The 1,136,296-nt window shown below is 43.4% G+C and overlaps 17 protein-coding genes, 10 long non-coding RNA genes and 1 pseudogene across 91 annotated transcripts; 16 read left to right on the top strand and 12 right to left on the bottom strand.

The window, feature by feature from the left end:
* Positions 1–501: 501 nt before the first annotated feature.
* CAMK1D (calcium/calmodulin dependent protein kinase ID) lies at positions 502–209,819 on the top strand. 2 transcript variants are annotated; one of them, XM_086886523.1, is made up of 11 exons: positions 502–841; positions 91,323–91,454; positions 128,856–128,930; positions 168,430–168,568; positions 172,065–172,191; positions 179,221–179,296; positions 187,353–187,465; positions 189,186–189,264; positions 198,113–198,200; positions 198,701–198,839; positions 205,915–209,819. In XM_086886523.1, exons 1-11 carry the CDS (start codon positions 750–752, stop codon positions 205,959–205,961), a joined length of 1,107 nt encoding a protein of 368 aa, XP_086742649.1. In that variant the 5' UTR covers positions 502–749; the 3' UTR covers positions 205,962–209,819. The 2 variants fall into 2 exon arrangements, with proteins under 2 accessions (XP_086742649.1, XP_086742647.1); XM_086886521.1 differs by lacking the exon at positions 205,915–209,819 and adding an exon at positions 202,209–202,712.
* On the bottom strand, positions 71,672–74,626 carry LOC111923116 (uncharacterized). The gene is made up of 3 exons (XR_002860933.2): positions 74,423–74,626; positions 74,229–74,345; positions 71,672–73,358 (listed from the first exon to the last, which is right to left on the bottom strand). It is a non-coding gene; the product is annotated as an uncharacterized LOC111923116 (long non-coding RNA).
* A 12,313-nt stretch (positions 209,820–222,132) lies between the features above and the next one.
* Positions 222,133–273,664, bottom strand: CCDC3 (coiled-coil domain containing 3). Of its 4 annotated transcripts, XM_086886542.1 has the most exons (6): positions 273,618–273,662; positions 263,430–264,096; positions 262,966–263,098; positions 256,726–256,922; positions 255,566–255,740; positions 222,133–224,268 (listed from the first exon to the last, which is right to left on the bottom strand). In XM_086886542.1, the coding sequence occupies exons 4-6, from the start codon at positions 256,830–256,832 to the stop codon at positions 223,993–223,995; spliced, it is 558 nt and encodes a 185-aa protein (XP_086742668.1). In that variant the 5' UTR covers positions 256,833–256,922; positions 262,966–263,098; positions 263,430–264,096; positions 273,618–273,662; the 3' UTR covers positions 222,133–223,992. The 4 variants fall into 4 exon arrangements, with proteins under 4 accessions (XP_086742668.1, XP_086742669.1, XP_086742667.1 ...); XM_086886543.1 differs by lacking the exon at positions 263,430–264,096 and having other exon boundaries at positions 262,966–263,101; XM_086886541.1 differs by lacking the exons at positions 262,966–263,098; positions 263,430–264,096 and having other exon boundaries at positions 273,618–273,664.
* On the top strand, positions 256,283–269,871 carry LOC147653406 (uncharacterized). Its single transcript, XR_015286078.1, has 3 exons — positions 256,283–256,353; positions 265,429–265,586; positions 266,679–269,871. It is a non-coding gene; the product is annotated as an uncharacterized LOC147653406 (long non-coding RNA).
* An 89-nt stretch (positions 273,665–273,753) lies between the features above and the next one.
* Positions 273,754–276,737, top strand: LOC147653407 (uncharacterized). The gene is made up of 4 exons (XR_015286079.1): positions 273,754–273,800; positions 274,570–274,662; positions 275,569–275,631; positions 275,802–276,737. It is a non-coding gene; the product is annotated as an uncharacterized LOC147653407 (long non-coding RNA).
* On the bottom strand, positions 276,155–284,506 carry LOC147653408 (uncharacterized). Its single transcript, XR_015286077.1, has 2 exons — positions 283,491–284,506; positions 276,155–279,710 (listed from the first exon to the last, which is right to left on the bottom strand). It is a non-coding gene; the product is annotated as an uncharacterized LOC147653408 (long non-coding RNA).
* Positions 283,511–300,531, top strand: OPTN (optineurin). 10 transcript variants are annotated; one of them, XM_086886528.1, is made up of 14 exons: positions 283,511–284,318; positions 284,980–285,156; positions 286,794–286,996; positions 289,128–289,283; positions 290,335–290,411; positions 292,450–292,581; positions 293,644–293,725; positions 294,987–295,102; positions 295,743–295,892; positions 296,833–296,926; positions 297,591–297,749; positions 298,424–298,554; positions 299,292–299,371; positions 299,549–300,531. In XM_086886528.1, exons 1-14 carry the CDS (start codon positions 284,177–284,179, stop codon positions 299,668–299,670), a joined length of 1,821 nt encoding a protein of 606 aa, XP_086742654.1. In that variant the 5' UTR covers positions 283,511–284,176; the 3' UTR covers positions 299,671–300,531. The 10 variants fall into 10 exon arrangements, with proteins under 10 accessions (XP_086742654.1, XP_023774497.2, XP_023774498.2 ...); XM_023918729.2 differs by having other exon boundaries at positions 283,511–284,146; positions 292,447–292,581; XM_023918730.2 differs by having other exon boundaries at positions 283,531–284,146.
* A 1,314-nt stretch (positions 300,532–301,845) lies between these two features.
* MCM10 (minichromosome maintenance 10 replication initiation factor) lies at positions 301,846–319,065 on the top strand. 7 transcript variants are annotated; one of them, XM_023918723.2, is made up of 20 exons: positions 301,846–302,396; positions 303,292–303,342; positions 304,114–304,434; positions 305,238–305,351; positions 305,719–305,853; positions 306,058–306,232; positions 306,938–307,103; positions 307,618–307,785; positions 309,125–309,241; positions 310,253–310,452; positions 311,376–311,476; positions 312,476–312,577; positions 312,676–312,793; positions 313,154–313,382; positions 314,215–314,374; positions 315,040–315,158; positions 316,050–316,163; positions 316,913–317,058; positions 317,268–317,310; positions 317,693–319,065. In XM_023918723.2, exons 2-20 carry the CDS (start codon positions 303,336–303,338, stop codon positions 317,774–317,776), a joined length of 2,619 nt encoding a protein of 872 aa, XP_023774491.2. In that variant the 5' UTR covers positions 301,846–302,396; positions 303,292–303,335; the 3' UTR covers positions 317,777–319,065. The 7 variants fall into 7 exon arrangements, with proteins under 7 accessions (XP_023774491.2, XP_023774495.2, XP_023774493.2 ...); XM_023918727.2 differs by having other exon boundaries at positions 301,889–302,396; positions 305,238–305,342; XM_023918725.2 differs by having other exon boundaries at positions 301,889–302,387.
* A 4,039-nt stretch (positions 319,066–323,104) lies between these two features.
* Positions 323,105–335,424, bottom strand: PHYH (phytanoyl-CoA 2-hydroxylase). Of its 3 annotated transcripts, XM_086886538.1 has the most exons (11): positions 335,340–335,424; positions 333,417–333,494; positions 331,938–332,753; positions 329,648–329,703; positions 329,417–329,527; positions 329,167–329,332; positions 328,500–328,581; positions 327,379–327,554; positions 326,453–326,602; positions 325,316–325,447; positions 323,105–324,091 (listed from the first exon to the last, which is right to left on the bottom strand). In XM_086886538.1, the coding sequence occupies exons 3-11, from the start codon at positions 332,034–332,036 to the stop codon at positions 324,038–324,040; spliced, it is 1,026 nt and encodes a 341-aa protein (XP_086742664.1). In that variant the 5' UTR covers positions 332,037–332,753; positions 333,417–333,494; positions 335,340–335,424; the 3' UTR covers positions 323,105–324,037. The 3 variants fall into 3 exon arrangements, with proteins under 3 accessions (XP_086742664.1, XP_086742663.1, XP_086742665.1); XM_086886537.1 differs by lacking the exons at positions 333,417–333,494; positions 335,340–335,424 and having other exon boundaries at positions 331,938–333,029; XM_086886539.1 differs by lacking the exons at positions 323,105–324,091; positions 333,417–333,494; positions 335,340–335,424 and adding an exon at positions 324,244–324,270 and having other exon boundaries at positions 331,938–332,986.
* A 2,190-nt stretch (positions 335,425–337,614) lies between these two features.
* On the bottom strand, positions 337,615–361,772 carry SEPHS1 (selenophosphate synthetase 1). Of its 3 annotated transcripts, none has more exons than XM_086886535.1 (9): positions 361,300–361,772; positions 357,929–358,190; positions 354,755–354,858; positions 350,152–350,259; positions 349,191–349,345; positions 348,302–348,392; positions 345,357–345,456; positions 343,591–343,803; positions 337,615–338,957 (listed from the first exon to the last, which is right to left on the bottom strand). In XM_086886535.1, exons 2-9 carry the CDS (start codon positions 358,119–358,121, stop codon positions 338,743–338,745), a joined length of 1,179 nt encoding a protein of 392 aa, XP_086742661.1. In that variant the 5' UTR covers positions 358,122–358,190; positions 361,300–361,772; the 3' UTR covers positions 337,615–338,742. The 3 variants fall into 3 exon arrangements, with proteins under 3 accessions (XP_086742661.1, XP_086742662.1, XP_023774490.1); XM_086886536.1 differs by having other exon boundaries at positions 357,224–358,190; positions 361,300–361,341; XM_023918722.2 differs by lacking the exon at positions 361,300–361,772 and adding an exon at positions 360,494–361,105.
* On the top strand, positions 360,528–365,077 carry LOC111923110 (uncharacterized). The gene is made up of 3 exons (XR_015286076.1): positions 360,528–360,825; positions 361,915–362,503; positions 363,180–365,077. It is a non-coding gene; the product is annotated as an uncharacterized LOC111923110 (long non-coding RNA).
* Positions 365,078–367,907: 2,830 nt separating this feature from the next.
* LOC147653409 (uncharacterized) lies at positions 367,908–369,989 on the top strand. Its single transcript, XR_015286080.1, has 3 exons — positions 367,908–367,992; positions 368,221–368,363; positions 368,733–369,989. It is a non-coding gene; the product is annotated as an uncharacterized LOC147653409 (long non-coding RNA).
* A 5,637-nt stretch (positions 369,990–375,626) lies between these two features.
* BEND7 (BEN domain containing 7) lies at positions 375,627–422,205 on the bottom strand. Of its 3 annotated transcripts, XM_086886553.1 has the most exons (9): positions 421,684–422,205; positions 417,768–417,851; positions 408,473–408,772; positions 402,692–402,814; positions 399,976–400,241; positions 395,171–395,396; positions 390,261–390,380; positions 382,239–382,289; positions 375,627–377,563 (listed from the first exon to the last, which is right to left on the bottom strand). In XM_086886553.1, the coding sequence occupies exons 1-9, from the start codon at positions 422,159–422,161 to the stop codon at positions 377,502–377,504; spliced, it is 1,710 nt and encodes a 569-aa protein (XP_086742679.1). In that variant the 5' UTR covers positions 422,162–422,205; the 3' UTR covers positions 375,627–377,501. The 3 variants fall into 3 exon arrangements, with proteins under 3 accessions (XP_086742679.1, XP_086742680.1, XP_086742682.1); XM_086886554.1 differs by lacking the exon at positions 382,239–382,289 and having other exon boundaries at positions 421,684–422,017; XM_086886556.1 differs by lacking the exon at positions 408,473–408,772 and having other exon boundaries at positions 421,684–422,002.
* Positions 422,185–448,760, top strand: PRPF18 (pre-mRNA processing factor 18). Of its 4 annotated transcripts, none has more exons than XM_086886558.1 (12): positions 422,185–423,218; positions 424,982–425,085; positions 431,708–433,890; positions 435,195–435,272; positions 438,097–438,201; positions 439,434–439,547; positions 441,302–441,448; positions 443,156–443,224; positions 443,960–444,100; positions 444,557–444,628; positions 446,785–446,940; positions 448,144–448,760. In XM_086886558.1, exons 3-12 carry the CDS (start codon positions 433,825–433,827, stop codon positions 448,222–448,224), a joined length of 1,029 nt encoding a protein of 342 aa, XP_086742684.1. In that variant the 5' UTR covers positions 422,185–423,218; positions 424,982–425,085; positions 431,708–433,824; the 3' UTR covers positions 448,225–448,760. The 4 variants fall into 4 exon arrangements, with proteins under 4 accessions (XP_086742684.1, XP_086742683.1, XP_086742685.1 ...); XM_086886560.1 differs by lacking the exons at positions 422,185–423,218; positions 424,982–425,085 and adding exons at positions 435,045–435,122; positions 435,397–435,423 and having other exon boundaries at positions 433,862–433,890; XM_086886557.1 differs by lacking the exons at positions 422,185–423,218; positions 424,982–425,085 and adding an exon at positions 435,397–435,423 and having other exon boundaries at positions 433,777–433,890.
* Positions 448,761–452,003: 3,243 nt separating this feature from the next.
* On the bottom strand, positions 452,004–835,206 carry FRMD4A (FERM domain containing 4A). 8 transcript variants are annotated; one of them, XM_086886548.1, is made up of 24 exons: positions 833,213–835,206; positions 816,464–816,598; positions 578,390–578,455; positions 549,670–549,764; positions 542,605–542,697; positions 529,798–529,882; positions 525,361–525,417; positions 522,857–522,879; positions 515,111–515,194; positions 508,396–508,461; positions 508,125–508,182; positions 506,254–506,340; positions 491,481–491,557; positions 487,100–487,238; positions 481,177–481,318; positions 473,636–473,769; positions 470,169–470,291; positions 466,826–467,054; positions 465,618–465,674; positions 464,918–465,155; positions 464,327–464,491; positions 461,691–462,550; positions 459,267–459,363; positions 452,004–455,761 (listed from the first exon to the last, which is right to left on the bottom strand). In XM_086886548.1, the coding sequence occupies exons 2-24, from the start codon at positions 816,506–816,508 to the stop codon at positions 455,659–455,661; spliced, it is 3,123 nt and encodes a 1,040-aa protein (XP_086742674.1). In that variant the 5' UTR covers positions 816,509–816,598; positions 833,213–835,206; the 3' UTR covers positions 452,004–455,658. The 8 variants fall into 8 exon arrangements, with proteins under 8 accessions (XP_086742674.1, XP_086742675.1, XP_086742672.1 ...); XM_086886549.1 differs by lacking the exon at positions 833,213–835,206 and adding an exon at positions 817,071–817,254; XM_086886546.1 differs by lacking the exons at positions 816,464–816,598; positions 833,213–835,206 and adding exons at positions 457,454–457,525; positions 627,805–628,646.
* On the top strand, positions 471,357–473,980 carry LOC147653410 (uncharacterized). Its single transcript, XR_015286082.1, has 2 exons — positions 471,357–472,618; positions 472,719–473,980. It is a non-coding gene; the product is annotated as an uncharacterized LOC147653410 (long non-coding RNA).
* On the top strand, positions 528,759–549,305 carry LOC147653411 (uncharacterized). Its single transcript, XR_015286081.1, has 3 exons — positions 528,759–530,088; positions 535,017–535,098; positions 544,622–549,305. It is a non-coding gene; the product is annotated as an uncharacterized LOC147653411 (long non-coding RNA).
* LOC147653412 (uncharacterized) lies at positions 594,411–595,464 on the top strand (annotated as a pseudogene).
* LOC111923107 (uncharacterized) lies at positions 726,049–730,826 on the top strand. Its single transcript, XR_002860930.2, has 3 exons — positions 726,049–726,395; positions 730,158–730,332; positions 730,567–730,826. It is a non-coding gene; the product is annotated as an uncharacterized LOC111923107 (long non-coding RNA).
* Positions 737,571–738,790, bottom strand: LOC147653413 (uncharacterized). The gene is made up of 2 exons (XR_015285896.1): positions 738,502–738,790; positions 737,571–737,923 (listed from the first exon to the last, which is right to left on the bottom strand). It is a non-coding gene; the product is annotated as an uncharacterized LOC147653413 (long non-coding RNA).
* A 48,145-nt stretch (positions 835,207–883,351) lies between the features above and the next one.
* FAM107B (family with sequence similarity 107 member B) lies at positions 883,352–942,580 on the bottom strand. Of its 10 annotated transcripts, none has more exons than XM_086886564.1 (5): positions 942,396–942,575; positions 940,495–940,611; positions 892,590–892,773; positions 888,467–888,620; positions 883,352–886,473 (listed from the first exon to the last, which is right to left on the bottom strand). In XM_086886564.1, exons 3-5 carry the CDS (start codon positions 892,715–892,717, stop codon positions 886,357–886,359), a joined length of 399 nt encoding a protein of 132 aa, XP_086742690.1. In that variant the 5' UTR covers positions 892,718–892,773; positions 940,495–940,611; positions 942,396–942,575; the 3' UTR covers positions 883,352–886,356. The 10 variants fall into 10 exon arrangements, with proteins under 10 accessions (XP_086742690.1, XP_086742691.1, XP_086742688.1 ...); XM_086886565.1 differs by having other exon boundaries at positions 940,495–940,579; positions 942,396–942,564; XM_086886562.1 differs by lacking the exons at positions 940,495–940,611; positions 942,396–942,575 and adding exons at positions 918,739–923,816; positions 924,743–924,976.
* Positions 942,581–971,266: 28,686 nt separating this feature from the next.
* Positions 971,267–1,002,792, bottom strand: LOC147653414 (uncharacterized). The gene is made up of 2 exons (XM_086886571.1): positions 999,287–1,002,792; positions 971,267–973,312 (listed from the first exon to the last, which is right to left on the bottom strand). The coding sequence occupies exons 1-2, from the start codon at positions 999,665–999,667 to the stop codon at positions 973,193–973,195; spliced, it is 501 nt and encodes a 166-aa protein (XP_086742697.1). The 5' UTR covers positions 999,668–1,002,792; the 3' UTR covers positions 971,267–973,192.
* A 20,377-nt stretch (positions 1,002,793–1,023,169) lies between these two features.
* HSPA14 (heat shock protein family A (Hsp70) member 14) lies at positions 1,023,170–1,034,753 on the top strand. Of its 2 annotated transcripts, none has more exons than XM_023918713.2 (14): positions 1,023,170–1,023,403; positions 1,023,498–1,023,578; positions 1,023,681–1,023,763; positions 1,024,799–1,024,847; positions 1,025,574–1,025,667; positions 1,025,792–1,025,882; positions 1,026,956–1,027,060; positions 1,027,613–1,027,774; positions 1,028,160–1,028,315; positions 1,029,511–1,029,613; positions 1,031,124–1,031,336; positions 1,031,723–1,031,896; positions 1,032,773–1,032,843; positions 1,034,081–1,034,753. In XM_023918713.2, the coding sequence occupies exons 1-14, from the start codon at positions 1,023,347–1,023,349 to the stop codon at positions 1,034,157–1,034,159; spliced, it is 1,518 nt and encodes a 505-aa protein (XP_023774481.2). In that variant the 5' UTR covers positions 1,023,170–1,023,346; the 3' UTR covers positions 1,034,160–1,034,753. The 2 variants fall into 2 exon arrangements, 1 of the variants encoding a protein (XP_023774481.2); XR_002860924.2 differs by having other exon boundaries at positions 1,023,287–1,023,403; positions 1,031,772–1,031,896.
* Positions 1,034,754–1,035,702: 949 nt separating this feature from the next.
* Positions 1,035,703–1,048,171, top strand: SUV39H2 (SUV39H2 histone lysine methyltransferase). Of its 2 annotated transcripts, none has more exons than XM_086886582.1 (6): positions 1,035,703–1,035,779; positions 1,036,808–1,036,953; positions 1,037,911–1,038,582; positions 1,040,505–1,040,651; positions 1,042,209–1,042,338; positions 1,043,682–1,048,171. In XM_086886582.1, exons 1-6 carry the CDS (start codon positions 1,035,761–1,035,763, stop codon positions 1,043,789–1,043,791), a joined length of 1,224 nt encoding a protein of 407 aa, XP_086742708.1. In that variant the 5' UTR covers positions 1,035,703–1,035,760; the 3' UTR covers positions 1,043,792–1,048,171. The 2 variants fall into 2 exon arrangements, with proteins under 2 accessions (XP_086742708.1, XP_086742709.1); XM_086886583.1 differs by lacking the exon at positions 1,043,682–1,048,171 and adding an exon at positions 1,042,543–1,042,769.
* Positions 1,048,172–1,048,468: 297 nt separating this feature from the next.
* On the bottom strand, positions 1,048,469–1,060,251 carry DCLRE1C (DNA cross-link repair 1C). 8 transcript variants are annotated; one of them, XM_086886573.1, is made up of 15 exons: positions 1,059,962–1,060,172; positions 1,059,827–1,059,878; positions 1,058,123–1,058,207; positions 1,057,261–1,057,443; positions 1,056,989–1,057,048; positions 1,056,258–1,056,313; positions 1,056,078–1,056,179; positions 1,055,769–1,055,841; positions 1,055,465–1,055,605; positions 1,054,837–1,054,938; positions 1,054,048–1,054,184; positions 1,053,832–1,053,886; positions 1,052,220–1,052,308; positions 1,051,269–1,051,369; positions 1,048,469–1,050,790 (listed from the first exon to the last, which is right to left on the bottom strand). In XM_086886573.1, the coding sequence occupies exons 1-15, from the start codon at positions 1,060,068–1,060,070 to the stop codon at positions 1,049,841–1,049,843; spliced, it is 2,295 nt and encodes a 764-aa protein (XP_086742699.1). In that variant the 5' UTR covers positions 1,060,071–1,060,172; the 3' UTR covers positions 1,048,469–1,049,840. The 8 variants fall into 8 exon arrangements, with proteins under 8 accessions (XP_086742699.1, XP_086742706.1, XP_086742705.1 ...); XM_086886580.1 differs by having other exon boundaries at positions 1,057,261–1,057,559; positions 1,059,962–1,060,137; XM_086886579.1 differs by having other exon boundaries at positions 1,057,261–1,057,488; positions 1,059,962–1,060,136.
* MEIG1 (meiosis/spermiogenesis associated 1) lies at positions 1,060,179–1,074,552 on the top strand. Of its 8 annotated transcripts, none has more exons than XM_086886585.1 (5): positions 1,060,179–1,060,322; positions 1,062,353–1,062,485; positions 1,064,350–1,064,512; positions 1,070,667–1,070,779; positions 1,071,234–1,074,552. In XM_086886585.1, exons 2-5 carry the CDS (start codon positions 1,062,382–1,062,384, stop codon positions 1,071,487–1,071,489), a joined length of 636 nt encoding a protein of 211 aa, XP_086742711.1. In that variant the 5' UTR covers positions 1,060,179–1,060,322; positions 1,062,353–1,062,381; the 3' UTR covers positions 1,071,490–1,074,552. The 8 variants fall into 8 exon arrangements, with proteins under 8 accessions (XP_086742711.1, XP_086742714.1, XP_023801934.1 ...); XM_086886588.1 differs by having other exon boundaries at positions 1,060,179–1,060,298; XM_086886587.1 differs by lacking the exon at positions 1,060,179–1,060,322 and adding an exon at positions 1,060,376–1,060,467.
* Positions 1,074,553–1,079,111: 4,559 nt separating this feature from the next.
* On the top strand, positions 1,079,112–1,087,597 carry TMEM243 (transmembrane protein 243). Of its 2 annotated transcripts, none has more exons than XM_086886596.1 (4): positions 1,079,112–1,079,248; positions 1,085,026–1,085,076; positions 1,085,900–1,086,004; positions 1,087,090–1,087,597. In XM_086886596.1, the coding sequence occupies exons 1-4, from the start codon at positions 1,079,171–1,079,173 to the stop codon at positions 1,087,210–1,087,212; spliced, it is 357 nt and encodes a 118-aa protein (XP_086742722.1). In that variant the 5' UTR covers positions 1,079,112–1,079,170; the 3' UTR covers positions 1,087,213–1,087,597. The 2 variants fall into 2 exon arrangements, with proteins under 2 accessions (XP_086742722.1, XP_086742721.1); XM_086886595.1 differs by lacking the exon at positions 1,079,112–1,079,248 and adding an exon at positions 1,081,006–1,081,184.
* Position 1,087,598: 1 nt separating this feature from the next.
* On the bottom strand, positions 1,087,599–1,116,092 carry DMTF1 (cyclin D binding myb like transcription factor 1). Of its 4 annotated transcripts, none has more exons than XM_086886591.1 (18): positions 1,115,932–1,116,015; positions 1,110,871–1,111,047; positions 1,109,317–1,109,433; positions 1,108,706–1,108,825; positions 1,107,686–1,107,780; positions 1,106,846–1,106,960; positions 1,104,665–1,104,741; positions 1,103,052–1,103,209; positions 1,102,198–1,102,230; positions 1,101,007–1,101,116; positions 1,100,240–1,100,468; positions 1,098,493–1,098,644; positions 1,097,008–1,097,223; positions 1,094,438–1,094,523; positions 1,093,661–1,093,819; positions 1,092,562–1,092,948; positions 1,089,469–1,089,616; positions 1,087,599–1,088,958 (listed from the first exon to the last, which is right to left on the bottom strand). In XM_086886591.1, exons 2-18 carry the CDS (start codon positions 1,110,941–1,110,943, stop codon positions 1,088,849–1,088,851), a joined length of 2,385 nt encoding a protein of 794 aa, XP_086742717.1. In that variant the 5' UTR covers positions 1,110,944–1,111,047; positions 1,115,932–1,116,015; the 3' UTR covers positions 1,087,599–1,088,848. The 4 variants fall into 4 exon arrangements, with proteins under 4 accessions (XP_086742717.1, XP_086742718.1, XP_086742719.1 ...); XM_086886592.1 differs by having other exon boundaries at positions 1,092,649–1,092,948; positions 1,115,932–1,116,000; XM_086886593.1 differs by lacking the exon at positions 1,110,871–1,111,047 and having other exon boundaries at positions 1,092,649–1,092,948; positions 1,115,932–1,116,092.
* Positions 1,116,093–1,136,296: the final 20,204 nt, after the last annotated feature.

A 1,136,296-nucleotide genomic window follows, 5' to 3' on the forward strand; every position in this document is an offset into this window, starting at 1 on the left:
GTCAGGAGGGGCAGCGCCAGGCAGCAGAGCAGCGGCGGGGCTGCCTCCTCCTTCTTCCTCCTCCTCCTCCGCTTTCTCCTCTTCCTCCTCCTCCTCCTCCCATTGCCATAACAACCACGCACAGCCGCTGCGCCCGCGGGGCCGCTCCGCTCCGCACCGCACCGCGCCCGGCAGGCTGAGCATCCCATGGGGCCCCGCACGGGGGTGGGGGAAGACAAACAGTGACCTCCCTCCAAAAAAAAAAAAAAAAAAAAAAGAAAGAAAGAAAGAGAGAAAAGAAAAGAAAAACAAACAAACAACAAAAAAAAAAAAGAGGGACTTTTCGGCGGGGTGGGTCAGCCAGGGAGCAAAGTGACCCCAGGAACGCGGGTGCGCGCAGCTGCTGCGCGGGGCGCAGGAGGACGGAGAGACGGGGCAGCCCCGCCAGCGGCTCCGCGGGGGGGGCGCAGAGGAGGGGAGAGGAGGGGAGAGGAGGGGAGGGAAGGGGGGGAAGAGAAAGTTGGGAGGAAATAGCCCAGGAAAAGTGACACTCGCGGAGCCCGCCGGAGCGCGGAGGAAATAAAAGCGGCGGCGGGCAGGAAGTGTGAGGAGGAGGAGGAGGAAGGGGAGAAGAAGGAGGCGGGAGGAGGAGGAAAAAGAAGAAGAAGAAGAAGAAACAGCAGCAGCCGCTGCCGCCGCGGCAGAAAAGAAAGCAAAAGCCGCCCGAGGGCTCGGAGCCGGCGGCGCGGCATCCGCGGGGCTGCGCGGCCATGGCCCGGGAGAACGGGGACGGCGGCGGCTCCTGGAAGAAGCAGGCGGAGGACATCAAGAAGATCTTCGAGTTCAAGGAGACGCTGGGGACGTAGGTGGCGGGATTTGGCTGCGGGGCCGGGGGCGGGTGCTGTCCCTTCCCCCGGGGATGCGCGCTCTCCCCGCGGGTGGGTGCGGGTCCCTGCGCCGGGATTTGCGCACCCGCGGCTGCTGCTCCGCGCCCCGCGCATCCATCCGAGCAAGAAGTCGGAGTGAGCTGGGAACACGGAGAAAAACAGAATTGTGGGGCAGGAGCGGGGCTAGCATCACCCCTTACCCTCCCCCCATACCCCCCAAAAAAACCATAAAAAGGAAAAACCCCAAGTGTTTTAAAATATTCATAGAACGAGGAGACAGGGGAAGGTTTTTTTCTCGATAGTGCAACTGTAAATAAATGCGGTCTGACTTGCACGCTTCCCCTAAAGCCGATGGCTGCAGCTATTCGTGGACAGACGAGCAGAAATAATCGGAGTGGATTGGATGTGTTTTAGCTACGATGCTTAACTGTTGTTGGGCTTTATTTGTTTTATTTATAGTGGCGGGGCATAAAGATTAGTAAAACGTTAGAGTTTTTTTTGTTTTTTTTTTTTTTAAGGCTGAGGAAAAACACGCACAGATGGTGCAAGGGAGCGGGGTACAGGCTGGTGTCTTTTTGGCTGAGTAAAGAGTTTTATTTTTGTTAAAACTAATTTTCGCACTCAGGATATTATAAAGGTAGGGAGCCGGGAGTGCTGAAGGAGCCAGAGCACGGGCTGCTGTGTGTGTGTGTGTGTGTGTGTGTGTACACATTGTAATTAGAGTTGCCTTGTGTTGCGAGTGCTCCTCGTAGCTGTGTCCCCACCGCTTTTCATTCAACTTCAAGCGTGTCTCAAAACGAAGCGTTGTTAATCCCGAGTAGTGTTTTTCCTACGCTCCGTGCCACTTCCAAAACACAGTTGAACAAGTTTTGACTGTAATATTTGAGTTTCTTTCTGCTTCCAAGGGAGGGCTCCCTACAAACAGAGTATTTCTGGTTCGTGGGCTCGCTGGTTTCTATAAACTGGCTGTGAGTAGGAACCAGGCTGGTGGTTTAACATGGAGGTGGGTCAGCCTTGATGGGCTTGATAGCACAGCCCTCAGGAAAGCAGACTTAGTAAATCAAATGAATGTCTGTCCAGGTGTCTGATGAGGCAAAATGCAGCGAAGAGCCAAGTGCTGTGATGTATTCTTGTCACCTTCATTGAGTTTTTGCTGTGGGAATTTCATGCTGGGAGAGACGTGCTCTGCTTTGTCACTGTAGGTGTGCAGCTCCCTTCCTGAGCAAAGGGGTGTTGGGGAGGAAAGTTTCAATGCTCTGAGGTTTGCTGGAGCAGCAGAACAATTCATTGGGCTTCCCATTGTACAGCTCTCTGTCATCTCTGTGGTTGTGGTGTTGAAGCACCTGCGAGGGTTAATTTGGGCTGCTGAAGAGGTTCAGGAAGAATTAATGCTGTGGCCTTGATCCGGATCCCACTGTAGTTAATGGGAGCTGGTGTAGGTCCCAAGGAAGGTAAAGCTGGTCAGAGTTAATAGTTATTCATATTAGCATGGCTGTTACAAATTAAATTCATTAAATATGGCCAATTAGTGTCTCAAACTATTAACCATTGTCTGAGCCTCACAGTTCGGTAAGTCCTTTCTAATGGGAGTGGAAGCTGTGAAGTTTTTAAACTTGACTTAACAGTCAATTTAGAAAGTATTAGAAAATTAAAATAATTGGATTACGAACCTGGGCCCATAAAAAGAAAATAGAACTATTTTCTTTTTCAGACTTAGCTGTATTTAATTATGAATATATGTGTGTTTAACAGCCTACACGTGGGCTGCCTTCTGGTTGTGCATTCCTTAGCTTCCAAGGGCAGGCTGATAATTAGAAGATTTGAATCTGAGTTTTGGTTCTGTCCTTGGCCACCCACCAGCACAGCACCTGCAGTTCCTACCAGGTCTGGTGTGACTTACCAGGATGTGAAACTTCTAAAGAATTTAGGACATTGCTGTGCAAATCATTAAAGTGCCTGTGCCATTTCCACTGAAGGCAGGGAAGGGTGGTTCACTGACTTGAGCAGCAGATACACAAGGTCCAGGAGCCTAAATGATGGGAAACATTCTCAATTATTGATAAAGTATTTAGATAAGAATGAAGCTATATGAGTAAAAATAGCTTTAAAGTATTTGTACCAAAATGTTCTCCTCTGGCTTTATTTAGGAACAGGGTTAAAATCTGCTTTGATCCCTCCTGCACTGTAATGCTGAACCATGTTGGACAGCCAACACTTGATCTCACTGGCTAATAGATTTTTCTCTAGTATGGAGTGAAAAACTTGGCATGTCACATGAAATGTACTGGATTGTAGTAGCTGTATTTTACATTTCTCTGCAATTCCATTTCAGGATGCCAAAGTGCTAAAAGCACTTTTAACAGAAAAACAGCCCTTTTTCATGCAGCTGTCTTAACTGCCTGTGGTAAAATTGGCTAGAGAAAGGAAAACACTAAACCCCCAGATCAGGGAAGAAAGTGAAAAAGAAACTTTAAAAGCATATTTTATTTCAAGTGCATTGATTTGTGAATGTTAAATCTATGTGTACACCTTATTAATGATTTGTTCTCAGAAAAGAGCCTTTCATCTGAATAAAAGCTCTTCCATGGATCTTTAACATGGGAGAGTTGAAATTTGCTGGAATTATTAAAAAGATCCTAAGTCAGTTAATCATTACATCATTTGGGCTTCAAGGAATCGCTAATGAGTACCCAGCTCTCCCTTCCAGAGCTGGAATAAATTATTTACACATCCCTGTAAATCATGTCCAGCCACATTGATGCTGAAATTGAATTGGATGTCATGCCTAGATGTAAGAAAGCAGCCCTTTTCCACCCAAAGAATTGTTTCCTTTGGTGGCTGAGGTCTGTGTTGTTTGATCTGCTCTGTGCTGTTGGACAACAATGTTTTTCTAAAGAAGTACCAGCAATGCAGTGATTGGTTCAGATGTACCCAAACCTGTATTTACCCTGTTCTGTATTTATGCATATGTTAAAGCATGTGCAATCTTCTTTTGCAACCACTGTGGTATCATAATGTCAACAAAAGATTTTGATAATAGTAATCAATATTAATATATTTTTTAATTCATGATTCTTGGCAAGGTTTATATGTTATTATATTACAATAATACAGTGAACCACTCTCCATATGCATAGGTTCATTGAGTGCACCTTCTTGGAAACTGGACCTGTTTGCTGCTAAACCGCTGACAGTGAAATTACAAATCCTGAAAAAGCAGCTAGGCAAAAATAAGCAAAATAAATCAAAGATAAAATAAAATCATAGCAATGGGCCAGATCCTCAGCTAATATAATTTAGAGACCCTTCCAAGTCAGGTGTGCTTGAGGAAAGAAGAGGATCTGAGTCTTCTGTCTTTAAATTTCCATAAATTCACCTATTGTAGCTCTACTCAGTTCCCCCTGGAAGACAAATTGAGAGGGAAAGTGAGGGCCTGCCTGGAGAGGGGGATTTCTGTCCCAGCTCTTGAGAGATGGGAAGGTTCACAATAGCAGGAATCTGATGAGTGATCACAGAAATATCACTTTTTCCCTCCACATTTAAAGTATATTATATCTAAGGCCTTTTAAACCTTAGATTTTGACATCCGAGAAATAGTAAGAAACATCATGTCATCCAGTAGTGAAAGAGGAAGGTTCCACCACTTGATCTGCCTAATTAGATCAACCCAACGTTTCTAATATATCTGTAATTAAGCCTAATTGGCATCAGAGTTATGATGAAGTCCTAGTATTTAGAAAGGCTCAAACTTAGTAACTATGAAAATACCAGTGCTGTCCTTAAAAATGATGTGGTAGATTCCTTAAAGCTTAGTAAGGATAACAGAGGGAGTTGCATGGATATAACCATAACATAGTGAGAGCTGGGTGGGAAGACAAATACGCTTCAAGTAAGTTTCCAGTACTTTCCTAAAATACAGTATAGAGAAAACATATGGGCGGTTCTGTTTTTCTCAGGGGCTCTGCGGTAATTTTTGGTTTGTCTGTGTCACTTCCATACTCTTACGCCATTTGATGGGCTCCTGGCACTCTCCATGGCTCTTCCACACAGCAGTACGTGCTCGTTCATGCTGTGAAATGAAGTCACTGCTCGTCCTCCTCTCACATCTCTTTTCTTTCTCACACACCCACGTGCACACAAACACGCGCATCGTCACAAACCCTTACGCGCCGTCTGCTGCGTCTCTGTCCTCTCACGTCCTTCACGGTGCCTTTCCCTCTGTGCAGCCTCACGCTGGCTCTCCATGAGCTGATCCACCTCCTGCTCTCTCTCTGTTTGGGTGGTCAGACCCTCGTGGGGGCTGTGCCTTGGGCCAGCCTTGGCTGCCACCAGTGAGAAGGTGCTGGTGGTCAGGACAGGTCCTGGCAGGGGCCCCTCTCTAGAGGGGAGGTGCTGGGAGGTCACAGAGGGCTCAAGATGTGGTTGTCTCTGGTCAAAGATCCTGCCCTTTCATCAGCTGGGTGCCAAAAGCACTCGTGTTGGATTCACACAACAGATCATCCCTGTTTAGCCATTTAACTTGAGGCATCGTGCAAGTTACTCGGTTTTTCACTTCTGATTTTCAAAGTTCTCGAGACATAAAGAAAGACGTTGATATTTGTGTTCTCCTTGGCTCAGTGCCCCTGTGATGATTGAGGGGTTTGTCTGATTTTTGAGTTTCTGGTGACATTACCAGCAATTGCTGCCTGTCTTTGATGACATCTCAGGGAGGCTTGGTCTGACTGTTTCGTATTTTCTCCAGTTCAGTATTTTCCTTTTTTTTTTTTTCTTTTTTTTTTCTTTTTTTTTTCTTTTTTAAATTAAAATTAATTAAATTAAAAAGAAAGTGCAGTATCCCAAAGGGCTGAAGTTGAGGTGCAGGTTTTCAGGAGCAAGGTTGATGAGCCACTGGAGCAAACCATAAAGGCATAAAGTCTTCTTCTCTGGGATAGTTTTCTGGGAGCTCTGAAAGCTGTCAGGCTTCAAGCAGCAGGAAAGTGCCTCTTGTCCATGTTTACAAAGGAAGATAGTTCATGGTCATTTCTGACCTTAAAATCCATAACTCTGGGAAATCTCGCTGTCAAATCCATGTGGAGTCAGGGATAATTTGTGCTAAAAGGTGCTTGTAGCACCTCTCTTGCATCTGTGGGAGGACTGAAAACTGAGGTCCAAATATTAATGTTTAACTTAGTGGTGTGAAACAACTCAGATGTTTTAGTTTGTGTATTTTATTTAGAAAAAGCAGAAAAATACTGTTAGGACTCCCTTTAAGGTGGTGTATTTTGTTTTAAATCAAGTAATCCTGTTTGCTATCACCTGGCATAGGTTTCTATCCAGTTTGTTCTTGAAGGCTTAAAAATAATGATTTAGTAACTTTTGATGTAAATTGTTGTTCTTCCTTGAACAGTTACAGAAAATAACTGGTTTGAGGGTTCAGCTGGGATTGAAGTGGGAAAGAAAGAAAAGTAAGATGGCCAATGGATTTAAAGTGATAGTGAGGACTTGGAAAAAAATTGGCAGCCATTGGTGAGAAGGGATTTTTGACAGCTCTGCAGCTGTGATTCACAGGTGCATTTTGGAAAGTGCTTGTTTGGGGCAACAGTGTAGCCTAAAGGCCAATTTTCTTTCATCATCTGAAATTAAGATTTCAAGATACTCAATAATCAAAAGCTTTCAGGTGAAACCATAACTCTGGAGACACACAGTTGCTGTACTGTCAGCTCACATAGGGGCTCATGCTTCCTTTGTTAGCCAGTTTGTCTACTAGTTTTGATGCCTTGCCTCATTTTTTCCCTGCCTTGTCTCTTTTTCTGTGGATATTCTCTTTCAAGTACATCTTGGTCCTGTCTGAGCTCCCTGCTGCCAGAGGATACCTGCTCACCTGCATGCCTGTGCAGCCAAGGAGGGTGCTTGACCAGCAAGGTGACAGGAAGATTTTTGGGTTGGAATTGACAGTTTGCATTTTCTCCCGCTATTTTTTGCTTAGGAAAATGTGATCCTTGCCTTGGCCAACACTTAATCTCAGTCCTCAGGACTTCAATATAACAAATCTCTATTCCACAAGTTCTCTTTGTGTAGGGCAAAGCATGCATAAAAACGTTGGTGTTTTTTGGCAGCCACAGGGGTAGCTGACACCCCAAAAGCTCCCAACAAGCAAAACCCAGAGGGTGGAGAGGTGGTGGATGGAGCTGAACCCAACTCTTTGGAGCCCTACAGTAATCCTTTAACCAAAAGTCTCTTGTTCCCATCACAGCCACAACACAGTGGGTGTGAGAGCCTTCTCTGCCGCCGCTCCCGCCATCTGGAGCAGCCTGTCTGCTTCCTTCACCCTCCATCTGCTTTCACATAGGAGCTGAAATATCTCTCTATGTATGTTTTCCTTCCTTCTTGCCTCTTTTTCTCTCCACCTTGGTTACTGACCTCAATTATTTTTGTTGTCCTTCATACACAGCTCTCTTGACTACGTGCAGAGTATTAGTTGGGGTTACTTAATCCTTTCAAGCATCCAAGGATGCAATTAATATTGAATAAAGTAGTATTGTTTTGGTTTGCTTGACAATAACAGTCATTTATAATAGGATTCTGAATTTATTGTCAGTAATGGTATTCACTTAACTGGTGACTCACAGTTTATATTCATGATTACTTAATAGGACCTAATTTTCTAGTCATTTTAGATAGCAGGAAAACAAGTTGGAGATAAGTGGGTACTGTTAGTAAACAGGTAATGAGTGAAAGGAGGGATAAAAAATTCCTTGGGGCAGGGATCTGTCATTTTCATTGGAATTCAAACCACCTTGCATTTCAGTGCTTCTCTGTAAATAATAATTAACAACAATAACAATAATTTGCAAACATATGTGTGTGATTGGGCTGTTGTTGAATGACAAATAGCTGGCTGAGCAATCAGAATATGTCTCATTTCTAGCAATCATAGTGTTCCTTAAAACCTTTCCATCAAATCTTAACACCAATATGTTTTTTTATTATCTGACTTGGCGGTTCCTATAATTTTCCTCTGAATGTTGTGCCAATCACTTTTGAAAAAGAAAGCTATAAATAACAGATTGTTAATAAACTTTTGAAGGCCCTTTCACTGATGTTTCCATGTTGAAAGCTGCATATTGAGTTTTATGCCAGAATTACTCACCAAACAGATTGTATAAGGTTAAATCAAAATAATACTCTTAAGCAGAATTTTTTGGCTGAGTTAAAAAAGCCTTATTTTTTAATATTTTTTTTTAAACACTGGATGTGCTAAGAAAAAACTACTAGGAAGCATTGTTTTGGGTCTGATCTATGTGCAGAACAGCTGATTACAGTGCTCTCAAACAATATCTCACTGATTTTGCTTGATCTTTTCCTGAGCATTATCATGGGTCACTGTTAAAATATCAACAGTGTTGGACAACCAGACTGCATAAAATCGGTTCTTAAAATGCCTTTTTCATGAGTGAAATGAGAAGAAGCACATGAGAGAAAACATGCTGGCTTAGTTGTATTGAGGGTACATATATTATATTATTTTTATTTTTGTTTTGATTTTCTTATATCCCCAACTGGAGATAAACCGAACAGTTTCAATCTTCTTACAGTTTCCAGGAGGAACAAAAAGGAAATACATGTAATGATGCAAATGAACATGAGCAGCAACAGGGTGAAGAATTGTGGCATCTTCCCCCTAGATCCTTTCCTTTGCACTTTTTTTTCTGCAGGATCCTTCTCATTTTCCTGCTCTTAATGCTCCCACTAATTTAGGTTGAGAATTTGAAGATGTGTTCTTTCAAGTCTGAACACCTAAAAGTTGGGATTTACATCTCATGCTCAGTTGCCAGACTATAGTAGACCCAGAGGCTTCATCCATGGCTGGTGGGAGTGAAGTGAGGTGAGGATGTGTGGAATTTCTGAGCTCTTGAACCTCCCTGTTTGTTTGGTGAGGGCTGGGGTGGTGGTTCAGAGAGTAAGAGTAATATATCCCTGCTCATCAGTGGTGGGATATGAAGGTTTGCAGGTCTTCCTGGGAGCTCCAAAGGGAAGGTTCTGGGATATCACAGGTATCTCCCTGAAGACAGAACCCCCCAATGCTGTGGAGTTGTTCTGTGACACTGATGTTTTTATGTGAGCTGGGTGTTTAAAACCTGCCTGACACCCCATGGCACTTGGGAAATGTGGCTGCCCCTCTCCACCAGCTGCATCACTGCTCACAGAAATGGATGTGCCTCTGTTGCAGTACAGAATAAGCCAGCACAGCCACTCCTGCTGTAAATGTAGATGTAAATGTAGAGATTTGCAAAGGTTGAGAGGCAATTGTGTATGTGAGGGTTGGAGATTGTCAAGGGAAGTGTGGATGGTCTAAAATACTTGGGTTTTTTTACTGTGCCTTTTACTGGCCTCAGAAGAGATCAGACACTGTTGTGTGATGACTACTGCAAACACCAGAGTAAAAGACTGTTCGTACCCAGGAGAATTTATAATCTAAATAAATACGACAAAAATGCCAACACTGTTTTGTTAAAGACAAGCACGTGTATCACTTGTAAACCCAGAGCTGAGCCTGCATCTTAACCCCAGCCTTATGCAGGGGACTGTCCTGCTTCTAGTAGCAGGCACTGTGTCAGCACCAATGTCCTCAAAATACATTTATTTGTATGTGATTCACCCAGGGTCATCATGTATAAATCGTTTTTACTAGTTAAGGTTTGAAGATGCGAAGCACTGTCTCTGTGCTGTTGGTAACAGCGTGGGCGCTTTATTGCCGTGTTGTTTCAGCTGCTCAGAGGAATCCAGGTCTGCTCAGAGCTATAAAGAGCTGGAACAGTCCAGGCAGTTCTTGGGGCGATGTGGGATTGCTCCCAGCAGGATCCCTTCCTCCTAAGCTCTGCTTAAATAATTCAAAGGACCAAGCTTCAACCAGGCATGTTTTCCATACAAACTCACCAACTGTGACCCTACTGCCCCACTGTGATGGGCAAGGGCAGAAATGATGGAAACTATTGGATGAAAAACTGTGAAAAAACCTAAAATTACATAGAAAATCCAAAAAACACAAAAGAGAGCTGAAAGGAGAGGAGAGCACTTAGAGGATTTGCAACCACATGGAAAACTCCTCTGGGGAAGGCACAGGTTGCTAATCAAATTCAACCATAGTTGAGAGAGATTGCTGGAGCATCTCTGGATAATCCTTCACTGTTATTTTGAGTTGGCTTGGAGATTTCCTCCCACTGCTCACTCTTGTCTTCTCCTGCCTCTCAGTGTAAGCAACTCTGCACGATGTGCCCAGCCATGGAGCCTGTGGTGTTTTGGAAATTTAGGCATAGCAAAGTGCTTGGTGTGTGCTGTCAGTGGCACAAGACACTGAGCTCATTAAACTTGATTTGTGCTCTCCATAATGTTTTCTTGAATAACACCTGTACAAATTCAAAGGCTTTGTCTTTTACTTTGGGACATTTTGTAGCTGCAGCCTGAGATATCTTAAGGACTATCTGAAGCTCTGGGGTCAGTATCAGCCTCACACTCTGCTTTAATGGGATTTCTTGCCTCAGGGGTGTAATTAATTTGTTCAACTTTTTTTGATGGGAAAATCTGACACTGTTAAGCTTTTCCATGGGCTGATGATGAGCATCACAAAAACACCACCTCCTTTTCTGGGTGCAAGCCATGGTGTTTTGAGACACCTTCTCTAGCATAATTACATAGCAACCTGAATATTGCAAAGCAAACAAGCTCTCCCTCCCAAAATAAAACGCTCTCAAATGTAAAAAAAGCACCATGAAACAGCACAACACTCTTACCTCTTCTAGAGAGAGAAGAGTGGGACAAACAACACACAGCTTGTTAGCCAAGTTGCTTGAAACACCATGAGAAGGTGCTTAGATAGAAACATCAATGGAGCAGAAAAACAGTGTGACTCCTTTTGGCCTAATGACCCAGGCACTGGAGCACAAGAGGAATAATTTAGAAGGAAGGGAAATGTCTCCTGTCACAGGTTTGACTTATGCTCTTAGGAAGGAGGAGGCTATATATTTAGATGTCAGGGGAGAATGTACCAAGAAATGAGCTGAAAAGAATTGGTTCTCCAAAGCACATAGACACAGGGCATAGAGGTACTGCAGGCTGCAGGGAAACTTATCCTCTTGGGCATGTTAAGGTGTATCAGGAGTAATTTTGCTGGCTAATTTTCCTTTCCATAGCCATGTAATTTATATCATAAACATAAAGTTTATGTTCTTAAGAAAGAGACTGAAAAAAATAAAATCTTGCAGAGCTTTGTAGTCAAGTCCATTGAACGAGTGTCTCTGATGAATCTTGTATTTTCAGTGGAAAAGTATGAAAGTGATTGAAGGATTCCTGTGTAACAGCTGAGATGATTTGTGCCCAGAAAGCAAATGTGTGCTCTTTTGCTACTGTTGGAACATAACAGGCACTAAAGCTGAGAACAGGCAGGTTCTGCAGGTGAGGGGAGTGGCACTGGGGGAAAGATGAAAGGAGAGGTCTGGGCAAAGCAGAACAATGGGATTCAGCTGCAGCTTAATTGACTCTAGAGACTTTTAAGTCCCCCTCCTTGTTCATGAGCTGGAGAAATTCATGGACATGGATCTTTTGGACAGGACAGCTTGTACTGCACCAGTACAGTTTCATCATTTTCAGTGACCACTAAAGGGACTGGCAGCTTCAGTGCCAGTGTTTGCCCTGGAGATCGTGTGGTGTGGTGATATCTTTGTCTTGCATTGCCTTGTGGTTGTGAGGAAGGTGGAGAAGGCCTCTAAATGCATATAAGTAGATACAGTGTCTATGTGTGTGTGTGTATGTATATAAAATACATATAAAATGTATATAAATGTATGTATTCTCATGTATTAAAAATACTGTTTATATAGTGAAGAGATATACAGCAATAAATAGCACTGTTTTTTTGCCAAACAGCATATTGTTTGGCCTCATTAAAGAACCCATAGGTACTGACTTGTGCCATCTGGCAAAATCTGTATGAGAGCATTGTGAATGATGTTGTTAATTTATTCTGTAGTTTGAATTTCTCTTCATATTTGGGTTACATTTAGGGGTAGACAGAAGCTGTATGGTGCCCCTGTGCTCAATTAGCTAATAGGGATGAACCTAGACAAATAAGTTAAAATCACAACGGTTCTTCCCTCTTATCCTGTCCTCCATCTCTCTGTTACCTCTGCTACAGCAAATCCCTGCTTTCTATCTCTGTCTAAACCCTGCAGTTTTGGCTTTGGAGGGTGCCTGTAAAATGTGTACTTAGAGGTCTCCTTGTGTTTTGGCTTTGTGGTCACGGTAGATCTTCCTCAAGTCAGAGGGTAGCACACAAAAGCACATCTGGTTCTCTCTTATTTTCTCTTAAATAATTTGCAGCATCTCAACGTTGCTGTAAAATTCTGCCTTTGATTTCCACAGCTTGGAGGTTTTCCTGTGTGAGTCAAGAGAAGCCCCTACTACTCAGCAGCAGGCTGAAATGGCAGCATTTTATGCTCCTTACGCTCAGGTTTCAGACATCACTATAAAGTTATAAGGCTGTGAAGGAACAGCTTATAACTCCACAATAGAAGAGGAAGGGGCTGAACACATCCCACAGGACAGTTCCCATCTTCTGCCAGCTCAGTTGTTTGCAGGGATGTGCTGTGAATTTATTTAATGAAATGATACGGGTTAAAAATAGTTCTCTAAAAAGGAGGTGGGGGCAGGGGAGAAGTACAGAATACAAGAAGTTTTATTTCTTTTCATTCCATAGATGCTATAAATCAGTGGAGAAGTCAGTTGCATTTTTTTTTCCCCTTCTGTGTTGCATTGTTAAAAAATCATCAGCCACTACACTGAAATGGTTTGCAAGAGCAACTTTGCCAGGAACAATTTCTGCTTGAGAACAATAAAAAATTAGTAGATGCCAGGTTGAATTTGTGTGCCAGTGGTTACTGAATTCAACTTAAGAGCTGTAAATGGAACCAATCATCATTTCTTAATGTGATATATGGGAACAAAGAATAACAATACTTGAATAATCTGTCACGTCTCTATCAATGCTGCTTAAGCAATTGTTCAGTTTGTTCAGTGGTTTGACAAGTAACATGACTAAAATCAATTTATGAAGCATATTAAATGTAAATATGCCAGGTTTTTTTTGGTTTTTTTTTTTTTTTTTTGTTATTTTTTTTGTTCCTCCCAGGAATGCCATTCTAAAGCCTTATATTTTTTATGCTTACAATCCTTACCCAGTCATCTGTTTTCAGTGGTACTGCTGGGATGAAGTGCTACATGGCCCATAGTGACATTATTCACCAGATCATTTGTCTTTAATCCATCTCTGGTCTAATGAGACTGTCGTCTGGGCCTCAATAAAAATGAATGATGCATTGCTCTGATGTACAGTGTAAGTATGTTTTTCACTGCTGAGGCTGTATTTTTCCAGGGTCCTTAAAGAAACCCATCCCTCAGCCCTTGTTAGCACTCAATGTAAATATTTCTGAATATCTTATTCACTTGGCAGCTAACGTAGGTGAAACTTGTTACGAGTTCCCTAGGAGCTAAATAACAGCCATTGTACATGGAGTTGATACCATCACCTCTTTTAATACCAGAGCTGTCATTGCTCTGCAGCAGACTGTGGATGGGGCAGCCCCATCCCTGTTTGTACTGGTGGAAATCTGCAGCAAACACTGATAACAACTGTCACAGTGGACACTAAGTGCCATCTTCAGCAGCAGGTGTTCACTGCTTTTACCCTTTTCTTCTGTAAATGAATCTGCAGTACTTTGAATGAAGCTGTGGCACAGAAGTGATAATTTTTATTCCCTCTATGAAATGTTTTCACTTCTTGTCTTCTTCACGGGGACCTCAGAGATTTTTGTTCCCTCCACAAATAATGCCCAAAGTCCCGAAGTCCATTTTTGTTTTATATAATCTACCAGATTATATAAATCTTGTGTATCTCATCACTGTGTATGGCTGTGTATCTCATCGTGCCTCTTGTATTGTCTCCACATTCTCAACAGAGGTGTCACAACAAATTTTAGGGAATTCTGAGTGCTTTTCTTTTTATTTCAATCAAGGTGACAGGGTTCCAAGAAGCCTTTTAAATACAACAGAGGACTGTGTTATGGAAGAGAATAATATTTCTTAACTTATTGTTACCATGTGACTCCTGTTACTATAAATTTTGAGCAAATCACGTCCTTACAAAATCTGTGGTACTGAAAACTCATATGCTTATATTTTAGCTATGTTAATGCATGACATATGGACTTCCAGTATCTGGTTATTCAGTTTCTGCTCAACTTTTTGTATTTTGTGGTGACTGTTGAAGAATCTGAATATGTCTGGTATTTCCTTATCTATTATCGGTGTTGCTGTAGTGTTTAGATTGTGGTTTGTTGGCTAACTGTCAAATACTCATGGCTTCATTAAGAAACAGATGTACAGGTCTACACTTTGTTTTTGTAGCTGCACTTTTGACATATTGTAAATGTCCTTAATTGATTTTGTTCAGGATAATACCATCTGCTGGTATCTGTTTCTGCTGTGGCTCTTGCTGAATACTTGTGTGCATCATGGTCTATAAGGACAAATTACAGAGTGTCAGCAAGGTATTATGCCCATTTTTTTTTCTGAAATAAATGAGAGCAGAGTTTGAACATTTGACAACCTAATACCTATGTAATTTAATATCTAGATTAATGTAGTTTATTAGAAAAAACATATTTCAGGCAAAAATTGGGCCCCCTGCCCGTGTTGGGCACCCTTAATGTATTGTTGGTGTGTTTGCAAATTTATCATAAGTTTCAGATTGGAAGAAAAAGAGTCTTTGGCTTTATATTTGTCTCCCCATTGATCATGGACAGATGTGGAATACAATTCTAGATCTTCCTGAAGCCTTTACACAAAATTGCCTAACAAATAGTCAAGATCAGTGATGCTGACACATCATTTACTGTATCTGTAAGGCTGGTGGTCTTCTTGTAAGCCTTTAACATAACTAGATATGTTCTGATGTGAAGATTTTGGTGGCAGAAGCAATACTGGATATGCACTAGATAAGAATTATGCTGAGGGTGCAACTAGGAAAATGTGTGCTGTCTCCTGAGAGTCCAGAAAAATAATCCTATTTTTGGGTAGCCTGCTGTCCTGTTGGATTTGGCTCTCCATATTCTGGAATACTTTGTCCCTCCTAGTAGGTATAATCAGTATTTATGGTGGATTTTATTGCAGTTGCCGTGTCTGAGTCTGAACTGTGAAATGCAATAGAAATTCCATTTCCTGGCACCCCCTGTCTCTGCTCATCACAAGTGCAGGCAGCATCAAGAATTATATAGGTCAGGATTTATCTGTAGTGGCCTAGCTCTGTTCCCAATAAAAGTAGTGAGAGTTGGCCTTTGATGTCAATGAGACAGCATTCATCCAATTTTGAGATGCTTATGACCCCTTTACCTTTCCACACCTCACACATACAGTGGTGACAGGGAGGAGCAGGGTCATGCAGAGTCCTCCAAATACCACTGAAGACAGGCAGAGGGGTGTGTCAGTGTTTCAGTAGAAGTGGGTCACCAGTGTGAAATATTTGTATCCCAGCAGGGCTGGATTGTCCTTGAGCTGGAGTTGAAGTATTTGCTTCACATGGGCAGGATTTGGGTGAAAACTTAATTATAGAGAGCCTTCATGGCATGTGTATTAGAGCTCACATGAAAGTAATGGCAAAAGTACAGATTCTCCTTTGGCTTCACCAATTTCTTTGCCCAGTGTCCCTGCTGTTATTCCACTGCTGATATCTGCAGGACTGGAGCTCCCATGCTGGTACCCACTCAGGAGTCAGACCTTGTAAAGCCATGACCTTTAGGGATGATGTGGATTAATGGTGGAGATGTGTATTGGGTTGAAGAGCACTAGGTAACAATTTGGGAGACTTGGGTTTTGTTTCTGGCTGTGGCACTGGCCTTTTTTTGTGACCTTGGAGAAGTTGCAGCACCTCACTGTCCCGGTTTCCCCATCTGTCAAACAGTTCCTGACCTACTTTGTAACTCACTTTGAGATCTAACTCATTAAAGTTTGCTCTGTGAGATGTTCAGAATGTACTGTGCAAGGTGTTGTTTTTGTTGTGGTAATGTGGTAAGAATCTCCCCTCTTTTGTCCAAATATGATGGGAACTCAGCTGCAATGCTCTTGTTTGGCAGATGATGGATTGTGGGGAACACAAAGCCAGAATCTGATCCCCTTCCTAAAAATACCACTCCAAAAAGATGTGGACAGTCCCACCTCAAAAACACGAGAAATGGGATGATAGGGTAAACCCGACTGAAATACATTTTGTTTTCTGAAACTGTTCACGTTTTTCAGTGTGCTGGGAACCCCAGCAAGGCAGAAAGACCTTCCAGAAATATCTCTGAGCACTCAGCACCAGCCAGTGATGGATTTTGTAGTATAGGTTCGTTGGTGGAAGAAACTGTAAAGCAGTGAGGCAGTTTCCCTGTCCTGTGCAGTCCATGTCATCATAAGTGGGAGTCAGAAAATAGCAGCTCTTTTAGCATCACACTGCCAACAGAGTGGGATTTGCAGAGCAGGATAAAGATTTGTGCTGGCCTGAAGAGCCCTCCAATGGTAAGACAATGTGGTCTTGCCTTGAAGACACATCTGTAGCATTAGCCATGTGTTATCTGCTAATTATATTTTTTAATGCCTCTCAGTGTTTGTGCCTCTTGAAAATCAGTTCAGTAACTAAAGACAGCACTGAGTGAGTGGCTACTGATGTTGTAATGCTTTTTGAAACACCTTTGAAAAAAACAATGAAAGCAGTTGTAGGAATATAAGAATGTCTTCATATCCGTGTCTTGGGGGAAAAAATTGTACCTAGAGATGCAGGAGGAATGGAGTTGTGTTTCCAGTCACTGCAGCAGTACTGTTTTAAAAAGCCTTTTTGTAGGCACAGTGCATTCAGGTTTTTTCTCTGATTCTGGAAAAAAGTAAAGTTCATGCATAAATTGGCAAGCAGGCTTTCATTTAAGTTATGTGATTTAGATCTGCTGGTGAAGGCTGCTGCTGTACAGCATTTGGCATTCATCAGAAAAATCTCCAAGTCTAAACAGTTTTATTATGCAAAGTTATATAGTTGGAAGGTAAAACACTCTGTCTTTTTCCACTTTGATGAACCAGGCTGGATGATGGATGTCCCATCAAATGTCTCATAAACTTGGAGGGAAGGTGAATAGCTGTAGGTCTTACTGTTCAACCTGTGGCTGCTCTAAGCCCTAAGGGAAAAGGATGCTTAGCTGGGCTGTGGGTAAAAGAGCAGCTGTACTCAAGAAACTCAATGTAGGTTCTCAAAAAACATGTTAGAAAACCATTGGCATCTTCATGAGCTAGGATCCCAATACCTGGATATTTCCATTCAAATTTTATTAGCACAGCTTTATAAAAATTCTAAAAATAAAAATATATTAAAAATATATACTTTTTGCAAGACACTTCTACTTACAAAGCTTGCAGTGACTGCACTTCACATGTGTAGAGATCTTCCTGAAGTGAGTTTCCCTTAGTCACCTAGGGAAATTCATAGTCCTCCTTAACATTTATTAAAGCTTCACCCTGTTTAGTATGTGATTACTTTGCTCATTCATGGTACCATGTGTTCACTCTAAAGTTTTATTGGAGGTGTGAAGTCAAAGGGATTTCTGCAGAAGCCAAAATATTAAGCTCTTAATGTCTTTTTTACTAGGTATGGACTGCTGAGAAGTGATCAAGAAGGGTTCTCCTGGGTGACTGTCCTCTGTATTTCTGTACATTTCTACATAATGCAAAGGACCAGGTTTGCTAATCCCACCCAGAGCTCATCGCCAAATGATCATAAACAGCCATAACAAGCCCTTGTTTTTGGGAGGGAGACCTCTCTATCCCCTGCAGCTGAGTGGGGTGGGAGCTGTGGGTGAGACCTCAGCCCTGCTGGGACACCGATGCCAACAGGAGTCACCACCTGGATAGGGCAGCCCAGTCTGGGCAGAAGCAGCTGAGGTCCTGGCCTTGGTGTCCTGCACCCACCCAGCACCACCACAAGCAGCACCAGTTAGAGCCCTGCTAAGCCACTTTGTAAAACATCCTCTCAGGAGAATCTTGGCAGGGTGAGAGGGAAAAAGCTATTTAGCTCAGCACAGTGTTGGTACACCATAAATATTTTTCTCCATTCCATAAAAACTACAATAAGGGAACACCAGCCTTCATGAAATGCCCTTTAAAATGCAATAAGAAAATTCAATATATTAATAGGATCCTATTTATTCAAGCAAACCTTTAAAATAGGCTCTGAGTGCTCAGAAGAGTAACTTTCTCCATCACCACAAAGGAATTGTGTTGCTTTTTATTTTAGATAGCTTTAGTTTTTCTGTGAAGAGGACTGTAGCAGGAAGAATAACCCAAGACAGTAATTTGGGCCTTGAACCAAACCAATTTCTTGCATGTAATTTGGGTTTGTTCTCCTCTGAGGCTGTGCTTTATGTGGACAGCATAAAACTTGGCCGTCTTTCAAAATCTTGAGGGAATAAAAGGAAGGACTCATTATCCCTTCACCCTGTGCATTGCAGGGTCTGCAGAGATTGTGAGAAGTACTGCTGTCTCCCAGGAATTACTGCTTCCTTTAGAGGCAATGAAGAGGCTGGGTGGGATTCACTACCCCTACAGGAGTTGGGTGCATTTGCCTAAATTTAGAAATTCACTGTTATTTGTTGTGGCAGTCTAACTCAAGCAGAATAGGGTCCCAGGGATGGCTTGGGTAGAGCAGCTTCTTCTTTCTTGGTGGGGTCTAGTCCCTTTACTGCATGTAAGATCTTCCTTCAAATAATGTTGTCAAAATTCAAAAATTATTTTGCTTGGGTTTAATTTTATTCTCTCTACTTTTGGCTTCATTTGCCAGATTTTAAATTATCTTTGGAAACTCAAGATAACCTTTGTCAGCCTTCTGAGGTGGCTGTGGCACTGTTTTCTCTCCCTGGTTTTGGCACAAATAAGACATTCTTTTAATATTGGTAGATTAAAAAGGAGCTCTTGCATAAAGACAGTAAAACACATCCCCACTTGTACCACGGGCTCTGTTGTGAGAATTTCGTATTGGGTTTGTAACCAGGACCGTGTGTGATCCACTGGTTCTGCAAAAGCAGCATCCAGAGTAACCAAACATGAACTACCTTTGCTTGAAAAGAGCTGTCATCATCACTCTTTGCACTTGAGAATTTATTTTTTTTTGTATGGATACTGATGATAAGCTTTTAAAGCACTTGCCCACTCTTTATCTCAGCTGGTATTTACACTGAAAGGTGGTTTGAATCCTGCAATTTCACATCAGTGCAGCCACTCTGCTTGGAATTACTTCTGGGTTGTTACACAAGAACCGGGAATTTTTAATGCTTCTGTGTAAGTGGGTGATGGAAGAGTCTGTTTTCTGCCTTCAGATGGTAAAATCAGCAAGATCAGAGGCTCAGCTGGCCCTGCACGACTTTGGATGGGTGGTTCTTTAGGGAAATTGGGTTGTTGGCGGCAGTGTGGGTGGGTGGGAAATGGAAACTCCAGCTCTATAGCTGGGCATGCCTCAGCCCCTTTTTGCCTGAACCCTCCTCCAGATGGCAAAATCTTCCTGCCTGTGCAGTGAGAGAAGCAATGATCAAGCACAGGAGCAGTGGCTAGTTTTGGTCTGGTGCCTTGTTGGCTTTGAGGTTGTGTTATTGTTGTCCTTTTCTGCATAAAGCCTCACTGCACCAGTGTTATGGTGTGTGGGGTTGGGGGCTGGAGGGTGAGAACACACAATAATTGGAAAACCAAGCCTCAAATCCCCCAACACTAGACAAATAAAATTGGAGTGGGGTAGGAGAGTGGGGCAAATATGAGTCATAGCTGGATGGGCTGAGTTTTAAATGCTTGGTAGGTGGTTTTAAAGGAAAATCACTGCATAAAATGGTTTTGTAACCTGAAAAAAAAGGTGAAGACAAAATAATTTAAAAATAGTTAAAAGGAAGGAGAAACAGGAAAAAAGGGGGAAAAGAATGAAGAAGAGAAAAAAGAAAATTATTTTAAAAAAAAAAGAATAGGAAGAAGCTTGATCATTCTTGGATTACAGAAAAGTGAGAAGCACTGATCAGCATCCTCATTTCCAGGGCTGTGCAAGCTCTGAGTGTGTTGCTAGATGGTTTCCAGTTCAGGGCTGGATGGTGTCCAGCTGGCGTGGGGCACAGCTGGGAGATCTCCCTTCTGTCTGTGAAACACCGTGAAGATCCACTGTGCCCCAGCTGAGTGAAAACTTGTCACTTTACTGCTCAGCCTGCTCTTTGAACAAGAAAAAATAATAACTCTGAAAGAGCAGAGGGGAAGTGTTGCCATTACACAGCATTTGAACCCTGTAGCAGAGGTTGTGGATCCAAGGCTCCTTCTCTCCATAGCCCAAAGCTGCCACCTCTAGGGGTGAGGTTTAATTCCTGGAATGGGGCTGGGGACTAGGGACAGCCCAGATGTGTCTGTCTTTAGGCAGCTGAAATAAAGAAATGAAGTTGTTTTCCAGATTCAGCAGTAACTGGTGAGCACTTTCCATACCTTCAGCTCCCCTGTCTGAGTAGGAAAATTTGTTTTGACTCTGGGGAACTTGCACCATGCAAGTGTGAGTATCCTGGGGATTTGCAATGGCAGAGTTCAAAGAAGATGCTGTTGGTGGAGTGAATCTGTGAACCTTCTGTAACGTTCAATGAGACAGACTTGAAGACACAAACTGTTCTTGCAGAGATGGGATTGGAGGCTGCAGAATCCAGCCTGCTCCTGAGTCTCCTGGAGTTGGTGAGTGACATGGGAGGAGGATGGGGTCAAGCGGTACCTCCTACGTGTCAGTCTTTATGAAAACACTAACTGAGAGATTTTCACTATCCCTCAGGGTTTGCCTCTTGCCATACTTTGTATTTCTTCCCCCACTCAGCCCATGGCTGAGCTGCCATGGGTCAGGGGCCAGCACTCAGCCCTGCTTTGCTGTCGATCCCCTTGAGCACGAAGCAGCTCCTGGAAGGACCACGGCCTCTCTTGGCTGCAGGCAGCCACAAATGTGCTGGCTTTCCAAGGTTTTGTTTTCCAACCTGGCTGGCAGCAGTGGGGATTGAATTATCTGTATTACCTGAATTATCTGAATTATCTTCTCGGAGTGAAGGCTTTGTGCACTGGCCATGGCATTGGGAGCATCTGTGACATCTGACCCCAGGACAACTTTGCTCCAGTGCCAGTGCTGAGAAGTCAGATCTGGTTCATCTGGATCTGGCTCTAGGCTCAGTTTAATTAATCTTTTCTTTAAAGCAGATTAAATTGATTGCTTTTGGAAAAAAAATAAAAAAGGTAAATTGTCTTTGCAATTTTTTTTTGTTTGTTTCAGTAGCTGGCTGGGAAAGAAGAGAAATTAGCTGGATTCACATGGTTTTCACTATAAAATCATGATTCAAAAAAATCCAGTCTATTGGGTATGAATTAGGAAGCTATGATATAGACTGTTCCCATATTTTTAATGATCCTAGAATGACATGTTCTGCAAAAGGGGAAGCAATTATAGAAAAAAAAATTCACTTTACAACCTAGTAAATAAAGAGAGATGACTACAGCTCAGAACCCCTCTGTCCTCTCCCTGGAACACACCAAATATAACAAGTTAAAGCAATGCTATTTCAATTTGGGACGTGTATGCACATGCTGTCTGCTGTGTCAAGAATATCCACTGCACCTGGGATATGATGGATTTACTACACTTGTCTGAAGCTGGGGTTTCATGTGCTGGATGAAACTGTACAATGTTGTGTTGTTTGGCTTTTTTTTTATGGATGTATGTGAGCTGCATGCATGTATCTCATTCTGACCAGGACTTCTGAGGTTTTGTATGTCCCAAAATTCTTGCACAAACTGCCAGCTGTCTCTTCTTGCACTGAGACAAAATTTCCAGACAGAAAAGAAGATCTCTGTGTGGAATCTTGGGTGAGAAATAACCTAAAACTGAAGCCGTGGTATTTGGTCAGGTTTCCTCTTGCCCATGTAATTACAGAGCTTGGCCTTTGCTCATGTCTTTAGATAATGCAGTGCCCTGCTCTTTCAGCCTGGGTGTTCAAAGATCTGCTTTTTCATATCATACCCTCTTCCTTGTGTTTTTTAGATGGGTTTGAGTCTGAAAGACATGTTCATCCAAGTGCTGGCTGAGAGGTGTCCTCACCTCTGTCCTCTGGCTCCATGGGGTGACTGCAGAAGTTGCCTGCAGCAATGGGAATACACATGTGGTACAGGGATATCTCCTGTCCTGAGGATTTGGCAAAGACCAGCTCTTCCTGAATGTCTGCTCCACCTCCTGTTGCATGTGTGAGCACAGCGTGGTGGATCTCTGCCCTCTGGTTTGTGCCACCCCCACCTAACACAGAATCACAGAATGGTTTGGGTTGGAAAGGACCTTAAAGATCATCAGCCTAACACCCTGCTATGTGCAGGGACAGTTTCCACTAGACCAGGTTGCTCCAAGCCCAATCCAACCTACAAAGAAGCATGAAGGACTTTGGTGTACTGTGAGAGCTTGAGAGCTTTTACTCCCTGTTCAGTGACGTTTCCTTCAGTCAGCACACCCAGGCTTTGCACAACCATCTCCCAAACTTGCACAGTGTGAGGGTTAATCCTTCCCTGCCAGAGATCAGCAGCACTTGGGACGTCCTAGGGCTACCCCAAAACCTCCCTGGGGAAGAGACCATGCCCAAGGGTCAACCTGAGGCTTGTGAGAGCTAAAGATAAAAGCGCAAAAGTTCACAGTGGAAAAGGACTTCTCACATGACTCAGGGCTGTCTGCTGCCCATAGTTTCCTACCACGATAACTGGAGGGTGGGCTAATTCAGGGCAGAGGTGGAGGAGGAGATGAGAGGGAATGTAAGAACCAGAGCTGGGACCATGACATCATTGTATTTTCTTTCCTGGTGTTGCTTAGAGCATGTGGCTATGTTTATCTGAAAACCTCATCCTTGCCTATGTAATTTGAGCTCAGTTTTAGGGATTTAGCATGTTTTGGATACCACATATTAAGAATACAATTTGTCTATGTAATCTTTTCCTATTTTTGTGGCACACAGACAAAAATGCCAGCACAGGGCTTCCATGTTGAGGGAATAATTAAAATTAATAAAACTATCTGTAAATCCTGGTGGAAAGTCCTTTTTGTCAGCAGTGCAGAAATACCACTTGAGAGGGTTTGTCCTTACACTTTTAAAGTTCCAGGCTTGCATGGGTTCCCAAGGAATTTTAATCTCCCATTTGATTTAGAAGGGAATTTATGAGCATGAAAGTCTCTGCTCAGTTTTTGGGGCACACAGTTTTTTGGGGTCTCAGCTGTTCCCTGTGCTGAAGTGTGGCTGCTTTTCTGATTGGGTTGAAATGACCAAGGAGATAATAATGGGGTTGTTGAATTTAGAGTTGGTGGGGAAACACTGAGGAGCACTGGGAGCTGTGCACCACCAAACTCGCTGCTGCATGAGGGACAGTTCTGCTCTGGGCTGCACAGGCACAACTGGCTCATTTCTGAAACACAGGCATCTGATCTCACTGTGGCTTATTGACTGTAATGGAGTTTATTCTTTTAATTTTTACAATGGTGTAAGGGAGAACAGAGTTTGGCTGGAAGCCACGATAGTGCTGTGCTGGCAGATGGAGTGAGTGAAATGTGCAGAATCAAACCCATTGCAGGGAAGGTTCAAGTTTTGTGATACCTAAATTCTTGTTTGTGAGTCCAGGTTTCTTGTTTTTCAGGGTGACTAGAAGAGAGCCATCCCTTCCCAGCATGCAGGGCCACAGGGAGAAATGAAGAGTCTGGGGGCTTATTCCCAGTTCCTGTTCTTGTTTTCCTACCAGCCCTTTCTCTGTGCTGAGCTCTGTGTGTTGATAAGACAGCCTGTGTTGTCAAGCGCTTCTTGATGAGACCCATGCTTTTCCTATCCAGGGTGATAAAGACCAAGCAGAAGAATGGGCAAAGCTGCCATTCCCGTGCAGAAACCCAGCATGTGGCCCCTGGCTTGTGGTGACACGTTCTGACTGCAGCAGTGGACGCAGCAGTCTGGGCTTCCAGAGGAACAGTAGCTGTGGGCTGTGGCAAGAAGAATTTTCTCCCTGGTGCCATCCTCCTGAATTTCCCCCTTTAAACATAGATCAAAGAGGTTTAAAGAGGTGATAATGTATGAAGTTTTGCTTGTAGCTGGAGTAGGAAGAAAGTTATATGTGGATGCATAAACAAATGAGATGAGGGGAAGGTGAGGATCTGACCATGCATGTAATTTCCTAATGATTTTTGTTGCTATTGGTACATTAATTCCATTTCCAGTGCATTGTCTCTCCTCTTCCCTTGTTGCTGGCAGTGTCCTTCACCAGAAGCAGTTGTGAAGGGTCTGATCCCTCCCCATCACACCTTATTGCTGGTCTTTTCTGATTTCTTATGCTTCAAAGCCTTCCATGAGCCCTGAATTTGATCTTTAAAATGCATTCAAAAGATGTTTAATCATTATCTGTAACTCTGCTTAGTCTTGTTACCTGTATAAATGCCCAGTAATATCATAGAATACTATCATTTTGTACATATATTTAATTATCTCCTGCTTTATATTTGGTCTGATGTACTTAATCCAGCAGATGCTGTTAGCTGATCACTGTGTTGGGCTTGGACTCGATCTCCCTGTCTTACTGCAAATACAATGTGTTTATACTCATTGAGCACATTGTAATCCAGGCATACATGTACAGCACAGATGTATTTTTTGGGTGCATGGCATGTGGAAAACGAGGGGAGGCACCTGTAAGAGTGGGCCTTAGCTGCTCTCTGGGCTATGTTGAACTGGTAGCCTTGCACTTGGAAGAGATTTCCTTTATTTGGCAGTCTTTGCTCATTTGTACCATTCCAATTTGTTTTCAACACAGCCTGAATGTAATTGAATGGCTTCTTTTATTTCGATGTAAAAAAATGCTTGGTTTACATGCCTCCTGAGGATTAGGCAGTGAATTAAAAGCAAGTGGTTTTAGAGAATCACAAATAATGCTTTAACCTCCCTCCCCACTGAAACCAATGAATGATTCTCTAAATAAACAGATTTTCCTTTGTATATTCTGGGCTGGATGAGACAAGAGTCTTTCCCCCAGCTGGCCCCCTCCAGCCCATGGCTGAACCCCAGTGGCATGTGAAAGTTACAGTATGTTTACCAGAGTTCATCCTCTCTAGTAATAGGGAGCTGCTGAATTGCTTCACACATGGCTCGCCCAGTCAGTGGTGGCGGTTTTATTTTAAGTTTCATAAAGAGTTTAGAGCAGGAGTGTGCCTCCCTGGCTCTTTGACTATTTTTAGTTAATCTCTGTGACTTCCCTACAGCTCTGCTCCCCGTAATGCAGCTTATACTAATAGGCAGAGACAGTCACTGGGGACGTTAATGACTTGTCTGTTGAGGTCTGTCACTTGCTGGAGACTTACATAGTCAGGTTGTTGTTTTTCTCCCTGGAGCACTCCAGGATTCTTTATCTGAGCCTCTTTCCTTGTCTCGTTGGGATTGCAATGGACATTTTAGTTGCAGGTGCACTTCAGGAAGCACTGAGATTTCTTCATAGTTTGGTAGGGCATTTTCTTACCTTCTCACACGTGCTTTGTAGAGCTACTTGTTGGAGCCGAATTAGAAGAACTTGCTCTTCTGCTATCTAAGGACTCTGTTAGGAGAGAACCAAGAAAGTCTTGTATCATGAGGGTTTAAGTCCAAATGGATTATATGGTGGGTGACAAAAATATTGTGAGGAGGAGAGGTGCTGACAGTTTGGATGATATGAGTCTTGTAGCTCCTGTGTTACTGCAGTTCTCTTAAAGGGTCTGTCAACAATGCTCAGACTTTTGGATGATTTCCCTTCAGTCAGGTTTTCCTTTTACATTAACCATCACCACGTGCCTTTTGGGAGAGCATCTTGGGAAAAATTGGGATGCTCTAACTCATTCATCCTTAAGCCTACTGGATTTTCTGAATGGCTAATGCTGATTTTGGTTTTGTTTGGGTTTTTTCTCTGTTTGTTTATTTTTTCTAAAGAAGAAGTCAGGGGTGCCTGTCAGAGAGGTTTCATTCCTGTAAGGAAGAACTCGGGCACCAGGAAGATGCTGCAGCAAATTGTCATGGGTGAGCAAACTACTACCTACAGTCTCTGGTTTTGGTCTCTGTTGCCACAGTAACTTCCAGTCCTGCTGCCCACTTAACACTGCCTAATTTGATTGCAAAGACCAGACCTTCAAGGAGAGACTTTAAGCTGTGCTTATGGGTTGAAATTGGGAGACTTTTGATAAGTTTCCCCTACCATCCCACTCAGCAAGCAGGCATGCTGTACTATGCTGTGTTTTACAACTCTATAAAATTACAGCAAAGCCAGGGCTCTGCTCTCTGGCTCTGAAACCCAGATGAAGTAGATTCAGTTACAGTTCAGCTGTTCTGTGTATTTTATGTAGTCTCTTCAAGTTGTAGCTGGATGTATCTTACTACAAGTTGTGTAGCTAATTTTTATCATATCAGGCCCATTTTTACATTTCCTCCTTGAAAGACAGTAGAATTGCAGAATTGATAAAAATTAAATATAGAGCTTACAGATGCCTTATGCTGCATTTGATAGCTGTAAAAGTCCAGAAAATGTAGAATAATACACCCGCTCTAAATAATCTTTTTTCGTGGATAAATGGATTTGGTAGCAGTAATGGTTTCAAATTTGCCTGACCTTTAGGGAAGTTTAAATATTAATCCAGCCTGGCTTTGAATAAGGCAGTGGAGCTCTTTTGTTGTGTCTGAATGTGAATCCAGATCTAAGCCTTGGGACTTCGGTTTGTATCTAACCACAGTGGTTGCTAAAGAGATAAAGTCTGCAGGGGCAGTTGGGTGATGTGCACACTCTCAGGTGCTGGAGTGAAGACAAAAAACACACATGTTCTCTCACCCAGTGATGGAAGCCTGAAAAAAACAGGTGAAGCAAAGGGCTTGGTGACAACTGACAGCCATGGTGTGGCAGTGTCATGGGTTAACTCCAGCCAGCAGCCAGGGACCACACAGGCCCAGGTTCACTCCCACGCCAGTGGGATCAGGGAGAGAACTGGAAGGGTAAAATCTGGAAAAGTCATGGGTTGAGATAAAGACAGCTTAATAGAGAAAGCAAAAATTGCCCACACAAGCAAACCAAAACAAGGAATTAATTCACTGCTTCCCATGGGTAGACAGAAGTTCAGCCATCTCCAGGAGAGCAGGGCCCCATCACACGTGATGGTTACTTGGGAAGACAAGCACCATCACTCCAAATGTCCCCTCTTTTTCCTGCTTCTTCCCCCCAGCTTTGTGTACTGAACATGATTCCTTATGGTCTGGAATATCCCTGTCCTGGCTGTGACTCCCCCCAGCTTCCCATGCACCCACAACTTTCTTGCCACTGCAGCAGTGTAAAAAAACAGAAAAGTCCTTGGCTCTGTGTAAGCCCTGATCAGCAATAAAAAAAAAATCTTCATTCTCTGCTCAGCACAAATCCAAAACACAGCCCCATACCAGCCAGTGAAGAAAATTAACTCTACCCCAGCCAAACCCAGCACAAGTACCCTAGGGACCTGGGGGAGAGCAGGTAATTAGAGGGATGTGGTGTTGCCAAGATACCAGATTTATAGAAGCACTGGGGTAGGATGTATAGGAGGAGGAGTGACAGTGAAAGTGAAGGATAATACAAAATGCAGCAGCGTAGAAGTGTCATGGGAAACGAGAAGTTCTGTGATATCCTTGTGGGTGGAAATTCCAGCTCTAATAATAAAAGTAGTAGTAGTAGGATTGTACTACGGGAACACCCCCTCCTTCCCCCCAGGAAATATTAAGTGAGATTAAAGAAGCTGAAAATTTAGGACAGGTATTAATAGAAGGAGATTTCAGCTGTCCATACATAGAATGGGTCGGTGCCTCATCAGGATGAGATGTAGCGAGAAAGTTTTTTGATGGGGTAAGTACATAGTTACTTCCTAGAACAATTAATCCTAAATCCCTCAAGAAAAGATGCTATTTTGGATTTTGCCTGAAGTGGTGCCAAGACTAGGTGGAATTAGTGGCAGAGCTCACTGGTAGCAAGTACAATACAATTAGTTTTAACATGATAGCAGGAAAACATAAGGCACATATCTGTATGTAGATACTTAGTTTCAAGAGAGGGATAAGGTAAATATGAGGATGCAGTTCAAAAATTGAAGAAACCTGCAAGGAGTCTGAAGGCTGTTAGTAACAGTGTCTTAGAAGCTAAAAAAAACCCCTAGCTTCCCTTAAAACCCCTTAATTTCCCCCTAAATCGCCATCAGAATCAGTAGGAAAATTAAGCAGCATATCACAGGAGATGACTGGCATCTGATAAATGGAAATCTTGTTCAAATTAAGAGAATGGGGAAGGCTGTAAAATCTGTCAGGTTAAGTGTAAAGAGAAAATTGGGTTTTCTGATAAAGCCAAGCTCCTTTGGGTAGTCAGATGCCACAGTGATGGTGAGGATCTCCAGAGAGACCTCATAAAAATGACTGAGTGTCAAGAACAGGACATACAAGCTCCAGTGTAGATAAATGTATGGTAATCCATCAAGGGAAAATTAAACCATGCCTTCATAATGCTAAACTCCAGAACTGGGAGTTGTATCTTGGAGGAGAGATCTTGGAATTATGGTTGGCAGCTATTTGGGATGATGAGTTCAGTGAGCAGTGGCATTCAAAGCAGACTCCCTGTGTTTGGTTGGGGAGGGTGCTGAGAGTGAGGTGTGTGACAGTGTATTGCTGCTGCAGGTGTACCTGTGCCAGGGCAATGCATGTGCAGTTCAGGACAGAGGTAGAGAATATCCAGAGAAAAGCAACTAAAATGACTTAAAGGATGGAGCAGGTCCTTATGTGAAGAGACCTCATGAGCTGGGTCTTCAGCCACAAAGCAAAAAGAGAAGACAGATGAGAGGAATGCTGAAACTGGTAAGTGGCTGGATTTTACTCCAACTGACGCTGGAAGTAAGAAAGAAAGGAAGGTAATAAAGCCAAAATAAAGTATCTTTTGTACTTGGCAGATAGTCCATGTCCTTTCTGTGCTGGCGACCTCGGTGCTGAACATGAGTACTCAGGTGGGGTCTCATGAGAGCAGAGTAGGGACACAGAATCACCTCCCTTGACCTGCTGCCCACACTGCTTTTGGTGCAGCTCAGGACATGTTTAGCTTTCTGTGAGAGCACAGGGATGGGTCGTGCTGAGCTGTTCATTCACCAACACCCCCAAGTCCTTCTCCACAGAGCTGCTCTTGATCCATTCTCCATCTCCTGAGCTTGTGCTTGGGTTTGCCCTGACCCAGCTGCAGGACCTTGCACCTGGCCTTGTTGAGCTTCCTGAGGCTCACATAGACCCAACTCTCAAGTCTGTCCCTCTGGAAGGTCCTTTCCCTCTGGTGTGTTGAACACACCACGGAGCTTGGTGACATCAGCAAACCTGCTGAGGTTGTGCAGGACAATGTCAAATGCTTTGTGCAAATCCAGGTAGGTGATGTCTGTTGCTCTTCCCTTTTCCAACAATGCTGTAACCCCATTGTAAAAGGCCACCAAATTTGTCAGGAATCTGACAGCTACAAGATGATGGCAGCTGTTGATGCCTTGCAGCATAATTTGCCTTCTCATCAGTTTTACTTTACACACCGATCTCATGCAAATTAAAATGTAGCTGCTTGTATTTCCCTAAGGGACAGAAAGGAAATGAGGGTGGGGCTGGTTGGAGTAGGGCTGTGCAAAGAGCCCTATTTATCAATATAAGAGGGGCAGGGTGTCTAGAACAGTGTGGAGGCAAATGCTCCACGTTATGTTGAAATAGTGTTGGAAAGGCTAGAGTGAGAAAGGAGTTCATGGGGAGGGAATCTCAGAGTCCTGGTGTGGAGCTGACTGGAGGAAAGCAGGAGGGAGATGTTATGGAGATAGTTCTACTACGTTTGAAGAAGCCAGTATGGTGGGAATTCAGGAATTGTGGAATTCGCTTCCACACTAGACTGTGGTGCGTGTGTGTCATGTATGTGGTTGTGTGGTAAAGGGGCATTAGCTGATTCCTTAATAAATCAGGATTTTGGTACTTGGCTGGTACTGGGTGATCTAGAGGCTCCTAAAACAAACTATTTTGATGCTTAATCAAATCTGGAAAGCAAACATATGAATCCTGCCTAATGGTAAAGCCATGAGAAGTCTGTCCACCCCCAAAACTACTCATTTTAATACAGATAGGAAAGCAATTTCCTGATGAGAAAACTCTTAATAGAGTGTCTTGATAGCAAACAGCCAGGAGAGGGTAGTGGGCTCTGGGGCAGCTGAGCAACTATGTTGGGAAGGAAAAGAAGGCTGTGTTATGAAGGGTTGTGCAATGGCTGGGCAGGGGTGGGATTTAAGGATGACCAAGACCAAATGATGGAAGGGACCCCTTTGGTTGGTGGCTGTTCAGCTGGTGGATGGCCTCAGGGGCTGCTTTTCACATAAAGCAGGAGGGCAGCACTCCTGGCCATTGCTGGTGTGGTATTTGGGTCAGCTTGGAGTTCCTTGGCCTCTCTGCAAGAGAGAAAGGAGTGTGGCTGCACTGTGATCAGTGTTACAGTGCTCTGAAATGTGTTTTCAGGCAAGAGGAGTTTTGTTTCCCACTTGTCTGTCCCTGTGTTTGATCAGAGGACTTGGAGTCCACCAGGCCAAGCAGGCAGGGATGGAAAGCCTCCAGGAAACTCAGCGTTTTCCCTTGGCTTCCCCTGTTTTTACTTTATTTCTCTCAGTTTGCAGTAATTTTTATTGGCAACCCTCATTCTTTATGAGGGCTGAAATGCTGAGGTTGGGGATAACCTTAGAATCTGTAGGAGTCCAAACTGGATGTTCACATCTCCACTGAGCCTCCTAACTCCCTGTAACCTGCATGGTGTGGCTGACCTCAGACTTCAGGTCTCTGGTATCTGGCTGCCTGTAGACCTTTGTCAGCTGTCAGGTTTTTAGTGGAAGCCCTCCTGTAAGAGTCAGCTTGCTCATAATAAACTAATGAGTCATGCAAGCATGGAATTTCTTTCTGCCTCACCTTAGGATCAGATTGTTACATAAACAAACTCTGCAACTTTCCCAGATGAGGTTTGCTCTGGCATCTCTTCTCTCATGGGAACCTTCAGGTTTTTTTGGCTTGAGTTTTTCTGAGCAGTCAAAAATACAGCTCCTATATGGGTGCAGAGAGTATTCCTTGTCTGCTGCTGCTGGCTCCTGCATGGACCTCTAAATACCCCAGAACAGCGATGCTCCATTGTGACTTGCCCCTTGCAGCCTCTGTCAGTCAGTCTGTGAGCTGTGCATGATGAACCCTGTGGTGGGTGCCTCTCATCCCACGATGGAAATCACACCAGGGTCCTGCTCCCCAGGATGCGTCATGGTGTCTCTATTTTGGGAAACAGTTGTACGAATGAGTTTGAAGATTGCAGCATGCACCGAATCTAGGACGTGTGTTTGGCTCTGGCAGGGAGATGGAGGCTGGTTTGCTTTTCAGCATGGGGATGATGTCCTCTGCTCATCCCTGGAGCTGTTCCCATGCAAAGCCCCCACCCTATTTGCAGAAGCCATCCCACCCTGGCTTTGTGGAGAGCTGTAGACTGCCTCAAACACAGGCATGCAGCAGTGTAACCCCTCATCTCCTAACCCTGTCCTAACCTTGGGGAAGAATTGTCACCCTCCAGAAAGCTATGTATCACAGTATCTATTTATATAGTCTTCCATTGTGGATGCTCTTACTCATCTAACTTCACTTTTGGAGGCAGTTCTGCCATTACATGTCAGGCCCAGTTTTTGGTTGACTTCGTAAGCTGGTAATGGCCCCACCATGAATTAATTTGGACACAGTGAGAAAAGATCTCATGGAACTGAAGATTTCACCTGAGCTGGAAGCAACACCATAAATCCATAGGATTTATACTCTGAAATCCTGTGGGGGATACAGCAAATCTGCATTTCTTTATGCCTTGGTGCCCAGCCAGTAAAATGAAATGGTCCAGGTGCAGTGAGTAGGGAACTATTTAAGTAATTGGTATCCTCTTAAGACTACACAGGAACTGCAGGCAGAGAGATTGAATTGGAAATGTGATTGTAGTATCTAGAGTTGTATCTGATGACTACACTGGTCCTGGACTATGTACAAGACTTGCTTTGTCTGTCACAGGTATTATCCTGCTTATCTCTAGGTTGTGGCAAGAGATGTAAAACTTTCTTTTTTTCTGGGAGAGCAAGGATAGTTTAGTTAGCCAAATTTTAATGACCCAAACTTGGTTTCCCCAAGACAGAAGAGATTGGTGCCAGCCAGGGTAGCACTCCCATTCCCTGTGGAGCTGAGCAGATTTGCACTAAACCAGAAGCTTGAAATGTGCTTTCAGTAGAGAAAGTGTTAGTAATCTTGGAAGAAAATTATTTTCTGCTGTTTTTAGAAACAGAAATTCAGCTATGCTGTTCTGTGCAACCCTAGTTTTGTCTTGCCAAGCCCGAGCTTTCAGCTCAGTTCCCCAGCCCTGAAGTTCATGGCCACACAGAAAAGTCCTGGAGTCTCCATCACTCTGTATTTGATGCTGCTGACTCTTGCCCTTGCCGAATCACAATGACACATCTGGTAGACCTTCACCTGAATGGTGGTTCATAAGCTTAGGTCTCTGGGGTTGAATGTATTTAATTAGTGAAAAGGCAGCAGTATTTCCAAAGGGGGGAGAATCTCCAGAGACCTCTCTGGCAGTTCATCTGAGGTAGGTTTTAACTCCAGCTCCAACTTGGCCTTGGCCCCCTGAGATGAGATTTCTTTGCTAAAACTATTAAAAGCCAGATTAAGATCTCTAGCAGAGGTCATTTAGAAAACAGTGAGAGAATTCTAAGGAATACTTGTTTTCCTCTCAATCCTCAAAACAATCTGGGGAATGCATTTGGAGTCAGTTTCTGAACTTAACTCTCTCATCCCCAGGGAAAATAATTCCGTGTGCTGCCCTCGTGCCTGGGGTGAGCTGGACCCCAGCACTGATTTCCCAAGCCACGTTTATTTTCTGGAGCACACAGGAGTGTGGGGATTATGCCATGAGGAGAGGGTGACTAAACCTGATGGGTTTGCAGTTATATAAATTGGCATCAGCCTGTACTGTTGTGTGCACAGCAAGGGATGACTCAGAGGCAGGAGCCTCGGGGATTGACAGCCCGGGGCAAAGCTGATGGATCCTGTTGGCTCTCCTTGGGTGCCCCCTCATTTGCCATGGGTGCTGGGGGTGCCAGCTTCTCCCACTACAGGGAACAGGGAGCTTTAGTACTGAGCCTCTGGGGTTGCAAACAAGTCAAACAGTGAGTCAGCATTAGGTGGAAATCCAATGTTGTGTATGTGGGCTGTTGAAATCCATAAGAGCTGATAGGAAAATGAGCCTGTCTCTCCACAGTGGTGAGTCCACTGCTGTCTGTGGGAGGTGGGATCATGTTTAGATGCAATGATAAAGGATGGACTAGAGCAGGAACTCAGCTGCAAGCCCTGTTAAGCCTAGAAACCAGCACAAAAGCCTTGGGTTCTGCAAGGAGATGCCCATTGATTTTGTTCTAAAACCAGCTCTATCAATTGCATCCTATCCATAGAAATGTATGTAAAATAACAATTTATTTTTTTTGCGAAGTCAGTTCTTAGTACATTTTACTCCTTAGTTTGTTCATCCTCTAAATTAGTATGCACTGGTGTTCTAAAGTGGGAAACCAACTCCATCATAATCTCATAAGGGAAAAGATTTCTTTGTACCACTATGAAAGATTTTGCTGGTAAGACTCCTTTCTATCAAGAAAAGAAAAAAAAATAAAACCAGAAGAGAATGTTTTACCTGGGACTCATTGTTTTTTTTTTATGGCAACCATCAGTGTTCAGAACAGGCCTCCAAAACTACAGAATCTAAAAAAAGTAAAAAAAAAATAGAAATTTTTATTATTTAAATTAACTATCTAGGTTAGTAAACTTAGATTTCCATGTTTGAATTTTCTTTTTTTCAAAGGGGATCAGGAGCTTGAAAAAAGAAAGGCACATGCCATCCCACTTTCCCCCACCCTGCTTAGAAAGCTTTGCTGGAAGGCTCGCTCCGGGAGCCAGGGCGTTTGGAAAAGGACCAGGAATCACAGGAGTGGGCAGTGCTGGCACTGCCTTAAATCCCCTGCTAATAAACACACCAACTGAAGCCAGATGGTAAAAGTGCATTTTTATCATGTTTTATGTGGATTAATGATTCCAATAAACATTTTTGTCCTCTGTATACGTTCAGGGCGGCATTTGCGCAACATCTAAGAAAATTTAGTGAGCTTTCCCTGGCTGTCTCAGTGCTGCACTCAAAGACTGACTTTGTCTGATCTGCCTCAACCTCCTCTCATATTTGCCATTTGTATGAGCCACTAGACTGCAGTAAGACAGTGGTTGCTGCTCCTTCAGGGGTCTGGTTTTCCCCTTGATGTGTCTGTGACTCCTTTCTAAACATAGTAAGAGTTATTTGTGCATTTGGAGGGGATTAGTTAATGACCTGTGATGCTCGATCTGCAGACCCACAGGTTGTCTCTCGTGACAGCTGTGCTTTCTGGAGTGCTTTTTTCTTCATTAGGTTTTGGTGAAAACAAGTATTACTGCCCTCTTTTCAAGATGAGAAACCTGAACTGTTGCCTGTTTGGTGGGTAAACAAAGTGAGCTGCTGCAAAGTAAGTGATTTATTGTATAGTCAGGGTGCTGTGGTTCTACAAGACCCCTCTCCTCAGCTGTGCTCTTGGAGGGACTGTGGGTGTCCTCTTAACCTGGGCAGTTGCTGGGAAATGGGCTTAACCTGAGAGGAGAGGTAATTAAGCTGACAGAGGTGAGGTTATGTGGGCACACATTTCCCACAACTTAGTGAGAGATTTAGTAGAACGTGTTTGTAACATTTCTAAGCTTCCAATGTTGGATGTGGGAACTGGCCTGGTGATCTCCTCAGGTCCATGAGGTTGGGGCTCAGCCACCACTACGTGCCCAAGCCTTCCCAAAGCTCTCAGAAAAAGTAGGAGCAATTGTGGAGGGACAACAGGGCAGTCTGAAGGCTTTGCTAAGCCTGTTTTGTCAAGGAGTTTCCGTGGTTGTTGTGCAGAATCTGTGCTGGTATTTATACCTGGGGTCATTGGGTTGTGTGCTCTGGTTTTCCATCAGCTCAGGAGAAACTCTCATCCCAGGGCTCACTTTGGGGGTGGTATACAGTGTCTGGGGATGACTCATGCAGCTGCTGTGTGGCACATCTACTCCTCTCCAGATGTAAAATTGAACACATGCTTTTAATGTTATCTTGACCTAGACTAATGTTGCTATTTTGAGGTTTTATGTCAGAGGCACAAAAAACCTGGAAATCACTGATGGAAAAGACCTATGAGATCATCCCTTCCACCCACAGGGTTGTTCCCTGCAAAATATTCTCCATCATTTTGTCCAAAGCAGTCAAAATTCACTCAAGTGAGAGGGATTCTAGTGCTTCTCCAGGGGAACTCTTACATCTTCCAGGATGGCAGGGAAGACTCATTCATCCCCAGCCTACAGTCCAAAGTTAATTTTACCTCATTTAAACCTCTCTCCCAAGTTCAAGTCCCCAGGATTGGTCCTGCTCTTCCAGCTGTTCATACCCAGCACAGTACAAGGAGGTGAACACAGGCTGCTCAGCCACCTGTAATGGGGTGAGTTTTCAATCAACCCTCAAATAATTGCCCAGGGCCTCTCCAGCTGTACCCCTGACACAAGGGTGGTGTAGCATGGAAATGGGATTTATGTCCCAGGGCTGAATTTCCTCCATCCCTCTGAGGCACAAACTTACCACAGGGCATTTTTTTATTTTGTTGAAATATCTTATTTGCTGCTTCATGGGATGTACACACCCAGACTGATAGCCCAGCTGTGCTTCTTTCCAAAGAAAAAGGAAAAATTCCAACTGAATGGGAGAGGACTGCTGCAAAGTGGGTGGTGGCTACCTGATGGACAAGATCTGGATTGGACCATGTGTCAATATGTCCATGTGTTTGGGCTGCTGGGGACATCCCCCTTCCATCAAACCTTATTTGTGAGATGTTGCAGGCTGCTATCAACCTCTGCTAACAAGTACTGTAACATCACCGAGACATCTATTTTTAATTAAAAATGCAGTTGCAAAAAAAGTGGTCCCCCCATAACAGATTTTATAGATAAATTGGAAAAGAAAATAATCTCTGTCTGCAGGGCAGGGACTGTGTGTGCCAGCTCCCTGCTTTGGCCCAACTCTGTGTCCCATCTCACCCTCACATCCCCTGGGAGTGGAAATGGAAACCTCTGCTCTGAGCTCTGGCAGTACAAGTGGATACCAGGGGAAAGTTTTTGCCAGTACTTAGCAGGAGCCAGCTCTTGCTCACTGCAGCAGTTAAACTCATGAGTGCTCTGAGTCTGCACAGCCCTCCTGGCACTGGCTGAATAGATATTTCTGGGTCGGTTTTGGGGTTTTTTTTTGCACCGGGATAATTTTCTTCTGGTGCTTTTGAGCACTCATCTGTGAAACATGAAATTGTCTGACCCTGAAGCTCATCCCTGGACTGGTGAGATCCATAAGTTTGAAGAGAACAATATTTTCCTTCCTTTATACTCAGAGGAGTCTTCAGACTGCAATCACTCAGCAGACAGCAATTTTCAGCTGTTTTTCCTTTATGTCTTCGGTAGGATATGAACATCTCTGGAAAGTGTAAATTTACAGGCAAGGATCACAGAATGATGCCTCACTCTATGATCTTTCCTGGGCAAGCTTTATGTAGAGAACACAGTTGCCACCTCTGAGGAGCTGCAGTATAAATGGTTGATAAATGGTGATAAATGGTTGCCCTGGAGGACCCATCCAAGATGCCTGGGATGGCTCCAGGCTGCACACAAGGGATGTGACAGGACAGACACCACCTGGGGATATCTTCCCTCATAGAGATCACAGGTAAACTGAGATCCCAGAGCTTTGCCAGGGCTGGTGCAGCCCCTCTCAAACATTACATTGATGTATGAGTGGAAAGAGAGAGGAAAAAGTCCTCATGTCTAAGGAGAATTCTGATTCATTTTGAGCATGTGCCAGGGGACAGAGCTGAAGAGTTAAAAGTGTCAGTCAGAAAACAACTTTTTTCTTCTAAAAATTCTAGTATTTTTACTGAAATCTGCTTGACCTGGCTCCAATCCCCAGGATGTAGCTCTACCTTCCTCCCACACAGCTGCCTCCTACTAGCCATATTCCCCCATCTCACTTCCATTAGTCTTTCCATATTCATCTAGCATTCTGATATCTCATTTATTTTGCTCTGTTTGCATTTATTTGCTCTGCAAATCCCTCAGGCCAGGAGCTGTCTCTATAAAGTGTATAGTGATTTTCCAGTAGAATTTCAGTATGCAGTTTTTTGAGACCACAAAAAGTGGCAGCTCCAGTCATACAGGCTGCTTTTACAGGTTGCTCTCCATGTGACTTGAGTCAACTTTTAAAAACAAAGTTAACTTCTGTAACAAAATGATATAAGCATCAGGTCTCACCAGAATTTGCCTCTATTATAAACCAGAAAATATGGGAAAATATGCAAAAATTATGTTTTTTATATCAAGTACAAACACTCTAAGCGTACTGGGTTATTTGTCATCATTGCCAGGCTCTTCGGTGCATCCATTTCTTACCACCCACGAGAGCTGCTTTCAGAGTAACCAGACTGAGTCATTAGTGTCCTTAGCTGCAAATTTTGCTCTTTGAGCTTCAAGCTGCTTCTTTGCGTAGTGCATTTGTGCCGATTCACTGGGGCGTGGATCATTTGTTTTATCGACGCATCCACAGGACAAAGGGCGGAGTGGAAGCGAGCCTGGGGTTGGGATATCGAACCTTTTGTCTCTGGAATCATTGTGGTGTGCCCTGGGCTGGGGACAGCAGCCATCCCAAGCTGGTGGCCCCTGAGCAGTGATTTGGAGGTCATGACTCTGCTTGGAGCAGCCAGGTGTGCATGCTGCGGGAAACTCACCAGAGGGACGTATGGAAGATGCTCTACTGCTGTTGGCCATGCAGCAGGGCAGCACGGGACCTTGCCTCTGGGGGATAACGGGGCTGGTTCTCTCTCCTGTGCCCTGCTGACAGGCCCACTGCCTGCAGAACAGTGCAGACAGACTTTTGCTGTGGCACCATAAATTCTGGACCAATTACTATTGTTCTACTCATGGAAAACGCAGAGAAATCAACAGTCAGAGCAAAGCCCTTCCTCATTTCCTACATTGCGTCAATTTCCAGCTAACAGTGGAAATCTCTTGAGTTTTATTATAAAATTACTAAACATCCAAGAGGCTGAACCTTTGCTTTAAGTGGAAGCCTCAGTGCAGGCTCATCTCCCAAGCTGCTCTCCACTTCTGCAATTACCCATTTACAGTAAACAGGAGAATGTGATGCAGTGGCCTCACGGGCACATGGCTGTTATTGGCAGCACAATAGACTCAGCTCATAATTTGCTCTGCTTTTGGAAGTTCTCTACAACAGGGCAGAGGAGATGGTCAGCCATGGAGAAAAGGGAGCACTTCCAGAATGTTCTTGCACATCAGTGGCCTGTACAGATGATTAATAACAATAACACAGCAGTTCTGGTTGGCAGAAGAAGCTCTTCAGGTTTTACACGTAAGTGCCACGGACTGAGTGACTGGGAGTTCTGCATATTGTGTGGGTACAAAATCAAGGTGTAGTTTTGTGGCTCCAGGGTGTGAAAGAGGCAAGAGGGTTATCAGAACAAATCCCATCTTCTTTCTTTGAAGCCTAAATCTTTCTTTAAACAAGCCATCCAAAACCTCATTGTTTAGAGCAGATGTGTTTTATTAAGGTTGAAGGCACAGACAGGGTGCTAGAAAATTTTTGCTTTACTGCTGTTTCTTGCAGTGATTCCTCACATTCCTGTGTCCAAAAAATATGACTGTTCAAGATCTCTATCTCCATACCAGTAAAACGGGGACCACAGCATTGCTTAGTCACAGCAGGATTATAAGCTTGAATGAATTAGTATCTCTGAAGTGCTCTGATGGTAAGTGGAAAGTTTTTCTGTAAGAACTCACAATTCTAGCTAGAGAACAGTTATGTGCGGTAAATGCCGAGGTTAGAAAGGTGTCAAACCAGTTTAACTTCCAAATTCTGCATCAAGAATGATGCATCATCAGAAAATCTGTGAATTCAAGCCATTGCTGCTGAGTGGTCAATCAGGATCAGACTTTCCATGCTCTTGCTGAAACCAATCAGACTATGTGCATAATAATGCAGTGCTGCTCAGAAATCATGGTAGACACAGGTTCTGGGAATTATTTTTTGTCCTACACATCTTGAAAGACAAAAATAATTCTCCATCCTTTATCAACAGGAACTCTTTTTCTGGGAGAACCTTTTACTGCTGATTGAAAGCTTTTTACCCTACCAAAAAATAGCAATCTCATCAGGAGTTGTGGAGTTCAGCACAGTGTTAGCACTGCAGCAAAAGCTCTTCTGCTGTTTGAAAGTTGGAGTTCTTCACTGGGCCCACGTGTTTGTGATGACTAATTTCCCACTCTTATCTAAGAGTTACTTAATCTAAGAGTTCCCAGTGGGATAAATGGAACAGGAGTGAGGGCGACAGTGTGCAGTTGTCAAGGTGAAAAGAGAGAAAATACCCACATATTGCACTAGGCAGGCTCTTAAAAAATGTTCTGGTTTTGCCAGGAAAGATAAGGGTCCCTCTTTAGCTGTAAAGTTTCGTGAAAGAAACTGTAAGTGTTGCAAAAGTTGTGACAATGGTCATACACTCAGAGTTTTGTGAATGATCTCCAGCCTGTGGCATTGCTGCTTCATGCCCCTGGTACTGCTCAGTCTTAGTGACACAGACACTGCCAGCCTTGATTCCCTCTAAGGAACAGCAGTAAAACACACCCCTGTATCCTTTGGGATGCTTTGGTGCTGGGCTGGTGGACACACACCACTGACTGTGGATATTCAGGGATCTAAGGGAACAAGTGTGTTTCTAGATACTGGTCTTTTCCCCCAATCCCCCAAATCCATTGCATCCCACTTGGGAAGAGTAGGGAACTACAGCAAAAATGAGACTTACTCATACAAATAACTCTTGATTCCAGCTCTGAGGGGTGTGAAGCTGTGAAAGAGAATGCTACAGCTGAGGATTCATTATTTTGAGGGCATAGGAGTCATCCTTAAAACCGCTGTTTCTCTTGATGGATATAAATTAATTACCCCTGGTTCTGTTGCCAGCTCATGATTTGCTGAAAGCTCTCACTCCAGCAGAATCCTCAGGGATTCCTGAATCAACTTTTAAATTAAGCAGGAAAATAGGGGCTGATAATTGTTCCTCTCATTGATCAGGTTAGCCACTGCTTTTGTTTTACTCCTGACTCTTTAAAGTGGATTGGGATTGTCAAACTTGTGTTCCTGGAGCAAGTCACATCATTAGCAGAGTTGTGTGGGAATGTAGGGCTAAATACAGGTTTTTCTGTACAAAGTTGAATATTTTAGCTCAAGATCCACAGACAAAATTTGGCAGCCTCATTTAAATCTGCAAAGACCCAATATTAGCTACAAGACTGCTTGGTGTTACACCACATCTCTGAATAGATGTACTTTTATAGAATACCTCACGCTGAAAATCTAATTAATCGGAGAACAGTTATCACATTACCAGCCAGACTGATTTTTTTTTTTTTGGTGAAAAAATGTGTGTTTAAAAGTCTAAATGCTCCTATTACAATGATTAATTATCTGCAGAAAATTGAAAGCACACAAGAAATTATCAAGAAAGAACATTTAGACATCATCTGTCTTTCTAAAAACACTTGTCTGAGTGTATAAAGAAGAATATTATTGCAGTATAGATGCTGGCTACTTGGGATGTATTTTTTCTGCCTTCTCTTTAAGTGCATTCTTGCTACAATCTTTTTTAAAACATATATATATAGTGCCTAAATGGATAAAAGATATATTGAATTTTTTAACTAGAGTGATTCTCTGAGAAGATTAATTTCTCTGCTGCCTCAGATGCAGTTTAATTTTTGTTTTGCTTACAAAATTATGGGAAATAGACTTTAATGGGGAGAAGCAATGGCTCAGAGCAGTGGTGATGTTGCAGAGCATGGGTCAACAAGGAGCCTCACCTCAGGTATATATGAGCTGTGACGGTGTCACAGGGATTGCAGTTTGGAGAAGGAAACATTGCCAAAGCCAGAACCAGTGGAGCAGACACCCAGCCACCCATAAATCTGTGTACTCTCACTCCCTATTAACTGAGGGTCAGGGCTTATTAATTATTTATGACTTGATGATGACATACCTCGTAAAAAAGAAAGCAGCATAGAGTGAAACTTGATAGCTTTACATTAGGCAAGGTGGAGATGGGTCTTTTACAACCCAGCGTGGGGTTAGGAGAGTAAAATTTACTCCTGCTTAGAGGGTTGTACAAACTGAGAACATCCATGTTTTTTAAATAGAAAATCAGCAATGGATTAGGCCTGTACCAGTCATTTCCAACAGATTGAAAATTACAGGAGGGAAATAAAGAGCAACTGGTTCTTTTTTCTTAGGAAACCAAGAGATCCCAAACAAGAAAAGGGCCAAAGGATTCCCAAGCAAAGAAAAAAAAAAAAAAAAGATCTACAGTTATATAGATTACACAGGGTGCTCAGACAAAACCTCAAAAAGCCAAGCTTTCCTGACTGACATAAGGCAGAGCTCACACTGAAGCATTACCTCCTGACAAAGAGCAGAGAGCAACAGCAGTGTACACCATCACTGGACCAGCTTGAGAACAGCTCCATTTGTTTAAGCCAGCCTTGCTCTGGCAGACAGTGTGCCAGTCTCAGAAATTTGTAAAACTTCTATCTACTAAAATCTTTGGCTCATTACACAGAGCTCAATATCAGGGTCTGAATTAAATCCATTTATAGTAGCTTTGGAGGAGATCAGGGCTTGGAGGAATGCCTTTAGCAAAGAAACTGAATGTTAATAACCATCCCAGTGAGGCCTCTGCAACCAGTTAGCCAAAGAAAATAACAGTGAAATGAAAAATAAAGCACCTATTTCTCCTGCTTTGTACGTGTAAGAAGTCTTAGGTTCAGCCCTGAATTGATCCTTATATATGCTCTCAGAATCAAGGACCTGAGTCATGTATCTGAGCATGGCAAGATCAAGTGAAATTCATTCTTAGATTGAATGTTATCTTTCTTTTTCAAAACATTTTCAAGAATAAGATTAAGACTTCTGTTGCCTTGGTGTAACTTTCAAACCAGGTGCTCCCCTAGTGTTCTCAAGGCCTCCATCCAGTGTGTTCAGAGATGCTTATACATAAAATAATGCAAAGAAGAAAGAGAAGTCAGTGTTCAGACACATTAATGGTCAAACATAAAAGAGTAAGTGAATTTTGTGAAATATTCTCACTTTTTTTTATCCTAATCTTTAAGAAAGATTGTGCTGATGCCAGTAATAAATAAAAACCAGCTGAGCACATTTTGGAGTTGCTGTGGAGCTTTTCATCACCAGAATAAGCCAAGCCCTGCTGCTGTAATTACATGATGCATAGAGCAGTTGTCTCACCCTTCTTTCTCCTTATATGAACAAACCAGCACTCCGCCACACCTCCTGTGTTTAAACAACTGATATCTCCAAATAATCCCTTGGTGCTAATAATGCCCTTAAAAAATATTTATTGCAAATAATGATGTCCCTGCATCACTTGTGCTGCAAATGAAGATGCATTAGCTTCTGGAGAGCACCACCATCGACTTTCATTGTATCTGCCTTATACAGCAAGTCCTGACATCCTCAATGTGCCATGTGAACTTCCACTGAAGGCCTGAACCAGTTTTAAAGAGATGCTGCAGCTGCTCTGAAGTTTAGTGACTGAAGTTAAGTCTCTGTAGCCACAGGTTACTCCCTCCAAAGCCTTTTCCTTTCTGAGCAGAGGAAATTTTTTATGTAATTGTATTTTTACAGTTACCTGGCATATAGTCCCCTTCTCTTGGTGTGAAATTCAACATTCACCACCCAAACATAGACCCCAGAGTAGAGACAGAAAAATAATTCACTACAATAGCTAAAAGCTCAAAGCTTGCAGACGAGAAAAGACAAAAAGGCTTTTGGGGGAAGATTTGCCCATATTGGTTGTTGTTGCAGAGATCTAGGTGCTGTGTTTGGTTTAGGACAAAAAAATGTTAGAGTTACTGGCTTATGACCACAAGTGGCTGTGTTACCATGGTTTAGTGACTCTCCATTGTTTGCTGTTTGTTGGCTTCAGGATTTATTTGTCTGGTTTCACTTCCCACTGTGAGGGGAGAAGTGAGCACACAGCTGGTTACTGCAGCTCAGCTGTGCCTCCTGGGCAGTAAGTCCTTCATCCTGGGTGTACATCTCTGCCTTAGAACTGCCAGAGGGAAAACACCATTTTTGGGCTCCATGGATGTGAATATGCCCCTAAAACATTGACTCACTCAGACACTGCTCAGGTGCTGTGGGGCTGAAGCACAGAGTGCACCAGCAGGAGCTTTGTTCAGCATGGAGAGGAGATGACTCAAGGAGGACTTTTTTGCTTTCTACAGGCACCTAATGGGAGGATGTAAAGAACAAGGAGCCCAACTCTCCTCAGAGGTTTGAGGTGACAGGACTTAGGTTCAACAGGCACAAGTTGCAAGACTGGAAATTCCAGTTAGATGTAGGAAAAGCTTTGTTACCATGGAAGTCATCAGATGGTGGAGGCTGTCCAGAGCATCTGGGGCATCTCCACCTTGGCAATGTTCAGAATTTGTCTGGACATGACCCTGAGCACAGGATCTAGTTTGATGTGTTTTACATGGTGGGGTGGACTAGAGATGTCCAGGGTTACCAAAATTACTCTGTGACTAGTAACAAATCCCACTGAAGATTCAAAACCCAGGAGGGGAATAGCATATTTCCCCTGGTTGGTTCCCCCACTTCGATGGTCTTGGCTCATGTTTGACCATCACTGTCTGAATTAGGGTAGATGTGTGTGTCTCAGAGGCAGACAGAAATCACAGATGGGCTGAGGAATGAGCAACTCAGAACATGGCACCATGCCTGCTATGGGTCAGGACCTTGGGATTGGAGGCTGGATGGGCTGGGAAGAGGTAGAGGAGTCCTGCTGTGACCTGAAGCAGACACTGACTCCAGTGAGGGCACAGGTGATGGGATTTTACCAGATATTTATTTATTTTACCCTGTTCTGATGTTTTTTGCTTCCTTGATAACTTCAGGTAGCTGAAGGATCTTCTGGTTTATTTTGAGCACTGCTCCTTGAGCCCTAGCCTTAGAGCTGACCTCCAGCTGCCATCCTGCACACCAGCCAGCTGCTCAGTGTCTCAGTTTTATTGACACCCCATCAGCAGAGCCATGTGGGTGTTCCAGACCCATCTCTGAGCCTGCCAGTACCTTTCAGCTGCTTCCCTAACTCTCCTTCCTGTTTCAGCTGCTCCCAGGCTCTTGTCTCTTTTGGATGTACTCAGTGAAAAGAGACCTCAGAGCCTGGTGTGGAGGGGAGACATGAGCTAAATCCATCCATTTTTTCAGTAAGTTCACGGCTTTCTATACCAAAAGTGGAAGTTTTCTCCTTGCTGATAGGAGAATGCCACTTCTGTGTCCTGCTGTGTGGTTGTTAAAATGTGGCCAGGAAAGCAATATTGCAGGCAAAACAGGAAAGGCTTTCAATGAAGGCTGGAGCATCTCTTTGGAGTCAGTGTGTTGCTGATTTGCTCTCAGAGTGAAGAAATAACCCATGGTCAAAATGACACTGAAGTAAGCAGATGTTTTCTGGACAGGCTCTTAAAGACCTTCAAAGGCAGTGAAGCCCTAGGAAATGAAGTGAACCAGGCTTGCCTGGAAATCAATATCCACAAGCTGAATTTTCACATTTTGAAAATGCAGTCAGTTCATTTGGGTGCTTAACCATCCAATTCTCCTCAGCCAAGTGCTCCAAAATATTTGGCATGTATTTTCTTCTCTACCACCCTTATGCCTGCTTTTATTATCTCCCTTTGCTGCTCCATAGCTGCTGTGAGGAGCTTTGCAACTCGTGCTTTCAAGAAGCAAAAGTATTTCTCATGATGTTTTCTTTCTGGAGTTTTGAAACTTGCTTTGTATAAAAATTTCAAAGTACTGTGGACACCCATCAGTTCAACCTAAAAATAATTTATTTGGGATCAGAAAGAGACGTACCACTATACTGAGCTTGCACCATTACTTATGATCAACATCAGCTGGGATGATTGTGAGGAAAAGGTTTTTGACATTTTTCTTCATTTTTCCACTGCACCCATTTTCCACTGCATTTTTTGCTTTTCTCTTTTGGATCCCAAACTCAGTCTTGTCCTTCTCCCTCAAAGTCTGTGTCCAGTCCTCCCATGTGGGATGTCCTGCACTTGTGGCAGCTGCCTGGCATCAGCATAATGAGTGACTTCATTATGCAGCAAAGAGCACTGCTCTGCCTTTGGACTGATATCTTCCTATCCCAGATGTTTTTTTCCACATTTCCCACCTAATTCACTGTAGCCCTGAAGAGCATCATCCTTTGTTCCTATTGAAACAAAAAAAATTAACATAATAATAATAATAATAAAAATTAATCAATATTCAACTTACTAGTAGAACTGAAACTCAGCAAAACAGATCTGAAGTCATCAATTGAGAGACTCTGGGTTTTCACATAACCTTCATTTTTTTAAGATGCTTTCCTCAGTTTGTACGGACCCACTTTTTCCTCAAACAGCTCAGCTGAAATTGTCCTGGGTTTCCCCAAAATGAGAGTACCTTTTTTGTGTGATCATGGGAATTTCAATATTCTTCCCAAAACTAATAGGCAGGAGGTTATTTGAGCTTTGAAGCACTGAGGGGAGCAGAGGCTGTAGATGTCAAGTGGAACTTGCAGAAGTAATTTGGGTGAGACGTGGCACTGGCTAGCAAAGCTCTGTTAGGAAACCACTCAGGCTTTCTGCTAGGCATTACACATTCCCAATTTTATAAACTTTGCTGGAATCATGCTAGCAAAGTGAAATGTATTTCCAGGCATAACCCAGCAGATTTCATTTTAGTGGCTGCAGCAGATCTCTGCTTGTGGAGCTGAACATTGGAGCCTGGGGCTGGAGCTGGGGACAGCGAGTGTCCATCCTGGGGAGGCTTTCTGCTCTCTTAAAGGCTGTCTGGAAAAAAAAGATAAATGCTGGTTGTACTCTGCTATTTCTATAATAGGGGGATAAAGAAGGAAAATGGAATTGAACAAGCCAAAAACAGAAGGGAGTAGGATCAGGAATAGGGAGGTGTTAATTGTTCCCTGTCTCTTTGGGATGGATGGAGTGAGTCTGTTGCCCATAAATTTCACAGTGCCACAGCACCCTAGTAATAAACTCCATCTCAGGCAGTAAGACAAATGGATCTGAGGAATACTGTAATATATCCTTGGCTTCAGACCAATATTTTGGATGGATCTGTATTTTCTGTATTTTCTGTATGAGTCAGTGTTTCACTGGCGGGGCTGGAGGGGACAGCTCCTGGGTGGGGTAAGGCCAAATCCCCATCTGCCCAGAGTTAATGAGTGATGTGGGATGGGAAGGGTTGGCAGAGAGAGGTGAATTGGAGCCAGCCCCTCCTTTTGTTGGCTTTGAAGTGATGGGAGCTTGGCAGGAGCTGGATTCAGGCAACATGGTCTGTGTTGTGGCTCTCCTTGACCAAGAGCATCCTGTGACTGTTACCTGGAGAGGTTGGTGGCCAGTGCAACACTGGCACTGCAGGTGGTGCTTGGCTCTGGGCAAGCATTTGTCAAGGTCTTCCCCTGGGATTCACCCTGTGACTTCAGTCAACCTCAGAATTGGCAAACAGGAAGACTGAAAAGGTGGGAGGCACAAGGGGCATGGCTGAAGACTCCATCAGTCACCCATGAACTTCTCTGTGTGGCATTGTGATGGTTGATCACACCTGCACACCCCAACAGTGCCATATCCCTACTCATTTGGGGTGAAGTGGGATCATTCCTGTCACTTGGCCTTGGCTGCTGTTCAGATGATTGTGCTGTTCATGGCCTTGTTGTTTATGATAATCTTGGTGCTGTGGAAGGCACAGGGAGCTGAGGGGTCTGCCAGTAGTATTTACACTGCTGTGCTTGGAATAAGGAGTAAAACTACCAGACACATAATTCATTCCTAATATTACACTACGAAGCTTTTTGCTGCTTGTCTCCCTGTGGATGTAATTAGTCGTGGGAGCTCTTTTTTAAAAGTAATTACACCATTAAGCATACTTCGGCTTCAACAACAAAAATGCATGGTTGGGCTCCATAATTACACCTCTTAATGATGTTACATAATTGTATGTCTATGAAGCAAACAATGCTTGGGCTCCCTCTGACTTGCTGCTGCTTTGATCTCCAGAACAGTTGCTGGGAGTGGAAACTCTGCATCCCTTGTCTGGGTGAGTTGTGCTTGGAGAAGCTGTTTCCTTCTTAGATCCACTTCCACTCAGTGTGAAAAGCCACTCGTGTTCATAACTAAGAAATCAAAGCCAAACATGAGTCTGGGAGCTGCTCAAGTGGCTCACTTCCTCTGGGTTTCTAAAAATGTACGTGTCCATGAGACATGTTTTTGTTCCTGTTTCTTCTGTACACAACATTGTGGAAGCTTTAAGTAAAATCTGTCCTTAAATAGGCATCCCCGGGATGTGCAGCTGCCAAAACAAAAATCAAGCAACCAAACTAGGCTCCTGCCCTGAAAATAATCCATCCTGTTATATTTTTATTTTCTTTATAATCCCTTCTATTAAGTTTCCTTGACACTTTTTTTTAAAGGAATACTGTGCCTGGCTAGTTTCCTATTTGCTCTTTGGGAGGATGAAGCTGTTGCTAATGCAGGTCAAGATTTCTGGCAGTGCCCATGTGAGCACTGTGCTGAGTAAATTGTCCAGTTGTAGGGATGGCTGAAGGATTGGACCTCCTTTGGACTATCAGCCAAGGTTTAAGTTAGTTGTGTGTTCCTTGGTGGTTTATCCTGGTTCTCTCACAATTTCTCTGGTACCTTTTTGGGAAACAGTGCAATGAGGGGTGTATCTGGGCTCTTACAATTAAATTACATGCAGTTCTATGAAAAAGCAAAGCTGTAAGTAAAACTTTGCAATAGCAGCATCAGGTTATTGCATTTCCAGTATCTGTCTGTGAGAGCACTAAGTGGGCTGTTGAGGAACTTCCAAATTAATCAGTTCTATCTCCTTGTAAAACCATCTGATTCCTTTTTCTAAAATACATTACTCTGCAGTTAGGCATTGTGTAATCATCTGTTCTTCTCACACATGAGCAAAATATATGTCTGCTTACACAGGATCATCCTTGTTATTTGGAAAAAAAGATACAATCCACTGCTACTGTTTCAAGGTCTACGCAACTTGTCTTCAACAGAATACAGAATACAATTGTCTTAAAAGCATAAGAATACTCTTTTTCAGTTTCCAAGAAAGTATTCCATGTAGAAATGCTTAGTTTTGAAGCAGTTTTTTTCTGAAAACTATTTTGTTATTCTCATCATGGAAAGGGTTATACTGCATACCTCACATCTCAGAAAAATGCACACAGTAATAGCCTTTTTATAGGGTGAGGAGACACCAGTTCTGATATTCTAATATTATTCATTATAATGTTTTCTCCATCTGAATTCTTATTTTTTGTTTGGTAGCCTCTTTGCTCTCTATCTGATTCTCTGAAATTGCCTGTGGAATAGTAGTTTGTTAAAGACTGCTGCATGTCTGGCACCAGTCAATGGGTCTGCAGACAGAAGTTGATCTCTGACATCAAATAAAACATAGACAAGACATTTTTTCTGTTCAGAGAAGAATATGAAGGGCACAGAAGAGGCTGTGCTAGCCCAGCTGGTGCCCTCTGAAGTGCTGGTGTGGAAACTGGGGCTTTAGGTGCAGCTCTGCTCTGGTTGCTCAAAAAAAATGGTCTGGTGGTTCTTTCCTGTTCCCTGGCAGTAGAGCCAGGATGAACCATGTTCATCCATGGTTGTGTTATAAATGAAATTCAGCCAAATTCATCAATAACAATTTTATTGAAAAATTTGCAAAATTGAATTTTGGGAACAACCGCAATCACGGTCAGTGTCCAGCCCGGGATCAGCGCTGGGTGAACTCTGAATCAGCCTCTGTCACACTGATTCCCCCAAGTTCACCGCCTGTCCTTTGGAGAGCTGAGTTTTTATACAGTTTCTACTGCCTGGGGCTGTGCAGTCTCAGTTTTTCCTTTCTTCCAATATTTGTTGTATATTCATATTTTTCTGTTGGTTTGTTAACTAAGTTTCCCAGAAAGGGGGAGAGTCTGAGTGGCTTTTATGGGAACTGGGTATTGAGATTCATGGTCCAGAGAATCAGATCAGGTCAGTATCAGGTGTTAATCACCAGGTTGTTAGAGCACCTATCTTGCTTGGGTGGACCTTGCCCTCCTTGGTGCCATTCCTGTTCTTTTGCAAATTACTCTTTCTCCCTCAGCTTCTGGCTGCTGTGTTGTAATTCCTCCTTGTGTGTGTGTGTTGATACTGGAACGATTTTTATTTCCCTTTTTTTTATATACATATACAATAAAACACAAATTATACAAATATATATTACAGTTGTGTACTTGGTTGTGCCTGTGGTGAACTAAGTCATGCTCTCAGTAGTGTCAGAAGTGGTAAAACTTGATATTCTGCTGTGAATTACGTGTGCAGTTTGGAGCATCAGTCAAAATTCACAATGAAAAGTAATTTAGCAGATTCTGGACACTTCTTACCATGTTTTTCACTGAAAAGGGATGTAATGTGTGCACTAGCAATATTGACCAACAGGTTTCCTACTTAGCAATGTGAGCCTATGAATATTTTGCCTCTGCTCCTGCCCTCTGCACTGACTCCACATCGAACACATCATCCAGTTCATGCCCTGGGCCTACTGCAAAGAATCTTTACTGGGGATAGACCATTGCACATAAGATTTTACCCAGGATATGAATAAAAATCATGAGAATCATTGCTTCAGTTTATCAGCTCTCATCCCTTTCCACACTACATTAAAACTTTGTGCTTTGGCTGGGCTCTTTTCGATGTCATTTTGCTGCCACCGAGGTCTGAACAAAGCTGGGCAGAGAAGCAGGGCTGGGAGCTGTAAACCTCCTGCATGCCCTGCAGTTTGGAGGGGCAGAAAGTGACTGCAACTTTCCAGGGGGATCATCTGCCCTTTCTTTGAAAGTACCAAAAGTGCACAGATGTGCACTGCATATGACAATATATGGTAGCTCCAGCCATAACCATTTTGCTCTGTTGGAGAAATATGGCCACAAACCCAGGAGAACAGCACTTTATTTTGGCACAAATGAAGTTATGAATGTGTGGCACGACTGTGGGGTGTCTAAACTCTCAGTTTAGTGAAAAACCTTGCAGCACTGAGAGTAGTGATAGTAGGTGTTGCTACAAAATCTCAAATTTCTCCTGTAATACCATATATGCAGGCTGCTCTCTAAAACAACAAAGCCTCTCAGTGGAGCTGCCAGTTATACAAAATAAAGCAAAAGGAAATTTGAAGCAGGTCTTGGAGCAAGAAACAGTAGTGATATTTAGAACTTTTCTCTCACAGCAAGTTGCATCCACATAGGCTCTTCTTGAGAATTGTGTTCCTCTCTCTGGAGTCCTAAATTCCTGCTGTAAAATAAGTGTGCAGACATGAGCCAAAGGCATATAAGCCCATAGATTAGGCATGGGGAGTGATGTGTCTCAGTTATTAAACTGGATACTGATCTAAGCATCTTCCAATAGATAGAAAAATCTCAAGTGTGATCTCTTCCTTGTCTTTTTCACTTGTCTTTTACAGTATCTCTTTCCAGCCACCCTCCCCCCCTTATAAATGTGCAATTTCCTGAAAAAACTATTTCCCCATCACTTTTATTTTTAGATTTGTGTTTGTTTACCAGAATCTGTCTGAAGCTTGGCTGGGTAGCAATTCAATATCCACTCATTGATTTCCTAGCTCTCATTAGCTTAAATACTTACTCGAAGCAGGGGGTAAGGAGATCTTCATTGTTTATTTTAAGAGCATTTAGTTTTAAGATGGCCTTTTGCTTTATATTGTATCTGAATCAATTTTAAAAGGGACCATTTATAGTCTCATTCTCTTTAATGTTTAATTTTTGGCATGAGTGTCTGGTTGTTTCTGTTTTATAGTACTTTGAAACGGAAACTAAGTTAGATATAGAAATTAATGAGCTCACTGATCGTTTGCCAAAAAAAACATGACATAGAAGATGCATATAACAAATTAACCCCAAGATTTCCCTGAAAAATGCCCTTTCCTTTACCAGAAATAACAAACATGGAACAAAGTAATGATGAAGCTTATTAATTTGGTTTTGAGGGGTCACTTTGCTTTTTGGAAGGCAGTGTGACCTAAGGAAGCATCAGTAAACCCTGAATTCTCTTCCCAGAATTGATCTTAAGTATCCTCAGTTGAGTGATTCAAATTTTCTGAGAATCTAAAACTCATCTTTTTGTTACGAAATTCTTTCAGATCTATAGGAAAGTGTTTTAGGAGTGCCCAGATAAGAACATTTTTGTCAGTAGTGGGATTTGAGCCATGTTTAACCCTTTTGTCTCTTCTTGGGCTGGAAACACATTCACTACAGTCCATAGAGCTGAGCAATGTATTTTATCCTGTTTGGTTTTCATAGCTTAGATCTGGATTTTCTTAGTGCCAAGGCAAGCTTTAAGAGACAAAGAGAGTCAATTGGAAATGCATTTTTCTAGAGGCAGGCACAGCTCCCATGTAGAAAGGTCCAAGAAGAAGAACTGGACACTGAAAGAGGAAAAAATGAGTAGTTCTAGAAATGTATCCTTTGAAAAATTGGTTATTATTTAAATTTGAGATAGAAATGAGGGAAACTTGTATGTAAGGAAATTAGAGACAATATGGAGAAGGGAAATGCAAGTATCTTTACTGCTGTAGCTCCCAGCTCTCTGTCCTTCCCTCCTCTCCCCTTCTCTTCCCATTTCTAAGATTGGTTTGTATTTCCCAGTTTGGGTGGTGCATGGAGTGGTACATAGAGCCTCAGTGACTGGTAGGCTATAAAAAGCATCTTTAATATTCTGTGATTTACACTTTTTCATGAGCTTCAGCCTTTAATAGGGAACTAGTGGTAGACCAGGAGACATTTTTAGATCAAAGCTTCCACTGTAGATATCTTGGTGCTCAGTCAAAAAAAAAAGTGTTTTCTGTAAAGAAGCAGAAAAGATTTCCCTGGGATCCAAGGCTCAGGTGTCATCATTCAAGATGCCAGCTGATTGTATTGAGGAGCTTGTACAGCAGCTGTCCTCACTGACATCTGTTTGCTGAAAAATACAGAGGAAAGAGAAGATGAGCAGATTGTGAATGTATATTTGCAGAACTATACTTTTTTTGTTGTTGTTGTATTATGAAAATTACAAAGGTCAGGCTGCAAGTGAGAATAATTAATTACAAAACTTCTGCAGTAAACGACTAGCCAGAATACATAAAATTTTACTAGAGGAAGATTTTTTAAGCAGCATTTTTTATTGGGAGAATATAATTGCAAATAAATGCAGTATTCTATAAAATATTAGAAGGGCAGAACAGCATGCTTCCAGCTTTTGGTGCTGAAGTCTGATGAACAAATATTTGAACAGAGAAGGAGGAGGGAAAGAAGAATAAAAGATCCATAGCATATGCATGGGAAGATTATTTTCATCTTGCAGTTGTTATGTTTCTGTGGGGAATCAGTAGTGTCAGTTGTTTAGAAAATACTGTTGACACAGAAATGTGGGAATTTAAAGAGTAAAAACGAAGTTCTTAACTTGCCAACTCATCTTGTGATGCTGTCAGTCATCAGCAGCTGAGCAGAGCCTTGCTGGGTGTAATCTGCTTTGTTTTTTTTTTTTCCTGGAATCCTACTTTCTTTACCTTTATTTCTTTCTTCAGCTTCATAGTAAGAGAAAGTCCCCACCCTGCAGAGTTTGTGATCTAAATAGACAGGACATGGAAAACAAATACTAAATCACAAAGTAATTGAGTAGGAAAACCAAATGAAAATGTGGGTGTTCCAGCCTCCTTCCCACCACCCCACGTCCCAGGAGCTGCCACATTTTGTAATTATCCATTTCTTTCTGTGGTGCTTGTGGTACTTCATGAAGCATCCGAGTAGAGACAGGCTCCCAGCCCTGCTTGGCTGACTGTCAGCTGAATCCACCTTCAAGGGAGCTGCTGATGTGAGTGGCATTGATTTAACCAATAGCTACTCATGATGTGAGTGGTTATTGATGTGAGGAAAGACAAATCCACCCATAAACAATGAGCCAAGTATAGTGCAGCAAGACCAAACATCGTTATGCATTTTGCATGAGAGACTCAGAGGGTTCAAAAATCAAACGAAAAAAGGTGATCTGCAGATCAGGGACTGTGACCAGCATCAATTCCTTCTCCTAAATTGCCAGGTGGGCTCTATCACCAAATGGAGTTTTGGGAAGAGGGCTGAAGAGTTCTGCTACCTGTAGCACTGCCTTTGTGGGGGCACTGGGCAGCTCCTTCCCTCTGAACCTGTGCTTAATCTATTTCTAATTGTCTGCATCCCCTCATAAGACTTATCCAAGGCTCCCTCCTGTATGAATCTCACACGTGTGTGTGCACAGGTCAGGGGGCTTGGCTTTGGTGTTGGCTCCTCTAGGCATGCTAGTGGCTGAACAAAGGTGTTGAAGTTTTTTTCCATAAAATGTAGATTAAGATGACACTGCAGGTGGTAAAAGAGGTTAGACCAAGTTTCTGGGATCTCTGCCACTTAGTCATCACTGTTCTGTTGGTGTTGCACTTTAACCAGTAGGTGCTATAGTTCAGGGAGTGTTTTGGGGTGAACAGCGATTTTTAAATGCAGAATTTCAGAGTGGGTTTGTACATGCCATCCCTTTGGAGAGCTGTGGCATGGACTGTTTTGAGAGTTTGCATTTTTTCATGTTGATGCCAGAAAAATTCAGGTAAAGTGTCCCAGGAAAGAGCCTTTCTGTGTTCTTTTAAAAAGAGATTTGAATGCTGGGTAAGAATCACTTCTAAATGTCTCTCCTCATGTATATTCTGTGCGTGCAGCTTCACTGCAAACTGTCAATGAGTGCAAATTTTGGAGCTCTCCCTCCTTTAAGGATTCTCTGCATAGGAAGTGAAAAATAGAAAAGAAATAATGCATTTTAGTTTCACAGAAAACTCATCATAAAATTTAAAATCAAGAGTTTGGGGAAATAAATATTGTTTGGATTTTCTCTGTTCACTGGTTGACTTTTGAGCTTTTAAGGCTTAGGATTTCAAGCTTCTTCCACATTCAGTTGAGTAATTGAGAATTTCTGCATGCTTTCTTTCTGTCCTGAACCAACAGCCCAGCAGGATGGTGTAGAAAAAATACATCTCTCTTGAGCCTTAAGGAGAGCCTAAGCCCCAGTCCTGCTATTTCACAGTGAGGAGGTACCCTCATACCTTCCTTTGCAGCTGCTGCAGAGCAGAGCCTGCTAACTCCTAAGTTACTCCTGAGTATTAGCAGTTTTAAACTGCCCACTTGCATCTATCTATCTGTTCCTTCTGTCTCTCCCAGCAAGACTTTATAATTCACCAGTGCTGTGGGAGCCTGTGGGTGTTACCTTTGAGACTGACTTGCTCCTGTAGTGGCATTCAGATCAGTCACCAGAGAGAGCTCTGTGGCTGCAGGGGTTTATTGCTGTGCCAGATCTTCTCTGGGTGTAGAGTGCCAGCAGTGCCAGCTTTCCCTTCTTCAGGGTCAGAGAGAGTAAAGGAGAGGTGCTCCTTGGCATTGTTCAAGGATCAACTTTCAATCCACACATGTTCTGTGAGAAGTGAGCTTTGGAACAAACTGTAGGAAACGAGTCTGGAGTAGCCAAAGAGCCCCACACAGCAAAACACCCAAGGTACCAGGGCAGAGAGGACAGTGATTGCTGGAGGATTTTGTGCTACACAGAGGACCACATTCACCTCTGATGAAGATCTCTTGCCATCTTGGGCCCAGATGGGCCCATCCACAAGGGCTGAAGTAATGAGCTTTATATATTTGGGCAGTTCTGTATTCTTTTGAAATGACTTTATTTTTCTTTCATATGTGTATTTTATAAAAGTGCTTTGCTGATAATGAGTATTGTGAAATACTGCATGTATTATATAAGTCTATAAATCCATATATATATATATATATACAATCTGTGTTTATATAAGCTGATACTGGAAAACATAAGACAATGCTAGCTGTTGCAATGTACTGTCACAGCAGTTTATTTCCTTTTCTTGCCAGGTATGTTTTATGTTTACAGTGGAGGGTTCCTGGGCTCTGGGAGTGAGGCTGTTCCTGGCTGAGGCAGCTGAGACCTGACCAGGACCTAGGAGAGCTCTATGCTCTGATTCCTGATTTGGGCTGCTCTTTCAAACTCCCATTTTTCCAGATGCATTTTGAAGTGTTGGATCAGCCCCCAGCAGTTAGGATCTGAAAAAATGTTTAACTTCAGACATAAATTTCCCTATTAAGAGTATGTTTGGCTAATGAAGTGCAGTGGAGTTTCCTCTGGTTCAACTACTGACACTTTTGAGCCTGATTGCTTCCAGTATCTTTGGGGACAGGTTTGTGCTTTCTGGAAGGAGCAGTCAGGAGTGGGGATGGATTTACAGTACCTGACTACCAGATACCATCAGAGCCACTGCAAGTTTCCAGGCTACCCTGGAGCCACAGTGGGGGGATCAGGGCTGGTTCAGATGCTTCTGAAATTTCTTTATAGTGGATAGCTTGGCTCCATTGTGCTGCAGGCGAGACACAGGAGTGGTCACTGAGCCTGCCTGCAGCTCCTCACACAGTCTGTATCTATCCAGCTGCAGGGCTGCAGATGTGTCTCTGTGTATCAATCACCTCAAGGCAAGACTCAGGTCTCCCTTGGCTTACCTGGACATCTACATACAGTCTGAATAGCTGTCTTGTGTGGAGAACCTCCCTTTTGACCACCACATCCCTTGCTGGATGCAGCTCTGGAGTTGGCCCTGTGTGTTTTCACTGTGAGGCTTGGTGGCATGTGAGGGTTTTTTCTGGAGCAGTGCTTTTGGCTCTGTCTGAACTTCCTTCCACAGGAGGAGGATTGAAGCTACCAGCTCAGGCATTGGCCATTGTATGAGGATTAATGAAATTTTGTCTTCAGGTCTGAGATGTTGTAGTGGTGGAAAGCAATGCCTTTAAAGAGGAAGTCTGATGGGAATAAAAACAGCACTAAAACCACAGCCAGCACTTTGCCATGGCAGGCAGATGTGAGAGCCCTGAATGGGGGCAGTCCATGAGCCCTGAGATGTGGCTTCCAAGAAGGAAACAGAACCCTGGTCTGATGTAGCAAAAAGAAAAATGGCTGGTAGTGGTCTCAAAGACTTCAACAGCAAATCTTGTCATGGATGTAGGAAGCCTGAGGATATCTGGAATTGCTGCAGCTTGGCAGTGTGATAATAAGGAGCAGCTCTGTCCTTGTGAGCCCAGAGCTCTGGCATTTCTCTGCTTGGAGCTTTTGTTCCCCTGTGAAGTGACACTTCTGCAGGCGTGGGTGTCACCAAAGTGGCATTTTCTGCAAAGAGCAGGAGGCTGATGTGTAAGAACCACACCAAACCTGCATGGACATGCACCATAAAGTGGGCACTCATTTTGTGCCCCATGGAGCACTGATGGGGCTGGATGAGCTGCTCTTACAGCAGCCACCCCACCACTGGGGGGTCAAGGAGAGGAGCCCATGCCCACGTCCCAGCAGGGTTCCCAGTGAGAAATCTACTTGCTTGAGATTGTACAAGGGAGAGAATTTAGCAGTGATGTGTTTCTGCAAAGTTTGGTTTCTCATCAGCCTGGGTGTAGCATCCTGAGTGGAAAATGATGTGGGGAGGCTGCTGGGAATGTGCTGGACTGCACAAGGGACAGGAGTGTCAGTCAGAGAAATGGGCATCTGACACTGTGTTGAGCAAAAACAGGGCAGCCCCAGGGCAAAAGCTGTTCAACAACATTTAGGGAAATCAGCCTTCTTTGGCAAGCAGAAACTTTCTAGGAAGCTGAAGGCAAGTTTATCTGTAAATCTATTGATGCTATTGGGCTTATATGAGGAATAATTTTGTCACCATGGCATAAGCCTGTTAGGATGGAAAACTCCTCCCTGCTTAGTAGTAAGAGCAGCGAATATTTTATAGGACTCATTATTTTAGGTGGGTTTTAATTGGAAATGAAAATGAAAATTTATTTTTCTCAGTAATGTTTATCAAAAATCTAGCTTTTTTTTTCTTCTTTGTGTATTGTGAAAATGTAGAGAAGATGGAATTTTATCAAGAACTATCAATTTTTTTCATATAAAGGTTTGAGGAAAAAACTCTTAAGACTGCTTCAGTGCTGTTCTGTAATAACCCATCCATTTACTTCAGAAGCTTCACTGATTAATTTCATAGTTACACTCATTTCCCTTCTTGGAGAGCCCTATATTTAATTATTTTTAATAACAGGAATATGAATCATATTATTCAATATCTTACTATTACTCTTCATCTTTCCAAGGATGTCGGAAATAGAGAAATTTGTGCTTGGCATTTTGATGTACAGGATGGAAACATAGGAGATTGAAATTTTCTTCAAGAATGTTAGGGCTCACATAGATCTGTGTGTACTGCCTGCAAATTTAACTCAAATGAAAGTTGTGCATGGAGAGCCAAATGAAATTAAAGCCTGTTGCTGCAAATAAATGTGAAAGGAGAATCTGTGTCCCAAAGAACTCTGAGTAACCCAAAGGGATTTGGAGCAGTCTTCTAACCACAAGAGCACCTTTCCCTTCCAAATGTGGTGATTTAAAACTTCAGGCCAGTTTTTCCTTAGTGTTGAGCATGCACCAGTTCCCAGTAAGAAGAGATGGTCATGCAGTCTCATTCATTTTTTTGAAAGGGTGGGGAAATAGTACACACTGAGTATAACTTTCCTGGTAATACTCTGATAATTTCCAGCAGATTTTCTCAGCTACAAGTCAGTAGGTTTTTTTTGTTAATGAAGTACAGCTCTGTTGTACTTCTATCCCCTTAGAATCTGGCTTTTTTTTAATAGGTGATATACTGCAGACAGTCTCAGTGTCCTCCTCCAGGTCACACCACAAAATGATTTGTGAATGAAAGATAATTCAGATCAAGCAAAACAGGAAAGTTCAATGCAAAAAAGGATTAACACAGCTCTTATCCAGTTCTTTTCTTACTATGGGTATATCCAAGGGATCCATGAAAGTACCTTTATTTATTTATAGTCTTCAGATGGGGAGACATCCAGAAGGTCCAGAATCACCCAGCAAAACAAGAGTGAACAGGGTTGTGATCTTAAATATCCTGGCTAATCTCTTACCATGACTTATTCTGAAATTATTATCTAACAGAAGTTTACACGGTTATTATTGGTGGAATTTTTTTTCCTAAGTGATCAGTGTTGATGTTGATAATTTAGTTTTCCCAGTGTGTTTACCAAATACATGTGTTGAAAGACGGGACTTTTTTTAAACCAGGGCAACTGGACAAATATCTGTCATTGAGGGGATGTCACTGGTGGAGTGTCAGAGGTGAGGAGAATGTTTTACACATTGGGACAGAGTGAATTATCAGTGTCCCATGGCACACTTCAGCCAGAACACATGTCCCAAGTGTATCAAGCAGTTCTGCCAAACTGATAAGGCCTGAAACTTGTCCAGGAAAGCTACTTCATACTGCAGATTTCCTAAGAACACATTGGTTTCTCATTTATTTACAGGATGTAAATATGAATTCTCTTCTCTGGCCATTCTTCAAAGGGAATGGGAGAAAGAGGGTGTAAAGTATCCTGGTTTTCCCTCTGTTCTCATTAATCTGCAGAAAATAAGGCATTGCCCCTTATGTCCCTTGTATCTGATTTGCCTGGTATTTCTGGGGGCTTGGCTGCATGCAGTCCTGAGTGCTCTGCTAATTCTGACACAGCACAGCCTGTTTAAGATAACGAGTTGAGGAAGCTGAGCTTTCATTCTTGCACTTCTGTGTTCTGTAGGATTGTAGAAAATAAAAAAGGTCATCAGCTGCCAGGCTGACACTGGATTTTCTTGCTTTTCCATGGCCAAGAGAAGCTCACACACAGACTGTGTATCTGCAGATGCTGCTCTTGAAACTGACCTTCACTTTTTTTCAGTATCTGGATTGGCGCTTTTCTGCCTGTAAACCTGTTTGGTCCCAGACAAGCTACTGCTTGTTAGGAAAGGAAAGAAAAGGAGACACCTTTGTCTCAGCTTCTGCAGGCATTCTTAATGTTTTCATTACGACATTTTCATTAAAAATGTTATGTTTTTGTCATTGTTAACAGAGAAATGTTGGTGTTTCATTCAGACTTGAATATTCTTTCATTGATTCTCCTGATCTGCGCTTCTGTTTGTCCATGAGTGTGAAAGGAAGACCTGGATTTGACAGATCACCTGAATTTTCTGAGGAAATTGGTAGCATGGTCCAGTTTGGGGCTCCCAGACCTTTAATGGGGCCTTGCTTTGGAGGATGGGCCGTGGTGGCACAGAGCTTTGTGCATATCTCATGTAGCATGTGAGGGTTCTGAGTTGCGCTCTTATCTCCCTTCCTGTTTTTATCTTCCCTCCACTGACTTTCAGTGTTGTATGCTTTGTAATAGTTGTTCTTACATAATCTAAAGAAAGAGAAAAAAATACAAAAAAAGTGTGATCTTTATTGCCCTTTAGACATTTTGGAGCTCCTGGAAAAGATGATTGCTGCCAGGGGTCACACCATGCCTCATGGAGACAGGCAGGAAATGTAGTTTTGCATACATAAATAATAGGTAAATGCTCATTTTCATGCTCAGCGGGTGATTCATGGGAGTCATGGCCCTGGAAAGTCTGACATACCCACTCAGATCAACAGAAAGCTATTGGAAATTGGCAGAAATAGGGTTAGTAACATGGTGAACACAGTCTAGGACTTGTAGTGGAGCCTTGGATTTTTCTTCCAAATTTTTTGCATCATATAAGGTAACTCAAACTAATTTCAAAAGCAGACTGATGCAGAAACCTGTGTGGAAATTGGTGTTGCGGCAGGGTTGAAAGATCCTCTGTGGGTGTGGTTTGCTTTGCTATTAGTTTGTTTACAAATTTTGAGTAAAATGATTGCATGTTGATTTGGCAGCGTCTACCGAGAAAGAAAAATTGTTGAACAGTTAAAACAACTCGAGTCAGGCAGACCAGGGCATCTTTCCTGTGTAATCAAGCCACGTGTCATGAGGAATTTGACCTGGGATAGTTTATTTTACCATTTTCTTTGGTAGGCTCCCGGGGTCGCATTCTCTGAGCTGGGAGTTGTGAGGAAGTGTCACAAGGGAAGGATAGCTTGCTTCAAAATTAATTACAGTGAGATAAGGGTTGTGAAATAGAGCTGTTCCTTTTGGAGCTGTCAGCATCTCCCTCGTGCTTCTTCAGTGTCGTGTTGCCTTGTGTGGATGCCGGCGGCATTCCCAGTTATTAATCCCTCTTTGCCATTCACGCCATCTACACAGGGTGTGGAGGAGTCTGTGTAATCAGTGACGCTGAGATTTGGAATTTCTGTGCCATAATGTGACTGATTTCTCCTTTTGGCCTTTTGCTGAAAATGTTTGAGACCTGATGTGTTCTGAATATTACCTTTCTCTGAAATATTATTTCTCTGAACACTGATAAATCCAGCCAGGATCTCACAAATCAGAAAATGGTCACCCAACAGGCCTTGCTGACTTTAATACTTCTGAAGGAGTGTATTGGAAGAGTTGTTTGGCTGAAGTGACTCCTCGATTACTCCCACATAGGCAGCTGGTTTGTAAGTAGTTACTAAAAGTAATGGTGTTGTGGGAAGAACAATACTTTAATCTGACAGGTTTGGAAGTTACGTAATTTCAACGGTTTGACAAGTCTGGCACCTATTAACAGTTATTGAATGGCTTAAAGAAATAATGTGCTGAGAAAGTTAGAGGCTAAAAAGATGAAGTTGGTGTCTATTAGTATTTTTATTGAGCAGCCCCATCACCTCAGGCAGGAACCTGTCTTCTCTCCTAATGGGACTCACTGTCCCTATGATATTTGGGATTTAATAATTTAAATTTAATTAATGGGATGTTTGGTCTGTCTCTGCCTCTGGTTTTTCCATCAGTTAAATGTAATAATATTTGCCTTCTTTTAAAAAATACTTTGAGATTTAAGGGAAAAAAAAGGAAACAAAAGTGCTATTAATCATGGTTGTTTTATTTAATGTTTTATTGATTTAGTGCCATCTTAATGTTAGTGTCAAAGATCCTCAGGGAGGTTTTGTAGAAATTCAGTATCTCCAGAAAAAATAAAAAAAAAAGAAGAGAAAAAAAAATTCAGTATCTCCAAAAAAAGAAAGAAAAAAGAAAGAAAATTCATGGAGAATGAAGAAGTCAGAATGAAATAAAAGGCCTTAGAGACTGGATCTCATTAAAGGAGATGATAGAAAAGAGTCTTAGACATCTTTCAAAATGTAAATCTTACTTAGAGGACACATCTGAAGCTAATGCAATTAGGCATAATGTGAGATTAATATACTTGTTTCAAATTATCCTGTAATCAACCCTTTAACAAAAGCACTCAGTCCAAAACCAGGTAAATGATGAAGATGAATGATGAGAAGGAGAAAGTACTTGAAGTGAGTGAAGAGTACTAATAGTGGTGTTGTGGTTTAATCCTGCTGGCAACTGATCCCCACACAGCCATTCTCTCATGCCCTGCAACAGGATGGGGGAGGCAATTTGAAAGATTAAAAATGGGAAAATTTGTGAATTGAGCTAAAGACAGTTCCATAGGTAAAATAAAGCTGAGCATGTGAGCAAAGCCGAAGAAGGAATTCATTCACCACTTTCCAGGGGAGGAACAGCAGATTCTCCATCGCTTATTCCATACCATTTACATCAGCTCGGGTACCACCCTATCCAGTTCAATAACCACCACACCCTTTCTATCTTTTTACATAAAACACAAGTGTCATTTCTCAAGTCTATGTACCAGCCCTCTAGAATGTCTATAGAATTCCCTTAAAATGTGCACAAATATCAATCAAATGTCTGTTGAGTTAATTTGGTTCATGACTTTCGCTCCATCTGTTATGGTGTTCACTTGGGACGAGAGAGAGGATGTGTTGTGAGGAACTTTTGGGCACCAGAGCCAGCTCAGGTCAGATTGCTTCTTGTGAGGCTTCTCCAAGGCTACAGAAATCCCTTTAACAACTCAAAATCATGGCTTACAGTAATTTAAAGGTATTTCCAATACAACCTCCAGCCCTGGTGCCTTTGGGCCAGGGTTTGACTCTGTAATGAACTCTTGCCTTTGCTCCTGCTCTGGCTTGCCCTTATCCACACACTGATATCCCTGAGGGTGTATCTATTCCATGTGGAGCCTTATCTATGAGCCATGGCCTCTCCCAGGGCTGTACCTGCTGTGCTGCAGACTTACCCACAGCCACAGTCACCTTGAGGTGCACCTGCTCCCATGGGCCACGGCCGTGGCATGGACATAACCGGGAAGGAGCTGTTCTGGTGAGGACACGCTCATGGCTGGGAGCACTTGGCTGTTTCCTGCTCCCATGTGTGCTCACCCTCAGGTCACGCTGCCTGGAGGTCACGCTGGGGTGCCAGCCCATCAGTACAGCAGCACAGAAGCAGCAGTGATGCCCTGGCCATCTGCCAGCCCGGTGCATCGCTGCTGCTGTTGTCAGAATGTTCCCAGGCACAGCAGAGTAAGATGATCAGCCACACGGCGGGACCGCACGTAGTGAAAGCAAAAAGCAGCCACTAACGAGGACTAGACTCAAATTTCCAGGGAGGGCAGCAAGCCCCATGGCAAGCACAGGAGTCTGCCAATTAATAGTTAATCAGCAGTAACAGCTATAAATTCGATCTAGCAGGTTTCAATCAAATTTGTTGTTATCGTGAACTCTTAGAGCCCAGTGTTGGGCATGGGAAAGGACTGTCATGGTTTAACTCACTGACAGCCCAGCTTTTCACAGCTCATCTTCCCCCAGTGGAATGGGGGGAAAATTAGAAGGGAAATGGTGAGAAAACTCTCAAGTTGAGGTAAAGACAATTCAGTGGGTAAAGCAAAAGCTGCACACACAAGCAAATTAAAACAAGGAATTCATTCACTGCTTCCCATGGGCAGGTGTTCAGCCATCCCCAAGAGAACAGGACTCCATCACATGGAACAGTGACTTGGGAAGACAATCACCATCATTTCAAATATCCCTCCTTTCTTCCTTCTTCCCCCAGATTTATGAACTCAACATTACCCTGTATGGTCTGGGATATCCATTGGGTCAGCTGGGGTCAGCTGTCCTGGCTGAGACCCCTCCCAACTTCCCATGCACCCCCAGACTCCTCCTTGGTGGGGTGGTGTGAGGAGCAGAAAAGGCCTTGACCTTGTGCTAGCCCAGCAATAATGAAATCCCTGTGTCATCAATGCTGTTTCTAACACAAATCCAAAACACAGCCCCATGTACAGTACTCTGAAGAAAATTTGTGTTTTCCCATCCAAAACCAGTACAAATCTCCATTTCTACTTGACTCCAGACAAGACAATCTTTGTTGGGTGTCCCATGTTTCCTGTGGAAGAACTGAGGCAGGGGTAAGAAAAGTTGGTTTTCCTCTGCATCAGTGCTGGTTTCTGCATAGGGTGAGCATCACTTGGGCTCTTCTCTAGGGTTTGAAGAGAGGAGGTGCCAAGATATGAATCCTGCTACCATCCCTCACTACCTGTTGGCATTGAGCATATTATCAAATGGGCAAAGACTGCTTCTATTTGATGGTGCTTATATTTTACATTTATTCATTTGTGATTTGGAGTGATTGAGTTTCAGTTATTAAGGCATACAGAATTTTTACAAATCTGGACAGTTACAACTTCTCTGTGAAGTAAGATGCAATAAATTTTTGTAAATAAATAAATGTAAATGTAAATAAATGTAGATGTAAATATGACTGCATTTGGCAAGCACTAGCCCTGCTTCTATAGATTCATATATATCATATCTCTCTCACACACACACACACATTATAAATAATGAATTTGAAAAATGCCTTTCTGCCCTTGTGGCCAAGGAACAGCTTCAATTTTGGGCATTTTAAGTTACATTAAGTGAAGAGTGGCTTGTGAAATTAGACTTCCACGAAATGTGACACAAGAAGTTTTTTTCACTGGGAGTATTGTACTTACTCTCCTTAAGGGGCAAAAAAAAGGTAGTTTTGAGGGTAAATGTCCTGCGCAAATATTTCTCTGTTCTGCTGATTTGATGAGCTGTTATTTGAGTGATCTTCTGAAATTATCTTATTATACTGATGGCTTTAGTTTTTTTTCTGGACTTACAGCTGATTGTTTGATTGCACTGATTCTGTACACTGGATTTAAGAGCAACAGAATCAATTCTATTCCAAATGTGGTGGCTCCTGGCTCCTAGCAACTTCTTTATTTATTTATTTTCTTTTTTTTTTCCAAATTTTAACATTGTGTGATACTGGAGGTGGAGACAGAGTGCATAAACTGGATTTCAGCTTGACTGAATACTTAATTGTTTTCCCTTTGCCTTTGGTATATGGCTTTGAATTCTTCTAAATTACTGGTCTCCTTGGTAATCTTGTTCTAGGATATCAATTTACATTTAGAATTGTGTGACTAGAGAAGTCATGGCTGTATCACAGTTTTTCACTGAATCTATTTCAGGATGGGAATGTCCACAGGGCAAGGCTACCATCTCCAGGAGGATACATTGCCATCTCTGTAGGAGGCCTCTACAAAGGGACAAAGGATTAAGACAGCAGAGAAAACTGATTTTTACATCTGCCAAAAGAGGTCTGAGAGGTCTCAGAGCAGAAAGGTGTTGCTGCCTCTCATCAGTGCTGTGGGGGGCTTCTAAACCTTGTCTGAGCACTTGGTCTGGTCCTGAGACCTTGCAGAAATTAAGGCAGGAAAAACTAAGAGTAGGAGCAGGAGGATATTACCTCTACCTTCTGCTCTCTTTGGAGGATCTGGTATACAAGACATACCTGAGTCTACTGAGAATGATTCCAAAAAGAATTCAAAAATTTGCTTTAGAAGTTAATTGAGCTCTTTATTTGTCTAAACAAATATTAGACCTGGAGGGCTTGCTGAGCATTTTTCAGAGGTGTGCAAGGAATAACAGAGGATTCTTTGATTTCTCAGATATGCCTCCCAGAAAATTTCCCCAAGATACACTATGTGCACTCTCACATGGGAATTTGGATTTTGGATATCATGGGCGTCTTAAAATGAGAGCAGACATAGCCTGCAGTGAACACCTGTAGTTCCTTACTCTGCTCATATTAGATGTTATTTCTAATTCTGGTTAATTATTTAATCTGTCTATTTGAATCAAAGCAAATGGGTTTAGGAAGCTGTGCTACCTGCTTTAATTTTTCAGAGATGTAAAAGGAAACAGTAGTTTACACCTGCCAACTGAACAAACCAATGTGATTTTTCTAATCTTTTCGCATTTACTGAAAAGTAACTAATTATATCACTCACTACAAATTAATATTACATCATCATGTTTATCCCTCTGCATTTGAGAGCCATGTATCTTCACAGAAAAAAGGGAATAATGTAATTAAGGATAAGTACACTGATGTGAATTTGCCCTTGGTTGAATGCTTTTTGCATGAGGTTTAATGAAACTTATTTACTCTAAAAATGGCTTATAAAATTAACTCAGGCCGAATTCATCCCTCAGCTGTTGTATGGCTGTATAGCTCATTGACCCAGCACGTGGGTTGTACCTGCCAGTGAGCTTTAGATCACAGAATGACAGAATCAATTGGGTTGGAAAAGACCTCTGAGACCATCAAATCTGATCACCTCCTTGTCAACAGACCACAGCACTGAGTGCCACATCCAGACTTTCCTTAAGCACCCCCAGGGATGGTCACTGCACCACCTCCCCGGGCAGCCTGTTCCAATTCCAATTCCAGTCTGGAATTTCTGTGAACAAATTATTCCTCATATCCTGTCTAACCCTTCCCTGGAACAGCTTGAGGCGATGTCCTCTCGCCCTGTGGCTGGCTGCCTGGGAGCAGAGCTGGATCCCCCAGCTGGCTCCACCCTCCTGTCAGGGACTTGTAGGGAGCAGTAAGGTCATCCCTGAGCCTCCTTTTCTCCAGAATAAGCAATCCAGCCTCCTCAGCTGTTCCTCACAGGACTCGTGCTCTAGACTCTTGCCCAGCTCGGTTTCCCTTTTCCAGACAACATTTAAATGGAGTCCTGCTGTGCAGCTCTCCCCAAAGGAGGGTCACAGTGGCTGTGCTCTGGGAAAGGGGCGTTGTCACAGCAGGACTCACATTTCTGAGAATACAAGCCAGCATAACTCCTTCTTCCTTGTGGACTTGCTTTCTTTGCTTATGGGTTTGCTTTCTTTGCTCCAGAGGGAAGGCTGTGTGGCAGGGAAGGATGGGACAGCAGCTGAACAAGCATCAATCTCCTTGACCACCAGCCTTGGGCCAGGGAATGCCCCATAGCTGGTCTGAGATTTTAACCACTGTGCACATTCACAGCAGGGGCTGTTCCTAGGAAGGGTGGGGAATGAGACTGTGTTTCTGTGTTTCAAGGAGATTCTCCAAGGGCTGAAGTGCAAATGTCTGCAAAGAAAGAAATAAATTTCACTCATAAATACAGCAGCGAGAATCAGCCTCATCTAAATGCTGCTCAGCATCCTCTGCACTGCCAGTGGTTCAGGAGGTGCCTATTTCATATGTATTTCTTTATTGTTATTTTCTGTCATTATGTGCTGTGTTATTTCTGCTGCCACAGCACCCAGAAAACACAGCTCCTCATCCAGAGTAAATGCATTAAAGCAGAAGTGATTTATGCCCCAGGTGCAGTGAGGCAGGACTGCATGCTCACACCAGCTGCTGTCACCTGGGTGAGCAGCAATCCTGCCATCTCTTTGCAGCCTGAGAATACACCAAAGGTCTCTGCTCAGATGGAATCACAGCTTAAGATGGACCAGAAAGCATGTAAAAAGTCAGGTATATTACCTTACTTTCTAGTGTATCTGTCCTCTTCCTTATGGACTTGGAGACTTTTTCTGGTTGTGAACATCAATTATCTCCCCAGCTTCAGTGAGCAGCTTTGATTTAGACCTGTGAGTCTTTTCTTATAAATAATCAAAGCTTTTAATATCATTAACTATAGTGACACCCTTGTAACTTTGCTAAAAATTGCCTAACACCTGTCAAGAAATTTGTTTTATTAACTTAATCAGTGACAGGATTTATCCAGTTGGTAGCCAGTCATTCTCTAAAGAATCATTTTATTTTGGATGCCTACACATTTTAAAAATGTTTAATGTTTGCATGTTTTTCTCTGTCATTTGTGAGTGACTACACGTTCTGCTCTACAGAAAAAACAATTTGGAAGGTCCTAATTTGTACAGTGGGTGCAATTAAAATGAGAGGACCAGACATAATGAGAACTGGCAACAGGCTGTGGAGGGTTATGAAGGGAGACAGCACAAGAAGAGATGTACATTCATTCTTGAGAGGGCATTTTTTGACACATGGTACAACTTGTGTTATGCTGAAGTCTGGATTGGGAACATCTAATTGCAATCAATGATAGCATCAAGTGGACCAAGTGCATATTAACATAGATATTAACAAGATAAAACAACTGGGTGAAAAATTAAATTCAATTGATGTTTTTACTGTGCAGCGTTTAGGATTCTTGAGGGGAATATGATTCTGTCCATGCCAGTCTAGTCTGTGAACCCAAGAGAATAGATGCATTTTCTGGGGCCTTTCTGGCAGGCTGCTACCTCCTGATTCAGAGAAGCAGACATCTCTCACACCCAGAAATCACAGCACATTCATTCCAGGGATTAATTGCCTTAATTCAGTAGCAGCCACATCTGGAGTTTGTTCTGTGGACCACCTCCTGGGAGAAGCAGCCTCACTGTGTATCTTCACCCTTTTTGTCATACTGTTGAGATTTTAAACATCTCATGCAGAAACTGTGTGTGTTTGTAGGAGGCCTGGGGTGCTTGAGCTCTGGTTTTGGGTGAGCTCCCCAAGTATGACCAATGGCCTCTGAAGGTGTGTGGCCATGGCAGGACCTGTGTTTTGTTTTATGGGACAGCCATGGTGGAGCTGTGTCTCTGCTGGTGGAGGTGAACATAGAAAAGCTGGCCTCATGTTCCCAGTGATCCATTCAGTCAGTTCTCACTTGATGTTTAATCAAAATTTGTAATTAAAATCTTCAAAAGAATAGTTTTATCCCTTTGAAACCCCTACCATTAGTAGGTAAAACAAGATCTTGCAATGCTTTTACTGTATCTGAATAATTCTCAAAAGATATGACATGTAGCCTGGCCCAGGGAAACACAGCCCTCAACCCACACCTGTTGAAAACAGTGCAGTTTATTTATTTTCTGTCTGCAATCATCTTCATACATATCACATACCCACAACTCAAATAAGTGATTTAAAGAGCATGGCCCAAAGTTTTTCAAATCAGGGTAAACTAAATGATTTTTGAAGTGTTCTCTCCTGCATCAAGTTTGCAGTGAAAATGAAGAAATTAATCCTGTCCTGCATGTCTGAAGTTTTATCCCTGGTTACACAGCTGGGGTCAGGTTTGGCACAAGCAGTAATTGGATGTCTTCGTGGGCATTGCTCAGGATGCACTGTGGAGCTCTTCTGGAATCAACTGCACTGCAATGTATATTTTAATACCTTTACCTTTCAGTTAGGTATTGAAAACAATATATCAAGTTGAAAGGCAATAAAAACCTTTGTGTAAATATGCCCTAGAGGTAGGTTGATTGAACTGTATTTTTTTTTTTTTTTTTTCATTCCTGGAGTCTGGTGAGAAAAGTCTTTGTTGGAGAGATGATGCACTGCTGGATTTTATAACAAGGTTCTAAAAGAACTTCTAACAAAGAAAGAAGTGTGGACTTGGGGAGGGGGGCAGGAGAGCGTTGAGGTTTTTTTTTAGTTTCAATTCATCTCAGTATTTTAACTGTATTTTAACTGTACAATTTCTTGTAAGAGTTTTGTATAAAGATTCTTGACCAGTTCATGTTAGCTTTTATGAATGTATTTTTGCTAATGCCAAGCATCTTTCCAACTGTTGTCACCAGTGTGTTCAATGTTTGTGACAAACTCACACCTTTATTCTATAAACCCAGAATTTCAGCACACTGTTGAAATATTGATAAAGGATTGAGCACCAGCACTGTGGTTTTGCTCATTTTATACCTGTCTAATTACTGAAAAATTATGGCCCTACACATAATGTGGATTTTACCTATTTTTCCTCTGATATTATAGTGTTTCTATATGGTGCTTGGCTCTGGTAATGGGCACACTTAGACTAAGATTGTGGTCAGTAGGGAGAGAAGAGTAGAGGGATTTCATCAGCATCATCTGCAGTGCTCTGGTTTCCCATCAGCCAGGGAGATGTTGGGCCCCCAAGTGAAAAGGGAAGGAAAAAGAAACAGGTCTTGAGCTCTGGACATTTTGTACTTACATGTTGGTTATAAGAACCTGCAGCGTCAAAGAAACTCAGATGCTAAATCTGAAACTGCAGAGAAGCCAAGTCTCAGAGTTAAAAACCCAGGAAATCATCCAGTCTTCCTGGAATCATAAAAATCTCTCTAAAAATAATGAGATTATATAAAAATTTCAGTTGAGTTCTTGGTTTTTAGCCTTTAGGGTGTACTTGAGCCATGTAGCCAGACTGTTCCCTGTAAGCCTGAAACCTAACAGATACCAAAATAAAACAAAATAAAAATGAGAGCTGGGCCACAACATTACTCATGTCTTCACAAGCTCAGACTTTACAAAAAAAGCCCACAAGTACCCAAAGGCTGAGGACAAACTTAGGACGCTTGGCAATATCATTACTGCAAGTATAGGAGAAGGAGAGAGTGAAGTTGTCTAGAAATTGATGCTGAGCTTAGCCTGTCTGGACTGAATGTGCAAGAAGAAAACCAAACACATTATTAATGTTAAGAAAATGAGTCCCCTGCAAATTCTTACCTTTTTTTTTTTTTTTTTGTCCTTAAATATATAGTTTAAGGTGCCATTTGGAACTAAGGAAAGAAAATTTGTTTTATTTTTGAAGATATATTCTTTTCAACTTGACAGTACCCTTTTCAATAATTCAATGAGATCAGTGAGAAATAAAAAAGGAGCTGTAGTGAGTCAACTTTGCAGCTCAGCAGTGAGTGAGTGGTACTGCAGCCTCAACACAGGTAATAAAAGGGAGAAAGAAAGATCAGGGCAGAGAGCCTGAAAATTAATAAACCAGCTGAAAATTTCTTTAGTGACAGACTTATGGAGCAAGGAGAGACATATTATCTCTTTTTCTCATTTTGCATGATGAAATTATGCCTTGAAAGTAGCTGGAAAAAAATTTCATCATGTAGAGCATTGTACTTGCCTCTTGGATTTACTTTCATTTTTCTTTGGCAAATTTTCCTGTGGGAAAAATAGGCACCAAACTTCATTTGACCCGTGTTCTACTTGGGTTTCTTTTCTGTTCTAAATGCGTCCTTTCTACTTTCTTCTTCATGAAATAAGGGAAGGGCAAACAGCACATGACCTCAGTTGTTGGTATGAAATATGACAGGATAAGCACTGGTAATAAAACAAGAAACTCCCCTTTTTCCCTTCCAGGCACCAGAAAAAGCTCACATCTTCAGGCAAACCTCATATTTTAGGATTATCTCTAATTGGGATGTACCAGACTTAGAGGTTTTAACTGCAGATTCTCAGAATTCACTAAACTGATCAAAGGGGAGCTTTTTACCAGCAAATCTGTGTCTCCTGGGCCCATCTCTTATCACACACAGAAAGAGGGTGGAAAAAATAAGAACCCTTTTCTCTCCTCTTGCCAAGCATGGATCAGTGTGGGAACTTGAACCTACCAGCTGACAAAAGTAGGAATTTTGCTCTGAATCTTTGATTCAGGGAAAACCCTTTGGTTTTGTGTTGTGTTGCACTCTGGAGAAGGTTTATAGGGCTGTCAGATACTGGCTGATCCCAAAAGTCCTGCCAACATGGAAGTATTTTTGGTTGATGATGGAGCTTCCCACCCTAAATACTTAATAGCTCTCCTGCTGACGTTTTGCATCAGAGCTGGGGACTGGAACCGGCTTCCCTGGTCATAAGGAAATGAGAAAATTGCTTTTCTGTGACAGACTGTTCCTGTGGCTCACTCTGCAGTGGGGGACTCGCTCTCCACTGAGCACATTAACACAGCTGGGACACAAACAGAACCTGGAAGGTCTTGAGATGGGCTCAGCCAAGGTGATGGCTCACCATGGGGGTGATGGTGCTGCTGAAATCCTCCTGCCAGCTAGGAATCAGCTAGAAACTCAGCACCTCAGTTTGGGGAGGACCCTCGCATGGTTTGCACCCACTGATGACTCCAGGACTTGGAAATGCAGGCAGAGGGCAACCAGGGGATGAAGGCATCTTGAGCAATGAACTGATGGAAGGAGAAATTTGGAGTCATGTTTCCAAATGAATTCAGCTCTTCATCTTTCACAGAGGTCACTGATTTGTTAGAAAACGTGGCTAGAATAGAGCTTGCTGACATTATCAGTGATTTAAAATGAACTTGGCTTTTTTTGGGAATAATCACAGGTGCTTTCTTTAAAGCAGGATGGAGAAGCAGTGTCCCTAGTGGGACTGACAGTGTGCTCAGGGGATGAAGGGTTATAGCATGTCCCACGCTTTTTCCCTGACATAATGGCTTCCAGTCACTGGCAGGGATGAGAACCCCAAAGGATTTCAAAGGATAGAAAGCCCCATCTTGAAGGAATAAGCCAATATTTAAGTAATGAGGGTTAGCACAAAGCTTTCCCAGGGCTGGTGGTCTCTTAAAGCCCTATGGCAGTGCTCTTACACATTCCTGTAACAGACATAAACCAGTGTCACAGCACTTGCTGGACTAGATCCACCTTTTTGATGGATGTTTCATATATTGAGCACCAGAAAATCTGTTGAGAAAGCAGAAAGGGAAAAGAGGGAGATCATCAGCTGGTATAAAGCAGAACAAGTCCATTAGCATCAATGGCACGCAGCTGGCACCAGCTGAGGCACTTCTTTGGCTTTTCCCTGCAGAGCTGCAGTGTGTTGCTTGTCTGAGAGCTGGCAGGACATGAAAACCCCTGCCAAGTTGTGTGTATGAGAAAATGTCTCATCTGTGTGCAAGGGGCCATTGCTTGGGTGGGCACACAATGGTCTCAGTGCACCCTTACACCCAGGAAACCTCTGAATTGCTGATCCTGAGAGATCAAGGGAGTGAATCAGGAATATCTCCATATTTTCTCTTTTTTTTATGCTTTCCATACAGGCATTTGTTACAAGCTGGGAGGCATTTTGCTGGAACTGCCCTTTGGTCTGAGCCAGTGTGGTGGCTCCTGCCACACAGACAGGTGGTTGAGGGGGTCTGTAATTTCCACAGCAGGCAGACAGAAGAGAAAGCACTGAACCCACTTTATCTCTCTTGCTCAGTTGAACTTTTGTGGCTGTGTGTGTGTGTAAGCACCACAGGGCACCCTTTGCAGGGCAAGCACACCTTGAGGTGATCTCCAACCAGGCAAGAGGACAAACCCTTTGCAGCAGAGTTGCACGTAGCATTTAGAGATAAACATGAAAAAAAAGGGCTGGAAACCTGCAGAGTCAGAGCCTCTTTATGGTTGTGCTTGTGCAGTTAAGGCTGAGATTGTTGTGGCTGACAAGCAGCAGCATCTCAAGGGCTGTTTCCAAGCCTGGCCGTGGCGTCGGGAGCCTCGAGCTGGGCACGCAGAGCTGGGCTGGCAGCCACCAGCATGTTTGATGTGATGCCACTGAGAAGCAGACAGTAGGAAAGCTTAAAAGTGGGGTTGTTTGTTAATGCTCCCTTGGAGGCCCTGCTGGAACATGGTTGGTGCCTGCACGCAGCGTGGGGTGCACCCCCCAACCCAGGGGGAGCGGAAGGTTGTCCATGCTACAGTAATATCCATAATCTTGGAGTCAGAGAAAACATTGGGATCTAAAGGAATCTGCCTCATGCCTGGTGCTTTTCCCTAGTGCTCTTCCCATTCTTCCCCATGTTGCCTCAGGGTTGATGCAGAGGAGCAGTGTCATCCCAGGAAGAGGCAGCTCCTTGACCCAGCTCTGGCTGCAGTCTGAGCTGTGACTTTGCCTGTGGCAGACTGGGATGGCTGATGGGCAAATCTTGTTTATTTGAGTCCATGGCCTGAATCAAGGATGATCCATGCAGCTCCTCCTTTCCCATTTCCCCAGCTGTTGCTCCTGGCATCTGCCCTCTTCTCATGTTTTATGTCACTTGGGATCAACTGTATAAAAGGACAAGAGAGTCTGAAAGCATCATCATTGGTGATTCAGAGTTGGGTATGAGGTGCTTTTTCCTTCTGCACAACAGATTTTTTTTCCTAATTCAAAACTAGCTCAGATATCTCTGCAGGTGCTTTGCTGATGATACACAAGAGGGACCAAATGCACTCTTGTTTAGTTGGACTGACTATTCAAAGAGAATGCTGGTAAAAATCAACACATCCCAATTTTTTTATTTTCTTTTATTTTTCTCATCGTGAAGATGCTATTCAGGATGCAAAGAATGAGGAGGTCTGTGGAAAAAGAAGATGCTTTTACAGATACTTTTTGCAGAGCTGCGCTTGAAGTGTTTTGTTTGGATTTTTAAATGTCAAGGCAGTCCTACTGTTTAATTGAGATTTAAATACGAAATAGGTTCCCAAACAAGCACAGACTGTGCAATGTCATGTCCAATATTAAACCTGGCACTTGGCTACCTCTGCCCTTCCATTTAAACAGTTTTACAAAGTTGAGCACGTGTAAAATTTGGAAGGGCTGCACTAAAGGGATGCCTGCATTCCCTCATCTTCTCTATTTGTTAAGTACTTAATTATTTTTGTTGCCTTCTTACCTATTCATAAGTGGGAGCTGCTCTGCGTCTGATGTGGGCAATTTCTCATTGTACTGTGCTTCCAAATTGACATTTATAAATTAAACAGCGGTGTAACATCCCAGAGAGCACCACTGTGGCACAATTAGGAATGTAATTGCATGGAGTCACCTGGGAGGCAGCTGGGATGGGGAAGGCATTGCAGGTTTTAGAGATGGGGTGACAGAGGCAGCACCAGTGTGCAGAAAACTCACCCAGACTTCTCCATTAAAATTATACTCACCACTTTACCCTGGGGAGAGAGGGTGGAAAAGGCATTCGAGAGCCGAGTGCAGGGTCTGCTTTCACTGAACTCAGATGGATTTTCTCTTTAACATCACCTGGAGCAACATATTGATTCCTTGTGCAGAAATTGTAATGCCTTGTGCTAGGCATGGAAAAAACACTGGAAAGAGCAATTAATTTCTCTCCTCCTACATGCTGAGATCTGTTACGGTGCGTGGGTCCTTGAAGGCCCATGGGACCACCTTGCCTCCTCCCAGGTGGGATGCTCTCCCAAATAATGTTGCACAGGACTGAGCTTTCAGGTAGAACCAAGCCAGATACAAGCTTGGAGAACTTGGGAGAGGAAACCATATGCTCCCTAAGCTCTCTAGAGTTGCATTTACTTCTGCTTTGATCACATGGGTTGGCTTGTAGCCTCCTTTCAGATGTGATTATCATCCTAATTGGCCCTAATGAGAACTACACATGCAGAGGAAAGGGGATAACGAGTATTCCACCCCCAACCTTGTTGTATCTCCAAATTACAAGTTATAGGAAAAAAGATGTGTCTATTTTTATGTGTGTGTATGTATGTATGTATATATATATATGTATATATGTGTGTGTGCGTATGTATGTATATATATATGAGGCATATATATTTATATATATATATAAATAAATAAAATCTGCAGTGATGTTGCTTTCATCATAACTTTCAGCCCCTGAATGTGTTTAACACAGGATTTTTTAGCTTCTTTAGGCAAAAATGTGCCTAAATTTTAGGAAAAAAAAAATTGTGGAGGATACTGGGTGAATTTTTTTTTCCTTTCCCGAACTGGAGTAAAGACTAAACAGGTGATTCTGGATACATCCTGCTTGTGCTGCTCCAGTGTCACCCTTGTGCTACCAGCAGTCATCAGTCCTGCCCTGGGAAGGGCAATCCCTCTGTGTGAAGCTGCGCCTGTGTCTGCCTGGCAGAGCTGCTGTTCGTGAGGGACCAATCTCACTTCCTGCTCGTGAGTTTCAACATGTGACTGGGTTGAATCTATGAAATTTGCTTCTTGTTGGGTAAACAAATTGTGGTAACGTGCCAGGGACTGCTGACACTGTCTGTGTTTGAGCAAGTGACCTCCTGGAGAAGGGCCCCTCAGCAGCTTTATGATTAACATTTTAATGGCATGGTATCAGGGAACATTTTTCCCAGGAACAAATACCCGGAAAAAAACACGTCTTAACTGCTTCTGTGGTTGGAACTGGCACTGCATGGTTGCTAGGTGTGCTGGAGGCTGTCCAGGGTCAGGTGAGGAAGAAGAGGTTTCCTTGGAGCTCTTTAAGGTCCTCTTCTATCACTGGGAAGGAAAAAAACTGCTTGCATGATTATACCTCCTCTGTTTCTGCTTAACTGGATAAATGGCACTCTGGGCCATTTATTAGTCCAGGCTGTTGTGATTTATTGGATGATGTTTGGAGTGGTGCCTCTGGTTTATTGGAGTTGCATCCTCTCTTGGAGTTGGGATTAACCAGGGCAGTGCACAGCTTGGGCTGTGCTGGAGCTGTCAGAATAGACCCTGAGCTGCCCTACCATGCCTGGGGGAAATTAGGTGCCATCCTTCATATTTAATGGCCATTTGGGGAGCAGAGGTGTTCTCTAGGTGTGGGTGACATATGGAAAAGCTGCAGAGACCATCCCTGGCCCCACCTTTCACCCTGTGTGTGTGCCAAGATGGGTAAGTGTGAAAATGGACATGGTAGAGCTCGACCTTGGGGAGAGGGGTGGACCTCCTTAAACATTCCTGGTAAAAGCAGGAGTAGCTTTCTAAGGGTTCCTTCCCATCCTTAGGGCAGAAAAATTCAGTCTGGTTTATATTGCCAAGAAGCTTTGAAAAGCTTTGAATTGACTCTGTCCTTTGCTGATGTGACTCAGCATAACATAAATCAGTATAGCTTCATCAGCACAGTAACTCAGATAAGTACAAGTAAAGGACCTGGCCCACAGATAACATGGAAATAATATAGAAAGCTAGGGATGAATAATTTCAGAATATAGATGTAGTCATGGTAGTAGTAATAATAATAATAATATTTTCCCTAGTGGGAGAAAAATAGACCTTTCATGGTTGTTGTGCCTGGAGCTATTAAATATGGATGAGACAGATGAAATGCTGCTTCTCCTATTACACAGAAATGAATAAACAGTAATTCTCAATCACTATATGCATTTCAGGCTTAAAAAACCCACAAAGACAAGTTAAATATGAACACCTGCTAACATTTGTGTGTGCCACTCTGAGGCTTTTGTCAACAAAGAGAAAAGGTTTGCTTCTTTACAAAGACTCTGATGGCGACTCAGCCAAAGGCTATTTACCCTACTAAAGTTCAGAAGATAAGTTCAATGCCAAACATGGGGGTCCATTAAACAAGTTTACTATCTGACTCACTGGGTTGATGGTTCTGCTTCTTTATTGCAGCTTTATCAGAGTGATGTAGAAAGCAAAAAACACTTCTGCAATTTTAAATTTTCATGGCAAGATGGGGGGTGGGGGAAATGATGCCAGTCTTTTAGTGAATCTCTTTTCTGGGGAAGAACTGAGCTTTAGTCCTATCATAGATTATAAAAGTGTGGGGACAGCAGCCTGTGGTAAGGAGGAGGGCTAAAGCAAAAGGTGTAGGGAGTAGAGGCTGTGTGTGATCTGGCAGCATGTGAAGACAGTCTCCCAGTTCTGTAATGGGTGATGGCCTGGGGAGACCTGGGGTTAATCTGCTTTATGACCTTCCTTGCCCTAATTCCCACGTATTTCATATGTGTGACAGCACTGCCTCATCCCATGAGGGTGTTGTAAGGATAAATGTATGAGAAGTTGTGAGAGTTTGGGCTATTCTAGCTGCAGGGGTGCAAAGACAGATTGATGTATGGCATTTAAAGCTTGGGATGTGAACTTTAGTTTGACTAGCTGTTCTGATCCCCCAAGGAAGACATGACTGTTATATGCAGTGGTAATAAAAGGCCCATCACTTAGAGCAAAGGTAAAGGAAGACAGGGGCTCTGTTTATTCCACAGAGATCAGTCCAATAAGATCACAGGGGCTGTTTCCTCCATGTATTTTTGATGCAGCTTTCAAAACTGTTTTCCCTGGACTTCTAGTCCAGGTAATTCTGTGCTAATCCTCTGAAGTCAGAGCTTGTCTTTATTACTACACATCTGATGTACTACTAGGCAGCTGGGTTGCTTAGGTGAAAATGCAGTTGTTAGAATTAGGTAGTATTTTACATGCAGTTTTCCTTATTTTTTTGCCATGACTTAACCCTGAGGAAGTTGCTGTCTGTTTCTGATTGCTTCACTGTCCATGCATTTTGCATTTATCCCTATGAGCTGCTGTTTGCTGCTGCTCTGCTGCATTGATTGACCACTGGGTCAGACCAAAAATGCAGCTCATGCAGTGTCTGCTCCCTGCAGACCATGTCTGGGGAGGAATGCACAGGTCAGCATTTAGCAATAATGTAATTATAATACTGTGGATACTCCCCTAGCATTCTATGAGATGTGTGCAGGCATTTTCTCACACTCAAATGGTGCCTTTAGTGGTCTGGATGAATTTTATAACCAGTATTTATCTGGTTGTTTCCTGTACCCTTGTTAATGGCCACTGTGTCCTATGGAAAGAAGCTGGATGATGTCTTTTGAAGTGGATCCTTGCAACCTACCCTCACATGCAGTCACCTCATCCTTGCCTTAGAGGGACAGTGACCACCTTCCCTGCTCCACTCAGAGCTTTATTCTGCCCCCCTCAGTTTTCCTTTCCAGGCTGCAAAGTTGTAGTTCCTGTAATTCCTCATAATGTTGCTGTTTCATAATTTTGATCATCACTGTCACCCTCCCTGGTGCCATATCCTGAGGCGAGGAGAGGGATCTCAACAACACAAAGCCTTCAGGCTGTGGCAAACTGCTTTCTTAGTGACCTCTAACATTGGATATTAAATGGATTTATCATTTATTCTGTGCTGTTTTCTGTCTTCTAACCACTTTGTTTTTGCAATAATTTTCTCCTATCCCTTGAAAGCTCATCTGCTCAGAGATCCTGCATTGAGGCACCCCACTGAAATCTGAATAAACCACATCAACAGCATTTTCCCATCTGTGTAGTTGTTGACCCTTCCAGAGTATTCCAGAGCATTTATGAAGCCTGGATTTCCTTCCCTAAAGACTCAATCTGTCAGATTGTTCAAAGTGTTCAGTAATTGCATCTTTGGTGAGAGGGATATGCTTCTGTATAGTTTTTGCTGACCTGCTGATGTCAGTTTTGCTGATCTGGAGAACTCTGTAACTCCTGAATTAGTCCTTTGCATCCCTTTTCTAGAGTTACATTATATTAGCTGCCTTCTAAATTTTGGGTACCTGTAAAGCTTTAAGAGGGAGACTCCAGCCCATGTTCAGTTTCATGCCCACGTTCCCCTGGAATGGTTGGGTCAGTCCAGTGTATTAGCCCCTTTTACCAACCTTGAAAAGAAGGTTTCCAGTGTGAGAACTTCCCCAAACCTCCCTGCAAAGATCACACATGACAAAAACCCTAATTTTTTTTGTGATAATCATCTGGGTTTATTCATGCTGCATCTGTAGTTGGTTTCTTCCTGATCCATCAGTTATCTGGCACACATCTGGCTTCTCATAAGTGCAGGATAAGTTTTTATTGAGTTCCCTGCCTGGTGCAACTGTTCTTTAGGTGCTTTTTCCCACCTTTTGAAGTTCTTATATTTTAGCCACCATAAATTGAAATCCATTTTTGCTTCCTCATTTGGACACACAATTTCTGAGTTTGAGGATGTTGTCTTACTTCTCACACTTTCCCTTGCCCAGCTGCTTAGCCTGCCAGATTTCTCTGTTTCAAGAATTTCTTTACCTGGGGTTTATATTTCGTCTGTGTTTCCAGCATCAATATTTCCAAACAGTGCTTATACTGCCTGCAAATTTTAGCTCTCCTGGTTCTGTCTCCCAGGACCTTCTCACTTCTTGTTTTAACAACTTAACTCATTTTTACAGGTATTCCTTTAAAATTACACACAACACTGAGAATTTAACACAGTGTAAAAAGTAATACTTTCCTTCCTAAGAACTGGGGGTTTGTCTCATGTCTCCTACTATAGGCTGAGAGTTTCTTGATGTGGAGGGTGAGGGGGAATCCAGTTCTTGCACACTCCTTTTGCTGATTGTTTATAGCACCAATCTCTAGTCATAGTTTAAAGACCATTCAGTGTATTTGTGATTTAAACCAGTTATGTGACATGGAAAAGCAGTTGGTTACTTATGTATTTAAAATGTCTTTCACTGGAGAGTTACGGAAAGAAATTATTAAGCATTTAATTTAGAATGAACAAAGAAGTATGCTTCCTCATATAATTTGTACTTTATTTTGTTTAATTCTGCAGGAGACTGAAAGTGTAAATGGGTTGGAGAAAAAGAATTACAGAGATTAGTACAGGACAGGTAGCTGAGACATGATGGGTCAGTGCCACTGTCACCTGAACAGAGACCCCTTTTCTGGAGCTCTGACTGCTGGAGGTTGGGGGATAAACGGGGTGGGAGGAAGTCTTGTGGTACATGAGCTCCATTTCTTATGCTCTTTGTTAAAATTAAATTCCTACCCCTGGAAGAAAACAAAAATTTCCCCAAAGAGGTACCATGTTTTTACTGCTATTCCAACAATTTCATGTACATCCTTTTGACTGATCATGTTTTAATGTATTCAAAGGTTATTTCTTCATGGTGAACCTCCCCATATGAGCATGGTGGGCAGAGATGCTGTGTTGTTTTGAATTATTCCTAAATTCCAGGCATCAACTTGTGCCCTTGCTGTCAGCATCGAGTGTCCAACCCATCTTCCCCCTCAAGCCCTTTCAATGACAATGAACAGAAACTCCCTGGGAAGCCAAATTTCTGAAATATTTTCTGATTTTTTTCTTTAATCATCTCTTAGCCTGTTTTGAATACTCTTCAGTCCATCTCTTCAGTGGGCTAGTGTATCAACAAGAGCACATTTGTACCCTGCACAACCTGTGGCAGCTGTTGCCAGCTGGACCATGCACAGCTTGGCTCCTCAGCCTGCTGCCCGTGGCCTGTTGTTTGCAGTGTTTTTGGGAACTGGCTCTCAGAGAACCTTTACATTAGGAGAGATATTCCTGAAATCCTGCTTGTTCCTTGTTCTCCTGCAATCCTTTTGGGTTCTTTAAACTTCTGGAGTGCAGGTCACCTGGGAGGTAAATATGCTGCTTCCTTTCTGTCCATGAAATTATGCAGCAACTTCCAATAAACACAGAAATTATTGCTGTCAGGTTTGAAGAGTTGTGTTCTCCTCTTCCTACCCCCATCAGCTCTTGGGCCATTTTACAGTGCCCCTTGTCCCTGCTGTCCAAGGTCTGGGCTGGGTTATCTGGACCCACATGAAGGATAGGAAGCACAGTGGTGGCATTGTCAGTGTGTGTGTGTAGTCTGTCAACCTGAGATGGAAATTAGATCTGAGAAACTTCATTTTAAAAACAGTCAGGGCACGTGGCAGTCATCTCCTAGGAAACTCCTCATTGTATTACGAGACTATAATGTGCTGTGATTACATTTCAGATAAAGGGAATCAGCATTGCTGTCAGATTGTCTCTGCTGAAGTTTTCTAACACAGAAGGACATCCCTATGCAGCAGCTGGCTTTGGTTGGTGTTTGTGAGCTGGTTGAGGCACTGAGATGGTTCCCCCTGTGCTGTTATTCCCTGGAGGATGGCAGGAGAAGGCTGAGGGATGAGTACCTGGCTCTGCATGTGTTTTACTGTGTGCTGGAGCTGTGGACAGTCCCAGTCTTTCATGGCTCTGGTGAGTCAGGTGAAGCTCTCAGGAGCAGCAGCTTTCCCTGGGAAATCTGTAGGACTTCAGTCTCCTTCTCCTTAACAGCAAATTTGGCAAATACATTAGGATTGCTCTCTATGAGGTCTATACCAGTTGCCATTAAAGCAGGAATATGAAGACTTTATGAGCACTGTGGCAGAGATATCAATGTCTGTCTCATTGCTGATGTCTTCATGGACCATCTCAACAACATGTTGCTTCCATGGACCAGACTGACCTCTTTGGGCAGGGAGGTCTGTCCTCCTTTCAGATGAAATGCAGGGAACACCTTTTCTCTGTTGTGATTCTCTGACATGCTCAGCTGCTCTCCTGCAGCTCTGCCATGCTGAAAGGGCTCATTCCCTCATTCCCTGTCTTCTGACATCACATGGGCAAGGCAGCAGAAGGCAGGGATGGCCCCCATCCTCAGGGGATGGGATTGCTACAGGGGCCACTGCCCTTCTCTGCTGTTAAAAGCATGGGATGAGATCAGAGGATCACTGTTGCCAGGCCTTGTTGGCTCCCTGCTTCACCTGGATCCATGCTTAGGCTGGGCAGGATTTGGATGGAAGCTGGTACAGCTTCTGGCTCCTCACATCTCCCTGGGGAGTTTCATTTTTGCCAGTCCCTGTATAACTCCATGACATCAAAAGATGTGCCTGCAGAGCGGTGTGGAGGATCGTGACAGTGACTTTATGGGAGGAAAGGTGTGCTGGTGCTGAGTCTATTTGGCAAGTAACCTCAGTTAGTCTCAATACAGCACGATAAAAATGGAGCCATGGAGAAATTCTTCATCAGCAGAAGCGGGAAGAAACCCCCTTTTTGCAGAGTTTTCATGACAATGACCGAGGGTGGCACATGTGGAAAGTGTGTGGCAATTCTTTTTGCAGAAGTAACAGTGAGTTGCAAAGGCCCTGGTAACTTTGTGTACAGTTAGACTGAAATAATCTTTGCCACAGTGTTTATTTTCAAGCTTGCCAGTTGCTAGGCAAACCAGTTCGCTGAGTTTCTTTATGTACCTCAGCTCAGACATGAAGCCGCATGTGGATACATGAGTGAAGAGGCTGGGGAGTAAAAAAGCAAACGCTCTTCCCAGTGCTTTGGGAGGTGGCCATTGGGAGTAAAGCTGCAGATGGATCTCTGAACATCCTGCAGTGCCTTTTCCTACCAGAGCTAAGTTCTGAGCTGTAAAACAATTCATTTGTATTCCACCATACTGAATTGTCTCTCTTTCCCTCTCTCTTATTTTTAATTTATTTTTTTTTATTTATTTATAATCTGCAACTTGGAGTGGGCAAGGATACAAAATGCACATCATTTCTAGTCCAGATATTTAAAATGGATATGCAGGACTGGCTGAGACATCAGGATGAGAACAAGCCAATTAGAGTTTCACAGAGGCACAGAAGGGCTTTTAGACAATGGGAGATGTTCAGCTGTGCTTGTGACAGCTCTGAACCCTGTGGCCTCCTCTTTTGCTGGCTGCTCATCACATTCATGGAGATGCTGCTCCTATGACTGACTGGGGCTCTACACTGGATCTGAAGGATTAAAGTGGAAAAGGCAGATGCTAGGAGATGTGCACAGGTTTCATGGTGTGGTTAACTAATCTAAATTTGCCCTTAGAATAGGCAGGAGCCATGCTGTCATCATCTGCACTAATGTCTGGGCATCTCAAGTGATCTCTGTGACCAAAGGCATGCAGCAAATGGAGCAGGGGGTTTTTGGCTGACAGGGTTTAGGATCTTACAGACATACAGTGTGCTGTCATTAACTTTGGGTAGGACATAAGCATCTGCTAGAGATGCTTTTCAAAGTACAACAGGAATATGCACTTTTAGATGATGGAAAGCTCCCAGCTTTTAAGTAACAAAAATTAAGTAAGACTCACAGAGTTGTTAAAGTTGGAAAAGACCTCTAAGACCACTGAGTCCAGCTGTTAATTCTGCTGTCTTCACCAGCAAATTATGTCCCCAGGTGCCACACCAGCCTATGGAGTTCCTGTTCCTCAAGTCCCTCAAATGTGGAAAGTCAGGGTTGGTGCTTGAAAATCACAGCTCAAGTTATCCAGTCCTTTGCCTCTGATCACTGGGGAAGGCTTCTAGAACTGACTCTGTGGCTTTATTTTGTAGAGACAGAAATGTCACTTGAATGAATGAGGTGCTGGACAGACTTTTGCATCTTGGATTTGTGAAGTTCCAGACACCTTTAGGTGAAACTCTTGGCTAAATGGGAGTTTCCCATGGATTAGTCACAGTTTCAAAATTATTTGATCTTCAGGGGGTGAATAGTACCACCTTCACTACAGACCTCTGTAGAAGTAATGTGGGAATTGTTGGAAGCAAAACTGCAGTGTCTGCCTGGCTTTGCTTTGGTACAATATCATCTACTTGTTCCATAATTGATTCAGCCTCTTGGAGAACTGCACAGTGGGCCAGATCTTTTCTTGGGTTTCCATGTGGAGAAAGAAGAAGAACCAGGCTTTTTAAATTGGTGTAATCTATTTTATATGGCCAGATAAGATCTCCAGGAATAATAGACCCTGCATATGTCAGTGTTAGAATAGGGAAATGCTTTGAAGAAAAAAATTATGGAGATCACTTATGCCTCTAGAAAGGTTTGAGGTCATTACTAGAAGAAAAAAAGGTTATTTTCTTGTGAGAATGCTTCCATCAGATAAATCCTGGGAGATGATGAGCTCCTTTTGACTCATAAGATGAAAGTGGAAAAAACGGTACTTAAAATATTCACTTTGGAAAGAAAGTGATCCTCAGTGGGGAAAAAAACCTGCTTAACAGCTCATTTGTGAAGTGTATAATGGAAGGAAGGTCTCAGCACAGAGAAGTGTATGTTTTTCTTGATAGCTTTACTGTGACTGCCACAGAGGATGTAATGTAAATGTAATAGGCCTTTAAAGACAATACTTCCCTTTCTAATAGGGGTCAGGATTAATCAGAAAGGAGCAAACAGTTCAGGAAAGAAGATGACTGTAATAACAAACATGACTGGGGATCTGAGCTGGGCCAGTTTCCCTTTTTAGCATCCATGCATCACTGTCTCAGAACAGACTGCATAGCATCCTATTAAATTAGCATACACCAGGCAGCTCAAACAAATTAGTTTGTCTCAGAAAGGGAAGAGGTTCTTCAGAAACTTTCCTTTTTGGCTTAATTTCTGTGCTTTGTGTAGCTCATTCATCTTTGAACCCAAGTTTTATTTCACTGAAGCCTGCATGCTTCGTTCTGCTCTGCACCTGATGGCTTTTCTTGCCTGGAAGTTTCTCTGATAGTGTGTTTTGGTGTCTTCACCTTGCTGGCGTGTGAGCAGGAGTGACAAGAGGTGCTGGTGGTGTGTGCTATGCCCTGCTGTCACCTTGGAATTCATCCCAGAGTAAAGAATTAATTCCAGCTACAGAATGGTTCACATCATTTCCAGGGATGTTTTCCTTGAGTGAAAATGACTGTTACCCTCTAAAGGGGTTGTTGCCTTCTAGTGAAGGGGGCCTGGGGTTGTGAAGGAAACCACCTTGATTATACTGTCATAAATTCATGCTTTATGATGTGCAACTTGAAATCGGTGTTTTCTGGCTTCATAGAAGTCTCTTTCCTCTAAGTAGCTTTCCTATAAGTAGCTGACATGGATTTCCAATCTTAATCCTAGTTCTTTTAGTGGGTGGGCTCTTTTTAGTTTTCCCCTGAGATTATTAAATATTGAGGAGCTAAACTAGAAGAAATTATAAGCCTCAAATGGGCATTAAAATTCTTTCAGCTGACTTTGGTGACAAAAACTGTCAAAACACTAAGCTGTTGTAACCGTAGATAATATTACCCCCCAAAAATAGAAGTTAAATCAACACAAATAGGAAAATTCTTGGTGGCTACAAAGATCAAAGCTTTGTGCTGCTCATCCTGCTGCAGACTGAAATGGTAGGTGAAACCAAACTGGTTTATAAGGAGGTGAATGAAGAAGCTCTACCTGAGGTGTGCTACTGTTGGGTGGCTCTGTTTAGGTCATGGCTACAAGCCCCAGCTGAGATCTGGGTACTGGTGGGGTTACTTCCTCCCAAATATTTTGTTAAAGGGGAAGCAGCAGAATGACTGGAAAGAAAAGTCTGCAGCTGGGATGTGCTGCCCATCCCTGAGCATGGTGACTTCCAGGGTCCTTCCACACTGTGGCTGCTCACTGCAGGCCCACAGTGGTTCTAAGATACTTCCTGACTTGGACAAAATGCAGAGGGAATGGGCATGGGGCAATGGCTTAGGGCACAGAGCGAGGTGTCAGCACTCCAGAAAGGAGCTTCTTGCTGCAGGAACGCCCAGCAAAGAGGTGGGCCCCCCTTGCCATTGTTGAAGTGTCCATCAGGGCACAGCAGCAGCATTTTGGCACAGTGGGAGGTGCTGTTTATCATCTGTAATGGGTTAATAGCAGCCCCAGCCTGCGGCATCAGGCACCTCCATGGGATCATCACTGCGGGCAGGGATCAGGATCAGCCCTGGAGAGGGGAACCGGGGTCAGACACAGCCCAGGGCAGGGCCATGTCTGGTGTTAGAGCAGGCACTCGTGGGGCCCCAAGGTAGGAAACCGTATTTTCAGTTGTGGCTGGGAGGCTTAGTGGAAATTAAATGAGTAGGGAGGCTAAAAATACCAGTGCTAATACAGTGATCCCTCCCAGTTGTTGTGCTCTTGCCCAGGCAGAGGAAGCATTGCCATAGAAGGGGCTGCAGGGTTGGAACTGTGTGTTTGATGAATGAAAATAGCTAGAAAAAGTATTTGTGCTCTAAAACATAGATGGCTGCAACCAGATTAGTCAGCTTTTGCCATGAATTTATATTCAGTTCTTGAGAATTTGGTTCCTGTACAATGTGTAGCACAGTGCCAGAGTCCTTCTTTCCTCTTGACTGGCTAAAAACTCTCCACACTTCGGTGTTAACTTTTCATTCAGACATAACCAATCTATTGAAAGTTAAATTGTAAATATATTTTCATGCAGCTGTCAGATCACTGACGGATGTGACTTTGGAATGAAAATTTTTATTTCCAGCTTTAGTTGGGTTTGTGTGGGGATGCACCTGGATGATGTGTGAGGAGAGCAAAAAAGTGTTTACAAAAACATCTGAGTAGAAAATTTTAAAAAAAAACTGAAAGAGAGAACATGAGTCTTGCAGAAAAATGGTTTTGTGGAAAAGCAGGACCAGAATCTTCCTGTTGTGTTAAACAGAGCCTGAGCTCATCCCACAGTTAACTCCTTGAGGCCCACGGAAGAAGCTGTGAAAATGCTAATGAAGACATTTTTCCTCTGTTTGTGGTGCAGTTCAAGGTCATATTTGGAGAGTCAAGGAGCAGAATTTGAGTGTGGTTGTCAAAGCCACATTACAAAAATGAGCTTTAGTTTGGTTGGTCTCCCTTTGATTTAGACTCCTGTCTCAGGGTGGATGGACATGGTATATTTTTCAGATGTTGAATGTTCACTTTTTTTTCCCCGCCTGGTTTGGCCAGGGCAAAGTACACATGGGAAGCCAATTGTATCGTAATTAAGAACATTAGCTATATGCAGCCTGAAGACATGATATCTGTTTCCTGGCTATGTCTGTTGACTTAGTGTGACAGAGCACCTGCTAATGCAGTGGAAAACTGCTCAACATGGAGATTGAATGGAAAAAATGAAGTTTTATCCCTCCATCAGCTTTGTCTTCATTTTGTCAGTATTTTTGTCACAGCAATTTTTTTGTTGAATGAGAACAGATTTGCTGTCGCAGTATATGCTGTTCATTGTATTTCAGAAATTAAGTGTTCATATTAAATTATAGTTCCAACAGAAGAAGGAAAAACTTGCTTGTTCTTTATTTTGCTTTGATCTGCAGGATAGCCTAGCCTTGCAGCCACTACTTTCTCGTAGAAAATCCAGTCTATTTGGGTATGAATAATGTTCATATTCCAGTGTTAATCTTGAAAGTCTAATCTTTGAATCTATATGAAAGAAAAATAGTGCATGAGAAATAATTTAAATCAATCAAAACTCTAAAAGATTGGCATCTCATTGGATACTGCATAGTCCATGTGTTTGCAAAGGGGTGAGGAGCCAGAACATCTCAAACACTCTCTAGAATCTGCCATTATCTCAATGTCACTCATCAAGTCCTTTAACCTCTTTTTTTTTTCTTTTCTTATGTTGTTCCTAATTCATATGGAAATTATCTAAATCATAAAATTATTCTATGCCTTAATTAGAAGTTTGAAAGGAGCTGTTCCTCCAGGGTAAATGATAACATGGTCAAAACTTTCAAAAATAGGCTGTTGCCGCACATGGATTTTGGCAGCTAAAAGTGGTTTCATTTTGCAGATGTTTCTTGCTTACCCATTTCCACCACTGTCCTACTTCCTCAAAGCCATGACACTTTTCCACTTGTTTGCTATTGTCTGCAGGCAGGACAGGGAAAATTCCTGAACGATTTTGAAGTTCCTCTTCAGAGAGGTGAAGACTTTGTCCCTGGGCATGTTGGAAAGGTTGCAATTAATGCTTTCCCAGCTGAAGGGAATGCTGCATCCCAGCCATTGCAGATACATTTATAATCATAATTTTTAAGTATTTAACCTCTTTTCCAGATTTAAAAAAAAAATCTGTATCACAGTGTGATATTTGTTTTTTTTTTCCTTTTTATCATGCAACACTGCTTGGTAATGTTTATTGGAAGCCATGGTCTTTTCATAAAAGTCCTGTCATGCTGATGGTGTAAAATGCAGTATTTTCCTACCCCAAACTTCTTTCTAAATCTTTGTGCACAATTACATTTTAAACCTCAATGAAGAATTGTAATTAATTCTTAGAGATAAATTGCTTCGTTCATTAATACAATGATTTTAAAGGCAGCATTAATTCCTTTTGGGGAGAAAAAAGTCTCTAGCAAGCCTGCTGAGCTGGTAGTTCTGGGGAACTTTTTTAAGGAGGTGGGGACTTGCTGCAGGATATATTGCTGTTAGCAAGAGAATGAGCAGCCTAGTCTTTCTAACTTTCTCTCTGACATTTACCTATTCATGCCTGAGTCAAGAGGGGTTTAGTGGAGGCTGGACTGTGTCGTTAAGGGTGGACGAATTCAGCTGCATGTTTGAAATTATGATAATTGCTTTCCCATCTATTCAATATTATTTTTGACTCTTCCCTGACTCCAGCAGACTCCAGGAGTATCTTTGCTGCCTCTCCCTTGCTGGTGCTCCCTCACACCCTTTCTTTCTTCTTGCCTTGTATTGCTGAGTCTCTGTTTAACACTCTGATCCCTCTCTGCATCTGTTCCTTTCCTTCTCTTTCCTTCCAGCACTTCCCTTCTCTTTCTTTTGTGCCTTGACTTGTTGCTTTGCCCCCCTGCTTTGCTCTGTGACCACAGGAGCGTATATAGTGCACAGGACAGTGCCTCACTTCTGCCTCCTCACATCTCCCTCCTGCCTTCCCAGAAGATCCATCCCAGCCCTCCCCCTCCCATTGCTCGGGAACTCTTCCCAGCATTAGCAATTTCATGCCATGGCCTCATAAATATCAATGTAAAAAAGCACCCTGTCTGTGCCTGGGGTTGACATGGGACCAAACACTTTAGCTGAGCTTTAGGTTATTTCATGCTGTAATGAGAAAGGTTGTTAAGGAGATAGGGAATTGGGTTCCATGAGTATTGCAGAGCTCCACAAAAAAAATTTCGTTAAATTCACAGAGGCTCTTTCTGACTAGGGAAACCATATCTGTCCTGATAAGTGGAGGAAGAAATCCAGCAAAATGATGGATGCTGGAAAAGCCTGCTGAAAAAGAGGTTCTTCATAAAGTTAATTATATTGTATAGAGGGGAAATAAAAGTATTTCCACTATTTGGTTGTCTGAGATCAGCAATGAAATGCAGATTGGGATGGGAGCTCCTTGTATTTTTATAATATCGTAAAGACTGGGAGAGCTGTGTGATCAGTAAACGACTGGTGTGAATATTGCAGCTTCTAACACCATTAAACTGAAGGCAAGGAGCCTGTTCAAGGCACAGCTGGAGCAAAGTGCTGTGCTGAAAGCTTAAGCAGATGGGACTTAAGGGCTTCATGAAATACAGCTGGGAACAGCCCTGTGAGTTTCTGAGTGCTCTGGTCTGCAACCAAAGCTGGTAAGCACCAAGAGGTCTTAGAGCTTTCCAGCAAAAGGGTTTTACTGCAGCTCTGGTCTGGCTGTCCCAAGGGTGAGGGTGAGGATGAAAACCTTATTTGGTAAATTGAATGGCTAGGGCTGTCTACAACAGGAAAACAGAGAACACAATTAAAAACACTCTGGGTGGCTTATTTGTGCAAACCATTTGGATCAGTTGTGTGGACCCTAAATTGGAGTCTGTGATGCTCTGACATGCTGTGGTGGATTATACACAAAGCAGAAAAGAGGGAATCGTTCTGCTACTCCAGGTGGCATAAATGTAGCCATAGTCTGTCTTTTTTAGTAAAAATGAGGCAAAACATTTCTTGGTTCAAAGGATCACTGCCCCATGTGGACAAGCTGTCAAACATCTGCTGCATAGCAGTATGCAGAAATATTTTTTCATGAGCTTCCTATCACTGTTTCCTTATCTGCTGGCTACAAAAGCATCTCTGCTAAACAGCTACTTTGTTTCCAGAGCAGCAGCCTCTTCCTTTTGCTTATCCACTTGATTCATGTGGCTGTTTTGCAACTCAGGAGCTGTTGGTGAGGTCACAGCAGCCTGGTTGTGTCATCCAAGTGCATGACTTAAAAAGGAGGAGCCTATCCAGGAAAGGAAATTCTTTTGTTTATCCACAAAACATCTAGATAAGCAGCAGTTGTGGGGAATGAAAGCCAGAGAAAGTTGGTGGTAGCCAGATGAGGCTGTGACCAGACATTAATGTTTTAAGGGCAGGCTGGAGGGTGGTTGGTTGCTCAGCACCCTCCTGAGCATTTATCAGAGCTATGTAGGAGAGCAGAATAATCTGCTGATGAGGGGAAATAATAAAGGAAAGACTATTTTTGTTTCTTATAAATAAAACACAAACCTTCAGCTGGTGGATCATAGAATTCAAGAATAGTTTGGGTTGGTAGGAACTTTAAGGATCATCCGGTTCCAACCCCCTGCCATGGGCATGGGATACCTTCTACTAGACCAGGTTGCTCAGCATGATCCTTCAGTTGTCACTGGGTTAGACAAATCTTTGGATCTGATCTCTCTTGGACAAAGTGGGTGCTTCAGGAGGAGGTTTTGGTGAATAGGAACAATGATTTGCTATTCCTCATCATGTCAATGCTCTCTCTTGTCCAGTACCTTGCTGCTAAACCAGTAACAAGTTCCAGAATATAAGGATGTTCCTAATGTACCACTGCAAAATCTGTCCAGAATGGCAGGGTTGGAATGATGCTCAAATGCTAAAAAAATCTGGGAACCAAAAAAAATGTGTGTATAGCACTGGCTGTAACAGCCTCTTCTCAGTCAGGTCCAGGGGTTTGGAAGGAAGCACTGACAGTGCAAGAAATAATGCACTGTTATGAAATAACCTAATGGGCGAGAGGCACTGCCCATTCTTGTCAATTAGTGGCTGTCTGCTGTGATGATGTTTCTTTATTTGTGTAACGCTCTCTGGGGTAACTGTAGGGAGGCTGCTACTTAGGCCAATGTTCAGGCTTGTGATTTCATCTAATTCTTTGGCTTTAGTGGTTACACACATCAGTTTGTGTTGAGGAATAACTCTGTATACATAGAGAAATTCTGATGCAGTCAGAATCAGGGTTGATTCAGTGGTCAGAAGCTCTGGAAAGCCCAGGGAGGACCAGAGTGGGGGGCCCTGACCTCTTGTGGTGACTGAGGAACCAGGAGCACTCCTGGCACTGGTGTGTCACTTAGTCCTAGGGACTTTGCGCTTCTTTGTGAATTAAACCTCCAAAAATCTCAGAAAGGGGAAAAGTACATCATCCACCAAGTCAGCAGCCGGACTGTGGTCCATGCAGAAATGGTACTTTCTCATTTTCAAGCTTTGCTCATATCACTGCTGGACTATGGTTCTTTATTAAAACTGTTGTGTTTGGTAAGCCTTTAATGTTTTACATGAGTGTGAACGTCTCCATACGTTTTTAAAGGCAAAGAAAGATGTTTGTAATGTCATTTCTGTGTTTAACAAGAGCATCATCCAAAGGACACCAGAAGAACTATATTCAGTGGTTGTGTTTCAGTTAACAGGTTTCAAAGAAAAAGCACCACTTTAAACCAGGGGTTTTTTTCCCTTCTTTCAGGGGTGCATTCTCTGAAGTTGTTTTGGCTGAAGAGAGAGCAAGTGGAAAACTCTTCGCAGTCAAATGCATTCCCAAGAAGGCACTGAAGGGAAAGGAAAGCAGCATAGAGAATGAAATTGCAGTGCTGAGAAAGTGAGTACCAGACCTTCATTTCTGCATCTTTGCTTCAGTTAAACTCTTGCATTTGAGGAACAGTGATTGACAAATGTGACTGAAAAGTTGTTCAGCCCATCACAGACAGACAAGATCATGCAAATTTAAATGGTGTTGAAAATGTTTTGAGAAATGCTCCTCTTCTCTTTCATATTAATTCCACCAGATAGCTGCAAAACAGGAGAAAAGAGGATTTAGGCTAATGTAAGTCTACGATGCCATAAAATATCCACTGAGAATGTCAGCAGTTGTGTCACAGGCTTTGAGGAGAGGAGGAGCAGGGTTATAATTTTTAAGTGTTTAAAACAGTCTGTTTATTAATTGCTCTAAAATGATGACATGCTATGGATTGTCATAAGAGACAGTGTTACCTGTGCCATGCAGATGAGTGGTACCTCTGTACTTCTGTAAGGGGGATTTGTTTTTTCCTTTCTTTGGCTGGAATACATGGATAAGAAAAAGGAATTTCACAATTTCTATGAATTCATTGTAGTTATTAGAGGCTTGATCCTTACCTCTTCCTCATCTTATGACCTGAAGGTGGGATTCATCTCACCTGACTTGAGACATTTGGATCTGAATTTATCACCCTTGACTGTCATCCTGGGAAATAGAAAGACTTGTTCATGATTTAGGATTGGTTCATGAAGTGTATTTTAAACTTCTGAAAGTACCTTCTCACTGAGTTAAAGGTAGCACAGCTATACAGAACTACTCTGCATTGGACTCTTGGGACACTCTTATTCCTGCTGCACTTCTGTCCAAACTGGAACTTGCCCCAGTGCTTGGTCATGCCAGAGCTGATGGCTGATCACCATCAGGGCACCACATGACCAAACTGATCCCAAAAACTAACTGGATGGAGAGCTCAGGCAGCCTAAATCAAAGGAGCAGGTTCAAAGGCAAATCCAGACATCTCAGTAGGCAGAGAGGATCTTTTTCAGTGGAGAGACATAAATGGAGCTCCAAACAGCTACAACTATTAGTAGCAGTGCCTTCCTATTGCTGAGCCTGGCTTGGGTCGGTACAATGTAAACCCAGTGACAAACGTAGCATGTTGTCTTTCTGTGTAGAGTTATTGAGAACCTGTCATAAAACTCAACCATTGCCATCTCTGTAACCAGGCAATGACAGCCAATAACCACAGCTTGAAAGTCTTTGTGTTGATGGGTTCGTCCCCTGGTACTTGTGTGGGTTGTAAGAGTGGCAATATCCACGTGCAGTAAGAACTGACTTGCATCAGCCTTGATCCTGAGCTGGTAGAGCAGAGAAATAATTTAAGTTATTTCTTGTTTCTGCATTGTGAAACATTTCTGTTCCCTGCAAACAGTTTCTTGAGAAAGGAGGAGGCAGCACCTGGGCTGTGCTATTCCAGCTGCATGGGCAGGAGAGTGAGTGGGCAGAAAATTCCTTAATTCATGCAATTAGATCTACCCAATCTTTTGTCCTATGCACATTAGGACCTTAAATGAGAATTCCCCTTTTTTATCTTCTGGTGTCTTCTACTTAGCCGTTGCTAATACAAACTTTGCCTGTCATTGTCTTTATTCTGAAAATAGACATCCTTGCTTGCAGATGCACTATTGAATTTCTATGTGCCACCAAGGAAACAATTAGAGAATAACAAACTGAATTCTGCCTACAGTTGAGGAGAAGGGATATCAACCTGTTTCTCTGTTCAATGAATTCTCTGCTTCAAAAGCTGTCAGTAAAAATAGATTTGAGAGTGGTTGAATGGATCCTGAGCAGCTGTTGCTAAGCTCCATCTAAGTGCCCTTGTTTTTGTTTCTTGTAGCTTAACACTCAGTAGGAATGGCTAGTTCTTGTGTTGTCTAATGAATGGGTGGGACCCCTGAGCCTTGGGCTTCCTTACAGAGCTGTGAGGTGCCCCATGTGCTTAAATGCACCATGCACTGAACTGCCTCATCTGGAGGATGTGCACAGAGGATGCCTGGAAGGAGCAGTTGGTCCCTGTTCCCCAAGGGGAAGGTGTGGAGACACAGAAAATGGATGCAAAGCAAATAGAAACATGCACGTGTGTTGATCCTAGTCTCCCTGTCTGGTTTTGCATTATGTCTTTTGAGGGTGCTTAAACTCTGATGGGATAAAAGTCCCAAAGACACCCTGCCTGGCTAAAATACAGGCAAACTCCTTGATCCTTCAGAGAAGGATCTCTTGTCTTACACTGGTCTTTCTTCTCCTATCTTCAATCATTAGAGTTTTGTTTTCCTCCTGACAAGCTCTGTGCTTTCTGGCAGACCTCTGCCAAGTGTTATGAAATGCAACAACTCTTCTTGAGTTCCCCCAGTTGTATATCAAATTGAGGTCTGGTAGGATCCTGAAAATAATCCCTGCAGTGTCTGCCAGCTCTCAGGTGAGCTGCTCATGCCCCTGTGTGTGGTGAGCACGTTTTAGGAACAGTCAGAGATTGTGCTGGCATGTCCAGGATCAATGTCCACAGTTCCCATATACTTTGTACCCTCAGGCATTTCTGGTGAAGGTTCATCCCCCTGCCAGCCCTGCCAAATCATTCAGATCTGGCAGAATCAATATGGGAGAGAGTTTGAATGATGCTGTGTGTTGAATTAATGTTTTAAGGATCACTTTTTGCTGTCAGGATTAAGAGCTGGAGCATGGAGTACTGGTGATGAAAACATTAATCCAGTGACCAAAAGCTTTGGGTCCCCTCTCACCTCTGCTGCTTTCCTTCTGTCACAGGAGTTATTGTCTGTCTCATTTTTGGCTGTGAAACAACCTTTATTGAAAAGACTTTCAAATAAACAGTTTTACCTGCAGTTGCTTTCCTGTCCTCTCTTGTGGTGGCAGAGCCAGGAGAGTGGGTGTGAGAGGGGAGGGTTCTGGGCCGGGCTTAGTGTGAAACCAAAACTTCTGTCAGTCCTTCTGTGTGTCTGGACTAAAAAGCTGTTGGGAGTATTAATCCAATATTCTGAGCAGCATAAGGTCAGTGACTCCCATGTGAAGTACATGGAAGGTAGGAGATTTTATCTCTCTGTCTGTGGGCTTGGACGCTCCTGCTGCCAAAACAAAATGACACATTTTAGGAGCGATGTTCTGCGAACAGAGGAGCCGAGCTGCCAGCCAACTGATCTGCATGTTTGTGTGAGTGCCAGAGTGAATCATGCACACTCCATAATTCTATTTTTCCAGCCATGGCCAACAAATCTGTTCTTAAAAAAGAAAAAAGGCGGAAGAGCCGTTAAGTCAATATTTACGCCTAGCAACCTTAACAGGGTTCTTCCAATATGGACTCCTGTGTCCCGTGGAAATCCATGGCAACATTCCCCGAAGACTCGGATGGGTGGGGACGGAGTGGGAAGGCGCTCGCTGTCGAGTGATGTGCTGGGAGAGACTGAGTCTGCAGTTAATCCAGGAGCCTGGGCCTGACAAAGCATTTAAGCAAGTGCCTAGTTTCAGACAGTAATTAGTTCGGTGAAATTGGTGGGGAGGCTGAGCTCCCCTTGCTTGGACGTTTCAGAGAAGGGTGAGGGTCTCACTGGGCGCCTGTGTTTGGTACCACATCACGAGGGGAGTTTTCTTAATATCTTCAATTAAGACATTAAGACATGTGGAAGACATCCTTAGAATGGCTTAGAATCTGTTTGAGGAAGAAAATGTGATCTCTGGAACTGGACTGTCAAAGCTCCAATAACTGTCTGTGGGGAACAACAGCACACAGTCACCTTTGTATGACACAGCCTTTTTCTGAACTGATGTGTGGGGACTTTCATAACCTGCTCTGAAAGCAGCTGTGTTCTGGGTTTGAGCAGAAAGAGAAATGCAGTCCTTTACATTGTTTGCTGTAGAACAGAGGAAATTTCTTCCACTTATGGTAATTGTGCAGGTGTGAACACGCTGAAAGAGGAATCGTCTGCTAGACGGGTCCTTGAAGGCAGTGCACAGTGTGGAGAGTTGGGCTGCAGAGAAGCAGCAGTCTGAAGTTCTAGCTAAAGAGGGGGAAAAAAAACCCCAAACTTTTAAGTCAAATAAAGAGAAACATGCCTGATTTGCTTATGGGGATGGTGTTGTTTCTTTTTCATTTGGTTATACCACTCCTTATCACAAGAAGTTCTCTGCTGCCTGTGTAATACCTGCCCAAATGTACAGACTCAGTGCTGAGTCAGGGCAAAGCAAGGGGAGGAACCAGAAACTCTGTGTAGCCCTGCACCCAGGTTTATTGATTGCTTAATGGCAGTAATGTACACATGTTTCTTGTTAAGCAATACTGTCCAGCTAGCAAATGATACCCCGCTTTAGCTATTTTCTGCTGAACAGGGATTTTAAAAAATAATTTCTATCCTATTTAGTTATCTCTTACCTTCTCCCTCACCTCTTTACTATCCTAGATCCCCTGGAAGAGGTGTCCTTAAATTCCTTACTACAAATCAAATCCATGCCTTACTGAGGTCTGAGGCTATTTTTTCCTGTTAAACAGAGTGAACTCTTCCCAGCAGGTCAGCTAAACTTCTGCCAGTGCTTTCCATCCCAGTTTTCTCAGGAGACAGGATGTTCAGGCAGTGATTCATGCCCAGGCTCTGCCTCACTCCTTATATGCCTGCACCTACAACCAGGAGCTGCTGCTGGGATAAAGAGCAGGGAGAGAGGAGGGGAGGTGTCCTCCTGCAAAGCTTGGGAGGTCAGAGCTATACCCAAAGTAAAACTAGACAAAAAACACCAATGAAAAGTTTTCCTAATGTGGGTGGAAGTGTGGGAGCTTCTGCTCTCCTATAAATCAGAGGATGGTCAAAGGAGCCCCTTGCTCCATGCCAGGAGGCAGTGCTGTTCATCATGTTAGAGATAACAAATGTGGAAGAATCACCCCTTCTCAAGATTTACATGAAGGTTGCAGGGGTAATTAAAAAACTGTACCTCTTTGCTCCTTTTCAGCAGCCCTTTGACCAGCTCCCTGTAAAACCTCTCTGTCCCAGATTCTTATCTTTGTAATGCCCATCCCTCCAGAGCTGACCTGATAGCCTCCAGGAAGACGAATCCAAATTTAGTTTCGAAACCCATTAGTTGCCTCTTATTAAACTCTTCTGTGCAATTTAATTCAAGATCAAAGGCTACATTAATTCTGAATAAAATTTGCCATGCAGAAGTTTAATGTACCTTAACATAAATCCAGGTATTTAATTAATTCAGATGAATGTTCCTGAATGACTTTGTGGGACAGACCCATCTATTCAAGCCACGATTGTTTTTGGGTCAAAAAATACAGCCCTTGCAGGCCTGGGTGGTCCCATACTCCAGTTTCCCAGTCTGTAGGCTCTGCTGGTGACCACTGATGGTCTCCTATGGTAATTATTTTTCTGTCCAAGGTTACACAGCAGAGTACAGGGCCAGCTGAACTAAAGAGGAGACATTCAGATCTTGTGTTGATAAGTGCTAACATAAAAGTGATGGTAATTAGATTGTGTAGCTGATGTACAAAAAGCTGTGGGATTGACCTTTTTGGGGTTAATGACTAATTACCTCTTTGCACCCCAGCAGCAAGAGCTCTTTTTTTGCTGTCAAGAAATGGATAGATGGGTAGGAAATGAAAAAACAACAACAACAAAAAAGCACTTGACATCTCTGTCTGTCAGGTATCATAATTTCTCTGGTGCTTACTCTATAGTCAAAACAGGCTTGCTGTTTTTTTTATTTTTTTCCCTGTTTTTTCTCCTCTGTGAATAATGGTGAGAAGATCAGCTGCCTCAGCAAGAATTGAAGAGACAGCTGGTTGTTATATTAAGTAATCACTCTCTGAGAAAGCTTTTATGTAGATTTACTTGTTAAAACCTGGCTTGCTCATGCCCCTGCAGTTGTGCTGGGGTGACAGAAGGCTGACTCTGCTCTCCCTGTGTTGCCATGCTACAAACCCTGCCAACTGCACATCCAGAACATCCAAAAACCTGCTCCTCAGTGGGGCCCTGCATCACCAAAGCTGGCTCAGGGTGCTCAGACTCACAGCCACCAGCTAGGGTGCGATACCCAGTGGTAGCACTAATGATGTTGATGTCAGTGGTGTCAGGGTAGGGCCCTTCCAAGAATATATTTGTTGGCATGATGCATGGATTTGTTTCATCATTGCCCCCTTACATCTTTTGGGCTGATCTGGATGCCTGGAGGGACCCTGGTGCCTGCTTGTGGAGCCTCCCTTACAGCTGTGCACTTCTGCAGGAATCCCTGCTAGGGAGGCAGGCAGGCGTGGAAAGGAGCCAGGAGCTACAAAACTCAGGGTAGGGGGACAGTTGGGCATGCCTGGAGGCTGACATCAGCCTGAGCCATGAGATCATCTCCTGGATCAAGGCAATGCAGACTGGATGAATTGCCCTTCTCGGGTTTCAGGCGAAAGGGAATCTGTCCCTCTATATGTGGATCTGGCACAGGGCGGCTCTGCCCTGGCACTTGCAGTTGGCTCAGTGTTAAGCAAATAGTTCTGTTGCAAAGAATTCATCCCAGTGAAAAAATGTGAAACCTGAAACAAAGCTGACACCATTCTTCATCACTAAGATGCTGGAAACTTTGCAGGGGAAGACTTGCAGCCAGGACTGCCTGGATTGCATTTCATGCTAGTTTAGATGTAAACAAATGTAGGGAAACAGATGAAGACCATCTTAAAAAATCCTTAAAATACATTAAATGGCAGAGAAAAATCCCCTGTGAAGTGGTAATCACAGAATCCTTTTTATCTTCTCTCATCTTAGAGAGTTCCACTCACGTGCAGTGTGCTGGGTCAGGCTTCAGGGATGGTGTGTGGCATTTCTGTGTCTCAGCCTGACTTCACACCCTGCACACCAAGACAGCTGTGTTCCTCCAGGGAGGTTATAGCGTGAGAAGTCATTTCACTGTAATTGCTGGATGGTGACACAGCTGTCCTCTCATCTGGGTGGTGGTGGTGGTGGTTTACAAGATCTCCCTGGCATAAGTCTTGTCATCCAAGGTCACCCCATACCTTGACTCATCTCAAAAAATGGCATATCCATGTTAGAAGGAGGACATGGAAGCACGTTGTCACTCTGCTCCAGCTTTTAAAATAATTCAAGGAAGTGACATCTGATTTCTCAAAGAGTTCTAAGAAGGGTCCAAATTAGCAGAATGAGTTTTAGTTTGGAATGTCACCCTTAGGTGGTGTCTGGTCCTGTGTGGCACAGAAGCACAGAATACGCTGATTTGGAAGGGAACCACAAGGATCATTGAGTCCAACTCCTGGTTCTGTGCAAGGCACCCTGAGAGTCACACCCTGTGCTTGAGAGCACTGTCTCAATGCTTCCTGAACTTTGGCAGGATTGGTGCTGTGACCACTTCTCTGGGAAGCCTGTCTTTTGCACAGGTGGAATAACAGGGTCTTTTCAGAGCTCCTAGCTGAAGAATGAGAGTATGTGGCCTATTTTCCAGTATGTAATTCTCAGGAAGATGGTTATGATTGTGTTTCAGTGGTACAAATATCTGATTACATTGTCTGTTACCTAAAAGGAAAGACTTGCTAAGATGCATAAAGCCTTTTTAATAAGATCTTAAAGTTTGATAAATGACTCAGTTTTAAATCTGGATTCATAAGGTCTGTTACAGCCACATGTTTAAACCTAAGAGTTACCTAATTTGCAGGCACGTGGCTTTGGTAGTATGGACAGCATTTTCTCCAGTGCTTGCAGTTCAAAACTTCAAGGATGTCTTGGTGCATAAAAGCAGTAAGGATGTACTCAGTGTACTCCTAGGTGGCTTCATTAGGCCAAGTTCCTCTTCTGTTTTTTTTCCCTAGATTCTTTATAGGTAATCTGGAATGTTTTGTCCAAAAATAGTGGTTTTGGAGTTTTTTCCCCCCATGGAAGTATCTTCATTTGGAAGAAATACAAAAGCTGTTTAAACTTCTCATGACATTAGGGAAGTGAAGATGTCCTTTTTTAAATATTATCAACCTTCTGCATTTTGCCTTTATTCTCTACTTTTGTCTTGAAACATCAACTGGAAGAATTCAGTATTTTGTAATAAGCTGTTGTGATGTGCTGTTGGGAACCAGTTAGTTTCTAACCTCAGGGTGACCATACTTTGGTGATGGGTAAGTTTTTAGATGCATAGTCCAAGCAACGCAATGGATAATCCTTTATCTTGCTTTCACACTATTAAAATCCACCTCAGTAACTCATAAAACACTGGACTATTGGAGTGGTAAAGGAGAGTTATAATTTGTAAAGCACTGCATAAAGAGAACAAGTAAATGCAAGGTAAGAATCATCTGGCCAGCTGGAAGCATCCTCCAGGTACACAGCTGCATCTAAGCTCAAACCTCACTTGCTATGGAAATCATCAAATATGCATTTCTAAGTGGATCAGAATGTACAGGGAGGAAAAACAAGTATTCCAAAAGTGTCAGTTCAAGAAGGTAGAAACAGAAATCTCATCAGAAATGACAGTTTTCTTGAGTACTCCTTGTCCAAAGCAGTTTTTTGCTCTTAGTTGCATATTAAAATGCTTTGTAAACACGCCTTGCTGTATTTTTTGCCTTCATTATATGAAATTACACAGTAATGTTATCAGTGGGCAGGTTTCTCTGAGACTCCAGTGTGAATTTAAAACAACTCCATTGGCAACTTACACCTCCTGTTTTCATTTATAGAAGATGAATCACAATTAAATTTTGTGTCTCATAAATGCAGCAGTTCTAGGTGTCTTATACCAGAATTTGGCAGAAGGGGGCTGGTTCTGACCATAATAAAATGGGGAAATATTTGTACTCTATCCCACGTTCTGCTGCATCAGGTTAAACCTGACAGCAACCTCTGTGTTTGGAATATATCCAAAATATCCTGAACTGACAGCTGCATAAATTAATTGCTATTTGACCAACTAAGTCTGCAACTGTCAACTGTGGTACATATTGATTTTTTTCTTATAATGCTTACTCATACAACACTTTATTTGTGTTCAGTAAGAGTTTTTAAGGGAAAAAAAAAGTTTAAAAAAATCTGTTTGTACAGAATTTATCTTTTAACAAAGGCAGACATAAAAAACTCTCTTTTAGTCTGGGGTCTGCCCTGGTGATCAGTTTGATCAAAGAAATGCTGAAGATAATTTTGTTCCAAATTAAACATTGATCATCTTTTTAAAATTAGAATTCTATTTTTTTTTTTAAACTGTGGCTTACATTCATAAGGCATTGGCTTAATCAGAATAGATAATTTTATCCTGAATTAAGAATGCCCCTGGTAAGGGGGTTGTCCTTCTGCAACTATAGGACTTTAAGCCTATTAGTCAAACCAGTTTTCAAAATAAAGCCTAATGTTTTCCTTGCTTGCATCCATGTTTCTACATCTCTGTCCATCAGAGGCATCAGGCTATATTGCCCAGGTCTTAGGTCTCTCAAAGTGCAGAAACCTTTGGGTTAGTTTTAATACTGACAATTTGTATCAGTAAGTGGACTATGAAATCATTTCCCCAAGGATGGTGACAGCCAGCTTTTACTCTGCCAGCTATCTTATCAAATGAAAATTATGGAGTATTACATTAAACAGGAATGCTCTTGCCTCCTTGAGTTACCCCTTAATTTTTTTGTCCAGGAAAGTAGACATAGGTGCAAGCCTTCTTAGGGTTAATAGGTTTTTCTTTGAAGGCACTTAAGAATATAGATAGCAGAATTTATTTGTTTTTCTTGAAAGTTTGTTCAATAACTTTGAGAAGGGATAGTGGTAGGAAGCTTTTGCAAATAATCTAATATGTATTACAGGTCTATACTGTACCAAAACAAACAACTGATAAATAAGTAGCACTGAACTGTGCCAGATACATTTCTGCACACCAGCAGTGTCTCCTTCTGAGATTAGTCCAAATTTCTATATATAATCTGTTTGGTTCCCACCAAATAAAATAACAACCTGCTTCAAATATCTTCATACCTTTGTGATATCTCCTGTCTTGGCTGACGCAACAGGGATTAAACTGCAACCTTTTTGGACTTGCACATACATATCATTACAGCCTCAGTGAAGCAGCCATTCCCTGCAGGCCACTAGAATGGATTCGGGCCTTGGTGGACTGGGCTGTGAGTGCAATAATTAACTTGTGCTGAAATACTGGTTTGAAAAGTCCACATTGGTGTGGGGTTGTTTCTCAGCTGTTTAATTGTTTTTCCCCTCCACCAAAAGCAGAAGAATTCCCATGCAGCAGCAGCAGTCAGCATAATACATTTTGTCAAGAAACATCTCTCCAGACCAAAGCAACCTGGTCACTCCCATGTCTGCTGTAGACTTGATAATTAGAAGAGAAAACAGCTGCTGTTCACAGCTTTGCTTTTAAAGAGGATAATAGGTGATTTCTAACTGAAAACAATGAGGAAAAGACTTTTTCATTGTTTTATATGCGCTGTCTTATGAAGCCACAACAAATATGTGGATATGACATGAGCCAAAAAGATGCAGCTTTTATTGGCATTCATATAGAAATGCCAGTTCTCCTCTATGTTACAGTAATAGTAATGGCTGACTGATTTATATGTATTACAAGACAGTGGGTAGGGGGGAAGCTAAAAATTTTCATGAAGTTTGAAACTTCTCGTTCTGTGAATTTTTGTGTGTTCCTGAGAAAGTTGCTGTTGAGTGAAACTCCTGTGTGTCCCACAGTGCTCATGTCTTGAAGGCATCATTCTTGCCATTTATGGTGTCCAACACACACATCCAAGCTGTGTAGCACCAGCATGGCTAAACAAGCCCTCATCATTAACAAATAGACATGGGTAATATGATCTAATGCTATTCTGGTCAATAGGAAAATTCAAAGTAGTTGAACTTGGTTACATGACTCCTCGAGGCTCCCTTGAGAATCTTGGCCCAAAGCAAAAGGGGAAAGAAAGCCCGAGCTGAGGTCACCCATGTGGATTGCAGGGCTTTGTCTTGTGTGGTTGTGCAGTGTGGACTAAGGGCTTTATACACAGCAGACGTGTTTCCTTTCCTCTTCCTCAGTGCCTCCTGCACGGACACATCTAAGAAAAGGCTCGTAGCCCATATGGGGATTTACTGTTCCAAAGGTGTTGCTCCTTTTCATGTCCTCCTTTCTCAGGCTTGGCTGAACCCACACAGGATCCTGCCTCTCCCAGCAAGAGCTCTGTGCCATCTCTGGATTATGACTGGGAGCAGTGGGTGTTCTGTGGTGTTGCTGCTGATTTCAGCTACTGTGGCTGAGGCCAAACTTCAGGCTGCAGAGAGAGAGAATCTGCCAGGGATTGGCATGTCCCCTCTCCTCTCTCCATGTAGCCACAGAACTGGAATAAGGGAATCCAAATGGTGGCTCCTGCGAGAGGTTGGGGAACATGGTCTGTGTCTTACTTAGTGGGGCTTGCTCCTGCTGGTGTCATTAAATTGTTTTTCCTTCTAGAAACTGAAAACCAAACAAGAGTTCATCACCAAAGTTCACCCTGAAAGCATTGGATTGGCACATAGAGATTTTCTCCCTTCTTTTCTCTGATTTTACTATTAGGATGCTGAATTGCTGACTTTGTTTAAAATTCCTCCTACCATTAGAAGCATGTGTTTCTGATTTTCTTCCTTATGATGACGTAGTTTGCACTCTTACCCAAGAGCTGTTTTCTTAATAGGACCCACTATATTTGGAATCACTCTGAATTGCTCTTGAAATGGAAGATTGATGTCAGTATTTCTGGCAGTCTTTCACTGTATTTCTTTTCCCCATTCTGAGTATTAAATGACTACTCAAGCTGGAACACCTATGTCATTTTATTTTAACATAATTAGAGTTGTTTTATTTCAGTGCTGTATATACTCCTAGAGTAGCTGATACAGGTCAACTTACTAGTGGGATGGTTTGGGGAGGATTTAGTAAATAACAGAAGGAGGATGCCAGCAAGTGTAGAGGGCTGTTCTTTGAGTCAGTTTACACAAAGGGAAATCTTATAAGCTTTAGAGATGTGATCCTGTGTTGACAATATCTCATGCACACCTGAGTGGCATCTTTAAAAGTATCTGCACAGGACAGTGATCTGAATCCCACTGCAATCCCCTGTCTAGAGGGCATTAGAAGACCTCACAGATTTTATTAGTCAGCTATATAATTTCCTGTGTCATGATTATGCCTACAGCATCCATGTGGGAGAAGACTGTTCTCTGGTCCTAGGTAATCCATCACAGTCCTGAACAACAAACCAAGAAATGTCAGTCCTGAGAGGGAGCCCTCAGCTCAGTGCTGGTCTGGGCCCTGAACCATCTTGGAAATCTCTTTTACACTCTTGTGTGAAAAAGCAACAGACTTTTTCAAGAAGAAGACAGTACCCAAATGGCCCAAAAGTTCAGGCTCATTTTGGACTAAAGTTTGTGTCTCAGCACTCTTAAACTGTATTTGATTCTGGAAGAGGAAAGTCACTCACCTGATCTGACCCACTGCAGCAAGTGGGCTGTCTTATTTCATCTCTTCATGCTATGTAGATCTTGATAACTGGATTTGACTCTTAGTTAGCCAGGCTTTGTGGGAGTCTCCTGCTTCTCCACTAGAACTGCAAAAACATCCCCTATACTTTTTCCAAAAAATACTCAATTATTTTAATTTGTCTGGGAACTTGTCAGGGTTTAACTTGAGTTTACTTGTGGATGTATTTCTCAATATATTAAAAGAACTCATGTTTCTTTGATATTCTAACTGTATAGGTCTTGTGGAATCTCTGTTTTTACTATGTAGACTTGAGTGCAGGGTTTTTCTTTACAGACACCCTTGGAGAATATTTTGGACATTCCTCATGAATACCCTGTAACTGGAAGTGTTCCTAAAGCATGCAGTGATTTATGGGGAGCATGGCAGGAGAAAAAAAACCAACATTTTTAGAGTGGGATAATACCAAAAAGAGGACTTGATTTGGCAATAATTCCAGGTGATAATCCAGATTTTGTCTTAATTTATTAAATCCATTTATTCCCCTTGTAAGTTTTGGTTAAGTGAGGGGTAAATTATAGGGATGAGACACAGCAGAGATACATAGCCAAGGACATGAAATATATGGAAATGGGGCAAAAGGAGGGGTTCTGGTAGGGCAATCAGTGCTCTGACTGCTGTGGGTGATTTGTGTCTTGTTTTTAGGAAAATGAAAGAGCAAAAGCTCAAGAGCTTATTCTGGAAATGGCTTTATAATAATGGCTTTCAGCCATTTGAATAGGCAGGTGCTTAATTTTTTTTTTTCCAGTAGCAGAGCCAGCTCCTCCACAGCAATTTAATTTGAAGCTCCTGAATGATGGATTTACTTTTTAAGTTATCCTTTACAAACCTTGTGAAGCCCACAGATTCCCAAGGATCTGCACTCCCCTGGGTGGAAACCACCGTGCTGAAGTGAAAAAACCCTCCAAATAAAAAAACAGGAGAAAGAAGTTAACTGTGGCAGGTTAAAGCATCACCAGCAGCAATACAGTTGTGAAGGAGTTAGTATTGGATGCATTTTCCAGGAAATCCCTATATATTAACATTTCTTTCTGAGTACTTGAGCTCACATCACTTTTCATTGGTTTCACAGGACTCTTATCCAGTCCTTGTTCATTCCTGTGCTGTGGCCACTCTACAAAGGAGGAGATGGTGTTGAGTGATTTGGTGTCATTGAGAGTGTTGGTGTCTGTGGTTTTGTGCTTGGTCCTGGCCATGGTTTCCCTTCTCTAAGGTGGAGGAAGAAGCTCAGAAAATATTTATTTTTTTTTTCCCTGAGCCTATTCCAGACTAAACTTTTCATTTGAGAGTTCTAAAAGACCATCTCCTCTCCAAGACTCCCCCTGAAGCCATATGTGTGTCAGGGTTGGTTGAGTGATGGTATAGCCACTCTGAAATAACATTTTTGAAGCAAAATCATAACCATTACTGAGTTATATAAATATCAGCACTTGGCACTGTTGTACAAAGCCAAAAGTATTGCTGGGAGAAAGCAGTGAATTAAAAACTGCTTTGCAGTGCTGTGCTTCTCCTTGTGTTAGAGTGGAATATCGTGAGCAATTGGGTCTTGCTGTTTTGTAAACAATTTTCCTCACATTTTCTTCTCTTTGCTTTTGAAAATGGTGAAGAATTGTACTGCTGATCAAAGAAGCTGCACAGAGTCTGCTGTGGTGGGAGCAGAAGCTTTTCCATAGCTCTGCTAATAGGAGTTACTGTCCCATAACAGACCGAAAATGCTGCTTGCTTGAGATCGATCATTACAGTTGTAGTCATCCCCCCTTCCCTTGGAGGCACAACACACACACATAACTCTAAACAGAAAATATATTTAAGCATGACACATGGCAACATGGATGCTTCTTTTGAGATTGAGTAAACCAGGAGAAAGTGGGAATGGAGAAGGAATGGAGCAAGATGAGAAGATTCAAGAAAATTTCTCCAGCTTGGATGCTGATGAGGTTCCCAAACAGTTAATTCCTGCTGCATATTTTTGCACTTTTCACTTAAAATAGAAAAAAAAATCTGAAAGTGATTAAAAATGCCAAGAATTTGAACAGGAACTGTGACTCCTCTTGCAAACTAACAGCTTGTTCAAATTTGTCTTTAGTATTTCATAGACAGAGGAGTTTTGCAGGTAAGCTTTGAAAGCTATAAACAGCCAAGTGAAAGGTATGTGCCAGATCATCCTTGCACTCAAGGAAGCCATTTCCAAATGTTGTCAGAGGTGCATCCATGCGTTTGAGACTCATGGCTGGAAGTAAGGCTGTGGTCGTGGCTGAAGAAAGATTTGCACAAGAGCTTGAACCTCCCCAGTGTTTATTGCCTGAGTGAAAACAAAGCCAAACAGGGATCAAGGAGCCCTCAGGCTGCAGAGCAATTGGGGCTCAGGTGTTTGTACCACCAACTCACCCAGGTCTGTTTTGCCACACGTGCATGAGGCAGGGATGGCACATCTGCTTGACTGAGCTCCTCCTGTCCTCCCTGCTCTGCGGGGAGATGCCCATGAGGATTTGTGTCAACCCAAGGCAGCGAGTTTTGTGTGTGAGGCACAGTGTGCTCCATGTATTACAAAATAGATTTGTCTGTAAATGATGCTGACCTTTACCGTGGTTCGGTCTGCTTGAAAAGAAAGCCCTGAGGAGACATCCTCCACCGAGTAGACAACACTGTGATTTCTGTAATCTGCGTGTGGTATTTCTGACTTAGAAAAGGCTAAGCCATTTTATAGCTGTCTCTGCCCACCAGATACCTTAACACCTTCTTTTCCAGTCTCTGGCTGGCAATTCTGCTCTAACCCAATTATTTCAGTAGGATTGGGTGTGTTGTCCCATGAACAACTCCAGTATTTTTGCATGCCTTTTTGGGAGTTAATGGTGTTCCTCACACAACTGAATTGTCTGCTATTAACAGAAAAGCCACATGGAAGCTGTCATTGATCACCATCCCTGGAAGTGTTCAAAAACCATAAAAATATGGCACTCAAGGACATGATTTAGTGGTGAAGGTGGCTGACAGTTGATTTGGTGATCCTGGAGGTCTTTCCCATAGTGATTCTATGATTCTGTGACATGATGGGCATTGTAGTATGGAACATATTATAAATGCATTTTTGTGTGCATTTTTTAGACTCAAAGAATTATCTTTAAGCATCATAGCTATCTCTCACCATGGTACTTGGCACTGTGTTCACAACACTGCAAACAATGAAGTGCAAAAAAACCCTTCTCTGCCTGTGAAGAGGTGAAAATGTTTTATTGATGTCTATGAGAGAAGCATTGATGAGCAAACAGGTCTTTCAGCAAATCTGATGGTGGCAAGAACACAGGAATTGCTAGAAATCCTTTGGATTGTGGTGGTGATTGAGGCCCCACCCTGGACTAATATTCTTTAATAGGGACTCCTGTAGAAAAAACCCATTACTTTGCCCAATTACTGTGTGTCCTCCTGCTCACCTCCAGGAAACTCTTCAGGAGTGTTGGCTCAGCCATTGAGATACCCTTTGTCCCTTCTCCTTGGACTTGTCAAACCTTTCATATCTGACTGCCATTGCTGAAATATCTGAGTCTGGTAGCAAGGCAGATGCTCCTTGGGATAAGATAAGCTTAACTTAGTGTATGAATTTCTCATATTAGTACTTAGACCTGTTCTTGGATGCTCTGGAGAGCAGGGGACCAGCACAGGCTGAAATGCTCTGGTGAGATGCAGCACACGGATCTTTGATCGACCCACGGTGAGAATGAAACCAGGCACTGAGCCCAGCTTCTTGTGAACTCTTTGCTCAGATGGGCAAGGCAAATATACTCACCTGGAGCCAAGGTGGGGACACCAAGTCTTTTTGTTTCCTTTCTGGGAACTAGAAATGGTCCTAACTTGCTCAAGACATCACTGCAGTAGGATGCCTGCTCTCAAATGGTTAAGTGCTGATGCTTGTCTGAGTTATTTCCTGCTTCTTGGGAATGTGTTAAGCACCAAATGATGCATGAGCACCTTAGAGGGAGGTGTTACATTCTGTATGAATCTGTACACAGAATATTTATTTTTCACTGATGATTTTATTCTGGTTCCAGGATAACTTGACATGCTAAGCAGGCCCTGAAGCAAAGCAGTAATTTGTGTTCCTCTAAACAAACACGTCCTCTAATTACTGTTTTAAAGGTGGTATCACATAGGAAGAAGCAATAGAAAATAATTTTATAGGGTGGGACACATGTCAAACTGGCAGTGGCATGAAAAAAATGTCCTGAAGTTGTAACAACTTGTCTTTATACTTGGCATGCTGCTTTGCTTGCCCTGAATTTAGTAAGATCTTGGGTGTGATATTTCCTAGGAAACATCCTTATCTCAGGGATCAGTGTCTGCCCAAATTGCAAAAATGGTGTTTTGCTCATCAGTTGGCCTCTGCTTTATGGCTTTTGCTTTTATTATTTCCTTTTTCCCATGCATATTTTAGCAAGTGAGTGCTTGTAATGTCAGCTGGGGACTGAACAGGACTCTCCTGTCGAGGCAGAGGCAGGAGACACTACAGCCTAAATTGGAAGCCTCATCTCTACATGAGGGATTGTAACAGGCTCCTGACAACCACACATGAGGTACAGAGGGAGAGCCAGATCAGGCTGTCATTAGAGTTTTGTCTTGGGGAATGTGCAATCAAGACAAGCCAAAATCTCTTAGTAATTTAGATTGCAGTCAGCATTAATTGTGAAGCCAAACTTCTGATCCTCTTCTCCTCCAGGTCACAGCTTACAAAATTTAATTGGCCTCAAAGATTACATATTTATTTTCAAATAGGCTGTTTTGATTTCTGCAGTGTGAGACGGAAATGAAGCCAATCTGGTTTCAGTGGCAGACCACTAGACAAGTTGGCATTTGCTAAACACTTGTGTGTGTTCTTCTGAAGCTGCCAGCCCCTACCTTTACCATGCCACCAGCAGTGATGTTGAGTGAGTTATGGACCCTGGGCAACAGCATTCTCTGCTCTCCTCTGTGGGGTATAATAACAACAGCAGCTGCAATTTGAGCTCATTTTTTTATTCCATGTGTTGACTAATAGAGTTAGAATATCTCACATACAGCATGTTTGAGATTATGACTGTATAATTACTCTGTATTATTTGTTATGTCTTTTAAGAATTTCCCAAGTGCTCTTTTTGCTTTCATTTTTTAAAAAAAAATCTGAAACTATTTAGTTAAAAGTTGGCTATATAATTAAATGAAATTTCCTTCTAGTTATCTAGGTTGAGGTTCTTTTCCTTCTCTTTGTGTCCTTTTCTGTCATTTCTATTATGCATTTTGTGTACATAAACCCCTCTTCCTCTGAGAGGAAAATAACCTGCCTGGAGAAAGCACCCATTAGGCAACATCCCAACATGCAAGATCTCCACAGTCCATATTAGTAAAAGAGAGAGAATAAAGATTTAAAGTCCATGTCATCTGTTTTGTTCTTCCATGTTTTAGCACAACATATGGAATGTTACCACTGCCTGCAGCCACATCATCCTGGCAACACATCCAGGAATGGGCCAAATGTAACCACACTTGAGGTACCAACCTAGACAGACACTCAGCAAAGAGCACAGGAATATAAAGAGCAGAGAAGGTGGGGAAAAAGCCATTTTTATCTGTACTGCCCTGTACATACAGCTCTATGGATCAGTACAGATTACCAGCAGAAACCTGTTAAGGTTTCAGAAAACAAGCACTTGTTTAAACAATTTCCTTCCATTAGAATTCAGTCAGAGGCTTCTTTGTTCAGGGCTTTCCAAGCTGATTATTTATTCTTCATCTGAAAATATTTTTGTTTCCTCAGAGGAAACTGTAGCATGCTTTGGCTAGCAGTAGCTTGAGTTTGCACTGTACAAGATTGCTGCAATAATGGCAATAAATGGTGACTTTCACAAATGCTCATTCCCTTTTCTAAGTGGGATTGCTTGTGATAGGGCAGGAATTGTGTGCAGGCGGAGCTGTTGTTTGTATGAATGTCATGCCCAGCTGAGTTTACATATTTGATATGATCCTGCCTGACTCCAAGGAGATAAATTAAATTAAGTTCTCAGAAGGGAAGTAATTAGACCATGAAACAATGGCAAAGATAAGGCACTATGGGAGAAAATGTCCTCGAATAAACAGGGAGTAGAGGGGGCTCTTAGTGGGGAAATACACGTTTCCTCAGCTCTCAGTAGATTGGCAAAGGTAAGATTTCTCAAAATTAAAAGGAGAACCAAAGGGGCTGCTGCATATCTGATAACCATGGCTTTGGGGAGAGAACAGAAGAGTTGGGGAATGATATTGTCAAGGAATCTCCAACAGGAGTAGGTGCTGGGAGGAAGGTTTTCAAGGTGGGTGGGCTCCAGGTTTCAGCCTGTTCTCTTGCTTGCCACAGAGCTGTTGAGAAATAGGTAATGTTTCCCACATTCAGTATCTACAGGGAAAAAAACAAAGCTGGGAGGTCCCAGAAGTGGAAGACCTTTTATGTGAAGGTGTCAGGAAAACAAGGAATCTGCATGCTGGAGCTGTGGGGCAGGAGGGTTTAGCCAACAGCCTTCAGAGAGAAATGAAGAGGGAGAAGTGTTTGGCAAAACATGCTGGTTGTTGACATGAATTTGTTTCTTCTAAAGTGGAGCAGATTCCCAGGACTGAAATCTGCCTTTGTAGTCACTGAGACAACAGATTTTTTATTATTTTTGCTGACTTTTAGTTAAACAAATAATAAATGACACCACAAGGAAGTACTGTATCACCTTCCTTTTAAATTATCTGATAGAATATTTTTTTGGAGAATCAGGCTCTAAGTCTCTTCCTAGTTGCCATAGTTTTACATTTGTTTAGCTGTTTTTTTCACTTGAACAAGGTTGTTTCTGAAATAAAATCTAACTGGATATAGTCAGCCATTAGATTGAGCAGCTTGCAAACAGTGCCAGTGGGATTCTTAAGGGTTTTTATGTGGATCAGCCAGAAGACCTGGAAGCTTATGATTGTGAGAAGTAAAGGCATATTTTCTATTAAAATGTCTTAAAATAGCTGTTGTACCATCTTATCAGGTTTATGTGAGCCGTGGATCCCTACAGAGAAGGATATTGCTTGGTTTTTCATTGGATGAAAGATGCTATCACCATTGGCACTACACATGGGAGGGATCCTCTTTGTCTAGCAGTGTACTTAATCATACTGAACCCTTAGAAATTATTTGAAATATGCTTTAGTCTTAAAAAATGCATTTATATTGTAAAATGTGTAACAATCCGGGTTTCAAGGGCATTCACCAGGACATCATAGGTTTCTGTGTTAGAAATCCATGAGAATTTGACCAAAAAAGTCAGGCTGTAAGTGAGATTTCTTGAGATGGGAGCAGATGGTCATGCTGAGGGAGAGGGAAATAGACACTTCATCAATTCTGGACCATGATTTGAAGCTCAGTGAGTAAAGTGGCCTCTTGATTTTAGCTGCTGGCCTCACTCCCTGCTGTGGATGGACATTTCATCCTCAACACCACTCAGCCTGTTTATAAAATGATGAAAAGTAAATCCTGTTTGGAATGGAGGATTAATGTAGTCAAGGAATTGCTGTGAGCAGAGAGGGTGTGCACATATCTGTCTTGTTTCATACTGCAAACCATCACCACAGTGTCTGAGTAATGCACCAACTGGATGAAGAATTGCGAGTTTCTGGCAAATCCAACAGGGGTGTTAATCACTTTGCTTTTGGGGTTATAAAACACAGGTCACACACATACCTGCTCAAAGTTTGGTAGTTAATTTTAGATTTCTCTGTTTGAAACTTGTTTTTAGTATTTTTTTGTCGGCAACCTGTGCAAGCAATGATGTTTTAGTCTTGTAAGGGGTTAGCAGTATTTGATGGAGAGTTATGTTCTAGCTGTTTTCTGGCCATCTTTAGAAATGTTTTTCATAGCTGACATCCCCAGCAGACATGTACCCAGGTGAAGTCTAGAACTAGGAAGGATCTTGCACAGCAGGTGGATTCATTCTGGGAGGCAGCTGATAGTTATCTTCAGAAGAAAGATTCCTTCCTCAGGGTTTCTTCAAGGATGGAGAGGTTTTCAAAAGGACCTGTGCTCTTGGTCTGCTGGGTCAGCACATCCTCAGGCTGCTCTGCTTAGGCCCTGATTCTAGCTGGCAAATCCCTCTCAGTGGGTGCTGAGAGAGGTCTCCATTCCTTTCCAGGCTGAAGTCCCCTCCCTAGGTGAAATTTTTTTTCATTTTCAAGGGCCACTTCTACTTTAATCAAATGAAAGTTGAGTTCCTTTGGGCATCTGTGTTCTTCCTCCCAAGAGGACAGTTATTTTGGCAAAAAAAAAAGAGATGGAAGATGTTTATCTGCAGAGCTCTTTGGCCAAGTCCCACCTTCAAATTGTAGAATTGTTATTTGGAAGGAAAAGGAAACCCTGAGAGCCAGGTTAGGATGCAAATTGCCTTCATGTGTTCCAAGGCCTGAGGAAATGATCTGCAGAGGGAGCTGGGAGCCTGAGAGCAGCCCTCCAGAAAATCAAAATGTTGGATGGAGATATGCAGAGAAATAGGCAAAGGCAGTGCTGGAGCTCCTGTCCCTCACTGGAGCTTAGAGATCTACCTCTGGGCAGTACATCAGCAGTCTCTGCTCACCCAGGAGCCCTGTTGTCCTTGCTGGAGGTGGGTATCCAGCTGAGAGGAGCTTCCTGCTTGTGGTTGTGCACTCCCTTCCTTTTGAGACTCCTGGCAGCTCACAGCTCCCATTAACTTGGTGGCTTTGCTGCCTGTCCCCAGGCCACAGAGCCTTCAGGTCTTAGAGGTTTTCACCCCTTCCTAGAGACAGTGGCACCAGGAGTGCAGGATTCTAGAGTCAGGAGGAACAATAGAGAAGATGGGAATAGGCTAAGAAGGTCCTTAAAAACACAAATGAAAGTATCATGTCCAGAGAGCAGGTAAACAATAGTGCATAGCTGTGACCAGTCAAAAACATGGACTGGGAAATGTGCTTTACAGCAGTGTCAGGGAATGAAAAAGGCCAGAGAGGAAGAGATTGTAGCAAGTGAAACTGCATGTTTGTGCCTCTTCCCTTCTCTTTATTTTATTCCTGATTGCTCCCCTGAGCAGGGTCTCACAGACAGCACAAATGGAAACACAGGTCTTTGTAAACTGTGACCTGCTGTCACCACTTGGCATGGCTGGGGCAAGCAGCAGCCACAGGGATGACTTGTGTGTGTGAGACAGCTGCCACAGGGAGGAAAAGAGCTTTCCACCTTCAGGTGGGCTTCTGACAAAGAGTAAATGAATGGGGAGGGGGAAGCAGCTCAAAGCAGAGGATAATATAAGGCGTAGAAACAAAACCAGAAATGCAGACAAAGAGACACTGAGTAACAATTAGGCTAATGTGAGATTAAGTGTTCACACTGCGTGATTAAGTACTGTGAGATTTGATGACTCCAGTTTTCTACTCAGAAGTCTAATTATGCCTGTCAAAAGCAAAATGACAATCTAGAAACAGAGGGTCACCTGCCCCACCTGTATCTGGTATGGAGTTAGCAAAGCATAGTTCAACAGTCTATTAATCAAAATGATAACAGAGCTGTGTCTGAACTGAGCACACACATGACTGATGCAATGTTAACTGCTCAGATTTTGTACATTGGATTTCAAGAGTGTGACTTCACTGGTGTTACAGGCCTGGTTTTGAGGCCAAAACCTGTCTGCCCCCTGGGGATTCTGCTTGACTCGTTCCTTATGGTGTCACCAGATCCAGCTCAGAGGTCTGACACCAGCAGCGTGTGGACCAGCTCAGGTGTGAATAAAGACAAGAGGTTTGGTTATTTTGTCTTCTAAATATCTGCAAGTGTGTGTTCTTGGAGTAAGAACTGACGCTTTCCTGCCCATTCCAAATGACTGCTTCCACTTGGTTATACATTTCAGAAAGATAAATATGGTGTCAGAGAGACATTCCATGGTGTCTGGTGTCTCTGGAGGTTTCTGGCTGGTTTCTTGGCAGTGTTTGTGCCTCTCAGTGTGCCCATTAGTTGGTGTGAAGCCACACATGGAAGCCCAAATGTATTTTGGGCATATGGATTCATGTTTGTTTTCCCCATAACATTTCCAAAGTATTTTTCACAGCGTATGCTGGTAGCTGGTGCCAGCCTGAGCATGTTTCCAAGCTAACTCCAGCCCCCTTGGAAATTCTCAAAACTTCTTAAACAAATTCCATTGGCTCTGCAAACTTTGGCTTCCAGTCCTAGGTCAAAGGTGGATTTTCTTTAAGTGTGAAAATAGCATTTCCAGTCATACTTCAGAGCTATGTGAGTGAGGAGAAATGTACATTTTTTTGTGTGCTTGAAGTTCATGATTTCATAATGAAAAATGGCTGAAGTTAGAAGGTTAATAGAAACTTGGAGCCACAGCATTAACTCAGCAGGTAGCTTCCTCCCTCTTACCATCCTATTGAGAGCACACAAATGCCCTCCTGGCTGGAGGAAATAATTATTTGCATCAAATTGGTTGTTATTTTAAAATCCCACCAGAACACAGAGTAACCTGATAATGCAGTAATTCACAAGTTGAAGTATAACTAGATGGATAAAGCAATAAAACAGGGCAAAAAGACTAGGACAGGATGCTGTCAGGTTGGTACTCTGATGCAGTTTGGATTTGAACTTCAAGGACTACTGTGCAGGAGAGTGTGACACATTAGAAGAGACATAATTGATAAGGACCTGTGCAATTCTAGGTTTTAAGCTAAAGCACAAATTAGGAATTGTATAGGAACATCTGTGCCTGCATTTGTGTTGCATTCAGAATTGAGACATTCTGTAAATTTTATTCCAAATCCAGCTCTTGAGGGATCACCAGATCGCAGATGATAAGACCCGTGAGAATGTGTACATTCATCTAGAAATGAACTTCTAACCTCATCAGTTTGTGATTCTAATCACATCACCAACTACTTTCCCAGCATTTCCTACTTGTTGTGCTCAGCATCTATGAAGCACTGATACACTTGCAATTTGTGACAAGGCATTGGATTTATTGATGCCACATAAAGCTGAGGTAATGATAAAAAAGAAAGAGCTGATGTCTGTTTCATGATGCATCATAAATGAATGCATCACTCCAGTTAAGCAGACAATAGGCAGGAGTGAATGCTGTAAAATCACACCCCTTGCTTTGTAAATCCTTGTTTTTGAGGGAGAAGCCAGACACTGAGTCACCTCAAAGGCTGAGCTGGAGAATATGTTCTCCCCACACACATGCTCCACCCAGATCAAAACTGAAACAAAATTTGGTGACCTAGGGATCCTCCAGCATCATCCTGACAAGCTCTATTGGCTGATGCTCTTTAGGCGTGTTACAGCTTTCATTTATTGATTCAACTTTATTCATGGGGAGCAACACAGCTTTCAGCACAGCAGAGAAGGGGATGTTACCAGAATGCCCTGTGTCCATCATCACTAAGGCTGCATTTAGCACCATTTATTTTAGTCTTCATCTAATAGCTACCTTTCATTCTAAATACCTTGAATTAATTAGATGTATTGCTTAGGAAAAAATGAGTCACTACATGTGACTTGTATGTGTGACTTGGCTACATAAAACATTAGAAATCTATAGAACTGTAGCTTATAAGCCACTTGGTTAGAAAACATTTTCTACAATGCCGTGAAACAACCCATTTTTTCATACTGATTTCTTCTTAATGGCATGAATGAAAACCAGGAATTGACAAAGAGAAATTTTGCTATCAATGTCCTTTGAAGTACATTTATTAACTCCTGCTTTCAAAGTATTTTTATTCCCATTTCTGCTTCATCGTGACTTGCAAGAAGTCAGTGGGCAGTGGTAAAACCTAGCTAGAATAATGGAAAAATAACCACATGTCATTGCAATATTGCTCTTTAGCCCTACTGTTCCCACAGCTAGACATGCATTTATTTTACATGAAGGATTTGCTGTCTTTTAATGCTAATTGCTGCTTCTGACATTAATATTGTGCTTGTTGCTGTCTGAAATACTGCTGTTGTTAACCTCCAAGCTCTGTTGCAGGACAGTGCCACAGTGACATATTTAAAAAACATAAATTCTTTCTGCAGTGGTTATTAGGGATTTTAAACCATGGAAAGATTCCAGTCTTCCAGCCCTCCAGTGCCTATAACACCCTTAAAAATCTTTTAGACATATATTTTTAATATATTTAGCTATCTGAAGATACCCAGGAGGAAGTTTGAAAGCACTTTGATGCTTATTTACTGTAGGAAGTTACTTGCATCATATGGTACCTAATAATATTTAGAAGTCTGATCCTTGGCAACTAAGAGGTTTTTTTAAAAATATACTTCCATACCATGAGAAAAGAGGGAATTGCAGCTTATAGACTTTTTTTCTGGGCAAGCAGTTGCAAGTATAGAGCTGGCTTCTGGTTAAAACTCCTCTATTACCTCTCCAAAGGCACTCTGGGGACATTTGTGAATCCAGGTTTCTCTCTCCTAAAAATAGAAACCTATACATAGGGTCCCTATGCTCCACACTGATACATGTAGCAGGAATAAATGAACTACACTATTTAATTTTTAATTAGACCCCCTTTATGATATCCTTTGTAAAACTGGGGAGATTAAGCTTCTCAAACTTATTCTCACCTGGTCAAAAACCAATTAGCTGTTACACACAAGAAAAATGCATCCTTATTAACAAGGATTTCTGCTAATTATATTGTTCTGGTTGAATGAATTTTCTACCACTCGATGTATTGAGTTCAAGTCAACTTTGGACTCTATAGTGAAGCTGCCAAGACGTGAATCCAGCCAAGTGAGACCCCCAGCAGTCTTGCCTGATTAAAGATTCCAAGATTTGGCCCAGCTGAATTGTTCCATTATTAATTTGCCCATTGCTGGAAGGTTTTTTTTCCTATTCTCTTCCTCTGCTTCTTTCCTGAAGACCACATGCAAAGAAAACCCAATAGCAGTGAAAGTTGAAGACTTTTTTCTGTCCCTGGGATCTGGGAAGATTGAAAATAAACCAGGCTTAAACATCAGTAGCCTTCACTTCAGCTTTGAAGTGGCAGGTTCAGTTATGGATGGCTGGGGCTGTGCTCTCCTCTGTCATTTGCCAGCTGTGCAGTGGAGCAGTGCTAGGACTTCCAGGAGTCCCACTGCTTTCACACAAGTGTCAGGAGAAGTGGATCTGCCTTTGAGTTTGGTTTTCTACGCTCTGTGATTGAGGACAGTAACTCATAATGAACATGGAGTGGTGAAGTCTGTCCTCTGAGATGGATCCCCTGCTTTGCAGGGCTTTCCCACTTACTCTTTTATGGTACAGGATGTCTCTGACTCACCCAAGGACTATTGGCACTTCCCAAAGACAGCTGGGGGAGCAGTCTTCTGTGTAGGAGTGTCCTAATACAGTGAGGATGAAATGTGGAAACCTGCCTAGACTCTTACTTATCCTTCTGTCTCAATAGATAAAATTAATTGGCTTCCCAGTAGCTTGGTGGGAAATAGTGGGTTTTCTGACAGGTTGCTGCTGATGAGTTTGTCATGTGTCTTGTCCCTGCAGACTGAGTACTTGGGTCAGAGTCACTGCCTGGGTGCCAGCTGAGGATTGCCCAGGAGCCCCAGGAAAGCTGTGCTCCAGCATCCCAGGCTGCCAGGCTTCCCTGCCCCCTGGACACGTGGCCCTGGCCCAACCAGGTGGGCAAGGTGCAGGCAAACACTGCCAATGAACAGTGGCCCAAGTGACACAAACACATCGAGACCTGATCAAAACTCAAACCCACACCTGCTGGGAGAAGCAAAGTGGCTGTTACTGTACTCCCTGCACACATAGGGTCTCTGACCCATTTTGGAGGGCATTTGCTGTTCCTCACTGCAGGAGACACCTGCAGCTGGGCAAGTGACACTGTTGGCCACTAGCATGGCACTGAGGAACTGTAATCTGCTTTAATTGTCACATGCACATCCACTCTGATGAGACTCAATCAAAGCTTGTGATTTTCTAGGCTGCCCGGCAACAATCAGCAGAGATGAGCATGCAGAGGAAGACTCAGCTTCGTTGGGGGACAAGAAATTTATGTTCAGGATGTCATTTGTGCTTGGTTGCCCATGTTCTTTTCTGCTTCTCTGGTGAAGAAAGTGTGGTTTTGAAGCATAAACCTCTTTGGATTTGACTATAGAGCATAACCCTGCTTCCTGCTGTGAGCCAAAGTGTCTTTTTGGTTACATCAGTATTTTCTGAGTACATAAACCATCTCTGCCTTTGTGCTGTTACTTGTCCTTATCATCAGCAGTTCAGCTCCACCTCACCCATATGCATTAGCTTTTAGAGTAACCCAATAGATACAGATGCTGTAAAAGTCACAGCTGAGAGTCCCAGCTCTGTCACATCTGGGTGACAACTACATTTGTTCCCCAGATGGTGGAATGAAATACCTGTCTTTGTTATATCTTTCAACTCTGTGCTTGTCTGAATAGGCATTTTTCCATGCTCCAGTACCTATGCAGGTGTGTGGGTGCTATAGCATTCTCCCTTCATTAGTATGTATTCAAACCAGTGAAGGAGATAGCAGTAGACAGCAGCACCCCTGTGTCTGTGTCAAATGGGTATTTCAAGGATGGCAGGGCTTTCTTTTCAGAGGTGGAGTGTCTGCTGCCAGGTTTCAGATAGAATTGAGTGAATGTGTACACACTGCACTCGTCTGAGAGCCAGGAGGACACACAAAGTGTTACACCTGTTATTCATCTCTTCATTCACTGGAAACTAATAAGATCTTCTTATTTTGTGAGGCAACATGCAAGGATAGTTGCTCTGACTGCAGCCAGATCACCCTTGCAAGAATGTCAGTCTTCCCGTTTTTAATGGGTTTTGCAAGCAGAGCCTGCTTTTATGTTCATGAAACACCTCCAGAGCAACCCACCTCAGCCCAGGAGCTGCTCACTACCTTTAGCTGCACATGGCTCCTCAGCCTCCCAGGCAAGGGAGTGGGAATCATCCCTAATTACTGGCTGCACATGTAAATCCACAGTCATCCACACTGCAAAAACAAGACTGCTGCCAAGAACTAAAGGATGGTACACTGTTTTTGTCTGAGATAAATCCTTGCAGATACTGCTTTTATCTTTTTCACTTTTAATGATTAATTAATCATTAATATTTGTTTTGATGTGTTTCATATTAAACAGCCTGGAGGCTTTTACTCAAGCTTTGTAAGCCTTTTTACCACTACCACTTGGGATCCACTGATTGGAAACCGTCATTCTCATGGTTTGGCCTGCTTCTTGTGGAAGTCAGGGGTATTTCTGAAATGGCACTGACAAGGGGATATTCCTGCTCTTGAATGGGCTGCCAGATCTGCAGGAATACAAGCATTCCAGAAGGTTTTTTGGACCTAGTCTTTACACTAGAGTAGAAAGTTTCAGTAATAGAAGACCCAGAGACTGAATTTCACAGAATTCACAGAATTCAGAATTCACAGAATCACTAGATTGGAAGAGACCTTCAAGATCATTGAGTCCAACCCAGCCCTAACACCTCAACTAGATCATGGCACCGAGTGCCACATCCAGGCTTTTTTTAAACACATCCAGGGATGGTGACTCCACCACCTCCCTGGGCAGACCATTCCAAACTATTTTCATTTCCATGAAAATCTTTGTCCTAATATCCAACCTATATTTCCTTTGGTGCAGCTTAGACTGTGTCCTCTCATTCTGTCAGCTGCTGCCTGGAGAAAGAGACCTACCCCCAGCTGACCACAACCACCTTTCAGAGAGTTGTAGAGAGTGATAAGGTCACCCCTGAGTCTCCTTTTCTCCAGGCTAAACAACCCCAGCTCCCTCATTCATTCCTCACAGGGTTTGTGTTCCCAGCCCCTCACCAGCCTCGTTGCCTCCTCTGGACTCACTCAAGCGTCTCAAGGTCCTTCCCAAACTGAGGGACCAGAACTGGACACAGAACTGGAGTTCTGTGGCTTCACCAGTGCCAAGTACAGGGGAAGAATGGCCTCCCTGCTCCTGCTGGCCACGCTATTCCTGATCCAGGCCAGGGGCTGTTGGCCTTCTTGGCCCCCAGGGGGGCCACTGCTGGCTCATGTTCAGCTGCTGTCACCAGCACCCCCAGGTCCCTTTCTGCCTGGGCACTGTCCAGCCACACAGTCCCCAGCCTACAACATTGCAGGGGGTTACTGTGGCCAAAATGCAAGACCCAGCACTGGGATGTATTAAACTTCATCCCATTGGACTCTGCCCACCCATCAAATGGCCCATCCATCCATCCATCCATCCATCCATCCATCCATCCATCCATCCATCCATCCAACCTTTCCAGGTCTCCCTGCAGAGCCCTCCTCCCTTCCAACACACCTACACCTGCTCCCAGCTTAGTGTTGCCTGCAGATTTACTAATGTAAGACTCAATACCCTCATCCCTGTCTATAAAAGTATTGAACAGACCTGGCCCCAGCACAGACCCCTGAGGGACACCACAGGTCACTGTGGATGCAGCCCCACTCACCACCACTCTCTGGGCCTGGCCATCCAGCCAGCTCCTAACCCAGCACAGAGTGCTCCTGTCCAAGCCCAGGGCTGACAGCTTTTCCAGGGAATGCTGTGGGATACAGTGTCAAAGGCCTTGCTGAAGTCCAAATAGACAACACCCACAGCCTTTCCTGCATGCATCAAGTGGGTCACCTGCTCATAAAAGGAGACCATAAACATTACCTACCCCTCCTAAACCCATGCTGGCTGGGTTCTTTCCCTTGAACAACTGCTGAGCAGCATTCACCTGAAAATTCTTGAGTTGATGAGCAAATGGCACCTAAATCTAGGTGTGTGATCCAGGAATCACTCACACACCTAAATTAATTTGTTATGTTTATGGGAGCTTATAAAGTTCCACCAGTACTTGGTGAAAAACCTGTGAATCTGTGCTGAAAATTTTCAGCTTTTGTCTGAGCTCTGTTGTGAACTCACTAGGAAGTGTAACATGAGGGATCAGAAATTTCAAGGTGTATGTGGGTAGGTTTTGTCACAGCCAGTTAGTGCTACAGCTGATTAACTACACAGCTCAGGTTTCCACCTGTGGAATGTCTCTACTTGATTTTATCACAGCAAAATCTCATGAGAACATTTTATGGTACATAAGGCCGAGATTTGATATAGAGGACATGCAGTGATAGGGAAGAAAGGCCATTGAAATGGATGGAAATATTTCTGGGTCTTCACTGCTAAGTAACAGGTTATAGAGGTGATGGGTAGGATCTGGAAAATGAAATGGAGAGAGATCAAGTTGTATAATCATGAGACAAGGTGTCCTGACACCTCCCTGTCCTTTCTCCTCCATGTAGGCCCCAGTGGAGGCAGCTGCACTGACAGCAGAACCACTCAGCATCCTGCTAGGACACTGGATCTGGACAAATCCCATCTTGGCCCATTGCTTTGCATACAGAATATTACATGCCTGATTGAAATGTTAAAGTGTGAAAAAAATAAATTGGAAACCATGTGAATTTTAAAATCATCACTCTTGTAAGGCTAATAGAAGTAGGTCATTTGGTGGGCATCCCTCTCCTGAATTTTGACTGTTCCTACTTCCTTCAGACCTGCTCTGAGCCACTTGCTGCTTGCTACCAACACTGGAGCTTTTTGTCACAGTCTCCTCTTCAGCCACAGCTGAGGGAAGGTTATGAAGTGACTCATCCCCCCATGTTTACCTTTGTGTACCATCTTCTAAGGCATCCAGGGTCTTTCTCCTCTTGCTGGTTTCCCAGAGCAGACCAAATCAACCTGACAGAAGCACGGAGATCTTAAAGATATTAGTGAAAGCCTTAATTTCCTTCCTGTATTGTGAGCAGTCTGTGTTTCGAAGCCCCCACATGACCCCAAAGTTCAGCTCCTTGTCTTCCAGCCACAGAGATGTAACTAATTTGGCCAGGCAGTCAGCATATGGGCACTGAACCATCTGGCTTTGAGCTGGAATTAGCTGTCCCTTGCCCAGTTGCTAGATCAAGCAAGGCAAGATGTGTAATGTGGGTGGGAACAAAAAGGATCACAGTGGTAGGAGATCAGAGGAGGTCAAAAAACACTGTCTGGCATGGGGACATAGTACCATTTATATGTTACAGCTCATAAAAATGAGCTCTCATTTTTAGTGCAAGGGTATATTCAGTACTGAATCCAGCAAACCTCCTCCAGCTCTTTCCAACAGGCAAATTAAGGATATAACTTCAAAACACGCCAGCAATAGAAGTGTAGTGTAATATGCGTAAGTGTATATAGTGTAGTATATAAGTGTAGTAGGAGAGAAAAAACAGATGTTTTGGATTTGCAGACTCTGTAGAGCCCCCTTTGCTGAGAAACTGACATCTGCCTGGTTTTGTTCACATCTGTGCTCTGTGTCTGAGCTGGGGCTTCTCTAAGTTTTGCATTATTTGCATGTGTGTTTGTGAGTGAGAGAGGGGGAGACTTGCTGGCCTGAGGTGATGGGGACCATCAGCCACAGAAGCTGTCACCCCTCCTGGACCATGTTCTTGTTGGCTGTGGTGGGAGGACATTGTGGAGGATGTGAAGTAGTAGAAATTGATCTCCGGGTCATTAAACCTTCCACCTTTCTTCTAAAGCTGTCTCCAGGGGTGCCCACTTCAGGGGAAGGTGGTTGACTTGGTGACATCAATCTGGTAGCCTCTTGCAGTTTGGACCCTTGAAAATCAACCAGACATGTACAATGTGAGGCACCACACTCTGCTCCCTCCCTTTCACATCCCAAACATCAGCAACAGTGTGGCCAGCAGGAGCAGGGCGGTGGCTGTCCCTCTGAACTCCGCACTGGTGGGGCTGCACCCCCAATCCAGGTGTCAGTTTTGGGGCCCTCATACTAGAATGGCACTGAGGTAAGGCAGTGCAAGTCCCATGCACAGCATCAGTATTGGAATGGTTTTTGGGAGCAGGAATGGTGGGCAGAGCTCTGCTGCAGCCAGCCACCCCTTTCCAGGACAGCCACCAGTTTCCTTCCCCATACCAGCCCCTGCCATCTCACTCTGCCCCGTTCCCCTCTTAGCAGAATTGCCACAGTTTCTCCTTGAGATCAAGCTGGCTTGTTCCCATGCATCCTTGCGTCTTCTGAGCCATCATGAAGCTTTTTTAGATTTTCTTTCAAGTGGAAAGCAATCTGATCTGATCACTCCCTGTGAGCAAGTGTGAGACTATCCTACTATCTGTTGAAATTATTGACTCATTTCAAACAAATAAGACAGCTAAGTAGAGGTAAGTTTGCAGTGTCCTCCACAGCAGACACTGTGATTTAAACACTTCCTTTGGCCAACTGGTGAATTCATCACCCCTCATGCTGCTGGCAAAACTCTCTCCAGGGTATGTGTGGGAATAATGGAACATTGATTCTCAAAGACATTTGGTTACTCAAAGCCACGAATCCTTACAGACTCACGCTTTGTTAGTTCTTGCTTTTGCAAAATTATTCGTGCTTTCTGGTGGCATTTTACCCGTGACACGAGCTGCTCGTGGAGGTGCAGCATTAAATGTCACGTCTTGCAAATGTAACACTGACTTGGAAAGAGTTGTTGTGGGGGGGACCTGCCCTACTTAAGCAGCTCTTGTGTTTGCCCAAGGTTTTTGTACGGTATTCTTCTAACTGATCCTGGTTTCTGGTGTTAAATATGATAGGTATTAATGTAAGTGATTCAATCATGGTTTGTAGCTGGGGTGTTTCATGTGCTCTCATGGCAGATCAGCAGCCAAAGCAACAGCAAAATCTGGGTTCTCTGCTTTTATCTGTGCAGAGTGCAGCCCCTCTAATTAATGATCCATGGCAGTATGCAGCAGGTTTAATGACAGCTCTTTGGCCTCTGGGATGGTCAGGAGCCAGCAGAGGTGTACAGAAAGCTCAGTCATTAAAGGATTTAGTTTCCCTTATTGTACATCAACTTCCAAATTTTAATCCCTTCTTAATTGCTTCTTAAAAGCGATCTTCAGCCAAAGCCTATGGAATACATTCATTTTTAGAAATTTTTTTGGCCAACATTGAATACTGTCTGAATACTGTCCATTAGAGCTAGATCTGGACCTATGGGGGCTTGTGCACTTCTGGTGGCAGTGAGTAGGACATGGTGTCTCTGCCAGTCAGTGGCAAGGGAGGATTTTAGCTTCACTGGGGTGCCATAACATGTGCTCATCACCACTCCAGTGCAGCAGCACAGCCCATTTGGCATGATGGGAACTGGCAAGCAGGGCCAGATGTCACTCTTGGTCACGTCAGGTGGTTTTTTGGGGATGTGTTTCAGCCCCTTTGGAGGTGGATGTTTCTGTGTTTGAGCAGTAACAGCCAGGGAAAAATGACAATTCCCCTATCAACACTCTCATGCAATGATTCCTCAGGAAGCAATGGGAGCCAGACTGTGTTTGGGGCTCTGCTGCACATCCAGCACTCTTTTGTCAGCCCTTGTTTGCACAGCTGCCATGCCCAGAAAAAGTCCTTGGTTGCCCAGTTCAGTTTGATCCTTTGGCTGGCCATGTATTAAAATATTGCTCAAATGCAACATTGCCTTCATTCATTTGTATCATTGACACCTTTGTAAGAGCACATGGCAGAATCATGGACTGAAAGTCTGGAGGGGAAGCTTGATAATTTTGCATGGTTGCATCAAGCCCCAAGGTTTGTGTTTGCCTGAGGCACAGCATCCAACCCAGAGCTGCTCTGAACAGGGGGAATCCATCCTTTCTTTTCATAGTTTCATAGTTTCTTTCTCACACTAAACTTTTCTTAGTTTATTACCAGGTTTAATCCCTCTTTATGTTTTTTTTTTATACTCTTAAATTTGATTCTCACTCCTAGATTTATTTTCCTCTTCTTTTTCCCAAGGATTGCAGCAATACATGAAACTTGTAGGGTGAAAAGTCCTGAGTCTAAAAAGGAATTAGCTTCTCTTTATTAGTATTTTTATTTCTAGACATCTTCTAATGTCTAATGGCCTCAGAATATTCCTGAAATTGAACAAAGCAGTGGTAGCTGGAAGTAGCACCTGCCCTTTGTGCCACAGATGGAGGAATTTTAGGGACACATCAGGATATGGGAGATGCAAGCAGCACGTGGGGTTTTCCAGGATAGAGGGGGAACATCAGGAAAAATAGCAAATGTGATGAAAGGGAGGTTGAAAGGGTGGCAAGGGCAATTTGCCTCAATTTGTGTAATCAGATCTAATTTGCTTTAAGCAAGTCCATGCTTTGATGTTCATTTTCAGGGCTTTTTTTCTTTCTTTGGAAACAGGTAATGGGAACTGCTGTCACCCCAGCCCATGTCCATGTCCCCCCTGGTACAGCCCTAATATTGCACTATCACATACCCCAAAAGCATCAATGAACTGCTTTGTGCAGAGCTAATCAGGCAGATTTATCTATTGCAGGGTGGGAGCCACATGTTGGGAAGGGAGGAGTCTGGAGAGGGAGGACAGAAGGAAGAAAAGGTCTGCAGAGAAGTGGGGTTAAGATTCTCTCACTGAGATAGGAAAGAGAAGGAACTGAAATAATATGGCCCATTGATTAAGATATTACTCTGGGATTGAGGAATCCTGGCCTTCTCATCTCCATTCTCTCTTGTGATTACAGAAAAACTTGTAGTTTTTCTGCATAATGCTTCCCCTCCTGTAAAGTGAGAGCAGCACCTTATAAAATAATAAATCCTGTCAGGTCTTGAGTAGATCAGACAGTCCAGTGAGTATTTCTGCAGGGCTGTGTGCAGGCATTTGGAGGCTTAGCAGAATGAATCCTCTGAACCTTTGAGACTCGCTTGGTGCTCCTAGAAGTGGATAAAAGTGGAGTTAATTAACCCATCCCCAAATCCCTCCTGATCTACGACCAGCAAGTAGCTGCCACTTCACAGTGCTTTCCTTGGCTCTTGATGTAGCCAAGCATCCCTGCAAACCAGAAGTGAGTGTCTGCCTGTCACTCATGTCTGGCACTGCTGATCTGCTTGCAGAGGAGTGGGACAAATTTGCTCCATCCCCACTGGACTTTGTGGTACCAACAAAACATTGTGATGATGCCACACCTGCTTGCCCAAACCTCAGAGTGTTATTGAATTGAGCATTGTTCATCCTTGAAGGATTAATTATTGTGTATCAGGGCTGTAAGTGATTGCATGTTTATGCTTTAAAGGGAAGAAAGAAGTGCATGGATTTCTGTGTGCATTTCTGGAGTGAGTGGCAGAGGAGCTGCTGCTGGCAGCAGTGATCTCTGCTGGGAACCCCATGGTTGCTCTGGTCCAGCTCCAGCAACACAACCCCCAAATTTGTCTAAACCGTGGGCTTCATGCCAAGTAATCTCCACGTTGTTGATTTTTTAACTTTGAATTCTATTTTCTTTTTAATAGCTTGTCATTTGAGAGTTCCTCTGAGTAGAGAAATAATGTGCAGGACAAGCTGCTTCACTTGCAGGTGTGCAATGTGCATTTTGCCAGGGATATTAAACACTGCATAACACCATGACTGAGGCCTTGCTGGTCTCGGGGAGGCTGAGACAAAGGGGAAGAAAATGCATCCTCCTCTCTCACCATGCTGCTGGGGTTCAGCAGCCACCAGCAGCTGGGGTGGCTGATATGTACAGACACCACCTTCCAAAGGCACATCGTGCTCCAAACACCATCATCCCCATGAGGTATTGCTCCTTGTGTCCTTTGAGGGTGATTCAGCTCCTTCAGCTGTCTCCTCCCACATTGCACCTCATATTTGCTGTCTTCCCACATGCTCACGTCCTGCATCTGATTTCAGAGGGGGGCAGATGGGCTCAATACAGAGGACCCCACTGGGGTGGGATTAAACCTTTTCTCCCTGTTCTCTGAGCACAGAGCAGGTTTATCTGCCCTCCCTTCAAGGGCACAGGGCTGATGCCCATTTGGTTTGCAAATCAGGGAGGGGAGAGGGCCTTGCAGCAGCCCTGGTGCTCGGTGTTGCATCTCTGATGAGTTCTTTCCTGGCCTCTGCCTTCCTGGCTGTTGGCTGTGGGTGACCATGTGTGTGTGGTGAGGCTGCTTTGGGGGACCTCTGAGCTTCTCCAAAAATAGGAATGCAAAGCATTAGTGTATGCACGGTGAAAACCATACCACAGACCAAACTGGAGGCTTTAAACATAATAGCAGATTGATTGTATTAAACTGCCATCATCATGATGGTAGGAGGAGCACAAAGGATCATGTCAATGTGTGTTGTGCATAAAAGAAAATGGATAGATAAATAAATATAATAATTTTCATTAAAAATCACTAATTGCTTGAAATGTCATTTCTAGCATACCTGCAACTAAATTAAACAAGGCAAACCTGCCGTTGTCCTAACTAACCCTTAAGGGACCAGGCACTAGAGCTGCACAACAAAATTAATGCTTCCAAACATTTGCTGCGTAAAGCCAAGTGGGTAGCATATTGGTTTCCTGTTGCAAATATTAAGAATTTAATTTACGTTGCAATCTACCTGGAAATTTTGCTAAAGTATCACGGGATTTTCCAGCCATTTAGGTAGAATGAAGAGCCAAGTCATGTGTTTGTTGCTCTAACATCCTGCAGTGTATTACATTTGAGTTTGCTTATTGTTGATGTTAAATTTCCTGTGTGTGAAAGCCCTTGCATGAACACAGCTTTTGATGACTGATTATGGGCATAAATTCAGGTCAGTCATAATATTTCCAATGAATTCAGAGGAAATTGAATTAGTCTGCATGCTTGCAGGAAAGATCCTGCTGGGTACAAGGGACCTTCTGCTCTCCACGTCATCACACAGGTGTTAGGACACTTGTGACCATAGAGGATAAGATCCTGACACATGATTAAGCATCTTAATTAAGCTACTTGAACCTTGAAGCATGTAGAGAGTTTTGCATTTGCTGACAATGCGTGTTTACTTTCCTTCTGAACATACCCATCTGTTGCTTAATGAGTGGCCTCTTCTTAGAATTTTCCATCTTTCTCTTGCTCTTAAAATATTGCCTGGAATTGGTGTAATTAATGTTCTACCCTGGGATTGCACTGGGGTAGTCTCTTCAGGGTTTGCACAAGTTAAATATATCCTTTGCAAATTATTTGTAAACATTTAAGGGACAAACCCATAGAGGCATTGCTGAAGTAGCTAATTAGATGTGTGCTTGTAGAGATGATTTTTCTCTTTGAAGCTAGTGTTTTGGCAAGAGGCTTGGTGGGAATGGTGAGGATGTAGAGCAGCCATGGAGACTCTTGGAGCTGTTGCACACAGTTCTTAATGATGCTGCAGGGAAGTTTGGGCATGGAGACCAGGCTTAATATCAGAGCAGCACGAATTTGGAGGGAAGGAGCTGTCATGGCTGCTGATTCCCTGTGGCAGCTTCTTCACAGGGTCAGATCCCTGCTGACCCCCTGCCAGCCTGCACCCTGCCTGCCACTCCCTTGCACCCTGCAGCAAAGCTGTCCTCCAACCAACCACCTTCATTCATCTGACACAGGAACTGTATACCTCTAATGCCTCAGATACTTAACTGTTAAACGTTTTGGCTTCAGAGATGATTGAAAGATATTGTTCAGTCTTTTAATATATTATGAATAACTCTATTCAGGGCTGTGAAGTATTTTGGACCGCTTACTTTTGTTGAAAGGGCCCTAAAGATCATCTGATTCTCCCTGCCTTGGGCAGGGACACCTTCCACTAGACCAGGTTACTCAAAGCCCTGTCCAACCCAGCTTTGAACCCTTCAGGGAAGAGGCATCTGCAACTTCCTTGAGCAACTTTTGCCAGTGCCTCACCACCCTCACAGTAAAGATTTTTTTTCCTAGTATCTAATCCAAATCTACCCTCTTCCAGTTAAAAGCTATTATCCCTTGTTCTATCACTACATGTCCCTGCAAAAATTTATGATGTTGAATAAAACACTGACAAGTATTATGTAACTAAAAATAGCTCTATGTTTTGCAGTCATGTGAAAAAAAAAATTAGAAGCACTATTTCATTCTATCTAATCTTGTATTTTTTCAGGATCAAGCATGAAAATATAGTTGCTCTGGAAGACATCTATGAGAGCCCGAACCATTTATATTTGGTCATGCAGTTGTAAGTAATGAACCTAATGGAGTTTTTATATCAAAGTTGCCAACTCTTCTTGTTCTGGTTTTGTTCTTTAACCCAAAAAATGGGATATGTAAGAGATACTTGTCTTGTGTGCTACAGACTGCAAAATCCCTGGAGGGTGATCAGAACCAGATTTCTAGTTGTGATGTGCTGTGTTGTTGTAAAATTGGGAATTAAATTGTTTTGTGACTGGTCTCACCCAAATCAAACCAGAGGCTTTTTTGAGATTGCATCAAAAAAAGAGCAGAACAGACAGAGCAGGGGAGTAAATTACAGCTGAGAAGAGCCAGATGTGCCATAGGGAAGCCTAGAGCATCTGACAGAGGCAGCTCTGGGATTAAATATCTCAGAGGAAGTTCTTGGAGAAAATTCTGGTCCCTTGTCTGTTGGTAAGGTCCAGGCATGGTGATGTTCTCAGAAGTTGTTGTGCTGGCGTTATGGGGAGAATAGCATCCTGTAAATTTTTAGTGTGTTTTTGTAGCCCTACATTTCAGTTCAGAGTGCTGCAAAAGGACTTGCACAGGAACATTAGTGTTGTACAAATTCCAACAAGCCAGCTGGATTGTGGGAAGTACCAATTTTATGATAAATTGATTTACAATCCTTACTTTTGTTTAATCTCTTTAAAAAATAAATAGATATTATTCTGACTTATTATTAGCTTTTTTTAATGTACTGTAACCATAACTTTAATAAAATCACTGTTTCCAGATATTTGGGTTATCTGAAATGTAGTTCTGTAATGAGAGGTGACACAGATATAAATTTATAAATATCAGTATAAATTTATACTTTCTCACTATTCAACACTTATTAGGGAATTATCCTTCCTGTTATAGCTGTAATTGTAAACCCAGCCAATTAATTTTCCAAAGGCCAAGCATTTAGCTGTCCAAGGGGGACGCAGGTTCACTGATGCCCAGTGGGGTGAAGCCAGCAGCTGGAGCCCATCACAGCATTTGGGGTGGCAGCTCCAAGCAGTCCCCAGCCCCAGTGAAGAGCTGTGCCTTGTGTTACAAGGTAAACCAAGAGCAATAAACTGAATGTAGGGAATAACCTTTCTGCACTTTTGTTGGAAAGTGCTGTGCTATCTCAAGGTGGAGAGGACAAGAAGGCCAGGTACTCACCCTCATCTCTTTGGATGTTACATGAAGGAGGGTGCAACCTCTGCATTGTTTCTGAGTTTTCATCAATAGTTAGGCTTGGGGTAAATTGGTATCAAGAACTGGGTGGCAACACTGCAAAGCCCAGGAGGCTCAAAATCCATTTTGCATGCCTCCTTTCATGGATTCCTCTTTGGGAGATGGCATGCATGGATAATCTCTTGTTTCCAAGGTAACACCAACTTGTTGATACAATGGCTGTGAACCATCACACAGCATGAAGCATCTTATCTATTTGTTTACACTTCTGCCCTGATTATTATTAGATTCCCTGTGGGTTTTTCAGCTTCTCATTTTTGTGTATTTCTTCTAAACAATTTCTTCTAATTTTGGCTACATTTGAAACTTGGGTTCTGATATGAAGCAGAAGGGGTTCTGATCAAGCAGCTTTGAGAAAGCCACTTAGATTGCAAAGAAAGAAGGGGTAAAATCAGGGCCACTCAAAGATCAGTATCATGAACATAACAAATCCCAAATCCATATTCCCTTCTCCCTGGGTCATTGCTTGCTAAGTGGACTCTAGCTAATACTTCCCAAGGATTATTTTGTGGTGTGGATAGCATTTTCATTACCAGCCTTTCAAGCACTCCTTGGTATGATGTGGAAAATTCACATTATAGCTCCTGAGCACCTTGCAGCAGCTCCATGAGAGAAGGCTTTTGAAGGCAGACCAAGACTCCCTGTTTATGTTTGTCCTTGAGTGCATCTACTCTTACATGAAAGCCATGCTTGTTAGCAGGCCAGCTTGAAGGATAAATATCACACCTCATTTATTCTGTCAAAGATACGGGCACATAAATGTCTCAGTGTCTGTGTTGGACTTGGAAAGAAGGGAGGTTAAGAGGCAGCTGTCCATGTCTACTTGACACTTAATTTTTCCCCGCTGGCAGCACTGGAACACTTTCCAGGGTTATGTAGCAGTTAGTGAATCTGTGTTTCCCAGTATATTCATGGGGAAATAAGATCCCTGGCTTTAGTTTCACCACCTTGTTCTCACATATATTTTATACAAGCCATCACAGAACTGTTCAAACTGACACAATCCTCTTAGTGCAAGGTAGACCAGAAGTGCAGGTTAGAGATTCCTGAATTTGACAGCACAGAATTTCACGTACTTTCTCAAGAAGTTATACTGTTCCTTAGAAAGGGCTGGGCTGGGCTATTTTCTCTTTATTTATTTTCCCAAAATGCAAGATATTCCAGCCCAGTGCCTCTAAGTTCAACGAGGCTGTGGACGACTCCTTGCTGTCTTTCACTCCCAGCAGGATAGCTCAGCTTTGGTGTGAGGTGGTTTCTGGTGCAGCTGCAAAGCCAAATACAAATGAAGATAATCACTGCCTCTACTGTGATGACTCTGCCAAAATTTTGCAGGCACTATAGAAAAATACTGTAGAACATTTGTCATATTTCCATGAGGATGATGTGCTTTCCAACCATGAAAAAATCTGCTCCTTCCCAAGCTTAGATTTCCTATAGCACTGTTAAGACCTATGCTGGCAACAAAGTCAAAAACTAAAATGAAACTGAAAGTTCTGTTCCTTCTGGGTGCTGGGTGAGATTTCCCCAGAGGATACTGTAGAAGATGGGAGGAAATAAATTGATTTCAGAAGTAGATTTATTGAACTATTTCGGTGTAATAGTGAGCTCTGTTAATGAGCAGTTAAAGGATTTTTGGTTGCTGTTGGTGCTATTTTGTAAGAATTATACTACTGTACCTTCTAAATGATCTACCTTATTTCACCTGTCAGTATAGGGAAAGATCTTGATAATCCATTCTGGCTGGTAATGTCAGATACTAATATTTCATCTGCATAATCAGCCTCGATGGGTATTGATGATTCATTTTCTGCATGCTGGAAAATCATGCATAAAAATGGATTTACATAAACACATGTAATCTTAGAACCATTTAGGTTGGAAAAGGCCTCAAAGATGATTGAGTCCAACCCATTAGCTGTCACTGCCAATGCCACCATGTCCCCAAGTGCCACATCTACACATCTTCTAAGTACCTCCAGAGATGGTGACTCCACCACTTCCCTGTGCAGTCTGTTCCTGTGCTTGACAACCCTTTCAGTAAAGAATTTTTTCCTAATAATTCAGTCTAAATGTCTTTTCTGCCTGAGTTTTGTGGTTCCATTTACAAACGCTGTTCCTGACAGAGCTGCCTGCGCAGATCAGAGCAGATTTCCAAGGCTTAACTCTGACTTCATCTCTATTGTTCATCTGCAATGAAGTGTGAAGCAGCAGAGTTTGGTTTCCCTGAGATTCCTGAGATTTCTCTGTAACCTGTACTAGTCAAAGCCATAGGATCTGGTGCTGTTGCTTCTCCAGAAGAATATGAGACCATGTTAAAAATCTATTAAGACAGTAATTTCCTATTTCTCCTTTATTCATCCATATTTCCTTAAAATATGTAGGAACTTAATATTTTTGCTACCTCTACTCTTCTGTCAAAGTTGGTTGAACTTCACCCAATGGGTCAGAAATTACTAAGGATTGGCAAGTTGGGATAGATAGTAATTTTCTTACTGTCTTTGGAAAACAGGCTAAAAATGGGTCTAGGTGGCACCTCCAAAACTTATGGAGCAGCCCAGGGTAGTGTGTAACTAGGTAAGTAATGACAGTAGCTGAAGTAGCTGGAGAAACACCTCTGAGTTTCATTGCAATTTTTTGCAGTCAAGGATATTGAAAAATCCAGAGGAATTCCTATCAATACTAGGATCTAGTTAAAGAAAGTAAAAACCCTAGTGCCTGCCTGCTATAGTGTTCCACCTCTTTGGGGCACCTGTGATCTGATCCCCTTGGCAGGACTGCTTTACCTTGATCCTGTCAGCTGCTTTTTCTGGTTCTCCAAAGAAACCAGAGTATTTTCCCTATGAGATGTCTTCTGAGGCTATGGCATCTCTGCTGAGAACAAGGTTTTAGGGTGAACATCCTGTTTGACTGAACCCTGAAGTACTCCTTAGCTCTGCAAAAAAACTCAGCCCAAGCTGAGCCGAAACCCCCAACCCTGAAGCTTTTCCAGCTTGGTCTCTTAACTCTGATGAATTATTCAGATGATTTCTGTCACAGAAAAGCTGAGATGACAGTGGCTCCTTCCTGCCGGGTACAAGTCACGCACTGAGGAAAGCTCTGCCCACAAGTTTGCAGGCTCAGAGTCCCAGTGTCCCATTCCTGCTGTTTATCAGCTCTACCCTGCCAGACACAAGCACCTTCTTACCCTGCAGTGCCTTGGGAGGCAGCTCAAGCGGGCAGGTACTGACCAGTGGTAAAATCTGCACAAGTTTTTGTTATTACGGAACCACTCTGCTTGTGATTTTGCCTTTCAACTGTATGTTTTGCTAACAAGTGAGCAGAGTGCTAAGCTGTGATTAAATGCTGAATTCACTTTGTTTTTTGAAAGCCCAGTGCCTGAGTGCTCTCTGAGAGAAGCCGAGCATGAGCTGTGTATGTAAATGACATTTCAATGAAAATATTCAGCCTCCAAGAAAAACAACAGACAATGGAAGGAAGTGTTGTGTTTGCCAGGTTCCTTACAGAGTCTATCAAGGGCTCGGTGTGGTACAAAACAGCGATCTGCACGCCAAGCCGGTATTGCATCAGGATGTTAATTAAAGCAAAACACAGATCTGCCATGCCACATTCCTTAGGTGAGGTTTATTCCCCTACTTGGGGGGTTTTGTGTAAGCTTTATGCAGAAGACAGAAGAGAATCTCTCTGCATTCACTATGGAATTTATATCATAGAACCAAAGAGTGATTTTGGTTGGAAGGGACTTTAAAGATCATCCAATTCCAACCCCCTGCCCTGAGCAGGAACTGCTTACATTAGACCAGGCTGCTCAAAGCCCCATCCAACCTGGACTTAAACACTTCCAGGGATGAGACATCCACAACTTCTCTGGTCAGCCTGTTCCAGGGCCTTACCAATGAATAATAAAAGCGTACTGGGTCTTCAGGAGCAGAAAGGTAGCAGTTAATAATCCAGCATTAATTTAACATCTTTTCCTTTGCAGAAAAAAAGATGATTCCATCAGTGGGGTTACACTGGTCAGTGCTAAACACAAAGTAGGATCTCCTCTTTTCCAGTGGAAGAGAGGTTATAAGCAGACTAGAAAAGATTCATGTCAGGGTAGAGATCAGGACAAATCTATTGGTAATAGATTAATAGACCACAGATCGACCTCCAGAATGGCTTTTAGGCACCTGGGACTGTGTGGATTCTGTGTGATCCTGAAGGTGAGTGTACTCATTGGCTAGACCTAGCTGCCTTCAGCACTTTTTGTTTTTCCTCTTGTTTTTTTCTGGCTATGGCAGAACTTTTGGTAACTCCTAGTCCCCATGTCTTCTCCAAACACAGCACCTTTTCCTGAGCAGCAGTCCTGTTGCTTTCTTGTGCTTTAGCTCTGGCTGAGACCAGGCATTTTGGAGTCCCTGGGCAGCAGTCCAGCCTTCCTACAGCAACAGAGGAATGGTGAGAGTCTTCCTCACCTTGGAGATTACAAACAACTTTCTCATGATGACTTCCAAACCACTGTCTGTCACCAAAACCATATTCTGTCACCTTCAACAGTTGTAGACAATTGTCAACATCCTTGTTCCAAAGCTTGAACTCGTTATTGTTACCTTAGTCAAAACATCCCAGTAAGGACTTATTAGCAAGGCAACACTGATGGTTTGGGGTTACTTTTTTTCAATCAAAGTGACATGCTACTCCTGATGGAGACTGATTATCTTTTTTCCCTGTAGCCTTGAGAATAAAGAGGTGATGGAGAAAAATTTTCTCATTTTCCTTGAACAGACAGCATTATAACATTGTTTGCTTTTACAGAAATGTGAACAGTTCAGATGATAATGGATTTTTTTCTTTTAAGGTATCTATTGTTGCAAAGCTACTGTTGTCAATAAAGAAAACAAAAGGTTTGGCCAAAATTCAGAATAAAACTCTGTCATGGTTTTAAAGCACTAGCTAAAAAAATATCACTAGAAAACTTACTTACTTCTTGCTGTGAGATACAGATTTTTTTTTTATTTTTTTACTTCTTTTCTTAAATGCCAAACCATCATATTGTCATTTGAATATATTAATCTTTGAAGTTACAGAAAGATTTGAAGACCTCATAAATCTGCTTGTTTTCCTATGCTAGCGATTACAATAAAAAAAGACCTTCTGAGACTTGCTTAGTGTAATGTCCACTTCCCAGCAAGGGCTGGTAACAAATCCTTAGGGTGACAGTATGATTGTTTGGGGTTTTTTAATAGCAATAGATTTTGGCAGCACCAACTTGAGTTCCTTCCTTCAGCCCTGCAGCAGTTGCCTCTCCATGTCCCCATTTAGGGCTCTCTCAGGGCTGGGTGTGGGGGCGTGTGTGCCTGTGCTGTATAGCTCGGTCTGGAACAGGCAATTGGTGGGGCAGCAACACATATCTGCCAGTAATCACTGCTTCCCTGAGAGCAGGAGTGAGGCTTTTCTCTCCAAGCAGCAGGAAGGTGGCTATTTAGAGCCCTACCAATTTTCTTTCCATTTTGTTGGCTTTGGATAAGCATCTCCTTCCTTTCATGCTTTGCCCAGAAGTTTCGTTGCTAGTGACTTGATGTTCACGTAGCCACTGAATGAGTCTTTTAGATTTAGTTCTGCTTCTCTCAGGTCCTGGTAATTTACACTGCGGTGCACCGAAGTCAATTAAATAGCTGGTGTTTAATTCAGGTGGAAGGGGCTTTGCAGCAAGGCATATAATAAATGTTAAATCCATATATGCCACTGTGTGAGAATTCATTATGATACAGTGGGATCTCTCTCAGGCATGACGTGGAGTCATTCTGATTAAATGGTTTCACTTATTTAAACAGAAAAGGCCCTTCATAACAAACTGCAAAGCTTTGAAGTGAAATAACACGGTGTTGAATCAAGATGCAAAATGAACGTGGGCGTTCCTGAGTCCGCTCTTTTACATGGAAAACATTATTAAAAGTTTTCTTCTGGAGGAAGGCTGTACAGGCTGTGGTGAAGGGGACAGTAGGAGGCTGATGAGTGTTACGTGTCAGTGTGTTCCAGAAGACATTTCATGATTTTGTGGCAGAAAAATAAGCTTGATTTCCCAAGCACGCTCATGTCCCAGCTCCAGACTGTATTCTGTGTTGTGCAGTCAGGTAGCTGACTCTGGTCAAGAGTCTGTAAGTGTTTCCAGAGCCAGTGCTGGGCTAAATTGCAGCTGCACTTACACTCTATTATAGCAGGTGATGATGGAGCATTAGCATCCATTCACATTCACACTGAAAGAAAAGATCTCTCACTACACATTTATCTGTATTGCCCCAAAAACTCTACATAGGGTGTATTTTTAAAGCCAGGTTGACTCATATAGATTTCTGTGGCTGGCTGGGGATTAAGGCCTTAAATAGGAGAGTTTAAAACCTGGAATTTTTAGTGGAAATACAGGTTGCTGTTTGAAACCCTGTTTTGACTTCATTTTGCAGTACTGTGTTTACCTCAGATAGTTACAGAACCTCTCAATATCACATCTCAGTAGTTACAGAAACTATTTTCATAGGACTGAAGAAGTACTTGCCATAGGTTAATGCTTTAAACATTCTCCCTGGAAAATTATTCAGTGGAAAATGAATGTGGAGGATTTTGTGGTTTTCTTTTTCATTTTTTTTTTTTTTTTTCCTGAAACAGTGGTTAGGTCTGCTATAGCCAAACTTTACTTTTTAAAGCATTTTATAGAAAAAGAAAATACTGTTGCTGGTGAAGCCTTTCTTTGATGCATTTATAGAACATGTGCTCATTTAATTCTGATTCATGCCACATGGTTATATCTTAGCCTGTAAAGGCCATTTTTTTTCTCTTAAATTGGAGGAAAAGTGTGTTCAGAGACCCAAATATTTATGTCATCTTTTCCCTTCTCCAAGACAAAATTCCCATTTGGGGCTGTGTGATCCTGACTTAGCTGTAAAAGTCTCTCTTTACTAGTTCTGAGGATGGTTTGGAGGAGTTTGGTGTTTATTCTGTCTGATTATTCTGTTGGCAAGGAGCATTTAACCACTCTGTAATTGTATTTTCTTCATCCCTCATTGATGATACTCTAAGGAGCACTGATATCCTTGAGTGAGACGTAGTGGAGCCTTTAAATGTCCAGATGTCCCTGAGGAAAGAAGATACAATTCTCCAAAATGCACTGTAAAGAAAGAGTCAGAAATACAGTTTGAAATCCACTGAAAGAGAGCTGAGACTTTAAGAGCTACATTAGCATAAACAGAGGCAGCATTACTAAAAACTGGGCTTGGCATTCGTAATATGAAAAATCAGGTAGGAAATTAAAATTCATGCAACTATTCTTCTCTGCCTTAGGGTTTTTGCCGTGAAAAATTTGCTATGAGTCTCTTGCAGCTACAGAAAAGGGGTTTAGGAGTAAACAGAGCTAAGCATCCATTCTGCCATGACTGTGATGCTCTCTGTCATGTTGGTGATGTCAGATAAACTCAGTCCTAAAGTGCATGGCCACTCTTCTGCAAAACACTACCCAGTGCCATGGGACAGGAGAGGTGTAACCATAATTAAGCAATGCTGAGCAGAGAAGAGAGAAATTACCTTGCTCTGATTGCCCACCAGGCTTACCTGCAGGAACATTTATCTCACTGCAGCTCAGGGTCTTTCCCATCTTGTTTTCCTGTAAGTGTGGGGCAGGACCACTTGCAGAAAGTGCTTCTGACATTTTGCTTCTTGGAGCTGAAAACTCCCTGCCAGAAACTTTTAAATCTGCTCTTTTCAGATGCTTTTGAAGATGGATTTGCTGCAGAGAGGCTTTGCTTCCCATTGGTGCTGTCCTGCCTTGTCTGAAGGGTGGCGAGGGAAATGTAGGTTAGCTCTCTGTCACCAAAGATTGTGTCACTGGATGGAATGTATTTTAAAAGGCAAATTTCCTAGAGAAAAGCATTTTATTGCATTCCCTTCCTCCATAGCTTAACATGGCTGCAGCTGGAATCCCTCTCCTTGCTATTGACATGTGACTACTGTCAGGAGAGCCATGGTAGCTCCCAGAAACAGCAAGAGGGAACATTTTGGGGAAAGAGCATTCCTCTGATGTGTATAGGCATTTATTTTCTAATGGAATGGGAGTGAGGAGTGCTTGTGACATGTGCAGGAGGGCTCATGCCGACAGACTCCTGCAGGCAGGGCTGCTGCTGGAAGCGATTCACACCAGGATGGAGGGAGATGCTTTTGAACAGTCTCTCCTTTGATCCTGGCCCCATCTGAGCTGAATTAACCAAAGAAATTTGCTACTACATTCATGGCTGTGTATGAAATGTATTGAAAGTTTAGAGCAAAAAGGCAACAGTTTGCATAACATCACAGGTAAAAAAAGTAGGAAAGAAAGGAAACATAACAAAATAACTGATGAGCTGGTGTCTGTTCTTGGCTGGAGGTCTAGAGCTTCTCCCTGGCCTGAATATCTTTGCCACATGCTGTGAAATGTAGCCAGGTGATAGTCATATAATGGATTTTTACCTGAGGCTGAGGTTTCCTGAGCACATGCCTGCTCTCAGCGGGCTCCACTTGCCATGTGTCTTCATCCAGGGGTTTTTCCTACACAAGGTGTTTTGCTGCAGGTTTCCCTGGTCACACAGGTGGCTGTACTGCTCCCCAGAGCTGCAGCAGCATGGTGTGCCAGAGACAGTGGGAGCTTTTCTTGTTACTTGTCCCATGTCTGCTCTAGGTCACCTAAAGCTAGCCTGTACATACAAGCCCTTGGGTGCTGGTGGGAGGCAGGCACGGGTGTATTTTATTGCTTGGTCACTTTTCCTGGCATGTGACAGCCTCTGGCAAAGCAAATGGCATAAAGGTGTGCCTCTGCCATCGTGAAGGACCACTGCAAACCTCTGTGGGCCCTTAATGGATCTGGAAGGGCTGTTTGGCTCTAAATTCTGGTGTGTAGCTCCTGGCACAGCCCCTGGAACAGGAGCTCCCAATGCAACCCCAGGGACAGTGGCAGAGGAGGCAGCTCATGGCTCAGAGGAGGAGGAGGGAAAAGCAGAAGCTGAACCATATGGAAGTGAAAGCAGAAGCAGACACAGCATCTCAGTGGTAGGTGCTCATTAGGCTGTCTCTGATGCACTGGGAAGACTGAGTTTATCCTGCTAAAGGTATTCTAATATTCTTCTCTAAGCTAACATGTAGCAGAGTGGGTAAAAGACAGGTCTTTTTATCTATGGGAAAATATTCTAGCCTGTTTACCAACAATGTGTAACAGGAAGCAGTGGCTGCTGCTCTTGAAGCCTTGTGAGGATATTTTTGTGGTTAGAGCACACAGATCTGAAAATCTGGAGTTCTTGTCTTACTCTGTCATTGATTTACATTGTGGTCTCAGATCACTTTGTCTTTTAATTTCCCTGCTTGCAGAAAGAGAATACCTTCCTAATTAATTCTGGGTAGGATTAATTGTGTTTTTCTTTGTTGGGGTTTTTTTAGCTTGAGTCAGTGCTGCTCTTCATGGAGTAAATTGTTAAAAGAAATGAGTACTGAAGTCTGGCCTCTGTTGTTGTTCACTGAGGAGCGCTGTGGTCCATCTTTGTAAAAGTGAATGGACTTGTTTGCTAGGACCTTTTGAAGGTCTCAAAAAACATATTCAGGCATGCCTTAATCCCACACTCTGCAGTAGCTGTGCAGTGGCTTTATCCCTCCATCCCATCCATGTCTGTGCAGAAACCTACAGCTAACAGAAGCCAGGCTGTCTGGTGACTCAGTGTAACAGCATGACTGGTGATGGCCATCATCATTGCTTAGATTTATTTATCCTTATGATGTAGATATGTGGAAGTCTCAAGCAGCAGACATATGACATCCAGAGTTAAAAATCCACTTATATAAAGCCAGGATTTCACCTACTGTGCATAGATGTGGGGGCAGCCAAATGCATCATACCACTGATGGAGGGAAACAAAAAGAGTCATCAGTTTAAACTTGGTAAGAAAGAGCTATAAAGCAGCAGCTTAAACCCAGGCTGGGCAGAAAATGAACAGCAGTATCCTGAATTTTAATATCCATTTCTTTGTGCTGCAGGGAGGTAGAAGTGGCTACTGCAGATATGGGGATGTAGGAGCAATGTGTCAAAGCATGTGGTGCAGCAGGGCTCCAGCGCCTCTGCTCATGCTCCCCCTGTGCAGTGTGACTGGATCTCTGTAGAGGCAAGGTGTGCTGGGTGATTTGGGAATCCCCAGTGTGCCTGGGTACCCTTCAGCTGAGAAGGAAAGTCATACTTTTGTCTCATCCTCATCTCTCTCTTTGTACATGCAAAGGAGTAAGCTCAAAGTGATGGATGTCCCAGGATGCACTGCAGTAACAAATAAGAAAACCAGTTAGCAGCTCTATGTTTGAAATACTTATTGTCCTAAATAATAAACACTGGGACAGGCCTTTGGAGGAGGGTGCTTGGGGGCATAAGATTACACTTAATATGTAAGTGTAATCAGACCCACCAATCCTGCTGTGAAAATTGCCTGGGTGTGCTTGGGCATCGTATTCCCACTCTGGGGGTGGATGTGAACGATCTTTTTGACTCCTATCTCTACCAGTAAATACAGAAGGTGTGTATTGTGCTCTCCACTGAGCTGTGTGCAGGCATTGGCCAGGAGGATGTCTGGCTCAGGGTGAACCAGCTCAGGAGAGAGTGCCATCAGCCTGTCAGTGTGGGCAATTGTGGGGCAGCGTCCTGTTTCTGTTCAGGAGCAGACCAGGCACAGCCTCCAGACCTCTGCTTCTCCTTTGGGAAGTGAACAGAATAGCCTTTTCTGCCATATGTGGATGCTGTGAGTATAAATGTGTTAAGCTCTACAAAGTTTTGAGATGATAATAATATCAGTTTAGGCATGTAAGTGCCTCGGACAAATATATTGTGCAAACACCAAGTGGATTAAAGTACAACTTCTGGCACAGTGATATTGCTTAAAGGCTGATTTAGTTCCATTTCAAAGGATTTCTCAAAATAAATTGCCTGTATCCTGCTCCTTCTCTGCAAAAAATATGGACACTGTCACCAAAAAGCCATTAAAAAAATAAAGAAAAGCATCTAAAAGCTTTCTCCTGGTTTGGATTTTTAGATTTCAGAGCGGGAACAACTCCATTTATCCATTAAATGTTGGTCTGGCACCACTCTCCATCACCCTGTGGCACACATCACTGCACCAAGAGCTCCTTCTGGCGTGCTCTTTTCAGAGCTTTCTGACAATTCAAACTTCAGCCTGTCCACAGTCTCACCACTGGCATGAAAACGAGGGTCTCAGAAGTGGTTTGCAGAGTCACATTCTGACATCCCACCTGTGGATGCCAGCCCTTATTTAGCCACAGGTACCTCTGCTTGGTGATTCAGTCTTTCCCAAGGGCAGGAAGGAGGAGAAGAAAGGGGAGAGGTAACCCCAGGTAGCAGCAAGAGGATTGGCTCTATGGCAGAAAAATTGCCTCTAGGGTTGAGACACTGTCTGGTGTACCCTCAGTCATGCGTACCCCACGCCATGTGGTTGTGAATGCAAAATTTGCTTCCTTGCTGTTTACTTAATCTACAGCTTCTTGGTAATAAATTATATTCATTGCCTCCAGTTCCTGCTCCCGTTGAAGAGTTATTTGCAAGGCAAAGGAAATATGTACTGGTTTTATTCTGTTTGGACTTTGAATGCATGAAATAGTCCTTTTTCCTTAGTCCTCAGACACAAGTGCCCTTTAGAATGTGAATATTAGCATTGTGTTCAGAAAAAACATTTTCTTTCCAAGGTCTTACTTTTCATGTAATTACTCATTTTAAAGAATTGGACATTTTTTATGGTTTTCAGAGAAATTCCTAAACCAAAAGGTATCCTGCTTCCCTTCATCTTGAATTCTTACTCAGCAGATAGCGTCAGATTCCAATTCAGTTGTTCTTGCACAATTAAGCTGTGAAGCCTTTGCCCTGTAGAACTGATTGGTACAGAGGTGAAAAGAAAATACAGTTTCTTATAGGGTTTTACTTCTGGCAATGTGTTCAGGATTTCTTTAGAAGATTCTAAAATCTATTTTCTGCTAAGTTGTAGGGTCACAGAAGGGTTTGAATCAGAAGGGACTTTTAAAAATTTAGTCCAATGACCTCTGCTATTGAGCAGGGACATGTTTCTTTAGATGAAGTTGCTCAAACCTCCATCCAACCTGACCGTGAACACTTTCAGTCTCTTAATTACATGTCTGAATGTGTGGTGAGGACTTTGCCTTGGCTCCCACAGAGAGACAATGTGATGGTGTCAGGCCATGCAGGGTGTTCCAGCCAGGCTTCTGCAGATGAATCATCTGAAGGGTTGTTTTTGAAGGATTGGGCTCTTGCATTTGATTCACTCTCCTTGGCAAGCTGAAAATAGTGTGCATTGTTCTCATAATCCTTAGCAACTTGAAAACTGCCATGAATTGAATACATTTTAATCTTTACCTACAGCAAGGAAATAGGCTAATTTAGTTATTCCTGCAGTTCCTTAGCTAATGTTAATTAACTGATGCCTTTGTATTTTTCCAGCAGTTTTCTAAACATTTCCTTTATCATTTCAATGGGCCCTTTAAAAATTCAAGGCATAGTGAATAGATTTATTTCTACAGTGTGTGTTAGTAAGTCCAAGCAACATGTTAATAAATAACTGTCCAGGAAACAAAAACCCATTCCCACAATCTCATAAATCATAGATTACCAGGGTTAGTAATCCCCTGGATATGATTTTAACAGGGAAGTTGTTAACAGTTGTGTTATAGAGCAAAACCAAATTAAGGTGAAGTTGAGAAGTGGTACCTCATATTGGTGGAGTTGTAGGGTACATACAGGACAGAGACCCCAGACCCACCAGATACAACAATTCTGCACCAAATTGATCTGAATAACAGAGTTTCATTTTCTGGCTATTCCAAGTACTGTCTTGAGCTGCACTTTCTTTATTTCCTCTGAAATACGCTCCTCAGTTGATTTACAGGTAATTTGGTGGATGACTTATGTGTGGTCAGATAAATTGTTGAAAGCCCTGGGTAGGTAACTTCACTCTCCTATGCTTGAAGATGTGTCATAGTACACTTGGGAAGATCACCTCTCAAATGACCAGGACAAGTGACCACAGATGTTGTGTGGTGCAGAGGAAGCACCATACATCTGCATTAGGGTAAATTTTGCCTTTAGAAACAAAGTAATGGCTGTTCTCTGGCTACAGTGATCCAGTGCTTGCTACCAGTTTTGTGGAGGAGTTGCAGTTGTGTCTTCAAACGATCTTGACCTGGTGATGTCTGCCATGATCTGGCCCTTGGGCTCAGCTGTGTTGAACAGAGTCTTCTCTCTCCTGTCAAAACTGCATTAAGCAACAGGCTGATGAAAATTAACAACCATCAAAACATCTGGGATCATTGAATAAACTCGTTTCACATTCAGCAAGAAATACCCTTTTCTTTTTACCTTTACTTGGTACAAACCAAACACCTCAAGACCTCTGAGGACTGTGTGGACAGATTGGAAGCAAGACAGAGAACAAGCAGGATTGGTGGGATGAGAATGGTGGTGAGCAGCACTGATTTGCTTTACCTACCCAGCCAAGGAGTTGGTATTGGCCCTGACACTGCCTGGGACTTTCTCAAGCCTGCAGAATGCAGAGACTGTGTGTCCATGCTCACATCTAGGGGTACAACCTTCTGTGGCTGGGTTCAGCTAGGAATTTACTGCTAACTTTGATGGAATTGGTCCTGTAGGTGAAAGATTAAGTTTTGCTCATGGAAAGAGCTGTAATAATTGGGAAAAAAAAAATCAAACAAACCAGCAGTGCATGGGATGGTAGAGTGGTTGTGATAAGCTAGGGATGTAAATACTTTGGTAAACAAAGCTTGCAGGTAAAAGGGTAGGAGTGAACCTAACCTGCTGCTTACAATGAGGAATTCTTCCCAGGCCTATCTGCTTCAGGTTTGCTAAACAAAGAGGGCAAAGGGTTCATTCAAGACTCTAGGGCAAGCCTAGGGCAAACTTCACCTATCCTGTGTGTGGCCAGGCTGCTCTGCACCTCATATACATCCACAGCACAGAGCAGTGGCCCCTGTCTCCTTGAGTCCTCCAATGGTGCCATGATGTCCCTCAAATATGATCAATATGATCAATAGGATCAGTGCTGCTGGGCATTTTCCAGGTCAGAGGTCTCACTGCAGGAGAAGGACCATGTTGCAATCCATTTTCACAGCATGGCACACAGGGTGTGACTGGTGTGGAAATCTGGAATGTTTTGGAGAGAGATCTCATTGTACTGATCAAACCAGAGCCAGGGTGGGACCTAGGAGGGAATCCTTGAACCTCATGCATTCTGTGCCAAAGTGAGTGCTTAGGCTCATTTCCTGACCATTCTTTAGTTGGCATTTAGGTGTGTCCTACATCTCCCTCCAAGGAGAGGGAGACCCCAAAGCCCTGACAGCGGATCAGCATGGTCAGATGCTCAAGCAAATCCACAGCCTTCTTGAGAAGACCTTCATGTCTCCCATCCCAATCAATTTGAGATCTGGGGAGGAGGGGGTCTTAGGGCTGGACTTGGTGTATCTGGTCCTGGAGGCTGGGCTGGTTGCTCCTGTTCCAGGGCAGAGAGGACACTGCCGATCCCAAGTTGAGCACAGCAGCTGGTGGGTAGGAGTCAGTGCTGAGGCAGCATCCTGTGCTTCCCCGGTGGTGTGAAGAGCTGCTCGGCCGTGAGGGAGGGGAGGAGGGAGTAAGTTGGGAGGAAGCTGTCACGGATCTGCCTCTCATTGCTGCTCACAGTCCTACGCTGGCTGAGTCAGAGCTGGCGGGAAAGGCGAGACATACGGGTGGTCTCTGGGAAAAGTCCACACTCCAAGACAGTGAGGGAGAACCAACAGGACCCCCAGCCAGAAGGCTTCAAGCCTGAGGGGCTGTGCCTGGTGTTGCAGAGTGGACAAGGATGAGGAAGACTGTGCTGGAAGGCTGTGGTGTGCAGGAGTTTTGGGCTGTCTCACACATCATGATTTGACATCATGGTTGGCTGTTAGGAGGCTCAGCCTTCAGCATGGACCAAGCCACCACATTCCAGCTGCTGAGAGAAGCCCAGCAAGATGTGCAATCTCCAGCACAGCATCCAATGATTTTTCCTTTCTTGCTGCCCTTCAGCCCTCATGTTGTGGGTTCACTGGCACTCACACAGCCAATGCAGCACTCAAACACTGTTCTGATCAATAACACTTTCAAAGAGTTCTTCAGGAGCTACTTAATGTGTTTAATGTTCTTCTCAGTTCAGATGTGCAAAGGCAAACAGGGTGAGCTTTGAAATCAAGTTTATGTTCAGGAGTAACTCAGAGAAGAATTAACAAAGGCTTCAAAGTTAAATCATCCAAAATAGGATGTCAAGCCATTGAATTTCAGTTCAGCAGCATGCCAAAATATTCCAGTATGTCTCTTATGATGTATTTCATTGTTTCTTATAATTTGAGTAGTAGGGAAGTGATTAAAAAATAAGACTTCATCCCTCTGTTTCTCTTTGATTCACTGAAATTTCAAGATATTTAAAAGGTATTTGTACTCATACATTTAGGATTTTCAATCATTCATTTTACTGTTCAGTTTTAAAGTGATTCAGTTCAGCAGTTAAGGTCTAAACCAAATTGTCAGACACAAAAGGATATTTGCATGTGTTACTTAGAGCATCCATTTCAAGCTGATTTTCCACAGAGAAACATGGGCTTTTCTGTTCCTTTCCCATATAGCTTTTTGAATGAGTGGCTAATCAGAGCTGTATCAGAGTGATGGAGGAGTAGAGTTATATCTTGGATATAAGTGGATGCCTGTGCATTTTGTGTTGATATCTCCCTGCTAAAGAGAGATCCTACAACAGTGCCTTCAACAGAAGGAAATACATATTCTTGTGGAGTTTGAAAGTAGCATGTGCCCCATAAACAGCTCAGTGCTTCCTGGTGACTGAAACAGAGGGGTGTTTCCTTTTCCAAGTATAGAGTGGTTATTTTGAGGGCTTGACAGGGGAATGTAGAGTTTCATGCATCACCCACGACGTTTGAAAAAGCATTAGGATATTGAGACTATCTGAGACAAGAAGTACAGAAATGTTTTAAGAGGCTGGCAGAAATGCCTGAGAAGAGTTTAAAAGGGCTCAAAAGGTTACTTTGACCAAGCAATAGTGAATACAGGGTATGTTATGCACAGTATGTGGTGGATGCAGGCTGCTAGGGGAGAGAAACCTGGCTGCTGTTGGAAAATGGTGACAGACTTTTCTGATTCCAAACTCTGACTGCAGGTGTTAAAAAAGCCAGGACACAATTCTTGTGGCACTGTTAACCTGCAGCAGCAAGTATGGCTCTGCAGATCTCTCTGTTTCTTGAGAAGAAACATCAGCAAACTCCTAGTCTAAGACAGTCTTAAGCTGCGCCAAGGGAAATACAGTTTGGATATTAGGAAAAGGTTTTTTATGGAAAGAGTGATAAAGTACTGGCATAGTCTGCCCAGGGAGGTGGTGGAGTCACCATCTCTGGATGTGTTTTAAAAAAGCCTGGATGTGGCACTTGGTGCCATGGTTTAGTTGAGGTGTTAGGGCTGGGTTGGACTCCATGATCTTGGAGGTCTCTTCCAACCCAGTGATTCTGTGATTTTGTGAAAACATGCTCTGGGAGGGCATTTGGATTAAAAGTTTGCTTGTGCATGTGGGACATTGCTCAAAACCATTGAAGTCACAGTGAGTTTTTCCATATGCTCAGTGAGCTGTGAATCAGACTCTTACTGAGGTGAGGAGAAGGAAGTATCAATTTTTTCAGGGAAAATACCGGCTGCAGAAAATTCTGTTCGGCAAGAAATTCCAAAGAAAACTTTGGAGCTCATCTCTCCTGTGACATTAAGTTATGGTAATTTTAACATATTTTTTTTGAATTTTAGACGACAGTAATATGTGCTCCATAAACAGCTCAGAGTTTCCCAGTGGCAGAGAAGTGTCTGTGGTTTGGGTGTTAGTGATGGGGTTTCCAGATGCCTCCAGAGGGAGAAGGAGATCTTGACAGGGTTTGTGATACAGCAGCAGTGGTGATTCCAATGGTAGCTCACACAGGAAGAGCAGGAGAATTTGGGAAGCATCTCATTGCATGCAAGACCTTAGGGAACAGCCACACTCCGAAAGGACATCAAAGCTGAGGTTTCCGTGGTGGTACTGGGTTTGAGACATCCTCCTGAGAGAGGGTAGGAATGATGTGAAAGGAAGAAAAGCATGAAAGAAAGGAAAAATTTTTTTATGAGTATGAGGATAACCTTTCCTAGTAGTTGAAGCTCTCTGAATGAAATGGGAGCAGATCTAACACTCAGTACAGAGGAGAGCAATTCTACAACTCAGAGACAACAATTAAAAGTTTGATGGACAGAATGATGTAGGAGGTTTTTTCCCTGCTTCTGTCTAGTGCAGTTTGAAATTGCATCTAATGCCAAGAAAATTAGAGCAGAAACTGGCTGACATTGCTGATGCATTGGATCTGGTTCCCCGAGATCTGTAATAGGCCATATAGTGAATTTCCCCCTTAAATTTTGCATAGTACATTTTGTGTTTTAGTGATGGAAAACTTAGCTCAGGCTGATTCTCCGCTGGAGTAAAAAATTTTCTGAGTAACATTTGTCTTCAGATTTTACCACATTTTATAAATGGCTTTGTTCTGCTTTCCTTTCTCCAAATAGGAAAATTCACTCTGTGAAAGAAAGTTCTTTCAAGATCTAGCCTGCATATAGAAACTACTTTTGTGCAAATATGAATATAAACTTAAGAGACCAACTAAACCTCTCGAGGATATTACATCAAAGTTAATAAGGTGGAAGAGAATGCATTTTAGATTTTATATTAACTTCCTTCAGACTAAGAACCATTTTTCCTTGCACTTCAGTTACCATCTCATTAATTTATTAATAATTAAACATTTGAAAAATAAAAGATCTGTTATATCTCATATAATGTCAATCAATAGATTTCTAATTAATCAGCCTTAGAGCACAGAGAAGCAGTTGCTCCAGCAACTGTTTCTACTACCAGCAAATTTTGGTTGGAGAAATAGGGTTTAGTTGTTTTTCTGTTCCAGAACAGAAACCAGAGGCCAGCTGAGATTTTTCTTAGCACAGAGGCTGAATCTAAGGGGGCACCCTGGGAGCATCTCCAGCATCCTGGGCCCATGTATGTGCTCTGGGTGGCTCCTGGTTTGTGGGGTGATGCATCCCATCCTCTCTTGTTTGGCAAACCTGAGAGGACAGGCAGGGAAGGATCCATCCATGCTGCCAGCCTGTCTGTGGGGATGGTGTGATGCTCTGTGCTGAGAGGTTAGTAAGGCATGGATACATTGCTCTAACCTTGCAGATCTCACAAGTCCCAGAGCTCACAGATCAGAAGAAACAGCAGAAGATGATGGGAAACATTCAGAAGGGAAAAATGTGCTGTAGGGCACAGAAGGAGCCTGTGGTGGTGTCAAAACAGAAAGACACAGTTTTCAAAACCTAGATTTGCCTGTTTCCAGGCTGAAGCTGTATAACTCTCCAACAGTTCAGAAGTCTCCTGTGATTTGCTGGAAGAGAAGGTGTTAAAGGTATATTTCATCTTTTGATCCTGAAAGTGCTTTCTGATGTAACTTTGCCCCCATAAATAACCCCTACACATGGAATTGAGAATCACATTCTCAAATTATAGCTCCTGATGTGCCAAGTGCCTCTGACTAAAGGGATCTCAGTCCATGGAAAATATCCCTAGAAAAATCTTTCCAGACTGATCAGTGTGCTCTTTCACAGTCATTTAAAATAAATTTTTCCTGGCTAATAACTGGAAGGACAGCCGTGTGTATGGGGTGAAACTGCAGGAGCTCTTTGGCAGTCTCAAATTCTGCCTGCTAACGTGGTACTGAGGCTCCTCCTGTGGGGATCAGGGAGAAATACAAAGGATGAAAATACTAGAAATAAGGAGAAAAAGTGGCTGAGGAAGGAAGTGAAACACCAACTAAACACTGAAGGATGGATGAATCACTCAGTGTCCCTGCCAAATGTCTAAAACAAACCCAATAGCTGTCCTTCTCTTGCTACAAACCCTCAGAAGTTCCTCTTTTGTTTCTAAGTAACTTTTCTCCTTTGTGCTTTTTGTTGGAAGCAGTATCACTGATTCAGGCTGAAATCAGGATTGTATTGGTTTGGGTCTTTTTACAGGCAAACGCAGTCAGGTTAATGATGTGTGAGCTCCAGGAAAGCCGTGGCATCCCAGAGCTCAGGCTTTGCTGCCTTCCAGAAGGCAGCACAGAGTTGCTTTGCTGTGGCTCAGGTGTGACTCCTGCCACCCTTTCTGGGAATGATGTCGGCTGTGTCCTTCTGGAGAGGCCACACTGCCTGGTCACCATCTTTCCCCACTCTTACTTAACACTTCTCCATAGTGCAGGGGAGGTTTTCACAGTTACTCATCAGACCTAGGCAATGAAGCTTTGCAAATTTGTGTTTTCTCAGTATCCACCAAAGCACGTGGATTAGTTTGTCATAACCCCAGTAGTGACAGTGGTGACCCTGATGCAGATTGGGATGTATCACGAGGGTTGATTTATCATGGGAGTGGTATTGCACATACAGGCTCTGCCTAAACTTCCATTTAAGAGGTTCATATCTTGCAGAGGTTGGTCTGTACAATGATGGAGAGGTAAGGACTAGGCTGTGCAGGAATAGAGAGATAAGAGCCAAATGCCAGGAGGAACTTGGGCATCCCAAATTACATTTAGCTGGAGTATAGGGGTTGACAGTCAACCTTCCATAATGAAGACACTCAGCTGCTGCCATCCCTGAGGGTGGGAAGAGCTTCCTGATTTGCCCGTTGTTATTTACTCCAGTCTCTGACCACTAATGAGCTCGGCACTAACTTAATTAGCTAAATTATCAAGTCCTTCCTCTGATGAGCCCTGGGCGAGGTGGGTTTGGCAGCCAGACTCCTGCACACCTAGCACAGACCTGGTCAGGTCCAGCAGGAACAGGAGCTGCAGCTTCTGCTGCTTCCAGACCTCTGTGCCCAGGGACTGTGCCAGGCTGGGACCCCCACCCTTCCCACAGCAGCTTCCAGAGTTGGTGCCCATCTGGAAGGCACTGATGGGGGCTTCAGTTCCCTCCTGGAAAAAATGCCAGGGGTTGCCTGAACCAGCTTAATGCTTAATTTTAGTATTTGAGGTTTTTCTCTTTCTTTTTTTCCTTTTTCTTTACTGTATTCCCAAAGCCACAGATACAGTTCTCTTTCAAGACTTATGGAGTCATAGGGGAAAACAGTGAAGCTTTCAAAGAAACAAAGCATCCATTCCATAGAAATGCAGCATAAGCTTACTTAATACTTTTCTTTTTACATTATAGGATGATTTTTGTGAAACTTTATTCCACTTCTAATCTTGTAACAAAGATAAATCAGAGAGAAAACACATCACCAGTGCTTTGTGGACTGCTCACTTTTACAAATCAATGGCAAAGATATTTTCTGAAATTCTGTATAAATTTAACTTTCAAACATCTTACTGTTCTTACTTTTTCTGCTGTTGTGCTCTGGGGCAGACAACATAGCTCTGCATAAGAGGAAGTCAAGAGCCCAAGAGACGAATTTTAATTAGAAGGCAATCAAACCACCAGATGGCTCTCTGATGTCTTAAATCTACACTTGGGTGAAATAAATTGACTTTCCTTAAAAACAGTGCTAGAGTAAATTTTAAACAATGCCCCAAAGCTGAAACATAAAGGAGTTCTGCATAGTTGTGAGAATAATTGGTAGACTGTGAGGCATTTGTCAGTGTTATATTTGTTTAATGAAAACATTAATGTTTGAATTACTGGTTGCTTTCACACTGTGCCCTGCGATCTATTCCCAGTATGACTGTTTTAAAATTCTTTTAATGTTTGGGTTTAGTTGTACCAAATTATGGAAAATAAACAAAAAATAAGTTAATTCTTCCAATTTTCAGTTTCAATGTTGTGTTCATTATGACAACATTTTGAGAACAGAGAACTTGGTCTGAACCCTGCAGCACTGCAGGATGTGGGATGGGTATTTCCCAAGAGGGGTGATGAGGGCAGGGGGCAAGGTGAACTCCCCAAATCAGTGAGCTGTGAGGAGAGGTGGAGCACGGTACAGAAGCAGGGATAAGCTCTGCCCATTATCAGTACCCTAAAGCAGGAGAGGAAACCTCCATCAGAGTGACAGGGCAGAGCAGCACAGCAGAGAGGAGACTTGGGAAGTCTGTAATACCACACTCACTGTATTGGGACCTGCTGAAATCACTCATATCTATTTTATCTAGGTGGTTGCATTTGTCTTTCCCGGCAGCTGGGGCCCTTCACAGAGTATTTGTGGGAACACATCTTTATTCTGTGCCCCATATGTTGTATGAGGACCTTAAGGCCAAAATCAAAGTTTCTTTTTAGTCAGGGGATAAAATGCCAGTTGACTGCAGGGGTTCAAAGCTCAGCATCACTGTTTTTTTCAGTATGAATATTGAAATTTACTGTCTTGCATTGGCTGGTGGCTCGTGTGCCAGCCTGGACCAGATGCCAGCAGAACCACACTGTCCCTACCCAGAGCTGCTGCCCTGCAGTGTTTGCATCTGCTGCAGCAGGAGGGAATATCCTGAACCATGGCTGACTGTTCTGCAGTGGGTTCAGCTGCTCTCTCTAGTTTGGCAGCTCACTCTGAGTTGCTAAATGATCTATATTTTTGTGCCTATAAATAACGATGGCAGCAGAAATTGTGACTATTGTTGTGCTGTCTGTCTCTGGAGCAAGCCCAGTCTTGTGATCTCACTGCTCCACCAAGGAGCTTCTGCTTTTCTTCATAGTCTCTGCATGGCATTCCAGCCTGATCTTTTGTGGGGGTCTTGATCTCAGGATGGCCAAGAGGTCCAGTGCAGAAACTTATGAGTCCCAAGGTGGGTCTAACACTTCAGGGACAACCTCATTGCAGCAGCAGTGCCATTTTCTCTGCTGGGCCAGGTTTCTGGTGGTGTCTGTGTGGGACGTGCACACCATGGTTGTGTGATGAACACATCAGACTGAGGCCCAGAACCTGGAGTCTCTTGCACTTGACCCAAGGGATGTCTGTTCTTGCAAGCTGAAATGTTTTGGGATGTGGTTGTTATTCTACAACAGTATTGTTAGTCCATTATATTGCCCGTGTCTGCTTGAATCTGAAAACACTCATTAATTAACATGTTCTCTCCTGGGTGACCATGTCCTGAAGGATGCTGAACCACAGAAAAAATTGTAATAATGCAGCTTGGTTCTTCATCTTCAGACAGGGCTTTGGGCAGCTCTGAAACTCAAGTTCAGAGCTGGTTTTGTGTCAGAACTTTCAGCCTTGGGAGAACTGGGCTCTCAGGCATTGCCTTTTGGGAGGGTTGGGCAACTCTGCATTCAGGTGGCCCTTAAGGCAGGACCTTGCAGCACAGCAATAATAAGAACAATTATAAAAAAAACCCCAAATCATAAAAATATCAGCTCCATTTTTGCAATAAATAGTTTATTTTAATGGAGTATTATACAGAGGTGCTTTTAATGTACTGGAATAGCACTGTAACAAAAAGCACTTTAACAAGGGGTTTCTCCAGCCTGGTGCTTAACAGCTGCAACAGGGGAAACATTTGGCATTTCTGTTTTCCTAACCTCCTGAGAACACACCAACGAGATTCCTCTTAATTGAACCCTTAAACTTTTAATGCAGTCCCTGGACTGATATGCGTTTGCCCTATGTTTTACTTCGCTATTAAATGCTTGACTAAGGCCTTTACTTGGCCTATTAAACTGAATTGATGACATTTTAATATTGCACAGGGAATACCACAGGCCAAATAGAAAACAGACATCTGTGGCACCGAGAAGGGTCAATTCTGGTACTAGGTTGAGGACCTGGACCAGGGAGCTGAGCTCTTGCAACCACAGCAGCAGAAATAACACAGCAAGAGCAGGAGAGCATTTTCATCAGTGGCTTTGGATGTTCATACCTGGCTATAACTCTTATTATTTAAGGGCTGCCTAAAGCACTTTATAAATCAGTGTGAAATCTGTTTTCCATACTGGTCTGTAACACATGATGAGAGTGAATGGCTTCTTCCATTGCATAAATACACCTGGTTTTCCTGCTGGAGACATGGACACACTCTGGCTGCAAGGCCAATCTCAGCATGGTGACTTTTCCTTTAGTTATGAAAGACATGGGCTAAGATTACCATCTCATAAAAACATGACAGAACGAACATATTTCTTAAAGGGACTAATCTTTCTCCCTGCAAAGGTTAAAGGAACAACTGACATTCACTGTAATGGGCCCTGTAACTTTCCATGACATTGGCATCAATACGGCAGTCATGATGCTGAGGAAGTGTTACTGTGCTGAGGGAGTCTTGAGTTATTTTCTGAGAAGTGGAATATTTCAGAAGTATGGAAAACATCCTGTGGTTTAGGGCACTTTACAAAAGTTGGATCTATTGACTTGATTCCCCTCTCCTCTCTTACATCTGGAACAGGGGTCAGAGCTTGTGCCCCAAGTCCTGGGAGCCTTGTTGCTCACAGTTGTCACACCTTGATCTGCTGCCAGCAGCAGCACCTGGGTTGTCCAAGCCCTATTTCCCTCTCCAAGGACCTAAATCCCTTTTTAGAGTCATCCCTCACTGGCTTGCCCAAGATTGCAGAAGAAACGTGTGGCAGAGCAAAGGTTAAAGGCAGATCCCCAAGGTGAAGCTCTTGCCTTGGCCATGCCTTCGTGTTTGTTGCACAGTAATTTTATTCTAATACTTGTGCATCAGTGTGCAGGCTCCAAGGTGGTGGGAAGCAACAGCTTGACAAAAGTAAGGACCATAAAAAAGCTCTCATGGGTTATATGCACATACAGGGCATAGATTCTGGAAAAAAAAAAAAAAAAAAAAAAAAAAAGAAAAAGGTTAAAATAGTGTTATTTTTCAGCTAAGTGTGTTGGGCATAATTTTTCAGATGCTATTGCCAAAATCTGGACACTCAGGATTTCTGTGCAGGGCTTATGAGCCCTGTAACCAAAGTCTGCATTTTATTTTTGTCCATGAGTTTTTGCAATGTGCTTTGACTACCATATTAGGGGAAAAAAACCCCTTGTGTCCATCCATTTTATTAACTCCCTAATGTTCTTAGTATAAATCACAAATCCCAGGGTTTTATTTGGTAGATTATTTTTTTAGGTTTGACCAGTTTGGAATGGAGGAGGAGGTTTGATTTTAATTTTCACATTTCTGTATATTTAACATATACAACAGATGCTTAGGAGCCAGGATTTAAGATATTGGGATACTCCAGGGCCTAGGAGTATCCCTACAAAATGAAACAGGAAGATTGCAAACTTATTTTTTTATGTCATTACCAAATCCATGAAATTATGAGATCATGTCTTTTTGTCACCAGGAATGCCCAGGATCTTAATATATCCCATACTTACCAAGCAGAGAGTAATTAAATTGTAATGCCAAAATGTATTAAGGGATGTACAATGTAAGGGATGTACTGAGCTATTGGGGTGGCAGTTCAGACCAGCTCAGCACAACCCTTTGGATGCTCCAGAAGTGGGATCAGGCCCCAGACCACTTATGCTGGCACATTGCTCATCTGTGGCCAGCATGCCTGGCAGAAAGCTCCCTCCTGGAGTCATGTCCTGCCCTGGGTCTCCCCAGGAGCAGCAAGGCTGGGCTGGGAGAAATGGTTCCATGGGTGTAGCCTGAAGCTGAAGCAATGTTACAGCTTGTATTTCTGCTGTTGGTTGGGGCTTGCCCATGAATGGGATTTTACAGGGCAGTTTAAGTATGAAATGTGAAACTCGGGGAAATTATACCCTTTATGATCCCCAGGGTGTAGGGCTCAAGGAAGAACTTTGCACAGAGCATGGCTAACAGGAGGCATCAGCAAGGTTTCTTTGAGGCTTTGGGATAATCCTGTTGGATGCTTAGGAGGCTGGGGAACTTGAGGGGAATGAGGTTCATATCTTCACTTTTTACCCACTCTCCCTTGGGATTGGGCTTGCCAGGAGCTGCCTGTGGGGTGCCTCTCTGGGAGAGGGATGTTTAGGATTCTGTCATGTGGGATGGGCAGGAGTGCCACTGTGCCCTGCCCCAGCAGATGACCCAGGTGTTTGCTGTGAGACAGAGAAGAGTCTTTGAACATCACTGCATTGGACTTCTAGTGCTGGATGTAACTCCCACAGATTTCTGCATGTGAGACAGTCTGGTTAAGCTTCTCTCCATTTTCCCAGCTAACTGTGATTATTTGTTGTATCAATCATGGGTTTACTTTTTACAAACATAAGCTTTTACAGCTTGTCACTAATCCATCCATTAAAAATTATTACAGACATAGACAAGGCAATTGTAACACAAACTCCTAAAATACTGAGCATGACCTGTGAGGGTTGGCTTCTTGGCATCGATTCACTCTTCTGTCTTGAAAATAAAATTACACTACTTGTGCTGATTAACGAAGAAATAGCTGGAACCTTGCATTTTCTGTGTCAAGGAAAATGTAACGTGTTAGAATAGATGGCAGCCTTGGAGCAATAATGTATAAATGGATATTTAAAATCTCTCCCCAGGCCAAGGGACAGTCCCAGTAAAAACCAGAATGCCTGGCAATTGTCCAACCTGGTTTGTTAAAACACAGGAGCAAATAGCTGTCATTATAAATAACAGAACCATAAAATCTACCCATTTTTTCTGTAGTCCTCATTATTAGCATGAGCATGTGTCTGTTTTCATCTCTGTGATTATATTCTTGGAAATTGTCTCTGTGATGAATTGATGATTTCCATTAGAAACATCTCCATGGCCTGGACTAAAACAGACACCAGCAAGGCAATAATTTAAGAATTATTAAAATAAACCCTGAGGCACATTTATGTTATGTAGGACATTCTGGAAACTTTCTCTTCTGTGAGCTCTGCTCCTACTAGATCTTTCAACAAATACTTGCCTTCCTGGAAGGCTGAGATTTATTTCCTTCTACAGGCAGTACATTCAGCTATTGCATAGAACCAAAGCAGTAAATATGTGGCTGTGACACCTAGTTTTAGTGCCAGGCAGCCAACGCAGACTGAGCAAGCACAGGGTGTAGGCAGGATCTCCCTTTCTGCCCTCTCCATGCCCAGATGGTTTCCCTCATGACTTCCCAGCATTTTTGGAGGCTGTCCTTTCTGCAGGCCAGGTTTGCCTTTGTTTCATTTCTTGCTGATGGTGCCTCATTCCTCCCGTCTCTCCTGGGGATGCCATGGACAGCATTTCCTTGAGGAGCTCATCCCATGGTAGTTAAAGAGCAGAAATTCCATGAGCCATCCTGTTTCACATGCCTGAGTTCTGAGGGGTTTTTTGAGAGTATCAAGAATTAGGACCAGATGCCTTTGGTTTTTTTTCTTTTTTTTAAAAAAGAAACTGCCTCTTTTATACATCATAAATCTTCCCTCAAGGCCGTGAGAGAATATCTGTGCTGCCCACCCTCCAGCCAAACCACAATAAATCAGTGGGTCCTGCTGGTCCCTGCTGTGCCTTATCTGTGCAAAGGGCTCAGCTTGGAAATTAGCTGTTGCTAATGGGAGAGGGCAGCTGGCCATCTGCAAATAAACACGAAGCTTTAGTAGCCTGTGCTGTTCCTGGCCCATCAGCCACGCACAAGCAGCATCATAAACCCACCCACAGGCTTTGTGCATGGAGGGAGCTGGGAAGGAGTGGGTGATACGAAAAGTTTGGGTTCATATGTAGGTGAAGGCCTCAAGTGGGACACACCAAGGAGAGCTCAGCAATCGTGGGTCGCAGTGGGGCTGGAACAGTGAGATTTAGACCAGTGTGTTTGCCATAAACTGCTTTTGACAGGTTTGATCTGGCTCTGTGTTTAGCTCATCCTCATTCACCATGGCCTGTGCCCACTGTCCCCCTTTAGAGGTGACTGGACAGGAGATCGATCAATTTATGTACAATCCTTAGGTTTCCAAATTCAATACCTCCTTCTCCTGTTCTTTCAGTGACATTATAAAGTGCCCTCTTGAAACTGAATTTACTGGCTAAATACGTAGTACTTAAATTCTCTTAACAGTCATGTAAGTTTTATTTAGCTGAGATTTCATCCAAGCTGTAAGAACTTAGATTGATGTATCTCTACACCACTCTAAATTGCAGAAATTCACTCTTTGCTGTAGAAAACAAGAATATCTTGATTGAGCAGCAGTGAGATAAACTCACAAGAAGAAGTGATTAAATGGTGTTGAGAAATGAGTGATTTGAAACTGTATATTCTGTTTAGGTTATTGTGCTGGGAAACTCAAATTGGCAAATCTAAACCACTGCAGTTATATTTGATTCAATTCTGAAATACAGGTAGCTAATATTGGTCAATATCCTTTTCAGGAGCAGCTAGTTCATTATTGATGTATATGTAAGTGAAGATATTAATGTGGTAATTTAACATTCCAAATGGAGAACTGGAAATGATCATCACTCAGTTTCTAGTTAGCTCTTCTCAATGGATGCCTTCTCAGGTGGCTGTTGAATATAACCTTTTCAGAGGGAAACTTCAGCTAGAAGCAAAAAGAATGAGGTTACCAATACCTAAATAAAGGTCTCTAATACAGCTAAGAATCTGCAGGCAGTGTTGAAAGGGTTCCAGTGACAAAGCATCCGAAATTATCATTGGAAAAAAAACTCAGCGTAATTAGTCAGTGTAATTAAGTACTGGACAAAGCAGATAAGGGATTAGTGGTGTCTTCTAAGTCAAGCCTGTCTACACTGCTAAATGATAGTCTTTTGTCCATCCAGGAGCAATGGATCAGAGGCAAAATCATACTGTCTTTGTTTTGTCTGGGGTCAGATCAGATTATCATAATGGCTTTAAAATCTGTGAATCTGTCATATTTGATTTTAAGTGAATGAATCAAAAGACTCCCTTAATGTAGGTATGCACATTCAGACCTGAGCTGAGTGAATAATTCAATAATTAATTTGATGAGCACAAACATAAGAACATGAGCACAGTTTTACTGGGTCATACCAGAGATTCATCTGTTCCAGGATGGTTCTTCAGATGACAGAGGCTTTTGTCTTAAATCCACCACCTGCTAATTCCATTAGGTCCCCCATTTCTCATCTGTGGTATGAAATAATTCTTTATATTTCCCTTGCCCATGCTGCATCCTTCTCATGAATGGTTTAGTGGTGGACTTGGCAGTGCTGAATTAATGGTTGGACTTGGTGATCTTAGAGGTCTTTTCCAGCCTAAATAATCCCATGTTTCTGTGGATCTATGAATCTGTAGAGTGTTCTCCTCTGCCATCTCTTTTCTTTGTAAAACACGTGCTCTGTGTTCACAGAGAAGCTCTCTGGTCCTGCCTGCTTTCCTGCTCTGTACTTCCCCAGGTTTGATTGTGCCTTTGGCCAAAGCTTCTTGAGGACTCTTTCCATAAAGACCATCAAGGTGGGATTTGTCCAAACGAACACAGAAATGGACATTTCTGCTCCTCACACAGGTGCTTATTGTCTAGACTTGCAAGATTTGGTGAGATGAACTTTCTCAAAAGTATTGAAAATGGGAGAGTTCCATGAACATTTTGGAGGACAAATTTTTTTTCTGTTTTGCACTCATTTTTCTCCTAAACCTTTTGCTGTGGCCAGTGTATTTCAGGGAATCGCCCTTGATAACTCCAATATATATTTCAACTCCAATGTGTATTTCCCAATGTTTATAGAAATTGTGTATTCTAAAATAGTGCATATAGAATAAAATGGGTTTTTCCTTGTACTTGAGTTGCACATTTCTTCAGAAATACTTCATTATAAGCAATTGGAATTCTGAAGCTTTCTTTGTCAATTCTCTGCAGCTTTCTTGACACTCAAAATTTGTTGAGCATAATAATGACATATTAAATATATTTATATTTATACATACATAAGTATAAATATATAGTTGTTGCAACAATTTGATAAAAAAATATATCTATATAACTTAGAGTTAAGTTGATCTGTTTGGTTTTAATATTTAGCGCTCAATTTATTGTTTCTACAAACTGCTTGGCAAGTTGATATTTGCAACAATGTATCTTGATAAGTTGACCGCATTTCTCCTTTTTTTTTTGGTTCAAAATAAATTTTCCAGGTTTGTATCTCTCTAGGACAAAGGGATGGCTCAATGTTGTGAATCCTACAGATAAGCTGAAAAAAGTAGAATTTATGTGAGATACAGGGGACATAAGAATCTTCAAAGCTCACTCTGCACTGAGACAAGTGTTAGTCAATACTATCTTTACATTTGCTGTTTCTATGATGACATCTGCCTGCAAACTTACTTGAGAGAAAGCAAGTGGAAAACAATTCAGTCTCAGAAAGAGGAATATACACACCACCCCAGCTTTCTGTTAAGTGTATTTCACTGAACAGCTGAGCTGTTTAAGCTCCAGCTGAGAGTGGCTTTATTGCACTTCCCTGTGCTCCTTTTTGTTATTTAGGACAATTCTCAGTGCTGCATTCACCTTATATTTCAAAATTGTTTACTATACATTGCATAATTTATAGTATTTGTTTTTGGTTGCATCAGTTTTCAGTATTTTTAGGTCTGTTCTTCCTAGTTAGTGCTGGCAGGACATTGAGGTTGGTTTCCATTGGAAAACAAGTCAAAAGGAAAATAAACCAAACCTATTAGTGCTGAAACATGACCTAGTTTTAAATTGTTGTCAGGTGAGGAATCTCCTCCAGATTTTAACTATCCGCTTATTTTATGGAGAGATGGAGAAATAAGACAGCAGTTAGGAAATACATTGTTCCAGCCCTCAGATACTGGAAAAATTTGTATTTTTGTATTTTGAGCAGTGGTTTGTCTACAGAGCTGTACTTTTCTGTTTCCTAGAAGCAAAGTGAAAAAGACTGAGGCAACAAGATTTTATATATACATATATATGTATTTTTTTTATATATATACATATATATATATATATATATATATATATATATATATATATATATATATATATATACACACATACAACGAGCAAGAGTGGTCTGATTTACTGACATCCCACAGAAGGAAGTGAATAAACCAGTGAGCAATTTCTTCTCTTAAAACTATGCTTTTGAGATATTTAATACATACTGTATATTTTTAATGACATTTTTTAAAATGCTGGTATTTCCATTGTTGAATACACTGTTTTCAGGGATGTGGTGATACCAAACTGTTGACTGACACAGGTAAAAGTCACCACTTTTGAGCTTCAGCTTTGCCTTTCCATTTAATGCAGAACCATGAAGATAAACAGGCTGAAGTGACAACCTCTGTCATAGAATCATGGAAGAGTTTGGGTTGGAAGGGGCTTCAAAGGTCACCCAGTCCTACCCTCCTGCAGTGAGCAGGGACAGCTTCAACTACATCAGGTTGCTCAGAGCCCTGTCCAATGTGACCTTTAATGTTTCCAGGGTTAGGACATCCACCACTGAAACCAGTGTTTCACCACCCTCCACAGGTCCTTTTTCAAATGCCAAGGAGCCCCTTTGAGTGTGATCCACCTGCTAATCCTGGGATGATTCACTGATTCCTGTGGAGGTGCCAATCAAACTGTAGGAGCTCAGAACAGCAGAAAAAAGGATGTGTCCATCTTCTGCCCATCATGTTGTTTGCAGACCTCAGCAGAGTGCTGGAAATGTGACATTTTGCTATGATATTTCTTAGGATCTGACTGTGTGGTGGTGTTTTCAGTGGAAGCACAGGTTCTTTTCCTGTGCCTCTTAATGATGGCAGCACTGAGGGAGTGGGCTGCTGGCATTTGAAGGGCTGCCATAAGCTGTCACTTAGAACAGTGTAATCACAAAAGACTTAAAATCCTGATGTCCTTTGTCATTTGGTTGCCCTTGGCTCAGTCACACTTTTTACAGCTAATAGGACCAGGGGAAATTTTGAATATATGTAGAATCTTTGAAAATGGAATAAAATTTTGAAAAAAACAAGACACATTGACCTGGTAGAATCATGGACCTCAAAAGATCTCTGCAGTAGGGATTCTGTGAAGGAAAATGCTGTCTCCAAAGATTTTAACTGCCAAACTGTATTACATCCCTGAGCAGAGCTTTCCAGAAACTTAACAGTCTTGCCCCAGTGGAAACAGAGGTTTGTTCTCCAAAGCACAACTTCACTACAGCTGCTCAGCAAATGCCACATGAAACTTTTAATGCAGGGGAAAACTAGGTAGTTTGCTCAGTTTGGTTCAGAAAAATGGCCACGGCATTTTTGCCCAATTGTTTCCCAAACAACCTCTCAGGGTGGGCAGCATCCCTCTGGGGCAGCCATCATCACAGTAGTGAAAGGGCTGAAAGACCAAAACAAATACCCTGGCAATGTTGCATTGTATTTTCTCTACACAACCTGGAAGGAGGTTGTAACGAGGTGGGGAATCTCTTCTCCCAGGAAACTGTTGATAGGACAAGACAAAATGGCCTCATTCTGCACCAGCAAAGGTTTGGGTTGGAGATGAGGAAAATTTTCTCTGCTCAAAGAGTGGTCAAGCACTGGAACAGGCTGCCCAGTGAGGTGGTGGAGTTGCCATCCCAGAAACTGTTCAAAAAGGGAGTAGATGTAGCACTTTGGGATATTTTTCAGTGGGCATTGTGATGTTTGGCCAAAGGTTGTACTTGATGTTCTTGAAGGTCTTTTCCAGCCTGGATGATTCTATGATTGAACAGAACTTTCAAAGGAGAGGGTGCTAACATCTACCCATCCCTCCCTGCCACATGCACACACCTGCATTCTAGAAAAATAACCCAAAACTAATCCTGTGTGCTTTCTTTGGTGGCCTTGGAGCATATATTTATGTTACCAGCAGATTTTAAGCTAGGTGATTTAAAGATACAATAACAAGGAAAGTCCTCGCCGTTTTCAAGCTGTAGATTTTATGATGTGCTGCAAATGAGAAAGCCAGGGCAGTTTTCTGACATATTTACTGAATAAAGTAAATCTCTGTAGGTCATACAGTAATTCTATAGCAATATCTGTCCCTGCCTGATGAACATCCTAGATTATTGGTACAATGAGAATTTTTATCACGTACTTCTGTTTGCAAGAGGTCAGACAAAATAATCATAATGTTCCTTTCTGGGTCTAAAATCTATTAATCTGTTTACTCATTTTCCTTTTATGTGTTGCTTCGTTTGAACAATGAGATGAGGGTGGCCAATTTCTCTTTCCTTTCAAACACCACATTGGCCAGGTTTGCCTTCTGGTTCTCATGCATTTTTCACAATGCAGAGGAAGTTTAAAGCCAAACAGAAAAGCCCTCCATTAAAAACAAAATACATTATAAAAATGGAAGTGTTTGTGTTAAAGAATTCCTTCATTAGAGAAATGTAATACTCAAAGGCAGAACTACTCAGGAATAGTCCCTTCAGTCTTTATCTCCCATCATACTTCAGCTTCATGCTGAGTTCTGTGCTGTTTCTGATTTACATTGTAGGAAACTGTGAATGTATAACTTCTGATCAATAAGCTGCTCACAATTTTAGGGTAGAGCTCATGCTTAACTTTTTATACTGTCTTGGGAGGCCTCCTGCTCCAGTTTCTGAAATCAGTCCTCTTTTTGTTCAGCATCCCTAATGCGCAAGTTTAAGCAGCATTAGTGAATCCCTAGGGATGTGTCTGCCTTCGCAGGGTGGTTCTTCTAACCCAGAGTGATGTATGGTGCTTTGGTGACCTGTCCAATGAAGAATGGATCATGACTTGAACTGCATGGAAGCATCAGGTGAACTTAACACCCTTCTGGAGGGAAAAGCCAACAAGCTCTGAATAGCTTTGCTAGAATCCTTCATGTAAATCCACCACTGATGAGTTCATCAATAAGACTCCTGATAAAAAGCAATTAAACTGTCAAGTGGTAAATGATCCAGAGCAATTCCAGCCTGTAGTACAAAAGAGGCAGAAAAGCATCAATGCTTTGCCAAATGGCAAAGAAGTCAAAGTGATATTTCAAAGGGTGTTACTTTTCAAGCTCCTAAAACAAGCAGAAAGGTTCCTTAGTGGAACCCAGTGGGGGATGCAGGGGTGAAGAAATGAGAGGATTTATCTGTATGCTCAGACAGTCCCACCAAGAGAAAGAAAGGGTAATATGAATACATTAATATGACTAACTTATTTTTAATTACATTGTTTATTTGTTCTTTTATTCATGTATTTATTCACCTGAAGGCTAACATATGTAGGCACATGCCCCACCAGGCAGCCCCACTGTGGTGGCAGTCTGGCAGGTATCTGGTACCGTGACCTGCAATGTGTGGTGCAGGTTTCACTCTGCTGGCAAAAACACCAGAAATTCAGAGAGATGGGCTCTTGTTTTCTGTTTATGAGTTTAGGGGCCTTAAATTACAAGGGAGTTACAGCTTGGTTCTCATTTTTCATCAAAGTACTTCTTTGAAGCTTTGCAAGTTCTGCTTTCCTGGTGGTGCTGCAGAGGAATCGGATGCTTTGGAAAGAGCTTGATAATGCCTTTACTCTTTACCTGCAGCATGGGCTGTTCTCTTTTTGTTTGCCAGTTTGGTTCTTTCCTGAAGAACTGGTGGTGAAATGGGTTAATGTAAAGGGAAGGAGTAATAGTAATCCTGATATGTGTCCTCATGTCTCTCAAGTTATATCTGTAAATTAGAAATTGCACAAATATGGAAACTGTAGCATCAAGGACTGACACCAATCCTTGAACAGAGCCTGAGTAATTACAAGGACACTGTTAGAGTGACCTCTCCTTTGCCTCTAATGAGCATTGCAAGGTCTTTCAGGGTCCTTTTTCAATGTCTGTGCAGGGTGTTCAGCCAACAGTACACACATTGAGATCCCAGCTAACAAGGTAGCTTGTCCGTGTACAAAACCACTAGTATTTTCAAAGTTGTTTGAAACCTGTCCTAAACTGAGCCACTCAGTATGGCAGCTTGTGCTAGAGGTTTAGATCTGCATTTAAACATCAAACTGGGAAGAAACAAGAAGCAAAACCCCCAGATCCTGTCAGGAAAATAAAAGATTATAAATATAAATATAGGAATTTATTGCAAACTCCATTACCAGGGTAGGTCTTCTGAAAGATTTGTATCATCTGCATGATTGATACATGAAGTCTCCTTAATGAAACACTAGATCTGGAAGCTTTTATCTCAGGAAACCCTGAGTGCAATCTGTGTTTCCCCAGTGGAATTGCAGATAACATCTCTTTTATCATATGGTCCTATTATCATATGATTGGGTTTTACTATCCCTGTTCAAACTGGGTGTTAATGGAATTACATCCTGGCCTGTACAAGCAACAGTGTGACCAGCAGGACCAGGGCAGTGAGCTCCCCCTGTACTGGGCACTGGTGAGGCCTCCCCTCAAATCCTATTTCCTTTCACCTCAAAGTTTGTTCTGGCCTTTTTCATGTGGCTAGTCAGTAATATGTACTAAAAGCATGTAGCCTTGGGTAAAAGATGTAGTAGGAGCTGAACTATTCATATTTATGGCTGGGTTTGGTTGCGGTTTTTTCATTCTAAACTAAATTATTCTTTTGGTCATTGTTTTGAAATTGTTTCCTGTTGCTGGAGGCAGGCAAGGCACATGCTGGGGTGTCCATGTGCCATGGGGACACTTGGCTCAGCTCCTTCTCCAAGTGCTGGGCTTTTCCCGTGCTGCTTGGAGAACCAGGGAAAAGCCACTTCTCGGTGGCTGGGCAAGGACCAAGGGTTGGAGCCACACACGTTCCCTCCAGGCAGTCCCAGCAGACACATCCCTACAGAAGAAGCAGTTGTGGCTGCTTTGCTGAGCTTTGCCCAGCTCTGAGTCCCTGGGCAGAGCTGTTGCTACTCTGGATCACAGTGTGACTCTTGAGCTGCTCCAGAGTTAAATGCTTTTCAAGTACCTGAACTTGGCTAGCTGTCCTTAGATTTTTTTCTTTGCTGGGAACCAAGATTGAAATCATCAGGGGAAAAGGGTTCCTTTTGCTGTTGTTTGTGTGTCCAGCTCTGTGAGCCAGTGCCAGCTGCAGGACAGGAGCAGTCCTCTAATTTTTACTAATGAGAAATCCCTCCTACTCTCTCTTTCTGGACAGAAAAGTCTGTCTTAAATTCCTTTAAAACAAAGACCTAATTCTGCTTTTACTGCCTGCAGTTTTAATTCTGCCTCAAAATTACCATAGAGAGGGCAAAGCTGGATGGTGCCATTAAAAAGAAAATAATTATTCCAGAGTATTAAAGACTGGAACAAATTGCAGTAACACTTTGTGAATGCCCAGGTCTGCTCAGAACAGATGCCAAGTCCCATCTCATCAGGGCAGAGGGGGTTGGGATCAGGACCAGCAAACAGACCACATCTCCACCATGAGTTTGGAGCTCAGATGGTCTCCCCCAGCTGCCTTTGCTGGTTTGCTCCTGTAACAGCCGTGACTTCTGTCAGCCCTTGGGCGCCGTGCAGGGAGCAGCATTCCCAATGACATTAGGCTCGAGCTAACCCCATCTCAGAGCAGAAAAGCCAGAAGGACATGGGCTCCATATGCAAAGTAGCCATGGCCTTGGGTGCTGAGTTGAAGAGTTTCCTAGGGAGGTGGACCTCAGCCAGGAGCCTTGCTCACAGCAGGGAGACTGGAGGTGAGCACAGATGTGTAATGCACCATAACACAGAGTCACCACCCTCATAAATAGGAGCACGAGACCCTGGCTCTCTGCATGTACCTGTCAACACTCTCAATAAGCAAGTGCCTGCAAATGTAAGGGCTGCTCCTCCTGAGTGCTTGGATTAAGCTCTGGTTTGCAGTGCATCATTTAAGAGGTTGCAAATATTTTCCATGTGTTGAAATGAAATTATAAACAGATTGAGCCCGGGTACAGTAGATCCACTGGACTAAATCTGACTAAGAAAAGCTTTCAGTTAAAGAATGGGGCTTAAGGGGGATGGGGAATGAGCTGGCATGGAGGGAAATCCTGTCAATTTAACAAAAAATATTTTGTGGAAATATACTCTCTGCAAAGATTGAAGGAGAGCTTCCCTGTGCAGGAAAGCAAATTGTAAATTGGTATCTACTAAAGCAGTCTGTTGCTTGAATGTAACAAAAGTAACTTTATGAAACTACAAAACAGCACACACTGCATTTTCATGGGAAATGTGCTGTATTCGGTGATATTAATTACTGTGTGGATCAATTTTCAGTGCAATTAATCCACAGGAAACAAAGGTACTGCAAGGGAAATATAAAAAGACAGTCAGCTAATAGGAGCCATATTCAATAAAATTGTATCTGTCTTCAGTGTTCTCCCGTGGCAGGGCACAGGATGGGCTGGGCAGTGGGTGTAGGGCCAAGAGGGGTTTGGAGCAACACTGTGTATTCACACATATGTATATAAAAATATGTATATGTGGGAAATACAACCCCTGTTTTGAGAAACTAGGAAAGAAGGGGGTTTAATTCAGGCTGCTGGTGGACTTCAGACCCAGGGTGAACTTCACCTTTCCTGCAGTTTCAATTTAGTGCCAGAATGTTAGTAAGCTGTTTGTTCTGTTTGCCTAGCACTTAATAGAAGGATTATCTGGTTTCTTTCTTTTTCTTCCAAGGTTGCTTTTTATTTTCTAAGCTGAATGTGTTCGTTTTTAGTGGTAGCATTCTCTCCCATTCAGGCTCCAAACTTCCCTAGGAAGTGACTTCATGTTATTATTCAAGTAGATTATTGCCTGGAGTGGCTGAATTACCTAGTGTTCGTGTAATGGCCAGCTCTCAGTCCATATGCATTTAATGACTGTAATCATTTGTTATTTTCCCTTTATTAGGTTTGTTTTTAAAGAAAGTTTTATTGTGCTATTTATGATATGCTAAGTGGTGCAACTTGCTGAAGAAACATATTGCATACATTTTATTTTTTAATAGGTTTTGCTTGCTAAAATGGAAATCTTTTATTTACCCTAGTAGGGCAGTTTTTTTGCTGACAGTTTTATTATTTCAATAGCTCAGACGTTTCTTTCCTCTTTTGTTTCCTCAGATACTCCTCCAGGGAGTTTTAATGTGCCATTCTTTATTTAAGATTGGGTTCAGAATGTGTTATTTCTAGCAAGGCAGGGAAAAAGTGCAAGACAGCAGACATTAAATAGTGGGATGTCAAGGTTTTATTTTCTTGCCTCTTTGAGTTGTGGAATCCTTTCCTCATTTGTGTCACCTGGTGATTAATTGCACTGATAATCTGTGTTCCTCATCAATAACTGTCTCCTACCAGTGCCAGGCAGAGGCTGTGCACTGCCTAAAGAGCTTGTGACTGCAAATAAATGAACATACATATGTGAGTAAAGGATGGACCTCTGAGAGCATTTTAAATTGTCAGAGGTGCAGGCTCCTTTAATAAACTAATGCTCTATAAGTAGTGGCTGCAACTCCTGAATGCAGTTCCCTCGCTAGTGGGGAAAGAATGGGACCATTTCTCTGGGGCAAACCCTAAGCCTTGGTCAGTGGAGTGAAAAGTGAACCTTAAGGGATCATAAAAGGTGGGAGCTTTACAGCCTGAGTGGGCCAGCATCAGCAGATGGAACTGCCTATGCAAAGCTCTTTAGGGTGGGACAGCATGGAAGGCAGGGTCTGCTCCCCTGGCTCTTGCTGGGGTATAATTATGATTCCCTCTGCAAGTGCTAGGGAGTCTTTGACCTCTCCCTGATGTGTGATGGATTTTATTTTTCCATTCTAGCCTGACCAGTCCTTGGAGAAAATCAAACTCAATTAATAGAACTATAAAATATACTGAATTAGAAGGGACCCATCAGGATCATTGAGTCCAGCTGGCCCTGCACAGGACACCCCAATCACACCCTGTGCCTGAGAGCATCGTCCAAATGATTTTGAACTCAGACTTAGTGCTGTGACCAGTTCCCTGGGGAGTTCCAATGCTGAGTGCTGTTCCAGTGCCCAACCACTCTCTGGAATAAGAAGTTTTTTCTGATACCTCCCCTGACTCAGCTTCAGTCCATTCCTTTGGGTCCTGTCAGTGGTCACCAGAGAAGAGACCAGTGCCTGCCCCTCCACTGCCCCTCATGAGGATGTTGAAGAGCACAATGAGGTCTCCCCTCAGCCTCCTCCAGGCTGACCAGACCAAGTGACCTCAGCCCCTATACAAACAGCTTCCCCCTCCAGACCCTTCACCATCCTCATGGCCCTCCCTGGGACAGTGCAGGAGCCCCAGGGCTGCAGGCAGATCTGCTCTGGCTGCCCGTGTCTAGTGCATGGCCTTGACCATCCTTTAATGACGCAGAAAGAGCATTACCAAGCACATCCTCACGCTTCTGCTTCCCTTTTTCCAGAGTGTCTGGCGGAGAGCTCTTTGACCGCATTGTCGAGAAGGGGTTCTACACGGAGAAGGACGCCAGCACCCTGATCCGGCAGGTCCTGGACGCTGTGTACTACCTGCACCGCATGGGCATTGTGCACAGGGACCTCAAGGTATGGCCACAGTGCTGCTCAGCCCCTGGGCAGGGCTGGTGAAGGCTGGGTAATGGTGTGAGGCTAACAAACACGCTGTTTCAGTAAGGTTTTACCCTAGCAGAGATGCTCCAGAGCCTTCCTGTGTTACTGGTTTTAATGAGGACTCTGCAATCGGGGCAGTTACAGCTGGAGTTTTGCACGTATGATGTGAGGAAAAGCCATTAAGATCCAAAATGTTATGCTAAGGCAGAAACCCCATCTCAGCTGTGGTGTGTTCACTGCTGTAAAGTATTTCACAGGTTTGCTGTCCTGTATTTACTTTTACTTAATAATAACTGGTAACAATAGTGGGGTAAAGTTGAGTGATTTCCTGTCAATTGGAACAGTGTTTTTGGAGACACTGTTAACAGCAAGGGTTCATCTAAGGACCATTGTGTGCCAGTGTGATATTTGGATGATTTTCCTTTCAGCTGCACCATATTGTCACATCTAAACCTCTCAGCTTTTCAGGTAAAAAAAACAAACCCTAAACATCATTGTTTCATTGTTTTCTTCCACTGTCTTAAACTGTCATTAAGACATACAGAAAGGCTTGGATTTGATAGGAATTTAGTGTTTCAAGTAATAAATTAGAAGAAGACACTAGAAAAAGATACAAATTTCAAAAGAAAACTCTGGGTTCAGTTCCTGAATTAGTTAATTCTGCCAAAATTTACTGCCAGAAATGAAGACTTCAGTGATGGAAATAGCACCTCTGGTTGTGTTCTGGAGGGATGCTCCAAATGGCAGTTTCCTTGGATGTTCAGGCAGAGTTTGTATTTTCCCCCTGTAAAGAGAGTGGAATTTGGCTACATGTTATGAGCCTTATATAAGCTTTATAAAAAGGCTTGATGAACATTAATGGAGTCAAGAGGCACTGCAGTCCAGTCCAGACAGTCCCAAATAATGGGTTTCCTGTAAGGAGGCACTGGTTAGGCTTCCATCTCCTACAGTCTCCACATCTTGCCCTTGGTTCCTGTTAATTTCCTGACTTTATGCTGAAGTACATAGAAATATTCTCATATTTATAAAAGCTCCACAGAATTCCAATATGGAAGTTCTGTATTTTAACACGAGCATCTTAGTCCCAAATTCAACTTTTAGGAAATAACTTCAGACTTCTTTCTGCCACCAGCATTTTTGGAGGGTGGTCCAAGACCTCCTAATTCAGATATTCCATTGTACAAGGTCTTGGTATTCTTTTCTTTATAATGTAAAGCAAGTTATACCTCTCATTTTAAAAAATAATCTTATTTTAAAGTTCCTGTAATAAAACATGGGATATGGTGACTTGGGAATTAAATTCATGTACAAATTACTTTCAGAGGTTATGTAAGGCCAAGCTGAATTTAGATCAAACCAACCTTCTCCAGTGGTATTTTGTAGCAGAGTAGCTCTTTTTCTCTCTTTTGTTTGCAGGTTTTTGTCAGTACCATACCAATTGTCAAAATGACTCATAAAATACAGTATATGAGGAACACCTGCTGTGAATTTCTGTTAGCAAAAACATACTATGATGAGAAAAACAGGGATATAATAAGGCTTTTTATGATCTCAAAATATCAAAATAAGTGTAAGGCTCAAAATGAAACTATAGGAAAGAATCCACTCTACAAAAATACAACCCATGAAACATCCATAACAATTATTTATTGTAATTATGAGTTTATTCAGATACCAAAATAATACTTGCTGTAGTTGGTAAAAGCAGGTCTGGGCTCCAAGTCTATGATCTAAGTAATGCAACAGCAGATTAGAAGTGATGGCAGCAGGTGATGTCCAGGGGAAGTTCAGGATGCACAAAAGGACTGAAAGGCTCAAGTAGCTCCACTCGGTACAGAGCCACCTTGTTAATGTTTTTTGAATTAACCAGCTTGAGGAAACAGTATTCTTTTAAGCAAGCTTGACCCTTAAATTTGTGGGTTTCTTGGCTTTACTAAATGTGAATATGTGGGAACATGAGGTGAGTTAGCAGAATTGGTTAGGAAATAACTGCTTTTCCCTTAATTCCAAGTCTACCAACCCCTCAGCAGATCATAAGGGCAGCAGTAAAAATTAGGAGTGACTCCAGCCTAGGACAGAACATGGCATGAAACTGCAGTCCCTAAAACACTATAAGGACTCATTAAAGCACTGGACTTGCAAGGTATCATGAGAAAGAAACATAAATGGTAAAACTTAAATTATTTTTAGGAAGCAAATTGTTTCTCTTTTTACCTCAGCCCTGCTGGCCCACAGCTGTGGCTGTGGCTTGCAGATCCTCTCGTGGCCATTGTGTCCCATGTTTCCACATGTCCCATGGGTAAAGCCATCGCTTGGTGCTGGGCATGGGGAGCCAGGAAATGCTTTAACCTCCCGAATGGGAACATCACCCTCCAGCACTCTCATCCCCCCTTTCCCCAGAGCAGATGGAGAAGCGAAGATGGATGTTGCTGCTGCTGAACTGCAGTTTCTCCTCCTCACAAATCCAAGCTTGGATGTGTCCCAGGGAGTCTGAGGATGTTGTGTGGCCGCAGCTGCTCCTCACCATTTCCTGGAGCACACAGCAGGCTGTGTCAGCATTTGTACCAGCTTTGGGCAAAAGACTCCACCAAGGCTATTTGGAAACTTTGGGCACCCATCACTTTTATAGGTGAAGACCCAAAGGTCCAGGACCCATTGCCACCAGGCTGAGTGCTGCAGGTGTGGACCCTTTCATGAGCCCAGATGTTGAGTAGGGGAAGAGCTGGGCTGTCCCAGCACCCAGCAAGAGCTTTGCTGTGCAGCAGCAGCACATTCAAAACACATGGCTGGAGCAGGACTGGCTGGAGCAGATGGAGGCTGGCTGGGCTCTCCAAACCGCCTGACTCTGGTATAAAAAGTCACAGGGCTTTGTGGAATGATCCTTGTTTTCTCTTGCCATAAACAAGTTGCTGTGCTTAGTGCTATAGCACATTTTCCCTTCAGCATTTTTTCCTAATCAGCTCTAGCTGAAATATCCTTGCTTCAAGTCTGTTAACTGTAAAGGCATTTCCTCTCTCAAAATAGTTTGTTTGCAGTGAAGTTACAAAAAATTCTCTAATATCTTCCGTTTCCCTTCTTTTTTTCAAATACTAAATACATTTTTTTAGTATACTATCTATATTTGCCATATTTCCCTGCTTTCAAATGAATCCTTCTGTTTCACCACTTGGAAGGGAAAACATGTCAGACGTATCTCACAAGTAAGGGATGAGCTTCAGGTCTTATTTGAAGTGTTAGAGGAGAAGTTTGTTATCCCAGAAAAGTTCCTTAAAGCTCAGGGTGTCAGAGTGTTCCATTTGTTACGATACAGGAGTTTGAAGAGGATCTCCATGAAGGTTTTAAGAGTAAAGTTTTACTCTTTAGGCTTAGGGCAACTGAATTATATTTCTTTATGAAGTGCAATGCATGGGTCAACAGGTGTTGTTACTGAATCCACATATTCAAAACTCACTGTGCTTATTCTCCCTTCTAGCCTGAGAACCTGCTTTACTACAGCCAGGATGAAGAGTCAAAAATCATGATCAGTGACTTTGGATTGTCGAAGATGGAGGGTAAAGGAGATGTGATGTCCACAGCCTGTGGAACTCCTGGCTATGTTGGTAAGAGGTTTGCTTATATTTTAGTGAAAATGAAATAATACTAATTTTCTGGTGCTGGTACGTGGTGCATATGAGATTTTGCAGATATTTGTTAGATTTTAATGTTTGTCTGTGCTTTGTCTTGTGTGCTCTTCCCCTTTGGGGTACAATCCTGCAATCCAGCTCTGGGTTTGTGGGATTCACTTTCAGGTTTTCAGCCCTTTGTGGAATGAGTGTTCTCAAACTGACACTGCTTTAGCTACACCAGGAGCATGTGAGGAATAGCCTCAAATGTATTTCTTCTGCAAGCACCTAGAAAACCAAGAAGCTTTACCTAATGAAATATATAATTTTAATCATAAGGAATAGCATTTGCCAGGTTCCTCTAATAGAAGACAGTAAAATGAAAGGGCAGCATTAATTCAAACATGTTCAGTAATCCACCTTTACAATCACATTAAGTTACTGACTCAGATGTCAAAATGCAAAAGCTTGTTTAGATTCTTAGGCCTTCCTGAACAGTGTCACATTTTTTTCTATCATTTATTCTGTGCTCTTCTGTCCATTGGGTAGTGATTGTACAAGGCTACCTATTACCAGTATGTTTACCAGCAGCCTTTAAAAACAGCTGAAGTAGCTGAAAGTGAGCATTAGATGGCAGGTGGTGATGAGGTCTGTTTGAGCAAACATTATTTGAAAGGCTCCCTGTGTGTATGAGACATCCAGCAAACCTGTGCCTCCTGCCACTCCAGGATCATCAGCTGAGCTGGGAAAACTAAACTCTGGGGTATCCATGAAATCCATGAAACTGACAGTGGATAGATTTGTCTCAGATCTTTCCAGCAGAAAAGACTGGATGTTTTCCACCTGTCAGAACCTCTTTTTTCTTTGCAGCTGCCACCTCACCTGTTTTAGTAGTTCTGATGATATCATGGTAAACAACTCAGATTAGGTGATTATGACACAGTGATACGGATTTGTCACAGGTACATTTTTCTGGGCATTATCTTCACACTGTGCAGACACACTCCATCCCAATAAAATTGAGAAAAGGAACAGATTTCTGTGCTTTCCTGTTGTGGAGCCATCATCCCATCACTGTTTTATTTTAAGACATGGGCCAGGATGCACTGTGAGTAGCAGTCTTGTTTAATCACACCAGACTGGAAATCTTCTTCCAGAGCAGTAGCAGGAATTGAGCTGAGACAGCTATTTTCATAACTTTTGCTGTCAGCTCTTCTGTCCTTATCAAGCATGTTTTATTTTGCTCTGAAATGGGCACTGACTAGAATGAGTCTCGAGACACAGGAGAGCTTAGATGATGTTTGCTGAAGTGCTGGTGAAAATGAGGGAGTGACTGCTTTGTCTCAAAGTGATCTCCTGCAGCCTCTCATCATTGTTATTTACATTGGGAAATTTGCTGTTTTGTAGAGGAAGCTCTTGGAGCCTGTGGCAGGAGCTGTAGTGCTTTGAGAGATGTTTGAGAGCTCTCATTACCCATGGTCTGGCCTCTGATGGCTGCACAAGTTCCTCTAGGCTTGCTGTTACCTTGCTGAACACAGGATTTACTCATCCTGGTTCAAGAGGTCATGACCACTTATTTCTGAAGTGCTGACAGGACTTTCCCCCCTCCTTCACAAAGAAAACAGCTTTAAATAATTATTTTTTTTTTCCTGCACAGGACTCACCTCCCTTTTCTACTGTACTCTTTTTAAAAAAGATAATAGGTTGCTCAGATAATGTTTTCCAAGCAGAGAATATTTTTGTTGCTGGTCCTGTGGTGATGCCCACAAATGGTCCTCCTTGAGTGTTACTCCTGATGTTGTGGTTGTCTGCAATTTGCTCACACCCAAAAGTTTTCATGTCTTCCTGTGTCACTCCTTGCAGCACCTGCCAACTGCCCTCAAATCAGTGGAGGAGTCATTCCTCCTAATGGCACAGCAGGAATAAAAGTCCTCAGCCTGGCATGGGTAGGCAAATGCCACAGTCCCAACCTATGAAGTGCCCTGTCTGCTACCTCTTTTTGTGTTTTGCTTTTTCTTTCCCACAAATTTTACCTCAGGTTAAGTAATACTCAGAGATCCATCACTTAAAACTCATTTCCTGGTGCTTTTCTACAGAGATAGATAGAACACCCTATTTTCTAAGATCTTACTAGAATTGATTATTTTTATCAGTTTCCCCACTTTGCTTTTAAATTGCTGGAAGAGATTTAGGCACATATCACATGTCAAAGGCACTCAGGGCTCTGTTAAGAAGTCATTGGATCTGTTACTATTTATACTTTATCTCCAGAAATGGGTCCAGTCAGATCCCACTTTGCAAAGTGCTGGACAAGCTTCTGACTCAGAAGCAGACCTGATCTTAACTCATGTCTGCTGCCCAAGTATTTGCAAGGATGCAACCCCCCTGTCATTTCTGTCTAATTTCCCTGATCAGGATATAATTTCACCTCCTAGTGCTTCATTTTTTGTCTCAATTTTTCTTATTTTCATCTGCAAAGAACAATAGTATCCATGACACTGTTTACGTGGTCTGGAAATTTATTGAATAAGGAAGGGTATAATTATAATTAAACTCCTTAACAAATATCAGTTTTCTTTCTGAAAATCAAAATATTACTTCTCAAGTTAGACTGTATCTAAACTGTGCATGACCAGTAGTGCATTAGCACTTCAGCTGTTAAAGCTCTGCCTTACAGATTAAATTACTGTCAAGAGTTCTGAGTTAATATTTTTTCAGGAATTTTCTCAGAGATTTTGGACTTGTGATGAAAAGCTGATGGTTAAAATAATTTAATCCAATTATCTGAGACACTTTTCTTAAGAGGCCAGTCAAAATATTTGCTTACTGAAAAGGGGATCTGACAATACAACCTCTTTAAGAAGGTCTTGGCATTTTCTTATCTGCTTAGCGTTCTTATCCCCATTTCTTATGGAAAGAGTCTGGGTGGTGAGCTGGGACTAGACACACAACTTTTAGATGTCACCTGAATTGTGATAGGTGAAAGGTGAGGCAGCTTGTGTGGCTCATTTCCCTGCAAATTAGTGTGAGGACTGACCTGCATGGGTCTGAACCCACTGTCTAATGTGGAGAAGAAAACCCTGAATGATGTGTGTGATTACAGGCAGGATCCCAATAAGCCATTACTGATTTATAATTTTAAACATCATGAATTTGGTCTGACCCAAAACAGCTCTTGACCTTATATAATAACTCAGTTTTGATGTAGGAGCTGTTCAAACCTGCCTGAAAATGAGCCATCCCTGAGGTGTGTGAAGCTGGGCACATTCCAGGAGGTGACTCCAGACATTCAGCAAATTATTCTAAAGAGATTTTGGATGTTTGGGAACTGGGTCTCACTGAGTGACTTTCGGTGAGAGGTGATCCCTCAAAAGCTTTTGTTATTTCTGCAGATGGAACTCAGATTTTTGAGACGCTTTAAAATTCAGGAAAAAAATGTTAGAAAGCCTTTTTGCTTTCTGCAGTGGTAATCTTCTCTCCTTTTGCAGAAACACTGAATTATGAGCTGTGTTTGTGGCTGACTAATATCTTAATCCTACTGAGATTTAAAATTCTTGCTCTGAGTCCCAATCCCTCTTCAAGTAAAACTTTCTTGTACTTCCCTGTCATACAGATTGGGCTGGATCCTGGATATGTGGCTGGTCCCTGTACACCCCACCTCACTCACTGTTTTAATTTTCTGTAGTGCTTTTATGAAAGTTTTCACAACTTTCATCTCTGCTCTGCCAAAAATGTAGTAGTTCCAGATCTCACCAAAGCCATGTGTTACTCTTAGCCCTGTGCAAGACCACAGCATTTAAGTAAGCAATAGATTTCCATGCTGAATTTTGACCTATTTGATATCCTTTGATTCAAAGGTTGGAAAATATTCAATAAGCTTTCAGAATATGTTTATTAGCAGTAAGCTACCTCAGGAGATTTTAGGCAGTATCATGAGTAATCAAGTAAAAATAAAGCAGGGGAATCACTCTGAACAGGGTTTGCTCAGGCAGAAGCATGTGACAGGCAATTTCTCAGCTCTGTTGCTGAATCCTGACAGAGTTGTGTTACCCTCTGCTAAACATAAACTGCATTATTACCCATGGCATATAATTAAATCTGACTCAGCAACATTAAATAAGAACAGGAGCACAGAAAGTCAGCAATACAGCACTGAAAACCGTGCTCTTCTTCAGCATCAGCCTCAAACTTCAAATTCTTGGCCAACCAGAACAAGACGAACACTGGAGGAATGTTTAAAAAAATGGGAAAGAAGTTGTTTTCACCCCAGGAGTCAGTGGAAGAAGGACTCTGGTCTTGTGGTGAGGCTGCTTCATGTGCAGCTCAGCCTGTTTGCTCTGTGAGGAGGGTACTTCGTAGATTTTGACTTTAGGAAAGAGGCTGGGTTGGCCCTTCGTGTGCAGTACATACTGTTATGAGGAACAGGCACCCTCATGATTTGTACAGTGTGATCAACAGGCTTAAATTGCCAGAGCAATCCCCATCACCTGAGCTCTTTGCAGGAACATGGCACGCTGTTTTTGGCACCCAGCAGCTGCATTTTTAGGGAGCTTATTGTCATAGCTGTGCTTTCTGAGGGTAATGGCATAATGTTCTGAAAGAGTTCCAAACGGTCTGGTCTGTACTTTTTCTTAAAACCTCCATTTGAAACAAGCCTTTGGATTTTTTCTCTTATTAAAAGCAAAACATAACCAAAAAAAACCTATCTGTAAGACAGCAGGGTCATCTGGCCTAGGAACATATATCTTCATGCACCTGAAGGTGGAATGAGCCTCCAACTTGTACCCAGCACTGTGGTAATGCTGATTTGGTCTGAAACACCTACCTGGATGTGAAGGAAGGGTCTGGGTTTATTCCACTGATTTCCCTGTCTGGATGACCACTGTATATGATTTGAGCCCAGGGTGACTCCCTGGGGATGTGTGAACATGGAAGCCTTTGCTCAGCTGGCATCTCCCCACTGTCAGAAATGGGAGATTTGGCTTTCCCCTTCTCCTTTCTTGCTGTTTTGTCTCCCCAGCTGTCTGTGTTGATCCTTTAATGCTGTCAGCTCCTGGATTTTTTTCGTTGTGTCTCCTGCTTTTGCCTCTTGGCACCGATCTGCCATCATTCCTGAGAGCTTCTCTGACTTGTTTTTCAGCTCATTAAATATTTCCGTCTTTTCCGTATATCAGAGCCAGATGATGCTGAGCTATGTCCTCCTGTTCCTGCTGCATGTCTGCTTATTGCAACCAAAAAAAAAACCCAAAAGCAGCCATTTGGACTTAAAAGAAGTATTTAAACCTCCTACCTTTCTTCACTAATGCTTACCCTGTATTGTTCTTACCTGTTTCAGAGCTATCAGTGCTGCTCACTCCTTTAAAACAGAGATGCCCAAGCACAGCTTTGATGTTTTAAGAGGGAAAATCTTTATATAGTTCACATCCCCTCATCTCAGAATTGTTTTCTGTTATGTTAATGTGGCATATCTGTATAATGTCAGAAGCTCACTGGTGCACAGCAGCTATTTGCATAATATTTTCTTTAGGAGCTATGAGATGTGTAATGTTTACCAGTCTCGAAAGTTATGTAAACAGATGCAGACAGCCAAAGGTAGAAGAGAATATGAATAAAATCCTGGAAATTTAGAAGAACTGGAGAGTTGGAAGGCATCTAAGCACATAAAGACAGGCAAACATTAACTCCCTTCTTCCTCATATTTTGTCACAAATTTCAATTACAAAGGATGTAACAAAACAAAAAGTCTCATTTCTTACACCGTGGTCCCAATTTCTAATTCACATACATTCTTCTTGTTCCATACCTTGCTGGCAGTATTGACCTTGGTTTTGTTGGCTTGTCTGGATTAAGAAGGTAAGTCTTTGAAGAGTCCTACCTGTACAACAGAGAATAGGTAGCAACTAAATGTGGGGCTCAAGTTTGAGTACATCTCTGTGCTTCACAATTTTTTTGCCCTTCTTCAAGTAGCTAAGTGTTTTGGTGTTGCTGAGACTCCTAGCAGAGGAAGGTGTGACTCCCAAGAAATATTTTTGTTGGGACTTGTCACTTCATTACTTTTTTTCCCAGCATTTGAATTCGAAATTACTCAAAGGAAATACTATACTTTTTAAAACCCAGCATGGCAAGTTTGCTTTAGGAATGCCACAGTCAGTGATTTCTTGCATTATTGTGAATGTTTTGCTTTGAAAAGGCAAAAGCTTCTTTACATGAAAAAGATTAGGGTCACAGGGTTTTAAAATTTCAGTTTAAGCATTTGCACTGCAAGGTCCCAACAGGGAAAACATAATACTTCAGGATGCCAAACAAAAAATACATCTTTTTAAGTCTCAGTAGTATAAGATAGTAAAACAGATCCACAAAGAGTTTTGATAAATTCCCAGGCTCTTGCTTCTAGCAAAATTCAGGCTATGGTGGCTGTATAGAGGCAGGAGGCTTGGTTCCTTTGTGCACATATCCAGTTCCTGCTGCTTTTCATTTCTCCCTCTGAGGTGTCTGTGTTCCCAGAGGCAGAAGGACAAATGACTCCCTCTGACTCTGACATCCAGCAGGCCTTGGAAGGCAGCTGCTGAAAGAAGTGGTGACTGCTCTCCTTCCTCTCCTGCAGATGTAGCTTATCTCCTCCCTGGCTCGCTGCCCTTCCTGAGCTGCCTCTGGAACTCCCTGTCCAGCAGCACGAAGTGGTGGAGCTGCGATGCTGTCAGGGAGAATGTGCATCTCTGCACCCATGCAAAGCTTGGCCTCATTTTCCTCCTAAACAGGGAGGTGATGGCCCTCTGCCTCTCATGCATTTTTCTGTGCTTTGTTTTGTTTTCTGTGCCTGGAGACAAAAAAAATGTGAATTTACTCTACTTTAGGAGTCATCCATTCTCATGAGAATATGACCTTCAAAAAACTCAGGACACATTTGCAAACACAAGGGCTCTATGTGGAGAGCAAAACAAGGTCTTGGGGGTCTTCAAGTTACCTTTTGACCATATTCAAATGTCTTTTCTTAAAACATGCGCTTGTTTTGGTTTTTATTTTCAGCTCCTGAAGTGCTGGCCCAGAAGCCCTACAGCAAAGCCGTGGATTGCTGGTCCATCGGGGTCATCGCCTACATCCTGTGAGTACCTCTCCAGTTTCCAATGCTGGCAGCTTTGGGACCTGCAGCTTGCTCTCCCATCATGGAGTTACCATCTTAGCCTGGGGCAGAATAACTAATTCCTGGCACTTGGACACCTCCAGGGTACATTTAGGTACCCTAAAGGCTGAAATCTGAGCAAAAGTGGTAGGAAATGGACCAATACCCTTCAGCTGTCAAAATCTTTGCTCCCACCAGAACTATCCTGTGTTCAGCAGTGTGGGTTTGTCCAGGTTGTGACATTATTGAAGTTCTTGTTGTTCCCTGCTCAGACTGGCTTTGAGAAGAAAGAAATCTGGCTGTGTCCACTGAGCTGCCACAGAGACAAATGTCTTTACTTGACAACATTACCACTGCTTAATTTTTTTTTTTACTTTTCCTTTTTACACAACTGTCACAGTTATACAAGACTGAAGGAAAAAGCAGCTCCAATGAGGCACAGCATTAAAGCATTCCTACTTTGTTCTCCTTTTCCTTATGCAGACATTTCATGGCTTGTCAACATGAATAACTTTTTGATGGTGCTGTAGAACTATTTTTGCCAGGACAAACCTCATTGCTGTGCTATCCACTTTGTGCAATGTTCATTCTTTACATTTGCATTAGATTTGCATAACTTATACACTACCCAAAACAGGAAGGTTTTGTATTAAATAGTATAGGAAGGCAGCTTTGTTTAGTGTGTGTTTATTTATTTAAACCAAAATCCTGCCTGAAAACATTAGTTTTATAGCTGACTTTTTTGAAAACTTGTTGAGTACAGAACTTACATGGGAATAGATTTCTTTTGGAGCAGCCATCAATAGCAGGATGCAAAAAGCTTTTGCTACACAAAGCAAAAATCAACAGTCCTAATTCTGACTTTGTTTCAAAGCCCAGCAAGACCTGCTACAGCAGTGAGGAAGAGACAGACATGCCAAAACACCTTGGAGGCTGCTTCACAAACCATTCCTTAGTGCTATTTTAGATGAGGATGGTGCTGACTCAAAGTTACCTTTTTTCCCAAACAAATCTGATATGGAAGTCCTAGGGGTTGGGATTTCTGACATTGTCAGTCCTTGCCAGCCATGGCAGGACACAGTTGGAATCTTTTCTGATGCTCTTTCAGCACTTTGCTGAGTACCAGCTTCAGAGAGTGGGAAAAGGAGGATGCAGGCAGGAGATAGCACCAGTCTGCCTCACATCCAGGCTCAGCCACTGCCTGGCTTCACTTTATTGCCAAATATCCACTACGAAAAAATGTGTCCATCTGGCAGCCCATGGGTGGGCTGTGAACTGTTGCATCTGGCTGCCTGGAGATAGCTGCTTTCCTCCAGGTTGTCAGTCCCATGTGTCAATGGCTCATGCACCAAAGGTCTTTTGTGCTGGCAGACCTGTGGTCTTATTTCACTGAGGGATAGGAGTGGGGCAGTGCTAAGCAATGTGTCCTCCACACCCAGTTTATGAACACTTCATCAACAGGTGGAAGACTTTAATCACCTCCATAATCTTTTCCCCTTCCTAAGCAAGGCTGCTCTTTCTGCAAGGTTCAGCTCTTGTTTCCTGCTCTGTTTTCCAAATCAATATATCCTCATCTTGTCGAGCCCGGCATGCACACTCCTCAAATTTAAATTCCCTATTCGCTATACAGGGAATTCCCAACCCAGAAGGCTTAAATCATCTCGCTAAGAATTAGCCTCTATGAATTCCTGTTTGCAGGACAAGGAAACCTTTTCAGAGTTTCTGTGCTTCAGGTAATAAGGTCTTGATTTGTATTTTGTACAGCCCAAATAAGCAGCAATAAAGCATTGCTGTAGAAGGAGCCTGTTAATGTCTTTGCCAGACTGTTACAGCTTGGGTGGGATTGGGTCTGAGACCAAACCAGTTATTTCAATGTGCAAGCCACATCCTTCAGCTCCTGTAGCAGTCAGCAGGACTCCAGGGCTCCCTTTTGTTAGCATCAGGGGCTCTGTGCACTCCAGCTTCTCCAGAGGCACTGGGCACCTCAGCCCAGCCTGAGTGGATGCAAGCAGACATTTCACCAGGGTGGGCTGTTCAGTTACCTAAACTTGCACATCTAGTGCCATGCTGGGGGGTCCAGGGCAGCCACGTGGATTTGGAAAATATAATACATTGAAGAGACTTCCTTCTGGAGAGGCAGATGGATCCAAGCTGGAGACCATGGACCATGTCAAACAGCACCAGATGCTCATGCTGAGGTGCCTGGATCACACCCTGCTCCCTGCTCAGAGCACTGCTTTCACAGTGTGAATTCATCTGCTCTGTGGTACATTTATGTCACTCTCCAGCCTCCCTTGACTCCATCTCTGCTAAGTGCAATGTGATCTCAGAATCCCATGTGTCCTTGTCTTGGTCTGGATCTCATCCTTGCTTCCAGGAATAGCCAGAAGTTGCAGATGTGGTCCCTTAAGAAAGAGAGAGGAGGAGGGTCCTTTCCTAATCTGGAGGGAATTAGCCCTGGTGGGGTGTCTGATACCACCAGTGATGGGTTTGGCACGTGGGTTTGTGGTCTCAGCAGTGCCACACCACCAGAGGTAGCAGTGCCAGCGGGGGCTCCCAGTGGGACGTGGCACTGAGATGCCACAAGACCAGCAGCACAAGGACCTGGTGAAATGCTGGGAGTTAAAGCTGCCCTAAGCAGGAGTTACTAGCTCCAATATGTAGCTGTACCCATTTGGATATGCCATTTCCAGCTCCACAATCAGCACAGCTGGAGCTACCTGCACATGCCTAAACCAGTTGGAGATGCATTTTTGCATAAGGCAATCCAAGCACAATGTCTTGCCTGACCTCCTCAGCTCTCCTGCAGATCCTCACTGCCACTCTGGGCAGACTGTCATCATTTAAGATGGAAACTCAAAGGAAACCCACACAGAAGCCAGGCATAAATTAAAGATGCTTTGAGCTAATATTACTGCGAGTGGTTTGAGTGCCTCCAGACCCAAGCTCAGTCTCACTTGAGAGCCCTCAGTTTATGACACTGGAAGAACAAACTGTTTCTGTGGCACTGATGCTGTAGAGAAATATTTGTTTCCATGATATTCAAGGATGTCTTGGGAAAGAATACCTTTGTTTTAGTGCCAGTCTCTAATGCTTCTCATTAATGACAGCCAGATTGCAGAGGCCGCACCAGAGGAGTTTTTATCAAAACCTGTTTTGCATGAGAAGTCATTATTCACAAAAACTAATTTTAGAGCCTGAAATTTCCTGTTATTCCAGTTGCAGTATTTCTCAATTTGAAACAGCCTCACTGTTGAGCTTGGCCTCCTACTTATCACAAGGTAGTTTTGATAATGTGTCCAGCTTAAAAATATAAAGCATAAGAAGAGCAAGAGATTTCACTGGATTCCCAGCAGTTGGTTTTGGGACCTTTCTGGGTCAGATAAGGGATTATAAAAGATTGGGGAACTAAAATACTGATCACATGCATACCTTATATAGAGAAGATTAGGTTAATTTATGCAAAAAATAGAAAATCATGTTTTGAAGCTGGAAAATAACCTGGGGACAGAGAATGCTCTGCATCAGGCTCTGGTTATTCATAGTCTTCTGCAATAGGTCAAACACATTTTGCCTTGAATTTTCTTCTGTTTCTATTCACTGTTTGGACAGAGAGTTACTGGTTTGTTGTTGTCTGTAAACAATTACCTATCTGGAGATAAATCTTGGATCATACTTTCACACTTTGCTGCTGAGCTGCTTTTGATTTTCAAGTAGATGTGCATGAATCATCAGTGATGTTTGTAGAGAAGGATTAACCAGGGACAGTGCAAAGTATATTATGCCAAAAGGAGTTTCCACCATCACCCTAGGAGCCATCCATTGGGAAAAAGTGGTCAGTCATCTTGCCTGCTTGGCATCACACACAAGCCTAAGCAAAAAAGTGAGGAATAACTTACTTGTTTGGCACGGGAAGGAGAAACAGTGGTGGCAGAGGACACAGGCGAGCGTTTTGGATTGCTCAGGAAAACTCAGCTAATATTGGGAAAACAAACCCAAATAATCATTCCTCATTGCTTCTCAATTTGTCTGTGATTCCCTATGCCCATATTCCTTGTCCACAGCTTTGGGGGGGCACCAGTGTCAGCCAATATGAAGGACTGTTCCCAAAATATACGGAAGTACGTGTGTTTATCCCTATAAATAGCACTTGGATGACTTCCCACCTCATACATCTCAGGTCTTTGAGCACTTATTGAATTCTTTGTTCTAATCTAACTGTAAAATTGTTTTTAAAACTAACCCTGGGGGCTCTTGTGTCACAAACTGGACACTGACCACGTGAATGAGTTATTTAGCCTTCAGTATCATCCCCAATATGTAATGGGAGCTTGCAGGGGTTTGCTTTTTCTGCCTGGTGAGGACAAGATGTTCCTGCTATTCCTCTTGCGCTCTCAGGATCACTTTTAGAAATGACTTCTGGCAATATCTTTCTCTTGTGCATCCACCTGTGTTTTTCTTATCTGCATCCCATTATTTTTAAGGCAAGACTGGGAATAGGAGTTTAGGGGGAAATCTGTTGCTTATGTGATAAGGTTGCTAAATAATTCTGAAAACCTTTTATTTGGTGAAACTGCAATAAAATGATGACAACTAATAGCTGCCTGAAACTCCCCCAGGACAGTGCAGGATTTTTTCACATCGAAGACAGAGGGGTTATTTTTGCATTTCTGCATATCTAAAGAAAAGCAGCAGAACATCTGATAGTGAGGTCATTTTTTTCACACAGAAATGTCCCAGCAGATGGAAATGAAGTTGGTGGGATTTTGATTCTGTAAGAATTAACAAAAATCTCATTATGGACTTTGGAAAGTGGCCCAGTTGCTGGAAGTCCAGCAAGATTTCCTCCAGCCATTAATTGCAAGATAGGCTGATGTGCTGGGGCTTTCCCATCCTTTCTGCAAAGCCAATAATGTTAAACCTTAAGGAACATTAAAACTTCCATGTCTTCCTAAGCTCTGTTTTTAAGGGAAAGGACATCAAGGCTGTACATAAAATACAGGGACCTTTGTTTTGGCTCTCAACCCATCCGTGTGCCAGGGTGCACCAATGTTGCCTCCCCACATGCCACCTCTTCTGACCTACAGGGCTTGCTCCCTTCTCATGTGCTTTCTGGTGTAGGTCCTCATTAATTTGCCTCCCAGAGGAATGTCCTTGAATCCCTCTGTGCAGGAGGTTCTTCCTATCCCTGGCCAAGCCAGGATCAGCCCTTGTCCTGTGCTCATTCAGCTCTCAGGCAAGGGGATGATTTGGGGGCATCTCCCAGTTCATGACCTGTAGTAGCAACTAACGCTTCTCAACCTCTTCCTAACAAGGGAAAAGCTGTGCCAAAAGAGGCTGTTTTCTGCCCTGTGCCCAGCTCCTGGCAGTTCTGATGCCCTCCTGCACGACCCTGTCTTTCCTTGTGCATCAGCAGTGGCTGCAGTGACCTCCTGGACACTGAGGCTGATTCCCCAGATGTGCAGATACTCAAGCCATGCAGAGGAGATGGATTGAAAGGCTCTGGAGGGGCTCTTGTTGGGACTCATGTCTCTGTGCTCCCCCCTTGCAGGGTTGTTGCCCTCCAGCTCTGTTCTGCTCAGCAGTTTGCTCCTACCTTTTGCTGCCACAAGTGTGTATAAATCACAGCAGTCCTAACTTGTGCTCTTGTACCTTTGCCAAGGTAATTAGTACAGTGCACATTTGAAGAGAGTTATTTCTCTCTCCAGAGCAGCCTGCCAGTGCCTCAGCATGCACAGTGCTGTCTGCTCGCCTTAAAATGCTTTATTGGAGCACTTTGGGCTTGTCTAAGGAAAGTGCTGAGGAAGGCAAAAAATTAATGAAGGGCTGTCAGGCTTCTTACATGCAGCCCCCTGAGTCTCACAGGGAAGAGGGGACAGAGGAATGCCTTCAAGTGTTTTTTGTTTGTTTGTTTGTTTGTTTGTTGGGGGTTTTTTTCCTTTTTTTTTTTTACTCCAGCCTGTGCATCTCTACACCAGTGCTCATCCTACCAGTTGCAGTGCTGGTGCTGTCAGCTCCATCATTTCCCCTCAGTGAAGCACCCAAAATTTTGAGGGTTGTGCCAAAAGAGGAGGAAGGTGAAAATCAGTTTGTGCCCATCCCAACCCAAGAGTGAGGGATGTGAGCACTGATAATTAAAGCAAAACAAGTAATTTATAAGCTCTTCACAAATACCTGTGGAGCTGGACTCTGATTGCAGATCCAGTTTCTTCATTAAGCTATCAGATGTTTTTCCTCTGTTGTCTGTGTGGCTTTTTGGCATTTTTAAGCATTTTTAAGGACCCTTCTCATACACCACCTGCACCCCAGGGTTTCAAACATGAGCACCCAGCCCCACACACAAGGACATGCCCATTCAGGAGGTGCACAGTCCTGCTCTGGACATACACACTTGTCTGGCATGAGGTTATCTTACTGGTCTTGATAATGGCAGTCACCCAGTGGGACACAAATGAGGACTGGCTCATCTGCTCTCTGAAATAAAGAGAGAGATTTCTGGTTCAGTTGAACCCCAGAGGGTCCATTATCATGCTGCAAATTTCAGTAGAGTTCTCCCAGGTCAGTGTGGATGTGACGCAGATCAACATCTCACTCAGTATTTAAATTATTTATCAAGCACACTGGCTCTTCAGAGCTAACAAAACATTGCTCCTTTCACCCTCAAGTGTTGAGTTGGTTCAAATAACCTCCAGGGCAGCCGGCTGGCTTTGGTTATAAATAACTCAAGTATTTAATTTCTTGCAGTTTCCCCCCTTGCTCTGTTTTTGCTTCTAAGCTAGATCTACAGTCTGTTTGTAATAGCTGGCTCTGCAATTAAATGCTTTATTGAGGTTGATTGACTCAGAGTTATAAAAAACTGTAGGAAAAATATAATTTCAAAGTATGTGAAAGAATGATTTACACCATAGACCAACAATAAGAGGGAAAAAATGTATCATCTCTACAGAGAGGCAGGAAGGTCTGTTTAACTGTGAACAGGATGGGTTTGCTAAAACCTAGGGCCAGCCTCAGAGGTAAATCTGGCACTTTGCAACATTGGTGTTATAGGGTTGTTTCTGCTGGCATGTCTGTGCAGAGTGGGACAGAATACTGCCTGCAGCACCAGCTGGGTGTGAGGGATCTCTGACACACGAGTTTTATCACTGCACTTGCTTAATGCAGTGCTAGATGTGCTTTTCCCACATCCAGCCCTGCCTCAGCATCATGGTTGTCCTGCTCTGCAGCACTGGGAGGGTGCACCCTGAATGTGTTAGCTCAAACCAGGCAAATAATGCCTTCCATGTCCTGCTTGTCCTGGGGCTAGGTTTTCTGAGAAGTCTGACTATAAACACTGAAAACCAGGACAGGACTGTTGTTAGCCTCAGGCAAGGCAGGCAATTGGATGTGGTCAGCAAAATCACTTGCAGGAGAGAGAAAGGGAGAGGCTCTCCCTGTGTCTGCAGCAGGTCCATGTGCAGCCCTTGCAAGCTCTGCTACAGAGGTGGATGGGCTCCTGGGCATCCTCCTCACTGTGCCTGGGGACACAGAGCCCAGAACATCCTACAGATGAATTATACCCTCTGCCTGAAAGCTCTGCAGGGCTTCTTGTCCTGCTTTGCACCAGGTCTTCTGGATGTGCTGAGGGATTAGAGGGATGGATGCTCTGTGGTGTCGGGTTTAGCTCATGAGATCTCCTCTTAGCACTTGTACAGGAGATCATGGCAGGGGTCATGCAGGGTCAGGCAGGGGTCATGTCTGTGTAATAAAACTATTCCTCTGGTTAAGCACTCAAAAGCATGCAGAGAAAGGCCAGGATATCTGCATGAGTCAGCATGGGATCAACAGCACCAGATTTTCAGGTAGAATTCCACTTTGTTCAGGACAGTGTCAATCTTCAGAAACAGGTTTACATGTCCCTGAAGAAAGTTCTCTCATGGTAGCACTTGCCTGCTTGAAAACTTACTGGGGCAAGCCTTAAGTGAGAGTTTCTTCTTCTCCCTCCCTCCTCCTTACCTTATGGACAGAGAAGTCACCTCTCTCTTTTCCTGCTCTCCCTTAGGCTCTGTGGTTATCCCCCTTTCTATGATGAAAATGACTCCAAACTCTTTGAGCAGATCCTTAAGGCAGAATATGAGTTTGACTCTCCATACTGGGATGACATCTCCGAGTCTGGTAAGTAGCTACTGCTCTTTAAATTGCAACAACCACACATGCACGTGTGCCTATTGCATGCATCCCCCCTGGGGCATGAAAATACAGCCTCCATCATGTGCAGAGATCCTTTTAACTGAACACCAGTGGGACTGTGCATTTCTTTTGGCTCAAATAGTCATGGGAGTTTGTTTCTGCAGGAGACAAATTAGGTACTATTCTGTCCAGCCACACACAAAGCACTAAAACATAGCTCAAACAGCAGATTAAAGACAGCAGAAGACTGTTCCAAGAAGAAAAAAGCAGCTTAATTTCTTCATTGTATCCAAATGAAAAGCAGATTGTTAATGTGTCATTAATAATCAGCAGCAAACAAGTTTGGCACTCTTGCTGACACTTCACTGCAGCTCCAAAGCAAGTCCTCAGTCTGTGCAGCAAAAAAACCCAAGAAATTAATGGCTTTCAAATGAGGCAGGTGAGGAAACTGGAAGGACTGTCCATGTGTGTGGATGTTCCCCACCCAGTGCAGGAGACTTTTAACCCATAGTACCCACCTGGCCCAGTCAGCCTGGCAGAGGGGCAGGTACACCAAATGTGCTACAGGCAGATGTTCCTAAGGGCTTCTGGCTCCAGTGTGGGTCTGTGTCTAGGGGTGACAGCAGGGGACATTCAGCCTTGCACCTTCATGTGTCCCTGACATACTGTGCAGTTTCCACCCAAGCTCAGTGTCCCTGCTCTGTCCAACCCAGGAAAACATCTGCTATTTCATGCAGAAGGAGAAATTAATTCTATGAATATTCCATCATGTAAAAATATCCCTAGAAATGCAGTTTACTGATTTATTAGTGCTACTGATTGAGGCAAGGGAGATAAAAATTGAGTGTTTTTATTACAATGATGATTATATATTCTCTTATCTCCATGAAGAGCAACATTTTATGCTGCTTACATCTGCAGTCCAGATATCATTGTGATGGATTGCTCAAAAATATATGTGATGAGAAGTTTTTTTAAACTAATAAGGATTTTCAGAGAAAATATGAAGGTCTGTTGGCAGACCCTTCTGCCTTGTGGTGGAAAGTCCATCACCTAAATCAGCACAAAGATTTTCCTGCCATATTTGGCTTTGCTGTGGCTCCTTCAGCTCCACTGTCCTGAAACTGCTGGATGCATGCCACGCTGCAATCTCCATTCCTTCCATTATAGTGTCGATTAAAAACACACTGCCTCCTGCTCCAGGGAGTCCATTTTCCTTGCTGAATTCCTCTTAAATAGGCAACACGTTCTTACAGCTGTCTGTGTGTGTGACTGCTTGGAATGAGCAATGTGAAGCTCCTCTTACCGTGGCATCTGACCTCCCCTCTCTCCACTCAGCTGACCAGACCAGCACATCCCGTGGATGTGGCCACATTCAGACCACTAAGATGATGTAGCACATGCTGACCAGGGACCCAGGAGCTGGCAGGGTTGTACTCTGCTGACTCTGAATTATCCATCCCACTCCTAAATAGACCTGCAGGAGTATGTGCCTTCAGCTTTTATCTGTTACACTAAATAGCTTGGATTTGGTCCTAAATCACTTTGGTTCTATCTATCCTAATAAGTGGCAAATGGCCCAGGGCCATTTTCTTGTGCTGTGGCCAGATGGCACTTGGTAGCCTGATCAGTGCTGTTGGCTCATCATGTGGCAGCAGAAGTATTGCTTTCAATAATTCTCTCTTTTTTTTTTTTTTTTTTGCAGCTAAAGACTTTATTCGGAATTTGATGGAGAAGGACCCTAATAAAAGATACACCTGTGAGCAGGCAGCACGGCACCCTTGGTAAGCAGCACTCACTGCTCTGAGAAACCCTCAGGACACAGAGCACCTTTTTACATTACTGCGTGAAAGTGGTTTTTCTGTCATATATTGTCATATATACTGATCTCTACTACATAACTCTGTGCTTTTATTCTTACAACCCTTGCCTTTGTCCTCCAGATTTTCCTGGAAAACTGTAATGGACTTCAGTCTCGTGCACCAACCTGTGTAAGGATTAGTAAAATGCTGAATTATGTATGCTGACTGTAGTGCAGAAGTGGGATGTGCCAAAATGATTAAAGTGCTTTAAGTTAAATGATGCCTTTGCATATGAGTGACTTCACCAACATTATCCAAGGTTTGTGTAGCTGGAACAAGGGTGACTCATGCACTTTTGCCCAGCCCTGAGTGACTGAGAGCATCATTCCACACTACCAGCTGCACCCACATGTGGGCTCGAACATGAATCTAACTCTTTTAGGGCAGAGGATATTATATAATCAAGGTGAGGTATTATTATTTTGTTATAATTTCTGCAACAGAAAAGAGTTAATGGCATGACATTTTCACCCCAGGTGTGCATTAGACTCTGTTTTTATACTATCACAATTGCCCCAAATGCCACTTCCTTTTTCATTGTCTGTGCTACAAAAAGGAAATTTAAGAAATTAAATCCCTCTTTGTGAGATGAAAAAGAATCCCAAACTGGTTCTTAATGATACTGACCTGAGCCTCAGGAAATTAAACAAGTCAGTATTAAGAATACAGAATAAACAATGTGAGTGCAACTCCCAGCAGGGAGTGAGGTGACCATTTGTACAACTCAGAGACAGATTCTCCAAAGCCTTACATCCAAGATAAACAAAATGTAAGCATCCAGCTCCTGGCCCTGCTATGTCTTTGTTGGTGGCTGGAGTGTAACAAAGAAACGTGGCACTTATAACACACAGAGCTTCTGGACCCTCTGAAAGGAACAAAATGATAAAAAGTGTTTTCATTCCCTTCTTTGTGTGGTTTTTGTTTTGTTTTGTTTTCTTTTGCATGTCATGGCCAAGGGCCAGTGGAAACTCACAGACTGCTACATAATTCGTACTATTTTCCACAGAATCCAATCTTCCATTTGAAAACAACCCCCCAAAAAGGTTTTTCCCCATTTCTGTGGCAGGGGGTCTTCTGCCAGGCTGACTTTGCCATCCAGTGGTTCATTTTCAAGACTTTTAGTTCTGACCCAGCTCCCAGCACAGCTCAGGGTCAGCATTTGAAATGTCAGACATGCAAATGGCACTGCAGAAGGGAGGCTGAAAATATTCACCATGTTTCCACTCCACATCCTGAATCCACCTCCCTTTGACACAGGGACAACATGTGCCAGGGGATTACAGGACAGTTGTGCTGAAAGCCAGGCATGGAGGTTTCCAAAGCTATGGCTTCAGATCTGCCTCTGCCCTCTCCAGTGTGCTCCTGAGCAACACTCCATTCCCCCTTGCTCTGAAAAGCTTCCTGTAACATGGATGTTGCAGTTATGGACCTCTCTGGAGAGCTGTGCAGTGATTTTTTTTTTGGAAGGTTTGGATCCTGTAGTGATAAATGCCTTTTTGGATAATCATGGCTGCTCACCCAGATGTTATTTTGGAGTTAGTGATAGGACCTCCTTTTGCCAAAGTGTTGCTCAAGGAGCATTTTCCACCCAGATTCCTTATGTCAGGAAATAGTGAGGGTTTTACTGTTTCTTTTCTCATTCTAGCCATTACATCTATGGAAGTGACATCCTTTCCCTCTCCTGGAAGGGAGGGAAGGCTTTTTCAGTGGAGGAGGAAGAGGGTTCTGTGCTTTGTCTCAGTGGTCAGCTGTGTCCTCTCAGCCTTGGGCATATTTAAGTTTCCAACAGCTCCAGGCCTGGGTTCCTCTCTCTCATGGTTGCATTCAGTGTTGCAGCAGCTGGAGACAGGGGTGCCCATGTGCAGCCAGCAGAGAGAGGCTACCACAGCTTTTGTATCCTCCCACACCCCCTTTTCAGATGAGCATGGATTTTTGATCACGAATCCCCCTCAGCTGCATCACCTTCCATAGTGCCAAGGGAGCATTTCTCTGTGTGTTTTCAGAAGGACAGAGGTGCATGAGACTGTTGGCTTAGTGGGAAGAGATGATCAGAGCAGGCTGAAGTGGTCCCATAAATTCTATGCTTTTGCAGAGTGCTTGCACTGCAAGCAGCCCTTGATGGCATCTCATAAAAGGTGTTTTTTTCTTGTCTTCACAAGCAACATGACTGGAGAAACATTTTTGAACCCTAGAGTTCTCATGAAGAGAAATCCTGATTCCACTGAGGCTAATGGGAGTTTTGCAGATTTCAGTGAGAGCTGGGGTTTGTCTCCTTGTTTCACCAGCAGAACCAAGGCCTCTCTGGGTCACTGTTGCTGTGCAAATGGTAAATAATTAATATATATATGGTGAGGTGGTGCCATGTAGTAACATTTTCCAGCCTTCCCTTTTTATTCCTCCTGTGAAATCTTCCACTGCAGTATCAGATCATTGGGATCTTCACAAATTAGGAAGAAATCAATCGAATCATGAATAATTAACACATATTTTATAATCTGATTGTGCTGGAAGTAGTTAACTCTGCATGACATGGCTACCAGGCCATGAGATTTTGTTGTTTCAATATGTAGTATTTGTGAACAACAAACTGATTCTAAAACACATACCTTTTATTTTAATCACCATGTTTTCATTAAAACCTTCCAAACAGAGCTTGTAGGAACTGGATCTTGCAAGATATTACATTTGTGCCTTTAAGGTTAATAATATCTCTGAATTTTGGGAAACTGCTCCAGAATAGACAGCTATTCGCATGACTAAATGTTTGCACAGGATCAGACCCTAAAAAAAGTAAATACTTCTTCCCAATGGCCCACTTTTCTGCAGTGTATCTGCTCGCCACATGCCTGCATTTACGTGATGTCTTGCTATTTATAATCAAATGGCCTTGGTAGGGGGATGGTATGTTAAACTCGGAGCTGGCAGAAAAGGAGGCTAATAATTGCAGTGAAGTGTGTTAGTAGAAACAGTACAATATGTGAGACTTGTTGGTATAATGACTCCACCCCTGTGTGTCCATTTATACAGAATTCTCCTGTTTAATAGACAGGTGACTTATGCTTTCCACTGGCAAAGTTTTTTTTTTTTTTAATGTATTTTGCAGTGAGGTTTGCACTGTTTATGGTGTGTTGCAAAAGTGCCATGTTCTGCTTAGTTTTTCCCACTGTGACTTTTCAAAAAGGACATGGAAAATGAAGGTAACAAAAGAATGGGGTGATTTTGCTGCAGCTTGGTACATTTTAATGTTTCCCTGGCTCATATTACAGACAGCAATTAGTTTATTAAATATATTGCCATGTCAGAGCTCACATCCTGTTTAGAGCAGTGATTAGGGGGGGGCAGCAGAAACTTGAGGACCTGTTTTTTCCAGCTACAGACTCGTAGAAACATAGAATATCCTAAATTGGAAGGGACCCACAAGGATTATCAAAGTGTGCTCCCCATCGGGTCAAACTAGGTCCTGCAGAGCCAAATTCAGCCTCCAGGCTCAGATCAGAGGGAAAGAAAACAGTGCTCAGAGGGTGAGGACAAAGTCCAACAGTCAGGAAGCCAATACAGAAGTTAGAAGGGCTGCCATGAATTTATTCACTCCGTCATGCATTAACCAAGTGAACTTCAATGGGATTTAAGGCTGAGTGTGCTGAAGGCACTTATAGCATCAAAGGCAATTTGGGACATCTAAATTAAAGGATGATGGATTAATTGCCTCCATATAGAGATTGTAAATACAGAGACTGTAGAAGGGAAAAGGAGCTTGTGGCAGCAGTTAGACCCCGGTGTCTGCAGGTAGGAGTGTGGTCCTGGCCTTTCCCCATTGCTTGTGCAAAGGGAGAGAGGATCTTTGGGATGTGCCAACGTCCAGCCACACCTACACTGAGGAGCCACAAAGCTCTGGCAAGGACTGAGCCTCTGCAAATTGTGACCATGACTCCAAGTGTTTATTATGTGCCAGAGAGCACAAGCCAGATAATAATTTCCACACAGGGAAAGGACATGATTTAGAAAGAGCTCAGTTCTCAGACAATATTGTTTGAAGTGTGAAATGGCCTTCCTGAAGGGAACTGCTGATGTTTACAACATTAAATCAAACTCTTATTGAGTTCATCCCCACACTCTATTTATTTTGGAACATCAGTGATATCGTGTGTGTGTATATGTATACACATGCATGGATATGTGTGTGTGTGTGTGTACATATAGAAGAGTTATGATCCCTCAGCATTATCCATTACAGCTAACTCCATGTTTCCTGTCATCATACTCAGGAGTATTTCCAAGCACTTTTTGGCCAGCACAGCATTTGAGTTGGCTGCCTTCAGAAGGAAGGTTCAGAAAATAATGGTAGATGAAAGGCTCTGCCTGCAGTTGTGGGCAGGGAGGATGAGAGAGACATTTGCTTGCAGCATGCTAATGAAGAACTGTCCAAAAGGAAATTTGCTGGTTTTGTCTTTGTTGGAGGTTCCTCTCAAAGCTTAGAAGTGGTATAGCCAGATAAATTGGTGTGATAAGTCTGAAGTCAGCTAGAGAGCTAAAATAAATTAGATACTATGAAATAATATTTGATCATTAGATTAGATTCCTCTCATGTGCAGGATTAGATTTGTTATGGTTATTCATGAGAAATACCCTTAGCTTCAGTGGATGTGTTTGGGATGGGGAGCCATCATTCTTGGTCTCTTGGTGTCCAATACTGTGCATTGAGATGTTACATATTTAGAACTGGATGTAAAAACAGCTTCAACATGAAGTTCCCCAAAGCATTGCTAGGGTGCAGCTGCTTTCAGGTGCTGCAAGATGGGAATCCTGAGAGAAAATCCAGGTTCCACTTGGACTAATCAGTCCTTGCTTGGTTCTGGGTGATGCTCAGCAGGATAACAGATGATGCATTATTCTGATTTGTTTAATTATTATTTTTTTTTATATGTATGTGGTAGGTAGAAGCAATGTTTTTTACTGGGCCAAGTAGGACAGTTGGTAAAAAAAAAATTCAGTGCTGACGTAGTTAACTTCAAAGTTAACTGCAAAGGCAGAAACTATTGTTCAGGACTAGATAAGCATCAGTCTGGTTAGCTCAAGTTGATTGCAGTTTCTCAGTGAAAATGGAGCTGATTTCTAGTGGCAAAGTATATGTTGTGCTTGAGAGGGAGGGGGAAAGAAAGAAAAAAAGAAAGATACTAAGGTATTTTTGTCCTAAAAGGAAAAATGAGATGGTTTATAGTCTGTGGATTTGGAGAGTTAGGGAAATGTGGGTGGGAAATTATAAATGCACTAAAACCAGTCTCTGGTAATTTCATTTTTTCTCTTCTCAGCAAGGGAACTAAAGTTTATGATTAAATACATTTGGTATAAATGTGAGGATGCTCATGATACCCCCCACAGAGTAGATCTGTGTGCCCAAAGCATATCTCATTTTTCATATCTAGTTGAGAGTACAAAGGATGTGAGTTCTCCCTGCTCACCTCCACCTTTTCCACGTCCTGAACCCCCCCACCTCCAGCACAGCACCAGCAACAAAGGAATGATAACATTGCTCGTTTTCCTAGAAGTAAAACTATACTATAAACACTATAACACCAGGAGTATTTCATAAAAGTTGCAAAATCTTCCAAGTGCAGAATGCAGTCTGAAAGCACAGTGCTCGTGTTACAGCATCACAGCATTAACAGGGTGGTTCTTCGAAGGCGGCCTGGAGAACAATCCCGCTCCCGACTTTGGCAGCTGGGGCTGCGTTCTGAGCCACACCATGCAGCATACCAGCACGTGTTGGAACAGCTCCTGCTACACTAAATGAGCCCCAGCAGTGCTGTTATTTTGCCCTGATTAGAAACTATCATCTGCAAGGTGCTAATGTTGCTGAAGAGCTCTGAGATGTAGGATGGTTCCACTGCTGTAGCATCCGAGGGCTTCACAGGATGTCTGTCCTTCCCCTTGTGAAGTTAACAAATACTGTTCTGCCTATCTGGAAAACACCCAAATACCAAGACTTTTATCCTGGAATTGCAAGAATTGCACAGCAAGCATAGAGTTAGAGGTGGTAGCAGGCAGTTTGTGAACTATTGGAACCAGCAGTTTCTTATTGAAACCACCAGCATTTCAGAAAATGATCTCTAAACTAAAAATAATAATATTAAAAAATATAGCCTCTATTGAAGCTACACACCAAATCAAAAGCTTCATATGACAAAAATGTATTTTCAAATCCTTGTGGAAACTGGCAAGAACAATCTTCTGGAACAGCTGGCAAGGACATCATGCCCCAAGAACTTTTTCTATCTATGTTCCCAAATAAGATTTGACAGGTGGGGAGCAGGATCTCTTCTTACAGAGTTTGTTAACCAACTTGTTTATAAAGCAAAATGCGTCATTAGCTTTGGTGGAAAAATGTCCTATGCAAGTGTAAGTGAATTTTCTGTCTTTGTCTCTTTGATCAGTTACTGAAGGGATGGTTTGGCTTGTAATTTCTTCTGAGATCTGCAGTGTGACAGCCAGTGCTCCCAGCTGGTGTGTGTTGAGGGCACCTGCCTTCACCAAGGAGGTGTTCTTGGACAGAGCAGGGTGCTCGTGACATTTTGGAGTGACTCTGACAAGCAGTTTGCTTTCCCACCAGGAAACTCTGCTAGGGCTTGTCCAGGAGTGTGGAATGCTTGGGGTCCATCAGGGCCTGTGCTGAGCCTGGCAAAATTCACTGTGCAGGACAGGGGCTGGAACAGTGAACGTGATGCTTAACCCAGTTAGTGCCTCACAAAGATTTTGTTCACCTGGTCCCAGTGGGAAATCCAGGAAATCCAACATGCCTTACTGTCAGTGGGAAAGGTGATTAGAAGCAATCATCAAAGAAATATCTGAAGTTCATCCAGTTCTCAGCCAAACACCTCCCCTTCTCTGTCAGATACACAGGGACCCAGGAGAGGGAGTCAGGTGCCATCTGGGAGCTGAGCTTTGCCCAGTTCTGTCTGCCTGAGGCAGAGGCTACATGGCAGTGAGACAGGGCCCTTCCCAGCTGGGTGAGAGTTACCCTGAGCAGAACCCTGCTCCTTCCTGGCCACGATCCTACTGGCTCCAGCACTCTTGAATAACCCAACAGAGATGAGCTCAGTTGCAACAGGATGAGATTGATGGGTCTCCACTCTTGGGACATGAGGGTTTAGTCCTTCCTCCCAAGGGTAAGTCATTCCTCTCATCCCTCTGATGAAGATCCTGGGAGATTATTGTCAGCTGGAAGGCAGGCAGCAATTTGGAGAAGGCTGGTCTCAGCACTTCTTACATGTGCCAAGGACATGAAGGCAGAAAAAGCAGCATGTCCTTAGAAGAACAGGGTTACAGTCTGGAATGATCTGGGCAAAGTGAAAGGGCTGTCTCCAATGCATGGGACACATAAATGGAAGCAGCAGGCTGGGGTATGTAAGCAGAGTTTTGTCTTTTAAAAGCACAAAGCAATGCTGCCATTCTGCTGCCTTAGTTGGAAAACAGAGAAAGTTTGGGTGCTGCCCTTGAAGGAAGATGTGAACTAGCTGGAGAAAATCCAGAGGAGCTCACTAGATCAGAGGATTAGAAAACATGAGTTATGAAGAAACAGTGAAAGAATCAGTTTGTTTAGTCTAGAGAAGAGAAGACTGAGAGAAGTCATGATAACAGTTTTCAAATATGTGAAAGGATGCTTCAAAGACAAAGGGAATATTTTCCATGTCTTCTAGGAGATAGTGAGGCACTGGAATCAGTTGCCTGAGGAGTCTCCATCTTTCAGAGATCTTTAGGGACTCGTTTGTCAAATATTTGTCAAAATTGTTTTGACAGAGCTGGGGTGGGCAGAAGGATTAGATGATTGCTGAGTCCCCCAGACCTTCTGATTATCCTGTTGGAGCTCCCCAGACTGGAGACTCTGGTCCTGGTAGATTATTACGTTTCCTATAATTTTTTATTGTTAATGCAAACTGTTTTTCTTAACTGTGGCTAAAAAAATTGATTTCTGAAAGTATCACATCCAACATACAAGGTAATCTTTGTCTCCTTACATCACCTACATTAGACAGCACTCATTTCTCCAGCACATGGCCCAATGTCAGTTCACTGCAGTGCCTGCTCTTCCAACAGATCTCATGCCTTGAGGAGTTAAATGAATCAATAAAATCCCCTTGATATAATGGAGTTTAGTGAAGACTTGAATGCATCTTTATCTGTTAAAGAAACTATGCAAGATCAATCAATTATTTTAGGTTAAGTGTTGCTCAGCTTAAGCTCTTTGTGCAGTCTGTGCTGCTTCAATGAGTGTCCATGTCTCTGCTTTACTGTAAATCTACATTAATCATGATAAATGGCTATGTACATTGCAGGGTAGCAGGAGAATCTCCAGTGCAGCCAGAAATCAGACAGGTTGGAGTGGCTCTGGAAGCTTCTGCATAGCTGAGGCTAAAAGTAGTCTCAGCCTGTTGATGTTAAGTCTTTGGATATAGAGAAAAAAAAAAGGTAGAATGTTTTCATCTGGGGCTGTAATGGTGATAGAAAGCAGCCATGCACCAACAAGATCAGCCCATACCTCTGTGTAGCTGCCAGACCTACAAGCCTTATCTACACTGGCTTTTATTGCCCCAGATTTTCCACCACAGCTGCCAGCAGAGACAGCCGTGGGAAGTTTGAGCCCGTCTGTGAATGAAATCATTGTCACTGCAGGTGCAGTCACACCTGGGAGCAGCCTCTCTGCTGAGAGGAAAAAGTAAGAGTATTTAAGAGGGGGAAAAGATTTCTTAAAATGTGCCTGCTCTGTCCATTTTAGGATCGCTGGAGATACAGCACTCAACAAAAACATCCACGAGTCGGTCAGCGCTCAGATCCGGAAGAACTTTGCGAAAAGCAAATGGAGAGTAAGTGACCTGTCCTGAAGGGTGACACTGACACACAGCCACCCCTGCCTCAGGGTGGTGCTTTTGTGGCCTAAAATCGTGGTCAAAATGGTCAGTCCAGGCTTAGGTTACATGACCTTGCAGGGCCTGTTATCCAGGGTGTTTGCCAAGTACCAAATGTAATGAGTGTGAGAAACGAGGCCGGGGCTGCTCATAGCTAAAGCACCCGTGGTTTTTGGTGGAGTGGGGTCAGCACCACACAGGAACATGAAGGAATGTTGGGAGAGGAATGGATTTGTCAAATATGACTTTCTTGTAGGCTGCCGCATCCCAGCGGAGCATTAGGAGAGCAAAGGTTTGATAATGCACTTTCTAGTTTAGAATTTGGGAAAAATTTGAAAGATAAGAGGCTTATTCCCTTCTGACACTCTGAGCAGCCAGGAGAGGAGCACAAGTAACCCTTCCATCTCCAATTTTTTTTTTTTTTCATGCTCGATTTCTTTCTGCCTGTTTTTCTCCAGCAAGCGTTCAACGCCACGGCAGTCGTGCGGCACATGAGGCGGCTACACCTCGGCAGCAGCCTGGACAGTGCCAGTGCCAGCGTGTCCAGCACCCTCAGCCTCGCCACGCCACTCCCCGACGCAGCCACACGGAAAGATTGTGAGTAGCCAACGTCCCAGGAAAGCTCCCACCACGGCAGCCGAGCAAATCCACGGGATCCCCGTCTTCCCTTGGGCCCCAGGCTGCAGTCCTCGCTGCATAGGTTTGGCTTTGTGCAAGCAGGCATTTAAGATTAGGATTTGAAACTGGAAGTCATTTTTGGCTGGCAGGGAAAATAGTGTTTCCATTGGAAAAGCCTATGTGCTAAAAAAAAAAAAAAAGAGATGTTTTAGCTTGGTGATTTTTGAGAGAAAACCACAGTTTCTTGTGGAGAAAAAGGGCTTTTGCTTGGGAAAAAGACCCAGACCTCCACAGTAACAAAGTGTTGCATTTGGTTGAAATTTGGAAAAGTTCACTCAAACTATTTATGTTTGAGTTTACAGTATTATGATAGGGAATTTTTTTGTAAAAATTGCCTTTCCATTTCCATGGAGAAGACTGATCCTGCCAGTCAGACCCAGCTTCTCCCTTCCTGGACCAAGTTAAGCTCCTGCACAAAGAGGTTGATTTCTCTGAGCAGGATTCAGAGTCTCTACACCATCACGGGACTTGGCCCTCTGCCATGTTTGTTTTGTGCTATAATTGATATTTGCAAGCTGCACACTGGACTCAGATGTTTGGGATATATTTTTTCTCAATGCCAGGGAAGGAAACATGGCAGCAAAGGGATTATTTGGAAGACAGACATGCATCCTTTGCAATGAAGCCTATTTATGCTCTGGCTTCTGAGCATTTCTTTTATTCTCTCCGGTCCATCTGAAGATATTTTATATCATGCAGTGGAGGGATGTGGACTTTACAGTTGAAGGGGTTACTTTTAAAGTGCAGCACTATAAAGGAATGCTTTGCTGTGGACATGAAGTAGTGATTTCTAGACTGTACCTCGCATTTTTCTGGAGCTGAAAGCACCTTTTAGGATGGATTTTGGATAATGCTGCTCTCTGCTTCTGCCACCCCTGCTTGCCTCCCCCTGCTCCTTGACAAGGACATGCCACCAGCCACAGTCCCCATGGCTCTGTGTGGAAGCTGTTTCCTCTTGCTGCCATGGGCACGGTTTCCCCCACAAACTGTGGGGTGGGTTCTGCCTTCTGGGTACACTGTGAGATATTTTTTCAGCCTGTGCTGTGGCTGAGCCAGGGGAGAGCCCCTTCCCTCTGCATACTGGGCCTGGTGGGGATTCATACCTGGTGTCCAGTTTGTGATGCCCAGTGCCAAATCCTACAGCTGCTGCCAAAAAAACATCACAGTGCTCCTGGCACACACCTGGCACCTGCGAAGCAGTGCTGCTGACCAACCTCAGAACACTTCCAACCATGCACTGGCCATGCAGCAATGTAGAAAACCCCTTGCATGGGAGAAACATCTCTTGATTTTGGTGCCTGTTGTACTATGGCAGTGCTGGACCCCAGTCAGGTCTAGAGCATCTGATGAATGCTGCTAAACTAGTGGTGATTCATGCAGTTAAACTGGTGGGTGATTAATCTCCATCCATCCATTTGATTAATCTCAAATGGTGTTAATTAAAGGCAATTAGTAGTCTGAAAAGTGTTAAGACATGTGTGAACAGGAAGGGTGAGAAGAGAAAGAAATCTGTTCAACCACTACAGAACCAGCAGGTTCCTGTGCAGAATCCAACCATATTTTACTGTGGTGCAGTCAACCAGGATATGAAGGATTAAACTAGATGTGTTAAAATAGGATGAGTTTTTACATGCCAGAAATATGAGGCAGAAAAATACTGGAAGGTTTCCAAGTGTCCCAGGTTAAGTCTAGCTTGGCAGACAATGCAGAAGAGCTTTCCTTCCTCAAAGAAATAATTTAAAGAGTTAGGAGATGCTGGAGCCCCAGAAAACCAATGAGGAGAGCCAGCAGCAAATACAAGGAGTTAAGAGGGAGCTGACATATCATATCCATTTCACCCAATATCTCCAGATAGGAAAAAGGAAATCTCTGAGATCTCTGTCCTACCTCTTTATTTCTCAGCAGTTTTCTCTGGGAACAGATTCCTTGCATGAGGAAGATCCAATGCAGCAAGTTACATGATCCAGCTGTGCCACCATTACACAACAGAATGCTGCCTGATGCTATTAATAGTCACTTTATGAACTCTCCAAATTGTTTCAAATGCAGCAATTTCACACCACTGAAGACAATTAAGTACGGCCTGAGAGTAGGTTATGTCAGGCTGCATCTGAAACCTCTGTAGCAGGGCAGAACAGAGATCAGGCATTAGCCTGGGTTATGCTACCTGTCAGGAAACAGGAAGGGATTCCTAAGGGAATCAGTCAGGATTTCTCAAGTGTATTGGCCTGATTCTCAGTCCATGGCTAGTTTATTCAATTCAGTCATGATTGGACTGCCTAAATTGTTTAGGTCCTAGAGCTCTGTATTTTCAAGATACTAGATAAATTGCAGTGTGATGCCAAGTTGTCAAATAATGGGAAATGGAATGTGGCTAAGTATACGTACAGCATAGTCATCCTTGGGATTGAAATACCTCCTTGAAACATGGAAAAGTAGTCAAAAGTCTTAACAAGTATCAAAAAGATTCTGGAGAGACAAAAGGCCATGTCAAACTTCAGTTTGAGAATATATTAATATAGGCTTCATCCATCCTTTATTCACCAGCCTGGAAAAATGAACAGTATTGCTAATCACTCTGAGCCTGCATCTTATCAGAGCAAGGTGACCATGCTGGGTCCCCACCTAACAGCTTCTGATGCACCAGAATACTGGTACTCAAGAGATACTCAACCTCACATCAACCTCCTCACTGGAAGTCCTGGAGACATCCCAGCAGAGCCTGCAGCAATGTGAGCTGTCACTAGAGTGATGTCCAAGTCACACAAATTTACATTCCCTCCAGATTTACTGGAAATCAGCAATGAATTTGGGCCACTGTACCTCTTTATCAGCAGCTTCCCAAGATGCCTGAGGAACTGTGTTTAGCCCAGGTGCAGTCTGGTGGTTTAGCTAGATGGCCATGGTGAGACATTTAATCATCTTTAACATGCCCAAGAGGAAAGTATTCTGAGCAAGTACAATGCTGGAGGGATTTTTGAATCTTACAACTCTTTGTCTTCAGCCCTGGAACTGTGGCATTGGTGTGGCCGAACCCATCCTGAAACTGGGCCTTGAGTCCCTGTGAGATGTGTGTGCACTGCTGCTGGTGGCAGTAGGTGAATGACCATGGGCAGAAGATGCCCTGTGGAGGTACCCAGCCAACCCACCACTACAGGAAGAGCAGCAGCCCCTTCTCCAGCTGCAATCCTCTCCGCTCCGTAGCGTGCTACGAAACAAACTCAGCTTTGCCCAAGTTCCCGCCTCCAAAAATAACATTTCTAACTGTGTTTCTGGCTTTCCTTTTAGGTATGTCTCCATCCACTCTCTGTAGTTTTGTTTCATCTGCTTCTTCAGGCGTTTCTGCGGTAGGAGGGGACCGGAGACCCAGACCCACCACAGTGACCACAGTGCACACAGGGAGCAAGTGAGCGCCGGGGCGGCGAGGAGCGGGCAGGCGGCCTCGAGCCGTCCCACCCTGCTCGGCCAAGGACTAGAAGAAAGAAGATTTTTTTATGGCCATATTTTATACTGCAATTCTGAAATGTTTCATTTATCACAAACTGCAATGACTCCAGGAGGAACGGAATCTAACAGTCTCTGGTGCTGTACATATATATACATATATATATATCTATATATATAAATATATATATGTATGTGAGTCTAGCAATGTTCTAACTAATGAACACTCATTCTTTCCCCCAGTGATTTACTCTCTTCTCAGTGTAGGTAACAGTATATGTTGTATTTTTTTCCATTAACTACAAACATCTCAACTGGATTATTTAAATAGAAATACTTTTCTGAGCATTTTTTTTTTTCTTTTAAAAATTACTTCAAGTAATGTCCCTCTTCCAGTTTGCTGGGGGATAGGCTATTTCTGTAGGTAGGAATTGGCATTAACTTTGCAACATGGGAGGATTTCAATGGCATGCCGTTTCTTGCTCCTCAAATTGGACTGCAAGTCTGTCTGGCTTTAGCAGAGCTGTAACTGCTCAGATTAAGAAACTGCTGCTTTCCCCTCCATCCTCCTCCTTGAAAGCCATGGGGAGAATTAAATTGCCACCAGCTGGGAGTTAGTTCATCCTTGGCCTCATTCCTGATGTGCTGGGGATCAGCACCCTTGTTTCAGAGGAGAGGCAGGGACATGGAGTCAGGCAGGAGCTGACCAGAGCTGTGCAAGGGAAATGATAACACAGTCTCATCCTGCAGCTCCCATCTCCTTTGACTTGCTGTGTGTTGTGAGCAGAGGGAAAGAAAAGGAAGATATGGGGGTGGGAATCATCATCTTCTGCCACTGATTTGCTGTGCTGCCCTCAAGCAAGACATTTAATTCACCAGCCTCCCTGTAGTGTGGCCTCTGGCATGGAGTGCATCCAGCCCAAGGGCTCCATGAGATTCTGAGCACCCACAGCTCCTTCGGGCTTTGCCTGGCATTGCTGATGCTCAGCACCTCCCAGAGTAGCCAGAAGTGGGGAGAGGAGTGGTGCTTGAAGCTCTCTGTAAAGCACTGGCAGGTTCTTGGGTGCAAATTGCAGGATCTGGTGTAGTGTAGCTCCATCATGATCAGGCTGAGGGCTGACAAGGAAACTGAACTGGGAAAGCAGGACCCTGCTGGAAGGCACAGGCACAGCTGGTGGCAGGGGTGGCTCCGGCTCTCCTTCCTCCCCAGAGACTCATATACCAAAGGAAGCCAAATTTTTACCCATTTTTTAATTACTGAATGCATGCACTTTCCAGGCTCTTTGTGCTGGTGCATCGTTCAGGAATAGCCACCACAACTGTTGTGCTGCTGTGCATTAAAGCAGCTTGAAACAAAGAAGAGAGCAAATTTTCCTAATTTGCTAAAAGGCTCCCTCCAGGTTACCTCAATGAAATTCCCATCTGATTTTGCTTCGAGGGAGGCAGGTGGCAGAGGAAGGTGCCCTTCACTGGGCACTCTGAGCCCCTCCCAACCCAGACAGGTCCATCCCTGCCAGAGGCACAATTCCCTGCAGGGTGCTCTGTTGCCACACTTGCCTCACTTGTCCTGCACAAGAAATTGTGAAATCCAGTCACAGACAGAGCTGAATGTATCAGGCAATAGTGCCTGTGCTGGGAAAAGCCATAAGATAGGTATTTTTCATCGAGGTTTCTATATCCTGCTCCAGCTTTAGCTGGTTGGCTTCACACAGCAGAGCCGGGATTTCATCCATCTTTCTAAAAAAAAAGGAAAAAAGAAACCTGGAAAAGCAGGTGGCAGTGAGCCCTGCCTCTGTTTGAAATAGCCACTCCAGTGGCACTTAGAGCTGTTGCACCAGATCTCTAGTTTCCTCTGTGCTAAGTTGCTCCCTGTTTTCAGAGGGCTGTGGCACGTCTGAGGGAGCCCCGGGTGCTGCAGCTGCCATGGATGCTCACACAGAAAAGACATCAACTTCTCGTTTTAGGAAAGATAGCAGATACTGAACTGTTGGGGGCTTATATCAAAACTCCATATAATTTCCACAGTGAAGACTTCTGACCAAGATTTGGGCAGACTGAAGGGCAGGGGATCTCCTTGCTGCAAATCACACTCCTGTCCCTGTAGCCCGGCCATTGCCATCATACACTTTTTATCAGCATTTGCATCTGAGCTTTTTATGTCTTGCTGCAAAAACATTAAAACATGAATAGAATGCATTTTAAACTCAGTCTAAGGCCACTTTATTTGACCAGCCTGAGTAAGGAGGTTTTAGTTTTGAGAGACTCAAACCCCAAAGAAATTCAAGGTATTTCGAACCCCTGTGATTTCATAAGCACAGTTGGCTCTATTCTGCTGCAGCTGCAGGTTGTAAATAGACAGTCTCCCAGTCTGGCATCAGTGGAGTTCCCCATATTTACACACATGCAACCAAAAGCAGGATTTAGTTAGGGAATAATTGTCTCTGGAATAATTTAGGGGAAAAAAAATAAAATAGGGAATAATTTCGTCTCTGTAGAGCAATTTTAAAGTTTAGGGCTCAAGTGTTCCCTCTGTGCCTCCTCTTCTGAAACCTGAGGTCTGGTTTGAACGTGACCTCAGCAGTTGCTGTGGCCACTGATCAAAATACAACATCCAAATGAATCTTGTAGAAAAAAGAAAAGAAAATGGATTTCCATCTCCAAAACAAAGAGCAGTGACAGGAGCAAAGGCAGACGTGCTGTCCTGCAGATGGGGGGGGTTCCCATGCGCTGGCTGCCCCTCCTTGCTGGGTGCTTTCTGTGGTTTTTTGTTGGGAGGGTATTTTTCCTTCCATTTTTGGAATTAGTGTGATTTGGTTTTGTTTCTGCAAGTAACATTCTGCCTTGGTTGTGTAATTTGTCATTCTCTTTGGCTTGCTATCAACTGCTGGGATCGTAAGATAAGAAACAGAAGCACTTAAGAGCAAAATTGTTTCTTTCTGCTGCAGTTTTGGTGGTGGGGAGCTCTTCTTTGGTATCAGTGAAACACAGCTGGAGACCTGACCTAGGTTCACCAAATGCTTAAAGATCTCTCCTGAAGCATCACTTGGTTAAAACGTCCCAGTTTAAATCTGGGTAAATCTGTTAACAGGGGTTACCTGGCAGCAGCCAGGCCAGATCTGTGGGAGGGGGCTGGAGACATTTGCCCCTTGGCAGCACAGCCTGTTAGGGCAAACACTCCGGCCTTCTGGCCAGGGATGCTCCAGTGCTTTTGCATGTCCTTCCTCTGCCCCAGCCTGCTTCTGCTCAGCCACTATCACAGGAGAACGGTAAATAATGTGGACATGAGGGGAATGGCCTCATAGCCCCACAGTAGAAGCTTCAAAACAAATCCCCAGCTGGCCTTGCCATGAAGGACTAGGTAGAAAAATCACTCTGGGCTCTTTTCCAATGAACTGTCCCACTAAACAATCTGTGATTTGCTGCTTGCATGAGGACTTCAGCCTGGACTCTGTTTGTTACCCTTTCCTGCTTTACCTTACTGGTACCGATGTGTTTTTCCTTTGTAAATTGTTTTCCTCAGCTCCTTCCCCTTCTTTTTCTTTGCTTGCAGCTTTGATTGTTGATTTTTACCTCCAGAGTCACAGAGGCCATCTCTGATGCCAACAGCAGTGCTCTTGCTGGGAAAACAAAACAAAACAAAACAAAAATCCAGAAAAGCTCCAGCTGGCCCCTTAGCCTGCAGAAGAAGTTGTGAGGACAGGCTGCCCATGAACTCTGCAAGCTGAAAGTCAGTATTGCAGTGGCAAGGGCTTCTGCTGATGATTTTGCATGTGACTTCATTCTCAGTGCATCCTAACTTTCTGCTGGATCACCCCTTCTGCAGCATGAAATGGATATTGGCCCTGCAACATGGCTAGTGGGGAAGTAGGAGTGTGGGGAAAACCTGGCAGTGTTGCTTTCCTGAGACTGTGTCACTCTGCTGCTGCTGTCTCTTCTGTCCTGGTTGCTGCTGGTGCCATTAGAGTAGTGGGTACAAAAAAAAAAAAGAAAAAAAAAAAGAAGATTTTACCTATGCTTTGTGTGTCTGTTATGGTTGTGGTGCTGAAATAAAACCAAGAAATTTGGTTCATAGTTCTACAGTAGGCACTGGATATGGGTTTCTGCTGTGAGTGTGTCCTGCATACCTCCATGACCATTGACGGTATTTTTATTTATTACCAATTATTTTTGGTCCCTGCCTGGTTCTGATGAAATTCAGGTCTTATCCTAAGGTTTTTTCTGTCCCAGGGCCAGCATAACCCCTGATCTCAGGCTTTGCTTCCCAAACTCTCTGCATACCAGAACATGGGCCTCCAGGGTGCCATGAAATGCAGTTGCAGCTGGCCCCAAGGTTGTCCCCTTCCTATTTTTAGGGAAGCAATCCACCAGAGAAAGCCAGATAGCTTCCAGCCATTGGCAAGCAGAGAGGATATTGCCCTTTGATGTGAACTTGGCATTAACAAGATCAGCTCTAGGGAAACCTGCACTATTACTTCCTCCTGTGATAACAGCTCCAGTCCTGAGCAGCACTGAATGAGCACCAGATAAAAACACCAGATTGACTTTGCCAGTAAGGTCGTGCAGGCTGTAGCCTGTTCCTTTTGCTCTTTCCAAAGAATCAAGGGATTAATCTACTGGTAAAATAAGTTTCTAGGCTGAGCCCCAAGGTACAGAAGTAGCTTCTATTCGGCATATGGAAATTCTCATTTGATGCAGTTATTCCTGTTCTAGCTTCCGTGCATATTTACCTCTCTGAATTTGGGCCTGAATGCATCCCAGAAATTATTAATGGAAGGGAGTTTTGCCTTCCATATTGTGCTTATTTGCACCAGAAACTTGAACACTCATTCAAGCAAAAAGCAGAAACACACACGGAGACTACAGTATCCAAGGAAAACAGCATCAAGACCAAGAGGGGAGGATTAGTTGGCAAATCACAGTCAGCAACGGCTGGGTGAGGGAACAGCAACCCACTCACAAACACTGCATGAACTCTTGTTTCCCCTGGTTAACCAGTCATCCCATATTTCATGCCCAGCAGCAAGTTTCACTCAATCCCCTTTGTTTTCCCTCACATCCCTGAAGCCAGGTCCTGCCTTCCCACCCTGTCTGCGAGGTGCTCTGGTCTCTGTGACACACGTGTGTGTTTGTGTGTGCACGTGGGTGTTGTGGTCCCAGGGATCACAGATCCCTCTGGTGGGTGATCAGGAGTTGGTCCTGGATTTTTGGTGTAACTTTGCACAGTTGGGTCAAAGCTATGTAAATAGTGTTTGTAGTGCAGGAGGCTCTTTAGCCTGGACTCTGGTTTTCAAGATCCCCTTCCCCACCACAAATAGTGCCACTTATCTGTCCAGGTAGCTTTTTTTTTCCCTTCCTCTTCATAAATGCTAAGGTCAGTCAAATGGCTCTTACAGTCTTTCCATGCTCCAGAGTGGAATCAGGGCATGTGCGCTCACAATTGTTGTGAAAAAACACTGCTGAGCTAATGATGGCATCAACTGTCCAATAAATGCATGATACTGCATTGCATGTATTAAACTGCTGTTCACTGTTTCTGTATTTCCCAAGCATTTCTTTATGCACATTCAACCCAACCTTCTCTCTGAGGGAATTACTTCTATGTATTGCTTTTAAATGACTCAATGTATCTGTAACTCGAAATCCATTGTTAAGTTTAAGTAAATGCAAAAGCTGATGTTTTGTAAACAAGATACTGCAAAGCCTGGTAATGTATTTTGTCCTTCTGTTGAGTGCCCTGCAGCATGTATAGGAAGAGCCACCATCCAGAGCAGCTAAAAATTAGGCAGCAGTCGCACAGGTGTAGAAGCAGGGAGCTGGGGAGGTGAGAATCCCCTTTTTAATACAATGCTTACAAATCTGATCTGCATCAAAACTTCCTTCCCTGGGTCACTAATGCACAGAGCTACCAAGAAACACATTGGTTTTGTTGTCCAAATTGTGTCTGTTTTCTTCTTTTTTCCTTTTGGTTTGTTTTTCCTAGTGAAAAATCAGATTGGTTGACTCAAAATCTTAGTATTTTTCTCTTCCTACAAGATAATTCTTTCTCACCTGTTGCAGAATGAACTGCATTTTGGGGACCAAGATGCTGTGATTCTTTGCCTGCACAAAATAGGGCAGAGGGCTGAGCTAATCTTTCCCATCCTTTCCAAAGCATCACCAGCTAACTACTACCATTTAATCCCTGAACCTCCAAGTAATAGCATTTATCCACAGAAGAGTTTGGTGTGGTACTTCTCCATCTTCCACATGGAAATCATGCCCTTGCCTTCTCTTCCCTTAGTCATTGACCCATTTTCATCTGTGCTGGTCTTTCCAAGGCAGGGTACAGGATGGCTCCATGGTACTTGTATTAGCTCCAGCCCAAACCTCTTGTGGGTATCAGCAAGGCTTTGGTCCCAGCTCCTGAGTGGCTGCTGTGTGGAAGATGCTCGAGTTCACAACACTCAAAGCAGAGTCGTGTGAAAGGACTGGGAAATTGCTCTGTGCTCCTGGCAAGGCCAGGCCTGGGGTGCAAGCACCATCCTGGTGGCATAGTCCTTGGAAATTATTCTCCATGGTGGCCAAAAACGCCATGAAGTCATGAGCCTCCCTTTAAGGCTGGTGCTCAGCCAGGGCTGTGCCATTGGTGAATCACTGTATGGCAGCACAACAAATCATCAGTTACAGATGTAAACCAGCCTGAGTTCAGATTGCTGAGGCAGCACACGGTGCAAGGCTCCACGAGGAGCTGGGTGTGTGCTGTGGTTCCTGGTGGGTGGGAGATCCTAGGGGGTTTCTCAGAGCAGCTCTGAGCTTTCCCATCTCTCATCTTGCATCCCCTGAGCCCAGCATGGCATCACAAATGCTGAGTCTTACTAGATCAAGCATGACCCCCAAAGTGAAGAGTGTGGAAGGTTGCAGCTCAGTTGGTGTGACTCATGTTTTGGTCAACACAACATCAGTGACCTGCTGTACATTGACCTCTAGCTGAGAAACAATACTTTGGTCCATTTGGGCCTTTTTTTAGATAGATATTTTATTTGAGTCAGAAAACAGTGGGGAAAAAAACCCCAAAATGCTAGTCTGCCCAGAGCAGTGACTCCCCAAATATCCCCAACTGTAAAACATCCCTCAGTTGACTTCTAATGAAAATGCAAGCATGTTTTCTACAAAGGCTTAAATCTTAATCAAGGAATGTCAGTGTGCCTAATATTGCAGGTCTTGTGAGTGATAACAAGTTCATAACAGCATCCATGTCCAAAAAGAAGGAAGAATGTGTATTTACTCCATGCATGTATTAAGGCATCGCAAAAGTTTTATCTGCGTAATGAGTTTGCAGTTCTGCAAATTGTTAATGGGGCTACATCGCAAGTGGTTCTTTGCCTTGACAATCATGTATACATATCGAGATTTCTATCATATTGACAATTTAAAGGGATGACTAATTGTTTTCCTCCAATAAATCCAATTAAATCAGCCTGATGTGAAGTCTGGTGATTTTGAGTGCATGAGTCTCCACCCACATGCAAGAGACGGAGTGAATAATTTCTGCGGCTGTTCCACTGCCCTGTTGTGGTTTATGCAATGATGTTCCTTTATGTCTCAAAGGAGAATAATAATATTTTCTTTTCCCCCAGTTTATTCCATAGGGAAATTAATAAAAAGGATGATTTGTCCTTCAGATTTTTCCCAAAGCTGTCAATGTGAATGATGTTGAATGTCAACATATGGAGACATGACTGTCTCCTGGCACTGAGAATATCTGTGTAGGGCTCAGGAAAGGACATGTACTTGTTGGAGACTGCTTACCTTTGGTCCTGGTGACTTACACACTCTGTGGTGGGAATCATCAGCAGAGAGAGGATTTTTATCAGTGAGAATTTCTGAGTCTCTTTGCAGTCAGCTATGCTCTCCAAAGGCTGTTGAGTGTGCTCCATCATTGGCTTCATTTTCTTCCAGATGATGTTCCTGGTGTGTGTTATGACTTGCTTTTAAATTTTTCCCCCTATTTTTCTCCACTGTTGTTTCTTATTTTCTGGTTTTCACTCACTGGCACCCAAGAAATACTCCCCCATTAAAATAGGTGGCAAAACCAACATGCTCAGCAGGGAGGTGGGCCTGTGCTTGAGGCCAAAGCTAGGTGGTTTTGGACACCTGGTTCAGTAACAGAGCTGAAACAAACAGCAGTGATGATGGCCAACTCACAGCAATATAAAGAGAAAGGCAAATTACTTATAAAGCTTTTATTTTGTGAATGAAGAAACAACCCCCAGAGCCAACATGGTAAGTATTTGAAAGCTGTGGTGAGCAACTGTGTTCTCAGAATTAGGTTCTGATGGTGGGTTGTACCAGGACAGGTGAGATAACCTCTGATTTGTGCACTGGAAAAAGGACATCCGTGGCAAGATACATCTTTGGAAAGGTACATCCATGTACAAAAATGCTGTCTGGAAGTTTTTTGGAGGTGGTGTGTGACACTGAGGCACAAACACATGATTTGCAACGTGAGGAGGAGCAGCACATCCTGTAAAAAGACTGTTCAGTCTTCCCAGGTGACATAAGCCTGAACTCTGATGTTCTTTGCATACTAAGGACCTCACTCCCACCTGTGTGTAAGTTATCTGGATTTAGCTCAAATTTGGCACCTACAGTAGATTAAGGTCTATCCCATATTTTACTATGGAATTAAAATCTCAGCCAGGAAAATTTTCTCATGTTTTGATTTTAAAGTCATGGGTTCCTGTGTAGGTTCAGTGGTCACTCAGAGTGCACCAGGCTCTTCCAAGTTCCCAGTGAGACTGGGCAGAAGATCACCCCAGGACCACTGAAATCCTCATGCATGTCATCCTGATGATGTCACGTCAATATTCACTTAATCTTTGTACATTTTCTTTGCTGCTATGTGCTCAGCCACATATTCTTGGCTGTTTGCAACAAGGGACATAAAACATCAGTACAGAGAAGCCAGAGGGACAAGACCAAGATGCATCTGTAGAAAATATTTTATTTGCAACCTTGCCAAAATCCACAACTATGTTTGCACTGGAGAGAAGGGGATTGTCCTTTGAAGGCTTTCAGAGTGTTGGTATGCACTGAGGTCTGGCTTATGCCATACATCAGCCTTTCTTTTTGCTAGACCAACACCATTTCATGCTCTCTAGAATGACCCCTTCTCAGAACCAAGGCTCCAGTGGGCTGTGACAGCTCTTCTTTTGCACCCAAGAGGAGTTTTGAATGAGTGACGCCTGTTGAAGCAGAGAAAGTGCAGGTGCACAACTTTGAGGACCATCCAACCTGAGTAGGGATAGACCCCTGTGGTTCAGGAGCAGGTGATGCTTAGAAGGATACGTTCTGCACAAAGCTTTAAAATCAGTGCTTGTGCAGTGTAAACAGTCCTACCTTCTTTGATCATGCCCACATGGAATCTCTTCCTTCAGGCCAAACATTCCCAGTTCTGTGAATCCACAAAATCATATTGGTCTTGTGAGGATCCCTTTGGGCAGCTTTCCATGGGGAGACAACATGGGCCTGTCTTGCCCAGAAGCAATCCCAGGACACTCTAAGCTGTGATATGGATAAGAACACATGCTCTTCCCACCATGTTATGCTTCCTTCCAGCTCTGGACATCCCTCAGGGAGAAAATCCACCTATATCACTGTTGGTGTGTGCCCTGCCTAGCACATCTGAGTCTCTGTTTGGTGGGCCTTCTCAGCCATGCTGAATTACTGTGGTGATAAACATTTTTTATATCTGTGGGGATGGGGAAGAGGGACCATCTGGATTATCACTACAAGTATTCAATTGAGTATTTCCAGATTGTTCAGCGTTTGGGCTTTCTGGATTATATTGGGATAAATTCCTGACTTCCAAACTTTGTTTGCTTATCCTGAATTCAAGAGTTTCTTTTCTTTTTTAATCTTTAGGATTTTTCTTTTTATAATTTCAATATGCTGATAAAGTTACGGTCAATTAATGATTCATTTACCTTATTCATGAAAGTGTTTTGTTTAGGGAAATTAATAATAATAGAGCTGAGAGGCAATTTGTTGTTCCCATCAAACTCATGAACTTTGTGCTTTCCTTGGCGCCGTATAGACTCTTGTATGTTTTTCATTTTCTTTCTTTAGGGCAGAAGCAAGAGCTGTGTTCACATCTGTGCCTCAGCTTGCAGTCCAACAGTGACCAGAAATGCATAATAAATCTCAAACTAAAGCTTCTTTTTGTTGCAGGCCAGCTGGGCAGGTACCAGCCATATTAAGAATCACATATCACGTCTTCAAGTTTGCATTTTGTTCAAAGTAGCATCTGAAATGTAACCTTCCCTCCCAGTCTTTGACCCAATGCAGCTCTGTGTAGCACTTAATTAGATCAGATCCCTGTTCCACTACAAAGAAAAAACAAAATTATAGTCATGGTGAGCCCATACTGACCTTCAGTGGGAGCTGACAGATGAACTCCTGTTCTCAACAAATTGAACACAGGCACGTGATGGACATACACTTGGAGTTATATTATATGGTAATACAATGCAATAGAACGCAATATTATATTATCTGTATTATATTATACAGTATTATATTATTACAGTGTCTCTATCAGACCATAGCAGAGGAAAACATGGCATTAATGGGAGGTTTGGTACTATTCTGCTGTGCCTTGTCACCACTAAAGTTACAGGATTTTACCATGTATTTCAATTACCTTTTGGTCACAATATCTAAAGAGGAAATTCATCTGTGATCAGACTAGGGCTGAATTCTGAAGACAATGTGCATCTTTGCTGCCACCAAACATCAAGTTCACTTATGAGTCCACTGACAATTACCTTGGAGGCTTGAATTGAGGAACTTCTTCCCTCTCTAAGTATTTGCAGCATGCAGAGGGCACCGTGTGCTTGAATTTACTGATGGTTCCCATTAAATGTATGGAAAGAACTGACAGTCCAATAATTCCCCTGGAATAAAGTCAGAGACTTTCAGGAAGGAGCTGGGTTTGTTACCAGGACACCTTGGGAGGTTTCACTTATCTGTGAAGAGAAGGTGGTGACAGACTGATGAGGTGATCTAGCACCAAATGTGGCTGAACAGATGGACAGGGTCCTGACACCTGCTCCTGGAAGTCACCAAGTCCAAGGATGCCTACAGCTATGGATGGCCTGGCAGGACTGTTGTGCTGTGCACCCAGGCCATGGTCCCCAGCAGCTGATGGACCTGTACCAGGTTGTGCCCGTTGCCACTAAGTTGGTTGTAGTAAGATGAGCTGAGCACCTCAACTACAAAGTATTTAATTCCTTAAATTCTCCCATGGCGATGTAATACAGTAATTCTGTTCAGCTTCAGCCTCATAACTTGTTTTGATTATCTGTGGCCTTATGGTGGTGATTTAAACCTACTGATTTATTGATTCAGTCTTAATTGGGTCCTGAGCTGGGTCATTGCATCATTCTATCTTTAATTGCTTTAATTAAAGTCTAGCAAATTAGGCTGGTAATATGATTGCTTAGAGGAATTCTTGCCTGTTCATGCTTCTTAATGAAATCCATAAAAGTGAAAAAACGAATGAGCTTACCCTACTAAACTGCCACTTGTATTATGGAGTCTGAGCAAAACTCAGAAAATCAATCTGCAGTGTCCTTGGCTCTTCCACCAAATATATGTTTTCAGAAGGAGAAAACTTAGCACCTCAGCAAACATCCCCACGGAAGAACAAGCGGAAGAAAACGGACAAATGTGCAGCTAAAATCTGGTTCCAGTTCCCATTTCTCAGATTTCCTCTAACTTTGCCAGCAAGTCATTTAGGAGAAGATCTAGAGACCTGCTTATATCCCAAAACTAAACTTCAGCCCAGTGGCTAGAGTACATGCTGGGATCTCTCCCACTCTCAGAGACCAAATTTCTCTGGAATTTGAGGTCTTTCCTCATGTCCACAAAAGTTTGACTCATGCCCCATTCTCTTTGCTATCAGTTTGGTGCCCAGATGAACATTTTAGGCAGAGGACTCAGCACTACCTGTGAGAAGGAAGATTTTCTCACTATTTTGTGCTGTGACATTTATGAGAAGCATGGGCGTGGCTGCCCTCCATCACCATTGGCAGCTGTCTGTTGCCCGCACTGTTCCTTTCCACCTCTTCCCCTCTCATTTTCCAGCAAGGCTTCTGCATCTGCAATGCATTTTCTACCCACTGGGCTAACGAGCTCTGTGTTGCCAAAGCTGCCTGGAACTTCTTAATTTCCCCCTGGTTTATGAATGGAAATATGCTGCTTCCTCCCGCTCCTTGCTCATCAGTGAACACTCTACTTTGCATCTCACTTGACCCTGGCTCCTGCTGCAGAGAAAATATCATTACTTACCAGCAGTGCAAAGCCCCCCACCAGCCCTGCTCATATACCCTGAAGCCTGTTCCATAAATACAAAGAATCTGTTTCAAAACTGAATTTGCAAATCCAAAGAAAATCTGCAGTCAATTAAAAGCAATGAGAATTAAGAATACAGCAGATGAGGAATATGAAGTTCAGATCAGCTTGATCCCCAGCGTGACAATGCATTTTACTTTATCCCTCTAGGAGAACAGGGATTTTTGTCTCTGCATGGGCTGTAATGATGTGGCTGGAAAGCTTCCATTATCTTTTAATTAAACACTGTGATTACATTTTGCTTTCTCCAGCCTGTTTAGCCCCCGAGTGAGTGCACAGAATGAAGTACATGTCACGGGCACTCCGAGTGCAGCACTAACCACTCTCCATTGATCAGGGCTGGATCTGGAATCCCAATACCTGTCCCCCGGCTGCCCACAGCTTGGACTGCACTTCCAGTTCCCCTGCTCTGAGCAGGGACACCTTCCACTAGACCAGGTTGCTCAAAGTCCCATCCAACCTGGCCCTTAACACTTCCAAGGATGGAGCATCCACAGCTTCTCTGGGCAATCTGTGCCCATGTGTCACTAAGTAAATAATTTCTTCCTTATTTTTTGATATGTTCTCATGCACCCTGTCTTGGAGCAATTTCAGATTGATGGTGGGTTTTGTCTCTATAGGGTGAGGTATCAAATATGTGGCTGCAGAATGAACTTCCCAGGTGACATCAGGATTTGACCACAGATGGTGATTTCTGGTGGAGGCTGTTAGCAATTGGCAGCCCTGGGACCATCACATTGCACTGTACTACCCAGCCATGGTACAATGCTGGGGATCCACCAGTGACCAGTGGTTAAAAGGAGATTTGGCTGACTGTCTGCAGCTGAAGAATTTTCAGCCATTCATTGTAACCTCTCTGAATTGCTATGGATTTTCCACAGAAGTAATAGACTAGGTATCAGCAAAGATATTTAGAGAAAAATGTTTTTCAGTTGCAAATAGTTTACAGCTTGGAAAATACTTTTTCCATGCACTGCAGCAGAGACCAGCAACAGCACAGAAACTTTCAACCTGAACAGTGTCAATACCACTACTGAAAATGTTGTAAAGTCACAACTGCCCTGCTCTCCTGGAGAGCAGTGTTGCTTCCAGACACAATTTTAAGTTACATTTCCTAAGGCAGGAGTTAGCTCTTCATCCTGGGTTCATGTTTTGTATTGCAAAATGTTTTGTATGTGTAAAAAAGAATACACCGTAATCCTGAAATGAGCCTGAATCACCTATGTACGGACAAGAAAAGAGTTATCAGGTTATATTTTCTTTTCACTAAAAAAATGGTTTTCACTGCTGCCAGCTTCCAACTAACACACTGTAATTATAGGTGCATATTGCAATTTCTAACATCTCTGAAACAAATAATTGGAAGACAGCATAACCCATGATCTGCTTTCCTACAGAAAGAACTGCTTTTTCTGGCACCAAGAAATGGGAAAAATAATTCATTGACAACAGTTTGTGACATTTTCTCTTCCTTATCTCTTTAGGCCAAATCTCTAGCAAGCAGAGTATTTCAGAAATAACCGTAAGAGAAATATTAAAGAGAGGAAAACAAAACAGTGGCCCTGTTCCCATGGAAATGCATGGGAAGAGTTCAAGCAAGCACCCCTTCTGATGTGGCCATGTGCTTGTCCTTGGTGAGCAGAGATCAGGCAGCTCATCCTCTCTGTGATCTGCCTGGGGTCTATTGTCATGGCAGATAAATAAATGCCTTTGACCTTGGAGGCTCTCTGCTTTTCTCTGGGCAGGGCAAGTGGAACAGAAATGTCATCTGGAACAACCTGCTGGTCTGCACTTTCCTCCTCCTTCTTGGTTGGTCCAGCCCTTCCCTGGTGGATCCTGGCACAGGTCAACACAAGGATCCCTCTGACCACTTCCCAAGTGACCCCATGGGTGCATCTGCCCATCAGTCTCACTCTCACCTTCTGGGTGTGAAAGGGATGAAGAAATTTGGCTATGGAAGTTAAAAGAAGTGGTTTTGCCCCTCTGGTCAGCTGTTCTGAACCTCCATTGGAGTGCTGGTTTACCTGCCCAAGTGCTCCTCATCCTCCATGCATGGCTGTATGGTTCCTGTCAGGAAGGATTTCCCAGTTTGCCTTCTAGGCAGTCTGGGTGTGTAAGAAGTGCCAGATCATGGCAGTCCTGGGGAAGGACTCACGTACTGTATAGGGACTGTGTAAAAACTTTGAATAGTCAAAGGCCATCAAAAGAGCTCTTGACACTGGAAAACAGAAGAGATCTCTCTGGGCTTTGCTCCAGCCATGAGGACATTTGTCCCCTCCCTTTTGCTTTCCTGTCTAAATAAACAATCCAAGTTTTGGCACCTAATGCAGATTGCTCTGATTCACACTCTGCAAGGCTCTACATCTCTGATGTGCGGGAACCTCCCCTCCTGGCCCCACTCAAGAAGGTGACAGTTCTAGAAAGTGGAGCAGATGCCAAAAGTCAAGGACCCCTGAATTCTCTTATACAGACCTGCCACTGAATTGCTCTATGGTTTGAGTGATTTACATGCATCTTGATGCTTTTGCTTGACTTTGAGTGAAGAGGGATCATGCAAAGTCTTGCTTAGAGCATTTTAAAGATGCAGTGTACTCCGCAGAAGGATGAAGTATTTTGTTGCATTTGTTCCCAGACTGTGATATATAGGCTGCACATTGGCAGCTGGTGACCCTCCAAAACCACATGGTTTTCGGTTTACCTTTGACTGCCCTTCTAGCAGAAAAGATCTCATGAGTCTGTAAGAGCAAGTAGAAATGAAGAAAAGGAGACAGGCCACTTTGTGTGCTCTGGATGTTGACAGCAATGGCTTGAGTTTACTTCTATTCTTCACCATGCTGCCAGGTTGGCACCCAAAAGTGATGTCTCTAGGTCAGCAACTTGCCTGGACTGCTCCTACCACAGAAATAATCACTTATCCACTGCTCTCCAGCCTGGTCCTTTATCTGGAGCTAAAGCTGAGCTGTGCAGCTCCTGGCCATCTGCTGATACAAAACACGAGTGACAGAGGCTGTCTCTTCTTCCAGTGGGGATCCTTGGGCTCCTTTACACAGACTCTTGATGGACAGTGCATAGCAAATGGCTGTCCCTTTTCCAGGACCTTTTCCATGTCTCCAATCCAGGTACTGGTGGCCACTTCTCTAAGAGCATTTCTGGCCCTTTGAGTGTTCCCAGCTCCAGTGTCTCTCCTGTAACTACTCCTCATGTTCTTTCTGAGCTTATTGGAGCATCCTCATCCCTACAGCACCACCCCTAGCACATACACAAACCCTTGGGCACTGCAGAGGCATCCAGGAGATTAAGATGCAATAAAAATCTGCTTTTATCAGTCCTGGCAAGGCTGTCTGTGCTGCCACCTATGGCAGCTGGACTGTCCAGGGAAGGACAGGTTCATGAAGGTTCATTTAGTGCATTTGCTGTGGCTTTAGCTGTGCAGCACTACCAAGTTTTTGCTGAGCATGTGTGCATTGCTAACCCAAAACATTTCAAAGACTTCCTGCTGATTTTTTCTTGGGGCAAGGGATACATAGAAGGGAATTCTGTCAAATTTTGTTATGACTCCAAAGTGGGAGTTTGCCAATGAAAATGTCACTTCACTGCTTATATTGCAAAACAATTATTTACCACCTAAAACTTGTTCTCAGAAATAGCTGTGTGTTTGTGGAAAATTTCAGTAAAAAGAAAAATGACTATCCATAGGCAGATAACCAGAGAGACAGATGCCATTGCATGCAATCAGCATTAACCAAAGCAGCCAGCGATTGCTGGAACACTCTCACCAGGAGAAACCATCAGGCACCTCAGGAGTGGTGTGATGCCACCAAACCCAGATAATGGAAAACCAAGTAATAGAAACATTGAATCATTTAGGTTGGAAAAGACCCTTAAGAATGTTTAGTTCAACAGATAAACCAGCACTGCCTTGTTCACCACTAAACTGTCCCCAAGTACCACATCTACACATCTTAGAAATACCCTCAGTGCCAGTGACTCTACCACTCTGTGTGACACAGTGACTCTGCTCTCCCTGGGCAGCCTTTTTATCATTGTGGTGAAGAAATTTGTCCTTATATCCAAGCCAAACCTCCCCTGGCACAATTTGAGGCTGTTTCCTCCTGTAGTCTCATTTTTTACCTGCAAGAAGAGTTTTGTATAACCTCCTCTGTGGATGTTGTAAAGAACCATAAGCTGTCCCCTGAACTACCTTTCCTCCAGGCTGAGCCCTTCAGCTCCCTCAGCTTCTCCTCATTAAACTTGTGCTCCAGACCCTTCCCAAGCTCCATTCCTTTCTCTGGACACACTCCAGTACCTCAAGGTCTTTCTGCAATTGAGAGGCCCAAAACTGAACCCAGGACTCAGGGTGTGGCCTCACCAGTGGCCAGCACAGGGGCAAAATCACTGCCCTTATCCTGCTGGCCACGCTATTGCTGGTACAAGTCAGGTGCCCTTGGCCTTTTTGCCCACCTGGACACTCTCTGACTCGTATTCTGTCACTGTTTACCATCACCTCCAAGTCCTTTTCCACTGGAAAGCTTTCCAGCCACTCTTCCCCCAGCCTGTGGTGTTGCATGGGGTTGCTGTGATTGAAGTGCAGGATTTCACCTTATTTAATCTCATGCAATTGGCCTCAGCCCCCTCAAGCAAATCAACACTCTCAACTCTCACCCAGCTTGATATTATCTGCACCAAATTTGGATCTCCCAAAAAAATGACTCCTCACAAAGACAGCATTGCTCCTGCCCCACCAAATCCCTGTGGTGCCTGCCTTCTCAGACATCCCTGATGGGATGGCTTGGCCTGGTTTCCTGCACAGCCAGTGAGCCCTCCCAGCAGTGCCACATGTACTGGATGTGCTGTCCTGCTTGATGTGTTTGTTTCAGGGGATTAGAAACATGCCTGAACCCAAGCACATGCTGGAAATGATGTTTCACACGCAAAGCAGGCTGGTTTGGAGGGAAATAGGTACATTTCTGTGATTAAATGAAAATAATTGGGGTTAAATAGGGAGGAAAATGAAATTTCCTTGCAATTACTTGGATTTGTTATAAGAAAGAATGACATATGTTTTCAGTTTTATCTTCTTTCTACAGTTTTGCCTCTATGTTTTTTCTCCTACTTTCAGAAATTAATTTGGGCTCCTTTGCCTCATTAATGGGAGATTACCTATCTTGGCAAGAGGTTTTGTGTATTAGAAATGGGCTTTACTAATACAACTCTCAAACACTGATGTGCTCTTTAGTTCCAAAACCTCCTTCTGCCAAATCCCAAGCAGAATAGCATGTCTATTTCCCTAAATTATTATTCAAACATAAGGAAGTAATTTTTTTTTTCTCAATGGTTTCGGTGTTAAGGAGCAAAGAAAGCTGCTAACAGTGTCTGCTCCCCATAAATCCTCCCTCACTTTGTGGTTTTTCCCCAATTACCCAGGTAGGGTTTTTTAATCAGATGATTACTGGGATTTGTGAGAATAGTTTATTTGATGCACTTTGTTCTATAAACACCCACTTTCAAAAAACCCAGAAAATTCAGTTGTAAAGTCTAAAATTTCAAGGTGTTTTTGGGTGCAGATCACCACCTGAATTATCCACTTATACTCTGGTGAGGCACACAAGTCCTACAAAAGTTGTGACAGAAGTAGTACAAGAGAGATGTGTTGATGGTTAAAAGAGGACAATCTCTAAGAGAGCAATTTCCCTTCTTCTCTTCTCTTCTCTTCTCTTCTCTTCTCTTCTCTTCTCTTCTCTTCTCTTCTCTTCTCTTCTCTTCTCTTCTCTTCTCTTCTCTTCTCTTCTCTTCTCTTCTCTTCTCTTCTCTTCTCTTCTCTCTTCTCTTCTCTTCTCTTCTCTTCTCTTCTCTTCTCTTCTCTTCTCTTCTCTTCTCTTCTCTTCTCTTCTCTTCTCTTCTCTTCTCTTCTCTTCTCTCTTCTCTTCTCTTCTCTTCTCTTCTCTTCTCTTCTCTTCTCTTCTCTTCTCTCCTCTCCTCTCCTCTCCTCTCCTCTCCTCTCCTCTCCTCTCCTCTCCTCTCCTCTCCTCTCCTCTCCTCTCCTCTCCTCTCCTCTCCTCTCCTCTCCTCTCCTCTCCTCTCCTCTCCTCTCCTCTCCTCTCCTCTCCTCTCCTCTCCTCTCCTCTCCTCTCCTCTCCTCTCCTCTCCTCTCCTCTCCTCTCCTCTCCTCTCCTCTCCTCTCCTCTCCTCTCCTCTCCTCTCCTCTCCTCTCCTCTCCTCTCCTCTCCTCTCCTCTCCTCTCCTCTCCTCTCCTCTCCTCTCCTCTCCTCTCCTCTCCTCTCCTCTCCTCTCCTCTCCTCTCCTCTCCTCTCCTCTCCTCTCCTCTCCTCTCCTCTCCTCTCCTCTCCTCTCCTCTCCTCTCCTCTCCTCTCCTCTCCTCTCCTCTCCTCTCCTCTCCTCTCCTCTCCTCTCCTCTCCTCTTCTCTCTCATTCTTACAATTATTCTATCCTGTTACTATTAGTTTTGCTCTTTCACTTCTTCTTGTCATCCTCTGCATCCATTAGGAAAAATTTATTTGTCCACAAAAACATCCCCAGAGTGAACACAGATGCCAAAATTCCCATCCTTGTCTCCAGTTGTGTCCAGCTGCTCTGGAAACCCCTAACACTGGTCCTGCAGAAGTTCTGGCAGCCTTCAAGCTCCTGATATGTTTTGCAAAAGCAGATGTTACTAATTTGTAAAGCATCTTTGAACTTCTCAAGGGGGGCTGACACATTTAGTGTTGTTTCTAACCAAATGGGGATTGGTTTTTTTTGTCTTTCTGTTTTTCACCAGGATGTTTTTTGGGTTTCTATATCATCTCTTGACAACCCATGCAGCTGTGCCAACCACCTCTTCATTTCTGCATCTCAGTCTCTCCCTCATAGCTTTTCAAGAGGAACATACTCAATCATGTCTTTCCCATTGCTCTTGGAAATGACATGAAATGTTATCCTTTTTGCAGGTCTTCAGATGAGCTGATCCCTGAAATTGTTATGGAGTGGGTCTAAAAATTATAGCATGTGTCAGGTGGGCCCTGTGTGACATGTACCAGCCTGGGTAGACATAACCCAAATTCCTCATTCCACTTGTGTTTCCTGCATGTGCAGCCTTCCTGGTCACCCTCTGGATACTGTCACCAGCAGAGACAAGCAATCAATGCTGACACTTTAATGGCATTTTTATTTAGGTTTGACATACCCCTGTTACTTGTCAAGAGGGTTAACTTGTGACCTGACCTGACTGCTAGTCCTTATCTCTGGAAATGATCCACACCCAAGCAGGAATGAAAGGAAACAATCTTTTTAGGTTTTGTACCCAGTGAGACCATTTGGGGTTGCATTTGGGGAGGTTCTTTTTGTTTTCTTTGCAGAATAAACAAAATTCTCACAAAACTTACAAGGAGAACAAAATGTTTTACTTCTTTTTTTTTTTTTTTTTTTTTTTTTGAGGAAGACAAAGGGGGAATCAGGAAGAAAATTCCAATCTTTTCATCAAGCAACAAAAAAAACAGCCAAAAGAAAAAGATATTCAACACTGTGTTTTGAAAACCTTTAAGAGTAGCAAAGATGTAACTATATTAGTTATACTTTCTCAGCTTTATACAAACAATTATAAAACATGAATGAATACCAGAGGGAATATTTTTCTTAACAAAAAATTAAAACACAAGCTTTTAATACCTATCCCAGGAAAACCAGTCCATTTATTTATAGAAACCAGAAAATAAAACAATAAAAAGTAGTTACTTTCCTATGGATTTAAATTTTGGAGTTAAAAATCTCTTGATGGCTTCTAGGGAAGCCTAAGTTCTGTAATAATTCTTAGGAAACAGCATTGCTGACTCCAGCAGAAAACAATTCAAATTGTGGTGATGTGGGAGGCAGAGCCTTTGAAACTGGTGGAGCTTGTGGAGGAGTCAGAATCTTAAGAAATGCCAATATTATTTCTAAAGGGAGAAAAAAATGTATTTCCAAAAGGACCAAGACTGGAAGGTAGTGAGAGTCAGCTTCTGTGTTCTGCTTGGACTGAAGCTCACATTTGAAAGCTGATATGGGCTTTTCCAAGTGCAGGGATAGTTTCAAGCATTAACATTATCAGCTATGGATACTGATGCCTAAAACCCCACTGCTTCCGCAGAAGTCAGTTTGTAAATGTCTAATAAAGGATATGATGGACTTTTCTTTTTTTATGAGATAATCAAGAAACAGATTTTACTTCATATTTTAAGAAATTAACTATATCAAATGTGTAATAAAAATATTTTCTATAGGATTTTAAAATATATACATATATAAACTACCTAAATTTTTAATGCCCTGTTGATATTGATGTGGTCTCTACAGGTTTTAAGTGTAACTAAGTGAGGCTGCCCAGCAACCTCCATTATACCTCAAACAGTGAATACAAAACTTGAAGCTTTGTCCACACTGTAACTTAAACCTGCTTGAGAATGGGATCTGAAATTTCCTGCTGGACCTGATCCAGCACCCACTCATAGGCTAAGTCCACTCCTGACTGCAGGATTAGGTCTTAGACAGTCCTGAAATTATGTAGTTTCCAACCTACTTGGCTGACCAATGATAAAGGCACCTGAGTGAGTTACTGAGAGCCTTGAGGCACTTCCTGGAAAAATGAAAGTTGCTATATATTTGATTTAGAATAGTTAAGGATATACAGGAACAGTCTTAAGACAGTTTGGGCACATCTATACTTCGTGCTGAAGAGAGGCACAAACTGCCTGAGTCTCAGTTGTAGCCTATGCCCAGGCACTGGATGTAGACTTGAGTCAAGCTCAAGCAAGGCTGAGAGCCTGGGGGTGAGCAAAGGGCATCCATGCATTCCTCCTTCCCACAGCATCCATCCCTAGATCCCAAGTCTTGCTTGCCCAGCCCATGAGAAGGAGGTAAACTGGCAGGAAGAACTCCTGCGTCAAGTGCCTGCAATGGCCCAGAGGGCTGGGCTGGCACTTCCATCAAAGACAACCTGGAGGTGGTGGAGGTGAAGGTGGGTGAGGGAGGAGAAGCACAGACGACTGTCTGGTCCTGTGTCCACTGAGAACAGCGAGGACATGGCTTTGGGCAGTTCCAAATCCAGCTGGCATTCCTGTTTAAACTGGCACCGTGTCTAAAGCGAGTTCAGATTCATTTTCCATGCAAGATTTGAAGCACAGCATAGACAAAGTGTGAGGGCCAGACCCTGATCTAATGCAGACAAAATTCACCATTACCACTGGCCTGAGCACTTACCCTTGCATTATACTTTAAGGTAGGTACCATGGGAGTTTTCCTGCTTCAAAGAGTTAATATAGGGGATTTGACCACCTGCAGAGGAAAGTTTCTCACTGAGCTTTCGGTTCACCAGCTCCATGTGCCTGGAGTTTTTCCTGGCTTGCCGGAGAGACCTCTTGACTTTCTTCACTCGATCTCGCAGCTGCTTGTTGCGCTTCTCCAGCGACGCCACTTTCTGCTGCAGCTTCTTCACTCTGTCCTCCTCCTCAAACAGGGCCTTCTGCACCGAGGAGCACATGAGCTGTGGGGACAGCAGAGGTGAGCTTTACACAAAAAAGTTATCATAACAAGGGTTAATTCAGACACTGCAGAAAACACCTCACAATTTCTCAAAAGAAAAATGCTTTTTTGGAGTAACTTTTACTTTACTTTTATATCTTTTTAAGTAAAATCCTCTCTTTCACTAATGGATTTAGTTAAAACCCAAAATTGTAAATATTAATGATAACAGTGATTCAAAATTACTTTTATGAACTGTTTTTTCAGACCTGTCCAGTGCACTGAGGCTACAATGAGTTTATGAAGAAAGGCTGCCCTGGTATTAAACTCAGGTAAAGAGATGTCACTTTTGGAAAACTAGTTTTGATTCAGCTCAGTAGCCCTTCAGAAACCCCAGACTCTGATGAGAGCCTGCCCGTTGCTCTTTGTGTCAACATGTGAAATGAGAACAGCACCTGCCAAACACAGAACTTGTTATTTTGCCTTTCTAAGAACAGAGGTATCTTCAACAACCCATTATATTGTCTTGTTTAAGAAAAATCCCTAGAGGGTAAGATCTCAACAGTGTCTAGGAGCATCCATGATCCCAGAACTCTAACAGAAGTTATTATTTAGAGGGTCATTGCCTGAAAACTTCCCCTTCCACTCTACCATATACAACTTACTGCAATCTTGCCCCCAGAAGGGACATCAAGTTCTTGATGTTCACTCATGCCAGTGGCTCTTAGATACAAAATAAAAAAGAGAGGTGGTTTCAAAGGTACTGCCCCCAAGGCATCACTAGAAGAATACCTCACAGGGCATTTTCAAATCCACTGGGTTGGGTGATGGTACAATTACAAAAGATCTGTTGGACAAGTGTTCATCTTCTACTACCTCATCCTAGGATGACCCAAAAGATCTCACTTATCTCATGGCATGTTTATGGTCTCACTTGTTCCCTGCTTGTAGATGCAGCAATAGGAGTGGGATGACAAACACCAGCCACAGGGCTGCTGAATAGTTTCAATGCAAGTAAGTTCAGTTTCCAACACACAGCCTCACTTGGGATGGGATTCAGCTGCCTTCTCTTAAGCAGCTAAAAGTGAGACCCAGGTCTGGGCTCCTCTCTTTGCATTTTTCCCCTGTAATGTCTGCAGGGAGAGACACCCTTCCAGGGGCTGACTTGCACCTTCTAGAGCAGAGGGAGGAATCACCCTCTGAACACAACCCTCTCCTTTTACTGACCACAAAGACACCAAGTTCCATTTTTTTTCTACCTGGAACACATTTTCCAGATAGAAAAAGATGAGCTCAAGGACAGCTCCACCAAAAAGTTTCTGATTTAGAAGATCCACATCAAAATTAATTTCTCCTCAGATGCCTCCTGCTTTTTTTTTCCCTACAAAAAACATCCTGAGATATTTTATTGTGCATGTGGGACTTTCATCTTGCTGCTGCACTGTGAGGACAGGCAGAGCATTCTGCTGGATTTATCTTCGAAATATGTCTAGAAATTTTTCTATGTGTGTCAAGCACTCCTGGAGTTTGGATGGGCTTTCTCTGGCAGAACATTTGGAACAGACAGGGAATCTAAATAAACAAGTAAATCCTGACTGTGATGATGAAGGATTACATGTTTCTTTCCATCTTACTTTGTAGTATTTTCAACAACTGAAAGTTGGGGAGGGAGCCTGCCTTGATGAATAACATTTCATTTGCTTTGGAAACCCCCAGCAGTGGGAAACCATGGCCAGTCAACACAAACACAGCAACTGCTTCCACTCCCTTGGAAGCTCTTGTTCCTTGCGCAAAAGCACTGCAGAGTTTTGCTATATGGCAAATTCTTATCCCAACTGTTCTCTCACTAGGGTTCTTTTACAAATGAATGCTAGCGAGATGGGGAGCTCACAGATAGAGGGCCAGGAATTGTGTTGAAAAGGAGAGTTTGGTTTTGATCACAGTTCATTCCAAGAGCTCTTTGAAAACAGCCAGCACATCTTGGCTTTTGTGTTTGCCAAACCCTTGCAAAACCTCAAGCAGAACACTTCTTGAATTTAAATCCCCATAAAGGAGGACACTGAGTTAGGGAAATATGTTTGTTGGGAAGACATGAGGTGGAAACTCTGCTTCTCAAGTGATTTCCTGCATTTTCCATGGATGCTGTGATAGGTATGGCCTATGCCAGAGTCCAGTGCAGAGGAACAAACACTTCATGCAGCTGAAGTGGGAGGCTGTGTGAACCCAACTGCATTTCTGTCTGGGCTGGCTGATGAGGGAATAGCAAACATCTGGGATGGTATTATCCTCATCTCAGAGACACCCCCAAACATTTTAAGGTTGGTCCTCTGTCAGCAGAGGTAGACCTGCTCTACAGAGCCACTCAGAAACTTCTCAAACATCATCAAAAAGCTAACCAACTCATTTGCTTATACTATTTTTCTACAGTCCTCACTCTCCAGTCTGAAACACACAGTCTAGTGCTTAAATTATCTGGAGATATCCAGAGACATCACGGGAACAGCACAGTTCTAAAAAACAGAGGTACTCTCTGACATGCACAGCTTTGTTTGCCAACAGGGTAGGTGATAAGAATAGCCCAGCTTGATAACTGGATGCCTGCCTGCAACTGTAAGACTACCAGCTGGAAAATAAACACTTTGTTCCTTCTGCATGGGGAAAAATAACAAGTGGAGTTCTCTCATTCTCACTGGCAGGTTACACATAACATTTTTCACAGGACTCTGCAGTGGGGATGATGATGATGATGATGTTTAAGTGTGAGCGCTGTCCTGCCTTTGCTGTTACTGCCTGGGGCTGTGATTCACCTGACTGCAGCCAAGTTATCCTTAAACTTATGCTGAGAACTGTGTTACTGTGACAGCTGAGAGCTCAGCACAGCCTGGATAACCAACCCAGCTGCTGAACAAGCTGGTGAAAAGTTAAGCAGTCCAAGTAGCTACTTGGATGCTTGGGAAATGAAGAGAAGGACAAGGAAATGGCTCCTTAGGCAAACCTTATAGTTAATTTTCCAAATTCCCTTCAAAATTTGAATCCCTTAATGGCCCATAATTCAGAAGAGTTGTTTGGTCTGAAGATCTGTCTGCATGTCTCCTTGTTCCACAGTTTTGTTAGGAAGGCATCCTCAGCAGTGGTACACTCAGGTTCAGAGCAGTACCAGGAGATGTCATGAGAAAGGTGGCACAAGAACCATACAGATCCTGAGGATTTATCCCAGACAATCTACAGCTGTGAAACAGTTATAAATATATTTGAGTATTCATCTGAGAGACCACATCACAAATCAACCGAGTTTAAAGTTTCACCATACCTAGGAGATTTACAAAATCTGCCAAAGAAATCAGCATGTAATAAATAGAATAGAATCACAGAATCATTGAGGTTGGAAAATACCTCCAAGATCATCCAGTCCAATCACTAATCTAACAAACTGATTTTGGAGCATCACATTAGAGGCATGCACACTCCTTGCCAAACACCCTGAACTGATATATATATATATATATATATGTATGTATGTATATATATATATATACACTTATTGACAGATACACACTTGCCTTCTACAAGCTTGAGTGGCCCAGTGGATAAAGGTGCCATGGATAAGGGTGTGATGGTAGTGTTCAACCACCACAAAATGTCCAAAAGTGGTTGAAGTTAGTGTTACAGAACTCAAGTCACTCAAAACCCTGCAGTGGCACCCAAGTCTTGCTCTTCACTTACCCAAGGGACTGATATTGAGTCCCAGCTATCTCCTCATGCATGCTCCTTATGGCAATAGTGCTGAAAAACACTGCAGTCCCACTACCTAGAAGTCTTTCCTGTGGGAGCGAATGTGTTGCATGGAAAGAAAGACAAGGAATCAAAGAATAATGGGAGAGGTCTGGCAGAGGGGAGTATTGGGTTTGGGATGGAGTGACTTAACCTCCAGTTACTGGGATTTTTCAGCCAAGACTAACACTTGTGCTGAAGTGTGGAAAAGTCCCTGTCAGCACTGTTAAAGCCTCGTGTTGGGTGAAGTGCTGGGGCCATGGCAGTGGTGAGTTAAACCACCTTTGCTTGCTGCAAGAAATGCATTTTCAGAGGTACAGAATTGGGGTCCCAAGGACATATCCAGCACCACTGACATTAATGGACATGAGCTGGGATTTCATCCTAGGAGCTCATATGAATCAGCAAAATGCATATCCCATCTCCTGGATGGAGAAAGAAATTGTTGTGGCTGTTGTTACCTTGCTGAGTGCTGGGTCAGCATTTGCCACAAGAAGTGTAATGTTTGTAGCACAACTCTCCAGTTCATTCAAAATATTAGAGATAGGAATTTCTTTGGGGTATGAAACTCTGCCTACAGGAAGACTCTGCCAGGCTACACCCACCCAGAAGTATCTCAGCACTGTTTTTCTTCCTCATTTCACTCCTCACTAAAAGTAGATTTTCTCTTTAAGCTCCTTAGATGCAGCTAGTCAAGGGAAGTTATCTTTCCCAACAGTCATCAGAGAGGAATGGGCACATCCTCAAGGAGGTATCTTGCACACCTTAGACACTTCCCTTCAGTGGGCAACCTTTGGAGACTCCTGCCTAGATAACTATCTCAGACTGGGATGCATCTCACTGAGAGTCCCATCAAGTGCCATCTGAATGACACTGACTTCCCAGGGCAGGCTGCAAGGGCAGGATACAGATAATTCTCTTGGAGTTTAGATAAATTTGCCCTGGAAACAGACACAAATCCATGTCCATAGGCACTTGGAGGTCTTTAAAACGAGCTTTTTTCTGATCTGCATCAAACCACTGCTTGGTGTGAAGGTATCTGAACTGCTGGTGGCTCTCACCTGCCGTGGGTTTTGCTGGCATCCATTGCAAAACCCCACACTTCCCCTTCAAGCTCACAGGCCTTACACCCCTGTTCTGGCTGGCAGTGGTTTTACAGGATGCAGAGTCATTACAGGGCACTTGAGAACTGGTGAAAAGAGCTTCTGACATGGAGGTACCTGAAGAGAGGTATCCAGCCCCAAAACCACACCTAGAACTTGTCCTGAGGCATTGTTTTCCCCTGACACTTGGAGCTCTGAAGCCTGAGATGCTGCTGAGAGGATGGAAACAAAGACACCAAGTGACAGTCGCACCAAGACACCTCTGCCAGGACTGGAAATGGGGATGGGAATACATCGTCACAGTCACTGCCAGTGCCCAGGAAGGGATCAACACCTTATTCCCTGTACTTGTGTAGGAAAAAAGTCAATGGTTTAGCAAGTTTAGAAACCACACTAATCACAAAGACAAGAAAGGGGGGAAAGAAAAGGTGTAGAGTATGAGCCAGACTGCCTACCACAGGCACCTCACTCGTGCCAAGTGAGCAGATAAGTCAGTCCTGACAGTAAATCCCTAAATTCCCTGCCCAGGCAGTGGGAGACAGAAGGTCTCCAGAAAGAGAAAAATAAATCAGGAGGGTACGACCTCGCTCTGGGGCATCTCCAAGTTCCTTTCCTGGGCTCGCTGAGCACGCAGTCAGCACGGGAGGCACACAGGAGCCAGCCCGCTGCTTTCCCCGGCACTGAGGCGGAGGAACGCCGCTCTGGCCTTGTTTCCTTTGAACACGTTCCTCCGAGCGATTCGCCCTGGATGCCGCAGGAATGCGGCGGAGAACTGGGAGGGGAGCTGCAGGGAAGTCTCGGACTAAGCTGTTTAACAGGAGCAGCCGAACTCCTGCTCCACGCCTGAGCTCGGTGCTCAGCCCCACCTGCCCCATCCCTTGTGCCTTCTGCATTCCCAGGAGCTTCCCAGCCTCAGCGCCGCTCCCAGCAATGTGTGCCTGCCGAGATGGGCCACGGCTGGGGAGGCAGAGGGTCTTGGAGCCCTCACAGGGCTTTACCCCCGCGCAACTCTGCCAGCCTCTTTGCCTAGGCTCGCATCACCCTCCTGGGACTCCCTCCACCAGAACTGCTCAGCGAGGCCAGTGGAATAAGGAGCCGTGGGGCGGCACACGGCTCCTGGAGTACAAAATCAGAGACGGCAGCCGGGACACCACCCCTGGCTCTCCCCCCTGTTCCAGGGCATGTACAGAGCTCATTGCAAGCTCAGCGAGCTCCCAGCTCTGCAGCACAGCTGTTTGCCAGGCAGAAACACAACCCAAGCAAATGCAGCCTCTGCCTTCGCTCCTTATAAGCAGCACTGGTGGCTGGTGGGGATTCCCGGTACCCCTCTGTCCTCTGTCCTGCTCTGGTCAGGAGCACACAGGGCAGGTCTGGATTAAGCTGCTCGGTTATAGGTAAATGATCCTGAATGTTAAAACGCACTACTCGGCTGAGCTTATATGAAAATGTTTTGAGGAAGGACAAACAAAATATTTTCTCCACAGTTTTAACGGGAAAATGTGTGTTTGTCTACCTTACAAGACAGGCTGCTTCAGAGATTTCTGCATTTTGCTCTGTCTGAACACTGAAAATGTCCAAATTACAAAATCACTTTTTTTTTTTCTTTTTCTTTTTTGTCTCAGAGCCGATTGCAGTTTCAGCAGAGCTTCAGAAGTCTCTGTGTGAGGCTTTTTTTTCCCAACAATATGTACAGAACCTTTCCATTACCACAGCTACTAAAATTATGAAAACTTGCTATCCACTTTAATTTTCAACTCAGCTTTTCCCCACCTAGTATTACTATTGTCACAATAAAATCAATTAGGTCTGATATGCCTAAAACTACTTTGCTAATATACCTTAGCCCAAGTGTATTGTTCTCTGACTGAAAGTTGCTCCATCTAAACTTGTTTTACTTGGCTTGTATTTCAATAGGATTAGATCACCATTCCCCACACGCATACACACAGAGAGCTAATTAAATACCAAGGAAGGGATAAAACCAGCAAGACCCAAAATCAAAGTGTATTGTGTCCTTCCTTTTCACTGGTGGGAACTCAGGGAAAGGAGAAACTTCTGACCACAGCAACATAGCATCTTATGATTTGCTCCTATTTATTGAATTTTTTTTAATGAACTGACCTTTATCTTGTGTTACAACAGCTTCTAGAAACCTCCTTTATTTTAGTAGTCCTGTCAAGTAGAGGGCATACACCTTATAGCACTGTAGCAGTGAGGGAAGTATAGGATATCCAAATATACCATCCCCAGATGCAGCTGAAGCTGAGCACCAGCATCAGATGGTGAAGAAAAATATATCTTTATTAGTACTAATTTACATGAGAATAACATTGGTTTAATGTAGCATTATACCTGGTTTGGGATCTTTACATCAAGTATGATTTACTTCAGCCTGTTGTGTTACAGCTTGTAGAGTTCCCTGGCAGTCCTGACAGAGGTGACGGATGTTTTGGTGTGGCAGGTGCTGCAGGGATGCCTGTAAGCTGAGGTATACTTAAACATGGATGTAAGGGGTACAAAAGAAGAGGTGGGAGACATGGACTGTGGGAAAACAAGGGACACATGGAAACAAGGTTGATTAAGCTCTTAAGGAATTCAGAACCAGCTGGGGGTAAGGCCATGCCAGTCCTCCCTGTACCCCTCAGCAGGTTCAGAGTGCAAATGCTCAGAGCCCACATCCTCTGTCATTGAGAAGGGAAGAATTTGGATCAGTAAATATATAATAAAATAAATGTTATGTATAATATGAAGAGAACCTTTGTTTCTCTGTCACCTATAAGTCAAAATGGGGAAAGAGAGAAGCCAAGCAAATCCCAGCAGGCTGTGGGTGAGTACTGGCAAATGGCCACAGCGTGACTGCAAAGCACTGAATGCTGCCTCTCAAGAAAGCAAAAAAATAGACATTTACTGTAGTTGGAGACCATGTCTCCTCCCCAGAAAATATATCATACCCAGGGGCATTTGTATGCACAGGGGGAGAACCCATGCTGAGAAAGGCAAATGTTTAAAGTTAATGCAACATCTATAAAAGTCAAGTTCCCCTATAAATCCCTCCGCTCTGGATGTGTTGGCTTCACACTGCACACAAGCTGCTGCAGCTCAGCTGCCTTTACAAACAGATAGGATTTCCTTGGCTGAAGGCTCAGCTGGAAGCCCTGAGCATGCCCTGCTGCTGTGCACGGCTTCTGGATTTCAAAGAGAAATTGAAGGTGCCCCATGGCAACCTGCTGCCCCACAGTGCCACTGGGGAGGGGGAATGTTCACATCTCTCCTGAGCATCCATAGGAACTTCTGGTAACATTTCACTTTAATTCCTGAGTCTATTTGGGTCCAGAAAAGCACAGGGATTGAAAAGACAACACTCAGACTTGTATTTATCTCTGTTTGGTGGGGGTCCCTTGTGGCAGTCTTTGCATCACCCTGCTAAAATATGTAACCTCGGTCCTGAGTAGGAAACATTGGCTTTCTAATTTTTTCTACAGTCTTTACAGAGACAGAAATTCCTTGGGAGGATGAGTCAGAGGAATTAATTTAGAGCAGGGAATCAGGCTCTAAAGCTGAGTTGAATAGTACGGAAACAACTCCAACACGGTGCTTACGCACATGGTGGAGATGCCCCTGTGATGGCAGGAGCAGGACAAGAGGCCCTAATGAAGCCTTTCCTTGCAAGCAGTAAGGGATTTGTGAAACCTGAATGGAAGTGATGACAGCAGCATTGAAGTCAGGCTGGGTGAAACACACAGGCGTGACAAAGGGCGTCTGCATCTGCTCTGCAAGCTCAGAGCAAAGAGGAGACCTCAGCAAGGAGCTGTTTGCTGTGCCCTGTGCCAGCAGCCTTGGGAGAGGTGACCGAGCCAGCAGGGCTGAGGACCAGGTCCAGCCCTTATTCAAACATGGAAGTACTACAGGTTGCCACAGCATGAAGTGGAAAAGCCTCAGTGAGGTTGAAGAAGCAAAGACAAAGGGAGGGAAAAACAAACATCTGTGATCTGTGGGCGCTCTCTGACTAATGTCAGTGCTGAGAAAGGGACCAAGTGCCTAAGAGACTAATCAGTGTCTCTGAACAACAAGCTCCAAGTACTAACATCTGGCTGACGGGAGCTCACTGCTGCTCACAGATATTCCTGTCCCACCAGGCAGCCCAGAGCAGCCTGTCCACAGCTCCCGCTGCTGCGTGGGAGCTATAAATCCTGAAAGGGCCCCAGACCACCCTGGGTGAGATAAATGGGCAACAGGCTATTTTGAAGATGGCAGAATTTGGCAAATAGGCAATTTTCAAGGTGGAAAGATACGGTATTTAGAGGACCACCCTCCTGCTTGCATGTACTGAGATGGCCCTAAGCACTGGGGGCACTAATGGCTATTTCTATAGGACACAAAAGCTGGTTTCGCTCCAGTATAATTCTTCAGATCAGGTTCTATTCCTGGGCCAGTATTTCAATTCTCAACAGAAACACAGGGTCAGGGAAATACAAGGTCATATTTTAAATCCAATGTTGTATTTAGTGGCCAAAATCTCTCCCTGCTGCTTTGCTGCATTTCATACAGACACAGAAGCACCAGAAACTCCCACCATGTGCTGCACATCTTACTGCTTTATACAAGGAAAAGCTTTTCACACAGGGCTGGCTACAATGCCCATGGAAAGTAAGGTCGTAAGGGGAGCATGAGTCAGGCCTCCCCATACACACAAGCCTGGAGCACTCTTTCCAGCCTGATTTCAGGAGATGGAGGTCTGCAGCCACAGCTACACAGGACAAAATGCCCACAGGGCTGGTGGATGCACTGTGGTGAACTCTTCCCTGCAAGCATCTAAATTATAGAGCACGCATCCCACTGCTAGTTAATGTTGCAGCAGTGGCTCTCAACTGTTTAATCCTATGTTAATAATTGTGCTGGAGAGAGATAATTATATACCAAGTGCCACACCACTTCACAGTGAGCACATGGTGATACCTTTGAGCTACAGTACAATCATGCACTACCTTGGGGTTTGGATCTTTTGTGAATAACTGCACTGAGGTCTGAAAAATTTCATCATATCCTGCTGTTATGTCTTTTTACCTGTAAAATCTGCTATTGTTCCTAGCCAAATGCTTAAGGACAGACAGCAAATGCCTGTAAGTCTGTGTTACTGTTTGTGTATGCATGGACTTTAAATGTGGTTATGAAATTAATTTTCTCTATCAGTCCAAAATTCTTCTGTGGAATTTGTCATGCTTTTCCCATATTTCTCTGACACAGAAGTTATCTGTACTTTCACCAGCTTTGTATTGCATAACTTCAGCAATAGTAATGGCCAGGGAATGCACAGCTTTGAAGAGCAGATGATCTGTATTGCCTCACACCCCTCCTGCAGCAGCAATCACAGTACCCACACCAGTCACCATCCACACAACTCCACAAAAATTGCCTAACATGACAGAATTTAAAGCAAAACAAAACAAACCCAGAAAGAGATGGCAAACCCACTCTGAGGAATTCGGACCTGGGCTCCAGTCTAGTCCCATAATTAGGACATCTTTTGGCAATTATAATGTTGGAAGAACAAAATCTCTATCATTCTGTGTTATCTGAACAGCTTGCTCTCATTAAGCAACACGTGCACTTCACACCTCATCAAAGAGGGCAGATAAAACACTCTTCCTGATCAGAGGAATGGGACTGGAGGTCTCCACTACAGTGAGGGCAATAACCAGTTAGGGGAGATTAGGTCCAGTAAATAGCTTCCCTGTGCTTCGATTCCCTGTCTCCAAAAATGGGGATTACAGAACATTTGTGATTTATACTTTCTGAGTCATTATAATCTAATCCACAAAGGTCTATATTCAAAGCCTGAACAGTGTGTATGGGACAGGAGCAATAGCAGAGCCAGGACTCATGGGCAGATACTTCACTTGGATACAGAATGGCCACCGTGCTTCTCTGTGCAAATTCAGACTACGAGCCCAGAAACCAGGTTTTTCCTTAGGTGCTGCTAGCCATTGCCCATAACATCAGCCTTGTCTCCTGCAATCTGGAAACATACTGTTCAGTAAGGATCCTGGAAAAATTGCCCATCACTGGACCATGTGAGAGATTCAACTTTCAGTGTTGAGGGATTTAGTCACTACAAGTTTGCAATATAAAAGTTGTATCTTTTTGTGCCACTGATCAAGGCATTTAAGTTCACATTATCCAAGAAGGGGAAAATGTCTTTGTGAACATGGCTTAGATATGGCTCAGATACAGGAGCAATGTCCATGGTCCCAAGACTAAGATTTAAAGTATGATTAAAGGGACAACTTCTAGCAACTGCATTTATTGGGCCATGGAAAACAAAACAAACTATTCCTTAGGCACCGTTCACCAACAAAATGGGTGTGAGTGGTAGGCAACAACAAAGTAATGATCATTCCTCTTATCATTCTGGACCTAAGGGTCAGTAAACGAGCAGAAAAGCCAGCAGAAGAATACACTAGGGGTTTTTACAGGAATGAAAGAAAACTTTTATTCTCCCTCTTTACCAGTCAGAAATTAATGGGCATGTGAGGTAATCTGGAGCAGCACAGCAAGAACATGGCACTAAGCTTCTGGAGGGAATGGTAAAGACCCTTTCCTGCAGATATTTGAGGCCTCTCTTCATCAGCCAGATGTGGTTTAGGGTTAGGACATGTGAAGTGCAACACAAACTCAGCTGATAAGACTGGATGACCTATTTGTTTAATCTGAGCCGCATTCAGGTGATTTCTCAGTTCTGCCTTGCTCTGTTTAATCCTGTAAATAGATACATCCCTGTACTGGCATACAGCACCTGCACTTCTCACAGCAGTCAGTGTTACTGAAAGCCAATTAAACTGATGATCTATCCTGCTCCATCCAGATATTTGTGAGGCATGTCAAGTCAAGAAAAACAAACAAACAGACAAAAATCCTAGGAAATTGCATAATTTCAAAAGTTTTTCCTTTCACATTCTCCCCACCCTAGAGACTCTGCCACTTAGTAACATTTCTTTATTTAATGCCTTCCTAAAATACTCTTTCACCATTGAGAACTTTGCAACTGTTTTGGAGTGGGCCGAGTTGTTTGCTGTTTTGATGGAGAGAAACCAAATTGTTTCCTGGCTGAGATTTATGCGTCAAGATTTAGCTTGCAGCCAGATTTTTTTTAGCCAAGTTATAAAATCTGAAGATAATTCCAGCTCTCATCGTCAGTGACTTTTATGAAGCAATTCAGGATATGTGCAGGAATAAAAAGAAACTCCTCACCATGGAGGTTTTAATGGAAATGAAGAGACACATTCCTGCACAGAAGGAAAGGGCAGGAACATATGTCAGCCTAAGCAGAGCTGTCAGAAAGCAGAATCCCAGTTTACTAAAAACTCATGACCATTACTGACGAACCCAGGTTTCTTTAGTGCTTTGGATGCAAACTGAGAGTGAAGCAGAGGTTGTACTTGGCTGTGGACAGAACAAAGCTGAGTTTTGCCTAAGATATCAGGCTTTTGGAAACTTAAGAGCAAACACCTTGATGTGATACTCTAAAGATTCCTGAGATTATTGAAATAAGTGCTGGTCAGCTGGAAGGTATTATGGCCATGTTTTCTACCAAAAGGACACAGAAATGCCTCACTAAGCCAAGGATAATGTTCTACTTCTCCACATCTTCTGTCACATTTGCCATGTCAGACCCTGATGGGCTGACCTATGTCTGAGCAGTAACGTGGCCAGAACATGTGTCAGTGGACAGGCTTAAAGGAAAGAATAGAGAGGAAGAAGAGACAAGTAACTGAAAGTTCCAGAAACCCACAGTGAGACTTGTCGGCCTAAAAATGAAGGTCTCAGGTGAGACACCCCAAAAAGACTGGGACTGTTGGCTGCTTCCACATGACCAAGTCAATTTGAGCAAGAGGAATGTATCTGTAGACTGAAACTCTAGATGTGTTTGGGGTGAGCAAACAGACAGGGAAAGGCATCAGAAGGTGTGTGAAGGACCAGCTGTGGATCCCTCGTGTTCCCATTAGGAGCTGGTGCACACCATACAGGCATCAGGAGCAGTCTGGCTGTGTTTCCCCCAGGAGGAATCTACTCATTGGGCAGCAAAACATCTCTGTGAATTGAACCAACAGTTGTCAAGCGAAGTTATGTGTCTCCTACTCACCAGACCCATCCCTCTCATGATGGAGATTGCACTGATTTGGCACATCTGGCAAACTAAGACAGCTCTTGTTCACTCAGGTGTTTTGCCTGAGCTCCGTGGCTTGGGAAACTTCAAACAGGAGACCTCACAACCATTGCAAAACCTGCAATGCAACTGGTTTCACATTTGCCCCTCATCCTTCCTGATGGGCCAGCTCCAGGCTCTGGAGGTGTTTCTGGAGGTGTGAGGTGGAGGTCCCTCACAACACATTTGAGGACAGGAGGTGGGGATAGATGTGCAGTGAAGCTCTGGGATTGTGAAATCAAATTATAACTCAGAAACTGCAGCTAGTGGTTCCCCAGAGTCATCTCCTACCACAGCACATTTCTCTCCCTGAAGTCCCTCTAGAAGGCTCACGCAAAGAGGAGGCTGGCTGAGCTCTAAATCAACTCACCTATTTCCTGACACTTGATGCACCACAAATCTTTACTGGTGCTGACATCCATGCTCTCTCAAAGTCCTACATTTTTTAAGAACAGTTGAAGCAACAAGTGCTGGGAGAACACTGAGCCTGTGAAGCCACCTTGGCTGTGTTTCAATTCTTCTGGAAAGATCCTAATGCAACACAGACATTTATGATATGTTTGTACTTGCAACTAAGTGCTGGCTACACTTGAGATTATCTGTAATGAACTCTCTCCACAATACCACACATGAAATACAAGCAAAGAGACAGGCATCAGAGTTACATGGGAAGGAAGGCAGATGTCTAACAGCAAAAAGAACTCAGTAGATGCAAGGATATTGCCCCCCAGCTCTGCTAATCACTGTCCATGCCTTAAAGCCAGGTAAAAATTGCTGAAGTGAGTTGCTGAGACATCACCAGAACAACTGTGAGGCTGGAGCTGGACTGAGTTCCACCAGACGTTCAGATCCACTAAAAATATCAAGAAATGTGGCTGACCTTTTGTTTTTGAGGCTGGAGAGTGACAGACTGGAGAGGATGCTTTACTAGCATTACTCAAGGCTGTGAATCAAAGACTTGCTTACATGACCAGGCAGCAATCTGAATATGGCAACAGAAAGGAGAACAAAAGTAATGTGGTAGCAGATAAGGAAGCTGCCATCTGTCCAACAGCTCATGACAGGTCGGTCATGCCTTTTGGAGTCAGTGGTGTCATTGCTGGGGAGGTGTAAATCATGTTTTACATTAATGATTTAAATACTTAAATTTAAGGAAGACTGTTGAAAATGCATTCCACATCCTTTGATTGCTGAGGTAATATTTCTGAGGTATTTCAAAGTTTAATTATTAAAAAAACTTTTCAATCAACGAACTGATGCATAGTAACAATAACAAAGAAACACAAAAATTATAGGGATAATTCAACTTAAATGTGAGTTGATTTAATTACTGGGCTCAGCCCCCAAAGTTCAGGTGAAAGAAGATCTCACAAGCAATGTTCCACCTCTACCACTTCTCAAAGTAGACCAACACTCTAAACTAACAAAGCTACTTTCATCCAAAAAATTCTGAATGTGGTTTCATATTCCAAACTCATTTATTGCTTTACTTTCCATGTATAACTTGTAGTTTGTAAGAGCTATACAAAACCACATTAAAGGGAAGAGGAAAGGGAGGGGTGCTGTAATAAATTCTGCATTACCTGAGAAGACAGGTAAGTGTCTTCTTGTGCCAGCTCCCCTTGGTGTTAAATTGCAGGAAGGGGTTATATGCAGTTATAAACTCATTGATTCTGAGCTGAGTTTTGAATATTGGGTGGTGACACAGTGGTTATAATTGTGGGTTGCCTGAACTTGAAAAATGTGGTTAAATTACAATAAAGTTACAGTAATGGCCATGACAAAAAATGTCTGTAGCAACCACAAATGAGCACTCCTCAATCTTCACCCTGTTATGAGTTTTACCACTACAGGCATTACAGCTCACAAGGAATTCTCACACAGCATCTTCAAAGCTTGCAGAAGCTCAGAGGAAGAGAACACAGCTCTGTTCAGCTCTGACAAATTGCAATCAAGTCACTGTTACAGATTGTCCATGTCTTCCAGGGCAATACAGTATTGTGGAACACTTTCACTCCTTATAGCCAGCTGGGTCAAGAGCTTCCTGAAGACCCCAAAAATCTGTCTCCTTATTTCATCAGGACCAAAAAACCCTGACCCTGTAGCAGCTGTGAGAAGATGTTATTCCATCATCCCTTTCAACAGCTGCTGGACACTTCCAAGCACAGTCTACAGCAGCAGGACCAGCATGATGCATCACCGTGTCCCCAGCTGCTGGCAGGTCAGCAGTGTGCTGTAGATCTACATCTCCTTCCTGCTCCTTTTCAAACTCCACCGTGTCAGCTGAGTTGAACCAGTTTTCAGGATGCCTTCCCACTTCCTTAATACTTCAGCAAACAGCACTAAGAGTGTGAAAGGGCTCAGTGCACATCTTTGAAGGAACCCAGGCCTGACAAGCTCCTCTTGGCTGTCACTGCTGTGTCAGAGATCTATTTGCCTTTGTTTTCCCCTTGTTTTTAAAGCTGCTCTATAGTGTGTTTTACTGCATTTGATGGGGAACTTTAAAAGGCTCCATACAGCAATGCTTTTTCTCACCCTGACTCCTCAGCTATAGTAGAAATTGGAAAGATGGTGCCTTGGACAGCTTCTGACCCTGCTCTCAAGGCTGCTTCTTATTCACTCCTGTGGTTCAGATTTCTTTCTAAACATAGCTGTACATGACTTCTTATGACCCACACGGAGGAAAATCCCTAAGAATGGGCTTGGGGTAAGGACACTGAATTCTCCATTACATGTAGTCCCAAACCCCACATTTCCTGCTAGACAAACTGGGGAATAACCTACTGTCCAATATGAGGCAATGAGGGAAAAAAAATCAATTCTCTTTAAACCAGATTGTATCAGACTTCCTGTATAAAACTGCTGGAAGTCATTCCTTTTGCTCACCAAATGACCTCAGCAGGTGCATATCTTTCCTAGAAAAGAGATCCAGCCTATTTTTCAGTGATAGAAAATCCATCATGACCCCTGGCAAACTAAAGATTAATGATCTGCTTCACTTTAAAACCCCACTGTATTTAGGTTGGGTTATATGGACACAGTTTCAAGCTGCAGGTCAAAAAAGAAAAATATTTAAGGCAGAATAGTTCTGGTTTGATTTCTGAGTCAGGAAATCCTTGCTGTAATTGCAGTCCCAGGTAAGACACACTTCCCCCCTGTGCTCTCACCCAGACCACATCCAGGTGTTTGAGGAGGTTCTACTTTCCTCTTCAGAGAAACACAGTGGCCTCTAGCAATGGCTAATTACCACTCTGCTGATTGACAAAGTGCCAAAGAGTGAGCACTGCTACCTCCATAACCAATAATTACATTTTTGTCAGGCTGCCAAGGTCCTCACACACACCTGCACGCTGCCCACACAGTTGTTACAAAGAGATTTATAATAATTAATTGTAACATTCCTATCACGCATCTCCCCACCCGCTTCCAGCAGTAACATGTGAATCCAAAGATGAGCATGTCTGACTTCCTCTCCTTGTTAACCTTAGAGTAAAGCCAGTTAAGAATGTCTTCTGTTTGCATCCTTTGAAGCCTTGAGCCATTTTTCTTCCTGACATCCTAATTTAATTCTAGGTGAGGAATTAAACCTTTTTCTCTTCTTCTTCTATTTTACTCTGGTTATTTGTTCACACCTTCCTGACTAGTCTAGACAGTCCTACCACTTATGATTTTCCTGAGATGGATGCTTTCCAAACAGTACAGCTCTCCTCCCACAGAACATGGGCCAAGCTTCACAAAACCAAACCTCTTCCCACAAATCACCATTTCCCCAGCTAGCAATTAACTTCCAGAACTGAAGAGGTAGGAACTAAAGATCATGCAAGATATTTACATCCCAATTTCCAAAGGCATCTAATGTCCATCAAGCTGCATCCCTCATTTTTATCCCCTCCCTACTTCGTGCTCACGCCCGGAACTTCTCAACCTGCTAACAGTGATGAGCCCCTGTTGCAGTTCTTGTCTTGCTGGTCCTCATGTTACCCTTTTTGGGAAAGCAAAAAGTCCCATTGAAATTTTCCTTCTCCCTGATTTGCTTCTGATCTGTTTTGCATTTTATTCTTTCTTTTTCTCTTTTTTTTTTTTTTTCCTTACCATGCTCTTTTTTTACATCCTTCTCAGTTTTCACTTTCTCTCACAGGTTGCTGGCACTATTGACATCCATCTGCACTTAATCTTCTTGGGGTTAAGTCTTACACACAAATATTTGCTTTCCCTGTTGGCACTTCCAACAGTCTAGGCAAAACTTTGAAATTTCCCTGTGGCAATAGCAGTGGGAGGTCTCAGACAGCCAGGGAAGGGGCTTTACTCACTCTTTTCTCAAGAACTTGCATTGCAGAGTGTTAGTGGTACCTGATTCCTATCCAGAATAGGGGAGGAACAACCTTCTCTGAGGCTCAGACATTAAGCTTGATCTGTAATTTTGAGTCCTGTCCTGTGAGAGGGTGGAAGATAAAGGTCTACACAACTATGAATGCTATGAAGGGAGAATGTAGACTGATAACATCTTCCAGCAGAAGAACTGGGAGTATCAGATAATAAAGTAGGAAACAGGTTGAAGGCAATCAAAAAGTTGTGATTCTCAAGAAAAAGCTGGACAGCTTTGTGAGAGCTAAATTGACTGGATGATACTGAATATATAGAAACAAATGTATAGAAATTACTTCACCACAGAGACTTCTTTACCTGAAAACACCGAAGAATGGGAGAGCATCAGCTAGAACTCTCTTCCTGTATGCTTCCATTGATACCTGACTTAGGTATCTCTTGGCATGCTGTGGGTCTTGGGGTTGGGACATGGGAGAATGCTGACAGCCTTTTACTTTACTTCCTCAGAAAACTGCCATTTTGCACCAATTCAGGACTTCTGACAATAAAGCACCTAACAAAGGGACTCTTGTACCCCACTCCACTGTTGGCTGAAGCACTTTAGTTGTTGTATGTATTACATACAACATACATGTAGTATGCAATGAAATTCAATCTTTCCTCACATTTTAAGATCAATACTGAAGAAGACAAGCAACTCCATTCAGCTAATACTTAAATACATCCAATCAAGAAGACAATCCAAAGCAGAATATTTATCATTAAATGCATAGGAGAAATATGTTCAGAGTCACATCTACAGTGTATACTTGAAGTTCAAAGAGAAAAAGCTCTAAAATCAATGTTGAATTAATTCAAACAGCCTCATGACCACTCCAATAATATTGACTGCATTAGAAAGATTATTCCAGTTATTCTGCAAGCTTTAGAGTTAAAGGCTTTCTGTGTCAGAGACAATGTTCCCTTTTGGTAGAGTATTGATAACATATGTGTCCTCTCTTTTTTTTTTTCTTTTCCTAACATTACTTTTTAAAAGTTTTTTTATTTATTTTACGCATTTTGCACCATTTCCTAAATCAGTTTGTGATTGACCACAGGCCTTAAAAAAAGGGGAGACAGAGGCCTCAGAATTTCAAAACACAAGGAATTCCTTTAAACAATTTAGAAGATTGGATTTAAATTCACAAAACAAAACTCTACATCCTACATACATTCAGCAAATTTTATCCAAAAGGTTTTATAAGCTAGAAGATAAAGACTCCAAAATGCATCATAAGCTCCAGCCAAATTCAAGCCACCTGCTCCACACAGCAATAGATACAGAGGGAGGACTTCAGGAATGCTGCAGTGCGTGATTCAAGTTCTGAACTTTTCCTCATCCACTGAATCTAAACTGGAACTGCTATATCCAGGAAAAGAAGCCAGTAAGACAGAGCCACAGCTGTGGTCAAGGTGTTGAGGCATAAATGACCCAGGACCATGTCAGTCCCTTTTAGACACAAATAAGTTCATATGTGGCCAAGGCCAGACCACAATGTGAGCTCAAATGACCTCTGTTCCTGCAACTGATATATTGTTTTTGCCCTGAAGGCCAGCAGAATCTGAACACATCTGGGTGCAACATTAGGACATCTTTCTACTCCCATATTGTGCTGGACAAGGATTTCCAAATCCCTGTGCTGCTTTAGAGATGTCAGGAATACTGACTGCAGATGAAACTGCAAGGGAAGGAAAAGGAAAAAGGAAAAAGGAAAAAGAAAAAGAAAAAGAAAAAGAAAAAGAAAAAGAAAAAGAAAAAGAAAAAGAAAAAGAAAAAGAGAAAGAGAAAGAGAAAGAGAAAGAGAAAGAGAAAGAAAAAGAAAAAGAAAAAGAAAAAAAAAGAAAAAGAAAAAGAAAAAGAAAAAGAAAAAGAAAAAGAAAAAGAAAAAGAAAAAAAAAGAAAAAGAAAAAGAAAAAGAAAAAGAAAAAGAAAAAGAAAAAGAAAAAGAAAAAGAAAAAGAAAAAGAAAAAGAAAAAGAAAAAGAAAAAGAAAAAGAAAAAGAAAAAGAAAAAGAAAAAGAAAAAGAAAAAGAAAAAGAAAAAGAAAAAAAAAAAAAAAAAAAAAGAAAAAGAAAAAAAAAGAGAAAAAGAAAATCCTAGGACCTGGAAAAGGGGAAGGATACTGTGTGTGATAAATATTGAGAGCAAACATCAACACTTCAGTAGCCACGTTCCCAGCTCGATAGCTGTGGGGTTAAGGCCGCCCCAGGACACTGCCATGTGTAAGTTAATGTTTAAAGATACGTGTGGGTTTAGGAGCAGATTACAGTACACAATGAGCCCTGGGCAAGCCTGAGATTTCTCCATTTCAAAACATAGGAAATGCTGTAAATACCATAGCAAATGCAATTACCAGAGCGTGATAAACACCACTTCGTTAGCAGAGACCACAGGAGGCTTCTCCTGCCTCAGACATTTCTGACAATGAGCAGGAACCAGAGGTCGATCCTGAAGTCTGGACGCAGAACAGGCAGGCAAATGCCTCCAGTCTGGGATTTTGTTTTTAGCCCTTCTCTGTCCTGATGCTTTGATGGAAGGTGTCTGCTCCTTCATATCCTCAACATCTGTAATGTGTTTCATGAGCAATGACTGTCTGTAAGGACAAGATGCATCCCAGTGGCTCCACTGTGCCGCTGATTTGGAAGCACCAGGACATTTCCCATCAGTAGTTCAGGTCTTTCAGATGTGGGTTAAATATAGGAGGATTTTGTCACTGGATGTGGTTTTGAGCCATTTTTATTACAGCAGGCAAGATTTGAGCACAAAGTATTATTTCCAGGACACATTTAATCGATGATTCTACACCTTTGGGAAAAGAATCAAGACTCACATTTGTTCCTCTGCCCTTTGAAACCAACGCTTAAGAAAACACAGGCTCCATTAGGATTTCAAGGGACAGATCGTGAAGTGTTCACTCAACCCAAACAAAACGTGCCTGAACTTAAAATGTGTAAAAGGACAAAAACCAAATCATTGATGGTAGTAACAACCCTTCTGTAGAGTCTTCTTTAAAGTGTTTGTTTGCAATCCTCAGAGCCTTCCACAACACCAGCACTCATGTCCAGCATGGCACAGAGAACTTAGAAGTGATTTTTAAAAACAATCACTCCAGGTTGTCTTTTTTAATCCAGCTGATGGAGGTGGGCTTTGGATGCTACCTGGTTCCTTCTGGAGCTGCTCAGCCTCAGAGTGGGGGAAATAAACCCTCTCCAAGGAGAGCAGCACAGACATCCAGTTTCAAGAGTAACAGGACAGGGACAGGGTGCTCTGAAAGTCTATACAGCCCCTCCCAGAGCCGTGTCATGAGCCATGCAATGACACTTCCTCCAGAAGCAGGCAGCCAAAGAGGAACGTCTTCTTCTGACCCACCTAAATCTCCCAGCTTGACCCAAGCTTTGTAAATAATGGAGATTTTACCACATCAGTGGGCCACACATTTTGGTGGGTTATTTCTTCATTTACTATTTCCATGAGTTATTTTAATTTTCTGTCATTTACATTGTTATTTTTACTTTGTCTCTACTCACAGACAACTCTCCAGCAGAGGTACTTACAGACTAAGTAAGTTTTTTTCCCCCCTAGATAAGCCATGTACATAGATATTCTCACTTAAGGCAACTTTTATAGATCATGAATAAACTCTCTCCCAGCCAACCCAGAACTCAGAACTCTTTTAAAATATGAGCATGTGGCAGAGGTGCCCTATGGTTACTGTGACTAAGCCCCTTCCTCATTATTGCTCATCTTCCACACCTAAGGATGCTGCTTTAAAGGTGGAAAACAGCTTCCCCACTCTGCAACAAAATGGGACATTTTGACTGGATGTGGCTGCTGTGTTTTTGCTTCAAAGGCTCTGAAACAGGATTTCCTTCTTCCCCCATGTAAGGGAAATTAGGACTTAAAGCATCTGAATTTCCATTCCTATCCTGAGCCATTGTCAATACAAGCTGTTCCTCCACTTAGATTTTCCCTCCTTTCTCTCCCCAGCCACCATCCAGTTAAGCAATTTAATCATTTTCCACAGTAAAAAAATCTAATAAACAACATCCAGAAAAACATATTTGTGTTTGTACCCTGTTTAAAGGCTCTGGAAACACATGAAGAAAAGCCAAACAAACAATTGTGCTCTGAAATGAGTGTACAGCAAAGACAAATGAAGGCAATAAACTCATTGCATTTTGAGGAAATGAAGAGGATATGAGATACCATCCACCTGAAGAAGGAAGCCAGACTTCATACCACCAACATGCTCTTTTTGAATAAATGACCAAACCCCAGCTGCTCATGTGTCACCCAGCTTAAAAAAACTCCCTACTCAAAGTACAGCACTACCTGTGCAATAAGGTTGGAAATCATGGGAGGTGAAGGGCACAGGATTTCAACAAATAAGTTTACCAGCAAAAAAAAATAATTCAGACAGTTGTTTCTAATCCCAGAGGGCAGGAATAGGGATAAAAAAGAATTGTCTCCACTGGACTGGGATACAGAGCCCAACACACCTGCCTTGCTTTTACCTCTGCAGAATGGAAAGAGTTCTCCTGCTGCCCCTGCATAGGGAAGAAGATGGGTCAGTTTGAGAATAGAGTATGTATCAGCTAAATAGATAAATACTAAAATATCAGCTTGCATTTTAGTCCCACATCTTGTCTCAATATAAAAAATTGCAACATTCCCCCTTGCAGTTGCTATTGGATCCTTACTGATCTAAGAAATGCAAAAATACTGCAGAAGAAGTCCATTAAGTGCTTTTAGATCTCAGGAAATAATGTTTTTCCTTGCTTGCTCATAATTTTTTTGGGCAGAAATTTAGACCTTAGTCATATTATTTTCCTTTTGTATTTTACAGTGTCATGGAAACTTGCTTCTCCCTTGGTGTATTTTCCCCTGCTGTCATTTCTTTTACAGATAACTTGACTAACAGTTGCAGCAGCCTTGTTCCAGAAAAAGTTGACAGACTGGGGCAGCAAGAGGAGGGAGTCACTGCATCAGCTGCCAGAGGCACCTGCAATGATTCGTGCAGAAATCAGCTGCAATTGGTCCACCAAAACCATATGTTCCCAGTCCCTTGAAACCAGGTTTGTCACTTCATATTAGCTGCTGCAAGGGGCTGAGCGCTGCCAGGGCCAGCAGCCAAGCCAAGCCTGGCACCACATGGCTGCTCCTGGCTGAGCACAACAGGGCAAGGACGCTTCTCCAGGGGAATTTGGAAAGGTACTTGGCTGGCAGAGGCAGGACCAGTTTAAAAGGTTCCATCTGCAGCTTCCATTAGGGACTTGAACTCCTGCTGCCTCAGGGCCAACTTGGCTTGTCATTTGTGAAACTAAACATCAAAATGCATGGGCTGGGAGAAAATACGTCCCAAATTAAAAGATCTCATCTCCCTTCAAGCCACAATGGCTGATCTGGTTACAGGCAGCATCACAGGTGTCCTGTCTGCCAGCTGCCAGCTGGATTTTGGTGGCAGTTGATTTTAATAAATGTTTTGCTCCATCTTTTTCTGGATCTATCTCACAGGTGGGTCAGGAGAGAAAGAGGATTTGAAAGAAAATACTTTCCCTGGTTCCAGGTCAACTGGAGCCATCAACTAAACCAAAGGACAGGTCTGCCCACAGTGCCTATAGGAGCATCACATTCATCAAAGAGAGATCCTGGTCCAGGACTACTGGACTACATGAATCATCCTTTCCACCTGCTGACCAACCCAAAGTATCAATTTGCACACAAAAACCACACAACTCATCTATAGACTCACAGATTTACAGAAGGGCATGGTGGCTTGCATAACTGGGTTGAACAACACATAATGTGTGTACTTCCCTCATTAATTTTGGCAGATCTTGTTCCAGAAAACTTGCCTGAGACTCATTCTGAATGCATTCCCAAGAGCTGGCTCTAGGAAAGGTCTAAGAAAATCCAAACAGGTGGAGAGCCATGTGCAGCCAGCTATAATGTTTGCTTTCCCCTCCTGCTCCCAACCCAATCAATAGCCCTGGAATAGCCACAGTGTGTTAGTGTGATCAGGATGCCAGGACTAAGATTTGAGCACCAAATCGTCTTTCAGTGGCTCCCAGGCAAAGTCAGTACCTTCACCCTCTGAGACTGAAATGTCATGGGACAAGTATGACTTGTAAGCATGACTGGATTAAAAAAAATCCAACCAAACCAAAAAAACCAAAACAAAACAAAACAAAAAAACAAAACAAAAAACAAAAAAAACTCACACACAAAAACAAACAAACAAACAAAATCTTTTAAAAATAATAAAAATTAATAATAATGAAAAAACTCCAAAACCCAAAACCCCATGATCTGCTTCTTTGGACTGCACATTCTCTTTTGCCTAGGGTTAGTAAGATGATACATCCACCTTAAGAACACCGGCCTCAACTCTTTTCCTTGGAGAACATGTCCCAGGTATCTGAGGAGCACCTTGAGTACACAAACCTCTGTCAAGGAAGGGGATTTGGCTGTGAACACAAGCTCTCTCAAGCATCCATTGCCCAGCACCACTCAATTTCACAGTCCAGATCCCCACCAACCCTTTCCCTGTACCTCTCCCTTCATCTTTCATAGTCTACATGTGGTGGGATGTCCCTTCTCACTTTCCCACTCTGGGAAGGCTGTGAACAGGAGGGCAGGAAAGCAGAGGTATCATCACACACGGGGAAGGAGACAGTGGACTGAAGTCAGCCTCTTCACATCTTCTAGTTGCCACTTTTCTCATGACAGTGTCATCTCCAGAGGGGGTGGATGAGAGGGCCATTGCTCACTACAATGCTGCAATTCTCAGCCCACCTTCAAATGTGGATGCTCAGGGTGGGCTTCAACCTTCCCACTGCCCCCTCTGAGGAAGGTATCAGCCCCCTCAGCCACTGCTGTGTTAGCACAGAGGGAACATGACCAGCTCAGTGAAAGCTCACGACCACTTCTCCTACCTACAAAGTGCCTTTGCCCTTGGCTAAGAGACTTCCAAAGGTCAGGGGCTCCCAAAAAACTCTCCATCCAGCTAAGAAAGCACTGCAGCAGGATTTGTGCCCAGCAGCCCAAATCCATCACTGCAAGTCTCTCAACTATGTCTGGGCTGGAAAGCCCAAGGGTATGGCATCCCTGCAGACAGCCTTGGGTGTGAAACAGAGGAGGGACAACCAGGTCTCTTCAGCCCCACCTTTGTGTCTCTCAACATGCAGAGCTCAGCCTACAACTATCAACTGTCCCTGTGGCCACGAGCCAGATGGAAAACCTGAGAGATGTCCTGCAGGCTGGGGTCAGATGTCATGATGAACTTGGCCACCAAGTTCAAGTACAGCAGTAGATAGCCTTGTGCCACAAAATATGGAATTATTTAGAGCATTTGGCAGAACTTCATTAAAATGTGACTCTGGATAATTAAAAGCAGCCTGAAGCCATGTGGGTCTCCTTTCCCTGCCAATTCCTGGAAGGATTGCTGCTTTACCCTTCGAGGAGGCAGCAGTACATACACACACACACACACACACACACACACACACACACACACACACACCCCTGGTTGTCTTGGCATTTCATTGCTCGGCAAGCTGGAAACTGGATATTTTTAAGGATATTATGTACTTGGATGTGCCTGAGACACAGTCAGAGAGAGCTGTGCTCTGGATTAATCTACATTGCCTGATAGGCAGCAAGTTGGTCCAGACATGTTCACCAGCAGCTGTGGCACACATTGGGGCTCCCCTGTTGGTACCAGGATAGGGGGTCTCACCTTGGCACCTCCTTGCCAGCACGGCTGCCATGGGGACAAGAGTTCAGATGGGTGGGGAAAAGCTCCATTTTCAATCCTAAATTCTGACTGTTCACAAATGATATCAAATCCAAGGCTCCGTTATGCCTGGTCATGCCTCCTGCATTGTGTATGAAAACAATCCAACCTACCCCCAACAGAAATAATGTGCCTCTAATAAACAACTGAAAACCAGAGAAATCACTGTATTTTTCTCCTGGGAAGCACTGCTCAGATCACCTACTGGGTGCTAAAAATATGATAAAGACCATATGCAATAGAAACATTTTGTGATCTTTTACTCTGCATTTTATTAGCCTGTATGCATGTGGAAAAATAGAAAACTGATAGGGATATGCCAATCAGAACTCTAAGAGTCCTCTATCACAGCCTGGGTGTGAAAATTCAGAAAAGAATCAATGCAATTTCTGTGCCAAAAGGCTCCTGAGGATGTTACCCAAATGTATCAATTGTCTCGTGGTCTTCCCTTGCCCCAGACACTTGTCAGCAGTTCTCCATTTCATCTGATACTGCTTACATGTACACAAATTAAACACAGATCATAGGGAGGGGATATGCCCTGGGTGGGTTTCTGGGAGGAAAACAAAAGCACTGTAAATCACTACAAAAACAATCCAGAAGTGATGGCATTTTCTATCATGCTATTAGGCTCATGGAGAAACAACTTCTCTAACCAATGCCAGGGCAAGAAATCACATTTAAAAGAAGATTTTCAAACCTCCAGACATTGGACTTCACTTTAATTCTATTTTGAGGTCTTTTTGTACTTCCCTTGCTATGTAGCACTGTTTTTAACTGAGATTATTTTATATTTCCCTAGTGTCTTAAGACCAGAGAAGGAAGAATGTCTAATGTAGCTCATACAACAAGCAAACACAAAAACTCGGGACATGGGAATTAAAAAGAACTGTCTCCACCAAGCCAAGATGCTACCTGCTCTTTTTCAGACTGTTTCTTCTCCTAAAACTGCTGACTCTGGACTCCAAGACCAGCATTCTCCAGTCTTTAAATTCATCTCCCAGAACTCAGAGCAGAGAGAGAACCCGGCAAGAACAGAAGCTCTTAACTTTAATAAGAGAACAAAAATACTACTTTTTCATTTTAATTATGTGGATAACATTAATTATCCTGGATAGCACAGTTTTCAGCTTGTTTTTCCTAGTAGCCAGGATTTGCAAGACTCACAGAGCAGAGTCACTTTCGGCATCAGCAATGTCCATCACAGCTACCACAGGAAGACCTCTGGCCCATGCATCCAAGGCAGCTCAGGCTCTCTCAGGACATGATACTATTTAATCACTTCCAAAATCAGGCTGTCCTGAAAAATTATGGGGGCTTCCCCAACTTTCCTTCTTTGTTCTTCATCTCTGGGGGCATGTTGCCTGAGAGATGGATGAAAACAAGTCCCCATAGCAAACATCATGTGAACAAGCCCTTCTCTAGTAGGCAGAGCTTTAGTACAAGTGGCTATTTCTCTGTGGCTTGTCCCCTTGTGGTGCTGTGAAGTGTCAGTGATGGAGACCCTCTAGCATTGACCTGGTTGAGAGCATCAGGGAAGAGACAGGCTCGGACCAGCAGATGTGCTGCTGCCCACAGATGGACTCAGGGATTCACCCAAATCAGTGGCTCCCAGTACATGCACACAGGAGTTGCTAAAATACAAATAATTCTGAAACTATGTCCTCTACTTCCACAGAGGAAGAATGTAATTTAATTTATTTTTTGCTTTGCACAGTAATGGCAAGGCCATTTATGCAATTACATTGCTTCTCTTATCTAGCTAGCTTTTCTGCTGCTCCAAATTCTTCCAGGTGTCCCAGTCAGGTCATTAGTCTGTTACAGTAACCATGGTGCCACCAGAGAAGATCCAAACCCAAAGATGCTAAACAGATGCTTGTAGACTGCCAGGCTAGCCCACTAATTACCTTGCTTTTTATTTGGGACACTGACTACTCTCATGAAAGCTCTATTATTACCCAGAAAAAGCTCTGGGGTCTCTCAGAAGACAAGTCCATTCATCTAAATCAATTGAGGTAACAGCATGGTTGTGGCCCTTCTGCTTGAGTCAATGCAGGGAGAGAGGCTTAATAAAAGGTACAGTCTCCTCCTGAAATCTCTGAGCTTAATTGAAGTTATCAGACTCCTTAATTTCCATGAACTTTATCTCAGTGCTCTCACTGTTGCTCACAATTGGGCCAGTCCCTTGTTGTGACGTGCATGGGGTCATTTTGCAGCTCTCCTGCACAGATAATGGGGCAGGCCAAAAGAACACATTTCCTTACCAACCTGTTGACAAAACCAGTTCAAGCCCCTCTGAATAATAACTACAAGTGCTGCTAGAGATTTCTACTGTCCTTACTGACACCAGACCTCAAGTCACTTCTTGTGCAATCCCTTGTGTGCAAACAAAGCAACAAGGTCCTCTTTATGAGATCACACAACCCTGCAGAAGGCCAGGAGGAGAAATTACAGCTCCTATACTTGCACTAAAATGGTGAAACTCTGCAAGGGGGCTAGATTTCAATCACAAGGTACTGCATCACCCCTTGGTTTTAGAAACAAGCTTGTGGAAACCTCTGTAACAACAAGCTGGATTAAAGCAAGAGATCTGCAAACATCACTAAGGGGCTGAGACAAGATGAAAAAGTCAAGATGAAGCCCCATTAGTATTTGCCTCTGCAAACACAGAGGCCAAAATGCAAGTGCCTAAAGAAACAACAGCAGGAGCTATCATTGCACTCTGAAACAGCCAGAACAAGTGCCTAAGTGAATTTATGAGATTGTGGGGTTATTGGAAAACGATGGAAAGCAGTATTTGGCTCTTAGCCCAGATTGCAAGGGGCTTAAAAATGCAGCCGGAATTAGCTTACAGCAAAAGCAGCAGGCCCAGGATGAGGGAAGGAGATGTGCCTTGGGTCTGACCTCTTTTCATCACATGCCATGGGGCTTTCCAAAAGTTAAAAGCATTTTACAGTGATGGAAAAGGCAGGTGGCACATCCCAGTGCATGAAAAAGTTTCTGCACATCTCTTTGCTCTCTTTTGCATCATCAGACACATTTGCTGGAAGGAGGAAAAGGCTGTCAGTTTTCCTTGTTTCACCCCTTGGGCAGCCCAGACAAGGCTGCCTGCATGCAAGGAGCACTGCAGACAGAAGAGGTCAAGCCGAAGACAATGTCAGTGGTCACTTTTGGGTCACCTGCCCCATGGCCAGCTTAAGCACACCCTGCAGAAGGGACCTCTTGCTTGGAGTAGAGTGACATAAGGCAAAGACATTCATCTATCATGGGATTTTCTGGCTGAGCATGCCAGAGCTGCAAATACAAATCATACATTGCAATTACACATACTTCTAGCACCATAGTCTCCCTTAAAGTGTCCACCCCAGAAATATGTAAAGAGCAGGATTCCAAAAGACTTTTAGAGTATGAGATTTGGCTGTAAAAAGAAAATTTCATGATTCCTTTATTCCAAACTTCCTCTGGCCTACTACTTTCTAAGCTGACCCTGCATGCAGCTGTTCCAATACCTGGAGGCAGGACCCTACCTATGAACTCCTGGAATGAGACTTTCATCCCAGCTGCCTTCTGCTCTGACTATCTCAACATTTCCACCTCTCCTCTCTGACTGCACAAAACATCCATGATGTATTTTAAGCAACAATTTATGCCAGTACATGGCAGCTAGTGAGATTCCTGACTCCTCACTACAGTATAAGCCTCATCAGACAACCCTTCATTCTCTGTCCAAGCTCTTCCCAACTTGACACCATCACAGAACCCCTGCTTTGGATGCACCCAGGCTCCCAAACATTTATTTTGTTATTATATTTGTTATTTTTCAAAAACTTCAAGAATAATGCTCTGAGTTATGTTCACTGTCTGTGCCATGAAGCTGGCACACACCACACACTGCAGTTTAGGAGCCAGCATGGGGCAGCTCAGCTGAGCATATTTGGAAACAGAAATTGTTCACCCTGTGACGGGATGTGAGAAGACATGGTGACAATCGGGAAAGCCACCACTACATTTAACAAGGCAGACAGAGAAGGGAAACACTAAAGAGAGCTGTACCTGGGAAGAGCTGAGGAACAAAGTTCTAATATTGCACAAATGTCATCCCTTTCCCAGGCTGGGGGACACAGGCGCCGGGAGCCGGCGCTCGGCTGGGCAAACACAGATGCAGGAGCTGAATGGGAGCACAGTCAGCCCCAACTATTTTTAACTGGTGCAGAGGAAGCTTTTACTTCTCATTATGAAGGCGAAACAAAGTGTCCATCAGTTGTGCTGAATTTGTTCACTTGACGGGTGGGGGTTGAAGCATGTAAAGCCCCCCAGCCCCTGTCTGTGGGACCAGCAGCTCTAATCCCCCCCAGTCTGCTCACAGCTGCGTGGGTCAAAGAGTGCAACAGCTGAAATGCACTTTTGATACATATGCTGAGGGCTGTCCCAGCTTACCCTGGGGGTTTCTGCCTGCTGATTTCCATTAAAGCCGACCAGTGAGATTCACTGCTGGCATAAAGGAACACCAGCCCATCAAGATCCCCTGCATTTAGCTCAGCATGATGAAATAAACAGTGCAGAGGCATCACAAGCAGACACTAGCAGTTGGATCTGGTGGTCCCCCAATGACACTTTGCTACCCTGGACAAAAATCCATGGATTTGGCAGCAGCACCACCTTTACTTGCCAAGTATGTTGCTTGTGGCAACAAGGGACAACTGAGGAGCAGGGGAGGTGGGAGGGAGGAGGCAGGGCTGGGACCAGAGCTCTCCACCTCCCCTTTCATGCCCAGACAGGGTTACAGCTCTGTAATTTAATTGTCGGATAATTAATTTCCTCTTAAACATCAATTTCTGCTGCTGTTCCCTCACATATATTTGGACAGCACCATTCCACACTCCCTCCCCAAAATATCAGTAGCAAGAAAACACTTGCTGATGGGGCATCCCAAGGAGAGGAGCTGTGTCACTGGCCAGATGGCCACACAGCAGATCAAACTGTGTATGCTGGCATTTGGCCAGGTGGTGAAAGGAAAAGGCTCAGCCACTTACTGAATTCTCTGCATCCATCTCCCAAACAAGCCACTCATACATCTGCTGTCACACATAAATATCACACCTCAGGTGAATCCACAGAAGACACAAGTGATGATACATGTCCTGTCCATCCTGACCTACAGAAGTGCTTAAAATGTTCCCAGCTACCAGGGAAAACCACCAGCCTCACAAAACAAGGTTTGGCACTAAACCAGCTCTCCAAGTTTCACTTTTTCAAAAGTATATGCACATCCAGAACATGCACACACATGACAACAGGTTGCTCCTTTCTGCCAAATAAGCATTTATTAAAATCCTGCATTTATTACACACACTACAATCCCATAAAGGGGCCCAGAAATCTCCAACAGTGGGCTTTACATACGTTCTTAAGGGAGGATTGCCAAGAGGGTGAACTGCTTTCTGTGGCCTTCCTTGAAAGGAGAAAGACACATTTCATCTGTCTTGTTCAGAAGTAAGTGCTGGCATCACTCAAAGGAACTCTACCCTCATCACTCACATAAAACATGCCCTCAAGAGTCTATTTTTCCCCAGCTGCTACAAAGGCAGCTCAGGGCGATTAGTTCAGTAGATGTTTATGCTGTTATGTGGAGTCAAGCAAGAATAATCCCTTACAGTCTATCATGGTCCAGGCACTGCTCTCGCTACATGAGATGAACACAGGAGTTCAAAAGCAAAGATCTGCTCCTGAGCATTTCAGCTGAAATTAAAAAAATTAAGTCTAGAGATAGCAAACCCAGGAATGATCTGGGTGGGGGAGGACAGGATCACAAGTAATACTATTTTCAACCTATTGCTCATGAACAAGTTGATATTGAGCTTTGCTCAAATCCACTGGAAGCTAAAGAGGTTAACGTGGAGGTCAACTTTGAAAACAGTTTAATATTTCCTCACCAGTGTGTTACTTTGCCAGTGATACTACCCAAGGAATAGGAAAATCAGGGACCTGCTGCTCTGCATTCATATACATATGTTCACAAAGGACATGGAAATGCTTGTGCTCACTTTGAAAACAAGGACTGGAAAGCAAATGAATCCCTTACCCGGCTGTCCTCTTGAATCTCCCAGTCACTGGAGAAGCTCAGCACATGCTGTGCCTGCGAGCAGTTTGAAAACTGGAAAAGGCTGGCAAACATCCTTCTATTCTCCTGGGTATCAGGGAAAATTGCCTCCTGGAAGTTGACTCCATGTGGCAGAAGAATGTAGTTCTCATCCATTCTGGAACACAGATTGCAAGGGCAGCCCACTGTGAGAATGAACAGCACTCTCTCTCCTGCAGAAGTCACCCGTCATGCTTCAGTGTGGCTCAACAAAAAGTCACACAGACTTTTAGCCAGCAAGTGGCTCTCAGCTCTCCTAGCACATAAGTCACCAAAATAACTATTTCCACCACAAGGACCAGATCAGGCACCAGCAGTAAGGACCAAACAGGCTCCTTCCACCCTGTGAAACCCCAAGGAAGGGGTGAAGGAGGAAAATCTGTATTTTGGGCCAAAGTTTCTACTGAATTTGCATCACTTTGCCCTTAAGCCCAGAGTTTAAGTACTCCTTCAAGCAGTCAATAAATAACTTGTGTCAATAAAATGTGTTTAAAGATGTTGCTGCAGACTAAGCTCTAGACAGCATCAAAATTAGTTTTGTTATGCACCCAGTGTAAGGATATACCAAGTATTTCAAAACAAGCCACTGAGCAGTATTTCACAAATGCTCTTGAATTAAAAGGTCATGGTGATGGCTCTGTTCCCACATTGTGGTTTATTTTCTTATTCTTTCGATGAGCCCAAAGTCAGGGTTTGGCTGGGACTCGGGAGAGTCGATGGAAAGCTATCGGGTGAGTATTTGGGAATGGGTTTTAAACTCCCATGCCAAACTTCGGCAAACAGGCGCTGGCTTCTCTCCAGCTCTGTGACCGTCCCGCCGTAAAAACAAAAGCAGCAGCACTCGCGAGCTACTCAACAGCAGCTCCCTGTGCATGTGCTGGCCGACAGTGCTGGAATACTCTGGGAGTTTGGTGTTTCGGGTTTTTCTTTCCCTATGAAACCGCGGGTGGAAGCGCTAAGGAGAAGGCGCTGCGCGGAGTGCGGCAGCGGGACGGAGCCAACCCTGCGGGCAGGAGCGGGCGCGCATCCCCCGCCCGCAGAGATGCCCCGGAGCCGGGATGCGACATCCCAATCCCTCCCGGACCCCCCTACCCCGGACTCACCGGAGGAAGAAGAAATAAGCGTAGCCCTGCATGACGGTGTGCGAGTGGCAGGAGAAGTAGCCGAGGCCGGTGAGGTTGAGGCGGGAGCCGGCGGGCACCTCCAGCATGCTGCCCCACGCCTGGTCGCACAGCAGCTCGATCTCGGCCGAGTAAAAGAGGTCTCCGGCTCCCTGCTGGGGCCCGCCGGGGGGTCCCCTCTGCCAGGGCAGGTAGTTGTAGGCGCCGTAGGGGTCGGGGTGCAGCGCCAGCACCCGCGCGTACACGATGATCGCGGCCAGCTCGGCCCGGCAGCCCTCGCTGAGCGGCCGCCACTCTGCCGGCAGCTGGCAGCCCCCCGCGCCGGCCGCCCGGCCCCCCAGCACCAGCAGCAGCCCCAGCACCAGCACCGGCACCGGCACCGGCACCGGCACCGGCACCGGCACCGGCACCGGCACCGGCACCGGCAGAGGCGACATCGCGGGCGGCTCCGGGCCGGGGGTCAGGGGGGTTGGAGCGGGGGGCAGGACGGCCCAGAGGGGCTGCGGACTGCCCCGGAGGCTGCGGGGGAGCGGGGGTGGGCGAGAGCGCAGGGAGGCAGCGAGGCGGAGATGGGAAGGGCTGGGGGTGCAAACGGGAGGGAGGGAGGAGTGGAGGGCGCCAGGGGCAGATGCCCGGAGGGCTGAGAGCCGAGCAGACAAGGGGGCGAGGGGGAGAAGGTGCAGAGGGGCAGGGGATGTACCGGGGCAGAGATGCGAGGAGTAGAGATGCGAAGGGGAGGGATGGGAAAAGGCAGAGATGAGAAGGGGGCAGAGAGGCAAAGGGGAGGGATGTAAGTGAGAGAGGTGCAAAGGGGGAGGTGAAAAGGGAGGGATACAAAGGGGAGGGATGCAAAGGCAGAGTTGCAAAGAGGAGGAATGCAAAGGGAAGAGGTGGACAGGACGGAGACTGCAAAGAGGGAAGATGTAGAAGAGCAGAGATAGGAAAGGCAGGCACAGTCCGGGGTGAGGGCAGCTGCTGCTCCGGGCCCGGGGTGAGCACTTGGTGGCACCCAGGGCTTTGGAAGGTGAAGGTGTGGCACGTAGGGTTTTAGAAGTGCAAGGGTCCCAGTGGAGTAGGGGGCTGTGCACAGCTCTGCTAGGAAAGAAAATCCTGGGAAACTTAAGATGTGTTTGTGTAGAAACTTTTAACTCTAGTCATCCACTTCTCCCACTTCAAATGAGGCTGGAGAAAAACTTGCAAGTGTAAGAGACCAGATCTTCCTGGCAGCTTGCAATTATTTTCCAAAATACATCTGGTGAGCAAGGTAAAACTAAAAGACCAGGTTTCAGTATATTTTTACTTCCCACTGCTTCATCCTAGAACAGTCTGATGCAGCTTAGGGCTTCTCCAGCTTTTTGGCAGATGGCTCAAAGATTGACCCTCTCCCCACATACAAACTGCTGCGGAGCCTCTCCCAAGGATCCCTGGGGACCTTGCACCACTCATAGCCTCCAACAACCTCTTTTTATTTCAGTATTCTCCTTTTCCCACATCTTATCTCACTAGGAAAAATAGTCAGGAATGGGCATGGGATGCTTAAAATCTTTTGGAGCTTTTTTTTTTTTTTTTTTTTGTGTGTGTGAATATCATGGAGACACAGTCACAGTTAAATCTCTCCCTGGCTGTAAAGGTTACTTGAAGCCTGTCAGCATGTCCTGGCTGGTTCCTTTAGTCTTGCCCTCCATCTGTCTCCATCTGCCTCTCCAGCCCTCTACAAGGACTAGGAGCTCTTGGAAGCAGAAGGTGCTCCTTGTTCCATGCTCATGCTGCACCTGATATAGGAGGATCCTTGTGCAGGACTGAGGTTTGAAATAATATGCAAAATAATGAATCATCAGTTGAATAATGCTGAGTCAACTTCATAATAGTGAGACAAAACATCTTGAGTGACAAGTGACTTCCTCTGGAATAGTGTCATCAGTCTCATCTGTGTGCTGAAGAGTTTAACAAAGTAGTATTCATATTTCATGATGGCAAGATGCTACAATATATTTCATCATAGCTTTATGCATGAACAGCAAAGTTGGTTCTTGCTAAGAGAAACTGATTTTGACTTTTTTCCCTAAAAAAAAATTCAGAATGGCAGATAGAGTTTTTCTAAATTTTTCCTCTGTTTCTCAAGGATCAACAAATTGCTTTCAACTTTCAGGAAAAAGTTTAAAATATGATTTTGATTTTTTTAAAGAAAATACCCTCAAGAAATCCCCAAAGACCAACAGGCTCAGTATTTCTTTAATGTTAACTATTATGAAAAACTGCTTTTTGCTTTGGAACCTGAAGGGACAAAACTGGTACACAAGGTTTCAGAGCCTCTTTCAGTAGGTTTTAGATAAATAAATAAAGAATAAAGAGTAAAACAAAAAATTAAGGCTGATGTTGACTTCAGATAAAGCTGAGGCAGTTTTGGAGGCATTTTGTGCAATCCAGTGTAAATGGAGGCTTTGATATGAACCTCAGGTTTCTGTTGAGAAATGGTATCTTGAGATCCTGGCAAAGAATAAATAGAGAAGTGCTGCAGGGGGTGGGAGAGACATTCAGTCCATCCAAGACATTCTGTCCATGTCTGTCCATGTCTTTCCAAGTGTTATGACCAGTGTCAGAGCCTGGCAGCTTCAGCCACACAAATCCTGTGTTCAGTGTGGGCAGCAACATGCGAGTGTTTATGACTTCAGTGCCATTGCTCTGGAGGCAGAGCTCCAAGAATCTGAAGAGATGTTTGAAACCATAGGTTGGGTGGTTTTGTCCTGGGAACCAAATTCCCAGCTTGTGTGAAATGCAGTTGCTATTTCCTCTGTGTATACATAAAAGATTGATATCTTCTGGGTAGTAAAGCCTCACATTTAACCTTCATCTCTGTTTACTGTGTGTTGCAAGTAAGTAATGGTCAGCTGTCCTCAAGCCACTTTGGAAATATCTGATCTAAGCTGTGATCTGTTCTGCTGTTCCTCACATTTCATTTAGCCACCATATAACATAATTTAGCTGAGAGGGAAGACAGGGTGAGAAAGGACAGGCAGCTCACAAGCAAAATATGGAAGTCTTTCCTTAATGCTACTATTAATAGCCTAAACTGCTTGTATTTGACCGGAGTGTTTGAATCAGTGAGCCAGCTCAGAAAGCACAACAGCATTTGCTGGCATACGCTGATGCTGGCTGATGCTCTCCAAATTGCTTTTTGGTGGTGATCACCAGAGTGTGGATGCAAATAATTAATGTTCTGTGGAATTTCTCTGTCATTCTGCAGAGTGGTATTTTGAGGATATAGCAGGCATCCATGGAGTTGATGTCAGAGCTGGATGAGATGAAGGGGGCTCTAGCCATAACTCTGGAGCAGACACAGTAGGTGTGCAAGTCTGCACATAAAAATACCTCTCCCTTGGAAATGCCTAATTTCCTTGGTCTCTTCCATTCATGTTTGCTGATGCTGTGCCCACTGTCACTGTAAGGACATGAGGTGACTCATCTTCTCCTGTGCCCTCTGTGACATGTCTCCAGCTGAGACCTCTCCCTGTCAGGAGTCTCTGTGGAGATTTATCAGTGTGTAACCTTTCCTTATCATACCAACAAGCTGATCCCTTTGCTTTTTCAGTTCATTAGCAGCTCTCAGATGGGTATTTTGATAAAGAGTTCAAACTACCTACATTCAGTGATTTTGTTCTTAAATTTCTCTCCACAGAAGCATCATCAATTTTTTTCTCTCTTCCTTCATTTCTGAAGTAGTGAAAAGTAACAGGAGCATCTGTTCCAGGAGTCCTTTCTCTTCCAGCTCTAGATAACGAGGAATTAGTGACATGAAGTAAGGATTTAAAGCCCTCCCTGGAGACCACATCTTTCAGATCTGTGTTTGCTGTTTCTCTGCAGGGATCCACCGGCTGATCTGAGACATTCTTCAGTGCAGTGTGAATATTTTGTACTGTGAACTCAGCGTGGGTCTGACAAGTGCTGTAGCCAAAACCAGCTAATCAGAGGAGCACCAATAGAGCCAATTACTGCTCAGGCTGCACTTTCAGCCACTCATGCATGTGCCACAGTTATTCATTCACTTCCTCTGCTTAGATAGTCTTGTAGACTGAGACAGGCTCATGATTTTCCCAGGCAGGAGCTCTTCATTTTTTTTCCACACATTTTTACAGATATTTAAATCAAAGGTTTCTCTCCCTGGGCTATGTAATTTTCTTTGCTGTTTCTGTGGCAATGTGGGTGATTAAAACCTTTTATTAAAACATTGTTCTGCTCTCTTTGCCTCTAAAGTATTGATTGAGTTGAGTGTTAGTCCTGGTATCAAACTGGAGAGCATGGTGCTCAGTCTGCCTGCCTTTCTGGTGGGTATAGGTGATCTGAAACCTCAGCTCAGCTGTCTTTTATTTATATACCTGCAGTGATTCCTTTGTAGCCCAGGGTACAAAATATAAAACTCAGATTTTTTTTCCCCCCTCCCACCATTCTTTAAACTGGGTGACCTACAGAGATGAGTATTTGGCTGTGCTAGTGTCCCCACAGGAAGAGATGTTTTGTTAGTTTCTTCTATCTATGCTTCTCTAATTTGAGTCATTCTTCTCATAGTGTGACATTTGGTCCATTGTAGTTAACTATTTTTGTACCAATACTGGGCTGGCTGATTCCTGTTTAAAAAAAAAAAATCACATTCCCTGGCCATAGTTCTTCATGTTTTTTCTTTTGAAGAAGATGTTTTTTCTTTCTTGAGGAAACTGGACCTGTCTTTGGGGGTCAGCTGGGAATACACTGCTGTCTCAAAGAGTTTTGGAAAGATTTATTTTATGCACAGCAGTAACTGTGTACTACAGTACTACAGTACTTTCTGTAGAATCAATGAGAATTCAAATGGAAAAGTGATTAGAAGGATGAGGTAGTTGGTATAGATGGAGGTCTTTGGTTATACCTTCACTGTATCCTTCTTGTCTCTTTTGGCCTTTCCTCTGTCCATCTAGACAGAATCATAGAATGGGTTGGGTTGGAAGGGACCTTAAAGGATTCCCTAGTTCCAACCTCCCTGTCATGGGCAGGAACACCTTACACTATACCAGGTTGTTCAAAATCCCATCCAGCCTGACACTGAACACTGATGCTGCCCAAGGATGGGGCATCCACAACTTCTCTGGGAAACATGTTCCAGTGCCTCATCACCTCTCAATAAAGAGTTTCTTCCTAATAGCTAATATAAACTTACTTAGTTTGAAGCCAATCCCCCTTTTCCATTCTGCCCTCACTATGGTCACTGAATCCTGCTCTCCTTTCCCATTCTGTGATCTCTGACAAACCTCACCAATTCAAATGCAGTTTCCTTTGGATCTGAACGTCTGTCCTGTTAGCTCCCACCTTAGCCTGGTTCTCTGACATCTGAGGACATCTGGTCCTCATCTCAGATCCATTGTGTCTAAAGGGGAACTGTTTTTCTCTTATCTACCACTTGGACTTACAACCTGGATGACATCTTCACTTTAGACTTCCCTCTGTATTCTCAAGGTTGACACTTTCCCTGTAGCCTCTCCCAGACATTCTCCCTTTCCTGCCACTCACAAAACAAAGATGCTTTTTTGCCTTATACCTGGAATCCTGCAGCATCTTTTCCTGAGCAGACCCAGCCTTGGCCCACCACTGTTTATCCAACTTATTGCCATAGCCAGTCCTCTTCCAGCTCATCATGACTGAGCATGTTCACCTCCCATCTCTTCCCTGGATTCCCTTGGCTACCTACCTCCTCCACCCTCTGTTTACAGAAGAGCTCTGAGGCAAGGACTTCCTTGGCTCCACATTTCTGCAGCATCTGGATCGTGAGCTGTGACTACAGGTCCAAGAACAAGAATAGCAACAACATGCAAGCTGATTCCAGCCCAAGTCAGGAGAGGCCAGAAGTTGCTGCACTCATAAGCCTGTTCATAAATCAGTGTGAAATGTGCTGTCTGAACCTAGCTCCCAGTAGACAGACATCTGCATAACACACCACTGACACAACTGATGGTGGGAAAGACATCCAAACAGAGCATTCCCACAGATGGGGAGAAAGGAATAAAGACACATAATTTCCCTGTCCTTGGGGTGAACCCTGGCTCAGGTAAATGTACTTTTTAAGCATCAGAGGTTCTGAAGGCAGAGGGACTGCTAGGAAACTCTAATCTGTCCACACTGATGATGTCACCCAGGGACTCCTGTGTCATGATCATTACTGAATTTAGAAGGAAGTGGAAGACACACAGTTCTCACTTTAAAATCTCAGGTGGTAGAGAAGATAGGTCATCCCTTGGTCAGTTGTCCCAATGATAAAATCTTATACTTTTTCTCCTTCTGGATCTCCCTAGCTTCAGATTCCATCCATGGGTTCATGCCATGCTGTTATCTGCTATGTGAAAAAAAAACCCTCTTATTAGAAATTCTCACCCAGGTTTGGCATTTATAATTGAATAATCAAGCCTAGTCTCCAAAGAGCCAGGGAGAGAGCAGCATCACCACATCTATTTGGTTTTCTGCTCTTTTATCCAAGAACCACATTTATTCTGCTAGCCAGCATTACACAAGTATGGAACAATTTTCATTTGTCACTCCTGAAGAAAAAATTGTATTGGCAAAGTAAAACTTGCCCTTCAATCCAAGCTTCACTTATCAAGTGAAGGCAATTCTGGCCTGGTTTTGGGCCAGAGCAATAATCCCTCCAGCACCCAGTCACTCACACTGGTTCTTTTCAGCTGCAGGATCACAAGAGAGTGATGAAGAAAGTGATGCTTACATATCTAAGTCCTAATGTAACAGTCATATTGTAAGATTTTGGCTTCTTGTCCAGAAATAAAAAGATAGAGATGTGAAATGTTTTGTCTTTGCTCAAGTCTTCTGGATTTTTATCTTGTCCCTCCTATGTTTCCTGAGAGTTGAATTTTCTTCAGTTTTCAAATCACAGCTGGAGGTAACATGTTTGACACAGTCTTCTTCTAGAGTGAATTTAGTGTGCTAAGTGGTAACAGATTGCTGGAGCTGACTTCCCTCTGTGCCCCCAGCAGAAGAGAAGCAGGACACACCAGAGCTGTGGAAGGGGTTTCCTTTCAAAAGGACCAAGATGCTCCCAAACAAAGCCCACTCTGTCTTTGTGAGTGCAGAGAAGATGTGCAGGTAGATCCAGCAGAAACAGAGCATCAGAGACAAGTTTCCCTGTGCAGCCTTCCTTCTTTACTCAGAAACCAGCACCTGCTCTCAGAGGCTCTTGTGTAGAGCCCAAATGGAAATAAGAGTCATTATCCTCATGCTATTACTGTCTGAACAGCAATGAGCACTTGTGTACAGGAGGCTGCCCAGACCCGGTTTGGGATGATCCCACACAAATGAACATTTCTTCTTGCAGTTTGGCTGGATAGAACAAAAAGGGGAAAAGGGCATCTTATAATGAGAGACCTTGGCACCACGGATGGTTAATGCAATTGAACTCACTCTGCTCAGTTTTCACAACTGGGTTCTTACTTTGATGAGTTAATTCCCTTTGACGTCCCTTCTGTCCCTCCCCTGCTTTCATTGAGTCTAAAATAACCCAACTGTCCATCTTGCTTATGGAATTACTGAACTTTTAAGAGAACACAAAGTGCTCTCCCACAAGGATTTGGGATTAAACCTCTCTTGTTTATGTTAAACATAACATCTTAATTCTTCCACTGCTGGAGGGCAAATGAGTCCACACAACCCCAAAGAAACCTGCTTTCAAGCCCTATAGCAAAGGTCAGTGTGATTTGTTTCTCATTACAGATGCTCTTTCCAGTAAAGTTGTCTCATGGTATATGACAGTTCTATTACAAAACACCTCTATATAATTCAAAGCATTTTTGTTTAAAATCTTTTCCATTATAAACTAACAGAAGCTTAAGTTTCAGCACAATTCTCTTCTCTCAAACTGCACTAATCAATGGAGTACCTGATTATTTTTCCTGGGATGGGGTGAGGAAAACAACTGTTTCCCATCCCACATCTCATTCACCCAAAGATATCTGGATTTGGAGTGGGTAATCCCACAGAAGCTGGCATTTCTTTGAACTGGGTCTGACTTCAATCTCCTGGCTCTGGGGCTGTGTGCACCTTATGTACAGATGTGCATGCACATCTGGAGGGGAAGACTTGTGGCAAGGAGGGGCAAGGCAGCACTGATTACTGAGTGATGGATTACTGTAGACTGCTGTAGGGTTAGAAGTGCCTCTGCACCCCAGGAAACCCCACAGATGAAGGGGTAGGAAATAATGAGGGATGAGGCAGACACAGGGATGCAGAGCCCAAGAGAAAATTAAAGACAGTGGGGAAAAAGCAGAGGAAGTGGGAGAAAGAGACTCAGGACAGGAAGAAAAAGACAGTAAGGGAAGTAGCTTGTCAAGGAAAATTTTAAGCATAGAAGGAACAAATGAAAGAATTAAGTTAACCAATTGAACAGTATATAGTAAAACCAGAGAAATAAGGACAAGAAAGGAAGGGAAATGAGGAAAAGGGAGGAAAATGAGAACCCTAAGCCTTTTTATTTTTTTTAACATGGCCACCTATTGGATTTGTCCCATCAGAGAAACATGTACATTCCCAAAGGAGCTGTCAGACCTTCTGTAACACCAGCTTTCACTCTCACACTGGCCAGTTTGCATTGCCTCTTGTCCTGCAGAAAGCTGTGCGTAGCCTGAATGTCATGTCCTGCCTCATGCCCTCTCTCAGGTGCTTCCTGTTCTCCTGACCCTCCTGGAGCCAGGGAGCTGCTGAGTCTGCCCCATCACAACCCCACCATCACCTCCAAACCACCTTTTTTCTCATGGGCATTTCCTCACCTACTTCAATTTCTGGGCCATTTTAAATGAAGTACCAAGAGGAGAGAGGTGAGTTTTCTCGTCTGGGGTGGCCTTATAAGCTGTGTCCTGACAGTGCAGGGTCATAACCCTCCCACCAACTTCCAGTAACACTCACACTCCCCACAAACCATCATTTTCCAACTGCCAGGCAGGAAGTTTCTCTCTTTAACTGCTGCTGAGAGGGCATTAAACAACCTAGAAAAGAATTCACAAAATGGGTCAAGGCCCTGCTCTATTACCATATGGGCTTTGTATTTTTCTGCCTTAAGTAGGTCTTGTTCTTTTCTGCTATGCTGTAGAATAGAGTTCTGTCCACAGATCAACTGACTTGAAAGCACATCCCCTCACCATTGTGCAGGGGGTTTCTTTGAATTTTAAAAATTACCTTTTGCAAATGATAAAAAGGCTGCACTTAACCCGGTGAGTTAACCCAAGCACGTGGCTAAGGCAATGAAATGGGCTCTGATCCAGCTCCCTCACAGAGAATCCTCCTCTTCTCATGGCAATCAGCTGGCTTGGTGCTGAGCACAACTGTCCTAAGGGGAATTTCTTTTCACTGGAGCTGGGTCAGCAATGCCACCAATATTCATGAAGGATTCACTTGAATGCTTGTGATGAGGGCAATGCTGCTGATGGGTTCCTATTGGTAATTTAGTCCTTGTCCCAAATTCCTTGGCAATGAGAAGTTCAGAACCTGCCTCTGCTGAAACTCACCCACACAAGTGCTGATGACCCAGTGGCAGAGAGCTGGTCGTGCTGCTGTGCAGGGATCGTTGCATTCGCACACACACAGCAGCCAGTGCAAGGCTGGCTAATTCACATCATATGTCAAGGCCAGGACAGCTGTCCCCTGGCCACCATTTCAGGGGCTGGGGACATATGTACAAAACAGGTGCTGTTGGAGCCAGTGAAGGATACAAGGTCCAGCAGCAGCAGCCAAAGCAAATTATTTGCTGGATTATATGGCCTATCAGCAGAGCTGCCTGGCTCCTCCTTGGATTGTTTGGGTTGAAATATCACATTTTATAGGCTTATCTGGGGTGAGATTTCTGTAGAAAAGATTTCAATGGTCTCTTCACCAGGGCAGTCTAAAGAGTAATGCCTTTTTTTCTTGTGTAGGAGATTTCTTCCTATGAGTAGAGGTAAGACTTTCATATCTGGCTGAAACATGAGGATGGAGAAGGAGATTGACTGGAAGGATAAGATTTGGGGACAAAAATGCCAAGGTAGGTCATTTGGGTACCAGCTTCTTACTTCATAAAGGGATTGTGAATTCACATATATTAATCTCTTTATGGCACTCAGCTAACATGGAGACAAGCACCACAGGAAAGTCCATACAGGTGTTAATAGTTCTGCCTCCCAAGTTCTGCCTCTCAAATTGTTACAGATTCAAGGATGGGATTTCAGGACATTTGCACACTGAGCAGTGAAGATAAAACGTAAGTGCTCACTAGGAGGGCACATTTCAAACTGTTGCTCATGGCTCAGTGCCCTGAAGAGACAGCAGGAGTTTTTGTGCTACTGAAGATTTACCATTATTCATTTGCATCTACGTGCATGTAGCACTGAGACAGAGGGAGAGACCTTCTCTGTTCATCCCATCTCCAATGCAACAGTTAGAGAAGAGCTGCTTTTTGCAGATACCCTGCTAAAAACCCTGCTGTGCAGAGATTTGCTGGAGCTGGGCACAGGCACACCTGAGGTCCTGAAGCACTTAGAAGTGGCATCCATAATGTAGACAGCCCAAAGAAGTTGTCCACCTTACTTGGAGAGTCAGTCGACAGCAGGAATTTCTGGGAATAAGAGCACAAAGTCATTTGCTCACAGCTTTCCCATTGCAGCCTTCTGTCCTCTCACCATGAGTTTGCTGCTAAGTTCATCTCCGAGCCCTGTCTGCTAGACAGGTGATAACAACCACAGGGGGAAGGGAAATATCTCTTCCACAGAGGTGCATGTTAATCTCTAGTTTGGATTAAATATATCTCAGCTGCTAGAAACAGCTGGGAAAGATTTTTTTTCTTTGCTGTTTTTAAGTGTGATGCATTCTTCCTCTTCATCATCCCCTCATGAAGGGGGAAAGAAAAGCTTGGATAAAAACCTTACTCCAGGGCAAGAAAAGATCCAAACTGCAGCTTTGCATAAATCTGTCACTTTGATTCCCCTGAGAACAACTACAAATGTGAAAAATGGCAGAGTAAATCAAGTACAGGTGTTAAGTCCTCTTTTTTTAATTGTGGGGAGAAAAAAAGGGAGGAAACCTTTTTTTGTGGGTTGTGAGCAGCCCCCTGAGCATGTCTTTCACTCAGCTTTATGCTTCATTAGCTCTTCCAGAACTATCTCTATGTCCATGAAATCTTGTTTCTAAATGAGAAAGGAAATGGGGAAATTGTCCCTCATCAGTATCTGCAAAATCCACATTAATATCTCTTTGCTGTGTCTGCTGTTTTATTCGCTCTCTAGAACAATTTGTAGGGCTTTTCCCCCTCTCTCTCACATTTAAACACTAGTGGATCAAAGATTTTTCTGAGTTTGGCTCATGTGTGGGAGGGCAGCTTCTGAGGACACTCAGTGATGTTTCACCCCAGGGTCAGCTTTGCATCCTGCATTAAACTTGGCTCTTTAACTTGCAACAAAAGAACATTGTTGTTACAAACACTTTTTTGCTGTCCTCAATCCTTTCACTTCCAAATGCTTCTGCAACAAGTGGCCAGATTTTGCTCCGGCAAGTGATGGCAGCCGTGGGGGCTGAATTCATCTTTGCTGGCAGTGCCCTGGTTGCACCCAGCAGGACCGACAGCACCTGGAGGCAGGGGCTGCCCCTCGGTGGCACCTGTGTTTGGGGCATGCTGCAGGGCCCCTCACACCAGCAGGAACCGCACAGGCACCTCCTGCTCTGCCTGGGGCTCCTCCTGCCCCCAGCCATCCCACGAAGACCCTGTCTGGTTGCAGCCCAGCTCCACACCCCTACCTTTGTCCCTTAATCTTCCATGCTCTCATTAAGCAGGAGGTGTTTTCCTTAAGGCTCCATTGTGCAGAAGGAAATTGCTTTTGCCACTGCAGTCCCAAGGGCTGTACATTTCTCAGGCAATTAGGCCTTTATCAGGCTCAACGGTGTAGAGATAAGGATTGCTGAATATCTGTTGGCTGACACAGACTGACATAGACATATAGCTTAATTAATGTAAGTGAAATGCTTTGAAGTCCTTTTTATTCTTCTTTTGGGGCTGTTTTTGTTTGTTTGTTTGGGAGTTTTTTATGTTGTTGTTCACTTGTTTGTTTTAAGTCTTTGCCCAGTAAATTGGTAAAAGTATATTTGGAGTAAATGCAGTGAAATTATTTAGGACATTATTGGGTACCACTAGTCACCATGTCTAAGTCTGGCAAGCTGCTCTCTTCAGTCTGGATGGCATTGGTGACCAATTCCCTCCTGTGACAGTCTCAGGACCTGATGGGACTGGAGACCCCAGACTGCTCACCACTTTCTCACACTCAATCACAGCAGGACTCAGGGTGCTGAGCCAGGAGCCCCATCTCCTGCTCTGACATTGGAGAAAGCTGCTCACACCAGGACATCTCTAATCCTACTCAGCTATAAGCCGACTGGATGTGGAAAATGGTTTCCCACCAAGGGAGTTTTGTATTACAGTGCTGCACTGCTTGTGCTGGAAGCCAAATTAATAGTAAGGTTTGGCCAAGTTCTGCATAGTTTGAAACCTGATTTTTGACTCAGTTTCTGTCTGACAAAGAGCACGATTTTGGCATCTCCATCAGCAGCTTTGTTTTCTGGGCTGTTACTCCCATTCCAACAAGCAAGGCACAGGTGGCCTATGCTCAGACAGGATTCCTGTGGGTCTTGTGACTTGTGTCAAGAGCATTACATGGGGATGAGTTTAAACAGATGAAAAGTGAGAATTTGTGGAATTTCAGCAGCCTCTACAATTAATATGCAATGACAGAGGTAGGATGAATTCCACCATTGCAGTACATGGTTTTTCCTGGGGACATGCAGTCCAGGCTAATGTACAGCTCTGCTCCTTGTGTGGTGACTGAGAGATCACACTGAATCACACCAAGAGTTGTGCTGGATTGTGATTGGAGTTTCTCATTTCAGTGATCGACCAACCCTCACTGAAACAAACAGGAGGCTAAAACAGACGTTTTTAATGTGATTTGGGTTGGCTGTTGAAACCCAACATTATTTGTGATCATCTCTCTTACATCCCTCTGAGACTGAAGAAACTTATTATGGACAAGTGCAATCATATACAGATATGATGAACATATGATATGATTAATACTCCACAATTTAGATCAGAGTTCAGATCTCTCTTAAGCAAAAGATCTTTTTCTGCCCAATATCCAGAAGCTAGAAGACAGTTTCCCAAGAGGAATCCTTGGCTCTTGACATTGCTTCCCTCTTGGTTCACCTTTCCTTAAAGGCATTTCAGAAAGTGATGAGTTCTGCACATACTGGAAATTGCAGAATATTTTCTGAAAGAGAAATGCATTGTAAGACAGTAAAACCTAGCTGGTCTAGCAGGAGCTGAAGTCAGGACACCAGAGTGCAATTCTCCTTCCTGCCTCTGTGACATTTTGGGCAAGTCACCAAAAGTCCCACTGTACCCCAGTCTCATTTGTAACTAGGGATAACACCATTTTCTTTGATCACAATGCTGTGGTGAAGAAGAGATCCTGGAACATGATGATACTATAGTAATGGGGACTGTATGAATAAAGCTCATGTTGCAGGAAAGACTACTAGCAAAGGATTGATAGCTAGCAAATTGAGGAAAAGAAATACAGCAGTGAAATGTTAAGAGCTGCTAACTGTGTGTTTAAAGATTTGGGAAAATGCCTACAGCTGTAAGTAGATGCCAGATAAATCAATTATTATAATAAAACTTCTGGGAAGAGGAAGAAATGCTGGAATGATCAGATTATGTGTAATTATGAAGAATATTTTCTGTCCTCTTGGTAACACAGAGTTGCAAGGAATGTGTGTGTTGCCTCCAGAAATGTGAGGGGCCAGGATGTCAAACAAAACAGACAAGAACTGAAAAGGAAAGGAAAAAAAAAAATAAAAAAGGAAGAAAAAGAAAATAAAAGCCAAACTAAACAAATGCCTCACAGGTCAATATGCAGCAGCCAGAACTTTGAAAGGCAGCCAAGGGAAATTCCCTGCAAACCTTCCCTCTGCTCACATAGGAATTCCTTGCCCCTAATCTTTGTTTGGGATAAGCTGAATCATGCTATATGGTCTTATTTTTCTTTCCAGCTGTTCACCTCCAGGCTGCACACATGCAAGTGGATCATCAGGGACAAATAAGACTCTACTTTTCTTTTCTTTCCTATGGCCCTTGAATTCATGGTTGGAGATTTTTGTTCAACCTAGTGGTCTCTGCTGGAGCCACCTTGGTCTCGAAGGGTGATGGGCAGCACCCACACGACCAGAAGTGGTTGCTGCAGCTGAGAGCTATGCAATTGCTCCTTCACTGACATATTTAATGACAATATGTGCTGCTCACTGTAAAAAAATTATTCATAAAAATCCAGCCCTGATGGCAAGTTGGCAGCACAATTACCTGAACTGTCTGTATACACAGTTCAGGTCACTGGTGACTGTTTAGGCTGTGCTGTTTCAAGATGAATTAATTGCCTCCTGGGTTTCCCCTGGCTCTGCAACGTTTTTCTGGATTTACACATGCTGCCAACTGCTGCACAGGAAGCCAAAGGGGAAAGATAGAGCTCAGAGAGAAGATACAGATGGGTCCTATCTAGAAAAGCTTTAGTTTCATTTGCTTCTGGATATCATGATCTCTTCGTGCCACAACTCTTGTTGTGTCACAGGCCATTGAAAAGAAATAATAAAAACCACATTGCAAGCCATACAAATAAAAGGCTTTGATCTTGTTCTGCTGTTTGGGAGAAAAGCTACAAACTCCACCCTGCTGAAATGCAGCACTAGCTGAGCTTTTCCTAAACTCACTCCTACAGGCTTCATCCAAATAACAAACTGGGTCCCCATCTGGAGTTTGTGTCATCCTTTTAAAGGACACTTCGATACACAGCAGTAGGATTCCCCCATGCATCAGTTCATAATGTTTTCTTGATTCTTCCCCTTTACAGAGATGACAGGCAGTTTTTACTCCTTGCAGAAATGGCATGCAAGTCTCAATGGGATAACTTGGTGCATCACATGGCTCATCCTCAACACCACACCTAACAGCCCTGATGCAGTGAGTGTTCAGCACCACCCCAGAGTGCTATTCCTTGTGGATGCTCCCATCCCTTGCCAATATTTTAACACCTTTAAATCAGGCTGTCTGCCTCCTCACACTACTTAGAATTCAGAGCACTTTTCCTAGACACACTGCAAAAGGAACCCAGGAGATTCCCTGAAAGAAAGGAAAACTGTACATGGTATTTTTTATCTTATGGCCCTGCAGTGATGCTATCATGCATCTCCTAGATTGCTGACACCTTGGCATTAATCCTCATTGAATTCCTTTGCCAGCTATATCCTCCTGTCTCAGATATGATTTATGTCTTTACTGATGTTCTGCCCCATTAAAACAAGACTATCCCTCAGAGAAGACCCCTCTTCTCAATATTTATGAGCAGGTTTGATCTAGAGATTCCCAAACCCAGTACTTTCAAAGAAGACATCATGTAGGCAACTTTCATCTATAAATTGCAGAAGCCACCAGGGTGGTATGACAATCTAATGTGAGATCCTACTGCTCAATGACTTGCTGGGATTAAGAGACCGTGTCCCTTAAGCACTGTATAATTTCACTAGGGGTGTTTGGAGTTTATTGCAGTCTTTTCCAGAAATGGCAGCATTTCAGTGAGAGGGTGTTGTGGAGCATCACATTCTAGTGGGATTCTCACTCTGAATTGTGAAAGTATCCAAATGCCCTTCAGAAACATTTCCAGTAGTGTGCTTTTTGCCTTTTTTCTTTTTTTCACTCCCCAAGTTAAAAGCTCAGACTCTTTTATTCTTTGTGTCCTTTATACGATCAGCTCTCAATAAGTACATGATTTATGCTTTAGGATGAAACCTGGAAATAGCACTCAGACCCCTGGAGAGTTCATTCCTACAAACTAAAGATGCTTTCAAACCATTCTGCCTGATTGCATCCCGATACAGAATGATTCAAGAGAGCAATCCTTATTCACTTCTACCACTCCTTTGGAGAGAATCATGACAGCACAGCACAGGGGGGAGCCAGCTGTTTGGCTTTTTTTTTTTTATTTTGGTGGTTTTATCCCATTTTCTTCCTCAGCCTGTACCTAATTCTCAGATATATTAGCTCAAGCCAGGAGTAACTGCTCTGATTTCAAGTGAGATGGGGTTTACTCAGCTGGCTGCCTACTTTGCTCAATTATTAATGTTGGAACACTATTGATTTTGCCTCCCTGAGCTTAGTGGCAAACAAGTGCTGAAAAATGAAAGTGGCAAGCACAGGAACAAGGAGAAAACAGCACATTCTTCCAACACAGTTCAGTCATCTGAAATCCAGGTGGTCCTTGAAATATATTAATCTTTTCCTTAGAAAATAATTTCCTTAGAAATTATTTTTTCTCTCTCAAATTCCCCTAGTTACATTCACTCAACAGTATTCTTCTTTCCCAAGTTCAAGGATGAGATGTTTCTGGGGTAATGGTTTGGGCAAATGATATTTCTATGGGAGCCAGCTGTAATCTAGGAAGCTCTTTGAGATTTGGTACGTAGAGATATCACACTGAAGAGTTTACAAAGGGAAAAAAACAAAGTAATATATTAACCCAGCTCTCACTCTCAAACACAATCTTCCCGTGCTCAATCCCAAAATGCACTTTACTGGTTACAGTCTCAAGCAGCCCAAAATCTTAGATGGCCCTTTGCTTGCAAAGAATAAAGAAGAGAAAATGCCTCTTAAGAAGTTTACCTTCCTGAGCTCCCCTGCTCCAGCACTAAGTTCACATATCCGATACAAAAATCCTCCAGGACCCTAAAGCGCCTTTCCATATTTTCTCTCTACTCTGGAACACACTATTGGTGCCAAAACTCACCATGTCCAGCTGTGATTCAGCAGCACCTGTGCTCAGCTCAGACTTGGCCTCAAGGAGCAACTACTGGGGCTTTTAAAGAGATTTGTACTAAACCCCACCCAGAGCACAGCCTATAAAAAAGGGGGATGGTTTCAAAGGGAAAGTTATCAGGCCAAGAAAAAAAACTTGCAGAAAACAGAACAGGTTGTGCATAGATCTATAGGCTTTTACTACAGCATCAGGGGGAGCTCAGTGATGCACTGTGAAAAACTGAAAGTAGAAACAATCTCTTAAACAGAAATCTTGTTGGGAATAGTGGCAGAGATATTTGATATTAGTGATGTTTGACATTGGGCTTGATTCAGATTTTGTCACAGGTCTTTTTCCTGAAGAATTATAGGCAATGGGACCTGGACAGGAACTCTGTCACTTGAACCCTACTCTGACATTGGAAGGTTAATAAATGCATAAGGAAAAAATAATGTAATAGTCAAAATAATAATGTCTTAATAGTATCCTAACCCTTCAGTGAGAGAAAGTGCCTAAAAATGTTTAAATTTACTTCCTCTTTCATTGTCTCTTGAATAAATGAATAGACAGAAGTTATGATGTAATTCAAGCACTAGAGTGACTTTTCTTTCTCTTCAGCACAGAGTTGAGGCCATGTACCCTTTCTCCTTTGTACCCTCTAACCTAATGGCCAACCAAAAAATTCAGGTAGCTGGGGGAAAACAGAGAAATAAGAAGAGGTGGCTGCAAGTGAGACAGAAAACACAATACCAAGAGGGTGCTTGGGCACAGGCTCCCAAGGGAAGCGGTCACAACACCAAGCCTATCTGAGTTCAAGAAGTGCTTGGACAACACTCAGACACAGGGTGGGATTCTTGGGCTTGTCCTGCGTGGGGCCAGGAGCTGGACTTGATGGTCCCTGTGGGTCCCTTCCAACTTAGGATATTCTATGATTCTATGATAGGAATTACTGCAAAGAAACTGCCTGGGTTCCTGTTTGGGCCTGCATCACGTCCTGTTCACTTTGAGGGAGCTGAGGAAATAGAAGCAACCGCAAGTATTTTCGTCTTGTACACTACATTATCCAATAATCAACCCAAATAAAACAATATCCCTTTACATAAGCCAGCAAAGAAACAACAATAAAATACATATACAGCAAGCAGCAGCTCTGAGGCTACAACCTGTGTATTAATAAGATATTTTAATAGGCTGTTTCTCTGTCCTCACAGAACTCAGCATGTCTAGAAACACATTTTTTATAGCTGGCTTTCTATGACACCAGCTTGTTCCCATCTCTGTAACTAGCTGATTGCAGCTATGATATTAATTGATCAAATTGTAAACCTGATTATAAGGTCTTCTCCCTCATCTGCTTTATTCCTTGGCTGGATGTCACTTTAGGGAGCAGCAGGGATTTAGAGTGGTGTCTGTCTGTGGCATCCATCCCCTCCCCGATTTGTCATTAAGGCTGCCTGATTCAGGAAGCACAGTCTGCCTCCAGTGGAGAAGCTGGTTACAGAGCCTCCAGCCATCAACCCCACCCGGGTCTGCTCCTGGCTGGGGAGAGAAGATCAAAGTTGTAGAGGGAGGCAGAAAGGCTGTCAGGAGGGATAAAATGCCTCTGTCTCATGCTGTTGAATTCCACAGACCTCATGGGTCACACCTGTGAGATACTGATGTGCCCAGAGGTCCATGCTCTTCAAACAGCCCGCTGGGTCTGACAACTGTGGTACTGCCTAGAGCATCCAAAGGCCAAAGATAGCCAATATGTTAAGTAGGAGACACCCAAGAGAGATCACTTGCCACTGGGAACACCCACAGGCTACCCCTTGAGAAATCCACTTTTCAGTGGATATGACAGGCAACAACATGGATTCAACCATTTGACATCTGGGTATCAGTCTGCATCTCATCAGGCAGCTGGACTTGATTTTTGCATATCTCTCCCCTTAATACCTAGGTATTTCCTCATGTGGAGAAAATACATCGTCCCTGTGCTGCCTGGCTCTACCACGAGGAACTTGTATGTTGCCAAAGGCATTTTTTATATTATTGGAAATGCTTAGATGGGTTGGGAATCCCACATTATGAGTTCGGAGACATTATGTTTTCTCAGTGAAGAGCATAATGGGACAAGGGAAACATACTCTGCCATTTCTCTGCAGAATCATTTCTCTGTGCTTCATCCCTCAGCAGGGAAACCGAGGCACTCAGCAGCTCAGGAGCCAAGTCCTGTGCTCAGGGATGAACGGAAGATCCCTCCCAAAGGTCCCATGCCAGCTGCAGCCTGGCTGTGTGGTCACAGAAGACACAGAGGAAGACATTTGTTCCATGACACAATGTAGAGCCTTGGGTGCCAGGGCACCTGAACAAAAAATGGTGGCCCCTGCCATGCCTCGAGGCTCTGCACAACTCAAGTTAGGAGACACCATCATAGCCACATTGTCATACACAAACCCTAAATTAAGACATTTATCACCCACCATGTGGGAATTCACCATGCACATGTGTACCCAAGAGAGATTAGTTACATGCCCAATGTCAAATGGCTTTGCAAGTCACAGGTCCTTTAATTTAATTACCAGTACTTGAAAATGCAGATCAAAGTTTCTGTGGATGAAAACAAGGCTGACTCAAAAATCCTTAACTTTCTAAGCCAAGATGTCCCTTTACAGCTGAAAAAATTACAGAAATAACTGCCACAATAAGTAGATTAACCTCTCTTCTAAAGACATGAAGTATCCAACTAAGAAATACTTTAGTTGCAGTAATTATTTGACTTTAATAAAATAAGTGCATGTATTAAGTGTATTTCATCAAAGTAAACTAATTTTTATTCATACTACTAGAGGTAATAATAAGAGTTAACAAATCAGACACATTGTTTTGTGTCCTAAGAAGCTTTAGAAGCACTAAGGAATTAAGGATTTGCAAATCAAAAGTGGTGAACAAACAAAAACCACTGAACAATTTTAAGAAGCTTGAATAAGCTAGAGAAATCAATGCAAGATAAATGAGAATCCAGAGAAATCTGATTTATATTAAAAATCCCTAAAAATAATCATGCATCACAGTCTGGGTGAAACAAAATTACTGTGTCTTTTTTCCAGACCTGAACAGATGCCCCAAAATGCAGATTCCACCACAGGAAAGGACATTTCTTGGGACATTTGGGACAGCTATAGGGGGTGGTTCTGGCAAAGGTGTGTCATGCAAAGAAGCAGATCTGTGATAATGATAAAACCAGGATGAGAGAAAACTGACAGAAGATGACCAGAATCACAAATACACAGATATATGAGCCAAACATTTTTCTCTGGTTTCTATTTCTAATTGAAATTGCAATAAATAAACAAAACCCTGCTGCTTCAGAAGAGGAAATCAGTGATCAGAGTTCTTTCAAGGTGCCATTAAAATCAAGGCAATAAATTTATGCTTGTACTGAAGCACATAAGCAGTTATTTAACCAGCTCTGGGTCTGTCATTTTTCAGCTATTGGTTATGCTGGACCCTGAGTCCCCTCCCAGGCTTTGCTCACCAGCAGTGCTATGTGTGGTTAGAGCATTTTAGTGCTGTAACTTTAAAGCCCAAACCTGCAGAACGCCAACCTCACTTCAGAAGTGCTTAGCGCCCTCAACTGCCTGAAAAGTACTTTGTTTCCTCACAAAATTTCAGTCTGAGTTTACTGCCTCAAATAGCCTCAGAAAAATTCTCCTTCTCTACTTTTTCTTGCAAACCAAATTATTCCCAGTATCCACTGGTCTCTCAGTGCCATGGGCAGGAACACCTTCCACTAGATCAGGCTTCTCACAGCCCCATCCAACCCAGCCTCGAATACTTCCAGAAATAGAGCATCCATCCATAGCTTTTCTGGTCGACTTGGGCCCATTTTCTCCACCCTCCTTGCAAAAATAATTACTCTTTAAGTACACTCTAAACCTACCCTCTTTCAGTTTAAAACTGTTTATCTTGTTGCTAGTACTCCTGTTAAAAAGTCTCTCTCCATCTTTATTACAAGCCCCCTTTCAGTATTGAAATGCTTCAATAAGGTCTCCCAGAGCCTTTTCCTCTCCAAGCTGAACAACTCCAACTCTTTTAGCCTGTCTTCACAGGAGAGGTGCTTCAGCCCTTTGTTAATTGTCATGGTCTTCCTCTGGACCTGTTCCAACAGGTCCAAAGGCTATCTCTCCCCAGCCTTCTACCTTAACCATGTGAGCATGTTTTGAGTCAGCACAAGCAAAACTCTTTTAGGTAAAAACTGATCCAGGTTTAAAACCTCTGGCCTGGTCCACTCGGATCTGGTTGTCTGTATGTCTCCACTTGCACTTCTTTCAATGGCAGTGCTGTCTCAATGAGGCTTAAACACCATACAAACTGCAATCAAAGCCTCCTTGCAGCAGTTATATTCCCAGGTATGCTGAGGTACTCCTACAGTCATCACAGAGACAAGCCAAGGCTGCAACATGAGAATATCTCTTAAATGATCAGGGAAAGACTGCAATTTATGACATGTGCTTACAAACTTCATTTCCACCCAGCAGAAACCACAGTATCTCAAGAGCAAGATGAGGATATGGTCCCATATCCTGAGAACTGTTAAAAGTTCATGGCTTGTAGGCCTGGAAGATGCTCTAGAAAAAAAAATCAAGTTAGGTCCTATCAAGAGTGTGATCTGGGGTGTCTTATTGGGAAATGCTATACTGTAACAACGTCCATAACGTTCTGGAATTTTCCTTCTAGTGGTTTGTCTTTGCTGCATCCCATCAAAAATACCAGTGCAGCTCAGTTCACTGGGGTAGCACTATTTCCCTCCTCCAGATTGCGTAAAAGAGAAATAGTGAGGAGTGCAATTACACAACCCACTAGAGTGACATTTTCCACATTTAGCAGGAAAGCAGCTTGTGGAGTCGAAGAGCTCTTTAACCAAAAATCCTAGCAGGACATTTGAGGTAAAAAGAAGGGGCATGTAGAACTGAAAACATTAGGAAGATATTTTAAAAAATTATTTAAGCAGTAAAATTGAGGAAGAACTCATTTTCTTCCAGGCTATAGTTGAGAGCTATGTTTTTTTAAAATAATGTTTTAAAAATAATGTAATGCTTTTTTTACACTTAAAATAACGTTACACCTAAATATTTTTCTTTTTGACCATCTCTTTGCAGCCAGGAAGCAATGCATTCTTTATGTCATAATGTATGATGGGAGCCTGGCTCATCCCTCCCCATGGCCCACTTGGTCGTATGGAGCTGTTCTCTTCTAATGACAAACACCCATGCATTACAGGATAAAGGAAACATTCTTATCTGTGAGAGATTTTTGCCACAGTACTTTCTGAAGAGAGACTTCCTCAAGTCCATTCACGTTAAATTTCCTCTTGAAGATTTATACAAACATTAAGAAGTCACTTCTTCCAAGGGAAGCCTGCTGTGCTGGACAGTCCACTGTGTGTGATTCTTTCTCTACAAGGTGCACTGTCATTGCTCCTTGGCTGTCCAAGACTTCTCCATCTGACCTGGAATCCTCACATTCCATCCCCTTCTTCCATGGCTCTCCAATTCCTTCTCAGTTAAACCCTAAAATAGTCCCACTTTTACTGTTGATCATCCTAAGGCAAAAAGTAAACCTCCCTCCCCCACCTCTGAGCCCTGGGTCGTGTTTGCTCATTGATCTGCCAGTGTTTTCCTGGCATGGCTGTACTTGGCAGCACTGCCACATTCCAAGGGCTTCAGACATTTTTTCAGTCCACTGCCTTCTTGGTGCAAATTTCACACTCAGAAAGAGCAAAAGAAAAGGGCAAAGATGCCTGTATTTTTAAACTCTGGTATTCTGGAGCTCCTGACCTGTTCGACCGATGATGATCTGGAAAGAGAATTGCTGCCATCTATTGGAAAGAGAAAAGGTTGGTAAGTCAGTTTGGTCTTTAGCTTTTCTGCACATTTATCCATCTTATTTTTGGCATGGCAGCTGTTAAATGAAAAGTACTGCATCCTGAGTTGACACCAGTATCTGCTGAGCGGTCACAAAAGAGAAGACAGCCTGGACAAGGACCCTGCAGTGCTGTCTGTGGTAGTTATTCCACAATCATGAGTCAGTTCATCTCTTCTGCAATGACAAAGACAAAATCACAAAACCACCAGACTTGTGGTTAATATTTTGCTCTTCTCCTCTGCAAAAATTCTAAAGCAGCTTACTGACAGGCAAAAAATTACTTTGTCATCAGAGCTTCTAAGGCAGGGCCAGGTACCTAGAGGAAATAGTGTGGAATACTTTTCACGGCTGCTGCTCATGCTAGATTGAGGATAAGTGGGATACTTTTGTTAATTTGACTCAAATCACTAAAATTATTAGAAAATTTATTTTATTAGAAAAAAAATTACAGATAATATTTTTGACTGGTGACAGAATGAGTTGGCTTCAATAAAGAAATCAGAGCTGCTGAAGAATTCCAGCAACTTGTCACAATCAAACTGCAACTCACTAGAGGAAGAAAGATCTGAAAAATAAAACCCTGACCTTACAATTTCCCTACATGCCAGCAGTCTTTGCATTAGATCATCCAAAAATTGCACTAGACCATATTTGCTCTCCTGTGTCATTGCACAGGAGAGTTATATAACTGCAGTTGTAAAAGTTACCCATTTGACAGTATGAGGAGGGAAAGAGGTACACAACATACTGCATTAAACTTGCAACGGGCCAAAAGCAGTTAGTTAGGCACATTCTTGGCACTACCTTTGCTTTGCATATTCTGCCCACAGCTGGGTTATTAGATTGAAAATAGGACCTCGGGTCATTTTTTTTTCCTACTACTTTATTTCTGTCATCTTTTGGCTTCCTGGACTTCCTTTTTTATTAATTTCCTGTGGAAGGTAAGAACAGTATCAATAGTAATAGGTTCAATACTGGACTGATAATCAAAAATCCATGATGATCCCAGATTTAACATGTCATACCATTTGTCAGTGGCAGATAAACATTTAGATCATACACCTTACTTTCATGCTCTTTGTAGCTGTTTTACTGTAGATGATAATCTAAGGCCTAACACTGCTTAATGTAAAGTTTTACCAGCTGGCTCTGAGCCCTCTCCAGGCCATGGTAGCACTTAACTGATGGAAGCAATGAATGCATTTCATGATCTTACTTCTCTCTAGGTTATGGTGACATTCATCACAGAGTACTGCTGACTGCAGAAGTTGGATGTGCTTTATAACAACCCCTCTCCTCCACTTAGTCTGCTGAAAGTCTGCAAAGAACATATCTTTATGGTGTTTTCAAATTACCTGTCAGTTGGAAATTAGGCTTAATCAGCAAATCTGAAGTCACAGCAAACACTCGAGCATTTACGCTGGCAAGAAGCCCAGGTATTAATCAAGGTTAGTAGTTCTTCCACAGACATGCAGATAGCTCTGTGGCAGAATAAAGTAAAGCCTCTTTAGGCACCTGAGCTGCTCAGAAGTGATCCAGACCAGGATAGTGCATATTCCTTGTGTCCTGAGAGAGAGGTCAGTTTCTGGGCTATATCTGTACATTATCTATGGGATCCTGGCCAAAATCAGGAGTTTCCAGCACCTACTGCAGCAACAGTCAAGAAGGCAATGCTGAGACTTGAAAGATAGGAAGAGTAAAGCCAATATTAGAGTTTCAGAGGCACATGAGTTCCACATAATCCACAACAGACAGAGAGACAGATAAACCATAAGTCCTGAATGTATATATGTAGAGATATTCATAGATAGGTGTTCTTTGTACCAAAGCCTTCCAAAGTTCAAGCCTTGGCTGATTCTCAGAACTCCGCTCCTAGATAACTGCAAAAACAGTACGTAAGATGTTAGCCCAGAATGATGTGATAATTCAGCACAATTCTCCATTATTTCAGACTAAGCTAAACTGAATTATCCCACATTTGCTAGGGAGTCAGGGTGTACACAAAGACTGTTTCCATACCTCAGATGCCACATGGAAATTTCTTAAGTAACTTGACTGCATCTTCATTTCAGACTGCATCTGAGCCCTCAGACCCAAAGATGACCTAGATCTTTTTTTGCAAACAAATGTTATGGAGTAGTCTGGGAAACTTTTGAACCTCTTACCTACAAATATTTATTATCTGTGCCACACAGCACAGCATAGAGAGATGGGCTACTTCTAACTCAGCCCAGCAGTTCAGACCACTCACCAGGAGAACCAGCACAGATCTCCTCCCTACACAGAGCCCATATATCTGATTTCTGTGTGTCACGTGTAACATACCGAATGGACTAAAGGATTCATTACATGAGAAACTGTGGTGAAAAAAAAATCTAAATAAAATAGGTGAGCCCAAACAATTGCTTTATTCCTTGTATTCCCACAAGACTATGTGCAACAGAAGTTTTGTGCAAACACTTTAATCTTCCTTAGACAGAAACCATTTTTTCTTTCATGTAAATATATCATCTCATATTTTTTATTTTTGACAAAGCCTCTTTGGTTATTTATCTCCTTTCCATATCTACAAGGACTCTAATTTTTCTTTGGCTTTTAAAAAGCAAAGTGTTTCATTCCTCAGAATCAGATATATGACTTCTGCTTCCAGTCAACCCACTTCAATTTTAGAACAGCAAGCAAGGACTACTCTTACATTTGGATCTCTTCAAAGAATTGTGACATACATAAATCTTACTGGCAGTGAAGCACACACTGAAAAGATAAACTGCTCCCCCAGAATTTGGGTATTTGTGGCTAAAATAAGACCTGTTCCCAAAAATTAAGTCTGGGTACTAAAACCAGTCCTGGGATTACTGAGGGAACAGCTATTAGGAGTGTAAAAAAATAGCAAATTTATTTAAACTCCTCTGACAAGTAAAACTCAATTTTCTTTGCTGCACATGCAGTAAGGTCTTGCTGTCTGCAAGAACTTAGCTCAGAGCTCAAATAAACAGCCATGATGGGTTGCTGGTAATTCTGTTCCTCAGTCTCTCAGAAGGTTCCTTTATTGCCCCTGTAACTCCCATGCACTCCGGTCTAACATCCAGCCACAGATGCAGTGATGGGAGATGACAGCAATTCCAAGATCACACTCCCTCACACAGAGAAGGTTTCACTGTAACATCAAGGAGACAGACTCTGTTCATTAGCAGTGTGAGCAAAAAGCACATGGATTATGGACTCAGCATGCACAAATCTGCTATCAGACCTGTTCCTCGCCATGTACGTGGTCCCAAATGCTTGCTGACTTCATTTTTTGGGAGATTTGCACCCTGTTTAAATGCTGAACCTGTAAAAGGACTCCTTCCTACCAGTGTCCACCATCCACCATCTGCTAGCACCTTACTTTTCTCCTTCATCCTAGGAAATCCCTAGCTGTGGCATTTGGAGGGCAGCTGGGGACACCAGCCCGTGGAAAGGCAGGATTTCATCAAACAACAGACAGTTCACAACTCCTAGGAGATGGCAAAGCAGCACTTTCAAATCAAAGGAGCTTATTTTTGAGCTATGGGTTGCTTTGATGAAAGATTGGTATTTTCCACATCAGAAACTGACATTTTAGCTACAATGGCTACAATTCTTCACATTGTAAACGAAGGAACCAAAACGTTGTGGTTGGTTTTATTACTTAAGACCAGGCAGTTGAGGTACTCCTGGGCCCACATCCTGCTAAGCACAGTCACAAAGCACCGGGCTGCACAGGGTGAATGACCCCAGATAAACCCATCCCTGGGACCTGGCGTTTAAAAGATTCCAGGGCCAGATACTACATCCAGCCACATCGTTTGACAGCCATTAATGGACTATATCCCCACAGCACGGCAAACCCCTTCCTAATTGATTTGATCCTGTGGCAAAAATCATTAAAATGTCCTGTGAAATAATGTTCCCTTTTGTTCACCTCACACCTACCTCTCGATCCTGTCTTTTAGGCCTCATGCCAGAAGAAGCCATTCCTCCCCCTTGCACTGGGCAGTGGTGAGGCCACCCCTCGAGTGCTGTGCTCAGTTCTGGGTCCCTCAGTTCAAGGAGGACACTGAGGTGCTGCAGGGGATTCAGAGAAGGGCAGCGGAGCTGGGGAACGGTTTGGAGCATCAGTCCTGTGAGGAGCAGCTGAGGGAGCTGGGTTTGTTTATCCTGGAGAAAAGGAGACTCAAGGGTGACCTCATCGCTCCCTACAAGTCCCTGACAGGAGGGTGTAGCCAGGTGGGGGCCGGGCTCTGCCCCCAGGAAATCAGCGACAGGATGAGAGGACATGGCCTCAAGCTGTTCTAGGGAAGGTTTAGCCTGGACATTGGGAGGAATTTCTTCACGTAAAGGGTGATTCGACGTTGGAACGGGCTGCCCATGGAGGTGGTGGAGTCACTGTCCCTGGAGGTGACTGTAAAGGAAAGTCTGGAAGTGCCGTTGCCTGCTTGACAAGGTGGTGCTCAATCATAAACTGGACTCGAAGATCTCAGAGTTCTTTTCCAACCTCATCGACCCGCTGGACTTTTCCCCCTGAGGGGAAGAGCTCCCCTCACGACCTTGCTGCTCCATGGGGGACTTGGCTCCCGCCGGATTTCAGGGTGGGAGCAGGGAGAACGAGAAGGAAGCGAATGCTGCGTGTCCGGGAGGAGGGAGGCGCGGAGCTGGGAAGTCCCCGCGGAGGAGGAGGAGGAGGAGGAGGAGGCGGGGGAGGGCGGGCAGTCCGTCCGTCAGCTGAGCGGGGCCGCTGCTGCCATGGGCGAGCCGTGAGGGGTGAGCCGGGACGGGGTCCCTGAGGCCAGCCCAGAGCGGGGGGCGGCGGTCGCCATGGCCGGGCTCGCCCGGTGACTCGGCGGATCCGGGGTGGGCCTGCGGGAAGGAAGGGCAAGGCGGGGAAATGCCGTTTTGAAGCTCCCGGGGGCCAGTCTGGCCCAGGGACGGAGCGGCCGTGCCCGGGCAGCAGCCGGTGCAGGGGCCGCAGCCTCCCCAGCGCCGCGGTGGGGTATGCAGGAGAACGGGAAAAGGGGACATGAAAGCGAAAATGAAAGTTAAAAATCAGCGGAAACGGGCTCTCAGCGTGAAAGGCGGCGCCGGGGCGCCGACAGGGCCGGGCGGGCGGCGGGGCCCGAGTGCTGTCAGGGCTGGGAACGGAGGGGGCGAGGCGGGAGTCTCGTTTCATTCCCAGGGAAGTGGGCTCCTGAGGACGAGTTGGTTAGCCCGAAAGACGTCTTCGGGGCCATGTGTTTTAGGCCCACGGGGGATTAACGTAGACTCATGGATATTCTGGTGTAGCGGGGTTAGAGGGATTGAAGGTGCCTCTGTGCTGTGACAGGGCATGGTGGCTTGCATGTGTTAATAAAATGAGTGTGTGATTATGCTTTCTTCATAATTCGGCACGAAATTGAAAGTGTTCACCTGGCAAACCTTGTAACAGCTGCTTCAGAGATGTCCAGCAAGTTGAAGGGCCGTCCTGCTGAAAATGGAGAGCATTCCAAGAGTAAAATAGAAAATGGAATGGACAGCATGGCTGCCCCAGCCCTTAGCACCTACACCCCGGAAGAGATGGTGCAGCAGATGAAAGAACTAATCACTGAGAACAATGAGTTAAAAGGTGAATGTGCACGTGAGCTGGTCTTTAAATGCAAGAGCCCCGAGTCCGTTCTGAAGGGTTTGTTTTGTCCCATGAGTATGAATTCTGTGCTTGTTTGCCCTTGCTGGGTAGCATTCGCTGTATAAACAACTCAGCAAGTGACAATGCCAGTTTGATAAGACACATCAATAGGATGGTAGCACACATCAAATTGAATTGGTGTGTTAGATTAGGGGGAGAGCAGCCCAATGTAAAGGTAACTTACTTGCTCTAGAGTTTCATGCATAAGCAGTATAGCACTGTGTATTTTAGAAGGTGACATGAAAAATCTCTATGATGTGCTATTTGCTCATCAACCTCTAAAAGATTTTTTTTTAGTTTTTATTGTAAAACTGTTGGCTCCATTACAAACATTTTGCCAAACCTGCATTAGGAGGGGTGGGTACTGAACCTTCTGTACTTCAGAAAGGAGTAGTGGCTATGGCAGGGTATATGTGGGAGAAACCAATAGCCTTCCCTGATGATTTGAGTCCTTTGTGTGAGATAGATTTAATTCTGGATCTGGAATTTAGGTGGTTCTTTTCTTTAAACAGTTACAGCAAAACTGAGGGGATCTTTAGAGTTCTCTGTGTAGAAGACAGAGGTATCTCACTGTTTATATGACAGCAGAACATGAGGTCACATATCTCCTGTATTGTGATTTTACACTGGTGTTTAAATGCTTCCTGAATCACTTTTGGACATGGTCCAAGTTCTCTGTCTCATGGGAATCTAGCAGGAAAGTTGTTTGTAGAAGTGTATCTGGTATTTTGCTAAAATGTCTTATATAAGATAATATTCTGGGACATATTTACAGCTGCTCTAACCCATAACTTGCAGAATCATTCTCCAGACTATTTTTTTTTTTATTTTTCAAAACCTGAAAGATTTATGACATATAACATACGGATGTAATGGAAAGTACAAGTATAAAGGATTTTTAAGCAGCCAGCTTTGAGTTGGTTGTTTTAAAAAAAGCATGTCTAAAATAATTTCATTGACTCTTCCTAAGAGTCTTGTAAGCATTTTGCATTAGTAAGACTGGTATTGTTACATACTGATTTAGTTACTTACAGGGAACTGACTTGGCTGTAAGTTGCTTGGTATATTTTTCAATGCTTGCAGTTGCATCTTAACCAAATGTTGGGGGACAGCATTGTTTGGCTTATTTGATACATTTGATTTGATAGCATTTGTTTCCATGCAGTTATTTACCAGTCTAGGATGTTTTCCCTGCCAGGTCTCGGTCATTTCAGAAGCTCTGTTCAGCAGTTTCATTTGGGCTGATCATGTAAATACTACACACAGCAAAATACCAGGTATCTCTTGTGAACAGTCCTTCTGGCTTCTTGGTTTAGGAAAAAGTCAAGAAGTCCATGAGTGTGGGCATGTGATCTCAGCAGTGGATTCAGAGCTATTTATTGTAGTGCTAAAGGACTAGGATAAGTTTAGTTTTGGCTTGGTATTTAAGGTACGCCAGACAGAGGCTCACATTTCATACCCAATTATTGCCAACCCATTTGATGCTGAAGAATGCTGAGCTCAGTGTAGTGGAAATCTGCTGTTTCATGGACAGAGTATTAGTGTGATTCACTGTCTTCTCTCTGGCTACCATTCAGAAGCCATGAAGTTGCACAACCAAGCTATGAAGGACCGTTATGAGGAGCTTTCCACCTGGAGAGAGAAGCAGAAAGAAGAACGAGAATTTTATGAGTTAAAGTTTAAGGAGGCTAAGCAGTGCTTGCAGGCCAAGTGCATTGAAAATGAACAGCTACAGCAGCAACTTCAGAGGTTAAAGGAAAGAGAAGAAGGAACTGAAATGGTAAATAAGTAATTGGTTAGATTGATATGCTTTTGAATTAATTGAAAGTCTGGAGCATTCCCTTCTATGATTCTAGGGTTCATCGCACTGGGATGGTTCAGAGATTTGTTAACATCTCCATTTTTATCCTTAGCTCTAAGTAATTGTCTTGACCTGACTTACTTTATAAAGTGAGGCCTTTCAGAGTGTAGTAACAGAAAATTATGGCACACTTGAGATAATTTACTTTTTTTTTCAGCATTTAATAAACAATAATAGTTAAACTTTTTTACATAATAAATAAGAACTAGCATTTCTTGTTAATTTTTCATTTATTCTTGGATATCTCTTTATTCTTCCCTTTATTTGTTAGATTATCTGTCCCTCATGTTCATTTAATTGCTTTTTGTATTATGTTTCCAGGGAGAAGTTGACATGTAAACAAGCAAAAAAAATTAGGTGTCATCTATTTTTATTATATCAGTCTCTTTCATGAAAACTCTTTTACTGAGGTCAGATTAGACTTGTGCTTCTGCTGTTCCATTTGAGTCTGAGCTTTCTCTCTCTGTCCTGCCTTTGGCTCGATTACACATCATTTCTAATGTTGCAGGTTGCACAGTAGCCAGGCAATTTTTTGCAGGTGGTACTGAAGGCGTCTGTGGGCAAAGCTGATCAAAACAAAACCTGCTTTGTGTCCCAAATGGTCATGTGAAAAGTTACTTAAGAAGTTCCATGCAGAGCCAAACTGATGCATTCTGGTGACTGGTGCCTCCAGGACCCATGTGAATTCTCTGTTTGATAAAGGATGAGTGTATTAACCTTTTTCTCAACAGAATCTCTAGTAGATTCTCCTCTCCTCTCCTGACTGTTTTATGGAACTCTGTAAAAACTATTTCAGCATGTAAATCAAAATCAGCCAGTAAGCTTAGAACATGCAAGGGGGAGAAAAGCCATGTTTAAATAGTATAAGTATTACTTACCTGGTCTTTTCAGGCTGTAAGTTGTGTTTCAGGATTGTCAAGTAAATTCAGGATTTCATAAATCATTCAGAATTTCATAATTCTGGAATATCTTTTAAAGGAAGGTAGAGGATTTATAATCCTTCTATCTGCTGTAGAACTTCTTGTACTTTGAATGCCTAAAGCCCTAAAGCACGCTGTTGCCAGAGTTTTCCAGCCTGCTTGAGAAATCTAAAATCTCTCTCCTTCCGTGGAATTGACTCTAAACGCATCATCTTACAGTATAAGCAAAAAAAAAAAAAAAAAAAAAAAAAAAAAAAAAAGACAGCAGCAGAGAGATAATTTGGAGATTTGGTATAATCATAACTTAGAATGTAATTCAAACTCCAGGAATTGTTCAGAATTTGCATTGATGGTATGAGATGTAATAAAGGTATTATCAGGAGGTGGAAGCTCAGATGACAAAATGAAGAAGAAACAACCTCACAGGAAAGTTTCATAATGGGGAGTAGCATTTAAAGGAGAGGGAAAAATTAGTCTTGCTGGTCATGTAGAGGTTTAAGAGAGGGTTTGGAGTAACCTAGAGAAAGGGAGGAGGCAGAAGGTAAAGGAGATAGTCAGGATTGGAAGTGGATAAGTTTGAGGAAAATCTCTGAGGAACAGAGACTTTGTGGAAGGGATCTAGGACTTCGTGTGAAGGTCAAGGAATTGTGAAGATTTGCAGATGGAAATGGGGTACAAAGAAGCTAGATGGTGGGGAAAGGCAAAAAATGGGGTAAGTTGGAAAGTTCGCTGCCCACAGGTTTATTCTCCCTTGAATCTTAGTTAGATTTAGTAAAAGAGGAATAGGGATATGGGTGAAAAAATGCAATAGTTCTGGAGGTTGGCTGATACCCTGTGTGGTAGCAACAAGCATAGGTTCAGGCAAAGATTTACATCCTAATTATCTGTGCATTCAGAGAACCAATCCCATATTTTCCAGCAGTGGGATGCCCAGTGTTTGATTAACTTGGTTTCACAGTTGAAACTTGTTGCTGTTGAGTGAACCAAAATAGTTTAGGGGGCTGTCCTGTGGGGTTTTCAGGCAAGCCTGAACAGGAAAGAAGGGATGTAGGACGCTGTTATGTTCAGGCTGTGTGCTCCTTGGCTGGTGTTCCCTTTGGGTTGGCTAATGCAGAGTACATTTATCCCAGGAGGGCTGCACGGCTCCCGAGAAGGAAGTGAGGCAGCTGAAGTCCCAGGTGCAGCGGCTCCAGGCTGAGAAGGCAGATCTGCTTGCCATCATTTCAGAGCTGCAGGTCAAGCTGAACATCTCAGCAGAGGATTCCTTTGTGGAGATTGGGATGATTGTAAGTAAATGGAATAACAGGAACACAATAACCTGCAGCCAGGTGCCAGTATAAATAATTCTGTAATTCATTGGTGTCTTACGTTACCTGTCGTAGAGCACTTGTGGATTACAAGGTAGTGTAAAGGTAGTGGTAAAGGGCTTGGAATTAATTTCTGTCCTTCCACTTTAAAGCTCTAAGTAAATTAATTTCATAGATAGGCCCTATTGCACTAGTTAAAAATGTTAAGTCTTGTCTTAGCTGGAATTTCTGGGAACATCCATCAGTACTATGTTTTGTTAAGGGGCAACACCTGTGCATAGATAGGGCATTTTCTTTTGAGAATGCGGCTTACTTCCTACTGACAGGTAAGTAGAGATGCAGACAAAAAAAACTTAAGTGCAAAACTTTAGAGATTATTCCCTAGAGGCATAAAAATCTACTTTCTTTACTCTTCTTGTATCTGGAAAATCTTCACAGGCAAACTGAAATGTGAAAATGCAGCTTCTGCTATCTTTCTATTCCCCATATCCTCTCTCTGAAAAGGAGATGTGCAACAAGAAATTTAAAAAATGTAATTAAAATTTGTTTGGAGTTGTCAGAGAAAACTCAGGGGTGCATTCTCCTTTTAATTTGATAGAAGGAGTCTCCTTTGGGCTACAAAGATCAAGGAGTGGGGTTTGTCGTGGGAAAGAAGACTGCTTTTAGGAGGCTGAAGAGTAGTTTCTAGGCTTATGTTGAATGTCACCTGCAGTGCCATTGACTTGCTCAGTGGTGCTTAGTCATCTTCACAAGGGAGAGTGGCTGTGGAAGTTGCTGATTAATGGAGAAGGGCAAATCTCATTGTTGTCTCAATTCTCTAATCAAGCTGTAAGAGATACAGGGAAAGGCATGTGAAATATTTAAATTAAGAATTTCCAAACATGAGGATGATCTGTAGGAGTTTTTTTATTTATCTGTATTGCCATGATAGCAATTCTCCCTGTTTTTCTTCTTTTCCTAACTCAAATAAATAAAACCCTGTCCTGCTTATTCCAAATACTGAGCTAACAGTGTTTTTTTTCTCTCCTAGGAAGGAGAAATAAATAGAACTGCAAAGGAACATCAAGAGAATAGTGATGAAATGCCCAGTAATGTTGCTGTCTACATGTACGTAGGTTCTTGTGCGATATGTGTGATTCAGACTTCTGCTTTGGGTTTCATTTTCAGTGTAAGGGAACTTCTTTCTATGAGGAATGCACTAGAAGATCCTCTTTTTCTTTGGCTTTGCACTCCTCCATTGCATTAGCTCTACCTTCCTAGCATGCGGTAAGACCCCCAGCACTCTGCCAGTTTTCCTTCCAATTTTTACTAGCTGACAAGAGGGAGTGCATATTCTGGCCAGCTGGTCAGGCATTTATGGACATTCTGACTTGCCAACTCTTCAGGCTTTTAAGGGAGGCCAAACAGAAAAGAAAGAGGCTGCAGGGACTTCTTCCCTCCTAACCATTGGAAACCATCTAATAGAGTATCTGTCGTCTACCTGATTATACTGATGTTAGTAAGAGTCAGAGATCTTGTAGTCTTTCATATCTGACCCCGTTTGTTTGTAGTTGGTATGAAGTGTATCCATGATGGGGTAGACACAGTGCAATACAGTCCTTGCTTTTCAGGTTACTGGGTTTAAGATACCAGCATTCTGTTCAGGTTACTTCTCAAAATTTGATCTTTACATCAGCTCCAGGACACAAGGGACTTTCTTGCCCCTGGCTGAACCTTTACACCTTGTGGACATAGACATCTGATACTGTTCAACTTTCCATTTTGGATACTGCCCAATTTAGCAGCTAGATGGTTTTGGCTGAGCTCTTGCTTACTTTGTGCCTTTGCTTTTGAAAAGGAAGGGTACAAAAAGTGCTAAGACATAGCAGGCCAGAAAGCTGTGCTCTGTATTGTCACTTCCTATGTCACTGCAAGGGAGAAGAGTGCTTCAGTGTAGTATCACAGAAGCTTGTCCCTCAGCATTCAGATAAGAAGTTGAAGGAGGAAAAAAAAAAGGGTGTTACAATTGTGGACAAAACTGAGAGTTGCTGATCACAGACCAAGCCACGAGTATTAAGCTTGTTGTTAGTTGTGGCTTGTGAGAACACTGATTATGAGAAGATGTTCCCTGTGGAACTTGCTTACCTTTGGAGGAGAAACTGGGCCATATCTACAAGAACAGATACCTCTTTAAATATTTCCAGTGTCACCACGTGTCTTTGTCCAGCCCTGAAACTTTAGATGGGTGCTGTTAACAGGTTCAAAGAAATGTGATCCACTCAGGATGGATTTATTTCTGTAAGGGTAGAACTGCACTAAAAATCCCCTGATAAAAGTTATTTACTTAAAATATCCTGGCTGAACACTGTCTTTTGGGCATTGAATTTTGCTCACCAGAGGTTCCTAGCTCTCAGAAGCACACAGAAGATTCTGCTTTCTTTTCTGAACAACAAAAGTAGAATTTTTAACACATGCTGTTCTACAGCTGAGACTGAAATATACAGTCTAACTTGTCTGTTGTCCATACAGTTTGGGGATTTTGACTTTCTGTCTAGATGGACATAAAATACTGTAATGGAATACAGTATTTTATCACTTACCCTATTATCTGGAGCTTTGTATTTGTTCTGGTTCAATTTACAGTAGAATAATACGATTTTGAAAATAAATACAGAATTTGAGGAGGGTGAAACATTAAAGATATTTATTTCTGAAAAATAAAAGTTATTTCTGATGACCATTTTTAGTGGGATATGCTTTCTTTTCCGTAAAGGAGTGAGGAAGAGATAAAAATGTTCTGTGCTTTATTGCGAAAAAAAATGTTTGTAGGAATAGATAGCAGGACTTTGCAGAAAGTGCTGTAAAAGAGGTCTGAATAAGTGAATTTGGTTTTGTATTGTCATGGCTGCTTTTACTTTTCTTGCTTAATTGCTAAATTGTTCCCTCAGCTGGAAGGTGACTGCCTGTGCCCTTCATTTGCACTCAGAAGGGCTGTGGCTACTGGTCTTGGCTCTTGGGATTCGGGAATGAGCCTTTGGTCAGAGCACTGGTTTCCAGCACTGTGTGAAATGGTGGCCTCTCAGACTGAATCCCAGCATTAGGGTTAAGGGAGTGCACTGCTGAAGGGGTAGCTGTTGTTATTTATATCTGGTTTGGTTTGAAGCAGGAGCAAATCTGCAGATGAATCTAAGAATTTGGAGTCTGAGGAGCTAACTGTGAGCCAGCTGCTCTGCTGCCTTAGAAATGAAACTCAGAAGAGGGAAGAACTTGAGAAGGAGCTGCAGGATCACAAAGAGAGGTATGAAGTAGGTGCGCTGTAACATTTAGAGCTGTTTTCTTTCAGGGCTGTTGCAGTTATCAAGTCTCAGAATGATCAGCAGCAAGCTGGAATACCAGTGTGATTTGGATGGGGAATTTCCTGAGCACTGAGTTGTAATAACATTTGTGGTTGTCTATATGGGGATAAACCACAGTTCTCTTCCATGGGCAAAAGAGATTTTGATTTCCTGAAGTGCCACAGATCAAAGCAAGTTACCCATTTCCTCTAGTGTTTGAACTATCCCTGCGTTATTCAGAAAGACAGGATGACTAGTTGAGGCTGTTCTCTCCATTCACTCCTCCACAGTTAACTTGGTTTTGTATGAATCATCTCTGTGTGCAGCCTTAACCAAATCACTATGTCTAAAACAGGATTATAGTCCTCTTCGTGATATTGACAGGCTACATTTAGCAGTGTGTGAGCTTGCAAAAGCTCCTTAGAAATGTCTAAAGTTTAATTCCAAACTTTTCTAAGAGAGAGAATTTTCACATTGAGACCTGTATGAGTGTCTGTCTCAGCTCAGTTCTCTGGGTGTAAATCAGCACAACTGTTCAGAAGTGGCACATTCCCCAAGCAGTTCCAGCTCCCCTTTTCACAGAGACAGAGTAAGACTTGCTGGACATTATCTACTATGAAAGGTTGGTGTCAGTAATTGCTTCTATGTGGTCTTCCTAGAAGAGGTAATGAGCCAAATAACCAAACAATTCTTAGAAACCTCAGCCACTGAAAATACCACAGGAAAACAGAGGCAATACTAATCACTGGATTCAGTGAACAGAATGACCTATTTCCAAAGAGCTGGCAGTTTTTGACTGTACCAAAGATCAGTCCCTTTGGACTGACTGTCATGACCTTCACCACACCTGCAGACTTACACATCCATTTTAATTAAATGTACACAGTGTCCTGTGTTCTTCAGGAACCTCCATCATTGTGCATGTCTGTGCTTTTCATTCTGCCTTGTGTTTTTTTTGTAGCTGTGATGTTACAAAGAGAGTACATAAGCCAAATCCATCATTATTGGCTCCTTCTCTTTTCCAGACTGTCAAAGCTGGAGAAGGACACCAGAAACTGCCTGGAGAGTGGAACACAAACTGAACAGGAAGAAGAGAGTTCAGAAGCTGTAAGTACCTGTCCTCAGCCAAGATAAAACACCATACAGCTGACTTGTTGAGGTCACCAACCTCAGCATCTAGATTTCCACTTGCACTCAGGGAGCAAGGGGTAATTGTCCTGCATGGGTAATGGAAGTGAACTTTGATGTAGCTTAGATGTGGTTCCAAATTACACAAGCCACTGCAGAGGGGTAGAATTGGGGACCAAGTATTTGGGAGGCTTGGCATAACCGCAGTTATACCACATTGCCCTGTCCATGCCCAGTAAACAGAGAGAAATACAGTAATTTCTAGCTCCAGAAATCATCTAGACTGCGTGAATTTCTTCACTGCTGCCTAGGGCAGCTTTTGGATCAGAATCCAGTGACGGCATACTGTAAAACAGACTTTAAATGTGGAGCTCATATGGCACCTGCTTTAGGGTTGTTCATGTTTTTAGAGGGATTACAATGGTGGGGCATAACTGTCTTGGATTGAGACACAGTTCCAGGCAAAAACTTAGTCCTGATGTTTTCAATTAAGATTTGAAAGAATGCTGGGGCTGGGATTCAGCTCCAGTCAGATGCTTAAACTTCTGTGCCTGCAGCTGTAAGCTTCTGTGTGAGTTGAGAGCGCAATCCCATAGCCTTAGAGGTCCATTCTGCTTCAGTGAAACTGCATAATACAGACAACTAAGAGTGTTTGTATGTGAGGTGTGTGAGTTCCTGCAGTGCTGCATGGGACTTGGAAATATGCTCTGGGACCTGCTGCAGACCTGTGCCCTTCTGAAGGTCAACACAAGACTTTTAGGTCAGGGTTGGGTTGATTTAACAAGACCAGTCTGCAGTGAGGCCAAGAGATGCCCTTCCAAGGGAAAGCAGATGATGTGTTGGTTAATTAATGTTTCCAGTGCACTTATCTCCACTTTGCCTGAGTACAGCCTGGGCCTGACACTCCTCATTGAAGCGGATACTGAGGTCAGCGCTTGTGCTTGTGCTGGCAGCCGTTTCCATGTACACTGTTGTGTTTCTTCAGAGGCTCTTGTCAGCAGAGTTCATGTTACCTGACTCTGTGGTAAAATGTAGATCGTTAGTGGAACAGTGGGGGGTATAGTGTGGAATAATTGTAAAGCCTTGTAGATGAGGCCTTATTACTGAGTATAGACTGTAACCGTGCAAACTAACTTAGGCTGTTTTCTCTAGAGTGAGATTTCTTTCTTATCTTTCTTAGCCTGTAACTTTACTATCTTGAATTGTCCATATGTAATTTTCATTATTTTTTCTCTAAAAGGTTGGCAGTGAAGTAGAAACCCTGAATCTGCAAGTTTGTGCTCTGTTTAAAGAGCTTCAGGAAGCCCATGAAAAGTTAAAAGAAGCAGAATTGATTCAGAAGAAACTTCAAGAAAAGTAAGGCTCAGAAAAGCAAAAGTTCTGTCATGGCACCCAGTACATACTTGTACGACAACTCCCATCTTGGGAAACTCACCAGCTCTACAAATATCAAATAACTGTTTCATATAAGTGCTGTTAAGAAATGCTCTTTCTTTGTAAGTGGTGAAGTGCAGAAATACAGCAATTGTCAGAAAATCTGAGCTACCAACCTAGTTCTACAAATAGAACCTCAGTGCCTTGAATTGTAAGATTTGGGTTTTAACCTTTCATGATGTAAAGAAAAATAATTTCTGTTTTCTCCTTCACATAATCAATCCCTATTCTGGCTTTAGGGGAAAAAGTCAACGGACTTGGTTATAGCCTTTTCACATTAGCTGTCTGGGCTTTTGAAGAAAATTGTCTAGGTTATAAAAGTGGTTACAAGACCCTAATTTTTTTGCTTAACTTCCTATCAAATTCCAGTTCTTTGAGATCCATTATAGTAATAAAGTTTTCTGATGGTTGTGTATAGACTGATTTTTGTCTTTCCATGTTCTTCATCAAAATAAGCTTTTAAAGTGAACCATACAAATATTATTTTAGCTATATGCTTTGTGGGAAAAATCCATCAGGAGAGAGTGAACAGAAGAGATCAACCTTTTTTCTTTTCTGTCAGATGCCAGGTACTGGAAAGAAAAAGCTTGGCTGCTGCATCGGAATTGGAGGAGAAGCAGCAGCTAATATACACCATCAAGAAGCTGGAACTTCAGGTTGAGAGCATGCAGGCAGAGGTCAAGCTGGAACAAGCCAAGACACATGAAGAAAAGTGAGTACGACTTGGTTTTGTATTCCAGGAAGGTATTGTCAGTGAAGAAGTGAAGTCCAAGGGAACCTGGCCTTTTGTGTCCTGCACCCTTTGAAACTATGCTATCTTTGTACATTATGAAGTAGAAGTCTGTATTCTTTTATCTACTGAACCCTTCACTTAGGAATACTCGAGCTATCAACTCCGACTAGTATCTTCCTTCAGTCATAAAATCAAAGGTGGAATAGAGCTGGGTGTGTCATACAAGTGGAGGAAGCAGAGAAGTGACAACAGCTGTGCCATGGACTAGCTGGGGTAAATGCCCTCCTTGTCCTGGAGGGCAGGGACAAGTCAAGTGGTGACAGTGCTCGGAAAGTGACTTTAATGAAGAGGTGTTTGCACCTACAATATGTTTGCACTAGGAGAGTCAAGTGTGTGGTGAGGCTGAGGTAAAGTGAGGCTGTTTGCTTTGGCTCCCCACTCCCTTTCATGTGCATTCCATGTAAGGAGTGTGAAAATGTCAGTCCAAGCTGTTCAGAGAGGCTGAACTTCCTGAAGGACACATCTTCAGCTACTGCAGGAGCTGCTTGTTATCTTTGGAGTCTGTGTCTGGTTATTCTGATGAATTCTCCTTCTCTTGAAGTCTGAGTCAAGACTTGGATGTCTTCCTAAGAAGGGTGTTATATTTTGAACAGAATTTGTGAGCTTCATATAAAAATACTGAGTGATGGATTCCTCACTATGAAATGCACATGATCAGTAAGGACACTGGTTTGTACTCAATCCATGGATAGAGCAGCACACAACTCATTGGAAGAGAGATGTTGAGACAGAGAGCATGACTTTTTCTCACCAGAAATGCAGACTCATTTGCAAGGAGCTGGTAGTGGCTTAAGTTCTAACATAATTTAGATGTCAAAGAATTGTTTAAAACCTTCATCTCTTTTCTTGTCATAAACAGGGCAAGATACAATAACCTTCAGGATTCATATAGCAAACTCCTTCCAGAACTCACTGAGGCCATGAAAAAAATTGATGAAATGAAACTCAAAGAGGTAAATTCATCACAAGAAGAAATCATAATTAATTAGGGGTGAGGCAGAAGTGATGGAAGAATATCTTTAGAATCAAATTTGGGCAGGAAACAACTGTCATCCCTTCTATATAATTACATGCAACATAGCAGCACTGGTCTGATAAACATAGATCCTGTGCTGTCAGTTACAGAAAACTTTATCCACACATCAGTACTTCCATGGTGTTTTCTGGGTAAGGTCTAATCTGCAGTGCAGTGCAACATAGAGTCCAGTCCTTAGACAGAAGTGATAGATACATCAGTGTTCCTGCAGCATCATTTATAAAAATGTGGGATGGTAAGTCTCTAAACATTTTTTAAATGTATTCTTAAATAGAATGTCTGCCACAGTGAGGTCTTGTTAGGAACTGAACCACCATGGAAGTGCCATATTGTTCTGTGTAATTTCAGAAACTAGGAAAAGGTCTTTTACAGTGTCCACTAGGGGGTTGTCTTTCAACTTGATACAATGTAGTTCAAAAGCGCAAAAGTAATCTTCAAGGTAAAATATCAGTCACCACTGCTGGCTTAGTTCAAGTTCCTTTGGTGTCCTTTTCCAAGGACAGGAGGAGTAAGAAGCAAACATTAACTTTGAGGAGGGTCAAATTTGGAGTTCATCTCATAATCACAGTTCTTCTTTGCAGCTGGACAGAGTAGATAAAGCTGTGGTGGAACAACTGACAGCAAAGGTGGAGTTGGCAGAACAAGCCCTTGCTGCAAAGCAGCTCCAGATAGATGAAATGAAGCAGATAATTGCTAAGCAAGAGGAGGACCTTGAAACTATGTCTGTGCTCCGTGCTCAGGTATCAGCTCTTCACAAACTGTCTACTTCCCCCACCCAATATTCAGAAACCAGGAGGAATTTAATGGCTCACTCTGAAATGCTGAATACGTTTTCTCAGCTTCAAAGCTTAAGTCCCCTTACTTGGCTTGCCTTGCAGATCCCTGCAGAGCCTTTACCCACTATATTCTAGGGCTCTGTAGGAGGAACTATGTATACTGGAGTCTGGCTCAACAAACAGAAGTTGGGAGTAGATGTGTATTTAGAACCACTGGCTTAAGAATCACTGCATATGTTATAGGAATGACTTTACTCAAACCAGCATGTGTTAAGTGACTAAAAAGGGTTTCCTCACATTTAAGGCATTTAAGGACCAGCATCTTGGCCTGGTTCCACTATCTGAACCACAGATTTGTCAGTGTAATCAGTCAAGTCACCTCGTCACTGCTCATCTGTGCCTCATTTCTGCACAGCAGAGGCAATACCCATGTCCCAAGTAAGACACTTTGAGTATCTTTTACAGAGTCCAGAAACTGTTAGGTCTCCTTCACCTTGTGAGAAGTGCAGGTGTTGGCTTTGCAGTGTGTGGTGTTTTGAGTAGTTGCAGTTTATGATACAGATTTGTGATTTTGACATATACAAATATGGTTCAGTCAAAGTTAAAAATTTTCAGCCTGATCTCATTTCTCTGATCAGATGGAGGTTTATTGTTCTGATTTCCATGCTGAGAGGGCAGCAAGAGAGAAGATCCATGAGGAGAAGGAGCAGTTGGCTGTCCAGCTGGCATACCTACTAAAAGAGCAACAAAACCTTGAAGATCTTGGCCGGTGAGAACAGACTTCAGCTGAACTGCCTTTGCACAGTCCTGTTACTCTGTGTACTGGTGTTGACCAGCATTGTCTTGTGAGCATCTCAGTAGAAAGGCAAATAACTTTGTAGACATTTCTTGCTTAATTTGATTTTAAAAAGAGAAAAAAAGTGAATTGGCTTCCTTCTCAATTTTCTGGTAGTATCTCTGTAAAGTGTGTTAGTTCTTAGTTGGGTGCCTTATTAAGTTTTCATTTTGGGTGATTCATGCTTGGTAGATTCTCTCTGTTGATCCATGTGAGTTTCTTTGGGTTCTGGCCTCAATTTTAGCTGTGAATCTGCAGCAAATCTTGCTCTGTGTGTGTGCCAGGAATACCTGCTGCTTCTCCAGTAGGCAGTGGTGAGTACACAGTTCTGGGTACAGTGGTAATTGAATCAAGTTACATTTCACATTAAATGTACACTGAGTCCTTTTTATGGTACAACTTGTTTTCTACTTAAAGCAAATTTGCAATTTTCTCTGAACAGCTGAGAGTCCTTGGAGCTTTCCAGAGAAATGTGCCCTAGATCCCTAGGTGTGTGGCTGCCCGAATCCTGCTGCTGGTGTCATTTGCATGACACTGATTTCAGCAGACCTCTGGCATGATCTCACAAAGCAGTGGCATTTCTAGTCCTGTTTCTGAGCAGCAGTTGTGAACTAAATGCATGACCAGTTGACAGGAGTCTGTCTTCAAAGCCCTTGACTTCTTATCCACAGAACCTCTCTGGCAGAGATGCAGAGTCGCCACGGAGCCAGGATGCCAGATCGAGAGCACTCACCTCATCTTGTCCAAAGAGGTACTGCAAGCACCTTCCTAGCCCTCAGGGTCGGGGTCAGGTTCAGGCTCCCCACTCCCTTAAACCAGCTTTCATTGGCTGCAGACAGCTTCCCTGTGGTTATTCTGGCAGCTGGGTAGCTGCAGAGAGCAAAATTGGGTAATACAAGAGTTAATAATTTTTCTTCTCTGCTTGCAGGAACTAATAGTCAAGACTGGCCAGAGCAGCGGAATATTTCAATTTATTCATGTCCTAAATGTGAAGAAATTCTACCTGATTTGGACACACTGCAGATTCACGTTATGGACTGCATTAATTGAGTGATGCCCTCCAGTTCTTTGTCTTTGGGAATTTCACCTGCCAAACACTTTGGGTTTTTTACCTTCTTGCTCAAATAGTGCTCAGCTCTTACGTCCTATGAAGGAGGTTTTCAGGGGTTTGCTTATTAATTAAATGTGAAAAGGGTAAAACTCTTCCCCTGCCCTGTAGTCACTAATCTTGTTGTAATCTGCTTTAGGGAAGGAGTTTTCATAGATTAACAACATGGATGTGCTAGAGAACACGCAGTGTGTCTGCTGCTATGAAACCTTTCAGGAACATTCCCCTGAAGTGCTCTGCTCTATGGCTAATCTGCAGAATGGGGCTGAATTACTGAAGTCAGAGGAGAGATGAGATATTTACTGATCAAATATATATATATAAATACCAAATATATGTGAGGCTGTAAATACTTCATCTCTTATATACTATATACCAGGAAAGTAATACACGAGAAAAGATGTTTGAGAAGCTTTAAGCAAAATAGAATAATGCCATATTCATTGAGCATTTGAAGTGAACCCTGCTCTTTCTCCAGATGGCCATTTCATTGCTGCCCTTGTGACCATACTAATCTGATGTTAAATTTTTGATGGCTTATGTAACTTCTTGCTTTAGCCAGATGTGGGTAAGGTTTAAAATGGATCAGCTAGGTCTGATATATGTAGCTCCTGGTGTACTCAAGTCACTTGGTTTTCTAGAACTGTTAATTTTTATGATGTTGTTTTAATTTTTCTTTATTAAAATAAAAGCATTTGAACTTGTACAGTATTGTGGTAGAAAGCACTGAGATGGATGTAACCTAATTTAAAGAGAGTATAGTGGATTTTCTCGTATCAAAATAAATCTATTACAATTATAAATTTATCTGTGCCTGTGAATACTTGGGAGACTGAAACAGAATTGTGAATTCCTATGCCAGAAAAGCTTGTCTAGAAACAGCTGTAGTAGATTAGTTCTATTTTTGTTCTCACAGGTGGTTTTATCTCAACAAAAGGGGGACAGTCCCTTTTTTACCATTGTAATTCAAGTAAATTTTTTGCTTTGTTTGTTGTCCCTATTGTTCTAATTATCACTTTTAGACTCTTGATTCTTATTTTCTGTTATAGCTCATCTATAGCTTCATCCATAATTTCAGGTAACACAAGAGCTGACTGTTGTGAAGAGGTATTCCTGAGCCTTGTTGTAACCTTCTTCATCAATTACAAGTAGTCCCAGCAGATGCAATCTCTTACTGGCTTTTAATTGGTTCCTTATGACAGTAGGATTTATGGGCTTTTTTTACCCTGAATCCCATTTTATTATGGGAGCTTTGTGACAGTTACAGATTCTGCAATGATTAAAATCTGATGGAAATGCTGCTAGGCCAGAAGCAGACTAACAGAATGATAATAGAGCTGATTTCATCTGAGAAGTATTAACCTTAATGAAAACACAGAAAATCAATGTGAAAGGCCGAAGAAGGAGTAATTTATGCATTTGTCAAGTCAAAATGAATCATCCAAGGGGGTTTCAGAGAGAGGAGATGTTAGCGCAGGAATGAATGCTAGCAGGAAAATATGGGCTTTAGATGAAATAGGTCTTCATAGAAAGATAAAAGGACGGGTCTAATAGTTCAAATCAGGAGGGGTAAGGAACTCCAAAGAATAAAGCCACAATGCACTGAAGCCTGATCATGTTACAGGGAAGATTATTTTTTGTTGTCATTACTAACTGCAGTCCAGCAATGAGCTTGTTCATCTGCAGAGGTATTTTTTGTAGAATTATAGTTGTACCAAATTAAAACTGACCAAATTACAAAATTCTGTTCACTGCACGTGACTAGGATTGAATTTGATGGTATAACACAAGTGTTGACATTGTTTAGGTTATCCAGATAGGGATGGCACCTGCTGTGACCCCTCCCTGGGCAGACCCACTCTGCTCAGACAGGGGCAATGCTACAGCTAAATGGGCTTAACCAGAGCCTGTATCAGGAATAATGTATCCAGCACGACCAGGGGTGTGATTCTTCCCTCTGTTGTGGGCAGTGGTGTGGCCACAACTTGAATCCTGTGTCCAGTTCTGGCCCCTCAGCTCAGGAAAGGCACTGAGGTGCTGAGTGTGTCCAGGGAAGGGCAATGGAGCTGGGGCAGGGGCTGGAGCACAAGTCTGAAGAGGAACAGCTGAGGGAGCTGGGGGGCTCAGCCTGGAGAAAAGGGCACTCGGGGGCACCTTATCGCTCCCTCAAAGTCCCTGACAAGAGGGTGTAGCCAGGTGGGGGTCGGGCTCTGCTCCTGGCTAACCAGTGACCGAATGAAAGGACATGGCCTCAAGCTGCACCAGGGGACGTTTAGACTGGACTGCTGGGAGAAATTTCTTTATGTAAAGGGTGATTCGAAACTAGAACGGGCTGCCCAAGGAGGTGGAGGAGTGACCGTCCCTGCAGATGTTTAAGGAAAAGTCCGGACGTGGCACTCAGTGCCATGATCTAGTTGAGAAGTGGTGATCTGTTATAGGTTGGACTCGATACAAGTTTTCCAATTCCATCGATTCCGTGCTCCCCACACCGCCATCGCCGCCCCTCAGCCGGCACCCGCCACTTCCCCTCCGCCCGCCCACAGCCAAGATGGCGCCGGGCAGCGCCGCGGCTGCCAGCACTAAAGATGGCTCTTGCGCGCATGCGCGGAAGGGGCGGGGCCGCTCCGAATTCTGGCGGGTACTGGCAGTGCGCGCGGCGGTGAGCGGGGTGCGTGAGGGGAGCGGGGAATCGGGGCACAGGAGCGATCCCGGGGCACAGGAGCGATCCCGGGGCACAGGAGCGATCCCGGGGCACAGGAGCGATCCCGGGGCACAGGAGCCTGGTCCGAAGGTCGGGGAGCCCCGGAGGAGGTTGGGGTTCTGCTGGGTGGGAGAGGCGGCCAAGCGGGGGCCCGAGAGCGGAACCGTGAGGGAAAAAGCGCGGGGTCCGCGGTGGTCATTAGCCTTCTCTGCTTGTGCGAATTATGCAGTGTTGATAAAATTGAATATTCTGGAGCATGAGAAAATTATCAAAAGCGGAGTTTATGGGCGAAACAAAAGATTCTGCATCATGAAGATCTGTAAGCACAGTTAGAGTTTGCGTTTGTGACTCATTCGGTCTCAGTGGATATTCCATCCGTCTTATCCAAGCTTCCCTGGCCCATTCATGTCCGCCCGTGCTGATTGTTTTTCGCAGACCCTTCTCCATTAAATGGAGAAGCTGTGAGAAACGCAGAATGTCCACTTTTGAGAATAACAACAGTTAGACTTTAATAACTAGTTAAATGCTAGTTGTAATTATGGTGTACTCAGTGTAATCAGATGAGGTGGAAATGGTAATTACTATGAGAACGTGGTAGGCATTTCTTAAATTCTCTGTCTGTAATGGGATTTTTTTATATAAAAGTAGTATCTTTATGCTGCAGCAGGTTCAGCGTGGGTCAGACTTTTGATGTAGAAAATGTATGTGCAAGTTTTAAATTTAGTGGAGCCTTCATCTGCAGCTGTAAACAAAACCAAGTTGGTGGATTGCAAGTTGTCAAATAAGGGGTCTGAACACAATATGTATTTCTAGATGAGGTCTATGTACTTTAACAGTATCGCTTTTGTCCTCCCCATAACAGAATATTTTGTCTTGAGGGGCTCTTGAGGAAGTCCTGGTGGAACTATGGACGGTAAGGGAGAAAATTTTCTTCCTTTCAGTGGAAAGCTTGTCTTCTTAGTTAGTAAGTTCAAGTGTTCAGAAAATCCAGTAAGGCTTTTAGCAAAGGAATTTACATTCCACTGAGTATATTTGCTGAGGTTGCCTCTTGCTTTCCTTCTTGTCACTTTCCTGTAAGGCTGCTCTGTGCCTTCCCTGGTTTGGTGTTTTCCTCAGCAGCAAAGACTAAATGAGTTTCTTGGTTTTCATTTCTGCTCTGTCCCATTTTTCTGTCTGTACTTATCTTGTCTCCGTTTTTGTCCCTTTGTCCCTATTTCTTTGCTCTCTGTGTTTTTCCATGAGCAAACTGTATCCGAAGATATGCTTTGTTGCCTGCCTTGCACCTCCCTCTTCCCCTTCCATTGGCAAAAGCCACATGGCTGGCTGTTGGCTACAAGTTTATAGGTTCCAGGCTTTTCTGTGTAACAGCAGCTGATGTTGAAGGAACTGCATAGGAGGAAAAGTCAGTGCTGAGTAGCTGGCAAGTTTTCTGCTGAGTTGCCAACCTGTGCCACAAGATGAGAGCATCTGCAACTACTTTTCCATCTGTCCTCACAGCCAGAAGCTGCTCTAGGTGCCTTTAGCTAAACCTGAAGTGTATTTTTATTTTTTTTTAATGCTGCTTGCTGCTTTGATTTAGTTTCAGTTGTCATTAGCTTGTAATCAATGTGTCTTGGCTGTTTTATTCCTTAGCAGCTTTTCTTTAACTGGACAGAAATAACTCTGAGTCTAATTTTTTCCCTAGCTGATGATGACTTGGACCTGTTGGCTTCCCTCCTGGAAGAAAATGAAGCAGCTGAGGAGAGGAATTCTCCCGAGGAGGAAGATGCTCCAGAGGATGAGGGTGGAGAACCAGATGAATATGATGAGCTCTTTGATGCAGAAGATGATGCATCCTACACTGAGGAGGTTGATGCTGAGAACAGCATGATTGACGAGGAGAAGGAGAACTTGGCTACATTGTTTGGAGATGTAGATGACCTACTGGAAGAGGAGGAAGCAGAGAAAGCTGTCCCCACTTCAGCTCCCAGTCAGGCAAAGGAGAAAACCAATGAAGAACTGCAAGGTTTCTGAAACAGCATCTTTGATCTGTTTTGTTTTATATATTCCATCTCTAGAGAGCTAATGGGCAGGAGGTATGGCCTCCCTCTTATTGATGATGGCTGGAGAGGAAATACTGAAAGGCCTTGAGAAAGTTTCTAAGTTCAGTTTTCAGTGTCCAGTGGCCAAATTCACCAAATCTCTTTTCCTAAAAGAAAGGCAGAAGACTTAAGTAAGCCAGGGAGACTAACAGAGCTGTGCTGAGTAGCATAGGGAAGGTTGCCTGTGTACCTGTGCCTTGTCTGATGAAGAGCAATCTTGCTGCAGTCTTCAGAGCAGGCATCAGACACCATCCTGGGATCTTTCACCAGCACACCAGTACTTTCCCCCTCAGGGCTTATTGACAGGAGGTTCTGCCCTACAAGTGTGGAAGTTATTGTGGCAGCAGAGTCAGCCACAGCTTTCCTGTGTCCAGGCTGTGTATTTGATTATATAAGGAAGTACTTCTTTATGCTAAGGAGTGCAATCATCAGCCATTTAAATTGTCTGATGGTGAGTAAGAAAGTTTTATTCAATGTGGGAAGAAACATGCCACAATTAAGTAAAATATTTTTCTGAGAGGACCCAGCTCCAGGCTATGTGGAAAAGTTTGCCTTCACTATGAGCTGTGTAGAATCAAGTAAATCTGCACTGTGACTCAAGTTTTCATTTTCTAAGTTTCCATGATGTAGTAAGACTGCCAGACTTCCAGGGATGTCATAAATCCCTGTTTGCAATGGCTTCCTGCTGTCTTCATTATTATCCTTTTTCTTCTCCTTTCTTTGCTAGCTGAGCTGAGAAAATTGCAAGAACAGATGAAGACGTTACAGGAGCAGTTGCAGAAGACTGCTCTTGGGCAACAATCCAGTTCAGGCCCTGAGAAGAAACCCCCTGGTAACGATGGTAATGAAATGGATTAATTAATTAAATGGATTTATTATTTATTTGCTTACAAATGTGAGTTTGTAGGCAGACTTTAAAATAATCCTGAAGTGGGCACTAAGTAGCAAGGAGGAATGGCGGTCTGGTATATTCCCACACAGGTTGTTTCTTACAGATACAGATTAAGTCAGTTTTGGTCTCTGCATCATGAATTAATTCTACATTGGGCACTTTTCATGGCTAAGTGCTCCAGACTTTTCTGGAGGTGTCCCTTACTGGCAGATGTTGGTACACCCAGTATATACAGCTGTGTTCGTTGCTATAGCGTGTTGGATGTAGTAATGAATCCAGTTCCCAAGGTCTCATAGTTTTTTGTTCCTTTGGCCAGGTAAATCTCCCTGTCTACCCTTAAAGGAAAGGAAAGTTCAGAAGCTGCAAGAGTCACCATGCTTCTTGACCCAGCTGGGCAATCCTTTACCACCAGCCAAGCGAGGAATGCAGAAATCAAAAGCATCCTCAGCAGGTACCATTCTCAGTCCACCTTTTATTGAGCACACTGAGCCTCTGTCGAAAACTTATAGTTCCCAGCAGTGGTGTTGACACATCCAGGACAGTGTTATGCTACTCGCTGCACCAGGAGTGGTCTGGTCACAGTGGCAAAGAGCTTATTACAGTTAATTATTGTATTCTTTGTAATGGGACCTATGCCTTTTTTCTTCTGCCAAAGAGAACAAGATTCCTCCTTCACGGCAAGTCCTCAGTCTGGCGTTCCAGCCCCTCAAGTCTGCCGTAGGGAACACACCCAGCAAGGTGACCAGAGAGAAGACTTCTCACGTGCCTGCATGCTCCAGTGCAACCACGCAGCCAGTGTCTGTGGAAAGCTTCTCAGGACTGAGATTAAGGTCAGCAGCCCGGCTCTGAGCCGTGTCTGGGGGCAGCCCCTCCAGTAAAGGCAAAGAAAACACAATGTATATACATGGTTTAACTGTCAGATTAGTCACTTGTCACCAGGGGATGTAACACAAAGCCACAGCAGGGTCTGGTTGATCAGTAATCGTGTAACATTGACTTTCATCTTAGTACCATGTTTCTGTTTTCACCTCTGCTCTTTTCTAACAGAAAAGCTCTTATTTCATTAGCGCTGCCTTTCCTGGGACATCCTCAGGGGTGGAGCAGGGAAGCAGTGGGCATGTGCAAAGCCCAGCTGAGCTCCAGTTGGGCCAGTTTTTGCTGTACACAGAAACCTCAGGAGCCACTCACCATCCCTTATACTCAGTGTGGCCACAAGAGGACTCTGAATCCTCATGGTGTCCTCACCAGAACCCAAGCTATATTCCCAGCTCTGTCAGCCATTCTTGGTTAGTCTGAAATGAGCAGAGTTTAGTGCAGGCTTGAGGCTAAGTTGCAATGCACCTATTTGGATAAAAACCAAGTGTCCACGACCAAGTGTCATCAGTAGTTTTCTCATATGGGAGGTTTTATTTCAAGTGACTTCAGGGTGAAGTAAGGCACAGATGTGTAAGATGTAGTCTCCCTAGGAAAGTGCTGGTTGGTTTTGATTTGTGCCAATGGATGTGTTGTCTTTTACCTGCTTTCACTGGATCTAGAAAACCCCGGGTGTCTTCAGCTGAAATGGACAGGAAAATGGCTAACAGGAAGCTTATCCGACTGTCACAGCTGAAGAACAAACTTGCTACTGAAAATCTGGAGGAAATAGACTGGGTCACATTTGGAGTCATAGTGAAGAAGGTCACTCCTCAGAGTGCAAATAATGTAAGTAACTTCATTGTATCCCTTGCTCAGTTCAAGTGAAATGCTGGTCATCTTTCCTGAGAAACTTTCCTAGATCTCCAACTTAATTAGCCAGCTTCATGTAGCTAATGGAAAACTTCTGTATTAAAGACCTTGGCTTGTCTCATTTCATCCAGTATTGTATGTATCCCATAAAAAGTTACTGATGAAATAAATCTGGATATGCTGTGGTTTTGTGTGTTCAGTGGGGTAAAAACTTCTTTATTCAACAAACAAGTGTGCTGCCCAGTTTTGATATCAGAAAGGTTGGTGGTAGCAGAATTATTTGCTGTTTTGACCTGTAAGAACCCCAGAACTGGCAACATGGATGGCTGGAGATACTGTGTCTAAGCTCTCCTGAGGTTACAAATTATGCTTTTTTAAATCACAAAAATCTTGGGGAATAGTCAGAATGTCTCTTTAAAAGAAACAGCCAGAGGGGATGCAGTCAGTGTGTCTCCATCAAAGCTGAAAGGAAAGGGAATCTCTGTTCCAGGGCAGGACCTTCAGTATCTGGCGGCTGAACGACCTGCGGGACCTCAACGAGTGCGTCTCGCTCTTCCTGTTTGGTGAGGTCCACAAGGAGCACTGGAAGACTGACCAAGGCACAGTCATTGGCCTGCTTAATGCCAACCCTATGAAACCCAAAGAAGGCTCAGATGAGGTGAGAGGACTTTTCATTCAACTGTAGATAAAAACCTATAGCTGAACCTTTTCATACTGGGTTGAGATTTAGCTTTATAACATATCTTCAGGTTGAAATTGCAGCAGACTGCCCAACAAGTTTGAATTGCATTCAGGTAGTTGCATGGTGTGTATCTGCCCTTGGCCTCCTGGAAGACTGGACTTCAAGAAGTCCTATTAAGCATTTAAACCCAGAGTTTATTTCAGTTTTTAATCTGCTCTTGGTAGCAGTTGGCTTTTCCACAAATATAGGGAGTGCATTTTCATTTCATTTTATTCAGCTACTCCAGTGCAACATCTATTTCAACCTAGAGGTCTCTCAAAGCCCAAAAAGGTGAAGCACATTTCTCTTTTCTAATTCAAGCATGAGATACGATTACAAAATATTTCTGATTCAAAAATCACAACAGAGAAGCATCAATATTTGATTTATTAGATAGACAATGTATTATGTAAATATGTCAGTTGATACATAATAGTTCACTTGTTTAATTATTTATAAATGCAGAACATTTAAGATGGCTTCATTTTACTAATAAATCAATATATTTTTAATTGCACTGCAATGGAATCTGTTTCCAGTTACTTCTGTCAAGGGGAATTTCAGTCTAGTAGCTGATCACATAGTGTTCTGCATTTTAAATTCTCCAAATAGAAAAATTAAGGCTCTCATTAATTATCTTTTAAGCTGTAGAATAACTTAAGTTAGCATGACTAGGCAGTAGATAGTCCCATTGGTGAGCAAAAAGGCACACCAGATTTAAGAGGAAGGCTGCATTTAACTGTGAAGAATGGCTCTTCATAGCTAAAATGTTCACATTTATTACTACATTAAAACTGACTTCTGAAATTGTCCCTGGCTACAGACAACAGTCCCTGGTGTATTTGGTTGTGTGAATCAGATGCTCCTCTTGCACAGGACTCAGTTTTGATTGGACCAAGACATTTGGAGAAAGACAGAGAGCCCTGGTACAGCTCTTCCTCCCATCCCCTGCTGGATGTGGGGGTCATGATGGTGTCAGAGTCAAGCAGCTGTACAGGACCATTTACAGCACAATTTGAGCTACCTTAGGTATTTTTTGGTTTCCTGAGGCTCTGAGCATAGAACACAAATGTCTTTCATCTCTTTGTGAGAAATAAATTCACTTTTTTCTTTTTAACTGAGCCATTTCTCAGCCTAAATAGGACACTTGGTTTTCTTAAGCTAGTCCTGCATTTGAAGACTAGGTTGTTAGTACCAGAGGTACTGAAACAGATCAAAGACAAACAAGTGACATCTAGAAAAAAGCCTATCCAGGAGTGTTCTGATTTCTGTCTAGGTGTGTTTGTCCGTTGACCATCCCCAGAAGATCCTTCTTATGGGAGAAGCTCTGGATATGGGCACCTGCAAAGCCAGAAAGAAGAATGGTGATCCTTGTGCACAAATTGTGAACCTGGTCTGTATCTCAGTAGTCCGGGCATTCCTAAACTGCTGGTGAAAATCTCTGACTTTTTCACTTGTTTCTGGATTTTAACTTGCAACTAACTAAAGTGGGTGGAGAAAGTGAGAGATGAAACCCAGAGGAGCTGTTTCTGTGCTATCACTGTGCAGGGGATTTCCCTAAATGCAAGGTTGGTGCTGCAGTGAAAGGAGATGGTCTTGACCCATGATGCCATACCCTTTCACTCTCCTTTGCTCCAGTGGAAGCTTCCATGCACTGCGCTAGAGAACTCATCCAGGGAAAAACAAAGGATATTTTTGGGGGAGTGGCTATTTTTTTGAATGGTTTTAACCTAATGAGCTCTCTTGTCCAGCATACCTGCAAGTTGTTACACCTGAATGTAGGGCACTGGAGATGAGAGGAAAAAAAGTGTTGGGATCCTTCTTTTAGGACATTACTGACTTGTAGTAGTTTAAAGGACTTGTAGATTATGTTACTTCATGGCTATGGAGATGCTGTGATACCTGAAAGGAACCTCGTATCAGTCAGAAGGGCTGTAGATAGTAGAGTATCAGAAGGAGGAGGAAAATTGAAGGAATGAAGAACTGGGGGAGAGCTGGAAGTGTGGGAAGTGGGAAGACAAATACAGAAGGTACTTGTAGCCAATGAATACTGTGATTGCAGATCCACTCCAGGAGGAGGCTCTGCATACAGTACGTAAAACTGAGTAAAGTCAAGAATACAGAGTCTGGGCAAGAGGTCCTGGGTGGGATATGAGTTGACTTAAAGGAATAGCCTTAAAATTCCTTGATGCACAGAGTTGTTTCCAGTGACGAGTATAGGCAATTTAACTTTGTTTTTTGTTGCTCAAGTGTGGGCAAATTTTGGCTTAGTTGATCAAATGCTGGAATACCACAGTGGAGATGTTACTTCATTTTAGCCATACAAGGGGGCATGTGGGTGAGAGGAATGAAGGAAATTGTAATTACTGATGTTCTGTAACAGGCTTCTCCCATTTCTTTTCAGAATGACTGTGAATATTGTCAGTATCACATACAGTCCCAGTACAAGAAGGTCAGCTCAAAGCGGGCAGATCTGCAGTCCACCTTTTCTGGTGGCCGCATTCCCAAAAGATTTGGTCGGAAAAATCCCACTTTGAAGGAGAGGCTGTGTCAGGATGGGTTTTACTATGGAGGAGTCTCTTCAGCAGCATATGCAGCCTCAGTGTAAGATAAACCATTTCTTTCCCTTGTTCTTGAACAGGATTTCCCACACAAGTACAAGGGAGTCTGAAGCTATATCTAAGGGAGTCTATTCATTTAGAGAATGCCTTTGCCTTAACTACATTCACCAGATAGGAATAAAGCCCTGCATTTGGCATAATCCTACAGGCCATGTGGGGTAACAGAGCTGCTGTTTGACAGGAAAAAAAATTAAGTTGGTACTAAGATGGGGTGAGGGTTGTTTTTACCTCTACATTAGTACTGTGGTGTGAAGCCAGGCAGCTTTGTGTTTCAGAAGATTAATGGGCTTTGAGATCATGATATCCCAAGCATTCAAGTCTCTGAGATTGTAACTGTATTTTCTTATGGCTTACTGCATTTAATCCCAGAGTCAGAGTTTTCTGCATTTCCTCATGTCTTCTTTGGCTGAAATAATAGTGTCACTCTGGGTTAATGAGGAAATAGGACTGACCAAGATCAGTATGAATCCCATAATGGCTGAGTCCTTTATCCAAATCCCATGAAGACAGCCATGGAAAGATGAGTCGCAGCTGGATCCAGCACTGTGCTTGGACACAGCTTTTATTCCCTTACCACTGCCTTCTGATACCTGGTGTGACTCCACAGAAATGAAGCAGTTCCAACCTCCTCTCCGTCCCTGGAACAACCTGTGAGCAAAGCAAAGCTTTGATCTATGTTTAGTTTTCCTGTAATGCATAGGAAATATGTATCTCAACAAAAGGAGAAATGGGAGATCCTAAACATTATGCTGGAATTTGAATTTAGATGCACATCCTTCCAAAAAACAGACAGATGGCCCTTTGGGGTGGGTAGAGTTTTGTTGTATCATTGGGCTAGTATTCAGGCTTCTGTCCTTGCTCTAAGCATGGGAAAACTGATGTTTTGTATTTGTTTCCTCTCTCTAGTGCAGCAGCTGCTGTGCCAAAAAAGAAGATTCAAACCACTCTCTCCAACCTGGTTGTGAAAGGATCTGATGCAATTGTCCAGGAAACCAGGCAGAAAATTGGTACCCAGTTACCCAAGTAGTCTCTTCACTCTTTAGATGTTTTCAGTTCAATGTGTAGATGTGTCCCAGGGCCTTCTAGTCGCTGAATGAACCTGGCAGTCACTTTGGTGCAGAAGGGGTCATTTGCAGACAGCTTCCTTTCAGTTGGTTAAAACTCCTCTTCCCTCTTGAGATCACAATTTCAAGGCAAATGTAACTAAGCAACTGCGTGGCTCCATGCATCTTTTTTACATCAGTGCCCCCACATTAAGTCTTCTGTTCTGTCTTTGGACAGTGACAGAAGATCTTTGCCAGATTAATGGTAATTGGAAGTTTTAAGAACTTTGAACCAGAGAATTTATTTTATTTGATTAAAATAAATTACTTCTGTCAACCTTGAAAGCTTCTAATGAATACTAAGTATAAATCAGTCAGGTTTGCAATGCAGGAGACCTCCTGAGAATCCACCTTGTTTCTAGTGCTTTTCTTTTGTGTCAAAGCATGTTCCTTTTGCCGCCCCTGGGATGTCACCAGTCTTCTCTGCCTCTGTTTTGTTTCTGTAAAGCACTTAATATTTATGCTCCTTGTAGAGCAGGTGACAGATTATTCAAACTGTGTTCTAGATGCCACTTACTCTTATTTGCATCTTTCAGTTCCATCAGTTGCCTCAGACAACATAGTATATGTCCATAGCAGCTTTTAGCCGCTCTTAATTCTTCAGGCATAAAGTATGGAGGCTTCAGGACTCCAAGCATCCTAAAAATGGGAATGGTGGGAGTAACAGAGACAGCCAAGGCTGATGAGGAACTGAGTGACTGAGTTGCTGAAGGGATAGAAATGTCTGTGACAAATGACAAGACCTTGGGCAACCAAATATAATGTAAATGTTGGTCTTGCTTTGAGAAGTGGTTAGGTGACCTTCAAGGGTTTCTTCCAACCCAGACAACTTTACATCCCAAAAGCCAGGCCTGCTTTCCTTCCTCACTTCAAATCTGTTGTATTTCTGCCTCTTCCACTCAGGTGCTGCAAAGAGACCCATGCAGTGTTCTGAAGAATTCAGGGAACTGCTGGCACAGCCAACTTTTGGAGCACGAAATCTCTGCAAACACTGGACCAAAACAGGTATTGTCCTTTTGCCTGAAGGAAGACCCACTCCTAAAATCACTCCACCTCTTTCTGAACAAAGTGGCTTTTTATTTTGGTTTATTCTTTTTTCCCAGACGCTGAAAAGAAGCAAGGGGCAAATTTCCAGTCTATCTCTGCTTCAGCACTGCTCAAGCAACAGAAACAGAAATTGCTGGAGGCCCGAAAAAAGCGGTCTGAAGAGATTCAGAGGCGGTAAGACAAACTGGCTTTCACAGGCAGGGCTCTGTTATTGTAGTCTTAAGGATAGCTGTGTTTTCACTTCTTACTTTTCAGCTTTGAGTGATGCTTCTCTCTGATTTTAGCTTTGAAAACAATTGGTCATTCACTCTTTCTGGTGACTTCTTCAAGTCATTCTTGATTTCAGTGATCCCCAGTGAGTCCTTTACCAGTCTTGTTTTCTTCTCCCAAATACCAAAATTGCTGTGTGTTTCTTTTAGCAATTAAAAGGCCAAATAGTAAAAAATCATAGTCTGCATCCCCTCCAATTTGTTTCTTAAACATTTCTATCTCTGACTTGTGTCCCTAACTGAATGATTATTCTTGTCTTACAAGGTTTCTTCAGAACACAGGTAAAGCCAGCACTCCTGCTCTCCCGTCCTCCTCCAGACAGACCTCTGTCCATTCCCCAGTGCCTGGGGCGGAATTTCCCAAAGCTGCAAAAATATCAACTCCTAAAAGGCCCAGGCTAGGTACAGGCTTCTCAGAAGGAGAAGATATCCTCTTCTTTGACAAGTCTCCACCTCCAAGGCCAAAGCTAGACAGTTTGGCAGAAGCCAAAAAGGTACCAGCTCTTTTGATCTTTTAAGTATTAAAGAGAGGTTAAGGGAAATTTGGTTTGTCATAGGAGTCTTTGGTCAGATATGGCCCAGCTCAGTTCTGGTGTCAGTGAAGTTTCTCATTTTTGGGATCACACTGGCCTGCATTGCAGCACACAGGATACCTGTGGTTCCTGATAGCTGTTAATGCCAAAGTCCATGCTCTTGCCTTCAGTCAGTCTCTTAAGGCAAGGGATTTGTGCTGAGAATCCCTGGAGTGCTAAACTCTGGCATTGCTAGTGCAGTGTATTGCAGGTGTTTTCTGTGTGACAGGAAGGTAAACAACTGATTTAGCTGTCTTGTGTCACGAGTCTGGATAATTTTGTTTTCTAGCCAAAACAGACTGCATCTTTTTTTGGCAAAAATATGTTAATTTGTTTGTCAAAGACACTTTTCTTTCCAGCTAGAATGAGGAAGTCTTAGCATTCTGGGAGTATGAGAAGGGATAATAGTAAGAAATTTTCTATTAGTTCCAAATTATTATCAGTTTATGTGGAAATCTCAAGTGATTTAATTTCTCTGAAAAACTTACTGATTTGTGAATCGGGTAAAGCTCAGTTGCAGAGACACTAGGCCTGGTAATGCCTGTGGAGAAGTGATTTTATGGTTTGGGAAGTCACGAGAGGTTGGGTGTATGTCAGAGCTGGGAATTTTGTCAGGCCTCTCTCCAGCCAGCTCCATGCTCAGGCTAGTGGATGTTCTCTCTTCCAGTTGACACCCTTCCTCTGCTATTTCTGTAAGTAGGAGCTGGGAGCCAGACAGGTCACAAACACTTCCCTGCTCTTTCCTGTTTTCTAGCTGGCTGCAATACAACGACTACGAGCAAAAGGCCAGATTCTCCCTAAAACAGATCCAAACAGTGTCAAGAGAAAACGGACTGATGTTGAGGATGTCCTAGAAATTGTTGAACGAGTTGAGAAAAATGTTGCTCAGCCACAAGGTGCAGAAGCAGACAATGGTATGTACTGTTAGCTTCTAGAACAGAAAAAAAAAGTGCTTCTATCCTACTGACAGAGCAGGACTTGCTCTGGGTTAAGGACTTAATTGCTGTACTGAAAAGAGGTGAAATTAGGTCCATTTGGAACTTCAAGGGTTTGTTGGAAAGACTAAAAACATCTCTAACCCTGTGGAGGAATTGTGAAATGTAATCTCTGATAGCTCCCTGTGCTCATCTCTGTTCCCTTTCTTCTGGGACTTGAGCATCTGCAGTGCAAGGCTGACTTCACCAAGGGAAACCAAGAACTAATCCCACCTGGGGAAGTATCTGAATTTTTTGTGGGAACTTGAGATTGCCTGCTGGTGATTTACTGTGTGATATTATATGAATTGTTTAATTCCCTTTAAAGTTTCTTCATCACTCAGTGAGAGAACACTGCTTGCACTCCTGGGAGTAATGTGAAAATTCCTAGTACAGTGCTTTGAGAGAAGATGCAATGTTATTTTTAAAAAAATACTTTTTCTGAAGCCATATTTTGAACTTGTTTTCATGTTCCCAACTATGAAAGGCTGCTGTTTGACCTCAACATCTGCCTGGGAGACCTGAGACTTAGAAAATCTCTTGCAGTGAGCAAGTTTAGCTATCACAGCCTTGTTTTGTAGGACTGAACCTTTTTGTCTCCCTAGAAATGGATGAACTGGAACCTGCCCAAAAGAAACGGCGTGAGCAGCTGGCCTATCTGGAGTCAGAAGAGTTCCAGAAAATCCTGAAGGCCAAGTCCAAGCACACAGATGTCCTAAAAGAGGTATGGCCTCCATCCAGCCATGACTGAGGGCTTAGAACTGGGATCTGACTGGACTTCATGATTTCAGCAAGAAGCAGGCACCCAAACATCTCATAGGCTCCAGATTGTCCCAAGGACTAGGGCTGGGTGTCTCTGGGCACACAGGGCACAGTGCCTGCAAGTCAGCACTCTTGCCTTAGGGGTGAGGTCATGTTGCCAGTTGACATAATTTTTTGTTGTTGTGTTTGGAAGAATCAGTGAAGTTTCCTATTGGTGGATAATCAAAGAATTCCCTCTGCCTTAAAATCAAATGAGCCATATGCCTATTTAGTCCCTCATTTCTTGACATCTTGGCCACACAAAGCCAGCTGCCACCTTCATCTGTGGCTCATGTCAGCTGTGAAATGCCATCAGGTGCCCTGAAGAGCTGAGGTTGGGTTTCTCACACTGGGGACTCTGCTGAACACTTTCTCAGGGTTACAGCACCTCCAACGGCACAGGGTTCTTATCTTGGACACTTATTGGCATGAAGTCATAGTTGTTTTAAGGTCTTCTGGGGAGTAGTATTTGGCTAAGACCTTATTCCATTAATTACATTTGCCTACATGACTTCTCTCTGCACTGTCCTCATGGATGTGTGCTTATTTCAGTACTTCCTGCTGTTGGTAAACCTTCCCACTCTGCATTTCAGTAGCTCATTTTGGTATTGGAAATGAGGTAGCTCATTTCAGTGCTGGTGAACTTCAGCCTTTATACAATAATGGATTATTTGAAGCAAGAGAGAGATGTGTTTCTCTGCTTCCAGACTGCAGTCTGCTTCAAGCAGGCCTAGTAATAATTTGTCCTAAGGCCGTTTATGGAGTGGCTTCCCCCCTCTTTGTGTCCTCACAACCCATTTTGTGTGCCCCACAGGCTGAGGCTGAACTGCAGGAGCAGTACTTTCAGCCACTGGTGAAAAAGGAAGAACTGGAAGAGAAGATGAGGAACATTAAAGCAGTGAAATGCCGAGTTGTGACATGTAAAACGGTGAGTGAAGGGGAGCCAGGGTACCAGCAGGGGAGTGGAACATGGATTCTACAAAATGGTGCTGAACTATCCCGCAGACTCCCATCTGTCACTGTCTTGGCTGTGGTCCAGTGCAGGGATTGATGTTTTGTTCCTTATGCCTGTTGCTGAGAGCAGCCTGTGCATGGAGTGACTGAGACATGACAAGGTTTAGTGCTGTGCTCAACATCTCAGCTCAGTGCTTATGCCAGTGCCTCCATGGGTATTACTGTCCTGAATTTCTCTGTTTCTTCCAGGAAGTGCTTTGTACCAGGACCCTCAGTTGCCCATATTTAATGAAAAAATAAGCAAAGTCCTTGAAAACATTAACACTGGGTGGGCAGGAATCCTCTATCTGCATTTCCAGGGACTTTGCCATCAGGAAGAGGAGTGGAGCTTTATGACTGTCCCAAATGTACTGAGAGGAAGGGAAGCATTACCTCTCACTTACAAAGTTTCAGCTCCTGATGAACTTACCCTCTTGCTGCCTTCCCTACCTGTTTTGGGATTGCACAGAGGGATGCTTGTGCCCTATGAAGTGCTGGGAGCAGGACCACGGCGGTGGCAAGGGAAGGATGGCATTAGAAGGAGCAGTGACAAAGCCTAGGGTGGTGATCCAACTGCTGGGCTCCTCAGAATGGGAGAGGACAGGGATGCTTTCCTCTGAACATCCGGCTGTTGCCAGCCCTCAAAACAGATCTCATATGGTCGTTCTCTCTCCTCCCTGACAGTGTAATTACACCTATTTCAAGCCTCTGGAGACCTGTGTGCAGGATAACCATGACTACCTCTGGCACGATGCCATCAAGAGATTTTTCAAATGTCCTTGCGGAAGCAGAGCTATTTCCCTTGACAGGCTTCCAAAAAAGCACTGCAGGTAAGAAATGAGCTTCATGAAATAGTGACTGGGACTTAGGTACTGTCCCTTCACAAGTAACTTGTTGTGAGTCACATACCTGTGTCCTAAAAGGGAAATGTTAGCCCTTGTGCTAAGGAGCATGGGCTGGGTGTGGGGCTACTTTAGGATCCCCTCACACTGTGTAGCAAACAGCACAGTGGTCCTCACTTGCCATCTTCATCTTTCAGTTACTGTGGCCTCTTCAAGTGGGAGCGAGATGGGATGCTAAAGGTAAGTGTGAGCCAGCAGTTCTGACCACTTCAGCACTCCAGCTGCTTCCTGTGGTACTTTTGTCCCTCTCTTTGGTTCTGTGCCCTTACGAGCTCCCAGCAAAGCCAAGCAGCTCTGCATTTTGTCAGGCACACACAGGTGCCTGCAGGCTGTGTTAGAGTGGACTTCTACTTTTTGCTTTCTGTTCTCAAAGATTTGTTTTATTTAACCATGGGGAAATGGCTTTTGAACAAAGTTGTAAGAGTTCAGAATGTCAAGGTCCTTAGAGGGTCTGTCAATGTTTAGTCATGTAATTTAGCCCTACCACAGTTTCTGCCAGAGAAGTGTTTGGGAGACACCTACCACACGTTTAACTTTTTTTCTTCATGGTTAATGTTTCCAGGAGAAAAAAGGTCCGAAGATTGGTGGAGAAACACTTTTACCAAGAGGAGAAGAACAACCAAAATTTCTCAATAGTCTTAAGTGACCTGGAGTTGATTTTTTTTCACAACATATGGATGGATTTTTGTGTCTGAAACACACATTTATACTGGACTGCCAAGAGGATTCAGATTTTAGTGATGAATCAGTAGAGGAATCAGTTTTTGATGAAAAGATCATCTGCCAAGTGTCCACCAGGCCCCTTGGATATTGCATGTGCATGGATATTGAACTTTGATCTTTTTTTAATTGACTGAATAAGACTGCATGTGAAATACACATTCATGCCTGTTCCTTCCAACTACCAACACAAGAGTGATTTCACTATTAGGTGACAGACATCATGAATGGGAATGATTGTAGATTCCATAAGCACTTACGAAATTAATACTCTGATGTGTTCATGCCAACCTGTCTTCAGCTTATGGACAAAAAAGGGTGTGAGAGGGTTGTAGGCACAGAGTATTCTCCATTGGCTTCAAAATTACTCATTCTGAACCCTTAGGAATAGATGTCAAATAGTAGTTCTATGCTTTTCCTTGGTTTACCTGTTATAAAACTCTTCCATGACTTTGGCCCTACCAGCCAGCAGTGTTTATGCTGGAGACTTGGAGCTCCCTGTCCCCCAGCACCGTCCACACTACAGTGTTCTTGTGGCTACAGACCTGTAGCTTCTATTTAAAAAAAAAAAAATCAATGAATCTGGCACCATTTTGTGAGTGGTTTTAAAAAGCTGAGTGATTATATTTAAAAGCTTTTATGCTTTTTCTGGTGTTTTAAATAGGAACAGTAGCTGTCTCAGACCAAGCAGGATCAAACCTCCCTCCAAGCAGTGGCTCCTGAGAACTGCTGTCACTGTACAGGCATTTTTCTGACAGCACATCTCTGTAGGAATGCCTGGGGCATTTAACCAGCTTTTCCTGGACCTGAGCCTTTTCCTGGCCCTGCCTTTTCTTCCATGCACAGTAGGATCACGGTATTTTTAAATGCCTAAACCCCCTCTGACCTTAGTGAGTTGATCAAAGTGCCGCTAAATGTCTCACGTGGCCCGGCAGTCCTGTTGATGCCTTTTGTTTGCTTGCACAGGGGCTGGAAGATAAATAAGTTACTTCACTTGAAGCAACTGGACACATTCACCTCAGCATTCTGCAGCCCTCATCTCTTACTGGTGCTTTTATTGGTGCAACTTGGCCGATAGCATTCATTTCAGTTTCCTGTTGGTCCCATTTGCTGAGTGGGGTGTCACTGCCAGGGGACAAAATCAGTAACTGTGACATTGCCTGGCAACATCTCCTGTGGATTCCTCATTCAGAATAAATAGAGTACAGAATAAAACACTCTCTGGGTCTGCATGGTATTTCTCTGAGGAGGGGGAAGAGCTGCTTCCTCAGCAACTTTGTTTGCCCACAAGCTCAGTGCAGAATCACCAAAAGGAACTGATTTTTGGTCTGTAATTTTGGCTTTTACAGAATTTACTCATTCAGACTTAACAGGAATTTCTCACCTAGAGTCACAAAACCACCATGAAATTCCACATTGGTATCAGTCTTCAGCCAGCACGTTGAAAGCTTCACACTTTTTCCAGTTCCTGTCTCTTGGGCCCAAGGAAAGGAGATTCTGCAGAAATGAAGATGTCAAAAGAGGGTTAATGCTTTATTTTCATAAATGCCTCTACGACTGGGATATGTAAGACATGTATCTGTGGGAGTGTGGAAGCAATGCTTGTCTGCAAAAATAGGGTGAAGAAAACCAAACCAGTTGCTTTGCTAAAGCTCTAACAGTAAACAAGGAGTCGAATGGGGGAGATGAATGTGTTGAATTTATGTACCTCACTATTTTGAGATGCTTTTCTTGTGCCAGAGATTGCACTACCACCCTGATTCCTGAATACTGGCTTCTAACAACAGGGAAACTAGGGTCAGTCAGGATGGTCACAGCAAGGAGATGAGGAGATAATGGCAGGTGCTTTGCTCAAAGCTGTCTCAAAAATGGGTTTGGCCCAGACATCCTGCAGGACCAGCAGTTACTGGACTTCTGGGTGACTCCCAGCTGCAGCCACCCTGGTGTTTCCCTCAGCCCCAGCACCTGCCTCCCCAGGGTTCACTTTGGTTATTCAGCCACACAAGCCACAACAGAATTTTTGAGCCACAGAAATAATCCAGTGCCACCATTAAAGCTGGTTTTGGTACAATTTAATATTTATTTCAAAAACAAAATAAAATCCACATTTTCCATCAGCTGTACCAATGACTTCCCAAGTAAGCTTGTACTGAAACTGATTCACTGGTTGATTTTGTGCAGAAAAAAAGGATGTTAGAATCCTTAAACACATAATCACACATGGAATTTTATATTAATATGATTTTGCCAACTATATTAGTTATCTTACATTAACAGAATATATGTATATAAAAGTATATCAAGAGAGTGACCAGAAAAAAAAAAAAAATGCACAACTCGTCATAATCTTTGATTACCTGAAATAGCTGCAGCAATCTGATTTTGTAGGTCAGGTTTTCTTTCTAGTCCATCAGCTGTTCAGCCTTGCTGCACCTGTTTTGTATTAGCATGAAATGCTTTTGTAATGTAACATTTGGGGAAAGTTCCTTACATGGGGGCAAAAAACACACAGATCTGGCTCCTCAGAGGCTGGTGCTCAGGCACAGATTTCCCATCCTGGTCTTTAGAGGTCACTTTGAAGTTTGATCTTTTTCCTTGCACTACCTTTGCTACCTTCTTCCAAACTGTCTGCATTAAGAAACCCCACAAAACAACAGCAATAACAAATCTAGAAAATAGAATCAGTGTTTCCCTCTTGTTCCTGGTATGAGCAGATCTGTTTGGCCATAAAAACACCCATTAACTTATTCACTGTCTCTTCAAAGCCTCAAACAGAAATGTACAGACAACACTAAATTAAATTAAAAGCTCCAAGCTCCAATGCACAAAACCCTGTTTGGTGTAAGCCAAAAGGCTCATTGGATTGATGTGAGCAGAGAAGGGGCTTGGATGGGTGTTTTATAAATGATGTCCTCTTCTTGCAAATCCAGTTACAGAAGGACTGAGTAACAGCCTCTCCTACCTAAATACCTGCTGACACAAGCTTGTCCTACCTGGGCTGATTTGCACTGAAAAGATAGCAAAGAACGTGGATGAAACCAATTTTGGCAGCCCAGAGGTGGGAATGGTGAGTAGAGCTGGAGGAGAAATTTGCAGAGCTGCTGGGCGGACTTCCAGGGGTGTGAAGGGGCTGTCTGTGGAGCAAGGGCGCTTCTCCAGCACAGGCAGGCAGCAAGAAGCCTTATCAGCAGAAAGGCCAAAATTACTTGTGAGTTACAAGATAATAGCACAAGGTCTGGAGCAGAAACCATTTTATATTTTGCATGTCCAAATTCAATTACTTCTTCCTCCAGCTGCTCCTGGATCATGTTCTTAACATCACTGCAATAACATTCTAAGATGGTGAGGTGAGAACTGTGTGAAGACACTGAGCATCACTCACTGCCACTTTGATTACAAATGACTGCTGGAAAAGGATCTCCCACATCCCAGATCAGCTTATAGAGTCAAATCTACTTTGGAAAAAACTATAATGTAGTTAATTAAACTTCCTTTTTTCCCCCATTTCTCTTGCATGAAGTGAGACTTTGATCTACAGCATAGAAGCCAAAGCCAGGATTCAAAATCCTTCCTTTGGCACCTACCCAGTGTCTTCACATCAAAGCACTGAGCGTGCAACCGCTGTCAGCAAGGCCAGGAGTCAGACTAAATCTGACATTTCTGAACTGCTAGTCTGGAAAATAGCACGTAAGTTCTAAGCAAAAGATCTTCTCTGTGCTTATTGTCTTTTACCAAGCTCCAGGAAGCCTTTGTTTTCAACACATGTGAAATGTCAAGGCAAATAAAAAAAAGTGTCTGAAACACTGGAGCTTCATGCAACTGCAGATGGCCAAATAAGCAGCTGGATGTCTAATTTTTACATGTTCCTCTTTGAAACTTGGATGCTGCTATTAAAAATACATAGTAGAAGGACGGCTAACATGGTTAATCTAAAGTGCAGGAACATGAAGTTAGTTGGAAACAAAGTTTTAGATGTAACATGTGGTTACATAAATTTAGGAGCACCTCCTAAATACCTCCAGTGTGAACTGAACACCTACAGCAAATTTTAAGAAACATCCCACCAAGCCAAGGCTAAACTAAAACACACTATTACCAAATAAATTTAAATATTTTGCTTTTAATTTCAAGCAACTTTTCTCATAGGGTAAGTGCTGCTCCACTAAAACACAGCAACCCAAGCCTTTCAACAGCTTCTGCATTTCCCTGACCCTTGAAGCTCTGCTAACGGATCTGGAAGTTTATTTCTCAAAGGTGTTATTGCTACAGGGGCAGTATCCAGCAACACCACACATCCATGCTGGGAGAATCCAGCTTCATCCAGCTGTGTTCTGCCCAGCAGAACAAGCACAGCCTGCCTCAGAGGGCGGTTACCAAACAGTCGGGAGGAATGAGGACACAAGTTTCATCGGGTGGGACAATGAGTTTGGATGACCTCTGAGGTCATTGATGGGTTTGTTCTTCTGAAAGAGGCAATTTTAAGACTCATTCCATAGGCAAGGTGTATAAATTTTTAAAAACAAAGCTAACCTTCCTTCTCTTTCCTGGCTATAGTAAGAAATTCAGTCTTGAAAGTGGGAATGTGACACCTGTCGCTCTTCTCTGTGGTCACAGCTCCCTCTGCAGTTAACCCTGCTCCACCAGTGATGCCAGACAGGGAAGTCTCTTCATGAATCCTGTGCTGTGAACCAGACACAATACAGCAAGTTCTCACAAAAATCCCATGGAAAGGACTCAGCAGAGGGATCTCCAACTCACTGGAAATCATTCATCTGGGCCCATGCTCTCCACAGGAGCTGATCAGTGCCAGGGTTACAGAAGACATGTGCAACCAGGACACCCAAAATCACCCACTAAGCTGGGACGGGGATCTGACCCCTCATCAGACTTCTTGGTGTTGTGGTCAAACCAGAGGCTGCTGAGAGGATATGTCTGTGTCCATGTGGGAACCACAGCCCAGACACCTCACTCCGGCACCAAGGGTGTAGGACCAATACTTAACTGCTCAAACCTCACCTTCTTTAAAAAACAAACAAACAAGAAATCCTAGAGATGCTGCACGAAGATAAAAGAATCACAAAACAAGGCAGAAGGTGCCACAAGAGCCCATCACTGCAGCCTTTGGTGCTGTTTTGACATCTTTGGGTGGACTGGGGGGAAGTGGAAGCAAACTGAGGGTTGATGCTTTGCACTGGGGTGTTCAATGACACTGCCAGTTTCTGAGCAGCAGCAATGACACAACACAGCCCTTGAGTGCAGTTTCACTCTGGTTTATTCTTTATTTCAAAAAATAGATTATGAGAGCAAAAGAATCTTCCAAAAAGCAAGGAAAAACACTGTGAAAGGCAAGAGGATCATTTCAGTGTGCATCTCTCCACCCTGCCACCACTGCGTCCTGGGGAGCATCCAAACACTTCCTCAACCTGGCAGCAGCCAAAGGTACCTTTTTCCAGACCTGCCAGACTCAAAGGATTCCCTCACTTCACACAGCCTTGGTTCAGTTGTGCAAGGCCAGTGGGAGGCTGCTTTGTTGGCCCAGTAGCTCCCAATACTGTCAGATTCATATTTCACCTGTGCCAGAGCTGCTTGGTCAGGTATGATGCCACGCCAAACCCCGCTTGAGGAACTCTACCAGCAATTGTATTCCTGTCCATAAATCCCATTTTTCTCTGTGAGTGGTTGCTGCTTTCTCTTTAGCCATTTCCTTACACCGTTGATTCTGCTGGTACCAGCACCCACATCTTCACCCCATGTCACTGAGGGCTTGTCTGAAACTGATTTTTTTATTTCTTTTTTTGCATAGGAAAGGGAGTTGGAAATTCTTGCATAAAATCTTACGTTGCTATAGCATCATTCTAAATGTGTGTCATGTTAAAAACTTTTAAGAAACAAGAATAAAAACATCAAGAAAATCAAGGTGTTCTTTCAAGACTTTGATTCTTCTATTGTTTAAGACACCTGCCACAAATCTGTTTTTCTAGCTTAGTTTTCCTTTGACATACATCAGCAGTCCAAGCTCAGTGCAATTATTCTGAATTAGCATAAAACAATTTTGCAGCATTTGGCTAAGTTACCATTACAGAGATCAACAAAGGGAATTCTGCCTGCTCAGGCAGGGTCAGTGTTCATCCCTCAGAGAACCTCATTCTCAGGCCCATGTTTTCCATCCTGTTCTTCACAGGGCCTTCTACAGGTTGATTCTTTCCCCTTGCACAAGCCGTGCTCGGAAGTTCCAAATATCCTTCAAAACAAAAATGAGACAAAAGAAAATCACCTTGAGTGCCAGAAAAACACAGTGACCAGGATTCCAGTTTACAGAGATGGGAATAGAGGATTACTTAGTTTTTATCATCTTGTGAAGGCAAAATAAGACCTGGGCACTCCTCTGGGAGAAAACTTCAACTCTGGCTAAAAAACATCCTTAAATCGAAACAAAAACATAGAGACTTCTCTGGGGTTTGTAAGAGCAACCTCATTTCCACTCAGGAGAAGGAGAGAGCCTCACTACATATCCCTTCAGATATCACCAAGTACCTAAATAAGCCAGGAACCAAAAGCCAAGCAAGCCGTGGTTTCACAGACATGAAAGATCAGTTTGCAAAACACAGCTGGGCACTCCACCACACCCAGGCACATTGGGGGAAACACGCAGAACAACACAAAAATGCCAAGGTTGAGAAAGAAAGTCCCCCCCTCCAGAAAGCCCCAGTTATTGTAAAACATCTACATTTTAGAAGAAAATTGCTGCTTTTACATCTAGACTTTACTGCATTGATAGTGGCTTTGCACACCCTTGGGAATTGCTGTGGATTAAGGCATTCAGAACATTTTCACCCCAGTAACAAGGTTTATTTTTCTTTCAGTGCCTGGATCCCTGAAGAATTTACATTTGCTTTCTATTTTACTCAATGGTCTCAGTTATTCAGCAAGAGTCCATTAGTCCCACTTATTTTTTTTTTGAGGCAGATGTGTATCACTGCTGTCAAACCTGCTGTAGCCTGGAGTATAAACAACTGATGTGGAATTATATTTAAGCAAAAAAAATCCATTTGTTATTGCGATCAGATGTGGCTACTTGTTTTAAAAGGAAAATCCACCCACCCTTAGGAGGGGAAACTCTAACAACTGTGGACATACAAACTGGACAAGCACTGAATGTATTCCAACTTACAGTTTTGGATTCAGGGCAAATGACCGCAATTTTTTTATTTACAAGCAGAGCTTCAGAAGGAACTTTTGGAGCTCCAGGGATGTGAAGAGGCTGCCAGAGGGCAAGGCATGATGAAGAAAAAGGCCCCAAAAAAGCCTGCCAATCATCCTCTGAACATCAGGTCTTTTATCCTGCCAAGCACCTTTGCCTGGTACAGCTGATCTGCCAAACTAGGCATAGCAATCTGCCACATGAGAGACTTGGGAAAGGAAACTGACCCTGGTTTGCAACAAAGGGCACTGAGCCAAGTCTCACCTTGAGCTCCACAGAAGTCGCATCGTATTTCTTGCAAACCATTTCCTGCATCTCCTTCTCCAGGTCTTCCTGAGTCGTGTTCTTGACATCGATGTAGTGGCACTCTGAGCTGGCAAAGTGGCAGCTGATGCTCTGAGTGAGGAAAGTGGGCACCACTCACTGTCACATCAACTACAAACAACTGCTGGAAAAAAACCTCGTGCATTCCAGATTGTGGACACATCCCTCCTTCCTTACAGATCATGTCAGCAAATTCCTTCCTTTCCAAGTGTTCCAAAAAGCATCCCCTTGGAGAAATACTCTTGCTGCTGACATCCTCTTCTTCCTTCCCTTTTCCCCCTCACTCCCTCAGCCTGAGCTGTACTACTTGATCTCAGAATATCAGCAGCTGCAGTGGAAAAAGGGAGAGTCAGGGCTGGAGCAGACCTGTGTGTTCTGAAAGGGCTCTTGGCTCCTGCACCCAGAGGGTCACAATACACTTATTTTGAATCCACCAATAAACTGCCACAGGGGCTGAAAGAACAGGCCACACAATAGGCAAACCAAAATAAAACCAGAGCAGCCCGTGCTGCAGTGCCTGGATGAATCACTTCTGAGACAGGACCAGGCCTCCAAACAAGGGCACTTTTGCCTGTTTCATTTAAATAATCATGCATGTCAACAAATCTTTAATAGAAAAATGGGTTGTGCAATCATATAAATAAATATATTTTATTGAATGATGGTGACTCCTGTTATCCAGAGGTGGGATACCAAGAAGACAGGGGGAAAAAAATAGGGAAAGTCCTGATATCTGGGACAGCTGAAAGGGAACTTTCAGAAAAGCAAGTACAGCCAGACAGGCTTTAATTTAAACATAGATTCAACATCTAATTTCTACTCCTGTTCTGTTTTTCTGAAGCAGCTGCACAGTATGCTCTTCTAAAAGAAGACAGATGTTTAAAAATAATAAAAAAAACAAGAGAGTGCTAAAGTATAATAGGAAGATAAAAACTGCTTGGAACATCCACATATTCATGAACTGAGAATAGATCCAAAGGGGCTGGGGGTTAACAACAGAAAGAGGGATAACAGTTGGATACTTTTTTTTAAAAGCATCAAGAATATAAAAAACTCTATCAAGAGATATTTTCCTACCTTTCGGAACCCTGATGTCCTGTTTATCCCAGAGCCATGAATGAGCAGGGGGTGGAAGAACACTGTGTCTCCCTTCTCCATGACAAGGTGAACCTTGGGAATCTTCTCATCTTCATCAAGCAGTCCATGGAAAAGTTTGTTTGTTTTACTCTAGGAAAGAAAAAGGCTGAACTGAAATCACTCAGTTAAAATTAGAGGAAGTGCTGATTTTCAGAGCACAGTAGGGCAGTAGGGACAGCTATGGATCTTCTTTCCCCTGCAAAGAGTATTCCATATGCCAAGCTGGAAGTCTGACTATTGCCTACTAGTCCTTCTACCTCCAGCCTGACATACAGAAAAATTGTATTTTCTATATTTTCTGCAGCTGGATTTGTACAAAGACATTCTCAGTTGTAGAGAGCACTGGGAAACCCCACAAAGGTGGCCAATGCCACTGCTGGAGTCCAGCCTGCTGCTCCTGGTATAACCATCACCAGTGACAGTCCAGGCCAGGAAACACACACTCTTAAGGAGAAGATACCACTTGGTATTTTATTCCATCCAGTTGTTTACTGTCAGACTCCTCCTCTTTGGAGCAGCACACATGCTACCAGGCAGGAACAAGTTGACAGGAGACAGAGCACTCAGACTTGGCAAGGGCAGTGGAAAATGTTGGCATGTGTTTATGCTGTCATGCCACAACGTGCTGGACATTTCCCAGGTGAAAGTGGGAAGAGAGGCAAATCTGCCCATGTCACATGGAGTGATGTCACCCAAGAAACTGTCTCCCAAATAAATATCAGTATTTGCATAAACAGAAAAAAAAAAAAAAAAATCACTGAAAGCCTCAGCTTTGACCTGCACATCCTTCCCCTACAGTTAAGTTTTCCCAGCCAAAACACATCCCCTTCCTGCATGCCCTTCCCAAGCCCTCCATGACACTCTACCTCTGGATAACCATGAGGCTTCAGGGTTGTCTTGTGTGTCCCTGGCTGCACGACCAGGCAGCCGTTGTCCTGGTGAGCCCTCTCCATGGCGGTCCAGGCGCACACGATGCGGGACGCAGGCCGGAATGGGAAATAGTGCAGGTCCTGATGCATGGGGTGCAGAAAAGTCTGTTTGTCTGCAATACAGGTTCAGAAACCTTCAGCTTCATCAAATGTGACACAGCCTTTTCCTTCCTGTTGAACCACTGTAGCACATCCCAAGGAGATGCTGCTTCCTGCTGAAGACACTTGGTGTACTCAGTGCCTGCTCCAGCCCAGCCACGGAAGCCAAGGAAGTGAGCTGCCATCCCACCCCAAAATGGACCATGGAGGTGGCTCTTGGGTCACACAGTGAAAGCCAGGAGGCTGCTCAGCTCTGTGACCCCTCAGAAGGCTCCTGTTGCTGGCCTTCACCACCACCACCACACATTTTCATCACTCATTTTGGCTGCTCTCCGGTTTTGAGAACTTTGACCAGCACAGTGTTGCACAAAGCTCCAACAGCTGTGCTGTCTGAAGGCACTGGATGTACTGCTGTGATGCAAGCAGAACAAACCCTGTCTGTGCTGCATCCCTGCTCATGTTTATTTAGCTTTCTCTTTAAAAAAAGGGGGAAAAAAAATCTCAATTTATGGATTCCAGCCTCCACAGAGAGTCCATGCCCTAGAGGCTCTCTTCCATTAAGTCTAAACAAAAATAAATATTCTTGAAGTTTTGCTTGTTATTTTTATCCCCCCATGGAAATGGAAACATAGTCCACACCAAAAGAGCCTTTTATATATAATTTATATACTTCTTTTGCCATTGATTTTGCTCCTTAAATAGACACAGTTAGGATATTTCTACTTCCCTCATTTGCCATTCTATTTAAACTTTGTGCAGCCTCAAAAACTCTCCTGTGTTTTCTCATGTTGTCTCATTAAACCAAGGTAAAAATCAAACAAACTATCACCAAAATGGCTTTATAAATTTTCAGTGTTATTTGGGTTTAATTTGTTTTACAGCTTTTGTAAAATACTAAGTTCAATTCTGGCATACACACAATAATTTATCCATTTTCCTCTAATCCAAGTTTTCCTTACCAGAATCTGGAAGTTTATTTATCAGCATGGTGTGCATTGCCATGATGTTTGGCCCTGTGAAGCACTCAACATATTTGAGGACCTACAAGGAAAAAAACTTTATGAGAAAAAAATAGAAACATGAAGAACAAGAGGAAATATTCTGAGGAAACACTGGGCACTTGGTGTTTGGCTGAGGACAAGGGTACAGAAGGAGACAGGGGAGGATGGAGGGATGCAGGACAGGAGGAAGGATCTGGCATGGCACACAAATGGAAATGGTGGGAGGAGGCCAAGAGGGAAGATGGTGCTGCAGTCTGCAGGGAGGGGTAGAAAAGATGGGGAAGGTACTCCCAGAGAGCAGTGTCTGCCACATGAATATCAGTTGCAAGGCTGGACCTGCCCAGTGACAGATGTTTGCCTGGATAAAACACATTCAGAAGATGTTGCTGATCTGTCTCTCTAGCCTGCCATGGTTTGGCCAAGTCACATGCCTGACTGGCTCCACATCAGGGGCAGAGCAGCACTGCTTTAAGTCTTCTGCCCCAACCTCCAACAATGCCCTGTTCATGGAGAACTTTTAAAAGCCAACCTGATCTTCCTTCCTCGCTTATGTGTTTATGGGAATGACCTGCAGGGTCAGGTATCTTCATACACACTCTTCTACCACCACCACCCTTTGTTTTACCTCTGGCAGAGTGCAGTATCTGAACAGCTCTTCATCTTCCTGGAAGTCCTGCACCTTATTAACCACTTTTTCAGACTGACCAAACTGGGACTTCAGGGACTCATCTTTCATAATCATAATTCCTGGTGGCTTCACCTCTCTTTTACAGATCCTCGTGAACTCCTTCCTGCAAACCAGAGGGAATGTCCATGTTGGAAGAACCCAACCATCTCCAGCTTCCCAGAGTTCCCCCCAGGCAACTGCCTCATACCTGAAGCGCTCAATGTCCTCATCAGAAACGAGATTCTTGATGAGCAGGTACCCATTGTCTTCATAGAACTGTCTCTGCTCTGTGGTCAGCAGATCGTTGTCCAGGGTGTAGCTGGGACACACAGGGACACGTTAACCATGTCCAGTGACCAACACGTGTGCTTGGGGAAAGGAAGAACTGAGCTCTGAAGGTTACTTTGCTTCTATCTCTACCAAGGAAGATGGAGCTTACCAAAACTTCCCAGAATGAGGAACAACACTGACTTGGGCTGAAGTAGGAATGCTTATCTGGAGTGGGAATTAAGGAATATACAATCAAGCAAAATAGATTAGAACATTATCTATAAGCATAAGTCCTCATTCCTGTGTGCTGCTCATCTTATAGGCTGGTGCTGTGCTGGACACTCAATCCATGTTCATGTTCATTTTGCTTCTATAATAATAAATGATAATAAGAAATATTCTAAAAATGAAAATAATCTAAAACAATAAGCAGCAGCGGTAAACCTGAGGTTTCATATTCTCGTACACCATTGCAAACCTTGACCTTCTCTCCAGTTACTGCAAAGATCAGGTCCCTCCCAAATGACAGGGACAGCAGGAAGAGAGGAGAGCTTTAGGCTTGTCCTCCACTTCATTTCAACAGGTTTTGAAAAAGAATTTGTATTCTCTTATGCAGAGACACATTCTCATCAACAGGGCAGTTAAACCCAACTTGCTAAATAAGCCTCACAACAGCTTTAGGCATGATATTGAAGTGTCCTCCATAACAAAAATGAGCATTTTCATGCTGATCTTTTGGTCTGCACATGCATGTTTGTTTCAGAGTTTTATGAAAACCACTGACTTTCCTCTACTGCTCATAAAAGCATGAATGCTTTGAGAATAAGAAATAGGTTTCTTCAAGCAGCTATGTCTATTGTCCCCACACCAGGAAGCTTAAACTTTATCTTGTCAAAAGTCACATACAGTGGGAGAAGAACGACACATGCAAAAACATGTTGCAAAAATGATGAGACAAGGGAGGAAAAGGTGATGGGAACTGGATGGAAGACAGAGAGAAGATGGGGAGACCAGCTGGCAACCACCACAGCAGTCCCCGAGCAAGGAATCCCCCAAGTGAGGGCGGTAGTGCCCCACACACCCCACATTTCAGGCCTAACTTCAGTGAATACGGGACTCCTGACCATTCAGGCTCCTAAATGTCCACAGACAGCTGATGGAGACACAGGCCCTGCTGAACCCCAGCACAGGGCCTTCCTCAGCACCTCCACCTCCCCAGATGGAGGGACAGCAGACAAGTCCACCCAGTGCTGGACTCCATTTCAGCACCTTCCTCCCAGGCTCTGCAGTGCCTCTTCCTCTCACTGGTTTTGCTCTTGACACTTAGCAACACTCAGAAGACAAGTCTGGGTTGACTGGACAACTGAAATCATGAGAGATTAACACAAAATCAGAAAACTGATGTACCATTTGGTGCATCAAATAAATCTGTTCTTATTAGAGTCTGTCATACTTTATCCATGCACCTTTCTTGCTCCAGCCCAGCTTAGTCATGTTTTTGTCCAAAGCTATTTGCATCATGACCCAGATTTAAAAACAAACAGGTTGTGCAGCACCTCCCCCTACTTCCTGTATCTTTACAACCAGGGTGTTTTCCCCACCATTTATTCCTAATTTTGTGTTCCTACTTGTGTTATAGCAGTCTGAGTCAACAACTATCCATCTGCCCTCATATTTTTAATCGATTTGAGGACTCCTACATCCTGTTCAATCACATCCTCTTCTATGTATTATAATTCAGAGGTAACTTGTCAGCATTCTGCCCTGTGAAAAAGCAGCTTTTTTTTTAAAGCAACATTTATTACAGCAGCTTTAAAAATATTCTCAGCAAGCAGTCTCCACTTGACTTTTGGAACCATGGGACATATCATCACAAAAACTTATTTCTGCCTGGGCTTCCTCTGCCTTATGCCAGCAGCCTCCAACATTTCCACCTCGGCTCCCATTCACAAACCAAACCTTGATGTTTTTCCTGCTGCTGCTCTACCAGTCGAGTCTGTACCTTTCAAAGAAATCTGACTCGCCGTGCGATTTCTAAGTCACGCAGAGTTTACCTCCTCAACCCCCCTGAATCTCTAAGAGGAAAATTCACTGCAGGGAAGCCTGTGGCTCGGTGCTGGGGGGGCCGTGCTGGGGCCTTGCCAAGATGCACATCCCAGCTCCCCACAGGCTGCGGGGCTGAAGCTCAGAGAGAGGTTTTGAGGTGGGTCAAGTGCTGACCCCAAAATTCCAGTCAGGGCTGCCACGGAAGCGCTGTTCTCGGCAGCAGGACACAAGACAGGACTCGCCCTGTGTGTCCTTCCCAGGCCGGTGTCCCTGTAGGACAAACCACGGACCCACAAGGGCGCGGGGAGCGAGGGGCAGAGTGCGCCGGGCTGGGGGAAGCGGAGTCCCGACCCACAGGGAGCCAAAGTCTTGGCTGCTACCGGCCCTTCCCCATCCCACAGCGGAAAGGATACAGGAGCCGGGACCGCTCCCAGCCGCGGGGAGAGGTGCCGCAGGATGGTGTCCAGCCGGGCCGCCGAGCGCTGCCCGAGCCGCTCCCCGAACCGCTCCATGGCGCTCAGGAGGCCTCAGCGCTGTCCCGGCCGGGGCGGAGCCGAGGCCGCCGCATGCTCAGAGCCCGAGCGCCCTCAGAGCCCCGGGTCAGCCGGGAGACACGGGACGGCGGTGGGAAGGGCCTGAGGGAAGCCGGGGCGGGCCCGGAGCCCGCCGGGAGCCGCGGACGGCAGCACCCCCGGGCCGGGATGGCCTGAGGGAGGCCTGGCCGGGCGTGCGGAGGGCCCGGAATTTCCCGAGCGGATTTCTTTACGTTGGTCCTCCCGCTTCCCCTCTTTTTCCCGTTCTCTGCCAGCAGTGACTGCTGGTGATCATCAGCCCCGTGTGGAGAGCAGTGCTTTGCACAATGCACTGCTGAGGCCGGCGTGGATCGGTGCCTTATCTGTCTCTAAAGAGACCGTCAGAGTTTGCCTCATGCTTCCATGAAAACGTTTGGAGATATTTTTGCGGCCCCAGTGTGAAAACAGATCTCAGGCCTGCCAGGTTGTCCATAAAAGCCTCGCTCATGAGCAATCCAGGCCCTGCTCCCGAAGAGGCACCGTCACAAGTCTCCTGTAGCTCCTGGCAGTCTCATGGTGACAGGGTGCGCAGCAAAATTCTGCTTACAGCTGCTTTAGGAAGCTTAACTCCCATTCTGCAACAGGTTTTGCTGGAATCTGCGGTGATATTGGTGGATCAGAAACTCAGCTGTCAATACACTAGGCTTCCTGCTAATGCTGCAGATGAACAGAACCAAGGCATGGTTAGGAAGGGCTCCTGTACAAAACCTGTATCCTGGAAACTGGTTCCTTTAAAATTCAGTGGCAGAACTCCCGCTGAGTGAAGTAAACTACAGCAGGTTTACAAACGGCTCTGGTCTGTGGTGCATTCGTGTTTATGGCTCTTATGGTATGCTTGGTGTATAACAAAAGGGGCATAACAGAACAGGCTATTCACAGAGGTGGGACAAAAAAGGTTGGGAACCTAGGAAAAAACCCTCTCTAAACGATTTTGTGTAGTCACAGAGGCAAGAGTACAGGCACTGTGAAGGTACAACAGCAGCAGCAGTGACAGCACTCTCCATTGCCAACAAAATTAGACCTTTGACTACTGAGCCATAGGAAAACTCTTAGGCATAAGAAAACAGAAAGTTAATAAAAGTCTCTCAAATCAAACTAGTGAGGGGAAACAGAAAAAAAAAGCAACTAGAGTAATAGCTTTATTATTGAACTCCTAATTATAACTCTGTTGAAAGGCCTATATATAATTCAGATCTATTCTGCAATTGCTTTCACTGAAACAGAAACCTCAATAAATCTCATCTGTTTAAACACTTAGGTAAAAGCCCCATCAAAAAGATGAAGCAGAATAATACTACACATGCCTATTGCAGCACAAACCTGTTTGCAATATAGATATTTCTTTCACAGGTGCATGTTTGACATCTGTTTTGTCTTATGCAAAGGTGTCTTTCATACCTGAAAAAAATAACAAAAAGTAGAGATTTGGCTGTACTGATTTAGGAGTTTGAGAACCAAGACGTTTTTATGTATACATAATTCATGCTTACATAAATATAGATAGAATCATAGAACATCCTGAATTGGAAGGGACCTACAGGAACCATCACTTAAGTCCTGGCCCAGCACAAGGCAAGCCCACCCTGTGCCTGAGAATATTGTCCTAAGGCTTCTTGAACTCTGTCAGCCTTGGTCCTGTGACAACTTCCCCGGGGAGCCTGTCTGAGTGCCCAACTATCCTCTGGATAAAGAACCTTTTTCTAATATATGCTCTTTTAAACAAGAAGAGCCTCAAAAAACCCTAATATCTCTATGCATTAAATCCCATTGTTCCTTTTTACTTACAGCCTCTCTGGCAATCTTGATACTAGTAACTCCCATATCACTGGACTGTCCTGTTGTATTCCATCACACCCCAAAGAATTCAGGACACCTCACCCACCTTGGCAAGAGCAGAGGGTGGCTGAGGTCATTGCCCTGTATTTGTACCCTCCTTCGGATGGATCGAACTTTAACACAACAAAAGATCAATCTCGGCCACTGCTGGCAGCACACAGTGACACGGGGACTGCCTGTGGTGTGGCCACACGCCCTAGTCTATTTAGACAAATAAAAGAACCCAAACCATCCTTTGCATCTAAACAGTCCAGAGTGAATAATCTTCAAATCCATTGATAAGCATCACTGAAATACAGGCTGAATCTCATCAACCCAGGAAAAGAAATAAGGGAGAAACTTCCTTTGTTAGGGAAACTGATGGTGGCATTAATCATTGTATTAAAATGGAGGCATTTAAGAGAGGCTGTGTCTTTGCAAAGTACTTTTACAGCTATGTCTGTCAGTTTCCTGAATTTTATAGAACATTTTTATACAGATGGTTTGCATTTGGCTTTTAGTTTTAATGTTTTCTGTTCATTAAATCACAAAACTAATAAAAACTAAACGATTGAGATTCCTCTAGCAGCAACAGGAACATTCCTGATGCAGTCTTATAATTTAATAAGCATCTCAATTGACTATTAAAATCCACATTATGATCAGAACTGTAATTCCAAAGATGAGGTCTTCTGAAAGCTTAATTTACTGTGGTGGGAAGTGGCAGCTGCTCCAACTCAGCAAAATTATCTTTTTTAACTGAGATGCCAGGGAAAACAGATGTTGATGAGACAATAACAAGAACAACAAAATCCACCACCGCACACATGCAGGTTCATTTCTCATCACCAGAGGAGTCAAGAAGGGCTTCTATGGATGCATAGAAGGGAGAAGGAGGGAAAAGGAGATGTGGCTCCATCAGAGAACAACATAAGGGGCATAGTGACAAGTGACATGGAAAGGGTCAAGGGTCTCAATGACTTCTCTGCCTTGGGCTTTGCTTTAGCTCCTGACCTCTGCTGAATTCCAAGCTTTTGGCTACTCTTATCCTGAGGAGGATAAGAGTGCTGCCAGGCTTCTCTCCAGCTGTCCCAAACTTCTCAGCTGGGGATGCCCACCCATCCCTTACTGACACAGTGTAACTCTATTTTTCTAAACGCATTACAACAGCACAGATCCCTTTGGAAATACCAGAGACAGCTGGATCCACCAGTGCTCTGAGCAGAGTGTAAAAGACCCCAGTTGTGGTTGGCTCTTGTGGTGCCAGCCAACCTCGGCAGCCAGTGAACCAGAAGGGAAATGGCTCCTTCACGGACATGTTGCTCCTCTTGATGTCCACAGCTCCCGAAAGGGATCCCATTCTCCCTCATGACCACCCAGCTGGGAAAAACACCTACCAAAGGGCTGAGCAAGAGGGTATTTTATTACCTTTCCCCTTTTCAAGCACCAGCCACAGGGGCTGCAATCACATCTCGTGGTCAGAATACAGATGTCAACTCCTGTGACTCTTCCCAACTGCTCACCTGACCTGAGTGAAAAATCAGTGAAGCACTAAGTATCAGCCACCCACTCCCCGTGGTCACTCAGGTTTGCTGCCCTCTCACTGCAGCTGCCACATTAATTTTAATTTTCTCCTTATTAGAAAAGATTCAATCCTGAATTTAGAGCAGAACGTGAAATCAAAATAATGCCTAACAAAAAGGACCAAACTATTCCGGCTTTATATACTGCCACAGAATTTAAGAGTGTTATTTTTCCCTGATGCAGGGGGGAAAGCAAACCGCTGAGGAAAACAACAGGCTAAACAGCAACAAGTGTTACAAACTTTCCAAAAATATATGCTACTTATCAAATGTGTTGATTAGCCTAGTGAATATTTCGATTATTAAATGCTTTCCTTTCAAAGAAAGATTTTTTTTTCTCCACTCTTTTCACAACTTGGATGGAGTTCTACAAGCAGGAATGGGAGCTGGCACATGCAGAGATTCCTGTGTATGTACATTCTGTTTGTATAAATGACTGGACATGGGCTACTAAAAACAACTGTTCACTGTTGCTTTCTCACAGCTTTTTGACACCAGCATCTCAAAAAACCCTCCATTTATATTCATTAGAGGAATCTCTGAGTGTCTTGCTTAATGGTGAAGGATTCGGGACTTGCCAGTCCCTTACAATATATCCTCCTACAGCTCAATGGGACCTACAACCTCTGATTTAGCAAAACAAATAAAACATTGTAAACAAGGGTGATGCTCACAGAGGACTTCCCAAGTTATCACCCACTCAGCGGCGCACCAGGATGCACTTTGAGATGTAAATTCCAGCCATCAGGAAGCACTGGGAGAGGCTTTTAAAAAGCTCGCCCGAGGGGTTTTCCTTGCAGGTTCCTCCAGCAACAGGAAATCTTCCTCCAGAAGTCCAGAGATAAGCAGCTTCCTTCAGACACCTTTCCTTGGAGATGAACCTTCTGCCGTTCAGGGCACATCTAGGGAAGGACCAGGGTAGGTTTCACACCTGGCTGATGAACCCATTATCACAGTAAGTGAAAAAACCCAACAGCATCGACCGACAAGGAACTTCTTCTGCCGGAGGGGAATTGACACACATGCAGAGCCAGTTTCAACTACAACAGACCTTGTAACAAGCACTCCCATACATAAGGACTTGTTCTGCACCCATTTGATCTACTTTAGGGGTTGTTAAAACTAAAATAACATATAGTCTTGCCCATGACCATAAAGACAATGAGCAGAATAAATATCGCAAAACAGCAGGGAAAAAAATAAAATTAAATCAGTATTTTTTGCACAACTGGTTTTGATACTTTATTTTCAGAACTGCCGTGAAAAAGCAAACAGTTTTTGGGATTTTTTTTCTCAAAGAAAAGTCAAAAACTTGGTTACTGCTTTGAGGTTTTGTGGTGAACCCACAACTCTCAAGACTTCCAGGAAAAGGCGAGTGAGGGACTGTGTGGTTTAAGCTACTCACAAGGCCGGGGGGGAATTAAAAAAAACAACATTCTAGCTTTCCAAAAGATGTCTGTTGAAAACACTGTTGAGTGGAAAAAAGATGAGCCAAGTTTTGCCAAAGATGCCATTATGAGGAAGACTGGAAATTTTAACTTTGCATGATGCACAAGACACGACCTGACCCAGTAATTTGTTTTTTATAGGTGGAAGCCTTTGTAATTCTTGCTGCAGTGACAATTATCCAAGCTTTTCTTCTTGCTGGTCTGAATATCAAGGAGCAAATTCCAGAACCTGGGAGAAGCTTCACAAGCGGGTTCAGTGCAGTTCAGGACAGCAGGGAGTGTCTGGGCAGAGCAGGGTCAGCAGTGAGGCTGCTGCGAGGGGCAGCTCCCCGTGCTGGCTGGGAAAAGAGGGGCTCCAGCTCCCGTTCCACGAGCCTTCCTCTTGCTGACAGCAGGCACAGGAGCACTTGCAGGGGAAACAATTCAAAATGTTGCAGACTTGGTACTGGTAAGTAAAATAAACAAAATCAAGTGGGTAATATACTTGGATATAACCTGCTTGCCCTCAGCTTTACTTGACGTTACCACTGGACATCAGAGCTTGGAGAATTGATTCAAGGAGTGATCACAATTATTAGTGAAGTCACACATGCAATAAAAATTTTAAAAATTAGGATTTCTCCTCTTTCCAGTGACTAATTCAACTAGGAATCAAAAAAGTTCATGCACTTATACAAGAGCAATAAAAAAAATTAAATATTTATTTTGAATAACAAGCTTAAGTTCAAGCTGCATTGTTGGCAATGTTGGTTTTAAACACAGATCACAAAAGCGTGCAGAAAATTGTATTTGAGCAAAGAACAAAATTATACTAAGAATTATACTAAACAGCTGCTGATTTTTAAAGAAACAAAAAAAAGGCTTGTAATCACTATACAAAATATAAAATGTATTAAACACTACCATCCACAGAACAGAGGTTTATTTTAGTTTGATTATATTTAAAAATTATTTGTGTAGTTATTTATATAGTGAATTGTAAATGAATATTATACAGTAACCTCCTTTTGGTCTGCAAAACCTTTGTTGCACTATAGCACATCCAATCACATTGCAAAAAAAAAAATAATTATTTGTCCTTACTATCAATAAAGAAAACAATCATTGATAATACAGTAAATATTGTCAGGTCTACAAATAATGAAATTCAAAATGACTCCTTCGACTCTGAAGCACTTTCCATGCAAAAAGTCAGCACTTGCTGTTTAAACTGAGTGCACTACCAAGCAATGTCCAGGGTCGTAGATGTTCTTGGTAAGACTAAACCTTACAAAAATTTAGAAAATAAAATAAAATTATAAAAAAAAAAATAAAATCGAAGATTGAATGCAATCATGCAACCTCTTACTACTGGGTAACCCACTGTGTCACTTGTTAATTTATTGCCTTCCTGGAATATCACTCAAGGCATCAAAATTAGATTCATGATAAATATACACATAATGAAAGGACACAAACTGCTATTCGACACTACTACTGGTAATGTCTGTGCTACGTGAAAGCACCTTTAAAAAGAGCCTATGCGGCAAGAGATAAGTGTCTAAAGATTCAAAATGAATCAACAGTATTGGATAACAATATAATTCTCAACTCAGAAGCTGCCTCAAGATTAGGTGCATCTTCAGTTAATGTAACAGGAAAAAAAGGCAATGGATTTTATTATTTGTATCCACTCATAAACTGACCTAAGGCCACCAGATGTGCAGACACAACAAGTTTTCTTTTCTTTTTACAGTTCTTTAAATTGTAGGATGATACAGGAATAGATCTATTCAAAAACAAACAGCTATTTCATCTCTATTAAGAGGTGGCACCAGGCGTGGGGTTCACGTTCTGAGTGGCCACCTGTGGTGCCACTTCAATGATCCGGGGTTTGTCTATAATCCTGGCCGTGCGGTTGCCCTTCTCTACAATGCCAATAATCCACGCCTGGTGGCCTTCGCCGTATTTCGGGGACTTGATCTCGGCGCAGAAACGCGCTGCCTGCTCTCGTGGTAAACAGATGAGGAGACCTCCTGAAAACAAAGAGAGCAGAGCATCAGAACATCTGACTGCAAAGTATTTCAGCCTTGGTCTGCCAGACCCCTACTTGGACAAGCGCTTGGTGACTTCAGTGGAGTCTGCTGAACTCCAAACATTCCAAGAAAAGACACAGTGGACGTCCAAGCTCTTGCTCTACAGCAAGATGTCTGTGCCTGAATGCAGTGTTTAGTTTCATATAAATGAAGCCAAATATACACAAAAGATGTTGGCAAAAGGATGTGGTAGTGATGCCAACAAATGACATACTGAAACAACACCAGCACTGTAACCTTCCTCCGAAGATTGCAGAGTGCCTCTACACAGGAACATTTTGGATAAAGGTCATATGCAGATACCTGTAACCACATATTGGTGGCAGCTGATTCTGTGAGTAATCCCATTGCCTGCAATAAAATCATTCATCAAAGCAGGAATCACTGCCCTGCTGAGACTGCAAGAGGCAGAACATGAAACACAGGCTTGATCCAGTGTTCCTTGTGACAGCCCTTGTGACCCCTTTGTCTGACAATTTTCTAACCTGTTTAGCCTTTCTTGAAAGTTTTCTTTTTGTCAGACACGACTGAAATTACTTCATTTACTAATGAATGCTTTCAGAAGCAGCACAGTAATGAGTTAGAAAGCTTACCATTCCAGGATTAAACCTAAAAGCACTTCCATTCTTAGAATACCAAAGCACTGAAAAAGTAGGCTGGCAAGTGAACAGAAAATATCTAGAGAACACAGGAAGAGAGTAGATTCACACACCCCTGAATTTGGGCACATGCTGAACCTTGCTTACTCTTTGACCCAAAGCATTCTCATCCTCACAAGTTCTACAACCAGCTCTGAGGCAGTCCTGGGGCAAAGGGCCACCTGCTGAGCAGGTCACCCCGGGCTCAGATGCTGCCTCCTCCTCCTCCACAGACAGCTCCTCAGCATAGTGGGTACCTTGATGTTTGCTCTTCTGAGCACATAGTCCCTTCTGTAGAGACTAAAGACATTTTTCATTTACGGCCATGAAGAAGCAGCTATTGAACATGAGGAGTTAATTAAAAGGGTAAGTGGAAGTGTGAAAGTGATCCTTTTAGAAAAGCCAGCCAAAAAATGTCTATCTCTCTGACATTTCAAAATAACATCCCGGTATTTCTATCAAACACAACGACGAAAATCCCATAAGCTTGAATGACAGTGCCTGTAACTACTCCAAATGTAACAGACAAATCAGTTGCAAAGGAATTATGTGACATTCCCATGGAAAGCTCTAAATCCAACTGAAGAGAAACTTAAGTCATGGTGCAGGCGAGTCAGAGGAGAGGTTTGCAAGTGGCAGTGCAGAGAAGGTGCTAACTAGCCAGAAGGGAGGTGTGCAAGTATGGTAAAAAACAAGAGCAGAAAAATAATATTCACTCTATTTTTCACACACACAGTCTCTTCCTGCACTTTTGTATCATTTGTACACGTATCCCCTTATCATTCTCTGACAAGATAAAAAAAAATTACCAAAATCCCAGTCTCTAGTGAAAAAAAAAAAAAAAAAATCACTTCCCACCTGCTGGCTACATCCCAGTCTGATCAATAATGCTTAAAAAGGCCATGAGCTACTCTCAACCAGCAGCAGGCTTCCTGTATCCAGGGATTATAGCTATTTCTCTGCTGCACTGACCAGTCTCTTTAACCCTTTGGGTAAGTCCTTAAAGGTTCTCCACTACATTTTTTAGGAAAGTTTTTGTTGTTGGCATTCCCAGCTGCTCTGCTTTTTGGGGATTAAAAGGAGATATTTGGTCGCTGTCCTGGCTTATTTTTGTAAGAACAAAAGGGGTTTTTTTGCAAGAGGCATTAAATATTGCTGGTTTTAACAAGCAGTATTTCAAGTAGGGAAGTAAACACAGAACACTTCAAAAGCAGGCCAGACAAAACTGTGTAATTAAGAACAGAGATACAAACAGTTTGTGAATCAAAACCAAGTCCTTGCTCCTGCTAATGGCTTTCTCCCACAATGACTTATAACAGGATGACATCACTAGCCTTGTCTCTTGTCAGGCACTGACACTGCCCTTCTCTTCCATCCATCTGCCTATTTCCACCAAATCTCCACAAATAGCAAGTTGCTGAGATACCTCTACTACACTAAAAGAGTCATCTGACACCATGCAGTTATTAGGACTGAAAAATACACACATGTATCAATGTCCCAGAGTAACTCTGCGACTTATCTCTGCAAGTAGCCACTCTAAAAAAACCCTCATTATTTTGAAACCAAATGCCCAACTGCAACTTTAACCATTACCAAGGAGTTCCCTAAAAGAGATTGCAGAATCATATAAAAGTGCACTTTTAGGAGCCATTAGCAAGAGTGCCTAAAGGATGAACAGATGACATAATACATCTTTTCAACACTGGCTTTTGTCAACAGGTGCCCAGCAAATGAACATAGGGGAAAAAAACTCCAACACAATAACCTTAAAATCCATTCAGATAGTTTTCCAGTAAATTTCTTATTGCCTGCCCACTCTGCTGAAAAACATCTGTTCCCAGATGAAGAAGCTACAGAGTGTGTCTAGAAGTTTAAGCCAATAGAGAAGTGTCTGTGTTAGAGTAAGTAGAGCCTTGAGCAGCCCCAGCAGGCCTCCCCAGAGCTGGGTATGAGGCACAGCAAGGCGGGCCTTGGCCTTCATATCAATCAGTCCCAGGACAGGAGGTGTGCAAACAGCCTGGTCTGAATGCAAACGAGCCATGCCAGCAGAGCCTGCCCAGCTCACACTGCTGACACACGCCAGGCCCTGCAGTGCAAGCTCAAAGCCTGTGGGTGGTCATTCAGCTTCCAGAGCCTGGCCAGTGTGTCCACGTGGCTACAGATCTTTTGGGTATCTGGCAGACACTGTCCTGTGACAAATCCCTGTAGCCACCTCCAATGGGAGAAACACAGCACTGTGACCAAATCAGACAGACGTGTTTTGAGGCACCCACAGTTCACCACCAACCAGATCTGTCTCGCTGTTTTTCCCATCATCATCCATCTCTGCCCAACTCCACAAGCTGCTCAGCATTTCAAAGAGACCTCTTGCTCTCACTCCCAGAAGAGATTCCGAAGTCAAGCATTTCCCACTTCCCAGCAGTGCATCCATCTGCACTGCTTTACATTCCTTCAGTGAAAAGAGAATTGGGTATCCCCAAGGTGCAGGATGGGCAGCTCTGAAGACATAAGCACACAGTTTGCAGCTAAACCATTCCCACACCAACTGCTCTCCAAACCTCTACTACAGCCACTCACCTGGAAGAGCACCTTGCAGTTCCAGCTGTGTCATGCTATTTTTTGGGCTTTTTCTAAATAATAAATTCTACTGGCACTCCAGCTATGTGGGCTCCTGGGTAGTAATAATCTGATTGGTTCTACCAATCCTTTTGACACAGCTTGCCAAGCTGTCACCAGATATTTCTACCCACTTCTGACTGACTCTGGATTTGGAAAGGGTTCACATCCCATATCCTGTTACACATCATCTGAGCCACACAGTCTCTGCAGGACAGAGTGTCTGCTCAAGCACAGATGGCCAAGGAACAACTCAGCAGATCAGGGTAGGTTATGTATTCACTAGGGGAAAAGTTTATGGCTCTCACTGTGATGCCTTTTTCCAGATCTTCAGACTGTTTTGCTTCAAGGGGCCCCCTCTGTTGTGAATGGCAGAGAACACAAATAATACTTCTGAAAAGCCAGAAGATGACAGGGAAATGAGGTAAGAGAAAAAAGACAGATTTGTTGCTACATCTCTCCATTTCCCAAAGAGAAAGACAAGTCAGACTAAATTAGAAAAAACAAAATTAAACAGGAGAGAAGGTTCAACGGGAAAGTGAAGTAGAAGGACATCAGCAGACAACAGTGATCATGCTCATCAGAGAAGAGCTTACTCTTAATAAGGCAACTTAAAAAATAACCATAAGAGGTTCTCATCACCTGACGATTCTGTAAATATTTTTGTCCATAGCCAGCTTTTCAGTACAATCTGTTGTACTGACTGTCACTGCAAATGGCAGCTTTATTGAACTCTAGCAATAAATGGGTCAGAGAGCAACATTTATTTTTTTGCTCCTAGTCACGATCCCTAAGATTTCATAAAAGTAAGGGAGAAAAGCTGTGTTCTTGGATGTCTGTATGCTGTGGACAGAGAAGGCCTCAGTTGCCAACACTGGCCCACCCAACACTAAATTTTATTGTAACAAACCAAACACCATCCTTTGTCAGGAAAAACTACTGCCAGTGGCTTTGCTTTTGAGAAAACTGTCAGATGTGGTAGAATTTCCAGGTATTCACTCTTTGGGAGCTAACAGAGAAAAACAAGTTTCAGAAGAATTCAGAATCATCACTAACTTCTTACTGCAAACTGGAGAGTTGCAGGGTTTCTGTAACAGTGTTCCATATGGGAACAGAAGACATTCAGGACAGGATGGTGGTTTGGAAGTCAGGCTGAAGGAGTTAGTTGTGAACAGCTGTGCGGCTGCTGCTCATTAGCCTGGCCACGTGCCAAACCAGCTGTGACTCTGGATGCACAGCACGCGATTTGTGTGTTTGAAATGGAATTCTGAGGTACACGTGTAGGGAAGGAAGAGGGTGGCACTGCTGTCACCTACCTGAAGTCTCTGGACAAGTGCCGTGCATAAGGCCGAACATGTTGCCACAGGCCTTACTGACAGCAGCCATCTTAGCCAGGACAGGGAGGTTGTGGATAACAAAGGACACCTCGTTCCGCTGCTGCTTGGCAAGGTTTTGTGCATGCCCCAGGATCCCAAATCCTGTGATGTCTGTAGCTGCGTGTGCATTGAAAGTGTGCATGAGTCCAGCAGCTACAAGAGAGGGAGGTGGAAAGAACACCAAATCAGAAAACACCAAATTATCAGGAAAGTGCTTTAACAGTAATGTGCACAGTCCAAACGAAGTTGCATACCTTTAATGCAAACCAGATTGGGTTAAATTAATAAAATAAATAAAATCGTGCTCGAAGAGAACTGGAATTCACCAATAGTGCACGTAACACTTTAAAAATTCAACTTGCATTTAAGATATTAAATCATGCTGAAAATCCGTCATGGAAGTTGCATTTATGAGCATGGTCTATTAGACATGTGCTATTCATTTATATTGGCAGTCTAAGAAACAGGGGTTTGCTTCAGATCCAAACTTCCCAAAGCTGAGGGCCAGGGAGGTTCTGAGGTCAGCTTTGCTCCACTAAGGGCAGTGACCAGACACAGCTCAGTCTTCTCACACCTCTTCTCCTGCTGCCCTGCAATGGTGACATCACGACTTGAGATGGGGACACTCAAAGTTTAAGAGCTGAAGAACAAAGCCTGCGGCTGTGAGCAGAGGGCCCAGCCTCCCCACCTATACATTCATGGAATTCCTGCACATTTGCAGCTTCTGGGTGGGAAAAGGGCACCCATGAATGCAGGACAATAGCACCAGTTAAGAGTATTTAAGTGTTGTTAAAGGTGTCTGACAAGAATAGAGGAAAAACAACACCAAGAACACTTTGAAGCTTTGACTTTCTCTGGGTGCTTCCCAACACAAGAACTGGACGAGTTCTTTTCCATAAGATAATGCTGGTCGTTTATATTCTTTCCTGGAAGGCTTTTGCAAAGAACGAAAAACCAGGGGGGTGACATAAGAAATGAAAACAGAATAAACGGGAAGAATGATATTTAACCATTCCTGTTCCTTCAACTGAGAAGTAAAGAAACTCTTAACTCAATTCTCCACTCTGCCAAAAGATACCTTGAAAAAAGAAGGGAAATCCTGGATTAAAACTTCTAGGGTAAAAGCAGAACCTTTCCTCTACCAAAATTAAAAGAAAAAAAAAAAAATAAACCAAAACCCCCCTACAGGAATAGGAACAAGACAGACAGAAAAAATAGCATATTCCACATACATACTCCACACTGTGGAAAGCACAGTACAAGACCAAATTGGAAGAAAGTAATTTTTTTTTTTTTTTTTAATCAAAACTTAAATTGAAGTTTACATAAGTTTAGAGCTTTTCCTTTTTTTACTCTATTTCAAATTATTTTAACCTTCTCACAGTCAGGTCTTCTCTATGGAAGAAAATAAGGAACAAATCCAATATTTTTCCCTTTAAGACATCCTTTAACTCACTGGAATGTTACTTGCAGCACTCACATGAGTCATACTCATATCCAGCAGCTTTGTGTTTTTGCTGTATAATTACAAGAGGACGTTTGATTTTAATTTGCTGGTTTCACTAACACTGAACAGCAGAGAGATAGGGCAGAATGAAAGGGACAAAGTGGCTGTGTCACAATTCCCCAACACAGTGAAATAAAATTGATTTGGAATTGAAAAAAACTCACAATCCCTTCCCTCCAACACAAACATCTCTTCTTACCTGTCCTGTTCAGCCGTGCCATATTCATCATTGCCTCCTGGTATGCTAGTTCTACATCTTCCTGCGTTACCACGAGTTTGATTTTATTCCACTTTTCAGGCTAATGGATGAAATAAAGATGTTTCTTTAAGATTTTCAGCTGTACATTTCAAAGCACACCCTGACCCAAAAAAAACCCCAAACCCTTAGTCCAAAATGTATTTTTTTTTTAACAGTTAAAGAGGGGCAAAATGTTCCAGTCAGAGGTGTGCACCTTAGTCTGCTGCACCCTAGCAAAGTTCATTTAAAGATCTATTAGGCACTAAGCACTTCAAATCCTACTTTCAGGAGCTGAGTGGAGCAGAATAAACTACCATAGGGAAAGAACTCCTTCAAGGTAACTCACTGGATTTATCTCCAACAGCCAAATTAAAATAACTTTGTTGCTGGGTGTTGAGATTTGTAATTTCTGGCTTCTTGGGTTTTTAAGAGGTTGTTCTTGATTTCACATCTGGACACCTTGGTCAGGAAAGACCACTGATATCCACCAGTCCTGGTCAGAGGAATGCATGCTAAGGCAAGATTTAATCATTCTAGTTTAGGATTAAGGCAGTTTCATAAGCCTCCTTTACAATTTAATACCAGCATCTTCCACCCATTCTCCAGTATCTGGTATGGTGTCATCTCTTCATAATATTCCCATAAATGCTCTTTGTCCCAGAAGGGATTCCAGATCCAGAATTAAACAAAGCAACTATTTTATTTTTCAAAGCCACACTACAAATTGATTTAACTTTTTTTTTTTTCAATGAAAATAAAATTACAAAGAAAACACAGGAGTTTTGAAGGCACAATACCTACACTGCCATTCCATAGATTAAATGTACAGAACAAACATCTTAATAAAAGGTGCAGGAACTACTAAGAAATAGTAGGTGATGCTACACTGGGGAAGGATCTTGTCTTAAATGAGTGCTGACTTCATGGGGTGTAAGAGAGAATCCAGAAATGACAAAAAGGGGAAAGACTGGTCAGCCAAAATAAATTGTTAAAGAGCAAGGAACAATGGCAGTGGGACCAGAGTTTCTGATACTGGGTTGAACTGGATCTACTAATTAAAGAAAAGCATTTTTGCTTACACAAATGAGAGACCAAGTCAAAAAATAAGATGTGGCTGTTACAGAGATGACAGAATAGGGGCTATTCTTACTCTATGACTGAAAAAAACCTGAGCAGTCATTCTGCCTTAAGTTTCAAAAACAGTTCTGAGGCTGATCACAGGATGGAAACTGTCAGATGATGCCAATGGAAATCACAAATGATGTGGAAGCAGAACTCAAGGCTGAGGGTAGAACTACAAACACAGGTAAGATATGAATTGGCGGCAAATTCCACTACAGCAATCAAGATACTGGAGTTAGTCAACAGGGAATTGAGACAGATAAGTTTGCAAAAACTTCCAAACAGGTTTTAAAAGCAAGATTGTATTTCCAAATAGGAAGGGTCTGTAGACAGCAGCAAAGAGCTAGAAAACCCTCTCTAAAGGGGCACAGCACAGCACCCCCTTTTATGCCTTTAAGCACGTATATCTCTACACTCCAGTTTCCCTTCCTTGCCTATGCATAAACTTGCTATACAACACCTTCTCCCATACAATTTTTAATATGAAGTCCTATTCCCCACCAAAATTTGATTTACAGGTGGATTTGTGATGGGTAGTTAATTCTAGTTTTACTTTCCCTGCATTTTCACCAAACAAAGCTAAAGAAAAGGTAGCACAGCTACTCAGAAATTTTCTTACCACAATCAAAGATATATTCTGTTTACACATAATAGCAGTATTGATTTCCTGGCTGTCCTCATTTTTCAGACCAGAAGGTTTTTCTGTTTGACAGTTGAGGAAATTAGTAGTATTTGAAATATGTGGAAATTCAGAATAGCCTTAATTTGCAAGTCTGCTCATCAGGACAAGATGGTATGTTAAGAAGTTAGATTACGGCCAGAAAACATACTACAGAATTGGGGTCTTGTTGTTTCACGCTTCATTTTCATATCAAGATTATCTGAGGCCCTGATTCTTCTATCTGTGGAAAACACAGGATTCTGAAGAGGTCAAAATTTCTAAGCCAGACCCTGTGAAGAAGGAGAAAAATATTTTTCCCTTGCTGCTCACACTTCAGACTCCAGTGAAGGTTTAAGCTAGTTCTCTCCCACTTTGCTAACACTAGCTATGTTAATTAGAATTCATCTGACAATGCAGTGGCCAACAGCCAAACCAAAGTAGATTCCAACTCACTCCTCTGCCAGTCTATTGGCTCAGGAGTCCCAAAAGTAGAAAGGATGCATCTTTTTAGAGTGTAAACTGAGCAGTTATAATTCAGAAGACACGTACTGGGAGCCAGACAACATAAGCAGATGCCAATTTTGCAGTTACTTTTCAGTTCAGTAGTTACATTTTTGCCTGAAGTAACAGATGGAAGTATGTCTACATCCATAATGCTGCTAGAAATATTCTTACTGAATGCACAGGGCAATACATGTGAAACGCAGATAAACTTCCATGTACACAAGCAGAAAGCCCAAGATCAGAGAGCATTCTTGGCCTAATTGCCATCAGTAAGTGTTGCCAATTACTTTGGCAGGTGGAGTAGGGCATAATGTCGCCCAGGGTGATAGTCTGTTGTTCTGTTAGTAAACAATTTTGGTTATTAGTGCAATGCCTGAGAAATAACTAAGAATTAGGTGCAATTAAGATGGGCTCACTAAGCACAAAATTGTAAATTGCCTTGATTCCAAAGGAATTTTGCACACAAGTAGGGAAGGCTGGAGCATATCAAGGAGGAAGGAAGAGAGAGAGGTGACAGATGACTGTTATACGACCTGAACTTTGTCATGTTGAGAGAATGAGGAAGGTCATCTTTAATTCACACCCCTCTTCCCTGTTTCATTTTTTGCAGTGTACTCACAATATCTAGCCACTGGTGGACAGCTACAGCCACTTGTGTTCCCAAGGGTTTAGTTAATACAAGCACATCTCCTGGCACTGCATTATCTGGCCTGGAAACAAAGAATTCATATATTAACTACACAGTGAAATTCAAACACATTATTAGGAATAAGTGCTGATAATTACATTTTCACAGACCCACGCATCTTACTGCACAGTTAAAAAACTGACTAATTGTAGCATTACCCTTTGGGATTCATTGCCATGCAATATTATTGAGGAAAATGTTGCAAACTTGCTTTAAAAGTGCTAATCCTTCTTTTTTGGAAAACGCGATGCTTGCAGTTAGACACACACCAAATTACATCTCTTCTTTCAATTTTTTTGGGACATAAGAGAGGATAAGAGAAAAAAATTACCTTTTTTTACCAGGGCATAAGATATCCAGAATTAGGATCATGCAAAAGTTCATTTGTATAGAGTGCCACAGTGGGACATTCAAAATCATCTGTTAAATGGACAGAATGCTCTAAAGACAGCAGTTCTGTAGTTCTCTTACAGCCATTAACAGGAAAATTGGGACATGGTTTAGAAATGTATGTAAAAATGTGGCATAAATTTATGTTCAAAACAGTCTCCACTACCTTTAAAGATTAGAAGCTTAATTCTCCTGTTAAAAAGAGAATAGGATCAAAAGAGACTGGGGAGAAAAAATGACATCCTGCTTAAAAAAAGCAAGTATGTACAAAGAGATGTGGGATCTGTTGAGTGCTAAGGACAAACACAAGCAGGAGAAGGTACTGCTTTATTCATCAGGAGACACACCACAAAATCACAACACAGTGCTTAAAGGATTTTTACTGCATCCCTCAGACCAGTGCCTTTGACTGTTTAGTGATTTAACTTACATTATAAATTCATTAGGCTGACAGACTGTCGTGGCCACTCCTCCTAAAACAATCCAGGGATTTAACACTGTTTGGCCACCAGTAACAGATGTTCCTGCCTCTTCTGCTGCATCTTTGAAACCCTGGATAATTAGAGGCATCACTTTGTCTCTTTCCTAGAGATCGAAACAGAAGTCAGAGTTCCATACACAGAAGAATCATTGCAAGACTGGTCCAAGGCTTTAACCACTCCAACCCTCATGGCAAATAATTCATGACAGAAAAGCAACCCTTAGAAGAGTCTGGCCTCCTGAAAACTCCATGCTATCCCACAGAGTCACAGTTTTACAGCTCTGTGTAGAAGAGGTGCAAAGACACTCTTACACTGAAGAAACATTCTAGAAAAGGTCATGTAAGAGTAATCAGAGTTCTGGAAACTCAGAACAACTATCCTGCTGCTGTAATCAGGTACAGCCACAGCAGTGTAGTGCCAAGAGGCAACATTTAATCAAGATGCATTTGGGATTTGGGCTCCATTAACCACCAAATTTTCAACTTACATCCTTCTAAGAATAAATATCCCTTTTTTACTAAGCAAAAGAAACATACATGCTAATCACTTCCACAAGAAAGAAAAAAAATAATTTAAAAATATATAAAAATAATAAAAAGAATGCAAAACCAATCCATAATTATCTATCCTGATTGATAGATTAATTGGTAATCAAATGCTGGCCTTTGGCAAAAGGAGGCACCCCCTTTTGGCGGGGATCAAGGCAGCAGATTACAATGCCACAGAAAACTGAACTTTTAGCACATGACCTCAGAATGTTTATGAGGCCATGAATTAAGCCAGTCAGTAAGACCATCTCTTCTTTAAATGGCTTCAAACTTTGACAAGAAAATACACCTAAGGTAAATATATTCCAAGCACATTTAGCTGTTTGAGTCTTCCTTCAAGATAAAGTGCCAAAAATCTTACCCTATCTGTCATTTTATTGCTGATTCCAAGGAGCATCAACATGTTGTCACATTCTGTAACCCCCATGGCATAAAGGTCACTTAGGACATTGGCACACGCTATTCGTCCCTGAAAAACAAAGAGAGACAAGAAAAAAAAATCTGCAGCACTGTTGGTGAATGTTTAAACACCTTCCACAAGCAAAGCTTCCAGTTTGAGTTTGCATTCTGACACAGCTTCTTACTCCACAGCATTAAGAAACTCAGCCAGAGATGTGGTATGATCCACTATGTGCCCACCTAGAAGTGCAAGTATCCTTCCTTTTACAGGTATGGAGAGAATTCATCTCAGCTGTCTTGGTCAACACACTCTCCCAGTAACTCCATAGGAATCCCAGAGTTCAGAATGGATGCCCAATCTGAGAGGTTGAAGCTAAGACCAACAGCTATCTTTGATAACAAGCTCTGTTTATTTAACACAGTATATTCCTATTAACTTTATTCCAGCATAAAACTGTACATCCTGATGGAGGAGGCCATGGCATGGAATTCACAACTGCTAGGAAGTTAATCCCAAAAGCAAATATTGCTGAACTTCTGCATCAGAATATGCAGGAGACAGGTCCTTGAGAAAGAGGTTTATTCCCTGCCCTGCTCTGGAGCCATGTCTGCACTCCTCAGTTTCAAGGATAGAACTCTTCTTCCCACAGGACACAGCTGTGCTGCCAGCACACACCCACACTGGGCTGCTTCCTCTGCTCTGGGGGTGACAGCATGTGCAGGGAATAAAGGAGCTCAGGGCTCCCAGGAACTGGATTTGCCACCACTGAGGGAAGCTCTGTATCCCCACCACTCACATAGTGAGAGAGATGTGCTTATCTGTCACTTTCCAGGTGACAAGATCAGGCTGAATTTTGCTACAGCACCAACAACTTTTCTGACTGCTGTGTGTGCATGTGAGTATCTCCACTAACAAAAACTTGTACAAGAGACAAACTGTTTGCCTGCTGAAGATTCCTCTAACATGTCACGAAGCTGACAGGATTGAGAAGCCATCACTTTCATTGCATGAAGTTACTCTAATTTTACTAAATTAATGGATCTGAGTCAAGGCTTCTGAGGCATGGACCCAGCACAGATGAGACACCAAGTTTCCAGATGAAGATGCAGAACTTCCTCACACAGGGTGTGCCCTAAGGGACAGCAAGATATTTTAAAATATAGCACAAATTCTGTTATGGTACTCTGGAAGACTCCATGCATTCTATGAAAGTTGTTTTAGGTTTACAGCTGCAGAACTGTAACCAACACATGGCTTTATGATATAAAGTTTGTGCTTTTCATTATGTTCAAAGGCAACACCACCATGGTAAAAGCAACAACATGCTTATTTGATACAATTTGCAGAAAATGTAGTATTTCCAGGCAGTTACTTCACTTGCTGATGACATGAAATAACATCTCCAAATCACAAATAAATATAATACAGTTTTTCATAAATTCAAGATTTTTCAGTGGCATATGGGGAGTCCCTGATATTTGGAACTGGAATATATTTTAATAATTTAAGTCTTAAATTATTAAGAAAAGAATTGTGTACTGCACTATTTTATAGATAATGGCTGTTAAAATTTCTATATACCTGCCATTTCCCTTGTGGAACTATCAAGCTATTCTCTGTTATCTTCAGTATTTACCAAGCAAACTGCTGGTTTGTGCCCTGTTAGGAATGACAGATAAGTTTTTAAAACCATAATGACAACACCTCTGATAGTCAGAGATCAGTGTAATAATATTTTTGCCAACTGCCAAAACCACTATGGAAACAAATTCAGGGAACTGCAATTCTCAAGTCTGAAGGAACAGAGAGAACACAGGGCTTTTGTGAATACCAGCAAACCCAACAGGGCTCACAAACAGGGGTCAGCCTGGCCCGGTCCTGCAGGCCACCTGCCTGCTTGCATAGTGCCCTGAAACACAAAGATCTGTGTGCAACACACTATTTGTAAAGGCAAAGGATGAAGAATAAGACACCCATCTCCAGTCCTAAGTAAAGGTTCTTAAAACAGCAACAAAAAGGTTCCTGGATGGAAAGGGAAAGATGTACTCTCTCAAACCAGCCAGTTCCCTGCTCCTGTACTCAAACAGGTGTCTCCACAGTGCTACAACAGAGCCCAGTACCCAGTACTAGCCCCAGTACATTGATGCTTATTACAAAACCCTTTTTCAATTGCCTGTAACTTTTCTAATAAACCATTTAAGCTGAATAAATCCTATGCTTGGTATAAATTTTACAGGTGCACATCCTAGGGACAATTTTGCACACAGACTGAGTGTTTTCAAGGACAAAGCCAAAGTGAAGGAGAAAGAGGAAAAGAAGGAAGAATGATTTTGCATATAACTGCAGAACTTAGTTTTAAAATAGGCAGTGCCAGAATGAGAGAAAGCTTTTCTGAAGCAGAAATTGGAAGTTCAGCTGAGTCCACAAGCAGTTTTGCCTTCCTCAGCTGTTTCCTAATCCCTTCTGTCACAGCATCCAGCTTGGAGTTAATTTGCACTTTTGGCTTTCCCTCTTTGCTTCCTCCCCTCTAGTAAGGAAGAGAGATGAGATAAGGAGCTGTAGGTAAACCCTGTGCACAGAGAAAGGAAGAGACTCTAGAGCAGAGAACTCCACTCAAAACCAGTCTGGAAGTGCCTGGGTTAGGAGACTGAGGGGAAGGGCAAGGAGAGTGTACACTGCATGTGAGTGATACTGGTAACATAGTAACAACAGGTGTGGGTCAGGGGACACCTGGACGAAAACCATGGAAAGAAGCAGTTGGAGAAGCAGGGTAGCAGTAACCTGTCTTGAGCATAGGAGGCCAGAGCACACCCCTTTATACAGCCGACACTGACTCAAAATTCCCAAGTCTCACAATTCCTCTGCTTGTAACAAACATCCTTAAGCCCTGTGGCAAACTGTATTTGACTGTCCTCTAGCCAATGTTGGTCCACACAAGTATGAGGTAATCTATACTGTCCCTTGGGGTACTCTGACCCTCAAGAAAGAGGTTTGAGCAGCAGGTCCAGGAGCAATAATCCTGCTGGAGCATCACTGGTGGTATCAGCAAGAAGGCTTGAGACAGAATCCCCATCCTCAGTTAGCTCTTAAGGAGAAACAGACATATCTAAACAGATTAGGAAGCAGCCAGCCACCAGATTAGAATAAATGCCTTCAAGAATGAAAAGTGAAGGACTTGAGAGTTAAGACAGCACCAAGGTTACAGCTGCTGGTGCATGTGGATCACAGCACAGACTGTAACTATGATGCAACCACTGAAGCTGGACTAAGGCCAAATTTACATTCCACTCCTACCACACTGACCTAAACCTCATCTGGGCACAGGCCCATCTACCTACTCCTGTGGCATTTCAAACCCTTTGTATCTCCAAACAAAGCAACCCTCCCTTCACTGCAGCCTTTAACACTGACCCTCAAGTTTTTGTTACAAGGTGAGAAGAGAGTTTCAGATGATGAACTTGAACACAGATCTCCAAAACATTTATTTTTTTTTTCCTCTGGTCCCTAACAAGTTCCCACATGATATTAAAGCAACCCACTTGAATCACATTTCTCAGGAGAGCTCAATAACTCCATACTCCAGAGACTAGCCTGAGATTTTTGGCTGCTCAGTTTACAGAAAGAGAGCTCTCCTGGAAGAGAAATCACAGGAGCTAGGCTTACATAGGCACTCAACACGTGGTCAAGCATGCAAAAGAAAATAAAGAGATGGTCCTAATCTCAAACTGCGTCCAAAACCTACCAGACAGGTCTCACAGAGCAAATAACTGAAAGCAGCACATAAAACATTCAGTCACACTAACAGCAGTAAAAACAACAGTCACATTCAAACCACAGAAAACATGAATTCTAGCACCTTTCATTTAACTTCTGTCCTTATAGCTTTATTAAAGTCTTTTTTCAAAGCTCATTTATATCCCAGGGTCTGTTCAAGTCAATACTGATCACTGCCACATATGCAGGAATCTCTCCTGAGACAGACTAAATGCCACAGGAACACAGAAGGAACCAAGGCCAAAGTGCACACACCTTCCAACCTGTCATTTCAGTGTGTCCATGTTCAAGTGGAGGTAGCACCACAGGAAAGCTGGAGTTCGCCTGGCTGAAATTGCCAGGTGCTATTACTTACTACTGACATTAGATATTTCCAGTTCTAACGGGTTACCTGGTTATTTCCATACCTCAAAAAAGGCCAATTACAATGTGGTTCTGCTCATAAGTGGAGTTTACTCTCTGCTACTTCACAGGCTGCTCTTTATCCCCCTTTTGGGCTCTTCAAACCAAATCCCACGGAACAAGAGATGCAGGGAAATCTGAATTAAAGGTGGCAGTTCTCCCAACTTTCACCTACATAGAGAGCAGCACTGCAGCATTCCTGGCCAATATGGGAGATTCCAGGATGAAATTATGCCTTTTCCTCTTCATGTCTATTCAGGAAAGACTCTGAATGCTATTAGTCAGACAATTAGCACCGCACATCTAGAAGAAACTGTCAGAACTGCCATCAGGTTGGTGAGAAGCCCAAATCAGTAATAGACTCAAGAATCAAGTTTAGCCAACTTACCATCATATAAGGGTCATCCACAATAGGATAAATATAATCTGTCGTCTGGACTAATGACAAACCTCCATGTCTTAATGGAATAACACAAGTGTCCATCCCAATTCCTGCAAAGACAGAAATCCATGAGTGAGGTGGGTAACTGTGCCCTGAATTATCTGTTGCTCTTAACAAAAGAGTTTTTAAAACATGTCTGTGAAATACAACTCCTAACACTGCCTAAACAGACATGCCAAATTCCTTCATCAGAGAAAGCACATAGCACAAGTAAGAGGAAAAAACAAGCAAAGAAAGAACACTCCTGGTTGGAACTGAACATAAATGCAAATGGCTGAAGGCAAGAATTAAACTACAGTGTTCTTTATTCTTTTGCAGCAGCATAACGGCACATCAAGAACATCTGTGCTTTTATGTAAGTACATTTAAAGTTAAGAGGAACTAAGTACATTGATATTGTCAAAAGCAAATAGCTTTTCCTGTCACTCAGATCTCAACAAAAACATGGTGACAGTTGTGAAGGGACACAGCATCTCATAAAGGACATTCCCTCACTTCAGAAGGAACAAGAACTCTACAGGTCATAGCCCGAGACCTTGGTGAAGGATGATTCACCCACTTGGAGCTTTAGCAACCGCATTAACCTTGCCTTGCAAAAGGAAGGCTGCAGACCACCTGATAGATACAGAACTCCTTGGAGAAACCCACAACTCTGAGTACCACAACTTTTTCCCTGACAGTGGATATTTCAAACAGAACATGCGATTTTAGAACCTCCCAGCATTTGCTGCAGTGGAAGAGCCCACACCAAAGGGGCAGGTGACAACATGCTGTCTGAGCCACACTCCCTCCCCTATGGATAGCCTTGTGCCTTGCAGCAATGGCAGGAAGCTTACCTCCTTCCTGGGCTGGCAGCAAGCTGCCTGGAATTACTCTGCAAGGCCCACAGGGCAAGTGTCTTCAAAAGAGCCCATTTTTGGGGAGCAGATGTCATACAGGAGCTTTTCACCATATATTAATGAAACACTACCCTAGCAAGAGCTACAAACCAGTGTTTGGCAGTGTCCTGTACAGGGATGGAGAAAGTTGCCATCATTGGAGTCTTACTGAGGGGACAGAGGTCTGCCATGCAGTTGGTATATAGATGGAGAGGATCTTGCCTCTCCCGCCTAGAGACACTAGAGAGCTTGCCTTGGAGGAGAATACACACTGACAAGCTCCCAAGCAGGAGTTTAGGGTTGCTTAATCTCCAGAGAAGCTCCCAAGCCACTATGCCTGACGTGCAGTGTCTCCAGGGAAGGGCACATAAGCAGTTGCAGAGAAGTGGCCCAGGTGCAGGAGCTGTTTTGCCCTCAGTTCACCTATTCATGCCATAAAGCTGCAAGACCAACTTCACTTGTGCATTTTTCTACAGTTTCAGCAAAAGTGCTGCTTGACAGACAGGTCAAGGGCAAGCAAATCTGTTCAGAGCCATGACTGATTTCAGCTCTGTAACAGCTCTGAGAATAAACACCAGATTTGCAGTTTCTTACAGTCATTTTTTAAGTTTGCTCTGGGTAACAGCCCTTGCAGAACTAAAAAAGGGAGAGCTTGAGCCTGCTGCTGGCAAATGACTGCATTTCAAAAGCATGGTGCCTATGCACAGGTGGCAAAGTTACCTGTCTATACCTTTTAAGCACAAAACATCAAAGGCAAATCCCACCAAACTTATCCAAACACACATCTGCTAAAGGGATAGCCATCACAAAAGCTTATTTTAAAAGAGACCTGAACTCTTCACCTTCTATTACTAACAGATTTTCTGTTACATAGTATCACACCTACACACTAACAGAGTAAATCTACTTTTGTCTTTCCATATAGCTGTAGAAGAAGTCTAGTAGCAGTTCTATTATTGTTTAGAGCCTGTAAGTTTGTAAGAGAAAAAAATCTAAACCAAACTACTGCCAATTTTAGAAAATTGCTGAATTGAAATGCTGCTGTGAACATCTTAATTTAGAAAAATACATAAATAAAGCAATTTGGGGATGAAAAAAGATGGAAGTGTCCGTCATCAGGGAATATTAAATTATAGTGCCACCCCAGCTTCACACAATTGTTGCTTAGATATTTCATACAAAGATCCCCATTGTTTAAGCAAGAGCATGGGTGCCTTACTAATCTCTCATTATATTCAATCTCTACCAGAATAATGGGTTGCAACCTGTTACCCTGCTAACAGACAATTAGCAATGTTTATATAATTTTAAATAAGGTTATTGAACACTAAACTGATAATGAAATAACTTCAGAATAAATGCTCCACTGATATTCCTAAGTCGAGTGGAAAAAAAACAACATTCTGCACTGCAAAGAGATTGAATATGCAGGGCTGAGTAAACAGACAAATGGAATTAAAAGTGTCATTAAACACATTATCTACAATAATTTATCTATATCAATATTAGGTACAGTAGCTGGTATCAAAATACCTACGTTTGCCCTGTTCCCCATGTAGGTGGCTTGTGCAGGTTGTTTTCCCTTATTGCTTGCATCATTGTGCAAATATCAAAGAGAAAGTGAAGCTGGCAAGAACACAGAGGTCTTGGAAAGGCAGCCTTTCCCAGGCAGCTTCTACAGGTGAGCAAAAGAGTTAGAGTGGGGAACAATGAAAGGACTCAAAGGAATAATGACAATTGTGAAACAATTCGCTCCCAGTCAGCTGAAGCAAGGAAGTTCTCTTCTCTCACTTTCTGTGACCCAGGAACAGAGGGATGGGGAAGGAAAGGGGAAATTCACCTTGGAGTCATCCAAATTCATTCATCCATTGCAACAAATTCCAAATGCAATGCATGAACACAGAAGTCTAGAACTGACAGGACTTCAGTTTGCACAGCATCTACTGGGGGGAAGGGGAGGAACAGACTAACACCTAAGCATGTGCCCATCACAATGGCCATTCCTGAGTGTTTTGCCTTTGTAGCTGAGTGCACTGCAGGATGATAAATAATTAAGATAATATTCTTGTACCCCAGATGCCAACAAATGTCAGCATGAGATTCATCCTTCAGCTTTCTGGATGCTGTGCATGCATTATACAATACACAATTTTCAAACTGGTTAAACAAATCACAAGTGTGATCATGTCACTCAGCAAACCGAGCAGAAAGACCACCAATGTCCAGAGCAGCAACTACTTACCCAACCTGGGCATAACTGCCCCCAAGAACTGTTCATCTTCCTGAAAATGGTTTTCTTGTAGAGATTCGAGCAGTTTCTGTAAGACATCCTGTGGCACTTTGCAGCCTGTGCCCTTCAGTTCAGTGAATCGGGTCAGACGGAAGCTCTTGTCCAGTTCATAACTTTCTGGGTTAAAGGACTCCCGAACAGACATGGTTCTCTCCCACAGACTGCCGGCCTCTCCCACCCCAGAGCAATGGGATCAGTTTCTCTGCTGATCAGTCTTATTAAAAAATAAAAATAAGAATTAAAAAAAAATAATTAGAAATTCCTACGACCTGAAAGACAACATGTTTTCCACATGGCACAAGTTAAAAGAAAAAGAAAGTGCTCATTGCTGCTGTTCACCTGTTAAGACAGGTGTGCACACCTCACACAACTCATTTCCCTATGACTACAAAGGGATGACTCCTCATCCTACCTTCTGACATTTAAAACTATAACTATGTCAGGTGAATCAGAGAATTGACTTCTTTTCCAGATATGCTGTGTACGGTTTTCATTAAAAAAAGAAACTAACACAATTACCGACCTCATTTAACACAGAGGTAATGAAAGAAATAATAGTTCCCAGAGCATAGAGGCCAACTTCCAAAAGGCAGCCTGAGCCTGCAGCAGGCTCAGCAGAGACATCTGTTTGTACTCAGCTCAGTGTGCAGTCATAATTTTAGCCATTAACATATTAATATCAAAAATAAGATGCTTTTCAGATAATGGCTCTGCTTCAGTCCTGAAGTAAGAAGCTGAAGCTCCATAATACACCTGTTCTCCTTGGGAGAAAACAGCCCTGGTGTCCTATTAGTAGAGGTAGCAGAACAAGAAGGCCGTATTTAAGCAAAGAGGTTCATCTACAAGCTCGCCAGTTTACCTTTTAGCATGTTCACATACAAAATAATGAAAAGAAAAGTTTCTTGCCTCTTCAGCCCTTTTTTAGTCAACTAATGATACGGAGATTCAGAGAATTACCCATTAAAACGGTAATGTAAAAAGACACTGATGCAATTCATTTAATAAAATTCTTAACAATGCATGTCTAATTTTAGAACGTTTTTCCACTCTGACTCACATCCACCACACTCCAAAACTAATAAGAGGCCTAACCAAGACACTGAGTTCTAATCAAGAACGGCTGTGATAAAATACAAATTATCTTTCTCAGAGAACAAGTTTTCAGGAATTACTAAAAGCAACCTGTCTAGTAGTAGTTTCTTAGAAAGCAAGGATCCTGTGTAACAGCAACAAGAACAGAGTTCAGTGGCATCACTGAAAAAACCTGATACTGATGGTCATGCCCTAATGATGTTAGGCTGAAAAGAAGAATGCAAGTGACTGGTATTTGCCAAGTTCAACTTTGCTAAATGAAGTAAAGAAGTAAATCTACAGACTGTGCTGTATCTGCCCTACACAGCACTTATTAACAAGTACATCTGTTCCATAAACCGTTAAGTCCATTTACTGACTATAATTTGTAGGAACTGAAGTTTTAAGTTCTCTGAGAACTTTTGATGTGAAGCCCAACTCCCCTTCACTGTTGTTTCCCCTCCTTCTCTGGGAGGTGTGGCACTTATTTAAAACAAATCTTCCAAAGCCTAGACTCGGGCAGAAATCCAAACTCCAGTTACAAGAACGTGTCTTGGATGAGCAATGAATTCAGTTCCTAGCTGTTGTCTTCCAGTGCAAGACACTAAGCACTTTCAATTAAAAAAAAAAAAAAAAAAGTGTCTGGAAAACAACCTGTCAACAGAAATAGGAGACAAAAGATTTTTGGGGGTGGGGGGAATTTTTTCTTTTCTTCATTATTTTTTAACACTTCATTCTAATTAATTCCAGAAAATTATATAAAGCAGTTTGCCCCACAGGGGAAACATCTTCCTTCATCTAACCAATAAGTGCAATAGGCTTAGCACCCTCTGTCTATTTACACAGGGATAGATGCAGAGGCCATAGCCTACCAGGAACTTTTTGCAGCCTTGAGGACTGTAAGGACACAGTTGCCCTCTTTGAAAACCACTCGTGAAACAAACAAGATAATTTCATTTAATGGAAAACATCCCCAGTGCATGAATAGGGTAACCTTTCTAATAAAGATCTGATTAAGCTTCATGCAACTGTGTTATTCACAGACTCCCGTGGGAGCAACATTCCCCGCCAAGACCAAGTTTGGGTGGTCACAGCACCGAGCCCGGCAGAGTTCACGAAGCGTTTGGACAACTCTCAGGCACAAGGTGCGATTCTTGGGGCAGTCTTGTGCAGAGCCAGCAGCTGGACTGATGGCCCCTGTGAGTCCCTCGCAACTCGGAACATTCTGCAATTCTGGCAGTCCATGCAGCATTGCAATGTGAGCGACAAGCATCCCTCCCCCAGCAGCAGACAACACCTCCTAACCCAGACGTTTCTTACTTTAAAAGAGCGGCATAATAAATATTAAAAGCTAAAGTTTAACCCTTGCCTTCCTAAACAGCAGAGAGAGGAGAGCACAGGAGCGAAAAGATGGGGAGGGAGGGAGAACTGGAGCCAGGTACGTACCCCAAACAAACCCCAGCGCACCCACTGCCAGCCCGACCGCCCGAGACACGCGAGGCGAGGCGCTGTAACCACCATCGATCCGGGGAATGCGGCGGAGAGCGCTGCGGGCAGACATGGCTCCGGGACACCTTAAATTTCCAGCCGCTGCCTTTAGAGGCAAACCCGGGGCCTTCGCTGCCGCTCTTTGTGCGGCCGGAGAGGCGGCGGGGAAGAGGACGAGGAGGAAGAAGCTGCGCCCGGAGCGGCGATGGCAGCGGCCCCTTCCCGAGGTGCGACGGGGACGGAACCCGCGGGTGTCCCGACTCCGGTGTCCCCCGTGTCCCCACGTGCAGGTACGGTGTCACCGGGGCGGGGTTCGCCCCTCGCTGGCGGGGACGGCCGGCGGGATGTTGGGAGCAGGCCCCCCCCTCCCCCCCCGCCGACACTCCGTAATGGGGAGGGAGGGAAGCACGGCGGTGGGGGAAGGAATGGGGGGGGGGGGGGAAGGAGGGAAAAGGGAAAAAAAATGTCGGCGAGCGAAAAATTTAACCCATCCGCTGCCGGCGTCCAAATTTTTTTAAAGCGGCCGCATCGCGGTGAGGCGCTGCCCCCCCCATCCCCGCTCCTTCCTCCGCCCTTCCCCCGGGGCCGGGCCGAGGGAGGGCGGCGGGGCCCGGGCCAGGCGGGCACCCCGCGCCCCGGCCGCGCCGCGCCGCCCCCCGCGCCCGGCCCGGCGGGAACGGCGGAGGCGAATTCCCCTTTAAATCTCTCCGCCTTGCACCCCCCCCTCCTCCTCCTCCTCCTCCCTCCTCAGGTCTCCCTCTCACCGGCTCTCGCCGCCTCCTCGCCCTCCGCCTCCTCCCGCGAACGGGACTCCCAGCGCGGTCCCACAATGCACCGGGCGCGACGGGCTCCCTCAGCGCCGCCTGAATAGAAAATGCCGCCGCCGCCGCCGGGCACGGGGGGGTTAAACCCCCCCTTTTCCTCCTTTTCCCTGCTTTTCCCTCCCTTTCCCTCCCGCCTACCCGCTCCGCGCTTCCCGCCCCCTCCCGCTCCCCCTCACACCGCATCCCACGCGCGTTCCCGCGCGGAGGCGCGCGCCGTTGCAGCGCGACATGTCGCGACACCGCCCCCCCCCCGCCCCTCAGTGCAGCACGTGTGGGCAGCCGGGGTGTGTGGAGAGGGTCTGCTCCCTTCCTGCAATCACGGAATCATCAAGGTTGGAAGCGACCTTTAAGATGAACCAGTCCAGCCCAGCCCTGCCACTGTAACCCCTTAAATACTAAACCTCCCCAGGAGCGCCGGAGCCAGGCGCCTCTCAGACTTAACTCCAGGGACCGTGACTCCACCACCTGCCTGCGCAACCTGTGCCAATGCCTGAGCACCCTAACGGTGACAAATACTTCTTGAATATCTGATCTGAATCTCTGTCTCTGTTTAAGGTCATTTCCCTTCACCGATTGGAAAAGACCTCTCAGAGGGAGTCCAACCTATAATCAAACACCACCGTGTCAACCAGACCATGGCACCAGGCTTTCCTTAAACACCTCCAGGGACCGTGGCTCCTCCACCTCCTTGGGAACCTGTTCTAGTGTCTAATCTTCTTTCTGTGAAGAAATTCTTCCTCACACAGACTGATGTTTCCCCTGAGAAGCATGAGTCTACCTGTAGAACGCCTTGCTCTGACACCTTCTCCTACAATATGAAAACTTGGCGACTTGGAACAATTTGGGTGGGAAATTTAACCATAGCTGAAGAGACCTGGCACCTGCAGAGACAGGTCCTTCACCGATGCTGAATTTTTTCCCAGAAGCTGGACAAAAAGTCACATTTTATCCATGTTACACCAAAATGTTGGGCAAGAAGGAAAGTGAGGGGGTCAAATGGACCTTACAATGGGCAAAATTTGGCCAACATTAAATTTTTCTGAGTGCAGAGCCAAGACTACAGCCTCAGGAAGATAAAGGTGTCATTTCCTCAGGTGTCATCTCCAAGGGGTTTGATCAGTGTGTTCCCCATGGAAGGCTGCAGGTACCACAGCAGGAGCACTGCAATGTGGCTGAGTGTGTCAACTGGTGACTTTTTTTTTTACCCAGAATGTGTTTTTGAGCATGCTTTAGGGAAAATGTAATCCTGTTTTGCAGCAGGTGGTGATGGGTTCAGCACAACTCTAGGAAGCTGTGCTGTGTTTTAGTACCCAAGAGCCGGGATCGTCACAGACTACTTGCTCAAGTCAACCTTTTTCCATCACTGATTTGCAAAGCATCCCATTTTTTCTTATGCATTTAATATATGAATCACTGGAATCTAACATGTCTTTAATGTGTCTGATTTCCAGTGTCTTCTCAGTTAATTTTTCTCCATTAAAGTGATTTTTGTGCTTCCAAAGACCCTTTTCCCAAACGATTAAAGCCAGAATTCAGATGAGTCTCTTGCTTTGCATGTGAGACAAGTTTTCTCTAGAAAGGAGGGAATTTCTGTGTTAGGGATAGCACAGGGCCCAGTTTACATTTCCAAATAGCGAAATCAGGCATTTTGCTTCATGTAATTTACAGCTAAGTATCTAATTAAGTAATTGCCTATTAGTTCAAAGATTGCTTTTCGTGCAACTGGCTTTGAAAAAGTCCTGCCTAAAAACAAGCAGAAAGAGGAAAAATTAAAGTGTTGCTTTTCTTGCCTGATTTTAATTACTCTTTTTGTTTCCCAGAGAATGTAGTGCCCCAGGATTGTGGTGCAGGGGACCAGAGGTGCATGGGAGCTCCCAGCGCTGAGCACATTTAGGAAGTCACTAATATTTGTATAATTAATTGATTTTCAAGCTCCTCCGTGGTGCTCTCTGAAAGCATTTCAAGCTCAACACACAGAAGCTGTTTCTCCATGAGCAGCTGTGGGGCATTTGGCTGATGGTTTTGACAGCAGAGATGAATTGAGGACGTGGCATCTGCAGTCCTGACCTGGAATTTGAGCCCTTTAGTGCCTCTCCCTCCTCCCAGACAGAGAGGAGGCGGAAGATCTCGGAATCTTCTGATTGCCATCGATCTGATTTTGCTGAGCACTGGACTTCTATCACGTCTGTGTGTTCCTTGAGAGATGATTTCAATCTCAAAAAAAACCCTGTAAGTATCTTGAGAGCTGGAAATCAGATGATCTGATCTAGCATTTCTCCAGCATTTAGCCATCACCTCTACAACTAGCACCTCATTTAAAAAAAACAACAAAGCAAACATGAAACATAAGGAAAACCATGAGATAATGTTGCTGATTTTGAGCCCTGACTTACATGTGTTTCCTTTCTGATATTTTTGGAGGGAAGAATTGGATCTACCTTTTTTTTTTTTTTTTCCCCCACATCTGGGAGGACTAGACACTTCTTTACCAGAGGGGAAAAAAATAAATTGAGATTTCCAGGTGGTAACGTGGCTGAAAGAAAACATGAATACATGGAAATTCATGCTCATTACTACTGGCACAGATGTGGCTCTGTAGAGCTGAAGCTAACCAGGGTGTAGAGATGAGAACTGCATATAATTGAAGCCCTGATTAATTAAAAGCAATTTCTTGGCACAGACAATGATGGAGCATTCTTGGGTGGATCTGCACATGTCCCAGTGGACAGGGCCTGCTGCCTGTGCTGGGGTGAGGCTTTGTGTGGGCAGACAAGGGGTAGAAAAGTGGCTTTGCCAAGAAAGCCAAGCCAAGAGGAGCAGCAAGCCACCTCTCCACTGCAGCTTCAGGTGTGTTGCTGCACCCAGCACACATGTGCTCCATGCTTCTCCAGGGCTCTACACTTGGAACAGCTGCTGGAGGAAGTGTGGGATCAGGAAGGGAATTTTGTGCACACAGGGCAATGACCTTATTGTGCAGGATCATAAGCAAAACCCTGAAAGACAACTGATGGATCCAGCAGCCCTGGGAACACTGCTGGAACCACCAGCTTCATGGAACATTTTCCTGGAGTCCAGCAGTGGTTTTCTGGAGTTAAAAATTGATCAAATTTCCTTTCCTCCCTTCCCCCCCCCCCCCCCCCCCGAAAGGCTTTTTTGTTATCTGTGTCCAAAATCTCCAGCAGAAACTCCATGATTGGAGCAATTTGGTCCAATGCCATGAGAAGGGACTGCTCCACACACCTTAGGAAGTGCGAAAAGGAGAAAGAAAAGAAAGTAGAGCCCTTCATGCTGCGCCTGATCGCTCATCAAAGCCAGCTGCCTCCTGTGCTGACCTGAGGACATGACAGATGTCTGTAGCCTTTACAGGTGCAGGGCCTGCATTTCATCAGTCTTTTTTCCATGGATGACCTGGAGTGTGGATTATTAGCAGCTCCGATTTCTTTGGCCAAGGTGCTTTGTTGTGTACACATCCGGGTTAAATCAAAGCAATATTTCTGATCCATGTAGGCTTCTGAGTCAGTTCTGCATCTCTGGTGTTTACAAAATGATCAGAGTTTGAACTCTCCCTGTTCTGTTTCTTAAATGTCAGCAGAAACTTTTTTTTTTTTTTTAAATAAAACAATGCAGCCTTCCCCTGCAATGTTTGTAACCAAGAAACTGTGGCATCACAAGAGCATGAAGAAATACTGGCTGATTAAAACCAGGGTAAGAAATGACAGAGAAAGTGTTTGTCTTTTTTTTTTTCCTCATTTCAGATTTCACAATGAAGTGGCTGGTAAAATGGGACCAGCTGGTTCAGCCCCACTTGGGCTGAATACGACGTTCAATGTGATGAAACTACTTCCACTGGCAAACTTTAGTGTGAAAATTTAATTTCTCATGCAAAGCACATCTCACAAAATAACTGTTTTCCCTACCTCCCTCTATTTCGACAAACTAAAGTAAGTTTGGGTTATTGTTGGCTTTCTTTGCCTTGTTTTTTGTCTTTTTCCTGCCTCTCATTAATATAAAAGTGGTATTAAATAGTTATGATGCCAGTATTGACCTCTGCTGTTCCTTGGTGTTTGCTCATTTTTGCTTCAAGGAGCAGATGTTCTCATTGTTTTCTGTTGCCAAATGGGGACTTTGCCCCTTTAGCCTTTGATAAGGTGCTTTAATAGTCTCTGATGTGAGATTTTATTGAAAGCCAAGTAAATCATACCTGCCTGACAGTTTCTGTTAAACATTCCTATTGTGGTTTCCAGCAGTTCAAGAAAGAGCAGTTTCCTCTGGGTTTTTGCAGGCTGTATTTATGCCCTGCACCCAGGTGAGCATCCTCCATGGAGGGAGCACCCATGGGCAGGAGTCCTGGGGTTCTGCTCCTGGCTGATGCTCCAGCACCAGTCCCTTGCTAGCCTCTACCATGTACCAGTCAAACAGGGTGATGTTTCCTATGAGTGATCAATGGGGTCTGACTAGACTTGCCTGAACCCCATTTTCCATCAATTGCTGATGTTAGATGGAAAGGGTGGTGTGTACACAGCTGCTGCTGGGGTCTTGGTGCTTGTTCCCTTGCTGTGTGCCCAGCAAGGGGCCCCTGGCTGCTTTTGCAGCAGCACTTAAACACCACTGTGCTACAAAGCTGCTCTAACCCTTCCTGTGAAGAGGTGCCCTCACAACATCTGTCTCTTCCTCATTCCTTTTTGCAGCATTTCGTACTTGCTCCTGCACTTGGCCACCTCAAAAGCCCCAAGAGAAAGCATTTTTTTGCCCCGGCACCTATATGGCTTGTACAAGCAGCTACCAGCCCTGGGCTGGGGTGGTGAGGGCTCACCCCAGGGCAGGCAAGCTGAGTTGTACCTCAGGTACATGCTTGGCTCTGGGACACCTTGTGGGCAGTTTGGGAAGGTGGCATTTTGTGTCTGAGATGTGCCTGTGTGCTCTCCCATGACCTCTTGCAGTGTTAGGGGTGGCTTCTGCTGACCCCTCTTGGATTTATCCATATTACTCCAAAACTGCATTGGATTTGGTATTCCCACTTAGCCTTTGCTGTCTTGGCCTGTCACATCCCTGCTGTGTCACACCCGGGGAGCATTTCATCGACCCCCTTTGTTCTGCCAGTCTGGGGCAGCAGGTGTGGCAAAGCTGCTCTTTGTTACTGGCCACCACATGGAAAATAAAACAATCACACGGGGCTTGGCGATGCAGCAGCCTCTGCCACACTCCTCAGCCTATTGGGGAAACACCTCCTTCACCCTTCAGACCTGGAAGTTCACCTGTGCCAACAACACCTGCATGGGGGACAAGTCTCATGCCTTGCATTGCTCACTAGAATGATCCTTGTGTCCTTCTCCCTTTGTAGGGCTTTGTGTCCCTAAGCCACATCCCACCACACTGAGCCTGGGCATCCCCAGACATTTTCCACCTCCTTTGGCAGGGATGTGTCCTGGGCAGAGCTGCTCCTGCAGTGCAGGTGGCAGGGCACAGCCCTATCATCACCACCATGGCCTTTGGTCCCAAGCATCACCTGTGCTTTTCTGTGCCAAGGTTTTTCCCAAGGCTGGAGCCTATAAATAATCCAGGAGTGTCTCCTCCTGCCCAGCTCTGCACTCTGCTGCCTCTCTTTGTTTCAGAACGAGCTGTGTGATTCTGCCAGCCAGACCTGCAGCCACCCGATACAGGCTCCCTTGGGATGAGCCTCGAACACTGACTTCCCAAATTACTGTCTGGAGCGATGGGTGCAGCCAAGCTGAGCCAGCAATCCTATTCCAGCTGCTGGCACTCACTGAAACATCTGCCTCGCCTGTGCTGTGCTTGTTGATGGAGCTGTGAGCAGCTCCCAGCATGTCATTTGGGAATATAAATTGAGTTCCTCTGAGCTGGAACCACCTGCTTCAGATAATTTCTCTGGCAAGGAGTCTTCCATCTTATTCTCCATCCAGGATTTTCCTGCTTTCCACTGCTGCCAGCCCTGTGCAGTAGCTGGGGGGGTTGGTACTGATGATGAGAATTTAGGTGGGATCCATAGGGGAAATGTTCTGCAGCCAAAGCACAGCAGAGGGTAAATGTGCTGTTTAAACCATAGAATTTTAGAATCACAGACTGGTTTGAACTGGAAAGGACCTTTAAATTTCATCTAGTTCAAACTCCGTGCCATGGACAGGGACAGCTTTTTATATATTGGGTTGCTCAAGGTCAACCTGGCCTTGAACACTTCCAGGGATGGGGCATCCACAGCTTTTTGAAATGCCAGGCACTTGTTGATGCTGAACTAAGGCTGGTTGGATGCACAAGCAGGGAAACAAACAGCTCCCCAGGAAAACAGGTGGCTGTGGCAAGGAGCAAATCTGCTGGTAACCAGGGGTGTGGGAGTGAAGGATGCTGCTGCTTCCAGCTTCCCTTTTCCCTCCCTAGGGTGACATGCAGCCAGCCCTCCAGGTCTGTCCCTGCCCCTTCTTCTTCTGCCCCAGCAGTATCCATTATCTGATCATGTAATTAAGATCCCCTAAACACACCTGAATTGTTGTCAGTCAAAACAGAGCTGAATTCCACATGAAATTGTGCCAGCCAGGCACTTAAAACTTCAGCTAATGGGGAAAAATGGTTTATATGGGAAACAGGTTTAACATCAGCAAAGTGCTCTCAGAGCTGCAGGTGAGGTGCTCTGGAAGAGACCAGGTGTGCCCAATGCCACCTGTCATCTCCTCAGGGATAACCACTGTGCAATGGTGTGTTTTCCCCATTGGAAAAGCAAAAATTAACCAAACTCAAGCCCCTAAGCAGGGGCTGGGTGGTTTGATCTCCTTGAGGTGTTGGATGTGAGTGTGTTGCCATAGCAGTCTCACAGCAGAGGAGGCACTGAAACATCTCTCCTGCTCCCAGTCCAGCTAGCAGGGGGAATGAGGATTGCTGAGCCCACAGGCAGTGGCTCCCTCGAGAAACTCCTGGAAAGCCCCTGATTTGCATGCACCAAGAGATGCAAAGTCTGTTTCAATGGAGTGATGGATCCTTGGAGCTGCCAGGAGGTGAGACCCCTCTGGTGGGACTGGCTGGGATGTGGGGGTAGATAGAGGAGGGTGTCAGGGCTCTCCATACCTCTGTACCCCCAAATGCAGCCCTGCACTCTGCAAGTACACCTGGCAGTAGGGGGAAGTGCTGTAATGTGGTGCTCCACATTCTCCTAAAGGGCTTCTTTCCAGCATTTAAAAGTAAAAACCACAAAATCACACAGGGAGAGAAATGATCACACATTAAGTCTTCCCATTTCTCCGTTTCTTTCCCATTCCCTGCATCCCATTGCTCCTCCTCCTCTCCTTGCAGCCAGATTTGAGTGTGTTTTCCTAGGATTTGTGCCCAGCATTGGCATTAAGTAAACTCAGCATCTGTCTTTGCAGGACCTCACGCTTGGATAGTGCTGTGGGATAATGCTGTGGAAAGGGGCAAATGCTCGGAGTGACCCGGGGGTCCCTGGGGAGAGACATCCCTCCAGGTGAGGTATTTCCCTGTGCAAAGGGGAAGGCAAGGCCGGCTGATGGGCAGCGCCTGGGGGTAGCAGAGACCAGCAGACAGCCCCTGTGCCGGCTGCTTTGATTTCCAGAAAGGCAATTAACACCCGCCCGACGCAACTCCATTCCAGAGAGCGAAGCAGCAGGAAGTAGCTGCTCTTCCCAAATGCAAAGCATTGCCCCAAGCACTGTCTGCTCCCAGCTTGAGTGATCCCTGTGGAGCTCAAGGAGTCACAGCAGAGCCAAGACTCAGCCTTGTTTTTAACTCAGTTTTTGATTTAATCCAAGCTGCAGAGCTACATCTCGCTATGACCAATATCCTTAGCACTATCCATATATCTAGAGCATAACTGATAGGTCAGATGTGTGCTCCAAAAAATGGAATTTCTCCACTTTACTTTAGGGTTGGTTTGATCAGGGTGGCTCTGCAAAAGCTGTTGTGGATGTGGGGGCATGAGGAGTGGAGGCAGGGTGAGCGGATTGCAGCAGAGGAACACGGGGAGCTGGGGCTGGTCTGCTTGTGCCACTGAAACTGCCACCAAACATCAGCTTCATGAGCACCTCCTGACAGTGAGCAGGTAACACTGAGGCCAAAGCAGTGAACCCTTCCCATTCCTACCAGTTTGGACAAAATCTGCTTGTAGGCACTGGAATGTCTCTTGCTCATAGAATCACAGAATGGTTTGGGTTGGAAGGTGGCTTTAGAAGTCATCTGGTTCCAAACCCCCTGCCATGAACAGGGACATCTTCAACTAAGTCAGGTTGTTCAGAGCCCCAACAAACCTGACTGAATGTTTCCAGGGATGGGGCATGTACCACCTCTCTGGGAAACCTCGTGTTTCATCACTTTCACTGTAAAAAATATTTTCCTTCTATGGAGTCTACCATCCCCAAGGCGATCTTTGTGGTCCACAACACAAAACACAGGTGGTCATGGTGGTCCTGCACTGCTGCTGGTGCTATCTTGCACTGCACCCTCAGCATCCCACACTGGTGGGACTGTTGGCATGACTGGGATGGGCAGGGTTTGCTCCAAGGGAATCCCCACTCCTAGGAGATGCCTGCAGTGCTCATGAGAGTCCAAGTATCTCACCGAGTGAATCGACTGCTCCTAGAAGCAAATATTGTGTGCAGTTTTGGGCACCACAATATGAGAAAGAAGTTAAGCTATTAGAGAGTGTGCAAAAGAGGGCCACAAGGATGGTAAAGGGTCTGGAGGGGGAAGCTGTATGTGTAGGGGCTGAGGTCACTTGGTTTGTTCAGCCTGGAGAAAGTTGAGACTGAAGGGAGACCTCATTGTGCTCTTCAATACCCTCCTGAGGGGAAGGGGAGGGCCAGGCACTGAACTCTGCAGTGACCAGTGGCAGCACCTGAGGGAATGGCCTGAAGTTGTGTAAGGGAACGTTAGGTTGGATAACAGAAAAAGGTCTTTTATTTAGAGGATGGTTGGGCACTGGACCAGGCTTTGCAGGGAGGTGGTGACAACACCAAGCCTGAGGGAGTTCAAGAAGTGAACAATGCTCTCAGGCACAGGGTGTGACTCTTGGGGTGTCTTGTGCAGGGCCAGGAGCTGGACTTGATAACCATTGTGGCTTCCTTCCAACTCAGCATATTCTGTGATAATATTTTAGAGGTGATCTTGAACAGGGGACAATATTCCAGTGAGTTGTAGACTGAGGAGGCACAGTTCAGGGTAGAAAATTGCTTATAAGTTCAGCCATTTAGGATATCAGCATTAGTTTTGCTTCTAAAACTTCCTGAGTGTGAGCAAGAATCACCTTACCCACCCACACTCACTAAATATTTAGTCATTTTTAACAAGTTAAACAAAGCCCTTTGATTGGATTTATGCTAATGGCTCCTCCGTAGGCATTTCTGATTCATTTACATTTCATTTTAAAATTGCCTGTGTACACTGCTGATTCTCACCAACACCATTAGCAGATAAAGGGAACAAGTAACGGGTCACAGACGCCACAAGATGGCAATAGTTGAAGAGCAATTTGTTTCTGGAGGAAGAGATCTGGGGTTCGGCAGCGAACCCTCTCTGAGAGGGCAGCACTGCCGTGCATTAACCTTGGCACTCACAGAGGGGTCTGTGGCCCACCGAAGCAAAGTGGTTTGAGTGTAGGGTGGGTGGGTTCACCTGCCCCCCCTCGGAGGAGGATGGAGAACATGGGAGAGCTGCTCAAGGTCAGCCCAGCAGTATTCTGCTTCATGGTTTCAAGGACCAAATCCTGCAGTGTGAAGCAGAAAGGGTTTGCACGCCCGGACACGGAGCTTCTAAGCCCTGGCGCTGCGTGCCAAGGCTGGGTTTTGCTGGGTCAGAGCCTCTTGGGGTGTTGCTGTGCCAGAATCTTGTATGCATCTGCAGCACCTGATTTGCCACAGGTTTGTCAGAAGAAGAGGTCTCAGCCCCACAGCACCCCTAGATCCAGCACAAGGTGTTTGAATGGATGGGAGTGTCTCTGACTCCGTGGTCAGGCTCAGTGGTGCCGCTGATGTGCTGGAGGGAAGGGATGCCATCCAGAGGGACTTGCACAGGCTTGAGGAGTGGGTTGGTGTTAACCTCATGAGGTTCAACAAGGCCAAGTGCAAAGTCTGGCATGTGGGTCAGGGCAATCCCCAGGGACACAATCCCACAGGGATGGGTGCTGGGGGCCTGCATGAGGCAGGAATCTCCTCTGCTCCAGGGCCTCCCCAAAGGGACTTTAAGTGAGAGATGGGGTATGATGCATCATGCTCAGTGAAAGGCAGCAAAGGAGAAATGTGAGAGCTCGTTTGTAATGACTGTTAAATGTAAAATCTATGTTAATGCACTGGGGTTTGGCACTCTGCTGTCCAGAGGATGAAGCTGGGAACATGGTGCCCTGATGAGCAGAGGATCTAGGAGGTGGAGGTCTTGGAGCAGCACTCCATCTCTGTGAGATACAGCACATGCACTGCCATTCCTTGGGGGCTGGCAGCAGCACCTGTATGTGCAGGGTAGACATGGGATGCTCAGGAGCCTCTGTCTGTGTTTTAGCCCCAGGGGAAGGAGTGAAGGCAGCAGGACCCCCTTGCAGGATGGGACTACATGGTGTCAGATCACATGTGGTACCCTGGACCAGAGGGACAGAAAGGACAAATTCATGGTGCATCATTGTCTGTCACTGATGCTGTTACATTGTCCAGCCAGACTGTGGTGGTTGGGCAAGTTTTATGCAGGCAAAGGTTACTTCTAACCCTGAGGCAAACCCCATACCCTGCAGGATGTCTAGCCCAGCCTTGGCTCTCCCCACAGCATCAGAGCAGTGGATGCAGGAAGTGGATTCCTCACTGGTGCTGCCAGCATCAGGCCAGGGAGGTGGAGGTCTGTCAGTTTTGAGAATGGAGCCATCACCAGGAAAAAATCAAGAAAACAAAGGCTGGATGATATCACCATTCTCACCAGCCAAAAAGTGAGGCAGGGCCTGCCATGGCTGTGTAAGAAGGCAGGGATGTGGCAGCAGGGAGAGCTGGGCACTGAGGGCCTGTGCAGGAACTTGGGAACAGGGAAATCAGGAGGGAGCAGAGGTCCAGCTAAGAGCAGAGCAGTTTACACACATCCCCTGTGTTGTGATGAATGGAGACATGAGATACAGTGAATCCTGAAATCTCTTGGGATTAAATGATTACATTAATCTTTGCTTTCTCTAAGCTGTGGTAATGGCAGTAGCCACATGCTGGTTCCAGTCCAGATCCATCCCTGCTAACTTCCCAGCGACTCGTTGGGGAGCTGGCACAGGCTCACACTGTCCTGACACACAAATGCCCCCCTCATTCTTCTCTAGCCGACACCACTTTCACCTGATGTCTCCAGGGCAGTGCTGGGCATGGGGCAAAGGTAGAGCAGGGATCCTGTGGTATGGGAGCATTGCTGCTAGTGAGGCTTCTTAGTCTCCTGGACTGATTTCCTTTGCTGGAGTACACACGCAGTCCATATGATTTGCTGAACCATCCTGGGGCAGGAAAGATCCTCCAGGCGACCTGAGGGTCAGTGGATGGCAGAACTACGTGGGCTGACCTTTTCTATCCATCCCCATCTGTGCAGGGCATCACCTGAAAATGACATTTCTCCTGGTGTGCTGGTGATGGACGTGGCCAGGGGACATCTCTGCCCACGGTGATGGTTGCCACCCCAAGCTGGCCCTTTGGCCAGGCTCCAGCAGGAGCCAAAGGCCACCATGGTACTCTGACCTGTGATGGCTCTTGCTGGGCAGAGGTGGATGAAGCTCTTCATCCCATGCTTGTTGGTAGTTTTAGGGGCAACTGTGGCTTTGTAAGCACTTTAACATGAAGTTATGTTGGATTCCTCTACACCTCTGAGGAACTAGGTGGAGGAAGGAGGCAGTGCTGAAACACAAGGCATGTGTTCCTCCCATTTCCAAATTCCCCCAAAATTAACTGTTTTTTGCCCTTGTTATCACCTGGGTGTAAGCATATGCATGGAGGGTAGAGAAAAAGCTGATGGAATTATTTCAGTTTTTTTAAAATTGATGTTTACACACTGGAGCTAAATTATTTATACACGTAATGTTACAGGTTTCACATCGGTGGCTTTTATTAGCAGTCGGCAGATGAGAAATCATACTTGACCTACTTGTACAACCCCCTCTCGTGCCTCTCTGTGATGACAGCGTGGCAGGAAGGAGTGAAGGTGCTCACCCCATCCCAGCCATGGGGATGTTCAAGCAGTGGGAGAGCCAGTGGAAGGAGAAGAGATATCTCAGCACCTCCTACAAGGCATTGTGCTGCTTTGGATTTGGGGGAGAATATGCACAATGGGGTTATTTTTGCAAAGTCTTGCACAATGCTGGTGACGTCTGTTTCTCTAGGATGACGTGGCCCCATGGGTTTTTTCCTAGCACCATGCACCCTCCCTTCCCCAGTGAAGGAGAAATTCTCTTCCCAGTGATGCAGAGGGTAGGCTTTTTGGGGAGAAGGTTTCTCTAGAGGAGGGGTGGCTGCATCAGGACCACCCATCCCCAAACCACTCTGATGTGACAGTGTGTTTCCCCTGAAAGACTCAGCCAGCCGTTTCTAAACCAACATGTCACAGGCACTTGAGATGACTTTCTTCTTGTCTCACAATTAATGCATTTTTTATAAAGCCCAGGCTCCAGTTTCCTTTCATGTTACCAGGAGGATATCCTTTTTCCTTTTCAGCTTCAGAAGGATTTTTTTCACCCAAAGTATTAATCTCCAGTCTCCTGTATATGGGACAGAGGGATGCACTGGCTGACTGGGCCAGCAAGGAGGCAGGAGTGTGGCTGGAGCTCAGGTGTGGGTGCTGGCAGTGTCACTTGCTCCATTCCAAAGCTGTTTCAACAGGTGAACCTGCAGCCTGGCAGCAGCACGTGCTGGTGGCTCTGCAGCACAGTTGAGACAGTGCTGTGCAGATCGCAGCACACAGGGACATTTCTTGCTCATAATTGTACTTTAAACACAATTTAAGGTGCTCCACTTGAATGTTACAAGCCACAGTGTATCAACCTGGTCCCTGTTTTTAAAAATGCAAGTGAGACAAAGCCATGCTTTAACATCCTGGCCTGTTGTGTCAGCAACACTGTGACCACTAGGACCAAGACAGTGATTGTCCCCCTGAACTTGGCACACACCTTGAATTGTGGGAACACTTTTGAGTTCCCCACTACAATAAAGACACTGAGGTGATGGAGTGTGTCTAGAGAAGAGTCGGGGGTGGTTTTGGAGCACAAGTCTGAGGAGCAGCTGAGGGAGCTCTGGGGGGGCTCAGCCCAGAGAAAAGGAGACCTTAGAGTGGCATTTCAGTACTGAAAGGGGGCTTGTTAGAAAGATAGAGAGGGACTTTTTACTAAAGCCTGTAGGGACAGGATGAGAGGCAACAGTTTTGAACTAAGAGAACGTTAGATTTACATTAGGTATTAAGAAAAACAATTTTACATTGAGGTTGGTTTACAGTGAGGCTCTGTAACAGGTTGCCCAAAGAAGCTGTGGATGCTCCATCCCTGAAAGTGTATAAGACCAGTTTGGACGGGGCTTTGGCCAACCTCATCTTGTGCAAGATGCTCCTGCCCATGGCAGGGGTTGGAGCTTTAAAGGTCCCTTCTAACCTAAACCATTCTGTGATCGAGATGCTCTTCCAGCACCCGCAGAGGGGATGGCGTGCACTGGCTCCGGTCACATCACCGATGCAGGATGTGCACCAGGCTTCAGCTGATCTGGGCTGCCACTGAAATGTGAAGGAAGCTCTCACTGGGAATTTTTACCAGCAGTGTCTCCTTAGTGCTCCTTGTATAAAGGCCAAAAAGGTGTGGTGAGCTGCTGCTTCACTTTGCTTCACTGGCTCCTTGGAACCGATGGAAGATTACCAGGAACGTGTTTTCACAGGAAGTATTTTTTAAGGCTAAACATTTGATGAGGGTGTGATCATGAATTACCGAGCATGTATCTTTGCAGCTACTCCAACCTATGAGTATTGGTTTGTCCTTCCTGTGTGTTGTTTCCATAGAAGCAGAGCTTAACCTTTTAAGTGCAGATTATAAAGGCACCTAATTCAATTAAAATCAGACTTCAAGCATATCAGTACTTAATACTCAAGAGTTATTACGTGATTGGATATAGATGTTGTTCTGATTGGCAAGGCAGTGTGGTTTCTGGCTGAGGCAGCTGGAAAAATAGTATCATGGTGGTAGCTTTCAGGGTTTTCCTATGTATAGTCCAGTGGTGGCAGAGTAATTCCTCTAAAATACGGGAATCCAGCATAGAACACAGGAACACACATGCAATTAAAGTTATTTATTGTAGGTTTTCTTTTCTGAACTGACAAAGAGGATTTCCCAGAGATCGGTAACACGACACAATGTTATACACCATTTCACAACTAGTCCCTTGTCGCTTTATTAAGAACATAGTAATTTAAAAATATCTAAATATTTACATATTAATAAAACATATATACAGAAGATTGAGACATTTTTACCTAAATATGGAATGATTTTTTTTTTTCTCTCTAATAAACCCTATAAAAAGATTTCTGAAGAAAGTCTGAACAGTAGTCACAGTAAGTAAACACAAATGCAATCTTCCAAATTTACAAAACGTTGATTTCATTGCTGAAGGGTTACAACACAACGGACTGGTGCCCCCTGCCCAACGCAGGAAACTCCAAGCCATGAAGGAAGGAAAGACTCAAAATTTAAGGTTTGCAGTGCACATTCAATCTATTCCACAGTTTCAGAGAGAACATGGTCATTCCTAGAAGTCCATGGAAAGTGGGTGGGGAACAGCTGGGAGCCTGTTTTCTCAGGTGCCAAGAGAACAAACTGTTCATGTTGGCTTCGGTGTTATTTGTGGGTATTCTCTGACACCCAAGAAACAGGTTTTAGGATTGTTAAAAAAAGGTTGAATATTTTGAAAACCATCCCACTCTGTAATAGCACTTCTGTTGAGACACTCACAGGCCAAATAGTTTCCAAAAAAAAAAAGTACCTAAGATACACACAGGGAAAGGAAACATGATGGCAAAGGCTCTAGCAAGCTCTTCCTCGAATTGCAGGAAATGTGCTCAAACTGCCTGGTGATCAGTAGGTGTTGCAGGTAAGACCTTCCAGATTTCTTTACAACATTTCTAAAGTGAATTTAGTGCTGAGGAAAGGTGCAGAAATGAAGGTTCGCAGGGAGGGCCGTATATGGTTTTACCTTAGTCCTGACCCAAAATGACCAACCCTTTCAGTGTCTAAGAGGGTAGTGCAATTTCTTGATCGATTCACTTGTCTTAACTGCTGAGATATCAATACAGTGCCAGTTGAAAGGTGACTTGTTTTTTTTTTAAATAGGTGAGTATTGTTGCCAAGGACAGTGGCTGCAAAATCACAGTGAGCAGACCCTCTTCTCAGAAAACAGGAAATTAATTCATTTTGAGATTGATGTGGTAGAGCAAACTGGGGGCAACATTGAGAGGAAAATGACCACCTCCAGTAACCTGCACTACAAAGATGCTCAAGAGCCATTGCACTAGGACCACGTAGGGGAAATTGTTTGAGGAACAGCTTCTCCTTGATGTAACTAGGAACCTGGGCACTGCTGGGAGAAATCCTGCTTTGTTTCCTCCTAAACCCAGTCAGGACTTTTTAATCAGCTCTGTGTGACTGGTCATTGGTACTGCAGCAGCCAGGAAAGGAAAGTGGGTCTGCAGAAGCAAAGAGCTTCACCAAGTCAGATGCTCATTAAGCCCCCAGGGTTCATGGTGGAGAGAGAGGCCACCCTGGTCCCTGGGGACAGGAAGAATCACAATTTCTGCATGGTTTAAGATCAAACACTGCTGGCAAGCATACAAACATGTGGAAAAATACAATCATGGAGGAGAAATACAGGCAAGAGAATGACCTCAGAGTGGATACCCCGCTAATTCAGTAATACATTGGATGGGGAGGGAAATCATCTTTAATTAAGATGAAAAACAGTGAAGTGATCTGGTGGTTTCATTACTTGAGGTTACATGGAAAATGCATCAAAAAAAATATAGACTTGTAAGAAAAACTGTATGGATGCCCATGTCTTGTGGTACACTGAAGTTCTCGTGCTGAGCTTGCAGGAACATTACTCAAAGGAGAGGATGTTTCTATCTGCTAAGAACACTGATGCAGGATGTGAAATTCAAACTGAAAAATCTGGGTTTGCATCTATCAGATGGTCTGTTGTGGTGTCGAAAAGGTTACCTGAAGGGAGAAAGAGTTTGAAGGAATCAGTTAAAAAAATGTAAGATTTTAAGATATCAGTAATTTGCGACAAAAAATTTAGTATTTTAGAATGATGGAAATTATGTATTTGAGTTTTAACTTTAATTAGTGATGGGGCTGAACTGCGAGTGTGCACACAGGCAGTGCTGCTGAATTCCATTTAGAGTAGAGCTCAATTGACTAAAGAAAAGCAAATTAAATAGATTTTTTTGAATACAAAATCTGCCAGACAAGTTTTTCACACAACATACAGTGCAGCCCACTTCAGATGTAAAGCGCTCCATTAGTCTTCAGCACAAACTGCACTGCAATGCTCACCCCTTTGAAGTTTCGGTTCTGAAGAAGTGAAAAAAGCACCCCATGAATTTTAAACCTTGAGTATATACTTTGGGATCTTATTTGGTAAAAACCCCCACCAGTCCACAGCAGTCTAAGTGCACATAGGAGAAAAAAAAAATAAATTTTATATATATATATATATACACATACACCTATGAAAGGTGCACTGTATGATTATATCCCATCTTTTTTAAAGCACTTTAAGAATGTGCTTTTTCTAAACAGAACAATGAAAAGATGGACAGAAGAATTACAACGAGAGCGCTAAGAACACAGGGCAAAGAGAAGACAGACATCAATCAGCCTGAGAGGCAAATACACCCCAATGAAAAGGGAAGATTCATACAATCACGCATTGAAAAGATAAAGATTTATATTACAATAAAGGATTTATATTTAAGGTTTTGGAAAAGGTTTTTCTTTTTTTTTTCCCCAAGTTTCATTTTCTTGATATTGTATTTCAAGAGAAAAGGAGACAACCTATATAGAATTGGATTGTTGCTGTTTTCTTATCATCCGTTTCTTTACCAAGAGATTGCTCTCATCTTTTCACAAAGCTGTATCACCCCCAGACCTGAGGATTGGGATGTTAGTGTTTCAGCTTCCGTTAGGGATATCAAAATTCTTTCTCATCTTGAAATTAACCCCAGTGTGGAGAAACGACACAAATTCTCAGCATGGCTGTGGTCCAAAGCAGGAATAAGGAGTGCTACCTCATGGTCCTATACCTGCCTACATCTTTCCAATCAAATTTACGAGATGAGGATTCAAGAAAAGGGTATTGCAGCTGGCTTACATTTGTTCTCACATGCAGAACTTATGGGTTATGCCTTCCTTTTGTTTTACTTTTAAAGCACAAAATCCCAACGTTTTGCATAAATTGTACACTGAAATAAGATGAGCGTTTTCACAATACCAACTTACACAGAAAGACTAAAAGCTGCCACATCCTCATCCTGATAAAGATCTATCTCACACCCTCCAGGTATCCTGTATCACCAAGAAACTAATCAGCCTTTCCACTGAGCCCACGATAATTACCCCTGGAGCTGTCTGATCTGTCTGAGCTCAGGTCTGGACACAGCCTGCAGCTTTAGGTAGGTGCAAAAGCTGGAACTCTCAAAGACCTGAGCTTTGATAACATTTGTTGGGGACAATTCTTCTAGTACTTTCTTGAGATTTATCTGCCAATGAACCAAAGTTCCCAGCAAGTTTAACTGCCACAGTTCTTCCAATTTACTTTAAACACCCTTCAATCAACAGCCTTTAAAGCCAAGGCCCTCTTAGTATAGAGGGTGATTTTACCACAGGAGCATAATTTCTGCTCAGGAGTGCTAAAATATAATTGGGGAAAATGTCTTCCTTAGCTTTATGAGGATGTACCAGCTTCATTTTTTTTATAACCAGACTTTTGAGTTCCAAAAAAGATTTCTGAAAACAAAGCACCCCCTGCTTTCCTCAAATCCCATGACTTTGCTGGTACAAAGGGAGCTGGTTCAGACCTGTCTGTGGGCACTGGCACCAATTAACTGCACTCAGACCCTGGTCCTGCTGGCACCAAAGAAGAGACACCTTCAGATGCAACTGCAGCTGACCTGGCCTTCCCTCTGGAAGCAGCTCTCTTCCCACCAATGATAGAGAGAGTTGAGAGCAACCACACCTCTGAATGAGGTGTCCCAAATGAAGTGTCAGACAGAGGCTATAATCCAAAATCGTACAGACTGAGACATTTCAGCATCACTAGTCCACATATGCCCAGATCTTGTTCATAATGTCATCAGTGTCAGAGGCAGGACTGACATAGCTGGAAAGGCAGATTAAAGGCATTCAAGTTTTTTGGCACCAATGCTTATCACTGATTCAAATAATTCTCCCTGGGCGCTTTTACTTCACAGTTTGTTCAGTTATTGAAGATCAAGAGAACAACAGATTCACGGATAGTTCCCACACCCCATCTTTTCTCCCCATCCAGTCTTCTGCAAGATCCCTTCAAGCAACACAACTCTGGTTTTATTATGCCAAAGCAGCAGGTTAACCACTGATCACAGAATTACAAGATCATTTAGGTTGGAAAAGATACTTAAGATCCTGCACTACTAAATCCACCACTTCTCTGAACAGCCTGTCCCAGTGCTTGACAATACTTTTGGGGAAGAAATTTTTCCTAATACCCGAGGCTATGATTTATCTGATATTAGCTGTCATCTGCAACCAAGGCCCATCACATGAGGCACTGCACAAACACACAGTCAGAGAGACTTTTCCCCAAAGATTTTTCAAGCTAAACAGAGAAGACAGCTGAATAAATTGCATGCAGACTCTCTTTAAAGAACCTGTCAAACACCCCTTTGTAAAACCAGCTATACTAAAACAGGAAAAGACCCCTGTAAAAATAATATTCCACCTCTTTTTCTACAATCCTTGATAGAAAGCATCTATATTTTGTCTCTGTCTCATAATTACTGTCATTATATTGTCTGTGTATCACTTTAAATAATCTGCTTCCAACAACAGTATGATATTACACAGATATGTCCTATAAAGAGGCACTGGCACACATAATAATGGGTGTGAGTCAAATTCTTGGCTCACAGCCTGTGAGCATCACCTCCACCCCATACAAACTGCAGTGTGGTTTATTTAGGCATCCTTCCACAGGTAGTGTGGAGCAGTACACATCACACACAAGCACTTGAGCTCGAAAGCTGCATGCATGGATGCTCAAAGGGGTACAAGCAAGCAGACCTCAAGGGTGATCTGCAGTGGAGTGGAAAGGGAATCACCTTCTCTACCACGACCATCTCAGCACATTCATTTCTATCCCTGATGTACAACCCAAGTAGCGACTACAGAAACAGCTCCAAGAAACGTACAGCAAACTGTTAATTCTGCTCCTTAATGCGATTACCGGAGCAATGAAAAGATAATACCACATCACATTAACAACCTTTATTAGGGTCCTCTCGCAGCGGAATTGCTTCCCTCCCTGATAAAAGAAACCAACAGGATGTCGCTTGGAAGGGACCTTTCAATGCAGAGCTTCCTGCATCTTTCATCACAGCCGTACCCAGAAATATTATTCAGCGGCCAGCCAGGAAAGTAGGACGGCAGCTCCCAGGCAGCGCGTGCTCCCAGCCCCTCCTGGGTCTATGCCAGAACCAGACTATAGCTGCTTGTCCTCCCAACTGCTCCGCTGGTCCTATTCCTTAGTAACTGCACGTGCTCCGACAGCGCTCCACGGCTGGCAGCTGCTGCTCCAGCACACAGCAGCGGGGTGTGAAAGCTCTTTCTCCAGCCCTTACGCAAGAGAGATTAGGGAGTCCTGGCACAGGAGACAGATGCTGGGATGGTCACCAGTAGTCTCCTGTCCTCCCCACAGCTGTCAGGTACCGTGTGATGTGCTCAGAAACCCAGTACCAGCCCTGTCCTGCTCTTCCAGCAATGGATTCCATTGCTGATCTCCAACTACCCTTTGTTGTTAAGTGAAGTAACACAAAACCGCACTATAATCAATGACCTTATTTGTGTGTCAAAGATCCTCTCTCCTTTGGGGATAAGAAGCAGCATCTCACTCACATTATAGACTATGAAATGCAGGGAAATGACCATCTCCTCAGACTCTGACCCCACTGGATTTTCAGAGGATGGCAGCTCAGCTCCTACCATCATGGCACCTACTGAAGGACCAACTCTTAATGTGAGGGTGCTTCAAATTTCTTTCTCAATCTGGTGAGACTGATGATTTCAACACCAAATTTAACAGTGTGGAAAAATGTTATTTCCCAGTCTACTCAGCTGCACAGCCAAGCTGCTGTACAGCAATTGTCAAGCTTTAAAGGCAGGCTGCACTTCAAGAATAAGTAAACTAACACTTAACTAGCATGTAAATATGTCTGGAATCCTTCTGTGAGTCCAAGATATTATGGCTAATACCTCCAACAACTCAACAGATGTGACGCTACAAATTATTGTGTTTGTCCCTACCAATAGCTCTGCTAAGAGATAAAAAATACTCCCAAAAATATCAGGGATGAGCACAAGTCCCTATCTGGCATAAGAATTGTAACTTACGGGCGTTATTAGCTTAGCTGCTCCCATAGACCTTGAGGTTTTATGAATATGAAATTGTGGGGAAAATTGTAAGATTCTGATGCATTTGTTTTTTAACACAGACCATTCAAAACTTTAGATGGCAGAGTCCTGTGTGCAATTACCCAGCTGTACATGGCAAGTCAGAATTATTGAAAAGTGCTTCTGTGCCATAAATAAACAAAAACATGTATGGGAGACTGATAAAAATTTTAATGCATTTTACCTGTTTGTAGTAGAGAAATGTCCGGCTTCTCATCACAGTCAGTTGCCTCTGCTGATTACAAATATAAACAAGAAATCTCATTACTTTTACTGAATATGGGAATGCGATTAAAAAGCTACAGACTGTGAAGTGATTTTGCATTTTCTATCTACTTTCCTCAGCTGCAATTTGCAAGTACTCAGTTAAAAACTCACTGCTTGGAGGAAAAGTTCATATAATAAAAATGCAAACTTGGAAGAGGGAGTTGGGTATTAAGAAGCAATTGTGCCAGCAATGGGATGGAGTAACACTTGCTCTTTTTAAGGTTTCAGAATATCTGTATGATAAAAGGAGTGTGATCATTTGATAAAGTCACAAGAAAAGTCCCAAGTGGTCCGTAGAGAAAGAGCCTTGCAGGCTAGAACTCCACCCTCTGACAGTCATCTGATGTCTGCAGGGAAAGGAACACTCCCTTTTCTGCACCCAAATTTCCCATGACCACAGGCAAACTCATTTTGGAGGGGACAGATTTACTAGGGCAAAGCGTCTTCAAAGATGCAGGAGGGTGCCCAGTGTAATTAAAAAAGCATGTGACCACACTGGCAATTAATGTGTATATACACACACGTGCTTTCAACCCACATCTTATGCAAAAGCATTTGACTTAATTTGGCCCACGGTGAAGGGAGGCTAAAAGCCTAATTTGTTCATTTTGTGTTTGCCAGAGGCCAAGGGAATGCACAGACATAGCTGGTCTCACTCAGCAGATGTGCAGGGACTTGTTAGGCTGCAGTACCTGGGACGTGCATGTGAACCCTGAGTAAGTCAAAGGTGTGTAACAGGAAATACATGCCTAACCTACACAAGCCCTACTCAAAATCCTATTACCTTTGTATTTTGGCACTGCAGCATGAGATTTAAGGCCTTTGAAGCACAATGAGATTTTTGAGGGCACTTCAGCAAATGAGGTGTGGTCATTCAGGACAAGCCCATTATCACTGAATCACAGAATAGTTTGGGTTGGAAGGGACCTTATATCAGCAGGGAGAGAGCTTCAACTAGATCAGGTTGCCCAGAGCTCTGACCTTGAATAATTCCAGGGATGGGGCATCCAGCACCTCTGAGCAGCCTGTGCCAGTGTTTCACCACCCTCATTGTAAAAAATTCTTCCTTATATCTAATCTAAATCAACTGTGTTGTAGTTTAAAATGATCACCCCTTGTCCTACGAACTACATTGTACAAGGTCAGTGTGGTGGATATATATTTGCTCACATCCATTCACTGCATAATATCCACATGGATCAAAACCAAGGCTGCAGATGCATTAAGCAACTCAGTTCACCTCCCATTTGAAACTAAGCTTACTGCCCCCATCATCTTTATCATGTCTCTGCACATGAGGATGTTGAGTTGCCCTCATGATGATAATGTCTAATCCAGCTCCTAATCCATCCCTGGACCAAGAGACTGCTATCTCTCTCACATGCCTGGATGCCAGGTTAGTTTTTAGCTATATGCTCTCAGTTCTACAAAATTAACTGAACCAAAGAAAACATAAACAAACTAAAACCCTAGTACCAGGCAGCTTTCCTCCCACAGAAGGTTTAAATGCAGAGCACTGATAAATTCATGGCACAGCATTGCAAGTGACTCAGTGCCTGGAATTGATACCTTTTTCTGCTTTCTGTGAGAAGGTGGCATCCTGAGCAGAAACAAATTCAGTGCCTGGTGCAGCTCACTATGAAAAGCTCGAATTTTGGAAGGCACACCTAGGGTGGTTTGAATCTGGACCAGACTGTCAGTGCTGGAAGGCCTGAGTGTGCAAGGGTAGAGACAGCATGGTGCAATGAGAAGCCGAGACTCAGACAATGGGATATACACAGCTGAAAAAATCGTAAGTGTCACTCTGAGCCCAATTTCTAGCAGTGCTGTGAAGAGCTACCTGCACCAGGTGATTCTGTGACACAACAACCCAGCATTCAAGGGACAAATCTGCATCTGACCCTTTGGGTAGAAGGGACCCAAGCTATGAAAATGGGGGAAGCCAAGGCTGAGTGCTGGCAATGGACTGGAGAGCCTTCCCTCTATGAATATCAGGGGTGGTGTCAATGGGCTGCCCACTGTAGTGACAGCTTTTCTAGAAATCTCTGCAGCAATTCCTGAAGTAACTCCAGAGATGTGGTCATCTTTCTAAGTGTTCTTGTTACACCAGAGGAAGGCAATAATACAGAAAGAAACAAATGGAAATGAGAAACTTTCAGAAGATAAGGACTTGAGTCTTCACCTCGGCAGAACCAGAAGTTGCCTGGCCATTTTAATCTGTCAGAAGACTGATAGATGAAGTTCAGCTCTCCACCAATTGTTCCAGCCTCATTCCTCATGCCAGCACAAAGGTTTATACAGTCACAAAAGATCAGATCCAGTTAAAAGCTGACAACATGGCCACAGGACTGCCTGTGCTGGCACCAGAAAGGGAGTGGGAGTGCAGCAGATGCCCAGAGAGCTACTCACTCTTCTCAGCAGCTGCCAGGATTTGTTTTATGAAACTGGATGTGTAACTGCAGCTCCAGGTGAAGTACAACACAGAGAAATGGCAAACATCTTGACCTCCTAACATGGATATAAACCACCAGTCTCTTACATGTCATTCCAAGAAGGAAGGAAGGTTTGCTTTTGACAACCACACCCACAGCTTTATTTGACTGCCAGCCAAACCTTACTGTCTTGAGCCAGCTTGCAAGACAAGGCAAGCAGGAAGAGAGCCCACTGTGGGAACTCAGAGCCTTTTCTCTGTCCTTTGCTTAGAGTGCAGCAGTTCTTGCAAAATAATCCTGGTAGTCATTTCCTCAGATTCCCCCCAAAATTGTGTAGCTTCTGAGGTACATATCTGTCTGTTAAGTGTACACTTGCTGCTTTCCTCCTTGGACAGAAGTACACATGTGCTCAGGGCTGGGAAGTTGAATACAACAGTTACTATTTAATTACTGCAGGTTTTTTATCTAAAACACTGGCCACAAACACACTGTACCACATTCTGGACTTCATCCTACATCCTTCCTGGCCTTGTATGTATTGCTAAGCAAAAATCAAACCAATCTCTTGCAGTACGTAGATATTGTGTCAAAAGCACAAACCAGGGAATCAAAAGGCTGAAGAAAAACAGAAAGAAGAATAAAACCTCATGCAAAACATTGGAAGCAGTAATTTGAACAAGAACATGAGAGAAAAGAAAAACTGATTTTTAACTTCTTCTCCACTATTTTACACTGCAACAAAGTAATGTTAATTTTAAACAACAATTCAAGGATGAAGCATCATGGCACACAATTTATTTAAATTAATGTTGCCTGAACATTTTCAGCATGTTTTCCAAAACTGCTGTATTTTCCTTTAAGGAGTTAGGCAATCCAAAGGTTCCTGCATTCTGGGTTACATACAAAGTAATCACTTGGCAGGAACAGCTCCTAGCTCATGTACTGAGGCAGTATTAGAACAGAATCATAGGATATCCTGAGTTGGAAGGGACCCATAAGGATCATCCAAGTCCAATGCCTGGCCCTGCACAGGACAGCCCCAGGAATCTCACCATGTTGTAATTTACGTATTATTGTTACTCTATATTACCTCCACAGCATCAGCTTTCCCATGGACAGCTGCTATGGAATAATGGCTCATGGGCTCTTCAAAACATAAAAAGGGAGGAAGAACTTACTGTGGGAGATGTGTGAACCCTGACCTGCTGCTTATTAATGGATGGAGAGTTTAGTAATCAAAAGGCTTGAATGCAGAGCCTGCACAGAGGTGACAGGAACAGCCAGTCAGCTCCCTCTGATTTTACCCGTTTTAAGATCTCTGTGATAATGGCTGACTGTCTCCCTCTGTGCTGCCACTGGCAAGGCCACTAGACACCTGCTCGTGTTCTCTTTTGCAGGGTGAAGAGACCACGCTGGGGCAAGCCTAGCACCGTAAATTACGAGGCAATTTGCATTGTAATTCATGCTGCTTTAAGAGGGGAAACCTATGCACATGCATTTCCTTTGACTTCTTCCCTTCCAGGGCAACTTTGCATCCCATCCTGTCCACCAAATCGGTTCATCTTCTTTTCTGGAAGAAGACTGATCTGGCTTCATGAAGCTGTGCTCCATTATGCTGTGCTGTTGGCATGATATGGGCAGCAGTCAAGGCTGAAGAATATTATCATACTCTTTAATTTTAATTATAACATCTGTTTGTAACATTAACCTCGCCGTCTCTTCTCCCCTTTGTGACAGCTAACTTGTGAAATTTTGAAAAGACTGAACAAGGCAAATAAAAATTTAATGGCAGCGGCAGCTTTATTCTCAGATCTAACAAATAAAATAATCCTACCCAAGTCTCAGATCTCAGGCAATAATCTAAAAGAACTAAGAAAAAGCTGAAGAAAAAGAAATAAATTAAAAAATAGAATATTTCCAGCTATGAATAATATTGTCATTGATTCAGAACCTAAATGAATTTTTATTTGGCTTAGGATAACAACCTTTCAAAATCTACATGGGGGAACGATTTTCTAGAAAGCAGAATTTTAAAGTGTCTTTTTTGATTAGCTTTTGAAATAAAGAGCTTTTTCAGTCCCTAATTCTAGGACATGAGCCAAACTTGGTAAACAAGGTTGAAGCTGGGCAGCATCTATGATCTAGTGATCATAATTTCATTTAATTTGGAAACACTCATGGGAGTACACCCTATAGAAGGGGCTACAAAAAGCAGATCCACCCCGGTCGTTTGATAGAATTCTCTGAAATTATTACTGTAATTGAAAGATAGAGCAGGATTTATGTTTTCAGACTGAAATAATGTTTCACAGGATAAAGTGGAGAGGGCTGCTCATGAATGCAGTGTCTTACTGTCTGCTTTGAAATTAAAAACTCATCAGAGGATGTACTGAATGGCTCAGGGGAAGGCAAGCAGGATGAAAAGCCTGTCCCTTCTCTCTTAAATACTTCTACTGTTAAAATTTAGCCCAACACAGTGCTGACTAAAAAGTTGTCATGTGACCTCTGAAATAAATGGATCTTCTTAAGCTTTCTCCATATAAAGCCTGTGCATTACGACAAACCAGGAACTGTAGATAAATAATGAGATCAAGCACCAGGGAGACACATTGGTTCAGAAAGTCCTGGGTGAAGTTAGATTAATGCTGGCTCAGATTTGTTCTTTGGGCCCCTTAGTCTGTCCCCAGAAGATCAGCTGGCATGTTCCAGTGAGCAAGTGGAGACAAAACTCCAAAAAGAGAATGACCTGGGAGTATGGACAATGGGCATTTGCTCCGCTTCTGCTCCACTGGCCACAGGCAGACTGGAAGAGCTCAAGAGCTCAGCCAGAACAGCAATGAATCCCACATCCCAGTGGCTGCAAGTTTTAAAATACTTAAAAGCCAAGGTTTACAACATTAAGTCCTGGAAGAGCTTCTCCCTCCTTGTTTGCCCTCCCCTCCTGTTTTGGTCTCTGTAAATTACACGTAATTTTGGTATGGTTGCACAATGAATAGAGAATTTGTGCATAATTCCACATCACCAGTTCTATATCAGGATAAAGCTGCTGAGGGCTGAGAGACTATTCTACCAACACCACAACATCCTTCCCTCAGTCTTACAGACCTCCCCAGGCATCTGCTAACAGCCAATGCTGGACACAAAATACGGGAGTAGAACAGAGACAAATCTGTTGCGCGGTCATCTCTAGATGCCTCATATCAGGAGCTCACAATTGTAGCATAAAAGTACCAACAAACCTTATTTAAACAACACGAGGATGTTACTGCAACCAGCTGTCTGCTCCTGCCTCTCTGCTCCCATCTACTGTTTTGCTGTCACAAAGGCCTGGGAAACTTCTTTGCTTCAGTGCAAGGTCAGGCTGGGTTAGCTATAGCCACCAGAGGAGACAGCAGTGGCTGGAAAGGTGCAAATGGCCACACTGGTGTGTGTGTTCAGTCACTCCTGACACACTGAAAACAGCATGTCTGCCTGTGGCCACATTAGAGAGAAACTGGGGCACTTCAGGGATTGGCCAGTAAACAGCACAAAAAAAGAGCTTTTCTACCAGTCTAGGTACTGTGCAGTTTTTTTTTTTTCAACAAATAAACTTGAGGGGCTGCTAGGTATACTGCTGCTCACTATGCATCCACATACAGGTGAACAAGTGACCTTCCCTCTGCAGCACAGACACGGGAGCCTATCTGATTCTGGCACACTACCCAGCTTCACTTATTTTCCTTCATGGTCTTACTAGCTTAGACACAATATCCTCTGCTTAGATTCTCCCATCCTGAGCAAGGACCAGGGATAGAGGTGGCCCCATTTGAAAAGCAAAAGCTGAATGTCATTGTCATTTTAATTAATATCCTGCAGAGGCAAGAAGAAAAGCAAATAAAAAGGATGAAAGAAAATAAAAATCAAAACAAAATTAGGTCAATCCTCCTTCCTGAGGGATCTTTTGCAGACAACCCAAGGATCCTCTGCTCCCCACATCCTGCACTGCCCCCTTCACCTTATTGTAGCCTGACATCCCACTTCCACCCTCCTGTCCTGGGGAGGCTGAAAGGCAGCCTTGGAAGGGGCAGAAAGCAATCCTGTTGTACAACACCAGTAATCTGACACTGCCTTTAACAAGATTATCTTGTATCCCTCTGTCCTCCCTCCCCCCAACACACAAGAAACCCTTTTTCAGGCCAGTGCTGGTTTGTTTCTCTACCCTGGGAAGCTTATGCTACTGAATAATCTGTACTTTTGTCCTCCCCCTGCGTTATTTCTGTCTCTGGGTGTTTCTCATTTTCCTCCGTCTTATGCTTTTCCCTCCTGGCATTAATAACGTTGTGGAGAATGATTTCAGATGCCAGCCTAAGTGTGTGTTTCAGAGATGTGGCTTTGGATGGAAAAGGTTGGCTCTATGAGACAGGGAGATGGAGAGGACATTTCCTGCGGTCTTGCTCACCACCAGGGACCACGGGGTGAGCATCCCCAGCGGAGCCCTCAGGTTTCCCATCCCATGGATGCTAACAGGCACTTAATTGTGGTGATGGGCAGAAGGGAAGAGGGGAAAAGGCAGGCAGCTAAACACAGTAAGACTGTGTTTAAGCAGGTGGCACAAGTGAAGTGCCCCAGACAACAGCGTCAGATATGCCCAGGAAGAGACAGGCAAGAAATGCAGCCCTGAGAGAGCCTTAAGAAAACTGCAGGATGAGAAAGAGAAGTGAAGTCATGTATGGAGAAAGCCCCTTGTAGAACTGGAGGGATGAAGATGGGAAGGAGACTAGGTATGGTTTATAAGGTAGTTGCATGTCTCTTAATCAGCAGCATTGCTTTCCCAAGAATCCTACTGGAGATTTCCAGGCTGCACGTTCATGGCTGGAGCTGAGGGCTCAGGAGCTGCACGCTGTCAAGGGGAGAGCTCAGCACTGAGCTTGCTGCAAGCTGGTCCCAAGCATCCAGGTTATCCCAGCCCAAGCTGAGCAGCTTTGCTGCAAAACCCTGCCTAGATTACCTGTCACTGCTGGCAAGCTGCCTCCCACGTATTGCAGAGACTTGCTGGCACAACCAGGGTGGGTGGCTGGGTTTTCTTTTGGGGTTCTTTTGCTGATTCTTTCACAAGGAATGTGACAAGACTCATCTATTCTTCCAGACACATACAGTTTAGAGGGAAAGGTCAGCTGGGTTATGTCTTAACTGGACAGTGAGTGGCTTGTCAGACTAAATAACAGAATTAAAAAACTTCTACCTGCAACCCTGGATGGATCATCTAATTTCTGGAAAGAAGAGTTTGGATGCTAAAGGAAAGCAGATAACATTTGAGAAAGACTCAAACATAACTTGTCTGTAGAGACAGCTCCTAAACTTGCCACCACTCCAAACCCACAGAAACCTGCTAAAGTGTTGGAGTTCTAATTTTCATAGAATGAACAAGTATAACTCTACAATCAACAGGAAAAATACTTCTGTGGATACAAAGGCTCTAAGCTTTTAATCTTACACTCACATGTTGTTCCTCATATTTTTATACATACCTGAGCCTCTTTTTAATCGTCTTCTTGCAAGTTTAATTTGATCCTGAAGAATCTGGACCCAGTCCCTAGGACCAGGAAGTTTATCCACACGGTTAGCAGTGCAGTATTTTTCTGTAAAGACTGAAATAAAAAGATACCACCTTTTTGAAACATGCCACCAAAAATGGAGAAAAGGAGATGGGAGAGGATTTTAATCAAAATATATGAAATTATTCAATTATCAAAAAGAAATTTAGTTGCTAAATGTAGGATTGTGAGAATAAAGTCCAACTCAGCATTTCACAAGTTCATAATTCAGAAGTGACTTGGCTGCATAAATATCACAGGAATGGCATCATTATGTATACATTTATATACTATGTATAAAAGCCAGTCCCAATGAAATGTTCTACACCTGATGTCTGCATGAATTTCACACAAAATGATCACAGAAAAATAACAGTGTACTTAGAACAAAGTCTCAGATGTGGCAGGCACTTGTAAATGCTGCCTTCCATATGGTACAGGTAGAGAGCTGAAGATCTGGTCATTTGGTGGCCTCTTGGTTAGATTCCTAAGGCTGCAGGCAAAGTGATGAAAGAGTAAAGTCCTACCACTGTGGAAATCTCCAGAATTTTTATACTGCCAAACCAGATGGAATAGAATTTGTATAGACCTACTAAAGAAAGGGGAAAATAAAAGAAAAAAAAAATAAAAAAAGAGTGCAGCACCATTACAGAGAAGAAAAGAAATATCCTACAGGTCCGATTTTGTATTTTGTAAAAAAGGTACAGAGAGGGTCAACATTATATTTAAATCCATATTTACAACAAACCTAACAGTGTTATACCAAAAATACGGAATTATAAATGGAGTGAAACTGATGCAATTGATTTTCATCATGCAGCTGAGAGGTGTGCAAAAAATAAACAAGTGCAGAAATAGAAAAAATATTCTTGCTGATAGTATTGCTATTGTAAACTTGGTCAGAGGTCTCAGAGCCCAATGTCCAATTATGACTGGCAAACAAAGAGAGAAAGCTGGTCCCAGCTCAAGGGATTTGTAATCCTTAAGAATAAATATTACACAGATGGGAAATGTATAACAAAACAATGACAATTTCAGTATTTTTATACACACACTTTTGAAGTGGCACTACCTGCTAAGTACAAGGGAAGCAAAGGCAATCTTCCCCCCGCCCCAAACTCTTTCCATGTTAAAAGTTCACAAAACCATGGCAAGGCAGACATTAGCAACACTTTCCTGTGCAGTCTGATCTACAAGGACATCAGACCAACTCTGAGGGCTGCCCACAGCAGTCAATACATCCCTACACATTCACAGTGTTTGATTTGCAACAAACATCAACTTTGTGAAGGCAGAAATAATCTTTCCCTTCTGAATCCATATGGTAGCTGACACAACAGGAATCTGATCAATGACTTGCGACTCCTGTTTACTTAAAACAGGCAACTGCTCAATGTGTGGTCAGAGAAATAACAGTGTGAGCAAAAAGGAACAGGAATGCAATAGCAAGGAAGCAGGAGAATTGGGACCTGCCCATTCTAGTCCACCCAAGCTGTAAGGTATTGACAAACCCTCTGTCATAGAAACATAGACTAGTTTGAACTTAAAGGGGACTTTAGAGATCATCTAGTCCAACCCCACTGACATGAGTAGGGACATCTTGCACTTCATCAGATTGCTCAACACCCTGTCCAAGCTGATCTTAAACACTTTCAGGGATGGAGCACCCACAGCTTCTCTGGGCAAACTGTTCCAATGTCTCACCACCATCAACATAAAAAAAAAAAAGGCTTTCTAATGTCCAACTAAATGTACCCTCTTTCAATTTAAAGCTACTGCCCCCTTGTCCTGTCACTACAGGTTTTGGTAAAATATTCATTCTCATCTTTCTTACAAGCCCCTTTTATATATTAAAAGACCACAATAAGGTCTCCTTAGAGCTTTCTCTTCTTCAGGCTGAACCACATCAGTCTCTCAGCCTGTCCTCATAGAGAGGTGTTCCAGCCCTCTGACCATCCTGATGCAGAGCCGTAGGTGGGGTCTCATCACAGTGGAGCAGAGGCACAAAATCATGCCCACAGTTCTTGTGATAGCACCTGGGACACAGCTGACCTTCTGAGCTATGACATTGTTGGCTCATATCTAAGTTTTTGTCTATCAGTACCCCAAGTCCTTCTCTGCAGGAGAAGGACTTCATCCACCAGTCTATACTGATAATGGAGATTGCCCTGACCCAGATCCAGGACCTTGCGCTTGGTCTTGTTGAACATCAGGAGGTTCACATGGACTCACTCCTTCAGCCTGCAAGGTCCTGGATGGCATCCCTTCCCTCTTGTCAACCAACCACACCACTCAGCCTGGTGTCATCTGCAAACCTGCAGAGGGTGCCCTAGAAACCAGTGCCTGTGTCATTGCTGAAAATATTAAATTGTACTGGTCCCACTATGGATCCCCGAGGGACACATCACACTTATATCTGAACACAGCTCATTGATTTCTGCAGGGAAGGATTTCACTGGCCGAATTTCTCGTCAACAACACAAAGGAAAAATAACTGCTTCTGACTAGTTTTATTTTTTTCACCTTTTTTTTTTTCCCCAATTCTGAGTGAAAGACTCACAAGAGAAGCTGATTGCCCAGGAGAAACACTGCAACTGATAAAACAAGTGACACTGAATACCCAAAGTCAAATGAGTGAATCCCTGGCTAATCATACTGTTGCAGAAGAATTAAATTACTTGTAAGGACAGCAATGAAAATGTTTTCAGACAGGAAGAATGATTTTCAAGCAAACAGTCCCTCCTTTAAATTCTCTGCCCATCTTTGTCATGAATGTAGCCTTTTGTACCTCTGTCATGGAAAAGGACTAAAAGTGCCACTAAAGGATATCTGGGCACGTGGTAGAGTAATGTCCTAAAGATAATAATGCAAACAACATGATGTTGTTCTTGTAGAGATTTCATACTGGCTCAGTTATTTCTTGGAATAAATGAAACCTCAGTGTCTGATAAGCCCAGCTCATTGGAGGGAAGAAGGGTGCTATTGGAGCCAGACTGAGTGAAGATCCACAGGACGTCAGACCTTGGCATCTTATTCCATCACAGCTTTTAGGGACAGGCTTCCCTATCAGGGATCAGGCACTAGCATTTGGGCAATACTCTAAATGCCAATAAAGGTCACTGTTATGGCAGTGGTACCTAGTAGTACCATCAGAGATTAAATGTTTCTGTTGGAACTACAAGTCCCTCCTTTCTTCTTTTAAACTCAAGGGAAGAGGTTAAGCCAAGCCTCAGAATCTGCTCCACTAATACAATCTTAGCTACTGAGAAACATTGCTTTCTGCAGTGGGTACCAGCTGCTATTTTAATAGTGCTGTTGCATTTACTGTAAAACATTTATTTTATCAAGTGCTGTTCAAATTAGAGTGGGTTTTTTGGAAGTAATTTTGAACTCCTCTCTCTTTCATTTACTTATTTATTAAAGCTTTTAAGGAACAATGAGATACAGATAGAGAGAATTCAGATTCAGATTTTTGCAGATTACTGAGCTCAAGAAAAGAAAGTACAGAACAGTTTGTGATTTAAACGTAAATACAAGTGTAACTCTGTCAGCTGCAATGGCATAAGCACAACATACACTTTGTGGCAGACATGCACACTTGAGAGGGTCCTCTGAAGGCCTGCATGCCCAGCCTGCTGCTCAAAGTGTGGTCAACTAGATCAAAATGCTCTGGCCTGTGACCACTCACATTTTGAGTATTTCCAGGGATGGAGATCCTTCAGCCTCTCTGAGCCCCTACTGTGCTGCTCAACCACCCTTATGCCAAAAGTGCTTCTCCTTAGCAATTTTCCACATGTTCAGTGCTTCTTTTGCCTTTGGGAAGAGTCTGACTCCACTTCTCCATATCATCCCATTAGGTAGTTGTGAATAGCAGTAAGGCTTCTCCTGAATAATTTTCTCTCCAGTTCTCTCAGACTCTCCTCATTTGGTACTGAAGCAGGAAAGTGGTGAAGTCATAAGCCTTGGTGGTCCCTGTACTGGACTCCAGCCAATTTGTCAATGCCTTTCTTTCATGGGTAGAGGGGTCCAAAAGTTGGCACAGAGGTGACTGCAGAAGATTATCCTGCCTCCTTTTGCTGCCAATGCACTCACAGAAGCTCTTCTTATTGCCCTATGTCTCCTAAGTTAGCAATCTGTACCTGAGAACAAGTCACAGCATTACTCTTAGAGCTTAATTCTGGCCTGTCTTTTGGTAAGGTAGATATTGTCCCTACAATATCAGATTTTGAAACAGAATCCTGTTCACAACCTCTGGCCTAATACCAGCTCTTTATATACTGTCATCACAGAGTTTGAAGGTACATGTATTCTTCTGGAAGCTAGATAGCAGTGATTGCTATGAAAAATCACCCAGCAAAAGGTGCTTACACCAAGAAATTTGGTTCCCCAAGAGGAGGACCACTGTACTTATGAGCATCAAACTCATCTCATGCCAGTAGTATCTTCCTCCATCTCTCCCCAATCCAGCCACCAACTATTGAAAAATTTACAGAGCAGACACAGTCAAATACAGTACAAGATTCAGAACTTTGAAGGGTATCAGTTACACTATCATTATGTTTTCAAGATTTCTTTGCATCTCTGATATCTGGGGGAAAAAAATAATTATCTTACACGAACATTGAGTTTCTAACCTTAGAGCCTGACTTCAGAAACCAGGATCACTGGCTTAAAATTAACACAAGCTGTCCCCGTAGAAGCTATTTTTAACAAGTGAATGAAAGGGAATAAAAATAAGACTGCATATTTTAATAGACCTAACACACGTCAGAAATTCTAATCCCCTTATACTCTCCTTAGTTGAGAGTTCTAATTACACATACAAAAGAAAGCAGAAAACTTACCTTTTATTGCACCCACAATATTTTGGTCTAGTCCTTTCCGGTTGTCATTGAGCCCTCTTTTCCTTTTGCCATTTGGTAAAGAGTTAGCCAAAGTCTTGTCATCAAAAAATGCACAGACCAGCTTCCTAAAGAGCAGACTTCCTGAGCGAGTATAGTTTGATAGTATTGAGTCCAGCTGAGATTTCGGCATGAAGACGTCAAAGCCTTCTGCAAGTTGCACTTCTGGCTACCAAAAGAATACAAATGTTTTAATTAAACAAGCATTCAAAGACATTATTTTACTTCAGTCATGCATCTGGTGAGACTTTACAATCACTTCATCAAACCATGAATCTCTACAAAGCTATTCAGGACTACAGCAGCCTAATTCATTGAAATCAAACCCCATCAGTGAATAAGCACCTTAAAAGGCAAATCAAACAATCACACTCCTTGTCTAACATCTGTAAAAGTTAACAATTACTGACATCATTTCTAGGCATACAGCTAACAAAAAGACAACAGATACCTTTCAATGTTGGGTAATAACGACAAAGCACAGGATCATCCCAGTGCAGCGCTCCTAAGTGATGCTTTTTGGACATTTATCTAACCATTTAATGGACTTGTTTCACTGCCAAATGCTGTGAACGAGCGTGCTGTGGGGCAGCCAGGCACTTCCAAGAAGCACAAATGCAGGGATACTGGCCCATTCCACGTGGCTTCCCAAGAGGGATTCCAGTGAAGATATGGCCCATATGAGTATAAGCAGATGATGAATTCAAGACTGCCCCTGGAGCCAGCACTTGCTGAGCATCCATTTGTCCTTCCTTCTCATAGTCCCAAAACGCATGTTTAGAGAGGATGATGTTAGACAGACAGCTTATTTCAGTACAAAAATCTGCAACACTAAATCACAGGGATTTAAGTGACTGCCAGAAGGTGAAATGGAGGAGAAGAGAAAAGAAAACCTGCTTATATTTCACAAGAGTCTTCTCTCAAGTACACTGAGGGCCAAAATAGACAAAGGCCTTTGAGGAAGTCCCCTTACCAAGAGTCTTTTTGCTGCCCCTGTCTGTACATATCAGAAATTACATGAACAGCATTTGCAGAATTTTCTTCTGTGAGTATCATACAATGCTTATAGGAAGATTTCTTCATGGCATAATTAAATATCTAGAATAAAGACACATTGTAGACACATGTAGAATAAACTAAAATTCTGAAAATGTTGTTTAGAAGTTGGCAAGGAGATGAAAGAATCAGTGATCATGATGTGAGGAAATAAGCCAACATAACAGCCTTACTCCTAAGAACTTGCCCTTTTTTTCCCCTACATGAAATATATTCAGCAATGATGATGCATTTTCAGAGAGGTTTACAGAGCAAGAGCAAATGCCATCTCCCATCATATCACCTGCGAACATCTTGAGTCTAGACAGAAGAAAGGGCTGCCAGTCTCAGAACAATTTAGCTGTGTAATTCTTTTCCCATGGATTTCTAAAAATCAGTATGAAGAGTGTTGCAGCAAGTAGAATATTTCCAAAGCATGTACTGTCATGGGTTATGGATGTTTACTGTGTGATAAAACTGAAGATTACAATGCTTTGGGATGCCAGGATGAAGAATCTTAAAATATGCAGATAGCAATAACAACAACAAAATTCTAAGAAGCATGTAGTTCCTCAGCTTTTTCTGGATGAAAATTTGATTTTTTTACCTCAAGAACTTTCAAAATACTGGATCCAGCAAAACAGTCAGTTAATGACATTTGGCAATATTCAAATGTAGGTGCATTTTTAATGTGTTACTTCTAAACTTCTGGTGACAGAAAAGACTTTCAAGAGTAAATAAATGCTGGCCAAGTTCACAACCTGTGAAAAATTCTACTTCATGTAAATCAAAAACCACAATTCAGCTGACATGGTGATGAAGGATACCTGCTCTGTTCTGTTCCTTTGGTCTTTTGATAGCCATCCAAGATGACCTCAATGATACAGACACTCAGGGCAGAGGAACTATAGAACCGTAGAAGTTTAGGTTGGAAAAAGCCCTAAAGATCATTAAGTCCAGACACTAACCCATCACTAAACTATGTCCCCAGGTGCCACATTTACATACGTTTTAAATATGTGTCTCTGTTGTGAGGGGCCCAAAACTGATGCTAGGATTTGAGGTGAGGCCTCACCAGTGCTGAGTACAGAAGGACAGTCACTGCCTTGGTCCTGCTGGCCACACTATTGCTGGTACCCTCACCAAAAGCCAGTTGTTCCTGTGGTACCTTTTATGACACCTCCTACTTAAAACCCAAAAAGGCAGAAGGATCACGAGGCCCTGCTATTATCTTCTGTATTTGTACTGAAAAATCAAGTGAGCTTTTTCTCTTCTGTGGGTGGTTTCCCTCTTCCCTGGTCTTACCTTAGGACACCTGCCTTACACTTCAGCAGGTGCACCAACCACCCTACAATACAGCTGTAAAATATATTTCAAACCTTACCATTGTACCAGTGTGGAGGATTCCGTATTATTTTAGTTTTGACTGTTTTATTCTTAATATAGGGATCAATTCTTTTACCAGTAAAACAGTTAAAGGTAAAATTATGATTTATTCTTGCTTTCCTTTAGTAGTTAACTATTCTTCAAAGATAATCAGTAACCATTTGAACTTCATGATCACTTTGAATGTGATTTCTCAAAGAAAAAGCACTTATTAATAGATAATGATTATGGCAAAAGGAACTGGAGAGTAAACTATTTGTGAACAACAAAATAAAGAAGACCTGAATGCTAAAGGCATTTGCTGTGCTAAAATTAACAGCCAGTGAATTAGATTTAGCCCTAGATATTTTAGTAGGTTGTATATGTAGATTAAAAATGATTAGGTTATAAATGAAATATTACAACTGTAAAACAAACACAAGTTCAGCTAAAGAGTTGTAATCAGATTCTCTGATCCACGGGCCAGATTAAGGGCTTGTCTCACAAAGACATTTTCCACCTCTCTAAGTAGCAGTATTTCATCTCAGCATGTCTGAACTAATTGCACTAGTTTTGGCAGCCCCGATTTCATATCCATTAAATTTGGATTCTTCTTAAAGTTCAATAAATGTTGGCAAAATTGCAGTGGCAGCAGTGGTGATGTATGACACAGCACACACTACAGGCAACCTGTGGAATATTCTCAAGGGAACATTCATACATGGTGCTTTGTAAAATCTTTCAGGTTTTTTCAGGCATACAGACATGCTGGTTGTGACCACACCAGAGATGTGTGTTTTATGCTTAAAAAAAAGTAGAAAAAGATAATGTTGCCATTCATTCTCAAAGAAGTGACTTTCTTAAGCCTTCACAAAATATTTAAGGTCACATTTTATTTTCACATTGAATATATCTGTTTTCAGAACTCAAATGTTTTCTTTCCAAAGACAAAACAAAATCAATTTGTTTGTCTTGGGGTTCTGGCTCTGTAAATTTAGTCAAACAACTGTTGTGGCAAGCAGGGGCTCAAGCATGGAAGGACAGATGAAGACCTGATTTATGAGCCACATGTTTTCTCTTCTTTTTTTCCTTAGGTCAAACTGGCAACTACAAAGAATCGTGTCCAGCAATGGAACACATTCATAAAGCCAAATTAAATTCCATTGCAAGCACAAAACTGTTTTCAAAACTGTGTTTCAAGCTGACAAGAGTGCCACAAGCAAAAAAAAATTATAAGCACAAATTGCATGCCGGAGACAAATTACCAGTCCTCCCCAAACCTTTACCTCAAACATTATTAAGCGTAGTACTACAAAAGGAAACCCTCTGAAAAAAAGCATCAAACTAGCTATTCTGTATCACTACACTGACTCTGTGGCATGAGACTGCAACCTAATTAGTGGTGTGGCTTGAATCTCTGTAACTGAATTATTCTGACTGCTCTTTTTTATTATTAGTTCCCTCTTCCAGAAGGATAGAATATTATCTGCTGCATTGTTTTCATTTACGCTTATTGATACTGAATTTAATTATGTTTTTCTAGCTCACAGTACTTAGGAAATTGGAAAGAGCTGCTCAAAATTAAAAATATATTAGAGGAATTAATGAACAGTTTACTCATCAGTGAACTGGTCTGGATGACATCAATTTGGTCATTAAACAAAGCCAATCATCCACCAGATACATGGAATTTCTATCAGCACATGCATGAATCAAGAAAACATGCTTACTGCAATTTTCTATAGGAAAAGTGCACATTCTTAGAGCAGCAAATTTTGGCCTTTTTAGTCACACTGACATCATCAACAGTACGGAGGCCCTATTCCAGCACACAGCAATCAAGACAAAATGACCCAATTCAGCAAAAATGAATTTTCTAGAGATGAAGAGTCCCCCCAAAATCAGTGGGACCAGAAAAGCAGGAAAGCACATAAATACTCCTTGGCAGGATAAAGACATATGTGTGGACTACATGGTCTCATCAGCAATGATAGGGCTGTGAATGCTTTACACACCTTGCACTTTTCATGTCTCCTCATCTCAACAGTGGCTCTTGGCATTGGGGAGATGAAGAACAAGTTTCCATGAAAACTCAAAAAACAGGAGCCTTGAACTCAAGGGAAAACTTCAAGTTTTCATGCTTGTTAAAGTTGGGAAAAAAACCCAGAATCCTGTAATGAGCACTTCACACATCTAACTCTAACATCTCCATTCACTCCTTCCCAAGATTTGCTTGTTTATTCTAACAAAAAGTGGGAAGATGCATCAATGTGACTTGAGTACTGAATCTCCTGAATGAGTCAATATTTCAAAATCTTGCAATCCTGCATATTAAAATTTTAACTTACATCTGATGAGGCCGATTCAAGGATAATTCCAAACCCTGAAACAGGGGTCTCTGGCTTCAGGGGGGGTTCAACTGCTTCCAGACTCGATTGTTCCGAGTTTGCTGTCAGCCTCTTCTCATTCTCTGGAGAGCTGGGTTTCTTATTCATGGTAACTGCTTCAACAGCTTTGAGGGGCAGTTTTCTCTTTTTATTTCTCTTTCTTGATATTGTTGACTTCTGTGCACAAATCAGAGGAACAGTAGGCTGCTGTCTGTTTTGAGTCCCAACTGAATGAAAGGAATTAATGCATTAATTTTATAGACAAAAGCCCATGAATAACCACACAGATGCAACATTAAACTACTGACTCACTGAACTTATTTTCTAGATAAGTGATGTGATTTTCAGGGCTGCTGGTGCATGGGAAACAAATAAGTTTTATCACCTTTGCATAATTTTCCCATCTGTACAATGAGGATAATGACAGTGAGCTTTTCAAGCCATACTGATGAACAGTATTTAAAGAAAATTAGGAACACACAGCTCTTTTTCCTACTGACCATTGGATGGTTGGTGACATGAAGTACTTAAGTGACGATTAATTTGTGTGCCCTCTGAATGACTGAGAATCTCACTGTCTTTGAGGATTTCTTCCTGATAAAATAAGATAATACAATTGCTAATGCAATTACAGTTATTTTTATGACTGTGGTCTCCAAGTTAATTAGCTCAGCAAGAACATTTCAAGTACCATTATGTCAAGAATGAGTGAAAACACTATTCAATAGTTTAATTTCTGGGGGAAAAAATAACCCAAAGTGTGTTTTGCTCATACACAAAAACTGGCATGTATTACCTCTGAAGTGTCAGAAAATATATTTTACATTTATCAGTATTTCGCAATTTCCAGTATCCACAATCACTTGTATAAATTAAGGCACTAATCCTGAACCTGTATCAATATGAATAAGTCCTCTAGAAGAACACTATCAAGATACAATTACATGTGTGGATAAATCACTAAGATCAAGCTCAAAACAAACAAAGAAAAAGCCGTAAGTGCTATACATGTAGATCAAGTTTATTCAAGATATGAGCAAGCTACAAAAAGTCTTCATCTACAAAGCTTCAGGAAAAAAACAAACCTCAGACTATTGTTTATTAAAAGATTTCTGGAATATTTAATTTCTGGCAAGGATTTACAAGACTGAGATGTGTAGTTTGTAATTAAGACAGTAGGGTGTTTGAATACTAAAGTAAGTTATTACACTTTCACTTACAAGTTTGAATTTTAGAGTTTTTTCTTTTAGCAACAAAAATGCCAAATTATTTTTTTGTCCTCTGTAAAACCATAATTTCAGAAACTATGAAGCATTCCAAGTGAATCAAAAGATTCACAGACTAGCAAAGGTACTTACTCTGTAGATACATAATAAAAAAGAAAAGTTCTGCTACTGAGGAATCAGCTCTTCTGGCATAGACACCAGTTTTCTAACTCTCACTCACAAGCCATTTTTCAATCAACCATGTGATTTCAATGAAATCAGTGTGACTGCATGAAGAATCCCATGTACCAGCAAAAATTGTAAAACTGGGCTTTTGTGTTCTTCTTTGTAAATTGATGACTTCTAGAAAAGCATTTTTATGTGTGTCAACGGATATTACAAAACCTGTCTGATCATTCCCATCACTCACTCAGACATTATACACCATGGAGACAAGGAGTTTAGTCAGCCCTTCACTCCACCCATATTTCAGTTAATTACTCAACACTCCCTTTTCTTACAGAGGTCTTATCCAGCCTCTCCATGAGGGAAGCCTCCATGGCTCCAATCCCCATCACTCATGCTGGATGGGCAAGTCAACTGACAAAATCTCCAACATCTCTATCTCCTCATTAGTATTAGCACTAACTTTTAGGTAGCACAGTCTGCAGCTTCACATCAGCCTATGACAACTTAACTCTACCTACCATGTTCTCATTATCTTGCTGGCTCAACTACTCTTCTGGCTCTGCACTGTTCTGTTTCAGCTCCCAACCTAGGAGAAAACTAGACTCAATAGTTTTCCCCAGTGAACAGATACACAGCTGGTATACACACTGAAAGCTGGTACTTCACGGCCAGAGTAAGGGTGGAGGCCATGACATGCAGTGGCTAGCTCAGCTGAGACTACCACAGAGCTAAATGAGGTTTGAATGAAAAGCTATTTGGTAACTTTCAGCTACCTTCAAATTTTATGTGAACTGGTAAGCAGAATACGAGTGAAGTAGCATTTGGCACCCCTGAATCACTGCACCGTGAAAACAAACTGCAGATGGTTATGGCATATTGACCTGTCCACTCAGCTCTCATTATGGATCTCATCCATAATATGATCATCCATAATTATGATCACATTAATTTTATTTTCAATTTAGCCTTAAAAGGCTACAAGATAAAATCCCATATTACAGGTAGGGATCCGAAAAGTAGAAATTGCATTTCCAAGAAACTTGTGAAAATTTAACTTTGGCCAATTTGTCAGGAGAGCAGGAAACAATCCAGGTTTTCCTGAGTGCCCACACAGACTTTACTTTCCTAGACCATTCCCTAACAGGAAGACCACAGAATCATAGAACAGTTTGGGTTTGGAAGGGACCTCCAAAGACCATCTTGTCCAATACCCTGCAACAAGCTGGGCCATCCTCAACTCAGTGCTTGTCACAGGTACACATATATGGGACTGGTCACTGTACCTGCTTGAATCTGCATCAACTTTCGCATGGTCTTGAGCTCTTGAAGAATCGCCTGCAAGGTTGACTGGCAATTACATGTACAGCAGTTTGGTCCAACTGATGAATTCACCATTGGGATTTCTCCTGAAAGAGAGGGGAATGAAATGGGAGAGATGTAACTCACACAAAATCACCCAGACAACAATATTAAACTATGATCAATATATCAGATTGTAAACTTAGATCAAAAGCATGAAAGGAAATAATTTTCAACATGATTCCTTTTAAGAGGAAGGGACCACTAGTTTTTATTCAATTACTAATACATGCAATTATATTGAGTTGGGATGCAATGTTACATGGGCTGGAGAAGACTGCTCAGTGTGAACGTAACGCACTCGTCACAGCAGGGCTCTCTATTGTCAGGCTGGTTCAACGTGAATAACAGAAGTACAAAACCTCATTACAAACATACTCATTTTATCACACACACACAAAAAAAAGCCTTAAAAGAATAAAGACAGTCTGTGCAATAAAGGTTTTTACTGTACATAAAATGAGGGTCTAGGAATTTTTAAACTACTTGAATGCTACAGGTGATTCTTTACCACGTGAATAAAAGAGAATGAAAATAAAATACCCTACTTGGAGAAAAAAAAACAAACCCAAAAAACATGACAGAAAAGAACCACCAGCAACGAAAACTTTCATATTTGCTCTTCTGTTTGCTAGGGTGAGATTGTTTTTTATGATGGTTTCCATCACTGTGACCTACAAGATGGGCTTTCCATAGTTTCCCTTTGAAAATTAATGTATTAGTTCAAGAGATTCCTTTTCTCTAGAATTCTTACTAGATTTTAACCGAACTTACATAGTTCTAGTTCTAGCCCTCAGCAGTGCTTTTATTACTGCTTTACTTTCCAGAAGTTTTGCATTTTTTGTTCTGAATTAGAACAGGCTGTAACAGTTGATGGATTTCAAACTTTGCTGGATAGTTCTATCTTGCATTTAAGCTTAAGACAGCTGTATCCCTAGTTTTAATGCTGCAAATAAAAATTTCAAAATTCAACAAAACACCTAACAGTATCTGACTGAAACTGAGGCTAGATGGGATGCACCTCCCTTTCTTTCCAAATGTCCTTACAGTCATTTAAATTGATGGCTATTTTACTGCTCAAGACTGCAGGTGGAGAGATGACCATTTTATGAAGATAGGTACAAATACACCTAACAAAATAACCTCACTTGGTGTCACTGTGGACTTCAGCCAGTGTATTTACCTTTTTCTTCCACAGTCCGACACTTCCCAGGTGCCCTTTAATCATTATGTCGCTTAAGCGAATATAAGCAATTCATTTAATCTCCACTTATAAATCTTCACATTTTTCAATATTACTTCTGCTTTTCTCTGAAGCCAAACCAGATTACTGATACCTTTTTAGGTTTGGGTTCTTTCATCAGAAATACCTGATGTCAGACCCACACAGATCCTCTGACTTTAATCCTTATTTGAAGTAACTGAAAATCTGGTCACCACCAGGCACTTGTTCTCTACCTCCTTCTATATAGTCCTTCAGATCTGAAGCAACATCTATTAGGCTTGAGCAAACTCATGGTCACACTCCAAAGGTGAGCTACTTGTAAAGTTAAACTAATGCATCACTTAAAGACATCTGACATCTTTTGGGTGTCATGCTCCTCTTTTCCTCAGATACTGGGATTCTCCACACTACTGCAATTACAAATTTTGGCATTTTAAAATATCATACATGGATAAAATCTGTTAAAACTGTATTAAGACAAATGGAGTAGTTAAAAAAAATTCTGCAAATCTAGCAAAGGCAATAGCACTACTGGCTTCAACTGTTCAAAGTTTCAGACGCAAATAAAATTATTTTTTAGAACTAAAAAGTTATTTGGAAAACAGGCTGAGAATCTCAAGAAGAAACAAAAAGGCTTCTGACTCAGCAGGACTCGGCCTAGTTTGATCTTACCCTTCCTTTGTCAATTCATTGGAAGTTCCTTGGGGCATGGATGGGATTTTACCTTTTCAATGGTCCATAAAGTGTTCAGCCCATTGTTACAAGTACAGAGGGGGGAAAAAGAATGCTATCTTTAGCTTTGCAGCAAATTAATCAGAGTTCCTCAACTTGGCTCCACCAATACCCTTTACCTACCTGTTATTAGTAGACTTTTAAGTAGATTAATTTCAAGACTACTTAGAATTTAATAGCATCAGTATAACTCTGTACCTTTCAGTAAGACAAGCAGGTACCCCAGAAATGGAAGCCCCAGAAATTAAAAGAGTTTTATGAACAGACAAAAATACAAAGCAAGACCATCCTTTCCTCAGTCCTTTCTCTGTTGTTTTAGACTAAAAGATCCTCAGGATAAAGCCTGTCCTCTCTCCTGATCAGAATTCAATATTCTAGTGGACTTCTGGAAATTATATCTCAAAGACAGTGGGGGGGAAACAGGGTTGTTGGCTTTTGTTTCCTTCTTAAGGAACTGCATGTGAAAACTTGAAAAAATTGTATCAGTAAATACCTGTACATCTTTCCTTTTGCAATATAACACGTTCCTAATGAAAACACACAGGCACACAGGCTCCTGATGGAAAACCAAAGGGTCTATTTTCCCATTGAGGCATACGGGATTTACTTTATAATCCCCATTAGCATTGATAGAAATTACCCATGTAAATCTACCATAGGTACTGGAAATAGGAAAAGAGACCACCAATATTTCAAATCAAAGCAGAGTTCTACTGACTCCTTGCATATTCATGAGGGTTTTTTATTTTCTTTCTATCCTCCCTCCTCTGATCAGTTATTGTGTTGTAAGAAATATCTAGTAGAGCATTCTCAGTCATTGTTCTAAGCACTATCTTTATCATTTTTAGAGGACAAAAGCAACCCTTTTCCACTTGTTATAAATCAATTTTTAATTTTAAAAGGAGATCAGACTTTTTATTTTTATGAAGGAGTCTTTAAAGAGCCATCTCCCTCTCTTTTGGAAGCTAGCCAGCAGGCAAATTTGATACCTGAGAGAAGGAAATGACACAATTACAGTAGTTGCTTCCCCCATGCGAGCAGTAAGTAGCCCAGGACAGTGTTTTCTTCCAGCTGGATCTGCTATAAGGAATTCACTCACTGTAACTAACATTGCTACCAGTTCATACTGGAAAAGTATGCAAGAACTACCCAGTGAAAATGATCTTGATACAACCTAAAAGCAATTCAGCTGCTGCATCACTGCTGGATTTGGTACAGAACACAAGAAATGAAACTCAAGTGTGAGTTTGTTGTCTCTAATAGGACAGACATGGTGCTCACTGTTTGTAGTCCCAGCTGGCTTCCACTAAAATCAGTAGGTAACAGATGCCTACCTAACATCCTGACTTGTGGAACCTTAAGTCTGGTTTGGAATAAATCCCTTTCGTTTTCAAGTATGCTCCTACTCTTCCCTCTGCTGCAGCAATGTCTAGGCTTGCCCTGTTCCTCCTTTACTCTATTTTTGTTGATGCCTTAAGTTTTAGCTCATATTTTTCAGATTCTGTACTGCATTAGTATATAACTCTGAACTTCATACAAAGTGTTAGCAAGTTCTCTTCACAGTTTAGACAAAACAATCCTTTTCCAGCCTGGGAACAAAGGTCACAGTTGCAGCTTCAGGCCCCCAAAAAGTATAAACACAAGTGAATTGGGGGGAGTAAAACTATGAGAATGTGACTTCATTATCTGAAGCTGTAATTGGACAATTAACCCCAATATGTAAATGGATCAAACTTTTAAGTGTGAAAAACTTGTGACCTGTTATCCATCTTGGGTGTAGCCTTGGCCAGGCTCTTGTACTGCCCAAGCTGTATCCTTTGAAGGCCTTTCTAATAAATACCTACTTTATTTCTCTGTCTAGCCTCTGTTCTAGGTAGCCTCCCCAGGCATCATTGTCAATAGGCTTCTCATTAATGTTTTCTATACCAGCACCTATTAAACATCTATTGCAGCCTCTCCTTGAACCATCTTTACCCTGTAAGTAGATAAGTGCACCAGTGAGATGGACTGGATGAGTCTATTATATTCAACTTTGAGCAATTCAGATAGCCTTCAACATATGTTTTCGATTTTTATAAAGTATCTATCCACTGCGAACAGGAAGAGTTTCTGGACTCAGATCACCTACTACAGATGCCTGAGCATCTCCCCAGTGATTACCTAAGTCTGACAGCCCCAGGTAATAAGGTTATGTCTGTCAGTTTTGCTCTTGTAACTTAAACACCATGATAAGTACCTAAGAGTTGTATCTCCCTTCAAGTATTGTTCAGCATTTCTACATCCAGCATTTAAGAACTTTATCCATCCTCTGAATAACATCTAAAATACTGAGTTTGATGCTCAACTCCCAGTCCAAGGGATGGGTGTTAAAATGCCCAGAAGAGCTGTGGGCTGAGTAAGGAGCAGTTTCAGGGCTTACTTGCTGCCCGGAGAAGTATCAAAAGCTTTTCTTCCTTCCCTAGAGACCAGGCTTTGGAGTCCAACCAGCAGTCAGGATCATAACACCCCATCAGAGGTAGACACCTCAAACCAAATTGTTATGCAGATCATCTTTTCAAAGGTGGCCAGAGGAAAGGGCCCACACCCTCCTTTATGTAACCCAAAAGATTGCATTCCTTTCAGTAGCAGGACAGCTGCAATGGGAGGTGCCTCCTGGGGTGCTCCTGCTCCCCCAAGGGCTGGGAGCCTGGGCATTCCTCCTGTCCAGTCCAGGAAGTTACTCAACCTGACCCTTCCATGTCCCATAGACCACTCCAAACCTGTACAAGATCATAAGTCAACTGAATCCTTCCTCCATATACAAAAAATCAAAGCTGACATTTTCTTGCATATAGGGCCAAATCCTGTCAACACATTTTAGCTCACATGCTGAATCAGGCCCCTGAGGGGATAGAGGTGCTGCTCCACCTACTTTCGGGATTTGGGAACAAGGCACCTAATCTGTGGCAGGCTTGGGCACTTCTGTGCATGCAGAGAACTGTCCCTGCCAGTGCCCAGGGCCTCTAAGGACAAAGAAGGAGATGTGTAATGAATTTTGGGTCCTTCCATATTTAGAAGATTGTTATGGTGGGGTTTTGACAGCAGAGTTTTTTAATCTGGCAGCAAAACTTCCATTCTCTGGGACTTAGTAAGAAAAAGGCATTTTAAAGGCACACTGCCATCTACTTCAGGGCAGAATTCTCTGCCAGTACTGTATTGGCCACACTCTAGCACATGCTGTTCACGGGGAGACTCCATCATCTCTTTTCTACAATAGTCTCACTGGAATAAAAGCCTAAGGCTGTGATGGAATTTTGTACCTGCAGTTCAGTGGCCTTTATAAGGCTGATGCCATCCCCTTATGAAAGGCAGAAGAATCCTGCTCCACAAGTGGTGTCACAACAGTGCTACATTACTCACGGCAAAGAGGAGTGGTAGAGGTTGACATTTAATTAGCCATGAATTTAATAACAATGACAAAAGCTGTTTTAGTAAGTACTGTATAGAAATTAAGCTTGTAAAGGCATTGAGTAATTCAATCCTATCACCAGGAAACCATTGTAAAGCTAAAGCAGATGGTAGCAGAATGCACAGTGCCCACTTTCACACCTTTTTGAAGTGATAACTATGTGCTCATTTTGTAGACTCTGAACGATAACTGCTTTCAGTGCAGTGGTACAATACATAATCACAACAAAGGTAGATATTTAGTAGAGAACAAGGAGAGGGGGGAAAAAAGGCACCATTCTCAGTGTCTAACAGGTCATACCATTGGATGCCACAGTTCGAGCCTGATTTTGGAACGTTTTGGATCGAGTTCCGTATTGCCCTGAAAAATGGCTGGCTTGGGATGATAACTCATTCCATGCACCGCTCTGTGACGGATGAAGGCTCGCCTGGGACTCCGCAGGGGGATTCAGGCGCTGGGCCCAGGCTAAGTCTAAATCTTGGGGCTCTTCCTTCAGTTTTTCTCCTTCTTTGCCAACTCGTTGATAGATTCTTCCAGTGCTGTCATTCAGTAATCTTCTCATCCCTGTAATTTGTTTTTTAATTTCCCGGCTTTCATCTCCTAATGAAAACAGAGCCACAGTTATCACTGTAAATTAGCAAAAACAGTAATGGGTAGCAATTAGTGGTTTTAGATGCCAATAAGGGTTGGAGCACATAAATAAATAAATAACAACAAGAAAGAAAAGGGATGGTTGAGTGGTCGTTGGGGTGTACCAGGCTATGCTTTCACACAGCCATGGCTGACAGCTCTTGCGCCTGAAAGACCTGCTGAACTTGGCTTTCTTGATGCTGTTTCTAAGGCTTTGATGAGTAAGATTATTTTTTGCCAGAAGGAAATAATAATAGCTACAGCAGTTTCAAATAAACTGTCCTTTTAAGAGACTGATGTTATTCAGGCATTGATATCAGTGGATATTTTCCCTGAGAAAAGCCCAAAGGATCAGACCCTTTATGTATTAGTTTGCTGTATGCTGAAGGATAGATCCTACCAAAAAAAAAAAAAAAAAAAGCAGAGAAAGCACCACACCACACACATGCAGAACAGCACTGCATCTATTGATTTTAATGAACAGAATCAGTTCCTTATTCCACAGAATTTAGTAATACTGGATTATACAGGAATAAATTAAACAGGAGCCAATATGTGTGTAACTGCAGATAGCTGAATTGCTGGATGTCTTAAAATGTAGATTTTTAAAAAGAAAATGAAAATATATACAAGAAAACTGTCTGTTCCAAATAAATTCAGGGCACTTAAATAATGAAAGTTACATACTTAATACTCCTGGCACCATTTAACTATTAATTTTACATATGAAACTGCTGATTGCACAATGAATAGATGTGTTTTAGGCAGAGAGTAGCTATTTTGCTCATTAAAGCATACATTACATTTCATGAGTAGTAAGGAAGTGTTCATTGCCCTTTCTGAAGAAAGAAGCTTCTGGTTTTCTTACTGGTAATAGAAAAAACAAATATCCTAAGCAAATGTCATAAGTAAGATCTAGAAATGGATGAATCAACCTTCCTTTATAGAATACTTAATACAATAATGCCAGGTATCCTCTACTCAATTTATATTTGTACTTCCCAAAATAAACCCGTTTTTGGCAAAGGAAGTGTACAAAGGAAACTTCAGGGAAAAAAAAGCTACTCTCCAAAAATCCAAGATGCAAGGTGTGCCGTCTCTGGTTCAACAAGGTACTTGAAAGCGTGTTAAATGCCAGGCATGTGAACAATTTTATCAACTCAATGGCACTATTCAGCTGCCTACCAGACAGCTAAAAGAGCAGCAAACCCCTCCCCAACACAGGCCAAGCTGAAAGTGGCTGGGACTGCTGCAAGCCCGGTGTAACCAAGGACACTGAATACCCCAAAGAGGGAGGTTTTGTTTTAGGAGGAGAACAAGCAGAAGGGGAGAGGAGCTGAGCAATGTGCTGCAGCCTCTGCTGGATCCCAGCATCTCTTGCTTGACCTGGCTCACCGGTTCCCTGGGCTGGTGCCAGCTGGCTCCAGCCCACCCCGATCCAGCAAGGAGAGTGGGTGGCTTGCAAGAAAGCTTTGAGTCCAAACTTAGAAAAATATTTGCCAACCCCGTACAGCAACACTCCAGCACCATTTCCACTCCAGCTAAAGTGGCGGGAAAAACCCTCTGCAAGGAAGTTCTGCGCTGTATTTATTTATTTTGTTGGTTTGCCTGCAGATATGTGTGTGCGGGTGTGATTTAATTAACAGTAACAGCACCAATTCCTTTAAAATGACACTTTTTGGCCCCAACCCAAACAGGGGTTGATTGTTTGCAGTTCCCAACCTCAAAATGCTGCAGAGTAGCACTGGACTCCAATTACTGATATACTCACACCCATACACTGCACCCTGCCTTTCTCCTGTACATGGCTGTACCTGCCCATATTCCAGCTCCAAACGCTGACACCACGCCACAGCCTGGAGCAACCCCTTCCTGATGTGGCATTTAACATTACCCTGGGAGTTTTAAGGTGGCAATTTGGATTTGTACTCAATGGCAAAATGTATGTGAGTATCAAAACACCTTCCCACCCACCTCCTCCTCCTCCAGGGTGCAGGGACTCTGCTTCGTGTCTGGTCGGGTGACATGTTGTTAGAAAGATTAAATTTCCGTTACCCAATTACATGAAATATTAATGTTAATTGAGCTTATTCAGCCTTGATTCTGTTCCCTTGTTCCTTTATATAGAAGTTTTCCTATACAGTGACTTGAACATACTTAATCCCAGATAGAAAAAACGCTACATTTATGTTACAATAAATCCTGAACTTGCACCCTACTTAAACCTATCTTTTTGTTTTGGTAGATCCTTACTTAAACTGGAAGATCCACCCTTTGTAAAAGTGTTGAGGTTTCAGTTTTGGGATTTTTCTGTTTGTTTTGTTTTAAAAATATGTCTTCCCTTTTAGAAGAAAGGCTTATAGCCTGTAGGTTCTTAATGCCCTAAACAGCCCTCAGTGCAAGTTTATATCCCTCCTTTCCCAATCATGCCTTTTTCCAGCTTTTAGTTTGTAGCTGACCAGCAACAGCAGCATCCTCCCCACAGGAGTGAAGATGATGTTATACCATCTGAATCTGCAGATGGGTGCAATACCAGTTACAGATTTAATTTCTTGCTCCCTGGTTATCTCATTTGGCTATTAGCTCTAGAGCCCAAAGACAACATTTTGTTATCAGTTATTCCACTGCTGATAATTTTCACAGATAATAACCATGTAATTTAAAGATGAAAAAAAAAGTAGATGGGACACAGAAAAAACACAACAACTCAAATTAGTATGTCCTATGAAAAACCCAGCCTTCTTTTAAATGCTAAATAGAATAATAAAGCACTGGAAAAAATAGTTTATTACTATTTTAATACTATTCTACTATTACAGAATTCTGTATTATCTATCTGTACAAATCTTTCCAAGATAGATGCTGAGGCCTGAGAAGAGTGGTACATACTACAGCCTCTCTCTGTACACATACCAGAGCTCCTCACCATTTCCAAAGAGATGGGGATGCCTCCAAAGGCTGCCTACAGGATTTGCCATTTGAATAACTCATGTAAGGCCCTGGGCTTTATCTGAAACCATTGAAGTTACTTGCAAAACACTAAGACACTTACAAAATGCTACTCAAAATAGAACCATGGCAAGTTAGAGTCCTATTTAGGAACTTGTATATAGAGATGTCAAGTGTCATAACAAAAACGTATTAATAATTTTTAATAACTACTGTTATAGTTGTTTTCACAATGGCCCCTTACAAACAACCTGGGATTCTTCCTATATGACCCGAGTGTAATCTTACAAAACAAAAACAAACCAACCAACCAAACCGCCCCCCCAAAACCAAAAATAAAAAAAAAGCAAAACAAAGCTGTTTAGTAAATTTAATAAATCATAAAAAGTCATTTCCTCAAAATTCATTTCAATCTATTTCCTTACTGAAAGTGTACAGGACATAAAAACTTCTCACTTTGAAAACTGCGAGAATGTTTAAAATTACAAAGGAACAAATGTAAACCAGAACTGTTCCATGGTACAGTAGCATCCATGTGCTAAGTGTGAAGCTGCCTGAAGCAACAGGCCTGTGAACAACTCCAGTTAACAATATGTTAATGATAATTCATTTATTACACTCCTCACTCCTATATGCCTATAATGTCCATCTTTTCATTATTATGTTTATTAAACTTAATATATCATATTGCCTACCAACATGTTGTTATACTTTTCCTGAAAAAGTTTATCAAATATTATTATAGCACTGCAAATAATTATAAAATTATATGCAACCATATTGATATGTTTAAGCATTAATTTTATCACAGTATCAGAGAAATGGTAACCATGTCTCTATTAATCCATGTGCTTTAAAGAGTATAAATGGGTGAACAGAATTAAGGTTGGACAATCATCTGTATTTGATATTTCTTTCCTTCGACTCATAAAACTAAATAACCATCATGTTCTCTTTGTCCAGTATTTTGTAATTACTTTATTTCTAACACTTATGTTTCTCATATGTTTTGGGAAATATTCACAAGTTGACTTTTAAAATGCAATTTTTCTATTAATTATAGTTTATGTTTTTTTGACAGATTAAATGCTTATGGAACTTTCTCCTTTCTTGCCCATACAAATAGGGCCTTTTCCTGGATCAGGCTGCTTACTGAAGTCACTTTTATCCCAGATTTCCACCTTTGTTTCTAACTAGTCTGAAATTGGTGGAGCTGTTGCGAGGGTAGGAATGGCAACAACAGACAGCCAGACAAGCACATGTGAGCTGACAACAAGAGCCTGGTTTGTATGGAAACAAGGCTTCAGAGGTGAGAAAAAGTGGAAGTTGAAGCATATGGCGTGAAAATTCAACAACAAAAAAATAAATAAGTGCAAAGGGTTATATAATTAAGCATATTAAATTGCAATTTATTAGATGCCACTTGAATGCTGCCCTCTTTGGAAGGGGGCCAGCAAAACTTGCCTGCTGGGTTTGAAGACTGTAAGGACTGACTCAGAGCAGCTCAAGAAAATGGGAAGCATGTGCACACAGGGCACACATCTCCATTGCTCAGCCAGGCTGAACTCACCAAAACACCCTTTGGAATGCTACATGGTGTTCAGGTATTTCCTTCAGAGACAGCTATCCTAGAAGGAAGCTCAGCATCCCTCCTCAGCAATAACTATATCCACATCAAATTAATAATTTTCAAAAAACAAGGTATTTTTTTGTCATCTTGTACCACACGCTGTCCTGAAACAGAAAGTTGTGGAGGTCAGCATAGGGAAAACAGAGGATTCATGTGCACAATTCCTTATCAGAGCAAAGGTCTCCTAAATCACGTGGAATCTTACTGTGACTTCTCTGTGCACAATTGGAATCGGGCATCTGTGTAACTAAAGTGATGGGGTAAGCATACATTTCCCAAAAAAGCAATCCCAGGTCTTTGCCAGCATATAAGATTTTACACTGAAGAAGTAACACAGGAGACAACACCCTTTGCAAATTAAAAACCTAAACCCCAAGTCACCGGGGAGGGCAATGGTCAAGAATGGTGTCAGAGAGTCACACAAACAGCACAAATTATAAACTGGAGAATTTAAATCTTGCAAACTAACACGTGGGGACATTGAAGCTGTCTAAGTTGAGGCATCTTAGCAATGTTCTAAAACATCACCTCAAAGCACTTTTCTATTCTCATGTCACCACACAAAGCACTAGGATTAGATATGCAGGAAAACTGGATCACCCTCAAATCAGGCCTCTTACTCCCAAAGCAAACACAGAAACACATGCTTCTGTGACCCTGCCTATTATGAGACAAACAAAGTTATTAAGTCCCACAAACACTAATGTAAGCAAAGAAATTTGAAGAATCAACCCCAGGACTAGACCCTGAGACCACTCAGAATTTGGGCATTATTTCCCAGGAAACTAGGTCATACCAGGTGGCCAGCCACCACTCCCACTGCAAACAAAATAAGTCTTTGGAAGAGCCTGGTGAAACAGTTTCAAAACACCCAACAAGACAAGCTGCAGAAGCCAAAGTTACACACTTTCATGCCACGCGGTGCCAGCTAAATCACTAGGGAAAGGACAAATGAGCAACTGTTCAATAAAAGTATATATTAATGGGGTCATATAATTAAAAAAGTAATAATAGACGTGCAACAACTTCTCCCAGTTCTTGGAAATATCCCAGGCCAAGACCACGCTTTAGCCCCAAAGGGAAATACTTAACAAAGTTAGATCATTAGAGAACACAGATACATAAAATAAACTTTTATGCAGTCTTAATTACAGAAGCCACTAGTGCAACAACCAGACTTGGGATATAAGTGTATTAACAGTAACACAAGTCTGCAAAGTTACTTGTTAAGTCAACTTTTTCTCTGTGAATAAATTGCAAGGGATATTATTTCTGGGACAGAATAAATTCTTGAAATTAGTGAGTAACTTATGCATCGCTCCCCTGCTCCAAGAACACATTATTTATTTTTACCATGACACAGCGAAGTTATTAATCTGCTGCCTTCCATTTCAACAAAGCGAAATGCTGTAAAATGCACAGACACCTGCATTACAGTACATTTCAGTTCCACTTTATATCAGTCATAAACATCTCTGTTTTGGACATCTCTTCAAAACAAATGCTCCAAGCACACTGCGTATAGCATGCAATTTTATGAAACTATAAAAGTTCTTCACTGTTAATTACACAGACAAATGTCTCATCACACATTTGATTACCAGGATAATATAATTAGTTTTCTGCATTAACCTTTCAAACACAGAGCCTGAATTTCAAGTTGAAAGCATTGTAAAAACACTCAGTCTGGAAGTATACTATATATCCACTTTTTTGTGATGGTAATAAAATATTAAGACTGAATACACTATGGTGTATGCAAACTATCTTTTTTTTAATACAGTGTAAGTTTAATCATCACTTTCCACAAGACACAGGTGTACATAGTCCCTTCAAGAGCTTGTAATACCAAGTCTGGACTAGCAGCTCTGTGGATTTACTGGAAAAACTGAAGTCAGGTCTGTTTTAAACCTCACCCATGTTTGAGGTTTAAGCATTTCACTCTGGGCTGCCTCCTCCTTCTCAGGCTGAGCAGTCTCTCCTGGTACCAGATAACAAAGCCCTTTCCTTCAAAACAAAAGACATGCCAGTCCTCATCCACAAAATATAGTAGTGATATTCCACATTCCCCTGCAATTTTGTAAAGACTGTGGTTAGCATGTCCTTCATCTAGAAAGATGTGACTTCTTGTTCATCATCTTATCAGAACAAAGGACTGGGGGAGAGGACACGCCACCACATCTCCCACTCCCAACACTGCACTATATGAGAAAACTTCCCAAGCTCTATTCAGATAGCAGTTGGACTCTACACCACTGCAACCATCAGAGGTCATGTCCAGTACCATATTCCTTTAACTACACTGAAGCTTCCTCCAATTTTCAGCCTATATTTACACAAAACTGTATTTTGCCCATCTGTGCTGGTGCAAAAAAGACCATCTAGGTTCATCAGGTCCTTCTTGACATTTCATCCCTAATTTATCTGTACATTAAACAAACTGGATTCTTCTGATTTACTCATTTACCCTAGCAGCTCCCCTCTTCTCAACAGCAGTTTTGAGTTAACCATGCTCAGCTGTGCAACAAAGGCATTTCCACATTCCTGATAAAGTTTCACTCATTTACAGACTGCCACTAAAATTTTACCTTCCCTAAAGGTAATAGTTTCAATGCTGAATCATACTATCCATTCCATCCTAAAGGCTTCATCACGTAGGTTTCAACTGCCGATGCCATGGATCACTTAAACTGGAGAACAAACTTGACTCTAAATCAACAAGTTGGAATAAACATCCTTCTGTAATAAATTCTGGCATAAAGCAGTGAAATCAAGTGAAGCAGCAATTATACCCTGACTATACCTGATAAGGAAGATCCTTGATAGGCTTCACATTGTTAAAGGTTAAATTCTGACTGACTCTTGAAATAGGTGAACTTAAGGCACTTAAATGTCAGAGCACCTTCAGTCACAATGAAAAGCTGGACATACTGAAAAAAAACAAACAAACAAACCTAAGGACAACACAACCAAGCCAAAATCAAGATCAGTTGGTCTGACTCACAGCACAAATGTCAAAGCACAGACTTCTGCACATTTTTAGAGCACCCTGGCTGATGCCTAATTCTTGCCAAAGCTTTATCATGACTTAGAGTTGGAAAAAAAAGCATTTCAAGTAAACCTCTGGTGGAGTTCACTCCATCAGGTTTATCATACTTCACCAAAAGTGCTTACAGAACACAAAATCCAAACACAAAGCACAGCAACTGCCTTTGCTTCACCCTGGAAATGGGTGTAGGGAAGAAATACTTGCTCAAAATCCTAATGGTGAAAAGGTGAGAAGGGAATTTAAGGCAGCTCCCACCTCCGTTTTAGTACATCCTCCTATTCTCTCCCATTTGCTGCTGACCTCTAGAAGAGGATGTGGCACTGTGAATTTAGGAGACAAAGGCATTTTGCACACAGACTAACTTCAGGTGCTGATTCCCATATTCCAATGCTCCTTACTGGCTCCAGGTGGCAACACACACAGACTACAGAAACCTTAAATCACCGTACAAAAATGTTTAGGCTCCTGGCGCTGAGAAGGAGAGGCAAGGCAAATTTCTTGCTGCAAAGTCATCTGCTTTGTCCAAAGCCCAAAGTGTTCACAAGCTTGCTTTATACAGCTGAAAAAACTGGTCCCTCCTTATTTGAATTTAGCATGCCAAATCCTTGCCAAGAGGGGCTTTATCCAGGTGAGGTCCCGGATGCAACTGGAAGGGGATCAAAGCATGCAAGGAAGAAGCACTCTGCAGCTGAGGCGTTATACAGGATAAAAAGCACATGAGAAAGGTAAAGGTGCACTGATAGCCAGCCACTGATATGCTCTAATACATATCATGCTGCAGACTCTATATTACTTCTCTATTTTCTTTACACATTTTTAACTGTTGATTTAATTTAATTTTGCCATGGCAGGATTAGCAGGCAAGCTCCAGAGGTGAAAGGACATTACATTAAGACAGCACATTAATCCTCTATCCCACCCAAGGCAGAAGCAAAACCAAACAAATAGCAGCTTCCTGGAAATTGAATTTCTGTTATCCAGATGTCAAAGATGTAATACCCCAATTACACAAACTATTGCCAGTGAAGCATGCCAGGGAATATGCAATGTAAATGGGGTGAGCACAGAGCTGCAAAACTGCAGAGTCAGCATCTGGCTCTCTGAGTGAGTGATAATTAGCACTGTGTGTAGACACTAATAAACATTTATGTCTGAAATTACAACTTTTAGCAGTGTTAATAAAGGATATATTGGCAATTCATAGAATAAAAGGGTCTTGAAAAGAACGTCATATTAAACAATGGCAGGCGCTTTCTGTGCTTGCACAGAGGTTTTTTCTCCCTAATTGCAAATGGCCACGCAATGTTGCTTGAAAATTAATCAACACAAGCACATACCTAAAAAAGCTGGTTGTGTTTCTTTGGTCTCCCCATTAACATCACTGCTGTAGTCAGAGATCTTATATATCTCATGATGGTAATCTGGAATGAAAAACGATAAAAAAAATTAGAACTGAAGTGATCTGGAAAAAATGAACACTGAACACATTGCTACAGTTTTACTACACAATTTATCAATATATATGCAGTTTATTTCATCTACATCAAATTAACCACAGAAAATGTGCTCTGTATCAGCACCTCCTAAAAAACCTTTGCTCACACTGGAGAGACTCAGCTCAAATCTTTCACAGATTTTAGGGAATAGCTATGCCTGCCCTAAATTACTGTGTTCATTTTCACAGCAAATTATCCCACCAGATGCCAATTATCTGGCTTCTTGCTTTACAGAAGGAAAGCAGATTTTATAATGAAAACTTAACCTTCCCAGAGACCAAGCAAAACTTTCAAACTTCACCTCAGTAAGGAATCAGCAATGTACATCAGGGCTGTATTGCTCAGCTGTCCTGACTCATACTGATGTCACTGGCCTCCCAGTTCTGAAGAAAGGAGGATCAGAGACACCTTAGGATATTCACCTATAGAAATTAATGCCTGTGATGTCCTGAAGAATTAGCATTGGTATCTCATATACAGAGATGTTACAAGATATTAAAAATAAAAAAAAAAAAATCACCACTGAGTTTCTATTTTAAATAAAATAATATTTTGCTGTGAAGGTCTCTGTTTTAACCCTAGGCAGGTGTTCACTAAAACCAGAGCTTTGTTTACACATGTGCACAGAGGGAATAGTAAGTCCAAGTGGAAAAAAGTGTCTAAAGGCAGCTCTCCTGGATGCTGTTTCTGACTCTGATACTGGCACACACTCTGTCCTTCGGCAAATCACTCAAGACTGAACAATATATTCAGTGTCTTGAAAGAGCCACCTCCCTACCTCACTCCTTCAGTGCCCTCCTCCCAGTTCCCAACACTCTCAGCTACTCCCTCCATAAACTGGTTTTGTTTACCTGCCTCACAAAAAGCGAGGCAGAGAGAGATTAACTCATAGAAGGGACTTTGGGGGATTCACTTAAAAGGTGTAACACAAGTGGAGGGCGGCATAAACAGCTCCTTCTCCCACAAGCAGCACACCTGCACATCTGACCAAACAGCCACAGGACTGGAAAAGTCTCCTGGAAGTCACGTTTTGTTATATGCTGTTTATTTGTACACCACAACTGTCTCAAAGACACAAGAGGAGGAACAACCCAGTATGTCAACTAAAATCGAGCCTAACACAGCAATGCAATAGAATGAAAAGGGCCTGGAAAGAAAGTGAGGGTAAAATAACCACACCACAGAACTGAAGAGGTCAGCAATGAGGTGCTACACAAAGGGTTCCTCTGCTTCCTGAGCACACCCAGCCACTGAAATGGGTAAAGGTGAAGTTTGAGATACGACATTGAGGAAGTAACAGCTTCTTTCATAAGACTAAACTGGCAGGATTTATGCTGCCTTCCATGATCACCAGCTGTCCTGTTGAACAGAAGGTGTAATGAAGTGGCTTGGTGGGCACCTGATGGCCAGTCAGGGTCTACCTGCCACACTCTGCACCTTCATCCTCTCAAGGACATTCCAGGATCTGTGTGAGCAAGTACATGGAAGCTAGGACTTAAATGACTTATGGACTCATGGTCCTTAGATACACAGATTACACATGCCTTCTTCTCTAGCACTTCCCTGTACATCCAGCTGGTCAGAACATTCTTCTGGTCTGCAGCTGCTGCCTTGAAGTCATCGTATTTCACCCCAGAAGTGGCTGTGTTTTAGCACAGGAATGGACTTTCTCTTGATTTGATCATTATTGGTCATTTGATAAGGTGGTCTGAAGTTATTTTTGGGACAGAATAAGCATTGTATGGGCACACATCAATAGCAGATGATGTGTTACCAACTAATTCATACAGCATAGACTTTTCTCTTTGGTTTCCTTCTTTTGCCTTGGATGTCACAGTCCAAGAACTGGAAAACCATATCAATTTCCCAACAGTAAACACTACACTGTGACATTACAGAATAACTCCTGCAAGAGGCAAAGGCCAATTACAAGAGACAACTATTTATATGTAATTATCTTTCTAATCAACTGTGATAGAAAAGAGTATGAGAGTGCAGACTCACATACAAAACGTGGTTTTTATCTCCTCCATTCTCAAAGTACAAAGACATAATTTTCTCTCTAGGATATGCTTTTAGTGTAGCTTTCTATTTGACTTTCTACATTCAAAAAGAGACCCCAGATAAAATATTATTAATAATATACCATCATAACTGGATTTACCTATTAAAATAAAGTTAAATAGATTGTCTCATACATACACTGAGGCTTATTTAAGCCTGTAAGAAGTGGCAACTGAGACTGGTAAAATAGTCACCTATTTCTAGCACATACTCTTTTAAGAGGTCCATTAAGACAGAAAGAAACAAAGCAAAATTTCAGTTTTGTTTTTCCACATTTTGCTTTCACCACCTCCATGCTCCAGCCCAGTCGTGCACTAACTCTGCCTCCAAGTAGGGAGCATGTTCAGTACCAAAACCCCACAAACCAAACCTGTTCTCTGTAAAAATTACACCCTTGATAGGTTTGCCATTGGATACAGACCTCCAATGCATTTCAGACACGTCTGGCAAGTCCCTACACCTCTAGTTTTAATAGGGACCATGTGTGATGCCCCAGACCCCCCTACCACAATTCAGCGGTCATTATTTACTATTCCCACCAAGTGAGTTTATTTCCATCTTTGAATTTCTTTGCTTCAAAGGTAATTTTGAAGACCAATCCTCAGACAGACACTTGTGTGTGTGTCCCTTTTCAGTAGTGTGACATTACACTAAAGCAGTCACCTGCCTTGAACTTGGCATGCAGGACACACACAGCGTTTCATGGAGATATTCCCGTCCAATACTTGGGAACACAAAAGGAGAAACGATCTCGAGTCAAATCCATCAGGGCAAAAACATTTCATCGGCCGGAGAAGGGATAAATCCCCAACCAAAATAAATCCCTAGGGGTGGGAAGTCCACCTGTTAAAATGCCTACCAGCGGCTGTATCTTTTTTCCCCTTTAATTAAAGAAAACAACAACAACAAGACTGAAACACAGAGCTGTGCTTCTTGCCCGACATGAATTCAAATATTTCTCCCCTCACTATCTCTTTTAAAATATCCTCTTTTCCAAAAGCAAACACACCCTGAGTGAACAAGTTACACGCCAGCGGCTCTCCCCTGCCCACGTACAATTAATTACCTGCGTGGATTTTTAATAAAGCAATCTCGATTCAGCTTTTCTTTGAAATACACGGATGTACACAACCGAGGAGAGGAAAAAAAACACCCCAAATACAATAAATCCACAAGAGTTGAATACTAAGAAGGTCTGTCGCTGCTCAAGTGTCATTTTTTGCTAGCTTCCCGATTTTGCCTTTCCACCCCCCCCCCCCCCCCCCCCCGCCCAAGCAGGATTTACAACGAAACACGATCCAACTTTATTTTGTGCAAGGTCTGCTTGGAAAAAAATAACACGTCCACCTGAGGTGGGGGGGGGGGGGGGGGGGGGGAGGCTTGAGGTGGTGGTTTTGCAACAACACGTAACACACATGCAAAAAAATATTAAAAAAAAAAAAAAAAAAAAAAAAAAAGAGGAAACGGGAACGGGGTGAAAGAAATAAAATAAAAAAAAAAAAAAAAAAAAGGAAGAAAGGCAGGCATGCAATGGTTTTGGGGAGTTCAGGCAGATGATTGCGGAGTTCAATAACAGAGCCGGGAGGGAGCGGCGGCCCGGGGGCGCCGGCGTTTCATAACGCCCCGCTCCCCCCGGGGCAAAAGTCGGGGCTGCCCCCGGCCAGCGAACAAAGCCCGGCCGCCCTCGCCTTACCTTCGTTGACCAGTTTAAAGCTTTGAGATTTCCTGCTCCTCTTCCTCTGGGCGAACTCCATGGTGCGGGCAGGAAGGAGCGGGGCGGACACAGGACCGAGCTCCGTCCCTCCGATCAGCAATACACGCGGGGGTTGGGAGAGACGGCGGCTCCGGCGGCGAATAAAGGGATCCGGGACAAGTTGGCTCCGGTCTCCCCCCCGCTCCCGCCCCGAACTTTGAGGGAAAGCGGGGTGCGGCGGGGGGAGCCCCGCGGGGGCGATGCCGCCGCCTTCCCCCCCGCCGGCTGCGCGGCCGCGGCCCGGCGGCGAAGGGCGGCCCGCAATGGCTTCGCCGCCGGCGCCGGGACCCCGGTGCCACCTGCTGGGGGAAGGAAGGCGGCGGTTCCGCCGGCCGGGAGCCGCCGCCACCCCGGGGCCGGCCCGCCGCCACTCGGCCCCGCCGCGGGCTGAGGGCGAGGGGCTGAGGGGCAGCGCCATTTTGTGTCCCCCTCCCGCCGCGCGCCTTACACACGGGCACCGGCGCTGCCCGCTCAGCCCCGCGGTGCTGCCCGCGGCTCCCCTCAGGGGCTGAGCGGGGGAACTCCTCGTGTTTGGCGGGACTGGGCCAGGGCCGGCGGGGAGGGGGTTGAAGTTGAGGTGCGGAAGTGGGTAAACCTCAGGAACTGCTGGCAACACCTGTTTGTTGCCGTGTTTTACAGGGATTATCGCAGCTATGTGTCCGCTGGTGTCATGGACCGAGGCCTGGAGAAGAGCGCCGAGCCGCCAGCTGGGCTGAGGGATGTTGAGCTCTGCCAAACCTGGATCGCCTTAGCAAGAGGAAGAGAGTCCCTCAGCCAAAAACTGGATCGCCTTAGCAAGAGGATGAGAGTCACGGCTCTCCAGAGGAGCGAGATTTAGGGCGTCTGGCAACCCTCCCGACGGTCACCGTGAGGTCATTGCAGCCATACGGCTGGCCCAAGCACAGCTGAAATTAGTGCTTTGATTTATTCACCACTTGACGCCTTCAGCCACACTTCCAGTTCGCTCAGTGTGCTAAATTCACCGAGGGTGGAGTGGTTTTTTTTTACAGCCGAGAGTGCTTTTGCCTGTTGCCTGTAGAGAAAGGACCCAGGCGTTTACAGTTATGACTACTGATAACTGCAAACACAGCTCCGATCATCATCTTGTGTTTTACATGTAGTCAGACTGTGTTGTGACAAGGAGAAGACTATGTGATACTTGCATACGCCTACTTGAACAGATGCAAATGCAGATCTTGCCTTGGTCTCCTCAGAGTACCCAGGAGAATCCCGTTAGCTCCAGTAATATTGACCGACCCTATCACTCAGAATAATGACATAAAATGAGCAGGAGGGAAGCAAATTGAATACTAACAGTAGTGATTCGTATCCTAACTGTGTGCATAGGCATAGTCAGACCTGAATTCTTTGGTGCAAGGTGCCATCCAGACACCACACAGGGTATATATGGCTCTGAAAAGTAAAATCGGGAAATAGCCTTAATGGTGAAGCAACATCAGAAAATATGCCTAATGGTAAAATTTATTATCTGCTGGAGGATTAAATTCACAGGGGAGGTTACCCTCACAGATTGGGTAGGGGTGTAATTTTCTATTAAATTTTCAAGTGGAAAATCCCAGAGGCAATCAGTATGCTACTTTTGGAATTTTCCTAAACTTCTCTGTAGGACTTTGTGAAAGGAAACTGGGCTAATGTACTATTTAAAATCCTGCATTATGTATTTTTGGGAGGATGCTGAAGCAGCAAAGGTAGATGGATGTCATATGCTGTTTCCTGGATTTTGTGGGTCCAATTAATCTCTTGTACAGTGCAATGAAGTTGGGTCTGAAACGCAACAGCAGTGTGCCTGAATTTTTCCAACAAAACGAGTATTTTATCCTTTTTTTTTTTTTTTTTTCCCAGTTTTCTGATTCCTGTCTGCTAACTAACTTTATTTACAGGACTTAGAGCATTGCTGAAACTGTTGTGTTTGACTCTCATCCTTCCTGGGACAATAGGAGAATTTTTATAAAGCATAAGGCCCTCATTTACAGTTCAGCTCACATGATGAGCTTTATCCTACATTTGCCAAGGGAATCTGCTACAAAAATCTTTTCTGTTTTCCTATGTTACTCAATTTTGTGGAACATTTTGGGGTATAATTAATGAAAAAGTGATGGCAGTGTTTTATCAGCTGCTCTCTTACTGGTTTTAGTTCTTTCTACCCTGTGCTGATATTTTGCTTAAAGGGACACTCGTGGTTTTAAATGACATTACAGTCTGGGAAATGCAGTTTCCAGTAATGTTTTACAAAGGTTAGCACACCCCCTTTTTCACTGATATTTCTCATATTCCTTTTTAGTCAATTAGAGAGATCCATCCTTTTCATGCAGAATAAGCCTGATCCTGCAAGCTAACCTAATTGTGGTCACTCAGATGAATAAATCTTGCAGCTTTCATTTCTGATAGTATGAGCCAGTGTGGATACCATGGCCTCGATCCTGCCATCTCATCTGCATAAAAGTGAATTAGAAACTAGGACAAGGTGACTTTAGGTCAAAGTCTTGTAGTTATCCACACAACACGTAGGAGGATCCGGTAGCTGGAAACAGCTTTCTGTCCTGCACTGCTGGTGTTTCTCAGCTGGGACTTAGAAAAAACTACACAAACTGAAAGGCACACAAAGGTACAGGGAGCTGTGAGCCTGTTGTTGGGCATTTTGGGGTGGGCATCCTAAAACTGGACTGGGATCATCTGCTCGTTTGTCACAGGCCACCATTGCATTATTCCAGCTGGAGAAATGAAGAGATGAAAGTCCTCTTTATCCCCATTAGAATGGCTGCCTTGTGTCACTCTAGATAGTCACTGGCTGCATCGCTGTGGCAGCCAAGTGACTTAGGATAAAGTGCACACTGGCTCTGAGGGGCAGATCGCCTTTAATTTCATCTTTTATTTCATTTTCTGTCTTGGTATCATATTGTTATTATTACATATTAAGAACCCATAAGTGCTTTTTTTTTTTTCTTGGTGAAACTATGAAAAATTCTGAGCATCTTGTCTCCATGAATGGTTTTAAAGCATTTCCTCAAACCCTTAACTGAGTAATGTTTATTTCCAAAATGCCATGAAATTAGCCAACTAAATAAGGGCTTTATCTTTCAACATGTCCCAAGTCAGTATGATCATCCCTGATTATTTCTTAGTTAACATTTTATTATGCTTCAAGTCACTTTCTAACTGATAGTAATTTTCCCAACAATTTTCTGCTGTATAAAATACTTTTTTTTTTTCATTTCAGATCATGAGCCAGCTGATTAAATATAATTAATCTAGTAATATTTCAGTATTAACAGCAGCAGTGCTCTTCACACAGGATGTCCCAGACTTTTTCTTTGTTTCCAGGTATGTCCAGTTCATTATAATTTATTATTCAGAAGAAGGATGGTATAGGACAAAGATGACTAAAGAGTCCTAGAGCAGAGGAGAATTAAATAAGTGTACTGAGAACCCCTTCAGCTTTTCATTTGGAAAAAATATACTGGAGAAAGTCACATAAACTCAGTGATTTGATCTGAGGCTTAAAGTCTAATGTCAAGGAATTCATATGAGGCCATGTGAAGTGGGAACAGGCTACTGACTGTCATATTAATAGCACAATGATTACCACTCATCTTGGAGCCTGACAAGGTTCCACGTGGTATTAGGAAGCAGGGGAAGGGTGAAGAGGTAAATTGAAGATGAGGAGCTGCACAGGTGACAGGTTAATAGGTGAGCTATTTTGGCTAGTTATGTGTAATGAATGGCATTAAGGATTTTATAAACTGTAGTAGTGTTTCCAGTGGTGGTTTTGTGGTCATATGACATGTGGGCAGTGCTTAGCCCCCAGGCTGACAATAGGCCATGTTGTGCAGTCTCACCACAAACCTTCCCTTTCAGCAGGCTGTCAGGCTGGGTCATTAGAGAGGAAGGTGTCTGGAAGTCCTAAAGAATTTTGAAGTCAATAGTGCAGTTTAACTTGTTTTCCAATCCTTAAGTTTTTACTGTACCATTTGAGTCACAGTACTTGACATTTCATGTCTCTGTCCTTACTCTGTTTTTCTTTTGGAACACAGTTTTGAAATGCTTTCTTGTCCATTCTGTTCTTGTTAATCTTCCTCATATAAATTTTAAAGAAAAAAATTACAGGACATACCAATGTTTTCATCTGTTTGCCGGCTCAGGGAGACCAAAACATTCCAGAACTGTTTCAACAATAAAGAATATAACCGAATCTATGTACAAAGTGTTCTTTGTGTGTGAAGTCACAAACCCTCTGAATATTTCCATATCAGAATGCAAACCTCCTGAACATTTCCGTAGCAGAATGCAAACCCCCATTTGACTGTAAAGTTGGACTTTTCCCCCACCTCTGTGAATTTATGTACAGCTTGGACTAAGGTTGCAAGGAAGGGCATGTATTCTAAGAGTCAACACTTGATGGTCATCCACTCTGACCCACTACTTGTGGGATAATTGGCTTTTACGGTATTAAGTCTTCCCTAGGACAAACCAGTGTTTGGATTTGAATTCTTGGAGGAATGGAGAAGAGACCAGGGTGTCTAAGCAACAGGCATGGTTGAAGGATAAAGAAGAAAAGGTCTCAACAATGCTCTTTTTTATGAAAGAGGATGTGAAGGAGTAAAAGAAATCTGCCCATATACATGGACATCCTCTGTTTCTCTGCAGCATGAAGAAACCATGAGCTGAGCTAATTTTGCTCTTACAACCCAAGTGCTTCAAGGGAGCTGAGGACAATGTGAGTAGGGCTTGTTATTTTGCCTAGAAATTTGAACTTTTGTCCTATATAAAGAGTAATAGTGCTTAGAAATTTTAGTCTGGAAGTGTCTTTGCATCACTACCATCTCTGCCTAAGAGATGAAATGTAAAGGCAGGCTGCTGTCCTCAGAAAGGGCACGTTTGAGCTTTGGGTCATCCCAGAGTCAATGTCAATCATGCCAGCCCAAGCACAGCAGTCAGCAGTCCCAATTCTGATGGATGCTGCAAGCACAGAATGCAGCAAGCTCAGCTCAGGGTCCAGCAGCCCAGCGAGCCCCCTGCTAGGGAGAGTTCCAAGAGGGTCATGCTGCTAATCATTCCTCCATTTTTGTGTCAGTTTGCTTCAGCCACAGCAGCTGAAGGCAGACGTAAGAGTGCAGCGATGCAATCGCTGGAGCTACGGATGGAAAACGAAATGCAGCATCAGCTGCAGGAACAAAAGCATTTAACACTCTTAGACAGCTCCTTGAGCCTGTGGGATGAAGCCCAGGCAGCAGCCATCCTCCTCTAAGTCCTGACTGAGCCTGATGTGGGGATGTTACACTGTGCTCCCCAGCCCAGCCTCTTGCCGTTTCCAGCTTGCCACAGGGACCTGCTCTCCATGTCTCGATTCTGCCTTGATCCTCTTCCGTTTCTTCTGCCACACATTAGTAAATGCACTTGCAGTAAAATCAATGGGAGTTTGAAAACTAAAAGTAATGTGTGCTTTGGTATGCTACTAATCCACTTATTTGGATCCTCTTACTGCTCCTCTGGGCTGCCCTGATCCTCTCTATCAGCCCACCCAGCTGCTCTGATCTGCTCTCTAAACTTCTGCCGTGGCTATATTAGCATCCCTGTCAACTCACAGGGCTGCTGCCTCGATGCCATCAATCCTCTCTCCCAATGAGAGTTTCTCTACTAAATTATAATCCCTGTAGCTCAGAATACTGATGCAAACTAAAATAAATTCATGAAAAGTTGCTGCAGCTCCTACTAAGATGTTCTATATTCCTAAATGTTTTCCAACAGTACTTACATTTCAGGCTGGTAAAATAGCTTCAGACACATTCATAACCACCTGCCTGCTTTTCAGTTCTAAAAAATAAAATTTCATTGCAAGGTACAATGGAGTTCAAAATCTACTCACACATGCACTTTTTAAAGAGAGATTATGTGAATTTTAAATCTCTGTCAGGCTGGAGACTGCCAACATCTGAAAATAGTGCTTTTATTCAGCAGTAAGATACACACAGCAGCATTTTCATTAATGTGACCCCCCCTTGATTTACCTTCAGAGGTGTAGATACTGAAGACTCCATCACCCATTCAATCCCTGACCTCTCTGCTGAGGCAGCCAGCGCACCTGCATGGGCATTTTCTCTGAGATGGACACATCCTGCAGGGATCAAACTGACAACATAGAACTATGATCATTTAGTAGTAACTTTGAGAGATTTCTTGCCTGTGTTGAATAGAAGCTAATGAACTCAGAAGTACAATACTTTATGCTCAACCATTTATCTTCTATACACATTAAAGTGGAAGAAAAATAGATGTTTTTATGTGCTTTTATACCATTCAACAAGATCTATTTGGTGTTTGGCTGGTGGTGTCTGTTAATACAGCTAAAATGTCTCAAACCCAAGGGATGTTAAGTGGAGACATTGCTTTGGGGAACGTTGAAGAAAGAGACAATTGTATGAATCTAAAACACAGTGCATGCAGTTTGACAACCCAGTCTGCATTTGCAGGGCTCAGTCCTGTAACTGCATCTTTCCTGGAAAGACTTTGAGTGTAGTACAGACTGATGCTGGGAGTAAGGATGTTCAATGCTTCACTTCATTTGCCCTGCACTGTTGGAGTGCTAGAAAGAACAGCTACAAAAATACCAACAACAGCAAAAAACCAAAACCAAAATGACAAAAAAAGGCAGCATGATCATTTTCCTCCATGTTGTTTTGGATTCTTGAACAGCCACAAATGGCCTCTGCTGTCTAAAAAGCGCAGTCTCCCTAGTGACATCTTGGGACCGATTCATTAGGAGCTCTGATGACACAGTGCCATAAGCTGAGCTATGAATACTGTTCCTGAAACAACAGAATTTTCATCAGGTATCTCACATACCAGCCAGGTTAGCAATAAATAAATGCAAAGCTTTTTAGAAACAACAATGTGTTTTTATACCACCTCAGTTTTACATATAATAAAGCTGCTGGGATAGGAAAGACTCATGCATCCTATAGACAACCAAGCAATGCTCATAAATATTCCCTTGTCAAAATCAGAGGATAATTAGTAGCCAAACAGTTATTTCAGGCATGTTTCTAAAAGCCACACTAGCCTTACTAATCAGTAACATCCATATCAATGTCACTACTTTCTTAACTATTTTAACAGTGCATTACAGAGGTGTGTCCTGGCAGACAGGAGCTGCAGGGGTTGACTTACCATGAGAACTAATCAAGTGATACTTTGAAAAGCAAACCAAACCAAATTCAAATGCTACCTTCATGATACACAGATGTCATACACTTTGGAAGACTTATGTTTGTTAGAAATGTAGGAACCTTTTTTCTGCCATTTGCTCCCCCATGAGCTTTCGTTGTCTTTGCAGTGGTGTTTGGACACCTGTGGTGGAGTGCTATCCCAAATTTCTTCCTCAGGCTTCCCTCTAGCTGAGTGTTCCTCTGACTGTGACCTCCTGAGGAGTGTGTGCTATTTGGAAAGGTGAACAAGAAAGTGAAAGCCCAGAGCTTAAACTGACTAAATGGAGGGGATGGGCCCATCTCCAAAGTCAGGACTGCAGGGAAGTGCAGTTTGCAATCCTTTGCAGAAATATTAACATGTTCGATAGAACACCTGGAGGTGCCCTGTAGATGTGACAAGCTGGAGGTACCTGTAAGCAAAGTAGATGTGGGGGCAAAGAATGGGGAATTAGGTGAGTTAATCCCACACAGCAAGTTAGGGGCTGCTTTAAAAAAAAAAGAAAAGACTGAGATTGGATGTAGAGCTCCTTTTGCCAGAAGTGGACATACTTAGTCATGGTGTAAAGGCAATTTTATCCAATGTCTTTTTTGGTATAGTGTTTTGAAGATGAATAAAAGGAACTATGTGCTTATCTGAAAAGGGTTTCCAAGAGTCATCTCTGCCCTTGTTACTTGAAATGAGTTCTGCAATCTTGGTCAGCTGCAAGGCATCAATTCTGCCTCCTGTGTGTGAGTAAAAACATACGCTGGCTAAACTGGGGGTTTCCTCTGTTTTAATATCAAATAGATAATAGATTATCAAATAGATAAGTGAAACTGGATGCCCATAAAGATATGACCTGAAAACAACTAAATGTAAATTGAATACAACCATTGAGAGCAGTCAAAATTATTCTGATCCATTTTACCACTTTGGAAAATAGATGACATCTGGGTTATTTGAGTGAAACTAGGTTATTTGAGCTGCCTTCAAAAATCTGTCTGTAGGTTGACAGTTGGCTTACAGCAGATAAAGCTGAGCAATCACTTAACCAGCTAGAAATTGGAATGAAACACCTCATATATGTTTTAAGCTTGTATTTCTATTGCTTACAAGGCTCTTATGAATGTTTCAAGATTTTGAATAACTTCTAGTTTTCCCTTTCCAGTCTTGATTTCATGTTGTGAAGAAAATTACTTCAAAGTAGCTTTGTGGTTAACTCTGTGGGGTTGTTCCAGAGGTCTGCAGAAACCTGGATCTAGGGAAAACATGGGTAATACTATTGCTTCCAGATCCAAGCTTGGTTGTTGGGAGCTCTCAAGACTCTGCAACTGGTTTTGGGAGAGCTTAAAGGCCTGACTACAGCCCTAACAGCAAATACCATATTTATTAATCACACAAGAGGCAGAAATACACAGCCATAGTGGTACCAAACCAGCAGGACTGCCCTGAAAAGCAAAACAGGAGCAGTAGAAAACAAACAGTCAAGCTTTGGATTTATAGCAATGATCTAATTGAGTAGAGTAATGCCATGTATGATGAACTGATAATTTGAAATACAGCTTGGAAAAGCACACATTTCACCATGTTAAAAATATCTTGTGTAGTGATGTCATCTAAGGGATCATTGCATGGATGAGGGACTGGCACGGGGAAAGAATTGTCTGAAGGAATTTCACAACACAGTTAAACAGTTTCCACTCTCTGAGGGCTCCTCAGAACAATGGTGACTTGGAGAAATCCTGCTGCAGTGTGGAGGAACAGTTTCCACTATGTGATCCAAGAATGAGATCTCACACTGTGAGCTTTCATGTGCACCATGAGTTTGTCCAGCAAGCGGAGCTCCAGACATCCACCCTAGAGCCAAGAAGTGTTTGTGAATGGAGATAGTCAGAAGTTGAGAGATCCATAACGAAACAAGTGGGACCATAACAAATTGCCAGCATAGATATTGCCTCAGGAAGATGTTCTGAAGAACAGAGGAGCTTTGAACTGTGGCCAGTTGAAACCTGACCCAGCCATCTCAACAATCCATGTCCCTCAGAAAATGCTGCCCTGACCTCAAGGCAAAGAGGAGTCTAACAGATTTGCCATCCTGGAGAGGAGACAGGAAGCAAGAGTGGATTTCTTCATGAGGTGTCAGTGAAAGAAAAAAGATACCACCTCTTCTTATACTTTACAAGGTTTTGTAACCTCTTCAGAAAGAGAAATCTCAAATGGATGGATGACACAAAAGATTTTTTTTCTCTCTTTCCTTCTTTGGGGAGAAATTGGTGAATGTCCTCAGAAAAACAGAATAACTATGTACTTGCATGCATAAGGTTTGGGAGATGTAGTACTCTGTAGATTGCCACTTCTTGTCCATAGGACAAGACAATCTCTTGATCGCGGAGGGGATTTACATTACAGGATGCTTTGATTTGGAGGCAAGTGAGCACAGAACCACACGTACTGGAAAAAAGAGCAATTGTGGAAGGTTGAGTCATCGGTCAACTTCTAGGCAGCTTTTAGAGGTACAGCATTACTTTCCAACTTTGTCAAAGTTGTTTCACCAACATAAACTAATCATCTGCTTCCTTGTGCCTTTTACCACTCCCTGACACCTTATTTATTTTTTTTTTTAAACTGGGAGATCTTTGGTCTAAGAGTCACCTGACAGTAACTGAATCTTTCTCACAAATACTGTGTGTGAGTTGGCTTTCCTCCTTCCTTTTGTACTGTCTCTAATTGAGATATAATATCTGTCATGGTTTAATTCCAGATGGTGCACAGGCTCTCTCACTCTCCTCCAGCTACAGAGGGATGTGGGAGACAATTGAAAAAGTGAAAGTGAGAAGACTTCTGGATTGAAAGACAGTTCAATGGGACAGAAAAGGAAGAAAATAACAACAACAACAATAATAACAATAACAACATAATATACAAAACAAGTGATGCACAATGCAATTGCTCACCACCTGCTCACCACAGCCCCCAACCAACTTTCCCCCCAGATTATATACTGAGTGTGATGCCATACAATATGGAATATCTTTCTGGCTAGCTGGGTCAGCTGTCCTGACTGCCTTATGTTCCCCAGTTTCATTGCTGGCAGGTTATGAGAAGCTGAAAAGGCCTTGACTTAGTATAAACTTTGGTTAGCAACATCTAAAACATCAGTGTGTTATCAGTTATTCTCATACTTGATCCAAACCGCAGAACTGCACTAGGTAGTAGGAAGAAAATTACCTGTATCCCTGCCAAAACCAGGCCAGTGTCAGACTGGAGCAGGAAATGAAGCAAGGTGTAAGGTTATGTGTACTTTAGAGTAAATTGAGGGGGCAGCTGGCACTCTGACATAAGCATCTGGATTCACTTACCATAAAGTCCACTACAGAGTATTCCTACAGCCTCCTGACTTATGCCCTTATCCAAATGTGGGCACATTCCCCCAGGACTCACACAGAGACATTCTTGGATTCTATCACCATCAGATGTGATATAATTTCCTTTTATAGAACTATGAAAAGCGTAGGAGGACTGTTCCTGCTTCTTCATTGCAAAACGATTGCATTCAAGCCTGAGGTAAAGCAGAGCATGACTTCTAAATGCAGAACACTCCAGCCTGGAGTTAAACAACCCCTGTAAATCTCTGTGCATTTTATACAAGGAAGAGTCATGGCACACAGCTCAGGTTATCTGAAGTGGGTGAAAAGCCAGTTGTGGTTACAGCTCTCCAAAACAGCTACTAGGGCTTACAATGGGGAAAGACAAGGAAGAATCTGTGAGGACCTAAAGGCAGAAAAAAAATCTGACAGGAGTTCTTAATCATTCTTCAAAGCATTTTCTGGATCCTTTGGACTTTATAGGCCACAGGGTAGAAATAGTTAGAGAAAATCGGGTAAATAAGGAAAATAAGAGATTTCTCAATGTTACTACCTGTGTCACAAATGCTGAGTGGTGGATGACAGAGGCATTTACCTCTGGTATGCGCACACTAAGGAGCTCAGTCCCTACCATCTACCTCAGTCCTCAAGGCCTGAAGGAAGCAGATACCAGATATCACAGGCATCCTACCTTCCTACATGGCATTTGCATCCTGTGTGGCTGGCCAGTAACCAGCCTCACTCAATTATTTAGGTTGGAAAAGACCTGTAAAATAATCAAATCCAATCATTAGCCCTGCCAAGTCCACCAATAACCACATCCCCATGTTCCACATCTACACATCTTTTAAATACCTCCCAGGACAGTGACTCCACCACTTCTCTTACCAGACTGTCCCAGTGCTTGACAATACTTTTGGGGAAGAAATTTTTCCTAATACCCGAGGCCACGATTTATCTGATATTAGCTGTCATCTGCAACCAAGGCCCATCGCATGAGGCACTGCACAAACACACAGTCAGAGAGACTTTTCCCCAAAGATTTTTTCAAGCTAAACAGAGAAGACAGCTGAATAAATTGCATGCAGACTCTCTTTAAAGAACCTGTCAAATACCCCTTTGTAAAACCAGCTATACTAAAACAGGGAAAGACCTCTTTAGAAGTCATATTCCATCTCTTTTTGGTACATTCCTTGATAGAAAGCATCTATATTTTGTCTCTGTCTCATAATTACTGTCATTATATTGTCTGTGCATCACTTTAAATAATCTGCTTCCAACAACAGTATGATAGTACATACACACTGAAGAAACTTTTCCTAATAGCCAATCTGAACGTCTCCTGGCTCAACTTGAGGCCATCTCCTCTCCTCCTGTCACTTGTCCCTCGGGAGAAGGGACTGGCACGCTCCCAACGCCGCCGCTCCTCCCAGCCACCAGGGGGCGCCGCTCGGCGGCACCGCCTCCCCGGAAGTGACGGCGTTGTTTTCCTGCGGAGCTTCCCGAGGCCGCCATGGATATCCTGAAGCGGGAGATCAGCAGGAAGCGCCAGCAGCTGGAGGAGAAGGAGCTCCTGGGGGTGAGGGCGGCCGGCATGGACACCAGGAGCCGCCTGGGGTGTGGGACCGGGGGAGGGCGGCGGGGGTGAGGCGGGAGCGGCCCGGGATGGGCCGAGGAAGGCGGCGCGGAGCGGCCCAGGGCCGAGTTTCCCAAAGCCGGGGTGATCCAGGATGGCATCGGGCAGGAGCCAGGAGGAGTTTGGGGGCGCGGATGCAGCCTGGCTTCAGCCTCGCTGCGTTCCGTGGGCTTTTGGGGCTGGTTTAGTTTATTTCGGGCACGTAGAGATGAGAAAAGTCAGCGCCAACTTTGGTGAACAGAGTGTGTTTTCTTTCCTCCCCTCAATCGAGTTCTGTCCATACCCGGGCAGGGTCTGAGCAGTGTGTGTGTGTAAAAACCCCAAACCCGGGCAGGGTCTGAGCGGTGTGTGTGTGTAAAAACCCCAAACCCAGGCAGGGTCTGAGCAGTGTGTGTGTGTAAAAACCCCAAACCCAGGCAGGGTCTGAGCGGTGTGTGTGTGTAAAAACCCCAAACCCAGGCAGGGTCTGAGCAGTGTGTGTGTGTAAAAACCCCAAACCCGGGCAGGGTCTGAGCAGTGTGTGTGTGTAAAAGTCCCATACCTGGGCAAGGTCTGAGCAGTGTGTGTGTGTAAAAGTCCCATACCTGGGCAAGGTCTGAGCAATGTTTGCCTAAAAACCCCACAGCACAGCAGAGCCCCTTTCAGGGGTATCTAATATTGCATTTTGGCATCAGAAGCTGAAGTCGGGAGCAGCAGTCAGAGGTTGTTGTATGCCAGGCAAAGCATGAAGGAAGAAGTTGTAGTTTGTACTAATCAAGGAAAATGCTTTGGGGTGACCACATTTTCCAGCTGTTGTGTGTCTGGAATGCCTTTTCAGGCACATTTCTACAAAGTTGCTCCAAGCAAGCTTATAAAATACTGTGTATAAAGGTGATCTCTCCCACATCCTTGATTTAATATCAGATGATGTGGTTAGTATGGTTTATCTAAACAATCTGGGCCTGTTTGTGCACATCTGAAGTGAAGCTTTACACCAAAGACCACCAAGGCCTTACAGGACAAAAAACTTGGGTTTTCTAAAGTGCTGGCAAGCACATTGTATTTTAATTCTGCTTATATGTATATCCTGCAAGGTAATTCTATATTGCTGATTTCAGAGGTGCTTCCAACTAGTCCCCTTTCTGTGGCAATGTAGGCATCTCTGGGAATGGATGTAGCTGAATTCATCAAGCCAAGTAAGAAAGTTTGAGCCATTTTTGCTCAATCACGCAAAACTGTGAACTGGTAACAGCTGTCCTCTCTTTTAGGGAAATAAGAAGTATTTCAAACGCAGTGAATTAGCTAAAAAGGAAGAGGAGGCCTACTTCCAGAGATGTGGCTACAAGGTATGGAAATTGTTCTTCCAGGACTCGGTGTGTTTATTTTTAAGTCTGCATTTTTTATCAAAAATATCAATGTTGTTAATGATAATTGTTGTTCTTTGTTCAATCTGTTAATGTTATACATTAGCCTGTAAATGAGAAGCCACCTGGAGAGGTATGATTTTCTGAAACCATTTTCAATGCAGGAGAAGATATGCATGACATACAGCTATTTAAGTTTGTGTTATGGTTTGGCTTTTATTTTTCGTTTGTTTGTTTGTTTTTATTTGTGGAAAGCATGAAGTGGCTCGGGATCAAAGCTTGTCTTCCTTATTAAATTGTGATGTTAGGCATGAACACTGGATCTGATATAGCCACCTTCCTCCCCTTATTGAGAAAAATGGATGCATCTGGATAATTTTATCTGATCTTCATTGTCAAAAAAGTCGAAAAGAAATCAGTATAGTGTGGGTGTGCATCAACAAGATCTGCCAACTCTCCTAAATTTGTATTTGGGTTTTGGCCATTAAACACCCAGCACTGAAGCACACAACAGCATTTATGTTCTTGCTGGCAAAATATTAGAAACAATTGGTAACCTCGGGTGCATTTTGCAACAAATGGGTGATCTGGAAGGCTTTATCTGCCTTGTAATGGTGTCAGGGCAAGACTTTAATGAAATGGAAAGAATGTTGTTGTCTTTTATAAGTGTGTGTGCCTGCCTGCCTGATGGGGTGTCTGGGAGGGGAATGCATTCTCTGGGGAAGACAGTTTCATAATCTTGTTTGCTGTTAGAGGGCATAAATAGGAGCTTTGTTTTCAAGTGACCTTTACCCAGTTAGTGACTTATTCTGAAACCTTGATCTGTTTGTGCGTATTTGAACGTCAATGCCAAAATGATTCTCGGAATGTGCAGCATAAAGTCATGGGAAAGTTCTGTGAATCCAGCTGCTCTTCCAAGTGCAAATGTCTGCCTGATGCCTTTTGAGCATTAGCTTGAATTTGTCAGAACCTGATGTGGTTCCTGATGCGTTACCTGTGCTGCTGCAGCACCGGTTATGGTGTGAAATGCAACCCTGAAAATGGTTTTAAAATAAGTTACTTTGTTAAATTTAGTATCTTTTTAGAGCCTCCCAGATTTCTGCATTTGTTCTTTTTTCTGTTAATGAGACATGGAACACAGACTGATTTCCTTTTAAATTCAGGTGCCTTTTTGCTTTGCTTAGAGTTAGTAAGTTGGAATAATTTCACTTACTTGAAGAAAGCATTGAAACAAAAATAACTGTGGTAAAGATACTGGTTATAACTTGAAGCCCAGCTGACAGAATGGATCAAATATTTTCTTCCAGTGCTGCTATCTCTTTATGATTTCAAGAATGTTTGTAAGTTAAAATTTGTGTGTATCTTTCTGCTCTGGGAGTATATTTTTTAAAAAAAATTTACACTGTTCTTCCATACTTTCTGTACCCTGTCAATTCCTTTTTCCCTGCATTGATGGAAATTTTATTTTTCCCCTCCCTTTATGTGTTAAACATTGATTTAATTGTCTTTCCCTTGTTCATTCCATACACCTGTACTTGTAGGATTGATTTTTTCCTGTGTTTACTAATAGAGCATTGAATGTAGATTTGTAGCTGAATCTTGTAGCTGGAGCCCCAGGAGTGGATCCTGCCGAGCACATGGAGTCACACTGACATCTGAGCAAGGCTGGCACCATGGCCTGAAAGAATAAAAAACCCTCTTTTTTTAAAAAAAAATAAATGCTGTTCAGTACCTTCTTCAAAATGATCAACCCAAATGCAGTCTGCCCATGCACAGGGAATGCTGCAGGCTGCTCTAACATTAATTGGATTGTTTCCCTTTTAGCAAGTACACAAAGGAAATAAATTAAGGAAAAACAAGGATATATTTCCTTATTATAGGAATATTACCACCAGCAATCTGCTCCTGCTCTCAGAAGTGTTGAATTTGAGCTTATACAGGGAGCTGTAGTTACAAGGCTGCTGTCACAAAGTTACTTTGATCAAAGAGTTGTTTTGCATTATTAAAATACTGAATAATGAAGAAGGAATACTCTCTTTGATTCATGGACCTTCTTTTAGACTGAGAGGAGTTGTTAATGATATTCTGTTCCTGTGAGGAGTTGTCTTTTCTGGTTTGTTTTTTTTTTTTTTACCTGCAAGAACCTGGCAAGGTTGTTAGAGAGGTGCATTACCTCTCAAAACCCAGCAGAAACTGTGGATCACTGTTAACTGCTCAGCTCGCTGAAGCTGCAGGTAATAAACACTGTAAATGACACTGGAAGAAGCAGCTGCACTCACCCTGCTCTGGGGTTTTCCTTTCTGTCCTTCTGTCTGTGCATGTGCTGGTCCTGGGGAGCTGGATGAGGAAGTGAAGCAGGCTGGGAGCAGTACCAGTATTTGTGTTTGTCAGAGTATTTTCTGTTTGAATAATTTTCCCCTTCTGGTTTATCACAGTGATGCAAATGGTCTTGCATGGGTAGGAAGGATGGAACAGGGACAGGAATCAACAGGCAGAGGGTGGTTTTGCTATTTTTGGCACCAGTGCTGGTATCTGCCTGCTAAAGAGACAGCCAAACTTCAGCAATTGTCCTTTCTGTTTGCTGGAGAGACTGCTTTTTGCAACCTGCAGAAGTGTTAGTTAATTACTGATACTATCAAGAACAACTGTTGTTCTGTGAGGTTCAATTATGGACCATAAAACTATGAAACTAAAGGTTTATATTATGTTAAGTCTGTGTTCCAGAGCTCTGTATCTTGTCATCATTTCTCATCAATATGTGGGTTTGTTTCCATTGCACATGAGTAACTGTGTCTGTTGAATGTAGGTACAGCAGCAGGAAGAGGAGGAGAAACCACTGGCTACATCAAATCCAGTGCTGGAACTGGAACTGGCAGAGGAAAAGTTACCAATGACTCTTTCCAGACAGGAGGTAAAGTCAGTCACCATAAACTGACTCCTTGAGTTTACAGCAAATGCACCTGTAATTTCTCATTAGGGTTGTTTCATCCAGTGAACTGTACTTTTTATGGCACTTTTATTAAATAATAAGCTTCCATTTTTGTAGTCAGCAGTTAATGATCATCTTTGCTTATCAGCGCTCTGCTGTCCAATTGAATGCATAGGGAGGTACAGATGGGTAGAGCCTCTCTGTTACAGGGATTTACACAGCTATAACATTTTACAGCTCTTTCAGAGTGATACTCTGAGTATCAGCATTATCCTTGGATAGTACTGAAGATGGCATGCTGACTTTTTCCAAGATTTTTTTTCCCCTGAGCTTCTTTTCTTTGTAACTCATTGGTCTGAACACAAATTTAGAAACTAAGTTTTGGAAGTTCACCTTAGACTGTAGAGGAAACGGTCCTGAAGCCAGAGCAGCTGGGATGTTCTTTGCCTTTTCCATGTATAAAAATGCCTATTTGGATTTAAGTTCACAAACAGATCCACACCCCAAAGCAGAAGCAGGAAATTCAGAAGTACAGAATGCACTCTAATCTTGGAAATACTGAAATTCACAGCTGAGGTCATCCAAACATGTCACACCTCCCCTTAATTTGTCAGGATATTCAGGTTTTTACAGGACTTGTAATGAGGGCTGGTGTTTGGTTTCAGGTTTGAATCAAATTGAGGGAGACTTTTTCACTTCTATTATATCTACTTCTAAATTAACTATCCCATTAGATTTTGGGACTTCATATTTCCAAATGTTTAATGGTGGGGGTTTTCAGCAGATCATCTTGTAGCTGTGCTGGGACAACCTGCAGCCCAGTTAGTATTTTTATTGCCAAGACAAGTAGGTGAGTGAGATTATTGTCAAGTTCCTCTGTGATTTTGAAAGTGGTTTTTAAGCTCTGCCAGAGGCATGATTTTTGTGTATTTGTTTGAACAAGTCAGAGCAGGAAGAAGTCGGCTGTATCAAACAGCCTGGGATTTTATTCAAAATTTGGATCAGTAATATTTGGAATGACCTTTCACTGAAATACCATGGGAATTTTATATTTAGATTGTAAAGTGTCTGGAACATTTTTCTACTGCTTAAAATATTGCCATTTCCTCTCTAGTTCAGCTCAGCTTGTTATTCTAAGCAAAGTAAATAAATCTGTCATTCTGGATTTTATTTTGCTTCCTTTATGCGTCAGGGAGCGCTTTGATTCTTTTCAGGTTATCAGGAGGTTACGAGAGAGGGGTGAGCCCATCAGGCTGTTTGGAGAAACAGATTATGATGCATTTCAACGTCTGAGGAAGATAGAAATTCTTGCACCTGAAGTGAACAAGGTAAGACTGGCTCTTAGTTACTTATTTGTGGTGGGGTAATCAATAAGTGACCCTAGAAAAGTTACCAAAAATCGCTTTCAGTAACTGTTAATATTCAGGAGGAGAGGTACTAGACAGCAAAGAGAATACGTGCTCTTGTCTCATTTCTTTTCTGAGAAACTATGTTAAATGTCAGATTTTTGTGCACAATTACGTTATGTTAGAGAGTTCAGCTCTAGAAATCTACCAGGCCCTTGTCAGTTGGGAAGGGTTTTCGGGTGGCACCAATACTTCAGTTTGTTCTGCCCCTTCTTTTTAATGAGCAGAGAACAGTCATTTACTGTTAAAATAAACCTGTGTTTGTGGTTATGTGCACCCCTGAGAAGGCACAAGTAAGTAAGAGCAGGACTGCATACTGTCTCTCTGGGATATAAATGATTTTTCAAATCCCTGTATTCCAGAGCTATAACTTGTTATGGAAATGTCATTTTACCCTTTCTCTTTAAAGTAGCCATCAGCTCAGTAGCTGACTTGATGATATAATTAATTTATTCATTTTGTCTTAAGAAATGAACAGTTAAGTGAGGAGATAGATCTGGGGTTTGTTCTACATTCACTGTTAACCAAATTTACAGCCTTACTAACAAAATGACAGTTTGCATTTTCTTCTCTAATTTGTGGCAAACTGAATTGTTTTAAATGTCTTTCCTGAGGCTGCCCATAAAAGGGAAGCCTTTTCCTCTCCAGGTCTTTAAAATAAAGATAAACAGATCTAGAAATAAAAGCTCTGCTAATGAAAGCTTCCCCTCCAGCAGCATTGATCACAGGAGCAGGATTAGGAAATAGAGAGCCCATAAAATACAGTTGTGCTGGATTGTTGTTGCATGTTTCAGTCACTCTTGTTGCTGTCTAGGGAGATTCTGCATGTTGCTTAGTCAATCAGCCTTGTGGTTTAGACATTTTTAGAGTAACTAAATGATTAATAGAAATGCTCCAGACAGCCAAGCTTGATGATAGAAGAGGGGAAGTAACTGTGCATATCCATTCCCTGTAGAGTGGCTGAATTTATCTGAGGGTAAAAAATGTCATACTCCTTTATAGAGCTTTATATTTTATGTCTCAAGATGAGAAGGCAAATCCTTCAACTGTGGTTAAGGCAAGTTTTGTGTTCTATTTGAAAGGACTTTTTAATTTTATATATATAGTTTTAAACTGATTCTGGTTTTTTTTAGTCACGTGTTCCAAAGCTGAGGGTTAAACAGTGAATCTATATAAAACATTCCACTATGTTTAAATAATTTGTAATAAAAGAAAACAACATAATTGTTTTATATCTGGCACTGAAGGAGTGTTACCTTATTTACAGCTTTTTTCAGGGCAGATATGAAGACTTGTAGAGCTGATGATGGTTATGGTCTGGTTTTCATTTGTTTTGGGGTGGTTCAGTGCATTGCTTGGAGAAAATAACTCAAAGAAAATCCTAGAGGCTGATTCCATTCTCCAGGATTTTTTTTTTTGGTGAAAATACTTTAAAAAGTATTTTTCATAGGTATGAGCACTTCAGAAGTTCATGCACCTGTTTTTTGTTAGGTGTTGAAGCAGAAACTGTTCTTGGAGTTCAGTTAAATTCAAACAGCAGCACTAAACCCTTATGTGTGTTTTTACAGAATTTGCAGCTTAAACAGAGGTTGGATACTCACAGTGACAGTACTTAACTACTTGTATTTACTTGAGTGGTTTTTTAATAAATCAGTCTATTTTTTTTTTTTTCCTAGGGCCTGAGAAATGACCTGAAGGCTGCTTTGGATAAGATTGATCAGCAGTACCTGAATGAAATTGTAGGCGGCCAAGAAGCCGGAGATGATGACTCCCAGAATGACCTGAAAGTCCATGAGGAGAATACTACTATTGAAGAACTAGAAGTATGGGATAGATCATAGGGGTGTTAGATATAGTATGTTGCTGTGAGAAAGCTTCAGGATTGTTTAGACAAAGTTGACTTTTTTTCAACAGCTGACTTAGGCATTTTGAAGTATTCTTATAGAGAAAATTTAGGTTTCCAAACCTGGAGTTGTACTGTAGGTGCCTACAAAAGACAAGTGAAAACTCAAGTGGTCTTTTTTTACAACACTTCAGCCCAAAGGGGACCTTTGCAGGTGTGGCCTGCAAAGACAGTGGTACAGTTAAGATTCATTCTCCAGGGATTTCAGAAGTAGAGAACTTAATTGCAATAGCTGGTCATAAATGCCAATGCCTTTCCAATGAATATTTGAGAGGGTAATAAGGTCAGTACCAATTAATTTTCCCTATACAAGGAGGAAGGACTCTGAAAAACAGACACACAGAAAGAATGTTTGATCTGAAAGCATCTAGGATAAATAAAAAAAAAGAGCATCACATGTAGGCAGACCACAGGAAATATAAAAAGTGCAGAGATAATGTGTCCCAGAAACTTGAGTGCAAATGGCTGCTCTGTTCTTAAAGAATCCTGTGATGTTTGTGTGAGCAAGTGGAGAGTAAGTGCCAGGAAATGCATTCATCACTTGGTATTTCAGGATAATGTTTTGAAAAGCACATTAACTTGAGCTGAAGACTTTTACCCTTAATCTTCAAAACTCTTTGCAGGAGTTAATCTTCATAACGTCCTTCCAAAAGCGTCTTTAAGAACTAATACGATTTATAACTGAAAGCTGAAGTGAATACATTATTATGAAGAAATAATGTTAATGGTGCCAGGAGTTCTGGTTTAAAATAACTGCAGTACCAGAGTGGATAGCAGCAGTGGTATTGGAGCTGCATTTTATTGATCTGTTAGCTCTCAAAATAACCCCTTTTTGTGGTAATAGGGCAGGCTTGGTTTGAGCCATGCAAACAATCTGTTTCTAAGAAGTTTGAAAACACTGCATCTTAAATTTTGTTACTTCAGTTGTATTGCCTTGAGCATAAAGGCTTATATTGAATTTGACTTCAAAGCTAGGACATTTTTTAAAATAAAATTCACTTTGGAAATGTGAGAGCAATGGAAATAGATTCTAAATCCAACTATACCTACTGGAAAATGTTTGTAAAACTTATTGTTAGTATTTACAGTTTTGAGGTTTTGGAGTATTGGAGCATACAGCTGGGCTTTTTTAGTGGTTTGTTGCTTGGCTGTTTGGGTTAGGTTTTTTTTTTTAGATTTTTTTCCCTCAAATTCACAATTGCAATTAAATGATAGAAAGCCTCAGTGCATTAGGGAATTGAAATAGCATAACAAAATAACTAGGTTAATTGATGGCTTTGGGGATCTCAAAAAATGCAGAGCACCCACAGTTCCCCTTCATACAGTGCTGTCAGACATCTGCTAATAATACTGCTAATAATTGCTAATGCCAATAAAATAGTAGTTAATGACTGAGGAATTACTGTTGTATTGACTTTTCAGAAATAATCATATTGGCATTGTGATGTAAATGTTTTTAATAGATTCATGAATTTCAGTAGCATTTGTAGCTGTTTCATGATCAGTGTTTGGGATTTCTTGTGGAATTTATTGCAGTTCGTGGTGCAGTGAACCATGCTCTGCTGTGGTGGTGCTGGCAGACTAGACAAAGTAGAAATAATGGCCCTTTTTTTCCCCCCTGTTCCAGGCTTTGGGAGAATCCTTAGGACGGGGTGATGATCACTATGATATGGACATCATAACAAAGTTCTTGAAGGTAACAGACTCTAAGTATTCTGTAGTTGTGTCATATTATTACGGCCATGCAGATACATTTCAAGAATAGGAGGGTGGGTTTCAGCTGCTTGAGAGGAAAATCTCACATGTTATGTGTAAGATGTGGTTTTTTGAAATACTTGGCACTCCACAGTCTTTGTTAGTCACAACAGTGACTTGTGCCAGATCTGGGAAAGAGCTCTTGGGAGAGCACTGTTTAAAATCTGGTCCTGCTTTTCCAGACAAAATAAATACGGTTTTGATTTTCATGTGATATTTGAGGCAGTTGTCTGTAGTTGCCTCTGTGTAGTGCTGTGGCATCAAAACCTTTGGAGGAGTTTCCTTGGAACAGTGCAAACTGAATTGGAATGTCACCTAATACTGTTAGTGAAATTAGAGTGTTTTAAAGGAAGTCCACAGGTTCAAGTGGATGGCAGGAAATTGTTTCCCTTGTTTCCTGGCAAGAAACCTGTGTTGCCTCTCAGCTGAGTCAGCCAGTGCCTGTGTAACTGTTGTGGTGATCAAAGTCACAGCAAGAACTGAAGCTTTAATTTGTTTGTGTACATTTAAGATAAGCTCCTGTCCCTCCTTGCCTACCCTTCTGAAAGAGGTTTTACCTTTGTAAAATTTCTCCAGAAAACTCACTTTGCCTTGGTTGCTTAGCCCTCTGTTCCATCTGATGTGCTGGGGAAGTCACTAGATGGCACCATGACACAGATGTGCTTGCTCCCTGCAGTTCCTCCTGGGAGTTTGGGCCAAGGAGTTGAATGCCAGAGAGGACTACGTGAAACGGGGCGTGCAGGGGAAGCTGAACAGCGCCACTCAGAAACAGACAGAGTCCTACCTGCGGCCGCTCTTCAGAAAGCTCCGCAAAAGGGTAAACCACCTTTAAATGCTGCTTCAACCTTGGCTTTCCAGGTAGCCAGAATTAGTGCCCTTTCTAGGGCAGTCTTAGCCTCACTGAAGGAGAGGGGATAAGTGAGTTGGTCACAGTTTCTGTATCTAGAGCTCCTGACACTCAGTTCTGACTTTATCTCAATCAGTGAAATCTGCCCATCCACTGCTTTTCCAGCTGTTTAAAGCAGCATCTGCTCCCTGAATTGCAAACAGGACAGAAAATTGAGGTTGCATTTTGCACTTTGCCATCAGCTACCAGGTGTAACTGCTTAACCTCTCCTCTTCAGATCCTTCATTTGAATAATGAACATGTTTTCTTTTGTGAAACTCCAAATAAGGGTAGTTGCTAAACTTTATATAAATGCTGAGTAAGATGATTTTCCTGAGCTGCTGTTCTGCAGTAAACGTCTTTTTTTTCTTTCCTTCTCTCCTGTAGACACTTCCTGCAGACATCAAGGAATCAATAACAGATATTATTAAATTTATGTTGCAAAGAGAATACGTGAAGGTATGTTTGTTTTTACTCTTCCATCATGTTCACACTGTCTGGTTGTAAAAGATTGAGTTTATTGCTTCAGCATTCCCATTTTTTTTTCATTTTGAAGATGCATAGCTGGAAATAAAGCATCTATCCCAACAAAATGAAAAATGGCTGTGAAATGTTAGGCTCCAAGTAGTGTTTGATCCACAGTCTGATAGAAGACCTTTTGAGGTTCATGAAACTGCACAGCTTTGTAAATATGAAGATGATTTTTCTCAGAGATGTGTATATTAAGTTGCAGAGCATTCCTCTAGGGGAAACCTGATGTTCTAAGATTAAATGAAGGTATTGAATAGTAATAGGATGTTGATGATTAATTAATTAGGAATTAATTGAGGCAAACTGAGTTATTGAATATGAAGCACTGTCCCTTTCTTTGTCTACACTCACATTAAGTGGCCTGGTAAAGTTGAGGTAAGTAATGAAAAGATTTTTTGGGTGAAGTCTTCTCACTGGAGGAAGCAGAAGTACTTTGAGACACAAGATCAAAGACAGAGTTAGGTTTTATTTGTGGCTGCCTTCAGAAATGAAATTCAAATACCAGTAGCATTTGCTGAAGTAGCTTGTGTATGCAGGCGAAACCAAACTGTCTTTTGCCTTTAAATTTCTAGTATTTCTTACTGTTCTTGTGAGGATTTGACATAATTAGTCAAGTAAGCAAGCAAACCTGCTTTTGATGCTGAAAAAAACTTTATATGGCCTAAGGCAAATTTAATCCAAATCATTTGGAAGCAGAACTGAACATGTGGGATGTATGATAGTGGGGTTTTATTTTGAAGCATTTCTTTTTCTCTTGGTTGTCATCATTATGTGGAAATTCCCTTTCCAATACCTTCCCAAATGAATGAGCATGCAGGAATGTGGTGTATCTCTGGGTTAATCAGCAGTGCTTCTGTCTCCTGGAGGTGCTTACCTTTAAGTAAACTTCACAGAGAGATTTTGAGTACACTTAAGTACACATTTGAATGTTTTGTTTTGCCTTTTCTTACATTAGGCTAATTCTTTTACAGAGACGAACATCCTTTTCAGTTTCCTAAGAGACTTGTCTCTTTTTGCATGCTCTTGTCTTCTGTTTCTTTTTGCCTGCTGCTTGTTTTGTGCAGCCTAGTGAATGCTGTCAGCCACAAGTTCTTGCTGCTTTGTTGGTTGAAAAGCTTGAAAGATTTTAATTTTGAAATCAATGTGTTGACAGCAGGCAAATGCCAGAATACAAGTTGTCCACTCAGCCTTAATTAACCCTGTTGTGACAGTCCTGCAAGGGTCTTTAATTGCATTTTCACATACTGTTCATCACAAAAGTATATTTAAGTCATCAAGTAAGTATTTGACTAAGACTGTTCAGATTCTGCCTCATGCAGGTGGTGACTAAGCTCTGTCCCCTCTTCAGATTTGCTTTTAGGTCTGTCTGCCACCCCCTGCCTTTTTCATTATTCACCTCCCAGTTTGTTCAGTGCTAGCTGGAAAGGAATCTGCACCCACTGGTCATGACTGCTGCTTCTTATTGTCAAGTTTCTGAATAGGAGTTGATAAATTAATTTTTACTAGTGAGTTTTGTAGCTGCTTTCTAATAGACAAGGAATGTCCTGTTCCATGTCCTTCGGGTTTTTTTTTTGTAATTATGTCTGTCACTTGCTGGTTCTCAGTTGTTATGCTGGGGTTTTTTTTAAGCTCTATACTTCTCTTCCTTTCTCCCTTTCTTTCTGTTGATTTTCCCTTTGAGTTCTATCCCTGTTTTTTCCAGGTATGTTGTCTGTTACAGCTTTAAAACAGGATCTGTGCTCTTCATGGGAAAATTCCTGATTGATTTCCTGCTGCTACTGCTCTGGCCATAAGCATGGTTACAAATGTAACCTTTTTTAACCAGAGCTGGTTGAGCTGAAAATAATCCCAGTAAACCTTAGTTTTGACCAAGGTAACCAGGCTGCCTTATCCAGTTACTTTTTTTCATAAGGGAAAGTCCATAGTCCTCACTTCCCTTGGAGTTCCATGTGGGAATGTGCGTTGTGCAGTTGGTTAATACCATGCAATAACCCCAGATCAGAGAGACTGAAATGGATGTTTAACTGCACCTGGCAGTGCAGAAATGCTTTGTGTGGTGCTGAGTGATGCCCTTCCCTGTCCAGGCGAACGATGCCTACCTGCAGATGGCCATTGGGAACGCCCCCTGGCCCATCGGCGTCACCATGGTCGGCATCCACGCGCGGACGGGGCGCGAGAAGATTTTCTCCAAGCACGTGGCCCACGTGCTCAACGATGAAACTCAGAGGAAATACATACAGGTAATGTCAGCTTTGGAAATCCAACAGGTCTGCTTGTGTAGGGGCATCTTTGAGAAACATCAGTGTCAGGTGATGTGGTAAAGGTACTGGAAGTGGACAGGTTAATTTGGGTCAAACAGAGCATCCAGGTAATAGGTAGCTTATCCTGGACCTGAAGACTCTTCAGTGCTGAGCCAGGAACAGTCTAATGAGTTTTTCTGAACTGCTGTGATCGTGCATGAACACCAAATCAGCTGTGAAGACAGGCTTGATTTTTCTGTTTAACTCATGCTTTAAACATCATGCATAGAATTAAATACTGTAAAATTCAATCCTTCTGACTGTTTCTGCAATTAGATAAATGCCAGGTTTAGTTCCTCCTGGGCATCTTCATACCCATGTCAACTTCTGATTGTGGAATTAGTAGCAGTGCTGTTTTTCTACTCTGTCCTTTCAACACAGTGGGTGGACAGGTCTGAGGAAACAAGCCTTCTCTCTTTATATTATTAGATGTGTTTGGCTCTTGCCAGTTGCAGTTTCATTGAGATAAAAAAACCTTCTGGGTTAACTCTGAAGCCTCCAGAGCAGTGTCATGGAGCTCAGAGCTCCTGGCAGGGGAGGTTTACATAAACATCTTCCTTCTGCAGCAACAGGACTCCTGTTGCTTTTCAGCTTCTGCAGATGTCTGCAAGGAAATTGTTTGCAAAATGCAACTTCACCTTCAGTTCTGAGTCTAAGTTTTTGGGCTGCAAGTACAACCTTTGGTTTCTCTTCAACTATAATTTTTAATAGCATAACCTGAAAAAATACTGTTGTGAAGTCACAGTTTGGTTCTTGCCTTGGCTGTGCAGCTTGTTTTGAAATTGCTTTTTGCTCTTTAGAATTAATTTTCATTTTCAGCTTTCCTGTAGATATAATTAATTATGATATAATTTGCTCCCTTGGTGATAAAGAGGGATTAAAGAATTGCTGTGATCCTTCATGGTGAGTCTTACCAGGTGGGACTGAAGCTGTAGCCTTTTTGATTATGACACAGACTCCTCTAATATTGAAGAGAACCACAGACTTTGAACAGAATAATGACCAAAATAAAAATCCCAACCTCAAAATAGCAACCTTTTCTTTTTAATTCTTCTTGTTAAGCTTAAGAATACTGTAGGCTATTGAGTTTGTTCAACAGCTGCAGCCTTATTACAGAACTGTCCTTGTTTTGTTAATTCCTAGGGGCTGAAGAGGCTCATGACCATTTGCCAGAAGCACTTCCCAACAGACCCATCCAAATGTGTGGAGTACAATGCACTGTGAGGCTCTGTGGGGCCAGGATGGGACTCACATTTTGGTCTCCAACACCCAGAGAGGATGGAAGAGGCAGAGTTTGAGCCTGAACACCAATAAGAACTTGGCTTTGTCAAAAAAGCAGAAAGGAGATTTTTTTACAGCTTCCTTTTTCTGAGCCCCATTTATTTAGGTTTATTTTGAAATCTGTGCTTTTTGCTGAACACATCCAATGTACAGCAGAGGGGTGGGTTTTGAAGAGTTTAAGACCAAGACAATGACCAAGGGAAAATGCACATGACAACTGCTTTTATTTCAGTTTGTTATTCAGGGAACTGTGCAGACTGAACTGTTTCCCATATTTTAGAGCTTTAGGTGAGTGTCAGCCCTGCAAGGAGCATGTGTGGAGCTTTTTTTTGGCTGCTTTTGCATTGGAGACTGACGTGGGGAGTTGATTAGAGGGAAGCAGTTGAATCTGAATCTTGGTTATTTCTGTAAATATAAAGACTTTATTGGCTAATCTTTCATGTGGTATTTATCAGGAATAAAAAAAAATGGTTTATATATTTCTCAGCCTCAGTGCAAAGTTTTTGATCTTGAATTCATCTGATTTGGCTTTTTTTTTTTTTTTTTCTGGTAACGACATTTTTAATATAAACCTTCTGGGCTTGGGGGAAGTAATCTTATGGCTCTTGAGGCTTTCAAATTCCATTTTTATACATCTGGAGAAAATTTTCAGTCTGCTGGGTATTGCAGAGAAAATAATTAGGACCTCCCATGACCATGAACAGTATTTCTAGCAGCCACAAATCTTTACCATTGTGAATCCTGACTGGGAATGATGAGGAAACTCATGGGAACGATGTCTAATTCTGCAGAAACAGTGAAATACTGAAACTTTGTTAGTTCTGAGCAGAACCACTTCCTCAAGAAATGTGTCATTATTCCATTGAATGGGTTTTCCTGGGTCCTCACCTCGACTGGCAGCTTGGAGCTGGAACTGGAGCCCTCTTCTCAGGGAGTGACCTGTCTCCCTTGGGTGTTCCCAGTGTCCTGTCGGGGATGTGAGTTGGGAGGAGGATCTTGGAGAACTTCAGGTTCTTCTGGAGACTCCGAGATTCTGAAGTGCTTCTTTGGACACAGGAAGTTTTCAGTCTGGAGTGTTTTACCCCAGAGAAAATGTCAAGAGCTTAGAGTTTAGAAGAAATAAAATGAGGCTGATGAGACCTCACTGTCTCTTGGGGGAGGGGCCTTAGGGGAGGAGATGGGGATTTGTGGGGAGAAGCTGGGCAGATGTCAGGAGCATGGAAGAGTTTCATTAACAGTGGTTTCTGGTGATTTTCTTTGCAGTGCTCTGTACAGATACTCTTTGGGGGCGTTATTATAACGGAAACATTTGTAACACTGCAACTTTATCCCTCTCCCCACCCAGACTGTTTCCTGAACTGTTTCTAAATCTTTATCTTGACCTTAGTTTTGAACTCTGTAAATAATTGAGGGACAATATTGTCCCTTGTTCAGAAGAACTGTAATTTCCCTGGAAACTGTAGCGAGTGAGTAGCCAGGAGATGGTTTAAGGAGCATTGTATCGTCTGCTTTAACGGGAAGCGGATTCCTTAGGGGCTCTGTAATAGTGCTAGATGGATTTTTCCTTCCTGCCTTAGAGCTAATTATTGAGGAGAATTTTAATGGTACCCTGAGTGCTGGTTTGAGTGGGGATGCGCCTCCTGTAGGGATGTAAATTTGAGGTTGGAATGTCTTAGTCTGATCAGGTTTTAAGGAATGCAGTTTAAGCGGTGTGCCTCCTTGCTGACAGTCCCTGAAATACAGCCACCTTGCTTGAATGAATCCCATGACGGAAGAAGTTTATCCCCTTGCAATCCATGGAATGGTGCAGTATGGGGAACCGAGGAGCTGGGAGCTACTTTCTCACGGCATATCCGTGTAAGAGTTTCCAGCTGTCCAGCGTGTGAGAGCCAGCTCTGGTCCTCGGGGGATGGTGGGCCAGGGGGACACTGTTATGGCAGCTGCTTTTCATCATCGTTTGGAGGCTCTTTGCAGCTGGATGGCCCCAAATTGCAGCTCCCAGACCGTGATCAAATAGTTAATAATGCCTCTTAGCCAAAAAAAATCCCAGCCCTCAGTGTAGTTTTGGGAGTAGTGGGTGTGGTGCAGCTGTCACACTGCTTGACAGTTTGGGGGTTTTTTGTGGGGAGGGTATGTTTCAGTTTAGCAATTTACTTTTCCCTCTAGGCTTTTCCAGATGTTTATTTCTGATAATTCTTGCATTAGGCGGAAATAACTCTGCTGAATCCAAAGACTTGTAGCCTTAGGATGAAGTCATGAGTTTGCCATAGCGGTGCCTGGAGTGGTTTTGGGACTTCAGTGCCCCATGTCATTTGTTGCAGTCCCTGACACTTTCTCGAGCCTGGCCGTGGCAGGGCTTGTGCAAGATGAACTCTAAAACTATTGGTACCTGTCTGATACTGGTATTATTGTGCCTGGTGGTGGTTAAATGCCTTAAATTCCCTATTTGCCATTTGTGCTGCTGGAAGGGTTCTTAGGGTAGGTGTATGTGGGATCAGTTTATTTTAATGGAGGAACTTGGTTCCTCTTCAGCTGGCTGCCATAACATCACCACCATTGATCCAGTCCTGCCCAAAGAATGAACCTGATTGGGATGTAAGTGGCTTCACTTCTCAGGGGGCAGAAAGTGCTCTGACTCCTCGACCCAGGGGACAAGAACATAACGTGGTGCCTTCCAAGAGGGCTGGTGCAAGGTGGGCAGTGCTGGTATCAGGTCTGGAGCAGGCTGCCCTAAAGCTGCTCCTGGGGTGGTGAAGAGTGACCTGCAGCACTGCTGGAGTCACTGTCAAGAAATCTGAGCCAAGGTCCCAGAGTTTGGTGTCTGAAAACCTTCACTGTGGCTGTTTGATCCATCCCAGATCCTCCTGTGCATTCACTGCAGGCAGTGATTCCCCACTTGGCAGTGCTGGGTGATGGTGACAGGGGCTGCCTGGCTCTGGGCTGCTGCCACTGGTGGCTCCCTGTGGGATGTGGGGGGGATTGGGTGGATGATCCAGGAAGTGCTGGGAGTGGAAGAGGCTCCCTGGACAGTGGGAATGAATGGAAGGAGTGGGAAGCAACAGCACTGGGAAGTGTGGGAGGCCCCATGTGAGACTCTGTGGCTGTTCGAAGCTGCCTGTGGTTTTGGGGAGTGCTGGGTGGCCAAAGGGGTCACTGCTGCCCACAGAGGGAGCAACAGTGATGTCAAGTGATGTCCCTAACCCTGTGCAGGGGTCACTGCTGCCCTCCTGAGCTAGAGCAGCCTCTTGGAGTGGGTTGCCTTGGGAAGTCACCAAGCAGGCAGTTCCTCAGAGCATGGGGAATGTGCTGGTGCTGAAGCCTGTCCCACAGCTGGTGGCATTGCTGAAACAGCCTTGCAGCAGCCTGGCATCCAATCCATATAAGTGAGCATTAATTTTAGTTATTTCAAGTTGTGTGTTGGAAGTAAATATTATTTGTGACTTTGCTTCCCACAGTGGTGGTACATCAGACACACTGGGTCCTCCTGAGCCCCTGGGACCAGAGCTTGGGAGAGCGTGGATCTGCTGGGTGCTGGATCCCGAGGATCTCTGGAGGATGGGCTTTTTGGGGGAGTGTCAGTGTTCTGCAGTCAGGCCCTGGGGCAGCCAAGGAGCAGGTCCCTCATGAACACCCTGGCCAGCTGTGCACACATCTGGACCCAGCATCTCTAGCAGTGGTAAGGATTGCCTGGGCTCTTCTCTCCCAAAGAGACCACAACAAGGTTTCATTTTGAAAATGCTTTAATAAGGAAGTGTTGACAACACCGTTTTGCAAAATGTAAAGGTAACTATACAAATTCTTAATACAAAAAGAATAAATTAAAAGCAGATCTTTTTTAATTCTGCAACTTTTTCTACAACATACATATTTTTTTTCCTTGATTACAGTTGAACAGAATCCAGTAAAATCATTTTCCATGCTCTAAAGTCAATTTCAGGAGAGACCTAATTTTTTTTCTTCTTTTTTTTTTTTCCTTTTTTTTAAACTAGAGAGTCCATTTTACACAACTTGTAATAAAACTATTGACATTAATATATATGTAAAACTTTACATCTAGTTAACTAAGCAGTAACTGGTCATCTGATAGCACCTGAATGGGGATCGGCTATGCCTGAAACTAAAACTAATACAGAGTGAAAACAAATTGGACTGTTTCAACATTTTCAACACTCGACTGCATATAATATCATTTGAAAATAAACCCTGCCTCCCAGCACAGCCCCGTGAGGGACCATCCCCGGCTCCTGCCCACACAGAGGGAGTGTCAGACACAGAGACTGAACGCGGTTGTGGCTTTATGGCAGATGGAGCCTTGAAAAATAAAAAAGTAAAGGAGGGGCTAAGTTGGTAGTCAAGTGCTTGTCTATAATAGCTATGTATATACCCCTCCATGTTATACTTAAATATGTTAATCTTATATGATTAACATTTTATGTACATTTGTGTTTAATTGAATTGAGCTAAACAGTAAAACCTGTTTTACTTAATCTGTCTTTACTACCAGACTGGCTGCTCACATGTGCCTTGATTGCAAACCAGAAAAGCAGAACACAAAGCAAAACTCAATCTGTTTCTAGAAAGCTTTTTCTCCACTCCAGCCTGTCTGCAATTCAGGCTAAATATTTTTACTTTTCCCCTTAATTTCAGGGCTGCCACCTATTAACCTTTGCTGCAAAACTGCAGAGCTGGTCTTGGAGGAATTAATGTTTCTTCCTGTAGTGCCCAGAGGCCTCATAGTGCTGCTGTTGTTGAATTCTTTTTAATTAAAAGAAGGTACACAGAAAAAAAACCCAAAAACAAATCCAAAGCACTTATCAGGGAAATTAAAAAGAAAACAGACAGTTGCTCAGAGCCCCTAAAAATCCTTGGGCTAAATTATTTGCTGTAGTTTAATTTGGTCCTTATTTAATCCTTTTACTTTAGCTACCAAATCTTATCAGTAAATGTCATTAATCAGTACTATCTCTTATCCAGCTAAAAATCCAATTAGGAGCTTGAAATAATTCCCACGTTAAAGACCCCAAAGCACAAAGAGATGGTGGAAACAGCATTTTGTGTGTCCAGATAAAGGCTGCAATCTCACCACTGGCTGTTCTTCCAGAATTGAAAGTAAGGCTTCAGTTACTGTCACAGTGCACTGCACTCCCGGGTGATGCTTCAGGGAGGTCCAGAAGCACAAGGTTTGTGTGGTCACCTTTGTAAACCCTTTGCCAGTGATTTTGTGGGTTTTTTTCAGAGGGATAATTCATTTATGCTTCATGTGTAAACTTGAAAGCGTTTCCTTATCACAGAATTATAGAAGGGTTTGTGTTGGAAGTGACATCATCCGGTTCCAACTCCTGCCATGGGGCAGGGACACCTTCCACTAGACCAGGTTGCTCCGAGCCCCATCCAGCCTGGCCTCTTGCCCCATCCAATCCCATCTCTGCCACAGGTTTCCCTGGACAAATAACAGCCTTTCTGCTGTCGCTGCCTCATCTCTGCAAGGCCTCCTCCCCACCTCCAGTGATGCGAGGCAGCAGTGCAGGGAACCAAAGCCAACACTTCTGGTGTGAGTTGCAGAAAGGAATTGGTATGAACTGCTTGCATTAAGGTTTAGAAACCCCATTGTATTTTAAAGCCTAATTACACAGAACCCATTCTCTTTTAAAGCCTGGAATGCAGTTTTCCAGCAATCTTAATACCAAAAGGTGTGGCAGCCCCCCAAGTCGTGGTGTTTAATTTGAAACGTTTTGCTCTACTTTGTCTGGTAGACGCTGTTGTTATTTTTGGAACACACACGCACACACGCACACACACACACACTCTCACACTTTTTTTTTTCCTTTTTCCTTAAACTAAAGCTAACTTCAGTTTCTGCTTTTCACAAAGTAACCCCCTCCAGCCGTTTCTTTTAATGCCTTTCCCATAGGAAATCATCTTTTGCACGCACCAACAGGGGAAGGCTGGGCGCCCGCCCCCATCGAGTGGCAATAAAAACAGCATAGCACCGCAGTGAAGACTAAGACGTGCCAGCTTCAACATCCACCTAGATTGTGCACTTGTTCGTTACAAAAGTGTCTTTGAGGCCTTTGAAAGTTCCATGGCTTGACATGTATAAAGCATTGCTCTAAAGTATGTGTAAACTTGCAGCTCCTTCCAGGCCGCGCTCGTGCTGCTCCCGCTCGTGTCGGACGCCTGGCTCGGGCGCTTCTCTTTCTCTCTCACAAGGGGAAGGTTTGCCTGTCTGCTGGTTGTCCAACCCTGCTCCAGGAGCCTTCCCGCTTCCCACCAGACCGGTTCTCCCACACGGCAGCACACGGGTGACGAGCCCTTTGCTACACTGGTGCTAACGAAGGGAAGAGGAGTGGAACTGATATGTGAACGCAGCTTGGCCGTGTCAGGTTGATCGCGACGTGCTTTCCCTTGGATTTCCCATTAATGCTTTGTGCAGAAATAGATTCCAATTTATTTGCTGTATCTGCTTGTGGAAAGGGTTTTTTTTTGGCAATTTTTATCTGTATCAAAACCAATACAGTCCCAAGCTCTCCATGTATTGGTGGGCACTCTGTGCCAGCCACAGAGATGCTGTGAGTGCAGTACTTGCCTCTGCTTTAGGTAATGCCTTTGTAAACCTTCTCTGTCCAGTTCAATAGTGGCTTGCAGACAGCGATGCTGCGATACCAGCCCAGACCTCAGGTGCGTCTGCAGCACAGGGGGTTGTTTTGTTTGCATGTAGGTGGACTCCAAATGAAGAAGGAAATGCCATTTTGCAGGGGGTGGTTGTGTCTGCTATCAAGTTAAAGAAGGGAGATGTTCTCGTAACTAGAACTTGCTGCGCAACTCATCCTGCCAACAGTGGTGTGGAGATCTTTGGCAGTGCTGACCTGATGGTGAGACTGACACATCTCTGAAGTGATGGGATTTACTGTTTCAGAACAGATGCACTTTCAAGAATATGGTCTCCATTTCTCAGCCTCTGTCCTTTTCCCACCCTGTTAAAACTAATGCTGTTGGCTTCAGCTCACAGGTCATGGAATTCTTACTGCTGTTAAGTGCTGTGCAACACTAACCTTTGATATAAACCTTGAAAAGCTTCCATCGTTTCAAAGGAAAACCAATTTTGAAACTGACTCTTCAGATGGCTGCTCCTCTCCACCCGCTGCCCCGTGGCCGTGGGAGGGACGGGCACCCGTCTGGCAATGGGATGTGCTGCGCTCCTCGCTGCCGTGGTGGATGTCTCAGGGCCAGTGTTCCATAAATGTCTTGAATTGCATCGTGGAAAAAGTGCTTAGAGTTGAAGCTGGTGCTGGGTGACAGTGCATCTGGGTAAGGCAAATGAGAGGCAGTGAGGTGATCTCAGAATGGCATTGATGTGATTAACTTGAGGTCAGGGGTTCACACTAGAGTTCCAGGCTTGGCTTTTTCCTGCCCATACCACTGGACATCTGCTAATTCTGGATAGAGGGGAGAATCCAGGAAACAGCTATCATTGTAGTTCCTGCAGGAGAAAGGAAACTTTGTTAGGATGGTGAGTGCTCCTGGGAAGTTCAACTATGAGCATAAAACATTGTGTTATGGGTGGAGAGGAATGCAGGGTATTCACAGACCCCACTGCACTCTGCCTGTGTCTTCTTCCCCCAGCCCTGGTGACAGCAGCAGTGCTGTGCCTCTGCCCTGTCTGAGGGCTCTGCTGCTGTCCTGCTCAGTAGTAGGTTGGGATAGAGATTTTTCTATAGGATGCTTTCCAAGGAACAAGTCCTTAGAGCAGCTCACTTGGACGTGGGCTGTATCACCAGTGGGAACAGCGAAGGAGGAGGGTGGTGGCACTTTCTGTAGCACTTTTGCTCTGGGCAGAGGCTTGTGCATCACCGAGCAGTCTCAGAGTTACGTGGCTTTCCAGGGATGAACCAGGAAGGGATTAGTGAGAGCATGCCAGGTCTGATGTGGAAAGGACCAGGTCTGATGTGGAAAGGACCATGTTCTGCTGCAATAGCCTAGTCCTCATCTTGGGCTATGTTTCCTGACAAGCTACTGCTTCTTTTGCTGCCTGGCTTTTTCTTTGCCTGTACTGAGCAGATGAAACACTTAACAAGAATTTTCTTTGCTATTTACATTAAGACTAACCAGTGTCAGCTCCAGGAGGCTGTGGACCTCCTTCCCAGAGGAAAACAGGTCAAAATCTGGATCTTTTGAAAAGTGACTGCTATATCTGTGCAGTCATAGCCAGAATTGATGTCTCTCACTTAAACTTTGATTTGAACGAACTTCCAAACTAGAGATTGTTTTAAGGCCAAAAGCAAGAGATGCTTATTTTTTTTTGTTTACTGAGGGACATTCACTCCTTCCTGCATTCCTTCCCCACCTCACAGGACTGATCTCGCATCTGGTGCAGTTCCTGCTTCCTCTGCCCTGTTTTCCACCTGGTTTCCCTGGGATTGGTGTCTGAGAGGAACCTGAGCAAGGGCATCGACATCTGCATGTTAAAGAGCCTTTTGTTTTGCAGCTCTGTGCTGGAGTACAGAAGTTTATGGGATAACTCTAGAAAGCTGGGCTTGAAATACTTGACAAATGCCAGCTGCAAATGGTTGTAGATTCAAATGAGAGTGTCAGACTGCGATGGCAGTTTAATTAAAACAGAAATACTCCAAGGGTTTTTTTGTTTCCTCCACCCTTCCCCCTCTGTCTTCCCACAGGAATGGGGCCAGGTTGTTCCTTGTTGCATAAAACCTCTCTGCTCAGCCTCAGCTCTGCAGCAGGGAGGGAGGGAGAAGGGGTGACGGAGCTGTGGCTGGAGCGAGGCCGGGAGCTCTGGCCAGGTCCTCTGAGCTTACCCGAGCTCATGTCCCCACCACGCTGCTCCCAGACTGTTCCCACAGCACTCTGCCCACGCTGCTTTTCACTGTCCCGAGCTACACATTTGTTGCTCCCCCCTCCCCTCTCTCCGTGCCCGTTCAGCCTCCGCAGGGACACGGAGTGGGCTGTCCCCAAGTCCCTTTCACGGGCAAGTGCAACTCTCCCAGACTGGCTGGGAAGGCACAGAGGGGCTCTGAGCGCTGCCAGGCGCTGCAGGAAGCCTCGCTGGCACAGACGGGCACACGGGGCACTAAAGGGACAGCGGGGGCCGGGCTCGCACTGTGCTCACCGACTGTGCGGCACAAGGAGGAAAGAACAAAACGTTCCCTTACTATACCTCTATTCATCAGTACTTTGGTGGGTTGGAGACTGAGACTCATCCATAGTGGGTGAGTTGTCTGTTGCTTCTCTGAACAAAGGAAAGCAAAAAAGGAGGAAAGAGGAGAGAGGAAATGTTAAAGAAAAGAAGTGACACAGACATTGTTATGAGCTTATTAATCCAGTGGGGAAACAAGTTGATGAATCATCTTTAGAAAAAGTTAGTGACACAAAAACATGTTGGGGAGAACTGTCAATCTGTTGAGCCGTGCTGGGTGGGCACAGCCACTCCTGCAGTGGAGGAATCTGTGTTGTGCATCTAATGGCAGACTGGACCCACTCCTGTATTTATACACCTTGGGTGCTATGCTCAGGCATGAAACAAATGTTGATTTGTCTCCAATTATTTTTGCATTGGTTGTTGTTGCAAGGCCTAAGCTATAAATCCAGGTAGCTTCTCTTTTACCAGCTGAGAATTTGGCTTGATTTTTTTTACTGTGAGAGATAAGATACAGGATTTAGCTTGAATAGAAAAATAATAAAAGCTGGGATTATCCAAACTCATGTCTCAGCTGGCTGCTCACCAGTTTTGATTCTGATCATCACTGAGCTATTTAGAAGAATTGGGATTGGGATGGAGACTAAGATTTGAATTTAGACTCAAACCCTTAATAGTGGAAATTTCAGTGTATGGTAAAGGTAGGTACCATTTTGCTAAACTTGGTATCCCTTGACTTTTTGTGAAATGGGACCAAGAACATTCTCCTGTTCTAAAGCTGAAGCACGTGCAAAGACCACACGAGGCTGGATGTCAAACGTGTGAATTTAAAATCCAGGTAAGCCTAAGGGTTGTGGTTATAGTTCCACTCATTTCCAATTTAAAGTGCAGTCACAAGCAGTGTTGGAGTAAAATCAGAGGTCAAAACTGGTCACAGGTGACATGGGTAATTAAAAAGCAGGAGATTTTCCAGTGGCTGCACAGTGAAATATTTTCAAAGTTAGTCCCTATTCATGACTCAGGGTATCAGATCTGTTTTCCTATTCAAAGGACTAGGGTATTTTGAGAACTGTAGTGTCAGATCTAGCTGATCTTGCCGAAATCTCATCCCACAATCTGGGATGTGCTGAGTTAGATGGGATCTGGAAATTACCTTTATTTTACATGGCAGGATAGAACTGCTGGACAGAGAATGCTAGAGAATACACATGGGAGCTTGCAAAAGGCTGTTTATTTACTCCTTGAACTCCCTGCCTTGTAAAGAGGTGACAAAGAACCCAATTACTGTATTTACATTTGTAATGGCTATGGGTGTGTAATGCTTCCCGCTCACTCTGGTGAAGCACATTCATGGTAGTGGTAGCAGAAAAAAGATGTCCTTAAAAGTCATGCAGACACATTGCTGGTGAAAACTGAGCAGAGAAATGAGGTTGCTAAACACACAGGTATGGCAGGCATTGAACCTTGCCTCTTCAACAAGGTCTTGGTGTGGACAGCCAGTGTGATGGCTGCTAAAAAAGAAACATCAGCTACAACATACAAAGAAGACTGGAGGAAGGAGACTATCCAAGCAGGAGGAACCTGCAAGGCTCCTTTCCTTATGGATCTGACACTGCTTGGAGCAGTGCTGGGTCTGGATGACTCGGCCATGTCTTAGCCAGCCTAAATCAGAGCTCCACCACCATGAGAGCACAGGTGGGAGACTGGAAATGCTCCGTGTGGATGTAGACTATGGAGCATATGGGAAACATTCCCCATAGCTGTGCTTGTGTGTGGGGAGCTTTTCTTCACTGGCACTGAGTGGATTCTCTAACCTGACCCCACAGACACTCACCCAGTCTGCCAGGTGAGAATGTGGTGGGGACTGCCCGGCGGCGTGGCTGCGAGCTCGCTCGACGGCGTGGAACTCCTCTGGCTGTGAGGTAAGGCAGCTGGAAAACAACCAAGGGTGGAGAAAAACGACTGGTGAGGTGAGAACACAAAGGTCAGGGTGGTTCAGAAACATCAGCTGGTCAGACCAGCAGAAACATGTCTGGCTGTGAGTAAACACAACTTGGGACAGACCTCGCCCTGTTCCTGGGTGATTGTGAACACAGCCTCTGCTGACACTGCTGCACGTCACAGGCTGGATCTGGCCTCAGCTCTGCAGGAACACTCAGTCTCCAGCTGAACTCAGCCACCCAGACTCTCCAGATCCTGCCTGGGACACACCACATTCCTCCCAGCACAGAAACTTGGTAGATGCTGCCTGGACTCCATGGGTCCTAAACTGGAGCAGCCTGCCAGGCTCAGCCTCCTGTTTCCAGGGGTGGTGGGAGATGGTCTGTGTCCCTAGGAGCCAGGGCTGGCAGCAGTGAGAGCCTGGACAAGTACACTATTCATGTGCTAAAGGAGGAAGGCAGCTCTGAAGATTTCAAAAGCTACAACTTCCGTTCACTGTGAATTTATAAAATTGCCTGGCTTTGTTGACAGTCCTATTATGGACCAAGTAAAGGCTTAGCTTACTTGAAGGAAGACAGAAGCAAGCTGGACTATCAATGGGCAGTGGTTCTTGGGGGAATTTCCCTGGTGAGGGTCCAGCAAATAAATCCACCTGACTAATCTTTCCTCCTCTTCAAGTGGCTCCTGTGTTGACCCTTTGAATTTAATACATGCCTAGAAGTCTGATCCTCTTTGAAGGACAATGTGCAGCCCAGTTAACCTATCAGCTAGGACTGATCAGCTGAAATTACAGAGGCTTCTACCTGGCACCCCTCTCTCTGCTGTTAAATTCTTTAGCTGGTGCCAAATTACACTTAAAGGGAAAAACAAATTTTAATCTGCTTCTTGGAGCTGACAGCTCCTGACGTCAGTATCCTCCCATGGCTGTGATTTGGAACAGACTGTGAACACAAAACCAATCTCAGCTGCCAACTGGTCAGGCCATGCTGTGATTACTGAACATACCTGTGCTGCACAGGTATCACATTTAGGTTTAAAGACCCAGCTGAGTGGGAGAATGGACTGACCGACAGACATTTTTAGGTGCTCCCACCCCAACCCCACCGTTTTCCTGAACTGGTACCATTTCCAAGGCTAACCAAAAGCTTCCCAGTGTTGAAGCATTTTCTCTTGCTGCATGGAACAGAAGTTTCCACGAACCAAAGGGAGGAAGACAGATTTTCACAGGGAGACACAGGGTGGTTCTAGCAGCTCCTCAGTTGCATCTTGGCCCATCCCTGGTATTCCTATGAGTGTTGGTATCACACATCAATCAGGCTCTTTTGGGCAGCTGTTGGTGGCCCACAAGGAGCCTCTGACTCCACACTGGAGTTGGCAGCAAGTGCAGGGCCCCACTGGTGCCAGCGTGGTGGTCACCATGGACTGGACACCATGCTGGGATGGCAGAAGGCCAGCAGCCAGTATGGGTGGACAATGCACTTGTTGCTTGGAAGGCAGTGGCAAGTGCAGCCGGAGCAATGGTGTCTCCCATGCTGAGGCTGAGGCATGTGACTCAGGTTTTTAGCAAGTCCTTGATCTATCCACACTGGCTGGACAAGGAGTGACTGATGGCCAGTAAATATTTAACCTTGGACTGTTTCACAGCACATTGTAGCCTTCCCAGTGTAACAAATTTGACTGTTTTCTTACTGTTTAATATTAACAGCACAGAGGTGTGCAATGCTCTGTACATAACACAGAGGCAAAATACTGCACAAACTTCAGCACCAGAGTTATTGGAGCTGCATGGGAAAACCAAGTCTCAACAGTGCACAAAGATGTCATTGCTCAAACATTTTTGTGGGGGGTGGTGGGGCTGGGATGCCCCACTTAACCTTTCTCATGCCTTTGGAGTACTTTCACTGAGTACATATATTTTCCTAGCCTGTGCTGAACCCCTGCTTGCCTCATCGTTCCCCTTGCTGTGATTATGAATAGTGATGTTTCCCTTTGTGGCTTTATCACCTTCAGCCTCTAGTGCCATCATCCAAAACCCATCTGCATTCTGAGGAAAGACCTGGCAATAACTGGGCTTTGGTCCCTCTCTGTCTTTTGAGCCCATCATTGAGAAGTGATGATTTCCGTTCCCATTGATGAATGTCTTGGACAAGGCCTGCCCCACAGCGTTACACCTCCAGGCTTGGTGAGCAGTCTGTGCAGGCCAGATAACGTGCTGTGTTCTGGCTCTGCTCTCCAGCTGGGGTGTAACACCTGGCATGGATCTGGGCTGAACGAGGCTCCCATCCCTCCCGCCCCTCTGCCCGGGCCTGGCTCTCACCTGATGTTGCTTTACACATCTGAGGCATTCTCGTGACCCGGCTGTGTGCCACAAAGGTGCTTTGAGAAGATGTGCTGTACTGGGAGCTGCTGTCTGAGGAGGTGGAGCTCGTGTGCGAGAGGCGGCTGTGCTCCTTGTGGGAGGCCGTGGACCGCTGGTACCAGAGCCGCAGCTCGTCCGACACCGCAGTCCTACCAGAGCCCTTCTCATGGCCCTCCCTGCCCAGAGATGGAGTCCTTATGATCTGGGAGCGGGATGGGGTGAGCCTGACCGAGTCCACTTCATCCCCGTGCCAGTTCTCCTTAAACATCCCCCCTGCTGTGTAGGAGTTGGAGGTTTTGAATTGTGCTTTCACACTGTAGTGTCCCTCCTGGTCGTTCTCCAGGCTCCGCACCACCACGGGTGTGGAGCTGCCCTCGATGTACAGGGGATATTCTTTGATCCTGTACTGGGAGGAGGGTTGGCTCTGGCTGTGCAGGTAGACACGGTGGTGTCCCGTCCCGTTCCTCGCAGCCAGGTTGGGCATACTCCCTGAATTGGAAGAGACCAGGTTGCCTGCTGATTTGTGCCTTTGCCTCTGCCGTTCTCTGGCTTTCGATGGGGAATCCTCTGCCAGGGTGGAGTAGTTGGGGTTCATCTGAGCAGGGTAGTAGTGCTCTGAGCTGGAATGGCTGGTGCAGGAAGAGCAGTCGTCCATGGGGTCAGAGCCGTTACTGCTACGAGTCCTTGGGGTGTAGAAATCAGGGCTCCCTGTCTCATTTTCTGAGCCGAGGAGTTTTCCTTGTGACTCCAAACTGGAGCTCCGGTGTCTAAAGTGCTGAGCTAAGCTGTGCAGTCTGGTTGGGCTGATATCTACTGACCTGCAGGTACCAGGAAAAAAAACCAGGCTGTAAGTCTACAGGTTGAATCATTCCCCATCCCTGTCTGTACACACAGCCACCATGGAAATCCAAGGACATTGAAAACCTGAACTCTTCCAGCACTGCCTGGGGCTGCCTGCAATGCAATCTGCTTCCCTTCTGCAGGGCTTGAGGTGATTAGGTCCTGTCCCTGTTTCTCTCCAGTTCCTTGGTGGTGACATTCAGTCTGCAGCACCATGAGGGACATAAACCCCTGCTCAATCCAATTCCTCTGTGGCATACCACCCTGGGAAAAGCCCAGAATGAAGGATACAGCTTGGGAACTTCAAGCCTTGGCTTTGCTGGTTCATCTCTCTCATGGCAGAGCTGTTTGGGTCTGCACCACCCCTTTGATACCAGATTCACCTCATGCCAGCCTGCAAATCCCATAACTTCACAGGCCACAAAGGTGGTGAGATTCCCTTACAAGTGGCTCATGAAAGTCCTGCACTGGCACAATCCACCTGATGACAGACAGACTGCCCATACTTAGCCCTGAACGTTGTGATTTCTCCACTGGTCATTGAAAAATCACCCCTTGTCAAGCAGCTTGGTGCTACTGGGGCCCAGCCACAAATAGCGAGAGTGGGATTCTCATTGGTGACAGCCCTTCAGGCAACCACCCCATATCATGGTTTACAAGGCTTGATTCATGGCCAAGTCTGAGAGGTCTCTATTCACCCCAACTGTTTAAGAGCTCCACCCATCCATTCAAGGAGCAGAAGCACATCTACCTGATGGATGGCCAAGGCCAGGGCATGCAGCTCATGAATGAGTTACAGACTGAGCAATGGTTGTTTCAAACACCCAGAGGGATCCTACCCAGTCAAGGCCACTTTTGAAGCCCTGTGCCAGGCTCATTTCTCATACAGCTTGGCTCCAGCATTAACAGACATCGCACCATTGAAAGGTATCCTCAGCTAAAAGTTTGTAACAAACTTAACCCAGGCCTTTAATGCTTTGCCTGAGGCTAATGTGTTGGCATAACTCTTGATTTATTCTGAGCTAGAGGATGGTAGCACTTCCCCTTCGGGCAGGACACCGACAGCACACAGCTCTGGCTCAGTTCTGCTCCCTGCAGTGTCCATGCAGTTTGTTACAAAAGCAAAAGAGCAATGAAGCTGAACAGTTTGTAAAAATCCTGCTGAAAATCACAGTCAAATTTAGCCCCACGTATCAAATCACCTTCCTTACACACTTCAGTTCTTTCCTCTGTCAACCCTGGGCTAAATTCCACTGCCATCTGGGTCCCCGGCTGGATTGCTTTATACAGGCTCTTGATCTCCACATAACATCACACACGTGCAAACATTTTATACATGAGGGAAAATTAACACTATTCAACATTTTGTATCAGACAGGAAGCAACACGTTCTGTCCAGCTGGATCCACAGAGGAATTTACTGCAGAAACAGTAAATAACAGTAGCACCACATGCATTTTAAAAGTGGCTTGTAGATCCTATAAACAGTCTGAGATGAAAGGTCCTGGCAGAAGAAAAACTTGATCACTTCAGGGGAGGGGTGAAGGGCAGAACTGTGTTTATCTGAAGGGATTTCATGATGTCAGTTCAGGAGAGATTTCTCTACTGGCATGAGCACATGAGCCTCTTACGTGAACAGGACTGGCTTGTGTCCTTTCCTGAACTGGGAATTAATTCATACCCTGAGGGAAGGATAAAGCAAGGCAAATTTATTTCAGGGTTAGCAAGGTGAAGCTGGAGCTTGGAAGACTTACCGCGTGGAGTGGACGTAGTGCGGACTGCGTACCCGTAGATCCGGCGTCGATGGCATGCTGGACTGGGAATTCCAGTGGGGAAGGCTCCGGATGGGGCTGTTCTGCAGCGAGCTGCTCCCTCCTGCCTCGGCACAGCTCCCGGTGCTGGGGAACCGCTTGTGACTGCTGCAGAGGAAACACCCTGCTTCAGCTCTCGCACAGGAATTCGGGGAAATGGCTCCCACGCATCCTTCTAGATCTCAGGCATGTGCCTGGGATCTTGTGGGGGTGAGTGGGAGTTGGGTCAGCTGCTGCTCTGAGCTTGTGTCCCAGCACTTGTTCTTCTACAGTGCCAGAGGTCAAGGCCAAGTCCTGTCAAAGCCCTCAGATGATCCACCATCCTACTCTTCTAAATGTTTTGTAGAATAACACTGAGATACCAAACAGCAATTATGTGGCTGTAGCCTGTTTTTATGACCTGCCTATTGGCCAAAACACTTAAAAGTCTCCTTTTAGTAAGGGACAACTTCGTAAATTTTGAAAGGTCTCCCACCTGTCCCTCCTGAAAGCAAGGAATATCTCTGCAATGGAGCTTCAAGAGAGCTGGCTCACCTGGAATGGCTGTGTGAGGAGCGCTTCTTGACCTTCTCATAGGGCTCATCCAGGGATGACTCACTCCACATCTTGGGTTTGATGGGGGACTTGTCGTAGTCGTTGCGGTGGAAATGCATCTGGCGGAGGCCTTCCAGTGACTGCGGGGGAGGCGGCCGGTTGTGCAGCGGTGGCCGGGGAGGGAGGCCTTTGTGTGGGGACTGCAGAGGGGAGATTGTGCTGGTGACCTGAGAGTCCTCTGTGAAGAGAAGGGAGAGAGGTGATGGCTGTGTGCCACCTCCAGTGGCAGCACAGCCCTGAGAAATGCTATCACAGCTCCAGAGCCTGCTTCCTTGCCCTGCTTCCCTTGGCTGTGTTCAGGGCCATCCTGAAGACCTGACTCTCAGAAGGGCACTGGCTGACATTCCCATTTTGGGAGAGAATGGCCAGCAAGAGTGTGTGATGCATTAAAAAGAGTGAAACTTAAGGAAAAATAAGGGGGCATTCTAGGATTGTCTTTTGAAATAATTCAGAGCAGTAACCACAGCAATACTCACTGCTCCAGGCCTGATGTCTGACTACAAGATACAGTCAGGGGAAAGGAAGTTTTTGCTGCTGGGATCTATCAATGGACTACACAGAACAGTAATTCCATTTTGAGTGTCAATCAGAAGTTCACACATCCCTTCCCGCTCTCTAGAACATACAGCAGCCAACATACCATCCTCGAGAACAAGGGCATCTGACAGGGAGCTGTCTTCACTGGCAATGTTTCCTTCTGAAGAGAGGAAAATACAAAGATGGTCAGATGGTGCCAAGAATTGCAGTGACTGAGTGCTGAATTGCACCATGATCTTTGTCCACTAAGACTTAGCCTTAAGCAGTCACCTACGCCTTCCTCCTCCCAGAGCAAAAGGCAAAATTCCTATGAACGCTTGACTCAGCCCACTCTCAGTCTGGGAGGGCAGAGCTGCAGGTCGGGTCTCTCAGTAGCAGGCTGCCTTTCAAGGAGCCACTAACTCTTTTCAATAATTGGGGATTAAGACTGAGTCACAACAGAGAGCTGAGATCCCCAGAGGATGCAAACTGGCACAGTGCCATTAGCAAGATTTACATCTTGGCCCTTAAGGACTCTGGGTTTCATCTATCTTCTTAAAATGATCATCCTGTTGCTAACTAAAGGCTCACACAAAGTACCAGTTCAAGGAAATGTTTTCAGAGCATCCTCTGCAGCAGCAGGAAAAGCTCTCACGTCCTTGGCATGCAGGTACTTGAGCTGCCTCCCCCAGCCTGTGTCCTCTTGGCTGGCTGTTATCTCTGACTGAGGTGCAGTTTGGTACCCACAAATACACAAATCACAAATACAGCAGCTCTGAGCTCCTGCCACAAAGGTACAGAGAAAAGCTCTGCAAGTCAAAGGGAAAGGGGAAAATCCGCAAGGGATAAAGAACCATGGCAGAAGTTAATGGATTTCATGAAAAACCAATCAACAACCCAGTAAACCATAAAGTACTGTGAGAATTACATTGTTTAAAAAAAATAAAAAGAAAAAGAAAAGAAATATTTGAAAACAGCAGTGACACTGTTCCCACTTTGATTTTACAGACTCCTTTGAGCTAGAGAGCTCACCCCAATCTGCTAACATTAATTACATTTGTACTGCACAGCTCTGGAGGAGATGCCAAGAGAGCAATTTTACAGGCGAACAAAGGAGTCACAGCCTGCTCTGCTGACACCCTGATCACCCATGGCACAACACGGCTTTGCTACCGTGACCCAGCTCATCCCTAACGCACAGCACCCTCTGACAGCACCCCTGGGGTCCTCCAGACAGGAGAGGGAAGAGGAGGGAGAGGAAATTTGGTAAGAGTTTTGTTCCCTGCCCTCCACAGACCCTCCGTGATGCTGTGGGCACCAAGTCCCACTTACCATCTATGATCAGGGAGGCTCTCTGGGTTGGCTTCTTCCCAGATTTGATGCGATACTCATTGATGGCGTTCTCGATCTCCTGCAGTTTCTTCAGGGCATTCAGGTAGGATGTCTTCCTCTGCTTCTTCAGTTTTTTGCTGACGTTCGGGTCGCTCGCCAGGCGCCGCGCAGCCTCCGTGATCTGGGACTGAATGGCAAATTCCCTCTCCAGGCGCTCCAGCTCTGCCTCCTGGTGAAAGGCAAGTGGGTTCTGGTTACCACCAAACTCACTGAGCCCACCTATGTGGAAGCTCTCCAGAACCTGACCAATGGCCTCCAACAAAGCCTCTCCATCAGCAAAGCATCCACAGTCATGCTGCTGTCACCAGGGCCTCCTTGAACATACCCATCATGCCTTCACCTGCTCTCAAAAGTTCCTGGAAGCACAGCTGGTGGAAGGGATGACCCATACAAGGAGGACATGTGTGCTCCAGCCCTAACCCTGATGTGCTGTTTGACTTTTACTGCAGTTCAATACAGCCAAGTTCAATGGTGCTCTACTACACTTTCATCCTTTTACACCCATCTGTGGGTCACACCTACCTCCCACCTGCTCCTTCTCCCTGTTTTCTATCTCCATATTTAAGCCCATTTGATTTCATTGCTATGTCTTGGTGCAAAGGCACAGCTTTAACCTTGAAAGGTTTGCCTGGCACCCACCAAACACTTTGGGGTAAAAGACAGGTTAAGTCCTCCCCAGTGTTTAGCTGTCAAAATCCAGGTGTGAATTGAGCTGAAGTAATTATGAGCTGCTCTAACTGATGGCACCAGAAAATTGTCTCCTCGAGTTACCAGCCAGGAAGGTGATCTGAGAGCCAGCAGTGTGTAACAGCAAGCTCTCTGTATGCCAGAAAGAACCAGTGCCCTCAGCGTTAGCCCTTGCAGGGCCTTAGCTGAGTTTTTAAATGCAATCAGGTGTACCCTGGAAGCTATCTATCCATTTTTGTTTATCCTCCAAAGTCAAGGGACTTAGGACAATTTATGCCAAAGCATAAGCTGATATAGAGCTTCCCAGTCTGCACCAGGACCCCAAGCTGTGAGCTTCAAAGGGCCTTGCTAATCTGCAACGGATCTGGCTACATCCCCCAGCTCAATGGAATTAGTCTGTTAGAAAGAGGAATCCAGAACATTGCAAATTAAAAAAGAAGACAAGTTTTTCTACTTTTAGTGAACGGTGAGACAGTCATATTTATGGAGATCCCCGTTACACAAGTTCAAATCCTCTCTTTGTTCAGCAGCAGTGTAAGAGCTGATGCTGTGGGATTTAATCAGACTGAAGGCGTTCTCTGAAGTTTTTATTCTGGGCTTCTTAAAAAATAGACCATTGCTATCAGTGGTGAGTCAGCATCCCCTTAAAACTATAATTATTATTTCTCTCACTTCACTGAAGACTGAACCCACCTTCTGTCCTTTTAACAGATCCCTTTTTGCTTTGAAGATTTTATAAACTCTATTAGTGCCAGACTTATTAAAACTGAACTTGACGCCATGGGGTTTTCAGGCCTGGAACCTGACTCATCATCTTCTGGTAAAAACCTTTCCAGAGTCAGGAATTAAAGACCAGGTAAAGGTGATTACCATGAAAAAAAACAGGACCCTTCCCTGAAAGTCTTGGTCTGACAAAGGTCTTGCTAAAGGTATGGTGAGTTTGATGTGAGAGCTGTCATTTTAGATCTTCACAGATTCAGCTCTAAATCATTCAGCATATCCTAAGAAAAATATATGAAAAAATTTTCTTCCTGTCCATAATTGTCTATTTTCTTCCAGTGAGGCCCCATAAATAAAGCCTGTGGAAATAAGAGCTATCATCTGCCTTCAGATGGAAGTGTCTTGCTTCAGGTCCTTGTCACAGCTAGTAATTTCAGTTCTGGATTTACGTGGTTGAGGGAATATTTCACCTTTTGTTTTAAATTGATTTTCCAGTGTTTGCACTTGCTGAAAAGTGCATGAAAACCATCGCTGGCCTCCCTAAATGCTTTCAAACTGGCAGCCAAACATATCTCAACATCATTCTTCGAGAATAGAAATTTATGGTTTTCAACACAGCCTTAAAATTTGACAGATGAAGAGAAAGGCAGAGAAAAGCTGAGTCAGCGTGTTTGGATGGCTGGTGCTAAAAGTCTGAGTGCCTGCACTGGGGAGGAGCTGCTTTACCTTCCTGCTCTCCCCACCTAACCTTGCCACTGGAGTAAGGAGATTCCTCGCTCACTGGCCCCCAAAGCTGCCCTGTAGCAATAGGAGCTGGGGAAGCTGGAGATCAGGTTATAACTGAGCAGCCAACAGACTGCAGGGGTTTTAGGAGTAATTCAGCTAAGACATGCTTCCCTTTGAAAAGCTTAATTAAATGTGCTAGCTCATGAATATTTGACTGCGGTGGAATTCCTCTCCCAGGCTCCATTGAGAACAAAACTAAAGAGCTCCAGCTGTTTATTTTTTCAGCAGAAGGAAAATGCCAACAAAACGACAAACAGTTAATTCCCTGGCTGAACTGAGCCTCAAACCACACAGTCACACCAGCTTCAGTCTCTCCTCCTACAAAAATAAAAAGGAAACTCAAGACTGGAACATACACAAGTGTCTTGAGACAAATGTGCCTCCACAGACAATAGCTGTTCTGTGAATCTGGTCCTGCCTTACAGCTGCTGCAGGCCTGTTTTCACAGCCACGGTTCAGGGCACTGACCCAGCACATTGTGGGAGCAAGGAAGGGAACAAACACTCCCTGGCAAACTTAGAAAAATGTAACTCCAGCTCCCCATAGGTAGGGATGAAGGCTCTTTTGTTTAAGGACTGGAGAGCAAAATGCTTTTATCTTGCTGTGGCAGGGCTGAAATGGATTAATGGTGATGCTTTTCTCCCTGGTTAGAGGGGGCCTGAATTTGGATTGCTACTGGAGTGGAAAGTAGGTGGCTGTTTGCAAAAACTAGACAGGCAGAAGCAGGACTCAGATGGCTTTGGGGGCTCTGGATATGCTCCCTGCTCACACAAATCATTGCACTTTGTCACCAGAGCACTTGCACTGCCATGGTCACCCAGGCTATTTCTATTACTTCTAGCAAAGCAAGGGCTGAACCTCAAGCATTTCACCTTTACTCCAAATCTGAAGTAAAGTCCCCAGCTCTCTCACTGCTTCCCCATTCTGATGGATATAAAAAAAAGCCCAAATAGGTACAGTGACCAATTACAGTAATTAAAAAAAAAAAAAACAACGACCACAGGACTGATGGCTCCTGTGTGATGTTCAATGGACATCTTAGAGACCAGAGGTGGGGATATGGGTCTGGAAGGGAAGGGCACAGCCTCACCTCTCCCTTAGGCAGGATTTTCTGCTCATCCAGTTTAAAGGCAGTTCCTATTCTTCTCCTTACAATAGGTGGCTCCTCCCCAGGATCCAGGGGGTATTCTCGTGGCAGCTTTCCTGTGAGCTCCTGTAAGCAGAAAATGCTGTTAGTGCTCTGGGAAATCCTGCACCAGAGCAAAGCACACCACGACTCTTGTGTGACCCTAAAATGACAGGTATTCATTAGCAACATATCCAGTTCAGCCAGCTGATAAACACACAGGAGAGCACCCAGCTCTGCAAACTCAGAACCTGACACTCGGGGTGGGGACCTCTTCTCTAACCTGTGCATGAATACAGATCTTTGTGGCCTGCCCTGGGCAGGTCTGTAAGTGGTGCCCATCCCTAGGCTGTCAGGGCCTGAGGCTGAGCAGGCTTGCAGCACACAAGCTTTCATCTCTGCTGCAGGGTGAACAGGAACCAAGAGCTCCTATCTACTGAGCTGCCTCTGACAGGGGTGAGCAGACCCAAGATCCTTCCTGCAGGATGCAGGTCTGCTGAGTCAGAAAGCTGCAATGGTAACAGCCATACAGGTTATGACCTGCACAGAAAAACATTCCCACCTGATTCATGATGTGTCTGAAAGGAATGCAGTGGAAATGGTCACTAAAAGCAGTGCCTGGTACCTCATTACCTGTCCGATAACACTTCATGTATTAGAGTGCCTTCCAAACCCCAATGATGTCATGGGCAGCTCTGGAGCAATTATTGGCTGATACTCTGTCAGACTGATGGGGTTATTTGCAAAGATATGCTCAAAACCTGAAGCAAACCTCACAGAATTTCAGAATACATGAACCACAGGAAGCAGCACCACCACTGGTGTTAATGCTGTAGGGTTTTCCCCCCAGACTATACAATACAGGCACACATCTCTGAACTGAAGGCATTGAACTGCCTACAGAAAAAGGTAGGAGCCTATCAGCACAGCCCCAACTCCTTGTACTCAAAAGTCTCCCCATGAAGGACAAAAGGCTTTTGTGCTCCTTAGCATCAGCCTTGAGAGGATCCAGCTGGCAGAGTAACCTAAATCATCTGAATCCCAAAGAACAGCAGCTGACCTTAATGCGAGTGTGGGTGCACAGCCCAGCCCCTGCCTGCCCTGGCCTCTCCCCCACTCCCTAATGGGGTTTTTTCTTTCTACTCTTTTCAGGTCACTAGGAAACAAGGACCTGGCCTTTTCAAATCTTCCCTTTGAGCAATTCCCAGCAAAATGGGTTTGCAGCAGAGCTCCGTGTCGATGTGCACAGCCCCCTATTGTGAGCGGCATGGCTGCAATGTCTCAGAGTCCCACTCTGCATTGCCCCTCCAGCCCTGTGGGGTTGTTTCAGTTTTTCTTTCAAAATACGTTCCTTGTACTGAGATGTGGCTCTAAGCACTGCACAGAAAAACAGATTCCTGTATTCTGAGGGCAACAGGGATATTTTCTTTATAATTCCTAACGTGATATGAAGCAGGGCAGTGGGTAAAGAGTTAATCTTCTGTAAAATCTGTAAAGATCAGAGTAGAACAAAATGAATGTGGGCTACTATGCTGCCTCCACAAGCTAAAAAGTATTCAAAGGCACGATCATGAAATGTAATCTGAATTAATAAGTAACTGGAGTAGTGATGGCCCAAAGTAACCTGATGCCAGCATTATGAGTGGTTCTGGCCATGCTTTATTAATTATGTCCTCACTTTTAACTCTTTTTTATCTATCTCCTGGTTGCCACCTTCTTCCTCTGTTTTTGCCATTCTCATGCCAAAGAAAAAGGAGAAAGGGCAGCCTGAGAGGAAGCTTTCAACTACCAGCTGCTGATGGATGAGCTGTAGGGTTGCAGGATGGGGTCAGATTCCAAATGTCCATTAACTGCCTCTCTCAAATCACCTGTGGAAAGCACGAACACTTTCTACCAGCTCTTAATGTGCTGACAGATGGCCAGCCTTGCCACAGCACATTAAGGAGTTATTGCTCCTCATCCCCAGCTCCATGCTCCAGTGGGAGCTTTTGCCTGCATCCTGGTTGCTCCTGAAGTGCTGAGGCTGCACCAAAAACAGGGCTGGGGTTAAAGGGAAGGCACTGGGCTGTGAGCTCCTGCAGCTGTGCCACAGACACATCTAGCCCTGCATGCAGTGCTGCTGCAAGGATTAGTCATCAGCAGTCAGGCAGGGTTAGCTTAGGGTAGTAAATTCCTCTGGGCCAAGTAGAGCCTCCGGGCCTTGACCATCAGCCCCTGAAGAGCTGTGATTTTTTCCTGTGGATGATCTCAGCTCAGTGGACTTAGAGATTGGATCTGGTCCTGTGACCTTTCTCACAGCACAAGTTGTTTGCTGAAATCAATCAAGACTTCTCAGGTGGGAAGGGATTGCTCCCATGGAGTGAAGAATGGCAACAGCGGCAGTAGAGATATCTGCTGATATTCTTTGTTGAGAGGTATTTTCTCCAACTTGCTCTTTTTGGCATTAAAACTATACAAAAACAAAGTGCAATGAGATCTAAATCAGTGATCCATTTCTTCCATTTTTGTCAAAAGGCAGATACACATCAAATATTAAGCAAGAACTGGAAGATCTTTGTGCCACTGTCTGCAGCCAGCTTCCTGTTGTGTTACATGTCACAATTTGTTATTAAAATCAGATACATAGGCCTGGCAAACATGGGAGGATTGCTGAATGACCTGAGCACGCAGGCTGCTTATCTCCACAAACAGCTGCAGCAGGGCTGTGATTTCCCCAAGCATTAAACTGATCACTAAATGGCCTCTTACATACTCCAAAATGAGCTGGCAGGTGAGTGGGAAGGTTGTGAGTTCCTGAGCTGTCCTGCATGACCTGGGATGACCACAGTGTTTTCTCTTTGCAAGGTCTGCCACCACACTGGCATTCCTTCCCAGCAGTGCCAGAGCTGACTGGATGAAGGCAATCTACATGGAGCAGATGAGACCTTGTGTACTGTAGGCAGAGCATGCTCAGAGAAGATAAGCATGTAAAATTTGGCTTGCTCTAAGAAGAAAGTGTGCCAGCCTTGGGGTTCTTTTTGCTAATGGAGTCAAAAGTCTCTGAGAAGTGATGATCAGGACCTAGAAAAACCTTCCTATGGCATATATGGGAGGTAGCAGAATATTCTTATAAAAGTTAATAAGATGCCTGGCTGAATGCAACTTATTCACAGTTTCAAGAAGCAGACATGGATGCTGAGCATCCTCGTCACCCCCAAGCCAACTGGGCCCAGCTGATGTAGGGTCCCCTTCTCTGGGGGAAAAAAGCCCTGGACTTTGCAGTCTGGAGTTGAAACAGCTGGATCTCCCTGAGGTCATTGTACAATGGCTTTTGTAAGAGGTGACTGTGGAAGGAATCTCATCTCCTGACCCCACCCCACCTCCAAACAAGGAGCATGCCATAACAAAGTGAGAAACAAAGTATTCCAGGTTATAAAATATCCACTGCCTACCGCTTCCCGAAGGCACAGCTTCTTTAGCTCCTCCAAGCGTTGGCGCAGTGTCTCCTCCAAAGCTTCTTGCCTGGACTTCAGTGCAGCCAGCATGTCTTTCTTGGCAGACTGAGAACTGTCTGACTCTTGGGAACCTGTCAACAAACAATGATTTCACTAAGCCAGCTGACAGCAGAATTCACATCTGGAGTGCTTGTAATTTAACCAAAGCCTGGATGCGTCCTTCCAAAAAAAAATCGGACTAAGACATGAAGTAGCTGTTACCCAGTCATGTTTGTTTACAGCAAATCCTTAATGTTTAAGCTAACAGTCAGAGACTCGACAGTGTAGAAATAAAGACATTTGTAACCATTATCTGGAAAAATAAAAGCAGAAAAATTATTATTCTAAAGGAATTCCATCTTAGAGGAAACCCACATACAATTCCCATGAGAGCTCCCAGTGGCAAAGTACAGTTTACAAAGCCCTGGAGATGCATTTTTGGAAATTAAGTCTAGGAGAAACCATTTGACAATACAGCCTACTTCTTAAGAACTGCAATTATCCTAGTAGCAAACGTGTAATTCAATCCACTTACAGCCTGTTCTATGAAAAACTGTAATGAAACAAAATTACCTAGCAAGATTTCTGTAAAATACACCAAAAAACCCCAACCATTGCTCCTTCTGGGGTAGTAGCTGTTTCTTGTGAAGATGTAGGTCAAGATATTTAACTGCATGTCCAAATGGCTTGGCTTTTCAAGTGGCAATTACCAGCAACTCCCACTGAAGCAGGTCTGTGCATTAAGTCAGATTTTGTTGCTCAGATGTCAAGACAACATTTGTAATTTCAGCTCTTTGGGGGAACTTCTTGATGGAGTAACCTCATCCTTTGTCACTGTGTTTCCCCCACATACAATAAAGGATGGATATTCTCCTTATCCCTCCTTTTGCTGCTGGTGTATCAATAGAAGCATTTTTTTTACAGCAGTGACCTATTCCCTGCCCCTCTTGAGCAATGGCACAGAGAAAGCAGACCTTTATTATCTGCAGGAGTCAGATACAACAGAATGCTACATGGAATTTTCTGTGCACCTGTCATCAGATGGGGGCTAGAGGGGGCTCCTAGATACGTCTGCAGTTTGGCCTCCAAGCATTCAGTGAAAACACTCAGCCCAAGGAAGATGAAAAGGCTGTTATTTCACAGAGCTTTGGAAGGAATCTGGGAACAATTCTTCATTTTGGCAGCAAAACAGTGAAATTTGTGCTTTCAGCTTCATCTTTCATTGCTACTATTCCAGCAGACCATTAAAGCTAAACTGAAAGAGGATTGAAGCAAAAATTGCCACAAAACAGTTCTGCATTGGCTCAGGGGGAGCAGAGAATCTTACTGATCTTTTTCACTGGTATTTTCTGCAGTTTTCATGAAGAAAGATAGCTGGCATTTATTCAATGAAACACCACTCTGCTTCCTTAAACCCTTTACTGGGCTGTCCTGAAGTGGGGGTGGTGGAAGAGATCTCTCTAAAGGCCAGCCAGGCTGAGCAGTATCAAACAAAGGAGGAGAACCTCACGGTAAGATGCTTGTGTAATTACTGTAGTCATCCTCATTTTATTGGTGTTTGCCCTCATAAAACAACAAAACTCAACTCTACAGTCATGTCTGTGCTGGAAGAACCTGATGGGACCTTCTAGGGGAACCCTGTATTTGCACTAGCAGTGAAACTCCTCTCCAGCACTTAGAAATTCCTAATAGTAACCCTGGTGAGTAGTTACTAGCAAAACTGAACTGCTGAATTTCTTCATGAACTTGCCAAACTGCCGAGCCCTGGTAAAAAGTTGTTCAGATTCCAGCAGATGTTTTGAACCTTTTTCTTTTTTTGTTTTATGACAACTTAAATGACCTATGTTTTCCTTTCAACTGCTCTTCCCCTTTCCTTCCTCTGTCTGCTCCATACCTTCACGCCAGCCTCGGATTTATTTTTAAAAGCTATTCATTTTTTCTCTGTGGGTTGCCACAGCAGCTACACAGAAATATTTACAAGCATATGAACAGCCTGGCCAGACCTCTGTGCTGATGCAGGGTATGCCATGAGAAGGAAACAAAAGGCTTCTGGCTGAGCTGGTAGGGATCCAAATCAAGCCCAGACAGTTCACAGCATCTTCTCCAGCTGTGCTTTTCCTGTGTGAGAACCATGCTGGTCTTGACCCCGATGCAACTGATGCACATTTTGTCCACTGAGTGCCCATTTTTCCACCTTTTTCACTGCTCCCAAAAAGCAAAGGAACTGGAGGGGATATGGAAGCACGCTATCACATTCTGAGTGAAGCAATGGGATTACTGCTGAAACCAAAGTCATCCACTCACTGGCACTTATGTTTGGTTTTGAATTTTAATTTAAAAGCTGAATTATTTTGCAATGTATTATTAGATTTTTTATTGGCTGGATTCTCTGCTTGTTCTCATGGGTGAAAAACAAATGGACACTTGATCAGTCAAGAAAACCACACCTGTATGAGATGACTGTAAATGAGCAGAGAACAATGTTTTGTATTGCTGGGTGCCTACGGCTTCCATTAGCGGCTCTTTATTTATAAATATGTATCAATCCTACCTTGAATAAGGCTGTGATCAGAGATCCACTTTAAACTCAGGGGTAATTGACCCAAAAATGTCAGGACAAATCAAAATACCATAAAAACAACCAAGAAATAATCAAAGACCAGCACAAACCAAACCAATCAAGCAGATACTACTTTAAATCAGCCTTATTAGATATGGTCACTGAGTCATAGCTGCCCACTGCCTTTCAAAGGGGATCACCAACAGAGAAAAATCAATCCTGAGAGATCAGTCCTAACACAAGAGGCTCTTGCTGCAACAGAAATGTTGGCTGGGAGGCTTTCTCAGGTGTTTAATCTCCCACAATTAGGGTTAATTCCTAATGCAGTAAATGGGTGAAATGTTGCTGAAATACGTAATTTTACTGTATGGCATTTGAACCTTTTTTTGAAAATTATTCTTCAGCCTCCCCATTTGCAGTGCAAGGATTTACCAAACTCTGCATTTTAGCACATACTTCTGCAGAACCATCTGATGTCCCTAAAACAAAAAGGGTGAAAACATACCAGGTAGCAGGCACAGGGCCTTCTCTCAGGTGGACACCAGAAACCTGCTGAAATGGGGGCTGTTTTTACGAGTATGTGCCCTTTCTTTCTTAGCATACAGGATGAGACACAGGTCTTGGTCATATAAATGTCCACTCAATGCCCTATTAACTTGTGGAAACAATAATCATCTTCTGATACCCACATGTCCTCTCTAGGTGATTTCTTCATCCACTGACATTCAGGAGAACATGAGGTGAGAAATGCAGGGGGAACATCGTCTTTCCTGTCCAACTCCTTCTACAGTGGATTTCATGGCTGAACTTTACCAATGTTAACAGGGTGGGTTCTGCTCACTTCTATGCTGGTGAGGTCAGGACAGTCTTGGTGAAGGTGACATGCAGCACATGGGTCACACCCCTGAAAGATCTGGTCAAGTGTTGTGCAGGTGCAGGTCTGCTGGGGTCCAAGACAAGCGTTGCTTTAAAGCCTGCCAAAGGGGTGAGACCAGACTACTACTTTGGAGAGAAAAGTCCTACCAGTGACTCATTGTTTGTCTCTATTTCCTCCATCTATTGTAGCAGAGTGGAGTCAGCTTGGAAAAGGGATAAATGAGAAGGATGGAAACAAGCAGGGAGGACAGATGGGATGCTGAAGAGCAGAGAGAGCCAAGTCTTGGTGACACCAGCTGTGTGAGGAGAGGAGATGCAACAAGGAGACTGAGCAGAAGCAGCAGCAGCAAGGCAAAAGCACCCAGGCATCTCTTCTCTTTCTCATTCTCCAAGTCTCCTGCTCCGGGAAAAACACATCTAAATATGGCAAACCCTTCACTCTACATCCGGCTGATGGCTCCAGCTCACTGGTGTTTGGCTGAGCTCCCTGTGGAAGGCTGTCCCCTGAGCAGGGAGGGAAGTTTCCCCCATGCTCACTCCGTGCCAGAGCCTGGGCTGACTCACTGCACCAGGATGTCAACGCACAACAACCAGCAGCCCCAGACAGCCCCTATCTCTGGTCTCTGCCCAACACATAGGATTTCCTCCGCGGCGCGCGGGAGCTCAGCTGGAGCTGCTCGACACAGGATGCGCTCAGACATCCTGCGGGTGCCTCGTCCTCACCAGCCCCCGCACTCGTGGGCCACGCGGGTGCTGCTTATGCGCTCCAACGCGGTCCAGCTGGGCCACAGCCCCACCGGATGCAGCAGCAGGGCCTGGGAACTGCCTGGCTGGGCTCTGTTGCGGCGTTTTCAAACATAAACAAACCCCTGCACAGGAAACCTCCACTGCTGCAGAAGGAATGGGCTTAGGGGCTAGAGGCTCCTTGAATGCGACTGCAGAGCTGAAGCAGAGATGCTCCTCTGGGGTGTCTCCTCTGCCCACAGAGATGTCACAGAGATGACTTGGGGTCAGTCCAACCATAACCCAGTGACTACAGGGCTCCTCATTAGCTTGGAGACCTGCAGAGCTCTTACGGCACAGACTCCAAAGGAAAGATCCACCTTAGAACTAACTTGGCTGTTTTGCTGGCTTTGATTTGGTTCCTGCCTGTGTGAAAGCAGAGCTTATGTTCACAGGCAAATCCTTCTTCCCCAGATGTCCAGGGATGGCCCACAGATCCTGAGCAGAAGATCCCTGAGCTAAATCACAGCAGCCCACTGTCCTAGGAAGGCCCCTTTAGATCCAAAGTGAGGACAAAAGTTAGAGTCAGCTTGTCAGAAATGGACTTGGGCATCAGAATTACAAATCTGCAGTGGACAGCCTGAGATCAAGGGCTTGGGGAAAATGGAGGAGCTGAGGCTTTGAACTGCTGTAATCATGAGGAAGCCACTTCCCAGTGTGAGACTCCATCTCCTCTCTGCTGTCTCTTGAGACTGCAAGTGATGTGGGGCAGCGACTGCCTTGTTCTGCACAGCAGGATCTTCTCCAGACAGTGTGACAGCTGGAAGCAACACAAACTTTTCCTTGCAGACTTGCTGCAAGCCCAGGGGAGACATGCCAGTTTTGGCATGCTCCTCATGGTGCTGACAGCCCCTCCAGTGAGGAGGAGTGAGATGGCAGGAGGAAATGACTACAAGTAATTTTCAGGAAAAAAAAGACTGGGAATAGTAGGGAAGTGGGGACAAACAGAGATTCAGACCTGACCTTGTGATTTCGAGTCACTTGAGGTATTTATAGCCTGGAAGTCTACTGTGGCCGCTTAATCATTTGCACTTATTCTCTCCAGTGTGCCGGCTGTACTGCGATAACCCATCATTGTTGTGGTTGTGTGCCGATAATCTTTGGCACAATGGGAGGAAACACAAAGCCTGGGACAGAGCCAGTGACTGTGCCCAGTGGGACAGACAATGAATGCCCCCTCCCATCCAGTGGGACAGAGATGGGACACCCCCACCAGCCAGGTCCAGGGGAAGGGGATCTTGCAGCAGAGGGGTCTGAGCACGGAAGCAATCCAGGGTTTCCAATTCCCTGGTGCCTGGCCTCTGCCAGACACCTTCCCTCAATACTTTCTTATAGCTGCTGGAAGGCACACAGCAGCAGCACTCTGCAGCTCTCCTCAGCATTTTGGGGAGAGCCCTGTCCTCAGAGCCAGCAAGATGTAACAGGCAGCTCTGAATAAAGGAACACAGAGGAAGCCATGCTTGCCTGGCCCATTAGCAGCACCTTGAGAGAAACAGAGGTTCACACAGTCCTGTGAAAGCACCCAGGCAGGCAGATCCACCTACCCAGGATGGAAGAAATGACTCACCTGGTCAATGAACTCCGGGTGGGTCTAGTCACTAGTGCAATTCAGATGAGTCCACAAATCTGTGGTCAGCCAGAAAGGTGCAGGGAGCACAAGAGTACAAAAATGAAAGCATGGGCAGCTCCCAGTTTGGAATTTCCATATACTCAACCCTGATAGATGCTGGGCCTACACCAGCTTTTCTGGGACTGATTTTTTGCTGGCTTTCACATAGCTACTGCTCTCTCCAGGTGTAAGAGCAGAAGCAGACCCCAGTGTTTGCTTTTCCAGAAACACAAAAAGCCCATGTATTAACATAGAAACAGGATTACTACCAAGTAGCTCTCACAAACTTAGGAATGGTGCCCAGGAGGCTGAGATCTTGGAAAGACCTTAAGAGCTTTCTTGAGGTACTTAACATTATTTACTTTCCAGAAGGAAAGCTGGAAAAAATGCCAAACAAACAAAGACTTCCAACAACCTGACACCAATGTGGGAGCTGCTGAGGTACTGCAACTCTCCAAGACATGGGAGGCACAGACAGTGGATTGTACACTTCTTGTCAGGAAGACCTCAGGAGCAGAAAGGCAACTCTGTTTTCAGGCAAGGCAAGGAACTGCACATCAAGCAGCTCTGGAAGCACTGCACATTTTAACTACATTCTGAACATTTTCCAAGCAGGGTTTTAGTAGACATAAAGGCTACAGTGATGCAAAGCTAATCTACTACATCAATGTGGGTTCAGTTTTAAAGCATTTTCACTTTTAGATGCATTCTTACTTTGTCCAAGCCTGAGAAGGTTATTCTCTGCTGTCGCATATCTCAACACATTTGGTTTTGATAACTTGATGTCATGCTTAACAGAAAGTATTTAATTGTTTGAAACTGTTAATTACAGTGATAACAAAAACCTTGCTCTCCTGAAGACCTCACCTATGCAGATTCAAGCTCTTTGCTAAATATCACCCCCTACTTTAAGCCTGCAGTGACATTTATCACTGTTTTACACACAGCTTGCCTGGTTCAGACTGACAGAAGAGCATCAAAGAGACACAACCTCCTGACCCCACTTCTCCAGCCCTTCTCTCCTCCTGCTCTAGCTCTCCTCTGCATTATCTTCCCATGGGTTTCTCTTACATGTGACATCTTCCTCACACAAGAAAGTGCTCTAAGCCACAACAAGAAACCTTCAGGACCTTGGCACTGGTAGAGTATTAGGGAATAGTTCTTTCGAGCCTGGGACAGCAGCCAAATCCCAACAACACAGGGCAAAGCAGATGTGCACTCGGTGAAGAAGACACCCTGTCACAACAATGCTGAGGAACACCACCAGTTCCCAGCCACAGTTTCCCTTGTGAGCTACACTGGGTGACTGCTTCCCCACTGCTGGCTGGGCACTCCTTCACAAACCCATCTGCCTCAGGATAAGCTGGATACCAAGGGATGGTTAGGGTAGAAATTGTGAAGAGAGACCAGGTTTCAGCTGGAAATTGAGAGGCTGGAGATGACATCCTGGAGTCAAGGAGGAAATGAGTATTGGTAAAGAGAGAGGGGGAGGCTGCTGCCTGTGCTGTTTGTGGAGCAATGTGCTGAGAGATGGACTGCCACATGGACAGACAGAAAGGCTAAAGGGAAGTGACTTTCATTTCTGCAGTGCAGCTTCTGACTGCTCCCCATTATACCATGGCCATGACCCTTCCCACCATACTCCCTCCAGTTACAGGACAAAGGACCTACCTGATGACAGAAGACTCCCACTGCTTCCGCTGATAATTTTGCCTTTACTCCCCATGTTGGCCAGCTTTGAGGTCTTGAGAGTTCCAGTTTCAGTCAAGTCAATTGCAATCTCACTCAGGCTTCTTGCAGCATGAATCTTGGACTGGAGGAGGACACAGGAGTTAGTAATGATCTAACACCTCTTGAAAGCTCACAGAAGGAAAAAGATCTTTTGCTGTAGCAGGAAATAGGCCTCCACAGCAAACTTGGATTATTTTACAAGAATAGAAGCAACCTGGCACAGTATCCACTGCTGTACTTTTTACATTCTTAAGTGGGTACAGTTCTGGCATCGCTTCCTGTTGTTTGGGTTTTTCTCTGCTTTGCCATGCACATTTTTCTCTCTTAAACAAAGGATGTATGGGGTCACTGTTTTGCCACATACAATAAGAAACCTTCAGAAATGCCATCATAATAACCTGCTGAAAAGCTCAAAGGCTAAAGACCACCTCTAGCATTTAAAAGAAGCCAGATCTACTGCTTCACAAATCAGCAGTAAGCTTTGGAACAAGACACAGTGAGGACATGCTTTAAATGGGGTATCGTGAGAAGCTGGAAGAAAACAGAGACAGGGAAACACATTTAGGTTATTGTCCAGATTAACAAGCTGCATGCAATGTCCCTACTCTGAGGGACCTCTTCAAAGCATTAACCTTACTCTAGTAGAAAACAGCCAGCCCAGCTCAGTAACTAGCCACATTAGGGTATGGCCATTTTTCCCCATCAAATGTCAACAAGATTGTTGCAATTTGTAATTACAAGAAAGTAAATGATGCATAGTACATAAACGGGGAGGAGAGGAGAGGAGAGGAGAGGAGAGGAGAGGAGAGGAGAGGAGAGGAGAGGAGAGGAGAGGAGAGGAGAGGAGAGGAGAGGAGAGGAGAGGAGAGGAGAGGAGAGGAGAGGAGAGGAGAGGAGAGGAGAGGAGAGGAGAGGAGAGGAGAGGAGAGGAGAGGAGAGGAGAGGAGAGGAGAGGAGAGGAGAGGAGAGGAGAGGAGAGGAGAGGAGAGGAGAGGAGAGGAGAGGAGAGGAGAGGAGAGGAGAGGAGAGGAGAGGAGAGGAGAGGAGAGGAGAGGAGAGGAGAGGAGAGGAGAGGAGAGGAGAGGAGAGGAGAGGAGAGGAGAGGAGAGGAGAGGAGAGGAGAGGAGAGGAGAGGAGAGGAGAGGAGAGGAGAGGAGAGGAGAGGAGAGGAGAGGAGAGGAGAGGAGAGGAGAGGAGAGGAGAGGAGAGGAGAGGAGAGGAGAGGAGAGGATATTTCAGCTGCAATGGACCTCCAACAGTCATCTCAACCCATTGCTCAAATCTTACAAGCACTGTGCTTCTGAGCTTCAATTAGTCTGCCCTTGCAGGGTCACTGACCTGCAATTTTAATTTCCCAGAACACAGAAAGCTGTTGGTACATTTTGACAAGACTCTTCAACTGCAAGAAGAAATTTATTCAAAAGGGGGTTAAGCCCCAGTTCAAGATCACTTGACCATTCACCTCTGCACCTTCTCAAGGCCAGAAGTGACTCAGCCCTTGCCATACAGCTCAGGGGATGGGCACAACATTACTGCGCTAACAAATCAGAGCTGATTGATGTCCACATACCAGGGTGTGATCTGTTCCCACTGGAAATAACATGAAACAGGACAACATGGAATGCTTGTCACAATGGGATTTTCAGTGTTACTTCACATCCTCAGGAAAAAGAAACCATTCCAACAAGAACTAAGCCTGAATTGGTGGCTGAGTGCTCACCACTGAGCTTCTTAGTTCTGTTACTGATGTACTGTGGGGCTTTGGGTAAGACACTTTAGGTTAAGCTTTTAGAGATCCCCACCTCTGTTTGCATATCAGTGAAATAATAAGGGAAGGAAAATGTCTCCCTGTAGAACACTCTATTTTTAAGATTAATTTAAGACTGCAAATGAAGACAGCACTGGGAAAGTCTTCCACTGAAAACACCCTCAGAAGTATTATCATAATTTAATATTCTTGGGTATTTATAGGCTCCATCATTACCATTCCAAGGTACCCAAATGTCTCACAAGCTTATTTCCACAACAACCCCAATAACAGGGTGTGTGTTCTCACTTGTGTTGCAAGAGTGAACAGTGCTTGTGAGTGCAGAGGCTGAACTACCCAACAAGATATCAGAACAGATCAGTCAACCAGTACTGGCCCTCTTCAACTAATGTTGCAACCAGTTAGACCCTTCTCATTTTCTAGCAATTCCTCCCTAAAATCAGCCCCAGGAGAAGGACAGCACTCTTTAGTTTCTTGGGTCAGATGTTTCTGGTCAGAAACAAGGCCTGTGAAACATCTTCAAATAGTTCTGGAAGGTTAGTTCCAGGTGAAGAGGAAAATCACTGCTTTTATCTAATGAGATTTCCTTTACTAAAGTCTTCATAAGGAGCCTAAGCATGAACTGCTGTCTTGCTGTAATGACAGACCTTTGGAGGTAACAAGCCTTCCAACTGCCTTTGTCCTGCTGATAAATCCCCTGCAGGTGTATATATGCTGTATAACCCTATGTGTATGTAGGGCTATGTGTACTTTGTATAACCCCAGGAACAACTACATTGATCAAACCCAGTGTCTGCCTGACCCAACACACTGAGTCCTGGCAGTGGATGCCTCAGAAAGGCACAAACCCCAGGTCTGCATGGACAGATCCATCCCTCCTGCTCCATGAAGCAGTGGTTTTCCTGTTTTTGTAGGATAATTACAGCAAGCAGCCCTGTAGTTAATTTCCACTCATTTTCAGAAGGCAAATTAGGGCACACTTTGGCCCTACCTGTCTGACTGGGCACCAACCAAAGTGCTGAGTGAAGGCAATGTGACTGCTGGTGCTGTTGTGGTCCTGGCCAAGCCAGCAGTGGCTGGAAGTGTACCCTATATAGGGCAAATGAAAAGGTGATATCAGACCAAAGCCTGGCATCCCTGGAGCCAGGAGAGAGTTAAAACAAACCAGCAAACAGGATTAGCAAGGCAGAGTGAGCTTCCTCTGCCGAGGGTACAATTCAAACGTGCTGAAACCTTGGGAGGTTTTAGATCCGATCGCAGTTGTGCTAATGGTGCCCTGTACTGAACAGTTCAGATAAAACATCTCCTGAAAGGAATGGGGTTAATTTTCCTCACTGCTCAATCCCTGCTGCCTCTGCTGCCTACAGCAATGCCAGTCAGTGTCAGGTGGTCTCATGCATTGGACAGGCTCTCAGCAGCAGCAGGAATCAGAGCAACAGCTCATTTCACACAGGCCACTGAGCAGCCAGCACGAGGCCCGTGCAGGCTGTGTGCTGCAGCAGAGCACTGCAAGGCTGGGTTGCACCGCATTAGTGTTCCCCCAAGACCCCCAGTCCCTCCAGGCTCAGAAATTTTAAAGCACTTAGCGCAGACCTGCCAAGTCTCATTTACATGGAGGAGGACTGGCTCATTCATGAGTCATTTCAAAGCGTGGGGCCAAACTGATCCCCAGTGCTGTTCTGACAGGGTCAGAGGGTGAAGAAAAATCCGTAAGTGAAATAAGGAAGAAGATGGACACTAGGGATAAATTCATCCCTCTTGCTGCAGTGATGGGGCTTTGCTGGAGGTGGTTTTTTAAACCCTTGGCCTATTTTCTACCAGTTCATTCAGCCAAAAAGCCTTGCACTTGGAGGAACGTGGTGTTGAAAATTCCCACAAAATGGGACTTCTCAAGGTTTCTAGGCCAAGAGTTTGATTGACTCAGTGCAGTCAACAGTGCACAGACATGCCTTCAAGTCCTGCTGCATCTGTCTCCCAAAAAAATGGGAAGCTGACAGGATTTCTGTACGCTGACAAGCTCACTTGGGAAGCTGGAGATCTTTTCAGTCTCCACGTTATGCTTCAATTGCAGGCGGAGAGAGACAGATCAGCAGGGAGCGAGACGCTGGGAACCCGATGAGCTGGCAGGAGTTCAGCATGGAGTGAGGCTGCAGAAATGGTTGGGACCTCACTTGCAAAAGGGTCAGAATCCAGGCAAAGCGGATTTTATTTCTTTTTAAAATCAAATGAAGGGTTTTCTTTCCAATGGAGCTGCTGGTCCAGATCCAACTGGTGCCCAGTTGTGTGAGGAGCACAGAGTTCAAGCTTTCTTTATCACTATGTCACATCTCCCGCCATCTAATCTACATCATTGGAGCAAAGGCTCAGCTGTGCAGTGAGCTCCAGCAGGCTTTTTCCTCTAAGTTTGTTTTTATTTTTCTTTCTTTTGTCAAAATGATATGAAATGCCAAGTTTGGACATGAAAGGAAGGAATATCTAAGTTTTGCTTTGAAGTTGAGGATTCAATTGAAGTGGGGCCTGAGATTTAAGGGGCTGCAAACCATGCGACCTGAAACTCAATAAATGTTTGTCTAGGCCCCTGAGAGCTGAACCAAAGACATTTCACATCACCCTGCACTGGGATATGATTTACTAGTTTTCCAAAGCAAAGTTCATATTAGCACTGTGTCCTTGAAGTGACCAGCAGGATGAACTGAACAGATCAATAAAAATAGATGGATCTATCAATATTGACAGTGTCACATCAAAGATGAGGACAACACATGAAAATATCAGTTCCCTTAAGAGAAAGGGACAAAAATATTTGTATGCCTTAACTTCAAAGCCTCAGCACGAGGACTGGGATTATTGTGACAAAGCATGCTGACATGGTAACAGACGTGACAGGTTGACAAACGAGGGCTGGTGGGTGGTGCTGCCTGTAGGAGTGTGAGAGAGGGGAGATAAAATTGAAACACAATCTGCCAACAACAAAAGGAGTCACTGAAGGGAAGTCCTGGGTGTTTCAGAGACCCAGTTTCTTACCAAAGAAATGGGAGGAGGAGGGAATCTCCTTTTGTTTGTTGGTTGCTTGTGAACTAAATACCTTGCAGCTAGATCAGTAAATCCATCTGGCTAAAAGTAAAGAAAAATAAACTTCTATTTGCTTGAAATTTATCTCTGAGTTGACAGAGGACTATGCACTGCCCTGATGATCCTGAGCAGAGAAGGGACAGGAAATCTTCCCTTGGTATCAGTGAGTATGCAATTATGTCCATATTTAAAGTAGCAAGATATTAAGATTGCTTCAGGCATTTGGAGGATCATCACCTGCACATTCTGCCATTTCATCAGAGATGAGGACCAATGCAGGTACCCTCTCAATACAGGCTCTGTCTTCTCTGTGAAGCTTTACACTTCTCTGTGAAGCGTGCTCATATGGAGAGGGAAGTCTGCATGAGAAGTTTTTTCTCTGTATCAGAGTAATCTCAAAGTGATCAAAGCGATCTCCTGCTGCTCTGGGTATGCCTAAAATTACTGATGAAAGGAATTAAGAGGGAGAACACACACCCCTCTGGTTTCAAGGTGGTTTCTTTTGTGTATTGCGTGGCCTTTTGTGCAGCAGCAGTTTGCAATAGCTCCTTGTACAGCCAGGCTGTCAAGCCTCCTACCCCCGCTTAAAATAATATCCCTACCCCTCCTTTCTAGGAAAATACAATAGTAAAAATCAAGGGACAGCAAGAAGAATCCAGAGACAGTTGTAGGTTGGGAAGCTGCTTTGAACTCAGTTATTGGAAGCTGCCCTAACCTTATGACAGACATGGAAGATGTGGAAACCATTCAGACAGTGATGTTAACTGTTTCTGCTTGCTAACTTTGGGTCCTACAATTTGGCCACAGTTCAATACAACCTTTTCCTCAATCCTTACTCCCATAGGCATGAGCTCAATACAAATTTTCTCAGTCTGGTCAGGACTAGAAAATGTCTTCAGCCAATTCACCTTTTTTTTTGCTCTCGAGTATAAAGGGAAGGCAGGAAAGAAGCTGCCACCTGGACTTGATGTGTCTGGGACTGTGGGGAGTGAGAAGGACTCAACTGGCACTTCTCATGCTTACCTTGCTTTGCTTCCTGTCCAGGTAGAACTGATGTTGACTAATGGCCATAGCCCAGATAGACTTTATTAATGCTGGACAGGCGTACCATGTATGTACAGCAATGCCACTATGCCCAAAAGTCCTCCTGGTCACAGATGCCCTGGAGAGAAGAAAAGAATGAACTGGGGTTACACAAAGGTTTCACCAGATTGCTTTCTGTGGCAGAACCTGTCACAGATCTCAGTAAAAGCTGCTGTGTTTACTGTGCAGCAATAAATATCTAATCAAACCAGGAGAGCATTTACTTCAAATATGTCCTCAAGGTAGCAAGCTCCAGAGGACTAACACTTTGTCCAGCTCAGACTGTATTCCTGGATTTGGCTGACGCTGACTTGCTGCATATCCCAGGGGAGCTACCAAGGCCAAAGCCTGCGTGAATCCTCCGTGTCTCATCACATGCAGAGACATCTCAGGCCAAGTCCTCACACCCTCCACTGCCTCTGTCTTTGGACAGTGGCTCCCAAATATTAGGACCCAGGCAACAACTAAAGATTCACAGGATCAATGGCTGCTTTAGGGAGTGTGAGACAAACTCTTCAGGAACCTTAATTTCCCCACTTGTAAACAGATGTAGCAAGATTTACCACATGGTATGGGGGCAGGGAGTTGTGAGGCTCAGAGGGGGCTGCCTAATGTCCTGGAGAGGAGAATGGGACTCAGTGATTAGCTGAGTGAATTTAAAAACAGGAAAAATAAGAACTAAATATTTCCTCTCTGGGACTCCCAATTGTTCTCAAACATTAGCAAAAAAACACAGGTTAGGTTTCCCCATGCTTTCACAGCTGTACAAACCTGCTTGATTATTCCTCCCCATCTCTCAAAAGCAACTCCACCAGCAGAGCCCCTGACACCAGCACAGTGCACATTCAGGCTCTCAGCATCCTGGTCTGTGGAACTCCTCCCACTGCAGGGATGCAGATCTGGCTGGAGTAAACCACACCACTGACCTACAGAGTGCCAAATAAATGAGGGCCTCCTCTCCAGTCTGTTAAGATGGGTCTTGTGGTAGAGTAGGATTATGAAATGATGTGACATGAGTACAGAGGCTTGCTCAGAAATGTGACACCTTTAGGGACATGGATGGTGAAGAGGGAGCAATGCAAGAGACAGCCTGGAGAACACGTGTGCTACCAGGGGCTGCCAGAGACCACAATCAGCAGGGACTCTGAGCCATGCAGGTGTAGAGGTGATACTGCAGGACAGCTCAGGAGCTTTACTGTGCCATGCAAGGGGGAGTCAATTCTTTTAGCAGCACTCACAAGTCCTCAAGCCTGCTATGGCTCCCCTCCTGCACCTGTATCTGCACTGGCCACCTCTCTTCTGGTGCTTGTGGGCCACTGCCTTGTCCAAAGTTGGAGGTGAACACGGAGCGGTGAACAGTTGAATAAAGTTGTGATAGAGTCAAGAATGAAAGAAAACCAAAACTCTGCAGCAAAATGAGAACTGTTGGCAATGTTCAGTCTGGGAGAGGACTGACAGCCATTGCATCAGGGCTTTTTCAGTGCTTCAAAACGTGTTAAAGTCAAATTTCGGAGCTACAAATCAGAGTGAAATTTCTGAGAAAACAGCTGTGGCCAATGCAAACAAGGTCTGAGACAACTGGGATCTCATGTTTCAGTGTTACCTTGTGCTGAGTTCTTTCCTTGTGAATGGTGCTAGAGACCTCGTCCTATTACGAGTATTGTTCTTGTGAGAAAAGTCTCCATGGATGCAACAGGACAGCACTGATGGTGATAGACTGCCTCATTCCTGTCACTGCACAGGGAATGAAGGCTGTACTGGGAGGTGATCCTGAAACTGAGACTGGAGAGTGGATCCAGCTCTGGATGCTTTACACTGGTCTAAGGACACAAACCACTGCAGCACACTGGCACATAAAGCTTTAAGGAAATTAGGGCACTCAAACATGGGCTGAAGCCTTAATTCTAGTGTCATCCTATTCAGTTCAAACACAATTACTCCTGAATTCTTAGAAACATACTCTGCAAATCATTAATCTTCTCACTGGGAAAGCAGTGATTTCTAATTATTTTCCTTTTTGGAATCTGTACACATTTCCGATCAAAACAGCAGACTGCATCAGAACATCTGCAGACTGTTGGTCAAACCTGTGGACTTGTTTTTCACAGCTGTGTTTGAAGACCTGAGAAATATGGCCCATGGATGTTTTTTCCATGACTTCCCATACATTCTCATGTATGCCACACGAGCTATGGAATTAACCCTGTTGTTAGTTCCTAAAATGTATAATTTTCTTCCTTTATGGGAAAAGTAACTGCAATGAAAGGAGGTGAAATGGCCTGTTGGGGACAGGAAGCCATGGGGCAGAGGCAGGGCTTAAAAACATACATTGTGCTGCCCAGCCCTGGCCACAACCACGGAGCTGTGCTCGCTCTCCTGACTGTGGCTTCGCTGACTCAGGCTCTGGTTTGGCTACAAGGAGAGGAATGTGGAGAGAGCACTGTGTTGGCTACTCCTCCGCCTCCACAAGCTGAACAACTCCTCACAGGAGTCCATCCCACTTGGCCGGGATACCACAACCCGAGCTGTCTTCCCACCACGCCATGGCAACGTGCTGCACTGCATTACAGCCCGAGTATCAGCTCCACCTGGATGGTGCCACTCTGGATACAAAATCCAATCAAAATTATACAAAATCTAACCAAACTAATTCCTTTGTCTCATGAAAGTACCAGGCTGACAACCCGGGACAGGGCTTTGTCCTCCTGGTGTTGAGGCAGGGAAACAAAGCAATGGAATAAAGAATGGAAGCTCTTCTGTGTCACTAATTCCTATAATCTAAATACAAATGAAAGAGAAGAGGCAGCTCTGTGTGGTCACATTTCATGCATTACATCGAGTTGCAAATGTCACCATGATTTTAAGGTCCCAGAGCTATTTCCTTTCTTTTTCTTGCAACTACTCCTTCCAGGAAACACACAGAATTTAGGGCATTTAGGGGCATTTAGGGGCAGCACGCGTTTGTGACGCCCCTCTGGGTGCCGGAGCCTCGGTGGGGGAAGGAGTGCACTACCCTCAGCTCCTGCTGCTGGAAGATCTCCCAGTGTATTCTCGACTTTGGGAATTTGCTCTTCTAGATTTCATGTGACTGTTTACATGCTTAATATTAAGCAGATGCTTTGAGGTTCTGCTGACCTGGAGCTGCACAATGACATGAGCTGCTTTACTCGGTGCTTGTTTTAACAAATGCACCTTATGCAGACAGGCACCGTTGTACTGGTGTGACTGTGCTCAGATCAGGGTAAATAAGGATAGAAACTGCAAGCAAAATTCCCCTAATAAAAGTACATCTATTAGTACACAGATAGGCATGGGAAACAGGTGAAACTGGATCACAGCTGAGTGACCAGCACAACACTCCACTACCAGCAACACATCCAGTCAGTCTGGGCAGAGAGATGGTTTCCATCAGTGGTATCATACAGTGCAAACGAGACATTGCTTTTAGTCAGAACAACTTTCAGAGCCCCACACTCCCTGCATGCAGTAACCATCCAGTAACGCAGACACACCAGGGGTGCTGAATGCACTGATGGGATGCAGCACAGTCCCTTGAACTCTCACATTAGGATTCCGAAGTAAGAAAAAAGGCTCCGGTGCCAAAAGACTGATGGGCTTTCATCCAGGCTGCCGGCGGTAAATCTCTGGTTCTGTGCCACTCCTTTCAGTTGCACTACTGAATATTTATTTACAAAGAAGCATGAGTACAAAATCTGGCGCTCATCTCCGGGCTCTGAGTGAAACACGGGGACAAGGCAAAACATCCCTTTCAAACACGAGGGTTGTCAGCACTGCAGCTGAGGCACTGGAGCCGCACAGTCCCGGGTCACAAGGTGCCAGAACAGAGAGAAAGGGGAAAAAAAATACCGCTAGGAGCCGAGGGGAAACCCATCCTCAAAAACCCACACCAGAACCCGAAATGTCCCGCTGAAAGGAAGCAGCAGCCCCCGGCGTGGTACCCGCTGCCTCTCTCTTACGTGCTCCCCAGCTACCAAGCGCAGCGAGTCCCGCACAGCAGCGGAGGCAGCGCGGCTCGGGAACCCGGCTCAGCCCGGCTCGGCACTGCACAGCCCGGCTCGGCACTGCACAGCCCGGCTCGGCACTGCACAGCCCGGCTCGGCACTGCTCAGCCCGGCTCGGCACTGCACAGCCCGGCTCGGCACTGCACAGCCCGGCTCGGCACTGCACAGCCCGGCTCGGCACTGCTCAGCCCGGCTCGGCACTGCTCAGCCCGGCTCGGCACTGCTCAGCCCGGCTCGGCACTGCACAGCCCGGCTCGGCACTGCACAGCCCAGCTCAGCCCGCCCGTCTCGTAGCTCACCTGCGCGGATCGTGCACCTCCACCGAGAACTTCTTCTCGCGGAAATAGAGGTTCTCCAGCTGCCTCCATTGGAAGATCTGCGGGGAGAAGAAGGGGATGAGGCGCCTCCGCGCACTCCCTCGCCAGCCCTGCCCGCCGCTTCCTCCCGGCGCTGCGGCGGGAATGCCCCGCTGCGCTGCGCTCCGCCCCGGGCCCGCGTCCCGCCCGCGCCCCCCGCCCCGCACCCGCGGGGCAGCCCCGGGGGCGGGCGGCGGCCTCCGTCCCTCCCTCCGTCCCTCCGTCCCTCCGTCCCTCCCTCCGTCCCTCCGTCCCTCCGTCCCTCCGTCCCTCCGTCCCTCCGTCCCTCCCTCCCTCCCTCCCTCCCTGCCTCGGTTCCCCCCGCCCGCCGGGCCCCCGCTGCCCGCGACGGGCTCGGTGCCGGGGCAAGCGGGTTCGGGCGCCGGTTTCACTTTGCGAAACCAAATGTGTTGAAAATACATATAAACTCCGGGCAAACCGGGATTCGTCTACACTGTCCTTGTAAGGCTGTCACCTGGGGTGCTGCATCGGCCTCTGGCACAGCAGACCCTTCCCGGGGCGAAGGAGATGAGAGCCCCGCTTCACTCAAGTGCTAATACCCAACTCTGCTTTTATCCCGCCCGGCACGGCACGAGCATGAGCCGAGCGGAGTCAGTTTATCTGTCCCAGGCGCTGTCAGACTCGGGTGCCGATGCCCGAGGCTCCAGGCGCTCCCGGCGGTACCAGACAGGGCAATGAGCACGTTGTATCTCAACCTCTGCTTTACGGGCTGCCCTGCCGGGACGTCTCAGAGCAGCATTGAGACAGAACCAACACTAACACCAAGGGGGAAACCGAGGCACGAAGATCTTCATAGGAGTGAAATGCGGCGTGCTCTCGCCCCTGAGTCAGCCTGGGCCAGCCCTGGAGGTGATTCTGGGCAGTGGGGCGCAGTTACACGGCCCCTGTGCCCACCCTTCTCCCGTGAAATAACTCCCACCTCCGGGCAGGACGGCGGAGCGAGCTCAGGAGCAGCGCGACAGCGAAATAGTGCCAGCTCCGCGAGCTGTCACACCGCCACCACCGCGGGCAGGTCCGCCACTGCCTCTTCCTTTACAGATGAGTAAGCCGAAATCCAAACCCCGGCTTCCAGGCTGCTAACCCACAGGTAGGAGGCAGCCTCCACCCCCTCAGGGCATCTCGGACTTCGGCTTCCCTGCACTGCCCCTAGCAAGCAGCAGAGCTTGGGGAACGTGGCCCCGCTGCTGGAGAGCACAGGCAGCGGAGCTTTCCCTGGTTTACACTCCTTCTCCCACTCCAAGTAGCTTCTGCGGAGTTCCTGTTCTGCCCCCGAGGAAGGCGCTGGCTCCTGACACGCCAAGATAAGCCTGGGCTGCCAGTGTCAGCGCTTTGAAGATGAGTAAACAGAAGGCGTAATTTGATTTGCACTGATATAGCTGCTGGTGGAGCTGAAATCTATGGAATAAAACAAACCACAGAGAGGACCCAAAATTTTCTCCTTGCTGGTATTTCAGGGGCAGCAAAACTGAAAGTATTTGTTAAAGTTTCCAGGCAAGATTGGGAGTATTTTCTTTTTTTTTTTCCCTTCTGTAATAGGGTGCTTCTGGGAAGGAAGGATAGGGGTTAAGAAGGGCATTGAGCTGCCCATTATTCCAGGGCTGTCCACATTGCTGGAGAGTAGGGGAAGAAGGGAGCCAGGGAGATAGGAAGTCTGAAAGGCTGAGTTACATTGTCCTTAGGGGATTATCTTATTCCTCCACTGAAAATATGAATTGCTGCACAAAACATGTAAACACCAAATGGAGCACAGAAACACCCACTATTTTACCCACTGAGGGAGGACAGGCACAGGGTGAAAGGGTTAAGCCGGGAGCTGAAGTCTGACTCCTCTTTAAATGCCTGGCTTGAAAGGCATGAAAAGGAAGTTTGGAGCCTAAACTCCCACAGACAACAACTGGGGTCAAGCTGAAAACACCCCTCCATGCTTCCAGATGCCCGTCTGCAAGGCGGGGAGGACAACGCGGCTGTGCTGAACGGCATGTGCAGAGGACGTGTTTGGGAGGCGCTCAGACATGTGGAACTCATAAGAATCTAAAAAGCCAGCAGATCACACCCTTTAGAAAATATCCCTATGTCCCCAGGTCCCCCGTTGTCATTTATGACTAAATTTCGGCGTGGCGCAGAAGGAATTTGAAACTTTTCCGAGCTGCTGGCAGCTGCTCTTTTTGGATGCTCTCCTGCTCATCCTCCCCCTCTGACTCTGCCGGACTGTCCCCTGTGCTCGGATCCTGTTCTATTTTACCCTCTCTGCTACCAAATCTCACTGTGCTGTTTGCTAAGGGAAGCTCTGTTTCTTGTTTCTCTTCAATGATTAACTCCAACTGTCCAAACACAAGGGCTCTGGGGAAGCTGTTCAGATGCCCAAATGTAGGCATGGAGTGCCCTTTTCCATGCCCCAGGTCTCCCTGCCTGGCCCCTGGCTGCTGCCCCGGCTGGGAGGGAGCCTGACATAGGTCTGGTGCTGTATCTGCCAGCCCCACGTAGATGTCTTGGATCACCAGCACTGCCTAAACAGCGTTAGACACCTACGTTTTGGGCACTGAAGCCCAAAAGATCCCCAGATTGCAGGATTTTTATATTCAGTTTTGATCTTTTCCTTGGCAAAAGGAGGCAAATCTCTCAATCCAGACTCTTGGGAGGGAGGGGGTGAAAGTGACCCCACAACCTAAGTTTGTGTCTTTTATTCCATAGCTCTGCTCTCCCGAACATACACATATGTTTTACCATTGCTGTAATTGTGCTCCCAAGTTTGCTCCCCAAGTATTACTCTACAGTGTCCCACTCCTTTTTCCCACATTGATTTGAGAGGTCTCCCCCTTCCTATACAAAAGGAATCCAGTCTGCAAAAATGTGAATACCAACAAGAAAGTATCCACTTTCCTATTAGCTGATCACAATCCCTCCAGAGAAACAAAGCCAAAGGTCCCCCTTCAGCCAGACCTCCTAATGTAAGCAAGCTGTTCCTTTCACCAGTTGCCTGCCTTATGTACAGTCTCAAATTGATGTTGTTAATGCAGTGACAGATGCACAAGGTGCCATTAGTGGGTCTTCCTAAATGGAAGCATAATTTTTACCCATCAAGATCCTTTTACCATGCTGGTACTTGCAACCTTCACTGGGGAATAGAGCCCCAGCAGGGAGCTGGTCGTAATTTCAACAGGATCTTGTGTAAATGCAGTGACAACAGATGCATGCTGGTTTTGGGGCTGGTTTGAGTCAAAGCATCCATGTTCATGGCAGGTTTGCCTCTCCCTGCACCGAGGCTGGGTCTGGTTTTGGGTTATTTGGCTTATGATGGTCTTTGGTTAATTTCCTGGGTTGTATTCAATGCCTGCACATGTGGGTAGGACAATTTGTATTGGTTTTAGTGGGAGTGACCCTTTGACAAAAAGTACCTCAGCAGGGACTGGGACAGCATCTCCCCAAACACACTGGAAACGGGGCTTAGGAGAAAGTCAATCATTAACACAAGCTCAGAGCACAGTTCCCCTGCCCTTGAGTGGCTGCCTTCACTCAGTGCCCGCAGACAAGGGCACAATTAGCGGTGCTGCAGAGGGCCAAGTCTGTGATGTGGTGTTTTGCCCTCTGGGTTCTCTTCTGAGGTCAGCAGCTCGTTTTGGATCATACAGTACTGGGCAGCTTTCAGATGGGAACAATTTTTGGTAGTGGCCATCATTACAGGCTGCACATGAGATGATTTAATCTTCAACAGATACTTAAGGAAGTATTCATGAGACTGGCTTTTGAGCACAGCTGCACACTCACACATGCATGTTAAAGGGCTAGTAAAAGAGGAGAAAATAATTACCTTTATTCCCCCCTCCTCCTCTGAGGGGCTTGTCCCCACCATGATCTCTGTTTCATCATGCCAGTAAAACTGGAACTATCACTTGAATTTGAAAAACTGCTTATCAGCTTGTGAACATTCAAGGGAATAACTGTTCCACATCAGACCACGTGCACTGTTTAAAATGTGTTGGGGTGGGTGGGGAGGCCATGATGGGGGAACTAGTGCCAGAAATGGTTTCTACAAAGCTGGCAGCTTAGAAGAGGAGCCAGGAGAGAGATCCGAGTGCTGCGTGGTGTGCTGCAGAGAATTCAGGTGCAAGCTACAGGAATTTTCTCACTGGAAACCCCTTCCAAGAGGCTGGCAAGCTTGCAGGCACCAGATGTTTGTGACTAGTTATAAAGAGCTGCAGTCAAAACCCTTCAGACGCAAGCTTCTTTTGTGAGCACACTTGTGGTTTTCTGGCTGGCTCTTAATTAAGCTGAGCCTAGAGGAGAGGAGGCCCAGGGATCTGTATCCATTTCAGCCATGTGAGTCTGAAGGATTTTTTACCATTTTTATTGACCATGAGGCTGGTAGTGTGAAGTTTGCACATGTCAGGAGGTAGGGTCAGCATCAGAGTATTTGAAAAATGCTGGGGGTTTCTGATAAAGAAGGGAATGTCTCTTGTGAATGAAATGCTAGGGATTGCTTCTAGCTTGGTCACTCATGGGTGACCTGGACTTTTGGAGAGGTGTGGGGACCTGAGTTAGTGCTAGGCACTGGGCTGTGCTCTGCCCCTTTGTGCTCAGGGAGCTTTGTCTGACTATTCAGTGAAGGTACTGTGCCATTCATTTGGGAACCCCTGGCAGTAATGGGGTTATTGCTTGCTCCTGTGCTACCCTTCAGCTCAGGCACAGGACACAGAGGGGGTTGCTGAAGGCCAGCACTGGAGGTTGGTGCACAGTGCTGTCTGGACTATGGTACCTAGAGAAACATGCCAAAATGGTACCTTTTGGAGTAATTCCAAGTCCTGAGGTTGGGGTACAGGGTCCCTGATACTGTTTTCTGCCTGCTGTGCCCAGAAGAGCCAAACTCAGCACTGAACTGGGGAGCATGCACTATGGCTGGGCATGATATGGAAACACAGTATGAACCATTTTGCATTTGGTCTCTTAAGAACCAAATATAAATGGCCAGGAGTCTCATTTTCTTTCTCTTTTCTGTGTGCTGAATCACCTGAGATGAGGCACAGGCTGAATGCACACACTCTCAAGGGTTCCAGATAACATGCTTGGTGACTCTTCAGAATCAAACCATCTACAGAAATCTAAAGAGGATCTACCTGTTAGCTCTGTTTTATGATCCAAAGGGGATTTACAAAGAACATAGAGACAGACTTTGCTCAGAGGTGCCCAGTGAAAGTGTAAGAGGCAACAGACACAGGCTGTAGGGTTGCAGCAAGGAAAATTATTAGAAGATACATAAATTAAAACCCCAAGTCCCAAAACAATCAGTGCAGATGGTCAAATACTAGGGCCATGAGTAACCAGATCAAACTCTGAAGGTGGTCCAGCTATTAGCAGGAGGTTGGACTAGAGACCTCCAGAGGCCTTTCTGACCCATATTTTCCTTTGATTCTAAAGATCTAATAAATGACTAACTGTAATTGATGTTGGACTTGCTGACCTATATAGAATCTCCCAGTCCTTCAAGTCTTGCCTCTTCCTAGATGATTAATGCCTTGTTAAATCACACTATGCAGGAGAAACAATCATCCCTCCAAATGCATGGACTACCACCCGGACTGGATGCTCTCAATGGCTTGTAGGAAAGGCAGAGAAATGATGTAGAACATTTCTAACAGCCCCAATGCAACCCCTTCCCTCGCCTATGCTGTGGTGAAGAGCCAGCACTGGATGACATCCCAATACTAAAACTGGTATAAAACAATGGAACTAAAACAATGAGAGTATTTTCACACAGCTTGCATGAGTGAAGCTACAAACTCGCAAGTCTTTCGTCCTGCAGTTTAAAGACAAAACAAACATAACAAAAAAAATTCCTCCTTGGAGATGTAATTTCCTCCACTGAACAAACCAGCAAGCTAAATTCTAGGAGCTGAGTTATGCGGGGGGTCAGGATGGAGGTTGTGAGCGGTCCCTTTTTGGCCTTAAACTCTATGGAAATCACAGCTCCAGAGAATTCAATGGCAGTTTTGTCCCAGTGATTTCAGCGGGGCCATGGTTTCCGGGCATGGATTTGTGTTCTGCCTCAAGCCAACCCTTCTCCCATCAATCATACCTCTGTCAAACTAGTTAGAGTGAAGGAGGAAGGACTTGGTTGAGGCAGAACAGCAGCATCTTAGCTCAAACAAATGGGCTCTTGTTTTGGGGCAGATTTACCAAGAGATTTCCGTGGGCTGTCACCTGTGACTTAGTGCGACCCACTGCTGGGGTGCCCCTGGGTCATGAGATGGGGATGCTGCTGCACCGTAACTTAGTCCTCCATCCTGCTACACTTCCATTCATTTCTTTATTTTTATTAGTTTGGGGTATTTTTTTTTTTTCCTTTTGCTTCTCAAAACAAGAAAAAAAAAAAAGAAAATATTTCCTGTGTGATTCGATGTGGGAAAAGCCCTACCAATGATCTTCCCAGAGGCTTGCCTTTCTCCTTTTGCTCATGGAATGAGAGAATGGCTTGGCTAAGTGGGACTTTCAGTGGTCTGTCAGCAATCCCAGCTCACTATCTAATTACTTCTTCGCCTCAGGCTTTAGGCCTTTTTTTTTTTTTTTTGCCAAACAGACAAACAATTTCTGGTCCAATTTGAGATCCCTTTTGCTGTGTGCTGTTCTTGTGATACCACACCACCCCAGCAAACATTTCTGGCTTGACCAAACACAAATTGCATCTAGGTCTATATAATAATGACTCTGCATTCATTTCCATTATGAAAACACAATTCCCTATTCAATTTCAAAGTGGCTTATTGGCTCAGAGAGACAGCAGAGCATCAGATCACAGAGGGAAGAGCTGCTATTTGGACAAAGCATTATTTGTCTAAATAATGCAACTTGATATTTGTGTCTGTAACTGCACACAGTCTGGGAGATCAGACTTTGACTTTATATACAACCAAATCCACTTTCACTGCACATATATATCTGGTAGCTGCTGCTAGATTGTGCATTGCTGTCACCATGCTGTGTGTGTCAAAATCAATAGGTCTACAAAGAACCTTTTTTCCTCATTGGTTTAAGTTAAACTTTCTCCCTTTTATTCTCTGAAAGGACATGAAAATGACTGGATCTTTCTGCATTGAAGTGCTCTCCTTTCTGGCACAATATACTATGTATTAGATAAAGGATGCCCAGTCTGCCGCCTATGAATCAGCTGTGGCACCCTAGAAGGATTTATGCTGCCCACAAACCATTACTGCTACTCTCTCTCCCAAGGAACCTCATATCTTCTCCAGTGACTTGGCTAAAGTACTTTTGTCTTGGAACCAAAAAATAGGAATCATCATTCTCATCCCATGATGCTGTGGTGATGCACATTAGTTTGTGTGACTGAAAATACCCCTGTGATGCTGGGTGTCTGCATGGGCAGTGCCATGGCAGCAGCAATCCCACTCTCATGGTGATGGCTGCAGTGAACCTTCTGAGCCTCCTGCCCAGACCACTGACTAAAAGTGAGTCACAGCCACAACCACCAAGCTGTGGGACCCCTGCCTGGCTTCATCTGATGATAAAAGTGCCCAGGTCTTTGGAGCAGCCCTGGTGAGCTTAGAGACAGCATCTGAACAGGGTGGGGTGTGGAGGAGTCTGCTGCCACTTCAGAGCCAAGCATAAGTGCTCAAGGAGGTTTCAATCTCTCTCCAGATCTCCACCCTAACTCCAGGGCTCTGAGGTCCAATTTGTTTCACTTTATGCTGTCGGAGTGATTTGTCTTTGCATCTTGTTGAAGTTCCTGCTGTGTGCTGCAGAATCATTTAAGACTTGGCTGCTGCTTTTACAGAGAATTACTCTTTAAGACCTGAATACGACAAAGGACTTAGAGAAGGGCGTTTTATTTTGATGGGACTACTCGTATATTTAATGGTAGCCATGGGATTGACTTGGCTAGATCATGGGATGGGACATCATGCTCTAGTCTATTTGAATGTAAATTCTCACAGAAAACCCTGGGAAACTGTATGTCTAATGGTATCTATCACCACAGCACACTAAACCACCAGAATAGTGCTGGTTTCTTTATAAAGCAGCAGTGCCTTAGACTATGTATTAAGGTTTGCAAGCACTGTAGTTGATAAAACTACTTATTTACCTACATAATGGAAATTGAGTATGACTACTGTATGATTCTAAAAAGTTTGTTTACCTAGATGATCTACTCACCTGTCTGAAATCAGCCCGGTTTGGGAGACACACTGAAGCAAATTTTTATCAGCTTTTATGAGGAGGAAAAAGTGGTGATGATGACCTTATACCTAACTGTTAATTCATCCTTGTTCAACCACAACAAATTCCATGCAGTTGAACTCTTTCCAACTTCTTCTAAGCTGTGAAGCCCTTGTCTCACTCCACAAAGTTACTGTGTAGGTTAAGGGCTGTTTCTTTCTCTGGCTGCTGTGATTTATGCAGCTTGTATCCGTATCCAGCTCCTACAGCTTTGCTGTAGCATACTGTTTGTGGGTCAGATGGTGAATGGGATTGGGAACTGATTGAGATTAGGAGTGACCACTTTTTATGGCTGGGTGGTGCTGAGCCAGTCTGATCCCTTCTCTGGGGCAGCTTCCTTCCCAACTGCATGACTTTACCAGGATGTCTGAGGAAGGGGCCCAGGGGAGGAAGTGAGCAGTGGGGGCAGGATTGTGATGGGGGAGGAGAGTGCTGAAGGCCACTTCAGCTGATACTGCTGCCAAAAGAAATGTTCACTGAATCACAGCCCAGTGGCATGTCCAGCCAAATCCTGTGGAAGTTCTCAGTGTCAGGGACATAATCCTGCTTTCCAGCCCAATGTGCTTTGATGTCATTTATTCACCTCCCAGTGTGTTTGGCAGCTCTTTGTCACACTGGTAATGCATGGAGTAGTGGGTGCTGAAAGGGGAAGTGCCTGGTGCTGGATGGTAGAAACCCCAAACCGAGGGCACACAGCAGCAAAAAAGGTGCTGGTGAGAACATGGTCTCCTGTCTAATGGGTATTTCAGCAGGGGAAGGTTTTAATCTGTGTCTGCTCTTCAGTGGTTGCAGGTCTGGGTATTACGTCTAAGGGCAGAAATTGGGTGAGAAACTGCTCTCTATGGAAAGAAACAGTGTGGTAAGGAACATTGCTTTGTATATGTCTCCCTCCTCCCACGCTCCACATTTCTAAATACTAAACCAAGACTGAATTGCTGCACTATATAATGAGTTGAACCCACCGTGACATGAAGACTGGTTCAGTTTACAGCCAAGTCCACAACCCAAGAAGCACGAAGGATCAGCAACGGGAAGAGAAATGAAAGCACAGAGCAGAAGGAGTCAGCAGGTAGTCCTTAACAGCCTGCTAGTCACAGTGAATAATTTATTACAGCAATGCCACTGAGACTCCATGAGCTTTTAAACCAGTATTTCCTGGAAATGGTTTCTGCTCGTTTTTTTATCATTTGTAAATTTGAAATCTTCTATCCCTGTCTGCAATGCAAAGGTGTTTGCAAAGGTCCTAGAAAATGACGAGAAGCACAGTGAAACATGAGTCCAATACATTTTATGACCTCACTTGATTCTGGATGCCCTAGAGAAAGTCCAGCCCATTCTGAATACACCCTGCGGCTCAGCAGCATGCCAACGAGAGGAGTGAGACACATGCTCCATACCTCTGACAACAGAAACCAACTTGGTGTCAAATCAAACACCCTCCTTGGACATGAGGATTTATAACCCCTCCTAAAATCCTCTTTGAAAATAACCAACTCAATGTTAAAACCCTGGATGGAAGGTCACACTTTAGTGCTATCTTCAATCCTTCTGAACTCTTGGCCTCTATTATATCACGTGGCAAGAAGCTGTGGAAGTGAAGTGAATTGGGCTCAAGTGAATTTGGCTCCCTGTAACTAATTTGAATTTTGTGTTTCTTTTGCTTTTTTTCACTCTCCCGGTGTTCTATGATCAGTTAGGACAGAGAGCAATTTGTCAGCTTCCTCCTCCCCATAATTCACTACTTTCTGTACATTCACATCAATCCTTTATGTTTTTTTAAGTTACTGGTCTGTCATTCCTTCACCACAGGAAGCACGAGTTTAACCACTCCATCAATGCAATTACTGACTTGACAATGCTTCATTATGCCCTAAAGCAGAGAGGATCTATTTGTTCTGCAATAAAGCAACTCTTAATTAGGCTATTGCTCCTCCTGTGTAAATATCTCATTTTGCCTCTGGAACTGGGAAAGTTCACTCTATCTCTTGTTGTTTGGAAAAGACCAAGTGGCACTGGACAGCAATCTTTCACTTTCTGGACACAATTTATGCGCTGATTATTTTGATCAGGCTTTCAATAAGCAGTTGATTTTTCTCTGACCAGACACTTAAAATTACTGAATTTACTTGTGCTCTGCATTGCTTGGTAGGATGGGTCCAACTTGCCTCTTGGTTTTGTATGTTTAAATGGGAAGTCAACTGGTTACTTTTGCTTTGGATTCATGATGACACTACAAACTAAAAATTAAATTCTTTGTCATGAGATCCCAAAGACTGTTGTGGAGATTTTATGGCAAGGGACAGAACCTTCTCACAGCATGCTTCATTTAATCTCAGAGAAAGGGTAACACTGAGAAGAAATGGCAGAAACTGGTGGCTGTCACAAGGAAATTTTTTGTCAAGTTATGTTAATGGCTGAATTTTGTGATGCCTCACATTTTATCTTATTTCTAAAAACCTTTATTCTCTTGGGTTCTCTTCAGTAACCAGATAATGTAAGCAGTGATAATGTTTATGAGTCTGAGAAAAAAGGCTCGCTTTAGGTTTCATTGCCACTAGCTTTCCATAGAAGAAAACGAGATAACACTATATAGACATATCTCTTACAAATCAACTAAACATTACCAGACTCTCCTTCAAGGTAATTTTATTTTTGGTGATAAGTTGAACATTTTCTCTGTTTTTTTTATCTTCCATATGGAAGTCCTTTGGCTGACTTTGTTAATAATTCACTCTTCATCTTGGAGTTAATTGTTTACTAACTGTTAAGATGTGTGCACTAAAAAAATGCCTTTGGGCTCTTAAATCAGTGGGAATATCTCACTAGAACAACAAAGATATGCCTAGTGCTATTACTTGGGTTTGCAGATCTCACAGCTCCAGGCTACACTGAAGCTCTTTGTGTACAGGTCTCTGGGCATGGAGTCACATCTCTGTGTGCTGGTTGAAATGGACACACACCACTCACAGACAAATGCTCACATTAGGGTGCTACAGTGCCTTGGCTTTCTTTCCAGTTGCCCTGAAATTCAAGCAAAAAACCCTCTAATGACCCTCCTCTGAAAACAAAAGGTTTGGTCTCTTCTCTTCGCAAGAAAGTGTTTGTAGAAGCTAAGTTTAACATAGAGGGAAATGGATTCTGTCCATCCTGGAAGCTGTGAGCTGCTACTACACAAATGATACTGGTTCCACAAGCCCAACTTCCAGAAAGCCTCAATATATGTTTGGCAGGACAGCTGCCATCTTTTCACATTTGATACTCCTTCTTGTTCAGCTGGAACATTGGATTTTGCGTAGTATACCAAAACTTTTGCAAATATTTTGTACCCAAGAATGAACAGCTATCAAATTATAAATTATAATTATTCTCATAGGAACCTAATTTGCAATAGGACAGGCAACATTCAAGAGGAAGCCTTTGACAGGGTTTGCTGAGTCTGTGAGCTAGCCCTCAACAGACAGAAGGAAAAGGTTGACCCTCAAAGTGATGGCTCTGGGCTTCCACAAAATTCAAGCATGGGCAGGAAGGAACATAAAAATAGAAACATAGAGACACATTAGTCTCTGCAGTCTAGGTACAACTGCATTCCAGTTTAATAGCCCAGCATTCCCATCTGAACCACCCAGGACTAGGTGCCAGATACCCATCTCAGCTTCATCCCCAGTAATGCTGGAGAACTTGATGCTTGAGTGAGAATAGTGCAAGCAGGATGAGGTTCTGGCCCTGCGTCAGCCTCAATTCCCCTCTCCAGTCTCATCTAACTTGCTGACAAACCTGGTTAGTTTTCTAGAGACACATGGCTGATTTACTCCAGCAATTTAATGAAATCATGGTTTTGAGTGACTGCTAATGGGATCGCCCGAGATAGGTTCAGCTGCTTAGTGTGCATTACAGTTTTACTCGCAAGCACAAGAAACATGGAAATCTATCTAAGATGACATATAGGAAAACATTACAATCTCCCTCATAAGACAAGCAAGGTTTTTATTTGCACTTAATATAAATGTCTTGATTTCAGCTGGTTTCTTGCTAAAATTTTCTGCTTGTGTTTTTTCCAGGGAGACTTATTTTTCCATTGTAAGTTTCCAATTTGTTTCTGGCATCGGCAGTGTGCAGGAGCAAAATATTATAGATTAGAAAAGCCATAATCTCTTTCCTCCTCCCCCACTAATTTCACCTTGCAGAAAGTTCAGTAAGGTTTACTCCTCCCATTTGCACAGCAAAGAGTTGAACCAGCGCATGCTGGTGCAGTGAAATGCATCAGATACTGTGGCAGGCTGCTCCCAGATACCAGGGTTATCGAGTGCAATTTTACAATCTAATTAGCAGAGGATTAAACACTACGCCTTGCTGAGGCAGTTGATCTGCTCTCGCCAGAGGGGTTTTACCACCTGTGTAGGGTAAGAAGTCTTTTTACTTGATCCACAGAAGGTAAAATCACTCCATGGAGAAATAATGAAGCCTCAGCCACTCTGTCCAAGTCCCATCCCTGATTTAGGCTGTTCATTTTGGAATAGCTCTGCCAACAGATGGAGCTTGCAAGCATCATGTAGCAGAGAAATGCTCATCTAGGCTGTCTTTCACTGCTGTGGTCTCTGGATTGTGGCAATGGACAGATCCAAGCCCGGAAATTCCTGCTTTCCCTTCCCACCCAACCTTCCCTCGCAGATAAATGACCACTTCTGCCACAATTCTTAGTGGTTTATACATAAGGCAGCACCATTGTTTTGGGTTTGCTGGACTTCATACATGATTTGCTGAGATCATAAAAACTAATTCCCAATAAAGTGAAAACCAGCACCCTTACTTTTAGGGTTACACTTGCAGAAGAAGGATCAGAGGTCCCTAAAGCCCCTGATTTGAGGTGCAGTGTGAGTGCTAGAGGAAGTCTAGTGGGAACACAGAGACGCTGGCAAAGATTTTATCAAGCTCCAAAACCAATGCTACAAAGTAGATCACCCAGAACAGCTGAGAAGAGAAAGCAGAGAATCTGAGAAAGGAGGCTTAACCTTGCTGGTGGAAATGTGTCTCCTCTCATACAGTCAGAGCACCTGATCTCCTCTCTCCTTCCTTCTGATGCTCCCCACTGACCTTCTCATCCCAAGAGGGCTGGCAATAATTGCTATAATGTGTGAAGGCTGAGTCCTGTCATGGCAGGGCATTAATTTCTTCCAAAGGAATGCTTTTATTCCATAGACTGACTTCTGAAGGCATCTTTTAAGTACATGTCTTCCCTGGGGTGTTGGCACTACTGGAGATATGTGGGTGCAAACACCTAGCCTAGGCATGTTTTAAACTATGTTGTGTGAGGATGGCTTGTCCTGCAGGTAATGATTGGTCCCAAATAGATGTGTCTTTTAGTCTTTGTGAAGACCTCCTTACTCTCCTCTAAATTTCTTTTAATGTATAAAAGTCCCATTAATAGCCTTCAGTGAATAAAAGGCTAATTGATGCACCTATTGTCTTGCTGCCTCCTTAGCAGTTCAGTTTTCTACCAAAACCTTGATTCTAGTTCATTTTAATAGAAGATGCTCCATGAGCACCAGGCAGTGTCCAACTTGAATGTGACCAGAGGACGTGAAAGAATTGGTACAGAGACAGTGCAAAGAGGAATACAGTACATTAATTCACTGTGGAAGCTTTTGTATCCAGAGAAGAGCTACCTAGTTGTTCCAAATCATCCAGTTCTGCAGGCTGCAAGCCAGCCTGAAGCCTTGCCTCCCGATGTCTCCACAGGTTTGCAGTGCAACAAACACTGTTGCTAACAGAATGTACATTCCCACCTGCAGGGCATGTGCTCAGGGATGAGGTTTTTTATATTAGATGGCATCCTAGGTGGGAAAATCGGAACACACGGGTCCCCCTCATAGGCTGGGCTCAAGAATCAGAGCTTCCCATGCCTTTTTTTAGGCATGTGTTGAAAGTCATCTTTCCCTGCTACCTTGACATTAACTCTTCAGTTAGGAAAATCATTGCTTATCAAATGTAATGCTGGTCCTGAGAAAATCATGCACGTTTCTTTATGTAATAAATAGAAGCAGTTTTCCTCCCTCTTCATCTCTTTCTCTCTCAGATCATTTATTGGTTTGGTATCATTTATGGGTTGACAACACAGTATCAAGGGTTGGCTGATCACCCCCAATCCACCATTGCCAGTGAATGGAAGGCCTCTAACACCTGAGAGGATCAATCCTTGAGTTCCCATCTATGTCTTGTTAACCACACAAAAAAGAAATGTAAATTGCAAGATTAAGTTATGCTTATTTCCTCCAAACCCCACAACTTTTAATAAATTATGAGATACCTTTGTCCATTAATTCTTTGCAGGCATTGAGACAAGTTTGGGAGAAAATTAACATCCTTCAAAAATCACATGAATCAATGCCAGCATTTGATGTACATCACACCCTTGACTCAAGCTATGACATGTGTGACAAGCCCAGACCTTGGTAGAGAAGTAAACACTTACCTTTCTTGGTTTCACTTTGTCATGGTAGTCATATTGAAAAATCCCCTTGTAGCTAAGTCCTAACCACCATGGAATTCCCTGCTTGTCCTGAAAGAGAAAATAGAGGGAGTCATATTGAATACGATGGGGAAATGCTGGAGATTTCCTGTGCTGTTGTTCAAGATGAAGATTTGTTTCTAAGTAATACATTTGAATGGGAGTTGTTAAATTTCCCCCTGCCAAGTTCCCACAAGTCACAAAGCTCCATAGTGTTTAGAAGAGATCTCTTTCACTTTTGGCCATGACATATAAAACAATTTAAAATACATCACATATGATCAAGTTACTTAAAATGCTGTTGGGGAGGTGAGGAGGTTTGACATGGGTCCCTTGTGCAGTGGTGCATCCTCTTTCTCTTCCCTGTAAATTATTCAGTCTGAACATTCAGAGATTGGAGAGGAAGGAAAGCAAATCATCCAGCTGACTTGAATTATGTGGAGGGATTTTAGCATTAGTCTTGAAAACGCAGCAGTAATGGGATCTGAGAGCTACCAAGTGATAAGGTCTGACAGGCTCAGACCCAACTGCTTTATGTCTGAGTGTGCAATAAAATGTCCTTATGGAGTAATGGCCGATATCTGATCCCAGTCTCTGCAATTTACTGAGCTGAAGTCCTCAATGAAATTACATCTGTTCTGTTAATGTGATAGAGAATGGCAGGGTAAAACACAGCAAAACCAAAACCCCCACATCAGGCAGAAGCAAACCCTATTATGTGCAATATTTGCTGCCTCATTGCTGCTCACTGCTGCTTATTGACCATGGGGAGCTCACTGGAATAGCTCTCAAGTCTTTGCAAGATTGAACATCCAGCCTAATCTACAAGATTTTTCTTTTCTAGTCCAAGAGATCTGGATGCAAAGGATGCTGGAGAGATCCTGTCCTCTGAGAAAAGATGAGACTAATGTTTTTTGTGAAATAATAATAACTTTATTATTACATCCAATTAGAAGTAATAGACTAGAAACACATCTCCTGAGACAGGTACAGTCAGATATTTGTGTTTTTATAGTGCCCCATATGTGCAAGACATTACAAACGTATGAAAAACCATATGATCTGTGCACAGAGATAATGATGAAACACATCAAAATTTCAGGGGTGATAAATGAGGGAATATGCTCTGGGGAATGTGGCTCTAGCTTTCTTTCTATGTTTATTGATTTCTCAACTTAAAAAAAACCAACAAACCAAACCTACACAGCTGGTCAGGCAGGGAAGTAATAATAATAATATGAGGCTGAAAATTTGGTTATGAATCATTAGACAAAAGAAATGAGGGACTTCATGAATAGCTGCATGAAGTCCATGTAGAAGTGGAGACCTGTTTGGGGATGAGAATGTGCTACCTATCTCTAGAGTACAAGACTGTTCTGGCACTAAAAATATGTACAATCTCTGTATCCATCTACATAACTCATGTCAGGGGAGCTGCAGTATGCAGGTCATGGCTGGCCATAGATGTGTATTCATGGATCTGCCATCTGGGAAAGATCTGACCCCCTGGAGCTACAAAAAGGATTGTCTGCCAGAGATGTGTCTGGCTTGTCCTTTTGGTGGTGGCTCACTGGCATTGCCATGCTGCTGACTGCGCTGAACACTCCAGCACAATAGGACTGTGAGAGTTTTATCTCCAAGAACAGGATTTTCCTCTTTGGAACTATATTTACTAAACATGCACACACAGCTGAAATAAGTTTATCCTACCTCAGGAAGTGAAACAAGACTTTAGTAGCATTGTATTGTATTCTGAGAGCAGGATGGCTGTACCTCTCTCCCTCCCTCTCCAACAAGAGCTTAATTCAGTGAAGGACCCTTCTTGTAGCACGTACCTTGACTGCGTAATAATGCACTCCATATGTTGGGAGGGATTCTACAATGCTCATGTAACTGCAAAACAACACAGAAGAGAATAACACGTCTGAGAAGCTGAGAGGATGATCTGAAAAAACCCTTTGATAAATAAATAATTATGCCAAGAAATACTTAAAAATGAAGCATTGCATGAGATGGGAAGCTTAGTTATATATTGTATTTACAGTCCTGTATAAATACTTCCTAATAAAACAAAGGTCATGAAGAAATCATTCTTATTTCACTTACTTCACAATTGCTTGACCTCTTGTCTGACCATTTAGTTTCTTGTAATGTTCAATGACTCGATCCTCACTGGAAAGGAAAAAAAAATAAGATTTTTTATATAATGGCATTATCATGACTGAAAATCTTGACAAAAGCTGAAGAGATACTTCTGTTAACACATCTACTGACTGATGGAATCAAAAGATGCCAAGCAAAATCATTAGATGAGGGGATTTGGTACAGACCAGGGTAAACAAAAGGGAAGTCACAGACTGAAAATAAAAATGGTTATCAAAGAGCTGGGTCTCTGAAAGAACCCTTTTTCCTCACAAACATGGTGCCTACTTGTACCACCTTTTCCATCTCTGCATTCCTTTCCCTATCTAAAAATGATGCCCACAATACTACACTGAGGGCAAACAGATGTGTGTTGGAGCTGCTCAAGATCTGCTTTGTCCTAACTGCTGTAACTTCTTTTCAAGCCCATCATGGCCTCTGAAAGATGGGCAGAACTGTCAGAAATTGGTGGCCAGTCATAGCACTGACAGATTCCTCCTCACTGCAACTGCATATCTGCAGGTGCACTATTGGAAGTACTCTGGACCAATCTCTTTCAGCCAGGAGCTGAATTCCTAGTGTACACAGAGGCAACAAACAACAGTGACAGGACATTTCCAGGGCACTCAAATTTGAGTTTCTTTACTCTTAAAGTACTCATGTGCTTTTGCTTACTTTTGTGTTATACTAACTTGCATTCTCCCAGGCAAGTCCTGGCTTTGCACTGGTAGCTGGCAAGAGCCAGGGCCTATTTCCAGCAGCTCTTTGGAGACAAAGATAATTTTATATTTTAGGAAGACATGAACCATGTCATCATGTGATCCAAGGTGAACCATGGAGACTATTCCACGTCAGTGGGCCTCTGTATCAGACAACAATTCTGAGTGTGTGCCAATAAGCAGTGGAGATAGAGCATCCAAGAGAGATCAGCATGACCCAAATGACAGATTGAGAGACACATGTAAATTCACTTTTAAAGAATTGCATTCATTCTTTTCCAGTGAATGGACAGCAGAGCTATTTGATGCATACAATCAGCTGCGCTAGCAAGGTCATAACAGGGCAAAGTATAAGCCAAGGATCCAGTGTAATGCACACAGGACCTGTTTTGCTACACTAGCATGACAAAACACTGAAATCCTCAGGTTTAAAACCAATTTCTTGCTCTTTATTTTGCTCCTTTATTTATTTTTTATTCCCAAGGACAGGGAATCTGTTGAGTTCCCTAGAGATATTGTACAGAACTTGCCAGACCAAGAGAAGGGAAAGCTAAACTACCTTCATGCCACCTTAGTGCCCTCCCCACCTGGCCCTGCATGAACTTCCATCTGTCTTGTGTGTCTATCCCATGCCATCATGCTGCATGCGGCAATGTGAACTGGCATTCCTCCCTCCCTGTGTTTCCTGGATCCAGCAGGACTCCCTAATGGGGCCTTTCACTTGTCCACCATGTGGTAATCCTTCCCCAGGCAGAACTGAAGCCAGTTGTATCGCCAGGCAGTGTGAAGGAACAGAGCAGTGTGGGATGATGTAGTAGATGACCTCACCACGTCTGCTCAGAGATGCCCACAGAGGCTTTTGTGGAGGACTGCAAAGCATTTCACCAGCCCAGCTTAACATGACTGTATCTTCTCATTGCTGCCTTCCCCATTTGCACCCCTGTGCCAGAGAGGACAGAACCTCTTCTAGAAAGAGAGACAGAATATCCGGAACCAAAACATCTTTTAGAAAGAAGAGGCACAGGGAAGCTGTGGATCATGCAGCCCTAATAATAAAGAGAGAAAGAACCAGAAACATCAGTGAAGGCAGCAAAGAGCAATTCAGAGACAGTCTGTTGGATTGTCAGCAAGGCCAGTTTTTCCCTCACAAGCCTGTTTTTTATCTGAGAGTAACTGCTTTGCTTATTCACTCACCAAGTGGCTTTCCCCATTCATCCTACAAAAATAAAAGAGCCCTTTTTGGGGCTGTCCCATCAGCAGGCCACAGCAGGAAGATGGTGCTGACTGAGCCAGTGACACATTACATGGATAAAGGAATGGTCCAGCTCTCCCACCAAATCCCTCAGAATCATTTCAATGCTTAGAAAATGATCTGTAAGCTCTAAATTCTACAGCTATGAAACCATATTCAGCACACTGATCTGAGCAAGTACCACAGATGTTATGGGTGTGCACATGAAGGCAGAGCCTGGGTCTCCTGCCATGATTATCATAAACAGGATTACTTTTGGAGCAACAACTGAATTACATGAGTGCTTAGTATTGGACAATCTCCAAAAAACATCATTCTTAATAAAAAAAGATAGACAGAGAGGGCTTACAGCCCTTTGAAATTACCTCTTAAAACCATGATTACATGTGGATGCAATTCTTCTGTCTCAGACAGGAACAAACCAGGAGTGACTTCTCAGAAAATTATGGAATTTCTCCAGTGGAAAACAGTCCTAGCTTTATTTTCTATTCTGTGCAGTTTATTGCACAGATCAAGCTCTCACATTGCTGCCATTCAAGGAAAGGATAGAAGTACCTGGGCATGCTGATTACTTAATGTGATTCTGGATGTGGAATCTGGATTCCAGAATGTGAATCCGGATGTGCTCTGCTTTCTTACAAATTATTATTATTACAAATAATTGATATGTTCCTAGACCACACTCTTTAGGTAGAGAAGTCAGTCGATGGCCCATTTCCTTCAAAAGGACAGATCAGATGTCAGGGAGCCTTTTTGAAAAGCAGGACAAAGAGTTGTGTTTTTAACCCACGCTAGAAATGTGGGATAGTCCAGGCTTTACCCAGTTCTTCTAAACAAATGCAAGCAATGCTATACCTCCATTGCTCTGTTAGGGTACTGATGATTTTCTCAGTAAAATGTTTTGTGATCTGCAGATGTTAAGTACCAGGTTAAGTATTATCTTTGTTTCTTCTTTCCTTTGAAGAAAAAATATAAAGCCTCAATTATCAATCAAGCCATATTTAAGAATGGGATCTGTGGCCTTTCACCTTCCTGCAGCACTGGCCTTATCACTGGGGAAAGAAATATATACTCCAGAGCACAAATCATCCAATCTCTTTTGGATAGATTCCTTGGGAGAAGGTTACTGCTACTTCTCTCTGCTGACAGCAAAGGGAGCTGAGGGCACCTAGCTCAGATAGCAGTGTCCACACTGGAAAAACATTCACAGTCAGAACAATCTGTGTGACAGTCCTTCCTCTGATAACTCTCTGAACTTCCTTTTGCATCCCACTGCCCTGTGCAAGAAGGATCATCCAGCACAGAGGTTGCTTTCTGCCTCCAGCTCTGGGTTGGAGGGTAAGCCCAGCACATGCCAGGGAAAACAAGCAAAATCATTCACGGGTCAGAAGGAGCATTAGCAGAGCCTATAAACGTGCTCCCCTATGATTTCAGCTGTTCATCTCAAGGCAGCTGCCATGCTGCTATTGACAGCTGGGAGAGTGCTGGGACACTGCTGGGACCACCAGCTGACGTCTCCTCTCCCCCTGCTCTGCCTTGTTGCTGTATTGGTGACACAGAAACTCATTCACAGTGCAGGGCTGGCAGAGGTTTCTTAACTAATGTGGAGACAGAGACACAGAGGCTGCCGAAGCACTGCTGTCTGTTTGCCAGCTCATAAAGCATTTCCCTCAAAGCTGCAGAAATGAATACATGGATGATATCCTGCAGCAGACAACTCTGATAAAGATCTTTAGAAGTAACAAGAAATCCCTCCTGTCCCAGCAGCTTATAGAACTGGACAGCAGACAACTTGCAAGCAAATGCAGGCCTTGAGTTTCTCATCATCTGATCCAGATTTTCAAAGTTAGTTGTTCCCTCCCTCTCCTCCCAGCACACTGAGCTGTTTTAATTAGCTGACCACTCATTGCTGTTCTTTAGTGTTATTCAAACCTGTCTTTTCAATTTTAATGATGTTATTGAATAAATGTCTTTATTTGCAGTCATATGCTATCCCTCTGATGCCACCAGCACCTCTTAGGCCAAGGGGCCAAGAGCTGGACCAGGGCCTCAGGTTTGTGTTGAAGCAGAAAAAATCATTAAACAGTGATTTTCAAATGACATTTTCAAAGGTGGGTGTTCTGGCAACACTGATGCCTCAGGTTGCTAAAAACAAGCTTGCATTCAAAGTCTGTAGGAACCTGGAAGTCCATCTTCCCCATGTCTTTTGAAAATACCAATCTAGCATTCACTTTTGTGTTGTTGCACCTTTTATTGGCCTTATTACTGACAACTGAGTATGGGGCTGGCTTGTTATGGAGGATCTGAAATGGGATAAAATGCAATGACAAGTGTCTGGAAAGAAGCACTATGAGTTAACACGTTCTAAAGGCTCTCTCCAGTTTCTGTGATTGGCTTCATGTTTGTTTCCATGCATGGCCAAGAGAAATCAAAACTCAGGGCCTCAATTCCTGGACTGTGTGGGAGGACCAGAAGCTCAGCTTTCATTTAAAAGAAAAAGAAACACAAACAAAACCACCAAAAAGCCCCTTCTTTCTTCATCAGTAATCAGAGAAGCCAAAAGATGCTTGAGAACAAGATGTGCAACTGATTATTCTGAACCTGGAGAAAGCTGCAAGAGATTACAGTAAGGCAAAGGCCTACACCAAGGGTATGGAACCAGGAGACTCCATGCAGATTGAATCAGAGGCACAAAATGTGCTGATCCAAGAATCCAGGACTCATCCCACAGGTCTCACTATATTTGATAGGCGCAACAGCTGATGCTTTTTAATGGTGTGTGATGGAAATGTATTATTTTATGAAGATCTTTTACATCATCTTGCCGAAGGTATCACAGTATTTACTTGATTATCCATTTTATTATCTCTTAATCCATTTCAGCTGATAAAAATATAGTACAAAGTTCTTTTGTTTGTCTGTTTTAAAATAACTAGAGCCATTACCCATCCCACCTTTAATGTTTTAAAAGTTCCTTTCCAAGGTTGCATATTCGCTTGTGACTGCTTGTGCTAATGCTGAAGAAGGGCAGAATAAAACTGATTGCTCACAGAAAATGTTTGGATGAAATCTGCATCCAGTACATAATCTACATGTGATGTGAAGAAGTGTCAGAGAACACAGTTTTAAAAATCTGCTTGATCTGTACTTTTGAGGCTTTTTGTCTGATTCACCAACAGATGCTTCCTGAGAGCATTAAGTGTTTCAGAGGGTGTTTAGAAAAAAGGTATCATTAAAAAATAATGAACTATTAATGTTAAAGAGGTCTTTGAGACTTGGTTACTGACATGAAATCACAAGGGAGTCACAGGACTGTAGCCTCTGATTTTATTACTCCATTGGCAACACCACCTTCCCAACCTGTGACCTGTTCTCAGTCACATGAGACCTCCCACAAAATTAAGTACAGCTGCAAGTGCTGTACTTTGTGTATAAATGCAAATACTCATATTCTGAGCACGAGGATTTTACACAGCTCTTCTCGCTACGTGGCACTTTATTATGACCTTAGGCCATGTTGTTGCTGAAGGGTCAGATTTGCCCTCCCTGTCAATGCCTGCTTGTTCCCACCGCTCCTCTTGAGATGGCTTGAGCTCCCAGTCTGTCAATCAGCCAGGCCACCTGGAAATGTACTGCTTTTGTGTATGTGGAGTAGTTTTTGGAAAAAGAAATACTCCTAAGAGGAAGACCATTCTTCTGCAATGAAACGGCAGCCTACATTTATCATTTTTCATGAAGATTTTATTTGGTTCTTAGAGAGAAACATCAGAAGAATGTGATGATCTACAGTTACTGTGTTAGCGATCCTAATTTCATCTGGGACTCCAAATCTCTCCTTATATTCTCAGAAAGTGATTAGGAGACCTCACAATGAGCTTGCCTATGACTTGACAGTAGGTACAGTTAATTCCACTGTTGTTGTCATGATAAGAGAAGAGGATGACCTTTTTGGCAAAGAGAAGAACTGAGATCATAGCCTACAAATTGATTTGTTTCCCCCTGCCATCCTCAGATTACCAAAATGCAGAAATTAAAAGAGTAGCAGATAAAGAAGTTCAATCCAACCCCCAGGCTTACAGCCTAATGCTTTAAAGGTAAACACGAAAGAGCAAGAAGCAGAAAATGGAGTGGAAGTATCTCCCCTTTAATGAATAGTCTTTCCCCAAATTCTTTCCTATTTGCACAGATAAAAGGGATATGCAGGGTGGCACAAAGAATGTATGAGTGTGGCATGTAAAATATAAATGTGACCCTGCTCCTACCCTAGGCCTATTTTTCAGTGCAATAAAGACAAAGCAAACAAGCATCCTCCTCCAAACACTCATATAACAGGAGATGAGTTCAGCTGTGCCATACAGAGTGGACTTGCAAGATCAAACTGAATCACTTACCACAGGGCAGTGCAAAACATTGACATTTCCAACTGGAAAACTCTTTCACAAATGCAAAGTGCTGTGAATGTAAATGGCACATTTGGCCTCTTGATTTCATTGGGACATTTGCACACTTACAGCGGATTTTTGGCCAGGCATTTGGCAGATAGGGAAACTGAGGCCCAGGATGGTAGTTCTACTTGTGTTAAGTCATGCAGTGAGTCAGTGACAGACCCAGAGCCAGAAGGCAGGAATCTCTGCATCCCAGTTCCACTCTCAAACCACATTGCCAGAGGCAGGCCCTGCACAAGACACTGTGGAGAGTGATACATTACCAGTAAGCAAGGGAAGGATGCTCCTTCAGCGCTGGTGTTGGAAGGGCTGGCAGCTTCTTTAATTCATTCCTTACAACTTCATTGCTGAAAGAGAGTTCAAAAGGAGGATCAGGCTACAAGAAAACAACCACAATATTTGATATGACTTGACCTAGCTGGCAGGCTGCTACAGCTCTACATCTGTTCCTTCTTAACAAAAGGCACTGGGGTTTCCTTTTTCTCCTCTCTTTATTTGTTTTATGGCAGCCCAGTTAACTTTTCCCCCTATTATCAAAATTGGAGAGAAGCTCTCCCAGATGGTTATGTTGAAGCATTTCCTACCAGTGACTGGACACAAAAGCCACCATGTTACATGTCACTGAGCAGGGTGTCACGGACATGTTCATATAGGAAAAAAAAAACAAGGGGAAGAGAAAGTGATGCTTTCAGCTGCAACTAATGCAGCTTTATTTAATGCCTTACAAACTGCTGCAAAAGGTAATAATTTGCTTTCTTAGCATGACAGGTTGTTTCTTAACCTCTTGCTCAGTGACCTGTCCTTTGCATGACATCTTCACTGATAAGACTCCACTTTGAATTTGGGTCCTGCTACACAAATCCTCCCTACACAACACTTCACTACCATTCTTCTTCCTGCAACCTCCAGTGGCCACAATGGCCAGCTGGAGCAGCATCACTGTGAGCAGAGAGCAGGGAGAACTCATGAAATGGGAGGCAGATTCTCACAGATGAAATGAAACCATGGGATTTTCTCCTACAAACCCCAAATGCCTCCCTTCCCACTTTTAAACACACATGGAATTGTGGGCACATAGGAAAAAAAAAAAAAAAAGCCTTAAAGGCTTGGGAAGGAAGGCAGTGCTGCTATTAATTTTTAAAATTGTAGAAATACACAGCCAAGAGGGCTAGACAGGACACGGAGGAGTGCCAGAGAATTCGTGTTTATTGGCTTACTTCTTGCCAGCAAGCTTTTATATCCTTCCCTTTATCCTACCCAAAAGTGTGGCTGTCCTGGAGCTGCAGAGAGAGATACCTCTTCCAGAGGCTCCAGAGATACCCATACAGATCTCTCAGCCCACTGGCTTACCCCATGGGGCTGGTAGATAAGCATATGGGTAGGTTTGACCTCTCTGGCTGTAGACCAGAGATCCTGACATTTGCTGAAGGCTCAAGGAGCTCTTGCACATATCAGATCACCCCGGGTTTCATCCTTGTCTCTAGGACAGTCTGTATGTTGACTTGTAGAGAGGTGATACTGCTTCAGTTGTAAAAATCTTCCCACAGCATTTCTCCATTTGCACATTCCAGCAGCAGGCTCTACCTGAGACCTAGGTGGGCTAGTCTTAATTGGAGTCTGCAGGTTAATTGCTATGTTGGGCCATAGGATAAACCCCTGACATAAATCCTTGACATAAATCCTGGAGCAGGCATTTTGGGCATGTCTACAGACATTAATTGCTTATTATTAATTACATATTAATTATTAATAATCAATCAATTAATTATTATTATTAATTATTAATTATGTAGTTCCTTGACAATCAATTAAGCAGGTCCAAACTTCTAGTCAGGACAAATCTGTGAGAGATGCCCAAGTCTCAATTAGGCTCAAATTTTGCAGAGTGAAGATATGCTCAATAGTACACAAGAACTGAGACAGCCACTGCCATTTCAAGCACTTGGAAAACCACTGTGTAACACCTCCTATGCCGAGCCAAAAGGCTCTGGACGGTGTTTGAACACCCACTCCTGCCCAAATCCCATGGTCATTTGGCCATCAGAGAGCTCTTCTAAGTGCAAATGCTCAAAAACTATTTAAATTTATTCTTCCATGGCAGGTAAATATCTGCACAAGTCTGAACATGAAGCTGCTCTGCTCTGTGTTATCTGCTGATCTGGACGCTCTGTTCTGTGACTGACAGCCTAGAAAACAAGTTGCTGCTTTTTAGAGTTTATTGCCCAGAGCTGTCTCCTCCAGAGCATGTGCATACTCTTACTGAGGTTTTTGATATTTTGAAAGAAACTGGGAAAAAAGAATAGAACTTGGGACAATCAGAGCACAAGCAGCAGTAACTGCCCTCAAATGAAGACTTTTTGAGGCTGGCTGCTCAGAGAAGCAAGTTGAGAGAGTTCCAAAACTTTTCTGGGAAAGCACAGAGTGAGTTCCAAACAGGGACTTTCTGAGCCCAGAAATCTATCAAATAGGGCAAGATTAGTGGTGACTAATGATCCCTGAGAGTCTGGGAAAAACTCTGAGTCAGTAATGGCTCCAATAAAAGAAAGAGCTAGCATCAGTCAGCTCTGTTTTTTACGTCAGTGGGGTGCACAGTACCACTGTGCTGTGATAAAGTCTTTCAAGAATCAGAGAAAAACGGGTGGGATTAACATTTCTGCTCAGCACCTAGAAAATATCATAAGGATAGTGCCTCACAGCCTCAAAGCACCAAATGTATGTCAGGTAATCACTTTCAGGAACAAAAAGGTATTTCATTCTGTGGTCCATGCATTCACTAAGCCTTCTGGAAAGACTCATCTCAGGACAAATTAATTTAGACTCCAAAAAAGATGTCAAATCAAAAAAAGAAAAAAATAATGACTCAGGTTGCATTTGAACTAGTGGTCATGAGGTCACTTTCCTCTTGGATCCTTTTAAAACACTGAACCCCTCAATTTTCAAAATGTTTCCAGCAGGATCACAAGTGGTTTTGTTTTTACTGCCTTTCATGCTCTTTCTATTGAAATATCTCAGTGTGTTTATTTTTCTACTGTATTTAGGAAGTTTGTTCAGTCTGGTCACTTATGCTGCATTTATTTTATATTTGGAAGTGTCCAACCCCCAGGGCTGATATATACAGAAGGGTGTTTAGGGTACAGATCTATTAATATGCAGGGGAAAGGCTCCAAACACACTTTCTCTGTGTCTCCTAGACCACTTTATTCCTTTTTTTTTCCTATGGTGGAAATGGTAATATTTAAAGGACTGAATAACAATATGAAAACTGAACTGGAAAAGCCATCTGCATGGGTTCCTGAAAGCTGGTTAGAAAGCCAGAAGAGAGGTCCAGACTAACAATGGACCTAGAAAACAGAACTCCTTTTTCTTGGGTTTGTTCTGGTACTGCCTGTTTAATGAGTCTTGTTCAAATAAAATAGTCACTACCTCTTAATGGTGATCCTTAGTATCTTTATCTACACATGGGGCAAAAGGCCTGCCTAGAACTTCATAAAAATTTTGTGAAAAACAAATTTTTGCATATTGTCTAAAATAATTTGGAGCAAGATTACATATGCAGTTGTCTCAGGAAATCCATATATTTTCCAGCATGTGTAATAACAATGATCAGTAACAAAACAAAACTGAAGGTTACAGTTACCAACTTTCTCAGCATAGCAATTCATTCTGTAGAATGCAGGAGGAAATGCAGAGTCTGAGATTCTCAGATTAGATGGTACTTTTCAAAATACAGTGTTTAGGATCTTCACCATTAGGCTGTAAGAATGCAGCCTGGGTTTTGTAACCCTTTAATACATTCTAATTGGTTAAATGTCAGTTGGTTACACAGAAAGAAAAATAAGCCTGAAACTATGTTACATTACCATCTGCCCAAACGTTGAAATTATTGTGAAATTCTGCCTAGCGGGAAGCTGGCTGTTAGCTTTTCTCCCTTGTTATTCTTTCATATATTGCTGGGAGATACTTAGAGTTCACTTGAAATATGTTGTAGTGTTTAACTGGAAGAAATCTAGCAATGAGGAACTAACTGCAGTGGTCCAGGATTATTTTTTACTCAGAGGTTTTTCTTTCCCCAAAATGAGGGACAAATTATCAGTATGTGCCATTTCTTGCTGCTTTGACATACAAGCTATTTAAGGCCAAAAAACTGGATTATGAACATTTAAAAACAAAGCTGGTGTGAGTTTTCCAGAGATTTTGGGACTGGACTCTCCATCTGGCAGGATTAAATTAGGGGGGAAAAATCTCAATTATTTTAATAATATGCTGCATTCCCCCACAAATTAGCCAGGGTAGCCTTAGTAATTCCTTTATGTAGACCTAAAGAATGTCACACCTGTAGGATTTGTGTCCATCTAAGGAACTGAAATTTGTTCTGCCCATGCTCTGCCAACCAAATGTGACTCAGCTCCCAACTAGAAACAAGATTATTTTTAGCTAATAACCTTTAGACCCATCTGCAGGGTACTAGCAGAGTACTTTATACATGCAATTCTGTGCCTTTGAAGTCAAAATGTTTGCAGCTAATACTGAAAAGCACAGATCTAGTCTTAAGTCTCTGGTTCCACCTGAAAATCAGATGAACAGGGATACCTGATTGTCTGAAATTCAATGGTATGTTCCATATTAAAAGTAAACATGTTTAAGTCTTGTCAGCTGCAGCATTTGGGCATTCTCTTTCAGTAACATGAAAATGCTCTTTTTTAGTGCAGAGGACTAGGAACTTCTTAAGAAGAAAAGCTTTTTATTTTAAACCTCATTCTGCTTGAATCTTTATCAACCAAGAGATGGATAAGACCGCTCACAGCAAACATTAAGAAATACTTTGTTGATCTAAACAGGTTCAGGAACACAGCGTTTCTGATGAGCTTGTTTTTGAAATTAAACACACATTAGAAATGGAAATGGACTTAAAAGAATTGCACATTTTAACTGCTAAACTCATCTGTCAGGGCTGTTGTGGCATTTTACTTCAAGACAGGTGAGAGTGACTTGGACTGTGTTCCCCAGGCTTAGCAAAACCTGGGAATCACTGTGATGCCCAGGGTGACAAGAAGCAGTGATAACAGACTCATGCATGATAATATCCTACCAAAGGACTGTACTTGAATACATGAGCTGGTTTTTGGAAAAGGAAAAAGGAGTACTCTGACCACAGTGATTATTCTGAGGTATGGGATGATTTCCTCAAAAGCAGCAGTGGGAGCTGCTGTCACCGAGGATGTATCAGTTCACAGAGATAGAAAGCTGACTGTTAGAGTTTGTAAGATTGATTCTGTTTTTTGAGTTCCCATGAGGCCCAAAGAGCAGACTTGCAACTGCATTCAGGAGTCCTGAACCAGCTGCAGATCCTTCACCTGGCTGCAGTGAGGTTTGGAGGTAATCCCACTCTGGCCACCAGAGACAGGTGCCAACACGCAGCTGGAGCTGTGACAGTTTGGCTTTCACTATCCCAGCACCTGAGGTGATCAGCAGTGACTCACAGGAGTGGGGAACAGCAATTCTCCCATCACTACAAATGAGCCAGCGCTTATGCACTTTTCTGGATTGGGGCCAGAGAGAAACTTGTAGTCTCACAAGCTATAAATCTGATGGTGGCAGTAGACAGGGCAGGTGTGGGAAAGCTGCAGTCTGCGTTCCAAGCATGCAACCATTTAGAATTAAATTATTATCTCAAAAACAAAGGAGTTCAAGAGTTCAGCCTTCACACGACACATGCTGCCATGCACAACATATAATCTTTAAATCTGAGCAGCAAGACAATCACAACTGCAAAACTTCTCTATTTCAAAGAATTGCCACTTCCACTTAAAACAATATTTCAGCATCAACTAATTTCAGACACTGAAGCTAACTTCATCCTTAAGAGAAATCAGAACATTTGCCTTCATCTGCAGTTCCTCTGGCTGGCCTGAGGCTTGATTTGCCTGCCAGATTTTACACTGCTGATAGTATAAGCACAAATCTTGGCAGGCAAAAATCTTGACCACAACAACCTCATGTTGACTACAGTAGTGCCTGGACCCAGCACATAAACCTGTGTCAGTGCACATTAAATGGGAGCTGCTGGACAGACATCGCTGGGATATGATTAGTCTTCTATACCATAGAGGGTCAGGGTAGCATTCTTCTACCTTCCTCCAAGAACAGGCCTCAAACTGGTAGATTGCCTTGTCCCCAAAGTCCATTTATAAATTAAGAACCCTGGCAGTGCCCTCAAATTGTTATTGTGACAACCCTTGTTTGCCTGACTGGGAAGTAATGAATTCCCCCTTCCATTTCAAACCATTGTGATCCACAGGTGAAAGAACTCAGAGCTGTTGTAATGGGCCTGGTGATGACAGCCACACTCATGTGGTGGGAGCAGTTAACATCATGGCTTGAGGTATTGTCTGTGCGCTCAGGGAAGATTCCTCATTTCTCTGTGGCCTAGAGAAATACACTGTGATAAACTCAACCATTCCTTTTACAAGGAACACCACACAACTTTTAGCAGGTGGATACTTTCCACCAGCTGTTTCCATTTCTGGTCTGGAAACGGGTACTTGAAGATAAAATGCTTTCAGTCCTATTACTCTGAGCTATCTGATACCTTTCTGTCTTGCGTTTCGTAGCCTGAACGTACACTTTCCGAATCTGTCTTCACCATAACCAAGACATTCTGGGAAACAAATACTGTTCTTAGCAAAACCAAGTGTGGTTTATCACAGGTTGAAATGGCAAAACTTTGCTTGGCACAACTCTTCTGAACTGAATACTTGTCAGTGCATTGAAAACCAAAGTGAAAAGTCAGAGCCACATGCACTCCAGTACCCCCTAAATAAACAGCGCTGATAGCCAAATTATTCCAAATCAGGCAGAACTGAAAAATGAAGCAAGACTGGCTTTCTGTCTCTGTGGTCAAATGCATGTCAGGATTTTGCAAGTTCAGTAAGGTTTTGAGAAATGATAAGGCAGAGCTTAAACTTCCTTTTAGCAAGGGCTGCCTTATGTCATCTCAGATTCCATGATGGGCAGGAGGTATCTACAATGCAGTTCCTTTTCACTGATTTGTCACCATTTTAGCTGGCTAGAAGTTCCAATCCATCAGAAAGTGGAACCTGCCTGTTCTTCATGGCCTCCCATCATGTTTCAGTGCATTGCTCTTCACAGCCTTTCAGTCATTTTTCAGTGTATTGCAATACTGACAAAATTAAGACAACTCTTTAGGCTCACCTGACAGTTCAATCCCACTGCCCACTGTTTCCTTCTCTGAAACTAACTTTCATGGATATTGTGGTCCTCCATCTGAACTCACACTCAGGTCAGCAAAAGTAAAATATGGACTATACAAAATTTTTAGCATCATCAGTTCTCTTGACCATCACACTAAGAACTTTCACATTTCTCACATGAGACACCAAACCACCCCCTGACCTTTGGTTGCTTATTATTGCTTAATGCATAAATCACAGACACAGTCCACTTACAGGAAAATTCTTGGGCATTTCATTAACATTCTTCTGAAACACTAAGTACAATCACCTCATTGAATTTCTTACAGTAAGTCTGAAGATCTGGCTCAAGGGACAGCAGAAATTCAACAAAACCAATTATCAAATCTGTGATTTTGAGAACTGTCCAAATTTAAACTGAAATCTCAATTAGTGATGGAATGCTAATGTTGCCTCTAGTAGGATCTGTGATATAACAGTGATTTTAGAGTAATTTCCTTAGCAATTTCCTTCCAAAGACTAGTCTATTTCCTGAACTTCATGACCACATAATGAGATTTGTCAACAACAATATCACAAACAATGCTGTTTGCAAGGCATGCTCTGGTCAAAGGCTGTGTTTGGTGAAGAAATTATGTCAGAAAACATGATGCCTTTGTTAGCAATGCACACATAGTTGCATTGCTAATAGGGGCAATCCTGTTGCTATACAGCTACTGAGTTGCATGTCTCACACAGGAATTTTACCAGATTTATTCTCACATCACACAATGGCAAAAACTTTTTAAGTTCACCTACCTTGAAAAATCTCCCTTTGCCTCCTGTAAAACAAGGAAGAGAAATTAAAAATATATAATTAAAAAAAAAAAAAAAAGAGAGAAGAAAAGGCTGTCCAAGATTTTCCATTTGCAAAATTAATTTAGCAGCAATTTCCTGTTCTAATTGATTCCTCATGCATTTTTTTGAACCGGTATCCAATGTCAAGTGCCATGATACAGTGAGCTGGGCAGATTAACAAACAAAAGATCGTTAGATCTTTTTGACACAGGGCCAGAAGATTCCTCTTTCTGCTGTGGATACCTAAGATGCTGCAGGAAATTATGCCAGTAAATAAGAAATTTTGGGTGCTACATTACTAGAAAATCTCTGAAGTCTAACTGGCTTTGCAGCCTCTGAGCCTGTAAGTCCCCTGACTTTTTTACAAATATTCTGGACATTTTCTAGTACATAGACTTTCAAAAAGCTTACTCACTGTCAGCTTTCAACGGGATGCAAAACATAGGTTTCTCTAACTCCTTGCTGGATGTCTGGGGGAGTATTTAGCTCCCTTACTTGTACATCTAAATACTTCTATTTAATACCATCACAGCCTGATGTTAAAGGGTTGGATAATGTTTCACTACAGTAGTTAGATTACTCTTACTGCACACCTGGAGAATCCTCAAAATCTGGTGAGTGCCCTCCACAATAGATTTAGAACACATTTTGCATATTCCATTTACCACAGACAATATGCCTTTCATATGATTCATGCTAAAGCACCTCATTTACCACCAGCTACACAGAAAGCACAGCGCAAGAACGTAATTTGTGCAGTGAGGGAGTTTCCACTGCCAAAAGGACTGGGCTTTGTATTCAGGTCTTTTGTCTTTGCATCCATTCATCTACCCGCAAAACCTGCCAGCCCACGTCCAGTGGTGTTTCAGTCCTGAGGCTGGGGTAAAGTTCAGAGCTCTGGTAGTACTTTAATTTGTTCTGGTAATAAAGCAATTTGAAATAGGGCTACAGAATAAATCACTTGAGTTCTGACAGACCTTTACTATCTTTCCATTTCCCTCTAATTGAACTGAATGGCAGATAAGTGCTTCTCTGGTTCATAGGAAGGAGTCTTTGAGCATGTCATGATTACAGCTCAACACAGAACAAAGCCCAAAGGATATGATCCAGCCTGCATGGGTGTGAGCATACTAAATGTAAAATCAATTTTGTAGGGTATATTCTTCATAATTCAGTGCTTTGACCTAAATGCTGCATCAAGAAGTAGAGCAAAATGCAGTATGATTCTTTTTGTTTTGCTTGGATCCTGTCACAAGCACAGGTTGTAGTAGTTTCTGGTTACAGGCAAACAAAGGTGTGGCTCGTTTTGACTGTTTTCATTAAGTTGCACATCAGACTACTACAGGAATAAGCGTAACATCCTGTGTTTGTGGCAAGAAACAATCCCAGCAACAAAGGTTAGTTACAGTGGCAGCTCTGGGTCTGGCTGTACAATTACTAAACACTAAGTTATTTACTAGGATGAGCAGACAATAGATTCATAACCCCACTGCTGCTTCTCACAATGAGCCCGTTGTTTGATGCGTATTCCCCCAACAGCCAATATGTGATTTCTATAATGTGCTGCTAATTGAGTCCTCCATCCTCTCTCGCTCCATTCTTGTTACATAAAATTATTTTAATGAAAGTTCAAATCCCTACACATTAATTGCTTCTTTAACATGGCTTTAAGAGTGCTCTAGAAGTGCAATGCATTGTTATTTATTAGTGCAGTCTGATGAGCTGGTTTGTTTGCTCACATGTCTCCTCACATAGCTTCATGGCTGATGGGAAAAAATTAAAACTACAGACTGTAAGAGAGGGGAAACAAGGATCATCTGACAATTATGTCTGATCTGCTCCCACAGTCATGCTTCTAAAAAGAGAACTTTCACAAAACCCACCTCTGCTACCCTGAAAAGGTTCCCTTCTGGTAACCAGACATTTACCAAACACTTGGTCATTTCCTCTCTGACCTTTTTCTCTCTTCTTGACAAGAGGAACTTTGAAAGCCAGTAATTAGGAAAGTCTTTAAACCATTCTGCCCACTTAGAGAATACAGACAGTTGCATATGTAGAAGCTTATGTAGCTCATCAGAGGACCAAGCCCCATTGGGAAAACAAATGCAAGTAAAGTTGCTGGAGGAAAAACCCATTGCATATGGATTTCACCTAGGAATTTGCATTCATCACTTAGATTTTCTCTGGCTGTACATCATACCCCAGAGTCTTGGATATCTGTGCTGGTACAAACATAACACATTTCTGTATAAAAAATGTTGGCAGTACCTGCTCCCTGGGTGTGGAGGTCTAGTTTGAGAGCCTTCCATAGCCATTTTGGCAGAAACAATGAAAACTGTGGAAAGATATCTTTTCCTGCAACTGTGGGGAACCCCAACACTTCCACACAGCCATTGTGGATTTGGTAAATCAAAAGATTTAACGCAGCATGAGGAAGCACCAAGTGAGAGAAGGCGGGTGCTTACCTGCAAGATGTACGCAGCCAGTTCAAACACCACTTCACTGTCAACCTCAATGAGTTCCTTGAAAGGTGAAGAAAACAAGAAAGAAAAAAGAGTTGAGCTGCTGTAAGAAGGACATACATCTCCTCCTGATTACTGCATGATGAAGCATGCAGTGCCAGTTTTCTCCCGTAGCTAGGCTTCAGAGTATTCCCTGTGCTCCAGGAGAGAAAAGGGAAGGAGAACCTGCCCACTAAGATATGGAAAAAGCCAAATATTCAGTGTAATACATTGGTTAATGAAGCATAACTGGATGTGGCATGAAGGGATTCCTGAGGGAGAAATGAGGAGAAGGCAGGTGGAAGGGGTAGGATCAGGATACATTTTATTTTCTTGTGAAATTCAGTGAAAAGCAGTCTAGGATATAGATTTTTTTTTTTTTCCCCCCAGATTTAACCATGCTTCAAGAGAACACAGCTTTGTCCTTGCCTCACAGAAGCAAGGAATGAGAATTTGTCTTTGACACACTGAGGTGGTATCAAATTCCCCAATGCACTTCTCTGCCCCTAGCAAAAGATAAACTCACAGGAAAATGAACCATATTTACTCTTGCAGGATTTGAGCCCTGGTTTTGGCCTTTTCACCCCCAAGAGCACTGAGGCTGGGGGTGGTTTGAGAATGAACTATGACAGCAAGTCTTTTTGTAGATCTTCCTTGCTCCATCTTATAGGATCCTGCCACTGATGAAATCAATCTTGGAGGGTTTTACTTGGACACCATGGTCACATGAAGAACACCAATGGTCCCAACAGATCCTCTCAGGATTCCTCTGCTGTGCCTGAGACAGCAGTTACAAAACCAAGGGGTCTGGGCACTGCTCTGGCTGAATGTGCAGAATGCAGTCCAAGCATCAAAGATGCTTGAGATGGGAGGCATGAGCATTACTTTGGAGGCCAAGCATGTTATTCCTAGCTCTCTGGTCCCCGTCTTTGGGAAGCCAGTGGGCTTTTACTGAGATGTTTAGGTCTCTCTTCTGCAACTAGAACTCCTACATTGTCTCCTATGGACATGGCTCAATAAACTGCAGCACTGTTCAGCTCATTCCTGAAGTGGTTTTTCTGTTGTATTTATTTAAGCTGCTGTTTTTAATATTTTACTTGATCTGGCAAAAAATGAGTGATCTAAATATAGATCACTGCTGCGATATATGCTCCAGCCAAGTCATGGCCACACCTCATTTACAAGCCACGATTGCTGCATTGGCTTGTCTCTGGCAAAATCAAAAACAAAGGGAAAAAAATACAGGATAAGATCCAGGTGTCCTTGGCTTTCACCACTGCCAGCTTTTTAAAATAAGTTCACCTCTTTCATAACAACTCCTTGGGGAGTGAAGAGCAGCTCTGCTACGGGCGATAAACACACCTTTCTCCTCTCAGCTGAACTGCCTGAGTCACCCAGGCACCTGCACCAATGATGAGCCTGTGCCAAGGGAAGCGGCTGGTGCAAGATGTTGATTCAGCCGCAGGCAGGGCCGGGCTGAGGTTATCAGGCACATCCCATAGCAAGAGGCAATGCAGACTAGAACCAGAGCACCTGGTCTTCCTCCTGTCTGGAAGCATCAGGCATGGCACAGACAAACCGGCCCATGCAACCATGTGTCGATGCTATGGCAAGTCTATACTGGCAGGTGAAGTGGGCCAGAGCCCATTTTCTGGCCCCAAGGGTACATGGGGTGCAGTACAGCTCATGACTAAACACTCACCCTCTCCCCACCAAGTCCCAGATGGGGTTTCCACCACTGGGTTGCCTGTTTGGAACAGGTGTGAATCCTTGATCAGTGCCGAAGCAACGCCTGGGGCAGAACTAGCTGGCACAGGCCAAAGCCCATGCCAGAACGTGTGAGTAATTAAACAGCCTGTCTGATCAAGGGACAGTGCCTGATGCCAAGCCCTGTCTGCTTTGGTAGTACAAATGTGGCTTGGCCACTCTGGAAAAAAGTGGCTTGCTGGTCCTGTGCAAGGGTTTGTGTGTGTGGGTTCATGGATATCTCACTACTCAACAGGGTTGGTGCGTGGGGGCAGTGGGCAGAGCTGGAGGAGCACAGCACCCAACACAGGGCCAGGTGGCAACTCAGTGACCAGCAGTCCCAAACTGGGCCTCAGTTTTATTCTTTCCCAACCTGAGCAAGGGGATATTTGAGGATGTCTGTCTGGAGAATCAACAGGGGAAGGTCTGAGGTGCTAGCACAGTGTTAGGAAGCATGCTTATTTCATACACATTGGTCTTCCTGGGCTGCAGGAGAGCCAGGGGTGGAGGTATCCATGGGAAGTCCAATAAGGAAACTTTTGGTGCAACAAGGAAGCTCTCATGGTTTGGCAGCATGCAACATCACGTGCTAGCTGCAGGATTGATAAGCAGTGTCTGTGCTTAGACACCGAGTTCCCCACAACAATACATCAGGAGGAATCTACCTAGCTGGGTGCTTGCCCTGAGTCTTAGCAGACACTATGCACCCAACTTTCAAATTCAGAGTCTTTTTTAATAGCACCGTGCCTGGAAGTCAAACGGGGAAGGATCTTCATGGGAGACTGGGACTTCAGCAGGGCTATTTTTGGATAGAGACACTCAGCTTGAATGTGCAAAGTAATGGTTTCAGGAGAGGTCAGACTAAAATAGACCAACCTAGATCTGTAGGCACTTTGTTTCCTTTATTTTTTTTTCTCCTCTTCTTCTTATTAAGCTTTCTCCAAATAAAGAACAACAGTGTAAGCTTTCCCTGGCAGTACTTCAAAAAGGAACTTTCCCCAGGAACCAAAACGTGATGCTCACTAAGCTTGTTGCTGGAGAGGGCTGACTAAGCACATCTAATTGCAGCCTTGCCGGAGAGCAAAGCACTGCACAGCTCAGCTCAGCTCAGCTCAGTAGCCATGCCTAGTTCCTGGGCACTGAAAAAAGGGAATTTTCTGGCTTCTGCTCTGCATTTTAGAAAATACAAAGTTAGTCCCTATATTTTAGGACATATAAATGTCAAATGTGGCTGCAGATTTGGTGTAATCTACTTGGCTTAAGAGGTCACAAATGTACTGAGGGTTGTGGGATTGGCAGAACAATCTCTCCCTGACTACATCTGTCTTTTTCTACCATTTCCTCTCTGGCAGATGGAGGTGAGTCACAGGAATGGCCTCTGCCAGCACAGAGGGAGGTAGGAGGGTTCCTCCCAGGGAATCCCAGCTGCTGACAAACCTCTCCCAGTCCCACACATCCAGCCCACCTGGCTGAGTCTGAACACTGCCAATCTCCTCCTCAGTGTGGTCTGGGGCTGGTTGATTTTCTGGACCTTGCCATGTACAGCTGGCTTGTGGCAGGAGAAGGATCAGCTTCATGGCTCTGCTGTGGGCACCCCTCCAAGCTGAGGATGTGCCAGGACGCCGTTACCTCTGGCACAGACAGTACCTTGTAAGGGGCTGCTCTGAGCTGCAGTGCCAGGGACAGCAGCCTGGTCTTTCAGGATTGTACCAGGGAGAGCAATTACTCACACAAAACCATTTCTGAGTGCATGGCTTGTCCCACTATAAGGCAATCTTTGGTGGATATCTGCAGACACCTTTACCCCACTCACATAAATCCATAAACTCCTCCTGTCCCACAAATCTGAGGTCACTTGGCTTGTTCAGCCTAGAGAAGAGCCTGAGGGGAGACCTCATGGTGATCTGCAACATCCTCACAAAGGGAAGTGGAGGGTCAGGCACTGAACTCTTATCTGGTGAGCAGTGACATGAATGACATGAAACTGAAAAGTGGTTGGATGTCAGGGAAAGCTTCTTCACCCAGAGGGTGGCTGGGCACTGGAACAGGCTCCCCAGGAAGTGGTCACAGCACTGAACCTGACAGCGTTCAAGATGCGTTTGGACAACACTCTAAGGAAGATGGTGAGATTCTTGGGGTTTATGTGTGCAGAGCCAAGAGCTGGACTCGACGATCCCTGCGGTTCCCCTCCAACTGAGGCCATCCCATCTTTCCCTCTCCATGTCCCCCCTCCCTCACACCGCTGCCCAGGCCCCGAAGATGGCGCCCGCGCCGCACTGCCTCCCTCTGCGGGCCGGAGACCCTCACGACAGCCGCTCGGCCCAGAGAGCGCTTTTTACACAGAACCAGACATTCCCTTCTGAATACGAGCCAGTTTATAATTTTAGCAGCGCAGATTCCCTCTTGCCAACCACAAGAGTTACTTCCAGAGCCGTCTGACCCCAGAACCACGCTCTGACAGGAAAGCTGCTGCCAAGTGAGGTGGCAGCTGGAGCCAGAGGAGTGAGGGAATAGTGTGAGGGGGAGGAGGAGGAGGAGGAGGAGAAGGTTGTATCTGGAAGTCCAGGTGTGAGCAGTGTAAATTTTGGGGCAGAGAATGCAGATCCAGGTGTCTCAGGCCACTCCGGTGCCACCCAGAGCTCCCCAAACCCTCACCTTGTAGATGCAGGACTTGGCATTCAAGAAAAACAGCTCTATGGTGGCATTGTCCTTCAGATAGGAGATGCTTTCAATGTAGAACCTGAAAGGGAAAGCAAGAAGGGTGAGACACAAAGGAACTAGTACAAAACAAGGAAATACACTTATTAAATGAAGAATGTGGTCAATGGAGTCATGAACAAATGAACTTCGTTCCATTATAGCAGACTGAGGTGGTGAAAGAGGCTCGTGCATGCTCCAGGATGTGATCAGTCACCACCACCCCAGCCATAGCAAAGGAATCATCAGGTGAATTATTTAGGTTCTAAGTAATTCTCTGTTTTGTTTTTAGACTTATAATAAAGCTTTTTATTCTGATTTCTTGAAACTTCTTTGCCATCACATTTTCACCATCAGCATTTCTTCATCACTCCTTTACCTATCACAACAATTCTGTGCTGTTAACTTGCATCTTGTAAAATATTCACCTTCAGAAATGCTCTTCTGAATTCCTTCCCTGTCTCCTTCAGCTCTGCATAAAGCAAATTTTATAAAGGGTTCTTTACATATTATATCTATGGTCTCACAGTAAGGCAGTAGTTACTAACCTTATACAGTTCACCAGTACCATGAATAACAATGTTAGGGATGACAGAGAATGATCATAATCTAATTTTTTTGAACTGAAGTGACTTCTCAGAATGCAGGAGAAAGCTCAAATCCTCAGGGTCAGAAAAACCCACTCATTTGCATTGGCTGATTGCCCCAAATATTTGCAATTATGTTGAAAGCCCATGATATGTATGAATTTATTCAGTACTACATGTCCTGCCTGCTCTGAAGGTCTGATGTTTTGGCAATGAACTTTGCAAGAGCTTTGTGAGAATTGACTCCTGCCCTTAATTCTGCCTTGAGATCTGTTTTTTTTTGGAAAAAAAATGCTCTGAATACTGTCCATGTTAATAACTGATCATTCCACAGAGGTATGTTGTGTGCTCCTGTAGTAACAGAGAAATGTTACTGGATATGTTCAGTGAATGTTAAGGCGAATTTTTCATTTACTTAGTGTTTTAGGTAAGGAAAAATAAATAGATCTGTCTGCTGATGCTGTTTGGCAGTGATCTTCAAGTTGCAGTGCAGTGATGCAATGTTCCTTACATAAATTCCAGTACTATCGTGCCTTGTCAGAGGCAATTAGAATGGGAAAGGTGCCATGGAAATGGTGTCTGCACCAGGGACTTTAAAAAACCCAAATTCCTTAGAAATCTGGGTTGACATGCAGGGTCCAGTTACAGAGAAACTGCACTCCCTGACCCCGCTGTCTGGGAGCAGACAGACCTGTGGACACTCCTGAGGCTTCACACAAACGCTGAAGGGTTTGTCCACATCCAACTATTTGCAGAGTCCAGGGCCTTAAGTGTAACCTTCTTAGGGGCAAAGGTCAAAGCTTTGTAGTGCTCCAAGTGTCCTCTGAAGGCTCTTCAAAACACTTTATTTCCTGACAGGCAGAATCAACTCCTTGCTTATTAGAGTGAGAGAAACATTTTGTTCATCTGCTGAAAGGCTCCTGTCTGTTTTACCCTTCCTTCTTCCCCTTCAGAAGAGAAATAAAAATAAAACCTGAATAAAATAAAATAAACCCTAAGGAAACACCAAGAACCAATCAAACCCACAAAACACCAAAAATATTTGAATGTAGTGATGATGAAGCACAAAGATTAAACTTTTTTTTTTTTCTGGTTTTCATTGTTTCACCTCCTGTCCTTAAAACACTTTTATTTTTTTCCTCTCTTAATGAAAAATATACTTGGCTTTAGAAATTAAAAAACTGATTCATTAAAAAAGGAACCTTCTTACTAGATCTGCTCTCTGAGTGCAACTGGCTTTTCATCTGCTGAATTCATGGAGAATAATGGTAATTTTACACATTCTGTGGCTCTTGAACAACCTTCTCTTCTTATCACTGCTACAAGTGCTCTCCGAGTTATGATGGTAAGTTTTCTTATTCCAAGGTCAGAAGAGAACAAGAACTTTTTTTCCATTATGAATCCCAGTGAAGGTTAGCCAAAAGCTGTTTCACCAGCTCAAACGCGATCGTTCTCATCATCACTAGAGGGCAATATTGCATTTCTTACGGCTGCAGGGGACTTTTCCCAAGGCTTTCCACATGGACATAGATCGTTTTCTGTACAAAATTAAGTCTCTGGGAGCACAGAGCCTGCACACGATACTTCATCTCACAAAGAAAGCCCAATTCTCAAGTGATTTCCAGAGTGGAGAGTGAGCTGGGGAGCTACTGGCTCTCACACGTGCACCCAAACCAATGCAGAACATGTGCACCAGGAGATTGGTGCTACTTAAAAGAAAACAGACTTGTAAAGGGAGCTCTTATGGAATTTTCTGTGTGGCAAGCTTAGAAAACCTGAACTGGAGCAGATTACCCTGAATTCACAGTTGGTGCAGTAATGACAAAAAGGACTTGGGCAGGGAAAGACACTTTTTTTTTCACTTATGACTAATTTCTGTCACATCTCTTGTTTCCATCTTCTGTGAACAGTGAAAGAGCCCACACTTTACAATGACCAATGTCAATGACTAAGGAGGCAGGCAGGAGCATCCAGCTGCTAGGGCAATGAACCAACCAAACAAAAATCTGGATTGAATTCCCAACTCAGACACAAATTTCTTTGTGACCTTCAGAAAATCATTTAGCTGCTTGGGCTGTTGAGCTGGGCTTAGAAAACACCCCTCCCTTTTCTGCCCCCCTCTATCTGTTTTGCCTGTTAAGCTTAGGAGCCTTTCAAGGCATGTTTCAAGATCATCAGTTTTGAAAGGCAGCTCTCAGATTTCTGTTAAGGACTCCCCAGAGAGCAGCATTCCTTCATGTGATGTGAAGCTGATGTATCTGGGATATAATGGATCGGCTGGACAGGGAAACAGGCAGTACCATGTGTCCAAGACCTCTACTCTACTACCTGCATCTCTTGCAATACGCTCAGCAAATAGTTTTGCCTCCAGCAGCTCTGACAAGAGGTTCCTTGATAGCCAGCAACTGTGCCTGTGAGAAATTAGCTGTCTCTACAGGAAAGGGGGAACACTCCATGAGACTTGGGGAGTGTGAAAACCAAGGGAATAATTTTTGAGAAAATTTAAAAGATCAGCCAATGTTAATCTATTTCTGCATTCCTCTTCCCTCCCCACCCCCAGTAACTTGTAATTCATCAAGTACATTTTCTAAGCATTAATTAAATAGACCAGTGAATATTATGCTAGATAATGAACACAAAGTGCCTATCTTGGCTGCACCCTCTCAGCAGCAGGGAAATAATAATGAGTACTGCAGAAGGTGTCTTGGAAGACTTCAGAAGCTGCTGCATCTGAAACATTTAAGTCTTTTTAGCTGAGAGGACATGTCTCGTACTGATCAGATTGCTCTCTATTAAGCGTTGGTTAACTGACAACTCTCTCTGAGACAGCTTAAGCCCCCTCATGCTGTGATGAATGGCAATTCCCATCGTAACCAGCCAAGCACAGACTCACAGTGGTGCTTGTGGAAGCTCCTGATCATTGCTGTGGGGAAACTGGTACTACCACAATTTCTCCCTTGCATTACACACAGGCCCACCCATTTCTGACTCATGGGTCAGAGAAGTGCCTGACTGAGTCCTGGACTCACCAGTTTGATTAGTGGCTTGTCAGGAGATGGAGAATCCTCACTGCTGCTGCCAGTCTCATCTGTGAACCCAAGTGTGTGTGTGTGCAGATGGGCAAATTCAGCAGTGTTGGGAAAGTGTTTGAACACTACTGCTCTGTCCTTGCAGTGAGAATAGAAGAAATCAGGACTGCCAAGCACCTGAGCTGGTGGGGTGCTTGTGTGCACAGTGAGAGAAAAAATAAGCAGCACTCTTGATCTCCATACACCAAAATAAACTGTCGAACACAAAATATTTAGCATTGCCTCTAACACTCAGACCTAGACATATCCTGTCAGTCTGAACTTGGCCATCTATCACCTAGCAGGAACCAGGCTCTCAGCAGTCGAGTTGCTGACTGGGCAGATAGACTGTCATAGCATTTGAGAGCACAGGCCCATGTGTTTACTTCCAAGCAGAACCTGCCAAATGGTAAAAATACTTCACTGTGATCTTCAGCACAATGGTATTTCAAAACATGACCACAGCAAATGGATGTCTTGTCTATTTCAGGTGTTTATCTTTCCTGGGGCATTGATACCATCCTCATTCTTGTGAAGTTTGAGTCTGGTGGAAGCTAGCTAGTAAAAGACTTCTATCCACGTCTTTCTCAGCTGGCTGACTTTGATCTGGTTGGGATGCAGGACAGAGCTGTCAGCAGATCTCAGTGACCCTGTCAATGGATTACCTCTTTATTTCAGTATTACAAAGCGATGGGTAAAGGAGAACACCCCTTTTCTGCCTCATCCATCCTGGGTCTGGCTCATTATCCCTCACCATGCCATTCAGAACGTCAGAGGATAATTTGAAAAATATGAGGCCATTTACTAACAGGAAAAGAAAAATCGTATTCGTTGGTATAATGGCCTTAAATGCAGATGCCATTATGTCCAGTTTTTCATGCTAAATGAGTATTCTGAGCAGCACAGGCTGCACAGCTCCTTTTATGTTCCAGCCCTGTTTGCTAATAGTCATGGGTGCACACTTTTATGTGCTGACACTTAAAAGCAGACAATGCTCATGCTAAATAGTTAGCCTGTTAAGTTATCAGTCAGGAATTAAAATCAGCTAAAAAGCTCCATTTACCTCCCCTTCTGCATTCATTTTGCTTTGGAACCCATGTCCTGCCCCTCATGCCTGTGCTGTGCCCAGGCCCACCTAGTCCAGCACCAGGGGACAGGAGGCAGTAAGAGAGACCTGTGTCAACTTTTACCTCATTGCAGGGAAAGTCATAAAACTGGAGGTAAATTTGATTCTAGATATACAGGGAACAGCAGCTAACAAAATAAAAAGCTGTGGATATTGTTTAACCTGAGCCTATCTCCTCTCTCTCACTAGCTGCACTATATTATGAAGCTGACTGCATCTTTACCTACTGTCAGGTAATTTTTCTTGGTGTTTCTAAAATATTGGTGCATTGAATCCCTGGAAAACCATGTGCTTTGGGGATATTTGCTCATTCCTATGCCTCATTCTCCATGTACAAAATACTTAGGGATCTGCTTTGGAATATATATAGAGACCAACTCTCTTCATCTCTTTCAGGCTGTATATCCTGGCAGTCTGCAAACTACCAAGTGCTCCAGTATCAACATAGAGAAGGAAAGGAATCAAGGTGGTAGTGCAGGTACATTCCTCCCTCAAATTTGGTTACAGCATCAAGCAAAGGCACTGACTTGAGTATGTTAAGTCCTCTGCTTCCACGGGGAACCTGGCCTGCCCATGCTATGAGAGCAGCAACCCAGGTCAACATAGTCTCTTAACTGCTCCACCACTGCAATGTCCCCTGGAACTTAGCTTGGCTTGCAAGAGAAATGCATCTTTGTACAAAAAGATGTGGTTTTGTACAAAAGATGTACAAAATCTTTTTTTGTACAAAAGATGTACAAAATCTTTGTACAAAAAAGATGCGGCAGCTCCTCTTGGCTTAGAGTCATGTGCTTATCTGTCCCAAATGTGAGGTGAGGGCAGTGACTGGATCACAGCAGCACACTGCCTTCCTCCTCTTTTCCCTCAGTCACCAGGGGAATTGCCCCTCAATCTCCTGAGCATCAGCACAGCCCTTTCCTGATCTTTGGTAATTGCCAAGAGTCACATTTTGGCTATTACAGGTAACTTGCTGGGTGCACTGTCTTGCATAACACCACCCCTCAGCATCTAGAGAGTATCTTTTATCTGAGGATTTTGGACCAATTTAGGAATAGAAATTCCTGTAGCTGCCCCATGTGTTGTCAGCAGCACATGAAGGTATGATTTGTCTGTCAAAACTGGCATGAGGGTCACTTATTTAATGACTCAGCCCTTGGTCAATGCCACAGTGATAGGACCCCTCATAGCAGACCTTCCTGTTGCTGCACTGATGACAGCCCATCACACCCACTGATGTAAGTTATGAACACACAAATTGCAGTGAAAACAGAAACAATTCTGCGTGACTTTGACCCAGTCAGAGAATCCGTGTGTAGGCACCGACACAGCTATTGCAGCTTGATCCAAATTAGCTACAAATCCTACACTGACAGAATCCATCATTTCTGCATGGTACCTATCAGCATTTATGCAGTCTAAATGCTTCCCAAAATTAGACAAGACAATGCTGCCAGCATCAACACACTCAAACCAACGAATTTTCAGAATGTCATTTTTTTCTGCCCCCTCGGGTGGCTGAATGGAAAGGGAAAACAACTTATCCCCTTCTCTCAACACAGCTCACTTATACAAATATATTCCTAGTTAAGCAGAAAACAGAAATGATGTTATGGGACTCAAGAGCCAGACTGCTATTAAGATGTGTGTGTAATGGATGGCTTAGCTCAGAGCTGTGTGCTAAGTAGCAGAGCCCCATTAGTTCCCTTCCTCAAGCAAAGGTCGGTTTTCACACAAGTAAATCTTCTGGCTGGACAGAAGTACCTCATATCTAAAGAGACTCTGAGGAGCACAGCCTCCCCGCAGGCAATTTATTACACCTTCCCCCGGGTGAACAGAGCAGGGGGCCACCCTGGGAAGGCTGCAATAAATTGTCTGCAGGGAGCTTTGTCTTCCAGCACAAACAAGGTCTGAGTGGCTGTATTTATACAATGTGACTAGCTGGGAGGAGGGGGTTTGCTGGCTTTTGGGATCTTCCTGCTTAATATACACACAGCTGGCGCACACCAACCAGCAAAACACATGCTGTGCAAGGAGATCTGGGCTATGGCATGGACTTCATAGACAGTGCAGCTCACAGGAGCCCCTGAAAACAGCTTGGTGGAACTGGCTTGATTATGTGGGTTCAATATTCTATTTTTCTTGCTACTGTTTCTACAGCATCTCACAGCAGTGCATGGAGATGTAGAGCTATAATGTGAGCAGGAGATGGCTCTTTGTTTCCCCTTATATGTAGCACAAATTCAGGGAGTTTCTGACTCAGTACTGGTACTGGCATTGGATGAGGGAAGACAGCACAGCTGCAAGGAGCTCTGGGAAGAGACAGCTAGCCATGAGAATATGGATGGAGCGCCCCAAGGTGCTGAAACATCTCAGGGCAGTTCCCTGAGCTCTCCTGGGATGATCAAGCTCCATGGCAAACTGGGATCTGGCACTGCCCTCCTTACAGTGCAGAGGTCTGCACAGGATGAAGGAAGAGCATAAGAGTACAGTGATTTGTGTATATGTAATTCTGCCCCAGCAACTTCTCTGGCGTGGTAACAGGCATAATGAAACTTGGGTGAGAGCAAATTTTGCCACTTCTCTTCCTCTCCTCTGGCTGCAAATTTAATGTGTTTGATAATTTGTTTGTGCATTTCCTCTAGTCCCTGTAAACACAGTTTCACACCATGGGACAGAAAAAGGGCTGTCTGCTCCTCCTCCCTCCTCAGAGGGGAGACAAGAGCTGTTGATTCCCTCATTCCCTGCCTGCAGCAAAGTGTTGGAGCACCACATACCCTTCTCTGGTGCGGAAAACTGGATGGAGAAACACAGCCCATTATGTGTGAACGAAATAAATTGCTGAGGTTAATTTTGTGTGGTTCTATTCAGCTCTTCCTGACAAGGCAGGCTCCCATCATCACAACCCCTAATCTGATTTCTTGGAGAGAAGCAAAGCTGAGTGGATGTGAGTGGCATACACAGCCATGGTGTGCTGGGATCCCACGTGTTGGGGAAGTTGGGAGCAGGATGCTCTGTATCTGCACCTGGTAAGTGTCTCTGGCCTGTAAGTGAGGCAGAAATGCATTTCAGAGACAAGTTCTAAGGTCCAGCTAGCCCTACGAAGAACAACGCGTCTCATCCTTCCCAGGTCATCTGTTTCCAAATGGCCTTAGTGTTAGTCTTTTTCTAATGGAATACGGGTTTAAAGATGCCTATAATGAAAGGCTGAAAGACTAAAATAGCCTAAGGCCTCATTAACAGCTGAAATCTGGTCCAATTCAATTTAGATAGCCTGGAGAAACTGTGTAGATAGGAATCGCTTCCTCAACCCTGGCTGTGCCATCCTGCTTGAAAAAAGAATTTTAAATTTATAGACTTGATAGGACAGAGGGATGAATCAGGTGAATATGCCTACATCTAAGCAGGGGTCTGAGGTCAGAGAAGACATACAGGTTTTTAAGCCTGAAACTTGGTGAATTCCAAAGCAGTCATCTTTGAATGAGTCAGGTAAAGTAAGTCAGATGAATTGTTCCTGAAAGGTGCCTATTTCTTCCCAGTGGTTATACAGGGAGGCTGCACTAATTAGCTGTGACACAGAGCTGTCTGCCAGGTAAAGATCTCAGCTCTGGTGTGATGGATCTCATCTCAGACTGCCCACCTGCCCCACCTGCCTCAGACCCGGACCACCACAAGTGCAGACAGTTATGTTCCTTTGAGTTAAGGGGAGCACAGACACCCATGAGCTTTGCACTCTGTACTTCAGTGCCAGTCTCTTATTTAGGGACACTTTGTTCTGTAGTAACTGTGGTAACCTGGCAAAATGTCTGGCCTCAATATTGAGAGTCCTGAGCCCCCAAAGCTCCCATGCTGACTTCAGCCTAGCCAGTACATATGAACACATGCCAGACGTTGCTGAACACAGGCATTCCTTTGTGAGAATACTGCCAGCCCATAGATACAAACTTTGCCCCACAGTGTATTTGAGAATTGAGGATTTATTTCACATTTTGTTCCATGCCTTTCTGAAAGAAAAGCCTTTCCATGTGAGACATATTCTGATTTAGTGTGACGACTTCTACAGTGAGTTTCACTGTTTAGCTGGTGGAGTTGCCCTGAGAACAAATATATTCATTCCTGGGAAAAGATCCACCAGTGGAGTGAATTTTATTTGCTAAGCTTGTTCATATAAATTAACAGCATGACAAACATACAGAAGATAAAGAGATCAGACCCATGCTGGTGGTTCCTTTGCTAAGGATTGCTAATCTCATATGGCCATTGTTTGTGGATGAGAACTCACTGCAGAGCTTGGCCAACTTTGCTTTCCATGAGCAAACAGCATGTCTGTGCTCTGGTTCTCCCCCACATCACAGCTTTAGACAAAAAGGAGTAACTTTGCCTTCCTTCTGTCTGTATGAGTCCAAGCAAAATTCTTCTTTCCCAGCCAAAAGGATGTACCTGCAACTGAACCCCTGCAATCTCTATTTACCTCCTTTGCTTGCCCACATCTCGACACTGTGCTTAGGTTCCTGCACTTTACCCCAGAGCTCAGGTACATTTTCTGCGTTCTGTTCTGGTCTCAAAACACCAGACTGTAAAATCGACTAATCAGGCAACCCCTCCTTTCTTCACCCCCATCCTTTGCTTCTCCTGGACATCAGTGATGACTCTCATCTGACTTGTAAACCCTCTAAGGCAGGAAGAATTAGTCTCACCAACAACCAAGCAACCAGGGCTATAGAAAGCCATCCAGGGAAGCTAATTCTAAGGTGAGAACTAATATCACTCCCATTCTGTTACCCAACATCCCTCCTCCCCTACAAGACACATGGCATTCCCTCTTGCTTTCATGTGAGTCTTTAGAGCTATGTAAACAGATACTAGCAGAGTCTTATAAAATAATATTGCACAATAGCCATGGGGCAGTTCACAGCTGCCCAAGATTTCTGATTACTTCCTAGATTCCTATGTTGTTCTCAGTGGTAAGCTTTCATTGAAGTGCTAGATGACAACCTGAACACAGCAAAGCTTCAGTAGCTGTGTAAATGTACAATGGAAGAAGCAATTTCTTACAAACCTATGCTAAAAACATCCTTCTAAAATCCCCTTCCTTTGACACAGTGCCGTGAAATTTTTGGTCTTTGATAAGGGAAGAGAGGAAAGACACTGGAGATCAGTGTTTGACGATGTCAAACCCCAAGGAAATGTGTGTCAAAAGACAAAGCTTCAACAGTGCTGCAGAGATTTAAAAAAAGGGAGGAGAATTTCACACTGCAAAGCTTGTGAAACTTCCTATTTTCGGCACAGTTCTTTCAAGAAGACTTTTCTTAAGAAGGCAGGCTTCCCTTTAAATGTACGTTTAGAGAAGGCTAAAATCTGTGGAATCTTTGGTGGGCATGCTGCCCTTCACGAATATTGAGGGTAAAAACCATATGATGGTCACATTAAAGGTGAAAATGTTTTCACTGTAGCTTCTCCTCTTCACAAACTACCCTTTACTTTTCTTGCCTGAGGCTTCATCTCTTCAGTAGTTATGCAGTGTGACTGAACTGTACATTTACTTCGACTAGAGGGAAAAACCCACACAATTACTAAATCCAGTAGTATGATGCAGTAAACAGAATTCTGCATCATGAGCATTTGGCACATCCAGTTACTCATATTACTTGTATCTCCCCATTTAGGATTCCCAGCACCAACCTAAGCTTTGTCAGCTTCAATGACTGGGAGAGGTAATGCAAAAAGGTATCTGCAACCACAGTAACCACTTTACCTGTGTCATAGTAGGTGTCATGGGCACGCAGTTCCTTAAAAATTAACACATTTGTGATTAGGTAGTACGGCATTAATTCTCTCTGCTTTCTGCCTGATGGCAGCAGGGGAGAGGGAGCATTCTGTTTCTGGTATGTTTAGGAATGGCTCTGCAAGCTGCTGCACACCCCCAGATTGTGAAAATAAACCTCTCTCTATGAGTGGGTCGCTTTAGAACCTTTCCTTCAGCCCTTGCTTTAGTTCTCAAGCCCAAACTGAAACCACTGGGTAACAGATATGTGGGGCCTTTCCAACTTCAACCATCTGGCTGGAGTTGGTGTCTTCAAATGCCTTCTGCTCAGATCATATTTAGGGAGGGACATGGGAACTCCTTATGTGCTGAGAAACTTTTTCAACTTCTGCCAGTATCTGACATCAATAAGGCAAATAAGCAGTAGAAAAGGTACTATAAGTTAATGCCCATTCCTAACTCTTGAGGCATCAGGCTCCCAGTCCAATCCAAATTGTAACTCAGTGTGACGATCCACTCATTACTGCCATCAGTAAGAGTATAAGCCAGAGTCAGTCTGGTTTTCACACATGCATACACTGCATGGTGAATTTTTCCCTTTGGACTGAGATTCCAGAACAGGAGGGGTCACTCATTCAGTGTTATATGGATCCCTATCCTAAGATGTCTTTTGGCTGGGATCCCTCTAGAATGATTGGTCTCCACTGTGCTGCCAAGTTTCATAAAACAATACAGATGGCAATATTTATGCTTGTTGAGTGGTCATTGAAATGAATATGAGAGTGGCTCAACAGCATTGGCTTTCACACATTTTACAGTTCCACTCCTAAGCCCAGCACTTAGCTCTTGCTCACTCAGGGCTTTCTCTGCTTTCCATGGGATCCCTGTTTTAGCATAGACTGCCCAATTTGGCCCCTGGATGTCTGGTAACTGACTGGCCATATTCTTAATGAGCATCAACAGTTTTGTGTAGTTCTAAGCACAGGTGGATCTGGATCTCACACACTGAAGATGCTCAGCTCTAGATTTACCCTTACAGTTTGAAGCACTCAAAGTATTGACTACATTCTTCTCTTGGGAGATATCAGGCTAAATCTGGAGTCACAGGGCTTTGTGTAGTTTTGATTTGTCCTAAGATATATCCACCACTAAATGTGGGGACAGAAGAAAACAGAGTCTCTTCTAAAAAGCCTGACTTGTAATGGAAGTTAAATGAATGACAATCACTATGCGGAGAAAAAAAATAAAAGCTTCACTCAAGGGGAAGAAACTCAAAAGTAGGTCTTCATTTTTTGTGGGTACTATGGAATGAATGAGAGTGATGTCAGATGTAATATAACACTGGAGTGGAAAGCCTAACATTAAAAGACACAGTTACGCTGCACTGGCTTGTTCTAGACATGAGCTATCCATTAAAAGTAAGTCAAAACCCTCAACTTAATTTTGTACATATGCCATCCCAGCCCCTGGCCTCTCTCAGGGTGTTTCAAAGCTGCAGGAGCAAATTTGTCTTCTTAGAAAATATCTCCCTTGGAGGCAAAGGCACTGTGTGCATAAGAGCATTGGCAGCCTCCAGAAGCTTCCAAACACTAACAGTTCCTTGTAAAAATACCAGATGAAGTATGAAGCTCCCAAACTGCCATAATCTTCATTAAAACTTTTATAGTCTGGTCCAGCCATGTAGAAACCAACTGGCTGCCATAAAATGCCTTCATTTGCTATTTATAGGTAATTCAGTGCAGCACTGAGTTCAGAAGGTGAATATGCCAGAGCTGTACAGGGATCAATTTGGTTTCTGACAGAATGGACTGTGGGCACAATCCAGAGGAAAGTGATGGCTCACCAGTGAGGAAGTGAGTGTTTTCCCTGCAGGTTGCTGGCTCAAGTGGGTTATCCTGACAGAATGAGGGCTTTGTTCTGCCATCCTACTCAGCTTGGACTTTCCAGCTCAAAGCCCACAAGTAGAAGTGTAAATACATAACATCTGATCTTGCCCTAATACAACATTTCCCTGTGGACAGCTATGGGTGTCGGTGTGGCTACTACTTGTTTACACTTGTGTGAGAGGAGTTTGCAAAGCCAAAAGCTCAAAAGAAACCTCTGTGGAAGTGTTTGTTTGCCCACAGGTGTTTCTGAGAAACTGACAGCCTCACTTCCTGGCCTTCAGGAAACGGGCTGTCTGTAGCTGTATCCCATTGGAAGGGCTTGCCATCGGGCACTTACCTGACACAAAAGTACAAAACAACCGGTCCTGACTTTTTGGGGAAGTCATGTTCCAGCACCCGGCGGTCCAGCTGAAGCCAGTTCAAGTGTCCCCTGGCAAAAGAAGAGACAGTTTTGAGCCTGCTACCAAAGAGCTTTCTCACTCCTCACAGCAATGAGGTCTGAGGTGTTACAAAGTATGAACCAAAATGTGTGCTATTTGCCCTGGACTATGGTATGATATTTGAAAAACACACAATAAATGTTTGAGGAGCAGAGGCGGTATCATCCTGGCAGTGTTTCAGTCTGGAAATCGAACTGCTAAAGTTCAATCTGTCAGGGTGAAATCTGGCAGCACTGAGCAATCAGGGCAGCCCAAAATGTTAGAAGTTTCACCATTTTATTACAGGCCTCTGGAGCAGTTGTATCATTAAAAGTCTGTCAAGATTTTCATTAGAAATCCTTATGGTTAAGACTTTCCACAACGCCTGCAGTATTTCACTCAAGGCTAAACCTGACTCTACAGCCTCAGACAGTTTATTTACCACCCACATGCCTGCAATAGCCTCTCTAGGTTTGCCCAGCCCTCATTTTTCCTTCTTCAGAGAGCTCTTGAAAAACAGCTGCTCCATGAAGCGTTCCAGCTACAATTACCACATGCTGCTTTTCTTTTGCCTAGATGGTACCTGTCGCTGTTATTTTCTCCTATAATTTATCCATTCCTGCCTTGCTGCTGGAAGCTTTGCTGGGCAGGAGCTCTGTTCTTTGTCACGTTCCCCACACTGTAGAGTGCTGTGTGTGTGTGAGAGGTACTTTATAAATACCATTATTTGTACTACAGGGGCATCTCCCTCCCCAGCTGAGATAAAGGCTCTGCTAAATTAGGCACTGTGGAAATACCTAGGGTGACATTCAGGCCCCACTAAAGCTGGCCAGAATTTTGCCACCGCCTTCAGTGATGCTAGGGTTGCATCCTGCAAGCTTTTGGCTGTTGATTTCAGTCAGACCAGATTTCACCCAGAGGGAGAAGCAGCCTCCCTCTTGCCTTCAGTACTCTACTGTCTAGACAAGCAAGGGGAGAGAGAGTTGAAATTATTTGGGGGAGAATTTTGCAGCTAATATAGGAGAAAATGGAACTCATATGTCCTGAGCTTTATTCCAGTGCCTATTCACCAGCTCATGATAATCCTCAAGAGTAATTCTTCATTCCACTGAAAATGAAAAAAAAAGGAAAAAAAGAGCCTGCTTTAAAAAAAAAAACAAAACAACACATTAAATTACCTTCTAGAATTGCCACAAGCCTTAGCAATGTACCATGTGTACAGCAAACACACTCAGCTTTCTCAAGGGTTTTCTTGTGCATGAGCTTTGGGCAACCGAGAAGCCTCTTTAGAAAGCAAGCAATGACATCCCTGTAGCAATTTAACTGAATTTACAGCATCCCCCCCACCCACTCCATCTTTCCCAGAAAAAGAAATAAAGGGGAAAGTAGCACTTTCAGGAGGCATTGAATCACCTGGGTTCAATGGGAATTTCTGTACTGCTGCCCTGGCTTATGGAGGTGCAGGAGAGAACAGGCAGCTCAGGAAGCCTTCCTTCCCAGGCAGCTCTGGGCTACTCTGGAAACCTGCTAGGACATTGTGAGTGCTCACCAGAGCACAGCATGCTGCTTCCAGCCAAGGGGTTCTAAATTACTGGTGAGCTCCACTCATCACTCTCATGGGTTCAGGATCAATATGTCAAGAAAAAAGCTCTCCTCAAATGTTGCCATGTAGAAGTCAGGCATTCAGCTTAAGCAGCCTTTGCATCTGTTTTGCAAAAGTACCAAGTCTCAACTAGGTACAAGTGATACATGTGGAGTTGGGAACTTTTCAGACTCATCCTCTGGACATCTTTTGGTGTACAAAAGGAATAAAGCTTATTTTATCCCCTGCTCTAGACACCCATGTGTTTCCTTCCAAGATATTTTAACTTTCAGACAGTTTTTCCCTAGATAAAGTTTTAAAATAAATTTTGTCTCTATTTTTTTTCACTTTAGGTAAAGGGGAGCCTATACTGTGCATTAGGGGCACAGACTTGCTGGCAGTGTGGCTACTGGAAAGGGGTGATATAATGCAGATTTTCAAGCCAAACTGACCACCTCATATGTCTCCATTGCAGTACAGGGGCTGAGGACAAGTCTGCCCAGCCTGGGATCAAGGTGAGGATGTCCATATTAATCTGGATGTAGGAACTAACTGGAATAGCTCTGGGCAGAATGCATAGCTGGGCATGCAGCAAGATGCAGGGGGTTTCCTTCCATCATTTCTGCTGCTGGCATTCTAGTGTGGGGTCCATGCATAATTTCTTGTTGTTTAGTACAGATGTGTACTTTAACAAGGTTTGGCTTTTAGAAAGCAGATGCTCCAGGCTGTAAAAAATAATCCCCATGGAAAGATTCTCAGCCTGGGTACCCAAAAAATAAGAGGTATCTAGCTTTCCTTCTGTATCCCCCTTCTTGAAATCTGTAATTTTACCTATTATTTTTTGTTCATGAAGTGCTGTTATGTTGCTTTTAACAGGCCTCAGGAAGGCTGAAATTAGCTGTGAAGGCCACAGTTACAGGTGGGATTGAAACTAGCCATACCCACCCATTTCTAGCCTAAGTACAACCTGAGCATTTACCATGTAGGCCATGGTAGAAAACGTTGTCAGAGCAAGGAAAAGCCACACTAAACCTGACATCCTATGCCGAACCTGTCCAGTTCCATTTGTATCACCAACACAGCAGCCACCCGCAGCTGATGGTGTTACACACCAGTTCCCACTGAGGGTGAACTGTTGACAATGGACTTACTGTCTACCTCAATGTTTATCCAACAGCAATGTCTGGGTTTGCCTAACATGCACAGGGAAGGGTTGAGAAGCCATGGTACACAGCATAAAAAGTCACTTCATGGTATTTCTTATTTTGAAAAGACTTGATCTTTTCATTCTTGTTGCATTTTAACAGGAGAAACTGGTTGGTATAATCATATATATACATATGCATGCCAGTTCCACATTTATGTTGCACACGTACACAGTTCTGCAAACTGGATAACACATTTAATTGCCACTGAGTTTTTAGGTTGAAGAGTTTCATTAGTCTCATCTGCATGGAGCTTAAATCCAAAGCTCCTTCAGAGGAGGAAGGTCACTTAAATCCCTGCCAGGAGCTAACTGCTCACTGTACTCAATTACTACTTACAGTCTTTCATCGCTGAGGGCTTCTGCACTGCAGATTGTCACCTAACTCCTTGTTTTCAAGCATGCATGTGTGGCATGTAGAGAACAGCAGCAGTGAGCAGTCACTGGTATCTGCCTGTGAATGTGGACTATCAGGGAGCCAAGCTCTGATGCCATTGTACCACAAAACACTTTGCTCTGGAATCTGTCTTCCTGTTGTCAGCAGAACTATTCATGGAGCACAGTCCCATGTAAGACAGGGAAAATATATATCCAGTGGTGGCATATAACCCTAGGCATGTAGTAATCCTGACAGTTTTCATGGACCAATTTAGTTGGCTTACACTGGGATCCCATTCATACATGCCCATGTCTAGCTGGACTTCCTTCACGGTTCAATTTAGAGACACAAAGTAGCTTTTGTTTCATTATCACCATTGATTTGTTCATTCTGATATTTCTATCAATGTATTCAGAAAAAATGGTGCAAACAGTTTTGGGGGATCTGTAGGGAGGTCAAATACTGGAAGGCAGATAATTTTCCTCTGTTGGTTGTACTCATGCTGGCAGTTAAACTGGTGTGTCAATAACAACTACATAATCACTTTTAGGAAAAAAAACTGGGTCCTTTTAAGATATAGACTGAGTATGGATTTTGATACCCAGGGTCCATTTTGTTGATTGTGTGCAGTAGTTCTGTCTTCTTTTATAAGTAAAGAGTGGTACATCAATGAGTACTTTGCCTCCAGGTGGTTCTGTTTATATGGTTTTACTGCGTAGTGTCCAGTTTTCTGAAAAGTGGATCCACATTGATTTGTGTTATAAAGGTATTTGGACCAATAAGCCAACTCACACCCTTTCAGTGTCAGACTCATTCTGAATTTAACGGACATTGAGAAAGACCAATTCATGTAACAGAAACCATATAAACTATTTATATTTCCATCAGTTGCAACAGAAACAAAAACCCCTTTAAGCTCACAGATTTTCTCAATTACTTTTGAAGAGGCTGAGAAGCTCATGGGGCCATAAGAGTTTAACTACACAAATTTTGCAACACAGTGGACTTGGTGATAAAGGAAGTGGTCTAGTGCCAGAGCAGGATGTTATTCTGAGAGCTGCACCCTCCATTGGACCAGCTGTTCAGCCAGGATATGGGACACCTGCTCCTTCACTCTGGCCCTGCCACATGGCTGGAGGGTAGAAACAGGCTTCCCCAGCAGCACCAGGGATGAGAGGGTATTCCAGGGAAGGGTGCTGCCCTTCTCTGTGGGGAGCTGTGGGATGGAAATGTTGGTAGCTCTCAATGGAGCAGGTGACTCAGATCTAAGGACAAATAAGGGATGTGGAAACCCTGTCCATGGCCCAGATGGGGAGTCTGCAGTGAACAGAAGGTTAATCCAGGCCACTTGCTCTCAGTGAATGCTGGAAGAGCTGATACAACGGGAAATGGTGGTTAGTGGAGATTCATAACCAGCTGAACTAAACCCCAAGCTTTTTCACTTTTCACTTTTAATCAAGCAGGATATTGCTCTTCTGACTTCCTGTGAAGCCTGGCCCCTCATGCTGTACAGGGACACCCTTTTGACCTGTGCTCTCCTGCAGTTAATGGTTCACGCTATAAAACGTTCCTATGATCATTAAAACAGAAGGCGTTATTCTCCCCTCCATAATAGTCTGACAATCTAATTTTAGTCATGCTGAATGCAGTAATGACCCCATATTATCACAAGAAACTATTAAGTTGCCAACGCAAAGGCTGTTCCTATTGATTTTCTTCTAAGGTTGTCATGATAGAGCACAACTAATGAATGGAAATCCCCAGTCCAAATAATTTCTAAATAAATTACTCTCATAGTGCTTTTACTCTTAAATAGAAGAATTGATTTAATACTTTAGTGGCTTTTCTTCTTTCTAAATTTGCAATTTAGCCAACCTCAGACTACATTTATGAACCAGTCTTGTTTTGTTTTAGCTGGTTATGAGTCCCCTTCAAGTAAAACACATGGAAACTCAGTGGAGAGTGAAGAGAAAGAAGTCCCCGAGGGCCTGTGTCACAGAATTAAAGGGTTTCTTTTTACATTCCTGGTCTGTATTAGGTAAAGGTCTGGGTTATGTGTCCTGCAAACACACATTAAGAGACTGTTTTTATTACTTTTTAAGAAAGAGGATATTTCAAACTTCCATTTCACATTGCAGGTTAAGATATGGGGTCTAGACAGCCCAGTTTATTTTCTGAAGTTGGCTTGGGACATCTATTTCCAAGACTCTGCCCAAGGCCCCAGGTATATTCTTTGGCTGTGTTCAATCAAATAAAACAATTGCTGTTTGTACCAACTCTCTTCAAAGCATTTTACAACTGAAGAGGAAATACTTCTGTCAGGGTTATTTTCACAGCACTGAAGAAGCCTCAGTGCAAATGTCAGAGTCACTATGGGACAGCAGAAGGGCTGTTTCTGGGCTGATCTTTCCTTGATTCAGTGAGCATGTCCCCACATCTTTCATCTGGGCTAGCTGAGCATCTCCTGAAAACCCTTTTCCATCTACAGGTCTGAAGGTGACCAAGTGCATGGATGCCATCACCTAACCCTTTGAATCCTGCCTGGACAGTGCACTTCCATCTGCATCCAGTGTATCTCTGAGCTCTGCCTTGACATCCTCTGTCAGCTCTCTTGCTTCCTCCCTTTGCTAACCCAGATCTTTGCTCACCCTGTTAAACCTGGACGTTCCAGGGGAGGCTGGGCTCTCTCTAATTGCTGACACCTCCTCATTAGCTTCCCTTGCACTCCCAGGAGAGGCCTGTGCCTGCCCAGCTGAACTGAGAGCTGGGACTTGCTCAGCTGCTCTCTGGTTACAGTTTGAGATGTGCCCTGTTTCTCACCTGTGCTCTTGGGACTGTTATGGGAACATTTTCTTCTCCTAGTGTTCTTTGTCTTCCCTGTGCCTTTCAGGCAGCACCCATTGAATGACTTGCTCTCTCCAAGATTAAACACTCTGGTAGGAGCAATTTCCTACACCTGCTTTATAAAAGGCAAGTCCATCCTAGTGCTTCTCCTTGGAGGATTAGTCTCATTAATTTGTGTTGGGTTGGAGGTCTACAGGGCTGAGCTACTCATGTCAATGAGCTGGGATGGATTCTGGGATCTCATCTGATTTGAGTCCTGCTTCTGCACATGCCTGTTGCTGAATATTCCTCCATCCTTGGAGCTGTGTCCTGAGATGGCCTCAGGCTGTCCAAGGCAGGTGCTTGCCAAAGGAATTGACTTTAGCTGCTGAGATGAATGCGGATATGTTTGTGCAATTATCCAGCAGCCTCTGATTACCCGATCCTGAATCATTATTCCAGCAGATAATTTACATTTCCCTGCCACTTCAGCAGGAGAGCGGAACTGGCTCATGACAGCAATACTGCTGACTCAGCTGTTCTGGGGACACAGCGTTGGCTTGAAAATCTTGGTTTTTAAAAATTATTTAGGAGTGGGAAGCCTCTTCCTGATTAACATACAAAGAAAAAAGCCTATTGTGAACCAAGGTGGGCATCCATACAAGACACAGTCCATGTGCCAAGGATGGTGTAACTCCTGAGAGAAAACAGCTGGAAAAATGGAACAGGGTGGTGCAGTAGGACTAAGGGGTCACAGTCTGGGACTAATCATAGCCTTTGGCAGACCTGTAATGTTTCTCCAGTGCTAATTTGATTCTTGTCATTTAATCTGAGGGTAGATATGGCCTGTCCAAAGACAAAACCTCAAATTTTGGGGTAATTTGGTCTATGCCTCCCTAGACCTTGGTCTAGGACCTTAGTGTACACAATATTTCTACAACAAGATTTTCTGTGACTAAGAATTGCCTCTTAGGTCTTTGATTTTTCACACTTACGTTTCATCTGTGAATGCAATTCCAAAGTACTCCTTTTCCTTCAGGTTGAAATGAGATGCCACCAAGTCAAGCAGCTCCTTGGCCAAAAGCTTTGGCTGAAAAACAAAAATGAAAGAAAGTGATTAATGAGGAGAATTGGATAGAACTGCACTGTGCTTGAGGAGGAAAACACTATCCTTGAAACTACTCCACAGCTGTTGCTTTTATGTTCCCTCTGGTGTTCAAGCTAAATCTGCAAGGAACATTAGCTCCTTGAAATGAGCAGTAGTAGTTTCCCTCCTAGGTAAATACTAAAAACCTGGCAATTCTGACCTATTCAGCACTTAATGTCTCTGCAGACAGATGATGTGCTGCCTGCCAGTGCTCAGATCTACGAGGACCAGCCCACTCGTGCCTCTCTGATAATTTTAGTAGTTAAATCCTTTTATCAAGGGCCTTTACAAACACGATTCAGACACCCACTCTCTCACACACAGCATAGATATATGCTCATAACACTAAGAAAATACATAGTGCCAAAAGATAGGATGTGACGGGACCAAATGAGAAGTAAATGACAGAAAAAAATAGTTTCCCATTCACTATTGCTTGTCATATAGAGATAAGGATACATCCTCAAATTTAGGCAGTTGGAAGGAAAGACAGGAAACTAGCACACACTATGAAAATACTCTTTGTAAGACAATAAAGGCCAAGCTCAGAGAAAGAGAGGATGGTTCATTACTACCTTTTCTGCAAAACCTTATTTGTCCTTTAACTCTAATGTATTCTCCTGCCTCTATGAGTTTTCATCTGCTCTGCTGGGCTCCAGTTTTTCCAACCAGATTTCTGAAGCCTTGGCACTTGCAAAGCTCTCGTCCTGTCACCTGTAGGAAACAGGAGTACAAAGGATCCAGGTAACTTCAGCCTTGTAACAGCCCCAGATCCCAAAGCTGCAGTTGTTACAGCAGCACTGGTACAGCTGGGGTCAGAGATCCCAACAATGTTCCCTGGTGACTGCTTATAAGGATTTGGTCTACAAATCTCTGTGCTGCAAACCTCAGTGAAAATAAAACTGTCTGCAGACTTGACTGCCCCAATGAGTCTGCTGAGCAGCTGAGTCAGGTACCCCAGATGTGAACCTGTTGTTAAATGGAGGTGAAATTATGATGCTGTGCAGAAAATGGGTGGCAGGGATGTGAGAACCCTGCTGTCATAATCAACTGCTCTATCCTATAAACACAAACACAGCCATAGTAGAAAAACCCTGATTTTTATCTAACTTCCAAACAGATTTATAAGACTCAAGACTCTTTGAAAATGTCCCTAAACCCACCACTATCACAGTAGCTGACACAGCTGGGACAAACTTACTTCTCTGTACATTTCCTTGACATTCATATGACCATTGCAGCATCTTCTACCCACCCTAGTGGGGACATCCAATGCATGGGGGGTTTCTAGGTCATGCCAGCAAAGAAAGAAGCAATAGCTGTGCCTAAATGCAGCCCTGGCTTAAGGCAGCCTCTGGATGAATCCAACAGAAGTTGCTGTGTACGAGGAACAGCCTGGCAGATAACAAATAGGTAGGATGCAACCAGTTTCATTTTAATTTCCAAGTCAGACTTCTCAGTCACAACCTTTGGAGGCTCTGCTATGACAACACTGGTGACTGCACTGACCTTCACTCCTGAACAGGCTCTCAGATTTGCTCAGAGATGAGTGGACGAGGCATGGGACCATGGTCAGGTCCCCTGTCCCCCCAAATCCCATCAAAGACCCAAGCAAAGAGCACACCAGCTACACCAGTTTCACTGGGGGCTCCTCAGATGCTTCTCTCCTGGCATTGTGCTGAGAGGGGCAGACATTTACAGCATCCCTGTCTCCTGTAAGTTGAACCTCTCTTTGTGAGAGCATTTTAAAGACAACAGTTTGACTTATACACAAATTTTGTGATGAAGAGGATGGCAAGACTGCCAGGTAAATTCAGAGATACACAGGCTCAATGCAGGTAGTTACTGGGGGCATTGGGTAAGTTTTCAGCTTAACAGCAGACAAACAAGCACAAGCTTTTAAAGGAGAGATAGGAAGAGGGCTTTGTTTCCTGTCCATGAACAGTTTGAAGCCTTGCTTTTCCCCTGCTGTTGCCCAAGGGTCCCTGCTCCTGTCTCTTCTGGCTGGGCCAAATTCTCTCTGCATCAGAAGAGGATCTCAGAAAATCAGAAAGGGATTTCTTCCCAGCTTAGGGTTACCACAAGAGGAGGGGTAGGAATGCAAGGCAGGACTGATTCCTTCATGGCCAAGGCCAGTTGCTGGAGGTGAATCCAGGCATCCCCATGCTGGAGTGTATTGCAGGCTGGGAGCTGCGTGGCTGTCACTGCCTGGTGCCCAGTGCTCTGTGTGACTCAGTTATTTAACAAACGAGCAATTGTGCTGCCAAGCAAGGGAATGAGCCATCAGTCAGCCTGGCTGGATGTCCCACCTGAGAGGGCAGGGGTGGGAAAGAGTGCTGAAACATCATGCCTCAAGCACAGCAGAGTTTTCCCAAGCCTGGGTTAAGCACATGGAAGATAAAGGCTGAGCTTTTTCAAGAAAGCAGAACAGAGCAATGAACAGTTGATGTGTAAGAGACTGCCCCCTGGACATGGGGAAGGTATGGGTCCCTCTGCTGCAGTCAGACAACACTGCCACAAGGGACACTGGACAAGGGAGAAAATCCCTTCTGCTGTTCACATCATGGAGAAGTGATGCTCAACTTCCCTTGAACTTGCCCCATGCACTGCTGCATCCACTCCCAGCTATATAGTGAGGAGCAGCACCCTAAACCACCTGCCTTTAGCCACCCTTTTCAGAATGGGTAAATGCAACATACTGCTTCCGTATTTCTGCTTTGTGAGACCAGGCTGAAAAAGCCAAGGAGATGTGGTCAGCATGGTGTGACAGCTTTCCCATGGCTACTGCCCAGAAGCGGATGCTCTTCTCCCTGATGCTCCCTCAGCACAGCACCCTGAGGCTCAGCAGGGGCACAGTTTCCAGTGCCCTTGCCATGGGGCCTTCTCCAAAGCCTGTGGTAGAAGATAAAGCAGGATAACCCTTTGCCTTGCAAGATAAGGGAAAAGAACAATAGATGCAGACCCAGCACTGGAGTGGTGCCAGGTTAGTTTCTGGGCCAGAGTCCTTGAAGAGGCTTATGGCAGTGAAGTTAAGCCCTGCTAGTCCCCTCCAAGATTACTTTCCGCTCTCCCCTTAAGCTCTGCAAGGTTATTGTCCTTTCCAGTGGAATGATTCCCTGTCCTCCCAACACAGACAGGCAACCTGAGTGTGTGGAGAGGAGGGGAGGAAGGTGTCTTGTCCAGGTAGTAAAGACTCCTCGAGACAAACCTGCACAGCAGGGATAAGGCAGGAAAAGCCAGCTGGGCAGAAGCAGATCTGCAGCCTGTCCCGCTGTCTCAGGAGAGACCCATACGCTCGATTTTAGCGGTTAATCTTCTTGCCATTCGCGATGGGAACGGCTGAGCAATGACCTCCTTTCATGTGAGCTGCGCAGACAAAGAGCTCATTAGCGATGCCTGTGGCAAGTTGTTTTAATTCATTATTAATTTCTGGACTTCATTTTCCTGAGGGAAAATTTTGCATTAATAAAACTTCCATCACAGACACATTGAAGGAGATGGGGACTGGTCTCTGAGAGCTGAGAAATCAATAGAAAGTGGGCCTGGGAACTTCTGGATTCAATACAATTGAATGGTCAGCAAGATACACCTTGTGCATCCCACAGAAATAAATCAGGACAACAGGTGGAATTCTGAGTAGAAACTGAACCATGTCCTCAATGATGCAGAGCTACAGAGCCCAAGCAGGTATGGAGACCCCTCTGCATCTGCTGCTACTCATTCCCTTCCTGCTTACACCTTCCTGGCATCCTCCATATAACCTGTATCACAAAAAGCATGGGGCTGTCATAGCTGCAGCTGGCTGGCCTGAACTTGGGATGGGGAACACCAGGAGAACTTCTTCATCTAGAACGGCGAGGGCTGAACATGCTTTGCTGTTGGGGTAGGTTGTCAGAGCAGCATTGTATAGCCAGGGAATCTCCTGCTGCTCCCTCCTGCTACGGGACCCTCTCTGCAGAAAGGCATGTAAAGAACAGTGTTCTGTAAATCAATTGCCATTGTTACTAGAGAAATCAGCAGGGACCTGGTTGTGGTCCCAGCATGCTGGAGCTGTGGCCCTTGGGGAAGAAGAGCCTGCTCCTGGTACGTGCTTACTCCTGCCAGGAGGAAAGGCTGAGGGACCCACAGTCCTGTGTAGCTGAGTATCTGGCACAGACACTGGCCATTTATTAACCAATCCCTGTCCCCGAGGCTTCTCTGCATTGAAGTAACCTGAGTGCTTTCCTGGCTTTGGATCCCTACTTGTACTCCCCAAATCCTGCTCTGGCCTGGAACAAGTTACATTTTGCAACCTGGACTTCCTGGACTTGCAAACATGACATTTTCTACAAAACTTAGTAAATCAGGATCCACCTGCCAGGTGTGATGGCACCAAACCTTGTCCAGGAGATTCCTGATACTCTGCAGAGCAGGCAACTCTGCTGTGAAGTCAAGCCTGACTTCAGAGCACTCTGAGGTTTCTTCCTTCCCTCTTGGAGAGGCAGGGGAGCAGAGATGGATTCATTAGGGGCTGCCTCCTTATTAGTAGAATGACCCAGACATCCTACCCTGCTCCCTGGGCCATGCTGGAGAGGTTTGTCTGAAATAATAATGCCATGCATCCACAAAGCCTCAGCAGTGAGGAGCACAGTGAGCACAAGCTGGGGCTCTTTGCAACCCTGCAGGCTTGAAGCAGTGAACTGATTCCCTCCTTGCCCTCCAAAACAGCTGAAGTTTGTTCAAATAATGACTTAGAGTAAAGGGAGAGCTTTATTAGTGATGTCAGGAAGTGGTAGGGAAAGGGCTGAGCCTTAGTAGCAGCTCTGTGACTTGAACTTGGCGTGAAGAAATATGATGAGAAAGCACCAAGGGCAATGAAAGAAGGTCCATATGGATCACACTTGGCTGACACTCCAAGGGATGTCCCCCTGCAATTCCCCATTGCTGAAAGAGCCCACTCCACACCCTAGACTACAGGCACAGCCTGTGCTAGCAAAAGCTACAACAAGAAAGCTTCAATGCATGCCATGTCCAACTCTGTCTGTATCTCCTCTATTTAAAGGAGCACTCAGCACTGGCAAATTAACCACAGGGGATGAGTCTCTCTTCCATGTATTCCAGTTATCTCTGCACAGAGGCACTCTACAGGTGTCTCTTCCCAATTAGACACGATGGCAACTTCCCTGAACAACAGCAGAGCACAGAGAGCACTGAAGGCAAGTGGGGAGGGGAAGGACAAGCATGAAAGCTCCTTGGAAAAGGGAAGCTGCATGAAGAATGATGATTCAAACTGATTCATTGCCAAAATCCCAGAGTTTCATGGCTCTTTGATGTATTTATTGGATGAGTTCATATTAGCATGAGCTCATTAATATGGGCTGCTGTAGCCACTGGAGGAGCAGGCTGGGGTCTGCTCATGGGACACCTCCCCAGTGCTGAAAAGAGGAAAAGGAGGATGTGAGATACAGGTGATGCACAGCAAGACTTTGCTGCTCAAGGTGACATGAAAACCCCATTTTGGTGCCTCCTAACGCCAGCCACAGTCATGGTCACACAGGTTTAGTGATAATACAGACATGTTATGGGCATGTGTTAGCCACAGGATGGGAGGAGGAGGAAGAGGCCTGAGAAAGATCTCTTATGGATTGGGAGAAGCTTGACACCAAGCTGTAGGGAAGGGATGCCATCCAAAGGGACTTGTACAAGTTTGAGAAGCGGGTCCATGGGAACCCCATGAGGTTCAACAGGGTCAAATGCAACACGTAGGGTCAGGGAAACCCCTGGTATCCGGCATTCCCCAGAGACAGGCTGGGGAATGAAAAGATTTAAAGCAGCTCTGTGGAGAAGGTCATGGAGGTACTGGTGGATGAAAAGCTGGGCATGATTCAGCACTTGCAGCTCAAAAAGCCAAATATGTCCTGGGCTGCAGCACAAGAAGTGTGGCCAGCAGGTCGAGAGATGTGATTCTTCCCCTCTTCTGAGATCCCACCTGGAGTGCTGCATCCAGCTTTAATGCCCTTAGCACAGCAAAGACATGGACCTGTTGGAGTGGGTCCAGAGGAGGGTCACAAAGACAACAAGAGGGATGGGGTGCCTCTCTGTCTGACAGAGACAGAATGGGCTGTTTCTGTCAGTCATTGTGGAAAATACAGCAGAAACACAAGCATTCCAGTATTAAATATTCAATATAATTAGAAGACAATGTTACTGGGCTTTGAGCAGAGCGAGGAACTCTGGAATCATGTGTTCCCCCAGTGGAAAGACAGACTGCCCACTTTTGGCAGAGAATCATGTTTCTCTATGACAGCTTCCCATTAAGCTTAGAAATGAGTGAGTTATATAGAGAGATTATCTATCCACAGTCCAGCAGTGCCATGAATAAAAAACAGATGACATGGTATTAGCAGCTGCTGGTATGTCCCTAGAAACTCAGGCACATACAAAGTATATTTCATTGTTTTATTAACTGTCAAACAACCCTATATGTTCCCCCTCCCCCATGTCATAGCTTCTCCCTAATTCTCTGCAGCAGAAGGTTTCTGGGTAATGTATAGTTTCAACATACGGACAGACACAAGTTGAGCTGTGGGAACCAGGTACATAACTCACACCAAGCAATGCCTCATTAAGGTTAAAACCTCATTAAGGTTAAAAGCACTGCTACCATCCACTGTCTCCCTGCTGGAGGGACTTACAGTGCAATATAGCACAAGAATGCAAAGATGAGACACTGCTAAGCCAAGTGCTGCAAGGCTAAAGATTGTCTGCAGGACTGGTGCTCAGCACTGATTTTGTGCTACGGCCAGGCACAGGCTCCAGGACTCAAACCACTGGTTTTTAGCTGTGAGCAGGTTTGGTTTCTGCAGGATGGACTGTGAAGTGTGTTTACCTCAAACCAGCCACTCAAGTCCTGTTGATTTGGTCAAATTTTGCTCAACATTCAAACGTTTGAAAAACATGTTTTTTGTGACTTGTGTTTCAGTGTAGGCCGGGGAATGCGTGCTGTGTGGCCAGCCCCTCAGCAGGAGAGGTGAGGTGGAAAAGAAACAGTTTGCATGAATGCAGAGCAATTCCTCCCGTGGCTGTGCCCGGCTCAGTCCTACCAGGCAGGGAGCAGCGCTTCTTCTTCGGTCTGCTCGAGCCTCGGGCGGTGTAATCAGGAGGAAACCCAAGTGCCAAACGGTGCTTCACGCACAGTTCTTCCCCTCCACCGACTATTAGCATTTGCTAATGAAGCAAACTCCGGGTCGTCCCTATCAATTAGATCATCTGCTAAAACCAGCCCCTACTCTATCGTCCAACAGCAGGGGGATAAGGGCAGTAAGGAAGCCCCTGCAGGCCCTGCGTGTTCTAACTCTGTTCCTCAGACCACCGACACTCACTGGCCAGCAGCCTCACCTGCTGAAAGCCAGCAGATGCTCCATGCTCTCCCCTGGGCATTAGGCAGTGCACTGCCCCATGGTAGCTATGAACTAACTCCTTCCCTCCCCGGCTTCCTCATTCACGGAACACGGAATTCTTTCATCCAGGGGCCACCGAACTGTCCCTCACTTGCAATTCGCGTGTCGAACTGGATCTGCCAACAGCTCTATCATCCTCTTGTTTAACCCATTTCACGCACTTCCAAGAAGAGAAAAATCCGAAGTCACTCTATATAATGTTGTGTAAATATCCAGTAATGGCCCTTTTGGTCATTGTGTCATCTGAATTAATACAGAGTAAAAATACTGTACAAAACTGCTCAGGCTAAAGGGCTTGGGGCTTTGGAGTGTGCAATTCCCCTTACGGGATAGATCCTCTATTCCTCAACTCCTCGTTATTATGTCAGTATATGGAATGCACATAATCAAAGCAGGCTGGGATGTAGTTGGGTGAAAAATTATTCATTGAAATGCAAAATGCCTGGAGAGGGAGCGCCTTATTTTTTATCACGGAACAGCTGAACTCCGTCAGTGGCGGGGACTGGCGGCAGGAGCATTGCTCGTGCTGGCATAGGCAGCACCTCCTTCCCAGAGTCAGTGATTGGCTCTAAAAACCGCTTTCCTTCATTTACATAAGCAAATGAGACAACTTGCCTCCAGCAGCTGCCTCGGGAATATGGAGGGTGGTGACAGAGTGCCAATGACGTTTTTTCTTGGAAAGTCAACACCCGCAAGTTGTGGGAATTAAGATTTGTTAGGGTCAGAGAGAAACAGACAAAAAAATTCCCAAGTTTTCTAAAAAAAAATCTGTTTGGTAAAAGGATTAGAAACACCCTACTGACAAGTTGCCTCAAAAATATTTACAGATAGATGAATTTCTGGGTTCAGCTGATACCTGACACTCCATATCTTAAGTCAGAAGGCATTGCTGATATTCTCTAATTCCCCCTACATATTAGCAGTGGGAATCTGCTTAAATAATTTTGCAGTCACAGAAAGCAAAAAGCATGAGCTGGCCAAGTCTGCATGGCAAATTCATGTCAAAACCAAAATGAGAAGCAGTTGGTGGGATGAAAAAGACACTTTTGGGTCTCTAGCATCCCTCCTCCCTTTCTTGTCTGATGCAGAGGCAGCTGCACTTTTCCCTCATTCAGAAGGGGTCTGTGTCAATGCCCAGTGACCCCATTCCTCTCTGTTGCCATCTGTATCATCCCACGACCCAGCAGAGTTTTCAGGTGACTGCATCCAAAGAGGCCAGCCAGCTGCAACTGGTACTGGAACAGGAAATCTGCTCCATGCTCAGATCTTTCTCTCATCCATGCCAAAAGCCTCAGCATTTCCTTCTTCCCTCCCTCAGCCCTCTGCCTACTCTATCCCTTCTCTGTCTCCCCTGGGAGCAGCTAATGCCCCCATATACATTAAAGAAAGAGCCTGGCTGATGTGCTGAGGATGGCAGCTGGAAAATCCCAGGTTTGGGGTTGGCCCTGATTCTGATCACATATTTTTTTTTCGTAGACTTGAAGTATAAGGAGATCTGGTGCCTTACTGCACTACATCCCATCTGAAAATCTGCCTCTCTGTCTCCTGCAGGGCTGGGGAGAGGGAAAGGATTTTGTGCCTGGCATTCAAACTTATGTCCCCGTCTGCCCTGACTACATGGGGTGCCATCAGGAGCAGCACACTGGAAAGTATTTCTTCCTGGGATCCCCCAAGAGATCCCCTTGGAGCTGTGCAGTCTGGATGTGAAGGCTCAATGCACATCCCCTTCATGGAACATCTGTGCCAGGTCCTGTGTCCCCCAGTGTACCTCCTGTGTGCCAGAGCACTGATCAAGCAGTCCTTTCTGCACAGGATTTCCAGAGGAAAGTGGTCAAAATCCTCACATATCCCCCTGGGATATCTTTCTGAGCATAAGAAAGATCACACAGGGTAAGCTCGTGTAAGGACTCAAGCCACCCTTGAGTCCTTTCCAACTGAAGTGTGGCCAGGAGCATGAACTGAGTGAGAGGATCTGGCCAACCACAGAAGCAAACCTGTACTGGAAGGGAAAGCAGAATTCTTTTTTGGAGGGGTTTGATGGAAAGTGTGGAATTCCTTATGCTGACTGATGTAAAAATGGTTTTTGTAGCACTGCCAAAGTCACTGCCAGCTCATCTGAATAGCCATGAAAACATCACTGAAGCAAGTTAAAAAGTTGCCCCAAGTCAATTTGCACATGCAACTTTCATTATTCTTTATTTAAACTTTCTAGATTTGTTTTTTGATTATTTGAAGAAACAGATCCTTCCTCTGTTATCTTTCTTTGGGTTTTCCCCAAATCCTAACACAACATCAAATCTGGTTTGACCTTTACAAGACACCCCAGAAGACAAGCTTGGCTGGCTGCTTGCTTCACTATGTGCTTACTCCAGCAAATACTGTGTTTTCAGGAGGCTACTTTTAACTCCATTAAAAATTTTATAGTGTCATCAGGAGCTGCATGCTGTGGGTTAATACAGTTTTTAAAAAAATACATCCCAAATTTGATAGTTTTGACTGTATTTTTTTAAACTTTCAGGGAATTTAGAGCAAACTTATGAAGAAGTTTGGAGCTAACTCAGAAGAACTGGAGCAAAAAAAGGTACTCATTTATTTATGTGGACCCAAACAAGCAACTTTCAAGCAAATTCGGTTCCATTAGAGCAGAAGAAAAGCCATTCCTGTTTATGATGATCAGATTCACTAATCCTTTAAATCATCCTCAATGTCTTGAACCTATTAGTGATCTATTTGGTAGCTTCCTATGCATGAAGCATCTCTGAGATCTGTATGTATAAATGAGAAAAATATGGATGATAGATCAGCAGAGCAGAAGGAAAATACCCCCGCACAGGGGGACTTTGCACTGGCTCAGGGCCATCAGTTTCATACAAGCAGTGGAGTGAAGCATCTGTACTTTAAAGCACACCATGACTTTCAAGGTCATGGTGTTTTCAGCTTCTCCCACTCCACTGATCTCCAGGTCACTGGGACTGGGTGCATTTGGCACTTGGATCTCCACGGTTTACCAGCACTGACTATATCAGCACTAGTTAACTGAAGAAGGCCGTAGCAAATCATGCTCCTACAGCCTCAAGGAAGCCTGGGTAACCAGACAACTCTTTCCTCTTTCCCTCATCCTTGCAAAGAGTCAGAAAAGTCTCATTTTACAACACAAAGACATCTAACCTTGTGGAAGATGCCCCTGCAACAGAGATGGATTTCACTGTCATTATTTATAATCAATTTAAGCAAGCAATGATACTCTGAGGATAAACATATATCACATGGTTTTATCACAGAATTGAGGGCTCAGATTTTTCACCTTCCTTTGCACATAACATGCAGCAGTGACGGATACAGAGGCCAGATTAGATGGAGCTCTCCAGCTGGAGACTGGTGCTAAATTAATACAAACTGAAGCAGCTCAAGACGTGAATTGCACATGCTGGGGAGTTAAGAGTGTTTGTGTGCAGGGCTTTGGTTCAAACCCTTGTCTTAATGCAAAGAAAAAAAGACACAGATACGGCATTCTGTGCAGCACTCTGGGTTGGAAGTCAGGTGGCCTACTTTAAGAAAGTATGTGACAAATTTATTCAGATAATCGGTATTGTAAATGTTTGGCTTAAAGTATTTTGAGTCTTCATGAGTACTTGCCTTTCAGTTTCTGGAGATGTGTATAATTCTGAAACGGGGTAGTCAACTGCTGCAAGAAAGTCAATTGTGTTTTAAATCATCTGACTGTATCACTTGTGGCAAATCAAACTTTGAACATGAAGCGAGCTTCAGAGCCAGCTTTCTGGGCAGGAATCCATTTCACACTCAGCTGACAATGGGGCTCGATAAGCGCTCGGCCAGTGTGAATAACCAGCTGCCTTCTATATATATTTCGATTTGGTAGTGTCTGTTGAAGTTTTATATCACTGAGAGATTGTTGGTATTCTTTTAAAGCATTAAACCTACCTTGACAAGGTCAACAACAATTTCTACAGAGGTCAGCATTTTTATTTTGAAATATTTGATCATAATTCTATCAAACATTAAAGAAAGAGTTTGGCTAGGACACATAATGAAATTGGACAGCTCACACAATCCATTTATCTTTTCGACTGTAAACCTCTGAAGCGCTTTAGTTCATCCAGTTTCAAATCAACTGTAGAAATGTCCATCTCCCTTCATGCAGCCTACAGAAATTGGTGCTTGAAAATACTCTTGATCTGTTATTGCTGATGTGGAAAAGGAAAAATAATTTCCCAAGACATACTAGCTTAGCTGCATTCTTATGTTCTGTTTTCTTTTTAAAAATTTCTCCTGAATAAGGATGTTTATTTCCACCCTCACTCAAAGTCACTTACTTCTTCATCTCTGAAAATGTTTAATAAGCTAAGTGAATGCTTATTTTTGTTGCCCATTTTCTAAACACATTAAACTAATTTATTTTAAAAACCCTCTGTTAGCAAACTTAATGTGAATAAAAGTAAATAAAGTAAACAGTAGTGCTAGGTCAGATGCACAGGATTAAGTCATCCTGTTCTATTTTACACACTAATTGTGAATGCAGGGAAATGAATTAACAAGAATTACATCCTTAACAAGACTCACATCCTCATGTGCTGAGACTGGGGAAGGTGAATGCCTGCAGAAGCATAGTTGGTGCATGGGCTTTTGTGCATTCATCTCTATCTGTACTCATATTTAGGGATGCAGTCAAAAGAGCTGACTTCACCAATAGATTCTCCATACATACAGCAATGTTGGATTTCCCTTCCCTGAGGAACTTGGGAGTTGAAGCACATTGGTCTTCCTGGATGTTCTCATTAGTTTAATTATCTGTGCATATTGCACAGTTGCTATATTAAGAACATGCCACAATGTTTTGAAGTTTCTGGCTTAACACACTCAGATGTAAATCATGCTATGAAAATACTACACATTAGACAGACAGCTCTTCCCCTGGGAAGGTCAGGAGAGAGAGGTTGAACTTCACTTGCCAGATGTTGGTTACTTTGCTGATTGCGTGATGGCAAAGCTCAGATGTTATGGGGAATCAAGCAGTCAGGGAAAGAGAGAAATGGGAAAGCTAAGGAAGCTGCTTTAACCTTGAAGTCAAGTAAGTGTGATGCATTGTATAGGTCCAGCTCCCAAGGTACAGTAAATCAGTGCTATCCCACTTACTTTCTCACTGGTAGTCTGGCTTCCTGTGCCTGAGTGTGGTCCCAAGTTCAGCAGAGTGGTGGCTGGGCCATGGGGCAGGCTGATACACCTTGTCCTGCAAGACACAGGGTCCCTCCACTCTGGGTGACCATCCAAGAGGAGACTTTCCTTCTTGAGTCAGTAGAAGGTGCAAGATATAACCGAGGATTAGGTTTGTGACAGAACCGTGGTTATTTCAGAGGGAATGGAAAAAATCAACATCTGCAGAAGCACAGAAATTCACCCTTCCTTCAGCACCTCTGTAGTCTTCCCTACTGAGTCTGCACATTCAGAGCCTATATATGAAGTCAACTTCAGTGTGTTTCTAAGTCAACTTCACTTGCTCTGCTAAGAAGCAAAGGTTTCCATGTCCAGCATGCCTTGGGACACAGCAAGGAAGCTGCCTTGATCCTCTGGTCTGGTCCCCTCTGTCAGTCACAGCAGTCACCACATCCAGCACTTGCCTATGTCAACAGCAGAAGGACAGGGAGAGGACATTTGAATGAACAGATCACCGTTCAATGGGGAAACCTTGGGCACAAGCAAGTTCTGTCTCCACTTCTAGATAGATCATCCTGGTGCAGATCAGGACAGTCAGGAGACTAAATGAGTCCTACCAGCCCCCCTTCCTTACAGCTCTGTTCTAACGTCTTGTAGGTAACCCTGAAGTTGAATGGGAAAGGGACAAGGATGCTGGGCTTAATTTCCTGACTCCAGACTCATCAATGTCACACTGTAACCCCCACAAGTAAAGGAGGAGGCAATGGAGAAAAATGATTGTTGGCCACAGCTCAAAAAGAAAGAAAGCAAAGTAATACTTGCTCACCATAGGAATTACTGGGAGAATAAGAAAGGCTTATTTCCCCTGATATTTGTAAAAAGAAGTGCTGGTAATAAACCAGTTCCATTATAAAGGAGGAGGGTGAAATGAATGACCAGATGAGATAGTGAGTGTCTTTTATTAAAGAAAACCCCAAAAAACAAAAAACCCTCAAACAACCTTTTTTCTGCAAAGAAAGAATAAAGAAATGAGACAGAGTGATTAGGAGAGGATTCAGGCAGGGTAGAAACTATTAGTGATAAACAGCTATGAAGAAAATAATTGGAAAATGTAAGTGCATACAAATGTGGATGATGGCCCATGTACTGGAGCGACAGCAGAATTAACCAGTGAATGTAATGAACCATGAAAGGAGAAGCTTGGAGACTACGGAGAATTGAGGAAATTTTTCTAAGCAGGAGGGGTAGAAAACAAATAAAGGCAGCCTGGCTTCTGGAAAGGAGTGATCCTTGGCCTGTGGATGGGGAAATGTCCAAGTGTGCCATGAAGTGGCACAGCACAGGTTGTTGCTGGGCACAGGCTGAGTTTCCTTGACAATGTCCAGAAAATGTCTTTTTGGGTCTTACCCAGACACATCCTCACTGCAAAGTGAAGTGGAAGTGATTAGGCAGCTGTATCTGTTCCTGCTTTCATTAAATCTGATATGGAAGACAGGCAGGACCAGATTCCACAGTAGCAGTGTGGGCAAGGATATCAGAGAGGCTGTTGCCAGTGAATTTCATTCAGTAACAAAGTCTGTAAGCTGGGCCAGCCTGGACATCAGTCATGCTGCTGGTGGATGCTGCAAGTGCAAACAGCTCCAGAAAATTATACTGGAGGTCTTGATGGCCTCTGGCAACTGAAGGCATCTCTGCTGACTGGCCAGTGGTCACACTGCCTATGTGGCAGTCCCATCTCTCTCTCTCCCTCCTCATATCCTACCAGGTGGCTGTGGACTGACACCAAAACTTGCTTTATGGCAAGAAGTAAACATCTTTATAATTTCTAATGCTGAAGGGTTGTGGTTTGGGAAAAATTTGCACTTCATACATGAGGGTGATGAGAATAATTGCATTTAATGTGACTTCTGAAAAACTGAGGAAGGTGAATTTGGACAGAGAAAAGGTTTTGTCATTCTCTGTGATAAAACAGGAGATATGTTTCTCTTGTAGTAGGGAATTAGCTTTGACTTTTCAGGGGCTCAAGTGCCGCAGTGTTAAAATTCTCTCTTCTTTCACAGACTCTTCCATGTCTGTGTGGTAGTTTTTAATCTTTGCACTGGGAGCATGCCACAGACTCAGTGGATGTGTGCGTCTGAGCAACATTTAGAGTTTCATTATTTAAACAGTGGGAACTGCATTTCTATTGGTTTTCCTTTCCATATACCTTAAACAGTTGTTGACTAAGCAACAGCTTTGGAAAATGGGTAGCCATCATCTGAATATATCCCCACAATTTATTTGGACTTTGGTATTAACCAGGACCATTCAGCCAAACTCTGACTCTGCATCAGGAGAAAAAAGTGTCACCTCATCCTTTTTTCCTCATGTGTCTGGGCAGCCCTGCAAAAGCACAGGATGGGCTGAGTGCAGTTTAGGAGATCCTTGCATCACAGGAAACATCTGTATGGGCTGCTGGTCCCTGTGCCATCAGCTGCTAAGTGGGAATAATACCCTCTACTATTAAATCACAACATAAGATGTCCTTTTTCACCAAGGATATAGCCTCCTGTTGAATGGAATTCAGTAGGAAAATCTTCATTTTTATATATTCCCCTGCCAAAATGATTCCTCTGTAAACAGAATTTCCAAAGCAGCTCCTTGGACACTTCAATTTCTGGACTTGAGCTAGATTATTGAAGACTATGGGAAAGACTCTGTATATTTAGAAAGACAGTGTTCCATTCCACTTGCCATAGAGATCAGGAAAACATCTGCCTGCCTGTCTGCTCTCCCAGGAAGCTCTGATAATGTGATTGTAGTTTGTCCAAGGAAAAAGATGCCAGAATCTCTTTGAAGAGAAAAGAAACTCAACAGCAAATATATTTCACCCTGCAGTGTCTGAATCCACAGAGGAACTCTTGCTGGTAGGAAAAGTTATAAAAAAAGAGAGGAGAAATCCCAGAAAAGGTAAAATTCTCAAACACAGACTTAGTCTCACACTGGAAGTGGTTATATGAGAGCAAAGAGATATGTTATATCCTTATAGTGTAAACTACTGCTGCTCAGTGGAGATTCATCCATCAGTACCAGAAGAGAAGCTGGCCTATGGCTCTTTGCTGGTTTGCCAGACTTTTATTAAACGCACAAGAATGCCAAGTCTGTAATGTCTAAAAGTGAATTTATTTAACAATGAACTCTTTGAAAAGGGAGTCCCAGATGTGTAATTAATAATGAATCAGTGATGTGAAATCTGATCCAAAGCCTACTGAAGCTGATAGACAGACTCTGACTTCAAGGAGTTCTGGATAAGGCTCTCATTAGGCAAAAGGAAAAAAAAAGAAAAAGAAAAGCTGAGCCAGCTAGTTGGTTAAAAAAATATTATAGCTTGGATTCTGTGCTAAACAGAGACATACAATAATGTGCACTGCACATAAATCTCTTCTCTGCTGACAGGGGACTCACACATTTCTGTGTCTGAAGCTCAACTTGAAATCTAGGAGCTAAAATAAAATAAAATAAAATAAAATGCTGAGAGAGAGTCCCAAAAGGAAAACCTCCAGCGGTTTGAACCACAGTTCATTTCCTCTTGGCATGGATAGGGAGATAACTGTCAGAAATGTGTCATCTGGAGACAGCAGATGCTGCTGCTCCCTGCGTGCCGAGGTCGTGCTCGTCCCCCCGCCCTGCTCCAGCCTGAGCACCCACCTCAGCTCGGCCTCGCCTGGCTCTCCCTCAGCTCCGTGCAACGCACAGCACGGGGATTAGCAGCCTGGAATTCCTGCCAAACCCAGCAGAGCGTGGTGTCCGAAGGGGGATGCAGCTTGTCTTCCATCAGTGCAACTTCATTCAATTTGTCAGATGGATGCAGACGGTTTGGGTGAGCCTGATCTGATCACCACCATCCTGGCACTGACCAAATTGTTGCAATGTGAGATGGAATTCTGGCAGCCTCTGGTTTTCATTTGCCTTTCAATATGACTGTAATGGGGAGCTGGAGATGTTTGCTGATGAACAATTTCATCGTTCCATATCTTTTAAGGAGCACATAAAGTGCACATATTAAGTCATCCCCTTGAGTCAAATATTTTTAAGTACAGTAACACAGCTCATTTTTAAGTAATCAAATAATAATTAAAAATAATTGTCTCCCATTTCTGCTGAAGAACGAATGCATCTACATTGAATTTGCTTCTTTAATAGCAAATTGTAACTCAATCTAAATGTAAATTCCTGGAGAATCTGCTATCTAATTCTCATTATTTCCACTTGCTTAATGCAATTAGAAACATCTGTCACTGATCAACTGTCCACACAGTGAAAACAAATAATAATTCATGCTCTCTGCCTCCATAGTGTTTTTCAGGGAATGGACTGCTTTAGAACCAGTTGTTAGAGCCCAAGAGCTAGAGCTGTGCAAAATGCTTGTGACAAGCTCTGAATCACAGCAAATGTGCCTGACCATCAGTGTCTCTGTCATCAGTGACATCTGCTGAATAATTTGACAAATTCCTAGGTACATATAAAAGTCACCATCCTGCTTTCTAGAAATATTTGGCTCCGGGGTACCCATTCTCAGGAATATACTGCCAGGGACAGATCTCACCCCCTTATCCCAAAGCCTGGTCCCAAAGTCATGGTGGAGCATGCAGATGCAGCTTTAGTTGCTGAAGGAGCATCAAAAGGCCTGTGAAAGGCACTAGTTCTGCTAATGGGGACACTAGAGACTGGCAGCACAGAGGAGGGGAGACTCCTCACCAAGATAGAGAGAAGTCACTAAACCAAATCTGTGCTATTGATCAATTTTCCCAAAGATAAAAACCTTCCAGAGCTGGCATGTTTTGCTGGCTTTACCTCCAAGCATCTGTTTGACCTCCTACCAAGATAGCTTCAAAGTCAGAACAGAGACTGAAGGTTCCTCCCAAGGCAGATTTCGAATTGTGCTTCTTCCTCTCCAAATACAGGCAGTTTCCCAGCAAACGTAATAACAGGAGAGTTTTCATTCAAACATAATTGTAATGAGCCATGTCTGAGTGCAGAGAGATGGGAAAGTAAAAGATATCCTATCTGTATTAACAGCCTCTCATCCAAAAAGATTGCCTCTTTGGGAGAGGTCGGGGCAGGAATGTAAGGGGAGAAGGGGTACATCTCATTGCTTATGATGAGCTAATGCAGGTTTTTTTAAAGCATGACCCAATTATAAGCCAAGAGCCATCTTCTCTGTCCTTAAAATTAGAAAAGCTGATGGTTTTTCTGATGATATCCAGTATTATGGCCGACACAAGTGCCACAGGCAGCCTCTCTATGCTTGCAATGACTGCCTCACTCCTTCTCCAGGCACCCAACTCACGGCTGTGCTGCTGTCAGCAAGCTACTGCAGCCCTGGGGGAGGGGGGGAACTCGGGGGAATAATCCACCAAAGAGAGAGAGACAAATCCATTTCGACTTCACAGAGCCCAAAGCTTCCCCATAAGTAGGCACTTCTCCAACATAAAGACAGAAAGGACCAACGAGCCACACACTGGGAATACGGCAAGTGTTGGGGGTTGGAGATTTGCTCTATCACTTGAGGACAGCATTTTGCATCATTTCCAGAGAGAATGGTCCTAAAAAACACACTCCTGGACAAAAGCAGAGGGAATGGATTGGGACTGTAGAGGGAGAGGTGGGGTAAGCAGGGCTGGGGAACACTCAGGTTTCCCTCAGGAAAGGCAGCATGGTCTCCTTGCATGCCTGTGCTGCCCATTCCAAGCCTCCTGCCTCCTCTGTGTGGTTGCAGGTATCTCCTTTCCCTCCTGTGCTACAGGCAGTGGGCTGAACTAGCCCCAGCAGCCTTTACTGGTGGCACCATGGTGCCAGACCCACCTCCTCTTTGCTTTGCTCATTGTCATTGCCAGGTGTGATGCTCAGACCTTCGACAGTGCAAGCTGCGACACGTAAACTGCTCTAAAGCACCTGGCCTGAATCCATTGCTGCAGGCAAACTGTTCCCACCTGACACCAAGCAGCCATGGCCAGCTGCTGCTTTGGGTTACCTGCAGCAAGGAAAAGGAAATAATTTCCCAGTGAGACAGTTAAGACCCTTTTTGCTCATTATGTGCAATGCCCCTGAGCCCAGAAGCCTCACTCGTGGCCCAAGCTCTCTGTGCCACGCCAAAGGAATTGCCTTTTGGTTGAAAGTTGAGACCTTTTGTCTAAGTAGCATCCGCTGAGGCTGAAAAGAAAAGGGAATAGAAAACAATTTTCTATAAGCTGAGTAATGCACCTTGGACAATCAAGTTGCTCGCCCATTCACTATCAACCTAGTATTTGATAGGCAGCCTGCAGCCTGATGGCAGCAGTAAGGGGAAATGTTCCATTCTGAAATGCTAGCTCCAATTGGAAATGCACTTTTTACCTTTGCACGAAAGCAAATCTGCTATGCTGCCTCCTTCATCATTTCTCCTGAGCTACACTCCTCTAGATTGTTCAATATCTCCTGGAATCATCTCTGGTATATCTGTTATTATTTTTCAAAATTGCTTGCTCAGACCATGCTATAAAAAAATAATTTTCTATTTTCACTATCTTCCAGGAGGCAGCTTCTATCCTGTGTCACATTCAGCACTTTCTCACCCGAATTTACTTTTTGGGTTTCTTGTCCAGCCATAAGGACATGAAAGGAGAAGCTGGAGCCAGAACAGGACTGATACAACCACCCACAGTATGAACATCCATGAGAGAGCTGATTGCAGAGTCTTTTTGCAGTTGAGGAGAGAAAGGGGCACAACTCATTTCAGATGATCCCTTTTAGGATGAGCTCAGCTGTGCTCTACAAGTGCCCTTCTCCTTCTACCACCTCTGAAAGCGTAGCTCAGGCAGACACCCACACTGTTTATGCCTTAAGTAAAAAGAGGTGAATCTCACCACTGCTTGCTGTGGAACACATCAGACAAGCCAGGGCTGGAGGTGAGGGATGGGATGTGGCACCAACACAAGGGCTACCATGAAGGAGCAGCAGCAGGGAGCAGGAGGAGCTCTGTGAATTTCAGCCTCATTGTCCTGCTGCTAAACCTAATTTACTTCCACTGCTGAGCTTGTTGGTGCCTCACCAACAGTTGCTCCTGCAGTTGCTCCTGGGTGGGGGAAGCAAGGCTGGGGGACACTGGCTTGTCCATGGCTGGAGCAGCATCTCATGGGATACAATGACATATTTCACAGCCACTGTTGGACACTGGCAGGTTGGTTCAGGCTGAACAAAAGCTCCACTGAAGCTAGAGAGCAGCTGAGCCTGGCAGAAACAATAGTGAATTTTTGAATTTCTCCCAAGTAACTGTGAGTGAGATGTTTTCTCTGTAATGGACCCATTAGATGCTGGATGTGCCATTCCTGTATTGGTGTATGTGGTGGGAGGTCAGCAGGACAATTTAAATTGCTGATGCTCTGCAAAACTTCAAGAGTTACCTCACAGGAAAGGAAATAGCTTTCTTCCTTCACCAGATGTTTTAGTGGGATTTTCATCAGGCCCCCCTGCCCCGTAATTTTGAAAAGTTCCAGGTGTGCTCAAAATTAAGGCTTTTTGACAAAATTCAGCAGAAGAACTGCAAAAAAATACTGAATATTTTCACCCCTATTTAGCCAGCTGTAAAGAACATCCAGCTCTCAGCATATGCAGTATGAATAAACATGTGTCTTCAGCTTATCTCTCTCCTGACAGCTCACAGATAGCTCCCCAGCCTGTATTAGTTTAAATGCAATTTATTCTGGAAGACTGATAATAGGAGTATTGATTACGCAGGCCTTTGGAAATCACACCCTCATTTCACTCTGTGGAGGGCAATGATTGCCATTCCCAGTTCATTTTCTCATGAGCCTGTAAGTACTTTGCTGTACTTTGTCCTGAGGCTCCTCAGGTGGCACCTGGCAGATGTGCAGGGTTCAGTTACAGGCTCCAGGGGGACATGGGGGACACCAGCTCTCAGCGTTATTCAGAAGCCATCAGGCAGCTCAGAATGGGGGAATTTGCAGCACTGCTGTACCAGGGAAGCATCCCCCTCTCCAATGAGCTTCCTCAAGACACAGAAGTACCTCTGCTCTCGGCAAGGTCAGTCCTGACCCAGTGCATTCTCAGGGACACTTTGCTCCCAGCGGCTGCTGCCCCCTGCTTCCACCTGTCCCAGCTTCTGCCGCTGCTCCTCCCCACGCCTGTGCAGAGGATCAAATCTGGACAGGCTGAACTATCCCTGCTGGGTTTCATTAATTTCCAGTCTTGCCTTTCCCAGACACAGCTTTGCTTTCTCTAGAGCTGCTTGACCACACTGACCTTCGGTGCACGGCAGATCCCCTTGGAGGCTCTCCGTGTTCCCTGTCTGTTTGGGCTCGCTGTTGATCCCTGCCTGCAGCTGTGCACCCTACTTGACCTCTTCAAATCCTGCTCCCTGTGGCCCTCACTGATGTGCACAACCTGCCAGCTTGCTCTGCACAGCCTGCCTTGCTGGAATGTTCTCCTCTGGCAGCTCCATCCCATGAGTGCCGTCTGTAGCACAGGGACCATGGCTGTTCTCACCCATGGTGAGCTCCAGGGAGCCTGGAGCACCCAGCACACCTGGGAGCTGCTGAGCCTGGACCAGCACCACTCTGTTGTTCATAATGGAGCCAAGCAAGGGTGCACAGCAGAGGCTCTTCACCCCTAGTTTCAGAGCCTGGCTCAGGATTTCCCTCTGAGATGCTAATTCTGCCTCCTGTCCTAAATCTTTTCAATTTTGCCCTCACAATCAAGGGCAACCTTGAGATTATCTGCTTTGCCACCTTCAACCTGCACGAGATCTCTCTGGCTCTTAAGCTGAACTCTCCAGCTCTGCACATCAAATTTCTTTATTTCTGTTCTTTTTCTCATTCCATCCAGCAAACACTCTCCCCTCCAGGCTTGACTTCTGTGGTTCACTGGAGCCTAAGCTGAGAACTGAACCCCCATGATACAGCCCTCCAGTCTGACACCAGAAGTTCTGTAAACCATGGATGGCAATGGTGGGTGCTTTTTGAGAGCATTAGAGAGGCTCTTCAGAGCAGCTCAACAGAGGCACACCTTGGAGGACGGCAGGATGGATTTGGGAGCACAGATGGCTCTCCTGGTCCATTTTTCATTTATCCATTTACCTGATCTAGGACAACTTCTAGGTATTGTACAGCAACTCTTTCTGCAGGAGGTGTGCTGACTGTAAATGCTCCCAGCACCACATTCACCTTGGAGCAATGCTAAATGTATGTCTTTTTGGTAAACAGACAACTTTTCAGCAGAAGAGCTCTTAGCTCACAGTTCACTGGTTGCTCAGTGAGAGCACAGACATGAATTGCCAGTCTGGGGTCCCACCTCCCTTTTGGTACAGCCCAGGCATATATTTGCAGTTTGCAGCTGTGCTCAAAATGATCAGAAGTTTCAAACAGGAACCTGACAGGCACACAAAGGCCAGGGTAAGTTTTTTCTGTCAAGAGAATGGCTCCACACTCATCTGCCCTGAGCCACAGGCTGTGAAGGGGCAATTGTGTGCTTTGTGCCAGTGGTATAAATCCCACTTAAGACACTGCTTGGCAGGATCCTTCTGAGTTGATCCAAACCTTTGGACTTCCATAATTTTTAATGCCAAAGATGTTAAAACATCCCCTTTGCAATTTTGCAAATACTTGCTGAGCTGGACTACAGTCTCACTCTTGCTGTAGTAAATTGGGATTTGTTTCTGAAAGAAACCAGAGTCCTAACACTGCAATTTGGGAAAATAAAGCCTCCTTTCTAGAAGGCATATTTGAGCCCCCTTCAGCTCAAACTCATTATAAATTATGATCCAAATTCAGTGTTTTCACATTTTCTTACTGTGAAGGGCTGGATCCTGCCACAGTCCTAGTAGGAAACTCCACTCAAGTTCAGCCTGGTCTCTGTTTATTTGTCTGCCCTTACAGAAAAGATGTTTTTTTATTTTGGAGAGGAGCAACACACTACCCCACAGTCTTCAGAGCCACTCTGAGGACACTTATCTAGTCACTTCTGAGCCCTCGTATGAAGTCAAGGGAACATTTTTCAGCTGCTTCACTGCAGGCATGGAGAGGCCGGGTGGAAAGAGGGAATGCAGGGATCCCTCCTCAGGCACTCACCATGGGCATCATCGAGCCCATTCCAGCTCTCTGTGTCCAGTAGGATAAGCCCTGTAGACGACTCCAAGAATATATTCACTGGGCAGCTCCTGCCAGGGTGTAGGGAGGGCAGCAAGGCGGGCAGGGCAGTACTCACCCCCAAGCTTGCTCCCAGCCCAGCGCTGGCTGCCAATGCCTTCCACAGGGATGGTTAAAAACGCCTTTGGAGCAGAGCCTGGTGCTCTGCAGGGACTGGAGCTGCCTCTCCTGCATGGAAAGGAAGGCTACTGGCACCCAAACATCTCCATTTACGGTCAGAGCCACACAGCTGCATTTCTGAATCAGCCCTGGAGCTGATGTTTCCAAAAGGATCCCCAGTTTTGGCCGTGGAGCAGGGCTGGACCCCATTCTTCTGCAATTATTATGGCTTCCCTGGGGAGACTGAGGCTGTCCTGGGGCTTGTTTATCCCACACTCAGAATGGGATATATTGCTGGTCCTCATGGAAAACCCATATCCCAAGTTAGTCAGCTTCTCCTGAGGTAGGCAGGTGCCAGCCTCAGCACCACCTAAAGGGAACCTTGTCAGTTTTTCCCCCATGCCAGTACAGGTAACCACCCTGTTCATGGGCATACAGAAGTGAGGAAGTAAGAAAACATGGGTAAAACCCCGTGGATTTCAATTACTTTATCACAAGTAGTACTGAAAATGCTACAAAAACAGTAACAGATTCCTGGGAGGAGAGCCTACTGTTTTATTTTTCCCTCCAGCCATAACTGGTGGAGCTTTTGCTCTCAAAAGGTGCCATTGCTTCCCCAGGACAGTGAGCCTCAGGCTGGTGCCAGTGAGGCTGATCCCAGAGGAGTGAGGGACAGTGGTGTGCTCCAAACTGAGCATCTCCAGTGGGATAGCCACACTGGTGACAGCCATCCACGTGGCAGTGAGTCAGCAGCCCACAGGGCACTTTGCCAGCCCGGCGCTGGCTCACAGCTCCAGTGGCTCCCAGTCTGGCTTGGAGGTGGTTCCTGGGGATTGAACACTGCACCATGGCAGGCACACTCAAACAAATCCTGGGCTCCTGAAACACTCCTCACTCACTCAAAGCAGAGATGGTTTTGAGCAAGGTAAAAAGGGATGTTCAGTGCATCCCATTAATTTTGGTTGTGCATGTACATGTGTCACTGCTAATGTGTTTTTGGAGGCAGTTGCATGGCAGCTGGGAGATAGAAACGCTGCAAGAAGAGTTACTCAAGAAGTGCCAATGTGGAGATATAGGTGGGTTAATCACCAAAATGCCTATGGATTGTGCTGACCTCCCCATCTCTCCCTGGCTCTTCCAAATCAGGCTCAGTGCTTCCTGGGAAGAAGGTTAGAAACAAATTGCCCGGTTATTTCCTACAATGAAATTGCAGAGCTTTCAGACCCCACAGGCAGCTCTGCTACGAGCCTCGGATGAGCTCTGTTTCTGCCATAGCTCCTCCAGAGAGAAAGAATTAGGAGGCTTAACACTTCTGGATGACAGTTGCCTGAGCTGCTGTCAGATAACAGGCACCGCCAGCCAGTGCAGGAGCCGGGATCAAGCCAGGCTGCCTGATTCAGCCATCCCAGAAAAAAAGCCATGTTTATAAAACCCACATGAAAAGGAACGAATTGCCAATTACGCAAAAGTCTTTAAATAAAGCAACACAAACCTTTCATGTGCAGCAGACAAATGATACATGGTCACTGGGAAATAATATAATAGCGAGTGGGGAATGGAGGAAATCCATTTTCCAGAAGTAAGAAAATGGACTCGCTCGCTGAAAAAGATTAGATGGATAAAGCCAAACACTGTAAAAAAAAGGACTGTGCTAGAAACTAAACATGCATCAAACAGAAACAGGAAAAAAACCCTCAGACTGTAAAATCCAAGGAACCACACTCAGCTCCTGCTCAGAAAGAAAAAACTGTCAAAAAAACACGCTGTGTAAACTTGCCACACACCCCAGATCTTCAACAGGCATTTATCAAATGGAACACACACCAAATGCAACTCTTCTGCCTAATCCCAAGTCAAACAGCCTTTGAGTTTCAGACCCTCAGGAAGAGATTTCCATATGATCCTCCTCTGTCTCTGTTTATGATTAGCCCTTCTAAATTTCAGCATTTATCTGACAAAACACATTGGGGAGGGTTTTCTTTTATCCACAAAGCCTGTGTTCCTGCTTTTTCTTAGCTGCTGCTGCTGCTGCTGCACCACCCTGCAGCTGCTTGACTTAGGAGGACAAAACTTCAGTCAAGACGCTTTATTTGAGTAAAGCCAGGATCTCTTTCCTGACAACCCCAAGCCCTTGCATTATGTGCCAACACTGAAGCAAGCCAATATTCACAGAAGGGGTTATAAATACTGGCTCTGAGCCAAAATCTCACTTGTGGGGTACAGTTATGCAGATAAAACCTATGTGCACTAGCAATAGCTGTGTGGCCTGTCAGAGGGGTTTTTGCAGTTTTGGGAGGGAATTTGTGGCATTGAAACATTTCAATCTGGCCTGGCAGAGCTGCCACACTGAGTCACTGCTGACTCCTGTGAGTAGAAGCACCAATTCCGTTCCCTGTCTTCCTGCAGCCTGCATTCCTGCAGAATGTATGGTCCTCATTACCCACCAAAGTTTCAAATGACGTATTCATAAACCCCCAAGTCTGATCACAGCTAATTCACAGACAAAAAGGGAGTACATTTGCTTAATACACTGCTTTTTGCAAACACCCTGATTGGTCCCAGATGCATCTGGTTTTGCCCAGCAGCACTTCAGGCAGAATAGGAAATAATTTCAGCTCCCCAGAGTCACCGGCCTAAGCTGTTTCAAGATGCTCCAGGAGCCCTCCTGCATCCCTTTGAGGGAACCATACCCAGCTCTCTCCTTCAGTCAGACCCATCTTCTTCTGCTGGTCTTTTTCTACACCAGAAAGGAATATCCCAAAGATGATCAGAGGGCTGGAGCACCTCTCCCATGAAGAAAAGAGGATAGAGCTGGGGTTGTTCAGCCTGGAAAGGAGAAGGCTCCAGGGAGACCCCATTGCAGCCTTCCAGTACTTAAAGGAGTCTTATTAAAAAGGGGGAGAGTTGCCTTTTCATGGGCTGAGGTGGAAAAAGGGGGCACTGTTTTAAACTAAAAAAAAGGAAGGATTTAGATTAGGTGTTAAGAAGAAATTCTTTACTCAGTTCTAGTGAAAGGTGGCCCTGTCCATGACAGGGAGAGTGAAACTAGGCCGTCTTTAAAATCCTTTCCAACCCAAACCTTTCTGTGATTCTATGAAAACACAGCAGCAGGATCCCTGAACCCTCCTCCAGGCAGAGCACCTGATATCACACACAGGCACTGAAAGGCGATGTAAAGACAGATCCAGATTAGGCTGTTATTTTGATCTCATCGGTGGAGAGAAATCAAGTTTACTGATTATCAGTGTTCTTTCCTAAACTCTCACAGGAGTGGAAAAGCTTCCAAGAAAGGTTGAGGTTGGTGAAAATGAGGAAAATTCTCATGAGAATTTAAGAGACTGACTCCTGAGCAATTCAAGCCAATGCAGGTCTAGATCTTGAGGCCCAACAAAGCTATAGAGGAACCTCTTTCATGCTAAACCCCAGCAAACCAGCCCTCTGTTCCAGCCCATGGCAAGACACACACAGAAAAAACGCAGCTTTGAAGTGACAGCCAGAAGCTTGGGCTTGGATGAACATTTTATTTACAGCTTCTAGTTCAGTTCAGCTACAAGATAAGGTAACACTAACAAAAACAACGGTGCTCAGGACTTACAAAACAACTTTTATCTGAAATCTCATGATACGATACAAACAATATGGGTCAGCTGGTGAGATTTCCCCTAGCAAAGTGCATGTTGCTCCCAGAGGGAGCCCAGTCCACTAGGACAAAGAGCTGCTCATCTTGGTAACCTCAGCCCAGTCCTGCTGAGTGGAGCAGCTCCAGGACCACTCCAATGCTGGTGCCTTTGCCTGTGCTTTACAGGCAGGCAAACCAAAGTGCTGTGCCCACATCTAAAAGTGATTTCATGCTGACTAGAAGCTACCTAACAGCATTGTCATTAAAAAAACAAAGCATCTCAGATGCCTCAGTGGACATTCCTGTACATATGGGGGTACTCCAAGATCTGAGTACTGCATGCAACAGAGGTTACTGCTTTTTCTGGGCATGAATTTTTCATCATCACCCTCCTGAATTCCCCTATTCACACATTACTTGAAAACAGCAAAACGATTTGTTGTACTAATAAAATTCAACCATGGGTCACTTGCAAACTAGTTAGTGTGATTTACAGAGCAATTTGCTTCCTATATTGATTACAAGGAATTCCATTGAAGGTGTGATCAAACACTTAAAAAAACCATAGTATCACGTGACACCATTTCTGCTCCCTCGTAAGTGGACACATCTTCCCACACCAGCCTCCTTGGCTGTCATCTTCCTGTGGTTTTTTAGCGTCATTGATCAAACCCCAAATAAGTAGGTTGGCCAGGGCAGCTCACATAGATTTCCTGCAGTATATTTTAAGCTGTGATTATTAATATACTGAGCAGTGCTTTAGCAGAGCTATTCTCCAATAGTCCATTTTAATTTTTAATTGAACCAAGAAAAATTAGAAAAGGCATTTAGATCAAATAGGAAGCCAAGTGCTGTGTCCTTGCGATGAAGGTGACTAAAATTCCCCCCAGCCAGCTGCAAAGCATTGGAGAACCTGATGCATCCTATGCAGAGACCATTGGTGCAGTGTTGTGTTTTAATTAGTCATCCTGATTTGGCTGTTCTAGTTCCACCACTGGCCTGACTCATGGTTATCCAGGCACTCTCTGAACACACTGTGTGTCGGGGTAGCTGAGGGATTTCACCTCCTAGATGACTATGTGCTTAAAAAACATCACCCATTAACAGTTTTGTAATGGTATTTTTAAGCAAGTTTCCAGAAAGCGAGGCTGAATGTGCTTCCGGTGATTCAAGTCTCCTTCAGCCATCATTCAGGTTTGCCGGTGATGGGTAGGACCCTGCCCCCCCTCCCATCTTATCAGCTGTAGCCAGGGCATTTGGGTGCTATGGGAAGTTTCATTTCCTGCTGCTTTGGCTGCCTGTGGCTGCCTGTGGAAGCCTTTGTAAAAGGAAAGACATTCTTTTAATTCTTGTTATTAACCCATTGGGGATCTCTCAGACAGGAGCAAAAATTGTCAGGAAAGTCCAGGATGCTAGAGCTTTCACCAGCCCATCCTTACAAAGCTACCACCAGACTTCCATTGTTCCCAGTCTTCCTTCTTTTTTTCAAAAGTGAAATATAAGGCAGATGGAACATGGACTAATTTTAACACATATTTGTGTTTGACACATGAACCTACAAGAAATGCCTGCCTGTGGCATGATCACCACAGCATCTTCTGCTGCCAGCCACATCCCCAGTGCAGGTGGGAGCATGGGCACAATCTCCTCTGCTGTGGTGCCCAGCACTGGAGCCCAGTGATTCAGGATGGCAAGCAGGGAAGCTGGAGGTATTTTAAGCAGATGCATTGCATTTCTCATAGCTGAGCAGTGACTCAAAAACATAGTTAAGAGATATAATAACAGTGTCAAAAATGACCAGAGGTGCTTTTCTATCTCAATGGCAGGGACTGGGGCAGTTTTGGCACAGAATAAAGTAAAAATATGTCTTGAATTAGTCCCTCAGATATGCCTTTGCAGATCCTTCCCAGGCAGCACTACTGCAGCATCCCTGAGCTCTGCAGGCAATCACAGTGTGAAGCTGCTGAGAAAACCATCTGAAAATCCTTTTCTCTCCCCACCCTGGTGAAAACCCGTGGCCTTAGCAAACTATCAAATGATGAAACGTTCAGTTCCTACCTGAACAAGGAGCTCCAGCTTCCTGTCATCAAGGAGGTGCACTTGGCATCTGCGACCCTCTGTCATCTGCAAGAGAGAAGAGAAACGTGTCAGGGTGCTCAGTGTTACAGCTCAGCACGTGGCTGCTCACCTCCCCCATCACAAGTTGGAGGCTTTCATTTGATGCAGTCCTTTTGGTTTGTGTTTACTTATTTCTTTTAAATTAATCCTCCTTCTTTTGGCACCACAGTAAAGAAAAGGCTGGAAGGAGACAAAGAAAAGCCACCCTGGTAGCTGTCATGGAGCGGTGTCTGGTGCCTGCTCGGATGCAGCTGCCAGGAGAAGGGTGTTCCAGTGTGTACAATGGGGGTGGGGGTAGTTGGCAGCATGGGGGCCCTGACATTTCATACTGAAGCCTCCAGCTCTGCAGCTGGCTTGGACAGCAGAGGAGACACCCAGGCAAGTTTCCCCAAGCCCCTCAACAGCAGTGCTCCAGCCATGCCACGGGTACTGTGGAGCCAGGCTCCTTCCTGGGCTGTGCTGATGCAGCTCCCTGGAGTGGCACCAGGTGCTTGTTCGGCCCTGAATCCTGAAATGGGCTTGTCCTACGTGGAGTATCCTATTTAAGATGTACCGTGGGAGCCACTTGTGACATCATTGTACTGGTCTAAAGGTGCTTCCACACCAACAGTTTATTACAGCAGTTAACAAATAATATCAATAAAACTATTATGTGTACAAGACTTATATGAGATTTCCAAGGTCCATAGATTGGGGTCCTAAAGAAGAAATGAGCTGTGGTCTGAGGGAACTCCTCTACAGTGCATCAGGCTGTCTCTTGCACAGAGCACTGTGAGTGAGGAACAACATCGCTTTGCAGATTTACAGATCCCAGCTCAGTCCCACAAAGCCCTTCAGAGACAGGCACAATCCCACTATCTGTTAATGGGATATGGGCAGCCTTAAGCCTCTTTGGCTCTTGGAAATCCCTTTCTCAGCACGACTTAGGCAGCACACAGGCAGCTCCCCCAGTGTGGACTCGCCCTACAACACTCACGCACACCTGGACCCAGCTGGCACAGACCCAGAACACCCCCACAGCTCAGCTTAGCCCCACAAGGACCCACCACCCCCAGCCAAGACACCTTCCTGTGCTTTCATGGATCCCTAGCTCAATTTAATAACACTGCTTGCCATGGTGAGTCCTAAAGTATCACCAGAAGGAAGCAGAGAGTCCACAGGATCCTGGCGGGGGGGGTCACAGACCGCTGGACTCATGAGTCCTGCAACATTCTGGACATTCCTGCCCTCATCCATCACCTCTCCCCACCAGTGCCAGCTGAGCTGACACAAAGCCGCCTTGCAGAGTGGGAAGTGTGCTTGGGGGTTAACTGAGGACAGCTCAGCTTTCTGCTTCAGCTCTGCGGGTTAAAAATCAGCTGCTCCTGTGGCTGGTGGAGCTGGAGGTGCTGGCATCCGCGAGGCAGTGGTGGATGCTCCACCATCAACTTCGCCCATTCAAGAATCCAGGCATTGTGTGGCCGTTTCCACAAGATCTGCAACCTCTGCCACCTCCAGCAGCATCACCCTCATCCTGCTGTCTCTCAGCACAGGATCCCATCAGCCTCTTCTGGGTGCTTCTGTCCTCCTTCTTGACATCTCTGTCCTACATCCATCTGTCCCTTTCCTGGTACCAGACTGAAGTCAGTCTTACCCAGCCCCTTCCACAAAACAAAGATTCAAGTATTCCAACAACTCCGTTGAACCTCAAGCTGGCCATTGAAGATGCATAGTTTATTATGAGAAAACTTCAGACAAAATGAGCTTTTCCCTTCAACTCACCACAGTTTACAGTTCTGGAAGGCATAATCCCATGCAATTCATGCAGAATTTACCCCTTTTTGTTATTCACATCAACATCCTTCTGAGTATCCTGCACGCCAAGTAACATCACTTTCCTTCTCTTCTTCCATCAGCACAACTGGAGCCCTGGCATTGCAGCCAAAGGAAAGCCTTGTAAAACAAGGCTTCTCATAAATGTCAGCCAGTTACTGCCATGGCAATAAATTGTCTTATGAGAATTTCCTCCAGTAAGAAATGTTATACAAAATATGGCTTCTCCTAAGGTGTATTACTTGGTGAGTGAGATTTTTCACTATTAAACAGATTTCAGCTGAGTTGTAAAGCTGTACCAGAGGCTCACAGAAGAGCTTTGCAATGGTTTCTCCTGCTTGGAAGAGTCGTGTGGGTCATGTTCACACAGACACAGAGAACCCCAAGCTCCCTTCACTGGGCTTCCCCAGAAGATAAGATTCTGAGTGCCTGAGCTGTGCTTTGACGTCTCCCTCATCCTCTTGCTGTCACGTATCCACTGCATCTCCAAGATGGGGAATATGCACTGATATTCCAGTTTAATAGGAATTTACCCAAAGCAAGAGATAAAGCAGTGAGTTCATTGTGGTGATGGCAGGGATGGGAACACAGTCCTGCTTTCCTGTCTTATGCTCCATTGGCTATAACAAAGGCGAAATATAAATAAAAGAAGGTGAAAGGGGGAAGAGGGAACATTTTCTGAGATGTCAGACTTTGTGCTGTAGTGTTTCAGCAAAGCACTTGCTTCCCATGTGGTGCTTCTTTAGCTCTCCATGCTTTTCCAGCCTGGAGTTTCATAACCCCTCAGTGCCTTCACTGCTAAAAGAAATCCCAAATGCAAACAGCCGGGAACAAGAATAAATATCTGAATAAAGCAAAGCTCTGAAATGCAGCACATGATGGTTGACTAATTGAAAGGCCTTTCATGGGCATCCCTTGAAGCTCAGCAGGTCCACAGGTTGGAGATCTGCTACAGCAGTTCTTTCCTCCAGCCACAGGGTTTTTCATTTGCCTTAGAAGTGAGCAGTGCTTTCCAAGGGAAAAGAAAAGAAGGTAGAGACAGGCTTCCTACTTGATATAAGCTAAAATATGATGGTCCTGCCCTCCCTCCTCTCTGCTTTATTATTCCACCAGGTGTCTGAAGCCCACATTATGTGCTTTTTTGCATTGTCGGATCAATACAAACTCTGCTAGTTTGTCAGAGCAAGAAACAGGAACATTTCAAAGCACAGCGAGAAGGCCCTGATTTAGCACAGTCTGTCTGGGTAAAAGATGCTGCCTCTGACACTGTGCAAATTGGCTGCTCTGCACTATCTGCTGCACTGCCATGCATGGGGCTGTTGCTGGCTCCTATGAAACCAGTCAGGGAATGCTTTCTGCTTCCCTGTGCAGAGAAGAGAAATCAATGCCAAAGCCCAATGGATGGGAGCAGGAGGTCACCAAAATGAGCTGAGAGTATCAGAGTTTAGATGGAGGGAGACCACAGGACTGAATTGAGGTTCTCCTTTCCCAAGGCTCTTACCCAGAGAAGGATGGGGAGAACTAAGCTAAGAGGAACTTGAACTAAGAGACACAAAGGCATAGCTTTTCCTTCACCTTGAAAAAGCAAAATCCCAGCAAAGGGACAAGAAACAATGGTTGAACACACTTCCTGACAGAAGAGGAAGATGCTTGATGTGGCAGGGAAACAGGGGAGTTCAGTCCTGATCAAATCCTGGTTGTCACAGTGAGCTCAGTGAGATTTCCTGTACCAACACAATTCCCCACTTTCCTTCTGGAGGACAAGATCCCTCTTTCCAAACTCCAGAAATTAAAAAGCCAAGTTCAGCCTAACAGCTGAGATGCCCTTGATGCTCAAAGCAAAGAGGACACTCAAACATTTCAAGTGAGGTGAGACAGTTCCTAGTTTAGTTCCATGGTTATTCTTGCTGCTCACTCAGCTGCTGCTCTCCAGGATGCTGTATCCACACCAATCCCTCAGATTTCCAAAGCTTCTCGAGACATGTGAAGAGGTGGGATTGTGTTACACACTCCTGAGTGCTAACAGTTCACCCATATGGCAACGAGCTGCACGCTCCGGGTGTGAATATGGGCCACAAGCATCTCATGGGCCAGACTTAACACGAGCTCAGATGGAAATTTTGTGCTAAAATGAAGAACACATTTTTTTCCCCCAAAAACAGCTCAGTAAGTAACATTTTTTTTCTAAAAATCTGCCACTTCTTTTAGTGCCTGCACATGCAGCATGACCCCCCCTGCCAAATACTAGAAGAACCGAGCATGAGTGCTTTTAAATAGCTCTGCCATTCCTATACATGATTGTGTAAAGGTATAATATATCTTCAATACCCAAACACAGATACTGTTTGTAAGGCATATGAAGACCTGAAGCAATGTGTTTGTGCTCCTTGTGGCTAAGGAGCTGGAGAAGTCTGCAGGAGGGCTGATTGTACATTCTCTCTCTGCTCCTTGGCTTCTGCACCTTGAGGACAGAAAAAACTGATCCTGACCTTTGCAAAATGTTTTGAGGACCATCAGTGACAGCAAGTCCTGACATATACGTTTGTTTACTCTAATACAGAGATGCTACAGAAAGGAAATCTGTCTTGTGGTTACTCATGGGATCTTCTGAATCGCAGCTGTTTTCCTCAAGGAAAGGACGTTTTAGTTACCTTTATCACAAGACTTTAAATCTCCTTTGGAGGCTTCTACCCAAATATTTACACAACGGGTTTCCTAGGGAAGGCAGGCTGGCAGTTGTTTTGCTTTGTGCCTTGAAGTGCTCTGATGACTGCCCTCCTCTCTATTCATCTTCACTGTAACTCAAACATTGTCTCAGAGAATCCTATAAACTGTCTGTGACACAGCCCCAAAACCTTCACAACACTCAGCTAATCCCTGTACACCCAACACTTTGTCACTAAATTATCACAACTGCCCACAGAACTGCTCCATCCAACACAAACAGCCAAGGTGATGGGAGGAAACAGCTCCAAAGAGAATCCTTCCCTTTCAAAATGAAAAAACCCTCCTGGTGAAAGCACCGTCAAACTAAATAACTCAAAGGCACCAAATGCAAATGCTATTTACAGTGTCAGTTCTATAAATATCCGTGGCACATTTCATTAGCTGGTGACTGCAGGAGTAAAGAAGAATATGGCATTTTCTTCCTTGAATCACATAAGAAATTATAATTGGAGGCAGAATCTTTCCTAAATGCTCGCTGCCTGTATGGGAGGCAATTACTGTGCTGAATCCACAAGAATCTGTGTCACTCTGTCCACTGTTTGGACAGAGTCGCTGAAAGGAGATAGGGAGAGATGACAGCCCACTGATTACAGTAAACTCTTAGATTAAACATCCTGCTCCCACTTGACCACTTTTTACCGCCTTCTCATCCTGGCAACTCTATAGCTTGTCGAGAGAGGGAGGGAGGAAAAGCAGTATGTTTTTGTTGTCTGCACAGCTTTGTGCATGTGGCAGCACTTCACTTTGCTGAACTGGGGCCAGTCTGGCAAGCAGCTGCCTGTTGCACTGACCAGCACTGCCTCTTCATGTGCCTGCATCCATCTGCCATCTCCTGTCCTACACTCACACCTCAAGACCCTGGAGGAATGGACTATCTTTCTTTTTATGCCATGTGTTTGCAGAGCATCCTCCCCGTTGCTGGCCTACATCTGCACCTAATAAATGTGACTGATGGTGGCTGGGATGAGGATAGCTGTGTGTACAAGGAGCTGAGCCACAGGGCTGGCCCTTGATGGGGACCTGTGGGAGGTCCTGAGGAGGAGCACTGGCTGGGTTCTGCCCTTGGGGCTTGCTTGCTTTTGCAGTCATAGAATCACAGAGTCATTAAGGTTGGAAAGACTTCCAAGAACACCAAGCCCAGCCTTCAACCAAACACCATCATGCCCACTAAACCACATTATGAACACCTACTCATTTTTCAAACACTTCCAGGGATGGTGACTCCACTTCCCTGGAAAGCCTGTTCCAATGCTTAAATCTGGTCCTTTAGGTGTGACTCATTGCGAAAAAAATACTAATGAAGAGGAGGAAGAGAACTATTGGTGCAAATCTGGTTCATCTGCCCCAGACATGGGGCTTGCCCACTGCCTTGCACTGGTGAGCACATCACCATGGTCTGCAGCACTGCTCATGCCATCCTCTGGTCCAAGCCCAAAGCCCTCACACATACTCACTTCCCTGCTCTTCCTCTTCACTAAAATGGGCAATATCTGAGGCACCTGTGCCTCAGTGGCTTGAAGCTCTGAGGATGTGAGACAGCCAGGAGAAACTCTTGTTTCTCAGTACAGTCCTCATTTCCACTATTTAGTTCCACAAGTCTTTCCTAGATAAATGGTGAATAGTTTGTATTATTGTTTTTTTTTTCAAGAGGCAGAAAAATGATTTTAATTTGGCCCATTACTCCTGGCTTGTGAGCAGAGGTCTATGTAGCCCGTCGTGTCTGCCAAGCTCAGCACTGCAGTTCAGAACATGAGCTGAGCTTTCTGAAATAAGTGGTACAGAATCACGGAATGGTTTGGATTGGAAGGAACCTTAAAGACCATCTAGTTCCAGCCCTTGTGCCACAGGGAGGGATGCCACACACAAGATCAGGTTGCTCAGAGCCCCATCCAACCTGGCCTTGAACACTTCCAGGAATCAGGTGTGAAGAAGTAGGAATCCATTAGACAACGATTTTTCATTCAAATTTGTTCATGCTATTGTTTCTTATGGGAAAGGCTATTTGGTACTCTGGAGCAGGAGAGGTTAGCTGGAAGCCAGTTTTTTTTTCCCCTGGGAAGGGTATCCCAGCTGTATTCTCAGGCATTTGTCACCTTCTAGCAGTACTTTGGTAAGAAAACCAAGATGCTGCATATTCAAATAAACAGGAACAACCTTTTAAGTATTCCATTTCAAGGGAACTTTGTGGCAAATGGAGCTTTGAAGCTGGGAAGAAAGGCCACAAAAATATGCTGTCGATATGGACGATGGTGATATGAAGAGAAGTAGCCAATGGCTGATGCATAATGAGACTTCACCTTCTAAAGCAGTGTGGGCTCCCCTGTAATGGAAGTGCTTTGAGGCTATGTGAAATACATGCACAGTCCATAGCTGGATTGACTGGCCAGAAAACAGAAGCTGACAATGATGCAGCACCTCCCACAGGTTTGACAGGACCAGAGGAATGTATCACGTGCGAGGCCTTTGGCTTTCCCTGTGAGCTTCTTTATCCTGCTCCTTGAAAAATTAATGTCCTTTCCAACGGATTAGTGAACAGAGGCAAAACTGTCAAAAGCATGTTTACAGATACAGCTCTTAAAATCCTCTCCTGTCCAGCATGAAGGGAGCAGTGCTTGCAATTACCCATCGCATGGGGGATCTGCACAGGGATGTGCTTAAGAGGGGTTGCATCAAATGATATAACCATTTCTGCAAACACTCATTTATCAGGAGAGAGAACAGCTTCAGTAATTAGAAAGCAAGAGTCCTCCTCGAGAAGGGAGGCAGGATGGTGTCACCACAGTGTCACCCTGTCGGAAGCACCACTCGAACGGATGGCGCGACCCAGCCATTGTGTGGATGCCGACAGGGAACGATGGGACAAAAATTAAGGCAAGCTACAGGCTGAGTGACCTGGTGACTTCCCTGTTTTGTCTTAGGAGCTGACAAAAGAATTCCTGGCCTGCCCAGGGGCTCCTTGCTTCCTCTACACAGTGCTTTCCAGCCTTGCTTGGGCTCAGCATCACCCAGGGACATCTGCACAGGTTATTTTTCACGCTTCCCCCTAAACAGCGCTCAGCAAAAATGCTCTGATTCAGCAAAGCCCATAGCTGTGTTCATAAATCCCCTTTATTTCAGTGTGACATAAGCAAGTGTTTAAGTGGCTTACTGTATCAGAGCTGAAATGAAAAACCGTCTCCTATGGTCCTTAAGTCCATTTACAACATCAAGCAATAACTCTCAGGCGAACTTTAAAGCCGGGAATGCCACGTCTTAACCTCAAAACACTTGGTACTTGAGCTGTGTAGTCAGAATGAAATCTAATTTCAACACCACATTTTAAACCAGCAGGGCATTACCCGGCAGATGCCTAAATTACTGCTCTGAGCATGGCCAGCCTCGACGGCCTGATTTCAGTTATATCCTGAGATAAGAAAGTCTTTTCCTGGACAGATCAGCTTCCTCACTAGAATGGAGACTGTACTGTTTTAGGTCACGTATTGTTTTCTTTCTTGAAAATAATACAGATCTCAATCTTTTCAAATACAAAGGGAAGCAGAAATTCTTGCACCCTCCCTGCCTTCTGATGTTGAGGCAGGAGGAGAGGGCATTCCCAATGCAGACTTTTTACTATGTTTGACTCTTTTGTCCCTGTAACTCTTTCCCTTCCCTTTCTTGGCAAGGAAATAAACCATTTGCCAGTTTAAAAATATACCAGCTTCCAAGAATTATCCCCACTATTTACAAGGCAGGAGTGGAGAGTGTAGCAGTTTTGATATGGTTGGTCAGAGCATCCTATGAGCCCTGGAATTGAGGCTGACCACAGTGAGGTTACACAGTCTTCAGTATTATTTATTATTTTTAGTCTAGAGTTTTCACTGGTCACAGATGTCTTAAACCTTACATGTTTGAAACCCCTTCTGCACACAGCAGAAGTGTGTTTTGATAAACCTTGACTCAGCTGGTTACTTGTGCGTGTGGTTTAACATGGTCACCTGCTTTGGGCCAGCATTTTTAGGTCAAGAACATGCCAGAGCTTTTAAAACTTTCCCTCAAATTTGGAACTTGTAGCTGCCTCCTTCACTTTTACTTGGGAAGCCCACGTTGCTCCTACAGCCTTTCTGCACGTGCAGCAAGCTGGCTGCACCCAGGGTAAGGGAATAAATAATAAATAAATAATAGTGCAAAAGAGGGAGCCCAGCTGCTCCTCCTCCCACCAGCTTGGGGCTCTTCCCTGCTGGCAGCACTGTCAGGCAGATGAGTCTTGAATGAGTCAGGGGATGGGGCTTCCATCCTCTCCCAACAGACTTCCCTGCACAGCCTCATAGACCTGGTAGATAGCTCCTGCCTGGAGCCCACACCAAGCCCTGGTGAGAGAGGAAGAGTTCCAGTCCTGCTCAGAATTCCATCACTTCTTACAGAGCTGTTCACATTTAGGGCATCTTTAGGTCTGGTGAAACCATTTGATCCATATGAAACCACTACAGCCAAAGGGTTGCATCCTATAGGACGTGGAAAGAGAATGCCAAGGGCAGCCCACAGCCTCATCCCACCTTACAGACCTTGGGACTATTCATACAGACTATGGTATTCCTCTGCATGCCAAAGTAATTCCCAAAGACTGAAAAACTGCCACTATCACAAGAAAAAACATTGCAGAAAACAGTCCCCCTCATACCTCTGTTAATAAGACAACAGGTAGACAATCTTCCTTGCTGCCAACTTCCCAGTAAACACCCAAAATAACTTGCCCTGTACATAACCCTCTCCTGATCCAACTCAGCTCAGTTAAACTCTTTATTTGGTGAGCTTTTATTTTTTATTTTCCCCAGGGTGAACTTATTTTCTGGATAATAATCCCTCTAAGGCAAGTTCTACAGTTTCATCCCATGTTTGCACATTGTATATGAGAGCCATGATCCATCATTTGGGTTGCCAATCCTTAATGCAGCTCAAAAAAATAAATATCAACAGCAGAGCTAAAATGGGAGGCCCAGAGGGAAAAAGGATAAAGGGTCTCTAGTGTCTTTGCAAAAGGACAAGCAGAGTGGTTCTGGGACAGGTACTTCATCAGCTTTGGAGCATAGCTGTGCTTCAAGAAAACCAAGATATGCCTTGGAAGGGTCTTGCTTCCCCTGGAAGAGCTCTGTATTCACTCTGTTTGCTATGCACAAAGGACACAGCACAATCTAAGCGAAAATGATCTAAATTATCTTTGAGGGAAATCCTTTACCAATGAGGGACTTTGAAGCCTTTTATAAGTCACATCAACTTCTTTGCAGGGATTCCTGGTCACCTTCTGGTTCATTCCCTTCTATATTCTGCAGCAAGCACTGTGGGTCATCACAGGATAATGACCATGTGGCAGTAAAGTATATGGCAATAGGTTAGTATTAGTATTAGTATTAGTATTAGTATTAGTAGCATTATTTTTTTTTCCCAAATATGTTATCATGTCTATTAATCTCTTCTAAACCTGACTTTTAAAATTCCTTGTAAACACACATAAAATTTTAATTTTTTGTATAGTTTCACACTTGAAACGTGGCATACTTTCAGAAAAATGTTCCAAATATCATTTGTTTGGGCATGCAGACAGGGTGTAATTACATGAGAGCATCCAAGTCTTCTGGGAACACATTTGCAGGTTTCGTTTAGTTATAGAAGAAAACAGGACAATTTATTTGCTATTGAAACTGATGTGATTTGCTGGAGAAAAAAAAATCAATATAGGTTCATAGGAAGATGACCAAAGTGACCCAAGGCAGTGGAAGTGATAGTATGTGTGAAATATTTTTAAAGGACAAATTAAGATTTATGGCTTGAAGCGTCCTTTTAGTGCTCATTGAGTGTTTTGTATCTACTGTATCACTAAGCCTTGGGAGGTGTGAGTGGTTCTGGCCTGATCAATGGAGCCAAGGCACTGGGCAGTGCATCACTCAGGAGCTGTAACAGAGTGGGTCAATAGAGAGCACTGAGCACTGTTAATATATAACACATAATAGAAAACACACTTACAAAAGTCATTCCAGATGTGAAAGAAAAAAAAAAAAAAGCAAAATGTTAATCTGTGTATAGAACTGTTGTTTTGTTTTGTATTTTCCTTCTTGTTGTGAATAACACTCCAAGAACTGATATGCTTCCAGTGGGAAAATATGTCACCAGGTTGTTTCCAGCCACTGCTAACCAGCAGGTTTGACACACATTTGATGTCGAGAGGCAGGGCTGTGGCTGTGGTCGGGCTGGGCAGGCACCAGCAGCTCTGCCTGAGCAGCAGCAGCTGACAGGGTCACTGCAGGGTGGGCACCATCCCCCAGCTGGGTTTCACAGGTAGGACAGGGTGAGATGCAGAGCACATTCAAATGACAAGCAGCTGACTCATCCTCAGAGATGCAGGTGTTTTCAGAAACCAGTCCTGCTTGCAGAAGTCTGGTTTGACCCTTTCTGCTCCCACTTTGCTCCTGAGTGCTTCCATGGCTGAGCAGGGCAGAGCTGGGGCTGCAGGGCTGGGACATCTCCCATGGGCTCTGCCTGCACACCCTGGATGAGGGGTATGAAGGGGTCCAACCTGCCTTCTCCAGTCCTGACAGCTCCTGATGCTGAGCACTTGTGTGTCTGGTGAGGACTAGAGCTCAGACTAGCCCCACTCAGGGCTCAAGCAGGGAAAACTACTTTCAGGACACCATCTGTGCTTTTATACCCCCATTCACTACCTGACTAATGCCAGGATATTGCATCACCTGTATTGAGAATTCTTTGGCTATTGGTGCAGCAAGACCAGGTCATCTCTGCATCAGAGCATCTCATGAGATACTAGATATGGACAGTCTGTAACCTCTGCATAGGAGAGACCTGGAATAAACACCTCAATACAAAGCTGTTTTCTACCATACACCTCTGCTTTTTAAGAGCCAGGGAAGGATATTCCTTTCTGGAACTAAACTCAGAAGCTCTTTAGTACTATGAAGAACAAATGCAAAATGGGAAGAGAAGAGGGAACAGCCTGATGCAGTGTCTGCAAACTCAGCAGCTGGATCTGATACCCCTGAGCCCTGAGCTCCAAGGATTCAATAGATTCAATACTCATTTTGGAGCAACCTTCTGCCATGTACAGAATTATCTGTGCCTGTGAGAGGGGACCACCACTGGATTTGCATATTTCACCCAGCACTGCCACTGCCACTCCCAGAACATTTCAGAGGGCACATTCCCTGGTGCAACACGAAGGCAATGCAGACTCAGTGCTTCCTGGCAGTTCTCCCTGGACTTGGTGAGGAACAAGTCTCTTTTCCCAATTCCCACCACCTCCTGCAGCACAAGTCCAGGTGAAACCTTTACTGACTGCATAACCACCTCAGCAGGGATGCAAAGCATCCCAGGGAGCTCAGACCACTTCAGATAGAACTTTTTTCTCTTTTGGATTTTGCAGTTCAGAATTGCTTAAGATGGTGTAAGTCACCCTCCAAATTTATTTTCCAGCATGCTTCCACACTGGGGGAGGATGTGTGTGTGCACAAAGGAAGCACTGTGTTTGATTACACATCCCCTAAATCATCCCTGTCCCCTTGCGTGCCCCGTTTCACCAGGAAATGAGTGTGTGAGCACACACGTGGCAGCCACGTGTTGGGATGATGGGTATCTTCACAAAACCCTGGGTGGGGGTAGCCAGGAGAGACACTCCCCATGCACAGCAAGGACAAAACCATGTTTAAATGTGGAAAAAGCTCAATCCACACTCCCCTCTCTAAGACAGGTGCCACGTTTCAGTTTCAGATTTCGTGCTGCTTTTCCAGGCTGCTCACTTGATGCAGCAGCTTTCCATCCCTTGCTTGTCCTGCATAAACACAGGGTCAGCCTGTGGCTGCTCCACTATCTGCAAAGCACTTCCCTGTGTGAAATATTTCAGCTGGGAAGGACGGGATGCCAGCAGTGCTTACAGCATGTGTGGTACAGCTGCAGCCACGTTCAATCCCACACGGCCAGGAAACCCAAACAAGGGTGGGTTTATTTTGATTGGGAGATCTGGAGGCTTCTAAGAAGAAAAATAAATGAATAATCTAAACACTAGAGCCTGAGACTAGTGAGTTGGCAAGCCCAACATCCATTGTCAAAATGTTAGGCGTTATGTGTGGAATTGTACATACAAAAGGATTTCTCTAGCCAAAATGGGAATATCGACCTCTTTTTGGTTTGTAGCTTTTCAGGAGATTTTCATTAGACCTTTTTATAGTGAATTTAAATAACAAAAAGTCAACTTGACTACTTTTTTTTTTACCTCAATGACTTCCCAAAGATTAATACACTAAATCACCTCATCCCACCAGTGCAGGCAGAGGGTGAAAAGATCATTTAGCTACCCACTAGAGCTATTTTCCTGAGAGTGGGGATGCAGAAACTGTTCCACACCACAGAAAAATGTCACAGAGAAGCTCAGGACAACAGCAGAAATATTGTCTGTTAAGAAAGGAGCAAGGTTGGTTGTAAGCAAGAACATTGTTGGTGGCACTGGAAATCTGATGGTCCCACCTCCTCTGGCCTCTTCTCTTTAAGTCTGGGCAAGGGCTGAAATCCCACCTCACCCCACAGGCACCCAGGGTATCTGGCACCAGACTTGGGGCCTCAGAGGACACAGCCATGAAGCAGAGGTGCACTGGTAAGGGGAGGTACATCAGGGTCTTCTAGTCTTTTTGGCAGGCACCTTACGGGAGCCAGACACTGGGAAGGAGTAAACCCTCAGGCTGACATCAACTCACAAGTAGGGGGAGTGCAAAGGTGACTTGGAGCAGAGGAGATAGGATCAAAACTTGTGTGCTTGCAATTCATCAACATGAAAGTGCTTCCAGAAGCTCAGAACTGATCAAATATCTGTCTGGGGTCCTCTCTCAGTGTCAGATCAGAGAGAAAAGCAATCAAAGCCATTTTTGGTCCTTGACAAGGTTCATCCCCAGAAAAGAAGACAGAGGCTCCAACTCATTGTGCAGCCTCACAAAATTGTGGCTTTCTAGAACATGGCACATTTTGAGATTTACAGGAGGGATAGGGATTAAGTTTTTGTAAATCTGGGATGGGAGCAGAAGAAATATCAGTGGATGTTGTCGGTTGCAGTGGTCCCTGAGGCTGTGCTGGGCAATGCACTGCTGACTTAGGGAACCTGAGAGAGGCTGGGACTACCTGGGATTTGGAGATGGAGGAGGTTTGTAAGCAATTCCATCACAGCTTAACCTTGTCAGACCTTGCTGCCTGCTGGGCTGCCATGCTCTGCTTGCACTGGGGCTGCAGGGCAATTCTCTCCTCCAGATGCTGGAAGGAGCAAGCCAGCAAGGATAACTGGAGACTGGCATTGCTGAGTGACCTTGGGAGCCAGCTGTGCACCTCATCCTGTGATGGAGCATGGGGGTCCCAGGGAGCCACTGTTACCTGCTCTTATGGCTGACCCCATAGCACACCCCCCCACCCCCAGCTTCCCAGATGGGCATCTGTGGGATGGCTCCCACCTAGATGGAGATTCTGGGTGCAGGTCAGAGAACCAGGAACCTTGATTTCCTCAAACACAGAGTGTTTTAAGTAAAAGACACCCAAGTTTCCTGAGAGCTGAACCCGAGTGTGGCCCTGTGCGTGACAGCAGCCTTTGCTTGTCCCAGTGATGCAGCTGACAAGAAGTGGGTCATACAGTCCCTTTCTGCATCTTCAGGGGACACCATTAAGCTCTGACCCCAAATTTGGTTAATGCTGGATCAACACACTCCTTAATACCCTCTCCACGTGTCATCCCTCTTGCAGTGCATGGCCCTTCCATCACAGTCCTAACACACTACAGCTTGAGACTCCTGTGACTCCCCAGCCCCTTTCCAATTCTCCCTAATACTGTGTTTTCTGCTTCATCCATACTTTTTACTTTGGCTTTGCTGTTCAGCTGCACTCAAAGCTGATTCAAGCTTTCTGCTATTACTCACACAGTAACAGTAGCAACAAAGGGGGTATGTACCACTGTAATTACATGATGTGTAGGACTAGATTCCGTGACTTGGGAAGTTTTCCCCAGTCTTATGTCCTTCTTAACAACACCCAGTGCACTAGCTGAAGCTCTTGACCTGGCTAAATAGTTTGACAGGATCTCTCTGCACCAAGTGGTGCTGCATTGCTGTAGGGCCCTGAGAAACCCAATGCTGTGACCACAGCATTCATCAAATATTAAGCTACATTTTTAATGCAATAACCAGTTAAGAAATGCAACAACAGGACCACCAGAAGTAGTCTAAAAGGAGATAAGAGTACCTTGCCCAAAAGGGTTGTGAGTGGCTCACTGGTGCATCTATGCTCAAATAACAGCAGAGATCCTGTATTTTTAGCCTGGGCATTTAAAACAAAAAATTACTTAAGAACAAAGTAATTATTTTCCCACGTGCATAAATCCACATCCTATGCTCCACTGGTGCACTTCTCCCTTCTGTGGAAGCTGATCATAGAGCATGATGGATGAGCAATGCTAACTCCTTCAGCCTGTTTGGTCCACTGAGGGACACAGCTGACCTTACCAGCAGCACAAGGTGGTACTGAGCTGAAGACCCTTCAAAATATCCCCTCCTGTACCAAGAAGCAATAAATCCATACCTCCTCATGCTTCTGCCACAGCCCCCTTGCTCAGCAGCACAGCTGGGCTGCAGAAACCACCCCACAAGCAGCTCACCCTCCTGCAGAGAATGGCACATACCTGTCTGGCTTAAAAAACACCTTCCAGATATTAATATTTGGAAGAGAACAGGCTACCTGTAACTCGTGCCAGGAAGGCCGAGCCAAGCAGCTCCGAGCCACCGAGCCGAGCTGGCACACCCGGCCAGGCAGCATCGTGGTCCCAGTGAGTGTGCAGGCAGCAGCCCTCCGGCAGGGCCCTCTGCCAGCACCCCAAGGAGAAAGGGATCAGCCGGATGGGTTTAGCTCCACCGGGAATTCTCTGGTGCCTGGCAGGCAATTCTAGGCAGGGAAGATGGCACAGACACCCACGCCCGAACACAGTCCCCTCCATGCATGGGTGGGGGATGCGCATCAGACCCCGGGCACCAACCTAGAGGGGAGCGGCTCCCAGACACCCCGATATCCATCCGGCCGTGGCAGAGCAGGATCCGGGCTCTCCCGATACCGGCGGCACGGGGAAAGCCGGCACAGGCACCACACCCCCTTCGCCGGTGGAAAGGACAGCGGTGCCGGCGTTTTTGTTCAGGACAATGTTTTAAAATCCCAAACCAAACCAACAAGCTGGGAGCTCAGCTTTCCCTGCGACCTGACTCGCCTGGGAGAGATTTGCTAGATCGCTCCGCATCTGTGTGTGCTGTATTGCTAAACCGCTGCCAGGGCTATTATTAGAAACAATTGTCTCCCCTGGAAATTTTATAGAGAGGTTTGAAACAACTTTTCTCCTGCCCTCCCCAGCAGCCAGCGGCTGACAATGCGGCCAAGAGCCCTCCTTAGGCGGAGGAGTCGGCAAGGCGTGCGGATGCACTCCCGTACAGTTGGAAGCAGAGCTGTACATTTGTCTTTTCTAGCCCTGAATCTGGAGCAACTTTTCCATTCCAGACTCAGGGGAAGGTGCACAGGGGAAAGGAAAAAGAAGCGGGGGGCTTCCCCCTTAGCGAAGCCCCCGGCTGTGCATTAAACTTGCTGCAGCCATTTGGGAAGGGAAGGAGCAGTCCATCTTGGCAGTCAGTGGGGACAGACGGACAGATTGCTTGGGAAGGGGGGAAGGAATCACAGCACCGGCTTCTCTCTCCCCCCGCACACACCGTCTCCTTCCCCCAGCCGCCGCTCTCGGCTCCCTTACTCGCCCACCCAATTCAAGGGTTTGGGGATTTTTATTTTTTTCTTTTTAAGGACAGGCAAAGCAGCTGCTGCCCACATTTCTCTCCGTTTGAGGTAAATGGAGGGAGGGGGCGTGTAGCAGCCCTCACACTGCGGCTGGGCTTTCCCCGGGGGCCGGGGCTGGAAGGGGAGCCCCGGCCGGCCTCGCCTCCCCTCCGCAGACAAAGACCCCGTTACCTTCTCCCGCTGCCTTGGCGGCCCCGGCGGCCCCTCAGCTCCGAGCCCGGGGCGAGCGCATCCCCTCCGCACGGCGTCTCCAGGCCGCGGCTCTACCGCCCCGCATCCATCGCCCGCCTCTCCGCCGCGGGGTGCGCGGGATGCGCGGCCCTTCCCTCCGCTCCCGGCCGCTCCTAGGGCCGTCCCATCCTCCCTGCCGGGATGACGGAACCCTCCTTTCCCCCTTCTTCTTCCCTTTCCCCGCCTGCCGGCCCCCGGCGCCCGGCTCCTGCGCGGCCGCTGCCGCGCTGCGAGGCTGAGAGGCAGAGCCGGGGAGGGAGGAGGAGGAGGAGGAGGAGGGGGAGGAAGGAGGAGGAAGGAGGGAGGAGGGCAGCGAGCAGCAGTTGGCGCTGGGTCATGTGAAACAGATGAACCTGGCTCGGGCCTGCCGACATCTGGGCTCCCCATCGCCTCTGGGAGGAGGATGAAGGGATGAAGGGATGGAAGGACGCGGGGAGAAAGGCGGTATTCACCCCCCTGCCCACGCGTGCACACCTTGAGATGATAACGAGAGGGGCGAGAGCAGCGGGGATGCTCTGAACAGAGCCCCGGCTGGAGGAAGAGAAGGGCAGCACGGGCCGCGAGCACCCATGGGGCTGGAGACAGAGCAGCTCCTGCCAGACTGAAGCCCTAGGAAATAGGGCAGCCTCCCTTCTGGTGGTTTTTCCCCCTGGTCCTGGCTGGGTGAAGGGTGCAGTTTGTGATGGTGTAAAAGAGTGGGGATGCTGCCCAGCAATAGAAAATCTCTAGACATTGCATTAGAGTAGCTCTCTTGCAAGCGTGTCACTATTAAATAATTAGATCAGTCAAGAAAGACAGTATGTGTGTAGGCCTCCAAAAAGTGCTGATTTACTGATTTAAACATGCACAGCATGAAGCACCCACACCATGATGCCTGCAGTTAAAGCTCTGACTTGTTCCACTGCTTTGCCCCCCCCCCCATCAGTCTTTTATCTCTGGGACTGGGGTTATTCTCACTGGGTAACACCAGAGGCAGCTGCTGTGCCATGCTCTGGAACATACTGGCTGTGAAGAGGTTTGCTTTGGGAGGAGACGTGTGGAGGTGAGCACTTTCATTTGGTTTCAGCTGGCTTTCATGCCACCACAAGGATGCTCATGGTGAGGGTGGATCTGGAACTTACACAGGATACAGGAAATTTCCCTCTTTGCCCCACAAAAAGGTGACAAAGTCACTCTCCTGACATGGTGGTGTGAAGGAGCAGGATGTCTCATTTTAACTGGGGATGTTGCTGGGTTTCATTTGCTGTCAGACTCAAAGTCAAGACCCTAAGTCTTTATGTACTGTCTGGACAAAAAGGGGCCAGTGGGCTGCAAAGTCCTGGATACAATAACCAAATGCTAGAGCACCAGCGCAGTTCCCTCTCCTGTTTTTAAGAGCACAGGTATAAACACAGAGCTGTGTATGCAGCCCCAGGCAGGCTCACCCATCCAGCTCACTCCACCCAAGGGGATGGCTCTGATTAAGGGGATAAATATTGAGGCAGTTGTGACCTCTGGCTGCTGAGGGTTAAGACCAAGTAGCTAAGGTGACCCAGCTCTGCTCTGGAGGCGATCCCAAGGTCAGTACAGAGGGGCAAGAGGCAGCAAAGGTATCCATCCCTGCTCCAGGAAATGCAGGGTGACCATGGCTCCATTGCAAGGTGAAGATTGTGGTTTTGTGGGTTCATCTAATCCACATGTACATCCAGCTGCTGAAGTAACCCTGAGGGGCAAACCACCAGAACACAAACTGCAAAACCTCCTGGAATTTTAAAACTACTAATTTCAGAAAAAGGCAAAACTGCAAGGTTGCCTCCCAAATACTGTTAGGTTCTTCAACAGAGATCACAATGTATCTCAAGCAGGTTCTGTCTGCAGCACTGAAGAAGAGCAGGAACCCCAGCAGTGATTCAGTCCTGACCCTGATTAGAACTAGCAAGGAAAAATCACTTTCCCACATGGATTTTCAGTCAAATAGGAGGTGAAGCTGCCTCAAAGGTGCACTCACCATACAGGTGCCTGCCTGTTGCTGTCTAGGAGTGTGCCAAAGCCATGCACTTTGCCCTTGGAGTAGGATGATCCTTCAACTAGCAAAGTTCAAGACAGTTTCCCCACCTTTGCTCTGTGGCACGCATTTCTCCTGGCAGGATCTGCCTCCAAACCCAGAGCAGACCCAGGATGTAGGGCAGCTTGATTCACCCGGTGAAAAAAGAGCTCTCCTGGTAGGTTTAATTAGCAGCAACAGAGACTGGAAGCCCCTGATTGAAAAGTAATTTTATTCATGCTTAGCAGCAAATCCTGGAAAACAAAGTTCCCTCTGCCCAAAACTGTACTGTTCAGCTTTCAGAGCAGGTGTAGGGAGTTTCATCACACTTAGCTTGAAATTACCAGCTCTCTACAACAGTCCAGTCTCTTCCCTTGGCACAAAACAGGTATGGGTTTTGGAATAATTTGGAGACAGCAAGAGGGCATCTTTACTCATGCCACATGTTACAGTGGGGTGTGCCCAAAGAGCAGTTGGACCCTTATACCTGTGAAATCTAAAGCTGCATCTTCCTTGTACCCTTTTTAAGGAGATGACCTCTCCTACCCATCCAAGGCCTCATGAACAACAGTTACCCAAAAGGAAGTGCTTAACATTTCCTGCAATGGTGGGAGATATTCCTGCTACATTTCCTTTATCCTCTAATTAATGAAACGTTTTTAATAAAAACAAGTTGCTTGTCTAAGTGAAGATAAAATCCTCTAGGTACCTGATGAAGTTAACAAAACACTTAGAAATGGGAACTGTTTCTTATAATGTGGAAAGACAGTGGAGTATTGTCCTTGCCAATGATATATGATATGATATGATATGATATGATATGATATAATAACTCACCCAGAAAGAGTGTTTTTTTCCTAGAAGTGGACAAGGATTTTGCCCCAGCTCTTCTCATTTATTATTGCACCCTTCTTTCCTAGGAAAACTGGCCAGATCTGGGTTTCCTCTCTGGTAAAAACGTCATTCATCTCATTCACATTCCTCTGTAAATTTCCCAGTTAGCAGTAGCAGCAGCAGCAGCAGCAGCAGCAGCAGCAAAAGTCCTTTTCTTCAAGAAAATTCCATAATTTCACAAGGTCTCTGGAGCTGGCACTACCCAAACAATACACTCTGGTAGCAAACATCCAGTCTGGAGGCAGCAAAGCTGCTGTCATTACAATGATTAGAAGCAGGGAATGGCCACACCTCTTCCAAGCTGGTTCCCATCATGGCAAGTCCCAAAAACAGAACAGTAACCCATTTACTTAACTCTGACATACACAAAATCCAGCTTCCAGCAACCACATACCTCTGTGCCAAAATAAAAACATGCTGATTCCTTTGTCTTGCTCCTGATAATAAAGCTAGGAGGAAACACCATGGCCTTGTGCTGGAGAATTACTGTTGACAATTCATTCCCACTCTTGTTAGCAAAGATTAAAGAACCAAAATACTTTACAGGGAATGTGGTGATAGGACTGTGGGTGCCATCAGAATGTGTGAGCTGTTACATGAACATTTCTAGTAGTTTCAGAAAAGCTTAATGAGTACTGTCTACACTCAGAACTGCATTAATTAGCACTAACAGGCTGGACGAGATGTCGTGTCACGAAGTAATATTCACACTTACTCCATGATTTGCATCCATAAGAGGTGCAGTGCTTTACAGAAGTCAATGCCATTTCCCCCATATGGTACATCTGAAACCCATGGAAGGCAAGGAAAATGCTTTCAAAGAACATTCAGGATTTGCTGAAGGTGTCTAACTGCCTGCCTCCCTGTGGGAGGTGTTCAATGGTCTAACTCTCATTGATTGCACAACTCTTAACTCATAATATTTGAGTGGCAATAAAAGATTAAAAAGCCTCAAAACTTGAAAAGCAACATGGGCCGAAGTAACTTGGGAGCTGGAATCCATTTCCAGAGATGTTATAAGCTGTTAAGCACACGAATTTCACGGTAAATCAATGCAGCTGACTTACTGTAGCCATGACAAGGGTCAGCTAGACCTAGAAAATTAAATGTCAGCCTATGGGTTAATTCACGTGGTCCCTCTGAAATCTGTGGCATAAAATGGTCTTACTGCTCATGAGCTCTGATGTAGTTTGGCTGGAGAAGAAGTAATGGCGTCACCTCTTTTCATCTGAAACGATCTGTCTCCTCCCCTCACTGAATAGACCTCATTATCAGGAGGTAGAAAAGAGACTGATGTGACCCAGTTGGTCACCCAAGCCACCAGGCTGCCCTCACCCCCTTCCATGGACCAGCAAAAAAGAGATGGAGGGTTATGTGTAACACCACCAAGCCTGTCCCCTTCACTCTGTTTTCCTCTGTAACAGGTTTTGATGAGTTGTGACCTTGTGACAATTCATGCTGAGGACTTTGGACACCAGGTGGAAACCACAGGGATCTCATTCAAAAAAGTAAAATGCAATTACTCAGAGCAGGACCTGACTCCTAACTGGGTCTGGACCTGTAAACCATGGGAGATTGGGCACATGCAACACCAACTGTCATGGCACAGCACACTTCTGACCGGAAAGATCTCCAGATTTACTGGGTGAACCACGAGATGTTTCTAGTTAAGCCTTTCATAGAAACACTTCCCTTCCGAGATGAACTGTGGGTGTTATTCCCATGTCATGCTTTCATTAATTTCCAGGACAATCCCTTAAGTAATTTGGGCACAAAAGGCAGGGGAAAGGGAGAAGCAGGACTTCAGCTTTGGACAAAATAAGCCTCCAGGGCGTCTGATTAATTTTCACACAGATTCTACTTAAAGGATCTCAGAGAGCTGAAGGGGGAAGGAAGCAGACCTCGACATTCCCAGAGAGCTGGTGCAATAAATCCTCCCTTCATTAGGCAAGGGAAGTGCATGCTGGCAGGATTATTATGCAGGAAAGCAAAGCTCGGTCCTCACGAGGCGGCTGAAACGGATGGAGGGGACAAGCCAAGTCCAGCTGGTTGGTGCATTGACCCTGGGCTGGCAAATCCTGCCTGCTGCCTCCAGCTCCAGCCTGGGGCTGGTGTGGAAAGGGACAGGAGTCACGTGTAAGTCGCCTGTGTCCCAGTTAGCTCCGGGTAATCCTGGCATCTGAGAGGCCAAACAAAGCTCAAGTGTGTATAAGGGACCAAGGAGGAGCTGGGTGTGCCACCAGCCCTCCCAGGGTCACCCACGTCACCGAGTGATGCTGGGGAAAGGAGCCATTCTTGCAGTTCCTTCCTCTTTGCACCCACCTGGGTCTGGGACTGAGGAGAAGAAAGAAGGAAATCTTCCTGATGGAACATGGTGTGAGCCAGACCTGTCCTTGTGGGAGGAATAGAAGGGATGAGGGATTCCACTCCTTGATGGAGTTCTCACAAATCCCTTCTCCCAGGGGGCAGAGGGGACACGTGCTTCCCTTTTCTTCAGAACTAAGCAAAGCTCTGCCTCAGAAACTTCTTCCTAGCCACAGAATATTGCTGTCTTCACCTGAAATGGGTTGAAAGGAAACCACTGCAAGAAGGAGCAGACATGGTGGGGGCCCCTTCCAATCATAAAAAGGGATTGGTGTGGTGGGAGATGGAGAGGCCTTTCCCCAGGGGAGGAACAGGAGCTCCAGAAGATGCTCATGGTGCTGGAAGAGAGCACTTTTTGGCTGGGAGAGACCTGGAGAGATGCTCTCAGACCACCAGCATGGCTCCAGTGGAGGCAAAAGTAAAATGCATCTTTTTTTTAATAAGAGAAAACCTCTTTCATTGAAAGGCAAGTGAACAGCCTCATCCATGCAGGGGAACTGCTGAGCAAATGGTGAGAGAATGGCAAGAACCTGAGAACAAGGCTGGAAAAAGGCAAAATTACTCTCCCCCACACCTTCCTCAGATGCTGCAGTCAACTGGTGCTGGTGAAAGTCAGCCAGAAGCCTTCTTTGATGCCAAAAGCCAGCACAGGTAATTGTGAAGGACATCAAATGAATCAGCTGAGAGAGCCAAGCCCAAAAATGTGCCTTCTGTTAGGCAAAATCTACATGTACTTCTGGCACTGAGCAACATAATGAAGTACTTTCTTTTGCACAGAGGAATAAATCAAACTCATTCTTGTTTGTTTGGCTTTTTGTACTGAAATAGCCTTTGTACTTTGCATGATTTCAGATTTGAAGAATATTTTTGTAGTTTTACACTGCCTTCTACTGAGGATTGCAAAACTTACACCAGTTGGAAAAGCTTTCTATTTTATATTTGGCAGAAAATCCTGATTAGATTTCAAAATGGCATTGAAATAATTATTAGAAGATTTTTCTAAACAAATGTAGCAAAAATAAAAAGCCACTCAGACAATGTTTCAATGCATAACTGCAACCTTAAAAAGGGCTTGGGAAATACTAAGGTGACACAGTAAAAAGACAATTTTAGCAATTGAAATACAAAATACTGTAAGCTTGCTTTCCAATTTCTGTTACTTTTTGATTATACTATTTTATTTCTTCAAGTGTTTTTCTCTACTCCATTGCTTGCCCACCAAACAAAACCAGGGAAAGCTCCTGTAGGTGTTAGTAGGGGGTAGCCTGATTTCAGACACAGGTATGGTTTTTCAGGTAACCTTTTCTTCCTGAAAGTTTTCACTATCTCTGTGAGGCAAGATCATTACCTCAGTTGAACAGATGGGAAAATGGAGTCATAGAGAGATCAATTTACCTGGGTTAGATCCTGTACCAAATTGGGCACAGAGAGAGACGGAGAGACAGACGTAGGAATAAATCACAGGCCTTGTGACATCGAACCCTTTGTGCTAGCTCGAGATCCCTCTTCTTCCCCCAGCTAATGAATTGGTGATTAACAAAGGCTGCTCCATTTCTGACAGTTTTATCTGTGATTTCTACTTTACATTTTTTTAAATCTTTATGAGGCAATCCCCACAAAGAGAGAAGGGAACAGAAAATAAATCTTGGAGCAAGTAAGCCCTTGTGTCGTAAAAGTGAACAGGTCTCATATGCCAGAAAATATTTATCTGACCAATAATGTTTGCATTTAGACCCAGCCAGTAACAAACACCCAAATTACATTTAATATGAAAACATTTTAAATGGGCTCATCTCTTCTAAATAAACACAGAACCAGTCATAATGGTGTTCTGCTAGAGCAAAGGTTCAGTGTTCCTTGATTTATTGTTTGAGTCCGATTGCTGCCTATCTGATGTCTTTGGGAGCATGAGCTTCTACTGCTCATCTGAAAACTATTTCCTTTTCATTACTGAGGCACACCAGGATAAACCCCAGCTCTCCTGATACCCTGTCCAGGGTGGTCACCACAAACACTATTAACCCTCAGCCAAGGAGACTGAAGGGTTTGAGTAGTTAATTTCACAAAGGCTGCTCATTTCCTCTCCATACACAGTGGTGGTCTGGTGTCTGAGCATCCCAGGGTCTGCATGGTTTGCAGCAACCTGTGATGTCCCTGTGATGCCTAAGTCTGTTTGCATGAGCCACACAGACCCAGAGCTGCTGAAGACCAGCCCTGAGAAGGGCAGGAGAGCCTCGAAGTGTCCCAGTGATGGGAGCCGCCCTTGCTTGCTGCTGTTTGGGACATGAGAGTCTTGAGTATTGATGCCTCTTTGAGGACTCTTTATGTCTTTCATCTAATGACTGTAACAGGCCTTGCAGACATATATGAGGCTGTAGGGTAAGTGGTATAGTTATCTTTCCCCCAAAATAAGAGATGAGGAACTGAAATGAGTATGTCCTGGGGAAGTCTCAAACCACAGAGCCTCTGCATTAGAAGGGTGAACATCTTACCCTAGTTGCTGTGGCTTCAAAAATGCTCCCATCGCTCTGCCTGTCATCCCCTGCTCCATTTTTGCAGAAAAGGATGGATCAGTGCTGATTCATAGAAAGTTATCATTATACATCTGATCCCCACTTAGAGAACATCTGTGGTGTCTGACACTACCTCAGAGGTGAGATGTGGGACTAGCACTGTAGTAGCAGCTTTTCCCCATGACCACCTTGTTGCTGGGAGTGAGAAACAGGAGTTATTTTGTTTCTGAAGACGGGTGAGCTCCACGGAACTTCCCAACTACCAAAACCCCAGTACCTGATGGCCACTATAATGGTAGTTTCTGCAGCTCTGTAGTGTTGTTGCAGTCTTTGGGCTAAGGAAAACTAGGTGCCTGTTTTTCAGATGGAAAAGGTTGTGATTATGGTTTAATCTGTTCTCTAAAACCTATTTCTCCGTGACATTTCAGCTTGTATTATCCCTCTGTCATCACTATAACCTGAGTTTGATCATAACATGCTTCTCTCTAGCCTAAGAAGAGTGTGAAGTGTAACTCATTAAACCATGAGAAGTGACTAGAGATTTCAGACATAACACACAAATCAACTATTGTGATAATTTTTGCAATGACTCTTTGGGCTTGTTTAATTCAAAATATGGAAGGAATTTTTATTCACATTAGCTATAGCAGCATATTCCATTGGTCAGACAGGATACTTGGCAATTAATCTATACAGCAAACTCACTAACATTTGTGGTTTGGCTTTGCAGAACATAGTGTTGGTAACTGCACTCTTTGTTGATAAGATTTTGAGTATACTAAAAACATTTTCATATTAAGTGTGTTGGAAGGGCTGTTATTAAAGCAATTGAACAGGCTTAAACACAGTCATGGTTAGTGAAATACACATTTTCAGGCAAAACAAGAATTTCTGCATTCTCATGGAATTGCTGTATGGGAGTAGGAGAGGAAATAAAACCCAAATGCCCCACAGTCCCTGGAGTTTGCAATCACTGCTCAACTGCAACTAAATACAAATAAACTGCACCTCCAAAATCAGAACAAACACTTGTATTGGGAGTTGACTGAATTCATGCATTTTTCTTTGCATTTTCAAGCTGTACAAGGGAACACCAATGAAAAAAAGGCTCTCCTGTGCCTTGTCTGCCCAGGATTGCTCCATTCCAGCACCGTGGATGGTGTCAGGGCTGTCCTGCTCTCCAGGGACCAGGGCTTGGATGTCCCCACTTGAAGGGCAGGTGGCTGGAGTAGGGTCACACGTCCCCATCGGATTTGGACCATCTCAGAGGGGCAGTGATGCTCTTTCCCCACGGTAGCTCATGCTCCTCGTTTAGAGCAATGCTAATTTCCTTGTCCCCTGGCTTGCAGTCAGGTACTTCTGCCCCTCCTCCTCATCCCAGAGACAGCTGCCTTGCTGCAGTGACAGTGACCTTAGGGTCTGAGAGTGTAAGGTTGCCAAATCTCATGATAGATAACATTTTTCTGAAAACCTCCTCTTCTGGGTTGAACCCAGAAGATAAAGATGAATAGAGCCCAACTCTATTATTATTATTAATTTCATTATTTTAAAGCACTCAATATTTTTGAACCTTAGTAATTTTGAAAACAGAGTGTGCTCTGCTGGTTAGAGTCAAGAGAATTGTCTGATGTATTAGGATAAACTTTTTACTGTGTGGTGATGAATATTTGCATATGGAAGACTCTGTCCTTGTTAATTTTATAATGACAGTAACCAGTTTTCATATAATTTCTCTGGTTGTTGTTTTGTGAAGGAGGCTTCCAAAAGCTCAGCTGCCAGCTTCATGTGAAGGGAGGACTGAAATAAATGGGGAATAAATGAGAGAAAGATGAACAAAGCCAATAGTTAAGGGTCACAGCGGCAACTTCATTGCAGGAGGAAAAACATTAATTAAATGTTCTTTCTCCATAACTTGCTTAGAAACACAGATTGAAAAGCTGACCTGGGTGGTCTTGTTTCAAAGGAGTTAAAGGAAAGATGCTTTCTTTGTGCAGAGGGGCCTGGAGAAATAGGCACAAGTTTTTCCTGCCCCAAGTGGGATAGAAGAGTCAAGTGTGGGAACAAGTGCTGGAAAGCAGAAAATGGGCAAAATGCAGCCTATAAAACTGATCCTGGAAATCAGCAGTGCTGGCATCAATCGAGAAGGCAAGCTGTTGGTGAGGGAGTGAGGGCTGGCAGTGGGATTTGTGCTGCTGATGACACAACACAGTGGCAGTGTCCCAGTGCCTGGGCTGGGACAAGCCTTCTCCTGGGCAGAGCTGTGCAGCATCATCCCAAGTGAATTGAACTGGGAAAACACAGTCATTAACTAAATGCTACCACCATCATCACTCTGAAAAATAATTGGGAATGGCAAAGTTCCCAATGCCTCCCAGTGCTCTCTACACAGGTCTACCCCCATTTTGTACTCACTGTTTTTCCCCTTTTCCCTTTTTATGGCTGTTATTACTGGAATTATTGCTGTGCAAACAGGGTGTCTGTCTATGAGAAACACTAAAGTTACAGTTTCTCTCCTACATGGCAGTGTAAATTATTACACGGGCTACCCTATAATCTTAGGTCATGTTCCACAGCAAGGTAATTGATTCCCAAGTCACTAAAGCTAACTAACATGGCTGTAAATCTAATGCTTGAGCAGTGTTTGCTATTTAAAAGTCAACATTACAATAGTTACTACACTGCAATTACTGGAAAAATGCTGATTTGCTCTAGACTTGGAGCAGGGAATAATTGCAGCCTCTCTTGAGACCTAGAGTGTGATAATTGGTGGTGAATGGTGGGTTTTTCCAGTGGTGATCACATAGGTTGTCTCTGTGCTTATTCCCAGAGCCCCTACAGCATCACTGTTCCTGCAGCTGCCAGTGCTGGGCTGGGTACTTCTACCAGCATGTGGCCAAAAAAAATAAACAAACCCTCTAGGAAGAGCACATGTTCTCAGATTTTGAGCTGGTGCAGACCTACAGTCGAGTCTGAGGGTTGTGCCAGTACACAGAAATCTGCTGCCTTCTGCTGCCGCTTCCTGAGTCAAGTGAGAAATCTCATGACCTCTGGATTCAGGCCTCTGGGCTACAGCCTACCTAGAAATAGGAAGGTTTTTCAAGTCATGTCACCAGATTTTTAACTTTTAAGGATGATGCACTGGATCTGTGTGCAGTGTGCTGTGGCCTTGGATTCTCTAGAGCAACTGGGACAGTGTGCAGCAGCCACTGCTCTGCTTTTCAACCCCATGGGAAAAGCTCTGGAGATCAGGATGTGGCTGCTCCTTATTATGGCTTTCCATGCCACTAAATCCATGGGAGTGAGAACAATGTTACATGGCTCCCCAAAGAACAAATCTATCAGTTCTCAATGTTTCAGATGGTTATTTCAGCTAAAATACACCCAACACTCAGACCTGGGGAGTGGAGACCCCATAACAGGCCATTCTATTGCTGTCAGGAAAGGCAAGAACAATCCTTGAGAGCTGATTTCTGTAGCAGCTTACTAAATGCTTTATGTAGGGCTGTGCAAAATATCTGGTGGGAAATCTGGAAGTCTTCCCTTTTCATGGCTTTCACTATAAATTCCTCTTCCTGCTGATTTCCCCTTGCAGAGAAACAAGCAAGCCCAAGCAAACAAACAAGGCAATCCATAGGAAATACCCCATTTCCCTCTCATCCTTTTATTCCCTCAAAACAAAATCCTTAAACTGCTGGATGGCTGAGGACAGCTCTCTGCTTCTGACAAACAGAATCAAGAAGCTGCCACCTGCTTTGATGCTTCACTAGTTTTTTTTTTTCTCCAAACTAGTGAAGAAAACTGATTTCTGCACTACCAAGCAACCAGGAACAAAATCACATAAAGGATGGTGCTAAATTGCAATGTCATTTTTATACACTTCCTGGCAGAAACAGCTACTACTACTGCTACTACTTATAATAATAGTAATAATAATAATAATAATAATAATAATAATAATAATAATAATAATAATAATAATAATGTAATAATAATGGTGGCAATAGTTATAGTAGTAGTAATAGCAATAGCTTAGGGAAAAAAATAATTTGTTTGACCCTCCAGTTGAATATAAATGAGTGCACAAGTTAAACACCAGCATCCTCCTCACAGCATGGGCAGAGTTCTGTGCTGCTGTGACTGGGGATGGAGAGGGACAGACATGGACACAGGCTCTGTGTGGCAGGTCCCTGCAGGCTGCCTGCATGGGGACACCTCCTTCCTTGCAGCACTTGTGACAGCTTGTACAAACTAAGACAACTCAAGTTAGAAGTAGGAAAGCAGTCCGGGGGAAAAGGAGAGGGGGGAAAAGAACCCAAAAGAAAACCAGATGTAAAGAATATTTTTCAAAATGAGTCAGTTTAGCAGTGACTGTGTTTATATTGCAGCTGAGCATCATTGTACTTGTGTAGCTGTTCATACATCTTTGTGCTAATGAGGTAATAACTAGTGTACTGCAGGATGCTTTATTTCCACTGAACAACCCAAAACCTCTCAAAATGTTTGAAACACGAAACCAAACATCTGGGATGCTTTGGGAATGGTGGTAAAAGAAGGAAAGTGAGCCTAGCATTCAGCCCTGTCCCCTTGGGAGCTGTCTGGGGTTTCACAAAGCACCTTTTCTTGGCTTTCCTGCACCCATGGACTGACACATGAGTTCACTCATCTCCCACTGGGTGAGCACCAGAGGAGCAGGAAGAGGCCCCTGCTGACCTTCATGCTGGGAAACAAAGAAAAAAAGTACCTTTTACCCCTCATTATCCTGCAATTGTCTGTGCCCTCAAGGAGCACCAGGACCTGCCTTCTGACAGTGCTACCCTTCCATGCCTACCAAGAATCCTCCCTAAACCAAGCTATCCACACAGAGCCAACGAGGGTCTGGGCGCTTAGGGTGGGACTGAAATGTTAAATACCGTGCTCATTTATTTATGAGTTCTTCAGCCTACAGTAACTAGAAGCAATAATTGGATTGTGCTCAGCATAGCTGGATTGATTTGCTACTTAATAATAAAACCAAGTCCTCTGTTTATAATGGCATCCCTAGAAACGAGGAGATCAGGTAAAAAATGCACTCAAAGTGCAATGCTAATGCTGAAAACTCACGTGGCTCTGGGTGAAGAGCAGGATCTCTGCCAGATGCAAATGTTGTACTGGTGACTCATAAACATGCACTTTGTGGCCTCCTGTGCCTTCCATGGAATATTTACCAACTTTGGCCGGCTGTTATTTAGTGTTTTGACAAAGGAGGCAGACACAGTGTATTTTTCCATAGTTTTCTGAAGGCTGTGGCTATCCCCCAGTGCAATCTGCAGTGGGCTCTGGTTGCCTCCAAGGGAAGAGTGGCATTTAGACTGAATGACAGAGCAGCACCAGGGAGCTGGCCTCCCCAAACCCCTGTCTTCATCTGAAACAGAGCCTAAAGTTACATAAATATGACAAACCCAGCACCCACTGTGCAGTCCCCTGTGGATGGGTATCCATGCAGACAGGGCTGTTTCTCCAGTGCTGCTCCGTGTGCCTCACTGGCAGCTTGAGCAATGGAATGGGAGCAGGTGGTTTGTGTCTTGTGGCTGCCCCCTTCTCCAACCAAGTGCCCTGGCACTACTGGCAGCAGCTTAAGGACCATAATTATGGCTACAGCATTGCTAAGGGGTGTTTGAGGATGCCAGCCCCCTCTGGAGGCATAAAAATAACCCAGCTTTCCATAGGCTTTGCCTTTTTTGAGCAACCATGATGCTCTGACTCTTTCTTGAGCTTGCAGCTGTGGAAACCCAAAGACACCCAAGACACTCAAAGACACTGGGTACCCAAAGACACCCAAGGCTTCCTGGGGAATGATACCTGTGAGGATGGCTGCAAAAAAAAGTCACTGCAAAAACTGCTTTTGCTTCTGCTTTGTATCCAGCATTGTCCAGGCAGGAGGAGCTGGCCCTGCATTTTGGGCGCTAAGTGGGCACAGATGCTTGAGAAAGGGCACATTTCTCCTCTGAGCTATAGCATCCAGGCCTTTTGCTGGACCCTACTGTAATCACACAATCACAGACTCAGTGAGATTGGAAAAGGCCTCTGAAATCATCAAGTCCAACTTATGACCAAGCTCCACCTTGTCAACCAGACCATGGCACTGAGTGCCATGTTTAGGCTTTCCTTAAACTCCTTCAGGATGGTGACTCCATCACCTCCTTGGGCAGTCCATTCTAATGTCTAATTACCTCTTCTGTGAAGAAATTCATCCCACTGTCCAACTTGAACCTCCCCTAGCACACCTTAAGACCATTTCCTCTCCTCCTGTCACTTGCTGCCTGGGAGAGGAGTCCAGCCCCCACCTGGTTGCAACCTCCTTTCAGGTAGTTATAGAGAGTGATAAGATCGCCCCTGAGCCTCCTTTTCTGCAGGATAAAAGATCAGCAATGTACTAAACTGAAAATACAATCCCCATTTAGGCAGTGACCAGTACTGAGCCTGCTGTTGTGCTCAGTATGGCAGATGTGAGGTGCTGTCAGTGGAGTCTGTCAAAATCAGTTTGCAACAGCATGAATTTAGAGACTGTTTTAATTTCTCTTTCTGTAGTCTCTAGTAATTAATGGCTTACTATTATAATATAATTATGATATATAATTATCAACAGCCTGATGAGCTAGAAGGGATTAAAGCAAGATTCTGCTGAACGTGGTAGATTTTGGTTGGAAGACTGGCCCTGAATGTCCACACATCTAAACATGCTGCCACATGAAATGTAAAGTGCTTGGTGCCTGGTGCTCCCCTGGTGCAGTGCTGAGAGACCTTGTGCCAAATGTCACATTTAGGCAAACAGAGATCTTAGTTCAGCTCAAATGGATACTCAGGGTTGAGTCTCCTTGACTTGAGGCAACTCATTTGGGGTGATATGAAAGTAAATGCTGAATCCCAGGTGCTGAGAAACCTCACTTTTCTGAAGCGTTTGAATCGGTTTTTTTGACTGGTATCTCCATTCCTGGCACAATAAGGAATGTCCTAACCCAGAACCCACCTTTCCCTCCTTGAACATGCCTACAGAATAAAACCAAAGTTTGCTGCAAGAAGGTTGGAAGCTTGCTTATTTCAAGGACTCTTCCCCATACATATGTATATGTTTATGTCCAAAATTAATGTATATTTGTTGCTCTAGTGACGGATGTATTTCAGTGAGAACTAGGGCTGGTGGGTGACCATGCTGAAGGAATTTTGAAGGCAATCCTGAAGGTGCTGTGCATTATGTACCATCATCATTTATGCACCCAGGATGAGTAGAGTTACCCAGCTGCAATAGATTGTGTTTGGGGTGTTTGAAGCTGTGTGACTGCTGCCCCACATCCCCACTTGGCTATCCTCAATACTGAAGGAACAAGGGAGAAACCCCCGAGAGAAAAACTCCAGATTATTCACTGAATGACAGCATGTCACCAAACAAAAAGAGAAAGCATGAAAAGCAGGTCATGCCTGTCATCCCCAGTGCGAATCCCCTCTGATGCTGACAGCCCTCGTTTCATGATTTACGCAGCCAGCTCCTCTTCCTTGAGGGATAATTAACAGCCAGGCTGGGCGATGTCTGACCGGGATCTCTGCCCCATGGTCACCCACACTGGGTCACAGATGTCCTGCCAGTGCTGGAGGAGGAGGACCCTGCCCTGGGGAAGGGTCTCCAGATGATGCAAGGGTCTCTTGCCATGCACCAGCTTCCCCTGCTTTATTGGCCAGGGTGGAAAGAGATAGGGACATCAGGCAAAAACACTATCCCAGTGTTAATAAAACAGGTAAAGCCTTATATCTTGATGTCCAAGGCTATGAGTTATGTGCACTTAAACCAGCCCTACCACTCAATCTCTGATTTTGAGGGATTTAAAGCCAGGCCTGACTCATGACATGACTGCACATCCTAGAGAAGAAAGGTCTTTTGAAGCAACCTGGAGCTCAGTGTGACCCCCTTCAGAATGTTTTACCTCACTTTTCATCTTCACCTTTGGAAACACATCACCCTTGCCCTGGGAATCAGACTCTTGTGTTCTGCCCAAAGCAGGTTCTTCCATGGGAAATGAGCTGAACTGAATAAGTCTAATCTCCTTTTGTCACTGGTACCATTGGTATGAGAATGGACACACAGCCCTTTTCTGGTCAGCAGGCACATTTAATGCTGTCTGCATGACCAGCCCCTGAGCAAAGAGACAACACTGGTAAAGGTGTTGATGAAAGTAGTATCTTGGCAGAGAAAATACCCATGACAAAATACCCTGGAAATTTATGTTTTGCTAAAAGTCATACTTGGTTGTGAAAAAACGGGAAAATTCTAAACTATTTATTTCGACTTTCCCTAACACAAAAATTAAAAGGCTTTAATATTCAATTTTTTTTTTAAAGCTTAAGAAAAACATGTAATATAAATACTGTCACGGTCAATATATTTCAATTTTTTCCAAACAGTGGGTTGTGCATTTTAAAATCTGAAATGTCTTTTATCAGGCAGGGCCCAGGACTAAAACAAGTCAAGGAACCTGCAGAGAATGAGAATATAATTTCTTCCATATCCTCTTTCCATGGAATAATCTCAGGAGGGTTAGATGTGTTTTGGGAAGACAGCACTGCTGTTGCTGAGTCTTTCCACTCTTGATTACAAACCATCTTGGCCTCAGGGTGATGCACAGCTTCCCCCCACACCTCCACCACTGACTGCCCAGCATGGGGCAGCTGAGTGACAGAAACTCACATAGATCAGTTTTGTTCTGCAGATTTGAGGATTTTGAAATATCTATTATTTTATACATGCTCCCCTGGTCTGGGCACTTTATACATTCTTACAATTGTATAAGAATGTAAAATAATAATAAATTATTATTATTTCTATAGAAGATAAACTCTCAGCTCCAGGGCTTGATTTTTCAGTTCAGGTAGAGGATGATGGATCCAACTCCAGGCACTGGCTGTGCTGATGGCTGTCACGACAGGGGTGCCATCTGCATCATTACGGTACCCTCTGGCAGCACATCAGCAGCTGCAAGAGTGTACAGGATTAGTAATAAATCAAACACATCCTGTGACCATTGTTGCAGGATATGATTAATTTCCCTGCATGCCAATAGCACAGTGAGCCAGCTCCTCAGTTACTATAAAGCTGCCTAATTCTGGACTTCGGGATTTGGCTTGGTGTTTGCTCACTTGAGACTCACAGCCAGTTTGCCCATATCAGCATGTATTATATTGGCTTCTCTGTTCAAGGTCAGATCTTGGTAAAATCTGCAATTTACAGTGAAGGAAGTTTGCCTTGAAGCACTGGACAGAGATTAATGAGAGTTGCTTTGCATTCCAGAAAAATATATATGATTAGTACATCCTGGGGAAAGGGAGCTTGCATGGATCCAAGCAACAAATCTGAGAGTCAAAAGAGACCACAGTGGACAAAGCCACTGTATAAATGCATAGACAGAAGTAAGTTACACTGGATTTCCAACACCTGTTTCCACAGGCCAGGGAAAAACATTGTGGAATACAGACTCCTCCACTTCTCCTCCTCACCCTGCTGCCTAAAAAGCCCCTATAACCCTTTGCCTGTGGAAGCAGCTGACCTGACCCAGCTCTCCATCAGCCCAGTTGGTATAAATCAGCAATAAACTCACTGTCATAATTCCTATTTATCCCTGCCTGAACATGGGCAGAATTCAACCTGTTAATATTTCTGCCTTTGTTCATCCCTCCATCCTACCTGCACATGAACTGCAGGCCCGTAAGGGGAGTGGGGCTGGTGCAGCCTATTGTAGCTGAAACATCCTGGGTGTGTGTGTGGGGAAGATCCCAATATCCATCTGCAGAACGGCTGAACCCAGTCAAGAGGGAAAGAGCCACTCCTAGAGATCTGTGGAGTGGAAAACCTATTGTTTGGGGTGCAACTCAATTCAAACTGTGTTTTCCTGGTGCTTGGGTTGTAATGACATGGTTATGTCCCCGCTGAATCATTGGCCTTTACAGTGTTTGGATTTCCTGGTGGCTCCATTGTGAAGGGCCCCATTCACTCAGGAGTGTTTACCCAGCTGCAGGAGCTCCTCCAGAGCTGCTGCACTCAGGGGCTGGACACAGCACCATGGATTGTGGGAAAGAGAAAGGCAATGAGCTCAAGAGGAATAAGAAAGCTAAAGAGAAATCATGATGGAAATGCTGTACTCACTGTGGGATGGCTGGCTGACTGAGAGGCCTCATTCCATGGGTGTCAGTGAGCAGGTGCTCTTGCTGGGATCAGTGCACTCAGGGGCTCCACATTACCTTTTTCAGGACAAAATCATGTTGGTGGCCCCAACAAAAGTGCTATTTTTTTTCAATTTTTAGCAATTTAGTAGATTTTAGCAACTGAAAGGCAGCATTGGTGTTTGGGTTCCCATCCAGTCCTTAGTGAAACTCAGGGGAGGGATGTCAGTTTAAGAAAATCATCTCAGCTTGTTTGGTGTGCAAGTAAGAGACTTCTCATCAGCTAGGTAAGCTTCTAGCTGAGGACCAGGAGAGAGCATGAGTATCCTTTCCCTGGGGAGCCTTTTCCTGGGTAAGAAGATGAAAATACAACCCTAATCTTAACCTTAACCCTAACCCTAACCCCAGCCCTAACCCTGACCCTAGCTCCAACCTTACACTCACCAGCCCTGTCTGTTCACACAAAACACAGAACACAGGGTGTCCCCGGGCTCTTCCAGCCCCTGTTATTCACATAAACATTTAAGGCAGAATGTGTGCAGGAGTCTTGCATGGTCTGGGGCCTTGCAGGGAGGTGCAGAGCTCATGTGCTGCCTCCCACGAGTGGCAGGACAGCACCGCAGACACTGAGTCGCCTCTGCTCAGACACCCACACGTGGAGACTGAGCGGAGCCTTTTCACCCTCACTGCAGAATGTGTGGAAAAGGACCTTAATGAGGAGAAGGAATCAAAATATTTTAAGCACATCTACTTGGATCTGTGGGATGGAATATGGGGAAAATTCCACATGACTGGATTTCTTCTAGTTCACTTTGCTGTATGCAATCCCACCACTGCCAAAAGGTGACAAAATTCACATCTTGGTGCTGGGTTTGTCTCAGACATCTACAGAGAGAGAAAAACCACCACTGTACAGTAACTGCTCTCTCAAAAAAGAGAGCAAGGGAGAGGAGCAGCAATAATAATAAAAAAGGGCAAAGATACTCTCAGCCTCTAAGGCTTATAAAAAGCAGCTTAGCCTTCAATAAGCAATTCTTTGAAAAGAAATTAATGGAAAAGGTTACAAGCCCGCTCTTGAGCACAGCCTGTCACACTGCTCTTTCACATGGTTTCTACAAATGGAAAAAGTTCGTGGCATTTCTTTTCATTTCAGATGCCCTGAAAGGCTGCATTACTCACTGGACCCTGCATTTTTCCCTTCCCAGTTTGCACAATGCACTGAGGAATTCCTGGTGGGTGATGCAGTGGGAGATGCACGCTGAGCCCAACCTGCACGCCCTGCACAGCCAACAAAACAGCACCCACTGCTGCCTCTGATGGGACACAAGGAACCCTGTCCATCCAACCCCTGCTTTGTAAAAAAGAAACCACAAAAGGAGGAAAAATATCAGGAGCTGCTGGAATAGCGCTGTCCCTCCACCCACAGGAGATGGTCATGGATGTGGTGCAGTTGGGAAATGGGGTGGGAAACGGACCCTGAGCTTTGTAAACACAGGGTTGCCCTTCTCACGCAGCCAGGCTCTGTCACTAGGTGGTACTGTGCATCACAGCTTCGTGCCTTCTCCTAATTCCTCACTCCTCTGCCCATTCCCTGGGTTAGATATTTTACTGGGAAATATCGTGTTTTGAGAAAGGGGAACTTGTTTAAGTCCTCTCACTGATCCTCACTTCACAAATTTTATTGTTGAATACAATTAAAGACTCTGATTCAGCAAATACTTGGGGTTGGTGCCTGACCTGAGTTTCTGCTGTCAAACAGCACCTGTTTAAGGCTGCCTCGTGAAGCCATTTAGTGGTGGGTTATGACACCTTTCAGGTGCAGATCCTCAGGCTCATGAAAGGGAAGGAAAATCCAAAGAAACAAGGAATGGTTCTATGACAACAGGGAAAGATATAAGATCTTTGTTTTTTTACTTTTTTTTTGGTAACAAAACCCCTTATTAGTCTTATCACTGCCTGGAAAAGGACAGTTGAGAGATTTGTTGGATTTTCACTGTGCTCCTTCAGGTTCCTGGCAAAAATACAAGTTCAAGGGATTTGAAAGAACCTGGAAAAGAGGATACTTCTTGCTTGTGCGAGAAAGTCTGAGCAGCCCAGCACAGCAGGACCACATAACACACCTGCCCTTGCTTCCACACCAGGTCCTGCTGTACATGCTAGTTAATCCAGCTCTGCCTCCTGATTTATGGTCTCTGCCCTGCACAGCAGCTTTGCTCCTATCAGCCCATGGTGTGGAAGCTGTCCTTTGCATTTGCAAAATGAAAGCCCATGACTGGACTGACTGCATGAATTTGGTACTAAATGATGGGGCTCTCTCTCATTAAGAGAACTCTTCATTATGCACTTTTACAGCTTGGCAAAGATCTCTTGTCAAGTGCACTATTATAAACTCAGATTGTCCTGAAGCAATTCTGAACAATGGAGGAGGAAACACAGACACACAGGCATCAAAGGTCTTGCAAGATCCCAAGATGCTGCAGCGTCCTTGGCAAAGCTGGGTGCAGAGCCCAGTGTCCTTGTCTCAGGCCAGGACAATGGATCCAAGGCAAATTTCTCCTTTTAAATTGACATTGCTATTCATGTCTTTCCTTCAAAAATGAAGCAGCTTATTCAGTATTTCCCAGCATTCAGCTACCCCCAAAAACCTCCCCAGTCCAGAACAGCATCAGAACAACTGCTGATTTGAGATCTAGCTTTGTCCCAATCTGACTCCAGATTCCACATGGCTCTTACAGTACTAATTTAAAACTCCCTTTATTTTTATAGCTATGAAAACTGTCAAATGTTACCAATTCTGCAGACTTCCCAAACTGCCAAACGACCCAGCAAAATCCTTTTGGAGTATTTTTTCTGAGTGTGTTTCGTTTTGCATGAAGACTTTCAGGGTATTTTGAAATAAAAGGATGCGCATATTGATGGCTGATCAAAATGAGGTCAGTGATGACTACATAGGAGACTTCTTCAAATAGCTGGTCCCATGCTCCACAGCTGCTGCACTACAGTGCTCAATCACTCAGCTGTTCTCACTCCTGGGATGCACCATGGACTCGTGAAGCAGCACTTGGCATCCTGAGTGGCATTTGGGTTTTTCCTCAGAGGAGGTTAGGAGCAGTGTCACCTGCAAGCACTTTAATTTGCTTATGAACAGGAGATAAGGGTGCAACTCCTGGCAAAAACAGGCAGAGCAAAAAATACTGGAATGCAAGAGGACAAACAGCAGATGGAAGGGAAGCAGGTCTGCATGAATCTGTAAGAGGGCAGACTGTGGTATTTCAAGGACATTGCAGCTCTCCAAGGCTGCAGGCTTGTCATCACTTTGGGTTTGTCACCCTGCCCTGGTCTCATACCTGCTACTCAAACAGCACCCTGGCTGAGGATGAAAGAGGAAAGCACATCCCACAAAAAGATGCATGTGAGTAGAAAGAATTGGAGAAGACCTCTCCTTTTAAAAAAATCTCTGGAGAAAATCCCAAGGGGCCATCCAGATATACTCATCCCTAAAACACAACAAACTTGTGAGACATGGGAGCAAATGTCCCACTGAGAAAACTTATGACTACTCTGTATTAATATCAATTAATCTCTGGAGACCTGCAAGGTGTCCTGAGCCCTGTTAGAGGAGATGGGGACTCTTGAATGAATTCCAGGATAACGAGATCCACTGAGAGTTGGGTTAGTGAAATTAAAAGGGATGCGGTAAACCAGCATTATCAGCTTTGACAGAAATTAGCTCTTCCCACCCTTGAGCATTCACAAACCATTTCAACACCATGTATTCCCTGCTGCACTTCCCTTGGCCAGGTTTCATTTAATTCCAACCCTCCCAAGTCTGATGCAAGAGGGAGGGGCAGCCCTAATGGCTATCATATCTTTCCCATCCACAGCTAATGGTTAAGACATTATCCATGTAGATTAAAAAATGAGAGATAGTGGCCTAGGCTGAAGGTGAAGTGGATAGATGATGGTCCTGGGGAACCCTAGACTTCTGCAGGGCAAATGGATTCATCTTTCCTGGTCACCCCAGCTATTGTTAGGAAATACTTTATGTGTGAACTTTTTGCTTTATATATGAACCGTAAGATGAGATGAATCAGAGGAATCAGTCTGTGCTTGTTAAACCATCCGTGGGTAAGTATGTGATTAGTTTTGCTGTTTCACATTCTCCCACTCGGGATGGCAGTGGATTATTTCTTGGAGCCAGTGTTGATCACCAGCACCCAACAGAGGGCCAAGGCTTAATTCCTTCTGGCTGGTTTTGTGTTCACAGGAAGATCATCCTCGTGGCTTATCCTTGCAATGCCACTCCTTGGCAAAGCCAAGGGCAGCACTTGAACCTGGGGCTGTCACTCCAAGAGCACCCAGCCAACCCCTTATGACCTGTGGATGTGAGCCAGTGCAAGGACAGCATCTCCGGGCTGGGCTGACTGAAGCCTTTTGCTGAGGCTGGGTAATGAAGGCCACAGATGGAAAGGACTTTGGTGAGGATGTCCCTGCACAGAGGGCTCCTCACCCACGCCAGGACATCCAGGCACCATGCCGTACGATAACATAAAGAAAAAGCCCCGGGTTCAGCCCCCTCCCAGGTTTCACAGATGATGGCTGTTTATACTGGCTCTTTCACAGGAATTTGGGATCTCAGTTCTGTGCTATATTTAGGCTGCAAAACTACTGATATTTTCTTGGTCATTGGCCTTTGACACACAAGTGTATTTTCTGAGAGGAAAAAATTTAGCTCTTGTCTAAGTGGTGGGAAAATACAACCCCCAGAAATGTTAAATTTTCTAAAACTGGAGCCAGGAGTTAGGAGCTGACAAGGGGAGTTTACATTATAAATACAGTCTGTTGGCTGAGCCAAATGTTTAAGGCAGCCTGGTGTTAGAGACCCAGAGTCTGGACTAGCAGGACTCAGCTGGCTCCTGACACTTAGGACATCCTGATTATTTACATTTCAGCTTTTACCATAAGAGGAAGGAGAGCTGTTAAGAGCTTATTATCGTGGGATGAAGGGGGAAGAAGTTGAAACTGGGACACAGTCTGTTACTGAAACATGTCTGCAAAGCAACAACTTGTGTTTAGGAAAAAAAGAAGAAAAAAATTTCCACTTCCAGATTCCCGGTCTGAGTGTGTTGCATGACTGGGATCCAAGAGGAAAGGATTTCTGTGAAAATTGCTTGAATGAAAGAATCCCTTTGTAGGAGGTTGTGACTGATAAATTACAAGAATGTTTGTGATATGATATAATAGTGGCAATTAAAAGACAGTTCAGATGATGAATGCCTGAGAATATGCAATGCAGTGAACTTCCCAGAACCTCTCTTTTCTGAGATGAACACTGGCTCTATTCTCACTTTAATTAGAAATTACCCAACTCCTGTGCTGCTTATTCCCCTTCCTACTTTACTACCTCCTTATCCCAGTGGCTGCTCTGATATGATTTGTCTGGCACAAATGGTTCCTCATTTGCAGTCTGGTTTTGAAAAAGCCCTGATTGATCACCTGAGGTTTTGCAAAGCCCAGCTCAGCCTGTAGCCCTGACAGTACTCAAAGTTGTCTCAGCTGTGGCTGTGCACATGAGGACCTCAATGACTCCAGGCCACTGTGGCTGTGGGGCTCTAAAAATATTAAAAAAAAAACTTTAAAAAAAAAAAAGAAGAAAAAGCAAAGGTCAACCCAAGTACAGCAACTTACAGTAACATAAAGATTCCCAGCCCTCAATCAGGCTCTCCTCATCATGAGCTTTACTGGCATGGAAGTGACTGTACAAACGTGTTAAGCCCCTGAACACAGAGGGGTTAAGATCAAGCCTCATAGAAGTAGAAGAAAGCAGGTTTGCAGTGACTGTAAAACCCACATTCCTGCCCTCCTGGAGCTTTATGAGGGCCCCTCAAGTCCCAGTGTTGAGCAGCTCCAGCAGCACAGTGACCGGTGAAGTTGGTGAGTAACTGCACACAACGGGGCTCGCAAGTTATGCAATGCTGCGGACAGGGGGTGACTCCTGCCAGGTGCTGGACAGACATTAATCCCCATTGGGGGGTAGATGGAAGTTCAGAGATGGAGGAATTTGACCTTGGATAACTTTTTGTAGTTGAGACTTAGCTCTGGCTGCCATGCAGAGCTCTTCTCCAGGAGCAGGGGATAGGACTGGCCCGAAATGACGCTTTTGTCAGCTGTTTTGGAGTCTCAGAGGACTCACATGGTTCAAAAAAGACGCCTCCTGAACTGAAAGGAGAGAAAGGGTTTGAAATTCCATAACAATTTCCCTCCAGCTTGGGCTCATAAGCTTCCAATTTAGGAAAACAACAACCATCCTCTGCTGTGAGCTCACTTGAACACATGCAGTGCATAAAGAGATTTAAATGTAGAGTCTTACAGATGAATCAAAAGGAGTGGACACTAGAAATTTAAACTTTATATTTAAACTTAAGAAGTAATTAATGCACAAATGTTGCCTGTAGCCACTTGCAGGTGTCAAAGGTGCACGGGTTTATCCTCCTCAATCCAACCTGGGGGGGACAGAGGGGAAAAAAGAAGAAGGAAGCCATCCCTCAACTTCAGTGCCTTCTGGTACGTACACTTGGATGGCATTCAGAGTCTTTGTTCTGTGCTTTTTTGCTACCACAAAAGAGTTATCTTTGGAGTGCCTATTTTGACTTGTTTTTTCCCCAAAACTCCCATGGCCAAGAGCTCCTTTTCTCTCTTAACAATTGCATGCGGTTGGTTGGGTGTGGAGAGTTTCTACAAGAGCACAGATGATTCATGGCAGCATCTTGGATGCAGATGCAAACACAGACAGGGCAGGTCTGGCTCAGTGGCACCAGTCAGCTCCACCTTTGCTCCAGGAGAACATCTGAAGGAAATGGCATCCATTGCACAAGGACTTTGGTGGGGCCTCAAAAGCCATGTTGCAAACAGTGAAGGAAAAAGCCTTTTTTCTCCGTGATCATCTTCTCTTATGCAAGAGAAGAAACACGTGGAAGACTGATGGGACTGGACCTGTTCTGGGGCTACTCTGAGTTGTATATTCAAGATGGATTTCTCTTTGAGGGAGAAGGGATTGAATCAAACAAAAATGCTGCAGGCAAAACTCCCTGCTGTTTTCAATTACTTTAGAGGATTGAAGTGTTCACAAATGTCTCCCTGGGGAAGCCAAGCTCTTTACCAAAAGCAGGTTCCTGGCATCCTGTCTCAGTACAGAGCATGTTGTGTTAACTCCAGCAACTAAAGCTTGATGACTCAAGCAGGACTGCTGGGCACTGTCCTGATGGTTGCTGACCTTCCTGCAGGCTTCCAGAATCCTCCACTCTGGCCTTGGATGACGTGTATTTAATCACAACAACATGACTGAGCTCTAGGTCACAGGACTGTGGGTGTTTAATACTTAAGCATGCAGTTGGGTTTAGCAGTCTCAGCTCTTTCTGGTCTCCACACAAAGGGTTTGGCACCTCTAGAGAATGATTTGCACAGGACATCTATCTTGGAACGAATCAGCACGGATGAATTGCCCAATTATTGATAACAAAAGGAGCACAAAATGCATCCCGTCTCATGATTCTAGACACTGAGCAGAAAATAGCTAAGCCTAGGAAGAAGCAGTTCAGACCTGGCTTCTGCAAACAAAAGGGGATCAAAAAATATTTCCCTTGCTTTGCTGTAATATGCACTTCTGTGATAAGCAGGGTGAACTACTGGAGGTTGTCTCAGTTTGTATCCCTGTGAAGAGCACAGTTTTTATCCCTTGCAGACTAAAGCAAAGATGGTGCAGGAACACCCAAGTCATTGGTGATGGACTTCAAGAGAGCTTGGCTTTGGGACAGGCTCAAATCCACCCTAGGAACAATTGAGCATTGCTTGTGTCTGCTCAAGCTGCTTGTGGCCTCTGTAGGCTGCACTGGCAATCCAAACTCATTTATTAGCGGGGTGGATTTAACACCATGAAAAATTTCCTGTTCCAAATGGGGGCAGCCAGACTCCTCTCTCCTGCACAGACTGGAACTGGAGGTTGAGTGTTTCCCACAAGGAGGCAGGTTGGAAGAATTCACAGGGGAGCAATCCAACACCAAGTACACCTCCTCTTTTAAGAGGCTGCTGTATTTATTTAACAAAAACAAATCCCTGTCTTGAGACTTGACCACTCAGTCTCCTCCTACCATTCCTAAAAGTTCATGTAAAGACAAATAGGGGGGTCAATGTTGGTTGAAGGTCCCCTTCATTTTCTAGCAGCACTGGATGAGCTGCAGGCCTTGGAAGACACCCAAATGTTGTTTTTGCTAATAATTAGTTAGCACAAGCCCCAGCCTGCTGCAGCTCCATGTTGGCTTTAACAGGAAGGTAGCACAGCAATCCCTGAGGTGATTTAATCAGGTTCAGCCATTGCCCAGCACACTTCTGGAGCTTTTCTCTTCCTTCCAGGAAAGCCCTGAGCCTCTTGTCCTGCCCCACAGCTGCCTTGGGACAGTGGAAGGAGAGATCCCCACAAGCTATTGAGGGGAGTAGGTGTTTGTTCAAGAGGCAAAAGGGTTATTGCCCCTCCACTGACCTCAGTGCTCTGAGGGGTTATGGTGGGGCTGGTGGCAGTGCCACAGATCCTACCAGATTGTCCCAGCCCTTCCCAGCCCCACAAAGGCAGGAGAAGTCTGTATCAAACGCTGAAGGCAAATTTACAGTGTGCTATAAAAATACCTGGGGGCGGGAACTTAGTGAACACTTGTAGTGTTCATAGATAACTTGAATGGAAATGGCTTGAGGTTTCCCCACAAGCTCTTAAAAAAAAAAAAATAAAAAATTATGTCTGTTGGATATGATTTCTGGCAAAAATGAATTTTTAGCTTTTGCATTTTCTCTTCCCTCCTCTCACTGTCTAACCCTCTTTGCTTCTGCTTGTAATGAAGATGGGGTGAGAAACTCTGCAAGCCACAAGTTCCTGAGCTGCCTTTGGAAACATGTGAGATTCATTTGGCTTTTCTGCAGTGGATGGTTATTTTTCCCTCTCTTTTTTTTGGTGTGATTTTTGTTAGTTTGGTGTTTTTGCTCTTTAGGTTTTTTGGGGTTTTTTGTTTGCTTGTTTTGTTTTTTTCCAAGAGAAGCGGTTCAAATTTCATAAATGCTCAAATATGTAGCAATAAAATTTGAGGAGTCTCTAGAGCATCTCCAGAGATTGTGGACTGGATCAGCAAAGAGTGCTGGGGAAAACAAGTCACGGTTGCTTCCCCACAAAACTGGGGATTAGGCAGACTGCAAGCCTAGGGCCTGAAGCCTCCTGACCCCCAGCTGCACCGGGGCATGGCAATGTTCTGAGAACAGAGCAGTGGCCAGCAAGGAGCCCTGCGAGCTCAGCTCCACGGGGCACCAGTGCCCACCTCCACCACTGTCCTTATGAGCAGAAAGTCAGCAGCCCCACTGAAAACCCCTCTGCCCTGCACCAGAAGAGAAAGGATCTGTGTTTGCTGTCTTTAAGGGAGTCAGAAACAGCTCCAGCTAGAACCTGAGACCTGAGCAAGGTCCCATGCTCTCTAGTTTAGTTAGTTAGTTAACAAAAGTGAGTTTTGTTGGCTCTTTTCCCCTGCCCACCCAACACTCCCACATGCCTAATCCCCCATTTCCTCAGCCTTCATCGTGCTGGAGCTGACTAGATTAATGGGAAATGTTAATATGTCAGGCCTGGAAGGAAAGCAAAGAGCTGGTTGTGTTTGAATTCCACATTAATCTACTTGGTGATGAAGTTATAAATCAAAACCTGGAAATTTTGCCAATCTGAGATGATGTGTTTAACATTTCAGCCCTTTCCTTCCTCCCTCTTGCCCAGCATTGCTTTGCACAGCCTTTTACAGCAGCAGGGCAGGCGTGCAAAATTCTGCTTTTGCTCCTGAATCTTTAATTAGATTAAACATAATTAGATGTCTTCAAGACAAGCGGGGTGAAGAATGATGCTGAAACAAGAATGGAATTTCCAAACTGTTCCTTTCTGAGGAGGAAGACCTTGTTTCCTCGTAGGGTACATGGGGTTGTGGGGATGTCTCAAATCCCACCATGAAGTGGAAACAGTCTGTCCCTTTTCTGATGCCAGAAAACCACCAGATGAATGAGGGAGAAACCCCAAAACTCTCCAGGTCAACTTCCCAGTGCCCATGACAGGTGGGAAAAAACCGTCAGCACCCCATGGCCAACAGTGTGAATTCTGTGGGAAACACACCTGAGGTGCATTCTCCTCAGGGGAAATTATAGGATCTGGCAAGTAGAATCACAGAATGGTTTGGGTTGGAAGGAAGCTCAAAGATCCTCCAGTTCCACCCCCCTGCCACTGGCAGGGACACCTCCCACCAGACCAGAGTCCCATCCAGCCTGGCCTCAAACACTTCCAGGGATGGGGCATCCAGAACTTCTCTGGGCAACCTGTGCCACTGTCTCATTGCCCTACAACATTTTCTTCCTAATAGCCAAAATGAAACTTTTTGCTAAAGTATAGAATATTCCATGAATTTGCATATCTGCCAGCACAACAAAAGCTCTTTCCCTCATTTTAGATTAGCAGCCAGCCCCAAAATTCTACATCCAACCTCCTTCCTTAATTCCATTGCCTGTAACTGGACATGTGGGGAGCAATGAGGTACTGCAGACAATTCTGCACCCGTGCCCATAACCTGAATGAGGAATTGCATCTGATTCCGCCTCAGTTTCTATAGCAGTAAAATTACTTATCTGTCTTTCCAAGTACTTGGTGGATAAGAAGCACTGTGTAAAAAGTACACAGCACTGCTGTCTAGAGAGAATGAGGAATTAAATATCTGTGAGTGGCATCCTTGAGAGATGGCTCTGCATCCAATGGTCTGCCTCTGACTTGGTAGGAGCAGTTGGTGGGATTTTAAACAGTCGAGACACATAAATGCATTTTTACTGTAGATGTAGGTCCTGCACTGCCTAATGTTCTTTGACATTGCACAGGCATAGCTGGGAAACTAAAACATTTGTTGATGGATTTGGAGATTAAATAAATAGTGAATTATCTTCAGGATGTTAAAATGCAGAACTGACTGCCTATCCCATAATTATAAGCCAGCCCTCCCCCAGTACTTCTTGAAATGTGAGTATTTCTGCAAAAGCAGGCACTGTGTTAGTTCACAGGGCCATTTGTTTAGTAGGTCAGAGCAGTCAGACATCTGGGCATTGGTAAAAATACATCCGACAGCTCGGTGACATCTTGCACAACTGACTGTCTGAGAGCCTCGACTGGAAGTTTATTATTTGTTCATCTCCTTTTTCAAATGAATTCCAATCATGCAGTCAGAAAACCACATGGTGGATCACAAAACACAATTAAAATGTAGCATTCCTTACAATTAAAATATAGCAAGTGGTGCATATTAGCCCCACTGAAAACAGATCAAGGCAAGAGGTTTGTTTCAGACTGGGCAGACAAATGTGTCCCTGGGAATCACAGCAGACTTGGGGAAGACTTATCTGCTGGGGAAGAAATGCAGTCTGAGACAGATGATTGTACCCCTCAGGGTACCAAAAGCCTCTAGCTCTCAGTACTGCTCAGATGGCCTGAGTACCAAAGCACTGCTTACAGACAGTGAAAAATAGAGTCACACAGCATCCCTGACAAAAACCCAGTCTGGAGAACAAGAATGAAGGAACAATTTTTTGATTGTTTTAACCTATTTCATAACAACTGCTGCTCAGAGTGCAGCTTCAGCAAGTCCAGACTGCCAATTGCTGTGTCAGACTGTATGTGAAGACTGAAGTGTTTCAGATACCACTCTAACCACTGCAGCCAGCATTACCCCAAAACTGCTATTTCATCTATCTCTGCTAAAGCATTGGTGCTGATTTTCTGAGAGCAAAGAAAGTAAAGTCTCTCATAATAAATAAGGGAATTACACTGATTATGTTGATGCCTGGAGCTTGTTTTGTTTTCAAGAAGCCATTGCCTGTAATATTGGCAGTAAATCTGTACCCTCTGTACAGTGTTGTCTTAATTTTTATATATTTTGTAGATGGGACAGTAGAATGGAACTGGCAAGTTTTGGAATGTTTGTGTGGTGTAGATAATAGACAAGGGCAAGGATATAAAGAAATTATCTAAGTCAGAGCCATACCCAGGCAGCCACAATCCTGGCTGGTGGAGGAACTGAGTTGTCCCAGTGCTGTGTGCCCAGCAGTGTGGGTCCTGCTCAGCCAGAACCTGGCTGTGTGCTACACTCCTCTGCTACCCCCAACTCTGTCTCAGCAAAAGGCATCAGGAGCAGAGATGCACTGAGATGTGATAACTCAAAGGAAAACACAAAACATACTTCTCAGAGTATGAGAAAGCATGGCTTCATTTTACAAAGCTGACTCATGTTTCTTGTTAATGTTTCTTTTCAGGGTTTTTCTGGTTCTGGTACCAGGCAGATGTCCTACACTGCTGTGCTTTGCTCTCAAGGTGCAGTAACAACAGGGGTTAATATATAGTAACAACAAAAACTAGCATAGTCAAGAGCTTATTTGCTCATCTAAATAATCAGCAATGGAAGAAGTTTCTGTGTCTGGGAAGTGATTAAACTGTCAGGCTTTCTGTCCAAGCAATACTCTACTAAATACCCTGCCAGCATTTAAATTGGACAATGCTGGCTACTGGAGGAAATGCATTTAGGATTAATATACATAAGTGTAGAGTTAGCTATCAGCTCATGCTGGCTGCTAATAACACTGCTGCTGCTGGAACTCCGCAGTGATGAGCTATGAGATGCCTTTTCCAACAAACCTCCACCCAGCAGCAATTCTCCTGGTACCTGACCCAGCATTTCAGATCCTCTCCAAAGAACTGCAGCTCATGGGCATTGACAAATAAAGTGATGTGGTTTTACTGAGCTTTTGCAGATGTTCACAGATTCTGTCTGAGAAACAAACAACTATTCAAGTCCATGCTGACCTGTGAGCATCTTTCAGGCTGCATTAATACTTGTTTGGGTGGAAAGAGAGGCACCTTTCCTGGTCATTTTTCATTGGTGACTCTGGCAAAGGGGAATAATATGCCAGGATCATGATATAATGCCATGGGGCTCAAGGCATGTGCATTTGTGGATGTGCTCAATGCTCACAGCAAGATAAATCTGCTGAAAGAACACCAGTCCTGGGAGTCTTCACAGGCAGTGGCATCCCCTGATGTGTGGTGCATAGGCTGGGATACATGATCAGTAATCAGAATCTGGACATATCTGAAAATCAACTCCTTAGGTTTTTTTACATAGGTGAAGGGTAAAACTGAGGTTTAGCATTGAGCCCTCTTGCTTCCACCTCCCCTTTCCCAGGCCCATGTGAGCTGAATGGCTTCAGGTTCAAGTTCTTAAGACAAGCTTCAGAGAGAGAGTGGGGAAGCCCCACACCATAGGCAGCCTCTGCACAGACTGACCTCTGAGTTCACCTCAGCCAAGAGTCAGCAGAGCCCAGGGAGGGCAGTGTGGCTCACTTGGGGCCATCTCAGTGGTGTATCTCAGGGGGGTTTCAAAGCCAAGCCCTGGGGAATGGGTTTGTGTTACTGGCTGCTGGTGTCTTCTGGAACAAACAAATACTTAAAATAAAAATGCTGCCCATGCTTGCTGAACTCCAAAGACCATAAAATCTATTCCTGAAGTCTGCTGAAACCAGAGGATGATTTGAAGCTGGTTCAAAGTTTGCTGAAATTACTAAGAGCCCTGCCCCAGTCTCCCACTAACCAGTACACACAATTTCTACAGGCTTTTAATCTGTTGCCTTCTGTATGACTTGGCTTCGCACATGGAGACTTCCAAAGCACAGGAAAAGCAAAATACCAAGTAAATGGGAGTAGCAGAAAATACATTTTCCAAATGCACATACCAATCAGTCACTCCAGTGTCCAGCATTAGACAAATCTGTGGAGATGATAAATATTGCAACGGGCTTGTCCCCACAGCCAGATAAATGCCTAACCTCAGTTGTCTAAAGCTGATTTAAAAAGCAGACAAGCTGGTGGGTTTACATTGCAACCTGGACTCACCTTTGGACAGGAATGAGTTACTTTTCAAAGTGACATTCAGTACTAGATCATTCTGTGATGTTCAGTTTGCTTAACCCAGTTTAATCAGCCTCAGAAACACACACAGTTTCTTACAGCTGTGTCACTATACCTCAAGCAGTAAGCAGTTAGTGTAACTCTAGAGAAGCCACTTGTCCAAGCCCCAAAGCTCTCTATACCACATAAACCATACATCAAGCAAACCAGAAATTTTCAGCAATCAGAAGCCTGGGAATTTGCAAAATGAAGCAGTCAGAAGGCATTGCACAAATCACTTAGGGATAATTAGTGCTACTACAGTTGAAAACCCTCTGCAAATGCCCATTTTCCACAGATTAGGTGCCTTTAGGCATCCTTTCCTCTGGGTAAATTATAAATTATCCCTGTGCTGTAGGGACAGCCTGAGGATGCAGAAAAGCTAAGGTTGTACTTATGAGTTTAAAGCTCAAGGGGATATAGCAGATTGAAGCTTAATTTGCTTTCACTTATTCCCGCCCCCCCCCCCCCCCCCCTTCTCTGTGGAAGTAAGAGTTTGGACCTGTGTTCCACCATGGGAGACCCTATCCCTATCCTTCAAACCAAGAAGTTTCTCCTGCTACACCTCCCCTGCCCACAGCATCCCCTCTGTCCCACCACTTGTGTCGGACCCAAAGTGGTTGGTAGGAACAGGACAGGACCCTGTGAGACTCCCAGGGGGTCTCCCCCCTGCAGCCTTGGGGTTTGAGGGTCTGGCCTGGTGTTTTGTTTACCCTACCTGATAAACGTCTCTGGAAATGCACCATGGCTTCAGCATGAGCTGCAGGACCCTCAGGTTTCCAAAGCGGCAAGTCCTCAGAGCCCGGGATGTCAGGCTCCACACCAGGCTGTCCCAGCTGTAGAGCAGATCCTCAAAGCCAAAGAGCACAGCAGCCATGCCAGCTCCCTGGGTGAATCACCCCAGATTCCCTGCTCCGAGGCAACCAGCTAATCCCAAGGCGCCTTATGAACTGCAAGGTTAAAGAGTCACTGAAATTTCCATCAAAGAAGGAGAACGAAAAGCAAGGAAAAAAAAATCAAACCACCAAACCACCAAACCAAAACGGACAACAAAAACCAGCAGCCAAAATAAACTGTTTGGGGATGTGCCTTTCTCCCTTTGCATACGCCCTTCAGGATGTGGTTTCTCCCTCTGTGTATCTTCTCAGAGTGAGTCCTGCTGCACCCAAGGATGAGCAAGGAAGAGGTAAAAATACCTCTCCTCACTTAGGAAGGCATTTGCACATCCCTTGCAAAGGACTTCTTGGTAACACTGCATCACTTCCCAGCTCTCTGCTGCAGACCCAAGAAGCAAACTCGGATCCAAAGTCATCACTTTGCATGCTCAGTCCTGGGACTCCATCCAGAGGGAAGAAAAAAGCCGCTCACTCTCCGTCTGCCAGCATTCCCAAGACATTCCACTATTGGGCTTAACTCTTTCAAACACTCCCAAAGAACATCTGAGAAGGCAGCTCTGCCACATGCAACATTTCATCCTTTCATTTTGTGTTAACTCTCCATTGCACAGTCTCACTCCTGTCTTTTTCCCACCCTGCTGCTTGTTCTGGAGCCTTTGTGTGTTTTGAATTCGTAAGGGAACTTAATCTTTACATGAGAATTATGCAACAGTCTGCAAAGCACCTTATTTACCCAAGGGGTGATATTTTTGAAAGTTGATGGCCTTTTAATATCAGTCTGATTCAGCTGTTGTGGAGATATTTTTAACCCTTGGTTAGCTCATATTCATAAGGGTGGGTCTCATCTGAACAAGACCAGGAGGAAGTTCCAGAAGAACTGGATGCCAAAACACCCTTTTTGGTCTGTGGATACAAAGATTCACTCCTAGCATCCTTTCCTAAAATAAGTGCTGAGAAGAGATCAGTCCCTTGCCTGTTTCCCCACAGGAGCAGACTTCAATACTGTCAACATCCATGATGAGCTGAGCTGAGGGAAGTGGTCCAGTGAAGGCAAAAATAAATTATCAAGATGAAGATTTTGCAGTTCAGTTAAATCACCACAAAATCATGGAGTTAAGTTGTAAGACATTTTCCAACTAAATTTAATGAGTACTTCTTGTTCCTGTTTAATCACCAGGTGGGGAAACTGAGGTTGGAAGTATTTTTATCAAAGGCACAGTGCAAGCCAGTGCCCTTGGAGACAGCTGCCTGTCAGTGCTATTTTTCACTCATTTTACTCTCCCTTCAGAGGAATGTGTGCAAAAAGGCCACAGGATTTGGAGGGAGCAGACAGGAGTCAGCTGGGGAACTCCTACATGGAGGCACTTCCTAGGAGGCACTTTTTAGAGGGGTAGGCAGGACAACTTGAGCTGAAACCATGAAGGGACTTGCACATAGAGAACTCCTAAAACTGCTGGGTTAGCAGAGGTGAGAAGGCATCATTTCCAAAAAGCCTCAATGTCTTCCCTGATTCAACTCCCTGGATAGGGAAGAAGCAGGAATATTAACATCAGCTTGATTTTCTGTAGGTCTATCCCACCATGACCCCATCCATAATTCCTTCTTTGAGGGCTGAAGGACACGAAGCGAGCTGTGCATCACAACAACAGCACAAGGATGCTCGTCAGCTCATTGACAGGGCAGGTGGAGGGCCAGGAAAATACAGCTGCAAAATTCATCTTCTCAGCCTAATTGCTTCTTCAGGACTTCGTTTTTAGAGCAGTTTCATAAAATATGGTAATAAAATTGTAATAATGTTTCCTTTAAACTTGTTAGGAGCTATTCATTCTGCAAAAAGCAGTTTTCCTTCCTCCTCTCCCTGTCCCTGCCTGTTTTCCTGGTGTCCAGCCTTTGCTGGAATCTCCCTCTGCTCATCCTCTCTTGGTTATTTTCCTTCCTTTAAACTCAGTAACACAGCTCTTCTGTTAGCAGCAATGTAGACAAGGGACCAGGAACATCTCCATTATAAAGCCTCATTTGGAAGAAAGGAATTTTTTGTATATATATATATAGAGAGAGAGAGAGAGAGAGAGAGAGAGAGAGAGAGAGAGAGAGGGAGAGAGGTGGGGGATAACTTGACTAGACAATATTTGCTTCAGGCTACAGCCTGATATACAAGATCTCTGCCTGGGAGCACAAGAGAGGAAAATAAAGAAATGTGTTTGATAAAGGAAAACAGAGGGGGGAAAAGAAACCATAGCAAGTGATTGCTCTGGGATGTGACCTAACCCCTTTGGTATTCTGGAAAGAGGAGAGGAGGGGAAATGGAGGATATACCACAGTTTTAAAATTAGCTGCTCCATATGTGCATCAAGTCTTTCCTTATGGCTGAAAGGAGATTTTCAGCCCCTGTCCCAACTCGGTAATTACTCAACAGATGAGGGCAGCTCTGAAGGAGCCTTTTCACTTGGCTGATGACATAATCAGACTTTCTGAAAACAGTTCTCCTATGTATTTATTTAACTGATAGACTGGAGCAGTCTCCTTAGGAGTCACTTGAGTCTACAGAAGGCCCAGTGAACATTCAGTGGATAGATTTACCTTCATGATTAGAGCAGATTGTCTGGTTTCCTGAGGAGGTTTTCCTGCTGACCCGACACATAGCATTTTTTGAGAGGGTAAAAGTCTGAGTACAGATTGTTCAACCCACCTTGCAGGACACAAAGGAATTGCAACAGTGGAGTTTTCTCAGGCAAAGATAGCCCATCCCCTCTGGAGTCAAGGGATAGTCTACCAAAAGAGCTCTTAAGCAAGACACCACAGAATGTGCTCTTTCTTATCCAAAACAGTCAGAAGAGGTTATTACTACAGAGAATGGCAGAAGAGAGGAAAAAAAAAATACTGAGGATAATCAACTTGGCTCTTCCACTGGTGTACCCTTTGAGGAATTTCTGTAAAATCATATAATAATTCTATAAAACATGCTCAGCTTCACCTTCACTAAGGTCAATTAGGAAAAAAAAAAGAAGCCCTTTACGCTCTACATAGATTTATAGACATTTGCAGGTCTTTTCCTCTCTAATTATGCACTGATTATTTCCCGCTGTTTCTGAGAAAATGTCAGCCAAAACATTTACTATGAAACCTCCCACGTTTTACTGACAGTCCAAAGGCTGTTACTAGGGTATAAAAATAGATCCTTACTTCCCTTGAGAAAAAGTAAAATATCAACCCCATTGAGCTGCTGTGTTGCTTCATGGGACTGTCACTGGGGCTTGAAGGCTGGGGGTGGATTTCCCATCCCAAACCCTGCAGGCAGCTCCTCCTCTCTGCAGACCCCACAAATCCCTGCCATGCACAGGTGTAGGTGGGTGCTTCCTGCACCAGGAGCTTGAGAGATGGGTCTGTGTTCACCTTTCTATGTTCTGGCCTTGAAAGAGCAGTTCAGCACCCCTCTCCATCATGCTACAGAGTAAACCTCTACCCAGAACTTTCCAGTGGGTGAGGATTGTTTGGGCACGTTGAAAGAAGGACGTGCTGGGTGGGAGGCAGTTTCCTCTGAGTTTGCTGTAGACATACCAGAAACATCCTGCTTCTGCTTCACACATGGCCCCAATGGTCCCTGTAGCTCCAGCCCATTGTGGTCTTTTAGGTTCTATTTCAAATTCACGGCCCTTTTTGATCTTTATTTATCTACAATGTAAAGAGGATTAATGTTGTCAGGTTTTTGTGCCCAGAGTCTACTTTCACATTGCAGCTTCACACTTTCTTATGCTGAAGATGCTATTTTGAGATATTTTACCAGTTACAATTTTCTCCTTGTGCCTTAATGGTATATAATTTTCATGTCTGATACAATGGGAGCAGTTAAGGGATGTCCTGCTGCTGAGTTATCAAACACATGGATAAGGAGCCACCCTTCTCCCTTCTCCTGTGCACCAGGCAGAGCCAGGGCACTCGGTGGGGACTTAGAGCAGTGACCTCCCTCCTCTGTCTGCACTGAACCACAGAGTCCCCCAGGATTTTCAAATGGTCACTGTGCCCCAAATCCACTTGAGAACCTGAGTCTCTGAGTGCCGTTTCCACCCAAGTCGAGGTGCTGTCATCCCCCATGCTGGCTCATCTGGGCTTCTCTGTCTTTCCCCTGACACATGACATTGCTGTCACCCAAGGAGGGATCATGGAGGCTTTCTGTGTGTCCAGTTGGGAGCTTTCTGGAGTGCAAGGACTGCAAATTATTAGTTTTATTTCTTCTTCCTCTGTACTTTTTAAAAGGAAAGCTTAGAGAGAAGGGTTTTAAAAGGATCTGGGAATAGCATTTGATTTGAAGAAGCAAATTCTAATTTCTTGAGGGCTATTATACAGCATATAGGCTCTAGGCAAAGAAAACTCTTCCAAATTTAAGAGGAGTGAAAATAAAGTAGAGATGTCCATACTGGGTCTGCTAAGAGCTTTGATCAGCCAAGAGTTGGACCTGTATTAATTTTGGATTACTAAAAAATTATGACCTCAGTCTGGCTGGGCCACAACATCTGGACAGTGATCATGCCTGAACCTTTACAGGCTTGTAGAGGAGGCACAAACACCCCTAGCTCACCTCTCTGGAACTGTTAGACAAGCAATTGTTCTTGGAAGTATTGGCCCAAAGATCTGCTGCCCCATGCAAATACAATGCCTGCACTCTTGTCACCTCCTAACTCTCACCTTCCATGTGCTTCCAAAACCACAGATATGAACAGCCTCCCCCTGGCCCCCCTGGTCTGCCACTGCTGACAACCCTAAAACTTTCCTGCAGAGAAAATTCAAGAAATTGAAGGCTTCCCTGCTGGTTGCATTTTAGGACGAACATCATGAGTCAGAAATCCTGGCCAATTTCCTCAAGATGTTCTCACGAGTCCATATGGCCTAAAATGTTCCATAATGAAATGAACTGCTGCTTCACAGTATTAACAGAATGAAAATTTACTATTCCAGTCATCCACCTTGATCATAACATTTCTAAAGCTCTTTGGAAATGTAAAGTGCTCTGGTAGTGCAAAGTATTATCGTTATGCCAACAGCAGCTCCATCTGCGTTAGGCTGTTCCTGTCCTCACTCTAGAGAGATTTTTATTGACTGGCAGAAGAGAGTATGTCATCTTCTCAAATCATACACATTTCATTTCCTAAAGTAAGTTGTGTTAGTGATTTAACAAGGTTTAAAAGTAGGTGAATCCTATAAAGCTGGGCTTGTACTTGTCCCTAATATTCCACCAGCTAAAGTGATTTTCACTTCTGCTATGCAGAAATGTGAAAGAGATTGTGCAGAGATTTGCTATTCAATCCTCTTTCTCCATGGATGCTGTGGTGAATGAGTCTGCAGCAGGGGATGTAGGTCAGGACAATGTATTAAGGAAATAGTGCAGAACAGCCACAGAAAGTGAATGGTAAGATCTTAAATACGATTATTCACTTTGGAAACCCAAGCTTATGATTAACTCTGATCCTGCTGGGCACTGTAATGTCCTGTGACTGGGCTCTCCAGTCAAAGCAGCAAGTGATTTCACATGCCCATCACCACTAGGTTCATCAACACCCTGCTCTCTGCCATCATGTGTAGAAATGCTCGGGAGAATTAATTTTGGCCTGAAGAAAATAGAAAAAAAATCATACCCCGCTTGTGAGGCATGTATGAACAGGGAACAACCCAGAGCTCATCCAGCAGCTGAGCTGTTTTCTTCATGTTATTCACCCATGTCTAAAATAGCCTCTGACAAGGTTCAGGGATGACACAATTCAAACCTGAGACAAACTTGTGTCTGTGCCTATCAGGTGGGCACTGAATCTCAGACTGAGGACTGAACATGCCTGACTGCCCACAGAAGAAGTCACGCACTTGTGAAGTTTCACTCTTCTCATTTCAAGCTTTTGCTTATTCCTTTGGTGACTGGAGCAAGTGTTTGCCTTTGGGGGATGTAATTAGATGATCACTAAGGTCCTTTCCAACCCAAACCTTTCTATGATTCTTTCTGAAAGGTTTCCCCTGTTGCATCTGTGTTCATATAAATGTGAATTATATACATAATATATATTCTATATTTTCTATTTTATATTCTATATTCTAAAAATATATAGAAAATATACAATATTATATGATTGATCTTGTGCTTCCCACCCTTTATCAGATGATGATCAAGCTGTCCCAATGGCCTTGGCTGAGGGCTGTGGTTTGGGAGACACACTATTGCCTGCTGCAGGTTTCCCCTAAATGGCACTATTTGCCTGTGAGAAGGGACAAATCTGGTGGCTCATAAACAGCCAGTCTGCAGTTCTGCCCTATGGCATGGCAGATAATTTAATGAAGGGCAGCCTTGCTGTCCATGCAAAACAAGCCTACACACAGCACAAATGACCCATTGCAGCAGAACATTTTCTTGCAACTTATCTTGCAGATATATTTAAGTATCTGCCTGATTCAGACACAGTAGTAACACTCACTGCTTTCAATGACTGATACAAAGTCCTTTCTGTTCACTGACAAGGGTGAGCATTTCATTAAAAAGAAGGAGGGCAAAGGGAACATATTTTAGAAAATCAGTGGTCCAGATTTCCATGTTTGATCTTGCTGATGGGTTGGAAAGCCTGTTCCTGCCTCAAATAAAGAAGGCATATTTAATTTATTCTGAAGCTCCTTATAAAAAATCATTACTAGTAAATACTGATATTACTGGTTAGGATATAATTGTCACTGGACAGAGAGGAAGATAAGCAGGTCAAATATAACCTTCAGAGTGAAAATGAGGAGGAATCTGGTTCTATTCCAGAAGAGTCATCAGTTTCTTGAGCAACATTAGAAGAGTCACACAGCTTTATGGGTCTCCATTTCCTCAATAGATTAATTCACTGTCATTTGTCAGGTGATATGAAAACTCAGGGGAACTGTTTCACATTGAAGAGTAAATAAGTGTTCTAGAAAGCTAACTGGTCATGTTCCATGGGAGTTATGCAGCAAAAAGCAGAAATACTTAAAATAGCTTGGGTCGATAATATACCCTTTGTGTTGAAAGCTCCTACACTGAGCATAATGAGATAACTGTGAGTAAATAAATGCTCCCCGAGGTGAAGACTGCTTCTGTACGTGTGTGCTGCCTGTGGGAGTAGTGCTGTACACATCCAGGTGGTGCTAGGTGTGTGTAGGGAGGCTGCCATGGAGGAAGGGGATGTCCCAGCCTGAGCCACACTGGGCTGCTGAAACCACAATGCCCTGTGTGTGCACACACTTGCACACTCACTCATGGCATCTGCACTGGGCTGGATCACAGGGCTGTTTCTATTGCCACAGCACAATTAACCTGCAGATGGGAAAAGGAGGAGTCAACAGAGGGGGATTTCTGTACTGGAGCAGATCTTCCTGCTGAGAATATCTCCCCAGCTGGGACCAGTTAGACCTTCTCAGTGGAGCTTAAGAGTTGACCTCTATCCAGTTTGCTCCCGAAACGCAGACCCCTGTGGCTCCTGCTAATGGAAAATCTCCATTTGTTGTAGGAGAGGGCTGGATCCATGCCATCTGCAGTGATAATGCATGCACAGTTGACAGAAGATGATAACTTGCACTTCTGTTGCTGGCTGGTTTAAAACTCTGAGCAAACAGCAGCTTATACTGCCTCGTGATGCACTGGGGGATTTGTACTAGTGAGCTGCTACCAGGGCTGTGATAAACTGGGACAAGAGGGCTGAAGTGCCTGTGTGGGACAGCCACTCTCAGAGGCTGGCAGTCCTGGCCTTCATTTCTCTGGTTGCTTTCTACAGCTGCTACTACACCAGCATTTCCAGAAGGGGTACTGAGTCTCAGGAGCTATAAACAGTAGCCTACACTCCTGCAGAGGTGGAGTGAAGAGAATCAAACTCTCCCATGCTCTGTCTTCCAACATGATGCTTTGCCATGGGGGATCCTAACTCACAGTCTGGCTTGTTTGCTCATCCTTCCTGAAAAGTGGATAAAATAGACCGAACGCTGCCGGATCGAAGCAGCAAGTCAGTCACTTCATTGTCTCTGTGGACAGAGCAGACTGAAGCTGTTCAGAACTTAAAACAAAGAGGATTTACGCTCTTGATTTAGAAATTTATGACTCATTCCCATTTTGGCTGTTAGAAGCGGCTGTCATTTCCCCTGCCCCCAAAACATTCATGCCATAAAAAAATAAAACCCATAAGCTCTTTGCTGGTCTTATCTTGATGCACAAAGAATTCAAATGTTCACTGTTTCTATCTGGAGCTTGACTTCCTGTTATTAAGAAGGACATCCTAGTATTTAACAACATAAGATTTTTATTTTTTTTCCCCTTCTTCAAGCCAGGCAGAAAGTCTAATGATTCTGGGATTTGTTTCCTGCTTGTAATTAAGTAGGTCACAGCTGCAAAGCAAGAGAACAAGAAAATATTCAGATCACACAAAGCCAAGAGCTATTAAATCATTTGCAGCTGAAGGATATGGCAGATTTTCTTTTTAAAAAGAAGTCTCGAGTCTAAGGAAAACAAATATAGGAACTTTTAGGAGAATGATGAACTTGGAAGTTCTGCCCAAGCACCACAGTAGCTCAGGAAAAAAGGAGTGATCAAAACCCAGCTAATGTTGTTCACAAGTTGAATAACTCTATGTGGTTGAAGTAAGTTCACTACTTCATTGCTTAGAGCTATATATTCTATCTATGCAATCCACTTTGAACCACATGCAAGACTACACTCATTTCTTATGGGCAGTTTCCACCAGACCCTCATGCCAGCCGGGAATGCCACACCATGTCCTCTCCTGTAGGTCCCACAGCCCCTCCCCAGCTCCAGATGCAGCTCAGACACAGCAGGATCTCCACCCAGACACAGAGCTCCCATGGTGCCAAAGGCCTTTTGATCTGCACTCATCATCTGTGTTGGTGTGTTGCCCCTGGTCTGGCTCCCACCCCACCTCTGCCTAGGACAGCAAGCTGCCCTTGGTCCCTGCAGCACTGCCTTCACCCCACAGACAGTGCCATTGCCCATGACAGGCCACACACATGTGGGTTGAGCAGCAACCTCTGAAGGGCTCTGACAGCTGTGGTTCAGCCTTATCATGGACAGGAATCAATTGACAAAGCCATGTCACAACTTTGCAAAGCCAGGGAAAGCTTCCCTCACAGGCTGAGGTGTTGGTCTGTGAGAGCCACGCACTTAAAGTTGGTCCTGATTCACCTCACTTGGTTTATTTCAGGATTCAGGAGAAACATAAATGACTGCACATTTCTGTTGTGGTGATTTTGCCTAGACCTCAGTATAAACACTCCTCCAAGCCATTGCTCCACCAAGATAAGGGGACAGAGAGCAATAACCTTCTCCAGGTATGGTACCTGGGACTATTCTGCTCCATCATGAAAAGGAAATAAAAAGGGTATTCAACTATGAGAACTGCCCCATTAAGTGTCTGCCTTGGTCTAAAGAGAAATGGAGATGTGTCCCAAATGCATCATTGCTGTAACAATGGGGCTCTTATTCTGTGCACTAAGAAAAATGGTCTTTGGTAAAATTTATGTCTGAAGCCCACCAAAATCAACACTGAACACAGCAGTGGTCCAGTCAGACAAGAATCACTGCCTGGGCAGGGAACACCCGCTGTGAATCTGTTTGATTTCAAAACTGTGTGTTTGTTTTTGTCAGAAAGTGATTAAGATATGGATAGAATAGCAAGAACGAAAGCTTATTTCTGCTTCTGTGAAAATGTGATCAAGAGAGACATAAATTTCTGCCATTATAAATTGGTGATGACCTAATGTTTATTCAAGCTCTGATTGGGAAACTTGTCATGGGAAAGAAAAGCCCACGTAGATGGTATTCTGGGCTCTGTCCCTGTGTGACCAGACGTGGTCAGTTCATTCCAGGATAAGAGAATGTGGACCTTTTCATGTTGGTATTTCTTGGCTTTGCAAGCTAGGAACCGGGAGGGAGAGCTGGTCACTGCCTCCCCAGTGGGCAATGGTTATGAAACAGAAACAACAGAAGGTTTCTCAGAGGCTGGTGCCCAGGGATTTTGAGGTCAGGGCTGCAGTCTCTCCTTGCAAAGCCTTGACCTCATGGAGAGGGGCTGAGTGCAAGACTGAGGTGATAGATGTCCTGGGCTGCACAAGATGCCTGATCCATCTCCACATGATTTGTGGGTTTCCATCTGCAGTTTCTCTAAAAGGCAGTGATTTCAGAAATGTGTTGCTCCCTTCCCTCTAAAATGGGGCTCTTTCATCCTGAGCCCCTAACATAGAGGACTCCTGGGGAGAAAGGTACTGATTTCAGAGAAAACACTAGTGCTGAGTGCTAAAAGGAATGTTCAGAGACCCCATGGTACCTCTTGGCCTTTTCAGGAAAGCATTCATGCTGCCTACACCCTGGATCTGCTCTGGATCTTTCAGCAATTTCTCTTCCAGTCTAGTGTGGAAAACAGCATCCATGGATTCATATGAAACAAAGTTCAGGAATAAAAAGTTTTCAAACTACTGTGACCCAGAGCCTGGCCAGCACCACAACATCTGCTCTGACTGATTGTCAGGAAAAGGGGCCAGGTCATCCACTGGCATCAGCCTGATTGTCTTTCCCCTGACACCATTCTCCAGAAGCCAGAGGTTGGCCCCAAGGACACTTTAACTGCTCTCTGGTGACTGATTGGATGCATTGGAATGCACAAACATAACTGTGCTTTTAAAAATCAACGCACTCTGGTTTTATGACTCTTCTTGGCCGGGTTCCCACTTGCTTTAACTGAAGCAAACCCTTTTTCTCCTGCAGGAAACTGCCACTATTGGTGCATTTGAAAGTTTATGGGAGGATACACAATGCCTGCATTACAACAAAGCCCAGGATGGAAAAAGGAAGCTTTCCAACATTTCAGAGTGGAAATTATGAAAATTAGAAAGCCTCCTCCCAGTCTCTGGTGTGGTTTGCAGGCATGAGTTGGGTGGAGAGATGCTGGAGAGAGAGGAAGGGGATGTGGATCTGCACTTGAGCTAATGGGAGCCTGGAGGTTTGATCCTGCATCAAACACTCCCAGATTTGCAGGGTGTTGGCAGCTCAGCTTTTTACCCTAAAAGCATCTTGGCTGCCAAGTGGGAGCAATAGCAGTGGCTGGGTCTTGCAGAGGTCTGCAGAGGATCAGTGTCTGCGGAGCCTTGTAATATGTAAAGTCCAATGTATTATAAGGAATAATTTTAAGTTGTATGTGGGATTGCCAAACTCCCCTCTTGCAATAGCCTGTTTATCATATTGGCCTTGACAGATTTTCTTGGATGGTGTTTTCAAATATTGGGAACTCCAGGCTCTGCCCTCAGGCAACAGTAACAGCTTTCAAGTCAGCCCTGAGGAAAGGAGAGCCTGTGAAATATTGGTGATTAACTCTCCTTGGTTTTTGTGAAAATCTGAACCTTTATTGAGGGTAAACTACCTGTAGGGTTTTAACCTTGATCATCCTTCTCCCCTTGTCTGCAGGTGCATTAAGACAAGACTGAAAGACAGAAAGTTACTTGATGCCAACCCCATTCAGCTTCCTAAGATGCTCCAAAGCATCATGGTTAATATTACAACCCATGCCTTGTAGCAAGAACTGTACTGTGCCTATGGAATCTATAGCAAATGGGTTAGTAAAAGCAAGATGTTGGAGAGCTTTTTTGGACTATTGTGGAGGACAAAAAGGACATTGACATTCTCCCCTGTGAATAGCAGCAATTTTTCACGGATCACATCGATCAGGGGAGCTCACTAATCTGTGCTCTTCCCCTGAGCCTCCCACAGTTCTCCTACCCAGGCAAACATCAGCATCTTTTTCAGGTACATTAAATACAGGCATTTATGCAGAGAAACTGACATGAGACATGTATCTCTTTGAATTCCAGTTGAAATCTATCCTGCAAAGATGGAGGGACATTTGGAGAGCGTGCAAGTACAGGATCCAGTCCCTTTCATACCTCCCCAGCTGCCCTGCTCTCAGAAAAGGTATCTGGCCCTTCATCAAGCCATAGGTGCAATCTCAATGATCTACTTCTGGTGCCCACAGCCTGAAAGCACATAAATATGGAACACTGTTCCAGAATATGGTCATGGATCTGTCCTTCAGAGCAGGTCCAGACTCTCCCTCAGGGTCTCTGAAGGCAGATGTCTCCAAAATAAACAGTAAGCACCAAGACAACCCCCTCCCCCAAAAGACTCAAATAGAATCTCTTGAAATTGAACAACTGTTTGTGTAGACACAGGCTCAAGGACACAGAGGGTTGGCTGGAGCACAGGGCTCTGCTGCTTGGCATCTGCCCTGCATCTGCTGGAGTCATGCAGGTAGAGTCATAAAATCAGTAAGATTGGGATAGACCCCTGAGATCATCAAGCCTGACTGTTAATCCAGAAACACCGTGTTCACCACAAAACCATGTCCTCAAGTGCCACATCCACAACTCTTTTGAACACTTCTAGGGGTTGTGATTCCACGCTTTCCTGAGTAGTGTGTTCCAATGCCTGACCAACCTTTCAGTGAAGGATTTTTTTTCCTAGTATCCAGTCAAACTTACCTTTGTTGAACTCGGTGGACAATGCTGTTGACAAGAACATGTATTGCTGCTCTTATGACACAAATTTTAGCTTTGCTGGGACTCAGGTGATGTTTTAGTGATCCACAGCAATAAGGAAGCAGAACTATGTAATATAGATTGATATTTCTCTAGAGTGCAGTGCTGCCCATATATTCTGCAGTGCACATGCCCCCCTAGAACTCTCCCCCAAGGAAAAGCAAGACTCCCACAGCTATGGTAACACAGGGCTTCCCAGGCCAAACCCTGGGCTGATAACTAAAGATTCACAGGGCCATTTGAGCTGGGATAGTTCAGATGCCTCATCAGGAGCTGTTCCCCAGGACTAAACACACAGAGCAGACACTGTGTTTATTCCCTGTAACTGGAAATGCCAACTCATCCCATGCAAAATTGTCTCTGAAGATATTGGGATGAGCTACCATCAGAAGACACATATTACTGTCTTTTCTTTGACTACTGAAGAGTCCTAAAACAATAATAATAATAAAAATTACTACAGTTTCATGATGAACTTGTAGATGTAAGCTAGGTAAAGGTACGATCAGAAGGAAGTTGACATGAGGAGCACACATTAGTAAAAACAATCCCTACCTTTAACCTCTCTTAGATGAGTTTCTCCAAAACTCATCCTCCCAACTCATCTGTTGGGAGTTGGCAGGGTGGAAACTCCCTGTGGCAGGAACTTTTGAGTTAAGACTGACTTGATTTGCACTTGCAGGAATTTCTATTCTGAAGTAAAATTATAAAACTGTAAAATGGTACTTGTTCTGCACATAGATCCCCAAAGGGTAGATGCTTAGTTCACCAACATTAATTGCAGGTTATCAGTCCTTAGCTATTTCACACAAAACTTGGAGTGAAAACAGATATCCATGGTCCCACCCCATCAAGATTGGTGGCTTTTATAGCACGAGTACTGGAAACTAAAATGATTTTCAACCTCAGTTAAGAAATTTGCTCACTTATTTCAAAGCATGCACAACCCTAACTGAACCTTCTAAATATATTCCAGAAATACAGCTGGATTGTAGAGCGTGTATGGGTGATTAAGTGCCATCATTTGCAGTCCATTATCTTTCCAGAAGCTTTTCATGTGGTATCTTTGGGAAGTGGAGACAAATTGTGCTCCATGTCTATGCAATTTGGAGGGTGTGAAAGTTTGGTCCCGACAAAAAAAAATAAAAGTAATTAAAGTGTACTCATACCCATTTTCTGGTGGAATGAAAAATCACCATTCCTTTGAAGCCATTGGAAAATATTGAGACAATGAGGATAATATATACTTCACCAGGAAATAAGCTCAGACAGAAAGTTTGGCCACGACTTTGGAAATGTGTTTGAAATCTCAATCCAACTTTCTCAACTTGAGTCAGCAAAATAGGAACTGTGTGACTACCTACTCAACACATTCCCTCTTGGTCAGAGCACCCTTTTCCATTATTTCCTTCAGGCTGGCTGGGGGGACCCTGGTGCTTGTGAGCTTCACAAGAAGTTACTGCTGGAGTTCAAGAGGCTTGTACCAGTGTCTGGTCTGCACCAAAGAAGTCTTTAGAGTGAAAATGGAAAATATCTATGAAGAGTAAATGTGCTGTTTACCCACTGTTTTGCTTTGATTTTTTTTCTAAACACTGGACATTATCCTGACTTAAATGGATGAGAAGACTGAAGAAGTTAAGGACTGGAAAAAGGCATGTGTTGTACTTTCTACTTGATGCCTGGAAAAGCTGTTAGTTCCTGAAATTGTTAAAGCAACATTCAAGCAATCCCTTGTACAGATCAGGAACTGATAAAGTTTGAAGACTTTCTATGTCTGGACTTTAAAACCCAGCTGAAGGCATGTCTAAGTCCTTGCAGGGATAAGTCCTGGCTAGAAGATAAGTTAGGACTTTATGTTGGGACAGGTTGGAAGGTATTTCAAACACCCAACCTGCCACTTTGCATTATTTATCACTGGCTGACCTTGCAAGAAACAGTCTCTGAACTGAAAAGCCCTTCCAGGAACCTTAAGTTTAGGCTGGAAAGTTCTTGCCTTGCAGATCATCACCTCGAGGGAAACTAAACCTGGTATTAAACCATCACAACTCCTTTGTGTGAGCTTGGGGCTGCTGCTGGGAGTGTGATCATAGTATCAGCTACCTGAAAAAGCCCTTTGAGCAGCCTTATTAGCCAAAAGGATCCATGAACCAGAGGAGCCTTTCACCCCTTCTCAAGTTTTATAACTGGATTCACGTGATTCCCCCCTTCCTTTCACCCAAGTCCAAAACATTTGGCTCATTTCTGGCTCCCAACCTCTGTACCCAGGCTTGCCCTTGCTCTGTACCCTGGCCTTTCTGTCCCAGTGTTTGGCCAATGTGAAGGCAACAAATGCCAATTTGTAATGAAAAAAGCTTTTCATTTTCTCATCAAAATAAGAATCTGAAGTGCTGGAAATTTCAAAGCAGAACCTCTGCTCGTGAGGTCTCCAGGCCTGGAGAGCAGTCGATAATTCAATTAAGTTCCAACCATTTGAAAGCCAATTTGAGCAGTATCCTGGTTCCAAATTCTTCAGAGTTCACCAGTCACTATCCATTAGCCTCTGCCATGCTCTTACCTCTTGCACTGTTAACCTGCATGCATTTTGGGGGGATGAAGTCTGGCACAGCTCCTGATCTGTTTCACAGAGAAGTCTGTTTTGATTTGTTACACCTTTTAGATGTGTCACAAAATATTATAACTTCCAGACACCTGAGAGGTGCACTAAGCATTTATCTGTCTAGGTAGAGTTCAAATTAAACCAATTCCTCCAAAATACTTGTGAACAGGTCAGAAGAGATAAAGCTCAGATGAAGCAGATAAAATTGATGTTTTGGCAGTCACAAGTGATTATATCAGAGCATGACACAGGTGACAGCTTTGCTACTTAAGATTAGCCTTTTATTAATTTTTTTTTTTTATACAATTATTTGTCTATAAGGACAGTGAATAATTTTTCATCACCTTGAGACTTGAGTAACTTCCAGAAAACAGCTAAGACAACAGCAGTTCCTTGTTTCAAGGTCTTTCTTCTGTCCTTGGCAACTTCTGCACTCAAATATCTACTCTTTGTTTATCTGTGATACATGAGTAACTCTCCTGTCACCTTGGCAGTCCATCAGATCAGTAGTGATGCTGTCAAGGTAAGATACCCATCCAAAAAATGTCAGTGAAGGTGCTATGTCAGTGAAGCAATGGTCTGCAGGACCTGGATGCCAGTGTAAGAGATTTCAAGTAAACAGCACGAACTGGAAAGATCAGCTTCCCTCGGAGCACTGGCTCAGTGGTGGTGTCAGAGCGAGTGCTCACAGCATCACTCACAGAGTTTGCACAAAGGGTTCCACGGGCCAGGATCACTCCTCCATGAATGCTGCAAGCTCTGCCTGCTCCACCCCGCTGGACCCTGCGCTGTGAGAGGTTTCTCACCGCTCTGCTCTTGAATTCATGCTGGAAAAATGGTTAGTAGCACACGGAATGCTGAATTACGCTTTGTCTATTAGAAAAAGAAAATCAGTAGCTCAGAATAATAAAAGTGCTGGTAGGTTTGTAGAGCAGCAATACATATTGGAACTCTTTTGCTGGGTTTGCTTGAAGGCAATCTCCTCTCCTGCCAAAAGCAAAGGTCGCCATAAGCTGCAGAGTAGCGTGGGAAAACCTGCCTCAGAGTTGGCCTGCAGAGCAGAAAGACTGACTTTTTTTTCAGCCCTGGGTTCTCTCTTCTCAAGAGAAATTTATTTATAGGAGGAATGACGTTTCCTGCTGCATTCTTAACGTGCTTGCAGCTTGGGATAAGAACATGGGAGCTTTGTCTTCTGCCATCTGCTTTCTATGGCAATAAATATCCATTTACGGATTTATCTCTGCCTGGTGTGTTTTAAAGTCATGATATGAGTGAGTGTTCATGGATATCCATTCAGAGAGGAAGTGTCATAGGTAAATAGCAGTCCCAGCTCCGTGCTGGTATAGATTTACATTTGTGTAATGGACAGCAGAGCTGTGGCTCGAGGCTTTGGCCGCATTTTTAATCTTAACTTATCTTCTTTGGAAGCACAAGAAGTAAAAAAGCAATCTGGACTAAATTCCTGCTGAGCTGCAAGCATCCACTGACACAACTGGGCACGAGGCCTTTAATTTACCATAGCTGAGAACTGGGACCTAAAGCTGGGGCACAAACTGCAAAACCCAATTTAAAATGGCTTTTCCAGCCAGACCTCTCCCAGCTTGATTACTTTCTTACAGCACTTCATTTTGCCTGGAGATGGCCTTCCTTTTTACACAGCCTCTGTAGTGCCAGGCTTTGAGCCTCAAAGGCAGAAGAAAGGGCAGACTTTTTCCTTTTTAATACAAGAAAGCTGCATGTTTTCTCTGGGCTCTCTAACTCAAAAAAAAACAATGCCTTGTGTTTGTGGTGAGGAACATTCTCGTGGCTGAAAAATAGCCAGTGAGGTCTTGAGAGAAGTAAATTCTGCTCTTCCTTACCAGTGCCTTGAAGCAGCAGAAAGAGTTCTCTGTATTTGTTAGACATTAGCAGGACTCTATTCATCTTCCTCTTGCACACATCTGCAGCACATGGATATAATAAACATAGCTGGGAGGCATAAACTGTCTCACATCAATAATGCAAAGGGAGAAGGGACTGCATATTTAACGTGCTGGGGGAAGAAGACCCAGAGAAGGAAGGTCTGGTGGGGAGGGCTCTGCACTGAGAAATGCTGTGTTAGGTTTGGGATTCACATTTCCTGTTTTTTGGTTTTTTGTTTTTGTGAAGGGTGGGGGGTCCTCTTCTAACCAAGGTCTATGTGCTGGTTAAAGTAGAGCTGGCTGCAGTTTAAGGAGATATTAAATCAGTCAAATGTGTTCAGGGGACACCCCCCTCCTCCCCCAGTATTTTGCCTGCCTTTGCAGTGATCCCAAAGGCAATCCCAGGTGCTGCTCAGGGTGAAAACATCTCACAGACATCAGCATTGAATTAGATGAACCCAACTCATGCCTCAGTCCTGACACCAGCTGTTGGGGTGCCCTGTGGCACAAAGCACAAAGCTTAATTCTGCCTCAGCTGCCATGTCTGGTGGTCTCTGTGTCACACCTACTAATATTTACCTGTGCCCTTCTTCTCTTGGACTTGTAAAACCTTTGTAAAGCCCTGTCTTCTGGTGGGTGTGTGCCATGCATTGCACAGATCTATCACATCTCAGGCTTTGCATGTGAAACCTGCTCATTCAGGACTGCATTTCAGGATCTTTCACTGCTTCAGTGGGATTTTATGGACTCTGAGCTTAGAAACAGATTTTGGGTGGCTTCAGGACCCCAAATGCAGAGAATCTGCCTTGCCAGCTCTAGCTGGTGGGGGACTCCAGGGAGAGAGGACAAGGTGGATCCTTCAGCCAGGCTGACCATAAGCTCATGGCCTAGATGCCTGATGAGGCAGTTCTGTGATGAGGCAGAGAGAAAAGCAGCAAGGACAGAGGTTCAGAACAAAAAAGAAGTGATTGCAAAAATCATCCCATCAAGCTCTCTGGCAACCCTTAGAGCAAGGCTCCAGCATTTGCCTGTGAAGTCTAAACCACCCCAACCTTAGGTCAAGAAGTGGGAAGGAGAGAAATAAACTGTGGATGTGAGTGAAAATAAAACAACACAACCCCTCTGACAGTGTCACTTGGGCTGTGTGTGGAGCTGTTAAGTGTGTACACACTGTTAAGTCCCCTGCAGTGCTGGCCATCCTTATGCAGCTGTTCTTGCCTCCTATATAAACACTAACATTCTCCAACACCTTTCTGAAGGTATTTCCATGCTCTGCCTTGCTCCCTGCCAAGGGGTTATATCCTGGAAACAGCCTGTGAGAGTGCAGCTGGTTTTTTCACCTCTCCATCACAAGGACTAACACACAGAGCAGAGCAAAGGCTCGGGCAGCTGTTGTCAGGCAGGTCAACAGGGATAAGAGGTAGGGATAAGAGGTTTCCAAAGGGGATGTGTGCATGCATGGAGGAGAGTGGTCTCACATTTTCTGCCCCGTTATATGCCTCTCAAAGAGTGACAGAAAAAGGGGAAATGGTTTTAAATGAAAATAAAAAAGATTTAAATTAGATGTTTTTAAAAAATTCTTTGCAGTGAGGGTGGTGAGGCACTGGCACAGGTTTCCCAGAGAAGTTGTGCATGCCCCATCCCTGGAAATGTTCAGGGCCAGGTTGCATGCAGTCCTGAGAAACCTGATGTAGTGTGGGGCATCCCGACCCCAGTTGGGGGGGTGCTGAACAAGATGATCTTTAAGGTCCCTTCCAACCCAAACGTTTTATAGTTTTATGATTTGTCTCTAGACAGCCTCAGGCACTGTCTGCATAAAACCACGAGCCTCTCCAGACAGGGAGGGACCCCCTGTGGCCATCAGCAGCAGAGGATGGTGGCCCTGCAGCAGCTGAGAGCTCACTCTGGATGAAAAATCATCTGCCACCTTGAGGGAAGCCACATGGAAGGGGACACCACACTCTGCCTCCCCACACTCACAAGAGCAGCTGCAAACCCAGATGCCAACCCTGGTCCAGTGGCAGCAGCACCAGGGAACAGGGACAAAATAAAACCTGACCCAAGGCAGGTTAAGGCATCAGGACTGTCTGCCCTGGGCCCCCCTCAGCATCTTGAACCACAAAGCCCAAATTTACCGGGAGGGACATTTCTGAATGCTCTCCAAAGCAACAACCCACAATCAAACAATAGCAGACCAAAGCTGTGTGAATAATTGATTATCTTTGGTTTGCTTGACGGACTGGAAAGGCAAAGGAAATATTTTTCAGGTTGACACAAAGTTATTCTGCTTTCTCTTCTGCCAAATGGAGGGGAAAGAAAAACAAACAACAAAAAGGCTTTGTGATTAACCAAAATATTTTTCGAACAGCTTTTAATTTTTGAGACTTTTCTCATATTCCTTAAAAAAAAGAAGAAATTTGTCTAAATGAAATTACACTCTTTTTGAAAGAAAAAAGTGCAGACAAAAATTGCTTTGAAATGTACAAAAGCAGGATTTTTTTTTTATTTTTGAGTGCAACAGACTTGAAGTAAACTCACAGGTGGCTGCAGCTGCAGCCAGACTGCTTTTCAGCAAAACAGATGCTTCAGCTAAAGGTTTCCCTCTGTCCTGGGTGAAAGGACCAACTCTGAGCCACTCTGGGCTCTACACTTGCCACCAGTGGGTGCAGCACCCCTTGCCCACCTATGGGCACTCAACCCAAAACCCCTGTGTGCAGGAAGGAGCAGAAGGTGCCTGTTCCCTTGAGCTGACCACTGTTTTGGGAGGTATCAGCAGTGACAAGCTGGACTGTGAGTGTGTGTGCAAGGTGTCCCTGTCCCCTGGGGGGCTGTGCTGCCCCTGCCAGCTCTGTCAGAGGCAGCACACCAGGCAAAGGCAGCCTGAAAGCACCTGGTGGGTGCCAGATGTGCACTCAGCGTGGGCTCTGTGGGTGTCCAGCACGCTCTGAGCTGAGCCCCCTGCCCCAGCCACTGCTTTTTTTGCCAGCCCATCAATCTTCAAAGTGCCAGGACCTCCTGGTTCCCTGGGCACTGCTGCTAGGTGATGTGCTTTCGAGTAATTAATGACACTATTGCAGTTTTCCCGGGACCCCCTGCCATTCCTGCTGCAGTGTGAAAGAGGCAGCATTGCCTTGGCTGTCCAGGGACAGCCCTGCAGTGTCACTTCAGCAATTAGAGAGACCCTGTGCCCTGCAGAGCCCTCACTGCCACCTGTGCTCACTGAACATCTCAGCTGGGACAGGCACTGGTGGGCATCTGCATCTCTGCTCACTCACACAGAGCCCTTCCACACCACCCTGAGCTTTCTTCTGGTGTTCATTATTTGACACTATTATTACTATTACTATTACTATTACTATTACTATTACTATTACTATTACTATTATTATTTACTCCCCACTGCCACAGGTCAGTGCTGCCATATGACATCATGTTCTCCCAGTGAGTACTAAATATTTGGAACTTACTTTTTTTCCAGAAATTATTACCCCAAACTATTGCCACAGAGTCTTTAACTAGTTACATTTGTTGTATGTTATCTTACACTTCCTTCTGGCACCAATTTCCACTCTAAGTTACCACACAGCCTCTGCCAAGTATTAATTCCCATTCATCAGCACACAAGTCCCAGCAACAGTAATTCCTACCGTGGCACACACCAGTAGCAATTTCTTCACACCTACTAACAGGGCAGAGAACTGCTATCAAATGGTACCCTCCTCATCCTCTGGGCATGCATTCAGGACAAAGAAATCATGGCTTACCCTTTCCACACTGCGTCTCCTCAGTGATCCATATGGTATTTTGAATAAAAGTCTTCGGGTCCTACCCGGAGTCACAGCTGTCTGTACTACCATAGTGCAGAGCTAACTCGTGTGTGTGTGAGAGAGAGAGAGAGAGAGTTCACAGCACACACAGGCTTCCCTTGAAATAACTTACAGTCTCATCTAGATTTCCCAACTATCAAATAGCTGAGTGGGTTTTCACATCAGACCACATGAGTCAAGATGTGGCTTGTTTGAAAGAAGGGGGGGGGGGATGGTAAAAAAAATTAAAAAAGGAAACCCCAAGCCTTGTAACCTTAACAACATGCTTCAAGCAGCGTATCTTTAGCTTCCTTCTGTTTCTCGGTGTAGTTTGCTCAGCAGGATTGCTGTGCCATAGAGGTGGAAGAATTAAGCTTCTGGGGAGAATGTTCCAAAAACGTCAAGCCCGCTTCTTGTTGCTACAGATGGTAACCAGGTCAGTTGTCTAATCAAAGCTCTATCTGAGTTATTATACGTTTTGCCATGTGACTGCAGACCCCTCTGGTTTGCTGTACAGTAGATCACATGTTCACCTTTAAAAGAATATCTGGTGTATCACCATCTGGTGCAGAGATTAATGTTAATTCCTGGGTTCAGATATTCCTCTCTCCTAGATGCTGGAAAGCACAGAGCCAGAGCAGAGGGCTCGGGCAGCTCCTCTGGGCTGCTCAGCTGAGCTGACTGCTCACAGATCCAGGGTCTGTGTGGCACAGAGCAGCACGTGCATCGGGACAGAGGACAGACAGTACCACTCACACCCACGTCCCTACACATCCACATCACTGAAAGCCTGATGGCTGCAGCTTCTATGTGCACTTACAAAAATGATTATGTTACAGTCTGTAATTGTGAAGTGTTGCCTCACAAAGTCACTCTCCATATCTACTTCTTTTATTTTCTTTTATAAAACCACTTTAGAGGCTGGTAGATGATGGTATTCTCTTACTCTGGAAGAAAAGTTTGAAGCTTTATTTACACTCTAAATTGTACAGACATGCTTTGGAAAGGGGAAAAATACTTCCCCTTCCCACAGCCTTTCTATATGACCAGGAGTTGTTCTAAAGCAGCCAGGTATAATCCTGTGCTTTTATAGGAAAGTGTTTTGGATGTTGTGTGCCTTTCCATACTCTGATAGAGGTACTGGTCCACATGAATTTTAGAGTTAATGTGTGCAAAGTAGGAGCTTCTCAACCCAGCAGTTCCTTAGTGGTACTCTGAATTTGCCCAGTAAAATGGAAAAGATGTTGGCCCATGTCCTTTTCCTTGAAGCAGTCTAGCTGGGAGAGCAAAAATCTCTGAGTTGGAGAGCCAATCCCTTCATCCATGTATTGTTCTCATTTTAATGCAAAACTAAAAATACTTTGTTTTGATCCAAGTCCAAAAGCTGGGATGAAGGTGTTAGGGACATGACATTAAAGCAACCATTTCAAATAAAAAAAGGAGAAACTGTATCTGCTCAGCATATGCACATGCATTAAAACCAGTCAAAGAAAAAAAACTACAGCTTGATGTGGGAAACTCTAAATATTAAAACAATTGGCTTTTGTTCATAATGAGTTCCATATGTCTCTTGCCAAATAGAGTGAAAGAGACAGGAAAAGATGGAAATATCTTAAGCATGACTGACTTATTTATGTTCTTTGTGTGGAATAGGTGTACAATTAGGGTCTTTGCTTCTTGCAGTTTGGGGTTTTTTTATGATTGTCAGCACCCCCCTGCTATCTCACAGCCTGCCTACCTCTTTTGGTAAAGCATGAAGAGCTTGGCATTTCCCATGGGGAACCTTTGCCTGCATCAGCAGAGCCCCTGGGGAGCAACTGCTGGAGAAAGAGGGCAAAGGTGGCAGCAATTAGCCTTGCTGGGAGCTTTTCCTGAATAAAAGCTGAGTCATGTCTGAGTCAGGACCTCGGGGGTGAGTGTTTCATACAAGAGCAGAGTAGCAAAGGTGCTCCTGTTCACCCAATCCAAAGCCCTGGGTGGGGCTCCTGCCCACACCAGTCCCCTTCCCCAGGAGCTCTCATAGCCTGCAAGCATGTTCTCCTTCCTGCAGGTCCAGCTCATGGAAAAAACACCTCTGTAGATAGAAATTTATCCACTAGAGGGGACAAAGAGCCACAACACACATGGAGATGTGTCTGTAAGCCATCAGGCTCTGGGACCAGGCACGGACAGGCCAGTGGTACCAGCATGAAACATCACACATTGATATTCTCCTCAGGGGAAAGGGAGGCATTCAGTCAGTCATTCCCACAAATCTCAAGTGTTTTTGCCTAGATTTTTAGGTCTTGCCAATGAAATGCAAATCTGTGTGCTGCTCAAGGCAGCTGAATTACAATAAAAATATTCTTCTTTACAGGAAACACCTTGCACACGTGAAAAGTAGAAGAAACCCATCCACTTTCATGTTATTGGAACCAATTATAATAAGATCCCCATCTATCCCACTGAGCCTGACCCCTTGCTCCCTCAGTGTGCTGCACCCCAAGCACAACTCTATGAGTGCCCTCCATGTGAAACTGGAGACCTGGACCCACTATGATGCTTCTGTTTCATTCCTCATTTCCCAGGTGGTATGAACCTGGAGACAGGAAGCCAAACTTTAATCATCAGGACTTGTGGAAACCATCCAGGAGGATGACATGTTTGCTTTATATTTTTTGTTCAAAGCATATTGGTAGGCAACTGTATAGGGCAGTCTGCTAGAATTCATTTGATAGGTTGCCTAAAGGTAGTAATGTAAAACATGCTCCCATGAGGGTCTTTCTACTTGTTCCCAGAGGGTGACTTTGGGTGTTTGTGGCAGGCATAAGCACATCCAAGGGCACTTCAGCCCATCAAATTCTTAATTTGCCTCTGGAGATCCCCCTTTCCCATTTAGGTGGCTGCAGAGGCAGATTGAGATGACCAGGCTCATCACTGAGTCTTCATTTAACTGCATTGTCTGCAGAGACAATCTCCAATTGAAAGGCACAGTAGGAAACAAACCCCCAAATATTCATAGGGAACATCCTGGCCTTGCCCACACAGACCCTCAGAAGGGACACACTGCATTTACTAACTGCTGAAAGCTCTTTAAAGCAGTGGATGCTTTTCAGTACTAATTGCAGGCTGCCAGGAACAGTGGTTTGTGGTAACAATGCATCAGAGGAAAGTATATCCAATGGATTGCTGTTTTCTAGATTTCTTTTTTGGTCTTCAATGAAAAAGAGAGAGGAACCATTTACTGCTGCAAAGTGTGTCTTATATTTGCAACACAGGAGCCAATTTCAAGTCAGGGTACTCCCAGTGGAGATCAATGAATGGAAACCAGTGACAGCAGTGGCACAGACTGAAATGCAGTGAGTGGTATCCATCAGATCTATCAATAAGACATTGTATTGTAAAATTGAAAAGTCACTCAGTACAGAAAAATCCACTTAAGTTTGGTATTCCATGAAGACACAAGTATGGCTACAGATTGAGGGGAAAATAAGGATAATTTGCAGCTCTTGGCAGTATTTTCTACCCTGGATGATATCTATGGTTTGTCGGTAGCAAAACCAAATTCTTCCCTGGAGTCTTGATAGGGAAACCACTTCTATTTGAGCTCTTTAGCAGCTACTATTAATCTTTCTGGGATCTCTTACTTCCCACTGTAAGCAATCCTCCCTAGCTATTTTCTTGGAAAGACGAGGAGAACAGAGCTTCCCCAGAGCTTTGGGGCTGCAAACCCTACAGTGACTTAGCTTACATTTTATTGCACTCAGACTGCAAAGGAAATTGTCTTGTTGGGAGTGAAAGACGTGCAGAGGTTGTCATTGTATATCCAGCTTGCCTTTGATTAAAGAAAGCTAAACTATTTTCTAGTCTTACATGGTGTTTTACAGAGAAATGTTATGATCACTCTAGCTTGGGGAGGGGTGTGGGAAAACACACTGGGTGCAGCTCCATTCCCATGTGAGTCCTTTCCATCGGAGCTGGCAATAACCCAGCAGCTTGCAGGGGTGAGAGAGAGGCTGTTTGTTATCCCCAGCCACAGAAAGCCTGGGGGCTTCCCCTGTATGTGTCAGGGCTGTGTCACATCGGGGGCCACATGCACCATCCTGTCCCTGTCTCCCCTGGGCAAGTGGTGCTTGGGAGCACACTTTGCTGTGCAAACTACCCAGGCTGAATATGAAGGTCAGCCCCACAGTGGAACAGAGAGATTCGTGCTTTGTTTCACTCTGATCTAGAGCTGTGGGTTATGCAGTGATCAAGGTGGTGCTGGACTGCATGTGCTGCATGTCCGTGCTTTATACCAACAAAGGCCATGGGGAATTTGGGCTCCTGTCACAAATTCACATCGTGCTGCAGCATGGTTGTTTAACCATCTGCAGTTCACAGATATATTAGTGGGTCTGACTAGCCTAAGCCTAATCAGAAACCCAGAACCAAGCCCTTCTGGACTCAGAGAAATTCGTATCTGATGTACATTGCTGTAGGTTGACACAGAACTCCACATCAGGTGATCCTAAACGTGCTCATTCCCCAGCATTCCAGCACCAATATGTGCACGGTTGCTCATCAGCTGCTTTGTGTACCTCAGCCTTGGTGTTCCTGGGAATGGCTGGCAGAGCAGAGTGTGAAGCTCAGGATGTCACCTGCTGAACTTGCACCTAGCCAAACACTTAGACCCATCAGCTGCTGCGTCCACCCAGCCAGCAAGTTCTTGGCACAGCCCCTGCTGAAAATCGTGGCACAGATGTAGACACAGGAAATATCTTCAGGAAAGAAGACAGAGCAACCTGCACCCTTCCTCTTCTCCTCCCCACCAGGGAGGCTCTCCCAGAGCAGCCTCCATCCCACCTCCAGTTCTCCTCTGCATCCTCTGACCTCTCCGTGGTCCTGGCTGGGGAAAGTGCTCCCAGTCTCTGAGCACCCAGGCAGATGGGCTCCTAGAAAACCCTGTCCAGAAGAACAGCAGCAGATAGCAAGCAGGGCCTCTGCTAGATAGAAGGACATTTCCCTTGGGATTCAGTGTGGTGGCAGGTCAGCTCTTTTCCCACATAACTCAGAGAGACAGTAATTAATTAGGGAGGGAACTCGCCTGACCCCACTGCCCTGGAAACACTCCCCTGTAAACATCACTGAGGGATTGAAGGGGCCACCTCTGACTTCCAGGGCTAATATAAACAAAGGAGGAGATATTTGGCAACAATAGCACATTCCCACATGGAGGCTGTGCAGCAGAGGAGGGTGTGATGCACACAAGAGCAGGCGTGCCCTTAGCTGGGGGATGACTATGCAATCTCTCTACTCGGGCTCTGGTCTAAAGCCTCTGCAGATCCTGGTGACTGCAAGGTACATGTGAATACTTGGTGCATCTCAGTATCAAATCTTACAATGTGAGCAGGCTGTTCCTGGGGAATGTTTAGCACTGCTGATTGACTTCAGTTCCTGAAGAAATAGGGGTTTGCTCAGCATGGCATGGAAGGTACTCAGCCTTGAGCTCGATTTAAGCCTTAAACAGGATATGTGACATATGGACTATGTCAAACACTCTGAAGATAAATGCTTCTTTGTTCTGTGCAATTTTCTCTCTTTTAAAACTTCGTCCTTTTTACACTGCTTTGAGTAATCTTAATATATTGTGGGAAAGCATATGTGCCTGTGTGAGGGAAGGAGAGAGAGTTATGTTGCCCCAAAAGAATCCCACATGAATTTGCAGAGAGACCAACATGTCCCTAAAGAAAGGAGGGAAGTAGAACACCCCTGAGAGATGTTACAAGGGTTTTTTTTAAGCTTTGCCAGACTTCATAAACAGCTTCTCAGAGAAATTGTGTTTTGTAGCTGAGGTCTCTCAGGCATGGAATAATGATGACTTTTCTCCAAGTGAGGAGAAAACTCTGCATCAAGCTGAAAGAGGAGCTGCTAACATTGATAAAATATAAACCAAACTTGGTTGTGTTTTGTGCGTATTTTTTGGGCAGATGGAGAAATGTGAAAAGTTTGACTCTCTGGATCTTCAATCTTGGAATCCTGGAGTCTCTCCCTGTAATTTCTATCTATTCATACAAAACCCTACCCCAACTGTAGGACAAACCTGAAGTGGCATTTACCTCTGCTAACTTTGGTCCCTTTATGTGAGCTTGGACTCTTTTTGCCATAGCTGGAAGGAAATGGGCACTTGCAAGATTTGAGACACCAGATCTGCTTTAGCTGCTTATTTTATTTGGGGTTGAATGGAATCTGGAAGTGTCAGTGTCTCCCACCAATTATGAAACAAACATGACAACTGGCCACTCTTTGTCTGCCTTGCCAGCTCTCAGAGGTTCTCCTCTGTCCTACAGTAGCTATATTTAATTACCTTGTGTTTGCTAACATCCCTTTTGGCATTCACACTTTCAGCTCTTTGTTCTCACTGTCTCATGTCTGTGAGTTGCTCAGCATGGTTGACCAAGCCTAGGCAGCTTCACAGAGCTCTTCTGATCCACAAGGGCTCTCTGAGGATCAGCAGCACAACCTGGCTCTCATGGGAGTGAGATGGGAGCTCTCTGCAGCTGATGGCACCATGTGGAGGGCAGCAGCACAGCACTGAGGCTTTTCTTCTGCTCCAGGGCTGTCCATGGCAGCTGGATTCCTAGGCTGGGCTCAAAAAATTACTCAAAAACTTATAAAAGGACATCTACTGTGGGCTGCTAAATTTGAAGGTGCTATTTCTGGGTGGTGAAACCCTTGAGTACAAGGAATTGGTTGTTGAAAGTAACTGTGGGGATTGTGGATATGCATTTACCCTCTTTTGGAGCTGTCTGTAGGGACCTGATGTTATCTACTGCTCAAGACATGATGCTGGACGACATCATTCACTGGGAAGACCTGGTATGATTGTTTTTCATTTTTCAGTTTCAGAAGTGTCTAAACAAAACCTGAGGCAAGCTACCTAATTAGATCTCTTTAATGGCACAATTCTGCTAAGCAACCTCAGCTTTTATTGCAGGTCAAGGGGCCTGATTCTGCTTCTCTTGTCTGCACTGCCATAACTCATGCTGACTCCAGTGGTGAAGGGTGAAGCTGTCAATCTCCTGCAAACTGGATACTGAGGAAAAACTGAGGGATGCTGTTGCTGCCAGAGAGAAAGTCATTAGGAGCAGCTTCAAAGAACCAATTTCTCAGATAAATAAACACATGGAAATACCCTTTATATTGCAAGGGGTGAGGTTAGCACCCACACCTCTGCATTATGAATGATTTGTGACTGCTCCGGGTATGAACTTGCTTCTTGCTCTTCGATTAGCAAGCCCTGGCAGCCTGGCAAAGCCACACAATTTATTGCTGATAAATTAGAGGTTAATGGATCACTTTACATGTTGATAATGTCTTATTATTGCAATCGTTATTAAGAAAAACGTAACACGGATACCGGGAGTCGACAGCAACTGCCAGAATGTTTGTTTGATTACTGCAGGGAGTGGGACTGCTGCCTGCAGGGCTCATGGTGCAAATGGTGGTTGAAACAAGTTCATCACAACCATCTTCCTGCACCCCTCCTGTCTCCAGATTGTCCTCAGTCCCAACTATGAGGATGGCTACTGTTTTCTAGTGTTGATGGCATGAGAAAGTAGGAAGGTTAATGGTGTAATTGCCCAAAGAATGGACAAATTTCACAGCTATCTATGCCAGAGCATGCCAGGACTAGATCCAAAGTCACACTTTATCCTTGGCACCAGAGATCTGTGAGACACTGATAGTTGGATTATTCTGTGATTGTGTGTCTCATACTCTGGAGGGAACAAATCACCAACCCAGGCTTCTGGAAATTGTATTTCTACTCCTTTCTAAGGGGGAAGATGGATGAGGATGCTGCTTAAATGGCTCCATGTCCCTCTGTCTCAGCTTCTCTATTAGTAACATGAAAAATTATCAGTGCCGACTTTATTATTATTTCACTATTATTAATAAAGAGCCGGGTGAATTAAATGTCCCTCTCTTCACAACTTAGCTTTATGAATTGGAATATGTAGGTACTGGGTCATGATGGCCTTGTCCACCTCTCAGTGCCATCCCCATTGCCAAAGTCCACCAGGGAGCTCTGTCTCTTGTGGTGCCACTGGCCAAGAGACCTGGCCCTCATTCCAGACTCTTCAATCTTAGCATTTGAGTCCCTCTCTTTCAAATATTCAGCTTTAGATCTGTCTGTACACAGGAGTGTATCTCCCACCTTAATTCCAGTTCATTCTAGGTAATTTCTTCTAACTGAGTTTGATAGTCTTTTTGTTTTGGTGTTAACTCTGCCAGAACCTGACAAGGGGAAGGAGAAGCGCAGCTGTTTCTCTGGGTGATGGAGGCTGGAGCATGGCAAATCTGGTTTGCTACATCCACTCAGGGCAAACCAATCACAGCCCCTCTCCATGCCAGAAAGCTCTCACAAATATAATTTTATCAGATACTCTCATATATAGACATGTATATGCTACATATGTAAAGATACTTAAAATATGTTTAAAATATTTTTATATATACATACATAGACACATGTACATGTAAGTATATATTTTTCTGTGGAGTGTGGTAGGAGGAAGCCTGAGAAGCCAGCTGTGAAAACAGATATTTGCAGGAATGTAGAAGGAGCTATGGAGTGTACTGTGGATATGACAGGATGTGTTTGGATGGACTCTAAGATCCCAGGAACTATTGGAGATAAATTGCCTGCTTCTTTCAGGTGATATCTGGAGTGGGCCAGCACACAGGGTTCATGGTTTCAAGACTTCATCTGAAGGGTTTTTTTCTCTCCTTTCTCTCCACTACAGCTCCATCATGTCTTTTCTCAGAATTCAGTCTCCTTTTTGATGCCAGCTGATGTTTGACTACTTCAGCTCACTTTCCTAACAGGATTATTATCCCTTAGCCTGTTTGCTTGGAAGTCTGTTTTCCAGCAGGTCTAATGCCACATCCATAATGCAAGGAAAAGCATCCCTCAGCGAGGCAGGCTCCACAACCCTTCTCACTTTCAACCCCTTCCAGACATCCCATGCAAAGCGCCCCACGCTTGCTGGGCAGGGTATATCCTGGAGGTTTGATCTACCTATGCCTAAGGCAAGACCTGGAAGGCAGCAAGGTTGATCCTGAGGTTTCCCTCAAAGCTCTCACTCACAGATTGCTTTAGAATAATTAGTGTGTCCAGAGGGAAGGAGGGTTTAGCTCAGGGATGCCTTTTGCAAGCTATGAAACAAGGATCCAGAGTCTGCATTTCATATCCAGACTCCCTTTTCCCTGCAGCACACCCGAGGGACCTGCTGAGGCTGTCCTTGCACTGCCCCCCTGCTTTGGTCCCTGTCTCCCTGTCCAGCTTTCCCCAGGCAGCCAAATCCCAGCTCATCAAGCAGCTGGGTAGCAGCCCGCCAGTGATGACAGCTAATTATGAAATGTCATGTCAGAGGCTTCCCTTTTATCTCATCTCGTACCAGCAAAGCTCTCCAGTGCCCTTTGGAAACGGGAGAGGAAGTGTCAGTGCAGCACCAGCTGCTTCTCAGATAGCAGGATGACAACACAGCAAGAACAACCTGTCCTGGAGGAGGTGGCAGCTCGTGCCATGTAGATGCAAATCTCTGGTCTCCGCAAGAAGAAAGAAAAAAGTGTTTTAAAAAGTGTTCTCATGTAATACCAGCTTTCCAGAGGAGGTGTTGAACACATCTGCTGGCAAGGCTTGCCATCATCACTGCAAAACTGCTGAATTCACTCCAGGTGAGCTTCTGCAGAATTTAGCTAAAAAGCCTGTCCAGAGAAAAACTGGCCCAATCCTAGTTTTTCTTCAGTCTACATTACTGCAGAAGCCTAATTACATCAAGGTGTGTTAGTCTGAGCTGAGCTACATCTCAGTTTTCATTAGAAACTGGTGGTTGCTTCTCATTTGTTGTCTGCTATAACCTTTTCCACTGTGACAAAATGGGCTTGATAGTTTAGTACGAGCTATTAAAGTGAGCTTTGTCAGGGTCCACTGATCTGGGAATGGGTTCCTGCCCCTAAGGTCCAAGAAGCATTAAAACTAAGTTTCTTCTTCAGAAAAAAAAAAAAAGATAACTCAAGGCTCCATGGACCACAATTTCCCAATTTTGTAAGTAATCACCTGGTTTGGAGCAGTGGAGGGCACCGAAGAATTGGAAGAGGAGCATTACTGTGACAGATGGCTTCGCTCTTTCAGCAATAAACCTGACACAGATGAAGATGCATGGCATGGAGCAGACTTCAGGATCATTCCCAGGAGGGTCCTGTTACATCGCAGTCTGCCCACAGCCCATCCAACCCAACCAGTCTGGCCCCACGCTCCTCACCAAAATACCCATCTTACTGCAGCAAAACATGTGGTAGTGGATCAATGACCTTGGACAAATCTGGCTGCTAGAGTGCTCTGTAACAGCCAGAACTTGACATTTTGCCCTTCCTTCATATTGAATTTTATATTTACTTTTCTGTATCCAGTATATCCAGAGGTTATTTTTAGTATTGTTAAATGAATAGGTGGTTTAAGATCAAACACAGCGGCAAGGCAAGGTGATGTATGAGTAAAGCCTGAAAATTGTGCCTGATAGTGGTGATTTTGCATATGGCATTTGATCTAGATTTTCTGAAATTCTTCCTGCCTTAATTCCTAGGTAGGTTATAGAAGAGCCCAGCTAGCTGCAAACATGGTTGCTCATAAGGAAAAACCTTTTTCCTTGATTTACACAGAGGCCAGAATGGATTCCCAGCCCTGAGGTGAGACGTGAAGCCTGGACATGCTGCCCCTGGGTTGTGGAGGCCCTGCAGAGCACACAGCTGTGACACCACTGCAGTGTCCCCTGCACAATGCTGCTCACACCCCCAGCTCCTCCAGACACAGCTGTGCTCAGCAGTGGCACAGCATGGCACTGCACAGATGTGTCCCTGCATCACAATTTCAGCTGTGACTGCACTGTCCCAGCTGAGGATGTTTAACTGGGTTTCTAGAATTACAAATTTGACAGACCAGTTCAAAACACAGCCTGAGAAGAGCTACATTGGTTTCACAAACTGAGGTCGCCTGCACCTCTGGAGAACTTTATTTGGCCAGCTGTCATCCTCATTGCAAAAACCACCAAACACCAAACCAAATCATGAGGAGAGGCATTTGGATGGAATCAAGGCATGGACATTAAAATAGACAATGGGATGTGAAGCACCAAGAAGATATGATTCCCTGCTTCCCTCTTACTGGGCTCTGTGGTTCCCAGCAAGTCAGGAGGTTTTTCATGCCCTTCAAACACAATCAAACATGTGTGCTATTGTTCAACCTCAGTCAGCCTTGAATTTCTTAGATGCTGTCAGCCTCTGAGGTTCTGCTTGGAGATACCCTGTGACAAAATGCTTTAAGCACTGTTCAATGACACCTGTGCCAGGAGGGTCTCAGTCCCCCAGGTGTCAAACACCCAAGTCAGTGAAGCAATCTGAGCTATAAATAGACCAAGAGGAATTGTGGTGCCAAGTTTATCCTACGACATTTGCAAATACTCCAAAAAAAGCATTGTCCCCTTCCCACACAGAACAACTTTCACAGTGTGCTGTGGTCATGAGAGGCAGATGTTACATCTTTGCTTGATGGGGATTTAAATCCTTAGGGATTTTCTCTGGGATTCACAGTACTCAGAGCTGGGAATAGGAGTTGAACCCAGAGAGGCAAACAATCATTAGGTTGATTCAGATATTACAGCCCAAGGAGTATTTCAGTATTTCATGCCCTATGCAGAGGCTTTCACAGGGAAGTCTCCAATAATGCTCATCTACCCCAATCTCAGCTGCCTGGGAAAGGGGTAAAGGCACTTTCCAAAGTACAGAAGGGAGATGCCAGCACAGAGAAACTTGAATCCATTTCACAGCACAGATGGACATCTCAGTAACTGGACCACAGACCAGAAATCTGTCAAGATCTCCTGTTTTTCACTTTTGTGGTTGATGCCTAGGACACCCCATCACTAGACCCTAAAATTTGGATTATTCCATTTAAGAGATGCCAAAAAACTCTTCTGAAAGTTTTGAAGGTCACTTGCCATCTTATTTCTTATAGCCTGAATTCAGACAGTACAGATCACCTTGGCATGACTTTTTTTCACAAAGACAGATGAACCAGCAATCCCTCACTATTATTTTCCATCCCCTCTGACCAAAAAACATTCCAAAACATGACCATCTCTGACCTCTAGGCGAAATCCATCAAGCTGTGTTCAAAAAGGGAAGAATGTGTTTGGAAATGCTTTGATATTTTTAGGAAACTTTAACATGAGATGATAAAGACAGAATCTTAACTCAGATGTGTAGAAGCAAATCATACATTGCTTCACTGAGCTTTGATGATTCCAGGGAAGCACTGGATTAACAGTGCTTTAAAGTATCCATGCAGTACTTTAAAGATCCATCCAGGAGTAATAAACTGGAATTGTCTTGAAAACACAATTGTTTTTCTTGTTCCTCCATCTCTTACAAAATAACCTAAGAGTCAAAATTATAATCTAATAGCTTTTAAAATAGTGAAATCAAGGACACTTGATGTAGGATGCCTTGATATAGGATTGATGTCAAGCAATGCACAGTTTAAATCTCTGTCAATGCAATAACTTTACAGAGATATTCCTCAAACTGACCAAATCTCTCCTTCTTTTCACACCAAATTTGTAGATGATACACAGAACCAGTGCAAAATTTGTCCTGTCTTGGATGTCACACTGTTCCAGTTTTGCATGTTATGGCTTGCAGGAGATGCCTAAACCACAACATATTGGTAGAGTTGGATTGCACATAGTTTATCAGGAAACATAAAGAAATTAAGTCAATGTAACACCTTGGATATGCCATAAAAAATGTATACTGCCTTCTGGATTATTGGCATCTCAATTTAAAAAGGAAATTGTGGCTTACTTACAAACACATCCATTAGTAGGTGCTCCAGCGTCACTTCAATATCCTCTAATTTAGCTGCTAAAGTCATTGTGAAGTCAAACAGAAGAAAGCTGTCAGATGTCGCAATCCAAAGAGTCTGTGGCCAAATCTAGCTCTCAGACTGTCACAAATGAGTTTCTCACAGATAAGGAATATCCAAGAAATCAAAACTTAACATCAGAGTCCAGATGACGCCTGGACTCCGTGCCGGCTGTCAGCCCTGCTTGCAGGACTGAGGATTATTCCATGTGTGCAAGATGTGAGCAGAAGCTGCAGCGTGTGTGCTGCCTTCCTTTCAGAGCTCCCCAGCCAGAAGCATGGAGTTATATCTGGGAAACCACAACAGAGGGAGGGAGAGACACACACACACAGAAGGAGAGGGGAGGAATGGAATAAACTGCCTTTGACTATGACTGATATTTATAGGACTGCTTGTTTTTGACTCCAGTCCATTTCTCTGTTCATTTCTGACCTTTCACAAATGGCCCAGCACACTGGAGGGTATTGTACAACAGGGGCAGCGGGTCCCACAGAAGTTGGCTGTGACCAGTGCTGGGCCAATTCACACAAGCACTCCATCAATAGCTCTTTGTCACAGCATACCAGGCTCTGCGCTGTAGCCAGTGACAGAGGAGAGCACAGACGTGTAAAAAACAAGGAAACAAAAGTTGTTTGGGTACTAATTCTTTCCTAAGAGTATTAATAGATCCCCTTACCCACTCCCCAAGGCACTGGTGTGCAGTGGTGACTGCTGAGGTTATGTATGGAGGGGAATAACCCCAAATAATACTTCAGGGTTTGATCCTGCAAACACTGCTTCTGACACATACTCCCACCACTCCACCCTTTCAGCTCTGCAGCATCCCTGTCCCCAAAGCACTTCTCAGGACTAGATCCTTCCATTTACTGCATTTATGGAAAGTTTAAAGCATGAGCCCAAGCGCTTGCTGTTCCTCCATACATCTGCTCCCATTTAATGGAGAAAAGGTTTCTGCTTTTTAGCATTCCATAGCTCTCACAGCTCCACAAGGAATGGGAAGGTATTGATGGACATGACCCAACCTAAGCAAAACCCATTCCCTTCAAGGATTTTGCATAATGTTAACTACAACAAACTAGAAAGGAAACTGAGGCACAAAAAGGAGAAATACTGAAAGTCTTAATATGGCCAGGACTAGTGTCAAAGTCTTCTGCATCCTAGTGCCAGGTTCATCAAACTGCCTTTCATGATGTTCACTCTGCTCAGCCAAATTATTTTTTATTTATTTGACATGTACCCACATAGCTTGAAATTTGAGAGTGAAATCTTGCATGTGATGTATTCCAGACACTGGACAAAAAATTCCATGAGGCTTCAGAAACTGAAGACTGGTATTATTTATAAAGGTGTGAGACAGAGTTGATGGAGCTTAGAAGGACCTCTAGTCATAAATTCCAACTAAATATTCTCAGAGTTATAGCTGAAATCACATTTTCAGACATGTACCCATTAGCATCTGAACAGGAGCTGCCTCTGATGGTCGAGTTTTACTAGACAACAACATGATGGACCATTTGGGACATGTTATGATGGATGGTTTCAACAGCAGAGAAGGACATGTCATTCGTTTTCCAGCTGGACCAACTCTCGTTCACACATGGCCCTACATCAGATAAAAGGTTGACTGCTCCAGAAATAAACCCAGCACGGGGAGCTTGTCTACTGCAAAAAAGCCTGTTAATCATCCACATGCTGCCCTTTCATTAAAGCTTTGACAAAGTGTCTGTCTTCACCAGTGTGAGTGGAGGGGTGTTTTAATGAGCGTGGATCAAAACAAAGAGGAATGCATTTGGAGGGAAGGCACTGGAAACCCAGGCAAGCAGAAGGCAGTAAGGCAATGAGCGAGCTGGTGTGCATGGCCACAAGGCTCATCACAGACAGGATTTCACATGTGCTACTCTCTAGGAAGTATTTGCAGAAGACCTGACTGCTGGCAAGGTCTTCATCCTCTCCAGCATGCATGGAAATTCAGAGATTGCAGGAATCTATCGTTTCTACACAAGCAGGCTGTCTACAAGGACATGACTGGCCTTCTGCAGGTCCCTGACCCACAGAGATCAGTGCTTGGGCTGTGTCAGATGAGCCAGCAGTGGTCCAGCCAGAGTGAATCACGCATTTGTCCACCTCTAAGTGACCCAACTACTGTCCAACCAGTCTGACCACAACAAGAATTTCACTGGAATCAAACATGTGATCCCTTCTGTCCTCCTCACCCCATTTATTGCACAAAGGCTAAGTGTTAAATACTGAAAAGCAAAATTAAAGATTCTTTTCTGTAGGCTCCCTCTGTGCAATAGAACAGGGCAAACATGTCACTTGTGCCCCTTGACTGTCCCTGTAGCTGCATTGTGTTAGTTACAGAGATAAACAACAGGAGACATCTTCAAGGGTCAGAACGCAATGTCCATGTGACAGACTCTTTGACTCCAACACAGGCTCATTTTTGTCTTTACTAAATGAATTTCAAGATTATTTCAAAACTGATGGAGAAAATAGTGTCAGGCACAAGAAAATGCCTTAGGGGAACACATAACTCCTTCCCTGATGCCCACTCAGGAAACACCTGGCACTAGAAACACCACGTGCTCCAGTGGCAATGGCAAGGAGGATGAAGGAATTCCTGGGTTCTCACCCAGGCTCAGCTCAACATGGCCTGGGATTCCCTTATTGAAACAATATATATTGATATAGCAGCTCTTAGGCTCTTGCAGTTGCAATATTCAGCTGAGCAATTCTCCAGCTGATCGATATTAACTGCCTGTAGAGACGGTCAGAAGTCTGGGTAAAAATGCTGCTGCTGGGAAAAGTTGCTTTGCTGAAAGTCCTGTGGAATTTTCCTGACTCCCGGACTGCTGGGCATTTTGTACTAAAGGATACATCTCTTTCCTTTTTTCCTTCAAATTGCAATACAATTTTAGATTCAAAGCAAAGCACAATGGGAAAAATGTAAAATATAGAAAATGTGCAGAAGAGAAAAAAGAATCACGATGTTCCAGTGATAACCAAAGCAGGTGGTGTGGCTGTGGTAAAATTATACTGATAGGGAAAAAAAAAAAGGGCACCAAAGCTGTTTCCCTCAACCCTTTGAAAAAGCAGATAGCAGAAATCAGAATCACAAAATCAAATCAAAGCAGAACTTCTTCAGACACGTAAAAGCTCTGAATTTATCCCACTGGATCTCTTCTAGCTCTTGCTTCAATGTTGCTTACCCCAAGTGACCTTTTTTACAGAGATAGCCACTCAAACAGAGTAAACAAGAAAGAATTTCTCTGAGTTCCCCAGGGATTTTTCCCAAAATCTCTGTGCATGTGCATTACAGGTGAACACAGAAATGAGATCACATGTGACAATGAGAAGATCTAACCTGTTTAATTCTTTAATGCAGTAGGTCCAAACAGTTTCTTTATTAAATCATTGTTTGCAACTTTTCTAATTTCTGAGAGTGTATTACTTTGGCCTTTGCAAGCATGAGACCTCTTCTATTTAAAGCAGAGCATCCATCTGACAACACACCAGGGTATTTGTGCAGAACAGGATGTTCTTCTACACCCACATTTTCTCCTCACTTCCTTCCTAGTTTTCTTCGACCATTTGGGAATAAGATACCAGAAAAGAGCTCAAAAGGGGAGATTATTGTAGCATTTTTGCCAAAATGAACTTCCAGCAAAATATGCTCTTTTTCAAAAGCTGAAGTGTTATCTGGGGACACACTGGGTCCCAGAATTGTTTTCTCAGGGGAGTTCCAGGGGTGAAGGTGGTTGGTGGGGAAAGAGCTGCCCCACAAGCACTGCCTGTCGAAGACAGCGATGTAAAAACAGAACAAAAAGTTTACTAAGTAAGGCCAAATGTTGACAAGAAAGGGTTAACAAGCTGATCTGAGTTTAATTAGTCCCAGGATGTTATGTTTGGGCCAGCCCAGCTTGCAAAGATGGGAGCTGAGGAGTCCAGGGAGGATGGGAAGGCTATTTGTCCATGAGGCAAAAAACATTCCTGGGTCATGGAGTCCACTAGGAAATCCTGCATCCTGCCTCTCCTCCACTGCTCTAGCCAAGGGACCAGGGCTTCAGTTGTGAACCTGTGTGACAAATATGGGTAAAAGTCCATTTGGGTCAGTGCTTTTGTGCCCCAAGGTGTGGGGTGGGCTCCAATTCAGCTGTGGTAAGTCGGGCTGTCTTTCTACAGTAGAGAAGTAGAGAACTTTTATGAACTTTTTTGCTTGAAATAATCGAAGTGAGGATTTGAAGATTAATCTTTTTGATCTCCTCTATGGGTTTTTTATGCTTTCTCTCCTCAACAAAGAGTTGTTCTCTTTGGGGAAGTTGAAGAGGGACATCCCATGCTCTTGGTAAACTTGGATAACAGGGAACCATCAGCTTCCAAAACCTTCCTTCAGGAAATCTCCAGTTTCCCGTTCCACACAAAAACTGGACACAGGAACTGATCAACCTGACACCTCCAGGTTGGACTGTGGAAATTCACTGAATCTGGAGCTGAGTGTGAAGCCTATCAGGTTCCAACTGGCCCAGGGCACAACCATCTGCCTTCACCTTGGTTCATGGTGCTGTAAGTCAGTCCTGTCCTGCAGTAGCTTTCAATGTCACCAGAAGGCCTTGGTGATAATTTTTCAATGAATTAATTAAACTAGTGCTGCAGCAAAGGCTGGACATCAGCCTATGGCTCCACCTCAGATCTCTGATCCAGGGTGAAATGCAACAGTCTCATCTGATGAAGGCATCCAGCTGTGATACATCTCCAGAGAAGGAATCTTGCAAACCTTGAGTTCATGCAGTCAAGGCAACGAGCAGGGAGATGATTTTGAGTTTTCTCCAGGGAACTGAGTGAGGACACACACTGCTCTACATATTAGCAGGCAGTCTGTGAAAGAGGGAGAACAGTGAGGGAACACAGTTTCCAGGTGACACTGTGGCATTCAGGCTAGTGAGAGCATGGGCCTGCCGAAAGCTATGATGAGACTAAGTAAATGAGCAATAAAACAGCTAATTAAATTTAATGTAGCCAAATGTGAAGTAATGTTCATGGCAGGAAAAATGTTCTGAGCTTCACATATAAGATTATGGGGTCTGGGCTCACTCAGGAGTAAGATATTTGGATTATAATAATTCTGCGAAACATCAGTTCATTGCTCAGTAGTGGTGGAATAAGCAAATAAAATATTAACATTTACCAAGGGGCATGTAAAAGAGAATATTAATACACCACTGAATCAAACCAGGGTTCACTTACATCTTGAATACTGTCTTTTGATCCTTTTATCTACAGAAAAGATATAAAGATGAGGGGCAGGATTCAAGAAAAGGCAATAAAGATGATTAAATGGCTTCTATAAAGAAATGACTGAGTAAGCAAAGTGGAGTCTTTGGTCCAGAGGGGAAAATATGGAGAAAGAGATCTAAAGAGTGATGGTGAGTAACTTGGAAAGGGTAAAACATTCCTCTCCTTCAAGAGCATCTCCCCATCTTAAACTGTGTGGGACAAGCCTGCAGGTACGCAGTGCACTGCCAGACAAGGCTACAACACATCTGGGGCTGCTCAGTGGGCCAGCTGAGATCCCACATGTCCATCAGTCCTCTCTGGCACTGGGACCGAGCAGCCACTGCTTCCATCTGCGGGGTTTGCCAGGCTGGGGCTGGCCCGTGCTGCCAGATGAAGAATGAGCGTGGGAGTCCCATTGCTGACCTCTTGCCCGCAGTGGGATTGACAGAGCTCCATAACGGAGAAACAACTGCTGCTTCCACACGACAAGAAGATAAACGTTTTTATAAGGAAGTCTCCTTATGGGAGATGCCAGCAGCTCTGAGGTATTGCAGGGAAGAGAAGCAATGACCAGAGTCCTGCTGCCCTGGCAGGTTTAGCACCAAGGTTTGTCCCAACCCTTTTACAGCCTTTAACTGGGACACTCCTGTTTGCTTTATGAAGCGAGCTGAGAGTCAGCAAAAAGGAGTCCAGGATCATCCTGCCTCTGAGGAGTCCCAGGTCCTGCAGAGCACTCAGCTTTCAAGTTAAAACTGTGGCAATATTTTCTATTTTATTGTCACTATATTCAACCAACAACTCATCTTCTTCCTGGGCATAGCTGCTGCTGGCTGACTTTTTTCACTGTCCCCACTGCATTACTTCTCATGGGTGGTCCCTCTCTCCTCGATGGCCTCCCACCACTCTCTGTAGCTAAGCCATTGTCATATTTTCATGATTTAACTGAGTGTCCTAAAAGCTACCCTTTGGCTAAAGGCATTTATCTACTGTCCCTCTCACATGCGCTTTCATTTAAAGGCCACTCTGGGCAAGGGAAGGGAAACCTCAAGTTTTCTTTCTTCCAGACTTCCCCCAAGGCCAAACAAGCCACCCAAGGATGAAGGAGCCGTTTTGGCACAAATAAGCTGAATGGGTGTTGCTCAGATGGGTTTTGTCCCTTTGAAGTGGAGAGAGGGGGCTGTGGTGATGGAGAACGTGGAGAAGATGGAGGAACCAGAGCCTCCTAGGCTGGTTATGCATGCCCAAATCTGCCTTGCATGGCAGCAACCTGCATCACAATCCATCTGCCCAAATCACAGCAACAGAAATGCACCTTTTAAATGCTGTTGATAAACCCTCCCCTTTTCTAATCCCACTTCCCATAATTCAATGTCCCACTGACTTCTTCCCTTGCTTTCCTAAAGCATCATCCATTTGTCTCTGGGGTCTCCCATGTCTCAAGGTGGCCTGCTGGGCAGGGCTGCTGCAGTGACACCATTTCCCAGGGAGATGGCTGAGCCTTGCACACTCTTGGAGATGTCCAGATGCCACTGAGCCACATGAGCCTATTATTTAGCTCGCTGTGAGGGATCCCACTTCAGCTTCCCTCCTTGACGTGGCAAATCAGCTGCATTATTAAAATGATTAAAAATAGACTGAGCTTGCCTGAGACTGCATCTATAATGGATCAATTGCTTTTTATACATTTTTTGGCTCCCTACAGTGCTGCTTTGTCATGTCGCTTTTACTTGGTGGATGAGATCTTGAAATAATAGGCACATTCAGGAGATATAAATATAGCTGTTTATTGCCTTAAACTGGGTCTGCAAACAAATCACAGTCCCAGCTTCAGGTATTTGGAAATTAAATTTTCCTCTCTGTCTCTTCCCTTTTGGACTGGAGTCAAACACTGGACTTAGCATCTTGACAGCTGCTTTATCTTACTTTATCTTAAGCTATAGGCACTAGTTCCGCTGCACAAAATTCAAACCCTCATAGGCTGTTGATTTAAGAAGCCATTGATGCTAGTCTGGGTTTGATTCCAGTAAGAAATAATGTGGAGCTACCATTGAAAGGCTGAAACACAGTGAAATAAAAATAAATGCACTGCATTGTGTAGCTTAACGGGGTGCTAATTTCTTGGGAGCGCATAAATAGGAGGCACAGAGCACATCTGTTTGCTGGCGTTGGGTTGGGAAAGTGCAGGGGAAATTTGGAGCTCTGTCACAGGGACAGGCTGAACTTTGTTCCCATGTCTCACAGAACTGCACAAAGTCTCCTCTGTAGAATTGCCAGTTAATTAAAAATGATATTTACAGTACCCTGGAGATGCGTGCTCATAATTCTGCTTTTAGCATTTCTAGAGTCTGGCACAGCAAGAGGTGGGGCGCTGGCGATGCAAACAGCCGCTCCCGTCGTGGTGGTACCTCTGTGGCTGGAGTCCTCCCAGAGGGGCTGTGGGCTGCCAAGGCCATTTCCACCACACTGTGTTTGCTGACGGGTTTTATCAGCCACGTCTGCTGCATGGACGTGGGACACCCTCCACCCCACGCTGAGATTCCCGCGGATGTTGGAAGCAGAAGTGAATTAACCTGCCTGTGGCAGGTACGACGCTCTCAGCTCACAAGTGCCGCTCACAGCCAGACACAGAGGCACAGAGGAACCCCATGCATCCAGAAGCACCAAAATAACAACCTGTGCTCAAACCACTGAGCTCCCATGCCCTTCCGTCCTTCCTCCTCTAGCTCACATCCACACTGCTCACAGAAATTATCCTCAGGCACTTCCAGGGTATTTCCCTGGCACTCTTTGTACAGCCAAGCATTTAGAAACACTTGCAGTGTTTCCTGCTGTGTGACACATGGGCTTTTGGAGTTTGATGACTCAAGGAGAAGCAATGTCCTGAAACATGCACAGGATAAAATAATGCTGTAGAGGTGATGGAGGACAGGGGGAGCAGGGAGATCTTCAGGGATTTTGGCTCCCCTGTAAAGGCAACTGCTCTGCAGTCAGCAAGAGAGAGAGGTTTTTCTACAGGCAGATTGGAGCAGAAACCCGTGTCTCTGCTGACCACAGATGGGGATTAGGGAGGATGTTTTTTTCAATCTGCTCCCAGCTGACCACTCTCAGCATCCCCTAGGGTCTCTTCTTGCTCTTCTAGCCTGAATTTGAAGAGAGTCAATGTAGTGAAGCAACCCCTCATTTCACCTGGACAGAAGATGTCACAGAGGACTTCATCCCACAGAGAAGTTCCCACCTCCCCATCTCACGCTATCCCACTCCTGTCCCTATCTTCAAAAATTTCAGCTTTGGAAAACTCCTACAGAAGTCCATAATTAAGCTTTACCCCACCATGCCAGCCCTCCACATCCCCTGGCACCCACCTCCACCCCGGTGCCAGCAGCTCACCTTTGGCAGGGGGGTGCAGACCCTGAGCTCGGCCGGCACGCGCGGCGGGGGTCTGCAGAGCCGCGGGAGCTTGTGCCTCATCCTCGCGTATTTTTTCATATCCTTTTTTTGGCAAAGATAAATCTCCTCTTATGGTGTGTACCCAGTTGCTGGCAGCATGTACTGATAGCTGTTAATTTGTCCTAAAGGCCGGACACCGGGAGTCTGCTGCAGTGAGTTGTTACAAGCTTGCTAAAAACAAGTTTCTGTAGCTGAATATTTAGCTGTGATTATATGCATAAAGGTTCTATCCTGATACCACTGAAAACAATAATAAAAATCTCATTAACATTTTATTACCAAGCCCTTCCCTCTATTCCTTTTTACACACTGCCAGTCAGTTCAAAAAGGATGGTGAATGCTGATGGGAAAAAAAAGATGATGAAAGCTAGAGAAACTCCTTGACACACTCCTTTTGGCTTTATGTATTTCACTTTGAATTAGGATGCCAAACCAGAAGAATGACACTGCAGACTTCTGAGGAATTAAAAAAACATGAATCAAACCTCAGCATTATTTTATTTGCTAAAAAAATTAAAATCCTCCAACTATGGAACCCAAAAAATAAAATGCTGTTTTGGATGTTTCTCGTGGCTCTCTAGTGCTTTTTATACTTCATTGTACTTTAATGCTCTTCCCCAGACAATGAAATGTAAAAGATCTTTTTTATTACTAAGTCTGCTGAGGCCAGATAATCTCTTGGTTGAAGGAGTCAAGGCTTTAGGAAGGGTCCAGGGAGTGTGAGAATCTCAGAGGGATACCATTCTCCATGACCTGACATCCAGTTCTCCCCCAGGTTCATGTCACCTTCAGTGATCTCCCTGCAGAGGGGATAGCTTGTTTTACATGGGCCTCACCTGGCTAAAAGCCAGAGGACATCTTCCCATCATCACAAACCCCACCAGCATTCAAGTGCAAGTAAGGATGGAAACCATGGCAGAAAGCACCAATGCATTGCCAATGCTCCCACACAGCCAAAAGATTTCCCAGATGGTTCCAGGGAGCAGACTGGAAGGGTGAAACACCTGACAATATGACTGGGAGAAATGACTTTCCAATCCCAAACCTGGAGTGTGGCTCACCTCTGCAGGTGCAATCTGCTCATGTAAATTGGGCATTGGGGAGACCACAGCACCTCAATCAGTGCCACTGCTGTCTTACATCTCCCTACCCCAGCATGACCCCAAAGTGGGCTGACCCCAAAGGGGGCTGACCCCAGGACCAAAGAGAAATGAACTTCTCCCTCGCTGGCCCAGAAATTAAAGCCTGGCTTAGCACAACATAAAGACAGCTTGAGGAGGCCACGGTCTCATCTATCACAGGACTTTGCCTCAGCCATGGAACAGAGATGACAAATCTGTCACTGATTACACTCTGTTATATTCTTGCAAGATTTCCTGTGCTGCCTGCAGAGTAGATGTCTTTGCTCTGTTTTTAAAGGATTTTAGGTAAAACAGCCAACAGCTCTGACAGCAGCAGCCTGGTGCTCTGGGGCCTGATCCATTCCTAGCTCTGCCCTTTGGATGTACAAAGGTGTAGGAGATGGAGAAATCACTACTTTTCTGCATCATAAGGGCATTTATCAGGAACATACCTGTTAAAAGTATATGGCACCTGCTCCCTGAACTCCTTGGCAGGAACCTTACTGCCAAAACAAGCCCTGGTGCACACAACAGTGGGACCCAGACACTGTGGATCAGTGGGTGCCTGGCTGGGGATGTGCTGCTGGGAGAGCAGGACAGAGCTGAACCCAGAGACACCAAAACACTCCCAGGAAACCAAGGGGACTGCAGTGGCTGCATGCATGGATGCACTTGCAGTAGTAACACAAATCCCACCTAGAAAAATATCTGTGAAGCAGGACTGTCTGAGAACACCCCACAGGCAGTGCTGGAAAGAAAATCAGTTGCAGAGAATTCATTGCTTATGGTATGGGAGCCTCACAATCCTTAATAAACTTTCTTCTGTGAAGGAAAAAGACAAAAAGCTCCCATCTTCCACTTCTTCCTCCTGGCTCCCTATTTCAAACAGCCTTTTGGAGCTCAGCAGGTTGCATGTCACATGTTGCCCAGCAGCTTTCTGCCTGCCTTTCCCATTTCCCACGTGAAACAGCACTCAGTCATCCCTGAAGGCTCCTGCTGAGACTTTCTGCCCCAAATCCCTGTGCCCAGAGCCGGGCTGCTCACTTTGCCTCTCTCTCTCTCAAAGTCAGCCAGTGCTGAGAAAAGCCTGTGCTCTCCTAAGTGAGTTCAAGAGGGGACAAACAGAAAATGCTTCCAGGGATGCTGGAGATAAAGCTAATGGTCGCTGCAGGGAGTGACAGGTTTGCTCTTGTGGGATGTTCCGACAGATCCATCAGGAGGCACTTAGCCATAAAACCCCGAGATCTCTGCAAGGGAACCCCTGTCCTTCCCCTGTGTTTATGCTGCTCTGAATTGCCTAGTTAATGCAAGAGCAAAAAAAAGGGAAGGTAATGGGCCTCTTTAGAGGGGTTTTAGGCACTTAGTGGGAAGCAGGAAGCCAGGGCCTGTATAATTAAATTGCTAATCTCTCACCAGATCTGGCAGGCTACATACTCTTGTTAAAAACAGGTTTAAGCCCCACAGCAATTTTTGTTTCAACTCTGGGTACAAGCCAGTTTCTTAATTCCTTCAGCCCTGAAATGCTCCTAACCCTGCCCCTCATTAGAGCACTGTGCTCTAGCAAAGCCCAGACACCAGACAGCTTCAAGATGACCCTCTTTCTCCTTAAAAAAATATTATCAATAAGGTGAAGGAGGCTATGTTCTCTGCTGAGGCACAGTCCCTCCTGAGGCTTCTCTCTCAGCAATATTCATTCACATTATTTTTCTCTTTCCATATCTAAGAAGTCACATCAGGGACCCCACTGACCCCAGCAGTGCATTCCTTGTGTGTGAGATGTCACACACACACACACACGGAAGGGTTTTCTGGCTGTCTCTACACCTTTGCACACTTTATATACCATAAAATAAGTACAGAGCCCCAAATGTCATTCTGGCTTAGTCCCAAGAAATGGAGAAGGTTTGGGGGGCACTGGGACAATGTTGGAGCTGTAATATCTTCCTGATACATCCCTTCTCCTCCAGGTATCGTATCTAACAGACAGACAGCTCTGGGGGCAGTGGCATGAGGGGAGCACAGACCCAGGAGGGAAGAGCAGCCTGGAAATGAGCTGCTCATCACTGTCCAAGGGGGATGTCCCCAGCAGCTACAGAGGGCCACACATGCACTGACACTGATGGGTATGGCAGGGGAAAGTGCTCTGATCAAAGGGCTTGGAGAGGGGAAGATTGGCAGCATGGGGTGGTGAGAGACCTCTAAAGATTAAAAAGCACACAGCTCAGAGATGTCATATGCACTAAAAAGCAAGAAGAAAACACTCAAAGAAGCATCCTAATGGCTGGGACCACATCCCTGGGGATCCCTGCTGCTCTGGGATTGTATGGCAAAAGCCTGCCACACCACTTGAGCAATCAGATGAAGTGTGTGAAAATATCACTTAACATCTGTGGAGGATGGCTGGGGTCGTGGTAAAACTGCTTCCCCTTTCTGGAAGGAGCATGAGACCCTCCAAGGATAGGATTTGGGCTGGATTTCAGCAGCACATCTACTGAACTGAACCTGGACCCAGATAGTGGAAAGCTCAAGGAGCATTTAACCCCAAGGGAAGAAGATCTGTTTGTTCTTTGAAACGTATTTCAAGTTTAATGAAATAATTTCAAGTTTTTATTTAATGTTTGCAGTCATTAAAATGTATGTTCCACTTAATTTCAAAACAATGTCTTGGTGTGCTCCGACTCAAGCACCAAGGACATGCAAATTTTGTTTATGCCACAGCAGCAGTCAACCTGATGGTTAAACCATCATCAAATGTTTCAGCTTTTCCCTCAAGAAAGGAGATGCAGTGCAAGAGCAGAAGTTATCATGGCTTAACAGATTACTAGTCATCAGCTTGAAGATGTTTTCATGCTTCCAGCACATTATAATATAAAGCATATTAATTTAAACTAACATCAATAAGTAGCTAATCTATGATAATTCAGTCACTTGCAAGCATCTGCATACCCTTGGTTTATGTGATCACTCTCACTGGGATGAGGGAATGGGGAGACATTCACACACCAGGAACATTTCCCTTTGTAGATCACCTGGAAAAATATTTTTATGATGTTTTTAAATAAACTTATTGAACAAAAGGTAGGTTCATAGTTGTAGGACGACTGGCTAATTTTGACAGACTTGTAGTGGGGTGGTTTCTGTAATAATTCCAGAAAACAGAATTGTTTTTTTCTGAAACAAGAGAGGAATCAGTGCTCAGCAAATGGAGGAGGGCAGCAGCAGAAATCTTGAGTATGGGCTTTCCCACCTCCTAGGACAGTCAACCACTTCCTTCTCACCTATTGTAATTCATCACTTTTTTTTTGTTCTGCTTCCCTTTTCTGTGTGTTTTCTCCCCAGTCTGGAAAAGGTTTTGGTTTTCCTTCCAGAGTGAAAAATGAAAAGGGATGGGGAAAGACCACATGCAGGATTGCTGAAGAAAGCCTTTCTCAACCAGTTGTAAAAATCCACCTTCTGAGAAGAACACCTGAGCACAGCTGAACAAGAAGCACACCCAGACTCTTGATGTGGTTGCCAACCCTTAGTTGACTCTCTCATTTACATTTGGACTGATCATGATAAATGTGGATAATCTACATTTCTTCAGGGCTTCTCTGGGAGATGGGACTAAGCACATCATGGACTGATGTCTGAATGCAGTAGCTTCTGGTCCACACAACTTTTAAGAAAAAAAACCCCAAGATCTGGAGCTTCTCCTAAGAGATTTGCAGACTTTTTTTGTGGTCTGTGAATCCCAGAGAAGCAGCATCTGTGTGTCCAGAAATGTGTGTCCTAAAGACAGAATATTTGAACAGGTCTATTATTACTCTTGCCTCATACATTTCCTCCACAGAGTCAGCTCAGTACAGCTCTGCCCATCCCATTCCCTGGGCAGTCCTGGCACTGGGCACAGTCCAGTTCCTGCTCTGTGCCATATCAAAGGTGTCTGTACTTCAGTTTTGGGCAAGGGGAATGTATCCCCACTGACTGAGGTAGCAACCCACACTAAGGTTTAATCACAGGCTCCCTGTACAGGTAGGAAGCAATTTCCTATGCAGAAGGATTCAATGGATAAGGAGCATTCAGGCTGGGAAATATGACAGAGGGGAGATATGATCAAAGGGTATAAAATCACAAAGGTGAAAGAGATGGTGAATAGAGAAGGATTATTTATATTTTTGAAGTTATTTTATACAAATACACCAGGACTAAGAATTATGCACTGACATGATGAAACTACAGACTTAGAACAAGAGAAATCTCTTATTTGAATAGCTTGTGGTAAAAGTAGGGAAAGCATCACACAGAAAATTTCATAAAGGGTTGCTAAACCTGATGAAGTCAGGCAGTGGCTGAACTGGTGACACCTGGGCAGTGGGAGGATGTACTGTGGAAGCATCTCTCCAACCTTGCCTTGTTTTACTCTTCTCCCAAGTGTCTGTGGCTGGCTGCTGCTTGTTTTGGGGCAGATGGACCTTGCTTTGACCTAGCAAAGCTGTGATGTCATGTCACAGGTCTTGTTATCTCGCAGGAAGAATCCTCCCAGGTGTGGTTCAGTGCAGGACTGTGCTGCAGCTTTGCTCTCCTTCTCTCCCACACCCTGCCTGGACTGCAGAGCAGCACAGGGACACCATGGCCTGTTTAAGCACGTGCATTGAACACCTGAAGTTGCTTTGTTTAAATGTCCCCTTTTCTGGTATGATTTGCAAAAAGCAATAGCAAGTGAGGTGTCTAAACCCCACCGCTTTTAAGAGGGCTTAGGTGCACCTAATCTGCTTAGATGTTTTTAATAATCTCTGCAGGCATCACCATGAAACCTCTGTGAAAATCAGGTCTAGATTGATTTCTTCCCTTTTATCTTCTGACATTCAGGTAATACTTTAAAAATGCCTTGTAACCCATAGATAGAAGCTATAGTTTCTCCACAATTTGCAATCATGATTAATGAGGCTTTTCAAGTGTTAGATTGTCCAGAAAAGACATATTTTATCTGTGTGCAAGAAGTATTTCTAAGCAACTTTTCTTCCCACGGGTTACAGACATGTTTGGTGCATCAAGACCCACTGGTGCTGCCTCCATCCATCTCTGACTTTTCAGGCTGTTTCTTGTGCTGCTTACCTGTCCTACCCTGCACAAGCAAGCTGAGAAAAAGAGAAAGAAAAGAGAAGCTTTCAAGTTTGGCTGGGCAGATTGCATGTAACCATGCCAGGCTCCAAACAGAACCAAAGTGCTGGAGACATAAATCACGTCTGAAACATGAGGCCGCTGGAGGAGAACTCTTATTTTATGTACTCAACCTGTATGCAGCGTTCATTTCAGCATGACCCTGGTGTAACTCGCTTTATCAGCTGTAAAGACAAGCTCACCAGCTGCACATTATGTTCACACTCCAAAGCCATTGGAAAAAGCAAGCAAAGCCCCAGAGCAGGCCTGTGGGAACAGACTAAAAAAAGTCCCTTTTAAATAATTTGCTTTCCCTGCTATAAAACAGAAAGGATTTATGTGGGATGGATATAAAATAAAACAATTCATTTCAAAGTAAAGAAATAAAATGGTTTTCAAGGTAAAGAAATAAAATCAAGCTGAAGTCTAAGGTGGAGTGTTTTTTTAATGTTTTAAAAATTTCACATTTAAATGCTCAAATGGGCCTTCTCTGGCTTGTCAAGAAAAATGGGGTTCCCCTTTTTATAGCAGAAAACATTAGCTGAATTCAGCCTAAGTCTGTGAATAGTTTCAGTCAGCCTGAACAGCATTTATTAGCAAATATACTATCCACCTGAAAAATGTTATCTAGTTCTACCCTAAGTGTTCTTCCCTATTTATAGACAAAGCTATTGTTGAGTGTAGATTTAAGCTGCTGTATTCATTGTCTGGCACAGAATCTCCTTGGGAAAGCAAACCAATTAAGCTATTCCATTTTGCAGCCTCAGTGCCTGTTTGTGCAGTTACTATGTTGTGTAAGGGACCACAGTCTTACAGCATTTGACAGATATGACTACAGTTCTTATAAGCAAATACCCTGTCCTCAGTAGCTTTGAGGTGTAAAATGGTCACAAAACAGCTTAGGAAGGCAGGACCAGCTGAGATCAATGGAGCATCCTGTATGCAGGTCCCTGCCAACCCCTGTACCAAAAGCTCCCCCCCAAAAAACCTGCCAGGCAGTAAAATAAAAGCATTATTCCTAACCCCTCCTAATAAGTGGTAGCTTCTGGGCTGAAGCATGGGGAGCTATTTCAAAATTGTCATTATACAGCCAAAAAAAAAAAAAAGTAAGAAAGAGAAATGGAGAGAAGAAAAAAAGCATTAAAAGGTGCAGCTTGAACAATGATATTTTTCATTATTTTGAGGATCTTCTAGAAGTCCGATTGCTTGCTTTGGTATTTGAAGTCTTCTCTTTTTGTGAAATAGGTACAGCAGAGATAAAATGAGTCACACCTGCCCTGCCAAGGTGTCTCAGCCTTCTGTTGCAGGAGGCAAGAAACGTGTGCCATGTGAGCTTTGGACAGAGACTGATAAAGGTGCACTTTTCAGTGTGACGGTGACTGAGCACTGGCACAGGTTGCCCAGAGAAGTTGTGGAGCCTCCATCCTTGGAGATATTCAAAACCCACCTGGACATGACAACCTGCTGTATGTAGGTGACCCTGCTGTGGTTGGTGGTTGGATGGGATGATCTCCACAAGTCTTTTCCAACCTCAAATGATTTTGTGATGTGAGCACGTGTCCTGACTCATTCTGGTGGTGTGCTCTGTGACCCCGCTACCTTCAGGACAGTTCCTGGGCACTGTGTGCAGGTCCTGTAACAAATCCCTGCTCATAGAGCTGCTCTTACCCTCACAGGGCTGACACCTTTCCTTTCACAGCCAACAGGCTCCATCTAGCCATTTGTTTTGTATTTATTATGCCAAGCAGGCAAAAGTTCACTGGCCAGTTTCACTGAGTCCCTGCTTTTCCTCTCCCAGCTAGGCAGATGGGCCAGGTTCACACAGCTTCACAGCTGCCTCACGCCCCTGGGGGACCAAAATTGGCCTTCTTACCTGTATCTGTTGGCTGCTACTAACTCAGATAGGACAAGGCCTGGTGATCTGCATCCAGCTCTGGGGCTCACAACATAAAAAGGATGTGGATGTGTTAGAGTGGGTCCAGAGGAGAGCAACAAAGAGGGTTGGGGCACCTCTCCTTTGTGGAAAGGCTGAGAGAGTTGGGGCTGTCCAGCTTGGAGAAAAGGCTCCAGGGAGACCTTACTGTGGTTTGTCAGTATCAAAAAAAGGCTTGTAAGAAAGATGGGGATAAACCTTTTAACAGGGCCTGTTGAGACAGGACAAGAGGTGATGGTTTTAAATTAAAAGAGGGTTGATTTAGATTAGACATAAAAAGTAAGTTTTTTTACATTGAGGAGGGTTAAAACTGGCACAGGTTTCCCAGAGCGGTGGTGGATGCCTCATCCCTGGAAACATTCACAGTCTGGTTGGACAGGGCTCTGAACAATCTGATTCAATGGAAAATGTCCCTGTTCATTGCAGGGGTGTTAAACTAGATGAGGTTTACAGGTCCTTTCCAACTCACACCACTCAATGATTCTCTGAGCTAAATAACTTCTCATTTTTTTACCAGTCTTCTACATGTCACGGCCATTTTGCAGCCTTCAGTTTGGGGATCTGGTTAAAATGTCAGGTACAAGAGCACAGCTTTGTAAATATTACATTTGCATATAAATTATTTGTTTTGTTGTGGTGGGGAAGGGGCTGCTGGACAGTCTGAATCCCTGGCTCTCCAGAGCTGGCCCAGCCCTGCCTGTACTGGGTCTTGGGGGAGATACCACTATTCATAACCTGCAAATTATTTATGGAGCACACCTTTTCTCATCTGTCTGAGATCCACAACTTGCCTCCTGTGGCTCTGAAGCCATGTGAGCTTTGTTGTGATGGAGAAACACACACAGCCGTGCTGGGGCTGCAGCCAGATCCATGAGTGTGAGGTGGCACTGGCTGCTACTTGCAAAAGCCATTTCTCTCCAAACTGGCAATTTAACAAAACCATGGCCTTGTGTTTGTCAGGTGCAGGAGCAATACACAGAATGGTCTTTGAAGTGCCTCAGCAGCTGCAACAGCTCCCTGCTAAATGAAAGAAAAATGCTTAAAGCTCCTGTGTGCTGCTCAAATGCACACACAGCAATGAATATCACAGAGCTGAAACTGCCCCCACTGATTCCATGTGTTCATTGAAAAGCCTTGGGAGGCACAAGCCACACTTTGCAGTGGCAGCACAAAGAAACTCTTCTCTGGGAGCAGTTTTCTTTACTGTGTGAAGAAAACAAAGCTGATAAATCACTCATTTGAAGGCCTTTCCCTATTGAGACACGGGATAACTCTGCAGCAGTTTGCTAAATGCTCAGCCCTCGGGTAGGGTGAATTCAAACTTTCCACACACTTAGAGCAGTACAAGAGTCAGAGAGCCACCTCTCCCCATGCCCAGGTGGCATTAATTCATGCCTTGTATCAGCACATGGTTGAGTTTGTATCCTTAGAGAACACCAACTTTATTTTTCCCGTCTTGATAGGAGTAGCAGGAAGGCTAATTAAACTCTTGACTGCTGCTGATACTCATAATTCCTTCCCTATAATAAGAGTTATTTTCTCACATTTTAACACAAGAGTTTTGGTCCCCTATAAAAAACTGCCCTACACGTTTGCGTGTGTGCTCAAGGCATTTCATGCAGAAAATGCAATTAATTTCCTTGCAAGAACACCCAAACAGTCTGATAAAAGCTAACCCACAGCACAAGAAGATCACTTGATCCGTGTGAGAAATGTGCAATCCAGTGCAGCACTGCTGCACAAGAATTTAGGGAAACAGCACGACCTAGTGTTCCCTCTGCTCCTCACTGCCTCTCACAGACTGATGGTTCCTGGTGATATCCCTGCAAGCTCCCATGAACACAGGGTTTCCTTCTGTGACTCCAGTTTCTTTTCTACTCCTCAGTGAGATTTCTCCTCCCTCCAGAGGTTTATGTCCCTGTCTTTGGCACATCTTGCATCTTTGTCTGAAGGGGAAGGATCTGACACAATCCTGTGAAGCAAGAAGCTGCTCAAAAGCAGCATGGGTTCGGGAAGGAGGCTGCTTCACAGCCACACTGCAAAGGATTTTAATAGATTTCCCTTTCCCTCTCTAAGCACTTATTAGGTTTCCATGAACATCACTGAATGCAGGAGGTGTGGGGAGTGTTGGCACTTTGTGTCCTCTCTGCATGACCCAAAAAGAAAGGCTCCACCACAGGAACCCTAACGTGAACACTTGAGAATCTGGATCTGCTCTGCTGTGCCATCATCAACACAGCCAGAAAATTTCTGGGTAGCTCAATCAGCAGCTTCTGATTACTGTGTTTCAGGTCTTTTGACGGATATCAACTTTTGACCAGCCCTGGTATTCATCCACTTCCAAAAATCTGTCCTTCTAAGCCACTTTACACTGTAAAAACCTAGCACTGTCTGTTGGAGGCTTAGGGCTGTGTGCTTTGAAAGAAAGGCACAGGAATTGCAAAGCAGCCCTTAACCTGTGCAATGCTGCCCAGAGGAGCAGTGTGTTTTCCTGACCTCAGGGTTGATTGCCTTGTCTCCTGGAGGCTGAGGATGCCTGAGAGATTTTTGTTGCAGCCAGTGCAATTGCAAATGCTACTGCTATTCAGGTAAATGAAACAACAGAGGATACTCCTTCCCCATGCTCCTTTGTAAAGATCTTCATCAGGTGCACCATTAACCAAACTCAAATCTGCACAAAATCACATACACAGGGAGTTATGAAAGACCACTTGTGACCTTCTCTGTGGGTAAATTACAACTTTGTGTGTGGACACTGGCAGACTTGGAAAGGAAAGGCAGATTGGTTTGCAGCTGGTCATGGCTGTGGTCAGATAACCCCTGTGTTCGATATCTGCTGAATGAACAAGCAGTGATGGAGCTGATCTTGGGACAGGGCTCCCACATGCACCATGCAGGACCACAGGTTTGGCAAAGGTCATCCCTGCTGCATCCAGTGCTACACAGCACGGTGTGGGAGCCATGTGTGGGGCAGCCAGGTTATCCACCCTCGGCCTTCCAGCTGTCATCCTCCAGAGAGGGGTGTCAACCCACCTCTGCCTTGGCAAGAGTTTCTTCTCTGTTGTATAAACACAAAAGCAAATAACCAAACCTCAAAACAAGACACAGCTTGCCTAGCCTCGAATGCAGGCTGGAGGCAGCGCTGCCCTGACAGCTCCAGTGGCGCAGAGCCCTGCATGTTGACAGAGCTCTGAGTCAGCCACAGAACTGGATGAACGGATGGCCTGGCAGCAGATAAAAAGGATGACTCCTTATCTATTGCCCACACCATCTGGGAACCTCACTCCTTGCCTTCCCAGCCCTAATTATTTTTACTGCTTGATCTCAAGAGGTGTTTCTGGCTCGACCCATAACTGAGTGAGCCTGCTGTTCCTTGCTCTCTCACTAGCAGTTTGCTTTTCAGACACTTTATTACCATCTTCACCTGTGAATCAGATAATGGCTCATGTGATCCCAGAGCATTAGTCCCGCTTGTGTTGTCACAAGCTTTTGGACATTCCAATTTTCAGGGGATTATATGCAAAGCAGAAAAACATCAGCCATGCCTTTCATGCTTTCCCCAAGTCTTTCTTTCCCCTGGGGACAACTCTTTTATCTCAGGGAGCCTTACAGAGAAATCAGCAATTCAATTGCACTATTTTTTTGGCCTTTAATTCCAGATACTTATTCTTGTTTGATCACGTCATGCAGCAACTCACAGGAAAAGAATGAAATTGCTCCTGATTTGCAGATGCCAGTTGCTTGCTAAAGCAGACTGCACTCTTTTGTATGCTCTGACCTTATTTCTGAGCAGTCTTTCAACCTGTCAGTCTTGAGGTCTGTTTCTGTGAAACACAGACTTTAACTTCTTTTAGGTGTGAGTTTGCCAGGTCTAAGCTGGTTTAGCTTTAAGCTCATTCTGAGATCCTGCTGATGAACTTCAGTGAAAGGAAAGGGTAGGTCTAGGATGCAACTCAGGCATGGCTCCAAGCACTTGTCCTGCAGGGGAGGCTCTTGGGAACAGACCTTTCCTCACTCTGCCCATGCAGGAGTGAGGCTGCAGGACTCTGTCGTGTTCCAGGGCAGATTAGCTGATCACAATGATCCCTCCTGAACAGATAATCTATAGTTAATCAACACAGTGTGTTAGACACTCACAAGCCAGCTCAGACTTGCCTGCAGCCCAAACTGCTAAGGAGCATGGATCTCAGCCATTTATCCCATAACCACATCCTTCTGGGATGGACACCTGCAGTGTTGTCACCCTGTGTCCATCCAGACACTGCTGAGGTGAGGAAGTGCCTTCCAACCCTCCTGTGTGGGTCTTGCTGTGTTAAAGGCTGAGGTGTGGGTGAACGAGCTCATTCCCTGCCTAGTGTGCAGTCCTCCCAGCCTGCAGAGCACAGGCAGAGGGGAGCACCCCTTTGGGCTAGGACCTTGTGACCTGAGGGGAGCACACACCTCACCAAAACCCTGTGCTGAATCAGGGTCTTGATGGCAAAAAGCAGAACAAGTTTGTTAATTACTGCACTCGTAAATCTTTAACTGAACTGAAAATTGTAAGGCAAGTAATTTATTTTATGCACAGATTGTATCTATTTTAATAAGATCCAAAAATAGAGCTTAACATGGTGGCTTTAAATTCTGACATTGCACAGGGTTTTTTAATGTGAAATTTTACAGGGTGTTTAATGAAGCTGTGTTTTCCTAGAGAGAAAGCTTTGTGTTTTGTGTCACAGTGCACTGAAGGGACCCCTGGACCCTGAGTCCCACCTGACTGGCCAGACAGGGGCTTGGGTTGCTCTCATCTTGCACATCATACAAGGGCCACAGAGGTGTATTTAATGTGAGGGACAAAAGCCACTGCTGCCAAGAGTTACTGGAGAAGATGAAGATGAGCATTTGGGAGACTGGCTCAGCTTCTCTTGTGGGAGGACCCCCCAGGTTTGATCTCCAAGGGCTGAAATGATCCTTCTGTTATGAAAGCCATGGTCACTGGCAAGGGGACTGTCAGGGATGCTGTGAGCACACAACTCCTCTGTCTGTGGATTTCCCAGTGGGCACTCCCCACACAGCTTCGTTAATATAATCAAGGCCAGGACTTATTTAGTGCTCATCCAGTCACAGCCATTGCAAGGGGACTGACTGCAGGCTACTCTCCTGGGCACTATTTCAGTCTGGGACTTGCTGGAGGAGTATAAATAGCATGGCAGCTGCACTGAGGAGGTATTCCTATGTGACAGAGAAGCTAAGGCCCATGTCAAGGCCTTGCTAATTGCTCAAATTATTGCTGCTGTTAACAGGGCAGCAAATTATGCCAGGGAGCCTTTTAGTAGTCATACTACTCCACCTACAAATGATATAAACTACTGAATTAAGGCTGACAAACAGTAATAAAAAGGAGTTGAATTAATAAAATCTGACCACTGAGAAAAAACATCAAATTTAAAGCAAACAACGGCTGAAATATTGACTTTGGCAAAATAAAGTGATACTGAGAGAAAGAGGAAAATATTATGGAGAGAAGATTAAGAGCACAATCATGGCTCAGGGCACTTTGGAAACACTGCTCAGACACGTCTGTGTGCAGCCAAGTTTTGGTCTGCACTGATGCAGCTGCAAATGCCCTCTCCTGTCAGAGGCTATTTGAACTAGAGAAAAGATCCCAAGAGGTAAAATCCCAAGGCTTCAGTGCTGAAAGCATTCTTTCTTCTGATGCTACTGGAATATTAAGTATCACCACTCCATCTGCTTCTCCTCACTGGGAGGAATTCCTCCACGTTGTGATGTCAATGGGTGCAGCAGGCTGGGGATGTGCTCTCTCAGCAATACAGACTTTCTCCTCTGGAGAAGCAGGATGGTATCCCCAGCATTATCAGGCAACTGAAACTGAGATAAAGGGACAGCTTTGCCTGAGGAGATCAAAGGTGTTAGTAGCAACTGGATCTGTAAAACCTTAGCTCTTCTTTCTCATGGGAAAGCCCCTTTCCCTCTGAGGCCAAACAATGATGTATTTAGACCACTGTAGCCACCACACACACAAAGGACCTGGCTAATCTCTCATTTGCAGCAGTAAAAAGTAGGACTAAGTTCTCAGATCACTGATTTCACTGTTTTAGGTCAAATTCATGTAGAGACCCAACTCCACATTTGCAGCTGCCTGTCCCTTAAAGCTGGAAGGTCTAAGTCTTCATGCCAGGAAGTCTGACCTGAGAGATGAGCCTTCTCAGATTTCCCATCATTATAGCTGCCATAAGGAATTTAATTCACCAGAGGCTGTTTTTTTGTTTTTTGGGTTTATTTTATTTTATTTTATTTTATTTTATTTTATTTTATTTTATTTTATTTTATTTTATTTTATTTTATTTTATTTTATTTTATTTTATTTTATTTTATTTTATTTTATTTAAAATAACACTGTGCCCTATTTTCTTGCTTACGTCATCAGAGACTGTCAGTATACAAGATACCAATACCATCTTACTCCCCCTGTGTATAGAAATGCTAGTAATGTAGTAATGTAGTATAATAGTAATGTATATATATATATATTATATATATATAATGTAGTATAATAGTAATGTAGTAATGTAAAATAGTAATGTAGATGTTACATTACTTTGAGAAAATTGATAGAACACCTTGGATTCCAGGGGCTGGGGAACCTCTGCTGGTTTTGTCATAAACTTAATTAATTGAAGTCTTTTTAGAGAGCTTTTCTTGGTGGATTTATTTGTTTGTTTGTTTGTGGCTTGTTGGGTTTTGGGGTTTTTTGAGAGGGATTGGTTGCAGGGACTTCTGGGTTTGGTCTACTCAAAATTTAGATTTGCCCTACCTAAAATACAGCTTAGTGCCATGGTCTGTGTGCTTTCCTCCTCCACTGAATGATGTCATCCTATGAAACAAGTGGCAATTAATATATTCTCAAGAGTATTTATGAGTAAATAGCTGTGGTTGACCACAGTGGGATGAGGAGTTTGGAGTGTGCACACATCCTTGGTGTGTGCAGTAGGTTTTCCTGCAGGGGGATGGACACTCCTACAACTGTGCTGTGTAAGAGCTCACCTTTAATCACCCCTCCTCTGTTTTCTAAGTCCTCTTCTGAATGGGGATTTTTGGTCTCTCTGGAGGGCATTAGAGTCTGTAATCTCATTAGCAGTAGCAGGCTGCGTTTCCATCTTCCTGTGTGACAACCTAAAAGCTTTTAGAAAACAGCTGCTTGTAAGGACAGTACTTATGAATGTAAGGAAAATGAGGATGCTATCCATTTCTTGGTTGTATTCTCAGTTCTGCTAGTTTTCCATGGACTCCTTTTAAACTGGAATGCTAAAATGCACCCCATATCTCTTTGCTTCCAGTGCAATCAAAGGCTGATGCAATCCCTGCAGCAGAGACCGGTGCTTTGCAATAATTAACAGCAGAATCTTGCCAAGCATGCAACAGTCCAGTGCTTGCAGTAACCTCCCTTTAATGTATTTAATCTTCTTAGTGAGGTGTAGGTTACATCACCTCAAACCAGCCTTGGAAGCTCCTGGTCAGCCACATCAATACCACGAGCATTGCTGGAGGTTTGGTGCCCCAGCCTCACTAAGCTCTGTAGTAGCAAATTAACACAGCACAGATGGTGCTTTCAAAAGCTTCACATTCAGAGTAACTGATACAGATTTGGAATCCCTGATGGGTTACGAGCAGAAGATGACTGTTCATGCTCAGGGTAGGGGAGACTGATATTATCAACATCAGTTTTATTACTGAAAGTTCATTTTTGCCTCTGATTTTAAACAAATCCAAGTATTGGTGTTGCTTGTTTGTAGTAATTTTAAGAGGCTTAATAGCAATGAGATTGAAAGATTGCTGAGACTTCCTGATACAACAGCTTGTGGGTCCATGACAAGTATCCATAACTGGGTTTAATATCTTTATTTCATTATAACAACTTCATTCTAAGTGGGCATGAGGAACAAAAGGGAGTAAAGTCCTGAAAAGTTATGCCAGTGTCATCCTTGATACCAGTGAGGCTGCATGGATCCTGCACAGCCAACCCTCAGGGATAGCCAAAATGCATATGGGAGCTCTTATCACCCATTAAAGGTTGATTTTATGTGACTGAAAACGGTATTGCATTGTCCATCTGTACAACACTTCAGTGTCCTGCATGAAAGGAAGGCTACAAAAAGGTGAGAAAATCTCTGCAGTGTGTTGCCCAACTTGTAAATCTGTCCAAGCAGCAAATACTTCATTTAAAACCACGCTTTAGAAAAGATTTTCAATTCAAAATAATTCTTTAGTGCTATAATGAAACTGGGGAGAATTGGATCCTGGAAGGCTATTTCTGTTTGTAAGAGAGATTGATATGAGACATACAGCCTTGGGCTTTGGGGCCTTTCTGTTTCACTCAGGCATTGCATTACTGAAATGTGAAATTATTAGCCATAAGCAGGTCATCCAGATCTCCTAAAATAAGAGTGTAAGTTCCCCCAAAAGACAACAGAAAGAGGGAGAGCCTTCCAGAGACCCCTACAAGAAGCATTCTTCATCTAAACTAACCCATCTCCTTATTTAACCACCTTCCACCTGTTAGAGACACAGGCTGTGAGGTTGGGAGACAGGGATTCTAGGGCTTCTTGGGGGGATGTTGCAGCTGATTCCATTCCATGAGGAATGTCCCTCATGGTAGCTCAGACCTCTTTCTGTCCTCTGTTCCAGTGAGCTTTGTGTTGATATAGTCCTAACTCACTGCAAACATTTCTCAGGCTTTTCATCTCAATGCTAAAATGTGAAAAGGTGTCCAAGCTTTGTGTTGGCACCAAGGGCACCCTGTGGCTCTCTCTGGGGTGGACAGGGAGTTGGGTCCTTTTACTTTTCAGGCACAGAGAGGTTGGTTCATGTGCTGCATTGTGCAGATTGAGATGAGAGCATGAGAGAAAAAAAAAAAAAAAATCCTCAAATTCCCTTCTGAGCACAGCATCGTGGAACGGTTTGGATTGGAAGGGATCTTAAAAATCATTAGGTTCCAACCCCCCTGCCATGGACAGAGACCTTCCACTAGAAGGTTTTCTAGGGAAGAAATACGTGAATTTAAATTTGGGGGTTGTTGTATTTTTTCAGGAAACAAAACTTGAGGGATTTCTGCGCATTCTCAGAGGAGCCTGGAGAAGGAGGTGTCCCTGTGCCAGCACTGAAAGTCCTGCCTGGGACTGGGGCTTGAGGACAGTGTTACTCAGTGACTAGTCACCCTGACACACCCTTCCCACTGCTGGCCTGGTAAATATTCTGTGAAGACTTTTGTTAAAACAAACCTATTTTAACAATTTTTTGACAGCCTCTCATTTGTGACAGCACTTCCCACAGTGGTTCTTCCCTGGCTAGCCTCAGCCTGCTTTGACAATATCCACAGGGACCCTGCAGGGAAAAGCCTCCTGGCAGCAATTAGCACCTTCTAGTGAGTGGCTGCATGACTGTCTGATACCCCTGCACAGCACTGCAGCCCCCAGACAGTATGAGGGGCAGGACACTGCCACCAGCCATCCTGCCACCAAGGAAGAAGAAGAAAGGGGCAAAGCCAGGTGCTCAGCATCAAATCAAAGGTTACTTGGTTTCACCAAGTACTGAGCTGAAAAATTCCCACCTCAACCAAATGGCAGGTTGTGAGCATCCAAGTTCAGCAGGAAAACCAAACTACTCTGCTGGCACCGAGTGTCCTGCTGAGTGTGCTAAGGGTGGGCACAGAAGTCTTTCAGGCTACTGGACTTGAACTGACCCTTTGAGGTTGTTCTGGGGTTACAGGGTTCTTTGGACCCCCAAAGGAAATGATGTGATGACCCGACCTAGCAGAGGGAGAAGCTGCGAGACAAGAGGCAAATTTCTGTATCCCTGCAGAGCAGCTGGTGAAAGCAGGAGTTTTCCAGCTCGGACAGGCTCCTGACTGTGGAATTCTTCACAGAGGCTGAAGAGATGTTAATTGTAAATTAGTCATGCTGTCATTTACAGAGGTGCTACTTTCGAGGAGCAGTCTCCTGTTTCTGGGGTGAAATGCCAAGTAAGCAGCTGGTCATTGAGGTTTTTACCAAGTCAAACGAAAATGGGGTTTTGCCCTCATTTCCCTCAGCTTAGTGCCATCTAGTGAAACTTGCTGGGAAGGCGATTAAGCCTCTCCCTGCTTTGTCCCCCAAAACCCATTAAAAGCAGGAGGATATCCTTTCAGGCAGCAGCTGTTCCAGACAAGTCAGCGTGCAGCAGGTGAGGGACAGACAGATAGGAAGACACTTTGTACTTGATGATCCCTTTTCTGAAAGGTTGAGTGACTCTGCAGAGAAGATTTTAAATCAAAGAGAGCTTTACCCAGCTGCCTGCATGACTTTTGCTCCTGTGATTATCCTTGTGGGTCCCCCCAAAATAGGAAAAAACCATGGGTCCTTTACCTTCTCTGGAGAGCCCCCTCATGTGGGGCTGCAGTGCTGAAGGGGAGCTGCCAAAGGAATTTGTTTTCTTAAAACAGCAAGAAGGGGTTGAGCTCCCTTTTCCTGTTTTTAATTTCTAGAATACAATTATGGATGCCAGTGTGATCAGAAGGTGGGGATCTGGATGAGGGCTGTGGGCAGGCAGAAGCATGAGACACGTGCTGAGCTAACAGCCAGACCCAAAATATGGAATGGCAGTCGAGGAACAAGGGTCCAGGGAAGGGAGCAGGGAAAAGTCTCCTGGCTTTACCAGGAGAACCTCAGCTTCTCAAACACAGAATAAGATGTTTTCTACGTACAACTCCTATTCAGAAAGCTTTTATTATAAATAAGAGCTTAGTGAGCTGCATTAAAACATAGCCAACATGCTTCTTTCTGATATGTAAAGAGCTACTTATTTCCCATGTCAAATAAGAAATAGCTAATTGCTAAGGAAGAATGACCTTTCTGACCAGCACTTGCACTGAATTTAATGCATCCTGAAAATTAAGATGCAAGTGGCCAATTCTCCTCATTCTGTGTGCTCCATGAAGACCACTGGGGCACCTCAGATACCATCCCACCTTCAAGCAAGGAAACAACCAGGGATTAATCTGTTTGAAAAATAGTAGAAAGTTGAAAGATAGTAACACTGTTCCACAAATATAGATTAGTTTTGTGTCCTGAATGTTGTGCAATTGTTCTGACTGCAGTTTATTATCCCAAAACAGTGGGACAGATAATCATCCCAATGATGGAGAAGCCATACAGGAACAGCCTAGCCCTTAAATATCAAGATAGAGTTGAAGGAACTGAGGACCTTTCAGGAGATGTTTACATGGCTAGATCATGTTGGACCTAATCATGTTGATTAGGAGTCAGGTAAAAACTGCATAGGAGGGGTCAGGGAGGGGATGTAGCCTTCACTCAGCTCCCAGATTGGAAGAAATGCCCTCATCTGAATGTCTTAATATTAAAGGTTTGGAGGACAAACTTTTCACTCAGTCAGGGCAAAAGGCGAGTGACTGTTGAGGTGTGGGGGTTGAAAGACTTGGTGTGGATGTCTTACCAACTGAGGAATCTTGGACTGGATGTCTCTCAAGATTTATTTGCAGATTTTGGTTTGTTTTTCTTAAGCAAAGGCAGCAGTGCTAAGAAGTGGGCTGTCTTTGTACATGAACACAGAGATAAATGTGATGAGTGTGTGACAATCAAATGCTTTCAATGCCAAGTTTTTATGAAACAGGGAAGGATAATATTTTTCTACATCTAACACCTATCAGAGCCATCATCAGACAGTGGGAGTTTTGCATGTTTACTCCACACTAACACACACAAAGTCAGCCACAGCCCAATGCCTGCACCATGATGGAGACACAACTCAGTCTTTGAGTGACCTGACCTAGTGGAAGATATCCCTGGCCATGGAAGGGGGTTTGGAATTAGAGGAGGTTTAAGGTCACTTCTAACCCAAACCAATCCCATTCTAGGACACTGGATTGGGGTGAATTTGCACGTTGCAGAATCTCTCAGGATCGAGCATTCACCATAGTGTGGGTACCACCAGAGAGTCTGGGAAAAGCAAATTAATTCTTCAGCCTTAGAGCTTTGTTTTAGTAGCAGCCCAAACATTTGCAGTCCCATTTTGTGTGAAGACTAACCCAGTGTGTGCACACCAAACACTATTCATGTACGTGTAGTGAAGTCTCCAGCACCAGGTCTTTAATTAATTACACCAGACTTTATTTCATTGGATGAAGATATTCCTAAAAGCACCAAAGGGAGCTGCTGGAGCCAGTGATTCATCAAGATCAATATAAGGGGAAGTATAATGTGATCATTGGTGGATTAAATTGGAGGCAGTAGGAATATCATGATGTATTTGAGACGTGGGACCTTTCGTCATGAGGAAGAGAGAAGAAAAAAACCCAGTGTGGTAAAATTGCTTTTGAAACAGGAAGAATGTCTGCATTACTGGGATTCCTTGAGGATATTTTTCATTGATTATTACAGCTACAGTTTGGCAATTTTCATTATTTAGCCTGACCTGAAAACACCAGGTCATAGAATTTCACCTCATCATTCTCGCTTTCAAATCTATTTCTGTTTTTACATTAATTCAGTGCAGAACCACAGATTTTCCTATTCCCACAAAACCATTTGGAAGTTTTCTTTTAGAAAATATTTTCTAGAAGCTTTCCAAGACATTTTATATTTCAGAAGCACTCAATGTATGACCTTTTTGTAAAACTCTATCCTGGAAGTAAAATAACAACAGTTATTGATTAAACATCTCTGAAAAATAACCAAACTATTTGAAGTTTTGGATACAGTTGAATTAGATTTATATCCAGAAAAAGGAAAAAAGATGATAAGAAGTTTTTCCCTTTCATTTTGAATTGTGGTAAACAATCAGAAAATTATTCCAACCAAATTAAATATTTTAGAACTAGAAGATGATATCTAAGTGTGATTTACCACAACCCATATGCATGCCTTACATGGCCCTTGAAGCCAAATATTACTTCAGGTTTTCTTTACAAACAATATTTATTTTTTTTTGTCTTACTATTTCCTCTGCCAGATATTAAAATAACTTCATGGTGTTCCATTAGATGAAAGATATTATAATATTTGGAATCACCATCTTTATATAAATTGAAGGCTGTTATATTTTCCAATCTGCCAAAAGCTTCTCAAAACATTCCCTTTTAAGTCCAGGCCAGAATGTTTCCTTTGACCTGACCAGGCTTTTATGTGACATACTTTGAGAGTTGATGTCATCAGTGGACTTAATGGTGCCCAAGAGCAAAATATTTTTTCTGAAATATATTTATTAACAAATAATGGCTGACTTAACTTCTTTCCCTCTTGCATTTTCACCTCTGGATTTCTTGGTGGTATTTTTGTGTTGGTGTTAAGCTCTAAAAGCAACATACATAATGAGTTCACAGGACTTGTATTACTTGGAGCTATTCAGGAAGGTTTTTTATCTTTCTAATTCTCTGAAGAAATTTCTCTGCCTTGTCTCAATCTCTTTTTGGCAAGCCACAGAATTTCTGACAGAAGGAGCTGACCCCACTGACCCTTGCAGGTCTGCTGGGGGCTTGGGGTAGGAGAGGAAGACAGTATTTCATAGATCATGATGAGCCAAATGGCTTCATCAGTGCCATAGTCGTCTTCCATCATTTGCTTTTGGAAACACTGCTGTGGGGTGCAAAACCTGACATCTTGCATTGCAGCTCATCTCCATCACCGTCTGCTCCTCACCCTCCCCTGGGAACGGCTCCGTGTCCCCGCTAACCTTGGAAAAGCCAACTCAGCACAAGTTGTCCACGCTCATTTCACTGAGAATCAGGCAGCACCAAACACAGATAATAGCCTGTTTATGTTGACTTGTGTTTTCCCACCTTGTAAACACCCTCTGAATTTATATTCCCATCACTCCTGCTGTAATACTGTTCCCTAAGCCATAAAAAGAATAATTCTAAGCTTCTTGACAGCTAATATTTCTGTTGAACGATACTAATGCATTGTAAGTCTGACCTCAATACTGATGCATCACAGCCTGATCCTACTCAGTGCTGAGCTCCCTCTGTGCCTTTGGATGTGCCCTGATGTTGGTGGAAGGCGAAGGTGCTCAGAAATCTGTACAACTGTACTCCAAAGCAGGAGTAAAGGCACAAACCAGAACTGAGATTCTCACTGTCACTCTAATGTAAAGCTGAGACACATGTTTGCAGGAGCTAAACTCTGCTGGGAAGGATTCCTGTAAGAAATGGCATCCCCTTGGGATAGATATCAGCAAGAAAATAAAAAGCTTTACATCTTCATGCTGCTGTGGGCAAAAACAGTGTTTGTGTGTGAGTTCTGTGCAGTGTGCATTTCTAACTAGACACCAATGGTTCATATGCAGAGCACGTTTGTTTGAGCAAAGTTTAGCTCTGGTTTTCTTTAGCTGTCCAATTAATTTTTATGTTAATCATTGCATCTGGAAGAGCAATGTTTTCAATAACTTTGTGTCATTCACACTACATGAAAGCCATGAAGACACTTGGAATAATGGTCTGCTCAAAGAGCAACAGACCCAACAATTATTACAATAATTAAAAACCCAACACTCATGAGCTGAAAGCACACATGTACCTCCACACAGGCTGCATCACATCCATTCCTTCCAGACAGGCAAGAGACATCATGTACATGAACATATAATTTGTACTAAAACCCCATCCCAGTCTGGATTCACCTCAGTGCTCCTTGGATCAGAAAGGTCAAAAATTCTTCAGCAATAAAACTAGAGAGCTCTCTTGGCTGAGCTTGTGTACATAATAGGTTCTGATTCTTGCTTCATTCATTTCCATGTAAAGATGTTTCTAACAGCTCCTTGTGTTGTGTACTGGTCTGCAGGCCATGATTCTGGGGGAGCCAAAATTAAAACACCCTGGAATTATTTCCCCTTCCTCCTAAAGGTCCTTAACACAATCAGAGCTTTTTGAAGTAGCTTTTTTTCTCTCGTTACTGCGGCTCTGAGTGACAAAATCCTTGAGATAATGAGAAGCTCAGCCAAATGAGATTTCCAGCTGTGTTGTACTCTGGAAAGGCTGGCTCTGCTCTGCACACTGCAAAGCTTACCCACAGGGCTGGGGAGGCAGAAGTCAGCCTTCCCCATCAGCTGCTGTGTGCACCCCAAATTCTGCAAGGGGTGAAGCTGATAATGAAGATTAAACTCTGCATGTTCTGCAATAAACTCCTGGGTCGTTTTCCTCATCATCTCACATTTGAAGTAACACCCAAATTGGGTCCCTGGGCAATTATTCGAAGCTGAAAGCTGGAGCCAAAGATTGACATATTTGGGTAGTTCGGTGGAATTAATGGATTAACTCCCAGTCAAAACCACTTTAGCATTCTCCCTTCATAGTCTGAAAAGTTAAATTACCCTGGGCAGTGAGATAGAGCTACCAGCTTAAAAAAAACCAGAAACTCAGCTGTAATTTTCTCAAGCCACCTCCATGGAGCGATAACATTTTTGCTCCGATAGCATTTCATGGTGGCATCTCTGTAAACCATTCAGGAGCTGCAGGGAGCTGAGGAACACAATGTGTGTGTCAGGAGCTGCCACCAGCACAACCCACCACTGTCTGCAGGGAGGAAAGGTTCAGAGGAGGGGCAGGCTGGGAGGACAGATCCAACAGCTGGGAATGGCAGTCAGGCTGCATGGGACTGGGCACATGGTGCTCATTTCTGACTGGGAGGGAAGCTGGCTGTGGGAATGGATCCTTCATGGTCATACCATGGGTTTGCTGACACTTGAGGCTGAAGTATTTTATTTTTACTTTTAAAAGAGATCGCTGCAGCTTTTTCTAGAGAAAAGAACATGATCTCAGGATAGGGATGCTTGTTCCTGAGCTACACAGGGACTTAGATCAAAGTCTTTACTGGCCTTAATCTGACCTTGGTGAGCAAGAAACACATTGGGGAAACCCACTCTCCTCTTTCCCCATTAACCCCAAGCACAGCAATGCCTGTTGCCCACTGCTGGCAAACTGAAGGGCCATGGCTTGATATTCAAAACAGACCTTTCAGCTTTAAAGATCTGTGTCTCCATGGTGGGAAGGAGAAGCAAAGGGAAAGGCTGGCTGAAACATCTGTTTTTGTACCTGTGACACCTTCATGTGGATTCACATCAACAGTGGCACTCAGGCATGGTGTCCTGGGCATTAATTACCACACGCAGGTGACCAAAAGCAAGTCAGAGCAAGAAGGGAGTAAGATGTAGTCGCTCTCATTTTGTCACAGACACCCCCCAAACACAGAAATTAAGGTTCATACTTGCATCCTATGGGTGTCTTAGGTCACCTTATCATCAGCATCAGAAACCATTTGACTGGCAAATGCTTGCACACATGGTTTAGCTGGAAAAAATTATGCCCACTATCAGAATGAATTTCCGAGCATTTGACTTATGGAAAAGACTTTCTTTTAATGCCAGTCAAGCACTCTGGAATATGTTTGTCCCAATGCCTGCCCTTGTTCTGCTGAGTCTAGAGACTTCTGCTTGGATTTTTTTTTTTCTCTTCCCTTGAATGCCCTGGGTCACAGTAGCTACATTTGTCTGCAGCACTATCTGCTGTCACTGCTTACTCACTGGGACCTTCAGCTGGGATGTAGAGTTTACGTCATCATTATGGTAGGTAAAACCTTAAGTGCTGCAATGTCAACTGCTGTAAATCACTGTAAGTTAAGTGCTTGGTTAAACATGTCCAGGTCTCCGAGTTTTGTTCCTCTAGGAATTGTGCAAGGCTTTGCTGTCCTGAAACAACATGGAGTGGTTTGGTATCCACCTCCTACCTTGAGTCATACGTGTCCTATGCTAGACAATGTGATCCTCAGACCTCTCCCTCTCCCAGGGCCAGGAAGAGGTGTCCCACTTATTCCTCACATTATAGGAACAAGGATGTCAGTGCTGACTAGTCTTGTAAATCCTGGATATGAAAATTAGGTGGGTTTTTCTAACACAAAGGTAAGTCCATTATATCACCTTATTTGCATGTGTGCTGAAGCACTTTTGCATCATTCTCCCAGGCAGAAACAGTCATATGTGCAATGCTGATACCCAGAACTCAGGTCTTGAAGGTGACCTGAAGTAATTTAATTTTTTTGCTGTAAAAGAAGCATATAAGTGTATCCCTGTCCACACTATGCCATGGTAAAGCCAGCAGAAAAACACAGAGGCTTTTGGTTTGGTAGTTATATCTGGAAATGCATCTCATGGGAAGAAGGAGACAGAATGAGGAAAGTAAGGAGCAGGGAGAGGAGATATGGCTGAAAGTCTTCATTGGACACACCGTGGAGACAATGTGTCCTGCACTTAACTGAAAAGCTCATTTCAAGTTTTCCAGGCACCATGTTAGAAAATTAAGCTGTCAGATCTACTTACAGGCAACATGCTAACCTATGAAACACATTTCCTCTGTTCACTGGCACAGTGCATTTCAGCAAATCTTCTTTCTGTTATTCCCTCAACATTACAGTCATTCCTAGAATAAAAGCCCTCTTCCCTGGATGAGGTGTGGAGAGCTGAGTCTCAAGGTGCTCTCAGTTGATAGGTAGTGATAGTGTTGTAGGTTTGAAAGATACCAAGGACCTACATCAGAGTTTCATGCCAAATCTCAGCCTCAAGTTGAGCAGAAATATGTTTAAAAAGGAGCACTTGTGACATTCAGCCTAACTTCTGCTCGCCTGCATGGTGTGCCTGTCTCTCCATGGATTATACAAGAAGCCTGGGGCAGACTGCACTTCTCAGATAGTTTCAGATGTTCTCAGATGTTTCAGATAGTAACAGCAGTGATCAATCCAGAATGCAGCTTTATGATGCTCTTTGTGAGCTGAGCACAGAGATTTCTCCACCTTTCCACACACCAGGGCACGGCTGTAAATACAGAAGGGCAGAAACCACTGTCATGGATTGTGTTTCTCCCTTAGCTATAGCAGAGCCAGTTCTACATTTGTGAGAGGCAGGAAAAGGTCTAACTTTTGTCAGTGTACTACACCAAAATACATTTAGCTCAGTCTATCATTCTGCAGATATGATTTTCTTTCATTACAACAACTTGCACTAGTAATCCATATATTTTATCATTCCAAAGAATTTTAAAATTACTGGGTCAATGTCCTGCTTCTTACCAGCAAGTTAATGAAATTAGACATCCCAAGCTGTAATGACCAAAGGGTTGGCAATGAAGAACATAAAAGACATTTTGCCTGAAAGGATTTTAATGCCAAAGGGAGTAACTCAAGGAGCAGACTGGATTGCAGGGAAATAAACTGAAGGATTTGTTATCAGATGACTTTCTGCAAAATTTTTCCAAGCTCTAACAAATGCTTGTGAATGTGTTGAATATCTAAGAGCTTTGAAGAAGTTTAGCATGAATAATTCTGCAAGTCACTTGCTTTTTGCTATTCTCCTTTCAAAAGGGGAAAATGAGAAGAACATAGTGGCAAATCAGGGATGTCAGCATTTTGAGGGTGGGTCTTCCACTGGTGTGAAATAGCTGAGCCTCCTCTGGCTGTGCTGGGATCTGTGATGGGGGTGAGGCAATTTAGAAACAACTGAGCAGCTGAAGTTTGTGAGCACAAACTGTTTTGTTGGGTGAAAGGAATGAATGACTGCAGGGAAGAGCAGCCCATGGTGCCCTGGCCATGGCCAGCATCCACCTGGCAGAAGGCTGAATGGGGATCTCTCTGTGAGGTCTGGCACCAGGAACATGCAGGAAGTGCTGGACAGTGCTCAGACTGGGTCAGTGCCCTCCCTGCCTTCACTCCACACACTAAGCTCAAGTCAAGATCCAATTATGAGGTGATGCTTTCTCTCCTAAAGGACAAAGCTGTGAAGAAGGGTCCATCTACTTTATTCTTTCAATATAAATGCTTATCCTTAGAAAAGATTTCAAAGGAATTGTACTGAGCACCACTGAGAATTTTGGACTCCTTTTACTCCTGATGTGACTTTTAAACTGGCCAAGTGTTGTCACCAGTGCCAGGAGGCACAGACTCACAGAGGCAGGGGAGGGGGCCTGCTGGACCATTTTGCTGTTAATATATGATTCCTCCCAGGAGAATGTTTCAAGACCTTACATTACGAATGTGCAGACTGGATTATGAACAACCAACCTGTAAAAAACATAATTTTCACACAAAACTTGTAGAGCATTATTACTTTTAAAGGCTGTCAGCTTGTTTTTCTGGGTTTTACTACAAGGAAAATAATCTTGAAAGGAAATGATGCTTTTTTACAACACACTTCTGTCTTGTACCTCTTTGGCTCAAATGCCACAGCTGCTGAAGTGCAGCTTGCAGAGAAATGTGTAATGAACTGGGGGGATTGCTGGCTGATTTTAATGCCTGTGGGCACATGACTACCCTTGCACCCTAGGCTTTTATTCTTACCTGTCATCCTTTGCAGAGCTCTCTCTGCCAAGAAGTATGTACAGTGTGTTGGTGATATATGAGCAGCTACTCAAAGGGCAAAAAAAACTATACTAAAAATTTATTTTGGTGAGCAAGCATTAGCTTTTAGCCACCGCTGACTCAGCCAGAGGATGACTTTGCTTACAGCTCCCATTGTCCATGTACATGATCCAAAGCTCTCTGCATTTCTGCATCTCTAAATATTCTCAGTATGTGAGTGCCTTGTTGACTGGGAGAAGGGTCAGTCCTTGGGATTGCCTCACAAAGACCTTTATTTCCACAAAGCGTGGTGTGCACTCCAGTAGCCTGCACCTGGAATATCCCAGTCAAATCTGAGTGAGGAATTGATTAAAATTTATGTTTTGTGCCACAAGTACATCCTGTAGGATACCCCTGTTCTGTGCTCAGTCATTGGTGTAATTATAATCATTACGTGGAACACACAAAGGGGTTATTAAATAGCTGTACTCTTTAAATATGTACTAATTATATAAAGCACAGTACAAGGACAGCACAGAATGTCTCCTAATAAGAGTAGCCTACGTCTCTGGATTCCATCTAAATTAAAGATCTTCTCAAAATAATAACCTTAAGTAACTATGCACTTCAGAGGCAGCTGCAAAAGAGTTAGAACTAACTCAATCAACTAAATTATGTGTAGATGGCTCCATTTTTATTAGCGGTCTCCAATGTATACAAATTTCAGCAGTACAGCAGCCACAACAAATGCATTACTACATTATCTATTATAATCTCTTTCCTTTCTGTCAGAGCACTCCTCTGACCCTAACAACTAGCTTATAAACTAAAAAAATCAAGCAAACAACAACAGCAGCAACAGGAAAGCAAAGAGGGAAAAAAAAAAAAATCCCTGCTTAAAAGTCCATCTCTTGGTTGGTTTTGCTGAAGATAAAAGATGCACTCCACACTGAGATACTTAAAAGTGCTGTGGAGGGGAAAGCAAAAGGCCATTTTTACCAGGCACTCTTTGGTAAAAGCACTCCAGGCAATTATGATGCCTGTGAACGCAATCTACTCCAAACACTGCTTGGATAAAAAATACATGGGAAACAGAAATCCACCATCAGCTTCTCATCTCTCTCAAATATGGGCTGCCGTGCCTTCTAACAGGAGGAAAGGATCAGTGCTAAAGAAACTCTCACTGATTCAACAGCAAGGATGGGACAGCAGCTGCTTGGACACAGCTGCCACGTGAGGTCACCTGCAGGCAGGGCTGGGGAGCTGTAAGGCCCAAGGCCAGGGGGTGACTGTGCCACAGTGGAGGGGTTGGATGTGCTCTGAAGGGACATGCTGCAATCAGGGACAGAATATAATTGAAGAGAAGGAATGCATGATGGGTTGAAAAAATTTTTAATTGAGATGAGAGAAGAAGAAAGATGCCTTCCAAACTTGATGATGAAATTTAGCTTAATTTCAATAAACAGTTTCCTGAATCAGAGGCTGGTCCCACAGCAGAATACTGTGAAAGTGATTGCCTTTAGTAGATAAAGGCTTTCAAGACAAGACAAACCACTCTGAAGTGCTGAGAAGGACCCATGCTCAGCCATAGTAAAGGGACAGCATTTCTTTTCATATCTTATGTCTGAAAGGCCAAATTTAACTGCAGAAGACCCAAGTGTGTCTCCCACCATGCAGGGGATGCATAGGCACAGCTACAGTTCTTGAGATACAGTGGCTCCAAGAGAAACTCATTTTGGATAACCCAGAGAGGAGTCTGTGATGTAGAAAAGCAGCCACAGTTCAGTTCCCTGGGCACACATGTGCGTTTAATGGAAGATGACATAATCATCCCTGAATAAATAAATGTCTTATAGCTCATTCTGCACCTAATGAGGGGATTTCAGGATCTCTGCCTGGAAGAACATCTTTGCATACACTGAAATATATTCACTGCTGTTGCCTCCACAGCTGCCACTGCCAGCTAAGGTCAAGGGCTTGAAGCTGTGAGTGAAAACAGCCTGGGAAAAGCCAGTGAAGGAAGTAGGCTCCTGTCCTTGGTAGATCTGATATGTTGCATTTGCAAGTGCTTTGGTCTTGTTTATTTTCATAACACATCACTCCCTTGGAGCTGCCCATTATCCAACACAACAGAAATGTGCCAAGAGTAAATCAAGGCAGAAGCTGCTGAGGGGCAGCAGAGGAAAGAGTACTGATCATGTTTCACAGAAAGGGTATGGAAGGATGAGGGAGAAAGAAAACCAAAATCACACATCTTCTAATGGAGCCAGTTTTGCTGTGTACCAATTGAGCATCCAGGAATATTTATCTCACAGTTTTACCTCAGAATCCCCAGAGTAGATGCACTCTATGCTGAACATCATCAGATGAAATAATGGGGAGGTCCTGGGAGATGACCTCTCGTGCTCTTGAATGCTTCCTTCCTCTCCAGGAAGATGTGGTGGGAGTGCCTCACCAGGGTTGATGGAGAGTGGGTATGTCCAAGGACACCGCTGGACATGCTCCTGGCAGATGAGCAGGGAAGCTGTGACACTTCCTGACAGAGGTGAAAACTGAGCCTGGCTCCCTCTATTCTTAGGAGAAAAGAGTGTAAGAAGGAAGATTCTTTTACCTCTGTAATATTTTTATTTAAATAATCACTGGTTAATTTTTTGAAGGGAAGTTTGGAGGCACTTAAATATCAAATTTAATAAATTCCATTTTTGTCATTGTCTCTTGGCTAGCTGCAGGTGATCACACACTGGGGACTACCCAGGGCCCCTAGTAGCTCTTATGAACCAGGATTTTGATAACCTGGACCCAAATACAAAAAAATACATGAGGAACACGTAGGTGGGATATGTGATGTGCAAATATTGCTCTGAATGTATTGGTTTTGTGCAGTTTCCCACTCTGTCTGCTCATAATTTCTGTTCTGATTTTTCCCAACCTCCCCACACACAGAATAACAGATTCTCAGTACCCAAAGCAGCAACACCTTCCTCTCAAAACAACCTCTTTCAGATCTGAATCTTAGTCACAAGACTATTAATTCCAAAGCTTGATCTATAAATAATATTATATAGAGATGAGGGTATATCATTCAAAGCTGGGGGTAAATGACTGGGGGTGAATTAGCAAGACCCTGGAGAAGGGGTTTTAGTGCTGCTTTCCAACTGTGAAATACAGAAAATAACTGTTCCTGTAAGGTACATCATAGGGTTGGTGTGATGCTTAATTAAAGCATTTAAAAAGTCTTTCAGCAGCATCAGTCTATAAATGTTAAAGGAGGCTGTACTTCTTCTTCTCCCATGGTTACCATCAATTGTTTTATTGATCTGGTCCATTACAGACTGAGGAAAAGAACTGTTTATTGCAGTGAGAACTCTGAGTAGAAATATTTCTTTTCTCCTCACTACACTCAGAACTTGCTTCCACAGATGTTTTTAATCAGCAAACATGTTGACTTAAGTCTACAAAAAGCATCAGAAAAATACTGGGTATCATTCTCCACTAACTAAAAGCCTTTTTTTCTGATCTTTCCATAACAACTCACATGTTCAGTTTATTTGCATCTGTTGAGACCTTCATATGAAAGAACTTCAGCAGAAAAAAAATATCTCTGCTCTTCACTTATGTCTGGATGAAAAGCTAGTTGATATCAAACAGGGGCTTCCCACTGTTCCACAGTGTTTTAAATCAGATTATTAATGTACTGCAAGCTGATGGTATATAAAATCTCAAATGATTTCTCTGAGAGTTTGCATGCGAAGAGACTGAAAAATTTGTCCTCAGCATTTAAATGCTTTTAGAACTGAATCGGTGTCAGTGTAGAGAAATGATTAATAGCAAAAGATAATTTAGCTACAAGCACTGTTAAATTTTCCTTCTCATTATATGAAAGTGTAGTCATGTTAAAAATCCAAAACATATTGTAGTAGCTCCATGCAACAGCAGCATTTTTAAGATGTCAAAGTATCCTGGCAGTCCAATTATTACTCATAGAATACTGAGAAATCCCATGTACTTACATTATATTTTTAATTAGTTCACAAGTTAGGAACAGTTGATAACATAGCACTTAACATTTCAGAGAAAGCTCAGCACTAAACAGGTGCTTTGTTACTGCACTCCCTTATTTTTCAATTACAAGGGGAATAATGTTTTTACAAGGAATCAAACAAAGGTTAATTTGCAATTAGAATTTTATGATGGGAAGAGGCTCTGTTGCTGAGTTCTGTGACTCACAAGTCCTTCTCTGAGACGCAGAAAGAAAAGGGCAGTCAAAAAATACTCCACAGAGATGTTCAGATGCTTGTCCATTGGACAGCAGTTCCCAGCTCAAATGATGTTGAATTAATGAGGAGACTGAAATGAAAATTTACCTACATAGAGATTAGGAGGAAAAGCAGACACGAGTTTTCCATTCTTTGTAGGAATGGCAGGCTGGGACATTAGGGGAGTTGCCAAAAACTGCAGCCAAAGTAGGCAGAGAACTCCTATTCCTTGGCTCCTAGCTTGGTGCCTTATTGTAAGGTGAATTCTGATTTTATGCTCGTTCTTCTCTGGTGCCACATGAATCCCTGCAGTCTGGGTGAGGGGCTGAATTCACAGGATGGCATTAAATCTACAGAAACAGCCCATGGCCCCTTGCTGGGATGTACTGGAGGGAAGAGGCAGTGGATGAGAACCTATGTTCAGGTATCTGCTGGAGGCCAGCTCTTGCCTGCCCACACCTGTGCCAGCCACGTTTGCCTGAGTGGCATCTGCACATTTTTTTTGGGTACTGAAGCTCTACTCTGGTAGCTTCAGAAAAATAACATGGCAATAATGACTAATGCACAGCCATTCCCAAAAACGAGATGTGTGCAGGGGAAAGAGGGAGATTCTGCTTAGGAAGGAAAAGCCTAAAAGAAATTAAGGTGTTGTAAAGCTCCAGGAACTGTTTGCAGTGGGGTTCTGTGGTCTACAGTGCCCTTGGCTGACTTGATCCACCTTTCCCTGATCATCTCATAGGAGGACACCTTACTCACTGCCAGGACACTAATGAGAGGTGACCTCAACCCTGCTTAGGAAGGAAAACAATCCTTGCTCCTCCTGGTAGGCAGGACAAACCTCCTGCTGCTGTTAAAGTCATGCCTGGAGATTGGCCTGCTGGGGAGGTTTAATGTGCAGGATATTGCCATGCTAATGAGTGTGAGGCTCTTGTCTTTTCCCCAGGAACAGGAATCTGTGAGTGAAATGCAGAGGAGCTGTATTTGAGACTTTAGGCTTGTCCCTGCTCTGCCACCCAGGGCCAGAACAAGGACTGAGACTCTAATCAGTCACCAATTTCCTTATCCTAAAATAATAACTGAATTGATCTGTAAGACTTCCTTGTTATTCTGCTACATTTTATTGAACGGAGATTTATTTATATAGGCAAGGTGGACATTTACCTTCAGTGTAGCACAGGCAAATTTGGACACTGATTTTATTATTTTTTTTCAAACTAACTCTTGAAATGGATGACCAAGAATGATTTACAGATTTTGGCAAAGTCACTGCCAGGTGTGGCCACACAGTTGCAAGCAAAGCAATTAAGCAGGATGAGGATATACAGTCTCAGCAATGAGAAGGTTCTGCCAGGAAAAAGGAGTGTGCAAATGTTCCAGATACCTTGGTTCGATGGTTTATGAATATTTCTACATACCCTAAGTCATCGATATTCACTATAAATCAGGAAAAAGTAGTACATGAAAAATAAAAATTCAAGTTTGTATATGTTATCTGACTTTTAAGCCTGCAATAATCCTTTGGGTTTTACTCTTAATCTGCTTGTAGCAATCATAAAGCTAAATTGTGCTTTAAAATGAAATCTGGCAACTTCCAGTAAAACTTGATTTCAGGAGCTAAGGATCTAAAAGCCATTCTGATAACATCAGATTAATTCTAAAACTATTCTAAAATTGTTGGAGTTTACACCTGTACTCGATAAACTGGTACTTTCCAAGTCCTAAGCAGAAGGTGGGGAAAAAAATGGAAAAAAACAGTCTGTACCCAGCTTGGAGCTTATGTCCATCTACATCTTCCTTGCACCCTTGCTCAACTGCACAAGAAAAGAGGAGGATTTGGGGGTGGATTAATTGTTTCCTTCCAGTATGTAAAGGGAGCCTACAAGAAAGATGGAGAGAGGCAGGAATGACAAGGACGAGGGGGATGGATTCAGACAGTAAGCTTAGATTGGATATTAGAAGGAAGTGCTTTACTGTGAGGATGGTGAGGCACTGGGACAGGCATCCCAGGGAAGCTGTGGTCACTCCATCCTTGGAAATGTGCAGAGCCAGTTTGGATGGAGCAGCCTGGTTTAGTGAAAGGGATCCCTGCCCATGGCAGGGGGCTGCAATGAGATGATCTTTAATGTCCCTTCCAACCCAGACTATTCTATATTCTATGAAGAGTACCCAAGCAATGCAAGATGCTTTATTTAAATGCATGTTTATCATTTTCCCTCCTAAACCCCAGCTGTGGGTTTTCCCTAGACATTTAAAGGAGTTAGGAAAATGACTTCTGCTTGGATGTGGACTTCAGGAGTGAGTAGGTATGATCAGCCTTGAGGCAGGCAAACCACCTGGTACCTTGTCAGTGACTGCTCATGTTGGAAACTTGCATGCACTTCTGAGGTAAGACACCATGGTGGAGCAGGGTTAAGCTAAGGCACCAACCAGCACTCCCAAGAAATGTACACCTTTCCAGAAGATGGTCCCAGAAGAGGAAACAGGACAGTCTCAGGTGAAGTGGGGCAACTTCTCCTCAGCTGCTCTGTGTTCAGACACTCCCTTGCTATTTAGCTTGTGCTCTCACTTGGTGGGCTTCAAACTTCATGGAGAAATTTTCAGAAGTAGCCCTGGAGGAGCCTAAAGCAAATCATGGAGTGGCCCAAATGCCAGGTCCTCCTCAGCAGAAGGCAGGACCATCCCTTGCCATGATCAATGGCCCTGGTGCCAGGGCCAGGCAGTGTGTGCTCTCATCACCACACAACACCTTAAATCAACCTGTCTCCCCTTACATTTAAAACTTCCCTTGATTAATGATGCTGAAAACCTGATAAATGAGAATCAGCTAAGTTGTGCATACAGATATCTGGGCAGATTAAATAATTAATCATCCTGTAATTAATAAAGACAGATACTGGCTTTTCCTGAACTTTCCCTCCTCCTCTTCTCACACAGACTTTCAAAAGGTTTTTGACAAAAATAACTACAGACACCAGCCACTAATCCTGCTTTCTGGGGGAGGGGGCCCCACCGCTTTATTAATGTGGCAAAATCTGCGCATACGTTTGAGCAGTAATGAGATCTCCAGGGCAAAGTATGACATCTGCTCCAGAAGTTCTAAAATACAGGTTAATTTACACCAACCAAACCTCTTTGAAGCCAGGAGGTTTGATTTTCACTTGTAGACTTAATGTAGAAGCGTCTGACAAGCATCCAGCCCTCAAAGGCCTTGCCATTACTTAGCTCCCGGTAAACAAGCCTATCAAAGCACTTTATAAATAATACAACCAAATAATCTGTTGGCAGAGGAGCAGCTGGGTCCTTGGGCACCATCATCAAGTGGTCACTTGCCCCAGAGATGGCCACGCCTGCAGGGATGAACCAAATGCTCTCAACATCACCATTATTTCTGCTGTAGAAATCAAGAATCTCAAGCCCCTGAGGATAAGATAAGACAAATGGATCTAATAGAAAAGGTAAAACTGAAGTTAGAGTTTGTTTTTTCAGAGGAGACCAAGCTACTTATTTCCCTTACTTTTCTGGTCAAACATTGCATTTCTTGTTTCTCCTGGTTTTTGGGGTTTTTTGGTTTGTCCATTTTCTTGTTTGTTTGTTTGTTTTGTTGTTGTTTTTTTGGTTTTGGTTGGTTGGTTTGGTTTGGTTTTTTTTAAAGAGAGAAGGAAAATAGCCAAAGTATTACAACAAAATTATCAATGTAGTTGATTTTTTTAATACATCTAGAAGGCAGGGACCATTTATGGTGGGTGATGGTGAAACTGGGCTATTTGTTCAAATGCTGTACAGAAATTCTTTCAAGTGATGGTCCCTTCACCCCTTTTCACCTTCTTGTCAGAGTATATTCATTTGGGACCCTTCAGTTCAGGTCCTCATGGAATTAGAAATGGTCCTCATGGAATTAGAAATGGTCCTTAGGAGAAACACAGTGGAGGCCAAAAAGTATTCTAGTGTCTAACACGAGTTCTGACACCAGTGCCCAACAGAACCTTTCACTTCTGCTAGAAAGAACAATTTATCAAAAGTAGTTTATCCTCGGGAAGGTTTACTGAGAACTCAATTACACCCTATTAGCATTTGCACAAGGAGATTTTGTACAGGACTCAGTTCTTCAAGCTGGAGTAAAGTTCACAATGAGCTCTCAGGGACAGCAGTCAAGGCTGAGCAATTTCAGACTGCAAATAAGGATATCACCATTTTCCTTATTTCATTTTGTTGGTAATTTTTTTCATGTTGTTGAGAAGAATGTCTGCTAATATCTACAACAACCTTCTAGGGGAATATAGTGGCACATTGACCAGCTGCAGATTTCCAAGCAACTCTTTCAAGAAATATATTCCACTTGCTTTTCGAAAGTTATGAACTTGATGCAGAAATTACTGGATAATTTTCTGATGCAGAAGGCTACTAATGTTTTCTGTCCCTTGAAATCCATGAATTTACAAATTTGAATGAGATAAAGAGATTGAAAAACAAAGGCCAGCAGGACAGAGACCGAGTCAGGTGCAGATGTGTCTTAGACAAATCAATTTATTTTCCCTTGTCTGAAAGTCCCTTCCAACAAATTATTTAATGAGATTATCCTAAATCTTTTTCACAGAAGTCAGCCTTAAATCTGATTTGAGAGATTACCTGCTGTAATAATCCAGAGATAATTCCTAAAATGCACTTGGAAATGCTGGGTCCAGTATAGGTAGGACACATTTAGGCTACAGAAGAGCTGCAAATACCCCAAGAGGCCCTGCTCACAGGGAGACTCTGGGAAAAGGTAGTGTCTGTTTTGCACACTTGCCAAACACAAATCAAATATATTAAAAATATAAAAAAATAATAAAAAAAAGAGACCAAAATTAATGGAGCTTTATGGACATTATCAGGAATGCAGCAGGAAGTAATCAAGTACAAGATCACGTTGCTTGTGTGACTGTTGCCATGACATTCAAAAAGCACTTAGTGTTATCATAGACTATGAATATTCTGTTGGCTGATTGATAGTCTGTGGCTTTTTTTCCTTGTAAGCAAATGCAATGACAATATTAAGCAATTACTGATAATGTCACCCAGCTGCTTTCCTGCTGCCTGGGTGACAGGAATTCTGAGCTGCAGAAAAAACAAATTTATTAAAGGATGGAGCATCACCCTCTGCTCACTGGCGTTGCATTTGACCAGGCACAGCACAGCAGAAGGCTTCATTTACAGCAAATGAAAGAAACACATCCTCAGTAAACTTTACTAGGGGAAGTACCATGGGGCTTATTTAGCTCTGATTAGATCAATGAGACTCTCTAAACACAGCAATTAAAAATACAATTGGTAGCAATGTAGCCTGCTTTAAGCATCTGCACGCCTGAGAAGTTCATACAGGAATAAACTTGTTAAAGTACATTTCCTGATTAGTATATAATCAATATGCAAGATACTTGGTAGCTTCACAGGGAACAATGATAAGGGCCAAATTTTTCTCAGCTAAGTGTTTCACCAGCCTGCTGCCAAGAGCCACTGCATAGGGCTCAATTTATGGGTTATTTACCAAACTGTGTCCATCTTTTCCCTGAATTATCTAGCCAGGACTATATGTCCCAGCATGCAATATCTGGCCACGGGCCAAGCAGAATTTTGGGCTTGGATAAAAGACTAAATGTTGGCTCCTGCTGTTGCTGGGTGTGATGGAGTCACTGGAAACATAATGGGAAGATCTGCAGCGGAGTTTGGTGTGGGATTTGGGATTGTAGCCTTTGGCTACAAACTTGACCTGAATCTGATGGCCAGGACTAAAATATCAGCACCTTGTGAAACTACTTACAACATTGAGGACTTGGCAGATATATCCACTATTCCATGCTTGAAAGAGAGGGAGTTTTAGCTGCACTTCTGTGCCAAGGTTTTATTACTTGTCCCGGAAAAGAGAAATCCAGGTCACACTTCAAGAGATGCAGAGAGGTCATCTCCTCCCACCACTCCTCTCACACATGAGGTTCTTAGGGTGAGATCTGGTCTGAAGTGTGCAGTGTCTCAGTTTTATGGCTAGCAGGAGAGGTTAAAGGTTGGCTCCTTGCTTGCTGTGAATTTTACTGCTACATGGCAAGTCAAAGCAAATATCTTTACACATGATAAAGATTCAACCCTAAATTCATAGGGATTACAGTCTCTCTAAACCCTATAAAACATAACAGAGATGAATATCCTGCTCATGGGCTTTTAAAGCATTTTATGTCAGGGCTTTTATTTTATTTTACATTAATTTTTATAGGAGGGTTAAAGTAAACCTGTAGCAATAATAGCATTTTCTCTTAAATTTTACAACACTTTGCCAATAAAAATTGGCATTTTGGTATGTGCAGAGAGAAAAATATCAGAGGCTGACAAATTAGAAAAAATGTGAGAGGTTTCACAACAAAAACAGGCAGTAGCATACCAGCTGGGTAAATCTTCATGACATGTAAAAGATAATTTCAAAAATAGTGTTTTGAATCCCAAAGTGCTCATGAACCAAGAGCAAAATAGTATATTACAAAAATATATATTTTATATATATAAAAACATATAATATATATAAATATATATTATATATATAAACATATATAATATATATAATAATATATATTATTAATATTTTTATATATATGTAAAATATTAATAATAAATATATATGTTTAAAGGCAGATCTCATCTGAGAGATGAGTTCAGCACATAGGTGAAGGGAGATTCAGGATGTAGGACAGAGAGAGATTGTGTCTACATTTGCATACCACTTTCTAATAAAGTATTGGACAATTTCTGGAAGAGGACAATGGGAATCATTATGGTTTAGAAAACATGACCAGTGAAGAAAGGTTAAGTGATGCAGGTTTCTCTGGTCCAGAAGAGAAAAGCCTGAGGGTCTGTGAAACAAGTTGCCATGGAAAGGTGTAAGATAGGGCAGGGATTAATTACAAGAGAAAGAAAACCTGGTTTACTCTGCAGGGAGAAATGAGGTTGGTTTAGGAAAACCTCTATAAAGGTAATACTGGATGAGCACTGAGAGAGGAGCTGGTTACCTGGGAGCCAAATCTCCTCTTAGAAATACTGAGAATAGCTTGTGTGTACTCCTACAGTAACAGTGGAAATGTGCCTGTTTTCTGTCCAAGCCTGAGAGCCTTCCAGGCCTAATTTTTTAATAAATTTTACTATATGCTGAGAGAATTTGGCATTTCCTGTGCAGTTTACAAACAGACAGAGCTTCAGAATATTCCTTTGAAAGGTGTGTAGGTGGGCAGGTATTACAACTTCAGTGTAGAAAACCGGGGGAGAGAAAAATATAGGTTAAGTAATTTCCCTAAGGCCAAGGAAGCAGCAAGCATGTCAGACAAGGTTCAACTACAAGCATTTCTGCATCCAGCAATCCTCAGAAGCCCACACCCACCCTTTCCATCTCAGAGCATCTACCTCTCAGGGCTCACTTTTCATCTGGCTCTATTTTCATGCAGTTGCCTGGCAGCTTCCTTGTTTTTTCCCTCCTGAGCACTTTGCTAGTCACCACATCAATAATTGCATGGTTTGAGTTTGTAGTTGCCTTATGACAGGTGAATACATCTCCTAACCAGCCTCCAAACCCTTCTACCAAAGCTCTGCTGAGCTGCATAAAACATAGGGGTGACACAAGATTTTGTCCCAGTGAGCAAAAGTTTGCCAGCAATGACACCACCAAACCTCCAGTAACAAGAGCTGGATTGGACTGGAAGAGAGATTGGTTTCTTGCCTGGAAATTGGTCAGCACAGGGCAAGAGTGCAGGTATCAGTGCTCATTAATTGCCCAACCTTCTCCCTTAAACAAATCCCCAGGAAAAAACCTCCTTGACAGCTGAGAATACCAGTTTCACAGGGGAATAATCAATCTTTAGGATTTGATCAGATTTCATACAGCATTGGGACAACGTGAGGGTTTGTGTTGTGTGAGTTATTTACAAAGCAGGTTGCTTTCTCTGAGCACACCAAAACTCATTTAAAGACCAGAGTTCTGCCTGGCAAAGCAGCAAACACAAACAGTAGTATCACATCAGATTGACAGCCATTGCTTTTTTTCTTTATTCCCTTCATTGTTTTTCAATTCACTTAGAAGGCATCCAGAGCCTTGAGGGACTAGGAACAATTACATTTAGAATAGTACAGATGTAATTCAATAATTCTCCTTTTTTCCTCACTGAGACTTGCTCATTCACCAAAATATCCTTCCACTTTCTTCTGCCTTCCTACATAAGGTATGGAATACACTCACACTGCGCTGGGTATTAATTAATCTCTCATAATCAGCTGGCTGGAGGACCCCGTTATTACCACACGTTCTTTTAGAGTCAAGCCAGCAAATCCTTATGTCTTGTGTTGGAGGATTGATGCCAAGCCATGTCTGACTCCTCTGTGGAATTACCTCCTGTATGTGCAATAGCAGCAGTGCCGGCCTTCCCGGGCAGCCCCAGCCCTGCGAGCCCCAGCAGCCACAGCTAATTTGGGCATATGCTGCCATTGGATGGGTGCCACGCAATTAAGAGGATGCCCTGGAGGCATCAGCATTCCTCATCTCGAAGTGAGGGTGGTGGGAGAAGGCAGCAGAAGTTTATGGGGTGTTATCCTTGGGAGTGTGTTATTTCAACAGCATTTGTACAAATCTGTGAGGACGATTCAGAGCTGGGCAGGGAGCCAACACAAAGAGGTTTCTGAGGCCACAGTGGAAAAGGCTGAAAATCCCTGTTTGCTGGAAGAAGATGGTGATGAGGCAGCATGGGGAACTGATGGTGCTGGACTGGAAAATGCTGATTTCACTTCTGACCTGTTCCATCTGGGACCTGGAGACCTGGGGTTACCCACACTCTTTAGGGTGTCTGTAACACCTACTCCCAGAAAAAAACACCATCAGTTAGATCCCTGAGAAGCAAAAATGGTATCAAGGTCTTCATCCCTCCTGAGGAAGAACCAAGACACTGAACAGCAAGGATACCAGTGTTCTTCAGGGGACTGGTATCAAGCCAAAGGACCTGAAAGTTCCACAGACCAGAGCCAAGATCTTGCCATGACCAAGTCCTTTACACCAGAAAACTTCTGGGGTGCAGGGGCCCTGTGAATGAATTTCTTTGGGCTATCAGAGCCCCTGGCCCTGGGGAATCCATCAACTGGGTGCTCTGAGTTACTACTGCAGCCTTGACTGAAAGTCTGAGGCTGACATGCTTTGACCAAGACATCTTGGAAGCAGGCAAACTGGGAAAGCTTTGACAGGAAAATTTTAAGCCAAATTTCTACCCTGTGATGCTTTTAGAGACTCAGTGAGTCCCATTACTGTCTGGCAGAAGGATCTTGGCTTCATGGTCCATCCCAAGCTGTGTCCAGACGGTCCATCTCTAGGACCACCTGGGAATGGGAAAAGTATTTGCCTTTGCAAGTCTGGCATGGGCAGGACTGTGTTTATCCTCTTTATCAACATATCATAGGGAGGAAAGCACTTGGTGCCACTCCTTCCTGCCTCACTCCTACATTTAAAAAGCCACAAAATATATAGAATAAATGAATTAAAAATACTGCTGCACTGATTTAGGGAGAATTACATTCTCTCCCACCATTAGTGCATTTATCCCCCAGTGCTAAAATGTGTATACTGAGGCCTCAGCACTGCTGGCTAATTTAGGAGTGTTGCCATCATCATAAAAGGAAGAAAATCGATTCAAATCAAAACCCCAAAAACCAAGTATGACCTCATTCAAATCAGGCAAAAAAAAACCCCAATCCCAACCTCTCACAGCTCTGGTAGGACGCCAGAGAAGCCCAGAAGTCACACAAGATGCACAGCACTGATTGCTGAGTGACAATGATCTCCCTTCAGCCCACAGACCCCACTGTGTCCTGCATTCAGCATTCCAGAGCACATCTCTCAGCGTCGTTGGGGCTGGGAAATAACACACACCAGACCTTGCTGGGGGTTGCAGGTTAAGTATTGCACTTAGGTTTTATAGAGCAGAAGAGTAGATAAATTCTGTCAAATTAATGTAAATGCTCAGCAATAATTTTTGCTTCTGAGAGTCTTTTAGTGCTTTTTTAGGGTTTGGAAATATTTCTGTGTTTTTCATTTTGTGAATCGGCATGAATTTCTCCTCGGTCCTGAGATTCAGCTTGGCTTGGTTTTGGTTTTGGTTGTTGAATTTTCCAGTTATTTGCTGGAAATTAGAGTTTTAGATAATTCCTTGTTCTTGGTCCTTATTCTGCGCTTTCTGGAGCATCACACAAAGGAGTGGCCACACTTCTGGCTGAAAACAAACTGGCACAGTTCCTTCAAGGAACAGTTCCCTCAAGGGTGGAGGGATAACACAAGTTTGCATCACTGACTCTGCCCTGCATTTCATTCCCTTTGGGTTTGGTCTTTTCTCCTCTGACACTAATTCTTTTACAACATACGTAATAGGCAATGTAGCTTTATTTCATCTCCCTGTTTGTTCTGTGGGTCATATCTCCCAAGGAAGATTAATGATTTAAGCTGATTTAATGGTGTGCATACTTTCCATAGAAAATGAGACGAGAAGAGAAGAGAAGAGAAGAGAAGAGAAGAGAAGAGAAGAGAAGAGAAGAGAAGAGAAGAGAAGAGAAGAGAAGAGAAGAGAAGAGAAGAGAAGAGAAGAGAAGAGAAGAGAAGAGAAGAGAAGAGAAGAGAAGAGAAGAGAAGAGAAAAGAGAAGAGAAGAGGACTTATTTTTCTGCCCAGATTGAAAAATATATCTTTTGAGTTTTTGCTTTTTTTTCTCCATTGCTATTTGTTGTTTCCAGTCTTTGATACCCTCCTAAAATATTTTATTATCTTTCATCTGTGATGGTCCCAAATTAATGTGAGTCATTCCTACCAATAAACCTGGAACTGAGTGCATAAGAAACTACAGTTAATCTCTACCGAGTTTCAAGAGTTTTGCCAGGAAAGACTTTGACCCGATGCTATGTAGTTCCATTCACCTGCTTGTTCTGCCACCTTTCCCTTTTCTTCTTGCTCTATCCAGGAGAAAAGCCAGCTCACTTGGCAAAAGAGGTTTATTATGCTTTTGGGAGAGGTTTGAAATATGTGCCTGATGTTTCCCCTTGAACTTGCTGAGGCACCAGAACATTGTTACCACCCATTTAAAAGGATGTTCAAAAAAACCTTAAACCCAGACATATGTGACAAAACTGTGGACTAAGCCAAAAAGTGAAAAAAACGTACTTAGAACTTGTAAAGAGGTTAAAGAAATGAAAATAAAAAAAAAACTTTTTTTTTTTCTTCTCAATCTACCTGACATTCTACTTTTATAATAATGTGTTTACTAACTAGAAAATTTTCACTCAACAAGAATGCAAAGATCATTAGTAAATGCACAAGAGTGATTTAAAATAGGGTAACTACTGGCATAGGCAGACACATATTTCTAAAAATGAGTTGCAACACACCATGAAAGTCACACCCATTTTATAAAGCTTTCTTTTCTGTCAGATAGGGGAAAGTAATCTGATTCAGCTTTCATGTGGACAAAGACATTTATTCCAGGCAAAGATGGCATATAGAGAGATGCAAATGGGAGGACACAAATTCCCTCCCCACCCTCAGAACATGGTTTTCCACAGTGCCCTGTTTTTGTTTGTGCCTTCAGAAGCTGCCTGGCATTTCCCTACAGTCAGTTGAGCCCTGCTCACACCTACTCTCATGGCTGTCTGTTTTGTCAGCCTGGGTTACTCCAAAAAGGTGCAAGGAGAAATGATTAACTGCAGTCAATTTATCTGGAATTCTTAGAGGGAAAGAATAATACTAGCTTAAGTAAAAAATAGCCAGGTGAAGCAGTCCTATGCTTGCTGATATTTTACACTGCATGGGGTGGTTATCAGGGTGAAAAGTTAGAAAAGGCCAGGCATGAGTGGATGGTTTATGATGCAATTTTTAATTGCATGATGAGATGCTCCCTTCACCCTAACCTCTGCACCCATATTTTCCTTCTTCTTTGTCTGGGGTGGAGCTGCCTTAAGGATGAATCAGGGAAGGTGTCTGCTTTCCAAAGGGCTCCTTGGCCTTTGTGGCAGACAGACAGTGCACAAGGAACAAAGCTGGGGAGTGCTGCAGAACACCTTCTGCAAAGAAGGCTTTGGGTGAAGATGTTTGGTGATGAGTGACTCATATATCCCAAACTTTTACTAATGATCCCTGAGGTCTAAGCTTTATTTTTGGGTTTCTGAGAAACACCCCTGGCACATGACTTGAAGAAAGCCTGGGCTCTACCAGAAGCAAATGGTGAGGGACACAATGAACACGAAAAGTGCTGTATGATGTTGAGGATACAGAGAAGCCAGAAATGGCCCAAAACTGAAAGAAACCTTTAATGTTTCCTTCATGGCTCAATTTTACATCAGTTAAATAGAGACAAACCTGAGTATGATTACAGGTTTGATGAACTCTGAAACTGTTGTAATTAATGTTTCAGAAAAAATACACAAGCAAATTAATAATTCTGTTTTCAGGCAGTATTCAGTAAATAAGACCTACAGTTGTTCAGTAGAAAATGAGGAGAATACAAACTAAGGAATAGCTGCTCATTATCTGAGCACTGTCCATCTTATGCAGGAGACAAGAAGAAACCCATAAAAACAAAAGTTTGTGTGACTGCATTGTTAGATGGGACAGGGCTACAGGGATGTCCCTTTCTCCAGTGTTTCCCAACTTTGCATCTTGATGCTGTTCCCTCTTTAGAAAGCAGCTTTTCAGCTGTGCATTCTACCACCCACATCCAGCTGGGACATGGGGTTTGGGCTGAAGGGGGTTTCCATGCCATGGGCACAAGTGCTCCACCTCATCTCTGCCCCTCTACCCCTGCCTCCAGAACTTCTGTCTAGTCCTGGTAGCCTCTTCTCAAACTCCTTTCTCCAGCCCTGATCCTCTGTTCACATCCTCCCCTTCTCCTAGACTGTTCCAGCTCAGACTGTGTTTATCTTCCACTGCTGCAGGTGTCAGCAGGGATCCCAGGGGTGCAACAGAGGCTTCCTGTCTCACACACTGGGAGTCACCAGTTTCACAGAGACAAGAACAGATCCTGGCCTAAAGCTCAGAAGAGCAGGTTCCAGCCTAGGTGTTTCTCAGACATCCCTACCAGGGTGCCATCAGTGGCAGGAGAAATGCCACCCAAACACCAGTGAGGGTGTGAGCACCGAGGCTCTGGTGCCATGGAGAGGGATCTGATGCTATAAAGACACATTTAATCTCTCATCTCACCTGATCTCTCTCTAAAGACCACAAGACATTAGGGGTGGTCATTAGCCTAATGAGGCTAAATATTGCCTTATTTGTGCCATATAATTCTTCGGCCTGATCATGGAATATTTGCTGAAAAGATTAGTCTTATAAGTAATTAGTCTTTCTGGAAAAGAGTATCAGTGGTACCAGATAATACTCTAACTCTACTCTATCCAAAACAATTTAATCTCTTCTAAATGAAATCCATTTTTCTAAAGAAAAATTGCTTCCACAGTATTATTCAGAACCTGGCCATGGAGAGATTCAACTTTAGTAAAGCAGTAATGATTTCACCTAACTTTGTATTTCAACTCCTAAGCTACTAGAATTAATTGAGCATGTAATTAAGGAAGGGTTTTCTTACCAATATGACCATGCCTATAATTAAAATCTCACACAAGTGTGTGTGTGTAAGAATAGGGCAGGGCAGAGAAGAGAAGAGACCAAAGTGTCTGACAGGTTTACATCAAAGGACCTGAGCTCCTGCATCTCTGAGCCAGAGGGAGGGGAGGAAGGGAAGACAGGACTGGCTGATAACTGACTTGATATATTGTTTTTGACCTCCTGTCTTCAAAGTCCCAAGTGGTTTGAGTGCTGTCTACCCTGGAGATGTCTTCTACCTTTAATGTTCCTTCAGCACAGCCAAGCTTTGCAAGTGTTTGTGCCACCAAGAGCAGAAGAATGATGATATCTGCCTCTTTTCAGAGGGACTGGAATGGGTTTGGCTTTGGGCTGTGCCTCTTCAGTGCTGTAGCCCAGGGGACCCCATGTCATGTCCTGAGAGCCACTGCTTTCCTCTGGTGTTTGTTGCATGGGAGAGCCATGAACAAGATTTTGTAGGAAAAAACCAAAAGGAGTGGTGCACTTTTGCTGCTGCTATTTATACTGCTTTTACTACTAAATCAGCATTAAATAGCTGTTCAGCCTGTTGTCAGGGGCCCAAGCCAATGGCTCTGCCTCAGGACTGCTGCATTTGGGGAGATTTTCCTGTTCTGAACATGAGGAGATGTTGGGTGCTGGGAAGCTGCAACACTGCACTGCCACAACAGCTGAGCTCCTGCACAAAAGGAACAAGGGCTTTCCCTAAAATAAACCCAAAGAAATTGTAATAAAGAATTGGATGAATAAAAATTCGAAAGAAAAGGTTTAAATAAAGTATATGTGATTGTAAATGATGAAAATATGGAATGAGAAATCCTCCTCCAAGTCGAGGCAGGATTTCTCTTCCAAAGCAACAGATTGCAGCCAAGCACCCAGATAACAATCGCAAGCAGGCACATCAGCCCCGAAAGAATGGGCAGGACACGGGCCATCAAACGAACAAAAGAACGGGCCCGGACGAGATATCGCCGAGCCCGAGCATCTCCGCCCTGACCACCTGTGCTGGAGAAATGGAGAAACTAGACAAAGGAAGAGGAGCCAGCCGAGATAGCCATCAGCTCCAGGATGGGTGCCACCACTCCACCCTAATGGCCCGGACCAAAATGATATCAAAAAGACATCCTGGACCTCTTTACATATGAGGAGCCTCTGCCCAACGTCTATTGACTCTATTCTCCAGTGCCAGGAAATCTATTCTTCGAACAATCAAGAACCTCTTAGCAAAGGGTGCCTGCTTGGAATTTGGCCTCGGGACACAAACTTCCTATAAAAACCCAGGCCAAAGGACTCTCAGGCGTGGATTTGGGAGCATCTATACCTTGCGTATAGACCCTGTCCACCCAGCGCTGCGCTGCTTATTTTATTGTGGTTTTTTCTCTTTGTTCGAATTTATTATTGTTTGATAATAAATTTTCTCTTTTATATAACCCGAAATTGCCTTTGCATTTATAACAGATTGGTGCCGTGACTCGGATAGGAGAAATTGCAGGAGAATCTCGCTACCCAGGACGGGTACCCCCGCTGATTTTAGCGGCCTGGTGAGTCGAGAATCTCCGCAGCTCATTCCTATATCCGAACCAAATTTAGGCTAAGGAAAAACCACAATAAAAAGGGAGAAAGGATCCAGAGAGCTCGGGAAGGCAAGGAGCCTTCGAGAAAACCGCGGCTTGATAGCTCATAAAAAGTCATCTGTGCACGAAGACACCCTCGCAGGAAAATAGCTGTAAGTATTGTGAGGTTGAGCTGGTGATTGGGCGATTGTGTGAGACGTGATCTGATCACGGAGCGAGTGTGGACTTCAAGGTCGCGGTTCCATCCTCCCGCGAGGGAATTGGCCGGCCAAGAAGGAAGCGATTCGGTGTGAGAAAGGTCTCTCTTTACACGATTGTAAAAACCTGGGACGAAGGAGGTCCTGGGGGACCGATCACAGGAGGCTGAAAGGGGAAGAGGACGTCCTGTCGAGCTCGGGAATTAGTAAACCCTTTCAGTCAACGGGCCTAGGCAAAGGTCCAAGAGAGAATCAAAGTGCTGAATACAAGAGACTCCAGTACAGCTAACTGCGAGGTGAGTATTAGCAAAGACTTTGATTCATCTGGTAAAGGCGGAACGAACACAACGCAAGAAAGGTAAGATATTTTTCAATATGGGACAAAGAAAAAGTAAGATGCAGAAAAAGGGTAATGAAAAGGGTCCCTCTGAGAGAGAGAAGGGATCACTAGACATCCCACCGGAAAGTCCCTTGGGATGGATGTTAAAATATTGAGAAAATTGCCCTGAGAGAAAAAAAGAAATCTAAGGCAAAAATGATCTGGTATTGTGCCGAGGTCTGGGGAGGGCAAGAACTGAGAAACCACCTCACTTAGCCTGTGGTGGGCACATTTGAAAGGTGGACGTGTAACGAGTATATTTGCGAAGTATAGAGCAGAGAAAAAGTAAGCTACAAAGAAAGAGCACAGGGAAAAATCCCTCCAATCCGGAGGAGAGATCACCAGACATCCCGCTGGAAAGTCCCTTGAAGTAAATGTTAAAACACTGGGAAGATTGTCCCCTGAAGAAAGGGAAATCGAAAGAAAAATTAATACATTATTGTATAGAAGTTTGGGGAAGACAGGAGTTGAGAAGTCACCTTACTTAGCCAGTGTTAGGCACATCTGAAAAAATAGACCTGTAATAAGTTGTTCTCCTATGTGGAGAACAAGGACCCCTCGGACCCCGAGGAGAGGGAATATGCTAAGCTCTGGTTAAACGCCAGGGTAGGGCTGTTCCCAATGAAACAAAAAGAAAAACGTGAGTCGAAAACTGAATCTTGGGAACCCCTTGACCACTTACCTCCCCCGTACCATGGACTGGCTGGGCCGTCGTCCCCAGATCAAGTGGTGCCTTCAGCACCTTCGGGCCCCCGAGACCAACCCACTGAGATGCATGTGTCTCAAGCGGGAGACTCGGTGCTGGCAGCGATGCTGGCAGCCCTTCCCCTTTCCCCGCCTGCAAACACCGTAACCACAGGAGTCTCTTCAGAGGTTTCTCCGGCACAAGGCTGGGGACAGCTCTATCCGTCCTTGCCGGTCCGGCCGCCACAGCCGGGACCCTCACACTTAACTGAAGGGGTCCCTACCGGTAACCGGGTGGCAGGGGAGTTCCCACAATCAACAAAAGGGAAAACCCCCACAAACCTCAGTTCCCCTCCTGCAAGTAGAACTCGTTTGAAAGCAAAAATGATGGGCGAGGAGGGGGGGGAGAGAGTAGTGAGAATGAGCACCGGTTGTTCCCTCTCAGGGAAGTACCGACAGCCCCGGGAGTGATTGGATTTGTGAATGTTCCTCTTAACTCCGGGGATGTGCGAGCGTTTAAAAAGGAAATGGGGCGATTGTTAGACGATCCTTTGGTGTGGCTGAAAAGCTGGATAACTTTTTAGGAAGTAGTATTTACACATACGATGATCTTATGGCCATCCTGAGATCGCCTGTTTAATCAAGAGGAAAGAGAAATGATTAAACAAGCTGGTATCAGAGACTGGGACCGACGCAGTCCACAGGGGACACCAGGTGACCAGAAATGGCCTAGCGTGAGCCCGAGCTGGAATGCCCAGGGAGGAGGGCAGGCAGAGCATGATGGATTTAAGAAACATGATTGTTCAGGGAATAAGAGAGGCAGTTCCCCGAGGTCAAAACATTAGTAAAGTGTTCGGGGAATGCCAAGGGAAAGAGGAATCGCCCATGGAATGGGTAAAGAGGTTACGGCGAAGTTTTCAGATCTACTCTGGAACTGACCCGAACTCTCCCGTGGGGGAAGTCTTACTAAAAACACAATTTGTTGCCAAATCCTGAGAAGACATTAGGAGGAAATTAGAAAATATTGACAGGTAACAAGATAAAAGCCTCCAAGAGCTTCTGAGGGAAGCTCAAAAAGTATATATGAGAAGGGAGGATGAAAAACAGAGATTGTAAGCTAAGGTTTTGGTAGCTGCGGTCAAAGAGGTCCAAAAGCAAGAACAAACACAAGGTAAGTTTAAAACACTACCTAGAAAACAGAAAAGCACTCACAAGGCAGCTCCTACCCCACGGAGAGAGCTCCCCGAATGTTACTACTGTAAGAAAGTAAGACACATTCAGCAGGATTGCAGGCAAAGGAAAAAAAAAAAAATGAAAAGATTTTTCAAGAAGATTAGGGCTGTCAGAGGCTCTTTAATTTGGGGACAAGAACATCCAAGGAGCCCTTGATAAAATTAAAAGTGAGTCCCCAATGGCAAGAAGTAAGCTTTTTAGTGAACACTGGAACAGAGAGAGGTACTCTGCAGAAATTGCCAGAAGGGTGTGTGACAAGCAAGGAAAAAGTTTTTGTAATTAGAATCAAGGGGGATCCTTTCAAAGTATCTGTAATAGAGATGTAAGAATAGAATCGGAAAATAAAATTTGTTTAAGAAATTTATTGCTTGTAGAAAAAGCAGATTATAATTTATTAAGAAGAGACATGATTTTGCATTAAGAATTAATATCGTTGTTAAAAACTCTGAATTAGTAGTAAAAATATTCAAACTGACTCCCAAAGACGAAGAAGAAATTAACCCTAGAGTGTGGCACTCAAAAGGAGAAATAGGGAAATTAGATATCAAGCCTATTAAAATAGAAAACGAGGACCCTGAAGACCCTATAAAGATCAAACAATATCGCATCCCGATGGGAGGGAGAAGGGGATTAAAACAAGTAATTGACGACCTCCTTAAAGAGGGTACCCTGAAACCCTGTATGTCTCAGCATAACACCCCCATCCTGGCTGCAAGAAAAACAGATAGCAGTTTACGATTGGTTCAGGACCTCAGAGCTGTAAATGTTAGAACCCGAACCAGATTCCTGGTGGTGGCCAGTCCTTACACTTTACTGAACAGGCTCTCACCTAAAGATGTATGGTATAGTGTAATCGATTTAAAAGATGCTTTTAGACTTGCCCTCTAGATGAAAAGAGTAGAAATTTCTTCGCCTTTCAGTGGGAGGACCCGGACACAAACCGAAAGCAACAGCTGAGGTGGACCGTCCTCCCACAGGGGTTTGTAGAATCCCCAAATCTGTTCGGACAGGCTCTGGAACAACTACTCACCCAATTCATTCCAGAGGAGGGGACAAAATTGTTACAATATGTAGATGACTTGTTAATTGCCGGAACGACGGAAGAAAAGGTGAAGAAAAGCACGATTTCTTTACTGAATTTCTTGAGACAGAAGGGGTTAAAAGTATCTAAATCCAAATTGCAATTCACAGAGCCCGAAGTAAAATACCTTAGTCATTAGATATCTCAAGGGAAAAAGAAATTAGACCCTGAGAGAGTAGCAGGGATTCTTGCACTCCCTGCCCCAAAAACAAAAAAGACAGATAAAACAATTTTTGAGGCTCCTGGGATATTGCAGACAGTGAATTAAAAGATTTAGTGAAAAAGTAAAATTTCTGTATGAAAGGTTAAACACTGATAAGTTGAAATAGACTGAGCAAAATGAATTTAATTTTCAGAAATTAAAGGATGCACTCATAACTGCCCCCGTACTAACTTTACTGGATACCAGTAAGAATTTCAATTATTCGTAGATGTGAATAGACAAGCAGCACAAGGAGTTCTGACCCAAGAGTGGGCAGAAAAAAGAAGCCCATAAGGTTTCTCTCAAAATTTTTATACCCGGTTAGTTGGGGTTGGCCTATTTGTTTGCAAGCAATTGTGACAGTGGCTTTATTAGTAAGAGAAGAAAAAAAAAAAAAAAAAAAAAAAGGGTAACTTTCAGAGCTCCCTTGATAGTCTACATGATGTAAGAAATATCTTACAACAAAAAGCGGAAAAGTGGTTGACTGATTTGAGGCTTCTGAAATATAAAGCCATCTTAATCAGCTCGCCTGGTTTAGAATTAAGAACCACTACTGCGCAGAATCCTGCGCAGTTCCTGTTTGGAGAACCAACAGAGAAACTATTACACAATTGCATTGGAACTGTAGAATTGCAAACTAAAGTTAGACCAGATTTAGAAAATCAGGAGTTAGAAAGAGGAGAAAAGTAGTTTATAGATGGATCCTCGAAAATTGTTGAGAGAAAAAGAAAGTCAGGATATGCTATAGTGAATGGCATATCAGGAAGCATTGTGAAATCAGGCCCCCTGAAAGCAAGCTGGTCTGCACAAGCTTGCGAGCTTTATGCTCTCCTGAGAGCCCTCCAGGGGTTGAAAGGAAAGAGGGGGATCATCTATACAAATTCGCGGTATGCTTTTAAGGTAGTACATACTTTTAAGAAAATTTGAGAAAAAGAAGTCTGATAAATACGAAAAGAAAAGAGTTAATCCATAGGGAAATCATTCGACAAATTCTACAAGCTGTCAGAGAACCAAAAGAAATATCAGTTGTCCATGTAAAAGGACACCAAACAGGATGGCAGTTCCACACCCGAGGTAACAACCTGGCAGACAAAGAGGCAAAACGAGCGGCTTTGTTAACCAATCTGCAGAAAAGAAGACTGATTCCCCAAAGCACAACACTGGGATTTGCCATACACCAAATGCAGCCTGGGGATAAAATCCTGATCAAAGCTTAGAAAGAGCTCCCCCTCAACCCTCACTAGGAAGAACCGTTTCTCGTCCTCCTGACCACAGACACAGCTGTCCGGACTGCAGAAAGGAGCTGGACACACTCACCTCGAGTGAAAAAAAGTAACAGATTACAACTCCTCCGAGTGGAAAGTCACCACACCTCCGAGAGAGCTGAAAATCAAACGCCGGCGTCATCACAAATGACAAGTGACGACCAGATAAGTTGTATTAATCCTGATTGTAATTGTTTTCCATTTATCCACTTCGAGTGTGCTTATTGTAAACAGATTTGGGTAGCCCACTGTTTAGGAGGGTACAAACCTAAAGGATTGTGCACAAAGTGTCTAGAGAAAGAACAGGAAGAGACTAGCCGTTTCTTAACACTTGCCACCCGGGCGGGGTCCCTAGAACTAAACTCTCCTGAGTAGTTCCTATTGTTCCAAAAGAGGTTAAGAGGCCAGTTAGATTCCAAAGCCAAGGCTTTAGAAATCGAGGGCCGAAAAACAATTAAAGTTTAAAGTACTGTGTAGGACAGACCCAACTAAATCGTCTCGGTGAGCTACTTTCAAAAAAAAAAAAAAAAAAAAAAAAGGCACGCCTTAAAGACTACCAGGGCCCCTGAAGACAGTCCCTGCTGCCGAGAAGATGATAATCCCCGCCGTATGTTCCTATACGGGCGAAGGGCAAGGCAGAGGGATGCAATGGTGGGGAATCCTGATAGTCCTGAACCTAGCCATGTGCTTGACCGAGGGAATGAGTCCCGAGGTACCTCCAGGGGAGAGTCCCCTGGGGAAGTGTGAGCAGTGTCAGACTGCCACAGAAACCGGACGAAAGATTGACTGTCCTCCAGAACTGCAAAAGGGGATGTGTTTTTCCAACAGCACTCAGTATAAGATCTGTAAATTAAAGGGGGAGGTCTGATGTTACCGCTCAGAGGCAAGTTTTAAAGACGGGCAGTTTCAAACTCCTGAAAGACAAAAGATCAAAACTACCCACTTCAGGTACAAGAGAGAAGTGGGAGGGATTCCTCCGATTTCAATTTATAGTCAATGTAATAAGACCATCTAGATCAGAAGAAAAAGACAATCCACCTTTGTAGCATATTTCAAAATCAATCCTATGTTACAATAAAGCGAACTTGAAAACGTGTACTATAAGTGGAAAAATGTATTAAGAAGATAGAAATTTAAAACATGAAACAAAAGCTTCCTTCAATAATGAACCAATAATTTTAGATTTGTTAAAAAGTGAAGTTAACCGAGTATGTTTACAATTTGACCAAGTATTCTGTTTCTCCAGAGATGAAGACGAGTTAAATCCTAAAAGCAAAATATCAGACTGAGAGAAAAGTGAATGTGGTTAATCTCACACTCATCCCTCTGTAAGATTGAATAAAATAATACGAATTTTTAATGTAGTCAAATTATTAGGTGGGAGACTGTAATAAAGAATTGGATGAATAAAAATTCGAAAGAAAAGGTTTAAATAAAGTATATGTGATTGTAAATGATGAAAATATGGAATGAGAAATCCTCCTCCAAGTCGAGGCAGGATTTCTCTTCCAAAGCAACAGATTGCAGCCAAGCACCCAGATAACAATCGCAAGCAGGCACATCAGCCCCGAAAGAATGGGCAGGACACGGGCCATCAAACGAACAAAAGAACGGGCCCGGACGAGATATCGCCGAGCCCGAGCATCTCCGCCCTGACCACCTGTGCTGGAGAAATGGAGAAACTAGACAAAGGAAGAGGAGCCAGCCGAGATAGCCATCAGCTCCAGGATGGGTGCCACCACTCCACCCTAATGGCCCGGACCAAAATGATATCAAAAAGACATCCTGGACCTCTTTACATATGAGGAGCCTCTGCCCAACGTCTATTGACTCTATTCTCCAGTGCCAGGAAATCTATTCTTCGAACAATCAAGAACCTCTTAGCAAAGGGTGCCTGCTTGGAATTTGGCCTCGGGACACAAACTTCCTATAAAAACCCAGGCCAAAGGACTCTCAGGCGTGGATTTGGGAGCATCTATACCTTGCGTATAGACCCTGTCCACCCAGCGCTGCGCTGCTTATTTTATTGTGGTTTTTTCTCTTTGTTCGAATTTATTATTGTTTGATAATAAATTTTCTCTTTTATATAACCCGAAATTGCCTTTGCATTTATAACAGAAATCACCAAAATGGGGACTTGGAGCTTGAAGAGAAGAAGGGATTGAGTCCCTTAGCTGTCTGCCATGTGTTATGAGATACCCTGTGACTGTATGAGGGAGGGGGAAATCCTTCCCTCATAGGATAACCAAGCCAAGGAACAAGACACCGAGGAAAAACAGGTGTGGATGAATGTTGCATGAAAGAAGCCACCCTGAAGAGGGAAACTGCTCTCTCATTTGTTTGATATCTGCTGTGGTCAGGGAAACAGGACTTTGTATATTAACTGACTTTGTAATATGTTTATAAATCACATCAAAAAGACACCTGCATCTGTCCTCTGGTCTCCTCTGAAGTGGAACAAGCTGAAGGGCTCGGGATTTTTGTCTTGCTGGTTGAATTCCAAATGTGGTCAGAGTTTTGGTCTCACAGATTTGGTGGAGTTTATATTGCAGTGTAGATAAAGGAGGCACACAGGGAAAGTTAAGGTAAATTAGGTGTGTGTTCTCAGAAAGAAAGCCCACATGCCCAGCTGCACACATATTTTACATTTATTTAAATCCAGTAAAATACCATAAGAAAGAGCTGACCATTACTGAAGTCCATGCTGGGGTGGCTTAGAGCCACGCTGGCATACACTGGTTATGGATCAGACATTTTTTACATGAAATATGCATCATGCAAGTGTTTTATTTCCTTCCATATAGTCCCAAACATAAAACACATGCAATCCCTACCAACACTGCCTTCAGAATGACCAATATACCAGGCAGGTGTGTAGGAGAAGCTTCATAGATAACTACCAGGCTGGCATTTTGGGGCAGCCATCATTTTTTGCTTCATAATCATCTCACTCATAGCTTTCTCATTTTTTCAGCTTTCCCATACCTGCAGCAGTTAAGACTTTGTGACCTTCCCAGGGGAATGCAACCTGTGATTCACAGCTAAAGAGTGGGTGTCTCTGTCTGAGTTCTGCTTTTGAAAAGGGTGGCAAATTGCCTCGACAACAGCCACCATTAAGTAAAATACTTAATGAAATGACTGAGGAAATGAGTGCTCACCAGTGTATTTTCTCTGCGCTTCCTAAATATACCCGTGACCCACACACTGAGCTAGCAAGCTTTATGTTCTTAATGTCATCATCATCAGCTTTCTTCCCTCCAGTCCCTGCCTTGCATTTTAAACATTATTATTAATTATTATGTTGCTGTTATTGCTGTGATTGTTATTATTAATTCAATTTTAGTGCCTCTGTGGTGTTTGCATAGCCCCCCAGCGTGCTTTTCTGTGAGGTCGACGGAAGCCAAGAGAAGGTCTTTTGGAACTTTCAGGCAACCTCAGCCACACAAAGGTTTAGAAAATGTAAGACCTTCCTGGGCACCTCTGCTACAGCCTGGGTTTGCACAGGCTGAGCAGGACATGGATGATTGAAGCCAGGGTGCAGGATGGCTTGAGCTGGGACATGGTGTCTGGGCACTGAGAAGGGAGCAGGGCACGTGGGAGCAGTTCCTGTTTCCCTCCCCTGAAAGGATTTGATACACAAAGTGAGAGCTTTGGTCACCAAGGCATGTTGTGATCATTCCAGGCTCCAACACAACAGTGTGCCAAGCCTACCTGCACCTCCCAGTGATGTGGTCCCAACGCTGAGCTGGTGATGGCAGAGAGGTTCAGGTTGAACCCACTCAACCTGGTGTGCAGCCAAGGGTAGGTCGTAGCATAGTGCAGCCTGGACTCAGTTTTGCTGAGAATGGACAGCACTCCCTAGGCTTTGGATCATGGATGAAATACCAGAATCTGAACCACAATCCTTCCTCCTTAAAAGCTGAGCCAAAATGCTCTTATTTCCTCCCAACCTTCAGCAGGGAGCATTTGGGGACAGGGACTGTGTTCTCACGATCCAGCAGTAATCATACAAGTCCCTGTGCTGGATTTTGAGTTCCCAGTGCTCTGCAATGCAATTCCCGTGGGCAGTGCAGTGTCCAGCTCCTGCCCACGATGACAGAGCTTCCTCTCCCTGGACAGTAAATAACCCTCCCCTGCTGTGTCTGGGCACGAGTGCAGGGCCCAGTCAGGCATGGAGCTCACTGCTCTGCTACAAAGCACAGCCGGGGAGGAAAAATAACCTTTTGGTTTTATGTTCAGTGATATATTGTCTTTAAATCTGATGGGTTTAGGAAATGCTACAGAACAGAAACTGCTCTGCTTTTCCAGAGGCATAATGTTACGGTACGGTTGTTCCAAAGCCAAACTCTGCTCTGAGTTATGCCCCTACATCCTCTCTCCCAGGTATTCATAAAATTATGATTCACAGTAGCAGACACAGGACTTCATGATTTCTTGAATTGCCTTTTTTTTGAAAACTATCTACAAGCTCAGAGAATTACATATGGCCTCATTAACCTCTGTGTCAAACTGATAATAAGGCAGGGAAGGAGGTACCCCTTCAGCTGCTCGACAGCCTGTGCAGGCGCCCTGTGGAAGGGCTGCTGAGGGAACACCAGCACTTCCCAGCTCATGCTACGAGTTTTGTGTGTCTGTGGGTGCTGCACAGGAACCTGAAATGTTGTGTTTGTGTGCTCACTGCCTATGTGAGGTTACTCCAGCTGGGAAAGCAGAAGTCCCAGAAATAAACATCTCTGGATATCTCACAAGTGTCATTAGCACCGGGGTGTGTCCATCGTGATGGGATACCCAAAATGAGAGTGAAAAACAGAGTTGTATCAAAACAGGGATCTTGGGCTCCACAGAAGCAATGTGAATGCTTTTGGAGGGATGAGAAACTTTTGTCTTTTGGCCTTTTGGTATGAAAAACACCGGGACTGGTTTCACAACATACGCAAAGGAATTATTCTGCCTCTCGGCTTCTACAAGAGTGCTGTAAAGTGATTTTCATGTGCATAGCTGTCCAGACAGGGCAGGATCCTAACCCAAACTTCTGCAGGATAGCTTGTGAGACTAAAGTTTAGAGCCTGTTCAAATGTTTTGTTGCATACAGCTGCACAAAAACCCTGCTTATATAAACTTCTTTTCAGTGCCATCCAAGAAGGGTGAAAGACTAGAGCAATCCACAGGTGTAACCCAGACTCCAGACTTCACTTTCCCAGGGGTAATTTCCCTTCCTGATTTCCTTTCTGACAGTCTCAAAGGCCAGCTGTCACAGCCTTTGCTATTTAGGATTCTCAGGGCATAGTGTACTTCCCAAAGTTTCTCTGCTTCAAGTTACTGTGAACTTCTCTAAGTAAGGCCCAAGGACAACTTAACCATTCTTTGTGAGAGATCCAGTGGTCAAAACCTAAGTGGCTTTGAAAGCAGAGCCAACAGGGCTTAACAAACCAACAGTAACACCACGGGGGTTTGCTAATCCCCAAAATCTACAATAAACAGATAAAGTTAATAAGATTCAATAAACGAGAATAGCTCCATTAATGCTTAAAGAGCACTATCTAAATGCTACACACTTTATTTACTGAGTTCCCTTGCTGAATTTGCTGTACACAGGAACACTCAAAATTCATTATCTTTGGATGCAAAGCTTAGTAAATTCGACAGTAATTAATCTCCATTTACCCTCCGCGTGTGTTTCTGAACAGACGAAAAGTTCATTGAAAAAGTTCTTTCAGCCACTCTGAAAGGGAAGCAGTGCTTTGATAAACAAAAAAGCACCAAACACAGGCTTCTGAAAGGAAAATAGAGCAGTAGCCAGTTCTGCGTGGCTCGAGCCAGGTGCTCATTGCAAATTCAGTAGCGTGCACTGGCAAGTGTCAGCAGCAGAGAAACTGAAATTACTGAAATTCTTATGCCAGTGTAATTTGCTGAAGGCGATGCACTGAGGGTTAAGGCAAATTGTGCATGTGCTGAGGATTATAAAACAAATTAAAATGGAGGCTAACAAAAGGAGTGCAATATTTATGCATTTCTTCATTCTTTTCACTTTGTGGTACTCAATCAACTTCACAGTCTCTTAAGGTGGCATGGGGACATTGCTATTGTGCACATTCATTTGCTCTGAAAACGGGGGCTCAGACATCTTAGGCTACAGAATTTAACTGGTTCTGGTAATATTTATAAGTACCTCTATTAACCTACCAAATATTTACAACCCACCCATGACTTCTAATCAAGTGAAATTTAATCATCAACACAAGAAATGTAGTAACTTTCCTGTTCAGTGTGTTCTATTTATCTGCTTCAATTTTGATACACCAGCCCATTTTACCATGTATCCCTTCCCTTTCCCTAGAATTCCTGCATCTGTGCACCCTGGTTATGCAAAAGCAGAAATGTTTTAATCACCCACAGCTTGCTGCAGTTGAGTCCATTACACGGTGTAATGCACTTAGTGTTTAATACCCAATTTACCAAATATTTTAAAGAGTTTCTAAAGTACCCACTGTATGATCACCCAGCATGGCCCAGCAACCAAATGGGTTATTACCTTGTGGAATAAGAAACAAGTCCTCTATGAAACCTGCTCTTGGATGTATATTCCCAGCCCTCTGCTGGCAAGCCCTGCCATGGAGCTGCTTGGAGAACTGAGGATGTTGTGTCCATGTCTCTGTCCAGTCCCAGCTTCAGCCCTCCTGCACAATAAACTGGACTTTTTTAGTCAAGATGTGCCCACCTGTTCCTCTGGCAGCTCTGACGTGGAGTGACAACCTCTGTGAATAACAGGCACCAAAGAGCTGACAGCAATCTGATTTTCAAGTGCCACCATGAGATTCACCCAAGCCCACCTGCAGGGATTTAGACCTCATTTTAATTCCAGAGACCCTTGCATTTGGCTATGAGAGGCTGTCCTCACCTGCTGGTGACAGAATGTGAGAAGTGCCTGCAGAGTCAGCTCTTGCTCCTACTTACTCATGGAAAGAAGGAAAATTGTTTGGTTTCAGTTTTCTGTCTAGATTTGAGAAGGATAAATAGAGCTGCTTGGGACTCTTAAGGATAAAGCAGAGTTTTTATTTGCATTTTGCTGTGGCAGAGAGGTGTTTTCACACAGGTTCAAGTCTTGGAGCTCCCAGATGCTCCAGGCTCTTCCCAGGCGGCTCTGCCAGAAATGACCAGAAGCCCACTGTCCTTCATGTCACTCTACAAACCAAAGGACAAAAAAACTTCTAACTAGCCTCCAACAGTTTCAGCCTTAGTGTAAAACAAGTGACAACAGATGGGATCAGACAGACTGGGAACAGAGGAGGAAGAACGAGGCAGTATCAGGGAGTGTGACAAGCAGGGGTCTCGGCACGTTGGCAGCCTCGCTGTTGTCAAGTTTTTTTGTGTAGCATCACATACTAACGTCGTCTTTGGGGAGTTATTAGATTTTACACTTGATTTTCTGGAAGGGAGCAGGGAGCCAGCAATGAAGCATCTTCAAAATAAGATTACTTTGCAAATCTGTTCAAGTGATCTTTGAATTGTTACTTCTCTGAAAAGTAAAGATGTAAGGGCTAAATCCTGACCTTTATTTCACAGAGTCTATTTGAATATCTCCATCAGCTGCCATGGAGCTACTTCAGATTAACAGCAACGTAACACCAACGTCAGGACCTGGATCTTCCAGAGAATCCCGCTGATCTTACATCATTGCAATAGCTGATTTAAAATCACATTTCCTCGGCTTGAGAAGCTTTTCCCTCACACAAAGGAGGTCAGAATCTCTCTTTCTCTAATATTAAGGCAGACTGTGATCCAAAGGATCATGTCTGTACTCCCACGCATACTGCTCTATAGGATCAATAAATTACCTGATAGTGGCAATTGAGATTACACTTTAAGGATGGTGTTATTAGGATTTACGTTCCAGCTACAAAGCAGATCAAATGAACAAACAGAATACCCAGTCCTGGACCACTTCCCTTACTCTACTCTGTCATTTTTATAGCTTCACACATGCTGCAGGTGCTGATACTACAAACGTCTGACTGTAATCCACACATCAGCCTGAGAGCACACCAGTCCTGGGAGAGATTGCCTCCAGCAGTCGTTTCAAGCCTGGTTAGAGGAGCAGAATGGAAGCATCAGCTAAAGCGATGAAAGTTACATTTTCTAATAATGGAAATGAGATGGAAATGTTGGGCAGCTGCTAGGGGTTTCCTCTATTATCTGATTTTTTAAAAATAATACTGAGAAATGCCTTACAAAGCCTAACATTAATGTATGTATTCCTCGGTAATGAGAGATATGAATGGCTGGGTCTATAATCCCTTATAAATCTTTCATTCTAAAAACTGCCCATAGCATTGTTCTTGGTAATGGAGAGCTATATGAAGTTGGCAGGTTCTTTTTTAAATTATCAACTTACTGTTCAAGACAAAAAACCTGAATTAAAGTGGGAAAAAAAATTACTCCCCTGGAGAATTGCAGTGCAGACATTTGCTAGCAAATTATTTTTATTTAAATCACTTTTCTTGGTTTTAATATTGAAAAGACTTTAAATCATTGAAGAGCCTTTAATTTAGGATTGTGGATGGCAGGGATGTAATTGAGACCAGACTAGCTGATGTGCTTCAGCACAGGGGCTGGACCAGACAATTTCTCAGAATTTTTTCAAGTCTGGCATTTATAGAAAGCAACTCTTGTCTGACTGCCCCTTCAAAACTGTTTGCTTCTAAGACATACAAAGCCACCCTGTTGCCAGCAAGAATTGCCACTGAATTCCAATTCTTCCAGTCCTGAGATACAATACAACAGAGTTGGATTGAATGTGGACCGAAATCAGAAGGATTTACCCAAGGCAGTTTCCACATGGGATGGAGGCACTGACTAAATAAAATGCAATCAGGATTCAGTCTATCCTCCAGGACCACAAAGAAATAATGGCATGGGAAGAAATTTTACAAACTAAACCATCACTGTTTTTTCTCTGTCTTATCCCTGCTGGAATTCAAGTTTCTTTAAAAATGAGGATTCCTGTCAAACCTTTGAGGAGAGTTGAGAGTGTGACAAGGCAGCAGACAAGTGCAGCAGTTCCTCAGCTCTGCACACTCACTCTGTTACAGCTCTCTGGTCTGGGTCCACAAGGAGAGGTCTCCCACCCTGGCAGGGTATTTGGGCACAGAATCACCCACTTTTCTTGTCCGTGCCGCCCTTGCTGCTGAGCCCCCGCGCTGGGGGAGCCCGGGGTCCCCATCCGCCCGGTGCCCAGGTACGCTTTCCCCACGGGCTCCCCGGGGACACACAGACACAATGAGAGCCTCCAACTGGAAATTCAAACAAAAATATGGCTGTCTACTCCAAAAGGCAAACTCATTTACAAAGGTCATCTCTGTCGAGGAAGAGTGATGTGTTACTCCCCTCTTGGAGGCAACTGCTTGTCGCTCCTCTGCCGAGTTACATTCACGAGCATAGTTTTGAAAAATAAGAAAGAAAAAAAAAAAAAAAAGAGGCAGAAAAGAAAAGAGACAAAAGCCCGGCAAGCCCCCTATTCACAGAGCTAGCCCCGCAACTCCCCTTCCCCTCGTCGGGTAAACTGAGCTTCAATAGACATTAACATCTTTCCCTACCTTCGTTCTCATCGGAGACAGAAGCCCTTCCATTTTGGTCCGATCCTCATGCCAATCCTCGTCCCCCAACTTAGTATCTCGTGCCAGTCTCAAGCATCCCGCACGAAGAAGAGCATGTCAGGGACCGCCAGCGACACCTGCACGGGAGCTGCGCCAGCCGCCAGCCGCGGTCCCCGCGGTCCCGGAGAGCCCTGCCTCCCCGTGCCTCCTCTCTCGCTCTGTGTGCATAATGTGCCCGCAGCTATGTTTGTACCATCGCGGCTGACAGCCGAGCCCTGCCTTACGTAATGCGCTCAGCGCAGTTGGGGCGATGGCAGCCCCGCCGCCGGGCCCCGCCGGGCGCTCGGGGGGCGGCGGGACCCGGCCCTGCCCATTGCGCTCCGCCGGCAGCGCCCCCGCTGCCCCCCGAGCACCGAGACAGCTTCCTCACCGCGGCAGATCGCCGATTCCCCGCCACCGACTTAAAAGGCTGTAATCCTCATTCCGAGCCTCAGCCCGGGAGGTTTTCCCTGCTCGGGAAACGCCAGCAGTTGGAGCATTTTTACTGCTGGGCGCGTTTACTGTCAGCGAGTGACCAAACCCACGCTGAAAGGGAGTTCCTATCAATTGTCAGCCGGGAATTCAGGCAGAGAAAGAAAGGAAGGGAAGGGAGGGAAGGAAGGAAAGAGAGGAGGGAAGGAAGGAAAGAGAGGAGGGAAGGAAGGAAAGAGAGGAGGGAAGGAAGGAAAGAGAGGAGGGAAGGAAGGAAAGAGAGGAGGGAAGGAAGGAAAGAGAGGAGGGGAGGAAGGAAAGAGAGGAGGGGAGGAAGGAAGGAAGGAAGGAAGGAAGGAAGGAAGGAAGGAAGGAAGGAAGGAAGGAAGGAAGGAAGGAAGGAAGGAAGGAAGGAAGGAAGGAAGGAAGGAAGGAAGGAAGGAAGGAAGGAAGGAAGGAAGGAAGGAAGGAAGGAAGGAAGGAAGGAAGGAAGGAAGGAAGGAAGGAAGGAAGGAAGGAAGGAAGGAAGGAAGGAAGGAAGGAAGGAAGGAAGGAAGGAAGGAAGGAAGGAAGGAAGGAAGGAAGGAAGGAAGGAAGGAAGGAAGGAAGGAAGGAAGGAAGGAAGGAAGGAAGGAAGGAAAGGAAGGAAAGGAAAGAAAGGAAAGAAAGGAAAGAAAGGAAAGAAAGAGAGAGAGAGAGAAAGAAAGAAAGAAAGAAAGAAAGAAAGAAAGAAAGAAAGAAAGAAAGAAAGAAAGAAAGAAAGAAAGAAAGAAAGAAAGAAAGAAAGAAAGAAAGAAAGAAAGAAAGAAAGAAAGAAAGACTAAACAAAGGGAATATATTCCTATAAAGTTGGTCAGCAAAAGATACTCCCTGAATGCATTTCTATTAGCATTTTAATTCAGATCAGAGCATGCCTTTGTGGAAAATTCTCTGATTGCTCCTGCTTTATACATTTTGTTTTCCATCATGAAGTGGTGCTAGGACTGGAGCTCTTTCAGAGAAAAATCCAAATAAAATCGAGCTTCACACCTACCAACACACCAGGGTCCAGTCCACAGCACCAGACCAGACCAGTCCAAAGTCAAACCCTTTTGAAATGCCATCAAATGAGCACGGCTGCCCACCACTGCTCCTAAGGTCAGCTCCCCCAGGGGCCACCCCACTTCCTAACACGAAAAGGAATCCCCTTCCTCATCCCAGGGGGTAACCTTACACATACCAGTACCCAATTGCTGTCCAAAAGCAAAATTAAAACCCCTGTTACACCACCAGGGCTCAATTTTCAGTGTTAGAAAAATCACAGTCTGGCTGGTTGGAGCCTATTACAGGTGGAAATTAATCATGTTCTTTAACACCAACTCTTAGGCCACAAAGCTACATGCTCAGGGATAGTCACTGTCTGATTCACACAGAGCTGGATCTGGTTAACTCCTGAAAATACCACCAAGTTCCCTGGATGATGATGGGGATTCACCTCAATCAGCTTTCACCATCTAAAATTCTGCTTTCTGGTCCAAGCCAGCCACTGAAACTCCTCCAAAACCAAAAAGAGAGACCAGTTCCTTCTCAAAGTGACTGGCTGCTCAGACCAGGGACCATCTCTGACCCCACGTATCGTTCATGCTCAGCCCAGGCTCCTGGAGGCTACACTGAGAAGGAGAAGGTGCAATGGGAAATGTTCGTGGTGGTGTCATGGCTGGTTCATGGCATGCCAGGGTGCCAAGCCTGGGATGAACCCAGAGACACAAAACTCCTGCCCCTCAAGCCCCAGCAGAAGTGCTCCCAGACAGTGACACCTATGAGGGTGCTCAACCCCACACATCCCTTTTCTGCTCTCTCTTCCAGTCCTTTCAACCATGTAGATATTGCAGTTTAAGGCCATTTTTTCTTGTTATTCTTTATGCGGTAAAAACAGGGAGGGAAAGTTCCCCCTACAATGATTAATATTAATTTCAAACATAATTAACTGTTCTCAGCCAAATTCAGGTTCTTATCAAACATGAACAAATCTGATCATATCATAGTGAAGGCAGAGATAAGTTTTCCTGAGCTAAAGGAATTGTAGAATGCTGGCAGGCTTATCCATTTCTTGCTGGTTGTATATAAATGTGTTTTGCTATTGGTATTTACAAGACCTTAATAAGACTTTGAATGAATGGCAGAAGGAATTCCAGGCTCCAGTAAGACAAGGCTGTTGTGATTTTTCTGCTCCACAACATTGTGCCAGACTCTGATGATAGGCTTACAAGTCTGTGCATCTGTGAAACATCATCTTGTCCAAATTGTCAGGGGAATTCGACTGTCCATAGCCTCAAGAGGAACATAAAGGGAGAGGAGCTTTAGGGTATTTTGGAGATGTCAGGTCAGGTGGTCAAGATTGAATGCAATATGATAATATGGATGATGCACCCATGGCAGTGTATGAATGCCCAGTTCTCTTAAATCTCAGCGCCACTTTGAACTAGGCTACACCACAGTGCCTCATGAGATTCCCTGTGTAATCTTTGTTTACAAGAAAAAAAAATAAAAAAAAATAAAAAAGGCATTTCTCCTAAAGTCCAAAAGAGTAATTCAGTCTGGGACCAGAAAAGCAAGCTGGAGCCTTTCTGGTTCAGCAGCACTCAAAGCCTCTCTGATCTGAATGGATTGGAAATTGTGCTGATACTGCATGAGTCAGAGCAGAGCCCAGCTCAGCAGGATGAGCAGGAATGGGAAAGAGTATGATGCTGTTGAGCAGCACCCATGGCTGTGAGCTAGCAGCAAGTCTCCCGATCCAGGGAGTGCAGGCTGAGACCCCCAGCTGCATCCCAAGGATGCTCTGAGTCCCTGGGCAAGTTATCAGCTCCTGCATGGCATCACCATGAGCCACAGCTGAAGTGGGTGTGTGACAGCAAGGTCTGTTCACATCTGCCTTCACCAGTGGGGCCAGGGGACCCCAAGAGGTTCTGCCTGTGTGTAGTTTTGTCTTGGCCCTTCAGAAAGCCTGGCAATTTCCTGTGAGAGCTGGAGCATCACTGGCTGGATGGGTATTGTGCATCACATCATACTCCTCTCAAACTCCAGGCAGCAGGCTGGACTAGAGCTGTGCCAGCTAGCTGGACTGGGCAGATGCTCTGCTTTAGCCTGTGCAGCCACCAGCCTGCCCTCCTTGTGCTGCAGGAGCAGGATGAACACTCCGTGTGCTCCAGACTGCTTGCAACCCCTCCTTCACATTCAGAGAGGTAATTTTACAAGTGTGGGAGCCAAGGAAGTTTATCTTCACTTTAAAATGAGAGCTTTGGTTGCTCTAGCCAGGGGAGCAGTGCCCCAACAGTGCGTGCCATAGTCTGACACCTCGCTCCTCTGCCGGGCTGCGACTCACAGCAATGCTCAAATTACTGCAGACTCGTTCTACAGCCTCTGCTCCTGCGATTTCACATCAAAAGCACTGCAGAAGCAAAAGAAGCATGTGAACACTTGTATTCTCATTCTATTTCTGGAGAGGGGAGCAGCATTTGACTCAGATCCTGGGCAGTTACACCCAGCATATCTCAGGCTCTCCATCTGCAGAAGAAGGGACCAACTTGTCTGGTTTGCACAGGTGCTGCAGAGGTTTATCCTGTCCTGGATTCAATCCATATCCTAGAAGATGGGAATATAATCACCCTTGGCTCCTTAACTAGTCATGGGAGTGAAAAACCTTGCAATCCTCTCATATATTGTCATAATTTAAATGTCTGCTGGACTCTAGGCAGCACACCAAGGCAGATGTCTGCCTAGAGCCTGCTATGTCCTACCTGGCTTCAGCCTAGGAGCTCCATCTCTTCCTGGGCTGTGCTGACTACCTTGACAAACTTCCTTGAACCAGAAGGAGAGAAGAGATTCTCCTGATATTTAGCCAAGTAGACGTAAATAGCTGAATTTAGCTGCCTATCTCTAGAGCTGAATCTTGCACTCTATACCCAGTAGTAGTAGAAAAATGGCCCCAAAAATCCTTATGTTCACTGTCAGAATACTAGCTGAGGGTCCTTGAAACAGCTGAACTCTGTGGTATGTGTTTGAGCCCTCAGTTCACCCTTTGTGGGTGCATCCAGGCTGGGATAAAATTCTGTAAGCTGAACTCTTCCTAACCTTTGGGGTGGGGATGCCAGCACAGAGCCAAGTTGTGCTGCCCGTACCAGCCCTAAAAAAGGCAGGCAATCTGGATTTGGACCCAGTCTGCAGTGCTCTGTGATGCAGAAAGTTGCCATGTCCTGCTGCCTTCGTTCGGCAGCCCTGCCGGGGACAGGGACAGTGGGTGCAGCCTGCCCTGCCCGTGTGCCCTGGCCGAGCTCATTTCATTCATCTAACAAAAGGTAGCATCGCCGTGTTGCCATGGGAACGCCCCGCCAGCTGAATGGCTACAGCATCCTGGGAGGGAGGGGAAAACATCCCAGTCACACACCAGGGCTGTGCTGAAACGTATCTTATATTTAGAACAGGCGGTGCGGGGAATACTAATGAATATTTAACACTCGGAGTGCCTTTCATGCTTGGTTTTTTTTTATTTTTATTTTTATTTTTGTGGCATACTTTCCAAAAGCACATTTGCTTCCAAATTGTTTGAATATTATTGCTACTGTGCTTCTCTCATCACTGCTTCTCCAGGTTTCCTTAGCTTTTTATGAACACAAACTTTTCATGCGTTGCCTAAAAAAGGGAAAGATTTGCTTATGTTGCTGCATGTTCTGCAAGAACCAGTCTCTTTTAGGGCTCCCCCCCACCTTTAAAAATATCTGCTTTCAGCAATTAATTCCCTGTGCTGCAGAAAAGAAATTAATTAAGCAATCAATCAATCAATCAATAGAACTTTCATTCATTCATTCAGGAAAAATATATGCCTGAAAATGTCCTAAAATTCCTTTCTTCTGTCCTTTCCCCCTAAATGTTGAGCAGTGAAAAAAAGGGCTCAAAACCCCAAACAATCAATAATTTTATGTGCTTTATTTTATAACACATTTTTTCAAAAGCAAAGGTGCTGGACATGGTGGTGAGTCCCACCTGCTACTGCCCAGGCTGTGCAGGCAGATTTGGCACCATGAACAAGATGATTTTTTTTTTGAGGATGGCAAAGGGAAGTGAGAACAGCACTGGCTGGGGTGGCACAGGGAAGGAGTGCCCACCCATATGGGTGCAGCTCTGCCAGCATGGGGATCCCATCCCCAGATCTGGCACAGGCTGTGGGCTGTGCTGATTGCTGGATGCATCCTCTCTGGGATGGCACTTCCTCTTCAGTCTCCTCTTTAGCTACAGATGAAGTTATAAACAAGGTTAAAAATTTGTGATGCATCAGATCTCATTCTGAAGCAATCTCCTGGCATGTATAAAGCTTTGTTCTCAGAAAGGTCAGATTCAGAAATGATTTTAAGAGTGAAATGTGCTCCTTTTACTAGCCAGTAGCAAGGCACTGGGCTCTTTTTTGAGCTTAGCAGCCCTGCAAAAGCTGCTGGGATCCCAAAAGCTTATCTGTGTGCTTCCTGCTTGGTTCCATGCCAAGGCACCAAGGAGAGAGGCGCAATTCAGCTGGCAGCTTTGTCGGGGATGCAAGGGGAGGAACACTGCTGTACTGGGTGTGTTGCTTTGGCAGCGCTGAGAAACTGGAGCTGTGTTTATTTGTTGCTGGTTGTAGGGCGTATTTTCAAAATGGAGAAAGGTTTTCCTCTCCAAGATTGCCAATGCAGTCCTTTGAGATCTGCAGTGTGTTCAGAGGGAGAGGGACTTGCCTCTGAGGAGGTTAAGAGGGGACACACCCCTGCTCTTTGCAAGCTGTTCCACTGATGCAGCATTTGCATGAGTAAGTGCTTTCAAAATCATTTGCTACTCACCCTTACACGGCACCAGTTCCAGTAAGGGTTAGAAACACGAGTTATTTTACTGGAGTTCACCTTCAAGGCTCTAATGACCTGCATTCTTCCAGAACAGTTAGGCTTTTTCCACAAAATCAAAAGCAGTATGATGAATATTAAAGTCTCGAGGTATTAGTAAGACTGACCTAGCTGCCTTCCAAATCTGGATGGCAGACATAAAAGAAGTCATATCTGAGGGCCATAGGTCATTTTACAAGTCAGAGGAGACTGGGTTACAGCAAAGCCAGTTCAGCACCCTGCCCTGCTTGGCAGGACCATCAGGGTCTGTCCATCCTCCTCCAGTAACTGAAAGGCATTTATCTCTATGACACATCAATGATCTCAGCCATTGTTATCATGATTCCTGTTAAGCCAGTGTGGCAGTTTAGGAAGCAAAAGCTGCCTCTCTACCACACAAATAAACCACCTCAGCAGAGATGGGGACTGCAGTGTTTGAAGAAGCAGATTCCCAGGATCACGCTCTGGTTTAGTGGCTTGGGCAAGGCTCTGTCTACCTTCTTTTTTCTTGCCTCCATCCTGGCTCACTGGGAGGATCCATAGATGCTTTGAGGATCTACAGATGAAAAATGGGAGTTGTAGAGATGGGACTCAGACTCAAATTGAGAATTGCTGTGCAAAATCTCTGCCCCAGCAGAGAAAATGGCCTCTGGCAGTCCTGGCTCCCAGCAGGTACAACCACAAGGCTGAGTATCCTTCTTAGTCTTCTGACAAAACATGTGCTAGAAATATGAAGGGGCTTCCTTCCCTAAATAGCAGCTGAGTTATATTTTCCTTTTGCTGCTAGGTATATTTGCTGTTCTGGATGTTAACAGTCAAAACACACACAAAGCCTTTCACTAGAGCATTAGGTCTATGTATGCAGTTTCAACAGTCAGATGATTTATTCATCCACTTCAGTAGCCATTCAAACAGGGCACGATGTAGAAAGCAACAAACACTGAGTGTTTGTGTTTGGTTTGCAAGAAGAAATCAACAGAACAGGATAACAGAAGCTGTTTTTCCAATGTAAAGGACTCCAATCCCATCTCTGTCAATATCTCTGTCAAATTAAACACTGTTTCCCAAAGGTACAGCTCTGCTAAAGCACAGCTACTATACTCTCAGTTAGAAACCTGATTATAGCCACCTCATGTCTGTAAAAACACAACCTCTGATGCAAAGTGACTCCCAGCTACTCCACAAATGCTCATAAATGCACTTGATGCTCTCTGGACGCATCTCTGTGTTTGCTGCAAGACAAGACCAGTCCTCACAGGACAGACAAGGCATTAAGGGAATAACAGCCATTTTTCTGAAGTGTAATATTGTTACAAGTGTGAAAATTCTGGGCTGTGGTATTTTGGCCTGGGGAAGAGGAGAAAAGGAGAGAATGAACAGAAGGGCTTGGCATGAGGCAAAAATTGAAGACAGGGGCAAAGGTAAGAAAGGGGTTGATAAAATACAAAAAAATAAATCTATCTATCTATCTATCTATCTATCTATCTATCTATCTATCTATCTATCTATCATCTATCATAAATAATCTGGGGTTGCCCAAAAGGAGTCCTATAAAATATTATTTCATGCAGGGATTCTTTAATCTTTAAAGGTTGGGTTGGTTTTGACACAAATCAGAACCCCAAATGAAAAGAGCCACCACCATCTCTTCTCCAAAGTGTACGTGCAGTTTTGATCCCTCTGAGGGTGAAGGCTGGGGCAGAATTTTGCAGAAGGTATTTCTGCATATAAAACATCCTGTAGGCAGGAGGATCCCCAGATGGCAGAGACTGGGTAGATCCTGCACTCTCCTTATTTGATGGAGTGCTTCACAGGACATAATCAGATGCCAGAGCACAGGACCAAGGGAAACGTGATACCATTTTTCTTTGTGAAAATCCCACATTTTTTCATTTAAATTATTTTTATACTAGTTTGTTCAACCCTGATGAATCCCACTGTCTAGAACCAGAGAACTACTACTCTGAGTTTCAACTCAGAGTCATCACTATCACTTGGATTTACCTTCTGGGGCAGAAGCCAGACATCCCTTCCCTTTCATCTCAGCTGGGGCTCCCATCACTCCCCCGAATAAAAGCTGATGTTTGAAGCATGTTGCCTTATGTTGTAGTGGATATTTTAAGCTATCCCCATGGCTGCTTCAGCAGCTGCCTGTGAGCCCCTCCTTGGGTCACTGTCCTCTGCTCCAAGCCCCCCTGGTGATGCCCTTTGGCCACCCATGGTCACTGCATGTTCTGGCTGTGATTGCTCCTGACCAAGGTTTCACTGACATTGGAAAGGAGAAAAGAGCTAAAGCAAATCAGAGATCCATTCAGCTCATTCAAACTCTTGGTCCTCTCAAACCCATTCACAAAATTCCCAGATTCAATTCCTTGGGGCAGGGGCTAATGGGACATTTATACATCTCCCAGGATGTCAATAAAGATATAAAATAAAGATGCCTGCACAGCATCCCCAGCAAGGCACAGGACAGCTTCTACATATAATGAATATATATCATCAGTTTGTTTTCAGCCTAAACAGCAATCCCCACTTGCATAAAAGCCTCATTTGAATTAATAGCCGATGCTGGATTTCATGGCACTACTAGATGCTGTTAAAATTCAGGGACTCCAGTCTTTCTTTATCTGGAAACAACAAGGAAACTCACCAAGACAGGTCAGAGGTGGGATTAATCTCAGCCAACTTCAAATATCTACAGTGTGACTGGCTCCAGCTTAGCCAGTCCATTATCATTTCTGTATAGTAAGTAGAATGAACTGGCGCTCCTAAGGCTCAGCTTCCTTGACCTGTGCTAGGAAAAGGTGACATGTGCCCTTACTGTCTGAGAAAAATGTAATTTTTTGTGTGTTTCTTGTGCCACAATCCTGCAGAAATAAGGATGACAGCATCTCATTAAGGTTTCTACTCATTATCCTAACACCCTGATTGCCCTTGCAATCTGAAATACCTTGCATGCAATAAGAAAAGCAATCACTGTGATGATGGAGCTGAACTTTTTAAAATAATGGTAGGTGTTCTACAACATGTGTCAAAAACCTGAAATCTGCCCAAAACCTTTTTCTGGAATATTTGCAAAGGTCATTAACTTTTGCAAAGTTCAATAAATTAAACCGTTAATTAACATTACACTGAAGTCTTAGCATCACCTGGATGTAATGACTGCTAGGCACCTAACTTTCCTCCAAATTTCCTGTAAAGTGTTTCCTCACCTGCTTTTTATCTGCTACTGCGTTGGTGATGATATGAGCACTTCTTAGCTCTTCTTCCCTATTTCTCTTACTTTGCTTACTAAAAACAATTTTAAAGGCATTATCATTGTGAAAAGACACAGTTAAAGGTCTGGGGAAGGAGTCAGTTTAGTCAAGGAAAGAAATCCCTGTCATGGGGCTTGTCTGCTACTGATCCAAAGGCAATGATGCTTGTTTTCTATGAGTCCTGACAGGAGTTTGGCAGGTGTAACCCAAAGCATGTAACAGGTGAAAGTCACCCACAGCTTCCAGAGGGATGAAGTTCAGCCTTACGAGTGGAGGATGGAGCTTTGATCACCCCAAAGAGCTGCAGCCAGGGCTGTTACAAACATTGATCTCCAAAGCAGCAGCGCAATCGATGCGGCCGCTGCTGCTGTGCAGATATTGACACTGGGACAGCTAAAAATAAACCCAAGCACATGATGGGGGCTGTGGCACTTGTCCATCAGCAGTGGCCTGACCTGTACCTCAGGGCTCACACTTGTGGGACAAGAGCAGCTCCACATTTCATGCTCTGGACAGACCCACAAACCCTTGCTGAAGCTTTTGGGCAATGGTGAGGGGCACTGGGTGCAGCGTGGTGGCTCACTGCCACTTGGAGCAGGACTTGCTGTGTGTCTCCATGGGAAAAGGGAACCCACCTTGGGGGTGCAAAGGAGGGACCCAGGTCTACTCTGTTCTCTGCCTTGTAATCCCCTGAGGGTTTAGGGCAAGTTATGCCTCAAACCCCTACGCACTCGGGTTTATCACTATGAAAGTGGAGATAATCTGTACCTCAGAGGAACATTGCATGGATAAGCCAATTAACTGTGAAATCACAGATGGAAGATGCAAAGGAAATGCAAAGTATTAGTTTTTCAGATCAACCCTGCCAGGCACAAATACATTTTTAGATCCATTTTTTTCTCCCCCTCACTAAAAGTCACCAGCAAACTTCTCCTTATAGTCCTGTTTAATGTGTTAATGGGGCATCCCCACCACTGCCAGCTACACCTGTGGCTAACTGTGGAAAGGGGGGAGTGAGGCCACCTGTGCTCAGCAGCCTTACCTGGGCAGCCCTTGGCCACTGCTTGGCCCTTGCCTGGCAAATGCTGCATGTCCAAGGGAACAGCAGCCTCTCCTTGTCTGCACCAGAGACATGGACCTAAACCAGTTGGTCTTTGGGGTGTGTTTAGCTGCCAGAGCTGACCACTACTGAGTTGCCACAGTTTCATCTCAAGTAACTTTCTAATTCCTGCAGGACCTGACACAGACTTGGAAATCTATTAAAGGATGTTTTTCTAATTTTAATGCAATTAAAAAACATCCTTAACATCTTATGCTTTGAAAAAATGCACAGAATATATATATTTTTCTCTGAATCAGTGTTCTATAGATAATTAAGTGGTCTTCACTTTAAAAGGTCACTTAGAAGCATCACTGGATTTATTACCCACTGGTGATAACCATCTGGGAGGTAAAACTGTCTTAGCCAAGGAAAGCTCATCCTGTAGCATTGCAGCCTCTAAGCACCAGTGTCAGACGTAGTCTAGGATATCAGGGGATGATTCATCTAGCAGTAGCAAGTGAAGGGGCTCCTGTCCTTCCTCATCCTGTCCAAACCCAAATCCATTCCCCAGTCCCTGGAATTTGTGTGCCCGTTCGTCTGGGAGATGGTGGATTAGAAAAAGAACCCCAGGTAAAAGACAAAAACATGCAAGGTAAGAAAAAGTAAAAGTGAATTAATGATGTTTATATTATCTGCCCTGTGAAGAGCAGTAAGTTACAGCAGAAAGAGCAAACACCCATGAAAAGAGGAAGACTTTGATCTGCTGCTAGAAAGTCTAACACAGGACTCCTGTTTCTCTGTGCAGTGTCATTTTCCACATCTTTGGTGAGAAGTAACTTAATGCATTTTGTTCTTTGTTTGGCTGTGGGGTTTTTTTTTAAATCAGTTTTTCTTATGTAGGCAAAGTCCTTAGGCACACTTGGGCTAGCAAAATAATGCTTTTACCGGTAATCTATTTTGTTAAAAACTTCAGTAGAGTACATTACACAAAGGCCTCTTTTGCCCTGGGCTGCCCAACCCAGGAGGGTTGGGCTGTAGATCAAACCTTTACCAATAAGCCTTTAAAAATGCAGAATAGGCCACTGTATAGATCAGCTGCTTTCTTGAGTTTCACAAAGAAAAGAAAAATGTTTAACAGTCCTTATTGTAGCCTCAGGTATCTAAAGTTTCAGGATCACTACATCTAAAATACAGGGGCCAGATATTGCATTGGCTAGATGTTAAAAAAGCCCACAGTGGCTGTGTGCTGAGCATGTATTTCATAAACACAGTTGCAGTAAGAAAATAGGAAAATATTTCAAAGCGAATAGCATGCAGACTGGCTTTATATCTACTTGTCTGTCTTAGTTTGTTGACCACATTTCCAGATGATGTGAATAGCCCCCTCTGACCCAAATGACATTAACTTAAGACATGATGGTGACATTTCCAGAGTAAATGTACATTCTGTCACTATTTCCTTGTCTTACACGTTTTCTTAAAACAACAGGAGCATGACTGTGGTCCAGAGAAGAGAACATCCTCTTTTTTTTCTGGTGCTACATTTCTCAGAGCTCTGCCTGGGATCTGCTGGACTTAGAGCAGTGTGACAAAGACTTTCTGGCCCCCAGGATAGCACTCCTATAGCTGGGCTGGCTGAGCTGGGTGTGTGGTGACTTCTCACTCACTCTGGTTTAAGTGCAGCCTGTTCTGTTGAGCCATTGGCAACAGCACAGCCCAGAAAAATCTCCAAAAGGGAACTTGCTTTGCATGCTGTAAGTATTGGTGGGAAATGCAAATGTGGGCACCTTTGCAAATCTAATCCTCCATCCTCCCTCCTGAACACATTGCTTCCTGCTTGCTGGCAAAGCCCTCTTCCCTTTGCTCTCTTCCCCAGGGCTTCAAGGAGAAAAATGTCTGGGCCAAGTCTCTGCATGGCCACCACTTTATCATATCTGAAGATTTAGCATGCTTGGCCCTTTCTGGACAGCAGAACCCTTAGTCCTGCCTTTACAGGGGATGGGCTATGAAACAGTTCCTTGAACTGAAAGGTGCAAACTCGAGCAGAAATGACAACACAGCACATATTGAAACCTTTCAGAGGGATCTGTGTCTCCCATTGCTGTTGCTCTGCCTCCAGGATAGCTGCAAGGCTGACACTAATTTTCAGGCATTTCCAGCTTGGTTTTCTAAGCATTTCCTTATGGCATTGAACACTGTTTGGTTTCAGAGCAAAGATTCTTTCACTGAAGCATCCCATCCTCCCGTGGATTTTGCTCCCCCTTTCTCTCCTGTTGTGTTGGTACTTCAGTCATGCCAATAGGTGTTCTCTAAAATCACGGCTGCCTCATGTCATGAGGAGGGTTTCTTTACACAAAAAGGGTTTATGACGGCAGGAAAAAAGTGGCTGATCCACGGTCTAGTGTCTCAAAAGATGTTTGCCAGAGGCCAAATGATCAGTACATACATTAATCCTAATTGTGTATCACCTTCATTTGGAAAGCACCTATGGCCCAGCTCTGCATATTTCAGCTCTTTTCTGTTCCCTTGTCTCCTGTGGATAAATAAGGATTGGCTGCAATTATGTGCTGGAGCAAACTGAAAAAAAATAGCCCATCCCTCTAAAGAAATAAATCATTATTGTGGCAGAACTTCCATTATTTAAAAGCAACACCTTTTTGCCCATCGTTTTTGACAATCACATTAAAAAACAAAACAAAACAAAACAAATTAAAACCTGCATCTTTTCCTCCATACGGGTATTGTTGAGATTGTCACACCTAATAAGAGCACGAAAAGACAGATGAAAGCACTGTGCTCATTTCTGAGCAGCTGGGAACGGCACTGAGAAAAGCACAGCAATTGAGATTAAGAGAGAGTCTTCACAGTGCAAGATAACCCAGCTGCTTGGAAAATCAAATCTATTGAACATACAGATTTCATGCAACAAAACAATGCCTTGCTGATAAAGGAAAATAACAATGCTCATGCAGAGTTCTACAGTCTTCGATTCAGTTTGGAGATAAATGGGCAGTCCTATACTTTTCCTCTTTAGAAAAAGTCAGAGTTAGCTTTCTAATTGTGACTATTCATTGCCTCTTTTTGCCAACTCTGAAAAATCAGCTCGGAGGTTTTCATTTGATAATAACATACCCCACAATTTACTGGAAAGGGCACTTGCATAGGGAACTAGGACATGCAGGTCTCATTCCTCACTTTAAGAAGGCTTTAAGAACCTCCTTCAGCTCTCCTTCTCCTCCTCAGTCTTCCTATGGTGAAGAGACACCAGTGCCTTTGGGAAATGTTTTGACATCTCTAGAAGAAAAGTGTTATATCACTATCCTATCATTTCCTTACTCAGAGCTGATTCATGCTAAGTCAGGAATAGTAGGGCCTACAAAGCTGATCAGAAAATGTTTTTCTCTCTGATGTAAGATGTGTACATCATAAGATTCCACAACTTTCTCTGAAAATTACTATCTGGGCCTAAATGCTTTAGCTTTTTTCAGAAAACTGGGTATATTCTCATGGGAAGTTATGCATAATCTTTAAATCTTTAGCTGAAATCTGCTTTGCCATTGAAAAATCATTTTATGTGTTCAATTTGGATCAGCTGTGGAACAGCAAGCTGCTCTGTTGGGATTTTAAATTTTCATTGCTATCCAAATGTAACATTGTACCTACTGTGAGGTTTTAGTCCAGTAGAAAGTGTTGATTGTTCCCACCCATTCTCCATTCTCCTTTTTTGCACTGTATAATGTGAACACAAAAATACTTTTCCAACACCAAGACCCAGCCCTCCTTCCTAGACTCAAGAAATACATCAAACACTGGACAGGACATTATAAACTCCAGCTCTTTCTTTCCTTCAAAGTACCATATTTTCAGTAACCTTCGAATAACCTCCAAATGTGTACAATATTAATTGAGAAAAGCAATACTTCTGGACTTTTCATTGAATATAAAAGAAATATAATAATCTTAATTCCTCTAAATGAAACCTTTTATTTATATATGAAGAGATGGTTAAAATATTCCCCTGATAGCCTTTTGTTGTATGTTTGGCATTGTAATAACTAACTAGTCATTCCTGCTCTGTTTTTTTGGTTCTGGCCAGTTTTTTTAATCAATGGCACATCACCTTTCACCAAATGCCTCTGGTTTCCTTGAGAGCGTTTTTATAACATTCATCAAAGCCCACAGAAATCAGTGTTGACTAGCTTTCTTTCAAGTCATTATTGTATTGGTGCTGAAGACTTCAGCCAGGCTGGGGGAAGGATACCATATTCCCCAAAATAGGTTGTTTAACTTACAACTAGAGTCCCCTGCAAAAAGCTACCAAAGGTGCCACAGCTGGAGTTCCTCCCTGCTCCTGCTTAGACCAGCAATAATATATATTACAACTTGTAGCCTTGAAATTACCCTCTTGGGGTGAATTCCTAGCACCACAAGTCCTTTCTTGAGAGGATATAATTAACAATGTTTTGATTCTCCCTCCCTTCTTCCAGGCAAATCTGGACTCCAGCCCTTACATCTTTGCCTTGGTATCCTCCAGCCCTCATGAAAACGATGTGAGTTTTGGCCTTAATAACAAGCCATGTAAAAATCTACATAATTGACCCCTTTTCTGAAAATATTTCAAAGCTTTCTCTTTAATCTTTGAATATGTATGTGTGGAAGGGATGCCCTCATTTCAGCAGAACCCTGTTGCATACAGCAGCCATACAGAAAAAACAACCAGGGAGTTGTAAGAAATGGGGTTTTGCCTCCCAGATGCCCTACTTTTCCTTTCTGTGTGATTTTTTGCAAAGGAGCTCAATGTTTTTTGAGCTCTTTTACTTCTGTGCCAGGCATCTGTGGCATTACTGCACATAATGTAATGTAGATATCCATGGGGTATCAGGGTCGTGGGGTCCAGTGTTGAGGTCCATGTGTCCATGGTGATCTTTGAGCCTTGCAGGAAGGGTCCCAAGCGATTTTGTAGCAGCAGCCAGGGCAGAAACCTTTCTCTGCCTGAACAGAGAGGTATCCCAAGCAAGTCTCAGAGGTGAGAGTTGGATCCTTAACCCAAAGAACTGGAATATGCTCATCAAGAAATGGGAAGTGTTAAGGCACTTCTGCCTTAGTTCAAGCAATAATGGCAACGCGATTTTTCCATTGTGTCTCACTTGACTGATTTCAGTGCTACTAACTCCTGAGTTGTGAGCCCAGTTCAAAGTCCACTGAGTCCATGGTAGATCCATTTATCCTGAGGGGACCTGAGGGTGTGTATCTGAAACACTAGGGGAGATGGTATTTGGTTTTTTGAGTTTGGGTTTGGTTTTATTTTTAATTACTTGCAAGCATTATGGCCTCATTGCGAGCTCTTTTTGTTCTGCATCTAAACTTTCTATGTCCCCTTTAGCATTTCAGTATCATTCAGATGGCCACCTCTTTCTGAACCATGAGTTGTTCTTCACTTGCTTACATTGCTCTGTTCTTTGGCCCCCTTCCTCTACCAATCCGTCTAAAATATTTTATTTTTTTTTTTCATTCAATTGCAAAGCCTGTAATTCTTATCTGCCAACAGGACTGAGAAAAAGGATGGTGGAAACAGACCTTGATTTCATATCTATGACTAAAACCTGTCTTACCCAGCTCCAGAGAGGGACTTACACTTTTCCATCCTTTGGATTCAGTTGGTTTTTCCACTTGTTAAGAGAGAGCTCCTCCAAGTCAATATTACTCACGTGTTTATTCAAAATCAATACTGTTTATTACAGCTTCTGCAATTGTGTCTCACTGTCACCTACTTAGCTCACAACCTTCCTGGCAGACTCCCAGCTTGCTGTGAAGTTGCAAGATTGAAGAAAAGTCAGACAGACACAGAGACCTGCTGACATGGGATGTCGCACAGGACAGATTGCCAAGAATTCCTTCATCTGCTTCTCATTCCCTGCACTCAGACACACAGATGAGAGACAGTCATGACCTTTGAAATCTCTCTGTTACTCTCAGTTTCTGCTTTCCCTCCAAAACACAGAAGGCCACAAAGATGATCAGAGGGCTGGAGCACCTTTCCTGTGAACACAGGCTGAGTGAGGGTGTTGTTCAGCCCAGAGATGAGAAGGCTCCAGGGATACCTTAAGAGCACCTTCCAGTACCAAAAGGGACTACAAGATAGCTGGAGAGGAACTTTGGACAAGGGCATGTGGTGACAGGACAAGGATTAATGGCTTTAAATAGAAAAAGGGTAGATTTAGATTGGATATTAGGAGAAAAATCTTTTTGGTGAGGATGATGAGACATACAAACAGGCTGACCAGAGAAGTTTTGGTGTCCCATCCCTGGAAGTGTTCAAGACCAGTTTGAGTGGGGCTTTGAGCAACCTGGTGTAGTGGGAAGTATCCCTGCCCATGGCAGGGGTGTTGGACCAAGGTGATCTTTAAAGTCCCTTCCAACCCAAACTATCCTTTGATTCTATGATTCTAAGTGATAACTCACACCTAGATCAGGTTGCAGCAAGGATCAGCCAGTGCTCAGGCAAAACCATCATCCAAACAGTGTGTAATGTTTTTATACCTTGAAGCTGCCCCTGCTGAAGCAGATGGCAAGCTCCCATTGACTTTAATGAGGCCATAAAGAGCCTGTGGTGTGCATGCAATATGGAACAGCTCCCGCTTCAGCACACGCACCGCCAGTGTCACTCTTCCTTTTGTTTGCTCCAAGGATAAAGAAAGCCTCCACTGACCCCCATGGAATCTCCAGCCTCCTGTGCAGAGAGCTGGAGAAGGATGGAGGCCAAATTCACAGCAACAGCAGTGTCTTTTCTTGCATCCCTGCTATCCCTTAAGCTCCTCCTACCCAACCTTAGAAAGGAGAGGCACAACTCACAGGTGACACAAATCATTCAGGAGAGACAATTCCAGAGCAAGAGGGGCTATGGGAGGATCTCAGGGCACTGAATTAGATAGCATTAAAATGGCAGATGGTATTCAGGGCCTATTAGTGCAAAGACAGTTGTGGGGGAGAAAATAAACTTACCTATATGTATACAATGCTGCTTTTAAAGTGCTGATAGCAGTCAGGACAGAGATGCTGGAGACACTGAGTAGTTTTCTGAAAGCATTGGGTCATACAAAGTGGTGGTGAGAAAGACAAAATGAATGTTAGGAAATCTAAGGGAAAGGGTTGAGAATAAAATACAGACTTCATTATTCCACTGTAGAAAACTCTGTGCACCCTTATTTTGAAGACTCTGTGTTGTTCTGATGGCTTCATCTTGAAAAAATAGAGGAGAGACAGAGATGATCAAAGGTTTAGCAGGACTTCCACAAAACAGAGGAAATGAAATAGAAAATTTTTGGGCTTGGAAGAGAGCTGAAGAGAAGCAAAAGGTTTGTAAAATCACAGTGCAACAAAGAGGAATAGGATAGTACTGCTTTGTTTCTCCTAAAACAGGGGCTACTAGGCATGAAGCAATGCCACTGATCATTTAAAATGAACCTCACACCATACTTTTCTTATGTTATATCATTAAACTGAAACCTATTGCAAAAAGATGCTCTGTAAGTGATTCAAAAGGAAATAGATTAAAAAATTGGACAATTTTAGAGTGGTTAAGTTCTTCTATGGCTGATAAACACAAGGATCCATATGCAACTTGTAGCTTAGGAAGAAAATTTATTCTCTGCTGGATGACCCACATCCTTATTCCTCCCATGGTGGGCCCTGGGCTTTCTGGCTCTGCCCCACAGTTGTGGGGTGCCCCATTCACCTGCAGGTGTTACAGACCCTATCCTTTGAGGGGAGCACAGAGTTGTCTGTGGTGACAAATTAAAGTCTGGCACAGGAAGGCAGCCCTTGTGTCACAGACAGAGCTGCTGTTCCCCTGTATAAGCTGAGGTCTTGGCTCATGGGTGGCCCATGAAATAAATGGTTTGTGTGGTTGTTTCCAGTGAAGACCCAGGCCCCTTGTGCCTGCAGAAGGCAGGAACAAATACATTTATTTGTAACCTTTCAGACTTTGAGACTCATTTTTCCATTGATTATCTTAAAAAACAGGGGCTATTTATACACATTACGGTCTATAACTGTCAGCCCTGTGACAAATCACCCACCCAGTGCCTTGTCAATGATGTGGAAAATAGTGGCCATACAAACAGATCAAATGAAGTGGAAGTTAGAGAGTACAATGGTGTCAGGCCATGGCCTTTGACCTTTAAAGGCCAGAGGTCAAATCTGTCTGCACTGAGGAGTTAAAATGACTTGGGGATTTCACCCTGGTACCCAGGGAGTGATGAACCAGCATCTTTCCTTGGGACAGCTGCAGAGTTGGTAGAGATAAAGCCTGAGGTGCATGTAAACTTTTGCATCATGACTGTGGAAGCTCTAATCAGAGAAGACTCCTGTGGTGTCACCAGAGCACCTGACCAGGAAGAAGGTAAGTACTGCTGAGAAGTTGAATCTCTGGGAGAAGTCACAGAGGTCTAATCAGAGGTTTGTGGAGAAAAGCTGCTCCTGTCTGAGGCATGTTTCAGCCAGGAGATAGTGGGTAGCAGCACTCAGAACAGCAACCAGGAGAGCCTCCTTTGCTGCTTGTTTGGGTTTATGCAGTTCCTGTGGTGCACAGCACAATGAGCATTCTTAGGTCAAGTCACTTCACTGCCTCTTCACCTGTGTTTTTCTACAGAATGAAACACCCTTGTATATTGGGGGAGAAATAGGTTATTTTCAGACTAACAAAAGCAATGGCTTTTCCATCCCTCCTGGGGGGCCATCCTTCTTATTTATTTTATTGACCCACTCTGCTTTTCCCATTTGAGTTACAATTTGACAATTGCCATTAACTGCACCATTTACAGTTTCTCCTGGCTGCTGTTAACACATGAAAGTTAAATAGTGGGACAAGAAATTAATTAAAATCCATTGCATTTTTAAATCCTGGCAGGATTTCTTTTGTGTAAGCCTACCAGGCCTCAGTCATAACATTTTCACCTCTTGCAATAGATAAAAATGTATTTATTTGCATGCTGTGCAGGGCTTGCTGTACAAGAGGTGAGAAGGTAGGAAAGGCAACAGAGACCTCTCCCACCTGTGCTGCTGCCTGGACACTGCTGTTGCTTCCCTGGGACCAAGCTTTGGCTGTGTTCTGCACTGGATGAAGCATCAGGGGTACAAAGGAAATCTGTGTTCCCCAGTTCTGAACCACCCAAGGGATCTTAGAAAACCCCACACTACTGGAGCAGCTGAAGAACAAAAAATGACATTTTTTGGATTCCAGCCTCTGAGGGGGTTAAGCACTTGTCCTTCTGCTTGACAGCAGAACACCTGTTCTGCCACACACGGTGAATAATCAGTGGCACACGATGCAGTGTCAGTGTCAGGGATTAATTCTCCCCAGTCATGTGAGCTCAGGCTCAGCAGCCAGGTACAGCTGCTGCCTCACCTGAGCTGTCAGCACTGCTGATCAGCAGGAAGTTCACAGCCTCTGGTGGTGGCCCAGGGGCACCCAGCAAACTGTTTTTCCAGTGATGGTGGAGCTGATCTTTGCTGCCAGCACAGAGTGGCGTTAAGCCATCTGTCTCTACAGAGGCAGAGGGGCAGAAAGGAGCTCCTCACAGCACACAAGGGCCCCACAGTTCATCAGGGGGAGGGACCTACCTTTATATGGGACCCTGACCAACCTTCCAGATCCTTGCCTGTGCCCCACAATTGCAGTGGGACAGAGGGACAAGTCCACAAAGTTTCTCTTCCCCTAACTCCATCCAAGAGAAAGAGACTGTCATCACCTGGATTTGAAAAACCCCAAAGCTTAATATGCTCAGAAAAGACTTCAAACATCCAAGACACAGCTTTCCCAAGTCCAGCCTGAAGGTGTGAGCTAGGCTTACCTGACTTAAAATAGCCATTAATAGAAGGATTTTTCTCATCTGAACTCAAAATCAGATGTCTAATTTTAAGTCTGCCACCTCACACTATGTTTTCTTCTAGCCACAGGTGTCCAGAGGCCATTTACCTGATTTTAGATGCCAATTTTGGGATGACATGAACCACCTGCTGGAGACACCTACTACTTTTCATCAACTATAGGGAGACAGGAGGGTGAATACCCCAGAATTAGATGTCTAATTTTAGAGTGTCCTGAATTAGGTCAGGAAGATCACCTCCTGCCCTTACTGGCAGGGCTGAACTCCTTGGGCCAATGCTGAAGGGACATGAGCAGAAACAAAGTGGGTGCTATCTGGATGAAGGGAAGGACAAGAGTGCCCTGAGTGAGGTGAAGGAGAATCAAACCTAAATAAATCATGGTGATGGAGTCAGACTATATAATCAAATTTAATATATATGATATATAATCAAATGGGGTCCTCTAGTCCAAGGCTCCTTCCAATAAATGCAACCACAAGATGACAGAGCACCAAGAGTGGATGATGAAGAAGAGAAGCCACTAGGGATAATCTAAGTGCAAGGTCATGGTCTTTTATTTCTTTCCATTTCTTCTCTTGCTAAGCTGTCCTTACCAGCTTTGCACCTATGTTGCCATCCTTGAGTTTTGTAAATAAATGTAATGTAAATCTATTTGCAGGTTTAACAAATAGTGTTACAGGCATTTTGGGGAAAATGGGTAAAAATAAAGGAATTAATTACTTTGAGGTAGCATAATGGTATTCAAGGTTAGGATTAAGGCATTATTAGCCTTGTCTTGAGTATATTGTGCCTTGTTTATAAAATAGAATACATATTTCAACCTCAGCACTTTGGTGACCAGCAGTGGCAGGTGTGTGAAGAGCAGTGATCACTGTCAGCCTGGGAATCTCTCCAGAGAGGCAGGAGAATCGGGAACAAGCCTTAACACCCCCGTCTCAAAAAGGGCTTGGCCACAGCCATGGCCAGTATCATGAGCCAGAGTGAAGTGGGGCTCACAGGACTGCATTAATCTACTCTTTCCCAATCAATTGCTTCAGTGAGATTATCACAAACATGATGGATTGGATCACTTAATCCAGTTAGACGGGAGCTCAGGCGGATGGGTAAATAAGGGGAGCCAGGAGCTGTGTGGCCTCTACTGACCCGGAGCAGCAGCCGGTCACGCTCTCACCGCCCTTCTTGACCCGCTTCTTGGGACTGACAGTGCTAACCAAACACAGGCAGGCAGCACAAGGGGTGTGCAACTGCAGGCAAAGCATTTGCCATCAGAAGGGAAGAGGCTGGAAGTGGCACCAGTGGCTAGTTCTTCTTACCTTGTGCAACCTTAAGAACGAACAAAAGGTTTCTCACAAAAAAAAAAACAACCCAACAACAACAAAGAGGAAAAAAGATAAAGCTTGACACTGCATTCAGCTGTTCCTGTGAGGTTTCCAGTGTTTTGAATGCTGGGTAAATGGCACATAAGGCTGGAAATGGCACCACTGGATTTTGGAGGGGGATGCAGCACAGCTGAGCTATGTTTAATGAGGGTGCTCTGGCAGCACTAGATCTGCACAGCTGCCAGTCTCTTGTCAACAAAATGCAGCCATTCCTGCCTTGTGTTATTTTATATTAACCAGCACAGTTGCTTAAAATTTAACACCTGAATTAGAAAGATTTTGATCACTAATGACTGCATGCAATGCTACACTCAGCATGAGCCATCAGACAGGCATCTTCATTTTGTGTACGCAAATCCAGCAGCTGGAAAAGGCAGCATTTGGGTTTGCTTTTTAAAAATCTGAAATAATTCCACTCCTTACCCTTGATAACACCAACAAAAAGTCTGCTAAATATCCACCCCTTTTTTAAGAAAGAAAAAAAAAAAAAGGATGCTCACAGTGAGATGAAAGCATGAGTGTGTTAACATAATATATGTGATTCATTATTGGCTGATCAATGATTAGATGTGGCATTCAACTCTAACCTCTTGCAAAGTTTTATTAGATGGGAGAATTAGTACCTGGACTGGCAAACAGGGGAGGGCTGAGATCTAGAATCCTGTATATTTATACTGACTAAGCAGACATCAAAGGATTCTCATGCAGGTTGTGGGTAAGGATTTTGTTTTGGGAGGGTGAGAACAAATCTTCCTTCAAAAGCTCAAAAACACAGAGAAAAATTATGCATTTTGCTGACATCAAGCATTGAACTGTCGCTATCAGAAAATGCAACCAGAGTCAAAAAAGGGTAAGAAATAGCAGAAATGAGTAGCAGAAGTCCATTCTCCTTGAATAATCACCACATACACGGGCATGTTAATACATAAACACACATTGAAATATATTTAGCTTACAGATGTTTTCAAAACTTTTAAAATAAATAACAGGTTTTTATAGTCTGGCAAACCCTGTATTTTGAGGTAATTAAGGCTGATTGCTTTCAGAGCAGCCTGTTAATAGGTTTTCCTTATTTACCAAGGGTCATTTAACATTTGCAGTGTACAGAACATTCCTCCAAATCATCAAGCCACTTTCCAGTAGCAAGCCTGATTAAATACATGACACAGTGGCTCTCACACTGGATCTCTCTGTGGCTCTCAGTGTTCTATTTGCCCAGCAGTTTCCATCCCAAACACAGAAGAAGCACCTTATTACTGGCTCCTAGCCTTAAAGCTGCCCACATGGGGATTTTTCCCTTCTGAGGTCTTCAAAACTTGCTCAAGGCTGTTGTCTTACCTCTGTATAGAAATACTGTAATTGCAGAGTCTTTGGGGAATATGAGGAAAAAACTTAGAGTCACTTTCAATGGCATGAAACAAAACTTGGCATCTCCCCGGGGACCCCTCTCTCTAAATTTCACCTGCAAGCCATCTCAGAGGAGCAATACCATCCCTTCAGGATCTGAAGGAGAAGCCATAACCAACCACTGGGTCCCTCTGATCACACCCAAGGTTCATGGACCTCTCAGAGTATCCTTGGAAGATTTGCAAGAGCAAATTGCTGACCAGTGGCAGAGCAGAGGTTGATCTGAACTTGAAGAATTGCAAAATGTCCTGGTCTCTAGAGAGGAGAGGGGCAGAGCTGTGCTCAGATCCACTGGAGTGATGTGATCAGAGAGGGCTGCACCGTGGAGCTCCCCAAGAGCAGCCAGCCTGGAGGAAATAGGAAGCAGCTGTTTTGTGCAATTATTTCTTCACAATGTCTGTATTGTAGGAGAGGGCATGAAGATGTGTGTTTCTATGAAGAACCTCTCTTGTGAGTAGGTAATCAGCACTAATTAAAAACTCCAGACAGCTTCTTGGGGGGGGGGGAAATCCAAATCATACAGTGACAGAAATATGAGTGAGACAATTTTCTTCCTCTCCCACAACCACAGCTTGTCTCTGACAATCTGGCAATCCTGGCTGAGAAGTCAAGCATGACCTTCAGAGGGTTTTGTCTGAAAACCACACAGAATTCTGGCTGTTTTCTGGAATCAGCTCTCATCTTTATTACGTTAATTTACCAGATCTGCTCTGCTCTATATTTTGATTGCATTTGTCAAGTGGAGAGCAAAAGTGTCAGAGGAAAACTAGGAAAAAAACACAGATAATGCCTGACTCTCAGGGAGGGCAGTAGATGAGTAGAAGATACAGAATGAGACTAAACTAAACTGATTTCATGTTATTTGGGAACTGCCAGCTTCCATCCATTTGTACTGCAAATCTTACAGCATTTGATTTTTTTTTCCAAACACCCCAGAGAATATAAAGCTCAGTTTTACAGACATAAGTGCCTTGCTGTTGCAAAGAAGACAATGAAAACAAGCAAAAATACAAACCCCAAGCAAATGGAATGTGGCAAACAAACGGAACAAACCCCCACCCAACTCATTTCCTACCTACAAAGATCTTCTCTTATAATGTATATGTGGAATAGACAGCTTGAAATATATGACAGCACAATTAAAATGGTAACTTGGCTCTCTGTGGAAAGATGGCATTTATGGCAAACTTAACTTTTTCAGCATTTTTGCATATATGTTTAAGAAAGTTTGAGAATATTTATTTAGTTTGGTTAAAATACCAAAGTCTGAAAGCCAAACCAACTGATGAAAGATACTCAGCTTTACAGTATGCAAAAACTAACCCAAAGAAACATAATCATGTTTTATGTAAAAGCACACACACACATACTCTCAGATGAATAATATGAGCTGAGTGAAAATCACTTACTCTTGCTACAACACACTGAACTCAAGGACTTGGTGACGCAGTTGCCAATCCCTCGTTCTCAAGGACCATCTGCTCTTGAATCTCATCTCAAATGCTTGCAGACACATTTTTAGCATTTTGGAACATGTACATTTACTGGTGCTTCCCTTACACACCTCTTGGAAACCCACAGTCCCAGAATAGCCGTATTTCTCTCTTAAAGGACAGGTAGAAATATAAGTGTCATCAAGTTTCAGAGTAAAAATCCCCCTGAGTTAAAGGGGTCAAACTGCCTCTTCCATGATACTGCCTCTCTCTTAGATGTGGGAATACGTGAGATCAAATCTCATCCAGGTTTCTTCATAAGGAGGCAGGCATGGCATCTTTTAAAGAAAGATAATTCTTAGAGAACTGATGAGGTCACTAAAGAAATACTGACACAGTGCATTAACGAGGGCCAGTCTGATCTGACCTCTGCCTGAGCCATTGAATATTGTGGGATTGCTTTTAATATCGACTATTCTTCAGGGAGCAGGAGGTCACGAGCTACATGTTTCATACGGTGTGTGAGTGGTTTGTGGATGACTGATGCCTGCTGATCTTTGGGGCTGCATGGATCACTTGCAGTGAGAGGCACCACGTGTGATTAAAAATAACTCTGGGCTCACTCAGGATTGCTGTGGGGCAAAAGGTTATTAAACCTAACTGAGTTCATAAGGAGATGATCCAGAGGCATTCACCAGATCTGTTAAGGCAACTGAGATTGTGGAGTAGGGTCTAACATCATAAGGGGCATCTTAAAATTGGTCAGATTACATCTGTGAGAATGCATCCACCTTGGATGCAGCAAAGCAGCCATGCAATAATCAGCCTTCTCTTTTTATTTCAGGAAAACCACTGCACAGCTCTGATCTGGAAAATCACTCCCAAACTCAGAATGTTCATTTCATATGACTCTTAGTTTGTCCCAGTGCATCTGGTAGGGTTCATCTTGCAAACTCTGTCCTTAACAATCTTCAATGTCCATAACTTTAAGATTCATACTCCTGTAAAACCCTGACAAATGCCCATTCATTTACAGTATGATCAGGGGAAAAAACGTATTTGCAAACCAGATTACAGGAAACCTGCTTCCACCAGCTGGTAAATTTTACTCAGGAATGCAAAAAGCCTAAGAAGTCTTTTGAGATCACACCACTTGAAGGACCACAATGGCTACTAAAAACTGTATGGTAGTGCTAAGACCTGTGTGACATCTGGAATGGACGTAGAGAGATGTTCATCCAATACCACAGAGCTGAAACTTCACAGCAGCCTCAAAGTGTTTCCAACAAACCAAGTCATCCACAGTGACCTTGGTCTTTATCAGTTCATGTCTTATACCCCTTGGCTGTCTGCATGGCCAATGCCACAGCCAGACAGAGGAAGAAGCTCATAGGCTTTATCAATTGGGACAGCTGACCAAGGTTGTTTCTCCTACGTTTGTTTTGACTCCCTGTTCATTTCTAGCCCTTATTGGGGCTTTTTCTAAGTCCCTGAATGACCTTATTCTCAGAGAGATTTGTGGGACAAGCCTTGTTGATTAGTGATGCTCTGCTTTATCAACTCTCATCTGTGAGGCCATGAACCACCCAACTCATGACAGATCCAGAGGAGGAGGCTGCAGCCTCCCCAGCCAGCCCCAGGACCAGCAGCACAGGCATTGCCAAATGAAAGGAGCACAACCTTTGCAGCTCAGCCAGACAGCACAAACGTGGAGCCAGCCCTCTCTGCCCAGACCAACCACTGCACCTTGCCAACAAGGAGTGTGTGTAAAGTCATGTGTTATTTGACATGGGGAATGTTCTTTTATGGACTGAACCTTCTGGTTTGTCTCAGTGTGTGGTTCACCTCACAAAGTGGTCTTGAAGCACATGACCTAGGCTCCTTCCAGGTAAATCCCAACTGAAATATGAGTCCTGCAGGAACACAGCGCTAATGTGCTCCAAACAATGACGGACCAGACAGTTTATGGGATGTGGTTAAAGCTTGCCTGGAGTAAATCCCTGGAAATTGGTGCAAAAGATAAGTCCTTGGCACAAACTGTTTCACTTCACAGCCTTGCTGCTGTTGGGTCACACTGCTGTCTAAGGAAACATGGCCAAAGGCTTCAAACACTGTGACTCTACCATAAAACTCATTTATTGGATGATAGGGTAAGATTAGGAAATGGTCTGATTACAAGACAATTTTCCCCTTGTACAAGAAGAGGATCCCACCTCTTTCAAGTCAAAACACAGATGCAATAATATAAGTAAAGCCTCTGTACTAACTCAGCCTAAGTGGCACATGAGAGATGCTTATGAGCTTAGCAAGACAGGGACCCCTGAGTCATATGCTGGCAAATGCTAAACCATTTGTTACTGCATCTTCTCTGCTCTTTTTTATCTCACTTATCATAGAAGTAGTGAACAATTGTCACCACCTTTTTTTGTTTGTTTCTTTGTTTTTGGATTTTTTTTCTTTGTAAAGCATTTGAAGTTGCCAAGGTCTTTTTTCAAAAGGTTTCAGAGGTCACATTAGACAATCAGGTCTGGTTGAAGTGCTCTTGAGTGATGAACATGATAGAAAATGCTGGTTTCAGTAAGTGAAGAAGAATGGGCTGGTGAATAAGGTTTGGGGTAAAATATGTGATAGACAAAATTTATTATGGAGCTGGGAGCTCTCCTGCTTCTGACACAGCTGAGACAGCTCCATACAGTCTGTTAGGAAACAGGGTAGGATAAACAGAACATGGCCTATATACAGCTTATAGCAGGTATTTTCTTTGGTGAAACACACAGCAGGATGGAACTCCCTGTATTTTAAACATATAATCTCTGCCCTTCAGTTTTGTGCCTCATCTTTTTTTAAAACTGGAAAGCATGGAATTAAAGTTTCCAACCTTTGTTCTTGAGGAATAAGCTTTCAAATGTGGAATTCCAAAATGCAGATGAAAAATACAAAATTTTAACACAACAAAACACAACCTTTCTGTTAACATGGTTTTTAAGCCAGTATCATTAGGGAAGGAAAATTACTCATGATTTTTACTGTATGGATCTGTCACTCCATTATAACACAGAATTTAAATGAGCCTTTTCTCATATGATGCTTCATCTGTCTGTGAGTTGAAATGCAGTTAACATACATGTGGTGTTGGATTCTGTATGGCACTTGGTAAAAGCTCAGCTTGAATGCAATTGAGACCTGCAGAAAAATAAGAAAGGGGAAATTCAGGAGGAAGAATTCAATTTCACTTTGTCTGTGGTTCAGATCTGACCTGAGGTGTCAAACAGACTGTGTAACAGAATCCACAACAATTCAGCAGACTCTCTGTAGACAAAAAGGGTCCACAGTGGAGGGAGATTGAAAAATTAATTCAATCTGCCTGTAAGAGGAGGCAAATGTCACGGAGTTAGGAAAAACAGAGAAGGGGTCATTACTGAGAACTTGCTGTACACAGTCTGACCTGTGCACATCAGGACAAGAAAGACAGAGATATATCAAGATCTTTCCTTCTCTCTGAGTAAGAACATGTTTTATAAACAAATGCACAGCACCTTGCATATAGTGTTTAATTTAGATCCTGTCAGTTTTCTTATCACAAACCCCTGCTTTCTTGTGGCTTTTAATGACGTCTTTTGTACACTGCTTGGACGCCCTCTCCCAGGCTGAGCAGCTGCAGCAGGTTGGCTGACTCCTGCCCCCAAGAATTGGGAAACTTCTGTACCTCTGTGGGGAGAGCATAATCCACGTGGGATTTCAGAGTGTCTTCTAGCAGTGCAGAGAATGACAGAAGAAGAAACAGAATCACAGAATAGAATTGGGTTAGAAGGCACCTATGATTTTTAAAAATCAACCCCCCTGCCATGGGCAAGAAACCTTCCACTGTCCCAGGTTGCTCAAAGCCCTGTCCAAGCTGGCATGAACACTTCCAGGAATGGGGCATCCACAGTTACTCTGGGCAACCTGTGCCAGGGCCTCAACACTCTCACAATAATGAATTTCTTGCTAGGATCTAATCTAAACCTGCCCTTTGTCAGTTTAAAGCCATTCTCTCCTCTTTCCGTTTAAAACCATTCCCCCTTGTCCTGTCACTTCATGCCCTTGCCAAAAGCCCCTCTCCATCTCCCTTGTAGATCCTCTTCAGCTCCTGGAATGTGCTCCAAGGTCTCCTAAACGCCTTCTCCAGGCATCCTCAGCCCATCTCTGGACATCTGTATGCCCAGGAGTGCTGTGTCCATGTCCAAACCAGAGCCCAAGCCAGGGACCCCAAAGAACTAACTACCCAGCAAAAAATCAAACATCAAATGCAAGGGTGAGTGGCTGAACTGGCTCCACCACCAGCCCACCTCAGGCACCCAATTGCAGCAGCCTGCACCTCCCTCTGGAGACATCCAAAGGCAGCTTCCTCTCTTTGCCAGCCAGTGGCACAGGTATTCTCAGTCCCACCTCCCAGGACTGAGTTGCTAGGCACTTAAATTATAGATACAAATTGTGACTTTAAATTAGGCAGGCTCAATCCCACACCTGGTACTTATATATTATGAAACAGCCTTTCATTATATGACCATGTATTTTCTTTTTATTCTCCCTGGATTGTTGCTTCACCTGGGATGCAGGATGGCAAATTGCTGGCAAGTGGCTGAGTAACTTAGAGGGGTGATGCCCACAGACTTGCTGAGTCTGGGGAGTGTGCAAAAAACATGGCAAAAAGGTACAGGAAGAAAAAGAAGTGGGCTTAGGCTTAACACAAATGCAGACAGTTAAACAGAGAGCTGAAGAAGGGCTCCTGCCTTATACAAGCTAAAAATTGGGATGCCAAGATGGAAAGACAAGTCCCTGGAAAGTTCTGCTGTCTGGTAATTCAAACGTTCCTTCCTTCCTTCCCCTGAACGCAGCAGTCACTATTTCAGTATAAGCTTGGACTTTAACTTTGCTGGTAATGCTGAGAAACTGCCAAGAAAAAAGAAATCAGCTCCCAGTGCAGAAGTTAATAATCTGAAAATGTCACCAATGGCTATTTCAGCCACTTACATATTCCCTCAGCTCCCTTCCAAATGTGGAATCATTTTTCCCACAAAACCCCCAATTTTCTCTAAGCATAATTTTTCTGACCATGACACACATCCTCATTTATGTTAAGTTTTCCTGGTCAGATATTGTTGGACACCCTGGGAGAGACCTGGGCTCTGCCCCTTCCTCTGCCACTGCCTGGAACCAGGCACCTCACTTAATCTGCAGCTCTCACCTTTCTCCAGGCTGAAAACAAGAGAAAATCCTGGAATTAGATCTGGAATAGTACTGAATACTGAAGTCTGTCTTGGTAGCATTTCAATTACATACCGTGTCCTGTAAAGCTTTGAAAAATCATGTTCTAGGTGTTTCCAATAATGTAGCTAAATTGAGTGGACATTTTTGACCTTAGAATCTCTTGTACTGCAGCTCCTCATCTGTAAAATGGTGGTAAAAGCATCTTCTCTTCTCATAGAGTTGTTTATAAAACTGACATTTGTGAAGGTCCCTGATAATATATAGTAGGGAGAACATTAAAAGCACCCGTGAGGCAATTTATAATTCTGCCTTCAAAGCAGTATTTCAATAGTACTCAGTAATAGTGTGCAGCACTTTATACATGGTTTTTTTGGTTGCAATTCATATTTGATTTTTTGGTGTCAGTCAAACAAGAAAGTATAAAAGTTTTTCTTAGTGACATCTTTCTATATTCAAATGAGAACCAAACTAGCAAGGAAATTACATGATTCTAATTATGCTTTGTGCATATAAATCAGCTGTGAAATAATTTGAAACTCTTGTGTGTTTGGGATCTTTATCAATGAGGCAGAATAATTACCAACAAACCTCCATTAAGCCTCACTTTAAAAAGAAATGGTTATTAAATATGAACACAATTCTGCACTTCAAAGTCAAAATAACTCCCCAGTGGACTGGGCAGATATCAAGGCTTGTATGCATCAATGCGCATATCTCCAAAAAAAATTAAATGATAATTATTTTGCTTTTAAAATAGGAATTCCCCCCTTTACCTTTTATCGGGGCAAGAGATTGCTGTGACCTAGAAACAAAGTTAAGCTTGATCAAATGCAACATGGCAGTCAAATAGCCAGTCCAAATGCAATGTCAATAAACATAAAACAAGCATTGATACAATTCTCAATAATGCAGATTCTCAATAAGCATAGAATATTTTATTCTCCCAAGTAGCAAACCATGTATAGATCAAGCAATAAGACATCAGTTTCTCTCTTCGATCTGGTCCAGTGAACACTGATAATAGATCTTGCAAGACAGGCTGAAAAATGTCTATTGCTGAACATCAGCAACGAAATATTGAATTAAAAGTTCCCATAAACAGATCTGGAAGGCAAATAATGTCCTCTTGCAGAGCTCTGTTCAACAAAGAAACTCACTACCCTTTTCAAATAGCCAAATAGCCTACTCCTGACTTTATACTCGATGGAACAAGTACCTGGGGGAGAAGCCACTTGCCCCAGCTGCCCAGGGAGCTCTCCCTGAGCTGTCCCTCTCTGTTTGTGTGTGTTGGCCATAATCCACTGTGGGTCACCCCACGGAGTCCCCACACAGCGAGTGCCCATCACTGCTGGGGGACGTGCAAGACCTGCTCCCCATGGACACATGCAGCCAGGCACCAGACAGAACTGGTGTTTAGTCTGATTCCCTCTGAAGGTCTTATAATCAGCCACCCATTTCACAGGTGAGCTACAGACCCCCCAAAAAGCAGTGCAGATGAGGTGGCACTCAAGGGCAAATCTTGCTCCTGCCTTTGAGAAGTGACAGCCCTGTGGTTTCTCCAGGCAGGCTGTCCCCACACTCACAGCAGCAGCATCAAGGCTGGGCTCTGCAGAGGGATTTGCTGCCCTGGGAAGGCAAAGCTGCAGGTGCAGGACACACACTGCTTCTGCAGGGACCAGGGGGAGGACCTGGGTGTGCTCCTGGCTCACAGAGCCGGGCATCCTCTGGGAAAGCGTTGCCACAGCTCCCTCTGCGGGCCCTGCCCTCCGATGGTTAAAAGCATCTTCCCTGCCCAGCCTGCAGAGAGAGGCAGAGCAGGGCTGCAGAGAATGCTGGATGGGGGGTTCACAGGCAGAAACATGCGTGCAGACCCCTGCGATGTCCCTGTAAGTTTGAAGGACAATAGCATTTGGTTCTGTGAGATTCTAGGATTTATCACTTGGTATGAGGAATAAGTAGCTCACTTTCAGGATGGGACCTATTTATAGCAAGCAGAGAAAGGTGACTTGGAAAAAATGTTTAACCCTTCCACTTAACTTATTACTGAAACAATTATTCAGTGTCCTTCTCCCCACTGGAGCAGTTTGAACCCGCCTGGCCTGCTGGGGAGGCAGCTGCCACATCTTACTCCTGGAAGACTTGGGACAAATACAACCCTTGTTCCAAACATAAACCATGCTGCACATGCAGAAATCAGTATTTCACAGCACATCTGGGGGCTCCCCAGCAAACCCAAGTCATTGCATCACCTTACTGTGCCACACCCTGTGCCACAACCACCTCTTGCTCTCACCTGCAATGAATGATGAGTTTCAGCTGAGCCCCTGTACTGCTGATGGATGTCTGCTCCAGTTCCCATGAGGGAAAGCCTCTCCAGAACCACCTTGGGGTGTTTTTAGATGCCAAGCAGCATGGATGGCTGCAAACAGAGCTTCCCATCAGAACTGGCTGATGTTCTGTACACCAGAACTTTTTTTTTTGCATGAGATTATTGCTCAGCTCTGATAATAAAAACATGCCTGACTGCCCTCAGTGGAGTTATTCTCACACAAAGCATCATGCTCGTGCTTCCTATGGAAAAGAACATAACTAATGTAAAGGTGGGAAATGGAAGCAGTTGTAAATGTATATTTGAAATCAAATACAGGTGCAGGGTAACACTTCCTTGTAGATAAACTCCACCTCATATTCCCCAGCCATCCCTGCACATCCATTTGAAGGGATGGGAGAAGGACAGGACACATTGTCAAGCTAAAGCCACCAGAGCCAGGATATCCCCTTTCTGCTGCAGTGTGATGTGTGCATCAGAGGAATCCAAGGTGATCCCATTCTCATCACGCAGCCGCTGTGGTGAGAAACTTGCTGTGCAGACACGCTCCACAGCCTCCCACAGCACTGAAGCTCTGCCACTGCCTGTGGCCCTATTCCTGTGACACATGCCAGCTCCCCAGCCAGCCCAGCAGACAAGAAGGGATTTGGTGTAGACAGCCTCAAACAGCCTCGTGCCCCAGGCACCCTCACCCGGTGCGGGGATGCCGGGTCTGCCGAGGACACGGATGCTGGATGCTGGATGCTGGATGCTGGATGCTGGATGCTGGATGCTGGATGCTGGCTCAGCCTCTCCTGCTGTGACACACACTGGCCTGACAGGGCTCCCTCCAAAGCTCAGCCCACAGGTGATTGTGAAACCTCAGCACAGTTAAGCTTTAAAGACTTTCAGTTCAGGGGTATCTTAACATTCCTAATGCAAAGGAGGTCTCGCTGCTCTGGCACTTGCAACACTTCCATTTCAAGCACTTAATTTCATTACTGAACCTAGCCCAAGGGTCTTCTCATCTGTATTCTCTGCCTTGCAAGGATTGATCTAAGATCTACCTTCCTATCTTCTAGTAAATGTAATTGAGGTTTGAAACAACCAGGTTTAGCCTATTTAGAAGCATTAATGTTCTGTGAGGATGGAAGCTCCATTACTTTAACATCCCACGGCTAAAATTCCCTTGTAGCTGTTTATTGACCTATAAAGATGTGACATAAATGCATCCTTGATATGAAGAAAATGGTGAGGCAGGTATGACATTTCTCCCCCAGGCAGCTACTGCAGCTTCAATTATCTTATCTGCAGGAAAAATGGCTACAGAAACCTAATCACTGCTTCATTTACTTATAGCCAGCCAAAACCAGACCACTCAGCAACTGTACCTGGCACCCTGTCCCTGAACACATCCCCTCCAAGTGATTATCAGATGTGCTAACAACCTTTGCACCACTAAGAAGGGAATAATTAGGTTGCATGGTCATTTCTGACAAATTGGTAAAATTTTCTAACCAAGGAACTCTGCTACAAAATAAAACATTTGGGGAAAAAGCCCACACCACCACTGCCACCAAAACCATTGTCCCTAGAAGGTCAATGTTTCTTTTGGACCTGAATTAACTTGCAGTCTAATATACCATACAAACCCTGACATGAACGCAGAGATTATATTGATCAGCCAAATTGGAAAGGGTAATAGAAACAGGGGAATTAACATTTGGGCAGTAGTTAAAGCAAAGAGCTGTAGGAGAAAGCAGAGACATAGAGACACACTCCCTCCCCCTTACATATCCCTCTTCTAATTACATTTAGCTAATCCGTTCAATTAACATTGATGAATTTTATGATGAAAAGCATAATGAATCCATTAAACACAAAACAAGTATTGGCATAAATCCTTTTCACCCCAGGAAGTGAATTATATCAGAAGAGCTACAGTAATTTACTAATAAAGTGATCTAATGATGAAAAGGAGCCATTCATTTTGTGGCCAGTTAAGATCCAGGCTGGCAGGGGCTGGATCCTCTGGATCAGATGGTGATGCTGAGGGACTCACTCCACTCCCAAGCTGCAGCAATCGGAAGCAGAATTGGGCCAATCACACACATCATTCGCTGCTAAATAATAATAATAATAATAATAATAATAATAATAATAATAATGTTGTTACACTGACACTGTCAGGTTTTTTCATCTCCCCACTCCTGCTAGACTCTTCTATAAAAAGCCAATTTGTTAAGCAGTTAGTCACTGCTTTATAATTCATAGACTCTCACGAAAGTTTTAATGAGAAACCACAAAAGCAGTAAGGGGGAAGTAGGGGCTGAGACAACTATTTATAAGGCAGCAAATATCCTGCTAGAACAGTCTCATCTTGTGACGTGTGCGTAACATTTCTATCATGTGCATGCTAAATTTATATGTCATGCATTCCCTTAACAAGACTATTCATACAACTATGATAAATAGGGCCATAATCTGTGGCGATTTCCATCCTTCTGTATGCCAGCAGAAGTCTCTTAGCAACCGTTGTTAGGGGCAACGACAGCATCCAGCATCTTTTCGTGGAATTCAGCGGCAACCAAGCTTCCACCGGCTTACGATGGAGGCTCCAGCTATACCTCAGAGAAAACAGAGCCTCCCTTCCCCCTTCCACAAGCCCACGCTACCAAGAGACACTCACTGCACAGAGAGTGAGGCTCAGCAATTATTAGAAATTATCAATTTAGCAGAATCCAAGTGGCCGTTTTGGACATGATGTGTATCTCTTCTCCTTTCACACTACAAGGCTATTAGCTTGTTCTCCAAGATCACAACAGCCTTGCCCTCTCCCCAGCCTGCTTAAAATTCACGACAATGTCTTTAAATGAGGCTAGGGAACCTCTATAATGTGCTACAAAGAAATCCCTTTACTAGTCCCCTGTTGAGATGTGTCACGGATGCACTCCCAGAGCCATGTGCCATGTGTCTGCCTGTAAGGTTACAGCCATGATCTTAATGCTCCTTTAATATTTTATTCTGACTGTAGCCTAATGCCATCTAATTACTGAGCATCCCCCACAAGAGGAGTTGCTACAATTCATCTGTTTTTCCAGGATGCCATTTTTATTTTCAGTGGGAACACAGACAGTCCTTCTGAATCAGGACTCTCCAGATCATGCCAGAATGCTGAAGGGTCTTCTGGATGAAAGGAGAAAAAACCCAAACGGGTAAAGTCCAACTGAAAAAGTGATGGGGGTTTTATGCCAATCAAACCAAAGTGTGTTTTGAGCACCGCCAGCTTTAATGATGACATCTGTGATATGGGCTGAGAAGGGCATTGGGCTGCCTCTTCCCTGGGGATTATATGAATATTTCATCTCAAATCAATTACTGAGTTGCTATTCCCACTGCTCCCCTTAAGGCTGTCAGCCAACTCACTTTAAACCTCCTATTCTGAGGCAGTTGACATCTCAGCCTTAAAGCAAACCCAAAAACCACATGTACAAACCCTCTCTTTTCTGATATTTGGCATCAGAAGGGCTTACCCTGAAATGACATCACAATGTTTTGATGAACGGAAAACTTTTCTTCTTTTAAAAAATTCCCAGAAATTTTCACATTTACTTTTTTCCTCATTTGCATTTAAATTACTTCATTAGGTGCTGTACCATTTTCCTTGTGTTTTATTTGTCTTCCAGGAATAATTTCTTCCCTCTCTCTTTCAAACTTGAAAATTCATTAAGTTTCACCCAAGCCCCATGTTGGAGCAATATTTAGATTCAAACCAAAAGAGCCAGGACTGTCAAAGTTGTGGGTAACATTCTCTTCATTGTAAGCAGTTGCACAGCTGTCAGATCAGAACAAGAGATGAAATATTATTTGCCATAATACTTAGGCACTACTGCTTGATTTATGGATCTTATGCCAGACTTAGATTTGAATTTCCTTGTTTATCCTACAGTTGAATCATTGCCTTGTTGCTCCCTCCCATGAGAACTGGTCAGGAATTTCAAGCTTGTATTTGCCAGACAAGGAATTATTCTGCTCTGCTTGGAATTAGCATCACTTGCTCAGCCTCGTTTGATTAAATATCCTTCTGTATCTCTCAGCCTTCAGTCCTGACTGTATCCTTAGGATACAGCAGTGAGTCTAAAATGCCTTCTTCACAGCTTTCAGAGATGTTTTGGCAAGAAAATTGCTCAACTAGTTTTAGAGTCTTGTAACAGAGATACTATGGACTAATCCTGAGCCAGTTCCTTGACTCACAGTAGTGAAACAAATCAGAGCCACCACTCACCCTTGGGATGAGATGGATTGGAAGGGAAATGGTGGGGCCTTCTGACATTCAGGTGTCAAAATTTAGACAAAACTCTCCACCTTAACTGCTAAGAGGAAAAGTAAGATTATGAAGAAGAGAAAAACCTCAGCTGTATTGTGACATTCTACAAGCAATTTCATGTCAGACACAGCCATCTGGAAAATGGGCAAGTCCTTCTATCTGTACTGTATATTATTGCTTCACTTAAGAACCCCAAGTCTTTTGGGATGTCTCTGTACATCCCATCCCTGGACAGATCTCCCCTGGAAAGGATTTCCATATAATGCTCTCACAGGCCCTTGGGCTGGGCTCAGCCCCTCATAGTAACTCAGGCCCCTGTGCAAAGGAGGGGAAGAAAACCCAAAGAAAAAACATATTGCTTCAGCAGGATACTAAAAAACATCCAGGTGTGAGGTGATGGGAATAGCAGAAGCACTGCATTAACCCTTTTTCTCCTGAACACCATGAGCAAGTGAAAGGAGCAGGGAAGGGCGTGGTCTTCACTTCCAGAGAGATCCAACACCTGGTTATTTATAGGGTGATCACAGATTTGTTCAGCCTTAATTGCAAGGCAATTCAAGTCCTGTGGAAAGAATGCAATGGAAAGAAGGGAAAAAAAATCAAGAAGGGAGAGAGGAGTGAAAAAGGAAAAATAGAAAAGTAGGTCTAAGAAAGACTATGGTTCACGAAGAAAATATCTCTTATCAACACAATGACATGGTGAAAGACAGAGATAAATGGCAAAGGAGCTCAGCACAGAAGGAGGCATTTAACCAACTTTGCAGTGTGGTGCCCTGTCTCAGTTGGATGAGACTGCTTCATCCCAGCACACAGGTCACAGAACCTTGTCTCTGGATGTCAAAAGAATCCTCAGGGTTTTTTAATTTCATTTACTTTTAATTGCTCTTGCAATTAGGCACACCTACAGATTGAATTAAACTCTAAGGATGGTTTATCTGATGTTTCACAAGTTTGAGAAGACAGTAATTAATAGAGCAAATATTAGACTTACAAGTGCCCTCACTGCTAACTGCTACCACTTCTTTGGTATCTTTTTAATGTGGATGTTCATTTTATAAGGCCATTTACACTCACAGATAGATCTGAATTCTTGCATTGGACACGAAAAAGCAGCGTTCAGGAAAACCCTGGTTGTAGGTTTGCATCAGCTGTAGAACAGATACAATTTCTTTTGTGACTGGAACTAATGCAATCTGCAAGAAAATCAATGCAGGTTCACAGGGAAATAAGCAGACAGTTAGCAGAGCGTAGTGCAGTCTAACAGAGACATGCTCTGCTAACACTGAAACATGCTCAGTAGTCATGCTTTTGATCTTGCTTCCTTCATATTATAGCCAAGCTTTCCAGACTACCAGGAGTGCATCACACAGCTTCCAAACATATCAATCTTGCATCCCTTTTACTGTCTGCGCTGGTATTTGCATTATGAAGACTGATCTGATTATTCAGTGCTGGTTCCAGAAGTGAGTGTTCTCCACGCTCACTTGGATTATCAATGTGAAAAACATAGTGGCAGGACTACAGACTAATTATTTTTAAATGGATTTTTTTTTTTTTTCTCTTTTACAAAGGTGCTGGCTCTATTTACTCCATGCTTCTGATCAAAGATGCATTAAAGCATCTTCCTATCTGCAAATGAGAACTTCATTCAGGCATGGTGCTTGTGTGTGAGTCCTAGTGCTTCTTTTTCTGTTCATTTCTAATGCAGTATTGAGTTGTTTAGTTTTTTGTTTAGGGTTTATTTTATTTTATTTTATTTTATTTTATTTTATTTTATTTTATTTTATTTTATTTTATTTTATTTTACTTTATTTTACTTTATTTTACTTTATTTTACTTTATTTTAGTGCTAAAGTAATCATGCTTTATGATGCCAAATCTGTATGGAAGGAGGAAAAAAGTAATAGGTCCTAAATCATCAGGGCAATCCTAGAAGAAATTTGTCCCACAAGAGGATAAAAAAAAAGTGAAAATAAATAGTGAAGGAATGACACTATTTATTTATATACATCATTGCAGGGTTAAACGCAGTGCTGGGAAGATGCAAAAATGGAGCAATACACAGAGATGAAGATTAAATGTACCCAGGAAAAAAGAGTTTATCTGACACATAGGGATTCCCTTGGCATGCGAGGCCATGTGACTGTTGGTGTGAAAAGCCCAGAAGCAGAAAATGCACCACTTTCAGAATGTTTATATTTGTGCTAATCTGTGAAACACAATATGTGAAAATCTGCTGCTTTATTTGGTGAATGAAGAAGTGACAGCAAACAGTTGATATAAATGGATACTTTCAGGTCAGGAATAGTTTTTGCTAGGACTACCATAAATATATACATTATTAAGGGTATTGTCCCCCTCTCAGCTGGAAAACCCTTTCCAGCTTGCTAATGATTTTCTTGGAATTTGTAATTCTGGCTGAAATTTTCATTCAGGACGATTATTCCTTTCTCCTCCGAAATTCAGGCAATGCTGGAGTTGTTTATTGTAGTAAGATTGTTAGGCAGTGAGGGAGGTGTAGTGAAGGCACTTTTCAACACTTGCAGCAGTCTCCAGAGCTGTACAAACCTCAGGCCATGTGGCAACTACTTGAAAGTCATCAAGCATTATCTGTGCACCATAATCACACTGCAGAGTGTTGCTCTCCCACAGAGAACTGCCCACTCAGTTAAACTGTGAATGCTTGCAAAAAAATACAACATTTGCCTGGCATGGGCTTCCCATGGGGTCACTGCTGGCTTTGGGCACAGCCCTGCTCCAGTGTGGGGTCCTCCAGGGGCTGCAGGTGGATCTCTGCTCTGGCACCTGGAGCAGCTCCAGCCCCTCCTGGTGTGACCTGGGTGTCTGCAGGGCTGCTCCTTTACATGTCCTCACTCCAGCTGCAGTTACTTTTCCCCCTTAACCACCTCATGCCAGAGGAGCTGTCTCTGCTGCTGATGGGCTCAGCTTTGGCCAGTGTTGGGCTCATCTTGAAGCTGGCTGACTTTGGCTCTGCTGGACATAGGGAAAGCTTCCAGCAGCTTCTCACTGAGGTAGCCCTGTAGCCCCCCACTACCAAAACCTTGCCATACAGACCCAGCACAGAAGCAAACAGTCCCAGGGCAGTGTGACAGCAAGACATAACCATGCAGATTGGTTGCTGCAGTTGCACAAAGAAACTCGAAGAATTTCATCACTTCCAGCTGAGTGACTGTGCTGCTTAATATTATTAATTCCCTTTTTTTTTTTCCCCTTCCTAATTGCTTTATTAAAAGTCAAAGAGCAAGGGAGTTTCTTGAGGCAACAGGAAAATCTCTCAGAGAAATCTCCCAGGATTTGCTGCTGGAAGCTGTATTTAATACGGTGATTGCTGATGTGTGATAATGGGTCAACAGCAGGGCAAGAATCAGGGCAGGCGGGTCCTGGTGCAGAGAACTTGTGCCTTGTGCCTGTGCTGCACATTTGGTGTCTGGGACAGCTGGCAGCAGCACACTCCAGCAGGCATTTGATGGTGTGGACATACCACAACAGCCACAAAACCCAAAGCTCCTTGGCTTGGTGAGACAAAGCCACACAACAAGGGCTGCTCAAAAGGGATTCCATGTGAGGCCCTCAACAGTCACATCCCTGTGGCACCAAGTGATGGGTCTGTTTGGATTTCTCAAAAACACAAACCATGAAGGGTTTCTTTAACTGTGAAGTGCAAGGGGAGAAACACCTGGCAAGACTTGAACAAAACACAGAAACCCAACTCCCTTTATCCCTCGAAGCCTCACTACCAAGGTGCAGAGTGGCAGAGCAGAACATGACAGGCTGATCAATTCCTTGCAGCAGCAACAAGAACTGCAGTGAAGATGAAGCTGACATTGAACACTGTAATATTAAAAAAAAAAAAAAGGTTTTTTTCTCCAGTTGGAACTACAGTTGAAATAGCAGTTTGTAAAGTAAAATAAGATAAGAAGTGAGGCCCATCAGACTTCACCAGAGCAGCCTGCTCCAGGATATTTGGATTATGGACACTGCATAGCAGGTACACTGTCAGCTCAGCATCCCCTCAGGTTTGATACATATATGAACAAGTGGTAAGTGCACAGATACCTTCTGTCATCTTTCTGATTTTGAGCATCAACCACAATCGATAGTGATGTATTGAGGGCATGTGGGTTTCCCTGTGAGGGCAGAAGTGTCAGATTTAACTCCCAAACAGAATAAATTTACTCTCACAGAATTACCTGAGAAAATTTTAAACTAGGGACAGATGGAAAATTATATCAGCAAGGCCAGTTGCATAAATATCTACCAGGTCTATAACTGGGAGGGATTTATGTCTCCCATGAGGTCCCACAGTTTCATTATTATCAGTACAAAACCAGTCAGCACCAGCCAGTCAAGCTTTGAACTTGACCAGTATTACACCTTTCACAGCAGAGCAGCCATAACCTTCAACCAGCAACACCTGGGCTTATAGGAGAGGGAAAAATAACTGACTTCAGTTCTTACTCATGGGCTAGGTAAGGTGCACTAAAGCAGATAAAAATCACAAGCCCAATAAACAAACAGATACAGGAGCAAGTAGATGCAGATGTCCTTTACTGGCCACAGTATTTTGACTAAACCCATTTGCACAACTGACACTGCAGCCTGAAGATGGTGGCAGCTGCTGATTTGGGTTCTGGTCACCAAATTGGAAGCCTTCATCCCCAAGGAAAGGAACAAAACCTGTTCTCTGTAGCACACAGCTACAGTCTCCTTGCCAACAGCACGGCCAGGCAGCACGGCTGTGCTGAAGGGTCTCGTCCTGTTGGTCACAGCCTCGTTGCTTGGTGAGAGCCTGGATGGGGATGCAGGCAGCTCCTGCCATCAGAGGAGCTCCCAACAAACAGGCACATCTGTCTCCCTGGCTGAGGCTGTAAATTCTGTCATGAAATACAGGTGACCTTTAGCAAATGTGTCTTCTCTGTATCCATAAAGTCATTCACAGCAAACCTCTGTTGGGTTGTGGGATCATGTTGGTCTCCAGCTATTACAGTAATAAACATGATTAATTACAGCTATAAAAAGCAATTTCATTCTGGCAGCTAACCTCATGAAAGAAAAAAAATTAAATAAACCAAAGAATGAACTGCAGTATGACATTTTTACATCCATATTGGTTTATCTTCTGGCTTTGGACTGTGACTCTGATGGCTTGTGATGGGAATGACATTTGCTTTTGCATGGTCAGTATTTGCCATCACTGCTCTGCAGGATGGAGGTGCCACAGGTACTTTCCTTTACAAGGAGGAGGGAACTGCTGCATCTCTCCAAGACTGTTTTAGCCATTAGCAAATATTGGTGACAACCATTTTTTTATGTACTGGAGTACAGGAGTCCTTTGCCAAATCATGTAAAAGCCAACCTTGCAACTTCAGGTGATGAGCAACCTCTGCTGAATGACTGGAGCTGCATCCTCCTTAATCTGAATTTATTTAATCTTAATTACTTAATCCTGAATTTACTTCACCTAAAACACAGGCTTTTTATAGGAGTCTGTTGCTATACTCAGAGTATATAATGTCATGAATACACATCTGATAGTATCTGATACAATCTGATAAGAACTGCTTGGAGAACACAACCCTGTGTAAAGTCCAGCAGTCAGAAAACTTCAACTAGACTGAACATCAAACATGGTAGTTGCTATTTTCTTTTCTTTGTAGCCTTTTAATCATCAGCAGAACATGATTTATCTCTTTGATCATCTTGAAGAATTCACGTAACATAAATGATTTTACTCAAGGGTTTTTTGATTTAGCAGAAAATGCTGTAACAATATCCAGTGGCTGAAAGCTGAGGCTTGCAACATAAATCAAGATGCGTATTTTTAACAAGCATAATCAACTATTGGAGCAATTTGCCCTAGGATGAAGTGGCTTTTCCAGTACCTATGGCCTTTAAACAGCATTTGATTTTTCTGAAGGATTTGACACTTCAATGTCCAATGTTCAGAGTGAAGACAGGATCTAGAAGCTAATGTGTATGGGTTATGCTGGAGTAATTTCCCATGACCTATGTGTCTTTTCACTGAAAACAGAATTTTCCCCATGCTTTTTGTAGTTTTTATAGCTCCATTTACCAAATCCTGTATTGCATTCTCTTAACTTTCCAAACAAAGCTGTATTTATCGTGTCTTAAATTAAACAGAAACTTCAATAGATACTTCATACAAATATTCACAGCTGCACAAATCAACTCAAAGAGAAGATTGGGTGTTTATCAGCAAGAAAACATAAGCTGTAGGAGCATGCTTTGTACCTTCATTTCTTTGTGTTTCTCTTGTAAAACATTAAGGATGTCCTAGGATGTGAAGTAATTACGCAGATAGTTTATTACAGCCAAGTAAATGCCACACACTCCTTCCTCTCTGGACAGCTTGTAACTCACCATTTATTTCCTCCCTACAATGGGTTTATTTGCAAAAGCTGCATTGCCCTGATATGGAAGTTGTAAAAATATTTAAATATCAGAATTTATTCTGATGCTGGTTCTTTGAGTCAGGGGAGTTGAAGCCACCACTGTGCTTCCCCAGCCTGGAGCTGTGGTCTGTACTCAGCCCTGCACACAGCCCCCAGCTCCAATGAGGGGGGGTCTCACACTTTTTCCTCATCCCACACTGATCCCTTTTCTCTCTCATCCTTCTCTTGACAGTCCTAAAGGGTTTTCAAAGCCTCCAAGAACACCCTCCTTCACCCAAAGAGCTCAAAGTCTATGGGAATAATTAATCAACCTTAGGGAAACTTTTTTTTTAGCAATAATTTGGCCCCATAAAAAAGACTTAAAAAAGTAAAAAACCCTAAAATGAAACCCCAAAAGAAACAAATAACTATTTCAAGGGGTCTTTCAAATTACTGTAGACTAAAATGTGCTTTTTGTATAAACTTTCCCATTTCATCCCCTCAAGTGCTTAGAAATTCAAAACCAATGTGCCAAGGTGGCTTCCTATTTTCATGCTTTCTCATGTCCCTGTTTTCAGTCTGTACTGCCATTTGACTTTCTTCAGCCTTTACCTGTGCTTGTCAGCTTGTGAGCATTAAAAACTCAACTCTAAGCACAGAATGACCCGTTCTTCACAGTCTATGACAACTAATGCATTACATCCCTACAGTAAAACAGCTTTATTATAACAGCTGGATTGTGGTCCTGTCTTTTTATCTCAGTCTCCTCAGGGTAATTGAGAAGTGGAGTCAATTAAGACACAGGGCTAAGATGGATGTTGATTTTGGACCCTGTTTATATCAGAGTGACCTCACACTTCAATTATTTATCCGTGTTATCGCAGGATTTAGGAGCAGCTGGCATGGAGCAGCTGCCATGCTGCTACAGCACCAGGAAGATTCCTTTTTTGTGTCTTTCCTTAGTTAAAGGATTTACAGCCTGAGACAGACAGACAGACAGAGTGGAGGAAGCAAGAGACAGATAAGCCATTTTCCAGCAGTGAGCTGCCAGAATTGCCAGCTGTCCTGTGTCAGCCCACAGCACAAGTCCCGCTTCACCTGGCACTGCCTGGTCAGAGCCAAGGCACGCCAGGTCTGTGCATCCCATCTCCATCAGCCACAGCCACTTCCTCCAAAACAGTTTGATGAACTGCCAAGACGTTTTGCCAGTGTGGACTGAGAGCTTTGGAAATGTCAGACCTGGAGGCTGTTGCTTCTCATTTGGAAAAGCAAGGACATAGCTTCCTAAGCCCCCAGGTGTGCCCTGGAGGAACACCTCCTGCAGCCAGGTGATGTGAGGGCTGCTCTCCTCCTCCTGCCACAGGCTGTGCCAGTGCCACCTCTCTGTGGAGAATCAGGGAGCCCCAGAAGTGCTGGGAGGAACACCAGGGACAGATCTGGGCTCTCCATTGCTCTTCAGGCAGGAGGGAGGATGAGTTCAGGCTCATCCTTAACCTCAACTACCCAGGCTGAGTGGGAAGCAGCAGCCAAGCTGTGGTCTTTCCAAACCCAGACATGAACAAGTCTCTGTAGGATGTGCATTTGTTGCTCTTGTTTGGTGGGAGATGGTGAGCACAAAGCAAGTGTATACAATGGTGCATATATGAATATTTCTCCCCCACTCTCCAGGCAGCTGAAGGGGGACAGAATTGCTGTGTTAAAGTCTCTGTAAAGAGTCAGTCACTGCTTGTGAGAGGTCACTGTCACTGCAGCAGCTGTTTAAGATCCCCTGCGTGGTTGTGCTGTTCTGCATGGAGAGAAGTTCCAGCCACAAAGAAGGAATTGCACATTCCAAGGCCTTTCCAATGCAGAGCTGCTCGTCATTTTCCTTGTCAATACCTGCCTGCAATTTACTCCACACAGGATCACTGTCAGCCTCATTTTCTTTGCTTTTACATCCATACAGCTGGGAAAACAGCTTCAGTACAAAAGGCATCTGTGTAAAGACAGAATAGAAAGGCTACGAAAGGCAAGAACAGGCTTTGACTAGGTTCTGCCTTAGAAACCTTTCTGGCTGTATTGTTGGAATATTGCTGCATTTATTTTTTCAAAGATTTATTTTTTCCGTCCAATTTACACCTGAATTCTGATCAGGTTGTGCTTGCTCTAATACAAACTAATAAGGAAGATTTCAGTCTCTGTAGCAGAACAATTTGGCAGCAGGGGACAGGGCAGGTTTCTCTGACAGATGCAAATATTTACACCAGACAGCAAACATGTCACAGGGTCGAGCAGCAGAGCAGCTGCCATACCAGCATAAAGCCACATAATGTTCTCTTTGGCTCCAGGTTCACATAATTGATTGAATCAGCAGATAATCAGTTACACTAAACACCCACTAAATCTTCTCTTTGTCAGCAAAGATGCAGCTTCTTATAGAGAGGGGCATTTGAAGGATGAGACCAAGCTATTTCCCAGAGTCATGTGTAAACACGAATGTCATTATTTAAAATGTGCATTGCACACATTTAAACCAGCCCCTTGTGGCCTATGGCACCAGCCAGGGTACTCATAGCTTGATTTTCTCTACAAATTTTGTTGAAGAGATGACAATTTTGTAACACAAGGTTGGAAAAGGATGTTCCCAGCTGAGACATCTGATCCAAACTGGCTGTCTGGGCTCCCTGTTCTCTTAATGGAAACAGGAGTGTTTAGGTCATGAACCACCTCGTCCTATTTTAGCTAAATTGGGATGGGATGAGTCAGGTCCTCAAAACATCTGTTTCCTTCCTCTGGTAATACAAGGTGTTGAGACAAATAGCACACATGCAAGCACATATACTGTAGAGACTACACAGGGTCAGATGTTTTCCCTGCTCAGCATCCAAATGAGCTTCCCTAGGCACTGGTAACAAAAACCTACCAAGCTGCCAGCTTCGTTCAGAATATTGAGCTTTTGTAGAAAGCTGTCTTCCTTCTTAACTCATTTTCCAAGTCTTCCAAGTCTCATCCCACCTGGTTGTCCAAGTTTCTGCTCTCATCTAGCCCACATTTCTGCTTAAAAATATCACCCCCATACTAAACTCCTGAATATATTTGATAAGCCTTCATCCTGGCTTACATATCCCCAAGAATTCATTCCTGCCATGTTGTCCATAGCAACACTTGTTGATTTGCCAGGGAAAAAAGTCTTTTTCATTGTTGTTTCTCTTTCCTGACAGCTGCCAAGCAGCAGACAACTTGTGGTCCTGTGGTATGAGATTCCTAGGGAACAAAACAGTATTTAAGAGACCCCTGCAAGACTTTCAAGAACTTTATAGCACACAGAAAACATAAGTTAACAACCAGCCCAAGGCTTACTGTAATGCTGATGAATTCAGACCAGTTTATAGAAGGTTATATAGACACCTGGCTTCAGCAGTTTTGCTCTGATGCTTTTCAGGAGATGCTTCTTCTTCAGAAGGCATTGAGTCAAATGGCACATTTGGGGAACTCCCAAAGACAGTACATTTCTTCCAGCGCTGGAGCTTACTTATGTTTCACCTCCTGAAATAGCTCTGCCCAAATTGTAAAAATGGAGCACGGAAAACTCAGTCAAATTTAACAGAAAGGGCAGGATTGGTGAGAGGACTGTGGGATTTTTCCAGGTTGGAGAAGGGTGCTGAATTCAAACTTTGAATCCTGATGAAGGAGATCACATCCATGCACAGCCATGCACTTGTACCCATAAGCTGTTCTTTATATTCATACATACACCTCAGTCTTCACTCCTCTTCAATGCTTATTTGTATCTGACTGTTGAAGAGAAATATTCCTCTGAATGCCAATATCTATGTGAGCTCAGATAGAAGGAAAAGGGGATGAAAGACTCACACTTTGCAAGTTCACAGATAACAGGAGGCCTAAAGGTTGCTTTGAACCTGTATCTCTGTCTCCACAACTGTTTGCCTTACCTGAAAAATCCTCTACACTAAGAAAAACACACTGAGATCAGCTGAGGGCATTTCAATGATGCTGAGTTGCTCTGCAATGCTCTGTTTAGAGTTTTGAGGACAGCTTTGCAGGATGTTCTTCCCCTTTAAAATACAACAGCCTGGCCATTTTTGATGAAAGTTTCCTCCTTGGAGAGCTAAGAGATGAAAAGCAACCCAAACTGCAGTCCCTTGTGGTGCCTCAGTGGGAGAGAGTGGCAGCTGATGCTGGCTCACGTTTTCCTTTTGCTGCCTAATCATTTGAGTGTTTCCAGTAGGAACAATAGTGTAAAAGGACACCATGCTTAAAAAAAGCTAAACCCCAGAGTTTAAACATAAATAAATCACAAGCAAAGAAGCTTATTTCAAATTCAAATTCATAGAGAGGTAAATGAAAGGGACAAAATCTGCCTTTATGCAATAGCTTCACGTCTCTCTCTGGTATAAAATCCCAGTGACCTCAATGGAATTGCACCAGGGATAGATTTGGTCCCATGTATTTACCTAAAACAGTTTCTCTGCCCCAAAGAAATAGGCTGTCCTTGGGGAAGTGGAAACAGCTCTGATGTGCACAATGAGGAAGGGTGGGTACCTTGCTGTGTGAATGAACCAAGTAACATGATGTATTAAAGGTGCAGGAGAGAACTCTGGAAGAGGCAGGTTTGCAGAGGGATGCTCCATTGAGCACTTTGCATTCAGCACCAGTTGAGAGCTGTTCACATTTCCTGCCTCACTGTTCCTCCTGCGCCCGCAGATGGAACAAGGACCTAAAATTGAACGTTCTGCAAAACTGAGTTTGGGGTTCAAATGTTTCCAACTTTGCTCCAGTTCTGCTCCTGGTGAGAGCCTGAGACCCCACAGGGACCACAGAGCTGGCGAGAGCATCAAGTGAGGCCTGACTTCCAGTGTTTGTCCAGAACAATCTGACTGCTCGCTCACTTTCTCTGTGCTGTCACCCACCTTTCACATGCTCATCTTTTTCTGGTGGTAAGTTATTTCACTTAACAAACTTCTCCTTAATTGGCTTGGTTTTTCCCTTTTGGGTGTCTAAGACACAGAAGGCAATTTTGGCTTTCAGTTTCAGTACTTGACATTTAAGGATATGCTGAGAGCTTTAGTTGTAGCTGACCGAGGCATTTTAGGGCAAATGTGTCATGTGTATTTTGCAGCACACAGAAGCTACAGCTGGAATTTGTGTGTACAGGATCCATGCAGAGGAGAGAGCAACTGTTTCTGCAAAAGGCTTGTAAAAGAAGCTGAGAAAGGTCAATTAATACTAACAAATGCTGAGAAAAAGGACACAACTGATGTAAATTAGACAAAGATCATACAGGCATCCAGTGGCAGGCACAGGATGCAAGCCCCATTCCAGCATCCTCAGCATAAGGTCATCTCTTTTCCAGCAGATAAAGCACTGCTGATCTTGTAGCTCTGTCCAGAACTGCAAGTCTAGTGACAAACCACAGAACTGCAAACAACTGTATTGCCAAAAGCAATCTTCTGGTGGGTCTAGGTCTGAAGTTCATCAGATGGTGTCAGATAACAGAAAGAAAAAGCTGTTTCTTGCTGGCAAAAAAAAAAAGGTATTTAGACTGAGGGCTTTGGAGAAATAGAAACCTACTGTATAGCAGAAGGAGGATTTGGGTATTGAGTTTAGGCTCTGAGTAAGTAAAATTGCCTTCCAGGAGAATTAAAGCTGGGGTGTCTCCTTCCACTTCACCTCCTAAGACACCTCTGACTCCATTACACTGCTTGGAAAGAGGGTAAGTCATCATTTAGCTCATAATGAAAACCAGCTGAGAAAGGGAAAAGCATTAGAAATCTACACTTATTTCCCTACTATATTAAGGAGTGAAAGAGTTGTGTAATGTGATGCATCTAAATCTGTTTGAAGAGTGGAATCAACAAGAAAATAAGAGGTAAGAGGAGAGATGCCACCCAGGCAAAACAAAAAAATGGTTTGCACAGTAATTACCTGGTGAAAACACAGCAAGCTGAATTAAATGGTTGCTGCCTCTCTGGAGAATACCTTTGTCTCCATAAAAACATTGAACTACTTTAGTGGTATTGATTCCAGCAGAAGTGTACAAGCCCACCAATGTGGAGACACTTATGTTGCTGTTGAGAGGCTTCATTTCAAAAGCAGGAATCCGAAAAGCTTTCCTGTATAGATATATTTGGTCTGGAGATTATCTTGGTATCAATATTTAGGTTAAGCTTCTCTTATCCAAAAAAAGAGAGAGTGAAAGAGAGTAAAAGCAGCCAACTGAAAGTAGTTAACAGAATTAGGACTAGATACAGACTTTAAATTTAAAAAAAAAATCTTGCCTTGTCAATTTTAAAAGCATGATGTTTTCAAACTATGTTAATCCAAAAGGGAATTTATTTTCCATGTAGGTGTCCAAGTGGGAGTCTCACAGCTGCTGACCAAAATCTCTGCTGATGTAGCAGCCACACCAAATGCTGGGTGCCTACATTTACCCCTGGGAATGGGACCCTTCTGTTTAGAAGTGTCTTTAAAAATTGATTTCAAGAAGGAAGGAATTCCTTGCTTTCCAGATGAACAGGTTAGGCACCCCCCAATTTAATTCTGTCTTTTCCTGTGGCTTTGTCCTGTACCTCTCCCTCACGCAAGGGGTTTGTCCCATCAGCTGATGAAGACTTTTGGCAAAAGCCAAATCTGTCTCTAAGAGAACAGCTGGGCCAGGCTCCAGCACCTTTACAGAAGGAGGGTAGTGCTTAACAAGTAAGAGCATATCATTGAGGACTTGGGAAAAATAAAATAAATACATCCCTGAACCAAAACCTCATTTTCATCCCAAGAACTACTAAACTGTTTCATAAGACTCTCTAGGATTATACAAGAATGATTCAGAATACATCCCAGGGACTCGTCCTTGCAAATAAATAAGCCAGATGAACATGCTATGCCACACTCCAATTCATAAAGAGAACCAGAGGGCAGACTGTAAACAGAAGGAAATTGCAAGAAGGCCAATAAAATGCAATTGTGATCTCATGCCATCAGCTGGACTAGGCAGGAGGGATAAATAAAGTCACAGACTTCTCCCATATTTATGGATCCTCATTGTTGTGGGGCTCTCCTCAGAACAAAAACGGCTCTGGAAGGGAGGCGGCCGTGCTCCTTTCTAATGGCAATGCTTAAGAAAGGAGAACCATATGGTTTTCACTTGGCTCAATTGTGGCAGCCAGGAAACTAATCCACAGATTTATTGGAGCTGGCATACGTAACAGAGTGGCAATGTTCCTTTCATTTGCTGCCAAGAAACCCTCTGTGGTGCAGAGCTTTACCTTGAGCAGCAATTGCTTACTGGGCATATGGGCCTTATTTCTGCAAATGGGAGTGGAAGAGAGTCAATTTGCAAATCAAATTGGAATTCTCTTCCCCCTGCTGCTCCAATTTACTATGCAGACTTTATTCATAGTTAAAGGAGCCTGGGTTTCTGCCTCTTTTTTTTTTTTTCTCTTGAACTTGTTTTATTGATTCAGGACATTTGAATGGGAGGACTATGATGAGGAGAGAACAAACCATTTAAACCCTTGTCACTGACCGGACAGAAGTTATTGCACTAAGTATTTTACCTAATAACCCACTTGCTGGAAGACTCCAAGCTATTATCATTAGATAGTTCCTGACATCCTGATTTTTCTTGAAAAGGTCATATGGAAATTGCGAATGGCAGGGTCAGTAATCTGTAAAGTGTATATACAATCATCTGTTAGATAGTTTTTTATTTTAATTTTAGTAGTGAAGCACAATAAAAAAATCCCAAGTATCCTTTGGGCATATTCATAGAAGGGTTTTTAGAGTTCCCGTGGGCTTACTTGGAAAAAGGTATCAAAAGCTCGACTTCTGAAGAGAGAGAAGATGGCACGAGGTGATTGATAGATGAACTGCCAGCCCTTACAAGTGCAAATGGAAATATGATCAGGGTTTGGAATCAGCCCTGTTCACCTGGGGAACAGGCAAGGCTGCATCTGATGTCTGCAGCAAGGCACAGAGAATTTCAGGGGGAGACAGATGCTACAGCAGTGTTAAATGTTTCAAAGATTTTCTACAAGCTAGTGCTACAGACATAAAGAAATTGATATAATTTCTCTGGGAGGCTATACCTGAAAAACTTGTTATCTTTTTTTCTGTAGATAGAGTGCTGTTTTCTTTACTCCAGCAGAAGTAGAGAACAACAAAGCAAACTGGCAATTGTTAAGATCAGCCATCGATCATAGCACAAACCCATTGTGCTCAGTGTGCTGGGTACCAGACAGATCAGAGAAAGGCAGGAATGCCCATTCATGGGCAATTCTATGATACACCTCTGCCAACCTTATCTTTGAGCCCAATTTCCAAGGAGATGTGTCTAGGAACATCAGTGAATCCAGTAACAGCAACGACCTATGAATAGAACAGCTCCATCAGCTCATGATGATAAGCAGTGGAAGTCTGCAACGAATTAGTGGAATAAATCATTATCATTTTAAAGGTTAACATTTGCCATCTTTCTCTGCAAAATTAAACATTGCTCCCAACACAAAAATATTACTGAAGAAGTTAAATTGTCTTTTGAAGATTCTGTTAAATCTGAAGATGGCATTCAAATCAATAAAGTATGAGTTCAAAGCAGTCAACAAAGACAGTCCAACCTACAGGGACTCCCACAGGTCACACAAGCCTGCTGTGACCTTATTTCAATGCATCTCTTATGAAATGGGTCAACAGCACTTCTCTTCAGCAAGTGACTCAGATGCCCACTGTTCCCTCCTCTCATTACTTGTTACAGGTAAAAACCCATAAATACATTACGCGGTCTGAACTCAGAGAAATAAAAAATAGATTATATTCATATATAATGGTATCTATATATAGCATATATATTAACATAAAGAGGGGTTTTAGTGTTGAGAAGCTCAGTGTTCAAGCAGGTGTGAAGGGGTGCCTTGATTTTTGTCTGCCAAAGCTTTATCATTCAGCATATGTAATGATACAGAATTAATTGCAGAGAAATACCCTGAGTTTCATTCTCTTCTTTGTGAAGAGCCAATTTTGGGCTGACACCTCAGCAGAAGTCAGTTCCCATGTGTGTGACAGAGAGTGAGAAAGAAGAGAGATGAATTTTCAAACCTGAAGAGTCTCATTACTGTGTTGAATTGCCCATAGGTAAAACTGTGTATATTTTTTGTTCTGCCTAGTGAAGAGGCAATAAAGCACATATATGCATGTACAGCAATGAAAAATTAATTACATGCAAATAATTCCCTATTTTACAGCCCTAACATATTGCTTTGGTACAGTTGGCAGTAAAAATTCCTCACTTTGAAATAAGCATCTACACACACATAAATATATTAGTCTATATATTTGCACCATTGAACTAAAGTGCCATAAAGGAAGAACTCCATCATCCAGCTCATGAAATTAATATCTCTTTGACCACATAACTGATTTTATTTGAAGAGATATTTTTTGAAAGGAAGTATCAATAACATCCATAAGCCATGTGTGGCTGAATTTGTCTGCAATTTCTACTGTGAACATTAAAACACAATGAATGATAAAAACAAAAAATCAGATAGCTGTCAAAATAATTCTGATTATTGTGCAGAAAAAGGGAAGAAGAAAATAGTTATATCTGTACCACATCACTGAAAAGCAGCACATGAGCAAACACTGGCCCACAGCAGCCTTAATACCATGTCCTCATCTGAAAGTAGGAGGACAAAACCAGTCTGATAAGTCCACAATAAAAGGGGCCTCTAGTCACTAGTGAGAGAAGATACAAATGCTGCCACGTGCCCTTTGAAATTGCTTATAGGATGATGTGGACAGACAAGAATCCATCAAATTCCCAGGTGTCAGCTCATGAACCCGTCCCCTCTGAACCAATCAATTAAATAATTCAGAATTCAAAACCTGTTTCTATGCAAAATAAGATCACCATCTAATTAAAGGAAGAAATTGCCTAGCACATGCACCTGGTGGGGGTCTGATTCAGTCTGCTCTAGACTAGGCTTTAGAAGAACCTGTCCTACTCCTTCCCTGCCAACACCTGGGGTGAAGGAACAGTCCCCTTCCTTTTATATGGCACAACTTTTTTTTTTTTTTAATATTTTTTTTAGTTTACTGCTCATGCCTGGCCATCGACTCCAGGGCCATGAGTTGGGCTTGATAATCCTTGTGGGCCTTTTCCAACTCAGGACATCCCAGGATTCTGTGACTCTAACAGGATCCTTGCTGCCCACACCACTCCTGCAGGTGATTCCACTCTGTCTACTGAGAAGTCCATCAGCCACGGAGAATTTGAGCCACTGGGAATGCCCTGCCCCAGCACCTGAAAATGAGGATCTGGGGCTTATATATGGGCAGTTTTCCACAGGTTTCCATCAGGACTGGACATTAGTGAGACGAAGAGGAGGGTGAAGGCTCGTGTGCTCAGCTCCAGCACTGCCTCCTGCACTGGTAATCACTGATCTGCAAAACCCCAGGGACTTCACATTTAAGCAGGCATGCCATTATTCCAGCATACACAGCTATAAATTCCTTCTGCTAAATATTATCTTACAACAAGCTAAGCAAGAAGTATTTAGTGTCAGAGACAAAAATATGCTATTTTAATTTCAATCTTTAGTACTCTTGAAAGATGTCGGGTACTGCTCTTTGAAATGTTACAGTAAACAGTTTGGTTTGCAGCAAAAAAGAAAAAAAAATGATATTTCACGTAACCAGGTCTTTTTTTACAAAGGAGTTCATGTTTCAATCTTTTAAAATTAAAGATGCTTGCAAAAAAGCAAATCAAAACAAAACAAGAAAAAAACACCAAAACACAAGAAAACCAAACAAAACCTTAAGCTTCCAAAAGCTTTCTCTCCACTGCTTACTGCATTTTTAAATTGAAACAGCTTAGTTCTGTCCACAGGATCTGCATTTCACTCTCTCAGTATAAGAAAACACTTCCTCACAGTTCCCTCCAAAGATGTCTTCCACTCTGGTTGTAATCCATAATCAAAATGAATGACAGATCACACAGCAGGAATTTTGTTTGCAAATCTCTGAAATCAGTGAATGTATCTTAACACCTCTCATCTGTATCACTTTGTCCCCAGACCTATTTGCTTGTTCCAAACAGGCCTGAACACCCTGATTTAATAGATTGCTGAGCTCTCCTGTTCACTTCCCTGTTCATTAATCTTCATAAAATAATCTGGCAATGAAAATTGCTGGAGTTCTCCCCGTACTACCTGCTGCACGTTGGGCTCCAGTGAATAAATGGAGAGTATCTAATACGTGGAGAGAAAGGTTTAACTCTGTATTCTTTAATGCATTGGAATGTCTCCAGCCTCTGTCCCTATGGAATGTAAAGCTCTGTACAGACTGATTTGCTATGCAGGGCACACTCAGCAGGACCAGCTGAAGGCACGTTGCGGAGGAGTTAAAACAATAAGGTAAGTTACAGGTAGCACAGCGCTGTGTGGTATAAATCAACCCCTGCCACAGGGTGAAATTCTGCTTTTTCTAGGAAATAGTTGTATTAAACACATTTCCAAAGGGATTCTCAAAAACTATTAATTTTAGGCCAATGAAAAGAATATTTCACGCAGGCTTTTGCTGCAGCAAAGGCATGTGCAGGCTTCAAAGCTTGATTTGAACAAGCTTTCCAGCTTGTTCTATGATGAATTTGACATGCATGAAGAGTTTCACCCACAGCTTCCATAGGAAGCTCAGAAGGAATAAGATCACCTGACTTTGGGTCCCATATCTCAGAGAGGTAGAACTGCCTGTGTAAGCCCCAGAAAGATGCTCTTGAAAGGGAACTACGGTATCAGCATAGCACTCAGCAGGCTGCCAAAGTTTGCCATGTCCTTTGTCACCTTAGCTCATCACAGGACAGGATGTTTAAGGTGGGACAACCCCAAAAATCACATCAAGTACCTGTGAGTGCTGTCCAAATGCTTTCTGAGCTCTGCCAGGCTCAGTGCTGTGACCACTTCCCTGGGGAGCCTGTTCCAGTGCCCAGCCACCCTCTGGGTGAAGAACTTTTCCTAAAATCCAGCCTAAACCTCCCGTGACACAACTTCCTGCTGTTCCTGACCACCATGCAGAAGAGATCAGTGCCTGCCCCCCCACTCCAATTCATCAGCCTGAAATACTCAGATTAGGCCAGTAAAATGTGGCAACACTAGAGATGTAGAGAATGTTCCAACAATGTATTATTGCTAAAACTGGCGTGTCTTTTGTCCTGGTTTACTGAGAGCAGTCTTCATAGGCTAAGTCAGATACAGATTTTTTTGCACAGGAAATATTGCTCTGGGACATAAATTCTATTGACTCTCCATATCGACAGGAGGTAACAAGAGACTTGAAAAAGCACTGACTAGCAACTCCTAGCTCAAGAGAAATTACATATCGAACTATATTGGACATGTCCTGGATGGTAGGGAGACAAAGACAACTAACATGCCATCCATCAGACCACTCACACATGGAAATGGCTGTTATTTATCTTCCCTTTTAACTAGAAATACAACTTCAAATTCATTTTGCCCTATAAAAGCACATGAAATGGCTGTCCCTCGCTCCAAAGCTCTGTGTCTGTCTGTAAAGGGATGCCAGAGAGGCTGGTTCAGGTGGAGACAGCTACGACTGGGCAGAACAGAAAGGCTGAGACTTCTCCAAGCACTGCAAAACACAACAGCCCTGCTGCAGCATGACTGGTACAAGTGAGAAGAGCAAAAGAGAACAGAGGGAAGAGAACAAATGCAATGAAAACTGCCCTTTCCTTGAACATGGAACAAAACCATGGTTAGGTTCTTACAGCTTTTCTATGAATTGCTTTGATATGAAATTGCTGATCAATAATAACATCACAGCAAACAGGATCTTTCCTACTGGTGCTCATTGTGGAAGGTGATATGAAGTCATTCAGTTTGCTTTTGTCAACATAACTCTTACATCTGCACCCAGGCTGAAATCCAGACTTCCCATGGTTTTAGCTTTTCATGATAAACAAAGCTGGGATTCTCCTGCTTGTTCAGGGCAGATCTTAGGCCCATTGACACAGGAATATTTTGCATTTCAAAGCCTTTTGCAAATTTTTTTTTGCTGTTGTTTTTAAAATAGATCACAAAAAACAAATAATTATCATATTCCTGACTATTATTCCCTCCCAACACTTCCTCCCTTTAAAGCCCACATTTATTCTGCACCTTCTTCAGGGTACACCTCATGTGTTTGAACAAATTTAATTAGCAAATGTCAATAAGTATAGATGTGCTCACTGCAATAATGCATAATCATTGTGATTTCCTTGGAGCATTTTTGTGCTTGGTATGAGAAGAATAAAAAGTTTTATTCTCTTAAATGTGAAGACTTTGGGAATAAATTCATTACAAATGGATAAATAACGGGATACATGAAAATTTTCTTTCTAGTAAAACAGTTCCATGAAATTTGTCTACTTCATTCTTGATATTCTTTTATTGTCAAGCTATTGTGTAATTTTACAGTTGAAATATGAGAACAGTTAGCTTCCATGGCTGTGCTGAGACCAGACCAACAACAAGCATTTTTGGAGGGACCTGTATGTGGGAGAAGTAGTTACTGTGTTTTTCCCTCCACCCTATGAAGCAACAGAAATTCATTGTGCAGAACAGAACAACAGAGGTGACAGAAGAAAAGGACTTACAAAAGAAGAAAGCAAAAGCAGAGACACACAAAACTCTGAGCAGAAGAGTGATGCAACAAGACATTTTGCAGCTAAAGCTTTTAGCAAAAGCATTTTGCAGTAGCTTGTAGGACTGTACTTGGGGTTCAGACTAAGTGATGCACACACCAAAATCTCCTGTTCCACCAAAGAGCATCCAGCACAAACTGCCCAATGAAGGAAGGAGGGGAAGTCAATGAAACATGTGAAAGGTTTCTCTCTCTAGATCCAGACTCCTCTGTGCCTCTGTCTGCTGTGTAGAAAAGAGGGGTTGTTTTGGAGTCCCCTGGAAGCAATGGCAAGCACAGTGCATCAATCTTTTCATGAACACTTGTAGCAAATTCTGGAAAAATTTTTTGCCACCTGGATTAGCAGAGCCAACTCAACCAGATCTCAATGCCACCTTTTATGAATAGATGCTGACAGAGGGTGTCTGCCCCCTGAAAACAGAATGTTCCCACATGCCAAATAATGCAATACATTGGGGTATTTAAAATTCTTTCTTTTCATCCATTCAGCACCCACCAGAGCCTTGGAGTAGATGGAGAAGGTTAATAGGCTGCCAGACAGGTTTGTCTCTGGGCACAGACTAAAGTAAGCAGAACCCCAGAAAGGTAAATTGGGAATTTGTGATGCTCTAGTAACAAAAACACCAGCAAGTGCCTTGTCCCCAGAGCAGGGCCTGGGCATTCCATATTCTGAGTCTGGGGAAGGGAAAAAGCAAAGGTTGAGGATATGAATGAAAGCTGCATTTCAACAAAAGCTCTTTGATATCAAATATCGCAGACCAGGGGAAATATTTTTTTAAAAGAGAGAAATGGATATAGCAGGGAGGGCAGAAGAGAGCAGGGGAAGAGGTGAAGTGAATTTTATGACTGAAAAGCATCTTGAAGGAACTTCCCTGACCTGCCATTTATTAGGCAGCATGAGGCAGGACAATAGAAGCTGCTCCTGCTGCTTTAACCTACACCCACTGCCCAGGGAATGCACCTCATATCAAAGGTTGTTGGCAAATGCCAAATTCCCCTGTAAGAGAGGCCACTGGGTTTCAGGAGAATATCAGCAGCATGGAGCCAGTTCAGACCCTCTCAGAGGGGCCCTAATCCTCCTCCCATGGGATCTGATGCACTGTCTCTTGGACTATGGCCTACATATTTCATCCTTGCTGCTTTGGAACAAACCTTAGAGACATTTTGTCCATTGCACAGATCAGAGAATACTTCCTTCAGTAAAAAAGAGATTGATTTGGCATTAAAACCACAGCACCTCACCCTTCAAACAACAGCCTGAAACTGCACCCCATCTATGCCTTCATCCCTGTTCTGGATTTATTGCAGAGGGTCAAAAGTGCTGCAGGTTGTCCTGTGATTTGTAGAATTTTTCAGATTAAAAACTAAAAAATACCCAAAATCACTTAATAGTAGGGACAGGAGATCAAAATATGGTCACTTTACACTCAAAAAGAAATAAAATCAGGACTCTCCCAAAGAATGCTCCTACTAATACTGTTAATCTCTCCCATAGGTGATAGCCAAGTCTGGACTGTCTATTTATTTATTTTTGATATTTATTACTAGTATCCCAGGCAAGGTTGTTCACTTTCAGGACTGAAAAACAGGCAAGTAGAGGAGAAACATGAATTAAATGAAAGCACAGCATTTGAGAGGGTGGCAGAAAACTCTGCTGTTTGCAAAAAAGGAAGTTGTATTTACATATATTTTCTAAATAAAAATTAATCATTATTCTAGTTCAATATTGATAACTTTGGTATTTCCTGAATCCTGAAAACAATGAGGTGTTTTTTTTCTCTTCTACTAAAATCCAAGATTTTTTGCTGTAGTTGACAGAGGGCTCTCTTTCTGGGTGAGAAATCAGTTTAGTTCTATAAGTAACAAGGTCAAAAGTATTGTCAGGTGTATATCAAGAGAGTTGCATAAGATGCAAAGTACTTATGCTGCAGTATGGTAGTTGAGGACATGAATTAAATTCTTGAAGGGGAAAAAATTACACTTTGAAATTGCAGCAATGATATACTCAAGCTGTCTATAAATTAAGACACCTTCTTGCAACTCACAAATAGAACAAATCTTTTAACAAGTGTTAAAAATTAATAAGGAGAGGAGAGAAGGAGATCAAAGCTAAGGTAGATTCTTCAGAAAACTGCCAAGGCATCAACAGAAGAAATCTTTCAGCTTTAGTTCATAAGAAAGACCAGAAAAGCATTTCCCCTTTAGTGGAATGAAATGGCTTTAAATCAAATAGAAGCAAATCTGAAATGTGTATAAGGAAAGTAGTCTTTTAGTTCTCCTTCTGGGGAAAACTTGCTTGACCTGAAATCAAAAGTTGTAAACTGATGATTCTCTTCCTCACCCAAACTCAGAAACATAGAATGGTTTGGTTTGGAAGAGATGTTAAAGATCATCTATTTCCAAGCCCTCTGCTAAGGGGCACCTTCCACATCTTCCACGCTAGACCAGGTTGTTTGAAGTCCCATCCCACTTGGCCTCAACCTTTCAGGGATGGGGCATCTGCAACTGCTCTGGGAAACCTCTTCCAGTGTTTTGCCAAAGTTAATAAATTCTTCCTAATGCCCAATCTAAACCTGTCTTCTTTCAGCTTAAAGCCATTCTGCCTTCTCCTATCACTGCAATGCTTTGTAAACAGCCCAGCTCTCCTGCAGACCCTCTTTAGATGCTGGGAGGTGCTTTAAGTTCTCCCCAGAGCCTTCTTTTCTCTAGGATGAACAGCCCCAACTATGAATTGAATCTTTCCTCATAACACATTTTTTAAACCAAGATGCACCCACTTCCATGCAGAACATACACTTACAGCTGCAGAATTATCTCACCAGGATCACATCATTTTGGAAGCTATTCTACCTGCAGGATCCTGAAAGCAGATTTTCACTGTGTTTATTGCAAATGAATCTTTGTGCCCCAGACTGGCTGTGTGTTTGCTGTTACTCATCTTGATTTATCTGGCTCATGACAGTGTTGGGTGATGGGTGCCATGAGCCATTCACTAACACCCCATCCCTGCTGCTGGAACAAGTTCCCTTCGTGGCACTTTTAAAGAGAGTGGCACAGCTCAGAAATTCTTGGAGACAAGGACTGACCGTGGCCAAAAAGTCCTTGGAACAGTCTTCAGAAGTACAATGAGGAGGAGGGAGGAATCCTTCATACCTTCAAAGCCAATCTCCAAGAACCCTCAGAAATACAAGGGTGTGCAAAAAAACCTTGACAGTGCAACTCCATGTCATGTAACACCAGAGAAACATCTTGGTGACAACTGTGGAGACTTCAGAGATTGTGTCTTGCTCAGACAGGGATTAACACAGAGCTCAAACACACTCACAGTCCCACAAAAATCCAGATGTTTGGTGTCAGTCTGAGCTTCAATAAAAGTGTCTAAGGTGCCAGTCTAAGGTAGCCAGCTGGGCTCACAGTGTCGCTGGAGAGAATCATATGTCCTCATTGGGAAGTCTGTCCCATTTTTAGATAAATGTCTAAAATAGTGAATCAGTCTCCCTCTCTCACTCTGCCCCTCCTACAGGCAGTCCTCCACCAAACTGAAGTTTTAACTACAGAGAGCCTGACACTGGAAGAGAGACATCTCACCCCACACAAATTGCTTGCCCAAGGTCACATAAGCAGCTCATTGCAAAGACCCAAAATTCAAATTTAGCTCAGGCATTTCTTCATCACTGTTCCCTGGCAACAAGATAGGACACAGAGCTTGCATTTCCCCCTGCAGCCTGTGCATGCACAGCTAGCAGAGACCCACGCAGCCTGTGACAAGCCTTGCAGTACACAGACAAGCCAGAGAAAGATAAGGGCAGGTCATAGAACATATCTATAATTGCTTCAAGGGAAAAAGAAAAGTAAAAAAAGAAAAAAAGTTGGTTCATCTAAATCTTTCACAGCTGTCAGTACAGCAGCTAGATTTTATTTTAGGTCCATCCTGCCAACAAGTATCATTTTGATTTCTGTGAGCAGAATGAAGATAATTAAGCTTCCAAAAAGCCAGTATTTGGTAAAAATAGCCATGGCTTTACTTAGCAGCGTACAGTATTTTAAAAGAAATTCTTCAGCTTCCATCTTCCAGCCAAAGGGCACTAGTTCATTTTTTGTACCTGAATTATAGGCTTTCCTCTATTTTGAGATCACTAAAGGAAAGCAAAGGACAGGGAGCTAAGGGTTGTCCAGCATCTTTCAAGATGTGCTGAGGAAGTAAGAGTTACTGTCTCTCTCCATGCAAGTACCAGAATATACTACACTGCCCATGTCTCTCGGACAGTTTGACACACTCTAGTTCCCCTGAACCACTTCTGATTTACACCAGCACTAAAAAAGGAGGGAGAGACGGAAGTCAGACGTTGTAAATCTTTTCCCTGAATGACATTTTGAAGGGCTCGTACATCACTTTGAAACTAAGGTTTAGAATCACAATACAGATGACCTGAAGAATGGCTTATATGCCCCAAAGCCTCTTCTCCTTCCCTCAGATATCATTTGCTATAGCAGAAGACATTAACTCTTCCTGCAAAGCTGGTATCAATGGGCTCACAAAGGCGTTTCAAAGCCAAAGTGCCATTGACTGTGTTAGCAAGGCTAACACCTCCAGGGTATTTACTTAATACAGACGACTAATGTCAAAGGGACAATATTTCCATGAGTTATACAGTGATTTAACAGCCTGCTTTTCTTTGAGCTACAAGGGGAAAAAGTTTCTAAATCATTTGTGAAAGCATCAGCCTTTTTTGTTCATTATTTATACCGCATAAAAGAAGCGGGTTGGCAGTCCATGATCTGGCCCTGCAAAGACACAGGTGTGAGCATGAAGAGTGATGTTCATTGTCACCCACCCAGCAGCTCTGCCAGGGTCCCTGAGCAAGGGACAAGACAAAGCTGTGTTTTACTCAGTGCAGGATATCCCCATTTCCCATTGTGTTGGAGGCAGAGTAATAAAACAGGTGTAATTCCAGCTTGCCCTAGAGCATGCTTTTAATACAATATCAGGTTTTCTGCCCATTTACCACACACACCTTCTCTTCTCATACTGAGCAGAAAGTGAGGGCAACACCTCAGCAAAGTGGATTCTCTGAATCTCCAATTCCCAGCTTGAGACCCTTGTGTGAGCCTCACTGGGTTGCTGTAAAGATGTTGAGCATCCCACTCAGAATCACACCCAGCAGCACTGTTAAACCTCAGGTTTCAATATGCTTTCTGGCAGAATTCAAAGTCTTCTTTAGGCTGAGCCTTTGGCATCCAGACAGGTCATATGGATACTATTATGGAAAAACAGAAATATGCAGAACTTCTTTCAGCAGAATACAATATAAAGCAGTGCAGTAATAATGTCCCATTTTAATGAGTTAATGGTGGAGAAAGAGCTTCCAGTCTGGTAATCTTATCACTGACAGGATCTAAGTCACCTAAGATTACAGTCCACAGCACAGGGCTGGGCATCTAAGTAAATTGTCTGAGATTCCCATCATGGCCTTTGAAGTCTAGTCAACAGAGTTTCAGGTGCAACTCATCTAGTCAAACTTTGGCTGCACTGATGAGAGTCTGTATTTGAATAGCTCCATTTCCATTATAAAGGGATCCTAGGCTCACTTAGATTTATATTCTATCAGCACTGCAGTATTTCAGACAATTCCCAACCAAGTGTTCCAAATAGCTAAAGACTGGTTTATTATCCTGTAAAGAAAATGATTAGACTTATCCAGCTTGAGTGCTCCGGTATACTATCAAGGTGAGGAAAATGTTAAGTCCTCAACCACAGCAGACCTCAGCTGCATAAGCATAAATGGCTTAACGACCAGGAAAATCCACCAGCTCACAAACACCAGGAAAATTCACCAACTCACAAACACTCCACCATGACGACCAGACAGCACAGCAATACATTCCCACACAAGCACTGAAACTTGTGGGGTTGAAATGAGGCTGGAAGTATCCATTATCCCTGACTCAGACAGGAGGCTGACACACTATACCTGACCAGATGTCATATGCAAACTCAGGGGTTTTATCAAGTGATGGTGATAAAACCACTCATCTGCTGGTGACAACTTTATTGGTCCTTTAAATTGCATTAGCCATTTCCCTACTGAAATATAAAAGCTAATAGTTTCAGCTCCAACTCAACACAAGATGATACGGTAATTCAGAGACTGAAAGCATAACTAATTATAGACAGAATTTTGCAGCAGCTACATTGGCTTGAGACAATATTTCAAGGCAGGTGTGGGCAGTTACAAAATACTTCCAGGAACCTGAACAAAGACTTCTGCAGAGGATTATAAAACTAAGTCTTTGAAGAGCAGAAGTAGCATGTTAGCTGAGTCCTGTCCTCAAACCATATTACTACCTTGTCACTTACTTAACAATGGATTAAAGTGCTTTGTCCAGGAATCCTATTAGTGGCTCACACCAGCACAACACAAATTCTGTGTCTTGGAGGTGCAGTGGTGAGGCTCTGTCCTACTTGTAGCACTGGCAGAGGTGGCAGGAAAAAATGGTTTTAAAACTACAATGAAGTCAGAACAGCTCAGCACAATTTTTAAAGCATGTGGAATGCCACATGTTTTCCTGCCACATCTTTTCTAGTTAGTAATAGCCACTGTTTTCAAAGCTAATGAGCACACACACATCTGAAAGTGTTAATAATGACAGGAGAGAGAGCAGTGAGGGTAACTTGTTCATGTTCACCAAGGTTGGGTTGAGTCTTTGGATACAAGCTCTGTCCATTCTCCCCAGAGATAGGTTAGCATTCAGCTGCCCTGCTCTAGTGGGGAACTAAGCCTTAGAAACACCACTTCATCCACTGCCTTTTCTCTTAGGTGTAAATTGCATCCTTTTTCCTCACATTCCATGATTTCCCACTCCACTCACTCCTACATAGAGTAGAATGAGAAAACACTGGAAAAGCTGTCTTTACTCCCTAAATCTAACTTGTGGCAGACCCCCATGTGTGGTTGTGCAGAACCAGGATACAATCTTGTCCTGAGGTATTACAAGGATTTAGAGATGTGCATCAATACTGATCTGTCAGAATGGTTCTGGTATCTTGCCCTGGCTCCAAGGAGGCAGACTTCAGCCTCAGCCCAGACTGCAAGGCAAGGCTGGCACAGAAATGCACCCATAGAACCACCAGCGCCTGGACAAATGTGAATTAGAGCCAGCTAACTCACACCTTGTAAGATGCCCTCAAAACTTATGGTTAAGAGCAAGTCTGAGGTTTCTAAGCTCCCCTTTTACCAGATAATAACTCTCAGAACACAGCCCATGTGCCCACACACAGGGATGTAGAACCATTTGAGATGCCATTCGGAACTTTACAGCTGCTTCTCCAGAGATGCAGAGGTGGCCTTCTGGTCCTGGGCCACAAGTGACAAGAGTGAATGGATACCTTGGATATCTTAAGGCATCTTAAGGTGGATCTGGATGACTGTGACCAGATTGCTGACTCTCACTCACTGCTCATTAATCACACCTTCAGTGGAGCTCAGTTCTGCCTGCAGAAGCTGCCTCTGGCTTGGAGCATCTCTCAGCTCCACTGTTTAAATCCCCATTGCTGGGGGTCACACAAGCTGTGCTGCATATAGAGGCATCCTAATGGAGTGCCTGGAACTGTCAGCTGCCTCTTAGGAGACATGGGTCCCAGCCTCAGTGACTTAAAGGGATTCCTGACAACTGATCTTTCCATTTGCCTTAAATTTTGTATTCTGCAGAAGCAGAATACTTTGAGGTTGGCCTAACATGCAGTTATTTTTTCCCCCCACTTGTTTACACTCTCTTTAAATAACATCAAATCTAACACAAACCAGAGGTGTGTCCAGGTGGTCTGAGATGTTTATTCTTACAGAACTGTTCAAACCAAACCATACACTACAGATGCTGCAAGTGCATCTGCAGTAGGCTGGCAGCTCACCTGACCGTGAACATCAGGAGTCATGGGCACATCCACCTACAAACCAAACCAGGCCCTTCTTCCACGGATGCCTCAAGAGGAACAGAAGGCTGAAGTCCTTCAAATCTCAGCTTGTCAATTCCTCCAAAACATGGTAAACTTTTTCCTCTGCTGAAGAAAAAACAGCACCTTTCCTATGGCAAAATGGAGCATCTTTCTGGCTAGAATATGCATCTTACTGAGGTTGCCTATACATCCCAAGTCCTTTGAGAGTTTCTATATAAAAACCCTGCTTAAAATCACTGAAGAAACATCATTCTTTGCACTGCTGGTATTATTTCTCTGATTTATATTTGCCAAGATAGATTAAAAAAAAAAAAAATCCCCCAAGAATCATGTCACTCCTGATGGTGTTTTCTATCTGCAGACACCCTGATTACTATTTAATTTTAGCCAGAAAATAGTTTATAGAGTGCCTTTCTCAGTATCATTGTGTAAGAGTCAAAGCAGACAATCTTTTGTAACTTGGCTGTCTGCCATGACAACTTTCCCAATCCAGTTTCCATTTATTAATATTTATTGTTGCAGTTTTTTAGCCTTTTCACAGCAAAATATGTGTTACAAAGAGATTGAAAGTGTCATAAGAGACAAAGGCAACATTATGAAGTGCAAAACATCTCTAAGTTTCTAAGCAAAATTCTGTATTGTACATAGCACAAAACTGATGTAGTTGCATTTCTCAAGTAATAGCATCAGTACTTAAAGTCCCAAGTGTCATCTTTTTATTTCAGTTGTAGAATATTGTTTGTAAAGGTTCTAAAGCAGACTATCTGGGGATAAACCTTTCCTCTGTTTCTCTGATAATATAAACTTCAAGTAGGCTGGACCTAGCTGAATCATCAAGATCTGCTGATCAGTCTTGTTGAGCTTTTTCCCTACTTTTTAAAATTCACATTCTTTATCTCAATGAAATTTCTTATTTGGCTGATTATTCATTGAGCCATCATCTTTGTACGCACGTACCCCAAACCAGAGTATCCAGGTTCCTTGTAAACCAGAGACATGAAGTCTGAGGACACATTTTGGACAGGTGACATCTTTATGACCAGTAAACACTGGAGTTACCAGTCAGACACTTGGTTGCCTAAATTGTTGATAAAGCCAGACTGCACTGCTCTACTGATGCTGAGCCTCATACTCCAGGAAGAAATGCTAGAACTGAGACAGTGCTGCAAGTGCAGCTTTTGCTTCTGTAGGATGATAACTCTACAAAAACCTGTCAGGAAGAGATCAGGAACTGAACCTAGACATTGCCAAGGTTGGATCCATCTCTTTTGCCTTTAACCCAGATCCCTACATTCCCTTTATGGTGAATGAAAGGGAAGTGGATACTGCAGAGCCACAATCTGTCCACTTTCAGTTACTTTCTCCAAAACAGTTCAGTGCCCTAGACATGGCAGTTTTCCTTTTATGGCTTTCACTGGAAAGCAGATGACCAGACCAGATTAATTCAACCCTGTGAACAACTTCTCTACACAGAGTCAAATGATGTTTCACTGTCTGAAGAAGCAATTGAAGGGAAGAAAAAATAATTGTTTTTTCCCCCCTTGTAACAAGTTCTGAGGACCTTTTTCTATGTCAGGGGCTTGGCCTCTTGTCTTTCACACTCATAGGGTGTATGCTTGCAAGGATAGGTAGCAAAGGTAATTCACACCATAAGTTTATAAGTGGAATTGCTCCAGGAATGAGTTCTTTGGAGGTGGGCAATGGCCATGTGGATCTTGTAACATGAATAAATAATAAAAATCTGTGACAACTATGCAGTAAAATTCAGGACAGGAGTTCATGACTAAATGTGCATGTTTATTGTTTACTCAGAGTTATAATTCTGTTTAAAAATTAAAGTCTATCTCATTAGCTGGTAAATCACATTTCATTTCCACCTAATTTATGAGTCCTGAGGTGTTTGGACAGGGCTTAACATGACCAAAAAAATGCAGTATGCAACATTCTTTCATTTGCTTTTGGTGTGGTACATGAAATAGTCCCTTTATTTTAGAAAGCTTTTTCTTCATGAATCAACATCATTAGCAATCAAAGAAACAGCTATGAGCATTAAATGCAAATGTTTGAACTTCTATAATTTGCATATCATTAATAAGCAGGCTGGCAGAGTATGGTCATAAAGTTGACTTTGAAAGTTCCCACTGCTGTTATAGGCTGAGTCATGATAGCAACAGTGAGAGCCTCAATTCCAACTAATTAATGGTTTTAGGGAGCCAGGAGTCCCATCTTCATGGTGAGTGGCAGCCTCGGGCTCACTCATCATGGAATGAACTCTGCTCACACAAGTCTTCCTTGGTAAGGAGGCAGAGTTTGCATCCAGTCTAGCAAGATCTCCCTTTTTTGGCTTTGTGTTCAGCTTTGAGCTTGGGTCAGTTACCTTTATTTCTCCTCTCATTATTGAATTAGTGGTCTGCCAAAACACCTGGCACAGTGGAGATGGCAAAGTGGTCCTGCAAAAAAGGACCTTTTACAAAATCATGAATATTCTGAGAAGTGAAGGAGACTGCCCAAGGGCATACAGAAAATACATACCAGTACCTGAAAACAGGTCCTCAAAATTCAAGTCTGGTATCCAGAAGCTTAAAAAACAAGGAGTAAGATTGGGGAGCTGTCATTGAATTATTGGTGTATTGCCTTGGGGAAGCCAAAGTAAAATACCTCAAAGAATTGACAGAGACAGAGGCAAAAAAATCAAGCATCAGATCAAATGAAGCTGGTTACCTTGCTAGCCAGGTTTCCTGTGTGTAAATTATGATCTGGATGGTTACTTTTCATCACCTCAGTGAGTTGCAATAATCAGCAGCCCGATACAAACCAAACCGACAGCTGGGAAAAATAACTCTGATCTCTTTGATTAAAAATAATCATTAATGCAGAGGTGAAAGGCTTCAGCAGGTGGGAAAGGCTGATGACCCAGAGAGCACAGAGGCCAAGGGAGAGAAATGCCAGGGGAGAGGGCAGCCTCTCCCTGCACTCCCGGCAGGTGCAGCAGGGACACGGCTGCGGCTCACAGGCAAGCACAAGAACTCTGCCAAATATTGCAATCTATAGCTCACTGACCCCAAATGATTACTGCACTCCTCTCATGCGTTCAGTAATTTTCTGTCCTGATTCAGCGGGATTCAAGTGGGCAGCCTGAAAGAAACTAAACTCTTTAGTCCTGCTGGAAAAAAAAGAACAAAAAGGTGTAATCACATCCCCCTGCTTCCCCTCCGTATTTTTTCATCTAGTGTTGGAGAATTTGTTTTAAAACCTCCTTCAGATCTAGCCACAAGTGTATCCATATCACTGGTGCATTGTGAAATGGCCTCATCATTAAGAGAAGAGCTTTGAGGCAACATCCAAACAAACTTGCAGACTTGTGCCCCAGCTCAGAAAGGTGCTGAGGGACAGGCTGAGCCCTTGGGATACTCTGGTGCTCCCACAGTTTGAAGAAGCCCTAAAATTTCTGCTGTAGTCAAGCAGTAATTATGACATTAGAACAAAGACTTCAAAGACAATAAACCCACAAAATAACCAGGAGTCACAGGAATCTGCACAGGCAAAATTTTGCTGTTTTAAAGCCATTGCCTCTTGCTCTATGACTCCATGTCCTTGTAAGAAGTTCTTCTCCAGGTCTCTTGTAGGCTCCAAAACTGATAACTGATTTGATTTATTTCAATCAATAAATCGTTCTTAACCAATGGGTTTTCTCACTTTGACCCTTCCAATTCTTCCCCCAAGTCCCACTGGGAAGGAGTGAGTGAGTGGCTGTGTGGGGTTGAGTTGTTGGCTGGGGTTAAATCATGGCAGTCCTCTAGGCTTGCTGCTCTTCCCATCTGTTCCAGCATGATCCCACAGGCACCATTCAGCTGGCAGGCTACAACCACCACCATCCTCAATCCACCCCCTCAGCTTAGCCCAAGGCCAGAAAGCAACAGTGAACAGATTTTTAATTGTTCAAATATTCACTGCATGAAGCAAAGTTTTATATAAATATTTCATACAGGCAATTTTCAAACATGTTGCTACTCTTCACTGAATCTGCTCTATCCAGAAAGTGTCACCCTATGCTGGTCACTAGAAATTATTAAAATAATACTGGTCTCTTCCTGACACAACATTGATGGTTTATTTGCAGTTTAATATTATCTCCTGTTTTTACTGCAGGTAGCAGCATTCTCTGTTGTTGAGACTGCAAACCAGAGGAATTTTAACTCTCTTCAGCTACACAAACACATGCACATGTTCCTCCAGTAGTCAGCAACAAAAGCAAAACAGGATCAACTTCTATAAGCATCAAACACAGCCTGCATACCCAAGGTACATAAAAATGTTTGGCACAGTTCAAAAATTTATAGCAACCCTTCTAGTGCAAGATGCATCACAGCAAAATCTTGACTTGACTAAGTGTTTGATATTCTTATGCAGGCATTACTGCTAACAGGATTCATAAGTTACATTCCTTTAACATATGCAACTTTAAAGGGGACCATTCACTTTGTATTTAAATCTTCCCATAAATTTCCCCAGAGGAAAACCTGCAATGGAGCAGTTACCCTTACCAGCCAAGGGAGACAAATGTCCATTATACAGAGATCTAAAAGATTTGGACTCAATGATGAAAAGAAAATAATATTTATTTTTTTTACAATGTTTGCAAAGTTTCTGTTAGAATAAAGTTCCTGCCTCTAACAAGAGCCCAGGTAGCACAGGTCTGCAAACACAGCAGCGGAAGGGTAATACAGAGGTGCATAATTGTGAGTGAGGGAATAAGGTTTAGATTATCCCAGCTGATTATTGGGATGTGGAAGGGAGATAGCAGTGAATTCCTAGCAGGAGGAGAGAATCCACCTACCAGTGTCAGTGATGCCTCATCCTGTGCTGAAAACTTAAATATACCTTCAAAATATGACATTTCTGGGTTTTTTCGATATTGCACAGATACTGCAGTGGGGAATGATAAGACCACCTTAACTGTTGGATTTGAAGCAGCCAAGGTTACTGTTCTTCAGCTGACACCCAGGAGTTAAATTTCATCTTCTGCAAAGCAAAGGAAAATCAATTCACACAGACTGTCAAAGAGGAGCATTGAGAGCAGAAGGGGAGCATCCACACGGCCAGGCTGCATCTCAGCTGGGATGAAGGTAACACCTAACTAGCCTGATCCCTTGGATGGCACAGATCATCCCACAGAATCCCATTCCAATTCCCTGCAAGCTTAATTTTCAGCTACAGTTATCTTGACTTCTGTCCTATGAAGGATTTTCTCCCCCACAACTAGAAGAGATTATTTTTAAGAAAGACAGGGACCAGCTAGGACAAGTGAGCCATCGATTTCTACTTCTCACCAAAGCCCTTCAAACTCCTAAGGGAAAACTCTGATGGGAAACCTTCCCAAAAACTGGGGAACAGAATATTAATGCACAGATGCGAAAATAAAATTTGTTTCAGCTGTGGCCTGTGTCTTGAGACAAGTTGCATTAGGTTTTAGATGAGAATATTGACAAAACCCAACTTAACCCAAAGATTAGATTTAAAGATCTAATAGTACCTCTCTTGTACTCACCAATTTAGAATTCAGTACAGCTTGTACCTGATGCTTACCAGCAGGACACCTTCAGACAATTTGATTCTGGCAATAAGACAACCCTTTTTCTAATCACTGCAGACTCCCCCAGCAGATGTTGTGCTCTGGGAGCCCTCGCTGTGGTTTCTCACGATGTGGTGCCTTTGTACGCTCTGCAGCTCGTATCTGCCACACACAGCTCCACACGACAAAAATTAAGACACTTTATGTGAATGAAGCTTTGAATGCTTCTCTGAGGGGAAACTGCCTTCTTATTTAGACTGACAGGACCAGAATTGAATTGAACTGTAGGAGAAGAGGTTTGGAGGACAGAAAACTTGCTTCTGGAACAAGGAGGTCCTTCTGGCCCACTGCCTGGGGGAACAAGGCACTAGTCCCCAAGGGTGCCTCACGTATTTCTGGAGGTCCAGTGGCAATCACAAACTGCAGTTGGTTAGCACACAGAATAAAATCAGCAGGGCTGCAGAGGGGCAAAAGAACTTTAAAGGTTTCTGATGAATGTGTGCTGTCACTTGCATTTGATGTCTTCGGAGGAATGAGGTGTCACCAGAGATGCAGATGGGAAGCTGCTCTTTGGAGAGCTGGTAGGGTGACACTAACCTGCCAAACATGCCACACACACTGCTTTGCCCCCAAAGACAGAAATCATCATCACTGGCTCTCCTAAGCCTGTGGGGATGTGAAGACACAGATGTCCATATCGAGGTCTCCCAGAGCATATCCCCCTCTCTGCACACCACAAGGAATGGAAGGATTCACAAGGCAAACCCTTCTGCTTCCCCTAAGTCTCCTGGTTTGGGAAGCACCCAGATGGGTGACAGGAGTCCTGTGTTCCACACCCCTGCTCCAAGGATGACTTCCCCACTTTTCCTACCACCTGTCCTGTACAAACACAAACGTGCTGCAGGAGCTGCAGCCAGCACCCCCCTGAATTCCCCCTCCCAAAAACGTACTGCAGCTCTCTCCTCCACTTCTGTAGTCTCTTAGTCCTTCGTGCTACTGAAAAGAAAGCAATTCTGAATATTCAAGTGATTTTTAGGAATGGCAAACCTGGTAAGTAGCTGGTGAAGGTTTATTTTGACCTCCTGATTTGAATAAAAGCTTATTTCTTTCTTTGGAGTTTCATTTGGAAGCATGTGAATTAAAGAGTGATAGAGTACTCATTTTGTTGACACTTTGTGTTAACAGAAACTGAATACTTCATCCAGCCAGTGACTAATATGCAGAACCAATTTCTCTATGGCTGGTTTATTTACATGTAGTACAGTGCAATCAAGAGAATGAGCCACACTTCATCCAAGAGGGTAGCAGCAAGACAGTGGTACTGCTGAGTTAGCACAGGGAGGTGCTCAAACTGCTGTTCACAAGATCTGGGATCTCAGTTTCATGCTGCCTCTGTATCTCTGCAAGTTTCAGCTCTGTTTAATCACAGTCCAGTCCACTCTGCAGACCCTTCTCTATGTCTCCTATTTCCTTGTGTGCTTAACCCAAGCACTGCCCTACATCTGCTGTGAGCCTCCAACCTCCCCTTCAGGAGTGACCTTCTCAGTAGGTATAAACTAAACCTAAAGATGAATCTTTATGCAATAAGCATAACCAAAAACTTGTTACACAAATGAGAGAAAAATACCAGAAATAAATTTTTTAAATAAAATAAAGTCCTCAAGAACACAAAAGCAACAGTCAGAAACATCTTCCATTCATGTCTTGTCATCTCTCCATGATGAAGAGCACAGCTGGACCTCAACAAGAAGAAACATGGGTAAAATTACCCATACATTGTGCTGTAGCTGGATTTCTGTTTGTATTTATCCCAGAGCACCCATCAGGGCTGTGGCTAAATGACTCGTGGAGAAAAGCAGTTCTTCTCTCTCCTGCAAATGTTCAACAGCATGAACATAGTCAGCTTCTCCTGCATTGTCTCTCTGTCTCTCTTTAACTTGGTGGATTCTTGCAGACAGCAACAGAGATGTGAAAGAAAACTTGGAACAGAACCAGACATCTCTGCAATGTATTGCACTTCATTTGCTTGGATTTGACTCCACCTCCCCTCCCCAAACCATCCTCTGCATCCCCTGTGCTTTCCTTCTGCTGTACCCTCAGCCCCTTGGTCCTTTGCTCAGCAGTGACATGCTGTAACCACCAGCACAATGTCCTTTATCTGTGATTACACTGCTACCCTTAGAGACACTGAAATATGAGAGCAAATGTTCAGCCTTGGGAAAACACAAGAAATCCTTCTGGATTACACTGAGTACAGCCAACACCTCACAAAAATGGAACAAGTTGCACCAAAATGGGCCTTGGTTTCTCTAAGTGCCCAGAGAGCTGATTTCCTGGGAGCATGCATTTCTTTTTAAGAAAAGATCACTCCAAATGTCACCAGCAGCAGATTCAGATTCTGTATCACAAATTTTTCCTTCCTTTGAAGCTGAATGCAAAGCCCTGGACAATCACTGCCACTTCATACTGAGCTTAACTAATGTGCTTAAAAGCCACTGTTGTCAAAAAGAAGGGCAGCAATATAAAATAGAGCCACTGACCTCCTGCCACTGAGGTGACTGCTCACATTTTCCTTTTATTTCCGTGTGAGCAGATTCAGGTCTAGAGTGTTCTTAGAAAAACCTTAGAAACCAGCCAGAGGGTAAAATTAACACCTGCTGATTGACCATGATTGAATTGGGAGGGAAGGGAAGGGAAGGGAAGGGAAGGGAAGGGAAGGGAAGGGAAGGGAAGGGAAGGGAAGGGAAGGGAAGGGAAGGGAAGGGAAGGGAAGGGAAGGGAAGGGAAGGGAAGGGAAGGGAAGGGAAGGGAAGGGAAGGGAAGGGAAGGGAAGGGAAGGGAAGGGAAGGGAAGGGAAGGGAAGGGAAGGGAAGGGAAGGGAAGGGAAGGGAAGGGAAGGGAAGGGAAGGGAAGGGAAGGGAAGGGAATATCTCTGTTTTTCTCTATGCTCAGAATTCACTGCTGTGGTTTCTATCTCTGGTTTTTATTAAGTAGTCTTTGCCCTAGAGACAATAGCTCTTTTGATGTTACAGTTGACCTTTTGGTTTTACTCTACATAAAATTTTTCCCCTGAAGAAGGTTTCTATCTCTGCAAAATAGGAGGGGAATATAAAACAACTCTCTGTTTTTCTATTCCTAGCTACAACCTGCACTGGAACCAGTGTACAAAGGTAACCAGATTTTGCATCAGCATTTTACATTTTCCCAACAAGCTCTCCTATATTAAAACATGATCCCATGGGAATAAGCCGCTCCTTTTGAAAACTTGTTTTTTACTTACTCACTAGATTTCTGTAAGATTTTAGCTTAGCTATCTGCAAATTATCTTTTAATGAATCCATCTCATGGGTATTGAGGATGGTAGTGATATTTCTGTTAGGAACACGTGAGGAGGAAAATTCTCACATGGGTATTCAGGATCATACTGTATAAACAATTACAGCATTCAATGTCTGCAGAAAATCAAGAGGCAAATCAGCAGTGAATATCAATTATACATCTGCTGCATCACAGAGGCAGATGGCACTTTAATTGTACATCCAAAACATTATGGACAATTTTCCCCAACCCAGCCTCATTGAAATAGTGGCTTTAGCACCTAAAAATATCAAGAGAGGGTATGTGTGCAATGACTCATCTAAGAACTCATTTCAGTTTGAAGATAAATATTCCACCAGTAAACCAATAACAATCTTCAAGATGCATAGCTCATATGCAGCAAACGTGCTGTCTTGATCTAGGTAAAAACTTTTATTGATGAAAAGCAATGGGGTGACTGAACAGCTCACACCACTCAGCTCAGAGTGTGAAATTGTCAAAGAGTTTGAAGATCAATGAGACAAATTCTTTTGATTGCATCTGTAGAAATTGGAAATGTCATGGAGATAAGTAGAATAATATGGATTTACACTCTTTTCCCCTGATGATCCTAAGAGAAGAAAGCTCAAATCCTTCTCCCTCAGACAGGAATGGTTTTTGTGCAATGAAGGAAGTTTTATGGAACTTAAACAGACTCAACAACAACTACTGACCATGGAAAATCAGTTGACACCACCCTGCATATGAAAGAATGACACTGACTACCCAGAGACTGTTGTGCTAATGCCCCAATACCAAATGTGTTGTGAATGCTTACTTAATTAAAGATTATTAAAAATTAAAACTGACTCTCATAAGAGATTACTATATTATTCAATTTGCAAAAGCTTTGCCAATTAAGCCACCCCTGCTTTATTATAGTAAGTGATGCAGGTTTCAAATAGGATTTGTTCTTTACTCCCATCATGTACAAAACTGATGGGTTTTCCAATTTGTCTGCGTGGTTATACAGTCTTAAAATATTCAGTAACTCTGCAATCAGTTTACATTTCATCATGCAATAGCATTCATTTCCTCCTCTCTCCCCCAAATATATTCATGGTTAACCACAGCAGACACATTTTATTTGTAATGTGATCACATATGCATTTTCTTGGAAGAAGTTTAGGAAGTTAATCTTAAAACTTGTATTTGGAATGGGTAACCCGTAAACAGAGACAAAACAAACAGGAACATTCAAAACAGGATCCATGTCCAAGAAACCAAACACCTCTGAACTATGCAGCTAAGGTTTAAATCCTACTGGTGCATCAAAGCTTTCACAGAAACTTCACATGGATGATTCTTTATTTAGATCTTCACATTTAAGTGGGGCATCCAGAAATCAGAAGCTCCCTAACTGACCTAAGACCTGCCTGACCCAAGAAGTCTGTAGCACAGCTTTGATGGAAGAATTCTCACAATACAAAAACATTTGTCTTGGAACCAATGTAAGCAGCACAGTTAGTTTATTATTTCTTCCAAGACAGTGAATGATATTAGATCCAGAGGAAGAGAGCTGAAGAGAGGCATTCCATAGCAAGGGACTCTGAGCAAGCAAGCCTTTGCTTATATAAGGATGGTAAAGGATGGTAACAAAAGAAGTTTCTGCATTGATCAAGAGGGCAAAATAGATCTCTTCATATAATTTATTTAACTCCTGACTCCAAACCAAAATTTTGAAGTGGGGAAATAAAAAATGGAACACTGCTAGAAACATCAGCAGATTACAAAACACCCCCATCCTTTTTCTTGTGCCATCACTGTATCTTCTGCAGTCTGTAATTTTGTCTATTTAGAGCTGAAGTGCTTCCTCACAACGTCATTAGAGCCAGCAGTCTCATAATATTGATTCAGGCACTTTGGTTTGTGCAAAATACTCACCCCACTTTAAGCACATGATTAGAGAAAACAGCATTCAAGATAAAACTGTGTAACTTTTTTAAGGTAGTAAATAAGTGCTATTGTTATTAATATTTTGTTAAAGCAAAGTACTTAAAAATGTTTCTTGTTATTTTTTTTTGTTCCATTAGCACTTTGTCTTGAACAACAAGAACAGAAAAAAGGGAATTCTCAACTACACCAGGACACCAGGGGAGGAAATAAATTGATCCTCACAACTGTGGTTTTTTAGTGTCAGATTTCAGTAGCAATATTCTTCTGCTAGTCTGGGGACTCTACCTATAGCTCTTTCTTGACCTGAGAGTCAGAAGCCCTTCCAGAGACGACAAGAGAAGCAAAAAAAAGACTGTTTTACATTACAAGGTTGATTTTGGTCCATCACTAAAACCTTGGAAATGCAATCCAAAGCAGAGATATCAGGACACAAACACCAGTGGTTCCTCATTGTGCAACAAGTGCCCCATTTTCCCCACAGCCACCCACCCAGAGTCTGTTCCTTGCTGCTGAAGAAGCCAGAAAAAGGGATCTGTTGGTTTTTCACTAGGTCATTGTCCATTGACAGCACAAACCTGTGTCAATCTTTTGTGAAGGCCAACATTTCAGGCCACATAAAGCTAAATGAGCAACCTCAAACACTCCAATTAAATTATTTCTGTTTTTACAAAGGTGTGCAAACTCTAACCCCCTGAAAATGAATGTAAATGCAGACTAATTGAGAACAGCCTGAGCACCCAGATCTCTGAAATGAGACCAGAACAGGGAAAAGGGGTTCTTGAAAAGCTCATGCCAAGTCTTTTCTGTTACAATAGCTTATATAGCAGCAGTAATAATGACCTTCACTAGACATTTCCTTGAGTACTAACGACCTGGGGTTAATGGCCCGAGGCGTAGTTTTATGCAGTCAACTATTGCAGCCAGCAATTAATTACCAGGAAATACAATGTGCTCTGACCACAACGGCTCAATTAGCCTCATATTATTAAAAAATGAAAAACTTGTCAATTTTATTTACTGTGAAGGTGTCCTGGATTTTATTTTAGTATATTAGACTAAAAAACCCCTTGAACCTATATTAAGCCAAACATATGTTCTACAACACTCCTCCATTAACTTTGCGCAAATTACGGGGAGCCAAAGCCGAGTGTCTTGCAACACAAGATTATCACAGCCCACAGACAGAAAAATATTGTGGAGCAAGGCTCTGTGTGAATTCTGCTTCTGTGCTAGAAAAGCCTCCCTACAAATAATTTCTCTGGTGGTTGTAAATGGATTGAGAGAAGGGAAGACAATGAGGGACACACTGCAGAGAACATCCCTCCACTGGCAAGAGGTGGGCAGTGTGTGCTGGAGTAAGGACAGGAAGGGGAAGGGCTATCCTGCTTTTAGCAAATTTTGAGGTGCCCCAATATCCATGCAACAGATTTACAAAGATATATTACAAAAATATAGATTATTTTTGCACCCAGATTTGTGCTCTCCCAGTTTATGTTCATTTATTAAATTTTATTTTTTCAATAAGGCTTTTGCAAAATGACCTGAGAACCAAGCACTGTGGGCTCAAGTGCCATTGTTCCTTGTCAGTTGTTTTTATTTCAGCAATATCACTAGGTTTTTGGGGACCTGAAAAGATAAGGCCAGGCACTAGAGCCAGCCCTAGGAGTTGCTGGCTTTAATTTGGGAATTACCATCTGAAATCCCATGAAGGATGCAAAAAGCTGATCAGATTGTGCCTGTAAATCCATTCCTCTAAATATGTTTCTGGCATTCATTGTGGCTTTTGTTTCCATGAAATACAGACACTCTGTGGGTGTCTTTGTGCCTGGGAGGCTTCTCAAGGACCATTGGTATCTCAGTGCCTTCCATCAAGACTTGGTCTCAGGCATTGCTGCTGGACCAGTGCATGCTAACAGGGCTCAGAGCAGGACTCCCCAATATGATAAGACCCTTCAAAAAAGCAAGCAGAAACTTTGATCACATGCTTTGAGAGCTGCAGTTTCAGGCCAGCATAAGAATTCATTTAAACAAGAAAATTCGTATCTCTTGAAATGGATGATGGGTTCAGCCTAGTTTGATCCTCAGTGCCATTAAAACCTCTTTGTGAAATGGCTGATTCCAGTGCACTTCTGCACGTTTCTGTGCTTGGTGATAGTTTAAAGCAGAAAGAATTAAGACATGTGAGGGAAAAAATGTGTGTCTGTCTGGAGGAGCTCAGGGAGGTGCTCACCCAAGGCTTTCCAGTGTGGAAACACATTCCCTGGCAGCCTTTGTGGTGGTTTTGAAGAGCTGGGAACAGTGTGCTGGCTGGTCAAAGCCCAAACCTCCATACAGTCTCTCTGACTGACCCCTCCAACCAGATTTTGGTGGGGAGTCAGCCACCAGCTGTGGTGGCCTTTGTTTTCAGAAGGCACACAACACAAAGCAGCCCTTGCTGGTGCTGGCAGAACCGGCCACCAGAGCACTGCAGCTTTAGGTGCCACATCCCAAAAACCTGAATTTTCATGGGATGTACTGAGGAAGGCACGTGGGACTTCCATACATCTCTGAGCCCTGATGTGCTAACCACATTAGCCTGTCAGCAGGCTGGATCATTGCCATGCTGAGAAATTATGAGTACAGTAATTACAGAAGTGTGACATTCGTAACCAGAAGACGAAGAATGGGAATAATTGCAATTGTCCAATGTCACAAGTCCTTCTCATGTATTAATAGTTATATGTAACCTTCATTTTTATTAGGGCAATTATAGCATTTTTAACATTTTATTTTAGTTTAGGGATATCAGTCAAGTTTTTAAATGCATTTTATTTTTGAAAAATCAAAGTGATATGATTCCTTTCTATATTGTCAAAAGGAGTTGACTTATTTAGAGATCTTTTCAACTTGTTAGTATGTTACTTTTCTTCTAATTGTAGAAATGCTCCAATTAATCATAATGATAATTTACTCAAGTGCCCACTAATTCTCTTCTACAAATAGCAATGCTTTATAGCATTAGAAAAAAAAATAAAATCAATGGCCACATCTCTGATGAGATAATTTTATCAGTCATTCAGAATGAACAGATAGAATGCAAAGCAAAAACCATATACATAATAAAAAAAGAGATAAACCAGTAATCTCTGAGTCCATTTTTAAGGCATAGTAATAAATGTGAGAATTCAGATGTGCAAACATTATGGTCGGCTTCTTCAACGGCATGCTCAAGCAGAGGGACAGGGAAAAGAAAATTGATGGCATGCACTAGAGCAGAATCAAAGGATAACAATTTTATAGTCGTGCAGCTCAGATGGCTAAAAGGTGACATCCACCACAGGGAAGCCAAGAGTAATCCCAGGGAGTGTTTAATCTCATTTAGCTGCATTAAATCACTGTGTTTGAAGACTTATTGCAAGTTTACAAAGGCAAATAGTGAAGTTCAGAAATAATTCCGTGCTACAGGGGAAATTACCAACAAGAAATGGCTGAATTCCCAGTCCACAGTAGCATGCAGCCACACAGCACCGAGCAGGATTTTGCTGCTCTCATCCCATCCTCTAAAAGAGCAACCAGCACAGCTCAGCTACTGCTGCTCGTGAAGCCCATTAGCAAATTAGTGCCTGGCTGGAGCAAGGACAGAGCCAGGAGGAAGGGAGATTCCTGCCAGCACAGATCCTCCCCAGCGACCTCCGGGTGCCGTGGTACATTATCATCTCCCACCCAGACCTTCTGGCAAGGCTGCGGGTGGAGCCTGCACACCTGCACACTGAAATATCTGTGAAAGTAGCACGGAGAGGGCTCCATAATCACCTCCCCTTGCTGTGCAAGCCTCCCCACAGACCTCATTTTGGGCATGAAGCTGAAGAGGGCCAGATGTCAGCGGCACAGCGGGGTCCTGGGGGAAGGCGTTATTCCTTCCCAAGCAATGCTGCTCACACCCAGAGCAGTGTGCAGCGGTCACACACTGCTGGCACGTCACCCTGCCTCAGCATCACCTGAGAGCTGCATTCACCTCCTCGCCACGCCACGGCAGGCAGTGAGTGGGCTCTGTTTTCGTGGAAAGAGCGTGCCAAGCATCGACCTTCCAGGGCAGTGTGGTCTGTAGGTGAGGCTGCAGAGAGGAGGTTTGAATGTGGAGGGCTTTTGCACACTGTCAACGCAGAAATAATTTAAGCCTGAGATGAGAGAGGCAGAAAATGACCTCATCCTTCCACTGTAACCTTGCTGCTCCCAAAGGTTTTAATATGATCCTCCAAGCTGAGCTGTGCTACTGCAATCTGTCTAGAGGTTTGAGGGGGACAGAGCACAGCTTTATGGGGGAGGGGGCAGTCCTAGGTCTAAATGGGGCTTGGAAGCTCTCTATCATTTTAATTACCAAATTTCTCTTCACAAGGGCAGACTTAAGATATAAAATGTAGCAGTTAAACATATTAAATCATTTATGGAATATCTGGAATGTTGTCAAGTCCAACACCTTAGTAGCCAATCAAACTGGGCATGGCCCTCATAGGGTTTAGTAAGGATACAGTTAAATCTTGGAGTGTGTTTTAAGAGCAATTCTGTAGAGCTCAGTGCTACACTCCAGAAAAAATTATCAGATCAAGGAGATTCACATTGTTTTGAGGACTCCAGTGTAGCTTTGTTTGAGGGATGGAAGGATGACTCAGGAGAGCCCTCTTAAAAGGGAGGACTGGAATCACATCAGAAATCTGGGATTTCCAGTGGACAATGACACTCAGATGCCAGTTACTTCTGATGCAGCTTAGAAACAGAGCTGTTTTCACATCCTTCTGTTGCAGGTGCCTGCCTCCCACACCAAGGTCAGCAGCCTCAATACAGCACTGGCCACCCAATTTCTCCCTCTTCACCCTGGGCATTGTGAACCCCACAGACTGAGTTAAGGCTCCAAATTCCCTGCTGGCCTTTTTCTCCTTGAACTATAGAGGTAACCAAGTCCCATGTAATGAAGGTCACTTAGAAAATCTCACATGCACCTCTATTCCAGCCTCAGCTTGGATGTAACAAAGACCCAAAATAATGAATTTCACCACATGAAAGCATCACACAAACCCCTGAAATTAATGATGCTCTGCCAAACACAAGCAGTTACCATTAATTTACAAGTGTATTTATTTTCTAATGTTATATTGTTATTTCTTCAAGGAAAGTGTTTTTATATTCAGATCAAAAAGATTAAAACTGGATTATAAACAGGGAAAAACTTCATCTTGATGGAGAGTGTGAGAGCAGCTAGCTGAAGCTAGAAGCTGGAGCTTTACTGCAAACAGAGAACCGTGCTTCTCTTCCTCACCATTTTAAGATCATTTTAGATTAATTGGTAAACACTGAGCTATATATGTTGCTCATTGGAACCTCTGTTGTCACTTAACACAGATTAATTAGTGTTAGTGTTATGACCTGGAATAGTTTGAAAGTCAAGGCCCTAAGATGTATTTTCATGAGATGCAGTAATGCTGTCTCAGGAGACACCAGGTATCGTAACTTATTGTGCTGTTAAAATATGTGCAATCAATATGTCTACAGCTTTAAAATTTTACAATACACTAATAAGACAGACATAAAAACCTATTGGTAACACTCCCATCAGTATTAATGATCTTAACACAGCAGGTGTTATCAGTCCTAACAAGACATAGTATTTGCTATTTCATGCTTAGATGCTCCCCTCTCTTGATTCACGGAAGCTGAGGAAGCTCTGTTTTAATGATTTGATAATGCTACAGGCAGAGTCACTTTGGGCACAGTTCTGCCCAGTTTCCTTCATGCTGAACCAGGCAACATCCCTCATCTCCTGTGATTTCTGGAGGAAGGTAGAGGTAGGAGTTCTGCAGACCAGGCACATCCCAGAGTCATTTGTAGTACAAGATATTTACCAGAGTAGACAAGTTGCAGTTACATTTGCAGACTGCAGTCTTTGTATGAAAAAAAAATAAAAATCTTTATTTTAGGAAAATATATGTTTAAAACCGAAATTCTCCTTCATTGAGCCTTTTCCCTGGTCTAGGAGAAAAAAGAAGAAGAAGAAATGATCACTATAAATGGGGGAAAAAACACACCAGAGTATTGAACTGGCTAGAAAACAACATAAATAATAATAAAAAAATCAATTTACATTAATTAATTATGTAGCCAATATTTTTTTTTACTAAAGAAAAGTGGGATCTGCCCACCTAAGACCACAGGTGTAATGAGATAATGGCTGCACAAGAAATGTGCCACTGGGAACAGCTCTGGGCCACGCCAACACCATGTCCTGGGTAGCATTTACTGGTCACAGGTAAGTCATGAGCTGTCAGCATGGCTGGCACCCTGAAGTGCCACCTGGTCCCATGAGCAGCTCTCTGCTGGGGCTAGATATCCATGTCCTGTGAATGGTCCTTCCATAGGAAAGAAACCCCAGACTCCAGAGATGTCCATCTTTCTTCATTGACCAGAAGCAATTTTGGGATGAGCAAACTCCTGATTTGGATCACTCACTCAGTGCATCAAATTCCAGGAAAGGCAATTAATGGCTCTGTACCTCAGTTTCTCTATTTGCAGCATGAAGTGCTCTGAGGTACCCCATTGAGAAGGGGATATTTTCAGACTATGATGCAGCGCTGCCAAATGCTGCTGCTGATTATGTGTCATAAAAAGTGGATGGCTGGATGCACATTCTGCACCCTATTGCAGGGGAAATGCAGTACTGAAATAGTTCTCACTGCTAAAAGAAAGCTCTCTCAGTGAAGAATTGTCACTGAAGTATTAAAATCTACTTCTGCGGACTTCCCAAAGACATCTAATCTTTGAATCTCTGGAGGGTGGCAGCTTTAGAAGAGATGCCATTATAGCTGCTAATTGTGGGATGAATTATGCAAGAATTTATTATTGATTCAAGGGTAGCCTGCTCAGGCATGCAATCAAAGCCAAGGCAGAGCAGAGGGGAAAGGATGAGGTTTCTATACTTAACTAACTAAGCTGATTCACAACCCAAGAAAAACCCGAGGAGAAAGAAGCAGTTTGCAAAATGGAACATTTTCCATAGCAAATCACCTTTTCCACACCCATAACCAACATTAGTACCAGACCATCCCAGAGCAGAGCCCACTGTTCCATGAACCCATTCTCAACCCAGAAATACATCTCCACCCCTACCAGCCCCCAGCCATCCACAGGGTCAAAGGCAGGAACCCCTTTGTCTCTGGACCCCCAACTCAGCCTATCCACATGGGTCTGTGCCCAAGGTGAAGAGACCCAAGGAGTTCTGGTTACAGGCCAGAGCTGTGGACACACCTGGAAATAACAACTGGGGCAAGGCCACATAGCCACAGAAAGCCACGTTTTAGAAGAGAAAATTTGCTGACAGCTTGGCACTGCACTGAAGTTTGACAAGGTCTGTTCAAGGAGGACAGAGATTGAGGAAAGAAAGGCTTAACTGAAGAATTCAGAGGGTACTGAAACTAAAAGCATTCAGAACCCAAACAATGACACAGGGTTTATGGGCACTCATCAATTTATTTTTGAAAGAGAAATTAGAAAGGGGTCATTTTAAAAGCCAGGAAGGCCAGAGGTAAGCAAGAGGAAATAAAATGAGCTTGCACAGCAAGTCAGTCACTGACAAATATAAAACAAACCATGCAGAGGTTTAATAGCATGTTTAGCATTTTGAGTAATGGACATAAAATTTGCTTTTCTCAACTTGACCTTTGTTAACAACCTTAGGGCTCTTATCCTGCAGCATTCCCTTTACTAAACTCATCATGTCTCTGAGTGCTAGAGACCATTTCCTAATGCAATCAGAAGAGATCAGGAGTAATGACAATAATTATATAAATATGTATATAAAGCCTATGTATCTATGCATTCTCACGCACATGTGCACATACACATGCTACTGATAACAACTCTCCAGTGGAAATGTTGCAGTGACATTTAGGTAGAAAAACATCCAGCTGAGATCTTACACTAAAACCATCTCTGATGCTGCTGCACAGAAAATGGCAACAGAAGTACCAGGGAGGAAAAAAAAAAAAAAATCAGTAAAGCTAAGCAACTCTCTAATACCCCACCAAAAGGGTTTATTTTAATTGCAGCAGGACACTGGCATGTTTCTAGAGTCAGCCACGTGTTGTGCAAAATAATCTTCTTTAAAATATTATAAATATGCAGAACTTTCAGAAGTAGGTCAGTGGCTCAACATGTTGTAGCAAATAGCTCGGATAAATACCAGTCATTACCCTGTGGTCTGCAGTCAGTAGGAGACCTGACACACTCTGCAGCAAGTGGAATGGCGATTCACTGCATTAGAGGACCATGCCCCAAGTGATACCACAGCAGAGTGTGGTCACAGCTGAAAACATGCCTCCCAACCAGCAGAGAAATCAAGCTCTCCCTCTCATCTTTTAAGTTGTCTCACAATCAGCAAGGGCAAAAGCAGGAGGACGTGAGAATTCAAGACACAGAATTAATGAACAAAATTAAATCTGCTGCTCAGGATAAACCCCGAACGCAAGTGCCAGCCCTGCCGGAAAGGTGACTTCACAATCCTGCCCTGATCACCGGTCCAGATGTGCTAAAACCCATCGTGGGAGGAATTGCCTCCATGCGAGCCCCAGATGAGCCTTTTGCAAAGTTCCCTGGGACCTCTAAAAGCCAAGCACCGGCTCACACAAAATCCTCCTGTGGATTTGGAGCCCTGAATCCATGCGGAGCAGCTCCCCTCGCCCACCCCCCTTTCCCAAATGGATTTCAGCAAGCACTTACCATCAGCAAGCTCAGAGCAGATTCGGGAGCACGCTGCACAGCCATCTCCTCTCTTCCCACATACAAATCCTCCCCACGACTTGGTCAGCCCTCGGCCCTCCGTCACAGCAAAGCATCCACAGAGCCCACAGCTTACTGCAGGGAGAGAAACCCCAAATCAGGGTCGGAGAGCATTTGCAAGAGGAGGAGAGGATGGATGAGGGGGTGGGGAGGAGAGGAGGGAAGGAAATAACCTTCACAGCCAGGGAAAGAAGCTTAAGCTAGGCCAAATTTTACACTAGAGAAAAGAGGAAAATGAAACAGAGAGCCGGCTGGAGAAACAAGATATCGGGAACTGCAGGATATTTAAAGCTCAGGCGCACGCCAGCACAGAAAGCAGCAGCAGCAGCATAGGACATGTATCAAACACCTACATGACAGGTTAGGTCCACGCCGCTCTCCCCCTGCCCCAGCTCGCAGACTGTAATTAATTATTCTTAATTGCCACGGTCCTTACTCCAGCTAAATAAATCCTAGGTAGCACACAAGTGCCGTGCCCCTGACTCTGCATCTTCCTCCCTGCCCTGGTGATGCTAGCGCAGAAACAACGTCAAATATCGCCACGTACCGCTGCCAACAGGGTCAATCAAACCTCTCCTCTCCTCTCGCAAAGCCCTGCTCGGCACAGCAGACGCCTGCATAACACAGACACGAGCAGCGAGAGCAGCCAGAGCCAGGAAGCAGCCGGTGCTCACTTGGGAGCAACAATTACCTTTATCATACTGGAGCTGGGTTACTCACTGACCCTTTTCACCTTACCCCCCCTTCGCCCTCCCTGCCAAAGCAAGTCTCTTCCTCCTCCTCCTCCTCCTCCTCCCCCCCTCCAAATGGACTGAGCTCCCCAGGGAGCTAACACAGATCCCGGGAAGATGTAATTACACAGGCTGTTGTGTTCTGGGGGTGCTGAGGCTGCCGGTCCCGCCTGGCCAGGGCAGCCCCCCCGAGCCGAGCCCGGCAGAGCCGCGGCCGCCCCGCGCCCCTGCGCCCAAACCAGCCCGAAAATAAACCCCTTCTTTAAACGTCAGCTGCAAATGGAAGATGGCTCTTGAAAGCCTTTAAAAATGAGCATTCCTGGTTGGAAGGCCGGTCCCCTAAAGCAGGTGTGCCCTGACAGACCTGTCAGACCCCTGTTTTGTGGGGCTCAGAAGCCTCCTGAATTTCAGTGTGTCAACACTCATATCACCCCTCTGAAAAAGCAGAATTTTGGCTTCATTTCCTAAAATGTTAGGCTCCATCTAATGACAATGTCTGTTCATCTTCCAACTCCCACGTGCACACTCCCCTCCCTCCCCCCGTGATTTTGGAACCCAATTAAAAGTTTCAGACAAATTCAGCCAGAGTTGAATTCTCTGACACATGTCATTCCTGCAACTTTTATAGAAATTGGCACCAGGATAGAAAAGAGAATCAAATTACTGTCTCCATGAAGGCAGCAGAAATCCTTCCTTGTGTTCTGGAAGTTACATCTGGCAGGTCAGCTCCGGAGTTTGCCCAGGCTCTCCTGGTCACCTTTCACTGTGTTCTAGCAAAGGGAGCACAGGGGCCTGGGCGACTGCAGACTCTGCCCTAGGAAGGTCATCCAGGATATCTGTGGCATAGCCACACCTCCCCCTTCCTATGGGGCATGTGACAGGTAGGGAAACTTGGTTTGTAGCATTTAAATCCACAGATCAGTGAAATCCACTCCCCTCCCCACAGGAGCACCAGGCCTGTGCACTTGGAGCACTTGCCCTGGTGATGGCAAGGGCTTCCCTCTCCCAGCTCGTTTTCCACCAAGAAGTGTGGAAGGGGGAAGCCACTCGTGCACAAAGGGGTCACCTCTCAGGAGGTGGTCTAAACTCACTCACGGACACACAAGACAGCATTTTCTGGGATTCTTTCTCCTTGGTTTTGGGTCACAGACATCAACATTCAATCAAAGTCCCTTGTCCTACACCTGGAGGTGGCATTTACTGATTTCTTTCTGAGACCTGACCTTTTTCCCTGCCGTGAATGCAGCTCCTATGATCACACACGTGCCAGCAGCTACACTTGTCATCACTCCTTGTGTGTAAATCATCTCCACCAAGAGAGGACAGGGGCTTCCTTTGTGGATCTTCCTTAGATCCACAAAGGTACCCAAGCATCAGCAAGCTCTCTCCTTCAGCCAGCTGCTTCAGCCCACCAAAGAGCTGAGACAGCATGAAGGTGTTTTTTAATCACAGGGCCCATTGTGGCTGTCTGCAGTGGGTCACCCTTTCCTCACAAACATCTGAAACTGTTGTTATATGAAACTACAAGCTTTCACACAATGTGATCTGCTCCCGCTCTCCTAAGAGCTTTGTCTTCATCCCTGAAGACAAACAGCTTGTTGGCTGTTGCAAGGAGTGGATAAATAGGCTACTTAAATGTCTCTTGAAAGGGGAAAATATGCATAATAAAAGATTAAGGTAAGTTTTAAAATATGTCTCAAAATGTCTCAAGGCATCAGATTATAAAATATGTAACTAAATCTATATTAACAGCACCATGACAAATGTCCCAAGGCTATTGCATTTTCCCCCTACACTAACCCAGTCTGAAGTTCTGTAAGGAGGGGACTGCAGAAATGATGTGTTCAGTAGTTCTCAAGCTTGACAAGTGAGGTTTCTCCTTTGCCAAGAGATTTTAAGGAAACAGCCTATTCCTGCATTTTTGGACTCTAAATGAAGAGTCTCAGCTAAAATGAAGAATCTGGAAGTGTGGATGGTTCTTCCATCTCTACCTCCTGAATTCACTCCACAGTTGAGCAGGGTAAAATTTGTCAAACACCAGGAGCTAGTTATGATTTGTGGTGTCCTTGAGAAAATTCTAGGTTTTTCATGAGCTCTGCAAGTCTCAGAGTAATGATCATCTGTAGGGAGCCATCTGAGTACAAGTATAAGATCTATGGCTTCAAGGTATGTTTGCAAACTTACCTACGGCTTAGCCAGTTTCTACTATTTACGTGAATAAATTTTGCAACACAAGAGGAAAAACGTAGATCATTATTCACTGCAGGTTGTCAAGAGAAAACAAGAAAAAAAATATAAAAGAACTTGTTGGATAGACAGGTAAAACTACAGACTCATGGCTTTGTTTCAAGGCCTAAAACTATGACATTGAGGCCACCCCTCGAGTGCTGTGCTCAGTTCTGGGTCCCTCAGTTCAAGGACACTGAGATTCAGAGAAGGGCAGCGGAGCTGGGGAACGGTTTGGAGCATCAGTCCTGTGAGGAGCAGCTGAGGGAGCTGGGTTTGTTTATCCTGGAGTAAAGGAGACTCAAGGGTGACCTCATCGCTCCCTACAAGTCCCTGACAGGAGGGTGTAGCCAGGTGGGGGCCGGGCTCTGCCCCCAGGAAATCAGCGACAGGATGAGAGGACCTCAAGCTGCACCAGGGAGGTTTTTTGGAACGCTAGGAAGAATTTCTTCACAGAAGGGATGATTAGACATGGGAAGAGGCTACCCAGGGAAGTGGTGAAGTCACCATCCCTGGAGCTGTTTAAGGAAACCTGGACGTGGCACTCAATGCCATGGTCTGGTTGAAAAGGTGGTGCTCAAGTTGGACTTGATGATCTCAGAGGTCTTTTCCAACCTCATCAATTCTGTGTTTCTCTGCTCCATGATTCTGAGACCTTAGCAAAAGAATTGATTAGATGTCTTTTCCTCCCCCTGTATTTTAAGATAAATGGCTCCTACAGTTGGTCAACAAAGTAACTGCTTTCAATCACTCGAAGAAAAAATATTACAACAAACCGTGAATTAAAAGGAAAATTGATAGCAGTAAGAAGACACAAAGCACTTGCAGGTTGGTTTATATATAGACATGTCCTCCAATTCCAGTGTTATCCCTGGTAGAACTTTGACAGGGATAAATAAGCATAGACATGCAATATCATGGTGGGTCACCTTTGTTAGAGCTGGTGGTTGCTGGGCACGTAATTTGAGATTCTGGTAATGCAAAGTGGTAGGAAAGCCCTCTGCTAGAAGCACATTATGCTGCCTGTTCATGGATACCCAGAAACTGATAGGCACCTGCTGTCCTCAACAGGAGACAGAGAAGAAGGTGTCACTAAAGGTATGAACAGAGGCAAGACAGAGTTCAGAGTTAATTGCAAGACTTGATTCCATCTGGTACAGAGCTTGTATTTCTTATTATTTCCTGGTTTTTTTTTTAGTTCAATGAGCAAATAGTAGCTCTGTTTTTCAGTGAAAGTAAATTTTCCAAGTACTGCTACCATATATGTTTAACCACTCAAAGTCAAAGTTGTCCCTCCAGTCAGCTGTGACATTTTTGAGAGAACAAAATCCTGTTATGAATTTTGATTTGCCTTCTTGCACCACAGATGTGTGTTTGAGTGAAATGCTGTCTAGTTATATGACAAGTGCCAGGAGGCCACTTGTTTCAGCAAAGGCATAGGCAGAAAAAAATATTTTATCAAGAGGATTTAAAGCCCTTACCTCAATTTATAAGGAGTTAATAAAGCAAGTCCTCCCACTGTTTTGACTTGAAAATAGTACATTAAGGTTAAGGATACCACTATAAGCAATGACCTAATCAGAATCACAGAATCACACAATCATTTACAAGATAATTAAAAAACCAAGAAATCAATGGAGAGCCCGAGAAGCACTAGAACTTGAGATATATTAAAGTTCATGTCATGTCTGTAAATATTTAACCTTAAAGAACTACAAGCTTTTGGTGGTGTGCAAAGAACATACGGTGTAAGAGTATGAAAAGCTGAGTCTATTGAATTTCCTTTACCTATTCATGTGTTCCTCATGCATCTAAACTATTTACTCGAACTTCAATGATTATTTTCAAGTATGTGTTAGTCACAGAAATCAAATTTGCATGATGAATGGCCATGGCAGAAGTGCTTCTGCTTTAATCCACAAAGGAGGAACCACTTCATACAATGATCTGCAGGAAAGTAACAAAGCTAGAAGTCTAAGATGCTTAACCAAGCTATAGAGAATTACACAAAGAAATACTTATATAATTCAAACAGACAAATACGAGGACCTGCATTCTGCTTGTAGCATATCCCCAAAGAAGATAAAAGCCTGATGCCATCAAGTAAATTATTCATTGTGAATTATTCACTCGTCTTTAAAAAAGATCTGGAAGGAACTTATTGAATTTGCTTTTCTCCTCACCATCCTATGCTCCCTTCCATAAAACCAATTGCTCTAAAAGTCACTTGTCATGCCCCACAAACAGATCCCAGCAGGGCTGGGACCGTTCCTTCTGAAAATTCTCTTAGAAGATTTTGATAATTATAATTGCAGTGATAAAAATGACTCTCCAAGCTGCCAAAGAAATACCACATAGGAAGAGAAATGCCATTCCTGGAGGCAGCAGGCTGCCAAATGAAGCCACCACGTGTAGATATATGAGGGGGAAGGTCTCTGGTCAGCCTTCTCCTCCACTGCCACTCTCTCTTTAGGATGAATTTAGTAAAGGGTCCCCTATCAAGTGTTTGAGAAAATATTTCCTTTCTTCCTTCAGTGAGGAGGTATTACAGAAAATATTGTTAGGAATCTATCCAGGTTCCATGAACACCTAGAATATGACACTGGCTAGGGGAAGGATTGATTTCAAACTCATCTCTAATTTGCTGATTGGCATACTTCCCTTGCTTTGCTTTTTTTTGGCAACTGTTCACTAAGAAAAGAGTGCTGCTCATGAGTGATATAAACCAGAGGCTCTGGCTCCATGCAAGTGCTGAAAGCTTCCCTGATTGAACCTCTCTGAATCATTTGTCTGTAGAGCTGTGCAAGCAACCCACAGGCTGCTCATTGCTAAGCAGTCTCACTCTCCAGATGACTTATGTCTGAACACTAATTAGCTTTGACAGACACTGCTTTGAAATAAGAAGAGTCCTGGAAATATCATCTATTGTAAGGACAAGAGTGAGATTGCACAAAACTTTCCTGATATACTACCACAGCTACAGGCAGAGACATTTCTTGGGCCCTCTGAAGGCACCTCGTGATGGTGGCTATCACTGGAATACAAAAATCCTTACAGAAAAATTCACACCTCTTCCACAAGTGTGAGGGTGATACCTGGAAAAAACAAGAATAACAGAGCAGGGTCCCCTTGCAGAAGCTGCCTGGGCTGGGAAGAGAATCGAGGCTTCCTGTCTTCTCTGTGGCAACCATGAGGCAATGCCCAGCCTTTCAAGAAAATGCCCACTTTCAAGAAACCTCAAAAGGCCAGAAAAAGCTCTTGTAGGTAAGTATGAGAACTGGAGTGCCCAGAGAGGCAAGCCAGTAGTAAGGATTCTGGTTGACAGCAGCAGTCCATGTTCACATATGAGAAATATGAGTGGGAAGAAGGCTTCCCATCAGCAGCAGTGAACAGACTCTGAGCTGACCAGCTGCCCTTGCACAGGCCCATCTGTCACAGTGCTACTGCCTCTCTCAGTTTTCACATGAGGCTGGTCTACTTTCTTCTGCCTCTTGACATGAGAAAGACTCCTGTCTTCCAGGTTTCCCTTCAGTCTGTGCAAGATTTCAGAAATCCTGATAGCTTGCACCTGATATTTGGCCGCTAAACCCTTCGTATTTCCATCTCTGGCCAGTGGGAGCTGACCCGGGAGCACCTCCTGCATCCCCCATCCATCACTTCTGTTCTGAGCTCAGCAGGGACTGGGCAGCCTTGGGTGAGCCACTTCTGTCCTAAGCAGGGAAGGTTCCACCAGATGTGGCATCTCCCATCCATCACCCATTCCCCAGCACATCCCCACCCAGCTATCACATCCCATACCAAGCGAGCCAGGAGAGGAGTCCAGTTCCCAGAGAAACTCCAAACTCCCTCTACTTCATGAAACAGCCTGTGGCATTTAAACCTCTGGCAAGAAATGATGTAGATTAAAGGAAAACCTAACATTAAAGGATTCAGAAAGCTGACCTCCTATGTTCTTCCATCTTATATTCTATTTAATTTAGCATGTGAGAACTTAACATTAATGGTGCACTGGGACAATCCTAATTTAAAAAACCCTGAAGGTTAATAGCTAGAAAAATAAACATGTCGTAACTCGAAGTATGACTTAATAGCGGCATAGTAATTAACATTCAATAACCATCTTACTCAATTTGAAAGGTCTGGGTTTCATATTATGATTGTTTAATATTAATTTGACATTTACAAGATTATGGCCTCAGCAGACTCAGATACCATGAGTCCAGCTGAACACAGAGTCCCAATAGAGGGTGTGGAGTCTGCAAATGTGCATCACTGCTGCAGTTACATTTATTTTCTGGAAATGCATTCCTCAGTGCTGTTGCATGAACTGTTGGGCTCTATTTGTGCTACTTGACCTAATGTGCACCTGTGCAAGTGAATTTAGTGAAATTAAGCAGCACTTTTCAGCTAATTCAGTTGTTTCTTTTTATCATATTATTCATGTAAAAGAGCTTGGGGTAAGTGATCTCTTATCAATAAGGCTAGCTCTTCTGTAGTCAAGCTCTGTGTAGCTGTGCTAAAAAAACTTTACAGATTTTGTTTTACCATGCATTTTTAACTTCCAATCTACATTTATTGATAACGAGTACTTAATTTTTGTGCTGACAATATATTTAAATGAAGTAGCTCTAGCTCCTAATGACTCTAGATGCATTTGAGATAACCAAATTTCTTCTGAGCTTTTGATTTGCCCTCTATGAATTTTCCAGCAGCCTGCTGAGGAAAAGACTGTCTCTTTCCATTAGAAACCCTTTGCTACCCACATCAGCTAGGATTTATCTTCCCTGAACAGCACTGACCAACAGCATCTACATTACTTCAGATGAGACCTGACACCTTTGCTACACTGTGCCTCATATTTCTACAGATCATGAAATTTCCTCTTTCTCTGGGAAAGATGTGAGCATTCAAATTCCTTTTTTTACTCAGTGCATCTCATTCAGCTCTTAAACATGTGTTCAGGCTAATATATTGCAGCCATCTTTATGGCCACCCAAGTCTGACTAAAAAAACTCATGATTCAAACAGGGATAAGTGTTTCTGTACAGGACTATAAATAAGTGGCTAGGGATTATGGAGGGTCTGGGAATTTCATTCTTTGCCACATGCACTGTCGTTGGGTCTGAAAGGTGTGGTTGATATTTTGAAACTTCTTTTGGAAAAACCTCAGCACATCAAGTGGACCAGTTTTCAGTGCTTGGAAAGTGAGGGTTGGAAGGCTCTACTTTGAACTCAAGCTCTGTGGGTCCTTTCAGGGCAGCACTGTAAGTGTTGCCTCCATCCTCAGGGGCAGTTTGTGATGCAACAAAGAGCTGAATGTCCATTTCTTTAGGCCCACCTATATCCCCCTGTGAAACCTCTTTGTTCTCCTCACTGAACCTAGCCTCAGAACAGCTTCTGCACACTCCATTCTGGTGTTGTTTGGCTAGATGTTAACTAAAGTGACTTCTGCTGCATAGTGCTTCAGGGCAGACAGTCAGACAAGTTAAATCAAATAATATGTACCTGAATGCAAGTGTCACTGAGAGCTGTCTATTCTCAGCTTCTGTCCTCAGACCAGGAGTCACCTAACCTAATAAAAACAATTTATGGGTAGAGACATCCAGCCAAAGATAACCCATTAGAGCTTCTTCATCAGTCAATGGACTAACACATGCAGCTCCAGAGGGTAGGTTACACACCCTATTAATCTTCAAATGGGATGACTGTTCTCTGGAGAGTCTGGGCTTTCTCCATTGGCTACTGCAGAATCCTAAATGACCTTTTTAACATTGTCAGCAAATCTCAGCTTGAGCATTAGCACTGGGAGCTGCCCTCAATTGCCAGTGTTGCTGGTTGTACATGCTGTCAGATGAGGAACCATCACTACAGTACTGTGTGTGCCTTTGAGGGTGCATGCAAACCACAGGCCCAGGTCCTGCAGGCTGCTGACTACTCAGGGTGCTTCCCCTTGTTTACTATTTCCTTCAGCCACCACTTGAGACAAACCCAGAAGGAGAAAAAAATGATTATGGGGAAGGTTCCCTTACAAAAACAAGAAAACCATACCAAGAGTGGCAAGGATGAGATATGCAAAGAGGCTTGTCATCCACCTTGGGCTGAGGAATAAAAAAAGCACAGGCTAAAACTAGCATCTAACATCTACTCTTGATCTGTCAAAACTATTTGTACCACAGCTGCGTTTTGAATTTCCATCAGAGACGTAGCCGACCCCGTGGTGTTGAACAATGTGCATGTCCCTAAACAGACCTGGGATGACCCCTCACTTCTGAGCAAAGTGTGGGCTCAGGGAAGAGCAAAGTGATGAATACTTTCACAACCTGTTCACCTGGCTTCCAGACCAGCACTGTAACTCCCAAACTACCGCAGCTATTTCGGCAGTGACTGCTGTGGCATGACCTAAGTAAGACACATTGATCACACTGAGGAGCTGACAGTCCACAATGAGATGGAAGAAACAGTGGTTTAAGATGTAAAATAAATTACACTCACAGCAGTAAGATGCAGTGGTTTTTTGCATGTAGAATATTTACAGCAGTCAGTATGTTGGTGCTTGCCAGAGGGAGTTATCAGAGCGTAAAGAGTTTATCATTCAGTTGCTGTTTCATAATGTAGCCAGGGTAACAATGACATATTTAACAGAAGTAAATTTTGAAATAAAAAGGAAAATTAGTTTTATTCATTTCTGAATTACTGTTACAAGTTACTAATTTATAGGACCAGTAATAAAAACAGAACTGTGTTCACAAGGTAACATCTACAGTTCCAGAGGAGCACAGCCATTAATAAACAGAAGTGAGTGCAGAATTTTAAGTACCCTTCCTTAGTCCAGAAATATGTTCTGTGAAAACCTCACATAAGGGAGTGAGCAATTCAGCTCAGCCCATTAATTGCCTTAAATATCATGGCTGGTAATCTGCAAATTAGATTATAAAATTTCATTGCATATAAACAAATGCCAGGATGGAGTGCCTCTGCTTTCTTGGCAATTAGTTTGCAGAATAGTTACTGTATTTTATGTTTAATGGTATTAAAGAGCCAACAGTGATTTCACAGTAAAGCAACTTCATAATGAATATTGGTTTTATGAATCCTAAGTCCAGTCTTTTATGGTCGGCCATCTAACTCAATTTTGAAAGACACTTTTATTCTCCACTTGATCTAATCAGATTCTCTCTACACCACCTCTGGGCACCCAGGACCTGGGTCTCCAGGCCCATATAGGGACATCACATGTCCAGTTTTCCACAGATAAGTTTTTTTTCTATTTTCCTATTTTTTCCCCCTTGCCAGTAACCAAAATTGGTGGGATATTGAGAAGCTGCTACATCAGCCTTTTGGATGTCTGCTGTCTCTGACAGTGATGTAGACAGATAAGGCTCTGTCAGGGATGCTCTATACCTAGAAATCAGGGTTCACCACAGAGCACGTTATGCACAGTAGCTTTCATATTATGGGGAAAGGAAGAGCTAAATGTATTTAAATGTTGCTCTAGACCACAGCAATTAACAGGTGGGTCCACAGTGTGACCACCCCTTCAGATCTGTGTGTGTGAAGGCAGTGACACAGGTCTGTGTACACACTTATTCCTCACCACTTCTCATCTGTTGGTTGTGAGTGTGTTTCCAGGCCTGAAGAAATCAATCTCTTATTCAGGAGACCGAGTTAAATCGTTGGAAAAACTGTTACTTGTGTCAGTCTGCAACTGAGAAGGTGGCTCCCCAGGCCCCCTCAGTTTATTAAGAGAAACACTGACTTTTCCCCATCCCTGTGTTGGGCTTTGCTGTTAAAGCAGCTTCTCTTCCTCGCTGTCTCTCAGCCAGAGGTTACTGGTCCCGCCTGAGGCACAGGCCAGAGAGGTGACAGCTATTAGGTGTGAGTGTAGCACTGTGATGGCCCCAGAGGGCTCCACATCTCAAATCACATAAGCAAAAGGGACAACAAGATGTGTTTAAGCTCTCTCCCAAAACCCTGAGACTTCCAGATGAAGGACTCTCCACAGCGCTGAGCAGTGAGGAGATGGAAAGCTCTGTCTCCTTCTCGTCAGAGATTTTGGCATCCAACCGACCTGAAGTGATAAAAAGTGTCTGCAATCCCAAAGGCCCTGCTGGGCGCAGGCCAGGCTCTTTCAGAAACCCAGAAAGTGGAGGAAGGTACAGATGAGAAATACACAAAAGACAATTGCTTTATTCAACCATCAGGAGGCTGAACACCCCCAAACAGTGTGGGACTCCAGAGACTGATGCCCACAGTGAACCAAGGGTGTGGGCTCAAACTCTTATGACTCTGTGCTAACCCAGCTGACTTGTCTGCCAGGGCACCCACAGACACCTCCCTCTGCCCTGCAGAGCACGTGTGCATCGCCTCGCAGGTGGAATCCCAGGGGACTCTTCTGGATTTCAAGATCTGCAGAACAGCAAGTTTATCTCCAGCCTTCACCATTCCAGAGAAAAATAGCTCAAACCAAATGTTTTGTCTGCGAGGTAAAGCAGAGGCTTCTTTGGAAGACATCTCCTTGTGTGTTGTTAGAGAGTGTTCTGGGGGGTACCTCCCACTGAGGTTCAATAAAACATTTAACACCAACAACAGGGTAGCTGCCCTGCACCCTCCTAAAACAAAAACTTCAGACATGCTGATGGCACATTTGGCTCAACACTCACATATAACCCTTATGCTTTATAGTGTCATTCTGTTGCATTTTTGTTTCCTTAATATTCCAGATTTGAATGTGATGTTAATGCACTTTCTCTCCCCACCCTGTTGGACAGAGATGTTTAAATCCTGGCTTTCTTGCACCAGCAGTTTAAACATGCCATTTCACTTACACAGACAGCTGAAAAAACACACTTCACTCCTTCCAAAGCAAATACATGTGAAATAATATTTTACTCTGCATTTTCAGCTACAAGGTGTGTCTAAATTAGAGTCTGCTGAGCTCAATGCATTTGCCTACTGAAATTAAGGAGGATTTAGATCAGATTCTCACTGAGAAAATGAATTCTACTGTGCTTCTAGGTACACACAGATAGCTGGTAGCTCAGAGATGTGCATTTTTTTTTGAGTGCCTTCCCTTGGATAAAGAAAATGCCTGTTAATTTCCACAAGATGTTGCCACTCGGTGAAGTACCTGCTTGAGCTGAGGGCAGCATTATCTGCGTGACATCGCACAGTCCCAGTGCTACAACGTCTGAGTGCTCAGATATGCAAAGGCCATGCTGAGATGGAATATTCAGACCATGAATTTTGCACCATTATCACAACTTGACAGCTCTCATGTCCCCAGTGTCGTCAGAAGAATGTGGAGTGGCACAGGTAGGAGTGCGGAAGAGCTGTGCCTTTAGAGTGGTCGTTAACAAAACACAGAGTCAAAGCTTAAGAAAATTAGTGCTGCCTTGGGTCTGTGTCACCAGGGAATGACACTCCATTTGCACAACTAATTTAGAGAAGAATAGGAATACTTATCATTGGATAAGTATTGGAATAGTACTTCAACACAGTCTCTCCTAGGATCTCTGCTGTGGCTCAGGACTCCCAGATCAGAAATGCCCATGCTCATCTTCTCAGTGGAGATCAACACCACTGCTCTTGTGTTCAACATATCCCTGAGGGCCCCACTCTCCTCCTGATCCACATGATGCATGAGTCTAAATCCAGAGTCATGGTGAACACCTCAATCCACCAACCACCCCCTGACCAGAGGATGTCTCAGCCCCTCAAGGCAGATGCATCCCGATTACCCTGCTTGGGTTTAGTGGCAGAGTACTGCTTGTCAATCTGAGCAGACAGTGCACAAGTCATGATGGCTACATCTGGTCATCCCCTCTTTGAACTCCCTTTGGCTCTATACAGGAGCCACCAAAGAGATAAGATGTCATGGGAGTCCTATCTATTATTTTCATAATCTGAAACCCAAAACCCACACTGCAAGTTCAGTTGGCTTTACTACACCTTCCTTGGCCAGTGGGTTTAACTGCCCATGCCAAACTGGATGTCCTTGGGAAGGAAAAGCCAAGCCCAGCATCTGGAAATCAGAAATCAGGCAGCTGAAATTCATCCACAAAGCCTATATCTCCTCTCTCCTGATTGAGAAATGCTAATATTCTGTAATCCACTCAGCTACTTCCTTCAGGGTATTTGATTTTCCATACGAACATAATATTGGGAAGGTACACCAAAACAAAGCTGTTTTCCAAGTCCAACTAGATGATGGATACTCCCCTGATATCTCTCATAACAACTCTTCCTTCTTCCCTAGAAACAACCCCAATTAGCTCTCTCCACCCCTCTTATTCCTTCATTTGAAATCTTCAAAGGATCTTCCTGTGGATCAGTCTCACCTGGGACACACCTTAACAAGCACAGGTGCAGCTCTGTCCAAACTCCACCAATGCACCAGAGCTTAACAAGAGACAGGTAAAGTCAGTGAAGAGAGTCAGGAACTTTTCTGCTTTGCAGCAACAAGCAAATTGGACCAAAAAGGGACATTGTTTCAAGCAAAGTACCCACTCTACACTGATGGGATAAATAAAAAATGTGTTTTGTTTTTTCAAGAAAAAAAATTGTTTAATTTTATTTGAAAAACAAATAATTAATATGAAAAGATTGCTTTTGTCTTATGTTGGCCTAAAATGCTCTTTCTACTTCTAAATTTAATCAAACAGGAAATCAAAAAGTCAATTATATGCTAAGCCTCCTGAATGACACACACAGAAACAGGTGGTTGAACTGCAGCATCACAGTTTGCCTTTCCATCCTCCCTTTCTTCAGAGACAAAGAACACTGACTGTCTTCATTAAAATACAGTTAAATGTACCAATTCTGCTAATGCAAATCTTTCCAAGTGTTTTGAGTAATTTGAGGAGGTCTGCTTAGAAGTATGTGACCTTTTACAGTGCTGGATCTAAGCAAAATGAAAACAGTTTTTTTACAGTCATTCAGAACAGCTCCTGGTGAATTAGATAATGACAATTTCCTTTAAAATGTCAGATTAACTTGAAATCAATTTAGGGCTCCCAGCTTTCTTTACGACTCAAATGTTCTTCGCAAAGTTTTTATCCAGACATCATATTTAATGCTATGTTTACTGCAAATGGCATAAATAAAAGCCTGTATAACTCAGATTAAGCAGTGATGTTTGTTAAACAGTAATGTGATGTATTTGTTTCATGTTCTGGGAATACATCTAGGAAGCAATTTGTAGCCTCAATATTACCAGTGGCTGAGTGATTGCTGCATCAGGGTAAGTGCTGTGTGCCTTTTCACAAATAATGAGCCAGAATCTCTTTATTGCTTTGCTAATTAAAACAAAGTTTAGTTTAGGGCTTTAGCTTAGCTTAAGATGTCATGTTTTTCTTTAGCACAAGAATGCCTGGGTTTCCCTTATTGAGTTGTAAAGAGAGGAATATAATTTCTATAGCTTTTTCAAGGAAATCAATACCTTGGGTAAAATTTGTTTTGTTTTATCAGAGACTGTAAAATGCTGGAAGTGAAACGGGGGGTCATGTCATTGCTATTGCTATTAGAGCCATTTAATAAGACCAACAAAAAACCTCACAAGAACAAAAGGAAGAAAAAAATCAGAAAGGAAAAGACAAAGAAAAATCAGATAGAAATATATGAAAGAAAATTTGACAGCGCTTTTTCAAAAGAGTGAAAAAAGTCATTGAGAGAACAAAGGGTGAAAAGAGATTTTAGCCAAAAAATGAAATAGATTTTGACTGTTGTTTTATTGAGAAGCTCCCTTTGAAATCAGTTGCACCAGTAAGTCACCCGGAGCTCAGCTGGCTCCAGCATGGTTTGAAGGAGTTGTAACAACCTAGGTGTTTGTGTGTGCCAGAGAAGTAATAAGAGCAACACAAAGAAAAATAAAATGAACTCTAGGAGATCAATAAAATGTAACCCTTTGACCCTGCAGATGATCACTATCCATTTTTTTAGTTGGATGATAAAATCAGTACAGTATGAGGTTTTAATCTGGCCATTACTGCTATCTTACATCTGTGAACTTGAGCATTAATTTGCCACACAGATCTATTTTTAAAGGTAGATATAGTGCCTCTGGAGAAGAAACCAAATTCCCAATTGGTATTAAAACTGGTTTTGGTAAGATTAACATTTGTACTCAAACTGTTACAGTTCTCAAATCTTATCTCAGGCAAAGAGAGGGCTCTATCTTTTCTGCTATAGAAGAAAAAAAAAGAAAAGAAAAAAGGCAAGATAACAAGCAATGGAGCAGATGGAGTAAATTTTCAGAGCTGTGTGTGGGAGTCAAGCATTCAGATCCCATTAAGTAATATTGGAGTTGGAGGATCAGACTCCTACTCACCAGGCTTCAAAAACAACAGGTTCACATTTCTCTAGTTTCACTTGTTTCTTACGTGTCCCTGACGCCATTCTGGCTCCTCTCTACCAGGCTGACATTTACACAGCAGCACAGGGCCAAATGTGCCTTTAAACTCAGGGCAGGGCTCCTCATCCAGCAAATAGAAATGGAAATATGTAAAGAATAGATCTGAGTTTACGTATAGACCACACGTGCTTGTGGATGTGGTATGAAAAAGGACCAATAATGTGCAGTGGCTTCATCCCACAACCAAAACAGCCATACAGAATCAGTATTTTGGTAATGACACTCCTAAGGTTCATACTGTGCTGCTTTAGGACACATGAAGGGTGAAAAGCAGGTACAGGTGTTCAGTGCAGTTCCAAGATCTCTTTCATAATGTCTGGCTGTATACATCAACCTTGCAACCCCTGAACCATGAGAAATGCACTGTTCAGGTTGGTGCAAAGGCCTCTGTGAGTAAATACACCTTCTACCAACCTCCAGCATGAGAGGAGCTAATAGGAACAGCTGTTTCCATTTGCATCTGTCTCCTACATGCTGGTGATGTGCAAGAGCCCCCCACATGCAGCTGGGATGGGCATGTTTTCCAGGATTTGTCTCCTCCCCTGGGTCATCTCCACAGTGTTCTATTTTGTGACTAAACAGTCTCCTCTGCAAAATCAGGTTCTCTGTCCCTGCTAGCTGTGGGAAACAACCATCTTCAGCTCCACTGTGTTTTATCACGGTAGCTTTATTTTTAACTGACTTTAATCACCCAATTATTAAGAGTGACACAGCACTTACACCCTATCATTGCAATCTAATTAATTTCTGATCCCATAAATCATTCTTGTACATCAAGTATGTAGTATCTATGGGCTGAGTCTCTTATTTGCTCCACAGGGACACTCAGCAGCATCAGTTATGTGCAAATGCAGTAGAGAAGGAGAACAAAGCAGTTCCTGAAGAGGACATAGAGGACCTGTCTTCCTTCCCTCCTGCAAAGCTTAAAACATCTACAGATGGGCAGCAAAGACTCAATTGCCTGATTGCTACTCACGGCACCCCAAAACACTGCACCTCCCCCAGAGATCTGGGGAAAGCTGGAAGATACCTGGGATTTCTGTTTATTACTATTTATTTCCCCATTTCTCTGCATGTAGGGGATTCAGGAAAGCTGACACAGACTCAGATTTTGCTGACCTGCAGCATGGGTTGTGACACATCTCACAGGCAGGGGTGTGCCTGCAGCTGGTCCTCTTCAGTCTGAGCTAGGATGGGACCTGGGGTCACACCTTTAGCAAGACCCACTTCCAACAGGATCCTCAGAAGTAATGTCTGAGTAACATCTTAGAAATCTTTCAGCAGCATCTTAGAAGTCCTGCAAAGTAAAAATACAATAAATACCTGCACATGATTTTGGGAACTCTGTTGTAGGAGACATCATGGGGACACTCTGGGTCCAGTCTCCTTCCCCAGCTCAAAGGCTCTTCTGGACAGCTCTGGTTATCAGAAGAAACTTCTTCCTCTTCCTGACCACAGAGGGGCTGTGTACAAGGGATGTCTTGTCGCTTCACATGCAACCAGAAATCTCCTTCAACTTTTTTTCAGGTAAAGTGAAAAGAAATATATTTATTTAGGCACCTGAAAATAAAAACAAACCAACAAACCCAGTTATAATTATCAATTCTCATGAAAGACATAGATTAAAGAAATGAAAGAACATACCTGAACAGTCTGGTCATAGGGAGGTTAATTCTGCCTGGTCTTTATTTCTCTCCCACAGCATCTCAACTGCACAAACCATCCCAACACAACCTTTGTCAGGGCTCCAGTCTGAGCTTCATCCTTAAGAGAACCTGTTCCTGATAGATGACACTAGATTTTATAGATAATTTCCTTTTTAGAGCCCTCAGGAGCATCTGGCCAGATTTACTCCTTCCTGTTTAAAGATATGCATTTCTAATGTCATCAGAGGGAAAAGATTGATGTGTCTTTAATAACAACAAAAATTGCTCCACTTATTTAGAGATGCCAGCACAGCCTTGCTAGTGTGGATGTCACATCCTCAGCAGTCCTGGACTGTGTATGAGGTGTATCTGTGTTCTGAACCTTATTTTTGTACTCATTTGCACAATAACAAACATAGTGTCAACATTCAAATGCAGTGACAAAGGTTCCTGACCACAAATATTAAGACTGTGGGCATGGTCAATAATCCCTGTATCAAAACATTTGAAGTGGAAATCAGGAGGGTGTTCTTACTCAGCTTGGCAAGGCAAGCAAATGGCTGTGGGGTTCAACAGAAGCTGTGTTTCCAACATGAGACATTGCTCCAGAAGGACACGGGCTGTGAGCTCATCCCTGGAGGAAGAAGATCACCTGAAGTTGCAAGCAGAGCATAAACAGCAGGCAGGAAACCCTCCTGAGGAGCAAGGCTGAAATACTGCTCTGTGCATCCCCACAGCCTCAGCCTGCAGTTTTACAGATGTGGGTGCAAGAACATCCATCAGTCATTGCACCACTGTAATGCAGCTCAGGGCCTCCTGTGTCAGCCCTTGGTGGCTGTGCTGCTGCAGACTTGCTCTCTCCAGTCACATCCAATGAAATATGATGGTCTCAGTGAAATTTATTTTCCTTCCCTTGACTGGCTGATCAGTGCTTCTAGCAAATCTGACAGCTTCAGCCATCATCAATTACTGCTTTCACTATGCAGTGACTCTTGCTGTGCCACACTTTTTATTACAGAGACCTTTGAAATCTGCTGTATTTAAAATTGGTAGAACTAAACCAGGAAAGTTCAAAGTAATTCCCCTTTTCAAATCAGTCTTCTACTAAAAATATTGCACCTCAATAACAGGAACCCAACAAGAGTCCCACCTGATGCAGGAATTCTTCTTCACAAAGCTGGCAGAGTGCCTGTTGCAGAGCTATTCTTGGGAATGCAAGGCCATTATCCATGTCATTTTGTTCTTTATAGCTCTGGGTTCACTGCTGAGCAGAGTGAGGCCACCAGGGCAAGTTCATTGCCTGCAGAAATACCCAAGCCTGGAGGTGTCTGTGGAGAATTATTCCCCTGTTCCCTGGGTCCCTCCACAGCAGGTCCTGATGCTGCTTGTCACAAGGGCAGAGGTTTTGTGAGATGACTCAATTTGAACAGGCTGCCAGGCAGGATATCAGTGAGAACACAGTGCCACAGCTCCATCCTGCATTCCAGAGGGAAGGGAATGTTCCATCTCCCCACCACGCAGAAACACCCACCAGGCAGGGCCACCTTCCCAGGAAGAACAAAACCTTTGCCATGAGCATTGCACTGAGGTAAGAGACAAGTGAAGGGCTGATTTCACCCAGGCCGTGTCTGAGGGACTTGGCCATTTCTCCCTTCTCCACATCTCCATTCCAGGAACAACCACTGCAAATAACTGTGATGGCAAGGCCAGTTAATGTGCCAAGGATGAGGCAAACCAGAAGACAGAAGAATTCCCCTGAGATGATGCTATGCTCTCAGGCAGCAGCATGGTAGGATTTTCTGCCATCACAATTGCTATGTGGGAAGCAGAAGAGCTTCACTCTTGGGAAATAAACATTTCCTCACTTCAAACAAACAAAATAAAAATCAATGAAAACATTAGATCGGAGCATATATGGAGATCAGGATTCTCAGCTGTCAGGCTGAGCTCATTAGGTTTCAGAAGACCTGAGCTCCATTTCTGGCAGAGCCACTGGTCTCTGAGTGAGAGAGGAACAGGTTGTTTTCCTGCTCTGTGCCTCAATTTCTCCTCCTGTGAAATGGAGCTAGTGATACAGATTTCTTATAAGATCTGCTGGTGAAAAATCTGACATAAGAACTGGTACTCATTATTTTTCCCCACCCAAACACAAGCTGTGATGCTTTTTCCAAATATCTTTAGTGATAAATAAAATATCATCTTGTTCCATGAGTGTAGGTCTGTATAAAAGCGTTTCATGATAGTTTTTCTTCAGGGTGATTCAAAGCATTGGGGTCTTTTTGAGGGATGTGGTTTTCTACTTATTAATTTCCTGTTTAAGGATTCTTCACAGCATCATTAGGTGTTATGTTTCCCTGTATGCAATTATGAGGTACCAGCTACTTCAGTCAGAGGAACCTTTTGTAACTTAGTAGGAGGAGCAAAATAAAAGTCAGCAAGGAGTCTCCACCAGGGAGAACATTGTGTGTCACAGCTCTCAGCAGCTGAGCAAAACTGGCAGCTGCCTCCAAATCCCTGGCTGCTTCCCAGAAAAAGAAGGGCAGCCCACAACACCCCTCATGCAAGGCAAAGAAAAGGAGGAGAGGGACACAAAAAAATGTTTCACAGTGTCTCTCATTCAGCTCATGAAAGAAGCAGATGAGGAAACTAAAAGTTATAGCTCTCCCCATGGAAGTGTCTTTTACTGCATTATCCATAGCTCACACCTAGATCTGTACCTGCACCTTCACGAATACTGAATACTCTCATGAAGGATGGTGTTAAGTTTTGCATCTGGGAACATCTTCCAAACATTGCAAACTCGGTGATTAAGCAAACTCAAACTTTGGGATGCTCAGGGACCCAAAACTGCCCAAGTTGCTGCTTTCCATCACAGGAGGTTACAAGATAAACACTAGATGCCTCTTTTGCCTGCTGCATGCAGAGCAGAAATCCCTGCATGACTCTCAGGGCTTCAGCTTGTCCACAAGTCTTCATATAAACTAATCACAGTGCAATATTATTCCACTTGTCAACAGATCGGGAGGAATTGACAGAACCTGGTTTAACTATTTAACTCTGCCAGGGGTAATAAGTTCTCTCATGCATTAAATTAAAAATGACACTTGAAAATAAGTACATTATGGACCAAATACAGCACATAAATGGGGGGCAAAGATTTAAACTGCTGCCTGGTGGAGAATTGACAGTGAAGCAATAAGCATCTCATTATCCAGATTTTCTCGGAGCACATCCACCAAGAGGGCCTTTTGCATATAGATGCATTTGCTGTGGGCAAATGCCTGCTATCAGCCTGGACAAATACAACTGTTTATTTTCCATTGTAACAGTGTTTGAGCTTAAAAAACTGCCAGGGGCTCCTGATAGTGGGCAAACTCTGGGCAAGGCTGTCCCTGCACAACCTCGGCCCCATCATTCCTGCCTTGCAGCCCATTGTCTGTTGGCAAAACTCTTCTTCCTCTCTGCTACCATCTGACAAGCAAAGCAAAGCACTGACCTGGGAAGACACACTTACATGGTAGGATAGCATAGAAGAAGGAATAGCATTATATTAAAGACCATTTTTCCTTGTAAGTGGAATGATTTCTCCCAGAGAGAAGGAAATTTCTTTACACGCTTAAGAGTTCAATAGTCTTGTGTTGTGCCACCTTATTCCTATGTCTAGGTGTCTCTTTCTCTTGCAGCAGTGTCCTCCATGCAATTTCATGCACAGATACACACTTCTGTTCCCTCCTGGTGCTGGAACATGTACCCCATCCATTGTTAGGCCTTTGGGGTGGGTTTTGGGCCTCTCAATTAAAAAAAAAAAAATAATTGGTCCCCTTGACAGTCAGTGGGGAGTTATAGGAATTTGAAAAGAAGAATTCACCCAGTCTTTCTGAATAAAATTAATTAGCCAGCCAATAAGTATGTTTCACAAGCTGACTCACTCTAGATTTTTCCAGGTTGCCAAACAGTGGTAGGAAGGAAGACTGCAATAGAAAGAAGTGCTGACAGCCGAGCCAGCTGGCTCAGGTTTAGTCATCATTTTTGCAGACATCTCAACTTAGGCCAAAGGAGTCCCCCACGTAAGTTATGATTTTAAGTGAGAAGACACCTTAGAAGGGAAATGTTGGGTGAAGAACATGTGAAGTGCCCAGGGCCATTGATAGGAGCTGAAAAGTGGGAGGTAAAAGGAGACGTGATGTGGTGAAGGCTCAAGTTTGCCAAACGCTGAGAGCCACGGGCTGGAGCTGGGAGCCTGCAAGGAGCAGCTTGCACAGTGAGGCTGGCAGCTGTGACAGCTGACAGAGGTATTTATATACCTTCCATGGCAGGATATAGATGTGCTGAATTGCCTGGGCACTGAGGGCAGAGCAAACCCCTGCAGACAGGTGTGCGAGAGTGGATCCAAACAGCCCCAGCTAAATGTTGGCTCTGTGCTGTGCCCATCTGTTCCAGGAGGACAAGAAAATAAACCAAACAAGTCATTCTTGCAATTGCTGCTGGTTTAAAACCTTTCTATAATAGCTTCAAATCTTGCATACCCTTTGAGAAACAGTCACAATTGCAGAAAGGCTGCAAACTGATTATACAAATTCTATTGAAAAGCTACCCTCTGGGAGAGGATATTGAAAATTTTTACTGAAAATGTGTTCTCTATTAAGTGGTGGAGATTTGTAGAATAAAATTGTTATTGATTGGATGATCTTTCAGCTCAATGAGGAATATAAAAGGAATTAATGAAAGCAATCCTAATTAAAGCCCCCACTGCACTGAGGTTGCAGGGAGATATTGGGATGTTCCTTTGACCAAATGCCCACTGAAAGTAGGAGAGAGACATATATGAGTGTTTTTTGAGTCAGACTGCACATAATGTTAGGTGTGTGAAGATACCCATTTCTAGAAGAAATAAAGACATTTATTCGCAATTATTGAAGGATAGGATTTTTTTTTATTTTAATTGCAGTCAGGGTCTGGACTCTGGTTTTGGAAAGTGTCTTCCTGAGCTTTCCTGTAAAAAACAAAACATGGAAAGAAGAAAAGCAACAAAAGCAAGGTTCTGATCCATGCTTAAATGCCAAACTAAGCAAGCCCTGCTTGAGGCTTGTTTTCATGTCGTTCCCCAAGTCCTAATACCAGGGCAGTGAATGTTGAAGACAAAACAGTGAGTGGTTCCACTCATTTTGCCAAAGAGCTCTGAAAACTGAGTCCTCTCACTCTAGAAACCGAGGGGGACGCTGCAGTGCCGCTCTCACAAGTGTATCAACACTTTATTTTTGTTAAACTTCCACTCCTCCTGGCAGAGCATCCCTGGTGTCTGGTCCTTCAGGCTGCCACAGCTCCATCCCATGGGCTGAGCCAGAGGGACCCACTGGCAGCTTGAGGATCTGGTGGGACATGGAAGAACTCCCTGAGAGGGACCCTCACCTTCTTTGGCTGAAGGGGAGAAATCAAAATAATCAAAATCAATCTCTTCTCAGTAGCCCCTGTGTGTTGTATCTGATGACGTGCCCGGCTCCCTCCAACAATGCCTCAGGTGCAAACAAAATTCTCAGAAATCCTTTCCTGGATTACTGAGAGACATTCATATTCATTTGGAGTTATCAGCACGCAAGCAGGGCTCACATTAATTAAATATCTTTGGCATTTGGGAATTGAGGAGTTCGGTCTTGTTTTAAGTTTGCTTATTTATTAGAAGTATTAACTTATTCTGACCTAACTTTCTCTGAATTTTTTCCCAGTTACAGGAGTACAGGCTTATAAGCTACATAGTTGAAAATGCATCCACAAAGAATCAAAAAGAGTAAAATAAATGCTGTACACAAAAACTCCAACCTCCATTTTTTAAAGCTTTCCTTAAGGCATCAAATGAGAAAAACACAGGGGAAATTCTTCGCCCTTGACTCTTTCTCAAGGAATCTTTGTACCAAGGATGCTAATTAACTTTGCATCTAAATGAATCACTTCTGCAACCAAAATAATTTATATAAATATAACCATTCCCATTTCTTTACAAATCTGTTCACAGTGTTAATACTGTGATCAATGCACTGGACCCCACAACCAACGCAGCAGTAGTTTGACAGTCTCCACAGGAGGTAAAAGCCTCAGCCTTTTTAGGCATATGTTGTGATTCTTGGGGTGTCAGGCACAGGGCCAGGAGTTGGACTTGATGATCCCAATGGATCCTTTCCAACTCAGCAAGTTCTAAGATTCTATGGTTCTATGAGTAATATTCATGTCAAAAGCTCCTCCAGGAACCCCACAAAGGGGCCAAGTGTCCCAGTGAGCATCGATGCACAGGAGCTTGGAACACTGATCATGCATTTGACACATGAACAAGCCATGATTTCTCCAAGACTCATTTGTCAGGGAACAAAGAAAGTTGTGGGTCTCATACCCTTCCCAGAGGATGCAATCTGACTATGAATCAACCACTTTATCCCATAAATATGAGAGCCTGAGAGAGCCTTCTTTGAGATTTGCTTTCTGGCAGTGTGGCTGTGTGCTGGTGATCTCCCCTTGAGCTGGGACACCCCTCAAAGTTGTTCCTGGAGGGAGAGAGACCTTATCTCAACAACATATCTTTGGGTAAGTCCAGTTCAAGCTCTCAGTTTCAATTGGACTGCACACTGGTGACTCTTGAGCTGGGATGTCTCTCAGGGTTTGATATTCTTTACCTGAGCCTCAGAGATCATTCCTTCCCCAAGGTGAAGAGACCTCTTATTCACAACACACTCTCAGAGAGCTGCTGCTGGCATGCCAAATCAATGCTAACAAAATCTGTGTAGTTAATTCCTTTAAACATAAACCATTGTCCAAGTCAGAGACTGAGATTCAACCTAAGCTCCATCAGGAGATTTGGAAAGAAGCGAGGGGAGCACTGTAAACCTCATGGCTCAACAGGAAGGTCTAACCCGCCCTTTTGTAACTCTGGTCTCTAAATCAATCACTCTAAATTGATTCCAACTCAATTTTCTTTTGTATGTTCTATCCATTTAGTAACTAATATTGTGAACTTTGCCATCAAACTTTGTGAAGCCACATTTTGATAAATTTATATAAAAAAACATTTTGCCAATACCTTTGGTGGCGATGCATTGAGAGACCCTGAATCACTCATTCATGACAAACACACCTGGCAGTAAACAGCATTGCAGTCAGGGCAGTGAATCTCCTTACAGATCTGCTGTAAAAAAATGATGTTTAAAACCATCATTTTCATGAAGTTTCATTGCCTGTTTCTGGTTTTTTTGGATTCTTTTGAAGCATTGCTCTTCTTTGTTTCTTAACACAATACCATTACCTAGACAGCCTGCAGGGTCCCATTTCAGCAATAATCCTGCAGTGGCTGCACCTTGGCATTGATTTATGCTTGCATATTTGTAAGAAAGAAAACAGTTTCCTTGCTTACTGAAGGGCAGAAAAAACAGCTAAATTATTTCAAAAGCATGAAGCAATTTGTAACAGGTGGTATTTTACTGATATGAAACAACTGCTCTAATGGGGAATAAATTGCTAAAATATTAACCATTGTGCAACTTTCCATCATAAAGGAACCACTGCAGAAATCTTTTCTGCAGAAAAAGGCTCAAGCCTTCCTCATCAAAGAGGTGACACCACTGTCATTATAATCCCTCACCTCATGCAGCCTGAGCTCCTGGAAGGGCTGAGGATTTGAGAAAAGGGCTGAGATTTACAGTTAAGGGTGACAAAATAATGTAGAGAAAGTCTCCTGATGCTGAGGAAGGGACATCCACAGCAGATGAAGGGAGATGAGTGGGAAAGAATAAACATGTCTTAGTCCCAAAAGGAATAGCAAAAGATTTGGATCATGGAAAATCACTGCTTTTTCCCTACTCTTTTTTCACTCTTACCTATTTCTGCTGCTCCTATACTAACATCACATGACACTTCCCTCTAAGCCATGAGAGTTACAGATGTTTTATACATATATTCATAATGAGGTGGAATTTTTATTAAACTTGTCTGTAGAAGCTATTGTGGAGCCTGAATTTTATTTACTACAGTATAATAAATTTCCGAAGCAGTAGTGACACCATGGTAACAATATTGCTAATGTAATTATTGCTGCCTCAAAATAGAGTCAAGTCTTTGTCACATGTAGAGCTGCTATACAATAATTGAATAGTTAGGTTTCCTTTCTTCTAAGCAGGAGGTGAGGAACTGAAAATACACTTCCCCATGGCAATTTGAATCAGTAATTATTTGCAGAAATCAACGGGAGGAATTACCCATTCATACCCATATTCTTCTGTTTGGTTGTTTTCCCTAAAATAACTAACACAGAATGGAGAGGTTTTGAATGAGGTATCCTAGCAGTTCAGGAGAGACATGGCTTGTTCAGGTGTGTGCACACACTTAGGGTATCATAGCTTCTGTGAATACAAATTTTTGCAGCACTAATCAAATAAAACCTTTTTTTAAAGTTTATATTTTAACACTGTGTGGAAAATTTCTGGAATATAACAAGACAGGAGGACAACCTTATTCATATACTGCAATGAAGTGTAGTTCCTTAGCTACACTGCCAAGTTTAACCTTCATATGGAAATACTTAATAAAATTTTATAAGGCTCCTTATCAGTTCTGGGAGAAATGTGTGTATGAGGAAAATCCATGAAATATCACCAAAAATTTTTTATCCATAAAATAAAAAATACCAACACAATATTTAGAAGTCAGCAGTGATTTTTTACTGTCCTCATTGTATCAGTATAACACATATCTCTGCTCCTGTGATATAAAGGAGACATGAATAAATGGGCACACTAGTCCCTCAAGAAACATGATCTTTATAAGCATGCATTTGCATATGCAACTACCAAATGAAGTCTGGAGTTACTGTGCTGGGATATACATTGATGTGGCTCAGCTGAAACTGATTAAACTCCACTACAGACTGCACCAGAAGATGCATCTCTCTCATGCATTTTGCTAATGAGAAGAGAGAAGTCTTTCTGAAATTGCACATGCCAAAATTCAGTTTCCTTGTTTAGTTTATCCTATGTAGAGAGAAGTTATTTGATGGAATGGAATGGAAATTCTCATGGAAAAGGGGCTGCCTGTGGATTTCATAATGTTCTGTGCACATTCACTGAACTTAGACCTTGGCCTTGGAAACAGTAGGAAAACAAGAATATTTTAAGGGCTGTGATTAGAGGAAAAAGCTGTATTCCATGTGGCAGTGTCTTAGTCCCTTGAGTGTGGCAAAGGAATTTGGTGCATTTTAGAAGGTGTATTCAGTGGTCACCTTTGTCCACATCCTTCATAAAAACTACTGAGTATTTGGCAAACCCATGGAAATACAGTCTGGAAACACCTGAAGGGAGGCAATAAAGGGACCTCTCTCAAAGGAGACTACTTCTTCCAAATGTCCACTGCAGTCAACAGCATTACTCGCAAGCTTAATATTCAACATGCATTAAAGTGCTTTGCTGGAGAGAGGCCAGATGGCTCAATGCTTTACAAAACAGCTCTAACCAAGGCTTCACTGGGCTCTGGCTGTCCTTCAGAATGGTTGTCCTGGCCTTACCTCACAGTGGGCCTCTAGAAACCAAATGCAGACCTACTTCTCTATCCTTTGCTATCATGATCATGGACCCTCTAGAAATTCATACAAGAGATATAAGTAATGTGTTTGTTAGCAGAGTGCTAATTTGGAGCTACTTCAGCTTCTAACTCAGTCAGACATTGCAGAGGCTGTATTGCAGATGCAGTTCTGGGGTTCTGCAGTTCTCTCTGCACTGTGTTTGCTGGGTTGGGATTCTGTTTCAAAAAGAGGAGGAGATAGGGACAAAAAGTTCCCTATGGGTGGACAATGCAAAAAATGAGCACAGAAGTTCTTCCAGGCTTGCCAGCAGAATTCTCTATCTTTGAATCCAGATTAGCACAGTTTCTTGAGCCTAGCAGGTCTCTATTTCTCACAAGAACACATCCCCATTTTTGCTTTTTGGAACACATCATGTGATGTCCATCCTCCTGTCTTTCACTCCATGGCCATCCTGGGCTGTAGGAGGCTTCTAGTAAGTGTGTGTGCCAGAGAAAACCCATCTTTCTGAAATGACCCCAAAGACAGGGCCAGAGCAATGTGAGCTCCCCTCTTCTGCAGGGGCAGCAAAGGAGGTCGGTCTCTGGGGCAGAGAGCAGCACTCAAGGCCAGCCAGGAGCAAGCAACACTCAGCAGCAGGACATCAGCCTGGGGCTGACAAGTCAGGGGTATTCCTGGGTTTTCTTTCATGTGAAACATATAAAAGGTGCTGAGAACTGACAATCATCCCAGAAGTTTCCTTTTTCAGGCAGATATGCTAATTGCCAAGCTGAGTTTTTGTTAATACTCTTTGATCCTTTGCTTTTTCAGTGCCCAAGCAAATAGAGATACTGGATTACTTTCATTCAGATCACAGCTGATGAGCTGCAGCAAGGGTGCAGTCGAGGTGATATTGAGTATGATTTCCTGTACCTAGACAGAAGATAAAATTTCAGGAGTTCAAGTGTAGGTGACGGGAAATGAGTCCCTTACACAACACTTTGTACCGAGAAAAAAAAAAGGGTTAAATAAAGGCTTGTTTTCATCTGAAATTAAAAAAGAATATTGTTGTTTCTTACCTTAGAACCCTATCTTTTTATTTCCAACCCTATTGCTGGGGTGATTCAGACAAGGGCTGTGTGATGACTAAGATAAGGATAGATGTGATGATGGGTCTGTAGGGTGAAATATACTTTATTGTCAGGCTGGGTGCTGTGTGAAGTCAATAAACCTCATAGCTATTGATCATGCTGGAAAAGGAAATTAATGCAGACATGGCTTGCTTTTGCAATATGATAGGTATGTCTGCACATCATCCTCTGACAGCCTCGAGCTGTTTGTGCTTGTCTGACTTGGATGGGAGGCAGTTATCCAAAATCTCAATAAATAATAAAAATCAGTGGTGACCTTTGCAAAATTTCAGAGTCACAATCAAAATGTTGAGAGAGGCAGCTGGGAAGGGTCTTACAGGATCCTTTTTGTTCAACATGGTATATTAACTGGAGTTGGAATAAGCACAGTTAGAAGGGCTCCAGCTCCAGCTGTCCATCTGAGCTCTGCTTCAAAATATCTACAGGGCACCCTGAGTTCATCAATTCATATTCATTCTGGTCATAATTATAAATCATAGCAGTGTCCCACTCCTACCAAGTCTCACACAGATCAGTGGTTTTATTCACAGGCAGATTTGTAGATACCAAAGTCTGCTGGGGGCATAAACTTTGTGAGTCTCTTCCTTTAGCTTGCTCAGGGTTCTTTTATTAAAAATATTACAGATATTATAATAAAGTTACTTGCTGTTTTCACACTTTGTTAGATTCCTCCAATAATCTATCTCTAGCTATGTCAGGAGAAAACCCACAAAACTTAATCAAGTGGAAGTAGTTTGTTTTTCAAAGGAAGAAATCCTCCCTGAACTCCAGTGCATTATGAATTTTCCAGCCCTAGCAGACCGACAGAATGATATTTGAGTCACAGTGAGATATGGAGTTGCATGGTTGGATGACAGCAGTAAAAACAATCAAGTGCCTTGCTCAGGATGTGGTGCTGCTACTCTGCTGGCTCCAGCTCCCCAGGAATTACTATTAGTTTTGCTGCATCAAATGAAGGAAGACACTTCGGAAAAACCACTGAGCAGAAAAATCTCAACCCTGTATAGAATTCTGGACTTCTTCAGTTGGTAATTTAGGCCAAAAAAATTATTTTACCAATCTTTTTGTCTGCTAGCTCACAGTTTCTGGCTGGTATCACACAATCAGACCAAACCACAACCAGCACATGGTTGTACCAGTGCTTGGTGTTTCTCTTGCTGATGCTTACAGCAGTGGAGATGGGATTAGTAAAGCCAGCAGTGATAAAGGACACAGTTCCTGCTCGTTGCAATCTCCCTGCTGCCACAAGGCAGGAATTGTGATCCCTTTTATCTGCTTTCACAGCCCCATCAAGTCTCATGCCTGCAGTGGCTCTCTGCAGATGTGTGCTTGTCCCACAGCCTGTCCTGCCCGTGGGTGACCAGGCACTTGTCAGAGATAGGAAATACAAGCCATCAGGATTTGCCTTTCTTGGAGCAGGGAACCTGCTTCCCAGTGCTGCCTGTGGCTGCATGAAGTGCTGCAGACAGGGGAGTTGGGCCGGAGTCATCATGTGCCGATAATTCTCATTTACAGCCTTTGTAGCAAGCTTTAATCTTTTCTAAACAGCTCTCTATGGCTCCAAAGGGACACATCTGAATAGCCCTAATAGGTTGTCATCATTTCACTAATGGGGGTTTATTGCCTGACTTATGGACAGACCTAATCCCACTTCTCATCACTGCCCTCCAGAAAGTGGAGGGCTGCTTCATCCTTCCCCCTGGCATGTCCCTCTGCCAGGAGGGATCATTATGCTGACCTTAGGAAAGACTTCAGATGAAGAACCAAATTCCCTTCCACAGTTTAACTAAACAGAGGACTTTGACCTCCAAAGATTTTAGTAGAGATGAGCAGGAGGAGAATTAAAATCTGTCTATGACCAGATCCATGCCGTATTTCTATTATTTTGTTCAGTACCACTCCAGAACCATATGAAAGCCATCTGCAATGTGATGTCCAGCTTATCATTAGGAGCAGACACACAATGACAGGAAGCACAATGAGAGGATAGAGCTCTTCTTAAAAAGCATTCTGGGTGGCTTCTGTACACAGAGATTCCACAGAGAGTGGACTGGACTCTTGAGCATGTCTCCCTTGAAAATTTGCTTCCAATTCCCTGCAGGTCACCAACAGCTGGAAGTCTTTCACTGGCATCATATCTAGCTGCTGTTGTGTCTGTGGCTATTTTCTGTATTTTTTAAGAGCCTTCCATAGAAAGAGGCACCAACATTTTCTGGCATTAGGGAACAAAAAATATTTTCAGGTTCCAGCTGCCAAAACCTCAGTTCAGGGCTATAAGGGAGCACATCTGCTGCAGGATGACTTAGGAATCTGTCTAATACTGGGCCAGTGAAGACACCCCTTGCCTCAGACTTCTTTGTTGCTGATTTTCCATCTGCCTACTGTGGGAGTTGGGCAACCAGGGGCCAGGAGCAGGCTGGCCCTGGTTGACAACGAAATGGGCATCAATCTACGGCCATGGGAGACAGGATGCTAGGAAGGGAAACATCTGGCCAGGTTTTGGAGACTAGGATGGGCTTATGGGAACAGTTATGTTAATGTAGTTGAACCACATAAGGTCATGTTTCATGTTCTTGTTAGTGATTGGTTGGGAACATTTTACATATGTGGTAATGTAGTTGTTTGTTGGTTCATGGTTCTGTCCATATATAAAGTTATATATTGTTATGGTTCCCCCATTTTGGGGTCTTCAAGGATCACTCCATACAGCATATGGCTTTTATCCCCTTTGTTATTTTCACTCCATTATTAAAGTCTTTATCTTCTGGGTAACCAGCATTGAGCCCATCCCTTTTATTTCTCTTGCCACAACCCCTGGCTGGTCCAGTCCCGGAGTCGCGCAGATGCCGGCATGACAACCTACGAGAGAGGTTTTATCCCATTTCTCCATAGATGCTTCCAGGAAGGTGTTGGCAGGTTGAGGACAAGAGTTCTAGTTTCTATTGGCAAATATATAGATGAGACAGGATGCTCTGCCTGGAAAGGATTAAAAAAACTTGAAAAATGCCCTATTTTGCAAGGGTGTCAGTGGAGAGCTGAGGGGGAATCATGCTGCTCTTGGTGTTGAATTATGCTAAAACCAGTGTGACTCATCAACCCCAATGTGAAACATCCTGATAGTGAGGAAAATGTGGCAAATATGGTGAAATCTTATCTAAAAAAGCTGAGCTGACACAGCTGGCCTGGAGACATATGACTGACAGTAAAACACTTTAAAAGTCCAGTCCCACCTTTAAACAGCAGATTTTTCTAACATAACCATCTTGGTCTGTGTGAGAAGATTCTCCCTTGGGTGGGGACCTCAAGGTTACTACTTGAAGCTGAGTAACAGATTTGCCCACAGACGTTGGTATGGGTAACATCAATTTCTACTTAATAATTGGGGTATTTTGTTTGCTTTAATGCAATTGCTTTGATACATACACAATACTACACAGTTTTTGTATTCTATACTGTGTAGCAAATAATCCTACTTAAGATATTTTTATCTTAACATTTATCATAATAAATAATTTATTTTTATATAAATCTGTCTGGTTTGCCATCCTTAATCCTGAGGGACAAATCCGTACAAAACTTTTCATACAAAGTTGATCACACCTCTTTAATCTTTTAGATTAAAAAAGCTGGCAAAGTCTGGGGCTCAGATTGGATCCAGGCACACTCAGAGAGTTGCAGGAGGCATTTAGAAAGCAGGGGGGACCTTTCCACACCTCTTGACTCAACAGGAGAGCTTCTCTAATAAATTTTGTCTGAAGCTCCCACTCCACCCACAAATGGGTAGGCACAGCAAAATTCATCTTAGTCCCCAAACTAAATCTTTGATTGCTTTTTATTTTAGAGGACTTACCCCTCAAGCAAAAGCTGGAACTACATTGCATTTCGAGTCAAGAAAAGAGAAAAGGTGGGAACACTGCAAACATTAGTAAATGGAAAGGCTGTGGGTGTTTGTCACTGTTTTCTCTTCTCAGCAGGCACTAATTGACCCAGTTTTTCAGCATCATGTGACAGGCTAAATTACCCTGAAAAGAGAGTCCTGGCCTCACACCTTCTGCTGGAAGAGAAATCCTACATCAAGCCCACATTCTGGCCTGAGTTCACCAGGGGCTCTTACAACAGCACAAACATGTAAATGCTGAACAATGCTAATGCACATATGTTAACACAGCAGCAGCGGGGATCAGCTCTCGGAAAGTGAATCCAGAGCAGGAGCTGTAATTACCGAGTCTTGCCTACGCCTCTGATTATCCCAGCTCAAGCCATTCTCTCAGCTTCCACCTGTAATTTTCCCCCAGGTTTCCCAGCTCTGTCTTTTGCAGCAAAAATCTGATAGGCTTCTACCCTGTGGTAGAGGCAGGGGAGTTGGTCTGGGGAAGCTGCATTTACCCTGCATCCACCCTTATGAGCCAAAATTGGTTTGCTCCCAGTTCCACAACCCTGTAGTTTTAGTTCACTGATGTCATGTTTTTCTACTCTGTGTGCTGTGGAGTGTCGTGTTCGATTGCTGGAAAAGTGCATCTATTTTCTTTAATACCCCATCCACATAACACATGTATCAGTAAAGAATGCAATTTCACCATAAAATCTATGTGTTTCATTATGTGCTCCGTATGATCTATATATTCTATCATGAAATGTTGCCCTCTGTTTGCTACTTCATGTTACATTTCTCTGGAGGTTATCTTGACTTTCATGTGGCTTCTATACTAGATTTTTTTTTTTTATGTCCACATAACCTTTTAAGATATACATGGTTTTTGTTACAGGTACAAAGAGAGTTAGGTTCACATACTGCAGCTTTTATTAGTGCTCATGGAGAGGTCTCATTACCCTGAAAAAGACAATAATACCTGCTTTAAGGCAAGACTTTATCTTTTCAATGGCCATAGAGTTTCCTATTGTCTGCAGAGTAATTTTTTTTTTTCCTTTTGGTACTAAAACAGGAAATGTGCAGTTAAAAAATGGCCTGTTCTTTATTGACTTCACACATCCTTTTTCAAATCATTTCAAGGGAGGTAAACCATTGCAAAGGCAGACTTCACATCGATAGTGGGAGCAGCATGTCAGATAGACAGCAGTACTGAGACTTTGCTGCTGAAAAATCAATTCTGGTCCATTGGAGTCAAGAGCCTACAAAGGTACAAATGAGGGAAGCAACTGACCTATTTTCTTAGCAGAACTTTTCTAACATGACTAATTAATTGGCTTGTGGACACCCTTTGAAACCACAGCCCTTCTGAACCCTTTTTGAAACCCTGTCCCAGTTTCAGATGGTTACACCACCACCACCACCAAAGTCACAGCAGCTAAAATGGGACCAAGGAACAGCTGATGCCAACTCCACAACACAGGCATGGATGTGTTGGCCAAGGAGAGACACAATTTCCTTGGCACTGTATAAAGGTGTGAGAAAACCTGATTTCCTCAGCAGGCCGCTCTGTGCATGGGGTGACACCATGCACTGGGTAATGAAAGGTGATTCCCACACATAACCTGTGTGATGGTGGACAGACTCTTTGTACAAAGAGCTCATAAGCAATCTTTCTGTCTGACAGGTGATTTCATGGAACAAAAGCATTCTGGCCAGACTGGGAAGCTGGCAAGGTGTTTGAACCCATGATGTGTAGACACTGTGTATATTACTTCCATTCTGGAAGTTTTTAGAGTTTTTCTTCTTATCTGAGATGAGAGCCCCACTACATCAGCCACTTTGATAACTCTGTGATTATCAGAAAGAGAAACACATCCAGGAGACAATCCAGGCCTAGTGGAAGGGTAATTTCCTCCTGGAACTTTCTCAGCAGGGAGTAGATCTCAATTGTATTTAGTAAATGTCATTAATCAAGTGCAATTATTCTGATCCACTTTACTCAAAGTCAAACATGGAACATGGGGTAAAAATAATGACCCAGAACAGAAGTTTTCAGTCTATGTCTTGTCAGCACAGGGTGGAATCATTGTAATCTAATTCAGGCATCTACATTGCACCTGGATTTTAGGTTCCAGTTAGGCTGCTATTCTAATTTAAGTGTCTGTACACTATTGATGAAGGGAAACCAAAACCTCTGGAATCATACAAGAAAAATGTTTGGCTCTTTGATCTCTGTCTCTCCTAGGATCTTTCCTAGGATTCCTAGCTCATGCAGGTTTTCTCTTTGGCAACAGGGTCAGGCTGTGGGATGAGTGATCTGATCTCTGTTGTGCAATGTCTAAGGAATAAAGCAAGATTCAAGAGGAAGGCAAAGCAGGTTTGATTCTCATCTATCCAAAACTTTTGACTGTCAGCAAATCTTTCTTATCCCTTCTGCATCCAAGTCCCCTGCTAGTATAGTAGATATTGTATTTATCATACTCAGAGGATTGTTTTTGGGTAGAAGAAGCACTGTTTGCGAGACGTTCAAGCATCCTCCTGAGCAGCTCCACAAAGGTTATATGGAAAAGTTCCCTATTTCCAATGCAAGGGAATTGTGGATTTAATTTTTAATTGAGGCATAAATACACTGAATTTCATTCAATAAATGAAGAAGATGTGAAGAAATTCAAAACTGCTACACTGCACACTGAGAGCACATTTTTTACAAAGATAGTGAGAGTGCATATGTGAAAAGGGGCAGAGTTTGGATTAACCAAGTTATCCTCACTTTGCCATTTATTAACTTCTGGGCTAGGGGTTAAGCTTGCCTGCTCTGGTAAGTGGAAGAGCTTTGCCAGGAATATTAATAAGAAACATCGTCTATTTTTCTCTTTATTTGCATGCAACTTCTACCAGAACTGGACTCAGTGAAACAAATTCAGAAAGAGAATGAGGAAGAGGAAGATAAAGAGGGTAGGGCAAGGACAAGAGAAGAAGAAAGAGAAGGGGAAGGAATTTTGGTATTCAAATATTGACTTTCAGTCATGGAATTTAAAAACTGAACTGTATTTTCAGTGCTTTTGGCTCAAACAGAGCCTGGCACCCCTGATCTTCCCTTGCCTTTCACCTGGTTCCCTTCCTGCACAACCATGGAAACATTCTTATTCTCCCAAGATGCTTCATGTTAATTTCATAGGAATCGCCTACTAGAGAAGATGGAAAAATAGAATAAAGCCTTGAGGATTCAAAACAGGATTCACATCTCCAGGATGATGTTTCCCTGGAAAAACGGTTCAGCCCTCAAAAACCTTCATAACTAAACTACTGCCAGCAGCTGAAAGTTCATATTGCTGAAAATGCCTTTTGTACAAAATTCCTATCATGTATTTACAAAACCTCTGCCCCTGCTAGATAATAAGAGATTACAAATTACAAATGAATGCAGCTGTATTTCATTATTAATTGTTACATGTTCCCAAGCTGTTCAGTCTCATGGTCTGCTGATCATGCCTGACCCACAAATGGAACTCTGCAGCACAATAAAATCTCACACACTCTCCGTGTCCTTTCTAATTAGTGGATGAGTCATGCCCTATATCTGCAGAGCAGAACTGCTCTTCCTTTCTAAGAGCATCTATGGATCATCTGCAGATGCCAATTCAGGCTGCAGTTTCAGGGAGGATCAGCAGATTGGGGGAGCCAAGTTTTATGCCAATGCTGCCAGCAGCTCCACAAGTCTGGGTTTGGAGATGAATCCATCAAAATCTGGTTTGGTATTTCATTTTATCTTGCTATGTTTGGTACTCGTGGGAGGGTTGGGTGAGCCTGAGCACAGGCTGACTCTGTGCTTGTCCTTTTGCTTGTGTGATAGTAAAGCATCCTTGAGCTTTACTTGAGGAAGGGGCTGCAGGGATGCTGTTTCTGAGGGTGCTGTGCAGGCATCACCACAAAATGGGTTGTGATGTAGAAATGCTTCCCCAGCTAAAGGGCTCTCTGCTGACAGCCAGGCTTGCTCTGAGACTCAAAGGCTCCCTGCCAAACAGTTCCCCTGTTCAGGAAAAAGAATAGGCTAGTTTAAATGGGGTCATTAAGTCACTTGGCCAAATTCCTACCCCAGGCATTTATCCTATATGTCTCCTCCAATTCCACAGCACAATTGTTAATTGAGAGCTGGATTTTGCCTGAGAGTAATGCAAATCTCACCACACCAAGCTCTCTGAACCACCAGGGAACTTGTAAATCTCAAATGGTGCTGGAGGCCAAAGTGACCCTGTTCCCATACCCTGGGGAATTGCCTCATGGCATCATGGTACCTCCCTGGACAACATAATGCATAGGAACCCAGGAATTTCCCATTAAATTACTCCAGCAAAAGCCAAACTGACTCCTGTAGCAAAACCTTGCAGTTGAATTTCACCTGATAACTGGTGAGAAGGGCTGGTGTGTGTCTGACCAGCTGGCTGTCCTTCCTTTCTCTGCAGCTGCTGAGTCTCCCTCTCAGCCCACCCATGGCTGGGAGGAGAGTGGCAAGGGCACAGCAGAAAGGGAAAATAGCCCTAGGTGATGGATTCACTCCAGCTTTATCTGAATTGCTGGACAACAGAAGCTAAATTTTCCAAGTTTTCCAAAGAAAGGGACAGTTCTAGAGAGAAACATCAGCTGAACAAACACCACCACTCATGGGTGACTGAATTTTACTATTGGCCACTCCCCAAACCCCAGGTTCTGTGTGAGCTCATGAACCACCTTCTTCTGGGCAGAGGTCTAGGACCACCCACAAGCTTCCTTTTTTTGGCCAAATGGATGGCTTGCCCATTGCAAAACCTTCCTGCAACTTCAACCTGCAACAAAAACTTCCTGCTCAGCTGTTTTATTCTGATGTTACTTAAATCTATTATCCCTGGGTCATCCCATGGACATAATTATCACAGAAATGCACACACTGGCATACTGAGGGTATGCAAAGAGGGATGGAAATTAGGCTGTCTAGGATTTTAATGGCACTAGCATAAATTAAAATGTTATTTTTCTATCAGTTCTTTTCTTTCTGCATTATTTTTTTTCTATTAGATGTCTTCTAAAATTACATCTTAATTTAGTTGTGTTTCTCTCAGTTCAGTAAATTTCCCTGGTGGAATTACTATTCTCATTATTATCAGCAAGTGCAGGCTGAACATGAGAATGAAAGGAAAATACATCTAATGCAAGCATGAGACTGAGGTGAGGTAACCTCACACAAGGTTACCAAGGACAGTCCTCACAATGATGGGCCATAAAGAGAATCACAGAATGGTTTGGGTTGGAAGAGACTTTAAAAATCACGTGGTTCCAATCCCCCTGGCAGGGACACCTTCCACTAGACCAGGTTGCTCGAAACTGTCCAGCCTGGCCTTGGACACAAATATGGAAAAATCAGAGAGTATCCTGTAGCCTGTGCAGTTTCTCTGGGGAAAAAAAAAGGAAATCCATAAATGTTTTCACATGACATGGGCTAAATTCTTTACTAAGACACCCACATAGGATGGCTACCCATTTTCTCAGTCTTACACAGTTACAATTTTCTTGGTGCTATCACAGGGAAATGTCTGGTTCCCATAATGAAAAGGGACAAACAGAGCAAAACTAGAGTTAATTACACTATGGTAGATCTAGGGCTGCAGTGATTCAGGTCTGACAAATTTAAATATATGCCTGGAAGAAATCATCTTTGATGCTCCTGGCAGGTAGAAAAAACCCAACCAAACCCTGCTGTTCTAACACCCACTCATAAATTAGGTGCACCAGGTCACCAGCTTCAGCACACGGGAGCTCTGAGGATGGATAATCCCCCCATACCTAATACCAATACTAATGTTTTAATATCACAATAATTCTATGAAGATTGGGGAAATGTGCAGAATTTGGTATAAATTTGGAAGATCCTTTAAAAAATACCTCATTAAAATAAATTGGAGTTCACTCCCCAATGCCACAGGACAGAACCAGTAGCCACAGCTGCGTCTGATAATTGGCAGCAGTTAATGAGGCAAGTCCATTAATAAGTCTATCATTTCCCACTTTAAGATTTTTGTCTAGCATCAAAGGGATGAAAAATAGCTCAGGTACTTCTCCCTGCCCCAAAGGACCTTGTACTCGCAGTTCTGGTTGAAGGAGTGATTTTGTGTAGGGTAGGCTTGCATGGAGCCACTGCTGAAGTTGCAAATCAATCAGGTTCCTATCTAAAGGCTAAAGTGGGTTGAAATTAATTTCGTTTTTATGAGAAAAGGTTGACACAAGTCCCTCATTTTTCTAATGAAATAATAACTCTGCCACATCCCGCCATGAGCTGTGAGGCATAATGGGCATTTTAAGGTACTTAGTTATCCTGGCAGCCAGAACCATCCATTTATGAGAAATCAGCATCACATGGAGTGAGTTTTGAAAGTCTCCACGAACTTTCTCCCACTCACCTTTGAGGAGGGTCTGGCCAGCCTCTCCAAGTGTCAGCTGCTGTTGCACCCTTGCTTTTCTCCTCCAAGTTAACCAAGACTGGGTCCCTTTGCCTCTCTATATCCTGACCATCCTAGTGGCCCTCTCCAGTTTGGTAATAAATGCTTTCCTAGGTGTAAAAATACAAGGTTCCTACACCCAGCCCAGATGTCACAGCAGAGCTGCCAGGCAATTGTGTGCTTGAGAGGGAGTTTAAGTTATTTCATCAGCTTCTGACTCTATTAGCTATATATGTGTCTGTTTTAATCTTCTTAAGGCACGTAATTTGGACACCTGGCTTTACAGATGGCCAGACAGTAAAAATATAAAAATATTCTTGGTGCATCTGTTTAAACATTTGCAAAATGGCATCTCCTTAAAACTTATAGCCTATGCAGTTAATTTCTAATATCCCAAAAGTATAATAATTTCCAAAGGCTCCACACAGTCAGGGGTGCTGCTTTCTTTGTGCTGCACTTCCCTGCAGGAGAAAAACTAAGCTATCTCAAAGAACTCAGCCAAAATTGTTTGCAAACTGGGCTACACAAATTGCATGAGAAGACACAGAAGAGGGAGATGGAATATGTTGTTCACAGAAATTGTCAGCTGAAGACCCAGAAAAAAGACTCACAGATCACTCCTTCTGTAGGCCTCCCCTTTTGCCCATCTGCAAGGGCTCATTGGGTCATCTGGAGTGACACTCACAGAAGGCCTCTGGAGTCTTCAGCTTTTGCAAGAATTATGAAACATGAAACAGCAATTTCTGATTTAATTCATTTTTATTCTCTCCCTCATGTATGTTTCTGCTGTGGATTCCTTCCCAGTACTGTGTTAGTACAAGGGCCAATGCTGAACACCATAATGCTACCCTAAACTCCTGTGTTTTGAAGTTAATGGGGAAAACACATTCCTGGATTAATTTTATACACATAAATAAAGGCAATATTTCTGACCTTCAAAGTGATACTTTCCTATTGGCAGAGCAGACTGGGAGGGATTTCAGACTTCAGCAGGAAAGTCCCAGCACCAAAAGCCATCAGGTGGATGTTTGGCACTGCTCGTAGGAGCGCAGGGCAGAGGGACCCCTCCACTCACAAGCTGAAGATGGGGTTTGCTCTGATGGGCAGTGGTGCCCCATAATCTCATTCAAAGGTTTGGAATTTTTCTCTCTCTTCCTTTATTAGCTCTGTATTTGGCAACCAGCTTAGGTGAAGGAAAGAGGAGTGCAGAAGCCAGAGCCTCACACAGGATCAGTGTGTATCAATAGCAGGACTGTGCAGCTCTCTCCTGGGGCTGTTGGGATGACAAACCAGACAGCTGTCCCTTGGCACATCCAAGGAGCCTGCTATTTATAGCACAGCAGTCCCCCCATCCCCTCTTCACATAATCTCTTCATCCCCTGAGGAAGTCTGACATATTTAATCTAAATATGCTTTTCCATACAGGGGAGAGCTCAAATGCAGATGGCTGCACGGATGTGTATGGTCTGCTGGTGTTCCAAGTGTGTGAGTTAATAATTTTCCTACATCTCCTGACATTCATTCTCCTTTTACAGAGGTCCCACTCACTGTAGTTACTGCTGCCCCTCCCTGGTGAATTGTTCTGTCTCCTTGTACCAGGAGCCCAGCAGTAATTAGAAAATCAGCTTTAAGCAGTGGCAGCTCTTTAAAACAAGTGTCAGGTTGGTGTTGCTCAGCCTGGTGTATTTTAATGACCCTTTCTCTTACCCGTGGCACCTGCTACTGAAATTCAACCAGTTTAAGGCAAAGCAAACCACAGGCAGAATGAGGAGGGACCAGAGAAACAAATCTCTTTAATATATAAACTAAAGCTTTTGATATTGTGATGCCAAATGGATTATCCAGGAGAATGTGCAGAAAGGAAACGAGCATCTCTCCATTCAATATTTATATATCCCTAGACAACAGCCTTCATTGAGATGGATTTGTCAGAGTTACAGTACTGAGCATCCTTTTATGGTTAGTTTCTCAATTTTATGCCTAACAATAAATGGCAGCAAGGCTTTCTATTAGAAATAGAACAACAGCTGGATTTGGCATGAAGTTCAAAACCTGATTCCAAAAACGACTGCAATTTATGAAGCTTTGACAAAAATACATAAATGCAATAAGAAAACATTGATTCTTCTGACTTCCACTTCACGAATTTGACACGTGCACTTATGGCTCAATATAAATGAATAATAACAACAGTAAGAATGATTCATTTCCTTAACTCCTTTCAGACTTCACCTTTGAAACTCTGCATGGCATTTTCTTACCTCCATTATTGCTCAAATTCCCTCGCATTAATCTTTCTTTTAATATTCTTGGTTATTCTGCAACATCTCCAGAGGCTGCAGCAGTTTAAGGCTTCACTGTAAACAAACGGGACCTATTTGTTCTGCTGCCAGCAGATACAATCCCAAACTGAAGAGTTAATGACCTCATAACAGGTGAGACAGAAGCAGTCAAACATACACAGCATGAGAACATCTCCTATTGTCTGTTGGATTCTGCTTTAATCCCTCATTTCCTCTCTTTTATTCATCATTCTATGGATGGATGGGATTTCTTCCCATTGTCTGTGTACATGAACTGTATCTGCTCAGTTCAGACCTTATCTTAAAAAAAGATAAAGCTCTTTGGGAAGCTCCTCATTGCCAGCACACCAGAGGGAGACTTCCCCCTGACAGAAGTGTCATCTTCAATTTGGACAGACCCTCAGCATCCACCCAGGCACAGCTCATGAGGGCTGGCACTCATGATTGGATCAATCCCAACCTCACAGCTTCACCTGGACAAGAATCTGTTTGCTCCACAAATGAGTTTAGAGACAATATTGACCAGACCTGCTGATAAGAAACTCTGCTTTCTGTACCAACAGTTTGTTTTGAATTAAAATTTTGGAGTTGCAGAGTTTTGCATTATTTTTCCAGTGAGATTTAAAACACTTTACCCTGAGTGAGAACTTTGATCACTTGAAGAAAAGTGACTTTCCACAGTTCTCCAGATCAAAGGAGGAAGATCAGTGCAGTGAGATCATGCACAGAGGCCAAATCAAGCAGATACAGTTTAAACTCCTTGACTTCTTATTTATATTTTTGTTTTAAATTCTCATAATTCTTGTGCCTCTCTGATGTTCCTGTAAGGGCATAGATATTACAGCATGAGAGTTCAGATTCTTGGTCTGGAAATCAAAAGGACTTTAGGAAAACTGGGATTTGCCGTGACTTGTGTTGAGCTGGAGACTGCACAGAAAAAATGGCCCATTGGATGTTCTTGATCAGTGATGAAACTGGGAAAGTCCATAGTCATTCCCAGGAGAATTAATTAAAAAGAGGCCAAGGAGCCCTTTCCAACCACAGTTAAAGAGTTTAGAATAAAGTCTTGTGTTTTTTGGCTAGAAATTATACTCTTAAAACTTGCATTTTATTAAAATGTCTTTCAAATACTGGAAAATTAGCATAAAAGAATGAGTATTAAATGCCTAAGAGGAGAGAAGATTTTTAGTTTGTTTCCCTTTTTTTTTAAACAACCGATATACTGAACACAAATATTGCCACCAGGCTCAGGATTTCTGCCTTGTTTTAATGTGTGTGTCCATTATGTTTTATACAGCTTGAGGGGAAATTACTCAGAAAAAGCCTTTGATGGAATGACATTATATCCCTACTTTTTTGATAAACATTGAAAAAAGTTTATAATATGCACCAGAGATCGCCGAGTCACTCTCCAAAATCAAAGTACTTTCTTAATACATGAAGAAGCAGGGAAAAAAAAGGCATTTTTTTGATGACAAGCATGGCAAAAGTACCTCAAGATTTCTTTATGTGAGTGTAGAGAAGTGAGCTGGGGGGAAAATCCCGGTCACTTTGTTCCTTTGTGAATTACCTTCACCCACTGCAGAATGTCACCCCTGAGCCAGAGGTGACAACTGCACCACGTCTGGTCCCCTCTGCTGATGTCAGTGTTTTCCCACTGCTCCCAGGGAAGGGAGGAGGAAACAGGAGCCCAGCTTTGCCTGAAGCTGCTGGCTGTCCTTGGCTTCAGCCCCAATGTTCTCATCCATTTCAGAGCCAGTCTATGGATTTCAGGCAGGGCTGGGTATTCCTTGTGAAGTGCTCCGAGCTCCTCCGAGTGAAACTACTTCTGGAGTGCATAAAATTACTGCATTGACTTTTGAGGGCGGATGACTGTGAGAATCTATGTTTTAAACCATTATTTTAGAAAGGGAGGGAGAGAGAACAACAAGCATCTGACAGCTATCTTAATCACACAACTTGCAGCAACAGGGGTTTTTTCAATGCTTCAGGTCTTTGTGTATATTTCTGATGGATCAGTCTACTCACTGCTATTCTGGAGGGGCTCTACAGGAATTCAACTCATATTTCTTCCATCAACACATTTTTTCAGCAACTCCTTAGCATGTCTGACGTATTATGAATATATTGTGGAATCAAAAATATATTGGGAGTGAGACATACACCTCTGACACTTACCATATAAACTGAAGGTATTTTACTCTCATAGGAATCCCAGAATCCTTTTGAGAAATGTCACTCATAAGAAAAGAGAACCCTCTACCTTCCCTACACCTACCAAGCCTTTTAAATATCAAATATAGCACTTAAACATGTAATTAATTTCCTCTCAGTGCCAGTAGCTCATATAATCCATCTTTTGGTTAGAAAAATGTATTATTTTGCTATAGTAATGAGGTTTTCAGTGCTGCAAATATGAACACAATAAAATCTTGTTTCCATTCAGTTCTATTTCCATATCACCACTTTCTACAGAGCTGAACCCCAGGAAGACCATGGACTTTTCATCTATCAATTTTTATGGGGAAATAAAGGTTTTAAAGCAAATTTGTTCTGTGCTTTTCATGGAAATAAAATGACTTTTTCTTAGAATTTAATGAATTTCCTACTGAAAAACCTGTGTGTTATCAACACGCCCTCACAGATTAGGGAGCTGCAGGGATGGAAGCTGGGGTTAAATGTGATTGCCTGGGTAAAATCCCTTTATAGGACTGCTGAATATACTGGCTTTATAATGCAGTAGCATCTTCATAAATCCCAGGTACTTTTAAGATAGTCTTCCTTTGCTACAAGACCTGGTTTAGATCTTACTGTCTAGTGATTACAGATTTTTGTGCAGCTTGAAGAAATGTCTTTGGCTCACTCAGAGAATAATTGTCAGTGTTTCCAGCTCAGTTTGAACAAAATTTCCTTTGTGATGGGGTTCTTCCTCCCTGGAGAAGGCTGGGCACTGAGTGTTTCAAAGGCAAGCTGGATGGAAGGGGCTGGACCTGTATCAGCTGGAGATGACTCAGCTCAGCAGCTCAGCTTAAACTGAAGGCTCAGGCTTCCACTTACACCAGGCCTACCACATTCAGGGAGTCAGTAATCCCCAGAGAGAGATTCCTGTGCCAGTGCATCATTTCCCCACCTGCACATTTGGGCTGGAGCCCTTTCTCTGAGTGATAAAACCTTGGAGCTGATAAAAGTCTCCATGGGCCCTGCAGCAATGAGGGCTAGGATAACATTCTTTAATGTGGTCTGCTGAAATGGATGTTGGATATTTTTACAACAGATGATGCTGGATATTAAGAGAGGAGATGAGGAACTGAGTGTTCCTTACCTCCACAGAGCCCCAAACCAGCAGCAGCACAGTCACTGCCAAGTCTCTCAATGCCTCTGGGGTATCATGTCTGGTGGGCATCATGTCCAGGATGGATGTGTTTGCCACAGATCTGTCCAGCTTGTTTTCAAACCCAGTTTAACTCTGGATTCCCTAATAACTTGTGACACAGTTTTGGTGGTGTTTTGAGAATATTTATTTCCATTTCTTACTTAAGATATTCTTCTTATTGACTTGGAAGGTGAGCCCTGTGCACTGTGCAATAAAAGCACAAGATGGATGCAGGAGTCAAGGCCAAAGGAGAGTCCATGAGTTATGCATGGAAGAGGACAGGGTAGGACACTGAGAGGGTTATTATGCCACCCCTGAATACTTTCCCCAGACCCAGGAATATGAAACTTAAAGGCTTCCTGACTCTGACTCAGTGCTTTTGTATTATACAGTTTTTAAGGAATTTTTCTTCCATCAACTTGTCTAATATCTCTTTGAACCCTTGAAAATTTACAAAATCATCCTGTGGCAAGGAGTCTGATAATTTAAATCTATGCTGTGTGAAAAACAGCTTAGTCCCTCCAGTGCATTTTGTTGCTGCTCACTCTTACTGCTGTGGTTTTTCATGTGTCCTTCAGCTTCAAAGAACCTGCAGGTCTCTTTTGCAATGCTTGCCACCCAAAGAGAAAACATCTGTGTCTCAGGCACCTTCTTCTTTCCACTGGGACACTGCAGCTTTGCTCACCCCTCTGGCCCCACAGATACCTCTCTTCCAGCTGGAAACTGTCCTTCTGTATCCTAAACACACCTAGAGAGCTCTGACCCACCTGTGGTAAATTACTTCTCTACAAAAGTCATGCCTATTCCCTTGATAAATCTATATTTGTGTCCACTCATTATTTTATATTATAGCTTTAAATTATTTTCCTGGTGTGGAAGTCAAATACACTCATCAGATACACTAGTAAACAAATATATTTGCAGTGGTATAGCAAATAGCTATTTCAGTCCAAATAATAGTTCTCTGGACTCCCTCGAGTCTTTTTTAATGTAGAACTGATTTTTAACAGAATTTCTGCTGATATCACTGCTGTAACCAGTGATAGGTTACACACTGCTGCAGGTAGTTTAGCAATTTGCTATTGGAATTCCTTTAAACTGAAAACTTCCTTTGGCTCTCTTCCATCCACAAACCCTTCAGAAGGACTGTAAACCACGAAATTTGGGGCTCTCTGAAGGTGAGCTTGTGCAAATCACAGGGTCCTTTCTGGTTCTAGACAGAATCAGTGGTGGTGGCAGAGCTCGTGTGTCCTCCAAAAGGAACTGACACCAGACCCAGTATGAAAGCCAATGCAAATCCTGCATGGGGGCTGCTGCTGAGGGATTAAGTACCAAATCTCACCAAGGCTTGGAAGCAAATGGCTAATGAAGTTGAACCTTTAGACTATGTGTTTCTGGAAGAAGAGTTTCAAGTTACCAAAGCAAAGCTCTGGTCCTTGCTGGGGACTCTCCGTCTTTTGGCAGCACTTTACAATCTTGAGAATGCCCCCTGTCCTTTGGAAGAAATGCACATGTCCAGTTTTGATTCTGTTTATGTAAACTAAAATAGGAATAACTCAATTCCTGGGCTCCAAAAAGGGCTACTGGATCCCCATCTGTGTGTCTGGAGGTTTAGGGGGGTTCTTAAACTGTTTGTAGAAACATTCCCAAAACTCCTGCCTTTCAACAAGCCATTGCACAGTATCCCCTTTATCTTGCCCAGAGCAGTGTGAGTCCACAGGGTGTCTGTGTCTCCCGTGCCCTCCCTGTCTGGAAGCTGGTCCTGGTGTGTGGCCTCTCCTTTGTTGCCTGGGAAAGGCAGTGGTGACTGCCTGGAGAAATGGCTTTGGGAAGGAAGCTGGAGAGACACCAGGGCACAGCCCTGTCTCCCTGGCCAGCAGCAATGGGAGGAGTTGGGAGCCCCAGCTCCCTCCTGAGCTTTGTTCTTCACCAGGGCCTGTGTTCCTGCAGCTGTGGCCATCTGGGTGGCCCTGGGCTCCCTGTGCTGTGGAGGGAGAGGTGGGCACAGCCCATGGGCCACGATGAGTCCTCATGGGTGGTAAATGTCAGGAGTTTCCTATTCCTCTCTTTTGACCAGGCAGGAGGCTTGGGGCAGCTTGCAGACTCTGAAACCCAAACAGGAACATGAATGGAATCAGATTTTTCAGATTTTTTTTGTCCCTACAGATGGGGATGTTTATAGACAAAATAAACAGAGCCACACTTTCCTCAGGGGGCATCTTGGGGAGAGGGACATGTGTGCCACCATCTATCATTAAACCCCTCACACTAGGGACCCTGGGATACAGCTGTGAAGGGCTGTATTTGGACCCCTTAGCCATTGGATTAAATGCCATTTGCTACCTTTGCAATCACCCACTGCAAAGCAGGGCACCATGAGCCTCACTCATCGCTCTGCATGGAAATGACAGCCAGTCACATAAGAAATAATTAAATCTGCACACATGAAAAAGATCAGATTGGGTTATACCACCAACTCTGCCCTCTCCTAATTTAAAATCCCCAATTTCTTCCCAATTAATGTTCCAAATCTTTATTTGATATGTAGTGTGTGGGAGCCAGATATTCACACATCCATCCTTGTGTCTCTCCACCTCAAGAAAAGAAGTCTCCGTGTGTATCAGACACTTGGATGCTGCCTGGGGTGACAAGGATGCCACACACTGACCCCTCCCTCTCCTTGGAGAATCACCCTGATCAGGGACCAGTCCTGACAGTCACAGGAGAACAAAGCAGCTCTGCTGCCTCCTTCAGACCTGACACCACACCGGTGTCCTCTGAAGAGCAAGACATTTGCAGATGACAAATAGGTGAGGGAAAAAGGGAGCGTAATGAGGGGAGGAGGTGTGTGGGGGAATAAAGCAGCAGTGCTCATTAGAGACACAGGGAAGTGATGTCTTTCATACCTGCTTCGCTCCCTTTTGCTCCCTCCATTCTTCAGACAGATGAGATACCCACGGCGCACGGGCGTGCTTCCTCAATTATTAACGGGAGATGCTTTGTTTTATTTAATGCCGTGGTTTTCATTAGTTTGTCCTCCTGGGATACGCCTTTTCTTCTCCCCTCCCTTGTCTCCCTGTTTCCTCGTCCTTTCTTTGATCTACTTCCAATCCACGTTTCCCCCTCCGGAATGATGCTGCTTTTGCCACCAGGTGTTTTGCGGGCTCAGGTGAGTCAGGCAGGCACAAAGGGCCAGACACTGCCAGAGTCCCTTCTTGGGAGAGAGTGAGCCTTGCTAGGAAATAATGAGAACTGGCAGGTCTGATGATCCAAAGCCAAGAAACATATGCCTGGGCTGCCTCTTTCATCTCTGTAATTGGGTTTTTCTACTCCCGTCAATTAGGGCCTTTTTCCTCTTCCTCCTGCCCCGTGAGTTCCTTTCTCAGTGCAAGAGTGAGTCTGGCTGATCACAGGGGTGGCCCTGGGGTAGCTGGCACCGGGTGATGCACAGGGATAGGTTTGTACAGCATCCCACTGGAAAATCCTACAGTTCCTTTGACACGAGAGGGAGGCTAGCTCTGCCAGAGAGAGACAACACCTCTGGGCTCAAGGAAGTGCAGCTTTTTCTTTTCCTCTTAGGAAACAACAGTCTAGGTGCTACAAAGACAAGGCAATGTTTTTTCTCCTACTTCCAGCTGTGGAGTTTCTTTCCAGTGGGGCGTTTACAAAGGATTACTCTTAGCTACAGCACAGCCTACTGCTCCTGCACTGATGCTCAGAGACGGACTTAAAGTAGGCAGCATCTGTTCTGGGCGAGCAGGGTCTGCAGAGGAAGACTCCTCACCTCCCCTCATTTGACTTTGCACCTTTCCTCGAGCCCTGGCTCCAGCTCTTGACACCTGGGGCTGTGAGGCTGCAGGCAGAGCCAGGGAATTACACATTCTGCTGTAATCCAGCCCGGACAACCTGTCTGCTAGTGGGAGAATGGCAAACTCAGCAGCTCAGGAGTTGCTGAAAAAGGTGAGGGCTAAGTTTTAAATTCTGCATAATAATAATAATAATAATAATAATAATAATAATAATAATAATAATAATAATAATAATAATAATAATAATAATAATAATAATAATAATAATAATAACTCATCTCATTTTTGAACAGGACAAATGGCTTTTATTTCCAACACACAGAGCAGCTCACTTCAAAGGTGAATGCTTCAGCTGACAGGCTGGGGGCATTGACTCTGTCAGCAGTCTCCAGTGTGCACGAGCTGGAAAACATTGAGAATTTTTTCCATGAAGTGGATATGAAGATAATTTTGACCCATAAGAGAAAAAGAGGCAAAAGCTATTAACTTTGAAAATACTTTGAATTTCATGTTGCTTAAGATAGCCTTTCCCCCTCAATTTTATTGTAAAGGCAAGGTGGAAAAAAATTATTTTTAGTTTTTCTTTGCAACTGCAAAACAAAATTCAAAAGGGGCTACTTGAACATCAGTATATATAAAAATCCCAGTTATGAATACCGAATCAGCTGCAGAAAGCTGATAAAACCCTTCCATCCTATTGCTCTTGCCTTGAACCTTTAGATCCAGCGTTTGGAATTCTGTTGAAAGCACCTGATATTTTGTGACTCAGGGTAGGTGTGAGCAGCCAGAGAACAGCTGCTCCAGGACCACCCTGGACTCTCATTTCATACTTGTTTGCAGATATGGATCCAGCTGCATCCAAACCCTCTGCAGCCTTCCAACTGGATGGATACTGATTTTCCAGAGAATCTATTTCTACAGATTACAGATACTACAGCTAAATCTCTCCTCTCTTAACATACACAGTGGAGTTACAAATTAGACTTAAAAGATTGCTTTTTGTATATTAAAACAAACAAACAAACATCTGCATTAATTTTCCTGCCAGGCTGTTCCCAAAGAGAACACTTGAGTTGATGGCTGTGCATGTCTGTGCATGCAGCAACATGAGCCACATGCTCTTTATCTTTCATCAGTTTTTCACCTCAAAAAAATACTGCAGTGACCAAGTACTGTCATATTTCATACAATACTCATCTTTGAAGAGCCAAATAGGTTTATCTGAGTAGCTGTCAGCAGCAGACATCTGGGGGTGGTTATACATCAGCCTTGCTGCTTAAAATAAATAAATAAATAAATAAAGTGTGGTCAGATTCAGAGAAGACAAATTATTTCACAAGCCTCAACACCAATTAAATGTGCATTTCATTTTCATATGATGTATTGCAGGTGTCTGAGGGGCCTGTTGCTGGCTGTCTCCCTGTCTGTGCACGTGCTCCCCTGGATTCCCCTGGCAGAAGCAGTCAGGGGGATGCAGCAGAGGAGCTCAGGTCTCTGCCCACAGCTCTGCTCTGAGCACATCCTCTGTGCAGGGATGTGATGGTTTTCCAGCCTTTCACGGGCCCTGTGAAGAGGAAGCATCATTTGGAGGGCATGGGAGTAATTAATGCTCCTGAAGAGTGAACTCCAAGGAGTCTGGGAGTGAGAACAGAGATGCACTGATGTGTCTGCTTAATCAGGGCAGAGTAATGAGCAGATCCACGGAGTCTGCATGGATCAAATTCCACTCGGATGCTGTGACTGAAATTACACCAGACTCTGTTGAATATTGAGGAATTATTCTAATTTAAGACAAAGCACCCCACCTGCAGGGGACTGACACCTCTCCAAATCTCAGGGGAGCAGGTGAAAATGAGAGAAGAAAACTGATTACCACACCTGAAGTCCTTCAATGACACATGACATATAGTTCAGATAAAATCTTTAAAGCTATAGCAAGGTGAATATGCTGCTGTTCTTGCTGGCCACTCTTCCTAGCCACCAGGAACCAAAAGAGTGTGCTATAAAATCACATTTTAACCTGGACTTCTGTATCGGTCAGAGGACAGTGGCCTGAATAATAAGCTCAGCCTTAAAGCTCTAGCTGATCTCATGCTGCCAACACATTCATCACAAAGTGATGATCTGCATAATCGTTTTTGAAGAATTGGCAACAAAACAGGCTATGTCATTTTAAAATGTAGCCCTGATTCTCTTTAATAATAAATGAGGGCATAATTTTAAGTTTTGGGGCTTTAAATAGTTTGCACCTTTTAAAACAAACCCAGTATTTGTATAATGCTTTACATTTGCTGCTCCTCCCAAGCTTTCTCTTTTATTTCCTCTTCTTCCATCATCTCAGTTCCCATAGAGAGTGGATAAATGCCAGTGAAGACAGACGCAGTTTAGGACATCTCAGAATGCCCAGGAGGAAGGCAGGTCCCTGGAGGGCAGGAGCCTGAGCTCAATGCAAATTTCAGGCGAAGCAGAAGAAGGAGCAGCACCTGGCTCTTTCACACTCCAGAGAATGATCTAATTGCTGGCTATTAGTCCTCTATATGACTCAAAAACCTGTCTGTGTCTCTTACTAAATCTTAACCTAGGACGTAATCACTGGGAATTGGAATTAGATGCTGAAATTATTTGCTTCTGTAAAACTGGCAGTAGGCAAAGTCAGGGGAAGAAATCTGACCCTGTCCTTTATCTTGTAGTTTGGTTGCCTACAGGAAGCACAGTGACACAGCTTAAGCTTGTTTGAGCACAGCAGCCTCAGGACTTTGGGCCCAATTTTCAGGCATCTGAGGTTCTGCTTTGGCAAGTAGATCTGTTATCCAGAAGTCACTGTTGCTCCAGAAATGCAAACATCAGTTTCAGAATAAGATTCCTGCTTCCCAAGGCTTTGATGCTTTTCTAAGGAGTGTCCTCAGATGCCCAAGTCTCGTTCTCTTCTAGCCAGTCTCAAAGAGCTGCCTTGATCTCACTTGTCTGAGTGTGGACCCTAAACAAATTCTGACCCCTAGGAACCACCTTTGGCAAAATGAAGGAGATAAAATCACAGAACATGCAGTTTTTGTAGAAATTAAGGGCTTTGCCATCTCCTTCAAGCTCCACCAACTCTTGCTGAATAATACTCCATGTGCTATAGCCATAAGAAACAGCAGAGAGGTTGATTTCCCACTGTAGCTCTTTATTTTTTTATCTTCTTTCCAGCTTGTCTGAAATCCTCTGATCTGCTTCACCACGTCTTGACAGCTCCAGCATCTTGGTGGCAGGAGAAGGAGCTGGCTGGGGAGCAGCTGGTCCCTTGCTGTGTCCAGCGTGGCCCTCCCAGGTGCCCCCTGCTCCCGGCCAGTCCCATCTGCGCCGGCTGCGCCTGCCAAGGGCAGCGATGTCTGAGCAAAGCCAGGTGCTGAGCCTGGCCTGGGCCTGTGTCACAACCCCGTGGCCAGGCTGGCTCCCCTCCACCTGCTCTCCCTTGAGAGGCAGATTCCTCTTCCATCCCGGTGAACACGGGGAGGTCACGCTGTGCTGGTGGCAGCGAGGTAAACGCAGCGCTGGTGTTCCATAACTGGGAAATGTGGACTCACAGCAGGCAGCAGGGAAGGAATGGCTTTGAAGTTTAGCTTCAGTGCATCCCTCTGGGGGTTTTTTTTGATTATTTTTTTTTCCTTACACTCGTTTTTTGCTTTTTAAATATATGTATTTTAAATGGCTATGTAAATAAATGAGGATCTGGGAGAGGACCTGCCACAGCACAGAAAAGAGAGAAGTTTTCATGCACCAGACAAAGAAATAAAACATGAGAGGATGTGGCACAGCCCCTTCCCTTGGTAGCAGTCATTAATAATACCAGGTTGGAGCAGTGCATGTTCACATCTTTCTGTGGTGCACTTCTCTGCACCCTCGTGTGTTTGCTATTTGCAGCTCATAATTGAAAATTTTCTCTTGCTTAAAAGCCCCAGGGAGGAAATATCAAAAAAGGAAAAATCTCCAACTAGCTACCAATCCCAAATTCAGGGGGAAGCCACCCAAATCCCTTCCAGTCCTTCCTATGAGCTGTAGACACATACAGGAGATAGGTATATAGATATATGTAGATACACACATAAAGTATTCCTCCAGGATCTAGAGTCCAGGCAGTTAACAGATACTCTGCAGAAATTTGTCATGAAAGAAAAAGAAGCAGTAAAAAAAGCAGAGAAAGAGGGGGGGAAGAGATTCTTGCTCTAATTCCAGAAGATTCTATTTGTTTCTTAACTGAATAAAAAATAAAAGAATATATTGTCTTCAAATGAAAGCAATTTTTAAAAGTTGTCTTTCTGAATTCATGGGCATTTTAAAAAAATGAAAACAAAGAAAAAAAAGTGTTAAATTGCTTAAAACAAACTGAACAATGTGTGGCTGAGATCACTCAGTGCTGTGATAGGCACAGTATTTACTCTTTTATATTTTTTCCTTTCAGACTGGAGACCAGAGAAGGAAAAAAATATTCATTAGATGATGAACAGCAAATCAGAACTGCTTCAACACTAGAGCTCAACACATTCTGAAAGATTTTAAGGTCATCTTGCTAGACAGAAAAGGAAATTATTACAGGAAATATTACACTTCATGCTTCTGCAGCTGGATTAAGTGTTTTATTACTTACCACTGAGGACACTTCTGTTTGACACAAATATATTTGTTGGAGTATTTTATTAAATTACAGCAAACATCTGAATTCAGAGTGGGGCTATTGAGAAGCTAAATGTAAGAAGAATTGACATTACAGTGTCTCAGCAGCAGTAAAGCTGTAATCAGTGTTGACAGATATTACTCGTGTGCTTTAGGCTCAACAAGAAGCTGTTCAGATACCACCATGGAGAAGAAAAGGATGGGTTACCAGGAGTTCCCTAGGAACACAGCACCATGCAGAAAGGCTCTCCAGAGACACTTCTCCCTGTTTTTCTCCAACAGCTCTACAAAACTGAGGGCTGTACGTAAGTAACTGGTAAATCCTTTGGTATTCAGGAAGATTTGGCATATTTGTTTATAGTTCTGCCTCCTGACCATACAAGACTGCATAGACAGCTTATCCATCATTCTCAAAGTGTCTGGCCCCTGAAGCTGTAGATGAATTGCAGGCAGAAAATTAAACTATCCCACTGAGCGTTTCTCAAGCAAATTTTTAAGGCTTGTTTCATGATTTTTTTTAATTACCATTTGATTTTTTTGAATGTTTGGAAACAGTCATTTTAGATACTTAATTTTTCTACTTCTGGCAGGAGAATTAGATTAGAAAGGGCTGGTTGCTGGTGCCTGCTGTGCCCTAAGACACCCTGCAACAGCTTGGCAGGACCAAATCCCATGTCAGGGCAGCAACCCATTCTTTCCATCTCCCATGGATGCAAGGCAGGAAGAGAGGTACAAAACAGTACAAACAGTGGGGGGATCTCTGGGGATCCTCTTACTTAAGTAATTGTTAATTCCAGGCCAGAAGGAAATTTAGCAACAGTTAAACCAGTGTTCTGTAACAATGTGGGTGCAATATGACCCATTTTTTTTGTTAGCTGTCACATGAGAACTGCTGTGTAGGGAACATTTTTCACATCTCCAATATGTTAGAGAAATTTTCAAAGGGTTAAAGGCCTCTTGCTCATCACAGAGCAATGAATTTCCCAGAGGAACATTCTTAGGCTTATCCCTTATTCCTTTCACTCTGCTTTGTAGTCCTGGGAGTCATTAGTGCACAGGTACATCTCAAGACATTTTTGCAATACCTTAGGAATTGCACAACTGAGATTACATCCTCTCTCCAGCATGCAAATCATCCCTAAAAGGGTTTTCCTGGAAAACAATTCCTTACATTCTTTCCCAAGGGTATGTGCTCTTTTATTTGTCAGGGATCAGAATGCTTATGTGGCAATGCACAAGGAGATATTTAAACCCAGAGTACTTTGAGGTGGCAGCAGTTTTTTCTTTGCTTCATTTTTTTCTCATTCTTTTTCCCATTCATCTGCTGAGCCAGAAGCTCAGGGAAAAAAAACAAAAACAAAAAACCAAACACATTTAAATGGTTGTTCAATGCCTTAATGCTGCAAAATTCACCTGGGCAGCAGCTGTTTACCTGTAACTTCTTGTTGTGGACAAGATCTTTTCCTTTATAGACTCCTTGGACTTTTATTCTCCTTACTCAAAGTTTCCATGTAGCCAGGAGTGTCTCTTGCAGTGAGCTCCATCCCACACAGGGCAGTGGGGCAGGATTACCCTCAGATGTCTGCAGCACTTCTGCTGAAGTCTTTTGGCCACAGCAAGCTTGTTCTTTATGTCTCCAGCCTGTAATGAGCTGCAGGTGCCAGATGTATGAAAGAAGGTACTGCATATTTGCTCCTAATTAAAAAATCCTCATGAAGTTTCCAAATCCCTCAAGGATTTCCAGGGATCAAACCCAACTGAGGACCCTCACTCAGTTGCATCTCTCTAAGACAGACACAGGCAGTCTTTCCCAAAGTTCAGTGTCCTGGGTGGTGGTGTTGGATGCATGCTCATGTTCCAGGGATTTTGTTAGGAATTAAAAGCCAAGACCCAGGTCACTGATAAATTGCAGTTTGGCCATTCACATCAGGACTGAGATTTACATAATTAGGCAAGAGGCAAGGGCTTTGGTGACCAACATACAGAGCATTTCAGTCTCCAGTCTCCAACAGTTTATGAGTTCAGACAGACCACCAGCTCTTTGGGCTGGTCCCTGCTGGCTGTGCCAGAGCAGAGGGAGCTGCTCCATTGACTAACTCCACAGGGAGTCCTTCCTCCAGACTCCGTTTTGCTGCTTCACAAAAATAAAACAGTTACAGCTTAGGTGGGATTTCTAGTTCCTGGAAGTCTCCCTCAAAATGAATCTGACTGATAAAATCCTGCACTGTTTTTTTCCTGGTGTTAGCTACCCCAAGACAAAGCCACTGGAAATGGTAGCACCATGTAGAGAAGTTCAAGGGTCTAATGCAACAAAGGACCTGTGTGTTCAGCTCTTTTTCTCCTTTACAGGAGAAAAGTCTCACTCTTTTTTAGTTTCCTCTCTGGAGAGAGCTTTATTTAAAATTCTGTTTGTACATCCTTTTTTTTTTCTTTAGTGCCTCTGGGCCTTGAGAAGTCTGGAAGCTCAAGAATTCAAACTTCAAGGAGGTTGTTTAGAAAAAAACTTCAGTGTGCTACAGCATTTTGTAAACCCCAGATGCAGGCTGGTGTCTTTGATTATTCATACATCCCATTCAGGCTCTGCCCCTGTCAAACATTTTTTTATTTCCACACTATTGGGTGAAAAATTCCCCATCCTACAGTTGCCTTGTGAAGCAGAAAATGCTAATGTTTGTGTCTATTGCAATGTACCTCTGGCAGGAAAAACAGAGCCTCTGTGCAGGGAAATCTTAGTGTTGTCAAACCCTTCTTTTCAGGTAGAATACGCACCTATGTCATATTTTTAAATAAACATTATAGGCTGGTCTCAGCAGAGAACAAAGAGCTTAAATTTATGGCTTGCCTGACTGTGGTTGTCCCCTGCAGCTCATTTGACTATTTATCATGCTCCACACCATCAGGTCTTCATACACCTGAGGATGTCACCTATCAGAGGATAAACCCTTTGGTCATGTCATAAATTTAACATTATACATTAAATATCTGTATTATTATAATACTGACATAAGGTGTTTTATATGTATTAAATCTTTAGAACTCCGTGCAAAGAGATTTTGACAGCCACATCCTCCTCGGGCTGTAGCTCCAGTAATTATACAATATTCCTCTTGTATTGGACCAGACTTTCAGCTGGTTCAAAAGCCAAAATCAGTGCAACACCACTACAGCAGCTCTGCCATGAGGGATTGGCAGCACCTCCCTCCCCTTCATCCCCTGTCCAGCCCTCCAGGGACTGAGCCCCAGCTCAGCTTTACCTGCAGCCTTGGGCAGCACAGCTCATCAGGCGGGGGAAGGAGGTTTGATCCTTGCTGGGCTTGGAAAGGTTGAGCTCCACAGACAGCATGGAGATCTCCACCAGGAATGTTTTCATGGCTTGGGCTGCCATATAATTCCAGCTGTCCCCATTTCTACTCCCCAGGCGACCCTGGGAAGGGGTTTACCTGAGGTGACATTCCCCACTGGCACTTAAAATGGGACCAGACACCAATGTTCAGCCACCTAAAATCTGCTGATGCCTTTACCTAAGGAAGCCCAAAAGAAGAACCCAGAAAAAGAAGAGGTACTCAGCTGCAGGGTGAGGAATGTGAGGAGGCTCTGGAACAGGCTGTTCTGAGAGGCAGTGAAGACTTCTCCTTGGAGATCACGGAATCACGGAATATCCTGCAATAGAATGGACCCAGAGGGATCATTGAGTCCACTGCCATGATAAAAACTCAGCTGGAGGAGGCTGTGAGTGACCTCCCCTAAGCTGGCCCCTATTTTAGGGTGCATCAGAGACATCCAGAGGTCCCTTCCAACCCGAATTATGCTACCAGCTCAGGCTAACAGATGCGATGAGGCCCAGAGGACAGACAAATAAGATTGGGGTTGCCAACAAAAGGTCTTGCTCTTGACCCTCCAAAAAACAGGGGGAGAGGGACTTGCATCTCAGCCAGTGTCATGTTATGGTTTGATTATCCAGAGAGGAAACACAGCTTGAGAACAAGTGTATTTATTTTATTTCCATTAGCTAGGCACAAAAATAACCCATGTCAGCTGAACTCTCCTTGAGCCTTTCAGTTTTACAGATTTTTCTCAGAAAGCTTCCAAAATTTAGAAATATTCCCAGGCAACCTTCCAAAATTCAGAAAGTGGAGAATGTTGAACACTATTCTCCTTCTTCTAGACTCCCTCATTAATTTTAATCAGCAGGGAATATATTTTCAAAGTGGCACTTAGAGGCAGACAAATCATGTTGAAAAGTAAGGGTATTTCCATCCCTAAATCACCATGACCAGCTTTAAATCATACCTGAAGGCAGCTCATTATTCTGACCAGGCAAAGAGCAAGGCTGAGGGAAAACTCTGGGTGCCAGAACAAGCCTGAGGACTTTTGCTTGAGGAACCCATTCTTTGCACATGCCTGAGAAGGATCCCAGGAGCAGGATCCCCATCCCTGGGACTTGTATCTCACGGGAGCTCTGTGTAATCTTCTTTTTGATGCCCGCTCCCTGGATCACCCACTCCACAGAGCATCAGAGTCTTTGTTTCTTAACACAGGGTGAAAGAACAGATGTTAACTCCACAAGTCTACACCTATATGAACAATACATCAGCCAAAATGGCATCTCAATCCAGATCTTCTCACTTCACAGACAAGATGTCAGGTTAATTGGTGCTCTGGACTTGTGTTCGCACACTGCATTTTCGTTTTATTACACCTCATTAATTTTCACCTTCTAAGCTTACAAAGAGCAGTGAGAAAGCCAGATACTCATTCCCATTTTTCATGAACCTTCATTTCTTCCCACTCTGGGTACATGACATGCACAGCACATTGACACTGGAACATTTGGTACCCGAAAGCTAAGACCCAAGCACAAAAGCATTTATTCTGCTGAGTTCCTACTGAGCTCAGTGGGATGTTCAGGGTCTCACCAGGAGCAATGAGCTGCAATGGATGGCTGAATGGGAGCCTTGAGAAGGAGGCCAGGACCACACAGTGAGCTAGAAAGTGCTCCAAGAATAAAACCCAGGAGCTTCCTGGCTCTTTGTTCCCCATTCAAGACACAGGATGACGCTTCCCCTCTCCACTGATTCCATCTAAGAGCAATAAGGGATGACACAGGAGCCCACATGCGTGATTTGGGGATGGCCTGTGCATCTCTGCATTCACAATGACTGATGCTCCAGGTAAGCAACACAGAAAGTATTTGAGGATAGGGATGTAACAAATCTGAACATACCTAATTGAGAGAAAATAAAACTGCACAATTAACTCTCTTGAAAGCTAAGACTAAAAATAATTAACCACACATAGGTCACACTATTATCTGCTACAGTGATAGTGATGAAAACAATGAACTTCAGGGACTGTGACATTTTTTTCGATTTTCAAGTGTACTAACAATTTTGAATGAGGCTCAACCTCCCATTTTCTCAACCTCCTTACAAAAAAGGAATGTTAAAACACATGAAAAGGAACACTTGATTTTTTACATAAGAAACTGTTAAAGTGGCCCTTCATGACACAAAGCCACTCATTAAAACTCTTTTTTAGCACAAAGGCAAAGAACAAACACACATATGACATGACCCAAACAGCTGCCTCTACTTTGTTTTGTTTAATGAGTTATCCTGAGGCAGTTTCCTCCTGGCACAGACACAAAACCTCACTGCACAAGCTCTCCTTGTACTGCTGAGGGCTCCAGTCACATTTCAGCACAAAGCAGAGTCCTGGAGCTCCTCGTGTGCAGAGTACCCTCTGCAAACATCTCCAGCACCACTCCCAGCACCTCCTGGAAAATTCTGACATTCACATGCCTGTAATGCAAACATCTCTGAACTTAAATATCAGCTGAGAGATCTCTGAACTGCCTCTGGTGCTCTTTCCATGAGATAACCCCCCCACTTCAAACACAATTATCAGTCAGTCATGGCTGGAGGAAGGATCAAGCATGTCTGCTAGTCCCCTCCTTCCCACGTTTGAGGTAACCATGGCATTTTGAAGACAGTGAGTGATATTTGAAACTTCCTTGGCTGAATACTGGCCTTTATGAAGACAGCGGCTTTCAGGGAACTACACGTAAAAAATGCCTTTACTGAATAACATCATTAAACTATGCAGGCATTTTCTTAGATGATTTCCTCTTATTTGGAAGCTTAGCTATTCCAAATATCTTCAATTTTATATTTGCTTAAGTTTAGGGATGTCATCATTGCTGCATATTAACTCACTGGTAGAAAAAATCCAATTACAAACTCAGCCTAGAATCCAGAATGAAATGCAGCAGATAGTACTAAAATCTTTAGGAATTAGAAAAACCGCTGATAAAAAAGCCATTATCTTTTCCTGAATGCTTGGTTGCACAAATCCAACTCAAGGTGAGAACAAACAAATTTTGGAGAATTTCTTTGGCATAAACTTGTTGACAAGGACCTATAAAAACAGCTTTTCAGAAGCATTGCTCAGGTCTGAAATCTTGCAGCAGGAGGATGAAAAAGACATTCAAGCTACTGAGCCTTAATCCCCTCCTTTCAAGCTCCTCTATGCACAACCCTGTGTACCAGGATGACTTAGAAGCTGGGAATGGAAAAATACATGGACTGAGAAAACCACAATTTAAAATAGCCTGGCAGGGTTGAAATGCCCTTGAAATGGCAGGTGGAAAGCCAGGATCCCTCACACATTCCTGTTTGGATGGGATCAATGAAAGAATGATGCTTTTCCTGGAGAAAATTGGGGATGCAGGATCTCTGGTACCAAGGTGATCTGCTACTGGAACTCCTTCCATTTCACTGGGTAAGTCAACTCAGGTGAAGGGTTCCCTTCTGGGTAACCATGCCACATCACTGCTGAGCCAGCTGCTCTTGTCCCTGCCTCTGGAGCATCCCCACGCTGAGGAAAGCAGGCCAGCACCACTGGAGGTGGATATGGGGCTGGGAAGCAGCAGGTTTCTCAAGCAAGACAAGAATATCTGGGCCTGCTTGCTGCTGTTGGGATTGCACAGCCTGGACCTGCCATGGAGGTTTCAGCTGAAAAAAGGGACAGCTGGGAGTCTCCACTTACAGCAGCAAACCTCTCTTTGGTAAGAGAACCCATAACATTTACAGCTTCATTAAAGATATCCTCACTGCTTCCCTGGAGGGTGGAAAGCACAGCACAAAGGGGCACTGTCCCCTGGGGTCACAGGAAGAACGTGTTTCCTCCTGATGGAAGAGAAGCAGCTCAGATTTGTCTGGAGCCTTTTCCCAATTATCAAAACCAGGTTGTGTGAAAAGTCCATCTGGACACCCAGCCAAAAACACTTTGCACCTAAAAGTAATTTAAAAAAAAAAGAGATTGGTAACTTTGGAGTAAGAGAGCTCTTGAACCCAGAAATCCAAGATGAACTGAAAGAGCCAATTTTTAATCCAAAGCTCCATAGAGAAGTAAATTTATGTTGCAGTTGAGGCCACAAAAACCCCCAAAATTAACAGTAGCAGATCTACAGTTCCAGCTGCAGACAAGAGTGCAAAAACAGTTCACTGCTAAAAGGAGCAGAAATTGCCATAAGTATTTGAAAGAGCTTTCCAGTTTGCTGGGTTTGAAGTGATTTCACTCCAGTTAGGGTGAGATATAAATTCCAAGGGGCTGGAGAATTTAAAAATGCACACAAAGGTACTTTTAGGGAACAAACTCTCAGCAGGTCTCTTTGGCTAAATACCTTGCTTGTCAGACAAAAAATGTTGGAGGAGAACAGCTCTTCAGCCTTGCCAGCCCACTCACTAGAGGAGGCTGCACTATTTAATGTGTTTTGTGAAACCCCCAGATTTCCCCTGGCCTCCAGCCTAGGAATAGAAAATGTTACAGATGAAGCAACAGCTCGAGCTGTCCTGAGGTGAGAAGATGGCAGAGGATATAAGAGGATATTCAGGCTTTAACATCATTGAATCCAAGTGTAAACTAACCCAGCTCTGACAAGTCCACCAGTAAACCATGTCTCCAGGTGTCACAGCTGCACATCCTTTCAAAGCCTCCAGGAATGGTGACTCCAACATTTCCCTGGGAAGTTTGTTCCAATTCTTGGAAACCCTTCTAGTGAAGAATTTTTTCCTAATATCTGATCTAAGCCTCCCCTGGTGCAACTTGAGGCCATTTCCTCCTGTCCCATACCTGGAAGAAGAGCCTGACTATAGCCCACCTGGCTATAACCTCCTTCCAGAGAGCTGTAGTGACAGGATCCCTCCCTGAGCCTCCTTTTCTTCATCCTCCTCTCCCTCAGCTGTTCCTCTTCAGACTTGTGCTCCAGCCCCTGCCCCAGCTCCATTGCCCTTCCCTGGACACACTCAGCACCTCAGTGCCTTTCCTGAGCTGAGGGGCCAGAACTGGACACAGCACTCGAGGTGTGGCTCCTGGTGTCCCTCCACTCTGGCTCTATCCCAGGAGGCTGTCCTAGGTTTTTTTCCAGCAGGGAGGTTAGAAATCCTTGTGGTGAGCCCTGAGACAGCAGTTTGCCCAAGGAAAGGGCAGCAGAGATGCAGCTCAGGATGAGGAGCCTTGTGCCACACTCCGACACAGAGGAATTCACCATTTCCACCTGTGCCTTCCAGTCTGCTGCTGCCAGCCCAGAAAGGCTTGGAGAAAGCAGTTTTAAGTGGAGCTCATGGTCCAGGGTGGAAAAGCCACCATGAATATCTGCTGGTAGGGTCCTCTAGGACCTCAAGGGTGGCAGGGCTCGTTTCCCTGCTCTCTGTAGGACCAGCAAGCCCTGCCCACAACACCTTGCAGTGACAGAGAGGCTTTACACAGCGCCAGTGGGTACTCCCTGGGCTGGATGTGTGGATTAGGGCACAGACACCCCAAAACTACTTTAGAAGAAAATTCTTACCCCTGCACCTTTGTGCTAGACACACCTTGCAGCTTTCAGACCAGAGCAGGATACAACCCTGAACACATCTTTTCCTTTGTATTTCAAGCCATTCTGCCCATTTCAATTAATAATTTAATCTGCATGGGGTTTATGGGCCAAAAGAGTGGTGCTGTATCTCAGAGGGTGTGTGGGACAGTCAGTGTGGTCCCTGTCATGTGTGTGGACCCAGCTGGAGGGCTGCAAAGTGTGCACAGAGGGGAGAGGAGGCACATGGGGGTGCAGAGGGCCAGCAGCCTCCCAAAGGGAGCAATCTCCCCCTTGCAGGCAGATGGTAAAGACTTGAGGAAGAAGAGAGTGTGTTCACACCTAGGGAGATGATTTGGATGCAGGCAGGGAAATGTGGCAGGGTCTGGCCGATTTGGCTGGGCTGCTGCTCGTTGTTATAGCAACAGGAGGAGTCTGCTGCCAGCGAGAGGATGGAGCCGAGCATGAGGGACATTTTTAGAAAGCAAAAGAGAGAGTTTGAATGGATAGAGAGATAGAGAAGTTGTAGGTATGGAAACCAAGATGGCAAATGCAGGCTGACGAGTGGGATATGTGGGAATGGAGGATTTTCCCCACCTGCATTCTGATGGTCCCATTGCACTCCTTCCCTGGGGCAGAGGGAGGGTCTGGCTGGGGCCTCTCTCCTGCTGGGAAGGGCTGCCAGGCCACAGAGGGCACATCAGTGCTCTCTGGGGTGCCAACAGGATGAACACCCAGCGGTGAAGGCGGTGGAAGGGGGCAGAGGGGGAATAGCACAGGGATGTGATTGCTGATGGAATTGCAGCAGGAGGTAAATCCTCTGCAAGGACCCCAGACTGCACCAGCAGTGGCTGACAACACGTAAGGCAAAGGACCAGATACTGGAGAAGGCTGTTCCAAACACAAGCCCGGCATATTTGGGCTTATCACATCTCCAGTCTGTCCTGAGAACGCCTTGGATCTCCGCAGGGATCTGCCGGTGGATAGCCCTGGAGCCATCACAGATGGCAATTTAACACCGGACACCAAACACCCCTTTGTGAATCCAGCTCCTGATCTGAGGTCTTGAAATACACTCAGTCAAGGCGTTTAAACACGGCGGATCAGCGACGTCTCAGCGAAAGTGTTAATGACATTTGCATAGAGAAATCACGAAATAATAACGCATTTCCCCAAGAAAGCAGCAGTCATTCAGTGTCAGCTCAGCGCTGCGGTGTTTCCAGAGGAAAGCTTGGGAGGGGGAAGGAAAGGCAGCCCCTGGAGGCCGCTGCGCTTTGCCCAGGAGAGGGCAGCAGGCGGTGGGAGATGAGCGGGGCTGCGGGAGCATCACCGCAGCATCCGGCCCTGGCAGAGCAAACGCCTGCACGGCAAATCCTTCCGAGAGCCTTTGTAGGGCTTTGAGAGGCAAGGTGAGTTTCTGCACGCATTGCTTCTATGTATTTAGGCTTTTTGCTAATCACAGAACGCCTTGGGTTGGAAGGGAGTTAGATCATCACCTAATTCCAGCCACGGGCAGGGATGTCACCCACTAGACCAGGCTGCTCGGGGCTCCATCCAACCTGGCCTCGAACACTTTCAGGGATGGGGCATCCACAGCTTCTCTGGGCAACCTGTTCTACTGACTCACCACCCTGTGAGTAAACTTCTTCCTAACATCTAACCTAAATCTCTCCTCTTTTGGTTTAAAACCATTCTCCCTTGTCCTGTGACTATCTGTCCACATAAAACATTGCTCTCTCTCAACTTTGTAAGACACCTTTAAGTACTGGAAGGCCACAATGAGGTTTCCTCAGAGCCTTCTCTTTTCCAGGCTGAACAAACCCAGCTCTCTCAGCTTGTCCTCCTAGGAGAGAATGCTCCTGCCCTCGGATCACCTTTGTGGTTTTCTCTGCACCCGCTGCAACAGCTCCATGTCCTCCTTGTGCTGGGGACCCCAGAGCTGGATGCAGCATTCCAGGTGGGGTCTCACAAGGTCTGGGGCACGAGATAAGGAATCCAGGAACAAATTTTGCCACTCTCCTTTTCACCCCCATAGAGTTTTTCTCATCATGGTCCTTTTTAAGTAGGGCTCTGAGACAAAAGCTTTGAGATGCCGATATTGGTTTCTCATTTATGCTCTGTCAGACACACTCAATTTTTATTCCCACCTGCTCCTGGTCCCTGCATATCCAGTATTTCCCATCTCCACTCCCCACAAACCAAGGGCTTAGGCTGGGTTTCCCTCTGCACTGCAGCAGCCAGCCTCAAACATCCATTTCAGGATCCATCCCAAGGATTCTTTACTAATTAAATGCCATTCATTACAAACCATCCCTGGGAAATAATCCAAAGGCAGGGAGGCCTGAATAGGCAGGAAGAGCTTGGGGTGAAAGGAAACAATAGGAAAGGAATCAAAAACACAATGAGGCTTCAGGGGAAATAAAAAGGCACACGGTACATTAGATGTGAACACAGATGCAGGCTGTGTGCATCATCCCCAGAGCTGCTGTTTAACCTTGGGTACAAGGTGGAAACCTTCATCAGTCAGGCATTTGCCTTCCCACTGTATGTTCCTCCTTTTAGCACCTCCTTTTTCCTCCCCAGACAGCAATCCCTGCTTTCCAGCATCAGGACTGAGTGGGTCTAACTGCAGAGGGGGGCTGTCAGTCATTTTCAGCTCCCCTCTTGTCTGGTTATCCTAACAATTTCCTAATACACAGGGAATAGAGTGCTTGGTATAAAGCAGAAGCAACTCCCTTGCAACAAGAAAATGATAAAAAATGCAAGATCTCTGAGGGGAATTTATTCCTTGGTATTTAAGAAGTTTATTCTATCTATACTAGAAATGAGAGTAAAATTTCCCCAACAAACCAGAGGGTGTGAGGTATGGGGCCCACTGGGCTTAGCAAATTCCCCAAATCCACTTTGTTGCTGAGCTCAGCTCATAAAGGTGGTTCCCTGAAATTGTATGGAGCAAAATTCACTGAAAGGATTAGCACCAAAACAAAGTTGGATGAAGACAAGAGCTCAAATTGCACTTTAGAGAAAATCACCCCTATAACCCACAGCCACAGTGATGAAGGAGGTTCCAGGTTTAACAACGTAAATTTAAGAGGTCTCTTTTTCTGCTGCTACTGATGAAAGCAAAATCCTGATCAGCTTTTCATCAGAGAATCTTTTGGGCTTCATTTACCAAAGTAAGAGTTAAAGGACAAGATAACCAGATGGACACAAGCCCTCCCTCACAGAGACCATTTCGGATGGGCTGGGTTGACGTGTCCTGACTCCACAGGCAGCTCCCTTTGCCTTTCTATACCAAGCAATGCATACCTTAAATGAACCCCACAAGGGGCTTAGGCTTTCTGGGCACTCTTTAATTTTTGAGCACAATTAAGTAGACTTGGTATTTCAATTCCATTATTAAAGATCTCCTTCTTTATAAAATAGCTGAAGAAGGGGAAAGAAACATGTTTCTCCTTCCCATCTAATCAGGCCAAAGTTTCCATGTGCCAACCTTGATCTGTGTTAAATTGCTCATGCTATCCACCTGAGAGATTTGACTTGGGTGCATAATGGAAGTTAATTCCAAAAATGATTGCTCAGATAATTAAATACTATGGCTATAGCAGTGGGTGATTGTGGCTGTTGGAGCCCGCTCTCAGGTGCTTCACATCCTCCTCCTTCCCTCACACCACTGTGGAGCTGTGACTCCCCCTCCTGCTGGTCAGTGCTTGGCCTGGGCCAGGCCCCTTCTCTGCGTCCCCCTGCAGAGGCCACGTGTCCCCTCCAAGCACCTGGGCTGACTCCATGGCACTGGAGCCGCTGAGCACAGTGCAGAGACAGGCTCTTTATCACATTATGAACCACACAGACATGAAGGGCCAAATTTACTAAAGGCATCCAGGCCCCATCTGTTTGCACCCTGGGGTGCAAAACTCCATGAAAAAGAGCAGGTGGTTTGGAGGTGGCATTTAAACTGCCCGGCTTCAGAATCCCTGAAAGGTAGACAATGTTCCCTCTGAGCCAGGCGTTGTGGGTTCCTCCAGTCAAAGGAAGGCAAATACACTCCACAGGGCTGATTGCTCTGCTCTGGTAATGGAAAGTGGATGATCAGCTCAAATACATGTACTTGAGGTTCAGCAAAATCAGCCCAGAGAACAGCAGCAGCCCCTTCTAACCTCAGAGAGGCACCACATGGGAGGGACCCAGCGCAGCTCACACCTAGGTCTGAAGCACTGCCAGAACATGAGCTGCAGAACACAAGCACTGGAGTGACAGTGGGGACATCTGTGCTCTATTACCACAACACTTCCTGTGGCCACAGTTTCCACCAGTTCCAGTGAGAAAAGTCATCCTTAATATTGACAACAGCACCACAAACCTTTACTCTGACAGACGGAAGATTCCAAACAGGATGAATGGTTCAAAATGGCAGGGGGAGGGAAAAAATATCTTGTATTTCCACTCCTCCAAATCTCATCAAGTGTTTGTGCTCTACTGCAAAGCCTTAAGAACCCAAGTTACTCTCCCATTCTTCCCCCTATAAACATCAGTTCTGATCCTATGGAAAATGCACAGCAGCAACTCTTTGGTCTCCAGTTATTTCTTAAGTCACCACAAGTGGCACCATGCACTTTAGGTAACAGACACTATCCACAGACCCTATAAGAGCAGCTAAGGGACCTCAAGGTACTGCTTTTCACATAGCTATGACATGACACAACCCATCTGCCTATGGCCACAGGAGCAAAGCCCCCAGTGGACCAGTGCTTGCAAAGCCACATGGCAAAACCTATCAGCTCAATGCAATCCAAAAAAGCAGACAAAAGGAGGATCATCTTTTCTTCTGGACATGCTACAAAAGCAGATCACATGCCCTCACCATTTTTTTTCTGGAGCTGGGCTGAAATATCAAAGGATAATTCAAAACACATTTGCCTACACTTGAGGTAGGAGAGCATAGGGCAGTATCTCCAACAGGTCATAGAAATTCACCCCTTATTAACTCTCTGTTCTTTTTTACCTCCCCCGCATCTGAGAGCTCCTGGAGCGAGTCCAGCGTCATTGCATCAGCAGTACTGCCAGGACCCATTCCACATGCTGAGCAGCTTCTGAAGGAAAAAAGCATTTCCTGACATCTGTTCTGAATTCACTGCTCTCCTCCTCTCCCACTTCTTTTTGCCCCATGCTCCTCTCCAGCTCCCCCTCCACTGCCCAACTGACCAGGGCTCACCAGTGCAAGCTGAGGATCTTTGTGGAGAACTGATGGCACACGCCTCTTCCAGCTCTGAATTTTGCTCTTTGGTGAGCTGCCTGACCCTAACCCAGCAAGTCATTTATGTCTGCACCTTCTTCCTCATGCCTAAGTCCCTCCTACTAGAACCACACATTGGAGCATTGGCAAAATTAAAAGAAGCATTGCAGGACTTGAACCCAGGACCAGGCTCGTTATTCTCTTCTCACTCCCATTTCAAATGGAGCTATTGCAATGCTGATAATCCTAAGGATTGATAGGGAATGATTTCCACATTTACTTGACTTCCATCAGAGCTCTTCCTCACCTTGGATTACCTGAACAGCTGCACAGTTCTGTGAAAAACTTTTTGCATCAAATATATTCAAAGGATAATAGTGCTTAGAGAGACAGCAAACTCCTCCTGTCAGCTTTTGCACATACAAACAGGGATGCAGGGTTTTAAGGAACCAAGAGTCATCATGATCTTCATACTTCCCCCATTCACTGCAGAATTTTAAACAATCTGGATATCTCAGTGCAGCCCCCAAGGTGTTGTTTTTGGCAGATATGACAGACACCACCACATACACCAAGCATGTAGTAGATTTTATTAAGCATAACTTTGGTTCTAAGTATTCCACCCTCATTCTCGTAATACCTTTAGTTAAAAACAATTATACAAGAGCAAATACAAAAAATATTAAATTATGAAAACAAATCCATTAAGGCTCCCTTTTTATATTTATATATATTTATATATGTACACTCAAACAAGTGCAGATATTAACAGAATGTTAAAGCCACAAAAATGCTAAAAAATTTACTACTATACTATCAAAAGCAAGAGTTTTTAAAAAAGTACAAAGTGGTAAGTAAGCAATATTCAGATCACTGAAGTATTTGCTGGATTGCTTCAAAACCCATGTAGTTAAAGAGCAGAACAGGAATTACTTACGCTCACTGCCAAGCAGTTCCTTACTTGAGTAGCTGCACAGGACACTTGTGGTATGACTAACTGGCCACCCACTGAAGGGCTGCCCAATCCTGACTTCAAATACAAGCTTTTGCCTGTCAAAATTGATATGAAAGTGGTTTGGGTTCCTAGACTAAAGGATTAGCAGGACTCAAAGATGTTCTAACACACACACTGATGTTCTGTTCACACAGAGTTAATTCCAATGAAAAACAAAAAACAACTTCATGCTGTATGTACAAGGGAGATTTCTGGCCTCCAGTGTTTCAGAAAGAGAAACTCTACCCTGAATCACAAGCTAACCTGGGGAGAAAGCAGACTGCCTTTAGCCTTGAGGGCCCAATCCAACACACCCACTGAAGCCAAAAAGGGGGTCTTTGTCCCCCGTAACTCCCAGTGCCACTGATTTCATTTCACTGTGCATGAGTGGTTGCATTGCCATGATCAAACAAGGAGAAATAGCTAATACAAAATGGTCTGCTCAAGCCAAAGGAAGGTTTCCTCACTCACTTCTAGACTTTTCCATACTGAGCAGAAGGTTAATGTGGAGCTGAAACCAAGAGGCAGGATGTTTGGTAGGCTGGGAACAGCTAAGATGAAGTATGAGTGGGGCGCGGAAGGCTCACACATAGTGCTGTCTCAACAACATGAAACAAAATCAGTGCAAGTGTTGGAATGATGTGTTGCCAGAGAAGATCCTCTCCTGCCAGAAGGGAAGGAGAGAGGGAAGAACCTGCAGCATTCAGGGTGTTCTGTTGTTGAGATAATACATGGCAGAGTCTTATATTTGGCCTTTGTCTTTTGTATGTCCATAATCTGAACAGTCTGTTAGACCATCTTCACATTTAATCTTCTAGACGTGAGTCATGCTGCAAGTCTAAATCAATGGCAATACGCTTATCACAATTCAATTTACCCTCAATCTGATTATGTCCTCACAAAAAATGCCTGTATCTTAACAAATTAAAGTCTGTATCTAGGAAACATTTCTAATTGTGTTTTGTCCCAAGTGCTAATCTGAAATTGTATTTAAAATGTCCAATACTTACAGGAAAGGAAAAAGGAACTACAAAAACCAAACCAACAACCCTCCACCACACCTTTACAATACAAACATGCCACTGCTGATATTAACAAAAAGTTCTCAACAGTTATGTCCAATGTAATTACAAAGTACAAATTACTGTGTTTAGCATCCTAAGGCAAAGGCTAGGGATTAGATCCTCAGCAGGAATGTATGAACAGTTTCAGTGAGAGCTAGGACTCTTCCAACAAAGGAAGATGAGGATTTCTGCCCAGATTGTGAAGATATATCTGCACCCAATCACACCAGGTAAGAATCCAATTCTATAATCCTACATGAGCAATCTGTTCCCCATTCCTCATCTCAGGCTCTCCTGGATAACTAGTAGTCATAAGCATTAAGGATCAGATTCTGTCATCCCTGTGCAAGCTGAGCAATATTTTATGTAATGGCAAGTCACAGGGGCAACTTGTAGAAAGGCAGAAGACGACAGAATTGGAGCCAAACTCTCAGCGGTAACACACTTCCCTTCTTTCTTGAGGCTGAATGAAGGATGGGATAAAATTAATTTCATTTTATGCCTCACTTTAGGGGAAAAAAATCCATTTCAGTAGATTCCAGTAATTGGTTTGGTCTGGTTTAAACACTTCTCTGCTGCAGAAACTGCAACAAGCGTCTGCAAGCAAAGAGTAGGAACTGATGGTAGATCAGTTCCAGCAAATGAGTTCAAACCCTACCGGGTGATGTGTCAACACTGTACTCTGTTCAGCATGTCCCTGGAGGAGAAAGGCCACCAAAGTAAGCAGGATTTCAAAATATGAAAAGTAGAAGACAGATCATTTTGCTTTGCGAGGTAATTTCACAGGTAGCACTTCACAGGCCTGTACACAACAGTGAAAGTTTACAGAGATAAATCAGGCTCTGGAGTATCCCTGTGAAAGGACCATCAGATTTTCACTCTTTCATAGCCCAAATTCTACATGCCAAACAGCAAGAAATGGGCTTTAAGGCTGCTTAACTTTTCACTGCTAGTGAATTTTAAGCATTCTCATCTTGTCCACACCTACCTATCCTAGTGGGGATGGGCAGCAGTAATCAGCACACCTCATATCCTCCTTGATTTAATAAAAATTACAACTAAACACAAATTATTGTGGGATATACACAAACTGCAGGTCTAGATGGAGGAAATCTACCTGTGCAGCAAAGCTTGATATCACAGGAGGATTTCTGTTCAGTTTTAAAGCAAAATAGAATCTGTGTATCTCCACTAAACAAGGATCACAAGAGTTAAAGCAGTGCAACACTGAAGGAATAACCCTGGTTAAAATCTCTGAGAAAGCATGTCAGCCTGGTCCATGACACTGAACTGACAAAGACACTCCTCATCCATTGATCTCAGGACTGTATTTGGCAAGTCGATCTGTTTACGATACTGTCTTTTTAATCCACATGTCCCAGGAATTAAAAATCTCATCTTCAGTAAGTGTCGGCTGAATGCTGTTATTTTTCCTCTTGAGGGGCAAATAAATGTGAGACAACTTGCAAAAGCCTCTCTCTGCAGGAAAGCTGAAGCCTAAGCAGGCGCTGGCTCTAGGAATCTGGTGCTTCTGTTGCTTCCTGGACCGTCCTCCTCAAGTTGCCCTTGACTTTGACAAATTCAGGCGCATTTTCCTGCTCTTCCTGTATCTTCTGCTTCTCCAGTTCCAGCTTAAAAGGGAATCACATGTTAAAAGAGAAAAAAAAAATACAGAAAACACATCATTGAAATACAAGACAAAAAACTAAAGGTTTCAATACTGGCCATGCCAAACTCTTTAAATTGCTTCCTTTCTTTGTCTCATGGAAAAGATAAAATTGCCTTTCTTTGGGAGTATCTGTTCCCATAAACCAATAAATCTTTTCAAATCCTTGGCTCTAGCTTGTTCCAGATGTCAACCTTTGCCAGACAGACAAAAACTCTGCAAGCCCAGTACAAGAACAAGATGAAGCATTTTTTAAGAAATTCTTGGACAGCTTCATTAAAGAAACAACAGTAATTCCCTTCTCTGGCTTTACAACAGAACAAGGAAGAATGTGCCTCGTGGGAGAACATATGAACAGCTACTACTGAGGAAACTTGCAGAACAGATTTCTGAATGTTTAGGTATGAAGTTCTGTACCTAACTGGAGCCTCTTAAAAGTATCTGGTTTGTCTATCACAAAAATCAATAAAAAAACCAAAAATCTTTGTTGGCCCTTCGCCATTTATTTTTGAGAGCCCATTCACTGAGTTTTTAACCAAGCTGGAGCTCCTGCCCATGCAGACTTGAAATTTCCATGTGAGGAATGGAAATGCTCTATGTGGCAAGCCTGTGCAGTGCCCATCCAGCACAGGCTCACACATGGCACAGAGTGTGGATTGCTTAGCAATCCCTAGGGAAGGCAGATGAGTTGGCAGAATGGGAGGAAAAACCCTTTAGAAAACTAAAAAACTTGTTTTAAAGGAGCTTTCTTTTTAAATAGACCAAGGTCTTCCTGATTAATGGGGACCACATACACCTCACATAAATAATCTCTCCTTTGTCCCTGGTTCACTGACAAGGGACATGCCTTGTTTCTATAAATGACAACAATGTCCCTCCATGAGTCATGTTGTCAATTTATGCCATTCCTATGATGTTTACAACTTCACAGCACTGTTTGAAATGGGCAGGCTTTTCCTCTTTTTAACAGAATTTTCTAATCTACATAATCTATGTTGGATGGCTCAGTTTCAAATCAAATCTTCTGACAAGCTGAACCATTCAAAGATGGGCCCTTAAGAGAGATAACAAAAATGACAGGATGATACACTTAAAATACAATAGCTTTCTCCAAAAGTATCTCTAAACCTAATTAAAACAAAAAATCCTAACCTATAATAGAACACTAAACCCTATAATGATTGGATTACATGTAATTTTTAACAATAATTATTTGGCTTAATTGATTCCTTTTGAGAAACACAGGAGGTACTGTTTTAAAGCATTTATTTAGAGCATTAATTTATTTTAAAATAAATGGATTGCTTGATGCACAGTGACTTCTCTGATGAGCTGTTTCACTGTAGAAATATTTCCTCTCAGGCACAGAACATGCTTCCAGAGGCACAGAGACATCTGACTGGCCCTGTGCCTGGCAAAAAGCTTCACCACAAGGAATTCCAACTCCACGTTATCTCCATGCACAGGGTCTGAGGACATTTTCTTTCACTTGAAAACATCAATGGGCTCACACATTTTAAGACTACAAAATATCTTTTAAAAGTTATCTAGTTTCTTACATAACCCAGGAGAATCAATTGATTTTAATTCATTAAATATAATTTTGATGTACTACAGCCTAACAGCCACTTTTAGTGAATCACAGACTACAAATATTGACTAAATCATCAGAGTTTCAATGGTTCAATAGCATCAGCGCTCCACACATTTTCCTATTGGCTGGTTAAGGATTCATTTGACCAAAGGCAGACCCCATATGCCTGTACATATACTGTTCCTATACAGTGAGTGACAACAGGTAATTAAACAGTGTAATTTGACTTATCCTAAGAGATATCTGAATTTAACCAGGGGTTAATATGCCAAAACTTGGCTGGTGTTTCTTTTCTGTCTACAAAGGGAGCCTCAGGTAAGCAGCTCAGATGCAGATGTGTAATGTCTGTTATTCCTCATCTTACCTGCTCCAGTTTCTGCTGCCGTTTCAGTAGCTCTATTTCCAGGTCTGACTTCTTCTTTTGTGCTTCCTCTTCTTTTTGTTGTTTAATAACTTGATCTCGCTTCCTTTTCTCCATCACCTTCTGTAGCTCTGGTTTGTTCTGAGGTGCAAGACCCCTTCAAATTCCATGGGGAGGAGAAAATAGACCAGTATCAATTAGCAGGATTCACACAGAATTGCAGGAAGCTTTACTAAAATCAAGTAGTTGCCTATTTAGATACATTGGGATATAAATAAATAATGAAAGGGGAAAAACATGCAGACATTTGCCTAATTCCTAACCAGTACCCTAAGCTAAAATTTAAGCCATATAATCACCAAAGATATTTGCATGTGCATACTAGTGTTTCTCCTGTAAACTTCATTAACTTTCATCTTTAATCTTCTCTGTATTCTCTTGATTCCAAAAGAATGGACTGAAAAAACCATCACAGATCAAGACACTATCAGAGCTAAAAACAAATTTTGGACAAGAAGAATTTGCTTGGTGCCTGATAACTCAGGACTGCATTCAGACAGTCCTGTGCAGCCTATTCTGCCCACAGCAGTCTGCATGGACAAAACTAAAAAGTAGTCTGTCACACTGCTCCTGGAAACCATGAATTCTCTCCTTTCCTTGAAAATGTGACAGCTTTACCTATGCCTGGCTGTGAAGCTATTTCCAGTGAGAGCTCCCAGGCAATACAAAACATCACAGAGAGCCTAAGACAACAAAAATCCAGAATAAAAAAGTTGTCATCACCTTGGAGACCAGACAAAGCCTGGAGGATTCTCCCTCTGAAAAGCCTTTAGGTGCTACATGAACTGAATGTTTTAAGCCTCTTCAGCACAAATTGCTTTCCAAGCCAGCTACTCCAGAATGAGAAAGCTCACTCCTTGGGAAGATGCATGACGTTATTTATACAGGCACACACATGGATACTCACTCCTACTTATTTCCCTGACTTCAGCTATTTCTTTTATCTCTGTAACGCTGTGATGGTTTCAAAATTTGTTATAAGATTCAAAGCTCTCCCTGTTATTCAGGTATTAGCGTCACTTAAGGCAGAGCAGAGAGATCAGAAATTTGTCTTAGTTATTGTTGTCTTTCCTATGAAGATGATTATATGAAAGCAGCCAGCATTAACATCAACCATTTTTTATTTCAACTTTAAGAAATTCAATAATCTGACTAAGCTTTTAGAAAGCGTATTTTTACCTTTCCTACTTGCTGTACCTCTGTGGTTGCCTGATTATTCATTAATATGCATATCTGACAGCATGTCCAATAAAACATTAAAATGCCATTTTATGGTGGCATCTAGGAATTACTCCATATATTATGTAACACTCTATCCCTGTACATACCCTGACAGCAAAATCAAATATTTAGCAACACCAAATGCTTTTCCCTATTTCTCATAATAGATCTCATGGCCTGAGTGCAACACAAGCTACAAGACTGTGTTCATATTTTATGTTTCATGCTATTTTAATTACATTTTAGCACATAAAACTGAAGTCAGGCAGGAAAAGCTGGAGTCATTTTTTACTACTACTGGACTGGTGAGAGCAGAGTCAGTGGAAGTTCCACACTGAAATCAGCAGTCAAAACAGCCACAAACCAGAATGCAGCTGCTAAGTAACATTACTGCTGCTGCTTTTCTTACTGAGGTTGCACCATAACAAAGCAGAGGCACAGACTGGTTCAGATGTGCTGTAACAAAGGGAAGAAGCTACAAGTAAATACAGTCCCACAGCCCAATCAGGTGGGAGTGGCAGATCTGTAACAGAACTATAAAGTAAATCCTGTTCCCACTCTTATGCAAAAGAAAAGCAACAAACTGGTGGATATTGGATTAACTGGGGTGTTGTATCACCTTCTGGTGAGTGTTCTGGTTAAATTACAAATCCTAAGGCTTTTACAGAGGAAGCAAAGTGTGTTACACCACAAGTGAGAGCTGATAGGATTAAAACCTCTCGAAGGGACAGCACCAATATTCAGAAGAGCTGAGGTTGACTCCTAATAAATAAAAACAATTTAAGTGACCATTGCCTTGACGTAGCACCACTGGAATCCTTTTTATTCTTTTCCTCCCCAAAACAACGGCCCTTTCTGCAGGTAACTAACTATACCAGTTGTAGACCCAACAAACACTGCTCACAGTGGGCATGGAGAATGACTGCACCAGTACTAACAAGTATCTTCCAGCATCCATTTCTGACTGTTCAGAGCTGATGGGTCCAAAAAGTGAAGCTGCTGATGACTACACTGAGTCTTCATAACAAAATAAGCAGCATGTTAAGCAGACTTCTATAAGAGCACTGAGAGTCCTCCATACATTTGACAGTTTGCTGTAACAAAGCAGAACAGAGCCTAATATCTACGTTACTGAAAAGCCTCCTATCAGAGCTAGTACAGTGGCCCAAAGCACAGAAAACTAACCCTCCTCTAAAAGATACCTATTTTTCTGCTGGTGAAAATCCTCAGAGTATTCATTTCTGCACCAATAAATAAGAACCTGAAATTAACAGCTGCAGATAATCAAAATTACAATAAGAGAAGATATTGAGGTCTGCAAAACTTTTCTGTGTAATAGGATATTTTCATAGAAGAAAAGAACTCTGTACTATTTAAAAGTGCTTAATGCTTTCATAAACTTAAAAGAAAAAAAAATAGTCTTAATTTATTGCAGCCTTCACATCCTCTAGATTAAGATCATCAATAAACTTCAACTATTTTTCTTTCAATGACTATAAACTTCTTGGTGCCAGGAACTAACTTTGATGTTTAATCCCATTAACGAAAAATAGGACAAACACCTATTTAGGCCAGTTTCTTCCAATTCAGTTGGCATTTTGTAAAATATCTCTCCTTCTTCATCACTAAAGAAATGCTATATTGTGCATGCAATTCATTTAGAATTAAGTCTCTAAGCCCAGCATTTGTGAGGGTTTTGCTATTACACATAAAAAGATCCCTTCTCCCCTCAAAATAATACAGTGCCAAAGGATTAAAAAAAAAAAAAAAAAGAGAAACTGCCATAATGTGACTCTGCCTGCCAAACAGACAAATCTAGTTGTGCTGGAGTAGCCAAATGCATGGCTTTTTACTCTTCTTTATCAAGGTCCTGGGTCTCAAAAAGTCAGATTGGCTTCTACCACCAGCTTTCTGCTCAAATGGACTCTGAAATACTTTTATTCCACTTCCGTTTTATAGATCCCCACACCCTGCCTTTGACAAGTGCATTTTGGGTTTCTTCAAAGCACCAAATCACCAAATGATAACATAGCTGGTTTCTGTTGGCTTAAACAAAGGAGCATTAACAGGCTTAGTGCCTTTTCCTCCACCAGGTGTTCTGGTGGCTATTTTCTTAATGTGTTTTCTAAATTACTTCACTGTTGCTGAAAAGATTTATTAACAGAACTTCAGATATTTCTGGGCCAGGTGCTTGTGTCTCTGAAGTTGACAAAATGAAGACATGGTGGTTTACATCTCTAAAAGGAATATACAGAACAACAGCTGTGCATCCCATCCCAGAGAGGAGCAGGCAGCATTTGCAAAACATACAAAGAAACACTTGTGCAGCAGCAGAGCAGGCACCAGACTACCACACTGCATTGTGAGACAGATCAAATAAAGAGAGAACAGTTTCATGTGAAATAAACTACAGGATTTCTCTGATTTAAAAGTGGCCTCATAAACTCAGTGCACTGGGAATTGTGAAAGCCCACAGATTTTATCATCCCACTGTTAATAGCAAAATTTTGTCAAATACTTGATAACATTAAGAGTACAAGACAAATTACAGAGCTCAGGTAACTCATATGAAATGTAGTAGAGGAGAACTGAACTGTTTCCTATCAAAACCGACCCTCTGAGTATTTACAAAAAAAAAATGGGAAGCCTTCTAAGGCAAGCTTTTACACTGGAATTCAAACAGAAATAACTGCCATGGTTAAGCATCAGAGTCTTTAAATTTACAGGATCTAAATCAACAAAAACTGCCTGCTGGGTTTTGGGGACAATATCATTTTGATGAAACTAAAATTCAAGTTATGTGTTTGGAGTGGGAGAGTGGCACAAGTGAATTTTAGACTCTTACCTTTTCTGATTCATAAGCAGCTCTCTATGGAGATCTTGATGATTCCGGGATGACTTCACAGGATTAATTAATTTCTGAGGTCTAATTAATTCAGGATTGTCATCATCTATGTAGTCTGGTTCAGCCATAATCTTTCTTGGAATGGGAAATGGATCTTTGGGTTCAGTGTCCTTGCTCACAGTATCTGTAAAATAGGAAAAACTGTAGTGAATCTACGGTGAAAGGCCTTTTAAAAATGTCCTAAACCACAAAGGCAGCATATTACATTGGCAATAGTCATGATTTTGCTGGATTAGTTTTGTCTTTAGAAAGTAAAGGCTCTCAGAGCAAACATCAGTAGCATTTTTTTAAATAGGCAGCAATTTTGTAACAATGGCATCTCCAACAGCCTTCATCCAGTGACTTGGAGGCAAGACTTTCCCCCAAGATTTGACAAATAATTTAGTTTGTGTGAAGACCCTGATTGATTTTAATAAGCCTATTCAGTATATGTAGTACTACTACATTTTAGTATCAGTAGTATTGAGACCCTAAAGGCATTTTAAATACCGACTATATTAAATACTGTGAATGTGTATCAAAAGCAGAGTCTCATTTTGTGCTGTCAGTGTCATGTCAGCTGTGGGGAAAACACCTCTGTGGATGAGCAATCCCTGAACTGTATCGAGCAAAAGCTTCCATGTGGAAATTGCAATTGTTGTGATGGGGGACTGATTTCTGAGTGGAAAAGTAGAGGAGAAAGAAGTTAGGTGAGTTTGTTCCTTAAAGGCCATATTCCATCCAGCAGAAAGCCACAGAAACCCACTGACCTGGAGGCAATGAATTCATGATTTCATTTGGAAAAGTGGCACTTTCCTATCTTGCTTTTCTACACATCAAATTGCAACATTTTGAATCAGCAGCTGACAAGTAAACGATGGTTTTCAAATAATTCATATGTGACCATTCATACCCCTTTCCATTAAAAAGCACCAATCACAAGATGACCAGCATCCAAAACAAAGCACATTCAGGGAAATTCTGCCTCTCTTCACTGTTGTGAAAACCTGCACACAGAATTTGCAGTTGTCAGTTTGATGAATGTTGGCCCCTCAAACAGACCCAAAAAAATAATCTCACAGCATGTGGGTTTACAGAGATGAATCAATGGGACATGAAAGAAAAGGCGAGAGGCTTCCATCCCCCTGACTGGCAGAACAGCTGAATGCTGCACACTGTACTACGGGACAAATCAGAGAATCACTGGGATTTGCTGTGCTGTGGCCAGTAAAAGCTGAATATGTGCTTTAATTCAGATCTCACTGTTACCAGGCCTTCCCTCCCTTTTTCACCCCATGGGCTACAAAACCTGCGCTCAGCCACAATTTAATCCCTGAACTATTTTCTTTCAGAAGGAATCCCACAGTGTTGCTCAGGTCTGATCAAATCCACTTGATACAGCAGAAAGATTTTCACTTAATACTTCAGTAGATTAAAATTGAACAGCACCACCATCACCCAGCTGCAGCTGCTTACAGGTGAGGAAGCAAAACATGGAAGTTTTCAGCAGGTGCAAGAAGGATACTCTGGGTTTGAATGCATCTAGTGGACCTGGCAAAGATCTTTTAGATCTTTAGGTCTTCTTTTTTTGAACGGATGATGTGAACTGTGTTTTAATGGTGCTACATCTCACACACATTATTTCTGTGGAGCAACTTCAAGGAGGAACAGCTCACCAGTGTCAGCTGCTCTCAGGGTGGCTCCTTCATGAGTTCTTCAAAGCAAACTCATATGAAGAATTTTTTAATTCTGTGGGGGGTGTCAGGTCTCACAGGGACCTCTGAAACTACTAGAGAAATTGTCCACAGTTCAAAACTATGGAAATGTATTGCTGAACACGGCAGAAACTTCTTACTGACACAGATCATGCAATAAGAATACTACTCCTGTCACCCCTTCAGAGTCCTCCTTGCTTCAGTCAAGTAACCAGCTACCACCACATATATACAATATATATACACAAATATATAGGATCACTGGAAAACAGGTCAGAAGAAGCTTGGAAGACTTTTAATTCAAATTCCTCCTGAGAGCAGGAACAGCTATGAGATCAGAGCAGGTTGCTCAGGACATTTCCCAGTGAGACCCTGAAGATCCTCGAGGTTGCTCAGCCTCTGTGGATGGCCCCTCTTGCCCTTCCTCACAATGGTTCTTCCTTACACCTGTATGAACCTCTTGTTTCAACTCCAGCCTGCTGCCTTATTGCTCCAGCCATGCTCTCTGGTGAAAGGTCTGGGTCAATCTCCTTGGCAAGCACCTCCCACAGGGGCTGCTGCCAAACCTCTGCTCTGGGCTGAGCCAGCCCAGGTCCCCCAGCCTCCACCACAGCCCACCTTGGGGGCCCTTGGTTAAACCCACATCTCAGATCCCTCACTGTTCCATAGTATGCCCTATAAAAATCAAGAGCAATCTCCCCAAACCCCTCAGCACCATGCTGTTAATGAAACATTTGTAGAGGTCTATTCTCTTTAGCACAGACAGTGAACAAACCAGCTGCAGTTCTTTTCTTACAGAAGGACATAACATTTCATCCTTCTTCAGTGCTCACATCAGGCTTATTACAACTAAAATAACTCAAATATTACATATCCAACCTCCACCCAAAATAAACCTTCTCTGTAAATATTTGTTTTGCTTTACTCCTCTATCAGTTCTGTTGTATTGATGGGCCTTTGAGTCTTCTAGAAGACATTTATCATCAACAGCTCTCTTTTAAAGTAAATCCAAAAATAACCTGCTGCTTCTTCAAGATAATTCTTGTTTGCTTAGGTGCAGATGAAAAACACAGAATTACTCTACAACTGCTATAAACAATGTACAATTTTCTTGACACAAGCCCCTGAAAAACAATTTGAATCAATCATTTCTCAAAGTATGGTGCCGTATTTTCCAGCACATCAATTTGGTTTGAGCAAGCCCTTAAAGTGAAGTCTATTTATTCCTCTTTCTTCTGTCCCGTCACTATTTTTAAAACATGTATTCAGCTCAGAGGTCAGGAATTGTGGTTTCCTACTGTAACATGAACTCCACTAGCAGCAAACATGAATGAATAAAAACTCCCCTGGGAAGAGTCTTTCCATGTGTGATTAAGCTGCAAATGACTTCAACTAGGATTTCCAAACAGAGCCAGCGACACAGGGTGCCCAGCTCCCACTCAGTGAATTCTCTCACACCCTCTGTAAACCTCAGCCTGGCTGGTGACCACTGACAAAGTCCTGCACAGTCACTATGTAATATTATATATGCAAACAATACCATTAAGATAAGATGATCTCTACCCACACTCTGTCAAAGCTAACATTTACAAAAGCACAGTCAAGTGTCACATAAAAAGGAAATTGAGGCACAAAGGATTCAACACACCAAAGGCAGACAGGAACACAGCTGTTTATCCCCAGAGTTTCATTCTGAGGTTCAGGCTCACACCATTAAACCAGTCAAGCTCAATGACAGCATCCCTTAAAAGTCCTTAAATAAGTTTAATCAATGTTCAAGCAATAACAATTAAAACATTATTAATTCCATGAGTCTCTAGTGCTCATCACTACAAAAGTCACAGCCCATAAAGCTGCTTTCAGATCATCACTAGGTGCTACAGTGGGACATTAATAATCCAAATAATCACTTAGCAGGAATATGCTGCCTGAAGAGCATCCGAGAGGCTCCTTTTAACCATCTGCTGTTACGTGACCAACTGAGAATGCACAATCCATTGCTGTGTTTCCTCACTACCTTGCTCCAAATGAAGGAGATTTGGATTCAGGGGATGTTTCAGCTGAGCTTGGCTCAGGTTTAGTACACCCACTAATTAGGCAGGTGCTTTCCCAGTGTATTTGCTGAATTAGATGCTGCTGCACAAGCAGCACAAAAGCATTTATCTACCTTGCCGTGCCTGAGTAACTTGCACAGTCTTTTGTCCACATCTTCTTCAGTATATGTGGATCTTGATCCACAGAGAGAAAGAATAAACTGGGGACCCTGCATGGAAGAGGAATTTTAATTCCTCAAACAACTGCAAAGCAATTTCAACATCTCACCAGACAAAGAAAATGCCTCTGTAGAAAAATTACTTCAAGTATCCTCCTGGACAGAAATTTAATGTTTCCAGACAAAAATTTATGTTCTTGCAGTAATCAAGAAGTACCTCAGCCTTGAAGAGCCAAAACCAAGAAGTCACACACTTGCAACTCTCTCATTTAATTTCCTTGGAGCATAAGTAAATTCTGGGAAAACAAAGATCCTTCAAAAGTTGGTCCTGCTAAAGAGATATAACCAAACCAGAGCATGCCAGAAGCATGAGTCACATTTGGGGCAACATGTCCAGCAGATACCTTTTCTTCCAATGTTATTTACTTTTTATTCTACCTACAGAGGGTTTTTTCCTACAAAAAGTCCCTTAATGGTATTATCACTGGAAACACATGTACCAAGAGAACTATAGACAGATACGAGTGCTTTTAACAGGTATCTTAACAACACCAGGTTAAGGATTCAGCAGCTGCCAGTGTTTTTGCTACAACAGGGCTCCCACATGAGAAAGAAATTCACAAAAAAACCCCCAAATCCTCTCATGTTTATATGGAATTCAGGGAATTGCATTTATTTTCTATCTGACATTCTTCATACCAGAAATCACCCTCTACATATGGAATCTGAATATAAAAATTCCTCCAAGACACCATATATTTAGATTATTATATATATATATGACATTTTCACTCTTCAAATGATTCCCACAATTAATTCCAGCTGTGAAAGCAGAGGTAGAGTTGAGGCCCCTTAAAAAGCAGATAAATAAATGTCTAAAAATGCCAATGGACATGAAAATAATAGACTAGACTAGATCCAAAAGTTACATTAAGATTAAATTCCTGTGATTTCCTTTTTACCTTAATAAATTCTTGAACTAATATCTTCCACAGGAGCACTAGCTCAAACACTGAATACCTCCTGAAGATATTATTCTCAAAAAAGCTTCAACATTGTTCTGAGCTGTACTATAAACCATCAAACACTCTGTTTTAAGACTTGTATTTTTAGCTTTTTTAAACTACTGCACAGACTTGCAGTTTGCTACAAGTAACCCAAAGGCATTCTTCAGGAAAAAAAAAAAAAAATCTTGTTTTACTCTCCTCCTTCCAATTTCAAGAGGAATTGAAATAAAAATTCTTCAGCATGTCTCTGCTCAGATGTTACACGACCAAGAACCGCCTCACTTCAGCCAGCTTGGGTAGAAAGCAAAAGAGCTGCTTAAATGCAGAGTGTGCTTTGCAGGCACCACCTCAGCACTGTTTGCACATGAAAGCTCACACCGCTATCGTCTTTATCTGTATGCTCTCAGTGCAGTAAGAGGCACTCGGCTAGAGAGATTTACTTGATTAATCCTTGATTATAGATATCATTAATAACTTCCCACAGTTCACCCTTTAATTCAAAGTAAGAGTTCCTGAAAACAGAATGCAAAATACTCTTCCCAGCCAAGATGCTCGAGCCAGACATCAACAAAGGAATTTGACTCTTACACTGTCTTTTGTGGCTGAAACGGAGGATGGAGCTTAGGCCACGGCAAAACACAGCTAGACTGCCTGTGGAGAGAGAGGTGAAGACCAGAGACATCCTGGTGGGCTGCAGCTCCTCCCAGCCTCTTGTTCTTTGTTCAAAAAGGCTGCCCCTTCCCAGTGACAATAGCTTTGCCTCCAGATCTGAAGAGCAGTATGTTCACCTGCCTCAAAATCCATCATATTCAGGGCAGCATGTACCTGGTATTGCCCACTGAGTACTATCTTGCTGCCAGGCTACTTACTACATTACTGCTCCTCAAAATTAACATCATGGACCTTTTAAATCCTTTAGCAGGCATCTGGCTTTTGTTTACTGCTCCACACATAAAAGAGAAGAGCATCTTGGAAACTACCATGCACTTCTTCAAGGTCAGTCTCACTGCTTCTTGTAATGAACTTCAGAATCTCACATCTCATCCCAAGGCTGACAAAGTTCTGTCCATCCCATGCCAGGACAGTTTAACTCACAGCACCCCTCTGACATCAGGTATCATGGCTTCATTAATTCCATGGCTGCCAAAGACTGACAGACCACACAGAATTCTCTCAGAAACAAGGGTTCACCTGATTAGGGCAGCCCAAAGCAATCTCAGTGATGTCAAGGATATGGAAAGAAGCAGAGCTTGCTAGCTCCTGAAGCTGTTCCTGTTGTCACTTTAGGTGATATTAAAATGACCTCATCCACTCAAAATCTGAAGGAAATCCAGTTAACACTCATTTTCTTTCCTTTAGTACTGCTGAGAGTAACATCAACAAAGCACAGATGAAACATCCACTAAATGAGAAACCAGAAGAAAGAAGGTAATTTTAAAGATGTTTGCATTGGCACTGACACCTAAAGGAAGGCAGAGTGCAAGATCTGGGGCAGGGCTCCACACTGATACAATTCTACCCAATGCAAAGAGCTGCTCATGGCTCCCATTCAATTTAAACATCACCAGGCAGTCTCTGTTCCAGAGCTTTGAAGTTCAGTCAAGTCCTGGGTGCAGAGGGAACAACCTTGCCCCCCAGAGTGGCCAAGGCCTGGAGAGCAATGCTGGTGAGGACAGAACAGCTCCTTCCTCTTGGTCTGTAGTTTACTTGGAAAAGATACGCAAGAAGACACAAACAGTCTTAAGAACAGCCTCATACCTTCCACTAAAAAACCCAGGATCCCAAATGAGAAGAATTTGTATCAATCCTAAAGAATTTTTCCTCAGGCTGCAAAGAAGCTGGCTTTCACCACTGGCTTTCAAACTAGCTGAAAGGATCAGCTCTCAAGAGCTGCATTTCTTTTTCTTGTTCAGTTAAAATAGTGAAGAGGTGTCAAGGCAGCTGTGTAAGAGAAGCAGAAGACAGAAATAAAGTGCCTCTCCCCTCCTGCTGCAAGAAGAGATCTGCACACAAGGTGCTTTAGGAATACTGGGAGAGGAAAAGATGGAGACCTTCCAAAAGGTCCCCTTTTTGTCAGACACAGGCAAAACTCAGATGCTGACTTGCACTGCAACAAACTACTTAGCATCTTATTTTTAATATAGGCAGTAGAAAAGACAGAAAGACAAAGGATGAAGAGCAGCACACTGAACAGCACTCACCTTTCCTAAATCCTGGTTTGTGATCCACCCACTGTAACACCACAGTTCCAGTCTGGGACTAACAGCAGATAACACACACTTACATCATTTGCATCTTACATCATTTGTCCTTCCTAAATTTCTAAATATTTCCTAAGGACTTTATATTCCCCATACTCATTTTGCTCAGGATCCCGTGATTACCTAAGTCCCAAGACAGGGCTGGGGGTGTGGAAAGACATTCTGATGGCAAGGAGAAGACTTGGTGTTTTGGACACCTCTCATCCAAAAGGCCCTAAGTGACTACAGTGCTTTTGCCCTGCAGAATAACAGCATTTCATGCACACCCTGCAGTCCTCTCATCTATGTCAGTCCTTTGAAAGGAATTAATCATGACTGGCAAAGGCACACAACTGAATACACACAAAACTTTCACCAAAACACTACACAGGTAATTATAACAGCACTGTAACATGATTTTCAGGAGATGATAATTGAAATTATGCCTCTTAGGAAAGGCACTCAGCAGCACAGTTTGCAACTAGATTAATCCCCAAAGGTAACAAGCAATTTATTTAAACACGGGTCAACAGTGATTCATATGCAATTCTGGAACGATGCATTTTTAAAAGAGATTTTAAGAGCAGAAAAGCAAATAAGATCAGTTTATACTCCCGACAGCTACAGTGCACACCATCAGTGTTGTAAACCCATCAGTGTGGGCCACTAAATTAAAAATCAGGGCAAGTTTGTTTGAATCAAATTTTGCTATATTGAAACATGGGATACTGCATAAAAACTGAGCCTTGATTTAAAATCAGAAGTCCAAAGAGTGAGGGCAGAGTTTCTTCAGGGCTTCACTGAAGCAAATGTTAAGAACTATCAAACAGTGGCACCCAGTGGTAAAGGACTTCCTGCAAATAGGAACACGATAGAAAAACTTGGGAGGGAGAAGGGGGAAGACTGACCCAAATCCATGTTCATACACAAAAATGATGAACTGAAAGAGCAAATGTACTAAATCCCCCACAATTTTAGCAGTCTTACTTTTAAGTCATTCTATTTCTGCAAACATCAGCATTAGAGATTAGTGATTCTTCAAATACAAAAGGTTTAACATTAACAGGTATGCCTGAGGGAGAGGGGGAAATCCAGAACAGCCAGCAAACCCTTACCAACTGGGAGACTGCAAACATTTCAAACATCTGACTTGATATACTGAAAGAAGGCTGGTGAACCTTGAATGCTCTTAAAACCTAGTTCATAGGACTTCAGCAAGACTCCTCCAGGGAAGAGAGAAACATGTTGATAGTGGTTGTTTTTCCACTTGTTCTGTATTTTCTTCACCTCATCTAGAGAGAAAGGGTAGACTAATGTGGGGTCAAACAGTGTCCAGGACCAAAGGGTGTACACCATACTCCTGGAACAAGAATCCTTCTCTGGGTCCTGTGATGATAGTGAGGATGATGATGATGATGGAGTGGCCTAGCAAATATCCAGCCAGGCAAAAATTTATACCAGATACAAGCCAAAAAAGTTAAAATTAACTTTGATATATGTGAAAAAATTTGGAGCAAGAGAAGAGGCAGGTTACTTAACAACTCTGTAAACATGACAAACAGCAAACAAAATGCACAGTGAACAAAATTTTCTTTGTTAAAATTAGGAAGTTAAAAAGCAAATGGAAGAGGAGCATCTGTAAATGGGAGAATGTGCCCTATACTGAGGCTGTTCTAACAGCTCTGCACATTTGATTTTTAAGAAGTGAAGATTAATAACAGCCTAATAATTGTGTAAGCAGCAAGTCTGACAATGCTTTGAGAAATTTTGATGACTGGGTACTGAGGCTAGAAAACAAATTCCTTAAATAAGGAGCACACTTTTGAAGTGAGGGGAATAAAACCAAAGATTTAGTAAAAGATTTGTGATCAGCTGCACGGAGAGACCAAATTACAGGATCATAATTATCCCTTCTAGTTCTACAAATTTAAAATCTATGAGTGCAATTAATAAGTGTTTGCATAGGGGTCAGAAGATTAAAATCTCTGCATTAATCAGGTAGTTATGCATTCAGTAGCTACAGCATCAAAAATGAGACTAAGTAAGCAAAGTATTTCTCATGTTGCCTCAGTTACCCCAGTGCTATAAATCTCCAAGTCCTGCCAAAGGAGCACAGTGGGGGTGCTGAACCAGATTTTGCTCCATGCCACGTGCTGTTCCTTAGGGCACAGCAGCATCCTGCCTGGAGTTAGGGCACAGCACGATCTGCTGAGCTGTCACAGCTCCCCACCCCTCTGGGGCTTTCTGAATGACAACTTAAAAGGAATTCTAACGACCCATAAAAGAAGGCCATTTGCAACAAGTTTAAATACACTGACATAATGAAAACCACACAGTCCACTGCAGCTTGGCAGCTTCCTAAACAGACTCATAGGTAGTTATGTGAAAGTTAAGTACTTCTTCAGACCGGGCAGATATGTATCAATTACCTGCCAACTCAACAACTCAAGTTCTTTTCATTTTCTAGGAAGAAAATTTTTCCTAGGAGGGGAAAAAAAAAAAAAAAAATCAGCACTAGCAAAGGTTTTTTTCCTTCTCTGGTGACAAATAGCTCAGAGCAAGAACCCAGCCTCTGTTTTGATTTTTTAACACAGGGAGATTTCCTAGAAACAGACAAAAGGAAACAAAAAGAAGTAATTTCCTTAAACCTATTGCTACTCCAAACCAACACACTCCCAGCTTAATCACAGGAAAGAAATAAAACCTTCACCTCAAGGAGTTAGTCTCGATTCAGGCAACTACATCCACATTCCAGCCTGCACTGTGTCCACAAAGAGACACCCTTCCTTGCCCAGACCTGTTTTATCCACTCTCAGCTGGCACAGATAAATTTTAGTATGAGGCTCTGCACTGCAACTCCATGGAAAAAGAAACCACTACAAAGGAAGGAAAACAAGACCTGAATGAAAAAGAAAAAATAAGGACACCAGTAAAACTGATGACCAATCTTCCAAAAATGAGCTAGAGTAAGAAATTTTTAAAAAAGGTTGTCCCACACCCTACTCATGACCTTAACCAAAAGCACGATGCTAATGGTTTAAAAGGATTGAGTGGGTGTAAGAATGTATGGCAGCCAGCACAAGCCTCCTGGAAGCTACAAGTGGGCTCAGAACAGCCAAGCCTGATACATATGACTATTGAAACGCAACAGTGATCAACAGGCGTCCTGCAAAGGACAACATACCATAGGGCATGTAGAGGAACATCATCTGCTCACTGTTTGATGGGAAGAATGAGAAGTCTGAAAACCAGGAATTTACAGAAAATAAAACTGGAGAAAAATGCTGACATTCAGACGCATCTGTCAAAGCTGATGACTTTTCACTGGTGCTCTTGATGAGCAGCTACAATCAGCAGCTTCTCCTGCAGGCTCATAAATCAGGAAGCTGTGGCAGCAGGGCAGGGCTGAGTATCAGCCAGAAAGAAGGCTGCACATGAAAGGGCAGAAGAGCAGCCTCGCTGCTCAGACGGAAGGGCGTTGTTCACTAAAGAAACAAGCCTCCATCTGAACAGGGTTGATGTGTTACTCACACAACTGAGTTGCCTTTGGCTTCTCAGCCTCCCTGGAATGAAGAGCCCATAACGTCAATATCTAAAACAAAAGCAGTCACAAGCTTAGCGCAAACACAAGGGAGATTTTAGCATATACTCTGGCAGAAAAATTTGTCGTGTATGGTGACATGGGAATGTTTCTAGGATGTTTTCTGTCAACTTTTTCTCTTTTTTGTCTATTTAGAAAGACTTGGAAAGGTTCAGAAAGGGAGAAAAAGACCACCACTCCCTAATCCCTCCAGAAAGGAAGTGTTTAACAAATTCCAAGTAGTTAGCAAAGAAGAGTAAGAAACTAGAAGGATGACCCCAATGTCTCCACAAGGGGATTGTTTATTGAGTTTATGAACTGGTGGCAGGAAATGAATTTCCTACAATTGTTACCTTTCTGCTTGCAAGACCACCTGGAGGAAAGTCTCAGGCTGCCCTTCCTCAGCAGCACTTTTGAAGAGGGTGAGCTGGAGTTTGTAGGACCCCCACTCTGCTCCTCACTTCTCCAGGGCTTTAGAGAGGGCGGCTCACTTGCTTTAACTCCTACAGAAGTGGAACTGAACTGGGCCTAAACCTGAAATGCAAGAACTCTGAAGTTTGTACTTTGAACAAGAAAAAAAAACTCTCAGTAGTCCTAAGAAGCACTATAAGGATCTCCATCAAATGGTTAAACAAACCACCTGCAAAAAGTGACAAACTAGTTTACACTGGTCTCATAAGAAAAAATAAAATGTGCATACTCTTGCTTCTTGATGTTCAAAAATAAAGAAAAACCTTAAAGAAGCCAAAAACCAAAGGACTACAAAACAAGACTTCATTAGAGCCAAGAAAGGGGCTGAAAGTCTTTATCATAACATGCCTACAGCTGGGGAACAAAAGCAGTGTGAGGTCACGGCTTGGCCCCGGCTAGTCAAGGTTCACAAAAACAGTGCACAAAGCTTCCAGAGAAGTGAGTGCCATTTGTCACTCACAGACAGCCCAGCAGCCACATCTCTGAAAGAAGCTGCTGCCAGCCCCAAGAGAAGAGGGCTTGAAAAAAGCCTCCTCACAAGCCTTGTAGCCTTCTCATTAACATCATTTCCCAGGTGACTCAGCTTACTTTACAACAGGCAGGCTGAAAAGCTGTCCTCTAGCTGGGTTTTACAGCAGCAGCTTAATTAATAGGATGAATACCTATTGATAGGCAATCATAACCTCCACTGCCAGCTGCACCTCTTCATGCCTGAAGCCAGCCCTGCTCTTTGTTCTGCTGCTGAAAACAACTTGGGGGGCTCTGAGCACCTGCTGGGCCTGCAACCAAGGAGGGGAAACTTTCAGGCAAGCAAACTTTCTATGTTGGCAATAAACTGCATGTTAAAGACTCCTTAAAAATGTCACCATGCAGTGTCCTCAGCAGACCTTTGTAGAAGAAATGGCAAGTGTTTCTGTCATCCTTTTCCTGATCTCCTTCAATAACTAAACAGGCCATTAAAAAAAATCCAAAAACACACAGAGAAAAATTTTAATCCAAATTCCAACAAACCCATGTGGCCTCCAAGACTTTTACAAAAGCACACCCCTGTTTTCCAAGCAGAAGCCCTCCAACAAATGGTCACAGGTGAATAGTCAGCACTCCAGTGGACACACTGTGCCATGGTACATCGCACAAGCACTGCCTCTCATTCTTCCTAGCACTAAATTAATTACTAGTTTTCTCTATGACTGTCTAACCTACCAAGATGTTACAGACTTACTAGAAGAACTTTCTTTATGACTAAGGGTATGTCTTTATGTAGGCACCTCATGCATTTCTAATTCATGGGGTTGTAGCCCACTGTGGGAAAGGTGATCTGCAAATGTGAGCACTGTTTCTTAAAAAATAAAAAGGATGTGTAGGCCCCTTTACTGTAAAATCTTGACCTGTTACTAGTTCCATAAACCTGACTAAAACAGATGAAACTGCCATGACACTTTCAAATATTTTAAGGCAAGTTGCTCAAGTTCCTACATACACCACAGTTTATCATCTTACAACACAACTTTCTCAACCTGCTTGCTTAACAAGCAGTGGAGAACTCCAGACTACAAACTAGAATATTCAACATCTGTTTCTTTTTTTAATTAGACAATCATATTTTGCCATGATTCACTGAGAATTTGTATTTTAAAACTGCAAAAAAATACTGAACAAGGGGAATTCATCAAAATTTGAAGTAGCGCTGCTCATTGTAACAGGCTTGGTCACATCAGAGGCTCACTCAGTCAGCAGGGAAGCTGCCCCACAATTACAGTAAGGAACTGAGCCATGACAGAAGAGAGAGGCTCTATTCTCAGCTCTACCAAAAACTGGATTTGTGATGCTGAGCAAGTTGCTGAGCCTTAAATTACTCTGGAACAAGCTGTGGTTGTCAGTGCAAGACAATATGTTGGATACCAAATGCAGAGAGAGGAGAGCAAGACAGGCGTTTCTGGATGAGCAAATCAATAAGAAACATGATAAATTAAAACAACACTATGTTTTGTTCTATTATAGCCAACATCTTGTCAGACATTTTGGAATCATTTCACATTAACCACTCTTTTTTTTTAGGATTAAACAAATGCTTGCTTTGGAATCAAGGGACAAAATCCAAACAAGTAATTTGCTGAAAGAAGTTTAGAAAACTAAACTGATGATGTTTAAAATAAGGTACAAAGTTATAGATTAAGAGATAGACAGAATAAAATTTAGAAAGATGTTAGTTAATAACACAGAGGCTGTGAACTTCTTGGTGCAGCAAAACAAACGCCAGGAATTTAAAAGTCTCATGCCTAAAGGATTGACGCTATTTTCACCCCAAGCCTATTTTTATGAATTTCTTCCTTCCCAAGTTATTACCAAAGTCCCCAGTGATTTTTTTTTTTGTTATTTGTCTGTGGGTTTATCATCTCAACAACAAAAAGAGACACATTAAACACATGTTTTTTTTAAGCCACACTAGTAAATATGTTCTCAGAAATGACTCCAAGACAAAAATCCACATTGAAAAGCCAGAATGAGAGCTGGGAGCCTGAGGGCTTTCCTATCCCACTGGTGAATACAGCACGTTCTTTTTGAGCATGTTTATAATAAGACAGAGACCTATTTGTCAAAATCTGTCCTCTTTAAAACAGCATGTATTCCTCAACAGCCTTGGTGCTCAGCAGGGTGTAAATACTGCACCTTCAGCCACTTCCCCAATGTGAGTTTAACATGTACATTAGTGTTTTAGATTGAAGCAAATGTTTGCTACAATTAAGTCCTATTTCATCTAAAAATGTTGTCATCCTTTAATGTGAATGTTAACAAACCAGCCATAACTGTTTTCATATCATCGAGATATGTGATGTTAAACACAGGATTCTGACCTGATACACTGAACCCAGCAGCCTGCCCACACAGAGGATGTTGTCCCACTGATCCCCACAAAAGATCAGAAAAGCTGCACAGAAACACAACAAAGGCAGCAACAGGATCCACTTCCAGTTTAGAAAGCCATTTGTTTATGAAAGCTAGGCTATCAGAAATAATCCAGGAGCCTTCCCCTGCATGGATTTGTCAGTAATAATTCTTGTTTTCTTGTCTGCACCTTTCCATCACTGCTGAGAGCAGCAACACCACAGGTACCAATGGCAGCACACTGCAACAGCAAATGAAAATGGTGACCATGGGCAGAACAGTGTCTGCTCATTCAGATCTGTGTCTTAAGCATTTTTCCAGCAAACAACACTCTGTTCCAGCCAGTCCCAGCTCCTCATACTGGAGAGACTCTAGAGCAGCTCATGCTGTACCTGCATGAGGAAACAGCTCTGCAAGGAATCAAAACCCTCAGAAGACAGGCACAGTCAGCTGGGATTACATCTTTGTGCCATGTACTAGTGAACATCAGTACAGGGAACAGATATATCTGTATCAGTATCAAGCAAAGCTACTCCAGAGTGGGAACAGCTGTACCAGCAAAAACACAACTGGCTACTGCAGAGACTCAGATCCCTTGAACCCTACAGAAAAATTTGTATGAAAAGATTAGAATCCCAGTAACTCTGCAATGACAAAATATCAATCCTACTTGAGTTTCATTAGACCTCATGTTATACATTTATTTTACAAATGGCAATTGGAACAAAAATTAGAGCAAGCTCACTGTTCACACATCCTTGAAGGAGTCACTATGTTCCATAAGTCTGTATAGACTATTGAATCATTTTTCCAATTTTATGTACTCTATCTTCCTGGAAGCCAAAGGCCTTTGGGACTTAAAAACAGTAGAACTTCTGCAAATTTTACTGACTGCACTCAGCCAACATTGTGTTTTTAGAGACACTGTCAGCCTGTCTTTCACACAAAGGTAACATCCTGCTCACATTTTAAGTAACTGTTCAGTTGATTTCCCAGATGAAAAAGATGTTGGTTACCACCTTGATCCCCAAATCTGACTTTGTCAGCACTACTGACCCATTTGCTGCAAACTGGGCTGCAAGAAATACAGTATTATGTGTTTTAGAGTATGGTGACAGCCACCCCATGAGAGCCCACCAGCATGGCACCATCTCATATGTAGCTAAGCCATCAACCTCATAGTTTTGGGTGAAATGCCCCCTTTTCAAGAACCATTTCCCTCTTACCAACACACTTAATTACACATACACCTCAGGGCCTGGCAGAATAAACAGCAAATCTTTGTGGCTGGGCAGGGGTGCAGGTTTTGATTCGGGAAGTGTATGTCTACAAATTAATTTTGATCTGCACCCTACTGTGCTCAGTGCTTTCCTATGGCTTCCATTCAACATAAACATTAACTACCATTGAAAATACAGTGCTTCCAGGAAAACAATGTTTAGTTAAATTCACACAGTGATAAAAAAAATTACACTAATAACATGAAAAGTTTGAAATTAATGGATGAATTTTACCACACAGTAACAGCAGCTTTACTAAAGTACATGCCAGCAAATGTATCTGCCCACCCTCAGAAGTACTACTCTCACTAGTAGGGAGGTAACAAATTTGTAGTTTTATAGTAGAGCCAAGATGGTAAGTTTGTAAAGGCTACAGCTAGACTCTTTATCAGGAAAAGAGATCTATGCAAATACAGATTTCAGAATGTTTTATCCCATCTAGGGTTTTTTTCTATTGCTGGAAAGTGCTGACATCCATTTAGTTAAAAACCTCTGAACATGTCTTTTAAATATCCTTGTCCATAAACCCCCCCATGTGACAGCTTCATTACTTCAACAAGTGACTTGAGAAGCAGGATGAGACAGTATATTAAATGAGTAAGGTAGACACAAAAGGCCAAGACAACCAGAATTTCATCCAATTTCTCACACCTCATTCTACCCTTCCTTACATCAGATGAATCAGCGTTGCTCAGCTGCAACTGCCGCCTCTAAATCTTACCCAATACCTCAGCTAAAAACTAAAGACATCAACCACTTATCTCTCTTGCTTAAGACCTGTTATACATCCCACTCTAACCCTTATTTACACCATTATGATTATTATCTAATTATAAACAATGACTTGATTAAAACACTCATATTTATAGAAGCATTCATGTCACCTACCTTTAGGCCTTTAACTGCTGCAGCTAAAATGGGAAAGCAAGCTCCTTATAGCATTAGCATGGTTATCCAGAGGGCAAATCAAAGCAGCTATGTTCAGCACTAAAGTCAAATATCATCACTCTCAAGCAGTTTCCAGACACTCTCTCCTTCCTCCTCTGGTTACGAGAACTCCAAAGAATTTAGATTCTCAAACTGTTTTTTTTAAAGCAATGGGTGAGGTCCCTTCAAAAATCAAGAGTTAGAAAGTGCAGCTTAAATTTCATAAACTGCAGCAATACTGAACAAATCCAACCTGCCACTGCTTTTTACAGCATGCCAGCATGCCCATTACTTCCAGCTCCACATACATATGATGTAAACCCATGGAAAATACTCAGTTTAATAATTTCCTGTATTATCCACCACATTGTGTGCTATAGCTTGTGGATTAATTATCCAGATAACAAAATGACTGCAAGTGCCATTAATGTTGTCAGTCTGAAGTAGTGATCTACATAATGAGAGCAATGTGCTCCCATGATCTGCAGCTTGAGAGAGGCTGAACTGAAGAATAACCCCCTCCTAAACTGCTACACATGAGTGAAAAAAGACCCTTCCTCCCAGTACAGGAGGAAGGTGAGTAAACCATTAAGCAACTGTGGAAAGTCTCAAAGATTGGGAAAATCAAAAAGAGAAAAGGGCTTTACACCTGGAAGATAAACTGTTTAAAGAAATGGATAGAAGAGTCACCAAGAAAGGTTTTATGATGAAGGTGGTGAGACACTGGCACAGGTTGCCCATAGAAGCTCTGGATGCCACACTGGGCACTGGAAGTGTTCCAAGTCAGGTTGGATGGAGTTTTGAGCAACACAATCAAGTGAAACATGTCACTACCCAGTGCAGGGCAGCTGGACTAGATGAACTTTAACAGTCTCTTCCAACTCAAAGCCCTCCATGACTCTCTGACTGATGACATTTATATGAGGATGGGCTGAACACATTTTGGGGGTGTGTGTACTGGTGCACAGAAGCTGCCCAACAGTGAGAGAGATGCCTCTGCCCTCCTGGACCCCACACATCCACACAGGCAGAGGAAGCCCTTGAGCAGAATTACTGCTCTCCCCAACCACAGATGTGGCCACACACCATTACCCATAACACAGCTGGAAACATCTCATTTCTGTGTGTCCTGGTTAAGGAAGAGGCATAAATTTCTGTTTGAAAGCAATCTAAACTGCACCACTGGAAACACCCGTAGAAATATTTCTTTTATTTCCAGGCCACCAAACACAAGCAGCACTCACTAGTTTACTACTCTGGTTTCCAATTTAGGAAATGCCTTTAATGGAAGCATTTCTTGAACACACACCAAATGCCACTGAACATAATTGTGCCTAAACTGCACCTCTTAGAGAGATCCATTTTTAAATTAACTCTGAGCATGCTGTAACCTAAAAAGGGAGGAGAGGAGGGAATAAAAAAAATAAAAGACGAAAAGAGGAAGAAAGTCTCTAGTGTGGCATTTTTCTTTCTCTGAACACAGAAAGATAAACCACAGGTGTTGGTATTAAGCAGAAAGGAAGACATCGCACAGATTCAAAGCCAAGTGCTATCACCAAAAATCATAGATTATTGAGGCAGAGAGAGAGAGGGGGGAAGTTGCAAAGCTCCTTAACATTTCAAGAAGGTTGGAGGCTTTTCACTCAGTGTTGTAGCTGGGAAAAACAGACGTACACTTTGATTCTCATACAGAGGTTTGAACTAGAAGGGAACTTCATACATCATTCAGTTTCATCTTCAGAGATCATTTAGCTCCATCACCCCTGCCATGGACAGCGACACCTTCCACTAGGCTAGGTTGCTCAGAACCCTGTTTAGCCTGACTTTGAACACTTCCAGGGATGGAAACAGCAACCACTTCTCTGGGCAACCTATTCCAGCAATTCACCACCCTCACAGCAAAGAATTTCTTCCTAATACCTAATTTAAACCTGCCCTCCTTTAGTCTAAAGCCATTCCACCTTGTCCAATGCCCCTCTTTAGCCACTTCAGGTACTGGAAGGGGCTCTAAGGTGTCCCCAGAGCTTTTCCTTCTTCAGGCTCAACAACCTCAATTCTCTGAGTTGTCTCCACAGCAGAGGAGCTCCAGCCCCCTGAGCATCTTTGGGCCTCTGGATTCACTCCAACAGGTCCCTGTTTGTTATGGGCCCCAGAGCTGGGGTCCAGTTGGATTAGCAACTCAGCAGTAAAATAAATGAAATGGTGCATCTGTTATTACAATCAAATTAACAAAGTACTGAGAGAACCATGCATGTTTTCCCCTTGTGTACCATGCCCTGGATAAAGATATTCTGTAGCTGTACATATTTCCTGTGTTATAAATTAAACACAAGCCAAATTTACCCTTCCTGCAATCCTATTAAAATCAAGGGCAATTACTCCAGGGATAAATCTGGCCCAGTAATGTTTTTCAACAAAAATGAGTTTCAGAATAAATTCTACTAAAATAAATCTGTGTGGAAATACTTGAAACATTTTCATTTGTGTTCCCAGAGCACTTGTTTAAAAATAAATTGGAACAGAAAGTTCCCAGTATTAAATAGATGGAAAATATCAAGACAGTATTTCAGAATACTCTGTTTTCAGGTGATCAACCTGATATTCTTACTGTCAGGTTCTGTGGGGGTAGTTTTGTTGCGGTTGGTGTTTCAATATTTTTTTTGTTTTGTTTTCTGTGTGGTTTTTTGGGGTAGGGAGAGACTGTGGAGTTTTTGATTGGTTTGGGGGTTTATTTCTTTTTTTTTTTAATACCTAAGTATTTGCAGTCTTAAATAAAGGCCACCTTATATATGCAGCTCAGGTTGTGTACCATGAATTAAGGAGCTCAGAAATTAGGTGTACATGGAAAATTAGACCTATGTATTCAAGATTTCAAATTTTTACATTGAGATCACACAATCAGACAAAATACAACTACAAATAGCATCAGGTTAGACTCTCAGCTGGCATGAACTGGAGCCAGTCTACTAAAATCAATTTATCTTCCTCAGCTTATCTGACTCCTCAGGGAATGTGGGCAATATTAATACTGCAGCTCTCCACAAAGTTACACATGCAGAAGTACTGGCGAGAGCAATGGCCTCGGGAAGCCTCACGCGATGCTGCAGACCTGCACGGCTGCACCTGTAACGCTGCTCCCACAGGACTGCGTCAACTACAGTGATGGAGACAGCCATAAAACACACACAAGTTGCCAAAAGCAATTTATCTACAGCAATTTGCACAGCCAGCAACCACTGTAATCACATTTTTGCAGAAACATGGAAAATCAGGCTGGAAGGAACTTCAAGAGGCCCCTCACCCCTTCCCCTGCCCCAGGGTGAGCTGTAGCACACCTACACACCCCTGAAGTCTCCTCCTGCCAAAGAAGTTTTTGAGCCAAAATTTTTCATTCTTGATCTCAATCCAAAACAAGATGTGATTTAAACTCAGTTGTTAATCTGACTTTAAGCCTCAGGCATTGACATTTAATGGTAATGAATATACAGAACATCAAACCGGCTGGTTAAGTTCCCATGTGAGCAGAGCTGAGCCTTCAGTAACGCAGGGACAGCAGAAGATATAAGCAGGTAGATTAATGATTTCTTTAGAGCAGGAGTCAAACATAGCAGAAATTTAAAAATCTGTTCAACAGATTTTTTTAAATCTCCACTGCAGGAGATATCTTTATCACTTCTGGAGGAGACCACAGAGCTCATGAGAAAACCTGCAATGCTCTCATTTAGACCACAATCTCCATGACAGGCACCGAGAGATGGAAGGTATTCCCACTGCCATACAGAAGAGGCCACTCTGTAACCAGAGAGGTCTTCTCTCCTGCCTTGCACTGACCAAGTCTGGTTTTGACCTCCCCAGCTTTTATAAACTTTTATAAACTCATCATAAAATCCCCTTGCAATGGCAGAGGGGCATGTACCTCTCCTTCCCTCTGTTTTCCCACCAGAAAGTCACAGGCTCAGGAGAGAATCTCACGGAGCAGAGAGCTCGTGGCTCCTCTGCATTCCAAACCTCCTGGGCAACAAATCTGGAGATAAACAGTCTGTGGAGGAAAGAAAGGGGAGGCTGGCAGGGAAAGCCATTCAATAAGCCTTTTTGCAAAAATACTATTTGGATGTCTCTCAGCAGCAAAAAAGGATCCAGGACTAAGAGCTACTGATGACACTTCAGTGGCAAGGTAAAGGGAGAAGGGTCTGGACATCAGATCCTTAAAAAAGTTTTAAATTATTAAAGCAAGGCCTCAATTCTTGTAACAAGGAACTGCAGCTTATTTAAAGAAAGTAACGCAATAATAAGAACATTTATTTCCTTTCACATCTTCCAGGCATGGAATCACTAGGATCTGTTTGGAAGTGTTTCCACTGCTTCTGCCAGTCCGGAAAACAATCATGTGCTCATGTTGAGATGCAACCCAGTTTTCTCATTGTGGTTCTAAACCAGAATATATGTTCCTTCTATTCTTTCCACTATATATTTTTTTTTATGCAATTATTCAAATAAATCACACTCCCCAATCTCCTGGGATTCAGTTTATTGCAATAATTGAGGGTTTTTTTCTTCTCAGATATTCTGTTTTTCAGGACAAGATTTCTTTTTTAATTATGAAAAACCCAAGGCAAAAGTGTAATAAAAAATGCAGTGACTGTGTTGCTTATTTTTATACTCTGACATTTTCATTTTGTGTCATTAATGAGTCTAATCAATCTCTCTTGCATTACATACATATCACATTCCTAACCACTAGCAATTAGAAATAGATAGCCATTTGCTTTCTCCCAGAATTGTAGAAAATTCATGCCACTTGTCACAAAAAGGGTGCAGACTACAAAGAGCAACACACAAAATGCTAAGTATTTTAATTTGACACCATTCTTTATGCAGTTCTCAAATCAAAAGCAAGTGTTAAATTCTATTATTAGCCTCCTGCTTGGATCACCACTTTGAATAAAGGCATTAATGAGATGGAGACCTGCAAAGCATTTTCTTAGAAACCAGAGAATCACTAAATTAAACAATTTGGATGTTAGCATTAAAAATCCCCAGTAAATTGTGCATTCACCAAGAAAAGGCGAAAGTACCAAACGTGAAGCATCTATAGTGGCTCTGTCACTTTCTGTACAAGTGACAGGCAGGCTGTCTCCTGTGACCCACAATAGACATTGTGCCCACTGTGGTCAGGAGCTGCACTGGCAAGTTTCCATCCCAGAGCTCAAACTCTCACAGCTGCCCATTCACAGGACTTTCCCACTCTCCTCCAACACACGTCTCCTTGTTTTTGGAAAGGCGACAAGCACAGTTGTCCCAGTTAAGCCAGAGGTGTCCTGCACCAGTTCATGCCCTCCCAAAGACCAAACCAACCCATTTTGGCAGCTGCTATAAAAACAACTGCTCCCCATGTACAAGGAGCATCCAACTGCTGCAACAGCCAGCTCTGTCCCAGCTGATGGAAAGGGGAAACTGCAATGTGTCCTTATATTGATTATAGAAGTCTTGCCTTTAATTTCATTTGCAAGCTTGTCCCTATCTATTGGATTTATCTGGTGTGTCAGCCACTTATTCCTTAAAAAGTTTAAACACAGGGAAAAAAAGGATGTAGAAGCTGGCGTAACACTGACCTCTTCAACACCTCTCTCACTAGAAGTGACTGTATCACATACTAAATGTGTTGGCCGACCTCAGAGGTCAGAAGGCTGCCCCAGTACCCTTCCCATTGTTGCCTGTTGCTCATCCATGTGCTGTGACATGCAGGCTGTGACAACAGCAAAGATGGACAAAGAGCACCAAAGAATGGGATTCAGTCTCAGCTTTCAACCACCTACACAGATGTCACAACCATTTCATAAAAACATCCGCCTGTTCTGCATCTGTGCTAATAGGAAGAGAAAAAAGCCGAGTGTTGCAGATGTGCAGAGCTCAAGACAATAAAACAGGTCACTGATCAGAGATACTCTCCAGGAGTATTCACTGTGAAAGACAGCAGAATGTTGTTCCCTCTCGAGGTAAGCAGACAGAGAGACAGCAATGCCTATTGCAGAACTGGCTCACAAAAAGCAAGTGGCACCATGTGGGATCCAGAACTTTTGCACACAAAGCCATTTAAGCTGAATCCCATAGAGCATAGGCAGGAGTGGGTGTACAAGAACTGCATAACTGTTAGCTGCCATATTACCCGAATTTTGGATAAAATGCCTATAGCCAGCCATCCCTGAGATTTCCAAGGCTGAATTAGGAAAGTCTAACAACTCACCAGCTGCCACTAAAACCTATGCTCCATGAAAGGTTAAGAAAATACCAAGTGATTTCTTCTTACTAGGTCCCACTGAAGAAAGCAACAAGACTAGGATCCAACGAGTCTCCTTTATCCCAGATCTCCCTTAAGACCCAGTCTGTCCAAGAGGGACAGAAAGACTTCAGTAGTGAGTGATTAATCTCACAGTCACCAAAATGTGGAGTTTAATTTAGCACTTGAGATTTTTGATGCCTTTCAAAATTCTTTACAAAATCTGTGCACTAGCAAGCGTAGGTTATAGGTTTTTGCTTTCATAAAGTAAAATAAATATGAAAAATATGAAACAGTTAAGACTGAAATTAAAAACTGCATATTTTGAATACTGATAGTTACGCCTCAGCCATATTTGTATTATCTTCCAAGTGCTGAGTAGATCAAAACCCAGGGACACATGCATACTGTAGGTCAGATCTTTCAGCAGGTGTATGGTCTGAACAAATCTTCATATATAATTACGCTGCCAAATACTTGATGAATTGAGTGGATGTCAGCATATGTTTATTGTAAAACAGACAAGAGGATCTTTGTCAGACAAGAAGTAAATTAAGATTCACTATAGGAACTGTATCATACAGTTTAGAAGAAAACCACAAACACATGTGCAGGCCTGAAAATGGGGGTAAAAAGCTTGACCAGAAATGTCAGCTGAGGTCTGTTCCTTGCACAGAAAGAGACTGAACAGCAAGGGATACTATTATGCATTGCATCCAGGGAGCTGGCAAGGCTTGCTGCTCAAAAGCAGCTGCTTGAATATTTAGCTTGAAAGGAAGACAATTCCTTGCATTTTCTCTGGTGTAACTTTCAGCTGCACAGCAGTGCCAAATGGCATCGTGCTTCCTGCAGGACCAGAGCGCCTTTGGGCTGGGTACAAACTGCACATGGTTTATAGGGCACCCTGAAGGGGAGACCACAGCACTGCACCGATGCCAGAGGGGCCTGGAAGCTGTTGTGGAATTTCTGAGGATGATGGCTCAGAATGTTCATATCAGCAGGGTGGTTGGCATGATCCATTCTCAGGGCTGGCTATTTTGTCACAGGGAAAAACAAAGAAGGAAGGAAGCAGTGAGAGACAGCAAAGGGCTCCTACACTGAGAGATGCACACAAGATTGGTCCATGCTTGTCAGAGCTGGGTATGACAGATAGTAACTCCAACAGCCTGAATTAAACAGATACCAGGTTTGAAGCCTACACATCTGCCAGTTTTCTTGCTAGATACTGAAAAGTAGCATCCATCTAATCACTCACCAGCAGTAACTCCCTTTCCTGCTTCAATCTCCTGTTACATACTGTCACATAGTCCCAGAGACTTAAGATACATGAATTAACAGTATCTGACTTTTGTGCTGGAACAGTTGAACAAATAACTGATAAATTGAAACTTTAAGGAAAAGGGCAACTCATTTAAGTTCAAGAACTGAAAACGACTTGCAAAGCAGTAATTCAGCTTAGTGTGCAATTTTACACATATGCAGAGACACGGGTTTTCCACATATTAAAATAATGTTACTAATGAACAAAAGATGTGCTCAGCTCTCCTTTGAAAAGCCTACTATGCAAGTAGACACCTAATAAATACAGAGACAACTGTAGTCAGACACAATATGGCAATTTCATTCTAACACAAATCCTGCTGGCACGGAGGCTGAAGTCACACATTTTCAAGAAGGGCTTCCAGACTTTTCCTGGTGTGAATATTTAATGTTTTGAGAGAAGCAATAGGATTTTGTATTTAGAAGCTACTCCACCTCAAGCATTCGCTGTTATCATTAATGTTTTGCTTTAAATTATGAAAAATCAACTTGTAAAACTGCTCACAAAATCTCAACCCCTTGAAGAAGCAAACAAGAACTCAATCAGAAAAGCTGTGGGCAAACAGGATTACCAGTCTGACTTGCAAGGGAGAATTGCCTGTTAAAAAAAGGCAGAATCATGTTTCCATGTGGAAAATGTTAAAGTTATTGTAACTAAATATAACAACCCAAATTTTTCCCCTCTATTTTATTTCCAATAATGCACACACTCATCTCTGTTTGTTCCATTAGACAAAAATGGGTAGCAAAACGTTCTTGTTCAGTCATGTTAAAAATCCCCTAGGATTTGAGCTCTCCTTCCCAGGTTCCCCCAGAGGGGAGCAGCAATGCCAGGACCACAAGGAAATAGGCAGGCATGTGCCAGAGAAAGAGGAATAGAAAATATCTGCATGTGGCTCTCAGACCCATCTTCAGCACAAGCCTCACAATATCCACAGAATAGCCAAAATTCCCATACAAATATGAATGAGAGAGGAGGGAGGGAAAGACTCAAGTGTTCCAATTTCGAAATGTCATTAAGAATGACAATTTGGAGCTAATTAAATTGGGAGGTGGGGGGGGAGGAGGGATCATGGGGAGCATAACAATCGAGCAAAGAATATCCATGTCAGATGTCACCTAGACAGCAAGAGAGAAACATTTATTCTGCCACACTGAGATATTCGATATTCACAATCATTGCTGCAGCGTTGAATGACGTGCAGGGAAGCGTTGCTGCTTCATCCTTGTACCATTCTCTGTTACTGCACCCTCTGCTATCCAAATTCCAGTTCCTCTCACACCTTTACAAAATGTCAGTGCAGAGACTTTCTAGGAATTTGGGCCAAGTTCAAGAATCCCCATCTGCTGCTGTTGGAGAGGGATGAGATCAGACTGTAAATGAGTGGCAGACTCCTAGCAAGTAGACATGTGAATATAATTTGGACACGTATGAAAGTCAGTCCCAGCCTTCTTCATTTAAATTAAAAACTTTACACTCTCTTCTCTCTCTCTCTGTAATGAAACACTCATATAATCAGTTATTCATCCGTTTAGGTTAAGTGCATGTATAGGCAAGTACTCTCAAGACATTTCATTAATCTACATTTATCTTAAAGCTATTTAGAATTGCAGACGTGCATACACAAGATGATTTCTTCAAGACTTAAAAGCAATTAGGTCTTAAGAAAAGTGGCTTTGGTAGCACATGTTCTCACAGTTATTTAAATAAATTCAAATCAAATATAGGTTTAAATCAGCACAAGACTTCTCATTGGACACCAGAGTTTTTTTCAAGTTTCCAGAGCTTTTCTGCAGTGCTTTGCACTGTGTATGTAGGAGCGTGCACCTGTGCTGGTAGTCAGCTTGCAGGAGAGCTCCCCTTGCAAGCCTACACACACACACAACAGGGGGTCATAAACTGAATTTCTAACACTTCCTTGTTATAGCTGGTAGCAATATGCAAATATATATATACAGAAGGTGTCAGTTTCTGAAAGTGTTCCTCCCCATCTGACTGGTTTTTACAGTTATAGTCTGACTGGTAATCACAGGAGCCCAGAGCTAAAGTCAGGAGCAGAAGCATGGTGTTCATCCACTAACACATTCCAATTTACCTTCGTGGATGGCACACTGGAGAGCTGAGATTAAGCCTTCTTATTTTTCATGAACATTAAAAAAAAAACCTAAAAAATCCAAATCAGAAATCAACTTACTTGAGGATTTAGGTAGAACAGGAAACTCAAGGTTGACCACAAAAGTCCCATGTGAGCCCTGTAAAATAAGCCCTTCTGCATGTAACCAATTCTTACACATCTAGATGAGCAGTAATTTCAAATCCTGCCTACTTTAACTGAAGACTCATGAATTTTACATCATTGGAAAAAGAGGACCCTAACTCTGGCAGAGAGTATTAGAATTCCTTATGATCCCATGTGTCAATCTTGCTTACATCTATTTGTTTTCCTTTCAGGTCCAAAAATGGACTTAAAAGGGGAATAAACAGTCCATTTCTTGGCCACAAATGTGGCCAAGAAAACACAATGTGATTACTTTCTGTGTGTGGGTAAGGCCTGCTGGTTTAAAACATATACATAAACACAAAGATACATATGCGCATACATAGTCACACATACTGCCTTTGTAAATAATCAGAACAGATCTTGATGAATCACCTCTATTTGATATTTTTACAGTGTTTCTTGTAAAAAACATTCCCCAAATGTGCAAACGATTAAGGAAATATGTGAAAAACAAAGTCTGATAGGCAGACTAAAGTTGGAGGCTGAATAACATGTAAGCCTGTTTGGCATTAGTGCCAGGAATCCCTTCTCACTCTAAAAATCTGACATATCATTTGCTTTATTAGTTCTAAATCAACTGTTTATTTAATTTACATTAAAATATGAAATTAAAATTTAATACAGATGATTTAGAATTGAAGTCATGCAAAGACAGTACTTTTTTTTTAATTGGCTTTTATTCTGGAAGTAAATATTACTCCACACTGCTGAATTCTTACAACAGTCCACAAGGCCAACACTGGAAGTCTGTCGACACAACCCCTAGGATTTCATTCACTAAGAGCTGAGTAACTCAAGTCTTCTTTTTCCACTAATTAATATCACAAACTGCCTCCAATTATTATGTGTTTAGATCTGAGTGTATGAGCAAGGCATGACCATCATACATACCACATAGAATTACAATTTCACAAATCCATGACATGAAACCTTTTTAAATCTGGAAAAGAAAATGAAAGGCAAAATAGGCCTTTACCCTAGTCAAAAGGTCACTCAACTCAGATTAACTTAGAATTCATGAAACTGTAGTCAAGAAAGTAAAAATGAAAGTCTGATCCTTACAAAGGCCCGATGTCCCACTAACTTCCTCTTATATTTTAGTCAAGTACACGGTTCAGTCACAGAAAAGTTTATTGCAAATCACAAATATGCCACCAGTAGAGATCCAAGAGTTTCCCTTCCAAACTAGAGACAATTCCCAACAAACAGAAGACACCATTCCAGCATCAAGCCAAATAAAGTGAGCTGATGAGGAGGTCATCAGCAATCCCATCTAATGCAGACAGATTCTCATGCAATGCAGAGAAACAGCTCTGCAGGCAGATCCTGTGGCTGGAACAGCTCCCAGCACACAGGGGTGGTGAACTCCAGCAGAATAGCATTATAGTCACTCCAGGCCGTGCTCACTGCAGGAGCCTTGCTAACATTTGTGTTTACTACTCCAGCTCAGTGCCAACAACTTCAGTCCTCACCTAATAAAAAATACTGTCCCTCTCTACCTTTAACTCCCTCCACGTTTTCACTCTACTACATACTTCCCTCTTATTCCAAACACCTCAAACTCCATCCAAGACCATTTTAATCACAAACACGGAGGGCTTTCTTCCATTTCAATATTTTTATTCTACATAACTTTAGAAGGGGTTGAAAATCTTCCCTTTCTCAATCTTGACAAAATCCTTTCCTACTAAGTCCTCTCTAACCAGGCTGCAGCAGAGCACCATACCTGGAAATCAGGGGCTTATAATGAAAATGCTGAGGTAAACCTTAGACACAGCATCAAGCTGCATGAAAACCCTGTCAGGGTACTAGAAATAAAGTGTATTTAAAGCCTAAGATGCTCTGTCATCACCATAAAATGCACACACTGCTGCTGCATGCTCTCAAACTTTATTAAATGGGCCTGGGCACAACAGCAACGAAGTGCAGCCTCCCCTGACTTCATACAGGGCATGGGCTCATTGCCACCAGCAGCAGTTACCATCTCCAAGCTAATAACTAAGGGGAAGAGAATACACTAAATTAGAATTAAGTTCTATGATCACAAAATGAATAGGGGAACAAAATTAGTCTGAATAGAAGTCAGTGCTGGAGGGTCGCTCTCGCTACCTGGCCATTATTCGCTTTGCTATCTTTGCCCAGCATTAACACCTGCCCATTCCTCCAGCCCAGTGCCTCTTGTTATCATCTTCATTCCTCTGTTATTACTGAACCTGCCTTCCCCTGGGGAAGGTCTGTCAGCTGCAGTGAACACTGGCCACTGTACTTCACATAAAATTTGGGACTTTGAAATTAAGACAGTAAATCACCTCTATCCTCCACACGTAAGAGACAAGTCCAGATGTGACAAAGATCTAATACTGCTATTTTTTAAAACACTAAAAGAAAACTGAAGAGAAGTGAATGAAACTTGGCTTTAGTGAATATCTGAAACTTAATAACTATACATTAATAACCCTGATGAGGGCTGCTGTTAGAAAGACAAAAATCTCCAGGAATTTAACACAGCATAAGTTTTATTAAAACTATACTTCCACTTAAAGTGCTTTGGATTATTTAAGATTTATCTGAGTTAAAGCAAAGAGACCTCATCTAATCAGGAAAATGCTGTAATAGCCCCTGATTTAGAAGCCATCAATTCACTTTGTATTCACAGACTATGTAAGAGACCATAAAAGGAAATAATAAAAAGTAAAACTGAAGAGATGATATGGCAAAAAACCCCAAGTAGTAGCAAGGGGAGAAAAATAATTATGTTTTAAAGACAAACTACCTGCATGAACAATTCTGAAATTTTAACTTCAAACATCCCTACACATTACTGTATAAGCTGCAAATGAAACAAAGCAATGGAGAATAACAGGGCCACATTGCCTCTTTTGAGAAGAAAACTTCACCATCATGGAAAGCTAATAAAGAGAATAAAAGCAACAGGCAAGATTAAGAAAACAGAGAATGAAAAGTAATAGTATTGATTTAAGTGGTTCATTTTTTTATTTATGGATATTCTTTCCAGTGGATATCTCAGAAGTATTTTATGTTTAATAGGCACCACTATTTTGCAAATGTTTTCCAAGTAAAAAGTCCCCACTCTGCACCAAGGCAATAAATGGCTTCATAGCAGACAGCCCCATGAAGAATTCAAGAACCAAAATGGACTTTGGACCATCCAAAACATAAGAAAACTTATCCTCAGTGAAAGCCCTTTGATGTTGAAACAATTTAATAGAAGATGGGTGCTACAGCTGATATGTTTTCATTTGGTAACCCTAGTTGTCTGTCAGAGATCCTTGACTTCTCAGAAGAGGTGTGTATTACTGACTGAAAAAAAACCAACAAAACCAAAACAAAACCCTCCACTGAAAACACAAATCCTAGTCTCAGAGCCTTAGAGAGAGTTGCTTCTTACGTCTCCTTATTCCTTTTCCCCTTTCCACTTCTGGTTTAAATTCCTGCAATAATGATGTTTTGATTATTTACCCCAAATGCAGTCTATTCCAGACTTCAACTATAAAATCTGATTCAGCTAAGAAATTAAATCCCGCTGCTTAAACTACAAATTTTAATCCATAATTAATATGTAAAAAAAAAGTCTCTATTTATTCTGCATAAATTGTTCTTCTCCTTCCCCAGTCTCCATGACAGAGAATGTTGTTTGCCAATATTTTACTTCATAATCTCATTAGCAACCTCTTCTTCCCTCTCCCATCCGTTAGCTTTTGTATTCAGATAGAAATGTCTTATGATACTGCCTGGCAGCATCCTGGAAGCAATCACATCCAGCTGGAATTGAAAATGTTATTTAGTCTACTGTGTTTTTGTTGATATCAAATATTAACAGGAAAGATGGTGGTCGTAGGGAAACTGTAACAGCCTTGGAAAGATCTAATGTACTTGGGACCCATTTCCTTCATTAGTGAGCAAACATGCTGCCCCATGGCAAACCAGTGTCAGATGGCTAATAGTCTCTGTGCCGAAGGGAGCCAGCAAGCAGACTGTTAATGAAGCCCAAAAGGTACAGGAAAGAGGCACTGGGACAGGAGTGACAATCTTCTTTCAGAACCCAGAGTTTCACTGGTGCAGCTGACCTACATTCTCCAACTTGGAGCTGAAGGCCAAGTCAAAACATGCATAAATAAAATAATGGCTCCATTTCAGCGGGCTCTCCAAGCATCCCATGCTGGTGAGAACAAGCCATCTCCTCCCATGCACTACTCCAGCACGAGCCACAGATGCTAAATATGATCTGAAATCACTCAGTTTTAACTTGCAAAAGGTCCTTTACACAGCAGACAGTACTTGGCCAGAACCTTGTGTTAGACAGCTATTTATTGACTTTGGTTGGTAGTGGTGAGAAATCCAAGGCTTTAAATGACCAACATAACCCTTGGCTTTGAAATCTAATTCGAACCAGTTTTATGACTTCCCTCTTATGAGTAATTCCCTTTATGCAGGCATCTATTAGATTTAAGAAATCATAGCTAGGTTCAATTTTCAAACTCATTTTTACCCAGTGTAATCTTTCCTTAAAAGACCACAAATTTTCTTCATGATCTGCACATCTAAATACCTTCTTGTACAGCCAGGGGCAACGTCTGCATATCGAAAGCTTGCAGTCTGCGAGTTTCACTGTTTCACATCAAGAGCCAAACACATGCAGGCTCAAAATAATGCCATGCCTCCATTTTTTCTCTTCAGTGAAAAAGGATTCAAACAAGACATAACAGAGAAGAAGGCACTGGTGTTGATTTGTATTCTAGAAGTGAACAGATGCTAAAAAATGAAAATCATTTAAGCAGAAATCTTGATTGCTATTCTCTGTTGAAGGGCTGCTGTAACATGAGCCTTTTGTTTGCTGAAGAGGCAGATAAACTGCACCACTAATTAGTCACATACAACACACACTTACCCAAATTCTTCATTACACATGGAAAATTACTCAGTTCTGATGTTCCAAATGAACACACTTTCAGCTGATATTCCTATCAATGCTGCATTAAGAGAGGTAAGTTAAGGCAGAACAGGTTCACAAAAGCATCAAAGCGAAACTGATTTTATTTACTTAGATAAAACCCCCTGAAGCAGGCTGGGCAAAAAGTGGAACAGACATCTTGTTTATAAAGATAAAATTTATTAAAGTAATTATTATCTCAAGTTCACAAATTTATTATTTTTGGTCCTGATTCTAGATTTTAGAACTACTAGAGCTGTCTTTTTTTTTATCTTAATCACATTCATGACTTTTCATCACTTTCTCAACTTTGGAATAACTTTATTGAATTAAAATAGCTAGTTGCAGAATTCATTGAATGTAATAAAAATCAAGAAAATACTTCTGAATTTGAAAGATTACAGAGACATTTTTCTTGTTTCCAAAGAAAAAAACAAACCCCACTGGTTCTGACCTCTTAATCAGTAAATTTCAAGAGGTAATAAAGGAGGAAGCCTGAAGCTGCTTAGAATGGGGCAGGTAAGGAAGGCTGCTAGAATGAATTATTTCCCTATGGCTAAACTACATATTTATTTAGAATTAATTTACAAATATTTTTCACCATTACTTTTATGTATTTCTAGTCCAGTTAAAATTAATGTTTTGAACTACAGAATCCTAAAGACCTATCCCCATTTATACATTCAACAAAATACTTAGAAGTTATCGTAACATGGACAAAGCAAGCCATTCTGCTGTACAACATGTTTTTGCCAATCCTGATTTCACAGTGAGCACCTAAGTCTTATCACCCCAACTGAGATGCTCAGGAACCCTCCCCTGACCTCACTCCAGTACCACAATAATGGCAGGATTCCTGCATGGAGACAAAGGCACAAATGTAGTGGATGCTCCCAGATACCTCCTGGCACCACCAGCTCAGCAGCAGAGCAGGGAAGACCACAGTGGTACAGCTTTAGCACTCACCAGGTACCCAGAGCAGGATCACAGTCACCTCAGCCTTAGGTCTTGAAGAAAGCCTTCAGGCTCTGCTCACCTATATTTTTCTGGTCTGGAGAAGCAGACAGCAAATATTTGAGGCACAAGCCCCCACGAGCTAAAGTCTTCTTGCTACAGCTGAGCTACCTGCACTGTGGCAATGGATGCAAGCATAGGATGGCCCCTCTTTCCTGCCCACCTTTTATCCCCACCCTTACTGGCAACAACAGAAACCACCTGGCTCCCTATATCAGGTAGCACAAGCTGTCCTAATCACCCCACAGCAGCTGCCACCCACTCTCCCACTGCACTCTCTCTTCCGTGTCCCTGCACCAGCCCTGCTGTGTCCCCAGGATGTGAGGGACACACAGCTCTGGCTTGGGAGGTCTCAGTGCCTAGAGCAGTCCTGCACAGAGAGGTGGAACCACCTTGTAATCTCAGCCTGTGTTGGCTCAAGAATACCAAGCAAACATTGGATTGTGCACTTTTGTGTACACATCTGGATACAGGAGGCAAAGATGGTCAAAAAGATACAGCTGCCTAAGTGACTGCAGAGCTTTTGGCACAACTGCAGGTGTGCCACGGAGACACAGCAGAGGTTTGGGAAGAACAGCAGATGGACAGCCAAGACAGACTTGTTACAATGAGAGCAAGCATTAGAGCACTGCAACAGAGAAACCTGAACTAGTTTAACTGGGTCCTTCTCCTTATAAAATAGTTATAAAAAGAAATGTGAGATTACAGGATCAGCTGAAACTGCTGTGCAAATAAAACACAGGAAACCATTGATCTCAATGACGTTGGCTGAATGCTTACAGAGAAACAAGTCTGCAGGGCTAAAATATCTTACTAGTTCTCATTAAATGTTTTTAGATGTGTACAGATCCTTGTGAAAGTCAAACAAAGCAAGTGGAAGAGAATCCACACCCAAATGATTTTGCAGTGATAGTGGGTTTTTTGATATTCTGACAGCAGAAGATAGCAAAGGTTTTCCTGAATAAATGTAAGACTGATAACTTGAAAAAGCTGTCCACACCCTACCATAGTAACTTAGTATGACCCATCTCAAAAAAAACAAAAGCAACATAAGGAGTTCAGAGAAAAACTCATTAGTAAATACAATTTATTTTTTTCTTCACATGATTGACTGTGCAACACAGATCCCCTTAAATTTAAGCATCACAAACAGATTAGCCAACAGCACAGAAACCTAAAAAGCAGAACTAGAACACAGAAGGAGGGAGGAAATTTACTTAACAAGGTCAGCAATAGAACCTGGCACAACCCTGCCTCAGGAAAAGAATTTTACAAATGGAAAAGACACATACCACAGTTTTGTAAATATGGGCTGATGCTCACACACCACCACTCAGCATAACATGCAAAAATTCACCAATGTCTCATGAGCTCAGATGCACACACACACCCCCCCTCCAAAGTCATACATTTATGGCAGCTTTTGCCAGAACTGGCTGGAAGCTTTTCTTTATGTCCACAACTGCTGAAGTACTATCACACACATACCTACCCTATCGTGTCTGAATTCTCCTGGATTTTGAAATGATCCACACTTCCTACTTGGAGCTGGAGTAGAATGGATGGCTAACTCATTTCACAAAGAGTTTGGTTATACATCTCCCTTGATGAAAAATTTAAATTGTTCAACTAAGAAGCAGTGTCTTTTTACCCCAAGACATTACTCCAGCAGGGGTTCAGTAGATAATGAGAAACAAAACCAGGGAAAGGAACCAAAGGGTTTTGTAACTAGAATAGAAAGGGTTTGGAGTTTGTTTTCACTAAGTTCAAACAGAAGAAGTTTTATGACTCAAGTAAAAGGAGTGCAAAAGGATTTGGAGAAGGAAGGTTTCCATTAAACAGACCTGAACTGGTTCAACAGTAATTTGAGCTCTATATGAGCTCACTTTTTGCTGTGACACTCTCAGCAGTGAAGAAAAACTTCACAAAACACAGGAGGGAGCTGATGACAGATGAAAGGGCAAGAGGCAATGCAAGGCCAGCTCTGAAATAGTTACTTGCACTGTATTACAGCCTGCCACGACAAAGCCTTTCCCACATTTTTAAAGCTGTAAATGTAAACACCACTTAAAAGGTAATTTAAATGAATGGTGAACCAGGGAATGAAAAAATGGGCTCGAAAAAAAATGTTGAGTTTTCCTGTACCCCAAAGAGCAGCCCTGGAAAGTCCTGGCTCCCAAGAGATAATAAGTTACCAGCGCTCTCTGTTTGTAGGGAGTGGGATTTCAGAATGATGTTTCCTTCCCTCCACCTTTTGCAGGCTGTCAGGACAAGCTGCTATCAGCTATGGGAAACCCTGCTCTGGGACATGGAGATGGTACAAGGCAGCTCACAGGCAGAAAGCTTAACTTTTTGTGCTTTTGGGGTCTGGCAGAGACACCTCGGCTCAGGGAGTCATCCTTCACCTGCACTTAAGTCAGTTCTGATTCATGGCAGAATAATCATTTTGATGGTGAAGAGCAGCTACTAAGAATGTTTTCTTGCAACAACACTGCCAAGAAAAGAGCCAGGAGATTCTCTGACAGCATCTGCAATTTATGGGAAATGGGCAATCAAGGAGCCGTTGTGGGGAGGCTCAGTGATGGGTAATGCTGCCCCGAGTTCATTCCCCTCTGCCAGCACCTACACTGCACAAGGGCTACCTGGGCACAGTCCCACCAGTTCCTGCAGCAGGTGATGCAGGTGACTCTTTGGAAAGAGGGGCCCACAATCCCACAGCACCAACCCACACGAGGGTGACTGCGGGAGAGACACACCAAATCTGCAGCTGACTGGAGTCCCAACTCCTGCCTGGTGCCAGAGCTGCACTTACAATGGTGTGGATGCTGCCCCTGCATTCTCCCCTCCTGTGGTACACACAGGATGGCACCCAGGGACCACTGGGATCTGGAAAAACAAGATGATGTGGTTCGTCTTATGAAGATCTAGCAAGACACCCCTTCATCTTGGGCAGCATGGCAAGTCTCCCTTCTGACAGCTCAATGTTTGATCCACAGATCTGCACCTAATCAGCTCAGTGCTGGGATCCACAGTTAAACCTCATTTATTGTCTGAGCCTGAAGATTAGAGACAAAAAACAGAAGATTCAGGAATATAAAGTAAAGCAAGGCAGTCAGTCATTTTCCTACTCATTACACATGATTGTAAATGCAGCCAAAGGACATCCACTTGCAGGCAAAACTGATACTGGTTCAATCCCTTCTAGACAGGTGAGCAGGCTGTTAGTGGTCTCCAGCAGAAAAAGTTGTGAATTATTAAAAACACACACAAGAAGTTTGGAGCAGGGAGGTTCATTCCTCCTAAGGGAGGCAAGATGAGTCACCATCTGCAGTGGCAGCCCAGCTGCTCAATTCCTGCTCAGACAGTTTAAATCCTGACTGAGTGGTGAACAGCACTTGCAGCAAGACATCACATCAAGAGAAACCAGGTTAATGGTACAGGAGGAGGCAAGGCACAGGCTTTGCTCAACAGAAGCTCTCCTCTCCCAGGAGTTCTGCAGACAGCATCTTTCATACTGCAGCAAATCCAGACAATGCTGGAAGTGTTCAAGGCCAGACGGGGGGGCACTGACCAAACCTTCTCTAGTGGGAGGTGCACCCCCATGGCAGAGGGGTGCAATTAGATCATCTTTAAAGTCCCTTTTAACCCAAACTGCTCTGTGATGCTACAAACCCGGGGCAGACCTTACAAGAATGTCAACAGGAATGCTGCTATGGGACTCATACTTTGCATATATGAAGGCAATTTTAAATATGGATTGGATTGATAAAAGCAACTCGTCAGCACACCAGTGCAAACATGCAAATGTAGGGAAATGCATAACCTGAATAACCAAGTTTTCTTTGCATATTGAGACTTGTCAGCCAATTCTTCTTCAGGCTTCACTGTAAACGGAAACATAAGTATTTTTGATAACCATTAATAATGACTTAGGAGAATCTCTCTGATTTTTATATATTACATGGGCAAGAAGCCATACAGAACATTTAGTAAAAAAAAGTTTTATTGATAGTGGTGATGCATTTCTGACATCCTTCTTTTTTCTGCCCCTATAGAATGTAACCCTCACCTTCCTTGATGTACAAAGAAAATAAAAAAAAAATAACTATGTCATTTCCTTTGAGAGCCAAGTAAAAAAGGTACCACAAAAATAAATAAATAACAACCGAATTCATCATTCGACATAGCCATAGCCATAGCAAGGCTAATTTGCAGATGAAATGGGAAAGAACCTTGCCTAGACTGCTAAAGAAAAAATAGATAGATACATTTCAAATAAAAAAACAAAGGCAGGAAGTAGGAAAAAATAATGAGATCCTTATAATCTGAAAGTTGGCCAAATGTATCAACCCTTGTTATATTTGGTTTTCATGTGTTACTCACTAGGCATGTTCATGTACTGGGAAGAAAACCAGATAAAACATGTGGTTATTGGCACACAGAGATATTACAGCTAGAATGCAAGCTCAGGTCTGCAGCAGCTTTCCTTAATAAGTATTCTCTATTTAAGCAAAGATTGATCCTACATGATGTGACAGGTCACGGATACAAATAAATTGCTTTATGATATGATCTGTGAACAGACAACGGATATTCACCGTGGGCTTACTGAGTTCCAAACCAGCGTATCTAAGTTTCCACTTCATGTAAAATCAACTTTTATCTCTCTGTGATATAACCCAGCAGTATGTTGAAATCAATGCTTAGTCTTTCAACCTCAAAGGCCTGCAGCCAGTTTACAACTACATAATTTGAAATAACAGGAGTTTCCGATCCATTCCAATTTTCAAGCCTTTGTGATGCACATGTCACTGAATTGCAGGCATAGTTCGTGCAGTTACAGAAAGCTTCTAGAAGGAAGTGATAAATGAACATTGCCCTTTTCAGCTGTAACCAAATAACGAGACTGAAATGCACTGGGTTTTTTCCACACCTCCAGCTTTACAAAATTTCATGTGGTTCACTGGTCAGAAAGTCAGCAAGAACAAAATCTTTATCTACTGTTTCCCACTTGCTACCCACAAACTGCCAGTTCAATAATGCTGAAGAAAATCAGCGTGGTTTGCTTGCACAACAGCCTTTCTGAAAGGGTAGCAACCATGTAGTAAAGCATTTGCACACAAGGCAGGACAACTCTAGGATGCCATTCTGATGCCCACATTTTAATGAAATCAGTATGGCTCTAGCAAAACCAGAGCCACCACAGGGAGTTCCCTGGGTACAAAGCAAAGCTACAAAAAACACATTCAGGGAGCTTCGTCCATAACCAAGAAGTAAATATAGGGCAAGGTCAGGAATCTGTTAAACAACCTTCTTAGATTTCTTGTATGGTAACTTAAGTGTGAACATGCAACCTGCCCCATAACTTTTGACCAGTATCAGCCAAATTTTTAAGAGGTTTGAAGCCTCCATTAAATTCCCCTAAACTTCGTGTAAACTGGTGGCTGAGAAATGAAAGGTGCCAGGAGTCCAGGCTCTGACAGGCTTCAGTCCTGTGCTGCCAGACAACAATTTCAAGTAACAGCCTTTGGCAGAATGTTAAAAACAACAAACAAACAAAGAATTTGAATCAACAGGAAAAGAATTGTCAAAAAAAAACAAAACCAAGGTTTATGGCAGGCAAAACTCGAGGATCCCCACACTGACCACATGTGAACTGTATTATAACAGTTACGCAACACAGAAGAGGTCAAGTTTGTGATGATGGAGTGTAAGATTCACACAAACTTCTCATGCAGCTCAGAAAGAAAGTGCACAGCTTCAGGATGTAGCAGAAATACATATGCTACAAACAGATTTACCTTTTTTTTAGTTATCTCATATTTCACTTTCTTTACAGTATAATATTACAGTTTGACCCATTTTCTTTCAAAATTTATCAAACACTATGAAAGGATCAATTCTAATGCACCTACCTGCCTCGTTCTTACTGTCCTGTAAGACAGCTCTAGCTTCTGGGGCACACTTAAGGAAAAAAAAACAAAAACAAAACCAAACACTACTTAAGGAAAAAAAAACAAACAACCAAAACCAAACAAAAAACCCAACCCAAATCACAACAGAAGCCTCCACCACAAATAAAAAAAAGCCCCAGAAGCCAAAATTATTCCAGTTTAAAATAAAAATACCTCATACCATCAATATGATGAATATGATTAATATTTTAGAATCTTTCAAGAACCACATCCAGTCATTTTACAAACTTCCTGTTGTTAATTACAGAATTGGCATCTAAAATCTAATGCATCTTTCGCTTTAAGGAAAAAAAATCCAACCTACTAACCTTTAAAAAATTGCCATATATGGGAGGAAACTCTAACTCTGGTGCAATGAGAATAAACCCACTTTAATCCTCCAAACCCTAGATTAAATTATAAACCCTAGGCAAAGGTAAAGAAAGCCCTTCTCAAAATGCCCTACAATCCCACTTAAGAACTTCAAAGTAATAACACTTAAATTTAGTCTAGACTTTCAATGTCCCAAACTTGAATGATTCAAACTTTTCAGCTTCCATTCAACCACTCTTCATTCAATGGGTTGTTTACAGAAAGATATTTAAATTGTTCTAAAGAGCACCACAGCTCACTGTAGAACCTTTTGATTCTCTAGCAGGCACTATCACTTATTTACTTTAGGTTTTCCATTACTAAAGTGCTGGCTGGTGCACAAAATGAATTACAAACACCAGAACAAACAAGGCAGCTCGGGCAAAGCAACACAATTCAAACAATATCCAGTACAGAAGACATTTAGAAGCCCAGAAAACTAGGAAATGTTTGGTCTGCTTTTAACTTAGCATGTTTAGAAAAACAGAAAAAAATATTATTACAAAAGTCTGAAATTTCTTGAAGTTATACAGAAATGCCACTAGAAGCTCCCCATCTCTCAATTACTACCAGTGAAACAAAGGAATTGACCAAAACCACTGCAATGAATTCTTTCCAAAATTCCTTCCAAATTAATGTCCAGAGAAGGAGGAGAGAAATCCCAAACTCTATTACAGGACTACACTGTTCTTCCAAAACGCACCAACACTGGAGTGGTACAGTGAGTGGTACTATGTCTATGCTACCACCTCAAGGGCATGCAATTCAGAGAAATTAGATTCTCCTTGGGGATCCACCGTCCTTTCCATTAAAAAAGTAATGACCATAAGTGATCCAGGGAATTTACCAAAAGCCAAAAAAAGAAAAAAAAAAAAGAATTCTTCTGTGTTCAGTCAAAATTGCAATGAAAATTAACATTTGACCAAGATAGAAGAAAAACTGACATTTATAGAAGCTGCAGTTGGTGACATCCCATAAAATGATGCCAATCACTTGTCTGAGTCAGCTCCATTCTCACATTTAGTACAAGTGCTCTGGCTGACTCACAGGAACCATCTACCTGGGAGATAAGTAAAGTAAATTTCAAGCATGATTTTGCTGCAGCTTTTCATGATGAAGTGTAAATTTGCCTGGCTCTCTTCATTTAAAGTCAAATTATTTGAAACTTTAATTTAAAATCTAGCTTGTCTATAGGAATTTTCTCAGAAGCAACAAGCTTTATGGGAATAATGCTGTATGCACAAAATTGGCAAGTAAAGAAATGATCTGGTCTAAACAGATTCTGTTTTCAGTAAGAAGCAGCTTTTTAGGCTGCTTACTTGCCTAAAGGCATTTATGGGAAGATGACTTCTGTATCAGGGGAGTGAGTTTATGCTTGAAATATAAAGTTTATATTATCTTTTCATTATGCTTCCATTTGCAGTGTTTCATCTTGTTTGTTGTTCTCTTGGTTCAAAGTCCCAAGTTCACATTCTATCCTTGCATTAATTAGTTATAGCTTTAGGCAAGTTAATTCAGCCTTTGTTTCTTAATCTGTAAAAGAAGGACAACAATAAATATTTACGTACTTTAAATAGATATTGGAAAGCTGTGTCTACCCTGACACAGTTAGTATTTCAAATACATTATTTTATAAAATTACATGCAAAAATTACCCAGTTTACCCACATTAACTGGAATGGTTGTAATTTTTGTAAATGGCTTGTGGAATTCTCTATCATTTCCTTCCTCGAGGAGACTATTTCCTACAGTACATTTCAAAAGCCTCCCATGTAGCAAACCATGCTACCCTGAGCTCAGTTCATGGCATCCTAACTATGACAGTCAAAAAAAAACTTTAAAAAAATAAAATAAGGAGTGCATTGCAGAGAGATTTAATCTTAGGATCTGAATGTATATGATAGTACAGATTTTTTTTCAATTCCTCTTCCTGGGGGAATATACAGAGGAGTATCTTTATGCCATTGCCCTTTATGCCATTGCTTTTACAGCAAGACGTTTTTTGTGATATTCAATGTTTTGTTGACAGGTGTCTGTAATCTGGGCCTTTCTAAATCCAATCTTTGCCTGACTTCCTCGCACACAAAACATCTGCACTTACAAAATAAATTAAGTACATCTGTGCCTGTTTTACCAGTCAATTAATCAGCCTCCTATTAGGAAGAAAAATACCCTAAACCAAAATGAGATTCTGGGGATAAAATAAAGATGAACCTCAAGCCTTGTGAATCATCAAACCTGAGCAGGAAATCAAGCAAGGAAATCAAGTGATGAGGCTTCTTCATCACTAGAGATAAAACAGGAATGAATACCACTGGCTCAAACTTTAATTCTTAATTCTACTAGTGCTGATGTTACTTGCAATAAAGAGATTAAGATCCAATACTAAAATGGAAGGAAGGGGTTGAAACAACCCCTTAGAGCAGTCATTTAACAAAGCACCACTTTATCGATGCATGCCATGCCCAACTTAATTCATTACTTCTATTTCAGTGCTGGAAGGAATAAAGTCTTTGAAAACACACATTCCTCTACTTTAAAGCTCATTCTAAATTCTTGCCTTTCAGTGCACAGAACAGGCATTACACATGCAGCACACCCCTGTATGCCACCACCAGATGCTGTCAGTCAAAAGAATTAAGCATCAGAACAAAGCCTTCTACCAATACCAAAAAAAAAAAAAAAATCCACAGGAAAATAGAACAGGTGACATCACCTGTTCTTCAGCAACCAGTCACCTTTTTCTTTCATAATTCTGTGGTGGGGAATGAAAACTAAAATGTTTTGGAAAACAACTTTACTGAAAGCTGATATGAGGATGCTTTAGCAATTAAGGATTTTGTACAGCAGACACTGAGATCTTAATCGGTACGGCAGCATAAACCTGGGCATCCTTCTGGAGCAAAGCTGTTGTACATCACACACTGAACCCACCTCACCCTCAGCAGCACAAAAATAAGAGCTTCTCCCTGGCAGCTGCTGCCTGCAGTCATTTTGTGCTACCAACACTGGTATGGCTTTGGGAGAAGGAAGAACTACTTAGCCACAGGAAATCATGGCAGTGGATTAGGAAGAGACTAGACAGACACAGGAATTAAATTCTGAGAAAAAAAATTTGCTACTTAGATATCCACATGGCCCACTGCCACAGTACACAAGTCCCCAGGACTTAAATACTTCCCCATCCTGAAGTTCTTCTCCCACTTCCTTTAAAAAGGTATCCCAGTATCACTGACCTGACTGATCCCTGACTGCATTTTGAGCTGACTCCCAGTTTGAGAGTCATCGGCTCTAAAATTACACAATTAAAGTGACAGTTTTGGAAATTTGCTAGGAAAAAAGCACTGGTGTAACTTGTATTAAGCCCTACTTTTTTTGAAAATTAGGTTTACTATACAGAACAGTGTTTCTTCTCCCTGCAATATTTTTGGCTGAAGCTGGCAAATGGATTACATTTAGCTAAAGTAACATGTTGTCTTGGATCTGTTAATCCTATTAGTTACGTGGAAATAGGTACCAAGGTTGAGGAGATGCTTTTGTAGTGCTTCTATAGAGAAAAAGTAGGCCCTAACTAGCTGGAAATTATATAGAACAATCTGGGGCAGCTTACAGGGATAATTTTTTTTCCTGCAGTGCAATAAGCATGAGCAGTGAAGCAGCTTTATCCAGATATGTAATGCTACACTGGGAATTTAAGTAAAAATCTGTCTCACTATCAAAGCAGCTGTATTGATTGAAACAAAATCTTTTCCTCTTCAACTCTCACACTAACATGTTTCACCTTTTTCTGTCTCTAATATCCACTCACACACACTTCCTTACTTAAAATGTAGGTTCTTCAGGGCAGAGACCGTCTCTTTATAACAGTGATAAACTGGGAAGGACCCTCAGGCCACTGGAAAACAAAACTATAGTTGGCACACTTATTTTCTAACTTCACGTGCTAACTTGTCCTCAAATCCTCGAGCAGAGAAATTTATTTTATTTTGTTTACATAATACACCGAAAAAAATCCCAACTAACAAACCAAAACCAAACCAGTCATTGTACACTCGGTAAGTTGGATTTATAGAGGAAATTTTGAAGGTACAGAACTTCTGCTCCATTAGGAAAAGGATGTAGCATATAACATGGCCAGGTGATGCCTCTAACCTCTCCCTCTTCATGCCCAGATGCATCAGTCATTAGCTGCAAACAAAGCAAGAAAGGCCCAAGAACTCAGATTGGAGCTTCCCTGAAATAGTTTTGATACAATGGCATCTGTAATGCTGCTTTGACCTTTTATACTAAATCCTCCACCTAAGACTGACAGGCACAGACATTCACCAACTCCAGTCTTCATGACAAGCTTCAAGGTTGCCTTTCAAGTTGCTATACTTCAGAAAATATTTTTTAAATCTTTTCAGTAGGATTTAGTTTCACACCAAGAGATAAATGCTTTCCGTTCTTCAGAGTAATTAATTTTCTTGAATTCCAAAGTTTGATTTCAATATATTTCCCGAAAAAGGAAGAATATGTTTGCTCATATTTTGTGTAAGAAGTTTATGTCTTGCTCAGCCTTCTTGTACTTGAAAGAGATAAATAGAGAGTAATGGGAAGGCTAACACTGCCTTTGGAGAGTCACCGGCTCCCACAGTTGCCATATGTGGTAAAAACCACTCACAGGACAACCCTCGCACAGCCAGGGCTCCCTTCCAGAACACACCAGACTTCCTGTGCCTGAGCACTTCTGATCAGGTACTGTGTCACTGCGCTGCTCACTATGACAAAGGACACAGGAGAGTGGTGGGACAGTGCCAAGGCAAGCCACGCTCACCTTCCAAAGGTCACCTCTTAATGTGGCAAAGCCCACTGCCCACACCCTCAACACTGGGTACAACCCCCAGCATTTGTTTGCTTCTGCACGTTTGACAGGGATGGCCTCAAATGTACTTGAGGCTGGGAAGAAAAGATTGGTTTACTTTTAGATACCAAAACACCACCTCCCAGACAATGAAAATAGCAAAACTACCATGACTCTTTCCCTATCCTTCTCTCCATTCCCATCCAAGCTCGTGTATAAATTTCTGTTTTCAGGGAGCAGCAGTGATGTGCCAGGTATTATGAGAGTTAAGCAAGTGTATTACAGCTTGCCTTACATGTCATAGATCTTCTTCAAGGACAAGTAACCTCGAAAAGCTCTAGGATGAAAAAAAAAAACCCCTAAGCATAGAACCATAAAAGAAATCATAACCCAATCAACTCCTCCTCCCTATTCTCTCGAAAAATAAACTCACCAAATCTCAGTGGCTTCAGATGAAAACTGGCTTTCTTTTTCTACCAGGAGCCAAGCCCCAAACTGCATCTCAGGATGAGGCCAGGCACTCACTCTTCCTTGAATGGCACCAAGGAGCTCAACCACTCTCTGAAGAACTTGCACGGCAGCAATGCAATGTGTCATTAAACAAGTCATCTTTGTTCCTAGTGACACTTCAGAGGAAACTGAGGTAGCAGAGGCATATTTCAGTGAAATAGCAGAGCAGTGCACATGTTCAAAGGGCTGCTCAGCAAGTCATCCAGCCAGGAAGAAGAAAGTTTACTTTGACTTAAACTCCTCACTCTTCAGAGGTACTAGACAGCAAAGCTGTACCTCTGTGGTCCTTCTAACATGCAAGGCTACTCGAGACCATTCACTCTGAGCCCTGTCCTTAAGTGCTCCAGTCAGCTAGAGGTGTACTTCACCCAGCTGACAGCATAAACTCCAGCTTCCCTGAAATCTTTTCAGCTTGTTTAGAAGCATCCAGCACAGGCACTGGCCTAGATTAGGAATGCAGTTATGCACACACGAATGGTCTTGACCCAGTTCTCGCCACATCGTCCTGGCTACTCAGAGCTGTGAACTCTATTTATTATTAGCACCAGAACAAAAAAAAGCCTGTGTATGTACATGAGGTCTGACAAATGCCCACTCACTGCACAGGCAAGGAATGAAAGGAATTGTTCTATTATTTGCCATCATCATCCTCCTCCTCTTGCCAACCCACTGAATGCCATGACTATTGAAATACCTTTGATGGGCCGTGTTTGCCTCCCCTTCAGGGCAGACACTGCTGACCTGGTGAGGTAGTCAGCACCAGTGGGCATAAGCATGGTGAACTGGACATCCTTCAAGGGGCACAGGAGAACTCTAAATAATCAAGTAAGGAAAAGAAGCTAAAGAAAGTAAAGAAGTAAGTTCCCCTCTACATCATAACACTTCCAAGACTGAGTTTTTCCTGCCTGAAATATATTATAATACAAAGAAGAGGAACTACTTCAAATAAAGCCAAACATGAGGGCAGTTTCTCCTTCAGAAGCATTCCTGTGTTTCAGCTCTATAGTTTACAAAAAAGGTAAGTAATTCCCCAGTACAAGGTCAAACATCCATCCCACCACAACAAGCAATAAAGTTGTTCTCCAGGATATTAAAATACCCCTCATAGCAGCAGCATTTTTCATGCTTCATCACTACAAGCTCTCTACAGGACTCTAATGCAGCTCACACAGAGAGGCTGTAAATGTAAATGGCTGAGATTTGCTAAAGGACAGCACAGAGGTTTTACAGTTCATCCTGAAAGCACATATGCTGCCAAAAACTGCAGTATAAATGTAAAAATAAAGAAAAAATTTCATCTAAATGAAAGGGATTTGTCCACTGTTCCTAAATGACTGCACTATTTCTTCCTTGATGAGGAGCATGTATGTGCACAAAAGACAACCTTCTGCCTTCATGTTGTCAAAGACATTTTAAAAATGTAAGCAAATCCAGGAGTTTTGCTTCTAGGATAAATAAAGCTAAACAAGGGAAAGGTTATTGCGCTTGTGCTCCCTGCTAACATCATAAAACTAGGATCCTTGTCCCAGCTAAGCAAGCTGAAGACCTGCTAAAGACTCAGGAAACTCCTTGCAGACTAGATCTATGCTACAAGCAAACTACACCAAGTCACCACAAAACCTGCCCTTTCAGCTACACACCCAGGCTAAACCAGTGGAGGAAATACTGATTTCAAAAGTTATTTTAAAATGCAACACAGACCAGCAGATAGCACTTCCCACAAATGCTCAAAAATCTTTGCAACTTATTTTGCAGACACAGCTTGGAAACACTGTTCTCCCACCTGTGAGAGTTCCAACCTTCACTGCACAAAACTTAAAGCACTGGCCTAAGCACAAGAAGTAACAAGTAAGCACAAGAACAAAAGTTGTTTTGAAACCAAAGTTACAAACAGACTGACTTCAAAATTATAACCATCAAGCACCAAACACAGCACTGTAAGGAAAAGCATTACTTCAGTTTTCCCAAAGTTACAGAGCACAGAGGTAGCAGGTAAGCTCAAGTGCTTTGAGTTACAGAGAAAAAGGAAGAAAAGACCACATCCTTCCTTTTTTTGTTGACACCAGTGCACCCTGCTCATACAGCCCCACAAGATATCTGCCACAGGCCACTCCCTGCTGTCATGCAACACCCACAGCCCTTCAAACCAACAACCCAAAGCAGAAAAGCAGCCAGGTGAGAAGGACAGAAGAGAAAGGAAGCTACGTGAGTGTCTGTGCATATCACAATGAAAAGCAGCCACCCCTTTAGAAAACACTTAAAAAAAAAAAAAAAGCACAAGCCTGGTCTCTCAGGGTGGGCATCTGCACTCAAATCACTTCACCCAGCTGCTGGGGTCAAAGAAAGACAGTCCTCATCTTGCCATGACCTACCTGACTCCACAAAGTCTCCTCTGCCCTTCTGCTGGCACCTGCTCACACACAATTGTACAGAGGGACAGATAAAGGATCTTCCCAAAGACCCAGCCAGAGACCCACCTGTAAAAACAGCACCCACTTTCTGAAGGTGGGTATAGAAAGGAGAAGAAAAATGATCCTTTCTTTTTGCTCTTCTCTCCTGTGTATGCTAAGGCTCTTTGTTTAAGTACTTATCACTACAAAACCCCTCTGTTTTCCACAGTCTAACAAAGACCAGTATGGTTGTGAAGGAAGAGCAGTCAACCACTGAGTACATCACAGCCAGGTATGCAACCGATTTTCACACTGTGCCTTTTGGGCTGTGCCTCTTCTCCAACTCCTTCTGGCAGGGGCAGTACTTTCATTTCAACACTAGCCAACAGCTCAGGACATAGGATGCCAAGTTCTTCCACCACTACACAACTCCTGTGTGGTTACAGACAACTCATTTTCTTGCTTGTGCTTTTATTCCCCATCTGCAAAGGGAAGGTGCCTTCCCCACAATGGGAACACTTCAGCATGGTTTTAGAAGGATTAATATAAATTATGCATTTGAAGAGATAAGCCTGGCAAGAGCACGCAAGACATGGGAAGTAGAAGTATCACTGATAAACGTAGTTCTAAACAGGTAATTTATTTTTCACCTAAAAATATGTTTTTCCTATCAAATTTGCAGCTTTATGTTCAGCTTAGACTGTGAACAATTCTCTTCCCAGATCTGAATCCTTCCACTGTCTTGTGTCAAAATGAAACATCAAAACCCCAACTTACATGCCTTTTAAGTAAACACAGAAGAGTTGCAGGCTCCTTGCAACATTATGCTGTGCTGCAAACCATACTTCACTGACAGTCAAAAACACTGTGGCCAGGTCTGGCCAAACCAGAACAAACTTCAGAATAATAACTGAGTTTCTTCCTCTTCACAGTGAGACCATGCATGTATCCTGCTCTTTGACACTGTGTCAGAACGTTATCAGCTGTAAGCTATGTCAAACATGCTCTCTTCCTCTTTGTGTTCTTAGGAGATGCAAATAGATCCAAAGTTGTACAGCACAGACATGTCAGATACAAAACAGCTCAGCAGAAGCTGAGCATTGAAACTGGCTCTGTTTACAACTACCACAGTCCCAGAACAGATTAAGAGTTGGCCACATGTATTTAATACTGTTAACCGCGTACAAAGATAACATAGCTTTATTCAATAAAATATTTTCTTTGAAACTTTGATTCAGCCAAAGTTCTGTTAGAGCCAATTACTGGTTAAACAGTTCCACTCTTCTTCCCACAGCTAGCAAACATGATTATTTCCTTCACTCTTTCCCCATTTTTCCTCCTACCCCAATTTTCAGGTTATTTCCCTGTCCTTACTGAAGTCATAGAGTGTTCTCAAAACCAGTTTCTCAATGTCCTGAGTACGGGCAGTGTGTAAAAAACTGAGAGACTCCTCCACCCCCAGCCCAGTCTATCACTCTGTCTTAAGCCAGGCTGTTCCACTGCGTGACTGACAAACAATCTGCCACTTCAGCAAACGCACTGACCAGAGAGAGCCACCACACAAATCAGATTGTGAAGGAGAGCGTGCATGAGCAAGATCTCCCAACTGCAGCTGCCACACAGCTCCCCACTTACCCAGTCGTGCAGGGGTGGTGCAGGGCTCAACACAGTCTCAAAACCTTTAAATGCTTGGAGGTGAACTGGACTTCAGAGAAACTTCCTAGTTTTGAAGACAGAAAAAAGATGCTAAGACTGAAAAAGAAGGAAGAGAATAAATTAAGGGATGTGAGATCTGAGGCAGAAAGGAGAGAGAAAGCAAATGGGAATATATCATGAGGATCTGATGAAATGATTCTCCCACTTCTAATTTTTGGGAACCATCAGAATACCATTTTAGTTAACAATACTCAAGTGCTGAAGACAATATAATGACACTGCTCTTGAGTATGATGGACACAGAAGTGATATTTCACCTGCCAAAATCATCCCTGGCAAAACTCCACCATCATCAGTGGAACTACACAAAGCATGAAATTGGCCCACAGTTGCATTAAGACAAAAAAGGCTTTGTTTCAGGAGATATGGGACATTTCTGGTTCTTTATAATAAAGCTCAGCAAACAACTGTTTATTGTCCCTAAGCAAATATCACTGACACCAAACAAGCAGCTATCACATTCACAGCACACACTGTCTGTTCATAGGAAAACATCCATCAATAAAGCAACAGATTCCTAGTGTCCTGTTCACATCACAAGGAAATTAGAGACAGTTTAAATGCCTTCCAAATTGCCTACCAGATCCACAAGCAATCATTCTCATTTTCAGGAACATCTTTCCAGACTCCTCTGCCAAGTCAACGAAAGTTGAATGTCCTGAGTGGTGCTACAGGGCTCAGCAGACACACAGACATACAATACAACACTGAGCAGCTCCACTACCAGAGTTATTCAACAATACTCCCAACACAAACTATATGTTGCGACCACACTATGCTCACACAGAATCATCTCCTCCTTTTGTTACTTTTTTGTTTGACCATGTGAATTCCCAATGAAATCCCAAAAGTTCACGTTTCTGCCGTTCTCTAGAGCTCACCACAAGTATGCCCTGGGCTTACAGGGTTCCAATGCCAGCCACGGCCATACACCACATTTGCACAGTATCGATTTATGCCAGAACTCATTAAGCTACGAAAAAATTCAATAGCTGAGGCAAACAAGTAGTTCAAGCACACCGAGCTCCCGTACTGCATCTCTGCCCCTTATGCAGCCCCACAACGCGTTCCTCCGTGCAGCTTCCCTGGCCAGCCTCGCAGCCTTTCAACCCAATGCACAGGAAAAAAACCTGGGCATTTGGATTTCCGGGGTCCTCGAGGGAAAGTCTGATAGACCCAGGTAGGAGCGCCGGGAGCACAGGAGAAGCAGCTCCTCGGGGCTTGTCCCACTCCCAGCTTCTACTTGTTTTAAAGATCTGTAAGAAGACATCCACTGCCCACGCCAGAAGTTCAGCTGCTCTGAATGCTCATTTTACAGAGCATCACGCATAGGAAATAAAATATTTATCACTTTTATTTGCTTTTCCAACTCCTCTTCCCGTCTACCACCCCCCATTCCCCCAGCCTGCACCCACGGATCCCGCAGTACTATGGGGGTGCTCCCACGGCTTCAAGAGTCACCCTAGGATCAAAGCTGTCCACAAGAACACGCCAGACACCCCACGGCCACACCGAGCACCCACCGGCTCCACGGCCCCGGCGAGCCGGAGACACCCACGGGGGCGGCGGGACCGGCAGCACCGCCGGAGACCCGCACACCCCCGGGCACCCTCCTGCTTGCTCCCCCTTTAATTTATGCAGAGCCACGACGAACTCCCCGTGTTTCCCTTCACGAAGGAAGGCGCGAAGGAATGGTGCCCCCCCAGGCCGGGACCCGCCTCTCCTCCCCGGGACCCGCCGTCCCTCAGCCCCCCCCCGGGCTGGGATATCCCGTCCCTCCGCGCCAGCGCCTTTGTGTGCGGAGCAGATACAGAACCTACCTCGGTGAGGCGTCCCTGCCTGTCCGGCAGCGCGGGGGACGAGGGCAGAGGGAGCCAAGGAGGGAACGGAGAGGAGCGTCCGCAGCCCGCCCGGTGCCGCCGGAGTGTCCGCCCGGCCCCGCCACACGCGCGGAGCCGGCCCGGCCGCGCCTGAGGGGAGCGGCGGGGCGGGCCGGGGGCGGGCCCGGCGCTGAGTCACCGCCGCGGCCGCCCCGCCGCCTCCTTTGTTGTCAGGCGTGGAAAAATCCGGGGTGGCGGGGGCTGCTTGGGGGGAAATCCCGAAGGAAACGGAGGTAAAAACTGGGCCTGTGTGGCGGCCTGGGCCGGGCTCCACGGGCTCAGCGCCGCCTTGCCCCGTCAGGGACAACGTGCGTGGGGCAGCCACGGTTCTCAAAGTGCTGCCGGGGCCATGGTGCGCTGAGCGGCCACGCTCACCTGCGGGAGCCGCCTCTCCCTCCATGGAAAAGAATTTCCCAGCTGTGCCTGGCTGTAACTTTCCCAAGGGGTTCCTTCCCGTATCCCGGAGCCCTTACCCTGTGGATGCTCTCACCGCTCATTCTGTAGGAATTAAGGTCCCCATCCAAGTTAGAGGCCAAGAGGTCACGGCCAGCCAGCCAACACGTGTTCAGTGTACTCAAAATCTGTCTCCGAGCGAGCAGTGCGCGATCGGGACATGAGAAAGAATCTGGGACACGGTATAGCGTGCACTAACTTGGGAATGAATCCAAACAAAGACATTTGGGGATGAAATGTATGTTTACACACTGGGGTACACACTGGGATTAAATAGATTTCTTTTGTATATTTATCACTGGGATTATTTTGCGTTTCTACAAAACAGATGACTTGAATCACAGCACAGTGACTGGAGTAATCTCAAGGATGGCAAGCCTCAGCCTGATGTGGGGAGCTCAGAAACTTGGGGACCGAAGCATTCAGCACCCCTTGGGCTGCTGAGACCCTTCCCCTGCAAAACCCCCAGCCCCAGAGGTCCCAGCGGGAAGTGTTGGGTGCTCAGTAGATGGTGCTATTTCCACCCAATTTATCCTAAATAACCCTCTGCCCCAGCACGGGAAGGGCAGCGAGTGAGTTGGACAAACACGTTTTCGGTGAGGCAGGGCTGAAATCCGGGGTGCTGGTGTGTACTGAGAGATTGTTCAGGTCTTTGTGTGCAGCCACTAGGAATAAACAGCCGGGTTGGAACCTAGGAAATAGATGAAATCCAGGGCACCAGTGACCATTGTCACATCTGGTTCGATTCAAGCCCACTGCCAAGCACCTGCATACACAATCAGAGCTGTCCTGAAAATAAATGACATGTTAAAAAATAATAATGCTCCTCCAAAAGTCCCCTTGTGACATGTCAGTCTGGACAACAATTTGTGTTATCCATTTTCACAGTGTCAGCCCTGGCAATGGGCAGCCTCATTCCCCAGCACTCTTTCCTTTACAGGAGTGTTGTGAGATACAGTTTTTCTGTATGTGGTGTTCATGGACACTGTGGAGAAAACCTCATAAAAATTGATTGTTTTTTAATAAATGTGGTAAAATTATGTGCCTGGATGAATGAGGCAGTATACATATTGATTGATCCCTGGTCTGTGAGCAACCCTCCATCTGAAACATGGAAGGGTGAAATAATTTATGGCCAGAAAATTGCAAACAGCAACAAAATAAAACTATCTGCAAGGCCAGCAGCATGTTGGATTTCCCTATCTTTTGCATTCCTGACCTTACACACCTCTCCATATCATTTCTGTATGCAAACATTAACCATTTGTATTCCAAAGACACTTGTAGTTGCCCTCATCAAGTTTTATATCTCTGTTGCCTTAGACACTGCACAAGCAGTTGTCCCTGCTCTGAAATATGACATGTTATATCAATATTTCCCAACCCTTCCTTGGCTCAGACAGCTATTATTTATATGGTCTTCCCAGCAGAATCTGCACATCCACACCTTTAAATGGAATGTAACACTTTTCTGAAGCAAAATTACAAAAAAGCTCTGGGTATCTTGCCATGGCTTGTCAAAGGAGCATGGGCATTTTTCATGGTGTTTTGTTCCAGAGTTACATTCAGTTAAAGTATGTGGTTATGGAGCATCATTGGCAGGTGCAGATTTAGTAAAATCCATACAAACACATTAATCATTTGTGCTTTGTGGCATTACTGTAATGCTGTGCAGCCCCTATGCTGCCTTGGCTGTATCCAGACCTAAAAAATATTGCTGGACAGAAGCAAGAAAGGGGAAGATTTGTGAGGGACAAAAAGTTGAAAGGACTCACCAAGAACACGCCTGAAGACCAGCAATGGCTGAAATGAACCTGTTATCCTGTTGTCTTAATTCCTCACTCAGTGCTTCATAAAAGACAGTGGTCAAATGATAGCTCTGAGTCAAACACCTCGTGAGCAATTTAAGGGATAACTTGAGCCATCACATTGCCTGGTTTTGGTGCAAGAGCTGCCTGGTGCCTCAGACCCCTGGCAGGGGAATGAGTCAGTCCAGCTCAGCTGCAGCCTCTAAGAGAGGAACACATGAGTGGTCAGCATTGTCTCCCATCTGTGAGCCACTCAGATCCCTGGAATTCCTATTCCTTCTTTAAGGCACATTGTATGTGCTTTTTGCCTTTTGACCACATGAAAATTACAGTCCACAGTTCACGTGATGAAGAAATTTGGCCACAACTGCATTTTATTCATGACAAGCCTTCTCCCTCCAGCATTGTGGGTATTGAAACTCTAGAAAGCGCTCAAAAAAGCCTCAGGGATCTTTCTAGATGAAAAGCAATATATGATTGTAAAACATTACCATTTTATTTCAAATGAAAAGCAGTGTATTGGAATAAAAAAAATTAATAAACTGGCTGCACTTTAGACAGAATGATTCACTGCAAATACTTAATGTGAAAAAATTCCCTTCTTGTTAATATTATAGCCAAAATTGCATAGACATTCTATCATATGAACATCAGAGGACATTTGTAATACTACTTTGGCATTTTGATATCACATGACTCAAGTATTATGTCTTTTAATTGCCTGCTGCTGTTTGTATATTTTTTTAGTCAAACTGCAGAATTAAAAGCAAAATCATCCTTTAATTTAAATCCCTCTTTGTGAGGCAGAGAATTGCATTTTATGTCATACCTGGCCTTTGAGTATTACCACATTATAACCTTAAATAATAGTAATAACAATTTTACTGTAGCAGAAACAAAGTGGAGCGTTTTACAGGGGCAGACACAAGTGGAGTCAGCTGCTGTGGGATTCCCCTTGCTCAGTTTCAGCTGTCTGCAAGCAGACGTCTGGTCTAAGCAGGCCATGAAGGCTGGGGAGGATGTAGGTACCCTCAGAGAGAGATTTGTGCCTCCTACCCTAAATGTCTGTATTAGACCTGGGCTAATTGCTTTGGAAGTGCTTCTCCTAGTTGTACAAGGCAGCACCTGACCAGCTTCAGCTTGATGCCTTCCTTAGAATTTTTTTAGCTTTATGTAATTCCTTCACCCAGAGTGGCAAAATGCCTCCCTGCTGCCTGCTCCCATTTGCAAACAGGAGTGCTGCCTCACCAGGATTTTTATTTTATATAATGTGGGGAAACACTGATTTGAATCACAGGAGACTGGTTTTCTTTATTTTCCCATGGCTGCTTTAAATGTTTTGGATTTTTTCTCGATTTTAAATTTAATACAAGTAAACCAATGGGAATGCAGGGTGCTATGAATGTTTTTCCATACCATAATTCTTCAGAAACATCGGTTAAGTATTTGAAGAAACATCTGCTGTGCACATAGATGAACATATATATAGGAGCTGAACAATATGACTTTGGAGCTTGCAGAGTTTTCTTTACACAAAGCCAGGGGCATAAAAGGGATTTCCTCCAAGTTTTCCTGTGTATTAATAATGAAGATCAGGATGCCACCTTTGCTTCCTCCCCTTCTGAGCATACAGTGAAAGGAAATGGTTCTGGATCGAATCACAAAGACCAGTGGAAAAAAACAGACTACACTCCACGCTGGCTCTCAGAAGTTTAATTATCCAGCACACTGCATCTTTATGGAAGAAGTAGACAGATAAATCCCATATGTTAATAGTTGGCCCCCTGTGGATGACCTTTGGCTCAAATATTCCATATTGTGATTAATGTCACACAGTTGGATCCAAAACATGCTTATTCTCCAGGCTTCAGAAAAAAAAGGGATTTAATTTACCTTCCAAAAGCAGAATTTCATTTGATCACTTTTTTTGAAGCTGATTTTTTCCCTGTCTGTAGTCTGGGCTCTGAAAAGCTGTTCTGCATTCCCTCTGCTACAACTTAAGACCCAGTTTCTCATATTGCCTCCACTACTGGTCTGGGCAACCTGAAATAAGTCGTTTTGCCTCAGGTTCTGGTCTAGTAGAACAGAGAAAATAACTGTGACTTCCTTACTGACACCATTTGAACTTGCAGATAGAAGACACTAAGTGAGGTTCATATTCAGATAAAATTAGATATTGAGCTCTGGAACCTCAAGGTCTCATAAGATTAGGTCAGAAAATTATAGATATGTTTGGATTGTGGTTTTCTAGCCACCTTCTCTCCTAATCTTGCCATTTTTATGTCATTGCTTGACTTCTCATGCCATTATAGTGATCTTACATCATTCTGGTAACACAAACTGGCACTGCACAGGTAAGCAGGCACCAAGATCTCTGAGCCTACGTGTTGATCCTAAGGGACACAGGATCTGTGGAAAGGATACACATCCTATGTAAAATACAGAAACACAGTACTTAGTATTCTGTGGCACTTTCCTGGGGAAGTCAGATCCTCAAACATACATTTACAGGTGGGCTCAGGGTTGTAATGCAGAACATTTTAACAGGCTCAACAACACGTCACTGGCATCCTCTGTAGGACCAAAGCTTTGAGGTGCTGCAGGTAATGATACCAGAATTACTCCCCATTTGACTTCTCTAGAGTCCTGTCTGACACAGAAAGCCTCATTCAGCTAATTAAACCATTGCTAAAATTGCCACAGCCCTCAAGTTAGTTTAGACTGAGCCTGTATTTCTGCCTGCCTCTTAGATGAGATAAAGCAACAGAGCCTGATAAACGCTTGGAAGCTGCTCCTGCTCCTGTGGAGATCATGAGGAGTTTTGCTTTTACCAGGCTTAAAAAGACATGCCCAGATGTCTTCCCAGGGTTGACACAGGAAAGTCTGTGGAAATACAGCTGTAATAGCTAGAAACCCAGAAAAACGTGAGACAAAGCCTCTGAGGAGGTCTGTCCCTGCTTCCAGCCAGGACACATCTGGAATGTTGTGCAGGCTGGGGAAATTTTTCCATTCCCAAGCTGGTTTATTTACCCAGGATGACAGGCTGTTAGCAGATTGTATGTGGGGTGGCCCTACAGCAATTGGAACATAATCTCATAGCATTTCCCACAAGAAATAATCAAGTGCTGTCTGCTCCATAAAAGGAAAGATGGACAGATATTCTCTGTGCTCTAAACTGTAAAGTACATGCAAATTGCAAGGGACAAGTAGCTTTATTTCTGTCTTTTGTGCAGTAATGATTGCACTCTGGGGACTTTCAATGGGCCATATACAAACTTGCAGAGGATCATGCACATGGATCAAGATTCTTCAGCATCTTCCAGCGCAGGATCTCAAAGTGCTGATTAAATCTAACAACTTGGTTGGATTTTGGCTGGGATAGAGTTAATTTTCCTCCTAGCTGATACTGTAAGATATTGATAACCATGGTGTTTGCAGCATACCCATCACCACAATATATAAGCATGTCTAATTTAGCAATGAAAAGCTAGATTTTCAACTTCCAACCCTAGTTGAAGTTAATAGGAGAAATAGACATCACTATGCCTAAAAACAAAGTGAAAAAAAAAAAAAAGAGAAAAAACCCACCTGCTGGCCTTTGATATCTAAAGCAAAAAGTTGAATCTCTAGTTCCCTATTTTTATGTGGGATTTCCTATGCAGAAATCCATGAACATGGGTTATGCTGTGCCAAGCAGAGTGTCTTGAGCAAGCTTAGCATCTCAGATCCGTGCAGACTCTGCAAGACTGGTGGGTCCATGCCAAAGTAGTTTTGAATGGATGCAAACCCCCTTGCACAGGCAGGTTAGCAATTTATCATATCACAACAGTTGCTGAGCACCTAGAAATCTTTAATATAGCCAAGATGCTCTGGTTTTCCATAATTTCTGCAGATAGTAAAAAAAGCCACAGGATGGCAGATGATTTAGAGAAGTGGTAGGGGTGACAGAGACCTCCAGGCCAACACACTGGGCTAGTAACAGTTCTGGGAACAGGATTCAGAGCTCCAGGTTCTCACTGTCCTAGTAACAGGTAGGTTGCACACTGGAGTGTGTGCCCACCCCAGAACTGGGTCTGTGAGCCCCACAGGGCACTTCCAGCTGGCTCAGGCCCGTCTTAAGCAGTCACACCATACAGTTCTGCCTGGTTTATCTCTAGTCCTCCATTCAGTTGGGACTTCTGGGCTCAATCTTCCTGGGGAAGTTGTGCTAAAATAAGTTCAAAGTCTCTCTGATTCTTTCTCAGTGAGTCATTCATCATGGGAGTGCTTGTCTTGGTCCTCTAGACACATGGGGAGAACTGTGGGAAGAAGCTGAAGAGACAAAGTAAATGGGATAGAATCCCAGGAGAAAGCAGATACATAGCCTGCACTTCCAACCATGGCTGGGAAGCTGGGTTGTGTATTAGTGTGTTGTGTAAATCAAGAAAGAAAATAAAGGGAATGCTGTATCACAGCCTTGAGCAATGGATAGTGCAGGCACAGTGTGAGCACAATAGGTCCATTTCAGTTTAATCAGTTTAGAATTTCGGCTGAGTCTTTTGTTACCAATTCTGCTACAAATAGTAATGGAGTAATGACAGCAAAGCAAGCAATTAACTGAAATAGGTTTCAAACTATTTTCCTGGCTTCCCACTTGAAATAAATCATTATTCTGTTCCTAACTCTTCATTTTTATTGTCTGCTCCCTGTGGTTTAGTAACCAGCTGGTATTCCTTACGAAGAAATCAGCAGGTTGATTGACACTGTGGCTACCCTGAAGCCCTCTGAGGCTTTCTTATTGACTGACTATATCTTAGATAAGGTTGCCGGTAAATTATAGCTCTGCTTAAGAGCATCTGCCTCAGGGCTGCTCTCCCCTCATTATAAATCCTGATCTAATCCTGCACATCTCCTCAATTATTGGAGAGTACAATTCAAGAAGTGGCTTCCCCAGTGAACATGAAATGAGATGAACTATTCCTACATAAGGTAAACATGGCCACTCAAGAGTGAAGCTAAGCATTTTCAGGCCAGTCTCCTGAATTTCATGTGGTTTCCAAAGTAAAAACATATCACCACTCCTAATAATGCTGACTGTTATTTCACCACAATCAGTTCTAAAAATCAGTTTGAAAGTTCTACCTGTCAGTAGAACTACTTGTAAGTATTTCTCTCTGCAGAAACAGCATGTATGACAATTCAGGTGACAACCTTAGGAACGGTATTGGGTAAGTCACTTTAGAGTCCCCAGCCTGCCACAGAAACCCTTTGGAGATGCTTCAAGGCCATGCCAAAATATTGGAAAGACATTTAATTTATGAGATCAATGAATGTCAGAGGGCAAAATGAAAAAGGGACAAGCTTATCTTAACATCTTTTAGTGTTAGGCAGATAAATTATATTCTGGATTGCTGGATGAGTTTCAGCACATCAGTGCTAATGGAGATGAGTTAGTCCATCTTACAATGTTAGTCCACGAACAAAAGTATCTCATTTGTGGAGTCATCCTGTTATACTGAATAAAGGGTGAGGAAAGGAGCCTGTAAGTGCTCCTGTTGGATCAGTATCTGCTCCAAGTTCCAGTAACTGAGACAACTGCTGTCACTTTCTGTGGTCTTACAAACACACCACAGCACCCAAGTCCAGCTTTGCAGGTCCTGCCTGAGCTCTGGCCTGTCTTGAACCTGGCCTTTTGTAGGAACCCTTTCTTTGGAAAAATCCTTACATTGCATGTTGACTTTGTGCAGGTATAAAAACCATGTTTGAGCACTATTAGATGTGTGACTTATTTGCAGCTTTGTATTTTCACCACGATAAATGGGAAGAAACAGGGTTTATTTCATTCAGGGGAAAATGTACATTTAGGAGTTAAATTAATGAATTCTGTAAACCCACACCAAGGTTACATGGCAATTTGGCTCAACATAACATTAATGGCTTATTCTAATTATGCATTAATGTCTCAGAGTGTGTTTATTCCTCAGAATTTCTTTTCATCTAAGACAAGTTTATTGTTCACCCAGCTCCAAATACAGAGTGAATTTTGACATCTCTGGTGGGAACAATCTGTCTCATTGCTGCTGTCATCTGTGTGAGCTGTTTGCTAGATCACTAATTTGTGCCGAGCTAGATTGGGGTGTCAGAGAAGCAGTCATCCGAGGGCATGGTGGGACTACACACAGCTCATCCTTCCTCAGCCTATGATGCCAGCACAAGGAAACACTGCCTGTCCTGGGGCAGGCCTCACAGGACCCTCTGGGCAACCTTTCTTGCTCTTCCTCCTGGCCAATCATAGTACAAAGACATAAAAAGTCTGTAAAGAGTGGCTGTAGTGTTCAGGTTAAAAATCTGTCACAACCCATTTACAAAAGTAAATTCCCAGGGAGTCCTACAAGAAAAGAGCAAACATACATGATACTCCACTCAGTCTCTAGATACTCAGAGCCTTCTGAACCGACTGCATATTTCTACTAACTTCTACAAATAGAGGAAGATTTCTAGATACAACCCTCCATTGATCTTTTTTCCCTTGGACCTGCACAGCCTCCCCTTAAATTCATGTGAGACGCTGGCAGTACCTTTTGGCAAGAAATTTCAAAGCTCAATAATCTTCTCATTCTGCACTGGTTAGTAAGGTTTTTTATAAATGCTAATTACCAGCACTTAGTACAGTTCTGCTTAAAGGAAACATTATCCTATGGTCAATGGAGGCAAACATCTATAGGCTTCTCTGGTGTTAGATCTCAGCAGTATTGCTTAACCCAACCCCCTCAAAATCAGTAAGAGATTCTTAATTTTAGTTAGGTCCACAAATCCTGGCTGACTGGAAAAAATAGTCCAAATTACAATTTAGTCAAAGTGAGGTTTCACCTCTCCCTAAGTACCCAGTATCCTTTGTTGCAGTTCTGGCTTTGTAATCCTGCTTTAGTTTTTAGCAGGATTCATCAAAACAATAATTCACTTCAAAAAAGCTACAGAGTGATTTTTAAGGAGACATGAAAGGCTGAGTGGTGAGTGGGGCTGCCCCATGACAAAAAATTACCAAAACAAATAGATCAAATAAAAGGGCTCTGCTCTCATTTACATGGCTACAGGACTCCTCTTGCTAAATTGTGGTCCCTTTTATCAAAGGATTTAAATCTGAATTATCTCCTTGTAATTCCCTCAAATTTATGCCATTTGTATTCTGGTTTTGATCAGCTGTTTCTTCTGTGTTATTAGCTAAGGCAGAGGCACCCTGTAAATAGAGCATACTTCAGTGCACTCCCTTATTTATGTACTTACAGATAACTTCAATATTTCCCCAAACAAGATGTGCCACTGTGACCCATAGAGTCAATACATATTGCATTTGCATTCTTTTATAATGCAGGGCAGTTGTAGAATTACGTACAAATAGACCTCTGGGGGCCTGACCTCCCAGCTGTATTAAATAAATCCCCTTAGCACAAAGGAGGAAGAAAGGGAAACAAAAGGCTTCCTGCTGGCTTTTCCTGGAAGCATAGAAGTGACATAATTCACTTCAGTGTCCTGTGGAAATAAAGGATGTTAGAAAACATCACAAATCAATCTTTAGAAAAACACAGCCCTAGAAGTGAGAGAATGAAAACTTGGCTGTGGAGAAGAGTGGAGTTTCCCACTGTATTCATTCACCATCATGAGTGAAGGCCCTGCAGAAAGCATTTAGTCTTTACTCAGACTAAATGTCCTTGAGCTGTGGAAATCATAAAGGGGAAAGTGCACCACTTGGATGGACATAGTTACAGGGTGGGTTTTGGCAGGAGTTTATATAAACTCCTCTGAGAGGAGTTATACTGAGTTGCAAATTTGTCTTTATTGGTACACATACAATACTCAAGCTGACTCTAATCTGATAAAAACAGCTGTTCAGCCATAATTTCTGACTTTCTTGCAAAGTATTTAAACCAAAATTTGAAAGCAATTTTGTTTCTGTTTAAAATAAAAAACTTTTTTCAGAGTTTGTTAATGTATTAACCAAAATCACATGTTTTCCTAAAACTTTAAACAAATATTTCCATTTAGTCTGAAAACCTGTTTCTGGGGAAAAAAAGTCTTCTTTTAGAAATACAAATTCTCCTAGCAAAACTGATGTTAGATTTTGGGTGATCCTGGGCAGACCCTGCAATGTAGGTGATTCTGTTTGTTCTTCCTTATGGGAGCCTCCTATGCATTAAAGCCTGAATAAATGGCATTTCCATTGCCTTTAACACCAAGTCCTCCCCTGTGTGCCTCTCATTGTCTGTATTCCCTGGGCTTAATGGCAGTGGAGGGATATTTCATTCATCTCCTATGATGAGTGGTGTTTTTCCATATGTTCATTCCCAGAAAGAGACAGAATGGAAAACCAATGGGTTTTTTTCTAATTTATGTATGTGTTAACAGAACGAATTTTGGAGAGGGAAGCTCAGTAGTGCTTACTCATGGCCCCTTGGTTTTGTCCACTGATGTCATTGTCCTGGTCTCACATCATCCAGAGTGGAGACACACATTTTGTTAGCAATTAAGTGAATGGAAAAAGGCTGGTAAAAGTGTTCCCTGTGGCACATTTCATTTCAGAGACCGCTGAGATCAGGGGATCAGAGGGGGCAAGCTGAAGCTTAGCATGTGTCAGCAGCCCTCCTAGGACCTGCCACATCTTGCATACAAACATGATTTCACCAGCCCTAGCACTGAACCTGGGCCCTGTTTGCACATGACAGCATATGCCAGATTTTTGTTTGTAAAATCCAGAGTGGGAATGACTGGGATATAGTCAAAAATCCCTGACTGGGAAGTGTTAGACAAGTGGTTCTGGTTCTGGTTTCAATCCATCTCCTTTGTTAATCTTATTATTCAGGGACTACTTAGAGCCATCTCATGCTCATTTAAACTAAACACATAACCCAATTAAAACAATCCTGAGCTATTTAGACCTATGGAATTAGTCTAAATTTCAGTGCTTCTTACGTTTTAGATCATTCAGGGGTCTAGAGCATGAATATCTGTATCATCAGTTTATCTTCTCCCATCTCAATCATCATTAATAAATCGTACATTTGGGTTAGGAGATTGTCATATTTCATATATGACACAACAGTTCCAACCAATTTCTAAATTACTGAATACTGTAATCCCCTGGTGCAGCTCTATGTCTGACTACAGGATACAGGACTTGGGTCTGCAAATCCACTTGGGTTCCTGGGATCTTGGGAATGTGCTGAGGTGATGGCAAGAAAGGACAGAGGAAAAGGGTGGAGCTAGAAGCATTTGGTCCATCAGCACAACAGCTTTCCTAGCAGAGCTGGAGTCTTACCAAGGGCCTGATGGCTTTCTTTCTTTGCTGTAGGAAATAATCTGCTAACTAGAGAGTTCACAGTGGAAGGAAACAAGGAGAAGGAGGTAGTTAAATGAAACAATGAAAGGCTTTCCTCATCAGCTGTACTTAAATCTAGCTGCAAGTTGATCTGTTTTGTTAGGAACAGTCAAGCAAGGTATTTCCAGGGGATTCTCACAAGGTTGTGATTAAAAACAAGGAATGTGCAAGAAGTTAGTGATAATTTAACTAAAACAAGGGCAAGAAACTCGTGGCAAAGGGAGCTCAGCAAATAATTCCATGCACAATTTATTCCCTGGATTTTTTACTATTCACAAACTATTCATGAACAGATTGCAGAAATTAAGACAAACAAATGAGGAAGCATTTATTAATTATGGAATAATTGATATACAATATGTTATGAGTTAGAGATAATTCTTGGTCTCCAAATTGTATCAGCCAGGGTTGTATGACTCATAATTTGCAGTGTTCCTTTGTCACAAGAGTCAGAAGACTCTGCAGGACAAACCCAGCACAATTCATCTCAGCTCTGATCTATCAGAGTGGGGATCTAGTGGATCTGGAGAAGGTGCAGTGGAAGACAGCTGAAGTCAAGGGGATGGAGCAGCTGCCTCACAGAGAGGCAAAAAAGTCTGAAACTCAGCTGCAGTTTGGAGAAAAGGCAGCTGGGCAGGGACATGACTGAGGTCTGCCTGTTCACAAAGGTGCTGGGTTAAAGGACAAAGTTTTCCATGCATCCCTCCATACTATAACAAGTACAGCAACACAGGAGCTGCTGCTTGGAGGGATCCATGAGCTGAAGCACTGCTGCCAAGGGTACCCTGTCTGGGGACATGACAGCACCAGGGAGGCAACCAGGCCTCCCAGGCCATTTTATAATTGTATGACACCATCATAGATTGGGCCACCTTGGTTTTGGTTTGAAAAATCCATGTCAGATCTCACGTCCCTGCTCATGGGCTTGGACTACTACATGGATTCTTTGGCACTGATACGGGAGCTGGGCTTTCCAATATCAGAAGTGCCATGAATTAAAAGTGGTAGGATGAGTAGAATTTTGCTACTTTTTATTATTAGAATGAAAGAACATCACAAAGGTAGTAAATCTGATTTAATTTCTGTAGGCTCAGCTATACGACATTCTTGTGCCCAGCTCTTTGGTCATTAGCAGATGTCAAGGGCAAGGAGTTCATTAAATATCACACAGCTATCTATGTGTGCTTTACCTCCTCAGCTTGCTTTCCTGCTTTCCTGACACAGCTCTAAATTTCTTAAAGGTACTTCTCTTTCTCACCCATGCCTTCTCCTTTCACTCCTCTTTGCCCTTTCACACTCTAAATATGCATTTGAATCTGACAGACACAGATCCCTGCTATGTGACAGGGCCTTGACCTTTTTCTTCCTTTTAAAAAATATTTTCTTCTTTTGTACCTCCAAATTACTGTGAATGTGGCTTTCTGTCCTCAATTATAGGGGAGGATAATTTTGCCTCTCATGGGGCTTAGCAAAACTACAGGCATTGGTTCCTTTGTGCCCAGTTCTGGAAACTAAAATGCACCTGCAGCTGTATGTCCATGAGTGAAAATTATAAGGATAATGTTGAAACAAGACTAGGAATTTTCCAGTGAGGTGGATTTTTATTAGAAAACAAAGAAAAGTCATCCACCTGAGCTGAACGGTTTCTGTGGAAATTTTCACACCAATTTCAGCAGCAATGGCATTCCTGGGAAAATCTACACAACATGATAATCAGCTTGTCCTAACTCACAATAGTAAGAATACAGAATTCAGGCCATTTTCTTAAGATGAGGGAGCCAAGGTCAAATCCTGCTGTGCCTAATTGAGTTCTCACATCTCCAGAACATGTTCAGCCTGCAAGGCTACCAATGTCTCCTTCTCAGTGTCTTCATTTGAAATTGTCTCACTCAGCTTTAGGAAATCTGACTGCCTCAGCACCCACAGGACTTAGTAAGAATGAGGTTCACAGCTGGGCTTTCATTTAGACAGGGCAAAGTCAGGCCTCCCTTTAGACTGAAAGTGGTATAAAACTTTTCAAGTTCCAAACACATTATGCATTACCCTGTGCATCCCATCTTATTGAGGCAAAGCCAGAAAAAAGCTTTGCTGCTGGTATTTCTTTTTAAAATGTCCATTAATAAATAACTTTGAAATTCAGGCAGGGTTAGTTCAGATGGGTTGAGATGCTCCATGAGTATGCTGTGGGCCTTTTTTCCAAAAAGAGGATACACACAAGCATTATTTTTCTCCATGTGAGAAAACAGTGCACAGATTTTACAACCCATTTCCCTCTTTAAGGCTGTAATCATGTGAGAAGAAACCAGCTGGTCTACCCCCCAACAAATAGCCCTGGCCAGCTGTAGTGAAAGGAAACCTGGTAGTGAAGGCATGTGAAGAGCTGTCTGTGGCTCTGTGCTGGGCTCCCACTTCCCTTTCCACGCTGCAGCACAGCTGAGGCCACAGCAGGCAGTGAAACCTGTCTCACAGAGCTGCTCTTGCCTCTCAGATTTAAAAGTTCTAGTCCACATCCAGGACCAGGTACCAGAGCACTTTCCCCCAGTGATGCTGCAAACTAATCCTCTCCTCCTTGTAAATTGGCAGTGAAAGCCTTTGGTGAAAGGCGTGAGGAGCTTGGAAGGATGGGGGGTTCTGTGTGTGTGGTTGGAGCCTCTTGCTTCTAAAGAACTGAACAGGAAACATATTAACTCAGCTGAGTCCTGTGAGCTTCATTGCTCAGTGACAGGCGACATTTCTCAGCCTTTTTAGAAAAGAACACCACTGAACTGAAGTTCTGTCTCATTCTGCTTCATTAGAACATAATGAGGCAAAATGACAGGGTTTGCTGGCACTGCTCAGGAATTCAGCACCATGACTGTCCTCAAAGCCAGCCAAGGAAGAGCTACCAGCCCCTCCTGTGGCATCTGGCACGGGCTCTGGGGCAGTGCAGAAGATCCACTCAGGCTTTTTCTGGAACAGTAAAGAAATCCTCAGTAGCCCCAAAGGGAGCAGGGGCAAACAGAGTAGATGTAGCAGCTGAAGGACACCGGAGCTCCAGCGCTGCCGTTCCTGAGGGCTGTGAGGGGCGTTAATGGGCCCCATGTGCTGCAGGAATGCAAAGCTCTGCGTGGGCTGGGAGATTTATGCTCTTGACACTGGGGGGATTTCCTGGCTAAGAGCTGATTGCTTTGGACTGTGTCTCTGCTCTGAATTACTGTGACTTTATTGAACAGCAAACCTGAGGAGGCAGTAAAGCCTGAGACTGATGCTTGTCCTGTGTAAGATCCTGCTGGTTTAACCTCACATTTCTGAGAGTGTGGAGCAAGAATTGTCTTTGTTTATTGATGTTTCATTTAGTTATCATTTAAGTGTCATTAAAATATGAGATTGGCCTCATTATGGTTGTTTTCTATTTTATGTGTTCCACAAGGCCCAGCAGTGAAGGTATGTAGGAACAGAATAAAACTGTAATGGGTTCCCAGTCCTCAACAAGGTATGGGATGTGCTGAGTCACAGATGGTATCTTTATGTTCTAGCAACCTTCAGTCATTTCAGTGATTTTTATGTATTTTTTAATTAATGAACTCATGTAAACTGCTGGCAGTCCAAACATCCCATAACTCAACAAAACATTGCAGTGAACTCTCTACTTTGATTTGTACCTGCTGTTTGGGAATATTACACCTCCTACACGGTATTTAGGTGCTGTGTGGGCTGTAGAGTAATTTAATTGACAGAATTATATACTTGAGACCAACATCAGAGATGCAACTGTCCCATTTTTTGTTTATCTTGGATTGCTGACCACCACATCTGAAGTTGAACTCCCCATGGGGGAAGCACCAATGTGATTGAAGGATCTGCTTGAGGTGAGATCTCCTGAAGATACAGACATTCAGTCATCAGCTCAAGGGCTCAAGCACTTTGCTTTTATCTGTGTAACCCAGTGAGACACTCAGCAAAGGTTTGGATGCTCAAAGAGGAGACATGAAAGCAGGTAGACTAACATACTCCAAAAGGAAAGGAAAACCGTGAGAAGAAAATGAGTGGCTCTGAAAAGATCTGGCAAAGACATATGCACAGAGGTGGAGATGTCAGCAACATAGGTGGAGATGTCAGTGGGATGGAAGGAGGAAAAAGAAGCATAAGATTCAGTGATTTCGTTTCTGCCTGTGATTTAGGTCTGTGCTGAGCTTGCAATAGTTTGGTTTGAATGTGTACACAGAATAAAGAAAATCACACATCATAAGAACGACAAAACCTGAGGAGAACAAGGCCCCTTCTGAAGGGACCTCGCCCTCTGGCCACCATATGGTTAACAGAGCCTTTACTCCCCAGCCCCTTATTAACACAGAATTGTCAGGCTCCAGTGTGAACCTTGAACACCTATAGTTCATTCCTGTGGTTCTCTGAACATTCATACAAGACAGGAATTTAGTCGGGTAACTTACTTAGGAAAGCCGTCTCCTCTTTCCCGTGCTGCTCACATTGCAGTATATTGCTGGCATTGTTTAAAGTGTTACTGGCAAATAATATTGCTTTGTGTATTATAAATAGAAATCAGGCAGCAAATGGAATTAAATGTGGACTGAAAGGCATGAATTCCTGAGCAGAACAGTCTGTGTGTCTGACAGGAAATAGACAAACTTTGTTAAGTTGTCCAGGACTAGCCTAATTTGATCTTGGAGTTTGGGGTTGGATTTTTTTTTTTTTTTAAATGTGGTTTTATATGTCTACAAAATGTAACAGCTACTCGAAGCTGAAAACAAAGCCAACAAAATAAGATCTCTCCAGGGCATTCCAAATTATTTAAACCTGAGCTTTTCCAGCATTTCTGTGCAACAGATAACAGTAAACAGTAGGTTAAAAATAAACAGCATTAGGATTATACAGGCAAAAAATAACAACAGATATTTGTGAAGGATAGATTAGCAACAAATTGCTGACCTGGATGATGGGATCGAGCATACCCTGATAAAATTTGCCAACAAAACCAAACTGAGTAAGGAATTGGATGCTTTGGAAAGGAGACCACCCTGCAGGAAGAGCTGGATAGGCTGAAAGGATGTGCTACCAAGAACCTTGTGAAGTTCAGCAAGGACAAATGTAAGGTCTCAAACCTGGGAAAACACAATCCAGGAGTGCAGCAAAGGCTGGGACCAGCCCAGCTGGAGAGCAGCTCTGTGGGAAGGGACCTGGGGGTCCTGGTGGGCAACAAGCCCAGGATGAGAGAGCTCTGTGCTGCTGCTGCAAAGAAAAAACGATGCTGAGCTGCATCAACAAGGGCAGAGATGAAAAAGTCATCATCCCACTCTACTCACCACTTGTCAGGCCACACCTGGAATTCTGTGCTCTGTTTTGGTCCCCACATCAAAAAGAGGTGTGGGCAGTCTCGAGAGGGTGCAGAGAGGGGCATAGATGACCCAAGGGCTGGGAAGCCTGTTGTATGAGGAAAGGCTGAGAGAGCTGGGTCTGTTCAGCCTTGAGAAAGGGGTTAGGAAAGGCACCCTATCACCATGTTCCAGTGTTCAAAGAATGGCTACAAAGAAGATGGAGACTCCCTTTTTACAAGGAGTCACATAGAAAAGATGAGTTAGACAAGTTATTCCTGGGGAGATTCCTGTTGGACACAAGAGGAAAACTTTTCATAATGAAAGCAATCAGCCACTGAAATCACCTCCTCAGAGAAGTGGTGGATTCCTCAACATTAGACACTTATAGTATTAAACTGGACAGGTTCCTGGGCCATCACAGACCATGTTTTTGCCAAGAGAAGTTGGATGAGATGATCCTTGAGGTCTTTTCCAACCTAGTGTTCTGTTTATTCTAGGATTCTATGACATTCCAATTCTTTAAACTATGTAAAACATCAACTGTGCTGCAATTCTGCAGTGTGCTGGTGGGGAATTGTACCCATCTTTCAGGATTTTCCATTGCCTTTCCAAAGGCATCTATCACATAAAATATGGAGCAGATGAACTACTTAGTGTCTTCAGTTAATTTTTTTTATATGTTGATTAATTTTAGAGGTTTTTTTTTTAGTTTTACTTCCAGTTGCAACTTTCAGAAGAACATTATGGATATTTTTGGTGACAATTAGAGTGAAAAATGTAGAGTTTCCAACAGCATCTGTCATTTTCTGCTGGGGTAGCAAGGTCTTTTGGAAGATTAGAATTAATCTTTCCTACTTCCTGGCTCCTAAAGATAGTATCCAAGCTCTCCCCTAACTGCACTGCAAGTTCATTCCACAGCTAAAATCTCTCCTTATCAAAGATCTGTTCGTACCCCTCCCTCTCTTCTTCCTCAGCTTGTTTCTTTTTCAGTATTTTAGAGCAAGATTCAGCAACCCTGTCAGTTTGCATATCAATACTCAGCATCACTGAGTTGCAAAAATCCAGTCTGGCAACAGCTGACTGGAGGTTCCCTCTCCAGGCATCTTTGGGGCTTTTTGTAAACCCCCAGAATCAAAAAATGTTGGATTAGAATTATAAAATTTTCAGTTTTGTGTTGCAAACCCTGGAACATTTTAATTTTCTTTGTGAGAATTACATCAGAGATCTCTTGGAGAATGTGTTTCCTCTGAAAATACATTTTATTTTTGGAGAAGCCCATCTTTTCTCTCCAATTCTGCATGTACAGCCAGGGAGGTACACTGAGATCTGAATTCTTTAACGTAGCTGGGCATGGACCTGCCCTGAAAGCCGAGCATTCCCAAACTCATCTTTGCAAGCAAGGTGCTCCTACTTTCCCACTTTGTGTAACAAAGGAAGAGACACTGAGTGCTGACACCCAGCAGGGGCACATCAGAGAGGCCCCCAAATCTCAGGCAAGGACTGAGTCGTGCTCAGGACTCTGCTGAAGCCAAAGAGGGTCCTGTGCAGACCTGGGCACCTGGAGCTCATCCCATGATCACAGCCTGGACTGATGTGTGGATCCCACACTGTGGCAAAGCTCCCACTGATCTTCACTGTGCAGGATGAGGATATGAGGGAGATGGGACTGAGGAAACACTTAAAGAAGAAGAGACCTTTATAAGTATTTTAATTCCAACCCCTTGCTTTAAAGTTGTAACCATGATCTACAGCAATAATTTATGCAGCAGATTGGTAGTAAAAGTATTGTGCAGTCAGTGTGATACTGCAAATGAGAATTTAATAATTGCTGATTATTTTAGAAATATTGTCTTGTAAAAAAAGACATAGGAATAAGTGATAATCAAGGGTGAGGGGATTACTGCTGTTGATTTAAAAGCTTGCTGAGGCAGATTTGAAATCCCAAAGCCAGAGCATTTCTTTTAGCAAATAAAATTGCAAAGAGGAACAGACTGGTGGAGTCTTGTTCGAGCAACTGGCAGGCAAGTAGCAGTAAATCATGAAAAAAACATTTCCTAAACTTTCCCTTTTAATAAATTAAGTGTTATTTGTAAAATAGCTTGGGAGAACATGTTAACACAGAACTGCTAGCTAGATAACAAGCCAAATCCATCTCTGCATTTCAGCCCAATTGCACCAGGGATGAGTTTGGCTCTGTCTCGCTACAAACATGAATCAAGCTGTTTGCATTTTGTCATTACACTATCCCTGACCCAAGCATATACATTTCCTTGGCAACAGCAATTAAAAGCCTGACAAAAACACTACACATTATCTGCATAATTTTTTCTTCCTTAGCAAAAGTTTTATTTTCCCATTCCTGCCCCTCCCTAAGTAAGGAAGATTAAGGGGCCCATCCAGTTTCCTGCGAAACTGAAGATAAAAATACCACAGCAACAGCAGTGCTTTCTTCATTTAGTGATTATTTATTTGATTGATGGCTGCTGCCCAGGCAGCAGTCTCAGCTCTGTTGACCCTGTGCTTGGCTTATAAAACTTCTCTTGTCCATGGCCAAGCTCATTCTCTTCTAAAGAAAAGAGGAAGGCAGATGCACCAGTGATGCACAGGATGCCTTCTGGGTTCCCAGGTGTTTGGGGGAGATGGCATCAACTCATAGGGATTTCTTTGGGAAATTCACCAAAAGTGAGAGCTGTGTGGTTATTTTGGGACCATGTGTACCTGTTTAACCAAGAGATTCACCATATCTCTCATAGGTTTATTCTCTGTGGAATATTTTGATGTATTTAAACCCCCTTCCTAACCCTTTTCAGATTTCTATTCCTGATTCAATGCAGTCCAAGACTAAATGAAGTGTATAGCTAATAATTTCAGGAATTTCCATAATGGCTTTTCTCAGCTAGATATTCCAATTAGAACAAGAGAATTTGCATGTACCTCAGTTATAATGTACAAGATAATATTTAGTGGGCATCAGCAAGCCTCTGTTCAGAGCAGTGCAGATACCAGTCCCCATCTTTAAGGAATTTTCCATGCAAATAAGTTTGGTCCTGTCAAATTCTCTTATCAGAGGAAACTTAATGAGTGTTTCAGGGTTTATGCTCCCAGGCTTTTGGCAGTCACTGCATCTGAGGGTGGTGTATTTATTCCCTTACAGAGAGCTGAGCTGTTGACAATGCAGACTTTAATGAGCACTCACCTCTGCTGGAGATAAAACTTTCCTCTGCTCACTTGGGATGGCTGAGGCTGACTTGTAGCCTTCCAGCTGTCATTGCAAGGAACTGGGAGATGACCAGAGTCATCACACCCACTGCAGTCAGTGGTTTAAGAGAAGACTTTGTAAACATTTGTTATTGGCTGCATCTGAGAAACGCACCAAGGTGCCCTGTGAAGTTTTTACCTGACTAATGGTAAGAAAAATAGCAAGAGACAAAGACAAAATCTGTTTTCCTCCTGCCTTGTGTGTTTGCATGGCAACATGACAGCCCCACTGCCAGAGTCAGCAGCCCTTTTCCATTAGTGAAGCTAAGCAGTCATTACCACCACACCAAAAAAGAGCTCAAATCTGCTTTTTGCAGCTTCTGACAGACAGACTGCAGGGGGGTGGGGGTTGTATTTTCCACATCTGTTTCCTCCATCCACCTCTCGTTTGCTGCTGCAGGGCAGGAAACACATTGCTCCGTGCACCAGCCGCTGACCCCTCTGGGAGCCAGCCTGCAAGCAGGGCTGGAAGTCCTTCACACTTCATCTGATGGAGCTTTGAAAGCATGGATTGCTATTAAACCCAGCCTGACTTGCTGTGTCAGGGCAGCAGTCTGAGCAGAGTGTGTTTACTTTGGGTACAGTAAAGCAAAAAGGAAAGGGCAAAGAAGAAGTCAGTGAAGGGTAGGAAAAACAATGAAACCTGGCCTCACCAGGAGTATTTCGATAGTTGTGCATGTCAGTGTGAGGAGCTGGCTGCTTCAGGGATATGCCCTGGCTGTCCTTTCACACTGACTTGCAGATCAGTTCTGCCAAGAGTCCCCTTATTGCCCACTTCTCTCTGCTTCATTAATCTCCTTCAGGATGTCCTCTGTTTAAAAGGAGCCATGTTTGAGTCTTTCCTGCTGTGAACAGGTCTTTAAAAGTCCATCACCTGACTCCAACACCTCCCTGTCACACCAAAAGACCCCAGTCCCAAGGCAAGGCTGTCCCCTCTCTGCCCTCTCTCCCCAACTCCCATGAAGTTCCCCTTTAGCCTTTGCATATTTCAGGATACTGGCAGCCGTGTGACACCACAACATGATCTGCCAAAGAACTCTCCCACTTGCTCCAGAGCTTCCTTGGGGCATGTGGCTGTTGGAACTTGCAAGGGTGTTTGCCACAGCAAGAATGTGTCTCTGTTTCTAAGGCTTCAAAGCACAGAAAAAGATGTTGTTCTTCCCCACCCATCCTCTCCTGACAAAGAATGTTTGTGAGCAACTGAAGATAAACACTTGTCACAAAAAAACTTGTCATCTCTTTTCCCAGTAACCTCTCGGCATCTGGCCCCCGTCTCTCCTGCAAAGCCAGATAAGTTCCCTTCCTGATTTCATCCAGCTCATTTTCACACTTTCCAAAACTTGAAGCTTGCGCACTGACAAGCCCTTGAGACTGATTGAGAATAGCCTGTGTTAAGCAAAAACAACAGCCAAGTCTTCACTGTGCAACAGCCTTTCCCAGAATCTCCCACAGCACCTTATCTAGTTCAGCAGAGGCCAGGGTGTCATTTCAGAGGTCAGCTCTTCAGCTTGGGGCTCCCAGGGTCACTTATGGGGGGCCCGACTGAGGCTGACTCCTTCATTAGCAAGGGAAGGGAGACAAAAGGGAAAAGAGGTTGCAATTTTAAGAGATTCCCAGGTCCTGCAGCAGAAGAGAAAAGGCAACACTGAATTGAACCCATGAAGAATACAATGGATTCCTCTGTGAAGCAGGCAGAGGGTGCAGGGAGCTGTGCCCCTCTCAGCTGTGCACAGGTACCCATGGCTGGGCCACAGGGGAGGCTGTGCCAGGAGGAGAGTGAGAGATGCAAGGAGCAGTAGCAGAGCAAGGACAACACGAGGTGCTCTGAGATGACATCGAGACTCCCTTCAACATTTGTCACATCATAAGCAAAAATCAGTCCAAGGCAGAGCTGTCTATCCCACACAGGGAAGGATGTGCTTTCGTCTTCACCTCACCCTCACCTTTTAATCCCCAGCGTTCTCCTTAATGAGACGTGCCCTGAATGCTCAGCAGATACGTGTGCAAATGAATCCCTGGCGTGCACAGAACTGCAGGGTTTAGCGTGGGGTGTTGATACAGCTCTAGGATTATATACAATTAGACTGTCTAGACCACATTCAGCAGGGATGTGGATGGGGTGAGGATTACCAGCTGGGAAATCAGATATTCAGTGAGAGGGTGGGCAGCTGGGTTGGGGCAGGAGAGGAAGCCAAGTGGAAATGTAAGAAAGCACTGAATAAATTGCCACCAGGCCGGATGTATTGTACACCCTCAGCTTCCTTGTGCTGGCTGCTCCCCATGCTCTTCTGCAACAGCTCAGCCCCTTTGCAGTCTTGCACGTCTTTCCTCCTCCAGATCACTGTTAGCATGGAAAGTGGCCTTGCTTGCCATTAACACTGGGTCAAGAAGACACAAATTGGATGATGTTCATAGAATCGTAAAGTTCTTTAGGTTGAAAAAGACCCTTAAGATCATCAGCTCCATCATTAAGCCAGCACATGTCAGCATGTCCCCAAGTGCTACATGCACGTGTCTTCTAAATAATTTCAGGGATGGTGATTCCTCTGATACAGAGGGACTGTGGCAGAACAAAATCTGAACACAGGTCCCCAGGATGTTCTTCTAGTCCTTGGACCATACTCACATCCATGGTTCTTCCCTTCCAGTCACCTGGAATGTTCACCTTGCAACCAGGTGCAGGAGTACTCCTATAGAAATCAGAGTCATGATCTATTTGATGTGCTGCAGCAAGTACTTCTCACGCTGAAAACAAAAATGTCCTATTTTGTTCCTCTTGATATTCCCTACAGGCAATGGGGCCCAAATCTACCCCTGCACCAGTGCTGAGTATGAAGGGGTGCACAGGGGAGGTGACTTGTCCCTCCCCAGCCTCAAGCTCATGGCACAGAGATAGTTTTTCCCGTAGGAAGCAGGTGTGGCTGTGCTGTGGGGACGTGTGTGGCCCTGTTGGGACGTGGTGGGCACAGAGCACCCTGGGTGGATGCCCCTGCTCTTGCTCCTTTGCCTTGGGCCGAGCTTTGCCTGGCACTGGTGTTTTGAAGCCAGATGGTCCTGCAGCTTGTTGCTTCTTGCAGTTGGGCTGTGCCAGCCTGAGCAGACGGATCTGAGGGGCCTCAGAGAGAGCAGGAATCTGTATTTGCTGAAGCGTAGGAGCTATTTTAAACATATCAGCAAAGTCTAGCATGGAGAAGACTCTGCTGGCTCAGAAGCATATTTAGCCAATCTGATACAGAAACCTGACCATATTTTACAGAGCACATCATTTACTCTGCTCCAGGCATGGTCTGGGACTGGGATGTTTCATGCAGCTCCAGCCATTAGGAAGGAGAGCCCTTTCTCCAGCAACCAGTTGAGGAAAACCACAGATTTTCACTGCATGAGCTGGAAAACCAAGCACCTAAATGCACCTGCTTCTTTATTTATTCCTCCCTCAGTGCTGTTGGAGGATCTTCAGGTACCTCTTGGCACCAATCCTGTACCCTCCCACTCTCCACACTGAAACAGGACAGGAGGTTGGGAAGAACGGGAATTTTTTGCAGCACTGTTCAATCTGTGCTGTGAGCAGCAGCCCTGCTTGGTGGTGTCCTGCCTGCTCTGACCCCAGAGCACCAGGAGCTTTCATCCCTTCCTGGGTAACTACCTCCTCTTATGCTCAGGGCATGGCTTGGTGCTGAGGAGTGTGGGTGCTTTTGTACTGTCTGTAGCAGAAAGAATAGAAATTAACCTCTCTGTAGAAATTAATCTCTCTCTGCTCTAGTCAGCCCTTACATCACAGATATTACACAGTCTCCAGCTCTTTGTAGTTTCCAGCAGTAATTTTGTGTAGCTCCTCAGTGGCTTTCCCTGTCTCCTCTTGGCCCTTGGAGATGTACTGCTGCTCACTGACATCCCATTTTCTGCAGGCTGGAGGAAGGAAATACTCTGCTGATCTTTTTGGCTCTAAGGATTCACTTTCCAGTCTGAACAAACCCTAAGAGACTTGAGGTTTTATTCTTGCTGCATCACAAGCAGTAGGAGCCATACTACTGGGGTGCTTGGGATGTATCCCACCCCACAACAGCTGGCAAAACAAATCTTTCCACAAAGTTTTCACCACCTGCCCTGCTTCCTCTCCACAGGAAATCCAGCCTCCCCCGCTCCTGGAGACAAGAGCTGGACCTTTGTTTGCAGCTCCCCTTTCACAAATAAAACCAGTGCTGGCTAGTAAACACAGTGCCACTAAATGTGCAGAGCAACACTTGAAGATTGGAAGACAATGGTGGGTTTTTTCTGCTGACTTGGGTAAGAGGAGCTGCCAAATCCTTGAACTGCGTGCAAACAGCTCCTTGTTACTGCAATTTGCTTTCCAGCAGCACCCTAAGGTGTCTTCTGCTTCTTAGACCCTCAGTTTGAGAGGGTACCCTCTCTGGTTGGGATTTTAAGAGGAGAGAATTAGGGACAGATCCAACCTAGATACAGAACTGAGTCATCAGGAGGAGTTCAGCTGCAGGGAGTGTGACATGCAAATGTCACTGTGCTGGGTCTGGCCTGAAGTCCAGCTAGATGACAGGTGAATATCTAACCTCCAAATAAGTCTGAAACTTATTTGAGCTAGAGCAGATAAGAGCAGATAAACATATCCCTTCAGCTATGAAGATTATATTTTCCTTCTAGAAATGCTGATAGCTTAAACACTCTTAAATTTGGTATTTTTATATCTGTCCTGCCCAAACTAGCCCCATACAAGTTCTGTATCTCCCAAACTCCCATAAAGAGAGTCTCAAGACTGAAAAATTTAAAGAATTTGAACATTATATGAGCTTTCATTTACCTCCTCCATACATAATACTTCATTCTCTTGAGTTAAAAGAAAGGAGACTATTGGAAGAAGCAATAAGAGGTTTAGGTTGGATATTAGGAACCATTTCTTCACTGAAAGGCCTGTCTGCTAGAGGCCTTTCAGGACACACAAAGAATCTGCCCAAAGTCTGACACTCCAGGAGGACAGGAGAGGGAATGTTCCTCCTCACTCAAGCAGATGTGGAGAGGGACAGTTCATCTGGATCCTTGCACACACACTTTCCTGAGATAAGGCATATATTTTTAATATAAAAACTTACTGTCTTTTTATTTTCTAAAGTCTTTTTCTAAGAACTGTTAGCTTGGAGCTGCTGGAGAATCACAAGTGAGAAATAAAAACCTGGACCAAGTCTGTTGTGCCAAAGTGGTTGATCTCTTACTGAGCACAGAGGAAGACCTAATTCTGGAGGGAAAGAATCTGTGGGATACAAAAGGCTGCAGGAAAACTCCTTGCAGAAACTTCCAGAAGAGGATTTCTATCTAGCAGGTCTGCCAGAGGTTCAGTGCTCCCTAAAAGCAATGCTGAGAACAGATTGTTCTCCTGGAATTTGCTTTGGGAAACAACTTTTATGATTAAAAGCAAAAACTTTAACTGATCAGAAGTATTGCTGACTCTGTTTCAATGATACTGATATTTTAACTGAGAGCATTAATTCCTCCAGTAAGAAGTTTTTAATGGCTAGGGATCTATGGTGGTCCAAAAGTAGTTTAAATATAAGTGATTTACACTTTCTATAAGAAAAAGCAGAAAGTGAGGAAAGTTTCACTGAGCACAATGAAAGAACTCTGGATTTATATGGAATAAAATAATAACCAGGCTGAACTGCCAAAGCCCTTAATGACCACATTCCCTTTCCAGAGATGGAAAAAGAGGAGGACCAGCACCTTTTTTTTTCTTCAACCTCATATTTCCAGGAATCTCTTTGCTTTGTTTTTCACATCAGGATTAGAAGAGTTAGGGGTAAGATATCAAGAGAAAGGTCATCCTTAAGTATATTTAGTCTGATTGAAAGTAGGAAATACCAGAAATCCCTCCAGATTCCCAACTCCACTTGGCCATTTCAAGAAACACAGATAAATCCCCCAACATGTGCTTGCCTATCAACCACACCAAAAGGGGGACTGCAAACCATCTGCTTTTTGGGAAGCAATACCCACAGCAGTTTGTTCCTGAGCCCTGCACCTTCTCCATGTCAGCAACCAAGGGCAGGGGAGGGACCCTGCAGAGGGACACCCCCGGCTCCTTGGCTTCTGGGGGAGCTGCCAAGGAACCCTGTCTGCCCCCCTTCAGATGGGCTGTGACAAAGGCTCCTGCTCTCAGGAAAAACAGGTCAGGGTACTTCACCAAAAATGGAAAGATCTGTTCTCTGGTTCCTGACATGTTACGTGGTATTTGTATTTTGGATCAAGTCACATGCGCCATGGGTTGTTATTTTAAATTATGTTCAAGGTGTGTGCTCTATATTTGCATCCTGAGCTGCAGGAAGGTATTTTTTTTAAGTTCTTATTTTTGTCTCATTGTAAACAAACAGACTATAATTTGGAAGAGCATTTGTGATGTTGCTGATGCTTTGAGCAAGAAAAGAATTTTTGTCAATGGAGGGTAAGCCACGTTGAGGGAGCTCCACGTAATAAAACACCTACCCACCTTGGGCCCTTTCTTCTCTTTTATTTCCAGCACTGCCTGGGATTTCCAGCTTCCCATTCATACATGGCATTGCAGAGGGGAACACAGTGAACCCTACAATAGGTGCTGTGTAACAGGGATGGAAAAAAAGTCCAGATCTCCCTACCCAGACTCACAGTCCTGCTGCAATGTCATGACTGACTTGGCCACCAGTCACTCATACAAAGAAAACTGCAGTTTCTGCAGTTTGAGGGAGGTTAATCTGGATCATGAGGTGTTTGCTGGCTGGCAAGACCCAAATCAGAGGTTGAAAACTCCACTTTGCACCAGTGGGTTACTTCAGCAGAATACTTTCTTAGGACCTGCTTCATTTGCCATTTTTTAACCTGTGGCTCCACTTTTGCTCAAGCAGCTTTTTTGCCAAGGATAGAAACATCTCGTGTGGTTGAGGCTTTTATCATGGTAGGTGCTATCTTAGAAAAGGATAACATTCTGGATCACAAGATATTTAATTCTCTAGTAGCTGTAGAAGGAAGTTGTGGCTTACTGTAGAAGCCCAGTGAGCAGCAGAGAGCCATGAGCAGAGGAGAGACCTGCTGAACCCGGAAAACTGTTTTGCAACTGAGCAAAAATGCAATTGCTTCAGTGCTGGTTAAAAATACCTGTGGCTTGATCCTGCTAGAATTGAAGGAAGTCTTACCTAGATTAAGAAAGGCATTTTAAATAAAAGTAATTTTGCAACAGTGCAGATGTTTGCTTTAGTGTCACCAAAGCACGGGCTGACCTAAAAGGCTGCAGGAATAAATACACACCCTTGTCTCACTGGGCAGAGCTCACCATCCAGAGCTGGCATTTCCATATTCTTTATCACTAGATTTAATCATTTTCCCTGGTGCAGAAGCAGATGAGAAGCACATCCAGTCCTTAATATATTAAATTATTGCATCTAGATCCACTTGCCAGTTACCTGCAAAGCCCCTGATTTCTGCTCAGAAATGTGCTTTCTGCTTTGCTTGGATCATGGCCAGTTGGCTTGTGGTGCAGCTGTAACCACACCACAGCAGCAAGAAGAGAGGAGCCACCCTGAGGGTTTTCTTTAGCACGGAGCCAGAACATTGTTTTTCCTTCGTTTCCCTTGGTTTCCTACTTTGGCTTTGCTTTCAAGGTTTGTGGAGGAGGGATGGGTGGTTTCTGGCTGGTGTGTGGAGCTGATCTTTCCCTGGATGCTGTGTCCCCATGGAGCTCACAGCCCGTGCCAGCATTGCTCGTGGTGTCTGTGCCGGGAGAGGTGATGGAGGATGGGGCTGCTGAGGTTGCAGTTGCAAGGCAGTGGTGAGGAGGTTGACAAAACTTGTTCTTTGCATTGCACAGGGCTCACATGAGAGCCCTTAGCAGGGATCCCTGTGCCCCAGGTGTTGAGATGGCCCAGAGCTCACCAAAGAGTGTGAGGAGGAGTGTGACAGCCTCCTCTAGCCCAGAGGGTGAAGAGGAGCTGGCTTCCTGCAGGAAGGTTAACATATTCTAAGATAAGGAATTTGTGGCAGATCTTCCCCTACTCTTTCACTCCCCAGGCAGCCAAACACCCTCACCTCTTCCTCCTGGCTCTGCTCCTTCTTCTACTCTTTGCAGCTTGTTGCAACCCACAGTTTCACCAGGAAGGTCCCCAGTAACACATGGGTGCTGCCTGTGGTCAGAGTTAACCCTTTTTTTGCAGTAACAGGCCTGGGCAATCACAGAAGAGGAAGATACTGATCTAGTGCCTACCTGGAGAGAGGCCTAAAGAAGTGCTGAGGGGAAAACTCCCTCAGCCTCACCCTGCAAAGCAGCTTCACTGCCAGCTTCCAGCCTCACAGAGCTCTGGACTGGGAAAGGCTGTTCTGTGCTGCAGTCATCTCTCTGGACATCAAAGTGGTTCCCAGAGCTTTTGTCTCTCCCAGTTCCTCTTGGCATCTTGCTGGTCCTGAACTGAGTTTTGTTCAGATATTCATCCTTGGAAGTGTTCAAGGACAGGTTGGATGGGACTTTAAGCAACCTGATCTAGTGAGAGGTGTCCCTGTCCATGGCAGGAGAGTTGGGCTGGATAGTCTTTAAGGTCCCCTACAATCCAAACCATTCTGACAGTTTATTCTATTATTTTATGATTTATTAAAAAACAATCCTTTTCTTATTTGTTTTTTTTAAGAGTATTTTCTTCACAAACTTGCCTTTCTATTGGCACCATTCTGTTTTTAAGTCAGGAAAATATATGGGTTTTTATTTTTAAAAAAGACACATTCCTGTGAGCAATGTTGAAAAACAATAACACAATTATGTCTGAACTTTTCAGACTTTACATGGAAAATATTTGTAATTCATCTGCTTGGAAAATTACATAAACCTTGCCCATGTTCTCTCTTTGATGGAGGTTAGATAAATCGTGGTTCAGAGGGTTCAATATTGATCTCCACTTGACTCTTGAAACACCAGTCCCAGAGCTGTGTGCTTCTCAGAGTGTCTCTGCTCACTAATTTGCCTGTTGGATTGTAAATGCCAGAGCCAGGAGGTTCACTTTCATTCCTCTGCCACAAAAAATAAAAGCAACCTTGTGACTGATTGCAAGTGATGAAGGGTAAAAGCTACATCAGTACAAATGTTTGATTTCACTGCTGCATCCTTGCAATGCTGCCATCAGGACATGGCACAGATGCTGCACCTGAGCCCCTGTGTGTCCATGCCAGGCTGGTTCAGAGCTGACATGAGTGGGGAACACGGTGTCCCCACTTGGGCTTGTGGCTTTTTTTTCCACCTCACATTTTTTCCACATCTCTTATCAGCTCAAATGCCATCCCTCAGCAGGTTTGTCCTGATGCACTGCCCTGACCAGCAGCTGCTCAGTTGTTGCTGTGTTTTCCCCTCTCCAGTCCCAGCATCCTAAATCTCAGTGTCTGCAGCTGCTGACAGCCATTTGCACCAGGGCTTGTATTGTCATAAATAAACAGAGAATTCAGGCCACGGCACACGTATGTCCCAGCACTGGATATTACCAAGCAATTAATTCACTCGCCCAGAAAATTTTAAATACCATAAATAGATGACCAGGCAACTCTTTCCAGGGTCCTTTTCCACCTCTGATGTCTCACTTGCTGTCTTGGTGGGCCCATATTAAACACAGGCCCCCTTCAATCTATAACCACAGATCTGCTGAGAGTGTTTTATTTTATTTTATTGCTCTGCACACAGCAAACCTGGCAGGGAGGGAAAGGTAGGGTGAAACCCTACACAGCTGAAAGCTGTGCTGTCCTCTCCTTTGTTTTGGCTTGTCTAGAAAGCCACAAGGGGAAGATATAATTCCTCCGGGTTTTGAGTCTACAAAGCAGATACAGCAGCTGGGCCTGAGAAGTGACTGTAACACTGATGATGGATCTTAGAAGGCCTGAAGGCTTCTCTTTGTAAGAAATACCTGTTGTCCACTTCCCCCGACACCTCTCTAGAAGCAGGAGGTGCACAAGGTTCCCAAAATAAATCTGGGCAGGTAAAGGTAGGAGAAGCAGGAACTTCCCACCAAAACAGGCTCAGACTGGCAGAAAAAAAGACTCTGCTGGATATCTTTTTTAACAGATGTTTTGGGGATTGCCAATGATTTTAACAGCAAGATCTACCAAACTGGAGTTAACAACCTTTAGCCTGGCTGTGATTCATGTCCAAAACTTTACAGAGAGGTTTCATGGCCAATCATTTCTTGTTAGCAAAAAGGGAATGAAGTTCTTTATAGGGGGATATGGACAAATTCCTCTTTATTCATGCTGTAAGAACCTGTCTCTGCAGTGTACAGGTTGAGGGAGAGATCAAATACTGCATGTACCTATAGTCACTATCTTTTGCAAGGGAGAAGGTGAAAGCCAATTTCAATTGCATTAGCTGCAAATGCCTGACCCAGAGCACCACCATGTTCACAAATTGAAACAAATCCCTAGAGACAGACAAGCTGTAATAGACATGCAACAAGCTCCAGGCCTGATATCACAGATATCTCTTCTTTAATTTGCCATGATCTGAATGTCAGCACATTACCATCCCAGCTTAGGCCCATCTAGAAAAAACTGGTTTTAATTTGCTCCACAGAATGGATGCAAGCTCTGAACATCACTCATACCTGATAAGGGCTCAGACTCCAAGACTGGCAAATCCAGCTGCTTCTGTGGTGACTCTTCTTCATCTTCTTCTTCCTTTTATGTTGCATTTCCCAATAGAAAGCAGAAAAAAAAAGGGAAAATGCAAACCATTAAACTGTTCGTCAAAACAAGACAAAATTTTGAATAGTACTATATTATAGTACTATATAGTACTATAATACCAGACAGAAACATGAATTACATCAAAAACATCTTTCATCAGACAGTCTTGTAACTCATGCCTAGCATGAAAGCAAGGCTCCCAACAGCCCTTGTGTCAGGTATCCCCTCCCCATAGTGATGGGTACATATGGTACATATGGAGGAGGTGGAGCTCAGAAATCATGTGAAGCCTCAGAGAACTACACAGAATTTGGCTGAAAAAGATGGCTAGAGCCACCTCTAAATCTAAGATTTAATCTTGACACTTGAACCCAGTGTTGCCTGTCTCATGCTTCAGCTGAAATCATTAAGCTTATATGTCCATTTCAAAAGAGAAAGTTTTACTACAATTATTCAACTTTTCCTTATGAAAATACTAACTGCATTCCTTTGAAAAACCCATTGGTGCCAAATACAGAACAAAGCAAAAGGCTGAATTATTTTTCCCATTGATAAGTGGGTCTTCATTGATAAGTCAATCCCATTGGTAAGTGAATGTCTTCAGCATTCAAATAAAATCTGTTCACAGCCAAACTTCTGATTCGCCATCTCAGATATCTTGAGGATCAGATGAGCCCTGCCATCTACTGTACCTGTAATAGTGTGTCCAGCAGGAGCAGGGCAAGGATTGTCTGTGTTCAGCACTGGTGAGGCCTCACCTCGAATCCTGGGCTCAGTTTTGAGCCCCCCAGGACAAGAAAGACATTGAGGGACTGGAATGGCTCCAGAAAAGGCTGATGGAGCTGGGGAAGGGTATGGAGCCCAAATCTGATGAAGAGCATTTGGGGGAGCTGGGGGTGTTTAGCCTGGAGAAAAGGAGGCTGAGGAGGGAGCATCTTGCTTTCTACACCTCCCTGACAGGAGGGTGTAGCAGGTGGGGGTCAGTCTCTTCTTCCAATTAACATGTGTAATTGACAAGAGTAAATGCCCCTGAGTTGCACCAGGGGAGGTTTATTTTGGATATTAAGAAAAGCTTTTTTACCATGAGAGTTGTCAAGCAGTAGAACAGACTGCCCAGGGAAGTGTCTGAGTGCTGGAGGTATTTAAAAAACGTGCTGTTGTGGCAGCTGGGGCATGGACATGAGTGTGAGTGAGGCAGCCTGGAGGGCTCTGTGCTGGCAGTGGCAGAACACCAGAGCCACTGGCAAGGCAGGGAGGCGCTGCTGGAGCATAAAGCAGGCAGATCATATTCGTCTTTCAGAGTAGTATTTCCAGATTAAATATAAGAGGGAAGCTCAGAGAGGTCAGAGGCTGAGATTGACTTTCAGAACAGTGCCTTTGACGTCCAAAGAGGGAGGACAGGCTTATTAAAAATGCAGTGTGGATTGCAAATCTGTCACACACCCAAGCCACCACGTGGAGCTGGAGGATGGATGAGGCGGTTATGGAGAACCTGCTGACAACAACAGCCTCTCGAGTGACGGGTCAGTGAAGAGTTTGCTGCTATTCAGCATTGTTTTGACAGAAACTACACAGAGCAACCGTGTGGGGGGCAAGGAGCAAATGTTCTCTTCCACTTGGAAGCTTGTTTAAAATCTTGTGGTGGGGAAAGAAGACCATGAATGAGAATTAAGTTCTGCATTGATTTAGGAAAAATCTGTTTAGTGAGGCAGAACGGAGAGGGGAGAGAAGCAAAGCAGGAATCGTGGGGATGGAAGGGAGGAGATGGCAGCAGCAACAACAGGGAGGAAGAGCAGGCAATGCCACAGGGACATGCTGGGTGAAGGCTCCACCAGCTTCTGCCATCTCCCTGGATTTCCACTGCTCTGCCCAGTCTGGAGCACACCAGGTTCCACCATTTCTTGGCCACAGTGAATGTCCCTGTAAGAGAGTAAAGCCGATGGTGTCCAGCACAAAGGTATACACCAAGAGGGAGCCACACCATCTGCACACAGAGGTTTTGTATGCCCTGCACCGTTTGACTCCCTCTCATCATTCATCCCTCAGCAGCTGTCTGAAGGCTGCCTCACCACCATGATGGCAGCACCATTATCTTGCTGCAAATTGAACCTTCCCCATGGGAAAATTCTGGATAGAAAATTCTAAATAGGAAATTCTTCCTGTTTGGTGAAAATGTAAAAGCAACACTATTCATCAAACATTGAAGGCAGTGACTCTCAAAATGTGGCCAAGATGCCTCACAGGTGTTTCATTTGGGTTTGAGCTTATGGATGAATGGGGTATGCTATAAGTGCTTTGTTCTCATTTTTATGTGCTATTTTGTCTCTAAAACCATCTCCTTTTTTCAGGAAGTGGAAATTTAAGGCAGATTTTGGGGACATGGAAGGCAGATAGCCTGTAAGGTGCAGATGGCAATGCAGTAAGGACTTGAGATGAGTCTCATGAGTCTTTACTGCAGCAGACCAACATTTTTGGTGAGGGAGGCATTTATTGTAGTTGCAGGATGTAGCACTGAAGCATCCAAACAAGTGTAACTCCCTACTACATGGGGCCACCACTTTCTCCTGGAAAATATAATCAGACTTAAGTATCTTTACTGCGTTGAGGCACTGGAACAGAGACGCCCAGAGAAGCTGTGGCTGCCCCATCCCTGGAAGTGTTCAAGGCCAGATTTGATGGGGCAATTCCTTAGTCAGGAGCTGCTGGATGGATCCAAGGGGACAGTGTCACTTTTCTGCATTTTTGTTTTTAAAAATCGATTAATTTCTATATCTACCAGAAATGCAGCTGCCTCAGGCAGTAAAGGGAAGCTGGAGAGAAGCTACATGGAGTAAGAGACTCTCTGCCATAAGTGCTGTATGTTCTCCCAAGAACCCTTCTGAGAGAAAGGAAAATGGTCACCTCTCCATCAGGCACAGCTTGGCTTGGATCCAGGTTAACTTTTCCAGCCTATCAGTGATTCTGGAGGTTGCAAGCACTAAGCCCTGTGTCTCTCCTTGCAGGGAGGGTCACACGCTCAACCCAAACCTGGGATCCTGTGCCCAGCCCAAAGGGATCAGAAAAGAACAGGACAAGCAGTGCACGAGTGCTCCTGCCTGTCAGGAGTGGGCTGATAAGGAAGGGGTGGTGTGGTTAATGACATACCAGGGGCATGAAATAATGTCTTGAATGAAAGCACCATGATAGGCAAGAGCCATATTTATGGGTGTGCAGAGCAAGTAACATTTCATACCTATTTCAGCACTTCCAAGATAAAAAGAAAAGGTTTTCTTACAGGCCTCGTGGAATAGATAAGAGGATTTATAATAACTATATTTCTGGCCTATAATCCTTGGAAACAAATGTATTTGCTCCACATGCCAACTATGACATAGAGACGAGCTGCATGATCAGTTCATTCCATCATGTAATTTGGGCTGTAATAATTAAAGCTGATCTTTCTGTTTCCCCTTGGCCCAGCAGAGCATGCAGCTGTATCACCCTGCAAAGAAATGGTCAAATGGCTGAGAGCCAGCAATGGTTTTAGCAGTGGGGTGCACAACTCTCACCCCAGGTCTTGGCCCTTTACCTCTCCCCTCTTCTCTTGTGCCCCACCTCCTCTAGTAAAGTCACCTCTGGCTTCCCACCACCACAACTGGTTTAAATTCTGCAGCACCCTTCTCATGTGAGAGTTATTTGGGAATCCATCCAGCAGGCACTCGGCACCTCCATCCCTCTCCTGCAGCACAGCCACAGCTCACTGAGAATTTGGGCAGAGGTTTGACATGAGGGGAGAGCTCTGGGGACAGAGCCCTTTGCCCCCACCAGCTGCCCCCAGAGACACACAGGCTGGAAGGGCTCTGCTTGGGGAAGAAGTTGAAAAGGAAGCCCAAAGCTCTGGTAGTGGTAGATGACCAACCAAGAAACTTGAACAAAGAGTCACTAAACCCTCCTAATTAATCTCCCAGGTCCATGTCAGGGGGAAAGAGACAGATGGTAGCAGAGCTATGGCTCTGTTTGGACTTTCAGCTTTGATTGTTACATATTTCTGATGTGCCTCTGCAGCTCATAGACAAACCACGGAATTTTCTCCTTGGCAAAATATCTGCCTTTGTGCTTCTCTAACATAGACTGTGTCTCTTTGGTCCCTGACAAAGAGCAAAACCCACAGAGTCTCCAGGGATAAAAGTAAAGCTTGGAGAAAGCTGTGGGATCCTGGAAAAGCCATTGATAACAGGATGCACAGGAAGGATGGAGGTGCATGAAGGGTGTTCACATACATCCTGTCTGCTGTATCTTTCCAGTGCCCACCAGGCCAGCAGGGAGCACTTGATCTGGCAGATGTTTTTCTTCAGCCTGGACAAGCCATGGGGGACATCACACACACCCACACTTCCCAGCTTCCGCTCCCAGGCTCTCCTAAATCCCAGCAAAGAGCCTCACTGACCTTTCACACAAATGCCTGGAGAGTAGTAGCTGCCCTCAAAGTGTCCACATCCTCATCTGAGAGCTATCAGAATTACTGCTCCTGAGCAGGAAGGACTTTCTGGCTTGTTCTGACCAAAGCCCTGACACCTGACATAGACACAAACTTCAAGTGTTCTCTTCCTCAAAGTGGCAGGAAGGTGCTGCTGTGAAGGTCACTCAGAATCCCACATTTATACTGTGATCATCACCACTCTGAGCTCCCAGTAATTTAGAGTGATGTGCATCACTCATGCAAACTTGGGATTGCCCACAAGGACCACAGGACAGGTGGCAAAAGTCCAACCAATGTCCCTAGTCCAGGACCCAGGGTTGGTGAGGCACAGCATCAGCCATTCTGGGTGTCAGAGGTACTGCCTGCCTTCATAGTGGTGGAGAATGGAGCTGTTTGTAGGATTCACCTTGATAAACTCGTATGTCACAGCTTCAATTGCTCAGGGCTAAAACTGGCTGTAGTGCCATCCCAACAGGTGTTTAATTCTAGGCATATAAAACTTGATACAAACTAAAAAATAAAGTCCTATCCTATTCCATCAGCAAAGGCACCAGCCTGACCTCAAGGTCAGAAAACAGCTGCTGAGCCACTCTACCATCCATCCCTGACCCAGGTCAGAGCTCCTTGAGCAGAAGATTCCCCTTGTATTTAATTTAAGGTGTGGGTCTAAGGCAAGCACATTTCTCCATGAACAGTGCAAGTCACACAGACAAAAGCATGTGGGAGCCAGAGGCTCTTCTTGATTTGGGGTTTTCAGCTCCAGAAGAAGCTTCCAGATGTGTCATGTGGCATGTATGCTTCCCACTGCTGCAGGATCCTAGCTCTTTCTGCATAAAATCAACAGCAAGACAGTGGGGAATTTCCTGGACTCATCTGCTTTTTCTCTTTTTAATATACAAATAGGTGTATAGAAATAAATACTACTTCTCAAAATTATATTTGAGAAAGTTTGGGGTTTGTTGTTGTTGTTGTTTTTTGTTTTTGGTTTTTATTTTATTTTGAGAGGATTCACTTCTCACGTCATTTATTTTGTGTCAGAATTACAAGGTTAGTGGCAAAGCCAGCACTGCAAAGTGCCTTTGGAAAGGGTCCTCTTTATGGTGGAATGGCTTTTCACAAAGAGGGGTGGCATTTTTACAAAGAGGGGTGGCATTTTGAAGGGGTTTATAGCCAGTGAAACTGGCCTTGCCTGATCTGTTCTTGAAGTTCACTCCCTCTTGCTGGTTTTCCTCAAGGAAGAATGCTTTGTCACAAGCTCTCTCCAGCCCTGCCCTAGGCTTTGTGATCAAATGCTGAAGCCCATGTAAACAGCTTTTGTACTTTCTGCCTGAAAAACCTCTTTGTCCTTTTACAGAAACATTTTCTCACAATTTCTTAGGGCAGAAACCACTTTTCAGTTGAAATAAAAGCCTCACTTTGTGCATCTCTAAGCCTCTTGATTGTATTAAAAGGCACTGGATGCATCAACAAATTTTAATTCCACCTCAAGATATAAAAGGTCTCTCAAACATTTAACTCTAATGTCTCTGCTTGGAATTGTATTCCAGACCCCATCCTGTTTGTCAAAAACAGAAAGTCAGTCCTGATCTTCCACCCTCTGGGTCTCAAAGGTAGCCTTGAGAGTACACTGGGCCTGCAATTGTTGTGTGTCTCTAAATAGAGAAAGGGTTTGTAGAAACAAACTGAATGAAGGGAAGGAGGGTCTTACAATAAATGCAGGATAAAAAAAACAACCAAAACCTTACTGGGAACATGTAATTTTATAGATTTCTTGCAGAAAAGAGTATGTTTATTGAAAATTTTGAAGGTTTTTGCTTTTGGACCTGTTTGGAGAAAAATCAAATTTTGCTGCTTCTTGTTTTCCCAGGAATGATATACCCACCAGAAACAGACTGTGATTTACAGACAGCTTATCTATAACCAACTCACTGCTACAACACAGCACATTCCCTGGCTAAACTTGTTGATTTCCATGTCTTTTTCCTATCCTGATTTCTGCCTTTCCTGCAATATTTGCTCTGCACTTGCAAAAAGACACACATGAGCTCATGAGTACAGGCTGATTCCCACTCACCCAAAACAGAATTTACTGACAATCACCTGAAATAGACACATTTTTAATAATGATAGAGTGGCTAAATCTGTAAGGAGAGTAGGAGTTATATTAAAGCTACTTGTCATTACTTTAGAAAGATAAGGAGACAGGAGGCTACAACAAGAAGTATTGCTTAATATTTGTGCAAAAGATAAATCCCTTTAAATTACTTTTCTATGACTTTTACAGCACCATCAAGAATTTTCCCCAAATCTGAAAGGGAGGGCAGATCTCACAAAAATTGACAATGAGTCCATCCAGCACCAAAGAAAAGATGGAAACCCACTGTATTACAGGTGACAAACAGCTCAAGCAAAAAGGGGCCATGAGCTGTGGCCAGGTATTTGCCCCTGAGGAACCTGGTCAAAGCTTTCTCAGCATAAAGGAGCAGGTCAGAGGCAGAGCACAGGAGATCCATTCAAAAATCTGGCAGCAAAATATCAACACAGGGGTTTCTGGGTAGTGGGAAGAGGAAATTTAAGATTGGAGCTGAACACAGGCAGAGGGATGAGCCAGGTCTCCCTGTCTGCACTCAGCAGACATCTGTGTACTTTTCTGTGTAGAGGACACAAAAATAGATCATGTTTATGACAATAGTGGTATTTGCACAGATTTTTCACAAAGAACAAGTCACATAGGCTTCTTTACTCGTTTCTTTACTTTCATTGACATTTGCTTAGTCTTGTCCTTCAGACATTTAGTTTCCAGGAATAGTTGCCTTCAAATTCCCTTGCATCCCACACTACTTCTGGTGATCCTGCCAGTGTGTGACTATATTTGAGAGACTGGATATTTAAGGATCACAGTCTAGATCATTTCCATGAATAAAAATATTCCCTCACCTCCTCACTCTTGCTGTGTGTTTTGGTGCCAAGGGAAGATACTGCTGGATCTGTGGAACTGGAAAAGGAGTAGATGTGGCACTTTGTGATATGGCTTAGTGGGCACAGTGATGCTGAATCAAAGGTTGGACTTGATCTTGGAGGTCTTTTCCAACCTTAATGATTCTATTATTCCATACCATACTGCCCCATAGCTAGCAAAGACAAGCGAGCAAGTTTGCCCAAAGCAAAAAAAAAAAACAAAGTTGAAAGCAAAAGGGGAAGAGGAAGAGGAAAAGAAAGGAAATCCTCATCAAATTCTCATTTATATATTTGTCCTTGATGCAGCAATACTGCCAGATGGCTGAAATGTGAGGCTTAGTTGTGCAATGCTGCAAAGGGCTTTGCAATAAGAATTGAGAAAGCAGAAGCTGCTGGTTTCTGTGGTTAAAGCCAGCTGCCAAACACCCAGGAATGGAAAATGTCCCACAGCAGGGCTATTCCTGCCTACTCTCAGGCTGCTGCCATCCCAGCACATACTGCAGGTGCTTCTCCAAACTCACAGGAGAGACCTACAGCGAGGAGCCTTTGTGGAGCCTCCCTTTTCCCTGGGAGTGGCTCTGCTTTGGGGCACCCCCAGACACACTCACAGCACTCATTCCTCTCCCTTCTCTAAAAGCCCCTTTGCTCACACTGCTGCCCCTGGGCTTCTGCAGGGATCAGCTCCAGTATCAGCTGCACATGAACTGCACCAGAGTAGTGGAGGAACATGAAAAATGGCAAAAAGAGGGATCCAGGTTCTGTGTCACAGCACAGTGCTCCTCTGATTGATACGGGGAGCACTGGGGATGCACAGCACAGCTTCCAAGGAACACCACCTCAATCTGACACACCAATAATGGGCAGCAGCACCAGGGGGTCACTGCATTAGCAGAGCTTGGCTATTTGGGTGAGAGAGGTCCCTTCCAGCAGAGCTGGTGGGGCAGGGGAAGGTGGAAAAGCTGCAGTGCTCTCTTTTGTTTCTCAGTTGGAATTTATTTAAGTGCAAACAAGTGTTTGCTCACGCATTTTCCCTTCTCTGTCCAGGCCTTCATGCTGAGGTTAAAAGGGAGGAAACAGGGTGGGAGCAACATTTCACTTCTCAGTTTGATAGAGAACGTGGAGGTTTTAGAGAATTCCAGGTGACTGTACAGGAAGCATTTTCAAAAAATGTGGTTTTTGTTAGAAATGTGAAAGTAGCCATTTTCCACTGCCAGGAGTTATGGTCTTAGAGGATCCCCTGACCCACAGACAAATGTCCATCTCAAGGCAGTGTGGGTGGGTGACAGACAGGTACTGTGCTTGTGCTTGTGCTGTCTTGGATAGAGAAATACTGGAGATAATCAGATTATGAAAGCAAATCTTAAAATTCTCAGCATTGTCCTTTCTTTCACTGCCCCAGGACAGCTTTCAAATGTTCAATGTTCATCATTTCCCAAAAAGTCATCTCCCAGAAGGTTGGAGCTACAGCCACTTGCAGCTGTTTCTGTGCTCCCACACAGCAGGGGAACAGCTGAGATATTTTTTTCTTAATTTTTCCCTTTGTAGCACTCAGCTGAAGTCCCTCAGGCCACAGCAGTGGAAGGAAATGAATTTGCTCTGGGATGGCAGAGGATGCTGTGTGCACGTGTGTTGTGAGAGGAGGCACGAAGGGGCAGGGGGCTCAGTGGCTTGGATGCCATGACATGCTTCCAGCTAAAGTCACCAGTGTTCCCAGGCCTTTTGTGGCACACTGGAGGCCTCAAGTGACACAGCAGCCCAGATGTCACTTGTGTCAAACAGCACTGCAGCGAGGTGCTCTATGGACAGGACTCACAGGAATCACAGGATGTAACTGCTTCAGATCCCTGGCTTTGCACTGTGTGGGTGTACACAGCACTACAATTCACCAGGCAGATCCTCCTGTGTGGATATGTGCTCTGCAGCACCTTGCTGTGTGATATTCAGATGTACCACGTGCCCACCAGCCTCCCATACAGCCATCCCCATGAATTTACATCTGGAGTCTTGGCTGTAAAACTCAAAGCAAAAACTTTGCCTGCTGCTCCTCAGAGCACCCCATCTCTGTCCTCTCCAGTGCAAACTTCCCCTATTGATATTCTCTAGCACTGAGGTTCTCTTGCTGGCCCTGAGGACATGCTGGGTGTCTTTTGCACGTTCCTCAATGGGTTTCTCAACTCCCAGACTCTGGTTTTAGGTGTGCCCCTTCACCATGAACTTCCTTCCTTCTGCCACCACCCTTCGCTCCCAAAGAGCCTCTGCCATCCACCTATCCCTGTGCTTCCAGTGATGTTCTATTCTTAGAATAATTTTTAAAACCCACCTAAAGAAAAAACAAACAAAAAAACAACAACAACAATCCAGAGCAAGAGACACAGAAGACACCAGAACGAATTTTTAAAAGTCTCTGGTTACTTTTGTGTCAGAGCCTGGTGATTCAGATTCTGCATTTCACAAAACTGTCTGGGAGCTAAAAATATGTGACCTCTACAAGGAAAAATACATAAATCTGCTTGGCCTCCACAAGTCACCAAACTTTCAGGGTAAAGGATGTTCTGCAGTCTCTGGTTTATTTTCAACTTCACTTCTGCAATCATAAAAGTCTATTAGTGCTGAAAACCTGGAATTGAACTGCCCTTCAGAAAAACTAAACTCAGATTAATGTACAGCTTGGTTTGCTCAAAAGCACGAATCAGTCACGCAACATTAAATCATTCAGATAAAAGTCTTAGAAAAGCAAGTACCTTTCTTTCATGACTGGTACTTGGCTATTAATAAATTAATTACTGTAATAACTGTGTTTCTTGGCTATCAGTTACTCAGATGGGGGTCACTGTATTCTTGTTCCAAAAGAGAATTGCTTTAAGTCTGTTATAAAGTGATGGATAAAGACTTCTCCATTCTGCTTTTTCTTGCTGTGAAAGTTTGAGCAAGCTTAAGCTCCTTTAATAAGTGTTCCCATTTCCCACAGAGCACAGTCCCATTGTGAGCCCTGGCTGCTGACTGGTTGCAGAAGATACACTCAGAACCAGGGGTACCCAAACCTGCAGAGACTGAAAAAGACCCCTCATCCTTGATCAAGAGAGATGCAGTGAGATGTTATCCCCACAGAAAACCTAATTGTTGCCCACAGGTTGGAAGGAACAGGCTGGCAATCTTGTGTGATCAGAAGTGGGGCAGAGAGAGATGCTAGATCATGTCCCTGCATGTGGCAGGGGCACCTGGGTATGCCAGGCTGGAAAGACCCTCCTGAGTCATGAACTGATCACCCCCAAACTCCTCTTCAACCCTACAGAATGGATGGGCCAGCTGGCAGCAAAACAGCAGCCTCTGTGCTCTTATTTCTGCTGAAGCTTGGTAGAGCTTTTGGGGGAGGGAATGGTGAGATCTTTATCAGCAAAATAGCTTTAACAAATCTAATAAATGTTTTGTCTGGCAGAACAGTTCCATGGGACCAATGCTGAAAGCCAGGAGGGACCCTCAGAGGAGCAAATCAGTTTAGGGTGAGGCTCTCTGCTCAGGCAGTACCAGCACTGGGGTCCTCTCACAGTTGCCCATCCCTGGTCACTCTGTAAATGCACCAGTCTTCATGCCAGCACCAGGACAGCAGTGTGGGGAAGGAAGAGGGAGAGGATGGACTGGCCTTTTTGACTTGTGTTAAACAATAGCACAATAAGATCAAATAAATTTGATCTTAAATTTATGTTGTGGGAGCCTTGAAGGACAGTTTCTCAGCCTCAACTACTCTGTCTGTTCCTTTGCCTTGTAGCCTTGTCCTTACAGCTCCTGCTGGCTCAAAATTAGTTCTCCCACATTTTTAGCTGGGATTTGGTAAGGGGAAAATCCTCGTTACTGTTTGGGAACCAGCTGATGGCACATGTACAGTGCAAGGAGGATGGGCAGCTACAGCAGGCTTGGATTGCCTGGACACCCAGCACTCAGATCAGAGGGGCTGCACTCCTCTTCTGGCATTAGACAGGAAAATGAGTCAAAAAGCCATGAAAAACCCTTTTATCTAAACTTCACTAGTGTTGGTAGAAATACGATCTAGAAATGTTCTGCTTTCACAAGATGAAAACAAGATGCACAGTGCTGGAGTGCCTTAGTGCAGGGGTTTGTCACGTCCCCCCTTAACGGGCATGTTCCTCCTCAGTGATTTATCCCCAGCACTCCTCCAGCCCCCTCTGTGCAGGTGGCAAGTGGAGAGGCTGAGCTGTGCGTCAGCCGCAGAGCAGGAGGCTGAGTACAGCCTGCAGCACAGTGTGAAACATGCAGAAATGATATCTGGGGAGAGACATCCCCTCACTGAGGGTGTATGCAAACCTGGGAGCCAGGAGCAGCCCATATCATCTGTGCTTTGGTGGGGGAAACAGCTGCAGTGGGAACTGAGTTGTTAGTACTGCACAAATCATTAAATGCATGTTACACGGGGTAGTAGCAATGTGGAGAGGGTTACTCCCTCCTTTACTGCCCTAGGAAATTCATCTTTTCACCCATGTGCAGGAATGAGAAGAAAAGGTTTGGAGACTCCCTGTCCCTTCCAGCCAATGGATCACTACCTGTCCATGGGAGACACCACCACCATCTCTCACATGGGCTGTCACGTGCATTTACAACTTTATATCACCAGGAATACAAAGGGTTGGATCCTAGAGCAGCTCCTGACCACGACAAGCCTTGGCTGGGCAGAGCTGGTGATGTGCTGCCACATGTGGGCTCGGGTCCCATCACACTCAACCCACATTCTCTGGCTGCTGCCAGCACCAGCCTTCCTCTTGACTTTGGTCAAGAGATTTTCTGGTCTCTGCTTATAAAACCCTCTGAGGGAAGCAGGACCTCACTGTCCTGGACCAGCTCCAGTATGACCCTTCAGTCCCTACAGCCAGTTTAAGCCAATCTGAGACCAGATTGTCACACAAAGATGTGGTTCTGCCTACTCCCTGCCCTGGCTGCATGTTTCTTCTTGCTCCCTTGTGTCAGCACAACTTGTGGTACAGCTACCAGCAAGCTGGATGTGTTTGGTGGCTCATTTTTCAGCCAGATTAGCTGGCTGACCTGCCTCACCACGTGGTTCCACAGCTGCTAGCCTGGCATAGTGGCAATGGCAGGAATGCACAGCCAGGAATGGGGTTGGGTGGGATGGGACAGGCAAGCAGGACCGTCCCTTTTGGCAGCCAGGCAGAGCTGGATTGGTTTGAACTTCTCATGAAAACCTGCTTTTAATTTTCCCTTTGGTAAATACGAATAATTTTCTTTTAATGGGGAAGTTGTGCAGCTTCATTGTGTTTCAGAATCACTCTAACCACAGCATCTTTCTTCAGATCATAACTGAGTTAAGTGTGTTGAGCAAATAATATTTCAGCTGCTAACAGTTGAGTCAACAGCAGGGTAATCACGATTTAATCTTCTGTTTCACAGGGGGAGACTGCACAGCTATTTTACAAAGCCTTTTTCATCACAATAGGATTCCCTGAATCAAAGGCTCACAGGTGTGATTTTTGGCTGGGAAAAAACAGTTGCATTCCTATCAAATGCATTCTGCTTTCCAAGCACAAATAACTTTCAAATCCTTGGTCCAGAATTGCTTTCCAGAAAAGGAAGGTGTTGCCTTCCCACAAGTTCAAAGGCCCATCAGGAAAGTGGTGTTTAGGATGCTGCTAACAAGGAATCTTTCATTAATGAGGAACAATTCCCAGAAGTTAACCAGGCAAAAATGCCTACAGGAAGCTCAAACTACCAGAACTTAGAGAAAGAAGCAAATTCAGCCACCAGCAGTAAGAAGAAGGCTGCATCCCCTTTTCTTTTTCTGCAGAAGCTGAATAAAACCCCCATGCTTCTTAGCTCAAAGCAATGCCCTTTCAAAAGTGATGGAGTAAAACAGACATCTCTTTCAAAGACAAGCTGAGAAGCTGCTGAATTTTCTTGTTGGTCTTTGTGGGAATATTGCTATATAATAGTCAAGGCTGTGCTCTTTGGGAGGTTAGATTAGATGTGCATAAAGATTCCTTCTGCCTTCTCAGGCTATTCATTTTGTCATGGATTTCTTTCAGAGCACCTTCTTTTTATTACATCAACATTCTGAAGACAGGCAGTGATTTCTAATTCTCTAGAGGACTTTGCACGACCACATCAGCAGAAATGAGCAATTTTATCCTGCAGGGATGTGGGAGTACCATAAATGTGAGGCTCCCAATATGCAAGATATAAAGGAAAGCAACTTCTTTCCCAGGAATGTGATCAAACCTTTAACTGTCAGCTATGGTCTGATTTCAAATATCTCATGAGAGAACAGAGGAATTTGATACAAACTCATTTCTTGGGTGTTTCAGTATTGACAGACTTCCTTGCAGAATTTATGCAAGCAATGGCTTGAGGCCAACAGGTCATTTGAGCCTGCAGGCTGCTTGCCAGGGTATATCCTGGATTAAGGCAGGAAGGTGGAAATAAAAGGATGGAGTTGTCCTCCCAAGTGGGTGGGATTTGTACATAAGCAATATTGCTCTGTGGGGAAGCCATTCACCCCAACTCATTTAGGACAGCTTCTTATCCTCCAGTTATGCTTGGGATACATTTAGGAGAGACAAGGCTGGGAGCAGGGAGCCCAGCAGAGCGTGGAGCCTGTGTCTCACCAGCCACTGCTGATCACTGTGAGCCTCAGTGTCTGCACAGGGTGAGGCAGAGCCCTGTTGCAACACCAGCTCCATCTGTGGGGTTACAGCAGTGAGACTGCTCCTGCCCCACCTAAAACTGCTCCAAACCTCCTGAGTCCCTGCTGTGGCAAGAAACTGGGGAGCAGAGGGGACAAACAAAGAGGGCAGGAGTGCAGATGGGGCAAGGTTGATCCATGTGTCAACCTACAGGCCAAAGCTGGGAGGAAAAAGGGGTCTTCCCTCTACAGCCAAAGACTCTGGAGATAAGGAAGGCTGGGGAGGAGGGCAGGTGAGGAGCCACTGCACAAAAAATGAAGCATGTGAAGTCTGCATATGCTGCTCTGCAAAGCCTGGGTTAAAAGATAAATGCTCCAAAGCCTTAAGAAAATAATACATGTTCAATCCAGATGTAATATCCAGAAAGAACAGCCACCCTCATTCTCAGCAGCACATGGCAAGCTTGGGGTACTGAAGCTGCAGACTCTTCTCTGTAGAAGGTTTTGCAAAGATAAGAAAGGAGATGTTGTTTGTAGGAGTCTCTCTGAAGCAGGGAGAAGGAGAGTGGGTTTCAGAGGTGCTCCATAAGCTGAAAACAAGACACCATGTTCTGTACTACACGTTTTTTCTCAGGGACCTTTCTACTGAAGAGAAACCACTGGCAGGGCTGTAGAAATTTGGGGGTACAGCTACCAGAAATGCTGTAAAGTGCCTCAATATGGCAGGAAGGGGGACAGAAAATAGGGAACGGGAAAGGGAAGGGGAAAGGAGCTGCTGGGAGGGAGGAGCCACCGTGATTTCCTTCTCTGAGAAAGGCAGGGCTTCATGTCTTCTGCAGACAAGGAAGCAGCCTTCCACTGCTGCCCTTTGCAAGCCCAGCTCACTGCAGATAGCAGGGTAATAAATCTGTCAGTCCCTCAGCAGAGAGACAACTCCCCTCTGCATTCCTGTGCAGACCTGCAAAGGATTATTGGCTGAATATCTCCCTTTGAAACCAAAGCTAAACTTCCAGAGCTCCTAATCTGACCCTGGCAGTGTATCAGCCACACAAATCTCCTGATAATAATAGACAGGATTTTTATAATTTTCAGTAAGGAAAGCTCTGCATCAGATCCCTGCATTCCAGTTACTTGGGACATTCCTTTCAAACTTCCCCACCCTAGTTTTCAAGCCAGTAAACAGACAAAGATAAAAAAAATAAGTTAAAAAACTAAAGTGGAGTAGCTCCCTTCTAATTTCTTGTTGAAAAACAGTTGCCTTGCCATATTAGACGGCCCGTGTCCTCTGAAAGACCTGGAACATTAATGACAGATGTTCACCACACTCCCCTAGGGTAAGCAGAAAGATGATGGGATGCCAAACTCCTGCATCAATTCAGTAATTCTGCTAAGTTGCTCCTTATTATTTCACTTACAGACTGATCTGCAATGTAACTGGTTTGGGTTCCTGCCCCCAGCTCCACCTGAACAGAGCAGGCTGGTAGGAGGAGGGAAGCACAGCATTGGAAGATACATGCCCATTATCTTCTTACCCTTTGCCATCATCAGAGATCCATTATGACTGAGGGCCAAAATACATTAAAAGCCTTTGAACTGATCATTTACAGGCAATCAGCAGCATCACTGTAGCTGGGTATTTCTAGAGGTTGGCTGGTGTCACCCTCGCGATGCTTTTAATGACACAACCAGGAAAGACAGAGGAGCAGAGCCAAAATACCTCCACTGTTACCAAACATCAATACTTTTAGAAGCCATATTATGAAACTAGAGCTTTCTGACATACAGTCATGGTGAATATTAATAAACTTATTAGAGCTGATCCCAGTTTTCCATCTTGGCTTTTTGTTTTGTTTTGATTGCCAAACAACAATAAAGATTTCTTTATCAGAAAGAGACATCATTTCAGTTATAAAATTGTATGATTGTGTTTTGGGACAAAGAATAAAAGATTGAAATTACAAAATACCTGGTCAGATCTCTGTGCTGCTCTTGTGCAAACCACACTGACCTCGGGAGGAACAGGAGAGGAAGCAGGATCAGGAGAGGTTTCAATCACCTCCCAAAACTTGCCTCACTTGCAGTTTTTCAGCATCAAAAAACTTCTGCCTCCTGCTGGCCATGCTCTCGGGGTGTGATTTCTTGGGTGACAGGCTGGCTTAGGTCACACACCATTTACTGCTCAGCCCTTCCACGAGTCCACCACCCTGCTGGTTGTGCCTGAACCAACTACACTGGGTCTAAAACCCAGCTCAAGGAGCTCATCAGCCCAAAAGTTTAAATTATTTCTTTGTTTTGGAGGGAACGGGAAGGAAATGGGATCCTCCAGATCCCACACCTAGCATTTCTTGTTATACATTACATAGGCATTTCAAAAGCCAGGTTAAGTTTTAGAACAGCACATGTACTTCAGGGAGAAACATTAAGAAATAAAAGGTGAAAGGCAGGCCCAGAGGAGAGGAAAGCAAGAAGTGTGGAAAAGGACCAAAGGGCCAGACCCATGTACTGCAACAGCTATCAGAGCAGAGAGGAAAATCACTGTGACATTGTATTTTAGGAAAGAAACTCGTCATGAAAAACCCATCAGATTAGATTAGACTTCTTTCCTTCAATGCCTTGGTGCATCTTGAAGAGCAGCATGGTTTCTTTAAATCATCTGTGTTTTACACAGTTCTGCAGACTGGGGAGAGAGTTCTGGGTACACAAAAACACTCAGCTCAAATAGTCCTGCTCCCGTGCTGGAAAGTGGAAGTTCATCCACCAAGGGCAGGAAGAGCCAGGGATCACCTTCCTGCATCCACCTCCAGCACAGGGAGATGAGGGGAGCCCAGAGGAAACCCCTCAGCATTTCACCTGTGAAGGGGAGGAGTGGCAGCACATCTCTGCTAGGAGCCCATATGGTGCTGAGACATCACCTTGGCATGTCAGTGTCAACTCTGACATGGCTCTGTCTGGCACCCAGAGTCTCCTGGAAGGAGCACACTGGGCTCCAGATGCTTCTTTACATCTGACTGTTTGCATTTCTCCCTCTTGGGGTTAGAACCTAACTGGGCTTTGCAATTAGCTCCACGAGAGCTGCCTGTTCTCCCTGCGCTTGCAACAAACGCTGAGCCTCTGACATGAACCAGCTCAGGGTTTGAAATTTGGAGGGCAATATAATAACCAGCTCACTCAGTCTACTTTCTTGCTTATCTGTCCTTTCTTCAGAGCAGAGCAAAGTTTGAGCTCATGCCCTGACAGGCCTGAGGCTAATCCCAGGATATTCCACTGGGGTGCTGTTTATTTTATTACTTCAGATGGCAATCAGGGCTGCTAATGAGCTGAGGAGAGGGGGAGAGCTGCTGACTGGGGGCCAGTGGAACACCCCTTCCACTTCCCACACCCCTGCTCTTCCTTTCTCCTCACCTCTGCCTCTGCAATGCCACTGATTTCTAAGTCTTCCATCTCAGTTCTCTACAGACAGTATCAGTTTCTTTTTATTTTAAAAATTTTATTGACAAATAATGCCTTTAACCAGGCAGATCTTAGTGAGATATTATGCCTGTTCTATTCGTGTACAATTCTGCTGATTTTGTTGGAAAATCAAGCTCCTTCCTGTTGCTGGTAACATTTGTTCTTTGGCTGAGAAATGATGGCTGAAGGGAATGGAAACAATAGGATTCAATGAGCATTTACTTCCAGCGGGTTTCTTGCCAGTGCAATTCCACAAGCAAAACTAACAATAATAAAAAATGACGTAAGTATTAATATTATCTCTGAGAAGAAGTTAAATTGCACAAGCCTGGGGAGCTGAAAGAATGGTTTAATTAAAATCTGCTTGTGTCTGCTTTCTTCCCTATGTGTATGAACAAAGCCCTCTGGGAAAATCCTCCTACAAGAAAGACAAATCCCTCTAAAAACTGGAGAATTCCTCAAAAACTTATAGCCAGAAAAATAAGGACAAGCAGTTGCTTAAGGCCACTGGCTTCAGTCAGAGCCCAAATAACTGGTTCCAGTCCCTGCTGTCCCTGGAGCTGTGCTGGGGCAGGAGCAGCAATCACCCATGGGCTCTTACTGTGACATTCGGAGGGAATCTGGTTGGCACAAAAATTTTCTTCTTCTCCCTATACATTTACCTGTATCTATCATCTCAGGGCCATTTTTGGACCTTAAATACTTTTCTTTTTCACCACTCTAAATTGTATGTGAACAGATTCCATCCTACTAATGAGATTTTTCCGCCAATGGATGGTGACTCAGCATAAATAATTTTTATTTACTGCTTTGGTGTATTGTTTGAGTTTCCTGAGAGCTGGTCCTGCCACTCTTCCCTTTCAGAAATTGTGCATGATTTCAGACCAGAGAATCTCAGGGTCTGGGACTTGATTTCACACATACATCTGGTATTATAACTTTTAAACAAAGTTATAATACCAGATGAGGAACTGCTGAATTCTTGTGCAATAAAAACAAACTTGTCTTGAAATTATGAGGTTGCAGTGTTTGAAATTATTTATATGATTATACTTGGCTGAAATGTGAAAAATCTATTCTAGTTGGGTATTTTTAATTTCTCATTTACAAATGTCACAGTTTTTAAAAGCTTCAAAGTGTAGAGCTCTTCTCATGTCCACTGGTGCCATCACTCCACCAAGGAAGGACACTTCTATGGTCACTGAGGCACAACTTGCCCTTGGTGGAGCTGTATCAGCCTTTCTCTTCTGCTTTTGCTGCTGGAGAGGGGGTGGCCATGGCTGTACCAGATGTGAAGACTGCTCAGCAGCCAGCCTTGGATCAGTAAGAATGCACAATATTGACAGAGTTTGCTTCATCAACGACAAAACAGCAGAGCTGTGATGTGTCAAGTCATAAATAACTCATCATGGGGAAAGTGTGCACTGTCTGGGCAGGGAGCCACAGCATTCATCCTTAGATATGCATTCAAATCAGTCCCATTAGTATCATATTCTTCTGTAATTACTCCATTGATTCAAACTGCATCTTATCTCCCCCCAAGAGCTGCAAACACCCTTTAATTTACTGAAAGGCAGGAGGAAGGAGACTGTTACCCTAACACTCACACTGAGTTCAGAGCAAGGCTATGGAGAACAGGCAAACAGGGCATGAACACCTATGGAGCTGAACCATACTGGTTCTGCAGGTGCTAAAGTGAGCAAAAGCCAAAAACTGAATGGAAATGGGATGCCAGTGTTTACTCACACAGCAGCATCCCAGGACCCTCGAGCTCACCCTGAGAGTAGAAGGGGTGTGACCTCTTCACTGACCCGGGGCTGTTCTGTGTTGGTGATGAAACCCAAAACCTGTCAAGTCTCATGCGGTCTCCAATTTCCTAGTGGAGGTTTCAAAGTGCTCCTGTTACAATATCTTGTTTTCAGAAGTACCTTTCATGAAACTTCACAAATTCTCCTTAATCCCCTTTAAATGAGGGTCTCGTGACTTCCAAGCACTCCCTGAAAGCTCTACTATTTCTATTATTATTGTTGGCTCAGAGGAGGTCCATTACTCCCAAGAGCTGTTGGAACAGGTTTCAGTGTGGGAGGGGGCATGAAAGAAGCTCTTAGGCTGACCCTCATCACTCTGCTAGGCAGGAGATGCTGTAGAACAGCAGCTGAAATGCAACTGCATAACCCCTCTGCAAAGAATAACCCAGCTGATGCAAGCTGAGGAAGTAAGAGGTAAGAGAGAGATTTAGAAAAAGCAAAAAGAGGAGCTTCTAGTCAAATAAGGGAAACTGCATCATTTTGGTTGGGATCAGCTAAAGCAGTGCCATGTGAAAGATGAGAAGAGAGTCGTTGGATGGGGAATTCTGCAGGTGGGAGAGGGTTGGCAGTGCTCACTGGCCTGTGCAGAGATGTGCCAACCTAGGGACAGCATCTCTTTGACCAGAGCCTGCTGCTTCTACCACTAGGATGGATTTTATTTTGCATATGTGCAGGCCATGGAAGAAAATGAGTTGTGTTAGCCAGGATAAAAGGCTCTGTGCTGCCATTACCTCTGTGTTTGTGTGGGAGTGAAGAGCAAAGAAAAAAAATGCAATGACAAAGTCTGGTTTCACTTAGGTGCTGTTTATGTTGAGAGTGAAGAACTGCCAGCCCACACACACTCTCCCCAGACAGCTGCCAGCTACAGAGTCAAGATTAACAGGGAAAGTTGAAGTAGCATGGTCTAGTAAGAGATTTTGGTCAGAGAGAACAAGGAAACAGAGAGGGTAAAAAAAAATTGATCCTGTCCAAGGACTCTCTCAAGTCTCTTGAAGGGCTCTGGCCAAATTTCCAGGGCCATAATCTCCTAAATGAATTTGCCAAAGCATTAAAATATAAATGTAATTTGTACAAATGACACTGTTTTATTTGAGATGCTAAGCTCCTGCAGATGTCAGAGGAGCGAAGGGTGTTAATCCTCCTCTGGCAACCACAGCCCAAAACTGAGCATCAAGCTAGAGCACTTTGAAGAGATGGGGTTTATCTTTTGGGTTTAATTTGATTATATTAAAGCAAATTTTAAGCAGACTAATACTGGGTAAAATAGAAGTAGTTTTTCCTTGTGCTGGAGAAAATACCATCCCTGTGCAAGTCCTACAGTGCCACTGCTGAAATGATCACAAACATCTGCTGAGGGGTGGAGCAAAGCCTTTGCCTAGGTAAGCAAAAGGACAGCTCAGTGCTGAGCAGCGGCCAGTCACGGTTCTTTTCCTTCTAGTTTTTAGCTGCTCATCAGAATAGTGAACTACTCCCAAAGAATACTTGAAATGCTTCCTTCAACAGTCAGACAAGCCCACAGGGCAGGCCAGCCTGAGGGGAGTTTGAACACAGCCACTCTGGTCTGTTTCCCAGAAGAGCGTGAGAAGGGCCAGGAATGGTCACCAGCACTGTGTCCCTCCGAGCTGGTGTCACAAAACCAGGAGCATGAGTGAGTTTGACTGTGAAAAGTCCCATTATTTTCAATGGACTGTTGATATATTCAATGTATTTATGGAGTTTACCTACAGGGTATAGCTTGAGTGTAGGGCTTCACCTAGGCCACTGCTGGTGGGTTTCCTCCATCTCAAATGGCCTCATCTCTTGCAGTTCAGTGTCTCAGTGAGCACTTTCCCCTCCTGTAAATATGTGACAAGTCATTACCAGGCTTTGTTTTACATCACTATCTCGACACTCAGATCAGTTCTGGGCCACAGCCTGGTAAAGTTGTTGTGAATTGTGGTACCAAAAGCCTGTCTGTTATGTCCAGAATCTTGAAAATAAACTTCACTGTGTCAAATCCACTGTGTGGCTTCTCTAGCCAAGGAACTAATCTAGGCATCAAAAAGGTGCTAATGCAAAACAGACAAAACTACACATTCAAGGTTTGAAAGTAGTTCTGAGATCCTCTAAAGGGCTCTATGTACCCTGAAAGTATGACTGGCACTTTATCTAGGAAATTGCAGCTGAGACCAATTTCTTTAAGGCTCCCCAGGAGCAATGGGAAGCTTTATCTGATATATTATTGCTATGATCCCTGGTATAAAGTCTCAGCTTCTCATTTTCTGGTGGCTCAAACAGCTTGAAAGGGAAAAAAATATTCCATGAAGCATTGGATGATGTTTGGGTTTCCTTTGTTTTGGAAAACAAACCAATCTGAACTGTGAAGGTCAACAGAGTTCAAGTCAGGTGAATGATATTGCAAGTAGAAAGGGTCACTGATATGCTTTTGTCAACATGAAACATTTATTGGAGTCATAGCACAGTTGTTGGTTCAGAGCAATAAGGATTTCTTCTAAGTTTCCACCCCAGAGTTTATCAGTTGCTAAAACTGTACTTGAAAATAAAAGATGAGAAAATTTTTCATGCTGTAGCTGAGGTTGAAAGACCAGGAAAGCAAGCTCCTGTCTTTAGTTCTGTCAGCTTTGATTTATAGCCTTGTACGGACTGATAAAGATTCTCCAGCACACAAAACACAAGAGAATTATTTCTTTACACATCAGAACCAGGACAAAGTTGCAAGATGTCAAGTACTTCATTGACATTTAATCATGCTTTATTACTGAGGCAATTCCTAAATATTAAAATGACGGTTGGTTATTTACAAGCATATTGCTGCCATGGTAATTGTGAGCAAACAACTCTAACTCAATCTCTTTGGCAATTATTTTCAAATCTAATTTCTGCTTGAATCATGTTTATATCAGATTTAAGCTTGGTTCCATCTGGAGCAGATGCAGTCTTCTCATAAAAGGAATAATTGATCAAATTCTGGATTTGGTTACATGCATACAACTCCACTGTAATCCAAAATATGTGACTACATGTCCCAGGAGAGAGGGTCAGCTGGAAGATCTTGTTAATTAGTATGTTATGTGTTCAAATTAGAATTGTATGCTGCTATTAGCGAAAAGTGGACTGATGCTCTCTCTGCTTGAAAAGGATTGTGCTGACAGGTAGACAGCAGGTCTCTTGATACTGGAAGTTCTCAGTGTATTTATCCTTAGATCCTTGATGATGTCATTTTAGAAATGAAGGCAACAAAATATTGTGTTTATCCTGACATTAATTCAGCTAATCTTGAAGAATTTGATGCAAGAACGTGAATATTTTTATTTATAGATTTCACTGTGATTGCCTAGGCAATAGGAAAAATCCTGTCTGCTTTGTAGCTGGAGAAACAGAGATACAAAGGGAAATTCAGACATCACAAGGAGGGTGGAAATCTCAGTCTTCTCCATTGGGCCTCACTGGCTCCTTTAGCAATGTCTGGATATTATTATTTTAGGACAGGCATGAACTGCTTTGGGAATGAAATGTCTCCAGCCCCAGTTCCTCATCGGCCCTGTGCTTTCTCCTCTCCTTTCCTCTCCATCCTCCCACCAAGGTCACCCACACCCTGCTCACAGAGACCCTGTGCTCCTCTTTCTCTCCTCATGGACCATATCTTCCCTGAGTCCCTTCCCTTCGATGTACACCAGATGTACTGTGTGCCTCCCACCACCTTTTCTCTCCATCTTCCTCCCTCTCACACCAGGAGCAGTGTGTGTGGTCCCCAGCCCATCACATGCCTTGACCATCACCTCCTTCTCTCTTCCTCACTCCCTGCTGAAGTCCCATTACTGGGACCCTCTTCTTCCTCTCCAGATTTATCATGTCTCTTCCACAACTGTGGCAGGAGTCCCTTCAGTATCTCCACATGCCACATCCTCAACCCACCAGAGTCAGTCCACATCTGCATTCCTTCTTCCATCCACTGCTCTCTGACTTCCAACCAATGCACCACACAGTCTTCACAAATAGCCTGCCCTCTTCTTATTTTGCTTCAATTATTTATTTTCTCTTTACCTGAGAAGGCAATCAGTGATGGTACTAACATTTTAAAGCAAGTTGAGCTGATGGGCAGAGCTGAGGGAGGACATTGCTTTGCTGTAGGATACCAAGAGCTGCTGCTAAGCAAGTCCCACAGAGAAGCTGAACATGGACGCTCAGACACCAAGACTCTGTGAGTCTCCTGTTTGTCCCCAGCTTGCCACCAAAATCATCTCAGCCCATTGGCTCCAGAGTGCCCTGACAGCCTGGGATTGATCAGATGCAACATCTGGGCTGTGTGTGCCGTGGAGACAGAAGTGCTCCTTGTGTGTGGGACTTGACAAGTGTCACTGACCAGACCTTGGCAGGAAGGTCCAGAGGTGAGGGGCAGCAGAAAGCCCAATTCCTGCTCTAACAAGGAATTTCCTTTCAGATCTCCCTAATGACAGCAAAACATCAAGGGACTCAGAAGAAGATTCAGCAGGAACTTCAGGGCAGGACAACACATCATCTTGGTAGATATTTCTTTTGTAGCTTGTTCTTAAAAGATCCCTAAAGCCAGTGATGAAAGATTTGAAGTGGTGTGATGATTTAACTTGAATCACTTAGATTGTCCAGAGGGATTTGGCCCATTCCTGGCTTCTCCTCTGACTGCAGATTCATATAAATTTTACTCTGAAATTGGGTCATGTGTACTCCTGGAGAAACCCCTGGCTCAGGTTAGCCAGAAGAATCCCTGATCCGCCACTGCAGAGGCTTGGAGCATCTTTGGATTGCCACAGTCTCGACCCTTCAGCATTCTCTGTTCCAACACCACAGGCCTGTGGAGGTTTGAGATGCTTGTGCCCAACAAAAGGAACACCTTCTGCTACAGTGAACGCTCACAGCATGGGAGAGGTGCTGGCACTGCTTTTGACAGCACAGAGAAGAGCAGCAGGTGAGCAAAGGCAGGGTGAAGTGGTTGGAAGGGAGCAGGTAAGAGCAGACAGAGGGGAGAAATTGTCACAAAACCATTGTAAATCCAAGAGCACCACAGGCTGTCTCAGTGACAGCAAATAGATGCCTCGTGCTTATAAGCTGCATGCATGCATCAAAATCCAGACATCACACACAGAAATGGTGACTGGAAGGAGCCTGCTGAGGTCTCTTTTTCAACCTTCTCAAAGCCAGATGGCTGCCAAGGGTATGTCAGGTCAGCCCTGGATTTGTCCAGCCAAGCCTTGTAATCCTCCAAGCACAGCATCCCCATCACTTCCATGCTCCCATGCTGCACTGCCCTCCAGGCGAGGAGATCCACTTTCCTAACATCCACTCTGAGCCTCCAAAGCAAGAAAAACAAAACAAAACAAAAAAACCCCAAAACAAACCCCACAAAAAAAAACAAAACACCAGCAAACAAAACAAACAACAAAAGTGAAACCAGAGAAATGTTTCACAGAAGTGAAACAACAAAAAAAGTGAAACCACAGCTGGTGAGGGAGACCTTGATAACATCTGGTTTGGCTCCTTGAATGTCAGAATGACTAAATATACTAACTCCATCCCCAGATAATGGCCAGCTAGCTCTTCTTCAGAATCCAGAGCACCATTATAGTCAGACCTCACTTCTACAAATTATTGGTTTTGGGCACCTCCATTTCTTCCTTATATTTTTTACTTATATTCTACATAGGAGCTGTGGTTGATGGCAACAAGATTGAGGTGGTCTGCAGAGCTCCCAGCTCTGGTAATTGCAGCATAACCCACTTAGAAACCCTGATTCTGATAGGTTTCTTAATTCAAGAAGATATATTTCACATTAAACCTTTTTTTTTAGCACTTATTCTACACAAAGGGAAAATATCTTTGCCAAACACAGTATTTACTACCTGACTATGAAGAGGAAGCAAACAACAGCACTCTGAATATACATGATTTGGAGGGGAAATTGGGAGAGGAATGGACTTCTAAACAAAAGCTGTGATATAAAAAATTTGAGTCACACGTGGCTTCTATTCCTCAGTGTTTATTGAGGGGAAAATAGCCTGTACCCTCCAGTTAACTAGCCAAGAGAAAATGAGAACAGCACTATTTGTCAATTACTATTTATTATTTTAGTAGTAACAATGGCAAAACACACAACTTTTTGATCTCATTAAAGCAAGGATAAATTGAATTTACCAAAACTGTACTCAAAACCTTATTGTTGCCTCCAAGCACACACAAGCTAAAAATAAGATGGAAAAGGGATTCTGCAGCCACTGGTGCCACAGCCTTGAGGCACCTGGCTGAGGTGGCAAAAACGCAGCTTTCACCCAAGTCAGGGGGGAAAAAATGATGCCTGTTCATTTCAAGGGATTTTGGATGAGATCCAAAATAAGTGAAGATCAACAAAAGATAGGAAGACAAGTGATCAAAACATACTGTAAAAGTGCCTGGTATTATTACAAACATCCCCTAAGGCTTCTGATAACAGTGCAGGAAAGCTATAGCTGTCATATTGTATTATTTTAGTGAGAACAGCCATTAGCCCTTTCCTGACTGCATGCCAATCAATACAAGGTAAATGCTCCCGTGGATTTCTTCTCTACCCTTTTTATACTTTGTAAAAGCAAGCCAGTTCTCTTACCTTGTTGCACAGTGGCTTCTAGAGCACTCACCTTTGGCACGTGGATGATGGACGACCTGGGGATGTGAGTGCAGAGTGCAATAACTTCCTGGCTCAGCTTTTGAGCAGCAAACACTGATGTCTTGGTGGCAGCAGGCACTGCCTGAGCAGCAGTGTGATTGCTGGAGCTGCTGCTTGCATGGCTCTGTTTCTCAGAGCGTCTGCTGGCTTTGAACATCTCCTCGCTGTCCCTCTCTCCCCCGTGCTTGATGCTGCTGGCTGTTACTGTGGATGGCTGCAGGGACACTGCTGAGGCTGCCTCCGCCTTCTCCTCCTCCATGGACACAGGACCTGCGTTGGGCTGCTCAAACGGAGTGTTTTCGTGTGTGTTTCCGAAGCAGGTGAGCAGGGCTGAGCAAGGGAAAGGATGCATCTTGGATGACAGGTTATCGGATCCGCTTAGCCTGCTTTCCACATCCGCATAATCAACAGGCTGCACTCACATCCAGAAGAGTGCCCAAAATGATAGCCCTGGCATGACGGCATTCCAGCCTTCCCAGGAGAGAGCACCCCCTTTTCTGCTGTCAGGAGCATTCAGAAGTGGGGTATTACACCTCTTGCTCTGTCCTCCAACAAAGTCAGCCCACTATCTCCTCACTGCTGTCCGCTCCTATTGTCTACAAGGCAGGGAGGTGCAGGCACAATAAAAACGTTTACAACCCTTGCATTCACTTGCTGGGAGCTGTCAGCAGCTGAACAAAGCCCTCACAATACCCCCATAGCCCCGGCAGGCTACGGTTACAGGAGCGGAGGCTCCGGCACCAGCGGCCCTCAATCAATAGTGCCGCGGCCTCAAGTTACCTGGTGAAGGAGGCAAAAAGATAATGTAGCCCAAGCTCTGAGCCATAACAGCATCAACACTGTATCAGTGTCATCATAACAATAGAAAAACTGGCTCTGGTTACGCTGCTCGGGTGTTTATTGGCAATAAACCCCCAAATCGTTCACCTACCACTGACTCAGATCAAAAATGTGCTTCCATTATGTATACATCCATCATGCTGTTCTCCTTAAGATGGGAAAATGAGCGGGTGCTTTGGTCAGGAAGGTGAAGCATGGGGTGCTGTGTGGGCACCCCATGTCCAGCACACAGCACAGGCACAATCCATCCCCACAGATCCTCCTCCAGCCATGAAGCATCGCATCTCCCAGCGTCAAAGTCACCCACTGCTCTTCCCAGCCCTCTCCATTCCACAAAGAAAACCAGGGAAGCATCTTACTAAAACTCATCTGCTGTTGAGTGGTTGTAAAGGGAGACATTTCCTTTCTCAATGTGCAGTGGCTTGAGGCTGGCTATTAGAATAAAAATATGCGGGAAGTGAGGGAAGAAGGGAGTTTGTGGTTAGAGCATCTGCTTCCAGAAAATCCCAGTTCCTTCTGTTTTGTGCTGCCACAGGCTTCCTGTGTGATAGGGGAGATGTTATTTGATCTCTATTTCCATCTGTTAAAAGGAGGAGAGTAATCACTTCTTTTTTTCCACCCACTATACATATCCTGTCTCTTTGTAAAAGGTTATAGACTCCTGAGGGCAGAAGCTTGTTCTTATTTGCCTTTAAGCTGCTGGTACAAAAGGTCTCTGAATACAAACATGGTATTTACCTGCTAACATCTTCTAAAGAGTAATTTGGGGTTCAGTCTTTCCCAACAAGGTCATAGTTTTCCATGTATTTTTCTAGCTTGATTTGCTGTTAGATGTTGCTAGATATTTATCAGACCCTCCCTTTAATTGTTCCTTTCATATTCCTGTAAGGTGTAACACAGAGCAAAAATGTGACATATTAAGAGAAACTCGTGTTTCTAGTAGTAATAGTAGGTAATCAGGAACCAAAGTTCAGAATGCTGAAGATTAAATTCCTGATGTGAAAATTTTCAGCACTGAAAAGGAGCAAAACAATCCCCAGTCCCTCATCCCCATTAACCTTGAAGTTCTCTTTGTACCCTTTTCTAACTGAGTCTTGCACATCTGCACGTCTCAGTGGCTGGTTTTGGGGTTTAGAAAGGTCCAAAGTGGCCTCCAGCTTGCACAGCAATGGATTTTGGCCTGCAGGGGCTTGTCCTGTATCACTCCCCAGTTTGTAAATACTGCCATGGTGAGGTGAAGATCATACAGCTCTTGGAGTGAGTGACCAGCAGGTCAGGTACCTGCTGACCCAAAAAGGCTTGGAAAATGTTAGGAGAGGATCTAACAGTGGGTAAAGCAAACTCAGAGGTGAAAAATGTGCTGCAAAACTGGCAACTCTTGAAGTGAAAAACATTAGTTTCATTATAGTTATGGAAGAGCTTGATTTTGGTTTGTGGTCCACCTTGCTTTACTTGAGGTGAAAGTATCAGCACCAATGTCAGCATCCAACAAGTGCCAGGAGCCAAAGGCTGGCTGTGCTGATATGCAGCAGCTTCCTCTCACTTTGCATCCACTGGGGGGGACATGGATTCCCTTGGAGGTGGATTCACTGCCAATAGATAATTTCACTCACCTGGGTGCCCTGCTCCTCTGCACAGCCCTGTGGTTGTGAGAGGTCAGATGGTGAGGACCAAAGAACTGTTTTTATATGAGAACAGCTTTTGGTGCTTAGATAAGAACAATAATTTCAAAGTGATGCACAACTAACACTTTAATGATCTGACATTTCTTTAAACAGTAAGCTATCTTTGGAATTAAAACAATTATTTCAGCAAGTCAGTCAGCCAAAACCGACATTAAATTGTTCCCAGGTCTTCAGCTGGCCATGCCAGCTTTTCTTCAATTCTTTCCTAGTGAGAACCTAGTGAGTTTGTAGGGACACCAGTGTACACAAAGACTAGCTGCCTGAGTGAGTCGTGACCACTTAAATTCACCACAGGCATAGATGGGTGTCTGAGTGAAAAGTGGTAGTTCAAAAAATCAGGTGTGTGCTTGTATTACTTTTGTGGAGGGAGGATGTTCAGTGCCTGCTTGCTGTGAGAGCCACAGAGATACTTTTTCAGCCAACAAAAAGAGCTAAATGCTCCATTGTACCTGTAAGAGAACTGATCAGGACAAGAGTAATTAACACATGAGTCTCGTCCTGAGTTCAAAGACAACATGGGAAATCTCACAAGCTGAGAATGCCCAAAATTAACTTGGTGGTGACATCTAAGAAGTGGCAGCCATGAGCCCCAGCAGTCAGACATGCACTCCATCTCCTCACAGCTTGGGGCTATTGGGTTTTGGTTGAAGCCCATCACTCTCGCTGACACTGAAGTCATGATTCAAGGTTTATTTATTCAAGCAGATCTCGTTGCACCAATCAAGTGTACTAACCATTTTTTATGTGTGATGAGATGTTATTAGGACAAGAAACAAGACTTGCTTTATTTTTCCTGAGTTTGCTCATAAATTAATGATGAGCTGCAATGTTATGGCTTAACAGCTCAGGGAGTTGGACATGTCAGGTAAATGGAGAAGGTGAATTGTAGCCAACTCTTGACCTGTCTTCAGTATTATTCCTGCAAGAGAAATTTTTCCTTCACGTGGCTGATATTATACTCTCTTCTCAGCAGGAGACATCAGGTCAGATTTACCTCAAATGCTCCAGGCTTGCAGCAGGAACTAAGCCTAGCTGGGTCTCTCACTTCACAGGAGCCAGGTTTGCAGTATTTTTTTATAGCTTTTGTTCTTCTGAGTTGTTCCTTCTTTCCTCATCGCTCCTTCAGTGACACTGACCCTCTAAATATCTCCCAAACCCATGTCTGTTTGGTGGGTTTGGCCATAGCTCAGCATTCCCCAACACCTCCCCTTTCTCAACCTGACAAAACCACACCCTGCATCTGCTGCCCCTGTGCTGCCTGCAGAAGGAATATGTTCATTGCACCAAAGAAAGTTTTAGGTTAAATCAGAGCTGATGATAATCAATAGAGTTCCATTGTCTTCAGATCTGAGGGATCAGAAATGGTGATCAGAAGATATAAATCCAGTCTTCTACTATCTCCTCTATCTCCTTTCAGACTGCCCAAACTTTAGCTGGAAAACAGCTGAGCTTCTGTCTCCTCCTCCTTCATATGAAACATATTAAACTGTCAGAGGGCAGGTCTAGATTCAATATTAGGAAGAAATTCTTTATTGTGAGGGTGGTGAGGCCCAGAGCTTCCCAGAGAAGCTGTGGATGCCCCATCCCTGAAGTGTTCAAGGACAGGTTGAATGGGGATTAGAGCAGCCTGGTCCCATGGGAGGTGTCCCTGTGGCAGGGGGGTTGGAGCTATGTTTGTGTGATGTATGCTTTCTATACACATAGAGTATATACTTTCTATAGAAGATGAGTAGAATGTGAAGAGAGTAAACCATGCAATCATGAAATCAGCTGGAAACAATTTGGATGGAGCTTAATAGAAGATAGTTCAGAGAAGGGCATTGCAGATGCCAGAGGGACCAGCTAGTAAGGGAAGGCTTAAAACAGCTCAGCTGGAATGCAACAAGAAACCAGTTAGATAAGCAATGAGATAAGATGGCCTGTGTTTATCTGAGACACATAGGGATTGAGGTTAGAAAATAAAATTATTATGATAGCCAAAACACTCCCTAATAATTTCAGAGTTTCTTTCATCTTCTATTGTACCTGCTGTTAGGCATCACTGAGGGCAGGTGACTGGCTGAGAGGAGCTATTAGTCTCATCCAGTTATGGCCTGTTTTTCTAGACAGGAAAAATTTAGGCTGATTCACAAAATAATTTACTTAATAGTAAATAAGTTTTTAAAAACATGAACAGGAAACTTTTAAAGTTTTTTTTCAACTCATTTTGTGAAATTGCTAAATGTTTTGACACTTTCAGCACCAAACAAACAAACAAACAACCCTCCTCCCCCCTGTATTCCATTTCTAATCTGGTTTTTGAAGGTCTTGAGCATGCCTGTCAAAATCTCACTCCTGAGAGGCTACAAAAACATCCTGTCTTGGAATCCAAAAACCTGTCAGGACTAACTGATCAGCTGGAGGCAGACTCTGAGTACACCCCTCTGTCTTCCCATGAAAGGCTATAATTTTGAGGGACTGTGAAAATGCTTATTCCCTAAGGGACTCCTACTGAGTACTGGGAAAAAAACACAACTAAAAAGTAAACCCATGTGGTGAGATTACAGAAGACTAGAAACTAAGAGCTAAACTAAAGTCCTTTGAAACAAATTGTGCTATTCTACTGTAGAATTTATACCAGAAGTTGGATGATTCCTGAAGCTGGATGAATACACACATGTATTCTTTATATTAATGAAAGTCATTGTTCAAATTTTCCATTTCTGGCCATGCAAATAATTTTCATACCAAAACAAAGTCCTGGGCCTTGGAGCCAGAAACTTTTGTAAACCAAGTCTTGATTCTGCTGTTGAAATGGGTACATCAGAGAGGATATTTACTTTGCTATCTTCCAGCCAGGCAAGTTGCTTCCATCAGTGAAAACTTGGAAAAATCAGAAGGCTGCTTAATAAATTAGTTCTTTCGTAACAAGTGCTACTAGTTTCTGAGATGGATTTAGAGCCTTGCTCCTACAGCTGGATTAACAACAACTGAAATGAAATTTCTGTCTGAGCACAAGCTGTCCTTGAGGCAGCAGTAGGATCTCTTCCTTTTGTAGTTTAGAGGATTCAAGATTAAACCCATATTTTTGTTTTAAATGGCCTTTCATGCACTGACACTTCAAACCTCTGAACCAGAGCTGTTTCAAATAATTGACACTTTGTAAATGATCAGCTTAATTTACTTTCTGCTCTTTCCTCCGTTACACATCCAACCTTCACAATTTTATACATTTATAGCAATTTTCCGGTTTTCACTCTCACCCACTGGTATTAACATGGCGTGACTGCGACCATTAAGTAAAACAAAAGAGCAATGACAAAATAGTTCTTTGATTTTCAACGATTTTACTTCATAGAAAGGTTTCCTTTGAATTTAAAAATATGCATTCTAGTCTTTGTGCAGCCCTTTTAAAATAACACAGACTTGTCTGATGGCTCATTCTTAGCAATCATTCCAAAAGGCAGGTAATATTCAAGGAATTAAAAAAACGGGAATTATCTTGTTTGTAACTTAGAATCATAGAATGGTTTGGGTTGGAAGGGGCCTTTAAAGGTCATCTAGTTCAACACCTTCTACTAGACCAGGTTGATAAATGCCCCATCCAGTCTGGCCTTGAACACTTCCAATCCGCCACCTCTCTGGGCAACCTGTTCCACTATTTCACCATACTCATTGCAAAAAAGAAATAAAAAAAAAAATCTTCCTTTTATCTAGCCTGGATCTGCCCTCTTTTAGTTTAAAACCATTACCCATTGGCCTATCAGAACAGGCCCTGCTAAAAAGTCTGTCCCCACTTGGAGCAGGCTGCCCAGGGAAGTGGTAGAGTCATCATCCCTGTAGGTATTTAAAAGACACATAGATAGTTGAACTCAATGACCTTAAAGGTTTTCTCCAATCTAAATGGTTATATGATTCTATAACCTTTCTTATAAGCCCCCTCTAAGTACTGGGAGGCCACAATAAGGTCTCCCTAGATCCTTCTCCAGGCTGAACAACACCAGTTATCTCAGCCTGTCCTCACAGAGAGGTGCTCCAGCCCCGTGACCATCTTCACAGCCTTCCTCTGGCCCCACTCCAACAGGTCCATGCCTGTCTTGTGCTGGGGCTCCCCAGCCTCATGCAGTACCCCTGGAGAGCAGAGGGGAACAGTGCTCCCCCTTGAGCTGCTGGCCACACTTTGGACTGGAAACATATCTTCGATGCAGCAGACACATCTGTGGACCCTGATGTCCTGATCCACTGTCCCGGAGCCATTCTCCATATTCCAGAAGGTTGCTTTGCTCACACATGTTGGCATATGGCTGGAGCAGACTGCCAGATGCCCTTTTGGAAAGGGATGGACTGAAGGCCGCTCCCCCAGCAGGGATTTTCTCAAACAGCTCTGATTTTTCCGGTTTTTGTCATGGCAAAGCAGGGGGTCTCAGCCCTTCCTTCGCTGGTCTGCAGCTGTGTCAGTGCTTCCAGCAGCGCTGGGCAGCTCCATTCCCGTGTACAGAGAAATGCCAGCCAGGCCTGGACTGGGGGAATCATTCTCTGGCTGCCCCTTCCCTGCTCCGCTTGCTGAGCCGAGCCCTTTTCCAGTTGCACGCCACAGATGGCTAATTAGGATCATGGAGAGAGGAAATCTGCTCTGTGGCCTTCGGTGCTGGGAATGGGCTCTCCGTTATGCAGATGAGATCCATCTCTGTGTGATTCTGCCGTGTGCTGCAGCTGGGGCATGGCACAGCACCCGAGGCTACGGCACAGTCCTGCCCTCGGGGACTGGGAGTCTGATTTTGGGCATGGATGGGCAAGCAGAGAAATGGGGCATGCAAAAGAAGGAAGCAAAGTCTGGGAGCAGAAAAGGTGGATTTTCAGGTTCTTTTCATTCCTACTGACTTCTTCTTTGAACCCTCCCCATATCCATCTAAAAAATATCGCCTGTGCTATTTAATTCCATTATCTCTCACCCTTAAAATCACCTTGTAATTCTTGACTATGCTAATTACAATGCAACAATTGCCTCAGACTAAAAATTCACCCAATTCCTTTGACTCTGTGAGCCCTAACCTGAGCAACTCTCTATGGCTAACAGAAAGAGAGCCATAAGAAACCATGCCAGATACCCTGTGTCACACACGGGTCACAAAATCCCACTCTGAAATTTCTGACGCAAAGAAAAGCACTATATTTCCTTCTTTCCTCACAAGGGTTTGAAAATACATCATCATTGAGGACTTCAGGCATATATTGTAACTTGTGTTCTGGGTGCTTGCTGAACAAACCCTGTTCTTCAACTCAGCACAGTAGTGATTTGTGAGTATTAAAACCAGAATCAACATTAAGAGGCAACATAGTGAGAGATTTTAAAATTGTATAATTGGTTTGTATTTCCCTGTAAACTTCCAGATGTGTTATAAAAACTCTTAAAAAACCCCTTTTATTTACAGGAAAAGAAACCCCTCTTTCTTGTTTGTATGAATAAGTCATGTTTCTTGAAAAGAACATTCTTGTGGGGATAAAAAACAACTACCAAAGCAATTATCATTTCAGGAAATGGTACTTTATGAAATTATCTTTCTGGTTTGGAAGCCTATTCTTGAAAACTCTAATAAAAGCCTGCACTTGCCATGGTCTTGACCAGAGAGAGGTGATTAAGCCAAACAGGGTCCTCAAACATTTTGCTCTGGTCAATTTAATTTTGGCCATGTTTGCACATCACTTAGCTTTGTTTACTTTGCAACATTCTTGCTTGATGCTTGGGAAAATGAACAGTCATGCCTGTGGCCAAGATTCTGTATTTAATCAAGAAACAAGATCACGGAATTGCAGAAAGGTTGAGGCTGAAAGGAACCTCTAGAGGTCATCTTGTCCAAGCCCCCTGCTCAACCAGGACCACCTAGAGCAATTGTCCGGAACTGTGTCCAGAACTGTGTCCAGAAATCTTTTGAATATCTGTAAGGGTGGAGACAACATCCTTGGGCAACTGTGCCAGTGCTCAGTCACCCTCACAGCTAAAGAGTGTTTCCTGGTCTTGAGAGGGAATCTCCAGTGTTTGAGTGTGTGCTCGTTGCCTGTGGCCCTGTCACAGGGCACCACTGATCAGAGCCTGGCTCTGTCCTCCTTGCACCCTCCCTTCAGCTTTTTACATACAGTGATAAGATCCTCTGGCCCTTCTGTGCCCCAGGCTGAACTGTCCAGCTCTTTCAGCCTCTCCTCACAGAACAGATGATCCTGGCTCTTCATTGTCTTCATGATCTTCTGCTGGACTCTCTCCCGTATGTCCATGTCACTCTTGTATTGGAGAGCCCAGAACTGAACAAAATACCCCAGGTGGGGGTCTCAAGAAAGCAGAGTAGAGGGGAGATATCCCTTCCCTCCATCTTCTAGTAATAGTGTAATACAGCCCAGGATACCATTTGCCTTCTTTGCTGAAGGGGCACTGTGCTGGCTCATGTGCAACTTGGTGTCCACCAAGGTCCTTTTCTGACAAGCTGCTTTCCAGCTGGGGGGCCTCCAGCATGGATTGGTGCCTGGGGTTGTTCTTCCCCTGGCACAGGACTCTGCACTTCTCCTTGTTGAGTCTCATGAGGTTCCTGCTGGCCCATTTCTCCAGTTACTGAGATCTGGATGGAAGTGTAATCCATTGGTGTATCAGACACTTCCCAGTCTGGTGTCATCCAGCTCATGACCACATAAAATCCATCTCAGACAGAAGTGGGTGACTTAAACATCATTCACTAAGTCCAGGAACCACAGCAATCAATCAGCTCAGGTCTGACAGTAAAAGTTCTGGAATGACTGCCTGACCTGGATCCGTGTGGGCAACTGGTGAGGGGCTGCCCTTCAGTGTCATGCTGTCTCCTGCCCACACGTGCAACCAACAGGCTAAAATACGTGTGTGTGTTGGTACAATGCACTTGTTCAATGTTTGCTTGCAGTGCCTGAGCAAAACACAGATGGCTGGGTTTGCTACTGCCTCTGCACCGGGGCTCTGCGGGCATTTCACTGCCACACTCCTCCCTGAGACCTCACAGGCAACGGTCCAAAGGCATCCCTGTGGTGTCCTTAAGACTAATTATCCAGAATTTCAGGCAGTGGGAATGGTAACCCAGATACACAACTTTCAACAGAGGATTGCTGGTTTTGCAGACATTCAGAAAATTTTCCAAGCAGAGATGACTCCTCACCATGATGCACTGAGTCTTCTCTCAGCCAAGTCTGCAAGATGATCCATGACAGTGCCGCTACCTTTTAACCTCTGTACAGCTTCCACACTTCAGGTTTCATTTGTTTTATCCAGTCTTTAGACATTTTTTTTTTCCTTCCCAGCCCCACAACAGCCACATACGCAGCTCACAGGTGCAGCTTTCCACCTCTTGACTTGTTGGGATTGGTTTTGCTGGCTGCAGCTGGCTGCCTGATTAAACAAGCAGGAATTCCCATCTCAGTGCCCACAATGCATCTAGCAGCTGTCTTGCTCCCACAGAATGCTCTGATTTTAAGGAAAATGGTTTTAAATAGCTGCTTCCCCTTCACACCCACCCTTTGACTTCACTGCAATATAATCAGGTCATGATAAACCACAGCACGGGTCTGTTTGACTCTGCCTTCAAGAACAAATATTTGGCAAGAACAAAAATAATGGGGACTTTCAAGGTGCTTCAGGCTTGGAAAATCTGGCCATTTCATTCACATGCTGCAAATGTGAAATTAACCACAAAATTTAAGGAGCAACTTTGAAAATCTTATTGCAGCAAAATGTCTTCTTAAAAGACGGGTCCAGTGTGCGATTTAGGTGTGAAAGAGCTGAGCCAAGAAATCGTAGCAGTGTTTAAGGCTTGAGAAAGAGTCAGTTAAAGCTCCTGGTTCCCAGAGGCAGGCGAAATTCCAGAAGTGCAGATTCCCCATTTGAAATATGTCTCTGTGCCCTTGGGCTGGTAACGGAGTCTGAAGTTTACCCAGGGAGTAATCAGCAACACACTGATGTGTCCCTATGGCCCTGTGCAGTTTCCAACAGGGAGGAGAAGGTGAAGGCCCTTTAGCAGGGAGGGAACAGATTCTTCATCAGCACACAGCATTGGGACAGTGTCCCACACTGCACCCCTCTTCTGCTCTGCACCCCCCAGAGCAGGTGCAGAGGATCACCCCATCAGTGTCCTACCCAATTTAGATGTCCCTGCAGGACAGAGGAGCAGCAGAGGGAGTGCCTGGGGGGACCAGTCCAACACATCTCCTGCGCCCAAAGGCACATCCTGCTGCTCAAACACTGGAGCTGATGCTGCACAGAGAGGGCAGACACAGGCAAGCACTATTAAGGCAGATTTTAGCAAATACAGAAGATGCCAAATTTGGCCTGAAAGCCGATCAGTGCAATCCTCCTGGACATTATTTAATTTGGGATAGCTACCAATTTCATAGCTGTGTTTTGAGATCCATGGCAGGTGCCCAGCTGGCAGAAATCTCTCAGTGGCAAGACTGAGGGGAAGCATTGTCCGTGCTTCCGACACGGACCCGGATCTCTGTCCCAGCATCAGAAATGCACTTAACTTCCAGGGAGCTCTTGGCTCGGCTCTGCTCAGCCCCCTCCAGTGCTCCCTTCAGGAGCTGGCTTCACCTATCCACACTGGCTGTGAGCACAGAAAAGGAGGTCGGATCCCAGCTGTGTCCTTCCAGCAGAACCCTCCTTTATGGCTCACTTGCCAGCAACAGTAGTTAGTGTTTCACAACTTCCTGCTCTGCCACCGCCTCTGTTGTGGGTGGACAAAAGGCTTTCTCTTGGCATGACATGCTGGGAGACAGAAGGCACCTCCTCTGCCAGAGTCTATGGAATGGTGGTCTCAGCAGTAGGGAAAAAATAGCTTTTCAGGCTGCTGAGTTTGCTGGCATCAGCAAATGTCAGTTCACAGACTGAGACAGCTCCAGAACGCTGTGGGCTGATGGCAGCTATTTCTGCACCAGCTCAGTGGATGAGGGAGTCCCACCTGGTACACAAAACATTCCCACTTCCATGTTTTGTTCACAGCAAATATTTTCCTTCCTAATTTTAAAATTTTGTATAGGAACCCATACCAAGCCATGGGTTGATGTGAGTTGTCTGGGCTCTGCTGAGCTCATTTGACTCCTGGCAACTCTGAGTCTATCCATAGTTGCACACCTGACTGCCTATTCCACAGGCAAATAAGTCATAGCTAAGAAGACAAGAAGGTCTTGAACAGGACCTAAATATATATCTATATTTTTATATGTGTATATATACATTCTTGACTACACAAAAAAGTTTGCAAACTTTAGGCATCACAATTTAATCCATTTATTGAAATGCTTTGGCAATGAAATCCAAATTTATGTATTTTGTACATAGTTTTACACCTCACTGCAAAATGATATGGTGGTTTTGGATAGGAAATGCTGACTATCTTATTCAGATGTATCTGGAAGGAAATTGAGGTAGACAGAAAGGTTTAGGCAGGGTGTGTTTGGCCACATCCCCAGAGGTAGTACTCTCCTCTTTTATGAAGTTATAGAAAATTTTAAAGAGGTGGAAAGGTGCAATTCCTCTTCCACTTCCTTTTTTAAAGCAGATGTACCCAAATAGCTTACAAATTAGATATATAAAGATATTGATATAGATATATAGTTACCCACCTATGTGTCTACCTCTGTGACAGGACATACTGAAAACTCACTGCAAACCCACACAAGACAGGCTCTATTCAGTGACCTCAACACCTTTCAAAGCCTCTTAGCTGAGATATCAAGTGTGGGCAGATGTGACATGGGACCTCCAGGAGATGCACATCCTTCCAGCCCAGATGGGGAGGCCCTAGAGATGTCTGCTCAGTCAAGAGATTCAAGTTCAGGATCTCCAGACAAGACAAGACTGTCAAGGTTCAGATGTGAATTTTTAGGCACTTATTAATTTCTAACATATTAGAAATCTGCTTTTTTACTGATTTTGCTATTGCATTTAACCAACTACAATCAGAGTCCTTTTTCTATTAGGTTTGATTGTGAAATTAAAAGTGTTCAAAGGGCTGTCAATGCATGAACTAGCTTCTTTCCTAAGTCTTGTTCTGTTCTGCTTCTCCAGCTATTAGAAAGTAGGTCTCACTTTTTCCAGGATGGGTCAAGTTACCAGAGGAAGGTTTCTCCCTGCTGTTAAGGGATCTGCTGCCAGTCTCAGACTTTGGGACCAGCTCAGATCCTTCCCATCAGGGCTTGAGCTGTTCTCTCAGGACTCAAATCACAACCTGTCCTGCTGCCTCCCACACCTTTCACAGTATGAGGGTGCCTGGGCAGAGCAACCCGGGATGAGAGACAGCATTTCCTTCTGGTGGGATTGGAAGCAATTTTATTCATTCCCACAGGAAGTTTTGAGGTAGAAACATAATGGACAAGCCTTCTGCTTTCCTTCTGTGATTTGTACCATTATCTTCTGATGATCTTCCTGCACCTACATTTTTTGTACTTAAACTCACAGGCCCTGCCTGCATACATGTCAATAATCCCTTTAAACAAGCAGAATGTCCTGGAGTAGTGGGATTTTCTGGTTCTGTTGCCATCCATTATATCAATCTCTGATTGGAAGGGATTTGAAGAGCAACAGACAATACGAGAGTTGAGAGCTCAGATTCTATTTAAAACCTCTGGAAAATTCAGTTTAGTAAACTGAGGTGGCAAAGCCCTTGGATATCTGGAGATCATGACAAAACCCTTGAATATAGATTTTGGCTAAGTGTAATACAATGTGAGAAGAGATGTATTTAGAGTAGGTCTAAAAAGCTTGAGTTTTCATTTATAATAGCTTTAAGTGTATTTGTGGCAAACTGCTTCAAAGACAACAAGCAAAGGAAAACACAGGCTTGTTCAAGAATCATTCCCAAGCAGCAAAGATCTAAGGATTAGGGAATAATCTTCACAAGGGAACATACATGTATATTGATGCCCCACTGACTCTCCCATCCATTATAAGATTACAGATGCAAGGTGAAACACTCATTTTGTCCTTTGTGCACTGAAATCAGATTTTTGGGAAAAAAGGCTCTTTTCCCCTTTTGCCTTACTCTGTCACGTGCAATGGACAAGGTTATCCACAGGAACCCTGCCTCCTTCCTTCACAGCTAAGATAAAAGGCAAAAGCCTTCCAGGAAAGCCAAGATGGATTTGTGGCCAAGGAGCTGCCTGTGGAAGCTGCAGCTGGTGCCAAATACCTCTGTATGAGATGATAAGATGATGTGATTGCTGGCTGCTGCTGCTCAGTGTCAGCAGTGAGTGCTCTGATGGCAACTTCTGCTGCTCTGTGCTGTCCTTGCCCTGCCATGGCCCTCCCAGGCTGCTGCTGGCACTGCAGGCAAAGCCCTTTCCTAATCCTGACAGCATCATGACATGCCTTAAATGAACCCACCTGAAAACACACTGAAACAAAAGCAAAAGCCATGATTCTTGCTAAACTTCAATTTTCTGGTAGAACTGCACTGGGGAGCAGTGACACATCATGTTTTATCAGGAGACTTTGTTTATCAGCAACCATCAGCAGACTGGGAATGCACCACTGGAAATACCCCTCCAGCTCCCAGCCTAAATCTTAGCAGAGCTGGTGTAACATGGCCAGAGAGATTTAAAGCTGCCTCACACCAATAAATCCTGTGCTTGTAAATGGCAAACTCTACCGGTGTCACACACACTTAAAATCAACGGTGAACTTAATCTCTGCTGAAGTTGGGTATTGATTTACCTACATTGACTTAAATTCCAATATTGTAAATCGAGAGCTCCCTAGAATTGATGTAAAAATGTAGGTTAAAGGTACTTGTCCTAAGAAAAATAATTTTAGCAGGATTAATTATTTTTGCCTGAGCTTCCCTCTGGGTATGGTTGGACAATCACAAGCAGGCAGGTTAGTTCCTCAAGGCATGTAAGAGTCAACAGCAACACTGAAAGGAAGAAACCTCCAGGACAAGCTGGAAAAGCAGAAGGCAGCACATGCCACTGTGTCCTGCAGAGCTCAGCTGTCCCTGTTTTCATATGGCCATGTGCACGCGGGCATGTGAATTCTGTCACTTTCCTGCTAGACTAAAATTAAGTAACTGAAGCCACTTGCATCAGCAGTCTGAGGTTAAATTAAACCATTGGGGGACCCAGAGAGAACTGGATTCTGTGCCAGCTTGTTGTGGAAATTTCTTAAGAGTGTCTGAGGTGAGGAATATTAATAAGAAAATCAGAAGAGTGGATGCATGCAAATGGCAATGATGCATAGTAAGAGGCAGATTGTTTCCTAGCAACACAGGCTTTAGGCTGGCTAGTTTTGGTTAGCATTTTCTGACTAACAGCTGCAATTTGTATCTGTACTGCTGCTCACTTGCCTACCTGTGCTGAAAAAGAAAGCTATACAGAACACAGGGTAGGATCTGTATGGCACCTGTATGTGTCAGGCTGTGTTTGCAGGGGAGAACTGAGTGTGGGGAACCTGCCAGCAGTCCAAAAACTGATGAGTTGGAAGTGTCTCTTCAGATGCCCATTTCTGTGAGCTAGCTCTGACCTGGACCTTGTGCTTCAGGCAGCTGAGCCAGGGCACATGAATTTCATCCCTACTTCATTTTGGCACTTCCCTCCTCCCCTTTTCCATAGTACCATGTGCTCTAGGAATACTCTATGGCTAATTCTGCTCTCAGTATCAGTGAGAGACCCTTGACTTCACTGGTAACAGGGCAGAGACCTTTTATTTATTTATGGATTCTGTCTGTGGCTTTATTTACACCATATCCTCAGAGAATAGTGTAGAAAAACAGCTCCTCTGTGTGTGTGTTGATGAGTGTGTTATGTATGGGTCTTGGCATACTGCGACCTCTGCTCACCTATTGCAAGGTAAATAATTAATGATTGTATGTCTGTTAGAAATCTTCTCTGAAGGTTTTTGACACATGCCTTGCACTGCTAGTGTGCTACAAAAGCAACTCTTAATAAAAATCCCAACCATCCCTTTAAGACAGTGTTTGTGACTAACATGGGCTTGATACCATCATCAGCTCAAGGTGTGATCTGGGCTTTCCACACAGACACTTTGGAGCAAGCTTTGCTTTCTCCATACAGACCCTGCCAACTTCTCCCCAGCCTGTCCATACTTCCAGCACTCAGCCTCCCTCATCCTCCTGGAGAGCTCTGTGTGTTTTAAATCCAGTTTCCTTTCCGCAAGAGGAAAGAATGTGAGAGATGCTTTAGAGAGCATGTGAGTTTTCACGTTGTCCTTAACTCCTCTGTGCTGTGGAGAGGAAAAAATTCACCCAGTTTATGCAAATTCTGTGGAGCAATTGCTGTAACAGAGGGCGGCACAGTCAGGGAGACTAGTTGTTGCATTCCAAATGAAATGGGTTTGTAGTGCTGTATCCTCCACTGATCTGTTTGCAGCTCCAAGTGCTTAAAGCCAAGCACCAAGGCTTTACCAGTCCATGACATCTCTAGAGGGGATGGCACCAGCTCCTCTTCTCATTTCTTTCCTCAAGAGGAAGGCTTTAGAATAAGTCTCATTAGCCACCAGAAAAATCACACAGGATCATGAGTATGAAAAGTGCCCAGCCATGAAAAAAGCTCATGCTGACCTTTGCACTTTACTAGGAAAAACATAGCAGATTCAAAAGTTACTAAGCCACTGGAAATGAGGTTTCATTCAGTCCAGGGGACTGCCTGTTAATGTCCTATATTCAGTTTCTGTCTGCCATGAAAAACTGTCTGGGTAAGAGGAACACAGGTTCTTGATGTACAAAGAAATCAAGAAGAGAGAGAAGAGATTTCACTTATTTATTTAAAACTCGGCAGTCTTTGTGCACAGCTGTACAACTTGAACAAGCAACCTCTCTCTGAAGGAGTCAGCATTGCTCCTCCTTCACTGCAGAGCTGGGAAAGAGCCCGTCCACATCCATGACTCATCCAGACAGGCCTCCAACAAAGGCTGCTCTGGCTAGGAGGAAAGTGTAAGCTCCAAACTTTTCCTGGACTAAGCTGTAAGTAGATGAGGAAAGGGAGGAAGGGATACAGAAGTATTTATTTCCCTTTCTGTTTGGGTTTAGAAAGGCTGAAGAACAGAAACAGTCTGTAGGAAGGTACCCAAATGTGACAGCAAGACCCCAAAACCCAGCAATTTTCTTTAAGGCCTCGACCTACCTTATCCAAGCTCACCAAAATATCTGCCACCTTATACTTTTCACAGATCTTTGGTAGGGGATGCTGCAAAGCTGGGAAGGCTTGCACATGTAGAAACCCTTGGAAGTACAAGGCATGATTAAGCCAGGAATGTTGACAGCCACAAGCCACTGGCTAAAATCACAGGACTCCCTTTTCCATGGGGTTAAACACATGGCAAAGCAAAGGGCACAGCAGTGCCAGACCTGCTCGTAACGGATGTTGTAAATGTGCAAATAGTGGATTTTCAAGGAGGTGTTGAATGGTGTTGTTTCTATTTGGCAATGTTTTGCTTAACTTTGCACCTATAATAAATCCTGAAGCTAAGCCTTGGATTATGTCAGTCTGTCACATGAGCAAACATGATGAATGTACAATTAAATGAATTAATGAGTAACGTGATACAGCAAGGAAGCTCTCCTCTTCATGGTAGAATGCATCCCATAAAAGCAGCAGGGGTTTTCTACCAGCTTTTATAGCACAGAGAAGGCAAAGAGACCACCTGTGGTTCTAAATCAAGAATGGGACTCTTGCAGTTCTACCCACCTAGCCTGTCCCACCAGGACCCATAGTGGATATGCACTCTTCAGCACAGGAGCAGGAGGCTGGTCCACAGAAACCTCTGCTTATCTCCTGGCCAGACTGATTCCCTGTTTCTGTGCACCCCAGGAAATTGGTTTGACTGTAATTTCTTCAAGCAGATTTTGTCTTTTTGCTCTGTGGTTGAACAGCACTCAGAGGAATAACCTCTGGGCATGAGAACACGCCAGGAAAATCTCCAAAAGACAAACTGGGAAAATCCAGAGCTGAAAATTCAGCGTACACCTTTCTTCAAAGGGTGGACCCATGCAACTGATTGGTGCTGCAGATGTCTCTGCTGAAGCTGGCCTAAAACCCCTGCTTGATGGAGGTGGGATTTGTCCCCTGTGAGCTGCCAGAAAGCAGCACGTCTCCTGCAGTAGCTCTTCTGTGAAGACTTAGGGGATTCCCCTCCTGCTTCCAAAGAAGAGAGGAGTCCCTGCAGCACAACTGATTAACATCAGAGCATGGAGAGATTTTACAACAAACTGCCTGATTGCACAGCCCTCCTGTGGCTCAGGAGGTAGGATCAGTCGATGTAATGTGCACCAACTGCCTGGGCCCTCTCTGAAAGAGAAGTGATTTTGTCTCCATAAAAATGTGTAGTTTTCCACAGAAGTGACAGCTGTTATTTCAGAGACACCTCTCTGGGCCCAGGTCATTAAAACCAGAGCATCACACAGTAAAATCATGGGGTATCTGAGATTCCTCAGAAGCCCTGAAGCTGTAGCTAAGGAAAAGTGCAGCTGTTTGTTCATCAGCACAGCATCTCCCTCGTCTGCACCCTTGGCCTTTCCCAGCTTCCTCTGTAAAGGTGGAAAGGAATTTCAGTGTATCTATTCAGTCATCAGCTGATGAGCTGCCAACAGCTCTGTTAGTTTTCCCCTGCTGTAATAGGCAGTTTAGGGCCCCAGCCAATGACCAGGGAAGCTGCTGGAAAGAGTCCCACTGATTTCAATGGCTGTCCAAAAACACACGGCCATATATGCTGAAAATCAAGCACAAATCCCACAAATCTGTTTCTCACAGACCACAGGACTGTCCTCCATTATTCATAATGATCATTATTATTGTCATTACATTTGAATTAATGCCCATGAGTGCAGATGGACAGCGATTTTTACTGAGCACAAATTCTGTCATTTAACCAGGGCTTTCTCAGAACGTAAAACAAAGAAGAATGGTTCCAGATGCCATTCTTTTCCTTTGCATCCCCACAGCTGCTGACCAGCTATGATGCCCACAGCAAGAACTAAATTTCTCTAAGTGAATTATAAAATCTGTTAAAAAATTCTTTACATACAACAACAATAAAAACCTCAAGCTGAACAGCAGAGATTGCCAAAGGAATATTAACAAGTTAGCTAAAGACAGGGATCATTAACACTTAAAAAAATATGACTGCTCTGTAGTTTAAAGAAGAACTGTAATTTCATCTTTGAGCTTTATAGATAACAGTGGGATTGTGGGAAAGGAAGTAGTTCTGTCAGCTCTGCATGAATCCTATTAACACTTTTTTTTTTTTTTAATAAAAGGAGCTCAAAATCTATCACCACTTTGATCTCAGTTCAATAAAGCTAATCTTAGTGTTGGTTTTAACATGGACATTTAATTGCCTTTAATCACCTTCTGCAAAAATCAATTTAGTTGACATGATACTGACCAGGACTGGTCAGCAGAGATAAGAGCTGTGTTCTAGCTACTCCATCCTATTACACTCACCTCTAAGCAAGCAACTAATTAATGTGGTTATCCTCAGAACACCCTTGGGAGGAAGGAAAATGCTGCTCTTGTTTATTTGTTGGTTCGGGTTTTTTTTCCAAATGAAGAACAGCAAAATCAAATGGCTTCCACAAGATGACATGGTAAATCTCTGACAGTGCACAGAATGAGCTCCTTCTTTCTAGCTGGCACCCTCATGCCTAAATCCATTCTTAGCCTACATTAATCACTATCTAATCTGATACTGATCATAACCTGTTGTGGTAGTCATCTCTTCTTAAACTGCTGGTTTAAACACAGCTCAGTTTTCATAGAATCATGGAACTGTTCAGGTTGGAAAAGGCCTCTAGGAACATCAAGTCCAACCTTTACCCCAGCACCACTGGGTTCACCATGACCCCAAGTGCCACACCTACACACCTTTTGAAAACTTCCAGGGATGGTGATTCCAATGCCTGACCTCCCTTTCAGCAAATAATTTGTTCCTAATATCTAATTCTAATCTAAATCTTCCCTGACACAACTTGAGGCCATTTCCTCTCATCCTTCTGTAGTTACCTTTCCCTGGAGAGTATGAACTTCATGGCAGCACTCAATGAACACAAGGTTTTCCACTGAGAGTGCAAAAGTAAATTTCAGGCATATTTTACCATGAAGCTTGCTTGGAAACCTCTGAGCTTGCCTCATGGCATCCTTTGTAATTCATGACACAACTCAGATCTGCATTATTATCCATAACATTTTGCATTTACAGAGCATCCTCCAGCCAAGGATCTCAGCACACTTCCTATCTACTATTAAAACCTTCCAACATTCCTGCAGAGTGAACTTGACATCATTTAAGAGATGGAAAAACTGGAACACAGAGAGGAAAAAGGACAAAAATATGCAGATTTTCACTTCTACTGGGGGGGGTTGGGGGGGGAAGCAGTATGCATTTTAGAAAGTTCTCAAGTTTGACAAGAGTAATGAAGTTGTTTAGCCAACTTGGATCATCACAGGTGTGCCCAAAGATGATAATGCCTGACACAGTCAATAGCAATTCCCCAAACAGCAATGAGAATATTACGTATTTTTTGTTTTATTAACACCAAGTGTACACTCAATTATCTGCAGCATGTGCTTGTATTTACTCTACGGTAATTCATACAAGTTTGATTTCCCTAATAGCCAAATTTCAACAAAGCCTTGTCAAAGGTGACTTGTGTCAGTTCTCTGTTCTAGCCTTGGAGTGTGTTTGCCATGTTTAATTGGTCTTCAGTAGCTCCTTGCTCCTGTCAACAATAATTCACAATTGGCTGAGTGGCAGCAGAGAAGAAATGTACCGGTGTGACCTGAAAGAGCTTCCTGTTTTCAGGACAACATTGTTTTCAGTGGAGTCATGGGCAAATTCCCTTGGGATACTTCAGTGTGGGTGAGCAGCTCATTCAAGGAGCATTCATCAATGCCCCAGGTACTGTTTGGTTGCTTCAGGTTGTAAGAAAATCAAATTTTCCGACTTTGTGACTCAAGTCTGTGATGTGGAGCGCAAAAAAGAGTGGTTTATTTTGAAAGCACTCCAAGGTTTTTCAATTAAAGAAAGAAAGCTACATTCTTGATTTACAATCGAAATCAGATATGTTTAATATACTCTATGTCCTCTAAAATATAAACCAATCTTGGGATACTCTCTAATAAGCACTCTGGTGTGAGTAAAAGAAAATTAATCTGGCTTCAATTTTGCTGCCAGCCTCCCGAGCTGCCAAACAGACTGAGTGCTGCAGATAAATTGTAGCACCGCGATTTCATGCGGCAGTTCTGCCACCTACAGGCACTGGGAGCAGCTCGGGAAGGGCTTTCCCTGCCAGACTTTCTGTGTGCTTCTTTTATTTTGCTCTGCCGAGGGAAGATTCCACAGCAGTCAGCCCCGACCTTCGACCCATACCAATATTTTGTTCTATTATATATTAAGACAAGTATTTAACTAATCTGATTTACTAATTGAGCTTGCTTCTTCCCTATCATTTGTATACTGTAGTTACAAAAAAGGGATCCTGAAATCTATTTCATTGAGTAACTTTTGTAATGGGTGGAAAGTGTTAGAGCAAAGCTAGAAATAGCTACAGCCTCCACCAAAGCCCAGCAGCTTTGGAGGTGATACACAGACAGACCCTCCTACACCATGTGTGCCCAAAATAAGCATTGCAATAAAAAATGATGGTGTAAACACTTAGAGGAATTTAGACCATGAGCTTGAAAAGCTTCTTTTTATACAAAGAGAAATGGAAGTTTTCTAACAGAGATGACAGTACCTCCAGTAAGTCTGTGTAATCTTACACCTCTGTCTTGGGGAAGGAGCTGTTTTCAAAGCTGGGGGTAAGTGCCACACAGAGGATTCCAGGTCCCTCACAACCAGACTTTGGCAAAGCTCTCCAGAGAATCCTGGCCACTGTGCTGCCTCTGTTCACATCCTTGGGCCAGAAATGATCACAGGCCACAGTCTTGGAGCTGCCATCTTGTGTCCTTAAAGCTTAATTTTCTGAGAATTAAGTCAGAACACACAAGATAATTAAAATAAGTTCTCTCATCCCTCTTCCCTTACCCCAAGGGACATTTTAAAGTATATATTATTTACCAGCTGCAAAACCATCTTTGTTCAATAGAGACACTTGCTTCCACCTTAAAGGCCTTAAAGGGGGCCTGTGACAAGGATGGGGACAGAGTTTTTAGCAGGGCCTGTTGCAAGGGGTGATGGCTTTAAATTGAAAGAGGGCTGATTTGTGTTAGATATGAGGATATAAGACTGCTCTGGTTTTTGGATGGCTGAGAGATGTGCCACAGCCCAGAGGAGAAGGGAGAGCTCTGACACTGTGAAAGGCATGTGCTACTGTTTTTTCACCTGGGAAATAATACTAAGGGGTTTCATCAGAGTACCTGGCTAATTCTGAGCTGAGTCTGATGTATGATGGGTGTTTGTTGGATGTAGGTCCCTGGAGGTGTGCAGGACTCCAGTCAGACTGTGGCTGGGTGTTTCTCCTCTTCCTGGGTCAGAGAAATTACTCTTGCAGAGGTTCCAAATTCCAAACCCAGGCTGTTGATTCCACTTTTTATTTAGAGATGGGTTGTTGCTCCATTTATCAGCTCACTCAAGCTCAGTGCAGCTTCTGAATTTCCCATTACATAAGAACAATTCCCAAAAACAGAGGAAGGGCACAGACAGACAAGGGCTTTTCACTCCTCGGCAAACACCGCTTGCCACCACAAACCTCTGCCAAGGAATTTCTTGCCTACTACCCCTCAGGTTTGCTTACACCTGGCAGGAACATTGACTACTTTGGTTAAGATAAGCAGAATTTCTGTGCATCCATATAGACGTGCCTATGGCATATATGTGCTTAGCTGTGTAGGAGTTGTTACCACAAGCACTTGGTAATGCACAGATTACACATTCTGGCTTGAGTTCTAAATACCAGTATATTGACATAAATGGTACAACTGGTACTAGGATTTGGAGGAAAGCACAGGGTAAATATTCTTGGTTTCTGTACTGAGGCCTGTGTTCTCCTTTACTCTCACATCTTCAGTGTCTCTTTCTAGACTCCCTTCTCTTTTCTTCTGCCAAAAAGCTTCACAGGGAGCCTCCCTCCTCCCCCTCCCCCCCCTTCTACAATACCTTTTTCCAGCCCGCACTGCTCTCTCCTGCCTACCCTTCTTCTCTTTCCATTCCTCCGTTTACAAGAGAAGACAGAAAGGAGCTACAGTTTGGACGTACTCCAAAGCTATTGTTTCCAGTTGTATAGGCTTTGCCTTTGTCACACTGCCATCATCTCTGGAGCACGGACTGCTGGCATCTGAGCTCCAGCCTTCAGGCACCTTCGGCAAGCTCAGTTACCCAAAGGAAGATTGTCCCGTGACTTAAGGACCGTGGGATCTGTTCTGGGACAGGAAATTCCTTTGCAATGTCAAGTAACACCTTTCACCTCTATGTGATCTTGGTTCCTTTAACCTTCAACATATCATTTATAAAGCAGGATAAGGACAATCTTTGTTTCAGAGCAATGCAGTGAGATGGCCCAAAGGGATATTTAGACTCACTATGGAAATGAGATGCAAATGAGCACCTAAAGGTACATAGGTGCTGTCACCTGGACAGCATAAGGATGCAGATGTGAGGTGACTTGTCCTGTGGTAACTTTGCAGGTCATTTTATGGGGCCACTCTGAGAAGCCTTTGACACACTGCTCTGGCCAGGATGAAGTTCTGTTTGAATTATGCTGATTTCCCCAGGAATGATTAGAGATAATTTTTTTTCTTCCCTGTCCTGTGGCACTGAGAATGACTTTCTCCAACAGCAGTGTAGCGTTATGGGACACTGAGCTTTGCTTTCAGGCATTGGTCATACCTTGTTAGATGATGGAAAACCAGCACTTCAGCTCAACCTGCAGCACTAGATACAGAGATACTTCTGTCATATAGGAAGGTTGGACATTAGGAGGAATTTCTTCACAGGAAGGATTGGACAGTGGAACAGGCTGCCCAAGGAAGTGGAGTCACCATCCCTGGAAAAGGTTATGGAAAGCCTGGACATAGCAGTCAGTGCCATGGTCTGGTTGGCAGGGTGGTTTTCAGTCATAGGTTGAATTCGGTGATCTCAGAGGTCTTTTCCAACTTAATGGAAAAGGTAAAAAAATATTTTGCAATTCTGTGATTTACAACGTGTCTCTCCATGTGCTTCACTGACAGCAATTAAACCGCGAGAGGCGCCATAAACCACACGCACGCTTGCTACTTTCTTCACTTTAACATCGATTTTCTATTTTAATTTATCTAATTCCCGCACTTTAACCCCTACTTTCTCGCCGCCCGGGCATCCCGGGTTAAACGAACCCTCAGGAGCCCGCCTCTTCCTCAGCGCCGCTTCCCGCCAAAACCCGCGCGCCTCGCGCGCACAGTCTGCCCCCGTTACTATGCGCGATGACGCCCCTCTCTCTGCTTTTTCTCATTGGCTCTCCCGCCGGTGACGGCGCGGCGCGGCGCGGGATTGGCTGGGAGCGGGCCGCGCGGAGCACGTCGGGGCGGGAGGGGCAATGGCGGCCATCGGGGTGCACCTGGGCGCCACCTGTGCCTGCGCCGCCGTGTACAAGGTGAGCTCTGGGCCCGCTCCCCGAGGCCCAGGAGCTCCCCGGGGCGATGAAGCCTCACAAGCTCACGGCTGTGCCTCTCTCTTTCTCTCCCCAGGATGGCCGCGCCGACGTGGTCGCCAACGACGCCGGGGACCGGGTCACTCCCGCGGTCGTGGCGTTCTCGGAGAGCGAGGAGGTGAGGCTGCCCCTCCGCGGGGTGGTGTGGGGAGGAGGAAGAGAGGGGGCTCTGTCTGTTACTCAGCTTTTCCTTTTTTATTTTCATTTATTTTCCATTCAGGTTGTTGGTTTAGCTGCGAAGCAAAGTAGGATAAGAAATATTTCAAACACTGTAGTGAAAGTAAAGCAGATCCTTGGACGAAGGTAAGGGAACGGGCGTGAAAGAGGCGGTGTGAATTTTTTCTCATTTAAAGCTGGTTTAACGTCTTAGCACTAATACTGAAAACATCTCTTTAAAAAGTCATTTCGTTATCATAGAGTCACTGAACGGTTTTGTTTGGAGGGGATTTTAATGATCACCTCCCTTCCAACGCTGTGCCATGGGCGGGGACACCTTCCCCTAGACCAGGTTGGTGCCACGAGCTTTTTAGCCTGTAATTCCTTCCAGCAGCAAAGATATGCTTCTGAAAATAGAAGAGAAGAAACATTTTGTTTTAGGTCTGAACTTGTCTGTGAAAATCAAGTTGTGAAATATAGTAAGAAGTTGCATATATGTTTTTCATACATATTTAAGTTTCTTAGCTATGATTTCCTGTCACCTGATTGCTTTTCTGTGTGTAAAAGCCTCTGTGGTTTTGTTTGCGTGAAACTTTGTGTTGCTTTTATTGCAATAGTGAAACTGTTGATTAGTGCCTGTTGTGATTCCTGTTAGTAGAGCTGTGGTAATTTGCACTTGCAATTGCACTTTCTGATTGCAGTGCCAATCACAGTGACAGTAGAACTAAACCTCTTGGGTTGGAGTTAACATCAGAGATGTGACAAAACTTTTTAGGGATGATCCAGCTGTGTGTTACAGCCCTTGCATTGACAGGAGGTGACAAGATGTTGCCCATTCTGGTGTATTTCTCAGCACTTCTCAGATGCAGAACTTCACTGAAATCCTTTATTATGTTCATGTGGGATAGCAGCTTAAAACAATGTGTTGGATTTTAATTTTCCTTTTCCATAAGTAGCAGGTGTTTTTTCAACCATAAGTTTTGGTAGAGGAGAATGAAAGTTGACATCAGTTAACTGGTTTTTCTTCTACTCTATAAATGTAACTGTAGAGTGAAAACAGGAATTTCAGTTCAAATATAGCTTGATGTGTTGGAGATGTTAAAAGGTATATCAGCAAGATGCACTTGTCTAGTTAACTTTAAATATGTGATTAATTTTGTTATTTTGAATTTTTATGGACAGCTCTGGTGACCCTCAGGCAAAGAAATATATTGCAGAAAGCAAATGCTCTGTGAGTATGATGCTTTGTATAATTTTATGCTTTCCTTGACATTGTTTGGGCCACACCATGTTCGTGTTCTGTAGTGATCAGCTCTCTATATCATGATATAGTTAGTTCCAACAGAATTTTTTTTATCTCTTGGCCATTCTCCAAAGGGATGGATCCTGATAGATTTAGGTTTTAGCATTGTGGTTTTTCTTAGAGCTGGTGGAAGATACTCAAGTTGCAGCACCTTGTGATTAACATCTTTAGCCAGTTGCTTTAATCTCACTATTTAATTTGCACAATACTGTCCTTGTTGCTAGAAAATTTTTCAGAACAGGAGAAAATTATCCTTGGAATTATATTCAAAATGAAAGAGTGAAGTTTTCCCTGGGTTTTGACTGTTCATGTTGGTATGATTTTAGAAATAGCTTGGGTTTTTCTTATGGAATATAACCAGGAGTGTACTTTTGTTCTAAACATTGCTTTTGTACTCAGAAAAACTTAATAGAAAGGGAAAGTCTGGACTCTTAAGTTCTTAAATGTTCCTGTTGTGTCTGTCATATGCTACAGGTCTTTTTGTGATCTTTGTTAAGCATCTTGAAAGTGTTTATTCCCTTGTAGTAGAATACTAATGCAGAGAGTGTTTACACAGCCCAGTGCTTTTTACTTTAAACAGAGCCTAAATTAAACATTACTTTTTGTTATTAACCAAATTACTGTCTAACAGAGGTATGTTGGTTTTGCTTACAGATAAGTGAGAAGAATGGAAAACTTCAGTATGAAATAGATAACAAACTTATTAACCCAGAAGATGTGGCAAAACTAATTTTCAGTAAAATGAAAGGTATATAATAATTAAATTCATAACACGCTTTAGCTTTTTAAGCTGTCCTTTCATTTTTAAGATGTCAGACATTTTTTTATTTTTTTGCTTTTACTCACCATGCTCTGCTTATGTTTCTAAACAGAGACTGCCCAGTCTGCACTGGGTTCAGATGTGAATGATGTTGTTGTCACTGTGCCATTTGATTTTGGAGAGAATCAGAAAAGTGCCCTTGGGTAAGAGCATTGAGATTTTTCTGTTATTTTATGGGCTTAAAACAGAGAGGCTGGAAGATCAGCAGTGGGAATTCTGCTGCTGGACTTCAACTTGTGACTGTCAGTCAAGATATTGGCACGTTATTTAAGCTTGGAAAATACGAAAGCAAGATATTAAATCCTGAGTTGAGAAACATTTAATGGAATTTGCTGGTGTGACCAAAAGGAAATTCTGAATCACTGAAGTGAGAGGAAGTTTTGATTGCATCAAGGATAGAACCTCATTTCAGATCAGAATCTTCAGTGACCCCTTTGAAATGCTAATAGTTTCTCACCCTCCTCCATAATTTCCCCTCCCTGCCCTTCATAGTCCCCAAAGTGGTGCTACATGACCTCTTGAGGTCTGCTTTGTCAGAAAACAGATATGTAATACATACCAATTTTCTACTTGGAAATTCTGTTTGGAAACACTTTGCTCTAACAGTTCCTCAGTAAAAAAACATCAGCATGCTTAAAGCTGAGCATAAATGGCAGCCTTTACATTTAAATGCCATGAAAGAAATACAGCACGCCTAAAAATTGGTCAGAAAACAGCAAGCTGGGGATTTGCAGTGTCTGTGAAACCTTCTATTGCTCTGGTATAACTTCAAACTGGTGGAAACAAGACATGGCGTGTTCCCAGGTAACTAAAGTTTTAAGAAAACATGTAAGTTAAATGTTGCAAGTGAGGCACAGTGAATTAATTTTGTTACCTGTTGAAATAATGTATCAAGGAGTTTTAATACCACACCTGAAGATAAGTTAGCAAGCTTGATTGTTGCAGGTTGTTGCAGGGTATTTTGCAGTTTTTATGGACTATGTAGTCTGATAGACCAGTGTTTTCTTTGACTATGAGAACACTGCACATCCAATTATTTGAAGAACACAGTAGCAAATGACCTTCTTGGTTCTCTTCCAGTCACTCAGTCTTGTTAATGCCATGCTATAAACAAGGTCTGATTAGATGGCACATGTAGTTCAGGTGAAATCTTAATAATGTGTGACTGCAATGAGATCATTAAAGTAAAATGAAATGCTGTTATGGCTCATTGCAGGGAAGCAGCTGCAGCTGCTGGGTTCAATGTTATGAGATTAATTCATGAACCATCTGCAGCTCTCCTTGCTTATGGAATTGGCCAAGATTCACCCACTGGGAAAAGGTAAAATCCTAATGTTTTACTTCTTTTTAAACTGCTGTACTTAAATCCAGAGAAATCTTAAAATGAGGGAATGCTGTGTTGCCTTAGCATGAGGCTTGTTTTGCTTTTTTCTCTCAATCAAGACAATAAGCATTTAGAAGTTGTAATTTTGTAGTTTTGGTGTTTATATTTTGAGAATTGTCTTTAAAGATTTGTCCCCAGTTTCCAACTTTCTTTTTAATAAGCTGATTGGCTTAAAAAGAATAGCATTCATTTTTAAACATATTTTGGCATAGCTAGTTTTAATAGTAGGAGATGGGATTATTTTACATGGGCTGGCAGAACTAAAGCAGAGCTCCAGCAGAATGCAGTAGGTGCATTCTGGTTGTCATGAATATGCAGATAATTCACTTTCAAAATAGCAAAGACTGCTGTCAGTTTGAACTCTTGCTCTTCTTGCTTGTTACCATTCTCATATACTTCTTGTCTGATTGAAACCTTCAATACATGGTGGTAATCTTTTGACAATGTGTCAAAATTAATGCTACTTTCAATATTCTTTTAACGTGGTAGCAACGTGCTGGTTTATAAACTGGGTGGAACATCACTTTCTATCACAGTCATAGAAGTAAACAGTGGAATATATCGTGTACTTGCTACAAATACAGATGACAGCATTGGTGGAGTTTGCTTCACAGAAGCTCTAGCACAACACTTAGCTTCTGAATTTCAGAGGTAAGATTTGAATTCCAAGCATGTTGCTGTTAGGACAGGATCTTACTTAAAAAAAAACAACAATCTAGCAGAATGTCTGGGAGTGAAATGGTTCAAGTAAAGATGATGCTGAAAGAGCAGTCAGTTGTTTGGGGGGAGTTGGAAGACTGGAAAGTGCCTGGGTTTGGGTGGATGTTGCCTGAGGTTGGTGTTGAACTATAAGGGCTCAGCTGTGGACTCTGCTGTGTCGATATGTGTGCAAACTTTCAGTAGTGGCATTGTAGTTAATATTAAAATGTTTGCCAAAAAAAAAAGGTCAAGAGCTCTAACCTGTTTTTCCTTTCAGGAAAGAGGTCAAATTCCCACTTCTTTAAACTGGTATCCTCTTTTTTTTATTTAAATACAGGTCTTGTAAGCATGATATTAGAGGAAATCCCAGAGCCATGATGAAGTTAATGAACAGTGCTGATATTGCAAAACACTCTTTATCAACCCTGGGAAGTGCAAACTGTTTTGTAGATTCATTGTATGATGGATTGGATTTTGATTGCAATGTGTCCAGGTAAGGCAGATCTTGAAGGTACTGAAATCTTTCTAGGTGGTATCATGGATGTTCATCCAGTAAGCTTTGCTTTCTGGTGGTGTTTATTTTAGGAAATGAAGTAAGATAAAAGGCAGATTTGCTGTTTCGTGTTGATGGTGTGTTATGCTGCAATGTGTAGTGGTCAGGGCAGTCACACTAGCAGTGTTGCCCTGATGGTTAGAAAATGAAGTGCAAAAAAGCACAAGGAGACTGTATCTTTGGAGTCTGGTTTATGATGGGTGGGGAGTAGATACTGTAATGAATCGAGGTGGCTGTTTCCTTCCCCATAATGCTTTTGCTGTTGTGTTTTCCTTAAAGAAAATGTGACTTGTGGACTCTTCATCTAAATGAGATCCAGAATGGTAGGAGTCCTGGAAGTCTTGATGTTGCCTCTCAGAGCTGAAGGAGAAAGATACTTTCTGTCTTTTTGTTCCTACTGCTCTGTTCTGCTAAGTCTCTTTCCCTTGGGATGATCTCTTACTGAGATTTTTAGCTCACTTTGCTTGCTCTTCCAGGCAGCAGCAGCTTTAGCAAAATGAAACAGACTTTTCCATTCCAAAACTCCAACAGCTGAAGCTGCTCAAGTAAGGCACAGCATGTTTGAAAGTGTGAGAAGCAATACTGTATAACTGGGGTCAGCTCCTTTTGGATCAGGATGCCAGTTGCAGACTTTGATTTGTTGTATTTGTACAGAGTAGAACTTCGCTTGCAGGCTTGAAAGAGACAAAAGCAAGCACAAGTTTGTTTTTTAATTTGCTGAATCTACTCCCTGTGTGAAAATCAGGACACAGCTTGATTTGCCTCTAAAAATTGAGTCCTTTTATCCCTTTTAAACATCATGAGGCAGCTGCAGGATTTTTCTTTTTTTTTTGGCATGAGTCAGGACAGCAATACCGGTGTTGTCAAGACTACAATACTTTTTTTTTTCTGTAGAGTACAGTGAAGAATGAATGTGCATATGTGTAGGTGTTGTTGATGGAACTAGTAGCACAGATTCTTCCACAACAACAAAATCACTTAAAGATTAATGATGGGAAAAGATGATTTTTTAAAAATCCCTTAGTACCAGCTGGAGAACTAAAGTATATTCTATAAATTATTGTTCTTCTGTTTCAGGTATTTGTCTCTAATGGATGACATGATCTTTTTTGAATGTTTTATTTTTCTCTTTTAGGGCCAGGTTTGAACTTATCTGTTCTTCACTTTTTAGTAAATGTATAGAAGCAATTAAAAAGCTCTTGAAGCAAGTTGGATTTACAGCAGATGATATTAATAAGGTAATAATGGAAATAATTTGCCTGTAGGACACTTCCATATGAACAATGCTTATGGGCCCTGTTTTCCTTGCAGACTGAGATTATTTCATTATATATGTAAGCAATTTTGACTGAAATCCAACAAAATCTATAGATTCAGGATCTTTAGAACTGCTGTATTTGTTTTCATTTCAGGTATTTGAAGTTAAGTGTAAGGTAGAGTCACATTCAATTGTGTGTTTTTACTGCTGCGTATTGAGTGGGTGGGGAGGATTTGTCTCCATTTGGTGTGTTGGTATAACTCTGCCCAAGTTCCAGCTGAGGCGTACCTTCCTTAAGTTCAGTCTGTGGGCTTTGTTCTGCCTTCATTGACAGGGTTTGCTGACACTTCTGAAGAAAGGCAAAGTTTTGACTTAAAGTTGAAGAAATCACTAAGTGTCCACTTGCTGGCTTCTTGCTGGCTTAAAAACCACATGAGGTGCCAGACCAGAGAGTGCTTTAATCCCAAAGATGATGAGCAAGGCAGCAGACATTAGACCTCTCTTGCCTTGGTGTAAGAGAGGAAATTCATCTCACCCCCTTTGTAGTTGTGCTTGGCAAATAGTGCTGCAGTCATTGCTGGTGGAATTGGCTCATCAGGTCTGCAGCTAAAGCTGCCTGGTGCTTTCAGTGACACTTGATGTTGTTATGGACTCTTATTACTCAGTCTTAACTCTTATCTTTCAGACTATATTTGTTTGCTGTGTCACATCTCAGTTTCTCAGATTGATAATGAAGAATGCCAGGCCACTGTTCAAAGAATGGCTTTTGTTTTCTGGTGGCAGTGGTTTTTAGGTGGCCTTTAAGGCTCTCATGCTTTAATGCTTTGGATGGAGAGCTGTGGGACACTTTAGATGTAAAAAGAAATAACTTCAAAGTTGTAAACTAGGTTTATGTTTTATATGAGGAAAAGTGGGAGTTAGCTTTGTGTCTCAATCTGGCTGATTTCAACAAAGTCACTGTAGTAAGACATGGATTTATGGATTGCTCCTTCCTGCCTGTGCATGGTGGGTGAGTGGCAAGCAGCACAAGTTACACCATGGGGAAATTTTAGATTCCAGGAAAGGAATGTGTAGTATGACGGAAATCAGATGCTGAATTAAGGGCCTACAGAGTCTGTGGAATATGTATCTGGAGGAAAGATCCTGAGCAGCCTGTTGTAAGTGTCCCTGTTCTGGTCAGGAGGTTGGACTAGATTACCTCTGGAAGTCCCTTTCAGCCTGATGTTCTTTTTGTGATGAATTTTTCAATTTTCAAAGTGTTACTTTATCTAGGTGATTCTTGCTGTAAGAGAAAAGATGCGTAAAAACATATTTCCTTTAATTTCAAAAGCAAAAGTATCAGAAGTCAACCAAAAATTACATAATGTTTTAGTTCAACAACTGCAGATGATAAAATATCCCAGAGCAGTTTGCATTTCTGCACTGCAGGGTGTGACCTGTTTTATTTCACAGAGTAAAGATTTGAAATTATTCTGTTGATGTGTTTCCAGATAGTTCTTTGTGGTGGGTCTGCTCGAATCCCAAAGCTACAGCAGCTGATCAAAGATATTTTCCCAACTGTGGAATTACTGAATTCAATTCCTCCAGATGAAGTTATTCCCATTGGTGCAGCCATAGAGGCAGGAATTCTGCTAGGGAAAGAGAATACCTTGTTGGAAGAAGATGCACTCATTGAGTGTTCTGCCAAAGATATTCTTCTTAAGGTAAGACTAAATTTAGAATATTAGAATTTTTTTCCACTGCAGTGAGTATATAGCATTATTATGTGTGATTAATGTTAGAAAAACAGCATTGTTTTATTGTTACTTCTACAGGTTTGCTATGGATCATCAGTATATGGTAACTTAGGCTTATTGAAGAAAAATTGACAGGAAGAACTGATTTTAAGGGGAGATAGACGGTATCTTTCCTATAATAGCTGGACTTCCCATTCTAGGAATGCCAGGGTTTTTTACTTGCTGTGATGGTAAATGTGACAGAGGGAATGAAGCTTGGATTTCTTTTCTTGTGGAGCATTGTTGTAACACTTCCAGCTCAGTGAAGCACTTAAAGAAAAACATGAACTGTATTCTTTTTTATTTTCTTTAAGGGAGTAGACGAGTCAGGGGCTGACAAATTCACAGTGCTATTTCCATCAGGGACACCCCTGCCAGCTCGAAGGCAGCACACCCTGCATGCTCCTGGAAATATTTCCTCTGTGTGCCTGGAGCTGTATGAGTCATTGGGGAAGAGTCCCATGAGCGAAGAAGAGAAATTTGCACAGGTGAGTATGTGCACATTCCTTTGTACTTTAACAGCAGCCACCTGGAAATCAGTTGGATCTGGGGAAAAAAAAATGGAAACCAATTCCACCAATACCAAAACTTGTTGTTAGAAAACTACAATGACATTCATCTCTTTGGTATTGGTCTTTTAAATATTCTTCTGGATATGCAAAATATTGAACTACCTTGTAAAGAAACTGAAGTTTCCCTTTTGAATTCCTAAATGGCTGACAGGGTTTGACACTTGGCACTACTGTAATAAGATCACCTGGGATGAGAGATCTTTACCAGTTATTCTAGTAGTGCACAGATTCTTGAACATTTTGAAAATAAAGCTGATTAAGAAATGGCATACCTAATGTGTTGATTACTTTTTGATCTTCCTAGATTGGACAGGATCTTTGATCTTTCTAGATTGGACAGGTATTAAATATTGAAGTATTTTATCACGGTGGTAAGATGAAATCAAGTGAGGGTTTAAAGTTGTTGGTTAGGAGTTAACCTACAGAGAGAAAACAGCTTTTTTTAAACAGTTATGATGTGTTTTCCTTGGAAAGCATTGGGGAAGGGGCAGATGTGTCTGAAATTAATGGAATATTTAAGATTGTTATTCCAGCTTAATTCTGCCCAAATATCTTTAAAGGAGATAGGGAAGGGGTGTTACCTAATAATTTCAGTACTGATTCTAAAGGACACTGTGGGAGTGATAGGTACTTGCTATCTCAGGGATAGATTCTGAGCCAAACCACAAAAACAATAGTGTAAATAGCTAAAATGCAGGAATTTTCGCATCTTAGCTGTTGTGTCACTTACCTTGAACTGCACAAGAACTTGAAGAACCTATTATAATCAAGCTTTTTTTTTTTTTTTAATAGATTGTACTCCAGGATCTAGATAAAAAGGAGGATGGACTACATGATATAATAACTGTTCTCACTATGAAAAGGTACCCAAAACACTTGTTGTTCTGCTGTTTACCCTGCTATGTCACACTTCTGACAAGCAGTCTTTGCTCCTGTTACAGAGTATTTAAGTGTTTTTGAGAAATTTCAGCATTTCATTGGCTGTGGAGTCCCAGCAGGGGTAGATTCTGTAGAAATGTGGGGGTTTCTGCAGTACCTTTGGTGCTGTCATTGTTAGATTCCTAAAGAAACAAAGCTTAATACAATTGTGTAGATTATTTTTAGCAACTTCTGAGCCATTGATCAGTTTAACCATGCTTGAGAGCAGTCAGGGGCTCAAAGCTCCTGTGGAAGTGGGTTGGGTAGTTTTGCTGAACACCCACACCCTTGGGAAAAAGTGAAGGAGATTTTGGTTTTTTTAGATACAAAGGATTGTAGAATTTACAGTGACTGTCCTTTCAGAGGCAGAGTTGTTAAGCAGAGAAACAGTGCCATAGGGAATTTCTGCTTGCGATTTTTGTTTCAAAATAGTTCCTTTAAATATGTTAGCTATCAGGTGTATTAATGCCTGTTAATAGAATTCACCTGAAATGCCTTGTTTGTCATACAGAGATTTATACTGAGCATTGATAAGGAAAACATTTAGGGGATTGTTCTTTTTGGCAACTCTGTCATGCAGAAAAAGAGCATTATTTGGAAGGAGGTTTAACTAATATTTAGGTGAAAAAGGGAGAGGAAGTTTAGTAGAGAACATCTGTTTGTACCTAAATATTTTGTGTGACTGTATGCCTAGCTGAAGTAGGGCACAATATTGTTTCTTAATTCTTGGATTTTTACAATTAAGTTTTTCCTTGTTGAAGGAGATACTTGGAATTTAAAGCCTACTTGCACTTCAAAAGTCAAGTTCTCCTGCTATGACAAGACATGTCTATTAATCCATTGCTGTTACTCAGGTTTCACAAGGAATATTTTGAATAATATTACCACATATACAAAATTAATTCAATTACAATATTTAAATGTGTTCCTAGTTCTATTCCAGCATATGTCAAGAAGATAGATGCTTTAAGGTCAAGAAGTGCATATTAGTTATACTAAGTTAAACTTAATTCATAAACCAATTTAATCTGTGTTGAAGCAAGTTTGTCCCTGGATATTTTGATGCTGACCTGTCATCCCTTCATCTGTGTGAAGACTATTGTTTATCCTCTTTAGCACATGCAGTAACATAGTAAGTGTTGTGTTGAGATAATCCTAAACGTAACTCTCTGTTTTATCTAGGGATGGGTCCTTGCATGTTACCTGCACGGATCAAGATACTGGAAAGTGTGAAATCATCACTGTTGAAGTGGCATCATAGCCCATTTTGGAAGGCAACGTTTTTCTAACTTTATTTTTTTTCTCTTACTGGCTTTTCTGCCAAAGAAGTGACTCTATGTGATGCCTCTCATGATTCTTAGAGGACTGTAATAAACTAAAGTAAAATGCCACCAAGTTAATTTTCCACCAAGTCTGTTTAGAGTGTGGTGCAAAACACTAGTCAAGACGTGTGAACAGCAGATTATTGAAATATCAGCACTTGATTTACAAAATGTAAAGCACAAATGCTTGTACCTGTGATTCAGCAACAAGCATATTACATAATTTGAAGATTTTTCCTTGACTAATCAGGTCTTGTACCTATTCAGCCAATGCATCTGTGGCTTTAGTCGTATAGCTCTGAACAAGTGAGAGCGAGACTGGTGAAAATCCACTCTCTGGTAATTATACTGGAATCCTGTGTCACCTTGCCCAAAACCGTGAAGGTGGAGCCCATTTGTCCTGGCCTCTTGAGAAGGCAATTTTATTTTAATTTTTTTTTTTCGTTTGTAAAATGGTTTTGTCATATTACCTAAAAAATGTAAGAGTTAAGTGTGCTTATTTATATATTATTAAAAAATACATTTTTTATGCAGAACCTGGCAATCTCCATTCTGTGTGGCACTGTTTTAAATCTGTTGTCATATATTTGTCTGAGTATAAGCTGGCAGGTTTTTTCAATACCAAGATCGAGCAGGCAAGTGTGGTTATGGAATATGAAGGTCTCAGCCTAAAGTGCAGTTGAGGGACAATAGTTTAATGCTTACAGCAGTGTGTTACCTTGTAAAATGCTGGAAGTGTCACAGAAGAACCTCAGAAATTAAGAGAATATGTGTGTTCATCAAATGCTGTCTGAGTTGGAAGAGGGTTGTATTCCATTCCCTGGGATTTGAAGCAAACTTCAAAACCTCTTCAAGAACTGCCTCGAAGGAGCCTTCCTGTCTGTGGTTGCCTGGGAGAAAGAGAAGCATGAGAGTTCACTCCTAAGCTGTGACAAGGGAGGTTTGGGTTGGACGGTGGGGGGACAGTTTTTCTTCACATTAAAGGTAATTAGCCATTGGAATGGGCTGCCTTAGGGAGGTGGTGAAGTCGCCGTCCCTGGAGGTGTTTAAGGAAAGCCTGGATGTGGCACTCGGTGCCATGGTCTGGTTGACATGGTGGTGTTTGCTTATAGGTTGGACTTGATCTCAGAGGCCTTTTCTAAACTAATCGGTTCTGTGATTCTGTCAAAACTACATTAATAGTAAACGCCTCATCTGAGGAGTGAGTTGTGATGACGGTGTAATTTTATTTTTTTTTTTTTCCTAAGAAGCGTCAGGACCATCTCTGAGGTTCTTTTCAGTTCTGTAGCTCAGGGGGCCTGGGAAAGAAGCTGCTTCACGCTTCCCCCGCCTGCCCCAGGCACTTCAGAGCTGTAAGAACAAAAACGAAATGGCTTTAAATCCGCCCCGCTCCCGCTTCCCCGGCCCGTCCCGCCGGGGGCCCCTCACGCCAGAGGCGGGAAAGCGGAGGGCGGGCGGAGCCGCGCGCGCGCTGGACCCAGCTCCGCCCCCTTCCGGCGGGGGGCGGAGTCGGCGCGGCCCGACCGCGGCCCCCCCCAACATGGAGGGCTGGCGAGGAGGTGAGGGGAGAGCGGGCTGGGGACTGGGCCGCCTGGGGCTCTGCTGTACCCCGGGGCCCTGCTGTCCCCCGGGCTCTGCCTGCCCTGCTCCGGGCGCTGGGGGGTCGGGACGGCCGGGGTTGGGAGGACGGGTGGGGAGGCTCCCGCTCGCTGTCTGCGATGGGAGCCGCTACTGATTCCTGTCGCCCGGTTCTGTCAGAACCGTTCCCATCGCCCCTGCCCACACACCCCCGGCGGGGCGGGGAGGGAAGGGCTTGGGGGGTCCTGCCCGCTGCCCCAGGGGAGCTGTGGGAGGAGGGCGGGAGGTGCCTGGGATAACCTGGAACGGGGGTGGGACGCGGCGAGAGGCGCTGGCTCCCGGTGCGGCCGCGGGAAAGGCACCGCCGCTCCCTCCCGAGCTCTGAACGGCCGGGACGGGAGAGCCCCGCGGAGCCCCGGGGGGAGGCGGGCACGGCCCTGCAGCGGTGGCTGCCGCTCTGGACTTCATCCAGCCCTTTGATCCCCGTGTTTCCCGGGCGCTGGCGCCCTGCGCAGTGCCTCGTCCCTCTAAATCCGCCTGGCTGACAGGGCACTCGCGATCCTTCTGCATGAGGGCTGTGGGTCTCTATCTCCTCGTCCAGTCACCATGGTTGCAGCGCGAGTGCTCAGTTGCGCTTGACTACAGAAATTTGGCGGTCTTGTTAAAGAATGGAGGTTTCCTGCTCGCCGTAGTTCAGTAATGCGATGCCGTAATTGTAGAAAAAACTGCTCGGTGCTTAGTTTCTCTTTCACCTGTGGAAGTCTCTGCCCTACAAAATATTTGTTGTTCTTTATAAGTGTACGTACCGTGCAGAGTAAAGATGCAGGGAGGGAATCATTAACGTGTTTCACTTGACCCGTTAGCGACGGGTTGAGTTGGAGACGCTGCAGTTGTGCAAGAGACTCGTGGACTGTCACAAATGGTATTGTGGGGACTCTGGGATGAGGCATAATGATTTCAATTTAGCTGAGACATTAAATAGGATTCTTTACCAATTTTCTTATTGTAGCCTGGTATGTGCCATGTCTAGCTTCACTTGAGACCCTCCAAGAATTATGTAGGAAGGAAAATCTCACATGTAAATCCATTGGAATCACCAACAGGAGTCTAAAGAGTTATGAGGTGGAATATTTGTGTGACTACAAGGTAGAAGAGGTAAGAGAAACACAGACCAATTTGATCACTCTTTCAGCTGAAATTTGGAAGCAAGCCAAAGGTAGTTTTGCTCATAATATAAAGCAGCAGGCAGTGAGGACAAAGCTTTTGCTGGCATCAAATTAAATATATTTTAAACTTTGAACTGTAAACAGAAAGTGGTATAAACTGCTACTTTCAGTATGTGAAAGGAAGATCTTTTCCTGAAATTACAGGTATGTTAGAATATGAAATGTTTCAACTTTGTGTAACTGATGCTGATGCTTTAGGGTGATAGCTAAGTATGAATTATGATGCCTCTCCTTTATTTGCAGACAGCCATGTGTATTTCTCTCTTGATTCTTTTAGTCTGTTTGATAAAGAATTAGGGCCATGTGCTGCAGATGGATTTCTGTGAAATTCAGTCTCAGGATTTGTCCTTGTTACAGTTATTTTTTCTTTTTTAATAAGTGTAAAATGTATGCTGCTTCACTGTAAATACAATATTACATGTATCAAATTAATTACTGTTCTGGGACAATGGTTGATATGACCAGTAGTGGGTTTTAGACTTTTTTTTTTTGCTAAATTTTGGATTTATTTTTTTTGTTCTGTATGTGATACGGCTGCATTCTGCTTGTGCATACGAGTCATACAGCGAGTTAGCATAACTTACCACCTGCCTTGACAAACTAGCCTCCTCCTCCTCCAGGTATGCGTTAGCAATTAGAGTTCATCCCAACTTTTGATTTCTTTGCCTCTAGAGAGTCTGCAAAGTTGTGCTATAAGTTAATTTGCAAACAAAAAACTGATTTTTCTCTTTCTCCCCACTTGTTTTTTTTATGGGGACATCAAGGCCTTCTGCCCTGTGTGCTGATCCTTAACTCCAGAGCTCTTGTGTTTGTCTGTGGTCTCTGTGATGCTGGATTTCAGCAACAAAAACTCTGGCTAAATCTGTATCTGTTTCTGTATTTCAAGGGCAAAGCATACTATCTTGTGAAATGGAAAGGATGGCCAGAATCTTCAAATACTTGGGAACCTCGGAAACATCTGAACTGCCCTCTGCTTATTCAGAACTTTCTTAGAGACAAGAACGAATACTTGTCTCGGGGGAGAGAAGGCAAAGCAATGAAAGTGAGAAACCATGTTAAAACTTTGAAACCTGCAATTGCAGATTATATTGTAAAGAAGGCTAAACAAAGAATAGCTCTGCAGAGGTGGAAAGAAGAACTCAACAGGAAGAAGAATCACAAAGCAATGATTCTGGTAGAAAACACCGTGGATCTTGAAGGCCCTCCTGTAGACTTCTACTATATCAATGAATATAAACCTGCTCCAGGAATAAATGTGCTCAATGGAATAACAACTGGCTGTGAATGTGCTGACTGCCCTGCTGAGAAGTGCTGTCCAAAAGAGGCTGGGTTTATTTTAGCTTACAATAAACGTAAGAAATTGAAAATCCAGCCTGGCTTGCCCATCTATGAATGCAATTCATATTGTAGGTGTGGGCCTGACTGCCCGAATAGGATTGTACAGAAAGGGACACCGTATTCCCTCTGCATCTTCAGAACCAACAATGGCCGTGGCTGGGGAGTAAAAACCCTCCAGAGAATTAAAACCAACAGTTTTGTGATGGAGTATGTTGGAGAGGTGGGTATGTATTTATCTCATATAGGTGAATTACATACAATCAAGGAAATGTTACATAAAATCTTAATGAGCTTTCTCTCAGTTTTAACACTCCTTAACTTCTTCACCCAGAGGGTGGTCAGACACTGGAACAGGCTCTCCAGGCAGGTGATCACAGCAACAAGGCTGACAGAGTTCATGGACAATACTCAGACACATGATGTGATTCCTGGGGAGGGCCAGGACTTGGTGATCCTTGTGGGACTCTTCCAGCTCAGGACATTCTGTGATTCTAGTATTTATTAGATCAGTCTGCTTTTGAGTAGACAGATAAAAGAACATTCTAGTCAACAGCAAAATTATGTTGTCTAGAACATTCCTTCACTCCAGAGCAGTTGTAAAAGGTCAAAAGTAAAGAGAATATTTATCTCATATGGTGCTAAAGAATTATTTTAGATACATGCCCTAACAGTGTTTCTAAAGGCAAGTCCTTAATTTCTTTAATGCAATCATATTCTTCATTCTTTTCTGATCATCTTTTTGGTGGTTTTTGCCATTCCCAAAGCACAGTTGTTATGAAGTTCCCTGCACAGTCTGTCAGTTCCTTTTCTGTTTTGTCTGAACTTCTAAGGTAGTATTTCCAAGCATATTTACTACTTTTGATTAACAGCAAGGATAAGACTCATAGTTATCTGTTTATTATCTGTTTATCTGTTATCGCCCCCCCGTTACCTATTTATTCAATCTCATACTTTTTCAAAAAGAACTTTTTTGTTACAAAATACAGACCATGAGTTACTCTTGAGATTTTGTATTGCCCTGTGTTTGTGTGGTTCAGCCTCTGCTCTGAGCTGCACCAGCAGTTCCGGGCAGCCTCTCTGTTCTGCTCTTTGCTCTTTTACTGTGTTGCATTCCTACCACAATTCTGCCTTGCTACTATGTTGATACAAAGTATTTCCTTTTGTCCCTTTGTACAATGTTTATGGTCTTAAGTAGACTTCCTCCATGCTTCCTGCCCCAAAGCTTCTTACTTATCATATTCATCCATTTCCTTTAAATATACAAAAGGTCAGACATTCCAAATATCTCTGTTAATGTGGAAAGGTGATTATGTAATTACATTGCTTAAAGGAAAGAGTGTTTATTTACCATTTCACCTGATTCTACTTAATATTTACTACTGAGTTCTCAAACCACATTTGTCAGATTTTAGAGGGATTTGTTGTCCAATTCCATCACATTTTGTGTCTCTCTTGGTGCCAAATTATGATTTGTTTGCTGAATCTGCACAACAGGATGTGTTTAATGTGACAAGCTGCAGGTGAAGTTGTTTAAGCTGTTTCATCTGTTGACAGTGACACACTCACCTAATTGAATAGATTGAGCTCTGTGATGTCTGTCTGAACTGCCATGAATAGGATCTTTCATTGCAGTCAAAAATAGCAGGAAGAGATGCTTCTGGGAAGAGAGGAAATGAATATCAGGCTGTAAATGTGGCTGGGTTTTAAAGACTGATACTTGTTGATCATCTGTGCAAAGGGAAAAGGTTGAATCTTGGTTTTAAAGGAGTCTTTCCTAGGTCTAATGGAAAAGTGTGTATATAGAAACTTCAGATAAAAACAGTTGATTGTATTGTCATCATCAAACTATTAATAGAGGGTGCTGATATGTTTTTTTTTTCAGAGACAAGGTACTGCTGTGCATCAGCTGTAGACAAATTGCATCCAGAGAAGCCTCAGTCAATAATAATTAGTTCAGCTGTATGTACTCTTATGTATTCTTCATTCATTAGATGGAATGCTATTTCAACATCAGAAACTTATTGTGGTATTTTTTACTATGCATTTTTCTAACTTGATTGTGATTTTTGTTTCGATTTAGTAATAGTTAATAATATGATGCAGGTTTCTTTTTTCCTTTCTTTTTTATTTATTTTTTTTTAGGTGATTACAAGTGAGGAAGCAGAGAAGCGAGGCCAGCTCTATGACAACCAGGGAAATACATACTTGTTTGATTTGGACTATGACTCAGATGAATTTACTGTAGATGCAGCTCGATACGGAAATGTGTCCCACTTTGTGAACCACAGTGTAAGACCTTGTTTTGTATACTAAGGATTTGGAGAATTATCCTAATTGTGCTAGAAATGTCTTCTATTGTAAACATTTCCTTACTGTATTCATAGTTTTTCTGGAGTAATTTTCTTCATGTCAGCACAGTCCAGTTAATCAGATAATGTAATAAATAGAACAGAATACTTGACTTTACTTGGATTGAGACTACCTACAAAAATCTGGAGGAGAGATGCTGCCTGAAGTGGACACGCTATAGGACTGGAGTTTTCACTGAATCAGCTGGTTCTAGACAACCAAAATAGGGTTGGTTGATCAGGGTGTGTTTTTTCTGTGTACCTGAAATACTTAACATGTGACAGGTCCTCAGTAAAATTAGCCAGGAGGCAGAGATGGCAGGAACTGATGTTATTTTGTAGCTGGACAGGATGGAATGTTACTCTGAATTTCATCCTGCAAACATGGTAGAGGAAAAAGAGAAAATTCCTGTGCTTTCTTAGGTGTCTACAGGGGAGAAATACAATTTTTCCTCCTAATCTAAACTTGCCAGAGAACTCAAAAGTAAATTTTAACAAGCAGTTTTTGTAGTGTTTTTTTGAAAACACTACTACTGAAATACCTAAAGCAAGAAGGCTGAGCTTCATTTTGTAAGGATTTCTGAACTAAAAATTATTATTTCTTACTGATCCAATGTTTGTGAGGTATGCAGTCAGTATTCTACAAGTATAGAAAATTCATGTCTTCAGGTTTGTGAGATGATGATAGTTGTATTTCATGCAGGCTTGCCAGGGAGAAGGATGAAGAATTTTAGATACTGACAGTTGCTCTTCATTTTTGCAAATGGGAGTGAAGTGTTCTTAGTCTTTAGTGTAACATTAAATGTCTGTAACTTCACTTCTGATTCTTTAATGTGTGATATATTTCACTGTTACAGGACAAAAAAGCATGCAGAATTTGACAGTCTCAGGGACTAATGACTTCTGACACTTAATCTAGAGAAAATGAGGAAGTGGTTTCTTGTTCCAGCTTAGTGACCTTCCCTCCTCCTAGCACCCAGACCATGGCAGGGAATTCAGAAACCAAGCAGGTTTGCAGTTTACAGTAGAAATTCATTCACAATATGAAAATGTTATCTCTGGCCTGGAAGCAATGCTTAAACATCAGTACAGAGTAGTGAGTTTGTGGGGCTTGAAACACTAGGTTGTTTTTTGTTTTCTTTCAACTTTAATGCTTTTTATGAGTTTTGTTGGTACATATTAGCCTCTGAATGTAGCTCTAACTATTGTCACCATTTTTGTTGTCACCTTTGAAGGTGCCATTTTTTTTGTAGGTTGTTGCATATTAGTGTAATCTGCACATTGTGCAAAGGTTGCCTTCCTGGAAGGACTGGAATCTGATCTATGAATGTTCTCCTGGAGGATTATTTCAATTTGTTGATTTCAGAAGATAACTTAATTGCAAACTTCTGGCACTGAACACTTTCTTTCTTTGCTATGACCTTGGTGTACTTAAACACTTCATTGAAATTAAATGTTAATTTTTCTAAAGAGAAACTGCATTAATTTTTGCTTACAGTGTGATCCAAATCTTCAAGTCTTCAACGTGTTTATTGATAACCTCGACTTGCGTCTTCCTCGAATAGCGCTGTTCTCTACCCGAACCATCAAGGCTGGAGAAGAGCTCACCTTTGACTATCAGATGAAAGGTCTGCACATTTTAACATGGTTCTTGTGGGAGTTTTGGGGGGTGGGTTTTACTGCAGCCTGAATGATGGTAGCTTTTCAGCTCAGGCACGGCTTTTTATAACACAGCTCTGGCTTTCCAAACAGTCATTGCTCATGACACGTGGTGCAGAGAAGAGCACAGCCAGTAACTTTTGCCTGCATCTCTTGTACATTCCCTCCCTCAGTGCTCCTAGCACATCAGGGATTGTGGCTGGATTGTCTGGTGGAACAAATTATTTTGAAGCTTTGTCCCAGGAATGCTCAAAGGAATGGTCAGGCTGCCCTTAAATAGAGGTTTCCTTTATTCAAGTTGGCACTTCAGGTAAACTACTTTCTAGGTGGTCTGCTAGTGATAGTTACTAAGATAGATACTAAGGCAGGTGTAGCAGCTCAGCAGCATGAGGCACCATAGGTTTGTCTTTGAGTTCTGGTGTGTGTAGGCCTCAGTTGTCAGATGTAGGTCCTATGGAACAGCTGTTTCAGCTGGGATAGAGTTAATTTCTTCTCAGCTGGTACAGTGCAGTGTTTTAGATTCAGTATGAGAAAAATGTTGATAACTCACTGATGTTTTGATTGTTGCTAAGTGGTGTTTTTCTTAAGTTGAGGACTTGTGTCTCATGCTTTACCAGTGAGGAGGTGCTCAAAAAAATATAAAAACAAAGCTGTGAGGGAGCATGGACAGATGAACTGGTCAAAGGGATATTCCATGCTGGAGAATGTCATGCCCAGTTCAGAGTTCAGGGATGGCCTCTGGGCATCAATGAGACATAGCAATTGTATGTGCATCACTCATAGTTTTTTTTTCTTTTATTACTACTAATAATAATAAAATCAGTGTCAGCATAATCAGAATATCATAATTACTACAATATTTTACTGTTTAAATTATTAAACTGTTCTTAACTTACAAGTTTTACTTTTTGTTCTCCTCCCTGCTCCACTGGGGTGAAGGTGAGCGAGTGTCTTCATGGTGTTTCATTGCCAGCTGGGCTTAAACCATGACACTGCCAAATTGATCCTGAATCTTAAAACTCCTCTTTCTCTCTGGGAAACTGGTATTGAAGGCCCTTGAAGGCCAGCTGCACTCAACTGATCTATATGGATATCTGGGGGGACAAAACTTGAGCCTGAGTTTTGGATTCTGATGTGTATGCCGAGTGTTATACAAGTATCTGTAACATGGGTGTAAGTAGAATCTGAGCACAGCTTCACACACAGCTCTTTGAACTGGGCTCTCAGAAGGCCTTTAGAGGCTGTTTGAATACTCAGCATGATCTTGGTCTGTATTTTAGATCTTCCTTACTTGTGTTCATCTGTTTTGCAGGTTCAATAGATCTGACTTCAGACTCTGCTGAAGGTCTTAGCCCATCCAAAAAGAGGATCAGAACTGTCTGTAAATGTGGAGCTGTGTGTTGCAGAGGTTATCTCAATTGAGTTCGGGTATCCAAAGTCACAAATATTTTGTTCTTTTTTTAACGTGTTTTAAGAAGACTCTTCTTTCACACATATATTCAAGTATTCTTACATCTAAATAAGGATGGTGAAAACAAGGTACTGTGTTTGTAATTGAAGTGGCTTTGGCCAAAGAAAGAGATTGTAGTGTTTCAAGCCAATACAAAACTGATAACGGGGATTAAAATGTCATTTTTCTAGAGCAGTTGTTTAGGAAGCTGTAAAATGTATGCAAAGAAAACTCAAAAATGTACCTTGATTTGAATATTCCTAGAACCATAGAATAAGTCAGATTGGAAGGGACCCTCAAGGGTCATTGTGTCCAACTCTTAGTCCTGCACAGGACATCCCCAAGAATGTCCCCACACCCTGTGCCTGAGAGCATTGTCCAAACACTTCTTGAACTCTGCCAGGCTCGGTTCTGTGACCTGGTGCACTGGGGAGCCTGTTCCCAGTGCCCAGCCACCCTCTGGGTGAATAACCTTTTCCTAATATCTAATATAAATCCCCTTTGGCTCAGCTTCAGGCTGTTTCCTCAAGTCCTGTCACTACTTATCAGAGTGAACAGGTCGGTACCTGCCCCTCTGCTTCCCCTTGTGAGGATGTTGAAGAGCTCAATGAAGTCTCCCCTCAGTCTCATCTTCTTCAGGCTGAACCGACCAAGTGACCTCAGCTGCTCTTCATAAGGTTTCCCCTCAGACCCATCACCATTCTCGTGGCCTCCTTTGGGTGCTCTGTAATGGTTCAATGTCTTTTTTTTTTTACACTGTGGTGCCCAAAACTGCCCCCAGCTCTTGAGATGAGGCAGCCCCAATGCAGAGGAGAGCAGGACAGTCCCCTCCCTTGTCCAGCTGCCGATGCTGTGCCTGATGTCCCCAGGACAGGGTTGGCTCTCCTGGCTGCCAGGGCACTGCTGGCTCCTGTTCATTGTCACAGACATTTGAGTGTGAGCTTTCAGCCATAGGCCTTCAGGAGCTGATTCCACTGGGATGAAGTGATGCTATGTGTTTTCTGGACCTTGAGAAGTAAGGAGACATTTGATTTGAATTCTAAGTCTGAGTTGACAGTTCTTTTGCTTTAATGTTATAAAAAGAAAAGCTTGAAGAGATTAGCAATAACATTTATGGCACCAGGGTTAGGGATTAAGGAGAGCCAGTGTGTAAATAAAGGTTCACAGGAGTGCAAATTGTAAAATGTCTGTGGAACTCCATGCAACGGAAGTAATTGCAGAAAGAAAATTAGAGAGGCCAAAGGTCAATTAAAAGTTAACCTGGCCACTTCTTTAAAAGACAGTAAAAAATATTTTTGTAAATACATTAATAGCAAAAGAAGGGGCAAGGAAAACCTCCATTCTTTATTGGACACCGTGGGGGAATATGATTACCAAAGATCAGGAAAGGGCTAAGGTACTTAACACCTTCCTTGCCTCAGGGTTCAACATTAAGACAGTTGATCTGTCCTCAGGACAACTGGCCTCCTGAGCTGTAGACGGGGATAGGGAGTAGAATTGTCCCCCTGTAATCCAGGAGGAAACAGTTAGAGACCTACTGAGTCACTTAGATGCTCATAAGTGCATGAGACCAGATGGGATCCATCCTAGGGTGATGAGGGAGCTGGTAGATGCCACTCCAAGCCACTCCATCATTTACCTGGAGAACAGGAGGCTCAGGGCTGACCTTATCTCTCTCTGCAACTCTGACAGGAGGGTATAGCCAGGTGAGGGTCAGTCTCCCAGCAAAACAGCAAGAGGACAAGGAGACATAGTCTCAAGCTGTGCTAGGGGTGGGGGTAGTTAGGTTGGACATAAGGAAAAATTTCTTCACAGAATTGGTGATTAGACATTGGAATGGGCTGCTCAGAGAGGAGCATCCTGAAGGTGTTTAGAAAAGCATGGATGTGGCACTCAGTGCCATGGTCTGGTTGACAAAGTGGTGTTCGGTCATAGGTTGGACATGATGATCTCAAAAGCCTTTTCCAGCCTAATTGTTTCTGTAAATGGAATTAACAGACCCCAAGTGTAGAACTTGAACTTTGTAGCTGATGTTATGTAGAAGGTTTTCAGTTGTTATGCTCTGATTTTTAGTTAGGATTCTATAGGAGGACTGCAGTTTCACAGAGCATTTGTAAATATGGAATTGTCAGAAGTAACACTCACTGCTTGTTTTCATTGCAGAAATTTGGTAGTCATGGCTGAAACAAGTTGCTGGCTACAGTTTGGAAATAGATAGCAAAAGGTTAAGGAGAGTAGCCCTTTGTCTAACAAGGCCAATGCATTGTGGAGATATGCTCTGTTATCTGTTAGAGCCCTGCAAAAGAGCCCTGGCATTAATGTATATTCACAAGTCATTTTGGTTAAATTTTTACATACTGTCTTTTTTCACCTAGTGACCTGATTCTAAGATACTAGGCCTATATTTTCTGGTTGCAAAAATGTTAACTTCAGTGAAGTTAGACTAGGGGTGAGTATACCCATTTGCTGTAGACATTTGTAAGATGTTCTTGAATGTAAAGGCTGAGAAATATGCTGTTCTTCAGCTGCCCAAGTCATCTTTTCTTTTTTCCTGATCATCTTAAAGTTGTCTCAATCTATTCATAACATAGGCTAAGTTTTGCTTGGCTTCAGAACCACTGAAGAGCAGTTGAGGTGGGTGATGAGTGGATTTACAGCCAAGGTCCGTGCTCTTGCGATGATCCACATGCTCTTTTCTCATGGATTCAAAGCTTGTGAAACATGCAGATTGCTTACCAGTCATGTAAATGTTGACAGGGTCAGGCAGAGTAATATTGCTCCATAAATGGATGCTCCATGGCTGGATGCTGGCTATGTATCATAGGTCAGCTAGTTACCTTTATAAGGTGCACAGCTGTTGGCTCAGGTGAATGAAGTCAAGTACCCAGCATGTAACTGTTTACTTAATTTGTTAGAAAATGCCTTAAATTTCATGTTAATTACTAGCACTTCAAAATGAGCATTTCGAGGTTGTTCCTTAAGAAGCACAGTTGCATTTGTACTGAAGATCTGGCTCTTTCATAGCAAATGACATTTTATATGCTACTAGCCAGAATCAGTTTTACACTTTTGGTGAAGAGCATGGGCCACTGGAAATGCTGTGTGAATTTTGTAATCTACAATACAGAGATACATGTTGAAACAAAGACTTTATATTCTTTAAGGAATAGGAGAAAGTTTGCTTAGATTTAAAAGTATTTGATGTGATCAGGCTCACCTGTATCCACAGTTGATATATGCTGAATCTTGTCAGTTTTTAACATGCCATATCTCTAATGATTTTTTTTTTTAATTTAAAGTTTTAAGTGGAATGTGGAGCTTTAATGTCAGCAAACTCTAGATGATCTTGATTCATTTGGAGTCATTAGTACTTTCTCTTGCATGTAGCTCAAATGAGCAGTGCATTCCGTGTGGATGGAATCTGCAGTCTCCAGCTCCTTAATCCGCTGCAGCCTGTGCTGTCCCTGCAGGATGGAGCAGCTGCGGCAAGAGATGGATTCCTTCCTCCAGCCTTGCCTGTGCCAGGGGCACAGGGCTGGCCCCAGGCTCTGTCTCTCCCCATGCCCAGTTTGATTTCAATATTGCAAGTAGATGCATTTTAGAAGGTGGCAGTTGTACTGGGGTGCAGTGTCTGCCTTTTCCAAAGGCAGAGAATGTTATCACCAGCACTGGAATAACGCTGCTGTTTGTTAAGGATATGTGTGTTATCTTCTGCCATAAATAAAGAACCATTAATTTACGTTCTGGGAGGTAGCAGTATTTTTTATTTATTTGAAGGAAACCCATGGATCCAGTTTCCAACACAAGAGCCTTGAACAGTATTTTATATTTATATATTCACAGTGTATTTGGATTGCAGTCATTGAATTAGCTTAATGGGACACTGTGTTACTTTAAAAAAATCCTTTTATTGGTTTTATGAGCTTGGCAGAAAATTGCCAAACTGAAAATGGAGAAAAAAGCTGTTTTCAATTTCATAGGGAAGCTAAACCAGCCCAGCTTCTCCTTTGTTTTGCTTTGTGGTCTGTTGGCACCATCATGGTCACCAGTTCAGTCATGTGTATGCACTTCTTGGAGGCTGGTGACCTGTCCTCCAGCTGTTCTGTTTTTGTTTGGTTTTATTTTTATTTTTTGGTAGCAAAACTAAAGCTGCAAGATCACCTGTAAGAAAAGCTATTGTCTATTTATTTAATCTCCAAGTTAAGTCAATACTTTGGTTATTTTAATGTATGTTTTAGGAACTGTATTAGAATATGCAGTTTGTAAGCTCAGGAATTTTCTTTTCATACTGTGTCATCTCTAGTATTGCTATCTTCCTATAGTTTTTGATAAAATAAATTAAATTTAGTTTTTCTCTTGTTGTTGTCATTTTTAAAAAGAAAAATTAGCCTGTCCAAATTAGTTGTAGCAGTAGAATTTGCCTTAAGACTGCAACCTCTTAATTCCTGGTCTGTACCCAAATTTTCTAGGACTGTAAGGACTCCAGCAGAAGGGGACCATGAGGAAATAATGTGTTTAGGGCTGCTGAGAACTGGTATAAATTTACACTTGTTTGAACAGACTGGAATCCTGTATATTTGAGCATCCTGTTAAAGGCACCCCTGAACTTACATGCACATTTCAGATATGAAATGAGCCAACAGAAGAGGTTTTGTTTTGTCTGACTTTATTCACAGAGGTAGGTCCAACAAAAGTTCCACTCACTCAGGCTTGCTAAAAAACCCCCAAAGTTGGTAGATCACGTTTGGAAATTAGGTCAATAAATCCCACAATCAGCAGGAAAGATAACAGTGGAAAAATACATGGATCTTGAATATCCTTAAAATGATACATAGATTCTGGCAATGCTTTGTCCCTCCTGCCTCTGCTCCCTGTGGCAGAATGCTGGTTGGTTTAACATTCACATGTCACTAAACATGGCACAACAGCTGAAGGCACACTCAGAGGGGAGAGATGTGCTAAAGTATGTTTAATTCTTTGGGACTTAAGACCATGGGTGGAAAACCTCAGGGATTTTTAGATGACTTCTGTGGTTTGGATATTGCATAGGCATTCCAGTTTAGAAAAAACCTGAATTACATTTTGATGTTAGAAGCTGAGAATTTTGGCAGAGAGTTATGATGGCACACATGCATGCAGAATGTATCATCTTGATTTAAAACAGTGAAGTCTACGGAATGTTGCAGAGGAAGTGAAGTTTTGTTGTACAAGAGCCTGTCTGGGATACCAGGTTGCCTTCTGTGGCTGAGTTACCTGCCAGAGCAGAACAGGGTAACTTGGGAACCCACAGGATTTTAAGTTTTTCTGAAGAACAATTCAGAACACAGAGGAAGTGATGACAAGTGGTTTGCAAAGAGTTGGAGGTGAAACACAGACAGCAGTCCACAGTACCTAATTCAGGAGTTAAAGCTCAGTGTAAAAAGAGACTTTTGAAATTAACAATTTGATTAAAAACGAATTAAAACCCCCTCACAACCTCAGCAGTTCTCTGGTCTGTTCTGCAGTTATTTTTAAAAATAACTGCAGCAAGTACTAATTAAATTCTTATAATAATGATGAACAATGGTAATAGTGATTAAAGCCAAATTACAACTGCCTTGTTTGCATGGTCATTCTTAGGTGATCCTCCCCACAGTTAATAGTGTGCTATTTTATTAAAACCTGAGATCACATTATAAAGGCAAACTCTTAGAGCTCATTATAAACACTAAATTTCATTTAGTGTCCTACCCTTAGTTTTGTCTGGTCCATTTTTTGTCTACTTATAGTCCTGGAGAATTGAACCTTGAGAGGTAAAAGGCTTTCACTGTCCCTCCTGGGAATACTTTTTGAATACTTCCTTTTCAGTATTTCATGGAAGGAACAATAAAGGTACACAGGCTGCAAATACCTAGCCCTGACAGTCTGAATAAAGTGTGACTCAGCATAGCTGCAGACAGTAACCCACAGGAAAGAGAAAAATAATTCAGGCAGTAATAGATATGCTGGGTATTACCACAAGGTAATTGGTTATACCTGTCCTCAGGAGACTTTTTTCTCACTGATTATGTTTTCACCTGCTGCAAGCTTCCTGTATAAATGGTGCAGTTTATCTGGCTGAGGCGCTTCAGCATCAGGAGTCAAGGGAATTTCAAAGTCAGAGGAACTCTGGGAGTCCTTCTTCAGCTCTCGATCAGGAGTCCTGCATCTGTCACTTATTTCCACCAGCACATCCTGAACATGGGCAGCACCATCTTCTGCAGCTTTCTCACAGTCTTTGCTTTTCAAGCCACAGGCACCACCATGGCCACAAGGTCTGTTCTGACACTGTGGCTTCCCCCTGATGCTGTCCAGCTGAGTGTCCTTAGGACTCTCCTGCAGCACAGGAACCACTGCTCTGCTCCCACCTTTGCTGAGGTCCAGGGCACTTCTCTCCTGGGAGGTGATGAGCACTGTATCCATTTGGCTATCCCAGCCCTGGCTCCCCTGCTCTGATATGTGTGTTGACTGAGAAGAATTTTGGGAGGAGATGTGTGTTGAGTCACTTACTCCATCTGAATCACTGAAGAGTGACTGGGACCCCCCAGCATCTGCTGAGGATGGGATGTTGTCCTCATTTTCAGAGCTTTCCTCTAGTTTATTACCCATAAAAAATTCATCCCAGCAGGGGACATTGGCATTAGACTGATGGCCACTACTTACTCCATTGAAATTGGCTGTGGAAGTGGTATCTGGCTCATGGGAAAGAAACTGAACTGTATTTTTTTCAGATTCTTCTTCATCATCTTCATCATCATCATCATTTGATTCCTCACAATCCATGAAGTCTACCTTGAGAGAGGTGTAAGTTGTGTAACTTTCTGTGCTCTCATTAATGTTTCCTTCAGAAATTTCAGACTGTCCTGTGCTGGAGGGCCTGCTCTCTCGTCTCTGCTGTTTTGGAATCTTAGGCCCTGTAGAAATTAATTCTGAATCAAAGAGATCATCTTCATCTGGCAAGAAACAAACAGAAAATCACTAAGAAAAGTCCACATCTCTGCTAAAATCTTGACAGCAAAGTTTTAATAAAAATTCATTTAGGAATTAGGAAACATCAAGGAAAATGTTCTTTAACCCAGCTGGAGATTTTGCAGGATGATATTGACAGTGTTTGCCTTGCCTTGTCCATCACAGTGCCTCACAGAGACAGTTAAAACAAGCTTTCCTAGGGCTGACCAGGGACTGAGGGAACTCCATCCAAAAACTTACAGGGCTGTTGAGCATTAAGTACATTATAAGACTGCAAACAAGTGTGTTTTTACACAATTAGTGCTCTCTCACCCTCCTAATACTGAGTTGACATAATTTCTATTTCTTCTTTCCAGCTGTTGCTTTGAACACACAGACAGACTGTGGTGAACACCAAAGCTTTTGGCACCTCTGCTTAGTCTCAGACTTCCATTTAAGGTGCAGCAGCAGCATCACCTTTACCTGTATCTGATAATTCTCTTTTGTGGGCTCTCTTCAGTGTTCCTAAGGGCTTGTACCTGGGTTTCATGATTCTCCTGTATGACCTGCATAATGGCTTTAATCTGAAGGGAATGAAAAGAGCAGTTAATATCTAGAACTCAGCAGATGCTTTCAGGAGCAAAAGTAATTCCTTTAACTTGTTCTGAGTAACTGCTCCATGCCTTTCACAGGCACTGCAGCAAAAATGTTAAAGCAAAGGCAGCAATACCTAGGACAAAGTACTTAATTCACTAGTGAGCTTCAGTAGCTGAAAGGTAAATATATTGAAAGGACATATTTCTACCTTAAAACATGTACATTTTTTGGAAACTGTCTTGTAGTTCCTTCCTTACAGACTGCAAGCTGACAGGGTTCAAAATCTGACTACAGCTTTATTCAGTGATTGTTAAGTGGAAGTTTCCTTTCTTACTAAGTAGGGAAGGAAACAGGAACAGGAATCTTTGTTCTGTCCAGACTAAGAAACACCACAGCTCTCCTGCTCCCTGAGGGTTCTTTTTAAGCTGCCAACATCTACAGCAGTGCAGGAGAACTGGCCTCTCTAATGCTGTGCAGGGGAGGAGTTCAAGTCCCCGGAGAAACCATCTTTAAAAGAAACTTCTCAGAAGTAGCAAATACAAATAGAAATGGGTCACAGAACACAGCAAGGTGAATTTGTATTCAGCTTCCTCCCAGAGTTTACCAGCAGAAAAGCCTCTACACACAGATGGAAGTAGAATACAAACTGAGACTCAGCTCAACATGTGCTTTAGAAAGCCCAAGTCTGTAGGACTGAATACAGAAGAAACATTGAATTATCAGACAAGTAAAGCAAAAGGCAATGGCCCTCCTGAAGAGGCTGGGATTCAGGAGGTGCATTGTCCTTACAGGAACAAAAGTTGGACCACATCCCTCCAGCAGCCACTTGTCACTTACATCTCCATAACTTTGTCCTCTGTCCCACCCACTGGCAGTACATTGGGATACACATTCACAGGACAGATATAGCTCAGGAAATCCTTGATCTGAATTCCAGAAAAGAAGAAGCAATGTAACAAATTACATTAACAGTTAAGAATATCACTTAAAGGCAGCACTGATACAAGCACATCCAAAGTGGATATCTCTGGAACAAAAAAACAGGCCTGAAAGGATGCTGAGAACTCAGCCTCACCTAACACCTCACTGCAATTATCAATTTTTACACAGACCATCACTGTCTCTGAAATAAAAGGCTGGGTGACCTGGAATGTGATCCAGTGCTTCCTTGTCCTTACTGCTGCTATGTTTTCAAACAGACATTTTCCTTATTGGAGTACAGGTCTCCAGTTATGCAGCTCAGGCATTCCTTTCCTATTACAAAAGTCTCTCCAAAAGTACCCTATAAAAGCCCATTAGGACAAAACACACTGTTTTCTAAGCCTTACTCTGTTGTCTTCTAGATGATCTCCAGTAAATTTCTTGAAGAACTATGTCTGATTTGGGGTGCTCCTGCTGAGGCTTTTTCACTGCTGAGCACTGGGAACACTTGCAGGTTGCAGATTACACTGCTATATGTACAGACAGCAGGACTGTCCAGGGGTAACCCATAATGTTATTGCAATTTTGTATCTAGCAGTTATCTACACTTATTTTTTACCTGTTGCTGTTGCACTTGTTAGGAAACTGTTATTTTTTTACTTCTACCTACTCCTGTTCATTCCTTATTGGCAGAAATGGATTAGTTAAACCTGAAAAGAGAGACAACTCATTCCAGAGTGTTCTCCTTCAAATTGTCTCAAACAAAGAGAAGGACCCATCTATTTTTGCATGTGAAGGTAGAAGTGTTACACTACCCCCCATTTTCCACCAGAAAATTCCACACTGGGATCTCCATCCAAAATTCTGCATGGCACAGCAAATTTAAACTTAATCAGGATCTTAAAACCAGTACTGCCTTTCTCCACTTTGTAGTGCAAGACTTGGTGACAGTTCATTGTTAGCACTGATCCAGTTCCAGTTCAGTTTCTTAGGAGAAAGTAGTGTTTTTAGAACTGTATCAAGTCATGTTAAATTAAAGTGTGTGATTGTGGGGAGGATGCTGCCATGATCAATTTCCTTTTAGTCTTTTAACACAGGAAGAGGGGCAAGAGCAGCAGTGAGGATGTATGAAAATTCAGTTTAAATGTGTGGGCTGAGAAAAGAAGGCAAACCCACCCAAATCTGAGTCATGGCAGATAAACAACGTATTGTAAACTAAAACTCCATGCTTTAAGCATTACATGGTTACAAAATAACCTAAAATAGAAAGACAGTCAAAACAATTGTAGAAGTGACCTATACATTGAGACCAGAGAACAAGAAATAGGCTTGTAATCATAACAAGTTCCTCTGCAGCTATATTAAAACCGATTTCTCTGTCTTCAGCATTCAGAACTTCCTATTTCCTTATGTCTCATTTCTGACAGAATTTTTTCTTATTATGACAAGTCATGTCATCCACTCTAGAATAATCAAAACTCTTACATTTTCTTAATCAATGTATCCTCAGTACTAGAAATATACAAACCTCGCTGTATGAAGAGTGGAAAGAGAAACAAGCTCTGTACGTTCTCTCCCCAGTCCTAAAAAAACATGAGGCACAGAAATTAGGCAACTGCTCTTCATCCATGGTCAATGAACCAGCATAAGCTACTCTTCAAGTCCATTCTGAGATTCAATTATACACGTATCAGACAAGATACAAACCTGAAACAACAGTTTTCTGTGTGGCCCAAATGCTCACCTCACTATCACATTTGTTTTCTTTTTCCTTTCCCCAAACCACATTGTGGAGGGTTTGATGCTGATTATGTGCAGGGGAGATCCATTGAGGCAAGTCATCCCACAGGGCAGTCTGTTCCCTCGGAAGCACTCATCATCCTGTCCGATGGATATAAAATTAAGTTCAACAGTGACCTTTTCTACCCAGAAATTAAGCAGCTTAGTATCCAGCCAAACCAAGTTCCTCTCTCCCTTCTAATTCTCTTGAAAGACCCTGTCACACCTTGGTTCTTTAGTGCAGCTGGCAAAGCAAATCAGCCAGAGATTTGTGGTAGTGTCCAAATACACACTCTGGATGTCTTTTACCCACAGAGAGATGTGCCATCTCAGGTTCTACCTGTGTTCCTCCAAGCTGGATCTTCCAGCCTGACTGACATCCTGGAAATGGATGGCCACATACTAAAACCACACAGTGTGTGCCTGCAGCAGGCACCATCTGAGCTGCCTTTGATACACTGAAATGGGTAATACCTCGTTGATCTACTCTGCTGCTTGTCTCACTTCACTTAAAAACACAATTTTCAGGCTTCAAATACAATTAAATTACTTCTAGCATAAGCTAATATGTTTTCCCTTTTTTTGCTTTAAAAAAAAACAAAACCAAAGAACTTCAACCCACTAAGGTTTTCACTCTGCTTTACATAAAATCATGATTTCACCAGTATTCACTAACCCAACAGGCCCCAAACATCTGCACCTATAACCACACTTTGACAGCAAAGTTAGGGGAGGCTTTGCTGAACAAACGCACCCGAGGATGTCGACAGGCGTGAATCTGCGTGTGTTGGTCTGTGGTAACATGGCACAGGATTTCTGGCATGTTCCTGAACATATCAAGATTGTTCATGTGCACCTAGAGAAAGTCAGAGTTGACTCTTTATTAGTTCAATGTGTTTGCCAGACTGCAGCTGGAGCACATATATAGATGTGATTCTGCTCTCCCTAAATGCTAGCAGGCATTTAAATTTTTACTCCAAATAATGTGCAAGCAGAGAGGTATCAGCCAAAACTTGGACATCTAGAACAAGCAGAATATACCACCTATACTGAAGGAGGAATACTCACGAGAAAACCAGAATATATATATTAACTATTAATGCTGTATGCAAATGACTTTTATCATTCACAAAATAAAAGGGAGCTAGGGTAAACACTGAGCTTGAAAACTGGGAATTAACTTCTCTTTGGAAAGTCCAGATGTTCCAGACTGAAGTCAACTACTTACCTCATTTTGAGCACAACTGCACTTTTTAAGGGAAATTAATGAAATAGGCATAACTGTGACCTAGAGCAGACCTCTGAACAGCCATTGCCAGCTTGGTGTTGGCCACAATCATTACTGAGGATCTGTTCTAAAGCAACAATTAGAGAAACATTACCTTGATTCCAAGTTCCTCACTGAGGTTTATGAACAAATATTCATATCCATAAGCAGCTTTGCAGTTCAGCCACACAACATGATTACGAGACAGTGAGGTCCAGCTTCGCACTAACTCCAAGATCCCATTTAAACATTCCTCCTGAAAAGTGTAGAAAATGCTGTCAGTCATCTTGGAACATACAGCCAAAGTGCTGTGATTTAGTAATGCAAAATGGCATTGCCTTACAAGACTTACCTAACAAAGGGGGAGTTAATTAATTAACAGTTTTAAGGCCTTTCTTCTAACAATTTATCAGACTTACCCGGCTTGGTATATGATAAAATTTGGGATCACAAAAAGTAGTGTCCAAATACACACTCTGGATGTCTTTTACCCTGGAGGATAGAAATGTAATATCAGAGTAAACATTGCAGCACGGTGCTAACCACCACTTCAAAAGGAGATAATTCTACCTCTTGATTACAAAGAATACATCAGAAGGGACTTGTAACTGCAGTATTGCAATTATATTTAATCCAGAATAAAAATGAGGAAAAAAATAATGAATACCTAGCCAAATTGTCCATGCCATATGATCATCTCTTCTTTCTATATCCCACAAATAGCTCACCTGGTCCCTGAATGCAAAAGCTCCATTCTGGCTGCTTCTCCTTTTGCAAGCCTGAAATCGCCTGTGTACAACACAGTGCCATTCTCACCTTCAAACAGAAACCTGCACACAGCAACACTTGGGTCAAAATCCTCATTAAATGCCAGGTGGTGAAACATTTAAAGTATTGAAAGGACATACATGACTGAACCTGGACAGTGACCAGCTGGCAGAAGTGTCACCACTACATCTTCTTTCTGGAAGAGAGGGGTTAGCATTATTTTCAGACTGTAGTAGGTACTACCAGTATTTTTGTCAGCAAAAGTGAGAGCAATGTATTACTCCCCACAGCCTCCTGCAGCATTTAGCATTGCTTTTAAAACCAGAGAGTCTCTTCAGACTGTAACAAGCTAACAGAACAACCAACATCCTGTCATGGCAGAAGAGAGGACCAAGTATTGTATGGTGCTTATAAAGGTGGACAGTAGACAGTTCTACTTCCTTGGTTCCTGCTGAGCAAATACAGAATCACAGAATAGTTGGGTTGGAAGGGACCTTTAAGTTCATCCAGTCCAACTCCCCTGCAATAAGCAAGGACATCTTCAACTAGATCAGACTGTTCAGAGCTTCATCCCAACCTTGAATGTTTCCAGGGATGGGGCATCCACCACCTCTCTGGGCAACCAGAGTGTTGCCATCTCTCTGGTTTCACCATCCTCATTGTAAAATGCTTCTTCCTTATATCTAGTCTGAATCAACCCTTTTTTAGTTTAAAACTATCACCCCTTTTTCTGTCACTGCAAGAGAGGAGGGGCACATACATTTTAAAAATAGATTGTGCACTTCAGAAGCTGCAGCTGTGTTTCCTGTACTCATGTAAACAGCATTACTGCCCATGACTGACACATGAATCTTTTTTCCCTGTAACTTACCTCACCAGATATTTCATCTTCCAAAGAAATCTGAGTTGGAGTTTCAACTTCCAATGCAACCTGTAATAAAATGATTAATTGCATTACAGGATTTACTGAACATTCTGTTTCATGCATATGTCTAGGTATTTATTATGTAGACATCTCTAGCACTCACCATGGCTAATGCTAAGCCTGTAAAATTAAACTTATTTTCTCATAGTAAGTCATAAATTTCCATTTCCAGTGGAATAAATTTTCCTAAAAGTTATCTAAAAATTAAATGGCGATACCTCAATGAAGGGGTGCCTTCCTAAAAAAGTTAGAGCATGATGGACTTCTATCAGCAACAGCTCTTGTTCCTCTGGATGGATCACATGCCTTATTTTTGGATGACTGCAAAGCCCAAAACATCCCAGTCTCACAGCAGTGGATCTTGCTAGGATAGCTCTGTGGTATCCACTTCCTATTGCCTCCTATTACCAGAAGCACAGCCCACAAATCACCGGGAGCACATATTCCTGTGTTTGTGCAGAGGGAATTATTTTCATTTCTGTAAAAAAACTCATGTTCAATTTCATAATGCCTGTATCTGCAAAGGGAAGGAAATAACTTCAAGTTACACTTGTATGTAATACTGATCCCTTGCAGTCTGGCTCCAAACACTGGAAATCATGTTAATTTGTTAAGGTTTTCAGCTATTTCATACTAAAACTTCTTCATGTTATAGCCCATTTTCCAAAAAGCAAAAGGAAAATCATGTAACTTCATATTATATACACTTCAAGCAATAAGAGACTTTAAATGAAGAGAAAGAGAAAGAAAGGACAGAAGCAAAGAGACACAAGCAAGGTAAGGAAATAAATACAAATTCAAATCTACAAATGATCAGTATAAAGATGAAGACTGTGTAAAGGTGAAGTTGAGAGAAAAGGAAAAATTTTGTGGGGGGAAAAATAATTAAACAACAGCAATAAACCAATCCCATATAGCAAGCAGCAGGAAAGGCACAAACATTGTTGGAAGTACATAAGCCCTGAAACACTATCAACAATATCAACACAAATATTTAGATACTCCTGAGGAACAGGGAGCTGCTTCTTTCTAAGAATCACTGCTTGGAAAGTGCTATTTTCAAAATAAACACAAACTCACAATATGATTCTCCCAAAACTTGTATTTCCAGTTAGTCAACAACAATTCCTTAGTAACTGGTGAGCAGTATAGTTTAACTTTCAAGCTGTGAGGAGACAAAAAACACAGATAAGTGTTTTTTAAAGCAGACATGAGCAACAGTCTAACAACACATCAGCACCTGGCACCCAGTACATCAAACCCTGCACTCAGAAACCTGTCATGTGAGGAGAGCTGCAGAGCTGGAAGCCTGCAGGCTTCTCTTCAGCACAGCAAATCCAAAGCTGACCCTGTGTGCCCATGCTGCATGGTTTTGTGCAGACACAAATGCAGTGTGTGGTACATGGTCATGATCTATCTGCTTGTTCCTCTACCCCTGCACACACCCCTGGAACAGGCATTTAGGACAGGCAGCACACAGCAGAGCACAGAATACTCCTTATGAAGCTTGAGCTTATGCACAGACACCGGATGAGCAAAGAGAGATTCTCTGCTTGCATCAGAGGAGATGCAGTATCTACTCTAATAAATCAAAGAGAGCCTAGGAACTGGTCCACAACCTCCCTGGGCCCATTGCCACATTTGATCATCCTCACAATGAAAAAGGTGTCCCTTGCCTTTTCTTTATGCACTTCCATGAAAAGTCTGGCTCCATCTCCTCTACCCCTACCTGCAAACAGTGATACATGATTGTCTCCTAAGGCTGAAGACATCCAGCTCTCTCAGCCTCTCCTCACACATCACATGGTCCTGGCCCCAGACCAGTGTGGTGATGCTGACCAAAACACCTATCAATGTATCATCCAGGGGAGCCCAGGGCTGGACACAGTACCCCAGAAAAGTCTCACAGATGCTGGCCAGAGGGGAATAATTGTCTCCCCCAAACTGCTAGCTACCTCCTTGCTTATACACCTCAGAAAGCACAGCTGGCCCCTTCACTGCACGGGCACAGCACTGGCTCTCTCCAACACTTCCAACTCCTGGTATCAAAACAGACTGAGGAATAAATGAGTTAATAGCAGCCCTGCAAAAGACTTAGTGGTACTGGTGGATGAGAGACTGGACATGAGCCAGCAGTGTGCATCTGCAGCCCAGAAAGCCAGTCTTATCCTGGGCTGCATCCCCAGCACTGTGGGCAGCAGGACAGGGCAGGGGACTCTGTCCCTCTGCTCCACTCCTGTGAGACCCCACGTGCAGTGCCGCATCCAGCTCTGGGGACCCCAGCACAGGAAGGACAGGGACCTGCTGGGGCAGGTCCAGAGGAGGCCTCAAAGATGCTCAGAGGGCTGGAGCACCCCTCTTTTGAAGGCAAGGGTTCTTCAGCCTAGAGAAGAAAAAATTCTGGGGGGACATTACTGCTACCGTTTCATATTTAAAGGGGGCTTTCAAGAATTATAGAGGGACTTCCTGCAAGGACATGGTGTGGACAAATAAGGTTGGCGTCAAATTGAAAGGGGTCAGGTCTAGATGAGATACAAAGACGGAGTTTTTTTTTAAAATGAGTGCGGGTGATGAGACACCGAAACAAATTGCCCAGAGAAGTGTAATGCCTCATCCCTGGAAGAGTTCGAGACCGGGCAGTACGGGGCCTTGGAGCAGCCTGCTCTAGTGGGAGGTGTCCCTGTCCTATTCCCATCCTGGCTCTTGTAACCCAGGGCAGTTCCCCGCGCTGTTTTGCTCACGTTCAGCCGCCTCCCCTGAGGCCGCCCCGCCACCAGCCCGTACCTGCCCTCCAGCCTCCTCTTCAGGGTGGTCGCCCGCAGCCCCTTCATGTGATCTGGGGAGAGAGGCAGGGGGTCAGTCGGGGGTCACACGGCGGGGAGGGGAGGGAAGGGGACACGGCGGGCACGGGAGCCTCACCCTTGTGGCAGTGCGACAGGAAGAAGGCGCGCGCGCGCAGGTTGTCGCGGTCGAAGCGGTCGATGGACACGGCCGGGTACTCGCGTGTGCGGCCCCCGAACCGGCTCATGGCGGGCGGCGCGCGCTTCCGCCCGCCCGGCCCCCAGCCAATCCCGAGGCGACCCCGCCCCGCGCCGGCCTATCAGGGGCGGGCACGGCCTTTTAAAGAGGCCATGGCGGGCGGTTGCCTGGCGACCGGTGGCGTGGTGAGGGGACGGCCGTGAGGGGACAGCCGTGAGAGGCGCCGCCATCGCCCCTCGGCCGCCACTCCCCCCCTCGTGAGAAGTGTCTCTTGAACGTGTTTTGTGTCTCTTGAACCTAGGTGGGCCGCCTTAAGGGCTGCGTGGGCGGGTTGTGGCCATGGCGGTGGGAGCAGCGTGAAGTTACGGTCGCGGCGCAGTTGCAGATGCAGGCCGGGACGTCTGCCTGAGCACCTCGGAATGTACAAGGAACTGTCGTCGGGTGGAGTAGGTAGAAGCCACTGGAAAGAGGGGAACTTAGATTAGATATTGGGAAGAATTTTTTTACAGTGCGGGCACTGAGGCGCTGGGACAGGTTTCCCAGTGAGGTTGTGCTGCCTAAGCCCTGGGACAGTTCCAGGCCAGGCTGGATGGGGCTTTGGCCAGGCTCATCCAATGGAAGGTGCCCCTGCTCATGGCAGGGGGTTGGGACGAGATGCTCTTTAAGGTCCTTTCCAGTCCCTTGACATCCTATGAAATCTCGTACGGGCTCTCCTGAGACCCCCGAGCAGGTCCTGTGTTTGCTGACTTGGGTTAAGTGATGTAGGAAGTACAGCCTCCCGCTGCTCTGCCCCAGGGCCTCTCCTGCCTGGGGACATGGAGCTCCTTGTCCGGGCAGGGGATGCAGCAGGGCCCTCTGCTCTGCTCCTACTCTTCAGCTTCAAGTTTGCTGGAGAATATGGGTGTGCACCCTAGGTACAGCAAAATGGGTGAAGGTGCAGACACCATTCCTCCCCAGCACCAGGCACACAGGCTGTGACCCACAGTGCTGATATAGAGCCCCTCAGTCATGACAGCCCTCCCCCAGTAGCTAATTTTTCAGGACACATCCTGTTCCTGCTCCAGTGGCTGGAAATTTAGTACCCCCACCTATTCCAGATAGCATAGGCCAGAGGTACCCATACCCCCAGCCAGGAGTTGGCACCAGTTTTCACTCATACACAGGTCTCACCACTGGCACTTTGTCCTTGCAGCACACACACGTGTGGAATAGAGTTTGTGCAGAGAGACAGTTCAAATTTAAGAAGCAACAATAGGGTAGGACAGTCTGTGATGATCAGATGTGGGGCTTAGCTGGGCATATAATACTGACTGCTCCTCTTTTACATAGGACAGGCTTATTTTATACTCCTTTCTGTCTATTCCTGTCTTTGTTTTTCATTGCTCCTGCACATTTCTCACAGATCTATACAGTTCCATGGATTCCCACACCTCTCCGGGTCTAGGTTGCCCTGGTTAAGTCTTAGCAGTGCAAAGTCCTGGTTGATCTCCCTGGATGTCATTCCTGTAGTTTCTTGATAGCCCATCTATTAGTGCTAGAGTTGAGGTTTGTTTATCAACCTTTTGAGGCTTTTTGTCAGGTCTCTGCATATTTTGTTTGTTTCCCCCTTTTCCCCAAATTTCCCAGCTGACAAGGTCCCTGATCAGATAACCTTGCTGGAATAAACATTTTCACACTGTTCACATGCCAACATAACCAGCCAGGTGTGGTTTCCATCACCACCTTCCTCATTTTCTGCTCAGGTTTGAGTACCCATATATTGTTTTATGGCTTCCTCCCTTTCCTGTAACCCCATGTTGCAGTGAAAATGGTCCTTTAGTAGGTGCCCTAAGGGAGCAGACATTCTCTTCCCACAAATCTGTACAGCTTGTGTAACTGTTCAGGAAACCACCATCAGCGAGCCCAGACTAGTTAGGATTCCACAGTAATTGTGTTATGATTAACATTAAAAAATGTGTTCCCAAGGCCAAACCACTCCCAGTTTACCCTAAATTAGGAGCAGGCAAACATTGTCATCTTATCAAATCCACTTCACTGTTCAAAAATTCCCCTTAAATTAAAAGTGTTAATATTAAACTGAATATTTCCTTACCATTCTCTTGTCTTTATTTGGCTTTATCTGTCTGTTGTCTTTCATCTCTTCCCTGAATTCCTGGCTGGAGTACAGCTGTCCTCTGCTCTGGTACAAAGAAAACAGCTCTGTGCCTGGAACTTGGACACACAATAGACAAAGACTACAATTTTTAAATAGCAGCCCAAAAATGGGATGCTTTCATTCTATGAAGTCACAAAGCTGGAACTTTCAATATATGATCTTTACTTTTTGGGCAGGGACGCCTGTGGACAGGCACTGTGAATTAATGGTGACTCACGAAGAGCCAGACCTACCCACATGTCTTGAAGAAAAACATTCATTAGGTGAATCCAGCACATCCTGTAAAGAAGAACTTAAAACTAATGACATGTAAGTTATCACAAGACACTTAATTTCATTATAGCTTAGCATTTTTTAAGATCTAATGTTATTGCTAATCATATTGACTGTCTAAAGTCAATATTGACTGACAACAGTTCTCATCAAACATGGATGAACAAATACAGAGCTTAAAAAATCTTTTGATGGCTACAAAAGAGCCCTTTGCAGCACAGGAGAAAAAAAAAACAACTAACATTGAGATAGATATCTCAAAGACTACCCTAAGTTTAGAATAAGGATCTGTGCTTAACCTGTTAATTTTTATTTGATACCTCATGACCAGGTGAGAAAATTACTTTTTTATTTTAGTAAATGGCTGCTTTCAATTGCAAAATGCTGCAGTACCTCGGGTAAAAGAATACAAGAAATAGTTTAGTGTTGCCAGAAAAATGTCCTTTGACATATTTTTATTGATCTCTAATAAAGTGTATTTGGTAAGAGATGAAAGCCCCTTTCTTTGTCTCCTGATGGCTGTCATACAGATGACAGGTGCGCAGACTTCTTTCTGCTAGTTCCACATCGTGACAACAATAATTCTTGATATAATTTTCACAAAGATTTTTATCCTGTGGTGCAAAACTTTTTTTTTCCAATTTCTGCTTTTCTAAAAGACTAGTGATATGTTGCATTTGATAAGTTTTCAGCATTCAACTTTTCAACCTCTGTTGATATAGGAACTTGCCAAGTAGAGAAATTGAGCAAGGTTTGGAGGCAGCATCATACCCATAGGGAAGGAGACTGTATTCATCTTCTCACTGTGAAATTCAGAAGCATTCATTCCTTGGAGATGTTTTTCTAATTATGAAGCTGAAACTTGGTGACATTTCAAAACTGGGAAACAACTTATCTCTGATCATACCTGCTAGGCATGATAGTGATGGGTGTGTTTTGCTTGCAGAAGCAACAAAAGTTCTATTCGTGTAGCAAAATAAGATATGCTTAGGAAAGCAAATGCAATGAAATTCAGATATAAGGCAGAAGTCAAATGATTTATTTTTTTTAATGTAGTTCAAATCCATCCCTGGTGACTATCCACTGTCTGCAGATATTTTTATTGTTTTTTTGTTGCTGTTTTTTTTAGTTTGTTTGGGTTTGCTTTTTTTTTTTTTTTCATTTACCTATTTAATTAATTTTCTTTTCAGCTTGAGCTTCAGCTTGTCCCACTTCTGTTCTTTTCAGGTTTAGCTGTTGATTAACCTGTTTCCTATGTCTCAGCAAGCTGAACAAATGGGTTTTGTTTGAAGAGGAAGTCAGTGGCAGTCAGTTTGATTGGGCAAAGGTAGAAAGGAGTGATTTCTGGCAGGCTGTGTGCCTTGTCTCTTTATCCAGTTTATCTCTGAAGACCTTATCTCTGTCATTGGCATTGTGACCATGTCACTGTGCATTTCTCCTTTCCCCTCCTCTTCCATCCTGAGTGTTTGCTGTTCTTCAGTAACAGCCCAGATCTTCATTCTGTCATTCCCAGTTTGGACCCAGTTTTGGTGTCACCTCAGGAGCAAGAAAGAAAAATCTGGACATCTGCCTGCCCACCCTAAGGGGACAGCAACTGCAAAGATGTGAAATTCAAAAATACTGCATTTAATATTTTTTTTAATACATCAGTATGCACAATTAAATTTTAGGAAGTTTGAGTTGAGATATATATGGAAGCACAGACAAGTTGGGTTTGTTTGAGATCAAGTAATGCATTTAATTTGATTCCAACTGCTTATAACTTTTTCCCTTTTTAACCTCAGACCTTGAACTCTGTAATTCCTTTATTTTAAAATTTTGTTCTACCCATAACTCTATGTCCCCAACAAAATCACTTGCTTCTCTCTTCTCTATTTAATTTTTTCAAGTCTGATTTCAGGGATATGTCTGAAGTTTCTGAAGTCATGACAAAAGCTGACATCAAACCAAAATCTATGCATCGTGCCAAAACATGGTCAGATAATGTAGAGAACTTATACAGATTTCAGCAAGCTGGATACAGAGATGAGGTGGAATATAAACAAGTGAAACAAGTTGATGAGGTAAGATGTAGAACTTTGTAAGAGTTACTATTTTAAACTTCTCTCTCATGTAAAATGATTAAATAAAAATGGAGGTGGTGCTTATTTCCTTTTATTTAAGCTAGGTTCTGATACACTATGTTTCCTCACAGGTCGGACTTGAGCTCTTGAGCTGTTGTTAACTGTGTAGAATAATTCATTTCACAGAAGTGAAACAGAAACAATATCCAGCCTGTGTTTTGCTCCCCTTCTCTGATGCATTTAGAAGCATCACAGATCTCTTTGAACAGATGTAGCTGATCTCCAAAGGAATAATTCTGTGTTGGGGGAAGAAATATTTCATAGTGAATTCTCTGAAGCTTCCCCACTAGTCTGTCAGTAGATCTGATAGGAAGTTTGTTGATCATCCATGGAGTCAGTCCTGTGTCATTGCTATTGCTTCAGTTTGCAGTTGGATTGTGTGGTAGCACAGTCAGGTTTTGTGCACTCTCAGAACTTGGCCTCTATCAAAATGATGTCCACAATGGAACTATTTGATGCCAGCTGTACTAAAGGCAGTTGTGACACAGGCTCTTGTCAACACCAAGGACTTGTGCCTCTGCTCACTAGAGTTGTTGGTGATGCTCCCCAGCACATCAAATAAGCTATTGGTAAGTGGCCAAATATCCAGCAGCTACTCAGTGTTCAAAATAGCAACCAAAAGGTTAATACAACAAACAATATGCCATTTTATTACACCTCTGTAATTTATCTTCCAAATCAGCAAATATAGTATGAAGAACACACTTTTAAAGTATGTTAACTTCCTGTGCACATAAGAAACCACAGAAAGTTCCAAGAAATTCACTCCCCATCCATTTAACTCAAAACACAGCAAAACACGTTGATGTGCATAATAAGATACAGTTTATTATTTTATTGTGGGCTCTGACTACTGCAAAGGCTGTGGTATAATTTTCAGTAATTGCAGAAGAAAATCACATAATTATTGTGGTAGGATCTGTGTGTTTAAGATTTATGGCAAGGCAAAACTACTGGCAGTTAAACTCTGATGAAAGTTAAAGAATGCCACTGACTCGTAATGTGAGTGTGCATTCTGTTCCTGTCTGCCAGGGCCTGGCAGTGATTCTATTTCAACTTATATGTTCTGAAATGTCTTGTTTAGTCCATATTAGGTTTTTATAATGCAGTTGTTACTAAAGATGCAATTATAATGTAGGTGGAATGAATATTAAGGCTGTTATGTTTAGACAGACAATGCAAATCACACAGCTGTATGCCTGAAGTCATAAAGTGAGTGATGAAACCACTTCTGGGGCTCTCCAATTAGAGAACGCTCTAGTCTGACATCCTGTTGTCAGTGCTGCCTGGAAGAGAAATAAGATACTTATTATCTGATTTTTAAGGTTTAGTTTAATCAGAAGCAGTCATAGATGCTCAAGCTGAAAGAGCTACTAAAGCCATAAAGTTGTTGAACATGCAAATGCTGAAGCCATTAATTGAAAGCTTTATGCTGTGGAACAGTGAAGAGCACCAGGGTGATGCTGGGTTTATGTGGGACTCATCCCACTGTCTTTGAGTCTGATATAGTCTGCAGCTTACTTTATTTTCATGAAATTTCTGATGAGAAGCACATTTTTCATGGTCAGAATGATCTGAAAGAAACGTAAGTGTATGTCAGTCTTACAGAAACAGACTCTTGCAGCCTGTCAGATTACTGAATAATTGAATAGCATCAATATTATTGATGCTATTGTTATATTCCTAAACAAGATGTTTTAAAAACTTTGACTTGCCCAATTTAAAATTAGCCGGTTAAATATCCTTAGATTCCTATTTCTAGGCTTTTCAAATCACATAACTTTATACTAAAACTGAACACTGGTTTCTGTCATCTTGTTCTCAATCTGTTTTTAAAAGTTCAGCAATCTAATAGAAAAGTAGTGTTTAGATGCAAATGAGGGTTTCCTATGGAAGTAGATCCTATATTCCTTGCAATATCATGCACAAACATCCTTTAATGTGAGAACATTCAGGTGATTTTGTGTCCTTTTTGTTCTACTTGTAGGTAGAGTGCTGGCCAGAAACTGGATTTGTTAAGAAACTTCAGAGAAGGGACAATACATTCTATTATTACAATAGGCAAAGAGAATGTGAAGACAAAGATGTCCATAAAGTGAAAATTTATGTGTATTAGTATTGTTACTGTTCTAGTTGGTTTGTTTTCATATATTGTTTCTTAAAACCTGTAAGTAAATTAATTGTGTAGTCTGGCTTACCTTAAGTATCGATGTGATTCTTAGATAGAAAAGGAACTGCTGAAGAAACCTGAGCTATAGACATAGAAACTTCACTTTTTCCTTCCTACAACCAAAAGTCTTATTATTCCTCATTTTCCTGGTTCGGCTTCAACATAAAGCTGAAAAGCTGGTAAATGGACATCATACATTTCAGTTAAATGCATAACATCCATTGTAAATACAGGCATCAATCTTTATTCCAAACAATACAATCTTGTTGACACTGGTTAATGTCAGCCACAGTCTCTCAGTGTAGCTAAGGGGTATGAGACTCCAAAGGGCCAAAGTGAGGCCAGAGCACTGACTAACATTTCCTTGGAGCAGAGTAAGAAAAACAAGCAAAGAATCTAAGTGAAGGACGCTGAACAATCAAGTAACAACGGCAAGTGCTGAGCTACAGATATAAGGATAGGTTATTGTGGTAGAAACAGTCACAACAGAAATGTCTTTCTGTCTATCCCTAAAGTATTTTTGACAGGTGCCAGTGTGAATTACTCAAAGAGGAAATATTGACTTAGTAGCATATGCCTTCTTGCAGGGGTGGACTGTTGGGAACATGGAGTATAAAACTCCAGGGAGAACATGAAATCCACGCTCGATAATATTTAGGGGGAAGAGCAAAATTCATTTCATCTAACTTCAAATATCACATTATCAACATCCACACCTGATCCTGATCCTGTAGTTTGGACAGCCTTTATTCTGAATAGAGAGAAGCTCTTGTGGGCACCATTAATTTCTTTTAAGGGCAGCTATGTAACATTTTCTTTGAATGTGAAATCAGCTCTGCAGCAACTGGCCATACCTGGGCTACTGAGACACGCAATGAAGATGAGGGACTGTACTTACCTTCACTTATGAAGGGATTTAATTAAAATACTTTGAGATGCCAAAACCCTTGATAATTGATCAGTAGAGAAGATTGTTGTTATGTAAACCAGTAGGTGTGTTTGTGATAGTTACATAAAAATTCATTTTAATATTTCCTATCTCTAGACTGTTGAACAAGGGTATCTAAACTTAGTTTTAGGCATTAATTAGCAGTGTATATTTGACCACCTATCTTATGAATATTCTTAATTTATTTGAACCTAAGATGGAGGCAGACTCAAGAAATAGAGGACTTACAGCTCCTAAGCAAAATAAGTAGTATGGGTGCAATATTTAAAAGACCTCATTGACTATGACTGGTGATGATCTCATCTTATTTAGACTACTTGGGAAGTTTTAACTTAGATTTATATGAGCTCTGTTAAAGAAATGACTGAAAGATACTCTGAAGCAACTATGAAACCTATATTTCTGGAAGGTATTAATGGCATATAAAGAGAGAATTACTGCAATGTTGAGAAATAAAGCATGGCTACAATGAATGTCACTTCAGCCTTTCATTATGATTTCTTTTACACTTGAGTGCTCTGGGTGTACTTTTTAAATACAGGACTTTTTGCATACTTTGCAGTTAAATAGGGGGAACAGAACAATTACCAGATAACCCATCTATTTTGTCTTTGTCTAAACTTTAGTTTAGTGGATCTCACATTGTTAACTTTATAGATTCCTAAAAACAAAATATTCCAGTGGTCATGAAAAGAGCCTTTAAAGAATTTCACGAAAAATAGATGTGTTATATAGCCAGCTCAAATTTATTGACAGAAATTATTGCTGTCAGCACAAATGGAAGAAGTGAGAACATTTGGTACAGCCATTTTCTAAGTCTATGAAAAAGACATAGCTGGGCATTTGAGAAAAGGAATTAAAACTGCAGGTAACTTCTTGGGATTTAATGTGGATTTTTTTCCTCAAGAAAGATTTTTAAAAGCTGGAACACATAAAAGAGATTATTCTGGGATTCCTTCATTTTACCTGACTACTACTCAATATTTTTGCAATATTGCTGGATGTTTCTGTCTGTATTTTAAAACCATGAGTGTGCATTTCATGCAGTCCATGGATATTTCACTTCAAATAAGTAGCATGGACATGGGAATTCATGTTCCATTTAATGAGTTGACAGATCCTACCCACTTTGAGAGACTTTACCTAGGTAAAATTACCTAGGTATTACTTACATTTTTCAGCATTGTCAGTGTAAAAATTATTGAATGTCACTGTGATATTTTAAAGATTCACAGGATGAAAAAGAAAGACGAGCCTTGTAATTAGTAAGAGCAGTTTATGGAAATGGCCTCTGTCAAGACTGTGGTGAATTTGGGAGTTCTCTCAGTTTATTAGTGAAACAGCAGGTTTTGTGCTGGCAGTGTTGATTTCAGTTACAATTGTCCTTTGACATCCAATTCATGCTAAACTTAAGGTAATGTGTCCACTCCTCCAGCCTGCTACAGTTCCTCCTGACCGGGCTTTGGCGTTCAGCTGTGCTGGCTGAGCATGAAGCTGATACTTGAGTTCCAACAAGGTTTCCTCTGCTGCCTGTGCACTGGATGTATCTTTCACTCAGAAGAGCTGTCAAAAGAACTCAGTGTTTTCTCTTATCTGATACATCTGTAACTGAAATAGTCCTACCCCAGTTTTAAGCAGGTGGAGAACTGTGATCTCATTTGTCTCAAGCTAAGTTATGAAGGACTTAGTGTCAGAACTAAGTGATCTGGGGAAGCTGTGCTTCATTTAAGGGTGACACAACTTATCAACATAAATAACTTCTGAACACCATTATACAAACTTCTTTATCGAATTTTAAAGAGCCAAAGCACATGTCTCAAGTTTTATTGCCTAGAGATGAAAATATGTGCTATTTTTCTGATTGGAGTCTTAGTAAAAAATAATTCTGTGAAAAATACTTTCCCAGGTACTTACCTGTTGGTATTTCTCTTATCAGGGAATACTGTATTGCTCCTAAGGGCCGTTTGCAGCAGCTCAAGGAATGGCTCTCTGTTAGCTTGCAGTTGCCTAAGCCTGATCTACTTGGTCTAATTCTAATTCTCTTCATAGATTTTTACAAGAAGAATAATTCTTTCTGTGCCTGTTGAAGCTCACAAGAGTAGGGAAAACAAAGTTCTAAGACCTACTTTTCAGGCTTTGTGTTTGACAGCTATGAAATGGCAAGAGTGCAGCCTTGTGTGTTCCAGGCTGGTGTGCTCTGTTTTTCAGGCTTTACTGGAATCCATTATGGAACTGTATTTTCTGTCAGAGATGCTGTGGTTGTTTGATTGCTTTGCAGTCACAGCAGCTCAAAGCTCCACACAGAAGGATGGTAGAAATGGTTTTAGTTTTCACTTAGGCACCCGAATGGACAGCTGTTTTTCCATCTCTGAAGACAGGTGAACCTCAGCCTTTTGGTTTTCAAACATGGTTCCCTTGTTTCAAAGTGTTGAAAATGGTTGGCCTCAAACTGATTAAAAATTTTCTAACTCAGCAGCTGCTGGTGCTGCTGTTCCTCACACTGTTGATACAAATGAAGGCTGCCTGAAAGTAGCTGGAATAGAGTTCCCTTATGCTCCTTGCAGGTTCTCTCCTGGTACCCCAGTTCCTCTGAATTTATCTTACTCATTGGATCTGCTTGCTCAGTAGCCTGCCTGTGCTAAGCACCTCTTGGCAACTGTAATTACTTAAAAAAACACAATTTCTTTCTTGTTGCAATTGAGCCTTTGAGTTTAATTCATGTCTGAAATACAGCGCCCTCACAAACAGCATTTGGGATGGTGACTGGGGAATGTCTGCTGACAGCAGAGTTCCAGGGTGGCACCCAAAAAAATCACTGCAATGTAACTTTGAACAAACAATAATTTTTAAGGATGCTTTGTTCTGCCAGTGTATTTACATCTCTCAATGTTTAACATCTTCTTGATGTTTGCTGCTTGTTGCTTTAGTGGCTCCTTTTTTCCCTCAATACTCTTCCATATTCTCTGCCTTCACAGGCACTCCACACTCATGGATCTTTTGAAAAGCCTGTTCAGTGTCCTCCGTCCTGGCTCCCTCAACCAGCCCTGGCTCATACCTTGAGGCTTCCAGGGGCTGGCACCCAGCAAAGGTAATTAAGGATAGGATTTAATAAGAAGGCAGGCCAGACTGCATGGATCAGGGCCAGGGCCCAGCCAGGTCATTGTCCTGCGCAAATGCTTGCTGCCATGTCTGATCCCTCCAGCCTCCTTCCTTGTCATCTTCACATACTTGTTCCCTGATCCTTCCCTTCTTGTGTCTTTGGTCATTTCCGTAAATGTCCTGTAGTAAGTTTTGTTCAGTCCCCCAAGCTCCCTCAAATACACCTCTAATTTCACACTAACCATGCTTTCTCCATCTCATCAGTTACAATATTGAGGCAGATCCTCTCCAAATCCAGATTAGCTCCTTTAATGGCCCATCAATCAGTGCCTGGCAAGCTCTGGCTTCCCTTACTGTCTGTCTAATCACCTGCTCATTAATGGTTGTGTGCCTGTACCTTAAATCACTGTTTTCCCTCGTTATTTGTTATTTCTGTGATACAGAATAACCAAACAATTTACTGAAGCAGATGCTCTCCAGTTTCACGCGTCCTGTGGCAGGCTCCCCGGGGCAGGCGCTCGGCTGCGCTCCAAGGGATGGTGGAGAGACACCCAGGCAGCCGAGCCCCGCGGTGCTGCCGCTGCTGCAGCTGCCCTGGCAGGCGGCAGCTCTAGGGACCTGCAGATACGGGGAAGGAAGGCAATGCCGAGAAGCAGGAGGAGGGGGAAGGAGAGACAAAGGAAGAAGGGAACGAGTTAAGGAAGGACGAGGTTAAAGAGTCAAGCACACAGATGCATCAGCATTTTGCCGGCAATCTCGTACCCACAGAAACCTCCTCCCCTGCTGGCAGGGGACTCTTGCTGGTTGGGGAAGTAGGATGTGGTCCCAGCTCCTCGCTGCAGATGCTCCTTCCGCCTTGGCAGGAGTACCAAATACCTCGTCCGAGGAGGAGCTGTCCTGCTCGGGTGGATAAGCTGCTGCCAGCTGTTTAGGGGATGGAGCAAAAAGCAGGGGGACTGGATATATGGCAGGCTCTTCATGTTTGCCCAAGGTGTCTGGAGGATGTCTGCTGTGCTGTCATGGGGAGCATCCTCATGCCAAGTACACGATGTTCCAGCCAGGGCTGGGATGTGAGCGAGGAGGAGCCAGCAGGTGGGCTGTGAATGCGAGGAGATAAGTGCTAGGATGCTGTGCCTGGAGAGATGGGCTGGAGCCAGGCACACGCAGCACAGGGATGTGTTGGGCAGAATTTCTGAAGAAAAGAGCCTGGTGTACCTGCAGATTAAGCTCTTTCCGTGGCTCTGGTTTCCTGAAGCTACAGACAGTGGAGCTCTTGCTCTGTGGTGGTTACAACCTGCCAACTCCTATCCTAACCCCCCTGAGAGATACACATCCATCTTGTTCAGGAGGAACTTGAGTGACAATCCAGAAGGACCCTTCTTACCCCCACTGGAGCCTTCAAAAAGGAAGTGTACCAGAGCTGCAAGATTATTGTTTGGAGGAGATGCTAATTTAAAACATGAAATATCTCTTTGATAGACTATCACAACTTTGGTCCCAGAAAATCAGAAAGATTACTACACTTGCAACTACAAGGACAGAGATTTATTTAAAACATCAGTTGATTAATATGTTGTCAGACCAGAGGAATACTTCAACAGAAAAGATAGGTGGATGGATGACAGATGGACAGATCTGAAGGATGAGTTCAGAAAAGGTGTTTAGAAGAGATGTCCATTGCCATAGAATGTATATTGCTAACAGATTGAGAATGGAAGGCAAAAGAAACAGAAGAAATATAAGAACTTAGGTATGTTATAGACAGTAAGAAGACATTAAACTATCACTGGGAATCTTAACTTGGGAGTAGCTGCTCTGTTATTTACAATCTTACCATTTATATGCATCAGATGGTAAAAACATCACACCAAATATTCATAATTCCTGCTTTATTGTATCAGAGCAAGGTAGTAGGATCTATCAGTACCAGATTTAATAATTTACCATCTGTAGTTGAGGAAGATGTAAAACATCACCTACTAAATACAAACACCTTCAGTTTAGAAGTCTGGGGTCATGTACACTTCCAATCTTAAGACCAGTAGCTCAGTACTCTCATTTCACTAATTTTAGATCTTAACAAACTTTGGAAAACTGGAGACGTGCCAGAGGACTGATGGAGGGTCAACATGAACCAGTACTTAAAAGGGAATGATACTAGATTGGATAAACAGACTCTAATCAGTGATAAATTAATGAAGTGCTTACACTGGGACTCTGTCAATAGAGGTTAATAAGTATTTTCCACTGTGCTTCACTGATCAGACACATCTTGTGTGATACAGATAAGGTGGATATGGAGATGTAAGACAGATACAGAGCACACAGAGGTTTTGTTCCTGGAACATTGTTTTACTGGCTGAGGACTAACACAGTTTCCAAACCCTGTCATCAGTCTCAGCCCAGAGTTCCCTGACTATAAGCAGTGACTTGTGCTGTGTGAGACCCCGAGATGAGAGTTTACACCTGATACCTGGGATGGAGCCCTCTGCCCTCAGACTCTGTGAAATCCATAAACTTCAGTAAGATAACAGCTCCCTTGTGCAAACAGGATTTGCATGACTTGCTTTTCAATTCAGAGGCTGTAGCCACTGCAGGTTTTGAATTGCCTATGCCCATGGAGAAGAAAAAAGCCTGCGGCTGGGGCAGTGCCAGCTGGAAACATTTCAGCAGAAGAGGCAGCAGTCTGCATTTCAGGCAGATGTTTTAGTCAGCCTCTGGCTAGCCATTGTTTAATGGAATAATGTGCCTCAGGAACATGAAATTTTGGAAGGAAATCTCCTGGATATGCTTGGCTGACAGGTAGGCTTGAGGTGGCTTGGGAAGATGGATGAGCCACACAGACCCTCGCTGCAGGTGGGATGACCTCTCAAAGCATGCTTACTGTGGGTAAAGAAGGTTTTTCATCTCACCTCTCTGCAGAGAATCACAGAATCCTGCATTTTGAGGCTGTGGTAGTGCCAAAGGGGAGCATATACACATAATAGGGAAGGACAAATAGGTGGATATTTTTGTGTCCATCCCACTGTGGAAAGCTTAAATGACAAGTAGGAAATTCTGCAAAATCAGGAGGCAGTACTGCTGCTCTGGATTCTTTTGCTATTCAAAGTAGCTTTTTTCTTCTTGAAGATCAGTAGCAATGCAGATTGCCCTGTGATGTTCCTGCCACCCTTGGTGGGGTGATGGGTGATGTCTGATGGGCTGTTTTGCTGTTCAGCTGGTCTGTAACTACTGGTGTCACACTGAGCTCTATCCTCTGCTCTTCAAAGGGGTGTTTTGAAGCAGTGCCACAGCTTCTGCCCCACTTAATGTCTGACACCAGCTCAGAGGAGCAGTTGGTAAACTGCTTATACATCTATCAGAAACCCAGGAGGGAAATTTATATATATGTATACACATGCATATATTAATGAAACACTTATCTTTTTGAACGTATTTTTTCTCAAAAATAAAAAATATTGAGGACATTTTTATCTAAATCTATCGAATGCTGACTCTCTGCTGAAATTTTGGAGCATGAAGGAGCAGATGGGAAAGCTTCTGCAATACATTAAGTAAGATAATGTAAAAGAGGGAGAATCCACAATCCTTATAAAACTCAAATTCTGAAAAATCCACAACAGAATGAAGATTATAATGAATAATTCAGACAATACATCCTTGAATGAGAATGCTTCAACTTCTTCATTTGCTCAGTCTCTCATCTGATCTCCAAGAGCTAAACATGAATGTGGAAAAAGTGAAATAAATAGTTTTTCAGAACCGTTTGAAGTCCTGTGCCTGCACTCCAGAGCTCGGAGCGATACCATGGGCTGGGGTTTGTACCAGATCTGTGAGCTTGTGCCTCCCTCTGCTGACTGCCTCCCCAGACCTCTCCTTGGCTGCAAATCATGAAAGGCCATGGTTGTTTTCCCCCTCCTGCTGGGCTGATGATCCTCCCCATGTTCAAGCAATGAGTAAAGTCTGGGGAGTTGTTGGATACAGGCTGCTCACATCAGCCCCATGGTGCCAGTGGGTGTCACCCCAGCAGTCCTGTGTTCCCTTTGTGGCATCTGTCCCATGGGTCCCAGTGCCACTCAGGTACTTCATTAACTCTAAATTAAGGCATCCTTGTTTAGAGGAAGAACTCTGAAAGCAGTAAGGCAGAAGCTCAAGGAAAGTTACCAAAACTGAGAGTTGCAGGCAGATTATCACTAGATTACACCTGGGGTATACTGAAAATACTTCACTGAATTTTGATTTTGTCTTATTTTGTGGTATGGGGCTTTGTTTTTTTGGTGTTTTGTTTTGTTTTTTTAAGTTTGAATATGTCTGTAACACCACTTGGTACCGGTTTTAAAACCTTTTGGTCCCTACAGGCAGCTACCAAGTAAAACTGACTGTGGGAACTGCAAAACTTAAAGGTTTTGGATTCTCTTCTCCTTTCACACACTCTCTACAGAAACTTCCTCTCTCAGCAGAACATGTGCCCCCAGCAAAGGCAAGAAATGTACAATCCCAGCATGGCAGGATTAACTGAAAATCATGCCCCTTGCTCTGGGGAGAGGACCATGCTGGCTGTCCTTGAGCTGGGTGTCCCTTGAAGATCTGCCAGGGTCGGGTGACCCTTTCTGTAGAGGGAGTCAAACCCAACTCTTTTGGAATGATCAAGAGGGATGTCAGTGTTGTAAATATCTTGTCCATTTCCTCATGTTGGGGGCTGATAGAGATAAGATTAAAGTCTGTTCTAACAAACCAAGTTTGTTAGTCAGGTTTCCTTTGGACTTGAAGACAGATGAAAACAGCTTCTGGATGCCTTAGGAGTTTTGTGTTGTGGAAGCATTGTTAGGAAACTCTGAGAAAGCTGCTGTCCTTTCAAAGTAAAGTGTGCCAAGTAGAACAGCCCCAGGGCCATCCTGCTGGGAGCTGAGGGCTGATTTAATAGTGTGAAAACCGATTACCAGGCTGTAATCAGTAATGGCTGTGTCGGGAAGCTAAAATCGCTACAGGGAAAGAGACAGGAGGGCAGGGTCTGATCTTGCTGGAGCTCAGACCAAGATAAATGGCAGCAGAAAGCCCCTGCTACCAAAGAGTTATGGCATAAATTGATGCATTAGAAGCCCCAGCGCATTAGATCACTTGAAAGGACACACAGAGCATCTGGGAGCCAGGTCAGTGAAGGGCTGAAGGCAGCACTGCCTGCCCAGATGAGTTACTGACCTCCACCCTGGGACTCCAACAGCCAGCTAGTGAGTTACAGAGGCAGCAGCATCAGTGACAGTGATATATAATTATCCTTGGAATATACTGAAATTTTCATATATGTGCTGAATTAAACCTTCACCCAGAGTGCAGAGAAAAACACATGATGACTTTTAATAGAAACAAAATATTAGACAGGAGAAAGCATATAGTCTTTTATAATCAATGATGCTGATGCTCTGGAGAGACTCCAAAGCTCTCTGCAATTTATGGGCCAAATCTGTTTCTAGAAAGTAATGCCAGGAATATTTTTGAGGAAGGAGAGCTAAAGCTCGGCATGTAAACCTTGGAACTGCAGTAACAGACACAGCCAGCTGCGATAAATGTAAAACACACTAAATAACACCAAGGGAGTTGTATCCAAGCTGAGCAGTAAAAATCTTTCCAATGTTAAACCATCCAAGATTTCCTTGGATATTACTTCCTCCATTAAAAAGCAGGTTGTTTTTTATTTCAGACCTGAGAAGCATAGGTACTTTCCACTGAAGATTGATATACTTACTTTGAATTGTAGAAGGAAGTGAATCTGTTTGGTCTGTTTGAGCTCTAATTGAGCTACATTAGTAGCTCAATTAGACTCTCATCAAATTAGAGCTGCTGTCTACGAAGTGATCACATCACCCAGGAAGCACTTTGATGCACAACTGAGTGGTCCAGGTGGGAGAAATGTAGATTGGTTAAGTGGAGAAGATGTGTAGCACTCAAAAACCAAGATATTCTAATAAAATATGGGCTGAGAAATAAGTAACTCCCTTGTTCCAATATTCACTGACTATTGATTCATTGACTATTATGTGCAAGTAGTAATTTGTGGTTTTCAGCAAATTTTGCCTGTGTTTTGCATTTGTTTTCAGTTATTCAGTGGATGTGGACAAAGGTTATGTCCCTTTGTCCCACAGAGCCATAACTCCCAAGTACAAATGCAGTACGTGATGCAGGGCACTGCCACAGCCACCCCCCTTCAGCACTGCCATGCCCCAGCCAGGCCCTACAACCCCCTCAATGTATAATCTGGGCACAGCCAGAGCCTGCCCAGGAATATAATTAATATACAAGTACTGAAAAGGAGCACAGAACTAACTGTTCTGTAGGTCAAGAGCACTTGTGTGTCAGGAAGCCACATCCTTCATACCATGGGATTGTTTTTTTCCAAGTGGCTCAAGAGAACATGAAGAGTTTCTCCACTGAGTGCTGGAGACCCTTCTTCCCCAGCGCTTACCCTGGGAATGACCACTGGAGGTTACAGGAGGCCTTTGTGCCTTCCCACCCAGTTCTTCAGCTGAGGACACAGTCAAGCTCCTTGAAACTGTGGTAATTGTCCAGCCTTACCCGAATTCAGTACTTTTCACCTTTGAAGCGGCGGCGCTTTGGTCTCCGAGCGCGTTGAGCGCAGAGGCTGAGAGCAGATCGAGTGTTCCCGAGCCCTGTGTGCACAGCACGGCCCCAGGTCAAGCGGCCCCGGCAGCACTTGTGACCTAAAATGACAGAAATGTTTCGCAAGAGAAGTGGCTGATTTCGCTGGGCTCTTGCTCAAGAGCTGGGGAGCTCCCAGGAGCCCTGAGCAGCGGCCTAGGGGGGACCTTGGTGACAGGAATTGGAGCCAGCGACTGAACAACTGCTCTGGCAGTTCATGTCTGCAGCTGGTGTTCTTCTTTCTCATCTTTTCACCTGCAGACCTGGCCTGGGAATCATTTCCATCCAGCAAGAAAGAAATGGCCATGCTATTTCTGCTGAATTCCAGTGGTATTTAGGGGAGTTTGTCTTTTAGGGCAAAAAAGCCCCCTGGAATTCCTGGAGATGTGCATGGCAGGGAGAACACAGAGCTTGTTTGAACAAAAAACTTAAAATCTGTCCTGGAAGCCACATTTAATGCACCTTAATTGGTTCATTTTCATCATAAAATGCACTTTAAGAAAGGTTGTATCCATGATGGTCTGGGGGACATCCAAGAGGAAAGCTATTCGCTGAGACAAAGTGATATAAATAGAAAAAATTGAATTAATTAAACAGAAAAGAATCCCAAACCAACAAAAAATAGTTTAAATAAAAATTCAAATATAAATAAAAATTAAAATGTAAATAAAAATATAAATAGAAAATTAAAATAAATTAACTAAAAAATAACAACAAAATAACGCCCCCCAGGCTTTCTCAAATGCAAACCCATCATCAGCTCCAAAGGAGCAGTAGCAGCAGCAGCAACAGTATATGGCATAACTTCAGCTAAGGAATGTATACAGCAAAAGTGTTTTATTGCCACCAATCCCAGCCCCAGGAATAATCCCTCTCTTTTATTTAGTTTAGGTGGCCAACTGATGTAGGGAACTGGGAAGAGCACATGTAAATTCATTTTTCAGCTCTAGCATGATCAGATATTTATAAATAAATAAATAAAAGAAATATATAAATATATAAAAAAACTCTTCTAAAAAAAGTAAAATAGTATAAAGTAAAAATAAAATAAATTACAAAACAAGAAAAATAAACCAGCTAGATAATGAAGGTTAGGTTGGATATCAGGAAAAGGTTTTACACCCAGAGGGTGGCTGGGCACTGGAGCAGGCTCCTCAGGGCAGTGCTCAGAGCACCGGGTCTGGCAGAGCTCAGGAAGGGCTTGGACGATGCTCTCAGGCACAGGGTGAGCGCTGTGGGGTGCCCTGTGCCCGGCCAGGAGCCGGACTGATGTTACCTGTGGGGCCCTTCCAACTCAGGATATTCTGCTTCTGTGATTCTGTGGGACTAAAACACAACAAAGGAAAAGAAAATAATTTTTTAAAAAAAAGAATAATAAAACCTATAATAAGAAAAATCAAATCGAATCAAAACCGAAGCAAATCAAGCTCCTTTCTCCAAGCTGCTGCGTCATCATCCCTAATGAGATTTGCTCAAATACCGCAACTTTGTTGAGCAACAAATCGGCACAGTCAGCGCCAGCGCCGCCCCTCCCGTTCCCGCGCGGGCGGGGCGGGGCGGGGCGGTCTCGCGGGCGGGGCGGTCTCGCGGGCGGGGCGGGGCGGTCTCGCGGGCGGGGCGGGGCGGGGCGGGCGCGCGGGCAGCGCGGGGCGCGGAGCGGCCGCGCAGGGGCGGCGCAGCATGAGCGGGCGCCCCCCCGCGGCCGCCGGCGCAGCGCCCCCGCGCCATGGAGGGATTCCCCGCCCGCGGGTACGGCACCGGCGGCGCGGACAACCGGCCGCTCTTCGGGGAGACCTCGGCCAGGGTAAGGGACAGCGCTCCGCCACGCCAGCGGCCACCCCCGGCACCCCCTGCCCCGAAACAACCCCCCGCCAAAGCAAACCGCAGCGGACGAAATGCAGCAGAAAGTCCCGTAGTGGCCCCCCTCCCCACCCTCCCGGCGTAAAAGCCCCCCGGTAATGAGGAGCCTCCTCCCCGGCCGCCCCGGATAGCGGCAGCTCCCCACCCCCTGTCCCCGGGCTCGGCACGGAGCGCCGCAGGCAGCCGGCCCGCCCGAGCGAGGAACCTGCCCGAATCCTGCGAGCAAATTTAAAAACCCCATGAAATAAGAAAGAATCCTCAGTTCCCCTTCACCACAGCATCAAAAATCAGAAAGGCTGCACCCCAGTGGAAAATTATAAAAGGAGCCCCCCAAATTCCAAAAGAAGGAAAAGCTTCAAATTGGCGTAATTGTAAAAAAAAAAACCCAAAAAACTGAAATAAAACATAAACAAGCATCTCCCGATTAGTGCCCAAACCAGAAATAATCCATCAAACCCACCCCAGACGAACACGGCCCCAAATTTAAAAAAATTCAAACCATATATCCGGAACTGATCCTCCCCAGCAAGACCCCCTCCCCAAATGAAAAACTCACAAAACATTCCCTCCCCAGGAAATCAACTTTCAAATAATCCTCCCCAAACCAACGTCCCCCAAAACTCTACCGGGAACTCGGGGCTCGGGGTCCCAGGGCCGGGGGGACCCTCGGAGTGGGGCTGGGCAGGGCTTTGGGCACGGGCAGGGGCTCCCACAGCCCTGCAGCCCCTCAGGCCGGGGCTCGGCGGCTGCAGCCCCCCAGGCTGCCTCTCACCCACTTTGGGGGGTCTTTGCTGGGCATGGGCATGGGGGGATGCGTTTGGTGACTTCCTGGGAACTGGTTTTTCTGCCGGGCTGGAGGAGCCGGCGGTGGCTGTCCTTGGCGGCCGTGAGGCAGCAGCGGCTCCTCAGGTGTCAATCCCCGAAAGCCGCTCTGCTCCCGGGGCTGGGCCGGGCCGGGGGCTCCTGGGGCTGCCCGGCATCGGGATCCCTCGGGAACCACGATACCTGGAGGTGTCACAGCGTCCGTCCGACACTTGGGGTTGTCCCCTGTCAGGAGAGGTTACTCACACTCGTGTGTGTTTGGGGGCGCAGGCTGAAACTGCCTGAGATTATTCACAAGTGTATCAAATGCATCACCGCCCTCCCTGCAAGAACTCGGAACAGCGTGCTGCTACGATTATAATGTTTAATGAAAACAAAGTGATACCAACCGGATTTTCGGGGAAACATAGAGTGATGTGGCATAGGAGGACAGGCAGGACCCCAAGGAGACGAACTGAGGGGGGACAGGTATCCCCCACCAGCAGCTGCTGGCCCTGATGGGGAGTGCTGGAGCAAAGGGTACCCTTGGTGGAGCAGTGCCCTGCTGGGTCCTGCCGGACAGTCCTTGGTCAGGCATTTTGGGCACTTCTGGGGACTGGGGTGTGTCAGGAGCAGGAAAGCTGTCCTGGCAGGTAACTCCCAAACTTTTCAGCCCAGGTTAAACCTTCGATCCCTGATCCATGTCTTTTTCCAGCTATGCCTCTGCTCGTAAAGGAGAGCGGTAAATAATAAACGTGGGATGCCAATTTCGGCTCCTGGGCTCTATCATGGGCTCCTGCACGTCACCCCTGCCTGTCTCCCGTGGCTGTTTTGGAAGCTGTCAGACGGGCCGAGCAGCCCATGTCCGTGTCCGACAGACGAGGCACCGCTGTGCTGGCCAGGGGTCGTTTCCTCCCCGATCCGCTGGGGTTGCTTAGGAACAGACGCCGGGGAGGTCCCGAGCTGGAACGTTCTGTGTGTCAGAAATGGAGAAGCTAAACTTTGCCTTTAAATGGGAGCAGGTCTGCCGGGAGAAGTGCGTCTGCCCCCGCCCCAGCTCTGCTTTTGGGTCTCTGCAGGTGATGGCTGATGCAGGCAAACTGAGATCCTCTGCTCGGGCTGGGGCCCCAGGGAGGGGCAGGGGCAGTGCTTGTGCCCTGCACCCAGAATGAGGGGTCTCCCACCCTTGCCAGCAGTTGGAAATGGATGTAGAAATAGGGATTCCCTCTTTCTTGCCTTCTTGCACTCTCCTGGTCTCCAAGCTGGTGACTTTGAGGGTAAAGCCCCTCTGTGGGGATGGCAGAGCTGGGCAGCAGTGTCCTCCTCCTTGCCCTGCCGTGGTCCAGCTGCTCCTGCCAAGCTCGCTGTCCCCTGCGACTGCTGAGCAGGGATGGGGCAAAACGGTACCAAAGAAGTGGCTGGTGGAAGAGGGAGTGTAGGAACACAGCAGCGATGAGTGCCAGCGCTGTGGATTCGGCTGTGGTTTCCAGGGATGCAGCACTGGCAGTGAAGGGCTGAGACAATGCAAAGGCACAGCAGCACTGTGGCAAAGAGGGGACAGAGTGCCACAGGTGCAGCATTTCTCAGGAAAGAAGTTGAAAGCTGGGTTCCTCCATAGTGGGAGCATTTGGGTGGGTGGAAATTATTGCTATGGGTTGGAAGCAGAAAGCGATAGAGAGACTGAGGAGCTCGGGATGGGAATGATGAGCTTTTGAGGACACACCAGGAAGTCCCCATGTCATGGGTGGGTGGCCAGGATGGCCCTGAGCACAGCCTGTATTGCCTGCAATGGCACAAGGCTGGGTCTGGCACTGCATTCAGGTATCCCCTACGGCTGCAGCGGGCTGCAATGGCTGCTGACCATCTGGACTTGCTGATGTAAGGCATAAAAATGGCCTTTCTGTCACTCCTGCAGAGATGGCACCAGGTACCCACGCTCCAGGGAACCTGCCCATTCCCTTATCCTGGCCAAGCCTCTGCCAGGACCCCTGTGGGCTCAGCCCACATGCTGCTAATTTGGAGGATTTAAGGATGGAAGGTGCTGAGCTGGAATGGAGCGAAGAGCAAAGCTGCCACTCTGTCAAAGCCTGTGAAGGGAGTGTAGACATAGTCTCAGTCTGGCCTCAGTTTCCCTGCTGCTCCAAGTAACCTTGACCCAGATCCTAAAGAATCCTGGACTGTGCCCTCCTGCTTTGCAAGATTTGGCACTTCCTGACCTTATATGCCTTTCCCAGAGGCAGATGGAGGGAGACCCCTGCACTGCAGAAGCTCCCTGGGAGAAGTCCAAAGCCTCCATCCTGCAACACCCTCCCCAGAGCAGGAGGAGAGGGCAGAAACCCTCGTGTTTCAAAATGCATCTTGTGCAACAGTGAAACATGGAATTCATCTCCTGTCTGGCCAGCAGCTCGCTACGTTTCAGCTGGCTGGCTGAATGGGGACCCCATGGAGGCATGCTGGGCTGTATCAGGAGGTGGTGTGTGTGTGCCAGTACCCTGTGCTGGTCCAGGTGACCTCAAGCAGCTGCAGGCTCTCTGTTTTGGTATGCCTGCTGGGTTTTTTTGTCTTTTTACTCTAACAGCTATTACGGCACATAGTGATGCTGGAGAAAAATCCTTCCTGAATCAGCTGTGCTGGTTGTGAGAGCCGGCTGTGCCAGCTGGGTGACATGCAGGACACAAGGCTCACCACAGCAGTTTCTGTGTGCCCAGTATCCAGGAGTGTCTGCCCGGGCTGGGCTGTGCACTCGGACACCGTGTGGAGGTGAAAGGCTCCGTCATCCCCAATCCCTTTAGCCGTCTTGGCCTCTGCTTGAGTATTTTTAACCTTTTTGCTGTGCTAAGCTGCCTGGGGCTGAAGTGTCAGCGGGCACTGAGGAATACAGCCTCTCACTGCTTTGCCAAGCCCAGGATTTCAGGATCAGTGTCTCTAATCCCTGGATCCTGAAATACCTTCTTCTGCCAGCAGCGCATTTGGAAAATGTGAGTGACCGCAGGTTTAGGCACGGGAAGGGGATGCCTTGGCCACAGGGACTGGGTGCCACGTGCTCCACTCCCAGCACCTGTACCTGATCCGGCTGTCCCTGGAAGTCCAGCAGCCAGCAGTGTGAGATGAGAGGCCCCTGTGCTGGGGGATGCTCTCTCCCACACTGAAACAGTCAGGAGAGAAAAGCTCCATGCTCGCTGTCAAGTCTGACCCCTTGTTTTCTCCTGCCAGTCCAGTCTGTCCTCGTGCAGTGGGTCTCTGGTTAATCAGGAGCACAGTCATGGCTGAGTTTCTGGATGGTGATTGAGTGTGTGTCCATCCCTCTGAGCTCTGCAGAGCTGGCTGTGGCAGTGCTCACCAGGTGAGCTCTGCAGGTTGGTGACCCACTGTTGTGCAGCTGGCTCCCTGGCATTCATTCCCTGCTGTTTCTGCTGCTGTATCACCAGCTCTGTGTGCAGAAATGCTGGTGAGGAGAAGGGGTTTGTGCCTGGCTGGTGAGGACCTTGCACAGGGGATGTTGGTGACAATTTCCTATGGAGAGGAGTCACTTCCCACTGCTGCAGCCACTGCTGTTCCCCCACAGACTGGGGCCTCGGAGCTACAGGAGCATCAGTGGTTTGGTTTTATTAAGAGGAGTTTGGGTCTAATAGAAGAGGTTTCTTTTCAAAGAGTCTGCTTGCTGTGGCCCTATCCCTTGGGGAACACAACCAGGGCACAGCATCCACCTGTTCCTGAACCACCTTAACGTGAGCTCCACAAAGCCAGGGCAGGTGGTGTCCCACAAAACCATGACTTGCTGCTCTCTCCTCTTTGCTTTCTTCTAGTGCCCTGCTGCTGTCATGTGTTACTTCTTCATGGCCTGGGACTCCTCCCTCTACAAATCCAAATTCTAGGAGGGAGGAAGGGTGCAAGAGCAGGTGGAGGGAAGCCTGTGTTGCCCTGCCTGCTGGCTGGGATATCTTGGGCAAAATGCTTTCACTGCTCAAACTCTTTTCTCACTTTCCTTTTACCATGACTACTTAATGACTCTCAGTATAATTAATCGGTGTCTGGGGTGTTTTCTCTGCACATTTTTTCTGCTGTAGCTGTTCTTTTAGCTGTTGTCAGCTATCTGGGATGTCACACCTGGCTGTGTGCAGCCCAGTCCGATCGTGGCGATACATATCTATACTCAGAGCAGCACCAGGGAGGAGGCAGTGTGCTGGCAGGGATTGGAATATTCTCATTTTCCTTTGTTTTTTTTACTCCAGAAGGTTCATCAGCCATGGGTGCTCCTCTGAGCCCGTGGTCACAGAGCCCAGTGTCACAGCCAGTCCCTGCCCTGATGCCACTGGGATGTGACTGTGATGCTGTCACTGAGAGATCTTTCTTCCCAGGTGCAAAAATCTGTATCCTCCCAGTTGTTCTATACTGAGCAGAAGCAGCAGAAAGAAGTGTGGGGGGATATCTGTCTGTCCAAGCAGAGCCACTGTGTGGCATCTTCAGATCTGCTGGTGTTAGGTGGAGCATTTGAGGTGTGGGCAATGCTTCACCTCCTTGCCAACAGCCCACAAATTCCCACCTAAGATTCTATCAATCTATTAATTCTCAGGCTGTGAGGCTAAAAAAAGATTTTTCTGACAACCTCCATCTGTGCACTCCCACTTTAAAAAAAAAGATTTAAATATAATTTGCACAACTGTAATAATTTGGATATAGTGGAGAAGCCATTTGCAAATGAGCAAACCTGCTGCACGAAGCCTTGACCAGCACAGCCTCCCTGGGGAAGAAACCTTCCTGTGTGGCAGAGCTGACCATGGAGCCCTGATGGTGTCCTGGGGATAACGTGGATCCTGGCTGATGCTCTCAGTGTTGTTGGTTAATGCTCTGATGTATATGGTTTGGGGTTTTTTTTGTTGTTGGTTTTTTAGGTACACATAACACTTCTCTCTTCTTCAGGACAGAATCATCAATCTAGTTGTTGGTGGCTTAACAACCTTGCTGCTTGTAGTAAGTATCTCCAATCCCACTCATCCATGTTGCACCTTGAACTGGCAGGGAGAAAACCAGAATTCCTCTCCAAAAATGGGTGGTGAAACTTCCAGTGACCAAAGAGGCTCTGATTTAGGGGAAGCAGTTGTTTTGGAACATATCTGTCTTTTGAACCTCTGACAACAGAAGGGGAATACCTTTAAGAGCTGCAATAAAATCCTTGAAGTTCCCTGGTAGATTGTCCCTCCTGGCTGAACATGAGGCTGGGTGAGACAACAAAGCATTTATGTGCCAGGAGAGCGTGTTTGCTTCCATTTCCTTCTATTTATGATTTATTGTCCTCTATTTATGGCTTATATAAGTCTTTCCAAAGTTTATCCCTTTGTGTTGAGCTGTGCTTTCCCCAAGCTGAAGACAAACCCAGTGCTGTTAGTGGTGTGGTCCACAGGGGGATTGTTGGAGGGCTGAGGTGCAGGGAGGCTGTGGGGACAGGGGAGGTGCCAGCTGGTGGAACACTTGGCTGAAGGGATGCTCCTGCGTGGCCAGTGTGCACCCCTGGGCCTGATGGCTTCATGGCTACTTGGAGGGTGCTTTCTGGCAATAAGCCAGCGTTGCAAAGCTTTCATCTTTTTTTCCACTCTTCTCAGTGTGCAGCTGTATCAAAGCAGTTTTCCTCCAGACTTGCACATTTTCCTTCAGCTCCTCAGGGGTGGGAGTCAGAGACCAGGGAGGGGTGTGCAGATCAGGATGTGAGCGCTGTGGTGCTCCAGCCCTTGGGCTGAGCCTCTTCTCACTGCAGCTCTGGCCAGTGAAATCTTTATCTTTGTTTTCCCCCATACAGGTCACTCTAATCAGTGCTTTTGTCTTCCCGCAACTACCTCCAAAACCTGTGAATGTATTTTTTGCTTTCTGCATCTCCTTGTGTTGCATTTCTGCTGGCATTCTTGTAAGTACCGCCACGTTTGCCGTGCTTTTGAATCAATGGCTCTGAATAAAATCTGCTTTATGTGGTGCTGCCTTCTCTTTTACACTCTCCTAGAAAAGCTTTCCTGCCTCCGTAACACAAGCTGACAATGAGGGAGTGGTAATGAGTTTTGTATTTACTGCAGAGTAAAAGTGTGTGAACTGAGCCAACTCCTGCAGCCTAGCTGTGGTGTAAGACTTGTCACCTCTGTGGCACTGCCACCTGTAGCTGCCAGGGGAGACACAGAGCAGGAAAACAGGGATCAGAGCACTGAAATGGGAGTGCAGAGATGGACTGTGCTGCAGAAGACATTTGAAGTGGGATCAGCGATGCACTTGCATTAGTCAGTGACATTTCAAACAGAGGGGATGAGTTACAGGGGTAGGAAGCTACAGGAAGTGGAAGATGTTCCTCTACTCAGCAACTGCAGAATTCCAAGGAAGCTGCTCCCAAGCACTGGCAAAGGGAACTGGCAGGTCTGAGTTCATAGAATCACAGAATGGTTTGGGTTGGAAGGGGCTGTCAAAAGAATATCTAGTCCAATGCCCCTTACATGGGCAGGCACATTGGTGAATCCTTCTGCTGTAGCTTTTCACACTTGGAGTATTCTCCTTCTTGCAGCTGTGACCTGGAACAGCCCTGAACCCCTCACTGCTGGGAACACTGGCAAGTTGCTCTTCAGTGCCTGCTCAGTCCCAGTTTTTGATCCTGCAGCTGGTGGCCAGGACTCTGCCCAGAATAGACTGTGTTAGTGCAAAGCTGATGTTTATCCTCATCCACCAGGGTGTAGCCAGCTTTGAGTGTTAAAACACCCCCAGCTAAGCCACCCACTCTCCCTCTCTTGTCAGCAAAGCTGACCAGACAGCGCATGTCCTCAGGGCCAGTTTCACATACAGACACACTCAGGTCTCTCTGGCCAGAGGAAGCTGGCTTGTTTTACAAACAAATGAAAGTTTGTTTTACAAACTCCCAAAACTAAATCTACAAGTTGCCAATTCAGTTACCAAAGAAAGTTTCCTCAGAATACTTGGCTTTTTGAAATAACACAAACTCCTTTTCTCTTCTAGATCTACTGGTATCGACAAGGAGACCTGGAACCCAAATTTAGAAATCTAATTTACTACATATTGTTTTCTATTGTCATGTTATGTATATGTGCCAACCTGTACTTCCATGAAGTGGGTAAATGAAGGACGTTGGGAATACCCAGCAATGATGCTACTGTGTCAGACTGCTTCCAGCTCAGCTCTCAGCTCTACTCGACATTTAAGTGAGAACCATCAGCCTGAGAGGAAAGAAGTGGGTTGTGCAAGGATAAATCAGTACATGATTTTCATGTAAATGTATATGTAATGTCCCTCTTGTTGGGGAGAATTATTGCCATAAGACGTGACATTCTGCTTTTTTTTGAAGAGCTACTGTTGCGCTTAATGAACATTCCAGTTGTACTGATGTTTCAGAATGGCACAAGCTTTTTCATTTTGGAAAAAAATGCACTTTTTTTATTACTGTACAAATAAACTGCAGCACTGAAAGGATCTGTGGCAGTATAAATAAATGGCATCTTACAGTCAAGTAAGACAAATACTCTTTATTTTGTTGAAACTGAATATACAATTATTTCTGTTCCCTAGGCAACCATTTAAAACTACAACTTATTTTTCACATTAACAAAACCACAGACTGAAAAAGACCAACTCTTGATTATGAAGAGCTAATTACAGAAATAAATAAAATAATTTATACAAGTCTTTAGTTTCTATAGCTTTTTCTCTTGATTCCTAGCTAACAGGCTGCTGTTCAGCCTAGTGTCTGTTTCAAACAACGTAGGAATTAATTGGCTTCTTTTGCCTCAGGGCCCTATGTCCAGACTCTCACAGAGCTATTCCTCCAAGACTTTGCCACCTTCACACCATTCCCATTGATTAACTTGCTGCATAAATCACATCTGGAGAGGTGGTTGGTAGTGTCAGGTAAACAGCGAGAGACAAACGTTCCAATCTACTCACAACAATCTCAAAATTCCAAGCTTGTGGGGGGAGGCCGGTGGGTCCCAGTAGCTTCCCTTTCTCATAGCCCTTCCCTTTGTGTTCAGCTTGCTGTAGTGATGAGAGAAAAGAAAAAAAAAAAAACAAAACAGGAAAAGATTTTCCACAAATGATCTTTCTGAGCTCTGTCCATTGCCAGCAACGGACTTCTCAGGAACAAGCAGACCAGGCAAGTCCCATAGGCTTCTGCCTTCTTCCTGTGCCACAGACATACTAACGAGTCAGGTGAGATGGGAATTCACACCACTGCTTCATGATGCTGCCCATGCTCCCTGAAGTCTTTGATGGAACTCGCTCCTTCCTGAAATGTAACAGTCTCTTACTCCATGTATTACAAGAGTCAGTAAGTGCAAAAATCCTCACCCATTCTTCATGAAACCTGTGCAAAGTAATACTTGCTGCAGCACTAAGAGGCTACAGTCCACAATCCTTGTCTTCTGTCCAGTTTTCCATGTGTGCAGTTCAGCACATCAGTAACAAGTCAGATCAGAAGTGACTGGATGGGTCTGAGCACTGTGAGCACTGCACCAGAGGCCCTTCAGAATACTGGACCACCCCAGTGAGATGTGGCACCTCAGGCCTTGGCTGGCGGCTCAGTCCTCCCTCCCGGATGAGGGAAACAGCCTGAGCAGAGAAAGTGCACCGTAGTCATTTCACACTGGAAGCTCCTGTTCAAAGAGACAGACCGTGACTGCTTTCTTTGGAAATGTGGCACAGAGTTGTAACTAATTTCACAATGCAAACATGATCAATAGAAAATGGACACCACTGCTGCTTCTCAGTGACAGCTCACTAAGTCCTCAACATCCTTTGAATCTTCCGAGTCAGGACTGCCCAACGATGAGCCAATAATGTGTGACCCATCTCCATGATGTTGTAAGATAGGATCTGCCAAGGGACAAAAAGCATTAGAACTATTGCTGTGCCATTATAACAAAATGTAAAATACAAACTTAGGAAATGTAGCCTGGAATTCTAACCAATTACAGGCAGTGTTGCTCAAACTAGGCAGTTTGCAATTTCTAGTTTCACAGCATCCCAGAACAGCTGGGTTTGGAAGGGACCTCTGGAGATCCTCTAGTCCAACCCCTTGCTAAAGTTGGTTCAGCTAGAGCACAGGAGCACATCCAGGTGGATACTGAGTATCTTTAGAGAAGGTAAGTGATGACCAATATGGATGCAGTGGTGTGACTCACATTTGCATCCACTGGGTATTACACTATCAGTGCTGACCCGCTGACGGCTCTACAGGGAGATCCTTCCTCTGGGGAGGAGTATTTGTTACGTTACTTGAAATTTCGTAGCACTGATATGTAAAATTATTTAAGAGAAAGCAAGGATCTTTGAAGTGTTGTCTGCAGAGACTCGAAAGCTCTTTAATGAAAGGGACTGTCATACCTGTGAGAGTTGTCAAGGGCAGGACTGATTCACTATCTATATCATCTGTTGCCTGGATAAAACCATGGGAAGAAGGAACAATAAGCACAGTCTCATCGTCTATTGTAGGCTGATCAACTTGTTCTTCTATTGTTGGGGAACCCAGGTCCTGCACAACACAGAACAGGCCATGAGAATGTATTCCTGGTAGCATAAACAAAAACCTGCATTGCTCAGCCATGTTCCACAGTAATACACTCTGGATTAATTTTACCTCATTAAATTAAAATGTCAGCACCTGAGATAGCTTATTTCAGCATTTACAGGGACACTTCATCTTAGTGCAGGCACCCAAAAAACAAGATGAGAAGAATTTTACCCTGTTGAGCAATGGTGGAGAGGAAGAGAGACACTGCAAGGTGGTGGCAAAACATTCCCTTGCAAGTCAAATATTATGTCTATGAAGACAAATTAGGCTTTTCCATTACTTGCTGTCTAGATGTTCTGAAACTGAAACATTACCTTTATTACCTGAAACTGAAGCATTACCTCCACAAACCCAACAGCTTTACCTTAAGTTTCACAATTTCTGTTGTTAAGTTTTAACTGACACTGAACATAGAGCTCAAAAGACCCACTTTATTTGCTGTGCCTTGCTTGGTCTGTCACTGGCTGGAGGTTGGCTCCAGACTTTTTTTGCTGAACCTCATGATACCAGAGGATTGACAACACACTGATTCTTTCCAGGTACAAGTTGTCAATACCCTAATCCTCTTCCAGTCCTGCCACTGCTGCTGCTGCCTCTTCCCTGGCTCCTGTGGTACTGAAATGGCAGCAACACATCTGGCTGACTCAGTGTCACGGCACACTTTTGGTTCCACAAATGCAATGAAGTCATCCCATGCAGTACTGCCAGCACCAGCAGAGATATTTGGATTCCAGTTTTTGTGTGGACCATGCGTAAGGTGTGGTCAAACATCAGGAATCCCTGATGTAGAATGGTAGCAACTGCTGCTGACACAATGGAAGGCACCTGGATTTATCACTGTTTTCAGAGGGAGCAGGAATTGTTTTGGAGAGGTTACAGCCCTCTATATTTAAGAAAATACTGATGTTCCTCTACCTTGTTTTTTGTAGGAAAACTTGTTTCCCTACATAACTCCACAGTGTTTTTGCAAAGGCAGCTGCCTGAAAACCCCTTCCCTGATGCTGCTGAAGAGGAGCTGACAACCTGTGCTGCAGCTCAATGAACTGCACTAAGTCCCATCCAGAAGGGCCTGACCTGCAGGAGCAGCTCTCAGCAGAGCACACAGCTCTGCCCACCAGCAGCACTGGGCTGCAAGGCTTGAAACTGGGAAGAGGAGGCGTGAAAAACTAAAGAAGCCATTGTGGCAAATGGGCACCTTTCCCAGCCAGAAATAATACAACCCTGCAGCATGACTGCCTGCCTCCCACTACCCACCCACAGTGACAATACAACCCTGGCAAGCTCATAAAAATAACACTGACTTAAAGAAAACAAAATTTAGGCATGTTTTTCTAGATACCTTTTCACTGAGAATTACTCACAGACAGTTCACTATTTCCTAGAATTTAAGTACACATGTCAAACTTGAATCTGACTTGAAAAGTAAGGCAAATTAGAATTACAAATTCAGTTTGTTTTTCTGTATATAAAAAAAAAGTTTAGTTTTACATTCTGCTAGCCATGAGCAATTTGTACAAAGTTAAATTAGGAACTAGGTTAATATCAAAAGTTTATTAATTCTACCTTGAGAAGCTGAAGTTGTAAAACAAGAATAGAAAGCTGATGGTCTGCCTCAAATGTTGAAAATCTTATCACAAGTATGTCAACCATGATACAGAAAGAGAAAAAGGAAAGAATAATCCCCAGCTTTGGATGTATTCAGGATTCAGATGCTTCTGTAGTAGCAAACCTGAGATGTACAAACATTCTCCCTTTTGTAAAAGCAAAATGGATATGCACTATTAGAAGCTTCTTCAAAGACCAAAGCATATTAATGATGGATTTTCAAGGCTGACAAAGCAGAAATGCAGCTACTGTAGAGAACAGTGTTCTAAAATACAGGAAGGGGTATTTCACTCTAATTCATCTTTTCCCAAATTCAAACCTGTAAAGGAAGACAAATTTTATACCCACTAAAGAGCGTTATCTTCTTTTTAGCATCTCTTTTTCTGTGACTTAGTCATTTTCATAATTCCAACAACTGAAAGATTGAGGAACTTAGTAAAACTCATTTCTGCATCTCATGTGTTAGAGATGAATAAATCTGAGGCCAGAAAGAGAAGTAGCTTAATGCTTTAAATTCCCATTTAAAAGATACTTGACTGGAGTAGTATGTTTAACAGAAGTCCTCAAAACTGGAAACTGAGGTACATCTTGAAGGATGTTATTACACTCATAAAGCAAAACCTAAACACTCTAGCTCACCTCACCTCAATCTATCTATTGATGCAGGTATGCTAAGCAACAGGAATCACCTGAAGGCAACTGTTCAGTGTCACCAATGTTCCAGCTTTCCAGTCACCATGCAGAAGTACCCTGAACAGTGAAGCAACTCCACAGCTAGTGAGGTGTTCAATGCTTCAGATAAAATCAAGTATAAGCCTCAGTACCAAATTAAATGCTGTTACTTTCATATTCATAACACACTAACGAAGCTCAAGGATAGAGGATCTCAGCAAATACTTGTAGAATGGTGATAATCACAGAATTGTTTGTATGGGAAGGGACCTTGAAGATCACTCAAAGCCCCATCCAATCTGCCCTTGAACATTTCCAGAGATGAGGCAGCCCACAGCTTCTCTGGACAACTTGTTCGAGTGTCTCACCACTCTCACAGGAAAGAACTTTCTCCTAATACCTCATCTAAACCTACATTCTTTCAGTTTGAAGCCATTCCCCCTTGTCCTGTCACTATATGTCACAACTCTTATGAATAGTCTCTCTCCATCCTTCTCCCTTCAGCTATCAATATAAATGAAATCACTGAGATATTTCAGATGAATAGCTTAACATAAAGGCCACAGATTCAATGAAATAATTCTCCGTGCAGAAATGGGGAAAATACCAAGTTTCATGCCCTCCCTTACCTCAGTAACGTAAGTGCTGGGTAAATCAGAGTGAGAATCCTCATTCTGTTTCAGGCTAGCATCAGCAATCTCCTCCTCAGTTCTTACCATAACTCCATCCATCAGTTCTCTACTATTCCTGCTGCTAAATTTGGAAGCATCATCTTCGTTGTAGGCTGACTGCTCTTCGTCACTCAGCTTGGACTGATGGATATCATGTGGGAAAGTATTTGTTCCTAGGGTGTCTGGAGGATCTGTCAGGTCAGCTGACTGAATGTCTGAATCCACAGTCAGTTCTGTCTGGGTGACAGAGGAGGAGATGTCTTCGGCAGCAACGGTGCGGATTATCACACTCGGCGTGTGGCACTGCACTGTGACGTTGTCACTTGTGTTTAACAAATGATCTGGCTGTGAGCAGCATTTGCAAAAAAAGAGACAAACAAAACCCCAAAAAAGGTCAGAGACTTTCCTGTAACTCTCTACATATCTTTCAAGCAAATACACGCAAAAGGATTCCAATTGCTAAGTATAGTTTAGAGTTTTATATACACAGTATATCAGCCCAGATCATCTGTTGACCTTTCCTGTTCCTAAAGGATAACTTTGTAGACTGAATGTGGTGTCATGTGTTAAGTCACAAATAAATACATAATAATATTAAAGAGGCAATCATTCAGGTGAGGATCACTGTAGATTCAAAAGGTCAGCATTCCACTGAATTTTTAATCACTTTTGCAATTCAATCTCCAGTTTGCTACTCCTTTCCTCCCTCTAACAAAAAGCAATACTTGTCACTACTATCCAATGTTGTGGGCCAATATCTGTTTGTGAGAGTAACTGAAAACATCACAGAACAACAAGATCTGGTTTTGCTGGGGACCAAGCCACTAAATGGAGACATCCTGTTCAGAACTTGCTCACTAAGCTAAGTTCTGAAGAAACCAGAGGTTGCTTTTTCAAAACAATACACAAACCCCCAAATTCTCAGTCTTCAGGATTTTAAACAAAGTAACATTGTTATGACTCAAGAACCGCTTTGCAAATGTAACATACATGTGCAGGGCCTTGCATTACAATGTTCCCCTTCCTTCCCCCAGTGCCCAAAGCCCAGAGCTCTCACAGATAAGGCGTGAACGATGATCTGCTCCGGGGAGGCCGGAGCTGCCGCAGCCGCCAGGGTCATGGTGGGACTCGTTGCCAGCGTTAAAGGGAGGCCTTGGCTCGAGCTTGTCTGCAGTAAGTAGGTACCTGGTGTCCCAGTCGGCTGCAGGTGGAAAGACTAAAAAGACAACACAGGTTTAATACCCAAACACACTGCCCAGGACAAACTGGAGTATTTTGATTTACGTGGACCAGCCTAACTGGTCCTCCCTGGAAAATACCACACCAATCCAAACCCTTCTGCACTGACTACTGCATTGCACTCAAAAAGAAGAAAAAAAGTCATCTGTACCCTTAGGCTACCAAGCTAAGAATTAAGGGCAGGAGCCCAGCAGGTCTGTACTACGCTGTACAACAGCAGGTAAAAAAGGAACAAATTTAACTTAATTTTACATTAAGATGGAAGGGAAACTATGCTATAAATTACAGGACAATGGAACTGAGACAATCTTTACTTGCTGGGAGCTTTCCTGTCTCCTTTATGTCAGATTTCAACAATGAAAAAAATCCAAGCATGAAGGAAAACTTCATAGCATTAGAGAAAATTTAAAGCATTTAATTATAATTCAGTTTACTCAGCAGCCCTAATGGATTACACTTTCAGGAATAAGTTTTAGAACTCTTCATATTTCTGCATGAAAACCTACCTTTTTTTTTTTGAAATGCACAGTTCTATACTCTAAAAAGTAGCTGGTCTGAAAAGCAAAAAACACAGTAACAAACACCAGTTACTTACTGGAAGAATCTCAAATGTCTGTAGTGTTCCACTGTTCAGTGTTATTGTCTCAGAGTCAACAGTAGCAGCAGGGGAATCGGTTGAGGCTGCAAAAGGAAGGGAAAAAAAAAAGGAAAGTATGTAAACCAGAATGTTCAGCCCTGCAGAGAGCATAACATACTATAATTAATACATGGCAGGGTACTGTTAATTCCCCTCAGAGGAAGAAGAAAACTGGCTGCAGTCCTAATGACAAGGTTCTCTAATTGGTACCCAAGATACAATACTATTTAAAGAGAGCATTCTACAATCCAAAAGAGCAAAAGAAACTAAGTATGGGTTTAGAACACAGAGATAAAAGCAGACAAATAAAGTTTCTGACATGATCTAATTACTTTTTGTAATGAGATTTGCAAGAGGTTCCAATGTAACGACACCCTTTGGTGTAATGATATCTTTTGGATCATGTACTGCTTGTTTTAAACCGGTGTCAGGCTTAATATTGTGGTGTTTCCCACAGACCATTCTTTCTTTTTTTGTATTTTTAATCTTTTCTGCCCTCCACAGTATGTCCACCCCCGATGAAAGATCAGATGCTTCCCAAGATATTTGCCTATCCTGTATGTTATGACCACAGAGCATAAAAGCTGTAAGTATTTTTACTACAACTATGTAATTATTTACACGATTAGCTCCACTAATTCACAGTGAAGAGAAGCACTGAAAACAATTGATGTACCAGGTATCTTAAGATCACCAGGTCCAAACAACTTGTACTCCAAACTTTATAACCATAATTATGATTTCTATTTACTTGTGAAAAAAAAATAAAAAATCACAAGTTCCAGGAAACCAGATTAATACTCTGCCTGGGGCTTTCCAGTAATTTCCTAAATACCAAAAGGGGAAAAGATCTACAAGATGGTAACAGTGACCCAAGCACTGGAAACTTTGCTATCTCAGACTCTGTGGCTGCAAAATACAGTAATTTTGCTCTCTTACGAAGATAAAAGCTCCACTTTTGAAGCTTTTACTGTTGTAGTGGCATGTTCAAAATTTCCTGCTGCAGGTTTCCTGGTACTCGGTAGCAGAGAGCTGTAAAGCATGGCCTGTCATTTACCCAGCCACTATATTCATAAAACCTCAGGAATTGCCCCTTTGAAACCCTGAGCCTTCCACCAAATGCAGCTGAAAGTGGCTAATAGCTTCAGCTCTCATGGGACTGTGAAACACACTATACAAAATTCACTGTGATTACACAACCAGAAATTCTTCAGAGAAGCAGACTAAAATGGGGGAAAAGGCTTGTTAGGCAGACATGGGCAAGTGAAGTCACAAAATAACCAATACAGGACTCAATTCAGAAAGGACTAAAGCTTCCAGGATCCCAGCCCATCCTCCCTGCTCATCAAAACCCATCAGCTTCGATCAAACTTCATTCAATGTCTGAGACTACTGACATAGTACGACAGACCAAAAGTTCTTGGCTTGGTGTCATCTGTCATTCTAATTAGAAAATAAACCACATAAAATGAAGATAGCACTTAATAAACAGATTAAGATAGATTGACCTAATAAAATTATAAACAGAAAATTGTTTGCCAAAAGCGTGTTCAGGCATAGTCTGAAGAATCAGTTTGTAGACAACTTAGCTCAGTTGGTCAGAGCAGGGTGCTAATAATGCCAGGGCTGTGGGTCCACCCCCTGTACAGGCCATTCATTTAAGAGTTGGCATTCAATGATCCACATGGATCCCTTCCAACTCAGAATATTCTGCAAGTAATTTGGTAATCAGGAAAACAAAAGCACTAGATTTTCCTAATAAAATTAACAAATGACAAATGATGCAAAATAATATACAGTGCAGATGACAGGCTGCATGTGACTGGAATTACTTAGTAAGATGAGTTACAAAATGAAGCAATAAGAGCTACACTCAGAGTAGACCTGGTAATCAATGTTAGGTAATGAGTAAAGTTCATCCTTAAAAGCATGGGAAACACCAACTTAAAAATAAAATACAGTGGCTTAGCAGAACACTGGCTGAATGTCGGTGTGACTTAGCAGCTAACGCTTTCCAGAGTGTTTGTGCCTAGAAATAACTGCATAATAAAGGACTAGGAAAAAACACACCTTCCCTTCAGTATCCTGTATAAGAACTTGGGGACAGTGGTCTATATAATTTACAAAAGGAGATCTAGTATGTGACATTCATTGTTCTGCACAAGAGTGACCAGAAACAACTTAAAGAATAAACATACATACTCCATCTTCATTAAGAGGTTTGTGCACTGAAGGCTTTACAAAGACCAGGTTATGTGGCAAGCTCCTTTGTGCACACAGACAGACACCTACAACACCTGTGTCCAGGTGCTCCAATTGTAGCTTCTTGGAACTACCATCACAGCAATATCTACATTTGCCTAACAAAGTTAGAAACAGATAAACAGAACACAGAAATGTTTCACCTGAAGTTATGGCATGACCAGGGGAAAATTAATACAACTCTTTAGGACATGCTCATTCCTCCTCTACCACCTTAGCACAAGCAGGCTTCAGGTTCTGTGTGAGTGGTTTGTTTCAGTACTTACAGACATGGGTGATCTGCACCGGGATCTGCAGAGCTGCCATGGGGCTCGGGGCACTGCCCGTGCTCTCCTCCAAGCGAGCCACCCGGATCTGCACGTGCTGCACCCCTGGGCTGGAGTTACTGCTTGCTAAGCCACTGCCACATTTGTTCTCTGGAAGCTGGTGCCCTGGATTGTTTTTTTGATTCTCGTGGAGCTGTTTGAGACCCTTTATCAGCACTGAGAGAAAAAAGACTCATGCTAGAGCAGGTTGAAGAAGCACATTTGAAGTGCTGCAACTGATGATTTACCCAAGATGAAAACAGCAAACAAAAGCCCTCAAGTTACAATCAAGTGCCAGTATTAGCTGTATAACACTGCTACCAGAAGTAAATCCTCCATCTTCTACAACATGGAAACAGATTTGTTCAAGAGCTTGACAGAAATGTCACTGAAAACATGGAGCAAGAGAGAATGAATCCCACATTATTATATCATTTTTATACCACAATTCTTCACCTGTGCATGAAGAGGCCCATTGCTCCAAAAGAACCACCCACCCTTCTTCTCCACAATTGCTTTGGCCCTACTGAGAGAGTGGTTGATTTAACAGCAGGTTACAAAACCTGAGGCCTCAGCTTTTCTGTAATTCATTACAGCCAGCTGCCTAAACATCTCCCCTTTGTCAGGGAAAAGAGAGCAGAGCCTGTTAATTCAGTGCTGCATTTATATTATGAATTATTTGATGCAACAACTGTCTATTAATGTGTGGTAACAGGGGCTCTCTTCCCAGCTGCAGCCTTGAGGCAGGACTAATATATAACCACACTGTCAACCACAGCACAAGCATGCATTAAATTACATCTTTCATTAATTATAGCATGACTAATCTCTGATTTTTTTCCTCTCCCCAAGTCAGACAAAGGGAGGTCTGAAGGTCACAGACACCCCTTTGGCTTAGGCACCAGTTTCTCTGAGCCAGAATGGGAAAATGCTATGAAATGTATTTGGGGGAACTTTATACTCCTGATTCCTCCCCTCCTCCTCACTGCAGCTAATAGATCAACCTTCTGTCTGCAACTAAGGCTCAGCACCCATCAGAGATTACATTTTAACATCATAAAGACAACACATCTACCCTGAGGCCATAGTTAGGCTGCAGATACATATCCTCTTCCACCTGAAGAGGTCACTGCCCTCCAAAGATCAGAATCATCTGAGATCTGCCAGCTGAGCTGCTTATATACATGCTCTCACTTTAGCCAAAGCTAGAAGGGATGGCAAAGTCTGTCTAGTTGTGCACAGCAGCTTGGCCTGTTTGACTGAAACACTTAAGGACTGCTTGTAGGAGCAATTCAGTCAGCAGTTCCAAGGGGCCAGTAACTTCCAGCAAAGGAGCAATGTGCTCTTTGGCCAGCAATGCTGTAAGCAGACAATAAAATGCAGCCCTATTCCTTTGACATACAAGAAAGGAGCTTTCAGAAGAGGTGTGTACAAGCAGTACATTACCAGGGAATGAAACATCTTTGTGGTTTGCAATCTGTCTTTTAATGGTCCACCATTTACTCCGAAGCCACTGTGGGGAGCGGACACTACTCCATCCTTCAGCCAGTAAATCCCAGTTGATGTCATTTTCATCAGAAACTTCAAGTTCCGCTATCCTGGCAGGATACAGAAAATATTGACCTGTTAGAAACTGCCCTCCAGACCAGCAGGGGTGTCGCACATGGCCGGCCGTGTCACACATAACAGCGCAGAACGACATGCTAGTGACCAGCCCACCAGAGCTCAGGAATCGACACAGGCTTCCAAGGCTCCACGCTGCCAGAGGTCAAGCAGAATCATAAACAACAGAAGATGGACTAGACCTGTTAGATGATCCAGTCCATCTCCTTGCCATGCAGGATTATTCTCCTTATTTACTTATACATTAGGTCTTAGATCAGATTATTGTGAAGCATTCCAAGTGGTGGTACTTGCATCTTTTCTTTTTGAAAAAGCATTCCCCAAACACATCTCCAAAGCAGGAAATACTTCCTGAGATTCACTCTGAACATTCACTTAATTAATTTCATGTTATGATATTTACTTGTTTTCTTCTAAGTAACAACCATCCATCCTTAACACAGATTTTTGCCTTCTCTCAGATGCTTCTTAGCCAAAGTAGATGAAGTTAACTATAGCATGAAACATTTTCTCATAAACCAATCCCACAAGGCTCTCCAGATAAGAGACACTCTTCTCTACCAGAATCTGTTTGAAATCACTAAAAATCTCTGAATTGCCCTTGTCTGTACATGGAGCATATGAAAGAGACGTGAATAGTGAGGGGAAAATATTTTTGTGGAAGTTAAGGAAAGTCCTCTTCACAAACAAAGCAAGAGTACTCTTGCTAGCTAAAGAAAGAAGAATGTAAAAATAAAAAAAACCTACCAAAACCAGCCCTGTAGGATGAGTAAAGGCTATCTGGACAGACCAAACCAGAAATATTAAGAAATATATACCCAGCACATTCTGAAATGTGGAATCAGGCTCCTCATTTTGAGTTCATGTCAAACAGCTTCAGTAAATTTGTTAATACTACTTTGCAAGTGATCGTTAGATTCCCTGGATGTCTTGGCTTTTTATTCCCACCCAACCATAAAAATCCACTGGCTAAAAAGCCTGAGTTAAAGGCATTCAAAATGGTAGGAGGACTGGAGAGAGCAAAAGATTTCCAAAGTCACTACCAGGCTGCCAGTTCAAATGTAGTCAGAGATGCTGATATCCAATCAGTGTTTGGTGGCCTACATGAAATTAATTTGCAGTCTCAGTTTAGCTCTTTGTAGACAAGATGTCCACATCACAGAAACCACCACCACACTTGACCCTTGTTGGTCATCTCAGCAGAGAGGCCAAGGACTGAACGGGCAGGGAGACTGAGCTACCCTCCAGTTAAGGGTTAAAGCGCATCGGTGGGGCAACGTGTGGGAAGCTTGCACGGTTTGCTGCCTGTGCTGTACCTTTTCTGTGGAATAAAGAAGACTTCAGTCTCCAGGGTTTTCAATCTGACACCTTTCACGAACACTAACATTCACTAAAAAAACAAAAAACAAAAAATATGTTCAATAATAAATCTCTGGGAACTGTAAACACAGCAGTGATTTTTGGAAGGTTCTAGAATTTTCAGTGTCTAGGAAACCAGCAAAACGGACCCCAATGGAATCCTGCCAGCAACACATATTACAAACCTTTAAATATAACTAAAATAACGAACCTCAAGATCAGATTTATTTCATCCTCCTTAGTCCACTCGGTGCCCCCACTTTGTTTCCAGTTGAGATAGTTGAGCCATTTAGAGCGGCACTGCTTCTCCGAGCGCGTCCCGACCCGTTCTGCCACAGCAGCCCATGACACACCTTGTGTGACAATGTCACCTGGCTCTGTGCTTGTCAGCTCGTGCACTACTTCAGCCAGTCTTTTTTCTTCTTTCTCTGTCCACTTTCCTGAAAGAGAGAGAAGCCCTCCAACTTAACTAGCAGCACATACCCTCTGTTCTGATCTGTAACATGACGACAGACATTTAACTTCCATGTCCAACACCTTATTCCAGACGCAAGTATTAACCTGTGAAGAAGATGTAACTGTCCTTGATTACTAATAATTTATATTACATCCATTCTTGATTAACAAATCAACAATTCCATTGTTCTGCTGCTGAATTTCTATTTTCTCTTCCTCTCACAGACGAATAAGGCTGCACAGAACTTGTCCAAACTGTGACCAAAGCAAATTAATCCAAGCTATCTGAACTGTATTAGCTGGAATGCATTAACCATGCAACAATTTAGTGGACATTATTCACATGAGGTCTGACTGAATTTTCCTTTATACTTGAATATATACATTACAAAATAAAGAGTACTTCACTTCTGAAGTGCACCTGTGTCTCTCTTGACACAGCTATCTTGGTTTATAACCATTAAACACAAGGGACAGAATTTTAACCAGAATATCCATTTCTGACACCAGCATTTACCTCACCTGTGTTGCAGGTATCCTTCATCAGCCTACATCGATCCTTTACAGATGAAGCACTTCTCCCCAGGGCAGCTCCTATTGTGGCCCAATCATTACCGTGCTTCACTCTCAGCCTAAAGAGAAATGTGCTCATTAGCACCAGTTAGGAGATCACCAAAATATCAAATATTCTCTAATAAAAACAGGATGAATGTGCAGTTTACAGTCTTAAAGAGAGAACAGGGAAATCACTTTGCTACTTTACTATTAATATTTTCTGCTACCTTTTCCTATGTGTTTCTGGTCCTTTTGGACCAGCTAAGCCACAAGATATTTATAAAATGTGTAATATCTGTCTTGCAGGAAGATTTTGAGGCTTAATGAGTATGTTAAACACAATATGAATGTTTAGATAAACAGCCAATTTCCATTCTGTACAGATTCCTCAGTGATTTTCAGGTGGTGTACAGAACGCTTGAGAAATTTAAACAATGCCCAATGAAAACCCAAGCATCCTACAATTTAAATTAAGAAAAACAGTACATAATCACGTTCATCACTTTAACAATCATCTTCCTCCTTCACATGACAGCAGGCTGCTTAAAATGTTGATCCATGACTAGTTCTGACACATCTGGAACCACAGGCACCTTGTGAATGACACAAACCAGCTCAACTGATCCACACAGATCCATCAATGCAATGCAATATATTCCCTTCCCTCCTTGCTTCAGTCCAACAGTTTCTTCCAACTGCACAGCCCTGGAAATATGCAGGAGGAGATAAAGTCCACAGCCCTATCTCCTTTATCTATCAGTTTCATACTCAAAATCAGGCTTTTTGAGCTGTACTGATAACTTCTGTATCTATCATACCTCCTAGGAGAGATCCTACTCTTGACCTGCCACTTCCTTTAGGAATAACCTCTGTTCAGATTTTGTAAAGAAATGGAAGCTCTGTTTCTCATAAACACAAATACTGACTGCGCTTGTAAAAAATCTGAAACATTCCTAGTTACAACAGAAGCCTTGCTATAGAACTTTATTGCACACTGTTAGATCCTGAACACACATTTTTCTTTAGATAGTAACTGCTATTTTTTGATAGTGTTGGAGCAGACAAATTTACTTCAGTGATTTCATATAAGGAAATCTTTAAAAATTGACCAAGCTCCTAAATATAAACAAAGAATATCTTTTTTATAAGATAACTTACTCTTTAAGTTTTTCAATTTCCTCAGGAGTGTACCTAAGCAACAGGCAAATAAAAAGACATTATTTTAAACAGAAAGCATACAGCATAAATATTTTTATTTTACTAACCACACAAATGTGTCTCTTACAACAAGAGATTAAGGAATTTCAGCTGTAAGAAACAATCTGACTGAATACTCTGGAAGAATATCAGAAACAAATGCCATTTTTCTCATTAGTGCATTTCTAAGGTTAAATGGTATAAGATTCCTCTCATTTGTCAGAAAAATTCCTCATTCTCCATGATCTTACTCCTATGAACAGAATTAGAATTTTCTGCATTAGTCTTTCAAATAACCAGTTTCTCCCTTACTGTCCCAGTTCACCATCACCATAAAGCTGACTTTCCATCAAAAAACTGTATCAGCACTGAGAAGATATTTTTAATTTTCAACTATCTTCAAAAACTAAAATATAGTATCTTTTCTGGATGGCACCAGATCACTGCTTTAAAGTATGGCAAGCAAGGGCATACGTAAGGCGTGAAGATCAATTACTTCCACGTCACAGCTCTACAAAAAGTTACATCTCAGCTCAGATCCATGCTTGTGTCCAAGTCCTCTCATCATATCACAAGCTGTTATTCACCTTTGTTTTGGGTTTTTTGTTTGTCTGTTTTTTAAAGCTGTCATTGAATACCATCAATTGAACACAACTATTGCCAAGGATTATCTAACAGAATTGAGCAGAGGTGACATATTAGCAAGATCTAGGTCTGTTTGGCTAAAATTTTCTGTCTCACATAGAACATGTCAAGCATAAATACATGACCCTAATCATACCAATAAAACCATGCAGCATTAGAGGGTTTCATACTTTCCAACATGGTTTCTGTCATCATACATGCGAAGAACTCTTCTATAGACAGCAAAGAGAGGCCGATTCAGACCCCAAGCTATTGTCCTGTAGAAATCTTTTCTTTCATCTTTTGACATTTCAAATATAATTTCAGTGGCATCTTTTATTCCACGGGCCTAGAACAAAGCATTTAAAAAAAAAACAAAACAAAAACGAAAACCACAAACAAAACACCTTAGATAAAGTCTCCTTGGAATCAAGAAGTAGAACACAAGAACTGAAGCCATTATGCAACTTTCTGAGTATCACAAATGCTACAGTCCAAAAGTAAAACCAAGTATTTATGGATTAGCTCCCTCAAATACAAACTCTTGAACATTAGGTTTTTGAACACTAGGTTTTGCTTTTTTGATTTTTTTTTGCATTGGAGTCCAAGGAGACACAGAAATTCTAATACCTGTCCACATATAATAAAAAAAAATCTGTCCAATGTACATATTAAGATCAAAAATTGAACCATCATATAGAACATCATGGAATATGTACTGTGGTGGAATTAGTCTGGGGCCATACAAGGGAAAGTTGTCAAACTGCTATATTGATTTATTACATAATTTTAGATATTCCTTATGCAACAGCAATTTCTTTCAATTAAACTACTCTTCTTGTTTTGACAGAAACTCAAATAAATTCAATACAAAAACACTGAAATGAAATATAATGGTAAAGCTCAACTTCAGCTTAAACTAAGAATCACTACATTGCAATTATTCGAAGCAGTACAAGAAAGCAGACAAATGGGAAAAGAATGAACCAAGTGATTTATCAGTAACTCAGAAAAGTTATTTAGCTAGCTTAAAGAAGCTTCACTAGATTTAAAACATAGTATTACCCATGAATGATTTTGTGGCAGAAACTCTAATATGCATGTGTGGGCAGACACATACTCTTCAACTAATACTACGGATTTTTATCCCAATGAACACTAAATTCAGGGCTTTTTTTTTGATACCACAAGTGAAGGATGGTGAAACTGTAATATCCAGGCTATATATTCTCAGTTGTAAGGGCTCAGCTCAATATTCTCAGCTGCAAGCCTACCACAAGTATGACTTATAGGCAATTATCACCATCAGCGTGTTCACCACATGCCCATTTAAACTGAACTCCAACCTAAATAATTTAAGGGGAAGAAAGCAGACACAGACATCCTGCTAGTGTAGTACACAATTACAGACTTGGCACCAAGAACATCTGGAAGTTGTATTCAGTGCTCAGTATGGAAAATTATCTCTACTGCTAGTGCATTTTTTTTCCAGAATCTTCAACAAAGGTTTTATGAGTCCTCAATGTATAGTCAGAGAAAGAGATTTAACCACGCAAAATGTCATGTCACGATACTCAAAATGGGCTATATCCAGAACAAAAATTAAAAGCAATGTTACATTCAGTAGTACTTAAATCCTGTCTATAAATAAAATTTCCCTATGCATTTCAAATGGGTAATGTCCATTCCCATAAAAAAAAATCCAAATCACTTATTGAGTATTCTGGGATGTTCTAAAGGAAGTTATTTTCTAGCAGGAACTGTACCACCACATCAATGAGCAGGGAACATACTCTAAACATACCTTTAAATAACGCTCAATGTTACTCATCAAAATGTCAATTTCTTCCTTTGACCACATCCCTTGTTTCCATTTATGGCCTGAAAATAGAAATGATAACTAATTAGTGAAGGCCAGAAAAACAGCATGAACAGAAGTATCTGAAAACATGACCCATACTGCAATTAACAAGGAAAAGAGTAATTTTAGCTACTAAAATATAACTAGCATTCATTTTAAACAGATATGATTTCATAACTGACAGTAATGATCAACTAATATTTAAATAATGTGAGTCAGACCCCTCTTCAAAAACATCCCATTTTTAAAAACAGAACATGAACTCCTCTGTGTGCTGTCAAGTCACATTTTCAGGCTTTCTCTTCAGCTGCAACTAGAAAACTTCAGTCTTTAAACTGACAGCTGAAATTTCCATGCACTCAAAATCATTCCAGAAGCTGGCACTTAAAATATGACTCAGAAGATTACCTGAAGAATTGGCAACAAGGTGGGGTTCTCTTGTATGCCTTAACACTCCTGAACATGAGAATAGTGCCACCTACTGTGAGTGCCTCTCATAGAGGCAAATCCTCTATTAAGCCTTTTTTGACAAGCTGCTCCCCATCTCTCTCCTTCTTCTTGCATTGGGAGGAATGCTCAGGGGTCACAGTCGACATAAAACCTTGTGGCGGGTCTTTTACTTTCCCAAATAAAAGTGGCAAACCAATAGAAACAACGTTTCCTCTCTGTCTATGCCTTTAGTAACTACAATGCCAGCAAAGCTTTGAAAGTAAACCCAACCAGCTTTACTCAAGAGAGAAAATTTCAAACCTGAAGTCTATCAATAAAACATTAAAACATTCCTACTTTAAATTATCCCTTTTTCCCTTTATGGTCATACCATACTTTTAATTAAGCTTATGCCAGTGTGTGTGACCCAGTTTACATACCGGTGTGTGCTGGCTACCTGCCCACCTCTGCTCAGAAAAATCAGGGTACTTCCTTCTCAGCCTGCTAATTACCAGAGCTGAGAGACAGAGCACACCAAAGAGACTGTTTACTCAAATCCAATTATAATGGAAAGTACAGGCATTATTACTAATTCCACTGGAACTGGTGAGAGAACACTCTTTCCCTCTGCCCCATAGCTTCAATCTCTTCTTCCACTGTTACAGACAGAAAAATATTGTACTCATGTAACTGTGATTCACACAGGTCCCAGCCTCTGAACTGACTTAATGAGACACTGTTACAGTTCACATGGAATAACCTCTAATACCAAACAATTTTAGGAAAGGACATATATTCTGCACTTCACATGTTCGCATATTCATAGTCAAGATTATCATAACCTGCCCACAGGTCTGGGAAGAAAGCATTATCAAATGGAGACTGCTATAAAATGATGAGCTCAGGCAACACATGCCAAAGTCTGAGCTACTGTAAAAGACACACACTGGTATTCCTACACTGCTGATCTCTGTGACAAACCACAGAGCTTACAAGAAAAGTTCAGCCACTAGAGATTCTCAAACACTTTTCTTGACATATTTTACCAGAAATGTCTTCCACAAGTTATTAATCTCTTAAATGGAATCACACTGAGCGCCCTCCTGTGACTGGCTTACAATGCTGTGGCTCTTCCTAAAGGTTTTTAAAAAGTCAAAGTAAGAAAAACAGTAGAGGGGCTGAGGAAACCAGAGACAGAACATGTCTTCATTTGACACTTATTTTTTTTTCTAGGTTTAGAAAGGCACTTCCCCTGTGGGGAGGAAAGAAAAAACAAAAGCTCTTGAGTTCAGCAAATACTATGATTGCAGACATACTTGGAAAGGGAGGAATGCCCAGTGAGTTGGAATTTTTAGGAGTAGCAGGGATTATTTCATTAGGTCCTGGTCTGCAGGAGCCCTCTTCTGAAGCAATGCCATTAACCTGAGCATGGACTGTTTTTTTCTTGGTGTCCCTCACTTGTGCTGCAGCTTCCCAGCCCCTGACCAGACAAACACAACTCTCTGCCCCATCTGGGCTTACACACAGCACCCACAGCCCTTCTCTACTGTGGCCACTACTGTCACCACTGCAGCCATGGCCCTTCTCCAAAAAGCCAGACCAGAGATTACTTTATACAACTTGCAAAATGTCCTGAGACATTTGGAATAGGTTACCTTTCAACAACATGGGAGAACTGCACTTGAATTACTGTACCTTTATTGGTTAGAGAATCCTTATCCTCTTTGGTTGTGAACCAGGCTTGACTAACAGCTGATACTTCTTCATTGCCCATTGGGGAGATTTCATCCAACTGTTCATTCTGAAGAATCTTGAAAAGACCAATATGAAACAATACAGTCAGGTATTCAGTTGTTTATATCACTTTACAATTAACAGGGAGACATAGTTTGGAGGAAAATTAAATCAGCACACCTCATCATATTGCAGACTGTCAAAAGTGTCATGTCTTAGATACAGCATTGTAACTATTACCTTTCTTAGAACACTTCAGTAAGATTTAGCATATTAATACACAGATGTTGTGAGAATTAATTAGGTAACATTCTTCATCTTGTTTAATGTACAGTAAGTAAGAAGAATCTCATTGGCTGTGGTAGAAACAGGACTATATCCAGCATCTATAATCTGGAACTTTTGAACATGGTATACCCACCACAATGAAAACTACCTGTAACTGTTAGGACTGGTGACAAGACAAAGCCTACTTAAGCCTGTTATAAAGACTAACTTATAATCAAAGAATGACAGAAATAACAGATAAAGTTGTCTTCTATGCAGATCACATATAATTACCAGTGGAGGGCTATCTCTATTACTCTTTGCAGTATTGCTCTTTGGGCAGTAACTTAAGACTATAAATACCCTCTCTCATATATAAAATCATTCAACTGTCCTTTTACAGACCCACATTTTTACAAATAAGATCCATGCTCACATACATTCGTTCCAAAGACTCTTATTCATTTAGTAAGCATTTCTGATACTTCAATTTATACAAAAGCATAACAGGTGAATTTTGAAGTTTTACTGTACCTGAATCTGGGTAACTGTTCCTTCATTAATCTCATCTTCAGCTACCTCAGTGGTAGCAGTCATGGTCACCTCAAAGCTCTGATCATTTTCTGAAACTTCAGAATGGGTAAGTCAGTTGCATACTTAACTCCTGAAGCATTTTTTTACACATGCTGCAAGTTTTATAAATTGCTACCTTTGAAGTGAAAATTTTGAAGAGCCTTATTCAGTATTTGTTTGTTGACACAGTAAATTCACTAAAATGATTATCAACTGCTTCTCTTCATAAAATTTAAATATGGATTTTAAAACCTTCAGTTTTATGCTTGACTACCACAATGACCTAATGTGAAACATGAACAAAATTTTTTTGATGCAAAAATTGAAACTGTATTGGTATTTCTTTTCCAGCCCTAGCTTCAGTATTTTCCAGTTATTTAAGGACAACATTCAAATCTTTTGGCTGCATGCATTTTCCCCAGTCCTCCTTCAACTTCAACATAATGCCTTTACTTCTAAGGAAATTATACCTAATTCTACCAAATAAATAGGCTAAAATACTCTTAGGTATTGCAAATTGCTATTTTAACCAGGTCTGGTTTAGTTTCCCTTTGGGAGATTTATTAAACTTTCTAATATTTAGTCAACTACCAGAAGACTAATTCATCCTTTTTTACATCAATCTCTTTTACATGCACCTCAATCTTACACAACACTGAAATACTAACTGTACTGTCTGATCATTAAAAAAAAACCAAATCTCTCTGCAGGAGAGCATCTAGTTGTTCATTTACTTATCCTTCATTTTATTCAATACAATTGTGTCTGCAGGTCTCTGAACTACTTTAAGTACAGGCTTATTTTGCCAGTACTGATTACTGCAAAACTATCCAAGGCTGAAAAAAAAGTATGATACCCAAGTATATTAATAAAATTTGGAAGAAAAAAAACCCATACAGAATATTCTACTGTGATTCAAGAGTCCACTTTTAACTTTCACCAACAGATATATTTGCTACAGGAGTACATCAAAGAACTTACTTGGAACTGCAACAACAGAAATGCATGGAGTAGAATCATCAAGGCTTTGATCATCCTCTGATAAGCAAAGCCTCTTGTGAGGAGGTTCAGAGCTGTCTTCAGAGTCTACTTCATCAGCTTCTAAAAACAAAAACACACCCAGGTTACTTCCTGTAAGCTAAGTGGAGCCTTGGACAGAATTCTCCCAAAAAGCAGGCCAAAGCAAATAGCAGCAAATGTGACAGGCTGGTTCAGTGCTTTGCTGCTGCCCAGGAACCTGGTCTAAGTTATGGGCAACAACAGTTCACAAGCTTTCTTCAATATGCACTTTCTTTGAAAATCCCATCCACAGCCTGTCAAACGCAAATTAGGCTACAGAAATTTGGGTATGTGCCTGTTTCTAAGAATCTGTTTCAACTGAAAAAAACCTCAGCAGCTGTATCTTTGTTGGGCATGCACAGCTTTAGGATTTATACCTAATTCAACACTTTATCATTCCTTAAACCAAAGCAGAACAGTTCTTGCACAGTAAGCTGCACCTGAGTAGCTCACAGAATTTGTGGGCAGGGATGTATGGTGGTCAGAGCAATCAAAACAAAGAAAAAAAGGTACTATGTAATACAATTCGATACCATTTTGAGGGCAATGAAGAATTAGGTTCCCTTCAGTATCCTGAGTCAAAGTCACAGAGTTCACGGTTTCTACTGTCACTGTGTCAGACTCTTCTTCAACTGTGCTCATACTCAAACCTGAAAGAGCAACACACTGATTATGTTTCTGCAGCTGGACTCCACTTGGACCATAAAGTTGCTTCCATACCCCAAACAACCAGCACCAACTCCCACAGGGAATGAGCCTGCTCTTTCACATGAAAAATCCACAATTTCAGACATTCACCTACCTTTACTTTCCTGCACACATATATTGCACAAGGTAAAACCAGATTGCTTTAAAGTAACTTCTCCAGTTAAAAGGAGTACCTAAACTCCCTATGAGGAGAATTTGCAACCTACTGTTTTTTTTTTTCAAATGCAAACTTAGGCTATTATTTTTTCAGCATTTTGAAATTCTTCACATCTGGTGATTTTTTCCAGTATTTGCTGCACTGTTAATTTAATAATTCTGCTATTATAGAACTGAAAATCAGTCAGGACTGACAAATATTTTTCTAGTGTTCTATTAGTCACAGCTGCATTATTTATAGAGTGCCAGCTGGCAAAGTTTTATTCTCCTTCCATGCATACAACTAAACGTGAAACTTGCATTTTTTCTTTAGCATATAAACAACAAGAGCAACAGAAAAATTGGTTGCAAGAAATCACCAGTACAAAAAGATACTGAGACAAGTAATCCAGGAGAAGACACATACATTGAAGTCACAGAATTAGGGCAATATGAAGTGTCTTTGATAATTGAATTTCCACTATAAAAGTACTACAATGAAACACAGAGTTTATAAGAAATTCTATGCAAACCACCAGCAGTAATTCTGAAATAAAACAAAGCAGAACCCCACAACAAAAGTTTTATCCAACACAAAGAGATGCAGCATTTGCTGCTGCAGAAGTGAAAAGAAATCACATCTAAAATATCCAGAAACTTTGCAAAGATTTCATGAGGTTTAAGCCTGCTTTTGTTGACACTGGCAGAGATTTGTAAAAAGAAAATACCATCTATTTCTCCTTTAACTGCTCAGTCCTTTTTCTGTGTTTACTCATATGTCAACAACAACAAAAAAAGTACTTTTAACTTTTATTTTGAAGCCAAAATGTTGTTAAAAATATCTGGCTGTAGCTTTAGAAAAAAGAAATCACAAATACATTAAAAAATTTCCATGTACTAGGCAGAGATACTCACATACTCATATGCAGTTGGAATTTACAACCTGGATTTCAAATTCCCTATATAATGTTAACACTACTGCATCAGCAGGGGATTATTTAATTTTTAATCAGAAAACATGTTCTTTAGTATTGAAGATTCCCAAGAGAAGTGTTATCCTAGAAAGATAAAACTACTGCCAGTCCTAAAAAACTACTTCTCACCTCTCAAGCTTGTTGAAGACTTGGCATATCTTTAAGCACACACAGTGACTGATTCCTGAAATGAAGTGATATTACCCTTCTGAACATGTAAAAAAATTGACATACCACTGACATTTTAAATCAGAGGGTTCTCAAACTTACTTTCACATCTACCATCAGCAACAGTTCCTTGCCACACGCAAGCGTAGGAGGGAGTAACTTCCTTGGGATTCATCTGCTGCTGAGTTTTACAGCCCGTGCTCTATCCTTCACTAGAAGCTGATGTTTGCTGCACGGCTGTAATACTGATTTTAGGAACCAAAAGAGGCATCCTTAATGCTAGAACATGAAGAAACACATCCAAAGCGTTACAGCTAAATTAGCAGACTGTAACTTTTTCAACCCAGTTTTAAGTTATTAATTTAGCTTTTGGGGAGCGAACAAACTGGGCCAAAATTAACAGGTTCTCTTCTTCACATTCATATGTACTTTCTGAGTAAGTTTTACTACAGGGACTGCTGTAGTAAAAATCCCAAAAGTTACTGGAAATGTGTTGGAGGATTCTTCCTTAATTTTATGTCAACTAGTTGTCACAACATTTATTTTTCTACAATCACTTGAAAGCACCCACTTTTCTTTTCACCATTTTAGAGGCCTGAAAGGCATGAGATTTATAAGACACATTACATCAGTCATTTACTTCACCTACAGAAGTTCTGAAAACAGTGGAAACTTATAGCACCATCCACAGAGAAGATAGAGCAGAACATTCCTTCTTTTTTATTCCAAGAGTGATGAAAACAGAACAGGCACAGCAAAGCTGGGTCATTCTTTCAGCAGTTACCCAGGACTTGATGAAAATCAATCTGTATATTTAGAGGATTTGGCTACCAAATAAAAAACACAGGGTAATTAATCCCTTCACATCCTCTGACTTGCTGGTTTGCAAGTTAGGAGGGAACAGGACACAGAGTAAAAAGGATCCATATGTCCAAATATGGCATTTACAGAGATGGGGAGGAAGCTGCACCAGGATCAGTAGGTGCTACCCTGACACTTCCATCCAGAACTGTAACAGGATTTACCAGACAGTGGCTGAGGCAGCACACCACTGACTCCTCTGATCAAATCACACATCTGCAGCTGTCAGCTTGAATTGAAGAGCACCCAACACAGGGCACTGTACTTTGTTCAAAGACCTGTGACTTCCCAAGAAATATTGCTCAATGTAATTCATGGATTGAGGATGAGTTTATAACTCCTTGCCAATTTCCCAAAAATGGTTTATGCCACCTGTAAGAGGAGACTCTCCCCCCAGAAATTACGCTCTGTGTAAGCTACTCAAGATTTAGCACATCTCAAGTTTTCTGAGTAAAGGTAATAACTTCGACCAAGCCTTGATAAAAACTTAAAAAGATCCAAATCATTGATTTGATTCCCATCAACTTTAATGCATATGGCCTCGGGCCACAACTGAAAACAGTAGAAAGAACATGAGAAATGAAGTCAAAGTCAAATGCATATTTTGGACACAATTTTTTATTCATTAGACCTTACAAAGACAAGAAAACTGAAAGAAAAACCAACCAACCAGGTTATTTCAAGCTACATTTACCCCAGGACAGGGGCACCAACCCATTAATACATCAATGAGTGACCAAAATCAGGAAAAACTGCAGCTATTTGAGTGAATAAGAAACATCCCCCAGATCTTACAAACCTCATTGTTTCACACTCAAATAATGATGTAGCTATCAGGTACTCTGACACATTCACTTGCTGCCCAAGCCAACTGATGCCTTCTCCTGGTCCCGGCTGCAGGGCCACTGTGCTCACCTCGATCCATCACAGTGCGGAAGCTGCAGCTCTGCTGGACAATGCCAGACTGTGGCACAGGCTTTGGGATGTGCCATGTACATTCTGCTCATTACACACACCTGCACATCCACACATCTGCTCTTGCAAAAGCTAAATGCAAAGTAAATGAAAGCCAAGGTTTCTTAATTAGTGAGAATTAGGACCTGAGTAGTCTCATCACCTTCAAAATATCACCTTCTTTTCACAGCTTCACTAAGTGTGCTTTTGAAAATGCAAACAAATTTTATTTTAAACAAAAGGTTTACTTGAGTTTTAAATGAACAACACAAGGGCTTGTCTTTAATCCTTGATTCATACGCATTCTTTACAGAGATGCCAATCTATCACTAATATTTCATGTTCTGAAAGAGGGTATTAGCTTTTGGGGAAGAGAACAGTATTGGACAGACATGCACCAAAAGTGTGGATGCCATAATCCATAATGAAATAGCACCTTAGAAATCAGGGTCAACTCAAAAAGCATTTTTGCCTTGTTGGATTTCTGTGTGTATTTACCAAACCCGGTACTTTTTAGAGCAGTACTACAATTTCAAGTAAGTTTCAACATCCAGCCAAAAGGTGGGAAAATACTTTGTTTACAAGACTCATTCAGTACAGATTTCCAATATAAGTTTTCCACTAAAGCCACATAATAGAGCAGTTCTTACTTATTAGGGAAGCATGCAGCATAATTATGGCAGAAAAAAAACCCGCAAAGCTGACTGTACAAGCTGAAAATAAAAACTGAACATCCTAATACAAAATTCCTTTAATTCTAAATAACCCACATCAGGCAGTTGGGCTCAATTATTCTGTGGGCTGTAAAAATTAAGCACTTCTAAGAAATAGTATTTTTACTCTTGCAGAGAGAATTCTGTCACTGCCCCTAGTTATTAACTGAATGTTATATCTAGTCTTCAGTGGACTGTTGTAAATCTTTTAAAACTTCTATACCAAGCTGTATTAAAGACTGTGTTCTCTCCATTGGGCAATAAGTATGTTTCACTAAATCCTGTAAAAAGCAAAAATTGAAGATTATTAAGAGAGGTTTCCAGTTACTGTGGTATTTAACTGGAACAATCCCATGGAATACATTGGGATTTTGAGGCATTTGTTCAAGAGTAACGTTAAGGAAACAAAATCATTACAAGACCTTGTATTTTTGGAAGCCTGAATGTTTAGTGTATTCCACACCAAGCCAGTACTCCCAGTACATTATCGGTAGATTTTATTATTCAGCTAGTGCCAGTGCTGTTATGCTAATATTCAACAAAATCCCCTCAGCTTTACTCCAGACCAAATGGGTTCTGCTCAAATTTAAAATTCCACCACGCAGAAATTTTCTCTAACAGCTGCCAACAACGGATATGAAAAGGAACCAGAGACCAGAGTCTGGGGCATACAAGGATTTCTTAATCTGCATCAGCATGAGATTACAGTCCTTTAAGAACACTTGCATCCTACTCAACAGTGGTATTTACAGAAGTGGGCCATCACTGAAACAGAATATATGGGAGACAATGGGACAAAGTGTCCTCATTTGCATTGATCCAAATTTGGCAGAACTCCATGAGTTCTAGCCTGTCCATTGAAAGTTTAATAAAAAGTACTTAACATGCTTTAAATGTCACACAGGGGAAAAAACCAACACAAAACAAAATAAACCTATGTTCTAGCTCTTTCAAAAGAAGTAAACACAAAGTTTCAAGTTTTCTTTTTTAAGAATCGGCTCCTGGGCACAAAATGGCTTATGGCTATGGATAAAAATCTTCCCAAGTATCGTATGTACTAAAATTCTTTTCCTTTCATGTAAATCCACTTCCATGCCAAGCATTTCAGTAACTTCTTCACCTTTATAAACAATGGGTAGAATTTTAGCATGCACGAAAAATTATCTTAACTGTAAGACTGATAAGCAAAGAGAAGTGTTTCTTGCTTTCTGATGGACAGATGAGCACAGAAATGATGGTCAAAAAAAGGGGACCTATTAGAACATGAAAAACACACTAGAGAGGTCTTTTTCTCTTATATGGCCACTTTATATATTTTTGTGTGGTTAAGACAAAAATCAGTATTTTTGGGCATTCTACTAAAGGAGTTATAATTAATGTTCAATCTTTTCAGTAAGTCATAAAACATCACGAACTTGTTTATTATTATAATCACATGAAATGATGTAAATGAAAATCTGAACGAGATGTGTCCATCTCAATGAAGAACCTGCATCTCCTGGTTTTGCAAAGGAATTCTAACTATGCAGTCAAGAGGCCAATTTACATCTGTAGCCAGAGCAGCACTGGCGAACAACAAGCATTCTCTAGATTATTTCAACTAACAATGGCCAGGTGGGCTGAACAGTGTAACTCTTTGTGAATGAATACATACAAATACTATCAGTCAGCTGAAGAAGTAGCTGGTACAAGTGCAATACACTTTGTCACACCCAAGGGCACAACCAAGAATAAAGAGACCTCAAAAAGGAAAAAAAAAAAGGAAAAAAAAAATTTAGGGGGAAAAATAGGCTTTTCCAACCGGAATCCTTTATTTTGGCCAAACAGCATAGCTCTAGTGCAGAAAATCCCGGTACCGCTCTAAGATGAAACCCCTGATCTTGGCAGAGTCGCACATTTCAGACTCCACTTGCCCTAAGCAACCTCAAATCACAACTCTCGCTGGGAAATAAAAAAGTGATTATGAAACAAAACAGATAAAACCCACAAGGCTCAGGATACCCCAAGCGCAGTCCCAGCGATCGTGCAGGTGGCCTCTTATTAGAGACATCCAAGTATGGGGGAGGGAGTTAAAACCAGGAACAACAACAATTCAAACAAATAATAAAACATAATAAACAAAACAAACGCGCTGGCCGGCCTCCCCTTTCCCTGTTTAGTTATTTCCAGGGCCGGTCCGTCCGTCCGCTCCCCAATTTCCCTGTCCGCAGCGCTGCCGACGCCCGGCAGCTCCCCGGGATGGCGGGGACCGCGGCCCAGGGCTGGCGCGGGGCTCTCCCAGGAGAGCGGCCGGCGGGAGGCAGCGGCCCTGCCCCTGCCCCGGCACGGCCCCCGGGGCGGCGGCTCCGCGCCCGCCTCAGCCCCCGCTGCCCCGCGGCCGCCAGCGCCGCCATTTGGCCCCGGGCGGCCGCCGCCATTTTCCCGTGCCCTCGGCGGGCGGCAGCGCTGGACGGCCCCGCCACAGGCTCCGCTGCCCGCCCGGCCCTGCCCGCCCGGCCGGCAGTCCGGCCCGAGCGCGCCGAACCGCGGGGCCGCACACGGCCGCTCCCCGCCCCGTCCCCTCCCCTCCGCCCGCGGCCGCCGCCGCTGCCCGGAGCTCCCGGCCCTGCGATCCCGCAGGGCCCCGCGCACTTACTTCCTGTTTTGGGTCCGGGCACTTGAGAAACCAGGATGGAGACTCCCAAGTACCAGGATGGAGGCGCAGGGCGGCGGCGGGCGGCGAGCGGGGGAGGCGGAGGCGGCGGCGGGGCGAGGCGCTGCGAGCCCGCCGGAAGGGCCCGCGCCCGCCCGCCCGGCGCTTCCGCCCGCCCGCCCGGCGCCACAAAGCGCACGGAGCGGGGCCCGGAGCGCCGGCGGCTCCACAAAGCGCACGGAGCGGGGCCCGGAGCGGGGCCCGGAGCGCCGGCGGCTCCACAAAGCGCACGGAGCGGGGCCCGGAGCACCGGCGGCTCCGCGGAGCGTGCGGCGCCTTCCCCGCCTCGCTAAGGAGCCCTGGGGCCAGACCCCCTCAACATCCACATGGCCTTCGCCTCAGAATCACGGAATCGATTAGGTTGGGAAAGACCGCTGGGACCATCGAGCCCAGCCTATAACCGAATACCACCCTGTTAACCAGACTGTGGCACCCCATGCCACATCCAGATTTTATCCTTAAACACCTCCAGCGATGGTGATTCCACCACTTCCCTGGGCAGCCCATTCCAGTGTTTAATCAGTGGATGCCAATCAATGTCTAATCAATGGCCACACATACGATGAGGGCTCTGGAGCTTCTCTCATATGAGGACAGACTGGGAGGTGGGCTTTTTTTATCTAGAGAAGACTGGAAGGGAATATCAATGCATATAAATATCTCAAAGGTGGGTGCTTAGATGATGGTGCTGGACATTTTTTGGTGGTGCCCAGTTGCAGGATGAAGAGCAGTGGCCATAAACTAAAACACAGAAAGTTTCCCCTCAACATGAAGAACCATTGAGAGTGGCAGAGCACTGGAACAGGTTGCCCAGGGAAGTAGTAGAATCTTCTCCTCTGGAGAAATTCCAAACTCACCTGGGTGCATTCCTGTGTAACCTGCTCTGGGTGACCGTGCCTTGGCAGGGGGTGTTGGGCTGGATAGTCTCCAGAGGTCCCTTCAAATCCTAACTATTCTGTAACCCTCTGTGATCACTTTTCGCTTGCTTTCTGCCCAACAACCTCACAAAACCAAGACATATAAAAAATTACCCATAAATCCAAGAATAAACAAGCATGTAGTGGTGCCCAGCTTGTGGTGCTTGCTCCCCTGTGGAATGGGTGCCTACGACTGCCATGATCCTTGACAGATGAGCTGAGCCCCTCACAGATAAACGGGGCACATAAGGGCAAGAGCGTGCATTGCATCCTCTGCCTGCAATTTTTTGTCTAAAAACCTCATTGCTCTTCTACCACAAAACCCCATTTTGGCCACTTCTCTTGTGACCTCCAGCTGTGTCCTCCCCAGACCTTGGGAGCTTTAAAAAGCTTCCTCATGGGAAGACAGGGCAGCTTGGGGGAGGAGACATTGCACATAAAAATGGTGGTAAAGGTATGGAGATTAAATGTGTAGCTGGTACAAGAAGGTAACTGGTATAAGGAGTTTAAAGCAGGATTTATAGCACCTGTGTTGTTCAAAGCACACTTACATTAACTCTGGTCTATGTGTACTTGGTATTTCTGGACATCAAAACTCAGGAATCTTGAGTTCCACACCCAGTAGGTGACTTCCAGGGAAAAATTTAAGTGCCTGGTAGCCTTAGGCACTAATTGGCCAAAGAAGAGACACAGTTTGCTATTCCAGGGTTGCATACAGCTGTTGGACTCACCAACATGATCTCTTGCAGCTTCTGGGGTTTTTCCCCAGTTTTTGCAGCAAATGAATCATGAACACTACATTTGTCTTCCTTGAAGTACTTCTCTCTTTTGTTGAGGTGGTGATGGTTTTTTGTGTCTGGTTTTCGGGTTCTTTTTCTTTGGCTGGTTTAGTTTGGTTTCAAGGCATCTATGGGCTTGCTTTGAAAATAACAGGATTACACTTCCTTGAGCTGTACCAAAATGCATCATCAGGAGACTGTGTTCAGACTGTAGGAAACAATACTGAAATTTCATATAAGCCTTCACCATGTGAAAATTTCTGAAAGGACTTTGTGCAGTAAGCAGCAAGCATGAAGAGGACTCCTTCCATAAGTTAGTTTCCCCATATGTCATCCCTTCAATTATGAGTGTTTTCCATGCTGGATATAAAGCCTTTCTCTTTACTATATTTTTGTCTCACTTGTCTGGATGTTCCTTGTTTTAACTGCAAAATCTGTACCTCCTTTTACACAGTGATGTTGTTCTGAAATGTATCATAGTGAGATATAAAGATGGTAAGTTGTGAAGTGGCAGCACGTTGCGTACTGGGCCACTGGAAATTTTATGCCACCATCTTATTCACAGATCTGCAAGACTTTGTGCAGAGTTTGGGATGATGACCTCTGTCTGGGCCCCATTCTCTATTTATGCAATAGAAAGTATATAATTTTCCTCACAGATATGTGCTATAACCACACTCAGGAACATTCACTTTATATCAGGTTCGAGGTATATATAGATGAAATGATGACTCGAGTTCTCTGGTGTTTCAGGAGCAGGATGAAATCTTACTCTTGTAAGAGACTCTTGTTCCACAGAGCAAATGAGGTTCATGAATCCTGTTATCTCATGCTAGTGGAACAATTACATGCATCTATACCTATTTAACTTGATGAAAGACCCAAACACAGTTTACTCCAGACCTAACAATCTCTTCTTTAGATTGTTAGCTTTTCACTAGCTCACACTGAGTTTTCTTCTAGAGGTCCTGTGTTCCTGGTAGCCACCAGATGTCCCTACTGCCATGTGCTCCAGACCTACCATTTGCATCCCAGAGAAGGAATGTCTCTCCCTCTGCTCCAATTAAAGCCCAATTAGCATTGCTCTGTAGGTACAGCAAACTCACTCCTCGTCAAGCATTAGGGGAAAAGTGAGACTCTGGTGCTGCTTGATAAGGCAAAGATGTGAGAAGGAGGATCCACATGCTGATGAGTCACCGTAAATCCTGAAGGCAAAGTGTGAATTTAATAATCCCAAATCTGATTGCATGGGTGGTGACAGAAAGCTTGGTGCAGATCCCTTTTTGTAATAGAAGAAACAAATTTTTATTCTGCAAGATTCAGGGGAAGAAATGCAAAACATAGAAAAGGCCTTGATTCCTGTTGTTTTATGAGATTTTTCATATTTATATAGATTTCTACCTGTATAGATACCTATATACCTAATTAGATGTACCTAATTACATTTGCATACAGCAAATATATTCATTACTCATTGACATTAAAAATGTTTATATATATAAATAAACAATCTAGTATTATATAACACTTGTACATTTTTATGCTCACAGTTTGGTAGGGGCTGGCTACAGAGAATTGCTCAGACTCTGAAGAGCTGCCATGAAAGATTCCAGAGACGGAGTAACGGAGCACTGATGGTGGTTTGTGTGGGGTCTGCACTGTGGAGTGAATCTCCTGTAACAAAAATTATTACCTTGTGGCCTGGCCTAGGAAGAATCCTATAAAGAGCACTCACTCATTCTGAGACCTTGAAAGTCTTTATGCATTCATTTTGAGTGCCTGCTCTGTCACTTCCCCTCTGTCAGAATTCTGGAAAATGTTAGAGAATGACAATGTGTTCAGGACCCTCAACACCCCGTCTGCAGAGCTGGGAATGAGGGCATTGTCATTCTTTTTTCCTGAAACCTCTGCAGAGACACCTGAATTCTGATGGCTGTCAGTGTAGGCTGCACACCTACAACCTGGGTTGCTATCAGGACATGCCCAGCTCTCTCCACTCCTTGGGGCCATGGCAGTAGCAGTCCCACTGAACCCAGTCCAAGACTAGGAATGGTTCCATTGATATGGCTAAATGTGAGGGAGAAGGATCAGAATTCCAGAGACAGTGAGCAGAGGACAAGGTCTACATGGATCTGAGCTGCCAGTGACACTGGGATGAGCCATCCTTCCTGCTTTTGAATTCAGTGGGAAAGCAGCATTACAATTCACACTACCCATAAGGATTTGGTGTTTGGAGAGGATATCTGAGAAAACAGGAAGGAGGAATTGGTTTCTGTAAGACGGGTGTATGGGCAGCAGAAGAGGAGAAGGAATGAGGCTTCACAGGATCACTGGCAGAAGAGAAGGGAGAGAAAAGGACAGAGCAGATGGGAGGAGCAGATGGATCCCAGCTGGGAAGTGCTTTACTGCGTGCTACAGAAATCAAAGGCGCTGCTGGCAGCGTGTTGTGGGCAGAGTGGGAGCTTCAGACAAAGTTCATTAGAGAAGCTCTCCCATTGAGTCATGAGGTGCACAGGGGAAGCCCCTTGCTTCCTAAAGTCCTTCTAGAGAGGAACCTGAGTGCGGCTGGATCCAATCTGAGTCCCAGACTTTGTCAACAGTTTATGTGTAAAGGTTTATTTAGGTGTAATTGAAACTTTATACAACTTTGTCCCACAGAATTAAGGATGGCAAACCAGATGTATTTATATAAATATATATGATTTATTATGATTATGACTGGACAAAGAAGATCTTATCCAGAATTATTTAGTAGACAGTAAAGGAGCTATAACTATTATAATATAGTGCAGTATGAAGCGATATTGAAGCAATTGCATTAAAGCAATTGTATTAAAGCTAGCAAGAACAATTATTAAGTAGAAATTGATGTTACTCACCCACATCAATGACTGTGAGCAGATTTCTTTCACTCAGCCTTGACAAATAACCTTTAGGGGCATCTCCACAGAAGGGAGGAATCTCCACACAGTACACCCCAAGAAGGGGTATAAGACCCTGCTGTTAAAATTTGGAACTGGGCATTTATAGTGTAAAGTGATGCACTGTCGGTCACAGATCTCCAGGCCTGCTGTGTCAGCTCAGCACCTCTTGGTAAATGATCAGTAGTTGCACTTGTTTGTTCTTTTATTCAGGTATTTTACCAGGTCTACCACATCTTTATCTCACTATCAGGATGTTTATCTTTGAGATTGATGTGTCATACTGGTTTCAGCACTAATCAGCACCAAAAGCAGCATGAGGTTCTCTTCTTCATTTACCACTGATAGCTTTGGAAACAGAGCATTATTTGAGTTGCTTTTCCCCTTCCAAGCAAAGCATCCTGCTACACAGGGGAGGGCAGGAGGAGAGGGTGGCAAATGTTTTTTTCTGTAGGAGTGACAGGTGCTGTCTGCATGGCATTGTGCACAGGTTGTGTGCAGGGACCAGGGGTCAGCAGGGGGCTGCAGCTGTGTAGGGGAGGGACAACCAGAGGGCCAAGAGCCGCTTCCTTGGCCTAAGTCACCCATAAAACCCCAGTAACTGAACAGTCATAATCTTGAACTCTGATAAATTCAAGCTGTGGGAGGGTAGTGATGTATTCCACAGCGGAAAAATTCGTCCTGTTTTGTAGCTGCATGTTGCTTTAGCTTTTATGTAGGTTCAGCTTTTTTGGCAGCGTTTGCTAAATGTTGGGTTATCGTGAAAGCCATGAAAAACCTCCTGTGCATTTGGAAGGGACGAAGTGTTTTTTTAGGGAAAGTTTGCCATTTATGGTGTAATTCTGTTCTCTGCTGGCAGATGGTGCTGTGATACATCCAGGAGCTGGGAAACAGCTTTTTCAACTTCGAGGGGATGTGCGCAATCAGCATCTCCTTTATATTTTCATTCGAGTTCGTTCTTAAATTCGCTTTCGAAATTAAATTCTTCTCTTTCTTGTTTTTCTCCCACCTTAATTATCTAAGCAAATCGGCCAGTTTTGGTTTTACCTCTTTGGATTTTCACAGGGCTGGCTGGAAGAGTACAATTCCAAACCCAAATCATTCCACTGGAAGAAAATCTATTTGTGGCATTTTCCCCCACAATTTAAAGTTTTTTTATGTTTACAAATACAGCCTTTCAGGGCCACGCTGGACTTGCAGTATCCCTTTAAGAGCAGTCTAAACTTTCTGTCTATATATATATATATATATATATATTTGTCTATTATAAAGATACACCTTATCTATATATATATATATATATATATATATATATATAAAATATACCTTAGACACAATGTAAACAACCTCTGAGAGTCACTTCTGCCCCAGTTTTTAATGTTTCTTTTTATATCACATACTTGATACTGTGTTTCATTGCTGTTTGTTTTTCTTGCAATATACAGTGTGATTAAAGGTTTCTGTCAGTGGTTTCTTTCTGGGAAAGAAAAAAACCCAGAACCAACCCAAAAGCTTTTATACTAAAAAAAGAGGAAAGAATATTTGAAGGAATTTGTGAAGGATGGGATCAGCCAGTTTAATATCTAAATTTAAAAGTCTAAAAAGCTGCTGAAAAATTAGGGGTAGATCTCATTTGCTTTCTGGAACTACTGTCCAAGAAGTGCATAAACTCTGCTTGTTTTGGTGCTTGTTTATGTGTCTGTGGACCACCAATATTCTCAGAGGCTGGCTGAAAGTGCTAGAGCTAAAGGCCTGAAACACCAAGAAAAAGAAAGACCTTATTCCTGTAGCCAGCACTCTTGGAGCCAAACAAGGATTTCTCTCACATGCCTTGGGTTTTTCCTGTGGGAGTGTAATCTGAAAGTCCAGGGAACTGAGTGTGAGACCCCTGTTTTATCCTTCCCATCTGAGCATCAGGCTTCGACCCTGGGTTCATGTCAGGCTCTATGTAAGAAGAGAGGGAGCAGATCGTCCCACCATCCCTGCCAGAATGCTACATGACTGAAATGATCTGGGTTAAGAAAAGTGTCCTAAATAGGTAACTTTTTGCTGTTTTTCTTTGCCCTGGATCTTTCCAGTGACCCAGTTTCCAGCACAAGCCCATAAAGTTGTTAAAAAGTCAGAGACAAGAGCTGCAGGATGTGAGCAGAAGTGACTTCAGAGAGACATATCTCTGGGTGGCATCATTGCTGAGGAGAACATGCCCATGGACCCATGCTCCAAAAGGAGAAGGAGTCTGGACAGAAGCCAGCCAGTTCCTGGGGAAGGAGTTGTGCCAGAAGCTCTCATGTAAAAAGAAGTGAGAACATTTTTTCCCTTTTAATGAGAAAACAGTCCACCAGGGACCATTTCTGAGATGATGTCCAGGTGGATATGTCCTCTTAGAATGTATGTGCTTAAAATATTCTGTGGATGCTTTACATTTAAGAAGGTACAAAGGTGAACTTAGGGAGACAAGATTATGCTCCTTAAGTCTCCTGAGCGCTTTTCCATCTCTTCCAACACCTTGAAAAATGTTTGCATTTGCATCAGAAGGATCAAGGAGAGGTCCCTGATGCTTAAGCACATCTGGACCTCAGGCAGTGTTTTCCAAACTCAGCACATCATAAATAACAGCAATATTGTCAGTCCAGTCCTGCATGGCCAAGTTCTTCAAATACATTTATCTTGCTGATGGCAATTCCATCTGAACTCACAAAGAATCAATGGATCTCAATGCAAGATTATACCCAGTGCCAGGGCCCAGTTCCAGTGGTGATTTCAAGTGCCTTATCCTGGGGGCTCTCATTTCACAGCTAGGCTCAAACATTCCAGGTGCTCTGTAGAGTGGATTTCTGTGCCCATGTGCCCATGCAGTCATGTGGGGAAGTGTGAGTGTGACTATGAGTGAGAGAAGTTTGCCTCTTAGAAAATCCATGGCAGGTTAGAACCTGAAATTGGAGCCACAACAGGTTTGTTTTTTTCCTATTACAGACATGTAAAAACTGGTGAGAATAATCTTCAGAAGCAATTAAAGCAGTAAAACAAATTTGACAATTGAAAGGATAGTGGTCAGGATAACATTATCCATTTCCAAAAGTGATAGTGATATGTTTCTGGACCTCAAACAGGGCTCTATTTCCCTGTGATTTAGCAGAAATAAGTTTTACATTCTAATCTGATTTCCTAGGCCAAAGAAAAAGTGACTAAATGAGCTGATAATACCTGGCAGCTGTCAAAAGACTTTTTGCCATCTAGAGAGGAACAGAAGAACATATGTTCTGATCTCCTGCTACTTAAGTTAGAGGATGAAAGAAGTAAAAGGGGTTTAAGTTGGAAATGGGATCATGCATTATGCCCTTTGGACAGCATGTAATCTGGCTAATGGCATCACAGAGTTATATAAATAACTTCATTAAAATGAACTTGTTTCAAATGAGCTAAATAAATCAGACTCATTTGTCAAAGAGCTGGGGTGAAATAATCAGGTTAATTTAAAGCTGCTCGCTGGGGGGATAGTTCCTGAATTTGTTCCATCAGTGAAATTGCCATCAGTAGCTTCAGTCACCAGTGGGAGCTCTGAGCCCAATGTGAAAATGTAGACTGGGCTTCCACATTTGCCTTTCCAGACACCCCTCTCTTGTGTCTGTAGCACAGTTGCCAGGGTTCCATAGCTGAAGGTGTGTGTTCCAGGGCATTTAAAGCATTGTCCAAGACCCATCAGAACTAAATCATTCTCTGGTGACTGGAAGCTGTTCAGCCCTGTAGTCTGTGCTCTGCTGTCTGCTCTTTGCCTCAGAATGAATGGTAAAATGAATTTTAACCAATTGCTTTTGGCACCTGTCCCTGCCTTGACAGGAAGACTATGTGATGCCTCAGGTATTTTCCTCACAATTAATTCAATGCTTTGTGTCTAAATTTTCCCTTTCTTCATTATCTCATCATATCCTCATTTCTTTGGAGAGGTCAGAAAGATAAATCCAGTTCTTCAGGCTATAGATGGACTTGCTCCTCTGTGGTCTGAACACCCCTTACCTTTGTAGGGATGAATATTTACCTGCTGCAAACTCACTCCACTGCAGGAGTCAGTCAGACTGTGCAGAATGAGACCAGCTAAGGATGTGAATCTATAGGGAGTGAATGAGTAGGGAGATTGTCCCAGATACAGGCTGTCTGTCTGTCTGTCTGTCCTTCACAGTTTTCTGAAAGACTCAGGTTTTTGCTTGCACTCCAATGTAAGAAGAATTTCTCATATGCCATCATCATGCAGTGTACATCCCACATTTACCAGATGACCAGTTTTCTCTTTGTTGCATTTTAGATACTTTTCTTAGACATAGTAGAGAGGAAGGATGAGAACATGGATCTCGTGGAAAATGAGTTTATAATCAGCATTTACAGACAGGCACATTTCAAATAAAGGAGTGAAAAATCAATTCTTTGTGTTCATGTCTTCCAGGATCACAGTTGTGTGTACAGCACATTGTGCTTCTACATAGCGAATCTGCCCTGAAGTGCCTGTAGGTGACAGCTATGAATTTATCAAATGAGAAACTGGACTGTGAATTCAGCTTTCAGGAATAAAAAGCCTTTCAGCTCTTTAATACCTCTCAGTCCTGCCCTTTGGCTGCGCTCCAGCACAGGTGAAGGGTTGTGCGAACATCAAGCTGCAAGACAAATTCTTTGTTCCCAGAACACTGATTTATCCAGCTTGGTTGCTGGTAGCAACCTCTGGGCTATTCTAGCCCTGTGAGATGAAAACTGCTTTGGGGATATGTTCACAGGTTGGAGGATACTCCAACTTCACCCCCTCCTCCTGTTTCAGTCAGGTGTGTGACATCCTCCCTGAGGACTGTTCTAATCACAGCTCATCCTCCAGTCCACTGCTCAGTACCTGTAGACCAGCGCATAACTGTGCTTCCCTTGGAGAACCCTGGCCCTATGGGGTTTGGGTTGCTGTTTTAAACAATTTAGGAACTTGGGAAAGTTCCCAAAGCCATGCAGTCACCATCCACCTCTGAGTGTGGTCAGAGCAGGAGCAAGTGCTGGGCAGAAGCTAAAATACCTTCCCGGGGGCTGGGATACAGAGGAGCATGACAAATTGATTCCTAGCTGAGAGCTGCAGGATTCAGTGACAACCAGCTCAAAAAGGGATTGAACTAAGAAATTCTAGACTTGTTATCAGGGTTTTACCATTGGCTGAGATTCCCTCTTCCCCCAGGTCTGAGTTATGGGTCAGCTTTTTCCTCTGACAGCTATTACACAAATGTCAGCTCACCTGGGGCCAGCACAGCTGCAGCATTTGTGCAAATGACATTGATATCAAACAGCAGCTGTATGTGTGGGGCCAGAGGTTGCAGTGCTGTGGTGTTTGGGATGTGATGCTGGAGGATGTGCTAATCCCTTAGTAAATGTCAGAGTGCTGCTGCACTGGGGATTGGATCATGTCCAAGCAGAAAACTTTGCTTCAAGCTTGCAAATGATTTGTGAGTTTCTTCATTATGATAATTTTTAGAGTGCAGGTTTCTCTGTACAGGACTCTTATGAGAGAAAATGAGTGATCCTCCTAGGGATTTGAAAGCATCTGGAAGATCTTGTGGTTATTTATTTTTTTTTATTCATGCCAGATGTGTCACATCCTCATTTATATGGCTGTCAATCTGGATTTATCCCACCTGAATGATTCTTGTCAGAATCTGTCCACTGTTCTTCAATAGATTTTCAGTCTAAACTGATGGAGTTAACCAGTAAAATCACTCTTACCAGTGAAGTGATCAGTATGTTTCTAGTGCCAGACTCATTCCTTCAACTCATTTGTAGAAGCTTTCTGACCATCTTGAACCAACCAGAATTAGAATAAAGGACAAAATGTTACACTCACAAACATATGGCCACATTCCTGCATTGTAGCAGTTCAGTGCTGTACTACAAATTGCATCCTGGTTTCTGTTATGATTTATGTTTTCATCTGTTTGATCTTTTTAAAATGAATTTGTTCTCAAATTAAATCAGCACAAACTTTTAGCGAGGGCATGTAGTTGTTGGCAGGGCAGTTTTCACTGCAGCTCAGTATCTAGAAGGAGCAGGAGGCAGGATAAGATGCTGGTGATGAAAGAGGTCACTGGGTGATAAAAAAAAAATTTGGGAGGAATATTTCAGCTAGACTGAGAATCTGTATTTCCATTTCCTTCCTTCACTTAATCTGAAATGTTTCCATAACTCAGAAACACAACTTCTAATGTAGATAACAAGGCAAAGCTACGGCCAGAAGATGAGGCATTATAACATAAACCAACCAACTTCACCCATCAGTGAAAGCATACCTGGCCTGTCTCTAACAGGTGATTCTGAGTTAATTGTCTGGGAAATCGTTTTCATCTCTGCAGCTGATAAGATATGTCACTGGTTATCAGAAAACTCAGTGTTCAAGGGAAAAAAAGCATTTCTGCTTATGGGACTGACAAGAAGAGCAAGAAATTACAAAATCCCTTCCCCCCCCCTCCCCCAAATGAACAATATCCCAATTAAAATACTCTGATATCAATCAGCTATTTTGGAAAGAAAGTACATCGATGTTGGGATCATAGTCTTGAGATCTGCTTCTTACATGTTCTTCTCTTTGATACAATGTGAACATCCATACAAGCAGGAGAAATTTAAGATATCAGTCCTCAGCATTCTCACTGTGTCAATACCTTATTATATTCTTAATTTCAATCGTGACTGGTTCTATGAATTGAGATGAGGAATATATATGATGTGATCCCAAGCTATAAAAATTCTTGAATTTATATTTGGGTATTTAGGGCCTTTTTCAGAATGGCTGAAATCCAGGAAGTGATACAAGTTGAAGAGCCTGAATTTGAGGTCCTTGTGCAAAAGCTGCAAATCCCTTATGGGCTTTTTGCAGATTCCCTGCTGAGAAATACTGTCACCTATGTCGAATAGAAATAATTGCCATACATAATATCAGAAATATTGCCAGCTGTGGCAAACAGTCCTACAATTAGAAAGCCTAGCGATTCTGAATTCTTTTGGGAAAAAAATAGTTCTGGTTACATATATGAAAAGATCTTGATAAACACCTCAGCCCTCTTGAAAAGACAGCCTTTAATAATTCATGTGTCTCTGTAGTGTGTTTAGACACTACAGGCAGTTGTGAGCAGTAAATGGGAAAGTGTGGAAAAAATGGAAAGAGCCCAAGTACACAGCAATTGACAGTGAATATTGAAGTTATCAATTTGATAAAAGAACAAATAAATACTGTTGAGATACACACACACACACACACACACACACATATATAAATATATATATATCTATATATGCAGTGATGTGGCTGAAATCTATAATTTAATTTGCTGTTTTGGCTTTGGTTTTTTGTTTGTCTATTTTTATTTTCTTTTGTGCTTATCAGTACTGTGCTTGTAATCTCAGAGCTGTTTGCTGCCTGTAGCAGCAGCAGCAGCTGAGAATCAGGCCAGTCCATCTTTCAGGTCTGATGCAGTATGCTGCACAGAATCCTGACTTTTTCCCCTGTCTTTCCCCTTTTAATGATGGTTTGACTATAGAAGCTCTTTTAATTGACAGTAGAGATGCTCTAACATTTTATACCCTGTTCTTTCAGGCTGATGGAGTTGCCTTCGCTCTGATCATTGGCAGCAGCAAGTCAGGCTCCAGCATTAAAACGTAGGTTTCAGGAGCAGATTTCCAATGTGCTCTGAATTCATCTCTGAATATTTTCTAAATGTGGAGCTGCATATGTCTGAAGCCAAGGCAGAGAGGCAGCAAAGGTCACTTGTAGAGATTATGTCTACATCCAGCCTTCTCCCAGTTTTCATAACATTCAGATGAAGGGATTTGGATGTGGCCCCATCAGAATTCAGTAGAATAAGATATTTTCTGAGTGCCATGTGAATTTGTGTGAAGTCTCTCTTGCTCTGTGACCTTCACAGAATCTGCCAGTCAAGTTCATTTTTACTGTGCAGCTATTTTTTAACCTCGCAGTGTGTGATAGCTTCATTATGTGCATGAAAAGCCCAGAGAGAGGTGAATATCACAGTGAAGAAGTGACAAAAATATGATGTATTTTCCCAGATATTATTTCTGTGCAACTTCATTGCATTGTTTAGTCATAAAAAATTTGCAGAGAGCTATCTTCCCAGTAAATTAACAAAAATATCTGTTATGTGCTTTTCTAATAACAGAAAGGGGAGTCAAATTTATCAGAAAGAAAAAAACTGAAAAAACCCAATTCACTAACGGTTCAGCAGCATATACGAGAGTCAGACAGCTTTCTTTAGAAATTACTCTGTTTTCTATTTGCTCATTGCAGGTAATCATTGCTTTTTGATTTGGATAGCTCTGTGCAAATATGTTTTGTTCTGCTTCTGCAAATAGGAAATGTAAGGAAGTGTGATATAGTGGTGAAGCTGCACACAGAGCAGGCAAACCTGAGTTGTCTCCTCATTTTGCCTCTGTGTTGCTGCTTCACCTTTCATGAAGTATTGCCTTGTCCTGGTTGAAAATAAAAACGACTCAATTTTCAGTTCTTCCTTTTCCCAAAACTGGGGCCTTTGAATAAAAAAAAGGTTTTGTTTAAACCATTATTGGTAATAATATTTGGATTTGATTTAAAAAAATATGAAGAAGTTTAAGATCTACTTTCATCAAGAAAACCCTATCTGAAAGTATTAAAAAAAAATGTTTTCCTTTCTCTAAGATGGAGATGTCTCAGCTGTCCTTTTAAAATTCACTGGCCTCTGGAGCATCGTTTGTACATTGCTGTTTCTGTGGCTGACATATCCCAGTTTGGGCCCCTATACAGGTTTTCATGGTTTCATAGCATGGTTATAACACAGTTTAGTTCCACTCAAATGGACAAGACTGGTTTTAAATGACAGTCAAAGCACTATGTATTTTAGCATTTCTTCCCCTCTCTCTCATCACTGTCAGCCTGATTTTTTGTTTTTGAGATAAGGAAAACAATATTTACTGACTTAAGATTCCATGGAGTTCGATTAATATTGATGTAATATCCTGGAACTACATAACTAGTAAACATTTATGTTTATTTATTCTTTGAGTTTGAAATCCCCTCTCTAATTTTCCTTCTACCTTGGCCACTTAGCCAATTCCAGTGTGAGATATTTTTCAGCAATGAATGGTTGCTGTGCAGAGGTTGTAGGACTCTTCCATCATTTTTCCATCACAATTTATGAACCAAAACCCTCATTAGAGAATGGGGAACTAAAGAAGAGCTTTTTTACCTTCATCTGGTTTTGTCTCTGAGTTTCAAAAGTAAAATGTCCCTGTGGCAGAGACAGGACAAACATGATGAATGGAGGATTCATGGCTGATGGAGGATTCAGGATTGAATCCTGACCCAGGGCAGGGACCCAGACCTCAGACTACCTCCAGAATACCCCCTTGGCTCCATGGCACGATTCTTAGTTTCTCCTGTGAGGTCTTTTATACTTTCTTTAATAATTTAAATGAACTTTGGGTCAGCCAGAGATTTCTCTGCCTTGGAAATAGCTGGTTTCAAGATAGTTTGGACTCAGAGGTACATCTTCCATTCCAAGTAAATGCATTTAATACAAAGGTTTTGGCTTGTACCTTTTCACAAATGAGCTTGCTCCATGGTGCAGAAAGCAAGCTGACAACAGAGCCCAAAGGTGACATGATGGAAAAAAGTATTTCCTGGCCATCTGTGTTCAGGTTACTGCACTGGCAAAGAAAGAAATAAATAATGGGATAAATTGTTCATAGAGTTATTTGGACAATTATGGGATTTTTCTTATGATAAGCATAAAATCTGATTATTACAGCTATCTGAGGGGTAATGCTTCTCACAGGAGCTGAGTCTGGATCTGTGTGGCTCAGTGTCCTGCCCCTGTTGTGTCTGCACAGCTGCATCCAAAATCTCACACAAGCAGATGGGGAAGAAACCAGTTCCAGCAATGACCTCATCAGGACCAAACTTCTCTGGATTTTGACCTGCTATGAATTAATATCCTCAGAGTCTCTGTAAATGCTGAATCTCTTCCCTAAACATCAGTACCTGGATACCAGTGTGAGTTCTGCTTATTTCCAGGGCCTCTGCAGGCAACAGTGATTAAAGAATGAAATATTATCTGTTACTGTTCCAACTGTTTCCACAGACCCAAAGTGTCAAAGCCAAGACCTGAAGCCCCTTGTGTGACACTACACAAAAAGAAACAATAGAAAGGTGGTTTTGCCCCAAACACTTTACAATCTGTTTCTCAGGGAAGAGATGGTAGAGGATTGCAAATCAACAGATTGAGGCATACCATGAAATAGGGAGTTTGGTGAGCAGGATCAGCAGCAGTTTCAGTCTCCCAGGTGCCTTTTCACGGTCAGTTCATTTGGAGGCAGCACTGCTGAGCCTGCTGTAGGAACTGAGGCACTGCTGGGATGGAGACCAGTTATTTGCACTACTTACACAAATGGGCTTTTTTGTGAATGATACTTCTATTTTATTTGTTCTTTTGAACCAGACATGTTATTAAAGAGCAAGATTTGACTTTTGCTCTCACTTTATTAGCATCCAGAGTTCCAGCCTTTTGTTTATGACCATTACCTGAAATTCATATTTGTTGAGCCAGCTGCTGTTTACTTTGGCTCTTATTCCACCTTTTTCTGTTATTGCTTAAATGGTGCTTTTATCTTCCTGTCTCTCTGAGCTCTGTGGAAAGGGGAACTTCCCCTTTCTACAGAGCTCTGAGAGATGCTCAGAGAGAAAGAATTTCTTGATTTTTCAAGTGGATGTTGGTAGTCACCTGTAACTAAATCACCTCTTGTATACCACAGACCTCCAAATCCCACACAGTAATTTCTTCATGGAGTGGGAAATTATGTTTCAGCTCTAGTGGTCCTTTCAGAATAATATCTGACCATGATTTTAAGATTTCTGATAATGTATAACCCACACAGCGCTATACATGTTGTTCCATGACTTGTCTTTCCTGTTGCCATTCTATGCCTTATCTTTTTTTTAATATGAAATTATTTATCATCAGTTTCCAGCTGGATATAATTCTCATTATGTCTTTTCTTGGGGGGGGAAGGAACCACCTAGAATCCAAAATATGTTTCTTGTACAAGCTGTGAACAAGACACCTGTGAACAAAGCATCTTTTAACATTCTCAGAATAAATGGAAGAAAAGGGTTTTTTTCCCCCTCTTGCTGCAAGATGCACTTTCCAGACTTAGATTAATTATGTGTCTAATATTTTTCAATTGCAGATTGGATTGGGGGGGCCTTAGGTGGTAGCATTTTGGTTCCTCCATTTCATTTCACCTCAGAAAATACCTGTCCATGGCTGAGCTAACAGTCTCACCCTATAAATATTCTGTGAAAAGGCACAAACCATTACACATACATATTTTATAGCCATTAGGAACTGGGAACACTCAGCACTGCAGCTCCCATGCACTGAATGAAGTGGTGATCATCTTGATGAAGGAAAGAATCTCCCTGCTGAGTCAGAATTAGCTAGAAGAATTGTGATTTCTGGAGAAAGCCAGTCATTTTTTTAATCAGAATTCTGTTAATTGTACATAGGGAAATGAACCTCATCAGGAATATCCTTGCTAGAATATAGTTGCACATTTCTATTTTCTTCAACAGATCTGAGGAGATTTTCAGGATCTTTTTTTCCTCCAAACAGCCCATTGTTTGACTCAGGACGTACTAAGTCAATGCATTTGTCCAGTGAACAAACAGTTAACAGCTTAAGTTTAATGTGCTGTCAGTGCAGGATTTCAGAAAAGTATTAAATAGTCAAGAAAAAAAGAAAAGGGATATAAGGAATCACAAAGACTCTTTAGTACTTTGTCTGCACCCTGCTAATTTCTACCCTGTCAGTCTTCCACTCACAGTTGCCTCTCTTTACCAGCCACAGGCTATCCTGACCCAGCCCAGTCCTACCTGCTGGCTAAAGGACAGCAATTTTGTCTCCATTTCCAGGTCACATCCAGCAAGGAAGTTCTCCAGAATATACTAAGCCTATTTATGTGAATCTGGAACAATGAGCTCCTGAAAGCTGCTTCTGTGGTAGTGTGTCATTTTCCTTCAACTTTCAACATTTCAGGCATTAAAAAACACTTTGCAGGCCAACTGGATGCTGCTGAGTGTTAATTGCACGATGCCCCCTTGCCTTGCCTTGCCTTGCCTTGCCTTGCCTTGCCTTGCCTTGCCTTGCCTTGCCTTGCCTTGCCTTGCCTTGCCCTGCCTTGCCTTGCCTTGCCTTGCCTTGCCCTGCCTTGCCTTGCCTTGCCTTGCCTTGCCTTGCCTTGCCTTGCCTTGCCTTGCCTTGCCTTCCTCCCTTCCCAGTTTGTCTGAGCCGTGCTGTGGGTGCTGCCTGGGTCAGGCAGGCTGGTGAAAGCAGCAGAGCTGGTTCAAAGGGAAGGAGATGGGGTCAGTACACAGCAGTGGTACAGATTTTTGCAAAATAGCTGAATTGTCACTCTATTGCTAGGAGACAAAACAGTTTAATTCTCTGTCAAGCCCTGAAGTGAACCCACACTTACATCCAGGTGTTTATTTAGAGTATTTTGAGATTTGGAAGGAAGGAGAAGGGAGGGGGAGGGAAAGAAGGGGAAAGAAAAGGGCAGGTTTGTGTTTGAACCTGATCTTTGAGTACAAATAATCTGGACCCTGCAACAGCCCCTGACACACTTGAAAGTACAGTATTGGATAAATGGAGGAAAACTCCCTTGCTACTTGTGTTTAAGTTTTATGGGTGTTTTAATACTATTGAGATGTTTTACAGAGTCAAAATATTAATAAAATTTTAGTATACCTAGCCTTCAGAATATTGAATATGCTAACATGCAATCCCTATGTTACTTCAGGTCTGAAAGGAGATCTGATATTTAGAAAGCAGCCTGGAATAAAAGCACATGTGCTTTTTTGCCACAACATTGTTTAAATTTTTAATGAGAAATTTCCAATATAATAAATGTAATTGCACTTAAATAAGACTGCATAGGAACAATATGGGAACAGGTGAGTTCCTCAGGATGGTTGCATCAGAGGGTCAGACTCAATGTTGTGCATCTCCAAGTGTGGCAGGGCTGAAGCAGAGCTGGCCTCGAGGAAGCTGCAGGTTACCTGCAGAGCCACTGGAGATCTCATCTGCACAGGACTGAGTCACCCAGCTCCTATCATCCACACTCAAATGAGCCAAGATGGGCAGAATTGCTCTTCAAACAGATGCTCCCTCTACACACATTAGCTGTGATACCAAAGAGAAATTTCATGCCTGGTGGGAAGCTCTTTCAGTCCTGGTGTTCAGCTTTGTGCTTTATTCCTAGAGGAGAAAACAGCTCAAGCTTTATTTTGCCAAATGAATGAGAGTTTCCACAGCCAGGAGTGCCAGTGTGACACAGGAGAAAACCAGGAATGACAAATCATCTCCTGCTATTATCAAACTTCACTTGCAGCAGTGTTTGTGGACATCCAAAGGGAAATATAAAATTAAGTGAGGAACTCAAGATGCACTTCCTCCATCAAATCTTTCACCTGTATCTTTATTAGCAATACACTGCATACTTTGAGTTTCACTAATTGGCAGTACTCATCTGAATTCCTATAGGCAGCTTCAACAAGTGCCTTAAAGATGTGTGATCATTAAAATTAAAAAAGGAACTGGTTATTTCTATGTAAATTTTGCCAGAAATTTAGCATCCTACAAACTATAATTGCAAACCTTCACTATGAATATTCATCCATTAAAAGAAAAGGTGATGTGAATGATTTATTAGATTCTATGCAGATTTGGAAGCAATTCTGCAGCTGGTGCAAAGGAAAAGAGTGAGTTTGTCTTCATGAGGCTGCAGTCATTTACAGACTGAAATAACCCCAGTATTTTCTGTTTGCTCCTTGAGGCTTTTACATGAAGGCATTCAATGTTTTGGAAACCCATAGGTATATTTCACAGGAAATATGACATTCTTAAAAATCTCCTAACGATTACATCCGCTCAGCTTTATTTTTCTTGGCAAAGGTACAGGTGTCTCCCATCCAGGCACCTCTGTTCACTGGTATGCACACCTTGGGTAGTTTTTCTCGTACAAACTAGTTGCAAAGTGGGCAATACTGAGTCCCAAATATGCAAATTAAACAGGAAAGTCAGAAATAATTGGAATAAATCTAGACTGGTCTGATCTTTGATATTCTGACATCTGTGTATTAAATGCTATGGCAGCCAGAGAGGAATTTTTGGCTTTTGCAAGATTATGAGCATCAGATTAGGAACTCATAGGATCACAGAGTATCCTGAGTTGGAAAGGGAACACAAGGGTTCAAGTCCAGCTCCTGGCCCTGCAAAGGACACCCCAAGAGTCACACCCTGTGCCTGAGAGCATTGTCCAAACACTTCTTGAACTCTGTTAGGCTTGGTGCCATGACCACTGCCTTGGGGAGCCTGTTCTGGTACCCAGCCACCCTCTGGGTGAAGAACCTTTTCCTGACATCCAGCCTAAACCTCCCCTGACACAACTTCAGGCCATTCCTTCAGGTCCTGTCACTGGTCACCAGAGAAGAGACCAGTGCCTGCTCCTCTGCTCCCCCTCACAAGGATGTTGAAGACCAACATGAGGTGTCCCCTCAGCCTCATGTTCTGTTCCCCTGGCCATGTTCTACCATGATGAAAGAGATCCCTACAAGGTCATGTGGTGTCTCTGCAGTCAGGCATAGACATTTATTTTGACATGTGTGAAATTGTTTTTGAGGTTCCTAATCTTTGGGTGTAGAAGAGGCATCTTTCTGCCATTTTACTTTTCTACTCAATCTTCATTTTGTACAATATTCACTCTGCAATCTTAGTATGTTGGAATATTAAAATTCCATTTACATATCTAGAAAAAGGCTCCTAAATGTTCTGTAATTAGACGATTCAGAGTAAGAGCCATTTCATACAGTCTGACCCAAATCTGCTTTTTATAACTGCATACAGTCTAAGTACACGTCAGAGTTTTCTTCTGTGCTGTAACAAACTCATCGAATTTGTGGGGAAGTCTGTTTTTATTGTTCTCAGAGAATGAAATATTGTTTTTTCTTTCTTGGTCGTCATGGAAAGGAGCTGAGAAGCAATTTTGGAGCTGCCAACTTTTTACGAGGCTGATCTGGAATACTAATTCAAAACTCACATTAAACATCTGATCAAAGTGTTTTGGGTTCCATTATCATGGATTTCTTAAATAGAAGCAGATGGTATTTTACTGTGTGACAGCAGAGAGATTTCCTTTCTCTCAGTTTTATCCAGGGGGAATACTATTCATGTGAATTCTTATGTAATTCTTAAAGCCAAAAAGCCCAAATATATAAAAAGCTAGCGTGATACATGCAACTTTTCCTAATGAGGTAAATTCTCCTTCCCTATATCACTCTTTATTGCACTTTCCAAAACAGAATTTGGAAGCCCCAGATCCTCTGTGATTAAAACTTACACATGTAAACAGCTTTTGTGTGATTTATATATTTTTGTTACGTTCCTCTGGCAATAAAATTTGAACAGGAACTGATGAAGATCCTTAAGCATCACTATTGACAGGGATTAGCTATGAAGAAAATCCCAGATATCAGTGTCACACTGTAGTCTTTTCTCCTATAATTGTAAAAATAACCTGAAATAATATCTGAAATCTCCCATGAAAATGGTGGTGGGGCTCCACCCAAATTTAA

The sequence above is a fragment of the Cyanistes caeruleus genome, chromosome 4 (assembly GCF_971803275.1).
Source record: "Cyanistes caeruleus chromosome 4, bCyaCae1.hap1.1, whole genome shotgun sequence".
NCBI classification, from domain to species: domain Eukaryota; kingdom Metazoa; phylum Chordata; class Aves; order Passeriformes; family Paridae; genus Cyanistes; species Cyanistes caeruleus.

What these genes read in the sequence shown, in the direction of transcription:
- CAMK1D (XM_086886521.1), top strand. Translation starts at nt 750, where the DNA reads ATGGCCCGGGAGAACGGGGACGGCGGCGGCTCCTGGAAGAAGCAGGCG. An exon ending in TTCAAGGAGACGCTGGGGAC is followed by an intron (nt 842 to 91,322) that starts GTAGGTGGCGGG and finishes CCCTTCTTTCAG; the next exon opens with GGGTGCATTCTCTGAAGTTG. An exon ending in GGGGTCATCGCCTACATCCT is followed by an intron (nt 179,297 to 187,352) that starts GTGAGTACCTCT and finishes GCTCTCCCTTAG; the next exon opens with GCTCTGTGGTTATCCCCCTT.
- CCDC3 (XM_023918902.2), bottom strand. Translation starts at nt 257,180, where the DNA reads ATGTCGCCTCTGCCGGTGCCGGTGCCGGTGCCGGTGCCGGTGCCGGTG. An exon ending in GCTTATTTCTTCTTCCTCCG is followed by an intron (nt 255,741 to 256,725) that starts GTGAGTCCGGGG and finishes TCTGTGTTCCAG; the next exon opens with AATGGATGAGAACTACATTC. An exon ending in AGATTCAAGAGGACAGCCGG is followed by an intron (nt 224,269 to 255,565) that starts GTAAGGGATTCA and finishes CTGTCCCCACAG; the next exon opens with CTCATGTGCTCCTCGGTGCA.
- OPTN (XM_086886527.1), top strand. Translation starts at nt 284,177, where the DNA reads ATGCTGCGTGTCCGGGAGGAGGGAGGCGCGGAGCTGGGAAGTCCCCGC. An exon ending in CCATGGGCGAGCCGTGAGGG is followed by an intron (nt 284,319 to 284,979) that starts GTGAGCCGGGAC and finishes ACCTTGTAACAG; the next exon opens with CTGCTTCAGAGATGTCCAGC. An exon ending in GAGAAGAAGGAACTGAAATG is followed by an intron (nt 286,997 to 289,127) that starts GTAAATAAGTAA and finishes CATTTATCCCAG; the next exon opens with GAGGGCTGCACGGCTCCCGA.
- MCM10 (XM_023918723.2), top strand. An exon ending in TTCTCAGGACTGAGATTAAG is followed by an intron (nt 306,233 to 306,937) that starts GTCAGCAGCCCG and finishes CACTGGATCTAG; the next exon opens with AAAACCCCGGGTGTCTTCAG. An exon ending in ACACAGATGTCCTAAAAGAG is followed by an intron (nt 315,159 to 316,049) that starts GTATGGCCTCCA and finishes TGTGCCCCACAG; the next exon opens with GCTGAGGCTGAACTGCAGGA.
- PHYH (XM_086886538.1), bottom strand. Translation starts at nt 332,036, where the DNA reads ATGGAGCGGTTCGGGGAGCGGCTCGGGCAGCGCTCGGCGGCCCGGCTG. An exon ending in GATACTGCACTCTGCCAGAG is followed by an intron (nt 328,582 to 329,166) that starts GTAAAACAAAGG and finishes TTTTCCTTGTAG; the next exon opens with GTCCTCAAATATGTTGAGTG. An exon ending in AGCCTCATGGTTATCCAGAG is followed by an intron (nt 326,603 to 327,378) that starts GTAGAGTGTCAT and finishes TTTCTTTCCTAG; the next exon opens with AGTAAAACAAACAAACTTTT.
- SEPHS1 (XM_086886535.1), bottom strand. Translation starts at nt 358,121, where the DNA reads ATGTCTGTTCGGGAGTCCTTTAACCCAGAAAGTTATGAACTGGACAAG. An exon ending in TGGATGACCCTTATATGATG is followed by an intron (nt 350,260 to 354,754) that starts GTAAGTTGGCTA and finishes TTTGTTTTTCAG; the next exon opens with GGACGAATAGCGTGTGCCAA. An exon ending in CACTTGTCCAGAGACTTCAG is followed by an intron (nt 338,958 to 343,590) that starts GTAGGTGACAGC and finishes CTTTGTTTTCAG; the next exon opens with GAGGTCTCCTCATCTGTTTA.
- BEND7 (XM_086886553.1), bottom strand. Translation starts at nt 422,161, where the DNA reads ATGGCGCTGCCCCTCAGCCCCTCGCCCTCAGCCCGCGGCGGGGCCGAG. An exon ending in CTTTAAACTGGTCAACGAAG is followed by an intron (nt 417,852 to 421,683) that starts GTAAGGCGAGGG and finishes TTTTCATTCCAG; the next exon opens with ATTACCATCATGAGATATAT. An exon ending in ACGATTAAAAAGAGGCTCAG is followed by an intron (nt 382,290 to 390,260) that starts GTATGTATAAAA and finishes ATTTGTAATCAG; the next exon opens with CAGAGGCAACTGACTGTGAT.
- PRPF18 (XM_086886557.1), top strand. Translation starts at nt 433,825, where the DNA reads ATGGATATCCTGAAGCGGGAGATCAGCAGGAAGCGCCAGCAGCTGGAG. An exon ending in TGACTCTTTCCAGACAGGAG is followed by an intron (nt 438,202 to 439,433) that starts GTAAAGTCAGTC and finishes GATTCTTTTCAG; the next exon opens with GTTATCAGGAGGTTACGAGA. An exon ending in TTGCACCTGAAGTGAACAAG is followed by an intron (nt 439,548 to 441,301) that starts GTAAGACTGGCT and finishes TTTTTTTCCTAG; the next exon opens with GGCCTGAGAAATGACCTGAA.
- FRMD4A (XM_086886544.1), bottom strand. Translation starts at nt 627,963, where the DNA reads ATGGCTGCTGTGCTCTTTGGCTTTGAGGATCTGCTCTACAGCTGGGAC. An exon ending in CCAAGTCCTGCATCTACAAG is followed by an intron (nt 525,418 to 529,797) that starts GTGAGGGTTTGG and finishes TCACCTTTCAAG; the next exon opens with GAACTCATTGAGGTTGACAG. An exon ending in TGGGAGTCTTCTGTCATCAG is followed by an intron (nt 473,770 to 481,176) that starts GTAGGTCCTTTG and finishes GTTTGTTGACAG; the next exon opens with GTTCCCAAGAGTCAGACAGT.
- FAM107B (XM_086886562.1), bottom strand. Translation starts at nt 918,838, where the DNA reads ATGTGTAAGAATTGGTTACATGCAGAAGGGCTTATTTTACAGGGCTCA. An exon ending in TGTTCTACCTAAATCCTCAA is followed by an intron (nt 892,774 to 918,738) that starts GTAAGTTGATTT and finishes CCTATTTTACAG; the next exon opens with ATACTGTGAGCAAGGACACT. An exon ending in GGCAGCAGAAACTGGAGCAG is followed by an intron (nt 886,474 to 888,466) that starts GTAAGATGAGGA and finishes TTCCCTTTTAAG; the next exon opens with CTGGAACTGGAGAAGCAGAA.
- LOC147653414 (XM_086886571.1), bottom strand. Translation starts at nt 999,667, where the DNA reads ATGCATCCTTTCCCTTGCTCAGCCCTGCTCACCTGCTTCGGAAACACA. An exon ending in CCATCATCCACGTGCCAAAG is followed by an intron (nt 973,313 to 999,286) that starts GTGAGTGCTCTA and finishes GCAACATAAAAG; the next exon opens with GAAGAAGAAGATGAAGAAGA.
- HSPA14 (XM_023918713.2), top strand. Translation starts at nt 1,023,347, where the DNA reads ATGGCGGCCATCGGGGTGCACCTGGGCGCCACCTGTGCCTGCGCCGCC. An exon ending in TTTGATTGCAATGTGTCCAG is followed by an intron (nt 1,028,316 to 1,029,510) that starts GTAAGGCAGATC and finishes TTTCTCTTTTAG; the next exon opens with GGCCAGGTTTGAACTTATCT. An exon ending in AAGAAGAGAAATTTGCACAG is followed by an intron (nt 1,031,897 to 1,032,772) that starts GTGAGTATGTGC and finishes TTTTTTTAATAG; the next exon opens with ATTGTACTCCAGGATCTAGA.
- SUV39H2 (XM_086886582.1), top strand. An exon ending in GTGACTACAAGGTAGAAGAG is followed by an intron (nt 1,036,954 to 1,037,910) that starts GTAAGAGAAACA and finishes CTGTATTTCAAG; the next exon opens with GGCAAAGCATACTATCTTGT. An exon ending in TGATGGAGTATGTTGGAGAG is followed by an intron (nt 1,038,583 to 1,040,504) that starts GTGGGTATGTAT and finishes ATTTTTTTTTAG; the next exon opens with GTGATTACAAGTGAGGAAGC.
- DCLRE1C (XM_086886573.1), bottom strand. Translation starts at nt 1,060,070, where the DNA reads ATGAGCCGGTTCGGGGGCCGCACACGCGAGTACCCGGCCGTGTCCATC. An exon ending in AAGATGAAATATCTGGTGAG is followed by an intron (nt 1,056,314 to 1,056,988) that starts GTAAGTTACAGG and finishes CCTCTCTTCCAG; the next exon opens with AAAGAAGATGTAGTGGTGAC. An exon ending in GAGGACAAAGTTATGGAGAT is followed by an intron (nt 1,051,370 to 1,052,219) that starts GTAAGTGACAAG and finishes CATTCCCTTCAG; the next exon opens with ATTAAAGCCATTATGCAGGT.
- MEIG1 (XM_086886584.1), top strand. Translation starts at nt 1,060,441, where the DNA reads ATGTACAAGGAACTGTCGTCGGGTGGAGTAG. An exon ending in GAACTTAAAACTAATGACAT is followed by an intron (nt 1,062,486 to 1,064,349) that starts GTAAGTTATCAC and finishes GTCTGATTTCAG; the next exon opens with GGATATGTCTGAAGTTTCTG. An exon ending in GGGGCTGGCACCCAGCAAAG is followed by an intron (nt 1,070,780 to 1,071,233) that starts GTAATTAAGGAT and finishes TCTGTGATACAG; the next exon opens with AATAACCAAACAATTTACTG.
- TMEM243 (XM_086886595.1), top strand. Translation starts at nt 1,081,092, where the DNA reads ATGGAGAAGCTAAACTTTGCCTTTAAATGGGAGCAGGTCTGCCGGGAG. An exon ending in CTGCTTTTGGGTCTCTGCAG is followed by an intron (nt 1,081,185 to 1,085,025) that starts GTGATGGCTGAT and finishes TCTCTTCTTCAG; the next exon opens with GACAGAATCATCAATCTAGT. An exon ending in GCATTTCTGCTGGCATTCTT is followed by an intron (nt 1,086,005 to 1,087,089) that starts GTAAGTACCGCC and finishes TTTCTCTTCTAG; the next exon opens with ATCTACTGGTATCGACAAGG.
- DMTF1 (XM_086886591.1), bottom strand. Translation starts at nt 1,110,943, where the DNA reads ATGAATCCCAAGGAAGTTACTCCCTCCTACGCTTGCGTGTGGCAAGGA. An exon ending in ACATTGAGCGTTATTTAAAG is followed by an intron (nt 1,103,210 to 1,104,664) that starts GTATGTTTAGAG and finishes GCTTTGTTCTAG; the next exon opens with GCCCGTGGAATAAAAGATGC. An exon ending in GAAATTGAAAAACTTAAAGA is followed by an intron (nt 1,101,117 to 1,102,197) that starts GTAAGTTATCTT and finishes ATTTCTCTTTAG; the next exon opens with GCTGAGAGTGAAGCACGGTA.